The sequence below is a fragment of the Polypterus senegalus genome, chromosome 9 (genome assembly GCF_016835505.1).
Source record: "Polypterus senegalus isolate Bchr_013 chromosome 9, ASM1683550v1, whole genome shotgun sequence".
Taxonomy (NCBI): Eukaryota; Metazoa; Chordata; class Cladistia; order Polypteriformes; family Polypteridae; genus Polypterus; species Polypterus senegalus.
Window position 1 is genome coordinate 66178614 of NC_053162.1, and position 1050055 is coordinate 67228668.

The 1050055-nt window shown below is 38.1% G+C and overlaps 4 protein-coding genes across 4 annotated transcripts; 2 read left to right on the forward strand and 2 right to left on the reverse strand.

Moving 5' to 3' along the window:
• Positions 1-57367: 57367 nt before the first annotated feature.
• znf507 (zinc finger protein 507) lies at positions 57368-116806 on the forward strand. The gene is made up of 7 exons (XM_039763168.1): positions 57368-57542; positions 71979-74122; positions 81304-81424; positions 103800-103911; positions 103995-104099; positions 112469-112603; positions 115338-116806. Exons 2-7 carry the CDS (start codon positions 71981-71983, stop codon positions 115711-115713), a joined length of 2991 nt encoding a protein of 996 aa, XP_039619102.1. The 5' UTR covers positions 57368-57542; positions 71979-71980; the 3' UTR covers positions 115714-116806.
• Positions 116807-124287: 7481 nt separating this feature from the next.
• LOC120534949 lies at positions 124288-151379 on the reverse strand. Its single transcript, XM_039762458.1, has 7 exons — positions 151184-151379; positions 150690-150794; positions 149088-149283; positions 143885-143963; positions 139426-139523; positions 131581-131622; positions 124288-125048 (listed from the first exon to the last, which is right to left on the reverse strand). The coding sequence occupies exons 1-7, from the start codon at positions 151287-151289 to the stop codon at positions 124859-124861; spliced, it is 816 nt and encodes a 271-aa protein (XP_039618392.1). The 5' UTR covers positions 151290-151379; the 3' UTR covers positions 124288-124858.
• A 5694-nt stretch (positions 151380-157073) lies between these two features.
• On the forward strand, positions 157074-280047 carry dpy19l3 (dpy-19 like C-mannosyltransferase 3). Its single transcript, XM_039763169.1, has 19 exons — positions 157074-157307; positions 163125-163233; positions 165936-166060; positions 177084-177174; positions 178477-178598; positions 181541-181686; positions 184694-184817; positions 186338-186472; positions 187680-187811; positions 206207-206308; positions 211765-211838; positions 218966-219124; positions 223258-223380; positions 223519-223630; positions 227544-227600; positions 232690-232772; positions 268367-268499; positions 275968-276126; positions 276706-280047. Exons 2-19 carry the CDS (start codon positions 163131-163133, stop codon positions 276877-276879), a joined length of 2154 nt encoding a protein of 717 aa, XP_039619103.1. The 5' UTR covers positions 157074-157307; positions 163125-163130; the 3' UTR covers positions 276880-280047.
• A 45800-nt stretch (positions 280048-325847) lies between these two features.
• On the reverse strand, positions 325848-957348 carry si:ch211-186j3.6 (neural-cadherin). The gene is made up of 33 exons (XM_039763170.1): positions 956148-957348; positions 783839-784036; positions 780197-780422; positions 779009-779213; positions 710751-710862; positions 703027-703276; positions 614631-614773; positions 583107-583279; positions 578054-578222; positions 563550-563720; positions 556577-556749; positions 551350-551517; positions 550474-550723; positions 546149-546276; positions 543317-543503; positions 539554-539697; positions 533497-533780; positions 529139-530753; positions 505215-505308; positions 499853-500037; positions 473785-474011; positions 450939-451216; positions 444291-444505; positions 423597-423724; positions 423372-423499; positions 421568-421691; positions 407822-408002; positions 399145-399311; positions 387002-387266; positions 370588-370768; positions 362048-362292; positions 340981-341135; positions 325848-326782 (listed from the first exon to the last, which is right to left on the reverse strand). Exons 1-33 carry the CDS (start codon positions 957145-957147, stop codon positions 326354-326356), a joined length of 8598 nt encoding a protein of 2865 aa, XP_039619104.1. The 5' UTR covers positions 957148-957348; the 3' UTR covers positions 325848-326353.
• Positions 957349-1050055: the final 92707 nt, after the last annotated feature.

Consider the following 1050055-nt stretch of genomic DNA (forward strand, 5'->3'; position numbering starts at 1 on the left):
CCGAATGTCACTTCAACACAACAAATCCTGCAAATACTGTCGTAATTGAAACAAACCATGAAACTCAAACCGATTATGACAGCAGGAATCCAAGCTGTGAGATTTGAGACAAGATTACTGTTCACATGGCCAACTGTAAGTTACATGCTCAAGAGTAAGCTCAGCGCACAGCTTGGTCATGTTACAACCGGAGGGCCGAACTGACAACATGGTATACAAAGAGATCCTTAACAAATAATTATTGGCATATCTTCCCTCAGTTTAAAAATGTTTAATTTTTTTTCTTAATAAAAATTTTAATGCAGTACTTCGCCGCTGCGAAGCGCGGGTATTTTGCTAGTCACAAATAAATCCCAAAAGGTATGTGTCATTTTAAGTTTATGACTGCTATTTGTTACCATAGAATTTAAAAATACCTTATTTTCCCTTTTTTTATTCTTTAATCAAAAATCAAAATCTGAAAATTCCTTTCATTTTGTTTTTTCATTTTTACTTCTAAAATTACATTTCAAATACCAAAAAGTACACTGACCAATGTGACCTGCTCACTTAATTTTTCATTTATGTGTTGTGAGTGCACAGAGCTACTAACTCCAGCCTTCTAAAGTCTATGGCCATCCTTTTAGCTTTGCTCATACAGTTAGAAAAATGTGAGGTTTACTTTTAAAACATTCCTAGATCTTTAAACATTATCCTAAAGTTTGTTGAAGATGAAGGTGATCATTTGTATATGAAATGTTTAATACTGAGGAAAGAGCACAACCTGTGTTAATAGTTTTTTAGGGATGACAGAATAGAGATTAATCTCTCTTGCTGTCTGTGATCCACAAGAAAGCTATGAAACAAGAGAATAAGTTTTAAATTAACCCTGCCTTCAGTCAACTTCTCTGGCAGCATTAATAGCACTGAAAGAAGTGCTCCAAGAATCCTCAAAAACTATTGCTGCTTGAATGCAACCTGCTGGAGACACTTTGTTGGTGCTTAAGTTAGAGCAAAGAGACAGATATCATTCATTTTTTTGATTTATGGCTCTTGGTCCACTAGGTAATGAGCACTGGAACAGATACTGAAAAAGTGTACACTGACTGTTCTACTTGCTTCTAAAATTTCATAGCTGATTCTGTCTGAGCCATGAACTTTTCCTGGTTTTACAATTTTAAATCACTGATAAAGAAAGAGGCCAAGGAGAGACAGTTTGGTGCTAGTTGGTGAGGTCACAATCCATTATGGAAACACTAAAAACTGGCTATTAACTCTATTAATTTTATGCAGGAGTGCCACTGTCTTTTCCAAGTATTCGGTCATTTCTTCTGTCTTGCACCTTAAGTCCCCTATAATTTCAATTGGCACTTATCTTCTGTAGGTGTAATTTGGCTGCAATCCTGGTGCTCATTTATTAAACCATACAATCAAGCACAAGAGCCTCTGCCTTTGGAGATTACATTAGGCAAACCAGCCACAACAACTGAAATTTTCTTAAGATGCTTTCCCATATTGCTCTGTGGAAGCACTACTTTTTACTCTACCACATGTCTCTCTTTTAATGAATCTTTTCTCTTATTTTTTAAGAACACTTCTTTAGACCATGCATTCAAATCCAGAAAAACAGTGTTTAGGAGATAGGATATTGGTCGGTCACAGAAGAGGCCATCAGTGGATTACTTTACCCAGAATTTCATTAGACTACAATCAAAATATGAAATAATGATGATGCTACAAAGACAATTCAGAAAGACAAGAACAATTTTTAAAATTAAAAATAAGTTGAAAATATATAAAGATTTCAAAATATTTTGTAAATATAAAATGGAAAGCAAAATGACACAGTGATTACAACTGGTTTTAAGTGCAGCTCCAGTCATTCTCTGTGTGGAGTTTGCACATTCCCCTGAAGTCTATGTGGGCTTCCTTATACATTCCTATGGATAAGTATGGGTTAGACTGATTACCAGTTCCAAATTTTACAATTGTGCATGTGTATACCCTGTGATGGGTTATTTAATGCTTTGTTCCCAGTACTTCCAGGCCCCCATTCTGTTCACTTTATAAACGTAGTTCCCTTATTATACATTTTTTCAAGCAAAACAATACATGGAAGTAATGTTTTTTTATGACCAGAAAGCGGGAGACAGAGCTGGAGGTAGCAGAGTTAAAGATGCTAAGATTTGTATTGGGTGTGACAAGGATTAACAGGATTAGAAATGAGTACATTAGAGGGTCATCTCAAGTTGGACGGTTGGGAGACAAAGTCTGAGAGGCGAGATTGTGTTGGTTTGGACATGTGCAGAAGAAAGATGCTGGGTATATTGGGAGAAGGATGTTAAGGATAGAGCTGCCAGGGAAGAGGAAAAGAGGAAGGCCTAAGCAAAGTTTTATGGATGTGGTGAGAGAGAACATGCAGGTGATGGGTGTGACAGAACGAGATGTAGAGGACAGGAAGATATGGAAAAAGATGATCCGCTGTAGCAACCCCTAACGGTAGAAGATTTGTACAACATTTCTGCATAGTTACTTTTGTATTATAATGTTTTAATGATAATAGCGATTATTTATTTCATGTCACTACAACATTATTATGTTTTGCATATTGGCGCTGCCATGTTATGATTATCAGCACACTTCTTCTGGTTTCCAAAGAACATGGCTTATTATGATGCTGTGTCTTAAGTCATCTTCAAAATCTTTTAAATACTGATGCAACATTCATTTCTGTCTGTGATTTGAATAAAAAACTCAAGTGAGCATAGTGCAAATGTTTCTTTCAAATTTCTGGCTTCTGAACTTTCGGTTTTCCCTTAGACTTTGCTTTTTGATTAGAAAGTAGAATTTGGTGCATTAGGTTTTGTCTTCTCAGTTTTGACTTTTCTCTCATTTTGGTTTTGACAACTTTTTATATCCTGGTCCTCTCCCAGAACTTCAGGCAGAATACCCGCACATCTGAATTAAAGTACGTTAGTCTGAGATGAGTATGTGTTATGTTATGTAAATTTAAAATGACATCTATACAAATTGCTGTCAGTCAGTCATTTTCCAACCTGCATAGTCCTGAACTATTATATATACTGCTGGAGCCTATCCCAGCCAGCACAGGACACAAGGCAGGAACAAACCTGAGAAAGGATGTCCAGTCCATCGCAGGGCAAATACACGCCAGGGCTAATTAAGTATCAACAGTCCACCTAACCTGCATGGGAGGAAACTGGAGCACCTGGAGGAAACCCACACAGACAAGGGGAGAACATGAAAACTCCATGCATGGAAGATCCTGGGTTATTTACTGCAAGGCAGCAGCTCTACCATTGTGCCACTGTGCTGCCCCTTATTCAACTTGTGAAAATGACAGATCCGTGAGGTATTCATCTCTACATTTTCATGACTTGGTTTTTGCTATTGCGTTATAGGCAACAAAGGGATGTTCATAATATTTAGGTTAAATCTCTTGCACCTTAAAGGATGTCTGTGTGTCTGCCTGCATGTCCACCCGGTTGCAATGTGTCCATCAGCTCCAAAAGATGGCACATCACAAACATTTTTTAGTAATGCATTGCAGTTGTCATTCCAACAGAAATGGTGCATCAAAAACATTAAAGGCCGGTTTATACTTCACGCTCATAATGAATACACACACATATCATGGCTGCCACGCATTCCCAGCATTCTTTTGACGTGCCTCTAAGCATGTCATCAGAAATTAACGTGACGCGTGTGCAAGTTGTAGTACCAGCAAAAATATGGGTGGCATGTGTGTGCAAGTTTTGGTACGGGACGTAAGCATCATTGCTTACTATCAACAAGTGATGGCTACTTGCAGCTCCAACAGGATCAATCTGCGTGCTTTGATGTTTGATGAATGGTTCGATGCAGTGAAGCAAATCTTCAAACTCAAATGCTGGCATGCAAATGTCTTTATGGTGCTATTCTTATTTTTTACATCTTTCTTCCCTCAACTCACAACACAGAGAAACCAGACATTGTCAATGATTTCTCTCACTGCCACCTGGTGGAATCTTCCAGATGTACTTCAAGTACATGCAACAGGTATAGTCAGTACACTGCTGTGTAAGCGCACACATCACATAGCGTTAAGTATATCCCTGGCCTAACACTGCTTTTACGAATCCCATACCAAATGTCATAGCAGAGACATATGCATTGCATGGTGCACTGCAAACATTAATACTGAGCTCAACGTTGATTACTTAGATTTCAATCCCTCTTAGACACGTAGAACAACTTGCCTTAAACATAATTATATAATGAAATTGTTTAACTCTTACATTAAACTTGAAAGGCGTACAAAATTAAATAATAAATTATGAGCATGTTAATACAGTATGTTGCATTAATCAAAAAGTATCTGACAGCTTTCACTAAGTCATATCAGCATGTATTTCGAACAGCCTCTAATTTTATCCCCTGGCTCTAACCAAAGGTCTGCAGCAGACTGACATTTAAAATGCAAGGAAAAGCAATAAGGAAAGACTAAGACTGACAGGTGTTACACATTAGCAGGTAATAAAAGCATGGAGCCAAAGACAGTAAAGTTAAAAAGGCTTCATTCTTTATCTGGCAAAGAAAAGTACTACATGTCTGGGAATAGTTCCTCTTAAAATATGGACCATTTCTTATCATTTTTGAAATTTTTGATTTACTTTTAAATGAAGAATATCATCATCATAATAGGGTAAGCACAGTGGTTAGCACTTCTTCCTCACAGATATGGGATCCTGCATTTGAATGTAGACCCGGCAGCTGTTTTTGCATGTCTGTGATAGAATTTTCTCTAGGCACTCTAGTCAGTGAGTGAACAGGCCCAGTGGCTTCTCTTCTCTTAATCCCAGTGCAACAAGGAAAGACTGTGGTCCACCATGATCTTGAATTGAATTAAGTATGTTTGATAAAGGATGGATATTAATGAGTCAATGTTTTGTCAAATAAAAAATACAAGCACATTTGTTTTTTGCTTTGTAATATCTGTGTTCATCAAACCAATGTAAATGCATTTAGCATATTTAAATTGCCACAGGTTTTACTGAATAAATAAATAAAAGCATAACTTAACAATTTTCCCATTCCACTGAATATTTCGTGGGTGATTTTACAGTTGTCTAAAGTCAAGATAAGAGGGCATTAATTTTCCCATCCATTGCTCTGTTCTTCACTCATTTTAACAGTGCATGCAAGTATTATGAAAGCCACTGACTTTAAGCTAAATTGTAAATTGTGTAGACTGTTTAATGTCAGAGGCAAGTTATATTCTATCTCCTACAAGCTAAATCTCTCTCAATGGAACTAGTTTACAGATTTTACTGAATATTTGTCATCTTCACACAAATTATGATTAAAACTAAGGTGTCAATTTGTCAAAATAACACATTTAGTGGGTAGAAAAATGAGGAAGCTTTAGTTTGGTGTCAGCACAGAAGAATAATGCTGTTAGCATCATAGACTAAATGAACATACATAAGACACAGAAATATTTTTGTCATATTATTATGTGCTAAAAGTAAAATGCAATGCAGAATTCCATCTTCTTTGTCTATTGCCTCATTGATTAGTTACTGAAAAGCCACAAGTAATCAAAGTCGCACAATTTATATTACTCCTGTGGTGAATGGTAATGAATAGAGGAGATGATTTCACATTCAAATATGAAGAGTTTATTTTTGTGGGTCATCTAGCAGAATGAAAAAGACAAGTAAATAGTTGAAACAATGCAAAATAAAATAAATGAGGCTTAGCCCTGGAAGAGGGGTGCATTTCATACCTTACTGCAGCTGCTCCATCAAGGAACTCATCGAACCACAGGGCTGATATGGTGTGTACTGGACCTCTGTCTAGTGAGGCCCATTCTGAGGTTGACGACTCTCCAAGAAGAACTGGATGAATTAGCAACTTTAAAAAGAGACCATACAGCATCTTTAAAATGTCATTTTTTTTTTTTTTACTGCAGTTAAACTTGTCAAATTAAAATAAGATAAAGCAAAAACAAACCCAGTAGCAGTCAAGTGTAAAAAATAAATTGGTTAATGCAAAAATAGCATGATTTCAAATTCACATAATGACTGAAATTCCTGGAAACATCTTACTTTTATGCAATCATACCTAAGCTAAAATCCTGCCATTGTTTTGGATGTTGATTATGGCTTTAATTTTTTGTTTTGCAATTTGAGGTCTATCTTTCAGATGACCTCCTTTTGCAATACTTTTAGTGGTATGATTTTCCTGCTCCGAGAGGTTTATATTACTAACCTATGTTTCATTCGTTGGTTGCTGATTACTTGAGTATATTGCTCCAACTGTGAGGAATTCTCATAGTTGCAGCGCAAATGTATGATATCCAAAATGAAACGGTAGCAACCAAAGTATGCTGACTATCCCTCATGCACAATATGCCTTGTAAGCCAGGAGTGGTTATCATTTCCTGAAAGTGATGCAAAAAATTGACATTTGTTCAGTTTTGTTTTCAGGCTGCAGCTCTAAAATGGAAATGCAGTGTGCTGCCTCATTTAAAACTGTTATCCCACACATCTCCTGAAAACACATCACAACTCAAGTAAAGAAAATTGGCTTTTATACTGTAGCATGTCAGGAGTATAGTGTTACCTTGCCCCATGTTCATTCTCCTTTGTTCTTTTCATTTTCCTTCAGTCCATGCTATTGTCCTATAAATGGTTCCGGATGTGCCTTTTATTTTCCCCTGATCCCTTACTCCCAGTGTATCTTTGATTTTCTCAGGGTAGGGGTGCCTAAAGATTCAGTTCTGTTAGGTGAGGTAATCACCTGTGAAAGGCTATATAAGACTGCAGTGGCCACGTATTTCTGGGAGTGCCCTATTTTTATAGCTCCTGGACTGAAAGGGGCAGAGTTAGTTAGCCTTACTACGCAGGTGTCACCAAGCTGTGGGTGAAAAGGAGACAATAGAGGAAACTAAAACCATGCATGTAGTATAAAACAGGTTATTTAAAAAGTATACTTTAAATGACCAATTAAAAATCATTAAAGCAATGTGATTTCTATCAAGCTACAACAAATTCTGTATTTATAAGACATAGTTAACTGTTCTCAATTGCAAAAAAAAATATTTCACCAGATCGTAAAAATAGCTTTGCATTAATTAATGTTCCAATGTGCATTTAATTGTGATACTTTTAAGTATATTTTATCAGTATGCAAATATAATTCTTTTTCTTCAAGTGCTTTGGGTTTAGCCTTCTGGACAGTGTGTGAATTGCCCTTTCATCAGAGGTTTAGGTTTAGGTTTCAGGCTGTCCGCAAACAAAAGCCACACCACCTTGTACTTCTGACCAGCATCACACAAAATGGTAAGTTTTAATGACACATTCAGACTTCTAACTTACTCACTGCAGAGGATGTTCCACCCAATAGCACTGAAACTTTTAGTTATGATTTCTTCGTTTGGGACATTTTTATGTTCCTGTTTGATCTTTTTAGAAATAAATCCAAAATGTAAGTGTGGAGAAATACTTTGCTTTCTTTTCTTCATTTCAGAGTAGAGTTTGGCTAAATGAAATGTCAGTAACTACAATAGATAAATCGCCACCTAGAGAAACGTAGTTATGTACCATGAACTAATTTGGAAAATTGCCACCCTGGCATAGACTAGTGCGGCAGCTCTAGATCATTACGAGCACAGAAGGTAGAAACAATCTGTCTCAAAGGTAAAACAAGCTAAAATAAAAATAAACACTCTAATCATATGATAATCATTTGATCATATTGTCTTACAACCAGTAAGCGAGCATTATGTGGTTTACAACAGATTTATTTTCAAATTTGTTTTTGAAATATTCAGGGTGTCCAAACAGTAATTAAGGGAGTCCTGGATTCTCCAGAAGCTCCAAACTCCACATCTTGAATATAAATCCTGTCTCTCCCATTTATCCTTGTCTCACTGTCTACACTCCAGCACCATCAAATTTCTTGTTACCATGTCTCTCCACAAAAGCCTCTGCCTAACCTCCCGTCCTGTCTTCCATTGACTGCCATGTTTTTCCTACTGGGTCATCCTCCCTACTGCAGAGGACATGTCCAAACCACCTCATCCTATTCTCCTTGACATTCTCAGCAAAATATTCATTTTTTAGACGTCTTTATTTGTTTTTCTTTCTCTTAATGGGGACCTTAGCAGCCATCTCAGCATCTACATTTCTGCTCTGAAGAGCAGCTCCTCTTCATTCTTTCTGCTGACCCAAGTTTCACACGCACAAAGTAACACTTGATGAGCTACACTCTTATACACCCTACATGTAAATTTTCATTTATTAACTTCCCCCACTATCCTGCTCTAACTCTTTCCTTTATTGTTGTTTTGCAACTACCTTTGGCCTGAAACACCATCGTCAGATATTTAAAAAGGGTAATTTATTTTAGCTCGGCATTTTTTTTTTTCCACAACTCCTATTCTTTCATCTTTTGCTTTACTGCAGGGAATAAGTTCTGTCTTTCCAGCGTTTGCTTCTAATATATACTATGTGTTTCACAGTTTCTTGCAAGTTCCAGTTCCAGTTCCTCTTCTCTGCAGTTCATTTTCCAAATATGCCACTACAGCTAAATTATTGGGAAAGTAAAGTTCCCACAACTCTTCGTTATTGATGTTTTCACTTACTACGTCCATCACAAGTATAAAAAGGCACAGGCTGAGTCCTGACCCTGATGTAAATCTACATTTATTTCAAAATTCTCTGTTTTTTTCACTTTTCATAGTAGTACTGTGTTATTTATCTGTACAATCATTTAGCACAATAACTGTGCCTTCTAATCTTAGGAGAGATCTCAGGACTTCATTCATATTGAAGATATTGTCTCAATAGCAATGACTGTTGCATTTATAATTTAAACTGTGGCCAATCCATAGTCTCTGCAGGCTGGCCCGGAGACATTATTTCTCTGAGAAGTGGTCTCCATTGGCTCAGTACAAGCCAACAAATCAGATAACATTTCAGTGAACAGTTCATGGTACATCCCAAGCACTTAACCTCAGAAAAAAAGAATAGTGTACCAAAGTAAAGCCTGTTTGAATAAATGTTAACATAAATTGTACAAACTAGAAGCAGTTTTCATATTTACTTTGCTGCAGTCGCTAAGAATATGCCTGCAGTTTCAGAAGTTACATAAAAGCAGATGTTTCCTTTGAAATGTTCTGTACATCAGGGACTGCAGACACCTGTACTTCTTTACAATCACTATGCAGCCAAGAGGAAACATGAATTATGACTTCTCAAGGAGTTATAGCAAGAGCAGGATATTACTGTATAAAACTCAGTGAAACTGTGAATTGTAGAAGGCCTCAACGAATTTGAACATAAGAAATTTAGTCCTGCTATCCTTACATTTACATGATGTGATCTGGCTGAACACCAAAAGTCATTCTTTTCTTTTTCTTTTGCATGTGAAAATAATTGAAGGATGCTTTCCTTGTAGAAAACACATTTTTCAATGTATCTGGTGTGTTTTAGAAATCGTCAGCTAATATTACGTTCCTTTAAGCAAAGTCTCTATTAAAACTGAAAATCTGAAGTTATTTTAATGCTGTCAGTGAAGTAGAGATCATTGCTTAGACTGCTGGAATGCATTATTAGGCAGTTATTGATAACATGTTAGGCAGTATGGTGTAGTAATTAAAGTAGCAGTCATAAGGGTGTCAGTTCAGGGTCCAAGTCCATCCCAAGGTTCACTCATTCACATACCACAGTGACCAAATTAGAATCCCAAAATTTACTTAACCAGCAAGTCTTTGGTGATTTGAAAGGATTACCCAGAGGGAGAACCATACATATTGCACTTGGACAATGACATTCCACATTGTTCAAACTCAGGACACTGGATCTATGAAAAGACATCCCTAACGCCACTTCTTTATGAAATACTATTTGTTTACAATTCATGTGGCACAGTGGTGCAGCAGATATTGTGGGCACCTCACACACCTAAGACCTTAGCTCAGTGTGGGAAAATGATTCTGCATGTATTTATTTTAAAGATTCCTTTCCTGCCTTTGCATTGTCCACATACCTAGCATAGTTAACCGGCAGCTTAAGTTTACCTATTATGAGTGAGTGCATCTTAAGATGGCTTGACATCCTGTCTGGGTTTGCCTCTTGACTTTTACCATTTATTGTGGGGAAAAACTGTCACAGTGCAGCAACATAGGGGAGAGAAGTGAGTTTAAAGCATGAGTAGAGGTTTCACCTTCTGAATGATAATAAGGTAAATTAAGGCTAACTTCAAGAAGATATGCAAGACTCATGTGATTTTAATTTTCTTAAAATACACTTTAATTCTGGTTAAAACAGCCTAATTTACCCTATTAATTTTCAAACCAGGCCTAAGTTGGGTAGAATAAATGGTCATTTCAGCTGATTCTCCATCTACTGTCCATTGACTTTCTGTAACGCATCCAAGTTGTGTAACTTTTAGAAACCCAACACAAAGTCTAGACAGTTAACACTGCCCCTCACTCAACTGATTCTGCTTCTTTGTCTATATATTGTCAAAACCTCTTGTAGCAATGGTTTGATTTGGGTTGCACAAACCTGACACATACTTCAGGTTGTCATTCTTTGCACCTCAATACTCTCTTGCTTCCATTTATGCTATGTTTGCTTAGCTGTGGGGTGTTACTCTAGAACAATTTTTCTCTTATCCATATTTCATCTCATTTGATGGTGCTACAGCTCTGTCTTTCTGTCAGACTCATCATCTGTACAGATTTACTCTAACACAAATTTCAGCTCTGGCATTAGCGAGAAGGAGCTCAACTAGATGGTTGAACAGATCAGTGTTCCACAAAAATAAAGACATTTCTATTCAGGATTTTAAATTGCAATAATTTTGCCTTTTTGATGAAGATCAGCATTCTACAATATATTTCACTGCCATGCCCCTTTCCAGTTTATTTCATCTTGACCATCCTCCATTGTACCATTCTTAGTGGACCACCTGATGTCTGGATACTCTACCCACCCCTTGGCACGTTCATTCCATTTCCTTATTAATTTCTCTCTTCAGTCTAGTTCATTTCCAGTTATTTTCAAGCTTACATAAAATTATCTCTGTTCCAAAGAACTCAAAAATACATTGTTCTGTTTTGACTCACTTTAATCCTATTACAAAAGTAATATTTTCAATATACTTCTTGTCAAGGATGAAGGAATTAGAGGTGACCCAAAGAATAGCTGGGGAGGCAACTGGACCACCCCATTTACTGCAAAAGTCCAAAAAAAAAATAAAACAAAAATGAGTGTGCAGTGATGCACCATAAAAGTAGGCAAAACAAATGCCTACATATAGTATTGAGCTTGTCAAAATAATCAGCTGTCTCTATCGGGGAGCTCCATCATGTGGGATCATTTTCCCAAACTAAGCAAACATCTTCACAGTTTTATATGATCCCAACCTGAAAAAGTGGGGCTTCCTAGGGTGTAGCAGATGGGGATTAGCTGCCGTCAATCGGCATCTTCCCAGCATTGTAGTGGAAAAAACAGACAATGCCTTTAGCAACAGCGCCCCCTCTTGTCCCGATGTTGTTTGTGTACCTTATCTGTGCCTGGATGGTGATCCTCAGATGCCTGTGTGTGTCAATCTCTTTCACACAGTTTCCACTCAACTTACTTAACTGGCAATAAATGGAATCGGTTCAACTGAAATTCCGTCTGATCACAGCATTGAGTATTGTTTGCATTGTGACTTCCTGCTTAATGTTAATGTCGGATCATTCTCTGTACTGTTTTTTCATGACTTTGTCGTGACACCGCTGATACTATTGAACACAGCACCCTCCTTAAATGCCTGCAGAGCTGTGATGGACTTGGAATGTGATATTTCTATATGTGGTCCTCCTTGTTAGTTAAATGCAGCCACTTGCCTCAAAACATAACATGGAATTCTAAAACTCACCTAATCCCATTCAGGGCTATTAGCAGATAGAGTCTTCCCAAGCCATATTGTGATTAAGGTAGGGACCATCTCTGAGCAGGATATCAGTATATCTCAGAACTTACTGTCATACACACTTACTGTACACAGTATTGAAGAATACTGTAGAAAAACTGGAATACCAAGGGGACACCCCTTTAGACACAGGGAGAACATACAAAGTACAGTATATGCAGACAGAGATCAGTCATGGAGTTTGAACCCAAGCTGGAATGATAGCTCCTGCACCATTGTCCCTCCAACTCTGTTGTCTTTTTTGGATCGCACAGCTCTTTATAATTTCTCTCCTATGATATCACCCAGGGTTCCTTGCTTGATCCAATATTAATTGGACTTTGTATTAACTTAAACTTTGTTGTAAAACTTTGTATAACATCTTCAAGATGCCAAAGAGAGATCTGATATGCTTATGATATTTAGCTTTATTTGTAAATCACTCCTGAATGGACATCAGTCATAGATAAACTCAATAACAAGAATCCATTGACGCCTGCTGCCTTTCCATAGCTGCACAAGAACAAAAGTAAATTTTGTCTTATGCCATCTCTAGCTCAGCTTAAGGAGTTTAACCTTTTCACACTAAATCTTACCTCCTAAAAAATGTGTTGATCATCCTTTTTTGCTTGAAGATATATTTGACAGTATTGCAAACTTTGAATGTCACGTTTTGCCATTATTTAAAACATCTGTTATGTTCAGTACAAAACATTCACTCGGTCCCTGTAAACTCTACAACCAAAATTCCCTTGTCTCTAATCCAGCTTGCACCTGTTCTTCTCATTCCTGCCTAACCTCTAACCTTTGTTCTGCCCCTTGTGAACTAAATGTCATTGAGAGCAACCTGGCAGAAAAAAAACTTCACTTTGAAAAGTACAGCTGTCTCTTTTCTACCTTTTCATCATCTCTTCTGTCAGCAAATTAATTATTTTTCAAATCATCCTTAGAATTTCAAAATTAAATCCTTGTTGCCACTTTACTACCACTGAAAACCACTTTTACTCCTACCTCATAATCTTTACATTTCCTATCAAATTATTTTTGATTTTGCTGATATCCAGGAACAACTGAAGACTCCATAGGTGTCACTGTTTATCGTCTTGACTATTTTCTCATTCATTCTGACTTGGATTTTTCTTTTTTTAATCACAAACCCACCATGTGTCTGCTGGGGCTCATTCCCACACATTTCCTTCAGTCCCTATGGCCTAACGTGGTGCATAATTGTGGAAGCAGATCTTATTTTAACTTTGATTGGGTATAGTTAAACCGTGACAGTGGCCTTTGCTTGCTGTCTGTCTGAAGAACACTTGGTCTACCTACCAGAGATAACACTTTTGCCATAGAGCTTTCACAATATCAAGGGGGCTGTACAGCTCTGTAAGCACTTACACAGACCAAGCTCTTAGACTCTTTGACTGAATTAGTGTGTGCCTTTTGTTGTATATGCACTTTATGTGCTAGCTTTTAGACTAAAACAGTCCCCAGGTCAGAGCAATGACAGATGGGAGCCCATGTATCAGGTTCATTATGAGATAAATATAGATCACACACAATGTAGTAATTTTCCAACAGTTAAATATTCAAGGATTCTTACACAGTAGCCAAAGGAGACTCAGGCACCAGAGAACATTAGATCAAATATTCCCTTTTAATTTGTCTGTGTGGTTCTTGACTTGCAGCTTTCTTAAGGTTCTGGACTACTTTAGGAGATATCTGATTGTAACTGAGGAAAAAGCTGCCCTTCCCTCTCTGTAGTAAATTTCCACAAATGAGTGACCAAGTCAGTCCTTTAAATACTCTTATTTATGCTAATTTATGTTAAATTCTTCTTGTTTACATCAATACATCAATCAATAATCTAATTGATTGGACCACATTTTTCTCTGAATATTCTTACGTTAGTCCTTCATCTGGTCTTTTTGCTGACAAATAGTGGCAGAGGGTTAAAGTTCATCAGGAAAACAAGCTGTAGCCTCTTATCATCACCTTGTTCTGTGTGATCTCTCTGCTTATTGTGTACTTTATTTCTTCATAAATTCAGACTTCTATCAAAGCAAAATATGGTGAGTCTACATTGGCTTTGATTTTCACATTACCCTGCCAGTTTCTATAGGTGTTTTTTTAACTCATCACTGCACACATAGTTCATGAAGGGCTTCTGTTATCCCCATTTTCAAAAAGCACTCTTTCACCTTAGCATCTGTTAAAGACTAGCACTCCTGATATTGCCTTTTCCACCAAAAATACTGCTGCACACAGTTCATCAACAAATGTTCTGGGCTCCTATGGAAATCCAACTAAAAGTCTACAATGTGATATGCTCCATCTACTGAGAGTGCCTCACATTTACAAACAAATGGACCCAAGTCTGATTAATCTGCTTCCTTTTTATCACTTTTAAATTTTTATAAAGTTTTAAAAGATTAAGTACTTTTTGCTTATCTCTTCCATCCTCAAACATGGATTAATGGGCTTTGCACAGAGCTGGCTCAAATTCAGTTCTTATTACCAGTCTTTCAGCATCTCATTGGATCACCCCTTGTCCACTCTTTTAAAAATCTCCACAGATGAACTTTAAGGATCAGTGCTGTACCTTTTTCTTTTTTTCCAAATATCTTCATTCTCTTGATGCCATTACATCTTGTTATTATTTCACTTGCCACATTCATGCAGAGAAAGCCTACAGTTTTAATTTCCTATATCAGGACTCTATACTTCCATTTTGATTTCTGGCCTTTCTGACACTGATTTGTGAATGAATAAATACAATGTAAAACTAAATTTGTCCAGTTCCAATAACATACAAATAAACACTACATCACTTCCACAGATTTATGTCTAAGAATTATCATTCTTGTTCTACTGCAGGAAGATTGGTATGATTGTTACTGACTACCAGACTGTGATGTAGTGGTTAAGGTGTTTACTATAAGGCCAAAGGTTAAATCTCCAGTGACTCACTGTATAACTATAACAATGTAACGTAACCTGCCAGTGCCATAATTCTAAAAAGTACATATATAAACTATAACATCATGACCTTCACTGTTCAGTTGAATTGGAGTTAGTGTTTTCTGTAGTAAATACAGTGTGTTTTTAACTAACATAATTCTTAGCTAATTCAATACTGTTACTTTTTCCTTTTCAACATCTACTAGATCAAGTCAGTCCTAACTATTCTATGTTCACTTAATGTTATTTTCATGGTCTTGTCATCTCTCTCTGCTGAATTACTGTAACAATCAACTAATGGGACAACCCTCGCCTGTCGACTCTCTAGTTCAGCCAAAACTCCCCGCCGACATTTACACTACAGTTTTGTTTGACTCTTCATACTAGTGTTCAAATCAGTTTAAAATTCTTCATTTGACCTATCTGACCTTTAGGTCCTTGCAAGGCTCTACTCCCACACTCTCCTGGGTACAAAGCAATTTTTCTGTTCAGCTTTGGCCTAGCCTTACTAATTTTACTTCTTATATAATTTTGAAGTAGGCCTTTCACAGTTTTTACTGCCAGATTTCTGAAGATGTTTTTCCTGATTCTCTGGACAGGCTCAGGGTTCAGATGTTTAATTTCATTTGTCTTTGTTTTGTTCTGCTTTTCCCAGGGTATCTACAGCTTTCTTTAATATTGTTGTTCTTTTGTTGTATTGCTAATTTGGCCCCCTAGACCTAATGAACTTACACTCTTATTTTGCTTTCAGTTCAGTTTTGTTTTTTGTTGTCTGTTAACTTTGTGCTTTCTGATACATCATTCTTATGCATTGTATGTTAGTTGATTTTACCTCCATGTAAATGGAGCTTTGGTGATGTGGTCAAAACGTCGCTATCAAGTTAAGTTCATATTCTGATTCTATAACATTGAAAAGGTTGAGAAAAGTTGATTTGTGTAACAAATGGAGCTGTATGGGCTCCTCACCCGACACAGATGGACATGTGTAAAAATAAATAAACTTTTATTTTTCTTCACCTGTGTGTGATGATGCGGGTTCTGCTTCATGCTTTCATCTGCTATTCGGGAGCCCTTGAACCTACACCGTCACTAATGTTACCGATGAGCTAGACAGTGAAGCAACAACATAGCAAAGAGATGGTACAAAAGTGTTTTTATTTATAATCCAACAAAACAAAAAAGTGTTCAAATAAAGTGCAGTGTCTTAAAATATAGTCAATAAATAAATAAATAATCCATAAAATAAACATGACGGTAAAAATCAATAAATAGAAAAACAATCCTTAAAAACAAGGTTAAAAACAATGCTGGAAGCAGTCCTTTAAAATACCATTCAGAGCCCGATGTCTTCAATCCTAGCGTCTCTCCTGCGTCACCCATCTGGGCCCAGCAGCAGGCGAGACGCTCTCTCGCCAACTGTCTTTCACTTCATTTCAAACAGGTCTGGAGGCCTCCCGATCCTGGCTTTGGTCGTGCACTCATCCCAGACTCGAGACTTAGCTTCTCTCCAACAGCTGGGATTATCCTCCCAAGTCTCCCTACTCCCGCTGCCTTCCCGGCCTTATGCGGCCAGTCACCCTTCACTGGTCACTCCCGCTACTCGATCAAAAAGCGGGAGCAACCACTACTACAACTCCCGGGTGTCGGTCTAACACCCAGGCTTCCATACAGCTATCTGCAAGCTTTTACTTGCTCGCTTGCTCATCTGCACCGGCTCTCTCTCTCTTGTGCCCTGCATTCTCCAGCCACCTCCAACTTTCTTTCTCTTCTTGTCCTCCTCTCTTTTTTTAGCCGACTTGCACTTCTATATAGGTTGAGAGGGCATAGCAGCTGCGACAAATTAGTAGCCCCAGGAACAATCACGGATGTGGGCAGTATCTCACCTGTGCACTTAGGTAAGAAACGCCCACACCGCAAGTTGCCCTGAGAACTGCTGCAGCCACAACTACCATGCCCCCTCGCTAAGCCGCGAGCGCGGTGATTATTTATTTAAAACTGGCCTTTGCTCAGAGAGCTGTGGACCCGCTATACCACACTGTGGGGCACATCTTCCCCGTGACCCCACAGGCACAACACAGTCCCAAAAGACACAAACGAAACACCACAACACTCTCCTTCAGCTCCACCACACGTCCTCTAAGCTTTGCCCCTCTCCTCCTGACTCTGACCATTGAGTGGTGGTTGCTGGGCCCTTTAATAGTCCACCCGGTAGTGCTCAAGGTGTTTGATCACCGCCCACACTGCCCACACGGGCTCAGGACTCCCAGCTGCAGCACCCCCTGGCAGTGACTGCAGGACCCAACAGAGCTGCACCCAACTCCTATTCGCATGGCAGCCCTGCAGGAAACTGAGGCATTGCTCCAACCCAGAGGGGCAGCCATCTAGCATCCAGGAGGAGGTATTGCACCATCCAGGTCTGCTCCCCCTAAATATAGAGTGAAGGGACGTCCCGGCTGTCTGCCACAAAACCTATGTACAATGATAAGTCCAGTAGAAAATGTTTAGTTTAAATTTAAATACTCAGTTAGAGGATCTGTACAGATTTTTTTCAAAACATGGCAGGATCTAATCAATAATATTTTAGAATAAGCTTTTAAAGCACCGAGGAAGCAATTATTTCCGCATTTCATTTTCTTCTCCATTTATCTCTATTGCTTATCAAACTCATCAGTTTAGGTATGTTTACAAGCCTTCACCCCATTGGCCCTGCTCTCTCTCTCTCAGGGGTGGGGGTCGAATTGTTCTCAATCCTACTTTTTGTAAAAATTGATTGATTTGTATGGAATGATTACAATACAATTAATAAAAGAAAAAGAAAATGTTTAATTTAACTGGGACTTTTTCAGTTTGCTCTGCTTAGTCATAGGATCAGACCAAATTCTTGCATGAGTAATTTTAGAGATGCATAATTTCTTTTGATATACATGCATCCCCACATAGATGAACATGCAGGTACACACATATGAGAATGCATTCACATGCACTCTCACACTCAAAGAACTTTAGAGGTTAAGACACCTGACAGTACATATGCTTGATGATAAAGTGGAACAAACAAACACACACACATCATAGATCTGTAAAGGTTGCACAGAAAGAGGCCCCTGTACCAATATGTGTATCTGTGCAGCTTGCTTACTTTGTTTTCCCAATGTGTTTTATTTGAAAAGAAATATTATTTAAGTTGTTCACTTCATTCAACTTCCAGTTAATTTTACTCTTCATTTATTTGTGTATATAATACATATAAGTTAATGGACTTAATTGTGTATTACTGTACAGCACAATCAGTTGTATTGTACTGTCAAATCTTTGAGTGTATTTCTGTGGTATCACTATGCGGACAATCCATACTGATTTTTTTATTCACTTTTCCATTTTGAACACATACGGGAAAGGATATTCTTGGGTTGGGAACCCACTTAAAAACAAAAAGGCTCATCATCAAGAGTTATTGATGAAAAAAGCCTTGTAAACTCACTGGGAATTCTAAGTGTATTAAAAAATACAGTATGCTGCGGTTACCAAATATAAATAGACAGCATTGCCATCTGCTGGATAAAAAAACATTTTGGAAAATTCAATAAAATAAATATTTGCAAGGTTGAAACACAAATTAATGGGGCATTAAATTAAAACACGTTGAACTATTTGCATTGTATTTCCATATCCAAGCTATTTTTTTAATTTCAGAAAAGCATCACAAAGGTAGGCAGCATTTTAATCAATTCGAAAGACAATGTTATTGTGCATATTGGTCCAGCCTCTGGCCAAAGAGAGCAAGCCAGTCAGCATGTATAGTGTTTCCCTCAGGTTCATAAAATTACTGTCATTTTTCACCTTCAATAGTAATAAAGTACAAATTGACAGCTTTCCATAGCCCAGCAGCTGTCTGCTGTAATCATGTGCAGTGCCATTTGGTGATGTACTTTACATTATCTGTAACCTCTCAGTATATCTTGCAATCATCTAAAAAGTCCATCAGTTCCAATATAGTAATGTCTGAATATTAGTGAGACAGTGAATGCTGATGCAACTGTAAACTCTCCTTTCAGAAAACTGTAACCCTTTTGGAGACATGCTGTTCAATTGTATGCATGAACTGATTTAAAAGGGAGAGCAAATTAGGTTAAGGGGTTTTAAGAAAAATATGGATATTTGCTTGAGAGGATATTTATATTATAAATACTTTAAGAAATATCATATCACATACATCCATCCATCCATTATCTAACCCGCTATATCCTAACTACAGGGTCATGGGAGTCTACTGGAGCCAATCCCAGCCAACACAGGGCGCAAGGCAGGAAACAAGCCCTGGGCAGTGCACCAGCCCATTACAGGACGCACACACACACACACACACCCACACCAAGCACACACTAGGGATAACTTAGGATCGCAGACACGGGGAGAACATGCAAACTCCACGCAATGAAGACCCAGGAAGTGAACCTGGGTCTCCTAACTGCGAGGCAGCAGCACTATCACTGCGCCACCATGCCGTCCTATCACATACATATTCTTGATTAAAAAATTACAGTAAAGGTTTACAAAAGAGAGTACTGATAAAAGGTATGGCATGAATATTACATGTGGCTCTTGTTAGCCACATTTAAAACTTAAGAAACAGATTGTTATAGAGCAGATTTTATTCCCTTAATAAAGTAGTCATTAATTAATATATTTCAGGTTTAAAAATATACATTTACAAAGGCTGCTCTTTAGATTTAGAAATTAATCTTTTTATATGGTTCCTTCACAGGACAGATAGCAGTATACAATGTAATCAAAGTTACAATTCAAAGTATCTGATGATTCTGGACTTCCTGACAGAGAGACCCCAAACAGTCCCTAGTCCCACCACATTAAGCACTGGCACCCCTAGGGCTGCAAATCCAACCCATTTCATTTTACTCTGCTGAATCACGACTCTACAGTCACGTACTGCTCTATTACCATCATTAAGCTTGATGACGACACAACAGTGGGGATTAGTCAGTTTTACTGAATGGAAATACAATGTCTGTCAGACTAGTGCAAGTGCAACAATCTGTCTCTTAATATGGACAAGATGAAAGAAATGACTGTTGACTTCTGATCATACTGAACTTTTTAGCCACTCATTCTTCTTGGTGATTTCAACATTCATATTGAGGCTTCTACATGTAAACTGAGGAATGAATTCCTATCTTTAATGAACTGTTTTGATTTGGTGCAACATGTTGATTTTTCTACCCACTCCGGTGGTCATATATTGGACCTGATCTGCGCATCTGGTTTAACTGTCAACAACATTTATAGCAGTGACTTGGGACTCTCTGAACATTAAGCAGTACCTTTCACTGTCTCATTACTTCTCCCTCCTCTTACCTGTAAACATCCAATTTCTTTCAGAAACGTTAAAAATATATTTCCTTCTATCCTTCTTGGATCCATCTTTGATCTTTTCCTGTCATCCCCTATTCCATCAACACTCGATAGTCTTGTTGACTACTATAACAGAAAATTCCTTCACTTTTTCCATAATAAAATTAAAGATCTAAATAATTCAACTGACAAAAATCAATCATTCATTTATATCTTTCCCTTTTTTACCACTCCATTCAGCCCCTTTTCTAAATTTTCATCAGTCACATCTGCATTTGTTAATGACCTGCTTTGTAAGATGAGGCAGCGGTGGGCTGGCGCCCTGCTCAGGGTTTGTTCCTGCCTTGCGCCCTGTGCTGGCTGGGATTGGCTCTAGCAGACCCCCGTGACCCTGTGTTAGGATATAGCGGGTTGGACAATGACTGACTGATTGAAAGATGAGGCCGACTACTTGTGTACTGGACTGCATCCCCACCAAACTTCTTAAATCCTGCCTTCATGTCATAATCCTGTTACAACAATAATAAATACATCCTTTGACACTGGCTTTACTGTCTTTATGCAGACAATCTTAATAATTTTTGGTCTATCTCTCACTTACCCATCCATCCATTATATCCTAGCTACAAGGTCACAGGGGTCTGCCGGAGCCAATCCCAGGGCACAAGGCAGGAAACAAACCCCATGACGCACACACACACACCCAACCACCAAGGACAATTTAGAATTGCCAATACACTGGACTGTGAGAGGAAACCAGAGTACCCAGAGGAAACCGACACAGACACGGGGAGAACATGCAAACTCCACGTAGGGAGGAACTGAGAAGTGAACCCGGGTCTCCTAACTGAAAGGCAGCAGCGCTACCCCCTATGCCACCGTGCCACCTCTCACTGACCTTTACTGCCGAAACATCTTGATTGTATTGTAGCCTCCCAACTCACCAATTATTAACTTCTAACAATTTGATGGAACCCTTTCAGTCTGGTTTCAGGGTGCAGCACAGCTGTGAAACTGCTCTGCTTCGGGTAACTAATGATTTGCTTATGGCAGCAGAAACTGGACAAATGAGCATATTAATTTGGTCAACCTCCTTGCCACATATGACATTGTCAGACATGACATTTTACTATCCAGAATGGAAAACATTTTGGGTATCTCCTGAAATTAATCAGATCAACTGATTCCATTTGTTCTTAAGACTCATCTGTACAAGTCATTTAACTTAACCTAACATTTTCCCCCTTCTTTCAGTTAACCTCTCTGTTCAGATGCTCAGTCTAATTTGTGTGTGTGTGTTATATCATAAATTATGTAAGTCGTTTCAGGGATTTCTTTTAGTACTGATCTTAGTATTTTACTCTGTTTTGTATATCCTGCATTTACCTTTTTAGTGTTCTATGCAGAAAATATTTGTATCCCATGTTACAGATACCGTGCTGTTTAAATAAGGGCCTTGAGCACGGGAACAGCTCTATAAAAATAAAATGTATTATTATTATTTTTATTACTTCGGAAAGGCCAATGCTGTTCACACCTTACTGTACTTTGAGGGCTCTGTGATGGAATTGTTCAAGAACACAAAATTCCCTGGCATGCTCCTGACAGCTGACCTTAACACCACCTCCATAGCTGAGAAGGCACAGCCGCATCTCCACTTACTTTGGGGGGTGAGGAAGGCAAGTCTACCTTCTCCCATTTTCATCACATTTTAGAGAAGCACCATTGAGAGCGTTCTCTCCTGCTGCATCACTGTTTGGTTTTGGAATTGCAGTTTCTCTGACTATAAGGTCTTACAATGGATAGTGCACACTGCAGAAAAGACCATTGGGACCTACAGTAAAGATATCTTTATCAGGAATTAAATCTACAAAGCCTACAGCATTGTGGAGAATTGCTCCCACTTATCCCACCGTCTTTTTGTCTCACTTCAATCTGATAGAAGGTACCATAGCATCCAAACTAGTTCTGCCAGGTTCTGCAACAACCTCTACCTTGGCTGTCTGGACTCTGCACAGTATATCTGTTACGAGTGTTGCCTTTATTATTGGTCATTGTTAATACCCATTTATTTTTTGCTATTTTAAATTATTAATATCAACTCATTTTTGCCTATTATTTATTTATTAATAGTACAGCATAGTTTACTTGTCTTTTACCTGTCCTGTGTATATGTTGTGTTAAATAAAGCAAATGAAATAGATTAATGGTTGGGGAGCCTCCCCGTATACTGGTTGTAGGTTCCAGTTGTTAGCAACAAGGTCAAAATCACAACAAAAAGTTTGATACATTTGACAATAAACACGGATCAGAAAGCTTTTATTGAGGGACAAATCAAAATAACGGATGTGACAAAGATGGAAGAAGCCAGAGATGACATTAGAAGCGGAGGGACAGAACTGAAGTCATCAGGATGGGACCGGAAGCGAGGTGATTCCATGGGCAGGAACGGAGTATTTTCTACGTGGTGCGGAAAGCGGGGGATGTCGGTACATTTGTTGAGGTACAGGCTTTTTATTCAGGTGTCTTTCTGTAGATGAAAAGGAGAGAAGAGTATTAATACCATGATCCAGATCCCCATTTCTTGTAGTTCCACGCACGATAGACCCCCACTGACTGTCCCCTAATCATGCGTGTGTGACAATGTATACTGTGTGTTGCACTGTGGTCCTGGGGATCATTATTTTGTGCTTTCTGTATGCTGCAATACTGTGTGTGGATGGTAAAACAGTAAAGCTATTTGACTTGACTTGACTTGAAGTAACAAGATAAAGTGCAATGCAAGGTTATTGTATCAATGATAAACTACATGGAAACTAAGTTTAAAAAACCTATAAAAGTAAAAATAAACTCACAGAGTTGTAAAGTTTTACAGGACAAAGTACAAGTGCTAGCAGAAATGGGAAATATATTTAATTAGCTTAAGAACTTTCACCTGATACCCAAATACCAAATAATATAATGAGTATATTGTCAAATACTGATTTGTAGAGAGCTAGTAATGGGTTTGGATGGTGCAGTGGTTGGTGCTGCTGAGTTCAAACTCTGCTTGGTTGCTCATTGAATGGAGTTTGTATTTTTCTCTATGTTCTCCAGTTTTCCTCCCACATCCCCAATGACACACATGTTAGGTTGATTTGACATTCTGAATTTGTCCAATTTGGGTGTGCTTGAAGAATTATTACCCAGTTCATGCCTGATGCTCCTGCAATAGGCCCCTGCTCCCACCATCCTACACTGAATTAAGTGGGTTTGTACTGTATTTCCTTTACATAATGTCTTTTCTACATTAATCCACAATGTTGCTGGTTAAATTGCTTTTATGACAATTTGCCAGTAAATCAATGACTGCATTACTTGATTTTGGCCTTTTTTGTACTAGCTATCAGTGTGACATGCTAGGAATATGCCAGTAAGCACATTTACACAATGGCTTGTCTTTGTATTAATTGGACTGACTTCCCATCTTGCACACAATACTGCTGGGATAGTCTCTAGCTCCCTACAATTCTAAAACTGCATTTAAGCAGGTTCAGTTAATAGATGAATGAATAGTCTTAGATATACTTTTGACTTATTTTTAAATATGGACAACACAATGGCACAAAGAACAGCATTGCCACTTGGATACCAATTTCAATCCTTAATTGGGTGGCATCTGTGTGGATTTTTCACATTTTGCTAATGTTTAAGGGGGGTTCTCTGGAGGTTCTGTTTTTCTACCTTAGTTCAAAAGCATGTTATTAGATGGACAGTTTTTTTTTAAATCTTGAGGCATGAGTGTGGTTATGTAGTGAAGTTTGTACTTCACTAAAATGGTCACCTATTCGCAGGCTAGTTCCAACCATGGCAGCCATGAGAAAGATGGATAGAAAATTAACTAAATTATCAAATGTTCTGACTAAAACATTAGCAAAAACATTTAGGTGTAGTTGTACAAACAGCATTTCTCATTTAGGAAGCACAATGTGATTTAATTCATTCCCAAACTCACTCAGTTCACTTCAGATTGCCTATTCCAGTACCTCTGGTCAGAACCCAAGAAACTGCCCTAAACAGAGTGCAGTCTACTAAAGAGTCTATGCACACATGTAGCCACACTTAAAACATGAGTCAATGTGGAACCAACAATGAACCTAACTTGCATGTTTTTGGGAGAAAGAAACATACAGACACAGGGAAAACATGCAGACTCCACATAAACAACATCCAGGTGCAAGATTCAAACCATCTGAAGCAGTAGCACTAAGTACTCTGCTGCCATGCCACCTTTATTGGTTGTATTTTAAATTAGAAAATTATATTTATTTTTTAATAACTAAATTGTATGGATTTGGAAGATTTTTCTTAGAGAATTAATGCAGAATCTAATTTTATGTTAAATGCTTAAGATCCTCACAAATGTAATCATGGAACAGTAATATAATAGTCTCGACTATTGTAACTTGAAGGACAATATACACTGAGAAAGTTGCTTTTCTTTACTGCAAAAAAAATATTACAATTGAAGATCTGACCAAATAAGAACAAACAGTAAAGTATGTGCTGCCCTCTTGTGATGATAAAATAAAATCCAGATATACCTCAAATGAATCCATCCATTCATATGTTGTCTATACCTATTTATTTCTGGTATCTGTTTCAGCAGTAGCTGACGCAAGGCAAAAAACAGTCCTGAATAGAATGCTAAACCATTGTATGGTCCCAGAGGCGACCTTAGGGGTGTGTGGGGCCTAGGGCTGACCAACCACACGCGGGGCTGTTTACGTCAAAAGCTGTTACCGGTATGTGTGGATTGTATAAACTTGCATGCAAATTTAATAAAAATAATGTTAACATACACTGGATTTTCTCATTACAGTAATCTACAAAATTTTTGCAAGATAACACGCAGACTTTATCAAAATATAATGATATAATCTATTAAAAAAATACGATTAATAATACTATTGCTCAGTTTCAGACTCTGGATACCTGAAGCCTTAACTAAACAAACAGGGGACAGGCAGAATAGAGACACAGACAATGATGACTGTACCAAAAAACAGAATACAGGCTTATTCCAGATGTGCCACTAGCTATTTATAGCAATGCCTTACAAATATATACAGTTCATTGCAAGAACTTTAACAAAACAAGACAAATAAGTGTAGATGCTATATACAATAATTAAAGTGACTCCAAAGCAAAAAGTGATGAGAAAAAATCCAACGGAAATAAACAAAAAGCATTTTCTTTCTTCTTCATCTCTTCCCTAAAGACAGTTCACAAAAGATGGAGAGAAAAATAATCAAAAACAGAAAGTGAAAAACTATCATGCACAAAGACATTAATAAAAAGTGAGACTCACAAACATAGATTACTTCCACCCAAAAAGTACGGTATATACCAATCGGAAGTTGTTCTCACTAATATATACAAACTTTAAATGCTCTTCATGGTGCATGGTGTGATGAAGCACCATTAAAAATACATCATAATTGAACAGGAAAAAAAGATCAGGTTCAAGATTAACAGTCTTAATAGATTACAAGAAATGTAGTAACAATTCAGAAGGAATCAGAACTTGTCCAGATTTGGTTAGCCATAGAGAGGAAATCCTGCACAAATTTCACCCGGTACATTTGCTTTGGGCTGCTGTTTCCAATAATTGCTGTCAGAAATCCAATATCTCAGCCCTCTTTATCAATGTTCTGGTAATTCAATAAACATTTTAAAGCTGAAAATTTACTTTTACAATTGCACTCTAAGCAGAAAATTATATTTTCCCTCAGTTCATAAAGTACAAAATATTTGATATATAGAATATTGGGAAATTTAGAGATCCGTGCATTGACAACATAACTACATCCTTTGTTAACTGTGTGGAAATTAAATTTTTCATCAACACCTTTCTTTTGCTATTTGTTAACATCAGATATACTGATAAAAGAAGCTTGGCCAGCTATACTAATATTTCCTTAATGTCTACTATAGAAATTGTACTATGTAGCTGGGATCAAGATAAGCTTATAAGCAGTATCTCTAAACAATACCAGAGTTTTCAAAAGACTGCACAACTAGATACTTTGAGACAGCATTATAAATTTTAGCAAGATTTTAAGATTAAGAAAGGAGGACTGGCCTGTTTAAATAAATTCCATATCAAGGTATGTGAAATATGGTCTAATCCAACTCATAATTGCACATTACACACATCTTTCATGACTATACAAAGTTTACCCATGTGAAGACCCAAATTATGAGGCTCCTGCTTCTCTAGGATATACTGTATGCCTTTTGAACGTCCCCTGCTCAGAGATTTTTGAAATAAATTAATTGTTTATTTATCAAACAGGTCAAACAACAATTCCTAATTCATTTACACCAGTGTTTGAGATAGCACAAAATGGGACATTACCGTGAACACTGCCCAACTTGCTGAACTGGAAGAATCCTAACCTACATACTAAAACACAATAGGCAAAAGATGTGCTATTTTACTTAAAATGACAAAAATCTGGCGGCACGGTGGTGCAGTGGTAGCACTGCTGCCTCGCAGTTAGGATACCCGGGTTCGCTTCCCGGGTCCTCCCTGCGTGGAGTTTGCATGTTCTCCCTGTGTGGGTTTCCTCCCACAATCCAAAGACATGCCCTGGGATTGGCTCCAGCAGACCCCGTGACCCTGTATTCGGATTCAGCGGGTTAGAAAATAGATGGATGGATGGATGACAAAAATCTATTTTGCTTTATGAGAAACAGTCCAAAATATCTTTAACATCTGGCAAAATGTAATCATCTTGTACTGAAATTATTCAGTATGTTGATCTATTGCAAAATCTTTGAATGATAACTTTAATAAAGTCTTTTTTCTCCTTTCCTCTGCTCCCTGGGTGGGTAGGGCATAGAGTGTCTGATCTGTTTTGAATAAGATGTAGTATTGTATACCTTACTGACATGTAATGTACTCATTGTAATGGAATTCCTAAAAATCAATAAAATAAAGATTAAAGAAAAGCAATGCTGTAATATGACTACATGATAGCTTCTTCCTATTCTTCCTATCTTGCCATATATATATTGTGGTGGGTAAGGGCATTATCTCCCCCTGGATTGATAGAGGCAGCCCCCTGGGTTACAGCGGTGCCTGAGCTTACCAGGGGGCACACTGGCAGTTGGAGTTTGCAGATTCAACCCTGTTGGGTTCCATGGGTGCTGCCAGGGGGTGCTGTAGGGACTGCAGAGCACTATTTTGTTGGGCTTCCAGACGATTCTAACAGACCACTGGAAGTACTCCCAGGTGCAACATAAAAGACACCCACTGCCTTCATTGAGGGAGCTAGAGTCCCAGGAGGAGAAAAGGAGGCAGAGAGGTGACCAGGACAAAGAGATAGACAGGATAGAGAAAGAAGAATTGGGGAAGGGTTTAATGCAATAAATCCTCTTGTTTATTTTGCACACTTGTGTTCGAGCCTTTTCTGGGGAGTTGGACTCCCCCTACAGTCTACAATATATATATTGCGATGTGTGAGTCTTGCACCTCAAAACACGAGGCTGAGTCTCAGTACTTTAGCAAAATCAGCTTTATTCAACTTGAAACAGGAACAGCAGGGTTATTTATTGCAGCGGGAGCTACCACTCTCCTACACACAGACACAGCAAACTGGCATAGTCGGGGCCAGGTCAGTAGCCAAGTTATACTGTTCTCTGCATCACCCATCAGCGACAGGTGCTTATAGCATGACCACGATCAGCTCACATTTGTTTCCATGGACCTATGCTGCTGTGCTGTGGACCTGTGCTTGCCTTGGCGATGGATAAGCAGTCTTTCACAGACGTCCAGTTTGGGAGGGGGGTCCTAAAAGAATTCAGAAACCTCACAATATGTGGAGAGATACATCTCATTCTATTGATCATCACTGAGATGTTTCTACACCTTGTTTGGAGTCAACCTATGGTCAATTCAATTGATTGAACATAATTAGGAAAGACATACATCTGTCTATATACACAACTAAACAAAAACTAACACAAGAGGTCAAAAAAGTTGCTTGGAGTTTAGAGACAGGATTGTGTCAAGGCACAGCTCTAAGGAAGGCTACAAAACGTTTCTGCAATTTTGAAGATTCCCAAGAGCACAGTTGCTGTCATAATTATTAAAAGGAAGAATTCTTTAACAACCACAACTCTTCCTAGAGCTGGCCAGACCAAAGAATCATGGGTGAAGGCCATGGTAAGAGAGATAACCAAGAACTCAATGGTCACTCTGGATGAAATATCCAGAAGGACAACCATCACTGCAATACTCCTCCGATCTGGGCTTTATGATAGAATGGCCAGACCAAAGCCCCTTCTCAGTAAAAGACAAACTGAAGCACACTTGGAGTTTGCAAAAAGGCATCTAAAGGATTCTCAGACTGTAATCAACAAGATTTTCTACCAAGATTAACATCATGTATGGAGGAAAGCAGGCAGCTACTCATCACCTATACAATATAAATCCAGTTCTGAACCCTTGTCATGGCAGCATCATGTTGTCAGGTTGCTTTTCAGCAGAAGAGATTGGGAGTCTAGACAGGATTGAGGGAAAGCTGAATGGAAAAATGTACAGAGATATCCCTAATGAAAACCTGCTGTAGAGCACTCTGCACCTCAGACTGGGCCAAAGGCTAACTTTCCAACAGAACAATGACCCTAAGTACAAAGAAAAGACACAAGGGTAGCTCAGACACAGCTTAAAGAATGTCTTTGAGTTGTCCGCCCTGAGTCTGTATTTGAACCCAATCAAACTCTGGAGAGATCTGAAAATAGTTGTCCATACAACCTAACAAAGCTTGAGAGGATCTGCAAAGAAGAATAGCATGAAATCCCCAGATTCAGGTGTGTGAAGCTTACTGCATCATTTCCAAGTAGACTCCAGGCTGTAATCACTACCAAAGGTGCATCAACTAAGTACTGAGTAAAGAGTTTGAATGCTTATGTCAATAGGATATTTCACTTTTTATTTTTAGTAAATTTTAATAAAATTCTAACATCCTGTTTTCTTTATGTTATTCTGGGGTATTTAGTGTTGCTTAATGTTAGACTAAAATGAATTTAAATGATTTTAGCACAAAGGGTCTGAATACATAAGAGCCCGAAATGGAAATGACAGCGATGAGATTGAAAATTCAAAACTCTAGCCACTATACAAACTCTGCAAATGATCAGATAATCCAAAAACAAAAAAAAAACAAGGAAGGATTGGGTCAAAACCTACAGAGTGGGCAAAATGTTATGTGAAAAATAGAATTATTATTATTAATAATAATAACAATAATAACAACAACAATAATAATAAATTAATATTTGATTTGATTAATAACTAGGGGACTCTGCCCCCTGCTTGCATTGCTCGCCAACTCCCGGGCGGGCGCTATGCACTAGCCGCTTCGCGGATCTGCTGCTCGCGTATGGGGAAGTGGATGTACAATTTTAAAAAGATTGTTATTTTCATGGAAATTGTTACATATGCATAACAGAACTAACTTGTATATTACAGCGAGTAATTAACCATAGTAAAAAATAGTAAAACGTAATAAATTGAAAGAAAATTATGTTTCATGTTACGTTAGAGGTATTCATTGCGTTATACATTTTTGTTCTGTTTGGCTTTGAAATTACCACGCAAATACTATTTAAACTTACACTTTTACTGTAAAACTTAAGTAAAAACAATTTTTTGAATTAACTTTTCGTCAATATTGCATTGAATTTTGATCCCGTGTTTAGACTTACATTGTGACAATGCAACGTACAACTGTCTATGAGTGAATATCGTTTCTTTCTCTCTAATAAATAAAGGACTTTTTCAAATGTTTGTCCCTGTGGTTTGTTAATTGTCATAGCAATAGCCATTCTAATGGGAAACTGTAAATGTTTTAATACAAATGGCATATCAAGATCTCCTTTGGTATCTGTTATCTGCGGAAGATGTACTACATTACCTTTCTTGTTGCCTGTTAAAGTTTTATATGTCAGAATTGTTCGACCAATTTTGAATACAACTAATCTTGTCCTATTGCATAGCCCATCACTCAGACATAAATTACGCAATAACATTTCAAAGTATCTATCTATTTATCTATCTATCTAACATACATCATTCTTTCAAGAGTAATTCGATCAGTGGAAGACCGGACGGTGTTAATATTCAATGGAATATTGTAAGTAGATGTTTTTATCTTCCACAACATCACCACCAACTGTTTCAGCATAATCTATCAATACGCATTTAACCGATTTGCCGTGTAACCGATCGACAATTTTCACATTAATTCATTTGACTTTGTTGTTTCTCGGTGCTAGGATTGCCTGTGTACTCATTTCGTCTGTTGATAACCCTTCAGGATGAAATTCTTCAATAAGATTTGGACATAATAAGTCTTCTTCTATTGGGAACATAAAGTGAGGAAAACGTAAAAATTTATAAGAGCTGAGCATGCAGGAACTGTGTCTGACAAAAGCATTCACATGAATGAGAGGGCAGAGGACTGTGGGCATGGTTGCAAACTGTGGAGAAGAGGTCTGACTTGAAAAAATCTCTTGGTAATAGTCTCGTCTCAAGATTTTCTTTCATAATAGATTAACACCTCTTTCACTAATTACTGCATTAATGCATAGATGGCATTGAAGTGTATTTGTCAATGCTATTGCTTTGTGGGTCTAGTTTGCTAGGGTTATGCACCTGCTTGTTATTGGTATAGAATCTGCATGTTTCCCTATTTCTTCATGGGTACTGTATTTCTCATGGTTTTCCTGTTTTCCACTCAAACATGAACAGGTTATGTTAGTTACATTTTCCAAATTAGCCAAAATTTGAGTGCAGAAGTGTTCATGAGTAGGACTGGGCAATTCGTGAACATGTCATTCTTTTTAAATGACTCTTTTTAGTGAATTATATAAATCAATTCATGAACATAAACATATCGGTTCAGCTGAGCTGTACAGGACTAGTTGTAATGCTCATGCATGTCCTGCTTAACATCATCATTATTTTCTGCTTCACTGCTACAGCCCACTAGTGGATATGTTAAGTACTTGTGCAAGAACCACCTGATTCATGAGTCTCAAATCATTTGAATTGTGAATGAGTCAGTTCCTGTGAATCAGTCTAATGCTAATTTGATTTGTGAATGAATCATTATGAGTTGCACAATTCCCATTCGTTTTTGACTCTGTAACGTGACATTCTATTTTAAATTTGCAGCTTAAGCTTGTTTTGTTGTATATGAATTATCATAATGGTAAATACATAATCAATTATGTATGCAAACACACACATACATATAATTAAAAAGTTGTACCCAAGGAAGTACAGTGTAAGCTATCCCTAAAAAAGAATCAAATGAATCAAAAGAATTGATTCACTTAAATGGTTAATTTGAAGGAATTGATTCAGTTATTTAAATCAAGATGCCCACCACTGTCCATGAGATGATCTGAAGATAGATTGACCTTTTACAGGCACTTTCCTGAATGCTTCCCATTGCTGCCAGGATTGGCTCTGGTCTTAATTAAATTGATTTAATAATGTTGCCTTATGCATTTACATGTCCATTTTTTGGTGTTTAAACATTAATGCTAATGAATTCTACAAAACAGTTGTAATGCATCATTCCCCTCACTACCCCCATTTTTGTAGTTTCTGTAGTCAATTTAAATATATACAGAAGCAAGAAATACAAAACAAAACTGAAAAAATCAATAAAATTGTCAATTTGATATGAACTATTTTCTAATGTAAAGTAGGTTATGCCATTATTAGTGTAAAACTCCTTAAATGATTAGAGCCTCAAAAGTGATACCAAGGCAGTGCCACATAAAACTACACAAAATAACAGAAATGCCAATCAAGCAAAAGAAGACTTATTGTAGCTATCAAAGTGAGATGCATGTTTTTGCAAGATGTGTGTGCAACTTGTTACAAATATCACAAAACCTATTATATGAATTGTGTACTCTTGACAGCACTTGAAATGAGATATGTTGTTTGATAGCAATGAAGCCAGTCAGTTCATGTATTATTATATTTGTAAAAAGTTAAAAACTACTGTTTACTTAAGAATATATCCATTCAGACTTGGGACTGCATTGTATAATGCTATCAGGAATTCTAATGCTCAATTTAATAGACAGTCCAGATCAGCTAGACATAAAATTGTGAACTTTCCCAAAGACCTTCAGCCCTGAGAGGTTTACTTTGTCCAGCCTAATAAATATCCTTTCCATTTCCCCAATGCCAAGCAGCCTTACATTACATAATACAATGTAATTATTAGATACTGTAAAGTCTTATTCATGTGCTCAGAGGAGCTGCAAGAAACTGGATTCAAATACTGATCCAAGACATTGTGAGAAGTAAGCACATTCACCAAGTAACTATGTGAAACCCTGGACAAAGCTAAGGCAAATGTCTGGGGCAAATTTGGAAAGGCCTTGGAGAAAGAATGATTCAAATAAATTTTAGGTATCAATTAGGTGACTTGGGAATTGTAGATGATAAATCACAAAAGCTCTTCACAGATGGGTGAGAAAATATTAACCTCATTTGTAAAAATTATTCAAATATAAAATGAGCACTCTAAGGAACTTTTACATGCAGCAAGCACAACCACTTGGGGTGGTGTTAATTTCTGTGTCTGATGTTATTGCAGTGAATACGTTGCAAAGCTGAGGTGGTTGATGAAATCTGATTGGAAATGCTAAAGACTCTAGATTTTGTCAGGGTGCTTTGGCTAATGTGCCTTCTCAATGTTAAATGGAAGCTGGGAATCATTTATCATTTTTAAAAAGAGAGAGAGAAAAGGGCATGTTGCAGTTAGTGCAGGCTACCTAAGTAAGTCTGTTCTGGAGAAGTAGAGTGAAAACTCCAATCAGTGAGCCTCAGATACAGGAAGAGTTATGCAGACTGGCTAGGTAACACTGGATTCACTCTTTTTCTTATATGAATATTAGACTTGTAATGGGAGTTTAGCAATACTCTATATGCATTCTTTATGGATGTAGACAACATCTTTTGTCAATGTAACAACTGGTGACTTCAGATACAAGAATATGGGATTCCAGAGCTGATTCTGCATGCCATTAAGACCTGACTCCAAAAGTGAAACTTAGCAAAGAGAAATAAAAGCAAAAACCTCAGTAATAATTATGCAGCAATAGTTGAGTTCATACACTTCAAACTAAGCACATCCATATCTGATGTCATGGTCATTTCACAGCAAACAGTGTATGATGCCTGGATTGCCTGAAGCTGGCATTACCTCCTTGAACTCGGTCATCTATAGTCATGGACTAGTGTGATAAAGACACATAACAAGCAAGGGTTGGTGAAGAGTGCATTATCTTTTTTATTCCAAACAATGAAGTGTCCAAAGCAAAGTGCAGTGCCATTTTCCAATAAATAAAAATCCCAATAAAAATCTAATAAACATCATCATAATCTTCTACCAGTCCAGTGTGTATTTCTTCATCATCTCCTCTGCTTACACTTTTTATGTCTTTTCAGCCAGGCAGAGATGCCAACAACTGCGGTCCCTCTTTCCGACTCCCATCTCAGGAGCCAGACTTCCATCGTTCTGTTGCCTAACTTTGGTTCAGAAGGAAATTTCACATGTTTCTTTGTAACGTTCAGCAAGAGAGACCCACCCCTGGACTTCATCTTCTCTCACTCCCTTGCAAGGCCACAGACCTCTCTGCCTCCCTTCCACCACACTGGCTCAACCTCCCGATGTCTGTCTCTCTGTCTTTCTGTCTTCCTTCCTTCCTTCTTTCTTTCTCTCTCTCTCTCTCTCAGTCAGTCAATCCTTGTTTTTTTAAGCACCACCCCCCCCAACCTACTCAGGCTTCCTACTATTGAGGGTGCAGGTGCCTTGATTACGACACTCAGCATCAATGAGAAAACTGGTTGAACTGATCGCGTCTGCATGTGAATACATAATCACCTAATTTCCCTATTAAGCACCCCAGAGGCACACATCTTAGAGGCAGTACACACCTGCACCTAGTGAGCCTGAGAGCACTGTTTTTTTTTAAAAAAGCCCTCATGCGTTTCATTACAAAATGATTGTTCTTAACAGGTTTGGAATGAGCAATTACTCAATGTAGAGCAGTTTAAATGAGAGCAGAAGTGCTGATGAGGCTGACCAATGAGTTGGTACAGCAATCGCTTTGACCTCATTTTTCATAATAGTGTAAGGTGCTCAACAATATGGGAATTTTTTAGAGCAGAGATGCCACTTCTGCAGAGCCGGTGTTGCTAATACAGGTGGTATGGACATGAAGATAAGATACTGACTGAGCAGCTCTCGGAGGAGTGGACTAAAGACAAGCTGTAGAGTTTACATCTCTAAGCAGTATCTGGGGACTATTGTTTTGGAAATGTGGTCCATTCTGTACAGCACAGCACATTGTCTCCAACACAAGGAATAAGGAATAGAAAATATAGTATACTAATAATGTATGGATGAATGAATGGATGGAAGGAGGACTTAATGTCTGTAATAACAGATATACAGCGATCGACAACAACATTAAAACCACTGAAAGGTGAAATGAGTGACATTGATTTTCTCATTACAATGGCACCTGACAATGGATGGGATATATTAGGCAGAAAGTAAACCATCAGTTCTAGAAGGTGTTGTGTTGGACATAGAAAAAACAGGCAAGCATAAGGATCTGAGCAACTTTAGCAAGGACCAAATTATAATGGCTAGATGACAGGATCAAAACATCTCCAAAATGGCAGATCTTATGGGGTGTTCCTGGTATTAAGTGATTAGTGCCTAATAAAAAGTTGTCCAATTAAAGACAACTGGTGAACTGGCAAAAGGGTCATGGCTCATTGATGCCCATAGGGAGAGAAAACTAGCCCATTACAGCTTGCTGCATATGGGGCTGCATAGCCACAGACCAGTCAGAGTGCCGATGCTGACCCCTGTCCAACCTCCTATGATGGGCACATGAGCATCAGATCTGGCCAATGGAGCAACAGAAGATGATGGCCTGGTCTGATGAGTCAGGTTTTCTTTTAGATCATGTGGACGGCCTGGTTCGTGTATGTCATTTACCTAGGGAAGAAATATCAGCCAGATCCAGTATTGGAAGAAGGCAATGTGATGCTTTGGGCAATGTTCTGCTTGCAAACCTTGGGCATCTGTGGGAGGTGCTGGAACAAGCCAGATCCATGGAGGCCCCACCCCACAACTTACATGACTTAAATGATCTTCTGCTAACATCTTGGTGCCAGGTACACAATGTAGGAGCATACTGAATAAACAGTTATCCTGAAAGGAAGGACGGGAGGCCCCGAGAATACAGAAAGGCATCCCGGCCAAGAGAAGGAAGGTGGTCGTACGTGGACATGGCTGCCCTAGGATTGATAGACTTCCAAGCTGGACGTGATTCCAGTACCTTCCTGAGATGGAAGAAAAATGAAGGACAGGGAAAGACTGTCATAGAGAGATATGTAGTTCCCCCAGTCACTAGATGACAGCAGCCCTCCATGATGGGAACCAGAAGGGAATGCTGGGATATGTAGTCCAGCAATATAGCCCTGCTGGGGTCCGTGGGTGCTGCAAGGGGGTGCTGTAGGAAGATGCACTGTCCAATTTATGGGGCTTCCACATGACCTGGAAGTACTTCCATCGGGCAGTGATCCTGGCACCAGAAGTACTCCTGGGTCTTCAATAAAGGACCACACTCCCTTATAAAGGCAAGCTGGAGCTGGGAGGACATGGAGCAACATTTGACTAGAGGGGCATAGTGCTGTGGTGAGTAAAGAGGTGATTGAGAGAATATTTCTATAGAGAGAAAACCTGTGTTTGTGCTCTTACTACTTTGTGGAGGTAGTTTTTGGATATTAAAACCATCCCTTATTTTAACCCAGGACTTTGTGTATGTTTGTGTTGGGGTTTGCTGACGGCCCAGTTCCATTACAACAGAAAACCTTCAGAGGTCTAGTGGTCCATGTCTTGAAAGGTGGGAGCTGTTTTGGCAACACGAGGGGGAAATGCACAATATTAGGCAGGTGGTTTTAAAGTTTGGCTAATTGGCATATATGGATATGCTAGATGTTACTACATTATAATGTTGCACCGCTGCAGAGTACTAAATGGACCTTCTGCTTTTACATGGCCATTTTAGATGGCTCACTGTCAGTGTCCATTTGAAACCATAGACAAACTTCACCTCTGGTGCCCCCTTCCAAAAAAAAAAAACACAGATGCCTTTGTTTAACTCTTTTAGGGCTAATGTCAACTTTTGTCAACAGCAGGGCTCGAGGTTGGATGTTGACTTTAGTTAACATCCAGGGTTAGAGGGTAATAATCAGCTGTAGACGTCGACAAAACTCGCCATTACGCTATGGTAGACCACCTTTGCTAGGAGGACAGTTAGACTCATTGACTTGACATCGAATCCCTGTGTGTGTATGAGGAGCGTAGAGTGAACAACATCTAGAATGGCATTGATGTCGAACAAAAAAGAAAAGCGATTGTGCAAAGCAAAATACTCTTTGGGCATTATTAATTTTTTTTTGCTTTATGCATATTATTGCTATGTCAGACGGACTTATCAAACTCCGATTTTGATGCAAGTGATCTGGAAATCAAAAACGAAAGGCAGGTAGCTGTTTCCTTTCTGGGAAGTGCCTTTCAGAATATAAATGGTTAGACAAACAGGTATGTAGTAAGTATGTAAGCCGTGTTACAGATGATCTTAGAAAGCTAATGTTTAATGTTAGTTAGTTTTGGGGAACAGTATTCAGAACTGGGAGAAAAATGAAAAAATAATTAGCCCTGAAAGAGTTAATACAATAGACCAAAGCAATTCCAAACTAAATATGTGCAAAGCGCACACAAAGTAATTATATTAGTAATTCTTTGAGGCAAATGCACAATTAAAATAACTGAATGTAAAAATAAATTAAAGAACACAATTATCTCTGGAGCTCATACATTATATGACTTAAACATAACACAGTAATTGCAGAGTTTTCACAAATGAAGTTTATACAGTTTACAGACATATATGACAATGAGTATTTTTCTATTTAAATTTTTACCTTTCTGGACTTCCTTCCTGCAAACTCATATGATATCACATGATATGATAATATCATCACATGAAATATGATCAACAACCTCATGGTTAATACTTATAAAATCCTACTTTGGTATTAATTATTGTTACATTACAGTAACGTCAGGCTAAATGTGTGATGTTTTCTTTAAATCCTTTCTTACCACTACAGAACTTGGTGATGTCTATGATTTCTAGATAGCACCATTATGCACTGGGACAGACTTAGGAGACTTAGGTGTTCTAGATAGATAGATAGAAAGGAATCATGGAAAACTAATATGTAATGCCAAAGCTTAAAAGTCGAACTTGAATAGGTGCTATATAAGAACAAAAGGTAGAATATGATTATGTGATAGGAGTGTGGATAGCAGCAAAACAAACATTAAACCAGCATCTGAGATTTTCAATGATAGAGAGAAGGTGACAGAGTATGCAATGCCAAAGCATAGAATTATACTTGATAGCCATTAGAGCACAGTATACTAAAGAAATATCAAAAACAAAGAGAGTCTGGTAGACCAATTATCTGTTTGAGAGAGAATCAGCCTTTTGAAGGAGAGAGGGAGGAAAATATTTTAAAACATTATTCTAGCACCTAGTTATTTTTTCACAGTATCAGGTGTTTCTAGCATTAAGATAAAACAATGACAAATATGACGCATGATCAGGTTTACTTGTTTCACTAGTTTTCACACTCTGTGCACATTTCCCCTGTTGGCAATAAACTACTTATTGATCAGTATACACAGAGAGTACCAACTGAGTGATTATAGAAGGCCCAATTTATGACTTGTCCACACAACATTCTGCTCAGGTATGTAAAGTGTAGAGAAGGATTTTATTTTTAAAAAGAATTTCTTAGTACTGTGTGAAATGTCAGGTAAGTTGTCAACAAAATGCAATCACTTCACAAATAAGCTGAAACATTTTTCACTTGTGATCCTTATCCAGGATGGTCCAGAAGATGTTTTAAGGAAAGGTTTTGCTGATACGTACAGTTCAATTTTAGATTTTTGAATTCTTATATACAATTGGGGGGCTGCTTGCTTCGCTTGCTAACCCACCAGCCTGTGCTACGTGCCATCCACTTAATGTCTCTGCTGCTCACGTATGTGGATTTCACTTTCACCAAACAAAATTTACATTTGTTTGCACTAATGCGACCTTCACTATCATTTTTTTGAGACTTTCGAATTTTAGTATTTTCATTATCTCTGACCTGCTCTGCCTATGTATCGTGCCAATGTTTTTGAACCTCTTTACGATGTTCTACTTTGTCATCTACTCTTTGTCTTTTATTTCCGGCCCCGGGTGTGGTTAAATCTTTTGGCACAAAGTCTCATCTCGTGGGACTTGAAAGTAACTCTCTGACAAAGTCACGTCTCATCCCAGGCTAAAAAGTCTTGTCCTGTCCCAGGATTTTTTTTTATATAATAGAGAGATAAGTGCAAAGTAATCCAGCATTTTATTTCAATATGCGGTGCTAGACAAGTTTCTGTTCATGTCAACTTAGCTCAGTCACAATTACATCTAACTGCCATTATTACTTTTGAAAAGATTGAAATTCAGTAAGGGATCACCTGTACATGATATACCGGCCTTTTGTCCAAGAGATCAGTGAACAGCAGTTTTGAAAGCATCCCAGAGCCCTTTTTAAACCATGCACATTTACAAGTGATGTTGGGGTTTATGGTTTATGCAAAATTATCAAGATTCACTCTTACTAGAAATATAACCTATAATGCTTCCACTATTAGACAACATATTGCTGTTTTCTTCATGCTCCAACAAATCATTTCAGGTGTTCTGCTCTCAAATGCTCTCAATCACAACCTGCAGTTCAGTGGAGATATGTAAACTCAGGTGCTAGTGCAAGTGGTAGGAACATTTCTTTGAAAAGCAAAGAGCAAATGTTTTCCATGTGTCTTGGTAAAAGAAGGTGAACATTCCTATGGGCAGAAGGAGGATGTAGAGTGCAGCACACACTGCCTGAAACAAAGCGAAATTGACTTGTTAAATTGGCATCACCCCCGAGAAGATAGTGCCCTAGGTCACCTCCTATGTTACTTAATGGGTTGATTGGCACTGCATGTATCATTAACAGGACTGCTTGCCATTGCTCCAATGAATAGTAATCTATTTTCTATAGATTTTTAATGGCACCCCTGCTGCTGGTTCTGAAGCTGCACTGAAGTTGCATGATGGAATGCCAGCTCATATTATGGATGACTCATCCCTGGATGATGTAACGTGTCAGTGCCATTTTAATATTTACACATTTAAAAAGTTCTTTAATGAGCAGGGCACCCCATAATAATTTATAAGACACACTAAAATGTACTGTAAAGTTATTAAGTCATTTATTTAGTTATTAGTTATTATTTATCACATATTTAAAATTCTATTAATGATTTTTCACATTTATAAAGTCATGTACAGTATTATTGTTATTGTCCATTTATATTCTTCTTAAAATTACAGTCTTTGGATTTGAGCACCTAATCATTTCATTACATATTGTACTGTCTGCATCATTTTTATGTGACAAATACAATTTGATTTGATTTGAGATGGACTGTCAAAAATGGCAAATTTTATCCATTTAAAATGTAATATACATACTGTATATACACAGTGTGTGTGTATATATATATATGTATTGTAAAAAAAGGCGCAAATGAAACTTAAATTTTTCTTCACCTGTGGGGCATATCTTCCCTGTGCCCCACAAGCATAACACAGTCCCAAAGCACACAAAAGCACCAACACACATAGTATCCTTTGCACCACCACTCCTCCTGGCAAGCGTAGTTCTCCTCCTCCCGACTCTCAGAGTGGTGGCTGCTGGCCCCTTTTATGGTCCACCCGGAAATGCTCCAGGTGCTTGATTGCCAAGTTCCGGCTGCACTTCTGGGTGTGGCGAAAACACTGCCCATAATGGCTCAGGAGTAGCAGATGTAGCACCCCCTGTTGGCGCCTGCGGGACCCAACAGGGCTGCACCAAACTCCAGTTCCCATGGAGCCCTGCGGGAAACCGAGGCACCGCTCCAACCCAGGGGGGTTGCCATCTGGCATCCAGTGGGAGGTATTGCAAAGTCCATGGCTGCTCCCTCTGAACAGATACTGAAGGGGTGTCGACCCCAGCCATCTGCTACATTATATATATAGTAAAGGCCTGGGGCACGTACAGCCGCCCTAACCCTGACACAGACAGGCAAGAAACAAGTTTTGCCAATAACACCCAGTTTATTTACAATTCTACACTTCCAGGTGTGGCAGAAATGCTGCCAAATAGGGCCCTGAAAGCATCCATGCACCCTCTGGCAGTGGCCACTGGCCCCAGCAGGGTTGAGCTCCCGTGCTCATTACCCGAGGCCCCACTGGACACAAAAGGGGCTGCCCTCTGTCGGTCTAGAGGAGAAATAGGCTTCAAAGTACACTCTCCCTTGGTCCCTTCATCAGGGTAAGGGCCCTGGCCCTCCGCCACAATATAGATAGACAGAGAAACCACCCAACGAGGCCACTTAGTCACGCCCCTTCCAACATGTACTATAAAGAAGCTTAGCTGTCCAGAAGGAGTCATCATCCTCTCCTGAGAGCGAACGGCTGGACAGAGCTCACAAGAAATTACCTTTTTCTAGTGAAGCCAAAGAACTAATTTTGTAGTTTTTGAGCCCCTGTGGCAGTTTTTGTTATCACCTTAAGGCACAAATTTGAGTTGGACTCACTGTATTAAATAGGACGGTTGATGCCTCGACATTTTGCTCTTACCAGTCCTGTCATTTCTGCACAATATATATATGTATGTATATATATATATATATATATACAACCCCAATTCCATTGAAGTTGGGACGTTGTGTAAAACGTAAATAAAAACAGAATGCAATGATTTGCAAATCCTTTTTAACTTATATTCAATTGAATACACTACAAGACAAGATATCTAATGTTCAAACTGATAAACTTTATTGTTTATTGTTGTTTTGCAAATCTTCACTCATTTTGAATTTGATATATGTATATAAAACCTTATCTAATTAAATATTAATTGGTTTGCAAATTAATGGCAGGTATTTTAGTAGCATAGTAGTTTTAAGAAGGCTTATTCTATAAATGCCATAAAATTAAATTAGACTATGACTAGTCATTTTTGTGTTGTATGATATAATAAAAAGACAAAGAGACATACTTTTATATTATTTATATAAATTAAAAGTGTATTAACAATTTGTAAGTATTTACATTTCAGATGTATGAATAATATAAGTGTGACACAGAGAAGCACATTGATTATGATTATTATTATTATTATTTGTTGTTAGAGATGTAATAGTGCTGCTGCCTCAAAGCATCAGGAGAATAGGTTCAGTGGAGCTTATTCTTTCCTGCTAAAGATGTGTACTGTGTCTATTGGAGACTGTAAATGAGCTTTAAATCAATGAGTGTGACTTTGTATGTAAACATTCTTTCTGGCTTAGTTCCTGTCTTTCACCTAGTGCTGCCAGGATATGCTCCAGTTACCTAAAATACTAAATTACATTAATCAGGTTTAGGAAATGAATGGATGGATGCCTATACTAAATTTTAATATGGAGAGAAAAGAGAGAAAAAAAAATACATGTTTGATTGCAATTACTCTAAACACCACTAGATGGTGATATCATATAAGTAAAGATTGAGTCCAAGACAATGAGGCTTAAATAATACACTGAATTTTCACAAGATACACTGAAAATTATCAAAATGTATTCTTCACCTTGCCCAAGGGCTACAATCTAGTATAATTTTTCATGCAACAATTATTTATATTTATGGAATTGCATGGTTATGGCTTTGGTTAAACACAGAGTACAAGCAAACATATTATATGCACTGATTCAAAAGCATTAATGTAAAAACATCAGAGGAGCCCAAAGTTGAACAGAGAAGCACTTCCACAGAAAGCCACTTGACTAGCTGTTAAAAATGCATTATTTTGTTATGAGGAACTTGCTAAAGGCAAAATGCTAAAAATAATCAATAAATGTTTTCCTTGTACAACATGAATGCATTTGCAGGAAGATCTTCCTTTATTCATAATTTAAAAAGCACAACTTCACTGATGTTACAGCAAATTCTACTGCAAAAGTCCTGAAAAATACAATAACTATAATGATTAACTAGTGTTAAGTTCAAGCTGAAGTTTATTTCACATGTACACCAGAGGCTTAGGAAAAACAGTGGAATCTATATAGTTACTGGTTCAGTCTCCATCACTGACTCACTATGTGACATTGTATGAGTATTTATTGTAAAACGTGGAACAAGAATATCTTTCAGTCAGCTAAATAAATTAACTATATAATGGATACATGACTTTTTTAACTTATCATAAGTACTGTACAATACATCTCACATAATACTCCTTATGAGAGAGAATGGAACCTCTGTGGTTACTGGTTCTGTCTCCATCATTGGCTCACAATGTAACATTGTGTGAGTATTTAAAACAGGTAACAGTGACATGGTAAAACAGTACTTTGCCCTGCTGCATCACAAATATATCTATGTCAATATGGAGTATGTATGTCATCCTTATATTCGCATGTGCCTTTTCCTTGGTGAACTCTGATCTTCCACCCTCTGGTTAAGTTAGCTGATAGCTCTAAACTATCCTCATATGAGTGACAGCCTTAGTTGCACAAGAGTGGATCCTTTGGAGGACTGCTGCCTTGAGCAGGGTTACTTTCTGCTTTTCACGTTACCAAGTATGGAGGTTTAGACATCAGCATTCAGTGATTTTGAATTAGAATAAGTGTGTCCCTGCTCAGGATAAGTCGGCTTATAAAATGGATGTTCTCTTATATTATGCTATATTATGTATGCTGTGCAATGTTATATTATGTGGAAGCAGGGTACAAGTACTGCAGAGTTCCCTATGTAATGGAGGTGGTTTAGAGGTGCTCCAATCTACTGCAGAACATATTTTTTTATTGGTCCTCTATAGATAAAGATTAGTTAGTTATTTCAGTGACATTTTAGGGTAGTCATTAATGCAAAGAGGTTTGCTTGATACATCCACTTTCAAATAAATGTTTTCTTTCATCTAATGTAATATAATGGTGTACTGTATGCTCTTAAGGGTACCAAATAATACATAATATACAATAACTAAGGCAGCCTTCTATCCTTGACTGGAAGGAGTATTGCTACACAAATGAATTTAGGAAGAAAACAAGAAGTCTTCTTGTAAATCCAGCATGCTCAGGGCTGAAGGTTCTAGCCTAGTTACTCAACTCAATTCACGAAAGGCCACAGTAAGAGCATGTTTTTGTTCCAACCAATTCTGGACATCAACTGGAGACAATTAAATATTCCATTATTTTCCAGTTTCAACCTTTATTGTGTCAATTCAGAAATGTACAACAGGGTTGATGTACTTTTAAAGGAATTTAACAAATATAGCTAAGTTACACTGATCTCTCTTTTTAAGATTTGTCCGTTAAAAACAGAAAACAATCAAGTAGCTGGTCTTGTCATTTGCACCTGTGTGTGCTCTTTTAACTGGCATTATTTGAGAAAAAAATACTACTACTGCTAATTAAACTCCTTATGCATTGTAACTGGCCTATTGTTACACTCATTATGCAGTCAGAAAAACAATTACATTTGTAATTTTTCTATAGATTTCAGTAAAAAGGGGCTATTTTAAATTTTCTTTATTGTACCTAAATAGTGACAACATAATAACATTTCCACCTGTACATTCATTAGCAGGTATCTGTTTTAAATGACAATGTGTGGAATAGCGAGTCCTTGGTTTAATGATTAGGATCCTGTTTTTAAATAAATAAAGAAGTTAATAGCTGGCTCGATCTCTGTGGGTATGTATTTTCACACAACTGTAGGAGGTTGGCAAGATCAGACGCACCTGCATGTGAAGGTGAAGTCTGCCTCAATTGCTTCATCAGCTTTCTGTGGACTGCAAATGAGGTGCTGCACTCACAGAGTCATATAAGGTGGAGCCGACACAAGGCAAAAAGAGGAAAACATAAATAGACTGGCCAGTGTAACAGAGAGAGAGAGACAGAGAGCGAGAGTACCCATGTTGCAAGGAGCAAGAGGCAGGTAGCAGAGAGTGAGCTTCAGGGCTGTGGGTGTCTGAAGCTGAACAAAGGGCACTTCTACTGGCTGATTGCCGCACATTAAGTGCAGCCCGACATGTGGTGTCTCCCACATGTGCTGAGGGATAGAAGATGTGTGCAGCTCAGTGTGGTGCCCCAGGTTTGCTGGAGGCAGAGCAATGGGGACCTGAGCTACAATGTGAAGGTTGACAATACCTATCGGGTGGGTATCTCCTACTTCTTCAAAGTCCGAACAGAATAAGGGGAGGAGGTGCCAGGTTTAAGTTTTGTGGATCATCTCTGGCTTTTAAACTCTGATTTTAATAGATATCTATTGGAACTATTTTCAACCTCCACAATTCTCTTGTTTTCATTGGATTACTTATTTGTTGAACTTTTTGCACTGTACTGTTTTGAATACTTTGGTTTTGACTGATTTTAATAAAGCACTAATCACTTTAAACCTACCCCTTGCAATGTTTGTGTGTTGTGTCCTCATCCGCTGACTCATCTCTTGGTTACGTTACAGATAGTGGCAGGTCCAAAAGGAACCCAGAAGGACCCAGAAGTGTGGAGCTGACCCACACCATCATACAATGGCGTTTCAAAATAAACAACTCAGGAAAATCTTAAGATCTGGATTTTTTTTTTAATTTCTTTAGAAGGTAAAATATTATTATGTCATTCTGCTATGACACAATTAAAGTCTAATGAGGTAAATAAGAATGGAGTTCCTATTAAAAGCAGGTCTTGATTGGGAGAAAACCTTGCACCCACTGTGATCGTCCATGAACTGAGCTGAATTGCTAGGCTATAGAATAAGTAATACTGTACCACCCTATATCCCACAAGTGGCTAGTAGGATGTTGAGAGAATTCAAATTTAGCTTAGAATTTGGCAGTGATTTATGACAGGAGATCACTGGGGTGAAGAAAAAAAAACACCTGAGACATAGGAAGTGAAAGTCAAGGCTGGGTTAAGACCCCCATGGGCCCCTGAGTGTCGGAGCTCAAAAAACTCATGTTACTTCATTAGCTCACCAGGCACATGCATACAAATCAAACATTATGAATATCTCCTATGTCAGTGCTAAATCAGGTATACGGATAAAAGCAGAAAAAAAAATCCAAAACTTTATTTAGGTCAACTCCACCTTTCATTTTTATCTGTCAGTTTATTACATTATATCTGTGGGAAATCAACTTTTTTTCTGATATCTCAGTTAACAAACATCAATTAAACATTTTGTAAAGACTATGGCACTCTGTGGCAAAAGGGTGATATGTAACTGAGCATATTGGGATCACATATTTGCACAAAATAAAATAAAAGACCACAAAGAGATTCCTTTGTGTTTAGCTTTGTTTGCTACATCTTATCTCCTGCATTGGCCTTGCGGTCTATCACATTATTGTTCACATCTATGTTGATATGTTGGGACTTCATAGAACTGGACTGTACTGTACATCACTGATGAAGATAAAATCACTTTCAGAAGTCTCAATTGCAGTATTAATGGAGTGTTCAAATGATTACTTTGGTTTATTTTATGAAAATGATAAAGGTAGTTGTCAGCAAATCAGTAACTTTTGCTTCCATCTCTTTTCAAATTTTTCTTTTTGCTGCAACACTATTCTCTCATTTTGAATGGTCATCTATGTGGACGTTTTAATAGTTTATGGTATTGTAAAACATTTAATGTGCAAACTCCGAAAAGTGATCTATTGGACATCTGCTCGGATCATGACCCACCTATGTTTTTTGATTTGATAAACTTTATTAATCTCAGAGGAGAAATTGTCTTTTTGCATGACCTTTGGGGGTCAGATCACCTGGTCAGCCATTGTACAGCACCCCTGGAGCAATTCTTCAGGTTAAGGACATTGCTCAAGGGCCCTGTGAAGTTGGATCCTTTACTGGCAGAAACAGGATTTGAACTGGCAACCTACCAAAAACCAGGGCAGATCTTAAACCACAGAGCCACCTCTCTGCCTTATCAACCAATCAGCCTGGACTCATATTTTTCATTTATACATTTTTTATTTATTCAAGTCTTATTGAATAGGTTTATAATTTTCAGGACTGAAGAGGGATAGGCAATGTGTACTGGATAGTGAATTGCTATGAATGCTTGTTCTATAGATAGAAAATTGGACTTTGCCTGTTATTAGACATTTTCTGTTACATATTTGAGGGTTCGTTTGTAAGCAGGGCTAAACGTGTGCATCAAAGTCTCCCTAATAGAAGATCCGGCCATGCTTTGGTGGTATTTGAAGGTGGGCTAGTGGGCAAGCTATCCCACCTAGCTGACAAGGGTTCACTTTTTATTTTCTAAATTGTATTCTTCATATGCTTTTCCCAGGGCTTCCTTGTTTTACTCAATATACATATTGTTACATGTTTAGCCTCCTTATGACATACACTGTGTTGGCAATGCGGTTCTGTGTATATCTTCATGTTCTTTGTTTATTATTTGCATTACTTCTTTATTTTCCTTGATCTGTACTTGTTATATAACTCAATAACATTTTAGTTTATATAAACAGAAGGGAAATTACACCTACTGCAATTTCCATTTCCATTTTGAAAAACTAGTTCCAATGTGTACCCAGCCTGATTATCGCTAATAATTGAGATGCAAATCAGAGGGTAATTGGAATTACAAAATCAGATCAATAGAAAACTTTTTTAAACCACCACAACTATTAAGTGTGTTAGGAACAGCACAATTATTAGATGTAAGATGTTCCAGAAGCCTATTCCTTGGTTTCCTCAAGTAATGGGTGGTTGGCTGTGAAGTGGCCTGCTTTGCTACATCAACTCACAACTGTTCATTCTCTGGCAAGTTGCGGAGTTTCAATTTTCTTACCTGTTCTTTTTCATAGCTCTTGAAGCTTATCTAGACCCACAAATCTTTGCAAGTGTGGTTTCTGTCAGTTCAAACCTCTGCTTATTTCTGTCTTTTTCCTTTCCAGAATAGAGTCACAGTACTGATCCTCTTCTACTAAGCAAGCTAGCAGGTAGGATTTTAATCAGGGACCAAAGAAAGAAACTTAAGTCAGAAGCTAAGCGAAGTTCATAAAATCAAAAAGGAAACTGATCTATCATCTAACCAGAAACAAAACACTAAACTCATATTCTTGAAATTGAACAAAAGTCTTATAACCAGGAATACACTAATAAAGCCACTCAAAAAGCTCTATTAGGTTTTGCACAAATCTCAAATCAATCCAAAAATGCACTGTGCTAACCTTTTGAGCCATCAAAGTGATTACACTCACGGCCATGCGGGTCTGAATTGTTTTCTTTAGTAGTACCATAGTAACCACACCACAAAATAGTGGTGCCTTTGAGAAAGCAAAATGTTGTGAGAAAAAGATGCAAGAAATTAACAACCATAATGAAACAACACTATTTATTGACAATTGTCAACTGATTTCAGCAAGTGAAACTTATGTAGAAATAAAAAAAACTAAAATATTTATAATAGATAAGATCTTTCATGGTCTCCCAGGCATGGAGCTGTGCTGAAATTGTTAGGCAAGATGAGAAAGCTTGCAGTAAATGTTAAGCCACTACTTTCACTGGTTGAAAATATTAAGAGAAAGGCTTTAAGATCTTCTTTTTTCCTGGAGAAGGGTTAAAAGCAGAGCTAGTTTTACTTCAAACAATGGTGAGGTGCAGGCTCTTTCATTGGTCACCCTTCTTGCCACTGATTCAGCCACTGTCTGGTAGCTGGTTATTTGAATCTGAAGCTGTTACCTGCTCTGATATGACTTGTAAGACATTGGTCGCATTCTTTTCATCTGGTTAGATTAGATTAGATCAAATTAGATGAATTGTATTAATCTTATGGGAAAATTCAGATATATCTATTTATCACAAAGCTTCAGGACCACACGGATTACAACTATGAGTGTTAAATATCTGTGCCTTAGAGTTGTCCAGAATTATTGCTAAAATCATCAACTCATGCCTAAAAAAGGCAACCAACCCACAGGTTTTAAAAAAGACATCCTTGTTTCCATGCCCAAAAGGCCCAGAGTTATGTGTTTGAAAGATTACTGCCCCGTTGCCAGAGTGACCATAAAATGTTTAGAAATGCTTGTGCTGTCATATATCAAAAGCATTATTCCTCTCTCTCTCTAAACCCTCTCTACCAGCCAAAAAGATCTGTGAAGAATGATAAATCACAGACCCTCCATACTGCTCTTCATCACCTGGATAGTCAGAACATGTATGCTAGGATGCTATTTGTTTCTATAACTCAGCTTTTAGCAGCATAACACCTTTCAAACTGGTTGCAAAACACAGAGAACTGTGTCTGCCCAATTCCTCTTGTAACTGGATATTGGACTTTTTAACAGATAGAATTCAAGTAGCTAGGATTGGCAGCAAAACATCATTACCACTGATACTTAACACTGGAGCTCTTCCACAAAGCCACTGTCTGAGCCCAAAGCTGCACTCACTTTTCACTTCTGAGTACAGCCTGATTTGGCACTAATCATATAATTAAATTTGCTGATGACAGAACAGTCATCAGTCTTATTATGAACAACAGTTAGACTGTCAGAAGCTTAACAATCTGCCTAGCTGCAGTCACATCATCAACCTTACATTGAGTATAAACAAAACTGAAGAAACTATTCTGGACTTCAGGAAGGTACAGGTGAACCACTTACCAGTCTGCATTAATGGGGCAGGGGTGGTTTCAAAACTCCCGGTCTGCACCTCTCAGAGAAAATAAAAAGGTCACAAATCACCACTGACATCATCAAAAAGGCACAACAGTTTCTCAGTTTCCTTAGGATCATAAGGAAGTGTGGCATGTGAAAACAAATCCTGGTCAGTTTCTACCACAGCATTATTGAGAGCATACTGAGAGAAAGGATCACAGTCTGGTATGGGAATAACAAAAGATATTTCTACAAAAGAATAGGGCTAGAGTATCATTGGTCTTATTCTTCCCACAATACACCAAACACTGCAAAAATAGGACTGATGCAATCTGCATGACCCTACTCACCATGGGCACATTCTGTTTTTGAAACTGAGGCTGGTATGCTAGTATCAAAGCTGGCACCTCCTGGTTCAAGAACAGTGTTTACCACTCTGAAGTCCGTCTTCTTAAAAATGTGCATCATAGTTGGAATAAGTAAACTGTACATAAACGTATTAGAAACACTGAACAATATCCATCCATCCATTATCCAACCCACTATATCCTAACTACAGGGTCACGGGGGTCTGCTGGAGCCAATCCCAGCCAACACAGGGCGCAAGGCAAGAAACAAACCATGGGCAGGGCGCCAGCCCACCGCAACTGACCAATATGCTACCTAGTAATGTAAGTGTTCTGTTCTAACTATCTGTACTGTCTTGCACTTGTTTTGTCATATTGTATATGGATGACCTGTACTATGTTTCATGTACCTGACTAGACAGATCAAGTAAGATTTTATCTGTAAATCTGCACAAAAGTCAAATAAAGAATCTCTCTATCTCTACTGACAAAACGAAGTGTTGGGACACCCAATATTAACCCATTTATTGTCATCCTAGCCAACACAGGGCACAAGGCAGGAAACAAACCCTGGGCAGGGCGCCAGCCCACCGCAACTGAACAATATGCTACCTAGTAATGTAAGTGTTCTGTTCTATCTGTACTGTCTTGCACTTGTTTTGTCATATTGTATATGGGTGACCTGTACTATGTTTCATGTACATGACTGGACAGATCAAGTAAGATTTTATCTGTAAATCTGCACAAAAGTCAAATAAAGAATCTCTCTATCTCAACTGACAAAACAAAGTGTTGGGACACCCAATATTAACCCATTTATTGTCAATGCAAAGATGGAAACAAAAACAACGATAGATAGATAGATAGATAGATAGATAGATAGATAGATAGATAGATAGATAGATAGATAGATAGATAGATAGATAGATAGATAGATAGATACTTTATTTATCCCAAGGGGAAATTCACATAATCCAGCAGCAGTATACTGATACAAAAAACAATATTAAATTAAACAGTAATAAAAATGCATGTAAAAGCAAAAAATAATATAGAATATTGTTAGATAGATAGATAGATAGATAGATAGATAGATAGATAGATAGATACTTTATTAATCCCAAGGGGAAATTCACATAATCCAGCAGCACTATACTGATACAAAAAACAACATTAAATTAAACAGTAATAAAAATGCATGTAAAAGCAGAAAATAACTTTGAATAATGTTAGCATTTACTCCCCCGGGTGGAATTGAAGAGTCGCATAGTGTGGTGGAGGAACGATCTCCTCAGTCTGTCACTGAAGCTACTCCTCTGCCTGGAGATGACACTGTTCAGTGGATGCAGTGAATTCTCCAAGATTGACAGGAGTTTGCTTAGTTTCCTTCGCTCTGCTACAGATGTTAAACTGTCCAGCTTCATTCCTACAATAGAGCCTGCCTTCCTAACAAGTTTGTCTAGGTGTGAGACGTCGTTCTTCTTTATGCTGCCTCCCCAGCACACCACCGCGTAGAAGAGGGCACTCGCCACAACCGTCTGGTAGAACATCTGAAGCATCTTATTGCTGATGTTGAAGGACGCCAACCTTCTAAGAAGTATAGTCGGCTCTGACCTTTCTTACACAGAGCATCAGTATTGGCAGTCCAGTCCAATTTGTCATCCAGCTGCACTCCCAGGTATTTAAAGGTCTGTACCCTCTGCACACAGTCTCATCTGATGATCACGGGGTCCATGAGGACTCCACCACTAGTTCTTTGGTCTTGCTGGTGTTCAGGTGTAAGTGGTTTGAGTCGCGCCATTTAACAAAGTCTTTGATTAGCTTCCTATACTCCTCCTCTTGCCCACTCCTGATGCAGCCCACAATAGCAGTGTCAGCGAACTTTTGCATGTGGCAGGACTCCGAATCATATTGGAAGTCTGATGTATATAGGCTGAACAGGACCGGAGAATGTACAGTTCCCTGTGGCGCTGCCTGCCGACCACAATGTCAGACCTGCAGTTCACGAGATGCACATACTGAGGTCTGTCTGTAAGATAGTCCATAATCCATGCCACCAGGTGTGAATCTACTCCCATCTCTGTCAGCTTTTCCCTAAGGAGCAGAGGTTGGATGGTGTTGAAGGCGCTAGAGAAGTCCAAAAACATAATTCTTATAGCACCACTGCCTCTGTCCAAGTGGAAGAGGGATCGGTGTAGCATATAGATGATGGCATCCTCCACTCCCACCTTCTCCTGGTATGCGAACTGCAGAGGGTCGAGGGCATGGCAGACCTGTGGCTGCAGATAGTGAAGCAGCAGCCGCTCCATGGTCTTCATCACATGTGACGTCAGAGCAACAGGCCGGAAGCCATTCAGCTCACTAGGACGTGATACCTTTGGGACTGGGGTGATACAAGATGTTTTCCAAAGCTTCGGGACTCTCCCCTGTTCCAGGCTCAGGTTGAAGATGCGCTGCAGAGGACTCATCAGTTCCTGCGCACAGGCCTTTAGCAGTCGTGGCGATACTCCATCTGGACCCGCTGCTTTGCTGACGCAAAGTCTCCTCAGCTCTCTGCTCACTTGCGCTGCTGTAATTGTGGGTGGGTATGTCTCTACTATGCTGGTATCAGCAGAAGGATGGTTGGAGGATGCAGTACTCCGAGGTGAGAGTGGGTTAGGTTGGTCAAACCTGTTAAAGAAGTTGTTCATTTGGTTTGCTCTCTCCACATCTTTCTCAATGGTGGCACCCCGTTTCGAGCTGACACCAGTGATGATCTTCATCCCATCCCACACTTCCTTCATGCTGTTATTCTGCAATTTCTGCTCCAGCTTTCTCCTGTACTGCTCCTTCGCCGCACTGAGCTGGACTCGGAGTTCCTTCTGTACGCGCTTGAGCACATGCTGATCACCGCATTTAAAAGCCCTTTTCTTCTGGTTCAAAAGGCCCTTGATGTCACTTGTAATCCATGGCTTGTTGTTAGCATAGCAGCGTACTGTTCTTACTGGAACTACAATGTCCATACAGAAGTTGATGTAATCAGTTGTGCAGTCAACAGCCTCTTCAATGTTCTCACTATGTGACCCCTGCAGTATATCCCAGTCTGTAGTTCCAAAGCAGTCTCTCAGAGCCTGCTCTGCCTCAGGGGACCACTTCCTGAATGATCGTGTGGTTGTAGGTAGCGCCTTCACTCTTGGTTTGTAGTGAGGCTGAAGCAGAACCAGGTTATGATCTGCTTTCCCAAGCGCAGGCAGCGGAGTGGCGCTGTATGCATCTTTAACGTTTGCATACAGTAGGTCTATAGTCCTATTTCCCCGGGTGTTACAATCCACTTACTGGGTTAAGGCAGGTAATGTTTTGTCCAGTGTCACATGGTTAAAGTCTCCAGCGATTAGCACAAGCTCCTCGGGGTGCTGTGTTTGTAACTTAGCAACTGCGAAATGGATGACATCATCCGCTATCTCCATGTTTGCCCGAGGAGGGATGTAAACAATAACAACAATGATGTGTCCAAACTCTGGGCAAGTAATAGGGACGCAAACTTACGGCGAACAGTTCAATGTCCCTGCAGCAAGTGGAGATTTTAACGTTTACATGACATGAGTTGCACCACTTTGTATTGACATAGAGAGCGACTCCCCCTCCTTTCTTCTTATTGCAGGTATTTGCGTCTCTGTCCGCTCTGTGCTAAACCCGGGTAGCTCCACATTAGCATCTGGGATGGTAGTTGTTAGCCACGTTTCACTAACACACAGCAAGCTACATTCTCTGTAGTTTCTGACATTTTTCACCAGCACAGCCAGTTAGTCGATCTTATTTGGTAGTGAGTTCACATTTCCCAGGATCACAGAAGTCACTGAAGGTTTATAGCGCCACTTTCTTGCAAGCCGCTTGGCTTTTATCTTAGCACCAGCTCGGCTGCCTCGATATCGTCTTCTTACCTCGTCAGGTAAATAGAGAACCACACTGGCGTGGGCATTTCTTCTCAGTGCTTGAAGTTGACTACTTGAATAGGCGAGTCTCGGCATCCATATCATGTAGTAAAAGTAGTAAAAAGTGTCCAGGGACCGATTCCACATAAAAGAAAGTGGTAGAAGTGATCAGTGATGAAATATAGAAAAATAGAGAAAAAAAGTTAAAAGATAAAGTCATACACGGAGCTGTTGGAATGGCTGCCACTCGAGGCGGCGCTGGATATAAGAATAAACATAAATAAATATAAGAATAAACAATCACCATTACTGTAGTGTTCTCTTAACTGAAACAGGCCTGGCTAGGACTTCTGCGATTGTGTATTTATGTCAAAGTGGCCATAAATTACATTAGTGTGGTTTGGATCCAGGTAGATTTTATACACCTGTGTTATCTTGGTGTTTAAGGCTGAGAAGATAGCAGAAGAACACATCTTCCTTGTAATGGTCAAATCACTCCTCCATGTAGCATGAAAACTGGTCTCCATAACATTGCCGAGGCTGCCGTTAAAGAGCCCTGGGTCTGCACCCCACAGGGCACTGTCTTTTAGAGCGTTGGTGGCTCTAAGGCTAAGGAACTGGTATATTTAAGGTTGTCATTACTTTAGAAGGGATCCTACTCTGTTGGGCCCTTGAGTAAGTCCCTTAACCTGAAAATTGCTCTAGGGGCACGGGTACAATGGCTCACCCCGCACTCCCAAAGGTCATGTAAAAAGACAATTTTCCATTGGGGTTTAATATCTTATATCACTTCAAAAAATCAAATAAAATAATAAAAAAAATCTAGAGTTGTCACAATCTGGACAACGTAAACAGAATAGAAGCATACAGTATAAAATACTGTAGATAATGTAATACATAAACTTGCAGAAACTAAGTAATCAAACTGGATTTAGAAATAAGATCTTTCTGTTTATCAACAATTTCAACTGTCTTTCAAAAGATGTAGTTTAAAATGAAGTATAAGCTTGAGATACTTCATAATTTATGTTAGGTAGAATGCCTAGAGGGGGCTGGGCGGTCACATGGCCTTGAACCCCTACAATTTTATTTTTTCTCCAGCCGTATGGAGTTTTTTTTTTCTGTCCTCCCTGGCCATCAGACCTTACTTTTATGCTATGTTAATTAGTGTTCTCTGATTTTAATTCTTACTTTGTCTTTTTTCTCTTTCTTCATCATGTAAAGCACTTTGAGCTACATTATTTGCATGAAAAGTGCTATATAAATAAATGTTGTTGTTGTTGTTGAGGTAGCACCTGTTTTGGTGGTCTAATGTAAATGAGGCAATACTGGGAAGTATGGAATAGGAGGTAGAGTTTTGCAGGAAAAGAAAAAAAGATGCTGCATGTAGCTTTTTCATCACATACGCACACACCAGCAGAATGGAGATATAGAAAAATACAGCAATACTATCCAGCATCAGTCTCATGTGTGGAAATTGTACATTCTCCTGTGTCTGCATGGATTATTCTTCAGTGCTCTACTTTTCCATACACATTTAAATATATATAATTGTAGATTAACTGGGAACTCCTAATGGGCCCAGTATGAGCCTTGTAATAAAGCATCAAGTTAAGTTAGAATTTGTTCTGTTTACAACTAATACATCCTGGATAAGGCCACCTCCTGTGATCTTACCATTGGATAAAGTGACTTTAAAAGTGTTTGAATGATTAAATGTCTAGTATCAGTAGGGAAAAGCAAAAATTTCATTCAGCTGGCAATCCACACACCACTGGCACCACTAATAAACCATGCACAATTGTATGAACATTCCTTCTACTGTCAGAGATGACATATGTCACCCTGACCTGTTAAAATGCTAAGCATTACTTTTAACAGACACCAAACAATCTGACCTGAAAGATGATACATGAGGTTATTGTCTGTTCTGTGGCAGAAGATAGATGCATGATGTAGCAGAGACCACCACAGACAACACAAGTAACTAGAAAAATGAGCTGAAATACACAATTCATAGCTAGCCCAAGATAATGCCAACCAACTATGAGAACTTCTTGATCAATGAACGTGCCTGTTGCTGCTTGATATACCAGCCAGTAGAAGGTATGAGCACTCAGACATTGAACAGGAGATTAAAAATGGCAGCATATAAATAAGCAATAAAATAAATAAATAGTCAGGGTGAAGCAAAAAAAAACAAACTATATTGATGTATCTGAGAGATTTGCCAAGCAGATCAGCACAATTTGTTTACTGATGGTTTACTTTGCAATTCTACCATTAATTCAAATATAAGGAGGTTACCATTTACAGTACAAGACCAAAAAAGAAACAACCTGGGCAGAGTTTGGTTGCTTAAATTACTACTCTTTACCTGTTCAGAAAGATTAGGGCAGAGCTAATTGCGAAACATAGCATGACCATGCAGTTATACCTCAACAACACTCAAAGTAACTTCCTTGTCATCCGCAATGTAAAAAAGATGTTGGAGTTGGTTGTAGCTTTAATGGAGCATCCAAGTGAGACTTTAATAGTCATGACTGTGGAAGATCTCATGAAGCTGATTTTTAAATAAGAATATGGTGGATCCATATTTGCCTTGGAGCAGTAGTAAATAAAATAATGCACACCTACAACTTTTTCTGGGTATATTTCAACAGACATTATGGTGTAATATTAAACTTAAAAATTATAAAGCACCAAGAAGATCCTAATAGAACTGTCCTCATTACCAACTAGCCACCCTGCTGTGCTTTCTCTACACTGTTGGTTTTTTTTTTTTGCAGACACTGACTTTCATCACGAAAAGTTCAAATGTAACCAAAATGAGGATATAAATAAAAAGTCTTGGAACTGTTGCTGTATTTTACGGAACATGCAGATTAGGAGGTACAGACAAAGACCATCATTGGATTAGGTTTTGCATTTACTCAGCTCTCAACTGTGACAATCAAGCAAGAACGTAAGAACATAATGGCTTTTTTTTAGACAAGAAAAGTTCTCAATCTAAAAGACCAGATTTTGAAAAATCTTCAAAGTTATCTTCATGAAGGAAACACACATACAGTATGCAGGATGCTGATAGGGAGTGGAAAAAGCTGTCAAGCAAGAAGATTTAAAAGAAATGGCTGACAGTTCCCAAAGTAATTGACCCAGTATAGTGTGTACCCGGGGCAAAGCTATAGGCACCACCATTCAGAAGCCAGCCCCCATCACACCCCTTTATTAACCATGCCACATTATTCAGAAGAAAGGCCCCTTTCCCCAGGACTTTAGTTTGATCGTCAGTAAATGGAGGACTCTCCTCCCACAGAAACAGTTTATTGCTAGTCCACCCAGTTGCTTCCAGGCCCCGCCACTTTGCAGTCACTCACTACGCAGCTGATGTGTACCATAGCTGATTGCCATGGGCACTAATCCTGAACCTACAATGTGAAAATTGTACAAGTTGAAATTGACTAGAAAGCTGTAGCTGTAATAAATATGTCCCACCAAATCAAGGCACTGGAACACCCCACGATCTTTTATTAGCTGTGGTTCAAAAAATATAAGAACAACACTGCTCTTTTAACAGCCGGGTTTTCCAGCTATTCCCCTCGTACATGTCCTACACACCTGATGAACGTGTACCTGGAAGGTCCGCTACAATATATTTATCGATCTTTTTTCTCAACACGTCGTTCCATCCATTTTTAAACTACTTATTCACATCCCATGTTTTACGTATGGAAGCATATCTAATCCACATCGGCTTTGATAAACACGAATGTGTACAAAATAAGAAAAAAAACATTTTTTGGTTTTCAGTCACCAAAAAAAAACGGTGACGATGAATCGCCAACAGCTGTAACATACCAGCCCACGTCACGCATGCGCGTTATTTGAAAACTGGCACAGGTGCAGTAAAGACCTCACGTTCCTTTCTGATCACCTGATCTAGTTCAAAGTGTGTCACGTGACTTTCTCTCCATCGCCGCCATTTTGAGAGCAATGTGTGCATGTATGTGTGTTGAAGAGTTTCAAGATTTTTTTTATGTAACACCAAATGGAAGGAGCAAAGTTTACTGTTTGCAGAGGACAAAGATCAATAAGAATTGCTTGACTAGTGAAGTAAGTAATGCATGTAAACAACATTAACTCATTCGAGCCCTTGGCACGTAATAAAAAAAGAAAAGGTGTTAATAGTTAAAGGTTTGCGATCGCTAAATGACTCGTGTAAGCCCGTATGTGAATGTGTCTTTTGCCCTTGCCCACATTATTATTAGTTTCTCTTTGCTGTACACATAAATAAGTATATAGGCATTATTTGAATTGTTTCTCTCTCTACAACCACGTATTTGTGGATGATAGCTCGAGGACAGTTTAAGAGCGTTGGCTTCGCTGTTTCAGATTTGCTCCTGTTTTCAGTTTCCCAAAATGTTGTTTGGAGGTTTAGGTCTTGCAGGCTTTCTAAGTGGGGAATGACCTGACAGTGTTTATGTGAAAGGGGAAAAAATGTCAACGCAGAATTCTAGCATCATGAAGCGAAGTTGTAAACATCTTTGTGTTTTATTAGTTTGAAATGTTACACCTGGACCTTAATAGAAAGGCGAAATGCATTACGTAAATGCTGTTAAAATTGTTGCATTTAAGGTAATGCAAGATCTTGAAGTTGAGTAATCATTTTCAGATTTAATAAGATCTACACAACCTTTTCCACTTTTAATAATATGTTAAGTCATTCTTTTGAATATTTTATAGTGAATATGTATGACTCTGGAATGATTCACATACTTAGTAAAATGAATTGTACATGCTTAGTGACTTAAAGCGTATACCTCGTTTCATAATTGCCGTAATATTTAAAAGATTTCTTTATTTTTTCATTAGTCAGTGAAAATGACAAACGTATTTTGCTAAAGTTCTATAATAATGCATATAACTGTCTACAAGTAAAAAAATATATATTTCAACGGTCACAAACATTTGCTTGAAGTAAAAGATATAAAGTCAGTCAAATTAAAATGACACTATTAATCATTTTGAGTACGGTGAAATAACTCGAGTTTAAAAGTGCTGTTTATATTAAGTTCTTGCATTATTATTTTCACCAAAGTTGTATGATTTTGCATTTGTAAATTGACCCCTATGTTTAAATATTACTTTTACGTGTGAAGCGTCTTTGCAGTTGCCTGGCACCCTATCCGGTTTTGCATTGCCTACAGTGCTTCAGGGATAGGCTCTGGCCTTTTATGACCATGAATTGGAGTAAGTGGGTGTGATAATGGTAGAATGGGCCAGCTGGATTGTTTAAAGCTGTCTAATATATTTAAAACATTCTTAACAGTAAAACTTTTTTTTTTTTTAAATGATTGATTTCTAGATTACAGAGCTGACTTTAAATGAGCATAAGTGACTATACTTTTAACTAAGCTTGTATGTGATTCATAAGAAAATGGTGTTGTTTTTTTAAGGAGCCATATTAAATACATATTTTGTTTATTTATATAAATATGTAACACACACACTACCAGTCAAAAGTTTTGACACACCCAGAGATGCTCTTGTTTTTGATGGAAACTGGTCCCTTTTCATCAAGATATCTTTAATTTTACTTAAAAATATGGGCAAGACATTACTAATATTGATATTGGGTGTTACTGCTTGAAATGATCGATTTTCAATTTATTATTAATTTATGAATATGTCATGGCCACCCTGTACACTGGTACTGTGGGTGCTGTGCAGAGTGGAGACAGAACCTCAGCATTTTTCCCAGTTGATTCTGGGGTTCGTCAAGGGGGTGTTCTTGCACCCACTCTGTTCAGTGCTTGCATGGACTGGGTTTTGGGCAAGGTTGTGGGGGATCTGTTGGTGAAGGAAAGATATACTGATCTTGATTTTGCCAATGATGCTGGAGACTCTGATCAGGGCTTGCCAGTGTCCTAGATAAAAACCAAGATCAAGGCCTTCAGTGACCTCTTGGGCACACCGACCAACAGAGTGTCTGTCTGCAGAGAGATTAGCAACCTTGTCAAAAGGTTTGCTTATCTCAGTAGCGATATTCATGTCCTGGTGACTCTTACTGTGAAGACAGATGGATCAGGAGAGCGAGTGGCAGGTCATGAGTTCACTGGAAAAGGGTGTGTGATGCTCCCAGTATCTCTCCAAAAGGACGAAGGTCCAAGTCTTTGAGTCCTGGTGCTATATGGTTGCGAGACATGGATGGTTTCCAGTGACCTGAGATGAAGACTGGACTTCTTCAGTACTGTGTCTCTTCACTGGTTTGACTTTTTGTCGAATGAGCAGTTGCTCACGCAGTCCCAACTGAAGCACATTACCTGCGTTGTGAGGGAGCGTCAGTTATGGCACTACAGCCATGAGGCGCGATTCCCCAAGGATGATTTGGCACTTGGGATGTATGTGGCCGGACCAGGCCAGGGGGATGCCTACATAACACCTGGCTGTGTTAAACAGATGGTCATTTCAGAGGGGGAGGGGGGAAACTTTACCACATGTCTGCCTGGGGGATTGCCAACCAGGATCCCAAGCTGTTTTATGGTGGTGTTGGTGTGGCAATGCTCTGTACTGTTGCATGCTCCCCAACCTGACCTGATATGAATGCTAAACCCCTTTTTCAGGAGTCATTCTCTCATTGTTCTAATAGAAAGTCTCTCATCCTTAATTAATGATTTTAAATGCTAATTAGTTATTAGTAAAACCTTTATAATTTCATTAGCACCATGGAATCTTATTCTGTTCACTTGGTTTGCAAGGTACAGGCAATCCTACTTCTGGGTTCAAAAATGGCCAAACTAAAATAGCTTTCTCAAGAAACATGTCAGTCTTATGTTTTTGTGCAGAGTGATGGTTAGTGTATGTGACAGATTGCCAAGAAACTGAAGGTGTCAATGTCTTGAGAGAATAGGGCAATCTGGATTTAACCAGGATAGGAAAAGAAATGGGAGTCACAGATATATGAATACGTCAGAGAAGGGAATCAGAGTGTGTAGTTTGAGAAGTAAATACCTTAATAAATAAATACCAGATCCTCGTTTGGCTTCTTCATTAATACACTCCAAATACTGGTGTCATCTGAATTAAAGATAAGATAACTTTGGTACTCTGGTGTGAGAGACAGAGCTTCAAAGAAAAAGCCATACAGCATTTGGAAATTGGCAAATACAAAGAAAAGATTAAAATGAGGAAAAGAACACAGCCATTGATAAGTCATGTTTCCTTACAAAGATTAGCATTTAAACATGATTAAGGATAAGCTAAGGGAGGTTACCATTAGGATACAGAAAAAATGGCTGTTGAAAGTGGGGCTTTGCAGTCACAGGTGAATAATAAATTAAAAAGTCGGTAATTTCAAGCAGTACTAGCCATTAGAAATACTAGTTATACTCAGATGTATTTTTAAATTGGTTTAATGATATATTCATAAAAAAGGGTTTGAATTTCTATCAAAAATATAGTAAAAAGTCAAGCAAAATAACAATACACAATTCTTCTTTTTCGATAATAAAAAATACTTTTTTAATCTATCCTTTCATAAATTAACACTTTTTATACTATTTTCCGATAACCTACAAATCTTAGTTCCAAGAAACATCCTGAACAGATGACACTGTCATGCTTTTGTGTAATTATAGCTGGTGTCCTATTACATGACTAGTGAGATGATAACTAACTTGACGACTGCAGTTGCTGATCTTGTGACATAAGCTTTACCTGACACTCTGGCTACATTAGACTATTTTTCTTGCAAGTTTCAGTTGTACCTTTCATTTACATAAACGTAATGTGTCAGAGGCAGTTGGTGATTCGCTCCTAGTAAACTGATTGCCTAATGTGACATATCCAGCAACTTCCTCTGATAAAATTAAACATTTATGCATGTTTCTATTATAGAAGTTTTATGGAAGATATTGTGGACATAAAATTTGGAATAAACATGGATTTTACAAAATAAGTTGATATGGGATAACATTAAATTTCTTGCCTTTTTTACTGCTTTCAATTTAATATCATTCAGAGAGTGATTTAAAAATTGCAGATTTGTTTTTATTTGCATTTTAAATATTGTTACCTTTTTGGGAATTTTGGTTTTAAGTTTTTAGTTGGTTTTAAGAATTTTATTTTTTAAGTTGTTTTCTTTGTATTTGTAATAGGTAAATAATGTGCACAAATACTGTAATGGTTTGGTTTTTGCTAATTTTCTGGTAGTGGTTATTCTGACAGCAAATTGTAGGGAGCTAGAGCTTACGTTAGCAGAATTGTGTGTAGGTAGGGCTGGGTGATAATGGGGAAAAAAATCTTAACACAATAAATTTTCACATTAGTCAGTATTGATATGATATAAATCAAATCACTGTTTCTGTCAAACGTAAAGGCTCCTTTTTACTCCTAAGTGAGATATGAAGATATAATTTTAATTATGGTTTAAATATTTATTTTCTATCAAAAATTTTAAAGTGAAAAATGTACTGTAGAAAATTATACAAATGCATTTCAAATAAATAAAATAGGTATGTAATAAACTGAAATCTTAATTCTGACCAGTCAAAAGCTTTGTTACAGAAGAACACAAACAAAATGCACAGCTAAATTCTTTGGTGAATTCCAAATAAGTAATTCATAATTTTAAAAAATCTGAAGACTGACCAGTCTAAAGTTTTCATGTTTTACAGGAGATCCCAAAGTAAATTCTTCAGAGAGTTCCAAATAAATAGATGTTAATTTGAAGTAAAATCTCAAAAAACTACCCCTATACTATATCCTTTCCTTTATATAGATTCACATTGTTTTATATGGTTTGGAAACAAACCCAGAAATAGACAAAAACATTCTGTATATATACTATACAAATTCAAGCAGAAAAGTGACACATTCACTCAGTTGTGGTCAGTTTGTGCTCCAAAGCACAAAAAAGGCACAAGAAATCCACATTTGTGCAGCACTTACTTGGGTTGGGACTGTGAAGTCTTGCATTGTGCGTGCTATAAAGGATAGCACTGCTTCAGATGATACAAACGATTAGTGGTATTAACTGTCTTTGTGGGAACATGCTTATGACATAATTTGCTTCTCGTTGCAAATTTAACCTGAATATCTCCACACTAGTGAATTCCACTGACCCTTCTTTTCATTCATATCCTTGTTTTTTGTGCCTTGGGCTATGTTGGGGTATCTTCTTTGGTAACTTATTTATCTATTTTGTTTTCACTGACATTTTCTGTCATTTTCTCTTTTATCTTGCTCCCACTCCTTACGTACTGTTGTTTACGGCTGCTGTACTCCAAACATTAGCACGTGCTGCTGCTACTGCGCTTTCTGCTGTGGGGATCATCCTAATGTGATGTGGCTGTAACTCTACTCCAGCCACGTGGTTCGTTTGGCATGGTACTATTCTCTATCATTGGCTTTCCCTGTTATCTGTGAAAACAAGGATGGAATGAGTTCTGTTGACTTGTATTGACCATGTTTTATATTTCTTTTCAGGAAAAGTTACGTCGCGACAATCCTCTTTCTAACCTGGGGGAAATTTGATTGTTCTTCTTTTTGGGAAATCCATTTTCACAAGCAGAATTCATAGATATGTGGACTATTTTGAAGGGTCACATCATCATGACAAAAAATGGACATTGTTCCTGCTTCCTTGTTTAATCCTTTTGTGATATTCATATTTTTGTTACTCGGCTGGTGTTCACGGGTCCGGTAGACCCACAGTGTTTTGGCTTTGTAAAGCAATGAAAACACTATTTTATGTTAAAATACTTCTGTTGACTCAATCTCAAACAATATATATGGTAAATATGTTTAATATTACTGTTTGCCTCAGATCACGTTTATCAAGAAAAGTGCTCTTCCATTCTTATGATAAAATGTGAGTTTTGTGTAGAAATCCATAATAATTGAGACCAATCCATTTTAAAGGACATGTCCAAAATATTAAAAAGTATTACAAGAGGCTAGATTTTGTGGTCCCATACAGTATGCTCATGAGTACCACATATTTTTCCTTTACTTGGGATGTCTGCTTATGTGGGATCTCTCTATTGTTCTTACCATTGTCAGCTTTATTTTCAGAAGTTTCTGTACCAGATAGTGTGAAGTAAATAAAAAAAATTGTCACATATGATGTTATGACCATGAAGCCCGTGTCGTGTCCAGGACAGCCCTCATCCCTTGTTTTTTTCTCAGGGGCTCCTCCATCAGGCTTCCCAGTATATACCTGAATGTTCTATGCATATGATGAAGCAGCATCACTGTCAGCCCAGATCTTGATTCCATATTTTGTAGATATAGACCGCATTACTGCTTAAAAGGGCACTTGGCCCTAAATGGTATAAGCTCCTTATCAACAGTAATGTTGGGCCCAGGGTTGTAGCACAGGGAAAGGTGTTCTAGCCAGTTGTTCCACACTGACCTGATTGCAGTTAGCTTGTCTCTCTGTTGTTGGGCTGTTCTGATGTTTCAGTTATCAAAGTGGATAATGCTAGAAGTATTGTTTCCACATTTACAGGGATTCAGTGTATTCCTCATTGGATCAAAAACAGAAGCAAGAATAAGAAGCCCAAAGTATACATGTAAATTAGTTTGGTCAATTTTCTTCAACTTCCAAAGACCACCTGATGTCTTGCACATAAGTAGCAACCACCTGTTTTGGCCTTGGCTGTATCTTTTATTTCATTGGTAACAAGGCAAGGTGGCTCATTTCTTGGGCAAGAATTCAATGTCATCCATGTTTCCTCTTCAATCTTAGAGTTAGTGGGAAATGTGAAAGTCAATAAGCCTTGCACCTTGGTAGCCTGTAATAATAGAGGTCTGTTGATTTTCAGTATCGGATAGACATTCTTCCCTCGTATGCAAGAAAAAGAAAACAAGAGAAGGACACAAAGAAGCATACTTGTACTGTCGTGATGTGATGTCAGTCTTTGCAGTGGTGACTTTAAATGTATCACAACAATAACATGTACTAAAGCTGCATCAGTACAGCAGTTTACACTAATATACAGTACTGTGTGTGTATGTGTGTGTGTGTGTATATATATATATATATATATATATATATATATATATATATATATATAAATAAAATACATACTGCTCAAAAGAATTAAAGGAACACTTTTTAATCAGAGTATAGCATAATGTCAATGAAACTTTATTAATATGGTCAGTTAAGTAGCAGAGGGGGTTGTTAATCAGTTTCAGCTGCTGTGGTGTTAATGAAATTAACAACAGATGCACTAGAGGGGGGCAACAATGAGATGACCCCAAAACAGGAATGGTTTAACGGGTGGAGGCCACTGACATTTTTCCCTCATCTTTTCTGACTGTTTCTTCACTAGTTTTGCATTTGGCTACAGTCAGTGTCACTACTGGTAGCATGAGGTGATACCTGGACCCTACAGAGGTTGCACAGGTAGTCCAACTTCTCCAGGATGGCACATCAATACGTGTCATTGCCAGAAGGTTTGCTGTGTCTCCCTGCACAGTCTCCAGGGCATGGAGGAGATTCTATGAGACAAGCAGTTACTCTAGGAGAGCTGGATAGGGCCATAGAAGGTCCATAACCCATCAGCAGGACCAGTATCTGCTCTTTTGGGCAAGGAGGAACAGAATAAGCACTGCCAGAGCCCTACAAAATGACCTCCAGCAGGCCACTGGTGTGAATGTCTCTGACCAAGCAACCAGAAAGACTTCATGAGGGTGACCCAAGGGCCCCATGTCCTCTAATGGGCCCTGAGCTCACTGCCCAGCAGCATGCAGCTTGATTGGCATTCGCCATAGAATACCAGAATTGGCAGATGCACCACTGGTACCCTGTGCTTTTTACAGATGAGAGCAGGTTCACCCTGAGCACGTGACAGAAGTGAAAGGGTCTGGAGAAGCCATGGAGAACATTATGCTGCCTGTAACATCATTCAGCATGAGCAGTTTGGTGGTGGGTTAATGATTGTCTGGGGAGGCATATCCATGGAGGGTCACACAGACCGCTACAGGCTTGACAAAGGCACCTTGGCTGCCATTAGGTATCAGGATGAAATCCTTGGACCCATTGTCAGACCCTATGCTGGTACAGTGGCTCCTGGTGCACGACAGTTCCTGGCCTCATGTGGTGAGAGTATGCAGGCAGTTCCTGGAGGATGATGGAATTGATACCATTGACTGGCCACCACACTTTCCTGACCTAAATCCAATAGAACACCTCTGGGACATTATGTTTTGGTCCATCCAATGCCACCAGGTTGCACCTCAGACTGTCCAGGAGCTCAGTGATGCCCTGGTCCAGATCTGGGAGGAGATCCCCCACAACACCATCTGTCATCTCATTAGAAGCATGCACCGATGTTGTCAGGCATATATACAAGAACACAGGGGCCATACAAAGTGCTGCGTACAATTTTGAGTTGCTGCAATTAAATTTTGGCAAAATGGACTAGCCTGCCCCATAGTTTTTTCACTCTGATTTTTGGGGCGCCTTTGAATTCAGGGCTCTGTAGGTTGATCATTTTCATTTCCATCAAACGATGTGGCATCCTTTCGCTCCTAACACATTACCCAGTCTATATCAGTATAGATATCCAGGAGGATTTCTTTTTCCCATTGAGATCTGATGTGTTTTCAAAGTGTTCCTTTAATTTTTGAGCAGTTTATATATATATATATATATATATATATACACACACCTTTCCTACTGTATATGTCAACGTTTTAGTATTTACATGTTTCTGTTAAACATAGTAACATTTTTTTCTTATTTTATAAAAATAATCAATTACTTTGGTTTTTTAATCCAGGTATAAATATAATGCTGAGGAGGCCACCTAGAAAAAAATAATAAAAAATAAAAATTATATTTTTTTTGTTTTTGATGTACTTTTTTTTCGTATCAGTAATTGTATGAAAATCATTCATCTTGAGACAAACTAATATTAAATAAGTTAAAAGCGGTCGGGATTGCCCTTCCGTCCCGTGAGTGCTATGCAGGCGTGGAGTTTCACACACGCCCCGTCCATTTTGCAATGCACGATGGGATTTGTAGTTTCGTTTTTCCAGGTAAAAGATGATTTTCAACTCCAGACTGTGCGATATCTTTTTCTTTCTTACTATATAAAAGCGTTCGGGATTGTCCTTCCGTCCTGTGAGTGGAAAGCATAGCGGTATTCCGCTTATCACAGACTTACTACTTGCAGCATGCGGTACGAAGCGACATGATGTGAGCAGAGTTCTGGTGCTCCCATCGTTCCCTTGCTTTTGTGCACAATATAGAAAAAAAGTTTAAATTTCATCACAAAAATAACACTACGAGTATTAAAGTAATACCGCTCAAATGCAATATAACCAAATTAATGAGTTTGTATAAAATATCAAATTGGTCTACATATTGAATTGCCTTAAGAAGTGATCAACTTAAAAGTCTGTCGCCTTAAAAGGTGGGTGAGCCTAGTTAAATAAGAATATCTGATGTTTTCCTTTCCCTTTATGTATGATGTATATAAGAGCAAGCATTATCAAAAATATTACCAAACAGATGAGATCCAATAAAAATATATATATTTCAAAAGAATATTAAACTGCATATACTGTAGTAAACAATAAAGAAGCACTATCTTACCAGATCTCAGGGTTCCAGGGTTGCTTTCTCATATAGTTAACTTTAAAATTGGAGCAACTACAGTATTCACAGTAATAAAATCCACATTCAGATGACACAGGCATGTTGATCTAAAAAATCACATACATACCATGACAAATATTCGTAAACTTGTTTTGTATCAGCTCACCAATCTGTAATGTGTGGCATGTTTTAACAGCTAAATTGTTGACATGCAACTAATAGCGGCATCAGGCAGGCATTGTATCTCCACATTGAAAATCTTACTGCATATATGCAGCCAAAACCTTCTAAAGTACAAACATTAGTAACGGTTATTTTGTTAGTTTGTATTTTGGTTTTATAATCTGTTAACTAATTGACTATGAATCGCTTAAAGCATTAATGTCACACAAAGGCAAGTAAACATTGCATCTAACTAAATGCTGTGCTGTAATAAACATCCAAAAAGGTTATTTTTAGAGAAATGAACACTGCAGTGCCCATTTGCACAAGTTGGTATTAGTCTTTAAAATTGTAATCCTTCATTACTTTAAAATGACATAAGATTTCTAAATTGGTTATCTAGCAAAAAATAACATGCATAATAGTTTGATCCAGGAATGAAACTTTTAAGTACAAACACAAAAGCAGAACTGGTATTTCCCAGTGGTTAGACTTTAATAGCTCATTTCTTAGTGTTCATAGTGTAAGAGTGAGGGGGGGAAAAAAAGTTAGTACATAATCTCATATGTTCATTAATTTCTCTTTGGTTTGTTTGGTTTGGTTTCTGGAATGTAATACCTTGTATATGATTTTTTTCTTTAAGGACTCTTATTTTGTTTTCATGTTTTCTCATTTCACTCCAGTTTATTTCAACATCTAACTGTGAAAGTTTTATTTTGGTTCTAAATTTAAAAAATTTAGAAATGAAGATGTGTGAATTCACTGTTTATCAAATTACAGTCTGTCCCCATGGGTGGAAACAGATTGTTACCTAATGTAAACAACTTAATTGTGGAGTATACTAGGGAAAGTAGCATGGGATATGAGACATCTTATTTATAATTTATAATATTTATAATTTTAGAGATGGAAATGTATTTTTGTTTCTGATTTATGTATTTTACAACTTATTTTATGAGTAATAATACCATATCTTTTTGAGGCAATTTATTAACATGTAAATTATTTATTAAACTTAGCAGTAATAGTGTTTTTAGCTTAATTGATTAAAGGTCAGATTTATTTATCTAAAACATAACTGCCTTTTTCAATTCAGTTGCAAAATCTAAAAATACTGGTATGGTAATTTATGAGCATTCTTTTTGTAACCGAATGGGTGGAGTGGTGGCTCTGAGGCTAGGGATCTGCACTGGCATTCGGAAGGTTGCTGGTTCGAATCCCGTAAAATGCCATAAGGGTCTCTGTTCTGTTGGGCCCTTGAGCAAGGCCCTTAACCTGCAATTGCTCTGTCTTGGGTATGACGTTAATCTGCATCCACCCTGCATGTAGGCCCTCCAACCTGCAGGGAAAAACTTGGGTTGGTGGCAAAATTGGCACTCCAGCCACCATAAAAAAAACCTCACACTGTTCCACTACATTTGAACTAGTGTGGTGCTGAGGTATCGCCCTAATCTGGATCCTGAGATGGTTTGTTGTGTGGTGGGTGCGTCAATACACTGTATCAGTGCGTGCTCCTAACCTCTCTCTTTTTTTAACAGCAGTTTTCAAAATACTACCAAAAATATATAGTAATATGTTTCGAAAGAAATTGTTCAAGATTAAATTTGCTGTGATAATATGAATTAAGGGTTTTTAAATCTAAAATAAAAGAACATTACATTGTAATACGTTAAAAGTAAATTATTTTATATTACCAAATGATGGAGCTTAAGAGAAATTTCAAATATGTAAAGCTGCTGCATCCAATAAAACTTTATTGTTGAATTATTGATTTAATCCTGTTAAATAAATGGAATTCTTCTGATGGGAAAAAGTATAGCTCAACCCTATGTAATTGCAAAGCAGGTTTTCTTGCAATGCACTTTCCCTGTATAGAGTATTTAGACACTGAGCTAAGAATATAATGCATAAAAGTATGTTTGACAGATGTCTCAGGGTTGTTTTGTCCAGTATACATCCAAAGAGGCTAATATGGGTCTTTTGATATATCAGAGGTCTCAAAAGCAAAGTACCAATTCTGAGTTGAGGGGAAGACTTAACATGGCTAAGGGAGTTCTGTACCTGGAGGAATCTTGTGCGATATATTCTTTTATAATATAGTGTGTTTTCTGTGGAGATATGTTCTGAAAATGCATTCAGGCAAGAAATTGACTGTGTTGTTTACCTTTGGGCATTTTATACTTTCAGGGCATGTGGTAGTAGCTACATTGTCATGCGTACAGAGTACATGGAAATTCTTACACATCCTACTAGCAAGCAACATGTTTCTGTTTTTTTGCTGGTATCCGACAGGATAGACTCTGGTCTCCAGTGATCCTGCTTTTGATTAATTGGGTTTATATTGAGAATGTTGGGTATATTGCATTTTTTTTTGTTCAGTAAGGTTTTATCCTTTCAGAACAATCCATTTTATTACATCTCAAGGCATCAGCAGTGTGTTTTGGGGTATTCCTTATTTTGTATGTTGACCTTCAAGTAGTATTAATACAGTATATTTTGAGTTAATAACAAAAGAGTAAAATACAAAGCAATTACCAGCTTTGTATTGTACAAAATAAAAATTGCAAGAAGATAGCACACTGGGAGTGCAACACAAAGTTCAGTTCTTTTACAGTGTAAATGATCATGTTGTTGTTTCTCCAGTTTTAATCTGATGATGTTAGTACAGCTATGGAAAAGTGTTTACATTTTTTTGGCAACAACATATATTGGAGCTTTGGATTTCCACAGTCATCCCCATTATGCTGATGCAAATGGAGAAGTGGTCTTTGTGGTTTTGGTTAGCACACAGCTTGACTTTTTGTTTAACATGCAGCATGATCTGAAAACAAAAGAAAATAACTTATACACAATAAATACAGTGATAAAATCATCCTTAATGAATAACTTAAAGAAACAGATCATTCTTTTACATGCTGTTAAGGCTGTCCTGGTATAGAATTCTTAATACTGAAACTATGGGATGAAGTTTGTATGGAATTCTGCTGGCCTTTTTGGGGATTTTGATTGTAGAACTGCTGTTGTCTTGAAGACCGGCTTTCCATTTTAGCTGCACAATTTCACTAGATGTGAATTTCACAACTTTTTTCTTTCCCCCAATTATTATAGACCTATTTTTCTATTCATTAACCTGAATATCCAGGAATGTGCTGTGTGGGAATTTTTGCCAAGTTGTGGTGTTTTGAAATGTGTGCCTTGACACCACAAAGTTTCTTCCAGGTAGGGGTAGAAATATGCGTTTCATTGTGTACTGAAGAGCGCCTGTCAAACTTCAGCTTTTTATTTCAGGCAAGCGAACTAGGTGCAAATCCTGCAGAAAATAGTGATAGAGCACTAACTTTTTTTTTTTTTTAAAGTCATTTTTCTTTTATGGTCTTCTGGTTTTAGGATAAATTGGGCATTGCCATTTTAGGAATGGGAATGAAATAAAGGATATGTTTTAGTAAGGCTATCCAACAGCATCTGTGCTTTAGGCAAAATCTTTGACACGATTTTTTTCCTTTGGTCCTGTTTGTCTTTTCAGGGGCTTAAATTTTGTTGTAGGGTTGCCTGCATCCTGCCTATTATTCAGAAATCTCTATTATTTAAGTTTAATAAACTTGGAAAATCCCACAGTGCTTTTATGATAGACTTTAATTTTTGCCAATTTTATGCAATTACAGAATTAGTTGATATATTAAAATACACGATTTTTACATGCTTTGACAGTGCAATGACGTGAACAATCAACTGCCAGTTGAATGAGTGGTGAGCTTATGCTTTTTAACACCGCACCATACACCGCTACATTAAAAGAATGAAAGCTTCACGTTCTCCTTGGTTTATTATAAACATTTCCACTGCTTGTCCAGGCATCCATTATTTTTAACCAGCGTTTAAGGTTCAGAGTTGCTGGGGAACTAGTGCCTATCCATTTTGCCCACAACACAGGGTTAAAACTTGGATCTCACATACATCATTTCTAAATAAAATCTGTTAATGTCTCCAGGCATATTGGCTCATCATAAACGGGGAACACAAATTCTCACTGGGTTGAGGTTTTTTTTTTTTTTTTTTCTTGATTTTAATATAGGGCTTTTGACCACTAAATGATGGAGAGGTGGATCTTCAATTATGGGAATGTTTCCTGTTTATAATGATTTTCAAGAAATATCTATAACAATATTTTAGCAAATAACGTTTTTTGTTTGAAGTATTTTTGTAACCCCTGATTTACCTTCTTTCTTATGGTAATGAATACAGATATAATGGCTCATATATTTATACTGATCCAGTCAATTTAATTCTTAGGTGCTTAAATTACAGTTTAGTGATGGGGGGGGGTTTGGGGGAGTTTCTTTAGGTAAAGCTGATGTCACATTACACAACTTTTAGTCATAGAAGATGTCAAACTTGAAAATGGCAGTTGGTGGTCTTGTTACCTAAGCATGTGATACTACATGACTGGAATTCACAGTGTATGCTAAATTAGAGGGCTGCATAATGACTTTCCAGCACATAAGTCTCAATAGCTTACCCTTTTTTCTGACTGATAATAATGTGCTGCTTGATGGAGCCAGTACCTGTGTGAAGGTGTTGCACTTGTAACAATTTCACCTGCAGTCTTTGTACCTCTGCCACCCATTCTTGTTTTCTACTCTTAAGCCCTATATAGAATTCTTCTTTTCTCTGCCTCATAGATTTTTCTGAACCATAGGTTAATGAAACTAGGTTATCTTTAATTGTTTTTGCCTTATCATTTCAAAGTTAGATATCTACCTGTCTTCTATTTTCAGGCATGGAAGAGAACAATGATAAATCACTGCTTATATCACAAGCTGGGAGTCAGGACACCATGCTGATAACAGACAGAACTGGTAGCCCTCGATTGCAGGGCTCTGATGACAAAGAAAAACATAATGCAACGGACTCGCTCATCCAAGTCATTGAGAAGCTAAGCAAAATAGTAGAAAGTAAAAGGCAGAGGAGATGTTCCATTGCTGGGAAAAAACGGGCTCATCTTCTTTATCCTTCTTTGGACATGGAAACAAGAGAGATATCTGAAACTGCTGCTAAAATTGTTAGGTGTGATGACCCATCTGCTAATGAATACTGTTTCACAGAAGATTCACAGGATGTCTCTTCTAGAAATGTTAGCTGTTATGTTTGTAGCCTTTGTAAATTCCTTTTCCCATCATTAGAAATTTTAAAGGAACATTTAAAGCTGCATGATACACAAAATGAGGTGATTCTTGTGTGCTCAGAGTGCTGTTTTACTTCCAGAAGTCAGGAGGATCTAGAGTCACACATAAAAATTCATTTAGAAAGTGTTGAACATAATGCAAATGTAGGTCAACATCCGCTGCACCCCATTCAAAATCTGAATATTTCCAGTGAACAAGGGAATGTTCTGGTGTATGCAGGAGATATTGGGAGTTTGAAATTAGATCAGAGTGAGAGAAAAGCAAATCTAGAATCTGTGGAAGCAGGGCCAGAAAAAAAGAAATGGTATACTTATGAGCAATATGGTATGTACAGATGTTTGATCTGTAGCTACACATGTAGTCAACAGCGTATGCTAAAAACTCATGCATGGAAACATGCTGGTGAAGTTGATTGTTCCTATCCAATATTTGAAGATGAATCTGAGGCTACAGGTGTACTGGATGTAACCTCGGTTCCACAAACTCAGACAGAGGAAGCTGTTATTCTTTTGGCTCAATTAAGCAAAACTACAGACCTTGAAAGGGCAACTCCTGTTCAGTTTCAGATTAGCTCTTCAGATTCTGTGAGGGAAAAAAAACCTGTTTTGAGTCAGTCAGAGAATGAAACCTCGGATCATATGATGAATCATGTAATTCTTCCTAATCCACCAGATGAAGAAGTAGTAACCGAGGAAGAGACTGCATCAGAATCGGACCTGGAAAATGCAACCTCTGATAGCCTTCTTTCCTCTGCTCATAAGATCATCAGTTGCAGCCCTAACAAAGCTGGCCATGTTAATGTTATTGTAGAGCGCCTACCAGGGGCTGAAGAGTGTGTTTCTAGTAAGCAGTTTTTAATTAATACAGACATTGAAGATGACAAGAGACTTATCACTGAAGATTCAAGGCTAGCATATTATGAGGATGTTGCAGAAGTGTTTCAGTCCAACAAAGATGCTGTTGCTGTAGAGGAAGTAGTAATAGGGTGGTGCAATAATGAAAAGCAAACTGAAGATGGAGAATCAAAAGTCTTGACTACTGCAGATGAAAATACACCTCCAGTCCGCAGGAGGACCCACTCAGAATCATTAAGATTGCACTCCTTGGCTGCTGAAGCACTTGTTGCAATGCCTACACGAACTCCTGAAGTAATGAAAAGCATTGCTGAGCTAAATGTTCAGCATCCTAATACAGAAGGATTTATTGATTTATCTAACACTTCACAGCAGAAGCTTGCCGCTACTATTAAGTGTTCTTTGGAGGAGGGTGTAAGAGATGATGGCACAGTACTGATGGATTCAGAATTGCAATCAAAAGCCAAATCTACCACATCAGAGGTACCTGTCAAAATGGGAATCAGCATGTCATTGCTTACTGTAATTGAGAAGCTTAGGGAGCGAACAGATCAGAATGCTTCAGATGATGACATTTTAAAGGAGTTGAAGGATAATGCCCAGAGCCAGCCAAATAATGATGCAAATTTGTCTGGGAATAACTTGGTGGAATATATTCCAGAAAGTGAAAGACCATACCGCTGTCGCCTGTGCCGTTATACTAGTGGCAATAAGGGTTACATTAAGCAGCACCTCAGGGTACATCGTCAAAGGCAACCATACCAGTGTCCCATTTGTGAGCATATTGCAGAGGATAGCAAAGATCTGGAGAATCACATGATAAACCACTGCAAGACAAGGATGTACCATTGTAAGCAGTGTCAAGAAACCTTTTATTATAAGGTAAACTATTTCTTTAAAATATGTTCATTATATAAATTGGACTTTTTCTTTGAGGTCATTCCTTGAAAGTTTAGTTATGTTTTCATGCTGGATGATGGGGTGTCAGGTAATTATACCGAATCTTAAATGTTTACTGCATTTAGTGTTAAATTGGTATTAAACCTCTGAATGAAACAGAAAATGAATGACACGTTCTTAAGTTCAATATAAGTTTTGAGTAATGTTTGTTTGTATTCATATAAGTGTTGCTGGCCCCTATGTCTAGCTTACTGGTAGTAGACTGATAGTTTCTCAGATGGGGTATGTCCATTAGAAATCTGCAAAGGAATGATTTTTATTTCCCACCCATTTTACTGTATGTAAGCTTTTTTTCTTACCAGCAGCAATACTGGTTCAAGTGTGCTGATTTATAGGCTGAAGTGTTTCTTTTTTGTGCCATGTTCAAAGTAAAGAACCTCTCCTTCATTTGCAAGGTCCAGGACACTCACTTCATTGTTTTTCTTGCAGCTACAATTGTTCATTTTTTGTGGGCATTGTATTCATTGTACTGTACTATCAGACGACTGGCTGTTAACAGAATTAAATACATGTGCCCACACTATTTTCGATGAAGCCTAACAAATGTATTATACAGTTTATGTATAACCTATCATGAAATGTATTTGACATATTGTACTATCTCATAGTATCCTGCTATTCAGCTTAATCATTTCTGTAATCTGTTGCTGTGGACAGTGATGAGTAGACTTGTCAGTCTATTCACTGTCTTTCTAAAGTTGAACTTCCATGTTTCAAACCCATTAAGCAAATATTTTTACTTTGTATGTAAAACCTTATTTATTTCCATTAAACTTAACATTCTGGCCCAGGACTAAATTCTTGTCCAGGTTATCCTGTAATGCTACTGGTGGTTGTTTCAATAACCCACCCCAAAAGGCATACCCCACTAATAATTTAGTGTCCTTAGCATACAGAATCAGAGGAGTAATAATGTTATCTTGCTCATTTATATAAATGGGGGGGAAAAAAGAACAGCGACCCAGAATGAACCATCACAACATGATTTATCCCAAGTACACTTTTGTCTATGATAGATGGACATGTATTTTTTTTCTACCTTCGCCTATAACATCTGTAGTCATGGTTTCCTTTTTTTGCTTTTGAGTGATACTAAGGGAAGGTGTTTTTTGAGTAAATTGACAACTCAGTTGGTTTTAAATCTTCCATTTCAGTACATTTACTTGCATGGTAAGAACAGCCAACAAATTATGTAGCTGCATTATTTATTTAACTTCATTCTACACAGGTTAACCATCTAACCTTCTTTTTAAGTGGTTCTGAAGTGAAACAGACTGGTTTTCCAGAAATGTCTTTTGGCTGAATGAAAAATCTTATACACTATATCTCTGTATTTCCTTATTCGAGTTTGAGTGAACTGGAGCCAATAATAGTAGCAGTGTGTGCATCCCAGAAACCATCCTTGAATAGGGCACCAATTATTTGAATGGCATACTTGAGTACTTTGGACCAGTTTAGCCATTAGTGAACACAAAAAAAAGTCTTTCAAATTAGTTTGCCATTTTTCTGAATTTCACCTGAGAAGAAACTATCTAAAGAAATCACAAACTCCTCTTCCCTAAGATCTTAAGTACAGGATATATAAACTGGCAACTTTGTATTCTGTGCTACAAATGAATTCAGGAGAAGTCATTTGTGGGTTTCCCCCATCCCCCCAATGTGCTGAAAATTAAATGCCAGCTGGTTAGTTTCTCAAACTTCTATGTCTTTAAAAATTATGACCACATGCCACCTCGGCACATTCTGTTTTTAAAAATCTATAAGAAAGCATACAGTATTTTTTGGACCATAAGGTGCACTTAAAATCCTTCAATTTTATCAAAAATCGACAGTTCGCCTTATAATCCGATGTGCCTTATGTATTAATTCTGGTTGTGCTTACTGACCTCGAACCGATTTTATGTGGTACACAGTGCTGAAAAATCTGTCAAAATGTTTTATAATGACTTTGGTAAGCTACAAAGCCGCACCACTTGATGGATTGTTGGAGCATTACGGCTACCGTAGTCGGGAGCCTCACGGAATAATACGGTCCCGATCAAAAGTTTAAGACCACTTGAAAATCATATTTTGCATGGTTGGATCTTAACAAGGTTCCAAGTAGAGCTTCAACATGCAACAAGAAGAAATGGGAGTGATTTTTTGAGCATGCAATTTAATGAAAATAATGATTAAATTGAAACAGGCTGTTTTACAGCTGATCAAAAGTTTAGGACCACACCTCCAAAAAAAACCCGTAAACCCCACCCCCCAAAAAAAAAACAGAAATCAAACTTCCAAACATGAACTCAGTACTGAGTAGCTCCACCGTTTTTGTTGATCACTTCAAAAATTTGTTGCGGCATGCTTGATGCAAGCGTTTGCATGAGGTGAGTGGGAACATTTCTCCAAGTGGTGAAGACGGCTGCACGAAGGGCATCTACTGTCTGGAACTGTTGTCCATTTTTGTAAACTTCCCTTGTCATCCATCCCCAAAGGTTCTCAATTGGATTTAGATCAGGGGAACAAGCAGGATGGGCCAAAAGAGTGATTTTATTCTCCTGGAAGAAGTCCCTTGTCCTGCGGGCATTGTGTACTGTAGCTTTGTCCTGTTGAAAAACCCAGACGAGGGCCCTCGGTCATGAGGAATGCTCTCTGCAACATCTGGACGTAGCCAGCGGACGTTTGATGCCCATGCACTTACTGAAGTTCCATTGTTCCACTGGAGGAAAAACCACCCCAGACCATTATGGCGCCCCCTCCACTGTGGCGCGTACAAAACATCTCAGGTGGGATCTGCTTGTCATGCCAGTAACGTTGGAAACCATCAGGACCATCAAGGTTAAATTTTTTCTCATCAGAGAATAAAACTTTTTTACACCTTTTGAATGTCCCATGTTTGGTGCTCTCTTGCAAAGTCCAAACAAGCAGTTCTGTGGCATTCAAGGAGACGAGGTCTTTGAAGACATTTTTTGTTTTTGATGCCCTTCAGTCTCAGATGCCGTCTGATGGTTATGGGGCTGCAGTCAGCCTTAATTTGGGTCGAGGATCGTCCAGTGTCTTGACGGACAGCCAATTGGATCCTCCGGCTCAGTGCTGGTGAAATTGTTTTGGGTCTTCCACTTGACTTTTTTGTTCCATAACCCTCAGGATCATTTAAGAAATTCCAAATGACTGTTTTACTGCGTCCCACCTCAGCAAAGATGGTACGCTGTGAGAGACCCTGCTTATGCAGTTCAACAACCCGACCACGTTCAAAAAGGGAGTTTTTTTGCCTTTGCCATCAGAACGTGTGACTACCTGACAGAAAATGACAATGAATTCTCATCTTTGCACAGATTTGGCCTTTTAAAGGCATATGGTCCTAAAATTTTCATCAGCTGTAAAACAGCCTGTTTCAATTTAATCGTTATTTTCAATTAATTGAATGCTCAAAAAATGCTTTGTCTCACTCCCATTTCTTCTTGTTGCATGTTGAAGCTCTACTTGGAACCTTGTTAAGATCCAACCATGCAAAATATTTTTCAATTGGTCTTAAACTTTTGATCGGGACTGTACGTACTGTACTTCAACATCATAATACGGTGTGTTTATTAGGACCTTAAAATGTCACCTGTTGAGACATGCTTACGAAGCGGATTCAAGGCTCAAGGCTATCGGGCACGCAGTAGAACATGGGAATAGAGCAGCTTCGAGAGAATTCAACATAATGAATCAATGTTGCGGAAGTGGACGAAGCAAGAAGATGATGACCTGCGCCAAGTAAAGAAGACCAAACAGTTTCCGAGGGAACAAAGCAAGATGGCCACAGTTAGAGGACAAACTTGAACAGTAGGTTATTGAACAGAGAACAGCAGGTAGAAGTGTCTCTACAATTCAACTCAAGGCAACGGCGGTAGCACATGACATGAAGATCACTGACTTTCGAGGAGGTCCCTTTTGGTGCTTTCGTTTTATGAAAAGACGTAATCTTTCCATCCGCACAAGAACTACCATCTCTCAGCCAAAGGATTACGAAGAAAAGCTGGCTATTTTCTGCACTTACTGCAAGAACAAGATCACTGAAAAAATTCGGCCAGAACACATCACCAACATGGACAAGGTCCCTCTCACCTTTGACATCCCCGTGAACCGTACTGTCGAGAAAATAGGAACCAGTACGGTATCTATACGCACCACAGGGAACGAGAAGTCATTCTTCACTGTAGTTCTCGGTTAGCAGGCTAATGGCCAGAAACTACCACCCATGGTCATTTTCAAGAGGAAGACTTTGCCAAAAGAAAAGTTTCCGGCCAGCGTCCTCATCAAAACTAACCCAAAGGGCTGGATGGACGAGGAGAAGATGAGTGAGTGGCTGAGAGAAGTTTGTCAGGAGACTGGATGGCTTTTTCCACAAATCTCCGTCTCTGTTGATCTGCGACTCTGTGCGCGCCCATCTCACCGATGCTGTCAAAATCCAAGTGAAGCAAACTAATTCGGAGCTTGCCATCATTCCGGGTGGATTAACCAAAGAACTCCAACCGTTGGATATCGGTGTCAACAGGTCGTTCAAAGTTAAATTGCGAGCTTTGTGGGAGCATTGGATGATGGAAGGCGAACACACATTCATCAAGACAGGAAGGCAACGCCAGGCGAGTTACGCCACTATCTGCCAATGGATCGTGGATGCCTGGGCTAAGGTATCAGTCTCAAGTATCGTCCGAGCTTTCACGAAGGATGGAATCATCACTAAACGGCTAAGTAACAGCAATGAGACCGACTCTGATAATGACGAGAGAGATCCGGGCATACTTGATGCTGAAATCGCCCAACTGTTTACCTCAGACAATGAGGATGAAGAATTTGTGGAAGAGGAATGAACTGAAAAAGTGAGTGTATTGTTTTGTATTTTATGTTACAACTGAACAGTGTTGGGAGTTATTGGGAATGAGTTGAATAAAGTTTGAATTCTATGACTGTTTTGTTTCGCTGAATGCGCTTTATAATCCGATGCACCTTATGTATGAAAGTAGACCCATTCATTGATATTGCGCTTTATAATCCGGTGCGCCTTATGGTCCGAAAAATACTGTACTCGCCAGTGTTATATCATAATAAACTAATTATTTTACACAGTGTAACTGTTTTTACAGTTAAAAATCCATTTTTCCCAAATGTTACAATTTTTGTTCCTAATTCTTTTTTCTTTACTAGGTTTAGTTAAGTGTTGCATCATTTATACTTTCTGGCTGTCAGGAGCTATGGAACACAATTTATTTTTGTAACATTCATGCTGCTTTCTTGGTGTAGTCCCTTAGTGTATATATAATAATAATTCTTTACATTTATATAGCACTTTCCTCTCTACTCAAAGTGCTACCACATAGGGAGGATCCAGGACTCAAGGATGCTACCATGGCACCAACTATATAAATACACGGTGTGCACAATTATTAGGCAAGTTGTATTTTTGAGGATTAATTTTAATATGGAACAAACACAGTGCTATCAGTCAATCCAAAATGTTAATAAACCTGAATGTTTCACAACGGAAATGTGAGTGTGAACATCATCAGGGAATACATATGTAAAGCACAATTATTAGGCAACTATTAGTGTGCAGATTTATTATGCAACTAAAGGAAAAATGAAAATTTTCCCATCTCGCTTGTTTATTTTCATCCGTTATAGTGAGAATAATAAACAAACACCTCAAAATTTACAAATAAACATCTCTGACATTTCCAAAAAAAAAATAAATCAAATCAATCAATGACCAATATAGCCACCCTTCTTTCCAATAACAGTCATAAGCCTTTCCATTCAAGGAGTCTGTCACTTTCTTGATCTGTTGACGATTAGCTTTTTGTGGAGCAGTGACTACAGCCTCCCAGACACTCTTCAGAGAGGTGTATTGTTTTTCTCCCCCGTAAATCTAGCGTTTAAGAAGTGCCCACATGTTCTCGATAGGGTTTAGGTCAGATGAGGAAGGGGGGCCATGTCATTATTCCTTCATCTTTAAGGCCTTTACTGGCTGGCCACACAGTGGAGAACTTCAATGCAAATGATGGCGCATTGGCCTGCATAAAAATCATGGTGGTCTTCCTGTATCACTGTTTGAAGAAAGTGTCTTCGAAAAACTAGCAGTAGGTTTGGGAGTTGATTTTGAGTTCATCTTCAATGCAAAAAGGTCCAACTAGCTCATCTTTAAAAATACCAGCTCATACCATTACCCCACCTCCACGTTGGAGTGGAGCTCTGTGCCCATTACTGATCCACAGGTCCATCCATCTGGTCCATCAAGAGTCACTCTCATCTCATCGGTCCATAAAACCTTTGAAAAAATCTGTCTTCAGATATTCCTTGGCCCAGTTTTGACGTTTCAACTTATGTTTCTTGTTCAGTGGTGGTTGGGTTTCAGCCCTCCTTACCTTGGCCATGTCTTTGAGCACTGAACACCTTGTACTTCTCGGCACTCCAGGTAGGTTGCAGCTCTGGAATATGAAAGTACTGGAGGATAATGCGTTCCTGGTAGCTTCACGTTTGATTCTTCTCATTTCTTTGGCAGCTAATTTGCGTCTTTTGTTCTCAACACGTTTCTTGCAACCCTGTTGACTATTTGCAACAAAATGTTTGATGGTTCTGTGATCACACACCAATATCTTAGCAATTCCAAAAGTGCTGCATCCCTCTGAAAGACTTTTTACAATTTTTGACTTTTCAGAGTCAGTTAAATCTCTTTTTTGGCCCATTTTGCCCGAGGAAAACTAGCTGCCTAATAATTCTGCACACCTTGATGTAGGGTGTTGATCTCCTTAGGCCACACCCTCCCTCATTACACAAATACACATCACCTGACGTGCTTAAATCCAATAAGCATTCAAGTTAATACAGCTTGGAGTTGGAATATACGCATTAAAAATGATGATATGGTCAAAATACTCACTTGCCTAATAATTGTGCACACAGTGTATTTCCTTCATTTTTGGCTCCAAATGTTATTGTATCCTACCTGTGTGGGTTAAGATAGAAATAAAGCCAATTGATGTTACCTCCCCCACCCTCTTCCCTAAGATTGCAAGTACAATTAAGGATTTCTCTTAAATGATATTTTAATACTCTTAAATCGTTTTAAATTATTTCAGAGCCAGCTGAGAGCTCATGAAAGAGAAAAGCATGATTTACATGAAACCTTACCCTCTTCCTCTTCTGCTAAAGAAAGTAAAGCACCAGTCAGTCCTTCACAAGACAAGAGTGATGATGAAGGTAAAACGCATTTTTCTTAATCTTAGTTTTATACAACTGTTATTTTCCTCTTTGAAAATTGGAGAGATTAATTTTTCATAGTAAGTTTAGTTTTTGTAGCTTGTTGGCAGGTTTGAAATTTAGTATTGATGTTGCATCATGGTGTATTGATGTAATGGAGAAAATTGAAGAGTTTTTCTTCTGAATTTTAGCTGGAGTAGTCTTGATAAATTTGCAGAGAAGTCAAACTTTTCTTTTAAAAAAAATAAAAATAATAAATAATAATTCCTTGTCATGAGAGAGGCCATTATTTGTTTTATTTTTGACTTAATTGGAATTAATTTTTATTTATTTAGTGTAAAACCTTTTGTTTTAGTACTTTAATTTTAACACAAATTGTGGAAATTACACACTTTATTGTATAAATCCCACATGATTTGAATTAGTAAAATTGAATAATTCAACTGCTCTGTCAAGACAGAAAACCTTTAATAAAGCCATTTCATCCAATGATAGTTAACAGTTGAAGTCCAGAAATAAAATATATACATGATTCTTGCACACTTTGACATGGCAAGACTAAGTGTGATTTGAAGTTGTCTCAAGGTTGAATGTGGGTTGTTAGAAGTTGAGATGCATTGCTAGTAGGGCTCTGCTATGTATTAAAAGTTCACATTGTTTTGAAGTATCGATGATGTACAATAACCATCACTGGGGTGGGTAGATGCTTGTGGATTATGGATAAAAAGTACCCATGTACTGTGGAAATAGTTTTATGTTATGTTTTGTGGTGGGGTTTAATGGTGTGCAAATGTTTTAGCTCAGAATGCAGTAATTTTATTTTGTCACAGATTGCTGCAGCTTCGCACATGTAGCTGTATTCAGTAATGTCATTTTCATCATTCAAATGATTCAATGATAATTCATTTAAAATTGCGTCAAATAAATTAGGCTGCCTCATCATAAAAATCAGATTCAAATAAATATCTACCAAAAGGAAACCAGGTTTCCATTTTATTTTTTTAGGAATCTGTGACTTACTCCAATCAAATGTGATGTTCTCATTTCTTTCTAACCTTCTTCTCTACCAAAAAAGTGACACAGCATACATTATTAAAAAAAAACGTACTATTTTGTGTATGATCGTGGCTTTGCTATTTTTTGCATTTTCTTATCATGATTGCAGATGGCATTGAGTGTTGATTGGTATTGTCTGCTTGCAGTGGTAAAATGTGCTTGTAGGAAGACAATAGTACTGACTTTTTAAAAAAACATAATGCACTGCTTTCATACATTGATTTATTATCTTGTGTATATGTATACAGGGCATTGACATTCTTATTGTAGCAACCCTTCCGTGTGGATAGAGGAGAAATGAGGATAACATGGTTTGTGAAAGTAATTAAAAAAAAAAAAGTTCATTCTTATTAAAGGTTACACTAAAGATGAAAGGGAATAGTGCCTAAGTGATGTTACAGTAAGAAAAGAAATAAGCTATAACTTTTTATACCCCTGACTGCCTTTCTCCATTGTTGTTGCCTTGACTGCTGTTTTTGTGTTTTATTTGGCACAAAAACAAGCTCGGTCTCTATCTTGTCTTGCACACTTTTGCTCCTTTCAGCAATGTCCAGCCCTCAGTTTCTTTAAGTGCCACCAATTTACATTGTCCGAATGCCGCTGACCTCCGCACCCGCTGGTGCCAGAAAGTAATACTGAGTTGGACACTTAATATAGTATCTTGGCTGTGAAGAAGCACATCTATAAGTTTACTTACCTACAAGCAAAAGCTTGAAATGGAACATAATTACAGGCAGTACTCTTAGTGTCTCGATCCTCCTCTCCAATTCGTTATTGAAGCTTCAAGCACCTCTGGTACCGGGCCCATTTCAAGCATTCTGAGCACTCAAGTCTGTGAGCACCACAGTGGCAAAGTGCTACAAATGTACATGTGCTCTTCCAGTTCAAATGTTGCACATGAAACACTGATCAGACTGCCTTCATTTATCTACAGCACAGTCTTGCTAAACTAGCTAAGCACAGGAATTTTGTGCACTTCCTACTGTGAATTTGAGTGACTGACTGCTTTCTTGTGAGGCACGGTAGATTAAAAAAAAAATGTGATGACTGCAGTTAAGCCTTTTGAACAAATTTCTGCAAGTGCTTGGAGTTAATCAATAATGTTTATATTCATTGATATGTCCTGCTAATGGGCTATGAACTGTTGGCTAGCCTTAATTGGTAGCCAATAAAAACAAACACACCAATGAAAGATTTGGGGAATATATCTAATTGTGTGTAATTGATTTAAAACATGATGGAGCATTACCACCTGAGCTACCATCAATATGCTTAACAGAAACAAACTAAACAATTTTGCATCTCTCGTGGAGGTGACCCCACCTGGATACATTTGCTTCACAGAGGCCCGTAGCTCACGACAAGGCAGAGGGGTTGCAATAATTGTTAGATCGGAGTTAAGCATTAAAAGAATCCCAGTTGACTGCACATTGTCTTTCAAGTATCTGGCTCTTAAGCTGTTAACGAAATCTGGTCCTATTTCACTCATTGTTCTCTATAGTCTTCCAAAACACAATGTATCTGATCTAGCTGAATTACCAATCCACTTAAGTTCTCTTCCCCAGAGAGTCATTCTTAGCAATGTCAACAACCATATTGTCATTTCTACATGTAAACAGAGGAATGAGTTCTTATCCATAATGGACTATTTTGATTTGGAGCAACATGTTGATTTTCCTACCCACTCTGATGGTCATATATTGGCCCTGATCTGCACATCTTGCTGATCTCTCAGCAATACTTACAGCAGTGATTTGCGACTCTCTGATCATAAAGCAGTACTTTTCACTGTCTTATTACCTGTCCCTCCTCTTACCTGCAAATGTCAAATTTCTTTCAGAAACCTGAAAAATCTTTCCCTCCATCTTTGTTGGATCCATCTTTGATATTTTCTTTTCATCCCTTATTCCATCAGCTCTAGATAGGCTTGTTCACTACTATAACTCGGCCCTTCATTCAGCATTAAATAAAACAGTTCCTTTAAAACAAGGTTTTTTTTCTAAAATAATCGGGGGCGACTTTAAAGCAGAATCTGAGATAGCAGCGGCTTACAGCGTCGCTGATCAAACACCGTCAGACCCGACCAAGATCTTTTATAGTTCGTTTTGAACGATTATCATTTAAGTTAGAGGTGATGGAACTCCTCAGGAAAAAAAAAAGGGGAAGATATTATATATGAAGACTGCCACATTCGCGTCTTCCCTGACTTCTCTCCAGCAACAGCTATTAAACGCGCCGCCTTCTATAATATTAAACAGCGGCTACGGCAAGCCAATGTCAAATACGGCCTCCTGTATCCAGCAAAACTGAAAGTGGAATGGCAGGGTCATTTCTATGTCTTCGCTAGCAAGGAAGAGGCAGAAAATGAGTTAAGAAAGCTGATCCGGGACTATTCTGATACATAATTGTGAGTCATGGCGGTAAATGATAACGCTAGGATTAATAATCTACTGTCTGATCTATTTGTTTTAAAATACGGGTTTTTATCAGCATATATTCTCATATTCTTATATTATTATTACTTACTTATTACTTATCATTACTTAGTATTACTAGGGCGCTAAATGTTTATGTTTTATTGTGCTTAATTACGTTTTCCTCCTCTTTTTTTTCTTTTCTAATTATTTCATGTGTACCCTAAATGAGACTGTTCAATATCATACCCTTGGTTTGCTGTTATTGCTATTACTGCATTAAGACTTGTTATGCTTGTTTTGGACACATCTTTAACACCATCACCTGGGTTTATTATCTGGGGATATCATCTTAATGCACTAAAATTGATGAAGATTATATGTATATGTGTATGTATATATATATATATATATATGTATATATGTATGTATATATATATATATATATATATATATATATATATTAAGTGCAAAATTCTTTTTTTTTTTTTTTTTCCTCTTTTAAAGACTATATTGGTAACAGATATCTCTATCTTTTAACCTTAAAGCGCCACTGCATGGGGGCTTGATGTGCTTTGGACGTGCTCTGTCTCTGGGTATGTCAGAGGACTGGGACTGCATGAAGTGGGTTTTAGCCTCACCTGGGGAGGCAAAAAGGGAGGGTGGGGGTTAAGGGGAAGAGAAAGAGAGCAGGCTTGATCTATATCTAATCTATCATCTCAATCTTTATAATTATAACTATCAACGTAATAATAAGCTGCATGGCAACAACTCTTGGGGGAATAGGAAATTAAGACCTAAACTATTTCACTTCCAGTTAAGACTATAATATGACACCAAAAACTCAGAATCAGTGTCTCCATGATGGGACAGTTAACTTCGTAAGCTGGAATGTTAAAGGCCTGAATCACGAATTAAAGAGAAAGAAAGTACTTTCTCACCTAACAGGTCTAAATGCTAAAATAGTATTTTTACAGGAAACCCACTTACTAAGTAAGGATCAGTTCCGGCTGCAAAAGACTGGACTGGCCAAATGTTCCATTCTAGTTTTACAAAGAAAACTAGAGGGGTGGGAATTCTCATACATAGAACAGTACCATTTGTAGCATCAGATGTAGTATTGGATCCTGAAGGGAGATATGTGATGGTCATGGGAGACTTATCTAACTGTAAAATGATTTTGATAAATGTTTATGCACCTAATGTTGATGATAAGGAATTTATACAAAATTTATTTGCATCCATTCCCAATCTGAACACTCATAAACTTATAATGGCTGGGGACTTTAATTGTGTTCTAAATCCACTTTTAGATAAGACTTCCTCCACAGGGAGAACGGCAACTAACACCGCAAAGATAATTACAAAGTTTATAACTGATCACAACTTATCAGATCCCTGGAGGTTTTTAAACCCAAATTCAAGAACATATTCTTTCTACTCACCAGTACATCATTGCTACTCAAGGATTGATTACTTCTTTATAGATAATAACTTCTTGCCTAAGATTAAATCTTGTAAATACGATGCTATTGTTATTTCAGACCATGCTCCGATGATCTTGGAGCTGAAATTACTAAGCCCCATACACTCACCCGCAGATGGCGTCTCAATCCGCTTCTATTAGCTGACGAGAATTGTACTGAATTTATATCCAAACAAATTGAATTCTTTCTAGAGACAAATACATCCCCTGAGATCTCTGCAGGAATACTCTGGGAAACTCTTAAGGCCTTCTTAAGAGGACAGATTATCTCATATCTTTCCCACAGAAATAAATCCGAGCGAAGAAAGTAGCAGAGATAAAAGCGAAATTACTAAAATAGATGAAGAACATGCCAGACTACCAAGCGAGACTCTACATAAGAGGAGGCAGGCTCTACATTCAGAATTAAACCTCTTGACAACTAAAGAAACCGAACAACTAATTTACAAATCCAGACATCATTATTATGAACATGGAGAAAGCTAATAAGCTTTTAGCGCAACAAATTCACAAGCAAGATATGCATACGCAATCTCGTAATTACTAACACGAACGGAGATAAAATCATCGAACACAAAAATATAATGTACACTTTTAGAGACTACTATAAATCCCTATATACTACTGAGTTTAAAGAAGACAATATACAATCTAATGCATTTCTGGATAAATTACAGATACCACAAATTGACGCTATTAGTGTGGAGGAGCTCGATAAACCTCTGTCATTATCAGAATTACTGGATGCTATAAAGTCACTCCAAGGTGGAAAAGCAGCAGGCCCTGATGGCTACCCTGCAGAGTTTTACAAGAAATTCTCCGCTCAGCTAGCTCCCTCCTATTAGCAACATTTACAGAAGCCAGAGATAACCAATCTCTTCCACAAACCTTTCGCCAAGCACTAATCACTGTCTTTCCAAAACAAAATAAGGACTTATTACAATGTGCATCATACAGACCAATTTCACTTCTGAATAACGACGTTAAAATACTCTCTAAAATCATAGCTAGAAGGATGGAGAAAGTGCTCCCTCAGTAATATCACAAGACCAAACTGGATTTATTAGGGGCCGACACTTATCTTCAAATCTTCGACGCCTGTTTAATGTAATATACTCACCAACTAAATCAAACACCCCAGAAATATTATTATCATTGGATGCAGAAAAAGCATTCGACATGATTGAATGGAAATACCTTTTACTATTTTGGAGAAGTTTGGGTTTGGCCCAACATTTGTGCATGGATTAAATTACTGTATACTAACCCAGAAGCTTCAGTTTGCATCAATAACATTTGCTCAGACTACTTTAAACTAGAACGTGGCACAAGACAAGGATGCCCTTTGTCACCACTGCTGTTTGCAATTGCCATTGAACCACTGGCAATACATTGTCGAAATACTGATCAGATAAAGGGGATTAGCAGAGAAGGACTGGAACAGAAAATCTCATTATATGCAGATGACATGGTACTGTATATATCGGACCCAGAAAATTCTGTGCCTGCAGTCTTAGCAGCACTCACAGAATTTCAAAAGCTCTCTGGTCTCAGAATTAATCTGAATAAAAGTGTACTCTTTCCGTGAATTCGCAAGCATATAATATTAGATTAGACACCCTTCCTTTTATCATTGCAGAACAGTTTAAATACCTCGGGGTAAACATCACAAGTAAACATAAAGCTCTTTATCAACAAAATTTCGCAGTCTGCATGGAAAAAATTAAACAAGACTTGCATAGATGGTCAACCCTTCATCTCACACTAGCTGGAAGAATTAACACTGTTAAGATGAATATTCTTCCTAAGCTCCTTTTTTTATTTCAAAACATACCAATATACATTAATAAATCGTTTTTAAGCAATTAGATTCAACAATAACCTCATTTATTTGGAATTCTAAACATCCACGCATCAAAAGAGCGACCCTACAAAGACAAAAGGCAGAAGGCGGCATGGCTCTACCTAACTTCCAGTTTTATTACTGGGCGCAAATATACAGTCGATAAGAACCTGGACACAAATAGAAGAACATACACAGGCATGGACCGCAATAGAAGTAAAATCCTGCAGTACTTCTTTGTATTCCTTGCTTTGTGCTCCAATAAACACACGCTATCGGCAATACACTAATAACCCAATTGTGCTCCACTCACTTAGAATCTGGAACCAATGTAGAAAGCATTTTAAGACGGAGAAGCTTCTTTCTGTGGCACCCTGCAAAAGAACCACCTCTTTCAACCCTCACAAACATATGCAGTTTTAATATCTGGAAAAATTTGGAATTAACTTGCTTAGAGATCTTTATATAGACAACGTCTTTGCATCCTATGAACAATTACATTCCAAATTTAACATTCCAGCTACAAATTTCTTTCACTATCTTCAAATCAGGAACTTTGTTAAACAGAACCTTCCAGATTTTCCTCATCTTGCACCCTCATCCACGCTGGAAAAATTATTGCTCAATTTCAAGGAGTTAGACTCCATCTCTACAATATATAAAATCCTTTTACAATCCCTTCCTTTCAAAGATCCAAGAGGACACTGGGAAAATGACCTCTCAATTAATATATCAGAAAAGGAGTGGAAAGTAGCAATGCAGAGAATTCACTCAAGCTCCATATGCAAAGCATACAATTATACAACTCAAAATTATATATCGAGCACATCTGTCTCACTAAAACTCTCAAAATGTTTCCAGGGCATGATCCAACCTGTGAACGCTGCAAAAGCCCCAGCCTCACTAGGTCACATGTTCTGGGCCTGCACCAAATTAACATTATTCTGGACAAAAATTTTAATTACCTCTCAGACAGTCTTGGACTCACAATCCCTCCTAACCCATTAACAGCTGTGTTTGGGGTTCTTCCAGAGGGTCTTAAAGTGGAGAAAGACAAACAAATTGTGATTGCATTCACTACACTGTTGGCACGCAGACTTATTCTGATAAACTGGAAGAACCCAAACTCTCCTCTTTAAGTCAGTGGGAAACTGATGTGTTATATTATTTAAAATTGGAAAAATCAAATACTCAGTTAGAGGATCTGTGCAGACTTTTTCAAAACATGGCAGGATCTAATCAGTAATATTTTGAAATGTTTATAAAGCACAGAGAATTTGTTGATTTAGGTATTTTTAAAAGCCTTAAATTTTACACCGTTTGGCTTGCTCTCTCTCTCAAGGGTGGGGATCGATCTGTTCTTAGCATAATTTTTTTTTTGTAAAACTTGATTGCTATGTATTGATTGTAATAAAATTAATAAAAAAAAAAAAAAAAAAAAACAAGGTTTCCTTTAAGCATTCGGTTTCATGGTATAATTCAGAATTAAGTTCTATGAAAGCAGCTGGCCAACCCCTTGAGAGATTGTCATGCGAAACAGGCCTTACTATACATACCCAAACTTTCCCTGAACACCAAAGGGCTTAAAGGGATGCACTGCCTGCTGCTAAGAACACACAGTATGGAAGAATAATAGAAAGTGGCCATGATAACCCAAGGGTTTTGTTCTCCGTAGTTAATAAACTACTTCAACCTTCATCTAGCCCAATTACCTCTTATTCTAAAACCTGTGAAAAATTCCTCCTTTTTCCATATTAAAATTAAAAATCTAAGTAATTTAACGTATATAATGGATGATGAATTTCTTGCCCTGTCTTCCCACTGCATGCAGCGCCTGTCCTAAATTTTCACCAGTCACATCTGCATTTGTTAATGACCTGCTTTGTAAGATGAGGCCGACTACTTGTGTACTGGATTCCATCCCCATCATACTTCTTAAATCCTGCCTTTATGCCATAATCCTGTTACAACAATAAATAAATACATCCCTTGACTAGCTTTGTACCAGTCACTTTTTAAAATCGCTTCTGTAACTCTAATGTTAAAGTCTGGTCTTGATGTTGACAATCTTAACAATTTTTGGCCTATCTCTCACTTGCACTTTCTGTCAAAAGTTCTTGAGTGTATTGTAGCCTCCCAACTCTCCAATTACTTCTACTGATGGAACCCTTTCTGTCTGGTTTCAGGATGCAGCACAGCTGTGAAACTGCTCTGTTTCGGGTACCTAATGATCTCTTATGGCAGCAGGCTCTGGACAAATGAGTATATTAATTCTGCTAGACCTCTGTGCCGTAATTGATATGATCAGACATGACACTTTACTATCCAGAATGGAAAACATTCTGGGTATCTCTGGCGCTACCCTTCAGTGGTTTAAGTCCTATCTGACTGACGGGCAAGAGTTTGTTAGTCTTGGCTACAGCAGATCCAGCTCCGCATCGGTCACACAAGCAGCCCCTCAAGGCTCTGTCCTTGGCCCTCTCCTCTTCTGTATTTGTGTGCTTCCCCTTGGCCATTTTATTCGTAGCTTTGGACAGGGTTGTTTTTTTGCAGATGATGCTCAACTCTATTTCAGTGTTAAAAGCAGTGAAAAGTCAAGCAAAATGACACCTTTTATTAACTAACTAAAAAGATTACAATATGCAAGCTTTCGATGCAACTCAGGCCCCTTCTTAAGGCAAGACCTTTCAGTACATTCATAATGGCTAACACGGTACAACACCCTAGTACTACATGTTAAAAGCAGAACTTCATCAGAGCTTTCTTAGCTCACACCTTGCCTCAATGAAACTGAAATGTTGATGGAGCATAACTCTTTAAAAATAAATTGCAACAAAACTGAACTCCTGCAAATTGGCTCTAAAGCACAACTTAAAGTGAGCTCCTTTTCAATCATACTTGGCAGTGATCTCATCAGACTTTCATCTAAAGCAAGGAAACTTGGTGTCATTTTTAATTCCTCTTTCTTATTCCATCCACATAAACAACATTAAGAAACGTTCTTACTTTCACCTTTTTAACATATCCTGTGTTTGCTCATTCCTCTCCTTTTGTAATACTGAGAAACTTGTCCGTGCTTTTATCACATCCCCCATCGATTATTGTAACTCCCTACTGGCAGGTACCACTTCTAATCTTGTACCACAGCTCATGTTAATTCAAAACTCTGCTGCAAGAGTCCTTACATGAACGAGCAACAGTGAACACATAATACCCATCCTACTTTGTCTTCACTGGCTTCCTGTGTCTTACAGGATTGAATTTAAAATTCTAATAATAACATACAAAGCTTTAAATGGCCTTATACCAGAGCACATCAGTGACCTTCTCTATCACTATGCTCCTGTTTGTCAACTAAGGTCCTCTGATTTTGGCAATCTTGTTGTGTCTCGCACGAACCTGCATTCTGTGGGTAACAGGACTTTCAGCTGTATAGCACCCAGACCTCATGAAATTAATTAGATCATCTGACTCAATCCATTCTTTTAAAACCTACTGAAGACTCAGCTGTTCAGGAAGGTTTTTACCTTACCCTAACATTCTGCCCCTTCATTCAGTTTACCTATCTGTCCAAGATGCTCCAGATAATTAGAGTGTGTGTTATATCACAAATTGTTAGTTGCTCAGGCTTTCTTTTAGTATTGCATTTATTATTTTACTCCTTTCCCCCCTTATTCTTTATTCTATTTATTGCTTTGTATGTCCTGTTCTTATCTGTTCTTGTGTTCTAGGCAGAAAATATTTGTATCCAATGTTACATATACCCTGCTGTTCTTTCTGTGACTCTGTGAAGTGCCATGAGCATGGGAAAGGCACTATATAAATGAAAACTATTATTAGATTGTAGCATAAAGAGCACAGACAGGATTGCAGGAAGGAATGCATGCCATGGACATTTAAAACGAAAAGATATATATCAGAGGTTGCTTTTTCATTTGTGTTTTTGTGGTGGAGGGTACATTGGAGTCCTCCTAAGCAGCCTGGGAAAGGTTAGGGGTTGCACATTAGGTCTGTCAAATTATACAAAAACCAGTAACGGCACACTGCACAATAACGCACAGTGAATACACTTGACTTGAGCATTCATAGTTTTCATACTCTTTCTCGGTACGTTTAGCATTTGTTTGCTCAGAGTTTGGTGCACTTGCTGCTTCCTGAGCAGATCTTCTTTTCGCCACCCTAGCGGCCCGCGCCACTTTCGTTGGCGTCTTTTTGCATTAAAACTGATTAAGTCAATGTTTGTGTTGCAATTACTTAGTATGTTTTTTCCTTCATTTTTCACTTAAGCTGGCACTTAAGTGTTTAATCTGCCTCAAGAATGATTTGATATGAAGAGCTAGGGGAAGTGATGGCGAAGGTGGTAGGAATGAAAACGGCGCCTGTGCGCATGCGCCGCCCTACTGGCTGCTGAAGAGAGTTGATTCTACAATAAAATAAAAAGACAAATAAAAAACATCACCTTGAAAGCAGACAGTAGAGGTCACATAGTATATGTGTACCAAATTTCAGGTCAAATGGATTGCGAGCTACAGGTGATTTAAAATCCTGGACAGCGGACAGCCACGATAGCGTATTATATAAGAAGCTGAGTCTGAATACTCAGTATTCAAAAATGTTCTTATTTTCAATATATTCATTCATATATTGCTGAAAAGTTGTATGCGCTGCTTCTTCGTTTCTCCTTTGTTTGTACTTAACGTGCCTTTGTATGCTTCATCATTATTGACAATTTGAATTTCACAAGAGGAGTTACTGAATGGATCAAATCAAGTTCAGGTCAGGTTGGGGAACATGCACTGGTACAGTGTGTGGCTGCACCCATCACACAATGAAACATATCTAGATTACAGTTGGCAACTCACTAGGCAAACGTGGTCCAGTCCCACCCTCTGGAAATGACCATCTATCTGCTGCAGCCAGGTGTTACATGGGTGTCCTCTTGGCCTGGTCCATCTGCTTGGGTCCCCAAAAGTGAGGATCCTGAGAGCCAGATCACCCTCAGGGAAACTTGCCACATGGCCATAGTTTCGTAACTGACACACCCTCACAATGCAGGTAATGTGCCTCATTTGGAACTCTGAGCAACTGCTTGTTCAAACTAGCAATATCCAAGGATTTTCCAAAGAAACACAATACCAAAGGAGTCCAGTCTTCATCTCAGGTCAGTAGATAGCGTCCATGTCTCTCAACCATATAGCATATAACAAAACGGGAAGCACCAGGACTCTAAAGACTTGGACCTTCGTCCTCTTGCAAAGATATTGAAAGTGTAATATGCCCTTTTCCAGCAACCTCATGAACTCATAATGCTCTTGATGCAGGGCATTCGCAAGCCCAGACACTCAGACTCCTTACTCAGCCATTTGAGAGCCCTGATCAGACCCTCCATTGATTCTGTGACGATCACAGCATCATCGGCAAGTCGAGATCAGTTGCTGGACCCCACAACCCTGTCAAACACCCAGTCAATGCAAACATTGAACAGAATTATGTATTTTAATTAGCTCAAGTATTTATTCCCAACAGTACATTTTATTTAGCAATCAGTTTCATTAGCAAACGTACAACCTTTAATACCCATTTCTTTAAGAGATTGTGTTAAGCCAGAAGCCTATAAAGCACATGTTGGTTGAGGTAGCCAAGTATACTTTCATAAAAACTTTCCATAAAAATGCACTTTTTAATGGTGATTTTAAAGCTGTTAAAATGATAGGAGAACCAGAAATATGTCAGTTATTTTCCCATTATGTTTTCATGAGAAAGGAAACCAGCTTTTATTCGCAATGATGAATGCAACAGCAAATCAGGGATTTCAGGGTTGAATGATATAGAAATCAGGAGCAAAATTATATTTTTAGGCCACTGTAGAAGTGTTTAAGATATGTTAATGTATGTGCTATTAAACAAAGATGACTGTTGTGAAAGAAATATGTGCCTGTTTTATAATGAACAATATAAACAAACAATTAAAAATTGTAATAATGCTGATCATGGAAGTGATCTGCAAAACACATGCAAAATATAAGTATTGTAGCATAGCGTGTCTGGAGTAATATGATGCCACAGTTAGTACAGAATAAAGTAAAGGACTGTTCTTTTACAATCAAATGTCAGTGTTTGCCTTTGAATAAGCATTTTTTCCCTAATGATTCAACTTCTATTCAAATGGTGACATTTGATCTGACAGCCCTAGTTCAAATGTTCTTAATTTTCCACTCCCTAGAGCTTGTGAAACTGAGGATAAATGCAGAGAGTTGGCCATCAGTTAAATTGTTAAATTTTTTAAATGTTTTTCCTGTTTGTTTGATGGACTTGCTTGTGTCCCCCATCCCCCTCAGTTTTATCTTTAATTTTGATATATTTGTTTTTGTTATCACCTGTTTTATAATGAAGAACCTTTTTTAAAAAAAACTGCATTCTGTCTTTGTTTCTCTCACTCACCCTGATTTATCCTTGGTATGACTGCTAGATGCCCCATGGTTAGATCTCTGTGAGGTATGAACGGGAAATCACACTATACCATAGGTATAAAAATTCCAGCAAGACTTAAGGGCATTTTTTTCAGTAACTCTTTTGTTATATTTAATAAGCATAATGAGTTACATAAGCAGTTGGAATACCTAGCAGTGACTTTTATGCAGACATATACAGTGAAATGGCTTTTGATTTGAATTGTAGTGAGCGTTTTATACCAATCATTGAAAACCCAAAAGGTGTTCTACAATACATGGCTGCCTCCGCATTCAGTCAAACATTCTACAATGTGACAAACTGTTTCTGAATAAAGGACGTACTTAGGTATGTGGTCTGTCTTGAAAGCACATTCGAAGGAAATACCTGCACTTCTCCACCATCCATACCTTGATTCAGGTTACAAAAACTTTGAGAAGTATAATAACAATTCTTGACCACAATGGGGGGAAAAAAGTAAGTTCCATTGATAGTAATCACTTTAAAGGAGAGAGATTATTTGATTGCAGAATTCGAGGGCCTGCTGTGAATAACATAAAAAGTAAATACAGTGGAACCTCGGTTCACGAACGTCCCGGTTCACGTAACAACTCGGTTCACGACCAAAAGATCGCCAAACTTTTGCCTCGGTTCACAACCACACACTCGGTATACGAACAAGCCAGGTTCCCTTGCCTGCCTGCAAGCTGAGCTGAAAGAGAGAGAGAGAGAGAGAGAGGCGAGCGAGCACGTGCCTGCTAGGGAGGTGGAGGAGGAGATTGCTTCATGTGTTTGCTGAACAAGCCAGTTTCCCTTGCGTCCTCAGTTGAGAGAGAGAGAAAGGCGGCGAGCGTGCCTGCTGGGAAGGGGGAGGAGGAGATTGCTGCACGTGTTTGCCTGCCTATCTGTAGGCTGTAGTGCAAGCGAAAACATCCCCCTCCCCCCACAGGCAGCCTGAGAGAGAAAGAGAGCTGCCATGCTTTTTCATTTAAGCAAAGCCGCTCCTTGTTCATTGTTTTCAATAAGACGTGCACTCTCTTTGTGCTCTACAGTATTTCGTGTGCTTTTGCAGTTAACTATGGCTTCTAAGCAAGTGGAGAGTTGTCAGAAGAAAGTTTTGAAGAAAATTGAAATCGAAGTAAAGAAAGAAATTACAAAAGGTGGAAAAAATGTTTACCAGTTTACTCATTTACCAATCGGAGAACCCTCGTGCTTTCAAGCAGCATAATGTAAACAAAGCCAGACTGCCAGTAATATGAAGGGTCACAAGAACGTTCTTTTTGGAATGGCTGCATGAGGCTTTCACTCCCACCAGCTAAACCGCTAAAAGCACCAGAAACCCAAGAAATCACAAGAGAGAAAACACCTGAAGGAAAACACTTCATGCCAGAACTCGTTTCATGCAAGGTTAGTTTTCTTGGTGGTTTTTGTATTACGGATTTTTCAAAAGTGATTTTTAGTTCATAATGCGATTTGTTGCAATGTTATTTTTCTCTTTTTCAAATGTTAAACTTTTTCCTTGTGCTTAAAACTCATGAAAGGTTTACAGATGGAGTTTCTCATAGCGATTAGGTGCGATGTTACATTTCTCTTTTCAAATGTTCGCTTTTTCCTTGTGCTTAAAACTCATTAAAATTGTTTACATGGAGGACTTCATCATGTGATTTGTTGCAATGTTACTTTTTGGTTGCTTGAGTTGGTTTTAAATGAAGTTGGTTGTGCGATGTTTTTTCTGCTGTGCTTAAAACTCATTTTAAAAACATTGTTTACAGCGATCAGGCTTTAGGTTTAATAAGCGTGATCTCCTGCAATCTCGCTTTCTTGTTTGCTTGTGAGTTGGTTTTTGCAAGCGCTTTGGAATTTTTTCTGCTGTGCTTAAAAGTCATTTTAAAAAAAATGCTGCGCGAGCACGTGCTACAGAGAGATTAGAGAGCCGGGCAGCTGACAGGGAAGGGATTGGGGGGACGATAGGTGTGTGTGTGTGTGTGTGTGTGTGTGTGTGTGTGTGTGTGTGTGTGTTTGTGCGCTCGCGCTACACAGAGAGAGATTCTGGCTTGGCGTGAGCCAGCTCCTGTAGCTGATCAGGGAGCCTGGGTGTTTTGTGTCAGTGTTATTCAATGTTTTTACATTAGTTTACTATTACACTGTGGATTCTATGGTGTAATTAACTATATTTGTGCTTAATCTGTACATATTTTTACATATTTACATACAGTTTGTACGGTCTGGAACGGATTAATTGTATTTACATACAATCCTATGGGGGAAACTGCTTCGGTTCACGACCAACTCGGTTTACGACCAAAGTTCTGGAACGAATTATGGTCGTGAACCGAGGTTCCACTGTATGTGATCTCCGTGATGGATGAAATTGAACAACAATTTCTAGCTGATTCCATGGATATTTTTTCACTTTCATTGTAACCAAATAAAACTGGCTGCTAAAAGTTAAAGTAAAAATTTCAGCTTTTACGGTAAAGAGAACATTGAAAACCCATTGAAACACTTTCCTTCAAATGTGAGTGCAGAAGAAGTTACTGTAGGTCAGAATTGTCTCACTGAAGCATATCATGGTCTTCAGTGATTTATATGCTTAATTTGCATTGCAGCAATTTTCCAGGGTTGTAATGAGTGAGCATTATTGTTTATGGAAAAGGTCCATCAATTTGCCATGATCATACCACTTTCAAGAATCTCTTGTGAATATTGATTCAGTACACGAAAAAGGGTCTAAACAAAAATTTGGACATTAATTGAATAATGGCAAACCTAACAAATGTGATGCTGATCTCGGGGCTTGGGCCATACTTTAAAAAAGAAAACATCAATGTAGAGCAGTGGTTCTCAACCTGTGACTATAGGATTTTTGATTCAACCAGTTTCTCAGTCAGTTATTGTTACCTTTAACTGATGTAATTATTTACAGTGGTGCTTGAATGTTGGTGAACCCTTCAGATTTTTCCATATTCTTTCATAAATGAGACCTAGAACATTGTCAGATTTATACACTTGTCCTAATAGTAGGGAAAAGAATGCAATTGAACAAATGAGACAAAAATATCATATTGGGTCATTTTTATTTGAGGAAAATGATCCAATGTAACAAATCTGTGAATGGCAAAAGTGTGACCCCTTTTTTTTTTGCAGCAGCAGTAACTGCAACTAAACATTTCCAGTAGGTCTTGATCAGTCCTGTACATCGGCTTGGAATTTTTGCCCATTCCTTCAGTCAGAATTGCCTCAACTCAGATTTTGCTACATTTTCTCAAACTGCACACTTCAGGTCCTTCCACAACATTTCTATTGGGTTAACGTCAGGACTTTGACTTGGCCATTCTAAAACCTTAATTTTACTCTTTTTAAATCTTTGGTAGTACGACGTGTGCTTGGGGTCGTTGTCTTGCTGCATGACTCCGTTTTTCGTGTGGTGTTGTCCACGGACAGATGTCCCTACACTTTTTCCTTTAGAATTCACTGGTATATTTCAGAATTCATTATCCTGTCCGCAGTGGCAAACTGCCTTGGCCCAGACACAGCAAAACTGGCCCAAAGCATGATAGTACCACCACCATATTTCACAGATGGGATGAGGTTCTCATGCTGGAATGCAGTGTCTTTTTCCAAACGTAACGCTTCTCATTTGAACTAAAAATAAAATTTTGGTCTTGTCCGTCCATAACATTACTCCAGTAGCTTTCAGGCTTGTCCACATGCTCTTCAGCAAACTGTAGACGAGAAGTGTTCCTTTGTTCAGTGTTCTTCTGATGGTGGACACATAAACGTTAACCAGTGTGAAAGAGGATTTTGGTTGCTTAGATGTTACCCTTGGTTCTTTTCTGACCTCTCAGACAATGGCACACCTTGCCCTTGGAGAGATCTTTGTTGGTTATCCACTTCTGTGGTGAGTGACAATAGTCTTAAAACTTCCTCTCGATTTGTACACACTGTCTAACTGTGAATTGGTGAAGTCCGAACTCTTTTAGAGATGGTTTTGTAGCCTTTCCCAGCATGCTGAGCATCAACAATTCTTTTTCTGAGGTCCTGATATTTTTGTCTCATTTGTTTACCTGGATTCTTCAGATTTTCACACATGCACTAAAACAGATATGATGTGTTTAAGTCATGTTTATGTAGAAATATAAAACATTCTTAAGGGTTCACTAACTTTCAAGCACCACTGTGGCTGTCCCATTTTTTTTCTTTATTTTTTTTGCATTTAGACTTTTGTTTGTTTTTTTTACTTTTTCTGTGGTGTTTTTTTTCTTTATTGTACCAGAGTACCAAAAAGTAATGCTGAGCAGAGCAGACACCAACACAAATGACTGTGAATGGAGCAGCTGCTTCATTGTTATCCACTTGTGCGTATTAGTAAATTATTGTCTAAATAAACAGAATAGTAAAATGTACAAATATTTAAAGGAAAAAGAATAATTCTTCTCCATTTAACACACAGATTGCTTGTTAATGCTTCTTTCAGTATAAATACAGAATAACTAGTTTCAGTTTTCTGATGGTAATACAAATAATAGTAACTGGGAAACAATGGCTTGCTTAAGTGAAGTAGAAATCCATTTAAGAGAAGAAATGGCCAGGAGCATGATTCTGAAACCAGAGGGAACCTGGATGACTGAATGTGGGGAACCAATGGTCTACACTACTTTTTTCCATTTTTAAGCTTCCCTACCTGCATAAACACTAAAGTCTCTTCCATGGTACCAGTATTGCAAAGTGCTGAGGTAGACACAATAAAGTGTTGAGTGAATTCCTTAAAATCCAGAATCCATAATTATTATACTTGATTCATGTGTCATATGTTTTGTTTATTGTAAATGTCATCAGACTTTTTGAGTAGTGTAGCATACTTATGGAGCGTTGCATGCTTAAACCTAAACATATCACAACAAATATGCTGTATCTGGTCTCTTATCCACAATCACTGACAATTGCTTTCATATATCTGATTTAACATTTAATTTTAGTGGTGTTAAAATCACGGTTACAAAGAGATTTTTTTCCCATTGTTTGCACTGTTGTTCAGTCTTCGTTCTCTTTGGATGAAGTGTTGGAATAGTCCATTTAAATTTGTGAGCTTTACTTTAATCCAACAACTTTTGTTTTTAAATATCCGGGGGTGGGAATGGGACTTGAATTAATTTTAAACCATACTTTTATTTCTGATTCCTATATGCCCTGTGCTACAAAAAACCAGATATCTACTTCAGGCCATGTGCCAATACAGCCAGAGCTTCTTGACAAAAATTTTAGTGAAATAAAGCTGCAGCCAGGTATGTGAAAAGATGATGCATCATATAGTCATGTTGACTAACTAGCTATATAATGTAGTACATATTTTGATAAAGGCATCTTATAGATGTGTTTCCCCAGACTGCATTTAAGTTATTTACAGTGAACATTAGATTCAGTACTGCTGTGGTTAAATATGTAAGTATGTAAATATCACTTTTGTATTTGATTTTGTTTGTTTATTTGTGTGTTAATAGGTTTTATTTTAAAGTACAATACAAGCCTTGGTGGATAATTTTGATTGTGTCTTTATCTTGCCCTGTATTTTAATTGAAAAATAATCAGTCTGTTGTAGATTACATAAATCCTAATTTACTGTATTGCAATAATTTCTATAACCCTAAACATCTGTCTCATGTTAACTGTTTATGGCTACAGTATGTGGTCCACACCAATGAAAAATCCTCAAATTGTCCTTGAACAGAGTGACTGTTCTGGGACAAGGGTGCACACGTTTCCCTGCTCAGCACAAGTGGCAAAATGGTGTCCTGGAGAATCCCAAGAACTGTACACAGACTTGGATTTCTAGTCGAAAACCTGTAAATAAAAATATATAGGGTGCGCTAAAATGAAGTACCACATTTCTCAAAGTTGTTGCGTGAGGTAGAGGCAGCCAGTTGGGTTGGGGGTCTTTTGATAGGCGATCCCTTGTAGTTTTAAGTCGGCAACATGCCTTGGTTTGGTGAGTACCATGCTTTTGCTGTCAACGCGTTCTCCAAAAACAACAAATTCATCATCACTATGCAATGTGCCTTCCAAACATAATTCAGCATTCCTCCTAAGGGTGACGTCCAAAATCAGAAAATTCTTCAGTGGGTGGCTAAATTTAGACAGATGGGTATAACATTGAACAGAAATTCTCAAGGCCGACTTCGGACAAACTCCTGAAATGATTCATGCTCTGAGGGCATCAATTTTGTGCGCAAACATGCTTATGCCTTAGGCAGTTTCAACACGTCTTTAAGGAGGATTTGGCATGAGAACCTTAATTTCCCTCGATACAGAATGATGGTAGTGCAGGAACTCGCTGAGAGAGACTGGGAGAGCAATAGAGTTGTGCGTGAGCATTCTGCATCACTTTTCGAGATGTTATAGTCATGTGCAGCACCAAGGCACATTTCTATTTGAATGGCTGCGTAAATAAGCAAAACGTTCGTCATTGGGCTGAAAATAACTCTTGTGAACTTTATCGGAGACCCTGCACATTGAGCTTGTTACAGTTTTTTGCGCTGTTCCAGCATTTGGCATTGTAGGGCCTTATTTTTTTGAGCGGGGAGAGCAATGGTCACCATCACTTCAGACCGTTGCATCAAAATGCTAGAGAACTTTTTGCGGTCCCAATAGGAAGTAATGGATGTGGTGGATGCCTGGTTTCAACAGGATGGAGCAGAAGCTTATACGGCGCAGAGATCCATGCAAGTTTTGTGGGAGATGTTTCTGGGGAAGTTCATCTCCCTGTGCAGCAATGTCAGTTCGCCTTCACGTTTTCCTGATCTATGTGCGATTTCTTCTTGTGGGGCTATCTCAAGTTTAAGGTATACACACATCAATCTCAAAACTTTGGAGCCCTCAAGGATGCTGGTCGCCCCAGTCGCTACTATTCCTCTTGAAATGGCCGAATGAGTCATGCGAGCATTCAGAAATTGTCTCAAAGAGTGTCGCTAATGATGGCCACATTGGGGGAAAAACTTTTTTTTACCCTTGTCGTAACAAAATGTATCTTTATAGCATTTTTGTACAATAAACATTTGAAATGTGGTACTTATTTTTGGCTCACCCTGTATATCCGTTTTTTCACTATATGAAGGTAATATGCTTTTCCTCTTTTATTGTTTCTTAAATTATTTTTTCATCCTACTTATCTATTAACACTAAAATTACCAGAGCCTACGAAAAACTCGTAGATCTGTCCCACCTTTAATCGCTTCTTAAAACCATTCTCACCTCTCCGCCAGCGTCTTTTGTAATCTAAATGTGCTGATAAAAGAAAATCTGCAAGTAGCCGGCTATTCCATCCCCCACCGACTTAGAACGTAAACAAACTTCTCCCAGCTCATGCCTTGATTGATTTATCTGGGAGTGAAGTGGAGTTTTAGAGTGGAAATAGATCATTATTTGGAATACACACATTTTATGTGTGTTCCGTTTCTACAATAATCCGTGTAAACACATTTTTAAAACAAACGTTTTTCATATTGTAGTAGTAAATGACAAAATGTAGGCGTAAACTATATAATGTATGAAGCCTGAAGTCCAAATATCAAAAAAACACTTTCACAAAAGGTACAAATATAACAGAACAAGTATGCTTTTATTCAAAAATATAAATGCAGAAAAAAAGCCGCCTTAGCATGCCACATTGACACGTACTTAACTATATCTGCCACGGTAGCATAATGGTATCAGCTGCTGGCTGGTGGTAATAAGGTTATGAGTACGATCCTGCACGACTCAGTTTTGAGAAGTAAACTGCTCTTTTACTATTTTAGAATAAAAACATACATTTGATTTCAGTGTGTAACAGCCAGTGTAATTTATGATATTAGGTTAGTTTTTTTTTTTTTTATTCACTTTTCATTCCCTGTCATGTTCAGGATCCTTCCCAAAACTCCCCACCCCCCCATCTGACGCTGCTGTTTTCGCATAAAAATGCACTATAGCTCTGCACAGTACTTGTGACTGCATTCTCGTACCAATGCTTGCAAAAAGAAGTGCCTGCGTGCACTTTTCGTGGCATTACACGTCTATTTTTTGAGCATGCCCGTGTCGCTCAAACACAGGAACATATGTTGGTGTACAAGTGCACTTTTATTATAGATTATAAGTGAAGAAAAAATAAAACAAGTTACAGTAGGCGGTTGATACGACAACTTGCATGGTGCAATGCTAAGAACTGCTGATTTCCGATCCGTGCTATATAAAATCATCTCATTCAAATATTAACAGTTCCAACACACCCTTCCTACATTTGCAACATGTGTACTTGTTGCAGTGTACGCATCGCTCTGTGCTATGGTTCCTATTACACTGAATGAGCACCTGACACTGTAGTTTCTTCCCTATATAAATAACATTCGAGCTATAGTGTGTCTTTATGTGAAAACAGCAGTGTCAGATGGGGAGGGGGGATCGTGAACGCGACTGAGAGAATGGAACTGAATTAAAAAAAAAAAAGCTAACCTTTACAATTATCATGCATTTACACTGGCTCTTACAGACTGACTGAAATCAAATGTATGTTTCACACATTTTATAGTTTAGGCCTACATTGAAAACATTTCTGTTTTAACATTGTGTTTACACAGATTACTGTAGAAACGGAACACACATGAAATGTGTGTGTTCCAAATAACAATCTATTTCCACTCTAAAACTCCACTTCACTCCCAGATAATTAATCGAGGAATGAGCGGGGAGAAGTTCGTGCACGTTCTAAGTCGGTGGGGGGATGGAATTGCCGGCTGCTTGCAGTTTGTTTTTATCGGCACATTTACAGGACAAAGGAGGCTGGCGGAGAGGTGAGAACGGTGTTAAGAAACGATTTAAGGTGGGACGGATCTACAAGTTTTTTCGTAGACCCTGGTAATTCTAGTGTTAAATGCACTGTAACATGTTTCTTTTCATACAGCTGTTGGTTGTTATAGCAATTGGCAAAAGGTCACCAAAATATAGACGTTTGGTCTGTGAGCCTTTTAATCTGTTTTGTGGTCAGAATAGTAGTCAAACCTAAAACTGAGTGATAATTATGGATATCAGATGATATGGAATGATATGTTAGCATTATTGACTGTTACTCAACCCTGCTTTTGTATTTTCTTTTAGAATTATGCAACACCCAGAAAGTATACAAATGTGACATTTGTGACTATACTAGCTCAACCTACGTTGGTGTTCGAAACCACAGAAGAATACACAGCTCTGATAAACCTTATAGGTATGTAAATACATATTTTACTAAAGTATTGCATTATATTTTAGAAAGAAAATTTAAAATTGTGTTTGTCATTTTTTTTATAGGTGCAGTAGTTGTGACTTTGCAACAACAAACATGAACAGTTTAAAAAGCCATATGAGGCGCCATCCTCAGGAGCTCCAGGCAGTGCAGCTAATAGAGCAATACAGGTTATTTAAATATTTTTATTGTCGCTTAATAAACAGGAGCCTTGTTTTAATGATTTGGAATTAAATTGTATATTTGCTCTTTATAGGGAAATCATAGACGATTGTACATCTTTGCATTCACATGCACAAACGTTTTAACTAGATGGATAAATCTTCCTCATTAGGCAAATCTGGATCTTTAATTCATGCAAGAAGAATTATGTAACCCTAAATTTAGGTGTACGTAACTGGAACAGTAGTTGTCATCACTGTTACTAGTGAGAAGCTCATCTAGTGTTCTTGAGGTAATGCTATTGTCATTAATGCCATCGTAATAAATAATTGCTATCATTCTCTTCATCTGATGCCACCTGTTTATCCTCCCACAAAACGTTTTCTCTGCCATCAAGATTTTTAGAAATAAAACATTTAAGGAAACCATATTGAGATATAGATGCATCTAATTCGTTCCAAGTTGCAAGTATCCATTTGTCCAGTTCAGGGAGAGTTGGTGTATTACCGTGGTATTGTCCTTGACTTACTTAAATTCATTACTGAATTGGTCTACTCTTTCACCTTAAGATTAAGCCACAGATATATAAATATGCACACACACACACACCCTAACCACAGAAGTGCTGTAAAAATTACACACCACTCCCTAGTACTTAGAGAGTTGTTTAACTCTGGTACGAACAACTTACAATGTCTTTAATATATCTCAGACCTAAATATTGCTTTTGCTCTCCAAGAGTATATTCAAACATATAAAGGTTCAGCATCCTTCGCTATAGTACTATTAACTGTTGGATAGAACTGTCATCCTCAGCCTGACAAACCTCGCAGTTCAGATCATGTGAAACTGATGTGAAACTTTTGTTCTGTATTCTCATTAGTTGTGTGTGTTGCTTAAAATTTTAAATTGAGTGGAGTATAAAATAATACTGTTTATGTTGTTGACCTCTGAAGACCCCATTAACAACATAAAATTTAGAACCACCAGAATGTTGCAGAGGTTAGGAAAAGCTTTAAAATGATGACTGGAGAAGGCTCATTAAAATGGTTTTGGTCCCTTAGTAACCTCATATAAAGAGCTTTGGATCGTTCTGGTTATAATAATTTTTAACTGTATTTTGTACATTTTGTTACAAGTGTTGTTATAAGGTAGTATGGAGGACTTGCTTCTAAACCTGTATATGTTTTGCAAATGACACTTTTACTACTCTAAACACATATTGAAAATATGGTCAGAGAATGTAGTACATATTGTCCTTAATTAAAAATGTTAGGTGCATATTGCACACAACCAATCAGTCCAAAAACAGTCCAAGTACAGTGGAACCTCGGTTCATGACCATAATTCGTTCCAAAACTCTGGTCGTAAACCGATTTAGTCGTGAACCGAAGTAATTTCCCCCATAGGATTGTATGTAAATACAATTAATCCGTTCCAGACCGTACGAACTGTTTGTAAATATATAAACTTAAAGATTTTTAAGCACAAATGTAGTTAACTAGCAAAATACCCGCGCTTCTAATTGCCCCCTTGTTAAAAAATAACCTAACTGTGATGTATCACACCTGAGTTCAATTTCCGTAGCCACCCCCAGGCCTGATTACTGCCACACCTGTTTCAATCAAGAAATCACTTAAATAGGAGCTGCCTGACACAGAGAAGTAGGCCAAAAACACCTCAAAAGCTAGACATCATGCCAAGATCCAAAGAAATTCAGGAACAAATGAGAACAGAAGTAATTGAGATCAATCAGTCTGGTAAAGGTTATAAAGCCATTTCTAAAGCTCTGGAACTCCAGCGAACCACAGTGAGAGCCATTATCCACAAATGGCAAAAACATGGAACAGTGGTGAACCTTCCCAGGAGTGGCTGGCCGACCAAAATTACCCCAAGAGCGCAGAGACGACTCATCCGAGAGGTCACAAAAGACCCCAGGACAACGTCTAAAGAACTGCAGGCCTCACTTGCCTCAATTAAGGTCAGTGTTCACGACTCCACCATAAGAAAGAGACTGGGCAAAAACGGCCTGCATGGCAGATTTCCAAGACGCAAACCACTGTTAAGCAAAAAGAACATTAGGGCTCATCTCAGTTTTGCTAAGAAACATCTCAATGATTGCCAAGACTTTTGGGAAAATACCTTGTGGACTGATGAGACAAAAGTTGAACTTTTTGGAAGGCAAATGTCCCGTTACATCTGACGTAAAAGGAACACAGCATTTCAGAAAAAGAACATCATACCAACAGTAAAATATGGTGGTGGTAGTGTGATGGTCTGGGGTTGTTTTGCTGCTTCAGGACCTGGAAGGCTTGCTGTGATAGATGGAACCATGAATTCTACTGTCTACCAAAAAATCCTGAAGGAGAATGTCCGGCCATCTGTTCGTCAGCTCAAGCTGAAACGATCTTGGGTGCTGCAACAGGACAATGACCCAAAACACACCAGCAAATCCACCTCTGAATGGCTGAAGAAAAACAAAATGAAGACTTTGGAGTGGCCTAGTCAAAGTCCTGACCTGAATCCAATTGAGATGCAATGGCATGACCTTAAAAAGGCGGTTCATGCTAGAAAAAGCTGAATTACAACAATTCTGCAAAGATGAGTGGGCCAAAATTCCTCCAGAGCACTGTAAAAGACTCATTGCACGTTATCGCAAACGCTTGATTGCAGTTATTAATGCTAAGGGTAGACCGACCAGTTATTAGGTTCAGGGGGCAATTACTTTTTCACACAGGGCCATGTAGGTTTGGATTTTTTTCTCCTAAATAATAAAAACTATCATTTCAAAACTGCATTTTGTGTTTACTTGTGTTATATTTGACTAATGGTTAAATGTGTTTGATGATCAGAAGCATTTTGTGTGACAAACATGCAAAAGAATAAGAAATCAGGAAAAGGGGCAAATAGTTTTTCACACCACTGTATATCTAAAATATAATATAGCAAAATACCCGCGGAGAAGTAGTGTGTTAAAGAAGTTACGAAAAAGAAAAGGGAACATTTTAAAAATAACATAACATGATTGTCAGTTTAATTGTTTTGTGACTGTTATAAGTGTTGCTGTCATCAAGGATTTGATTATCATTTCTTTCAATCAGGTTCGTATTTGGAGGATGTGTTGTGTTCAAGTTAGATTCCGTGTTTGTCAACCGTTGTAAAGATAACAGGTTTCATTCATCAGTGTTCACTACCCAAATCGGTACTCTTATCTGTGACATCACACACTGTATGCATGGGTTTGTTTTTTTTTTTTTTTACACTGTCTTCCTTTAGCTGGACATTGACTTTTTCCACAGTGTGCTTCATTTCCACAGTAGCTGCACTTAAGAATATGCTTGTATGCGTACTGCGTTCACAGTCAGTTCATGTGAGCCGATCGGAGCACATGCATCGTAGGTCGTTTGCATAAGCACAGTCCTTCACCCACGAATATTGACCTTGTATGGCCAGGCACTCAATTACGTGGGAAGCGTGATGACGCGGGATGCAACTCCGCCTCACACGGCGACCGACCTGCAGTCTATCGCCATATATATATATATATATAAAAAAAATAAAAAACCAGTCATGCTAAACGATGTTACAGGCAGCTTAATATTCTCCACGGCTTCTCCTGACCCTTTCACGTCTTCCACATATACTCGGGGTGAACCTGCTCTCATCTGTGAAAAGCACAGGACGCCAGTGGTGGACTTGCCAATTCTGGTATTCTATGGGAAATGCCAATTGAGCTCCCCGGTGCTGTGCAGTGAGCACAGGGCGCAGTAGACATTTGGGTCCTCGGGCAACCCTCATGAAGTCTGTTTCTGATTGTTTGGTCTGAGACATTCACACCAGTGGCCTACTGGAGGTCATTTTGTAGGGCTCTGGCAGTGCTCATCCTGTTCCTCCTTGCCCAAAGGAGCAGATACTGGTCCTGCTGATGGGTTATGGACCTTCTATGGCCCTCTCCAGCTCTTCTAGAGTAACTGCTTGTCTCCTAGAATCTCCTCCATGCCCTTGAGACTGTGCAGGGAGACACAGCAAACCTTCTGGCAATGACACATATTGATGTGCCATCCTGGAGAAGTTGGACTACCTGTGCAACCTCTGTAGGGTTCAGGTATCACCTCATGCTACCAGTAGTGACACTGACTGTAGCCAAATGCAAAACTAGTGAAGAAACAGTCAGAAAAGATGAGGAGGGAAAAATGTCAGTGGCCTCCACCTGTTAAACCATTCCTGTTTTGGGGGTCATCTCATTGTTGCCCCTCTAGTGCATCTGTTGTTAATTTCATTAACACCACAGCAGCTGAAACTGATTAAAAACCCCCTCTGCTACTTCACTGACCAGATTAATATCCCATAAGTTTCATTGACTTTATGCTATACTCTGATTAAAAAGTGTTCCTTTAATTCTTTTGAGCAGTATATATATATATATATATATATATATATATATATATATATATATATATATATATATATATATATATCTATGTATATATATGTATATATATGTATATATATATATATATATATATGTATATATATATATATATATATATACATATATATACATATCACACATATATATATATATACACATATATATATATATACACATATACACATATATATATAAACTGCTCAAAAAAATTAAAGGAACACTTTGAAAACACATCAGATCTCAATTGAAAAAAGAAATCCTCGTGGATATCTATACTGATATAGACTGGGTAATGTGTTAGGAACAAAAGGATGCCACATCGTTTGATGGAAATGAAAATGATCAACCTACAGAGCCCTGAATTCAAAGACTCCCCAAAAATCAGAGTGAAAACATTATGTGGCAGGCTAGTCCATTCTGCCAAAATTTCATTGCAGCAACTCAAAATTGTACGCAGCACTTTGTATGGCCCCTGTGTTCTTGTATACATGCCTGACAACATCGGTGCATGCTTCTAATGAGATGACAGATGGTGTTGTGGGGATCTCCTCCCAGATCTGGACCAGGGCGTCACTGAGCTCCTGGACAGTCTGAGGTGCAACCTGGTGGCATTGGATGGACCAAAACATAATGTCCCAGAGGTGTTCTATTGGATTTAGGTCAGGAAAGTGTGGTGGCCAGTCAATGGTATCAATTCCTTCATCCTCCAGGAACTGCCTGCATACTCTCACCACATGAGGCCAGGAATTGTCGTGTACCAGGAGCCTCTGTACCAGCATAGGGTCTGACAATGGGTCCAAGGATTTTATCCTGATACCTGATGGCAGCCAAGGTGCCTTTGTCAAGCCTGTAGCGGTCTGTGTGACCCTCCATGGATATGCCTCCCCAGACAATCATTAACCCACCACCAAACTGCTCATGCTGAATGATGTTATAGGCAGCATAATGTTCTCCATGGCTTCTCCAGACCCTTTCACTTCTGTCACGTGCTCAGGGTGAACCTGCTCTCATCTGTAAAGCACAGGGCACCAGTGGTGCATCTGCCAATTCTGGTATTCTATGGCGAATGCCAATCGAGCTGCATGCTGCTGGGCAGTGAGCTCAGGGCCCATTAGAGGACATGGGGCCCTTGGGTCACCCTCATGAAGTCTTTCTGGTTGTTTGGTCAGAGACATTCACACCAGTGGCCTGCTGGAGGTCATTTTGTAGGGCTCTGGCAGTGCTCATCCTGTTCCTCCTTGCCCAAAGGAGCAGATACTGGTCCTGCTGATGGGTTATGGACCTTCTATGGCCCTCTCCAGCTCTCCTAGAGTAACTGCTTGTCTCCTAGAATCTCCTCCATGCCCTTGAGACTGTGCAGGGAGACACAGCAAACCTTCTGGCAATGACACATATTGATGTGCCATCCTGGAGAAGTTGGACTACCTGTGCAACCTCTGTAGGGTCCAGGTATCGCCTCATGCTACCAGTAGTGACACTGACTGTAGCCAAATGTGAAACTAGTGAAGAAACAGTCAGAAAAGATGAGGAGGGAAAAATTTCAGTGGCCTCCACCTGTTAAACCATTCCTGTTTTGGGGGTCATCTCATTGTTGCCCCTCTAGTGCATCTGTTGTTAATTTCATTAACACCACAGCAGCTGAAACTGATTAACAACCCCCTCTGCACTTAACTGACCAGATTAATATCCCATAAGTTTCATTGACTTTATGCTATACTCTGATTAAAAAGTGTTCCTTTAATTCTTTTGAGCAGTATATATACACATATACACATATATATATATATATACACATATATATATATATATATATATACACATATATATATATATATATATATATATATATATATATATATATATATATATATATACATATATATATATATATATATATATATATATATATATATATATATATATATATATATATATATATGTATATATATGTATATATATGTATATATATGTATATATGTGTATATGTATATATATATATGTGTATATGTATATATATATATATATATATATATGTATATATATATGTATGTATGTATATGTATGTGTGTATATATATATATGTGTGTGTGTGTATGTATATATGTTATTAATTTGGGCCTTATTTAGGGAACATAGCTAATGACAGTATATTCCAAATGTGCTTTGATTTTTATTTTTTTGTTGTTTTAATGTATAGTGGTGGGTGTATCTATCCTATAATACTTTAATTCCCCCTTTAGAAATGTAAATATTATATGGTATAATTATAATAATGTTTAATTGTATTTTTTTATTTACTATTTTTTATCTTTGTAATTTTTTAGATTGCATATAAAGGCCATACGTGGTCTCCCCACAGCAGGGGTGTTGAACTCAAGTCCTGGAGTGGCTGCAGGGTTTTCATTCTAACCATATTCTTCATTAGTGACCAGTTTTTGCTGCTAATTGACTTCTTTTGCCTTTGTTTTAATTAACTAGATGCAGACCCCTAAGTTCTTTATTTTTCCTTAATGAAGAGCCAAACAATAATGAGACACAAAACAAGCTGCCACATCACCAGCTAACCACATTATCTGAACATAAAGAAAGGTGAGGGCCTCAGTAAGGTTGATCTCTCAGGTCACCAAAACATCTTGATGGTGTTCTTAGGAAAAAAGAAAATCAACAGTTTTGGAAATGTCTACTGTGGCAGAATGAGAGCAGTAACAAGCCGTGGAATTGAGTAATTGGTTTATTTAACAGCAAGAATTGACTTCTCATTAAGGAACTGGTTGGAGTGAAATTGGCAGGAGTTTGAAGCCCCAGTTTAGCCTGTCATCTGTTGGCTCGTTTCACATCTCATTTCTGTTTGGCTGCCATTTAATGAAGAAAAGAATCAATTCTGATCACTGAATCCTTAAAAACAGGGCTATTAAAATGAAGGGAAAACAAGTTAATTAGTAATAAAAACTGGTCACTGATTAGGGAAAGGGTTAGAATGAAAACCTCCAGCCACTGTGGCCCTCCAGGCCCGGAGTTTGACACCTGTGCATCAGAGCATTGCCGTTTAACTTTTTGTGTATTTTGTTTATTAGGAAATGATGGTGGAGAGTGTGTTGAGCAGTTTAAGGACATTTATATTACAGCTGTACACAATTAGAATTCTGCCCAAGGATATGTGGAAATTTAGTATTTAGTGAAGGTTGCTCTTTTAAATTAAAGTAATTCTATGAAATTTGTCAGTAATTAAGTATAATACACTTGTTGCACCATAGAGCACTGCTTTACTCTAAGGCAGCCCATGCAATGCATTTTATTTTGAGGTGGTTGCTTACATCACACATCTGATCTCTTTAACTCAAACATTACAATAATGGATAAGCTATAATTTATACACAGGATTATGTGAGGGTCACTTTGTTATTAAACAGCCGAATACCAGAATTTTCTATCTTTAAATGATGTCTTTTAGAAAATCATTTATGTGTAAAGTATTAGACGAATTACATTTCCTGCATCCTCTTCCATTCATGTTTTGTTTATTTATTTGTACACCAGTAAAATGTTTTTTCTCAAAGTTCATACCTGAGGAATTTCATCTTCTATACCAGATTAGTTGGTATATCTCCCACTACTAAGCTGATATTTTTGCAGTATATGACTCCACTGTCAAATAACATTAGAAAGACTTTAAATACAATTAATGTATAAATAAATTAATATTGCAAACATTACCAAATAGTAACTTTCCTAGAATATGTATATTTAGAATGGTCTTTTTTTCCCCCCTGCCATCTAGAAGTACTCTCTTGTGGTGCTGGCCTTTTTTAAAAATTTCTTTATATTTAGAAAGTTATTTACTATTTTGTCTGTTCTGAGTCTCTTTTTTTTTTAATTTATGTATTTAATTAGCAAATATTAAAAATGTTTGTTTGTTTTTTAAATTGACTTACTGTGTTGTTACAGATGCTCACTTTGTGGTTATGTTTGTAGTCATCCTCCATCTTTAAAGTCTCATATGTGGAAACATGCTGGTGATCAAAATTATAATTATGAGCAAGTCAACAGAGCCATTAATGATGCTATTTCACAGAGCAGTAGGTAAGGTTTTTTTTTCTCAAATCCTTTTTGAATGTGCATTGTTCATCTGGAAGTACGTTTCTCTATTGTACAGTATATAGTAGAACCCTGATTACCTAAGGTGAAAGATTACGGATATAAGAGTTTGCCAATGTATGTGAATCAGTATTACTTTTAAGCCTGTTTTCATACCTTTTTAAACTTTGTTCCCTACTTCTTTGCTGTAGTGTGCCAGTTGGTACAGTCAAAAAGTATGGTATTTATGTGCTTGGTTAAGTATTCATGGCAAAAGCTTTTATGAATTATAAGAAATGTAGTGTAATACACTTATAGATTTGCCTCAGGCAATGTGGAACCTTGATTAATATGGTTTCTACTTTATATGTATATTATGGAGAGATTTCGCTTTCTCTTGCTGGAACTTTGAATTTTGCATATAGGTAATATAGCTTGTTTTTGTTGCCTGGCCTCAGATTAAAACTGTTGAGAGTCCATAATTCGAAAGACCTGGGATCAGAAATTTTGGATATTTTCAGAATGTTTAAATATTCATAATGAGATATCTTTGAGACACCATTGATCAAGTAGGGAAATGAAGTCAAACCCTCTAAATAAGTTGAGTGAAATAATCGCTGAGCCATTGTGTGATGACATGACAAACATAATTATACCTTAAAAGTGATTAAGTTAATGTATAGATGCATTTTATTTTTATTTTAAGAGGGTCAATGCTGTGAATTTGTACTGAAGAACTTTTCTGGTTTTTCTTCAGTTTATATTGGCTACCTGTACTTCTCAGGGCTCTTGCTAACGGGTCAGGAATATCTCTGCCAACCTTTTACTTCATTGTGTCCATTGTAATGGAAGTCATTAACCAACCATTGAAGTACTACATTAAGTTTTCTTATGGTGTTGGTATATACTGTATATGTAAAACATAAATTGTTTTTGCCAACATAAAAGGGCAATTTGCAGCAGTGTCCAGTATTCCTGACTTAATCAGAGTAATTTACTGACCTCCTATTGTAATAACTGCATCTAGCATGAATTAAGCAGCTTTTGTTAACTCCCAAGCAGTGACATTCCCTTAATGCACAAGTCATCTGCAATTTTAACGGTGCCACGCAGCACTTTTGAACTGCCATGCAGGTGTTAATGTGTTGCTTCACAGAGGACACAGCTTGTCAACTGCATTTTATTGCTTAGCGGCACTTGATGCTTTTAAAGGGTACCCCGTACTCCCCCAGGTCATTGATCTTGCGTTGTTACTTTGTAGCACTTTAAGCTTCATGGAAGACTTCCCCCTTGCCACCAACCGTTCTGAAATAATAACGCAGTCTTTAATATGCATATATGTTGTTCATATGCACTTTTTGGTACACATTTTCATTTTCAAATCCAAGTAAAACTTTATATATAAAAAAAAAAAAAAAACCACCCTGTGTAATCTCTGTTTTAACGTTTTAGGTTGTGGAACATTTTCGATTTTTGAATTTTGCGTACAGGATACTCAACCTATAGTAGTAATATAATCATAAGAACCTTATTTCTAACACCATATTTCTCTAAATACTTCTGGCTTCTGTGTTTTCCTGTGTGTACTAGATTAACATTAATCTGTGGCATATTTCTGCATTTACATGTCACTATCATTAGGGTTTGTTACCCTTTAAGGAATATATATATAGCATGAGTGTGAAATCATTTTCCCTCTGTACTTAAAGGATAAGTTTGTTTTTTTCAAGTCAAATTTATTTCTTCATAAAAATAGTATACAGCATTTGCCATGTGAAATGTACCTCCACGTTAAAACAGCAAAAGTTTTGACTTCAGACACATTCTGTATATATAACAAAAGGGAAATTTTATTGCAGATTCCTGGTACTATTTTTGAGGTAAGGATGTGTCTCGTATTTGATTTTTGTGATAGCAATGGATTTTGCAGGAGGAGTGCTTGTACAAATATAGTAAATCAACATGACACCAAGCACATGGCAGAAAAAGTGCTGAGATTTGGTTTTTCGAGAGAATCCAAACCCTCCAGGGTGATACGTTATTACTAGAAGCGCACATAGCTAGTCTTATAAATGCCTGAATCTCATAATGCTGATGGTTTATTTTTACTTTTTTTGTTTTGGGTTGAAAATAACGTGCAAGTTATTTTATAATATGTGTAATCTCTAGACATGAATCGGTGTTCTAACTTTCTTGGTTTTAAAAAACTGACATTTGTAAGCTTTTATTTTGCAATAGTGCTTCATGCCCCTTTTATTGAAAATGCTTAACTTTAAACACAAGTTTGTGTGGCAAATGCATATATACCTTCTTCGTGAAGAAATAATTTCAACCTTATAAATACCAAACTTCTCATAAAGTCTTTTATCAGTTGCATATGCATTTATATCAACCTGTTGTTAACTATTTTTTTTGTTGCTTGGTTTCTTAACTATATGTTGTGCAGCATCATTCCAGACTATTATTTTGACTACACTAAAAAATTATTCCCTTATTTAAAAAAGAATTTATGTACTTTGAATCTTGATCTTCTTTTTTTCCTGTTGAACTTCCCATTAGACTAGGTGTGGTTTCCGAAGATATTTGGTGATGAATATAAAGAACATAGATGTGCATTTGTTATAGAGATCTCAAAGTAGTAGTTGCTAAACCTGATATGACTGAAGTGCTTTAAACTGTAATATAAGTTATAACTGAACTTTGTTTTTTCCACTTCTGTCCATTTCTCTAACACACGCAGATCTCAGTGTGCTGCTTCTAAAAGGATACTGTGTGAACCTGCTGTTGAAAGTGCTTCTGCTAGTCCTGTGTGCATTGAAAAGTCAGCAGCTGGTCTTGAAATAACCACTGCAACTGAAGAAAACACAGTGGTTTCAGATGGCTCAAAGATGTTGGGTACATCAAAATCATTACTTGCTCCTGACAAGACGGCACTTGGTCAACTTCGTGCGGGAATGGAATATTGTGTCTTGCTGTTTTGTTGTTGCATCTGTGGTTTTGAGTCTATGAACAAGGAGCTATTAATGGAGCATATGAAGGAACATGAAGGAGAGATCATCAGCATTATTCTGAACAAGGAGCAAAGTACTAATGCAGCACAGAACAGTCCAAAGTAGTCCTTGATTTTTGAAGAGCTACAAAGCAGTGAACCAACAGGAAGGCAGACATGCTTCTGCAAGAAACTTCATACAAAACCTTATTAATAAAATCTGTCCTTCTCATGAGGAAGTAAAACACATCAGTAATTTCATTTTTAAGCTGTAGTGCAGTGTCTTTTAAAGAAATGTTAATTCAGTTTGTTTTCTGTGAAACACTTTACTTTTTATAAGGCTAGTTGCCTGTGACAATTTATTTACCCTTCCACATAGTAAAATACATAAATTTTCTGTATGGCATTTAATGTAAAATTCTATAACTAAACTGCTATTGTTGTATGATCTAAGCAGATTTTTTTTTGTATGGCCGTGCCACAATTGGGCTGTTAATTGGATTTTAAAAAAACACACAGACTTATTTAAACAGGTTTACTAGTTTTATTTTTCCTAAAGTAGTAAAGGGGCAGCTTTCTACAGGTTACTGTAAAATATCCATGTTAAAGTTACATTTTACTGTACAGACACTTTGGAAACTATTTATGTGGATGAATACTGTACCATATTTTGGTATTTATTTTTATTTATGCACATTTTGTATAGTTTTTATAGAGTTTTCTCCCCATGGTGCTATTTTTTTAAAATACATCGTAGAAGACTGAAGTTCTTATTACAGGACTGTGGAATTATCAGTGTTTAATCTTTTTAAAGAATGTATATTTAAATAATGGGCTTTGTTTTCACAAAAAGTGGAAATTTAAAATCTTCACAAAAAAATTGAAATTGCTTGTGACTCAGTAGTTTAGTGGTATTTATGTTGTATGCATGGTCTAGGTTTTTTTTTTAATATAAACTTATTTGCTTTGTCATTTTTAATTTTAAATCTCCACACACACCTATAGTTTGGGTTCCTGTTACCATGTTAATTTAGATCTGGAAAAATGCTTACTGCAGTATTTAAAGCTTCAAAAAGTTTAGTTATTGTTTAATTCTTATTGCCTTACTGCTATATTGTGTGCATTATTTTTTTAATTACATGTAAACTACTATTGTTAACATAGCATTGTGTTTCCTTGCAGCTGGAATTCAGAAAACTGTTTTGTAAAAAAAATCAAAATATTATGACACTGCATAATATGTTCTTTTTCATTGACTGTAGTCCATTTTTTAGTAAAAGGGCTGTTGTTAAAGAAAGGTAGATGGGTTGGTTTGCACACCTACAACTCAGTTGGTTTTGACAATTAATCTACATTGTAAAGAAACTTTTTTTTCTTTTTGTAAGGCAAGAAAAATCACATTTTTGTTGGTATTTCTAAAATGATTTCAGTTTCTGGTTTAAATTACACTCTTCACCAGCCTAAATTAACATGGCTTTATCTTCTCTATGAGAGAGAAATTTATTCAACCCTCTGTTATCTCAACCTCTGCAATATCAGATTACAAATATCACTCTCACAGCAGTTAAGATTTAGCTTTCAATCTAAGATGAAGCAGTGCCACTGCATTTGCTGCTGCTTTACCAATCCAGCATCCTGCATGCAAAGCTCTGTGCTATATATAAAGTGGAACATTACCTCTGTGTCTGTTTGGGTTTTCTTTCTACATTATTAAAAATGTATGTTATAGTTGATAGAGACGACTGTATTGGCACCAGTGTGGACTGTGTGTGTTTTATGCTACAGTGGACTAGTTTGCTGTGTGGAGTTGTTTTATGCCAACAGTTAATGTTGGTATAACATTCAGAAGGATTTTCTGTGCTGCACAGATAAAATCTTTTGCCATGCTTATGCAATGACTTTTCTGTAGCCAACTTGATATTTTTCATGTTGACATAGTGTGTCCCATTGAATTAGCTATTTGGATAGGGGGGATAGGTGGTAGTCACATGTGGCCAAATCTAGAGAATAGGTTGAGTGTGGCACAGATTTATACTGCAGCTTTTGCAGCCTATGTAGAGTAAGTAGGGTCATTGTCCTGAAGCAGAAAGGGAATTGTCAGCAGCTTTCCTTTACTCTCATCCCAGACTGACTGCCATATTAACACTAAAGCATACCTTTATAATATTGACTTATTAACATGCAATTGATATGGTATACAGAATGATCATACATACATTACTGTGGTGTTGGGGAGTCACAATGCTTCAGTTGTTTGCGCTGTGTGTCATAGTGATGTAATCCCTGTTTATTAAAAACATAAATTAAGCTAATGAATACATAGGAATTTATTTGAAACTGCGTGCATGATGCTTCATTTCAGGAGTCACACTCTGGATGCCCAGAATGATGATAAACCTTACTCGTTTTTAGCAAGGTTGGACCCATGAATCCGTTTAGCATGTTCTATCACTCTGTTAAATTTCTGCCTGGTGGTGGTAACATTTTCTTTTGTCATCTGCCATGGTAAGATACTACAGCCTATTTTTCGACTGTGGCATATAATGGAGACTGGGACTCATCCAGGTACACATTGAATAGGTACAAATTAATCTACAAAGGCATACTGTTGTCTAGGCAGAAATTCAGTGATGTCATGCTACCTGTTTTACTGTGTTTGTGGCATCCATGTTAACATTGTGTCTGAAACAAGAAATCTACAAGTGTTTTTTTTTTTTTTTTTCTTTTATAGTGTAATTAACATTTTTATAATAGAAGCTGGTTATTGGTGATATACAAACTTAATACTATAGAAATGCCCCTTTCAAGCTCAGATCCACCTGTCATAAATACAAATCAACACCAGCCCGGGTAGATGTTCTTATTGTACCCATATTTAAAAAAATTTGAATTTCTTTTTCAAATATTTTTAATTACTAATTCCTTTTCAGTTAATTGTTTACACAGGTTAATAAAACGTGTGTTAGTGCCAGTGTAAGTAAACCTGAAAATGGAAATACTTTTTGTTTTTGGGGTAGTCTTCATATGTGGAATGAAGTGATTATACTGTACCTAATCTGCATATTTGTAAACAGACATGTACAGCACTTCAAAACGTGTTATCTTGGCAACCTTCTCAAAGCTCATATTAAATATTCTTATATATATATATCTGACTATCTGTGTGGTCTTATGATCCCTCAGCATCAGTAAAATCTCGTATCTGTAGTCCAAAGTACATAGCATATTTGAGAGATTTCAGAAACTGTGTTGCAGTTTAGGTTTTTGCATCAAATGATTGTGTGTAATTGGTTGATCCTGTTGCCGTACGTATGCGTCCATGCCATCTGTCCATCTTTTTAAGTCCCACCTCCAAACATTCAATTATTGACAAGCCCAGTAATCTCCAGTCACTACTTACCACAAATTCAGGCTGTCTAAAAGTCTGGTTAAAATTTTTGGGTGCAATTTTTGTATCCTTTCATAGATAAATATGGCTGTGGTTCAGCATCGGAGTCACATTTATCATGTTTGTCACAAATTTTAATATTGCTGTCATCATTCTGTGCATTATCATTACATTAAGGAATATCATTTCTAGACTTTGATCCGTAACTAAATTGGTATAACCTATTGCTGCTACATTTTTAGGGGTTTTACATAAAATGCAAGTGACATGCAGATTTGTGCTGCAGCTGGGTGCTCTAGTGCTATTACTAGTATGGTTTTTAAGTTTAAAAAATCCTTTTTAACATTTTTTAATAATAAAGAATCAATTTAATTTCAAAATGTTTCTGTAAGTGTAGCAATTTGTTTTACAATCGTCCAGCAAATTCATTAGCCATATAGTGCTTCTTGTCTAACTTACCATAAGAGCTTTTCATTATTGTAGATAAAAATGGTTTTTTTTTTGTACTGTCTTACCCATTTAAAAGAAGAATCACAGGAGCAGTTATGTATAATTTGTAGGACTTCAAAAATTACCAAATAAAATATGTTGAAATGGTAAAATAACTTAATCAAAAAATATTTTTTGAGAATATATATATATATATATATATATATATATATAGTATACCTGGAAAACTTTTTTTTTTTTTTTCCTTGTAATTTGTAAGTAATGCCCACAGACCGCGTCTGGGCACTTTTCTTTCTATTGGATAACTAGACAGTTTCATAGGAATAACAATAAATCTGTATAATCTCCCTTATATTCTCTGTCTGTCGCCAGCAGATGCTTCGCACAGCTGTATTGCTATTGTAGACTGTTACTACAGGGTTATTTGGGTGGATCTTCTGTAAAGTGTCTTTTACCTCAGAGCTTATGGTAAGAAGCCATTAGTGTCATACAAGATTTTATTTATTATTTTTATGCAGGCCAGGTTTTACTGTTAGTTTCAACTGAAAATTTAAAAAATCCCAATATATGCATGTAGTGTTTTTTTTCTAATATTTATTGTTTTCTGCTTATTTAAAACTGTTTTGACACATTTTTAAAGTATTGTGGCAACGAATTAAAGCCAAGTTGTGACAGAAGTCCAAAACATGGTGACAGTAGTTTCCTTTCTTTATCTTTGTCAATTTAATGCATGAAATAAATTATTTAAATCACCCTGTTCAATTTTACATTTTCTTGTGTAAGATGTGTGCTGACTTTGTATAGTAAAATAGTTATATATGATTGGAACTGTCATTTTTTATTTTTGAGATTATCTATTTTTCTTAAGGTATAACACTAAACAGCAATGTATTTTTATCCAAAGCAAAGCACTTCTTTAAAACTGACTGAACTGTTTTTATTTTTTACTGTGTACAACTGAAAATGTGTAATTTTATTCAGCTCTTTGAGCTGCATGCCTTAATTCTACAAAGACGACTTGGAACTCATTTCTATCCTGAACAAATCTGGCTTTTCAAAACGAATAAAGCAAGATTTATAGGACATACTGTAACCACATTTTAAAATGCTTTTTATTGTTAGAATAATTTATTATTCTTTTTAGAAACTTCTGTTATGTTGCCATTGTATTTTTGGTAATAAAGAAATTTAAATAATGTATTTAGCCTCATCAGTTATAATTGCAGTTGTACATTGAAATTTATTTTGTTTACAAAGACCAAGACAGAATGTTTGTGAATGAGAGGGAGGTCGGAGGATTGGTGTGGATGCAAGGAGTAGAGTTGGCAAAGGTGGAGGAGTTTAAATACTTGGGATCAACAGTAGTGAGTAATGGGGAGAGTGGAAGAGAGGTGAAGAAGTGTGCGGGCGTGCAGGTTGGAGTGAGTGGAGAAAAGTGAGTGATTTGTAACAGATGGTTACCAGCAAGAGTTAAAGAGGAAATCTACAAGAAGGGATTTGGATCAGCTATCTTATGAGTTGGAGGTGGTGGCACTGACCAAAAAGTAGGAGACTGAACTGGAGGTGGCAGAGTTAAAGATGCTAAGATTTTCATTGGGTGTGATGAGGTTGGACAGCATTGGGAACAAGTACATTAGAGGGGTGGCTCAGGTTGGGTGGTTTGGAGACAAAGCCAGAGAGGAGCTTTGTGTGTTGGTTGGATCTGTGCAGTGGGGAGCTGCTGGGTGTATTGGAAGGTTACTAGGGATGGAGCTGCCAGACAAGACGAAAAGAGGAAGGCCTGAGAGAAGGTTTATGGATGATGTGATTATGACGGAGCAAGATGCAGAGGATTGGAAGATATGCAAACTGGTGCACCGTGATCCTTAACAGGAGCATCCAAAAAAGAAGCAGCAGCGGCGGGCATTTCTACAGAGAGCATCTCTCTTAATTAGTGTGTTATTTCCTTTAAATTCTGGTAATGTTTCTTACACCTGCCAGTGCTGTCTCCATTCCCTTTAAATTTCATGATTCCTTGTTTTCACTGTATAAAATCCTGCATTGATTGCATTTGTCTTTGACCTCACTTATTTAATTACTCTCAAGCAGGGGTTTTGTTAATAAAACCAATAATACAAATATTTTCTGTAGTTCCACTTATTCCCTGGATATCCTTGTCTAATTTATAGGACTGACCTGTAACTGTCTCCTACCCAGATTTACCCTACGTCTAAGCCGTTTGTGGGGTGTAGCTGCATCCTTGCCCAGAATTTTTTCTATTTGTATTGTATTTATAGTTTTGATTAAATAATGGATCATAAGAAATTTAACAATTGAGCATCCGATCTGCCGAACATGAATTTGTGTCTAATAGCCAAGGTGTCCCACAAGTCTAAATCAGATTTTTTTTTAAATATATATACAGTTAGGTCCATAAATATTTGGACAGAGACCATTTCTTTTCTAATTTTGGTTTTGTACATTACTATAATGAATTTTAAATGAAAACAACTCCGATGCAGTTGAAGTGCAGACTTTCAGCTTTAATTGCATAAAAATGTGAGGTAACTAAAGCATTTTTTTCACACAATCCCTTTATTTCAGGGTCTCAAAAGTAATTGAACAAATTAAATAACTGGAAATAAAATGTTCATTTCTAATATTTGGTTGAAAACCCTTTACTGGCAATGACAGCCTGAAATCTTGAACTCATGGACATCACCAGATACTGGGTTTCTTCCTTTTTAATGCTCTGCCAGGCCTTTACTACAGCGGCTTTCAGTTGCTGTTTGTTTGTGGGCCTTTCTGTCTGACGTTTAGTCTTCAACAAGTGAAATGCATGCTCAATTGGGTTAAGATCAGGTGACTGACTTGGCCATGCAAGAATTTTCTACTTCTTTGCTTTAATAAACTCCTGGGTTGCTATTGCTATATGTTTTGGGTCATTGTCCATCTGTATCATGAAATGCCGCCCTATCAATTTGACTGCATTTAGCTGGATTTGAGCAGACAGTATGTCTCTGAACACCTCAGAATTCATTTGCCTACTTCTGTCCTGTGTCACATCATCAATAAACACTAGGTTCCCAGTGCCACTGGCAGCCATGCACACCCAAGCCATCACACTGCCTCCACCATATTTTACAGATGGCGTGGTATGCTTTGGATAATGAGCTGTTCCTCGCCTTCTTCATACTTTTTTTCTTGCGATCATTCTGGTAGAGGTTGATCTTGGTTTCATCTGTCCAAAGAATGTTTTTCCAGAACTGTGCTGGCTTTTTTAGATGTTCTTTAGCAAAGTCCAATCTAGCCTTTCTATTCTTGAGGCTTATGAGTGGCTCGCACCTTGCAGTGCACCCTCTGTATTTACTTTCATGCAGTCTTCTCTTTATGGTAGACTTGGATATCGATACGCCTACCCCCTGGAGACTGTTGCTCACTTGGTTGGCTGTTGTGAAGGGGTTTCTCTTCACCATGGAAATGATTCTGCCACCACTGTTGTCTTCCGTGGACGTTCAGGTCTTTATGCGTTGCCGAGTTCACCAGTGTTTGCTTTCTTTCTCAGGATGTACCAAACTGTAGATTTTGCCACTCGTAATATTGTAGCAGTTTCTTGGATGGGTTTTTTCTGTTTTCACAGCTTAAGGATGGCTTCTTTCACCTCCATGGAGAGCTCCTTTGACTGCATGTTGTCTGTTCACAGCAAAATCTTCATGCAAGCACCACACCGCAGATCAACTCCAGGCCTTTTATCTGCTTAATTGATAATGACATAACGACGGACTTGAACACACCTCCCCATGAAATAGCCTTTGAGTCAATTGTCCAGTTACTTTTGAGCCCCTGAAATGCTTTAGTTGCCTCACATTTTTATGCAATCTTTTTGTTCATTCCACTGAATTAAAGCTGAAAGTCTGCACTTCAACTGCATCTGAGTTGTTTCATTTAAAATTCATTATGGTAATGTACAGAACCAAAATTATAAAAAAGTTTTCTGTCCAAATATTTATGGACATGACTCTATATAGACAGCCTTGAGTCTGCATGCTCAGAGCTCTCTATCAGCTTTGCACGTCTGAACACTGTTAGATGTCCGTACACTTCTGATCAGATCACTTGGCCCACGTTCAATGAAGGTCACAAATAGGCAGTGACCACTTTAACATGGCCGTAAATCCAGACATGTTTTCTAGCTACGTACTCCCAGGATTTTAATTTTGCACAAAGAAGTCGACGTTGCTTTTCTGTCTAGCTGAATTACACCTAGAAACCACCCTGGTTCAAAATTCATGTGGTTTCCATAGTCAGGAGTTAAAGGAGCTGCAGTTGCTTGTAGGGTTCACTTGAATATGTAATATTGTTTGTAGTAACCCAGAGATTTGTACTTGAACAAGTATGCATGCAATGGTTTCCCCCTTCTGTGTGTTTTTATATCCATCCTTCTGTTTTAAAGAACGAATCGCCCATTTCTGTCCTATTCCTCTCTTAACAATTTCATACATGTAAGATTCTGTAGTTTGAACAGTATCATAATTTCATCTTGATACTGATGCTTCTACTTCTCTCTCCCTCCTTTAAACATTCCAGCACAGGTTTTTTTCATACTGGTTAGGTATTCGTACAGTGAGTGTTGTTTGTCTTCTGTGTTGTCTTTTTTGTTTTATTCCCATTAAATTTACTTTAACCGTGTGAATGACCGTACATATTCTTGAACTGAGGATTTGGGGTCTTTTTCTTATGGATACAATCTGCCTCCTTGGTAGGGTTTTTTTTTTTTTTTGTATAAAGGATTTCCAATAGATAAACTGTGTTGTTTACACTCTGCATTGTGATTCAAAATTAATTTCTAAAAAAAAAATCTCTCAAAAACACAAATGGATTGGTTTTGGCTTTAAATTTATTTTGAAGATTTCATGATTCATTCTGGTAAAACATATGCACTGATGCTGTCTGACAAATATGCTGAGCTGATTTTGTTCACTATTTTCATGCTGTCTACTACCTGCTTTTGATTTGTATAATAACCCCTATCATATACACACATATGTATATATACTTTTACATACATATGAGATGTTTTCACATACACATTGGATACACAAAAGCGCATTTTTGTAATTTTTTTTAAATGTATGTGAAAGTATCTCGTACAGACAAGGTCTTTTTACGTGTGTGTGAGATGTTTTCATGTATGTACTTGATACACAAAGTGCACTTTTGTCATTTTTACTTTATCTCGTATGTACGTTTAGACATCTCATACATATGGGAAAGTATCCACTACGTATGAAATATTTTCACTTACGTATGAGATAAGGGCTATCCCATAATTTTTTTCATTGTGTGGTTCAGAGCTTTTGTAGTCTCCCCATTCTCCCCAACCAAAAATAAAATTCAATGATACCATCTTGAAAATATTCATAAAATTTTCTTTTGCAAGCATGTTATTACTCATTCATTTGCTATAGGAGTCTGTGAGCTTTCTAATAGCTTTTGCAGTGTCGGGGGTCTGTCCCATGTAAGTGACACAGGCCATCTTCATGGACTCATGGAGGGCTGGATGATTTAAGAAAACTTTGTCAATATGCATTCTGTAGAATTCCTTTTCAATTCTTGAATACGTTGTCATTTCGCTTGTTTTTTTCCTGAAAGACAAAATGTAATTAATAGTTTGCTTGTTTATTAGAATAACTCCAAAGATAAAAGTACAAATGAAGCAAAATAACATTAATGATAATTAAAGTAAGACGTTGAGATTGCCTAAGAATCAAATCGATAAGATTAGGATTTTGTATCACAACAGACACATTTACAGTATCTGTCATTGGACAATATTTTTCAAAATGTTTCCTTCCTGAACAACATCTTTAGCTAAACACAAGCATAATTTCAGATTGAATGTTTCATGTAGGAATTTAAACAAACATTAAATTAACTGTTACTGAATGTAGTGTGTTTAGTCACTTAATGATGCTGACACATTCCATTAATTCAGCTCAGTTAATGTTTTGCTACTGATTTTCATTTGTACTACACAAATGATTCTTCTCAGTTCAGTTATTCAGATTTTGATGGATTCTGCTTGCCCTGATACTACTTTTTCATCATTGTAATGTCCTGGTGACACCTTTCACCATTTCCGTCACTGACTGACCCAAGATTAGCAGGGAACGCGTCCAAGTGTAAATACAGCAAATGCATTTTTAGCGACTTGTTGCACCTCATGGTTTTGTGTGCTTGAGGCATGTGGTCAAGCAGCTGGATGTAGTTTGGTGCTCTGTAGTTGCCAAGAAAATTTTTAGCAACATCCGTGGAAGCCTTCCATGCAATTTCTTCTGACCACACTAGCAGACTTTCAAACTGCTTGTCAATGATGATGTGTCTGATTTTTGGACCAACAAAAATGTCTTCTTTAATCGTGACATCAGTGAAACATCTGTCTCAAGTACTGAAATTCTTCATCTGTGTGGTTCATCTGTCCAAGTTTTGTGTGAATAAACTTGGTTTATAAACCAGATTTTATGCTCTGGAACTAAATGCTAATGGCCTGGCCAGCAATGAAACTCTTCAGCAGGACTTATATCAGGTATATCTGATCTGATCTGAATTCCTAGTAGCAGTGCCACAACTTTTTGATCACCATAGATGTTCCAGTTGTTCTACTGCACACAAATACTTAAAATAGAGGAACTGACAAAAATAGGCAATGATAATAAAACAGTACGTGATAGGAAAATTTAAAGTTGATGTATCTGATCAGTTGATCAAAATCCATAAGGTGCACTCAAAGGTGTTCAGGAAGCAAAATCTTTGTTGTCTAGTGTGTTCAATAACACACCTAAATAGTAGAGGATAGTAATGGAGGGCCAAATTTACTATATCATTCGCAAAAGAGAACTAAAAGCACAACTCACATGCAGAGTAGTGCTTCATAGTTCGTGATCCCTAGAAGATTGTCATTATTTTAGATATTTTATAAACCTGAACTCATAACAAATATATGGGATGAATATCCTAAACAAACACTTCCGACAAATTAGATGGCATTTGAACTCATTGATTTTTAAGCCACAGTACTTAGCAAATCAGCAGATACTCCTGTGTGCAATTGAAATGAACACTTTTCATTCAGTCACTTCACGCAGTTTCCCCCAGTAACTATCAGTCTCCGACATCATGCTGGAGAGATTCTTAATACTCAACTTCATCTCCATCTCCATCAGCTCTGTCAATGTCTGGCACTGAATAGCCGCCTTCACATTCTTACATCACATGTCAAGAAGTCCTCAATATTCCTCTGGTTGCCCTCAATGATACAAGGGGCTGGCCTTCAGCAACTTGATAAGGGCACCCCACCATCATGCTTGACATTTGGGGTAAGGCTGTTTTGGCCATTGGTGGTGTTAGTTCTTCACCAAACATTGGCATTACTGTTGCACTCGAAATAACAGTTCAATTGTGGACTCATCTGCCCAGAGAACAAACTTCCAAAGCTTGTCAGGCTTGCTCGGGTGGTCCCCAGAAAACTTCAGACACATAGCTTGTTTTTTTGTTTCTTCCCAGTGACTCTTCCACAGATGGCATTCCTATTCTGGGTGGGTCTCATCAATGATCTGTTCACCACCACTCCTCCAAAGGCAGCCACGAAGGCTTGTAGATTTCTGGATGTTATTTTAGAATTCCCTTTGACCCTCCTTTATTAGGCACCATGTGAAATGGTGGTTTATAATTTAGGATGTCAATGATCTACACTTGCATTCTATTTGCCTAACAGTGCATAGGTTGGAGCATGCGCTGACAGCATGTTGTCACACCCACTACAGTTTGAGCCATTTGGATTGGGACTCGAGTGCAGCGGGTGACACTTTAGCCACCACATAAAAAACTCACACTGTTCCAGTGTGGTGCTGGAGTGCCAGTCCTGCCACCAACGTCAAAGTTTTCACTCTAAGATGGAGGACCTGCATACAGTTAAGATAAATGAGCTGCCACTTTTTTCCTTAGTTCTGCTGATAATTGCTAGTTTGAGACGTATAATAGTTGACTCAGATGAAGAGGCTTTCTTGAAATTATTTATTTGCTTCTGTCTAACACTTCATTTTCATTGGTTAGCCTAGTGAAATGGGCATTTGTAATTGTTGTCCGCATATTGATTTGGCAAAATTTTACACCGGATGCCCTTCTACAGGACAGTAGTGAGACCAAATATGTTATATGGGTTGGAGATGATGGCACTGACCAGAAAGCAGGAGACAGAGCCGGAGGTGGCACAGTTAAAGATGCTAAGATTTGTGTTATCGACCTCAGACCTAGGGGAACCTGGACCCAGGTACAACCCACTGTTGCTACAGGGTGTAGCCACAGTGATATGGTGAAAAGCATAAAAGAAACAGCATAAAAGAAACAGGCAGCAGTCCCGAGTCTCAGACCATACTTCTCTGTTCTACTTTATTCTCCTTTTACCAGAAATATACAGTATATATGCTTCAGTTTCTGCATAGATCAACGTGGCAATCTGTGAAACAATGGTGCAAGCCAATTTCCTCCTCTAGAACAAATGGTGTAAACACATTTACTTTGGTTCAACAATGGTATTGTGGCCAGCTATCAAAAAGTACTTGATTAGAAACCAATGTCCCCAGAACTTGTTCATTTTCAAAGGAGGCAGACAAGTTGTGCTATCACCACATTGCGTGTGGATGAGATACAAAAGAAGAAGAAGCTTAGTTAACTGGTCAACACTCTGTCACTGGTCATCTGATCCTGCTTTACATTGATGCAAGTTATAGAGCTATGGGTTGTATTATTTTCTCACCTGCACAATTTGTATATACTTTGTGTTATTTATTGTTTCTAAATACTCAAATTAATGAATAAGTGTTGTTCATTTCAAATAGATTGAGATAAATTCTGCTAAAATATTTGTTTTGTGTTTAACAAAAAAAAGTCTTAAATTATGCATTGAGTTCACAAACTTTCAGGCATGACTGTAAAATGACTCGCTCCATGCATTTCAAAATAAAAGCTTCACAGCACAGTACAGAGTCGATAGCAGGGTAAAATTTGCAATAGTGGAAATGGATGCTTTTGTGTTAGTAGGCAAATGTAATCTTTACTTGAGCCATCAGTTGATTTATTTCTGCAAAGTCTGGCACAAAAAGTGTGTGTATTTTTTTTTTTGATGTTTCATTCTTTAAAAACATAAATTACAAAATGTCTTAGCCCCTTTTTTCTGTTTCATCTGGTCCCTCTTTTTATTTCACCAATATTTTCATATACACTATCCATCCATTATCCAACCCGCTATATCCTAACTACAGGGTCACGGGGGTCTGCTGGAGCCAATCCCAGCCAACACAGGGCACAAGGCAGGAAACACACCCCCGGGCAGGGCGCCAACCCACCACAGTATACACACTATGTCTACATTTATTTCTCACCCAATTCTGTCTAGATGTACTTGTTCTCTTAAAAGCAGCAGTTCTTAAGTTCAGTCCTGCTTTCCCACTGTGGCTGCAAGTTTCTATTCCAAGTAAATTCACAATCAGAGAGTCCTATTGCCTCCAACATGTCGCAATATGTAGTTAGCTGAACTTTTCTCTCTTATCCTGCATTCAGAATTAAGAAATTAAAACATGTCTTCCGTGTTATAAGGAGCCACCTTAGAGTTTCTTGACACACTTCTGTTGAATGATTTGTTGGCTGAAAGTCCTCAGTTTTATTGTGTCAATGAGAGGATGTGTAGTATTGTTCATAATGGCACTCAGTTTTGTTTTAATTCTCTCTTTTGCTACAACTTCCGGGGGGTTCAGAGTGCACCCTATAACTGAACCTGCCCATTTAAATAGCTTGTTGATTTGGTGGGCCTTTCTTGAAGTGATGTTACCGGCCAAGCACACCACAGCATAGTAAATCGCACTGGCCATCACAGAGTTATAGAAGATGTGGAGGATGGCATTACTCATATTAATGGAGCACAGTCTCGTAAGAAAAAGAGCCTGCTCTGTCCCTTTTTATATAGCTCATCTGGGTTCTGAGACCAGTGCAACCTGTCATTAATGTGGTCCTCCCATCTACTTGCACTCCTTGAATAGTGACTGGACATATACAGTGGTGTGAAAAACTATTTGCCCCCTTCCTGATTTCTTATTCTTTTGCATGTTTGTCACACAAAATGTTTCCGATCATCAAACACATTTAACCATTAGTCAAATATAACACAAGTAAACACAAAATGCAGTTTTAAATGATGGTTTTATTATTTAGGAGAGAAAAAATCCAAACCTACATGGCCCTGTGTGAAAAAGTAATTGCCCCCTGAACCTAATAACTGGTTGGGCCACCCTTAGCAGCAATAACTGCAATCAAGCGTTTGCGATAACTTGCAATGAGTCTTTTACAGCGCTCTGGAGGAATTTTGGCCCACTCATCTTTGCAGAATTGTTGTAATTCAGCTTTATTTGAGGGTTTTCTAGCATGAACCGCCTTTTTAAGGTCATGTCATAGCATCTCAATTGGATTCAGGTCAGGACTTTGACTAGGCCACTCCAGAGTCTTCATTTTGTTTTTCTTCAGCCATTCAGATGTGGATTTGCTGGTGTGTTTTGGGTCATTGTCCTGTTGCAGCACCCAAGATCAGTTAAGCTTGAGTGGACGAACAGATGGCCGGACATTCTCCTTCAGGATTTTTTGGTAGACAGTAGAATTCATGGTTCCATCTATCACAGCAAGCCTTCCATGTCCTGAAGCAGCAAAACAACCCCAGACCATCACACTACCACCACCATATTTTACTGTTGGTATGATGTTCTTTTTCTGAAATGCTGTGTTCCTTTTACACCAGATGTAACGGACATTTGCCTTCCAAAATTTCAACTTTTGTCTCATCAGTCCACAAGGTATTTTCCCAAAAGTCTTGGCAATCATTGAGATGTTTCTTAGCAAAATTGAGATGAGCCCTAATGTTCTTTTGCTTAACAGTGGTTTGTGTCTTGGAAATCTGCCATGCAGGCCGTTTTTGCCCAGTCTCTTTCTTATGGTGGAGTTGTGAACACTGACCTTAATTGAGGCAAGTGAGGCCTGCAGTTCTTTAGACGTTGTCCTGGGGTCTTTGTGACCTCTCGGATGAGTCGCTCTCGCCTTGGGGTAATTTTGGTTGGCGGCCACTCCTGGGAAGGTTCACCACTGTTCCATGTTTTTGCCATTTGGGGATAATGGCTCTCACTGTGGTTCACTGGAGTCCCAAAGCTTTAGAAATGGCTTTATAACCTTTACCAGACTGATAGATCTCAATTACTTCTGTTCTCATTTGTTCCTGAATTTCTTTGGATCTTGGCATGATGTCTAGCTTTTGAGGTGCTTTTGGTCTACTTCTCTGTGTCAGGCAGCTCCTATTTAAGTGATTTCTTGATTGAAACAGGTGTGGCAGTAATCAGGCCTGGAGGTGGCTACGGAAGTTGAACTCAGGTGTGATACACCACAGTTAGGTTATTTTTTAACAAGGGGGCAATTACTTTTTCACACAGGGCCATGTAGGTTTGGATTTTTTTTCTCCCTAAATAATAAAAACCATCATTTAAAAACTGCATTTTGTGTTTACTTGTGTTATATTTGACAAATGGTTAAATGTGTTTGATGATCAGAAACATTTTGTGTGACAAACATGCAAAAGAATAAGAAATCAGGAAGGGGGCAAATAGTTTTTCACACCACTGTAGGCTGTTTGGTGTGACTAAAGTCAATGAGGTCACGTCATAATCTCTTTTTGGTTAAACTGAAAGGTTCAGCTCCTTCAATCTCTTCTCATATGTTACATGTCTTAGTCCCAGAATCAGCCTTGTCACCCTCCTCTGGACTCTCTCTAGCACTGCTATGTCTTTTTTTGCAATTATGGAGATCAAAACTGTACACAGTACTTCAGATGAGGTCCCACTGGTGAGTTATATAACTTAAGCATAGCCTCCCTTGTCTTGTCCTCCATACAATGTGATACATAAACCTAACATCCTATTAGCTTTCTTGATCGCTTCTGTACACAAACTTGATGCAGATAGTGACGAGTTCATTATGACTTCTAGGTCCTTCCCACCAGGTGTACTTTTAAGCCTCAAATCCCCCATTCCTTATTCAAATCTCACAAGCAGATAACATTTTATTTAGGTGATTAATAAACCTTACCTGTCTGTGTTAGCTGCTGGCACAATGGGTGGTAGCACTGTACTGTAACCACATTGAAGTGGAACAATAAAAGAAAACAGCAGTTAGTAAGTACACTATTTTTTGTAAATTTATTGATACAATTATTTTTCAAAAAATCACATTTAATTCCTGAACTTCAAATTAGGTCCAATCCATAAACCCATTTCATAATTGCTATTGTTCTAAGTAAATAAAATGTGATACTTCCTATTATATTTTAGATGATAAAACAGATGATATTTCTTTTCAGCTATTGCCAGATCGTGTGTGTGTATTATGTGGCATCATTTAACAAGATTTGTGACACAAGTTTTTTTCTTTTAAAGTGTTAAGAGTAACTTCTGCCATCATTCTTGTCATAATCAAAACTCCCTACTGCTATCAGTTGTGATGTTGCAGGTCTCTGATTTTGTATCCTCTGCTTCCAAACATGGCCTTCTCCTTATTGTGGGCCTATGACCTCTGGGTTGAGTGACCATCAAAGCAGTGAAGAGATCTTGGGTCTCAAACTCATTTACTAGATGACCACAGTGGCTGAAGGTTTTTGCTACAACCATTTTCATAATGAAAAATAAATATTTGATCTTAATGAAACATTAAGCATATATAGGGTGGTCCAGATCTAATTATGCAATTTTCATTTTGCTATAACTTATTAAGTTTATTACATAGAAAATCATCCGAAAAATCCCGGACCATCGAACTAGTGTGCGAACTGACGACATGAAGAATCGTACCGAACTGGAATTGTCCCCTCATAAATCAAAGTCATCCAGACGATCTGGATCTGCATAATTAGATCTGGACCAACCTGTAGTATATTAGTAATACAATTCAGTCGTATGAGCTGTTGTGATGTAGGATTTTGCATATAACTTGATAAATGTTTTGTATGTCTTTATTTATAATTTAGGCAAACCAAGTGGTGAGAGGTATTCATGTTTGCCTTCCCCCATCCCCTTTTTACGACTGTCTCTTTGTAATTTTATGACAGGATTTGGGGGATGTGTCTTAAACCAGTTTGATCCCCCACACAAAGCCAGGTTAGCTTAATATATGGTCTTGGGGGGGTTGAGGTGTTAAATGTACTATTTCTCCGATTGGTCTGAGGTATGGCTGTTTGGAATTGGCTTGTCTCAGAGGCCTTCAAGTACCATGATGTCCTATTGGTTCTAGGAATTGGAGAGAACATCTATAAATGTACTTGCTCAACCACATTCTCTCTCTCTCTGACTGACCCACATATGATGATGAAGACAACACATTGAAGAGCACAGCTCAGCAGCCATATTGAACAGACATGTGGCTGAAAGCTGAGCACCAACGATGCCTTAACTAGAGACATTTTAAGTAACTGCAAGTCTGTGTGCCACCTGAATTACACATCACCATTTTATCAGGTTGTATGGTTGCCAATATTCAAATGTACTTTGCATTTTGTTATTATTTATGAATATTATCAGTAATACATTATTTTATGTGTAACTTAACTCCTGCTTGTCTTTTTACTACATCTAATTGCCTGAGGTTATAGATATAGAAGGGAAGGTGGGGATAAGTTATATACAGTGGTAAGTCTGTGAGATTAGGTATTCTAAGGCTACATATTAATAATACAATAGGGACAGTAGAGCAATATATATATTACTCTACCAAGATAAAACAATTGGCGTAGTTGGGCAGGATTTTGGGGTAACCAAGTTTTGCACCCTGTTTGCAAATACTGTTTTGATGTATGTGTTTGTTTATGTATGTGAATTTTAGGGCACCCAGTGTACAAATGCGGTGGAAGTAAAACATTGTTTGGTTGCTGAATGGAATATAACCAACAAAGTGTAGAGACTTCATGTGTGTCACAAGGACACCCGCATGTTTGTTAGTGCTGGTCGTAGTGAGTCCCTAATTAAAGTGCTAGGGAGTGGTGAAAGATGCATGCGTCATTCATACGGCATTTAAGTGGTTAAAGTGCTAGGGAGTGATGGGACATGCATTCATTATTCATACGGTACTTATTTGTTTAGAATCTTTGTGTATGTATGTGTATGTTTGCTTACAGGGGCAAAAGTAGGCCAACCCATAACGAATTTGGCAAATTGTATTAGAGTAAATTGTAGACTTAGAAATGCCTAAGTTCATTTTAAAGTCAGCCATCTTCCAGTGGAGTGGCAGAGGAAGCAGGCTAAAGCTAGGAAACCTGTAGTTCAGGTAGAGAAAGCAGAAGCTGAGCTGAGTGTGCCACAAAATGGAAGGGGCTGGAAGGATTAAAAGCAAGAAAACAGAGATCAGGTTTAAAGAAGACAGCTGCTGTTATAAGAGGTTTACTAGCTTGTATTATTGGTAATAAGGAAGATCATGATAAGGAAGAAAATAGCAAAGTGAATGAAAGTGAAAGTTGTGGAATGTTGAGTGAGAGTTTTGAAAGATGTAACAGTTGGTGTGATAATTGTGAAGTGTTAGCATGTAGAACACCCACTGCTAAAGTAGAAAGCAGTGAAAGAAGTGGAAAAAAGAAAAAACCACCCATGGTGAAAGTTAGGGCAACAGTAACCAGATCAGACTGGAACCTAAAACAGGGGTGGGTGACTTACATGAGACAGATGAGTGCTCAGATAAAGAGTGGGAATGTGAGTGTGAGGAAAAGGAGAGAGATGAAAGGAAGGAAAACAGCAAGGGTGTTTTCTTCCTTTATTCTCCACTGCACCACAATCTCCAGGTAATTCTGAGGTCTGTCCAGTATTTAAAGAGCATGCTACACTGATAGATATTTCACCACTGTTAGGAAAGGTAACCAGTGCTGCATTGAAATTTGATTTAGGACAAAGAGATCAGATAGAAGGCAGAGGAGCTGGTGAGTGTGAATGGCAATTGTTGACTAGAGGGCATGAACTGGATATTGGCATATGGATACTGAGTAAAGAAAGTGTGGAATTTAAACAAGAACAATGGAAATGAAAGGAATTCAAGTGCTTGTGTGTGAAAGGTCTGAATGTGCTAGTGCAAGAATGGCTGAGTTGGAAAGAAAGTGCACCAGTTTAGGAGTTGGTTTGAATGAAACAGGACAAGCCAAAAAACAAAGGATTGGGGATGGTGCAGCAGGAAGCTCAGCTAGCAAGCCAGGAATGCACAGGGGTGTGAAGGTCCTAACAGCTGTGCTAGGGCCAGCAGTAATTAAAAACCACACACACTTAGGTTCAGTAATTCGAAACCTGACTGACCAGTTGTTCAAAAAGACAGCCTATGACTCTCCATGCAATAAAATGGAGAAAAGTGAGCTGGTCTTTAGTAAAGAACACAGGTCAGTTTTAGCAGAAATGCTGGATTTAGAACTTGGGTTCTGGAGAGGCTTCAGTCCACACTTTCAGGTAGCAGTTACCATACAATAAAAAAGGACACACAGGCAATGAAAAAATAGAAGGGTAGTGCAGGAAGACAGGAAAGGAAAACAGTTATTTCTGTTTCAATTTTCTGGCCTTTGCAATAGTGCTACTTCTATTGTAAGGTTTTTATGGACTTTGGTTTGGTGCAGGTAATAAATAGTGAAGGCAATTAGCAGAGTAAAATCCATGCAGGAGATCGGGTTACCATTGGCACATTGGAGTGGCGTGGCACTAGTGCCAAGCTGTTCCAATGAATGCCTGGAAGCAAAGTTTGAGTTTTGGCACCAGGTCGACAGCCAAGAAAATGAGATGGACAGAAACTGCTTTGTCACCTTCCATTTTGCAGACCTGCCTACATAGCAGAATGAAAAAAGAAAGAGGAAAAAGACAAAGACAACAGACAAAGACAAAGACAAAGACATGAAGAAGAACTGAAGAGACAGCAAGAAAAGACACTTACTGGGGTTTAAGTGAGTAACAAGTCCACAAGTCATGCAATAATATTGACTAGTCACAATAGCTATAGTTTAAAAGGAAAGGTTTGTTCATTACTGCAGCAAATTTATATTCCAAGGGGTGGAAACTGAACAAACCAGTTAGGAATGCCAAAATAAGGGGATTAATTTTGGGCTCATAAAGTATACATTCTGGGTATTAATTAATTAAGTGGGATAATTAATATAATTAATAATATTAAGGAAAATGTATACTAAGAAAATTGGTGAACTTTTCAGGAAAGCAGGTGCAGCTGGTACATTTGCAAGACATATGGGCTCCGATGTTTAGGTATAGTCTAATTGGGAAAATATGGAAGCCCTGCTGAGATTGTCGGCTATGGTGCAGGCACAGGACCAGTGGGCCAATTCTGAACCGAGGTGTTTAGCACAATGAGTATGCATATGGTGAGCAAACAACTCTAGGGGTGGCCTACGGGGGGAATGATGAGAGTTGCAAAGCTTTGATGTCTCATGGTGGTGATGCCAGCCTATACTGGTAAAGGCTGATGGCAGTCAAGAGTTGCACCATGGGTAGGAAAGCACAAGAGGCAACTAAGTCAACCCCAAATGTGTGCAGAGGGGCCACAAATGTTGGTTTGTGAACAGTTTATGCAGTGGCACATGGCTGTCACTTGGGCAGAAGTGGTTGTACTGGCACCTGTGGCATGTTACCTTTCAAATTTTGATGTTAATTGTACAGCTGCATATGCTTAAACAGATAGTTTGGGACAGGGGTCTAATTAGCAGTTAGACAGAGAACAAGTACAGATTAAAAATTCACACAATAGACTAAATTGTAGTGGGCTAGTTTAGTGGAAGGTGTGGACTTGTCTCATTTTGAACCACCAGATCTGATGACATATGAAGACTGCAGAAAGAGTTGACGCAAGCTGGAGCAGATACAAGTCATCAGGAGCGCTTCCAAGTTCTTCAGATTGTCTTTGAAATAAAGAAGATATGTAATGGACAAATGGTCACGGACAACTTTTAACACTGGGAGAGCAAATACTGCAAATCAATGCACAAGTTATGCATCAGACTCTTGAAACAATTTAAAGACATTGTGTATAAAGACATTGTACAAAACATTCATCGGGGTGGAGTGTTGTGATGTAGGATTTTGCATATAACTTGATAAATGTTTTGTATGTCTTTATTTATAATTTAGGCAAACCAAGTGGTGAGAGGTATTCATGTTTGCCTTCCCCCATCCCCCTTTTTACGACTGTCTCTTTGTAATTTTATGACAGGATTTGGGGGGATGTGTCTTAAACCAGTTTGATCCCCCACACAAAGCCAGGTTAGCTTAATATATGGTCTTGGGGGGGTTGAGGTGTTAAATGTACTATTTCCCCCATTGGTCTGAGGTATGGCTGTTTGGAATTGGCTTGTCTCAGAGGCCTTCAAGTACCATGATGTCCTATTGGTTCTAGGAATTGGAGAGAACATCTATAAATGTACTTGCTCAACCACATTCTCTCTCTCTCTGACTGACCCACATATGATGATGAAGACAACACATTGAAGAGCACAGCTCAGCAGCCATATTGAACAGACATGTGGCTGAAAGCTGAGCACCAACGATGCCTTAACTAGAGACATTTTAGTAACTGCAAGTCTGTGTGCCACCTGAATTACACATCACCATTTTATCAGGTTGTATGGTTGCCAATATTCAAATGTACTTTGCATTTTGTTATTATTTATGAATATTATCAATAATACATTATTTTATGTGTAACTTAACTCCTGCTTGTCTTTTTACTACATCTAATTGCCTGAGGTTATAGATATAGAAGGGAAGGTGGGGATAAGTTATATACAGTGGTAAGTCTGTGAGATTAGGTATTCTAAGGCTACATATTAATAATACAATAGGGGACAGTAGAGCAATATATATATTACTCTACCAAGATAAAACATATGAGCCAATAGTGCTAAAGTTTCTTTTTTTGAGAACACCAATCAAACTATTTGTGGACCAGAACAGATCATTCTCCTCTTTTTTTCTTTATACATATTTTATTCGAAATGGATACTATTTAACATAATATTTTCAAACCTCCTTAATACAATTCAAAGTTGCAGAGGACACAAAGTAGAAACCAGCTTGTATAAGACATTAGTCCATCACAAGACCCACTCAGGAATGCATCTATAGGAATAACCAATTAACCTAACATGCATGTTTTTGGACAAGTGAGAGGAAACCCCTTGAGCAGTGATTCTTAATTTTAGGTTTGGTTCCCCTTGGAGAGTCACTACCAACAGTTATTCCTTCTCTTTTGAGGAATCTCTGCCAAGAGTCATCCGGTTGAGCAATGTTGATTGCTTAAAGTGCCCACTGGGATCCATTGCGAGTCACTTTGTAAACCATACTCGACCCTTTCCTACTGAATACAGCAGTAAGTCATAATGCTGCGTAAACTAAAACCTGAGCCTTCACGAACCATAGTTTAAGAATCTATGCCCGAGAGACTCCACACAAAGAGTATGGGATTCAAACCCAAGATCCTCCACCTGTCAGGGTTTGACATTTCTCACTGTGTGGTCATATAATTATTACAAAGAAATTCTAATGGAGCCCAGTTAAAGCTATGTCACATTAGATGATTTACAGCACTTTTCAGTCTCCAACTTCAATTACATAACCTTAGGCAGCTGGAGGTGGGCGTCTGTGAAGTCAAATCACCTAATGTGACATACCCAATGGCTGAGACCTGCTAGGATAATATCAAATAGGTTTCATTTTCTCTTTGATCAGAGGGTGGGTAAGAACCAAAGAGCACTCAGCCATAAGTCCAATATATAGTATGTAGCGACAAAGAATAAGGAACATTCATGTTTTGAATCTCACAAATACAAGAAAAACTTGTCTGTCTGATGTTGTGTTTTATGTACTAAAACAGATCGGAAAAATTTAATAAAGAGCAGAACTGCTGAACTTGTCTCAGCTGTTAACCCTTGGTACAGTCTTGGCCCCATCAGACATTCTGCCATTGGCTGTCGGAAAAGGGGTGAGTGTGACAGTGCTGGAATATCAGCGCTTAGTCACTAAATGTTAACATGGTGCAGCGATGAAATCAGCAACTGCAATCAACAAATCTGACATACCCCACCACAAAAAGTCATGCAACGTGACATTGGCTTTAGGTACTGGCTTCTTATGTGTATAGCAATATACAATTAAGAGTTCTGAATAATTGAAAGCAAGTCAAATGATGTAACATAAAACATTCACAAATCCTCTTATTCTAACTTGGGGCTGAAGCTTATTCCAGTAGCCTTAATGCAAAAATGTGTACTTCAGTGACAGCAGGGATGTAATGAAACCCTGCAGCCACTGCAGCTCTTCACGATCAGAGTTCAAGGCCACTGCAATAAACGTCCATCCATCCATTACCCAACCCGCTATATCCTAACTAAAGGGTCTCGGGGGGTCTGCAGGAGCCAATCCCAGCCAACACAGGGCGCAAGGCCAGCACAGTCAATAAACATGAAAAATAAAATTATCCTTATGTTTATTTATCCGATCTTTTAGGTGTACCTTAAATCCCTTAATGTCCTAGTTATGTAGAGTAGCCCTGGAAATGTGTTGTTACAGTTTTATCACTTGAAGATGACTAAAGAACACAAATTTATATTCTTAGCAATTGTTGTATCTATTTTAGGACATACATAACTTAATAATTGTTGTATGCATATGCAGAAGAAAATGTAATTTTAAATAAGAATTGTATGTACAAAATATTGAGCATTGGTATTTGAAACCTACATTTAAACATTACAAGCAATACTGGAAGTTACTGAATTAAAGAAGAAGTCACTGGACAAGTTCCACAACTTGTATACTGGACCTAAAATGCCTGTAAAGGTGTAAGGATTCGACAATCTGAAACATAACAAGGAAAGCTCCTTAAAATCCTCAGCAATCAGAATTGCATTCTTACTTGTCCATTTTCCAGGAGACTTCTGGGTCAACAATTCTGGAGGCAGTACGTCTGGTCAAGTGCTTAGGTTCTCTCGTGTTGGGACGTTGGTTGTCTGGCTGTGAGTCACAAGATTGTACTTGATCATTAATCCTGAGCAGTTTTCACAAAACATACTGTTGTATTATCAATGTGTTAAAAATAAAACTGTTCAAATATTGTACCAGCGTGTGACTTGGTTTTTGTGTTAAATGCTATGCAGGTTAATCCACAAGTTTGCTGATTTCATTTCCACTTCTGACTTGCAGTGTGGCCCTGAACAAATCATTTAACCTGCCTATTCTCTTAACTGTAAAAAATGTACGTAAGCATTTGATCTTGTGTCTCGTTTTGAAGTAAGCATTCCATTTAATTTACAGAGCTGTCTGCTTTACTTAGAAGATAGAATATATTTAATGTAGAATTCAGGAAATTTGCAATTCAAACATAGAGTACACAAATTCAAAGTACCTTTCAAATAAAAAACAATTGAAAAGCACCAAGGCAATTTATTGAAATATCAAGAGCACTGTTAGCGTCATCATCAGAGTAAAGCCAAGGTATAGTCTGGGGTTCAATCAAAGGTATTATAAAATGATGAGCAGTGGGTTTCTTTTTTGCCAGATTAGTATCACAGTTTTTAATTCATTCCTGCAGCTACAAGCACAATACAGGAACTAGCCATGGACTTGTCTCTCTTCTGTCACAAGATATGTACTTGGCTAAAATGTACATCTTCGGTACATTGGGTGGGACACATCATCAGGGATGTAACCTGGACTTCAGTGGGTGTTTTGAGTCTCCCAGTGGACTCTCTCAGGGTTGATCAGTCTCTGGCCCTGTATCCCAGTAGAACTCACACACCATGGGCCACTGCTCTGATCCTCAGCCATCTATAGGAATATGCTGCTGCCCGTATCACTCCTTTGATGGCCCTGCTCTTGTTCAGCCCTGCCACTCACAGTAAACTCTTTAGCTTACTTAAGGAAGTGCCTTCAGAACAACTGCAGTCCAGCACTACTGGCACACATGGAGTCTTCTACCTCTGGCTGTGACACTGCTCCACAAGGCTTTCATGCTTAACCTTTTTTCTCTCATTAGCCTCCTCAGTTCTTCAAACATGACCACCTGCCTTGTTGATTCAGATGGGCAGACGATGTCAAGACTGAAGGTGGTCATGAGGATAGACTGGAAATTGCAACTGTGTCAAAGGGATGAAGCTACGTAGGGCCCCATTCAGAAACAAAGCCCTTCCAAAACCTAATCTTATAGGGGACCTTACTTCGATTGTCATGTAACCTAGCAGCAGAAAATGTCAAGAGGGAAATCTTGACCTAACTTAGATGGTCATTACATTGAGCAGTGCAAAACTTCAAGGGGCAAAAATGGCTTTTTGCTTGCCCACCTTGTTATTTCCTGTTCCACCCACTTTGCAATTTCTGGCCTTGACACTGCTGTGTCTCCAGGTCAACCATCTACTGCCAGTTCTGTGCAGATTTAAGGATCCTTAGAAATGGCCTTTTTTTGGGGACTGGGACAACTCTTCTTACCAAACAGACCTGACAATCAGTAGGAGGCACCTGACATTCCCAGTAACAATGCAGAGAGTTCCAGCTAACTCCTACTTACTTGCACCACTCCAGTTTGAAGTCACTGATTAGCCTAATCTGTATGTCTTTTAGGATACAGCAGGAAACCCAGCAAACACTGGGTGAATGTACAAACTCTCTACAGAGTGAGCAGGCTGGGATTTGAATCCAGTTTCCTGCAATTGTGCTGCCTCATAACTGTATCCATCCATCCATGCAGCCATTATCCAACCCGCTATATCCAAACTACAGGGTCACGGGGGTCTGCTGGAGCCAATCCCAGCCAACACAGGGCTCAAGGCAGGAAACAAACCCCGGGCAGGGCCTCAGCCCACCGCAGCAACTGCTGAATGAATTCATCACTAGTATTTAGCATCATCAGCTGCTGGATGTACTGTATACAACAAAGCACTGCAAAACAGACTAGAACATATCATAAAACCAAAAAGCACACATAGACAGAATTAAATAAACACTGGACAGAGGCAGACAAGAAAGAGTGCAGTATTAACAGAAACTGGGAGCATCTTGAAAAGAACCTGACATCAAATACTGAGAATAACTAACTGTGCAAGTAATAGTAAAGCACAGTAGCATATATTTTAAAGATTTAATACTATAGGGTGGTCCAGATCTAATTATGCAACATTTAATACAATGCAGGAAAACAATATAAGACAAAAGATTTTTTCTAAATATCTTGTAATAAACAAAAATGGACTTACATTGAATTAATTCGATGACTTTCTAGGTAATGTCCCACTTGCACTCCATTCAGTTGGATACAGGTTCAGAGTAATAAACTTAATAAGTTAAAGTGTAATGAAAATTACATAATTAGATCTGGACCACCCTGTAGAATAACAAATCTAGAAATTTAGCTCAATTTTACTTTATTATATCTTACAGTAAAGAAAGCATTTATGTCTGGATATATTAATGTGCAAACAAGCAGTGATAAAACAGTAAAGACCCAAGTTTTCCCAACAAGTTGAGGGACCTGCTTGCAGGACTTGATGCAGGTTAACATCATACCCAGGATGGAGCAACTGCAGGTTAAGGGCCTTGCTCAAGGGCCCAACAGAGTGGAATCACTTCAGGCATTTATGGGATTCGAGCCAGCAACCTTCCAATTGCCGGTGCAGATCCCTAGCATCAGAGCCACCACTCCTCCCATACTAGGACAGCTTTCATTATAATTTTATGTGCTTTGGATTTTCAATATTTTTAATTCCAGAATATGTTAAAATCCTATGTCTGAAAAGATGTTGTCAGTGGTTATTGAGCTTCACTGCATATACTGTAGCTTAAAATGTTTACTTCAAACTTTTATTATTATTATTATTGTTATTCTGCATTCACTTCATTAGCACTTCTGTTAGTCCCTCTCCTCGGGTCTTGTTTTAAAAACTTTGTGTGGATTTGAGTGTGAAAGTATGCAAACGGCAAAAAATAACTCTGATTTATAAAATCTGTTGTATGCACATTTGTATGTAATTTGTCTTTATAAACCACTATCATCTTACAAACGTGTGTAAGTGAACGCACCTCAAACCCCTCCCAGTTGCCACCCTGAAGCAGCCATATATGGCTAATGCTAATCAACCTCATGCATATGCAAACTGGCTGACGTAGAAGCCTCCCATCTGACGATTCATCATGTACAACACCATCAGCAGGTCATCTGCCAACACTATTTTGCCTCAAAATAAATGAACCTGAATCATTGGTTGACCAAGGCCACTGAGTCTCGGCATTTGTCAGTCTCATCTTGGCATCACGAATGATATGTACGTTAATGGAGTACAGATACCAAAAGCACTGCCATTCTCACTAGGTGCCCTTATTGCAATTAAGAGTTCAGTCAATTTCGCTGATTACATCAAGAAAACCAGAGACTGCTGCAAATTACCTTTTTATGTTGGCCTGTGCACCAACACCATCTGAAAACTGAATGTAGTGTGTCACCGTTTGGTTTATGGCTTCCAGCACAGTGGGCATGATGGAGCTGAAACTTGGCTGACATGTCCCTGACTTGTTGGCAAGTTCCCTCTGGTTAGGTGTCTGTTACCAGAAATATACAAACAGGTATAGCCTGATTTCAAAGAGTCTGCATTTTTAATGCTGGGCCCAACTCAACACACAGTTCCAAGAAAATAGCTTTTGAGGGACCAAACTATCATGACCATTTGCAAAGTTTTCAAACAGTGCCAAACAAGCTATGTAGTGTCAAACCATTAGGCTATAATAGGCTGTAGCACATAATATTCATGAATAAAAGCTGTGTTTTTACTGCACTTTGGTTTCTAATCCTGAGACATTACAACATGTAGGCTATATAAACTGACGATAAACAAAAAAAGTTCTACAGTGCAAATAGGTTATGCTGGCCCACTTAAAAGGGAATTAAAATACAATCTATACATCATATTCATCTGTTTTGAGATTTAATGTTTTTCATGTAAAAGCACTTAATAAAAATAGCTTGGTGATTATGTATTATTATGCATGTGACTCGTCATTTAGCCAGTTTGGCTGCATTTCCCTGCTTTATCGAAAGGTGTTGTCATTTCCCAATTTCTCTAAATAAGTCAGAGTTGCCGAAAATATATCCAAATTCTCCTGTCAAAATGGCATATGCACAGTTTGGACCTTTTTTTATGTACACAAATTTTATAATTCTGTCTCCTCATACTTTACAAAACACAGAGGTGTTTTACAGAGCACACCTTTAAAAATAAACTAGTTAAAAAAATCACAGCATTAACTGTACTTGTGCATTCTTTGTTTAATAACCCCTTATCACTCATGGGACTTTCAGAATTTGTTAGAAAATAGTGGTCATTACCTACCAGAGACATCATGTAGTTCATTATACTTGTATCTGAATAGGGACGTAGGCTGTTCCACACAAATGGATGATATGATTTCCTGCACCAGATTAATAAAGAGGATAAAATATAAGACATATATTACTATTCTCATTTTTAGGTATTGTTTGTGGATTAGCCATAGCCAAAAATAACAAGACTGTTTCCTTCACCCTCTTTATATAAATAAAAGAAATAGCTGTGCATCCATAATAAAACCAGCTCAGTTCAACTCAAGGTCTAATTTGGAAGCATGAAGTGCAAGCCAGGAACCAACTTTATACTGGGAACCAGTCTGCCTTAGGAAATACACATACACACATCCACACTCACTCATACAGCCAGTTTAGACTTGTCACTTAACCTAAAATGTACGCCTAAATTGTTTGAGGTGTGTAAGGAAAATCCATTGCTAATGAGCACATTTCACACAGACTGACAGGACTGAAATATCAAGCCAGTCTCCTAAAGCTCTGAGGCACACAATCTGGGGACACTAGCTCTATGTTATTAACAGTCAGATGCTGCCAGAATAGACTCAGTACCCCACAGCCCTGAGAGTGCATGGATTAAGTGACTTCTGAGAATGGGTTGTTGAAATGCATGACATTAATGTAATGAGCTACACACACTCAAGCTGCAAGCCTCGTTTACAAATTTACTTTATACTTTAATTTATATTTAAGATAGTGAGCCATTTTTTTAATTCAACACTTAACAGTGAGGTAATTAATCATGCATGTTTTCATTTCTATAATTAAGATGATATGGGAACACCATATTCCCATTTTGAAACCTAATTGCTGTGTAAGTATCCAAAAAGAAAACAAAGCCTCTGAAATCTGATCAGCTCTCATTCCAGAGCGGCTTAGTACCTACAGCTTCTCCATTCCTTTCTTATCAGTCGTGCAAACTTTACTATGTTGTATGATGTTTGTGCACTGTGGCTTGTGTGTTGTGACCAGGATACATTTTAAACATGAGGTTTAGGAAAAGCTATTCCATAATACTGTACCACTAACTTCAACATTTAACTCTCAGCTGCCTGTGGTTTGCAGAATGGCTACTTGTGGAAGGCTTGTTTACATTTTGTAGAATAAAACAGAAACAGTGCTTCATACACAACCACAAGAACTAGCCAAGACCAACCCTTCCTAAATTCTTGGGTCAGATAAAATCAGAAGCATTCATGGTGGTAGGACCATAAGCACTCAAACCTTTGTCAGCTTGGGACATCCTTCTGACTTTAGTTTGCTTGTGATTTCAATTCAATTTATCATTAAATTAGGTATAAACAAATACCAAAATCACAAGCCTCTGTAAAAGCCTAGGAGCTGCTAGAAATTGTAGTTTTAAAATGTGTAGATAAAATATTGATCAATATTAGTTGTCCCGATGTGCAAAAGAAATCAAAAATTGAAGTTAAAAATGAAGAATTATTATTTTTTTAAATTTCGCTTTTACTGAAAATGACTCACTAATTATACATACACAGTCCAAAACACCTATAACATCTGACAGGTAATGTTACTTGAAACTGTCCATTGCTACCAGGATATAAGGTAACGTAACGTTCTTGGTCCGGACCTGGGAAAAGGACTGTAAGGACTGTTAGAAGGGGCGGGGCTACCTGGAGAAGCCGGCTATATCAGCAGCCCCTGGGAGCGACGATGGGGGATTAGCGAATGGGTTTGGTGCAGAAATATCTCGAAAGACAAGCATTTCTAGAAGACCGCCCTGGTCTGCCATCGTGCGCGACCGCTACCGAGTCTCGGGTGGGATCCTAGCATTAGATCCGATCATAGAGCTGGGGAAAGTGTAACAAGTGGTTTTGCCACTGAACACAGGCGAGCGATGGGAGGCAGAATGCAACTGACGTGTATTTTCAGGCTTGGGACGAGGCAGCCTGGAGCTTGTGGAGCCAGGTACCTCGGAGTTGTATTCAGGGCCTGATCTGTCATAGACATATATTGATAGACGCCGCATTCACTGTGTTTCCCAGTCGACACGATATTTAGCGCGTCAGCCTTATTGCGAGTGACAATAGTGCCATTTAAACTAATACAGGTAGACGTGGAAACCGGGTTTTCTGATGAAAAAACAATAACGTTTAAAACAGTATCGTTTACAATCAACAGATTTTGGCGAATCGTTTAAATGCAATTATTTAAATCCATTTATACACTAATAATGACAATTATTATTATTTATTAATTCCTCCCATATAAGTAACATTTCTCGGGCTGCCTTCTTCCATCTCCGAAACATTTCTAGACTTCGTCCTGTTCTTACGCAACACAGTACTGAAGTATTGGTCAATGCCCTAGTCACCTCACGTAAACACAAAAAACGTATCCATCGCTTACAACTTCTTCAAAATTCTGCTGCCAGCATAATAACCTGCTGTCCTAAATCCACTGAACATATTACACCTATTCTCTCTCAGCTTCACTGGCTCCCTGTTAACTACAGAATACAATACAAAACACCGCTCTTAACATTTAAAGCTCCCCTACCTCACTGATCTCCTACAAACTTACACTCCCTCTCGCTCACTTAGATCCTGTAATTTGAGAGTATTCAGTCTGGCAATATGGGATAGCCTTAGTTTGTGGAAGACAGACACAACTAAAGACATGAGCATAAAATGATGGTTGTCAATTTAAAACTGCGTTTCCTCAATGTGCTCCTTGAGAAAAACGTCATCAAGTTTGAAAAATGCTAACAGCTAATAACAATCTACATATTTAGTGACTAAATACGTTTAGCCAAAACGATGTTTGGAGGCTCACTTGAGCACATAAATGCATAGCTTTGCTATCTTAACCTGAAGTAGCTAAAATAAAGATTATAAAACGGGATTTTCAAATGGCCAAATATAACCAAAACAATTGTTCAGTCTTACCTATGAAATGTAATCCCCGGGATCTGGTTTGGAGCGTATAGCGGTTTGTAAAATCCCAAGCAGAGCATGTGTGAAGCATCTTATCCATTATTTCACTCCACAACAGTGCCACTCGCAATATGGCGGCGACGTTGACGTACGATTCTGCCGGTCATGAGGCGTCTAGTTATTCTGTGTCTATGTGATCTGTCATCAGGGTGGCTTTGTTGCGCAACCCGTGGTCCCTGTTCGCAATATGCGCGGAAAAAAAGCCTAATGACAGGAAATGTCATAAAGTTTTTACCGACAAGCCTCAACAGCAACCCGCCATGCAGCATCAATCCTACCCCAATTCGTTCCTTGCGATTATAAACCAATCCATCCATCCATTTTCTAACCCGCTCAATCCGAATCAATCAGACTCAAATAAAAAAAAGCATTTAAAGAAAAATAATGAGTGGGATGGGCACGATCAGAGCACCTAAGAGAAAAAGTGGATATACACTGAAACCATGAGCTCGGTGGCAGCGTAAGGAAACATTCAAGATGAACAAACAAAAGGGAAAAAAATACCTTAAATATTCAGCTTTAAAAACAAAAGCTTAAAAATAATGATTCGAACAAGTGAGTACCGCAGTTCAGACCAATGCGAGTGACCAATAAAGACTGTCAAAAATTCCCACTTCTTACAGCATAAGGTTTCATAATAGAAAAACAGCAAATGCGAAAGGCAACAAAAATCTTGCAAGCAACGCCAACTTAAAGAATGAATCCTTTTTTATGCCAGTCAGTCATTTTCCAACCCGCTATGCCTTAACACAGGGTCACGGGGATCTGCTGGAGCCAATCCCAGCTGGCACAGGGCGCAAGGCAGGAACAAACCCCGGGCAGGGCGCCAGCCTGCACACACTAGGGACAATTTAGGATCGCCAATGCCTAACCTGCATGGAAACCCACGCACACACGGGAAGAACATGCAAACTCCACGCAGGGAGAACCCAGAAAGCGAACACAGCTCTCCTTACTGCGACGCAGCAGCGCTACCACTGCGCCACCTTCTTTTACATTCATTTTACTTAATTTGGTATTAACATGCGAACTCGATCGGAACATTCAGTTAAATATTACCTTTTCACCAAAAAGACCCCATTAGCTTTTAAAATGTTTAATTGATGTTCATCAGAAGTAAGTTAATTCCACATACAGTATGTGCATTGCTGCCTTAATGTATTTATGTGTTACTTTTATTGTAATGCGCCAATGAAAAAAAAAAAATAAGGTGACGTTGATGCGATGTATAGTTTTGGAGTTTCTAAAAGGTTTAGAGCATTAAGTGTAGTAACTCCGTGTTCTGCCTAATACGCTTCCGTAATTATCGACATATGTGATATTCATAATTTTTGAGTTATAATAACTTCCGTAAACCACTTAACCCAATTCGTGGTCGCGAGATCGATGCCTATCCCGCCAGCATCGGGTTCAAGGCAGGTGAAAGCCAAGTCCCAGTCTATCAAATCAACTTAAACTCGTATTAAACTGGCTGAGAATCGCCACTCAACTTTACCTGCACGTCTTTAGAAAAGCTGTGGAGAAACACAACAAGGAAAAATACAAGTACAAGATTTGAACCCTGAACGCAATAGTCGTGAGACACAAGTTTATTCTTGTATATATCGCCCTCAACCGAAACCTTTTCAGACGTGCAAATACAATACAGCAGCAAAAAGACACACCTATTTAACTCACAGTAATATAAAGGGCCATAAAATGGATAAAATACAATTGAAGCCAAATACAAGCTTGCTATAACAACTGGGAGTGGAAGTCAAGAAATCATATTAATGCTAAAAATGTAATCGTAAAATGAGCAAGCGCAAATTTAAGCTGATCTAGAAGGGTACTAAACTGGAAAGGAGACAAAGTGTAAACTCTAAAAGAAATGAGGCATCAAATAGGCCTACCTTTGAATTGCATTTTGTAGCGTCTGTTCATATGACAGTAGTGGCCATACTAATACTCTGAGTTCCTGTGGTTACATTTCGATCTCTGAGCGTCTAACACGGCATAGCAGGAAACAGTCTTATTTAATTTTCGTAAAACATGCGGACACAAGCCAGGTAAAAAAATTGGTACAACATTTTCTGTTTACATAAGTAGCCTAGTTAGCAGGAAAAATACATTTCTTTTGCACTTTTCATAGCTTACACAATTCCAAAGCTCGTCATGCAGTATTACCATACAAAAAAAGAAAATCAAGAGCATCACAGCAAAAAATGGACCTTCATTTAAAAACAGACTCACCTCAGTGGTCGTTTAAGTAAGTTGGCACTAATACTTGTGTTCATTCGTGTTTTGATCCGTGCCAGTTCTTGTTTAATCAATTCATTGTATGGATTATACGTTACTGGGAAGGGAAGAGGGTTCATCCCATGTGCCTGTATGACTGTCTGCGATTCTTCTTGCATGCTTTGCTGTGCCTCGGTATTTGCTGGATTATCTGAAGAAGATAAAATCAGGAAATTTGTAGATTTATTAAGAAGTGAAAACGTTTCCACGACCACAAATTGACTGAGAGGTGGCTGCGCGTAAAAACTTCCTCTTTCCCAAAATTGCAAACCGCAGGATATTGCAATGCATACTAATAAAAAAAAGATAAAATCTCCTCGTGTTAATGGGTTTTGTTATTGTAACAATGCAATGTATTTTTAATTTCTTCTAGACAATAATAGAATTGCAAATATCGAAAGCCACATATGTAGGAAATATTATGTGGAAATATATCAAATATATAGTTCATAGGGTAACTGTCCCACTTATAAGATGGATATCTTACACATGAGAGATTTGCCATATAAACTGGATATTTTAAATTTATTTGGAACATAATAGCATATTTGTCACATAAATGGATATTTGCCATTTCCACTAGGCATTTGCCATATACTCGTGACCTTTGCTACATAAATGTAATATTTAACATTTTAAGGCACAACAGCACATAGGGCTATAGATAAAGACAGCGTTTTTATATTGGACTCCTTCTTAATGTATGAGAAATTACACTACAAAAATGAGTGCCTCAGTTTACAAACATTTCTTAAACTACTATCCTATGCATGGCTGCATCCACGCACCCATCTATCTATTCGTTCGTTAGCCACCCCACATAATCCTGTCGCGGGACTTCTTGGGAGCCTTTTCTGGGAGGAGAGATGATTGGACGGAATGCCAGGTTATCAGCAAACTCATTCGCGCAAAAACAAAACAAAACAAAAAAACAACACTTGTGCACTCGGAGTGTACAATCAACGCAGCACAAACGATTTGGGGCAGTTGGGGAATAACTGGTCCTGGTACATCCTGGTCTGCGTCGCAGAGAGCCGGAGGTAATGCTGCAAAATGTAAAAAGTTAAGAGTAAAACCCTGGGCGGAAAACTGGCTTAGCACAGGCTACACATTCGCTCATTGCAAAACGAATGCTGCTTCTAAACCGGCCGCGGCCAATCAACCTAACCTAACCTTAAGTCTTTCGAGTCTCGGGATTAAGCGCACGGATCACTCGGTGAAAATGTAAACTCTATAAGTAGTCAGTGGCGCCTATTACTGATAAAACGCAGACTTCTTTCAAAGACGCATTCCATTTAAGTTCCTGTCAAAGATACTTCATGCTTAATAAAGCTAAAAGGTCATTGTGGAGTTTCTGCTTCCCAGAAGTTATCCAATTCTAAATCCAAACTGGCGGTGCCCTCTTTTATTTTATTAAATGAAGTCTTCCATTCAGCAGCAGACAATCCAGATTGTCATTATTGATTCACTAACACCCCGTCAAACATTCAGTTGCTTTCATTCCATAACTGTAGGATAGGGCGACCCTGGGCACCTCTGGGTTGTCCGTTCGTATACCTTCTGACTTTCTTTCACTGTCTTCGCTAACTATGAGGGGCGTCTTCTTCACATCGGTCTGTTCAGCGATGCTCTCGTGGTATTTTCTCTTGGAGTCGGTGGCAACTGGAGCAAACGTAAGAGAGAATTAAGTGCAAGTCAGGATGGTATCGATCAAACACAACATCACAATTTTACTTTTAGCTCTAAAGAAAGTTGTACCGTAATGGGTTCAGCATAGCAGTTACTCAAGTAGTGATAAGATTAATTAATTGGTACCATTATTAGTAAAAGAAATCAAAATTAGCTCATATTTTTTCGTATTTGCATTGTTACATACTATACTGGAAATGATTTACATTGTACGCTTTAACTTATAAACTTTTAAGGAAAGAATAATAGTTTAATTAACGCAACATTTCTCTTTATGTTGTTTATTGTACGATATATTGTATATGATATACTCCACTGTGGAAAAACAATCTCAACTGGACAGCTCGAAAAGTGCTTCTTGCCTTTGATTTTCTTGACCGCCTCTTCCTTCGAGGTCCTCGTACTGCTACTGTCGCTGCTGCTGCTGCTGCTGCTGCTGCTATTTGATTCTGAATCGCTGTCTGACATCCTTTATTGTGCCGAACAGTAGAAAAATACAAAGGGGTTCACGTCCAGACAGCAAGAAAAAGGAAACGATTATAACAATTAATCATCAGGGAAGTGATTTCGTTTAATGCTAGGTTTTCTGTTATGGCAACTGTAGGCATGGTGGACTATCCGTTTTCGAGTTGCTTTGAAGTCAAGTAATGTAAATATGCGGCACCGCTTTTGAATACGGATCACCTATTCATCTCCAAGCAGTTAACGAAACCTTTCATGTGGTGATCGTTTAAAATGTAAAACTCTATACCCGTTTATTTTTAAATCTTAGCAGAACACAATGTGTGGTATACTCGAAAATAATTGCAGGTGTCGAGCTGATCAACTTCAGATCTGCTAAGTTCGATTAAGGGGCACAGTGCTTGTGCGCGCGCGACACTGAATGTGAAGAACAGCTATTTGTCTTTTTTAAATAGCACAGGGGATATACACACACAGCTTGGGTGACAGTCCCAGGGTATTATTTGCGTTTTTGTAAAGATACTACTAGGAACAGATAATATAGTGGTGTTGATTATTGATTGATTAGAATCTCAGGTTGTTTCTTCTTGCATCTTTTAACAATATTAATTTCTTGAGGGAAAACTACATATATATATATATAGCATTGTGGTTTTCAAATTCAACAAAATAAAAATGAAAAAAAAAATAATAAAGGAACTATATAGAGCAAAGAGGGCAGTTGATGTAATGGTCACCTGTGAATCTCTGAGATCATTCACTGCTTACTTATTAATTGTTCCTTTTCTCAGTATCTGTATTAAAACTTGTCTACTTGTCTCATTTAGGTGTTTTTTATTTTAAAAAATCTGTAAGGTCTTGCTTGTGGTTCATCAATTTTAGAGATTTTCTGGAAGTCAACAAAGTCTTAGTTGCTGTATTCATTTTCACAGTGTTCAGCAGCAGAAAATGAAGTGAGTGGCTGTGTGGTGTAGTGTAGTGGTTAAGGCTCTGCACTTAAAACCCTCAGGCTGTGGATTCAAATCTCACTGCTGACACTGTGTGACCATGAGTAAGTTTAACCCTTGCAATGGCTTCATATGCTGACCCAGTGTTGTGCCTTACAGGTCTTCTTTCACTCCTTTCTGACATCCCCTTTTACAGTAGGTACCCTGGACATCACATTTTCACCAAAATCCTATTTTACAGATTGACCATCTTATCTGTTAGCACCAATGATCCTAACTTTTAGAACAGATGGCATTTATGATATTTTTATAGGCTGTAAACAAGCAAAACAACATAAATACTTGGGAAGTACATTAAAGTCAATGTTGGATCAAAACTGATGGCTTCAAAACATGGCAATATTCAAAATGTGTAGTAGCTGTACAAAAATGTGACATTTGGAATTGTTTATTCTTTTTGTACAGTTTGGTCACTTTACTTAAAGGTTTCACATTTCTAAACTGAAAAGATTATATTTAGAATGTCTTTATGGACTGTGAAGAAAGAAAGTACTCTAAATGCAGTGCAAATCCATTAATGTTAATGGTGGGTCACAACTGGAGAAAATGTAAGAAAAGTCACAAAGTGTTTTTCTTAAACAGATGAAATTTAGGGTGCTTTTACTGATTTTAAACACAAAACTGGATCAAATATGATCCAAAGACATCGAGTCAGTTATAATCTGTGTGGATTGCCTGTCATTTGTTTATGGTATGGTCCTTAAACCCACTAGTCCAACCTGATCAAGAGCAATACTACTACTGCTATTACTTCTACTGCTATCTTACCTCAGTTTGTTTATGCCAAATATAAACAACATATGGTAGCCTATCTATGTAACAGTGACCTGTGCCTTTTATTTGTGAGAAGTAACAAAATGATGTAGAGACTGAAAAGCAGACAGTTGTATATAACCATCATAATGGTGTTGACTTTCTAATACAATAAAAACAAATATATCAACCTGATTTGTACTTCTCTATCACTTCTGTATCTCTAAGCATGGTAGTTCAGCTACAACTTCTCAGATAATACCAGTAGAGGCAATGTTGCTAATGTATGATATAGTAATGTATATTCATACTTCAGATGATGATCTCATTTTGTTTTATTAGGTATCAGTTTCATATAAGGAATCCCAGTCTCAAAAATTGGCATAGAGCTGCCACTCTCCTAGAATTGTTCTCTTGCCTCAGACGTGATTTGCCTTTCTGCTTCACACAAGATTGTAGGTTTCAATTAAGATGTCGCCATCCTCTGGTTGGTGCAGCACGAACCTGTTACAATAGATATACTGAGTGGCTACATTATTACAGTAAGTTCACATAATAGTGAGCTGGTCTTTCACTTGTCCCCTATAACAGCCTGAACTTGTCAGGACATGGACTCAATATGTCATCAAAAGTATAGAACGGTGATGCCACCATGTCACCTTCAATGTATTCCATACTTTTCAAACTTAACTGGTGATGCATCCTTACTTTGAATAATTTGTTCTCTCTCAACACCACAGCATTTCAGTTCAGTTGAGAGTCCACTGCAATAAATCACATTTATTACCATGTTCCTGAAACTATTCATGGACTTGGGGCATGAATCATTTTCCTGCCGGAAAGTTCCATTTGCAAACTGGCACATTGCTACCATGAAAAGATGGGCCTGATGAATGAAAACATGTGGACATCCTCTGGTATTCAAACTTTATTTTTACCAAGGGAAACGTTGTGTGCTCCAACTATTCACCCCATCGCCCACTTGCATTAAAGCTATGCAGCAGAACATATCTACATGTTTAAAATAACCTAGCTATTTAATGGCACTTTAATGGGATGTGTGGTTCCTTCTAGAACCATTGCTTGACAAAGAACTATTTCATTCAGGAAAGGGTTCTTTGCATATGAAACTGTTTTTTGGGCTTTGAAAAAGTTCCTAATATGTAGACAAAACAAAAATCTTTAATATATAATAGGCTATGTGAAGTTAGCCTGTGTTATGATATGCATCAAGAGTCCTTTTAAAATCATGAAGCCATTGGTTTTTAATAAATCTGTTGTCTGCTTATGATTATTTATGGACCCTATCTAAATTAAAGATTCTTTCTGAAATCACCATGTGGATTGTTCCTTTTGGGAACTAAAAATGGCATCCTGATGGCAAGCTGGGATATCATTATGGCTGCAGGTGTTCATTCCAACCAATTTCAAAAACAAATGGTTCAGTCATAACTTCTAAATGATCTAATTGTTTAATTGGTGTTTTTCTTCTATTATTTTGCATTCGTAAATATCTGCTAGCATTTCTGCATTTAGACAAAATTCCATTTTTCCATATCTATAAAATGTTCATTTTTTTGACTCCTCTTTACTCCCTTAATTGTATCCAAATATTGACAATTAGTAGTGCAGTGCAGACATGAGTGCAAATGACACTGAATGTTAAAGTAGTGTCACCACTTCAGTGTTACAGTAATTTGTGTGCTAATAAAAGGCTTAAATAAGTGCTCCTCAGATACAGCCCAGCAGACCACCATAGCTACAGACTTTCATCCCAACCACCTTCTTATTTAACTGGACTCCTGCCTTTATTAAACAAGCTTTTATTTTCCAGTTTCTGTCTTTTTTATGTCAATCCAGAAAATACTAAATGGGTTTACTATTTTGTTCTGGGAATGTAAGGAAGAGTGTGTGATATTAATTATTGTTGCTTTATAAGATTTCATTCTTTTTTACATTCAGGTCATTTGAACTTTTTCTTAATTAGCTCACAAGTGAATTTTATACTGAAGTAGATGATTCTCTTCAGTATGTGTTATTTGAACCTATGTCTGCATTATTCATCTTGCTCATCAATACTCATACATATTTGTATACAGTTAAAAGAGTAAAATCAACAGGAACAAGTCAATTTAAAAGAATATGATAAAAAAAAAGTTATAAGTTAAAGATATGGCAAAAAACAGACATTTCTGAATTTTGTTTACATGTAAATATACTAGCATATATTTCTGAAGGAAAAATAAGAAGACAACAATTGGGTCATTTAGAAGTAAGATTAAACCATTTATTTGTGAAACTAGTTGGAATGAAAACCCAGGGCCACCGTGGTACCCCAGGACAGAACTTGGAAACCCCTGTCCTATGGCATCACTCTGAAGAACCACTTTGCCACCTTTATTTTTCCAACAAGAGATGTACAGTATACCTCTTTGTGCCATAACGTTGTCCTCTAGTTGGTATGAATTTACATTAAGAACAAGTGACATTTTCTGTAACTTCCAGTGTCAAGTGTTCATCTTCCTTGTCTCACAGCAACTGCAATCAAGTGTATTTCACAGAAGGAAACAGAACTCAGGTTGTTATCTGTAACATTCTAGCCATCACAAGCTCTCACAAGTTTTGTGTTTTAATATTCATCTTTTGGTGCTACTGTTTTACTCAGTTATTAAAATACTGCTGGATACACTGCCCAAGCTATGTCAATCTCTATTCTTTCTCACCATTAACTGTCCCTCTCCAACACACAATCAATTGACTCCTGCCTACCAGTCATAGACAGCATTGTGATGGTGTCTTCTCTTCTTTTGAAATTACAGTATTTTGTTGGACCTATGTAATGTATAAATGAAACATTGTGTGTTATATTTCAGCTTTCCAAAAAAAAATACTGCTGAGCTATATGACATACAAAAGTGATACAAAATGTCCTAGATGTTTTCGGTGCTATGTGAAACAGAATTATAAGCAAACATGATGGATGTGTTTATGTGGCTTCTAAAATCATTTGAGCTGACCTTACACAGCTTCAATCCATCTATTGCACTAGATGTGCAGCAAGAGCTGACTCCATCATCTGTCGTTAGCCTACCAGCTCACCCCTTGTTTTCACTTCTGCCTTGTGGTAAACTCTGCCAGAGCCACACAGCACACTCCATCTGATTCAAGGATAAGGTTACTGAACTCTAGGTAACCCACACTTACCTGTCCTGTACTGTACTCACCTGCTGGTTTATGTCTAATTTTACTCTATGTTACATGTGTACTGCCATCTGCCTTTTGTTCTACTGCTTAATGTAATCTGTATGTCTGCACAGTTCTGTTTTGCACTGTGTACATTACATCTGCTATTCTTATTTATTGTATTTATTTACAGTATACATCGTCATCTTATTATCTTATTGCCTGTATATACTTCCTACACCCTTAACCAAGCTGCTATGCCACAAGAATTTCGCTATGCTCTTGCAGAGCATGTGACGAATAATCTCTAATCTGATCTCTTTTGGCCTATCTTTAGTACTACTATCTGGCATCCCCAGAGGATGGACACTTGAATCCTCTATTGACAGCGTGAGGTCGGTCCAATCCTAGTCCACCAAAGCTGGCCCGACTTTCCTGAGTGTCCCTGGCGAAAATCAAGGTGCCGTCAAAAGTGGTTCAATTAACGGATGGATTGTTTGCAGTTAGTTGCATCAGTCAGTGAATAGTCACCGACTTGAAACGGCAGTGCGCTTTAATCCCTAACTATAATTTCTTGGTGTTTTTAAAAATAGAACTTCTTATTAAGTCCTCTGCACCGAAGGGCTGAAAAGGAGACAATAACTACTGTCTCGTTTTAATTGATTTTATATATAATGTCATTTTCTTACCCGCTTAATCCAGGATCTGGGTGAGTGGCGGTTTGGGGAAGCTGGAGCCAATTCCAGCTAGCATAGGGTGCATTGGAGGAACAAACCATGGGCAGGTCGCCAGTCTGTCACAGGACATCTATTTTATATGATTATTAAACGTATCATATAAATATTAATGGTCTGCTACAAACAGGCACTCCAGGATACACCTCACGTCATGCTGAACGAGCCCACAACTCCTATTATCATTTTAATGAACTTTGTGGCAACGCTCTGTCTATGCGCGTGTTATTCCTGCGAGTAGAATGTTTGGAAAAAGAACCCGTATGTTCCGCTTGTTCTTTTCGATTCTGGGATAATTCAGCGTTTACTGTTGCCTGACCTAACGGAAACCGTCCGCCTTTCGACTGGTAAGCAGGAACCCGCTGACTCACTTTGTGAACGGCATTGTCTTCGGTAACAACAGTTTATTTCACGTCCTCGCGGACACCGTACATATCTCAGTTCAAACCGTAGCGCACGGCAGTAGCTCTTTGAGGGCTGGCCGGAGGAATGCAGCAGGGCAGGCCGATGCTTAGCAGGCCGAAGCGGCTATTAGCGATACTCGCTTGTAGCCTCACTCTCGTAACGCGTGTACATCGCGCAGGGATGCTTTTACAATCAGGAAGGCGAGTTACAGATCAAAAGAGATGTTCTAAATAGCTGATTTATAATGAACCTATATTATTGGCAGCAACAGGGGTTATGATGTTTTATTCTGTTGTGTCTCTTATGTATTTATTAGACAGGCGCCCCGTCCAGATTTGGTTTCAGCTGTATTTTGGCGGTTGTAGGGATGAACAATAGCAGAGGCGAGCTTGAACGGTTTAGTTAATGGATGGATTATTAATTAATTTATTTAACACTATAAATATAAAGAACGATTCATAAAAAGTACACAATTATTCCCATTTAGCTGACAAGTATATTTTTTCAGTGTTCTCATATCTCCAGTCACATCTGCACAATAAATTCATTGTCGACTCTAAATTGATCTCGTACAAGTCACGCCTGTGATATCTTGTTCCTGATTGGTTTCTTCAGCCTCGTGCATGCTGTGCTGCTGTAGTAGATTGTGGCACAGCCCAAATGTAATGTCTCAGGAAATTGATGGCCAGATTTCACGTTTTCCACCCAGCCACCCATTTTCTAACTTACTTGTTTAGTTTTAGGTTTAAACACGGGAAGCCATTGTTAACCTGGCATTACTGGGCACACTCTGAAACCCAGGTCTGAACAGGGAGCAAGTGTATTACTGCTTATACTCTAAAACACACCAGCACTTACTTATATGTGGCTAGTGTAGAGCTGCCCAGGAACATAACATGCATGTCTTTGGACTGTGGGAGGAAATTTGGAGTTTAAAAAAAAACACACACACACACACACAGATGTTGGAAGAATATATAAACTAACTAACCACTGCACCACCTAGCTGCCCTTATGCAAATGTAAATTCATTTACTTTATATTTCTACATGTCTTTTAATAGTGTTTATAAGAATTACTTAAGAATTGGGGGAGACAGCTTGATGGTTAAGGTCTCCAGGACTCTAAACAAATCCAAATCATATTATGTGATATCATCTACTGTTAAATTTTGCTCTGTAGTTGTAATATTTTATTTTACTGTTATACACAACAGGTGGAGTGGTGGCTCTAAGGCTAGGGATCTGCCCTGGCAATTGGAAGGTTGTCAGTTCGAATCCCGTAAATGCCTAAAGGGACTCTGCTCTTTTGGGCCCTTGAGCAAGGCCCTTAACCTGCAATTGCTGAGCGCTTTGAGTAGTGAGAAAAGCGCTATATAAATGCAAATAATTATTATACTGTATTGAGGATTCCTTGTGTTCTGTTCTGTGTATTCAATTGTATTATATTGACTCCCTTTCTCTTTGACATCCACTGCACGCCCAACTTACCTGGAAAGGGATCTTTCTTTGAATTGCCTTTCTCAAGGTTTCTTCCATTTTTTTCCCGACTAGGGTTTTTTTTGGGGGGAGTTTTTCCTTGTCTTCGTAGAGAGTCAAGGCTGGGTGGCTATCAAGAGGCTGGGCATTTTAAAGCCCATTGCATCATTTCTTGTGTGATTTTGGGCTATAAAAAATAAATTATATTGTATTGTATTGTAATTACTTAGAACACAGGGAAATCTCTTCTGTTTTATTTGTCTGGCGTCTCCTGACTTTCCTGTACAAGAAAATCCCCACATATGGTATTGCATTCAGCTTGTCTTGTCTAGTTACCCAAGACATTGAACTTTTTGGGATTATTATTTTTGTCCCTCTCGACCTTCATTTTTAGACAATGTTTGGACCATATTTTGTACAAGAAATTACACTCTAATGATAAGGAGTAAACCAATAGGTTTCTTCAGAAAAAAATGATCAGTAGGGCTTGAAGTTGTACATGCCACATCAACTAACCCCAGGAGTTCACCCCAAAATGAAATACAAAGGGTCAAAGTTATTCCTTTTCACAAAACTTTGAAAAAATAGGTATCAGTAATATACGCATATGAAGTGTTGCTTTATGCTCTTTTGATGTTGCTGATCACAAATATGATAATATTTTTGATATTTGGTACTTTGCTGAATTTCCTATGCCTCTAAGAGGGTTTTAGAAGGTTGAAAATGATAAAATTTCAAACATAAGTATGTGGGGATTGTTTTAGACTATTTCAAGGTAAGTGATTATGAATGTGATGTTATTTTTTACTATCATAACTGAGAATACTTTCAGTTTAAATGTTTAAATTGAGACACAAATTTTAGTAATTCAAATATCTGATGCAACTATTCTTATTTATTATTTACTTCTACCTCATGAAGTGAGTCATTACATTTCTCATGAACACTCCAATTTAGGGTGACCTACCCTAATCCAGACCTTTTATTTTACCATTCAGAATGATTTCAGTTTTACAGTTTACCATGAAATGTGCATGTATGTATGCACAGTAAGTGCTGTAATATTTTACACTATACTTTATTGTTTATTGTATCTGTAAATCTTTGTAAGTGTCCACAGCCTGAACATAATGAAGTCTGCTTTACAAAACTGAATTGAATTGTATCAAATACAGTAGTTTAAGTAGGTAATTCTAAAGTAAATGCTTTTCTTTGGCTGATTTGGTATCCTGGAAAATCCATTGAATTGAACACTAAGATCACTAAGATCTGGTATTAAAACACATGCCATGAAGTGAACCACTATAGATCAAAGCTAATATTGAACAACAGCAAACAAAATTAAAATGTCCATGAAAAATATCCAACATTCTGTGTGTCACCTAATCCAGGGGTGTCAAACTCCGGGCCTGGAGGGCCGCAGTGGCTGCAGGTTTTCATTCTGACCCTTTTCCCAATCAGGGACCAGTTCACTGTTAATTAACTTTTTTCCCTTCATTTTAATAGCCCTGTTTTTAAGGATTCAGTCCTCTGAATTGATTCGTTTCTTCATTAAATGGCAGCCAAACAGAAATGTGATGTGAAACGAGCCAACAGATAACCAGTTAAATTGGGCCTACAAACTCCAACCAATTTCACTCCAGCCAGTCTCTTAATGAGAAGCCTATTCTGGCTGTTAATTAAACCCAATATTTAATTCCATGGCTTGTTGCTGCTCTCATTTTGCCACAGCAGACTTTTCCAAAACTGCTGATTTTCTGTTTTTTTCTAAGAACACCATCAAAATGTTTTGGTGACCTGAGAGATCTACGTTACAGAGACCATCACCTTTCTTTACTTTCAGATATTGTGTGATGGGCACAGGGGAGCTGGTCATGTGGTGGCTCATTTTGTGTCTCATTATTGTTTGGTTGCTAATTAAGGGAAAAGAGACAACTAAGGGGTCTGAGTCAAGTTAATTAAAACTAAAGCAAAAGACGCTAATTAGCAGCAAAAACTGGTCACTAATGAAGAAGATGGTTACAATGAAAACCTGCAGCCACTCCGGCCCTTCAGGACCGGAGTTCGACACCTGTGACCTAATCCATATGCAGTATTAGTTATTCAGCAATATATTTAGAACATTGGAATGATCTACAGGGTGGTCCAGATCTTATTATGCAATTATGAAAAGGCGAACACATCACACCTGCTGTTCGACTGACAACAGTCTCCCCTCCATTTTAGAATGCTGGGCAGGTGCTGCCATCTATCGGCAACAAAAAGAATTGTTGTGAATTCTCTATGTAATAAACGTAATAAGTTATAGCGTATTGAAAATTTCATAATTAGATCTGGACCACCCTATAGATGAGAACAGGCCATTCAGCCAAATAAAGCCTGCCATAAGTCTTACTGTCTACCACACTACTTGGGAGCTCATTCCAAGTGTCTATGGTTCTTTGTGTAAAGAAAAACTTCTGTTTGTGTGAAATTTACCCTTGACAAGTTTCCAGCTGTGTCCCTGTGTTTTTGATTAACTCATTTTAAAATAGCAATCTTGATCCAATGAGCACAATGAGTATTTTTGTCTAAAATATTTTGACGTGAATACATTAGAATAATCAGACTATTGCACAAACAGGAAGTAAATTCAAACAGAATCTCAACTGATGAAAGGACTTATGAGTGAATGAGGTGTGGATTTTCAGTTCAAAAGCATGATCCTGTTAGAACACATTTCTAGTTTGTGCACAACTCTGATAACTGACATGTGGATTTTGTGACATGAGTAATTTGAGAGTTTTTCCATAGATGTTTTGACATTGTTTGCTGTTGTTCAGTGTTGGTCTCTTGCTGGGCCCATTGATACCCGTTGTATCATAAACTTTGTGGTCTCCATTTCTTATGAAAATATGAGATTAAAAATTTTTCCAGATCATCTGTACAAACTAAAAGGGGTAAGTAACACATTGAAAAAATATTAGTTTTAGGTGGAATATTCATTAAATCAATTTTAGTCAACAGGTAAAATTTGACAGGTTTGTAGACACATTGGCGAAGTTAGTTCTGAGTTTTTTTCAAGTTCTAAATTTTTGAAACTGTAGTGTTCTTTGTAGAATTTAAACATTTTAAAAAGGTAAAATATAGGTTATGTGATGTATTGGACTTTCATGTATTTTTTAAAGAAATAAATGGGACACAAAATCCAGGATTCAAGATCCAGGTTGCAGTTAGTAAAGATCTTTTAATTAACATTCCTTCCAACCTTCACTGAAGTCCTGGTGGAGATAACATATCACTGGCCTTTTGTAGTTTGTTTTAATGGTGAAATAATTAATGTTATGTTATGATCAAATGGAGATGTGCACTCTTTTTTATGCTGCACATTAGCTTGTTTCCCCTTTAATCTTCACAGTAAAATGTAGTACAGCAGGACAAAAAAAAACTGAATAATTGTGTCTGTGTGGGGTTCTTCCCATATCTTTAAGCCATGCACGTTAGTTTTATTTGAATATTCTAAATTGTCCCTGTGTCAGTGTGGGTATTAGAACCTCTTAATCTCCATTTGCTTAAACTGAAAAAGGTTCAGCTCTTTCAGTGCTGGAATCAGCCTTGTCGCTCTCCTCTGGCGTTTTGCTAACTGTGCTATGTCTTTCTTGTAATATGAAGGCCAAATCTGTACACAGTACTCCAGATGAAGCCTGAATAGTGATTTATATAGCTTAAGCATAATGTCTCTTGACTTGTACTCCATGCATTATGCTATATAACCTAACATTCTATTAGCCTTCTCGATCGTTCTGTGCACTGCCTGAATGTGGAAAGTGACAGATCTATTATGATTCCTAGGTATTTCTCTTATGGTGTAATTTTTAGTTTCAAGAATCCCATTGTATGTTCAGATCTACTAACAGATAAACTAAACCTTTTTGGACTGGTATTTGGCATACAGTAGGCAGAACTTAACATTTAAATCTAATTGATACCTAACTCTTTAAATCTACAGCACTGACAGCCTATATTGTATGTATGTCATTTGTTCCAATATGCATGAGTAGGCCCTGCCATTTATGTTTGTATGTCGAAACCTAGTACCCCAAAAGTAATTTTTCTACTTTTCAGAGATTAATTCTGAAGTTCATTTACCTTGTGATGACTTTGATTGAAATAATTATTTAATTTCTGCTTATGTCTTCATAAATTGTGCTCTGTTGATGTATCTTTTTGCTTCTTTGAGGATATCAAAATTTGCAGGTGTGTCATTACAATTTTAATTAAATTTTTTTCTTTTTGTGCCAGATAATTATGGCATCTGTAAGACAGAGAAGAATGAGCAAGACTAAAGAACCCAACCAGGAACAACATAAACAGGAGGTCAAATTGGAAGCAAAAACAACAATTCATAAAGGTATGAATTACTTCATATTTTTAAATGAAACTTAGGCGTTTGTTACAGGATTGCTCATGGCAAATGCATATATGCAAGGTGTTCCAAAATGTATACATGTTCCTCTTAATACTAATTTGTACAATTATTTTCAGGAATATAATTTGGTTGTTAAATATTTTAGTATTAAAATTCAGGTACATTGTGGTACATTTGACATCACACATGGCAAATACTCTCAGATGTTTAAAACTGGTGTCCATGTACATTTGACATTATTAGATAATCTAATTTTTGGTAAAAATGTTAGTTTACTTTATAAAACATTACTCCACCTTCATTTTCATCCTGATACTTAAAAAATAGATAGCTCTGTGAAATCTAGGTAGCTATCAGATTGCATTTGATTGATTATAGAAATCAGTTTATGCTCTTTGAACTGTGGATAGGGTCCTTATTTATCCTTTCACAATTGCTAGAGTAGGGTTGTAATAATTAACAACAAAATGCAGTAGATGTCAAAAGTCTAAGCACCCTTATTAAAACTTCAGCTTGTTTGGACTTTAAAAAGACCAAAGCCAAGGATACATCATATCAGTGTCTTTATTATATTATTTATAAGATCCTAAGAATAACACCATTAATGTGAAAACAAATAGATTTTTAGGAAAATAAGTAGAAAGATATACAAAAAAACCTTTAATGCCTCAATGACACAAATGAAGACCACTATAGTTGGGTTTAAAAAACAACTCATAAAGGCCTAAATGCTGTACTTTGAAAAAAGGCTAAGGCCTGCACAGTCAGAAAGGCCTAAAGTTTACAAAATTATCACTAATCGAGAGGGCAACCACTAAAATCCTGGTGGAAAATAACAATGGCTCAAGGACTATTTGAATCAATATTTTTTAAGGTAAATAGAAAAACAGCATAAAAATGTTTAAAAAAATAAATGTATAAAGTATACTAAAGAAGAAACCCATCCAGATCCTATGCCAAGAAATCCAAAAGCAAACAAAACATAAACCTGAGGAACAAGAACACAAAGGGAACCTAAAACAGAAAAAGAGTAGGAGTATCTAATTCCTCAAAAGAGAACTGCAGCAAACAGAAGAAATATATAGGACTCTTTAGGTTACATTAGAAGACAGTAATTGCAAACTAATATGAAATGGGACCAAGGCAAAACCACTGTAACAGGAAGAATACATAAGGTTGTTAATGTTGTGCCAGAAGGCTGAAGTTGCAAACAAATGTGGAAAGCAACTGGTGCAAAACTGCAAACATTACAATAAATGTGAACATATGATGCACAAAGGAATTATGGAATTTTACAAAATTTCCAAAAAACAAAAACACACAATGCTAAAACCTTTTGCTTTGATATAAGCAGTACTGTTTATCTTTTCAGATAGTTCTCTATCGACTTAGCATACCTGGATTTTGCAATAGAATCCAGTTCTATTTGCAGGAAACTTCAAGCTCACCTGTATGTAATCTTTTTTGGCAAGTCCGCACATTAGGTTGCATTCCATGTATACAAATAGAAAAAAAATAGCGCAGTTTCAGTAACTTGGCTAAGACAGGCCAAGTAACCAGGGGGGTGATGTCACTTGTCTCAAATCAGAGACATGTTCTACTATTTCTGCAAATGTGTTTTGGGCCCATGATTACTGTATATTCTAAGTTTATTGCACTTAATGAGATATAGAATACTCCTAGAAACACAATATAGAATGATCACTGCGCAAGCAAACCACATGTGTGAGGCTGGCTGCCGAGACAAAATGCATAGTTCAGCAGTTCCTTGTAAGCTTAGTAACTTTTTGCATAGTTTAGCTTATATTAAAGTTTTATGTATATTTACAATAGTAAACAACAAAAATTATGAATATTACAAATATGAAAGAAATCCAGCAAAAAACTAAGCACAAAATAATGAATGATAAACACTTGCTACACAGTTTGGTTTCGCAGATGCAGGTGATGGTGATGTAATTATGAAATCCCCTGTGAACAGCCACTTGAAAGTTATATAAGGTTTTGTCCTACCATGATATCGATGTAAGTGAAGATGTATAGACGTTGGGAGCACTCCCCAGATGAAGATGTTTTCCAACCCAGGCAAAATCACACAAACAAGTGAGCACAGGACAAGAAAAAACTGTAATCTAATGGGTGTAATTGCAATCCAGTTGTGCAGTGAAGCATTGAAACAAAAAGACACCAAGTACTGCGATCCTGTCAGCTTCTTATAACTTCGTTTTAATGCTAGCACCCTCAACTTTCTTCACCCAGAAGCCCTCATGGCAGCCAGTGAAGCTGTTCAATGATGCAGTTCTCTCGGTGTTGCCTGGATTTGCAGTCCATTTTAAGCAGGGCAGCTACAGCGTTGCTTGTGGTTTTTCAGGAATAGGTTGCAAATTTCACAAAATAATTTCGATTTAATTACCGAAGGCAAACCTGCAAATAGGCAGATTCACAAACCATAATAAACCTGCGAATTATAAGGACTGATCTATAAAATATTTTCCATATTAAAATGAAATCACTGTGTCTGTTAAGTGGAGTTCGTTATACAGAGGTGATTAATGCAACAGTGTAATCTGCTAAAAATATTTTTAACTTTTAGTTTGATTTTTTTGTGTGTAGTCTAAGGGAATCTTTAAATTTTCATTGCAAATCTTTTTTTTAATTCTGTTACATGCATTTTTATTTTACAGAGAGCGGAGTATGGAATGGCTTATCAGTGTTAGTTGGGTGTTTACTAGCTGCTTCTCTTGGACTTGTCACATCTATTTATGTTGCAACTTTGCATGAGAATGATTTATGGTTTTCTAATATTAAGGTAAGAAATATTTTCTGCTATACATTAAGCATATAAGTTTTAGTTAGTGAAAATTTACTAATACTGATTAACAGTGAACCTCTACTTTAAACATAATAATTCTTCCCCCAACAATAATAATGTTTTACCTATTTCTCAATTATGATTTGTGATGGTGTGGGTTGGCTCCACAATCCCGGTGGCATTCTGGAGTCTCTTGACCTCTCTACCGTTGATAAGGATGAGCTGGGCAAATGAAGACATATACACATAGCAATAGGTAGGTGTAACAGGTGCTCAAAAGTTCAGTGCAAAATTTCAAAAAATACATAACCCATAAAATCCATGTGTGAATGCGGAGCTTAAAAATTCAATTACAGGTAAAATTCCTTTACAATGAATATCTTTACAACGAAATTTTCCTTACAACAAAGTATTTTTATGGTCCTGACAGCTTCCCTATATGACACGAGTCTATAGAAATCTTGTTACTGTCAAGTACATTCAGCAGATACTTTAATTACAACAAAGTACACAAAAGACCTTGAAATGCCTGAATGAATCATCCACAGAGCAATTAGTTCTGTGGCTGCAGCTCAGTTGTGCACAACGAACCCCAGACAGAAACACTGTAATTTTTTTTTTTTCTTTGAACTTTCCTCATACTGTTTTTGTTTTTTTTTTGCCTTTTTTGTTTCCTGCGGTTTTCAGTGATACCTTTAGCTTATTGCTCGACAACATTTGAAAAACATCCAGTGCAATTTAACTCATTGTCACCCTCCTATAGAAACGGCAGACATGACAAAATGATAACAGTTCATATTAGGAAAAAAAACAAATTTTTTGCAGCTCTTGATTGCGGCCTAAAGAAAAACGACATTGCCAGTGAATTCAGAATTTCGCCGACAGTGTCAACTTTCTTGAAAGACAGAGCAAAAAAAAAAGAAAAAGAAGAGCGTCCCGAAGTGCGATCTCCACATCTGTACAGGGCAATAGCAGGCTCACAACTATGCAGGTCTGAAATTGTGGTCAGCAACACAGGAGCGCTGCAGGGGACTGTACTTTCCCTGGTCCTGTTCAGCCTATATACATCGGACTTCCAATACATCTCAGAGTCCTGCCACGTGCAAAAGTTCGCTGACAACACTGCTATCATGGGCTGCATCAGGAGTGGACAGGAGGAGGAGTATAGGAACCTAATCAAGGACTTTGTTAAATGGTGCGACTTAAACCACTTACACCTGAACACCAGCAAAACCAAGGAGCTGGTGGTGGATTTTAGGAGACCCAGGCCCCTCCTGAACCCCGTGATTATCAGAGGTGACTGTGTGCAGAGGGTGCAGACATAAAAATACCTGGAAGTGCAGCTGGATGATAAATTGGACTGGACTGCCAATATTGATGCTCTGTGCAAGAGAGGACAGAGATGCAATAAGATGCTGCAGATGTTTTGTTAGACGGTTGTGGCGAGTGCCCTCTTCTATTTGGTGGTGTGCTGGGGACACAGCATAAAGAAGAAAGATGCCTCACGCCTGGACAAACTGGTGAGGAAGGCAGGTTCTATTGTAGGCATGGAGCTGGACAGTTTGACATCAGTGGCAGAGCGGAGGGTGCTGAGCAGTCTCCTGTCAATCATGGAGAATCCACTGCATCCACTGAACAGTATCAACTCCAGACAGAGGAGCTACTCCACTGACAGACTGAGGAGATCATTCCTCTCCCTGATGGGGTGGGGGTGGGTAAATGTTAAAAGTTAACATTATAAAAAGTTATTGTCTGTTTTACCTGCATTTTTATCACTCTTTAATTTAATATTGTTTTTTATTGTTTTTTATCAGTATGCTGCAGCTGGAGTATGTGAATTTCCCCTTGGGATTAATAAAGTGTGTGTGTGTGTGTGTCTGTCTGTCTATCTGTCTATCTATTTATCTATCTATGCTGCGTCTCTCCGCCAAAGTAAACAGAAAAGATCTCGATGGGTGATGCAAGGTTAGGAGCACGTAAATTGTAAATACAGATAACAGGATTACTTGGTCACTCACCTGACCATGACCCTGCCTGACTGCTGTGTCTGTGTATAGCAGATCACGCTACAATAAATAACTGTGCCGTTCCTGTTTCAAGCTGAATAAAGCTGGTTTTGCTAAAGTACTGAGACTAAGTCTTGTGTTTTGGGGTGTAAGACAGGGACTTATAGCACAACCCCGATCTTTTATGATTTACTTCTGTTGCGCTGCACTGCACCGCTGTGAGTCTGCTATTGCCCTGCCCTAGCAATGGACAAACAATCTTCCACAGATGCTGCAATCGCGCTTTGGGACGCACTTCAGTGTGTTGTTCCCGTTGGATGGGGAGTGGGGGTCTCAAAAGATTTCAGAAACCTCACAATATGAAGAAGAAAAGGATGTTTCAGCTCCTGATTGATAACTGTGCTGCCCACAACATGCTTCCACATTTAGATAATGTTTGCGTTGAATTCCTCCCATCCAATTGCACAGCAGTGCTTCAGCCATTGGAATTGGGGATCATTCGCACCCTGAAAGTGTATTATTGCAAGGAAATGCTGAGAAAAATTCTTATCAGCATAACTTGTAGGCAGGAGGAGGTTAAAATTAACGTGAAAGAAGCTATTGAAATGATTGCAAACATCTGGACACAAGTTAAAGAAAGCACTATAGTAACAAATATAAAATTTCATTACAACAAAATTTTTTTAGGTCCCTGGGAGTTCGTTGTAATAGAATTTTACCTGTAATAAATATCCATTAAAACAAAGTTAAAATCTCTTAGCAGGAAGCTATCCTTGAAAATTCAAGACATATAAAACTGAAATCTCCACTGGTTTACCCTATTCGGGTCTCGCAGCAGGAGAGATGTCTACCAACAAGTGCTTAGCTGTGAGGCTAAGGATATGTGCTGGTATCCTGAAGGTTGCCGGTTCGAATCCCTGTCACTGCCACAAGAGATCCAACTTTGCTGGGCCCTTGAGCAAGGCCCTTAATCTTAAATTGCTCCAGGGCCGCTGTACAATGGCTGACCCTGCGCTCTTACCCCAAGGGGTATGCGAAAACTAACAAATTCCTAATACGAGAAATTGTATAAGGCGAAGTAAAAAAAAACAACCGCCTGATCCACTTGTATCCCCATCGCCCATCCCTCCAGAGTAATTTTGTTGTTCCTGCTCCCATGGTCAGGAGGAGCAACCCTGAACCTCCTCGAGTGCCGGTCACATGCTTCTCTCTGGAGGCTCGCATTCCCGTCTGCCTGCTTAATCCTGTTGCATTGACTCTTTCACTCCTGCCCTTCTCTCTGTTCGTTTACCACTGCTCTGTTACATTTTCATTTCTTTGTTCTCCTTTGTCATGTGTAGGCTCTTTTATCCTGCCTGTTTAATTGGGAGCAGGTGCGACATGCTGCTCCACCTGTGGCACATTTGGGGCATCCGACTGATCCGTCTGCTTTCCTACATACTTGTGGTGTGATCGGCAAAGTACTCCATTAACCAATGAGTGAAACACACACCCCACTCCTAGTTCCGAGCCTTCACACTACCCGGGACTTGATTATTTATTTAAAACCAAGCCCCCCCTGGAGTCCAAAACCCCAGTTGTGGCCAGTCTGCTGCTCGCGTTGTGAAGAGGGGGGCTGAACACACCCCAAGGAGATGCTGTCACTCTTCTGAAACCCCTTCTTAAATGGTGATACAATGGGAAACAAATTCAGTTTTTTTTCCTCTTTGCTCGATTAGTTACAGGCTTGCTGCTGCTGCCGTGCCGCATGATCTGCATCTTGCACGGAGCTTCGAACATTCAAAAGCCTGTACAGCAGCTGTCCTACTCTTTGTCTTTTATTTTTGGCCCCGGGCATGGTTAAATCTCTTGGCACTCTTGGTTAAGAGTGGGACGTGAGTTCTTGATATTTTTTAGTCTATAATTTAAAAACGGAATAAGAATCTGAAAATTTTTTAAAATAAGCCCCATTTAAAGCGTGACAAAAAAGTGACATTAAAAACATCACATAAAATTGTTGCACTTTTAGAGTTAGGAATTTATGTATATAGAGTAGATTCTGCTAAATGCCATGGACCACTCATCACATGATTGGATACTCAAAGAATTATATATAATTTTTCATGTCTACTCAAAATATATATTTTTTATGGACAATGTGGGGTTTGCCATTTCAGTTTGTGTATCTATAGTGTTTTGGGGTGTTCTGTATGAATAACTTGGCTAAGATAGGGGGTCTTCTTTATGTGTCATGTCTCAGACCAAACGATAAATGTGCCATCTGTGTATCTTGTCTTAAACAGGCTTCTGTTGGAGTTGATCATTCTTTTTTCATAACACAACAATTGTTTTAAATAAATGAATACCTTTTTGTAGTTTTATATTCACAATTAAACCTAATCTTCTAACACCATTTTTGGAGTAGTATCTTGTGGCACTATCATTCTGTCATTTCATACATTTCTAGCTTGTCATCTTGTCTTACTCATTTCAAAGGTACCTAGCCCACCCTCCATAAGTTAGTAGGAACATATGTCTTCTTGAGTTGGAGCCTATCCCAGCTAGCATACAATGCAAGGCAGGAACAAACTCTAGACAGGGTGTCAGTCCGTTACAAAGCAAACACAAACACTCTCAAACAAAAAACTAGGGCCAATTTAATGTCACCAGTTCACCTACAGTGCATCCGGAAAGTATTCACAGCGCATCACTTTTTCCACATTTTGTTATGTTACAGCCTTATTCCAAAATGGATTAAATTCATTTTTTTCCTCAGAATTCTGCACACAACACCCCATAATGACAACATGAAAAAAGTTTACTTGAGGTTTTTGCAAATTTATTAAAAATAAAAAACAAGAAAGCACATGTACATAAGTATTCACAGCCTTTGCTCAATACTTTGTCGATGCACCTTTGGCAGCAATTACAGCCTCAAGTCTTTTTGAATATGATGCCACAAGCTTGGCACACCTATCCTTGGCCAGTTTCGCCCATTCCTCTTTGCAGCACCTCTCAAGCTCCATCAGGTTGGATGGGAAGCATCGGTGCACAGCCATTTTAAGATCTCTCCAGAGATGTTCAATCGAATTCAAGTCTGGGCTCTGGCTGGGCCACTCAAGGACATTCACAGAGTTGTCCTGAAGCCACTCCTTTGATATCTTGGCTGTGTGCTTATGGTTGTTGTCCTGCTGAAAGATGAACCGTCGCCCCAGTCTGAGGTCAAGAGCGCTCTGGAGCAGGTTTTCATCCAGGATGTCTCTGTACATTGCTGCAGTCATCTTTCCCTTTAAATTGACTAGTCTCCCAGTTCCTGCCACTGAAAAACATCCGTACAGCATGATGCTGCCACCACCATCGGGTTCTTGGTCACCTCCCTGACTAAGGCCCTTCTCCCCCTGATCGCTCAGTTTAGATGGCCGGCCAGCTGTAGGAAGCGTCCTGGTGGTTTCGATCTTCTTCCTCTTATGGATGATGGAGGTCACTGTGCTCATTGGGACCTTCAAAGAACCAGAAATTTTTCTGTAACCTTCCCCAGATTTGTGTCTTGAGACAATCCTGTCGCGGAGGTCTACAGACAATTCCTTTGACTTCATGCTTGGTTTGTGCTCTGACATGAACTGTCAACTGTGGGACCTTATATAGACAGGTGTGTGCCTTTCCAAATCATGTCCAATCAACTGAATTTACCACAGGTGGACTCCAATTAAGATGCAGAAACATCTCAAGGATGATCAGGGGAAACAGGATGCACCTGAGCTCAATTTTGAGCTTCATGGCAAAGGCTGTGAATACTTATGTACATGTGCTTTCTCAGTTTTTTTATTTTTAATAAATTTGCAAAAACCTCAATTAAACTTTTTTCATGTTGTCATTATGGGGTGTTGTGTGTAGAATTCTGAGGAAAAAAATGAATTTAATCCATTTTGGAATAAGGCTGTAACATAACAAAATGTGGAAAAAGTGATGCACTGTGAATACTTTCCAGATGCACTGTAATTTGCATATGTGGGAGGAAATCGGACCACCCTTGGGGAAACCCATGAAGACAAATGGAGAACATGCAAAATTCCAAGCAGAACACAAACCCTTTTCTCATTACTGCAAGGCAGCATCACTACCTCTGCACCATCATGCCACCCTAGAAAAAGATATTTTATTAACTACAGAAAAAATAACATGTACCTTTTGAGGAACTTTCTAAAGCTTTTTCAGAATTGTGTACTTGATGTTGCATTGTCAATGAAGGAGCTACTTCACATTGGATTCTCTCTTCGGATACCTCTCTGAGTTGGGTAAGGGATAGATGCTAACATTCATGCATGGATTTTAGGAGGGGCATACTGGAGCAGTAGCCTGAGGCCCTGATCTGTAGAGGTCTCCAAAATTAGGCTTAATTTGTTGGGTTCATGATCAATTGATTTCTAAAAAAGTTGCTATGCTGCCAGTTTAAATAATTTTTTTTTTCTCAGCTCCTTAACAACAAACAAATGTGCCGTTGTGACAAGACAGTAAATGTTAAAAAGCAAAAATTGCATCAGGAAAGGTTTTCGGCATAAACCCTGTGCCAAGTTAAACATACAGATGAGAAACAGAATGTCCGTAACAGACTGGTTGAGGAAAGGGTAACCAACGACTGCCACTGATGCTGCTATCCAGCAAGGTATCAGTGGAAACTATGCTACTGCTGGCCAAAGAAGGTGGAGAACAAGAGAGGGAACTCGGGTTCCAAGACAAGCAGAGAAGAGGTTGGTAAAGTGTGTGGAGTTCAGAGCCGGAACTTAGAATATTGGCACTTTGACTGGTAAAGGGAGAGAGCTGCCCGATATGCTAGATCTGAGAAAAGTAGGTGTACTCGGTTCATGAGAGACCAAGTGGAAAGGGAGTAAGGCTAGAAGCATTTTAAGTGGGTGCAAACTTTTCTACTATGGTGTGGATGGGAAGAGACATGGGATAGAGGTAATTGCAAAGGAAGAGTATGTTAGGAGTGTTTTGGAGGTGAAGAGAATGTCTGACAGATTAATAAAGTTGGGAATCGATGGGGTAATGTTAAATGTCATCAGCGCATATGTTCCATAAGTGGGATATGAGATGGCAGAGAAAGAAGATTTTTGGACTGAGTTAGATGAAATAATGGAGGGTATACCCACAGAAGAAAGAAAAAGTGATTAGAGTGAATCTTAATGGGCACATTGGCAAAGGGAACAGTGGTGATAAGGAGGTGATGGGCAGGTATGGCATTAAGGAGAGAAATGTTGAAGGGAAGATGGTGGTTGACTTTGCAAAAAGGATGGTAATGGAGGTGGTGAATACATATTTTAAGAAGTAGGAGGAACACAGGTTGACATATAAGAGTGGAGAAAGGTGCACACAGGTATATGTCCTAAGTAGGAGATGCAATGTGAAAAAGATTTGATACTGAAAGGTATAGTGTAGTTAGACAGTATTGATTGGTGCTACGCGGGGTGAATTTTGAGGTGAAAACAAGGAAGAGAGTGGGTTAAGACTGTTGTTTTAAATTCAGAGAAAAAGTGAGAACGGTGCTGGGTGCTGTTGAAGACATGATAGATGGTTGGAACACCATTGCTGAAGTGGTAAGAGAGTGAGCTAGGAAGGTGCTTGGTGTAACATCTAGGCAGAGGAATGAAAACAATAAGACTTGGTGGTGGAATGAGGTAGTACAGGAAAGCATAAAGAGGAAGAGGTTAGCGAAAAAGAACTGGGATAACCAGAGAGATGCCGAAAACAGACAAATGTACAAAGAGATGCAGCAAAATGTGAAGAGAGAGGTAGCGAAGGCTATGTTAAAGGTATGCCAAGCTATTTGAGAAGCTAGACACAAAGGAAAGAGAAAAACACTTGTACCCATTGGCCAGACAGAGGGACCTAGTGGGGAAGGACATGCTTCAGGTCAGGGTGATAAAGGATGCAGATGGAAATTTGCTGACAAGCAGGGAGAGTATGTTGAAAAGGTGGAAGGAGTAGTTTGAAGGACTCCTGAATATAGAAAATGAGAAATATTGTAGGTTGGATGAAATGGACATAGTAAATCACAAAGCACCGGGAATCAACAAGGCAGAAGTGAGGGAAGCTATGAAGAGGATGAAAAATGGAAAAGCAGTTGGCTCGGACAATATACTAGTGGAGGCATGGAGATGTTTAGGTGAGATGGCAATAGAGTTTCCAACTAGATTGCTTAACAAAATCTTGCAAAGCAAGAATATGCTTGTATATACATACATACTGTATATTGTTAGCATGGTTTTATCTTTTTTGCTTCTGTAGAAAAGGGCACCAAACCTGTGAATTCTGTTTCCTTAATTCTAATCTAAAGAATTAACCAGGAAACATTATTAATTCAGAACAGACTTCTAAGTGTTTTTCCACAATTCTTTTCTTTTAGCCGGTTAGATGGATCTGTTCTTTGCTAGTTCTTAGCATAGTGATTACTTCATAGCCTACATGTAGAGAGTACTTTCAGCCACTCTGTAAGGATGCATGCGTTTGTTTGACGGTCACTTTAGTGTTTTTGCTGAATATAGAAGGAGAAACTTAGAATGGCTAAAGAGATAACCCTTAACACAGGTTATTATTTTCATTTAAGACAGCAGCAGTAACCAGAAACATATATGTTAATTATATGTGCATTGCCAGGCTTTATCCAGTTCCAATGAAGTAGTTCTTGGAGTCAATGTAGGTGTACTTATGGTACTGTTGACTCTGGGTAGAGGCAGCATTTTGTCCCTATTCCTTCAGTATCTGTGGAAAGCTTATTTCTCTAATACTTGTGGAAGGGCTGTCACCAAACTTTGTTTTTCTTTGTCTAGATGCTTTTGTCTCTCTTTTGGCTTTTCATACCCTATGACTTTGGGTTATACTGCAGTGTGCAGTCTTTGGGATTTTACACACAAAAGTCATTTTTTGCTACCATCAAAATTATGTCTGCTTGGTCAGCAGTGATCAGTCTACTCCCTTCTTCAGCAAGGCAAACATGTTGATTTGCATACAGCCTATCAGGCTTGTGCACCTTGTAATGCTTTGGCAAGGCGGGAATCAATGCAATACTCAGGTCCAGCTGTGTTACTTATGATCTTCCACTCCTACAATCTGTCTGTAGGTTACCAGTAAAAGGTTCATTCAGCCTTTGTTATGGCCACAGTGTTGGCAGTTGAGGTCCTGCTATAAAGCAGAAGATAATGCCAAACAGAGAGCTGATGCTTGTAATGGGTTATACATAAACTATTGGACATTTTGACTTTGGTTTCTTTGGTGCATATAATCCCATAACTTTTGTTTGACAGTTCATGCAAAGTTTTTTTTCATCAGACTTGAATTATGGTTCTTTGTGCACCGACTAGGTGTAGCAAAAAGTACCATACTGAGACATCTTTGGATGTCATTTGACTGTGAAGGTTCATTCTTATCAGATGAGACACAGAAACTGGTTTCCAAAGAGAGGCCCTGTGAAGAGAACGTACATGTTAGTTGAAGTGTAAATGAAAAAGTACCTGCAGCTTAAGTATAAGATTTGTTTGCCAAAAACAAAGCAATTGGGCAGTGACAGTGTTTCCTGCAATGGGCTAAAACATATTTTAGGATCTGTTCTTGACTTATGTCAAATCTTGCCAGAATAGACCTTGGCTGTTAAGATTCTGGCCAACTCCTCTATTTGAAGTAAGGAAAGTAAGTAGAACCAAGCCACAGATGGAGCTCCCAGAAAGGCATCAGTTTAAAAAGGAAAACAATCTCCTTTAATGGAGACAGAAATTAAGATATGAATGTCAGTCCTGATAAACAGAAGACTCTCATGTTGACCCAGCACTTCTAAAATAATTTCAAGGAAGCTTAAATAGACTGTACAATAATTAATTAATAATTGATTAGATTTGGCAAATAAGGAAGGGACATAGAAAATGGAAAACACAATTAAAGCTCCTGGTGCTACACTGGATCTTCCTGAAGAGGTCTTGAACCCTCTGACTAACTGGTAGGGTGGCAACTATCTTCCAGTTTAGAATGAAACCTCTTTTACCATGAGAAGTCTTTATACTCCCTGTTGGGGCGATATTGGGTAAAGCACTACATCCACTTCTTAAGTCATGACCTGCTCTTTTTTGTCACACAGATACCAGGCTAGATCTTTCTCTGACATCACCTCTTGTTGCAACATCACTGATTGCTCTTAAAAATCCAGATCTTTTAGGCATCTTCTGAATTATTTATTCCCAAAAAAAGCACATGTTGCAACTCCAAGTTAGGGTGTGTGTGCTGCTTGTTAGCATTTAAACAGGGAAATATTGTCTACCTTCCAGCTTCTTTCTACCCCCATTGAACTGACATTCTGGCCTCTGTCTCATTACCTGGTTTCCATGTGCTTCTATCTATTAAATAGCTGGTTCTGCCATCTGTTGCTAACATCCTCTGGCCTCAAACCTACTTTGAATAAAGGCTCAGAGTCTTCTTTTAATAAAAATATGCAGATACTTAACTGTACTTGCATGTCAAAACATCAAATATGTTTTAAATTTAGCCTATATTTTAGTTCTAGTTTTTTTTTTATTTCACTCAGATACACTGAATGTTTTCAGAATTGTTTTTAATGTGTGATTTATATTTCAGCTTTCATCCTGCATTGAAGTCCTGCGTAACATACAGTAGTATGTGTTTTTTGTGATATATTTATTGTCCAAAATGAATATCTTTCATTTTATATTGTAAAGTGGTCATACAGTATTCCAGTCTCTAGTAATGTAAACTTTATGCAGAATTTTAGCATTAAGTAAATAGTATTGATGGTTTCTAGAATATAGTTGGGTATTTGAACTTAACTTACGAAAAAAAAATGTCATCTTTATATATTACAGTAATATTTACAATTTAAAGATTGGCTTATTTTCAACTGTTCACTGTTATAAACACTCATGAGACTGAACTGTTATAAAAAAGACACCAAAAGTAAGGATTCTACAAATAGTACTGTTTAGATATACTGTATATTGTTTAATTTTATTTCTTTTCTGTTATCCTTGTTCTAGGAAGTTGAAAGGGAAATTTCATTTCGCACTGAATGCGGACTTTACTATTCATACTATAAGCAAATGCTAAATGCTCCAAGTATTCAGCAAGGTAAGAAACTTATGATGCTATTCCTATACAATGCAATACAATACAATATACAGGATAATGTAATATTATTTTTTTAAGTCTTGGCTTAATTTTTTTTGTTAGTAAGCATATGATGTTGGACTTCATTTTCAAGTTATATTTCAAAGATTGTGAAGTTTATTTTCTAACTTTTCATATTTAATATACTTGATAAATAATTATTCATAATCTTACTAAGATTAGAATTTTCATTTTAGCATGGATTTTTTTTTCTCTGGAGATGATGATGATCTTGGAATCAATAGACTGCTGTCCTCTATTTCGCAATTGTGTTTAAGGTGCTGCTGTACAGTGGATTCAGAAGGTATTTAGACCTGTTTAATAAATGCAAACCTTTCTTAAAATGTTTTTTCACTTTGTCATTATAGGTCAACAATGACACATATATTAATTTAAAATTTAATCTGCAACACAATAAAGTGTGCAGAAAGTGAAGGGGTCTGAGTGCTTTCTGAATTCACTGTAGCTGTTGTTAGTTGACATTGATCACTGCAAATATTCCTCTTAAATTACAGTACACCTGGTAAACAGAGCAGCATTTCCAAAGTCAAATTACATTTACAAGCTCTGTTTACCCCAGTCTAGTAACTTACCCTACTTAAAATCTTGATCTTGTCTTATTGTTGTATAATTACATCTTTGTCTATCTTTTTTTAACCTAACTTTGTCTAACGTCAGTGGATATAAACAACACTGTGAATGTTCTCATATGCCTTATTGATCACTTGAGGAATAGTAGTAGTAACTAAGTTAATTTGTGTTAGTAGAGTCTAGTGTGTAAAATAATAAGATTTAAACGGCTCATTTTCTGTTTAGTCATTGTTCACTCCAGTTGAAAAAAAATATTCAGTGTTTAAAACTACTCTGTACTTCTCCCTTGAACACATATTGAATATAAAATAAATCTAAAGGTTTTTTATATTGTAGTTAAAGTACTCCATATTAAACTTTTAAAGCTTTATCAGAGAAAATATTCAGCTGTAATATTTTGAGAGTATGAGTGGCATATTGTAAATGTTTTGATAGTAAATGTTTAAATGGCAAAACTGTCCTTAAATAATATATGGTATGCTTTCTTCCACTCATTTTAAATACACATTATTAACATAAAATGTACAGCCTAATTAGATTAATATAGCACATTATTAAATTAACACTGATCTGCTAAAATATTTCATTATTTACCTTGTTGAATAGATGTAAAAGAATGTTAATTTTATATTTTAATATTTTAGTATAATGTAAAAATATCTTTTTTCTTAGGTTTATATGAATTAATCAATGATAATATCACAGAATCAAGGAGAACTATTAATATTCTTCAAAGAATGAACATTTATCAGGAGGTTGTTTTGGCTATTTTTTATCACATTCTTCCAATGAAGGTAATGATTAGTTGAATTAGTAAGCATTGCAGTAAAAATAGTTTTTAATACCTTTCTGTGTGGATTATAGTTACTTAGCATTTATACTTTTGGTAATGCTTTAGTTTAGGTACTGTAAAAATGCATATATTACTTCTTTACCATTATGTAACAAGACTTTAACATAAACACATCTTTGTGTTTTCATAACACTTACAAAGCAACAGTAAAGTGTTTATTTATCTCTGCAATGTGACCTACTAACAAAACTTCACATTGGAGTGGTCTGAGGAGGCTTAAATGGGGCACATTTTTCTTGATGTTACATATTTAGTATAAGACATTTAAATTCTTCATATTAACATGTAATTTTACTATCTTGTCAATATGCCACACTTCACAGATATGAGTAAACTGTTGATGTTTTATTAAGTGTTATGAAGACCAAAAGAAGGTGTTGAGGTGTTGTTACATAAGAGTAAATGAGTAAAGATGTATTTTTGCATACATACATACTTTTTCATTTCAGAAATATTTAATTGAATTTTTGTGGTTCTCCTCAGACATTTTTCAGTCTGTCATACGTTGTGATATTTCTGATATGAAATATGTTTTTTAATACTCCTAGTGTTAGACTTACCTATTACATTAGAACTTTGTTGCATATCCACGATCAAACAATTTTACCTAAGTTCGTTATTAAAATTGTGATCTACATGCGTTAAGTAACTTTGTTCTCTATAGGCTTGAATTTGAGTAAAACAATTATTGGTATATTTAAAAATCTTTATAAAATGTTGACACTTTTTATTTTTCAACATGTCTCATCTTTACACCTTCCCCACTGTTCAGAGCATCACATTTCTGTACCTTAACCAGTTTGCATTTCTGCTATACTGTATTAGTGTGCACTATCAAATTATGTTACTTTGACAAGCAATTTATTAGATTATTCTATATACACAGAAGTCTTACAGATGCTGGGAGAAAAATACAAGTAGACATGAGGAGAACACACAGTCTTTAGACAAACAGTGATTTGGCCCAGATTAAGACAATGAATCTTAAATCTGTGAGGCTACAGCAGTAACTACAGCTTTTCCATGGCACACTATAAAGTGAAATGCATAAATGAGTAGTATAATATTGTGGAATAAGAAATGGGAGGATTTTAAATGTTTGAACTTTAGTATGTATGTATGAACTCTAAAATATCAGTGTTCTGCTATAAGATTGAAATGTTGGCAAACTGAAAATTTGGACAAAATGGATGGCCATGGCAGATTATAAATTCATTGGTAAGGATACTGCAACAGGCTTCCTTTTCCCACTCATTGTGATATTCAAGATAAAGTGTTAGTGAACTACAGAAATGTATAAACACCAAAATCAAAAGTGAATGAAACAGAAGAGCATGTGCACACGGTCAATGCTGGCAACACACTGGAAATAGCCAAGGGGTGCAGTTGAGTAGGAGTGAGTGAGTCACGCCCAGTTTTCCACATTCACTAGCTCCTTGACCACTCGCTCTGTGCAATCATCTTTAAAAGTATAGTGCTTTCGTGCTTAGTACAATATTCATGGCAAAGCTTTTACAAATTAGTGTATTGCACTTAGAGGTTCACCTCGGATAATATGGGACCTCGGTGAATTGGGGTTCATTTGATTGGGGTCCCACAGTGATTTAAATCTTATGATTAATATTTAACCTTAATAGGCATGCATTTATCTTTCTTTTAGCTGTACAACCAGAGCTAAATGTACATTTCACAAAGGGCAGAAAGATACATGGCATTAGAGGAGCTGCACAGCTCTGTGAGGCAAATTGAAAAGGTGGGAAGGAAATTCGTTTTTACAAGTGGCTTCTATTTATTTTATATATACTTTTGAAAAGGAACAGAAATAATACAGAAACAGAAATAAAGCTGCCAGAGTGATCACTTTTTTTTGCTAAATGAAACAGCATTGATATTCTTATTTCTTAGAAAAGTCTGTCACCTCTTTCCCTCACATATCAACCTCTTAGCCATTGTAGATTCAAGCATTATACACATTGAGTCATGTGTGGATCTTCACTATCCAACAATCAGATGTCCTCCATGGCTGTGGTTTCAGTATTACTAAAAAAGACAAGGCATATTCATATTCAATTTCTCTTCTTCACATATCCCTTTTGAAACTATTCAACTTGCAGAGCACTTTTTGTCACAGCACTGACAATGATAAGAATAACTGTTGTAAAGGATAGATGTTTCATGATGATTATTTTCCTTTTGGGGGGAAGGGGCTAATACTTTTTTTGTAAAACTTATAAATACTACTCCTTAGTTGTAAAATGACAAGCTTATGATTTTACACTTTGAAATTTGCTTGTCTTATTTATATAAGCAGTCTCATTTCCTAGACACTGGTTCCCAATATTCCTAAAAATATTTGTTTTTAAGATTTTTATGTATCATTGCTATGAATTACATGTGATCCATTGCATTATTATTTTTAAGTATTGGTGCTTTTGTATTGTACATAGTAGGTTTTTCCTTGCACTTATTGCTGCCTGGTTAGGAACTGAACTTTCTATTGATTGTTTTAGTGTACGATTACATTATAAAACAGTTCCTGGTTTGTTTCCACTTTTTAATCAAGACAATCAGATGACTATTAGATGCTTCTCTTTATTTTGCACTTATTGCCAGACTTTTTTTTTAATCACCAAGTAAATCCACCATAAGCCTTTCAAAACAAGGCTGAATTCTAATATTACTTCATAACTGAATCATTAGCATATTAAAAGAAAGGCTATGAAAAATTATTCTTATTAAAAAAAATCTTCATCCTAGGCTAATACATTTGTGTAATTTCAACAATGAATTTTTAAGAAAATCACATTTTCAATTATTTGTACTTAAATAAAATCAAAGTATATTTCATAGTTATGCTAAATTTGTTCAACTCTTGTTTTGTAGACCTATCTGGAGCCTGTGTACTTTTACATTTATACTGTATTTGGTCTCCAAACAATAACTGTCATAGCTCTGTATGCAACAAGTTGGTTTCTGAGTGGGACATGGCTAGCAGGCATGCTTGCTGGTTTATGGTACATTATAAACAGGTGAGTTATTATTATGTTTATAATGTGCATTACCCCCATATTTCTTGAAAGAAATGTATAAGTATTTATCTAATCTGCTTTGATTTAACTTTTTTTAACAGAAGCTTTGAAAGGTGTAATAATACCATAATGTTATACTGTAGCTGTTGAATTGAATTACTTATTATTTCTCACTATGTTAGTTGGTGCAAGTAGGGTACTTAATTGTAATACTTTTTAATGTTTAGATTCCAATTTTCAGGATAATTTTTGTTAACATTTATCACCTCATAAATATTTATGTCATCACAATGCTGAGTTTTATGTTTTCAATTTACAGTATATTTTTTTTATAATTTCTTTTTAATAAAAAGAGTCACTGCTTTTGTGCATCACCCTGAAATAACACAATTGTACTGCATCTTTAATATTTGATATTATTCCCCAGCAGACAGTATTTATCAAGGTATCTCATACCTGTTTTTAAACTTACTGGTAACTTATTTTGACATAATCAACCTGCAACTTTCAGTTAGATCAAGTAGGTTTGGGGATGTTACGTTATTTATTACCTGTTTGTGATAGGTCAGTATTGTTCTGTGCACTACAGGTAAATTGTGTACTGTACTATGGTTGGAGTATAAGCTAAACAAGAATAATCTTTCAGTTAATCTATATTTTCATGTTTTTATTAGTTATATTTAATTGTGGCATAACAGACAAAATTACCTCCTAATAATGCTTGGAAATCAGGTCAATTTTTATTATAGGCACTTACTGAATAATATTTACTTTCTTCACTTGTATTCCTTTAATTTATGTATGAGTACTCAGTCTGCCTTCAACAGACAAAAGTCAAAAGGTTTTTGTGGAATGACAACTCTAACTGCCCCATTGTGATTGTGTTTGGAGGTACATAAGTAAATGTACTTTGATGTAATGCCATCTCATCTGTATTTTTGTAAATTACGCACTACCTAAAATAGATACTATTACATTGTAACCTTTATTATTTGCTAACTGCTTTGACAAGACATACTGTACATGCCTTGATAAAAGAACAAAACATTTGAACATTAGAGAAAAACAGCATTTATCTTCACTTTCATCGTTGATTTACCTTCTTAAACAAAAAGCTTTTAAAGAACAGAAAAGCAGCACATCATAAGAAAGAATTTCCGGTTGCACAGTAAATTTTGGACAAGTTTTCTTTTTTATTGGTAGATTTTTGGCTGTTCAGCACTTCCCAGTTGACTTGGCTTAAAGAAGAAGTGCATAGGCTAGAAATTCCAACTTGGATTAATTATTCCAACAAAACAGATATTGAGATCCAATCAGATGGCAGGGATGTATTAAATGCTTTGTTTATAATTTAATTCTAATTTTGTTTTCAAGAATTTGTGAAACGAATTATGCACATTCCAAAATACAACTTTCCTTCTTCTCTCTGTTTCCAGAACATCCAGTGAAGTTCATGGTTAAACCAAAGATATTTGTGCCTCACTTTCTGTTCTGTTTTGTTTTATGGTTGCCTCTGGATGTTGACATTTGAACAAGACCTTTTCTGAAGGCTGATATTGTTTTTGATATTCCTAAAATATATTTATATGTGTGCATAAGCACAGACTAAATGCACAATATGTTTGAATATGCAAATTTTGAAAAAAAAAAAATTCTGCATGATTATTCAGAGCATAAATCTCAATGACACTTTAAGTATTTATTAATCACTGCACCAAATCCTGCTCTGTAGTAACTGTAGATGAAAAGGATCTTGCCCCATATAGTCCTTATTAGGTTACAAAAAATGAATGAAAGATGGATAGGTAGGTGTGTGTTTTGTTTTTAATTACTGTTTAGTTCTTGTACATTATATAGAAAACAAAGTAAAACAAATTAAAAATAATTTTGGTTTCACAACTGAAATGTAATTAAATGTCTTTTGCCTTTGTTTAAATAGGAACTGCGTTTAATTGTTTAGCACTTTATTCATTGGAGGTATGCAGCTTGTGATCATAAAATATAGACTGTCATAAGACATCATTTCAGTGTCTTAGATATCTGACATGAACTCAAACGTACCACCATATTTAAAACAGAGGATTATGAGTTTTCTGATACACTATTTGCTGTCTTTGCTGATTTTAACTGTCTGTGCATAAACTAATGCATTTTGTCATTATAAAGTTGTGCTTGAAAGTTTGTGAACCCTTTAGAATTTTCTATATTTTTGCATAAATATGACCTAAAACATCATCAGATTTTCTCTCAAGTCCTAAAAGTAGAAAAAGAGAAACCAGTTAAACAAATGAGATAAAAATATTATACTTGGTCATTTATTTATTGAGGAAAATGATCAAATATTACATATTTGTGAGTGGCAAAAGTATGTGAACCTTTGCTTTCAGTATCTGGTGTGACTCCCCTTCGCTGCAATAACTGCAACTAAACGTTTCCAGTAACTTTTGATTTATGCAGAAATATGGAAAAATTCTAAAGGTTTCACAAACTTTCATGCACAAATGTAGAATCATAGGTTTCTTATGAGGAATCCAGGCCATCTTGAAGAAGGTTTAGTGTATGTACTGTATGTTCATTGCTTTTGCATAATTCAATCTGAGGACATGACCAGTATGACGTAATGTCATTTTTTTTTTTGTTATGGAGCTGTATCCTGTTTGTACTGTATATTTGTTGTCATTGCACGTACACTAGGATACTTTTAAATAATAGTACAATATTAAACACAAATACTTAAAATAATAGAAACTGAAATTATGAAGCAGCCTATTGAGAGCTATGTAGTTCAGTAAAGCATGAATTGTTGGTAATCTGAGATTTTAGTTTAAAGGGCCAATATTTAGTCTATCTGGAGTGCAATGATAAAAGTGTCTTTCCTTGCAGAATTGGGTTCAAGGTGGAAACCAGCTCTGAATAGGGTTCTAATCCATCATAGCACAAACTCATAACCACAGCATTCCATTCTCCTTTTCTGGGATGCAGCTACTGTATTGTGTTTTTTTTTCAGAGTTGACACAACTCGAGTAGAATTTACAATTCCTCTTAGAGAGAACTGGTCTCTTCCATTTTTTTCAGTTCAAATAGCTGCCATAACTTATTACTTGAGACCCCAATTGAAACCACTGAACCAAGTAAGTACAAAAACGTGAGTAGCAATCTATGATGTAAAGTTAATCAATAGTTTTGAAAACTATTTTTATAATAGTATTATGTATTTTTATCATGTATTTTTTATTTTCAAATCCTGAGCAATTTTTGATTTTTTTTTTGCTTTATCATTAGTTGACATAACTAATTTCCTTTACCTTGCTATTAGACCAGGTCATGATTTTTTACATTTATTACTATTAATGCAGCTGTTATGCTACCCTTCATGGCTCCAGCATGTCAAACACAATCCCACTGAGAATGGTTTTCTTCTACAATTATACAGTATTTTTTGACTTGTGCTTTACATTGCATAGCAAGGACTATAATGCACACACATACACAAACATACACATATTTATTCCTGGACATTCAGCACCATACTTATGATAAGAAGAATTGTTCAGTTTGTTTAAATACATTTAGAATACTCTTCGTCATGTAGGCTAGTGACAGATGATAGAGTTCTGTCTTTTGAAATTGTTCAAATTTTGAAATGTTACTTTTTAAATTCATAAATAAATGGTTCTGGACACTTTTGTCCTTTACTAATCTGAAAAAATGTAAGAATGTTTTACTTTACCTTTTTAATTATTATTTTTAGTAACTCATATAAATGTAGTCATACTTTTACATTCCAGAACAATTTTCAACAATGTTAATTAGTTTTGTCCATTCTTGTAGTTGACTAGTTAGAGACTAAGAAGTTTTCTTTCCAGTTAGTTTTGTTCTTCCTTTTGGCATCTTCATTACTCTTCACAGACATTCTCTCCACAAATCCAAATGAACTCTGTTTTTCCATTTTTTTTCCAGCACAAAATGTACTGCTTCCACTCTAATTAAACCCACAAGCTCAATATTCTTCTTTCTCTGCCTTGGTGAAACTCGTCACATTCATCCAACTTTGATCCACTTCCATATGCCATGTAACTTATCACATATCTTGCTTTAACTGTTTTGTTTAAAGGCAGAGAAGCACCTATAGAAGTGTGAGTGAGCAATACCCGAGAGACATTTTTCCATTGAGTTATTTGTACCTCCATACACAATAAACCACCTGCTGTAATTAATTTTAAATACTTACAGATGTATAACAAACTTTAATGGTTAATTCTAAACTTTGTAAAAAAGACTTCATTATTTAAAAATAAGTCTTTTATGTAAATTTTGTAAGATTATATTGGATTTTGATTAGATTAAAATTACGATTATGAGGGCTCTGGAAATCAATGAAGATCTATCTATCGACAGTATCTGTCTGTCTGTCTGGCCGTCGGTTCCTCCATCAGTCTGAGTTAGTAAGATCTTGAATGACAGGAATGCTGTTACTCATTCTTTCATTGCATTACTAACGAGTTTAATGTCTATTCTTTTTTAATAAATAGTTTGCATACTGTAGTTTGATATAATTACATTGAGTGTAACATTGTAATGCTCTAAAATAAAACAGTTACATGGAGCATGGAAGATGAGATATAATATTTGTTTTTTCCTTTTTTTTTAGATTCTGGCTCTTAGTGTAATATTTATTTCTACATTTATTTTTTCATTGACCTGGCAGTTTAATCAGTTCATACTGCTTATGCAAGCACTAGCCTTGTTTACTCTGGACAGTATTGGTTTGATTTCATCAACAAAGGTAACCATCATTTTTAAATATTAAAGTGTACATAAACTCAGTTATGTATTGCATCTAATTCTGTTATATTTTATAGGTTGAGGGCCAATTTGAATGAATGATAATTCATTGGTATACATGTTGCATACAATGATAAATGCAAGAAATGTAGAGAGACTAAAGTTAACTGTGAACACTCTTTAGCTTTCACAATTATGTTTATTTGATTAACTTGCATGAATTGTTTCATCTGAAATATTTTGCTGTGGTTTGACTGTGCTCTACTAGACAAATCTTTATTTGTTGGTGTAGCACAGGACTTTATACCACTTCTTAACCTACTGTATATAAAATCTGATTATTGCATATTATTACATTGCTGTTTAATACAGGAGAACTTTTTTGGGATATCCTGTCTGTAATAGTATTGTTTAACAGGTATATATTCCCATTCATATTTCTTAGGCTGTAAAAACTAAATCCTGAAATTCTGGTAAAATATGATTTAGATCAAGGTCTGCGTGACTTATCCAGAACAAATGAATAACTAGAACATAGTGACAGTTAGTTGAAAAATGTTATGCAGTAGCAGTCATGGTTGTGAAAGGTGTACTTCAAAACAAAACAGTTGTGAAGATTCCTTTTTTGAATTAACCTTAAAACTACATATGCCAGGAATTACTTAGGCAATTAATATCATACCAATTTACATATTTGTTATTGCTCTTGATAACATTGAAATTACATGTTGTTTAGAACCTTCTGATTTATAACATTTAATGAACTGAACATTTCATTTCTGAAAATTATTTATTTGTTCACATTTGCCACCTCATGTTAAATGGTTTTGAATTCTGTAACTATTAGGTGTCAGTATTGTTAGGTTGTTGTCTAATGAATAGATACTTTAGATATTTTTATTTGTTCACGATAGAAAGCCGCAATGTGTTTTTCAGATTATTAAATAAAACAGTTATTCTGCATGTAGCGAAACACAGTTTGCAGTAAACTTGTATCGAAGCTATAGCATTGGTATATGCCAAATGATAAAAACAACAGAAAAGAGCAGAGAGATCAAAATATTACATACAAATAAAGGACAGATTTAAAAGAAAACAATTCATAAGTCATCAAGTATTATGGTAAGTATTACATGTTTTGTAGGTGTAATTTGTCATCTAAAATCATTTTAAATATCAATTTAAACTTATAATATGCTTCTCTTCAGGTGACCCACCTGTATATGGTACAAGCAGGAAGCTTACTGCTGGTATGGGTTTTGCAGTTCTTCAGCTCTATGATTTTAGGATCATTAGTACTCAGCTTCATTGTTTCTGCCCTTATTATAAAATCTGTACAGGTATGAGTTTGAAAACTTTTATTATTCTATCACAACACAGGAAACTTAATATCTCATATGATTTTTTTACACTTGGGGATTAATAAAGTATCTATCTATCTATTTGTCTATCTATCTACACCTTTGCAGGGAAATGTTTTGCAGTAATTTAGGGTATTTTCTTCATCATTGTTTTATTTCATCCAAATAACTCATCATGGAGACACATTATTGTGATGGCAAATGGGCATTTATGATTTAATATTGTTAAAATTCTATAAAATATTATTTGTTTGAACTGTTAATATGTATTGTAGCTACTAACCCAACATCAGACGCGGACACAATTTTAGCACACACCTTTTTTATTTTTCCATGTGGGAAATGTTTTCCTTCATTTCCCACCTTAACGGCACAGTTCCCAGCACAAATACAGTACACAAAGCACACTTCTTTTCTTCTTTTCTTTCACTGTCTTGTCTTCTCTTCTGTCCACCAACACTCCTCCTGGCAAGCTTCGTCCTCCACCTCCCAACTCTGGCTCACTGAGTAGTGGTAGCTGGCTTCCTTTAAAGCTTTTAGCTTTTCAGATAGCACAGAGCTCTTGGGAATAGAGACTATAAAGGTGTAAAACTGCAGCTTGTTCATTCATATTATGCAAGCAGATTATTATTGTTTCAGTAATTCAATTTATTTGCCTAGCAGTTGCATCCCATCCAAACTCTTTAACAGACGTTATGTCTTTAAATATGTGAATGACACAATTAACAGAGTTGTTGCTTTTTAATGTTGATTGTTTTAGAGAAATCATTATTTGGCATTTTCACTTAACAATATCAATTTCAGCAGTGTATTGTACATAAGCATCAGTTGAGGATGTCTGAATTTTTTTTTTTGGATGATACAGGATATGACTCCTGAAACATTTCTTGCTACATTATCTAGAAAAAATTGTATTCCAGCTGGTCTGTTAACAAGTCAAATTTTGCTAGTGTGCAGAATTACTTAACTGAAAAGGAATTGCCAGAAGAGCAAGTGGACAAAGGGAGGGTGCAGTTTACATTAGAGAAATAAGCAGAAACCCAATACCAGAGGATATTGGTATACAAATTTGTTGGTACCGCTCCACGAGAAAAGAAGAACCCACAATTGTCTCTGAAATAACTTGTAACTGACAAAAGTAATTGAGACCAATCATTGTTTATTATGTGTTAAACAAAAATCAGACTTTGCTTTAGAGTTTTTATTCAGTAGAATATTTCAAATAATAACACAAATGAAATTGGCATTGGCAAAAATGATGGGACACTTAACCTAATATTTTCTTGTACAACCTTTAGAGCAATCACTGCAAACTCTGCACCTGTTAACAGGTGGGCCCACTGTTCCTGAACAAACTGCTAAAACTGTGTCAGGTTTGAAAGGTGCCTTCTCCAGACTGCATTCTCAGTTCTTTCAAATTAGGGCTCACAGACACCCACTTCAGAATAATACAGTGTTTTGTTCTTAGCCATTAGCTGTATGTCTTGGGTCAATAATCCTGTTGGAGGATTCATGACCTCCAACTGAGACAGATCTTTCTAACACTGAGCAGTATGTTTCATGCTAGATTGTAATGATAGTATTGAGATTTAATTTTTCCCTGCACAGACTCAAGGCATCCTGTTCAAGGTGCAGCAAAGCAAACCAAAATATAACCGAGCCTCCTCCATGTTCCACAGCAGGTATTGTGTTCTTTAGTTTTAAAGCATCATATTTTCATCAGTGGACATAGAGCTGATGTGACTTGCCAAAGAGCTCTAGTTTTATCTCATATGTCCAAAGGACATTCTCCCAGAAGCATTTTGGCTTTTTTATGTTTTTCTTTCAACTATGGAGTCCTCCCGTGTCTTCTTCAATTGAGCCCACTGTCACTCAAAAAAAAAAAACGGACGATGCAGTCAGACACTGATGGAGCTTGACCATCGGAGTTCAACTTGTACCTCTTTGGAAGTTGTCCTTGGCTTTTTGTGTACAATTTTTAACATGCTTTGTCTATAATTTTGTTTGTGATCACTTCAGACAATTCTCATCTTTGCTTTCTCTCTTCCATGTTCAATGGGGGACTCACAATGACTCCAAACAACTGAGTGACTACTTTTATCCATTTAAATAGGCTGAATGACTGGTTGCATGATTGGAGACATGTGTTAGACTAATTATAGAAAATGGCTATTTTAAAAAATTACTCTACAAGTATTTATGAAAATTTCTAGGGTTCCCAACAAATGTGTCCAAGCCATTTTAGAATATATTTGTAGAACAAGCAATACTTTTATCTCTTTTCACTATCTCTTTTCACACTTTCTTTGCTTTACTCGATGACATTAATAGGCCAATTGCTTTTCATTCAAAAACTTTTCAGGAGGCATACAGCACTTTTTCAATGAGCTGTATGGTTACCAATAAATCTGTCCATGTCTATAGGCACACAGATAGCCTCAGAAGTGAATTCTCACCACATCATCAAGGGGAGAATGCGTCCTTAGAGGATGTGCTGGAGGCCAGTTCGGCTCTTGTAAGCCAATGTGGCAGCAGGGAGATTCCACAAGGGATAAGTAGGATTCTACAACATTAAACAGAAAGAAGGAAGACTGGACAGTATTTTCGATCATTTTAATTTCTAGTTAGAGGTCAGGAGTGCAGTTACAGCAGGTTACATTAGAGAGTCTTCTGTTGTGGTAACTTTATAGTTTTAGGATTTTACCAGTACCACCCTAGAAGTGATTTGGTCATTGGCCTGGGAAGTAACCCACAGGGTTAAGTTTAAAGGCTGCTTCCTCTAAGTCTCCAAAAGCAGGGTTTCTCATCCTTTTTTGTGTTGTATTCCACCGTTTTTCATGTAAGTGTCTTCATGACCCACTGGGATGTCTCCCTTGGTGTTTTGAGTGCAGTCGTTAGGGCTGGAAGGAGCCCCCCATTGTCAATTTGAACAAGATTGTCAGTGAGTCTCCATTGGTGATTTGAGCAGGACTGTCAGAGTCGGGGGGAGAAGGATGGTTCCACTATGAAATATTTCACAACCTACTACCATTATAAACAATATCAACTTGTAACCTGACCTAGTGGTTGAGAAGCATTGTCCTAAATAGTTTAAATTATAGATTTGAGCTGGGATAGAACTTACTGATGGGAGAAGGAGATCCCAAAGTGGAGAGAGAGAGACAGAGACAGAGAGAAAGAGTATAATAGATGAGATGGGATGGGATGGCATATTACTTTTTTTGGAACTGGATAAGTAACAGCAACCTGAATAGAGAGCCTGGACAAAATCTACAGAGGTCTAACTGGGTATGTGATTTTGCTTTGCTATGTCCCTTCATTTGGTAGTGTGTGGTTTATTTACAGCCATTTCTTATTTATGTGTTTTTTGATAATTTTAAATATTTGACCCCATTTGGAATTATTTTGGTTGTGCACACAACCATTTCAATAAACATTTTTAAACCTTACAAAATTTGAAAATATAAAGGTAGAGAGATATTAATAATTATTTTGTATACTATTATAAGTCATTAATAATTCTAGAAAAATACAAAGTTACATTTAAAAAGTTTAAAATGTCAGTTTATAAGCACACTGGGACGTTCCCCCCGCTCGCTTCACTCGCCAACGCCCCCAGCCTGCACTATGCGCCAGTCACTTTGCATCTCTGCCGCTTGCGTTGTGAAGAGGAGGGCTGAACGCACCCCAAGGAGACACGGTCACTCCTCCAAAACCCCCTCTTAAACGGTGATACAGTGAGAAACAAATAGTTTTTTTTCTACCTCCTCTTTGCTCGATCAGCTGATGGCTTGCTGCTGCCATGCTGCGTGACCTGCCTCTTGCCCAGCGCTTTGAGCATTTAAAAGCTTGTACAGTAGCTGTCCTACTCTTTGACTTTTATTTCCAGCCCTGGGCGTGGTTAAATCTCTTGGCACAAAGTCTTGTCTCGTAGGACGTGAGTTCTTGATATTTTTTAGTTTATAATTTAAAAATGGAATAAGAATCTGAAAATCTAACAACATCACATTAAAGTTCGATAAATTCTAAAAAGAATGATGCCAAACATATATATGTAATTTTTAAAATAAGCCCGATTTAAAACGTGACAAAAACGTGGCATAAACTCGTTGCACAAAATCATCTGCTACTTTGTTAGCGTAATAGCTATATAACTAAGTGATGCTACATAACAGATAATAGAACATAATAATAGAACTTTTTTTTTTTATTTGTTTAATTTTGTTTCAGAGAGCAAATCATACAGTAACACACAATTGTGTCAAAGATGCGCTTACATGACAGCAATACAGCCCTTGCATTTCCAAAAAAATACAAAATTTGTCAATCTGAAAGAAGAACACATGGCTGGGAAAACATATGGCACAAAAAAAATCCAATATGATTCCTCATATACAGCAAAGATCGAGCAAAGTCCCATCAAGCTGTTTTATAGTAACATTAAGGAATTCTTGCAATGTTCTAAAAAAATCTTAAACCATTCCTCAGAAAAAAAATGTAATTTTTTGCAGTTTAAGATAATGTAAAACATCACTTTCCCACTAAGTTATAAGAGGTACATAATTCTTTCAATTAAGCAATATGAGTCTTTGAGTGCGCAATGTAGCATAAAATACCAATATAGATTTTCGCTTAGATAATGTTATCCCATCTGGTGTTATTCTAAATATTGATATTAATGAGTTAGGAGTGAAATTACATCCAGGGCAATCCAAAAGATATTTAGAAACCATACACCAAAATGGTGAGTGTATAGCACTCCAAGCAAATCCAAGTGAAATGGATTCCAGATGGCAGAAATCACAGTTCAGGTCTTGTGCTCAGTGTATAGCTAGTATTTGCTATAGGAACAGACGTTACTTAATAGCTGATGCAAGTTAGGTGTGTCATTTTTCCAAATATTTTTCATCTTGTATATAGAAAAAATAACATGTTGCTTAGCTATTTATATACTGCTCAAAAAATTAAAGGAACACTTTTTAATCAGACTATAACATCAAGTCAATGAAACTTCTGGGATATTGATCTGGTCAGTTAAGCAGCAGAGGTGGTTGTTAATCAGTTTCAGCTGCTTTGGTGTTAATGATATTAACAACAGGTGCATTAGAGGGGCAAAAACGAAACAACCCCCAAAACAGGAATGGTTTAACAGGAGGAGGCCACTGGCATTTTTCCCTTCTCACTTTTGTTTTTTCACTAGTTTTGCATTTGGCTATGGTTAGTGTCACTACTGGTAGCATGAGGCAATACCTGGACCCTACAGAGGTTGTACAGGTAGTCCTACTTCTCCAGGATGGCACATCGATACATGCCATTGAAAGAAGGTTTGCTGTGTCTCCCAGCACACTCTCAATGGCACAGAGAAGATTCCAGGAGACAGGCAGTTACTCTAGCAGAGCTGGACAGGGCCGTAGTAGGTCCTTAAGCGATCAGCAGGACCGGTATCTGCTCCTTTGGGCAAGGAGGAACAGAATGAGCACTGTCAGAGCCCTACAAAATTACCTCCAGCAGACCATTAGTGTGAATGTCTCTGACCCAACAATCAGAAACAGACTTCATGAGGGTTGTCTGAGACCTCCACTGGTGCCCTGTGCTTTTCACAGATGAGAGCAGGTTCACCCTGAGCATATGTGAGAGACATGAAAGGGTCTGGAGAAGCCGTGGAGAACATTATGCTGCCTGTAACATCATTCAGCAAGCAGTTTGGTGGTGGGTCAGTGATGGTCTGGAGAGGCATATCCATGGAGGTACACACAGACCTCTACAGGCTAGACAACGGCACTTTGACTGGCATTAGGTATCGGGATGAAATCCTTGAACCCATTGTCAGACCCTTTGCTGGTGCAGTGGGTCTTGGATTCCTCCTGGTCCAAGCCAATGCCCGGCCTCATGTGGCGAGAGTACCCAGGCAGTTCCTGGGGGATGAAATATTTGATACTATTGACTGGCCCCCACGCTCATCTGACCTAAATAGAACACCTCTGGGATATTATGTTTCGGTCCATCCAGCGTCGCCAGGTTGCACCTCAGACTGTCCAGGAACTCAGTGATGCCCTGTTCCAGATCTGGGAGGAGATCCCCAGGACACCATCCATCGTCTCATTAGAAACATTCCCCGACGTTGTCAGGCATGCATACAAGCACGTGACGGCCATACAAACTACTGAGTACAACTTTGAATTCAGCCCTCTGCAGGCTGTTAATTTTAATTTCCATCAAACAATGTGGCATCCTTTCATTCTTAACACATTTACCCAGTCTATATCAGTATAGATAGCCAGCATGATTTTTTTTCCCATTGAGATCTGATGTGTTTTCAAAGTGTTCCTTTATTTTATTTTGAGCAGTTTATATGAGATAGCAGTTCAAAAGGAGCATAAATGTTGTCTATATAAAGATCTCTAAAGTACTGGATACCTAGTTATTTTCACAGACTGAATAATGAAAAGGTTAAAGAAGGCAGGAATATGTGGTTATTATATACAGGTGCAGGTGACATCCTTTTGTGTGTTGTCCTTATAATTATTTTCAGTAAGATTTGTTGTGGAGAAAATGATGTGTAAGGATACATCTGGATTATCATTTTTTGGTTTGTTAGCCAATTTAATTCATGCAGTGTGTAACAATTCCATAAATTACTTCTTTTAATGAGAGCTAGCTTTAAAATTACTGTGTCTTGCTATTTTGTTACTGTAACCAAAGTATTGACCCAGCCTTAGCTTGATTCATTAAAGAAGTACTTTTGTTATGATAATTCCTAAGTAATAAATTTTACTTGTAAATTAATCCTGTGGTGGATGTGTTGTGAGATTCTTAAAACTAACTGATTTGCTCACTGTATGTAATTATAGTTATGTGCAAAATTCTTGGTATTTTATTTTTTCTAAATCATTAAATTCAACAATTAAATGATGATTGTTCATTAAAATTTACAGAAATCTGTCACACTTTTCTTTGTTCACTCTTGTTGTGTTAATGTTGTGTTAACTTCTGTTTACTTAGAAAATCAATAAAACTTCTAATCTCACCAGCTGTGTCCAGTCTTTTGCACATGACTATAAGAAATTATGCTCGAACATTTAAAATCCATGAAATGTATCATAATATTTATACTATATTATTACAGACTTTTTCTTACAGTTTTGAGCAATTTAGATTTCTTTTTTTTTTTTGTTTTATTCTTACTGTGCCTTAGTTAGTAAAACAAAAGGCATGATCCTAAAGATCATTTGTGAGGTACTGATGTCTTTAATACTGGTGTAATACTATACAGTTCATTTTTCGGTTATTAGGCTGTTTTTTTCATGAATTGTTGTGTTTCTGAAAGTAAAACCTTTCACTGAGATTTGAACAGACTTTTCCTAGGATTGTTGGTGGGTTTGTGTTCCTGTTCTCTGCAGACAGGTGCTTTCGATAGGGCTACTCATAGCAAATTGGTTTAATAACACTGGATGACACTACTTTGACAAATAAACTTGAACTTGAAACATAATTTAAGGTTAACTGCATCATTTAGGAATTGGAGAAATATTAAGTTAACTTTTATCCAATTTAGTGTGTTTAATCGCTTAATGATGCTGACACATTGCATTAGTTCAAATCAACCAAAATATGATTTTTGTTTTTACTCTGCTTCTAATGCTTCTTATTTCAGTGTAGGGGAGTACGTTATTGGCAAAAAATTATATCTCAATATTTTCTGGGACTTTGATGATAATGATAATTAGATGATGTTTTGTATCCTTTAAAAATGTGTTTGCAGAAGTCGTATTGATCTAGCTTGGTTTGATAATAGGATATTAATTGTATCTTACTAATGAGATTAATGGAAACAACAGTTAAGGAAAACAGGTCTTATTTATTTACTTAACACTGTAATAAAATAAGACAAAAACTTTAAAATCACCTGTCAAAATATTAATGAGATCAAGCAGTACAAGTATGAGTAAAATATTTCAAAGTGGCCTACAGGATTTACATGAAAAAAACTGCACTTTTACCAACAAAACTGTTATAATGAGAGCATTTAAACAGACACTTACTCTTAGAGTAAACAAGATATGAATTCAAAGGGAATAAAATACTAAGCATAACTGAAATAAAGGGCATGATAATTACATTGTGAATAAATATTAACTGCTCTGCTGTAAGGTGAACTGTGCAGCATACAAGCAAGAACAAAAATCTAACCTACTGCACTACTGTGTAAAAATCCAAAATTCTGTCAGATACTGCACTGGAAAAAAACAATAGCATTTGTAAACAAGTTCTGTCATATATTGCACAAAGATACAAAAAACCAAAATCTATAACATTTTTAAACAAATTACTAACTTCAAGTTCTGTCCAATATTGTGTAAAGATATCAGAAAAAATAAAGCAATTGTAAAATTTTACTGAGGAAACTTCAAGTTTTGTGACAGAAACACAGTGACATACTCAATAATTTCGCCTTGCACATTGTTAAAACAACAATTAAGATATTATCATAGACAATACATCTTGCCCATGCTTACTTCTGTGTCCAACAGTAGTCACCTAGCATTTATGGATTCCACTTGTTCTGACACTGGTTTTCTATTTTTGCTGTGTCCTAGTGAAACCTTTCACCATACTCATCACTGACTACAACAGAATTAGCAGGGAAGAGGTCTAAGTGCGAATGCAGAAAAAAATTCCTAACTGACATGTTGAATTTTGTCAGCCAGGTGAACATAGTTTAGCACACTGTAGAAAATTCTCAACAACATCCTTGAATGCCCTCTATGCAGTTTCCTTTGGCCCCACTTGCAGATCTTCAAACCACTTGTCATTGATGACATGCCTGATTTGTGAACCAATAAATGCCTTCCTTAATTTTGACAGCAATTATTCGTGAAAACATCTTACTCAAAACCTTGAGGTGGGAAAAATATCTTTGTTGGGTAAACAAGTGATTTATATGCTACGCTTTACAATGGAACCTAATGCTTATGGAGCAGCCAGTTCTTTTTATTGTAATGCAATTCTTTAGCATGGCTGTCCCATTTGCAAATGAAACAAGAGTACTTGGTACTCCAAGCCTCATTCCTAATAGCATTGCCACTACTTTTAGAAGTAGGAAACATGTTCCACTTGAAGTTGTTTTATATTATATATATATATATATATAGAGATAGATAGATAGATATATATATATATAGATATATATATATATATATATATATATATATATATATATATATATATATATATATATATATATATATATATATATATATATATATATATATATTGTCACAAAACGAGACAAAGACAGAAAAAGGTTTGGGGCAGCCACCCATGTAATTTGGCATCCTGGCTGCAAAAGTCGTTTTCTTTTCAAAATAACAGCACTGAACTGCTTACAACAGAGTCCAAAACAAGACTGTCAGAGAAGGGAAAAGGGAAGGCTTTTAAAGGGGGAGGCAGGAAGTGAGCTCATAAGGATCGGGCACGTGTTCATCATTCATTGGATTAGGCCTGGATGTGACATCAGGGGGGCCGGAGCTGGCAAGGTCTGTCTCCATTGGCTCGGTCCCAGAAGTGACGTCCAGAGAGACAGGTGGAACCTCCCGGGTTTGGTCTACAGGGAAGTGAGAAAGAGAGTTAGTGCACTCTGCCACATCCCGGCATGCCTCAGAACTGCCTTCACTCGAGCCCTTTAGCTGCCTCCCATGCGTGCGTGTGTGACAATATATAGTTAAATAGTTCAATGGTGAAATCCCGTTGTAGTGAATAGAGAAAAAGTTATGAAAATTTCAGAATAACAAATACTTTTTGTTGGCCCAGACAAATGTTCATACAACATCAATTTTAACAAATTGCAAATTTCATCAAAACAAATGTTTCTTTGACCAAAAAAGGCCACTGAAGATAATAATGCGATGCAAAAAATACTTAATGCCATGTTTACACTTTCTCTGTTATGAAATTGTTAGGCTTGGTGAGAGTGTAGGCGAAATATCATATAGTTGAATTCTGACCGCATGGGTAGTCGTGTTATGTGAGGATACTGTACTGTTCAAGTTTCATAGTGCTTTTCAAAGTTTTCTTTGCAATTAACAAAAAAAGTAATAAACAGCATTTGTTTATGCTGAAAGAAAAATTAACAATCCTTGAAAAAGTTGATTCCAGAATGGAGAAAAATGCTGTGGAGAAAGCATTTCGAATTGCGTCTTCAACATTGTAAATAATTTTGAAGGATCAAAATAAAATTAGAAGACTAAGTTAAAGATTGGGCATTAAGATGGGAATGAAAAAAAAAAAAAACTAAAAGCGTTTTTGTATTTCCATGCAAAAAAAGGTAATCTGTTTCATTTTCATTCTATATTCATACCTGTATTTCTGTTAAGAACAAACAGTTATATGTACCTAACTTCTCATTTTCAAATAAAATATTTTTTGCAGTTTAAGAAGTTCTTTTTTTTTTGAATAGGTATTGTCAAGCTTGGGTCACAGAATTGCACGAGAAACAGGAAGGTGAATCCGGGTTTCCAAAGATAATACAGGAACATTATTATTGTATAGAGAAGGCAGGTGCAGTCTCCAGACTTCATTCAAAAAAGGAGCTGTTACTTCATCACTTTAAGCACATGATATAGGAGCCGGGACATCTGTTTTAGTTCCCATCTTCAGATTAGAATACCTTGGGTGGCAGACCAGGGGAATGCAAGGAAGAGTATATAAACATCATGCAACAAGAACATTACATGGTAAGCCTGAACCTGCAGAGGATGACTAATTACTTTGCCCTTGGTTTACTGTTTACCAGGTGCATCAAAGCATCTACGGAGCTGTCCTCACACCACTGCCACTAGAGATGATGAATTGCCGGAAACCCAGGTCACAATAGTATACTTATCTTCCCCATATTTGTTATATGAATTTTGTTACAATGGGATTTTATATATATACTAGCCGACGCCCGCCATAACATACGGCGGTGTAAGAATAGGAATGAAAAATGGTGAGAAAGGAATTCAGAAATCAAGAAGAATTAAATACTTTTTGAAAGACGCAGTTGTGAATAGGTGTTTTGCTGGAGACGACAGATAATGAGTCGAAAGATCTAACCCTAGAAAAAGCCACATACAACAATATTTTTGTTGCGTGTATCTTGGACTTACTGGAAATGTGGTCGGTAATATGATCATTTTGCCTACACGTACGTTGTTATTTTCAGCCTTTGCTTGCAGTGCGTCTGATAGTCCTTTGTATTGTTCCACGAGCAGATCTCGTTGATGTAATCTGAGATAGTTGGGACACGCGCCCTCTGTTTTAACTTACGCATCTACGACGTACTGTTGGAATAGTTTGCCGCTGGAGTGCAAAATACTAAATGTATTCCTCAGTGATAATCTGTATGTGTAAAATTGACACTGAGTAAGCCTGAATTGGTTGGTGGTTCTTTTATCGGGAACATGTTGTAAATCTTTGTTCCAGCCAATGTCTCCGTAAGGGAATAAAAGTGGGTAAACCGTAGGATCACAATTCATATTGAGCGTGGAAATCTGTTTACAGGAGTTGCCTCTGGGATAGATGCAAATGACCTTTTGGCAGGGGGTTCGCCATCTTCTCCAACGAAAATCGCTGCAACATCAGTGTGACTTGTCGGGGCATTGTATCATCGTAAATCCTGCCCAGGGTTTTCCTTGAAAATCATTCATACAAATGCTGTTGGATTGGACTGAGCAATTTCATGCATGTGTTTGCATGATTTAGCGAAGGGGTTGATTGTTCTGAGCATGGAATCTAACTGGAGAAGTAAATTTTTGCTGCATGCAGAGTTTGCTTTATTTTGTAAGCGTACTTCAGTAGCTTGTGCTGTGTCAAAACATACAACTGTCCATATCCTGGAGAGGTAGAAGTGTTAGCATATACTGGAGAGATTTGGTGATAAATTTGACTGTGTATTTTAAAACAGTAATGTCTGTGGCCAGGAGGTTGAGTTATCTGTGCACCCATGGAAGCAAACGCTAGAGAGGAGTTCTATTCTCGAATGTGTTCACAATAATTTTTACCTTCTGATGTTTGCTGTGTAAGAAGCTGTTGTAAAGACACAGGTGGGTCCGCAAAGAGGTGGCAGCACCTCGAGTACCTGTTGGATGTATTACGCTCAGCAGGCCAGTATAGTGCATGACAGTGTTTGCACTGCTGGTCTGGAGTCCCGATGTTGTACTCTTGGACGGGAAGACAGGAATGAGGTGAAGAAGTACCTGTGGTAATGGGAAGAGGATTTTGTGTATGTCTGCTGAGACTGCGTTGGTGGACTGCATGTCGGCTGCATGTGGGCGGGACCGGTTTTGAAGAGGAGCCGCAGGCAGCGTGGGGAAGGGTTTGGAAGAGGACGAATAGGAATCAAGAAATGCCGTGCCGGTGGGTGGAACCGGTTTTGAAGAGGAGCTACAGGCAACATGGGGAAGGGTTTGGAGGAGGACGAATAGAAATCGAGAAATGCCATGTGGGCAGGACCGCTTTTGAAGTAGAAGCAGGATGAACCAGAAGAGAAATATATATAAGATATATATATATATATATATATGTGTGTGTGTATATATATATATATATATATATATATATATATATATATATATACACTAGGGGCAAGCCCCCCAGCACCTTTGGCGCCCAACCCCCAGTTGCGGCCAGTCTGCTGCTCACATTGTGAAGAGGGGGCTGAACGCACCCCAAGGAGACATGTTCGCTCCTCCGAAACCCCCTCTTAAATGGTGACACAGTGGGAAACAAATACAGTTTTTTTTTACCTCCTCTTTGCTCAATCAGCTGCTAGCTTGCTGCTGCTGCCGTGCCGCATGATCTGTATCTCACTTGGCACTTTGGACATTTAAACGCCTGTACAGCAGCTTTCCTACTCTTTGTCTTTCATTTCCGGCCCCAGGCGTGGTTAAATCTCTTGGCACTCTTGGTTATGTCTTGTCTCTCAGGATGTAAGTTCTTAATATGTTTTAGTTTGAAATTTAAAAACGGAATAAGAATCTGAAAATCTAACAACATGTCATTAAAGTTCAGTAAATTCTGAAAAGAATGATACCAAACATATACATGAAGTTTTTAAAATAAGACCGATTTAAAGTGTAACAAAAAATGTACATAAAAAGTCACATAAAATCATTGCACTTTTAGGCTTAGGATTTTATATATATACTATATATTGTCACGCACGCGCGAATAGGAGACCGCGGACGGACCTTAACACGCTTCGGAAGACGTTCGCCGGCAGGGAGTGGCGGGGTACTAACCTTTCTCCTTTGCTTTCTTTCAGGAAAAAAGACGCTCCGCCACCATAAGCCTCATTCCCGCAGCACGTTACTTCCGCCCTTCCTCCACCATTTTTCCTGACGTCATCAGTCCCATCCTCCCTCACGGTTCCTTCCCAGCATTCCTCTACTTCCGGCTCCTCCTTTATAAAATGGCCCGACGCCATTTTCGGCGTCGCGCATATGAACTGTTTGTGTTTGTATTTTGACCATTGATTTGTTTTTTGAATTGTGGATTTTTCTACAGTATACGGGGCCGGAAACCCCAATGCTGTCTGTTGTTGAATCTTTTAATATATATATATATATATATATATATATATAAATAGTATATGGTATGTGATAGGAAATTTTAAAATTGACTTTTGTAATCAATAGGCCAGAATCCGCATGATATACCTGTAAATATTAAGGGAACAAAATGATTACATTTTTCTTAAATATTCATGATAGTCTTGATTAGAGTAAAAAGAACTCGTCCTGGAACAGGAATACTAAGACCCTTGTCCTTATCCATGTCTGAAAGTTGTGTTCACCAGCGACTGCCTGGTGGCTACATGGCCCACTTAACCTAATTAGGCTTAGTCTGAAAAAAGTTGAAAGTGAAGGATGAGGATCATGCACAGTGCCTTATCAGATAACATGGAAGAGCAGATGTTATCCAGCAGTAGTAGTAGATAATGGCAATGGTTCTTGGGATGGAGGACCTAACTTCTTTGGCAAGAAAGGTCTCAAAGGTTGTTCAGATGGTTGAAACATACCAGCTACTGTATAAATGGTCAGACTCACTTAACCACAGCATTGGTTCTGAAAGAGAATTCTTCAAACTTCAGGAGTGGTCTGTGCCCTTTTCTGAAACTGCCCAAAAGAAATTGTCATTTCTAAGCTGATGTGTAAATGACATGGTGTGTCACTTAGGTGCCATACAGTTGGAGTTTATTTTGTTGGATGAGATTGTCTCAATGCAATATTACATTTTAGAAGGGAAGTCTTTGAATGTTGTTTTTTCTGCATGCACCAAAAAACGATTCACAGTTTAGGCCTTTTTAGAGTTATCGAATTCATTGTTCAGTTGGGTATTGTCTACTCTTTAATACTGGGAAGCTTCAACACTTATATGGAACATTTCTTTGCCTCATCCAAACCTGAGTAGTGATTTTGTTTTTCTGAATGTTTGCAGTAGTCACAAATTGTTAATAAAAAGCACAGAGTTTGAACACATAGATGCCTATAATTGATACCAGAGTACCTTGTGTCTAAACATTAATTTTATCATCAAATATAAGGGTTTTTTCACTTGGGTAAATAGAAATACCGAGCTGCCAACAAATCTCCAATTGGTGATAAACTTGTTCAGATGGAGCAACCATTGTATAGACCTGGAAAACCCAAGTTCATAATGTGGGTTTCCTGGAAATTATTAACTGATACCTTTGTTCAAAATTAGTTTAACTTGCGCTTCCAGAAAAGCTTCTCTTCACTATGGAGAATGACTTTTGAACATCTTTACAGAAGTTCTAGTAAACCATCTGATGGCTCAGGAAGAGTGGGTGGTGTGATGACATATAGGCTGTTCTTAGCAAGGGTTGGAAAATGTTAACCTGAACTGGGGATGTTGTGTAGAGGTGGAAGGAGCACTTTGAGTAACTCCTAAGTTAGATGAGTATGCCATACTTAGAAGTGTCAGTGCCAGAAGCCTTGGTTGAGGTTGTGTCTATGTCAGAGACTGGTGACACTGCAAAAATTAATAAGCTCCATGGTGGAAAAGGTGATATCTATCAGGAATGCTGAAATCACTGGGCGTTATGTTTATTTGGGGGTATCAAACATTCTCAATTTTTTGTGGAAGACTGGGACTGGCAGAATGGAATGGCAACCCATGTTTTCAGTAAATGGTATAAGAGGCTCTGTTACCAAAAGAGAACATATTTGATCTTCTCCAGGTAGGCCTACATCAGTGTTCTGGAGAAACTAATCTGGTAGTTGGACCTTATATCAAAGAGTAGCAATGGAGATTCCATTCTGGATATGGAGTGGTAGATCAACTCTTTGCCTTTGCAAAAATATTTGAGGAGCAAGGGAATTTGCCTGTCCTGTTTAAATATGCTTTATGATTTTGCAGTTAGTTTATAATCAGTTACCCTGTAATGTTTTGTGAAGGTGCTTCTATGTAAAATGGTAGCTGTATTTGTGAAGCAAGAGTTGTGTTTGTTTACTTGCCTTAGTTTCTGCGTTTCTTTAGTCTGGGTGTTGGACTGTGCCAAGGGTATATTTTCTCCTGTTCTTGATTTGCATGGTCATGATATCAGGATGTCAGTAGTAGCTGACTGTTATCCAGAGTTGTACCTCTACTGTTTTCTGAACATAATGTCCTCTTGGAATTATCAGAATGTGAGCTCTAGTTTACACTGTAATGTTTTTAGCCAAGTATAATATGGTCCAGGTCCTGTCCTGGAAAGGAGTAATTCTTTTAGGGTGAGATGTGTGCATCTGCCACAAGTAGGATAAATGAGATACCTCAGGGTCTTGTTTACTAGTAATAGAACATTGTGAAAATAAGCAACAAATTGATACAACAGCAGCAGTTATATGGATGTTGTACTGAATCATGGTAGTGAAGAGGAGCTACAGTAATTTCAATGAGGAAGCTTTAATTTACTCTGTATGCTACATGCCTGTCTTAATCTAATGACAAAAATCATGAGATTAGGAGAACAAAAACCTACAATGAGATTCCTGTGAAGGACAGTTTGACCCAATATCTGTGACAGAGTGAGAACATCAACAATATAGAAGGATCTTGGAGTTAAACTTCTGCTTTTCTAGATTGAGAGGAACCAGTGAGGTAGTTTAGACCTGTAGTTAGTGTGCACCTTATTGCTTCCAATGGGAGGTTTACAAAAGCATACTGCTTAGAGAAAAGACTGGAGGGTGGAGCCAGGACATGCAGGAGGAATATTATCTTTTGTGTCGTGGAATTTTCTAATATCTAAGAATTTTTTGCGCATAGGGTGGTCTGTTCAGAAGAAGTAGTGTTAGTAGTAGTGGTAGTTATAGTAGTAGCCATTGTCATCATCGTAGTAGTCCAGGCTTTAACATGACTGTTAGAAAATTTTTCGGGAGAGTGCGTCAGAAAGGCAGATGAAACTTTATTCATTCTTGCTTACTTTCCCAAGAGACTTACATATTTTGAAAACACTGGCTGAATGTTCCTTCAGCTGGCACCTAAATATTTTTTTCTCATTTTTTACAGTTGGGATACTGTCCCCTGTTTAGATGTGATTCAATTTAATATTTAAAGTAACAAAATGCAAACATGTATGCTATAAAAAGATTGGTATATCAAAAAAAGTATGCCATTGCCCTTATCAGCAGTGTGACATGTCAAACCCACTCCTGTCCTTTCCTCCCCTTTCCTCTTTGTTTTATTGCCAATGTGGAGTGTAAGGTGTCTAGATGACCTTTCTATATCCAATCAAATTCAAGTTCTCTTTGCAACAGATTTTTATTATGGGTGGGTGCAAACTTGCCTCCAAAAAGAGAGAGCAACATTATGGCTCAAATGAGCATGCTCCTCTAATGATGCAATAATTAAATGCAAGCAGATTTATTTGTGTATTTCTCTAATCTTCCACCTGGTCATTCAGTATATTCAGGTAGTCAGCTGACATTATTTTTGGGTACATAACGTTGCTGAACCTAGACCTGACCAACTAAAGCAAACCCAGATCATAACACTGCCTCCACAGGCTTATTTGGAAGGCAGTAAATATGATGGATGCATCACATCATCCACCTCTCTTCTTATCCTGATGCAACCATCACTCTGGAACAAGGTAAATCTGTACTAATCAGACCACATGATCTTTTTCCATTACTCCAGAGTCCAATCTTTATGCTCTGTAGCAAACTTAAGCCTTTTTTCTGATCAACCTCACTGATAAGTGGTTTTCTTAAGGCTACACAGCTGTTTAGTCCCAATACCTTGAGTTCTCTTTGCATTGGGCATGTGGTGATGCTCTTCCTTTCACCATTAAACATAGCTGTAAGTTCTACTGTTGATTTTGTATGATTTCATTTAACCAAATGTTTAGGTGATCTCTGCTCACAATCATTCAAAATATTTTTCCAACCACATTTCTTCCCTGAAGGTAATGGATCACCACTATCCTTCCACATTTTAATAATACGTTGGACAACTATTAACCCAATTTTAGCAATTTCAACAATCTCCTTAGTTGTTTTCTTTGCTTGATGCAGGCCAATAATTTGACCCTTCTGAAACAGCATAACATCTTTTTCATGACCAAAGAATATGTCTTTCGACATGGTTGTTTAAAAATTGAGAAGCTACTCACTGTATCACTTAAGGTTAATTATCTTGTTGCCAGCTGAAACATATTGATCACTACGGTACATATCCAATGGAAGGTACTTATCTATTTGCTTAGTTAAATTCAGGTGGTGACTTTTTTTTTGGCCAGGCATTGTATAGCAGCTGTATAGAATAGCTCCATTGATCACAATTGTAAGCTGATTGTATTATTACTAATTCTGCCACCACTACTACTTGGGGAATTTATATGTGAATATATGTGAAAGTGCCAATCTAGGGCTGACGCTTGCACTGCCATCAAGAATAAGCCCTCTCCACCTGTAGCTCTAAATTGGATAAACAGCTTACAAATTTTTTGTATTGTTGCTTATTTTAAGAATAGTAATCAGTTAACAACATATAAAATGTAATTTATTACAGCAAATGTATTCATTGTATATGAACTAGTATTTTTAAAATTGTGTTTGTAAAATGAAATAAAAGTGTACTTAATAAAGAAAATATAAGTTTTATACTTAAGTTTAATACATAAGTATACTCCATTTTCACTTAGCCATATCACAACTATAATATTAATGGACTAATATTGTCAAGATCTATTTATGTCGATCAATTTAATGTTGTTCTCTTTTACTGTGTGCATTCATTGAAGAGGTCTACACAAAAATGAATTGAATTAAAGGAACTTAAAAACTTAATATTAAAACTTATTAATATTAATATATTATTTTATGTTTTAGAAAAACATGAAAATGGATAGTTTCCTTGGGAAGATCTTAAAACTGCTTTTCCACGTGTTCAGTGTGCTGATTTTGACTTTGTTAATACATTACACATTTAAGGTAAGAATATAACTGTTTATTAATAATTTTAATAGGTATTTTTTCTTTTAAGTGTTTTTCATTAGTAGTTTTCTAATGAGAAGATTTTGTATTTGTCATTGAAAATGTTTTTCTTTGCTTTAGTGCTACTTCTCAACATTGAAAATATTTTTCTTTGCTCTAGTGCTAGTATCATCACTAGAGCCTCAAGCTCCATTCTAGACTGTTCTCTCTATTCTAATCTGATTTGGGTACTTTACAGTATAATCTATGCTTGAATGGATTCACACATTTTAAGGTCAAGCTGAGACATTTAGCCATTTGATTGCTGTCTTTATTATTCATTGTTTAAACATTTGTGCAGCTCTAGTTTTCTGCTGCTTGCAAAGCATTTAAGCTTCCTGTCTTTTCCTTCTTACTAATATCATTGGAATCTAGATCAGAACAGCAGTCTATAAGTATTTTTGATTCAACCTAACATAGATAATATAAAGTTCAGTTCACAGGATTACATTATGTTCAATAGAAGATTGAATTATTTTCAAGTTTGCAACTGCATTCAAGGTGGAGACAAAAATCCAAACTATAGAACTACAATGGTTTTATTGCCATTTTTCAACAATTCACCAAATATAAGAGGATTTTTGCTGTATTTTACAGTTATTTATGTTTTATATATTTTAGCACTTGCATAACAAACTACATTGTCTCTAAAACCCCTTAGGTGGTCCACTGACCATTTTTCCATTCTGGAAAGAGAAAAAATAATTAATATCAACATATATATATGCAGATATCCCACAGAATTTTAAACAATATTCATATATATTGAAAAGATATATTTTTGGTATTTTCATTTTTCATACACTGTACTATTCCCTAAGGGATAAATGTTTTAAAAAAATAAGGCACAACATAAGTAAAGGTTCAGGGCACCTTATGATTTTCCCCACATATTGATAAGGAAGAAGAAAAATTGAAAAAGTAGAAATGTCTTTCCAGATGCAAGCCCTTTAAGATGACTACTGCTCTGTGGTAGTCATGCCCATTATAAATGTTCCTGCTTGGAAGGGGTGGGGCTTCTTGCAGAAGTGGATGTGCCATCATGCGTCTTTGAGTCTCAGATCTCTGGTCTACAGATAGAAGAGGAGTAGATGTGAAAGACTGTGCCACCTCTTGACTCAAGATGAAATTACACTCAGTATGAAACCCCCGAGAATGCCTGCTGTTCATGTGTGTGTGACAATGTAAAAGTTTGATATGTTAAGGCCATGTCTCATTAGACAACGTTTCCAGCAATTTTCAGTTGTAGCCTTCATTTGTCTAATGCTACTAACTTGGATGCAGTTTGCGGTGTGCTTCCATGAAGCCCAGTGATGTGCCCAACCATTCGCTATTCCACGACTTACTCTGACAAAATCAAACCTGTTGGATTTTTTATTTAGTCATAGGGTCAGGCTTCTATGCATGACAGCGACATCCAATGAATGCTCTTCAGTAAGTACAATTGATGTAATGCAGCAATAATAAATAAGGACTGCAATTGTTTTGGACTTTGCAAATAGTATTGAAGGATGTGTTTCTGTGTGTCTTGTATTTTACATACTACGACAGCATGAAATAAAGAAAAAGGACCAAACTTGTGGCTGAACTTACCCTACTTGTTTACCCTTTGTACAACATGGACTTGGTAAGGCAATACGCTACTGGATGTCAAAAGGGTGAGCACAACTATGTTAGAAGGTTGGCAAATCAGTAAACATTAGCAGCGATTTTTAGCCATCTAATTTGACATTGTCCATCAACAAGATCAGCAACAGTGGTTGGAAAATCTGACATACCCTATGACTAGAAGTTGCATAATGTAATATTGGCTTTATTTTTTGATTAGTCACTCTAGCACAAGTAAAAGGGGCTATCTTACAAGGAACCAACCAGTGCTGAGATCAGATGATGTGCCAATATTATGTTAAATATATTAACCAAGTATTCAGTCTTATTGTGAAGACAATTGAAATACTTGAAAATAATCTAATTTCAATTTATTTACTCCAAACCATTAAAAAATGCAATGTAATTTTAATGTGACCCAAATATAGTGATAATGTCATATTGTACTGCCCAAAGCAACATTTACATATGGGCATATTTCATCAAACATTAGTGTTCAATGTAATCATTTAATGAAAGTTCTCCAATAATTGAGTCAAATGTAAGCTTTATCAAGAGAAAAAACAGTAAAAATTGAAAAGTGCAACATTGTTGCTTTCTCTTTAATTTTAATATTGCCATTGAAGTAATTGTGAACCTTGACTTTGTACGTTTATATGCCCATATTCTCAGGAGTTTGCAACCCAAAATGACAACACTTCTCAAAATCGTTAACAAACCAATTAGATCAAGTGGATCTTTTTTTTTTCTGGAATGCGTTATTTAAGCATTTTAAAATAATCCAAGATATATGTTAGAAGGGAGACAACAACTGGGATCCACTGAAAAGACCTGAAAAAATACCATAAATCTTTCTTTTGTGAAATGGGTTATTTTAATTATTAAAACCACTAAAAGCAAGAATGCCAGAAGATTAAAAAGTTGCAACAGCAGTGACATTTGTAAGATTAGTATTTATTTAATCTCTAATAAACAGATGCAATAACTAGATGGAAGACGTTATCTTGTTATTGATTACAGTACAGTTTTTATTAACAATGTTACATAAAAATTTTCTAAGTCACAAGAATCTCATCATTCTAAAATGTCAGTTGGGTGTATCAGCATGGTGGCAATGAATGAATCATGTTTTCTGCTTTGTGTACATCTTATGATTTAACATTGTGCTTTGAAAGTGAATCATTTATATGTTATTACTTAGGATTAACCTTATCTTGGAAGTACACTTGGACATTGTCTTGCTGCATGATGATTATATTACTTTTTTAAGATTGGCCAAAAACATCCACCTTTAGCGATACACTCAAGTCATTTATACCTTTTTAGTCACTGCTATGTGTCAGTCAGTTCCTGTCCAGTGGCAAGGGCAGAAGCGGGAAGTCCCATAAAAATAATATTTTTTTTGTCTGTGATGTAGCCCTTTCTCAGAGTCCATTAAATGCATTCTGCTTTTAATAGTATACCATATGTCTGATGTAATCAGTAGTAATCAGTTGTATAGTTTGTGGCCTGTTCAAATGTGTTAAGCATCAGTCGTATATTATGAAGCAAAGCCAACAACTGAAAGAGTGGTCATGGCATGTGCTCAGTGCAAATAAGACCAATCCTCTTTTTTGAACTGCAAGAATATTTTAAAAATTGTTTGAACCCTCAAACTCTTTTCCTTCTTGTGCAGACATACAGCAAAGAACCACAAGTTAGTTAAAAAGAATAAATCCCTGGTTTTCTGACCTTGAATTAAGGTTTGCAACTAAAGTTTCTACCATTTTCATAGAGTTACATTTTCAAGATGACAAAAGAACAAATAAGTAATATATGAATGAATGTAATAAAACCAGGTTATTGTTTTTTTTGTAAACACATGTTTATTGAAGTTTCAGATTCCTGATGAATTGATATATATTTATAAAAATTAAAAATATATACTGTATATGCACAGTTCTTAACTCATAGACAGTATAGTGGACTGTAGTGTTATACACAGTGTACCGCCAACTGCTCCTGTCTGCTGCCTATGTTTAAAGGCATCAGGTCAACTTTAACAGTGTAAAGGATGGTCTGGCAAGGTATGCACCTTGGTGTCTTCCAACCAACTGGGGGATTCTGAGGTGCTGCAGGTATTTTGTGGTGATAACCCTGACATGGCAGAGATCTTGCAATGTGGGCAAAGATATGGAATTGACTCATGTTGATCAAGAAGGAGATTAGCTAAAAACCACTGATATGTCAGCATTTTGCATACATCACATGGTTGGTATCAGGGATCCTTTGGCATCACAAGTCACCTGCACCAGTCAATCAAATAAATTATTTTATCAGTGAGTATGTCATACATGCATAGATATAAATGCATCTTAATGTCAACCTTAAGACATATCTTTAGAGCTGTTTTGAGCAGCTGCATGTAATTGCCTGTCATCATAAAACTTTTGTATTGGAACTCCCAAATTTGTCAATGGTACTAGCAAGATAGATAAATGACTCGACAAGCTGCACACTATGGTTTCCACACTAACACTGAAAAAGCTGCAGTTACCTCCAAAATGCCAGTTTTTCATCTTCTGCCTATTCATGGGCAGGCAGAAAATGGTAGGCTCATCCTGTAAGTAGAATAGTGTTAGCCTTGGTACATCCTAGTTTCTTCTGAAAGCACCACATCATTCATGAAGATTAAGATGGCAATCACTTGATTGATCAAGGTCTCTTCAGCCATTCCCTGCTGCACTGTGTGCTCCATGACATGAGCCATGGCCACTAGAAATGGTTCTAGAACAATCATGCAGCCCAGCATAACTCCACTACACACCAAAGACCAGTTTGTTATTATTCCATCTTATGCCAACTTCATGCATGAGATCAACCACATTGTGAGGATGTCCAAAGTATTGTGGCATCCACCATAGATCTGAACAAAAACTAAATCAAATGTTGCTGTTTTCTTATTAATTAACCTACTGCCATGCAGGTAAATATTGCTAGAAGCATTGCAGATTGTGCCAGCCATGGCATAAAAATCATCTCAACACACACATAAATCATTACTCTTAGCCATTTGCGAGGTTTAGATCAGTGTAGAATAAAAGTTGTTTTTGGCTTCATTTGAAATATCATTTATTGTCGCATATATAACGGTGATCAATATAATTTTGTACTGATGATGAAACCTAGCTACTAGTTGTCATTTTATGCCCAGGTACCATTTGATCAAAGTGACAGCTGCATTTGAACCGAAGAAAATGGTGGTGCCAGCCTGACAACTTTCTCCTTGGTGCTGTTGTAACCACAATAATTGGATGGTTAACAGCCTATCAGGAGTCATACCTGCTCTTACCCATTTTGTTTTCTGTGGACGCATGATTGCGATATGTGTGGTGTACAGGTCTTTTATCAATATGAATGCTGCTCTTCTTTTTGACAATTTACACTTGTACCCAATCATACATCAGTTTTCTTTACACTGTGAAACTTTTACACAATATATGCATTATATATCTATATTTATTAATGTACTGTACATATTAATGTAGTTTCAATAGAATGCATTGTTAAGTGTCATTATGTAAAAATGCTTTTACATTTTTTACAGAAAATATTTTTTATGTATCTGACTCCTGTTTAAACTGATGAGAGTACAGACATTTAAAATAGTTTGCCTTTCATAACAAGTCTATAGTTTATGTGGCAGTATAGAATAATTACTGTTCAAAAAGTTGTAATACTTTTTGAGCAGTAAGTTTTGTCAATATCTTACATTTGGTTTAAGATATTACAATTAATTCTGTATACTAAACATTTTTTTCATATAGAAAACACTGCAGCTGAAATCAGATGAACATATTTTTAAGTTCATAACAGCCAAATTTGGGTTTGGTTCAACAAGGTAAGGAAATATTTTTCCTTTGATAATTAAATGTAGATTAAGTGCTAAAGGTTTGAGCAAGGTGATTAGAATTATTTAACTGATTGAGGTATCCACTCATCTGTTATACTTATATGTTATATATTGTTGTGTTCTGAAATGTGTGTAGTAATGTGGATTGAAACATTGTAGGAAGTTTTCTTTTTGGCCTATTATCCAGGCTGAGTTTGTATGAAGTATGTATGTAAGAAAATGATGAGATACATACCGTGCAGTTATGTTTTTCATTGCTACCTATAAACAGTGCATATGTCTGTTCAGGGTCCTAGTCAGTTGTCTCATGCAATTTCATGACCCAACAGTAAAAGATAATGACCCACAACTATCCTGCATTTGTGCTGGAGTCTCTGTTCTTTTTTCTCCTAAACAATATATTTTGTTTTTGCCTAAAAAATTGCAAACAAAATATTTTTTGGCAGGCTCAGACAAATAAATTACAGTTTATGAAATGATTTTGATATGCCAAGACTATACTCAAAAACGATTTTGTCAGGTGTAATATATAGAACCAAATATATCCAAATTTACAGTATGTGCAATGATATTATTTATCCTATATATGAATAAAGATATTAGTGAGTTGGTGGCAAAGGCACCTTTATTGCTTCTTGTCAGACAGGTAATAGGTAAGTCCTGCATTTTTTGTTTAAATTTCAATGGAAACTCCATGTAGATCATTTGTGAGCAAAGTCAGACCTGGAGGGCCGCAGTGGCTGCAGGTTTTTGTTCCACCCCAGTTGCTTAATTAAAAAACAATTCTTGTCAATAATTCAATTTCATGGCTTGTTAGTGCTTTAACTCTGCCATGTCAAGTCATTCTCATAGCCTAGATTTGTAATTCTCAGTGCTTCACTTTTTTCTCTTCACTTTCCTTCCAAGTATTTAATTAAACCAAATAGTGCATGATAAATACCCACATGTTTAAATGGAAACAAGCTAAATGGAGAAATGCTGGTTTCTTTTGTCATTTGTATCTTATTGCTAATAGGGAGCAATTAAAAAACAACACTACAGCTGTTTAAGACTAAAATAAGCAAAAATATTAACGAGCGAGTCAACTAAAATGAAGCAGAAATGTTACTTGAGGAATAAGTGCTTCTTATTAAGCAACTGGGTTGGAACAAAACTTGCAGCCACTGTGACCCTCCAGGAATGACTTTGCTCACCCCTGATGTAGATAATAAATTGTAACTCTCTAATGAAAGATGTCTAAAGGTTTGGTTAATCTAGTCTAAGTCACTGATGAGTTTGTTTTCTTTGGTTTAGTAAAATGGAGGGATGGGGCAAAACGACACTACAGAAATTGAGAATTTCATCCAAGTTGGAGCAATAATTTTTCACAGCCTCAGAGGCAGAGTTATATCTTTAGAACTTTCTTTTGTATTATCTAGTCTCCTTTTAAACTTGTTCAGTAATGTCAAGCTATGTGTCCAAAAGAGACAGTCCTCTGTTTTAGACCTTGTCGTGCTGGTATAGCTTTCCCTTACTTCCTTTATTGGTACTATACTGTGGCTAAAGTGACACATTTCTGGATATGACACTTATGTTTGTGTGCATATGTGTGTGCATGTATACAGGGCCTGCGGTGGGCTGGCGCCCTGCCCGGGGTTTGTTTCCTGCCTTGTGCCCTGTGTTGGCTGGGATTGGCTCCAGCAGACCCCCGTGACCCTGTAGTTAGTTATAGCGGGTTGGATAATGGATGGATGGATGGATGTATACAGGGCGATTCAAAAAGAAATGAACTATATCAAAGATGTATTTCTATGTAACTAAGCATCCTATGAACATGAAGCCTCTGTCAGTTTGTAAAGGAACTCTTGCAATTTTTTTTATCTTAATAAAGAAAAGTATTAGATGTAGGAAATAAAAATGTTAGATTCGAATATTTAAAAATAATTTGAATTCAGTCTGAGATTTGAAACTTAAAAGTGTATATTATGAGATGGACTTAGGAGCCTTTACTAGTTATATTCACACATTTTCCTGAAATGACTATGAAGACTAATAGAATTTTAGTTTGATATATGGAGTACATGTCAAGGAAGGTTATATTTATCCTACTTGTATAAAAAATGCATTAGTAAGGTCTCAAACATAGATTAATTCATGAAGTTTTGGTCTGTGTATTAGGAAACAAATCTCTAGCAACACAAAAGAAAGTATTAAGAGCAACTATTTTAATTCTGGGAATGCATTGTATAAGCTGTGAAGAAAGATCTAAACAGCTGAACTTTTTTAGTTTAAACATGCAGATTGAGAAGTGACATGATTTAATTGTTTAAAATTATGAAGGGAGTTAGCATAGGGGATTTACTTTAAAATCATTTCTTCAACAAGAACATGTAGACACAGATGGAAATTAGTAATTGGTAAATGTTGCTGAAATGTTAGGAGTTTGTCTTCAAACAGAGGACCATAGATATAAAATATTATGAGAGGAAGTAGTGTGGTTGACAATTAATACTTTGGGTTCCTACAAAATGTTCCTTGACAACATTTTGTAAAATTGGTTGTTTGTTGGACTGAATAACCCCTTCTTGTCAAGATTATTAACTATAATGTTTTAAAAATGCTCAATTTTTGCGTCTCGTGTTGTATGGTACAAGTTGAGTCTGTAGTCTGTTTTTTCCCAGATTATTTCTAGCATACCACTGTTGATGGCTCACAAAGAAGCAACATTATATTCCTTGATTTCGTCAAGCTCCAAATCTGAAAAAATATCATGGTTACTCTGCTTCTTGGTACAACATGTTCATATGATATATGGTTTCAAAGAAATACATTTTTGAAGGTTCTCAATGTACACCAATCAGCCACAACATTAAATCCACCTGCGTAATATTGTGTTGGTCCTCCTTATACCACCAAAACAGTGTGGAGCTGTTCAGGCACGTATTCAACAAGACTTCTGAAGGTTTCCTGTGGTATCTGGCACCATGACGTTGGTAGCAGACCTTTTTAAGTCCTGTAAGTTGCAAGGTGAGACCTCCATTAGTAGGACTTGTTTTTCCAGCACATATGTAGCAGCCAGGTCAACACCTTGAGCTTTTTTCATGTTCCTCAAACAATTCCTAAACAATTTTGCAGTGTGGCAGGGCACATTACCCTCTTGAAAGAGGCAACTGCAATCAGGGAGTACTGTTGCCATGAAGGATGACTGTATGTGGTCTTTAACAATAATTAGGTAGGTAGTATGTGTCAAAGAAACATGAATCCCAGGACCCAATGTTTCCCATCAAAGCATTGCCCAGAGCATCACATTGCCTTTAACCTCTTGCCTTCTTCCTGCTCTCATCTCTTTCCCAGCTAAATGATGCACATGCACCCAGTCATCCACAGGATATTAAAGAAAACGTGATTCATCAGACAGGCCACCTTCTGATGCTCACATGCACATGCACCTTTGGTGGTGGACAGGCATGTGACCGGTGTGCAATTATGCTGTCCACTGTGTATTCTGCCACCTTTTTCTCATGGCCAGTATTAGGTTTTTCAGCAATTTGTGCTACAGTAGATCTTCTGTAGGATCAGACCAGACAGACTAGCCTCTGCTCCCCAAGTGCCTTGGCTGTCCATGACCTTGTTCTTATTCACTACTTGTCTTTCCTTGGACCACGTTCTGTAGGCACTAACCACTGCAACACCCCACAAGACCTACTGGAGATGTTCTGACCCAGTTTGGCCCTTGCTTAAGTCAATCATTTCCTTACGCTTTCCTATTTTTCCTGATTCTAACACATCACCTATCACCCATCACCTGCCTAACATATCCCACCTCTCGATAGATGCCATTGTAAAAAATGGTTTTAATGTTGTGGCTGACTGGTGTGTGTACACACACAGACATATATCACATACACACACACACACACACACACACATATATATATATATATATATATGTATATATATATATATATATATGCAGGAGTATGTACATTATTGTTTTTATGGCTAGCTTTTCAGTGACCTTGCAGAACACAATAATCCATATTAACCGTTATGGCTGACAGTTCAGTAATTATACCACTTCTGGATAAAAACTATCACTGAAATTAAGGAAAGACACTTACTATTTATTAAAAGGTCTGTTAATTAATTTTGGTTTCAGAAATACACATGTATTAATATGATTCTCATTTTGCCATATTTCAAAGTCAAATATTGTAGAGATGTTTTCTTAATTTATTTCATATATAGTAGAAGGGAATGTTTTCCCCGGGTCCTCCCTGCATGGAGTTTGCATATTCTCCCTGTGTCTGCATGAGTTTCCTCCCACAGTCCAAAGACATGCAGGTTAGGTGCATTGGTAGTCCTAAATTGTCCCTAGTGTGTGCTTGGTGTGTGGGTGGGTGTGTGCGCGTGCCCTGCGGTGGGCTGGCTCCCTGCCCGGGGTTGTTCCCTGCATTGCGCCCTGTGTTGGCTGGGATTGACTCCAGCAGACCCACGTGACCCTGTAGTTAGGAAATAGCGGGTTGGATGTGGATGGATGGAATGTTTTCCTAAGATATTAAAATGCTGAATTAGACGTTTTAACAGTTTTACACATAATAGGCATCCCCAGAAAACATTTGACAATGATACAGTAATTTGTATATATCAGTGTCTGTTATATCTTTAAGTAGTAAATGGAACAACTGATTCTCATCCTTAAATCGGTTTTGGTACCTTTTGGTTCACCAAATACAATTTCTATTTTTCAGTGAATGTAACCCAAAGGGTTTCCTATAATTTTTTTTAAATTAAAAGTTGACACATCTTATTAAGTTTTTAAAAATGAAAACATCTATACATTTTGTTAAGATCGTTTTTCTAAAGTTAAACAGTGAAGTTTATAATCAAAAGAGGTTTAAGGATATGTAATGCAAAAAAATAATAAGCTTTTACTTTAGTAAATGTTCAACTATTTTTAGCATTGAAATAAATCTCTCAGTTATTGTGGACAAAACTAGGGATACCCTATCTATCTTCCATCTATAGAACTTAAATGTTTATGGTGTGTTTCCCTCTGTCAAGTAAGTAATAATGTTAGTTTTTTATTTGCAAATATGAAACTTGCATTATAGATATATTTCCAACAGAAATTATTAGAGTATGTAGAAAGATAAGTGACTTCTTCCCTGTCAGAATTATCTTTTTAGTTGCAAGTCATTCCATAAAGTCATTAGTCTTCCTCAGTGTAAATGTACAGCAGGATATATAATGTAACTATGTTCTGGACTAAACTGACAGTATTTGATCTAAACATCAATAAAGTGTAACCACAACTTAGATTTTATAGATCTCATTATGCAGCATTGAAATTTAGAGTGTATAGCTTTAAAGGATCATATTGTTAATTTCACTGTGAAATTCTCAATTGGTGCAGCACGGTGCGCTGCTGCCTCGCAGTTAGGAGACCCAGGCTCGTTTCCCGGGTCCTCCCTTCGTGGAGTTTGCTTGTTCCCTGCGTGGGTTTCCTCTGGGTACTCCGGTTTCCTTCCACAGTCCAAAGACATGTATTGGCAATCTTAAATTGTCTACATTTTTTGTGTGTGGTGTGTGGGTGCATGTGTGTGTGTGTGCTTTGCAGTGAGCTGGCGCTCTGGGATTGGCTCGAGCAGAACCCCATGACCCTGTAGTTAGGATATAGCAGGTTGGATAATGGATGGATGGAATTCTCAGTTGCATGTGTTAACCAACATTGCACCATGTCAACACTTTCTGGCGTCATGATTACTTACTTGAAAACTTATGCCTTCATCACTTTAAATAACCTTATGAGTTGGTCTGTATAAAAATTGTAGTTAAGCAACTTTTTAAGTGAAGGAGCCTCCGGTTGTTAGAAAGCATGCCAATTACTTATGCAGTTCGAAAAAGAGAGCTTTTGTTCATGAAGATCCAATGTAATATCTTTTTATTCTTACAATTTTGTTTTTCTGTCTACCATACGAACATATCCACTAATAAAAACATGTATCCTAAATTAAGGGAGCAATAGCTCAATGTTCACTGATATTGATGCTGTAAAGATGAACACAGTAAAGTTTAATCTCATGGAAAAGTAGCCCAAAATGTTCCAAGAGATTAAACTACTTGTACTGTATGTCACAAATTTAATAATATTTTTAACCTTTACTTGCTATTACAATTCAGAGCTGTAGAAAGAACATTTACAAAATGTAAAAGTGCAATTTCATAATTGTATCAAAAATGGAGCCACTGACGCACTGAAAATTTGGTATAATTTTGGTATAAACTCCATTTACATGAGGAAGTCTGAGTACGTAAAAATATATTAGGAACCTGAAGGGGAACTTTTGTAAGAGAAAACAGTTCTTACATTAGCAGTATGGAAAAATGTGAACATTCTCATAAATATTTGTGCAGTATACTAATCTGAGCATAACACAATCTTGCCTTGAAGAAGTTATGATTTCTTCATCAGCAAATATTGAACCACCACATCTTTGATATGCAGGGATAACTGTCTAACAGATGTGTGTTATTAGTGTGTTTTCTTTTGCATGCATTGTTGCATCTGTGGATGTTGTCTAGCTTCTGTATCAGCCTTTAAACACAGCCTTCACAATTTGTAAATCTAAATTTGCATGAATATTTTGAATCTAAAGATGAATGGAGAACAAAATTGTATGAGTAAGAAAATGCAGGAGTTGGAAAACAAATAATTTAGGATATTTTGGAGAAAGATGCTAAGTATACTGGAATATTGAGTAAAAATAAAGGCTGAAACATAGTAAAGGACAATAGAAAACATTGTTGCCAGAAAAGTAAAAACAAAAAAGACAAAGGGAGCTGATGTCTGATTTCTTTAACCTGTAATGCAGTTGATTATCATATTGTATTGGATACAATGTAAAATTTGGTTGGCATTTCTGGTTTAGTCATCTTTATTTAATTTCTCTCCTAAATCATTAAGTGGAGAATTGGATTTCAAAGTAATATCAGAAATGTGTGGCACACCACAGTAGTTCGTGGCACAGCCTTACTTTATATTTGTAGAAATTGTTAACTGTTATCCTAGAAAATAAGAAATCATTGCTGTGTATTATTCATTCTGTTTAGAATTTTTTTTTCTTCTGTTTCAGAGATTTTGATGCCAAATTGTATTTGTGTGAAGAGGCTTTTGGTGTTATACCGTTAGACACCTTTGAACGATTTTTGGAAACACTGGTATTATATCCTTATGTCTGTACCATTTGCATTCTAACAATTTTGACAGTAATAACTACATTTTGGAATTTCAGGTATGCTGATGTATTTCACTGATTTGTTAAAGTCTCTTTATTAAAATAGCAGACATTGTCAAACACATTCCTATAGTATGTCCTCAATGAATAAAAGCTAAAGACTGTTAAATTATAAAATGTAATTTTTTTTAAGAGAAAATGTAAAAATCTGAAATTTGAAAAGCTGAAATGCTTGGAAAATAAATATTTTAGTTCCTTAGGAATGGTACATTTCTAAAAACTATGCAGCAAAGCTACATTTATGGGGAAACTACTGGCTAAATATAGAGAGCTCATTTAATAATTGTAGAATGAACACTGATTGTAGAGGGAAAAGTATTTTGCAGCCAGTACAGTTCTGATGGAATATATGTTCAGTATTGAAGCGACAATCCTTATAGCATTCTACAAATTTGCTGTGAAAAGTAATACAAAGGTATTGAAACAGTATGATTTTAGATGAAAAGTAATTTTCACCATATACAGTATGCTTGCTAGAGATAAATGAAAATAATTCAGGCTTCCTTATCTATCCATTCAAATTAAAATGTTGTGTTATTAACACCATAAATTTCGCATTTGCTTGTATTGTATTTTAATTCCTACTAAATTATTACCTATTTGTAAATATTTCTCCAGTCTTTCATATGCTGTTAATCCATACAGTTGAACCATTTTTTGTATCTATTATAAAATGAAATATGCTGCATGAACAGTGGTGTAGCCTTCAAATTATATAGTACCATTTAAATACATAATCCATACAATATCACAATGTGATTATGTAGATGTTGTATCTCCATTCCTTTCCAGTGTTTCTTTTTCAAGATTTATAAAAACAAGATAGGTGTTTGTGATGCATTTGTCCAGAAAAAAGGCAGCTTCTGTAGTGTTTTACTCTTTTTTTTTAATTATTTAACACCCTGGTTTCAAAAAGGCAAGTATCTTAAATTGTACTGTAAACTGCAACCATGCTAAAATGTCTACTGGAATTTTGTTATACTATGTTTGGAAGTTCTGTTCTAATGTTGCACAGAAATGCTTTTTAAAGATAACTGATAACCATAAACTGTCCTTTTTTGAGTGTTTATGTGTGTGTGTGAGAGAGAGAGTGAATGTCCTCTTCATTAGCCTGGTACTCCGTTTCTCTCCATGCATCTATGAACTAAATAAGGAGTATGGAAAACACATGGGTAGGCAGATAAAGCATGAATATTTTAACACCTAAACTGCAAGTGAAAAATATCCCATGTCTTACTTAGAAAACGTATTTCATAATTATAAGCACCTGTTCACTGTATTTCATGAAATCTGTAAATAGTTTCTGTGAAATTTAAATAAACTTTTCAAGAAAAAACACAGCAGGTACACAGAAGCATAATAAACATTTCTTGTCCAACTGTGCAGTACCTAATTTAAATTATATTTCAAGCTTACATTTTGCTTCATGAATTCATTGCAATGCTTTCCTATAAACCATGCAATTAAGTATAGTAAAAGATATGCCTGTCACCATGTGCAGGTGAGTAATTTTTTGTGCAAATTTTCCTTTTGTTTGTGCTTAGTAACCATGAACATTCATCCATCCATCTATTATCCAGCCCACTATATCCTAACTACAGGGTCATGGGGTTCTGCTGGTGCCAATCCCAGCCAACACAGGGCACAAGACAGGAAACAAACACCAGGCAGGGCGCAGACAGACACACACACCAAGGACAATTTAGAATCGCCAATGCACCTAACCTGCATGTCTTTGGACTGTGGGAGGAAACCAGAGTGCCCTGAGGAAACCCATGCAAACACAGGGAGAACATGCAAACTCCACACAGGGAGGACCCGGGAAGTGAACCCGGGTCTCCTAACTGCGAGCCAGCAGCTCTACCCACTGCGCCACTGTGCCGCAAAACAATGAACATGTTTTAATTAAGTATTAAAAAATGAGTATTTAACATTAGTCCTAAATTAATCTGTAATATCTCTATATATAATCTTTATTTGGATCTTGATCTTTGTTTGTCTGCAAATGAATTAGAAGAAGAAGCACTAGATGGCAGTAGAGAGACAGCTGAAACATAGGCATTGTATTAAGAATCTCCTCCAGGCTTATACTACTGAAGACTGTAGTACTCCAGTCACACCTCAAAACACAGACATTCAAACTAAACAAATTGTTGTGCTTTAAATTAACTAAAGAGATCTTCATTTAGATCTTGATCTTTTTTTGTCTGCGAATTCCATGCATGCGTAGACCACCTTCCAGTTTAGTATGTTGTTGTTACTCACGGATGTCAACAATGTGCCGGAATAACGAAAGGGGTTGTGGACAGTGTTATGCTGGTTAGCTCCTGAGGCCTGGTTAGAGAATGAGATGGCCGAAGATAAAAGGTACGTGCCTACGTAACATATGAATGAAAGAAAGACAGTGGGTAAAATGAATGACAACGTAACAGCACGTTCCGGAAATTATCATTGTTACGTTGTAGCCGGCGAGTGCTGCGCGTCTCACAGTTGTACCATGGCTTGCTCACATGTCAGTGAAGTGATCCCTATTTATGCTTTAAAGAGCCTGGATACCTATGTGTCCCCCTTTTATAGCCATGGCTCTGTGTATGTTGCCTTACTCTTTGGATTGCCACAAAGCAACCTGCGAGATTGGAGAAAATGCTTGAGAAGACATCGTGAGAGGAAATGATAGCGTCGTGAAAACGAGATGGACTGTGAACAGACAGAAGCAGAAATGCTCCTACACCACCACATAATTACTATTCGGACAGTGATTCCGAGTAGGCCGTTCCTATCGAATCAATGTCCACGGGGTTTTCTTTTGTAATTTTGTTTCCCTTGCTGTGCAACGAAGGGCCCAGTTTACAACTGGCAGCCGCATTTAAACAGGGAGCCCTTCATGGACAACTTTAACACGCGCAATGTAGTTGGGCGCACATGGGTATTACTTTTATATAAGACTAATATATTACAGCTGCAATGTTAATGAAGTTTTGTTTAAATATAAGTACTAATGTATGGTATGACTGTGTTTAACAAAAGTGCTATGACAGTTTTGAATTTAGAAGATTTAAAAAAGACACTTGTTATATTTAGTGACATGCAGTATATTGTGCAATGGATTGCATGTTTAAGCTTAAGAACACACAGGTGATTCATTGTGTGCTATTCGTAAATGGGATATTTCAATGAATATTCCCAAGTCCCTCCTTATTCAAGCTTTTTCAGCCACCCTGCCCAAATATGTTTGCTCCTAAATTTGTTAGGTGTAAACATTTGTATTGTTTGGTATTGTTCATCTCATGTAAGTATATTATTATTATAGCTGAGGATAAGTATGTATAACTCACTTCATAATCTAATAATAGAAATATGGTGTTATCTATTAATAGAAATACGGTATATATGATTAACTTTGCTTCCTCACATTTCCAGAAACCCGGATTAGATTCCCAGCCCAGTCACTGGTTATATGGTAATGCGCCTTATGCTAAAGTATTAGGCTTTTTAAGACCCAAGGTTGTTGGGATCCTTCTCACCATTTATTTATTGTGAGATGCTGAGCAAGTCACGTAACCTGACCATACCCCTATTTTTCAAAACATGTTTAAAAAAATTCACTTTTTTGTCAAACCTATAAAGTACCTAAAGATGATTTTTCCTCTGAAGACTTTATATAACAAATGATTGCTTGTTTCTTATTTATTTGTATGTGTGTGTGAATCAGAATCAATATTTACCTCTTTGTAGTGAGTGTAGGTGTGTGCATGAGTGTATACTGCAAAAGTCAAATATTCCATGTAAAGATTAACTAGATAGTTTTGATTCCTTAACCATGCATGTATTTTTTCAACCTCTCTTCTCTCTAGCAATAACAGAGTCTGTGAAGTCAATGACATGTCAAAATGTGAACTGTAAATCTTAGGGCACATGCAATATGTAGAGAAAAACTTTTGACTACTGATATTTCACATTGTCTCAAGAATATAGTACACTACTTTTTATGAAGTTTAATTATTGATTGTAACTTAAAAAAAAAACATTGTGATCAGTTTGTTTAGTTTTGTTTTTATTTAGATAAAGAAATGTAGCATACATTTTTTATTTTATTTTTTCTTACAGTATTAATTTTTTTTTTTTTTCAGAAATTCATCAAAAAATTTGCCAGAGATTGCAAAAACAGAAAATATGCTACAATTAAGACAGGACATTGCCTACAATTTTGCACACACTGTGATATTTGGCATTTTAGCATGCAGTACAATGAGGTATTTAGTCTTGTTTTGTCTTGCTTAAACTTCTTGAGAAGTGTCTTAGGGTTAAAGGGTAGGGGCGGGTCTTTTATGTGGAAATCTAAATTTTACTTTTAAAATTTGTTGATTAATGGCTGTTTATTATTCCTACAGAATGAAATATATCTGGACTGGTCACATGTGTGCTTTTGCAGCCTATGGAGTCTGCAGCAATGAAATGTGGGGACTTTTTCTCAAAATGTTCCGCCTTCACACCATTGGAAGAGTAATTGTGTTTCTTTATATTTATATTATCAGCATTAACATTTAAATGGGAAAACTATGAGGTTAATTATATCTGTATAGCCATTTTATCTTAATATAAAACTGAATGTGTTTTTGTGTGTGTATGTCCAGCACCCAAATCCACACCAATGTTTGGTAGAATTATAATGCATTTGGAAATGCTTGTGTTTTTTGCCATAGCACTTTTGTCTCTTTTGTCATTTTCCTATTAGTTAATATTTTCTGCTCCTTTAATTGCGTCCTAATAATGATAGTTAACGAGAAGTGGAGCAGATACATGGGCAAACAACACTGAATTCTGAAAATCTACTGTTGCTTTAGTCTTATACTCAAACATTTTCATTAGCAAATAATGGCTGAAATAACAAGCCATTAGTATCTATCTATCTATCTATCTAACTTGAACAATGAACTTAAAATCATTATGATGATGATAAAAGTCTTAATAATTAAGATTTTTTTTATTTCCATAAAGAACATGTTATATTTTACATACACATTTAGAAGACTCAGTTTTGTAATTTCCATAATGACATTAAAACAAAAAAACTGGGTAACTCCAGCTTGTTTTATTAATGTAGGAGTCCAGGTAAATGCGGATGTTGATTGGGACAAAAGCTACATAGGATCCATAAGACTGAATTTAGGAAATACCTCTTGAGCTAATAATAAGTATTGTTCAAAAGAAATACTAATTATAATGGCCATGCTTGTTGGAAAAACATTGTTGAAATCCACTGGATGGCAGTAGTGTAATTTTCAGAACTTTATCCATCTATGTGTATTCATATCCATTTTGCTTTTGAAATATTACATTTAGAGTGTTGCATATAAAGTGTAGTTTTAATATTATTTTGAATATTTTAGAAATCATTTTAACAGAATCATTTTAGTTCAGATTAGCAAAGTACCTATAATTAAAAATAAAATATGCATGATAATTTTTAAGGATGACACCATTATTACCTAGAGAAATGTATATAATCTGATACTTTAATTTGGTTTCAGGAGGTTGCTGCTAATGACTTTGTGAATCCATGTATGTAATGGGTAGGTGCACACATTAGCATATATGTGAGGCAGCAGGACTTAACCATTGTGCCCCTGTTATTCTTTAATTAATTTCACAGTTTGTTTATAGTGTACATTTATTTTTACATGTACTATATCCACACATTCATATAATACTTATATACTGTATAATACATATAATACATGTATATAATTTTCAAGTAAGTACTGTTTTTGTCAAAATGTGTCAAGGGTATAAGTATAGTTATTTTTCCCATGTATTTCAGAATTTAATTTTTAAGATAAAAAGTACAAAATGTTGAAGTTGGCACATTGTGAGGTAGTGTGAGTCTGGGAGTTTTTGCGTGTGCTTTTGTGGGCTCTGTAGTTCACTGTAATTCTGTTCTGAGTTTTTATTGCCTTGTATCTAGTGCTGCCAAAATACACTCCATGTTGTGATGCTGAATTGGATTAATGGGTTTGAGAATGCTTTGTTAGTATGAAATGTTGTATTTTATTTCTACGCATATAATATGTACTCTCACATTTTAAACTAATACCCCTTTTATTGTTCAACTTTCCCTTTTCAATTAAGCATAATCATAATGCGATAAATGAAAATGAATTATAGCAAAAATAAAACTTACGAATTTCATTGCAAAAACTACACCTTCCAATCTGCATGATCAACTAACTTTTGGTTGGTTCTTCTTAAAGTGCTTTGCTCGTTATGTCCTTTTCAGTTGTTGCTTGTCTGTGTGGGGTTTGACTATAGTCCCACTTTTAAGCAAATAATATCTAAGCTTGACTGTATTTAAATCAAAAGATTGAATAACTTCTTCTGCTTATTATTGCTGTTATATTTTTATTATTCTTTATTTACCAAACATTTGTGGGATTTCTTATTAAGAATGTATAACTAGGAAGAGTATATGTTTAGAGATGCACGTAAATCTTGGAATCAATAGCATGTTAGTACTGTATCAACAAAGGTACAGTGAAACAAGGTTTGATAGGATATGAACAAGCTGTAAAAAAGATTAGAAGAAAGCTTTAGCATTCTAAGGTGTATTTTTAAAGAAGTAGTGTTTTCTAAAGGGACATCTGAATGTCAGTATGTTGGTAGAAGGTTGAATGACAAGAGTTGTATCTTTATGCAACTTGTGAAGAAGAACTGAGCAGTATGTAGTTAATCTTTCCTAGAATCGGGGGAGAGTTAATAGTTTTGCCAAAGCAGAATTGAGAATTTTTGAGGAACAGGGAAAACCAGTGTCAGAATATAATGAGCAGCAAAATTGTGGTGGAACTTATATGTAAAGGAGAAATTATTGAAAAAGATCTTAGCAACAGTACAAAACCAGTGAAGAGAGCAAACCTGAGGTGTTGTATGGATGTTACCAGGTGATAGAATATACTATTTGCTCAAGGGCCCAATGGAGTAGTTTCCCTTCTGGCATTAATGGGATTTGATCTGGCAATCTTTCAGTGAGCAGCAGTATTTGAATATGCTGAAGCTGCTTTGAGTCCTGCCAGAAGGGATTTTCAGTAGTTTAGCCGGTGGAGAACAAGAGATTAAGAAAGATGTTGAATGGCATAACTACTAAAGAAGTGTTAGTATACAGTATTATAAATGTTGTGATGATTGAAGTAACTGGGCTGGTTAAGTGAATAAATAATTGAAGAAGAGAGTCACCACTAATCACATCAAGGTTCTTCATAGCAGTCAATGACTAGAGGGTGATGTTATCAATGAAAATTTTTAGTAAAAGGTCTTTGGGGCAAGAAGCAGAAACTAGATACAATATATTTAAGGGGAAATGAAGAGAACAGGTATACTGAATTTGAAGAGAGTAAATCTAAGACAATGGTCCTTCAACCATGTGGTTATGGCAGAAAGTTAGATATGTGGGTTGAAATCTATAAATTAAAAAAAAGAAACTAAAGAAAAATATTGGTGTTGTTATGTGGTGGTATGTGAAACCATGATATTGCAGTATCTAGGGCAAAAATGCAAACAAACAAGACAAGGGGAACAAGCACAAATCTTCACCGTACACCTGTTGAAACCTTTGAGGAGAATGCAATGAGTTACAGTATGTCATGAGACACAGAAGAACTGCTCAGGAAGGTGAGACTTTAACAAATTCAAGTCACAACTTGTGGCACTGGGTTTACAAAGGAAAGAGATCATCAGTGAATGTTTCACCATGTCAAAAGATTATAATAAAGAAGCATTACAAGAGTGGAAAGGAAGCAGCTTGAGTGGTATCTAGAGTATTTACTTACAAAGGTAAAATGATCTCAGAATGACCTCTGCAGAAACCAGATGCTGCATTGTCTTTCATATTGTTGCCTATCAAAAACAAATAGAGTGCAGAGAATTAAGCACCCCTGTGTGTTTAATGGAAACAGTTGAAGGCAGGCTGACTTTAAATATCAGATCCACTGTTCAGGGTTATGAGGAACAACAGTCCTTCTCAACAGAACTAAATGAGGCATTAGTTAATCATGATGCTTCCTTGTGTACACACACATTGGCCATCTTAGTCTGTCTTTTGAGTGTAGCAGAAAATTGGACTCTCTAGAAGAGCAATGGTAGAATTGGAACGATGAAGACAGATCATTAAGGTATTGAAATTTTAAGTGTAATTTATATGTAAATGTAAGTTTTCTGAAATGTATTTCTAGTATTACGTACAAATTTTATTTATTTTTGACAGAAACCATAATGCGAATCTGGGAAGCATTTTATCACTTTGAGGATGGTGCTTGTTTCTGTAGTAATAGTGGTAAAGTGAGCAATTATATTGCATCTCTTGGCTGCAGTATTGCTGCAATGACATTAGCAATTGTCTGTTTTTAATTTTTTATATTTATTTCAGGAGAGGCTCATCCGGTTAGCTGTGCCTTGCTTGATACTTGCTTTTTTGTATTACAAGGTAAGATTACAGTTTCTAAAGTACGCCTCAAGTACAGTATGCATCTATATTGAGTGAAATAACATATTTGTAGAAATATATTTTAATACAACACTGCTCAAAAAAAATTATTGGAAAACGTAATTATCGCAGTCTAACACCAAGTCAGTTAACCTTCAGAGATATCATTCTGTTTCTGATAGGAAACATAAGCAATTGTGAATCAAAACCCTCATAAAGGGAATGGTTTTATAGGTGGTGGCCACAGACAATTGCTCTTTCCTTATCCTTCCTGACTGATTCTTCTCTCTGCATTTTGTGTCTCTGTCACTACTGGTAGCATGAGGTGGTACCTGCAGTCGATTCAGCTTGCACAGGTAATCCAGCTCCTCCAGGGTGGCATATCTATATGTGCAGTTGCAAGCACAGTCTAAAGAGCATGGGGGAGATACCAGGAGATGGGTCATGAGGAGAGCCTGACAGGCCATAAAAGGGCATCAGCCCAGCAGTAGGACCAGTATTTATTCCTTTGTGTGAGAAGGAATAGGAGGAGCACTGCTAGAGCCCTACAAAATGACCTCCAGTTGGCTACTGGTGTGCATGTTTCTGACCAAACTGTCAGAAACAGACTCCATGAGGGCCCGACATCCTCTAGTGGGACCTGTGCTCACAGTCCATCACTGTGCAGCTCAGGTTCACACTAAGTACATGTAACAAACGTGATAGAATCTGGAGATGTTGCAGTGAATGTTATGCACCTGCAACATCATGCAGCATAACTGGTCTGACGGTGGGTCAGTGATGATGTGGGGAGGCATACAGTATACTTGGAGGGTCGTGCAGAACTCCAACGTGCTTGGCAAAGGTATCCTGACTGCTTTTAGGCACCAGGATGAAATCCTCAGCGCCACTGTCAGATCTTACGCTGATGCAGTGGGCCCTGTGTTTGTCCTGGTGCAGGACAATGCCTGGACTTACATGGCCAGAGTGTGTAAGCAGTTTCTGGATGACGAGGGCATTGATGCCATTGACTGGCCTGAACGTTCCACAGACCTGAATCCAATTGATATCCTCTGGGACATTATGTATCGGTACATCTGACGCTGCGAAGTAGCACCACAGACTGACCAGGGGCCTCATGTATAAACGGTGCGTATGCACTGAAATGTTGCGTAAGAACTTTTCCACGTTCAAATCGCGATGTGTAAAACCTACACTTGGCGTAAAGCCACGCACTTTTCCACAGTACCTCATACCTTGTTGTACGCAAGTTCTCCACTCTGTTTTACAGACTGGCGGCACCCATCGTCAAAGCAGTGCTACTGTTCCTGTGTGGCTACACCTTATTTTCCTGACGCGGCTTTATAAATACACTGAAACTAACCGCACATTGTTTATTAGTGTAATGCATCTGATTGTAATTAACTTGTAACAATATAATGGTCTAGGGAATAGCCATAGTATTCCAAATACCATAACTGCTTTAGTGTTGTTACTTTCACTGCACCTTCTTCTTCTTCTTCTAGCTCCTCCCGTTAGGAGTTGCCACAGCGGATCATCTTTTTCCATATTACTCTCACTACACCACTTGGAGTATTTATATCACTGTATCTGAGTGTGAATCACAGCAGCAGCTGATCGGAAAGAGAATTATCGGTATACATCTTCAAGGACACGCTGTCTCAGCCACGGCAAAACGTTTCAAAGCCTTTCCTGTACGGACCTCGCGGTTCAGAAACAGTTTCATCCCAAGAACTTTAAATGCAATTAATCAATTGCACCTTGTAGAACTGTTTGTACTTATAAGTAGGCTACAATCACCCCACTGTAAACTTGCACTACAGTTATAATATCGAACAACCTGAGCCACTTTATAAAGCGCGTATTTACATATGATGACGATATAATTTTTAAGGTGAAATGCAGCAAAATATGTTTATTATATTATACAGATAAAACTTTACCTTCATTTAAATAATCTATATTCTTCACTGGGAGTGTTGTGAAGGATAGAATAATTAAACATGTACTACGAAGATATTTCAATGTTCCTTAAACGTTTTGAAGAATCGGCGCTCTAAGCTTACAGATGGCTTAACTTCTATTACAGAGCTGATTGTGTGGTGATTGGGTATTTGGGGAAAGAAAAGCAAGGACTGCAGTGGCGGCTATGCCAATATATATTGAATATAAAACAGAAAGAGAAAATAACACCGCTAAAAACGCAGCGACAAATTTCGGCAAAAGTTAAATGCTTGTGTCATGAGCACGAGGCGGCTATGCAGTGTCTGCAACGGACATGACCATCCACCGTGCATAAGCTACCTTACTGACATTGGCGGGTGAAGGAGCCACCGATTCTTCCTCTGCCTAGGGGCACCACAAGCCTAGAGCCGCCCCTGAGTACTGCTGCAATGAATTATTTCATCGAAGGTCGCACACAATCACTGCGCTGTGAAACTCATGTTTAATAACATGCTTTAACTCCTATCATCATAAAAATGATATCACGTATACATCTCAGTATTTTAGTTATTCAGAGAGCTGTAATATCACGAATGTAATGGATTCTGTGTCCAGTTGGAGGAAGAGAGCCGGTTTAAGAAGCAAGTAGTGATTCACACACATAGAGCACATAGAAATTAAATACAAAACAAAGCATTTAACGTGCTACTTTAATTACGATGTGATTTGAGAAATTGGTTAATTAAACGATTTTAAGATGAAGTTTATGATGTTCTACTTTAATGACAAAATAAACTACGTGATTAAAGTGGAAATGTCGAGATTGAAGTTGACATTTCGTGCTTTTTCCCCACTGTGTGCCTTTTTTTCTCTGTACCCTAATAAGCAGGCAGTGGGCTACAACTCGCCTTTTCACGGCGACTTTGATATGTGACTTCTTTTTTATTTCCGGCACTGTGCGATTTTGTGAACAAGTTTCTCCAACACGCTATGTCACTCGATCAACTTCCTTTTGTTGATTATACCACGGTTTATTTAAACAAATAGTATGTTTTTCCTTTGCCTCCACTTGGTATTCGCTGAAATTCTTATATTTCCCCCCGCGCTTTTCCCATTGTCTTTTCACAGAAGGCTGAGCTTAAGGGCGATTTATATTGATTTGCATATTCAAAGAGGCGTAATTCTGGGAGGAGTTGGGGCATTACATAAAGCGCGTGCACGAGCGTTACTTTTTACGCTGATCGGGATTTATGTAGCAGAAGAACGTGGAAGTTGGAGTACGCACAGATTCCTGCATCTGGATTTTTCTGTGCGTAAGCACATTTCGGCTTTTGTGCTTACGCCATGTTATAGTGCGAGTTCTACGCACGGCATTATACATGAGGCCCCAGGAGTTTACTCATGCCCTAATTCAAGTCTGGGAGGAGATCTCCCGGGACACCATGTTCAGTTCAAAGATTGTTGACATTCAGATACACTTCAAGGCATTCTCTGCCTCACCTCTTACTGTGAAAGTCACTGGACTTTTTTGTCCTCCTTTTCTCTTAAAAATTGTACTGCTATTACTCACTAGATGTCTAAGCATAGACCCACCACTTTTGCATTGATATTTCTTTGTTTTTGCCATCATTTTGCTTAATGGTCACTGCCATATTGTGATTTTGGACACTGTGTTGCCTTGATATGAAGCATGTAACATCTTGAGCTCTAAATGGTAACATCATCATCATGCACCTATTATAAAACATGACGCTGCCCTGAAGCATTCATTTGATTCTAAAAAGACCAAAGAAGAATTAAATCTTTTGTGAACATCATTCTTTTGCCCCAAGCCGTTTTGACTACTGATCTCTTCGTGTGAAGTCTACAGTTTCTCCTGTGCTTTAAAGCATGATAGTCTGAGCCTTAATCTTATATGCTTCTAAACACAATATTTTGGAAATGTTTTTCTGAGTCTTCCTAATGTTCAGTTACAAATGTTCTTAGCTTAACCTGAGTTGCTGCTCTTTCCTCTGCCCATAACTTCTCCCTTTTCTTCTGATTTTGGTATGGATAACCACTTCTTGCTTTTCTTTCTCTCAGCAAACATGGAATTATTCCCTGCCTTTCTGAGGGTTTTTGTTTTTTTTATATCACATGGCATAACGTTCACTTCTCTCCTCAGAAGCTCTTCACATCTATACCTGAAAAAAAGGAAACAAAATATATACTTTGATGTGCTGATGCTTGGTAGGGTGTTTTGTACAATTATTTGTTAAAGTAAAATTTTAAATCCAAAGATAACACACAGTATAAACAAAACTATAGTTTAAAATGTTCTTTAGACTGTACAACATTAGCTCACTTAAATATATACTTTCACTGTCTGCTTATAGTCTGCTTATTCTGACAAAACTTTAATTAAACAGTCTGTGAAAAGACCTTGATGTGCATTAAGAGTTGCCATGTGACAGCCACCCCCTCAACTAATGGCAGTGTCAATCATGCTTCACTTCCCTCTTTGGCACATTTACAAAAAAAAACTTGTATGTATGGGAAAATAGTTAGAAAAAGACAAAAAACACATGGGTCTTCATTTTGTAATTTGAATGTCAGGCACAAGCCAAAAAGTTAATAGTAGATGACTGTCTGATTATAAAATACCATAAATATGCCCAGTATATTTGGTGGAAATTTAAGGTTTTGTTAATACTGACCTGAGTTCAAAGATCAGACAACATAAGACATAAAAATGCAAATACTAAAAACATGGTGAAGGGCATCTGAGGTTACTGACTTTCTAATATTGTTTTTTCACTGTTCACTTATGATCATTAGCAAAGCTAAGAAACTATTTAAAATATGAATAAACTGAATTCCATGTATGCTGTATATACATATTTATATTGTAGTGTTCGTATTACTCTCCAATGAGAAGTGTGAAATATAAAATTAAAATAAATAGAAATAATATTGTATACTGGGATTAGCCAAAAAGTGTTTCTGTTTATGTAGTCTGTTAAAAACTGCTTTATTTAGCCAAAATCTAGACAGGTGGTTTTGATATTAATCCTTGAAACACTTCTAAATAATGTATTGTACTACAGTAATGCAAAAGTTACATTATTGCGTATATAACCATTCACTATGTCTTTTTTTTTTTTAGTTTTTCCCAAAATTGATGGATGAAATTTCTGAACTGAGAGAATTTTACGACCCAGATACAGTGGAGCTGATGAACTGGATTAAGTAAAGTTTGTTTTCTATGTTTTAAACATAATGCATTTTCTGTTCCAATCACATTAAACACAAATTAGTTTGTTTTTTTTCTAAAACTGGAAATGATCCAGCATGATGTCAAATCATCAGAAGTCAGTCAATCAGTCAGTCATCATCCAACCTGCTATATCCTAACATAGGGTCACGGGGGTCTGCTGGAGCCAATCCTAGCTAGCACAGGGCAAGGGCAGGAACAAATCCTGGGCAGGGCGCCAGCCCACCACAGGGCACACACACACACCAAGCACACACTAGGGACAATTTAGGATCTCCAATGCACCTAACCTGCATGTCTTTGGACTGTGGGAGGAAACCAGAGCAGCCGGAGGAAACCCACGCAGACATGGGGAGAACATTAAAACTCCACACAGGGAAGACCCAGGAAGCAAATCCAGGTCTCCTTACTGCGAAGCAGCAGTGCTGTCGCTGCACCACCATCATGAGAAGTAATGAACCAAAATAAATAATGTATTAATAAGATCAGGTTAAAGAATTATTAGAAAGTGCATCTATGACTCACCAATCATGAATGTATTTTTTTTCAACAGTACACTTTGTGAAAGTTAATACGTTTGCTGGTGCACATTTTGTTATTTAAAATTAAGCTATATTCTACTGGATATATTCCAGAAATATATATATTTTTATAGTTAACTGTCATGCTTCTTTTGTTTGTTCTAATACAACTCTTTTTTGAGTATTGCAAGTAACAGATTCACGTTGTGTCAAACAAATTTGCAATGTCAATTTAGGCCAAATGGGTGAATGATTCAGTGTGTTTAGACTTTACCTAGTATAAAAATGAAAACGTTGTGTTAGCTAATGAACTCATCAAATACCAAAAAACAAATCTTTGTTTTATAATAGCAAAAAATAATATACAGTTCCCTCTAAAATTATTGGTATCTTTGTTAAATATTGGCAAAAATTGTCTTAATCTTTCATTGTCTGATTTTACAATCTAACCTTTCACCAAGGTAAACTTTTTCAAATAAAAAATTCTCACAAGAAATTAATTCTGGATGGCACATCTGTAAGAATTTTTTTCATTTTTTACTTAAGATTTCAAAGTATTTATAAATAATTTGCTTAAAGAGTATCTGCATTCATAGTATGCAAACAGGAATCACTGGGATGTTTAAAACTATGCAGTTAATTTAGAAAAATGTTCTGTTAGCAGAACCAAGCCATTGGAGCAAAAAGCTCTTAGTTATTTCCTTTAGGCACACTGCAATAATGAAGTCATTACAGAGGTTGAAAGTCAGATACTTAAAACACAAGGGCCTTTGGATATATGTTAATACCTCTTCTAAAATAGCATAGGGGTAGTTTTGACACAGTGTTTTCCCCTGGCTATTTAACCACCAGAGTTTGTGAAAGTGAGAAAATCAATGTACCTGTTTGTTTTCTGTTTGTGTTATTTTTATAACTGAGAGAGACACAGTTATAATAAAGTCTGTATTGAAATCATGCAATAACATGTGGTGACCAGTGAAGTATGCTTTAGCAGATATGGTATGGAAGTTACACATACTGTAAATGGGTTTTGCTGTTCTTTGAAAGTATAGAGCACTTATTTATAAGTAGTTTTCTAGTGGATTCAAAGATAAAGCTTCCATGATGCTTCAAAGTGGTATCTAATTATCAAGAAATCAAGTAAATTTTATTTGATGAATTAGTAAGATCATTGCTCCAGACTAGTAAAGAGTCTGAATAGTGAGCAAGGTATATAACCTAATTAAAAGGGATATAGGTAACTAAGTTCAAAAATTGATGAGCATGGTTCTAACCAATTAAAGTAGTAAATTGGGGTAAGAATTAAACAGCAGCACAGTGTTTTTCAACCAGTGTTCTGCAGCAGAGTGGTGCACCATGAGAGCTATCCAGGTGTGCAATGGAAATAATAGTGTACCACACCTGGGTCTGAAACTGAGAGGGAGAAGCTCCTCACGTGGTTGAGACATGTCTGAGGTGGATAGGACTGCCTCGAGAATCTATTAGAAAAGCAGCTCTGCGATCACTACATTGCAGAAGCATCACTTAGAGCACTATAGACACGTCTCCTGGCTGATAGAGCCCATCTGCTTAGGAGTGTGGTCACCAGCAAGTCTCACAGAGCCAGTGAACAATGGGTTTACAAGTTGCCTCTTAGGTAGAGAGGGGTGGGCAAATGGATGAAGCAACTATGTGGGATGTGTCCAAAGTGCTCACTAAGTTCTGTGTCTGTGAATGCTGACCTCAAAGTTGCTTTTTTAATGGTTTCTCTGGTAATCCCGCCCCTTCAGACCATTTAGCACATGTATGAAGTATAATGTTTTTGTGGTTAGTAGAATAGTGGTGTATCTTGGGATTTGTTTGGCTACAAATAGTGTGCCACCAGAGAAAAATGTTGGGAAATGCTGTTATAGCATGACCAGAAGTAACTAATCAACATCCTAGTACTACATTATAGGTCTAAAACATGTATTTTATTTTTTTCTCTATGGAACCATATTATTTATACTTACTCATTTTAGCATGTTATCTATATCCAATTCCAATGTTCATCCACCATGAACCAGGGTGAAGAGTTATGAGATAATATCAAAGAAAAGAGAAAGACCATAGCTGTGAGAACTTGGAGGTAGTGTTAGGAATGGAATCATGGCTGTATGCCAACTCTAATATTAAGGGTAATCAATTTTTTAAATCATGCTAGTTGAGACACTGTGTTCATAATTGAAATAACATTTTTTCAATTACGTATAGACCTATGAACGGAAGAAGTAAATAAACTATTTGGAGTTTCTGTTAGCTTAAAAAATTGTAAAGAGCAGAGAGAGGGTCTCCCAGGATGCATTTTTTTTACCATAGGATTTCTATTATCAGTGCCGTCCTCTCAGTCTGTTCTCTTTTACCATTTCACATTGCTTCATTGTAAATTTGTCAATATTATCTTCTCATAGCTATCACAGTCCAGCTCCATACTGCGTGTATTACAAAGTACTAAGTTGATATTTCCTTCCTTTTCAATACTTACTCTGCATTTGTGTACTGTTCTAAAAATGACACATATATAATATAGTATGCAGTATGTTAGCAGCTCCTCCATGATGTCAGCATCTCAATATATTGCTCCATCCCTATTTGCAGTGATGATTATTCTAGTCATAAAAATTGAAGCAGTTGTGTATTCAGGTTGTTTATTTTAATTTATATGCTGTTACAAGCTGAATTAACTTTTAGACGATTATCAAAATATGTTCCTTTACAATTCAAGATATCAATAAAGTATTTTGAGACATCTCAAAAGCATTTCAGTATATCTCAAATTTACCTTGAATGCATTTAAAACTTATCTAAAATTCATTTAGAACTGTCTTGAAATTATTTGCTACAAAATGTACATTTTTTTATACAAAACATCCTATCTTCCTTCTTCTTCCTCTACTTCTTTTCCCACTTATATGTGATCGGCCTTCTCCATATATCTCAGTATTGCACTTCCTTTTCAGTCAAACTGTTCCACTCAGATCTTCTTTTACTTACTATACATCCTTCTCTGCTTTGTCCTCCCTCACTTCCTGTTCCCCTATACTTCCATTCCCATTACTCTTTTGCCCACATTTTCATTGTCTTTCTTCTTCACATGTTACCTACCACTTCAGCCTGATTTCCTGTACTTTATTCAATACCTCTCCAACTTTTTATTTCTTTTTCTGTCCTATTTTTGTAAATCCACACATCTATCTCAACATTCTTGTTTCTGTCATATCTAACTTCTTCTCCTATACTCCTATACTCTCTTGACAACCCATGTCCCAGCTCCATACTTAATTGTTGGTCTTTCCACTGTCTTAAAAACCTTACCTTTAACCTATACCTTAAACCTTTAATCAAATAGTACCTCTATAGGTTATGTCTGCATCTAATTTTCCATTTTGGGTTACCACTGATCCTAGATATTTAAATTTATCCACTCTTTCCAATAGCTTGCAAAATAATTTCTGAATCTTGGTTATCATTAAACTTCATATATTCTGTCTTCTTCCTGTTTATCTTCAATTCTCTATCTTCCAAAGCACTTCTCCATTCTTCCAACATCCTCTCCACTTAATATTTTTTGGTGCTACACAATACAGTGCCATCAGCAAAAAGCATGTACTAGATCAATCGGTCTTTTATCCCAAAGAGGTAAGGACTAAAAGAAGATCCCCTGATCTTCTCCCTGTAATTGTATGGGGTTTCCTTCAGGTACTTGGGTTTTACTCCCACATCCCAAAGAAATTCAGTTTAGGCTATTTGGCAAAAATGTGTTGCACTTTTATGAATGATTTGAGAGTTTATAAGTAAGAGTACCCTGGAATAGACTATTAACATGTTCAGGACTATTTCAATGTCTTATTCCTGGCACTGTCAGGATAGAGTCCATCTCCTCATAACTCTAAAATAGAGTAATTGATTTCAGAAAACTGTTGAATGGAAGAAATACTTTTTTCTAGTTTGTCATAAAACCTTCTGTCCCAGCAATGCATAGAGTAGTAAACACAACTATGACAAAATACTGAGTTCTTTAGTATGACCCAATCTACTGCAAATGTTTGTCATTGGAGACTGCATGGTTATTGTATGGTACCTGATTTTATGCACCTGTTAACAATGGAAATGGCTGAAATGTGGAGAGGTCTCTACATAATTTTATCTTTATACTGTAGTATAAACAACAGTTGTTTTTACTGTATAACCAGTGCACCCAGCAGCTCTATTGTTGGTTTGCTTTGCTAAAGTTGTGTGCTTTTAGTTTGGATTTAAATGTCTTATTATACCTTACTATTGATTATTTTTTACACTAGCAGGCAAATCACACCACTGTTTCAGAACCCTGCAGCTAAAAGCCAGGACTCCTACAGTAGTCGGTTTCTTTGTAATTAAAGAAATCCTAGCTTTTGCTATCATAGTGAACTTTGTTAGATAATGGATTAATAATTTGTGTTTGGTAAAACCATTGATGACTTTATGCATTAGAAGGAACATTTGGAAGCCAGCTATAAATTAACTGAAAAGTAATACAGACACCAGAACAGGAGCTTTGTATTGATGTTTCCTCAGCCTTGAAACAGTGTTTGTAGGCAGCATTTTAAAACAAATCAATAGCTGTACTGATTAAAATACAAATAATGAATTTTATTGTTGTGGCCTTATGGCATATATGAGTAGATAGATAGTACTTTAACATATCTATAATCAGAGGAATAAGAAAGAGTTTAGCACTTCTGCGTGACTTCTCCCTCAACCTGATCAGTATTCTGTTCTTGCCTGCATACATTTTTCCTAACTACTCGTGTTTTTACCCACATTCTAAAGATATACAAGATTAACTGAACTTGAATGAGTTCTTGTGAGTGTGTCCCGCGACAGACTGGCATCCCATCCAGTGTCAGTTCCTGTCTTGCACATGTTGTTACCAGCATACGCATTTGCTCCCTATGAAACTAAACTGGATTAAGAGAGTTAAGGATATTGAGGACTATAAAGTGCATCTGGAAAGTATTCACAGCACATCACTTTTTCCACATTTTGTTATGTTACAGCCTTATTCCAAAATGGATTAAATTTATTTTTTTTCCTCAGAATTCTACACACAACACCCCATAATGACAACGTGATAAAGGTAAATCATGCCCAATCAACTGAATTTACCACAAGTGGACGCTGTATAAGCAAAAATAATATTGAGCCATTGAGTATTAATATGCTTAGTAATCTAGGGCATTTAAACTTTATAATATCATGGGAGGTTTTTACAGAAAATCATATTCCTTTGACAGATTTAAAATGTCAAATAGCATTTGCATTGTTGGAAGACAAAACAGGATATATAAGACAATTAATCCTTTGCTTCTGGTAATTAAATTTAGATGAAAGAGTTAAGGCTTGATTGAGCTTCCTGCGTCCCACAGCCTTGAGAGATTCTCATTTTCAGATATTTTGAGCTTTTTTCAGTCCTAATTGAAAACCTAGCTAATGTTTTAAACTGTTTATAGCATTAGGACAGGTTTATCCTGTTTTTGAGGAGAGAATATCTTCCTTGAGACTGCTGTTGTACCATATTCTAGATGTGAAACTGAGCATTATTTAAACAAAGTAATTACATGTGACTTCTATCTGGAAATGTAAAAATTAGACATAAGAATTAAAAAAAATTATTCACTTTATTCATTTAGCAGATTTTGATTGTCAGTTTCCATCTCAAATATCCCCCTTAGCAACCAACAGACAGGTACCAATGTTCTATTTATAAATTGTTCATTAAATATTTACTTTAACCATGCTTTTTTTGTCTAACGTGGGGCACAGAAGTATGGCTTTCTGCATTACAAATCCTGCACCTGACCATTGTCAGTGTAACACTGACACATTATCCTCTTGTCAGTGTGGATTTTACTGTAAGTACCCTGAATGCTAGTGAGCTTGATGGCAAAAGGGATGGTATTGGTGAGCAGTCCTCAATCTGTACTTTCACACCCCTATCAGACATTTCAGGAAACTGATTTAGAATATGGGTTTGGTTCTAGGAATCCAATATCAAGTTATTAAAATCGCAGACTAGAGCCATATCACATTGATATAAATCCTTTAAAGAAAAGTTGGTGAAGTATTAACTAGATAGAGAATGTTACATTTTGTTGCAATATATGTGTTGTTATTACTTAACACCAAGACAGAAATATGAAATGCATACAGAATAATTTTAGCAAGCCACTTTTCTAAAGTGCATTTTCCTAAAGTATTACATTAATTTCATTTGTAAGTATTAATCATGTTTTGTTTGCCTGATTTCTGTATTTTTCTAAATCTAGAATAAAAAACAGAGGTATACATTTCAGTGACAGATACAGTGGGTACGGAAAGCATTCAGACCCCTTCAATTTTTCACTCTTTGTTATATTGCAGCCATTTGCTAAAATCATTTACATTAATTTTTTTCCTCGTTAATGTACACACAGCACCCCATGTTGGCAGATTTTTTAAAAAAGAAAAACTGAAATATCACATGGTCCTAAGTATTCAGACCCTTTGCTCAGTATTTAGTAGAAGCACCCTTTTGAGCTAATACAGCCATGAGTCTTCTTTGGAAAGATGCAACAAGTTTTTCACACCTGGATTTGGGGATCCTCTGCCATTCCTCCTTGCAGATCCTCTCCAGTTCTGTCAAGTTGGATGGTAAACGTTGGTGGACAGCCATTTTTAGGTCTCTCCAGAGATGGTCAATTGGGTTTAAGTCAGGGCTCTGGCTGGGCCATTCAAGAACAGTCACAGAGTTGTTGTGAAGCCACTCCTTCGTTATTTTAGCTGTGTGCTTAGGGTCATTGTCTTGTTGGAAGGTAAACCTTCGGCCCAGTCTGAGGTCCTTAGCACTCTAGAGAAGGTTTTTGTCCAGGATATCCCTGTACTTGACCGCATTCATCTGTCCCTCGATTGCAACCAGTAGTCCTGTCCCTGCAGCTGAAAAACACCCCTACAGCATGATGCTGCCACCGCCATACTTCCCTGTGGGGACTGTATTGGACAAGTGATGAGCAGTGCCTGGTTGTCTCCACACATACCGCTTAGAATTAAGGCCAAAAAGTTCTATCTTGGTCTCATCAGACCAGAGAATCTTCAGGTGTCTTTTAGCAAACTCCATGCGGGCTGTCATGTGTCTTGCACTGAGGAGAGGCTTCCAACAGGCCACTCTGCCATAAAGCCCTGACTGGTGGAGGGCTGCAGTGATGGTTGACTTTCTACAACTTTCTCCCATCTCCTGACTGCATCTCTGGAGCTCAGCCAAAGTGATCTTTGGGTTCTTCTTTACCTCTCTCACCAAGGCTCTTCTCCCCCGGTAGCTCAGCTTGGCCGGACGGCCAGCTCTAGGAAGGGTTCTGGTCGTCCCAAACATCTTCCATTTAAGGATTATGGAGGCCACTGTGCTCTTGGAAACCTTAAGTGCAGCAGAAATTGTTTTGTAACCTTGGCCAGATCTGTGCCTTGCCACAATTCTGTCTCTGAGCTCTTCAGGCAGTTCCTTTGACCTCATGATTCTCATTTGCTCTGACATGCATTGTGAGCTGTAAGGTCTTATATAGACAGGTGTGTGGCTTTCCTAATCAAGTCCAATCAGTATAATCAAACTCAGCTGGACTCAAATGAAGGTGATCTCAAGGATGATCAGAAGAAATGGAAAGCACCTGAGTTAAATATATGAGTGTCACAGCAAAGGGTCTGAATACTTAGGACCATGTGATATTTCAGTTTTTCTTTTTTAATAAATCTGCAACAATTTCAAAAATTCTTTTTTTTGTCTGTCAATATGGGGTGCTGTATGTACATTAATGAGGAAAACAATTAATTTAAATGATTTTAGCAAATGGCTGCAATATAACAAAGAGTGAAAAATTGAAGGGGGTCTGAATACTTTCCTTACCCACTGTATGCCATCCATGGTTGAAATTAATAAACTGAATAAAAAAGACTACATGATGATCAAGGTTTAGTGGTATTTCAAGGTCATCACAATATGAAGTGCTAACATTTTCCTTCATTCTTGCAATAATTTATGACAGTTTTGACTGTTTCTTGACTATAGTTGTCATTAACACATTGTAAGTTTTTATCTGTGCTGCATACTATTTAGGCCCCTTCCAACCATGTCTAAGCTTTTTCAAACTTGTCTGTCTGCCGAATTTAATCTGTTTTACGGTGCTGGATTTCTTTCTTCTTTGTCCTTATGGTAACTTGATACCAGAGGCTCAGGCAGTATTTGTTGATGGTTATGTTCAGATAATTATGGTAAAGTTTATTGGAAAATGTATTTTTTTTAATATATGCTATAAATGCAATGTTGTCAGCAAAACTCACTGGTGTATATATAGTTTTTGCTTTGTTTAAAATAAAATTGGAAATCTGAATATGTTACAGCACTTGTCAGTTTCTTTATAATTATATTTAGAGTGGACATTTAGGTTGAACATATAACATTTACTTTGATGCAATCTCTGACTTTTTTGTTTGAGCAAGCCAGCTTCCCTGTATTTTTTTACCGTTTGTTGAAGATACCATGAGGTGACTACATCTTCATGGTTATTTCTCTTTATCATTGACTTATTCAGGTGATGAGAAATAGATACAGTACTTTTAGATGCACACATAAGTATATTTAAATGGGAATCTCATTTTTAGGCTGCAGTTTGTATGTTAGACTTTGTTGTAGTTGTTATCAAGGTAACCCAATAAAGATATTAAGATGTTGTTATCATGTGGTTCTCTTTATTGTGAGAATAATTGAAAAATGCTTTGGTAAAAGTAATTATTTTCAATAAAATAAAATGATCATCTTTTTTTACCCTTTTTAATCCCTGATTTTAGATTATTCACTAACTATCTTATGAGTACTGGCTGATTTTATTGATAATACAGTATTGAAAATCTGAAGGACATCTAATAAATCACAGTGCAAATACATTTGAATGTGACCATCCTGCTGCTAATATAACTTAACAATTTCAACAAAGTCAATAGAAGTAAAGTGTTTTGTTTCTCTGCTAATATGTTTATTTATTTTCAGTGTATTTCACATCTCTCTTCTTCTTTGAAGCTGTAGTAATGGGAAATATTTTCATAATATTTCTAAACAAGTAAAATCATAACTAAAAAATTTAGTAAATAATGAGGCATGAAAGAATCCATATTACTGCATTTATGGATGTTTTAAATACTAAAATAATTTGTTCAGTAGTTATTGTTATCATTGGTTTAATGTCTTCTTAAGAATTTTTTTATATAATCTAGTTTGATGTAGGAAGTTCAAAGTTTTGCATAAGAAAAAATAATAAATGTGTAGTGCAAGACTGCAATTTAAGTACTTTTAAGAATTACACAGCCAGGAGACCAGTGTTTAAAATCCGATTGACAGTTGCATGTTGTCATTAAATACTATTATTATTAGAGAAATATGCCTTTCTTATATGCACAAAAGGGTAGCTTTCCAACAGTTGCAAAAACAGTCCATCACTGTTTGACTACACTGCCCAGAAATTTCAACAATATTAAAGATTGCCATAGTAAAAAAAAGGTCTTTAAGAAAACAAATGGAAAGTTAACATTAGGAGAAATTAAATAATAAATAATGCCTGTCTACTCAGAAAGTGCCTTGACAGCAGTGATCTATGTTTCTGACAACTAATTTAATTTTATTGGCGTAGTGAAGTCAAACTTGCTATTTTTGCTTTCCAAGCAATTCAGATTTGAGGTGAAAAATAACTTGGATAAAATGCAGAATGTCAAGTTTGAGTATTCCTACACATAAATGTTTTGATGCTTTTGAATAATACTCATTTTTTCTGCTGTATTGCCTAATTTTCTGTATTTCTTAAGGAAAGTGTCATTGTCATGATTTATTTGGCCAAACAAAAATATGCATATATATATATTTTTGCTATAGTTTAAATAGCAGAACTTAAGTCCCTAGAATATACAACCAATTCCAATCAAACTGTAAAGCAGTTGACATAATAACCAAAAGTCATTAGTTAGCCAAACTCTAAAACTGGGGCAAGGAACTACCAATAATTTGCAAAAGGTGTAGGTCAAGATTAAAACCACATAGTGCAGACCATAATTAAACCGTGAAGTCCTTTTTCTTTTTCCTTGACACTAGATAATTCTGGAACTTTCTCACCAAAACATTATATAATATGTATATAAAAACATTTACACTTGCAATAGGTATAATTTATAAATCTATTTTATTTAATAAATTGTATTCCCAGATTCCATCTTGCCACCCAGCCCTATTATAAATGTTTGGCAGTGTTCTGTGGTGTGTAAGCAAATAATAAACACCAGTTTACCACAGAGTTCTATAAATGGTTTCATTATTAGCTATAACACATCCAATCCAAAGGCTCATTTTACAGCCTCTAGAAAAAAACATGGTAGTAGTATATAGCAGTAACAAAAGGTTTTCAGATTTATTAAGCATTTTACATAAAGTAGTACGATATTGCTGTACTTCACTGACACAAGCCTTCATTTGTTGTACAAATAGAAGTTTCATATTTCTTTAGTAGTTTTTTCTTTTTTTTCTATAAAATACTAAAATATTTAATGTTTCTTCCCACTAAATCCTAAAAGTCCCATCTCTCTCTGGCAGGTTGTTAAACTAACTTTTTCTTAGTTATTTTACAAAAATAAAAATAATTCTTGTCATTGCTGCTTAGATTTGTATCTTACTTTCCAAATCATAATGTGTTTTTGCCACCAACTGCAAAAATATGCAGGAATATCCAATATGTTTTTGTTCAGATATTTATTCGATTTTCATATTAAACCTTAAAATTTGGATTGACCTAGTATTAAAACAAAAAATTGCAAAAACAAACATTTGTATCTGATTATGATTCCCTTTATGCTGAAAGAAAAATACATTCCAAGATCTTCTAATGCTATAGAGTTTGTTGCATGAAAATAAAGTATCTGGACTACATTATTTTTTTTTATATGGTATTCTATTTAGATGGTATACTCTTGCAAACTTGTAACTGATTAGGTTAAATATCTTTTGATTAGTTACAACATAAATCTTGTAGTCGCCTATGTTGGGGAAGCTCATCTGCACTACTTTTTTTTCTTTTGATGTTTACACACCATGAACAGTCTTTGGTTTAACTTTCTAGTACTTAAAACAGCTCAACTTTAAGCACACTGTGCTAGTGAAGCTTTAATAATACATTTATGTAAAGCATGGGAGTGGGGACCCCACACTTCAAAACTGGCTTATCATCCCCTACTTCTCCCAGCTCCTTTTCCGTAAGGATATGGTTAAGCAGACTAGGCAACCACACTCATGAGTGACAAAGTTTATGCCATTAGTCATTGTCTCATCAAGGCTTCTCAGTCGGAAGCTTTCACAATTTATTACTCCACTATATTCTCAGCATTTATATCCCCAAGGCCTCAGCTATTTCAGTTCGACCCATACCTTGAATCTGCTTTGTCCCAACAAAACCAGAATAGAACCTAAGACTTACACTTTAACTAATCAGGAGATGCAATATAAAAACACTGATAAACTTACACAATAAAGTATAAAAGAGTAATAAACAAACAACTAGGTACCTCTGTTATCTTGGAGATTCTAACTGAATATTCCCTGCATCCACTGTCCTTTGGACATGTTTCACACTAGTAGATTTTCCTTTAATAATGCAGACATTTTCCTCTGTTTTTGCCCTTTTGTCCATATTAACTTAGTGTTTTCAACCAATGAAAATGAATACTTTTGAAAACCCTCTCCAGCGGCAGAGGCTTTTGAAAATGCCGGCATACCGTTTCAGTGTGGACAGGTGAAAATGAAAGATTTCTGAAAACGCTGATTCCATTGCTCTCTAGTTGGTTTGTGCATTTTATGTGGTTCCTCCCTGATTAAATCTAGTTCATTACAACATGTCATTCCCTGATTGGTTACCCTTTACAGAAGAAAAAAATGTTCCATCATAACAGGAATAGAAGTTGCTTTTCATGGGGCTTGTGTTACATACCTGTATGTATTGAAATTGCATTTGTGTGATTTTTAGAAATGGTGATCAAGCGTCTACTCACACTGCATGACAGAGTTTTAGTCGTATATGTGCTGAAAATGCACAAGCACATTCGGTCTTATTAAAATGCTACGATGTGGGTGTTCAGATTATACAGTATATGTATGGTACACATTCACTGCACAATGAATTTTGGTAAATTTGATAGTGATACTAGAAAGTTCACTCATGAAACAGCATATACCACAAGACAGCCAACAGAAATTTCTGACATGACCAAAATTTTTCTGATCATGTGATGGGAATTATATGAGAGGCAATCAGGCATAACAACCACTTTAATACTGCAAGTGAATCAATTTCTAATAAAGCTAAAATTTGGGCCAACTCAGAAAATCATTTGATGACTGCAAATTGGATTGAAATCATGCCAAAATCACGGTGTATGCCCAGTTACAGACATATATACTGCACGCATGCCTGGGGTAGGTAGGCAATTACAGCATATGTATTTTTGGTTGTTTTTGTGTAAATGAAAAAAAATGTATTAATGATGTGAAAATGTTAGTGCAGTTTCATTTAGAAACTTTTTTTCTGAGTAAAAATTTCTGTTGCTTAGAATAAAATGATCAAATGTACATATTTTATTGTCATTTTAGGTTCCATATTTCTTATGAAGAAGTGGGACATATTTCTTTTTTCTAGATATTCATATATGCTATATGTGCCCAATTCTTGCACTTCTTGTGTCTTCTCTTTATAACAGTAGAAAAAAAAAGAAAGAAAATATTTTTTAAATTGAGTATAGTGACTGTGAATATGCCTTTAAAGTTGTATCAGGATTATTTGAATATTATGTGGTGACAGATTCAACCTAGTCCTGTGCCTGGACACTGACTGAATGACTTGCTTGTTTGCTTGCTCGCCAGTAACTTAGTCTAATACGATTGAACACATTACTCTCCAACACCACATTAATAAATTAAAAGGCAAAATCCTGGATGTATAACTTTTCAAGTGCTCTCCCTTTCTCTTTTTGTGTCTTTTTTTGTGCCACAGACCAAATGCTCCCACTGTTGTATCACTTTGCTATTCTAATATTACCATCCTGCGGAACACCTTTGAGGATCAGGGTCAGAACTGCTGTAGACTGGAGTTAGATATAAAACTTTAGCCACTAGATATGGAGCTATACTATCGAGTGGCTTTCCTCTCAGACCACATGTCAGGGAACTACACAATTTCATTTTTTGTGTACTAATGCTCAACTTTCTGTGCTTTTCAATTGAAATACTTTCTGGGTCCTAGTCACACATTTTGCATCCTCACAGGAAAAACACTTCTTTTCTAATGTTCTATCAAATAGAAAAAAATTGAATAGGATCAGTAGGGAATACAGAACTGAGCAAGTTAAGTTGATACCATCAGAATGTTTATATACTTTAAAACAAAAACAGATATTTAATGTATTATATTGTTCATATTAAAATATATATTTTTTAAAAGCAGTGTTTCAAAGATGGTCATAGAAAAAATAAAGCATTGCACTGAAAGTGTACTTTAGGTCTTTTTTAGTCCTAATTAAATCCTTACAAATACATATGAAGGATTCCAATATCTTAAAACGGTGGCAACACATTTATTTGACAAAACCAAATCAGAATATTATTTTTAGCACTAGCTGTCGTCCAACAGTTTTTTTTTACACAGAAAGATGCCTAACCCACTTAAAATCTCATTATCCTCCATGACAGCAATACATTGGAAATTCTCATAAAAAAGAACATATGCTCTACTTATGTTAGGCATATATAAAGCATTGCTTATCCAACTCTAATAGATCCTGCTATGGAAAATCTTTAGCTCAAAGACTTGCTTATGTCAAAATCTACTGTATGGTGACCTACTTTTACACTTCTACAGTAGATAATGAAAAGGATTTGTTAAGGTCTTTCAAGTCATACCTTAAATTAGACAATTTGTATTTCTTACATATTTCACCTGTGTTAAACCAAAACAGCAGTGGTGCAACACATAAACAAAATATATATATCAGCATTTTTTCTACTACTATTCTAGTTAATGATAGATTTGAATGCCTAATATTTAAACAGATATTTTCAGAAGAACAGTAATATCACACATAAACATGTGCTTCAGATGCAAGGCAAATTCTCTGTATATTATTATTATCTGAGGTAGCTATGCAAAATTATCTACATAAAGCGATACATGTAATGTATCATATATTAATATCATTATTGGCTGTAATTACTTGTTTGTTTTTTAACCTGTTTTATTACAGTCTAAAAACATATAATCAAATATTGAAATATGTAATGATGCTTTTCATTTACATCTAGACTGTATTTAGAGACCTAAATATAATGTTTATTCATTTTTTCATTTACTTTTTGCAAACCTTCTTGTTTCAGTACAGGATGGCTGGAGAACAGAGCTTAACTCAGCAGCAGTGAGTGTAACGTAGATGCGAACACTGGACTGGGTGTCAGTTCAGCACAGAGCATGCTCATTCGTACACTTAATCATCACCCATACTGGTCCAATATAGAACCTGTTATCAATGTAATGTGCACATTTTGGCATGTGGAAGGAAACTCGAGTACCCAAAATTAAATACATAGACAAGTTTAGTATTAGCTAAATACTCTGCCACAATGTTACAAGTCAGTTCACTTTGGATTATTTTGTAGAATTATTGTACAAAAAAAGCTGTTAAAATATAACCACAAATAAGTCAATATGTAGTTTTAGATTTATATGCAGTATATAAGCACAGTTTTAATACTAATATTGTTTTTTTAATGTAAGTGAAAAGTATGTGTAGCCATAATAAAATATATAGTACGAGGAGAAACACTATACACATACCACAAATGAAGGAAGAGGAACTATAAACCGATGTAAATAAAAGTGTACCTGTACAGTACTAACCTAAAAAATCCTAAATGTAGTATTTGTTTGTATGTCAGATTTTGATATGTTTTGTTAGGTTACATATACTGTACATTCTATTTATGTATATTATTAAAAAAGGGTAAATACATTTAACTTCAAGGGAGGTTATTAGTTGTGCCACACACATTTTTCCTGCATGCATTTATCAGAATGCTCTTTTGTCAACACTCATCTGAGACCTTTGTAAATATTCATGTCACTTTAAGACTAGACTACTGACACATATTAGGGTCTGCACCATCTGCTGGAATTCTTACATTTTTGCAGTGAGAAACTCACTTCAGCACTTCCAAACAATGACTGTAAAATTGATCTATTTTGGTCTTGATGATAGTGTAATAGTGGGTGACAATTAACTGGTAATAAGGCCAGTGTAACATCAAAGTATTCCCTGCTTGCATGTGTAGCAGAATGTTTTACAATTTTATTCTGTGCTTCAAAGGAGAGACTGAAAAGTGGTTGAATGCAAATGTGTTTATTTCTCTGGTTACTTTTATAATTCTAAAAAGTACAGAGACCCAGTACAAGGAGGCCACACAAGACATGTACAGTTATGTTTAATTTTTTTATTGTATTAGTGTGAAATTGTTTCAGTTGAAGAATCTTTATGTCTGTCTTCTCTGCGCTCAGAGCAGCAATAGTTTATATACATGCAGCTATCATTACAAAACTGGAGTAATGTCATGACTCAAGACTCTCATGACACCAGCAATGGACTGTTGAACTGGCTTCTGGAATGTTCAAAGTAATCTAGCAAATAGCTAAAATAGCTAATAACTTCATACTGTTATTGTGGCTCCTCTCCTGTTTTCAAATCCTGTTCCATTTTGTGCTAAGCAGTTTACAAGGAGATGCACATAAGAGTAACTGAGAATGTTAAAGACCTAAGAGTGCTTAAAGTAGTGCAAACAGACAAGATCCAAATATGATCCCAAGATTATTTAGTGGGAAATTGATGTTTGATTACCCCATTATTAAATCACAAAGGGAGCACAGAGCTTAATTAACAAAACCAATTGAAGGCTTACTACTGTTCAAAAACAACATTCATATTGTTTATCTAAAAGTAAGTGGAAAATGGAAGTTTCTGACAGGATTTTATGATGACCTTTTATACATTAGAAAGAAAAACAGATTATGTGTTAAATAAAGGAAACTTGTCAGTTAGGAGATGCAGTATTACTTTTTAGTTTTTTAGGATTTCTTGTTTCAGCCCATTTAGAAGGTAGTTCAGTACACAGCAGTGGGTTTTGGAGCCTAACGATCTGTCTCATTGCTTAGATAATATTTGGTTAAATTCCTTATTCTTAATGTATTCTGAAAAGATAACCAAGCCTGACTGACTATGTTTCTTACTTCAGTATGACTGTTAATTAAAGATGGATATCTTAGTGTTGTCTTTGGAGAAAATGTGATTCCAAAAGTGTAAATTATATTGCTTTGCACTGGACTTACAAAGAAATTTGACTATATTTGTGCGTATAAATGCCTCATAATTCTGAACTGGATTAAGTGGGTTTGAGTACAAGATGATTGTGTTTAATTGAGCTTATTGTTGACGCACAACAGTAAGTTAATTGTTGAATAGAAATAGAACTTTAAAAGGCCTTATTTAGACAAAAAAAGGTTTGCAGATCCAGCAAGTGTGTGGGTTTGTTTTGATTAAGGAAATGGATGCAGAAAATACAGTATGTTTCCTTCCCTGATACTGTCTAGAAGAAGACAAATGCTCAAATGCTTCTCAGTGACTGAATCTTTGTAGGCACTTGGAGAAGGCACAAAGCCCATTTTGCTGGGAAAATAATGGGAAACTATATTACACTTTTGCTCAGAAATCTTATCTTTCACTGCTTCACAAGTACTGTAGTGGTTGCAGAGTTTCGTTCCAAATTAGCAACTAGTATTTGTGTTTTGTGTAAAATGTCTTTTAATTAGACGGTTTGCTCTTGCATTACTTCTGTCGTATCTGTGTGTTAGTTTCATGAGAATATCGCAATTAGTGTTCAGTTAACTAGAATGGATTAGTTCTCCTCAGTTTTTATTTTTTTCTTTAAATTCTTTATACATGCTTTATTAAAATCAATCTCCTTCATTGTAAAGACAGATCCAGATATGTTTGCCTGTTGGCTGCCTTTTTATAAACTAAAATAAAGAACTCTTATCCTACTAGGAGAATGAGATAGAACAGACCAAGAAAAGAATGAAGAAATGAGTAAACTGTGATATGCTAAATCATCATCAGCAATTTTAAAATCAATAAAATGCATTCTGTTAATAAATTCTCAGATTGCTGACTGTGAGCTAAGCCAAGCCATTACATTAAAGGATAAGTTCAGTTCACTGCAGGTTTTTATCCACAAATGAAGAAACTTGTTTAAAGTAAAACCTTCATGCATCTCCATAAATCCATCCACAATAAAGTCAAAGAATCTACCACAAAGCATCCATGCTGGAGTGGCGTTGCATTTTGTACTTTTTTTTAGATATTATGAGCTGTACTGCAAGAACCAAAAGTTAATTATGCTTTCAATCTGCATGGTTTTACAATTAAATTTGTTTGTAACTTTCCATTAGTAAATTTAATTTTGATTGCATCAAATGATTGGATAATCTGCTACATTTCAACACTAGCAAGTATTCAAGCTATACTTAGCAATAATGTCCTTTTTGGAGGATTTGCTAATAATTTAGAGTATCTTCATTTGTCTTTTTGATAGATTTTCTATAACATTTTATAAACTGACCTTTTCACATCTTTTCAAGTCGTTTGTTTTGGTGTTTTATTGACTTCTATTAAGTGTTCAAATGAATCTTCGAAATTCTGTAATTTAAAAAGACTACTCAAAATAAACAGCAAAAGTAATTTTTTGCAATTCAGTTTAAAAAGAGTATTCTGGAAACAAGTTAGAGTGATCCCATATAAGCACTGGCCTTTTTGTGAAATAGAGCGCTGTAGCAAAAGCTCTCTTTATTTTGGAATGACTATACAGAACACCAAATATCAAAGAGCACTGAAAAATCATTAAAAATTAAAAATAGGAGTATGTGAAGCACACTCCTCCATGGTTTACCATGATTTACTTACTTTATCTTTAGTTTGAAAGTTTGATCCAAAGAAACATTTCCTAAACAACTAATAGCTCATCTAGACCTAACAGTGTCAGCATGTTTTAGTGCAAGCAGCTGTGTCAGTAGTGAAATACAGCACAGTCTGCATGTCTTCTACAGGTGGTATTATACATCTTACGATTTTTTTATTAATTGCAGATCATTGTCTTTATTTTAATCAGGTAGTGTTATTGCTTAAAGAATCCTTGATAAAGTATCAGTCTTTGCTGTTATGTTTAGTACTTTTCAATATTTTCTTTTTGATAAGACAGTCTTCTACCAAGTAACTTATTTATCTTCATAAATGGCTTATGTAATAATACATTAATAAGCCTCATTTTCAAACCCCATATGGGGTTTTAGAATACAGATTCTAGCATCAATGAAATGAGAGATGGGTGTACATGCAAGGTAAGTCTATATGAAACATGTCACTGTTTACAAGTTAATTAATTCATCTGGTAATTACATATTTTGTGGTAACAGGAAAACTCACTAAAATCAATTAAGGATCACAGCATAATTTAAATATGGTAATGAGAACTTGAGTTAATGTTAAGTTGTTATCGAAAGCGCAGTAATCCAGTTGTTGCATACAAAAACAGTCTGGAGAAGTTAGCATTAGCATTAAACTAAAATACATGCGTATCTATTTTGCATTGAGAAAAGTTTTATGCATTTATTCATTTGCAGTTAATGCTGGTTTTCAGGCAGCTTTTATTTGTAATATGAATTTTAGTAGTGTGTATTAAGTTAATTAACAGGGATGGAGGATAAATTATTTCATTGTGGTAACTGATGTCACTGAATAAGATTAAAATAATATGAGAAGATTTGGAATAGTCCGCTTGTATTATGAGTATGATGAAAAATATTGTTTCAATTGGTGAAATATGTATTATTTTTTATATTAAATAATGTTCCTTATTTTACTAGGTTGTGAGTATATTTTGTTTTAAAATACCTGTTTTATGTTACTTTATGTTAGCTGGGAGATTGAAAAGCAAAGTTTTCATCAGTAAAGGATTGTGATGGCATGTGGATTCAAATTAATAATATTAGAATAAAAGTAATAATTAGACCAGTCAGAGATTGTTTCAGACATAACTCAACTCTATAGTTAAGGTAAGATAATGAAAGCACAAGGAAATGGCTCTAGTCTTTAAAATATAGAACTCCCCTACCCCCTTCTCTTCTTCAAACTGTATAATACATTTAATCTCTTATTTGAGTTCTGTCCTGACCTCTTCTTCTGGATTTTCATTTAAGCCAAGCAGCTTGGTTAGCTACTGAAAACGTACACTTGCAAAAGTATTGTGTTCCACTTTATATGTTTTGAAGTTTATATAGGGTGTCAGTTGACTATTTTGGGACAAGTAAATAAGATACTTTACAGGTTGTTAACAGTAAAGTTTTTAATGGAGAAGAACCATAAATGAATATGGAAAAGGAATACAGCTTCATTAGACAGCTTGTGATGTCCCTTCATTTCCATGAACAAATAAAGTGCTTGGAATACAGGCTAGTTTGAAATTATATCGATTTGAATTATAATTTGAGGGACATTTTTAATCTAATGGCACAAATAATGGAAAATATAAATGAAATTAAACTATGCTAAAATTAGATTTGTAGCGACAACATAAGTCCATTATTTTACACTGTGCTATACCTCCAATTTAGACAGACGCTGACTGTCTTCAACTGTATACTGAAATAAACTTTCAGAAAATAACTATTATGACTATTAGGATGACTATTTCTATCACAACAAAGGCACTTAAGCCTTTTTTTCAAGGTCTACGTGTAGCGCCTTAAAATATTGAAAAAATACTAGAATTACAATACACTAAATAGGTTAATAAATCTCTTGAGACGAGATGAGATTTTTTAACCTGGGACAAGTCAAGACTTTCTCAGAGAAATAATTTCATGTCCCGTGAGATAAGACTTTGTGCCAAGAGATTTAACCACACACAGCACCGGATATTAAAGACAAAAACGTTGGCACGATACATATGCAGAGCAGGTTAGAGATAATGAAAGTACTAAAATTCAAAAGTCTAAAAAAAATTATAGTAAAGATCACATTAGCGCAAACAAATGGAAATTATTACTCATTGAAATAATGGAACAGCAAAAAGAGATTGAATATATGGACATAGGTGATATGACGGAAGTATGTAGATATTGTTCGGATTTAAACTTTGTAAGTTGGAGACTTGTAGATCATCTAATTCATATTGCCATCAGGGAAAAGTAGTATTTCTTTCCAATGAAGAGGCGTATCCACGAGAATTAAAAGATTTGTTGTTTGGTGAAATTCACATATGCGAGCGACAGAGACGCAAAATGACTGGCAAATAGCACAGGTTGGGGGGTTAGCGAGCGAAGCGAGCAGGGGACAAAGCACCCTAGTAATTAAATATTATTGTAGACTGTATGTATTGTCATTTCAGTCTAGTGACATTCCTTTGGGTGAGCTGAAAGCTGATCTGCTATACATGTAAAGACTGAAGCTTATTTAGAAATTGTGATATAGTGTGTCATGTTTTGAAAAAATAGTCTTGTAAAAATAATTTTTCAGTTTATGAAAAAATAAACAATTGAAATAGGCATTTCATGTGATTACAAATGTTAACTAGGTTTTCCCTTCTGTTTTTTCAGTGCTGCAAGAAATAGATTTTATCTGTTATAGTGTTGGTTATAAATACTTCAAGAATGGCATCTTATGTTTTCACCATCATGTTGGAATATTTGGTTAGTCTTTTTTGGTATTAAAAGTATATTAGAAGTAAGTGACCCTCTGGTGTTTACACTTTAGGAATTAGGAATTAAGTAGTATATAACAGTAAACAGAAAAACACAATAGACTGGCATGCAGCTCAAGGCTTGTCCCGGTCTTGTGCCTGAGATTGCCTTTGGCCCCTGTGACCCTGAACTCGATTAAGTAAGCTCAAGAAAAGGTGGCTTTTTTAAGCTTAGATATCAGCTCATATGTTAAACTATGGGCAAAGTTGTTTATTCTCTGAGAGCATGTTCTTAGGTTGATTTATCACTGGAATTTCATAAAGAAAAAAAAATATGCCAAATCAGAAACTAGATCTACTAACTGTTAACATTATTTAAGTAATATACCTTCATTTAGGCAATTGAAATTACTGTATTGTAATGTATGAGATGGCAGAATCTATGAGTTCTCCTTTCTTCTGATAGCTATTAAAAGAAGCTGAGAAATAATAAGTGTTTTTTGTGAAAGTGGTAAAAAGTATTGCAGTTAATGGATTACCAGCATTACTCTTTTTTGAAATGTACTTTATATCAGTAACGATTAAAATTCAATGTTTTTAGAATGAGTCAAATCAATTGTTTCTAATAGTTGTAATACAGGCTAGCACAAGCCTTTGCTCTCCAATTATAACTGAAATGATGTTAAGGTCAAAGTTCCTAGCATAGGGGACATAAAACTGCTTGGTACAATATGCATCACTATTCTTGGAAAATACAGATGTAAGCAGATGATTAATTTCTATGACAAGTTTGCTGCCCATACCTAATATGTGATGTATTAAGCATGTTTAAGTTGAAAGTCTTTCATAATGACTAATAATATTTATGTTTACTTACTAATAAAATGATGGTCTTGCAAAGAGTGGAAGCTATTGGGAAAAGATTGGCCTTGGTAACAGAAAGTACATTAAAGAGGGCATTTTTTAAAATTCTAATTGTTCTTCAATTTCAAATCATTGTGAACCATGTGATAAAAATATTTTCTAAAGGATGAATAATGTAAGCTTGATTTCTGAAGTCAGTAACAAAAAAAATTAATTAATTCAATTTCTAAATCCACTTGTCGAGAGCATGGTTGTAGGAAAGTAGAAACCTATCCCAGAAATCATCTGGAACAAGACAGAAACAATCTCTAGACAGGATGCCAGTCCATTACAGGATGAGCAAACACACATACATACAGTTAGGTCTATAAATATTTGGACAGAGACAACTTTTTTCAACTCAGCAACGCAAAAAGACCTGAACGTCCACGGAAGACAACAGTGGTGGGTGATCACAGAATCATTTCCATGGTGAAGAGAAACCCCTTCACAACAGCCAACCAAGTGAGCAACAGTCTCCAGGGGGTACGCGTATCAATATCTAAGTCTACCATAAAGAGAAGACTGCATGAAATAAATACAGAGGGTGCACTGCAAGGTGCAAGCCCCTCATAAGCCTCAAGAATAGAAAGGTTAGATTGGACTTTGCTAAAGAACATCTAAAAAAGCCAGCATAGTTCTGGAAAAACATTCTTTGGACAGATGAAACCAAGATCAACCTCTACCAGAATGATGGCAAGAAAAAAATATGGAGAAGGCGTGGAACAGCTCATTATCCAAAGCATACCACATCATCTGTAAAACACGGTGAAGGAAGTGTGATGGCTTGGGCGTGCATGGCTGCCAGTGGCACTGGGACACTAGTGTTTATTGATGTTTTGACACAGGACAGAAGCAGCCGAATGAATTCTGAGGTGTTCAGAGACATACTGTCTGCTCAAATCCAGCTAAATGCAGTAAAATTGATTGGGCGGCCTTTCATGATACAGATGGACAGTGACCCAAAACATACAGCCAAAGCAACCCAGGAGTTTATTAAAGCATAGAAGTGGAAAATTCTTGAATGGCCAAGTCAGTCACCTGATCTTAACCCAATTGAGCATGCATTTCACTCGATGAAGACTAAACGTCAGACAGAAAGGCCCACAAACAAACAGCAACTGGAAGCAGCTGCAATAAAGGCCTGGCAGAGCATTAAAAAGGAAGAAACCCAGTATCTGGTGATGTCCATGAGTTTTAGACTTCAGGCTGTCATTGCCAGCAAAGGCTTTTCAACCAAGTATTAGAAATTAACATTTTATTTCCAGTTATTTAATTTGTCCAATTACTTTTGAGCCCTGAAATGAAGGGATTGTTGTTAAAAAAATGCTTTAGTTACCTCACATTTTTATGCAATCGTTTTGTTCAACCCACTGAATTAAAGCTGAAAGTCTGCACTTCAACTGCATCTGAGTTGTTTCATTTAAAATTCTTTGTGGTAATGTACAGAACTAAAATTAGAAAAAAAATTGTCTCTGTCCAAATATTTATGGACCTAACTGTATATCGGGGGCAATTTAACTTTGCTAGTGCAGCTAACCTACCTGTCTTTGGCCTTTAGGAGGGAACTGAAGTACCTGGAGGAAACACAAGCGGATATAAGGGTAACAGGTAACAGGAGCTTCCCTTTAAATACTTGCTTGGGCCAATACTCCAGCTGCATGATCAGGTTGCTATGCCTCTTAGGGCTCCACAGACAGAAGACGGCAGATATCAAAAAATAACAGTAAACGGCAGACATAAATTAACAATAAACCAAACAATAATCAATACATAGAATATAAACAAACCAAACTTAACATCATAATACACAAAGTAATAAAGTTTAAATGAACATAAACATTACTTGAGCTGAATCGTAACACCAAATAAGTTCCTATAATGCTAACTATGTTCGAAGAAGCAAAATAAGAGAGCAATCTACCCAAAACATGATTATACAACCATTATAGTTTTTAAAAAAATACAAATAAAAACTCACTAGAATACTTATCCTATTGACCAGCTTTATTAATTTTCATTGATGTCATCTAGCAGGGCACCCTGGATCTCATCGAGAGGAGTCGCAGCGCACAGCTCAATGGCAGTTCTGGTCTGTACCAGGAACTGAGAAGGACGGCTCTGAGGTGTTTGTTAGAGAAATCTGTGAGCTAGTGAAACACCATCTGAGGTCTAGCAACCCACATCCTGCTTACAGAGGAATCAAAGCATCACGCACATCCGAATCTGTTCCTCGGAGAGCCGCTGTCAGGGCAACTGATGGAACGGTCCTTACAGATGACACTGCAGTTGTGACCTGCTGGGCTTGCTACTTTGAGCAGTTGTTCAAAGCTGATCCTCCAGCTTGAACGCTGGATATCTCTGGGTTCACGGTACTTGAGGCTGATCCTCCAATTAGCTGTGAACTACCCAATCTCGCTGAGTTTGCACAGGTGGTGAACCAGTTGAGGGGAGGAAAGGCTGCAGGGATCTGTGGTATCTGGGGTGAACTTCTCCAGGCTGGTGGTAAGGCTGTCCTCCTGGCATTGCAAGCAATCTTTGCTTCCATTTGGGAGACTGGCATCATCCCAACTAACTGGAAAATGGGACTTGTCATCCCTATCTGGAAAAGGAATGGTGATCACCTGGATTGCAGCAACTACAGGGGGATAATACTGCTCTCAGTGCCAGGTAAGGTCCTTGCTAGAGTCGTCTTAAATAGGATCCGTGAGCACTTGCTCACCTACCAGCCACTGGAACAGTCAGGTTTTACGCCTAAGAAGTCTCCCATCAACCGCATCCTGGCACTGAGGGTTCTCATGGTTGCTGGATATCATGGCCGGCATGTACACTGGTACTGTGAGTGCTTTGCAGAGTGGAGGCAGAACCTCTGAGTTTTTCCCAGTTGATTCTGGGGTTCGTCAGGGGTGTGTTTTTGCTCCTACTCTGTTCAATGGGGTCCAGTGGCTGTGGGGCATCTGTTGGTGAAGAAAGATTCACGGATCTTAACTTTGCTGACGATGCTATGATCTTCGTGGAGTCAATGGAGGCTCTGATCAGGGTGCTCGAGAGACTGAGCAAAGAGTCTGAGTATCTGGGCTTGCGAGTGTCCTGGATAAAAACCAAGATCCAGGCCTTTAATGACCTCTTGCCGTCAGCAGTGTGTCTGTTTGCGAAGAGAATGTTGACCGTGTCAAGAGGTTTACTTACCTTGGCAGTGACATTCATGTCTCGGTGACTCTTCCTATGAAGTCAGTAGATGGATTGGGAAAGCATGTGGGGTCATGAGGTCGCTGGAAAGGGGTGTGTGGCACTCCCAATATCTATGCAAAAGGACGAAGGTCCAGATCTTTAGAATCCTGGTGCTTACTGTCTTGCTATATGGTTGCGAGACATGGACACTATCTAGTTACCTGAGGCGAAGAAGTGGGCTCCTTTTGTACTTTGTCTCTCCGGAAAATCCCTGGGTACCGCTGGTTTGACTTTGTGTCAAATGAGCGGTTGCTCATGGAGTCCCGAATGAGGCACATTACCTGCATTGTGAGGGAGCGTCAGTTACGGCACTACGGCCATGTGGTGTGTTTCCCCAAGGGTAATCCAGCTCTTAAGATCTTCATTGTTGGGGACCCGAGTGGCTGGACCAGGCCAAGGGGTCGCCCACATAACACCTGGCTGCGGCAGATAGAGAATCATTTCTGGAGGGTGGGACTAGACCGTGTGTCTGCCTGGGGGGTTGCCAACCGGGATCCCGAGTTGTTTCGTCGTGTGGTGGGTGCGGCAACACACTGTACCAGTGCATGCTCCCCAACTTAACTTGATAGACCAGCTTTACTAATTTTCATTGATAATTAGGATTGTGGATAAGACAATGGTAAAAAGAACAAAAAAAAACCTTCATTCCCTAACTTTGCCATATCAAGTGAAGTCTTTTGAGCAAAGACTAATACTTTTAAACTTTCAATGAATGTTCCCATTAATATGGCAGCAGTTGAGCTTCCTCAGATTGATCTATGTCTTGTCACAGAAAAAGCTTTTGATGGAGTTGAATGGGGATATCAACTGTACTGAGTACATTTGGATTTGGACCCAGTTGAAGTGGATTAAGCTGTTTCTGTGATTAGGTTGGATTTACATCTGTTTATGTGAATAATATTCACTCTGAATGTTTTACTTTAAAGTACACAGATAGTCAACAATGCCTTTTCCCATTACTCTTGTACTTTTTGCCATGCATATTTGTAGGCAAGGAAATACTCATCATAAGGGAGGGATTAGAACAGAAAGTATCTCTATATTCAAATGCCATGATCCTTATTATCCTTATTGCTGATCCTTATTCATTCATTAAACATTATATGAATATTGGAGGGATTCTGTGGAATTTCAGAGTATTAAGAGTAACTTGAGCAAGAGCATGTTGCATTCAATCAGTGTATTTGCATTTCAGTGTGCAATCACTGAAATTGTCTCCAATGATTTTCTCCAACAGTTTAGATATCCAATTGAAAAAATGCTAGTTATTAATAGATGGTCTTCTCTATACCTTACAATAACTGACAAAGTAATATTATCAAAGTAAACCTCAGAGTGTTGTTATATAACTTTCCAGAGCATTCCTATATATTATTAGGTCCTTCTCTAAAAAAATTGTCATTGTTGTATCAAAGTTTATTTGGAATGTAAAGAGATGGGGGTGGCATTACTTAACTTCCAGTTCTACTAGTGGGTTTCAAATTATCATATACTAAGACATTGGAGGGTCACAGAAGATAATTATCCTGCACCGGTTTGGGTACTTTTGGTACTTTAGGAAAAAATATCCCATCCCAGCACCTAGTACTTTTAGCCTCAATCAATATAGAAGGAATTCAGTGGTTAAGTAGTTGTTCAGAAAATGATACCAGTGTTAAAGATAATTTAAATCCAAGATGTTGCAATCAATTGAACCCATGAACGAAGTGTGACAGTCTAATTCCCGGAATGCACCTTTAAAAAAATTGCATGGGGAATTGTACACTAGTGGCTACTGTCTCCTTCAAAGTACTCCTCTTGTGCACCTATACACTGACTTAAATGGTGTTTTCATTTCTGGAAGCAGGCCTGGAACTAATTTTCCGGAATACTGTTGAGCAGCTTTCTCACATGCTGTTGGATATCACATTAGAAAATCTTTGTCCTTTCAGCACATCTTTTAATTTTGGAAATAGCCAGAAATCATAGAGAGCTAAGTCAGGTGAATAGGCAGGATGATCTAATTGGGTTTTTTTGGCCAGAAAGTCTCTCACAGTGAGCGCAGTATGACTTGGTGCATTGTCATAATGCATGATCCACTTGTCAGGCCACAATTCGGGCCTTTTTCTTCGAGGAGAATCAATCTTGTAATCTTTTCAGCACTTCTAAATAGCATTGTTGGTTGATTGTTTGTCCTTGTTCAATAAATTCTTGGTGAACTATTCCCTTGTGATCGAAGAAACACACCAACATGGTCTTAAACTGTGAGCGCAACATGCATGCTTTTTTAGGGCGTGGTAACCCAGGGATTTCCATTGCATGCTCTGTCACATCTTTTCGACCATCTTTGGACCTCTTATGTCACTCAAACACACTCTGCTTTTTCATAGCATCTTCACCATATGCCACTTACAACAGTTGTAACGTTTCAGTAGCACATTTGCCGGTTTTCACGCAAAAGTTAATATTAATACGTTGCTCTAAATTTCGATGACCCATTTTTATGCCAAAGTTTACATTCAGTTATCTATTATCTTCCCAATATCTACCAGCTTGCAATTTACGCACATATCATGTTCAAACATGTTCAAACACGAATACTCATATAGTTACATCACGGGTGACACTATGTGGCCATTCCAGGAATTAAATTGTGAAAACTCATATTAATGATTTTTTCCAACTGTATTTGAGTTCTCAATACATAGAAAATAACAGGCATCAGGACCTATATAGATTTGCATCTTTTGTACTGTACATCTACTTCTTAAATGTAGTTTTCCAGTACACCATTTCTTCAATAATATGCACTGTACGAGGGACGTTTAAAAAGCTTCCACACTTTTATATTTTCGTTGGAAATGGTGAAGGCGGGAGGAGTATAATTGGTCATGTCTGAGAGTGTCATGTGAATAGTTCTGTCTGACAATCCAGCTGACCTTGCAGTTTAGTATAAGAGTTGTCACCCTGTGGTGAAGATGGCTGCGAAACTTGTAAATTGCACCAGAGAGGAACAGTGTTCTGTCATATGCTTTTTGTGGGCAGAAGGTGTGCCAAGACTACAAATTCATCTCCGCATTTGTGCTCAATATCGGGGTTAGAGTTCTCTGTCATAGAGTTGTCTATGAGTGGATTTAAATGGTCGAAAATGGCCGTACTAGTATGACGGATTATAGTATGACGTGTGATGTGAAAGCACCAGTGCATCAATGGCTACGAGCCACTTGAGTTATAAAAATTGTGAAACTTTTTGAACGTTCCTCACTTCCGGTTGTGTGAATGCTGGCGTGACTAGTCGCCGCTGCTCTCCGGTAACTTTTTAACTTTTTATCTTTTTTAACTGTTTTATGATTAACTTACAATCTAATGGACTAAGCAGTTGTTTTCATATTCATTTCGGGCAGATCTATTTGTTGAGTTTTATTTTTCAGTCATTTAAAGCTAGACTGATTTCTAGCTCGACTGCTGATTTGGCTGTATATGGACTATTTTTAGGCCTATCCCCGCTTTGAAACTTACCTGACTTTGTTCTCTGGACATCTGAGTTGTCTGCGTCTTCGCTTAACATGTGGACCGGTAGGATATTTACTTGGTTCGTGTTTGTTTGGTCCCTCCTGTCACTCGCTATCCTACCTGTGACAGGCCTGCTTCAGTACTCAGCTGCTAAGCTACTCCGACTCCCCTTTGACCTGTCCAAGCCTCAGCTGACTAACCTGTATCTCCACTCAGACATCGCATACCTCCCCCGTCGGAGATACATCCACCACCTCGTGTCTTTCCGTAATATTAAGAATATTAACTTAGACTCTCTTTCCTCTAGTATTGAGTCCCTTATGGACATTCATAATTTATCCACTCCTGAAGAACTGCTCTCATACTATAACACTGGACTTAATGGTATTCTTAACTCTGTCGCTCCATTAAAAACTAGATCTGTTTCTTTCTCCTTTTCTGCTCCCTGATTCACGCCTTTTAAAAGCCAAAGGCCAGCAATTTGAACGATTATATAAAAAAACTGAACTCTTTGTTCACAAAGAGATGTGCAAAAACCATATACTTTATTACAAGGACTGTATTGCCCAAACTAAATCTAACTATTATACTCACATTATTTCTTCCAATGAAGGCAACACCAAACCATTGTTTTCACTGCTTAACAATATCACACAACCCCCGGATTCTTTACCTTCTCACCTTTACTAAACTGAATTTTGCAATTCCCATATGTCCTTTTTTAATGAAAAAATCCAGAAGATTCATCAGTCTATCTGTACGGATTCCTCCAGTACTTCATTTGAATTTCACCCACCAACTCACTCATTTTCCTCTTTTCAGCTTCCTACTTTCTCAGGAATCTCAGATCTTGTCTGTAAGTCTAAGCCATCCACCTGTCAACCGGACCCCTTCCCTACAGTTCGGGTCAAAGCCTGCCTCCCCTCTCTGGTCCCTCTTATCTCTGCTATAATCTACTCTTCTCTCGCTACTGGTACTGTTCCTTCATCATTTAAAACTGCTGCAATACTGAAAAAACCTGGTGCAGATCCGACTAATTTCAGTAATTTTCGTCCTATTTCTAATCTACCCTTCATTTCCAAAATTCTTGAAAAAATAGTGGGCATTCAACTTCACTTTCATTTATCTGAAAACAATCTGTATGAACAGTTCCAGTCAGGTTTCCGTCACCTCCACAGTTCAGAAAAGGCACTTAAAAAAATTACTAATGATCTCCTTATGGCAGCTGATTCTGGTTTAACTACTATTCTAATCCTCCTTGATTTGAATGCAGCCTATGACACTATTTCTCACACTACTCTTCTCAATAGATTATCTTCGATTGGCATTACCCCCACTCCACTAGATTGGTTCAGATCCTACCTCTCAGGCCGCACTCAGTTTGTTCAGCTTAAAACTTTCACATCCCAACCCACCGCTGTAACTTCAGGTGTGCCCCAAGGCTCTGTCCTGGGGCCACTCCTTTTCATTATTTACCTCCTTCCCTTTGGTAATATCTTTCGCAAATATAACATTAGCTTCCACTGTTATGCTAATGACACCTAGCTCTATCTCATTAGCAAACCTACTGCTTCCTTTCCGCCCTCCTCACTTATTGATTGCACAGCAGAAATCAAATCCTGGTTTTCTTAAAATTTTCTTAAATTAAATACTGACAAAACTGAGGTTCTCCTCATTGGTATAAAATCAACATTATCCAAAACTGATAATTCTTCATTTGTTATTGATAATTCCTTTGTCTCCCCTTCCCCACAGATTAAGAGTCTGGGTGTCATACTTGGCAGTACTTTATCTTTTCAGTCCCACATCAATAACATTTCCTGGTCTGCATATTTCCACTTGCGTAACATTAATTGTATTCGCCCCTCCATCATCCCCCACACCACTGCTATCCTTGTTCATAGCCTGGTCACTTCTTGTCTCAATTGTTGTAATTCCCTGTTCTTTGGTCTTTCTCACAAATCTATTTATAAGCTTCAACTGGTCTAGAATTCAGCTGCCCGCATCATCACTAGAACCCCCTCTATTCACCATATCACTCCCATCTTGCAGCAGTTTCACTGGCTTCTAGTTAAGTTCCGCATTCAATTCATTCAATTCAAAATTCTTCTGCTAACTTTTAAGGCCATCCACAACCTTGCCCCTACATATCTCCTCCATGTTGCCATTCCCTTCCATACCCTTAGATCCTCTTCCTCCATCCACTTGACGGTTCCCTTCGTTCGTCTTACCACCATAATCAGTTGTTCTGCTCCCCAGCTCTGAAACTCACTACCTCATGAGCTTAGAAATATTGAATCATTTTCAGTTTTCAAATCTAAACTTAAAACTCGTTTGTTTAAGACTACTTTTTCTCTTTGATTACAATTGCTCTGTGTGATTTTAACTTTTGTATTTTACTTTTGTTTATAATCTGTGTTTTATATATTGTTCGGTGTCCTTGAGTGTTTAGAAAGGTGCCTACAAATAAATAAAATGTATTATTATTATTATTATTATTATTATGTTAATTTTGATAAAAAATATTTGCTTAGCTTCCCTACTGTTTCTTTAACATTTGTGATATAAACTACATTGCCCTCAAACAGTAGATTCAGAAAGTATTCAGGCCCCTTCTATTTCTGCACACTTTATTATATTGTAGATTTAATTTTGAATTGGTGAGTTTGCTATGTTTACCCATGAATTTATGCTCAATAGTCCATAATGATGAGCATGTTTTCAGAAAAGGTTTGCAAAGTTTTAGAAATCAAATTCTGTATTCTATCATTTGCATGTGCATTTAGAACTTTTGCAGTTGCACTGCATATTCTGGTCAGGTGCATTCTGTTTGCTTTAATTATTCTTGAGATATGTCTAGAACTTGATTGGAGTCTGCCTGTGGCAAACTGAATCGATTGGACATTTTTTAGAAACGCATACACCTGTCTATATAAGGTCCCACCATTCACACTGCACGTCAGAATAAAAACTAAGCCATGACCTGTAAGGAACTCTCTGTAGACCTCCATGAAATGGTATTACTGTAAGCAGTATTTCTGCATTCTAGCACTCATGTTTAAGAAACTCCTCCTTAGTGCTGTGAAAAGGATCTTTCAGTCAGAATTTTAGATAAAGAATCCAAACTTGACATTGATCAGTTAAACTGTTCAGCAATCTCCACAAAACATGTCATAATTCAGCTTAAAATATGAGTGCATACCACCCATTTATCTTGTTTAAAAAATATGTAACTAGGCTAAAACCCCAGTTTTGAATGATATTTTCAAAAACCTGCCTCACTCAGCTACATTTATAGGCACTGCCCCACATTCAAACATCTTTGCCTACCTGTCAAACAGAATCGAATATGCTTATAGCAACACTATAGTATTGACAGACAGGGTAATAATGCTCTGTGAAAATCTGTGCTGATATCATTACATTACAACATACATTGTTTGCTCACTGCTTTATAGTATTCGACTGGAAATATCCATGTACACCCATTATAGCACAGTTGGAAAATAATGTCTTGTTCAATTTAAAATTAGAAAGAATATAAATTTTCATTTGATAAAACTGTCCAAAGCTTCCTTATAATTTGGTAAGAATATATTAATGCTGTCCTTAAGTAAGGCTCTTTTAACCTTCTAGATGCTTAAGTACACTTGAGTATACTTCAGTATCTCTGTGGATGGGCTGGGGGTGATGTAGAAGCTGAAATTGAATTTGGTATAAACTATAAACACTGCGGTAGGTTGGCACCCTGCCCAGGATTGGTTCCTGCCTTGTGCCCTGTGTTGGCTGGGATTGGCTCCGGCAGACCCCCATGACCCTATTCGGATTCAGCGGGTTAGAAAATGGATGGATGGATAAACTATAAACAGGGTTGAAGGAATAGGGCAGAGATTCCTATTTCTATTCAAAGGGGAACCTTTGTTGTAGCTAAATGTTATTAGAGTGAGGTTGTTCAGAGGATAGTTTATATCTTTTTCTAAAACTTTACAATGCCTTTGAAAAAGTTTTCACATTTTATTAGTATACAACTTTGAATCACAGTGGATTTGATTTGGCTTTTTTGACATTGATCAAAAGAAAAAGACTCTTTAATGTCAGAGTGAAAACAGATTTCTGAAAAGTGATCTAATTTAATTAAACATATAAAGCAGAAAATATTTGACCACATTCATCCCTTTCAAGTGAGTATTTAGTAGATACACCTTTAGCAGCCATAACAGCTGTGTGTCTGTGTACGTAGGTCCCTATCAGCTTTGTACATCTGGTCACTACTGTTTTTTCCCTTCTTTTCGGAACTGCTCAAGCTCTGACAGGTTGCGTGGGACTCATGAGTGAACTACCTTTCTCAAGTCCTGTCAAAATTGTCAGTTGGACTGAGATCTGGACTGACTCAACCAGTTCAGAATATTGACATTGTTTTTTAAAGCCATTCCTTTCTAGCCTTGAGTTTATACTTGGATCTTTGTCTTTTTTGGATTTAGTGAGACTAAGTCTGTGGGGATTATTGTAAAGGAATACATCCTGGAGATAGTAATGTGAGATGAGAATCATAGTAATAGCTAAGCCGAAGGCAATACCGAGGAGATCAACAAACAAGTAAATATAGTACAGGGGCAAACCAGGGATAAGAGTTAAAATGAAAGAAAATTTAAAACCGAAACGGGCCAAGCACTTGGCCTACTTGTGATACAGTAAAGAGTTTTGTTTGTTATCCAGCCGAGGAATGCTACAGAAAGGAACAGCCTCCATATTAATAGAGTAATAGCCTGTGACATCACAAAGGAAACAATTGTGGTCATGTGACAGGTCTTGCATGTTGTGGAAACAGAAGATCTGGAAAATACTGAATAAATCTTAACCTAAATCAAATGCATTTAAAATGTTCAAAATCTTCCCAAATGAGTTTCCAGTAAAGAAAAATCCTGAAGTACTTTACAAAATAACATTAAACAATATGTATTATCATTCTGGAAAACAAATCTTCTCCTAAGATGCAAATTTCTTGCAGACTGCATCAGATTTCCCTCCAAGATTTTTCTGTATTTTGCTGCAATCATTTTATCCTCAACCCTCACAATTCTTCCAGTGCCTTTTGCAGAGAAACATCTCCAATGCATGATTCTGGTATCACCATACTTCATGGCGGGAGAATGTTTGTTTTTGATAATGTGCAGTGTCCACACATGGGATTTAGTTATATTTTGGTCTCATCAGACCACTGAACATTCTTTCTGCTGATTGACAAGAGTTTCCTGTGTGCCTTCTGGCAATCTCCAAGTGACATGTCATGTACATTTTTTCCCCCCCAATAGTTCCTTTCTCTTTGTCACTCTCCCATAAAACTGTGGCTGGTGAAAGACCTCTTGCAAAGACCTCTTGTAACAGTTGTTGTATGCACAGTCTCGATCTTCTGTGCCACTGTAGCTTGTAACTCCTTTGGAGTTCCCATAGGTTTCTAGGTGGCCCCCCTCACTATTCTTCTTGCACCATCACTCACTTTTTGTGGATGGGCAGCTTTAGACAGATTTACAGATGTGCCATACTCTTTCTATTTGTTGATTTAACTGGACTCTAAGGAATATTCAGTGACTTGTTTTTTCTCTTCCCTCCATCCCCTAATTAGTGCATTTCAATCACCTTTTCACAGAGTTGCATGGAGTGTTCTTTTGTCATTATTTTGTAGGTTAGAACACAATACTGACTCACCACAGGTTGGACCTTCGAGATAAGGTGCATTTTTAATACAATCCGCTGAATCCCCTTAACTACTGACAGGTGATCGCTAACTAATTCTTTGACTGCACCAGTGATGAATTATTGTGTCATATTAAAGGTGGTATATATAGTACATATGTGATAAATTATTTTGTGTTTTATGTTTGCTATTATTTTAGACCACTTTGCAGAGATCTGTTTTAACTTTGACACTAAAGACTCATTTTCTGTTTATCGGTGTCAAACAAGCCTAAATAAATCCACTGTAATTATATGTTCTATAACAATAAAACGTGAAAACTTTCAAGGGTTTGAATATTTTCTATAGGCACTATAACTTAGTTATTGCAAAATTAATCTATATCGGCTTACATTTTTCACATTTTTGCTGTTTGGTCGCATGATTAGAAATTAGGGAAACTTGTTATGCATTGTATATTAGAAGCCTGTGAAATAAACAGAAAGTGTGTTGTTTACAATTCCTGAAGATCGACTGGAAGAAAATAATTGATAATTAAGACAACTGCCTGACAGGTATTGAATTGAAATTACTTATATACGAGAGACAAAGAACAGAAAGAGAATAGAAAAAACAAAAAAAGGTTGAAAAAGACAAAAAGGCCAAGTAAAGCAGCCATCAATTTTGCCCCTCCTTGTTGCAGTATGTTTGTTTTTTTCCCCTCAATCATTTGATAAACACCTTCCAACTTTTTGTAAATTCAGCAAGAATGTGCATTTGACTTTCACCACTGAAGATTATATTCTAGTTTTAACTTATTGTTACGGTCTTACTCTATTTAAGTGAAATTTTCTTTTTCTTATTATTTAGCACAAAAACTCCAACAAAGGCTGTTTTTGCTGGTAGTATGCAGCTTTTAGCAGGAGTCAAACTCTGCACAGGACGAATTTTGACCAACCATCCCCACTATGAAGACAAGATTTTAAGAGACAGAACTCAACAGGTGAGCCACTGATAAATGTGTTATCTGAACCTTTGGTACTGAAAAGAATCAATAGACTTTGTGCACAGGAACAACACCATCCCAAATCCCAGATTGAAAGTCAAGAAATGCACAAAAGAAGTAACACAAATACAAATAAAACAGAAACCTTCTCAGGGCCTTGTAAAGTCCTGCCCCTGTCTTGAATCACTCCTGCAGCCTGCAATCCCAGTCCTGACTGGATACCACTCTTTAAAATGATATTGAAAGTTGTGAAATTATTGAAAAATTATTTTTTTAACTGAAGAATTTGATGTTGTTTTTTTCAATTTTAATAATAATACTATTTTAAAGAGGCTGCTCAGTCTTGTATAAACTGAGCAAATAATCAATAACCTTTGTTGAACTCTAGAAGAACACTATAGTAGTATAGAGAAAGCGTGGACATGGATAAAAACTTGTTTTTACTATACTAGTAAGGAATGAAACACCAAACCCTTATTTTAAACACCTCACCTGTTTATCTGCCATGCACTGTCATATCTGAATGCTATAGGAAGTTATAGTATTACTGACCATTTATTTATGCGTTAACTCGTTTAAAGGTGACAGTTATGAATATACAATGCAATAATTCTTTCTTGCCCTTATTTCAGAACAAAACTGCAGAATACAACTCAATTGTACAAATGTAATGTTGTAAGATTAAAACAGTGAAAGCAGCAATAGTTTTCAAAATTAATCCAAAGAAAAAATTCAGCATTTAGCCCCCAGCCAAAGTGAAAAAATAAAGCAATAGAAATACAGAGCGCCAGCTAAAATAGTTCTTTATATGTTATATTACAGCAAGTAGAGTACGAAGGTTAAGCACAGGCCTGGCATGCTTATTTTAGAATTAATGAGTCATGTTTTGAAAATGTTTTGAACAGCTTCTTTTAAAAATAATTAAATTTTTTTCCAGTTTTGAGGTACTATAGAATATCCCTATCCCATTGAATTATAGAAGGTAAAACTGTGATTATTCCAGTTGAGCAAAATAAGTATGTCCTAGAAGTGTGGAAAGTATATTACAACTGATTTCTCATGGCACACATTGATCAATGTCAAGGTCAGTTTATTTATAAACCATATTTAAAACAATATCAGTAATGATGTAGCCAAAGTGCTTTACATTAAAACATACAATGAACATAAATAAAATAAATAGAAATAAAGTACAATGAGATAAAATACTGCCAGAGGTGAGTTTAAGAAAAGATAAAAGATGATTAAGAATAGGGAAACCATTAGTGTCAATGAAGGTCACTGAAAGCTAGAGAATAGAAATGGGTCTTCAGTCTAGTGTTAAACAGTTCAATTGAAGGTGACTCCTTACTGGAATGAGGTAAAGAGTTCCACAGACGAGGTCCAGCAGCTGCAAAAGCCCTGTCCCCCATACTTTTAAACTTTTTGTGAGGGACCATGAAAGACAACTGACCGGTAGATCTAAGCTCTCTGGATGGCTGGTGTAAAACACACAATTAAAATAAATAGGCAGGAGCATACAGTATCTGTGTAATGATTTAAAAATCTACCAACAAAATTTTAAAGTCAATTCTTAAAATAACAGGCTGCTAGTGTAAAGAAGCTAATATTGGAGAAATAGAATCAGACTTTCTTGCCCCAACCAAAAAACGGGCAGCGCCATTCTGAACCCAACTGCAAACTGCGCATCAGGGATTTGCTGATCCCAGAATACAATGAGTTGCAGTTATCAAGCCAAGAAAATATAAAAGCATGAATAGCTTTCTCAAGATCCCTAGGAGATAAGTAAAGGTTTGACTTGAGCAAAAAGTTGAAGCTGGAAAGGCAACTCTTTACTACAGAGTTAATCTGTTTCTCAAAATAGAGGTTACTATCAAAAATGACACTATGATTACAAACTTTGGCAGGCACTTCTGTTTTATTTTCATTGAGATCAAAAAAATTGTCAGCTATCCAAGATATTAGTTCAAAAAGACAATTGTGCATCTGATGAATTGAAGAGTTAACAAACAGGAATATAAACAAGTGTATCAACAGCATAAAAGTGAAAAGACATAGTAAATTTCATTGAGGAACACAACATTTAACAAGAGCAGTAGATAAGAAACATGACTTGAAAGACACTGAAAGTGTCTACCAGAAAGATATGACCTGAAGCAGTTAAGTCCCTTTAAGCCCCACCAGATGTTCAACAGCAAGATCTCATGGTCAGTAGTATCAAAAACTGCAGAGAGCTCTAGGAGGATAAGAACTGTAGCCCCACCTGAGTCAGTAATGAGAGAAATCTCATTAAATACTATTAGGAGGACTGTCACAACCAAATGCCAAAAGCCAGATTGGTAGATCTCAAATAAATTATTGGAATTAGGATGATCAACCAATTGATTATAAATAATTATTTCTAATATTTTAGCCATAAATGGCAATTGGAAAATTGGGTGAAAATTAGCTAACAATTCAGAATCCAAAAATGCCTTTTTTAGACAAGGTCATACTGCTGCATGTTTAAAAAATGAGGGCACAACCCTCTCACTAATAGAAAAATTGATAATTGCCAACACACAATATCCTAACACAGGGTCACAGGGGTCTCCTGGAGCCAATCCCAGCCAACACAGGGTGCAAGGCAGGAACAAACCCCGGGCAGGGTGCCAGCCCACTGCAGGATATAAAAAAACTTTCTCCCAGAATGGTTTAAGTGAAGGGCATTCCCAAAGCATATGGTAGAGCGATGCAAGCTCTTGATGACATCACTCACCGGTTGGATCTTAACCTGGGTATATTTTAAAAAAATATATGTGATTGATAAACATCTTTTATACCTGGGTCATGGTATGTTTTTCACATTTTGTTTCTCATGTCAAAATGCACTATAATGCAAAATTACATAAATATCAATACAATCAAAATCATTGCAGGTTAAATCATAGTCTAATTATAAACATATAAATGACAGTAACAGATGAGTAAGTATACATTTAGAGAGAATTCAGGAATATACATGACACTTACATTAGTTTCATCCAGAATTTTGCAATTTTAATTGAATTAGTGTTAGCCATTGTGCAGCTGGTAGGACATTATGGGAATTCATACAGGTGGATGGTTGGTATTGCTGGAAAGCCCAATCTTCTAAGATTAGATTGAAATTTCATAACTCCAGAGTGCACTCCATTGAGACACTGTCATACCATCTAACTTGTGTCATGGCCAGAAGGAAGGCTTTTTGACTGAAGTATCCATTTGGAGAGAGATGTAGTTTTCTTCCTCCAAGTTGTAACTTTTGAGTTTTCATGGTACCATTAAAACACATCAGTAACTTGAAACAGCTCTTTCCAGACCACAGCCCTTGTTTTATGGGTAGGTAGCCCAACAAGGGATGCTTATCTGAGGTTAAAGTTTTTAAGTATTCTTTACTGACTGCTACCTCTGACTGCGCTCATGCAGTTCCTGCTAGGATACTAATTTGTTTCTATTTACACTGGTATCATTGAGAACTATATCTACTTGTTTTGCATATTCTCCTACAGAAGTAGCACAGAGGAAATGCAGTTGTTCTGAAGATTTAAGGTTGACCATCCCAGGGTGACCCAATCATCTTTCTTACAATGCTGTTTCTTGCAAAAATCTACATTCTGGTATAATGGCAGGGTTTTTTGTGGGACAAGGATTAATCTAAAGTCACAACCATATACTTAACTGTAGGACAGTGTTCCAGGAGTGTTTCTCCTCGTATTACTTCTTCTACAGGCATATCAGTTATTTATGTGAAATGTGCATACTTGTGTGTTACTTGGATTATGTCTCCGTTGATTTTTCTTATAAGTTTCAGGTTCATTCAGCATACTGCTTAGCATTTTCTTGATTTCTGCAAAGCCATTGAATGTAGTGTCAAGTGCAACATTATCAGCATATAGAAAACTCTAATTCTCCCTAGGATATGGCTGTCATTTGCATATTCATGAAAAATTAAGGGGGGATGAGTACATTACCTTGTGGTCATCCATTTTTATAAGATAGAAGCTGATTAAAAATTGTATTAATGGGAGAGTAAAGTCATAAAATGAACACAGGAGGATCAAAAGACTGATGCATTGTTTGTTAGACAAAACAAAACACATGTAAAATACATATGGAGAGCACCAAAGCTAAATGTGTTCTCAGATAAAAGCGGTTCTTACAAAGCATTAAATAATAGTAGCAAGTAGAGGGGTTCAAGGCTGAATACATGATAGGAAGTCTATTCTAACTTTCAATACAACTAAATATAACATAAAGTAATACTCTTGGTTGATAAACAAGTTTGGAAAATGATGACTGATCTTGCAGACGGAATTAACATAGAAACTGTTAAGAACTCCAAAAATAAAAACTATACCATAATGCATCTCTTTCTTGATATAACTTTTAGGATTTTGTATTCGAGATACATGAAGTTACCTCTAAGCTACACTTGTCGTATAGAGAACATAACATATTACTCCACAGTAGCAAAGAGTAAATCTCCATCCATCCTCTTCCGCTTATCCGGGGTCGGGTCGCAGGGGCAGCAGCTTAAGCAGAGAAGCCCAGACTTCCCTCTCTCCGGCCACCTCCTCCAGCTCTTCCGGGAGAATCCTGAGGCGTTCCTAGGCCAGCCGGAAGACATAGTCCCACCTGCGTGTCCTGGGTCTTCCCCAGGGCCTCCTCCCGGTTAGACGTGCCCGGAACACCTCACCAGGGAGGCATCCTGATCAGATGGCTGAGCCACCTCATCTGACTCCTCTCGATGCGGAGAAGCAGCGGCTATACTCTGAGCCCCTCCCGGATGACTGGGCTTCTCACCCTATCTTTAAGGGAAAGCCCAGACACCCTGTGGAGGAAACTCATTTCAGCCGCTTGTATTTGCGATCTCGTTCTTTCGGTCACTACCCATAGCTCATGACCATAGGTGAGGATAGGAATGTAGATCGACTGGTAAATTGAGAGCTTCGCCTTATGGTTCAGCTCTTTTTTCACCTCGACAGACCGATGCAGAGCCCGCATCACTGCGGATGCCGCACCGATCCGCCTGTTGATCTCACGGTCCATTCTTCCCTCACTCGTAAACAAGACCCCGAGATACTTGAACTCCTCCACTTGGGGCAGGATCTCTCCCCCAACCCTGAGAGGGCACTCCACCCTTTTCCGGTGATCCAATTCAATCCGATCCAGTGAGACCTGGATGGAAAAGAGTAAATCTCTGTAATCCAAAGCATCAGTGCTTGTCTTGCATTTGGAAAAAAAACATTGGGGTGTTAGTATGATGGTGTGGAGATGATTTGCTGCCTCAAGACCTGGAAGACATACCATTATTTAAGGAATTATGAATTTTGCACATTAGTGGCATATTTTTAAAGCAAATAATTGGGTTCTGCATCTTGGCATGTCAACAACTTTACAAAAAAAATAAAATTAAAGTTTTTGAGTGGCCTAGTCAAAGTTCTGACTTGAACCCAATAGAGATACTGCAGATGTACCTGAAAGGAGTAGTATATACTTGTAATGTGTCTGAATTAAAGCAGTTCTTCAAGAAAGAGTTGGCTAATATTCTTCAACAATGATATGAAAGAGTAATATAGTTGTGATTATTGCTCGTAAAGGTGCTGCAACCAAGTACAGTATTGAATTTGTTGGCCAGTTTTTTTCATGGGCGATAGGTATTTTGAATTCATTGTGAAAAATATGAAAAAGCAGGTGATATTAGGAAGGAGGTAAATACATTTTCACACCATTATATGTTGACTGGTCCAACAGCTTTGTGTACATTTACTCTGGATATGGTTCACCTCACAGAGTGCAGGTCACTAAGAGGACGAGTGGCTCTTTATACCATGTATCAAATCATGCAGAGATGTCATGTAGCACGTCAGGAAGGTAAGGAGGTATGCTCGTGTGGACTTTTAGTTGGTGATGGCCTAAATGTTTGATCACATATAAGCAGTGCTGGTTCTAGATTATTTTGTGCCCTAGGCCAAGCATATTATTGTGCCAACTGACTGTTTAGTTGCAAACCCCGCTTATAATATGTGCCCTAGGTGAATGCCTAATTCACCCTAATGGTGATGGCAGCCCTGCATGCATGGTGTGTCTTTTGTGTCCAGGAAATGGCTGTGGATTTTCTGTGCCTACATGTGCTCTGCTTCTCTGGTAGGCAGTGCTATCTAGGATTTAAGCAGTGAATGAACATTTGCAGTCAGCTAGGGCTTCTGGTTGACTTTTGTGATAACTCACTTGGAGACAGTAACATCATCTATAATTTGCCGAGATATCCAATCACATATGCTTTGTACTCCTGCAGGTCATAGAATTGTCCGTAGGTGGCAACATCCCTGAACTTGTTCTAACCTGCATGGTCAGAACTGTCCTGTAATATGGTGTCTTCTTCTGGCCATACTGTTTTTCTGTTTTAAATCAGATTTGATTTGTTGGATCAGTAAACAGGAATCAGTTTTACTTATATAAGGTGGGAGTGGGGTGCGTCTTTGTACACAAAATTAATGTTATCCTAAGTATAATCCAAACACTGCGATGGGTTGGCACCCTGCCCGGGATTGGAAAATGGATGGATAATCCAAACAGTTCTTTCCTCTTGTTAATAAGATCATGTTTTCAAAGATTTTTTAATTAAATGACTTCAGATTTGTGTGATTTAAATCCCTATTCAGTCAAGGTGCGAGAGTTGCAGTTCATTAATGGTTACATACAGCTCCATAAGCACTATTGTCAGTATTGGAACTACGCAGCAGATAAACAGCAGTGACAAACATAGAAGTGAAATTTCTTGTCATAGAGAATGGCCAACACTTACTATTAAAAGTTCTATCATCAGTGAACAGTGTAGCAAGATTAGCATAATGTTTATTAACTGTTATTTCTTTATGTAATTGCACAAACCATCCCCATGTGTATTACATGCAGTGAAGCCTGCCTGTCTTCTTGGAAGGTGGTTAGCCATCCAGCTGAATGCCCTATTGAAGAATGCTCATTTTCTCTAAAAATGAAAATGCAGTAGTCCCTAATTTCACAATGAGTAGCTTAATATATTGTCAAAATTTGGAGTTGGGTAATTGTAGTGACAATCATATCTACGAGATGTGGTTGAAAATTCAAATACCCAGAGCAAACCTTTAAATAGCTGTTTGGTGAATGTGAAGATTTCACAGAGAGTGACCAGGACAGGAACTGAACATGGGTTCCTGGGGCATTGAAACAGCAACACTAATTAGCTTTGATTGCAAATGAATAGTGCTTTAAACCCATCACAAATCACCTGATTTGAATTTATTTAATTAGTGGTTAAAGAGAGAGGATTGCCCTGAACCATTGAAGTCTCTGCTTAAACGTTCCAGTCTCACTCCTTAAGTCTTCTTTGTTCCTTTACTTGTGCCCTGTCTACCACTTTTTGAGTTGTTCAGAGAGTCTGAATTCTGTACTCTCTGTGCAGGTGTACCAGATCTATGCCCGGCAGGATCCAAAGGAGGTGCACAGAATCCTTCGATCCTTTGGGACAGACTATGTTATCATAGAAGACAGCATCTGTTATGAGAGAAGGCATAACAGAGGCTGTCGCTTGAGGGACCTGCTGGATGTTGCAAATGGACACGTACGTACTACATGACAGCATACCTTCAAATGACAATAGATTATGCAATGCTTCCAGTTTTATTTCTGACTCTATAGTATGTTTATCATGCAAATTTTACTTGACTGCTTGTCAGCATCATTTATGCTTAGATGCACTGAAAACAAATTTGAAACATTTATACCAAACCATGTTACTAAAACCAAGTAAGAAATTTAGCATTTGTTATTGCTTAAAATATAAAAATAAATTATGTGTGATTAACTGTTCATTACTTTCTCATTGCTTTTGCCAGAGTTTCTTGCTAAAGTCCTCAGTTTCAGAGCTTTCAGTAAAAGACTGCAGGCGAGCCGAAATTATATTTTCCATAACATCAGAGCAAATGAGGAACATTAGCTGGTGACCTCTCTTGATTTTTAGATATTTACTTTTATTTTCAGAATTACACTGACCAGTGCGGTAGTGAATAACTATATATAATATAAATTTAAAGGACTTTTTTAAAAAAAAAATATTGTTAGAAATGATTTAGTGGATGCTGTATGGATACCTTTGCTCTGTAAAATCATTTTTATCATTATTCATTTGGTAATATTTCAGATTATGGATGGTCCAGGAGAAAATGACCCAGATTTGAAGCCATCTACACATCCTCGCTTTTGCGATGAAATAAAATTGAGCCAGCCTTCGTATACCTTGTACTTTACCCAAGTGTTCAGAAACAAAACATTTCATGTCTACAAACTGAAGAAAAACAAGAAAAAAGCAGCGTAAAATTAGTTTTTCATGTGCTCCCTTGCCATCATGTTCATTTGTTTCAGCACCATAAGGCTAAGACAAGGCTTTCACAATATTTTGTAATATCATAAATGCAACCTGTTAGAAGAGGGAGAAGAAATTTGAAAACAAAGCACACGATCTTATACAGCCAGGGGTGATATGCGAGCAGCACCTTAATATCATCCAAATAAAAATCTCCCACTCTGCAAAAAGACCTTGGATGAATGGTACATTTCACAGCCTGGAGTACAATATAATGTATTACAGTATACATTGTTTTTATGTTTTATTATAAAAGAGTGTAATATCTCATCACCTAACAGTATTATTTATCACATTTCAATTACCGTTATATTCATATCACCAAAGCTTTTATTCTTTTGCTCATTCTTTCTTTCTTTGATCACCACTGTTTTTCACTCAAATGCGGCTCACGCCAGTTAGAAGACTCCTGTCAGGGTCCAAAGTAACAAGACAGCAAGCTGGAAGAAATCAGCTTTGAAGTGCTTTTGTTGGAGTAAGTACATGCTCTGAAATAATAAATGTCCATGGGAAGCAGCTGAATGGTTTCAACTACAAGAACAAAGTTTAAGCTTGTGGCAGTGAAAAACTTTTTTTCTGTCCTTAAGTCTGCATATTTAATAAAGTAACACTTATTTATTTAGGGCATTGAAAATTTTACATTTGTGTAGTGACAAGGAAAGCAGGGATAGGTGTTGATGCTCATAGCTTTTACTAGTAATGTTCATTTTGGTATAGGATTTGTTCTTTGAATTATGTTTATGTGCATTAGCTAAAATTGACTAGTGGTTTCATCCTGCAGAAAAGGTTAGGACCAACAGTACTCCAGTTAGTTGATGGTCTTGAAATTCTATAAAGTGTGTTACTGGAGCGGTGAACGTCTTTTCTAAGCTTCATATTCTCCTATGGTAATAACATGACAAATCTTTGTCAACAAAAGGGGCACATTCAACATTTTTGAAATTATAAAACTGCATATTAAGTATTATTAAATGAACAGAGACCTTCATTAATTCTTAAAAACTTCTGTCACTGTACAGAAAAAAAGTTTTGAAATTAAAAAAAACTCCTTTCTTTAGGATGAAACACTCTTCAGCTGATGAAGGAAATGGTCAGTCAAAGCAGAACAGTGTGTGTTTTGAATTGTGACTAAAGCAAAAAGGGCCATAGTTTGTGTAGCACATTGTCTTTTATTTTAATTTAAACCTTTTCATGCTTTGTATTAGTTGTGGTTTTCACAGTTTGGCATTAATTTTAGAAAACAGTTCTTTTAAATACTTTAAAATCTTAAATAAATGTCTTGTCAACATATACATACAGGTTTACAGAATTTTGTAATGTGTTTAATAAAACAATTCCATTTTTTACTTTTATACTATGTTTCATATACAGTATTATGACATAGCTTTTTATCATGGTGTAGAATTCAAACATTCTCCAGACAATGTGTTTACATGCATTTTATAATTTATAAACACAGACCCCGACACCAATTTTGTTCTTTCATGTATTTAAGTCTAAAATAAAGATTTTGCATTTGTCTTTTATGTAGAGAATGTCATTTATCTCTTTTTACCAGTGGCATGAGGCTCTCACTCTCGTATTATTTAACATTTGGACAGGGCCATTTTTGCTGTGGATCACAATATTCTCCATTATGTTAAGAAATAAACAGGGTAGACTGGTTACCTTTGAAAGTATGTTTCTTTCTCTTTTAAATTGTGAATTCTTCTTTATTCTTAATTCTTCACGAGGGTCAGCAGCCATTACTCAAACGTTCTGTTTTTGTGCCTTAAAATTATGCTGAATTGCACAGGCTATTCACATTTTCCTAAGCCAGAAGCTCTGCTTAAATTTTAAATGCTAAACATGTTGCTTAGGTTTTTCTTTAAAAAATACCTTCATAGAATCTGAAGTAGATTGTAAAACTTGTATATGTTCAACTGGCTGCACTGTATGTCCATTGTATTGTTATAACTCATTTGTAACTGATACACTGTCTAATTCGAATTTACTGTATTTATTTTCTGTTTACTGTAATATTACTGAAGGTGAATTCAGAACTAACAAAAGAGGTCCATTTAATTGTCCAAAGACTGAAGGGCATATAATCAATAAGTTAATGATATAGCCTTTGTAGAGCATGCTGTGTAATTTGTTTGCATTTATTTCTTATACTTGTAACAGTTTCCTATAAACACCAACATGCCAGAATTACTTGAAAGATAATAATGTCTTAAATGAACTATAAGATAATCATGCAAAGATTCTCTTGTCTTTACATGGTGATTGCACCAATATAATTGCACATCTATTTATATTGACTCAGGACCCTTAAAAATAATACACAGCAGCCATTCTCCTATTGGTTTACTAATCTCAATTTTTGATATGGCTACACACTTAGATGATTATATTGCTTCAAAATAGTGTTCAGTCTACCCAGGTTGGACTGTTGAACAACGGTTGTCACTGGAGAACACAAAAATGAACACAAGGAGCACATGGAAACTCTACTGACACACACCCTAAAGTTGGTAATTGGGCATGGAGCACAAACCATGAAATGTTCTTTTCTTTATTGCTGTTTTTCATACCTTTTGCTGAAAATGTGCATTTTGGTACAGACATGATCTTCAGTCTATCTTTTTATAAGTAGGATTTATGCCTGCAGTATGTTTATGTGCATTATTTTAAAACTCTTCATTTCATGTCTTCATCCCTTGGTTTAATTTTAGTGCTTCTTGCTGGTACAGTCTTACTCAGTTTTCCATCCATTTTTTAAACTTAAAGTATGACAGCTTTTCGAGAGCAAACCAATAAGCTTGCACCTTTATTGGTTTGTAATATTTGGGCTTCACTGTCTTTAAGATGAAATTCTTTATTAATGAACTTCTTTCCCCTTTTCTCATTTTTTTTCTGTTTTTGTTACTTTTTTTATATTGATAGTCATTGTTTGGGTTTTGTGTAAGATGAGTTTTGCCACTTCTGCTTTTCCTTGATTTTTAAGGACTTTGCAACCTGGCAATGGCTTTGCTCGTGAAGGTACCAGAGGACTTAACTCTTTTTAAAATCCTGCTGCACTGATACTTGCATTTTACACTATAAAACATAAATAAATTGTGTGGCATGGTTAAGTGATTAGAGTTGTTGTCTCATTGACCTGCATTTTGGTTTAGCACTTGCGTTCAGATGCTGTCCAGGTTTCAGTGTTATCTTCATGTCCTACCTTGGGTTTAATGGGTGATACTAAATAGGCACCAGCCCTGTGTCTAACGCTGCCCAGTGAATTCTGGCAACAATGGAGCAGGTTTGAAATTTTATGTTAAAATTAAATGGCTGATCATAAAAGATTAAATGAATTCTCAAAAATGCTGACACTTCAGTTGTAGAATTCCAACTGTAAAATGTTTCCTACAATAACATCTGTAAACAGATTCAAAGTACAAAGGATAAAAAAGTTGACATTTCTTTGTTAGCACATTTCAACTCTGAGCAACTTATAGCACCATGTGTTACCTAATCCAAAGACCCAGTTGTGCCAGAGAACATGACATTAACGGTGGTCATGGAGTCATGTCTCCTTCAATTTCTCAATTAAAGTCTTAATTCTGTTATACTTCAAAATGTGAATAAAAAAATGCCCAGCTCCATCAGAACAAGGGAACCGATTACACTGGATTGCAAATTGTTTAAAACAATTTTGCTTCTTATAAAAATGTAGGTGATTGAAACCTTCAAGCTGAATACAAATAACATTTCTGGTTGACTCTATCATTTGGGAGTTTGGAGAAATATGAAATTAACTTTCACTGAATTTAGTGTGTGTATTCCCTTAATGATACTGACAAATCACAGTATCAAATGAGCTAAAAATTCTTTGCTTCTGATTTTCATTTGTACTCAGCATCTGGTGCTTCACATTTCATGTCCAAAATAGTCAGCCAGGATTGATGGATTACACTTTCCCCGATACCACTTTTCCATTATTTTAATGTCCTGGTGAAACCTTTAACCATGTGTGTCCCTGACTGCAACAATATTAGCAAGAAAGCCGTCCAAGTGTGAATGCAGAAAATGAATCTTCAGTGACTTGTTGCACCTCATGGCTTTCTATACTTGAAATGTGTTGTTATTTAGTTGGACGTAGTGTGGTGCTCTGTAGTTGCCAAGAAAATTCTCAACAATATCCTTGAATGCCTTCGGTACAACCTCCTCTGGCCCCACTAGTAGATCTTCGAACCACTTGTCACTGATGACCCGTTTAATGTGTGGACCAATAAAAATGCCTTCCTTAATTTTGGCATCAGCTATTCATGGAAATACAGTATCTGTTTCAAATACCAAAATTCTTCACCTTTATCATAGCTAAAACAAACGTTTTTCATGCTAGTACTGTATACATCTGTTTTAGCTATGTGTTCAACATTTCTTGCCTTGCATTTCCTGTCATCCGACATTTACCCAGATCATTGTAGACATGGAACACACATGAAATGCATGTATTCCAAATAACGATGTATTATTTACCCTGTACAACTCCAGCCACCTTGCACCCAGATAAACAGACTTCATCTGGGAGAACTTTTTGTCCGACTTGAGCTGCTGCGGGGTGGGGTATGGGATAGCAGGCTGTTTGCTGCTTGTGCTGATCGACATATTTGCAAACAAAAGACGCTAATGGGGCGGTGCGAAGGAATTTAAGGTGGCCCGGGATTACGACTTTTTTCGTGGGCTTCAGGGATTCTAGTATTAAGCATCAAGTAAACAATTTGTAGTTATATATGTATAATTATGTACTCCTCCAAACCTTTACTTTCAAATTTATTTTTCATGCCAGACCTTGAAATATTTTCTCTTCCACCAGACACAGAGAGAGTTTAACATTTTGTAACACAACCTGTGAAACAATTTGAGATGACTGACTGCAAAGACACTTACAACAAATGGGGAGAGTGGAGGAAATGCAATGTCAATATAAGCTTGTGAGGTGAAGGGACTGTGGGGCTAGTTTGAAATGTCGAGATGAAAAATGGGTGGGGTACATACAGTAGTGTGTTTAGTATTGCAAGCCAAATTCGAATTCAGTGGCCATGGACCACTTAATTTAAATCTGTAACAGCGTACACAAAGACAATTTTAAGTTTAACCTTCTTCAAAGAAGAATTCCTTCTCGTAACAATATTTTAAAGTGAATTTATAAATTTCAGTGTACTAATAGTGTGAAGGACATGTTTGATGGACCATTGAGAACTGTAGGAACACAAAAAAGGGCAGGCTGAATAGTCAAGATTATGGCATTTGTCATGATATCAGCTGGGAGTATTTAACATTTTGGAATGGACTGTTTCCCAAATTATTCTTTATAAAATATAATCAATGCATGCAATTTTAGCTACACAACTTAATCAGTAAATTAAAATTGAGATATGCTGAACAATTTACAAACTCATTTAGAAAAATGTATTATTAATGGTGGAGTTGAAAAACATTTTAAAAATGTATATTATTTAAGACAAGGTAAATAATGTGCATTCATTAATTACATTTTTGACTCTTTAACCTATTATCTAACCCAGTACAAAAACGAGACTCCCCCATGCCATTAATCATGTGACTAAGTGACTGTTCATACTGCTGTTTCAAAAATCATCATGTACTCATGCCACACCCATCATAAAGATTAATTAGTTTCTCTCAGGCTTACTAAAGCTTACACAAAGCTTTTATGCTGGTTGTAATATACTGTACCTCAGGAATCTCTTCCCTATATTAAGGGATTATTTTTTTAACAATACACTTGTTTTTCACTTTTCTCTTTTAGGAATGTTCATGTGAGAAACATGCTTGAATAAAAACAACAATGTTCAGTTTTTATTATATGGAAATTGTTACTTATCTGTGGCTCAGATGTTGTGATGTTCATAATCATTTTGGGTCCCAGTATAGTATTGGTTTTCCTATTTGGATCCTCCCATTACAAAGTTTAAGAGCCCTTGCTTTAGAACAGTTCACTTAGCAGAGGCTTCACCATTGAAGGGTTAGCACTAGGTAAGTAGGAGGAAAAGATGGTCAGGAATTAATTGAAGAAGAGACAGACACAGTATGACCATGAATGCATCACTTGCAATGGGTCATGCCTTGGTGTGCTCAGTCTTTTAAAAAAAGATTACAGTAGCAGCCAAAAATCTCAGGAGCAGGATGACTACTCTGGACAACCATAACCGGAGTTGAAAAGAAAATCTTTATGTCTACTTACTGTATTTGTAGAGAGTGCCGACATGGTAATGAGCACATGCAAGTAGGAACTGCACTGTGCTCTGTACACATGGCAAGAATGACCCTATAAATTTATAAATAATTACCTTCTTACAAGATTAATGTTTTAACTGGAATGGAGGCAAGCAGATGCTGGCCCAAGGGGAAACACTACTGCCGAACCCTAATGTCAACTTCTAATGCTTTCAAGAGGAAAGTAATTTGCTCATTTGCACCATCCGCTCACTTGAATATGTACAGTATGGAAGCTGGGAAAGTTTCCAGTTTTGTAGAAATGTTGGGTCTTTTATCACAAATGTGACAGCTGCACTAAGTCGCTTTTACAAGCTTGGCTTTCTGTATTTCTCTTTACGCAACTTGTCTCTCAGGACTTAGTAAAGTACTGCCGAAAAGGAGAGTGTTTCATCTTGAAGCTGCATGGTGTGATAGACAGGAGAAGCAGTTATAAATGATTGATGGCACATTTTAGTCAAAGAATGTTTTGATTGAATTTCTCTTCAATTTTTTTAGCATTTTATTTGAAATTTTTGAGGGCTGACTTGTTGAAATATGAGTGTTGCACATTATAATGATGCTTCTTTCACCACTAAATAGTTGTGCTTTCATTGATTGTCTAATTTATGATAAATTTGGAGATGGTCTGTAATTAACCTGAGATCTGTCTTGCAATAGATAAGATACGTTGCAAGGGAAATGTAGTTCAAATTAGCATACCTTTTCACCATAAAGATTTAAAAGCAAGCAAAATACTGCTGATTATTAGGTAAACTCCAAACTGAGAATAAAATGTAAGCTTGCTTCTCTCGAGCAGAAGATTGACCTTCTAAGCATATTTGAGAGCACAAGCTGAACAGAGATGGCCATGTTTGTAAAACGGCATAAACAGAACCTGACAGCTCAGTGGACTTCCAGCTTTAGGCACTGCTTTTTCATTAAAACCTGCAGCTTGATGCTTCAGCATCTTTTGCAATTGTCACCAGCAAGCCCTCTCTAAGCTCCTCAGATCTTGTCTGTGGCTGTCGTTATCAATTGACACACTGCTGTTGGGAGCATTGTTCCTTCAGGAATAGGACTAGGAAATCTGTAACATTTGTGTTCCAATAAAAGGGACAGGGTTGCTTCATCGGCCAGTTCTTCCGATGTACATCAAGCTGTCAACCAATCTTTATTTTATAGATGGCCTTTCATAGTGAGCAACATTGCAAGGCAGAAATATATGCAAATAATATGCTTCACAATCCCTGAGTCCATGGTTCATATCACGGCCTATCACTATCAGCATGGAGTTTACTTGTTTTTCCAGGTTTTTATGTGGGTTATTCTGCTTTGTCTTTTGTGTCCCGAAGATATCCAATTTAGGTTAACTGACAAGTAAAACGGCTCATTGTGAGTGCCCATTGCTGTGGGGTTGGCACTGGCCTCATAACATGAACTAGACTAAACAGTTTCAGTAATGACTGGGTGAGTGGTTAATAACATTGCAAGAGCAACCTATATACTGTATGGATTTAACATACCATAGCTGAATGGTATGATTTGCCAACTCCCCAATATTTAGCAAACACAGATTATTCGCTGTGAAAATCACTTTGCCTAATTTTGCCAATCAACACTAGTTACCAGTATAAATGTTGCCAGTGATGTAACAGATGCAGATTCCAACATAAAAAGAGTAGAAATCTGATGGTGCAAGACCAAAGTGACATTGCCTAAATAATACAAGTCACTACCTGCATGTCTTCTCTCACCACGTCCATAAACCTACTCTTAGGCCTTTCTCTTTTCCTCTTGCATTGCAGCTCTATCCCTCTATCCATAACATTGTTTTCCCAATATACCCAAGATGTCTCCTCTGCACATGTCCAAACCAACACAATCTTGCTTTTCTAGCTTTCTAACTCCAAACCTTCCAACCTGAGCTGACCCTCTAATGTATGTTTAGTACCACAGTTTAACAAATAACAAAGCTTGTCTCGCTTCCATCTTGTACACTTTCCGTTTCACTCTTGATGGCACCCATCTGTCACAAATCACTCCTGACACACTTCTCCACCCAGTCCACCCTGCCTGCACACTCTTCTTCCCCTCTCTTCCTCACTACCTGTTACTCTGTACTGTTGATCTCAAGTATGTAACACTAGAGAAGTAATTCTGGGAAGCTCCCAGAATCGAACCCGTGACCTCTTAATTGTCAGCAGAGTCAGCATTTCTTACCGCTGCACCATCCAAGCAATCATGTCAGCGTCGTACCCTAACCCGAGTTCTTTTTCTTTTCTTGAATAAAAGCACATTTGTTTTGTTATACGTGTACTTTTAATGAAAGTGTTTATTTGATATTTGGACTTCAGTCTTCACACATTATACATTTCACATCAAAATTTTGTCATTAGTACTATAACATGAAAAAAGTTTCTATTTTAGGTATGTGTTCAACATTTCTTGCATTTCTGACATTTCCTATCATCTTACATTTATATACTCAGCAAAAAAAGAAACGTCCCTTTTTCAGGACTGTGTATTTCAACAATAATGTTTTAAAAATCCAAATAACTTTACAGATCTTCATTGTAAAGGGTTTAAACAATGTTTATCATGCATGTTCAATTAACCATAATCAATTAATTAACATGCACCTGGTCGTTAAGACCTTAACAGCTTACAGAAAGTAGGCATTTAAGGTCACAGTTCTAAAAACGCAGGACACTAAAGAGACTTGTCTACCGACTGTGAAAAACATCCAAAGAAAGATGCCCAGGGTCCCTGCTCATCTGCATGAACGTGCATTAGGCATGCTGCAGGGAGGCATGAGGACTGCTGATGTGGCTAGGGCAATAAATTGCCATGTCCGCACTGTGAGACGCCTAAGACAGCGCTACAGGGAGACAGGAAGGACAGCTGATCATCCTCGCAGTGGAAGACCACGTGTTACAACACCTGCACAGGATCGGTACATCCGAATATCACACCTGCGTGACAGGTACAGGATGGCCACAACAACTGCCCGAGTCACACCAGGAACACACAATCCCTCCATCAGTGCTCAGACTGTCCGCAATAGGCTGAGAGAGGCTGGACTGAGGGCTTGTAGGCCTGTTGTAAGGCAGGTCCTTACCAGACATCACCAGCAACAACGCCGCCTATGAGCACAAACCCACCTTCGCTGGACCAGATAGGAGTGGCAAAAAGTGCTCTTCACTGATGAGTCATGGTTTTGTCTCACCAGGGGTGATGGACGGATTCGTGTTTATCGTCGAAGGAATGAGCGCTACACCGAGGTCTGTACCCTGGAGCGGATCGATTTGGATCGATGGCTAGGGCCATTCCCCAGAAATGTCCAGAAACTTGCAGGTGCCTTGGTGGAAGAGTGGGGTAACATCTCACAGCAAGAACTGACAAATCTGGTCCAGTCCATGAGGAGGAGATGCACTGCAGTACTTCAAGCAGCTGGTGGCCACACCAGATACTGACTGGTACTTTTGATTTTGAGCCTCCCGTCATTCAGGGACACATTGTGAAACATTTTTAGTTTATGTCTTATGGTGTTGACTCTTTTAGTGTTCATACAAATATTTACACATTAAGTTTACTGAAAGTAAAAACAGTTGAAAGTCAGAGGACATTTCTTTTTTTGCTGAGTATATAAATTGCTGTAGACATGGAACACATGATTTCTTTTTCTTTGGTTATTTTTGAATAAAAGCACACTTGTTTTGTTATGCATGTTCCTTTTGTAAAAGTGTTTATTTGATATTTGGACCTCAGTCTTCACACATTATACACTTTCATGTCATAATGTCATGAAATGCATGTGTTCCAAATAACGATATATTATTTACCCTATACAACTCCAGGCACCTCACCGAGATAAAGAAGACTTGAGCTGGGAGAAAGTTTTCCCCAAGTTTAGCTACAGTGGTGGGGAGAAGTGGGGATGGCAGAGCGGGCTGTTTTTAACGTTAATAACGCTAACACGCTAATGAAGAGGTGTGACAGAATTTAAGGTGACCCAGGATTATGAGTTTTTTTTGTAGGCTTCAGGGATTCTAGTGTTAAACTCTGACCTCCCTTTCATTCAAATATGTGTATTCTGTTTTGGTCCTACTGACCTTCATTCTTCTCCTCTCTAGGGCATATCTCCACCTCTCCAGGGTCTGCTAAACCTGCTCCATACTCTTGTTACAGATCACAATGTCATCAGCAAACATTATAGTCCGCAGGGACACCTGTCTAATCTCATCTGTCAACCACCATTGTAAATAATAAAGTGCTCAGAGCCAATCCTTGATGTAATCCAGCCTCCACCTTAAACACATCTGTCACTCCTAATACAGACCTCACCACTGTCTCACTTCCTTCATACATATCCTGTACCAATCTTTCATACTTCTCTGCCACTCCGGACTTCCTTATACAATACCTCACCTCCTCTCTAGGCACCCTATCATAAGCTTTCTCCAAGTCTACAAAGACACAATACAACTCCTTCTGGCCTTCTCCATCAACACCCGCAGAGCAAACATTGTATCTGCAGTGCTATTTCCCAGCATGAAACCATACTTCTGCTTGCTAATCATCTCCTTCCTTCTTAACCTAAATTCCACTTCTCCGCTCCATAACTTAATGCTGTGGTTATTCAATTCTATCCCTCTGTAGTAACTGCAGTTCTGTACATCATTCTTATTCTTAAAAATCAATACCAGTACACTTCTCCACTCCTCAGGCATCCTCTCACTTTCAAAGATTTCATTAAACAGTCTGGTTAAAAACTCCACTGCCATCTTTCCTAAACACCTCTGTGGTCCCACGGGTATGTCATCTGGACCAACAACCTTTCCATTCTTCATCCTCTTCATAGCTGTCTTTACTTCCCCCCTGTTAATCTGTTGCATTTCTTGGTTCATTGTCATCCAGCCTTCTCTCTCTCTCCTTCTCTTTATTCATCGGCCTCTCAAAGTACTCTTTCCATTTGCTCTACACACCCTCCTCACTTGTATGGTTCCATCATTATACTTTATTACCCTAACCTGCAGCTTATCTGCCCTCACTCTCCTCCACTTCTTGATCTTCAACACCATCCTACAGACCAACACCCTGTGCTGACTAGCTAGGCTATCCCCTGCCACCGCTTTACAGTCTCCAGTCTCCTTCAGACTGACTCTCCTGCATGGGATATAATCCACCTGTGTTCATCTTAATCCACTCTTGTATATCACCCTGTGCCCCCAAAAATATATATTTACAATGGCCATGTTCATCTTTTTTGCAAAATCCACTATCATCTTGTAGCGGTCAGAAGCCGCTAAGATTCACACCGTCGTGGAAGACGGTGATTTATTTATTTTATATGAGGATTACCAGGGACAACCCCAACCTTGGCACGACACACACCCACACACTACAGAGACAAAGAAAACGCACTGGGAACTTAAACGAAAAAAAAAGTATAATAAAATTAAATTAACTCAATGAAAACAATAATACCACCCCTGATCCCTTCGGCGATATTACAATTAACAGAAACACGACAAACACGCAGTAAAGTCCATGTATGAAATGATCAGCGTGAAGTTATGTCCAGTGATTTGTATGAAGCGAGGGAAATGGAAAACACAGTCCTACCGGTAATTGCTGAAGTATGATGACCGATGAATGGTTCAGGAGCGCTCCTTCTTCCGTGAAAGCCAATGAATCCAGACAACGTCCTCAGTAACAGTAAACAGGTAGACAAATGATTCCAGACCCCAACAAACAACACAATCCAGGACACGAAGATGTAAAGCAGGAAAACGACAGGCAGTTCCACAGATAAATACAAGTACAAAACGACCAAAACAAACTTTTTTCTCTCTTCGACCCCTGCCCTCCTTTTAAACCCCTCTGGCCACCTTTGACCTCAACAGCTCCTGCTAGGCCTGCTGGGAGATGCAGTTCTAATTAATGGTAGCACTGCTACAATCCCCCTCCTCAGGCCGTGGTGTACGGCCGAACCAAGGCTTGAGGTTAGCGATGTTAACAGTGTCTACTTTCTTCGTCCCCGGCAATCCCCACTCTACCGCATAGGTCACTGGTCCTTTCTTTTGGACTATAGTTGCCGGGCCGAACCACTTCGGAGCCAGTTTAGCTGTGAATTTATCGGAGGCTTTGGAGAGGGAATGAGTCCTGATCCAGACTTTCTCCCCAACTGAGAATTGCACAGGCTTATGTCTCCGGTTGTACGATTAAGATTGTCTGGACTGGGACCTCACCATCCTCTCCTTTACTCGTTGTGTGATAAGTTGTAATGTTTGCAAATGATCATGTATTGAGGTGTCTGGATTGAGTGGTTTATGATTAATTATCCTCTCTAGTGGACCGTTTAGCTGTCTGCCTAAAGCTAACAATGCAGGGGTCTCACCCGTAACCTCGTACACCGCCGTGTTCAATGCGAACCGCAGCTCAGGCAGCCACTTTGTCCAATCCTGATGATGGTCTCCGACGAAGGATGCAATCATTGTCTTCAGGGTCCGGTTCACCCGCTCAGTGCGATTAGATTGGGGATTATACGCTGTTGTCTTCAGGTGAACCACCCCCCATTGCTTCCAAAATCCTTTGGCCTCTGAGCTGGTAAACTGCGGGCCCCGGTCTGAGATGATGTTCTTCGGCACCCCCCCATCGGGTAAAGATCTCATCCTTCAGGGTGGAACATATCTTCTTGGCTGTGGCATTAGTCATAGGGAATAGCTCCACCCATCGTGTAAAATAGTCCACAACCACCATCAGGTAGGTCTTCCGGTCCTTACTAGTGGGTAATGGTCCCATTAGGTCCACGCCTAGGCTCAACCCCCGGGGTAGTGATGGTTACTGGCTGGAGCTGTCCTGAGGGGAGACCAGGTGGGGTTTTGTATTGCTGACAGGTGGTACAAGTCTGGACATGGGACCAGACGTCTTTGCGTATCGTCGGCCACCATCTTTTTTCTCTCTTCGACCCCTGCCCTCCTTTTAAACCCCTCTGGCCACCTTTGACCCCAACAGCTCCTGCTAGGCCTGCTGGGAGATGCAGTTCTAATTAATGGTAGCACTGCTACAATCTGACCTTATGCATTTGTCTCCTTGACACCATACCTACCCATCACCTCTTCATCCCCTCTGTTACCTTCACCAACATGTCCACTGAAATCTGCTTCAATCACCACTTTCTCTCCCTTGGGTACACTCTCCACCACTTCATCAAACTCATTCCAGAAATCTTCTTTCTCATCCATTGCACGTGCAATATATCAGCCTTCCTTCTATCCAACCTATCATCTGACTCTCTCCCTTTACCAATCATACTGCCAACATTCAAAGTTTCTACCTTCACTTTCACTCTCCTACCCTTCCTCCAAACACACCTTCCCCCTCTTCTCCTTCAGCCAGCAGTAGCCCAATTTCCCCCAGCACCCTGTTGCCAAGCAGTACTCATGGCAGCCATTGTTAACCCAGGCCTTGACTGATCAGGTATGGAAGTCTGTGTTGTTGTCTGCATATTGATCTGGCAGAATTTTACACCAGATGCCCTTCTTGACGTAACGCTCCCCATTTATCTGTGGTTGGGAGCAGCACAAAGAAACGCACTAGTCTGTGCATCCCCCTGTGGCTGGGGTAGCAAGCAAGCAAATTCTCTTGAACAGCTAATCTGATGAAAAGTTCCTTGATGGGGGCAGAACCTTGAGCAGTTGCTTAGGTCCTTATTAAGTAAAACCGTCCTTGTGTGAACATCTTTGTGTTCTTCTAATGAGCCATTGTTTTGACTTTTATTTGCTTATGGAGATTTATCTTTGTTAAACCCACATTAAATGTTATAAAGATGAACTCTAAAACCATGTGAAATGAGAATGTGATTAATGGTGTAGCTGGTAGGATACTGGAGAAATTTGAAATCCCCACCACTAAGCAAAAACATGTAAAATGCTGCCATAGACAAAACACATAACCATAGATTTCCACCACCATCTAAGAAGGAACCCTCAAGGTGCTGCCTTTCCCAAGGATGATGATAGGAAAAAACTTCATGTGGGCTGTCTTTTATCAGTGGCAGTTCAGAACTCAAAACAACAGAAGATCACATCATTGGTTAGTTGAGAGGAGTGGGTAGTACTGCTTTTCTTTCCTTTTATTGATGGAGGTGCCAATACCAGTTTGAAAAGCATGTTTCTACCGTCTGTTAAGTACTGCAGTAAGTCTGTATGAGACTCACTCTGAAACTGCTGAGTTATCCATCCATCCATTATCCAACCCGCTATATCCTAACCACAGGGTCACGGGGGTCTGCTGGAGCCAATCCCAGCTAACACAGGGAGCAAGGCAGGAAACAAACCCCGGGCAGGGCGCACACACACCTACACACCAAGCACACACTGTGGACAATTTTGGATCGCCAATGCACCTAACCTGCATGAAACCCACACAGACACGGGGAGAACATGCAAACTCCACGCAGGGAGGAGCAGAGTTATAATAAGGTTAATTTTAGGAGTGAGTTCAACTGCAAAGTTATCACATTTAAAATTAAATTTAAAACAAACAGCTGTTTGTATTTTTGTACTATTTTGGTTGAATATTTCCTTAACTTTCCTTGCTACCTGACTGGTGCTGCCCTGTCTCTTTGATCTGAAAGCAGACTAAATGCTGAGATGAGTTAGTGAGATGTTGTAGATACTTTTAGGATTTATCTAAAAAATGTGAACATTATTTGTATTCTTATCTAGCTCAAGTACCCAGCGTTTTTATATATATTTACCATTAGATTGATGGTAAAAAAAAGGCAAATATTTTTGTGTGTTTTAAATCTTTGCCCTTTTGTCATTGCTGGCTGTCCTATCCATCATCTGTGCTACTTCTATCATTTTGTCTACTCTCATGAGCTGACATGTTTGTTGTCGTATTCCATAACTGTGGTAATACCTTGCTGAGATGGAATTATTCCAAAATGGTATGCAATAAGTGGCAGTAAGATAAGGTCAGACCAGCTTGGATTGTGTTACAGATTTATATTTAAAGGCATTAGTATTTGGAAAGAGCAGCATCTGAAAATGAAGTGGCCTAATGGGCCTTGATACCTTCTTTGAAGTCACCAGCATTAAGAATGACACATCAAGAAGACATTGATGCAGAGTGAATCATTTCTGTTGCTGAGTCAGACAGGATGATATAACTTGTTCTCCCTGGCAGTGGTGTGGACAAATTCTGTCCTCAGTTCAATGCCTGGATCACACATTTCAGCGTCAATTATACTGTGCTCCCTTTTCAATCATGGCACATTCACAAAAATCTCCAGTCCTCCTAATGCTTTTTATACTCAGTCTGATGAAACCCATCCAGAATTAAAATAGCATCTGAAATAAGAGGTGTAAGTCAGATCTCCATAGTTCCCAAATGTCACAATAACTCACCATAACTCGTGTAAACATTCTACATTTTTTTGGTGCTAAATGAATTTTTTACATTGCACTGTTCACGGAGAAGAGAGCTGCCTATGTAAATATGCATTGAGGTCTTTCGACTTTTGACTTTGGAATCAATATTAATGGAGTGCTATTTAAACTGGGTTTCATCGCACAGCAGAATAAAATATTACAATTTGGATTAAATGAGACAATATATTGAACCACAGAGGAAGGCGTAAAGGCAGGATTACAGGATGACTTGTTAATTCAGTCCTGGAGGGCTGTGGTGGCTGCAAGCTGTCATTAATCAGAGGCTAATTTGTCTCTCTTGGGAAACACTCTGCTTTAACCAACTCCTTCTTTTCATGAATCAACACTTGCCAGAGGATTCTGTTAAAATGTGGAATGTATGTTTTTCTAAGGTATTAGTTAAAATGAATTCTCTCAAATGTTTTGTTTAAAAAAACAACCTTTTGACTTTTTTTTCACTTGGACCTGATTTTCATTAGACACTCTTCCACATCCTTATTGTAGATCAGACATACCATAAACATGGAGACAAACTACAACATAAGATACAGTTGAAAAATTCCCTTAGATGAAGAGACTGGCTACAACAACAGTCACAGTGGTCATCCATGGTCTGAACTTGGTAGCCCTCCAGTACACTTAGACTTGATCCGGAGCTTACAAGCTAAGACATCACAGTGCAAAAACACAAGGCACTTCTTCCTTTTTGTAAGATCTTGGGGAGTGTATGGAACACAGAACAGTCCTTTTTCAGATTTTGTATTTTGAGCAGATCTGTATATTTTTAGTAATGTCTTTGCTCAATTTATACTGTGGCACATAAACAGCAAGTAAAGTCACTCGGGTAATCAGAAGTCCATGGGACAGTCGCATTATATGCAGACATAATAATATCTCTGTAGAGTGCAGGTTGTGGGCAACTGGAACCTATGCTGGCAACATTGAGAATATGTCAGAAACCAATACCATTGTATTACTGGGCACAATAAAAGAAAAGTATGAAATAGGTTTTAACTGTAAAATGTATCAATTAAAGGCTGAAATCAATTTTTCCTTCTGGTGTTAGTTTCTTGTTTTGATGTATGTCTGGCCTTACTAAAAATATTATTCCATTCATTTGCCATATTTGTTTTCTTACAGCGTACTGTTTCCTTAGGAGGCATTAGCTCTCCGGAAACGTGTTCTTTTGACACTGCGGCATGTTAAGTAACCGAAAAATATAGAAATATGACAGAAAAGGCGATATCCCTCCCATCGTGATTACGGCACATCACATGAGAGACAAAGATATACTTTAGTTTACTTTACTGACGGTTTTTACGCAGTTACAGATGGGAAGCTTATGACAGACTTTATCAAGGTGTGGGAGTCTTGATCTGTGCAGTCTGCCATCTTTCGTCACCACGCTGAAAGGGTTTTCCGGACGGATGACATAATCTTCCACCTGACAGCTTCAAAGGGTTTGACTGCTTGTTCCATGTATTTATACTGTCTTCTCCACGTGCAGGGCCCTCTCTGGTCTCCAAACAAGGACAGTAAACTCAAACCCCAACTCCAACAAGAATAGCACAATGCTCACACTGCAGTTTGTCCCATTCTCCAAACTAGGAATGAAGATTTTGTGCTGACAGAGGACAGAAGTATACTATTCTGTCTTTTAGGTTGACTATACAATCCTCCAGTTGTCTTTGGCTATTTATTCCTATGCTTGGCTGTCAATTCATAATGCTGAGCCCCTGGGTACCCTGTGTCTGCCTGTATGAATGTATCCATAACAGTGTGCACAGAGATAGTGACATTAAACTTCATATTATAACACGTACACCAATTGTTGAAATGTTTTCCTGACAATCACTCAGAATTTCAATAGTTTCCACCTGATGGTTACCACCAATGTCCCGTCTTTATCCAAGATTATCTCTAAACACGTCAGAACATTAGAATAATCTGGACAAGAATAGGTCATTCAGCCCAACAACGCTTGGCAGTCCTGTCCACCAAATTCTTCCAAAATATTATCAAGTCAAGTTATGAAAGTCCTACTCTCTACCACACTCCTCAAGAACTTGTTCCATGTATCTGTGTTTCTCTGCATTAGAGCTTCAATTTAAATGTTTTTTGATTTTTCTGGCTATCGACTTCCTAGCACACCTTTTTGACTGATTTTTGAGCTATGTTTTATGTTTGTAGACAGATATAAGTATTCCTAATTCAGATCTTTGACTTTTTAACATCTATATCTCTTCTACTGGGGTCTCATGTATAAACGGTGCGTACGCACAAAAATGTTGCGTATGAACGTTTCCATGCTCAAATCGCAATGTATAAAACCTAAACTTGGCGTAAAGCCATGCACATTTCCACGGTACCTCATACCCTGGCATACGCAAGTTCTCTGCTCGGTTTTGCAGACTGGCGGCACCCAGCGTCAAAGCAGTGCTACTGTTCCAGTGTGGTTTCCCTTTCTTTTTCAGATCTTTACAGGCTTTACACTTTAATTAACCACTGTGACAGATAGGGGGCGCTGTTGTCCCTTTGAACCCTTAGATCAGACGCCAGACACCAGGTAAAAGTCCAATAATTAAATTTATTTGAACTATAAAGTGCACAAAGCACCCTCCACTCCACAATACTCATAAATAAAATCAATAATCAATCCTCCACTCTCCCAGATGCGTTGTCACCCTGCCACCCGACTCAGCTCGCCCGTCTGGGATTTCCCACAGTCCTTTATAGTCCAGGACCCAGAAGTGCTTCTGATCCCCCAGGTCATGTGATTACCCAGCACTTCCGGGTCAGGTGAAAACTCCTTTTCTTTGTCAGCTCGGAAGCATTTTATTTCTTCCGTCCTTGTGACATGGAAGTACTTCCAGGCTATATGGAAAATAAACATCTCTGAGCCTCCCTGCGGCATCCCCTGGCGGCCCTGACGTTATCCAGCATCTCCATGTTGCAGGGAGGGCTCCCTCTGGCGGCCTGGAGGTATTGGCTGGGATAGATGGCCGACCATAGTCCACACCGCATAGTGTTTATTAGTTTAATGCATCTGATTGTAATTAACCTGTAACAATATAATGGTCCATGGAATGGTCAAACTGTTCTAAATACAATAGCTGCTTTAGCGTTGTTACTCTCACTGCAACTTCTTCTTCTTCTTCTTTCAGCTGCTTCCATTAGGGGTTGCCACAGCTGATCATCCTTTTCAATATTACCTTCACTATAAATACTCAGAGTATTTATATCACTGTATCTGAGTGTGGAATCACAGCTCTACAGCAGCTGATCGGAAAGAGAAGTATCGGTATACAGCATCAAGCACACACTGCCTCAGCCATGCTGCCAATTGAACTTTTTCTCACACAGCAAACGTTTCAAAGCCTTTCCTGTACGGACCTTGCTGTTCTGAAACAGTTTCATCCCAAGAACTATAAACGTACTCAATCAGTCCATGAAGTGCTCCTTGTACAACTGTTTGTACTTATTAGTACAATCACCTCACTGTAAACTTGCACTACAGTTATAATATTGCACAATCTGAGCAACTTTATAAAGTGCACATTTACATATGATGATGATAAGATGAAATGCAGCAAAATATGTTTATTACATTATACAGATAAAACTTTAACTTCATTTAAATAATCTATAGTGTTAATAATTAAACATGTGAGGACACGGTGCTGCAGCGCTAGCTAGGAGCTTGCACTGCGTTCACGGATTGTTCCTGCCTTGCGCTGTATGCTTTCTTACAGATGGCTTAACGCCTATTACAGAGCTGCTTGTATGGCGATTGGGTATTTGGAGAAAGAAAAGTAAGGACAGGAATTGGGGGTTAGTATGTTCGAAAGAGACAGTACTGCTGCAATAAAGTTTTTCATTGAAGGTCGCACTTGGCGCAGCAGGCATCTTGCGTGAGACATGAACAATCACTGTGCCACCGTATTCCCATGTTTAATAACATGATTTAACTCCTATCATCATGAAAATGATATCACATATACATCTCAGTATTTTAGTTATTCAGAGAGCTGTAATCATGAATGTAATGGATTCTGTGTCCTGTCGGAGGAAGAGAAAGCCCGGAAACACGTAGTGATTCACACACATAGAGCACATAGAAGATCAAATACAAAACAAAACATTTAACATGCTACTTTAGTTACGATGGGTATGAGAAACTAGTAAAGTAAATGATTTTAAGATGAAGTTTATGATGTTCTACTTTAATGACAAACTATATGATTAAAGTGGAAATCTCGAGATTAAAGTTGACATTTCGTGCTTTTTCCCCACTGTGTGCCTTTTTTTATTCTCTGCACCCTAATAAGCTTTCATATGACACTCAGACGGTGGGCTACGACTCGCCTTTTCACGGCGACTTTGATATCTGACAGCTTCTATTTTATTTCGGACACTGTGCGACTTTGTGAACTTCTGCTTTCGAGTTTCTCTGACACTCTGTCACTCAATGAACTTCCTTTTGTTGTTTATATAACTGTTTAAACCAACAAATAGTACGTTTTTCTTTGCCTCCACTTGATATTCGCTGAAATTCTTCTATTTTCCCCTGTGCTTTTCCCATTGTCTTTTCACAGAAGGCTGAGCTTAAGGGCTATTTATATTGATTTGCATATTCATAGAGGCATAATTCTGGGAGGAGTTGGGGCAGGACAGCAGGCGCATGCATGTGTATTTCTTTTCATGCTGACCGGGATTTATGTAGCAGAAGAACGTGCAAGTTTGTGTACGTTTGCATTTATGCATCTGGAATTTTCTGTGCGTACGCACATTCCTGCTTTTGTACTTACGCCATGTGTGGCATGCGGCTGGGGGTGGCACCAAGCCAGGACGCCCGGGAAGACAGAAGGAGGGCTCAGGCCTCCTCCAGTCCACGAGATGGTGACCGCCCTGGTTCCTTTGGGGGCCACGGAACAGAGCTGGGAAGCTCAACCCTGTAATGGCCGGGGGCGCCCGCATGCCTGGAGATGAGTGGGGACACCCAGAGTGCTTCTGGGTACGCAACCAGCACTTCCGCCACATTGGGGAGTGTTCATGGGAGATGGCCAGAAAACACCTGGAGAACATCCGGGTACAGATAAAAGGGACCGCCTCCCTTCATTCGGGGCTGGAGTCGGGTGGAAGACGGACGAAGTTGGTGAAGAGAGAGAAGGAGGTGGTCCGAAGAAGTGGCAGTGTGGTTTGGCCTCGACTTTGGGAAAAATTGGGGTTTGTGGTGCACTTGGACATTGTAAATATTAGGATTAATAAATGTGTGGTAGTGATTAAAAACATGTCTATAGAACACTGTTCTATGCCCTTCCTTTCAAATGTTCTTTCCTGCTTGGTCAAGCACTCTTCTGCCGCTTGACAATCTTTTCATCACTGACAGATCAAATCCAACCAAAACTGTCCATCATATTGGACAACAAATGGTAAAGGGAAGAGGCCAAGTCTTCAGATCAGGATTGGTGTGACATCTCTTCAGAAAGTTTCACAGAGCAGCCTTTGCTATTCATTCAATGTGAATTGTGAAAGAAATGTTCTTCACTGCTTTTCTGTGACATGCTATCACAAATGACATAATAACTCAAGGTAATATTGGCAGGTTATGTTGGTCTTTTGAAGGATAAATTCAATATGGACTACACCCTCAGCTTCATGAAATAAATTGCATGCATCAGCTGAGACTTGAATTTCTGGAGAATCACCATGCTTCCATTGTTTCCTTTGTTATTTATAGTCATAGTAATGTACTCTTGGAACACTGGATGGGGTGGTACTTCATTTGAGAAGTCCACATTCTGGGTATCCAATGTACATAGGCTTTGGTCAGGTTTAATTATTCACCAAGAATGCCTGCAAATCACCCATAGTAATAATTCCTACATCTCACTCACCACCACTCTTTGATTCTTCTATTATAATTCACGGTGGGATAAATTTGTTCTTTTGCTGGTATAGAATGCTGGCCAGACCTTGGGTCATCTTCACGAGATTATTCCGCCACACCTGAATTCTTCATCTCATCTTTTGTCTATGGCAGTAAAGGAGACTGGACCTGGCACATGCTGATTAGGCAAGAATGAATGTCTGAAGACATGCTGTCCTACAGTATTACTGTAGAAATTCAATAATCGCATACTTGATCTTCTAATTTCCGGCATTCATGTTGAGTTGGTTCTGAAGTAAAGAACATGCACTATAAACACCAATAAACTTATAGTGTGCAGAAGCCACTTTGGTCACAAGATTAGTACCATAGAACAGTCCTGTCTAACTCAAAGGTTTTTGATCACTTCTCGTACTTTCAAAGTCATCTTGCCATCTGCCTCTGCTTTGTTTCTCATATTTGTTTTTTAATATTATTTTGTTAATTTGTCAAACTTCCATTTTTTTGAGGTTTTTACATGTGAAGATGGGAATAATTTACCAGCAATAACAGGGACTAATAAGGAGTTACTTAGTGATTTTGTAATTGAAGAGGGAGAAGTGCTGCTTAGATTAAATAGGCTGAAATCAAATATATCACCAGGACCAGATAACATTTACAGTATGTTGTGCTAAAGGAAGTAAGGGAGTGCATATATAAGCCTAAGAAACATATTTTCATAAAGTCATAGCAAAACTTTCAAAGAACTGGAAAATTACAAATATCTTGTAAAAAATGTGATTGTTCAGATCCAAGTAACTATGTTCCTGTAAACTTTCCATGCATCAGATAAATTAATGGAAGCAGTAATTAACGATATGATTGCACAAGGCAAGAAGGGGAGTGTTAGTGAACAATCAACATGGGTTTAGAAAGAAGAAGCAACAAAAGCATAGCGTCAGTGTGGTGCATGTGGCCGACTATTTTTCTTGATTTTTCAGATGGCATTTAATGAGGTCTGACATGAGAGGTTGGAGATCAAACTAAAAGTAGTGGGATTTCTAGTTTGCAGATGGGTGCAAAATTAGATAAAACACATAAATCAAAGGATTATTGTGCAAGAAACCTTATCAGAATTAGGTGATGTTAAAAGTGGTGCCCCTCAGGAGTCAGTACTGGGGTGGCTGCTATTTTATATACAGTATATGCAATATACATTATCTGGATAGGAATATAAACAACAAGCTGGTTAAGCTTGCTTGATACCAAGGTAGGTAGATTAGGTGATAATCTCAGATAAGGCAAATCATTACAGATTACTCGGACAGAATATAGGCTTGGGCAGATGAAATTTAATGTAAGTAGATTTAAAGTATTGCATGTAGGAAGTAAAAATGTTAAGTCTGAATACACAATGGGAAGTCTGAAACTTGAAAGTACTTCTTTTAAGAAGGACATAGGAGCAATTTTGGACTCATCATTATCAACATCCAGATAGCATTCAGGAACCATCCTGATAGAATGTTAGCGTTATGTAGCACCTTGATGTGTAGAATACAAGTCCAAGGAGGTCATACTGAAGCTTTAAAACATACTGGTGAGGCCTCATTTGGAGTTCTGGGTGCAATTTTGGTCTCCAGGCTACAAAAAGGACATAGCAGTGTTAGAAAAAGTCCAAAGAAGAGCGGCTAGACTGAGTATAGGGCAAGAGGGGATGAATTATTCGGAAAGATTAACAGCTGAACCTTTACAGTTTAAGAAAAAGGAGATTAAGAGGAGATGTGATTGAAGTGTGGAAAATTATGAAGGGAATTAGTACAGTGCTTCAAGACTGTAATTTTAAAATGAATTCGCCAAGAACACAGTTGGAAACTTGCTAAGGGCAAATTTCACACAAACAATAGGAGGTTTTTCTTTACACAGAGAACCAGCAACACATGTAATAAGTTACCAAGTAGTGTGGTAGACAGTAGGACTTTGGGGACTTTCAAAACTCGACTTGATGTTATTTTGGGGGAGCTGGGTCGATAGGATTGGTGAGATTTGTTGAATTCTGAATGGCCTGTTTTAGTCAAAAATGTGCTGTAAAGAACCTTGTCAATGTTCATACTGTTCATGCCATTATTTACAATTAAGACTTCCTCGGATCTTTTTCAGGTAAAAATATTAACAAGTCTTTCTGTACATTTGACTGGGCCACTTAATGAAACCGTTTCATTTTTGGAGTCTTATGTCAGTTAAGACAAGTGTCTTGCACAAGTGTAGCATATGCCTTATCCTTATTTTCTTCTGGAACTATTGCAGGCACTTGGGCACCACTCCCAGCTCATTTTGCTGACAGCGGGAACCATGAGGAAACCGCAGATGCTGAAATTAACGCTCTCTTTGCCAAAAAATCTAACTGTGAGTACTATAAAATTTTTTATTCTGTAACACAGATGTTATCTACTTTTTTAAATAATTTGTTAGTATTATACTGCTTGCCATTGAATGTCAGTGTCCCAGCACCCTCTGTGGATCTGCCGCTACTTGCCAAGTGTGCACAGAGATGGAGTGTTTGATGCAGCTAATATTCACTTAGTGTCAAGCATTTAAAGTTTAGCTGAAGCTCCCCCAAGATGCAGTTCTGTTTTCTTACTGCCCAGCTGTATGAAGTTAGCAGGCATCCACTGATGTCAATGAGACTCAGCTTGTCATATCCATCCTAGGGAGACCATTAAATAGCTCAGGAGCAGCATGCAAGTAGAACATGAGGTCAGGTTTTTGAATAAAGAATCCGAGGGGCAACAAGCAGAGACTCAACAGCATTGTCTCAGACGCTGAGGTCAGAGGCAGTGGAGACGTGGTACACAGTAGGTTCACCCTCGGTATACCACCAGAGAACTAGGAGAGCATGCAGGAGTAGCACACACCACTGAAGTCGGCATTGTTCTTAATTTCAGGTGGGAACTTTTGGATAGGAAAGCAATAGAAATTGAAAATATTTTGGCTGCTTCTTTTCTAAAGTTTCTTAACTTCCTTAAGATGGCTTATTGTCTTTACGTAAGTTTAATTCTCATGTACACCTGCTGTGATGTGAGATTTTACATATAACTTGATAAATGTTTTGTACGTCTTTATTTATGATTTAGGCAAAGCAATGTAATTTAGTGTTACTTTTGTGAGAGACATTCGTGTTTGCCCCCCCTTTTACGACTGAGTCTATTTGTAATTTTACGACAGGATTTGGTTGATGTGCCTTAAACCAGTTTGGCGAGAGTTTCTTTGCTAAAGTCTTTCTCTTATCCCCCACACAAAGCCAGGTTAGTTTAACATAACTAGGAGTTGCAGATATTAAGATGTTCTATTTTCCCCCATTGGTCTGAGATATGGCTGTTTGGAATTGGCTTGTCTCAGAGGCCTTTAAGTACCATGATGTCCTATTGGCTGTAGGGGTTGGACAGAAAACCTATAAATTTGCTTGCTCAACCACATTCTCACTCTTACTGACCAACATATGATGAAAGAAGCATCTCTCTTGCTAACCTGTGATGATGTAGAAGTATCTTTCTCTTGTTAACAACTGATGAAGGCCATTACACCATGAACTGACAAGAACAGCACAATGAAGAGCACAGCTCAGCAGACATATTGTAACGGTCAACCGAAATATGTGTATGTACCTGTAAGTTTGTACCTTTTCCCATACCTGTTTTTGTGGTATGCATTTATGTTTAGGACCGGCCCTTTATACAGAGGGAGGTGAGCACCTGGCTTGAAGGGCCAACAGACTGTATGGGGAGGAGCTATCCGAATGTAAATAGGTGGCGGGAAAAAAGGAAAAAAAAAGAGCTAGGAGACAGAAGGAGGGAAAGGATTAACACCTCTTGGATATTGTCAGGTGAACCAAGGTTCATTTCCAATCAAATTATTTTTTCTTTCGGGAGAAAGGAATACAGGCGAGGACTTGACGGGCCAACACAAGGAACAGTTAATCAGTACGTTTCCCGGAACAAGAGATATGGTCGGCGTCTCATTCCCCACTACAGACTGAGCTCAACGCTCCGTACAAATAAGATTTAAAAGACTATATTGGTTTTTTTTGTTGTGTTTCCATTTGCTCAAGTCTTTCTCAGTAATGTATGTTTTCAAGTGCTTGTGTCATGATTTGTGTGGGGAGGGGAAGCGCTGCAGCGCGATATTATGTATATAAGGTTTTTTGTTGTTGTTGTTACAGTGATCATCTGCTTTCACTGGTGTGTCTCTATAATTGAAGTGGTGAAGTAGAAAAGTAATGTTGGCCACTCGCGCCCCGGATTATTTGTTTTCTTTTTCTTTTGCCTCTCAAATAGGGCAGCGCGTGTTATAATCGTGCCGGATCTGAGAGCGGTACAATATTGAACAGGCTTCAGGCCTGTTCTGAAGAAAGCTGTGCACCAATGATGCCTTAACTAGAGACATTTTAAGTAACTACAAGTCTGTGTGCCACCTGAACTGCACATCACCATTTTATCAGGTTGTATGGTTGCCAATATTTAAATGTACTTTGCATTTTGTTATTATTTATGAATATTATCAGTAATACATTATTTTATGTGTAACTTAACTCCTGCTTGTCTTTTTACTACATCTAATTGCCTGATGTTATAGAAGGGAAGGTGGGGATAAGTTATATACAATAATACTTTATAAACAGTGGTAAGTCTGTGAGATTAGGCATTCTATGGCTACATATTAATAATACAATAGGGGAAAATAGAGCAAAATATATATTACTCTACCAAGATAAAACAACACCGCAACAAAAAAATCTAATATTGTTTCATCACACCACCTACAACTTCACAAAGTCATGTGTGCTTCCAACAGGCTTGCAGTTTTACTTTTCTAGCAAAATCAGTTTGAGTTTCTGAAGGTGTTTTAAGTCTCCAAGGCAGAATTCTAATTATCTTTGGCAGTTTTTGAAAGGTGAGACACGGATCACACAGTCACCACAAACAGATTCTTTGTGGTTTTCATACATTTACAAACCAAGCTGTCTAGTGTATACTGTACCTGAAGACACCAGATCAGTACAGCAATAGATGGTAATGGCAACCATGTTAGGGTTGGCATTTGCTGAGGCTATTGATTGCAAAGTTAAATGGTCTCTTGTGATATTAAGGCACACCCTGAAAGTGTATACAGAAATAGGGATGAAGAAGGGGGCAACCAGTAGAACCCTACAATTCTCTTAGAAACGTAGAAACCAGAATCTGTTAGTTTTTTGACACTCATAGTATTTTTTAAGGCACAGAGCAATGAAGTCACAGCAGCAGGCTGTTACTGAATAAGCACATGTATAGTTGAGTGACTGCCAGGAGCAATGCAAAGCTTACACACAAAGTCAGAAACAAATGAAACGTGTGAACAAGGTGCTAAAAAAAAACTTGAAGATCATGTGCTGAAGTTCTCTAAGACACTCGTGTATAACAACTGGGAACTCCACTCAAATGGGAGCAAAGCCTCTGCTGTTGCCAAGCAGCTCTAGACACTGAGATCCAAGAAAATAACCCAGACAAGCCAGCATCGCAAGATTCTTATGTAATGTGATGAATGCAAGAGCCAACCAATTTATTATGTGCTTCATTAGGCTTACTTACTAATTTTTCATTGATTCCATAAAAATTGGCAGAGGATGAGTGGGTGCTGCTATTGCAGCTGCTCTTGGATCACAATTCACTGGTGATCTTCTTAAGATACTCAAATAGAACAAACCATCTTGTTGATGATTCTGAGGGACATTCTTGGAAATGCTTTGCCCAGAAATACATTTCTGTCAAAAGCTCAGTTTTAGGGTGTTGGTTGTGTGCTGCCTCCCACGTGTTTGTGGCTGAAACCAGCTCAACTGTTATGAGTGATTAATGGGCCTACTCAGAAGTTATAAGCCAGTTTTTTTTCTCCTCCAAAACATTCTTGATTTGCTGTTGCAGCAGAAGGATCCAAGACAACCGACCCTATCTTTATTTAGTGAACCATCTAGTGATGAACTTGCATAGCTAATCATTTGCAGACATAGCCATACTAATCTTCGATCCCAGTTTTCATGGATAACTGCCTGGCACCAAAAAGAAGTGAGTTCAGACATGGTAGATCAAATTGCAGACTTTAAGAAGTGTTTAAGTGAAAAACTTTTAAGTTTTTACATTTGCCTCACATTTCAACACTTATAAATACCATGTTAGTCAGTAAATCGTTCAGAAAATACATCTGGTTTGAAACATTTAAGAATCTTTATTGGGCAAAGAATTAAACGTATTCTGAACACCTCGGCAGTCTGTGAAGGTCGTATGTGCAGGTGCGTTTTTTTGGCATTTCTTCTGCACAAGTGTCTTGAACCATCTGAATCTGTCATTCATGGCATGACTGACATTACCATAATCCCTGCAGGATATGCAAGGAGGCGTTGGGACTTTCTGCATACTTAAGAAACAGCAGCACGACAAGCACAAGAGCTGGAAGGTGTAAATGAGACAAGCAGGCAAAGCCACCTTTAGTGCTAAAATGGCTTTGTCACTCGGGTGGAGAAGAGCTGTGAGCTTGACAATACAATAATCTAAGGTAATGATCTGAAGGAGATCAAGTGCTCTTGAAGAAAAAGAAAGAAAGAAAGAAGATCTAAAGGGCCTGGTAGTCTTAACTACTTCTCACTTTAAATTAAAACAACATTTTGCAGAACACAGAAAGTTAATAATGTTTAATGTTGCTATATTCACAGCAAGAATCCCAGCTGTCACAGCTGATGACAGGGCCACAGTGCAGTGCCACAGTCTGGTAAGCTTGAAGATCATTTTAGATAAACAGCTAAACCTGAACTGTTTGTGTTGAGCTGTGGAGCTCAGCAGGCTGAGCCGCTTGTTTTAGAGATTTGCCACTGAACCTAGCAGGATGAGGACTTAGAACAGAATTAAATTAAAAGTCATTTGCAATGTGCGTTGTGAAAACCTGCCGTCATATTTTAAAATTGCTTTGAAAACGAGTAAAGGCAGCAATATAAGAAGGGACATACGACATGTTCTGAGATGTCAGCGTGTTCTCAGCAAAGCAAGGCTCTCTACACCTGACACTGTTGATGCGCACTTCTAAAAGTAACAGCCTCATTTCTAGTCATGTACGATGGATTTGGACCCCCGTTGTAGCTAAATGTTATTAAACTAAAATTTCAGAGGATAGTTTACATCGCAAGTTTACCGCGCCCTTAAAAAATATTCACCCTTGGAAATTTTCACGTTTTATTGTTATTGTTATGCATGATTGATTCACAATGGATTTAATTTGGCTTTTTTCACATTGATTATCAAAAAAGTCTTTGATATCAAAGTGAAGACAGATCTCTGCAAAAAAATCTAAATCAATTACAAATATAAAACACTAAGTATTCATCTGCATTGAGTCAGTGTTTAGTAGATTCACCCTTGGCAGCCATGACAGTCTTGAGTCTGTGTGCTCAGATCTTTCTATCAGGTTTGTATATCTGAACGCTGACATTTTTCCCCATTCGTCTTTGCACAACTCCTCAGGCTCTGTCAGGTTGCACAGTGATTTTAAATGAACAATCTTTTTCTAGTCTAGCCACAAATTCTCATTTAGATTGAGATCTGGACTCTGACTCAACCAATCTAAGACATTAACATTGTTGTTTTTTAGTCATTTCTGTGTGTAACTTTGGCTGTATATTTGGGGTGGGTGTCTTGCTGTGATACAAACCTTCTCTAAAGACACAGTTATCCTTCAGGATTTCCCACTGTCTTGCTGAAGTGATTTTATTTGTTGCTGATAATCATCCCCACATCATGAGACTGCCACCAACATGCTTTACAGTGAGGATAGTGAGTTTTTGATAATGTGTAGTTTCTTCGCTTAAAAATAAGCACAGTGTTGAGTCTGATGGACAGAAAGCTCAGTTTTGGTCTTATCAGACCATATTACCCTCTTCCAGCTGACTTCAGTCTCCCATGTGCCTTAAGGCAAACTCTAACCCATATCTCACATGCAACTCTCTCTTGCCACTCTACCATTAAGATATATCGAGGGAAGCAACAGTCTCTCGAATTGTTTCCATTATAGCTTGTAAATCCTTTGGAGTTATCACAGGTTTCTTGTAGGCCTCCATAACTAGTCTCCTTGTACAATCAACCATCTTTTGTGGACAGCCTGCTGTTAGTAGATTATAGCTTTGAAATACTTTTTTCTATTTCTTCATGATTGATTTAATTGAAATCTAAAAGAAATTCAGTGACTTGGATATTTTTTTGAGTCCATTCTCTGACTTACGCCTTTCAGTTACCCTTTCATGGAGTTCCTTGAAGTGTTCTTTCATCGTCATAGTGTAGGTAAGACCACAATGCAGGTGTATTTATTCTACTACAAGATGAAACCCCTTTAACTCTCCATTAAACTAATGATGTGACTTCCAAAGCTAATTTGCTACTCCAGTGAAGATTTAGGCGTGTCATATTAATGGTATGAATAGACAGACAAGGTATTGCTTTTAAAAACACAGTTTAGAACACTGTTTCAAATGTCAAACTAATGTATAGCATTATAGTGAAAAATAGCTCAATTTGAAAAATACCACTCATTGTTTAAACTCCAACAAACTTTAAAGTGTTGGATGAAACTGAGTATCAAGCAAAAGTTCAGCGAACCACAGGGATAAGGTGTAAATAGCATACAAGAATGGAATTCACATCCCTAGATATGTTAACGAACATTCAAACAATCTAGATGAGAACAGGCCATTCAGCCCAGCACCAGTTCTGTCCATGAAATTCTTCCAAATAACATCAAGTCTACTTTTGAAAGTCCCAAAAGTCTCACTGTCTACCATACTACTTGGTAGCTTATTCCAAGTGTCTATGGTTCTTTGTGTGAAGATAAACTTCCTAATGTTCACAATTTACCCTTAACAAGTTTCCAGCTTGGGCGGCACGGTGGCGCAGTGGTAGCGCTGCTGCCTCGCAGTTAGGAGACCTGGGTTCGCTTCCCGGGTCCTCCCTGTGTGGAGTTTGCATGTTCTCCCCGTGTCTGCGTGGGTTTCCTCCCACAATCCAAAGACATGCAGGTTAGGTGGATTGGCGTTACTAAATTGGCCCTAGTGTGTGCTTGGTGTGTGGGTGTGTTTGTGTGTGTCCTGCGGTGGGTTGGCACCCTGCCCAGGATTGGTTCCTGCCTTGTGCCCTGTGTTGGCTGGGATTGGCTCCAGCAGACCCCCGTGACCCTGTATTCGGATTCAGCGGGTTAGACAATGGGTGGATGGATGGAAGTTTCCAGCTTTGTCTCTGTGTTCTTGGCAAACACGTTATAAAACAACAGTCTCGATCCACTGTACTAATTGCTTTCATAATTTTAAACACTTCAATTATGTCCCCTCTTAATCTTCTTTTGCTTAAACTGGCTCAGCTCTTTTTATCTTTCCTGATAATTCATCCCCTGCAGACCTGGAATCAGCCTAGTTGCTCGTCTGTGGACGTTTTTCTGTGCTGCTATATCTTTTTTTGTAGCCTGGAGACCAAAACTGCTCACACTACTCTAGATGAGGCCTCACCTGAGCATAACCTCCTTGGCCTTGTACTCTACACTACAGTGACCAGATTTTTCTGTGGGCAACCTGGGACACCAGGCGGGGGGCCGGGGGGCGGAGCCAGCCAGAAGCTAGATAGACTTTAATAATGGAAATGCCTATTTTCACGTTTCCTGCATCTTATTCTGTACGAGTTTCTTCCATTTGAAACAATCATATTATTAAACCACAAACATATACCCATTTTCAAAGTAGGGTTCTATACCATTGTATGCTATTTTTCGTGAAATTACAGGCTAGATCTTGCCAAAAACAGTTCGCGAAAATTGACTGAAAGACATGCTTTCCTGAAGAGCAAATAAACTCATTAGTGTACATTATTAGGTCAGTTACACTTGCAGGATAAACGTGCTTCATTCACAATATTGCATCCCACGTACATTTGCTACTGCTAGTGCATGTCCCGACTTCAAAAGAAGAATAATCAATCAAGAAAACAAAGTAAAATAAAGCTGTAAGTGTAAGGAACAGGCAAGCATCCGCAAATGTTGTTGTGACTTGTGTCAAATATTCATTCATTATTAATATATAAATTAATACTATCAGATTCACAACTACAACGGAATTTACAGAGACTACAGTCTGCAGACTTGAGACTATACAGTAAAGTGTGTACAGCAGTACTTACTTAAAGAATAAAGAGCTAAAATTAAAGTTAAAAAAAATAAACTTTGTCAGCACTTTCAATTTTATCCTACAAAATAAATTGGCAAGTTTAACTTGTTTAAGCTTTAACTTCAGTGAAAATGGCTCACCTCGAACGCTGTATTGATGAGTGAATGACTGAATCAGGCATCAGCTCTTATATGAGGCTTAGAGCAGGAATAATAAGATAATTCCTGGCTCAGAGCGTAGCGTAGCCAAAACGTGTGGTATCACAAGGCACGGCCGATACCATCCGACGATGCGTCCGCTTCCGCCTTCTCGCCTTCCGTGCATTTCCATACTGCAAACAATGGCCACCAGCAGGCGTCAGACTCAGAAGAAGGTCGACTAACCGTCTGACGTCATGATGGGTAGAAAGTATGATTTGGAATCAGAAAGACTGAATGGGGTCTAGGCTTCTAGGGAAAAGTACGCATTTTGTCTGAAAACGCCACAGGCCAGGACATTTCCTGATCTTTTGGGGACGCTGGGATGGGTGATCCAAAAATAGGGACTGTCCCGGGTAAACCGGAACGTCTGGTCACTGTATCTACACATCAGGGTGCTACATAACCTAACATTCTGTTAGCCTTCTTAATAAATGCTTCTGAACACTGTCTGGCAGTTGATAGTGTCAAGTCCACTACACCAGCTAAATCCTTCTCATTAGGGGTACTTTCGATTTTCAGACCTCCCATTGTGTATTCAAACCTAATATTTTTACTTCCTACATGTAAAACATTTACTGACATTAAATTTCATCTGCCACAAATCTGCCCAAGCCTATATGCTGTCCAAGTTCCTTTGTAATTGTGATTCCAGAGAATCTTCCAATCCCTCCGTCTTGATATTGTCTCCAAACTCAACCAGCTTGTTATTTATATTCCTACCCAAATCTTTTATATATTCAGAATAGTAGCAGCCCTAGTGCTGACCTCTGTGAGACACCACTCTTAGTATCACCCAACTCCCATCACACCCCTCTGTGTACTGTATATACTGTGCCTCCAGCAATATCCCACCCAGGGCAGCCCATATCTAGAATCCACCACTGCCTTTGGAATTTCCCCCAGTACATAATGATTTCCTACGAATATGTGTCAAAGAGTTCATATACTGTATATATTCACTAATCTCCTTAAGCACAAGAATACATTTTATCTGGTCCTGGTGATTTGTTTGATTTCAGACTCAAAAAGAGGAGACTAAGTGGGATCATATTTCAGCTCTTCAAAATCCCCAAAGGCATTGATAAAGAAGATCCAGTAACATTCTTAAGTGGATCACATACTTGAGGACATCAGTGTAAATTAAAAGAGGGAAGTGCATTTAGGACTGAAACAGGAAGCACTTCTTTACACAAAGAGTTGTGAGAATCTGGAAGAAACTACCAAGGTATGTAGTCCAAACAGAAATGTTGACAACCTTTAAAAAGAATCTGGATGAGCTTAGATATTAGCTAAACAAGCCTGATGGAAGTAGCTACTAAAAGATGGGTAAATAGCCACCATGAATGGATACAATGATCAGCAAAATACTCAAGTACTCCATGGCATTCAAGCAAAGATTGATTGGTATTAACAGGCCAAAAGTGTGCCAAGAAGACAGTAACCATGAAATAAGATGCAGTACACAAAATACATTTGGTAAATTAACCCTAGCTCCACATAAGCTATAAGACATAAGGGCAGGCTAGTTATTTTTTAAAAATGTACAAAATGCTAGTCATGGTGCCTGTCAAAGATAGGTAATAGAATAGTTAAAAAACATATTTGCTATCTCTTGTTCTACATGTATCTTCAGAAGTTAAGGATGTTAAGTGAGGTCAAAGCCAGAGTGCAGTGAACTCTGGTTACATGCAGGCATGGTCATTTTTAAAACTTTTAGCTTCACTTAAGGACACAGTTTCCCATGACAAAATAACATTAACTTGAAAAATATCAAACATATGCTTTAAGTGAACCCAGAATTTCTGAGAAAGTGGGTACCCAGTGATGGATTGATGTGCCATTTCAAATGAGCTCCTGCACCACATGATATGCCTTACCTGGACCCTGTACTGGACCAGACAATGTCGAAGCGAATGGCTGCACCACACAGCAAGCATAGATGCTTGATTTTATCATTTCCCCACCCAGGGGGTTTATCTCTGGTATTTATCTTGTACTCCACACTTTTCTGTCACAGTCACCCATACTGACAAGTGAAATGTGAAGCTAAAAACAAGCTCTGCCTCTTCTGGTGCAAAAGTGAAATGATGACTTGACAACATAAAGATTGCTTCATTGGCGATTCTGTAAACTGAAGGTATGAACCTGTGGAGAGGACCTGAAAGAAAAAAGTGGCAATTCCCTTTGCAAAATGCCATGTAAGTCCTCAGGACCTCCATGGCGAAAGAGGAAAATGAATCCAGTGGAGCACTGCAAACCTAATATGAGGAGGAGGAGGATAAAACTTATATTGAAGATGGGATAAAATATGATTTATGAAATACAGTAACATGTCAGGACTCAAGGCTCAGAGATTAATAGCTGGATTTGAAAATGAAAAATAAAAAAAGATTACTTGTCTATCTCAAACCTGACAAATGCCGTGTTATACAGTCTGCCATTGTGGGCAGGAAATGAGCAGAACCTGACTAAGAGGATTGCACTTTGCTTATTGTGTCTGCAAAGATGATTCTATAAGTCTTTGATGAAATAAATAAGATAGATTAGCTTGTAGGGATTAAGTTTTGCTCATGAAAGAAAGGCTGACCACAGATGAATCTTTTCTTGAAGAACAAAAACAACCGACCTTACTAGGACTTGTTCATTTTGTGAACTGTAAATGTCTGTCCAGACTGCCAGCCTCATGTCCAGCACTGTAGCTCATTCCACCGCCATGACATGGATGAAACAAGGTTGGCTGACACTTTTTTTGGAAGACATATATGAAAATGGTATTAAATATAATAAACAGAGAAGACAAAGGTAAGATAATGGTGTTAATAAAAACAACACCATTTCAAAGAGTCTGCCATGATTCAATCAATAATCAATCAGGCCCTGAAAAACAAAGGCAAAAGGAGAAAATGATCAACTGAAATCAATGAAAAGCAAGTCTGATCAAATGTAAATGCTGTATAGATTATGAAAACGGTTGAAGAAGAGACCCCTATTTTTGAGATCTAAATTAAAGCCATACCCTTTCTCCCTGTTTGGATTTATTGAAGAAACACTATCGGTGAACCAAACAAATCAGAAAGACTGAATAAACCCCTCTTTAAACGTTTGTGAGGAGATGCCCAGCTGGCATAAGGCTGCTGGGGCAAGGGTGCCAACCAAGAAGGTGCAAGGCTAGGTTATGTTAAACAGAAATACAAAGAGAAAGAACCAGAGTAGCAGCAGGAGGGTTACTTGCATATGCCAATAAGATAAAAATTACGATCGATGAAATTCACCAAATCTGCTAGGTTTGCAGGTGACCATATTTGCTAAATTTTTACCTCTTAGGTAAACGTTTTTCCTTAGTGCCCCATGATGCTTTGCTGTGCCAGCGTGATATCACATGCTGTTGGATGGGGATGTCACTGCCCAATCTTCGCCACCTGGTTGATTTGCGTCACATGTGCATACTGTAAGCGTACTCCACCTCAGACCTTAAGGCAGTGACTAAATAATTTACGACTTATACACTCATGCGTGATGTCACTACATGATTGGTACTCCAGCTGGGTTTGCACCCCGCATTTATAAAAAAAAAGAAAAAAAGCATTATTTTCATTGGAGGCACGGGGCTGCGCAGTGGTTAGCATGGCTGCCTCACAGTTCAGTTCTTATTTTTGGCCAGGACAGAGCTGCAAGAGAGAACCAGTGCCTCGTGCCATTTGGAATCAACGCCCATAGACACTGACAGGGAAAACAGCAAGCTCCACTACATGGGACCTGACTGGCCTGGGATACAAAGCCAGGGCCCTGAGCCTGTGAAGCAGCAGTGCTATCTGGTGAGCCAACAGGCTTCCCAAAAAGAAACTTGTATTTAACTAAGATTTGTATGTGTAAACAAAGCTAATAGCTGATGTGCTGACCTGACAGCCAGTGCACTTTGCACAACTCTAGGTAGATTTGCCAGCTTCTTTCTAACAGTGTGTTAATTAGGATCTTCTTGCATTTCTACTCATAATGACATTTTGCAAAATCTATCGAGAAACGTGTGAAATCATTCTCATTTCAGTAGGACTCTCTGTGGTGGTGGTGTAATGTTGGGGGAGAGTTCAATTACAGCTTGAAAAAGTCTTATGTCAGATTGATTTTCTTTCAGGTTTATGAATTATGACTAGAACTGTGTTTCTGTAGCTTCTGGTGAACCCAAGATAAATTATACATTCTCTCCCCTTTTCAGATCTTTGTTCCATATTTCTGTTAACTACTTGCTATATGATTTCAGCAATGCAAAGAAGAAATAGATTTTGAAGCCGTGGCAGAGAAAAATTCGTGGCATAGCGGCTTCTGAAGCTGGAAAAGGTATTTAGCATGCCAAATGATACTCTTCAAAGTACGGCGTCTCTAATCTGGAGTAAAATTCTTAATGATACAAGCTACTTTATACATGACTAATGTACTTTATACATGAGGCATTACATTAGTCAAAGGTGGCATTTTATTTGAGGAACAATCTCCTGTTATTACAGAATTTATGATGAAAATATACATTTAGTAGACGTATAGAGACACGCATGCACACAAATGAACATTTTATACATTTAATATCTATCTATAATGTATAAACACAATTGAATATGTATGTCCTGTTCTATATACAGTATGTATTAAGGCTCTAGTAATCATGATCTGAAACTGGACGAATTTGACGATAGATGTATGGATGAATATCTGTACCGTTACAGTATACTCTACGTTTACTCTATTATATTATATTATTATGTATAGGGTAAGACAGAGATAGAGAGAGGAAGTAACCTCAACAAACAGTTTATACCAAAGTGTAGCATTTCTGAAAGCTTTCCGTTTATAGAATTAGAATATCTGCACAGCTGTACAGTTTTCCCAGAGGTACATGAGCCATCTTTCAGTCCTATTTAACTTTTACTTGTTTTATTTATTGAGGCACACATAGCAGCTTCTTTAGTGGCCTTTTGGCCCCTACTCTCTTTTCTGTTTCTTTTTCCGGTTTCTTTGTGGTGGTGGCCTGCACCACCTCCACCTACTCAAAGCTTCATGATGCTCCAACAACAATGGATGGATTTAAAGGCAGAAGTCTACGTGACCATCATCATCATCAAGCCCTTCCTTGAGGACCCTAAATCCAAAGAGGACTGTTTCATTTATGTTAGGTAGAATGCCCAGAGGGGACTGGGCGGGCTCATGGTCTGGAATCCCTACAGATTTTATTTTTCTCCAGCCGTCTGGAGTTTTTTTGTTTTTTCTGTCCCCCCGGCCATTGGACCTTACTTATTCTATGTTAATTAATGTTGATTTATTTTGTTTTCTTATTGTGTCTTTTATTTTTCTATTCTTTATTATGTAAAGCACTTTGAGCTACTGTTTGTATGAAAATGTGCTCTATAAATAAATGTTGTTGTTGTTGTTATAACCGGGCTCAGCTCTGTATTTCTCCAGGTATTAAACTGGGAACCTTTTTCTCTTCCAGTCCTTTTGGTAGAGAGAGCGGTAGTTGTGTTTTCTTATTGTCAAGCACAGCACATCCAGCCACCCAAAGGTTGATGGCTAGTCTATATTTAAATAACCCAGAATTCAGTCATTAGAGAGGTGTATGTTGCATTATTTATGTTAATTTTCGTTTGATAAGTTAGTTGGCTGAAAGGCTAGAGATCACATTAAAATGTTTTATATACAGTTTAGACAGTGCCTATAAATAGTATTCACCTCATTGGACGTTTTCACATTTTATTGTTATACAATATATAATTTCAGTGGTTTTAATTTGTCTTTTTTAACATTGATCAACAGAAAAAGTCTCTTTAATGTCAAACTGAAACAGATCTTTGCAAAGTGGTAGAAATGAATTGCTAATATAAAACAGGTACAAACTACAGTGGAAAGACTGGTGAGACCTGTTACCTGATTGTGGCAAAGAGAAAGCCACTGTTAAAAATGCACAAAATATCTAAGCTAGAGTTTTCTGCAATACACCTGGGAGACTCTAAAGCCAGCTTGAAAAAGTTTCTGTGGTCTGATGGGACCAAAACTGAGTTTTTTTGACTATTAGAAATATGGCTTTTTATAAATGCACTTAAAATAAATAAATACATAAATAAGCAGCTACAGTATATAAATAAATATATACATAAATAAATAAACAAACACATACACTTTGGCCAGAATGATTATAACACAAAAAAATTAAAAAGAAAGAAAAGTTCTGACTTGGCTGTCACAGTCCTAGTGCAAGTGCAGGCATATTGCTGTTGGTCTACAGGAGCCTAAGTAGCGTGTTTTGACACACTTCTGTTGAATGATTTGTTAGCTGAATGTCCTCAGTGTTAATTTGCCAGACAGAGGATGTACAGCATTGTTCATAATGGCACTGAATGTTCTCTCCTTTGCTATGATCTCTAGGTGGTCCAGAGTGCATCTTATAATTAAGCTTGCCATTTTAACTAGCTTGTGGATTTGGTGGGCCTCTGTTGAATTGATGTTACCAGCCCAGCACACTACAGCAAAATTGCACTGCTCATCACAGAGTTGTAGAGAAGCGTGAAAGATTTCATTTCCCACTTTAAAACAACATTGTTTCTTAAGGAAAAAGAGCATGTGCTACCCTTTCTTTTATAGTTGCTCAGTGTTGTGAGACCAATCTAATCCGTCCCTAATATAGGCTGCCAAGTACTTGTAGAAGTGGTCCACCTTTACATCCTTTACATAGAGGTTCTTTGGTTCCTCAAAGCTCATCACCCAGTTCTTTGCTTTTGCTAATGTTAAGATGCAGACGATTATTTCTGCACCAAGAAACAAACTTCTCCACCTGACTCCTGTACTCTGACTCCAGTGATGGTCAAATCCATATCAGAAACACAGTCCTAGAGTCTTACAGACTGTGGTGTGCCTGACTGATAGTCCATTATCCAGGGCACCATAGGCTCATCCACCTACATATCTCTGAGCTTACCCCTTAAGAGGGATGGCCCGATGGCATTTAAGGTGCTGGAGAAATCAAAAAACGTAATCGTCACAGTGCTGCGAGTTTTGACCAGCTGAGAATAAACCTTGTGGAGCAGACAGATAATTGCATCCTCCACTTCATTTTTTGTCTGAAAGGCAAACTACAGTGGATCCACGTTGATAAGAGGACTCGTTTATTCCAGTACCAGTCCCTAAAAGGTCTTCATGTTGTGAGGCCTGCCTTCTTTGGAACAGGAAAGATGCAGGATGTTTTCCACAGCAGTGGCAGTTTTTGAAGCATCAGAAATAGACTGAACAAGTGACAGAGGACACCACAAAGTTGGCCAGCACAGGCTTTAAGAATTTGAGGAATGGCTCTATCTGCTCCCACAGCTTTTTCTGTGTGAAGCTTCCTCAGTTGTCTCCTTACTTGGTCTTCAGTTATGGATAGTCCACACTGATGGTCTGAGGTAGACTTGTCACTGGCAATTCCAGTTGATCTGGTAGGAGTTGTTGATGTAGTAGGGATGGGATGGGAAGACCAGTCATTGGAAAAAGGTGGCAGTGGGAGGGAAAGTCTATTTAAAAAATTGACTCAGGGCGTTAGTTTTTTCCAAAACCCCTTCTAACACCTGAGCCCAGGATTTCTGCAGCAGGCTTATGAGGGTAGAGGGGAAATTAAATGCAATAATATATAGGGAAGCCTGATGCAATCTGCAGCAAAACTCCATCTTAAGAGAAGATTTGTTTTCCAGCAAGACAACAACCTTAAGCATAAAGCCAAAGCAGGCTACACTAGAATGACTTAAAAACAACAAAGATGATGTCCTAGGGTGGCCAAATCCAAGTCCAGATGTTAATTCAATTGAGAATTTGTGGCTGGACTTGAAAAAGGCTGTTCACTCATGATCTTGAACAGTTTGGTAAAGAAAAATGAGGAAAAATGACAGTAGTCTGGATGTCCACACTGATTCAAGGCTGTCATGGCTCCCAAAAGTGCACCTTCAACATACTGACTTGAAGTGGGTGAATACTTAGGTGATCAGTTATTTTGATTACTTACTAGAGATTTGTTTTAAGTTTAACATTGAAGAATCCTTTACTACTGATCATTGTGAAAAAATAAACTAATTAAATTGATTGTTAATGTATATATGGTCATATAATAATGAAATAAGAAAAGGGAAAGGGGTGAATACTTTTTTTGACACCTATATATGTTGTGGACAGGTAGAAATACATTTGTGGACATCAATTTTTGTTGGGGTGCCAGCAGGGTCACCTCTTTTAACCGTATCACAAATAATACTAAACAAAAAGAACACTCAGTGGCAATAATGGTAATAGATCAGAAACAAAAAGCAGTTTTCTTTTAAAGGTAGTAACTCAGGAGGCAGTTCAGTTCCGAGATGAGATACCATTCTCTGGGTTGTTTGCTTTTTGTAGGCCCCTTCTGACCGGAGTCTCTTGCCCCCACTGGGCGTGTTCTCGCCACTGTGGGTGAAAAAAAACAAAACGATGGTGTTAGCGACAGCGCCCCCTTCACCCCGAGGTGGCATTGCTTACCTTTGATAAACCTGGAATATGGTCCTCCAACACGCATGCATGACAATATATATATGTATATATATATATATAGTGACACCAGAGGGTGCTGTCACTCCTCCAAACCCACAGGCAACACATCCAGACACCAGGTAAAAGTACCAGAAATAATTTTAAATTCTTCAATAATGTGCACAAACCACCTCCACAATACACAATAAATCACAATAAATCCTCCTCTCCTCCCAGCAGCTCTGTCACACTTCCTCCCAACTCTGGCTCTCTTTGCTGGGTTTCCCATCGTCCTTTATATAATCCACGACCTGGAAATGCTCCTGTCCGTCAGTCCATGTGATCCAATAGCACTTCCGGGTCAGTTGAAGATTCATATTTTTCTTCAGCCCGGAAGTACTTCAGTTCTTCCACCCTCTTGACTTGGGAGTACTTCCCGGCTATAGAGAAAATAGAAATCCCCGTGTCTCCTTGCTTCGTCACCTGATGGCACCCACGGTACCCAGCAGGGCTGTGAAGTAAAACTCCATCTCTCATGATGCCCTGCGGGAATCCGGGGCACCTCCATGCTGCAGGGAGGACTCCATCTAGTGCCATCTCTCACAATATATATATATATATATATATATATAGTGACAGATAGAGGGCGCTATCGTCCTCTTGAACCCTCGGACAATACGTCAGACACCAGGTAAAAGTCCAAAATAATGACTTTTTATTAATACAAAGTGCACAAAGCACCCTCCTCTCCACAATACTCATATAAATAACACAAAACACTAATCAATAATCAATCCACCACTCCCAGACGTGTTGCCACCCTTCCACCTAGCTCAGGTCGTTGTCTGGGGATTTCCCACAGTCCTTGACCCGGAAGTGTTTCTTCTGTCTCCGTCCACATGACTGGTAACACTTCCGGGTCAGATAAAAACTCCTTTTCTTCAACCCGGAAGCACGTCATTCCTCTCGTCCATGTGACTGGGACGTACTTCCGGGGTGTAAGGCAAATACTCTTTGTTCCTCTCTGCAGCATCCTCTAGCGGTCCCCATGGTATCCAGCAGGGCTGTGAATAAACACTCCAATGTCCATGATACCCTGCTGGAATCCATGCTACAGGGAGGGCTCCATCTGGCAGTCTGGGGGTATTGGCCGGGATGAACGGCCGGCCATATATCACAATGTATATATATATATATATATATGTGTGTGTGTGTGTGAGTTTTGGTAGGTCACAGAAAGAAAAAATGTCAAAATGTAAAAAATGTAAAAGTTTTTTAGATATACAGGAGCCAACCCTGGATACCAGACCTTCACTTGGCACACACACAGACAAAGAGTCTTACCAGACCAATTTAAAGTAAGGTAACCTAACAAGGATGTCCGGGGATATTTATGGATGTTACAAAATAAAACAGTTCATCCTCTTTAATTTGGACGCCTAATCCTACTACCTTAACAGTCATCATCAGCTTTAAGTGGGGCAGGTGCCATCAAGGACCTTTGCACACTGTGTGTTTTATATACATTAGTAACAATAACATGAGACTGCTGATGACCCAGATTCATAGGTAAACAGACCATCTAGGGCATGAACTGAACTAAATTGCACATTAATCCAAAAATGAAAAAAATCATTGAGATGTCATGCCACATCTTCTGCTTTATTGCTGTCAATTCATTCACTTTAAGCTCTCAATTAAATTAAATACAATATATTGACTGTTGAGAATTTCACAAAATTTCTAATGCCAAACATTTTAAACACAACTCTTCTCTAAAGATAATACTTTTTAAAAAATCGCATTATTTATTTACATAGAAAAGATACATTTTAAGCTAGTTATTAAGGAAATAATTATTTTTATGCTTATATCATCATATATGATTATGAGGGAAAATGTAGCCATAAGTACAGGTTTTACTTAATCAGTAGCATTGTACAAGTATTTTGCTTAATGCGTTGTTTTCTCTTAAGCTCTTGTCATGCCTGCATATATCCTGATATGTCCAGCCTGCTGCCACCTGTCTGAGGTGACCTTTTCCTTGTAAAACGGTCATCACTAGGAAAATCAGAAATGCATAATGACACAGCAATACTTTTATCTGTACATGGGAAGGTAAATCAATTACAGTACTTGTAAACTGTGCTTTAATAATTGGTCAAAAGAGTGTGTCACTTGTTCATTTTGTGAAGCTGCTTTTCCAAATGAGGGGAGCTGGGGCTGCATCACAAATGCAGTGCAGGAATTTGTCCAGAAGGAGTGCCCAGTGTGTTACAGGCCTCACGTGCCTGTCTTCACTCACATTCATTTAACTCAACAGTTACCAGAAATTACACATCTTTTGGCATGTGAGTATGTCTATGGCACGTGAAGCAAAACCACACATACCTATGGAGCGAGGCAAAGAAAAGACGCCACAATTGCAGGGGTGTCTTCACAGATGCAGGTTCAAAACCGAACTGATCCGATATGGCTGATCTTTCCAGAAGGAAGAGGCAGATCCAGGTGGATTGACATCGAAAGTGACATCAGTGGTGTTACAGTCATCAATATTCCAGGCTGCTGAGGGAGGAAAAGAAAAGGACACAACACCACAACCCCTGGAGTGGCATAAAATTACAATCACAAGAGCCCTTAAACAGGAATTAAAAAACATACCTCAGTCATGCTGTATATTCACCTTCCTGTGAAATAAAGTAGCCAACAGCATCATGTCATATTAACAACATGATTTTTTTTGAAGGAAGAAGTATCTGCAACCTGTCAGTAACGCATGAGTTCAACGTGAAAGTGAAGATGGCTGCATAGGTAACTGCATTGTCACACTATGACACAGAGATCACTGATCAGTCCATAAACTGCATTTATTGAGAGCAAGAAACACAAAAAAAAGAAAAAAGGAAGCTCACCACCTTCTACAGGTGCACTGTGGAGTCCATCCATCCTCCGTGACTGAATCACATCCTGCTCAGCTGAAGAATGTAAAGCACTGCAGTTGGGTGAAGGTGGCACAGAACCTTCCTGTCTTCTTTTCACAAAGTTTATAACACTCACTGCCTTAGAAGGACAAACAGGACAATTAAAGAGCAGAGCCACCCTGCACAAGCGCTCATCAGCCTTCTCCATTCCATAATGTAGTTCACAACCAATAACTCTCACACCACAAAGTTCAGGGACAACTTTCAGTCATAAGGTTACTCAATAGCCATCCATACTGACAACCTCCTGAATGTATTGATTGTCTGATTGTCATATTTATTGCGTGTTGCTGTATTCCTTGCCTGTTGTTGGCATTGTTATTACTGTCTCTAGTTCATGAGACATGCCAGTCAGAATTACACTGTGACATGATCTGGTGAAAAATATCAAACCACCAGGCAATAATAATAATAACTAAATGGACATAAAGATCAAAAAAATCATATCTTTAAAGGGGTCAAGGGCAAAGCCAGAAAGTTAAAAAAAAAAACCCAAAACAGATATTGAGGTCATAAAAAATAAAGGCAAACATCTCACCTGCCTTTCAATTCATTCTCTGCATAACTACTAACTGCCTGAAAAGTTTGTATTTAGATCTGGATGCTTGGATGAGGACTACCGTCTTTCTGTTAAACGGTCACAGGTGGACATCGTGTGTCATTGCACATGGTGAACAAGCGGCTGCATCGTTGCTACAACAGCACAACAAAAAAGCGACAAAATGAAGGCACAGTAGCATTATCAACACAATAAAAAAATCATTGTCATAATATCAAAATGAACTTCAAACCACAAGCAATATGTTAACATGTATTCCACACATTCAAAATGTGAAAATTATGACACATTGTGCTATGCACGAATTACAATACATTTGAGCTTGAATGTGAGAAAAAGTGATCTGACTACAAGCTGCAGAAACAGCACTGAACTACAGACGCTTGACTGCGGCAATAGGCAACTTCAGTAAAACCCTGCTAGCTCAACTAGTTTTTGTACCCACCTTCCCATATTTAGGTAGGCTTTTTTTCGGTTTATTTAAATAACTAGTCATGTGTGGTCTTCGGGACAAAGAACAACCCAAAGACCCCCTAGCAGTTTTACTATATTCGTAAAAAGACACTGGCAATAGCATATCTTAACCGTATCATAGGCATATGAGTCCTATTAACCTTTATCTCAAGAAAGTACCTCCAGATAGACAATGTTTTTAGGGAAAACTTCAAGCCTTGCGCTCCGTTACTGAGGAGTTTCACTTGCACGTTGTTGAGCCGCGGTGATTGCTTCGTTTCGATGTAGCGTCTCTTTATCTGTGTCATTAGCACAGGCACTTTGTAGTGAGAAGTGCACCGAAAAAATGTAAAAGTGCATGCAGGGCCATTAATAAATCAAGAAGGGGGAAAAACAAGTCAAACAGGCAATGTGACACGATGAGATTTCATGAACTTGGCAAAGCCGGAGTTTATTTAGAATATAAAGTCTACAAAATGACCACAAACGTGAATTCTTTTGTAGAAAGACGGTGTTTTCATGTGGCAATTTGTAGAATTGAGGATAATGAGTTGATTTTTCTTATTTGAAATATGAATTCGATGTTGGTTTCTTTTTGGGGTGAGTTGGGTTTTTCTTTGTTTTACTTACGATAATGTAAATGATTTGTTGCTTATTAATTCAATTAGTTCAATTAAAAGCTCAACAACTTTCTTTCTTTTTTTCTTCACTGGCCACCTTTTTGTCCTCTGCTCCTTACTCATTGATGATGTTAGACCAGGATCTCCTTTAACAAGACATCTGAGAGTCTTCAAACTTCCAGGGTGTCAGGGTCCCCCCTGATATTAACCTTCTGGATCCCCAGATCCCCATATATAAATTGTGGGGATCTGTGAAAATAAATGTTAAAGCCTGCTAATGTGTTATAAAGCACTGGGTTTGTGAGAAGGTACTGCAGCAGTTGGCAGAGAATCCCTTCAATGGCAGGGAGGAAAGACAGTGTTCTGTGGGGACTTCACTTGCTGGAAGGTGCTAGATGCATGAACCAGTCCAAGAGGCAAGAGAAGCACATTCTTTGACAAGAGAGAGGGGGCAGAGACATTTAGAGTAAAAAAAAACAATTAAACAGCAGTCCTGTGCAGTTCTTAGTGCTTGCCTTGGTCTCAGTGATGCTGTAGGATAGCAGAAGGTGACAGAGACTGCTGACATGGAGATACTAACGGTGTTCACGTTGCAGGAGAACAGAGCTTTACACCTGAAATGATGTCCTTTTTGTCCCACGTACTTATCCACATGATTATTTAGCCATTTTAGCACTGCACACCCTGTGCCTAGTTGTGGTTGTTCTTCATGATGCAGGCTAGAAATACAAAATGGCAAGAGATTTGTTTGCAGATTGTGTGTCTCTGCATGATGTCTGTCATCAACTTTAGATATGCACATCCTAAGAGATCGGATTGTCCATAGCTAATTTACTGCATAGTTTTTAATACCAGAGTACGATGTCAGTGTTCAGCCAGTAAAGCAGCGCAAACAGGACCCCTGATTCCATGGAGTATTATGCACATGAACTGTGTGCGGGACTGCTTGAACTCACTCGATTAGGTGAGCTTTCATCAAGTCACACAGCTATCTAGGGCATGCACACCATGGAAAAAAAGAAATCCCAAATACAGACTTTCAGTCCACAACAGTTTTAAAATGAAATTTATTTGACTAAAGCCAAATAGCTAAAAATCAATGTGAAGAAAACAAAATGCAAATCTAGATTTGATTTTTTTTTTTTTTTGCAAAAGACAAGAAAAATGATCTGTAGCTCAGGAAAGATAATTACCTTTGCCTCGGGGGAAAAGACTTCCTGTTGCAATTCTGAAGATGATGTGTTACCATAATCAAACAACAGAAGGCTCTGATGCAAATAATCAAATCTGAGGGGCTTGTCGGGATCAGCTATTTATGACAGACGCAGAAACCTGTCCATATTTTAAAAATGAGTCAGTTGTAACAATTTAAGGATAAACAGAGCTGCTTAGACCGCACACCTAATAAGGTATCTGACATTTGTTAGCTTCTCGTTATTGAAGCATGAACAATGGGCAGAAGGTGGCAGATTTCTTATCCAAAAAGCAGTGCAGTTGGGCTTTGGCTATATTTGGGCGGTCTTGATCCTGGTGGGCCGCAGTGCCTGCAGGCTTTTGCTCCAACCAGTTTCTTAATGAGAAGGAAATTCTTCAGGTTTATTGAGCATGCCATTCACTTAAATATGCATCTTATTGTACAAGTAATCAGTTTGCTGTGTTTACTGAAAGTCCTTGTAGACTACACATTACTTTTTTGGCAAAATCGACAAAATGTACTGGAATGCCTCAGTACCTTGATGTTTGTATTTCTATTTTTATTTCAGTCTGTTTTATTCAAAGTAAATACCTAATGATGAACACACAAACAAGATAATTGCAGCAATTTAGCTAGTTAGCTGTTGTCTATCATGTTATTTGTGACTTAATTACTTGCTGGCTACAAAATACAAAATGACAAACTTTAAAATGAATTACAATGAATCAAAAAAATAAGGGAAATGTGCCGTTAATTTTCAAAGAGAAGTGAAATGAATCTTATTGTTCATTTATGAAGCAGCAGACAAAGAGTTAGTCTTCTGATTATTCAATAATGCTAGAAATTGGTTGGAAACCTGCAACCAGTGTGGACCCCCCAGGACATCCCACCCTGATGCAGACAGAGGTTCATCGTCGACAACATTCCAGTAAATCTGAGTAAACACAAAAGTGCCACTCCTTGCTGGAGATGTCATTTCAAACCCTGAATTTTATTGAAAGAAAAATGAAAATAAACACACAAATACAATTACAAACTAAATAAACCTTCACACAGGATAATAAACTGTAAAAAATATATTTAACAATAGGTATGTATTTATATATTTGGTAAATCTACTACTGTAGCCTTCATGACACCAAATGTAGTCTTTGAGAAAAGAATTTAAAAATAAATGAAACGGATGCTACCAGTTTTAAAACAAGACTTTCCAGCCTTTAGCTCCAGATTCGTATCTCCCAAATTACATTTTAATTTTATTTTTCACTGCACTGCGATTTCACATGGAAGTTTTTCCCTTTTTTTAGCGGAGATGTACAATTTAAAACCATGATGTAACCTCCCCTGCCCCCTTGTATGCATTGAAATAAATCTAATCTGCCCCAGCTTTTCGGCAGGCTGATTTCATTTTACAACAAAACAGACTTCAAAGAAAATCAAAATAGCTTTCAGCATAATTTAGATGTCTCATTTCAATCAAAAAGAAAGCTCTTGACATTGAACCAATTTACCAGTTGTGCCCCCCTCCACCCACCCACTATATCTAGAAAGTAGGGTTTCCGCTTTTCAGAACCGACAGAAACTCACATTTCTCGGTTAACCATCTGCAGCTCTTGCACATCAGACCGTATTTACAGGACTAGCCTGCAACTGAATCCCCTTCAGAAGTGAGTCTGAAGTAAACTGTGCACTGGGACAGCTCTAGCGTCGACAAAGTGACCCCCTCACACTTAGTATCCCTGTTAAAAAACATAGCCATGCTAGATAAACGTCTCTCTACAGGGAACGACATTAAAGAACGTAACACTATTTCATCTATCAAAAGGGATGAGAAAAGGAGCTGCTGTAAACATTTTGTTTGATAATCTGTGCCATACTGTGATCACAGCCCACCAGACTTAACATTCTGCTCTGTGACTCCTCTAATAGGCTTTTAAGCTAATCACTGCTTTAACCTACTTGCTTTGGACAAATATGACAGATTTAACCATCCTAAAACTTAAAAGAGCAAAATTGCCTTCGGCAGACAGAGACAGAAGGCCCATTTTTCATAAAATTTTAAATATTTGTTTTTAAAAAATACTCACATGTAAAGCAAATTGCTTCAGGGATACCTTCATGAGGGTATGGGTCCACTTTGGAGCAGATAAATAATGCAAAGCAAAAACACCATACACCTTAAGACAACACTCATTATTACAGCGGGGCATCTGACCCTGACAGGGGGGATATTTAATGGAGAACAAAAATATTTCTACATAGGGAACATACTGCACATCAAACACAGTCTCATGGGAGAGGCACATTTTTTTTTTTATGGTCCGTATGATGAATAAAATTATTCCGATGTTAGCCTTTCCCTTGTGTATAATTATAGGCTCTTCTCGATCCAACGCTGACTGAATGAAAGTGTTCTCAGGACTGGTCAGCCCGTCTCGATGGATTCTGAAATTAAATTAAAGTTGTCTCGACAATGATAGAACTTATATTGTATAGAAGAACATTGGCTTTTTCTATTAAGAATATTAATTTAAAATTGAACTTTCAAAATAAGACTCTGTTGTGTGTGTGTGTGTGCACATTAATATATATATGTATATAAATATATTTATATATACCCTGTATATACACACACACACACATACACACACACACACATAGATAAGCAGGTATTTTATATATTCTGACACACTCATACTGTATCATTACAAGCCTTTCATAGTCCGCTGGTGGGCAAAAGTCTTAACGAGACGGGCTTGTCTTTGTACATACATACATTTACTTAAGTTTAAAAAAAAAAACTTCAGATATGTAGATTTACATTTTCATTGAACTTCCATATTCCATTCAAACGGAATATGCTGTATCCAAGCTTCCCCAGGCTATCCAATATAACAAGAACTGAATAATCTTAACAGGACTTGTTCCTTTCTCTTAAAAACTTGCGCTTCTTCTTCTTCTTCTTTTTTTTTTTTTGCTTTATAATATGCCAAGTTGCATGGTCCTACAAATTGTGTTCAAAAAGCCTTCTCTGTTTCACAGATTGCTGAAAGTTGAGAATTAGCTACACATGAAAAGCTTATCAACTTTGCCTGGCTTTCGAAGTGCCATCCGTTCTCTGAGAGCTGGTTCAAATATCACTGGCCTCGGCTCGCTCGTAAAGTGCTTTGAGCTTCTCAAACCGAGGCCCCCACTCCTCAAGGTAATCATAGCTCTTGTCCTCTTCCAGGCCAGCTGAGCTGAATGAGCTGAGGCTCCCCGCCAGCGAGCCACCTCCTTCCGTGGAGTAGACCTGCAGTGAATCAAAGGGGGGCACTTCCTGGCGCTGATCGGTGTCTCTAATGATGTCGCATAAATAACGAGCCAGATCCTGGCTGGAGAATGACAGACTTTTTCGGGATGGGTTAAAAATACCTTGCAGCTGATTTTTTGAAGGTGGAACATCTCTTCGCAGAGGTGCTTTTTCCTGCTGGCGATGTGATCCCCCGGGCCTAGTATAGACTGAAGGAGCTGGACTGGGCTGGAGGGATTTTTGTAGTTCTGCCATGTCGTAGGCGTTCTGTAAGCAAGAGAACAATAACGGTTCAATAGTTTGACTAACAGCAGAAGTACGGCTCATAGGCACATAGATGTATATTGGGTGACGCCCCCCAAGATTTCAGCAGTCCGCCTACATCAGTCTGCACCAAAGAAAAGTATAAATGCTTTAGAACTGAAAGCTTAGACTTACAACTTTTTTGTGCTTTTGTTTATAAGCAGGACCCCTACTGATTTGTTATTCACTAAAGGCAATAATCAATTAGAACTCTTATGCTGCTTACTGCCCCGCAGACATCCATTCTGATTGTCTCATCCATTGGACCTTCTTAATATAAACTGATGAAAATAGAGAAATATGTTTAAATGCACATGATGTATCTCGCTCACAGCTTCAGTGCCACTTTGAATCACAGAGCAAAGGTTTGACTTGAAGTAGAAATAATTAAATTAATGTTGTCATTAATGCCTCAACAGCTGGTTTGGAAATAAAACATCCCTATTAGAGCATATTGCTGGAGGAGAGCTGTAAACCTGCCATAGTAGCGAAGCCGAAGGCAGCCTAAAAGGATTTCAAACATGTTGATCAGCAGTAACAAGCCTGGCAGGATAGGAGCTCGGAGAAACAGTCGTAACGAGTGACAGAGACAAAGAAGCGCAGCAAATTGAGCTGCAGGAGTCCATCTGAAGGTAATGAATGTGTTCTCTGACACATAAACGCATCTTCATTTTTAATCCGTACATGTCTGTTAATATTAAGGAACACAATAGGATTTTCATATTTAGTGATTTGTAGGAGTTCAAGGGTTTGAGATGGGAAGCTAAGTTCTGCTAAGAAGGAGGACAAAAATAATTTATGGATCTACCAAATGCATTATCGAATGAGTCTTTGAGGGGTACTGTGTGGCTTCTCTCCATCATTGTACTTTGTCTGAAATCCTCTTAGTTCTTATCATACTAAGATCATGGTAAGAGACCATCCTATGTGGTTATGGCTAAACTGTCCCAGTATTTCATCCAAATGCGTATCTTATTCTACTAAATGATTCAGTGCAAGTTGCGAAAGCCCTTAATACTAGAATTACCAGAGCCTACGAAAAAACTCGTAAATCCGTCCCACCTTAAATCGCTTCTTAAAATCGTTCACAGCTGTCCACCAGTGTCTTTTGTCATCTAAATGTGCTAATAAAAATCAGGCTGCACGCAGCCGGCCATTCCATCCCCCCACTGACTTTGAACATGCACAAACTTCTCCCAGCTCATGCCTTGATTGATTTTCTGGGAGTGAAGTGGGGTTTTGGAGTGGAAATAATAGATCGTTGTTTGGAACACACGCATTTCATGTCTGTTCCGTTTCTACAGTAATCTGTGTAAACACATTGTTAAAACAGAAATGTTTTTTATATTCTAGTAGAAGATGACAAAATATAGGCATAAACTATATAATGTATGAAGCCTGAAGTCCAAATATCAAATAAATACTTTCAGAAAAGGTACAAATCTAACACAACAATTACGCTTTTATTCAAAAATATAACTGCAGAAACAAAAAGCATGCGGCATTGACACCTGTTTATTATGACTACCTCTGTGGCTCAATAGAATCAACTGCCGACTGGGATTTAAAAGGTCGTGAGTTCGATCCTGCACCACTCTGTTTCGAGAAGAAAACTGCTCTTAGTCTTACTATTTTAGAATAAAAACATACATTTGATTTCAGTCTATAACAGCCGGTGTAATTTATGATACTTGTAAAGGTTAGCTTTTTTTTTTTTTTCTTTAGTCAGTTTTATTATCTCAGCCGCATTTACGAACCCAAACACACCCCACCCCCACATCTGACACTGCCGTTTTCACATAGACGCGCTGTAACAGACGTAAACTCAGCTCCTTTCTACGTCGGAGGAAGAATGCACATACCATTGCTTGCATACTAAAGTGTCAGCAGGCACTTTTCGTGGCATGAAATGCTTCTGTTTTCTCTACTTTTAACAAACTAATGCCGCAGCACTGGTGTGTGCTGGGTAGTGAATTGGTTCACAGCACACCCTTAATGTGAGTGATGAAGTAGCCATTTTAGAGTTGCACAAGCAGTCTATGTCTCATAAAAACTGCCTGTTCTGTGCGATGCTAATCAGAAGTACAAGGTGGAGCTGCTTTTATTTGCAGTTTCCATTTATGTGTAGGATATCATTCCTCTAGTTAGATGCCTGCAAGATGCTAACAGAGAAATGGGACTGATAAAATGTCATGTATTCTTAATGTTAGGGCAGGAAGAAGGCTACCATATGCACATCCTAAAGTGACAGCATGCTACATAGATGATTAAAGGTATATTCTCTACTAAGATTTCGGTATGCAGCACTAATGGGAATTAATTGCGTTTTTTGAACTCTGATTCAGTGCTTTTTTTGCCCATGCCACAATACATGTGTGCACCCTGGTTACCATCCTGAATTAAGTTCTCTTTCTGCACTTTCAAAGAGAACACCATATCAAAAGACTTTATTAATAAAGTAAAATTGTTTAGAAACATTTATAGTGCAGTTATTGACTGGTTAAGAGTACATGTCACCTGTCACCAGACAGTTCTTTTGGTGAACAATTAGAATCAAGCTAACATTAAGGTCGTGTGCCAGTGAAGAGAAGCTCGAGTTGGCATTGGCATTATATTCTGTTGGGATCAAAAAACTGTGCGAGACTATGGAAAAGTAGAGAGAGATGTGGTTAGAATGAAAAAGAGTCAGAAATCACAGACATATCCAAAATATGACTGAATGATAGGATTAAAAAACACAAGAGAATAGTCAAAACACTTATCTAGCAAAAAACATAAACAGAAGGTGACAGCAAACAAAAGAAAAGTTAAAAGATATGCAAAAATCAAAAACCTAATAAAAATAAGCATAAAGATCACAAGTAATTTGAAAGCTGAGTTGCATGACTGTGGCCAAGGGGACACTTGGCAGGTATGATAGTTCCTTGCTTATAGTCCTTGACACCAAAGACATCCAATGCATATGGTGGTGGGAGACAAATGAATGTGGGGAATAAAACAAAAAATTGTAAATGTCTGCTCCACCCTGAAAAGTTTTATTCAGTGGTAGAGGAGGCTTAGAGACATGAACCATTATAAATAAATGCAAAAAAAATGACGGCTTCCTGGAGTTGCTCTGTCCATGTAGATAATTTGTTCATCCTAAATTACTTTATTTGATGAGGAGGAGTGGATTCATTTCGAATGGTAACCACAGTAGTTGACTAGTTTAACTGACTGGTTAAATAAATCAGACAATTCTAATGGGGCTAAAATTATCGAAGTGGTTTTGATGGACAAGAAAAGCTGCCCAGACTGATGGAAGCTTCTTTGTTGTAACTCTGACAAGCTGGTAGGTGGATGTCATCAGGCAAAGAACACTGGAATTTTTTTCTTCTTTTTAGCTACCATTTTTTCTCTTATTGTACACTGACATACGTAAGTGGACATAAGAGTCTGTGCCAACATTTTGGTTGTGTTCTTTTGTAGAAATGTGCAACTATTCAAATAAAAAAAACAATATCAAAAACATGTAACAGGGTGGAAAAGTAGACTTAGAAACATAATTAAAGCAAGTGCAGAGAGAAGAAGGGAGATAGAGTGAGTCAATACTGAAAGTCAGTAATCTGTTTAATTAGTGGAGCTCAAATAAGCATCGGGCACCACTGCAGTGACATATAATGGGGCAAAAATCAACAAGAATGTAGCCAATGACTTTATCTGCAGAAGATTAAGTAAATTTGATAGTAAATCTGATAGTGTGATAATGTACAAGGCAACCCAGATAGGATTGCAGGCAAGAAGGTTCATCTTCAAGACCCATAGAGAAAAGGCGCCAATAAAAAGAAGAACTCAGCATCAAGGTAGGAAGAAGGCCATCACCAGGGTGTGTTTCGCTCCTGACCTGGGTTACCTAGAAGCTAATTAGATATGGACAACAAAAATGAAAGAAAATGGCAGAGCTGGCAGCACTTCTGGGCAGCTAGAGGGCACATGGTTCCAGGAGAGAAACAAAATAATGATGACAGCACAGATTCCTAAGAAACCCGACCCCTTTAAGGCTTTTGAAGGTCTAGAGCTGCATTACTGTACAGATGGTAGTGGTACCCTGGTAATGCCAGGGTTCCCCTGAGGTTGGATCCAGAGACTGAGCTGTCTCACATTCAGAGTCCAGGTGTGTGCAGACTGAGAAACCAGTGGACGGGAACATGACCGGCAGAAGAGGATAGGCCACAGCCAGAGAGAGATAAAGAGAAATGGTTAGTGAATCAAGGGAGTGATTGTACATTGGTTGGTAACCTAAGCTTTATTATTTTCTGTAAGGTTTTGTACTATGACTTATGCTTTTTGTATCCCCTTATGATAAGTAGTCCATGGTGCAATATGGACTTTAAATAAATAATCACGCCCGAGAACATGCAGGCTCGAAACTGGGCACAGTTGTGTACCTGACGGTGCCACTCTGGGGTTGATTGTGGTAGCTTGGCTGATCATAAACACATGCAAAAGCAAGCAGATTGGTCTGGTGCCGCATTCATGTCTCGGAGTGGGCATGGGTTCGCCCCTGCACCCAATCAGGCCATATAAAGAGGAGCCTGAATGGGGGTGGGGGAGATTGGGATAGATAAAGAGAAAGGAGAGAATGAAAGAGAAGGGAGGTTAAAAGGAGATGAAAGAACTGGAAGGAAGACAACAGTGACATAGCCATGCTGAAGTGAACGGAGGCAGTTGGTCGAGTGTGAGCCTCAGGGCTGCAGGAGCCTGGAGTTGAAGAAGGCCACTCCTACTGAGCGATTACCTGGGAGGAGGAGCAACCCGATGTGTGCTGTCTCAAGCAGATGCTGAGGGACTGGCAGTAGGAAACACATATGGCTCGGTGCAGTGCCTCAGGGTGGCCGAGGGCCAGGCAGTGGGGACCCCAGCCAGGAGGGATAGTTGACTGCACCTGTAGGAAGGACATCTTCACTGGCTGTAAGAGCCCAGTCAGGGTAAGCAGAGGTAACGTCAATTTTAGCTGGAAGCATTGGAGCTTGGAAGATGTTAAAAGGAGAATTGTCTCTGGGATTTTAACCTTGGTTTTTATGGATTTATTTATGATATTTTAACCTCCACTTTTTCTCATGGATTTTATTGGATTATTTATTTATTGGATATTGAATGGAATTAATGCACTGCACTATTTATTTGTACCATCACACTCTGCCTGTCTTTTATTTTCGTTAATACTAAGTGTCTTTTTGTTGATCTGTAGTATGAAAAAGTCAAAGGGCCAATGTGCTACTAAGAAAGCATGTCTTAACTGCTTTAAATTTGAATAATATTCAATTGGGGAGTCAGTGCTTTTAAATTTTAATCTTAAAGCTCTAACCCTGTTGTCAATATTCTGGCTAATATACCAAATGTTCAAATAATTTAAAACAAATACATAATAATAGTAATAATAATAATAATAATAATAATAATAATAATAATAATAATAATAATAATATATTTTATTTATTTAGCACCTTTCTCATGCCTAACATGCTTTCAATTTATGTTTCAGCTCAATTACTGTATGTTCTAATTATGATGATGTCTTTTATAAACTCATTTAGAATGTGTGTATTAAATGAGTTTAAAATAATTATACATATTAAATGAACTACACATAATGAAATGATATTGAACATAATGAAATTCATTTAAGGTATTGATTAAATTAATCTATCATCAGTGCAATTAGATTTCTTTTAATTACCAGTTACATTTCTAAGGTATTGCAGTTGTATACCATAAAATAATTTATACTGCAGCTTATTTGTAGGTTGTGGTTGCAAGACAGGGATACTACAGTAGAGCAGATGATGATGGGACAACGTGATTGATTGTTTCATGATGTTTATACTGATCGGGGTGGGTCCTGTAGGCCTTAACGGCTCACGTAACTAGTTCTAAGCAAAACCCATACCTTATTTGATGAAGCTTTTATTTTTAACTCCAGCAATGTAGATTCTTCAGAAATATAGAAATAGATAGCGTGCTTAAAATTGATTTACAACTTTCTAAGGGGTATACTATCTATCTATCTATCTATCTATCTATCTATCTATCTATCTATCTATCTATCTATCTATCTATCTATCTATCTATCTATCTATCTATCTATCTATCTATCTATCTATCTATCTATCTATCAAACAACAATCCCCTAAACACACTTAAGAACTTCTGGCTTGAAAAAGAGAGCTGCTGGCTTGTAGGTGAGAGTAAGATGAGGCCATATCAGTTATATCACAAGTTTAAGTTTAAGGCATTGACATTCAATCAGAGCTGGTCCAGCTAGTTGTGTCCACAAATTCAACATGTTAATTGAAATGTGTTCATTCCAATGTCTCCCTAGTTAAGTCAACAACATTCTAAGGTCAGAATGATTCATTCATTAGAGTATTAGTACACAATGAATCATTTCTTTTCCTGAGTTAATGTATGTAACAGGATGATGTAACTTACCTCCTTAGGCATGCAGTAACATTAACAAATTCAGTATTTCAATGACTATATAGCACATTTTACTTGTAATTGTAATGCGTTTACTTATTCACCATTGCTCAATCACTTATTTCCAGTTTCTGATGTATTCTATTGAACTCAAGACAATACATTTTTCAGCACTTTTCAGTCATAGCCTTCACCTACACAATCGTAGTGAATCATGAACAGCCACTGCACTGAATTTTGTGACTAGCAACAACAAACTCAAACAGCTTTAATTGTGCCATAAACCGGGAGGTAGGTTTTGTGCACAATGCGTATAACCCTGTTGCCCATGACTGAGCAAATATGGACTTCTCCAGGTTTTACAAAGTTTCTTCTTTGTTTTTCTCATTACAAAAGAAAGCACAGGCAACAAAGGCAGTGGTCCACTGGTTGTTCTCCATGTTATTTGTTTACATTTACACAGTATGCTAATCCTTATTACTTTGTATTGATTGGCTACAAAAATGTTTCGATATTGTGATATTTTTACAGCACAATAGGAAAGTTGAACCTGTGCTGAGAAGTTGAGAGTGAACCATGTATCCTTAAGACAATGTGATTCAGCAACTACAGTGGTTAAATATGAAATGTTTTCCAACTCAAAGTTGTTAGAGTGACGCCAACCTCCACACATAATTTAGAAATTCAATTCCCCTAGTAGAGCCAATCATGTCTTTAGACCATTGCATAATGCAGATACATAATACATATTTTCTTCAAAATCTAGTTTGCTGTACATTTTCTGACATATGAATGAAAACATGAAAAAAAAACCTTATATAAATAAGATTTGGCTTGGTTAGCAAGCTTTCTTGCTGCCATGTTATGCTCTGGACCATGTAATGTAAAACTCAATAGGACCTCATAAATGCAAGCAACACTCTTAAAACCAACAGCATGCATTTAAAAGAGATGCGACTGAAATCTTATGTTGTTCAGCTCTATACTGAAATATATAGAGGTTTTCTGATTATTAATAGTGTGTATTTTTAATACAGTGAAGACCTGATGATGTTTTTGTAATAACGGGTGTAGATTATCCATTCAGCATCTTTATTTTATGGTTAAAGGTTTGATGTTAATGCTACATAAGTAGTAAAAAGTAGCCGACAAATAATTTTACAATAATAATTGAAATATTCCACCTATGGACTCATGGTGGAGCAGTGGTAGAACTGTGGCCTCACAGTAAGGAGTCCAGGATTCACATCTCGGGTCCTCCCTGCGTGGAGTTTGCATGTTCTCCCCGTGTCTACGTGGGCTTCCTCTGAGTGCTCTGATTTCCTCCTCCCACAGTCCAAAGCCAAGCAGGTTATGTGCATTGGTGATACTAAATTGGAACTAGTGTGTGGTTAGGGTGTGTGTATGTGTGTGACTGTTCACAATGTGATGGACTGGGTTTGTTCCAGCCTTGTGCCCTATGCTAGCTGTGGTAGCCTCCAACAGACCCCTATGACCCTGTTCAGGAATTACGGGATAGAAAATGAAATGAAAAGAATATTCCATCTGTCCATTGCTACATTTTATGAGCCCACTTTCTCCCTTACAGGACTAGAAGAATCTGTATCTAACAGCAGCATGAAGTAAAGTCAAAAATCTACTCTGAGTGGGATGCCTGTTCAATGTTAGGACTTGCTCCTGTCCACACTTACGTACAAGCCAGGTAAGCACATGTGTCCTGGGGAACGTAAGGGGAAGCTGTAGTTACTGGAAAAAAATAATGTTCTTTGACAAGAGGAGAAACTGGCCTCATCTGGGTGTCAGACTTTAAATATGAGGTAGCAGCACTATTAATGGAGCCACGCTATTTAAAATATAATTTTGTTAATTCCATGGGAAAATATGTCATGGTCGCTCTCACTATGAAAAGTCACATAAGACAAATCTTAACGTACACTCAAACATTCCAGTTCAGAGTCCTGTGTTTGGGGTGGAGGTTAGCACCTTATCCCAGCAGCATCAGGTGCACAGCAGGAACCAGCAGTGCAAGGGGAACCAGTTATGTGTACAGAGGAAAGTACCATAAATGGCACATGTCTGGAATGTACGACAAAATTAGAAGTTCCTGAAGAAAACAAACACGCAGACTTGGTGGGAGAGATGGGGTGCACAGGTGCCAGAGGACTGCATTCGTAAAGCAGCAGAAATAACTGGTGTTACATCATATACAGACAAACAACTTTTATTTTGTATGGTACCTTAATATCAAACAAAGAACTTTAGACTTCTAAAATACATGCACAACTGTGTACAAATATTTTTACATATTGAATTAACCTGGCAGCCTTGTTCAGTTCTTTTGCCACTACACCATATTACGTAACCCTGTACAGCATATAGTGTAGGTAAAAGGAAAGCTTTAGAACGGGTGAATGAAATGTATATGTAACTATTTTGTTTTAACCTTTCAAAAAAGAGGTGGGGTTAATACAGTATATTCATATACTATATATTAAATGTACTATATATTAATATAACATTTCTTATGCATGTTTTGAATGTTACAAATACATTTTGTCCTTGTATGTCCTGTGCATGCTAGTGGACTTCGATCAATTTCAAGTGAATGTCTCTGTGAACTCAAATACACCTTACAATAGGCTGAATCTCCACACAGGGCCGACTCCTACCTTATACCCTGGACTGGTTTTATAGATGCCATCTCCTAGTGTGACTCGAATATGGGGTTTAGTTTAGTAGATGAAAGAATGAATGGACAGATGCATAAACACCATCCATTAATTTTTAAACCCATTTATTCAAAGCAGGGTCTTTGGGCAGTTGGGGCCTTTCTCACCAGTAATTGGGCAAAGGACAGAAACAACACCTGGACAGGGTGCCAGTCCATCTCATGGCAAATACACACACAGGCCAGTTTAGCAGTGCCAGTTCATTCAACCTGCATGTCTTTGGACTGTGGAAGGAAACCGGAGCACTCGAAAGAAACTGGCACAGACACAGGATGAGCTTAACGTCAACACAAGTAAAATATTCCAGTTGTTGTCAAAATTGGTTCCAGAGTGGAAGACAGTGTGATTTTAGGGAATGCTTCCACATTTATTTTCTTTTGAATTTGCATCCAATTATCTTTAGTTTCAATTTTGCACATCACAAGATTTTAAGTCTATTTCTGTTAAAGCAACCGAATCCCACGCTCGTTTCAAGAGGCAAGATAATACACTTTATTTAAAAAAAAAAATTACAAAAGATGTATATATGGTATTGAACACTAAAGCCATAAAACAAACACCATAAAAAAAGAAAAAAAGCAGGCAAAAGCATCCATTTTTCTCTAACCTTCTTCCTGATTTCTTTTAGGGGGTGAGTCTCATCATTAGTCTTACCTACGAACTGGCAATGAGAAAGCACCTTCTGAAAGCCGCATGCTTTCTAAATAAACAGTAGAATTAAAGCAAGCTGAGCAGCACAGTGGTTAGCACTGTTGCCTCTCTGACCCAGCATCCTGGGTTCAAATGTCATTGCTGATGTCCCTCCCACATTTAAGAGCTCTGTTAAGCTATTTGGCAACTGTAAATCACTTCCTTAGGAACATACATGAGGGGAACCTGTGCAAATCCAGAAAAGGTGAAATGCTGTGGATTTTCAAGAAAAATTAAGCACCAAAACTGAAGGAATAAATACACAGATTGCCGATTTCTCATTTGAAGACATGAGATAAAGTCAATACTATGCCTGTTTTGAATCTAACTAAACAGAAGGGGGCTCCACATACACTTTGCTTGCATAAGATCAGAATATATCACTTCAACCTGCTGTCCTCCCTGAACCTTTTTCCCAAACAATACTGCCTTCTTTGTTCTCCTGCACCTTTGTGGTCTGTGAGTTTTCCTCAACTGCCACATCCTAACTCCAAAATTTTCTAGGAATGCTAAAGATGCCCTTTGAAGGTGTGAACCTGGGGTACTTTCAGTGTCATCATGATGCTACTGTGAACCACTTCCAGGTCAGCCTGATTCTTTGAAAACTTGTGTGGTCACCTTGCTGGAGCTCCTTATAGTAGCCTGAGGTTTCCCATCCAACAAGGCTGCCTATTAAAGCCTTAAATAATCTCGCCCCATCGTATATATCGGAATGTCTGACACCTTATATTCCAAATCGTAACCTCAGATCCTCAAATGAGGGTCTTCTTAGAATTCCAAGAACAAAACTTAAAAGAAGTGGTGAGGCGGCCTTCTGCTGCTATGCACCTAAAATCTGGAATAGCCTGCCAATACGAATTCGCCAGGCTGATACAGTAGAGCACTTTAAAACACTGCTGAAAACACATTACTTTAACATGGCCTTTCTATAACTTCAATTTAACTTAATCCTGATACTCTATATGTTCAATTCATCATAATAACTATTCATGGTGGCTCTAAAATCCATACTGACCCCTACTCTCTTTTCTGTTTCTTTTTCCGGTTTCTTTGTGGTGGTGGCCTGCACCACCTCCACCTACTCAAAGCTTTATGATGCTCCAACAATGATGGATGGATTAAAAGGCAGAACTCTACGTGACCATCTTCATCAAGCCCTTCCGTGAGAACCCTAAATCCAAAGAGGAGATTAATGAGATAAGGCAAGGACTGGACTAAACTACAGTAGATCTAAATGACATTTGATAAAAAGGGGTAAATATCATGATTCTACAAGAGCATTTTCAAGAGGTTATTTGCTAGAAATCCTTTAAACAATGCAGCAGTGGTAGAACTGTCTTCCAAGGGGCTGCAACAGCAAAAAGGCTAATGACACCACATGAGCAAAACGTAAAAAAAAATGATGATAAAAATACAAAATTAAGAAATGCTAAACAGAAATTGCAAATAACAATGAGAAAACCACCAAACAGTACAATCATTATGATATTTTTCTGCTTGACGTGTCTGCCACCAAGTCCAAATGTGTCCATTATCTGCTAAGAAGTCACTAATGGACTAATTTGTTCTTCCGGTTCTCAGTCTTAGGGTCAGCCAACCTGTGTATGTGACAAATGTTCTCATGCAGTTTGCCTTTAGTTAATTGTTTTTTTTTAATTGAGTGGAAGAGAGTGGTAATACAAGGCCGAATCAGTAACAATATAAGAGACAAGGTCTGAATGTATGAACTTTCCTAAAGAGGCAAAATTAAATTCATAGTCATGAGCTAAGCCACAACCGGAATATGATTTATCTCTTGAGTGAAGACAAATCTTCCCATTAAGAAAATTGAAGTGTCAGATTATACAACTAGGAATCACAGTAGATGACAGATTACACAACTGCCTTATGACTTTACAACACAGTTTCAAATTTTTGAAATTATCACTAGCTTGACATATTTTGACAGCCAATTGATGTGCTGGTGGCTGTATGAATAAATGCCTTCGCTGTGTGGGTATTAGTTCACCTGTACATAGTCTCTGACAGTCCTTTTTCCATTCTGTTGTGGTACAAAAATGACAAAATAGTACACAGATAAGCCTCTCTTCTGTTTGTCTGGTGTAAAACACTGCTTTCCCACTTTCCTTATGGCCACATGGTTATCAACACTTACACACACACACACACACACAAGATCCAATCCTATGACAAAATGGATATCATAGATCTCTATGACTATGACTCTGAGTACCTAGGGATGTCACGCTCTACAGCTGGTGTTCAAAAACATGCGCTGCAACTGTTCAAAACTTGCCATGGTTATGTAAATAAAGGCTACACCTGAAAATCGCTGGAGAACATTGTAGTGTGATAGGCTTTATCCAGTTGCCATAAAGGAGAACTCTCTTGGCTAATCGGAAAACCAAAGAGAGAATCCGGCTCTCAGTACCATTTGTCTCTGCTGAGGAATTCACACAGTGTGATGCCCCATCCTCTCAGCTTGCTCGTCCTCCCTAAGAAAGCAGCTGTGGTCAGACTCAGATCTGGGCCTTCAGATTACAGAACATCTTCCTTTGCCACTGCACTGAAGGGGTTGTCCTTTAGCACAGTTGGAAAAGATACTGCTTATTTAATTGGAGATCCCAGGTTTGTGATCAGGCTTTATGTGTGAGGATGTGAAGTTTGATAAGGGCGGCACTCTCAGCATTTTTTCATCAGTGACGCTTGGGGACTCGTCTGGGATCAGCCTGATGATGGCTGAGTGTAGCAGGGGACAAAAGGACTGACAGACAATGAGAGAGAGAAAGAGCGAGCCTGCCACTGTTTAATATGATACCCTCACAGTTTACAGGTGTATAGTGTTCATAATGTCACATGTACTGAGGACAGAGAGATTCTTACATTCACATGCTAATCAACATACAACATGTCATCACTCTCCTGCACCATAATTAGTTGCAGTAGAATGTAATGGCCAGCTTGCTCAGCTGTGGAAGGAGTTCTCCTTTAGCTCAATGGGGTAAGCTGAAGCATTCAGTTGCTCAAGGTTCATGAGCAGTCTACCTTTGTGAGGAAAGATCCTGAGAGTAATGGGGCCTTGAGCAGCTCTTTACTGGTGACAGTAGGATCTGTAGGCTGTTGCTCTTAAATAAGTCAGTGATCTTCATATCACAAAGCAGGTTCCATTCCTGCCAGTTTCATACCAGCCCCCTTTAGTCTTGAACCTCCAGCCCCTCCGCCGTTATCCCAGCTAGGGAGTGACAAAAGAAGCAATGGTTTCAAATCCAGACAAATGTAAGAAGTGACAAGCCCTTGGCTGACTGAAGTGTTTCTTATTCTGAATCTAAAGAATTGTTGAACACACTTTTCTAGGTTCCAAGTACTTAATTTTTGATTAATGCATTTGTTTTATTATTGTAGGTATGCCGACGTTCATAACTGTTATTAATATTTCAATTGACTGTGTATGAAGTAGCATGTAAGTAAGCACTTTTTGTATTGTGTATTGTGCAAATGTCAATAAATTTAAATTAAAAAAGTATTTCCCTATTCGCTTGTCTATCCCCTTTCAAAACTAATTTCCTTCTCATACAGGTCTCAGGACGCCGGTGATGATTTGAATTGTTTCCCTTTTCATTTCCACTTTACATCTTGTCTTTGAAGTGTAAGAAAAAAAAACCTGGAAGATTATGGAATTTTGTTTTAGGTGTTATGAATGCTTAGAAAATCAAATTTTAAGTGGGAAATAGTTTTGATGCTCTCTAAATAATGCTGTCTGAATGTGAACAACCTCAAGTAAATAAATAGTTCAATTCTTCAGTTAGCAGACATTTATTATCATAATTATGCTATAAGTACTGGCTTTAATGCCCTCATGGCAAATCATAAATATAAAACAGAATCATAACAGAAACACATATGTATTCAAATTACAGTCCGTGGCAGCAATGAGTAGCTGAAGTCCTCCAGGGCTATAAGGTCTTTGGGTTTTCATTTTAATTTCAGCTTTCAAAATTAAAATTAAGTCAATTGATTTGCTCATTGGGGCATATCTAATAGCATTTAATGCTACATTTTATCACTTGATGAATGTGTACAATTCAAAATACCCTTTAAGTAAAATATGGCAGGAAGAATATTTGCTAGCTTCATCTGTCTTCTTTAGACACTAAACAGTGGAAAATCTTCTTGGACTGGAATTCAGAACAGTTATCATTTTTCTCTTCCCATCCTGAATGCTCCCATAAAACCAATGTTGCCCATACACAGACGGGGCTATTCTTGGACAGGATAAACTCTCACCTGGTCCTGTTCTCCTCCTCCTTCCTCATCGTAGTTCAGCACGTTCTCACGGATGTCTTCCCAGCCATCATGGTGTGCAGATACATGGTAAACACCCTCTTTCAGGCCTTTATAGCTCTTCCAGCGTGTCCATAGGAATATTCCCAAAAGCAGCACTGTTTGTACAGGGGGTAGGCAAAAGAAGGGAAGATCAGTGTCTCTGCAGAGATGTATATGTCAAAATATGACTTAATATGACATATTCAGCCATCTTCAACCTAAACCCCACATATTCTGTAAATAAAAGTGAGTTGATATTCTGCTGCTTCTATGATCATGGTAGCTTAATGCACCAATAAATGTGGCTAATACATCTATTACTACTGAAGGGGAAGCATTTAAGCTGTTTCTTCAGATATTTTGGGACCTGAGTTCTGTTCCTGGCCTGGTTACTGCAGTTTGTACATTCTCCCAGTGCATGTGTAGGGATGCTCATTTCCTTTTAAATACCACAGATGTACATGGCGCACAAGTCAGTTAATTATGAGCGTGGCTCTCTGGGAAGGTGCATGGCAGAGCCATATAATGAATTGGTATCTTATCTTGCGCTACTGCTGGGTTAGGCTTCCACTACTTATGACAGTATAACAGAAAAAGTAGAATATCAGACAATTCTGCAGCTACAATGACTTCATGGGATTCATGTAAGTCTTTCAGACTGAGAGGTCTTTTACCATGTCACCCTTTTAAAGAGCTTACATTGGAGGAAAGCAACAGGGGGAGCGGAATGGAAGTTCAAATTATTTAATGTAGAAGTAGTCAGGGTTGTGGTAGTTAGCAGACAAGATCAATTCTGACATTCAGCCTGGTTGAGGTTACTGCTTTGGGCTTGATCTCTAGAGATTCATGGAGAGAACATTTCCCCTTTGCAATGCATACAAAGGAAAATCCAGTTGTTATATTGAAATCACAGATTTAAATTGTTAAAATGTATGTGGTACTGACAAGCTCGAGAGCTTATGTTTGCATTTAGCAGAATTGTCGGATGTTTTTCTGTGCAATGGTGCATTGCAAACTGCCACTATCAGAGCAGGATGGCCAGCTAGAATCTGGAATGAAAATTTTGTTTCATCCTCCTCTGAAATTTGGTGATGTTAAGAATTTAATTAGTTTTAAAAGTAACATATATGACAGGCTGCGGTGGGCTGAGTATCCCTTATCTACAATGGAGCATTCGATCAGGAGAAAATATGAAGCTGATTTTAAATTAAACGTTGTTGAAATAGCGAAAGAAATTGGTAACTGCGCTGCTGCAACAAAATTCGATGCGTCTGAGAAACTGATGCGAGATTGGAGGAGGCAAGAAGATGTAAAAAAAAAAAAGTCAGGGTCTGATTTTATGATTGATTTTTTGGGTTTCAAAACCTGACTTATACATGAGTATATACAGTATTTTATTACACAAGTGTCATTTTAAGCAAAGGTTCAATCAGACATTTTTGTTTCAATAAGAACAATGTACACATTTATTTTAATCTAAACCAGTCGATTACCTTCTAGATTTTTAGTCATGCAATGCTGGGCTACTGGCATTTACAGTACAAAACCATCTTGGACTTAATGTTGCTTTAAGGAGGAAAAACTAAATGAGTGTCAGATTACCAAAGATTATAGATATTTATGGCTACTTGAAACAAAAAATAAATAAATAAATAAATAAATAAATGTTAATAAAGGGGTGGCAGGGTGGCGCAGTGGGTAGCGCGTCTGCCTCGCAGTTAGGAGACCCGGGTTCTCTTCCCGGGTCCTCTCTGCGTGAAGTTTGCATGTTCTCACTGCGTCTACGTGGGTTTCCTCCCACAGTCCAAAGACTTGCAGGTTTGTTTCCTGCCTTGCACCCTGTGTTGGCTGGGATTGGCTCCAGCAGACCCCCTTGACCTTTAAGTTAGGATATAGCGGGTTGGATAATGAATGGATGGATGGATGTATATTTTTATCAAGTTAATTTCTGTCTTGTTATTTGCAATATTATATAAAGCATTTGATGTGCAACTGGAAGTGCACTTCATATTAATACATTGAAATAAACAATATAATTACTGCTCTGTACCTCATTTCTAACATACATACCCACTGTATGAAACTGTGCAAGTAATTTAGCTTGCCTGTGCATCTGCTATAAAAAATACATACAGTACATAAAAACATTATTTTTACAAAAACAGGTGATTCAGCCCCAAAAGAGCTCATAAATTCTACCCACATAATTTCTCCAAGATAACATCAAATGAGGTTTTGAAAGTTAATAAAGCCCTACTCTTTAGCACCCTACTTTGTCTAAAGTTCTTAGTGTGATGAAAAATTTTATAAAGTTTGTGCAAAATTTAACCTTAGCAAGTTTCTAATTGGTGTCCCTGTGTTTTCATTGAATTAGTTTTAAAGTAACAGCCGGGATTCTCTGTTCTAATTCCTTACAAAAATTAAAAAATTCAATCATGAAACCACTGCATCTATATTTGCTTAAAACTTAAAAGATTCAGCTCCTTTATTCTCTCCTCAAAGCTCATACCTGTCACTTGTGGAATCAGCCTTGTCGCACTTCTCTGGACATTCTGTAGTTCTGCTGTGTCTTGTCGGACATGTGCATTATGGGAGCGCCTTTAAGGCTTCAACTAGGTAGGCACTATGTCAATGGAGAGGAAGAATGTGAAGTTGGTAACCACTTTTCCATTTCCTCTCACAGAGAGGGGGATGACATCATGGAGAACATCTGATGTCACTTCCAGCTCTGTTACGGAAGCTCTACTTGTCCCACCACAGCATCTTTACTGTATAAATAACAGAGAATCCAGAAGTTGGGATTCATTGCCAAAACAGCAACTGATGGTGATGGACCTCATACTTCAAAAGCACCTTAAGGCAAGTACTAACCAAACCAAATTAGTCATAATGCTCATTTCTGTTTCTTTTTTTATAAGCATCAGTGAATGGAGGGCAAGGTTTGAAAACCAACCCTTCATGCTATATTAATGTCCTTTCTTTTTGGTAGCCTGGAGAATAAAACTGCACACTGTATTTAAGTTGAGGTCTCACCAGAGTATTATAAAGCATAAGCATGAACCCCTTTCACTACACCATAGTGGATATGAAACGCACTTTAGGATGGAACTCACTTTTTAAGGGTGACATGGCCATGGGCCCTTCAGAGGTTTCTTTCCTCCAAGAATGCTATTAACTGGAATTTTTGTTTTCTACTCAATTATTATGTTAATGGGACTTTACACTGGCGTGTTTAATAAATAAATTTCCAATTTACTGTCTTTTCACCCTGCTGTATGTATATGTTGTGGGGTATTTTGTATTAGAGTTGTAAATAAGTGTAAACATGCTCTTGGACTGTGCTCAGTGAAGTGTACCATACAAGAATAAAGTAAATTGAATCGAACTGGCTGTGTTACACATTAGCTAGACGCTTTTCTCCACTTAGGCCAATGAGACTTACTCATTATGAGGAATTCCAAGTTGGCAGGCTTTCTGTTTATTCTGTAATATTTTTTTTAGATTAGCTCTAGTCAGCTAGAGATTTCCATGCCAAAAAGCAGGGTGTACATAATGACAGCACATGCAGCATCATCTACTGAAAGTGTGCTCTGCAAGTGGTATTAAGAGTGGAGATCCTTTGCCACTTTCATTTTATGATATGAGGAGTCCTGAGTGCATGTCAAACAGCTGTGTTAGCCATCTAAGATGGGTTGAAATTGAATTGATCAACGTAGACCTCAATGTTAACATTTCTATTTGAATGTATTTTGTAATACATGGAGTAATAAAATGCATTACATTTGTCATTCCAGGAGATGGCACATCACAAACATCTTTAGTAATAAAATACAATACTACCAAAGTTTTTGGTACACCATTAGTTGGAATAACAAATGTAATGCATATGTCTCTGTTATATGTCATTTGATATAGGATTAATAAAAGTGTCTTTGATGTGTCATCTGTTGGGATGACACAGACATAGCAGCTGGATTGACACACAGATACACAGACACAGAGTCGCTTATCCATTTATTAAGGTGGATAATTGTGATGCAGTCACCTCTGCATGTCCCGCACCTATGGAAGAGCGTAATGGATAAGCAAAGAGCTATTTAAGAGTCAGGAGCTGATGACAGAATTTAACTCTTTGGACAGTAATAGTGGTGGAACATTTGTGAAAGTTAAAGATTGGAGGTAAAATGGGGTGATTTTTAACATCCATCAAGGAACCTTCAACTTCAGTAGTCAGGTTAGACGAGGCAAAATTGTAGGGCTATGCTTTGTTAAGCTCTGGAGAGCATAACTCACACATAATAAGACATTTTCTTTGCAGTTCATTGTGTGAATGGCTTTGTGGCTGAAACATTTAATGTACATTTTCCACACAAATGTAAAGGCATATATTTTAACAAAATAATGGTAAAAACAAGCAGTATTTTCATTATCCTAATAGGGAACAATCTAAAGCAAAACATGAAAAACGCAGCTCTCAATCCTTAAGGTTAAGAACAAAATCACCAAAATATCTTAACCAAAGTAGTTAGTAAAAGTGATGGCCGAGTGCTGAATTGAATCACTGAACAAGCTTTTACTCAATATAATCCATTCAGGTAACTGAAGATGTTTTACTAGCATTCATAGATCGAAGGTCTGTGACAGCAATCTTAAACACTGGAAGTGACCAAGGGGAGGGCTTCACAACTAAGCCATTACAATAACATTAAAACAGGATTGATTAGTAAAGGAGCAATAAAACAACATAAAATGGCAAGAGATGAGAACAATAAAGAATGGTGAAAGAAGACATGTAGTAAATAAGACAGAAAGAAAGTGTTTAAGACATACTGTTTTATTTCGAAGGAAAAAAGCAGCTTAATTTAATTATTAAAACCAAAAACAAAAACACGTGTATAAAGTAAAGATGACAACTTCACAAAACATAAGTGAGAATGTATCCATAGAACCAGCTTGTTCTTCTCATAGAAGGATCATTAATATCTTTATTGAAGTATTATTCAATACTTTATTACCTATACTCAGCAATATTTACATTTTAATTAATTATAATTAATTATAATGGCACCCAGTATTGCCAAGTCTGTCCCCCAGTCCTGAGCTGGATTACACATATTTGAACAAAATTGGATTGACACATTTAAAATTGGATGGACTGATACTTTTCATTGTAGAGCTTTATTTTGTCTTTTTCTTCTTCATTGAGTTCATTCAATGCTTTAAGAAATATAAAAAAATATAAAATGTTACGAGACCTGTGTGGAATTTACATGTTCTCCCCGTGTCTGCATGGGTTTCCTCCGGGAGCTCTGGTTTCCTCCCACAGTCCAAAGATGTGCAGGTGAGGTGCATTGGCGATCCTACATTGTCCCTAGTGTGTGCTTGGTGTGTGTGTGTGCCCTGCGGTGGGCTGGCACCCTGCCCGGGGTTTGTTTCCTGCCATGCGCCCTGTGTTAGCTGGGATTGGCTCCAGCAGACCCCCCATGACCCTGTGGTTAGGGTATAGTGGGTTGATGGATGGATGGATGGATGTTATATATATCTACTATACAATAAAAGGTCTGTGTGTCCAGTTTCTTGGAACAATCTGATTGGTCTGATTGGCTTTAGTGACACGGCAAAAGAGGAAGTGCGAGTGTGAGACACACATGGAGGAGTAAAGGTGTATGAGCCACACTGAGAGAGACACCTTCAAAGACGACAAGTATAAAATTAGACAGGTGGTGAGAAAGTCGCATTGAAAGAATCTGAGACAGGCTTTACAGGAATGCACTTGAGAGAGGGAGCACCAGTGAAGATACGGAGCAAAGCCAATGAAGGTACACTACGGCAAGAAATAGCAAATATTTTTTCAATGATTCTATACCCTGGCTAGTGTGTATATATATATATATATATATATATATATATATATATATACAGTATATATATATATATATATATATATATATATATATAGTATATTACTATGTATAACATATATATATTATATTGGGTTCACAGTTGCACAAAAAGTTTTTTTAAAAACTTCAAGCACACTTTAAAGGAACAATTTTGGAGTCCTTAAAAGACACACAGAAAACGTGATAAATGTCTTATTTTCTGACTCCAGTCATCTGTTCCTGGAAATTAAAAGAATTCAAAGGCGCGTCCACCAGTGCTATCGACTGCAGAGTGGCGGGACCCCAAGCTCTAAAAATGACCTGCATGAAGGCAAACTGTGAACTGTTTGCAGTGGCAATTATACAATTATAAAGGTTTTTGTCACACTATGTTGCACCTGATCTCACTTCTGTTAAACCAGCATCTGTCTGAAGCTCTGTTCCCTCTGTAAATCATTCAGCTCTAAAATGTAAAAGTAGCCCAATCGCTTACAGTCTATATAATTAAAATTGTAAGCTATTTGGATGTCTGTTTGTTGTTCGCTAATCATGAAAAAGAATGTCATTTTTCTCCTCAAAATTGTGTGTATTTCATAACTTTCTATTTATTATTGTTTATAGTGCACTAGCGCTATAAGTGTGCACTTCTTAAGAATTCTTTGAAGTGAATTGCATCACTCGTGAGTATGTGCAACAACCGAGGGTGGACAGCACTGCTATATTGATCAGCATGAGCAAAAGAAGGAGATGTACAAAAAGTGTCAAACGTAACGTAGCCTTACCATTCAACCAGACCCTAAAAGATTTAAGTAACAGGCACATGAATCTCTGGGCTCAGGTCCACAAGACCTTAAGGGGGGTTTCTACACTTGCTGGATAAAAGAAACTTAACTTTCATGTGTTTAATAATTAGAGTTTGAGAATCAAAAACAGTATTTTCCTTATCCACAACAACTTCACCACAAATATTTATTATCTGTTTTTGCTTAATTAAGAATGAATTGTAATTATTTAGACAAGGACTTCAATAAAGTGCCAGTCATCTCTTCAGCTGCTCTGACCATATTCAGCATATGAAAGTCGCAAACAATAAATTTATTGTCAGCGCCAAGAACATGAATTAGAATTAGATACTGATGTTTTACACCTCTCTGACTCCCATCTCTCTTTTCCATATTGGACTAATTTTGAAAGAAGGAGGCAGAAAAAAAAAAGAAATTTCACAGGAATCAACTTATAATCCCTTAATGCAATTTCCCTCCTCACTGAGCCAAAAAACATTTAGCAAAGAGACATCAAATATGCATTTACAATTTATCCAGATCTGTTGGGGTTGTGCTACAGCCTCGCAGTTCCTTGTACTGAGGTTTGATTCCCCAGATTGGATTTTGTATGAAGTTTGGCCCCCTGCCTACTCCAAATTGCCTCTATGTGGGGAGTGTTGGTAGTCAGACATGGACTGACACCTCATCTTGGGCTCTTTCCTGCCTTGCACTCTGTATTGCTGAGGTAGACAGAGCAAACTTTGGCCACACAATGGAGCGAGCATCATCAGACAATGAATAGATGGACAGCATGGTTATGGAAAAACACAATTAGCTCTTGGGTCTCTTTGCTGTTTTTTCTTGTTTGGCTAATTCCATGCAGAAGGCCCCTCTCACTCCATCACAGGTGTCTGTTTTGAGTGAGTGGAAAGATCAGATTTCAAATACAACACACGCAGAGCAAGCTTCAAATGAGAAATATGCATTTGCATGTTTTTGCACTTCAAATGAAATTTAACAAGCATCTGGATTGTTTTATTTCCCTTCACTCAAAACATTTTGCTGCAGTAATACAAAAAAGAAAAAAAACAATTAAATACTGCCCTCCATATTAAACTAATAATACTCCCTGTTGATTTTAATGGGGTTTTAAATTAGGATCACTTTTCATTTTTATGGCCCTATCATTCCCTTATTTGAATCTGTGTAACGTGTCTTTATTAATTACTATGATACATCTTTTAATTCCAGGTATTCAATGGCATGCATACCAAGCAGACAGATTTTTCATTTGACAGGCAAGCGCTGACGTGTGGAAATGTCAGGGCAAATGCACAACATTCTACACACATCTGTGACTTTAACTGAGGTCAGAAAAACAGAATCCAGTAATAAAATGGCCAGGTAAGAAGTGATTCTAAAAATCCAGTTTGGGGACCCCCGTGACTTGCCCATGTTAAAACACATTACCTGTTAAGTACTGTAAAAGTTACTGATTTAAAAAAGGCTGGACATTGTTGAGAACAGGGCTTAATCAGAGGAATGATAAGATTTGAGGCATGCTGCGTAAATGACCATTTCTACTCGTACCCAGTCACAGTTGACTCAGCAGACGGCACACACAATAATAAGACCATTGCTAAAAAAGTAAATAAAAATGCTCTTAATCAGCTTTGGGCAAACTCTGGTCTTTTAGTGGTGATGTCTGGGAGAAAATGTTAATGGAGGTCATTAAGGCAAAATCCAGTACATTTCACAAGAGACACATAATATTTGATGCAGCCTCTTCATCCTTTTAGTGAATCACAACCGGACATTGTTAGCAATTAAGTGGGCAGATGCATTTATTTAGTAAGTAAATCAGCCACCCTACACCTCATGTTTAATACATCAGCCCAAGGAAGGAAATGAATGACAATCCATCCCAAAAATTAAGGAAAAACTGACACCGTCTATCCACTGAGGATATGTATAATGGGAGCACTGGTCATAGGCCAAAAATCTCTTATACACAGGGCAGCAGTCCATCACAGAACACACTCATACCATACACTAGCTAATTTTTATAACTGTATATTTTCATAAAAAAGAACCTATGATTTACCTCATCCTATTTAGCTGAAAAAAAACTCACTTACTTACAGTATATTGCAAGTTAAACTTATCTGTCACACTTTAGGTACTGCAAAAATACATCTATTGCTCATTTACTATTATGTAACAAGACTTTAACAAACACTTCTTTGGGTCTTCATAACACTTACAAGGCAACAGTAAAGTGTTTATTCATCTCTGCAATGTGACCTACTAACAAAACTTTACTTTGGAGAGGTCTGAGGTGGCTTAACTGGGACACATTTCTCTTCATATTACATACAGAAAGATAGACACAACCTGCCTCAGTGAAATTAAAAACCTGGATGGAGCAGAACTCTTTAAATTTAAATTGCAACAAAACTGAACTCCTGCAAATTGGGACTAAAATGCAACTTAATAAAATGAGCTCTTTCCCAGTCCATCTTGGCGGTGATCTCATCAGACCTGCCTCTACTGCAAAGAATCTTGGTGTCATTTTTGATTCCTCCCTCTCTTATTCCGCCCACATAAATCACATTAAGAAACTTTCTTACTTTCACCTCTGTAACATATCCCGTGTTCGCTCCTTCCTCTCCTTTTCTAATGCTGAGAAACTTGTCCATGCTTTTATCACATCCCGCATCGATAATTGTAACTCGCTGCTGGCAGGTGCCCCTTCTAATCTTATATCACAGCTCCAGCTTATTCAAAACTCGGCTGCAAGAGTCCTTACTCGAACCAGCAGCAGCGAGCACATCACACCCATCCTGCTCCGTCTTCAGTGGCTCCCTGTGTCTTACAGAATCGAATATATAATCCTACTAATAACCTACAATGACCTTGCGCCAAACTACATCATTGACCTTCTCCATCACTATGTGCCTGCCTGCTCACTAAGGTCCTCTGATTCTGGCATATCTTGTTGTACCCCACACTAATCTACACTCCATGGGTGACAGGGCCTTCAGCTGTATAGCGCCCAGACTCTGGAACGACCTACCAAAATTAATCAGTTTAGCTGACTCAATGAATTCTTTTAAAAAAGAACTTAAAACTCATCTGTTCAGGAAGGCTTTTAGCTCTACTTGACTTTGTTACCCTTCTCTCAGTTTTTCCTCTCTGTCAAAATGCTCATGTAACCTGTGTGTGTGTGCTAGACCATCAATTATGTCGTCTGTTAGGCTTTCTCTGAATTTACTGTCTTAATCTTCTTTATTTATTTATCTGGTTTGTACAATGCTATATATTGTATCCCCTGCCGTTCTTTCTTAATTTCTGTAAGTGCCTTGAGCATGGGAAAGGCGCTATATAAATAAAATGTATTATTATTATTATTATTATAGAACTTTATTTGTCCCCAGAGGGAAACTTGGCTAAGACCAATGAATCCTTCCTTTGAACCAGTAATTTTTCCATTATGTCAACATGCCAACCAGCACAGAGATGAGTAACTTATCTACTGATGTTTTATAAGACCAAAAGAAGCCTTTGTTAAGGTTTTGTTACATAAGAGTAAATGAGTAAGAGATACATCTTTGCAGTTCCTGAGCCTAAGCGTTACAAACCTTGTGAACTACACTCTAACATGGCATGGGGAAAAATTTAGTAACCACTATCAATAAATTAATCATTTAAAGAAATGAATAATGTAGTGCTAAGTCAAGTACACATAAAGAAGTTTACATGAAGAAAATGCCACCAGTTGTGGGCCGATCTCATTCTGACAAAAGAAAGACCAGGGAGGCTCATCCACTCTCCTTCACTGAGGGAAACAAAACTGGAAACACTGACCTGATGTACTCCCAAGTCTCCCATCTTCAACTTCTGCGCACATGGAACCATTCTCCATTTCTAATTTCTCAGATATTTCTTACTGCTACTAAGATTTGCACCCAGGTTCTCATTGCTACCTTTATTGCTTAGCATGGCAGCCCCTGTGACTCCTGTGGTACTCTGAGAAGAGCTGAATCCTCTGTGTATCTCAGAAATTATCTTATGATGATAGAGTATCAGAAACTCCTTCATCCGTTTGTAATGATAATTACCTTTGTTGCTGTACCATTCAGTTGGTTAATTATGTAAAATTATTTTATTCTTTATTTTAGTTAAAAGGTTGAAGTTGGTTTATATTAATAGTATGCTTATGCATTTTGTAAACTACAATGTCATTTTGAGCATTGTATAAAGCTTTATATAAAATGAAGATGATTCTTTAAACATTATTTTAATGTTAAGAAACTACATGACTAATTTCAATTCAGACTCTCTTAAGCTGGTAAATTAAACTATATTCCTGGTTTAGTCACTTCTAAGAGCATTTTATAGTGTGGAGGATTGAAATAGAACTGTTAGGGAGAACTTGTACTTCTAAGAGGTAGAAAACAGTCGCATGAGTTCAAACGATTTTAAGAAGGGGTGTAGTGAAATACAACACAAAGATCAAAACTGGAAAACTACAATGCATGAAATGATAATAATATCCAAGAAACATGCCTATAAATGTTGTAACCAGAAAAGCTGAGAGCAGAGTTTGAAGAGAAAGAGTTTTGTTTTGATTTGAATATCCGCAATCTTAGATGAAGAGACAAGATGTCAGGAATGACCTTTAAACTTGTTGTTCTACTGACGTCACATGCCACGACCTCTAAGGCCACACCCCTTGGCAACTGAAAGTCGTGTCTTAACTCATAAAATGGCAGCATAAAACAAAATCGCATTGAAAATGGTGCACAATCATTTCAACAACTTTTAATATTTTTCGAAAACAAACACTAATGGCAAATTTCAATTTGTCGTGCTCAAAAGCCAAAAATGAAAGTTAAATGTGATGACAAACCAGCCAAAAATTCTAAATGAAATTGAATCTTAACAGAATTGAAGCCAGGTTTAAAGGATGGCCCCAGTTCGCTCCTGAAGTGCACAGTCTAGTCTACACCCATAAAATGGTACCCAGTGGTTACCTCATGCCATTTTGCCATCACTCATCTTTGTTTAATCACTGACCTGGCAGTCTTCAGCTCCTTTAAATAAGAGCTGAATATTTTTTCATTCAGCCGTCACCTCTGTGGTATTATGCTAATGTGCCTGTTCTCACCCCCCACCCCAACCATTTTCGTAGTCTCCAGCCTCCGAGTGATGTCTACTTAACAGAGAATGGCAAAGTATCAGTTGATCACAAGATCTGAAAGTTGTGACCATGCAATTAAAACCTGAATTAGTCAATTAAAAACCTGACAATGACACAGATTCAGAGGAGCTGTCAGTAGTGCTGAAGTTGACCTCTTTTGATGTCATTGATGTTTATTTCAGGAAATGAAATGTCATTTATGGTTCTAACAAATAGTGCGAAAAGTTGATTAAAATGCACATACTAAAGATGATGACACGCCATCATTCTTTATTTTGTTTGAAAAAAAAACACTCAGATTATCAGTCTCACAAATTAGGCCATCTTTGAAAATTTAGTCTGTGCACTGTCTAATTAATGAAGTTCTTTATACTTTCACAAAACATTTTTCTTGCCCTGACCAACAAAGAGGGGATCATATCATAATGAAGGTTTTCATTTTTTTCCCTCTAAAGTGCTATCCTTATGCCTCAGTTTTCTTAGTACATTATCACTCTTGGCTGACAATTAGTTTTACAGTCTCCTTCTAGAATGTCATTTTTGACACAAGGATACAATCATTTGCAGCCCACAACATTGCAACTAAATGAAGCTATTGACAGTTCCGGCTCTGTTAAATTCTAACCTTGAAAAGAAGGCATTAAAAAGAAACTGCATGATCAGTTCAAGCATAAACTTGGTAAAGATTAGGGATTATTGGGGGCTCGTGAGGATGCCAGGAGTAAAATGAGAAATGACGATGGTGAGCTCTACAGTTAAAACAGAAATCCCTTTTCATTGTTTCTTAAATGGATTCTTGGGGGCTAAAAAACAACAATAAAATTCTCACTTGGGTTTGTTTCTGACAGTGTGTGTTAGCGTTGATAAATGAAATCTTAAACAGAATTAGAAATTTCTGCAAGGAGTAGGAGTTGTATAAAAAAGGCCTATGTATGCGAGTGTGAGCGTGGGAGTCATATTTGGAAGATAAACCTATTAGTATATAGAATCACTGCATCACAACTTGTTTTATTTAGTGGAGAATAAAGCCTTTTTTATGCTTCTTTCTTTGTTTGTGTGTTTTTTATATGTGACACAATCCACAGAGAATCTAAATAGGTAATAAAAAAAAACTAGTGTGCTCTTTAGTGAAAAGCTGAATAGAGTACATATTGTATTATCATAAGGTAGAATATGTGCTTATAAACAGTATAATTTAATAAAACAGAACTGCATGTGCATCAGGAAACACTTCATGATCTTCAGGGGCAAGAGATACTAATATGCTTATTAAAGTAGCCTGCACTGAGGGTTTTCTTAAAATCAAATCTTTTTACTTCCTCCTGCACTACTATACTGGTTTGCATGTTACTTTCTAAAAGATGACTGGCTGCTTAACTCATTTTTTGGCTGTGACTAAACGTAGTTTTCACTTTGAAGTTCATATATCCAGTACTTCATTACTGCTGTACACAAATGTGTCTGATGTAGAGGGTGTCACACACGTGTACTAGGGAGGCAGTCAATGGGCTTAACTGGGCATAGAATGATGACTCAGGGGTTCACGCTGTGTACCAACGCCTCTTCTCCTACCTCTACAGATCACCAGAAGGCAAGACAAGCTAACCCTAACCAACTTCCTCATTCCTCTCTAGACCATACCCCCTACTGACGTCACTTCTGCTACTGCTACCTTTTGGACCCGCCTCTTCCTTTCCCCTACCTATAAAAGCCAGTCTCTATCCCTTTTTTTTTCAGTCCCATTTTGGACACAGTCTCTGATGGTTACTCGGTATTCATACAATATATGGGGGTGGATCCTCCAACTTTTTTCATTTTTGTTTGCTTGTATTTACAGTGGAGTAGTCGGCAGGATTCTGCTTCAAGATGTCTGAGGAGCAAGACGTGACCTCCATTCTGACAATACTTGCAACGGAGCTACAATGGCTCAAAGTCCAAATGACAGAATCTGAGGACTGAAGCTTGTGTTTCCGTGCAACAGGATCAAGCCAGGACCCCCTCACAGATACTTGTGCCACTTAACTAATGACGATGATATCAAGACCAATTTTTGCATTTTTGAAAGGAACCACTGGCAACGCTAAGAGTGGGATAATATCCTGGCACCTTTTCCAGAAGGGTGAGGCGCAGGAGGCATACTACAACCTCTCGGTGGAAGATGCAGCTGACTATGATAAGCTCAAGACAGAGGTCCTCAAATGATTTGGCATCTCCATGGACCAACAGGCGAGGCAGACAATATTCTAGTCCTCGTTGATTATGCCACCCACTTTCCGAAGGCTGTTCCTTTACACTCAGCCAATTCAAAGACTATCACATGGAAACTGGTAGGCATTGGTATCCTTAAGGAAGTCCTAATGGACCAAGGGACACCTTTTACTTCAGAAATGTTCAAGGAGGTGGTCAAGTGACTGAGTGTAAAGCGGCTGAAAACCTTGGTTTATCATCTTCAGACTGATAGGTTGGTTGAAAGATTCCATCAGACTCTCAAATAGAGGCTGTGGAAGGTGGTCAGCAAGGACAGAAGGAACTGGAACCAATTACTTCATCTCATAGTTTTTCCCTACAGGGAAGTCCCACAGGCTTCCACTTGTTTTCCCCCATTGATTTTTTGCACAGACAACAGTCAAGGGATATTGGGTATCCTAAAAGAAGGCTAGGAGTAGGAGTCCCTTCTGTCAATACTAAAAGAATACATAGAGAAGGCTCAAGCAACACTGGTCTATTGCTATGACTGAAGTATTTCAGTGTGGTACTTCCGCCTGGGAGAGTCATGGTCCTTGTTAATAAAGTTAATGAACAGAAAGGGCTTGTCAACTACTTGGTGAAACAACCCAACCATCGACCGAGTGAACGGATATATCATGTAAACTTGCTGAAACCATGGAAGGACAGGGATCTTGGAGCTGGAGGAGTGGAGCTGGAGATCAGATGTATGCTGGACCTAGGGGTCATTGAAGAGAGCCACAGGCCCTGTCTAGTTGTTGTGTTCTAGTTGGACAGAACTTGGAGGTTTTGTAACAACTTGGCTTTACCAAGTCTCCCAGTTCAACACCTATCCAATGCCACAAGCTGATGACCTACTCGAATGGTTCGGCACAATACTTGACCATCTCAGGACTAAAGGGTAATTCCTTTAACGGAGTCCGCAAAAGTACAGACTGCATTTAGAACCCCTAGTTGACACTGGCAGTATTGTGTCCTCCCATTTTGCTTGCATGGGGCCTCTGTGACCTTCCAGCATCTGGTGGGCAAAGTGCTCCAGCCCCACAACGCCTATAGTGCTGCCTACCTGGATGACATAGTCATCTATTCCAGCACATGGGAAGAACACCTACAGCACGTCAAAGTGTTGCTTCAAACACTAGCAGAAGCCGGCTTGCGAATCAACCCTAAGATATGCTTCTTCAGGGGGTGTGGGCTGATGGGGGGAGCCATGTCACACACATGCGCTTGGGATGCAGTCAGTTGGCTTAACTAGGCATAGAACGGTGAGTCAGGGGTTGACACTGTGTACTAATGCCTCTTCTCCTTCTTCTACAGATCACCAGAATGCAAGATGAGCTAAAGCCTTAACCAACTTCCTCATTCCTCTCCAGAACACCCCCCCAACCCGTTGACTTCACTTATGCTACTGCTACCTTTTGGACCCGCCTCTTCCTTTCCCCTACCTATAAACGCCAGTCTCTATCCCCTTTTTTTCAGTCTTGTTTTGGACACAATCTCTGGTGGTTTCTAGGTTTTGCATCATTTTTGTTATAAAGAGGTAGTGGTGAACAGGTGAAAAACAAAAAAGAAAATTCGCTTGAGTTCGCTTAAACTACAAAAATCTTTTGCTTACATTAGAGCATGAGAACAGGCCATTCAGCCCAACAAAGCTTGCCAGTCCATTCCACTTAAGTCTTCCCAAGTAACATCAAGTCTTGCTTACAGAATCACAGAAGTTCTACTTTCTACTCACCACTTGGTAACTTATTCCATGTGTCTATAGTTCTCTAAGTGAAGAAAAAAAAATCCTTTATTTTGTTTGAAATTTACTCTTAACAAATTTCCAACTGTGCCCCCGTGTTCTTGTTGAATTCATTTTAAAATAACAGTCTCAATCCACTGTACTAATTCCCTTTGTAATTTTAAACACTTCAAGTATGTGTCCTCTTAATCCTCTTTTGCTTAAACAGAAAGTGCTTATTTCTTTTAATCTTTTCTCATAACACATCCTCTGTTACCCTGGAATCAGCCTTACTGGTCTTCTCTGGACTGTTACCAGCACTATTATGTGGTTTTTGTAGCCTGAGGACCAAAACTGCACACAGTACTCTAGATGAGGCCTTACCAAGTGTGTTATAAAGCTTGAGCATAACCTTCTTGGACTTGTACTCTACACATCAAGGTGCTATATAACCTAACATTCTGTTAGTCCTCATAATATCTTCTGAACACTGTCTGGCAGTTGATGGTGTCGAGGAGTCCATTACAAATCATAAATCCTTCTCATAAGATATACTTTCAATTTTCAATACTTTTCAGACCTCTTATTGCGTATACAAATCTAACAAATTTTACTTCCTATGTGTAATAATTACAGTACATTAAATTTAATCTGCGCAAGTGTGTATGCGGATTCTAGATAAACTGCCCATCCACCTAGTTTGGTATCATCTGCAAACCTAACCAACTTGCTATTTATAGCCATCCATCCATCCATTATCCAACCCGCTATATGCAAAGTACAGGGTCATGGGGGTCTGCTGGAGCCAATCCCAGCCAACAGAGGGTGCAAGGCAGGAAACAAACCCCGGGCAGGGCGCCAGCCCACCACAGTTGCTATTTATATTCCTATCCAAATTCATTTACATATGTTAAAAATCAGAACAAAACTAGCACCTCGTACCATCATCTGCTGCTTTCTATATCTGAGACAATTTTTCACCCATCTACAACAACTTAACCTCTCATGTTGGGACCTTATGAAATGCTTTCTGAAAACATTCATCTAGATAGTTTTTGAAATAAACTTTTAGGGCATAAGCAATTTTTTTTTCTGTCCACAGATAGCCAGTGAGACATTCAGTAAAGAGACTTGTGCATAAAAAAGTGGATTGAATTACTTTAACTCCAGAGCAGTGTGGTGATACATTGATTAGTGCTGCTGTGTGAAGTCTGCATGTCCTCTTTTTGTCTTTTTGGGTTTTCCCCAAGAACCTCAGTTTGCCTCCCACATCATATAATAACATTCATTGGTGAATCTAAATTGGGCCTGCATGTGCGACTGTGGGTGTGTGTCTGACTGGGCCCTATAATGGACTTTCACTCTGCTCTCAAGCAGTTCTTGCTTATAGCCCAGTGCTGATGGCATTGGCTCTTTGACCATTTCTGCCTGTGAAATTGGAGCAAATGGGCTCAGTTAGTGGCTCAGTAAAACTATCGATTAAAGAGAAGATAATGGCAGATTGATTAATTCTCTAACTGACTTTTAACATTCATAATATACTTTTTGACTCTTACTATCATAATCCCTATTGTCAGCAATGGAGTCATTTGTCTTGTACGTTATTTATCCATTCTTTTCTTTGCAACCTCTATTTCAGTTCTATATTTATCTACTGCAGAGTCTTTAATTCTTTAAAACTACTTCTGCTATAGTATGTAACACCTGTGTCTAGCACTTATCAACGCATCTAATAAAAATACATATATACAGTATATATAAATTAATGCTAATAGAGTCCAGTGCCCTCTGCTTGAAACATTAATTTACTTACTGTACTGCATTAAAGACAAGAAATGAGAAAAATGTTGTAATTAAAATCTAAACTCAAGAGGACCTAGACAATTTGAAAATAAATGCTGAGAAATAGGTAACCTCCAAACAATTATCACAATAAAGATCTTTTTCTGAAAACAAGAAACTGGAATTAAAAGAATCAATACAAACATGTGTGTATACCCATAGAATGAAAAGTGACAATTTTGGTGTCCTTCAAAAAGAACTTGTGAAAGACACTTGGATGATGTCAATAGTCTAAAGATTTCTGGCTAAAGCTCTCAGTGTATAAATTAACTCATTGAATAACACATACAGACTCTCGCTCAAGGCACTCTTTCAAAACTGCTGATTCTGTAGGACTTGTTAGAGGGGGAAAAAAACAAAACCAAGGTGGGAGTGAAACAAAACAACAAACATGAATAAATGCAGAAATTGTGACAACCAGTAAGACAATAATGATTCATACAAAGTAAACAGCATTACTATAACAAAAAAATAAATAAATAAATAACCATTGTGTAATTTAATGCGGCTCATACTGAATATATACTGTATATCCATTGAAAAATCAAGCTCATCTTGTTATTTCTGTATGAAATTAATGTTACACTTTATAGTCACAAAGATTTACTTGTTAATGTTACTACTGAAAATTTGTTTTTGTGCTTATAAATCAGTCTACACCAAATGAAAACATTAAGTGGGGCCGATCCCTGATAAATTCATAAACAAGGATAATATAAATGGTCACATTTTAGCAAGTGGAATAGTGTCCTGCTTATCCTTGAAATAATATTTTTTTAATAATTGTCTCATTATATGTATTTCACTAAAATCATTCAATAAATACATATTTTGTTGGTTTTCAAGCAGACAGGTAACTATCATCCATTACTTATTCTTCCTTATATTTTCTGCAGGACGTCCTAGCTGAGGGCAGTCTGTAGCCCATCTCCTTGACCCTGCTACTCCCAAACCCTACCTCATCATAAACTCAGAGAGTAAAAATTAAAAAGGGAGACTTTAATACTTTCTTTATAAAGAAACTTTAATGTCTATTTTATTATAAATTGTGTTGGTGTCTATACAGCTTCGGTCAGTCCCTACAGCAAGAACAACAATTTAGTTCTTGTATAGCCCAAAATCACACAAGGAAAGTCTCAATGAGCTTTAACAGGTCATGTTTTTTGACAGCCCCACAGCCTTGACCCTGTAAGAAGACAGGAAAAAAATTCCCCAAAAAAACTTGTAGGGAAAAGAAAAATGGAAGAAATTGCATTTGAAAATGCAATTGATGTCAAAAAATGGAGTAACTACAACATACAAAACAGAACACAAGTAATCTTCTTCACAGAGCTACATGGCCAATCTCTCTGGCTACGAAGGATCTGGGATGGTAGCTGAAAGGTTGCCCGTTTGAATCCTGGCAGTTACAGAAGGAATGGTACTCCATTGGACCCTTCAGTAAGGCCCTTAACCTGCAATTGCTCCAGGGGAGCTGTACAAATAGCTGACCCTGCGCTCCGATTCCAAAACTCTCTGGAGAGTAAGTTGGGGAATGTGACAAATGGCAAATAACTAATACAAGAAATTGTAAATGGTGAAGAAAGGATTAGGGCGGCATGGTGGTAGTGCTGCTGCCTCGTAGTTAGAAGACCTGGGTTTGCTTCCCGGGTCCTCCCTGCATGGAGTTTGCATGTTCTCCCTGTGTCTGCGTGGGTTTCCTCCAGGTGCTCCAGTTTCCTGCCACAGTCCAAAGTCATGCAGGTTAGGTGCATTGGCAATTCTAAATTATCCCTAGTTTGTGCTTGCCATGTGTGTGTGCCCTGCGGTGTGCTGGCTCCCTGCCTGGGGATTGTTTCCTGCCTTGTGCCCTGTGTTGGCTGGGATTGGCTCCAGCAGACCCCCATGACCCTGTAGTTAGGATATAGCGGGTTGGATAATGGATGGATGGAAGAAAGGAATAAAAATCAAAATCACCTCAGAAATGCAATGCAGTAATACAAAATACCTATTCCTACAATGAATCAATGTTTGATTTCCAGCTTTTTTCCACAAACTTTCAAGAAGCAATGTGTAAAATAGAGATGCCCCTAACCATGCATCTTTAAATTTCATATTTATTTAATTTGCAGCTTCACTGATTGAATGTTACTGGCAGTCTTTAGCTCAGTAACTTGTTCTCCCTGGCTGTTATGTGCAGTCTTTGATACATGCTGAGTTTTTATCTCCAATACTCAAACAGAGCAATAGCACCAGGTACTCTTAATTGTAATGCCATATATGTTTTAATTACAATAAATTGAAGTGAATTGAATTAAAGAATTATTTAAAAAAAAAAACTCATCAATTTATCCATGATAAATTACAACAGACTGGTCTTACTCAGCGCTTTAAATGGAGACAATAGCAAAATAAATGTACTTGTGGATGAGGTGTTTTTTTAATCAGTAGTTCCCACTCCAATTCCTGACGAGATTACAGATAGGCACCCTAACATAGTAAACTGGAAGACAACGTCAGGTTACAGTATAGAAAACAGTGGAATATGCCTTGTTGGAAGACATGAAAAGGCATCTTATCGAAGTGTTTTACCTGTCAGACGTTGAAGGCAGATCAGAAGCAGTTTTTAAATTATGAGCCAACTGCTCTACTGTCTAGCACCTCACATACTGTATGCATGAACAATTCTTTTCATCTTCATCAGAATAACACTTGGCAATCTGAACTACTAATTGTCAAATGGTGGCAAGTCTTTTGTCAGCTTTTAATGGACAAGGGTGAGGGCTCCACTGGAGTGTGCAAAAGGATTGAAAATGGAAGGAAATGTAAAGGAATAATTGTACTTTCTTAAATAATACACTACATAGTTAAGAAATGTTATTTATGTACCAAACTCTTTCTCTTGCTCACAGAATTACTGTGCAAAAAAGTACACAGAAGTCCCAAGTATAATTATAAAAGAAGCACATTCTCATTATATGCATAATTACACAGAAATGTGAAAGTAATGTTAAGGTAATTATCATATAAGCTCTCTTAACTGTAATGGAGCTCAAGTCTTACTTGATTTTCCAAAAGGTTTCATTCTTGAGCAGACTGCTGGGTGAGAATCAAGTTGTGGCTGTGATTTTCACTAGATAAAAGTGTTTACTGCTGTCTGCTCTCATGGTAGGCTCAAACAAAAGTGATGAAGAGTGAGACAGAATGTTTGTGTGACAGACTGAGACATAGCGGGATCCATGCTGGCAGAGAAATGCAGACAAAAGAAGAAACTGGAAGGCGGCAATGATGCTGAAATCTCCTCCAAAAGGAAAATATCACGAACATCCACGAAGGAACATAGTGAGGTAGGAATGACAAAAAATGAAAGAAAATCACATGTAATAAAAAATATAGTTGCCATAGCTACCTAAAAGTGCCAGGAAACAAATGCAGATAGCAAACATTGAGCTGAAACTGAGGCCAACATCATCCCGGTAAATTGCCAGAGTAATTTCACAGTGACGCCCTGCGTAGCCTTCTGGACAGTGGCAGTTAAATTTGGATGGGGACTGGGCAATGCAGGTGCCATGGTGGCAGGGTCTGTTGGCACACAACGTGTAGATGCAGAATCGGCCTGTAGAGTTTTCCATCACCATGTGGCCAGAGGGGCATCTAAAACAATAGGACAAAAAGAGATGTACACACATTTAATTGCCTCTTATTTGGTATTCATCAAGGTAGGAACTCAACAACACTTTCAGTCTCCTTTTTTATTTTTTATATCTGATACAATGCATAAACTCTCACGGGCATCCATGAACAATACTTAAATGATAGACATGTATTGTCTTATTTAAGAATACAGGAAGCAGCACCACTGATCTAAAATGGGCTGGTGTGGCACTGATAACTGTTGTTCATCTGAAATTGAAACTTACCATTTATAAAATAAGCAGATGCTTAGGAAATGGGCAAAAATATAATAATTATTATTGTGCAACAGTACACAGTCCTGCCAATTGCTTTCTAGAATCCTGGGGTAATCATGTTGTCATTTTTCCACTCTTCCATTATTCACCGCCTGCCATGTCTGAGCTCTCTGTGAATTCTCTTCTACAGTATATGTTATATAACATGCTGAATATGAATCCAAATTTCACTAATGAGAAAACATGTAGAGTATTGTATGCAGTTCTAGTCAATACAAAATAAAGCATAGAGGCTCTTGAAATGGTGGGGAAAGGAGCAAACAACTAAATCTTGGGATTAAAGAGCATGTACTGCTCTGAAGGGTTAAGGAAATTAAACAGAAAAGGGGTACATTGGGACTTAATTCAGGCACTACAACTCTCAGGGGGCATGTGATTTGTAAACCCATTAATCCAGACCAGGGTCACAGGTGTGTTGGAGCCTATCACAGCTAGCATGGGGTACAAGGCAGGAACAAACTGTGGTCAGGGTGAACACACACCCACACACCAAACACCAAGTCAGGTTAGGGAGCATGCACTGGTACAGCATGTTGCTGCACCCACCACACAATAAAACAGCTGGGGATCCCAGTTGGCAACATTCCATGCTGACATGCAGTCCAGTCCCGCCTCCCGGAAATGACTATCAATCTGCTGCAGCCAGGTGTTACGTGGATGTTCCCTTGATCTGGTCCAGCCGCTTGAGTCCTCAGCAATGAGGATCTTGTGAGCCAGATCACCTTCTGGGAATAGCACCACATGGCTGTAGTGCCATATGTGATGCTACCTCACAATGCAGACAATGCACCTCATTTGGGACTTCGTGAACAACCAGTCAGTTGACACAAGGTCAAACCAACAGTACCCAAGGACTCTCTGAAGAAACTCAATACCAAAGGAGTCTAGTCTTCTTCGCAGGTCATTGGATAACATCCATGACTCGGAACCATATAGCAAAACAGGAAGCACCAGGACTCTAAAGACTTGGATCTTCGTCCTTTTGCAAAGATATCGGGAGCACCACACACTGCTTTCCAGCGACCTCATGACCCCACATGCTCTCCTAATCCATCTACTGACTTCATAGGAAGAGTCACCAGAGACTTCAATGTCACTGCTAAGGTAAGTAAACCTCTTGATGAGGTTGACACTCTCTCTGCAGATCGACACACTGCTGATGACTATGCCCAAGAGGTCAATAAAAGCCTGGATCTCGGTTTTTATCCAGGATACTCAGAAGCCCAGACACTCAGACTCCTTGCTAAGTCTCTCGAGAGCCCTGAAAAGAGCCTCCATTGACTCAGTGAAAATCACAGCATCAACAGAAAAGTCAAGATCGGTAAATCTTTCTTCATCAGTAGATGCCCACAGCCGCTGAGCCCCACAGCCTGGCTCAACACAAAGTCCATGCAAGCATTGAACAAGGTAGGAACAAGAACACACCTCTGACGAACCCCAGAATCAACTGGGAAAAATGGAAAGGTTCTGCTCCCACTTGGTGAGCACTTATTGTACCAGTGTACAGGCTGGTCATGATATCCAGCAACTTTGAGGGGATCCTACAAAGTCTCAGAATGTCCCACAGGGCAGCTTGATCAATTGAGATGAACATTATACGAAAATAGACAAAGGTTACAAAGAAACTCTGCCGATATTCACATTTGCGTTCGATGAGAATTCTCAGTGGCAGAATGTGATTGATGGTAGACTTCTTAGGCATAAAGCCAGCCTGCTCTGGTAGTAATGATTATGGATCCTATTGAGGATGACCTTAGCAAGGACCTTACCCAGCACCAAGTGATTCAGGTGATCACCCTTCCCTTTCCAGATAGGGATTAAAAGTCCCATTTTCCAGTCAGCTGGGATCACTCCTGTACCCCAAATGGAAGCAAAGGTTGTTTGCATTGTCAGGAGGACAGCCTTAGCCCCATCTTGGAAAAGTTCACCTCAGATACCACAGATCCCTGCAGCCTTCCCTTACATTAGCAGGTTCACCTCCTTAGCAATCTCAGTGAGACTGGGTGGGTCACAGCTAACTGGAGGATTAGACCCAAGAACCGTGGACCCAGAAATGTCCAGCATTCTACCCAGAGAATCAGTTTAAACAGCTGCTCAAAGCAGCTAGCCAGCAGCCAGACAAAACCGTACCATCATCTGTAAGTACCGTTACGTCTCCCACCCTGACTGTGACTCTCCGAAGAACAAATTTGGATCTATGCAATGCTTCAGTTCCTCTGCAAGCGGGACATGGGTCCCTAGGCCATACATAGTTTGTCAGTTGCCCACAGATTCCTCTGGTAAATGTCTCCTTATCTGCCCTCAGAGCCCTCACAGCCATCCTTCTTAGTTCGCACAGATTCGAGTTGCCATCAAGCACTGTGCTGTGACTTATTTTGATAATATCCAGGGTGCCCTGTGAGATGAAACACCTCCTTCTGGAAATACGGGCTACACCAACACAACTCTCAGAAACCTTCAGGAACTTGTCACAGAAAGTCTCCCACATCACATTAGGATCGGCATTCACACCCTAATCTGCAAGTTCCTCAAACAAACTGCGTGCAAACCAATTAGAAAAACCCTGAGCTTGGTCCAGAACCATTCTCCTAATAGGTGGTAGCCTACTGTACCTAAGCTGGATCTTCAGAGTAGCAACAAGTCTGCTGTCAGAATTAACAAACTGGGCACTTCTGTAGATGCTGCAGTTCTGTAGGAGTCTCCAGCATCTGCCCACAAAAATGTGATTGATCTCCTCCACTGCACCACTGAAGTACTGAAGTACCAAGTTCAACGATGCAGCTCAAGGCTCTGGAATTGAGATTCAGCAATCCGCAGCCCCTGACTTTTTGCAAAGTCAAGGAACATGGACCGACTTTCACCACGGTCACCAGACCCATGGGGACCAACACAATCCTCATAACCAGCCCTGTGGTCAGTGGTTGCATTGAAGTCACACATGACAAGTGGAGTGTTACCCATCAACTACCGAGTGATGTGGTTCAACGACATGTCTTGGTAGTTTGTTCCAGAATTCCACATCTCTGCTTGAAGAAGTGCTTCTTGGCTTCTGTCTTAGATGCATTTCCCCTTAATTTCTACTGATGTCCTTGAATACATGATTTACATGATTGAGTACATTAAGTCGAAAGAATGTTGCTGCGTCTACTTAATCAATGCCTTTGAGGATTTTAAATATGTGGATTAAGTCCCCATGCACTCTTCTCTGTTTGAGACTAAACAAGTTTAATTGTCTGAGTCTGTCACAGTAGGACATGTCCTTACATCCTGGGATGCACTTATTATACCATGGTGAACTGCACACAATACTCCAGATGTGGTCTTACGAGTGCATTGTATAGTTTCAGCTTAATGCCCTTGGCTTAAATTCAACAGTTTTTATGATATAACCTAATATTTTATTTGCTTTTTTAATCACTTCTGTGCATTTCTTAGTCAATGAAAATGTTGTGTCAACATAAACCCCTAACTCCTTTTCAAATGTTGCTTACTGTATGACAATGTCTCTTGTCATTTATTTATAACTGATGTTCCTTCTGCCCACGTATTGCACTTTGCACTTTTCTACATTAAACTGCATTTTTCCAGGTGTTCTCCAGGTTCTGAAGGTTGTCAAGGTTACTTTGAATTATTTTTGTTGCAACCTCAGTGTCTGCTATCCCTCCAATTTTAGTGTCATCTGAGAATCTGACAAGTTTACTAATACATAAATACAATACAAATAAATATAAACACTTGTATAAAACATCCGTTCATTGTGTATAGACAATGTGACCTCTGAAACAGTTCACCCTTAAAGAGGAGACAAGGCTAAACCACATATTTTACTGCAATTTAGTTCAGTTTCCCTGGTTTCCTCACTCACACAGCAGCTCAGTACTATGGAGGGTCAATCTGGCTGACATAAAACTTTTGTCTGTGTTTTTGCTCATTGATTAATGTTCTTGAAATTTGCCCTCCTAGTGTGGGTTAAGCACTTACAGTCTGAAAACTGATGGATGGTGCACTTTTGACATCTCTTTTTGGAATTATGCTTGTCAGTTACTATACCAGTTTTTGCAGAATAGAAAATTCTGTTTGCAGAAGAGAAAATATTTTCACATAACAGAAGTCAAATCAGAAGAATAATTAAACAAAATTCTGTATCATAAAACTTTTGGTGCCAAGTTTTGTATTTATTTTCACATCCTACACTTTTTCTGTATACAATCTGTTTTAAAATATAAGTATGTTCTTTTGAAAATGTAATAATTTGAATGATATAGGATGTACTGTAAAGTTGGACTTGCAAACTGTTGGTAAAGCAGGGTCAAAAGAGGCTTACAGGTCTGTTCATGATCTACTGTGTGCTGTCTTTAATATTATAACATAAGCTAACAAAATAATTTCAAAGCAGCCAAATCCAATTTAGGGTCATCGGTGACTAGCCAAACCTGGCTGCAACATGTGTAATGCAGGAAGCAACCTTAGATTGTAGAGTCATACATTGCAGAGGCTTCAGCTAATTCCAAAAAATGACCTGGGCTGAGGACAGGGACCTGAAGTAATGGATGTAGTGTTATTTTGGAAAAGCTAATATGTATTCCAGAGTTTACTGCTGTGGTATGATTATTACTGACTATCAACTGACTGTTGCGAGATGTGCTCATTGCCAACAGCATCCTTGTTGACTTAACACATTGTTCTGTGCTGACGTTCACTTCAGTGCTGCACATGTATAATGCATTCCCATGAACAGAGCTCATGCTACATGAATACATATGTTGAGGGATGATGCCAGGTTCAACTTAAATAATGCACAGCAAAAAACGGTAAGCTAGCATAGAGAACGTGTCAGTGTCTGATTTATATTGAAGTACTGGACAATCTTACTTACTGACCCAGTCAAAAAAAGGAGATAAAAAGAGAATCTGTTCTTTTTACTCTTTTTCCCCCACAGACAACATTTAAATTTGGCTAAATAGCTTCTTCTAGAGACTACAGCCAACATGAGTGGTAACAAACATACTTACTTACCCAGTAAAACTGTTGCATATTATATTATATTATATTATATTATATTATATTATATTATATTATATTATATTATATTATATTATATTATATTATATTATATTATATTATATTATAAGCACTCATCTCACTCAGTCATAGCATTATATTTAAAAACAGGTATCCAATACCAATAGATCATAACTGTGTGTAATCAAAAGGAAGAATTAGCAAGACTAAATATTACAATGGTTTTGAAATGGCCATTGGATCGGTCACCAGACGTGCCAGCAAGTTCTGCATGCATCAAGGGCAGCAAGCCCACCTAAAGAGTGTTATATGTGTATTAAAAAAGGGGCCACCACACAGAAAGAGACAATTGATAAATGGGACAAAGGGAGGCCAACATGACTTGTATTTAATTAATTGTAGGCTACAAATAAGAATTGACTACAACAGTGGATCAACAGAGGAATGTCAAAGTGCACTATCATCATATCTGGTTATGTAAGGCATGTGGCATAAGTTGACTGAATTATTTCACCACTGTTAGCAAAAAAAAAGAATTTGTGGCCTAATAAATACCACCACGTAATGGAGGTGTGGAAAAAAGATGCCTGCAAAAGGAAGTCCAGCCGACTGAGTGTATGAATTAGTCCTGCCAGGTGTCAACAGTCATTATTTTATATTTGGGTGTTATATTTACTGAAGGAGCTTAAGGTGACTTGCTTAACGACATACAGTTATTCAGAGGAGGGAACTGAATTGACAATTTTGTGGTTTGAAGTCCTAAGCTGCTACAACATAATGTCTGCCAATTGACAATGAAAACTACAGTAGATGAATTCAGATGTAATATTGCGAGGTAGAAATAAATTGGGTCTGTTGATATGATCAGATCGACCCTTTAAGGCTACAGGATATCTAACCCTCGTGGACAATCTGGTGCATACAAGCTGGGTACCCACCTTGGTTATCCTTTTTATTCCTGGTATAGTATCATGAATATGACAATGAATTCAATCTAATGCAGTGACCTCCATAGTCATGAGAACCTAATGCAACAGTGAATCTACTACTACTTCTTATGGCTGCTCCAGTTAGGGTTTGCCACAGCGAATCATCTTCTTCCATATCTTCCTGTTCTCTGAATCTTGCTCTGTTACACCCATCACCTGCATGTCCTCTCTCACCATATCCATAAACCTTTTCTTAGGCCTTCCTGTTTTTCTCTTGCCTGGCAGCTCTATCCTTACCATCCTTCTCCCAATATACCCAGCATCTCTCCTCTGCTCATGTCCAAACCAGCACAATCTCACCTCTCTGACTTTGTCTCCCAAACGTCCAACTTGAGCTGACCCTCTAATGTACTCATTTCTAATCCTGTCCATCCTCATCACACCCAATGCAAATCTTAGCATCTTCAGCTCTGCTACCTCCAGCTGTGTCTCCTGCTTTCTGGTCAGTGCCACCGTCTCCGACTCATGTAACATAGCTGGTGAATATACAAAGTGATAATTTGGCCTGCAACTTTGCCAAGAATGTGTCTTATATTTTATTTATTGCAACATAATTAAATTTGTAAACCTTATTTTGATGCAAATTTGTTAGGTGTATTTCTAAGTTCCTGCATGTGATTCACTAATGAATTTCTACTTATTATTATCGTTATTGTATTGATTTTATTCTGGTCATCCATTTTTAGCTTTTGAAACTTTACTGTGGTGCACACTTGCAAACAAATTCCAACTGAGCTGTACACAGATCATTAAAAAACATGGAAGAGAAGTAGAAATCTGCTGTTTTGCAGAAGTCAAAAGGATAAACATAACACAGATAGATGAGAAGGAGGCAATTGCGTAATTGCAGTGGCAGACAGCTTGAGCAGTCTCATGAAACACTGTATATGTTTCTCAACAAGACACATAAGTGTTCATTTTCCACATTAGATATCAACTTAATGCAGACTGTACAGACACCCACTAATTCTTAAATTAGTGTGTGATACTGTAATGGTGGGTATGGATGGGTTGGCATCCTGGCTGGGAGGCCAAAATAATGGAAGAACAATAGGGAACTGCATCCCAGGGCCATAAGTTACTCAGTACACTTGGTGGTAGCAACACTCTGGTGCTTTTTGGGCACACAGAAGGCTGCTGGCATCCTGCTGAAGACAGCTACAGAGAGAGGATCCCCTGTTATTGTGTAGCCCTGTCTGAATCAGAAGTGCTTCTCTACTTCACCTCTGATGTTCTGACAGTACTCCCACGTTTGATTTTAAAAGACTCTCTATGTGAACTGGAAGAGTTGGAGTCTGGAACAACACCTGCTTGAAGAGAAGGAGAATGAGGAAGAAGGAAATAATTGTGAATAGTGCTTGTTTTGGAGATATTATTTTTGAGTGTTTTTTTGAAGCATTATAAGACAGTATGGTGATTAACAAAAAGAATATATTGGACCAGAACTGCTGTGTTTAGCAAATGTATTCTGAGTTTGAGGTATGGAACAACCCATAGAATCAAGAGAACTGAAAAATGAGATTTTCATAAGGTCTTCATTAGATGTTATAATTATTATGAGGCCAATCCCTAAACAACATAATCAGCAAAAAGAAGAAGCTAACCTGATATAACCCTTCCCAAAATCAGTAAATTCTTACTGTGGAGACTCAACACACTCAATTAAAACTGTTGATCCAGTAATGACAGCCCAGCAGTTGACTGCAAGGTGCCAAATACATTTGAAAGGAAAGAGGGCAGTATGAACCTGGAACTGATATTTTGCTTTTACTTTGCCAGCAATTCAGACAAATAAGCTGATTACAGCTGGATGTAAATGATGGTAGCTGTGAAAAAGAGGCAGTTTGCCATACTTGGAATGTGACAGATGCTGTTTTTTGGTAACACTCAAGGAAACATTTCTCCATAAATTTCATGTCAGAACATTTGGGCATGTGAGTATACTGCTTAATTTCAATGCGACTTACCTGCACTCGTACATCCTCCAAAGATCAACACAAACAAAGGGATAACCACACTGATTCTTTTTGCATGCATCAGAGGAACATCCTAAAGTGACCCCTTGTGCACTCACGATGGACACCATTTCCTTGCTTTGGCTGTCAAGTGGCATACGCTGGTTATTGAGTCGGAAGTCCCGCATGCACCCTGGGAGAGCCAGAGAAAAAACAATCAGATTTCAATATATTCAGTAACTTGAAATTCGAAAATTGCTGCAAATTCTGAGCTCCTCAGGAGCAGAGATATGTAGAGGACATGATTCAGCTCAGACAACTTTATGTACAAATAATAGCATTTACAAGATCTTTATGCTACCTCAGAACCAATGCTGATGTGTGCCAAATGTCTCAGGGCAGAAATATGTTTATTTTTCATTATTGCTGGCATCTGCACTATACAGGACTGCTCTGGAAAAAGTAGGATGGGAGGACTGATGAATGGGATGTTCACCACACAGAAAGACTCAATGCATGTGAATACCATGCCTTAAAGCAACACATATAGTGAAGTGTGGAGAAACGATGTACAGCAGTTTAAAGAGTATGCTTATAAATGTGGTGTATTATCCACAACAGAGTATACTCTATGGCCAAGCTGGCATTTATGACAAAGCTAAACATTCACAAGTCTAGACTTATTTACTAACATGGTATTTTAGGGTATCTTTCACTAGAAAGGCACATAATGTCATATCAAGTAAATAACAGGCTCTGCATGTTGTTGAATTTATGATGTATGACACAGTCAGCTTAAAAGTGGATTATGGAGATGACCCATCCTGAGAAGAGTTATGGAATGTATGTGATGACACAGGTCAGTATTCATTCGCATGTAGTGAATGCAGGCAAATTACGCTGTGGTCACCAGCACAACTTCTAAGGGATGTGAAAAATTCAAGAATGATAACAAAAACATCCATTCATTTACTTAATTCTATCCATTCTTTTATCTAGTTAAGGGTTGTGGAAGCTGGTGTGTACTTCAACTGTGTTGTGTTAACAGGAACAAGTCCTGGACAAAGCATCAGTCTATCCAAGGGCACATTTAACCTGTCACTGCCAGTTTAGTGCCACCTCTTAACTGAAGATGCCCATCTTTGGGATATACAAGAAAATAGGAATAGGAAAAATGTGCCCAGTCTACACCAGTCGCTCCTGGGCTGGGATCTGAAGCCAGATCTCTGCATTTGTGTGGCAGCAGTGATTTCCACTGCTCCACTTGATTAGCCTAATGCATTTTAATTTGGTCACAAGGAGCTGGAGTATCATGTTTAATGTAGGAGTTAGATTTGGAGGGGGGACAAGTTCTTTGGAGAGCACACTAAATCAAGAGGGAATAAATATGCGTTTAGGATGTGGGAGGATAACCACAGGAAAAAAAGTCTAGGCAGGTGTAGTGATGAGTGAAATGATTTTTGCGGAAAACTGAATTTACAGCAAAACCCAGCTCTGCAAAGACATTTTGCAAAAATAAAATTGTGATTGGCTTCTAGTGATATTGACACAAGAAGAAAGGTGTTTAGGCCCATCTGGAAGCATTTTCATGAATTAGTTCTGCAAGCTTTTCTGACTACCATTTAGAATTTAAATAAAATGTGAAAATAAAAATCGCTGGACTGAGTTACCAATAAAATATTTTGGTATGTTTCTAGTCTCATAATCCACACATTGGCAGCTATAATGACATCTTGGTGATTTCAGTCCTGAAGAGTCATTGGAGACAGAAATGAAACTTGAAACTCTACAGCACTTGGAGAGTGCATAACCTTGACCACAAGAAACAGGAAAGCATGTTGATAGGTAATGGTAGTTGGGTTGTGTCTTGGGCAATTGATTAATGTGTAGTGAGATTTTCCTGTAGAGAAAACACAGTAATGTGCACAATGGTGTGTCTTCATGTGGAAAGTAAGCAGCATATCACATCTGCAGAAAATGTACTGCACTCTGCCATGGTGAAGTGAATGAGAGGCATAAGGGGAATTGATTTTTACGGCAGGTTCTCAGGGTTAGGCAGCTGCAGAAATTAAAACGGGTAAGTACAGAAGTGTGAACAGGGAATAGAGAGTAATATTCCTTAATTTCAACCCGCATAAAAATGTAAAAGCTCCTAAAAACCCTCTTAGTAAGTTCTGCAATTGAGAAATCGGCTGAAAAGCAAATGTTAGTGTCAGGTTTTAGAAAGCTATGTAAATCAAATGTTGGCTATTTCTCTGATCACAACTGACGTGGTCAGAATATGCAGACTCCACAAAAGCATCACCTGAGGTGGGATTCAAACTCCTGATGCTATTAGGCACTTGTGCTAACGGCTATACTGGTGTAGCCACCCACCAGAAGGATCATTGAAAAGCAAATAGAGAAAAGTCAGCACCACGGCAAGATCGCTTCGCTTTGCTCCATTTTTGACAAACAAGCCATCCATCCATTTTGGAACCCAGTTCAGCCAGATGTGGGTCATTGGTGACTGGTGCACAAGACAGAAAAACACTTTGGAACAAAGCCACACTACAGGGTACATTCACCACACACAACCGCTGTCACTCACAGTTGCCAATAATGTAATGCACATATGTTTGGGATAAGGATGGAATCTGCGAAAGGTTTCCTACACAAACTGGAAGAATATGCAGACTCCATAAAGACTGCAGCTGCAGCAGGATTCAGAGGCACTCTTGCTGCACCCAGTGTTTTGCATGAACTAGTTCAAAAGATCACGTTCAAGATCTGTTTTAGGTCCAGATTAAACGTTTTGCCTTACCCTGTAATGTAGGGATGGAGACGAATCCGAATACGTTATTCAGATAAGCACAAATAGTGGATTTTTACGAATATTTATTTCGTACAAATTTTTTGACATTTATTTGTTTTCTGAAGAATGAACGTAAAATCAAATAGGCACTGTCTATGTCTGTCTGCTTGTGCTTAAGCTGCACCCCCGCTGACACGAGCACTTTTAGGAAAATGTACTTTGAGAGGCCACTTTACATTTTTCTCTGTTGGACATACAATATGTTTCGCGAACTTTGACTGGCAGCGTAATAGGTTAGTTCACCTACACGCTGGTTCCACAGTCACCATTTGTGTCACACGGTTGGAAATAGAGTTGTAATTTATATGTACACTTGCATTTATTTAATTTCTTTTTTGACCGGCAGGATATTAGCATATATGGTTACACGTGTGTAACTCAATAAAGTGTATTTAAATAAAAAAAAGTCTTCATAAGCATTGTATTTTATTCAAGAACACTGTAATATTCTAATATAAGGCATGCAAAATTTAAAAAACTAAACTCATGGGTCATTTATTCTCACTCCTTAAGAAATACAAAATGGACTGAACTATGAATGTGAATGTATTCATTTTAAACTGTGTGAACTGAACTTTGAACTAGTTCTTGGGAGGTGTAAACTTGCACAACACTGGCTGCACCACAGCACCACCGAATTTGAAGGAAAAACAAATAAAAATAGAGAAAAGACAAAAACAAGGTAGTATTTTCCCTTTGCCCCACAGCTTTTACCAGTAACCCATCCACCCATCCATTTCTGAACCCACTTATTCAGTTCAGGGTCACTGCAGAGTATGAGTCTACCCGCATTATTGGAAACAAAGCAGAAATCATTTCTAGATAGCATGCAATACAACTCCATCACAGGGTCCTATCCCATGCACCACCAGTCACCAATTAAGCATTAACACATGTCACTGGGATGTGGGAGGAAAACACAGAGGCAGAAGAAAGGAAATGCAAACTCCACAGCAACAGTGTCTGGATCAGGACTCAAACCCAGACTCCCAGAGCTGTGAATCAGCACTGCTAACCACAGCCCCACTGGGCTGCCCAGCTATGTACCTTTTATTATTAAAATCTAACAGTAATTAGGCAGATTTAAAAATTTTCCGGCAAGCACACATCCTCCACACGCCTGCTCCAACTTTCTCTGGGGCTTATTTCATAATGTGTTAAGCACTGAAGGATAAGAAATTCACTTGCCTTAAAAATGTATTGTTTGAAGAAATATTCTTGTGTCTTTTAACACATGCAAAACCTTTTAGGAGGCAATCTGTTCTGCCACTTCAGCAGTCCTACATAAACAGAACAAGTAGGAGGGACATTTGTGCTTTTGTTTTTATTCTTTCAAGGAGAGGACGCCTGCCAAATCAGTTACGATACCAAATGCAATGCAGCCCTTGTGTTGCTTTACATTTGGAGAGCTACCTGTGTGATTCAGTGTTTTACTTCAAAGGATTACAAAACAGTCAAGAGGGAACGAGGACATGTTCTTTAAAAAGAAAAATTTCCCAGTAAACAAAACGGAAATAAGCTGCTTATTGATCTCATTTACAGCTCTTTGAAAGTGTTTTTTTTTCACTCCTCAAAAGAAAAAAAAAAAACAAAAACGGGAGATTTCAATTGTAAGTGCAGTGCAAAAAACAAAAAAGAAAGCAATAATTAAAAAAAAAAAAAGGCAGTATTCTGTCTCAGTCCACTTTGAGAATTATTAATAATCTCATATGTATGCATCTTCCATATTTATAACCAAGTAAAGGAGACACTTGAAATAATAAATAATTCATTAAACAAAGACACACAGATCACGCAGTTTTGTATGTTGGCCAATTGCCCATTTGAAAGAAGCACAAACAGAAGGATGTGCAAAGCTTGTAATGGGAACAGAGAGATATTTCTATGCTTCAGTGTGGGAGTCTGGGAGATCAGTTCATCCTACGGAAAACCCTTTAAATTATACTGTACCTCAGTTTGGGAGGGGAGAGAAAGAGAATTGACCTGCTGGTTATGAACGACTCATCCTCCTGACAGAATATGACATGGCTCACTTGAAAGAAATATATTTTGGGGCACTTCTAGGCTGTCACATAGCATCAAAATAGCCAGATTAAGACAAGGCTTTGGGCCCATACAAGAGGCATTTGAATTTCCAGCCATGTTTATCTATTATCTAAAGGCAGTTTGAAAGTAAATATTTTAATGTGGGCTAATGGCAAGAGGAAGCATCTCTAAGGGTGCAAGGTGAGACAGATCAGCTGTCCTACAGGTGTCATGTCAAAAGACTCCAAGGACAGGTTGACGACTGCTTGTAGCAAGGTTGATACTCTAATGTATGACAGCAGAGAGCCTTTCATCCAATTCCTTTCAAGACATCATCACACGGACTTTAAAGTCCTGCTTCATCTTTCATGCAAAATCAAAAGGGTTCGGACAGATACAGCAGACATGTGCATAAATGTGAAGGTGGAAGCAGATCGAGCTACTGAACATACCGCCTGTAACAGTACAAAAGAAACTTTTTTAGGAATGGTTGAGGTTGATAATTGAGCTTCGGAGGGGTAAGTGCTAGGGCCACTGCTTTTATAAAAAATATCTATAATATATGTGAAAATGTAACTAACGAGTCAGTTAAACATGTTAATGACACAAAATTAGTTGGCTTAATAGATACCTTACAATTGACGAAAGTCTTTAAGGACCTATAAAAAGGATTTATGCATGTGGATGAACAGCAAATGAAGAATATTGCACTCAATTTTAAATTGCTTTTACTGATTAGGGTTGAGGTGACAATATGCTGAGTTGAATAGACCAGACCATCCCTTGGTTTATCTGGAAATTCCCAGGTATCTCTGGTAAGCAGAGATATACCATTGCTCAGGATGTCCTGTGTTTGCTCATGGGTCTTCTGAGTGGGCCGTGTAAGGTATACCTGTTGTGGGAGACACTTTGAGGGCATTCACACTATATACCTAAATTGTCTCAATTGTCTCCTGTAAGTTTGAAAAAGCAGTGAATCTGCTCCTGGGTTTTTCAGCCCATAATGTGCACTTGCAATCTCTTCATGAAAATAGGAGTGGTTTGGAGATATCGATATTGAAAGGGTTACAAAACATTTATTTGCTTAGAAACTGCTTTTAACCAAAGTGACTAAGAAAAGAGATCAACATAAGCGAGTAAACCTTTGTCTGGGAACTGTTTGGGAACAAGTGTTACAGGACAAGGTTACAAACTTGATCAACACAAGTGAAGAGCTCAGAACAAAATACAACTGAATTACAATTCTTCGGCTACAAAAACCTAACAGCAAGAAATTCACCAAACAGGAGAGTCTTCAAATGCTTCTTAAGCACATTGAGGGAGTAAGAATTTCAAATGAAGGTGGACAACTCATTCCATCAACCAAGAATCAAACATGAAAAGAACCTGCGCTGACAGCCGATACAACGCAGAGGTGGCTCCACCAGATACCATTCAACAGCAGATCTGAGTGGTCAAGAAGGTACATAGGACCTCAGAAGTGTCTCCAAATATAAAGGTGCTGACCCACTGACTATGCTATAGGCAAGCATCAAGGATCTGAGCGTAATATGGGCTGCTACAAGAAGCCAGTGTAGTGATCTGACGAGAGAAGTGACGTGCTCCCGCCTCCACTGGTCGAACATTAGATTTGCCATTGCATTTTTGGAATCATTTGCAGTGGCTTGATGACCCATGCCAGTACTCCTGCCTGCAGAAAGTTGCAGTAGTCCACATGTGACACGACCAAAGCCTTGACCAAGACTTGTTCTACATATTCAGTCAGAAACAGTCTGATCATGGAGGTATTGAATAGAGTGAATTTGCTTAGCCGAAGATCTGTAGCAACATGATCCCTGAAGGAAAGCTGGTCATAGATCACAACCCCAAAGTTATCTTCTGACTTGATGGGAGTTAGCGATAATGAGCTGAGCTGAACAGAGATAGGGTGTTGAATAAAAGGACAAGTTGGGATAACCTTTGCCAGGTTAAGGGTAGAGATGTTGTTTCTTCATGCAGGTTGCAATATCAGTGACACATGCAGAGATTCTAGCTGATAAAGTTTAGTCCACACAAGGGATGTATGTTATACAAGGACCAAATAACATAGGTGTTTCGTTCTTCTGGAAGGCTGCTCCTTGAAAGCTGGACTAATGGAAGGGGTAAGAAAGAAAGGAACCTAAATACAAAGCCCTAATTATTGTTCTTAAATGTAACTAAATCTTGTCTGGAATTAACCTGGGGTTGGTGTTTGCCAGTGAAAGCCCAGTGACCATTTGCCAAGTTGAGACCACCCTGAAATACTCTGTAGCAATGCCTCATGGGCTCACCACCCACAAGGTAAAATATCACATTTGGCTGTGATGGACATGGATGTAACATGTTATTATATTATAGTTAAGAAAACAGACATTAACAATTTTACAAAATAAAAGAATAAACCTTTGAAATGTGATAAACTAAATAACTATGAGCAATACAGAAAACCATGAGCTATGAAAATGCACCTGAAGAGAGGACTGATCTCTTTTTTAGCTGTATATTTTCCTAATGAACGTGCATGAACATCCTTTTCAATAAACAGTTGTTTCTAAAAATAAATCAAGTACACATTTCTGATGCATTTCATAATTTTTGCCCACAAATTGTGACAGGCCGCTTGTCTGTAAGATCCTTATCAAACATATAGACTTATCACGCACTTAGTTATCTATTACTGCACCTTCAAATTCCACAATTACAAGAAGTGACGAATGCACTAAGCCTCCCTGACCACAGGAGACAGAAAACAGCAGTAAGTGCTGAGGGCTGGGATCTGTGAACAAGCTCAAGTAAACTGTGGAAAAGTAAGTGCAGTCAATAATTCAATGTTTAGCTCAAAAGTTACCATGTGTGGAGGCTCACTTTAATTAAGAAAAACCACAGTGGGAGATTATATTCATCATTTTAGTTCTAAAATCTAATTACAGAGGTGTCTGTAGCACATCTATTCTTTCTGAATGGACATTCACTTGAGTTAATGTCAGGTTTTCCTAAATACTACACTTGAGCCTTGAATGGCTAGGCAGTAATCATCAAGTACAAGCTCTTTGAGTGATCAGATTTTAGATAAGTCTCTGCTTGCAGCCTCCAGACCCCTAGGGAGTCTCAACAACTTTAATGGACCGCAAGTTGGAAAAAAGATGGGGTATATTCGAAAGAAAGTGCAAACAATGTCACCCTTTACATTACAAGACACTTAATACAGTAAGACAGGACTCTTGGAAAGTTAACAGATATGCACAGGTGGCAAAGTGCACTGCTATGGAAAGAAACGCCAAAGGCCTAAGAAGGAGAACAAAACCCACAATGCTAAAGAAGTAATGCCAGCTTGAGAAGGTGGGCATCACTGGAACTGAGTAAGCCACATAAGTGTACTGCAAATCAAAATGTGGTTTACCTAAAGGCTTCAGATAGATAGATAGATAGATAGATAGATAGATAGATAGATAGATAGATAGATAGATAGATAGATAGATAGATAGATAGATAGATAGATAGATAGATAGATAGATAGATAGATAGATAGATAGATAGATAGATAGATAGATAAATAGATAGATAAGGGCTTGATCAGAGGGTAACTTGGCTAGTCTCCTCATCTGGCAGATAGAGCCTTGACAATTCTGGGTCTGAGGACTCCGTGGGTATATCGTTACTAATATGTACACAAATTATAAATAATTGATGTCATAGTGCAGTTTAATACATAAACAGAACAAACAACAAGGGGAAGAGACACAGCCCACCTGCCCAGCTCTACATCTTTCTTTTTCTTTTTATTGTGTTTTAGAAAATAACAGTCATTTACTATGAAGGCAGCATGGAGACTCAGTGACTAATGCTGCTGCTGTCAGTGTCCAAGGATCGAGTTCAGTTCTCATCCTGTCCTCTGTCATATCATTTCTACCCTTCTGTTCATTTTTTAATTACATAACAAAACATGATAATTAAATATTTATCTTTTATTACCCTTCTATTGGACCGTCTCACACTTTTTGGAGACATGTAATGGGTCTATGTTGGCACAGAGGTTTTAGGGGTGACGGCATGTCTTCACATACACTGGCATTCACTTCACACTGTGCGTCTGCTTTGTTCGGTTCTATCTCTCTACCATAATGTAATGGAGAAGGTGGTTTCTGAAAGCAGAGGCATAGTTTCAAATCTCCTTAGTAACTAGAATCAGTTAGGCCAAATTGTAACAAATATGCTGTTTATTATCTATAACTAATTACAAAGCTATTTAGTTATAGTATTAAATCAGGCATATTTTTACTTTGTAATCCCTGAGAAGATTTAATGTCATAATAAAAGCACACTTCTAATTAGTACATTTGCACTGTGTCGTATTTGCTTTGCAGTTTAGTAAAAGCTGTCCAGTTAATTAGCAATAGTTAATATTACATTCCCTCATTATTAAAAAATTCCAAGTTGTTTATCGTTTAACACCAAAATAAGGCTGTTTTGTCAAAGTAGTAAAAGTGAAATTTAGCTGCTGCAAAGACTGACTGTGTACGTACGTCACAACACCTGCCTGCACTTGTAGACTAAATGTTGCTTACCTACAGTATATGGATACGTGTCACCATTCAGGATTTTTTTCTGTAACCTTAAAATCCTAACTCAGGCAGAATGAACTTTATTGACAGTTGCCATAGTTTTACCATGAATTAATGGATAGATATTGCTGGGTTTCCTTTTTGTTCCATGTTACTTTGTTTCCCTGTCTGTTTCAAACAAATCTAGATCTTTATGTGTAATCACTCTATGCTTTCTGCCATACACGGTCATTGGAATGTGCTGACTATATTTTCTTTTGAAGATATTGGCTTCCTTTCAGAATCTTCTGTAAAGCAAAGCACACTGTTTAAGAGTTTAGAGGGAAGAATGGGCTGAAATTTTTTATTATCTTTAGCCAGGCATGTTAGAGGCTAAATGATAACACAAAATACTATAAATCTATTTTTTTTAAAAGCTAGCACTTTTTTTAGTGAATAGGTAAGCAGTTCATAAGGTATTAACTGTAGTTAGTACCATGTTTTGTTATTTCACCCATTTTTTCAAGTACTGCAACCAAGATACGAGTTGGCTCAAAACAAGGCATTGTATTACACAGCTAAAACAGGATTTATTTCTGCAAACGTCTGATAAGAACTAATCATTCATTTCTCTAATTAACAAATTTAACAATAATTGTGGAATCTGCAGAAATTGCCATCTGTATCCTATTTTTGTGTTTCACATGCTGGGAAAAGGTCTACAACCATGTGTGATATAAGAGGGATGATATAGGCAGATCCTAATATTTTTTAAAATTGCAAGCTGAAGATAGGAAGGCATTCAGAATTCACAAGGGGGTCTATCAATGTTAATAAAGATCTCCAATTTAGTTAATTAATAATTATGGATTATTTTTCTTACATACATCTTTACCTAATAACCAATATGAGTTGTGATAAGTGAACTCTACAGAGTTCACTTTGTAGTGGGTTTGGCGAAATCATAGAAAGGTTTGCAAACTCCATGAAATGTATTGAACTCGAAGTGGAAGGGGGAACTGAACAGGTTTTGCGTAGCTTATGTGGGTACAATGGTTTTCTAAATGTCCCTGAGGGCAAGGGAAGCACCTGCTACGCTGGTGACCAAAAATGTGATCTGAGATATGCTAACCATATACACAAAAGGAATGATAACCATGAACAAAATACAACAAATTGCCACAAACCAGCAATAAGTAAAGTATATATATATATATATATATGTGGCATGACACTGCCTCATTTCATTGTCTGTATTCGCAGCAACAAGTCCAGTTACACATTTTTTTTGTTTCCAATTTCTCTGCAGGTGGTTTGCACTTTTGTCTTCCATAAAGAGATAGAAACAGCCTGTAAAGAGTAATAAATCTTTTGTTATTATTATTTTTATGTCACAGGGTCATATGCGTTTTCTTTCTTGCTAAGGGAAGGGGAGGAGGGATCCTTTAAAGCTTGTTTTAAGACCATAGCTGAGCACATGCAAATTAGCCATGCGGCGCTGCCTGTGCCCAGGAATCAGTGTTGTATGTCCAGTGGTAGTACTCCAAATATTATCACTACTAGCCGACACCGCCGTAGCATACGGCGGTGTAAGAATAGGAACGGAAAATGGTGAGAAAGGAATTTAGAAATCAAGAAGAAAGAAATACTTCTTGAAAGACGCAGTTGTGAATAGGTGTTTTGCTGGAGACGACAGATAATGAGTTGAAAGATCTAACCCTAGAAAAAGCCACGACAACTGACCGTGGCTGAAGACTGGTTATTGTAGATTAACGCAAATCTTTGCAAACGTTTTTCCTTGGGACTTGTTGATAGTCATGGAGAAGGCGAGTTTGAGTAGGAACTGTTTGCGTTTAAATTTAAAAGGGAGATTGGTGTTAGAAGGAAGGAGAGAGATTCTGGGAATGAAGATTGTTTCAGAATTTTGGGTAGTGATTAGTTTGCACTCAATAATCTCTTATATATAATCTCTTATATATATTTCTCTTCTGGTTCGTCCTGCTTCCTCTTCAAACCCGGTCACCACCACACGCAGCCCACACGGCATTTCTCGATTCCTATTCCTCCTCTTCCAAACCCTTGCCCACGCTGGCTGCGGCCTCCCATACACCCCCACACCGCTTTTCTTGATTCCTATTCCTCCTTAGGACTACCGCATTCCCCGCTCCTCTCTCATGACCCCATTGGTGTCACGTCACCGCCAAAGTGAAAGGTCACGTGGTCAGGCTAGATATATATATTTCTCTTCTGGTTCGTCCTGCTTCCTCTTCAAACCCGGTCCCCCCCACATGCAGCCCACACGGCATTTCTCGATTCCTATTCCTCCTACTCAAAACCCTTTTCCACGCTGGCTACGGCCTCCCATACACCACCACGCCACTTTTCTCAATTCCTATTCCTCCTTCGGACTACCGCGTTCCCCGCTCTTCTCTCATGACCCCATTGGTGAAAGGTCACGCGGTTAGGCTAGATATAGGGCAGTGACGTGACATGACCGGGTTTGAAGAGGAAGCAGGACAAACCAGAAGAGAAATATATATAAGAGATGGTCAGATAATGTACTCCTCAAATGAAAATACTGCCAAGAATTTTTTTTTGTGGAAGGCTGGAGTAATGATCGGGTTTTGACATCCCCAAAATCTTAAGCTATGCAGGCATGAAAGTTTTGTGCATGGCTATTACAGCTCTGCGATGTCATGGTAGCCTCAGAAAGTGTTGGGGGAAAAAATGTTTGTCTAAGGCAAGTGCAGGAAGAATTTCTAGGAAAATATTCATCTCACAAAGTCACCGGCAAATATAGTATATTTGCTATAAACACTTTGGCAGTTTTTACCAATCAACAGTAAATATGAGTATGGAAGTCAAACTTACTTTTTGTTCATTAGGAAAAGTGCTACATAAATTGGATTTTTTTTTTCTTGCTTATAGAATAATGGTTTAATAAATTACTATAATCAGAACTGCAGCAGTTCAGCCATTTTACCTTGTCTAAAAGCATGGGGGCATCACTTTAGAAATAGTTTAGAAATTGCAGCTTTAATTTATCACACCTTTAGACTATTCTTTAAATTTAATATAGTCTTGAATATTTTCCAATAATCTTAAGTTACACAGAGAATATGCAAACAAAATATAAAAATTGGATTTTAGATAAACAGATTTGCTAGAAGGAATCAAGCATTATGTCTGTTATGGTAGAGTTATCTGGATTTTCTCATTTCCTAATGAGCACTTTGTTGGAAATTTTCTTTTTGTATGCTAATGAGGCACCGAAGAACAGTAATTATTACATTTCAGGTATAAGTAACACTTATTGGAATAATAATACTGAATTAAAAAGGGCATTTTCTATTAAAGGTTTTAATGAAGAGGTAAGCTTAATAAGAATTACATTATTAAAATAAATATAAGAACAAATAACAACTGTTTTGTGTCTCACGAATGTAGCATCTCCTTTTAAATACCCATCTATTAATTGTCAGTGGGTGGCACAGTTGCACAGCAGTTAACAGAAGGTAACAAAGTAGAAAATAATAACTAACTATTAAAATGAATCCTACTACCTGTCCCTTCAACTAAGTCCCAACAAGTTAGCTCAATGAGTGTTCTCCAGCACCCATTGTACATATTATTAAAAGATTGTTGTTGACTGCTATCGTTCTTACTGCACTGCAAATGTCAGTGACCAGATTGTTTCTGAAAAACTCAGAACAAGGTCCAAATACACTTAATAATTATACACCTAGTTCAAGTTTAACTTTTCTTTTTAAGTAGTGACCAAGCAGAATTAGTCTTACCATATGAATAACAATCGGCTTGTGGGATCCAGTCTGGCTTGTGCAATAGTCACAGTATAGAAATGTAACTAACCCATGTTGTAAATGAAATTTTAATATTTTCTGATGAAGAAAATGCTACTGTAATTATGCTGTTAAATTTAAGCCCAGTTTTTACACCATTAACCACTCTATTTTGTTACGTAGGCTGGAAAATCAAGTTGAGCTCTTAAGCACCATCCTTTTAGGGTTTAGTTAATTTTTATAAAAACAATTTCACTATGTGGAATCCTTTGTCAGTATATTCTGAAGTTAAATATGTTTTCAACAGGGACAACATAATATATGCTATACCTTTCTTTCAAACCAAATGAAGTTTCTTCTGTAATGGTCCTTGATTCATTTTGTCAGTAAATTAAAACGGGGGACACTTTGAATACAGAAAAATACATAAATGTTATTTTCTGAAGGGGAATAATGCAGATCTGAACAATAATCTTTCTCTTTTTAACTCAGTAGGTCTAAAATTAGTTTTACTGAATCAGTTTGAAAGCTTAGGCATTATCTTAGACATCCAGTATGTCTTTTAAAACACATTACACTATTTTAATGTAAAACCTGTTTTTCCTTGTCTCCAGAAAGAGACTGTGAAATTAGTTAATGCGTTTATTATTGGTAGGATTGGTTACTGTAATTCATTTTCCACAAGGTTGTACAAACTATTATTATTATTAGTTAATTCACAAACATACAATAAGAATCATTACTAGAACTAGAAAGTACGACTGTATAACTCCTGTTCTTAAGTCATTAAACTGGTGTTTTGGTAGACTTAGGGCTGATTTCAAAATCCTCTTTCTTATATACAGTATACTGTACATAAAGATTTATCTATAGGCTTGAGAGAGAGAGAGAGAGAGAGAGAGAAATACATAGATAGATAGATAGACAGATAGATAGATAGATAGATAGATAGATAGATAGATAGATAGATAGATAGATAGATAGATAGATAGATAGATAGTCATTGTCCAACCCGCTATATCCTAACACAGGTTCACAGGAGTCCACCATAGCCAGCACAAGGCACAAAGCAGGAACAAATCCCGGGCAGGGCGCCAGCCCACCGCAGGGCACACACACACACACACACACACACACACAGAGGACAATTTAGGAACGCCAATGCACCTAACCTGCATGTCTTTGGACTGTGGGAGGAAACCAGAGCACCCGGAAGAAACCCACGCAGACACAGGGAAAACATGCAAACTCCACGCAGGGAGGACCCGGGAAGCGAACCCAGGTCTCCTTACTGCGCCACCGTGTTACCCTAGATAGATAGTGCAAGTGCAAATTAAGATCTTATCGTGCCAATTTAGTAAGATTCCAAAGATTGAAATGCCAGCAGTGGGAGGTTGAACGTTTAGCTGAAAGGCTGCAGGGCTATGGAAAGATCTGCCTGCTTATTTAAGAGATGCCCCTTTTGTGCCTACAACTAAATTCAGACTGAAGACTCACCACTTTCATATAGTATACCCTGACTATAATTGTTGATTAGATGCATATATCTCTGTCTATTAGTCAGTTGTACAAAATATATAGGGTCTTTTACTAACCCTCCTCTATTTTGTTTCTCTTCTCTGTATCCTGCTCTGGCACTGCTCTACCTCGAAGCTGTTTTCCTACCCAAGGAAAGACATCTGAGATAGTGGAAATCTTGGAATCCAAAGATGAAAATATTCTGTCATGTTAATGGACTGGCAAGTATACTGTACAATGCTCAGCAATGACTCGGTGGACAGCTGTCCTAGGTGTCCTGAATTGTGACTGTGTCAGGCTGTGTCATTTGATTCTGCATTATAATTATCTGAGGACTCTCTAGAAGTTTATTTTCTCCAGTTTTTCTTTTACTCTCCTCCTTTGTCAACTGGTCTTATCCTAATGATAATATTTTATAACATATATTGCTAGATTCCTTTCAGAAACTAACCTGTGAACTTTTTACAGTACTCTGAGCCTGCACTTAGTGAAAAGCTCTACACAAAATACTTGAGTTTGAATCCCGGCTGTTGACAATCTATGCGCTGTTTATACTTCTTTTCAGGCACTCTGTTTTCTTTCAGCATCTCAAGATGCACACTTGAATTGACTACCATTCTACACTGGCCCGGTGTGAGTAGGTGTATTTTTTGTTTGTATCTGAGTATATCTAGAGATGAAATGTCATCCTATTCAGGTTCATTTCCTGCTTTGAAACCAATGTACTGCTGAGATCAGCTCTTCCTACCATGGATTCACCTACACTAGTTTAAAGTATTAAGAAACACCCAGCTGGTAAATGTTTGCTGGGGAAAGTTCCAGAAGAGAGACAGTGACTGGCTCTGATAAGAACAGAGTGACAAATTGTGAGGCAGTTTGGGGTTAAACATGTCATTCTTCAAATGATACATTAAATGTAGGTGACACAATAGGTGCCTGAACCTCTAATAAGAAAGATAAAGTGAAGCCATTTGCCACTTTGTCAATAGTGAGTGGCAACATATTGCCCCAGGGAGGCAAACTGGAACCATATTGCCCACTTTGAATTGGAGAATGACAGAAGAACGGGTTGGTGGCAGTGCAGAGTCCCTGAATATCCAAGAGACCCAGGAATTTAAGGACTACAGTTTGCTCAGGGGTGTTTGGAGTTTATAACCACCTTCTTGCACAGGTCGAGCTGAGTCAGGAGAAGATTTACTGGCAGCATTTTCATAGAAAGAGAGAGAAAGAGAGATGAGATGTAAGAAAGGGAAGGCATGGTGGCAAGCTACCAACATTCACAAACAGCGGTTTAAGATTTATTTCGGAAAGTTGCAGAGTAGTGCCATGGTTTTGTTTTCAATTCAGTATGTTTGCATTTTGTGTTCTTCCATCTTCCCTCAACATTTTATTTTGAGCAAAGTCATTGAGCTTTTCTCTTTCTTGTTGACTGTAAAAACTGGGTTCAGAATATGAAAGGGGGTCTCAATGTATTTCCCATAATAAATGACATCAATTGTACAAAGTAAAATCATCTTAAGCGGTTCTGTACTTCATATAGTAAATGGTAGCATATTTGTCAGTCATTATATGTATTAGAAATACAATTAAACATCTTTTTGTTATTACTAATTACACAGAAAGTAGTACTTTTGACTCATGCCATGCCACACCAATGACACTCACAGTACCTTGAAAGCTTTTGTTGTGACTGAAAGGGAAGACATTTCCCAGTACCAGAGTACTGGGATCAATGATGATTTCCCGATTGGTGGCAATAGACTTGGTCATTTCCCTTCGGCCACCACCTCCATTCAGGCGCAATGTGAATTCATTGTCATGACGATCAAGGTGCAATGCTTGCCATTCCCCATTATCAATGCGGTAAGATGGTAGCTTCATGCTGTAATCCCCATCACCGAGGTTATAAAAAACAGACAGCAGGCCCTGGACAACCTAGAAAGCATGTAAAAAACAAGTACATAGAGTGTTAGTGTAAAGCAAGTCCAAATGAAGAAAAAAGATGTGAAGCCAATATATGTATATACAGTATATATATATATATATATATATATATATATATATATATATATATATATATATATATATATATATATATATATATATATATATATATACTGCTCAAAAGAATTAAAGGAACACTTTTTAATTAGAGTATAGCATAAAGTCAATGAAACTTATGGGATATTAATCTGGTCAGTTAAGTAGCAGAGGGGGTTGTTAATCAGTTTCAGCTGCTGTGGTGTTAATGAAATTAACAACAGATGCACTAAAGGGGCAACAATGAGATGACCCCCAAAACATGAATGGTTTAACAGGTGGAGGCCACTGACATTTTTCCCTCCTCATCTTTTCTGACTGTTTCTTCACTAGTTTTGCAGTTGGCTACAGTCAGTGTCACTACTGGTAGCATGAGGCGATACCTGGACCCTACAGAGGTTGCACAGGTAGTCCAACTTCTCCAGGATGGCACATCAATACGTGTCATTGCCAGAAGGTTTGCTGTGTCTCCCTGCACAGTCTCAAGGGCATGGAGGAGATTCTAGGAGACAAGCAGTTACTCTAGGAGAGCCAGAGAGGGCCATAGAAGGTCCATAACCCATCAGCAGGGCAAGGAGGAACAGGATGAGCACTGCCAGAGCCCTACAAAATGACCTCCAGCAGGCCACTAGTGTGAATGTCTCTGACCAAACAACCAGAAAGACTTCATGAGGGTGACCCAAGGGCCCCATGTCCTCTAATGGGCACTGAGCTCACTGCCCAGCAGCATGCAGCTCGATTGGCATTCGCCATAGAATACCAGAATTGGCAGATGCACCACTGGTGCCCTGTGCTTTTTACAGATGAGAGCAGGTTCACCCTGAGCACGTGACAGAAGTGAAAGGGTCTGGAGAAGCCATGGAGAACATTATGCTGCCTGTATCATCATTCAGCATGAGAAGTTTGGTGGTGGGTTAATGATTGTCTGGGTAGGCATATCCATGGAGGGTCACACAGACCTCTACAGGCTTGACAAAGGCACCTTGGCTGCCATTAGGTATCAGGATGAAATCCTTGGACCCATTGTCAGACCCTATGCTGGTACAGTGGCTCCTGGTGCACGACAATTCCTGGCCTCATGTGGTGAGAGTATGCAGGCAGTTCCTGGAGGATGAAGGAATTGATACCATTGACTGGCCACCACACTTTCCTGACCTAAATCCAATAGAACACCTCTGGGACATTATGTTTTGGTCCATCCAATGCCACCAGGTTGCACCTCAGACTGTCCAGGAGCTCAGTGATGCCCTGGTCCAGATCTGGGAGGAGATCCCCCACAACACCATCTGTCATCTCATTAGAAGCATGCACCGATGTTGTCAGGCATGTATACAAGAACACAGGGGCCATACAAAGTGCTGCGTACAATTTTGAGTTGCTGCAATTAAATTTTGGCAAAATGGACTAGCCTGCCACATCATTTTTTCACTCTGATTTTGGGGCGTCTTTGAATTCAGGGCTCTGTAGGTTGATCATTTTCATTTCCATCAAACGATGTGGCATCCTTTCATTCCTAACACATTACCCAGTCTATATCAGTATAGATATCCAGGAGGATTTCTTTTTCCCATTGAGATCTGATGTGTTTTCAAAGTGTTCCTTTAATTTTTTTGAGCAGTTTATATATATTTTTTGGAATAGTTTCCAGAATAAACTTGATCAAAAGACAACATTTTGATCTCCACCAAGAAAATATTTCTTCAGGATGTCAACCCATTTTAATTATATCACTCACTACTTCACCATTACTTAAAACTTGAAAATTAAACACAAGTTAGGAAAATATGGATTATAGTTTCAAGTCAGGTGATTTAATGAGGACAGTAAAGCAGTTCAAATTCTTCTTCAGCAAGTGTAGGCAGTACAACAAGGACTAGGGCATGGGAGTGCTGGCTTGGTGAAATAACACCATTAATTTCCACACCTATGTACACATTGTCCTGCAAGTGGAGAGATTCACACACATGAAAATTTCAGTATTAGGACATGTTTGATCACAGTTCTCATGAAATTACTCTTACATGCATAAAAAATGTGTTTCCTAAATGGTTGTGTAGTCTGTGACAGAGTAGCATTACTCGGATAAAAAGATATACTTGCTCTTTGTTAGAGCAATGCTTGTGCCTGCTATGTTCCAAATGTTGCCTAACTGGACTAGTGTAATCTGAAATGATCACAAAGAATAAACAGATGCTGCTAAGAGTTGGATGAAGACCTTTATAATTTTCATGTATTTACAGATTCTCGATTCATGGAAAATGGACCAAACCCATCCTGGGCTGGTTGGTGATTGTGCCTGATGCTACAATCCTTAAATAGATTAAGCTGCTTTACATTCTAAATTAATACATTTTCAATTGAAAGTTAAAGAGTAAGTTTTCAACTGGAAGGTATTTCTTCACAAACATGGTATATATGCATTTGAAAAAAAAAATGTTCTAAAGTTAATATTTTTCTATCATTTTTTTAAAATGTTTCAGATGCATTGTTGTGACAATACAAGGAATCTGAAAATAATAATTTTATTGCATATTTTTGGTAATGTTTTTCCCATGGTAAGGATACATTTTCTCTGTGCTTGTGTGAGTTCTCACATAAATAGCATGAAAGGTTTACTGTGATTTGGTCTTTCAAAAAGAAATCTCACTCTGTGGGGTTGAAAGATTATTGTGGAAGAAATGTTAAGATGGCACGCAAGTCTTCTTTTACAATGATTGAATCACATAATATGATGTTAAAAAATGACACATATAAACTATTTTACAATGTCTGTGTAAAATCACAGAATACAGATCAATAGTCAACAATTGTCTTGGATGTATTTGGTAAGTTTTTAAGCTTTTATTTTTTGGTGATGCTGCATGCCACATCAGCCTCTATTGTGAAGCACCAATGAGAGCAAGAAATATATATATATATTTTATTTAAAGAAAAAGCTTAACTTTACAACACTCTTTTGTATGGGAAATGCATATATCCAATGTTTGTGAAGAAATAACTTCAACTTGATCTCTATTTGAAAGAATTGTGTTGTTGTTCAGCAAAATAAATTTTGCCATTATGTTGTGCTTTTAAACCACAAGATTTCTAGTTTAATTTCAGTCCTTTATGATTCACTGCGAGGCATGTAATCCATACATACTCTAAACTGTTTAAAAAATATATATTAATTAGTGATAAGCAAAATGATTTATGCAAAACTGAATTTGCAGCAAATCTCAATGTTTTGCATTGTAAAGATTTTTACAAGACAAATGCTGCTTCGCTTCCAGCAAAATCCCTGACACAAAAAAAGATATTTATTTCCTGTTAAGAAGCATTTAGTATTTAAATAAAGATCTCTAATGAAAACAAAAATATAAAAAAAAATCAATGAACTTGTTTCCTGTCATAAGTAGACATTTTGTTGTGCCATCAGACGTGTTATGTCTGTACTAGCTTGAGAATGCCCACTTTGCCATTGCAATGACAGCTAGGCAATCAAAATCCTAACAATACATCAGGGACAGAATCAAGAAAGAGTGATTGTTAAATAATGGTGGGGGGCTGAGGAGGGTAAATGTCTTTCTGTACAGTGAGGTTTCTGGTGGAGAAAACAGAGTAATGTGCACAACAGTGTGCTTTGATGTGCCTTCATGTGGAAAATACGAAGCATGTCAAACTTTTATAAAACACATTGCACCTCCATGGTGATATGAAGGAAAGCCATGAATAGAACTTTACTGGTATGCTGCTGATTACCTGAGAAAAGCACAAACACATGTGGAAGTGTCTTTAGGAAGCAATATTTCTTGTGTTCTACCCTAGAATACCTTTAAAAGCAAGTAAAAACTTTTTAGTGTGTTTTGTAATTGAGAAATCTCCAGCAGTTGTATGTGAATAGAAAAATTCCCTGTTTCACTCATTACTACTTATTGTATGTTCAGGGGCATGTTAAAAAATGACAGGATGAGATATTGGGACAGATTAGTCATTAGCAAAAATTTCTCTTATCCTCTTGCTAATCTTCTTTGTTATAGGTATAAATGCTTATATAGGTGATGGTGGAAGAAAACACTATGAGACAGAAGCCCTACCAATATACGTCTACCAGAACTGAAGCAATTCAAATGATCAGTTTGACAAAAAAAAGGTACCTGTGCCCGTGTTGATATGTCACAACAGATGTGTTAGTGTTCTTAACTAGTAAGTAAGAAATCCAGTGCAGAGTCTAAAACAATGAATGAAAAAATCTGCCATCCCCAAGTAAGAATTTAACAAGTAAGAAGCAGATGTCTCTTGCTTGGTGACATTCTCATATGGCAGCTAGCTTTAGCATATTGTTAGTTTATAACTGGCCATATGGAGAATGTCTGGATGTGAACACGTGTCTGCAGCAGCTGCAAATTAGTTTTGAATTAATAAATAACAAAGGAAGTCCCAATAGCACCCGTGAGTAGCCTCACGCTGACATTGTGTCTCCTTCAGGGTCTGACATTACAATTCTTCTTTAGCAATCCTGCAGCTATAGCCTGTACTGACAAAACTCACTGCTGCTGACGCACATCAATGAAATGCTCCGCTACACTTTTTATCAGTAATATGTCTGAATCTGGTTACCAACAGGCTGTCCAAAACCAAAATATCTCATGCCATTAATGTCTCTGCATTCTGTGCATCATGTTGATAGATGCAGAGATTTTTAGCAGATCATGAAAGAAAAAACAACGAGTGTCAGTTTAAGTTTATGTGGGAGGAAAGTGAGAGGGGAGGAGGCTGCACACAGATTGGCAGTTCTCCACAATGGCTGCTTACTGTGCTGCATCACGTTGCCACGGAGAGCCCCAACATGCCTGCCTCTGCAACATATGTTCGAAACAAAATCTGTGGAGGCATTACCGGTTTGTGTCTGCCACTGTATGTAAGCTTTTTATCTCACAATTCTTCAGTTATGAACAAACATTGCACATTGGATGAAGGTTCCACTAATTGCTCACAAGTTCAAATCTATTATTTAACCAGTACCTCATCAATTTCTGTACTTAATTTGTCATTATTTACATATTCTTTTTAAGAAAATAAAATTTCAGCACTTTAAAATATGTCCATACTGTGGGAGTGTACACATTGTCTAATCTTTTAAAGCCTGATTAATCTAATTCAGGGTCCCAAGGGGTCGGAGCCTTTCCCAATGGCATTTGGCTAAAGATAAGAACCATTGGTGGATGGGGAATTCAGAAGGGGCAAATACCGAATTTACAACTAACCTTATGCAGGCTTTTTTGAACACAGATAGGGGATACAAGGTCGTATTCGACAGCATCTCCTCACGTGGAGAGTAATAAATATGCAAAATTAGTTATTGTAGTAGACAGTGACACTTTAGGGACTTTTAGATCTTGACTTGATGGCTTTTTAAAAGGTTATGCGAATAAAGTTTAAGAACACTGAAAGTTTAACTAATGACGGGAGATCATTCAGTTTATCAACTTCTTTGGTCAGTTCATGGCTAGGTTCTCCTAAAACCACATTCAGATACTTTTTAAAAGGTGTCAAAGATTCATCTGAATCTACAAGACTCTGTAACGTATTCAGAATTCTTGTATAAAGAGGTGTTTCCTGACTTTGCCACTGAACTCATCATTGTATACCTGCTTTAAATTACTGAGAATGGAACTTTAGCTGCTACTCATTTGTTGTCTCACTACTTATTTGCACAGTTCAGTGGCATTTTGTCCACAATTTTGTTTCAGTGAAAATTGCCCAACCCATTATGGAATTGTATAGCTAGATTCACTTCACACAGCCGGTGCTCCCATCATAACATGCCCCCATTGGATATTAAGGGTTCAAACCCAACTTCTCACTCTGTGTACAGAGCAGCCGACTTAGCCAGTATCACCAAAAGATACAACAGGAACTGACTGGCTGTCTTGGGCTGAATGACGTTTCTAATATAACAGTGCTTCTTTCCATTTATGCTATTCAACTATCATGTGACAGGATGAGTGGTGAGCACTGAACCTCTACCAGTGCTCCAGCAATATGTGAAGGCACATTAAATTTAACATGCAAGTCTTGCTTTAATTTGTTTTGGATATTTGAGTATGTGTAGTTTGTCTTTATTAAGCATTTATTCTTCATCTCCTACCTTTTCCTGATCATTCTCTTTTCCTTATAGACAATAACATAACATTCCCAAACCCGCTCAATTAAATTCAGGGTCAATGGCCTGACAGGACTATGTGCAAAGCAGTAAAAAATTTGGGACAGGATGCCAGTACATTGCTGGGCCAACACACACACACACACACCAAAATTCACACAGGGCCAGATTAGTAAGCGCATGTAGACACACCTGCAAGTCTTTGGGGATGTGGGAGAAAAACTGGAGTACATGCAAGAGAACCCAAAGGAAGAACATGCAGACTCTACACAGATAAGAAGCAGACTTGGGATCTGAATGACAGTTGCTGGATCAATGAGGCAGTAGCACAACCTGCTATACAACTGTGCCATTCAAAATAAACCGGCAATTATCCATCAATTTTCTAAACCTTCTTTTTCCCACCACAGGGATCTGAGCAGCTAGAGTTGGTCCAAGTGCAATGTAGGAACCAATCCTAGATGGGATGCTAGCTCATCACGCGTCACACTCATACATAATGGGAAAATGTACAGCCATTAGTTATACTAATCTTAACATTTTTGGTACTTGGGAGCAAAACAGAGTACTAGGAGAAACCCAAACAGAGACAAAGGGAACATGCAAACGCTACAGCGGTCTGCGTAGGAAATGTTATGGGGTAGCACTGGGTCACTGTGATGCTTTCTACATACCTCACTAAAAAATGAGTAAAACGCCTATGATTTACATCCTCGTATGCTTAGCCATCAGTTTAATCAGGTTACTGATCAAAACTCCTATTTCCCCATCTTGTGGTTTTAGTTTTAGCTTAACATTGTGAAATGAACGCATACTGATAAGTGGTAACTTTGGAAGAAAAAAAAACAACTACAGAGTGCAGCATTTCATAAAGCCATCTGATTACCCTAGTTGGCAACCATAGCTACTATCACATTTACATATTAATGAAACTTGTTAGTCTTTAACAAAGAAGTTTATGTTCAACTTTCATTACTGCTATATGTTCAGTTAGTACTCTGATAGAGTTGGTAGCAGGGTATTGTGGTAGTATGCCAGAGCACACGGAGCTTAATCTCAAAATGCAGCTGCACAGTTGTTCCTCTGTTAGTTTTTCTGGTTTCCTCATGTTAATTAAAAATTGGCAGCATGGTGGTGCAGTGGTAAGAGACCAGAGTTCACATCCTGGGTCCTCCCAGCATGGAATCTGCATGTTCTCCCCGTGTCTGCATGAGTCTTCTCCCACAGTCCAAAGACATGCAGGTTAGGTGAATTGGCAATCCTAAACTGGCCCTAATGAGTGGCTGGGGTGTGTGCGTGTGTGTGATAACCCTGCAATGGTGCCCTGTCCAGGTTTTGTTCCTGCCTTGTCCCCTATGATAGCTGGAATAGGCTCTAGCAGACCCCTTTGGCCCTGTTTAGGACTAAGCAGGTTTGAAAATGCCTGACTGAATCAAGTCAAGTTGTCAAGTTGGGGAGCATGCACTGGTACAGTGTGTTGCCGCACCCACTACACGATGAAACAACTCGAGATCCTGGTTGGCAACCCCCCAGGCAGACACGTGGTCCAGTCCCACCCTCCGGAAATGACCTTCTATCTGCCGCAGCCAGGTGTTACTTGGGCGACCCCTTGGCCTGGTTCAGCCATTCGGGTCCCCAACAATGAGGATCTTACGAGCTGGATCACCCTCGGGGAAACACGCCACATGGCCCTAGTGCTGTAACAGACGCTCCCTCACAATGCAGTTAATGTGCCACATTTGGGACTCCATGAGCAACTGCTCATTCGACACAAAGTCAAACCAACGGTACCCAAGGAATTTCTGGAGAGACACACTACAAAAGGAGCCCAGTCTTCGTCTCAGGTCACTGGGTAGCGTCCATGTCTCACAACCATATTGCAAGACAGGAAGCACCAGGACTCAAAAGGACGAAAGTCTGACTGAATGACTATTTAAAAATGTCTTACAACCTATTCCACCAAGCTCTATGTTAAGACTACTTTAAACTGTCCCCTCATGGATTAATTTCAGCATTTTAAAGACAAACCAAAAGCATCCATTCATTTATTGAATCAACTTGATCCAATTTTAAGGTCATGGGGAGCCTGCCACTTTCCTGGCATTTTTTGGATTGAAGGCAAAACCAGCAAAGGATACCAGTTCATCTCACGCCCCATTCAGTCAAGTCAAATTTAAAGTTAATGGTTTACCAATGTCTTATGCTTTTTAAATGGGGGAAAATACCCAGAGAACTTCCAGAACTCAGAATCCATCTGTACATGAGCTTGGATTGTCACACTGAGTGTAAATTCAATTGCAGTTTAAAGACTCTGATGGGTTAAGTTCATAGAGACTAATGCATAGAGGCTTACTGATGGAATTCAAGCAAATGAGGCCTCTAAAAATGTTCACCAAACGACGTGCACTCTTCTGAAATGCAAGCGTTTACAGCTTTTTTCATTATCTCTCTCTATTATAATAAAAAAATCCTGGCACGAAACAAGACTTTTTAGCCTGAGACGAGAGTGATACTTTCACTTCCCGCGAGACGAGACTTTGTGCAGAGAGATTTAACCACGTCTGGGGCTGGAAATAAAAGACCAAGAGTAGACGATAAAGTAGAACGTCGTAAAGAATTCAAAAACGTTGGCGCGATACACATGCAGAGCAGGTTAGAGATAATGAAAGTACTACAATTGGAAAGTCTCAGAAAATGACAGTACAGATCGCATTAGTGCAAACAAACGTAAATTATTACTTAGTAAAATAATGGAGACTTGTAGATCGTCTAATTCATTTTGCCATTAAGGAAAAGTAGTGTTTCTTCCCAATAAAGAGATGTATATGCGAGAATTAAATGATTTGTTGTTTGGAGAAAGTGAAATCCACATACGTGAGCAGCAGAGACACAAAGTGGCTGGCATGTAGTGCAGGCCCGGGGGGTTGGCAAGCAAAGCGAGCAGGAGGAAAAGCCCCCTAGTTTTTCCATAAAAATGATCTGTTTTTAACTTAAAATAGATAGATAGATAGATAGATAGATAGATAGATAGATAGATAGATAGATAGATAGATAGATAGATAGATAGATAGATAGATAGATAGGATACTTTATCATTGGTGACAAGATCTAAACTAAAGTTTAAAATGTTTAACATGATTTGACAATATTGCAACCATTCAATTAATAAAAGCTGCAATTTTAATTATGGAGTTTAGACTACAGACATCTGCTTATTGTTGTATAAAGAGTATTTATGTAAATTATGCTACAGAGCTTTGTCGCAAGCCACATTTTATCATCCAGCAGCCATAATAACCTGCACTTCAGAACAGACAATCCACCTGAAGCAAAGCATATTTGAGCCTGGCCGGTATTTGGATGGTAGACCAACCAGGAAAAGCGTGGGTTGCTGCTGTGGTAAGGACACTGTTCTGTAAAAATGGCACAGTCCTTTGGATGAGACATAAAACTGTGGTCATAAAAGATCTCTGGGCATCCTTCATAAACAGCAGGGTATATACTGATGGCTAAAATGTTCACCCTGTCCTAGTGATTCAGGCCCCTTAATCATCCCCTGCCTCTAATGGCTATCTCTCATCCCTTCACCACCTGACAGTTAATGTGTGGTGAGCATACTGGTGCAAAATGGCTGCCATCACATCATTCAGGTGAATGCTGCACATTAGTGGTGTTTGACGTGGCTCCCTACTCGCTCTGTAAAGTACTTTGAGTAGTGTGAAAAGTGTTATATACATGCAAAGAATTATTATTATTATTACCTATTATTTTTTTGTACAAACATGCATTCGATGAAGAACACAGTACTGTTGCAGCACATAAAAATGCAAATCTGGGTCAGTTTACATACACAAAATAGTCATGCACTCCACCGCTCTTCCAGGTTTAGGCCAATGGTTAAATAATCTATAAAACAAATTGATACTGGAAAATACAAGTCTTGCAGGCTCCATGGGAAACTACAGAGTAGATCAATACATGATAAATAATATTGAAACAGATACTGTAATTCTAATAACTAGGCTCTTTCCAAAGAAAATATATTTATCTTATAAGTTGTGTTGATTTTCAGTGAAATACTTGATTTTGAAAAATGTCTCCAAAATATATGGTAATAGAACAGTCTCACTGATTGGTTGGATCGACTTTTTCCTCTATGCTTACCCTGTGGCTTGGGGCCTGACAATCAAGTCACCTGAAGCTGCAGTTAGAGGCATCAAGCGTTCCATGCTTCCCTACACTGAAGACCTTTGCTTTAAAAGAATACTCCACCTGAAACTTATATCTATTTTCATATCTTACTTAGCTTCGTGTAGTTTGTAGTGATGGGTGAGAAAAATTGATAATCCCATGTTTTCATGCAGAATGGAGATAACAAAATTTCTGATAGAATAGGCATCCTATGGTGACAACAACAATATAAAAAACTTCCATGAAAAAAAATCTTATATCACTCATGTCGTATAATTCACATTTCAAATTTTCCAGTCATACGCTTGCAACGTACCAAACGTGTAGTTTTATAAAAATGTTGCTAAATAAACTGCTTCCTGGAAAATGCTCTTGTGTACGAAAATGGAATGTGTTCAGAAGAAAATGAGCAGTTGAATTGTAGGTCTTACTCCCATTACATTTATATTAATATCCATAACCAGAGTACAGTACATCGGGACTATATAGCGGCAGGCTGTGAAACTATGTGTGATTTGCCCTAATGCTTGTTGAAGCATCTTCAATTCTTGGCTATTCACAAGTATGTGGAATGTTCCATCCCTGACAATGCTTTCATTTGCCTTTCATTAATGTTTAGTTTTTAGTTGTTTATGTTACTCTGTAAACTTTGTACTGTTAATACCACATGAAGCGCAATGTTAGCCAATGACTAATCTATTACTTGGTTGGATGCTTGACCAATGAATGAGGGGGAAGGTGGGTCTTCAATTCCAGTGCTTGTTCACATTTGACCCTGTTCTGTTCAAGTTCACAAATGTGTTTTCTGGAATGATATATTTAAAAATATTGTAATAAAAATACAATTATTTGGGAAGTTGTGAGCATACGACTGGATGACTCATGATGTGGATTATCCAATATGAATAACATGAGATTATTCATGGATGCTTTTGATATTGTTTGCTGTTGTCTGGCATTGATCATTATAAACATCTACTCTATCAGAAACTGTATCACCAATCTGCATTAAAACTTGAGATTACAAATTTTCTTGGCCATCACTAGAGAATACAGTGCATGGAGTAAGGAACACACAAAAAGTATCATTTTGGGTGGAGTATTTGTTTAAGCATTTGTGCTTTACCCTTTATTACAAAAACATGAAGATAATATGTTTCATGTGACTGTTAAAAAAGTTCTTATTCTTCCCAAAATAATGTTAGAGTGAAAGTATTGTTTTAAATTCTGTTTTAAAAAGTGTCAAAAATAATTACCAAACAAACTCAATGTAATTATGAGTATGGGTGCTCTTCACATAGTATAGCATACTCCCTAAAGAAAATTGCATTTTAAAAATCAAAAAGTGATTGAAAACAATACAAAATATATTTAACCCTACATGATTAAGAAAAGCTAAACCTTAATATAAGATAACAACCATGGCAGACTGCTCACCTCCAAACGCAGGTATTCCGTCTGGTCTTTAGACGTTACACTCATGATGACACTGCTGTGCCTTCGAGTCCGAATCAAAACCTGCACAGTAGTCTTTCTAGTGGGCTGTGGTGCAGCCAGCAAATAATGGATGTGACTCCTACCATCAAATGAATACTCAGGAACTGCTGCAAGACACATAAAGCAATGCATTACCAACAAGAAAAAATGAGGTAATCTTAGAGAAGCAAAAAAGACGCACAGTAATTCACATGATCAGAAGTTTTTCCTTTTGCAACTCATGAGTACCACTAAACAACTGCACATTCTATTGTGCCATAAAATAGACAGGATAAACCCTGACTATTTTTATACACACCCATACTTAAAGGTAAACCTGCAAAAGATAGAAACAGTACAGTACGCTGGCTCCATAGATGTAACACTGGAATGAATCCACGCAGGTAGCACAGCGGTAGCACTGCTGCTTTGCAGTAAGGAGATTATAGGTTTACTTCACAGATCCTCCCTGCATGGAGAGAGCTTTGAGTAGTGACAAAAGTGTGATGGAAATGAAAAGAATTATTATTATTATTATTATTATTATTATTATTATTATGGTAGTGATGATGGTTGCATGATGTCTCTTGTCTTATGAGAAAGATCTGGAAAGCACAGAGAAATAAGACCATTGGATACTGTGACAGGCCATTACAATGCTATTAATGAACAGCTGCAACACACTTCATGCATTGCGAGTTTATGCCTTAAACCATAAACCTTCCAACTTTCAAGGTGGTACTCCATTCCTGACACTCCATTAGAAAATCTGTTATTGATCATTAACCTCGCTCTCATTCACACACATGTATTCTGTCTTGTCCCTAATGACCTTCATTCTTCTCTAGAGCATATCTCCACCTCTCCAGGGTCTCCTCAACCTGCTCCCTACTCTTGTTACAGATCACAATATCATCCGCAAACATCATAGTCCATGGAGACTCCTGTCTAAACTCATCTGTCAACCTGTCCATCACCATTGCAAATAAGAAAGGGATCAGAGCTAATCCCTGATGTAATCCCACCTCCACATTGCATACACCCATCACTCCTACCGCAGACCACGCCACTGTCACATTTCCCTCATACATATCCTGTACCACTCTTACATAATTCTCTGACACTCCTGACTTCCTCATAAAATACCACAACTCCTCTTGAGGCATCCTGTGATGCTTTCTCTAAGTCCACAAAGACACGATGAAACTCATTCTGTCCCTCTCTCTACTTCTCAATCAACACCCTCAGAGCAAAAATCGCATTTTAAGTGTTTTTTCCCAGCATGAAACCATACTACTGTTCAATTAATAACCCCCCTTCTTAGCCTAGCTTCCACTACTCATTCCCATAACTTCATGCTGTGGCTCATCAATTTTATCCCTCTTTAGCTACTACAGCTCAGCACATCCCCCTTATTCTTGAAAATCAGTACCAGTACACTTCTTCGCCACTCCTTTGGCCTCCTCTCACTTTCCAAGATTGCATTAAAAAATTGAGATTAAAACTCCACTGCCATCTCTCCTAAACACCTCCATGCTTCCACAGGTATGACCAACAGCTTTTTCATTCTTCATCCTCTTCATAATTGTCCTTATTTCTTCCTTGCTAATCCGTTTCACTTCCTGATTCACTATCTCCATATCATCCAACATTCTCTCCAAGTCATTCTCTTCATTAGTACTCTTTCCATCTGTCCCTCTGTTTAGCCAATCGGCACAGGTCATTTTCTCCCTCCTTAGTGTCCAACCTCTCATACAATTCATGTCAACTCTCTCTTCGCCTTATCTCCTTGTACTCCTATCTACTTTATGCATTCTTCTTCTTTGCCAACCTCTTCCTCTGTATACTCTTCTGTACTTCCCCATTCCACCACCAGATTTCTTTGTCCTCCTTCCTCTGTCAAGATGTCACACCAAGCAGCCTTCTAGCTGTCTCCATTACCACTTCTGCTATAGTTGCCCAGCTATCAGGTAACTCTTCACTGCCACCCAGTGCCTCACTGAACTCAACCTTACGTCTTCCTTTTTCAACTTTCACCATTCGATCTTTAGCTCTGTCCTCACTCTCCTCCTCTTCTTGATATTCAACCTCATCCTACAGACCATTATGCTATGCTGCCTAACTATTCTTTCCTCTGCCACCATTTTGCAGTCTCCAATCTCCTTCAGACTGACCCTCCTGCATAGGATATAATCTAACTGTGTGCATGTTCATCCATTCTTATATGTCACCCTGTGTTCCTCCCTCTTCTTAAAAGATATTTTCACTACAGCCATGTCTATTGTGGTCTATGGCCAGCTTGTCATCCTGGCCAATACCCCCGGGCCTCAAGATGGAGCTCTCCCTGTTCACCCAGCATGGAGGTGCCCCGGATACCAGCAAGGAATCACAGACAATGGTGTTTTCCTCTACAGCCGTGCTGGATACCATAGGGGCCAACAGAGGACGCTGCAGGGAGGCCCAGAGAGTCACATGTGCCCTATAACCTGGAAGTACGTCATAGGCAAAGCGACAACGGAAGTGATGTACTTCTGGAATGAAGAAGAAGATTTTTATCTGACCCGGAAGTAATAAGGAGTCACATGGACTGAAGGATGAGAAACACTTCCGGGTCAAGGATTATAAAAGACTCTGAGGAACACCAGATTGTTGAGCTGAGCTGGGTGGAATGGAGGCAATGCATCTGGGAGTGGTGGATTGTGATTATTATTGAGAATTATTGTCATTTAATGAGGATTGTGGAGAGGAGGGTGCTTGTGCACTGTACCATTGTCCGAATAAATTATTATTGGACTTTTAACTGGTGTCTGACGTATTGTCTAAGGGTTCAAGAGGATGATAGCGCCCTCCATCTGTCACACCATCCTTTTTGCAAAATCCACAGTCATCTGACCTTCTGCATTCCTCTCCTTGACACCATACCTACCCATCATCTACTTGTCTCTTCTGTTCCATTCACCAACATGTCCATTAAAATCCACTCTAATCACCACTGTCACTGCCTTGGGTACACTCTCAACCAATTTATCCAACTCACTCTTCTTTCTCATCCATCGCACACCCAACTTGCGGGGCATATGTACTAACAACATTCATCATTACACCTTCAATCTCCAGCTTCATAATCATCACTCTGTCTGACACCCTTTGCACCTCCAAAACACTCTTGACATACTGTTCCTTCAGGATAACCCCTACCCCATTTCTCCTCCCATCCACACCATGGTAGAATAATTTGAACCCCCCTCCAAAACATCTGTCCTTACTCCCGTTTCATCTGGTCTCTTGCACGCACAATATATCAACCTTCCTGCTCTCTATCCCATCAGCTAACTCTCTCCCTTTACCAGCCATACTGCAGACATTCACAGTACCTACCCTCACTTCCACTTTCTTTACCTTTCTCTTATCCTTCTGCTTCTAGACACACCATCACCCTCTTCTTCTCCTTCTTTAGCCAACAGTAGCCCTATGTTAACCTGGACCTCAACCGATCCAGTATGGAAATCTGTATTGTTGTCCACATATTGTTCTGGCAAAATTTTACACCAGATGCCCTTCCTGATGTAACTCTTCCCATTTATCCGGGCTGGGGACCAGCATGAAGAAAAACACTGATTTGTGCACCCCCTTTATATGAAGATGACACAGATATCATTCAGCAACAGAAAACATTATACACATGGAAAAATATGTTATGGGGCTCTCTTGCTGAATATTGTCAGTCACTGTTATCCTTTGTTAGTTACAGTTTCTCCAAAAACAGTTAATTTCATATCAAAGTAGGCCATTCATAGGTAACCTGTAGGGCATGTGCCTTACCAGATTCTTCCATGGTAATTCATGTCTCTAGACATTGTTTATAAAGAAAGGAGTGTATGTGGGAAAACTACCAGATAAAAACCACAGCCCACACCATGTCCTGCATAGGTCACTCTTTCACAGAGGTAGCAGGTGCACAGTATTTGGCTGGGTATACTGAAGAACACCAGTTATCACCAATGATGTACAGCCATATTTATCTGCAACTGTGTAGGTTCTACAAAATTTCAATGTGAAGCTCTATTCTGCAAGACCAAAAAATTATAATTAACTGTTAATTATCTTTTCTCTGGTTTGGATATATTTTTTTTACTAACCTGTCATATTATCTATGCTAGTTTTCATGTAAATTGGTTCACAGCTGCTTGGTTCAACCTTTTTTAGTCAACAGTGTACATGTCTGCATACCTCAAGTGCACTGACAATGTCCATTTAAAGCAATGCAATTTGCAAAAGGCATATCTGCTGTGTTTTCCAGCCCAGAAGCTGAGTTAATGATGCATGGTAAAGCTATCTTTAAATTACAAATGTTTTATCCTTTTAAATGTAGTTACAACCTGAGCAACAGACTCACACACAACAATTTCATTAGCAAATGTAGGCAGCACATTTTCATGTTAGTCTCATTTTACCATTAAATACAGGAAATTACAGAAGAACAGAAAATTAAGATAAAAACAGTACTTCTACATAGCATTGTGCAACAGAAGTTGTATTGTATTCTGAAAGTAAATTATTACTTGTCAAAATAAAATACAAAAGCATCACCAATACATGAATACATGAACTGTCTAAGTTTTCATACATGAATAGCAAAATAACAATGATTATAATAAAAGTGAAAGATAGAATTGGATGATTGTGTCATAAATAATTATCCTCTTATAACCGAATAGCTAAAGAGCAATTGCCATGCTGCTTTTCACAGAACCCGATCGGGTTACTGATGGCATAGATGAACCTGTCATGTCACCATATTCAAAGTTTATAGTTTAGCTTCAGGGGAACACATATGTTTGAACTTCAAATGAAGCATAGCTGTATGTGCTTCAGCAGCTGGGAGACATCAGCCTGCAAAATGCAGTGAGTTCTTCACCAGGTTCAATAAAAACATCTCCGCTTTGTGTTAGCTTCAGTCTTAGGCAGGATGGTGCTGACAGCATTTTTTTTTTTGTAAAAGATCAAGATCAAAAATGTAATTACACTTGTCTGCCATTTGAAGTCTGCATATGGCAAACTGAAGGGCTGTCATGGGATTTAATCTTGCCATATGATCAGGTTAAGTTTACGATCATTTTATTTCATTATATAGCCAAATATGCTGTACTGATATACGTCTGAGACAAAATATATATCATAGTTTACCCTGACAATAATATTCATAGTACCAGTCTTTGCAAAGAATATTTAAACTACCAATGCTGCTTAAAATGTGTTAAATAATACATGCTTAATATGGTGGACCTGTTTGAGACCTTAATTATGGCTTATTGCAAATGGTTCTGTACAGAAGATAAGACTTTACAATGTCCTGCACAAAGTATACGATGTACAGTGCAGCAAGGTTGCCTGTTTTGTCATATAATAGGTCTCTAAACAAAAAGGTCAGGAAGTATCTGATCTAGGGATGACAAGATAAAGGAACTACAGTGCACGGGGCACATGGTAAATTAGGAGACCTCACAAACGGATAAAGGCAGCAGTAAGACACATTAGGTTACACATGGTCCCCTGCTACAAATTGTGTTGATCGGACCTCTGCACGCTTGCCTCATAATTTTCTAGTTTAATAGTTTAGGTTTTAGGACTGCAGGGTCACTTGGGGTTGCCAGGGTGATTTCTAGTAGAATGGCAACCAGGAACTTCAGAAGGCGTTCCTGATGCCAGAAGTTGTCAAGGAAATAACCCGGAATAAGTTTCTGAATGGGGGCTAAAAGCTCCTTCTGCCACCCTTGACAATGAGCTAGGAGTCAGTAGTGTAGTGAGAGGGGAGGAGCAGCCATAGTGCTTCTAAAGAAAGCTATTAAAGAAAAGCAAGGAGAGGACATCTGTGTTTCTGTATGGTTAAATGGACAAGCCATAACATATGATAGTAAAGGCCCGTTATTGTCCATAAACAGGCCCTAAAAAGGCACGGAGAATTTATTTTGTTTCTCATATATTTTGTGTTACTTTTACTTCTTGTGTATGTATTTTCACTTGTGTAGTTATTTTTGTTAATAAACCCTATTTTTACATTTACCAAATGTCCCCACTAAGCATATATAAATTTTGTAAGGTTTAAATCTTTACTGTTATTGCACTATAGATTTCCAAAAGTATTTCAAATATAAAGGTCCCCTTACTTTAAGGACTTTTTATGCAGTCTTTCTGAATAGGCATTAATTTTAATACATTAACAAGAATGTACGTCCTCCATAGGTGAGACTGAACACCTGCTGCTCTGTACATCAAGTTACAAAATGGCAGAATGTCTCAAAACATGGTCGGACATAGAGGTGTGTACTGCAATTTGGTTGTGGCAAAACAATGGTAAAACCCCAGCTTAAATGCATTAGTACCTGGTAGTGGTGTATGGTTCAGCGGTCATGTCATTAAAACATCATGGTATAAGTTGTTAAGGTGCTTTTCATAGGAGCTGTTATACTACACGCATGATTTCAATCTCTGATGCTTCCAAAACACTTTAATAGTAAGCACTTTGTAACAGATGACGTTGATAATTATGTATAGGGCTCTACAACAGCCTGGCTACAGCACTTCAATACCAATTTCTTCTTTTCAGAGATGGATGGCTTAGAGCCACATTAGAACAAATACCTGGAGAAATGTGAATATTATGTCTAAATGAAGATACATATACTGTGTGTGTGTACAAAAATAAGGTAATATACTTTTTGAAATACCAACATGGATATATGTAAGTGTTCTGGACCTGTATAAAATAAATCAAAGTAAATTATTTCTCTTGTGTCAGGGTATATATCATTTTATCATACATAAAGTTCTATCCATTTTCCATTCTGTTAATACTGTAGATTTTAATGGTTATAAGGCAATGGTGCTAACCATGGCACCACCATAGTGTCTAAAACATGACTGCTTTGGCAAACTAATTTTACAGTGCAAAAATTACTAAAATGCATACCGTATATACTCGCGGACTTGATTTTACAGTATAATTTGTGGTATTTTATAATGTCGGCCATATAAGTCGAATGCGGAAAACTCATGCTAGTGATCCAAGAGATTATGATATGCTAATACTCACCTAAGAAAGTAACCACAGAGCACACTGCCTTTTTCTCTATGTGGGTGCGGCAATGTGCTGTATCAGCGTGTGCTCCTAACCTCTCTCTCTCTCTATTGTGCCCATGTGACCACATAGTATTATCCGAACTATTACGAAGCAACGTTTGCACTCAATTGTGTTTTTTGTATCTCAAATCCTCATACACCTTTGTCGTAAGAGTATCCCTTATCTACAATGGAGCATTCGATCAGGAGAAAATATGAAGCTGATTTTAAATTAAACGTCGTTGAAATAGCGAAAGAAATTGGTAACTGTGCTGCTGCAACAAAATTCGATGCGTCTGAGAAACTGATGCGAGATTGGAGGAGGCAAGAAGATGTAAAAAAAAAAAAAAAGTCAGGGTCTGATTTTATGATTGATTTTTTGGGTTTCAAAACCTGACTTATACATGAGTATATACAGTATTTTATTACACAAGTGTCATTTTAAGCAAAGGTTCAATCAGACATTTTTCTTTCAATAAGAACAATGTACACATTTATTTTAATCTAAACCAGTCGATTACCTTCTAGATTTTTAGTCATGCAATGCTGGGCTACTGGCCTTTACAGTACAAAACCATCTTGGACTTAATGTTGCTTTAAGGAGGAAAAACTTAATGAGTGTCAGATTACCAAAGATTATAGATATTTATGGCTACTTGAAACAAAAAATAAATAAATGAATGTTAATAAAGGGGCGGCTCGGTGGTGCAGTGGTAGCGCTGCTGCCTCGCAGTTAGGAGACCTGGGTTCGCTTCCCGGGTCCTCCCTGCATGGAGTTTGCATGTTCTCCCCGTGTCTGTGTGGGTTTCCTCCCACAATCCAAAGACATGCAGGTTAGGTGGATTGGCGATTCTAAATTGGCCCTAGTGTGTGCTTGGTGTGTTTGTATGTGTCCTGCAGTGGGTTGGCACCCTGCCCAGGATTGGTTCCTGCCTTGTGCCCTGTGTTGGCTGGGATTGGCTCCAGCAGACCCCCGTGACCCTGTATTCAGAGTCAGCGGGTTTGAAAATGGATGGATGGATGTTAATAAAGGGGTGGCAGGGTGGTGCAATGGGTAGTGCTGCTGCCTCGCAGTTAGGAGACCCGGGTTCTCTTCCCAGGTCCTCTCTGCATGAAGTTTGCATGTTCTCCCTGTGTCTACGTGGGTTTCCTCCCACAGTCCAAAGACTTGCAGGTTTGTTTCCTGCCTTGTGCCCTGTGTTGGCTGGGATTGGCTCCAGCAGACCCCCGTGACCCTGTAGTTAGGATATAGCGGGTTGGATAATGGATGGATGGATGTTAATAAAATCAAGATTTTCTCAGAACCAAGTCAAACCCAAAGGAATGACCAATGACCACACACTTGATTTACACTGAAGGTAATCGCAGACCAGGCATTATATAACAGTAAGTCAGGATACAAAGAGTGACAAGAAGATTACCATATTTATGATATATCTTTCTTCTCTCTGTCATGGAAAGCCCATGACCATCAGATAGTACACTTATGAAATGGATTAGTAAGTTAAGGTGACTGTACCTTTCTCACACTGGTGACCGCCAAATCCAGGTAGACACTGGCAACTGAAAGATCCCCATTCTCCTTGGCATTTCCCATGAGGCCCACAAGATGGGTAGCCCATACTCATGCAGTTACTGTCAGTTGTCACACATCCAGGAGAGCTGTTCAGAGACTCTGCGGGTGACCCCAGATCATAGAACTGAGAAAGAAAGAAGTAAAAAGGACATTGCTTTGAACAACGTACAAAGAAATATATCTTCAAAGTAAGTAGCCATGGTAGAGGTAGACATCTTCTGCTTTAGAAGTCTTATTTTATTTATTTATTTTTTATATTTTTTTGTTCAAAGTAAAGTTTAGAATGTAAGACTGAGAATCAAAGTTTGTTGTATGTTTGTTTCTAATATAATATAACCAAACAAGAACTGGCTCATGCTTTGATGAATTGTTCCTGAAAGAAATCACTCAACATATACTTTTGTCAGAGTCCATTAACTGTTTCTTTTATTTCTCTGATTAAGAAGAAGTGGCCAAAGAGCAGCAGGAGCATCTACAGTAAACAGCACTGCCATCATCTACTCATTCAGTTGATAATAACATTCTGTAAGTGACTTAGCACAGAAGCAAAATAAGTAAATACAGGGATTAAAAAGAAGAACACAATACCTTGTCCTCAATTGTTAAGCTTCTTAATTTCTTTGGCATCTGCATTGATTTCTTAAAAGCAGTTCAATTCATTTTGAGCTAGGCGGTTTAAGCTATTTCATGTGAGTTGGATTTAAATGAGGTGGAATAGAGGCACGTTGGCAGTTGCCACTGAGTTCTGAGTCCAAATCCAGGGCCAGGATGTTATCCATGTGGAATATGTACATTGTCCATTTGTCTGGAGGGTTTTCCTTCAGGTACTCCTGTTTTCATGATCAAACACAGGCAAAGTGTGTATGTGAGTAAGCCATCCAATAGACTGGTGCTCTGTCCATGACATTCCCCCGTCTTAAATCTAGTGCTTGAGATGAGGTTTTTTGTATGTAAATCTATACTATACTTTATATCTATATATAAAAGGCAAAGCCCTCACTGACTGACTGACTGACTCACTCATTACTAATTCTCCAACTTCCCGTTTAGGTAGAAGGCTGATATTTAACAGGCTCATTCCTTACAGGTTACTTACAAAAGTTAAGCAAGTTTCATTTTGAAATTCTACGTGTAACGGTCATAACGGTCGACAACGTCCGCCATGTTAAACTTTTTTATTTATGGCCCCATCTTCACGAAATTTGGTAGACGGCTTCTCTGCGCTAACCAAAACCGATGTATGTACTTATTTCGGTGGTATGATGCCACTGTCGGTCGCTATATTGAACTTTCCAATGGTCTTTGTTACCTATGGGCCCATCTTCAAGAAATTCGGTACGTGAGTTCCCAAATCTAACTGAATCCTACTTACTTGCATATATACGTCCATAGCCTGCAGCTCAGGTCGCCATGTGAGGCTGCATTGTGTCCCCCATTCCAAGGCCTCCAACGTTGTTGGCTGCCTGCCTATATAAGGTCGTCTGTCACTCTGGTCTCTTCATTCCCTGCCTTGCTTCGCCACGGTATTCATGTCTCCCTGCTGATAACTGCAGCCTTTTTATTTAATCCACGGCTTCTCCACTGTTTTATTGTTCGTTTATTACGATTATAGTTATTGTGTAGGTATTTTAGACTTAGTTTACATTGTCCAGGTACCATTTCCTTTATTGTTCCAACCGTACCCCCATTAACATGTCTATCGAGGTGATCACCATCGATCAAAGAACTGTCACTTACCGAGTGGTTTCCATGCCCGGAGATGGCGCCAGCTTTTTCCATTCTCTGTGTTACATATTGCACGACCATATCAAGCTCACTCTTGATATCCGGAGGAACATTGTGTCTTATGTATTGAATGACTGGGACAGGTTCAAGGTGTGGAGTGATGACGGTACAGAAAATAATTATAAGAGTGAAATGCTTAAGCCCTTCACCTATGGTTCTGCATGTGAGTTGATGGCTGCTGCTGAATTGTTTGGTTGTCGCTTTCAAGTGTACCAAAATGGCCAAATATTTTACACCTTTGGACAACTGCCAACGCCTCTTAAACATCTCAGATTCACAAGTGACGATTTGAGTAGTGGACACTTTGATGTTTATGAATGTTTAAACTCTCAAAAGCTGGATGCGAAGTTATCGATGAAACCGGTTGTATGCTTACAACACTTGACAGATGCCAAATGTCACTTCAACACAACAAGTCCTGCAAATACTGTCGTCATTGAAACAAACCATGAAACTCAAACCGATTATGACAGCAGCAATCCAAGCTGTGAGATTTGAGGCAAGATTGCTTTTCACATGGCCAACTGTAAGTTGCATTTTCAAGAGTAAGCTCAGTGCACAGCTTGGTCATATTACAACCGGAGGGCCAAACTGACAACGTGACATACAAAGAGATCCTTAACAAATAATTATTGGTATATTTTCCCTCAGTTTAAAAAGGTTTACTTTTCTTCTTAATAAAAATTTTAAGGCAGTAGGTCACCACTGCGAAGCGTGGGTATTTTGCTAGTATAGAATATACAGTTTGGAGCAATCCACATTCATTAATTCATGCATTATCAAAGCTGATGCATGCAAGACAGAAGCCAGTGTACACTTGTACACACCGTGACTATTTAAAGTTGGCAGTTAAACTAATATAGGTCTTCAGGATGTGGGACAAAACATGGTACTCAAAGAGTAGTGTTTGTATTGTGAGCACATAAAAAAGAAGTGGTAATAAGAATAAACAACATACTGATAAGGTCTCAGGAAGAAGTGTGATGATAATGATTAAGAAAGTCCTAATGTCCTTGGAGAACAGCAGATGGTAGCCAGCAATTTATATTGACTATTGAGAGGTGTGTGCATTTAGGGACACCATCATCTTTGATGACTCTCAGTCCTGTTTTATACTACTGAAGGATATTCAACTTTGTATATTCAACTCTATATGGAATGCCCCAGCGAATACACATTTCTTTATTTGAATTCAATCGCTGCTGTTAATTGAATTCCATATTTGATATGAGGCATAGGCAATTTGGAACTTCTGCCTAAAGCATATAACTGACATGAGGGTGCACATCTGCAAAAAAAAAAGGCCTGTAACAGATGGTGTACATTATGCAGTAAACTAAATGATGTCACTCTAGGTAGCAATGTAGAGATGCAGCTTGCCTAAGGTAAACTATAAAACAATTCAGATTATGACATTGAAAAGTTGAGACAGGATAAACTCCACCAAGTTTAGTTTGCAAAAATCATCAATAATTTGGATTTAATGTCTCTATAAAATTCAAAACATGCTTGCTGGTTTCAAACCTTTGTTATAATTCTTTTTTTTAATCATTTCATTTTTTCTTAACCAGGAACCAATTAACACTGAGGTGCAAATACACATATAAATAGCTATCTTGGAATTGTATGCACCTTTCGTTGTTTCTCATTAAGAAGCTGTTTAGTATTCTGAAAGAAACAAAAATTGTTAAGGGTGGAGGGAACACTACTTTACTGTAATCTATGAAGCATATTGATTTTTTCAGGGAAGAAATCCACAGTTCACATGCATAATCATACTGTATATCCTCTTATGGGAGCATTTAATGACCACATCCACAACAAGACTATGAATTCTGAGTTAGCTGGGAGAAAATGGCAGGCCATTACCTGCTACCACACCTCCAGCACTATCACACCCAGCACTGCTAACCCACGACTGTTCCATGAAGTTCAGTACTAACCATATCACTATATTTGCTGAAGACATGACTGTGGAGGGTCTCCTCAATAATAATGATGAGGCAGCACATGTGGAGGAGGTGCCGAGTCAAACTGACTGTTATAAGAGCAACAAACTCTCTCCTAATGTTGACAAAACAAAAGAGGTGATTGTGGACTTCAGGAAGTCCTGCACTAAACTCACACCACTGTACATTGATGGGTCCAGTGTTTGGAAGAGTCAAAGGCACCAAATTTTTTGAGCATCCACACTGTGGATGATCTTAATACCTCCTTAGCCAAGAAGACACAACAGCCACTACATTTTCTTTGAAGACTAAAGAGAGCTAGTTTTGCCATGCTGCTTCCACTGCTTTCTACAGGGGTGCTATTGAAAGTGTCCAGTCTAACTGCTTTACTGTAGGGTTTGTAAACTGCAATGTAGCTGACCGACATATTTTTCAGTGAATAGTGAAGGCAGATGCAGCTGAGATGGTGATCAGAGTGCCTCTATGTTCCCTGCAGGACATTTTTGACAAACACTGCATTCCCAGTGCCTGTAGCATTGTAGAAGACCATTCTCATCTGTTTTATGGACTCTTTTCACTTTAACCATCTGGCAAATGGTACCAAAGCATTTCCTTAATTTCTACCAGACTGTAATAACTTCATACTGCAAGCTGTCAGAATTCTTTATAAATACAAATATCTAGCCCTGGTTTTAATCAGAATATAAGTTTAATGTCACTGTACTCTGTGCAAATATTTTAAATCAGTTTTTCTTTTATTTCTACATGCACAGCTGAGCCAGATTTAGTACAAAAGGGCTCAGCATTTAGAACTGCTAGGACAAGATAGACGAAGACAAATGGGCAATGTGGACTATTTCTGTGTGTTAGAGTCAGCATGCCTCTCTTTGCCTTGTTTGGAATGGTATGATTTACCTAAGTAAGGGCCTGCACATGGAGAAAGAGTATAAAGCCTTGGAACATTGCCCAGAACACCTTTGAAGCCGATGGACTGATGGGAGATAATGTCATCCGATCCTGAAAATCCTTTCAGTGCTGCGACAAAAATTACAGACTTTATACATTGAGATCCCACTTTGATAACAGTCTTGCTATGGCTTCCTCATCTATTATGCCACGTAAATCGTCATTAAAGAAAGCTAAGTTATTTCCTTTATGTGATTTCTTACTGCCGTATCATTAAGTGAGGGGTATCACCTTTTAATATTATATCTATACAGTTTTGGGTTACTTAAGACCGCGCAATTACAAATGAACTTATTCAAACCAGGGAGCTAGCGCCCCCTACAGGAAAACACTGGTCAGAGGAGCTAACATTTATTTTGATTTTATGTATATACTAGTATTCCTTTTTTTGCTTTGTATAATCATGTCTTTTTGCACTGTACTTAATGTGTGCCTTCAATACACATTATTCTCTACACATTGTATGCCCATGTACAGTGGTGTGAAAAAGTAATTGCCCCCTTAACCTAATAACTGGTTGGGCCACACTTAGCAGCAATAACTGCAATCAAGCGTTTGCGATAACTTGCAATGAGTCTTTTACAGCGCTCTGGAGGAATTTTGGCCCACTCATCTTTGCAGAATTGTTGTAATTCAGCTTTATTTGAGGGTTTTCTAGCATGAACCGCCTTTTTAAGGTCATGCCATAGCATCTCAATTGGATTCAGGTCAAGACTTTGACTAGGCCACTCCAAAGTCTTCAATTTGTTTTTCTTCAGCCATTCAGAGGTGGATTTGCTGGTGTGTTTTGGGTCATTGTCCAGTTGCAGCATCCAAGATCGCTTCAGCTTGAGTTGACGAACAGATGGCCGGACATTCTCCTTCAGGATTTTTTGGTAGACAGTAGAATTCATGGTTCCATCTATCACAGCAAGCCTTCCAGGTCCTGAAGCAGCAAAACAACCCCAGACCATCACACTACCACCACCATATTTTACTGTTGGTATGATGTTCTTTTCTGAAATGCTGTGTTCCTTTTACGCCAGATGTAACGGGACATTTGCCTTCCAAAAAGTTCAACTTTTGTCTCATCAGTCCACAAGGTATTTTCCCAAAAGTCTTGGCAATCATTGAGATGTTTCTTAGCAAAATTGAGACAAGCCCTAATGTTCTTTTGCTTAACAGTGGTTTGCGTCTTGGAAATCTGCCATGCAGGCCGTTTTGCCCAGTCTCTTTCTTATGGTGGAGTCGTGAACACTGACCTTAATTGAGGCAAGTGAGGCCTGCAGTTCTTTAGACATTGTCCTGGGGTCTTTTGTGACCTCTCGGATGAGTCGTCTCTGCGCTCTTGGGGTAATTTTGGTCGGCCGGCCACTGATGTGAAGGTTCACCACTGTTCCATGTTTTTGCCATTTGTGGATAATGGCTCTCACTGTGGTTCGCTGGAGTCCCAAGGCTTTAGAAATGGCTTTATAACCTTTACCAGACTGATAGATCTCAATTACTTCTGTTCTCATTTGTTCCTGAATTTCTTTGGATCTTGGCATGATGTCTAGCTTTTGAGGTGCTTTTGGTCTACTTCTCTGTGTCAGGCAGCTCCTATTTAAGTGATTTCTTGATTGAAACAGGTGTGGCAGTAATCAGGCCTGGGGGGGGCTACGGAAATTGAATTCAGGTGTGATACACCACAGTTAGGTTATTTTTAACAAGGGGCAATTACTTTTCACACAGGGCCATGTAGGTTTGGATTTTTTCTCCCTAAATAATAAAACCATCATTTAAAACTGCATTTTGTGTTTACTTGTGTTATATTTGACTAATGGTTAAATGTGTTTGATGATCAGAAACATTTTGTGTGACAAACATGCAAAAGAATAAGAAATCAGGAAGGGGGCAAATAGTTTTTCACACCACTGTATGTAGCACCATGGTCATGGAGAAATGCTGCTTATCTCACTTTGTATGTGTACACAGTTGCAGAATAATAATAAAGTTTGACTTGGCTTGACATGAATATGTGAGCTGTTGCCAAAGAGACAGACAAAGAGAGGCGGTGTGTATGAGAACATTCAGAATGGTGTGAAAAGCGAAAAGAGGCCAACCTCAGGGTCAGAAAAGAACCCTACCTTTAGGCATGCCTTATGATATTAACAGGTACGTGTCTGTGATATTATATACCACCTCTGTTAGCCCTAAGGCATTAATGTGTTTTCATTAGCCATCTAAATTGATTTTATAAAATGATTTGGTTTAAAAAAGAGTGGTGCAAGTGTTTTTAAAGTGGTTTGATCTGGCCAAAATATTTCCCTTTTCCCAGTACATAAAATGTGAATTTTTTTCATACATTTTGGACTTTTTAAATGATTGGAATTTAGATTTGTTTTCACATCAGTCAAACACATTCTGATTGATAACCTTACAATGTCATTTTCCTTTTTATCATTTCATATGCCAATAAATCTTCGTGTTTGAAAGAAAAATACACCCTGTTCAGCATCTTTGTGACAAACCTTTGATATGTAGTACACTTCCGGAATCAAAACCATACCTCAAGAGACCATGGATCAAGATCAGAAGGAAGCATAAGCCCTGTCAAATCAGCAGCAAAAGTCACCTCTCAGGTGAAATGAAAATACTGCTGGAAAGTGACAGGAAAAGTAATTCAAAGTTCAAACTTCAGGAAAATTAGGCCAGAATCACATCATCTAAAACCGCTCAAATGCAGGCACAATCACTGACACAGAAGGATGGTCTTGGACATAAACCAGATGTGCATATCTCAATCATTTTATTCACAGTTTTCTGTTTACATAATTTATTCTATATGCCACAGAATCAAAATGTTAAAATGTCAAAAAATGTCTATCCATTGTCCAAACTCGCTTGGTTAAATATAGAGATCCATGGAAAAATGTCTATTTAGATAACAATGGGAATGAGGCAGGCATTAGCCCTTGATGGAATGCCAGCCCATCACTTGGTACATTCAATGCCTTAATATTTGCTACTTAATAATGTGAGTGCAAACTGCAGTACCATGAGAAAATTAATCTAGACATAGGAAGAACATGCACTTTCCACAGAGAGAGTGGCCTGACCAGAATTTACTCCGGCCTGAGGAACTTCTAAGGCAGAAGCACAAAGCAGAGAGTGCACTGTGTTGTACTATATATGAATACAAGTGTTCGAAAACTTTTACAAATATTTGGTCATCAAAACCATATTAGAAAACCTTCACCATTGGCAAATAAGTTTACCAATGTTAAAAACCAAGGGTGCTAATAAGTCATCTTTATTGTAGTGATAAATAATGGACCTTATTTATTATTTGCATACTGCATATTAAAATAATTATTCACTGTTGTCTCATCATGAGTATGTCCACTCAACCATTATTGAGTGAACCCTTTTTGTCATGGAGGCCTATAGGTTATCATGGCAGCACTAGGTGAAAGGAAACAACAAACCCTAGACAGGGTGCCAGTCATTTGCAGATTACATGCAGAATCACCAACACCCGGCCAATGTTATTTAATGTCATTAAAAGAAAAACACAATAGTTCAAAATGTTACACCCCAATGCTTCATCTGTATGACATTTTCTGCTTCTTTTGTGTTATTTTAATTGATATTGCTGGTGTTGTTTAACACAGGTGAATTCCATCCTTACTGGGCCATATTGTGTATTTACTGCAAGCATGAGCACAAATATCTTTTCTAACGCCTTTTGAAATGCCATGAATTTCATCTATTAGAAACTTTACCAAAATGTGCATAATTTGTTGACAAATGTCAGTTTAAGGAGTTAAAATACAAGTAAACTAACTTGAAACCCAAATGACAAACATTGAAGAGGCACATATGATTTTTGTTTTATCTCAAGGACATCAGAAATGGAAGAAACGTTATTGGAGGGGGGCTTTTGTCACTGTCCATGGTATCTGCCTAACTCAAACAACACAATATAACACAGAGTAAACGGAGAGTTATTTTTTTAAGCTTTTAGAAGTAACACCTGTAGAATCCCTTAACATATATGTGACCATATTTTAGGCTACTGTTTTGGAATTTTACATAAATATGACACCTCTGCAGCTCTGCTCTCTTTCTAGACTTAATACATCATGTCTACCTCTTATTGAACTGCAGTTTTTATTTAAGTCCTATTGCTTTGCTTTCAATATGTCTTACCTGAGAGAGGGTGTCACATGGACAGACAGCACCAGCGACAAGGAATAACCAAAAAAGGTTTGCTTTATTACGTTTTCTGAAACCGACATTGCTTTGTAATTCCTGAAAATGGTCTTTTGCAGCATAGCAAATGCCAGACAATCTCCATGTCTTTGGTTTCCTGATGCCAGCATTAGGAAACCAAAGAATAGTAATTACTATAAGAGGATAGCATTAACAAGCTAGAGGAGATCACTCATCCCAGCCCCTGTAGTTAGCTACTATTTAACCAATCCAATTACAGTTTCAATAATATGAGTGGGAAGTTTAGTCTACATTTTGAAAAGCCTTTAGAATAACAACTTGCTTCCCATCTTCTCTGGCAAATTTACTATTCCATAATTTCAAAGAATGTTTGCTTCTGAAGAAATGAATCTGCATTTCAAGGTGTCAGTGATAATAAAAGGAAGAAGGTGGCTGGGTAGCAATGTGCTGAAGTTGAGCTGTTGGGTTTCATCTTAGATATATATTTATTCCCTCTTATTTTTTTTTAAATGGTTGCTTTGGTGAGGGACTTCACGGCAACAAAATGATAAGGATAGGCCAGATTTTCCATTTCAACATAACAGATTCCAGTTATATTCAAAGAATCAAAATATTATGGCAATTTAGGGGATGCAATCCCAAGAGATTTATACGTTATGTTTTGCTTCTGTAAGTTGCCTTGTAAAAGGCATCTGATATATAAAGAATTAAAATAATCATACTAAATTATAATGCAAGAACATATGCCTTCTGCAGTAAAGACAAGTGTCCATAAAGCTTTGTTGTACAGCTAATATGTCCTAATATCTTGTCAATACATTTTTTAAAGCTGTCAACTATGAAAAAAGTATCCACCCAACACCTTGGACCTTTTCACATTTTATTGTATTATGGCATAGAACCATAATGTATTTAACAGATTGTTGTACATTCTTCAATGAAAACTAGTCTATAATGTACAAGTAATTTTGGGTGTGCAGCAAACGAATATCATTCTTGACAAAAATCTTTGAATGTCATTTAGATAGCCTTGGTGTCACAATCACTCCAAACTCATTAATATCTGTGTTTGGTGTATTCCCAGATGGGCTTAAAGTGGAAAAGGACAACTTGATTGTAATTGCCTTTGCCACACTAATAGCACATAGACGTATCTCGCTCAACTAGAAGAATCCCAGCTCATCTGTTATAAATCAGTGCGTAACTGATGTTTTATACTGTTTGAAATTAGAAAAAATTCAATTGTCATTCAGAAGACCTGCTCAAAACTTTTTTTAAAATATGGCAAGATCTAATTAATAAAATGTTAGATTAGTACTGGTTACTGATTGCACTACATCAGCTGTTGCAATGGCCCTCCTCTCTGGTCTTCCACAATTCAATTTTTCTGTCTATTATAGGGGAAACACCCATCCAGACTAAAGAGAAAACGACTCATCATCATCATCATCATCATCATCATCATCAAGTCCTTCCGTGAGAACCCTAAATACAAAGAGGACTGTTTCATTTATGTGAAGTAAAATGCCCAGAGGGCACTGGGCGGTCTATTGGTCTGGAACCCCTGCAGATTTTTTTTTTTTTCTCCAGCCGTCTGGAGTTTTTTTTTGTTTGTTTTTTCTGTCCTCCCTGGCCATCAGACCTTACTCTTATTCTGTTAATTAATGTTGACTTATTTTAAATTTCTTACTGTGTCTTTTATTTTTCTATTCTTAATGTAAAGCACTTTGAGCTACATTTTTTGTATGAAAATGTGCTATATAAATAAATGTTGTTGTTGTTATTGACTCTTTGCCATTTGCAATGCACATTTTATTCCTTTCTGACGTCACCTACACCCTGAGCACTAAATTAAAAACGACATAGATTAAAAAAAAGATATAAGTGACTGGCAAATTGAAAGTCATTCAAAAACACAGCTTTTCCTTCACTACTCTGGTCAGTTAATGTACTGACTCCAGCTCCTCCTTTAACCTTATTTTTTATCTAACAATTCCTATACACATTGAGTGTAAATAAGACTACAAACTTCCACTTAGACTTGCTGGAAAAGTAAACCCAACTTTTTTAGGCGAGAGAACAGTGACCTCAGTATTAGTAGTGCTGACTTACAGACCTGGCAGTGAATCACTCAAGGTTATAAGATTAGGAGAAAAAATGCAATGGATCTGTTCTTTTCCATTACATAGACCTTGAAGAGGTCACTGGAGTCTCACAGTTCAGTCTACATTTGTTTTGTGCCTGTTGAGACTCATTACCATGGATCGCAGAATGTCTTGTAGGAGGTCATTCAGCTGTGTTCTATTTAAACCATTTGCTCACAGAGTAAAACTATGCTAATATTGTCTCTGTTTATTAGTGTTTGTTAAAAGTAGGTGTTCGGATCTGCCAAAAGTGTTTACTGTTGATAATTTGTATCTTTTTTTTAAATAAAAATAATTAATATGATGTGAGAGTAGTACTTCCACAGTGTTATGATTTTTGCAATTTATCTATCTATTGTATCTATTTGTGTCAATTTTATATAAACTGCTGAAAAAAATTAAAGGAACACTTTGAAAACACATCAAATCTCAATGGGAAAAAAAATCCTGCTTGATATCTCTACTGATATGAACTGGGTAATGTGTTAGGAACGAAAGAATTTCACATTGTTTGATGGAAATGAAAATTATCAACCTACAGAGGGATGAATTCAAAGACATCCCGAAAATCAAAGTGAAAAAAATGATGCGGCAGGCTAGACCATTTTGCCGAAATTTCATTGCAGCAATTCCAAATCGTACTCAGTGGTTTGTATGGCCCCCACATGCTTGTTTGCATGCCTGACAATGTCTTTGGGTCATGCTCCCAATGAGACGACAGATGGTGTCCTGGGGATCCCAGATCATCACTGACCCACCACCAAACCGGTCATGCTGAACGATGTTACAGGCAGCATAACGTTCTCCACAGCTTCTTCAGACCCTTTCACGTCTGTCACATGTGCTCAGTGTGACTCTGATGTCATCTGTGAAAGGCACAGGGTGCCAGTGATGGACCTGCCAATTCTGGTATTCTATGGCAAATGCCAATCGAGCTCCATGGTGCTGGGCAGTGAGCACAGGGCCCACTAGAGGACATCAGGCCCTCAGGCCACCCTCATGAAGTCTGTTTCTGATTGTTTGGTCAGAGACATTCACACCAGTGGTTTGCAGGGCTCTGGCAGTGCTCATCCTGTTCCTCCTTGCCCAAAGGAGCAGATACCAGTCCTGCTGATGGGTTAAGGACCTTCTACGAGGGGCCTTGTCCAGGTCTCCTAGAGTAACTGTCTGTCTCCTGGAATCTCCTCCATGTCCTTGAGACTGTGCTGGGAGACACAGCAAACCTTTTGGCAATGGCAATAGAGAAGTTGGACTACCTGTGCATCCTCTGTAGGGCCCAGGTATCACCTCCTGCTACCAGTAGTGACACTGACAGTAGCCAAATGCAAAACTAGTGAAAAAAAGGCAGAAAAGATGAAGAGGGACAAATGTCAGTGGCCTCCACCTGTTAAACCATTCCTGTTTGGTGGTCAATCAATAGCCCAGAGGTTTCACTGACTTGATGCTATACTCTGAATAAAAAGTATTCCTTAATTTTTTTTGTGCAGTATATTTTTGGCTGCAAGTGCTTGTGCACATTTACTCAGAAAACTCAAGCTCTACTAAAATTGAAAAGCTGTTTAGCTTTTCCTGGGGTGGGCTGGCACCCTGCCCAGGGTTTGTTTCCTGCCTTGCGCCCTGTGTTGGCTGGGATTGGCTCCAGCGGACCCCCGTGACCCTGTAGTTGGGATATAGCGGGTTGGATAATGGATGGATGTTTAGCTTCTCTGGTCCTTAAAATACTTAAAGAATATTTTGCATACAACAGATAGAGAAACTATGTTTATATTGTCTTTTTCATATAAGGAACACTCATTTCTTGAGGTAACTATTCTGGGATGTTAGTGTGATTTGCTAATGGAGACATACAAGGATGACACTGTAATTTTCTCAGTAGGTAGCCTTGACACAAGACAGTCTCAGGCATTTCTGAAACTTACAAAAAGGTCCACTACTACTAAGGTCACAGTTGCTTTTGTCAAAAGGATAACTGGCCCTTTTAATTAAATAGCCATATTTATTTTATTTGACTCATAAAGGTAAACAACATATGAAGGCTGGAAAATGCCACCCATCTATAAGGGAGAGCCTCCAGGTTTATTACTATGTCTTTAATTGTCCCTGAAGGTTGCCTAACACTTGCTTTCTGCCTTACAAGCACTGAGCATAGCCAAATAAGGGTTTGTCCACTTGTCCCATAGTATCAAAATAGGATGGAGTAATATTGATTCAATTGAAATGTCTACTATGAAGCACTTTTCACAGATATTCTGAATATTAGAAGTACAGATTGAGTATTTGCACATCCATATGATTTGATAAATACTAGAAAACCTACAGAGGTAAGTAATAATAAAGAGTCTGACCGAGGCCCTGTATATTAGGAAAGAACACATTTATGTTAATCTAAATAACACATGGATAAATCCACCTAGAAAACTTAAAAAGGTGTGTGGTAATTATTATTTATTCACCCTGTTAACATCCTGTTATATCTGAGGCCTGAGTGTGCAGTATTTACTTTTATATTTATCTTCATTGTTTAGAAATGATTTCAGAATATAACATAAACAGTTTATTCTTTGTTTGACATTTGTCGCTAGAGATTTTCCAAATCCCAAACTGCTTGGAGAAAAAAAAACCAAAAGGCTGTGCAGCCTCCATTTGTTTACCTTGCTGTCAATCACCAAATTCCGGATGCAGCCTGTGAAGTGCTTGTTCTGTAACTGGGGGTAACTGTACGGTAATGTCTCTTTAACACCCCCAAGTTGTAAAACTTGATTGACATTCATAAATCTAAAAAAAATAAAAATAAAAAAATAAATACAAATTAGTTAGGAGAAAAGGCAGTTTATAATTAGGAAAGAACAGAGTGTGACTCCAGATTTTAAATAAATCTGCTGACTTCTTAAGATATCACATTTGACTTCCATATGTGCTTAATGAAACAGCCTAGCTCTGTAAACTTTTTTAGTTACACTATATGACTTCCATCAAACATGTGCAAAGTCTTTGCTGCTTTGGCCTAAAGGCTAAATGCAAACTGCAAGTCTCTGTCTTGTTCTTAGAACTGCAGCAGGAGAGATAAGTAAAATGCTGAAATTAAGTTACAGAAGACTGATGATGCACTACACTGTCGTGTGCAGCAATGACATTTTGATGGAACAAGTCAGCGGCAGGATTTGGGAAAATGTAACCATTATGAAAATAGATCTACCTGAAATGGAATTGAAAAAGTCTGAAGGTAGTGCTATATGACATTTTCAGGACGATACTTTTGACTTTTTAAATGTATTCCTGTGCACAGTTATTTCAATTGCTGAATGAATAGGAGCATTACATATAAAAGGTAAAAAAAAAAACAAATCTCCCCATATTGCATGCATTAGATGTTCCTTAAAACCAAACAGCAAGATCATTAAATGTTCATTGGGTACTCAAGCTCTTAAATAATCTCAGTAGGTCAGTGGTTCAAAAACTACTGGCTCTGAACCATGAACTGAAAAGGATTTGCATTCAGTGAGGCTCAAAGTATGTATGTACAAAATACCAATGACAAAACAAGCTCAGCAAAGTACAATTAACATTTAGAAAATTTAAATGTGCTGTACCTGTTAACAAAAGTTTATTAATTAATAGTTAAACTAAAAACAAATAAAAAAGTGAACCAATGCTACTCAAGAACTCAGCTCCACCACAAAAAAAAGAGATGCCCCTAAGCTTCCTTAGTCTGATGTGTAAGAATCCAAAACCAACCACCACCAAAGCAGATGCATTGGATCCATAGTGACATAAGGAGACCGGGATCATAACTTACAGTATTTAAACAAACCCTTTTGGACATACAGTATGTTAAGTGATACGCACAGCTTCTGTCTACAATCTGTTGTTATTGCTAGTCATGAAGTATATAAACATTTAGAGTTTCATTCAGAAAGTCCTAACCTTTAACTGTAGAAACTGGTTAGACGTCAAGTAAAGCAATGCTTGGTAAATATTCAAGTCTTTGTAACACACTTTTGGATAACTTTCAAGATTAAAAATGATGTGTAAACTGAAACAATATTAGTAAACAATTAAGTAGACAAATGATTTGTTTCCATAAAAAATAAAAAACTGGGATGAATACTGAGCTTAAAAACTGTGACTGTGCAGATCATACATATGCATTCTCTGGGCCATGGATGTCACATTGCAATGATCTGCCAGTACAGTTTGGACAGATGAAGCCCTATAGTAATAGTAATGTCAGCACAGAAAATAAGCTCTGAAGTACAAAGTAACACACTAACTTTTGCCCTGGAAACTGTGTGCTTTAAGGCTCTAAAGCCACACAGTAAGTTAGCATTAGATTCATACACTGAACATATGTCAACATTTTAATGTCAAAATGTGGTGCCTAACAGGAAGATCAAAAAATCGAAAACAACAGATAATGCTATGGTGTAGTAATGCTGTTCATTTATATGCAGTTACCGGTCCTGATTTGGTGTTGTCCCAATAACTTCACAGGAAGCATAGTCTTCTGAAGATAGCCATGTTCCTAAACCTTCAATCTCCATAACTGCTGCATTGCTACACTGGTCCAAAGTCAAACGCAACTCCTACAAAAAAGATAAACAAAACCAAATAGAACTATACTACAGCTGAACATAACTTCCAAAAATTGCTTATAATGAATGAGCAGCTGTGGTGTCTTACCTTTCCATTGCTTCTGATGTCTAACTGGTGCCAGCGTCTGTCTGCCACGTTAATGTTTGTTGGCAGCTGCAATACCAAAGTGCCGGAACCATGGTTTATTTTCAGGGTCACTGATCCGTTTATGAGCTCTGAAGTGTAGAAAATTATGAAAATATATTTTTTTTATAAAGCTATAAATAATATTCTTTTTTAGAATTCCACCTCCACACAACAGAATTCTACACAGGAATATGTAGTATAGAGTACAAGTTAAATATTTCCATTCCCTTGAACTTTATATATTTTTGTCAAACAACACTGAATCTTGATACATTCATTTTGGTAATTTCCATTAATAAACTGAATAATATTAAAATAAAGGACATAAGGGCGATGAAAGCACATTTAATTTAGTATTATTATATTTCATCTCTAAAGATTAGGGCATATTTTGGGGAAGAAGCTGAATATAAAAATAATTAATATTAATCCATTTTCATTGCATAACTACATGATTTAGCTTTAGTGTCAACCAGCTATGGGAATTTTATTTCTTTTTCATTTTTCCTTTAAATAACCTGACCTTAAATATTTGCTTCTGGCAAAAACCTTTAAAAATCCAATCAAAGTGGCAGCAACAAAGAAAATTTGTTTTATTTTTCCCCAAATCCAGCTTTAAATATATACTCAAAATGACTATCTGCATTTTTTTCCTTTTGCTTGCAAAATATGTGGTCTTTACTTTAAAAATGGTCTTTATAAACAATGTAGTAGTGGATAAAGGATATATATTTTTTTTCATTAACAGAGACCAGAACCAAACCATATGAATCCACGGCTTTAAATCTAGTGTTTCCTGTAGAGTTTAGTTACTGTACATTGAAAAGCTACTGTACCAAACCAGGTTCTGTTTTGTCTGCTAGTTTCGACTGAACTGCAGGTCTGTTGCTTGTTCCGTTTGTTAAATTGCATTCCAACGAACAATCACTTATTCAAGAGCAGTGTAAGGAGGTTGCAGGGAGCCTTTTGGTTTTGTATGGGTTTTACAGCATGTTTCTGTTTTGAAGTTGGCATTTCAGATGCCAGTAAATCTAATCTGGTGACTCACTATTAAAAATTACTTTCCATAATCTACTTACTTATTTTCTATTCCCAGCTACATTTTCCATTTTAGTGTACTGATTCAATAGCCAGTTCAATTTCTTCTTTAAAGATACAGGAGGACAGAGAATAAGATGCTGGCAGTGACAGAAGTAAGAAGTGTAAGAAGTAGTACTAAGTAAAAGTGAAACATTACATGAACCAGCCTACAGATTTGTTTGATAGGGCATGACAAGTTCAGATATTCATTTCTTACAATGTAAGTCCAAGTGTAAAGGTGGGACTGATAACAATTAATGTGTTAGCATTATAAATGCTCCACAGACTATTAGAGGACACTGTAGGTTAAACTCACAAGAGTTCTAGAGAGTAGCACTATATATATGTATGGGGAACCTGTAGAGAAGTGTAGCACTACTTGGGAAGCCTTGGTAGTCAACCCAGAAATGCTTAATAGATAGCTATTAAATCTGTTACACTGGTAGGCTGAAATTGGGAAGTACCCAGTGATGATGGCACCAGTCAGCAGGGGTGAGGAAGGAAGGCAGACCATAGGTTTAAGGGGAGAAGGGTAAATCAGTGTGTTGAGCCCGATGTGGGTAAGTGGATACACCCACCTCATGGCGTAGTCAGGTACACAGAAAAACAGAAGGCCTAGTCTTTATTAATTTAACCCTTTCTCTGTATCCTTTCTTTCCCTTCCTATATTGTTCACTACTTCTTATTTGGAAAATAACCCTTTTCTTTTAATAGTTTTTTGTATCCTTTTGGTCATCATTTGGTTTTGGTAATGGCTCAAGGGTACCCATACATTATACAACATGTCTGTACCCAACAGACATTTAATTAATGCATTAAATATTATGGCTTCAGTTTGGTCATTTTTTGAAAATATTTACCAGTGATTATTAAAATAATTTCTCTTATCATAAGACAAAATAACCTAGTAAGAAATAAATATTAATAATAAATAAGATTTTTTTTTAAAATCTCAGAACATATCTCATTTTATAAAAGTCTCACATGTGAATGTGTTCCAATGGTAGCCTTCAATACAAAGTATAAAAATAATCAATAAAGAGGTAAAGCCAACCAAAGCTCGTCTAGGAAAAATTCTTCAACTTTCAAAAAATATTAATCTGTGGTATGTGATTGTCAGACACCAACCAACTAAGTGCACCATCAGAGGAGGAGACTTGTTCAGAGTGACTTCATAGCTGGAGAGTGTGCCATAATGCAGGAGAGCAGCGCAATAGCCCTGCACGCTTGTCAGGCAATGTGCGCCAATGTGTGATTTCGAACCCAGACGATCAGCCATTGGATCAGACATAACAAACCGGTTTAAAATATTTTGCAATGTCAGAAAACACTTGACAGACTATGCACATACAACGATATCAAAAACATTTAACAAAAAAAAAAGTCAAAAATTGAAGGGAGACATGCAACACACTAAACACTAAAGCACTAGACGTAAGGCTACAGGATGCACAATGTACAATTCTAGAATAAAGCTCTCTTGTAAATCTCTCCTTTTCATTTTCTTTAATCACTCCCTGGAATAACTGTGGACTGATTAACGTTGCCAAGCAACAGATGAAGATAGGCGGGCCTAAGGGAAAACTGCAAATGGAAGGTGAAGCTGGGGTGGTGCTGTGGCACCATAATGGCAGGTCACAAAGAGCCTGCTAACCACCGTATAGTAGTTACATGTTTGAGAGCACCTATTATATCTTCTATTATCACTTTGCAACAAAAAACGATTAATACTGTAATTAAAAATTTCAGGTGACTGATAAGTGGGAAAAAGACCTTATAATTTTATATCTCCTTAAAATTTATTTTACACATAAAAGTTACTTTAAAGTTTAGAAGCATACAATCTCCAATTAAACTTATCTGGCAATAGAGCATAAATACAGTCCAAGCTTTAAACATGTACATTGTATTTAAAATAACATATAATTACTTTAATATATCACAATGAATATAGTTTACAAATAAATTTTGTATCTTTCTAGTTTGTTTTGATAAAACTAAATGTTTAAATTATGAAATAATATGTGTTTCTTTTTTATGCAGTATATCATTGCCTATGGCTAGTTAGTGGATTGAATGTTTAAATGCAAAAAGCAACACCAAGTATTCCTGATAGGACAGAACAGAAGAAATAAAGTTTTAACATTAATCATTTAACTCCACCTTTTTAAAAAGCCTCTCAATAGTCATTACTGCAATACTAGGATGTTGTACCATGTTAGCCATTATGGATGTAGTGAGAAGTCAAGCAAAATTACGCCTTTTACTGGCTAACTAAGAAGATTACAATATGCAAACTTTTGAGGCAACTCAACTTAAATTCACACTTCAGTTATATCCATCCATCCATCATCCAACCCGCTATATCCTAACTACAGGGTCACGGGGGTCTGCTGGAGCCAATCCCAGCCAACACAGGGCGCAAGGAAGGAAACAAACCCCGGGCAGGGCACCAGCCCACCACAGCTTCAGTTATATGGATGTCACATTTTTGTTCAGATGCAGTACATCGGATTCTGAAGCTTTGTTTTACAATCTGATTTGATTATTGCCCTAATTTTATTGCTGCCTCTTTTTATCCTCAGATCTATCAGGATAATTATGTATTGCTCTACATAGTTAGTTTTCTGCAGCACAGATAATCAGGCTGTAACCCAAAGATAAGGGTTTATAAAAGGCAGCCAGTGATGTCCAACTACTTGCTAAATGTTCAACGTGCATAGCCTGGAGACCAGCAGTGGTTAAGGCGTGTTCGATAAAATGGCTGAAAGTTATTCAATTAACTTTTTTGGTATCTTACAAATGTTATCTAGAGTATTCCAAATACATTTCCTCTAAGGGCCTTTAACTAAACATCAGTTAATAAAAAGTCAGATAAAGAGATGAAAGCCACACAATTCTGAATGAATTGTATGACCCAAAAAGTTTAGTTTGTAAAGTTCTACATTTGTGCCAATAAAGAATTAAAATTTTAAAATATTTGCTTTATTTTATAAGAATATCAATAGTCAATATCTGTTCTATCTAATTTTTTAATGTCTGAAAGATTAATAGATATTGTCTGATTAAATATTGCATAACATTCATGGGCATAGTTAACTCCTTCCAAAGTTGAAGCATTTTGGATTTTTTAGTTACTGCATCAAAGAGTCAGTTATCGCATTTTTGTTTATTAAACAGTGAGTCATATTAACTTCCTTGGCATTAACCCTGATTAGTGTTGGGTCTCCCCAGCATCCTCATTCTTGTGTGCCAATAGAAACAACTATATATTCCTTCATTGCTCAACTTCATTTCTGTTTCTTTCTAATAAAATGTAGTCCCCTTCTCCTATTGTTGGGCCCATTGTGTCTTATGGTCTAAGGACAGGGAGAAATGTTGAAAAATCGATGGGTCATGTGCAAAGACGTCACCTCCTCACTCCTTCATTTTATAATTCTACCCTAAATATTGGAGGTCATCCAAATTCCTCCTCCTCTCCTTGGTTTCTTTCTGGTATATTTATGCTAGGAGATATACTGTATTTATTGAGTCAGGGCTGGAAATGTTAATTTCTCTTTGATCTAGGCATCGATCCCTTCCTACTTTTTCTATTTGCAGCTAAAGTCTGTGCTCAGGACATACAGTATAGTGTCCCCCTCTCTTCCTCTATTCCAGCTCATCCCGTGTACTCATTTGCTTCATCCCTTTCTCATAAGTGCAAACTGTTATCTGTTTTCTTTTTTTCTTCTCCACAAAGCCTCTCTCAAAACTCTCCCAATCATGTCTATTTGGCTAACAGATCTTTCCCCGACATCAGCATTGTGCTGGTAAACTAGCTTTCTAAACATCAAAAATGTCCTTAAAAGTCTTAATCCCCAGCAAACACAATTTATTTTTTTTTTTCATAGGCTGTATCCTACTTTCCAGAGACATTAGCTAATAGGACTAGAAAAGTATTAATATTTCTATGCATTTTGCCACTCTAAGGTAACTCATCAATATTCATGGTGGCACTTCAAATTAAAAATACAATGGCAAACGAATAGCCATAAAGGTAGTTTTAGAACAAACTGAAACAAAACCATTGCTCATTTGATTATGATGATGAATGAATTGTGGATTGGTATTCAGACATTGACACGAAAAGTGAAACTGATGCATGATATGGCACTTGTACGACACAACTGCCGTGATACACCCAGTCAATTCGGTCGCATGAAGCTTCAGGATGGTGTGACAGTAGCTGCGTAACAGAAAGGCAAAATAATTGTGATTGAGTTGAAGGACAAGCAAGACGTTAGCCCCCTAAGCACTGTTTACAATGCAGAAACTGTCAGTATTTGTGTTAAGGAAAATGTGAAAGTCACTAAGCCTTGTTCTGTGGTACCCTACAATAACACAAGAGGCAGGTTGATTGTGCAGATAAGATGCTAACATTCCACCCTGTCACATGTAAGCACCAGAAAAAATATCATAAGAAATATGCGCAAAGAAACCTACTTTTATTGTCCTCATTTCAATGTTGGGCTGTGCGTTGGTGACTGTGTTAAAACATCACATAAAGGACTTGTATTAAGTATGCATCGGTACAGAGGTGGACATTAGACAAACCTTCCCTACTGTACTTATGTTGATCTTTTGGTAGTTATATGTTTCTATTACAAGTAATAACATTTTTTCTTGATGAAAACAAAAATCAGTGTTTTTGGCTCATTTTTCCTGGGGTAAAGATAATGGTAAGCAGGCTGTAAAATAACAGCTATAAGAAAATGCAATTACATGCCAGAATAGATAGCATTGTAACAGATTTTTTTTTAGAAATATACACTTACACAAACAGAAAAACAACACAAGATGTGCAGCCGGGCATATTTATTATTTAACATTAAAAAGAACAGGCATTTTGCCTTCACTTCCAGATAATCAAGGCTGGAACTGGGAGAACTTTGTGCCCATTCTGCAGCGGTGGTGGAATGATAGGCTGTTTGTCTTGATCGAAACATTTACAAGACAAAAGACACTGACGGAGAGGTGCGAAGGGATTTAAGATGGGCTGGATTTACAAGCATTTTTGTAGGCTTTGGTAATTCTAGTGTTAATTGAAGTTGCACAAAATGTTTCTCTTTTTTAAGATGGGCGAGTTTACAAGTTAGCCAATGCTTTTCAAATGGAGATTTTGAAATTTCAAAAAAGTCTGTAGTGAGCTGTATTCAAGACATCTCAACAAAAATTAAACTGCTCCGAATAATTTACTTGAAGAATAAGCAAGCCAAATAGATTTATGCAGACAGACAGATTGACAGATAGATAGACATGGCTATCTCAGTAGGTGTTTTTCACATTACAATGTGAACAGATCTAAAAAGAAAAAAAGAACTCAACTAAAGTCTTATTTATGTTACACTGAAAAGTCAAATAAATTGTAAAGACATTGGATAGTATGTCTACATGATCTTCTTGTTCTCATGTTCTCATTAAAAGATTATCAGCAATATTACCACACAATGAACATGATAATACTTTCAATTACCGATTGGCCGGACAGAGGGACCGAGCTAGGAAAGATGTGCAGCAGGTTAGGGTGATAAAGTATAAAAATGGAAACGTACTCACAAGCGAGGAGAGTGTGTTGAGCAGATGGAAAGAGTACTTTGAGAGGCTGATGAATGAAGACAACGAGAGAAGAGGTTAGATGATGTGGAGATAGTGAATCAGGAAGTGCAACGGATTAGCAAGGAGGAAGTAAAGACAGTTATGAAGAGGATGAAGAATTGAAAGCTGGTTGGTCCAGATGACATACCTGTGGAAACATGGAAGTGTTTAGGAGAGATGGCAGTGACGTTTTTAACCAGATTGTTTAATGGAATCTTGGAAAGTGAGAGGATGCCTGAGGAGTGGAGAAGAAGTGTTGTTGGTGCCGATATTTAAGAATAAGGGGGATGTGCAGGACTGCAGTAACTACAGGGGAATAAAATTGATGAGTCACAGCATGAAGTTATAGGAAAGAGTAGTGGAAGCTAGGTGAAGAAGTGAGGTGATGATTAATGAGCAGCAGTATGGTTTCATGCCAAGAAAGAGCACCACAGAGGCAAAGTTTGCTCTGAGGATGTTGATGGAGAAGTTTAGAGAAGGCCAGAAGGAGTTGCATTGCCTCTTTGTGGACCTGGAGAAAGCATATGACAGGGTGCCTCAAGAGGAGCTGTGGTATTATATTAGGAAGTTGGGAGTGGCAGAGAAGTACATAACAGTTGTACAGGATATATACGAGGGAAGAGTAACAGTGGTGAGGTCTGCAGTAGGACTGACGGATGCATTCAAGTTGGAGGTGGGATTACATCAGGGATCAGCTCTGAACCCTTTCTTATTTGCAATGGTTATGGACAGGTTGACAGACAAGATTAGACGGGAGTCCTCGTGGACTATGATGTTTGCTGATGACATTGTGAACTGTAGCGATAGTAGGGAGCAGGTTGAGGAGACCCTGGAGAGGTGGAGATATGCTCTAGAGAGGAGAGGAATGAAGGTCAGTAGTAACAAGACAGAATACATGTGTGTAAATGAGAGGGAGGTCAGTGGAATGGTGAGGATGCAGGGAGCAGAGCTGGCGAAGGTGGATGAGTTTAAATACTTGGGATCAACAGTACAGAGTAATGGGGATTGTGGAAGAGGTGAAAAAGAGAGTGCAGGCAGGGTGGAATGGGTGGAGAAAAGTGTCAAGAGTAATTTGTGACGGGTATCAGCAAGAGTGAAAGGGAAGATCTACAGGATGGTAGTGAGACCAGCTATGTTATATGGGTTGAAGACGGTCACACTGACCAGAAAGCAGGAAACAGAGCTGGAGGTGGCAGAGTTAAAAATGCTAAGATTTGCGTTGGGCGTGATGAGGATGAATAGGATTAGAAATGAGAGCATTAGAGGGTCAGCTTAGGTTGGACGGTTGGGAGACAAAGTCAGAGAAGCGAGATTACATTGGTTTGGACATGTGCAGAGGAGAGATGCTAGGTATATTGGGAGAAGGATGCTAAGGATAGAGCTTCCAGGGAGGAGGAAAAGAGGAAGGACTAAGTGAAGGTTTATGGAGGTGAGAGAGGGCATGCAGGTGATGGGTGTGACATAACAAGATGCAGAGGACAGAAAAATATGGAAGAAGATGATCCTCTGTGGCGGCCCTTAACGGGAGCAGCCGAAAGAAGAAGAAGAATACTTTCAATTATGTGTCATGTTGTGGAACAATATACTTCAACACAAATATCTGATGACAAGCTAATGTCTTCATTTACACTGCAGTCTTTGGCTTGATTTTAAGGTACTGTTGCTGACTTTGTGGAGTTTGCATGGCAACCATGTGTATGTGTGGCTATTCTCTAGTTTTCTCCTCTATCCTAAAAACACTGGGCTACCTGACCTGGAAAATGTGTGTGTATGCACTTTATTACGGAGTGGCATCCAGCCCAAGGTTTATTCCAGCCTTGCACTCTATGTTGCCAAATTAGGTTTTGACTCCCCATGATTTTACATTAGAAAAAAATATTAGTAAATGTATTAAAATGTGCACAAAAATTATCTGCAAAACTATTAAAAGTAAAAGCGGGATTTCACCATAGCTGTAAAAATAGCTTTGAGGTCTTATACTTTTATCACATTCAGAAAAAAAAACAAATTAAGTCCCAAAAGCAAATAACTGAAAGCAGTCAAGCTGCAGAAGAAACAAGAAAGTATTTAGCTGTGTTCAGCCTAATTGAGCTTCATCATGATATGAAGTGTCATCTGATGCACTAAGGCTTCAGCTGAAAGTCATTTAAGAGTGACTGGAAATTACTTCAGTAGGTCTGGGCTTTATATATCAGTATTTTAATTCTTTCTGACACAAGTAAACTTCTTATATCCCAAGACTGCCACACAGTCTGTTTTAAAACTTTTAAATCCTGATGTTTTGCCATCACATTGAATTTCTGTAGCACATTTGCACTAGATCTGTTGTATTTATAGCTAAAGTTAATGTTCAGACTGAACTTCAGGTGTCATGAATGCTCACTGAAAAGTCCTGCCCAAGTCTTCACTGAAATGCCTCTGATTGAATCCGGGTGTCCCGACACTTATCAGCACTAATGCATAACTAAAGGGCCAGCCATCCTTGATGGTTCCCATGCTGCCTGGCCTACATCATAAAGAAAGAAAGAAACCAAAAAAAAAAACTACTATACAACTTATAGTAATTCCATTTTAGTCATTGTCAAAATACTCCCCTTGAGATGCACTATACAGTATTTGGTCCCTGCGCTTCTTCCATTCCTGGAAAAATTTAATCTCATCTTTTGTTATTGCGTCTACAGCATCCTACAAGATCTGGCAGAATCGGGAAGGTGCAAAGCAAAACCACATTGTTTTGGTCAAAAACTCTATTGACTGAAAATTCAGTGTGTGCAGGTGCGCATTCATGGTGCAAGATGCAGTTTGCTCTGGACATTTTTTTTCTGGAAATTTTCTCGCAGGACTCTTCAGCAGTTCAGTATAATATTGCTGATTAATAGTCTGTTCACAGGGGAAACTCTTCATTTGCAAGTCCTCCAATTTGTAAGACTGTGATCATCATTGTTTTGATGTTTGATATGACCTGAGTTGCTTTTATTGGCCTGAAGGAAAAAAAGTACCTACATCACACACAATTGTAGAATAAACGTCAGAAATACGCACTCGATCAACTTAGCACTATGTCACTTGGCAGACTGATTAAGAAGACTGTAGTTATATGAGACCTAGAGGCATTGTTGATAACTACACCCTATCCTCATACTATTGATTATTTCAGAGGAATTATGAGTCACCCCTTATATACAGCAGGGCCTAATATGTACCCTGCACAACTCTTGTGATGCTATCTTGAGGTCTTTGCCTACCTTTGTAGCACTCATTCAAGGAATTCATATTATTTATATACTCCCAGAAAAAATACTACCAGTCATTAATGTGGGGCATACCACTCCTTGATGATTGTATGCGAACATTGACATTTTGATAAATTTTCAGTCAGCAATGTAGGCTCTTCTTTATTAAAAGGGACCTCATCTGGTCTCTCCAATGAGTGCCACATTGTCCTGTCTTCAGTCCCTGTTGACCATCTCATCCATCACAGTTAACTCAGGAAATTATTTAATATAATACGCTACAAGGTATCCTGTTGAAGAATCCAGCCTGTATATTGACAACCCAAGCATCCTCAGATAACACATTGACAACTGCATAATTTACAATTCCAGCCATTTTACAAATCCCTTTTAGGTGCCAAACTAAAAGCAAACAAGCCACTTGGGGTGGATGTTTCCTACATGATTCTAACTTTACAGAAATTGCTGAACCCTGGGTGGAACTATACCAGAACACTAGATGGCAGATGTCCAGGAAAGAGTGCATCCAGGGAGGAATCATTAGAGGGGGGGAATATCTGCTGACCTAGAGGATGCTTTCCCTTTAATAGAGACAACACCTGTGGAGCTGTCTTAGTGGTCTGGATATTCTATGAACTATAAAAGCCTCAGTTGTGGTATTTCTAGAGTCATCAGAAAGTAGCTGTATGTAACCATAAGATGGGGTTTAAATGGATTTCATGCCTAGTTGTTTATGGATTCTCAAGTCAGAAGGAAAGTTTGCTTTTAAAGGTTTCAGTAGTGATGGTTTAACAAGGGAGAAGGAGGAGTCATAAGGGGAGAAAGAAAGAGGGCGAGAGGGGGGACACAATTTAGAGTGTGCTGGTGTGGTACATGGCAGGTAGAAAATTGGACAAGCTATCCCAACAACCTCTGATGAGAACGCTTAGAGAGGTAGCAGCATTTTGTTTCTCTTTTGGCTTTTTGTTTATATTGTTGTGGTGAAGTGGCAGCGCACAGTTGTTTTAATAAAAACAGTGCGCTCCAGTTGGGAGTGTTGGAATAGAAGCGTATGGTAGTGTAGCTGATTGGCCCTGAAGTGTTGATGAGGCCTCTGGTGAAGCGAGCAGGATTGCTCCTTTTGAGTCTCCAAGGAGCAGAAGTGACCGACCTCTCAGAGCAACTCACGCAAAACTGTAACAGATGGGAGAGGGAGAAGGGAGCAGGGCTCCCAGGGATCCCAACTGAATGCAGTGGGACAGTGGCAGGGGCACGAGCCAGAGTGAAGGATGTCAGTGCTTGCTGGTGGACATCTCCCCTCCCTTTCACAGTTTGAATGCATGTACCAAGGCTCACAATGGTTTTTATGAACAGATCCCGACTGTGTTTTCAACCTCTATTTTAACCTAGTTATGGATTATTTATTTATGGCATTTTAACCTCCACCATGCACATTATCTTTATTATTTATTATTGATCAATTCAGAGAAGAAGCACTGAATTTTGTTTTGGGACACTTTATTTTTTGTTGAAATAAAAGCACTAAGCACTTTAAAACCATCTCTTGCTCAATTTGCGTCCTCGTTACCCAGTCCATGTTCGCTTTACATCTATCGCTGTCCTAGATTCAAGAGGAGTATGCCAGCTGCGGGCAACCCAAAAAATCAGATTTGCACTTTATGTTTTCTGTATTTATCCCATCTTTTCATGTTTTAACATTAAAAACAAACTAATTTCTTGTACTATTAATTTTATTTTGTTTTATTCCATTTGTAAAGAGATCACAGGAGGATGCTCTTCTTTTACTCTCATTTAAGTGCTCACTGCTTATTGAATTTTCATTTACTTCTCTATGTGCAGTTAAAGTCATCCATTTCTATAACATTACTATCTAAACTTGCTTCATGGATTTATTTATACATTTGTTTATCAATAAGACAATCTGGACTGAGGAGTGTCTGTAAGTAACTTCTGCCTCTATTCTTGCAGGTTTCAGTTTTAACGCCGATTATTCTTAGTAAAATGTTTGTGTAGTTCTGAATTCAAACAACCACAACCACCTGTAATAGAGCTGAACTTGTAATAAATTATAAAAACTAAATTCAAGCATAAATAGTTTTGTCACAAATGTACCTATTAACTCCATTAATTCAAACCATCTGCAATATTAGTAAAAATGAAAGTACTGCAGACACTGTGAATATTTAAAATTGGAATCTGGCTCAGAATGAAGAAAATGTGAAGATTATTTTCTAATTTATTATGACAAAATATGTTGTATGATTAGTGTTGCTGACTCACACATCCATTGACTTGGGTTCAAATCTTGAATCCCACTCCCAGTCATTAGCGGAGTAGAGTCTGTGTGTTTTCCCCTTGGGTTTATGGATATTCTCTTCAGTTTTCTTCCCATGCCACTAAAAACATGCTGTTTAGGTTATTTGGCATCTCTAAATTGACCCAAGTGTAAACGTGAGAGTGGGTGTTTGTGTGAGTGGGCAGTGGGAAGGATTGGAGCCCATTCCAAAGATGTTCCCAGCCTTGGTCCAGTGCTGCCAGCACAAGCTTTGGCCTCCATGACTAGTCACATTTCAAAATGTTATGGTGTGTTGTAGGAAATTAGTACATTAAAAAAACTGAATTAGCGCAAGTGAGTGCTTTATGAGGTAGAAGTACAAGTAAAATACGTACTTCAATTTAAATGTTTACTGTCTAAATAAACTCTATTTCAGTAGAAATTTGTAATTTTTCCCCTATGATAGAGGTTCATAGAGTGCTTGGTCCATCCATCCATCCATTATCCAACCCGCTATATCCCAACTACAGGGTCACTGGGGTCTGCTGGAGCCAATCCCAGGCAACACAGCGCGCAAGGCATAAAACAAACTTAGGGCAGGGCGCCAGCCCACCACAGGGTGTGAACACACACACAAGTGACAATTTAGAATCGCCAATGCACCTAACCTGCATGTCTTTGGATTGTGGGAGGAAACACACACAGACACGGGGAGAACATGTAAACTCCACGCAGGGAAGTGAACCCGGGTCTCCTAACTGCGAGGCAGCGGCGCTACCCACTGCGCCACCGTGCCGCCCTAGGTCCTTAATAAAGTATTCAAATCAAAAATAACATCATATGTATAATTAATTACTTTAAAATAGTCTATAACAAAACCCCACAAAAATGTACATTTTTAACCTGCCCTGAATGGGTCTAATTATTATACTTGTGATCAACAACCTCAAAATAGCACAAAATGACACACCACGTACCTATATTACCAATGCCCATTTTTTTGAGGTTTTCTGAAAAGAAGAAACTTGAAATTTGGGGGTAAACTCCTAGAGTCAGTTACTGTGGCATGCACAACTTCAAGTCCTACTGAGTCATTTTTGCCTGAAGGTACTTATTAGTCTGATCTTTATAATAAGGGTGTAATTTCCTTCACAAAATATAGTTAAAAAATAGAAGGCCAAAATTAGGAGGGAACCACATAAAGCTTGGGATCTTGCATAGCTAGACATCAAGAAGAGTTGAATGGTATATCATATGTGGGGTTTTCTTGTACCAGTGAGTCGGGAGGCACCAAAAAAGAAACTAAAGTGATTTCAAGGCATTCATAGGTAATTCTCATCAAGACAAAACGTAAAGAAAGGAAGAAGTAAAAGGTGACTAAATATAGCACATTTTTAATTAAATGCAACCTGCGATTTCATTTGGTGTTCACTACATTACATCAGTTCATTAATTTTGTAAATCTCCTTGATTTAACTTTAAGGCTGGATAGGACCAAAGCCTGTGCTGCCAGCATGAAATACAAAGCAGAAACCAGAGCTAGGTTGGGTTGCAGTTCATCTCTAGACAACACCATATTATATTAGATACCAAGTTACATTTTCCAAATACATGAAATGAAATTTTCAATATAGTCTAAGGACAATGGTACAGTGAGATGCAAAAGTTTGGGCAACCTTGTTAATAGTCATTATTTTCCTGTATAAATCATTGGTTGTTACGACAAAAAATGTCAGTTAAATATATCTTATAGGAGACACACACAGTGATATTTGAGAAGTGAAATGAAGTTTATTGGATTTACAGAAAGTGTGCAATAATTGTTCAAACAAAATCAGGCAGGTACATAAATTTGGGCACCACAAAAAAGAAATGAAATCAATATTTAGTAGATCCACCTTTTGCAGAAATTACAGCCTCTAAACGCTTCCTGTAGGTTCCAATGAGAGTCTGGATTGTGGTTGAAGGTATTTTGGACCATTCCTCTTTACAAAACATCTCTAGTTCATTCAGGTTTGATGGCTTCCGAGCATGGACAGCTCTCTTTAACTCACACCACAGATTTTCAATTATATTCAGGTCTGGGGACTGAGATGGCCATTCCAGAACGTTGTACTTGTTCCTCTGCATGAATGCCTTAGTGGATTTTGAGCAGTGTTTGGTCGTTGTCTTGTTGAAAGATCCAGCCCGGCGCAGCTTCAGCTTTGTCACTGATTCCTGGACATTGGTCTCCAGAATCTGCTGATACTGAGTGGAATCCATGCGTCCCTCAACTTTGACAAGATTCCCAGTCCCTGCACTGGCCACACAGCCCCACAGCATGATGGAAGCACCACCATATTTTACTGTAGGTAGCAGGTGTTTTTCTTGGAATGCTGTGTTCTTTTTCCTCCATGCATAACGCCCTTGTTATGCCCAAATAACTCAATTTTAGTTTCATCAGTCCACAGCACCTTATTCCAAAATGAAGCTGGCTTGTCCAAATGTGCTTGAGCATACCTCAAGCGGCTCTGTTTGTGCTGTGGGCGGAGAAAAACTTCCTCTGCATCACTCTCGCATACAGCATCTCCTTGTGTAAAGTCGCGAATGGTTGAGCGATGCACAGTGACTCCATCTGCTGCAAGATGATGTTGTAGGTCTTTGGTGCTGGCCTGTGGGTTGACTCTGACTGTTCTCACCATTCGCTTCTGTCTATCCGAAATCTTTCTTGGTCTGCCACTTTGAGCCTTAACTTGAACTGAGCCTGTGGTCTTCCATTTCCTCAATATGTTCCTAACTGTGGAAACAGACAGCTTAAATCTCTGGGACAGCTTTCTGTATCCTTCCCTAAACCATGATGGTGAACAATCTTTGTCTTCAGGTCATTTGAGAGTTGTTTTGTGACCCCCATGTTGCTACTCTTCAGAGAAAATTAAAGGAGGAGGGAAACTTACAATTGACCCCCTTAAATACTCTTTCTCATTATAGGATTCACCTGTGTATGTAGGTCAGGGGTCACTGAGCTTACCAAGCCAATTTGAGTTCCAATAATTAGTTCTAAAAGTTTTGGAATCAATAAAATGACAACGGTGCCCAAATTTATGCATCTGCCTGATTTTGTTTGAACAATTACTACACACTTTCTGTAAATCCAATAAACTTCATTTCACTTCTCAAATATCACTGTGCGTGTCTCCTATATGATATATTTAACTGACATTTTTTATCGTAACAACCAACGATTTATACAGGAAAATAATGACTATTAACAAGGTTGCCCAAACTTTTGCATTCCACTGTATCTTACTATAATTAGAGTTCTTTTATAAGACAAAAGTAACTTTCATTTTCCTTCACACACTTTTAACCTATTCTGTATTTCAAATGAAATCAAATACAGAGCTTCTAAAAACTGGGAAGGACCTGCCTGCTTATGCAAGCGATGCTCCATCCATGTCAGCTTTTAAATCCAGGCTAAAGACTCATTTTGTTTTTGTTTGTACAACAATTCAGATCTGTTTCTGATCCTCCTCTCAGTACACTGCTGTGGCACTTGGTGCCATAGCTACTTTCCCAGGCTACTATTCCTTACCCATTGGAAACCTTCACAAAATAATTTAAAATTATCATTTTATACTTTCCTGCATACAGGTATAATTGGCCTAAGTCATCAGAATTTTAATTTGGTTTTATTTTGACTGTTGGAACTGTGACTCTAACTGACTTTGACTGTAGCTTTGTCTGTTATTATGGATGTAAAACCCTCATAGGTTTATTTAGTAAAGGGATGACTGAAATTTTTATTTTTCTCTCTTTCATTGGCAAATGTAATATATCTCATTTGTGGTGCAATGGATTTATTTGCTGTGTTAGTGTGTGTTGAGCACAGTTTGATTGTTCATGTGTGTTAATTTTGAAAGGTATAGTTAATTAAATGTTAATTCTTTACAGTTATAAATTTGTGCAAGAACACTTAGTCTGTGTTTAGTGAAGATCATTATACAAAAATAAACTGAAATAAATTAAAAACAAGCAGGTCAACTCATGCATCTGATCTTGATGTTGCACTAGACTGACACATTGGCTGTCCAACCTATTATCTTTCTATGATTAAATAAATAACTGGCCTCCCTCTTTAGAGTTTGTTTCAAAGTAAAGATTAATCCCCAGACTAATGCATCAGTGCATTTTGATTGAACAAGGCTTCATTTAAAAAGAGAGCTATATTGTCCAGTCTTATTAATCTCACAGCACAAAAATAATGGCCAATGAAATTGTGTTGTCTTACTCATGACATTTGAGCTTAAATTCAGAATCTAGCTCACAGTTCAGATTTAAGTTTTAACACATCCCTGTATTGATACTCAACGCTTAAAAAGACTGAAAAAAACTGCTTTCGGTGTATGTCATGGCAGCTAATTTTAGCTCAGGTCTTAAGGTTAACCTAACTGTTATTTCCATCATTACTACATTACTACAACTTAGAGATCTGCCCTCAGCATCTGTCACAGCAAAGGCAAAGGAGGACACAACAGCAACCTTAATCTCTTAGACTCCTGGAACTATTACTCTTATTGAACTAGAAACAAGTAACACCAGTTTTTCAAACTGCCCTTGGGAAATCACAATCCTGACACTTGAACTCTTCCATCAGAGCAGATTGTACAGAAATCATACAGAGGGTACTGCAACTGTTTTTTTTTTGCACACTGCCACTGTTCAAATATTATGGCTAAAGATAAGTTATATTGTACTTTTCCTCATACTTATTTGTAAAATGCTTTTTCAGATATGCATATGCAAGCTATAGCAGTTTTATCTTTATCTGCATTCACTGCAAGCTGCACTTTGTAAGTGTTAATGAAGATTCAGATTTTGGTGAATTAATATAAGTGAAACTTGTACATTGGGATACATGTTAACTTATACATGCAAACCCTTAGCACAAAAACACCTTGTGAGAAGATGTGGAAAAAAGGCAGGTGTTTGAAATGTTATACACTTAGTCATGTACTGTAATATTGAATATGGAAGCAACTTTTAAGAGTGCTATAAAGGTCTCAGTATGTGTTAGTTTGGTGATATTACCGCAATTAACTGTGTAAAAAGTACAGAAAACAAGTGCCTAATCAGCTATCACATGAGAGAGAACATTAGATAATAGTATTTTTTCATAATGCTTAGACACCACCTTGACTAGTGGATAATTTTCTTACTGTGTTAAATTTGAATCCTCTCCCTGTAACTGCTTAGATTTTCTCATTTGACACTTGACTTCTGCCATAAACCAAAAATATGCTGTTCAGTTAATTAGTGTCATGAAATAATCTATTACATTATAAAGGATTTATAACTGTCTTGGTAGTGAGATAGGCTGCAGTTTTGGCTCCTCATATCCAGTAAAGTAAATTCAGGGAAATGTATGGACTTAGGTTCGCTGATGACCTCCATAAAGTAATCAAATTGCCCTGGGGGTTAAAAATGACCATGAATAGAAGAAACAAAGGCATGAAAAATGTCCCATAGTTGTGTCAAGAGGTTTGGAGGCTGGGGATAGGGGGCTGGCAGTGGTTTCAGTGCATCTCTGTAGCTGAAACAGCTTTTTTTTCTCCCTCATATGCATGTGATCCAGCAATGGCCACATCGGCACAGTTCTTACAGTGTTTGAAAGTTCTGCTCATGGCCACTACACCTCTGTGGGTCACTTGACAAATAATGTTCGCCTAGGCCAGTCACACGGTAAATTTCCAGAAAAATATTTGGTGAACAAAATCACTGTCAAATACAGCATATTCATTACAAAAAAAACTTTAGCACTATATATATTAGTGAACATGTTGACCTATATATCCAATATACTATATACAGGGTGAGTCAAAATTATGTTAACATTAGAATGGTGGAAACAATTTATTCACAAAACATGCTTCATATGTGTAAGATGATTTACAGGAATGTCTCAACCTGTTTGCGTCATGTTCAACATACAAAAATGAGCACCGGGGAATAGATAATACCACAGTCCTTATTCTGTCCTGCAGGTCATTGATATCATGAACTTTCCTGCTATACACACGCTCCTTCACCATACCCCATAACCAGAAATCACAGGGTGTCAAATCAGGGGAGTGTGGAGGCCATTGCAATTTTCCATCACAACCTATTCATGGATTATTCAAATATAATCCATTAGTGTTAACATAATTTTGACTCACTCTGTATATATATACAGTATATATATGCTTAGGAGGCTTACTCCCTGCTTGCTTTGCTTGCCAACCCCCCTTGCCTACGCTATGCGCCAGCTACTTTGCGTCTCTGCTGCTCGTGTTGTGAAGAGGGGGGCTGAACGCACCCCAAGGAGAATTGTCGCTCCTCCGAAGTCCCCTCTTAAACAATGGGAAGTGAAGGTGGAAGGACTAAGATAAAGAGAAAGAAGAAAAGAAAGTGCTATTTAATTGTACTGTGTGCTGGGACTGGGATGGGGGAGGATTGGGTAATACTTCACTTGCAAATAAAAACGTGTGTTGTTGTTTGAACTTTGTGCCTGTTTGTGTCAGGTTTGGACATCTGGTACGCCCCTTCTAGGCCACAATGTGTGTGTGTATATATATATATATATACCTGTATATATATATATATATATATATATATATATATATATATATATATATATATATATATATATATATATATATATATATATATATATATATATACTGTATATTGCATGCTATGTATTTTTATTTTGGGTGTGTGTGTCATTGTTGCTGCCCTATGTGAATTAGACACTATATAGCGCCCGACCCGACACAGATTGACACAGACTTTTATTTTTCTTCATGTGTGGCGCACATCTTCCCCATGAACCCCACAGGCAATATGCAGTCCCAAAAGCACTTAACTCAACACAAACAACCCTACATCTGGCACCACCACTCCTCCCAGGGAATCTCGTCCTCTTCCTCCCAATTCTGGCCCTGAGTGGGGGTTGCTGGTCCTTTATATAGCCCACCCGGAAGTGTTCCAGGTGCTTGATCACCTGTTCCTGATTGCACTTGAGGGATCCATGCAGCACCCCCTGGCAGCCACCCCAGATCCCAGCAGGGCTGTGGAGAACTCCAACTTCCATGGAGCACTACGGGAAACTGCGGCACCATTGTCTGTCAGGGAGGCTGCCACCAAGTGCCCAGGGGGAGGTACTGAGGAGCCTATATGAAGAATAGGTGTCCCAGCTGGGCATGGGACCCGGCTGCCTGCCACACCTTTAATTGCTACAGTTCTGAGGAGACATGCAAGTAAAAATTTCATTGTAGTACCATGTAGGCATGACAGTTAACCTGAATTTAAAGAAATGCTGCAAATTGTTCAAACTTTTCATATCTTTGTAGCCAGTTCTCCCAAAAGGAAAACACAGTGGAAGATTGTCAGTACTGCCAACAACTGTGCTTATAGCTCCTTTAGAAACTGTGCCTTCAGATCTTTAAAAATATCATCTTTAGCTGGAAACCAAACTATTAGTTTCTAGGGTTGTTTGTATTGTTAGGCTCTGTAACCTTAGCATCTTTACTGAGTAAAAGACAACCAGCATCAAAGGCATGCAACTACACAGGATGGGCCTCTACATTCGAATATACAGTAGATTCCAGAACGGCAAAAAAGAAGAGATCCAAATACACCCTTAGTGCCCACTTTACACAAGGCTGTATCAACATTGCTAGCTAGAAATATCATAGTCATAGAATAAGCACAAAGTATATTAATCAAACAGAAATTTACATGTAGATCAAACAACCTCTCTGTTAAGGTAGACAAGATGGAGGGGAAGGAGAATATTTTCAAAAAAACATTACCAAATAAAATTATTTTCCCACTATCCCAAGATCTGAGACTAAAGAATTGGAGCCCTCAGTCATCTGCAGATTCACAAACACCTTGACCTTCACTACTAATGACATCTCAAAAAACTATCTTGAAATAAATTTGTGGATAATTAGTTTGCACTTAGGGCAGCATACTGTACAAGTGTGTAGCACTGGTGTTGTCTGTGTGGCGCTGGCTCATTCTCCCTCAGCTTCAGTTTTTCTTTTGGTACTCCAGCTTTCATCAAACATTTCTAACGACATGCTTGTTAGGGTTAATTGATAACTCTAAACAGGCCCCAACAAAAATGAGTCCTTTGATGAACTGGTTCAGAGCTGTCTCCTGCCTTATTTTCAGTGTTCCTAGAAATGCTTCTGCATCCTCAATACCCTAACTGGATTAAGCAGGATTGAGAATTTTATGTTATGTTTTGCGACACCAAGACCTTCATTGGTTAATACAGAATATAAAAATCCGTAGTTCAAAATATTGTTAGTAATTGATTTCAAGTTAACAGTTTCATTTAAATAAGCTTTCAATGCATGTAAAATAGCACATGATCAAAGTATCTTGCCAATTTTCATAAAATACCAATTGCCATGAAATCTTCAGGGTCCCACAATTCCAGATCTGCCACAGGGCCTGTGTAAAGCAACAGCCCATCTGCAACCTCTGTTATAAATTCTAGAGAGAGGTGACTATCGAAACAAGGTCTCAAGGGAGGAAACCAGGCATAACCATCACCGTGGAAGCTGTGTTTGGTCTGCTGACAGTCTGGGCCTTCAAACTGTGATGGGCATTGGCACCTTAAAAAAAAAGACACAAGAGCAAGCTTTTTAGTTCATTCTATAATATTGATACTTCTATAAAAGTGTATTCATTGCTTTCAAAAAGAAAAACAAGCATTTGATTTTAATGACCTTGAATGTGGAATCCACTGATAATTAATGACCTTAGTCATAACTTTTGTATGCTTTAAATGCCTTGCCCTATATTTCAGTCCTTGGATCTGGAAACCTTTCATTTGGGTATAAAATAATACATGTCATCAGTAGTCATCACTTGGAGAATTGAGACAACATGCTAGCATACCCATGATTATGAAGGCAAAATACAATGGAAAGAGAGTGGTCAGAATTGGCAGTAATTTTTGTGAAGAGATGATTGTAGTTTGCCACATTTACACTGTTTACATGCATAATGTTTGGACATTCTAATATCATAAAAATATTGTGATGTGTTTCAAATTAGCTATACAGTGTAATAGCATTAATTTGGTTTAAAATATTAATACAGTAATCCCTCGCTATATCATGCTTCGACTTTCGCGGCTTCACTCCATCACGGTTTTTAAATGTAAGCATATCTAAATATATATCACGGACATTTCGCTGGTTTGCGGATTTCTGCGGACAATGGGTCTTTTAATTTATGGTACATGCTTCCTCAGTTTGTTTGCCCAGTTGATTTCATACAAGGGACGCTATTGGCGGATGGCTTAGAAGCTACCCAATCAGAGCATGTATTACATATTAACTAAAACTCCTCAATGCTATAAGATATGCTTCCCGCGCGGTGCTTGATTGTTTGCTTGTCTCTGCCTCTCTCTCACCCTCTCTGACATTCTCTGCGCCTGACAGAGGGGCTGTGAGCAGAGGTGCTGTTTGCTTAAAAGATACTGACGCTCCTCTAAAAAATGCCGCTTTATTGCGGTGCTCGGCATATTTAAAAGCACTCATATTGATTTTTTGATTGTTTGCTTTAATCTCGCTGTCTCTCTCTGACGTTCTCTGTGCCTGATGGAGGAGATGTGAGCAGAGGGGCTGTTTGCACAGAGGCTGTTTGCTTAGAAGATACTGACGCTCCTCTGAAAAATGCCGCTTTATTGAAATTTAAAAGCACACGTATTGATTATTTGATTGTTTGCTTTTCTTTGCGAGCGCTCGCTCTCTCTCTTAAATTCTCTGCTCCTGAGGCAGACACTCCTTTGAAGAAAAGATATATTTGCATTCTTGTGAGAAAGAACTGTCATCTCTGTCTTGTCATGAACAGTATAAATTTTTGACTAAAGGGTGTTATTTCATGTCTAGAGGGTTCTAATAATGTTAACAGTGTGGGAGAGTTTATAAGGGTTTAAAATATATAAAAATAACTATACAAACATATGGTTTCTACTTCGCGGATTTTCATCTATCGCGGGGGGTTTTGGAACGCAACCCCCGCGATTGAGGAGGGATTACTGTATATGCAGATTTTGAACAATTGTATGTTGCTTTTGCTTTTATATTATAATAGGTTATTTTGCGACATTCTTGTAATGATAAAGAATTTACTAGAGGACAACTCTATGTTTTTATTCAATATATAATAAACCAGTTAATAGATGAACATGGGGTCATCTTAATGGACACATTAATCACAGGTTAGGGGCTGCAAGGCAAAAAGAAATGTTTTACCCTAGTGAATGGTCATGGTTGAACACTGATTGGTAGAAGGTTCAAGAACATAAATTGTGCCTAGGTCGAATTGGCCCAGGGGTATGAAACCAGAACAAGGGCAGGGGGCTTTGGTCCTTAAACTATGACACCTCAGTGCGCCAAGGGGTAGAAAGGAAGAACAACACCAGGATAAATGTACAAGCAGCTAATCATCTCTCTCTCCATCTTTCTCCCTAGTTTCATTGATTCCAAACGGAGATCATGCCGGATGACAGATTGCCAGCTCAGAAACATAAAGTGAGATTGAAAGAGTCACCTGATATCTAGGCACATTGGGATGTACTGTTTTGAATTCTCACATCTATTTGCTTTGCTTCTACTTTTGGCACATTAAAAATAATAAATTAGAAAATATTTTTTCTGTATTGAGTGAATAAACTTTTGAACCTGCTTTTCTGCTTTACCAGTCTTTCTCAGAAACTACCAGGGGTGTAGATATAAGAGAAGGGAGAAGGTATTCTTAACATTGATGCAGTCAACAGTAGTTTACCCTGATGGTGACCACAGGCTGCAACTTCGCAACAGGGTGGTAAGTGCAATTTAAAAGAGAAAAAGTCAAAGGTTTGAGATACTCAAGCCTACACAGAAAGTCTTAAGGCAAGAATAGTGTGATGTCAGTGAGCTGACAAGATCTGAGAAATGACAGTGAGAGTACATGAGTAACAAACAAATGTCAAAACAGGGGGATCAAAGACACATGCATCAAAGCCCAAATAAGAGACAAAAATTGCAGTCAAAAGTAGAGAGCAAAAGGTGATCTAGGAAGAAAACTTTTAGGAAGGTTTCTACAAAAAGGGATTTGTATCTGCAACTCAGATAAGGAAGCCATTTCCTAGTTGACCTTTCACCCCGCCGACCTATTAACCAAAAGTCACAAACTCCAAGGACATGACCTAAGCAATGCATGAAGCATTTCTGACCATGACAGCAACACATAGCAGCAATAATACTAAATATAAAATGGTGGATGAAAGGGTAAAAAATAAAATTACATAATTTTTTAAACAGTTTTTCCAAAAATAAAATTCATAATCATAACGAGGAGCCCAAAACTCCTAAATAACTATTTAATTTAGGTAACCCATGCAAAAAAAAAAATATATATATATAAAAAATAAAAGCAAACCAAAACCCTAAGAGACAGGGTCACCATTGGTTCCTTCTATGATAAAACAAATGATGATGTGGCCTTCATTTAAATCATAATAGAAATACATTTACTTTTCATGTGGTTATACTCAGCATATAGATGCAACATTGAGTGTGTTTGATGAAAGAAAAGTATGTGAACATTAACAATAATTACCTGTATTAAGAATAAGCTGGCAATCAGTTACAGTAGATAAAATGTCTAAAAATCGTTTCAAAACTTTTTAAAAGATTTTTGCCTGCATCAGTGATGCTCAAATAGACAAAATCAAACTCCATTTTCACTACACATAGGTGTGGTTACTCATCTAAACTAATTCCAAAGCAACCTTTAAAAATCACTAACAAATGCAAAGTAGCATTTAAAGACATGCAGGCCTCCCTTTCATTGGTTAATGTCCAAGATTATGGGTCAGCAGATGTAAAGACAATGAACAAGATCAAATAGGAAACCACACTTCAAAAAGAGCATTCATTGTTTGCAACAAACCACCTGGAAAATCTTGAAGACTAGTGTAAAAACAATTCTGTGGACAGATAAGGTGACAATGGAAGTTTATGGAAGGAATGAGAAACACTATGTTAGCCAACAAATAAAGACTCATCTCTGCTATAAAACATTATACTGTATTTGAAACAACATTACTCCATTACAGCACTAACTAATTTTGAATTTCGCCAAGTCTTTAGGAGATTGCCAGAGTGTCTGACTGCATTTTAACGCTTGGACATGAAGGACAACATTGAACTTAACAACCCAGGTTAACACCTAGCAGTAGTAAATGGGTATTTTGGAATGGAACACCTCAAAGTACAGACCTCAACTCAACTGAAATAAAGTGGCATGTCCTGTAGATAGCGCGGCAAAAAATATCCATGTATGGAAGCGGTTCTGCATCCCGGGCAAGCAGGACAAATCAATAGAAAAAATGAATGCTTTGAAGTCAATGCTGTTAAAGGAAGTGCCATCAGTTGCAATATTTAAGTGGTGGTGGTGGTGGGGGGGGGGTCATATATTTAATCATTTGTTCCTTATCTTTTATTATGACTTAGTTGAAGATTACATTCAGTTTTTAGGTCAACTTAATACAGGGATTTAGATAATTTTAATGGCTCATAAAACTTTCTCTAACCATGCTCAATGGTGCTGAGTTCAGCAAATTTTGTTATATGAGATATAAAAATTCATTTTAAAAATCGTTAAATGAACAGACAGCCAAAAAATCTCCCTGAAGCAAAATCTACTAAGTAAAAATATTCTACATTTTGACAGTTATAGTGACAGGTGGGATTGCCGTGTTTTCCATAGCAGGGTCCATAAGCCCTAAGTGTATAAGGCAAATATGGAGTAATTGTTTAACCTAGACAGGATACCCTGCTTAAATTGTGCTCTATATCTAACGGAAAGACACTTGGACTAAGCTGATATACACTGATATGATGCAAAGACATTCTTCTAAAATATTTTGAGTTTACATTCGCTTTTATTCCATTCACATTCCAATGAAATACTGATCTGTCAATTGTCTTTGATTTGCTGTTCTTCAAGAGTGTGTATGGCTATATTTTATGTGTGCCATGAAATGGCTTAGTATCTCATATATGGAAGGACTATGCCATGTATCTTTTGATATTTGGACAGGTCCTGGCTTCCTAATGACCCCATATGGAATACTGTGGTTTCAGAAAAGGAATGATTGACTTCTTAAAAATAAATAATGCCTACTTCTCTATTAAACATGAATAATAATTATTATAATAGAATTCTTCTTGAATAGATGACTAAATAATAAGAATGCATAAAAAAGAAAAGGTTGCATATTCCATACCTTTGTATCCAGAATGAAAGCAGACAGGTCCTTGAGAAAGAATGCATTGTACTAACTGCATTCAGTTTATGCGTTAAATGGCAAAGTTTCTGTCCGTCAAGAAAAGCCGATATATTTGCATCAATTGAATTTTCATGAGTATCATGAATTTTCATCATGGCTGAGACATGTTCTACAATATAAAGTGACATTCTTCACAGGAAACTGGCAAAGGGCCAGCAATTCATGAATATCATCGAAATTTTGTTCAGGGAGCTAAAGCTGTTTTTTTTTGTTCACAATAATATCCCATTAAAAAGTGCCTATGCGAAAATAAATAGATTCAGGTTTGCCACGTAGAAATACCAAATGCTCTCTGTCTACAGTATATATCAAGAACCTGTTTACAAAAAACAAGTTTAAATCATACATTCAAGCAAATCATTACCGCTGAAAATGTGACTGAAGTTCCTTGAATATACAGGTAACTTGCAAATTGCAAATATGTTCTTTGCATTGTGTTACCTAAATGCCTAATATAAGCATTGATAGAGACTTGATAAAATTACTAACAATGAAGTCTTTGAAAATGAAGACAAACTGGAGCGTGCTTTGTCAACTCTTATTTGTTAAAAACACTTAGAGGAATTAAATTAATTGCTCAATCTGTCAATCTATCATCAAATGTTATCCCTCCAGGAAAATCAGCAGACTCACATAAAAATTGTAATACTGGTAACACAGGAATAAAATTTATAATGACTTATTAATCAAATGTCTGATAAAAATGCATAACTAAAAAGAATAAATAGTGATGGAAGAGCAGATAATGTAGAATCAGCTAATTTGTTGAAAAAGGGCATGGGCAGATTTGTGGCTGATGAAATGAATGTAAAAAAATGTAAGGTATTACACAAAGGAACTAGAAACTTTAGATTTGCATATAAATGGGAGGTTTGAAACTTGAATGTATACCTTATGAGAAAGACAGGAAAGTCATAGTGAACTCATCGCTATCAACATCAAGACAGTGCACAGAAGTGATCAAGAAAGCTAGCTGGATGTTGGGTTATATACCACGATGTGCAGTGTAAAGTTAAAGTAGGTTATCATTAAGTACCTCACTGAAGTATTGTGTGCAGTTTTGGTCTCCATACTACAAAAGAGCTTTACAGTAGCAACACCAGAGAAAGTCCAGAGGAGAGCAACTAGGGCTACTCTGAGACTAAGAGGAATGAAGAAAAATTAAAGGAGTTCTATGGAAGTTTAAGCAAAAAAAATGGAAGAGGAAATTATCAAAGCGTTTAAACTTATGAAAGGAATTAATACAGTTTATTGGAGCTATATTTTAAAATAAATTCTGTAACAAGAACATGGACACATGGGAAAATTGTTATTGGCATATTTCACACAAATGTTAGGAAAGTTTTTCTTAACTCAAAGAACCACGGACAAGTGAATTAAAGTATCAAGTAGTGTGGTGGATAACAGGACTTCAGGGGCCTTCAGATCTCAAGTTGATGTCATTTTGGACAAACTAGGTGAAAAGATTGGAGCATTTGTTGGGCTGAATAGCCTGTCCTCAGCATATATTCTGTTATTTAAAATGTCATTCATAGTTTTTAGACATAGAGTTTGTAATAATGATACTAAAAAAGTGGCCCACTATTTATTAGTAACCTAGACATTGACTTTGTAATAATGATACTGAAAATGTGACCTACTATTTATTAGCACCCAATTTACCATATAAAAATGAAGGTCAGCTTGAAAAAGTAGCTTACCTATATCCATTGAGACTGTCCACACAAATACCTCCATTGTGGCAAGGGTTTCGCGGGTAAGAGGAACATGACTGGTGTATATGTTCCCGATTGCTGCAAGCACAAACTGCAGTGACCATCACTGTCAGAGACACCAAGGACACATTTCCTGAATCCACTACTGTGGGTGTGTCACTGACTGTCAGGTGATTGGAGCAGCCAGCATTCTCCCTGCAGTTTGCCTGTGGACACTCATCAATGTGGACCTGGCTGATGTTTACCTGAAGAACTGACTGCAGCTGTAGTGAAAAAAAAGACACAAATTGGATAGGGAGAAATGATTATAGTGAGGTTTGTTTGCTCCACAAACATTTCAGAAATGCCTGAAGTCATGAAATGAGCTAAAAGAAGGAATATCCATTACAAATGTAGCCTCTGCAGTAGTAGTGTAAAGCAACCATGGCAAATATTATTACTAAAATTGGATTATAACAGCAGTTATTGACTATTTTCATTGTAATACTGATAGGTAAGTTGGTGTTCCCTATTGTTTTGTATATGTGGCCAAAAAAGTAACATTACATACTTAAACTTTAGCCTAAATGCCCAAAACATAACATTTTCAATATTTTTGGGTATCATAATCCATTCACCTGTTTATTATGAGGACCAGTTGCACAGTAAACTTACATTTACTTACAAGGTACCAATTTGAAAATTGCCATTTATAGTAAAATGCATATTTTTAGGATGTTTGGTGGAAGTCAACTTTTCAAAGTGTGCAGCTCCCCTTCTCTGCTGTTTGCCGTGGTTTATAGACCTCCTGTAATTAATGATACTTTCATTTCTGAATTCTCTGATCTTTTGGCTGATATCACCCTCTCCCATGACAAAGTATTTATTGTTGGTGATTTCAACATTCACGTTTGTTGTCAATTGAAACCTTTGGTCAATAGCTTTTTATCACTAATGGACTCATTTGATTTTATACAGCATATTAATACGTCAACTCACTCTATCGGTCACACCCTTGATCTCGTTCTTACTCGGGATATTTCAGTGAATAATATTGATTTATGTGATGTTTCTTTCAAAGATCACTTTTCTATAATGATGGATCCGAATATTACTGTTGATGTCCTGGCTAATAGTTGTCCCCCACGCTGCTCACGCTTTTTAAACCCTTCCATTATATCTGATTTTAAAACCATTTTCTCTAGTCTTTATGTGCATGACCAAAATAATGATATCGATGATTCTGTCGTAATATTTAATTCCTCCTGTAAAACAGTTTTAGATGCAATTGCTCCGCCCATGATACGCAGTAATAAGGTAAGACCTGCGCCCTGACTAAATGAAAATACACAATCACTGCGCCGCGCCTGTCGAACTGCTGAACGGCATTGGAAAAAAGATGGACTGACTGTCTCTAAACAGATTTTCAGGACTTCTCTTTTCAATTTCCAGGTTGAAGTTAAGAAATCGAAACAAGACTTCTTTGCCGATTTAATATTCCGTCATTCAAAGAATCCTTATTTCCTTAGATTAAATAGCACTGTTCATTCATGTGAGCAGTTTGTATCTCTCTTTGTCAGCAAAATTGATACTATCTCCTGTGGCATTGTTGAAACTGAATATAAACTTCCGACTGTTAATCATGGCATTGTCCTACAATCCTTTGATCAAGTCTCACTTTCACTACTAAAAAGAACTATTGACACCCTTAAACCAGCTTCCAGTACCCTCAATATTGTTCTACCACGTCTCTTAGTGGGAGCCTTTGATGTTTTGGGCCCATCCTTACTAACGATTATAAATGATTCTATTAGTTCGGGGGTTGTGCCCTCATTTTTTAAACATGCTGCAGTCCGTCCCCATCTAAAAAAGACAGAATTAGATCCTGGAGTTTTAACCAATTTTCGTCCAATTTCCCAACTGCCATTTCTGGCTAAAATTCTAGAAAGAATTATTTATAATCAATTGGTCGATCACCTTAACTCCAATAATTTATTTGAGATCTACTAATCTGGCTTTAGGCGTTACCATGGTGTTGAAACGACACACCTGAAAGTGTTCAACGATATCTCTCTTATTACTGACAGGAGATGCGGCAGTCCTTCTCCTCCTTGACCTGTCTGCTGCCTTTGACACCATTGACCATGAAATATTGCTGATGTGGCTTAAACATCTTGTTGAGCTTAAAGGGGCTGCTCTTAACTGGTTCAGGTCATATTTACTGTAACTGGTAGACAATTTTCAGTGACTTTTAATTCCTCTTTTTCTGTGTTCCTCAGGGATGCATTTTGGGTCCTATTTTATTCTCTATATACCTTTACCCTATTGGAGCGATTTTTAGGAAATTTAACATTTCTTTTCACTGCTATGCTGATGATACTCAGGTTTACATTATTGTCTGCAACTCTGCAACAAATCAACTCCACAACTGTCTGTCTGAACTAAGATCCTAGATGACTAAAAATTTTCTTGATTAAAATCAAAATAAAACGGAGGTGCTTATAGTGGGTCCATCAGCTAAAGTCCAAATTGGTCTTGGACTTCTTGGCTCTTACTCTGTCTTTTCCAAACTTCAAGTCCGCAATCTTGGTGTTACCTTTGATAGTAAAGTAAATTCTGTAGTCAAGAGTTGCTTTTTCCAACTTCGTCTATTAGGTAAGATAAAGCCTTTTTTATCTTCTAAAGATCTTGAGAAAGCTACTCATGCTTTTATTTTTCCTCGCCTCGATTACTGCAACTAGCTGTATTCTGGGATTAACAAATCTCTGATACACAGGTTACAGCTGGTCCAAAATGCTGCCGCTCACTTTCTGGTTGGGGCAAGAAAGTATGACTCAGTTTCTCCTATTTTAGCTTCTTTACACTGGCCGCCTGTCAGTTTTCGAATTGATTTTAAAATCTTGTTGCTAGTTTTTAAATCTTTACATGGGCTTGTTCCTGCCTATTTATCTGAATTGTGTGTTTTATACCAGCCATCCAAAATGCTTAGATCCTCTGGTCAGTTGTCTCTGGTTGTAAGAGTAAAACTAAGGGGGACAGGGCCTTTGCAGCTGCTGCTCCTCGCCTGTGGAACTCTTTACCTCATCACATAAAGGAGTCGTCTACAATTGAACTGTTCAAAACAAGATTAAAAACTCATTTCTATTCACTTGCATTCTGTGACCTTCAGTAATACTGATGGTTTCCTCTTTGTGATTATATAACGTTATTTATATTTTAATGTATGTTTCTTATATTTTATTACTATTTATGTTTTATGTTAATTGTTTTTCTTTTTCTTTTATTCTATTATTGTAAAGCACTTTGGCCACAACATTACTATGTTGTTTTAAATGTGCTATATAAATAAATTGACATTGACATTGAAGTCAGAGTATACTGTATGTAAAAGATGTACAAACTGTACTTGTATAGTGAAAGTTCAAGCAGTGAAACCCAGTCACTCAGAGCTTTGAGTCAGCAGCCCTACAGTATGCAATATACCACATCATAAACCAAATGTGATTGAATTATAGTATTGAGATAATAGTTACAGCTATAATTAACAATAATTTTAATGGCATAGTTTTAGAGTTGTATTGCCTGGAGCTAGATTCACTTCTGAGAAGAATTGTGTTATTTAATAACAACATGGGACACAAAAGACATTTGGCTCTTTCACCCACAATTACCATTCAAAAATATACACAATTTTGTTTTATCATACTACTGGAGAATTTTAAAACTTTACATGGACAGTAAGTTGAACCAAGAACTGTAGGGCTGTGAGGAAGTGGCATTGATCACTGCACCATCATGACACTAACAATATGCCAGATAGTTTAATAATCATCAAAGAGCAAACAATGCACACGACATGACAAAAGATTCTCAACCCACTTAATCCAATTCAAGATCAGGTCAGCAGCATTGGTCATCAACCCTGGATAGGATGTAAGCCCATTACAATCCCAGTTCATGCACACAACCAAAACAATATACATATGAGGCCAATTGCAGTCACCAGTTAACCCAGCTCACAAGATTTTCTAATGTGGAAAAAAACAGCATATCTGAAAAAACAGAGTAACATGCAAGGTCCACATGGCTAATGATTTGAATGCAGGCTTGTAGAGTACACTTTGCACAAAACACAACCCAACCTGGTTCTTAGCCTGACATTCAAAAACTTTAGATTAGTTCAAGCTCTTCAGATTTATAACTTGTTCAGAACAGACCCAAGAACTACATTATAACAGCTAGTTTTAGACTGCAATCAACATATCAGTGTATAAGTATCATGCTGGAGATTATGGTAACCACTGGAATATCACTTAAACCACTGTGAACCATGCTGTGAAAACACGGAGATTTGACTCACTGGAACGTTTAACATTTTTGATGGAAGGGTTTATAAGATTTCATGAACACTTTACTACTCTCTATTTAAGCTAATCTTACCAATGCGGTATAAAGTGCTAAAGCCCAAGCAGTCCTCAGATATAGACACTGCATAAACATGTTTACTTTATACCACATGTAATGTGGTCTCATAAAATATTTTCCAGCAAGATTAGAAAGATTTTGTAATAACATAAGCTGTTCATTATAATATACAAAGGTAATTGTCAGAAATGCTGGGAAATCCACTACTCCAGTAATCCAGCATGCATTAATGGATGACTTTTGGAAATGTGATTCTAAATTAATAGGCAGATAAAAGAGAAAAGTCCTGATCCTTTTACTATAATGGGGTAAAACATACATGTATGATTTAATAGGTGAGAACATTTAAAATTCTAGGTAAAAACAATTCTGTTGTATTGTGAATCTGTCACATTCATATACACTTTATGCTACTTTATGCTTTATGTTTGTGTTTAATACTTAATTTGTATTTATTTTGCTTCCTATTTCTTTGATTGGGTAACTCTATACTGTATGTTGTTTGACAATTTTACATCTTTTGAACAAATTTGTGAAGTATTATTTGAGACTATTCACTATGAACCAGAATATTCATACATTTACTGTATTTAGTAGGTGCTTTTCCAAATGAACATGCCACTTATGAAACTGCAGTTATTTCCATAGTTCTACAACTTCAGCAGCAACAAGATAACTGGCATGTTCAGTGTCTCTGAATGAGTCAAGTAAGGAATTGAATAGGCAGGCTCATAGTTTGCAGTCCAGTGCTTTAGGCAATAGTTCATACTATAGCCACATACCTAAACTATAACCAACCAAACGGCTTCAGCCAACTGTAGTGTCAAAAGGACTCAGACACTACTCCATCAACACTGGGCACAAAGCAGGCACCATCCGTGAGCACAGTGCTTTTGGACACACTCAGGCACTATAGGATGTGGTAGGGATTACTAATTACTAATTATATCAAACCACTTTTAGGGTCACCAATTAACCTAACCCACACAGTTTTGAGTTTCAGGAAGAAAACTTGGAAAAAAATGGAGAGAATATTCATACTACATACTGATAGCGACTGGGCCTGGGATTTTATTCCAGGGTTCTAAATATGTGGGGCAAGAGCACTAACCACTGCATCACCCCAACACAATAAAAATTAACATATCAAAATCTTACTTTTTTGTTAACCTTCTTCCATCCTTCTTTATTTTGTATTATATGTATTTCAAACATGTTACTGTTCCAAAAATTTGATTGAAACATTTTTGCAGCTTCCTATTGCGATTCACATATGTCTAAGAAATATAGCAAAAAAAAAAAAAAAGAATAACAGAAAAATTATCAAACAAGATCGGTTCCAATCAGTGAGATGAAAATATTAAAAGGCAAATCATGTTTAACAATCAAATTATTTTAACAATACTGGGAGGTTCAGTTTACTTATTGCAAATGTTTTTCTTTTTTCTCATGTCATGTGACATCAGACTACCTTGTCCAAGGCATTTTATGCGAATAAAACAGCAACTCCCTTTCACCAAATAGATGTTTTGAAGTCTGTAGAGTGTCTTACAAAATTAAATTATTACAGAAAAAAGAAATGTTGCAGGAATATGTGAAGATACTTTGAATTATTGAACTGAAACAATTATAATATTAGCATAATTAAATATGTATTTAAATTTAAACTTTTAGCAAAGGCAATTTGAAGACCCAGGTTTTTATGTCTGTTGTACTAAAAGCCACAATCCAGTTATCCTGATGTGTAACTGGATACTAAAGCGGAACCTGAGCTTTGTGGTGTTTTCCACTTCTGGAGCTTTAATATGATAGTGGAGACTCCCAGAGGCATGTCAGCAGTGGGCTTTTTAAGTGACTCTGGCAGTGAAAAACACAAATGTTGCTTGGAATCGGGTGATAAACAACTTACATCAGAGACTTTCATTATCTGCACATTTATTGCTTAGCTGAAATTTTTTTAATAGGTATCTAAGAGGAAGAGGAATTCTGCAGGAGGATTACTAATCGACTGAGATGCAAATTCTTCACAAAACACCCACAGGCCAGAGAAAAATATGCAGCTGCAGAAACCATTGGCCACCAACTTATGATGCCAGCCTATACTGCCCTGAAGCCTGATGGACTCTTGAACCAAGTGAAAGAGCCAAAAACCAAGCAGAGACATACACATTAGAATGAAGCTTAGGAGTCCTGACAGACAAAGAAGAGGGAAGGCAATGTCTACCGTGACATGCCACCTCGAGTCAGCCATAGCTTCATACGCACAGACACATGGAAGAAAGGCCTCTGAGCAGCTGCGTTTATATAAACATATGTGAAAAGGCACTGACAACCACGCAGTTCTGACCCGTGTGCCAGATTAATGTGTAAATTACTGTGTGAAAAGGTAATTTGCATTCTGTTCTTCGAGGTTAAGCATTTCAATGAAACGGCACGCTGTTGCATTTGCTTCTAGTCACTATCACTGCTGACAAATTAGCTACTATCTGCTACAATGACTGCTGCAAAGAAAATGAATTAGCATTTTGCAACTGCTAGAGCTATCTAGCAGCAGGGGAAGGGGGAAAAGCATCTTAAGCATCTTCCTGTGTTATTCTTTTGAGTGCTACTACAAGTGACAATAATTAGATGGCGGCAGGCTTTTTACATTTCAAATCAACACCCTGGATCACCTTAAGGCTTGGATAATAGACATAATGTTAGAAATTAGCTCTTTTGCTTGAGGTAGGTAGATTGGCATTTGAGAAGTGATTTTATCACCCACGGTTAATTCACTGTGTGTGAAATGAACAGTCGCACTTATCAAATATATCCTGGGAAAACCTTCTTGTTTGAAAATGTTAATAATGCTTAATGGTTTTTTTCTAGTATTCATTAAGCATATTTAGACATTTTGTTTTCAATATCTTGTTTGTAAAAGTATAGCATAACATGAAAGCAAGAAAAATTTCGTCATGATGTATCAATCAGTCAGAGCCCTTCATGGTGAAAGGCAAAGGAACAGAAACTGACAGAACAAGAAAAGTGCTGAGGGCCAGTGATGAGCTGTAATCCTAAGGCAAGGTTCTGATTTTCTTATACTTTTTTTTTTTTTGAGAAAGCAAGCAAAGCGTGCGTTCTAATTCATGCAGCTGCACTTTCCAAACCACAGTCATCAGGCTGACGTCACATTCACAATATGAAAGGATTCAATGAAGCACATTCAAGATGTGCAGGTTTCTGTTTGTTCTTCTCTAATGGCCATAAACAATACAATTTCTAACTGAACATATCATAACAAAATTTAATTTCTTCAGGAATACATCATGTACCAGAAAAGTATCACAAGGTTGTAAATTGAGTCATGCTTGTGAGTAATTTGTATTTTTTTCAGTATAGTTTACCTGTGCATTTTTAGATAGCAATATGTTCTGAGATGTCACAATTTACACCTTCTCATGTTTTGTAAACTGGAAACACCAGGAAAATCTAGGGAATTAGGCAAGAGATTCCACATACCTCAAAGAATGGTCTTATTTTTTCTCAAGGGGGGTTCAGAAAACAACTTGTAATGGAAACACCAGAAATCCCAGAATACAATGACTACCAGTGAGGTCAGAAATGACTACAAGGATCCAACATCTTCCAGTTACATAGCATACTGAGATAAAATGGGAAGTCAGAAGCAAAACTAGCAATTCACTTTAATTTTAGAATATTAGAACATTTTTGAGAAGAACAGGCCATACAGCCCAACAAAGCTTACCATTCCAATCCACCTAATTCCTCTAAAGTAACATTAGTTGAGTTTTCAATGTCCTTAAAGTCCTACTGTCTACCACACTATTTGGGAACTTGTTCCATATATCTATGATTCTGTCTTCTTAAATATTTATGATTGTTTTTGAGAATGCCTATTGTACACTGTAAACAGGCCCTAACCCTGGAATTATGGGAGTTTACAGAGGATCGTGGTTTGTAAATGCATCAGGAACTAATGCTCCTGTAAGGAAACTTCTTAGCACTACAGTATCATAATAAGGGAGTCTAGAACGTCTAGGGATAATTATTATGAAGACTCCTGTGTAATTGTTTAAATAAATCTCTCTTTATTTCACAGAATGAAAACTTCTGTCCCTGAGTTCACATTACGGATGGTCAAACCTCGGTCAACAATAACAAATCATAATTCTAATTTAATTTAAGAAGGAAGGGTAAGCTGTTATCAAGGTAGGTTATTTTATCTTCACACTCAAAAATCTCATAGTGTTCTGCACTTCTGTTTCCACTTCCAATACTATAATCACCTTTGATCAATCAACCTAAGTTTAGATGACTGTGTTTAGCTCTGTTTATAGTTAGTGTTGTCAGAAAGGTCAGTAAAATTACTAAGACTGTTCTAGATATTAAACAAGAATGACAAGCAAGAATGTAGCTAGAAGGTAGCTAGGAGCATTTTAAGGCCAAACCAGCTTCAAAATAATTGAATGTATTTTTGAATTATCAAATGTTTGCTATTTGGAATTCCAAGTTTAACACAATCAGTTTGACTAATGCCATTTGTGTAGTAAAACAATTTTACAGAAGTCTACAGAGATTATTTGCAAAACAAAATACACAGTCATCATGGAATTGCTCGCGTACTGAAGTGACTTTAACTGCAGACGGAAATCCCATTTAACTTTGTGGTGCCAAGCAGAGTTGCGTTGCAGTGTAACAGTCTATTAGCCAGCGAAAGCAATGTGAAGAAATTGTCTGTTGTTACAGTCCTGCCTTTGTCCAGTCTGATAGCGGTCACGGGACATCGTATCTTTGATTGCTGGTACAATAAATAGTTCTCAGCAGGCATCAGCCACAGTGCTGCTCTTGTGAAAAGAATGGAGATAAATGCCATTAACTCAGAGAGGGAGAAGCAAGTTTGTTGTACCACGTGAACATTACTAAGAGAATAAAACTGAATAATAAAAAAATCAAGCACTAACTTTTACAATAGCCAAAATTTACACCGGGTGTTACAGACTCAAATCAAATGTATGTTTTTAATATATTAATATTAATAACAATAGTAGCTCACTACTCAACACGCAGAGTGCCCAGTGTCGAACCCAGGACACTGGGTTGTGGGTTATAAGGCACCGGTTCTAACCTCTGCATTATTCAAGAGCATGTACAAACTCCATGTTGATTAACATTTGAGCTCGGGCTTTTAACTCATTGACAGCAACAGGTAAATCAAATGTTTTTTTTTCATTGGTTATATGCTTTTATTAGATATTCGGACTAAAGTCTTCACACATTATACACTTCACGCCATTATTACTATAACATGGAAAAACTTTCTGCTTTAGGTATTTCACATTTCCTTTCATCCTACACTTACCCAGATCTTTGTAGTAATGGAACACACATGAAATGCATGTATTCCAAAAAACAATGTACTGTATTATTTACCGTATGCAACTCCAGATCTGTTTGCATGTTCTCCCCGTGTCTGCGTGGGTTTCCTCCGGGCGCTCCGGTTTCCTCCCACAATCCAAAGACATGCAGGTTAGGTGGATTGGTGATTCTAACTTGGCCCTAGTGTGTGCTTGGTGTGTTTGTGTGTGTCCTGTGGTGGGTTGGCACCCTGCCCAGGATTGGTTCCTGCCTTGTGCCCTGTGTTGGCTGGGATTGGCTCCAGCAGACCCCGTGACCCTATTCGGATTCAGCGGGTTGGACGATGGATGGATGGATGGAACTCCAGTCAGATAAAGCCTTGGCTTGAGCTGGGAGAACTTTTGCCTGAGTTGAGCTCAGTCAAGGAGGGGGATGGGACAGAAGGCTGGTTGCTGCTTGTCCATTTACAAAACAAAAGACGCTGTTGGAGAGGTGTGAAGGGATTTAAGGTAGGCCGGGATTACAAGTCTTTCCGTAGGCTTTAGGAATTCTAGTGTTAAACTTCATTGGGAAGAAGTAAAAATGGTAAAAAGTGTTTTCATTAGTTTGTAAACCAAATTTAAAAGAGAATAAAATAAAATATACCATGAACTACAGTATACTGTAGTTGACTTATATAGTGAATCTGTGACAAGGACAATGCAGTGATGTCTTATAAACCCAATTACAAGTTCTCAAGCTTACAATAGAAGTTCCTTTAGTCCAGCAGGATAAGTGGCTTATTTATCAAAATAGAACAGATCAATTATATATTACATAGCTTTAAGAACTAAATAGAATTTAAAGAAACAAATGCAAATGAATAAGCAAGGAACAAAAGAGCAACTAACCTTTAGCCTGCTGGTACAACTATGAAGCACAGCACTGCAGAAATGTGTTAGAATAAAGATGTGAATTAAGTGTGTCTTTGTACAGTATTTCTCTAGAAAATAATTTATAATGCTCTGGGAATTTTTTATACAGTATCTAAAAGAATTATTGTCCTAATATTGTGACTATCTGTGCTTTTAACTAGATGCTAATTAAAGACCCCTTTAGCAAATTTAATTCCTGAAATTTCTTAAAACACATATTAATGGCTGTGGAAATGTAGTTGTTGATTTAAACATTGAAACACACAAATTAATACAATGAATGACCATAAGAAATGGATATCATTAAAAAGAGTTCAGGGTAAATTTTACAGGAATATACATATATATTTTCATGGCAATCCAGTATCAGGTTTGAAATATGAATGATTTAATAGATACATATTGCAGTGTTTATTCAACAATGAAAGAAATTTACCAAGTTTATTTCCTTCTGATAGATAGATAGATAGATAGATAGATAGATAGATAGATAGATAGATAGATAGATAGATAGATAGATAAATTTAAAATTTTACGAAGTAATACCTAATATAAGGTATTTTTCTTTACTCTGTTTTATACATGTAAAAATACAGCCGATGAATTCTTCTAAAATCTCTCAAGTTTCCGTAATTCATTTTATAGTTTTTTGACTTAATGTTTAGATAAAATAGTTTGGCATTTTAATTTAATTGTCCAGTTGTGCTCCAGGTAAATGTGATAAATTTACTATTTATTTTGTCATAAACATCCCATAGGAATTAAAACTCAAAAAGAGATCTTCTTAATATTTTTTTTGGTTTCTCCTTGAAAACAAGAAATAAAATTGAGATGTTATATTTTGTCTCCTACTTCTCAGAGTTTTCTCCAGATAAAAAAAACAATCTCCTAGTGTTGTCACAAGTGTCTCCCCTTGAGTTTCAGCAGAGATCTCAGTAAAATCACACAATGGGTTGAGATTTTCCAAGTCTTGTTTTAATATTTTTTTTCACTTTGAAATTGTTTGTATTATGTGTTTAGTAATATATTGGGAAATGTAAGGACATTTGTTTGTATAACAAAACACTACTATGATTACATTATTGTAGTCCTTGCTTCTGAATAATAATATTGGTTGCTCTAATTTATATTGCCGTATTCCAATTAGATCACACTCTTTCTGGAAGAATAGGCAGGCAGTGTGGCATCATGGTTAATACATTGGACATCAAGGCCTGAGGTTTTTGGTTTCATATCCCACTGCTGACGTTGCGTGACCACAAGCAAGTCACTTCATCTGCCTGTTCTCCAACTGGAAAAACAAACTGTAATGTAAACAATTAAATCTCAAATCTTGTAAGTCACCTTGGATAAAGGCATCAGTTCAATAAGAGGTAAAAAAAGACTTGATAGAGATTAAAACAAGACTAGAAAGAGATCTCATAAAATATAATGCATTCTTAAGCCAAATTCTTAATTTTGACTCCTTATAATTCAGTTCATCTAAAGCTATTTCTCCTAAGGAGTTGTAGAAGATACATCTGTGACAAATGTGATTCTTAAATGAAACATGAAAAATGAGTCTCATGAGCAATCAAAGATCAACCATTAAGCAGTAATATTTTCCTATGGGATGGTTTCTTTCTTTTTGGTTGCCCTAGGGTTTTATGATTTTGTCCAGAGTGCTTATTTGAATATATGAAAGTGATAATAATTAGCTTTATTAAATTTTAGGTAGTTTGTTCAAATTTTAGCCATCTGTAATGTTCCTGGTCATATCTGGGTGATTACAGGAAATGAATGGGTAAGACATTAGGTAAGAATAGGGATGATTTGGTGTTGGGTGAAGTTCAAAAGCCCTTCCATTGTATCTCTGTTCTTGGGAATATCTGTTTTTGTCAAATATTAGATGACACATTAGCTAAGAATGAGTGAAGCAGAGTGGACACTCATGTGGTGAGAAGTTGGGAGAGGTGTTATTGTTGTGTGCTGGCAGAGGCTCTGAGAAATAAACGTGCATCTTTGGGTCCTTCCTCACATTTTACTCTTTATCAGCACAATGAGCAGATGACTTATTGTGTATAAGGTTCTTGGTCACATATTTGACCATGACTCTTGTGAGAAAAAGGTCTGCATGACATTGAACCAGATAAAAAAGTAGAAAATGTAATGTCTGAACAGAGTAAAACATTAAATATGACCCAGACCACGAATTAACAAATGACAAAGACGGACCAGCTGAGATGGAAGTAATATTCTATTCAAAGAACAGGAATTTGCTGTAGTCTTCCTCCCTGCCTGACAGATAAAGAAGGGTGTCAGCTGAGAATGTCATTAGAATGACTCCATGGGTCAACAAGGAATGCAATGGCCTATGCAGAATATGTAAATCTTTAAATTGTTTCTGACAAAGGCTGTTGAAAGGCCAGTGCAAGATATGATAAATCAGATGGGAAACTTATGTATAGAGATATTCAGAGATGCCAGCACCATCCAAGCACACTAGACTTTGCCAGTGCGGTGAGGAATGTACAGGAAAAAAAAGATCTACCTGCCTTTCAGCTGCCCTAACAAAAAAAACAGACCAAAGGTTATAGGTGCCACCATTGTGCCCCAAGGGATGTAAAACTCAGCAGTATATGCCACAAATGTAGTAATAGTAGTAGTAGTAGTAGTAGTATCAGTAGTGGAGATAGCAGTGATAGTACTTTCACATATAGAGTTCAATGAATGTCTTACTTGTATGTCCAACCAACATGTACTTTGTCACCACTCTCTGGCAGCATTATAGATACTGATATATTGGAAGGTATGACTCCTTTTTATTTAACAGAAAACACAAATTTGCTTACCTAACATACTCGTTTCCACTCTTGTTCAGTGACGCGCTCAGTAAGAGAGACCTTGAGGAAAAAACACTGAGAAAAACTCTAGCATTTACAGATGATAAAAGTCAACAGTGCAGTTATTATGAATCAACTTCCATTCTTTTTTGTTAATTTATGTAACTTCAGTTGTAGCCAGTCTGAACCGTAGCATTACACCTGTTGGAAAAGTAGCTCTGAATGAGTAGGCTGTCATTGTCTTATTGATATGCAGAATGAGACGGTATATGTGAAGTTTACATGATGTGGTAAATACATTTATAAGACACACAGCATCATTGCTGCATGCTGCCACTAATGTGCTTAAACACATACAAATAAGAATGTTCATTTTATCTTATGACCTGTTTGATTTTGTGATGTTTGCAAAATAAATGCTCATTTGAACTTAGTTGTTTTACTTTGTAAATAAAATCATATAAACAATTCTGACCAGAAATGCAATTAATGTAATTATGTGATACCATTATAATTTTGAAATGATTTCAAAACAAGTATCCAGTTTTTGATGATCACTTTTCCTCTGGTTTTTACTGCAGTCAAAATAACACAAACTATGAGACAATTTTCCTCAAAAAAAGTAGTATAACTTCAGGTAAATGAAGTCTATGTGTCATAAATTCCAAAGAGAAGCACAAAACTTGTGATACATGACTAGGAATGTTGATGGTTAAAAGGTGTATGACAACTTAGGTTGTAATATACAAAATATTTTATGTAAACAAATGAAATGTGCCACCAAAGTTTGGGCATTCAAAATACAAAGTGGTCTTTAAAATAGTTCAATGGTTATTTAAACAAATAAGCATTCTGTATGCTGGCAAAAGTGAGTACTTGATTATAAAATGAGAATGTCAAAATTGTTTGTGACAGCACAAACATATCTGTATTATCTGTATCTGTGTTTTTTGATAGAGGTCAGTGTTAAAAACGATAAATAAAATAAAAACTGACTGGTATACTGTTCCTCTGTCCACTGTATAGAATCAACCTATTTAGAGTCAATCTGTGAATGATATAGAAACATGTACACATATGTTAAAAGTCTACATTAATCATGCAGGACTTAAGTATAAAGATAGGTCCATGGTTCTACTCAGCTGCATCCTAAAACTGCTTATAATAGTATATAAGAGTCAACAGACTACTATACCCCCACTGCAGCACAAACTTCCCTATCTCTCAGTATTGATCGCCATTATTATTAACTACAGCAAAGACATCAGTCTGTATTGAGAAAGGAAATGATGTCAACTTACTGGACATCCCATTTTTAACTCCAACAGCTGTTTTTGAGTTATAGTGCTGCTGCATCTCTAGGACACAAGTTCTTTGACGATCTGGATGAAAGCTTCTCATTTTTTTTCTTTCATGTAATAATTCTGCTTTAAGGCAGTTCAGTATCCAAGCAAATTAAGGCACCCAAGATCAGTAAAGTGTCATTTTATGTTACCGGTTAGAAGGATGTCCTCCAGAGAGCAATGAATAAGAACATAGAATGCTCAGCTCTTGGGACAAAACACAGTATGTTGCCATCAGCAATATTTGAAGCTGCCTATGCTTGGGTTGGATTTATCTACTAACCCTAATTAGACCAGTCATGTCGATATTAATATTTCCCTATACGCATCTCTTTAGTTGCAACATAAGGTAGAGTACCATTTGCTGATAACCTAATATGGCACATTACTATTAATACCACACTGAATAAAAATCTTTCCCAAAGAACTTGTTTTTTCTACAGTGTAACACTGTAATATTTATAAAATAGAAAATTTTAAACATTAATATTAATAAAAGATTAGGGGCGGCACGGTGGCGCAGTGGTAGCGCTGCTGCCTCGCAGTTAGGAGACCCGGGTTCGCTTCCGGGTCCTCCCTCGTGGAGTTTGCATGTTCTCCCGTGTCTGCGTGGGTTTCCTCCGGGCGCTCCGGTATCCTCCCACAATCCAAAGACATGCAGGTTAGGTGGATTGGCGATTCTAAATTGACCCTAGTGTGTGCTTGGTGTGTTTGTGTGTGTCCTGCGGTGGGTTGGCACCCTGCCCAGGATTGGTTCCTACCTTGTGCCCTGTGTTGGCTGGGATTGGCTCCACCAGACCCCCGTGACCCTGTGTTCAGATTCAGCGGGTTAGAAAATGGATGGATGGATAAAAGATTAACAAAAATGAAAATATCTAAACTTTAAGGAAAAGCTTGAATATACTCCGTCTCAGTGTAATCACACCCATTAATAGACCATCCGTCTACCATTATCTGACAACGTCAATCAATTGATATGTCTTGAATCTTGTCAGAGTTCATCTAACTAATTATTTAAGTGGGCCCCATTACAATCAGTCAGTACTCTGAAAGTGTATTGAATTCCTTAGCCTAGTTTTTCTGCTTTGCTTGCTTCCTTTATTTTTGTTTCTTAGTATTTCTTGGTCTCACTTGCGTTTGTCTTTGCCCAATCTATTTTATATTTTTTGTTGATTTGAGACTTCCGTATCATCGGTCTCTTGGTACACATTTTTAACTAAACGGTATACTGATTTCTCCATCCTTGAATCCTGATTTCCATACTTTTCTGATCAACTATAATAACCTGTTCATTGTGATGGCTCAATAGCCTGCAGTCCTGGGCCTTTTCCATCTCCCAGGATGCTGATAGTCATAACTGAGAATGAACTAGCATGAATGAGGACACAAATCTGCAGTTTTAAGGTGCAAAATTGTATTGTGCCTTTATTCACAGCAAACAGTGTATGCAGTGTATTCAATAAATAATCATTCATAAAAACAGTGCAGTGGCAGAAGATAAAAACCAATAAATAAATCCCATGAATAAATAGCTAAAAGTTGGAATAATCCTAAAATCAGGATCAATTTTCTTCCATCTAATTCCCAGTGCTTGGCTCTCTTATTTCCGCTGCTCACCCACATGGGTCTGCTCAGCAGAGATGACTCACTGGCAAACACAGTCCACTACCTGACTCCTGTCCCAGCCACCTCTGTCGGTACTCGCTGGGACATTTTGAGTATGGCTCCATCCTCCTGCTACATACAGAGATTCAGCAGAACCGCTGGAGCCCATGATCATTCCTGCTCCAAGTTGCTCAGCAGGATTGATCTGCTCCTGGAGTGCCATTTCTCTTCCTCCATTGCAAGGCATCCCCAACTGCTTCACCTCTTCTGTATGGCACTGTCCCGACCACTGAGTCCTTCTCTTCCTTTTTCTTTCTCCACTTTATTAAAAAATTTTTTCTCCACTCATTTTGACCTACTTAGACCTTTGTATAATCCTGTGAGTGCAGGTGCACTAAACAATCTGCAGAGCACTAGTGAGAAATGGATGAGCCAACTGCACTCATGCATTTAAACACGCAAATATCCAATTCCACCATTAAGTTGTCCATGGCTGCACAGCTTTTCTCTTGCACACCTACACTCACAAGGTCTGAGCCATACTATTCTTTTAAAACACCTGCATTCAGATCAGCCACAGAACCCAGACACACTTCACCTGCCTTCAAATCTAGCCCTACCCTAGTGTGTCCCTTCTTATTAGCTTAGATTATTTTAGATAAACTTTATTAATCCCAAGGGGACATTCAGATGCAAATAGCAGCAGAAACATAAAAACAAGGATACAGACTCACAGGACGAGTGATACAGCCAGTCAATCAATCAGTGTACATAGATAGATAGACAGACAGCCCGACAGACAGACAGAGAGACAGATAGATAGATAGATAGATAGATAGATAGATAGATAGATAGATAGATAGAAATGTAACGTGACATTTAAAAAAAAAAAATTCTGCCCTGACTATTGTGATATTTTTATGCTTTAAGAAATACTCTACTCAAAAGTGAGTTTTATTTATATGTTACGTATCTCATATAGCTTGCAGCAAAGGCCAAGAAAGGTTTTAAAGTTAATGTTTTCATACAGATCGAAGATAACATAGTTTCTTATGTAATAAGGGTCTGTAATGTCCAACACTACACAATAGTAAACAGTGTTAAAAAGTCCATGAAAATATTTTATGTTAGTCACGTCACATAATCTACATATCAAGTCACAACATCCCAAAGCATGTAGTTTTAATTAAATATTGTTAAATAAACCACTTGTGGAAAACGCTCTAGTGATCAAAAATGGAACACACTCAGATGTACCCAAACATTCGAACTGCACACCTGCTTCTCTGCCACATTCACTAGTCAGGTGTCCAATCCATAAATAGCTTATGCAATGGCTAACATTGTACTCCTTACGATATCAGTAAAAATCGTGCACTGAGAGACATGTAAAGCTAAAGATTAAAAGTTAAAGAAAAGTTAGAGAAAACATTATCAGAAAAAGGATATGCTTCATACTTATCCAAGATGCTCCAACAAGCAGAATGATTGCCATTAAATACTCCTAAATTACTTCAGTTGTTGATATGAATATAAAAGTAATGACTGGAGGCAGTCTTTTTAGTAAAAATACATCTGTTTGAGGTGTTGTATGCATAAGTAGACAATGTGACATGTGGTTTATGTAACATGAGTAACGTGAGATTTTTTCATAGGTATTTTTGACATTGTTTGCTGTTGTCCAGCATTGGTCACGAAAGATGCCTGTGTAAGTGCCAGGCAGGATTATCTGTCATCCTGTCTGGGATGAGTATGGGGCCCTTAATTGGATGGGAAGATAAAGGAGCAGTGGGAGAAGGCTCCTAATTTTGAATATTTTTATCCCCTATCTACTACATGGCAGCATCCTTGGACCTCAGTAACCATGTGGAACCCTACATAGCATGATGGGAGTTGTAATGCTGTTAGTCAGCCCTGCTGGGTCCCATGTGTGCTCTGGGGATTTAGAATCCCTACTTTTTAGGATTTTCACTTGAAGTGGAGTGCTTCCTTCGAGGTAGGAAGCAGTCTAGCCTCCTCCAGCTGAGTCAGAGGAAGGCAAACCTCACTGGAGGGAAATGGATGGAGAGTGAAGAGAAGAGAACAGAAGAGAAGAGAAGAAGAAATAAGCATTTGTTCAAGATTGTGTTTGTGCAACATGTCAACACATGGGAGTTGTAATGCCGTTATTCAGCCCTGCTGGGTCCCATAGCATAATATTGGCATAATAAAATCATTTGTTCTGAATCCATGACTGTGTTTGTGTTGGTTGTATCCATGATTTGGGACTTGGTGGCACCCCTTATCTGTCACACCTATTATATCAGAAACTTCATCTCAATTCTACATGAAAACTAGAGATTAAAAACATTCTTAACAGTCACTACAAACTACATATTGAAAAATGCAATACAAACTAATGATCTGCATGTTTACTTTTTCAATACTCTGTGATCACAAATTAGAAAGACGCTTTCTAAAATTTTTCTGAAAATAATCTTGTACTTACATCCCCAAGTCCACATTGACCTTAACCTCTTTTACCACATGATTAGACTGTGAGATCCTATCATTGAAACCATCAAGCAGTGCTTCTTGACACCACCAACTGGACATTTTGCTTCTCTCAATTACTTCATTCATCAATGCACTAACCAAATTCCTTGCAAACTTTCTCCTCGCAACAACCTTCCTAAAGGTGAACGTCAGGCACCTCGGGCACTGCACCATCCAGATGATATTGTTAACAATCAGACATAAAAGAGGTGTTTGGTGGTGGTCTGGCAAAATGATTTATTTTTTTTTATTGCAGAACCTATGCCTCCATCACGCAGGATGCTACAAATGACTATCAGCAATATTTTACCGTTTCAATTTTCACCTGCAACAATAAATAGCCTTCTTAATGCTGTTTCATTGTTGAAAGTTCACAGATATTTCAATTCTACCTTCTTCCCAAAATCCACAAATCAGCCAATATTGGATTCTGTATTGTTTCTGCATGCAACTTCCCCACCATTTCTTGGTAGCCTAATAAGGCACTTATTGCAATTCTGTTCTCATATTTAAAAACACCAACCATGCTCTCCAGTTCTCTGACTCTTTTGGTTTCACAGTACAGGCAAACATCACCTCTTAATCATTCCTCACAATGGAAGCCTTATTGCCCTCAGACAGAAATCCAGATCAGGATTCTCCCATGCAAACTCACATCAGACTAGCAGAACTGGTTCTTAACCTCAGTGCTTCCTTTGCCAAAAGCAAATTTCATTACCAACATCTTCATTGTCAGAGTAGATGAACATTCATCTTCTTTGTGCCTTTGTGTCTAGTATGTTACAGGCTTGAACTAAACAAAATATTGATGATTGTGTTTGCACTGCTCCAAATGTCAGCTACACGAATTCATTACCAAATATACCAGCTCCTATCCATCTCTTAGCTGATGCAGCTGTCATAACTGTACCATTCCTTGACATCAGCCTTTCTATAAGCTTTCCAAGATTTCAAACCTTACTTTATTATAAGATAATGAGCACACTAAAATCTCTTCTTCTTTTGTAGTACCATAGACTCCACTACCTCAGCAGCAATGAAGTTAACTTCTGTAATGAACCACCCAGAATAAGGAATTTCCTTGTCCACAGAGGATACTCTTCTCATATATTAAACATGGCCCTCAACCAAGTCAAGAGGAGACATTAACCCTATGCGGAAGATGACTAAAAGTAACTTCTATCCTGAAGATTTTTCCTTACTCATTTTGCAAAAGATACTTTCCACAGAAGCCTTTTTCCATATCCTCCCTTGATCTCCTACATTGACGTCCAAGTTACCAGAAAGTTTTGTCTGCAGCTCACTTCACAAAGCAGTGACACATTCTTTGCAAGGCATTTTCAGTTGTAACAATAACTTCTGTATCACCCGCAAATATGTCAAGATTAATACCCCCTGTCTGGTCCCTCTGGAAAGTAATATTAAACAATAGGCCACATGACAGTCCAAAAATCTCATATACTGCATTTTTTATTAGAAATGTCCAACCATCTGTATGTATCTAGGTGAAACAGGGAGACACCTTGCGGATCATTTCAAAGTGCCTGTTCTAGCCATTGAGATCACACATTTATTGATGATAGATACACTGATCTCTAGGTTTGTGTTCTTTCACAGGGTTTTAAACACACATTTCAAAGAGAAACAGATGAAGCCAAGATCATTCTCATCTAAGAGAACTTAAGGACAGAATAACATTTTTCACTTTGTTCCTCGCCTTCCCTAACAGCAGTTTTTTGCACTTTTCTGTTTTGCATTGCTTTCATCTCTCCCTGCTTTTTCCTCCTCAGTCACATACCTGATGAATACTACAGAGCTGAAACGTTGTTTCTCTTACATCCTTTTCTTTTCAGACTGGAGGTGACTTCCAATTCCACTCATTCCATGAATGGAGTGTGCCCATTAAACTAGGTTGCATAGGATTTGAAGGTAAAGCCCAATCTTTCATGGTAGCACATGGAGACACATAGGAAGCGCCACCAAGACAGATGGGTGTATCACAATGACTGTGGAGGAGAAGAAATGAGCTCTGGATGGGTCTACTGGGAATAGAATTCTGATGTTGAGAGACTCGTATTAACTTTTTCAGGGCTGATGTCAACTTTTGTTGAAATTCAGGGGTTGAGGATGGTAATCAGCTGTAAACTGCAACAAAACTTGCCATCACATTTTAGTTGGACTCTCTTTGCCAGAAGGAAAGTTAGCTTTTTTGATTTGACCTTGATTGCCTCTGCATGCGTGAGTAGTGAAGAGCAAACAACCTCTAAAATGGCATCGACCTCTGGTGACAGACCAAAGCGAATGCGCAAAGCAAAATACTCCATAGATGACGATTTGCTTATTATCACTAACTCGAACTCTGACTTTCCGGACTCTCATTTTGATGCAAGTGATCTGGAGATGGAGATCGAGAAAAGCATCAGCTGATCAATCCCCAGATGATTGTGGTACTGAGCATGTTCGTGTAGCCGATGCCCCTATAGCTACATTTGCTGGCGATTGACCGCCACTTACAACAAGAGATACAAACCAGACTGCATCGTACTGCGACTGCCACCACCAGCACCACCCACCTGACATGTGAAGATAGTCAGGGCAGCCGGTCTGCCGCACATTCCTGCTGGCCATTGGGCGCCAACAGCAGCCACAGAAACAGACATTTTATTTTGAAATATGTGTGAAACCATTGCTTTGGTTGCTTTTTTGAAAATGGAGTTTTTTGGAAAAAATATTCAGCCCTCAAAGAGTTAACCAAAGACATAAGGTTATAACACTGAAGAGACCTGACATTTTTCTCCACAAAAACGAATGTCACAACTACTGCATTGCTGCTTCAAAACAGAGCTCAGCCATAAATGCAGATAAAACATGAAAAAGGCAAAATTGACAGCTTTTAACAAATAAGCATAAATAAATACATTTATACAAAAAAGATTAAGCTTTCCTTGAAATTATTGACCTGCAAGAGTGCTAAAGATATGCTGATAAACACTCGTACTCCACTGTAATGATGTTTCACTACTCCGTCATGAACAGAATTCTGATAAATTGCAACGCCAGTCCCAGGTAACATCATTATAAAAAAGGAAACAACTAAACTCTATGCACAAACACGCACATTCTCCATGCTTTACTCATGGGGACTTCCCTTTTTCTCTCACTTTGCTTTAATTTGTGATTTCTAACACAGCCAATTCTAAAACACATAATACATTATCAGTCTTATAATTCTTTGCATGCTATTTTTGAACCAAACAGATAGATATTTAACAGATCCCTTGAAACATGTCAACATGTTCATTTTTTGGGAATTATGATACTCTTCATGTCAGGACATATTGTTAAAATAATAACAGCTACTCCAGAATACATAGACACATGCAGATTCGCAGTATAAAAATATAAAAGTTCATAGATAGTAACTAAACAACAAAGAACAAAACATACTGTATAGTGACCACAAAGAAACATGAATATCTGTCTCCTGTAGTTTTTTGGCATCTTAAATTTCTGATTACACACTAAATAACTCCTTGTTTTCCATCTACCACCATGCTTATAGGCTACCTTTGTAAATTCTTATTTACTAATGCAAAATTTGTTATCTAAACCAGGGTCATTGGGAGGGACAGCCTACAGCTACTGCATTGGATGCAAAGCAGGAATCAGTCTGAAATAAGAGGTAACACAGGCCACACAACACCCACACTGTGGACTAGAGTCCTGTCCAGGGTTAGTTCTCATCTCTTTTCTTCAGCTAGAGCTCCTGGAATATGATGCTCCCACAGATGCCCAGTGTAATTAAAGTGGGTTTAATGGATGGGTCATACTTTGAAAACAGGACAGTTCTTACCTTTTGCTTATAAGCTGCTACATAAGCATGCAGCTTTTCCGGTCTGAAATATGTGGAGCTATGCACAGAGAATCTCAAGTCTGTATTCCTGCCTCTAATATTCAAGACACTGAACAGGTTCACATTATCTGGGTGAACCGACAGGATTTCGGCCAGGATCTCTTTGAAGAGTTCATATCTGCTCTTTCCCTCTAGTCTCTTCTGAACAAACTCTTCTGCTGTGATATCTAAAATAAAAAGCAAATTTGTAAAGTTACCTTTGTAGGATAGGCATCATTGAATATTCTCACTTTTTAACTTTGAGGCATACATTTTCCAATTATGTTCGCTGCAAGAGCTTCATTTAAAATTAAATGCATGTTTCCATCTTTGCATTCAACAGGCAGCAGTCATCTGGCCAAAGCCTACAATCTGTGTGTGTGTGCCATACCTGAGGGTCATTCTGGTTAAATATTTCTAACAAATATTGTTAAACAGGCATTTCTTTTAAGTTTTGGAATGCAGATAAGCCTTCATATTATTTATTTTGCAATATTTTGCATTTAGAACATGCACATATACATTAAATAATACATTTGTTTTTGGATTGTATATTCCAGTCATTCGCTACATATTTTAATTTTCATAGATTGTTTCATGCTTGCTGACCGACATACCTAATGTCTCCTATGGAGTTCAACAAACTCAATGCCTGCACAAGCATCTCTATATGGCATCACTGCAGACAGTTTTCTTGAGATGGCCCAATATGAATTAATGCAAGAGTGAAATATGCTGAAAATTTCATTTATATGTTTTTGCATTAGTTGTCATTCAAAAACACAGAATACGAAAATGTCAAAATGAAAAGGAATTTCTTTAGACCAATAAAATTATACAGACAAACATTTTACTACTTTCCTTCATCTTTGGGGAAAAGTTACAATACAGCTTTGGAGATGGTGCCAGTCCTTCACATACACTCTCATGGCAAGGCATTTTAGAGGCACCAATTAATCTAACCTACACAGATTTGGAGCATATGAGGAAACCAATGCACCCAATAAAATTGCAGACATGAGGAGAACATGAAATTTCCATTCAGATGGGCAACCAGGCAGAGATATGAATGCAGGACTTTGAAGATCTGGAAATAATATTACCAACTTAATATAAATATAAATAGAAAAGAACTGATCTCATAAACTATTATTCTTATTCTTTCAGCATGAGACATTGATATCTATGCTAATAAAAGGCAAAGCCCTCACTGACTCACTCACTCATTGACTCACTCACTCACTCACTTATCACTAATACTCCAACTTCCCGTGTAGTTGGGCAGGTTTCATTTCGAAACTCTACGCGTAATGGTCATAACTGGAACCTATTTTTCTCCATATACTGTAATGGACGTTAGCTCGATGGGTGAGGGGGTGGAGCTGCGTGTGACATCATCACGCCTCCCACGTAATCACGTGAACTGACTGTGACCGCAGTACATAGAAAAGAAGGAAGAGCTCCCAAAGAGCGCTGAAGAAAAACGCCGAATACTTTATCCGCGAGATACAAGTTTAATGAGAAGATACGAGGTATAAACGAGACTTTGGATCACTTTGTAACGGAGTTAAAATTGCTGTAGCTAGAAACTTTTAAGTGCCGGGTCTTAGCTAACATTAAATAAAGCTGTGGACATTGCGAGATCGCACGAGATAGCACAGGCACAGCTCAGAAGCTTCGATGCATGTAGTCCGAGCGGCTCACGTGAAAAGCAAGACCTCTAAAGAGTGTGGAGACTTTTGATCACATGAACGTGTCTGCAAAAAGTGGCTTTTCCTGCACTTCAAAAATACTACAAAAGTCGGGCAGCCGGCACACGCACACGTGCGTAGCTGTGCCGGCCTTTGAGACGCTGACTGCGCTTCTGCCTTAAGTGAAAATAAACACTTTTAATTTTTTTCCTCCTTCCCATGAGCTATAGCCCAGACAACTGTAAACACGGGATCCCATTTCTAGACTGCGGCAAACTAATATTAAGGCGCTTCGCACTTTCTTTTACACGTATACGATTATGAGGTCGTCAGGTCGGATTATGAAGACACGCACAAGAGTGGAGGATCGACAGTGTCATCCCGGCCAGTTAATGGCAGGGCTGTCTCTCCAGTCTACACGAGACCCACCGCGACGCTCATATCGTCAGCGAAGACCTCTCTCTACATTATATAAAAGAAAAAGGCAAGTATCCTTTCTTTACACCTTTTTTCCTTTTATATCAAACCAAAGCCTAGATTACCTGAAACCACTCCAGTGGTGCTCAATGTATCTTTACTTCTTAAAACGTTAATGTTTTACTGTTTAATAACTTATAGACTACATTTTATTTTTTTCCATTGCACTCAATGAGCGAGGCCAATGGGTGATCATATATATATATATATATATATATATATATATATATATATATATATATATAAATATATATGAATGACCTCCAAAGAGCGCGGAGACTTTTGATCATGTGAACGTGTCTGCAAAAAGTGGCGTCTCCTGCCCTGCAAAAGTTGAACAGCCAGCGCACGCACGCATAGCTGTGCCGACCTTTGAGACGCTGACTGCGCTTCTGCCTTAAGTCAAAGTGAGTACTTTTAATTTTTTTCCTCCTTCCCCTGAGCTATAGCCCAGACAATTGCAAACACGGGATCCCTTTTCTAGACCGCGGCAAACTAATATTAAGGCGCTTCGCACTTTCTTTTACACGTATACTATTATGAGGTCGTGGAAGACATGCACAGGAGTGGAGGACCGACAGTGCCATCACAGCCGATTAATGGCAGGGACGTCTCACCAGTCTACACAAGACCCACTGCGACGGTCCCCAAAAGGCGCTCATATTGTCAGCGAAGACATCTCTCTAAACTATATAAAAGAAAAAGGCAACTTTCCTTTCTTTACACCTTTTTTTCCTTTTATCCCAAACCAAAGCCTTTCTCTCTTAACACTGCAGAGGACAAAAACTAATTTTCTTTAATTGCTGGTAATGCCGGTAAGGCACATTACCAGAGGCAGAAATTTGGACGTTCACACAGAAAATGTAATTTCTATACCACAGCCATCGTGTAGCGCCTTCCAAAAGGGATCTACTACCGAGAGATGATCCATATACATTTTAGCTGCTGTTAGTACTACTTACCTGTTGTGTTACACAGTCTTTAAAATGTAGTTTACCCGAAACCACTCCAGTAGTGCTCAATGTAGCTTTACTTCTTAAAATGTTAATGTTTTACTGTTTAATAACTTATAGACTACATTTTATTTTTTTCCCCTTGCACTCAGTGACCAAAGCTATACACACACATATAGACACATACATATATATACACATATATATACCTGTGTGTATGTATATATATATATATATATATATATATATATATATATATATATATATATATATACACACACACCTATCTACATTATATATATATACACACACATACATACATACACACACACACACACACACATATATAATTTGTGTGTGTGTATATATAATGTAGATTATATATTGAGCAGTATATATATATACTGCTCAAAAGAATTAAAGGAACACTTTTTAATGAGAGTATAGCATAAAGTCAATGAAACTTATGGGATATTAATCTGGTCAGTTAAGTAGCAGAGGAGGTTGTTAATCAGTTTCAGCTGCTGTGGTGTTAATGAAATTAACAACAGATGCACTAGAGGGGCAACAATGAGATGACCCCAAAACAGGAATGGTTTAACAGGTGGAGGCCACTGACATTTTTCCCTCCTCATCTTTTCTGACTGTTTCTTCACTAGTTTTGCATTTGGCTACAGTCAGTGTCACTACTGGTAGCATGAGGCGATACCTGGACCCTACAGAGGTTGCACAGGTAGTCCAACTTCTCCAGGATGGCACATCAATACGTGTCATTGCCAGAAGGTTTGCTGTGTCTCCCTGCACAGTCTCAAGGGCATGGAGGAGATTCTAGGAGACAAGCAGTTACTCTAGGAGAGCTGGAGAGGGCCATAGAAGGTCCATAACCCATCAGCAGGACCAATATCTGCTCCTTTGGGCAAGGAGGAACAGGATGAGCACTGCCAGAGCCCTACAACATGACCTCCAGCAGGCCACTGGTGTGAATGTCTCTGACCAAACAACCAGAAAGACTTCATGAGGGTGACCCAAGGGCCCCATGTCCTCTAATGGGCCCTGAGCTCACTGCCCAGCAGCATGCAGCTCGATTGGCATTCGCCATAGAATACCAGAATTGGCAGATGCACCACTGGTGCCCTGTGCTTTTTACAGATGAGAGCAGGTTCACCCTGAGCACGTGACAGAAGTGAAAGGGTCTGGAGAAGCTATGGAGAACATTATGCTGCCTGTAACATCATTCAGCATGAGCAGTTTGGTGGTGGGTTAATGATTGTCTGGGGAGGCATATCCATGGAAGGTCACACAGACCGCTACAGGCTTGACAAAGGCACCTTGGCTGCCATTAGGTATCAGGATGAAATCCTTGGACCCATTGTCAGACCCTATGCTGGTACAGTGGCTCCTGGTGCACGACAATTCCTGGCCTCATGTGGTGAGAGTATGCAGGCAGTTCCTGGAGGATGAAGGAATTGATACCATTGACTGGCCACCACACTTTCCTGACCTAAATCCAATAGAACACCTCTGGGACATTATGTTTTGGTCCATCCAATGCCACCAGGTTGCACCTCAGACTGTCCAGGAGCTCAGTGATGCCCTGGTCCAGATCTGGGAGGAGATCCCCCACAACACCATCTGTCGTCTCATTAGAAGCATGCACCGATGTTGTCAGGCATGTATATAAGAACACAGGGGCATACAAAGTGCTGCGTACAATTTTGAGTTGCTGCAATTGAATTTTGGCAAAATGGACTAGCCTGCCACATACTTTTTTCACTCTGAGTTTTGGGGCGTCTTTGAATTCAGGGCTCTGTAGGTTGATCATTTTCATTTTCTTCAAATGATGTGGCATCCTTTCGTTCCTAACACATTACCCAGTCTATATCAGTATAGATATCCAGGAGGATTTCTTTTTCCCATTGAGATCTGATGTGTTTTCAAAGTGTTCCTTTAATTTTTTTGAGCAGTTTATATATATATGGTTTTCACTTCACAGGTGTGCCTTATCAGGGTTATTTAGTGGAATTTCTTGCTTTATCAATGGGTTTGGGACCAGCAGTTGTGTTGTACAGAAGTCAGGTTAGTTGGATGATCATTTATTTTTCAACAGAACAATGACCCCAAACACACCTCCAGGCTATGTAAGGGCTATTTGACCAAGAAGGAGAGTGATGGAGTGCTGTAAATGGTCAGGAAAATAAAGAAAACACATTGAATGAGGAGGTGTGTCTAAACTTTTGGCCTGTACTGTATGTGTATATATATGTGTATATATATATATATATATATATATATATATATATATATATATATATATATATATATATATATATATATATATATATATATATATATATATATATATATATATATATATATATATGTGTGTGTGTGTGTAGACTCAAACCAATTATGACAGCAGCAATCCAAGCTGTGAGAAAACACTAAAAAGGAGACGTGCCAGACGTCGTGGTACATTTTCTGATGCAGCTAGACAAAAACAACTTTGTGACGCTGCCGCCAAATACACAAAACAATTACTTTTAGAATCATGTTATGTTATTTTTAAAATGTTTCCTTTTCTTTTTCATAACTTCTTTAACACACGACTTCTCCGCTGCGAAGCGCGGGTATTTTGCTATATATATATGACAGCAACACTCATAACAGTGACAAAACAATTACATTGACAATCATGTTACGTTATTTTCAAAATGTTTCCTTTTCTTTTTCTTTACTTCTTTAACATACTACTTCTCCGCTGCGAAGCACAGGTATTTTGCTAGTTAGATAATGTAACTAATTAGTGGTTAACTAATCATATCAGCTTGATATACTGATTGAAGCCTTCTCATATGTAAAACTCCTTATGCTGTTCTTATATTCACCTATACGCACAAAAATGTTGTGTACTCCCATTTCCACGCTCATATTGCGAAGTATAAAACCTAAACTTGGCGTAAAGCCACGCACATTTTCACGCCAGCTAAATGCTTGCCGTACATAAGTTCTGCACTCGGTTTTGCAAACTGGCAGCACCCAGAGTCAAAGCAATCCTTTAGTTCCAGTGTGGTTTCCCTTTCTTTTTTAGATTCACATCCCTGATGCGGTTTTATCAAATACTCTGAAATTAACCGCATATTGTTTATTAGTTTAAGGCATTTGATTGTAATTAACTTGTAACAATATAATGGTACACAGAATGACCAAACTATTCTAAAAACCATAGCTGCTTTAGTGTTGTTACTCTCAAGTATTTATCCCACTGCATCTGAGTGTGGAATCAGAGCTCTACAGCAGCTGATCGGAAAGAGAATTATCGGTATACAGCATGAAGCACACACTGCCTCAGCCATGTGCAATTTGAACTGCTCTTATACGACAAACGCTTCAGAGCCATTCCTTGCGGTTCAGAAACAGTTTCATCTCAAGACCTATAAATGCATTCAATCAGTCCATCCAGTGCTACTTGTAGAACTGTTTGTACTTATTAATAAAATTTCCTCACTATAAACTTTCAATACATAATATTACACAACATGAGCGACTTTATAAAGCACGTATTTACATACTGTATGATGACGATATCATTTTTAAGATGAAATGCAGCAAAATATGTTTATTACATTATACAGTGTGGGCTTGTGCCTCCTCCAGACCGCGAGGGGCGTCCGTCCTGGTTCTGTTGGGGCCACGGGTTGAGGGCATGGAAGCCCTTCCCTGTAGGGGCCCGTGGTCACCGCCAGGCGGCGCCCCGATGCCGGTTTATCCCCGGCGGTTGCCGGTCGGGCAGGAGCCCGGCGGGACGCTTGGAGGACCGGAGGAGGGCGAGTGCCTCCTCCAGACAGAGTGGGGCGTCCGTCCTGGTTAGGCAGGGGCCTCGGGTACAGGGCTTTGAAGCCCAGCCCTGTAGGGACCCGTGGCCACCGCCAGGCGGCGCCCCGGTGCCTAATTATCCCGGGAGCCCGGCACTTCCGCCACACCAGGAAGTGCCGGGGAAGACTTTGTGTGGCCCCCGGAGAGTTGCCAGGAAGACAGCCGACACTTCCGCCACGCTTGGGCGTGGCTAAGGACGGAACACCTGGGGCTCATCCAGGAGCCTTATTTAGGGCCGCCTCCCTCCAGTCATTGGTGGAAGTCGGGAGGAAGCAGACTGAGCTGGAGAGAGGACAGGAGGCGGCCAGGAAGCAAGGCACAGAACTGTGGGCCCTGGACTTTGGGGAAATCGGTGCAGAGGCACTGGGGTTGCGTGAGTGCACTAAACTTGTACATAGTGTAAATAAAGTGTGTTGGGTGCAAAATATGATGTCCGTCTGTCTGTGCCGGGGCCAGCGTTCACAACAGATAAAATGTTAACATCATTTAAATAATCTATATTGTTAGTAATTAAACATGTGAGGACACGCTGTCGCAGCATTAGCTAGTTCAGGGATTGTTCATGCCGCGCGCTGTATTCTTGCTGGGGCTGGCGCAACACTGGAAGAATAGATGGATAGAATAATTAAACACGTACTACAAAGATATTTCAATGTTCCTTAAAAGTTTTGAAGAATCTGTGTTCTAAGCTTAAAGATGGCTTAACATCTATTACAGCGCTGATTGTGTGGCGGTTGGTTAGAGGAATTAGAGGTTAGTATATTTGAAAGAGACAGTACTGCTGCAATAAATTATTTCATCGAAGGTCACGCACAGCACAGTAAGCATCTTGCAGGAGGCATGAAAAGTTTCTGGACAGAGCACCAGCTCGTCACTATCACTGCGCCACCCTGTTCCCATGTTTAATAACATGCTTTAACTCCTGTCATCATGAAAATGATATCAAGTACACATCCCTGTATTTAAATTATTCAGAGAGCTATAATATCACAAATTTAATGGATTCTGTGTCCTGTCGGTGGAAGAGAAAGCCCATTTAAGAAGCACGTAGTGATTCACACACATAGAAGAACACATACAAAACAAAACATTTAACGTGCTACTTTAGTTAAGATGGTATTTGAGAAACTAGTACATTAAATGATTTAAAGATGATGTTCTACTTTAATGGACAAAATAAACTATGTGATTAAAGTGGAAATTTTGAGATTATAGTTGACATTTCCAGCTTTTTTCTCACTGTGTCCCTAGTTTTTTTTCTTTTCTCTGTACCTTAATAAGCTTTCATATGACATTCAGATGGTGGGCTATGACTCGCCTTTTCATGGCGAATTTGATATCTGACAACTTCTTTTTTTATTTTGGGCACTGTGCGACTTTGTGAACTTCAGCTTTTGAGTTTCTCCGACACTCTATGTCACTCAATCAACTTCCTTTTGTTGTTTATACCACTGTTTAAAACAACAAATAGTACGTTTTTCCTTGCCTCTACTTGGTATTTGCTGAAATTCTTCTATTTTCCCCTATGCTTTTGCCATTGCCTTTTCACAGAATGCTGACCTTAAGGGCTATTTATATTGATTTGCACATTCAAAAAGGTGTAATTCTGGGAGAGTTGGGATGGGGCAGCAGGCTTTTGCATGTGTGTTACTTACTTTTCTACTTTTCACGCTGAACGGGATTTATAGAGCGGAAGAAAGTGGAAGCTGACGTTCACACAGATTTATGCATCTGGATTTTTTTGTGCGTACTTCACATTTTCACTTTTGTCCGTATGGCATCTTTTAGTGTGAATTCTATGCACGGCGTTATGCATGAGACCCCTGATCTTCTGCAGTACAGTTTCCTTCAGAAATTCACCTTACTTAGCTGCATCCACTTTACTATCTACCTCTGCAAGTTCTCAGAGCTGTAATGCCAAGAAACTGCTGCTAAGATGTTTTACAGTACAGATAGAGTTGAGGACAAAAATATTAATTTTGGCCTGAACAGACAGCAATTTTCTTTCTTTCTTTCTTTCTTTCTTTCTTTCTTTCTTTCTTTCTTTCTTTATGACTCTTCCAGATGCCTTCTGGGAAACAGTCATCAAAGTGTAATGTTTTCCCATGAAAAGCAGATTAATTTAGTAAAATTGTTTGTATCTATTGCTGTTGGGATTGGCACTGGATCCCTGTAGCCCTGAACTTGATAAGCAGGTTAGAAAATTAATGGAAAGATTCCTCAAGTTGCACTTCCTCTGGAGAGAGGCTAAAATTATTATTACTATTATTATTAGTAGTAGTTTTATTATTATTATGGTTATAATTACTGTAATTCTTGATGTTGTTAAACCCATGCCTTTTTCTTGGCAACTCACAAAAATAAATCTTTATATGTATAGTTCATGTAAAAAGTTTTCACCCCCTTGGAAGTTTTCCATTTCATTATTGAAACCTGACAGAGCCTGCAAAGAAGAAAAGGGAAGAACCTAAAGAGTCCAGACATGCAGCTTTAATAGAGACCTGAGCTCTCCTCTTTCTTGTATAGTTCCTCTGTATTACTAGACCAGTCCAACATGTCATTGATGACACCCAAGTACTTGTAGCAGTACACCACTTCCACATCCATTCCATGAATAGTGATCGGAAGTAGAGGCTTGACGGTGTAGCTAAAGTCAATAACTAGTTCCTTGGTTTTGCTGAGGTAAGGTTGCTACCTGACTCCTAAACTCTGCCTCACACCTATGTCAATACACCCCATTATTGCAATATCATCTGAGAATTTCTGCAAGTGACATAACCTGGCTTTATATTTATAGTTTGTTGCTCACATCCATATCAATTCCTTGAGCCTCATAAACTGTGGTCCATTATCCATGACCCAAAAGGAAAATTCACCTGCATATTTCTGAGTTTACTCCTCAACAGGGATAGCTGGATTGTATTGAAGACACTGGGGAAATAAAAAAAAACTTAATCCTTACAGTGTTGCCATATTTGTCCAGGTGGGGATAAACCTTGTGGAGTGAATAGATATTTGCAGCTGCCATTCCATTCTTTGTCTCATAGGCAAACTGCAGTGGGACCAAGTGGTCATTCACAAGAGGGCTTGTATAGTCCAGGACTAGTTTTTCGAAAGTCTTCATAATGTGGGACATTAGTGCCACTGGTCAATATGATTAGGTCATGTAGCCAATACAGGACATTTTCAATGGCAATGGCATTTTCAGGAGCCTTAGTGTCAGACTGAAAAAGTGTCAGAGGATACCACAAAGTTGGCCAGCACTTTGTTTAAGTACTGTGGGCTATGGCTGGCTTGTCATCCCGGCCAATACCCCCAGGCTGCCAGATGTAGACCTCCCTGCAGCATGGAGGTGCCCCGAAGACCAGCAGGGAGTCCTGGACAATGGAGTTTTCATTCACAGCCCTACTGGATACCAGAGGGGCCGCTAGATGGAGCTGCAGGGAGGAGCAAAGAATATTATTTGCCCTACGCCCCGGAAGTACATCCGAGTCACATGGACAAGGGGAATGACGTGCTTCTGGGGTGAAGAAAAAGAACAGTTTTGATCTGACCAGAAGTGCTAAGAAGTCACTTGGACTTTGGGTTCAGAAGCACTTCCAGGTCAAGGACTATAAAAGGACTGTGGCAGCTCCCAGACAGCGAGCTGAGCTTGGTGGTAGGGTGGCAACGCGTCTGGGAGTGGAGGATTATTTATTATTGATTATTGTGTATTGTTTGATGAGTATAGTGGAGAGGAGGGTGCTTTATGCATTGTTGCATATTAATAAAGTCAACATTTGGACTTTTATCTGGTGTCTGGTGACTTGGACAAGGGTTCAAGGGAGCGATAGCACCCCCTTTCTGTCACAGTACTTAAGAACTAACTTCATCCAGGCCCCAATCTTTCTTGCATGTAACCTAATTAGTTGTTTCCTCACATGGTTATCAGTTTGGACAGCCCATACATGTGGTCAGAGGTGACTCATCACTGGTCCTGCTAGTTAAAGGGGTAGGAGATGTTGATGCAGTAGGGATGGTTTGGAGCTGGCTTTGAAAGTAATGGGAGGGAAAATCTATTGAAAAACTGGCCCAGTGTGGTAGCTATGTTCATGTTCCCTCCCAGCACCCAAGACCTGAATTTCTTGAGTAAAGTGACTACGCCATGTCCATTCCAAACATTTGTCACGTTACTCTGAGTGAACTTGTTTTCTATTTTAACTCTGTAAGCTTCCCAACTGTCACCCAGCTTTTTCTTAATCATTCTCAGTACATCATTTAGAGCCTCTTTGTCACCAGATTTGAATGCTCTCTTCTTACAAGTCAAAAGACTTTTAGCTCTTTTAGGCTTGTTATTTGTAAAGTTGCACACAGTTGTGAGGGGACAACAGTGTCACACAGAAGCTAATATAGTCTGTGATTCAGTTACTGAGCCTCTCGATGCCGTTGCCATTTGACTCTCTCATTATTTCTCAGTCTGTCCTTTATTAACAGCCATTCAGAGATATTTCAGCCTTTTCCTCCATATCCTTATGGTAACACATTGCCCTGTAACAATAGGCTTGTAGCTGGGAATAAGATGGATCACATCTGCCCAATTGCACCACTAAAATCTGAAGAAAGAAGGTCTAGCTTGCTGTTTCCATAAGTTGAGAAACACATATACTGATGGAGGTTTGTCACTGTTCCTTCTAAAGTATATACTGCATGTGCAGATATACTGTATATGTATTGGGCTTGTGTGTGTGTGTATTTACTGTGGCTTGGTTGATGTTCAAAGACTTAGAAAATACCATTTTTATGAAGACTGATTTGAATAACCTTGTCTCAGCCCTGATCTAAAAGTTCCTTTGTCTTAATGGTATATTTTTTGCCAGCAAGTGCAATAACCAGAGGCAGTTGCATTTAATAAAAATATATGTGAAAAATGTTGATTATACTAGTGTGTTGCTGTCTACTTCATAATATCAATTTTAAAGGAAGTGGCTGCAAAATACACTATTTATGTGAGACATCCATCCATCCATTTTCCAACCCGCTGAATCCGAACACAGGCTCACGGGGGTCTGCTGGAGCCAATCCCAGCCAACAGAGGGCACAAGGCAGGAACCAATCCCAGGCAGGGTGCCAACCCACCGCAGTATGTGAGACATGGGTGTGGTATTAGTTAATTTCCATGGAATGTTGTTTTTATTTTGAAATTATATTTTTAAACCATTAAGATTACATATATATGCCCAAGTAAAAGGAAAAAGGTTTGAAGTGTTGGGGGATTTCAATTCTCTGAGCTCTTTAGTATTAAGGACTAGCCAACTGAAAAAAATCTCTTTTACAGTAGGTTTTTTTTCTAAATGTACTTCTGCTTATTAAACTGAAGCAACAGTAGAATAGCTGTATTGGGTAACACAGCAGTCTGAAAAATATATAAATATAACAAAAATAAATTCTCCTTGACTCAGTATATTTCCTTGCTTTCTCTTTGGTGGTCTTTATTGTTCACATTAGTAGATGTCTTTGTATTTCTGATTTACTATATTGTATAATGAATATAAAGCCAGATCTTTCCCTTCAATAAAAAGTTTATGTTCAAGGTCCCATGCCTTTTTTCCCCAGAAAATACAGATTAAAGTATTGTTCAATAATTGTCTCCTCATGACCAGATTCATTATGAAGAATGGCTTAAGACAACTACACTAGAAACATATCACGATTTAACATGCACAGACGGGGACAGTCACTCTCAGCATTGGTCTTGGAAGACCCCAATCGCTGCTGGTTCCTATGCTCAGAAAATTTTATAATCAAAGAACTATTCTGCCTTTGAGTTTAGTTCTTTGTTCAATTAGTGTGTAGAATTTCTGCTCTCACACCACAATCAAGAATAGAAAATTCAGGAAGATTTGCATTTTTGTCATAGTTTCTTTGCATTCTTGGATCACTTTCCTTTTTAGTTTAATTTTCCCCCAAAGACATTTCTACCTTGATTGCATCCATTGTTTTAAAAACAAGTAATTAACAAAAATAAAATGTGAGTTTGAATACCAATGCTTGTGAAGAGAAGCAGATAATTGGGGGATCTTTTTCAGCACTCTGACCAAGATACACATTTGTATTCTACACCCCTGCAAAACGTACAAGGCAAGGCTAGATCTTCAGTATGACAGAACTGAACATTTCATGAAATATTCATTCTGTTTTAAATTTGGTCAATCACCACATTTTTCCATTCATTCACTTATGGGTACCAAAGCTTAGGATTTGGTATAATTTAATGCTTCTATCCCAGATGTTGGTCCCTTAAGTCTTAAATAAATCTGTTATTAATATTAGTCATTAAAATTAGTGGCACCGTTACAAATTCTGTTGCCATGTTGCAACATCTGATTCATCTCCAATCCATTATCCAGTGGGGCCTGTTAAAAATTTTAGAAATCTTCTAAACCACTATCCACATCTCAGCAGTCATAGACCTGTTAAAAAGTGGAGCAGCCTTAATGCTGTCATTTGTTACATGCAGACCTGAGCATTGCATGTTGTGTGACATCTCACAACACACATGCCAGAAAGCTAACTGAGTGTATTGAGATTTCAAAGATACACACAATAAGACAAGTTAGTAGAATGTTTGTTTTCAAATACATTGCTTTAGTTGATTACATTTAAAAATATTTTGAAACCAAGTAGTTATCTTACAGTACTTTAGGATAGAATATCCTTAATAATAAAAGTTATTTCACATTACTGCTCCCATCAACTGATCACTGAGCATTATCCAACATAACGTATTAAAATACTGAATACCAGGACATAATCATTTTCTTCAGCAGTAAACCAGAAAATCATCCCTCAAAGCAGTGTTCTCCTTTCTTATTCATCTGCAATTATGACACAATATGCACTGAGCAAAAATCCCATTAGATCAAAGGTACAGTGTAAGCTTGCTCACACAAAAATAAGCTTTTTTCTATATCCACATTTTTGGATACATTTGTGGGAATACAAATGTTGGAAAAGAGCAGACCTGTAAATCTTTCAGCTGATGCCAAAGCCTAGGTTGTAAAAATGAAAAACAAAAAAAAAATCTTTGTGATTGTTATTGGAATGTAAAATAACTGGAGTCTGAAGAAGGCTTCCATTCTGACATTTTGTAAAAATCTTTTGAAAATCCTAGGGCTGTATAGTTCATCATGTATCTCAGTGGGGTCCAAAGACATGTTAAATCATAATACAGTAAGAAGCTACCTTTCAGAGGTAAAATGTTCTTAAAATATTGAAATCCCCAGAACAAAGTAATAAGCTGAGCTAATTACACTGATTAATCTCGGAAAACAGCTTTACAATTATCTGAACTACTTGCAGTAATAACTCTTATTCTTGAGGGCTTGGGAGGGGGACATATGACAAGAATATTTAATTTGTGTAATAATCTTGACCTAATCATTGATCTTCGGTACAATATATCTTAATGGAACAGAAGTATCATTAGTGATTTTTGCTAGAAAACTATAGTGGGAGAATAAAAAATACTGGCATACAGCGCAATACATTTTTCCTAGGCAAATGAAAAGGAGGCACTGGGAAAAGTATATTACTATACATTAAGCAAAGTCCGATTAAACCATCAGTTAAGCTATTTTAGCTTTACAAATATACACGGTTAATAGGATTATAAGCATGTGAAAAATAAAAGCGACATTTTTATCATGTGCAAAATTGTTGTCAACCAAAAGTTTTATTTATTTTGGTGTATTTAAAAAAGCAGCGTAATTAATGCTTCTTCTACATGTCTCTGTACATTATTTTTAAGTATATATATATATATATATTCTAAGTGCCACATGGGATGAACGGACATCCTGACCAGGACAGAGTATGGCTCCTTAACCGGACGGGAGGCTCTAATAGGACAGACACCTGGCCAAGAGAGACAAAAGTGCCGAAAGAGACTTCATGGGTGGATGGGCAGACATCCTTTGTTAAATGGTGACTACCATCATCAGAGGTGACTGTGAAGATCTGGGAGATTCCTTAGGTTGGCCCAGATGGAAAGCCCCACTGCATCCACTTAACAGTGTCATCTCCAGACAGAGGAGGTCACTGTCCTGTTCCATGATGCGACTCTTCAATTCCACCCGGGAGTAAAGATATTTCCCTTGGGATTAATAAAGTATCTATCTATCTATCTATCTATCTATCTATCTATATATATATATATATATATATATATATATATATATATATATATATATATATATATATATATATATTCTAAGTGCCACGCTCTAATAGGACAGACACCTGGCCAAGAGAGACAAAAGTGCGAACAAACATATTTGTAATACCTTCCGTGGCCAGGATGAAAGGGAAGGACAGGGAAGAGCTGGCCCTGAGGGATGTTCGTTCTCCTAGGATGCTAGATGGCAACCTCCCAGGACAGCGGTGCCCATTCAGACACCAGCAGGGAATGCCGCGGATTGTAGTTCAGTAGTGCAGCCCTGCTGGGGTCTGTGGGTGCTGCAAGATGGCGCTGCAGAGAGATGCATTCCTCACTATTTCAGACATCTGTAAGACCCAGAGGTGTTTCCAATGGGCCAGAGCCCTTCAGCCAGAAGTACTCTCTGATCCTTAATAAAAGGGACTGCACTGCCTTGTCCAGGCGAGTCAGAGCTGGAAGGAAGGAAGGCAACACTTGACTGGAGGAGAGCAGTGCGGTAGAATAAAAGAAAGGAGAGAATCAGAGAAAAGGCAACTCGTTTTGGTGCTTCTGTATACAAGGTATCTGTGTAACAAAACAACTTTTGTTTGAACCCGGGATTGTTTTGTGTGTTCATGTTTGGGGTTTGGGGCTCACTGGCACCCCCTAGCCTTCACAATATACACACACACACACACGTACAGTCATACAGTACTTATTGTTAAGGTAGGCTGTTTAGTTATTTTATGACCCAAATTATGAGTCAAGCTGAATCCTTCGTCAGAATAATTTTGTCTAAATAAGAAATATTGCTATACCATTCATAAAAAATAACAGAAATTCTATCTAAATCTACTTAAAATCTGATTATGAAAGATATTAACATAATGCTAATGTTTATAGAAAGAATCAAACTCTGTTTACTGTCAGGAAAATGCAATGTTCTTCACAGATAATGTAGACAATGGCATAACCTCATTTCACAGATAATTTAATCTTCACACAAAATCTGCCTTCCCACCTTTTACCACACTAAGTGGCAGTACAGCACCTAGGTGGGTTGGAAGGCAGCTCCATTTGATATGGGTAAATTTAGGAAATATGACCTTTATCAAAGATGTTGCAGCATCAATATCAATTTTGTGCAGAAGTGCTATGGTTATTAATATTGCAGACTCCTTGACTATCATGAACGATGGTTCTTAGTGAACATTAATATTGGTGCACCAATGATCTTATACTGTAAGCTTTAGAATGATGTCTTGTTATAGAAGACTGGTCATTAACTTCATGCTTCAGTCATGCATATTGTTCAGCAAAGGTGATTTATGAGGTTCAATAGCTGTGACATTCCCTTGATTTTAATATCTGCAATGGCTGCCTCAAGATTCTTAACATGTGAAGGGTCACCATCTGCTGTAGTATGCAGCATGCAGTTCATGTCAGGTAATGCTGACGTCCATGAATGATATCACTAAACTGAATATAAGAGCAAACCGAGCCCACTTACACTCAGATGTAACTTTCCCTGCTTAGCTTACACTAAGCTTAAATGGTAAGAACAAAGAAAGAATCTAATCAATGCCTACACAGAATTTCATATTTTTCACTTAAGGACCATACTTTGTAAAAGACTCATCAAGAAGGTCGGTAGGATGAGCAATATACAGCTCTAATGGCTCAGCAGGTTTGAAAGGGAGAGCGGAAACTTAATGGAAAATTGCAAACAACTGCCGAGTGCTTAAAAACCTCAGTCAGACTACTTTCAGTTTGTTTATAGCTGCCATCAACAGAAGGTGAAAAGTTCTTCCAGTAAGTGACTCAAGGACCAGAAAGCCATGCAGTTAGCATGTTGGCTTTCTCCACTTTTTGACTTTCTTCACTTAGTAACTTCACTGGCAAAATTTCTGTTTTGTACGAGTGGCATTGTAGCAGTTAGTCACAAGACTTACATTATGAGAAGCTATATATTAGTAACAATTTTCTTTAGTGTAAATTATACTAAGAAGAAAGCTGCTGTCCATTTAAATAAAGTTAGGCCATAAGCTTTAGGCAAACAAAATAAGACAACTGACTGTTGTACCATAAAACCATCACTACTACCCGTAGAATAATACAATTAGTAGGCAAATAATGCACACTCTGCCATATGCATCAAAATATATAGTGATTTTCATTGGTAAGTGAGACATTGTACCATTTCAAAGTCCCCTCTACCTCTCTTTTAACCACATTAGGTAGTTGCACATAAGAACATAGCAAAAAGGACATATCTGATGAGAACAGACTATTCATCCAAATGCATTTCACCAATCCTTAATCACTTTATTTGATGGTCCCCAAAAATATTACCATCTACTGCACTTCTTGGTAAATTACTTCATGAACTTTGTTCTCTGTATTAAAATAATGAGAAGTCAAGCAAAATGACACCTTTAATTAGCTAATTAAAAAGATTACAATATGCAAGCTTTCAAGGCAACTCAGGCCCCTTTTTTAGGCAAGATGTAATGATTAATGTAATTCAACTCTTTCAAACTTTCTTCATACCCTGCCATCTGTTAACCAGATTAGTGGCACTTGTCTTGAATTTCTCTAGGGCTGTTATATCTTTTTTGGCATATTTTTAGACTAACATGGCATTCCAGGCCTCATAAGTGCATTGCATAGTTTAAAACTTACATCCGTTAACTTGCACTGCACGCAGTGTGCTATGAAAGCCACCATACAAATTAGCTTTCTTAATCACTTCTGTACATGGTCTGGATATGGACAGTGATGAGCCCACCAAGATTTTCTCATAAGCTAAACTTCACTTTTTTAGACCTCCCATTGCATAATTATATCTACTATTTTTACTTCCAGTACCTAAAATTTCACATTCATTTAGGTTAAACTTTATTTGCCACATATCTGCTAAAGTCTGAATTCTGCCCATTTCTGTCTATATTAATTTTGCTCACTTTAGGATATTCTCCATTCCACCTAGATTAGTGTCACCTGAAAACGGTTTGTTAGCTATTTTTTAACAGGATCATCACTGTAGATTAAAAAGATTAACAGCTCCAGCAGTGATCCCTGCAGGACACCATTTTTAACATCAATTAAAGCAAAAATTTTCCACCAAGTATGACTATACATTTAAGTCTATTAAGTCACCACTTTCACTTTGAGCACTAGCCTCTCATGAGATACCTTATCAAAAGCTGTATTAAAATTGTCGCATTGCCTGTAACTTCAATGTGGTTTATAACTTCTTCACCAGTGAATATGTATATGAATATGAATTGAAAGATTTGCTATTTTATTTTTGTACAGTTTATTTTTCCTTTAACTGCTTTTAATACAGTACACTTGACCTCCTCTTTGACAATGTTTTCCACTTAAATGCTGAGTATCCTCTGGGGATTTACTTTGGCATTTTTAGCAATATGTTTCTCTTTATATTCCTTAGCATTTATTTCCATACATTAATTAAACATTCAACCCATCCATCCATCCATTATCAGGTCTGCTTAAAACAACATTGGTATTGCAAGAGTGCGGTGGGCTGGAGCCCTGCCCAGAGTTTGTTTCCTGCCTTGCGTCCTGTGTTGGCTGGGATTGGCTCCAGCAGACCCCTGTGACCCTGTAGTTAGGATATAGTGGGATGGATAATGGATGGATGGTATTGCAAGAATCTTAGCCTATCTCAGAGTTACTCAACAAATACAGGAACCAGTCCTTGGCAGAGCACCCATCCACAGAAGTCCACACCCATAAACACAAGTCCAGTTTACAGTTGCCAAAAAAACTCTTTTGCTCAACTATGGGATGTGGAAGGAAAATTGGAGTACCAGGCAAAAACCCATTCAACTTCCACATCCTTACAGTTTCTGATGCCACAATTTTATCCTGGACTGGTTACATTCCTTCAAGAGAGGCCCACCAAATCAACTAATTAAAAGAGCAATCTCAGCTATGGGATGCACTATGGATCCCTGGAGGTAATAGCAAAGGAGAGAGTTAAAAAAAAACTTGAGTGCCATCATGAACAATACTGCAAATCCTCTCTCTGAGGATTTTCAGCCAATGACTTTTTAAGAGGCAATCTTAGAAAGTTAAAGTTTTGAGTTAAATTCATATTAATGCTTGCTATAATTTTCTTCCATAGTCAAAGATTATGGTATGGTCTTTTCCCCCTATAAGTCAGTAAGAGATAGAACTTTCTTGCTATAACTGAGATACAGTGTAATACTAAGCTCAGTTGTTGTGTTTAGAACAGGTCCCAGTACATAGGGACTTAAAAGACCCATTTTCGCATACAGTTTTCTGACCATTATGAAATGGTTCAGAAACATCGTTTTGAAATGGTTCAGAAATGTTTAGTAAATAGTAACAATTTGAGATTTAACATGATTGAGCTTAGAACTGAACTTTTCTTAACATTAATTTTTCCCTTTTTTGCTATTTTAATTTTCTTTTTTGTGTGAACTGTTTTACTATGAAACTTAATTAAACTTTTAAAAATCCAGATATTTTTGTCTGTGGAATCATTTCTGCACATCAAGCTTTTGTTGAATCTCATTTTTTTGAGTTAGAGCTGCTGAACTTTCATAACTTTGTAAAAACGCAGCTACATTTTCTTCAGAAAATGTGCCATCTGAAGGCCTTGAACTTGAACTGGAATCTACCATCTAAGCACAGAGGACGGTTCCACTCCAGAAATCGTCAACGAAGAGAAAGAACTGAGTCATTCCGAGGTACTGCGCTCTTATCTTCTATCCTTGCATGATCGTAAATGAAAGCAAGGTCGCCATACCTGAACTTGAGAAGATTTAAGAGACTGTGATATTATAAAAGACATTGTGGATGATCGGTTGTGCCTTTTGCCTAAGTCATGGAAGACTTGCTTTAAGGAAGTCGACTGTTGTCAGTATTCGACTGTGACGTTTGTTGCTGTCAGGAAACGCGCTGTCAGTTACTCGAACTGCTGTCATGGCAATGTCTAAGCTCAACTCAAGTAAAGTCGATCTGACTACAGACTCAAAGCCAGAGAATATAATTAGAAATCTTAAAGATCATATAGAAGGAAAGAACAGCTTTCCGAGCTTAAGGCTGAAATAGAAAGCCTAACAGACACTTCAGAAAATCATTTAGAAGTAGCAGAAAGACTTCAAAATGTTCGCGAGGCACACAGTGACATAGAGGAGCTGCATAAAAGGCTACTATCAGTGCTAAGTAAAGAAGGCGCGATTATGAAACAGAAAATGACATTAGCGGAAAATTCTAAGAAATGGAGATAATTTATTGACGCTACAGCGATATGGCTAAAAGATACAAATAGCCTGTTAGCACACACATCTGACGAACAGCTAGTTAATCAATTCCAAGAGATGCAATTGCAAGAACGTGAGCGAACAAAGTCAAAAGTACGAAAGGTTTCTCCTCAGTTAAAGTGCGCTTTGGATATTAAATGTGACTCTTCCACCCAGAAAACCTCTGCAGCACCATCACCCTCATCGACAGTCACACTTGAATGGAAGGAACTCGACAGTATCCTACAAAAGCTTCATGAGCTGCGTTTATAGTAAAAAAAAACAGGTACGTTCGGAACAACCTTCGACTAGCGCTGCAATAGCAGACACGCAGAGCTCCAGAAATGATATACTAGATGCATTAGTACAAAATCAAGCTGAATGTCAGAAAGCAATCACCAAAATGGCTAAATCGTTAAACCAACAAAAGATAACACCTGCTCCAGCACCTGGAGTGTGAAGTACCACACAGACAGGTCCTTTTATTTTCAGGTGACCAACTGATTTATGCAAAATTCATCAGAGCCTTCGATCACATTGTAGGTTATATATTAGCAGACCCACAAGATAAATTAGATTATTTGATTCAATATACAGGAGGACCAACTCAAGAAATGATTAACAGCTGTACACGATTGCCACCAGATCAAGGTTATAAAAATGCTAGAAAGCAGCTTGAAAGTTATTATGGCAACTAAGCGTTTGTAGTAGATCCATACATAAGTAAAGCTTTGAAGTGGCTTCAAATAAAACAAAATGATGGGGCAGTCTTGAGAGACTATGCAGCCTTTCTTGATAACTGTATGCACTCCATGACTAAAACAAGAAATCGAGCAGCATTTAATAGCAATGAAAATATCCATACTATACTCTCAAAGTTTCTTATTGAAGTCAGAACGTGAGTGGCCAAAAAGACTAGATCAACTGAACGATTCACTTTTGGAAGATGATCCAGAAGTTAAAACTTGTACAGTTAACATGACAAGAATAGAGGAAGCGACCGAGCCCATCAACAAACTAATCTCTTACTTTTCAGATTGGCATCGCTTGAAGAAAGCAGTAGCTTGGTTCATCAAGTTTAGAGACACACTGCTACACTTAAGAAATGAAAGAAAAACATTCCAACTAGAAATCAATCAATCTAAAAGTAATCCAGAAGAACAAAAATCACTCATCACAAAGCACATGAAAAGGTATACACGGACCTTAAAACCAAGTCAGATTTCTCTAGAAGACTTAGTTAAAGCTGAAACAGAGCTTATCTGCCTAAGTCAACAGCAAGAATTTCCAGAAGAATTAAAGGCTCTAAAGAAAAAGACTTGTGTTAAAAAGAACAGTCAAATTTATAAACTTATAAACCGATCATACAACATGGAATACTGAGATTGGAGGAAGACTCTGCAAAGCTGCAATGCCTGAAGAAGCTAAACATCCTGCAATTCTTCATAAGCATTCACATGTTGCTTCTGTCATATTGCAGCACATTCATAAACAAATCAGACATTGTGGGCGCAACTATGTGCTCACACAGTTACACCAGAAATACTGGATACCTCAAGCAAACTCTATCAGAATAATAATTTCAAAGTGCACAACGTGCAGAAGATACAATGCAAAAGCAGGTGAGCAAAAAATGGCAGATTTGCCAGAAGATCACCTAGCACCCAACCAACCAACGTTCACTAATGTTGGAGTCAATTATTTTGGCTCCTTTCTAGTCAAAAGAGGACAAAGTCTAGTCAACAGGTACGGAGCAATCTTCATATGTCTAACAACCAGAGCTGCGCACATAGAGATTGCACATACAGTAGCTTAGACACTGATTCTTGTATCCAAGCCATACTCCGATTTACGAGTAGAAGAGGACAAGTTAAAATCATGCGCTCAGACAATGGAACAAATTTTGTTGGAGCAGAAATAGAGCTACGAGAAGCTACTAAAAACTTGGAACATGAAAAAACTGGCAATGCTATGATGTAGGAAGAAATCAAATGAATTTTCAATCCACCATCAGCCTCTCATCAAGATGGAGTGTGGGAAAGACAAATCAGAAGCATAAGAAAGATCTTAAATTAAATACTAAACCAACAAACACTCGATGATGGAAATCTTTATACAATGATGTGTAAAGTGGAATCAATACTCAATAACAGACCTCTCACAAAGACATCAGATGACCCAAATGATTTAGAACCACTCACACCCAATCACTTGTTATTAATGAACTGAATGAACCTGAACTTGTAAATACATAGCTGATTTGTTTTGGAAAAGATGGACAAAAGAGTATTTGCCAATACTTCAAGAACGTCAAAAATGGCTTGCACCAAGAAGACCTTTTGAACCAGGGGACGTTGTTTTAATTGTAGAGAAAGCTACACCCCGTAATTCCTGGGTAATGGGTCGAGTCATCAAGACAATGCCAGATGCCAGGTGCAGTCAGAAGAGTTTGTGTGCAAACCAAAACCAGCACACTGGACAGACTTGTGAATAAACTGTGCCTGCTTCAAGAAACAGCCAATGTTTGAAATATTAAATTTTTAAAATGTATGTTTGCAGTATTACTGCTAGTGATGTGAAAACAATAGTTAATGTTACAGTAAAGTAATTAGCTCATATTGAAGTAAAGTATAATAATTGTCTCAGCTTCAGCATAACCAATTAGGGACTGGAAATGTAAGAGCCAATCTTAGAAAGTTAAAGTATTGAGTTAAACTCATATGTTTGCTTAATTTGAATAGAATATACATTTCTTCCATAGTCATAGATTATGGTACGGTCTTTTCCTCCTATAAGTCAGTAAGGGATAGAACTTTCTTGCTATAACTGAGATACAGTTGTTGTGTTTAGAAGAGGTCCCGATACATAGGGACTAAAAAGACCCATTTTCTTCTCAGAGATGTAATAAGCATACAGTTTTCTGAGTATGAAATAGTTCAGAAACATCATTTTGAAATGTTCAGAAATGTTAAGTAAATAGTAACAATTTGAGATGTAACAAGATTGAGCTTAGAACTGAACTTTTCTTAACATGAATTTTTTCCCTTTTTTGCTATTTTAATTTTCTTTTTTGTGTGAACTGTTTTACTATGAAACTTAACTAAGCTTTTAAAAACACAGATATTTTTGCCAAATCAGGACTTTTCTTTCTTTTGAATTTTCTTGCTTTATATTCATTCCAAATTTATGTACAGTGGAACCTTGGTATACGTCCTTAATTCGTTCCAGACCCTTTGACTTATACCAAACAAATTTTTCCCATAAGAAATAATGGGAAAATGATTAATCCATTCCCATAAAAAAAAATCCTATTGCTATTGGCATATTATACATTGATGGGGTTGTATAAAATAATTTAAACACTGCTTAATACTAAAATGCATAAATACAAAAGCAATTAGATGAAATAAATGAAAATTTTACCTCACTTTACTTTTTAATGACATCTTTGTTTTTCACAATTGTAGATACCGTCGTTCTCGGCAAGCGGTATGCAACAGCCATGTCCCGGATACGCATGCCACCTTCATACTTTTCAACAATCAATTCAAATTTACATGAAAAAAACACAAAATCACGTTGTGACGATGCAGGTTTGCTGTATGCTCCCATCTGCTGCCGGGGAGCCCTTGAACCCTACACCGTCGGTAATGTGCCTCACTGCTAACCTCATCGGTAAAGCAAGGGGATGGTGAAAAAGTGCAAAGTGCTTTTATTAAAACAATTAACAAACCAAGGTGTTCAAATTAAAGTGCAGTCTCCAAAGTTCCAATAAATAATCCATAAAAACAGAAGTGAAGCGTGGAGGTAAAAACAATAGAAAAAGTCTTCTTAAAAACAACGAAGTTAAAACAGAGCAGGAAGCATTCTTTAAAAATAAAAAATAAAAAAAAACAAGAAGAAGCCCGGTGCCTTTTTACCTGGCGGCCCCCCTGCTTCCTTTCTTTTAAATCCCCTTCAAGCCAACTTGCGCTTCTGTTTATCAAGATAAGCGTCTCTCTCTCTCTCTCTCTCTCTCTCTCTCACTCACTCACCCTCTCGTTCGTTCTTTCTTTTTACTCCCCTTCAAGCCGTCTCGCGCTTCTGTTTATCAAGATAAGCAGTCCCAGGAACAATCATGAATGCGGACGGTCCCTCACAAGTGCAATTTGGTGAGAAACGCCCACATCGCTAATCGCCCAGACAACCTTCAGCCACATAACCACCATGCCCCCTCACCAAGCTGCGAGCGCGGTGATTATTTATTTTAAAGCTGGACTTTGACAGGAGCTGTGGACCCGCTATATCACACACGTGAAAGTTCACAGAGAGTTATAGCGCGGGTTGCTCACTGAATGCTAGCAACTGGTGCACTAACGCTCGTCGGCAGTCGTGGCTTTTTCTCGAGAGAGGTAAACAAGGTTAGCACGCGAATCGTATTCCAAACAAAGGTCGTATACCAAGCAAAATTTTTTCGTGTCCAAACAGGACGTATACCAAGTTGGACTTATTCCAAAGCAGACGTATACCAAAGTACCACTGTATTTATTTATTTAAAGAGCTTCTGTAAAAAGCCAAATTTCCCCCGGGGACAAATATAATTCTATATATCTAAATAACATTGAATATTCTGAACTTCAAATATAGATTTAATTATGTGAATGACAGCTGTATAAGGAGAAGTGGCATCCAGGCTGGACTGGAGGCTGTTCCATTACCTACACGGGAGGCCAGCACAACAACAACTAGCTGATGGGACAAGGAAATACATTTGTACTCAATCTGTATGTTTTAAGGAACAAAGTGAGAAGAAATGAGGATGGAGATTAGTTCAATCCACCATACACTAGGTGGCAGTGCTCCTCATATGGTAACCCAATTGGGACACCCACAGAATGCTTAGGACTTGGAGTCCAGGAGTGCAGCTCTGTCGGGGTGCCTCAGAATTAATAGAGGGCGCTGTCAGGGGAGGACCTTTTTCTATGGCCCGGAAGTGTTTTCTCAAGGACACAGTGTAACACCAGAAGTATTCCTGGGTCCAGCATAAAAGGAGTCTGCTGTCTTACATTGGGGAGTCAGAGTTGGGAGGCAGCAAGCAACACTCAATGGTGGACAGAAGGAGGAATTATAAACTAGTTGGTAATTTCTTGAGAGGTGTTTGGAGAAGTGCCTTGTAAGAATAAATATCTTATATTTTATTCTAAAAGCATGTGGTGTATTGCTGTGTCTGAGCTTTGAGACTCAGTGGTGTGCCCTCTTGTGGTCATGCAGCCTTTATGCAAGTTTATCCGATTCTCCAACACAATCAGTTCATTAACAGTACCATATTTTGGCTGTAATGGACAATTTCTCAATCTACAATGAAACTGATTAGCTATTATCTAAACTTGATTCTTCCAAGTATATGTTCACAGGGAACGGAAAATTAACCACAAAGCAGGACCCTTTGAATGAATAATGAAAAAGCAAATCAAATTGCAGCAACTGTAAATGATTGATGATTTTGAAATTTCTCTTGTACCAGAACAAGCAAATTGGGACCTAAAAGACTTTTTGCTGACAAAAGAAGAAGGGAGTTTGTCTCACCTGATAGACGTACAGAGCCTGAATTATGAATAGCTTCATCTCTGAGTTCTCTGACATGTACCTTGACTCTGGATACAGCATCAGGCCAAATACTGTCAGATACTCTGATTTTGAATTCAAAAGTTCCCTGTGGCGCATTTTCTTTTATCATAAGAAATCCCGTTCTTTTGTTCAGTATGAAGTATCTGGATGTGAGAAACAGAACTTGTTAGAAGACAGCTTAAATTCTCTAAGAAATGCTGTATTCCTCTAAGAAAGAGATTAAGTCATGCCAAAACATATTTTACTATGATTGCTTAGAATGAACATAGAAAAGTTCCATCCTCATATACATTCTGTGAATCCACTTTATTCTTTACAGGATTGCTGGAAGTTTGAGTCTATCCTAGCAGCAAAAGAAACAAGGAGGAGAAAAAACCCTGCACTTTTGGATTTGCAATCTGCTCTCCTCCTGCAGAAGGCCTTTTTTAGACAATAACTCATTAACCTCTTTCAGTTTCTTCCAGAAAAAGTCTTCCACTTGGATTGTACGATTTCCAAAGTCATAAAAGCCTCTGGGTCAATATCTGGATAGGATTGGTATCTCTCATTGCTTAACTGGATAGATTGGGAGCTATCCACTGCTTGAACTGATTGCTACTGGAGCCCCTTTCACTCTAGCATATTGAAAACCATCTTTTTTCATTATAGCTATATTGGGGATTCTTTAACCTTTTCAACTAATGGATGAAAGGTAGGAATGAATCCTAAAATTCTTGTCATGTTCAGCAGAAGTGCAGTATATTCTGGGAAGCAGAAAGGCAAAGCAAGATTCAGTGCACCTTTAAGGAAACTGTCAAAATGATAGTCGCTTTCCTAGAGAAAGTCAGGAATGTGCGATAATTTGGCACAAAGTGGAGGAAAGATGGCAACTTTCTTTTGTTAGACGTTTTCCACAAAGACATCTCTCAGCTTAGTTTCGTTGGTGCTTTGTTGCTAAGCTTTCAGTTGAGCTGTTTTTATGACTTTTGTAAGATATTGATATGGACACTTAAATGGAGCTTATTGTCTGGTTCACTGTCGGACACTTTCAAAAGAGCTCTCTCTCTGGTGTGAAATTTTTCTTTTATTGTTTTGATTTGTAACTAAGGAACTGGACCATCAGGGAAATGTCAACTGGGGCTGAATGAAGACTACCTAAACCCATTCAAGTTGTATAATTCTGATTGGTAAATACTTGCTGTTATAGGTTATTATGCAAATAAATATAATTTTTAAATAAAAGCTGGAAGCCAGTCCTTGTCTGACTGATTACTTGTATTGCAGAAAGCTGTAATTGATCATTCTATTCATAGCTGCCGTCCTTAGAGGTTAAGGGAATGTTTTGAGAACTCCTCTATTGGTGAATAAACCTGGTTGAAGTAAATGAGTTAAAACAAGACAGTGAGTAGCGTGCGGATAGAAATTCTTAAGTATGTGGGATATAATATGGTAAGAGGTTAGTTCTAACAGCTGTATTGCTGGTTTTGGCATTTTTTCCTACCCCATTAAGAAAAGGACTTTAAAGGTTATTTGGTGCCTTTCATGTCAGGTGTTTATCACAGGTGATTTAATAACATGATAAAACACTAGTTTATAATCCTGAATGTGGTTAAGTATTTAGGAAAACTGGAGGTAACCCACCATAGCTGATGAAGTAAAAAAAAGTAGTGAGGGTGCAATGGGTAGTGTTGCATGTCTATATGGCATGATGGTCACCTTCTCTACACAACTAGACTTTCATTTGAATGGTGTAAAAAAATTTTTTTCTTTCAATTAAGCTACAAGCTGCAAATGAAGACCTTTGTTAAATACAATGACAATTATCAGTGTTTGTTTTAAAACCAGATATCTGTTCCTTCTTGAATCTGCTTATGCAGACAGTTTCTTATGTTTTTTTGATATTTTGCAGTTCTGCACTTATATCCTTCTTTACTCTGCAGCTTCTGTGAAAAATGTCTACAAGCTTCAGATACTGTCAGAAAATGCTTTTCTAGCATTTCACTTTGCTTCTTTATTACTCTTCAGTTGTAGTTGCTCTTCCTCTTCTCAATTGACTTTTCTATGTCAACGTTCAACCAGCACATTTCATATCTGTGTTATTTTCCCCACCTTCTGAATTCTTCAGTTGTTTTCAGGCAGACCTTCATCATATACCATCCCTCATAACATTCAAATCAGATGTTTGTGAAACCTCATTCATTCATGGTAGGAAAATCAGAGGAGATGTACAGTACTTCTTGCACACTATTCATTAAGTCTGCAGGCTTTTTGTTCAGAAGGGAATCCACAGCAGAGAGAATGGAGTTAAATAGTGCAAAGGACAAACAGTTGGTGTCAGGGTTCACTTTCCACAGATCCCAACAAAATGAAAAACTTGAGTCCAGTTCTAGAAGTAAAGATCAGCTCAATTTTTAGGAATAATACAATAGTTTTTACCAAATATTGGTTTCCTTTACTAAATACCAAGAAGTCAATTGTGCATAAATCACAATTCAAATTTAATTCACTGTTTCCCTTTAAAAACAGTACACTGCATGAAAATATTTCCTTTGCTTCATTGGATTGGAATAGCTAAGGAAAAAGTGAAAACATGGGAACATGCAAAGAAATACATTTAATGTAATAGTGAATTGGCAGTAGAGCAGAATATCATCAATGTGGTAGATATGAAAGAGTTTATTAAAAAATAAAATAAATAGTAGTGTAAAACAGGAGTACATTTATGGTGTGCTAGGAAACTTCAAACTGTGGACACTGGAGAACTGGAAAAACATACACTGGTTTGAAAAATCCCAATCAACAAGATATGCTGACTGTTATGGTGAAACAGCATAGTTGTATGCGATTTTTGTGGAACACATTAAGACCCTTATTGTTTGAATTACTATTTATTGTTTTGGTTGATGCCTTTATTCAAGGTAATTTACAACATTTGAGAGATACAGCTGGTTACGTTTCTTCAGTTTATTTCCAAATGAAGCATGGATACGTAAAGTAACTTGCTCATGGTCACCTACTCTTAATAGCAGGATGTGAACCCTCAACTTCAGGGTCTAAAGTCCAAAGCCTTAATCACAATACCACACTGCCTGCCAAAGAACATCTGAATATCTGTAAACATCAGACTCTTGCCATCATAGCAGCATCTTATTCTTCTTTTAATGAAATCTTCTGCTGGATAATGTTCCTTATCCAAGAATAAAAAACTCATAAAATGGTATCAGTAGTACATATGATTGTGTCTTTAGCTTAATGCACTGGTTTCTGAAGTCGGTAATGTGCTGGGTGAGACTATATAACCTTTTTTGAGTGGAAATTGACAACCACTACTTAATATGCCAGAACCTCACATAACCTTGTTGGGTGAATGACAAATCCAAGCTGTTGTAATTGTAAATAAATGACTAACTCAGCATTAAGTTGGTGAGCACAAAGTTCAAAGCCATGTTAGTTTTATCTTTCTTTTTTTACTGAATATATATGATTACAGTCAGGGCTATGGCAGGAGTTGTTTAAACCTGTTGTAACACAACAATATACTTGAAAAAAGAAATTAACCAATCTATCTTAGACTCCACCAAGTAACAATGGGCTGTACCACATCCATGATTTATAACACTAATGTATAAGAACTGTGACTCTTTCATGGTCCACATGAAACAGGTCTATTTCAGGCCTTTTAAGCTTCTACTCACATATTTCTTTTTTGTGAAACATACCCTTTTGTATTATACTGATGATCACTCTCTTTTGTTGCCTACTAATTCTTACTGTTACTGTTACATTTATTTTAATGTTTTCTTATTTCCACATTATTTTTAAATAACTTTCTTAATGTATTTATGCAATATATGAATTATTTGCCATGTTAACAAAAGTTCTTTCATATAATAATCTTCTTTGCTTTACATATTGCCTTGGGAGTGTTTGGCATTTAAAGGAGATTTGTAAAATGAATAATAATTAGTTGACTGACTGAAAATAAAATACTGCACAATGAAATAGCAATTACAATGACAATGCCAAAAACTACATTATTTAATTTGGCACTCTTATCATCAGTAAACTTACTGCAAATAATATTTTGTTGGAAATTTCTCAAGACGTATACTATTGTGGAACATTTTCTTTAAAGACTGGCAGCATTAAACATTGCCAGTTGATAACTTAAACCTAAAACAACTAACTATCCAAAAAGTACAATCAATTTTAAAATGGCAAGAATAAAGTTTGGTTTATAAATATAAACCATATTGGATCCATCATACAAATGCTCATTGGATTCAATTTAAATGCATTTGATACAAGCAAGTAAAACACTGTCATGGACATTCTGATATGGCATTGTTTTTCGACATGCTTTAAATCCATTGCCCCTGAAATTTACAAACAATATTTCTTTTCACCTCTTTAAATCAGCTGTTAAGCAAATATTTTTTAATTCTATTATCTACCATACTGCCAAGACAACTACTTTATAGATGTAATATTATAAAATGCATAGTATACAATGAGTGGCCACTTTATTAGGTTCTTTAGTCCTTTCTATACAATCAGCTGTGCAGTAAGTCCTAACATTATTTATGCTGGTGTGTTCATGAACATCACTATGAAGAATGTGATGGCCGTCTAACAAATATTTACTTAATAAAGCACATTTTTGATTGATTTACACGTATTCAGTCATGATAGAACCACTTATTTGTGTTTTTTAGCAAATGGAACACAGGCAGGTGTAATTCATTGTTCAGAATGACGCAGCATGTCAGAGGTGTAAAATTCTGATGTTTAAGTACAGACTTATAACAAAAAGATCCGTTCACTGATAAGCATCTTAAAATGTCAACCTTAAACAAGTCCTCTGGTTAGAAACACAAATTCAATGAAAAGGCCTCATATAGACAGACAGAATTTGCAGTGTAACATGTGGCTTGCCAATAGAAGTATATCAGAACAAATATTCCATCAAACCTTATCACAGATGGGTTTATGAAAATGTCACTGTAGTAGACAGGTAACCCCAGTTAGTTTCTGCTACTGCCAGGACAAACTAAGATGGTACCGTCATGGTCAATGTTCTCAAACACTGTAAACTAGATATCTGCAGAAAAATGATATGCAATAACCTATCCACGTTTAGTTACATTTGAATTTCCAAGGAAGAAAATACATTAGGAAGCAGTTAATCAGAAATGGGAAATAAAAAATAGATAGATGTACATTTTTAATACTTTTTCAAGAGCTTTGAAAAGTAACTTAATATCACCATTTAGAAGGGAGATTGGTCTTAAAAGATTTGGTTTCGGTAATTTTTTTCCTACCATACAAAAAAGTATCTTACTTTGGTATATGTCCCTCGAAGGTATATGTTTTGTTATCCCAATCATCTGGGTCTGGAGCATACACTCTTCCCAAAACAGTTGTTGGCATTCTCCCTTTAATAAAAAATAACATGATATTAATAACAATTATATTTTTGTCACACTACAATGGATTATTTTTACCTTTAAATGAAACCTTAAAGATTTTCTGAACAGAATACAGTACTTTTTCCATTTGAATTAAATTGAGCAGTATTTTCTGAAAAACAACAACAAACATTTCTGTGCTCTTTAAATGCACTGTAGTAAATAAATCCTCATTGGTGAGTGATTATGTGAATACATGACCATTTAAAGTAGGTACTTGGTAGGCTGCTGCCCCTCTCAATTTCACTTTATCATAGTGAAACTTAACTGTAGGAATCAAGCTGAATTCAGTAAATAAGAGGATAAATGTCATTTGTCTTACGTACTATAACTCATCTCTGTCTTCTTGGGATGACCTGCATTCTTAAGCATAGATACACATGCACCTGATGCACTTATTTGTAACCTCCCAGCATATTATGTATTCTTATAAACTATAAGAAGTGTATGACCTGTCTGAGCCAATAACATAGGAAAGTAATAATAGTTGCAGCTAGGCATTATTGACCAAATGTGCCAAGGTGACTTAATAATGTGGTATCCAGCTTTCTGCAAGCTAAACTTTAAACATTCAAAATATCCGGGGGCTTTGCATCTATGTTATTCTACTTTTTGTGACCAATTGTTTTTTAAAGGGTACACATACAGACAATGCTTAGTTCAACAATTTGCACCATTAGATTTTAAATTAATAATACAAACAATAAAGTGACTTCTTCTTGGTACATATCCTCCAGCACTTCATAGTGATACTTCCATGGTATAAACAATGAATAGAGAATTCCGAACTGACAAGTAAGGGAGGCACAGTTAAGTTGGCTGGTCTTTTACACTACTGGAAAATATTGTAAACAAAAACAGGTTTTTCCATGGTGCTCAATAAAGTCTGTCTCATTTTTTGAATCAGATAGTGATCCTCATGTTCACATCTCCTCAGTGGATTGGAAACAGCAAGAGCAGCTCTTATCAACAAAGGTGATGCATTAACTTCATTGAAATAATCTTGATAAACACTGGAACTGTAATTTTATACTTGTTTTTCAACACTCTGTAGGTGAAGGACGATGTTGAACACAAACACAAGGCATTGGAAAAAATAGTAATAGCAATATAGTAGCAAAGTTCACATGTAAATCTAACATAAATTTCTGGTACAGATAATTATTTTACGGTGACGTATAATTCATGGTCTGCTGACTGCACGCTTCAGAGGAGTAAATGCTTCTAAAATGTCATTGAGTACCAGACTCATTTTCTTTGCTTGTTGGATTGTAACTTTAAACTATTCAATGAACACTAATGGCAAAATCATGTTATATAAAAAAATTCTATCTGTTGATTTTGGATGAACTTTTGAAAGACTAAACACTTTTTTTCTGGACAGGAGAATCAGAAAACATTTTGATAGAGACTTCAAGTAAGTGGCTTTAGAAATTTTACATCATAGTTTGTATATTTCTTTATTGTCTTTTTTCATAGCTGTGTTACACTGCATGGGCTTCAGATTATTCAGTAGAAATGGTCTGTTGAATCAAACAAGTGCAACTGGCTACAAATGCAAAGGAAAATAAAAGCCTTACAAAAATCATACAATTTCACGTGCCTGTGTTTTACATAATGTTTTGTAGTCTGAACTAAAATACTGAAGTAAATCACCAAACTTCAGCAGGTCCAATCTATTATCTTTATCCAGTCAGTCCTAAACATGTAAGTATACTGATTGCTTCTCATCAATCCACAGTGAGAAACTGACGAGAGAGGTCATTGTTTTGAATTGACAGTAGGTGTTATATTTGCATTAAAAGCCTACACCTTTAAATATTTTTAGCCTAAGGGCTGTAATAAAGGAAAATGTTTATGATAGAGATGGCAAATGAATGTGTGCCCTCTAAAATGTAAAAGAGTATTTAATAAACTGTCTCATTATAGAAGCAGTTGGTGATTGTTTAGAATTTGAGAATATAGTAATTAGAGGAAAAATATTAAGTTTTGAAGAAAATGTCAAGAATACTGGGTGAGCAGCTGCACCTGTATACTCTATATTTTAAAATGCCACGGTGATACCTTGTTGCTGTTGTTGCAGGAGGCTGGGGGCTGTGCCCAGCTGGGATGCCAAGAAGGACCGAGAGAGAGACTATGCCTACCCTGGACCACGAGAGGGCAGCCACCCTGGTTTGTGTGGAGGCAAAGGAATTGAGCATGGACGCTCAACCCTATAGGGGCCTGTGGCCACCCCCAGTGGGTGCCAGGACGAGTAAGGAGCCCTGGACATCAGCACTTCTGCCACACCCGGAGGTGTGAAATACCAGGGACACCTGGAGTGCTTCCGGGTGCTCATGCGGCACTTCTGCCACACCAGGAAGTGCTGCAGGAAGCTCATCAGGGGGCACCTGGAGCACGTCCAGGTGGAAATAAAAGGGGCCGCCTCCCTCAAGTCGTCAGCCGGAGTCGGGAGGAAGAGGACAAAGTTCGGAGGAGAGGAGTGGAGGCGGTGAAGAAAGGCGCATTGAAAGGCCTGGACTTGAGGGTGATTGGTGGAAGGACAATGGGTTGTGTGCGGGACTGTGCTTAATGTAAATACTGTAAATAAACGTGTGGGTTTGGAACCGTTGGTGTCTGCCTGTCTGTGCTTGGGCTGGTCTTCCACACTGTTTTTATCTGGCTCTGGCACAATAAAGATATACTGTAGCAGGGACATTTATTTATTAACCTAGCATTTAATAGTTATCTTCCATGGGAAAATTTTACTTTCCAAAAAAAGAAAAGGTCACTTAGAATATAATGAAGATGTTGGCACATCACAGAAAAGGAAAAGAATATTATATATTCTTATTTATATATATTTCTTATTTATGGCCCCATCTTCACAAAATTTGGTAGGCGTCTTCCCTGTGCTAACTGAAACTGATGTACGTACTTATTTCAGTGGTATGACGCCACTGTTGGCCCCATATTGAACTTTCCAAGCGTACTAATTCTCCAACTTCCCGTGTGGGTAGAAGGCTGACCCCATCTTCACGAAATTTGGTAGAAGCGGCTTCCCTAAGCTAACCAAAACCGATGTACATACTTATTTTTGGTGGTATGGCGCCACTGTAAAGCCGCCATATTGAACTTTCCAACACTAATTCTCCAACTTCCTGGGTAGGTAAAAGGCTGAAATTTGGCAGGCTCATTCCGTACAGCTTACTTACAAAAGTTAAGCAGGTTTCATTTCGAAATTCTATGCATAACGGTCATAACGGTCGACAACGTCCACGATTATAGTTATTGTGTAGGTATTTTACACTTCCTTTACATTGTTCAGGTACCCATTTCCTTTATCGTTCCAACCGTACCCCCATTAACAAGTCTATCGAGGTGATCACCATCGATCAAAGAACTGTCACTTACTGAGTGGTTTCAATGCCCAGAGATGCCGCCTGCCTTTTCCATTCTCTTTGTTACATATTGCACGGCCATATCAGGCTCACTCTTGATATCCGGAGGAACATTCTTATGTATTGAATGACTGGGACAGGTTCAAGGTGTGGACTGATGATGGTACAGGAGATAATTATACTACACAGGAGCACTAGAAGAGTGAAATGCTTAAGCCCTTCACCTATGGTTCTGCATGTGAGTTGATGGCTGCCGCTGAATTGTTTAGTTGTCGTTTTCAAGTGTACCGAAATAGAAAAATATTTTACACCTTTGGACAACCGCCAATGCCTCTTAAACATCTTAGATTGACAGGTGACGATTTCAGTAGTGGACACTTTGATGTTTACTCTCAAAAGCTGGATGTGAAGTTATCGATGAAACGGTTGTATGCTTACAACGCTTGACAGATGCCGAATGTCACTTCAACACAAGTCCTGCAAATACTGTCGTAATTGAAACAAACCATGAAACTCGTTATGACAGCAGCAATCCAAGCTGTGAGATTTGAAACAAGATTACTTTTCACATGGCCAACTGTACGTTGCATGCTCAAGAGTAAGCTCAGCGCACAGCTTGGTCATATTACAACCGGAGGGCCGAACTGACAACGTGGTATACAAAGAGATCCTTAACAAATAATTATTGGTATATTTTCCCTCAGTTTAAAAAGGTATTCTTAATTAAACTTTTAAGGCAGTACTTTGCGCGCTCTGGTAGTATTTGCTATATATATATATATATATATATATATATATATATATATATATATATATATATATATTGTCACACGTGCGCATGGGAGGCAGCTAAAGGGCTTGAGTGAAGGCAGTTGGAGGCATGCGGGGTGTGGCAGAGTGCACTGACTCTTTTCTCCCTTGCCTGTAGACCATCCCGGGGATTTCACCTGGATCTCCTGACATCACTTCGGGACTGAGCCAATGGAAGTCGGCCACACCAGCTCCAGTCCCTCTGATGTCACCTCCGACTCTGAGCCAATGGTGGAAGACCACGTGCCAGATCCATCGACCTCACTTCCTGTCTCCCCTTTAAAACCTGCCCCTTTTCCTTTGTTTCCTCAGTCTTGTTTTGGACTCGGTTGTATGCACTTCAGTGCTCTGTATTTCAAAGAAAACGACTTTGCAGCCAGGATACCACAATATACGGGTGGCTGCCCCAACTCTTTATCTGTCCATGTCTCGTTCTTGTGACAGTGGCGTAGTCGGCAGGATGGAGAAGTCCCAGAGAGAAGGGGACAGGACCTGCAATATACCCAGGTGGGGCGTGCGGGGCGAGTCTTCAGGCGGGGAGGGTGCCCGTGGTCGGCGTGACCGGTGCGGGCTCCGCTCCCGGCACTCATAACTAGGCCATCTGGAGGCCAGGGGTGTGCGGGTGGGGCTCACAGGTGGGCTGCCCTGGAGGGAGGCAAAGGGACTCAGTATGCTCTCTTGGGGAGAGTGCCTGCCTCCCTGCGAAACCAAAGCCCCATTTACCACCTAGGGGTGCCCCAGACTGGCAGGTGAATAAAATAAAAATGGAGGTTGGACCCTGAGCGGCCGACCAACAACAAGCCTGGTCCTTATGGGCAATGGTAGGGCATTGGCTACGGCCATTTGAAAACACGCCCTACCAAATAATAGAGCAGGTAGCTTGCTATCTGCTCCTGGAAGCGCTTCCCGTGGCTTCACCCAGCGGTTTGGGGCGGCAGTTTAAGAACATGTCTGAGCTCATAGAGCTTATGGAGACGCAGAGGCGGCCTCACACTCTGGGGAGCAGAACCGTCCTCATGTCAAACTCAGCGGGGCGTTCCAAGACCTAGCCCCTCCCTGTACAATCCGGGCTCGCAGGCGTCCGCGGCTGCGGGCGCAAACGCTTGGGGCAGGAGGAATGCAGGTGGAGGGAGGAGGGTTGGTGTGCTCTGGCTAATCCGTTGGCGGTCCCACATACTGGCGTGGTGATCGTCAGCGGACACAAGACCACAGGTTTGTTCGACTCCGGCAGCAACATTTCCATTGTTGCCCGCCGCTTTGTGCAACGCAACAGTGGCTAAAATTTAAGACCGGTATAACCTGTGTCCACGGAGACATCCGCTGGTACAGGTCCGCCGCTGTGTCATCAGTTACGGAGGGTCAGTTCAGTAAACTCACCGTAGCGTCCTACCTGATCCTCCACACCCGGTGATACTAGGGCGGGACTGGTCTAAAATCAAAGCGGTGAGACACATACCACTCCGGGGTTAATTTGGGCCTCGTTATGGGCGGAGATAACCCGTCTCAAGCTGCCTCCACGCCGTGTAATCAGCCGGCAGAGAGAGCGAAGCGGTCGCCCTGACTGGCGTGGCAACTCCGGGCGTCGCGGGCTAACCGTCATCCACCAGCGGCGGGCGGGAGGAAACCACGCCCATTGAGGTCGGCGCTGACCCTCTCTCCGTGTTGCGGTTCCAATTTAAAAGCGCCGGCTTCTTTTAGAAGGGAGCAATGGAATGATGACTCCCTGAAGTTTGTAAAAATGCAGTGGTCCTTGTCAATGGCCAGCGCACTAATCAGTCGATGCCACAGGGCCCCTACTTTGTGCTAGATAATGACCTCCTTTACCGTGTAGCAATGCATGGCGGGCAGGAGGCGAGGCTGCTGCTAGTGCAGCGTACCTTCGGCGGCAGGTCTGCGAGCTAGCACACGCCCACCTCCTAGGTGGCCACCTGGGCACCGAAAAAACTCTGGAGCGGATCAAGCTCCGTTTCTACTGGCCAGGAATTAATGAGGAGGTTAGTGCGCTTTTGCGCTTCCTGCCGGAGTGTCAACTGCGACAAATTCCTAGGAGGGACCGTGCTCCTCTCGTTCCTATTCCACTGATTGGCGTTCCCTTCCACAGAATGGGTCGACCTGGTGGGACCCTGGAGCCCTCAGCCGAGGACACAAGTACATTTTAGTCCTCGTGGATTACGCTACGATACCCGAAGCTGTTCCGTTGCGCTCAGCTACCTCTAAAGCCATCGCACGGGAATTACTAGGGGTATTGCGCGTGGGGATCCCCAAAGAAGTCTTGACAGACCAGGGGACCCCCTTCACCTCGGAAACGTTCAAGGAGACTGCCAGATTACTGAAAATAAAGCATTTAAAGACCTCGGTCTATCATCCTCAAACCGGCGGATTAGTAGAGAGGTTTAATCAAACTCTCAAGCAAATGCTGCGTAAGGTGGTCAGCGAGGATGGAAGGAACTGGGATCAGCTCCTCCCCCTCGTCCTTTTTGCCTATCGGGAAGTCCCACAAGCCTCCACGGGGTTCTCCCCTTTTGAACTACTATGCAGGCGACAACCTCGGGGCATATTAGATATTTTGAAAGAAGGCTGGGAAGAAGAGGCTCTTCCCTCCACAAACATACTGGAGTATATCGCGAGTTCTGCGATAGATTTGGAAAGATTCGGCCTGTCCTTAAAAGTCACATGGAGGAGGCTCAAGCAGCACAGGCCGGTACTACAACCGGCACGTCTCTTGGGAGTTCCGCCCGGAGATCGGGTCATGGTCCTAGTGCCTACCTCCCACTCTAAATTGCTTGCCCACTGGCAGGGCCCCTCGGTGAAGTTAAGGAGAGGAAGGGACTGGTCGACTATTTGGTGAGTCAACCCAATGCGTCGGCCAAAGGAGCGGGTTTATCATGTGAACCTGCTGAAACCGTGGAAGGACAGGGACCCGATCCCTCCTCCGGCCAGCCCGCTCACTCTTCGCTCACACACACGACCTTAACGTCGGCACGGACTTAAGTCCCAGACAGCGGCAGGAGCTGGAAACAGTTATCCGGACCGTTCGGGAGGTAGTCAGTGAGAACCCGGAAGGACCTCTCTGATTGAGCACAACATCGTGACAGAGCCCGGGGTTGTTGTCCGAGAACGCCCGTATCGTCTTCCCGAGGCAAAAAAGGCTGAAGTGGAGCTTGAGATCAAGCGCATGCTGGAGCTAGGTGTGATTGAGGAAAGTTATAGTCCCTGGTCCAGCCCCATTGTGCTCGTCGGTAAGCCTGGCGGAAGTTGGAGGTTCTGCAATGACTTCCGTCGGCAATCAAGTCTCCCAATTTGATGCTTATCCAATGCCGCGCGTGGGCGACCTCCTCGAGAGGCTTGGACAGGCTCAATACCTGACCACACTTGACATGACGAAAGGGTACTGGCAGGTTCCTTTAACGGACTCCGAAGGTAAAAACGCGTTTAGTACCCCTAGCGGACACTGGCAGTATCGTGTCCTTCCATTTGGGTTACGGGGCTCCAGCAACCTTTCAGCGTCTGGTGGACAAAGTGCTTGACCTCATAACTCATACAGTGCTGCCTACCTGGATGGCGTGGTCATCTATTCCAGCACATGGAAGGAACACCTACAGCATGTCCAAGCGGTATTACGGACACTTGGTGAGGCGGGCTCGGATTAATCCCAGAAATGCTTCTTGGATTAAGCGAGGCCAAATATTTAGGCTACCTGGTGGGTCGGGTACCGTAAGGCCACAGTGCTCCAAAATTGATGCCATTCTGAAATGGCCCGTCCATGAACCAAGCGGCAGGTCCAAGCCTTTCGGTTAGCGGGTACTACCGCCGGTTTGTACCCGGTTTTGGAGAGAGCGGCGCCTTGACTGATTTAACAAAGAAGAGGGCCCGAACATTGTGGCATGGACTGAAAAACAGGCTGCATTTGGTGACTTAAAGCAGGCCCTTACGTCCACACCTGTTTTGATGGCACCTAACTTTTCTTTGCCTTTCATCCTCCAGGCGGACGCCGGACACAGGCCTGGGCGCGTGCTGAGCCAAAGCGTCGATGGTGTGGAGCACCCCATCATGTTCCTGAGCGGAAACTGTTGGACGGGAGACCAGGTATGCTGCGGTGGAGAGGGAGGCTCTGGCGATTAAATGGCGATTACTCAGCTGAGGTACTACCTGTTGGGCCGGGAATTCACCCTTGTCACGGACCATGCACCCCTACAGTGGATGGCCCTCCACAAGGAGTCGAATCCAGCGGGTCACCCGGTGGTTTCTTGACCTGCAGCCGTACAAGTTTTGCTCGTTCATCGTCGGGCTCTCCCAGCGCTGATGCTCTTTCGGGTTCACGACCTCTCGGTTAGGTCGCCCGACCCGTCGGGTCTGGGCTAAGGGGGCCTTGTCACACTGCGTGCGCATGGGAGGCAGCTAAAGGGCTTGAGTGAAGGCAGTTGGAGGCATGCGGGGTGTGGCAGAGTGCACTGACTCTTTTCTCCCTTGCCTGTAGACCATCCCGGGGATTTCACCTGGATCTCCTGACATCACTTCGGGACTGAGCCAATGGAAGTCGGCCACACCAGCTCCAGTCCCTCTGATGTCACCTCCGCTCTGAGCCAATGGTGGAAGACCACGTGCCAGATCCATCGACCTCACTTCCTGTCTCCCCTTTAAAACCTGCCCCTTTTCCTTTGTTTCCTCAGTCTTGTTTTGGACTCGGTTGTATGCACTTCAGTGCTCTGTATTTCAATAAGAAAAACGACTTTGCAGCCAGGATACCACAATATACGGGTGGCTGCCCCAACTCTTTATCTGTCCATGTCTCGTTCTTGTGACAATATATATATATATATATATATATATATATATATATATATATATATATATATATATATATATATATATATATATATATATATATATATATATATACACACACACATATATATACATATATATGCATATACATATCTACCTATATATATATAGGGCGGCATGGTGGCGCAGTGGTAGCGCTGCTGCCTCGCAGTTAGGAGACCCGGGTTCGCTTCCCGGGTCCTCCCTGCGTGGAGTTTGCATGTTCTCCCGTGTCTGCGTGGGTTTCCTCCGGCGCTCCGGTTTCCTCCCACAATTCAAAGACATGCAGGTTAGGTGGATTGGTGATTCTAAATTGGCCTGGGTGTGTTTGTGTGTGTCCTGCGGTGGGTTGGCACCCTGCCCTGGATTGGTTCCTGCCTTGTGCCCTGTGTTGGCTGGGATTGGCTCCAGCAGACCCCCGTGACCCTGTATTCGGATTCAGTGGGTTAGAAAATGGATGGATATATATATATATATATATATATATATATATATATATATATACACTGTGTGCAGAATTATTAGGCAAGTGAGTATTTTGACCATATCATCATTTTTAATGCATATATTCCAACTCAAGCTGTATTAGCAGATGCTTATTGGATTTAAGCACGTCAGGTGATGTGTATTTGTGTAATGAGGGAGGGTGTGGCCTAAGGAGATCAACACCTATATCAAGGTGTGCAGAATTATTAGGCAGCTAGTTTTCCTCGGGCAAAATGGGCCAAAAAAAGAGATTTAACTGACTCTGAAAAGTCAAAAATTGTAAAAAGTCTTTCAGAGGGATGCAGCACTTTTGGAATTGCTAAGATATTGGTGTGTGATCACAGAACCATCAAACATTTTGTTGCAAATAGTCAACAGGGTCGCAAGAAGCGTGTTGAGAACAAAAGGCATAAATTAGCTGCCAAAGATTTGAGAAGAATCAAGCGTGAAGCTACCAGGAACCCATTATCCTCCAGTACTTTCATATTCCAGAGCTGCAACCTACCTGGAGTGCCCAGAAGTACAAGGTGTTCAGTGCTCAAAGACATGGCCAAGGTAAGGAGGGCTGAAACCCAACCACCACTGAACAAGAAACATAAGTTGAAGCGTCAAAACTGGGCCAAGAAATATCTGAAGACAGATTTTTTTCAAAGGTTTTATGGACTGATGAGATGAGAGTGACTCTTGATGGACCAGATGGATGGACCTGTGGATCAGTAATGGGCACAGAGCTCCACTCCAACGTGGAGGTGGGGTACTGGTATGAGCTGGTATTTTTAAAGATAAGCTAGTTGGACCTTTTTGCATTGAAGATGAACTCAAAATCAACTCCCAAACCTACTGCCAGTTTTTCGAAGACACTTTCTTCAAACAGTGATACAGGAAAAAGACCATGATTTTTATGCAGGCCAATGCTCCATCACTTGCATCGAAGTTCTCCACTGCGTGGCCAGCCAGTAAAGGCCTTAAAGATGAAGGAATAATGACATGGCCCCCCTTCTTCATCTGACCTAAACCCTATCGAGAACTTGTGGGCACTTCTTACGCTAGATTTCTGGGGAGAAAAACAATACACCTCTCTGAAGAGTGTCTGGGAGGCTGTAGTCACTGCTCCACAAAAAGCTGATCGTCAACAGATCAAGAAACTGACAGACTCCATGAATGGAAAGGCTTATGACTGTTATTGGAAAGAAGGGTGGCTATATTGGTCATTGATTGATTGATTGATTTTTTTTTAAATGTCAGAGATGTTTATTTGTATATTTTGAGGTGTTTGTTTATTATTCTCACTATAACAGATGAAAATAAACAAGTGAGATGGGAAAATTTTCATTTTTCCTTTAGTTGCATAATAAATCTGCACACTAATAGTTGCCTAATAATTGTGCGCACATATGTATTCCCCTGATGATGTTCACACTCACATTTCCGTTGTGAAACATTCAGGTTTCAGGTTTATTAACATTTTGGATTGACTGATAGCACTGTGTTTGTTCCATATTAAAATGAATCCTCAAAAATACAACTTGCCTAATAATTGTGCACACAGTGTATATATATACAGTAATCCCTCGCTATATTGCGCTTTGACTTTCGCAGCTTCACTCTATCGCGGATTTTAAATGTAAGCATATCTAAATATATATCAGGGATTTTTCGCTGGTTCGCGGCTTTCTGTGGACAATGGGTCTTTTAATTTATGGTACATGCTTCCTCAGTTTGTTTGCCCAGTTGATTTCATACAAGGGACGCTATTGGCGGATGGCTTAGAAGCTACCCAATCAGAGCATGTATTACATATTAACTAAAACTCCTCAATGATATAAGATATGCTTCCCGCGCGGTGCTCGATTGTTTGCTTCTCTCTATCTCTCTCACTCTCTCTGCCTGACGGAGGGGGTGGGAGCAGAGAACTGTTGCACAGAGGCTGTTTGCCTAGAAGATACGGACGATCCTCTACAAAATGCCGTTTTATCGCGGTGCTTCTGCATACTTAAAAGCACGTATTGATTTTTTGATTGTTTGCTTTTCTTATCGAGCGCTCTCTCTCTCTGAAATTCTCTGCTCCTGAAGGCACTCCTTTGAAGAGAAGATATGTTTGCATTCTTTTAATTGTGAGAAAGAACTGCCATCTCAGTCTTGTCATGGAGCACAGTTTAAACTTTTGACTAAAGGGTGTTATTTCATGTCTAGAGGGCTCTAATAATGTTAACAGTGTGGGAGAGTTTATAAGGGCTTAAATATATAAAAATAACCATACAAACATATGGTTTCTACTTTGCGGATTTTCACCTATCGCGGGTTGGTCTGGAACACAACCCCTGCGATCGAGGAGGGATTACTGTACATATCTACATCTATATATATATATATATTAGGGGTGGGACTCAATTAAAAAAATAAATCTAATTAATTAGAGGCTTTGTAATTAATTAATCTTGATTAATCGCACAAGAAAATTTGCCCCAAAGCGCAAATGTTTTTTTTAATTTAAAAGGGTTTTAGTGGGCGACAGAATCAAATAACAGACATGGACATGAATATTATAAACTCAAGGTCTTTTAATTTCTGAAAAAATGCATTTAAACTGCATTTCAGTTCAAAACAGAAACAAAAATATCATCCCTGGCTAAAATTGGGCAGACTTAAAAATAAAGTGGTATTGTAAGTACTTTAAGTACATGTTCAGAATGGTATTGTGTATAAATAATAACAAAAATTTCAACATAAAGTGCAGTTTTTCTTCTTAAAAAAATAAGGCAGAAACATAAAAGGTAATTTGACCAGCTTCACCTTTAAACTCCAAGTAACCTTAGCCAAAATTATTTTATATATTAGGCTAAAACAGTGTGATCATTGAACATTTTGTGATTAGATGTAATTAAAATTACTAACGGTCACGGAGGTCCAATGAGCCCCAGTAAGAGCCACAAAGTCTGCTTTCTGTAATGCATCTAAATTTGCTTGCTTTTCAGTGTCATCAAGCTGTTGAATTTTTCTTGACATAATCTCTGGGCACGGCAGTTGGAAAGTTGGATCACCTGACGCTAACTGTAGCACATTTTCTAACCCCCTATCTTCCACCACTGTTAGTGGTCTACATTCCAAAGCAATCCATTTTGCGAGAGAATTTGTAAGTTTGACCGATGTTGACTTATGAATTTTGGTCCTGAAGCCAGTCATTTCATCAGGTTTGGGCTGCCGACACCTTTTGTTGGTACTCAAACTCGTACTGCTAGTGCTAACATCATACACAGTTTCTGTGCTTGCTGTTGCATGTTTTGCATTTAGATGGTACCGTAAGGTTGAAGTGCGTCGGTGGTATGCAAACTCCTTTTTGCACAGTTTGCACAAAGCCACGCTTTTATCAAGGCTTCCGTCAGGTAGTCTTTTGAAATGAAATTTGCCTCCGATCAGTCCTAGCAACGTGCTTTCTTCAGACTCTTACATTTTTGTAGCTCTGGTGTGTGCATTAATGTAATTCATTCATTCATTTCCGGCGCCGCATCTGAGTGGCAGCCTTTCCAGCAGCTCCGTATACGACTTTATCTTTTTACCTTTTTATCTCTATTTTTCTCTATCTCACTGATCACTTCTACCACTTTCTTTTATGTGGAATTGCTCCCTGGACACTTTTTACACATTTTTACTATTTTACTATTTGACATGGATTGTTACACTCCGAGAATCACCTATTCAAGAAGTCAGCTTAAAGCACTGAGAAGAAATGCTCATGCCGGTGTGGTTCCTTATTTACCTGACGAGGTAAGAAGACGATATCGGGCAGCCGAGCGGCAAAGATAAAAAATAAGATTAAATCGAGAAAATGGCGTTATAAACCGTCGGTGCCTTCTGTGATCCTGGGAAATGTAAACTCACTACAAAATAAGATCGACGAACTGGCTGTGCTGGTGAAAAATGTCAGAACCTACAGAGAATGCAGCTTGCTGTGTTTTAGTGAAACATGGCTAACGTCTATCATCCCAGACGCTAACGTGGAGCTACCCGGGTTTAGCACAGTTAGAGCGGACAGAGACGCAAGTACCTGTGGAAAGAAAAAAGGAGGAGGACTCGCTCTCTATGTCAATACAAAGTGGTGCAACTCAGGACATGTAAACGTTAAAATCTCCACTTGCTGCAGGGACATCGAACTGTTGGCCGTAAGTCTGCGCCCCTATTACTTGCCCAGAGAGTTTGGACACGTGATTGCTGTTATTGTTTACATCCCCCCTCAAGCGAACGCGGAGATAGCGTGTGACATCATCCATTCCGCAGTTGCTAAGTTACAAACGCAGCACCCTGAGGCACTTGTGCTAATCGCTGGAGACTTTAACCATGTAACCTGGATAAAACATTACCTGCCTTCTTCCAGTATGTGGATTGTAAAACTCGGGAAACAGGACTATTGACCTACTATATGCAAACGTTAAAGACGCATACAGCGCCACCCCACTGCCTGCGCTTGGGAAAGCAGATCATAACCTGGTTCTGCTTCAGCCTCAATACAAACCAAGAGTGAGGCGCTACCTACAACCACACGCTCATTCAGGAAGTGGTCCCTGAGGCAGAGCAGGCTCTGAGAGACTGCTTTGGAACTACAGACTGGGATATATTGCTTGGGTCACATAGTGAGAACATTGAAGAGGCTGTTGAATGCACAACTGATTACATCAACTTCTGTATGGACATTGTAGTTCCAGTAAGAACAGTATGCTGCTATGCTAACAACAAGCCATGGATTACAAGTGACATCAAGGGCCTTTTGAACCAGAAGAAAAGGGCTTTTAAAGGTGGTGATAAGCATGAGCTGAAGTGCGTGCAGAAGGAACTCCGAGTCCAGCTCAGGGCGGCGAAAGAGCAGTACAGGAGAAAGCTGGAGCAGAAGTTGCAGAAAAACAGTATGAAGGAAGTGTGGGATGGGATGAAGATTATCACTGGCTGCAGCTCAAGCGGGTGCCAATCGAGACAGGCGTGGAGAGAGCAAACCAAATGAACAACTTCTTTAATAGGTTTGATCACAGTAACCCACTCTCACCTCGAGTACTGCATCCTCCAACCATCCTTCTGCTGATACCAGCATAGGTGAGACATCCCCACCCACAATTACAGCAGCCCAGGTGAGCAGAGAGCTGAAAAGACTTTGTGCCAGCAAAGCAGCGGTCCAGATGGTGTATCGCCACGATTGCTGAAGGCCTGTGCGTTGGAACTGGGAGTCCTCTACAGCGCATCTTCAACCTGAGCCTGGAACAGGGAGAGTCCCAGGCTTTGGAAAACATCTTGTATCACTCCTGTCCCAAAGGTATCACGTCCTAGTGAGCTGAATGACTTCCGGCCTGTTGCTCTGACGTCACATCTGATGAAGACCATGGAGCGGCTGCTGCTTCACCACCTGAGGCCACAGGTCCGTCACGCCCTCGACCCTCTGCAGTTCGCATACCAGGAGAAGGTGGGAGCGGAGGATGCCATCATCTATATGCTTCATCGATCCCTCTCCCACCTGGACAGAGGCAGTGGTGCTGTAAGAATTATGTTTTTGGACTTCTCTAGCGCCTTCAACACCATCCAACCTCTGCTCCTTAGGGATAAGCTGACTGAGATGGGAGTAGATTCACACCTTGTGGCATGGATTGTGGACTATCTTACAGACAGACCTCAATATGTGCGTCTTGGGAACTGCAGGTCTGACATTGTGTGCAGCAATACAGGGCGCCGCGGGGACTGTACTTTCTCGGTCCTGTTCAGTCTATATACATCAGACTTCCAATATGACTCGAGTCCTGCCACGTGCAAAAGTTGCTGATGACACTGCTATTGTGGGCTGCATCAGGAGTGGGCAGGAGGAGGAGTACAGAAAGTTAATCAAAGACTTTGTTAAATGGTGCGACTCAAACCACTTACACCTTAACACCAGCAAGACCAAGGAGCTGGTGGTGGATTTTAGGAGGCCCAGGCCCCTCATGGACCCTGTGATCATCAGAGGTGACTGTGTGCAGAGGGTGCAGACCTATAAATATCTGGGAGTGCAGCTGGATGACAAATTGGACTGGACTGCCAATACTGATGCTCTATGTAAGAAAGCTCAGAGCAGAATATACTTTCTGAGAAGGTTGGCATCCTTCAACATCTGCAGTAAGATGCTGCAGATGTTCTACCAGACGGTTGTGGCGAGTGCCCTCTTCTACGCGGTGGTGTGCTGGGGTGGCAGCATAAAGATGAAAGACGCCTCACGCCTGGACAAACTTGTTAAGAAGGCAGGCTCCATTGTAGGATTAAAGTTGGACAGTTTAACATCTGTGGCAGAGCGACGGGCACTAAGCAAACTCCTGTCAATCATGAAGAATCCACTGCATCCACTTAACAGTGTCATCTCCAGACAGAGGAGTAGCTTCAGTGACAGACTTTTGTCACTGTCCTGTTCCACTGACAGACTGAGAGATCGTTCCTCCCCACACTATGCGACTCTTCAATTCCACCCGGGAGTAAATGCGAACATTAATTTTATTTTAATTCTTTTCATTTTATTACTATTTAATTTAATATTGTTTCTTTGTATCAGTATACTGCTGCTGGATTATGTGAATTTCCCTTGGGATTAATAAAGTATCTATCTATCTATCTATCCTAATCAATGTACCAGGAAATCATGCATTGACAAAAGTTCCCCTTTGCTTGGAATGCAAAGTGTGATTAAATGTGTTATTTTTTTTAACGCGTTATGGAGCACAAGCATAGAAGCTTCTCAGCTGTGCTTGTGCTAAGAAAAAGAAACATTTTAAAAATAACGTAACATGATTGTCAATGTAACCTTTTTTAGGGTCTGTCCCTGAGACTTATTAATTGTCATCGCGAAGCAGAGCCTCACGGGAAATTGGAGGTATTTAAATTGAAATGGGAGATCAGAGGGTATAACGGGGATGCGAGGAGTACAAACTCTCTCCCCTGAGCAACTGCCAGTAAAAATAGTTGCCTCAATTAGGTTCTTTTGCAGACACGTGACCTGAAGTCTTGTGCCGTTACAAAGACTCGGTGGCTGTAAGGTTTTCAGTAATATTATTGGTGTCCCAACCCTCAAAATTAGATTATGCTCAGTAGTGCCTGGAGGATTCAGAGTTTGGAAAAACCCTAGAGACAGCGTGTGTATTAACTTGTGGATTTTTCTGTGAGTATTTGGTGGCAGCGTCACAAAGTTGCTTCCGCAAGACCGTGTTAGCTGCGGAGCTCAGCTCAGAGTGAAATGAAGTGAATGAAATGAGGTGAATGGGAGGGGAGATTCTGATGTGACCCCCCCAAACACAGTGTCTCAAAATTTGCATAAGCACAGTCTTTCACCAGCAATTTTAACTTAGTTACAAAGTGATCAAAACTCTTGTTTATACCCTGCGTTCTCTCATTAAACTTGTATCCCGCTAATATCGTATTAGTCGTGGGCATGAGAAATGCCAGCGGGAGCCTGTCTATGAACTTAATTTAAGGAGTGTATCTATAAACTTAATTTTAACTTACGGTTTACACAGTGCTTTGTTTCCGCAGTAGCTACACTTATGAATATGCTTGTATGCGTCACTCGCTTGATATTCTTTTTCTGCCTTTTCAATTGTGTAATGCATCTTTTCTTCAGCGCTCTTTGGAGCTCTTCCTTGTTCTCTATGTACTGCGTTCACAGTCAGTTGACGTGATTACGTGGGAGGCGTGATGATGCGAGACGCAACTCCACCTCCCACGGCCACCGAACTGCAGTCTATTACAGTATATGGATGAAAAAATATGTTCCAGTTATGACCATTACGTGTAGAATTTCGAAATGAAACCTGCCCAACTTTTGTAAGTAAGCTTTAAGGAATGAGCCTGCCAAATTTCAGCCTTCTACCTACACGGGAAGTTGGAGAATTAGTGATGAGCGAGTCAATCAGTGAGTGAGTGAGTGAGTCAGTGAGGGCTTTGCCTTTTATTAGTATATATATATATATATATATATATATATATATATATATATATATATAAATAAATAAATATATATATATATATATATATATATATATATATATATATATATATACAGAGAGGAAGAGAAAATTACATTTTTATGTATATATTTACAGTATATGTACGGTATAATAGAAGTAGTAGTAGGATTAGCACATTTTACTAAATAATTAATACATATCTTGATCTTTAAATAAGGTGATTATTTATTTCCTGGTCCCACTCTGGGCCTGTACTAAGTAAAGATGACTATAAAAAATAAATTGAATTGAATTAAATTAAATTAAATTAAACGCTAGAGGTCTTCATGAAGTTTAAGAAGGGATCAGCATCATGTTTAATCATGCTTAAACGCTAGTCTTACTCTGTTACATTTAGCAACATTCGAATCGTTACTTTTTTTCCATTAGATAAAGTACTCTATATTTTTGCCAGAGAGAATTCGCCAGTGGATCTACTGTATGACTGTTTCACCAATCAGACGTAGCAACAATAATCACAAGACTCTGTTTCACCAGTCAGATGTAGCAACAATAATCACATGGCTCCGTTTCACAAATCAAACGTCGCCATGTGGTCACATGACCACACACAAACTGTTGCGTCCTAGTGGCATAAATTCCTCACAGACAGCGGACAGAGAAAGAAAGAATACTGTACATGAAAAATGAGAGCCAATTCCTGCTGAAGCTTAACCATCACTTCACTGAGTGAAGTACAAGCACATTTTAACCAAACATGCACAGACACAGACAGTCAAGGTAAAATGAGACTTCTTGTACGTGCACAGGCTGCCTTGTTCTAATGTTATTTTCTAAAAGCTGTGCTATTTGGAGGGCAAGTGAATATGCATACTTGTCCGATAACGATGAGTTTAGTTTTACTGCACAACAAAGGAGAGCGTTACAGCCCTTCTAAAGAAGCCTCTTCAGGCGACTGTGTAGCACCGCCATTGTTCTTCTAACCGGCAGTCTTCAGTCCAAATCCCTAAAGCAGATTCCATCCAGACTACTGCCTTATTACATCCAGTTACAACTCGTTTTGCGCCCTGGTTTAAAGGGCACTGCAGCCATAGATCCGATATTCCTTTCCTACTTTTTAAATAAAAGCCTCATAGCCTCATTGATGCCGTGATGGCATCCTACAGCGGTGTAGCTTTTCCCTTCTTTCAACATATCCAAAACGTTTACCTTTTTGGCAATCATTAACATCTTCTGTTGGCGCTTGGGCACGGCCCCTGAAGCAGTAGAAGGAGCAGATTGTTTTGGAGCCATAATGAAGGGCTTGACTATGCACAAAGATAAACACAAAAGAGCACAAAAATTAACTCTTTACACAGCGAAACACGTTGAATGAGTGAGATGAGACTTCCTGGTTAACGCCGCGGAATTGAATTCAGCGCTCCGTTGCTGAGCCATTCAGCACACAGGAACTTAACTGCGTGCTCTGATTGGTTAGCTTCTCAGCCATCCACCAATAGCATCCCTTGTATGAAATCAACTGGGCAAAACAACTGAGGAAGCATGTTACAGGAAGTAAAAAGACCTATTGTCCGCAGAACCCGCGAAGCAGCGAAAGATCCGCATTATATATTTAGATATGCTAACATATAAAATCCGCGATAGAGCGAAGCTGCGAAAGTCGAAGCACGATATAGCGAGGGATCACTGTATAATATATATATACTAGCAGACCTGGTGCGCTTCGCTGCACGTTTAACCGGCCAGTTTTGGCAGCGGATCATGGTTTTTCCAATCTAGACATCCTGTCTTTTTCAGATTCTTTTAACCGCCTGGTTTCGGCAGCCAATCGTCCTTTTCCCAATCTAGAAATCCTGACTTCTTTAGATTCGTTTAACCGCCTGATTTGGGAAGCGAATCGTTTTTCAAACGTAGAAGTCGTTTCTTGTTGAGATTCGTTTAATCGCCTGGTTTTGGCAGCCAAGCGCTTTTTTTCCAACCTAGAAGACCTCTCTTGAGATCCGTTTAATGGCCTCGTTGATTACATGTCTTCCAAGGTAGTTTCAATATTTGCACGGAGTCTTCTCCCCTTTTATGAGTGACTGTGTGAGTACCGCGTGTACTAAACAGTAAATTAGTAAAGGAGAAAGGACTAAACACTAAGGAAAAGAAGCAAGACGCGTCAGCTCGGAGCGAAATGAAGTGAATGAAATGACGTGAATGGGAAGGGAGTTGATCACGTGACTCCCCCACCCCACTTAACTCTCAATCCCTCCACAAACACACAAACACAGTCTCTCAGATCCCAACTCTCCTTTATATATATAGATATATACTGAGTATACTTTATACATAAACTATATGTTGTTGTACCTTCCATAACTAAATAACCCTTATGGCACAATAACAATTCAATACATTTATGGTCACTACAGTATTTGGATTTAATAATCTTCATGTGGGAAAAGGCTGAGTCATATAAATAAATAGAGCCGAATAATGCAGTCAAGGAGGTAGCACATTTCCTAATGTTTGGGTACTTTTTCTCTGTAAGTTCCAAAACTGTTCATGAGCCCCATACTTCAGCTGAATGTCATCCTGTAGTGTCAAAATCTCATCCTCCACTGTAGAGGAGTTTTAGGTGAATCACCCTCAACATCTTCCCTAAATGGATAGCACTTAAATGTAGCGATTGGCTGAAGAAAAGCTGAGTCTTGAAACTGTCTGTCAAAGTCTGACAGTCAATTTTCAATCTACTCTGTGTAGCGTATGCTGTCAAGTTGCACACACGCCTTCCATTGCGTCACCAGCTCTGACGCAAGGTTTTGAATGTTCCCCAAATCAAGGCGTTGCAGTTTTGAGGACAGATGTTGCATTTTTTGTTTGAAAGCATTAACTCAGTTAATCATACTGACCATGGTTTTCTCTTTTGCTTGCAGCTGTAAATTAAGCTCATTCAACATGTTGGTCAGATCAGAAAAAAATGCCAAGTCTAGCGGCCATTGAGTGCTTACTTGTATTCTGCATGTTTAATGACAAGGAGAAACTCCTTTTTCTCTGGTCAGGGGTCTTGAAATCTAAGCAGGAATTTTTCCCTAGCCATCTGCCTCAATGAAGGCCTCTTTTATCATCTCTCCATCTTGCAAGGCCTTCTTATGCTTAATGATTGAGTGACTTGCCTGGTACGATGCTTTGGTGTGTCTGCCTTTGCTTTTTAATGAAAAATGACAGCTGTCCGATTAAGTGCGATTTTAGTTCCCTCTCCTATCTCTTTCTCAGATTGCTTTTCAGAAGGAAGTCAGTTGTGTAGTTTTTATGAACAGTTCAAAAGTGCCTTTCCACATTTTCCTTCTTTGGAATGGCAATGATAGATTGACAGATCAGACAAACACACTTCGATTGTGACATTATGAGAGAAAAAAGTCCTCTTCCAATTCCACATCCAGCCCATAATAACATTTTTTTTTAATCCCTTCTTTACTTGATATAAATTGAAAGGCTAACTAGATCACTTAGATAGCCGGAGTTTTGCAGTAGCTCACGTGTTTGATCGTGTGTGTGGAATGACCAGTTTGTTAGAAGAAAAGAGATCTCAGACTGGCCGACCTGTATGTCAATCAAGTGGCAAATGCCATAGGGAGGATATATGATAGACTAACATTTAAAAAAAAAAAATTTTGAATGCAACGCGATTTACCTGCACTACCTTTCCGATCTACTGGTCAATCGCAAACATCCATGTTCAATGTTACACCAATAGTGAACCTATACATTATTACAGTAATATACAGTATAATAATAACATAATTGCTATAGAATCCTGTAAAATATGTCATTATATTAAGTATAGTGATCCATTGTCTGACATCTCAGATGGTACTGAATAAGCCATGGTTTCTATCCTTTATACAGTAAGTAAATGATTAGCTACATTATTAATTGCCAGATTTGAACCACAGTGCCATGCTTGTGGAAGTGCCTCAGTATTCACTGCGACCAAAAACTGGAAGTTGTAAATATGAGGGCAAATAATGCCATTACACTCCAGGAAATCCATCATGCTGTCGTGGAGGACAATACAACATTCGGGAACATAGCATCTGATAGCTTGTCAACTGTGAAACGTGTATTGAAGTGGTACACAGTGACAACTAAGCAACTATACAATGTTCCATTTGAATGAAACAGTGACAAGGAAAAAGTACAAAGATATATACATATGTACAGGGTGGTCCAGATCTAATTATGCAGATCCAGATCATCTGGATGTCTTTGATTTATGCAGGGATGATTCCAGTTTGGTGCGAAGATGATTCTTCATGCCGTCAGTTTGCACACTTCTCGATTGTCCCAGATTTTTTGGGTTATTTTCTATGTAATACACTTAATAAGTTATAGCATAATGAAAATTGCATAATTAGATCTGGACCACCCTGTACATGTAAGGCCACACTCTACTGTTATGTAAGCACCTACTTGAACATTGCCATGTATTTTGACACTGTGGCATGTAAACAATATTTTACTTGGAGCCAGTTTACAGTAAGTGCTACAGTTTACTGAATGAGTTTATTGATTAACATGTAAATGTAGGTTTTGCAGCTGGAGGGCAGTGAGTACAAAACACATTTGTGTATGTTAATGAGGGAGGATTTAACCTTGACAAGGTCTGACGACAAGGCAGGAATCTCGTTTAGCACAGGGCCACAGTGGATATACCTGGACAACATGGTGGCAACATTTCCATGTGTGATGTGATGTCTGGAGAGGGTGTGATCCATAAGGTTACAACTATTGGGCCCCTCAATACTGATCAGCTTTTGCTATTTTTGGATGGGTTAATCAATGTTCTAATTTCTGAAACCGAGAGAGAAGTGGTTGCAACAGTTCTACCAAATGTTCTGGTGGTCTGGGACAATATAAGATTTCACAGCGTTATTCAAATAAAAGCTTGGTTTGATACCCATCCAAAGATGGTCAACTTGTTCAACTTTGCCATCTTATTCACCTTTCCTTATCCCAACTGAGAAGTTTATTTTCCACCTGGAGGTAGAAAGTACGTAAGTACAAACCCCATATCTAAATGTCATTGCTAGAAGCAATGACAGCTGGGTATAAACTGAACACCTGAATCATTTCATGGTGGGGTGGGTATGTAACATGTGCCTTGAAAGACAAACTGTGGTGTGATGTAGATCCAGCTCTATGGTCTGAAGTCAAAGAATGAATGGATTTCCCATGAGGGACTGGGTTGATATTGCTTCATTTACTGTACAGGACACCTTTGAATGTAGTTTTTTCCTCAGTTCATCCAGATTTGTTTTTGCAGAAAGTTCTAATTTCCTTTATAGGCTTATTACAATTATTTTTACTTGATGGATAAATGCATGTGTATATACTGTAAATATAGTAAATGCGATCTACTGTTATGATGAAGAGAAAAAGAATATAGTGCATTTGTCTGTAAATGACAAACATGGTGTAAATGTTTATTTGCAGTGATGTAGTGACTGATCAACTTTGTGCATTTTGATGCATGCAGTGAGTGTTCTGAGTGTTTTCAAGCCTTTTGCACAGCTGTGATGCTGCTTTGACAAATGCATCAACTGTTTCGTGAAATGCTTCCACAGCTTTGAGAATGGCGTTTTCATGTATGAAATGTGTCAAATCGATTGAGAGAAACTGTAATGTAATTTGTTGTTATATAACATTCCTCTCAGGAGGATGGCCGTGTCCGCATGGAATTACAACAGTAATATTCAAGGCAAAACTATATAAATAGGCACATATTTGCATTTAATGTAAAGTGTCCCACGCGCCTCCAAAAAGAAACATTTAGAAAAAAATAATGATGCAAATAAAACTGAATTTAGGAGTACAAGGGAAAAAATATGGTAACAGAACATACAGTATGGCAAGTTGGCACTTGAGGAGATGAAACAAACTCCATTAACCAAATTTCTTGCGAAAATAAGCTACTGGGGGATTTAAAGCCTAACCAGAATCCCCAAATGACATTTTCATTAATGGAATGTTAGAATTGATGGGTGTCTGATTTATGCAAAAGGCAGTAATCAAGGGCACTTGCATATTATGCATAAAACAAGAGAATTTATGGTACAATGAGGAAAAACAGTGCTAAATGGGTGCAAGTAATTCCTGATAATCAACATTATCTGAATTTGGCTTTTACTAAATTAAATGTGAAAGTCTTACCCATATTGCTTTTCCCTGCTCTTTCAGATTTCTTTCACAGTTTAGGATAGCATTGGTTTCCACTCATCGAATGTAAGCAACATTTTAAAAGATAAAGACATTTTATCTGAAACATTTCTTACACTGATAGTCACATACCTCGATGACTGTTTATGTAGATTTCCTTGAATCCAGGTTGATGAGGATGGTCATTTTCATCTCCTATGGTAATTGTAAGAGTATTAGTGGTAGTCAGTGGTGGATTTCCATTATCCTTCATTATAATAGGAAGATAAAACTCTTTTTGTATCTCTCTATCAAATTTCCTTAATGCTGTGATTGTAGCAGTATTGTTGCCATTGTCTGTCAAGGTAAAATTTGAATTATTTGGAAAGTCAACAGGTAAGGAAAAGGAGAATGGTGGGCCATTTTCCTTAACATCCCTGTCTATGGCATGTAGCAATTGAGAAGTCTGATTCATTTTCACAATCTGTGGCCCTGGCACATTTTCCCACACAACAGGCATGTAGGCAGTTTCGAACTCTGGAGCATTGTCATTGACATCTATAAGAGACAACTGCACAGTGGCGCTGCCTGTTTGAGGAGGTTCACCCTGATCTGTGGCCAAAACGATAATATAATGCTGTGCCACTGTTTCCCGATCCAGACTATTTGACACAATCACATGCCCAGCTTGATCAACAACAAATTGTCCATATGGATCGGAGTCTGCAAGAATACTGTATGAAATCTGCCCATTTTGACCAGAGTCAGTGTCAGTGGCTGTTATTTTTGTAATACTGGTGCCAATCTGGATATTTTCAGGTAACGGACTCAATTGGTAAAACTGGGGAATGAATACTGGAGCATGATCATTGTAATCATCCACCTCTATAATGCAATGGATCACATTGGAAAAATCTAAATCTTCTACTTTTATGGTCAAATTAAACCAATGTTCATTGGATTTCTCATAATCTAAACTCTTCTTCAGTTTTAATGTTCCACGCTGCTCCTTCCGGTAACTTTCAATGTAGAATTTCTGTTCTGGGTCTCCACTTATAATGCTAAATGTCAACTGTGCATTTTCACCAGTATCTGCATCTGTTGCTGAAACATCTAAAACAGCAGAGTTTATTTCACTGTTTTCTGAGATTCTTGCATTGCAGGAATGCTGAGTGAACTTTGGGGCATGGTCATTTACATCAGATACCCAAATTGTAGCTGTACCTGTACCTGTCATTCCGCCTCCATCTTTTGCTTCCACAACAAGGAAATATTTGTCCATCTTTTCCCTGTCTAGTGTGCCAAGTGCCACATAAATGGTTCCAGTTGATGGATTTATGCTAAACAAGTCAAAGTTGATTCCATTCTTAGCATTTCCTGCAATTTTATATGTCAACAGAGCATTTTGGCCCACGGTCGTATCATCCAGATCAGTTGCTGTCATTTCCATGACAGATGTGTCCGCTGGGGAGTTTTCCAGCACATTTCCATTACAGTTGTCAGGCATACACATAAAAACTGGGGCATTATCATTAATATCCCACACATTAATAATGACATCAGTAAATCCAGTCAGTCCTTCTCCACCTTCATCAGTCGCCAAAACAACAAAACGCCAGACAGCACGTTCCTCCCGATCGAGCGTCTTCTGGGCATAGATTTTTCCTGTCACTTCATCAATTATAAACTCAGTCTCTGCTCCTTGTCCATGCAGAGAGTATCGCAGTGCACCTTGATCTGCATCCTTATCTGGGTCTGTTGCTGTCACCTGAAAGATAAGAATAAAAGGATCCTCTAGCTATTCTGAAAAAAATGATGACTTAGTAATAAACGCTTCTGTATTAGCAGAAGCCACCCTGAAGGGCTAACACGGAATGGAACATGAATAGTCTAGGTGTTTATAATGATCACATCTTCTTGCCTCAAACTTGGCTCTGCGATGACTGATGCAGCTAAAAAAATAAAAAAGCTCAAACTGAAAATATTTTTATAGCACTTGCAGTATGGAGGCTTGAACAAAATAACAACATTCAGTGGCACTTCACTCACAAACTGTACCACTACAGAAATTATAATTTCAAGTAACCAAGAAAGTAAAGACTGACATTTACTCTGTTTTTTTCTCAGACAATAGAGGTGCAGTTCTTACAAAGGAAACATAATATTCTTAAATCTGCCTAATTTAATTTGGAGTCAGAGTGGATTGGAGCCAATCCAAGCATTCCTAGTTGAAATGCCAGTCCATCACAGGACCTATTCATAGAGCCAATTTAGTTAACATGTATTAACCCAAAATGGCATGCTTTAAAAAGTGAAGGAAATCTGGAGTACCCAGAAATTCACACAAACACAGGGACAACCTACAAGCTTTACACAAATGGCAACTAGACCCGATTTTACCGAGGATGTTGGATTTGTGAAGCGGCAGTGCTATCCACTGCATCCCATAATTAGGTTTATGGGAGCTGTAAAATATGACAGGCAGGATTGGGATTGTTTCATATAGGTAGTACAGTAATTATGGTGTCTGCTTGCCAGTTCTTGGATGTTTGAGGTATAATCCTAGCTTGATTGTTGCCTTGTATCTATGGTTTGTTCTTCAGGCACTGTTCTCCTACTTCACTTTAAAGATGACATGTTTTGTTTAATTGACTATTCTGAATTGCACCGTGTGTCTGTCTACATGACCCAATGAGAGTTGTCTGCTGCCAGCATCCAGTAATGACAAGATATGCATTGGGCTGTTTTAGCCATAACATTGGACTGAATTATGGGGCCTCAATAAACAGATGAACGGACTAAATGGCTGGGCATCTACCATTTTGCTTACAGGTAAAGGGGACCTTCATGTATTCTCATTAGAATATTTTTTTTTTCGCTTGAGTAAGATAAATTCTTAGATGACCTCTACCTAGCCAGGAAATACAAAAACCAAAGCAAGAAGGGCTGGGTCTTTCCGATTAAGGTGATGAACAGGTAGGTCATGTTGAGTAAGGTGCCTTCCTCTTCAGGAAACAAACAAACAAGGCAACTCAACTCTACAGGCTAGTTGAAATGCACCATCTGCATTTTCAAAAGTACTTGGTACCTCTGTTTAAAACTTGAACATGAAAGAATGAATACCAAATTAAATATAATGAAATGAAAATATCTGACAACTATATTGAAATACTGGGAAAAAAATGGCAGCTGTAAAAACAAGTTAAACATTGTCAGGATAAAATTGAACACATTGCATGTAAACTGTTATAGAATATCACCATTTCTATTGTTTCTAACAATCCTGATAGATAGATAGATAGATAGATAGATAGATAGATAGATAGATAGATAGATAGATAGATAGATAGATAGATAGATAGATAGATAGATAGATAGATAGATAGATAGATAGATAGATAGATAGTGTCATTTCAGGTCACTTATTGCTTTTGTCTTTGTGACACCCAAAAATACAAAGAGTGAAATACGTATAAGCAGAAGGGTGAGAACTCTTTGTCAGAGCAACAACTGCAGTCCAAACTCTCATGTTTCCTTGGTGACAAAGGATAGAATAAAAGACAGAGCAAGAAATCTTCAGCAAGAAATTATTTGGAACAATCCATATATTTACATGGCTGCTTTTCCTGTCATTTCTTTCATTTTTTTTAACACAGCATTATTTATGCATTTTAAATTGCTTTCATCTTCTTCTTTTTTATTGATTCTATTCTGCCAATAGATGCAGCTTTCTATAGACTGCACAGACGAAAGTGTTGTTTAAGCAATTGATTCTGCCATTTAAACCTTGTCGTAAATTAGTGTTTGGTTTAAATTGCCAGGGTTCAAGAACCTTTCGTACTATATTATTCCTCTAATTACTGTTTATAAAGTTTTGAAATGATCAAGGACAGAATATCTGACTGAGTATAGAATACATGAAACATACACTATATTCTCATCACTCCATCCTTCATTGATGATACTGTATTTGTCATTAATATAGACAACAAATATAAGTATTAATATAAGTATCTGCCTCCTCTGATATGTTAACAATAAAATTCATTATAATGAACAAAGAATCAGCAGTTGTTTAGTAGTGCAGTGATTAGCACTACTGCATTACAGCTTCAGAATTCCAGGTTCAAATGCCAGCATGATTACTTAGTGAAATATGTGCCCATGTATCTTTGGTTAATTTCTAGGTTGAACCATTTCCTCCCATATCACAGAAACATACAGGTTATACCTATGAACATTTGACCAAGTGTGAGTAGGATGGAGAGATAAAGTTAGTCCATTTATCCCAAACCCCTCACAGACAGAAATCAACCAAGAATGCACATCTTTAGGATGAGGAATGAAAAAAGAGTGGTGACATGTTCCACCCTCTTGGAGAAAAATCCGGTCTCTTAGAGTTGCGAGGTGAAAACACTAACATCTCCATCAGCCTTGTCATACATAAAAATGATGTGATTCATTTAATTCTGTTTATGAGTGTAATCTTAAAGTGCAATAGAGATAATTACCTGAAGCACAAACACCGGAGAACCATCTAATTCCTCTGTGACACTCCCATAGTATTCATTCATTGAAAATACTGGTGTTTCATCATTTTTGTTAACAACACTGATGATGACAATGGCATAATCTTCCCATTTTCCATCAGAAGCCAACAGATGTAACTTGTATCTTTTGACTTGCTCATAGTCCAGAGGTTGGGAAATAAAGATGGTGCCAACTTCTGGTTCAACATCAAAGACACCACCAATATTTCCAGATGTGATCTGGTACCTCAGTTTAGCATTGGCTCCTTAAGGTGTAAGATATGAAAAATAAATACAAAAATCAAATATAATGAAAGAAAAAGAGAATATCACATGTATTGTCCATAATAAAATCCTGTGGAAAAATAACCACAAAAACAGATTATATGTTGTTGGATTCACATTGCAAAACACAAGAATTTTTAAGAAATGACCCATCAAGCAATGATAGATCTGCAACATGATAAGTTTAAATTAAAAAAGCAAATACAAAAAAAGTGATCATTACAGTTATGTCCATGGAATCAATTATCTAAAATGCCATGGGATTTAGTCAACAGTTTCATCTCTAACACCAAAAAGATTTTGGATTGGTAACATCAATTAAACCTTTCGCAAAACAAATGAAATGAAAAATGAATTTCAGTGTAAGCCGATAGACAACAAAGACCTTTTCCAATCTGCTCCCTTACAAGCATCAGAATGTTAAGCACACAAACAAAAATAGCTTTTATTACATTTAATCTTTCAGGTCTCCTGAAAAATCTCATTAATTGTGCTGAATGTAACTAAATGGATATGGTAAAGTGGCTTTCTTGGCCATGGGAAAAGACACCAGACATATTGGGAGCCTTGGAAACCAGGAGACAAGCATGAATAGTCATCTTAATAGACAGCCTAACACTAATTTATACAATATTCTACAGTTCCTAAGAGGGGATGAGTGGCCAGCAGGTCTAGGTCTCCAGAACTGTGTCTAACTTTTTCTTCTTAATTTTTTTTTTCCCACTGTGAGCACAGGCTTTATTTCCTGGAGTTTTTGTTACACTCTCCTCCAATGTTAGACGGTCATATCTCAAAATATAATAATAAAAATTAACTTATAAGGTCATGGTATGTTACCTCAATGAATTAGAAATTGCTCTTTTTTACTCTCTGATTTTAAGCTAAGCTTTGTATTTTTATGGATATTCTTCATCATGTAAATTGTTTGTTGCAATCTGATGGTTTGCTATGGGGCTCTGTGCCTATACTTACTATGCAGAACTATAAAAAAGGAAATTAACTGAGCTTAGTTAGCAGGTGCAGATTCTTGAGTTTGAATGCAGACATGGTTGCAAGGTTTTTTCTCTTAACATTCCAGTTTTTCTTCCACATCCCAAAGATGACCATACTAGGCTAATTATTGATTCTAAATTTGTGGCCCCAGTGTGATTGTGGTTGCAAGAATGTGTAACCAGAGTAGAACTGAAGTTATAGAGGTGACTGATAATCTAACATTAAGTAACCATAATATAATACAATTCTATGTGTATTTGGTAGATACAAAAACTTAAACTGTTAAGTTTCATTTTGGTAGGAAACTTTTTGAAAAGATGCAACAAAGTCTAAAAGGGATAAACTTGGATAAGCTTTAAGTGTGGAGACAGTAGAGGAGCAATGGAACAGGTTTAAAAACATTTTACATACAATACAGGACAGGTGCATCCTAAAAATTGTAATTAGAAAAGGAAAAAAAAAAACTCCACAGTAGGTAAGTAAGGAGATAAAAAAGCTGCTAAGGAAAAAACAGCTGTATAAGGAATGTAATATTAGTAACTCCAATGGGAATCATAGGGTGTATGAGAACATGATGGCAACCATTAAAAAGGATATTAGGGGAGCTAAAAGGAAGTTACAGAGAACTATAGCAGACAAGGTAAAGAAATTCTTTTAGCATTTTAGTATAAAAAGAAAATATAAGGAGGAGGTGAAGTGCATTAGGAATAGTAAAGGATAACTAAAAAAAGTCAGACATGAAATAGCAGATGAAAAACGTATTTTTTCAGAGATTTTCATATTTGATTTAGCAGATCACCTCCCAGCAATAACAGGAACTACTAAGGAGGTGCTGAGTGATTTTGAAATTCTACAGGGCGAAGTACTGCTTAGATTAACCAGACTGAACTCAAACAAACCACTAGGACCAGATAATATTTATCCTTGAGGTCTTAAGGAGGTTATCACGTACATATATAAACCCTAGATGCCCATTTTTAGGAAGTCACTATGCACTATGTAAAGTACTGGAAAATGGCAAATATGATCTCATTATATAAAAAGGGTGATTGGGAAGATCCAAGCAACTATAATCAAATAGATTTAATGTGAATCACAGGTAAATTATTTGAAGGAATTGTTAGGGATAAGATTGAGCAGCACATGGCAAGAAGAAAAGTTGTACTGAACAGTCATTATTGGATCAGATGGAGGATGCAGTGTTTTACTAACATGCTGGAATTCTATGAATAAACAACAAAAAGAAATGATCAGAGTGGTGCATATGATATTATTTATCTTGACTTTTGGAAAGCATTTGATAAGGTACCACATGAGAAGTTGAGCATCAAATTAAAAGAAGTGAGAGTTAAGGGTGGAGTGTAATGACAATTGTAGAATTGGCTAAAACACAGGAAGCAGAGGGTGGTGATGCGAGGAATATCTGAATTGGGTGAAGGTAAGAGTGGCATCCCACAGAGGTCAGTGCTAAGGTCACTATTATTATATATATATATATATATATGAACGTCTATGTGTGGAGGTGTGAGTGTCTGTCCAGCCTGGAAGTGAGAGGTGCAGTCGGGGTAAGGACTCCACCTTACACAAGTGAGGCCAGCACGTCAGCAAAGCAAAACCTCTGAAGAAAGAGTCACTTCCTTAGTGGCTAATACAGAAGTGAGGCGAGCACATTGGCAGAATGGTATTCCTTTTACTTTTCCTTCCGCAGCTAATACACAAGCAAGGAGAAGATGCTGGCACAAGGAAACCTCTAAAGAAAGACAGTCGCTTAGCCGCTAATGCACAAACATTGGCGAGCATGTCAGCAACACGAAACCTCCAAGGAGAGAGATGCCCAAAGTGGTTTCTTTGAATTACCCGGCATCTTTACATTTCAATTTTTTTTTATCATGATTTCAATAGTTTCTAGGACCCCGTGCTTTTTACAGCATGGGCTTACACTGCATACTGCCACTACACGAATACACTTGACTTGAGCATTCCTAATTTTCATACTCTTTCTCTGTACGTTTAGTATTCGTTTCCTCAGAGGTTGATTCTACAGTATAATAAAATAAAAATAAAAAGACAAATAACCTTGGAGGTCAATCATTACCCTGAAAGCAGATAGTAGATGTCACGTAGAATATGTGTTCCAAATTTCAGGTCAATAAGTCAAACAGCTTACGAGCTACAGGTGATTTAACAATCCTGGACAGACAAATGAACAGCCATGGTAGCGAATTTTATATATATATATAAAAGGATTTGGATAGGAATAGAATAACAAGCTTGTTGAGTTTCCAGTGGATTGGCATATAAACTAGAATCCATTTAATCATTACAGAGGGACTCAAACAGCATATGGACTTGGGCAGATTTGTGGCAGATGAAATTTAATATAGGTTAATTTAAGTATTACACGTAGGAAGTAAAAATGTGAGATTCAATTACACAATGGTTAATCTGAAAATTAAAAGTACAGTTTATGAGAAGGATGTAGGCATTGTAGCAGACTTGTCACTACCAGCTTCCAGACAGAATCATTACGAAGGCTTAGGTTATATAGCATGATGTGTAGAGTACAAGTCAAACAAGGTTATACAAAATCTTAATTATGCACTGGTTAGACCTCATCTGGAGTACTACGTGCAGTTTTGGTCTCCAGACTACAAAAAAAAAAAAAAAATACTGTAGAAGTGCTAGAACAAGTCAAAGGAAGAATGACTAGGCTGATTCCAGGACTGTGGGGGATGGATTATGAGGGAGGATTAAAAGCAAAAGGAGATTTAAGAGGTGAGATGATTGAAATGCTCAAAATTATGAAGGGAATTAGTACAGTGGATTAAGATTGTTACATTAAAATGAGTTCAACAAGAACACAGTGACACAGCTGGAAACTTGTTAAGGGTAAATATTGCACAAACATTAGGAAGTTTTTCTTCACTAGACTCATGGAATAAGTTACCAAGTAGTGTGATAGACATTAGGACTTTAGGGACCTTCAAAACTGTACTTGATGTTAGTTTGAAGGAATTAAGTGGATAGGACTGGTGAGCTTTGTTGGGCTAAATTGCCTGTTCTCTTCTGAATCTTTCTTAAATTCTAAGTTCTAATTTGTGTGCCCTGTGATGAACGGGTGCCGTATTCAGAGTTGGTTCCTGTAATGCTCTCAAAGCTCCCGGGATAGACTCCAGACTTGTGACTCTGAACTGGAATGAGCAAATTGACAATTTTATGTTGTATGAATGAAGTAACAATCAGTGAATGATATTTAACACTCTGGGCTCCTTCTATCAAACACATCATGTTTAACAAAAAAATGTGTTGACTCTGACAGTAACTTCTAATGCTGTAAAGCTGGAGCAGGACAGACCTCCACTGGAAGGGCAACAGCAGTGCATAATCTTCTACTGAGCCTCTGATGGGTAGCTGCAAATCCTAGGAGAAGATGGCGGGCAACATACTGCATTAGCTTTTATATAGATAGATTATGAAAAAACAAGGCAGAGCATGGTAGACAAAAGTGAGTACACAAAGAAGCAGAAACCAAAATTCAACGGCAAAACTAAATCATTAGTCTTGTTAAAAAAAAGCATACAGTTATAAACACAGGCATTAAGCAAGGGATTAGAGAACACAGAGGTGCTGTTGTATGAGCAAAAGGAACTGCTGTTATACCTCAGCCACAAATCCTTCCATGGCTGGGGTTTAAAGTATTGTTTTATAACTTTTTTGTTCTATTTTGAATTGTTGAGGTATGTTAATGCTACATTTGCTTATTGTCTGCTTTGTTTTCTATGGCAATTTGTGGATAGTCCAGCAATAGGCGGAGCAACCTGCCAATCATCACAAGGAACTGCCCTCTGCCCCAAAAATCTGGCAGGTCTTCCACAGTTCCTGGAGGTTCATTTCGAATGTGCTAGGAAGTGGTGAGTTTACTTGTATTTTTTTGCTGTGCTTATACTTAATTGTGAATTTCTGCTCAGTTTTTTGACCTGGCCTTGGATTACTATATTGGGACTTTGTTCGCCTTGAATTCCCTTTGTTTGCTTCTTCTTTATACCTCACAGTGTAAAAGAGCATTTTGGGAAAATAAAACTTTTTATTTTATAAAAATCCTGAATTTGCCCTTATATCCAGTCGTGTCTTTGATAGGAAATCCAACCCAGTCGGCCTTTTTGGAAGTGTTTTTGGGGCTTGTGTGTTTTGGGATTCCTAGTCATAACAGATGCAAAGTCCAACAGCCTTGAGAAGGAGACAGTATTCTCATACACACTCTTAGTTTGACATGAAACACAGCAGGCATGTGTGCACCTAGTACAGCCCTTACTGAACGGGGTGTGGCTTCAAGAATACCAATACTTCTTAACAAAAGTGTTACCAAGAATTAGAACACTACAAGTTCAGACACATTTATCTTTCTTTTAGACTTGTGGAGGCTTTCCTTATACCACAATGGCAGTTCTGATTATCACTGTTAGCCAAAGTAAAAGCAGATGAAGAGGACAAAATAAATGTACACTATTTCTCTTTTTGAGGCAGAGAACAGCTTCTGGTCTGTTGTCTCTGAATTACTACTAGGATAAACAGAACAACCACAGAGATCAAAAATAGTATCCTTCTAAATAAAACTGGAGTGTAACTTAAGAATCCAACAGTGATCACTTAAGTCTTTGCATTGCTTTGCTGGCAATGTAAAGTTCTTCATAAATGCTAGGCAGAGCTGTAAGAAATATGATGTTGTGGCTGCAATCAGTGTTTCTTTATTTAACCACCTACCTTCATCTCCATCGTTAGCACTGACAGTGATAACACTGAAGCCAACATCTCCATCCTCATCTACGCTGGCTTCATAGACACTCTGAGCAAAGACGGGCTTGTTATCATTCACATCACTGATAAAAATGCGCACATATGCCGTGTCTGGAAAAGCAGTAAGTAAAAGATTAAATAAAAACTTCTATGTTCTTATTCTGTCAGTTTTGCTTCATAAAAAAAAATTCCATAACAGAGTTGCAGTAAAATATGAGAAGAACCCTGAAGCTGAGGACAGCCCTGCTGACTCTCATAGTATCTGATACACAGTAGATATCAAAAGGAACATAATTTGCATTATGCTTCACTAGATAGAATAAATTATTGAATCCAGTTAAAAAAATGTTTCAATTTGAGAATAAAAGAAACCTTTGTGCTATCAAATAATCCCTTCACTTCTTCAACCAACTGGTTAATATCTTGTCAAATTAAGCAAGTGCTTTGTTTTTTTTTTTATTTGAAAGTAATGTCACATTTCATTCTTTAGCCCCTTCTCTGCTACCCCATTTTTTTGTTCCTGAGGCATTCAGCTTTGTTTGGAATCACAAAGAAAATCATTAAGTTTCTATTCTGCTGATGCATGTAAATGTCAAGGAAAAGGAAAAAAAGTCAGAAAATTCTGATAAGTTTAACTTTGACTGCTGGAAAATTGTTGTTTTATTGTTTTCATTATTAGTCCTAGTACCATTAAAGAAGCAAGTTGACTGCAGTAAACCTACAGTACATTTACTATAGAATTATTATGGATAGTGGGCAGTATGGCGGTATCAATGGTACTGCTTGTTTAGCAAGCATGTTCCTTGTGTTCCTTTAGAATAGAAGGGTCAGACTTGGCTCCTGGTAGACCTCAGTAACTGTATATCTTCATTCCAATAAAGTTTATATTTTGAAACTAATTATTGCTGCTAATTGAACATACAAATAGAAAATATGGCAGTAAGACTAAGGCAATGGAGTTTAAACTGATAGCTTTCTATTTCAATTACTATGTGACTCTTAGCAAGCCATTAAACCAGCCCGTGATTCAGCTGTAAGAAATACAGCACATGCAAACAATCATACGGTTTCTGAAACTTGTAAGCTGCCTTAAATAAAGGTGTCAGCCAAATATGGAATATGATACTCTTGTAGCTTCATTTAAGCTACTCGCTTATTAAGAATGAAAACTTCTAATTGTTTCTTTTACTCCTTAAGTTAAAAAATTAAATATGAGACATGAATAACAAGAAGGCCACCAGGTAACTTATTCTCAATAAATATCATAAATTTAGAAATATCTGATAAACCTGTAGCAACTACAACCCTTTACAAACCAAATCTAAGACCATTGCTTTAGAGCCTCAGCTTTCCTCCAAGAGTCAAATGACACATTGTCAGTCACTTTCTGTCTAATGTAAGTGTGCTCATAGATGTGACCGAGCATGCCCTGCAATGGACTGGTGTTTAATTGGCACTGAGTTCATAATTTGCTCCAATGATGTCAGGCACTGCCTCAGCATGTACAGCCCACCCCACCACCTAAAGCACTTAATCAATTGTTTATAAATCACCCTGTACAGATAACATCAGCACAATATCCTTCATTAACTCAGTAAGAGTATAGCTCAAAGTAGTAAGATACAAGACAAAATCATTTAATGTATGATAAATAACACTTAAACAACTATGGATGAAATAATAGGTAGTACAGTACAGAATGAAAATACAGTGAGTAAAATGAGGAGCAGCAGAGTTGGTACAGAAGAATCAGATTAGACAACATACATTATATGGCTAAAAGTATGTGGACACCACTCCAAATGAATGAAATGTTTCAGTCATAATCGTTGTTAAATGGTGGGCACAATCAATCATATAACCATTGTGACAGATAGGGGGCGGTATCGCTCCCTTGAACCCTTGCCCACGACTCCAGACACCAGGTAAAAGTCCACAAGTTGACTTTATTTAAATGCCAAAATGCACAAAGCACCCTCTGCTTCACTATACTCATACAAATACACACAATAACTACAATAAAAATCCTCAGACTCCCAGACGCGTTGCCACCCTTCCGCCCAGCTCAGCTCGCCGTCTGGGAGCTCCCACAATCCTTTTATTTTCCCTGACCCGGAAGTGTTCCAATCCCCAGTCCATGAGACTCTCAATCCCTTCCGGGTCAGGTAAAAGTCCTTTTCTTTTCCCCGGAAGCCTGTCATTCCCCTTGTCCACATGTGCTTCCGGGGCATAGGGAAAATACCCGTTATTCCTCCCTGCAGCATCTCCTAGTGGCCCCCATGGCATCCAGCAGGACTGCGTATAAAAACTACAATGTCCATGATGCCCTGCTGGTCTTCTGGGGACCTCCATACTGCAAGGAGGGCTCCACCTGGCAGCTTGGGGGTGTTGGCCGGGATAAACGGCCGGCCATCCATCACACCATGCTATCTCCATTGACAAACATTGGCTTTTGAATGCGTCAACTGAGCTCAGTGACTTTAAACATGGCATTGTCATAGGGTGGCGCTTTTGCCTCATGTCAGTAAGTAAAATTTCTGCTCTGCTAGATCTGCCCGGTTCAACTGTAAATGCATTATTATGAAGTGGAAGCATCTAGGTGCAATAACATCTCAGTCACAAAGTGGCAGACCATGTAAACTCACAGACAGGGGACAGCGAGTGCTGAAGCGCATAGCATGTGAAAATCGCCTATCCTCTGTGGTGTCACTAACAACTGACTTCCAAACTGCCTCTGACAGCAACATCAGCACAAGAGCTATGTATTGGGAAGTTCATGACATGGGTTTCCTTGGCCAAGCTGCTGCACACAAGACTGGGTTCACCTTGCTTAATGCCAAGCATCAGCTGGGGTGGTGTAAAGCAAGGATTCAGTGGAACTGGTGGCAGCATGTTCTCTGGAGTGATGAATCACACTTCACTATCTGGCGTCTGATGAATCAATCTGGGTTTGGAGTATGCCATATAAAGTTACCTTCCGAACTGCAAAATGACTACTGTAAAGTTTGGTGGAGGAGGGAGAACGGTCTGGGACTGTTTTTCAGGGGTTGGGTTAGACCCCTTGGTTTTAGTGAAGGGTTCAGTTAATGCTAAAATATACAAAGACATTTTAGACAATTGTGTGCTTACAACTTTGTAGCAACAATTTGAGGAAGGCATGACTGTGACTCTGCGTTTGGTGTGGAAAAACACAAGTGGTCTGCACAGAGCCCTGACCCTAACCATAATGAACACTTTTGGGATGTATTGGAATGCTGATTGTTAGCCAGATGTTCTTGTCCAACTTATATACCTGACATCATAAATTCTATGCTGAATGGACACTAATACTAACAGACATACTTCAAAATCTTCTGGAAAGCCTTCCCAGAAGACTGTTAATGCCAAAACGGGAGGGGGCAATGCTATATTAATGCCCATTTGGAATGGGATGTCTGACAAGCTTACACGTGTAGATGGCCAAGTGTCCACAATCTTTTGGCCATGTAATTTAATTACATACATGATTGAAATATAAGGGGAGAGACATTTAGTTTTTAATGATGAGTTGAATGATTGTAATTTGCTACACAAACATACCTATGGAAAAAAAATGATCTACAATTAGATACAGTGGAATGAAAATGGAGGTCTAGATGAAATATAATATTAGATTATCTAATGTGGTAAAAATATATTTTGAAAGATGCTTGCTGCTGTGAGGATTGTAAGAAAGAGGACAGTTTAGTACCTGAATTGGGTTGGCCATGTTTTCCAGGTCTGGCAGATTCCCATCCATCCATTGATTTTACTTCTAAAAGATAGGAGCCCTTTAATTCCCGATCAAACACTGCCTCTGTGTAAATGACCCCTGTCTGGGAATCAATTCTGAAGAACTGATAGTCTCCACTTCTATCATTTAGTAAAGAATAAGAAATCTGAAAAACAAGAATGGTGGGGATAAAATGGTAAACATATATTTTATGAAACAGGTCAGGATGTTTTCAGGAGATTCTCTGTATTTCTCACACATCAACAGGCTGAAGCTACCCATGCATGTTTTTAGACTGTGACACTTTTGAAAACCGACATTTAGCTGGAAAAAATAGAAGTTGTCTCTCAAAAGAGATAGTTATTTTTCTGCAGGTCTAGAAATTTTTTTTTCTAGACATACCAAAAAATAATTTTGGAAAACCAAAGGATGGCTCTTAGAGAGGAGATAACATCATTTTTTAGGATTAAGAGAAACTCATAGTAACAAAAATAAATCTTAATCTACCTTAAAAGATAACAATCAGCTCTTTCTAGGGTATCATCACTGTGTCAAACACAAATTTCTTAGTGCTACAGAATAAGACAGAAAAGGTTTCTTGAAAAGACCAACACTGCTTTTCATCTGGAATTCAGTCTAAGTGGTCTAAAGTCAAAATGATCATTCAATATAAAGATCCATTTGGCCATCTGCTGAACCCATTTAATCCAATTTTAGGACCATGGGAAGCCAAAGCCTGTCACATCAAAACAGGGCACAACATTGGAGGTAGAAATCCTCAGTCACAGAGTACAGTTAGAATACCAAATCAGTTTATACTTGCAAGTAAATGTGACCACCAGGGGGTGATGCAGCATTCCACACTCCTGACTCAAAGGCACAGACCCAAGTCCTGATTAATACAAAGTTTTTAATCTTTTGTATACCTACACAATAAAGGCTCCAAAAGGCACACAGCACACACAATGCAGTTCTTCAAAGCTCTTTTCCTCTCCTCTGCTACTCCTGGCAAGCTTCATTTGCTTCCTCCCAACTCTGGCTCGCCTGAATGAAGGAGACAGCTCCTTTTATATAAAACCTGGGAGCAATTCTGGTGTCCCAATACTGTGGCTTGGGAGTACTTTTGGGTATGTTTGCAGCTACCACAAGACCTAACAGGGCTGGCCAAAAGAACTGCAATTCCCAATATGCCCTGTGGTTCTCCCTAGTGGCACCAAAGCCCAGGAGGGCTGCCACCTATGGTGCTGGGGGAGACAATGTCCTGAATAACTTGTCTTCCCTGTCCTTCCATGCTATTGGCATCCCTGCTGGGTCAGAATCCCATTTCTGCTTTTGCTGGGATGCCAGTCTCAGTGTGCCATCTCTCACAATTTATAAAGCATGGATTAGAGAAGAAAGGAAATGAAAGAGTAGAGAAAAAGATAAACAGAAGAATATTCAGTAACCAATCCAGCATTCAAATCATCAATTCTAGAGTTGTGAGTGAGCAATCCCAAGCACTATACTATTGTGTCATTGCAGTAAAAAGTTGGATATTTATAATATTGGCAAGATCTTCTGATCTACAACTAGCTCTGTAACTGAGAAAGAACCATGCATCTTTCAATCAAATGCTGGCAATGCAAAATTGTTAAGGAATTGCAAAGTATTAATTACTTGAAAGGTAAGATCATAAACAATATTAATTTTTGCTCAATAACATACTCAAGTTTTCCTCCCAAACTAAAAGACATGCACATTATCTTAAAGGGGCTGCTCCCAAACTGGCTCATTATGGGTGGACAACAGTCCATGTATGTGTGTGTATTATAGAGTGACCTACTATGGACTGAAGTTCTATTCCTGGTTGGTTCCCATCCTGGTCTCAATGCTGCTGTGACCTCAAATATGGACTGGATAAGCATGTTTTTTTTAGGCTTACAATGTACCATTCTGTTCTAGTAACAGTGTTACTTTTTCATGGAACAGGACCTAAATACATGTCCCAATAATGAGACTAAATTTCAGTTGATAGCAGTTTATTTTTGTATAGAGCTCTTCAGTGAATGTAGAAGGCTAATTTTACCAAATTGCATAATGAGCATAAATAAAGACACAGATTTATTTAAAAGGACAAAAAACAAAACCTAAATGGCGCCCAACATTCTTTGTCCATTAATTAGAAGACAGACTTACAGAAGACAGTAATACAGAGTCATATGACTTACAGGAAGACAAAATGCTACATATATACCATATAATTCTCTCTTATAATACTAACTTAATTTAATTTAGGGTCACAGAGAGCTGAAGTCTAAATCTGTAGAATAAGCTGCAAGGCAGGAACCGGCCTTGCAAGGGATGCATCTTAGATTGTAACTGTTAAATGCCATAATCTTCTGATAGAGATCATGGAAATGTTGACATTTCTGGACGAAGCTGCACTAATTCACTTGAAATCTTCACGCAACTCTTACTGCTGAGGAGGGAAAGCAGGTTATCTTCTCTGTGAAGTGGTGTACATTCACAGTTTAAATATTGCAAACAGCCATCACAGTAACTCAAGTAGAGCTGACCCACAAGGAAAGCACCTTTGTAGTTCACTTAGTATGCAATAGCTATTGTTTTTACCAATGTACTGTAAACAAATTTTATGTTTCACAAAGAACTACTTCAGTGTCCTAAATCCAGATTTTTTTTTTAATTTTGTGGAGTTTGTATGAGTCAAATAAGTCGAACACACAATGGCTACAGTATCTGAAGAACAAAATTAGATGAGTTTAGTGAACCCCCAGCAGCTGCTAAAAGTATTCTGTTTCAAAACTAACTTACTTTTCCATTGAGACCCAAGTCAAGGTCATTGGCTGAAACCTGAAGGACAAAAGTTCCTATTTCTGCTCCTTCTGTGACTGTGGCTTCATATATTGAAGATGTGAAAAAAGGAACATTGTCATTCACATCTGAAAAGGCAGAAAATGAAAACCTAAGCACAAGAAATAATATAAATGGTTGCATTATTTTAAAGAAGGTTAGACTTTACTGTGCAGTTATCAATTCAATTCACACTACTGACTCACTCTGTTCTTCTGAGCAAATGATTTAACCTGACAGTACTCACATTGAAGAAATAACTATATAAATAAATAGCTGATATTTGCAGACAGCCTCAAATGAAAGTGCTATCTTATATATGCAGTATATAATATGTATGTTTACATTCAGTTTAGTTTGTATTCTTTCCACATTCAATGCAGAGAATATTTACATTCTCTCTATCACTTTGCTGTAAATATGAATGCCAAAGAACAGTTTGCGTGGCTGATCTGGCTGATTTGTTTGTTATCACTTCATTGAGTGAACATTTTGAGTTCTTATCAGTCCCACATGAATGGAATACTAGTACTGCTTCTCCATTAGCACCAGGAAAAAAAATGAGAAACCAGAATGTGCACAAAAGCCTGGTTTCTGTTGTTTTTCAATTATGGGCAACAGGTTTAAAGAAGGCACAGTTTGTATATTGATTACATCAATCCTCAGAATAAAAATGTGCCCATATAGTGGATAAGGAATAAATTACTAGGGGTTTATTGGTCTTTATGCTGGCTTTCTATATTTGAGCTTCTCTGACTTTATTTAACATTGAATGATGCTCTCTTTTGCCAAAATTACTTTGGTATTTGTGTTTTCACAATGCTGTTAAAAATGAAGTTTCAAACTCATGTTGAACACTGTTCACAAGTGTTTGCACTTCATCTGTAGACTGCTCCATTTGCTACATTTGGTACTCAGTTTTGCATAAAAATCAAATGTTGCCTGAAGAAAAAAATCCAAACACTTGAAGGCAGTGTGTGAAAAAAAAACACACACAATAAAAATATATAAATGGTTTGTAGAGAAATAAAACCCCAGAAACAGGCTTATCATCTGCATAACGACGCAGGATGAGACCAGTCAGGGACTGTAGTGTTAGATCTGCCTCGTTCAGGCACAGATTGCATGTGCAGAGACCACAATATGATGTTAAACAATAATAATCGTAATAATAATAATAATGCATGTTATTTCTATAGCACCTTCCCCAGGGCCTTATTTTAATCAAGGGCCCCAGAAACCTTAGAGAAAATGCACTAGAGAAAAAAAAACAGGAAAAATACGTTCATTCCACCTGGTTCCTGTGCAAGTGGAAAAGAGTCAAAAATACTGTGCTTACTAGAAAGTTTTGGGGGTTTGTTGTTAGTAATTTTATAAATGATAACAAAGCTCATGAATATTAACTCTTCTAGGTCGGATGTCGACTTTTGCCGACACAAGGGGTTGAGGACAGATGTCAACTAAAGTCGACATTCAGGGACAAAGGGTGAAAAAAAAAGCAGTAAATGTTAATAAAACCCACCGTTACATTATAGATAGACCCTCTTTGCTCGAAAGACTGTTAGACTCGTTGACTTCATATGGAATCCCTGCGTGTGCATGAATAGCGCAGAGTAAACAGAGTAAACAAGAGTAAAATGGCATTGATATCGGGCAAGAGAACGAAGCAAATGCACAAAGCAAAATACTCCTTGCGTATATATTATATATTCATTTATTTTTACTCATTATTGCTGAACTGGACTCTGACTTATCAAACTCCAATTTTGATGCAAGTGCTCTGGAGATCGAAAATGAAATGCAGGGACCTACGCCAGCTGATCGTGCAGCTGACGCGCCAACAATTGCCCTGGGAAGACTACACATAAATAGATCTGTAGGAGGCAAGCCGACAACTGGACTTCATCAAACAACATGGCGTGCTGGTGGGCACCATGGATTACCCGCCACTGGGCTACTTCAAGCTAGTTTTCTTTTTTCCAGAAAGTTCCTTTCATCTTATGAGTGATGAGACAAACAGGCGTGTAATAAGTATATAAATTTGCATACCGTAGGGGGCTCATGGAACATAAAACAGAGTAACATTTGTCATAAATAAGAATTTTAAATTGATTTATGTCTGAAACCATTATATTTTTTGTGCTTTTTTTTGGAAAAATATTCAGCCCCAGTACAAAAGGGAAAAAAAGGAATTAGCCTTAAAAGAGTTAAGAACATATACAGTGTATCAAAGAAAGGCTTGCAACTGTGTTTTTCTAATGCAATGTGATGTGCAATGAAATATGCCGTCAACCAAACCCAAAACTACTGTTAACTCAAGAAAAGATTATGTAAAAAATGAAAGGCATGAACTTTATTTGTTTTTGTAGGCAGCCTAGCTTAGTGTCTAAAGCTCTGAACTTTGAACCAGAAGGTCTCTCATGCACTCACCACCTCTGACACATTGTGTGAGTTTAAGTAAGACACTTACACTGCATGTGTTCTGATTATAAAGTAAACATAAATAATTAAGCTACTTGTTCTTTAAAGTGCGGAATGATTGTGTTTTTTTAGAGAAAGGTGGTACTTAAAGTGAATGGTGTTTGTTTAATTACAAAATTGATTACTTCTCTCAGGCTGGAATACAAAGTAAAACAGTTGAATTATATGTAATATTCCCAATTCAGCCATAATCATAACCACTACTGAAAATGCAGTATATTGTGGAACCCATGCTTTTATAAAAAAAAAAGCTATTGATTTTCTTTTATTTGTATACACTCACCTAAAGGATTATTAGGAACACCTGTTAAATTTCTCATTAATGCAATTATCTAATCAACCAATCACATGGCAGTTGCTTCAATGCATTTAGGGGTGTGGTCCTGGTCAAGACAATCTCCTGAACTCCAAACTGAATGTCAGAATAGGAAAGAAAGGTGATTTAAGCAATTTTGAGCGTCGCATGGTTGTTGGTGCCAGACGGGCCGGTCTGAGTATTTCACAATCTGCTCAGTTACTGGGATTTTCACGCACAACCATTTCTAGAGTTTACAAAAAATGGTGTGAAAAGAGAAAAACATCCAGTATGCGGCAGTCCTGTGGGCGAAAATGCCTTGTTGATGCTAGAAGTCAGAGGAGAATGGGCTGACTGATTCAAGCTGATAGAAGAGCAACTTTGACTGAAATAACCACTCGTTACAACCGAGGTATGCAGCAAAGCATTTGTGAAGCCACAACATGCACAACCTTGAGGCGGATGGGCTACAACAGCAGAAGACCCCACCGGGTACCACTCATCTCCACTACAAATAGGAAAAAGAGGCTACAATTTGCACGAGCTCACCAAAATTGGACAGTTGAAGACTGATGAGTCTCGATTTCTGTTGAGACATTCAAATGGTAGAGTCAGAATTTGGCGTAAACAGAATGAGAACATGGATCCATCATGCCTTGTTACCACTGTGCAGGCTAGTGGTGGTGGTGTAATGGTGTGGGGGATGTTTTCTTGGCACACTTTAGGCCCCTTAGTCCCAATTGGGCATCGTTTAAATGCCACGGGCTACCTGAGCATTGTTTCTGACCATGTCCATCCCTTCATGACCACCATGTACCCATCCTCTGATGGCTACTTCCAGCAGGATAATGCACCATGTCACAAAGCTCGAATCATTTCAAATTGGTTTCTTGAACATGACAATGAGTTCACTGTACTAAAATGGACCCCACAGTCACCAGATCTCAACCCAATAGAGCATCTTTGGGATGTGGTGGAACAGGAGCTTCGCGCCCTGGATGTGCATCCCACTAATCTCCATCAACTGCAAGATGCTATCCTATCAATATGGGCCAACATTTCTAAAGAATGCTTTCAGCACCTTGTTGAATCAATGCCATGTAGAATTAAGGCAGTTCTGAATGCGAAAGGGGGTCAAACACCGTATTAGTATGGTGTTCCTAATAATCCTTTAGGTGAGTGTATTTTGATCCTTCTGCACTTAATGAACACCATTTCATTCCTTGCAAATGATGGCAATCAGAAAATTTGATATGCTTTAGCATTGTTAATGTTCTTTACTGCTCTCCCTCATAATAAACCTCAGAATGTACATCTACATAAGGATTGATAATGTCATATTAAAGAAGAGATAACAAAATGATCAGACGAATAATATTTACTTTTTTATGCAGTTTTTTTTTTGCCATTACTAGGTCACTTTCTTTTGGTTTGGTCTAAACAACTTGCAGAGCCTACTATCTGATCACCTGGTACTGACAAATTGTACATTCTTTTCATATTCATATACCTGTAAGGTTAATGTAGACTGTGGCAAAAGCCGCAAGGGGCACAACTGCAACATTCTGTGCTCGAACCCTCAACATAAAGTTCTTGGTGACCTCATAGTCCAGCGGTTCAGCCACAAGAATGGATGCAGAACCATCTTCCCGGTTTGGGGTCAGATAGAAACGCACAGGCATATTTGTTTCAGGAACAAGTCCGTCTTCTAAGTTATACGTCACCCTCGGGTCTCCTAAAGGGGAAATGGCTTTGATTGTCTGTAAAAAAAAAAAGTAGAAATTGGATTTAAAAAGGCAAGTATTTTTTTTTCCCCCCAATAGCTTGGTGTTAGATGCTAAATACTTGCATTTATATATCTGTTGGAATACACATTAATAAACCTGTAAATAAATATCAGGAAGCAAGAAATTACAATATGTGAGAAATTAGGCTAACAAAAGATATGGACTGTTGGCATTGATAGTTAGGGCTAATATCAGCAAAATGATGGGAAGGTTTAATGTCCTAGACTTTAGTTTTTCAAATAAATTCCTCCTACAAAGCTCATCATAATGCATGTAAGTGAAGAAACTTTTAAAACTATTAAGATGTATCTAGATAAGAAACTTACTCTGTTATTAGTTGATTGATGATGGAATAAGTTAGCTAACTAACCAAGCTTGTTGGATTGATTGGTCTCTTGGCTAGCAAACTGAACATTTGCTAGTGTGGTGCTGCATCTTTGAAATCTGCCATTTTAAATTAACAATATTCTAAAGCTTATTGCTTTCTGACAGGCTCCTTCTGTTGTAATAGTCATAATTAGACTAAGCATTTTCATTGTAGAATATCATTAAAACAACATCAACCTGCTGACCACATTCAAATGATAAAGTGCACCCACCACAATGGGTGTATCTCGCATGGTATTTTCTGGGATAACCACTTCGTAGCTGTCTTTTTCCCATTGTGGAGGCTGATTCCTGACGTTAGTGATGGTCACTGCCAGATCAACTGAGCTGCTCCGATTTCCACCATCCGTTGCTATTATTTTACGTGCGATGTAAGATCTCTTTAAAAAAACAAGACAGTCAAGTAGATTTCATTTTAAAATGCACATGACACTTCAGTATATTTTTCCTGAAAAAAAAGAAAATCTTCTTTTAATCAAGGCTAATTACTTTCATAAATTTTTTACAGCTCGTACCAAAACCAGAAGAAAACCTTAAGTGGATGTAGGTGGATATTTCGCTTTCATGAAGTTCCATTTACAGAAAATTAAATTCACTGTTACCTAAGTTAAAAATTCATACATGTGATCAGGACAATGTAAATTTAGCATGTGCTTATTAGGCTCACTGATAAGAAATACTGTAGATGATGAAGTGGTTAGCAGTGCTTCCTGAAAGCAATTGCCTGAACTGTCCGTACCGCATTGTTTATTGGGGGTCACTAGTCAGGACCTTATTTCCAAAGCAAAAAAAAAAAATGTTATAATACTTTGCAAGATCATTACATTTAGAAAAGAATAATCAATGCCTGAACTGAGCAGAAGGTGACATATAATCAAGCAACAGTATTCTCCCTTTTTTTTTTTGATTTTACTGATTTTAATAACAAATAACAATCCATACAAATAAGTCAATGTATTCACCTTATTTAACACTGATGTTAGTTTACCAAAATGGTATGGAATAAAAGTCTATTTGGTCTAAGACCCCAGACCATAACAGAACAATTTAGGGATCTGCTGGATTCTATCTGGACTCTCCACTATATTGGAAAGAGCAGGCTGTCTGGGTTCACTTGCCCCTTTTAAGAATAGCAGGGGTTTAGCACCTAGACAGCATTCTAGACCAGGGCTCCCCGACTCCGGTCCTGGAGGACCACAGTGGCTGCAGGTTTTCATTCTAACCCTTTTCTTAATTAGTGACCTGATTTTGCTGCTAATTAACTTATTTTGAATTAATTTTAATTAACTTTCTTTTTTAAATTTGATCCCCTAAATTTCTTCATGGTTCCTCTGAATTGCTTTATTTCTTTCCTTAATTGGCACTCAGACAGAAATGAAATGTGAAGTGAGTGAGCCAACAGAAGACCAAGTAAGTCAGGGCCTGAAATTTCAACCAATTTCACTCCAACGAGGTGCTTAATTAAACTTGTTCTTCAATCCCATGGCTTGTTGATGCATTTCCAAAACTGTTGATTTTCTCTTTTCTAAGAGCTCTATTGAAATGTTTGGGGACCAGAGCAGACCAACATTCCTGAGACCTTGATGATATTGTATGATGGACACCAGTTGTTTTGGCTTATTTTGTATCTCATTATTAGAGTTAAGGAAAAAGAAACAATTAAGGGGTCTGAGTCTTCAAGAGCAAGTCAATTAAAATTAATTCAAAAGAAGGTAATTAGCAGCAAAAAACAGTCACTAATTGAGAAATGGGTTAGAATGAAAACCTGCAGCCACTGCAGTCCTCCACATACCTGACCCCTGTAGTGTCTCTGAGACTGTTCTGGAAGAAATCAGAACATGGGGTATAAAATTACCTCAGAAGCAGTAGACAGTGGTGCTTCAGTGCAGAAGGTGAATCAGGACAAGAGCTTGCCTGGTGGATGGAAGAAAAGCCATGATTTGAAGAGAAAGACATGGAGACAGTGTCAGGAGTGTTTGGTATGGCAAGGAGTTGGGTTATTGGATAGTCATCAATTAGGTAAAAAGCTTCATCAAAGAAGGAAACAAGTGTTTGTTTTTTGCTTCTTCTTGCTAAGTATTGTATTTACTCCTGTGTTCATCCCTTCCTTTTATTACTTTTTAATAAATGCTTTATTTTTGAAATTTTGGTTCCCTTGGCATCATTTTAACTTTGGGGTAACTTGGGAGTGCTCCTAACTTTTAATTAGGGTTTTTGCACAAGATATTCTGGTATCTTGCAACATCGCAAAAAGGTGAACTGGTTAATTTGACTGATGATTTTTAAATTCATTTGGAGGTAAATGTTTAAACATGCTCTGTAAAAAATGTCATCCTATGCAGGATTTTGTTATTTAAAGGATGGGCTCTGGGTCATTTATTAGAAAAAACAGATTCTGAGATTTCTTTGGCCTTTTCATCAGACTTGCTTCCAGTACTTGTACCTTGTGCAAAACGGAATTGGAAAATATGCATCTGCCTCCCTGGTGTGAAAGCAGCACTTAAGTACTTTTATCTTGAATAACAGCTTCTTGCTTGACAAGAAATAAGTCATTAACTTTATTAACAAGCCTGCAAGAGAAGAGTAGAATAGAAATTATACAAATGGTAAGAGTAATGAACTTGCTATTTGTGTCTTTAGAAAGTCTGTCCAGGACTACTTTTCTTTTATCTTTCTCTACAGTGCATATTTTTATTTCAAACCCCAACTTTCACAAATTTTTCAGATACATTTTGTTAGACTTATTATTGTGACGTGCAGGCTTTCTTACTACATTTACACAGCAAACTTTTAAAGACAGAATTGCTAAGAATGGTGCTTGAGATCCTATGTATTATGACAGAATGAAAGAAAGAAAGGTCAGAGCCGACTATACTTCCTTAGAAGGTTGGCGTCCTTCAACATCTGCAATAAGATGCTGCAGATGTTCTACCAGACGGTTGTGGCGAGTGCCCTCTTCTATGCGGTGGTGTGCTGGGGAGGCAGCATAAAGAAGAAGGACATCTCACGCCTGGACAAACTTTGGTAGGAAGGCAGGCTCTATTGTAGGGATAAAGCTGGACAGTTTAACATCTGTAGCAGAGCGACGGGCGCTGAGCAGACTCCTGTCAATCATGAAGAATCCACTGCATCCACTAAACAGTGTCATCTCCAGGCAGAGGAGTAGCTTCAGTGACAGACTGAGGAGATCGTTCCTCCCCCACACTATGCGACTCTTCAGTTCCACCCGGGGGAGTAAATGCTAACATTATTCAAAGTTATTGTCTGTTTTTACATGCATTTTTATTACTCTTTAGTTTAATATTGTTTTTTGTATCAGTATACTGCTTCTGGATTATATGAATTTCCCCTTTGGATTAATGAAGTATCTATCTATCTATCTATCTAGAATGACTCAAGAGTTGGACACATTAATAAGTTAATTTCAGGAGACTAGAGGTTGTTGAAGAAGACGCATAAGACCCGAAATGTTGCTAGTTCTTAGATTTGTGTTATCAGTTTTTGCTGAAGATGAGTAGACTTTCTCCCTGGGTTTCTTCTGTGGCTTCTTTTTCCCTCCCATAGCTGTCCTAAAACATTGTCATGTTCTCCACTGTCACTGCATAGTATGATAATGTAAAGTCGTTCATATTCAATGATACATATTCAATAATGCACTGAGGCCTCATCTAAAGTAAAGTGTGCAGTTTTTGTCTGCAAGCTACAAAAAGGACATAGCAGCACTATAAAAAGGTCCAAGAGAAGAGCGACTAGACTGATTCCAGGGCTACAGGGGATGAATTATGAAGAAAGATTAAAAGAGCTGAGCCTTTTCAGTTTAAGCAAAATTATGAAGGGAATTAGTACTCACTTTAAAATGAGTTCATCAAGAACACGGGGACACAGCTGGAAACTTGTTAAGGGTAAATTTCACACAAACATTGGGACGTTTTTCTTTACACAAAGAACCATAGACACTTGGAATAAGCTACCCAGTAGTGTGGTAGACAGTAAGACTTTAGGGACTTTCAAAACTCAACTTGATGTTTTTTTTAGAAGTTTTTTTTGTTCTAACGTTCTAAAACCTCGTACCCCAGCCAGGGATTGAGATTTAACTGGTCTCAGAATTGCACTATTAAAAATTACAAAGATTAAACAGCTAAATAAATAAAACAAATAAGTAAATTAATACAACACAATACAAAAATTATTAGTCACTATTCTTGAAAGAAAGTTCTCAGAACAAAAAATATTTAAGATTGCTAAATGTACTTAAGTCGCACACACACACACATGCACACTCATATTGGGACCAAATTAAAACTGCTGTTTAATGTAACACATACATCCTGAGGATAACTGAGGTACCGAGGAAAACCCCACACAGACACAGGATGAACATGCAAATTCCACACACAGACAACAACCAGGCATAGGATTCTATAAGACAGCAGCTTTAGCCACTGCATCATCGGGCCCCCCTGGTTTTTTCAAAGCAAGTGTATATGAAAATCAAGCAACAAATTATAAACTCCTAAAGAATAGAATAATATCTAAGAAAAAAAATGACCTTAAATTTCTTCATTACTACTAACACTCAGAACAATACATTTTATGTTGCCTGCTGCAAATCCTGAACTTGCCAAAAACCTCTGAAAACTTTGTTTTTACAAGAAGCATCAAAACCATCCATGCTACAATAAAAACATTTGACAAAAATAACTGTACACTGTAACTCTAAAAGGTTTTATTACACTTCTCCATTGTTTTTTGCACAGTGGAATCATTGGGAGACACAGCCTGTCCTAGCTGCACTGAGCAGAAGGCAGAAATCAAACAATGGGTGTGACGCCAGCTCATTGCTGGGTACTAGGTAGATTACGGCGGCATTAATGCTGTATTCATCACAATTAACAGCAACACAAAGAAAACTAGTGCCAAGCAAGATGTTCCCGACCATCAATCATGCTCATTCCTACTAGGCTAGCTTAGAGGCAACAATTAACCTGGTATACATGTTTTTGAAATGTGGGGTGAAGCAGAAAGACCCATATGGACACTAGAAGAATGTGTGGACTCCACAGAGATTATGACTAGGTCAGGAATCAAAGCTGGTTCAATGGACCAGTAAGGCAGTAACACTAACCACAGTGCCACCATTCTATCCTGTTTCACTGTAATCAGTGTAAAAAAAAAAATATTAGCAAAATTTCTATTTAGCCCCTCTTAAAGCATCATTTCTACCAGACAAGCATGTGTTTTCTCTATCAGTGTATTTAATTTGATGATCTGGCTCATTTTATTAGGAGAACAAATGAGGTTCTGAGTGCAATTTCATTGATTTAATAGAGAAAAAGAACAAGACTAAATCAAAGGTATTACAGTATGCTTCATCTTACAAGCTGCTCTGTTAATCAGAAGAAATGTCTGCTTTTAGTTCTTAATATTTTCTCCAAATACCTGTGATATAGGTTCATTCACATAAATCCAACCAGTAATGGGATTAACGCGAAAGTACTCTGGCTGTTCTCCTGACAAAGAGTAGGTGATGGCAGCATTAGTGCTGTAATCATCATCATGAGCGGCAACACGAAGAAAACTAGTGCCAATCAGGGTGTCTTCTCTCAGAAAATCTAGATGAGAGCAAAGGGAAAATCAGTTTAGTATGATGTTATTTTTAAGGCCAACCTCACACAAAATATTAACTCTACATGAAACCCAAGTTAAAAAGTGCTGATAACATTTTCATACTCTTCCATTATATGTCATATGTTGATTGATCGATAGATGCAAAACTAAATCTCTTGAAATATTTCAGAATGTTATCTTATAATCTAATGTTGGTTCAAATAAAAAATTAACGTTTCAACTATTTTTCATTTTCTGTAAAAACTTAATCCAGGGCTGTTGAGCTCCAGGCCTGGAGGGACGCAATGGCTGCAGGATTTCATTCTAACCCTTTTCCCTAATTAGTAACCAGTTTTCACTTCTAAGTAACTTCTTCTTCCTTCATTTTAATAGTCCCATTTTTAAGGATTCATTCCCCTGAATTGATTCTTTTCTTCATTAAATGATAGCCAAACAGAAATGAGACCAATGAACCAACAGATAATCAGCTAAACCTGGGCTTCAAACTCTAACCAACTTCACTCAAACCAGGTTCTTAATGAGAACCCAAATCTAGCTGATAATTAAACCCATTATTTAATTCCATGGCCTGTTGGTGCTCTCGTTCTTCCCCAGCAGATATTTCCAAAACTGTTAATTTTCTGTTTTTCCAAAGAAAACCATCAAAATGTTTTGGTGACCTGAGAGTTCAACATTACTGAGCCTTTCACCTTTCTTTATTTTCAGATATTGTGTGATGGGCACAGATGATCTGGTCATGTGATGGCTTGTTTTGTGTCTCATTATTGTTTGGCTGATAATTAAGGAAAAAAGAAACAACTAAGGTGCCTGAGTCAAGTTAAATAAAGCTAAATCAAAAGAAGTTAATTAGCACTAAAAACTGGTGACTCATTAAGAAGATGGTTAGAATGAAAACCAGCAGCCCTCCAGGTCCAGAGTTTGACACCCCTGCTTTAGTCCATTTCAGGGTAACCAGGGCCAAAGCCCACATTGTATACAAAGCAGCAACTAGCCAATTTAGAGTCGCCAGTCAACCTAACCTTGGAGGTCATGCTAAAGTGAAAGAAAATGGGAGTACCCAGAGATATGAACATGCAAGTACTGCACAATGACTAGGTGTGGATTTGAACCCTTCACACTAACATAAAACAAACCAATTTAGAGTTACCACCGAACGTTCCAAACTCTGAGGAATCCCGGGGGACCTGCAAAAAACTCCCATGAACACTGAGGAGAATGGTTAAATTCCACACAGAAAGCAACAAGACTGAGATTGAACCCTAGTTGCTAGAGTAGTGAGGTGATACTGCTAGCCCTTGCATCATCAGCAGCCACGTGAACATGCGAATTACACAGAAATTGGTCATCAGAGCCCCATTAGAAAGGGAAAAAAAACCCCTCAATTTCTCAAAAGTACTTTTTCTACAGTAGTTCTGTTTATATGCCACACATAAGTCTGCTAGTGGGGGGTGAGGGGCACTGAATGTTTTATAATCTACAAGTTAAATGATGCAAAAGTAAGTACGAAACTGCATGCTGCTTGTTTATTTATTTGTTTCCTGAAGCAAAACCAACTTTACTGGTCCAGTGTGCTTTTTTACCCCCTTGTTTTTTCTCACTGGCATAGCAAGGCTAAATTGCTTTTTAATGACTAGCACAGCATTTGAATTCATATTGTTTTATTTATTTCTGTTATTACATTTGCATTTAATGTACAGTATTTTCAGATGCATAGCTGTATATCCATTTTATGCCTTGCAATTTCATTAGTTAGTGACAAATCACCATGTACTTTGCCTGCAAAAGTTATTATAAAAATGTAAGCATATTTATCATATACTGTGCATGTTAGGAATAAACTGTGAAAAGCATTATGAAAAATAATTGTTTGCTAATTTATATATTACCTGAAAACATCACTCAATGTGTTTCATGTTATCTTCTAAATATTATAAATGGTTTTTCAAATCAAATAGGAAGGTGCAGATTATCAATATCCTGTTAGATTAAACAGATGTATCCCAGAAAAGTTTGAAATCCTTAAATAATTCATCACATGCAATGTGAGAGCCAATCCAGGACTTGAAAATTTGAGAGCAACGAGGATCACTTGTTACTCTAAGGGCCCGAACGCTTGATAACTGGAGGTGATACTCCCAGAGGCGGCTGGTCTTCTGTGCTGAGTTATTTATTTTATCTAATTATGGCTAGTGGCCATTTTAAAAGTGAATTTGCCACCAACTTGCCTGTTCCCCACCACTGAAGGACCCCCCTTCTTATAATACATCAGAAACAGTAAAGTAACACAGTTGTTTTTTCTTTACTATTGCTTTCTACAGTACTATGCCATTACAAAGTTTGTTTTCTTAACCTATTTTTTTCATTAAAGGGCATTATTCAAAAAGGCAGGTGCCAGGGGACCAATCCAACAGGCACACTGACACAAACACAAACACAGACACAGACTCAAAGCAAGCCAATTTATAACTGATAATTAAATTTAATAAGGCTTTCTGTAGGGATGTGGGAGGAAAGGAAGTTATATGGAGAAAACCCACATGTGGGCACAAGCAGATTGTGCAGACTCCTCACATAAAATTAAATCCAGAAACTAACTAGAGCTGTGAAGTGTCAGCACTAACTGATATTCCATTATGCAATCTAGAAACTATGCAAAAAGGGCATACTTTTTATTTTAGAATGAAGAAACTGATCAATTCACATTACTTCACTTGTGTTTGGCTTTGGTTTTTTTCCCACAAAAATTACAACCCTACGGGTGTAAGGTCTGGCTTACTTCTGGCCAGTTTCTCTTAAAAAATCAGAGAGATCAATAAAATACAGAATGAAACAAAAATGTTGCAGGTTTTTTATCTGTAAGCCATCTGTTCCTTACAATCATAATGTAGATTTTCAAACTTGGGATCATTGTCGTTCTGGTCGAGGATGAGAATGTTCAACTGGCAGATTCCAATAAGAGGTTCGTCAGCTTGATCTGTGGCTGTGACAGTGACAGCGTACTCCTCTGCTGTTCTCGGTCAAATGTCCTTGCAGTTGTAATCACTCCTGAAATAAAAAAAGCAAGAAATCACCCCAGTCCGGTTCTTTCATTATCTTACAAATGAAGAGTTTGACAGAAATCTAGTTTTCAAATCAACCTCACACTGTCTCATATTTTCAGTAGGTACAGTTGTAAAAAGGGAGTAATGACTTAAAAACTATTCCCATCAGAAGACTCCTGATGCAAACTCATGTGCCCGCTGTGTTTCTTTTATGTCTGAAAGCACTTCACTGAGTTATAAGAGCACATCAATACTAAAACCATCACATGCAATATGATTGGGCTGTTATTCAGCATCAATGCGACTAATGATGTGAGGTACACAATACTACAAGTCAGTGCTTTCCACAATTTTTCTATGGTGATCTCCTAAAGTGCTGTAAATTTCTGCTTGACACCCCAGAACAGTAGACCTACATAGGTAGCTAGATTTTGGAAGGGAAGCAGAGGAAAAAAATGATGTTTATATTTACATCTGATTACTTTAAAGAAAGATTTTCTACACTGGTGAGTTTTATATGTTTATTCAATGTTAGAGTAAATGTGAGTGTAAGAGCCAATCTTAGAAAGGTAAAGCTTTAAGTTAAACCTATATTAGCGTTTGTTTAAGTAGAATAGAATTGAAATTTCTTTCATACCGTAGCTATAGATTATAGTATAACCTTTTACCCCCTGTAATGTTAGCTATATCTGTAATACATTGTGTTAATTAAGTCCGTGTGTTTTGGAAATAGACTCATAGCTAGCATGGACTGAAGGAACCGTTTGCAGTTTGTAAACAGGATAGGCATACAATTTTCTGACCATTAAGAAATGGTTCAACTTTATGAGTAAACTTAACGAATGAAACAAGATATATAATTGGTAAACAGAACTTTTCTTTAACAAGAACTTTTCTTTTATTTGCTAAATCATTTTTTTTCTCTATTTTTGTGTGAACTGTTTTACTTTGAATTTTTACTAAAGCTTTTAAAAATGAAGATATTTTGTCTGTGGAATCATTTCAATGCCTCAAGCTATTGCCAGAATCCCATGAAGCAAACTATAGCTGCAGAACTCTGGTAATTCACAGTGAGGCAAGTTCACTCAAAGTACTTTATCATGCATTTCTAAACATTCTGCGTTTCAATATTTGTACCTGTAATGGAAACAGTGTTTGAAACTACAGTACCTGCCTGTTAAACTCGTACATTCTGACTTCATTTGTACCAGCACAATTAAATTAGAGATCATAAAAAGTTTAACTTTTTGTTTTGTTCTTTATATAAAGGATCTTTATTCTATTCTAACAGATAATTACTCAAAGACAATTTATATGTTTAACTAATTTGGGACTTTTAGATGGTATTACATAGCATTGAGTTGTTTAAAGGAGGTGCCATTCATCTGTGTGCTGATTGGTGTAACTGAAATGCAATTACAGTACATGTAAATGAGCCTAACTGATAAAAGAAGCCCTACTGTTTGGATAGATTAGTCTTGTCAGGGAGACTCATCTGCTCACTTGGTGAGGCCCCACCACTTAGTGTAAATAGAGGATTATGCAGTATAAATTTGACTCAAGATTCTTTTTTATTCATTGAGAATTTTCTCTAACATACCTGATACCATACCTCTGATTAATCTTTTTCATTATAATATCTTAGAGCCAAAATTTTAAGGAGCCTTTTCAATGTCAGGAATGCTCATTTAGCTACCTCAGCTAACTCAGAGTTAACATGAAGTCTTTTAAATGGCTGCTGACATGACACACAATTCCCAAAACAAATGTGTAATGAAAAGTAAATGTTAAACTTTGCTATATTACATTTTGGCTGTAATGGTAAACTGTGAAAAAAGAGAAATTTTGTTTATGTTAGTCATGAATGATAGCATTCAACAGGTGCCTCATGTTAAAAAGTACCAAATCAGGTTTTGTTGATGGCTCCTAACAAAATTATGAGTAATTTTGCTTGAGATTTTCTTTGGGGGAAAAATGTGAACCATTTTGCTTTCCATTTGGTCACATCACTTTCTACATGCAGAGAAGGGTTGTGTTTTCATGTGTCACATTTGCTTGAAGGCTACACTTTTCAAGCAAGTTTACCTGAGTCATAAACATGTCATGCTGTGCAGGAGCATCATGAGCAGAATAGTTACAAGAAATTATAATATGAATATTAAAAAGCACATACAGCACAGATGTATAAAAAGCACCAAGAATATGTAATCCGTGTTTATAAATATTTGACTACAGTTAGGTATACAGTGATCCCTCACTATATCGCGCTTCGACTTTCGCGGCTTCACTCCATCGCGGATTTTAAATGTAAGCATATCTAAATATATATATCAGATTTTTCGCTGGTTTTTGGATTTCTGAGGACAGTGTGTCTTTTAATTTATGGTACATGCTTCCTCAGTTTGTTTGCCCAGTTGATTTCATACAAGGGACGCTATTAGGGGATGGCTTAGATGCTACCCAATCAGAGCGGTGCTTGATTGTTTGCTTTTCTCTGTCTCTCTCACTCTCTCTGCCTGACGGAGGGTCTGTTTGCACAGAGGCTGTTTGCCTAGAGGATACAGATGCTCCTCTACAAAATGCCGCTTTATCGCGGTGCTTCGGCATACTTAAAAGCACGTATTGATTTTCGCTCTCTCTCTCTGACATTCTCTGCTCCTGACACGCATTCTTTGAAGAGGAGGATATGTTTGCATTCTTTTAATTGTGAGCAAGAACTGTCATCTCTGTCTTGTCATGGAGCACAGTTTAAACTTTTGACTAAAGGGTGTTATTTCATGTCTAGAGGGCTCTAATAATGTTAACAGTGTGGGAGAGTTTATAAGGGCTTAAAATATATAAAAATAACCATACAAACATATAGTTTCTACTTCGTGGATTTTCATCTATCGCGGAGGGTTCTGGAATGCAACCCCTGCGATCGAGGAGGGATTACTGTATAAGTATTTGGACAGTGATGCAATTTTCATAATTTCGGCTCTGTGTGCTACCAAAATGGATTTAAAATGAAGCAATCAAAATGTGATTGAACTGTTGACTTGCAGTTTAATTTAAGGTTTTTAACAAAAAATCATGTATGAGCCATTTAGAAGAGACAGCCATTTTTATACATGGTCCCCCCATTTTCAGTGGCCAAAAGTATTTCAAAAATCTAACAATTGTTTTTCTTTACTATTGCTTTCTACAGTACTATGCCATTACAAAGTTTGTTTTCTTAACCTATTTTTTTCATTAAAGGGCCATATTCAAAAAGGCAGGTGCCAGGGGACCAATCCAACAGGCACACTGACACAAACACAAACATAGACACAGACTCAAAGCAAGCCAATTTATAACTGATAATTAAATTTAATAAGGCTTTCTGTAGGGATGTGGGAGGAAAGGAAGTTATATGGAGAAAACCCACATGTGGGCACAAGCAGATTGTGCAGACTCCTCACACAAAATTAAATCCAGAAACTAACTAGAGCTGTGAAGTGTCAGCACTAACTGATATTCCATTATGCAATCTAGAAACTATGCAAAAAGGGCATACTTTTTATTTTAGAATGAAGAAACTGATCAATTCACATTACTTCACTTGTGTTTGGCTTTGGTTTTTTTCCCACAAAAATTACAACCCTACGGGTGTAAGGTCTGGCTTACTTCTGGCCAGTTTCTCTTAAAAAAATCAGAGAGCAATAAAATACAGAATGAAACAAAAATGTTGCAGGTTTTTTATCTGTAAGCCATCTGTTCCTTACAATCATAATGTAGATTTTCAAACTTGGGATCATTGTCGTTCTGGTCGAGGATGAGAATGTTCAACTGGCAGATTCCAATAAGAGGTTCGTCAGCTTGATCTGTGGCTGTGACAGTGACAGCGTACTCCCTCTGCTGTTCTCGGTCAAATGTCCTTGCAGTTGTAATCACTCCTGAAATAAAAAAAGCAAGAAATCACCCCAGTCCGGTTCTTTCATTATCTTACAAATGAAGAGTTTGACAGAAATCTAGTTTTCAAATCAACCTCACACTGTCTCATATTTTCAGTAGGTACAGTTGTAAAAAGGGAGTAATGACTTAAAAACTATTCCCATCAGAAGACTCCTGATGCAAACTCATGTGCCCGCTGTGTTTCTTTTATGTCTGAAAGCACTTCACTGAGTTATAAGAGCACATCAATACTAAAACCATCACATGCAATATGATTGGGCTGTTATTCAGCATCAATGCGACTAATGATGTGAGGTACAAGTCTACTACAAGTCAGTGCTTTCCACAATTTTTCTATGGTGATCTCCTAAAATGCTGTAAATTTCTGCTTGACACCCCAGAACAGTAGACCTATGTATTTACATAGGTAGCTAGATTTTGGAAGGGAGCTTCAGCAAAAAAATGATGTTTATATTTACATTGATTACTTTAAATAAAGAATTTTTACACTTCAATGTTAGAGTAAAATCATCCTGAAACTTTGTTTAAGTTAGAATTAAAATTTCTTTCATACCAGTCAAATAATCACTAAATATCAGTAACCCACTTCAATTGACAGTGTAAACACAGGGTCACTGTTGCCCCTTTAAACACAACAGACAGACACTCAGGACACCAGGTAAAAGCACAAAGAAGTATTTTAATGCCTTTTTTCTCCAACAGTGTTCTCCAAGCACCATAGCCACATTAAACAGGCAAGTAATTACAATAACAATAAACACAATTCTCTCTTTCTCTGTGTTTTCTCCTCCACACCTCCAAGCAAGCTTTGTCCACCTCCACCTGACAATGGCTCGCCTGCTGGGTGTTCCGCAGTCCTTTATATAGCTCTTGACCCGGAAGTGCTTCTGCTCTTCCATCCACATGACTTTCCAGAACTTCCAGGTCAGACAGAGAATTTGAGTTCTTTAATCAGCCCGGAAATACTTCTAGGCTTCCATTCCCATGACCTTCTAGTACTTGTCATCCCATCCCATCCTTGTCTCACAGCCTCCCCGGCGGCATCCACAGTACCTAGAAGGGCTGTATAAACGAGCTCCATGTCCCATCGTGCCCTACGGTAAGCCGGGGTGCCGCTATAGTCCAAGGAAGCTGCCATCTAGCATCCTGGGTGCAGTGTCACAAAGTAGCTGCCTTCCTTCACCCTTCCACTCTTTGGGTGTTCTGGCCGGGCTGAGCTGCCGGCCATCCATCACAACAGTGACACATGCTTATGCCATAAAACTGCTTCCATCTTTCATAGATGATGTGGTATGCTAAAGATCATCAGCTGTTCCTTCTCTTCTCCATACTCTTCTCTATCCATCATTCTGCTATATATATTGATCTTAATTTCATTTGTCCAAAGAAAGCTATTACAAAACTAAACTTTTTTTAAGTACTTTCTGGAAAAGTCTAATCTGTCCTTCCTATGCTTGAGGATTGCCAACGGTTTGCACTTTGTGGTAAATCTTCTGTATTTACTTTCATGAAGTCTTCTCTTGATTGTAGACTTTGTCAATGATAGGCCTACCTTCCAAAGAGTATTCTTGGTTTGGCTAAATGTTAATTGGTTTTTCTTCACCAAGGAAAGAATTCTGCGATCATCCAGCACAGCTATCTTCCATGATTGTCCAGGCCATCTACTGTTGCTAAGCTCACCAGTGAATTCCCTCTCTTTAAGAATGTGTCAGATGGTAGATTTGACCGCTCCTGGTGTTTCTGCTATCTCTCTAATGGGCTTGTTTTGTTTTCACCACCTAATGATGGCCTGTTTTACTTGCATGGATAGTTCTTTGGACATCATATTGAAAGTTAACAGCGACATCGCCAAATATAAATCCCACACTTGGAATTAACTCCACACCTTCTACTTGCTTAATAGTTCATGAAATAATGAGGGACATATCACACCTGGCTATGGAACAGCTTGTCAAATTTGTTCAAATACTTTTGAGCTCCTGGAAATGGGGTCTATGCAGAAAAATGGCTGTCATTTCTAAACGGTTCATATGATATTTTTGGTAAACTCCTTAAATTAAAGCCACATTTTTCTGAGCCGTGAACTGGCTATACCACACACCCCCAGTTTGGAAAGCTCTTCTCTGACAACTCACTAATTCATGTGGGATTGATTTCATTAATAGGGGAGTTATCTTAAAAAGGAAGTCTCCATATTTATAATAAGTAACTCTTAAAAAATTGATACTTCTGCACTAATCTTACCAGCTACCCTTTCACTGTCATCCATATATACTCCTAGGTAACTCTGTTCTATTTTGGTTTGATATCAAACCAAGTGTCATTACTTTAAAGTAAATTTGAATTATCTGGCTAAAGCATTACTTTTATTATTTTATGTTTGGTTGACACAATTATCCTAAACAAGTTAAAATATGAAGACACAGCACAATTTGTTTACATACTGCCTTGTTGTTAAAAGTCCACACTATCCTCAATTTCCTTGTTTTGTTTTCAGTTGAAGTCTTCTTTGTTTTGTAAAATGCCCTATAATGAAGGTTTTTTTTTATTGGGTTGGGGTTCTAGGATGACTCTATTCTCCCCTTTATTACTCTTTAGTATTAACAAAATGTTGTAGATCCCTAAATCCCATACTCTTACCACGCTGTCAGTGACTGTAGTTTAGCACCCAATCCATCCTTTATCTTTTATACCTGTAGCCCCAGGCAATTAAGAAGTGTAAAGGAAAAGGAAAGAGAAAGTGTTATGCATTTAATTATTATGTATTATAGGTAATATACTCAAGATATTAAACAAAGTACAAATGTAAGTGTTGGCAAACCATACACCCTTATACTGCTAGATGTGTAGGTTTAGGTGGCGCACAAACACGTAGTTAGACTTCTTTCTCTGCCAATTTCATTTCTGCATAGCTCTTTTTAGGTCATCATCTCTAAAGAGCCAAGCAGTCTGCTGGAATATGGCTGCCAAAAGAGACATCTTCTCAAGACTGAGAAAGGCAGAGAAAGAGAGAGATGCAGGCAGATTGAAATTATACCATTTTCTGTCACACATCATGGACCAATGGGATGTCATGGTACATAGTGGCCCTCCTGTTTCAATAACCAATCCTAATCACACATACCTCAGTCCTGCAGCCCCTGCTTCATACCTATTCCTGTTTTGGAAAGACACATGGCTGAATACCATACCCTTCATCCAGTAAAATGCCTTTTCATCTCAGACTAGCTGGCTAGTTTATGGCTTACCTGGGGAATGGTTCACGAACTTCCTGCACAGTTGTAACATAACTCATGGCGTTGTAACGCCAGCAACAGCAATGTTAAATTGTTGGGAAGTACATACTGATTTGCTTAAAGAAATCTTTTTTTTAAGTGACAGTTTAGAAACAATTATCAAAATGTTAAATAGTAACCAACATCACATATAGTAAGGCTATTTTTAGACTGAAGAATAGAAATCAGGGTAGTATACTTTTAATTATTTTTATATTTTAATATAACTTGGCAAAATTTATTTTAGATGCAGACCTCACAAATGAAAATATGTACCTCAAACAAGTAACTTTAGTGATAATGTCCTAATCCTATGTGCCTAAAGCTTTAACTAAATCAAAAAAGGCATCTAAATATGTGTGTGTTCCTATCTAAGTCTTTAAAAGGTTGTCGATGCAAAATCCAAGAGCACTCTAGAATTATAAAATGCTTATTTCGGTTAATCTATGGCATGGAAATCCTGACACATTTACTGCCATTTCAATCAAGGAGCTTAAAAGCAAGACGCACAAGATAGTTTGCGTAAGTAAGTGAGTAGATTTTAAATTGGTTCCTGTGAGGAAACAGAGGCCCTTTGCTCCTCATAGACTCACCTGAATGTGCAGAAGCATATGTGGGGATTAGAAGACAAATTGACTTTATTGGCATATCGCCAATTGAATGAGGCTGTTAACGTAACCACTAGGATGCAAATGCATCATTCATTCATTCTAATTCACAAGGCTGCCTTTTTTCCTAAAACTGAGAAATAAAACCTCACAATCAATAAGAAAATACCTTATTTTGTACTATACTAAGTTGCATGCTGTGAAAACATTTTAACCCTATATTGTTTGTACCTACTGTGCCCTGGAGTATCTGAAAAGGTACTGGTACAGCTGGCAACAAAAAAATAGCAAGGGATTTACCCTTATTGTACCAAAATGAATGCTCTAGTTGCATATTAAATGTGTCATATTAATGTATACCTTTATTTCAATTACATACACAGGACAGTATTTCATCTTGTCCAACATGAGATTATCAAGCTGCTCCTACAGTAACAGATTTGAAAAGGATCCAGGGAGATAATATGTGTCATGTGGCTGTTTCTTCGCTAACATGGAAGAGAATTACCAGCTAAATTCCCCCTTCATTCTAATTCTTCAAATCACTGGCACATATAAGACTTGAGTATACTCTTTCTTGCCATCTTCCATCCAATAGAACACTCCTACAGAGCTGTAACTAGCTAAAGACTAGTTATTGTTTTCTCCTCATTTAAACAGTCATTTGAACCCACCATAACACTAACCCTAATGATATGTGTAATGTCAATGAAGGGCACATGGTAGACTAAGTAAGGATGGGCAATACGTCTAGTGATTAGTATCTTACAACAGGTTGTGACTACTATGAGGCATTGCAGAATCTCAGAAACAACCTCACAGATTAAAGTCCCAATTTTAAATAAAATGTTTAATTGTTATTAATTAGCTTTACAAAGGCTTCTTAATAGTAACGGCACAAGGGCAATACAAAAAAAACAACTTCTCCTCTCTTTTCTTCCACTACTCTTAGGTGAACTTTGTCCTCTTCCACCCAACTCCAACTCACCTGGGTCAGTCCCTTTTATGGAAGAGCTGAGAGTACTTTAGGTGCCAGGGCATTGCCTGCAGGAAGCACTTCTGGGTCAGGTGGACACCCCCCCACTGGGGGAATTATGTATCCCTAAAGCACCTTCTGGCGGCACCAACAGAACCCAACAGGGCTGCATATCCTATGTGTGTCCTTACAAGTGTTGAAGCCCAAGGATACTACCATCTAGTTTATTGCGGGAGATTGTAGCAAGTACTCATCCCAGAAGGGATACCAGCCCATTGGTGCTCTCCAGCACAGGTTCTATTTAAGTAACTAATGTCATGTGAGTATACATGGGGAAACTGTTTAAAGGCTTGGATAATGGTAATTCTCCATTGAGACAGAAGACGGCACTGTATAATAACAATTTCTTTTCTCCTCCCTTTGCAGAAAGAAAGATTGACACCTTCCCATCCTTGACATCATTTCCAGAATCCATCCACCTGGACCTGCCTCTTCCTCCCAGAATGCCTGAAAACCAGAAGAGCCAACATCTTTGGCATTCAACCTGAGGCACTAGTCCAAGGAAGGCTCGTTTTTGCGTTTTACACACATTTCTTTTGCTTTCAAACTTTTCTCTTATACAATGTTGGCTGCAAGGTGCCCAAAAACTTTAACATTTTTTGTTTCATCTTTATAGTGGCATAGTTGGCAGGATTTGGGTGGGCATCTATGATGGCTGAACCCCAAGATGTTACGATGAATATTTACACAATGGCTTCCGATATCCAGGCACTGAAGGTCCAGGTGGGAGAACAACAGAACCAGCTCGCTGAGTTGGAGGTACATAATTGAGCTTGTGCTGCCCTCCAGCAGGATATCCATATGGGACCTGTCCCAGGTATTGTTGCCACTAGACTCCAGTGATGACATTAAGACTTATCTGTTGGTTTTCGAAGGAACTGCCAGCCATCATCATTGGGAGCATGTGGAACGGGCACACACGCTGGCACCGTTCTTGAGGGTGCTAGCACAGCGGGCCCATTAGGACAGCTGGTGATAAACTAAAAGCCGAGGTGCTGCTGTGGTATGGTATTAATCCAGACCAGCTGGCAAGAGTGTGACATAAAAGGGTATTTGACCCAGAGATGCCTTCTCATTCACAGGCATATGAATTATTTGTCAAAATTAGGCAAGGTTAATTCAGGAAAGACCATCACAGAAATGGTCACATGTGACCTTCTAGTGAAAACCCTCCCTAACTACCTCAACTGGGCTGGTACAGAAACACAAAAACCTTGTTTCACAGACAGCAGCCCTTGAGCATCACCAAGCCGCCTTGTAAGTCAAGCATTTGGAAGAGTCAGCTGATCGCTACAAATCCTGTCAGGGATGTGCCACCACTCCGAAGCCCACCCATCACAATACAGAAACAGTTCTACACAAAAGGAGACACACACGACTCCTCTCTGCTGCTTCAAGTGTAGTAAGCTGGGGCATACCATACCCAACTGCCCCTGGTTAGGTGAGTCTAGCCTATGGAGTGCAGTTGTGCATGAAAAGAGAGGTTTTTTTTTGGCAATCATCTGTCTCTTCTACATGATAAGGTGGTGGTGGTGGTAAATGGGCAAAGAATCTCTGCACACATGAGTTCTGGCAGCAACATTTCCATTGTTGCACACCAATAGGTGCTTCTGTGACAGTGGGAACCCAGAACAACCATTCTAACTTGTATTCACTGGGAAACTCAGTGGTACAGGTCCATCCACTGTATCATTGCCTTTAAAGGTGTAACTCAGAAGATACGAGTAGCTGTTATGCGCAGTCCTCCCTAGCTAGTGATTCTCATGCAGGATTGGTCGGAAATTAAAGACAAAAAAGCACTCTCCATCTCTGCTATACTGGTTAATGGTGAAGACCCATCACAAGTTGTTTCCATGATGAGTTTACAGCCAGTAGTTGAACAATGCCATGTGATGACTCTGTGGGAAAAGAGTGACATTCCAACATTGCACTCTGATGTATCTATGGACACAGATGGAGTGGCACCATGGGACATTGCTCCACCCCTTGAGGTAACCATTGATCCCCTTACAATACATTTTCAGTCGACTCTGGCCTCATTTTAAAGAGAGCAGTGGAATGATGACTCCCTAAAATTTGCAATGAATGAAGTAGTTCTTATAGACGGACACTGTAAGAATTATCACATGCCACAAGAACACACTTTGTATTAAAAAATTATTTGCATTATTGTGTAGCAGAGCAGGAGGGTGAGGTACCATTGTTAGTTCGATGGACTTTCCACCATCAAATCTGTGAATGGGCTCACCCCCAATTCTTAGATGTCTACCTGGACACTGAAAAGATATCGGAAAGAATTAAGCTCTGGTTCTGTTGCCTAGGAATTAATAAGAACGGCTGTCACTTTTTTTGCTTCATGTCCACAATGTCAAGTGTGACAGATTCCTCATGAGGACTGTGCTCATCTTGTTCCTGTCCTGTTCATTAACATTCGTTTTGAGTGACCAGAGGTAGATATTGTTGGAACCCTTGAACCCTCTGCTAGAGGCAATACATATATTTTAATAATGGTAGACTATATTACACATTATCCCAAAGCCAGTGGCAAACTCCAAAAGTATTGCATGGGAACTTGTTGTCATGATTTAGGCTGAAAACTGATGCTTCGTAGCTATTTCCTTTAAGCCATATTGTGTACCATTGCCAGGGTCACATCTCTCGTTTCTAGGGACAGAGTCTCTGTGGTTGTGATCTTGAGTTAATCAACAACCGACATAAAAGGTCAGCCTTTCACTTAAGAATTTTATCTGATCTATGGATAAAATCCTTAATTTCATTTTGATCTATTGTGTATTTTCTCTTCTTGTATTGCCTAATTTCTACTTATTGTATGTTATTTGACCTTGATTTTGCCTCTCGTCTGGGTAACAGTCGCTAATGTTTATTTTTATTTTCTTTTGTTTTGCCTTTTGCTTGCTTCTCACAGTTTACTCACAAAACCAGTTCTTCTGTTTTCCTGCTGAGTTACGACAAAAGATCAGATCATAATGAGTGACCCTGAGATTATATGTATTTTTAGAGACATGAGAGACATGCAGGCATAAATTAAAACCGTAAAGAAACAAATAGGGGAATTACAGGCATCTGTTGAACAACTAGTGGAGGTGGTGAATCAGTTAGCGCTTGCAGTTAATGCCTCTGCAAATTCGACTCCTGCTTCCGTTTGTAGTCACCATCATTAGACTCAGATTCCACATCGGATTAATTTTTCATCTAATTGCTAAACTACTCAGAATTAAGCATCTAAAAACTTCATTGTATCACCCTGAAACTGATGGTTTAGTAGAGTGGTTTAAACAGATTTTACATAAGTTGGTCAGCAAGGATGGAAGGAATTGGGATCAGTTAATTCCCCATGTGTTGTTTGCCTGTAAGGGAGGTCCCACGAACAACCATGGGCTTCTAGCCAGTTTAATTATTTTATTGATGGCATCACTGAGGTATTTTGGATATATAAATAGAAGGTTGGGAAGAAGAGGCAGTCTGAAGCACTAATATACTAGAATATACTGTGCAATCATGCAATAGATTTTAAAAGATTAGACCTATTTAAAAAAAAAACCCAGAAGTGGTTAATAAGCAACCTGGAGGAACTTCCTTGATTGCATTGTTAACAGAGCCAGGGGTTGTTGTCAGAGAACAACCTACCCCTCCCAGAAGACAAATGAGCAGAAGCTGAGTTTGAGATAATATGCATGCTGGATCTTGGTATAATAGAGGAAAGTTGATGGTTCCAAAACCATATGGAAGTTGGGGCTTTTGCAATGACTTCTGTAGGTTAAATCAAGTCTTACGGTTCAATGCCTATCCAATGCGTGATTTGACAAATTCCTTGAACGGCCTAGGAAGGCTCAATACTTGACCACCACTCTTGACATGACAAAAGAGCATTGGCAAATTCCTTTAATGGAATCTATGGAAGAAAAAGACCGCATTCAGCACCCTGAGTGGTCACTGGTAGTATAGGGCCCTGCCAGTTGATCTGCATGGGGCACTGGCAACCTTCCAACATCTGGTGGACAAAGTGTTTCGCCCCCATTAAGCCTATAGTGCCACATACCTAGATGACATTGTCATCTATTCTGGAACATGCCAGGATCATGTACAACAGGTGTGTGCGGTACTTCTAGCACTAAGCAAAGCGAGTTAAAAATAAATCCAAAGAAAAGCTATTTTGGATTGACGAAGGCATAATATTTTGTTAATTGGTAGGCAGAGGTATTGTACATCCACAATGTGCCATAGTTGAAACCATTATGAAATGGCCCTGTATGAAAACAAAGAGGTTGGTCCAAGCCTTCTTAGGATTGGTGGGGTAGTACTGAAGGTTAAAATAACAGAATACAACAACATAGTCCGTCTTGAGAGGTGGTGTTATTTCTCTAGAATTATGAATAACAATGCTAGTAATCCCAGAGTCTTATTCTCTACAATTGATCATCTGCTAAACCCAGGTCACTGAATGGAATGCCTCCAAAATACTTCTAGTGAAACTTGTGAGGCTATTGCTGTATTTTTTTAATCAAAAAATTAATGATATTAGAAATAATATAGTGCATCTCCCCAGTACTGATCCTTTTAAAACCCAGTACTCCATTATAAACAAACTAAATTCTTTCACCAGGATAGATATACCTGATTTATATAAAATAATTTCTCAACTGAAACCCTCCACCTGTGTCCTTGACCCAATACCAACAAGTTTTTTCACTTATTTTTCAAGTATCAGGCGTGCTAATTGATAGTATTCTTGACATAGTAAATTCGTCATTAGATATGGGGGTCTTTCCAGACTGTCTTAAGACTGCTGTAGTTAAACCCCTGCTCAGGAAAAATAATCTTGACTCCTCTGCTTTTGAAAATTTTAGACCTATTTCTAACCTGCCTTTCTTAAGTAAAATTCTAGAGAAGGCAGTCATTATGCAGCTTAATGATCACCTCAATAAACATCCCATTCTTGATAAGTTTCAGTCGGGTTTCAGAACAAATCACAGTACAGAAACTGCCTTCGTTAAAGTAGTAAATGACTTGCGGGTAAATACAGACAGAGGCCGTTTATCTGTTCTCATCCTCTTAGATCTGAGTGCCACATTTAATACCACTGATCACAATATTCTTAGAAATCTCCTTTATTAATGGGTGGACCTCTCTGGCAGTCTCTTAAATTGGTTTGAATACTACCTGGCAGGTAGAAAATTCTTTGTTAGTTGTGGTAATTATACTTCAAAGACACATGATATTCTATATGGTGTTCCACAAGGCTCTAACCTGGGCCCGCTGCTCTTTTCGATTTACATGCTTCCGTTAGGTCAGATTATCTTGGGGCATAACGTGAGCTACCACAGCTATCCTGATGACACACAGCTGTATTTATGAATAGCACCTGACGACCAAGACACTCTTGATTCACTGACACAATGTATGACTTGTGTTTCCGAGTGGATGAGTAGTAATTTTCTCAAACTAAATAAAGGGAAAACAGAAATTTTAGTGATTGGCAATAATGGATATAATGAGGTTATTAGAAATAAACTTGATGCATTAGGATTAAAAGTCAAGATGGAGGTAAAGAATTTAGGGGTAACTATTGACTCTGACCTGAATTTTTAATCACATATTGATCAGATTACTAGGAGAGCATTTTTTCACTTAACAAATATAGCAAAAGTTACACCTGTTATAACATTGCAAGATGCTGAAAAATTAGTTCACGCTTTTGTTTTCAGTTGGCTAAATTACTGTAACACACTCCTCTCAGGACCACCCAAAAAAGACATCAATCGATTGCAACTAGTGCAGAATGCAGCTGCTAGAATCTTAACTCGGATAAGAAAATCCGTGCACATCACCCCAGTTTTGAAGTCACTACACTGGTTACCTGTGTCATTTAGAATTGAGTTTAAAATACTGCTTATAGTTTACAAAGTCTTAAATAATCTCGCTCCATCTTGTATTTCGGAATGTCTTACACCTTACACTCCAAATTGCAACCTTAGATCTTCAACTGAGTGTCTACTTAGAATTCCAAGAGCTAAACTTAAAAAAAATGGTGAGACGGCCTTCTGCTGTTATGCACCTAAAATCTGGAATAGCCTGCCAATAGGAATTCACCAGGCAAATACAGCAGAGCACTTTAAAACACTGCTGAAAACACATTACTTTAACATTTCTTTCTCATAGCTTCTTCTTAGTTTAATCCTGATATTCTGTATATTCAATTCATTATCATTATTGTTCATGGTGGCTCCAAAATCTGTACTAACCCCTACTTTCTCTTTTTCCGGTTTTCTGTGCTGGCGATCTACAGCACCACCACCTAATCAAAGCACTGTGATGTCCCTACATTGATGGATTAAAGGCCAGAAGTCCACATGGCCATCATCATCAAGCTCTTCCATGTGAACCCTGAATACAATGAGGACTGATTGAAGTCATTAATATTAGGTAGAATGCCTAGAGGGTCCTCAAACCACTGCAGATTTTATTTTTTTCTCCAGCTGTCTGGATTTTTTTTTTTCTGTCCTTCCTGGCCGTTGGACCTTACTTTTATTCTATGTTAATTAGTGTTCCCTAATTTTAATTCTTACTTATTTTGTCTTTTTTTTCTCATGTAAAGCTCTTTGAGCTACATTGCTTGTATGAAAATGTGCTATATAAATAAATGTTGTTGTTGTATTGCTGGTTTGTCTTCAGTTTCTCCGAGAAAGCGGCATCTCTAACATATTTAACAAAGAAACAGGCTCCTAATACAGTGACATGGGATGAGAAAACAAAAGCTGCATTTGGCGACTTGAAACAGACCTGCATTTCAGCACCTATTTTGATAACCCCTGATTTTTCTTTACCTTTTTGTTTTATAGACTGAAGCTTTGGACACAGGTTTTCGAGCCATACTGAGCTAAAATGTCCAATGTGTTGAACACCCTTTAATGTACCTGATTCAGAATCTGCTGGATTAGAAAACTAGGTATGTGGCGGTGGAGAGAGAGGCCCTCATGATTAAATGTGCTATGGACCAGCTGAGGTACTGCCTCCTGGGATGCAAATTCACCCTAGTAACAGACCATGCACCTTGACAGTAGACAACCTTGCACAAAAGTCAAATCCCCAATATAACCATATGGTTCTTGAACCTGCAGCCTAATTGGTTCAGTGTATTTCATCTTCAAGTTTCTCTCTGTGCCAATAGCAATGCTCTGCCTTGCGTCCATGACCTCATGGCTTACAGTATGTCGCCCAGTCCAACAGATCTGTGCTGTTACTGTCATGCGCATATGCATGGAAAACATCTTAAATGCCTGGGTGATGGTAATTTTCCAACAAGACAGTAGATGCCCCTGCATAATAATGACCTCTCTTATCCTCCCCTTGCATAACAAAAGATTGACACCATTCCACCTCTGACATCACTTATGAGGTCCGTCTACCTGGACCATCCACTTCCTCCCAGAACGCCTGGAAAAAGCAACAGCCACTATATTAGGCAGCCAACCTGAGGCACTAGTCTGAGGAAGACATGTTTCTGTGTTTTTACACAAATGTGTTTTGCTTTGAAACTTTTCAGTTATATGGGGTTGGCCGCAAGGTGCCCCAAAACCTTAGGTTGTTTCATCTTTACACTACTTTTTGGACTACTGCTTTTCACTGCAACCTTAATGTCTGGCATTTGTTACTATGTTTTTATTACCCTTGTGGCAGTAATGCTACTAAATGAAGTGATGTTTTAGTGACGTCACAGAGAAAATGGATAGACTGTATGACTACAGAAGCTGTCCTCATACAACCTGCTAGGCTGTCTTAAATTTTTCAGTTCCAGTTAACTGAAACTCTTGGTGAAATTGAAACATTGGACAATATGTATTGCATACCTTTGCAGATGATATAAATGTATCCAGTGCTTAAGTGAAAATTCATTGAATTTGTTTCTCTGATTTGTTAATTATTTACAGTAGTCTTTCTATGGTTAACCATTATCAAATACAATTCTGAGGATGTTTTCTATCTTCCCAATCATTTTGGGCATCTTGTTTTAGGTCAGGTCTTGGTAGCCTTCAAAGCCAACAAACCTAGGCTTATTTATTTATTTTAACAAGATATAGTTCTTCAAACACCACTGGCTTATTTTAAGTATAACCTGCCCTAAGACAATTAAGTCTGAAGGAAAGGCTATCTAGTTGCCCATAATCAATTCAACATGTCATAGTGTATTGAATGTGCTGAAGGATACCTCAATTCATGTGTGGAATCACATACATTTAGTCTGTAGAGAATGCAGGAAAACAAAACAGTACAGCATTAGTAACTTTCAGCTTTTATTACTTAAACATTGGTCGTGATGCAACCACGAGGAGGCTAAATAATCAACTATAGCAGGAAACAACAAGAATTGTAAGGTCTTCCCATAGCTTGGTTTGTTCCCCTCCAGGTAAAAGTCATGGTAATTTCCCTCACACTTACATCATAGATCGGACTCTCAAGCAACCAGAACAGAGGTGCTAATAATTTCTAACCTGAATGAAAGTTATCTGAAAGGTGTTTTGCAACATTATGGTATCATAAAAACTCTTCATGTTGAATAGCATTGAAAATTCATCAACAGCTTTGCCATTCTCCACATGTAGCGCACCTAAATCCAGTTGCTAATCCTAGTTTCACAGTCTGGCAGAGAAGAAAAATAATGGGTCACAACATCACAGTTAGTTATTCAAATAAAACAGTATAGACTGATGGTCTGATAAGCTAATTTATGAGTCAAACATACAAGTAAGATTGAAGCAAAAAATCCCTTTAAAACTAGAACCAAATACAAGATCAAAATATTGACTTTCAAATCTTTCTGAGCGCTACTCTAAAATACACTCAATTTTTCATTCTTTTTTTTCTAACAATATTCTTTTTCTTTTTTTACATAATAGTAGGTTCTTCAATTGCACTAAATACAGGCCAGTACGAATGTTGTGCTTTCCATTTGCTTATAGCACACAAGACATAATAATGCTTTGATATGTAGATTCCAAGATTAACTAAGTGACATTATTGTTGAGCAAATACAGAAGCACTAAAACACAAACAAAGGCACCAAAAGTAAAAAAAAAAAAGATCAAAACAACTGGCAAAAAAGAACAAAAATGACCACACCAATTTCATAATCATGACAGCTTTGGGAATTCAACATATTCCTAGAATGTGTCACACAATATGCTTTTTGCATTGACGTACAGTCTGTGTGATGGGTCATAAGTTATATAAAATAAGTGTGATCAGAATTATTAACAATTAGAACAAAAAATCTACATTTGATAGTCTCAATTCATATTGTTTCAATTAACAAACTGAATAATTTATCATATTCTTAAACTATTCATTGGACAGAGTCACATAAGAAATAAGCTCACCTGTTTCAGGATCAATGCTAAATGCTGGCACTGTACCATCTTTATGCATGAATCCATAAGTGACTTTTCCATTGGCTCCCTCATCAGCATCATCAGCGTGCACCTGTAGCACATATGTCCCTGTAGGCTGGTTCTCTAATACTGTGGCGTGTTCCCGATAATGCTGGCACTGAGCGATAAAAATAGGAAAGTAAAAAGAGTAATCAGGGACTCAGCCTCTGGAACGAGAAATGTCAAACTGACACACGAAACAATTGCAGATAAAATTGAAAGGAAGTGTATAATTCACAAAATGTTTATTTTAAAGTGGAGAAATGTCTCAACCAGGTTTGGTCTATAGTATAAAGACACTTTGGAGTGCACAATAAAGAGCTGTGTTTGTGATTCCTTGTTGAGGATTCAGTCTGTCATCCTTATGTTAAAACACTAGTGATTTACTCACTGAATTCTCTTAATGTTGCATATCATTGTTATTTATATACTGTACCTTTTGAAAACCTACATTACTGTGTTTTATCTTAACAATTACTACGGTTTTATTATTTTAGCTGAAAACAATGTGCTCTAAGACATTTTTTTTTTTATTATCATGTCTCATGAAGAAATATGCACAAACATGAATTCTGGATTTTTTTTTATTCTTAACTCTATCAATATATTAAATGTATATTTCAATTACTGCACAAGTTGAAATATAAACTATTAAAAGAAATTAATCAATTTAGTTTAAACATGTGCCCTTATTAAATGGAAAGATTGGAGTGTCTCACAGATTGTATAATTGAAAATAGATTTTTTTTAATAATATTACACAAAATATAAGACATAAAATATAATATATGTATATAAAAATACTTATTAAAAGACACTTAAATTAAAAAGTGTACTAAAAAGTAAAAAATAAGTCTCAATACATCACTTGTAAAATAAAAGCGTGGCTTTTTTTAAGATTTTTTGAATGTTGATTAATCTTTTGGAATGTTGCCCTTGTTGGCTGGGAAAAGCACCCCTTGACCCTGTATTTATTTTACAAGTGATGTATGGGAGCACTTATTTTACAAGTTTTACTTATTTTTTACTTTTTAGTACGTTTTTAACTTAATATAAGCATGGTTTTATATATATATATATATATATATATATATATATATATATATATATATATATATATATATATATATATATTTTTTAAGTATAATTTTGTAATCAATATTTGAACACTCCCTTTAATATTTCTATCCATTACTAGCAGCATCTATTGGTGAAATCTTTAACTATTCTTCATATGAAAATGTAATTTCTTAATTAACATGGATTAATTGATCAGTTAGTGAAACTGGTTACTGACACATGTATTGTCATCCGAAGTGAGTAAATGTGCAAAATTTCAAGTCATTTGGACAATAGGAAGTGGGTTAATTATCAATTACAAGATTTGTACCAAACAACAAACAGGTGAAGTTAAAATAAGCGTTACAATAAGTTAAAATAAGAGTGGTAATAATAATAAAAATGGTGTCTAATAACATGTAATAAAAGCCTGTTCGCTACAATAATGGCATGTACAATAGGTGTGGGAGCTGAGAGACTAGAGTTAAATCTAAAATGAAATTCCATAAACAAGGCTTGCATTCTACAATTCTATGTAAGAACATAACTAAAATATATCAAGTAACAGTGATAACTGTAATATGTCAGTAGTGCAAAATAATTTTTACAAGGAGCCAGATAATTGGATTAACCTACTTAAATTAATTAACAACACAAAAAACAATATTCTAAAGATTCAAGCCTTAACAAAACAGACATTTAATAGTAGTTTTCTGTCCTTTAGCAGTTGTGATACCTTAAAGCAGTGGTCTCAAACTCCAATCCTAGAGGGGCACAGGTTTTCATTCTAACCCTTTTCTTAATTAGTGACCTGTTTTTGCTGCTAATTAACTTCTTTTGAATTGATTTTAATTGAGTTGTTCTTGAAGACTCAGACCCATTGTTTCTTTTTCCTTAATTAGTAGCCAAACAATAATGAGATAAAAAATGAACCAAAACATGACCAGCAAACTGTGTCCATCATACAATATCTGAAAATAAAGAAAGGCAAAGGTCTCAGGAATGTTCAGATCCCCAAAACATTTTAACAGTTCTCTTAGAAAAGAGAAAATCAGTAATTTCGTAAAACGTATGGTATTGCACATTGAGAGCAGCAACAAGCCATGGAATTAAAGAATGGTTTTAATTAACAAGACTCTCATGTCTGCAAATGGTGATTATTATTTAGATGTCAATCCATTATACTCTCCATGGTACCTGTTGAAGACTGGTAATAGAATCATTTAAAAATATTTGCTATCTCTTGCTCTACGTGTATGTTCAGCACCTTTCCACTTTATTCATGTGTGTCTGAACCTCTTGTTGACACTCCCTTTAACAAATGTGTTAAAGTAAATCCTGCTGCTCCGACTCTGACATTATTTTCAAGGCGCCTTTTCCACCTCCTGGCTGGATTTATACCTAGTGTCTTTAAAGGTGCGCCTTTACTTCTCCATGTTTATCTCACATTCTCACTTCCTCTTTCATTGTGTCCCCTAAGCCAAACTGACCAACCATACCAAATCCAAACTGGCCAATCAGATTGCTCTGAATGACTGGACACACAGACACTTCAATTTTTCATTATATAGCAGATTATATTATATTAAGAAAAAATAGTTAAAGGATACTTTCACACTAAAAAAATAAAGTTAGAGACACAATGATTCAACTGTTTAGCCTTCATGTGGGTCAAATACATAACTAATGAAGGCTACACAACTGAAACCTTGTGTCTCCAAATTCCTCATTTATTTCTTCATAACTGATATAACATACTTATTATATTATATTATTTCCTTATCCATCTGTTTCCTAGAGATATATTTTTTTATTAAATGGTGTGACGGGCAGCCATGGCCATTACCTTACCGGGATGCCAAATGCATTGAAGGACCTGGAGAGAGAGCATTGGCAGTGCAATATCTTCTCTGGGACGCTAGAGGGCAGCTCTCCTGGGTGGGTGTGGCACTATGGATTTCTGCAGGGCATGCTGGGAGTTGGAGTTTGGCACCGCCCTGTTGAGTTCCATGGGGACTGTCAGGGGGAGCTGCAGAGCCCTATATTGGGCTCTCACCACACCTAGGAGTGATTCAAGGTCCGATTAATGAGCCACCTGGAACATTCCCAGGACCATTGTAAAAGGAGCTGCCTCACTCCATTCAGAGAGCCAGAGTTGGGAGGAAAAAGGATGAAGCTTGTGAGGGAGAAGTGGAGGTGGAAGGACTGTGAATTGGCAGCTGAAGAAACGATTCTGTTTTGGTGTTGTACGGACTGTGCTGTACTTTGGGGAGCAAAGAAGAAACTCTTTCCCTGGCTGTAAATAAACACGTGTTGTGTGGCAATTCATGTCTCTGCCTGTCTGTGTCGGGTTAGGGCGGCTGTACACGCCCCGGTATTCCACAATGCTCAAACTGAACTAGAACCTAATTCCAGCAATATTGTACTGGAACGCAAAGAAGTGAATGTTATTTATCTATCCATTTATCCCATTTCTGTAGTGGCATATTCTGTTATTCTGACTGACACATCTCCAGGAACAAGGAAGCAAAGGAGAAGATCTGGAGAAAACCAATTATAAGGAAAAACTCCATAAATATCATAATCTGGCTAAATTCTGATCTCTGCTTACTTTAAATTATATTATATTATATTGTATTGTATTATATTAGAAATTTGAGACATTACTCTAATGTAACTCTCAGTACTCCTGCCATATGAATATTTGTCAAAATGAAAGTTCAATAAAACGCATCATTTTCAGCAATTACTATGTCAAAAATCATGCAAAGCCAATCACATGAACATGAGCAACATGCATTCTACTCTGCATGCCCATTGTGCTGCCATTTATTATCATGTGCTTTATTGCCACTTATATGACAGCTTCTGAACTCTCCTGTCTGTTAGCCCTCTGGATCTGAGTAGGCAAGCATTCACAAATCAAAATAATCAAAACATCTCAGAATTGCAAAACAATGTGAGAAAATCTCTATCAATGGAACAAAAATCAGTGATCTTGCATGTATATGATATATTACGTCACCTCACAACAATTCTAATATTACTGTGGCTGGATGTAAGAAAATTGATAAGATAAAAATATGTAAAGCAGGTCTAGTTTTTCAAGGAATTCGACAAGTACTATAAAAGTAATATTGTCTTAAGAATGAATTTATAAAGAAAAATAACAATAATGATGTTTGTAATGATAGAAGTCATTTTTAAGTAATAAGCATTCATATTATGACTTGTTATGTATTATTTGCATGTTCATTTTTGTCAGTTTAATGGAACGCGTTTTCACTGTGGGAATATAAAATAATCATGCACAAAAATTGCCTATTGAGTGAATAAAACCAAAAGAGCAAACCTTGTGCAAGCTTCACGAAAGCATTCTTGAAACAGCAGACAACAGACAGAAAGTTAAAAAAAAATACAAAAATTAATTTACGGAAGTCATGTTCAAGATCTTAATATAAATAATCTAATTACAAGCGAATCCAGCAAACATAATACAATGCGTGCACCACCATAAAAGGCCCTACCCAATAAAGACAATAAAGTATAGCACTTTGATTTTTCCTTCAAACTTTCCCCTCATAATATACTTGGCTGTTTGATCCTCAACTTGAACAATTCGTTTGAACAATCTGATATCCCATGAGGATTTTCAAAATGTAACCTTCCAACTCTTATTACTTGCAAATTAGACAGAATCATTTAGTGCATAGAGCAACAATAGAAATGTACATTTCAAAACCTTTAATAATTTATTGTTAGTATTTTCTCTAGATTCATTACTTATTTAATTCTCTTTTTTTCTTGTATGTGTTAATATAAATCAAGGGCATATGCATAAATCTGAGCTTACTTAACATTCTCCAATGTCCACCAGTGCCTTTCATTCACTATTTACTGTGAGCCACATTGGTAAAAGAGGAATGCATAATAATTACCACACCTTTTCAAAAATAGGTTTGTTGTTGTTCACATCATTGATTCCCACAATCACTTGTGCCATGCTGCTGAGGGGTTGTGGCCCTCCTGACGCATTATCATCAGTTGCTGTAACATTAACGATATACTCGATTCCCTGAAGGATGGGGGGTGGATTCGATCGAAGGCGTATTAATCCTGAAAAAGATTAGAATTTTTTTTTTATGTACAGTACCTATTCATTTATTACAAAATACTTTTTCATGTCAAAAATAATACCAATTAATTGTTCACATTGAGCTCGATACATTAATACTGTAATTTATTCATAATGCAGGCTTTTTCCATATGTAATATATCACTTTCTTATTTTCACAAATAATGCACTTAAACAACTGAATTTTACATATGAAATGTCTTCTACCCATCAAAATACCAAGTTTACTAAGTTACAATTTGGGAAAGTTTAAGTCCCAAAACCATGTACGGTGCAAGGTGCATCCCATTTTGTTAAGAGGAACAATAGGCTACTAGGGCATCTTGTCTGCTTCCAAGACTTCAGGACCCCAAAAAACAGCTGGGTCTTTCAAATTCCTAAATTGGCATCACAATATCTATTATTTCAGACCAGCAATATGTCCTGATTTCCTCTAGCCAGACAGTCTTGTGTTGTCTTGCAGGACCCCCTTGTGACAGAGATAGTGTAATCTGGATTGTTTCTCACTGTTAGAGTACATTGCCTTCTTCTTTTATATGGTCCATTCCATACATACAAATGAAGGTTATAGCAGACGTTTTTCTTTTCCTCCTTGGCATTTATGCCCACAGTAAAATCAACCATTGTAAATTTTAGCAGGGAAAGGGGCATCTTATTAGTGGTAGAGAGTAGGGAAATGTATTCCTGAAAATTTCCACACATGAGCACCAAAATATTAAAGACAGTGCACCTCTGCATACCAGTGCAAGTAAACAGGGAGCCACTATGGGATGACAGACCCTGTCCACAGGTTTGCTGCCATGGAGTGAAACACTGGGAACACAAGAAAGGAAGATAACAGAAGTCTTATAGGAGGCCACAACAGTTCTAGTGTGATAAGTGATAGTACAGAGTCTCTGTCTGGGAAACTGAGAATATATTACCCATTTAAGCCTGTCTGCTAGGGAGCAGTACGAGTTCCCTTAATGGAAAGAGCAGAACCATAATGCCAATTTACAAATGCAGAGAAACTTAGTGCATGCTTGAGAGACCTACGTCTGTATTTATCAAGGGTCTCTGCGTAAGAAAATGGCTCTAACCAGTTCAAAGAACGTACAGTAACAAATTTGGTCTTACTCTTAGGGGTAAAAATATTTTATTAATTTTCCTAATTTAGGAAACTACTCCTAACATCACCAAGATATAGGAGAGCTCATAAGCTGTCCTAACTTCCTAGGAGCTTCCAGAAGATGGCATTCAGGGAGAAATCGACATCACAGGAAAGGCAGAATTTTTTGAAAATGCTGGACAACAGTGTACTTGTAAAAAGATATCAATCTCACATAATTGAATAATATTACTAACAAATCTTGTACACTACGTGATTGATCAATCTACACATAGAAGCCAGGCACTGTCAGCCAAAATGAAAGTTTTTTTGGAGAGAGCGAAAATGGAGTTTTGCAATAGTGATGATTTGAGTATGTTACAATCAAAGATTTCTTTGATTCTGCACCAGACTTTGAATACCCTTACAATGTGTGAGGCAATACATAAATTTATACATTTTCCAACCAGTCCACATGAGATAATGTTAAAACGAGCTGCATTTATGCAAACTGTAATGCACTTAAAGGTGTGGTCCCCGTCCGGGCTTGTGCCTCCTCCAGACCGCGAGGGGGTGTCCGTCCTGGTTATGTTGGGCGCCTCGGGTACAGGGCTTGGAAGCCCAGCCCTGTAGGGACCCTGTAGAAGTCTAGAGCCCAGCACTTCCGCCACATCAGGAAGTGCTGGGGGGAAGAAGACAGGGGACACCCGAAGGGCTTCCGAGTGCGCAGCCGGCACTTCCGCCACATGGGGGTGTGTCTGCAGGAGATTGCAGGAGGGGCCGCCTCCCTCCAGTCATGAGTGGATGTCGGGTGGAAGAGGACAAAGCTGGAGAGAGGACGGGAGGCGGCCAAGAGAGAGGCATTAGACTTGTGTGGCCTGGACAGTTGGGGGAACGGTGCGAGAGGCACTGGGGGTGCACGTGAGCACAGTTTTGTAAATATTATTGTAAATAAAGAGTGTGTGGTGGAACTATGTTGTCCCTCTGCCTGTGTCCGGGTTCAAGTTCACAATGGCGCCCAACGTGGGGCCAACCGTCTGGTGCAAGATGGGGGCCCCAAATTAATAAATATTTTGTGAATGACCCAGCGCAGCAGCGGACTCCACACACTTGCCGCAGGAGCGGCCCGTGCACAACCCCGCAGGAGTGGTTTACCCCAGAGACTGCCGCCGGACCGCAGAAAGGCCATTCCCGGGTGCGGAGGAAGAAGAACGGGCGTTGCCAGAGCGCTGTTGGGAAGGACGGCCAGGCCGGCGTTGCGACGCGGAAGGCCACACCGAGGCAGGAGCCTCGGAGTGACGGGATCCGGGAGGTGAGTGCCCTGCCCTGCAGTAATCGGCCCTTCAGGGTTGCACGTACCTTGTTTTCTACAGGGAGGGACAATCCGGATCCGCGTCCGTGGCAGGAGTACGCCGGGCCACGGGCTGTCGGCAGCGCGACGGTGGCAGCAGAGGAGGCTGCGAAATCGGAGCCGCTGCAGCTCAAGCCACCACACCCAGAGCAGGGGAGACAAGATAGCCGCGGGCCGGATGTCCCGCTCGCTGACAGGCACGGGATTGGCGGTGTGTCTTGTGTGCCCGCCAATGATTGGATGGAGGCGGGACCAAGGAATGCCAGTCTCGTGCCTAGGAGAGACCCGATTGGGCCAGAGGAAGTGGCCCACAGGAGGCAGACGACGAGTGGGGCTGATCGACAGGTAAGCCCACTGCTGTCTGCCTCTCTGTTTCCGCCAGCGGCTTGGCGCGAGCCGGAGGAATCACTTCGGCCCGCTGAATCACCTTTATTACAGGTGCTGGGTGATCTTGTGATCCGCTTGGAGCAGCTTAGGGGGAAGGCAGTCGCGTCGGGAGAGACGCCGCGTCAGACGGAGGATCGGCGTGACGCTGGAGCCTTCGGTAAACAAGACACCACAGGGAAGGTAGGTTGTGCCGTCACCCGTAAAGCATAAAGGGGGATCTGCCAAACACAGCCGCGACTTTCTTAAGGAGGACCGGCATCAAGTAAGCGATCCCCCCACAGTGGACGCGACGGTGCAGACGGTCTGCGAGGCGAGGAGAGTGAGAACGCAGGGGCTGGCAGGATCGGGGCTGATGAGTACCCTGGGTCCTAGCGCCCTGCGCTCCAAGCCCGCAGCAGTCTCCTGTCGCTCTGCATGGATGCAGACGGGGCTGAATTTGAACTTTCGCCATGTTTAGACCCAGACCATCAGGGCGTCCAAGAGGAGAAGGAGGAACTGAGGGGTGAATGCCGGTTCCTCCGACAGGAAGGGACGTGGCGCTGGGTGCGCGCGTCCGGTGAAGGGCCGTCCTCTGCGGAGGCAGAGAGAATCCCCTGGGCGGCTGGGCGAGCCGCCTGTGAGAGCGGTCCCACTGACATCGGAAGGACGGGCATGGAACCTGCGGCGGAGGAGCCAAACAGGCAAGTCGTGGGCTGTCAGTGGGGGGAAGAGCACTGCCGGTATAGAGACCGACAGGACGCTCGGGGTGAGTGTCCTGGCAGTGCTTCTGGCCCTCCCTTTTCTCTTTTTACAGGCCCGAAGCCCCGACGAGCGTTGGAGCCGACGTCGTATGGGACCTGCCTTCCTGGAATGGGCCACTCCGCGGGAGGGCTCCTCGCCGGGAGGCTTATGGTGCCCCGGCTGGCAGGGACGGCGGGGGCGAGAGCAGCACAGAACGGAGGGGCACATTGGTGGCCCTCACCAATGACCAGTGCCGAAAAAGGGTGTCCCAGGGGGCCGTGTTGGACCCTGGGAACGTAGTAGGACCCTCTCTGGGGACGTGCTGCCCTTTCGGGGAGTGTCGCTCAGACCCACGTGTCTTCGCTAGCGAGGGGGCGTCCGTCCTGGTTATGTTGGGGGCCTCGGGTACAGGGCTTGGAAGCCCAGACCTGTAGGGACCCGTGGCCACCGCCAGGCGGTGCCCCAAGGCCTGCGTATCCCTGCAGCCCAGCACTTCCGCCACACCAGGAAGTTGATAGGGGACACCCGGACGGCTTCCGGGTGCGCAACCGGCACTTCCGCCACACTGGGGTGTGGCTAGGACTGATTGCCGGGAAGCAGCTGGAGCCCATCCGGGTTCCCATATAAGGGGCCGTCTCCCTCCAGTCAGCAGTGGATGTCGGGTGGAAGAGGACAGAGCTGGAGAGAGGACGGGAGACGGCCAAGAGAGAGGCACAGTGACTGAGAGGCCTGGACTTTGGGGAATCGGTGCAAGAGGCACTGGGGTTTGTGTGCACTGTAAATAGTATATAACTGTAAATAAACGTGTGTTGGGTGAAATACGATGTCCGCCTGTCTGTGTCCGGGTCCCAGTCCACAAAGGTTATTGCCCCAATTGTGGATGAGCATGCATACATGAATTGCACGTATCAACACAAAGGTGATCATGGATGCAAACTGTACTGTAGTAGCCTGATTATTACCCTGACATATTACCCTGAAGACAGGTGGGACTGGATGGGTGATTGAGAACAAAATGTCACACAGGTATGCTGAGCTTTGTATTCCATGAAACCTTGGAAATTTCACGTAACACTATACACACTAAGATTCCAGAAGGCAAGTGGTGACTCCCAGGGTACTGGGTATATAGAGCTTTCTAAAGATAAGGGGAGATAACGGACAAGGAAACATCATGTGACCATTGAAGATGATTAGTAACACTGGAAACCCGAATACGACTTCAGAAAAAGCATAAAAATAACTGTGGCTGTTATTTTTACGAGGCCGTTCTAATAGCCATAACAGTGGAAAGGTGATTCTTATGAAAATACAGTATGGCTGTTAATCATTCATTGATAAATAAGCTTGCCTGTTATTCGGCTTTACCCTATTATGGTGCATACGTGTCTCAATTTTTTACTTGGTGTTGTCACAAAGTAGCAACAGCTATGTGCAGCTGAAAAAATACCCTACCTTATTATGTTTTTATTCTTCTTCTTCCACTTCTCCTCCTACTTTGAATATGATTAGTATTATTATTTTTGGTGAAGCCTTAGCATTAGTATCAGAAAATTATAAAGTATCATCTTGATTTCCAAGGAAACTACAAAACACCTTCAACAAAGCCATTTTGTGGCGGGGGGGTTTGCCTTAAAATCATAACGTCATTCTTTCTCAAATGTGAACCCCTTCTTTTGGCTAGGAGTAATTGTATGGGCATTTCAAGACGTCCCACAGTCCAAAGACATGCTGGTTAAGTGGAATGGTGATTCTAAATTGGCCCTAGTGTGTGCTTGGTGTGTGGGTGTGTTTGTGTGTGTCCTGCGGTGGGTTGGCACCCTGCCCAGGATTGGTTCCTGCCTTGTGCCCTGTGTTGGCTGGGTTTGGCTCCAGCAGACCCCCGTGACCCTGTATTCGGATTCAGCGGGTTAGAAAATGGATGGATGGATTTCAAGACGTAGGGGTAGCAGGACAAAGGTGGTGCCACTCTTTTTTGACAGCCCTACATCCAAGGAAGACATGGACATGCAGAGAGCTGGGGGGCAAAAGTTGATTGGCAGAAGGATCAGAAGTCACACTCAGAAAAAGACCGGAGCTGGGTGGGGAAGTTGCTTTAGTTAGTACTTTAAGTGAGGGCCAATGGAAGAGACAGAAGTAAAACCTGTTAAAGAAGGCCCAGCAAGGAATTCATTGGCTTCTTTTTCTCTTTGTTACCTAGTGTTCCTCCTAAGGTTGTCAATTATTTGATTGCATAATAAACACCTTTATTAATATCTCTGTATGTTTCCATTATTCAGTGACAGAGAAAGATACGATGGAGGAAACTGATCATTTGCTGTATATTTATATTTGAATTTCTACCAACTTCTTAATGGGTCTGTTAGGTTGACTTACAATGTATAAATTGGTACCATTCATTTTCACTCTGTAATGACAAATCTGAGTGCTATTAAGATAATAAACAACTGAAATTTAAATATTCTAAATAGTATTTATTGAATAATGTAAAAATCACAATGTCTAAAAGTGAATGTGCATTCTGCAATAAAAGCACATTCATTCATTTGAGAAGGAAACAGTCAGACTCCTTATAAGATGCATGAATTACAGCATCCCTGCTTTCTTATCAGACACATGAGCAATAGTCAACAATGTTATACAAGCAGAAATGTGGAAACATAGCACTTTCAAAAGATAAAATGGCCGGTTAGGATTTTATCTCAGAAAGTCGACTTTCAATAGTGAACTGCATCACATGGTGCACACAAAGAATAATAAAAGCTTAAAATATTATTATTAACGATTTTTGCAACACTAAGTACCACAGTTTCACTTATTGTACCAACAGACAACTTGTTCATCTATTGAAGCCAAAAAATTTCAGATCACATTAAAGACAGGAAAGATGCACCTTGTGGGCATGTGAACACACGTCATATCAGATGAACTGAAATAAAACCACTGGGCAGTTCTGAATGCCATCTTAAATCATGTCTGACCCCAATAAAACATCAAGTTTGAAAGCCTACAAAGTGGCTGTAAAAGGAACCCTAGGCAATTATCTTTACTGTGCAGTTTAACTTACAGAAATGCAAATGCAGTGTCTTGATAAAGGCATTACCACCTTACTTGTGAATTCAGCGAAACATCCATGAAGGAATACCCACCAAGAAGCTTGGAAAAATATTAAAAGACAAATCATGTTTGTATTAATAACTGTCATCCAGTTATGAACTTCCAATTTATTTTCAACATGGGATTTCATAGAGCGAGACAGTAATGGCCATCAAATGGGATACCATTTAAATTACACTGCATGAAAAATGTATCAGTCCAAATTATCTTTGTAACCTATTCTTATATTCATGTAAAAGGTCAAGAAAACAATACGAGAAAAAAATAAATACATTAATGGAAAAGACACCATTCCAAAGCAGGAATGTGCTATCAGATACCATGTGATGCAGTTATATAAAACCAAATGAATTGGGAGAAAAGTCATGAGTGGCTCTAGGTGTGTATGCGGCACATATTCAATCTCAGCCTCAGCCAGCATAGTCTTAAAATCATTATACAGTGCACAGTCATAGTGTTTTGCTCAAAAAACTTGGTAATGATATGTGTAGGCAGTTATGTATAGACAACGAAAAAAATAGTCAGAGAATAAACAAGGCAAAAATACTTGTCTGTTACGCAAGAAGTGGTCACAGAAAAACTGAGATACCAAAGACAAAAAGCCAAACAATGGGAGCTTTTACATGCACATAAAACACTGGTGATTAACCCAGTTTAAGGCAGAAACCTGCTTTCTTAAAAAGCATGTGTGAGTCCACTTACGGAGTTCTCTTTTGGCAAAACACTCCAAGGTCAAAACAATACACTAAAAAAAAAAAAAGATTAAACATAAACGTTGTGAATCCAAAAATAAGCATGGAACCAGTTTTCCCTGAGCATGTGAGAAACATTACTTTTGAAAGTAACTTAGTTACAACCATCCATCCATCCATCCATTATCCAACCCACTATATCCTAACTGCAGGGTCACGGGGGTCTGCTGGAGCCAATCCCAGCCAACACAGGGCGCAAGGCAGGAAAACAAACCCCAGGCAGGGCACCAGCCCACCGCAAAACTTAGTTACATAACTCATTATTTACAAAAAAGTAATTAAATATGTTATAAAATTACTTATGATAAAATGTAATGCATTACAAACAGTCCATTAATTTTGTGCTACTTTTTATTATTTTGTATGAAATCTGCACATTTCACTTTTCAACAGGTGTTAATAAACTCTAAGCCCACATATAAACATTTACAAAAATGACCAGAACCCCTGCCAATGATAATCATCACAAACGTGTTTTATAAATAAGTTTAGTCCTTCATGTGCTGTGAAGTAAACAACATCCATCCCTTTTTTACATCCTCAACCTGAGTACCTGAGGATTTGTGTTCTGATCAATAACTGCTGTGCCACCAGTACACACTGTTTCAATAGATCTGCAGCAAGCCGATTAAAACTACTGTAACTGACATTTTATTACTATGTTTCTGTTACCAGATTGTAGGTAGCACACTCTTTTCATCTTCACTGTGTGACTGAGCCCGGTGTACAGTTATATGTGTTCCTTGCCTCACACCCCGTGCTGCTGGGATAATAATAACAGATGCATTTTTACTTCATCCATCCATCCATTATCCAACCCGCTGAATCCGAACATAGGGTCACTGGGGTCTGCTGGAGCCAATCCCAGTAAAATAATATTGTGTTATGTTACTCATTATTTTAGAAACGAAACCAGACTGCTTAATGCATATTACCTTTAAAGCACTACCCACAACACTGCTCCTGAGATTATGTTGCTGAGCTTAGCCCTGCACATTCAGCTCACCTTCATAAACTTAGTGATTTCTGAAATATTGCAACAAATTATTTCAACCAAGAGAAGTAATAATGTGATTGCCAGAGTACTTCCCTCAAGAAATATATCTTGTGGACGCTTCTCTCCATGGTTGCTGAAAGTGTGTTCGACATAAACACATGCACAGGTGAACAGAGTGCAAATGACATGCGCAGACTACAAAATCCTTAACTATAACCTGGTTATGGGTTTACATGGCCAACTAAGTGGGTTACTCGAGGAACCCTATGTGTGTCAACCAGAGAGTAAGGAGTTACAGGGCATGTTAGAAACCAGGTTTCTGTGAATTACTGGACTATTAAAGCACATGCATATGCACTGATTGTTATCAAAGAAACACACAAAGTTCTGTAAATCTTAAATGCCCTCTAGGAAACAACATAATAACACTCCACTTCCAGGCATCACATGGCAGCAATGGGATAATGTAACAACAACAAAATGGTCAGCAATCACTAAGAAAAAATATTATTATTATTACTATTATAAATAATTTATTATAAATTACGAGGTGTGGCAGAAAAGTAATGAGACTGATTTTTTATTTACCAAAGTTTTTATTTTTTTCAAACATCAATGTTATCCCCTTCAAAGTAGTTCCCTTGGGCAGCTACACACCGATGGAGACGTTGTTCCCACTGTTGGTAGCAGCGCTGGAAGTCTTCAACCGGTATGGTCTTCAGCATGTCCGTTACCTTTTGGATGTTTTCTAAAGTCCCGAAATGACGTCCTTTGAGGACATTTTTCAGTTTAGGAAAAAGGACTGAGGTCAGGTGAATAAGGGGGCTGGGGAACCACAGGAATGCCTTTTGAGGTGAAAAATTCTGTTATGGAGAGGGCAGACCATTTTGGCACAGACCTTTCGCATGTGCAAATGTTCAGTCAAAATTTGATAAACGGTAAATCTGTTCAAATTTAAATTGTTCACTCAACATTCTTAATGTTAAACGACGGTCTGATCTCACAAGAGTTTTCACACGTTCGATGTTTTCATTGGTTTTCGAAGTTGAAGTCCTCCCTGAACGGTGTTCATCTTCAACGTGTTTTCTGCCTTCCAAAAATGATTTGTGCCAGCGAAAAACTTGAGCTCAGGATAAAGAATGTTCCCCATAGGCCTGTTTTAACTTTTCAAATGTCACACTTGCCGTTTAATGGCCCAACGTTGCTCCACATTCCGCTGTTCCATTTTGCGTGACGCACAACCAAAAACACAACTTCGTTAATAGCAGTCACAAAAATCACGTAGTTAACGGAAGAAGTTGAAACTCGCACTGGGCTATGGGAGGGTACTGATACACGTGCTCTATCAAGGACAACAGCGCAGCGTTGCCAGATCGCTTGCAGTGTTGCCAGTCTCATTACTTTTCTGCCACACACGTATTAGTAGAAAAAATAACAAAAGACGTAACAAAGCATACATAAATATAAACTACAGTGACAAAAACCCCAGAATCATTATAAATTGTGTCTAAAAATATTAACACATGTATAGCAAACATCCAGTTCAAAGAAGTCAGTTGGTACATCTATTGTTTCAACAGTTTGCATTTATTATTATCATTGTTTACATTTTATTTAAGTTATGGATATTTCATCTAAACAATCAGAACAGACAATAATGTAGGGATTAAAATAGATAGGGCCATGGGCCACTAGAGGACCGGCTAAATGCAGCAAACTCATTCTTTTGTGATCATTGTGAGATTGACATGGAAAGGGATAGGAGAATGAAAGTAGAATTTTAAAGCATGAGCTCTAAAACAAAACTCCTCTAGTCGCTGAAAACCACTGTGGAATTCTAAACAATCAGGCTGGGAAATTACCATACACCACGAGGTAAACACTTGTAGCTCCCAAAGCTCCTAACAAATAATGTGAAATGTAAACCACTGTATGGTTTGTAGCTGAATTTGATGATATAGGACTGAAAATGTAAAGATGAGAATACATGACTGGAATGGAAAAAGGTCAGTACTGGCAGACTTAGGCATAGTTAATGGGTGAAATCTTCAAAGAACATATCAAGAAAAACCTAAAATCAAGGAACGTGTAGCAAACATGATAATCAAGATGCAGGACCTCTGTAATGATCTGCCTTTCCACCATTTGAGATACTGCATTATCCTCAGCATTTAAATGAAGCCAGAGAACACTTTTAAGACAATGTTGCTAGAACAGTTGGTGAGGCTTCCCATCCATTTTGATCATTTCATCTCTCCTAACAATGTAATGTGACTTTGCAATAGAAGAGTCTTAAGCCACTGACACTCCTGCCTTTTGGAACTATTTCTCCAGATGTCTGCCTAGTATATGGCTGAAGCAGCGTCAGACAATCTGGATTATCGAGTCTGGTTAAGAGAGATTTTTTGTGTTTGTCATTTCCAGCTGCTCTTGCCTTAGTTCAAGGGTGTCTAAATCTAATCCTGGAGGGCTTCCATGGATGCAGATTTTCTTTCCTACCGATGTGTTCATCAGTGATCAATTTCTGCTGTTAATTGACTTTCTTTCCTTTAACTTTAAATTTTGTGTTTTTAACACTTGGTCCTTTGAATTGATTCTTCTTTCCAAAAATGGCAGCCAAACAACAACTAGATGTGAAATGAACCAATAAATGACAAGCTAAATCGGGGCCTCAAACTCCAGCCAATTTCACTCCAACCAGATTCTTAATTAGAAGCCAATTCTTGTTGTTAATTAAGCCTGTTATTTAATTCCATAGGTTGTTAGCGTTCTCATTTTGCCAGAGCAGACATCTCCAAAACAGTTGATTATCTTTTTTCTAAGAGCACTGTCAAAATGTTTTGTGGACCTGAACCGATCAACTAAGAACTAAGATTACTAAGAACTTCACCTTTCTTTATTTCCAGAGATTGTATGATGGTCACAGGTTAGCTAGTCATGTATTATCTTATTTTGCATTTTGTCATTGTTTGGCTGCTAATTAGGAAAAAAAGAACAATTGAGGGTCTGAGTCTTAGAATGCAGGGCAATTAAAATGAAGGCAAAAAAACTTAATGAGCAGCAAAAATTGGTCACAAATTAGAAAAATGAAGAATGAAATCCAGCAGCCATGGTAGCCCTACTTCAGCATATTAATACTATTTCAATTATTAATTGAATATATATAACAAATTCCATAAAAATGTATGAAAGTATTTTGAATATTTTTGCTTACATCTTGCATTTTTTTGTCCAGTGTTTATTTTGGTTTTTAAATCTACTAAGTGAATATGTGAAGCACTGTGGGATTTAAAATGGAGTGTGCTAAAAAGGAATAAATTGAATTGAATTAAAAGGAAAGTGCAATCACAAACTCAATAAACCATCAAATGTAAACTAGTTAAACCAAGAAAATGACCGAACAATGTAGTTTTGAAGGAAAACAAAGAACATGTAAAAATAGTAAGGGCAATTGAGGTGATGGCTGTGTAGGAGGGGTGAACATCAGGTATGACAAACTCATTGTTTTTTAATTTTATATATTGAAAAAAAATCCAATATAAATGGAGGAATCCTTTTACCTAGAAGTATAGTTTATTAGAAATGTCATTATGTATGTGCATCTTTAAACGTGTGAGTTTTTATTAACAGTGTTATTTCATGATATCATTTCTTTTCAATCCTGGTTATTGCAGACTTGTAATGGTATTACAAAGTAACCAACATGTTTGTTGTAGCAATCAGCCATTTTATACTTGAGATTTCTTTTAAATACAGAGGTCTCTTTGGTACATTTACTGTTACGTAAATCTATCCATATTATTAATTGTTACTATTGTGTGGGGTTGTGTGTGGGAAAAGATTTGCCGCAGATGACTAGGAGGCTCAGGAAAGGTCACAAACAGTAAGAGAGAAAGACACCCACACTGGCATTTGGAAAGCAAGTGGCATGATGGGCACCACCGTCCTGAAATTGTACTCTGTGTTTTAAAACCTCACAAACACCATTATGAGAGACACACAGAGAGAGAGAGAGAGACTGATAGAGACTGGTGACTTGTACAAATGTATAAAATTCCCTGGTAAAGGACAGGCAACCCAGGAGGTGCCACTAAAGGATGCTGGCAGAAAGGCAGAATGCTTTCTTGTTGTTAGAGGGCATCTGAGGTGGGAGCAGTTTTGTAACATTTCTATTCACCATGTGACTCTTTTTAGTAATATAGCATGTTTAAGGGACCTAATACTTTAAGAGCTATCGGGAACTTAGCTATCAGTCACAAGTTACCAGAACCCAATGATCTTGTGGCTGTAAAAGTTCACAGACCTGCTCCTAACATTAAAAGTCACTCCAGGCCTAAATAGTAGCAGCCCATTCAGGGGATTTAGAGCTGTATTGAGCCATAGGGCTTGAGGTTTTTAGGTTTGTAGGTAGTCTGGAACAAAGGCCAGGCTTATTAGTGAGTGAGTGATTGAGTAAGATACACAGACGGGAGAAAAAAAGAAAGAAGTGTTTTGTGATACTGGAGTAATGGGTAAATGGGCAAGATACTCCATCAGTTATACGTTTTCATTTTAAAAGCTAAGAAGTCATTTATGCATACTTGTTAGTATTTTATTATTTTTGCAGTTGTTTATGTTTCACAGCAGTTTTGTAAGTTCTTGCTGCAGTTGTGTTTTCACTTTCAATTACATTGTCAAATTTGATGCCTTTTATTGCCACGGTCTTACCTATGTCATTTACTGTTACTACAGTATGTCTGCTGTTGATCACAGGATTTATTGCCGCATTACACTCCACCTATTTAAGATGGCGGTGTGTAGTTTCAGGTGTCCTATCTTTGGGATTTTTCTAAAGAGTTCTTTTGTGGTAGCTTTGTGTTTTGGTTGAGACAATTTTTTCCTCCTAGTTTGATTCAGACATTTTGTCACTTTTAAGTCCTTATCTAACATTTCTATTGGCATTGTTATTTGTATTTTCTAGTTTTTCTTTTCTGCATTATGTAAACACTTTAGTTTTTAAGTTGTTTCATAACAGATGCAGAGAAGCAAGAGGGTTATTGTTTAGTTGGTTCTTTTGTGCTTTCTTTATGTTAATTTATCCAATTTTCTAATTGGTGGATAAACACAGTGTTTTTGTACACACAAGGCCCTCCTCTTGTCACATGACTTTTTATAATTTTGCCCAATATTGTATTAATGGTATTTTATCATTTCTAACACACATTAGTTCATAATAATAAAAATGGGGATTAGTTTAAATTCAGAATTACATTTATATATGAGTGTGCAAAATAAATATAGAAACACAGGCTTTGAAATCTATCTGTGAGCACAGTAATGATAACAGTGGGCTCAGGTATTACAAAATAACCAAGGCTCAAGTGTACTTTCTTTTTTATTTAAGTTTTTGGTTGTCTTTTAAATTTAATTTTGTTTTTATATTTTGTAATTGCTTATATCTTTGTTTTATTTTTTACATATTATTTTTTACTGAACATTGTTTTATTTATTCATTTTGTATTATTGTCTAATGTTGAGTATACTTTTGGTTTTGGTTGCCCACTTTCAGTTGAGCCTTAGGAGATGGGGCCTCCTGACAAAGTATTTGTGACACCACTCCAAAAGCTAACATTGTAATCATAATGAATTCTACTCCTGCTATTGGCTATGTCTTGACTTTGTGGATTTGTTTTGGAAGTGCTCTTCTTTGGATCTTTGGTTCTATTTTTTGGATTTGATTTCTTGTTTAAGGACTGCTTTAGGTTTTGCCTTTGTAATGCTTGATATTTTTTCGTAATTTTTTTCTGGATTCTCTGTGCATCTGTAAATTGTGTTATACATTTTATTTTTGAGGGGTTTCATACACAGAGATCGATTACTGACATTAGTTATTTGATTAGAAGCATTATTTAAAAGTTTAGCATTTTTAACATGCCAAACGGTACTGCTTGTTCTGGGTTTTTTGTGTTATTCATTTGCATGGAAATTAACCCCATTATGCATTAGGATAGGATGGAAATTACTTCTCTGGCATGCTGGTATAAAGATCACTTAAACCATTCCTCGGTATACAAGATTGGATAAAAGCTGCCACTTTTTGCATGCCATCTTTGTTCTTCTTTTGGCACTTGACTTCTTGCATATTACTTTTTGACTTTGATTTCTGGTTTGCTTTATAGGCTTTGTTGATCGAGTTTCTGACTTCTGTTATTGATGTATACACTGCTTCTTGAAATATGTCTTTTTTCCCAGTCTTTTCTCTTAAAAAACTTTTGCTGACTTCCTCCAGTCCGTATAGCCTTTGGCAAAACACATTTTCAATAATTTTTTATTCAGCTTGTTTGTTGTTTTGCTTTTTAAAACTATGTAAAAAGTTTATTTTGTGAAATAGGCCAAGGATTTTACACAGTTTTGCTCTTCCTTTTCAATTATTGACAATCTGACACCTTTTTGTTAGTCTTGCACAGGCAAAAATTATTCTTCTTGATTTTAAAGCCAGGCTGATTTTGCTTCTATGCCTCACTGTAGCCACGAGGACTAGGTTTTGGAGTAAAAGTCTCAGTTTTGAGTTTTGTGAGCCCAGCAGGTCATAACACCAGGCAGTAACTCAGCACCCTTAGGTATTTCAGTTGAATGCTGGTAATATATAAATATCACCTAGTGTTGGCTATGCTAACTTAAAATTTACAATTAAAAAGTTTAAGTTAATTAATAAATAACTTGTTAGTGATGTAAATTTGCCTCTTCTGTGAAAGAATATACAGAGTGCATTGTATTTTAATGTTCATCACCCAAGTGTCAGGCCTCATTAAGAAGGCTTATTGAACTTATATTATGAAACTTAAATCCTGACTTTTTAATGTATAGTGTATTTTAAGGGTGACATCTTCATTTATTTAACAAAGAAAATAGCATGAAAAATTATCTCATATTAGGCATTATTTGGCCATATTCTTTGCCTTTTCTGCTCCTTTTTGTTTTTCTTTTTGTATTGGCCTCTCACTACCTTGCATACTGAACACGCCTGTTTTCCTGAAATCTTCAAAGCTTTAAGAATATTTCAAAGCTCATCTTATTGCATACATTCTTTATTCAAAATGATCACACTGGGTATTCCTCTCCTCTATGAAATGAACAAATGCTAATCAGAATGTCTCTTTCATTCTGATCTCATTTGTGCAAAAAAAGTTAGAGAATGTATTAAAATAAGATGAACGCGATTATGTTTGGCTGTAAGATGAAACAGGCCAAAAATAATATAATAAAATGAAAACAAAAAAGGTGTTAATTTATTCTTTTTAACTCCTTTTTAGGACTTTGTTGTAAAGTATCACCCTAGTTAAAAAATGGTTGTTGTCCATCCTAGGTATTAAAGACACCACTCATAACAGAGGAGAACAAATCAACAGTAAAATATAGGATCAATTTAGTCATCCTCAATACATTGGATATACCGTAAGAAAACATGACATTTAGATAGACCCTAGAAAATACTACATAACTTGTAAGGCAGTTCAAATGAAAACAACTATCAGGCAGAAAAAAACACTCCAAAAACATGAAGAATGTCATTTTCCCTTCACTGAAGAGAGACACTTTTACAGGAGGATCGTCGGCTCCAGTCCCTGATTAAAAGTTTTTCTTTTTTTTTTCTGAAGCATGATTTCTTTTTTGCAGAATCAGATTCAAATTATTCTTTTACTTTGATAGGCATGTAATATATATTTTAGCAGCTTGCAATTTCAGGATACTAAGGCCTAAATTTATTTAGCATGAATCATTTTGTAGCTTATGGAAGCAGTACATATTTCTAGTCAATGACACAGATTCATGAAATGCTTGACATCCAGCCTGGAATACAAAATTGGTAAACATGCCAGACCTCAAGGTCTACATTTAAAATAAATAAATATAAGGTAATTTTTTAAAAATTACAGAGACTTATTTTCATTCTGTACTGGCTCATTGCATTTCACAGACTTTCTGTGAATAGAGCTTTGGTTCTTATATAGTCAACTGTGAAATTTCCATTATGAAATGCTACTCATTGCCATATACTGGTACACAAGAAACTACAGAAGAAACAAAAATAAAAACACTGTAAACAGCCACAACTCAATAAACATTTATGTCTAAAAAAATCATGTCAGTTCATCAAAAATTTGTGTTAGACGTGTGTTGCGTGTCTCATCTGCTTCATACAAGTTAGGTTGTGGGGCCCAGAGCCTGTTGCAGAAGCATCAGCACAAGGCAATAACCTGCCCAGGATGAGGTTCCAGTCATAGCACAGCACACTAATATATAAGAACTAAATATATATATATATATATATATATATATATATATATATATATATATATATATATATATATATATATATATATATATATATATACAGTAATCCCTCGCTATATCATGCTTCAACTTTCGCGGTTTCACTCTATCGCGGGTTTTAAATGTAAGCACATCTAAATATATATCACAGATTTTTCACTGGTTCACGGATTTCTGCAGACAGTGGGTCTTTTAATTTATGCTACACGCTTCCTCAGTTTGTTTGCCCTGTTGATTTCATACAAGGGACGCTATTAGCTTAGAAGCTACCCAATCAGAGCACGTATTACATATTAACTAAAACTCCTCAATGCTATAAGTTATGCATCCCGCGCGCAGCTTGATTGTTTGCTTGTCTCTGCCTCTCTCTCACCCTCTCTGACATTCTCTGCGCCTGATGGAGGGGCTGCTTGCACAGAGGCTGTTTGCTTAAAAGATACTGACGCTCCTCTAAAAAAATGCCGCTTTATTGTGGTGCTCGGCAAACTTAAAAGCACATGTATTGATGTTTTGATAAGCAGAAGGGCTGTTTGCTTAGAAGATTTTCTAAAAATGCCGCAAACTTAAAAGCACACGTATTGATTTTTGATTGTTTGCTCTCTTTCTCTCTCCCTCTGAAATTCTCTGCTCCTGAAGAGAAGAAGATCTATCTTTGTCTTGTTGACATTCTTTTAATTGTGAGAAAGAACTGTCATCTTTGTCTTGTCATGGAGGACAGTTTAAACTTTAGACAATACTAAAGGGTGTTATTTCATGTCTAGCCCCAAGGGCTCTAATATTTCCGCCCTCTGTTAACAGTGTGTTTTGGAGAGTTTATAAGGGCTTAAAATATATGAGTAAAATAACTACACAAACATATGGTTTCAGTATGCTCTTCCTGGGCAGGAAAGCCGGCCCATCGGGACCAAATGGGTTTCCCCAGGCCGGCAGGTAAAGAAATATAAACTGGGAGTTTCTGTCAGAGCAGGCTATGGCTCTCTCAGGTGGGTGAGTGGCTACGGCCATTTGATTAAGCCCCTTACAAATAGTGCAGCAAGTGGCCTGTTTTTGCTGCTACAACATACCCCAGGATTTGCCCAGGAATTATTGTATGGACGATACAGCTCCTAAACCCAGAGGCCGGCTGTGAAACCTGGGAGGGCAGAACAGCTGCTTGTGGACTACCCGGGAGTTATGTCCCACTAAAGCATCCACGCAATCCAGATAGGGGACAATGGCGGGTTGTTTGTGTGCCCTTAGCAATCCCTGGCGGATAAACATAGCGCTGTTTGATTCCGCAGTAAGCGGTCTGTCGTTGCTCGCCGCTTTGTTCTACCGCAACAATGGATTAAGAAAAGACCAGTCTAAAATGTATACACGGATATACCGCCCGGTGTTATATACACCCGGATCCTCCGCTTCCGTAATAGTTTAGAAAGCATTCCCGAAAAGCTTTTGGCCTCGTTATAGATGATAAATAGGCCAAGAGAGTGAAGATATATAGCGCCCGCAGCGAGGGAGGATTCTCCGCCCCTTGAGGTCAGACCGACCCGCTCTCTGAGTTGCACTTTCAGTTTATCAAGAGAGAACAGTGGAATGACGACTCTCTGAAGCACATATATAACGGCCAACGCACGCATTTGCCCATGCCACAGGGACCTCACTTTGTCATGGATAATGAATTATTGTATCGGGTTGCTGAACATGAGGGGAAGGTCCGGAAGTTGTTGCTAGTCCCGCGGACCTACCGGCGGCAGGTTTGCGAAGTTAGCCCACTCTCACCTTCTTGGAGGCCATCTCGGCCCGAGCGCATTAAGCTCCGCTTTTTGGCCGGGATTAATGAGGAGGTTCGCCGCTTTTGCATTTCCTGCAAATTCCTAGGAAGGACCGTGCTCCTCTGATTCCCCTTCCCCTGACAGGATTGGGGTGGATATAGTAGGACCCTGGAGCCCTCAGCCCGAGGATATAAATATATACTCGTCCTCGTGGATTATGCAACCCGATTCCCTGAAGCCGCTCCATTGCGCCGCTACCACTAAAAATATTGCACGGAACTAGTAGGAGTCTTTTCGCGTGGGCATTCCTAGAGAAGTCCTGACGGACCAAGGAACGCCTTTCACCTCGGAAACGCTCAAGGAGACTGCCAAGTTACTGAAAATAAAGCATTTAAAACCTCGTGTATCATCCTCAAACCGATGGGCTAGTGGAGAGATTCAATCAAACTCTCAAGCAAATGCTACGTAAGGTAGTCAGCAAGGATGGGAGGAATTGGGACCAACTCCTCCACCTTGTCCTCTTTGCCTACGGAAGGCCTCTACGGGTTCTCTCCCTTTGAATTACTATACGGAAGACGGGCCTGGGAAGGGGAGGCACAGCCCTCCACGGGATGCCCATTGCGATAGATTTGATGGACTGGAGGAGGACTTCCAACCGGGGACGCCTCCCACAGACCATGTGACTATTTGGTGAAACAGTGACCACCCTGTGGAACTGGAAATCAAGCGAATGTACCAGTTGGAGGTTTTGCAATGACTTCCGCCGGCTCAACCAAGTTTCCGATTTGATGCTTATCCCATGCCTCGCGTGGACGACCTCCTCGAGACTGGGACCAGCCAAATTCTTGACTACACTTGACATGACAAAGGGGTACTGGCAGGTTCCTTTAACGGAGTCCGCGAAGGAAAAACCGTTTAGCACTCCTAGCGGACACTGGCAGTATCGTGTCCTTCCATTCGGGTTACACGGGCCTGCGACTTTTCAGCGCCTGGTGGACAAAGTGCTCCGCCCCATAACTCGTTCTGTGCTGCCTATCTGGGACGTTGTCATCTATTCCAGCACCTGGAAGGAGCACATACAGCAGGTCACAGCAGTATTACGGACATTGGGAGAGGCCGGGCTCCGCATCAACCCCAAGAAATGTTACTTGGGTTGAGGAAGCCAAATACAGGGCTACCGCCGGTTTGTGCCTCGCTTCTCCGAGAGAGCGCGCCTTTTGAAGGCTTGGGCTCAACCCTGAGTTCTCTGCAGGTCTTACCGGAAATCCCACCAGGAGCCGAGGAAGGGCCCCAAGGGTGATGTCACTTCCAGTTCCGCCCAGAGGACGACCGCCCTCTGAGCTATAAAGCTCACTGCCTTGCTTAGGCAGGCATCTTTGCAGCCAGGAAACCGAATTAAACGGGTGGCTGCCCCAAACCCAGGGCCTCCCACAGACCATGTGGGGGTGACCACCCTGGTACGTTTGGTGGCCACGGGTACAGGGCTTTGAAGCTCAACCCCGTAGGGGCCCGTGGTCATCTCCAGGGGTCGCTCCAATGCCTTGGGGACCCTGGCCATCAGCACTTCCGCCACACCCAGAAGTGCTGGGGGGAAGACGAGCAGGGACACCCGGAGTGCTTCCAGGATGCAGCCGGCACTTCCGCCACACGGGGGCGTGTCTGTGGGAGATTGCTGGAGCACACCTGGAGCACATTCGGGTGCTTATAAAAGGGGCCGTCTCCCTTCGTGTGATGGCTAGAGTCGGGTGGAAAAGGATGAGGTCTGGAGAGGAGACGAGGAGGCAGCCTGAAGGAAGAGACAAGGCATTGTATTGTGGCCAGGACTTTGGGGGTTAGTGTGCATTTTAACTGTAAATAATATGTATAATAAATGTGTTCTGGGTGACATGAACGTGTCCGCCTGTCTGTGTCTGGGCCAAGCTCCACAATATATATATGTATTGTGGTATTTGGCCGGCTTGTCATCCCGGCCAGTACCCCCAAGCCGCCAGATGAAGCCCTCCCTGCAGTATGGAGGTGCCCCGAAAACCAGCAGGGAGTCATGGACTTTGTAGTTTTTATCCTCAGCCCTGCTGGATACCACAGGGGTCGCAAGAGGGAGCTGCAGGGAGGACCGAAGACTTATTTGTGCCCTTTAACCCGGAAGTTCGTCAAAGGAAGAGAGACAGGCTTCCGGGGTGAAGAAAAGAACATTTTACCTGACCCGGAAGTGATACAAGATCACATGGACTGGGGATTGGGAACACTTCCGGGTCAGGATATATAAAAGGACTATGGGAGCTCCCAGACGGCGAGCTGAGCTGGGTGGAAGGGTGGCAACGTGTCTGGGAGTTGGAGGATTGTTTATTGTTATTGGTTATTGTGGATTTATGAATATAGTGGAGGAGAGAGTGCTTTGTGCACTGTGGCATTTAAATAAAGTCAAATCCTGGACTTTTACCTGGTGTCTGGAGTCGTGGACAGGGGTTCAAGGGTGCGAAACGGCCCTAATCTGTCACAGTATATATCCACCAAGTCAATTAACTCTCATTAATAAACTTGTTCTTCTTTGAGAAATGGCTGGAAAACCAGATTATGTGAAGAAAAATCTACACACACATTATAAAAACATATAAACTCTACATATACTGTGACCAGCAGCCTCATGTATAAACAGTGCGTACGGACAGTAATGTTGCATACAAATGTTTCCACATTCAAATCGCGATGTATAAAACCTAAACTTGGCGTAAAGCCATGCACATTTCCACGGTACCTCATACCCTGTTGTATGCAAGTTCTGCGCTCGGTTTTGCATACTGGCAGCACCCAGCGTCAAAGCAGTGCTACTTTTCCTGTGTGGTTACCCTTTCATTCTTAGATCCACATTCCTGACGCGGCTTTATAAATACACTGAAATTAACCGCATATTGTTTATTAGTGTAATGCATCTGATTGTAATTAACCTGTAACAATATAATTGTCCAGGGAATAGCCATAGTATTCCAAATACCATAACTGCTTTAGCATTGTTACTGTCACTGCACCTTCTTTTTCTTCTTTCAACTGCTCCCGTTAAGGGTAGCCACAGTGGATCATCTTTTTCCATATTACTCTCACTGCACCACTTATTATTTAGTATTTATATCACTGTATCTGAGTGTAAATCACAGGAGTACAGCAGCTGATCGGAAATAGAATTATCGGTATACAGCATCAAGCACACGCTGCCTCAGCCACGGCAAAAAGCTTCAGAGACTTTCCCGTACGGACCTTGCAGTTCAGAAACAGTTTCATCCCAATAACTTTAAATACAGTCAATCAGTCTATCAAATGCTCCTTGTAGAACTGTTTGTACTTATAAGTACAATCACCTCACTGTAAACTTGCACTACAGCTATAATATTGCACAACCTGCGCCACTTTATAAAGCGTGTATTTACATATGATGACAATATCATTTTTAAGATGAAATGCAGCAAAATATGTTGATTATATTATACAGATAAATCTTTAACTTCATTTAAATAATCTGTATTGTTAATAATTAAACATGTGAGGACACGGTGCCGCAGTGCTAGCTAGTTCATGGATTGATCCTACCTCGTGCTGTATTCTTGCTGGGCTGGCACGACACTGGAAGGATAGATGTATAGAATAATTAAACACGTACTACGAAAATATTTCAATGTTCCTTAAAAGTTTTGAAGAATCGTTGTTGTAAGCTTACAGATAGCTTAATGTCTATTATAGAGCTGATTATGTGGCGATTGGGTATTTGGAGAAAGAAAAGTAAGGACAAGAATTGGAGGTTAGTACATTTGAAAGAGACAGTACTGCTGCAATAAGTTCATCGAAGGTATCGCACAATCACTGCACCACCGTGTTCCCATGTTTAATAACATGTTTTCATTCCTATCATCATGAAAAAGATATCACGTATACATTTCAGTATTTTAATTATTCAGAGAGCTGTAATATTATGAATGCAATGGATTCTGTGTCCTGTCCAAGAAAGAGAAAGCACCGAAGTACGTAGTGATTCACACACATAGAGCACATAGAAGATCAAATACAAAACAAAGCATTTAACGTGCTACTTTAGTTACGATGAGATTTGAGAAACTAGTAAATTAAACGATTTTAAGATGAAGTTTGTGATGTTCTACTTTAATGACAAAATAAACTACGTGATTAAAGTGGAAATTTTGGGATTAAAGTTGACATTTCGTGCTTTTTTCCCACTGTGTGCCTATTTTTTTTTCTCTGTACCCTAATAAGCTTTCATATGACACTCAGACGGTGGGTTACGACTTGCCTTTTCACGGCGACTTTGATGTGTGACCACTTTTTTATTTCAGGCACTGTGCAACTTTGTGAACTTGAGCTTTCGAGTTTCTCCAACACTCTGTCACTCGATCAACTTCCTTTTGTTGATTATACCACTGTTTAAACCAACAAATAGTACATTTTTCCTTGCATCCATTTGGTATTTGCTAAAATTCTTATGTTTCCCCCATGGTTTTCCCATTGTCTTTTCACAGAAGGCTAAGCTTAAGGGCTATTTATATTGATTTGCATATTCAAAGAGGTGTAATTCTGAGAGGAGTTGGGGCTGGACAGGAGGCGCGGGCACTAGCGTTACTTTTAACGCTGATCGAGATTTATGTAGCGGAAGAACGTGGAAGTTTGCGTACGCACAAATTCCTGCATCTGGATTTTTCTGTGCGTACGCACATTTCAGCTTTTGTTCTTACGCCATGTTATAGTGTGAGTTCTACGCACGGCATTATACATGAGGCCCCAGGCCAGGAACTGATCCCACAAATTTGGAGTTGTGAGCTGTGCAACACTGCTTGCCTTTGTACCAACTGGCCATTGTAGTGTACTATGAATTTATTTACGTGTGTTAAAAGTAAACAAACAAAACATTAGACAGAATCATTATCATCACTTGTTTAATGGTAATTTTCCAGGTGGTCAGGTTTCCCACTTAATCCTTTTCCTCTACTCCCAATGGTTCTAGGCATCTTTTAAGACAAGACTCATTTTTCTCATGTCATCTTCCTCCACCTCCAACCACATTATCTTTACTCTCCCTTCTTCACCAAATCATCTCTGGTTTTCCACTTGAAATTCCCAAACCCCCTTATTCTGTTTCTTGTCAAACAACACCTATCACCTACACATTAAGTCCCACAAGTAACAGTATTCATGTTACTTTTACTTCTTGACAATTCACACATCCATGATCATTACCATCTATATTTTCTCCAGTTTTGTCACATGTTCCATCATCATTCAGCAGATCACACTAATCTTTACACTGCTTTTATGAACTTTTCCTTACAACGCACCCATTGGAAGTCATACTGGTGGACAGCTTATAGAATTTCCTCCATGCCTCACCAACTGTAGCTATTACTGCTGTGTTTTCACCTCTGTCTGCACTCAACGCATCACATAAGTGGCAAACGTTTCCTACTTTCTCCAGAATAACTGTGTTACTGATATCTACATTTATACTTATACTATCAGTATCATGCATCCCACTTTCTACAAATGCTCCCCACCAGTAGTCTAGCTTTCACTCTGCTACATCATTTATGCACCCACATCTGGCAACCTGTGCATTAGGCTGAATTTCTCCCAAATTCACTACCACACACACTGTAGTTTCATGCATACATGTCTCCCACACATCCTGCTTCTTCAGGATCAACCATCAGCTTGGTCTTTCCTGCATTTATTTATGTTAAGGCCTTATACTTCTAAACTAGCTTTCCATTGCAGTATGTTCTCTTTCAGTTTTCTATCACTATGAAATGATCAACATTCATAAGCTCCCAAGACAAAATTTCACACCCTTCTCTGGTTATCACCTCCATGATTATTTTGAAAATCAATAGTGTCAGAACAGATCCCTGGTACAGTCTTAGGGTTACTCTAGAACCCTAACACGACATAATATTTGTACTTTGTACACCTTTTCAATTCTGTGATAAATATTTAAATATTAAAGAAACTTTGTTTAGTTTTCTTGGGCCAGAGGTTTTTCACTACCAGACCCACACATGAATGGACTGCTGTTTCCTTGGTATACTTGAATGGGCACACTCCTTTTCAATCATCAAGAATCTTCTTTTCAAAAGCACAATTGTGTTGTACAGGTCTTTCAACCTAATTCATCTCTAAGAATCTCAATTTCTTCAACATTGGTATTGTAATCATTTCGTTTCCAAAAGAAAATTATCCTTTACTAAAAACACATAACCATATACTGTGAACAATAGCAAAATCTCGATCATCAACTCATTTCTCCAAATTTTTGTAGGATGTGACTTATTTGCCACTTATTTAAGTAGCTGGCACTACTGACTGTAATTGTCTATTTTATCTTCTTTAGTTTTATTAAAACATGATGTCTAACAGTACAAATACACTAGGGCAAAGGTTTAGACTTAACATAGCATCAAGCTGACAAACAATTTGCACTTCAAAACGGGTAATCTACCTGAAGCTAATCATGTTTGTACCCCGCCAGAACCTAGAAGGGAGCCCAACCAATAAAAATTGAGTTGCTGCTGGAAGAATTGTTGGAAAGGACAGCAGGAGGCGGTTACCCTGTGGTTTGAATGTGGATCCAAATGTCCCAGGGCAGTGATGTAAAAATGGCACTTTTCTTTAGATGAGATGTAAAATTGACTATTTGTGGTCATAAAAACCCTTAGGCATCCTTCGAAAAGAGTACGGTGTACCCTGATGTCCAGGCTAATTATCCCACCATGGCCTAATCATTCTGACTCCCTAATCATTCCCTGTTTATAATTTGCTTACTATTTCTCACCCCTTAACCACCTAACAGCTAATGGCTGCCATCATCATCCAAGTGGAAGCCACACATTAATGGTGGTTGAAGTGGCTCCCTACACACATGGTAAAATACTTTGTATAGTGAGAAATGTACTGTTTAAATGTAAACAATTATTCTTATTATTATTAACACCTAAAAAAATGAATGTCAGAGACAAATTTTGGCATTCATTTGTATACCAGTTATTCTGTTTCTGGGTCCGCAACTTTTTTCAATCTACATGCTTCCATTAGATCACATTATCTCAAAGCACAAAGTGAGTTACCACAGATATGCAGATGGCAGACAGTTTTATTTATTTATACTGTCTGTTGACCCTAACACTCTTGGCTCTCTGATCCAGTGTCTTAGCAGTATTTTTGATTGGGTGATGTCACAGACGGCTGGGGTTCTTACCCGGTCGGGACGCCTAGAAAGTCCGGAAGGTGGCAGTAAAAGCTTCCGGGTCAGGAGGACACAACCGTCCTGGAGCAGGAGAGGACCACAGGAGAGGAGGAGAGACTTTCCAACTCGTTGGGACCCGTGGCCACCGCCAGGGGGCATCTTAAGCCTCCTAGAACCTGAGAGAACATTACTTCCGCCACACTTGTCAAGATGGCGGAGGAACCTGCCAGGGACGCCTGGAGTGCTTCCGGGGCAAAGGGCAGCACTTCCGCCACACCAGGAAGTGCTGCCAGAAGATCGTCATCAGCCACCTGGAGCACATCAGGGCAGGAATAAAGCGCCGCCTCCCAGCAATCTGGGAGCTAGAGTCGGGAGAGGGAGCAGGACGAAGCTCCCAGGAGGAGATTGGCGGCCAAGGACTGAGGAAGAGAAGTCTAATACTGGTGATTATTGCTGAGTGCATTGTGTGTGATGGTGGGACTGTGTTTATTAATGAAAAATAAACGTGTGATTTTTATAAAGATGTGGTCTTCGACTGGTGGTGTCCGGGCAAGTCTCACAGTGAATAGAAACTTTCTCATACTAAGTAAGGAAAAAATGGAAGTCTTAGTGACTGGCAAATTTGGAAATAATGAGGGTATTAGAAATAAACTTGATCCCTTAAGTTTAAAAGTTAAAGGAGAGGTAAAACATTGAAGGGTAATCATTGACTCTGACCTAAACTTCAAATCGTATATTAACCAGATTATGAGAACTGCATTTTTTCACTTAAGGAAAATATCAAAAGTTAGACTTCTTATAACATTACAAGAGGCTGAAAAATTAGTTCATGCCTTTGTTTTTAGTCCTGTAATGCACTCCTAACAGGACTACCTAAGAAAGGCATCAATCTGTAGCAATTAGTGCAGATTGCACCAGCCAGAATTTTAACTACAAAAAGAAAATCATAACACATCTCAGCAGTTTTACCATTGTTACATTGGTTACCCTTGTCATTCAGAATTGATTTTAAAATACTACTAATGGTTTATAAAGCCTTAAACAATCTTGCTCCATCCTATATTTTAAAATGCTTGTGTCCCTACACTCCAAGTCGTAACCTCATATCTTCTAATGGTGGTCTGCTTATAATTCCAAGAGCTAAGTTTAAAAGAAGTGTTAAGCCTTTTGCTGTTATGCACCTAAAAGCTGGAATACTTTATCAATAGAGATTCACCAGGCTATTATGGCATTTTAGAGCTGGGCGCCTGGCATCTTTTTTGGCAAGTTCGTTTCTGTTTGGTGTGAGGTTCTGTGTTGTGGAGATTCTCAGGATGGATTGCAGGTGCTCATCAGTGAGGCGACTCCTGTGTGCTGTTTTGTTAGTCTTTATCACTGAGAAGAGCTTCTCACACAGATATGTGCTACCAAACATGCACAAGGTTCGAGCAGCATGTAGACGGACTTTTTTTGTTCTTCAAAGTCACCAAAGCGCCGTGCAAACTCAGTGCGCTCAGTTTATCAGCAAAGTGCGTATTTGGGAACACCGTAGTGGACGACTTGGTTTAACATTACTTGGCAACAGGGAAAGTGGGGCAAATTGCACTGGTGCATTTGTGTCTCCCATAAAAGCAGCTTCACTTGAAATCACTTTGTGATTGTGCACGGTAAAAGCGTCCGCTGAAGTGTCAGATTCTTATTTAATTATGCTGCTTTCTGTATCTTCTGCATTGCATTCAGGTCTTTCAGGTTACCCTGATGTTTTGTCTCATAGTGCCGTCTTAAATTAAATTCTGTAATTACAGCCACATTAGCTCCACAAATGAGACACACGGGTTCAGTAAACATATACTCAGCCTCCCATCGGTTTTTAAAGGCTCTATTTTCAGAATCAACTTTTCTCTTCAGCATTGTGTGGGCTAGCTTCGCAATAACTTGCAGCATCATAAGCTAGACTTGATTAACGCGGTAAGTGTTCGGCAAGGCAGCTGAAGCGCTGCATTATGGGATCTGTAGTTTATTGTGTTACCAGCTTCATATACCGGGCCATTAATAACAATAATACAGTATATAAAATGATCTCATGGGCGGATATAATTACACGCCGGGCCGGATGTGGCCCGCGGCCCTTGAGTTTGACACATATGGACTAAATAGAACTTGAAAAGATATATTTTTCAAATGTGATCGCAATTCAGATAGAGTTGACGCACTACAGCCTGCATGCCTCAATAAGTCATCCTCCCCTCACTCTTACTTTTTTACCGTTCATCTAATGAATACACTGAGTATGGCTTTACCAAAACAATCATTGATGGCGAATAAAGTATCCATTATTCGAGTATGTAGATCGGGTTATATATATATACATATATATATACCAGCGTAGACGCAGCGGAGAAGTAGTGTGTTAAAAAAGCTAGAAAAAGAAAAGGGAACATTTTAAAAATAACATAACATGACTGTCAATATACAGTATTTGTTTTGTGAGTGTTACTGAGTGTTGCTGTCATCAAGGATTTGATTATCATTATTTCTTTCAATCAGGTTCGTATTTGTAGGATGTGTTGTGTTCAAGTTACATTCCGTGTTTGTCAATCGTTGTAAAGATGACAGGTTTCATTCATCGATTCGTTTCTTACTGCATCAATAAACAGCTCGTCTTCTTCTTTATCTGAGACCTGACACACTGCATGCACGGGTTTTATTTACACTGTCTTCCTTTAGCGGGACATTGACTTTTTCCAACGTGTGCTTTGTTTCCGCAGTAGTTGGATTTATGAATATGCTTGTATGTATCAGACGCTTCATATTTTTGCTGCCTTTTCAATTGTGTAATTTGGTTTTGTTCAGCTCTTTGGAACTGTTGCTTTTATCTGTGCACTGCGTCAGTTCACGTGAGCCACTCGGTGTACATGCATTGAAGGTTCCCAGCTGTGCTGATGCCATCTCGTGCTACTGTATGTCCATGGCTGTATTTAATGTTACCTTAGTCCTGGCACTTAAAACTTTCTCTCGCAGTTTCGCTGAGTTTGTGTCAAACACCACCCTGACCATCTCATCTTCCTCTCCATAAGCACAGTCCTTCACCCGTGAATATTTACCCGTGGCAGTTTGCTATTGGATTGCCGCTGATGGACGGCCTTATATGGGCAGGCACTAAATTACAAACGCCAGCGGCAGCCTGTCTATGAACTTAATTTAAAGTGTAGGTTTACATCGTGCTTTGTTTCCGAAGTAGCAGAACTCATGAATATGGTTCGCTCGCTTCTTATTGTTTCGCTGCCTTCTCAATTATATAATGCATGTTTTCTTCAGCGCTTTTTTGAGGTCTTCCTGGTTTTCTTTGTACTGCGTGATTACGTGGGAGGCGTGATGATGTCACACGAAACTCCGCCCCACGGCGTTGAAGCTCATCTCCATTACAGTAAATGGAGAAAAACTGCTTCCAGTTATTACCATTACGCATAGAATTTCGATATAAAACCTGCCCAACTTTTGTAAGGAAGCTGTAAGGAATGAACCTGCCAAATTTCAGCCTTCCACCCACACGGGAAGTTGGAGAATTAGTGATGAGTCAGTGAGTGAGTGAGTGAGTGAGTGCTTTGCCTTTTATTAGTATAGATGATGTCTAACAGTACAAATACACTAGGGCAAAGGTTTAGACTTAACATAGCATCAAGCTGACAAACAATTTGCACTTCACAACAGGTAATCTACCTGAAGCTAATCATGTTTGTGCCCCGCCAGAACCTGGAAGGGAGCCCAACCAGTAAAAATTGAGTTGCTGCTGGAAGAATTGTTGGCAAGGACAGCAGGAGGCGGTTACCCTGTGGTATGAATGTGGATCCAAATGTCCCAGGGCAGTGATGTAAAAATGGCACTTTTCTTTAGATGAGATGTAAAATTGACTATTTGTTAAATATTGTGAAATATTTTAAAAATTGCTAAAAACCCATTATTTTAATTTGGCTTTTTCGTAGCTACATTTTAGTTGTATTCCTGATAGATTATATGGACATAGAATTACTATGTTCTTCAGAGATTTGCAATCTTTACTAATCTCTACTTTTCTCTGCTGTCTTTTCTGGTTCTACTGTGGCGGTTATTTGCACCACCACCACCTGATCAAGTCACTATGCAGCCACCTGTGATGATGGAATGAAGGTGGGCGCCCCAGCTGTCCTCAAGACCGATTTCATCAAATACTATCTCATGAAGCCTGGTAACATAGAGAAACAAATTACGAACATTTATGTTAGGTAGAATGTCCAGTGGGGGCTAGGCAGTTCTGGCCTTGGAACCCCTGTTGATTTATTTTCTCCAGCCTAACTGGAGTTTTTTTTTGTTTGTTTTTTCTGTTCTCTTGGCCATCTGACTTTATCACCGAACTCATATATATGAGTATATTAGTACACTACTCTTCTACATGATATTTATTTATTTTTAAGATTGTTTAGATTCATTCTTTTTTATTACTTTTATATTATTGCCTTATCTTATTTGAATTTCTTTTCTCATAACTTTCTCTTTGACAGCTTGTAAAACACTTAGAGCTACATTATTTGTATAAAAAAGTGCTATATAAATAAATGTTGTTATACAATATCAGAATGCAGACTTGGGGGCCCCTGTAAGAAAGGGTTTTTTTTTAAGGATGAATAATGAAATCTCACTTACTAGCCATTATTTAGTTGTTTAACCACAATAATCCTGACTTCTATTAACATATTTATCAGGCAGTTAGGGTGGAATTAGAACAGTGAGGGTGACATTCATGTCCCTGGAGACTCTTGTTATTAAATTAGTGGATGGATTGGGAGAGCATGGGGGGTCATGAGATCACTGGAAAGGGGTGTATGGTGCTCCCAATATCTATACAAAATAATGAAGGTCCAAGTCTTTAGAGTCCTGGTGTATCCTGTCTTGCTATATGGTTGTAAGACATGGACACTATTCAGTGACCTGAAACAAAGACTGGAATCCTTCAGTACTGTATCTTCAGAGAATCCTTGAGTACCGCTGGTTTGACTTTGTGTCAAATAAGCGATTGCTCACAGAGTCCCAAATGAGGCACATTACTTGCATTGTGAGGGAGTGTTAGTTACGGCACTATGGACATGTGGCACAATTCCCAGAGGGTGATCCAGCTCGCAGGATTCTCATTGTTGAGGACCTGTGTTTGACTGGACCAGGCCTAGGGGATGCCCACCTAACACCTGGCTGTGGCAGATAGATGGTCATTTCCAGAAGGTGGGACTGGACTGGGTGTCTGTCTAGGGGATTGCCAACCAGGATCCCGAACTGTTTGATGTTTGGTGGGTGCGGCAAAACATATACCAGTGCATGCTCCCCATCCTGGCCTAATCTGACCTGAAGGTGGAATTACACTGAAAGTGCTGCGTCACATTTCACCATTCATTTAACTTGACAGTAACACATATCAGAGAAAAAAGACTAAACACTGCTTTGAGCGTGACTTTGAGCACTTTTTTACAGAGCTTAACAGAACCATTAACCACCAGGAGTATTACCACGGACAGGATAAAAGCAGGTTATCTGATTGTCTGTTAGGATTAATAAAAAGCAACAATTGAACAAAGAGGGTGATACAGAGCAGCAGTGGTGGTCAATTTACCTTTTTGGCTGTCAATAACAAAGTTGCCTTCTTCATTCCCTGTGGTAATTTTGTATGTCACTCCATCCCCATCAGGATCTTTTGCCTGCACAGTTGCTACTAAAGTACCAGGCCCAGCATCCTCTGAGACAAATGTCCGATAGCTATATCAGGAAGACATAATAATAAAAACAAAAATAATATTACATAAATATTGAAAAGTCATCAAAAGTGGCTTAGGCAGGTTTGTACTTCAGAATCAGCTCAAGGATGAGGCATGCCAATTCTATTAAGGAGGTCCAAGGATATTCATTTTATTCCTCCACTGACATTATGATGAACGAATGGGAATGGTTTCCTGTAAAAAAGGATGTGGTTTCAATCCATTGTTTGTAGAGGTCATACACTTGACTTGATGGCCTTCTTGGCCATTCACAGTCAGTGACATATAAGGTGTCACTTTGAGGATGTACAAGGTGATGAGAAGATAACTTAAAAATATAAATCTACTCCCACTCCTGCACCACTAGGCACCAAAGAGAATTCAAACCACAGAAAAACATTTTGTCTGGTGATGTTTTTTCAATTAAGAGAATATATTAGATTACTTTATTCATAAATCTCAAGTTTTTGACCCTCTTGATTATATCTCTTTCATTTTGGAGATTTTTCATGTATAGTCTCACAATTTTTTTTTTGTTTTTTTTAAATTATAATTATTCTGACAACACCATTTTGTAACAGTCTTTCCATGCTGCATTCATGTTGTTTATTGTTGACATGGCCATTGCTCGTCATGTGAAGCAGATACCACACATAGTGCACCTTGCCACAATGCCCGAAATATGTAAAATAACAAAGGACAGCTAAATTGCTGTCTGAATATGGGATCAATTCCTAAACAGAATACTTGGTTGGTTAGTGAAGGCAGACTGATGAAAAAAAATAGTGTTAAAAAATGTGCTTCTTTTTTGACTGCAACTCTTGTTTGTGCTCTGGCCTTGATGTTCGATGTGATTTGCTCCTTCTAGTGCTTAGACTCCTGCCTGTTTATTAGATCTTGTTTATGCCTGCATTCTTTGTAATTTCCATTCGCTCCAAGGTGTTCAGTAGAACTGTCAGGATTCAAGAAGAAATTATGGAGTTGTGCGCTATTTTTGCTTGTTTTCCAGTTTGAAGTAAATAATTGCTGACATCACAATGACCATTATTTTGTAAGAGGCTGCTATGATGCCCACACATAGTGTGGCTTGTGACATTATGGTGGCCATTTTTTAAGCGCTGAGCTGTGTGTTAGTAGATGTCCAAACTCTCTTTATATAATGGAAGCACTAGATAACGAAATGTACTTATTGAGCAAATAACTGAATTTCCTAATGCCTTTATTGTGGCCCTTATATCTCTGTAACTTTGATTGACACTTCAAGATTGATTGTTATTCTAGAGATGGATTGCTAGCAATTTTAGAAGGAGTGGGATTGAAAAAGAGACGTTAAAAATAAAGCCAGGGTCAAAACATGAAAAAATACAACGCATTTCATTTAAGCCGAACATAAAGTGAGAAATGTGGTCAGATTTTCAGGAGCAAAACAATTATAAACCTACAAGACTTCTAACAAAAATTTTGTTAGGAACAACTTGTGACATTTGGAGTCATGGAGGAGAATAGGTCATAGCAGACAACCTTTAACTCATCACATCAACAGCATCAGATGATGAGACCTCTAAGGCCACGCCCCCGGCAACCAGGAATATGTCTTAACAACAGGACTCACAAAATTAGCTGCATCCTACACTACAGTGTTGGAAATGGTGCAAAATAATTGTAATACCTTTAAGTGCTTATTGAACTTATATTGAACTCAATATTCTTGAAAACTCCATATGGGAATAAAATATCCATTACAAACATAACAGAAATCTTTACTAAAAATTAATAAAGAGTCATTTCATAACATTGATCACTTATAGAAAGATCAAAATGTCCGTAACAGTTACAATGTCCTTTTTATTATAGAAAATTAACCACAGAACAAATGTTTTAATTATTTTGAAAATATTTAGTTGATATTGATAATGAAAAATGTGTTAGATTTCAATTCTGTGAGCTTTACAAATACTTGCATGTTGCTAAATGTGGAAGCATAGGAAAATAAACATTTGGTGAATAAAGTAATAGAAGCGATCAAATAGATACAAAGTAGTTGATAAAAATGTACTTTTATTTTTTAAATTCTGTTTATTGCATTTTCATTTCCTTTGCCTTCTACCTTCATGTCTAGTTTTGCTTTGTCATTATATTTGCCCTTCAGCTTCTGAAAGCTGCCCAGAAACAAATGTAGTATAAAATGATTTAAACTTTATATATATATATATATATATCTTCTATCTGAATAAACAACGTGCATTTAAAGTGATGGAAAAGACATAAACAAAAAGAGTGTTAAAATCCCATACACCTGTTATCTAATAATAATGAGCAGTTTCAAATTTTAATGCATGATGGTTGCTAATGTACAATATTCTGCACCCAATGAACACATAAAGGAAAAATGGAATATTCTATAATAGCAAATGTAATAAAAGGTTGAAGATGCATGAATAAATCATTACCTGATACATTGTGAACCATTTTACAGATATACATATGAATGACTTAAAAGACCCAATAAAAGTGCCTCCTAATTGTGGATTTGTCTTGATTTGCATTACAGACAAAAATAGAAATATTGCTTGTTTTTAATATGAACTACAAATCCATGAATACAACTGAAATAAGTATGTACGATAGAAATGATATGTAGATTGTGTTTTATTCTAAGGCCAGCTGTTTTTTTATTCTGAATGTCTAAATTCTGATTTTACCTTCATGAGATGTCTTCTTTTACACTTATGTGTAATTCATTCATGAAATTGTGCATCACCATAGAAGCAATGAGAGCACACATCCTCAAGAATTTGTATTAAGAGGAACTCTAAAATATTAAAAGGTTCTATAATAGACAAGTTCAGAGACAATAAAACTTCCATACCATAAATTCATCAGATTTATATTTTTGATCAAATAATACATTTAATTCCATATTTCTTTTCAATTGAAATAAAAGCATATGTAACGATAGCACACTTTAACCTTACTCACTCATGTTCCATCTGTTTCTCCTAGTGATTAATAGCAACACAGTGATTTATACAGACCGTGTCACTCTGTTCCTAACATCAGTCTCCAGGTACTTAAGGGATTGGCAGGTGCTGCCAGACTGATCAAGAGATACAAAGCCTTCAGTATGAACACGCTCCTCTCAACTCAAGGAAGCAGTTCTACTCCAAGGTCAATCCCTATTCCTGAGCTGCTTGCTCTGTCACAGACTGAGAGTTCAGCAACCCTGTACAGAGACCTCAGTCTGCTGCTTATACCTTCAATCTAAATCTTTTTGTGACTTTAGGTGAGGATGGGAACATGAAATGGTAAACTGAAGGCTTTCTTCAAGACAATAATTCCTGCTTCAACAGCACAATCTGTTACATTGCTGGCAAAACTACCAATATTACACCGTCCCTTAGTGTCTATGTCATTTATTTATGTTAATGTTACTTCTGTTAATTATCATGTTCTGTTCTCTTTACCTGTGTTATGCTCCATGTGTTTTGCTGGTGGTCCCCTGAGAGGAGGGGGCAGCTCCTCATCATTGCAAAGGACTGGCCTCAGCCCTATAAAGGTGCGGGCATCCTAAAGTTTATCTGAATGTGCTTTGGGAACTTTTCATGAGTTGTTTTGCCTTTTGTGATTTATGGTTTTTTGACCTGTTAGCTCTGTGTTTTGACCATTCTTTGGATTTTTGTATTGGGACTTTATTTGCATCAAATTGCCTTATTGTTTTAGGCAACTGCTTTTTCCCTTTTGTGTGCCAATGTAGCTTCATTCTTGTTGAAGAGCATTTTTGCAAAAATAAACCCTTTATTTTATATAGATCCTTTGTTTTTTCTTATATCTACCTGGGTTTGACGGTAAGCAGCTATTGTTTGGTTCATTAGCATTCATGTTGTAATAGGCATTTTTACTGATTTTCTTATAATGGATAATGTATGTATAGGGAAAGACTAATATTTAATGAAAACTGTGTACTGCAGTTTGTCAGTTTATAATAAGAAATTACTTGCTTGCTCTACTCAGCGCATAACAGAACCAGTTAAAAAAGAACTTGGGGCCATCTAACTTGACACATTAGCTATTGTTTTGGGAGCTGCCACACAAAAAGAAGCCTTTTAAACAGCCCACAGACACAGGTGGGACTCTGATTGGTAGAAGGTTTGAGAAAATAGGTTGTGCCTTGCCAGGATTAGTCCAGAGGCATATGAGGAGGTTGGGAGCATGTGCTGATACAGCATGTTGCAGAATACACCATACAATGAACCATTCAGATTGGGACACGAGTGCAGCCGCGGAATGGGTGACATCTCAGCACCACACTGGAACAGTGTGAGGTGTTTTACAGTAGCTGGAGAGCCAATCCTGCCACCAACCTCAGGTTTTCCCCTTAAGTTGGAGGACCTACTTGCAGGATTGGATGCAGATTAACATCATTCCCATGAAGAAGCAATTGCAGGTCAAGGGCCTTACTCAATGGCCCAACAGAGTAAGGTCACTTCTGTTATTTTATAGGATTTGAAGTGGCAACCTTCGCGATTGCCGCTGCATATCACTAGCCTCAGAGCCACCACTCCATCCCATAGAGGTACATGGTCTTGGTTTGTTAAAAAATAAAAAAAGAAAAACTTGACACAGGAGTTGTTTTGCTTGTATTAGAAAAAAAAATCAACCTAAGGCGTAAGCAAAATTTACTTGACAACATTTCTTAAAATAAGTTAAATCATATTAAATGCAAATTTTCTGATAAGTCAATAAGTACTGCAGTGAGACAAACAAGATTTAATCGCTTGATATAACAACTTTTCACTTGCTAAGATTTCATTTTTTTGCATTACAGGGTACAGTAAGGAAGAGGAAGGCCCACTTAAATATGAGGACAAGCCAGCAACTGCTAGACTCTGCCCTTCTATGAACATCCAGAGACCATACAGGATCAAAGATCTATCAGCCCACAAGTGCAACGAAAGAATGAAAGAGCCACCTGATATCTAGGCATAATGGATGTCTACAGTCCTAGCAAGAAAAGCTATTATCATTCTGGTTGTATGATCCATTTGATTTACTTCTGCTTTTGGCACATTTTAGATCTTAGAGAATGATACTTTATAATAAAAGAGTAAAATTTTGAATCAGCTTCTCTGCTGTGCCTTGAACTCTTTCTAATAAGCCATCTGGGGTCTAGAGATAAGAGAATGTAGGGAGAATTTATTTTAATTTTAGATGCTGTAAACCCTAGTTTATCCTGATCGTGACCACACATGGAGTGACTGCAGCTACACTTCTGCAAAAATCTGGTTAAGCATAAGTCAAAAGGTTTGAAAATATTCAGGTCTACAAAGAAAATCATAGATGAGGATAGGGCCACCATCAGACCCTTCCACAACAAAATCACAAACCTTGCCTACACCTTGAAATCCTCTTGAAATCTACCAGGAAAATACAAATCAGAAGAGACACGTGACAAAATCCTGTTCATACTTTAAAAAGATTCGACCAAACCCTAGGATGTAAATATACGTCCTGCACTGAAGCCAAATGACAAACACCAGCTGCTGCACAACACTATATTCTTTAGGCAGTATTTTCAGAGCATATTTACTATTGAATAAAAAATCATAAGCAACATGCTTTCATGGGAAATGTTTTCCCCACACTTACGTGGCACTACAACACTATGAGCTCACATTCTACATGATGGCACATCAATATTTAATACAAAGAAAAAGGCTGGCAGAAAGTGAGACATGTCATCATGTGGGAAAACCAATGTTCTCACTGGTATCATCACTGGTATCATCACGATTATTGACACTGTGATTAGAAAATTATGTTTGAGTGTATCAGCAATAATAAAGAGCAGTTTTAAGCTTTAGCCTTAAGTTCACTTTAATGAGCAGATAAATATAGGCACACTGCTTTTCCCTTTCACTCAGACTGTTTATAAGTGTACAGACAAGTAGAAATCATTTAGTAAGTGAGCATACTTGGATATAAATACTTAAATTATTTAGCAGCAGAGCATACTTGGGTATAAATACTTAATTCTTAATAAGCATACACAATGATGCAGAAGCCAATAAAATTTTTAATTAAGTAGTGCTTGTATTGGCATGTAAAGTTAAAAAGATTACTTGCTAATATCTGCAATACAATATTATCTTAGAATTGTTTCTAATATGTATTACATTATTTCTTAATCTAAAATCTCTCTGGTAAACAGGTCTAGTATTGGGCATAATACAGGGGAGCTGAAGCCTCTTAGCACAGGGTACAATGTTGTTTACCATGGTGCAGTAGAGTGGCAATGCATGCAAATAAGAATTTACAATAGACAATATTACTACCACTACTACAATGCAGGAGTCATCTTCAGAGAAGCAGCCAGTCCGCTACAGGGCAAATTCTTATACAGGGCCAATTCAGAGGTATCCATTAATCTAACATGCATCTTTATAATACAAAAGGTAAAAAAAAGAAACAATTACTGAGCTGAGATTTTAACTCAGTCTCATGGTTTATTTCTGTGTATAAAATTTGATTTGCATATTTATGTTTTTAATCACTCGCTTTGCTCACCAACCACCAGAGGCAGGCGCCCTATCTCACGGTTGAGCAGCTCGAAAGGCTTCAGGGTGCTCCTTCATTAGAGGAAGCAATTTTACTTTATTTAAGGAGATGGTATATAGAAGAGTTTGTGGGGTGTTGGACAAAGACAGTTTGGTCTTTTATTATAGCTAGAAAATCAGTTACTTGAGTACCTCACTACAGCTGTCTATTTTAAATACCAATGAATAATAAAATGTAGTAAAAAGTAAAATTAATAAAGTAAAAGAAGGAATAAAAATGTAATAAAACCTAAAAAGTATGTACAAAATTAAATTACATTAACGCCTCATCAAAAACAATATTATGAATGACTTTCCTCTAACTTACATTCTGTTCTCACATTGTTCGGGATTTTTTTGTTCATTTATTGGATGATTCTCTTTGTTCTTGATTTTTATTATATGCAGCTCTTTTGTGTTCATTTTTTTTTTTTTTAAACATTCATTAACAGCTGTTGCTGCTTTTCTTCTATCGCAATCTAATATTCAATGTTCTCAAATAGATAATTTGCTTTTCTGCCTTGCCATTATAACTGATTGCATTGAAGGGCGAGGTAATGTGCACAGTAGGAGTAATGGCTAGGCAAGCAGTGTGGTCAAGGCTGAGTAACGCGGACACAACAGAAAACTTTTTGAATATAATAGAGAGAAACTACACATACTGTATACTGGAGTGCCGATAGTCTGAGATCACCTTATTGTTTTTCTCTACTTTTTCCTCAATTTGTCACAGACCATGTTTTGTGTCTGGTTGATGTTGGTGTGGATTTTGCAGTTGTCCAACTGTATCTGCATGCTTTTTCTCTGCTTATTTTGGTCTTCCTCATACATCCTGAAGACGTGCTTGACAGATTACTTTACAATTTTGACTTGGTTCTGAGTGAAAGCGTGAGCTTAACTGAGTGCTTAGATGGACTGTGGTTTGCAGGATTTACTAAGTAAAATTAAATTCTCCTTAAATAAGGTATAAAATAATTTTCATCACATGCTGTAGTATTTTTCTGTTTAACATCACTTTTTTATACTTATAAATTTCATACTTTGTAACAACCTGAAGTTCTATTAAAGTCTATCACCATCAGGAAGACCCACTTATAAATTTCTGGTGTTATTGTCGAAGAGTCCTGCCATAAAACAACAGACACTGTGTCCCTGCTGACGAGAGGTTCTTATCCTCATACCATGCAGCAATATTTAGAAACAGGACTGCTATGCAGAGCCTTAACATTTTGTATTTTATTTTCCTCATCTCATATACAGTCAAATAAAAACTGAATCAGCAAAATCAACATCTACAAACGTTTTAAAGAAAGAAATTGTGTCTTGCATGATTTGCAAGGCTGGCATATGCTATCAAAAAGATTTCCACATTCCTTAATGCTTACAACCTTTATTTTCAAACAGCTTAACTAATACGTATAATAAACTTGACAGCAAAAGTGCATAAAGAAAACTAAATCCTATCAGTGCTGTTTAGTATTTTGGAAATCAATATACAGCATGAATACATAATAGCTTTAAAAAACATAGCTTGTAGTAGCAGGGCTTAGTGTTTCTGTATTTCATTATGCTGGGATTCAAATGTTATCACTCACTGCAGGTCACAATTCACAACATAAATGGAACAATCAGGTCTGGTACATTGATTTTTGCATTTTCCATCATGGCTGACTTGAGAAAAGCAAACTGCACATAACCTGTCGTTGATATTGTCAACTATATTTAGAAAAAAAAATCACTGGAATAAATGTGAATCCTTTCTTATAAACATACACTAGACCCAATAAGTGTTTTGTTATTCATAGAAACACAGCTCCTACATTTTATGTAATAAATCTTATTTATTGCCCAAGGGAAAGTATGTGAAAGAGAAAATAATTAAAGTTGATATTACAAACAGCTTGAAAACTATATACTGTAAGTTGTAAATGAAACTAGAGACTAGAACAATGTAACTGTGGTAAACCACATTGTAAATGCAATGTAGAGATGTCTTTATTTGCGGAATTTGAGTGACGTGATGGGGAAAGCCAGTGTGACAGTTTGAGCCTCACCACAGACTCATATTTTACCCTGAGTAAATCACTTAACCTTCTTTAGAATTTACTAAAATGTTGTACAATAAACCTGAGATTCATGTGTCACCTAAATAAATTAACATAAATGCAAATAAACTGCATTCTCTCTAGGCACAGTTCCTTCAAGCAGTAATTACAATTAATAGAGATCAAAGTGTGTTTGAACAGTGAACCACAGCATGGGCAAAAATGAAAAAAGACTATTTACATTTAAAAACAATGCAGCCTTTTAAAACGTGAAACAAACCACTCCAGAGTGTTTCATATGACACATTATATGCGCTGGTGGGTGGTTTACAGGGTACTTACCATTTTCAGGTCATCAAAATACGCTCATTTCCTTAACAAAAAATGTTTTGTTTTTTTTATATAGCATGGCAAAATAAAAAGTGTTAGATCATAAAAAAAGATTTTTATTCTCTACTTGTGGCTGTGGACAGATGCCAGCTGAGTAGCTAATGGAAACTTGTTGACTTACTTAAAATAGTGGTATGAATGTGGGTCTCATTAGCTGTACCTCATTTACATTTTCACTTTAAATGTTAACACTATTTAATACTTTTTTGAATTAGGGCAGCATTTCTCAACCTTTAAGTATTTGCAACCCAAGTTTTCATAATAGTTTTAATCGCACCCCCCTAACGTTTTTTGAAAGGAGCCCACTAATACCAATTTGTTCATTTTTAATTAATGATATATCATAGATGCATATTTTATTATTCCTTACTTAAATTTTATCAACATTTATCATATTTATTTTTCTAGTATCAGAATATAGTTTAAGTTAATTCGTTTTGGTTTCAATAGATGTATTTTTCATATTTTTGATTCTTGTTTTCTTTTTTCACATTTTTATGCCCCCCTTTTTGTTACTTCACACCCCCTTGGGGGGCCCGCCACACAGTTTGAGAACCACTGAATTAGGATATACACATATACAGTGGTGTGAAAAACTATTTGCCCCCTTCCTGATTTCTTATTCTTTTGCATGTTTGTCACACAAAATGTTTCTGATCATCAAACACATTTAACCATTAGTCAAATATAACACAAGTAAACACAAAATGCAGTTTTTAAATGATGGTTTTTATTATTTAGGGAGAAAAAAAAATCCAAACCTACATGGCCCTGTGTGAAAAAGTAATTGCCCCTGAACCTAATAACTGGTTGGGCCACCCTTAGCAGCAATAACTGCAATCAAGCGTTTGCGATAACTTGCAATGAGTCTTTTACAGCTCTCTGGAGGAATTTTGGCCCACTCATCTTTGCAGAATTGTTGTAATTCAGCTTTATTTGAGGGTTTTCTAGCATGAACCGCCTTTTTAAGGTCATGCCATAGCATCTCAATTGGATTCAGGTCAGGACTTTGACTAGGCCACTCCAAAGTCTTCATTTTGTTTTTCTTCAGCCATTCAGAGGTGGATTTGCTGGTGTGTTTTGGGTCATTGTCCTGTTGCAGCACCCAAGATCGCTTCAGCTTGAGTTGACGAACAGATGGCCGGACATTCTCCTTCAGGATTTTTGGTAGACAGTAGAATTCATGGTTCCATCTATCACAGCAAGCCTTCCAGGTCCTGAAGCAGCAAAACAACCCCAGACCATCACACTACCACCACCATATTTTACTGTTGGTATGATGTTCTTTTCTGAAATGCTGTGTTCCTTTTACGCCAGATGTAACGGACATTTGCCTTCCAAAAGTTCAACTTTTGTCTCATCAGTCCACAAGGTATTTTCCCAAAAGTCTTGGCAATCATTGAGATGTTTCTTAGCAAAATTGAAACGAGCCCTAATGTTTTTTGCTTAACAGTGGTTTTTGTCTTGGAAATCTGCCATGCAGGCCATTTTTGCCCAGTCTCTTTCTTATGGTGGAGTCGTGAACACTGACCCTAATTGAGGCAAGTGAGGCCTGCAGTTCTTTAGACATTGTCCTGGGGTCTTTGTGACCTCTAGGATGAGTCGCTCTGCGCCTTAGGGTAATTTTGGTCGGCCGCCACTCCTGGGAAGGTTCACCACTGTTCCATGTTTTTGCCATTTGTGGATAATGGCTCTCACTGTGGTTCGCTGGAGTCCCAAAGCTTTAGAAATGGCTTTATAACCTTTACCAGACTGATAGATCTCAATTACTTCTGTTCTCATTTGTTCCTGAATTTCTTTGGATCTTGGCATGATGTCTAGCTTTTGAGGTGCTTTTGATCTACTTCTCTGTGTCAGGCAGCTCCTATTTAAGTGATTTCTTGATTGAAACAGGTGTGGCAGTAATCAGGCCTGGGGGTGGCTACGGAAATTGAACTCAGGTGTGATACACCACAGTTAGGTGATTTTTGAACAAGGGGCAATTACTTTTTCACACAGGGCCATGTAGGTTTGGATTTTGTTTTCTCTCTAAATAATAAAACCATCATTTAAAAACTGCATTTTGTGTTTACTTGTGTTATATTTGACTAATGGTTAAATGTGTTTGATGATCAGAAACATTTTGTGTGACAAACATGCAAAAGAATAAGAAATCAGGAAGGGGGTAAATAGTTTTTCACACCACTGTATATGTCCGGACCTTTATGTTTGCTTTGTTTATTAAAAGATCTGTTTGCTGTTTATTATTGCCAATACAAATGTAATCACAGAAAATAAAAACACTTCATTAAAGTTGTTTTACTATTGACAAGCAAAGGGGTTTTCAATACTAGTTGCTGCAAAAAAGGCTAACAGCAAATGTACACTCTCTAAATATGATTTTGGGATGTAGCACTGCCGCATTAGGAAATCCAGATGTCAAGTGGTTCCTATATGCCTCCAATTAACAATGAGCAATAGAGTTTAGAATTTATTTTATTGTTGGAAGTTTTTACATCATCGTGATGGTACATTCAGGTCCGTGGAAAAAAAGTGCATTGTATTAATCTTATTTTTATACTTGTGTACATATATAATAGTGTACCAAAATGGCAAACATGTTATAAAGAAATATCTACAAGAGACAAAGGCTTTTAGGGAGCTTTCTGGCATCAGGGATTCTGATGAAGTTGAGACTATGGGCAGGATGCACATAAGTGTCTTACTTTCTCATTTATCACCAGCCAATACATTACAATCAAAGTTTTATTCTTTTGACTGTTTTGTTTGCACCCAAATGCATTCCAATATCTTAGTGTGGAGCAGTTTACACATTTCACAAGATACATGCACCGCAGCAGGAGTAACTGGTGCGTTTCACCCTGTTGAGTTGCGATCCAATATAATAAATCATCTAACAGAAAATGCAGCCATTATGTACTGTTAGCAATGTTAAGATATCCACATTTCTGATGTGTTTTAGGGAATCATCATTCCACTGGTCCCTTTTAGAGACAGTGGAAAGCTTCCTGTTTTGCAGATCCATGTGTGCTGCATGATCAACTAAATCTTTCATATCTTCCATTGCCAGCTGAGCGATGTGGTCAGCCCTTGCAGGCAGCTCAGGGTTGTGGTTTTCAGTCACTGCTGGCCCCGAGATAGGTTCGTGTGACAAAAATATTGGTGTAACAGGAGACAAAAATAAACATTTTATAACAGTATTGTTTCCCTTCTGTCCAGGAACATCCCACAGGTTCATGGAGATGTGAGAAGTGTTGCACAGTAAGTTTGGGCTTGCACTATATGTGGCATGGTATACGAGGAGGCAATACTCTTTCTTCCGGACATCCTGCTCTAGTGGTTTCTGTGTAGGGGGAGCTTAAAGTTTCTGTCAATCAGTTTAATTAGTTCCTCCATACAGTCTCACAATTAGTGTTGTAACAACCTGGAAAGAGAATATGGGATAGTATAAAGAAAGGAATCTGTTGTTACTGTCTCAACCACCCCCTTCTTGACTTCTTGTTCTGGAGGAGCCATTTAGAATATTACATTTATAGGTATAAATCCTGTGGTCTAACACCCAGGTGGAATCATACATGAAGTCCAGACATTTCTGGACACACATTGTTGGAAAGTCATGCCATAGTGGAATAAGATTTGTTTCTTTAATAACTCATAATCAGCAGCATGCTATTCATCAAGATCATAGCAGGCTTATAATTCGTTGGCTGTGAGGAATGGGATCAATGACAACGAGTGGCTGAGCATTCAAAAGCTAACAAATACGCTTCAAAAGTGTCTGTTTAGTCTTAGCGTCACAAATACCTTTGCATACTCCATACCTCAGTAGGTTCGGGTTACTTTTTCCATGGCTCTCCCTGTTTCAAATTCTACTATTATTGTCTGCTGGGTGGCAGTGGGATTTATTGTTACCTCACCTGGTTCCTATTTAATGGGCACTTTTTATCCAAAATAACGATCCAACTGATGAATAGTATTGGGAGTGTGCTCTAGCAACACCAGGTTGAAATTGCACAGAGTTGCAGGAGCATCCTTTTTGCTGAAGGTCAAATGACATTCTCCTGCTGATTTTTATTCATCCAGAACAGAAGGAACAGAGTAGGAGAAAGGGTAGAAGCAAGATCAATCTTCCTCCTGCTAGTGCTTCTCTATTGATTAGAGGGAAACAGAAACTGCTCCATACCCTTACTACTACCCTGATGTACCCTAAAATGGTTCACATTAGGAACTCACAATGCTTACATATGTCAGAAAACAAATTGTATAGCAGTACACTAATTCAATAAATGAATGCTCACTATTTCTAATTAAAAGCATTCAGAAGAGTCAAGGTCAACAATAAAAAATAAAACTCTTTCTTTAACAGTATAAAATAAAAAAAATAAAATGCTATCCTATTTTACTGAAGTAGAGCCTTGAGAATTAAAGGAATTATTGAAGCAGCAACTTGGTAGTAATTGTGGGAAACTAGATGTAAAAAGTGAAGAAGTAGCTCATTAAGTAAAGATTAAAAAAAAATCTCATTCTCAAAAAAAGAAAGAAAGAAACACTTAATCCAGTATGAAAATTTTTAGACACTGTACTGGTGTTTACTCCCATCCACCTGCTTATCTTCAGATGCATTAAGTAATAATCCTTTGATGGGATCCCTTTAATTCTTTCGACTCTTAATCTTCTTTGGTTTAGAGCATGTACTTGTCATAAAGGGATGTGCAAGTATGTGTCTGAGTGTAACAAAGGCAGACTTAGAATTCAGCAATACCTGTATTTATAAGAGCAAATAAAGCAGTCATACTGGTTTGCTGGGTTTGAATCTTGGATGCAGGAATTGGCTGAAGGGTGTTAGCATGTTCCCACTCTATTTGTCTGAGTTGTTCTCCAGGTACTGCAGAGTTTCTCATACACGTCAAAGACGTGAAGGTTAAATTAACTGGTAATGTTAAACTGACCCCACTGATAATGTTAAACACACTCCCTGAGGCTGAAATAACAATGTCCAGAATTAGTTTCTGCTTTTCACATAATTTCTAACTTTACAGGTCTCCACTGATAATTTATTTAACCAGGCCATTAGTAACGTCAGTACAAGGACACAATGATGCATTTTATATCCACTGTAAAGTGAGATAGAGAAAGAAAATGTGAAAGAGAAATAACAGATCTTCAAATAATCATCCCAAAACCATTTTGGCAGACACCATAATATATATTTCTTTTTTACTGGTCAATTCAATTTGACCTCAATGAAGGTACTAAAAGAAGAGGAATAATCCTAAAACATAAAATTGGCTAGGCACACCAGCACAAGAGACTATGAACTTACAGTTATAAAGGATAAATGAACACATTGAGAAAATGTTCAGTGTGACACTGGCGCAAGAATAAGAACAACATAACGCCTCCATAAATTCCTATAAATACTCTGGAATCCTAGGAACATACTGCATTGTTAGGTATAGCTGATAGTTGAAGAACCTATTAAGAAGTCACAGCTCAGTTTATATGTTAGTGCCTAAAACTAAAAAATGTAAGATTCACATTTAAATAAAAAAGGGCTATGCTGAGCACTTTATTTAACCTTCCTGTGCTACACCTAACACATTAGCAATTGTAATGTACCTTAATAAATGTAAAGCACCTTAGGATGGTTTCTCACTACTGCAAATAATATTTGGTTTACACACAAAGCACCCTTCCTTACTGAATGGATCAGGCTGTCAAATGAGTTATTTACAATCTGATTTTCATGGAGCTGTGAATTTTTCAATATAACAGTAACACCACCAGCCACAGGATTTAGCACAAAATAGTAGCAACTGGTGAATTATTTGCCATCTGCACATATATGCAGCATTCAAACTTTGCCAAACAAAATTTAGAGGCAATATAACAAGCACCATGGAAAGCAACTGCTCTTTGCCCGTTATGTTAGAACATTTTATTTTGTCCGTAAAGGCTGACCAAGCAGGCAATGAAATGATGTAATGAGCAGGATTCAATCAAGGAAGAGCTACATAATAAGCATAAACCAATCAGAGCACAACTAGATTGATGATTATCAAAAATCATTTTTGCCCATCCACACTGAAATGCCACACCAACGTTTTCTTAAAATGATTTTTCCTTTTTTGTTTTGAAAAGTTTACAGCTCTGTTTCGTGACTATAATTTAATGTTATCATTTTGGCTCTGGTTGCATGTGTATTTATAAGTTTTTGACTTTCTGCTCCGTTACTTGACTGTACATGTGGATGCACATATTAAGCTTTGGTCATTTGTCTTTGACTTTTTGGTTACGACTCAGTTATGATTCACGTCAGCACACAAATTGAACATCCATCCATCCATTTTCCAACCTGCTGAATCCAAACACAGGGTCACAGGGGTCTGCTATAGCCAATCCCAGCCAACACAGGGCACAAGGCAGGAACCAATCCTGGGCAGGGAGCCAACCCACCGCAGGACACACACAAACACACCAAGCACACACCAAGGCTAATTTAGAATCGCCAATCCACCTAACCTGCATGTCTTTGGACTGTGGGAGGAAACCGGAGGACCCGGGAAGCAAACCCAGGTCTCCTAACTGCGAGGGGTGTAAAGGACTGCGAGGCAGCAGCGCTACCACTGCACCACCATGCCGCCCCAAATTGAACAGATCAGAGAAAATAAAAAGTTAAACGAAAAATATTAGACTATATTGAATCACAAATTCATGTTTCCTTTATATGTGTGTATTTTTTTCATTCCCCATTTATCTATGATATTCAGGTTTAAAAAAATCTGTGTTTTCAAAGCTGCCTGCACATCTATATATTTATAGAATCTTGCTTGGACAATCACTTTCAGTTAATCCTGATAGACTGCATTCTAACAAACATTTGGCATATGTCACTGCCACATAAAACTATTCCAGGCAGATTTTCTTTTAAACATCAGTTACAGAAAAATATAGATTTGGTTGTTCTTGTATAGAATTTCACTCTTATCATTAGCACTGCACAAAGGGGTTTTTCTGTCCTGAAACATTTCATATTTAAGGCCTTTTAATGTCCTCCAATTTATATGTTTTCCTTAATTAATAGCACATCTCAGAAGAACTCCTACATGAATTTATTTGCCTTGCCAAAGTCCAAAACTTCATAACTTCACTTTCTACAGCAGTAATTTAGTTGTTTGTTTCAATCTCGATTTGTTCCAGTTGCTCAATGCAGGATGCTAGCATGTATTTCACGTCACTGAGCCGGGTGCAAATGTTCTTTGTTTTGTTTTATAACTCTCCATTGTGGAGTCTATTTTATGCCCTCAACTTTTAATTTCTAAAACATTCTCAGCACTACTGCATTAGAATATTAATACACCCCTGCTGGTGTTTTGTAGTCCATTTGGAAGGAACTTATGGATGAGTGGCATTTGCTGAAGAAGATGAGTGAGCCATGTGACTGGATCTTGATATATAGCAAGGTAACTGTACCTCTTAATATGGAATAGCACTGGGGTGTAAAGGACTGTATCCTCATCCCCAGTGTCTGATCCTGTTCTTTATGCTGTAATGCATTGCTTTTATTTTCTTTGAATATTTTTGGGTTGTTAAAGCAGAGGTTTTTAAGGACACATATTGTGTTCTATAAATCAGGAACTCTTCTCAAAGATATCAAAATTCTGAATATCCCCCCAAAAAGGAACAAAATCGTCACCAGCACCATCGGAAGAACAAGTGTCTCATTGTGACAGCAGAAGTCTGTAGCAATACAGCTATACACAGATACATTGTGTGGCTCTAACTCTTCGAATGTGTGTGTACATGCAGCTCCAGGAAGTTTGATGGGGTGATTGGAGCTGATCACATTTGTATGGCTAGTTCTAATTGCATTATTGACTTCCCACAGATTGTAATTAAGACGCTGTACCCATGGAGGGATATAAAAGGCCTATGCGAGTAAAAGAAAAGGAGAAAATGAAGAAAGAAAGAAGGATAGGAGGTTAAAGGGAAAGGAAGGAAGATGGAGATGGCAGGATCGTAAGAAGCCAGCGTGTAGTAGGGAGGAGGCAGGCAGCCAGGTAGGGTGCCCAGAGAATGAGCGTATGGCTGTCATTCAAAGGGGCTGAAGAGGGTCACTCTGGCTGAGCGTCTTCGGGTGGCTGTAGTGACGTATTGCCCAAGAGGGCTTCCTTGTAAGGCCGAGGAGTGTCAGCGGGAGTCAGAGAAGTTAGGTGCAGCATGACAGCCTGTGGCAGCAACATGGACCCAAGCCTGGATTTTAAAGGTTGGCTGTGCCTGTCGAGAGGATGTCTACTATGGCTGCAGGATCCCATTGGGGTAAACAGAGAATGCTCCAGGGCAAATACATTTTTATAGAACAGTTTCCTGCCATTATTTTTAACCTGATTTTAATGGATTATTTAGGTACTTCTTAACCTCCTTACATTGCCAGATCTTATGGATTATTTATTTATTGATGTTAATTGAAGCAATGCACCCTTTGCACTATTGTTTGGTTTTAATAAAAGCACTTAAGCACTTTATACCAATTCTTTCTGACTGTGTGTGGCTTCATTTACTCAGCTCATCCTCAATTTTATTATCAATGATCTCAGGTTCAAGCTGGCAAGAACTATGGAGACAACCCGGACCATCACACTCACACAGACATACAAGACCAATTTATTTAGACATATGAAAATAAAGACACAAGATCGTTGCCTCACACCTCATGCGTAAGGAATCGCTGCAACAAACTGAATGCCCATATAAATGAGAAAGCACTGAAAAAAAAATACGAACGCCAAGTGCAGTCTATAGCCCATCTTTATTGTTAATTTATATTTACACTTATGTGTTGCAGCAGCACCATCAAAACCTACCCTGGGTTATACATTGTTTTGTTAAACACAGCACTCGTAAAACTATGGCAAATTACTTAAAATAATAAGCTCAATACAACAATTAAATATTATAGTGCTGTAAAAAACATAAAATGTATCTGTTTTGAAGTAATAACATCACACAGTGAGCAGTACCCAAAACAACAAAGGTACTGCTCATGAAAGCCATGTACCTACCTAGTGGGTGCCATTCATTTAGTTAAACTAACAGGCACTTAAAGTGCAGTATTATTATAAACTATTTTTAGCTACTTTTGAGAATAGAACTGTGCTATATAAATATGTTGTTGTAGATGCATAAAGAATGACTTAAGGACAGAGTCTTACTTACACTTAGCAAATGAACGGATGGATGACAAACCTCACATCTTTTGTATCCACTTTACGTTACACTCATAAATATTATACCTGGAGCCATGCTTTTCCGCTCAGTCTACAATACAAACCTGGCAATCTGAATGTAATCTCTCCACAGTTATAATAAAATAACCCCATTTTATTTTTTTCAAAATCTCAATTTGTTCAAAATAGACTACACATTGCCACCATTGTTTTCTTTCTGTTTTTCCATGTGAGAGACTTTGTAGTAAAGCACTCAGCTGGTCTGGCCAGGCCTTGCCATTCCGAAGAACTTCTGCAGAATTCCCAAGAAAATCAAGAAACAAAATCACTTCAATTTCTGCCTCATGGTCTTCTTTCCGTAGGCAGTGCCTAATACACATATCTTGGGAGGTGCTCAGGGGTCATGCCCAAACTACTAGCTTGTCTCTATCTGGAGATGTAATGGTTCTCCTCCAAGATCCCCATCCTGTTACAGAGTACGTGTGCAAGCTTGACAGCCCTACATAAAATACTCATTTTTGCTGACTGCACTCACTTTCATATTCTTTCAGTCACTACCCTGAGCTTGTGACCACTGTTGAAAATGTAGACTGACTGGTAAATCATCAATTTTGTCCTCAAAACTTAGCTGCCCCTTCACCACCATAGTTTCTACCCTCATTTGTGAACAAGACCTGAAGGTACTTAAACTCCATCACTTAGAATATCTGTTAATCCCTTACCTGCAGGGAACATTTTACTCTTTTTCAGGAGAGGAGCATGACCCCAGATTTGGAGCTGCTAATTTTTATCTCATCTGTAAACCATCCAACAGTACACTGTCTGCAAACAGAGATGCAATGCTTAAATACCCAATGGTCTCAACATAATAACTAGTATGCAAATACAACATTTTCACTGCAAATACTGTGACAAAACTATACGCAGCAGTTGCCCTGGAACACCATACTCTTGTAGTATCTTCTACAGGGTACCATGGGGTACATGGTCATAACATTTGTCCAATACCCCAAAAAGCACATGTAGACCAGATTAGTAAACAGCCAAAGTATCTTTGCAAGAGTAAAACGTTATTTCACTGTTTCATGATTAGGATGAAATCCACATTTCTAAATGTGAATCTGATGTTCAACCATCGACAACCAGTCACTACTCACATACCTCAGCACTGGATTTCTCAGGGAACCTGATGAGTTTGATCACTTGGTAGCTCTAATATGCCCTTTTATCATTCTGTTTAAAATAAGGAACACCACTTCATTGTTGTGAGATAATGTTCCCACCTTTCATACAAAATTAAAGAGACATGTTACCCAATACACTCCCACAATATCCAGTGCTTGCAGCATTTCTGCGCCATGTGACAGCAGTGCTTTTTAATCACTACAGTAACCACAATAACAGAGGTTGACCCTATCAGAACAAATGCTTGAGGCACTCTCTATCCAAGGATAGTATATTCATTGGGTTTAGGATCTTCTCAAGTGCTCCTTTCACCTCTCAATAATGTCCCTCAGGAGATGTCAATATTTCACCACTCTTGCTGAGAACAGCCTAAGCAATGACCTGTTTACCTTTTCTGATTCTTCAAATGGTTTGCCAGAACCTCTTCAAGGCCATACAGAAGTTATTCTCCTTGATTTCACAAATCTTCAGTCACACAGTTTTGTGAATTGGCCATTGTCACAGCAACAACTTTTTTGACCTGCTGTTGCCTCTCAGTTAAACCTGGATACCGTCCTACTTGCATTGCTTCCTTCAACTTGACTGCTTCCAGTATTACTAATGTCCACTAATACTGTATATTCTAGGGTTTCTCCCATAACAGACATTAACAACATTTTAGCCTCAGCAACCTTAGAGATGACTTTACTAGTAAGGTCTTGAACATGATCCATTATGACTCTTCAGTCCTGACCTCTCTAAAGTATTAAAAGATGCTGCATCCCTAGACTAATCAGCATGTCATAGACTGAATGGCTCAACAAATTAAACTTCTTTAGTTTCAAGCAGAGATGACCTTGTGGCACCTAATCCAATTCTTTAAAATTCTCAAAGGCATTATTAAAGTTGATTCAACTGAGCATTAGGACTAAATAGCAAATCATGCACTTTAGGACACTAGAAGAAATTAAGGGAAAGTATATTTAAGACTGGGCGGCACGGTGGCGCAGTGGTAGCGCTGCTGCCTCGCAGTTAGGAGACCCGGGTTCGCTTCCCGGTCCTCCCTGCGTGGAGTTTGCATGTTCTCCCGTGTCTGTGTGGGTTTCCTCCGGGCGCCGGTTTCCTCCCACAATCCAAAGACATGCAGGTTAGGTGGATTGGCGATTCTAAATTGGCCCTTGTGTGTGCTTGGTGTGTGGGTGTGTTTGTGTGTGTCCTGTGGTGGGTTGGCACCCTGCCCTGGATTGGTTCCTGCCTTGTGCCCTGTGTTGGCTGGGATTGGCTCCAGCAGACCCCCGTGACCCTGTATTTGGATTCAGCGGGTTAGAAAATGGATGGATGGATGGATATTTAAGACTGAAGCCAGGAAGCACTTCTTAATACAAAGAGTTGTGGGAATCTGAAACAAACTACAAAGTCATGCAGTTGTAGCAGAAACCTTGACAGCCTTTAAAAATAAGATGTCTCAGTATAAGAATTCACTCTGTGATGCTGCAGCTAAATGCCATCCCACAGCTATGAACCAGCAATGTGTTGCTGAGTGACTGATTTCCCATTGCCAAGTTATTATACCTGGGTTCATGCACTGCTTGACTAAACGACCCACAACTTTAATTACCCTGTTAACTATTTAGGGTGGTGACCCCACATTGTGACTTCATCTTTTTAGGACTGAACCTGACCAGGTTATATGGGTTAACTATCCACCAGGTGCTAGCCTGGTGACTACTCTCAGTGTAGGCTCTGATAGTTGGTCATGGTATACTTTCTTTTGCAGTGTGGAATAAATAATAGTGCTACACTGAGCAACCTAATGGTGCTGGCTGAAAATGACATTGCTAATAAACAGAAGGAACTAATACACAGTAGTAGGGGAAACCGTTTGTTTTGGCTAATGTAATGACTCATTTAATAACTGAACATTAAAACATTCATTGTACTGGCTGTGTGGGGTAACTCTCTCTTGCCACACACATGTGCTTGAGAGGCAGTCGAAGGACTTAATTGAGAGTAAAAGGTGGAGTCAGGGGTTAATGAAGTGTGCTAATGTCTCTTCTCCCTCTCCCACAGATTGCCAGAATGGAATCCCAGCTAAATCACTTCCAGCTCCCGCACTCCCTTCCTGTCCATGCCCTCCTGTTGACTTCATTTCCGCCAACTCCCTCCTGGACCTACATCTTCCTGCCCACCACCTATAAAATCCAATCACCTCACTTTGATAGTCAGTACCATTTTGGAAGCTTCACTAGAAACTACTCTGGCTAGTTTTGCAATTGAAGAAATTTTGATTACAGTATACAGGGTGGATCCCCAAACCTTTTCTCTATTTGTCTCTCTTTCTTACACTGTGTTAATTTTTCATCTGGTGTTGTGGCTTTCAATCCCACAACCCAACGATGTATGTGTTACATTTATTAATGACAGTAAATTCACTTTGTATAAGTGAATGCAAGAACATGTGTGATTGTGCTCCAAGATGTCCCTGCCTTGTGTGTGACGTCTTCAGGATAGATTCCAACTCTAACTTGGTTTAACTGTGTATGGTACTGTTAAGTGTTGAACTATACAATATGTTCAGGCTTCAAAACATCATCCCAGGTGGTAATATTTAAGTATCAAGCAGAATTTCTCTCTTTCATTCTCTGTATTTCTATATTATCAATAATTTTTAGGTGGGTAAACAACCTAATGTAATTCCCATGTTTGTCTGTCTGTCTGTCTGTCTGTCTGTCTGCAAGATACAACCTGGTTGCTAATGCAATGATTCTGTTGAAATTTGGCACACTTAATATTTCTTTTTATTATACATTTGTCAGGAAAGTTTAAGTTTCACTGAGATATCTCAAATACTGTGCACTGTAGAAATTTGTGAAATCTCAAAATCTTCCATTAAAAACTTTCAAGAATTTGCAAACTCATCTTAAAACTACAAAACATCCTATGTGAGTACAATTACGAATTATAAAACTTTTCAGAATTTAACTTGGGAGAGGTCACTTCAATTTGTATGTTTTATATATTTTCCTCTATTTACCTTTCGACAGCTGCCCCTGAGAGCAAAACTGACCCAAATACAAGTTAGAAAAACGCCAGGGTACACCAGCTCACTTCTCATGTTGCTTGAAGTAAATTACTTGTGAAAGTAAAATAAAACAAACTGTAGCTCGAGCTACTACTGTTGGTAAGGCAGGATCAGAGTCAAACACGTACAAAAGAAATTTTTCAGCCCAATAAAGTTTGTGTAAAAGGGTTTAGTAAAAATTCAACGCAAAATAGTTCACACAAAAATAGAGAAAAAGTTGTTATACACACAGAATAAAAGGCAAAAAAGGAAAACTGATTCTTCTATAAGCGTAGCTGTTAAACTACAGTTGATCTCTATATTTAAAGGTTGAGTTATATCTCTGTGCTTTACTTAATACATCCAGTATGTTCTATACATACAGTGCTGCACGTTGAATAGAGCACGTTACGTTACAAACAACAGGGCATGGTTTGAAACTGTGTGCTCACCATATCTTACCTTCTGCAAGGCAGGAAACTTACTGAGACTACTCTGTAGTCATAGGGAAAAAAATAGTTAGAATATTGCATTTCAGTTTAGCTTGTGGGTGTTATAATAGATCCTCCCATATACTATGCCCTAATACATAGGCAAACCTTTAACAAAAACAAGAAAATACTTCTATCAACTTAACATAACCTAAATAACTAGCAAATGGCTCTTACAAAACAAAATGTCATAGTTGCATTATGTGCACTTCATAATGTCTATTTCTCTGAAATATAATTTATCAGCAAAACTCCAGATCTTCTCTCCATCATGGCCCAAAGTAGTCAACAATTTTACCTTGAGATTTAAACAGATTTTAACTCTTCTGACACTTCTTTGAAAAAATGTTACGTTTAAGAAATTTGAACTATAGTGAGTCATAGACCATCTACAACCAACAACTACAGATAAGCACATCATTGACATTTTCAGATAATTTGAATATTAATCTGCTCCATGTATAAGCTGCTGAGCCACCATAAGCCTTTGGGTTGTTTTCAACATGATTTTTAAAGTGCACTTGAAATTAATATATTTAATATATATGTTTTCTTTCCATTGCAAGTTATAATTTCTTTGTTTTTTTTTTCTTCATTGTATTCTTAAATTTTTTTTGGAATATCCTCTGGGTTTATGGTAATGAAATAAGTATGAAGCATTGCAACATTCTAGCACAGGCAAGATCTATCAGGATCCAGAGCAGGGAGTTAATCGAATCTTAGACAGCCTACAGGTCATTCTATCTGACAAATTGCAATGTCACTAAATGGGAAGGCAGCTTTTAATAACGCCCATGCAAAGCTGGAATTTTAAAGAGTCCAGAGTTAGTTCTGCTAATGGCACGCATTTGCATTTGCTCTTAAATTTCACATTTTACAGAGGGAGTTGCATTCCTACAGATGCACATTTATAGCAAACTGGGAATCATTTGCTTATGTAGTGTACTTTTCATGGTAATCATTATTTTAAAGCACCTTATTATATACTGTTTCATTTTTAATGTATATATGTTTTTTGATTTAAAGTGGTACTTGCAAGTGAACTGACAAACTTGGCTTCATACAGTGATATAAATGCATCTGTGGTGGAAACCTTATGCTTTCTAGTCCATCAACTTTGGCACTAGTTAGATTGTGCATTGTTAAGCAACATACCATTTTTAGGCTAGCTCAGTCTTAGTGTTCTTTTACATAGTTTCCAGGCTATCAAGTCATCCCTAGCTTTTTCTTATATCTGGGTTTTTTTTGACCGTAATTTGCCTTTCCTGTATTTTTTTATTTTTTGTCATATAGGCTTGTGGACTATGGCCGGCCAGTCATCCCGGTCGATACCCCCAGGCCGCCAGGTGGAGCCCTCCCTGCAGCATGGAGGTGCCCCGAATGCCAGCAGGGAATTATGGACATTGGAGTTTTCATCCACAACCCTGCTGGATACCACAGGGGCACCAAGAAGGCGCTGCAGGGAGGAGCAGCGAGACTTTTGCATACAACCCGGAAGTGCGTCCTCGTCACATGGACAAAGAGGCAGATGTACTTCCGGGACTTTGGATCTGACCTGGAAGTGCTAGGAAGTCACATGGACTCAGGGTTTGGAAGCACTTCCGGGTCACGTACTATAAAGGACTATAAAGGTGGCAATGTGTCTGGGAGTGGACAATTGATTATTAGTGATTGTTTATTTATATGAGTATTGTGGAGCAGAGGGTGCTTTGTGCACTGAATAATTATAATAAAGTCAACTATTGGACTTTTATCTGGTGTCTGGAATCAAGTCTAAGGGTTCAAGGGGATAACAGCGTCCCCTATCTGTCACAGGCTATTTACATGTACTGACCCTCACATGCACTTTTTCCAGTTATCTATCTCATTTCCAGATCCATTAATGAAATCACACATCACTCATTGCCTAATGCCCAACCAATAATATGTAATTAATATTTTGGCCAGAAGAAAATGCTTTTCACTGTTGGCATGACAAACTAAGACACACAGCAATCCATGATCCACAGCAACCCAGGGTCTGTACTGAGAGTTTCAATCTTCTACTTTTAGACAAAAATCTGTGAGCATGGACAGTGTAGCAGCTGTGTAGAGTAACTGTAAAGGTGTGGATTTTAATAATGCCCTTATGTAGCAAATATAGCAAATGCTAAGAATCAGTATGTTTGGGAAACTTAGTTAATGACTGAATTGTTAAGAAAACTAAACTCTTACATTTTCAGTATATGTGATAGCCCCATGTGTATGGTATGTATTTTCTACATTGATATTTATTTCTATATATACTGTATGTTTTTACCAGTTTTTGGACTTATGATAGCATAAAAAGCAATGAACTCTACATACAGTTGTGCTTGAAAGTTTGTGAACCCTTTAGAATTTTCTATATTTCTGCATAAATATGACCTAAAACATCATCAGATTTTCACTCAAGTCCTAAAAGTAAATAAAAGGAAACCAATTATACAAATGTGACAAAAATATTATACTTGGTCATTTATTTATTGAGGAAAATGATCGAATATTACACATTTGTGAGTGGCAAAAGTATGTCAACCTCTAGGATTAGCAGTTAGTTTAAAGGTGAAATTAGAGTCGGGTGTTTTCAATCAATGGGATGACAATCAGGTGTGAGTGGGCACCCTGTGTTATTTAAAGAACAGGGATCTATCAAAGTCTGCTCTTCACAACACATTTGTGGAAGTGTATCATGGCATGAACAAAGGAGATTTCTGAGGACCTCAGAAAAAGAGTTGTTGATGCTCATCAGGCTGGAAAAGGTTACAAAACCATCTCTAAAGAGTTTGGACTCCACCAATCCACAGTCAGACAGACTGTGTAGAAAGGGAGGAAATTCAAGACCATTGTTACCCTCCCCAGGAGTGGTCGACCAACAAAGATCACTCTAAGAGCAAGGTGTGTAATAGTCGGTGAGGTCACAAAGGACCCCAGGGTAACTTCTAAGCAACTCAAGGCTTCTCTCACATTGGCTAATGTTCATGTTTATGAGTCCACCGTCAGAAGAAAACTGAACTAAAATGGTGTGCATGGCAGGGTTGCAAGGAGAAAGCCACTGCTCTCCAAAAAAAACATTGATGCTCGTCTGCAGCTTGCTAAAGATCACATGGACAAACCAGAAGGCTGTTGGAAGAATGTTTTGTGGACGGATGAGACCGAAACAGAACTTTTTGGTTTAAGTGAAAAGCGTTATGTTTGGAGAAAGGAAAACACTGCATTCCAGCATAAGAACCTTATCCCATCTGTGAAACATGGTGGTGGTAGTATCATGGTTTGGGCCCGTTTTGCTGCATCTGGGCCAGGACGGCTTGCATTAATTGATGGAACAATGAATTCTGAATGATATCAGAGAATTCTAAAGGAAAATGTCAACACATCTGTCCATGAACTGAATCTCAAGAGAAGGTGGGTTATGCAGCAAGCCAACGACCCTAAGCACACAAGTCATTCTACCAAAGAATGGTTGAAGAAGAATAAAGTTAATGTTTTGGAATGGCCAAGTCAAAGTCCTGACCTTAATTTAGTCGAAATGTTGTGGAAGGACCTGAAGCGAGCAGTTAATGTGAGGAAACCCACCAACATCCCAGAGTTGAAGCTGTTCTGTATGGAGGAATGGGCTAAATTTCCTCCAAGCCGATTTGCAGGAATGATCAAAAGTTACCGGAAATGTTTAGTTGCAGTTATTGCTTCAAAGGGGGGGTCACACCAGATACTGAAAACAAAGGTTCACATACTTTTGCCAGCCACAAATATGCAACATTCGATCATTTTCCTTAATAAATAAATGACCAAGTATAATATTTTTGTCTTGTTTGTTTAACTAGTTTCTCTTTATCTACTTTTAGGACTTCAGTGAAAATCTGATGATCTTTTAGGTCATATTTATGCAGAAATATAGAAAATTCTAAAGGGTTCACAAACTTTCAATCACAACTGTATCCTACTCTGAAGACAAAAAACATTCTTAATACAATTAACCTTACACTTGGAAACCTGGAATACATTGTGAAACCTCTCTAATCACACATCATGAAATTTTTTACATTTTACATTCTTTAAGAAATTGTTTCAGTAAAAAACAATAAAAATCTGCACTTCATAACACATTAAATTTTTACCAGTCTGGTTTTTTGTGTAACCTAATCAAGTTATTCAGTGATATGATATACTGTAATATGGATATTATTCATTTGTATAATTTGCTTTTCAAATGACACAGTTTGAAATACAGAGGCCTTTAGATAATTATATCATTTTTTTGTACTTTTCTGTCTAAATAAATAATACTTGTAGAAGTTAGTTTAGTGATGAGTTAAGGAGTTTGGCATAAGAAGAATGTAGTAATGAAAGATTTTCACTACAGGCTTTGCATTTATGAGTACTGTTAATGAATATTTGCTCGACACCATTATGTAATTATCTAAAAGAAATGCATTTTCAATGAGGCTGAAAAGGAGGTGATAAAAGAGTTGGAAGCTTGCTCATGTAAAAATCTTCAGTCTTGATCAACACAAGAAATCATTACTAACAGATTAAGCCCTCTTTTAAACTACCCACTTATGTCAAGGTCACACATGTGCTGTTGTGCATCATGCTTATGCAATGTCAGAGCATGGAATTATTTATTTAGAGGCTTTAAAATGTGATCCAAGAATGTAGGCATGCAGGCTTGGTCAAGAACCACTAAATTCAATGAAGTAACTAGAACTAAAAATAGTAACAAATCCTAAGTCGACAGACAGACAGATAGACTTTATTTGTCCACAGGAGAAAGCAGGCAGGAGATCATAAAAAAGCCTAAAAACAAGCAAACAGATTAAATTGCTCAATATGGTAATGCGTTTGTTCTGATAAGTCTTTTCTTTGAAGAAACAAATGATCCTGGAAATAAAGCAATATAACAATACATATATGTTATACAGTATATTCATGTGAATCCGCTGCTGTGGAAAACATCCAGTATTGTTCCTGTTCCAATGAAAGCAAGTGCCTCTTCACCTAATAACTACAGACTATCATGAAGACCTTTAAGAGGTTGGTCCCAGATTGTATGAGCCCTCTTGTGATTCACCACCTGGATCCACGACAGCATGCCTATCAGACTAACATAGGATTGGAGGAGGCAATTAACTTTCTGCTCCATAAGGCTTACTCTCACCTGGACGAAGTTGGCAGCACGGTAAGGATTATGTTTATGTTAAGAGGTAAGCTCAAAAATATGCAGGTTGATGAGCTTATGGTGTCCTGGATAACAGACTATCTATTGGGCAGATTGCAGTTTCTGAGACACAAGGACTATGTTTCGGAGATGAATGTGAGCAACACTGTAACACCACAAGGAGCAGTTCAGTCTCCTTTTCTCTTCACTCTGTAAATATAACACCAGGTCATGTCACTAGAATGGTGATATCACTTCAAGAGAGGCCCACTGAATCAACAAGCTAATTAAAAGAGAGGCTCAACTATTTGATGCACTCTGGACCCCTTGGAGGTAGTAGTGAATGGTAGAATTAAAACAAAACTGAGATCTATTCTGAACAATGCTACACATTTTCTTTCTTTTTAATTTTTTTCCTTTTTAGTCATTCTAGTGTGTTTTCAGACCATAGTGCGTGTGTGTGTATATATATATTGTCACACACGTGGGCATGGGAGGCAGATAAATGGCTCAAGTGAGGTACCGTAATTCCATGCCACACCAGGGGATGACAGAGTGCACTGATCCTTACTCTTTTTCATCGGCAGACCGATGAAAATTTTGCCTGGGTCCAATGATGCCACTTCCTGTTCCAACCCAATGACGCCACTTCCGGTTCATGCCTTGATGACATCACTTCCCCTGCCTGACTTGAAGCCGGCATGTTTCCCTATCTGTTTGTTCATGTTCTGGACTAAGTCTGTAAACTGTGACCCACAATCTCGCTTTTGCCAGCCAATCTGAAGCATATAGGCAGCTGCCCCTAAACTTCTTTCTGTGTTCGTTTGAATCCTTTTACTATATATATATATTGTCAGGGATGCCAGGGGCAACGACCCGGCTGGGACGCCATGAGGGACCGGATGTGGGTCTGCGCCCACCCTGGATCACATGGGGGCCGCCTACCTGGTTGCTTTGGGGGCCACGGGTTAAGGGCATGGAAGCCCCACCCTGTAGGGACCCGTGATCACCGCCCCAATGCCTTGGGGACCTGTTCCCTCAGCACTTCCGCCACACCAGGAAGTGCTGGGGGGAAAATTTAGAAGGGCACCCGGAGATGCCGGGAGAACAGCCGGCACTTCCGCCATGCTGGGGCGTGGCCAACGAGGGAATGCCGGGAGCCACCTGGAGCTCGTCTGGGAGAGGATAAAAGGGGCTGTCTCCCTTCATTCAAGGCTGGAGTCGGGTGGAAGCAGGACAAAGCAAGAGAGGAGAGTGGAGGCGGCCCGAAGAAGAGGCATTTGTGGCCAGGACTGTGTTTGGGGTGTTTTGTGCACTAGTGGACTGGGTCTGAGTGACCATATTTGTAAGTAGTATTGTAAATAAAACGTGTGGTGGTTTGATAAACAACATGTCCGCCTGTCTGTGTCCGGGTCGGCTCCACATATATATATATATATATATATATATATATATATATATATATATATATATATATATATATATATATATATATATATATATATATATATATATATATACATACACAAACACACTAGGTTCCAGTAAGGACAGGCATCCTGGCAGTGATAAAGGAAGGTTTCATACCCTTCCAGGAGGCCATAAGGAAAAGGCTGGGTGAATAGGCTTACCAGGAGCAGATCATTCCCCAACATGGCAGATGGCAGTGTTCCTCAGGGTGGGAACTGGAGTCCAGAAACTCAGGCTCCAAAACAACGAAATGCTCCAAAAACTTGGGCAGGAGACAGGAAGAAGTTTCTGGATCAACTTTAAAAGAAAACCTGCAGCCTCACCTTAGCTGAGTCAGAGTCAGGAGGCAGTGGGCAACAATCTTTTGGGGAAGGAAGGAGGAAATGTGAATGGAATTTTTTGCTGGTGCTCTTGTGAAGGTGTTAGAGCTAGATAAAAACCCTTTATTAGAAGAGAAAGTGTATCTGGGCATTATTATGTCTGTGGTTTGGGACTATTTATCTATCCATTTATTTATTTTTTTATTCATTAAAGAGCTTCTATGAAAACCCATGTCTCAATCCTGGGGACAAATAAAGTTCTCTCTTTTTGAATGCTAATTTTAAGCTTTCAGTATGTGTGATAATGACTTATGTACAGAAGGCATATTATTAGTACTAATCAGTAAATTAATGAAGACCAACATGATATCATGTGCACACATGCTACGCCAGTGCCAAACGCACCCTAACCACTCATGTTGTTGTAACTATAGATACTTAGTGCATTTACATGCACACACACCCGGATTAAGGTGAACAACCTGGTTGAGGCAGAAATCTGGTTTCTTAATAATCTACATTTACATAAGTAAATAATCTTCTGGAGTTCTCCTTTGTCAAAATGCTCTGATGTCATTAAACGACACAAAAAGCAGTTAAATGTCATCATTTAACCACCTTTAAATCCAAAACTGAGAATGACATCTGTGATTGTGTTTTATAAATATACTAGCAAAATACCCGCATTTTGCAGTGGCGAAGTACTGCCTTAAAATTTTTATTAAGAAGAAAAGTAAACCTTTTTAAACTGAGGGAAAATATACCAATAATTATTTGTTAAGGATCTCTTTGTATGCCACGTTGTCAGTTCGGCCCTCTGGTTGTAATATGACCAAGCTGTGCACTGAGCTTACTCTTGAGCATGCAACGTACAGTTGGCCATGTGAAAAGCAATCTTACCTCAAATCTCACAGCTTGGATTGCTGCTGTAATAATTGGTTTGAGTTTCATGGTTTGTTTCAATTATGATAGTATTTGCAGGACTTGTTGTGTTGAAGTGACATTCGACATCTGTCAAGCGTTGTAAGTATACAACCGGTTTCATCGATAACTTCGCATCCAGCTTTTGAGAGTTTAAACATTCATAAACATCAAAGTGTCCACTCCTCAAATCGTCACTTGTGAATCTAAAATGTTTAAGAGGCATTGACGGTTGTCGAAAGGTGTAAAATATTTGGCCATTTCAGTACACTTGAAAGCAACAACCGAACAATTCAGCGGCAGCCATCAACTCACATGCAGAACCATAGGTGAAGGGCTTAAGCATTTCACTCTTATAGTGCTCCTGTGTAGTATAATTATCTCCTGTACCGTCATCAGTCCACACTTTGAACCTGTCCCAGTGATTCAATACGTAAGACACAATGTTCCTCCGGATTTCAAGAGTGAGCCTGATATGGCTGTGCAACATGTAACACAGAGAATGGAAAAGGCAGGCGCCATCTCCGGGCATGGAAACCACTCGGTAAGTGACAGTTCTTTGATCGATGGTGATCACCTCGATAGACATGTTAATGGGGGTACGGTTGGAACGATAAAGGAAATGGGTACCTGAACAATGTAAACTAAGTCTAAAATACCTATACAATAACTATAATCATAATAAACTAACAATAAAACAGCGGAGAAGCTGTGGATTAAATAAAAAGGCTGCAGTTATCAGCAGGGAGACATGAATACCGTGGCGAAGCAAGGAAGGGAATGAAGAGACCAGAGAGACGGATGGCCTTATATAGGCAGGCAGCCAACAATGTGGGAGGCGTGGGGATGGGGGACCCAACGCTGCCTCACACAGCGACCGAGCTGTAGGCTATGGACGTATATATGTACGTAAGTAGGATTCAGTTAGTGTTGGGAACCCACATACCACATTTCTTGAAGATGGGCCCATCGGTAACAAAGACTGTTGGAAAGTTCAATATGATGGCCGACATTGGCGTCATACCACCGAACAAGTACGTACATCGGTTTCGGTTAGCGTAGGGAAGAAACCTACCAATTTTCGTGAAGATGGGGCCATAAATAAGAAAGTTTAACATGGCAGACGTTGTCGACCGTTACGCGTAGAATTTCAAAATGAAACCTGCTTAACTTTTGTAAGTAAGCTGTAAGGAATAAGCCTTCCAAATTTCAGCCTTCTACCTACACGGGAAGTTGGAGAATTAGTGATGAGTGAATCAGTGAGGGCAACAAAGACCATTGGAAAGTTCAATATGGCAGCCAACAGTGGCGTCATACCACCGAAATAAGTACGTACATCGGTTTCGGTTAGCACAGGGAAGCTGCCTACCAAATTTCGTGAAGATGGGGCCATGAATAAGAAAGTTCAACATGGCGGACGTTGTCGACCATTGTGACTGTTATGCGTAGAATTTCAAAATTAAACCTGCTTAACTTTTGTAAGGAAGCTGTAAGGAATGAGCCTGCCAAATTTCAGCCTTCTACCAACACGGGAATTTGGAGAATTAGTGATGAGTGAGTGAGTGAGTCAGTGAGTAAGTGAGGGCTTTGCCTTTTATTAGTATAGATTTAGTCAAATTGATTCTTTATTAATAGGTTTCTGTTATGTAATTGCACACAGTAAACTCTTTTCCGCTTCGCTGTGTGATTGAGCCCTGCAAAAGACCAGGTAGATGTGCTTCTTGTCTTACATCCAGTGCTCCTGGAATAATAATAATGCAGCTAATTTTTACTTCAGTAAGATAAGTATGGCGTTAGGTTACTTGTTACTTTAAAAAGTAATTGGACGACTTAATGAACATTATTTTTGACACATTATCCTATCGCTTTCAAGATTGTGTTGCTGAGTTTAGCACTGTACAATCAGCTCATCAACATAAATCTTGCTATTTCTGAAATATTGAGACAGATTATTTCAGCCAGGAGAGGGAATAATGAGATCACTCGAACATTTGCCTCTGGAAATGTATTTTGTGGAAGCTTCTAGCAGTGGCTGCTGAACGTGTGTGTAAAGCTAATGTATGTGCTGGCTGCCAGAGTGCACAGACTCCAGAATCCTTAAATGTAACCTACAGTGGGTACGGAAAGTATTCAGACCCCCTTCAATTTTTCACTCTTTGTTATATTGCAGCCTATTTGCTAAAATCATTTAAATTAATTTTTCCCTCATTAATGTACACACAGCATCCCATATTGACAGATAAAAAAAAGAATTTTTGAAATTGTTGCAGATTTATTAAAAAAGAAAAACTGAAATATCACATGGTCCTAAGTATTCAGACCCTTTGCTCAGTATTTAGTAGAAGCTCCCTTTTGAGCTAAAACAGCCATGAGTCTTCTTGGGAAAGATGCAACAAGTTTTTCACACCTGGATTTGGGGATCCTCTGCCATTCCTCCTTGCAGATCCTCTCCAGTTCTGTCAGGCTGGATGGTAAACGTTGGTGGACAGCCATTTTTAGGTCTCTCCAGAGATGCTCAATTGGGTTTAAGTCAGGGCTCTGGCTGGGCCATTCAAGAACAGTCACAGAGTTGTTGTGAAGCCACACCTTCGTTATTTTAGCTGTGTGCTTAAGGTAATTGTCTTGTTGGAAGGTAAACCTTCGGCCCAGTCTGAGGTCCTTAGCACTCTGGAGAAGGCTTTTGTCCAGGATATCCCTGTACTTGGCCGCATTTATCTTTCCCTCGATTGCAACCAGTCGTCCTGTCCCTGCAGCTGAAAAACACCCCCACAGCATGATGCTGCCACCGCCATGCTTCACTGTGGGGACTGTATTGGACAAGTGATGAGCAGTGCCTGGTTGTCTCCACACATACTGCTTAGAATTAAAGCCAAAAAGTTCTATCTTGGTCTCATCAGACCAGGGAATCTTATTTCTCACCATCTCATAGTCCTTCAGGTGTCTTTTAGCAAACTCCATGTGGGCTGTCATGTGTCTTGCACTGAGGAGAGGCTTCCGACAGGCCACTCTGCCATAAAGCCCTGACTGGTGGAGGGCTGCAGTGATGGTTGACTTTCTACAACTTTCTCCCATCTCCTGACTGCATCTCTGGAGCTCAGCCAAAGTGATCTTTGGGTTCTTCTTTACCTCTCTCACCAAGGCTCTTCTCCCCCGGTAGCTCAGCTTGGCTGGACGGCCAGTTCTAGGAAGGGTTCTGGTCGTCCCTAACGTCTTCCATTTAAGGATTATGGAGGCCACTGTGCTCTTGGGAACCTTAGGTGTAGCAGAAATTTTTTTGTAACCTTGGCCAGATCTGTGCCTTGCCACAATTCTGTCTCTGAGCTCTTTAGGCAGTTCCTTTGACCTCATGATTCTCATTTGCTCTGACATGCATTGTGAGCTGTAAGGTCTTATATAGACAGGTGTGTGGCTTTCCTAATCAAGTCAAATCAGTATAATCAAACACAGCTGGACTCAAATGAAGGTGATTTCAAGGATGATCAGAAGAAATGGAAAGCACCTGAGTTAAATATATGAGTGTCACAGCAAAGGGTCTGAATACTTAGGACCATGTCATATTTCAGTTTTTCTTTTTTAATAAATCTGCAACAATTTCAAAAATTCTTTTTTTTGTCTGTCAATATGGGGTGCTGTGTGTACATTAATGAGGAAAAAAATTAATTTAAATGATTTTAGCAAATGGCTGCAATATAACAAAGAGTGAAAAATTGAAGGGGGTCTGAATACTTTCCTTACCCACTGTACATAAGAGTTTACATGGCCATATAATTTGGTTATTCATGAAGAAATCTTACCTCTGTTAATCAGGTTTCTCAGTAAGGGTTTGAATGGCATTTTAGAAAAATGAGGTTTCTGTGAATAACTGGGTTATTAAAGCACATATAAATGCACTGACTGAATGGTGAAGGAGATGATATCACTGAGGGAATTCCTCAAAACTGAACAAATGAAACTAGATATAGTGAGCAAATTGAAAAGGGACAAAATTAAATGTGAAATTAAATTAAATTTCAAAATGAATTTAAGGTTAAAAGCAAAGCAGCTCAAACAAAATTACGGAACTCTAAACATCCCTGTTCAATTCTCAGCAAGAAGGAGTGAAGAACACAATCATTGATTTAGAGGAAATCAGCAGTGAGCAGCAAGGCACAGGGCAGAAGCATGAAAATTATTAGTGGAAATTCTTAAGGTTGACATCAAAATACAAATAAAATTAACAGTATGACAGGAAAAGAGCTGTATAACAATCAGGGGATTGTAACCAGAATACCAATAGAGAGATTGTCAAACTAAAAATGTAGTCCAAAAACCATAATCATAAAAGGTAAGGTAAAAGGAGTTCTTAAAGAGATTAATGAAAGAAAATGTGCAAAGCTTTTAATCACAGTCCATTAAACACAGATAATTAGAGTTCCATTGCACTGATCAGTATACCATCATGTTAGTGACACAAATGTGGCAATCTCCAGGATCACTCTTCACGGTAACTACAGATGCAAAACAGCTGGTGACTGAAATTAAACAACAATACGGATGAAATGTTTAAAAATAAATTATGTACATATGCAAATAAATAAACTATAAGCGCAAGCAGGAAAAAAATAAGCTGGGGAATGAATCATGACAAAAATGGTCGATCTGGCATCACTGGATTTCTGTTGTTCCTGGAAGAACATGAGTTCTGGTTCTAGGACTGATCACCTTTAATCAACCATCTTTAAAATTAACCACTGACATCACAAAATTCAACTCAGTGCTTATCAAGACCATACATGAACATGCAACAGTAAACCACATAAAATATTCAGTCTACAAAAATGACCACTTTCACAACAGAACAAAGAGGTAACATCTGGAAGGTTCAAGTTTTAGCTAAGGAATATAAGACAATTTGAAAGATTTGGGCAATAACAACAAACAAATAACTGAAGTGACATGACAGATTACAAAATATAAGAAAATTAATTTATAATCCTATTTTGTCAGACCCATTCATGCTAAGCTTGGTGAAGACCGATATGTCAAATTCATTACGATAATGTGAAGTGCATTTACCTCTATTATCAGAGAACACTTTATAAAGAGTATATCATTTGATCAGACGTCACACCAAATCGTTTTAAAATTGTCACTGAGACCTGGGCAATCAAATTACTGACCCTTGTAATTAATGAAGGGGAGTAAAATATTCTCAAAACAAAACAGATGTTCAAACAGAGACGTCTTTACTGAATTTGATGAAGCCCTAAGGGAAAATTCAGTCCATGGCAGAAATGCATACCAGTCAACCTTAAAAGAAAAAACTTGACATCTAAGATATTTCTCTAGCTCCTGATTTACACATTCTGTTTGACCATTTCCCTCCTGACGATAACTTGAAGTTAAATGAATTAAGATGCCACTTCGAGAACAGAATCCTTCTCAAAATTACAAAATCAACTGCGGACCTTCATAAAGAAAGTGAATCAAAAATTGCTGTGTTTATATATTTATCAAACCATAAAAATGAAGGCAATACTCTCTGATATCCAGCTTCAAAAGTATCAACTTTTTCTTGAGAAAGATGAGGATGCTTTACAAGAAAATCACGGGTAAAGTTAGTCTTCAATCAAAAGAGTTTCATGCCTCAAGCTGTTATAGTTGTTATAGCCAACAGTGCATTTAAGAAATGCCATCTGCTTTAAAGTTCTTGCCTGACATGCACAATGGTAACTTCTAGGGCACAGAGTGTAGTGGTGACTCAGAATTTTCTACTGGGGGTATTGTTATTGATGGATTCAGGTTGGTAACTAGTGTGTATTGGGAAAAGAAGCCATGGCAAGGGTAGGTATTAAATTCAAGCAGAGAACAATTTTAAAGATAAAATTCTCAAAAAATAATGAATAAAAGTTGAAATACCTTTAATAAAAAGCTATATAGACTAAATTGGAATAACCTTAACTTACATAAGGTTATTGCAGTTACAAAAATATGATATACAGTACATATTGTGGCAAAGGTAAATTGAAAAAGAATAGTAAAAGTATGAAACATTCTTTTCTAGGAAACATGTTTTAAGGCATGAGACAACAATTTGTGCTCTCAAAGGCAGTTACAAGTTTACTTTTACCTCCTAATGGCAGGCTTCGTAACAAAAAGACTGAGCAATGCCTCATTACTCCTGCAAGGTAGCAGGTCATAGCAGGCCATAACAAGTAGGTAAAAATGAAACGAAAAGTCTACGTGTGTGTGTGGGTGTGTGTATATATATACACTCACCTAAAGGATTATTAGGAACACCTGTTCAATTTCTCATTAATGCAATTATCTAATCAACCAATCACATGGCAGTTGCTTCAATGCATTTAGAGGTGTGGTCCTGGTCAAGACAATCTCCTGAACTCCAAACTGAATGTCAGAATGGGAAAGAAAGGTGATTTAAGCAATTTTGAGCGTCGCATGGTTGTTGGTGCCAGACGGGCCAGTCTGAGTATTTCACAATCTGCTCAGTTACTGGGATTTTCACGCACAACCATTCCAAGGGTTTACAAAGAATGATGTGAAAAGGGAAAAACATCCAGTATGCGGCAGTCCTGTGGGCGAAAATGCCTTGTTGATGCAAGAGGTCAGAGGAGAATGGGCCGACTGATTCAAGCTGATAGAAGAGCAACTTTGACTGAAATAACCACTCATTACAACCGAGGTATGCAACAAAGCATTTGTGAAGCCACAACATGCACAACCTTGAGGTGGATGGGCTACAACAGCAGAAGACCCCACCGGGTACCACTCATCTCCACTACAAATAGGAAAAAGAGGCTCCAATTTGCACAAGCTCACCAAAATTGGGCAGTTGAAGACTGGAAAAATGTTGCCTGGTCTGATGAGTCTCGATTTCTGTTGAGACATTCAAATGGTAGAGTCAGAATTTGGCATAAACAGAATGAGAACATGGATCCATCATGCCTTGTTACCATTGTGTAGGCTGGTGGTGGTGGTGTAATGGTGTGGGGGATGTTTTCTTGGCACACTTTAGGCCCCTTAGTGCCAATTGGGCATCGTTTAAATGCCACGGGCTACCTGAGCATTGTTTCTGACCATTTCCATCCCATCATGACCACCATGTACCCATCCTCTGGTGGCTACTTCCAGCAGGATAATGCACCATGTCACAAAGCTCGAATCATTTCAAATTGGTTTCTTGAACATGACAATGAGTTCACTGTACTAAAATGGCCCCCACAGTCACCAGATCTCAACCCAATAGAGCATCTTTGGGATGTGGTGGAATGGGAGCTTTGTGCCCTGGATGTGCATCCCACAAATCTCCATCAACTGCAAGATGCTATCCTATCAATATGGGCCAACATTTCTAAAGAATGCTTTCAGCACCTTGTTGAATCAATGCCATGTAGAATTAAGGCAGTTCTGAAGGCGAAAGGGGGTGAAACACCGTATTAGTATGGTGTTCCTAATAATCCTTTAGGTGAGTGTATATATTTGTGTGTATATATATATATATATATATATATATATATATATATATATATATGTATATAGTTACACACTTCTGCTTGGTAGAAGGTTGATGGTTTCAAATGATGCTATTTCTCAGCTAGAATGGGGGTTGGCACTGTCATCAGAACCTTCCTCCTTTTGTCCCTCTGCAGACTAACAAAAGAATCTGCCAAATAGTGACGTCATCACCAACCCTCCCTATGATGACATCACTTTTGTCCATCCCTGATGGCATCTTCCTCCTCAGAACCCACCTACCAAAGACATCACTTAATTTTCAGGTTGCCACCCTGATCCATCCCCTTCCTGTGTCTTCCATATAAATGTCTCTGTTTCACTCTCTGTACCTAGTTCTGTTTTGAACTCTGCTCGTAACAACATGTTTTTTTTGCTGCTTTATCAGTGGCCATCCCCAAACCTTATTGAGTCTCCTGCTCTCCTTATTACTATATATAAACGCCCTCATTTCAGAAACATGACCAAAAGGGACAGAGGCTAGAAATTGGAAGGTGGGCAAAAATATCAACAGTGCTAAACAAATACTAAATGCAAAAGATAGCCAAAAACTCAAAAATCAGACTTTGGCAATTTACAAAAAAAAAGAGCAATTTAAAAAGTACCATTATTACTTTTATTGTGTGTTTTTCACTGCATTTTAAATAAATGACAGCCTGTACAAATGTGTTAGAGTAAATTGCTAAGTTTGGATATTTTTGAAATTTAAATTGTGATTACATTTTATAAAAAAATCAAACCTGTGGTTATGTCAACAGGCCATTAGAAGGAATGTTAAATTTTGAAGCTGGGAATGTTCCTTTATGTGCAAGCACTTCTGGAAATTGCATTATATTAGAAAAGTGCATCTTCATATTGTTTTCACAATAATATATTTTTGTGAGCCTGTGCATTTTTTCTAAATGCCTGCCTCTCGGTTCATTTAATTTCTTTTACTACATCTGTGCCAATCATTCAGCTTAAGGTGTGTGGTTACTGGTAGCTAGCTCTGAGAATGCTGAAGCTTCAGTCACACCTTTTAGCTATGGAAAACACAAATACTCTATTTTTTCATTTCGTTTTCTCACTGCAGGTATGCATATTTCAAAACTGTTTTAGCTGAAAGGCAATATTGTGCTAAAGAGCTACTGTCAAGTGATTTGCTTCTGGATTATTTTACCCCACAGTGCTTCAAACTGGTTCTGCAGCATCCTTCAAGGCGTGCTGTTTATATGAAAGCTTTACTCATGCTAGTCACTGTGAACAGAAAAGAAAAGTACATATACCTCCCTCAGGAAAGATCATTTCAGTTTGATATCATCAATATACTTCCAGGGTACAGAAGAGGCATTTTCTAAAACCAAAACATTTACCCCTTTGAAATTAATGTACTTGGCAAAGTTTGAGGTTCTTGTTTGTTAGTTTCTCTGATGTTCTAACTGGAGGCTTTTTTACACTTAAGTACAGCTTTCCTTAATATTTTGGGGGAAAACAAAAGTATGGCACGATTGTGAAAAATGACATTTGCTTCCATAAAACTTACCATTTAAGCTATATTTCTTCATAAGAGTTTGTTTCAACAAAAAGTTGTAAAAAAAAGTATTACTTAAATCAATAAAAATTGTAATGATAGAAAGAAATATACAGCAGTCTCCCCTAGTGTTAACCTTACCCGATTCCCACTTTAAGAGAGTGTTTAGCGTTTGAGAGATTCATAATGTGCTCTTATGTAATATTAGGTTTTTAGTAAAAATGTAAAGAAACCCAAGAATGTGCCCAAAGCACAACATCGACCACAATTCTGCACAGGTGTGTATACTGTAAAGTGCACAAAATGCAAACCAAAGACATCAGTCAGAATTGTCTTCTCAGCTCTTAGTCGGTTTGCTCCTTAACCAAAGAGCTCTTATGTCATCACCTCTAAAACAATAATTGAGAATCCTTGTCCAGCATCTCCTCCTAAGTCCCCAAAATGTTATCTCTCTAACCCTCTGACTGTACAGAGATTCATATAAATGGAATTTATTTAAAAATTTGACGTCAAAAACTTTGTCATAAACAGTGGTATTTCTAGCATGGAAATTCTGGTGGGGGTATATTAGAATTTTTCTTTAAAGTATGCGAGTAGACTTTTGTAATGTTAACATTAACTTATCTAACTAATAATACATGTTTTTCTAATAAATAGCAAGACATGCAAATAAAGCGATCAGACAACAGGATGATGGTGCCTGGTTGTTTTAATTAGCATCAGATAATTGTGATACCTATTGACATCAACATCACCTGACAAAATACAGCAATATTGATTTAACTGTTAAGTAAACCAAGAGCCTTGCAATCGCCTACTGCCTAGGAATATTTGTTGGCTATGGACTGCCAAAATTGAATATTAAATATATTCTTAAAGTCTGGAATCCTTCTTGAATTTATGCTTTAGCTTTGTTTAGGGACTTTTTTTGGTACTGTATTTTTAATGTCTTCATCTTGTATACATTTTTTAAACTTTCATTACTGAGTTTGGATGTGGTTTGCTGTCTGATTCTGAGCACAATTACTGCCTGCTAGTTTTTGTTTATATTGCCTGCCTTAGGTTTTCATCTTCCTTTCTGCTTTTTTGCCATGACCTTTCTCTGCGTCATTCTAGGTGCACATTTGTTGTATTTTAACGCTTCTAGTCTTGTGTTGCAGTTATAGGAACCACAAAGCTCAGTCTACCCTGCAATTTTTCCTAGCTGCCACTTTTGAGCCTTTAGGTCACTTCTAACCTTTTGCCCTCTTTGCAGGTTTTATTTTCAAAAGAGAAGATACATATAAGAATAGATGATAAGGAATAATGCAGCCATGGGCGATGTTGAACTGGCTGCTGTCGGACAGTTACTGAAATGACGATTACTCTGTGATGCAGTTTTGACCTCTGGCAAACTGCATGTTAGATTTGGTATGAGTATTTTAATAAAAAATATCATATTCTAACAGAAACAGTATAATTGAACATTAATCAGAAAAGTAGACTTGTTTAATTTCAATTTTAATTAAATGAATTACATTTTCTACTGCCGCAGAATATACCAAAGCTTTATTTTTCAAAATATTACCACCTGGCAAAGCCAAAGCAATAGAAACTAATACAGTACTTATCCATGACTAAAGAGAGAAAGGACTGGATCACCCATTGGATGAATCTTCAGATCATTGTCCACATTTCTATATTACATGGCAAAGATTTTTCTCTTAAAAAAAATAACTAAATACCCAATCAGAACATTATAATCAAAATAATGCTTAAAAGCTCTCAAGACTAGATCAGTTCCTCATGTTTTTTTCATTTTGTTAGGTATTTTTTCATTGCATTACTATTTTATTCCAGTATTCCACTGATCTCATACACACATAATTGTGTTCTGGATCTTTGAGGGCCGGGCCATGTCTTAGATTAAATCTTTCAGATTTTGCAGGTATTATTGTCATAATTAACCATATTCATATCTTCCCTGATTTCTCACCATCAACAGATGCTAAACGAGCTGCCTTTTACAACATTAAACAGCGCTTAAGGAAAGTCAAGATCAGATACAGCCTTTTGAATACTGCCAAACTGAAAGTGGACATTCAAGACAAGCATTATATCTTAACCATTACGGAGCAGGGGAGAGAAAGAGAGCAAGCTATATCTAATCTATCCTTTTAATCCTGATAATGATAAGTTCCAACGTAACAATAGGCTTCATGGAAATAACTCCTAGGAAAATTGGAAATTAAGGTCAAAGCTGTCTCACTTTCAGTTAAGACTACAAAATGACATCAAAAATTCAGAATCAACAGTTAACAGTTTACTTTGTGAGCTGGAATGTTAAAGGACTGAATCACGAATTAAAGAGAAAGTATTCTCTCATCTAACAGGTCTAAATGCTAAAATTGTATTTTTAAAGAACCACTTATTAAGTAGGGATCAGTTGCGACTGCAAAAAGACTGGACTGACCTTACTCTTATTCTATGTTAATTAATGTTGACTTATGTTTATTTTTTATTGTGTCTTCTATTTTTCTATTCATTTTGTAAAGCACTTTGAGCTACATTTTTTTTGTATGAATATGTGCTATATAAATAAATGTTGATTGATTGATTGATTGAAATATTCCATTCCAGCTTTACAAAGAAAACTAGAGGTGTGGGAATTCTTATACATAGAACAGTCTCAATTAGAATCAGATGCAATATCTGATCCTGAAGGGAGATATGTGATTGTCATGGATAATTTATTTAACTGTAAAGTGATTTTGATAAATGTTTATGCACCCAAATTGGACGAAAGGGAATTCATACAAAATTTATTTGCATCCATTTCCCTATGTGAACATTCATAAAATTATAATGACTGGGGAGTTTAATTGAGACTTAGATAGGTCTCCTGTCACAGGGTTGATGACATCTAACACTGCAAAGACAATTACAGTACATAGTTTGTAACTGATCGCAACCTATCAGACCCCTGGAGATTTCTAAACCCAAACTCAAGAGCATATTCCTTCTACTCACCAGTTTATCATTGCTACTCAATAATTGATTGTTTCTTTGTAGATACCAATTTCTTGCCTACAATTAAATCTTGAAAGTATGATGCTATTGTTATTTCTGACAATGCCCCTTTGATCTTGGGGCTAAAATCATTATTCTCCCAATACTCATCTCGCACATGGCGTCTTAACCCACTTTTATTAGCAGATGAGAACTGTACAGAATTTATATCCAAACAAATCAGCTTTTTTCTAGAGACAAATACATCCTCAGAGGTTTGTGCAGGAATACTTTGGGAAACCCTGAAGGCCTTCTTAAGAGGACAGATTATCTCATATTTTTCCCACAAAAATAAATTGGAAACCAAGAAGGTATCAGAGCTAATCAACGAAATTATTAGAATAGACCAAGAACATGCCAGCTGTCTAATTGAGACTCTTCATAGTAAAAGACAGGTTCTGCATTCAGAACTCAACCTCTTGACAACAAAAGAAACAGAACAACTCATTTTTAAATCAAGCCTTCATTATTATGAACATGGAGAGAAAGCTAATAAGATTCTCCACTCAGCTAGCTCCCCTTTTATTAGCAACATTTACAGAAGCTAGAGACAATAAAATTCTACTTCAAACTTGTCACCAACCATTAATCATCGTCTTTCCTAAACAAAATAAGGTCTTATTACAATGAGCATTATGCAGACCAATTTCACTTCTGAATAATGATGTTAAGATACTCTCCAAAGTCCTAGCTAGAAGGATGGAGAAAGTGCTGCATTCGGTAATATCACAAGATCAAACTGGATTTATTAAAGGCCGACACTTACCTTCCAACCTTCAACGCCTGTTTAATGTAATATATGTAATGTATATGTAATATATTTATAACTAGCAAAATACCCGCGCTTCGCAGCGGAGAAGTAGTGTGTTAAAGAAGCAATGAAAAGAAAAGGAAACATTTTGAAAATAACGTAACATGATTGTCAATGTTATTGTTTTGTCACTGCTGTGAGTGATGAGTGTTGTTGTCATATATATATATATATATATATATATATATATATATATATATATATATTTACACACACACACAAACATATATATATACATATCTATACATATACACATATATACATACATATATATCTACATATATACACATACATATACACACACATAAATACATACACACATACTACATACATACACACACAGCTATTTCAGTATCAGTGCAATACGCTGTTTGTTAAAACGGATGACACCCGCTCTTACGTGCAAGTCTGTGTGGATATTATGAACTATCGATTTGTTCAAGTTCTATTTAAATTTTAAATAGAAGGAATTTTTATTTAGTCGACAGAAATATCTTTGGTAGGAATGGTAAAAACAGACAGGAATATTATTCCTGAATAAATCAACTCAAACCTTAAACAACTTATAATATTTTGCTCTCCATAAAAATATATCCTGTCTAAATTATACAAGTTAGAAATAAAGTAAACATTAAAAGAACAAACATTCAAATTTCTTTACTCTTATGTAATTTTATATTTTATAAAAAATAAACTTAGATTTTAAATATCCCAAAAGATTTTGCTCTCCATAAAAATATATCCTGTCAAAATTATACAAATTCAAATATGAACATGCTGCATAACAAAACCTGGAAATATAAATAAAATGTGTTCCTTTCAGCAATAACAAATCAAATCATTCAGTTGTTTGCTCATATGGATGCCTGGCATCTTTTTTGGCAACAGGTTCGTTTCTGTTTGGTGTGAGGTTCTGTGTTGTGGAGATTCTCAGGATGGATTGCAGGTGCTCATCAGTGAGGCGACTCCTGTGTGCTGTTTTGTTAGTCTTTATCACTGAGAAGAGCTTCTCACACAGATATGTGCTACCAAACATGCACAAGGTTCGAGCCGCATGTAGACGGACTTTTTTTGTTCTTCAAAGTCACCAAAGCGCCGTGCAAACTCAGTGCGCTCAGTTTATCAGCAAAGTGCGTATTTGGGAACACCGTAGTGACGACTTGGTTTAACATTACTTGGTAATAGGGAAAGTGGGGCAAGTGGTTGTGTCTCCCATAAAAGCAGCTCAATTGAAATCACTTTGTGATTGTGCACGGGTAAAAACGTCCGCTGAAGTGTCAGATTCTTATTTAATTCTTCTGCTTTCTGTATCTTCTGCATTGCATTCAGGTCTTTCAGGTTACCCTGATGTTTTGTTTTATAGTGCCGCCTTAGATTAAATTCTGTAATTACAGCCACATTAGCTCCACAAATGAGACACACGGGTTCAGTAAACATATACTCAGCCTCCCATCGGTTTTAAAGGCTCTATTTTCAGAATCAACTTTTCTCTTCAGCATCGTGTGAGCTAGCTTCGCAATAACTTGCAGCATCTTAAGGTAGACTTGATTAACGCGTAACTGTTCGGCAAGGCAGCTGAAGCGCTGCATTATGGGATCTGTAGTTTATTGTGTTACCAGCGCTTCATATACCCGGCTTTAATAACAATAATACAGTATATAAAATGATCTCGCGGGCCGGATATAATTACACGCCGGCCGGATGTGGCCCGCTGCCCTTGAGTTTGACACATATGGACTAAATAGAACTTGAAAAGATATATTTTTTCAAATGTGATCGCGCAATTCAGATAGAGTTGACGCGCACTACAGCCTGCATGCCTCAATAAGTCATCCTCCCTTTGCCCTTACTTTTTACCGCTCATCTAATGAATACACTGAGTATGGCTTTACCAAAACAATCACTGATGGCTAATAAAGTATCCATTATTCGAGTATGTAGATCGGGTTATATATATATATACATATATATATATACCCGCGTATCGCAGCGGAGAAGTAGTGTGTTAAAAAGCTAGAAAAGAAAAGGGAACATTTTAAAAATAACGTAACATGACTGTCAATATACAGTATTTGTTTTGTGAGTGTTACTGAGTGTTGCTGTCATCAAGGATTTGATTATCATTATTTCTTTCAATCAGGTTCGTATTTGTAGGATGTGTTGTGTTCAAGTTACATTCCGTGTTTGTCAATCGCTGTAAAGATGACAGGTTTCATTCATCGATTCGTTTCTTACTGCATCAATAAACAGCTCGTCTTCTTCTTTATCTGAGACCTGACACACTGCATGCACGGGTTTTTTACACTGTCTTCCTTTAGCGGACATTGACTTTTCCAACGTGTGCTTTGTTTCCGCAGTAGTTGGATTTATGAATATGCTTGTATGTATGAGACGCTTCATATTTTTGCTGCCTTTTCAATTGTGTAATTCGGTTTTTGTTCAGCGCTTTGGAACTGTTGCCTTTTATCTGTGCACTGCGCCAGTTCACGTGAGCCGCTCGGTGTACATGCATCGAAGGTTCCCAGCTGTGCTGGTGCCATCTGGTGCTATGTCCATGGCTGTATTTAATGTTACCTTAGTCCTGGCACTTAAAACTTTCTCTCGCAGTTTTGCTGAGTTTGTGTCAAACACCACCCTGACCATCTCATCTTCCTCTCCATAAGCACAGTCCTTCACCCGTGAATATTTAGTGGCAGTTTGCTATTGGATTGCCGCTGACGGACGGCCTTATATGGGCAGGCACTAAATTACAAACGCCAGCGCAGCCTGTCTATGAACTTAATTTAAAGTGTAGGTTTACATCGTGCTTTGTTTCCAAGTAGCAGAACTCATGAATATGGTTGTATATGTCACTGCCGCTTCTTATTGTTTCGCTGCATTCTCAATTATATAATGCATGTTTTCTTCAGCGCTTTTTGAGGTCTTCCTGGTTTTCTATGGACTGCGTGATTACGTGGGATGCGTGATGATGTCACACGAAACTCCCCCACGGCGTTGAAGCTCATCTCCATTACAGTAAATGGGGAAAAACTGCTTCCAGTTATGACCATTACGCGTAGAATTTCGATATAAAACCTGCCCAACTTTTGTAAGGAAGCTGTAAGGAATGAACCTGCCAAATTTCAGCCTTCCACCCACACGGGAAGTTGGAGAATTAGTGATGAGTCAGTGAGTGAGTGAGTGAGTGAGTGAGTGAGTGAGTGAGTGAGGGCTTTGCCTTTTATTAGTATAGATAATAAGAGATATTATTATCGTTGGATGCAGGAAAAACATTTAATATGATTGAATGGAACTACCTTTTCACTATATTGGAAAAATTTGAGTTTGGCCCAAACATTTGTGCATGGATCAAACTACTGTATACCAATCCAGAAGCTTCAGTTTGTATTAACAATGCTAATTCAGAGTACTTTAAACTAGAATGTGGTACCAGACAAGGATGCCCCTTGTCACCACTGCTTTTTGCAATCGCCATTGAGCCACTGACAGTTCACTGTAAAAATGCTTATGAGATAAATGGGATTATCAGAGAAGGACAAGAGCAGAAAATGTCTCTATTTGCAGATGATATGGTATTGTATATATCAGATCCACAAAATTATGTCCCTTCAGTCCTAACAGCACTTACAGAATTTCAAAAGATGTCTGGTCTTGGAATTAATTTGACTAAAACGTGTGCTCTTTCCAGTGAATTCTCAAGCATGCAATATTAGTTTGGACACCTTTTTTTTATCATTGCAGATCAGTTAAAATATCTAAACATCACAAGTAGACATAAAGCTCTATATCAACATAATTTCGCTGTCTACATGGAAAAAATTAATCAAGACTTGCATAGATGGTCAACCCTTCATCTCACTTTAGCTGGAAGAATTAACACTATTAAGATGAATATCCTTCCAAAGCTTCTTTTTCTTTCAAAACATTCCAATATAAATCAATCAATCAATTTTTAAGAAATTAGATTCAACCATAACCTCATTTATTTGGAATTCAAAACATTCACTTATCCAAAGAGCAACCCTACAAAGACCTAAAATGGAAGGCAGCATGGCTCTACCTAACTTTCAATTTTATTACAGGGCAGCAAATATACAAGCTACAAAAACCTGCACATTGACACAAATAGATGAACATACACAGGCTTGGTCCGCAATAGAAATAAAATCCTGCAGCACTTCTTTATATTCCCTGCTTTGTGCCCCAATAAATGGAAGTTATTGCCAATATACTAACAACCTAATTGTTCTTCACTCACTCAGAATATGGAACCAATGTAGGAAGCATTTTAAGATAAAGAAGCTTTTATCTGTGGTACCTCTGCATGAGAACCACCTTTTTCCACTCTCTCAAACATATGCAGTTTTTAATGTCTGGAAAACATTTGGGATTATAATCACTTAGAGATCTGTACATAGACAACGTCTTTGCATCCTACGAATGATTACATTCCAAATTTAACTTTCCAGCAACACATTTCTTTTACTACCTTCAAATCAGAAACTTTGTTAAACAGAAGCTGCCCAATTTTCCTGACCTCCCACCTACCTCTATGCTGGAAAAAATATTGTTCAGTCTTGAGGACTCAGACAGCATTTCTTCAATATATAAAACCATTCTAGAGTCCCTCCTTTTTGAAGATCCAAGAGGACATTGGGAAAAGAATCTCTCACTCAATATTTCAGAAATGGAGTGTAAGGTAGCAATACTGGGAATCCACTTGAGCTCCATATGTGCAAAGCATACAATTATTCAACTCAAAATTATATATAGAGCACATCTGCCTCGCTTAAAATTGTCCAAAATGTTTCCAGGGCAAGATCCAACCTGCAAACGTTGCAATCAAGTTCCAGCCTCACTAGGCCACATGTTCTGGACCTGCACCAAATTAACATCATTCTGGACCAAAATCTTTAAATGTCTATCAAACAGCCTTGGTACTCTCCTAACCCATTAACAGCTGTGTTTGGTGTACTCCCAGATGGGCTTAAATTGGAGAAGGACAAACAAATTGTAATTCCCTTTACTACACTATTGGCACGCAGACATAGCTTACTCAACTGGAAGAATCCTAATTCTCCTATTCTAAGTCAGTGGGTAACTGATGTTATATACTATTTGAAACTGGACAAAATCAAATTCGTACTTAGAGGATATGTGCAGAACTTCTTCAAAACCTGGGAGGATCTAATAATAAGCTTTTAAAGCACTGAGGAAGAAGATTCTCTCCACTTTTTCTTTTTGTCTTCTTCTCCATTTATCTTTATTCACTCATTAATTAATCTATTTACTTATTTTTACTAGCTTTAAGTTTTAATCTGCTGGTTTAGCTCTCTTTCTCAGGGTTGGGGGTTGATTTGTTTTCGATCTTATTTTGTAAAAAAATATTTATTTGTATGGAATGTTGTGTGATTTGAATAAAATCAATAAAATTAAAAAAGAAATATCTGAGAGGGCCAAATATGAGAGACAAAGTGCAACACCTTAGCTTGGCCCACGGGCCAAATTTTATGGTGAAGACCAGGAAGTCAAGGCACCAAAAGAGCTAAGAGTGAGTGAGAAACAAGCAAGATTGGAACTAGGAGAACTTGTTGGAACTAGGAGGACAGTGGCTAGGTTTAATACACATGGAGGTCAAAGAAAATAAAAGTCCTGTCTAACTAAAAAAAATATTCTTGCAAAGCATTCACAGAAGGTTTTTAATTTGTTTGGTTTTTTTAAACTTTTGACTTAAATAGCCATCACAATTGTGACAAGATACAACTCAGTTTTTAAAGAGTTAGCAAGGATGTAATTCAAAGTGGAACTGTAATGACATTGAAAAAATAATTATAATTATAATTACTAGTTTAAAATGGAAAATAATTCGCTAGAATTTTACCTAAATAATCAAAAGTTGAGAATCATAACATCTGGCAATCTGGCACTTTGAAAGAAAGAAAACTTTGACCCAAATAATGCAAATTATTAATACTTAAAATAAAGTATTAAATAAAATAAAGCAAATATGAAAACATTACTGAAGAATACAAATACTTCTATATTTAGAAGCTCAAGAAAAAGTAAAGTAGTCAAATACTGTAAATATATATATATATATATATATATATATATATATATATATATATATATATATATATATATATATGTGCGTGTGTATCTGTGTGTCCTTAAGGTTGCCATGACTCTGTTAAATGGGATTTGTAAAAGCAATGCTAATATTTGTGATGTACAACCTGTTGGAATGAAAACTATATTTTAATAGTACATGCATTACAAAATACATTTCATCTGGTGTCCTGCAAATGTTAATGCTAAATACTTTGAATACCCTGAGGTCTAGATTGATTACTTAAAATTAAGCCTGTTTTAAATAGGTAGCACAGCTCATATTCAAGAAAACAGTAATACAATGACAAAAACAAATTAGTTGATCAAAAATCTATACCAGAAAATAAGAGCCAGGTCAAAAAAAAAAAAAAAAGCCAAAATGAAAATAGTCAAAATACCGATAAACTTACAAAAAAAAGAAAAACTCCAAAGGGCAGCTAAACAACAAAAGAAAAATGTGGGTGGAAAACATCTAAGCCATAAAGTTAAGGCAGTAGGCGCTTTAAATAGGGCTTTAAAATCACACCTGAAAGCCCTAATCACATAAATATGGGGAAAGGGACTGGTTCAAATCTATATGTAAAAGTCAATGTATTTGTGTGTATGTATGTATGTTCCAGCATCACTTCCAAACGGCTGGAGCGATTTTCATGAAACTTGGCACACATGTTTCTCATTGGTTGACTAAAAATACTGTATGGTGAAATCAGTTCTAATCCATCCCCTTCTGGGTAGGGTGGGGGGGTGATCTTGCTGTCTTGTATGCACGTTATCATTCAGTTGACACCCAGAACAACCACCAGAGGGCAAACTGGAGGTGACTGCCAGCATTCTTTATGTTTGAGCACCACTGCACCCCTGTTGCTTTTGAAATTAAATAGAATTGGCTGGTTCCGAGCGTCAACTAGATGAGACATTAAATCGATTTTGGGGTTTTTTTGTAAATTAAGCCATTCACTGAAATAAATAATATTTTCATTTGCAGAAATAGTAATATTTTGAACTTGAATCAACTTTTGCTAGGTGAAAAACAGCCCACCTGTACCCACAAGCACATTAGGAATCCAAACCTATTCCGGGAGAAGGAATACAAATATGAGAAAATATTTTGAAGAGATCAGGTAACTCAGGCCAATATACTATTGCTCAGGAATGCCTTCTATTCAGCTAATTTTCCCAGTAAAACATTGTGTTGATTTGTAGTTGTAGTAATGTCGTGTGTACAGAAGTCCCTAAGGCACAATTTCTAGTTACATTGTTTGACATTGAGTGTGAACAGATATTTTATCAAACATTTAGGATATTATTAAACTAACTTCCAAATGCTTACTTACTGCTGAACAACATCTGTATGGTTAAAAAAATCTTAGAAATACCAATAAAATATTTTGCCATACTTAGTTTCTGCACTGCCAGTCTGATAACAACTCAGAGGCAATGGTGACATAGTTATGCCTAATTGGTTACAGCCTTTGTCATCCCAGAGATGATAAGCTTTGCTCAAAGTTTTGTTTTCAATATTAATTTAAATCTAAATGTACTTTTTTGTTCATTGTCTTTTCTAAAATAGTCACTCCTTATGCAGAAAAGAGAAAGTACACCATTACAGACAAAGTGCAAACACTTATTAGCACTGTTCAGTATGCCTTGAGAGCTTTAATATGTGATGAAGCACTGCATATCTTCAAAAATGTTTGTGGTAGAGTACAAAATAAAATATAAAAAAAAGATCAGCAAAAAGAGCAATTAACAGTGCCTGAATTTTCTCCATATCTACGGTGCAGTTAAGTACTGTACTTATAATACATATGTTATCTTAGGTTTGGTATAATTAGTATATAGTACATATAATATCTCCTTCATAGTTCCTGTTTTGAATATTGAAATACCTGGTAATGGGCCATCAACTTTGTTCAACAGCCTGGTCAGAGCCTCCATTTGTGAAAACTGAATATATTGCAAGTCTTTCATTCATTCCATTTATCTTACTCTCTTTGACCCTAGTATCTCTTCACTAGAAATTTCCTAATTCTTTCCTTTTTGTAAATTGTAGCCAATATCACACTCAGTATTCTGGATTTGGCCTCACAATTACATTGACTGAGCATTCAGTAACAGTTCACTCCACCTCCTCTGAAGAGTCATATGAGAAGTTCCACGGAAGGCGAATTTATGAGAATTGACAATTCTGGATGTGTCAGAGATTGTTGACCCTGCCAATAACATTACCAAATCTGGCTATAAAAGAAGAACACCAGAAAAGGGTAGTTCAGTTCATAAAAAGTCAAAGGAAATGAAGGAACTCCAGATAAGGAATGGATCCAGGTTATGCATTCTCCAAGAGTACTGTTTCCCATAATCAGTAATGGACTTTACTCTTCATTTTATGCAAATACATATTGATACTGACTTAAGTGTAACTACAATACTGCCTCTTTTGTTAAAAATTTCCTTTCTTCTAACTAGGTGGAAAACATTGTATAATTCTGTTTTGAAAGAAAAATAAATAACAGATATGAGTAAAAGTATAACTTTTATCCAGAGTTTCACCTCAAGGTTAATTAAGCATCTTCTGGCACTCACAATATCTAGATTTGTTCTAGCCACAGTAAGACATATAATCAGAAACACGCAAATTGGTGTGTTAGGGATGGATATTCTTTTTCATATGGTGTACCTACAATTTTAAAACCTGCACTGTTTAGCATAACTTAAGTTTATACTATTCTTTCATTTTGTCAGTTTTTGAGATTATTTATTCATGATTTTAATGTTTTTCTTAAATTATGTTTTAGAATAATCTTTTTTAAATTCTTTTCCTCAGTTGCACTTAGTGTTGATCGGTAAAATTTGCCAAAGCATTTTTTGCAGCGAAGATGCTGTGTTTGCCGAATATTTTCCTGGAAATCTGCTGTGCGGATGGCTTAGATTAACATTTTATTCAAGTGCCTCCTGACCCTTTGTGAGGCCAACATGTCATCACAGAACTGTAGCAGTTATGCACTGAACTTTCACACATTTCTACTGTAAAAACGTTGCTGACTTGCCATCACTGTGTCACAAGCACACTGGGAAAAAAAATTAAAGTATTTCAGCTATTAAGATTCACTGAAAACACCCTGTTCATGAAAAAGAGCAGCAAGATAGTTTCTTGTCTCTAAATGCACTTGTTTCTTTTACTTGCGCTTGTTTTAGTGGCCCGGATTCTTCGATTGTCAGTGAACTTAAAAAGGTAAAAACGTGTTCCAAGGACACAATGGTTGAGAAACACTGTCAGATTTGTATTTTGCATGTATTTAAAAAAATAAACAAAAAACTGTCAGTAATACTAGTGCTGTAAACAGATGTATAACACTGATCATTGTGCACTGGCAAAACAGCATTGCATGGCTAAGCAAGGATCGTAAAACAAGCCTTAAAGTACCTCGCCTTCTCCATCTCTCCTCATCAGGAAACACACGACACATTGTGAAATAATAAAAGCAAAAGATTTCCTGCTATTTATAAGCCTGTGCTTTATTACTGACAGAAGAAGAAAGTATGAAGCATCTGCACAGATACATGGGAAACAAAAAAGACATTCCCTCTGTGCCTGGAGCTATGTCTTCAAACAATGGAACAAGCCCCAAGTTTGGAATTCTGTGAGCACAATTATTTATAATTTATTTACTTATTGCTAGTTTGTGGTTGGTTGTTTTATTTTACTTGTGGCATTCGTTCCCTCTGTGTCTTTTTTTGTTTGAGCCATGGTCGCACAGTGGTTGGCACTGCTGCCTCACAGCTCAGATTACATATTTGAACACAATAATCAGTGCTGTGTAACAGGGACACTTTTCCCTAGTCCCAAGGAACACTTAAAAGACCATTGCACCATTATAATCCATTCAAAACTAGTTCAGTTGCTCCTTCTGCATTGACTTCATTGATTTACAGAAACATTTCCTGGGGATTCATCGAACTCGAAAAATGTGAATTCAGTGAGGTTCACTCATCATTAATTACACTTGATACCAAACTAGGCAAAAGAGTAGATAACATAGAATGAATCTAATCATTCCAGAAGAACTTGGACAGCATACAGGTTCTCACAAATTTATGAAAGATAAACTTTAATGTAAGTAAATGTTAGGTGTTGCACATAAGAAGTAAAAATGTTTGATTTGAATGACCACAATGGGAGGTCTTAAATTTGAAAGTACCACTGATAAGGAGGACCTAGGATTCATCACTTTCTCTATCAAGACAGTGTACAGAAGTGGTCAAGAAGGCCAAAAGGTTATAGAGTATAATGTGCGGAATAAAAGTTAAAGGAGGCAATGCTGAAGCGTTAATAATAATAATGCACTGGTAAGGCCTCACCTGGACTACTATGTGGAATTTTGGTCTCTAGGCTGCAAAAAAGCATAGTAGTGCTGGAGTTTAAGAGGTGATATGATTGAAGTTTTTAAAATCAAGAATTAAATTAGTACAGTGGATCTCAGCTGTTATATTAAAATAAGTTTAACGGAAACACAGGGACATAGTTGGAAACTTGTTAAGGTCAAATTTGCACTAACTTTAAATGTTTTTCTTCACATAGATAACCATAGACACATGTAATAAACTACCAAGTAGTGTGGTATAGCGTAGCGCTAGGACCCTAGAGACCTTCAAAACTTTACTTGATGTTATTTTGGAGCAATTATGCAGATAAGGTTTGCAAGCTTGCTAGGCTCGATCGCCTGTTCTCATCAAACTGTTTCTAATGTTCTAATGTCATTAATGTTGCAATTTAGTACTTGTATTACATTTCTTTCTACAAGCAGAACCACTCTCCTGTTGTAGGGCCACCTTTGGCAATTTGTGACTTAGTACATGCCAGGTTATTTATTTTTTAAGTGGTTGCCATTAGCAGTATTGTTTAAGTTAAAGATTTGACTCCTCCAGTACCCTAAAAGTAATGTTAAATCAAGCAAAGATTTTTAGGTTTCCGACTAGTTCTCAGCTGCCTGTTAAATGTTATGCTAAAACCACTAGGCAAGACTCATCAGCTGCTAGTGCTGACTACAGTGGAGTTTTTCCTTCAGATTTTCTTTTCCCCACAAGGTATCAGGCATTGAAAGAGTCACCAAACATGTGGTATGAAAACAACTGTGTAGAAGAGATCAGGTAAATTGATTTGTGGTTCTTTAAAATAAATAAATACATAAATAAATAAAGTTTAATATTTTAATACATTCTTGTTTATTATGGGGCAGGAATGTGGCAACATTGTGCATTTTGGTTGGACAAGAAAGAAAAAATTTCACTGTATCACGTACACATTCAAATACTATAACTACAACTCTTATTTCTAGTTAGCAACTCCACACCTATGCCAGTCAATTTATTATCAGTACATATGTTATTTTCTGGATCAATGTATTTGCTGACCAAACCTAAAGACCAGTCGCACCAAAACAATAATCAAATATTCAACTACAATGGCTTCCTGTGACACAGAGTATGTAGCAGAATCATCTATAAAACTCTGCTATTACTTTACAAAGCAGTCAAATATCAATAGCATACACAGGTTCACTGCTTGTACTGTATAAACATGTGTGACAACTAAACCTATCAGATGCTGGTCTTCTAGCTATCTCAATGTTTCACTTTTAAGACTTATGTTTCCTAGTCTAAAGACCCCTCTTATGAGGTCTACTCACGATGCTCCATCAACTGTTCCCTTTAACTCAAAGCTAAAAATTCATTTTTGTTTGTATGGCATTAAATAACTAACACTTTTATTGTGCTAGAGCTACTCTAGGTTCAGATGATTATTTTTTGTTGACATTGTTATGTTTCATATGTTGAGAAGCTTTTTTGAATGTTTTCTTTTGACTTGGTCTATAGTTTTAAGATTTCTTTAAGGCGCCTTGTGTATAGATTCGGGACTGGAGGGAAACCTAGGTTATCCAACTCTCTTTCCCAGGCTGAGGGGTGAGAGATGAGCAGACAATGGTGACACTGAAGCCCTTTAAGATTCACCTGGCAGTTCTAGAACTCTGGTTGTAGCAGCTAGTGTTGAGACTTTAACAAGTTTGGTTACCTGTTACTGGCTATTGACTCACAGACCTGTATTTAACATCCCTAACCCTACTCAGTCCTTCAATGAATCCTCTAAGGTGACACCCCACACACCTGAACCTATGGGACCCAAAAAAAATGTAACTATTTCTACCTACCTACCTAACCTTCATATCAAAAAATCATTTAGCATATTTATTAAAGCACAAAAGTTGAAATAAAAAGTTAAAATGATTAAAAGTCAAAAATAAGTAACTAGCCTCAGTAACTGTCAAAGACAGGTAATATAATAATTAAAAAAATATTTGCTATCTCTTGCTCTACATTTAATTTCAGCACCTTTCCTCTGTTTTTATGTGTATCTAAACTTGTCTTCACCAGTGCTCCCTTTCTCAAGTGCGTTTCCATAAAGCCTGCTTCTCAGACTCTGTCATTATTTTTGAAGTGCCTTTCTCACGTCCATTCCAGTGTTATACTTTCCATCGTTGAAGTCGACTCTCTTGGTGTGAGCCTTTACTCCTTGTGTGTCTCACACTTGCACTTCTATTTTTTTTGCACCACCAAAGCCAAATTGACCAATGACACCAAAGCTCAACTGACCAATCAGACTGCTCTGAGGGACTGGACACACAGACCTTAGTGTTTTATTGTACAGTAGATATTAAAATAATATTCTCACAGCAATTTAAAAGTGATGACACAGTTTCAGTCCTTCCTCTCTATCTTCAAGATGATCTCTCTATTTTACAAATTTCATTCCATTTTATAAGAAAAAAACTGCACAAAATTGATTGGTTCCTTCTCTTTGTTACTTAACTTTTTGTTACCTTGGATTTTCCCTTCCCAGGTGGTGTAACATAAACAATCTCTTTTTTATAGCTACCAACCCATTAAACATATGATTAATATATTCATATCTTTGTATTGTTAATATTTAATTACTTCTGATTATGTGTTTCAGGGCTGAAGTCGAATTTTGTCAAAAGGAGGTGTTGACAATGGCAACCAACTGTAAACGGTGACAAAACCAACCGTTATGTTTTAGTTGGACTCTCGTTGCTAGAAGGAAGTTAGCTTCATTGGTTTTGGCCGAGATTTCCTGCGCTCCCTTGAGTAGCGAGGCACAAACAACAGCAAAAAATGGCCCTGACACCTGGCGAGAGATCAAAGTGAACGTGTAAAGTAAAATACTCAGTGGACGACATTTTCCCTATTCTCTCTGAACTGGACTATGACTTGGCGGTCTCTGATTTTGATACAAGCGATTGAAAACCATTGTGAGGTTCCAGCTTCAGCTGACTGGTCCCCAACTAATTGTGTTGCTGAACAGGTTCAAGTAGCTGACACTCCTAAGGCACTTATTCGCCTGGGAGGACTGCCACTTAACAATGATAAGAGGTAGAAACCAGATTGCAATAAACTGCCACAGTGACTGCTGCTGCTGCCCCTGCCACACAAAGACAGCCTGGCAGCAAGCCTGTCGCACATTCTTGGTAAACTGGCAGCCACAGCATGCAGCAACAGACGTTTAATGTTGATTTCTATGTTAAACCATTGCTTTTCAGAAAACTGTTTCTTGTAAAAAACATTCAGCCTTCAAAGAGTTAAGTTTCATGCTTATTTTTATTTAAACAGCACTACTAAGATTTTAAAGTCTGCTAACAGTTCAGTATTCCTCCAGTTCCACATTGGAAAGTGAATAAATGCTTAGTTCAAGTTTTTCAAGCTATTTACCACAAGAAATTCCAAGATTGCTCAGGTCAGGTCCTAGTAGGGGAACTTCAAAAACTCCAAGGTCCAAAAGTTGAAATTGCCTTGCAAAAATAGACCAGAAGTATACCACTGTCATCCTCAGGACATTCAGTCCTTTATGCAAATTACTCTAAAGTGTCAATCACATTTTTACAAGCCAGTTTCTTTAATTTAGTATCTGAATGCCTCCAGTAAAAATCTGGCCTGATCCGGTTTTTAGGGCAAGCTTTTATTAGTGGGCCAGGGTGTTTGGGTTTCCCGCCAATTGTGATAGTGCATAATGTGAATGGAGCTGTACAGAATAACAGCTGATTGTTTAATTTATTTACATGAATATTACATTATTATTCATCTGCCACATTTCTAATTCAGCTCACACCTATCCTTTGGGATTTAGATACCTCTCAGGTTACTTGCTAATTTGCCTAACAGAGTATCTGCTGCACATTTAATTAACTTGTTTGCTGCATATATATCTAAATCATCCACATATATTAAGAAGAGTGTCGGTTTCAACAATAATTGCTGTGAGAGCTCACTTTTGACTTTACATTATATTGTATTTTGTATATTGGCTAACATTTACTCGAGCCGATTAAAATGTAAAGATGTCAGTTTTGGTAAGTTCAAGTCCTTTGAGTATCTCGCCGTTGTTATTCATGGAGATTCTCAAGTTCTAATACTATCCGTGTATAGACCTCCTAAATATAACGCGTCGTTTTTTGAGGAATTCTCTGACTTAATGTCAATTTTAATTACTAATTATGACACACTCCTAATAGTTGGCGACTTTAATTTTCATATAGATAATCAGTGTGATCTAAAAGTAAAAGAATTTATGAACCTCCTGGATTCTTTTGATTTGAGACAACTCATAAATCAGCCTACACATAAAGCAGGTCATACATTAGACTTAGTGATTACTAAAGGATTAAAAGTTGATATAAAACAGATCATTGATATTGGTCTATCAGACCATTTTCTTCTACTTTTTAATATAGAAATAATGATAAAAAACACTCATGAGAAGCATATTGTTAAAAACGCTTCTTTGATTCGGCAGCAGCTTTAAAACTTACAAACATTTTAAGCAATCAGTCCGTTTATAGTGCCAGCTATAATAGCGAGGACAATGTAAATAGTAAGGTGGAAAGATTTAATTCTAAAGTGAGAGCTGCTGTTGACATAGTTGCACCTGAAAAGACAGTGAAAAAATCTTCTAGCATTGTATACCATGGAAGACCCAAAGAGTGTCTGATTTAAAGAGAACATGCCGTAGAGCTGAGCGTCAATGGAGGAAGAGTAAACTTACTATCCACCACGAAATATTAAAAGTCAAAATAACAGAATACAATAACACTGTCCGTCTTGAGAGACGCTGCTATTTCTCTAATATTATAAATAACAATGCTAGTAATCCTAGAGTCTTATTTTCAACAATTGATCACCTACTAAACCCAGGTAGCTCAAAGGAATGCCTCCTAAGTGCTTCCAGTGAAACCTGTGAGGCTGTCGCTGTATTCTTCAATCAAAAATTAATGATATTAGAAATAACATAGTATATCTCCCCAACACTAAGGATCCCCTAAACCCCAACATCCTGTTATAAACAAATTAAACTCTTTCACTAGGATAGATTTACCTGATTTACAAAAATAATATCTCAATTAAAACCCTCCACCTCGTCCTTGACCCGATACCAACAAGGTTTTTCAAAGAAGTATCAGGCGTGCTAATTGATAATGTTCTTGACATAGTAAATTCGTCACTAGATACTGGGGTCTTCCCAGACTGTCTTAAGACTGCTGTAGTTAAACCCCTACTTAAGAAACATAATCTTGACCCTCAGCTCTTGAAAATTTTAGACCCATCTCTAACTTGCCCTTCTTAAGTAAAGTTCTAGAGAAGGCAGTCATTATGCAGTTAAATGACCACCTAAATAAACATGCTATTCTTGATAAATTTCAGTCAGGTTTTAGAACAAATCACAGCACAGAAACTGCACTCGTTAAAGTAGTAAATGACTTGGGTAAATGCAGACAGAGGCCATTTATCTGTTCTCATCCTCTTAGATCTGAGTGCTGCATTTGACACCATTGATCACAACATTCTTAGAAATCGCCTTAGTCAATGGGTGGGCCTCTCTGGCAGTGTCTTAAATTGGTTTGAATCCTACCTGACAGGGAGAAAATATTTTGTTAGTTGTGGGAATTACAACTCAAGACACATGATATCCAATATGGTGTTCCACAAGGCTCTATCCTGGGTCCGCTGTTATTCTCAATCTACATGCTTCCGTTAGGTCAGATTATCTCAGGGCACAACGTGAGCTACCACAGCTATGCTGATGACACACAGCTGTACTTATCAATAGCACCTGATGACCCTGATTCTATTGATTCACTAACACAATGTCTGACTAGTATCTCAGAATGGATGAATAGTAATTTTCTCAAGTTAAATAAAGAGAAAACTGAAATTTTAGTGATCAGCAATAATGGATACAATGAGGCTATTAGAAATAAACTGGATACATTAGGATTAAAAGTCAAGACGGAGGTAAAAAGCTTAGGGGTGATTGTTGACTGTAATCTGAATTTTAAATCACATATTAATCAGATCATTAGGACAGCATTTTTCACTTAAGAAACATAAGTAAAGTTAGACCTCTTTATCACTGAAAGATGCTGAGAAATTAGTTCACGCGTTTGTTTTCAGTCGACTAGATTACTGTAACGCACTCCTCTCAGGACTACCCAAAAAAGATATAAATCGTTTGCAACTAGTGCAGAATGCAGCTGCTAGAATCCTAACTAGGAAAAGAAAATCAGAACACATTCTCCAGTTTTGATGTCACTACACTGGTTACCTGTGTCATTCAGAATTGACTTTAAAATTCTGCTTATGGTTTATAAAGCCTTAAATAATCTCGCCCCATCTTATATATCGGAATGTCTGACACCTTATATTCCAAATCGTAACCTCAGATCCTCAAATGAGTGTCTCCTTAGAATTCCAAGAACAAAACTTAAAAGAAGTGGTGAGGCGGCCTTCTGCTGTTATGCACCTAAAATCTGGAATAGCCTGCCAATAGGAATTCGCCAGGCTGATACAGTAGAGCACTTTAAAACACTGCTGAAAACACATTACTTTAACATGGCCTTTTATAACTTCATTTTAATCGTAATTTAACTTAATCCTGATACTCTGTATGTTCAATTCATCATAACAACTATTCATGGTGGCTCTAAAATCGGTACTGACCCCTACTCTCTTTTCTGTTTCTTTTTCCGGTTTCTTTGTGGTGGTGGCCTGCGCCACCTCCACCTACTCAAAGCTTCATGATGCTCCAACAATGATGGACGGATTAAAAGGAAGAAGTCTACGTGACCATCATCATCATCAAGCCCTTCCGTGAGAACCCTAAATCCAAAGAGGACTGTTTCATTTATGTTAGGTAGAATGCCCAGAGGGGACTGGGCGGTATCATGGTCTGGAATCCCTACAGATTTTATTTTTCTCCAGCCGCCTGGAGTTTTTTGTTTTTCTGTCCCCTGGCCATTGAACCTTACTCTTATTCGATGTTAATGTTGATTTATTTTTTATAATTATGTCTTTCATTTTTCTATTCTTTAATATGTAAAGCACTTTGAGCTACTGTTTGTATGAAAATGTGCTATATAAATAAATGTTGTTGTTGTTGTTGTTTACATTATACAAAATCTATTCTCTGGTCAACAGAATGCAGTTATATGCGTCAAAGCCAGGTCCATAGCCTGTGCACACTGGTTCTTGGACTCCTGTTTCTTGTAGTGATAATGCTAAGATGCCCTAGATAGTCACTTGCACACAAAATTCCCTCCTATTACAGAGATATTTTTACACCTGCCATATTCATATTGGTGACACATGATAAACACACAATCAAATCAAGTCATGCTGTTTGTAAATAAAGACCCATAACTTTAGATTGAGATAGCAAACTGGAACTTTAAGAAAAAAGAACAAAACAGACATTTGAAGGCTGCCTGACCTAGAATGAAACTCAGGTCTTAAGAGTTATAAGCCAGTAAAATAAATAATAGAGTACTTAAAAAATATGGTTTGCATCAAGGGAATAAATTGTCTCTAGCAAAACCACGCAGCAGAACATGATGGATGGCCAACATAAGAAACATGACAAGCTGTTTGTATAAATGATTAGTAACCTGTCACCAGGAAGACACTCATGGAGTTCTGTCACTCATTTTTATAGTGGTACCACCCTGTGGCCTGGCAACATTTTTAAAAGGCAGTGTTTGTTAGGCTAAAAGGTTATTGCAGGCTTCTAAAGATGAGCTGCATATTACAGTCACGGCGGATACATGAACACTGACAGGTATGGTCATGCACATTACTCATCGCCCCTTGATTATTTAGAAGGACAGAGCTGGCTTTGCTGATGATGAATACTGACAAGTGACTGACAATGCAGACAAGTCAGGCATTAAAGTCATTTTGCTTAATGTTCTAGCCCAATGCTGCTTCTTCTGCTCCTGCCCTCGCTCTTATTAGTTTTTCAGTGCATTTCAAAAAATTAAAGTGGCAGTGACTTCAGACCTTTCTTATAAAACTGACAAAAAATACAATGAATGAAAAATATATCTTGCTTATTTAACAAATCAGATAAGCAAAAATCTCTTTCTGTGAGGAAAATGATAATTGTTAGTAAACTTTGATGAAGAATTAAAAGTGAGGCACAGAAGTAATTCATTGTATCACAACAACACTTTGACACTTTGATGGTTCTGGCTTGATTAGTTGCAGAAATGCTAATGTACTGGAGTCAATGAGTTATGAGCAAATAGATATGATTCATAGTTTACCACAATGAACACAATGGAAGACTTTGAGAAACTGCAGCTCTTGTTATCAATTTAGTTCATGCTGTGTCTCTTTCAACTAAAAATATGCTTGTGCATACTGCTATGATTGCAATTAATGACATAACCATGGCTGACATGATTATGAAGGTAAAGTATGAAGACAACAGGTGGACCTTGACTTTAGTTGATGTTAGATCTAGATAGCTGAGAGCTTATTGATGTCGGCTATAAAAGACAAATGTTAATCTTCTTAAGATAGTCTAGGTGAGGTGATTTAGTACTGTTCATTGGGAAGCTGCAGTTACAAATAGAATTGTTTACCAAATTCTAAGCACATCCAAGAGATATTAAAAGAAAAAATCTACAAAATTAATTTACACAGGCGTATTTAATGTAATTAATAGTCACACAGAGTTGTGGTCTTTTCTTATGGTATATGAAGCAAATAATAGGATTCTCCGCTATTGTAAGGCCTGCTCACATTACAGGGCACACCACAACTCAACCTTACATGGTGCAGATTTGGAATGTGCAGTCAATCTAACACAAGTCTTTGGCATATGGAATAAAATCTGTAGCATCTGTCTAAAAAGCCATGCAGAAACAGGAAGGAAAGGGCAAAAGCAGCCTAAGAAACATGGATGGGAGATGATTTATTTCAAACTTAGTTTTGTTAAACTTGACTTGCTTGTATGGAATGTTATTTTTAAAAAAGCCAAAGAAACAATGACCAGACGAGGCCAGGATTCAAGTGCAGGGCTCTGGAGCTGCAAGGCAACAGTGTTAAATACTGTGCCACTTTGTCACTTGCCTTATTTATATTCATTTGGAATAATTGGTATTGTTTTCAAGGTAGCCAAAGACTTAAATTAAAAGCCTCCTTTTTTTCTTTCAACTGTGGGAGGAAAGTCCATACAGATATGGAAAAAACACCATAAATGCAATGATCAAGTGTGGGTTTTAAATCCAGGATGTTTAATCTATGAGGAGTATAACCAATAAAAATTAAAAAATGTAATAAAATTAGTTGTAAACAAATAATATGACTTAAAAAGGTTGTATTCATATTTACACAGACATGAGTGGCCACTTCTTGCTTGCAACGGACCTTGCCCCCTGTTAACCTGATGCCTTTTTCCATCCCTGATGATGGTACAGTCATATGTGAAGACAAAAAATGGCAGGTCTTGAGTGTATGCAAATAATATTCTGTTTTAAAGAGGACCAGGCTTTAGGGTAATTTTACTGGTACTGTACTGGTTACGAATGAAAATTGGTTATGCTGCTTTGTTCAAACAAAAATAAATTCTATATGTTATTGCAGAGAAGATAGGTAGTTTTAAGGCCTTTTGACTTTTGTCTCATCACTAATTTTTTAAATATTGCATGTCAGTTTCAACTGATACTGTGGTGATGATTTCAACAATTTGATTATAATGTATATACACAGTATGTTCCTGTGGTCCAATATACATCCATCCATCAATTATCCAACCCGCTATATCCTAACTACAGGGTCACGGGGGTCTGCTGGAGCCAATCCCACCCAACACAGGGCATAAGGCAGGAAACAAACTCTGGGCAGGGCGCCAGCCCACCGCAGGGCACACACACACACAAACACACACACACACACACACACACTAGGGACAATTTGGAATCTCCAATGCACCTAACCTGCATGTCTTTGGACTGTGGGAGGAAACCCACACAGACATGGGGGAGACCATGCAAACTCCACGCAGGGAGGACCCGGGAAGCGAACCTAACTGCGAGGCAGCAGCGCTACCACTGCGCCACCATGGTCTAATATGTTATGTCAAATTTTACCTCAGTTTTGACTAACCTTTCCTTTACAGACATTACAAATGTCAAGCTTGCTTTATGGGTATGGTATCTAACAGTTAACCATCGGAACAGAACAACTCAAGAAGCTGACTGCTACAGGCTCAGACATCTTTAGAAGAAGAGTTTGGTTTGTTTAGATTTTAGAAAGACAGAAGGGGAGCATAGTAAGGAAGAATGAATGAGAGACTACTACAGTTTACTTAATCTTTGCAACTTATCCACCACATTTAAGGTTTAAAGATTTATCTCACAAATTGTTAATTTTTAACAATTGGTTACTAGTATGCAGCATATCAACCATCCATTTTATATCACTTTGTTCCAATTTTAGGGTGATGGGGAGCTGGAACTCCAGTCCATTACAGGGAACATTCAATTTCTTACATGCTTACTCATTTATAATAGGCCAATGCAGTGCCCAGATAACCTAGCGTGCACTTAAGAGTTCAGGTGTTGCACTGCAGAAGACTCTGTAACTCACAGAGCAAAGAAAAGTTTTGGAATGCATCAAGACTGCCAGCATTAGCAGTAGAAAAACCAGACAACATGAAGACAGACCTACCACTACCCCCAAGATGGAAATTTGGTTTGTAAGCAGGTTTTACAGAGAGGCCATGACTTATATCCTTTACCCTCAAATATATATTTCATCCTATTGCTCTGTAATACGCCAGCTAGAAACTATCACTCTATAAAAACAGAAATAGAAGAATATTATTTCAAAAAATGGTAAAGTTGCTCATTCACTGCAATGTCATGTGTGATGTAAAAATTACAAAGCTATACCTTTCATACATTTCAAGAGTTACAGTAAGAGGGCAGACTATGCAAGCTCAAATGAATTCTATTTAAGGTAACCATTAAAACTAAAGATGTCAGTTTCTCTGATGGACACTTGAAGCTCAGAAATCAGTTTTTTTAAGTATTATTATAACTACTGTCTTGACATTAGCATTGACTAGTATGCATTTATGTTTAATGCTCATATCAAGCATTTGCTCAAGTTCCCTCCTATCTACATATTTTGTCCAGCAACTAAACTGTTAACTCAAAGTCAGAAGGACTGAAAGTGGAACAATTTAATAATCTTTGAAACTCTGAATTTGAAAACTGTTGAAAACAGTTGGATTTGCTTTCCTGCGCCACCACCACCTACTCAAAGAATCATGATGCACCAACATTGATGGACTGAAAGCCAGAAGTCTATGTGACCATCATCATCAGGTCCTTCCATGAAAACGCTAAATACAAAGAGGACTGTTTGATTTATGTTAGGTAGATTGCCCAGAGGGGACTGGGCGGTCTCTTGGTCTGGAACCCCTACAGATTTAATTTTTTTCTCCAGCCTTTGGAGTTTTTTTTTGTTTTTTCTGTCCACCCTGGCCATCAGACCTTACTCTTATTCTATGTTAATTAATGTTGACTTATGTTTATCTTTTATTGTGTCTTCTATTTCTCTATTCATTTTGTAAAGCACTTTGAGCTACATTTTTTTGTATGAATATGTGCTATATAAATAAATGTTGATTGATTGATTGATTGATTGATACTTGTGCAACCTGCCTTGTTGTGATGTGTAAACAAGTTCATTATGGAAGTAGTGGCTGGAGCCTCCATAATCCCAGTTCACAGAGCAAAGAAATTATTATTAATAAAGTGTCTGTTCTCTAATCAATATTACAAACACATATTTGAAAAGGGGCCATTTTCTACAATTCAAATCATGAATGTGACTGCCTCCAGATAAGGTGAGCCCCAAAACACAGGACTGCCACTCCATAACTAATAAAGTCTGTAATTTCAGTCACCTGACAGCACCTCAAAAGAACAAGGAGAATTAATAAAAGTTTATATAAGGAATCTTAATCTTAATACCTAATGATAAAACACATGTTCAGAATTGTATATATTTTTTATTATGTCTATGATCACAAAAGATGTGTTTAAGAATTCCTTGGACCTAGAAAAATGGTCAGAATGGCCACACAACATTAACAACATGAACACAACAGGGAGTACCTATTGTAAAGTCAAATCTGCACAGAAGAAAAAGGAGATTTCTAATAAGTTGATGGGCAATCCCTGTACATGATAACCACTATACAAATGTAAACAGTGTTACACATTCAATTATCAGATTATTTTGCCTTTAAAACTGTGACTATTTGCAAGAGTGCTATATGGAACTAAGATGTTGTCATAAAGGAAAAATCACTAAAATTAGAAGAAGGGGACAATGTCGATAAAAGCCATTCCATGGGAAGGGTGATTGTTTAGAAAAAAATCATTGTCCCTAAATGTCCTAACATCTCAATTGCACCTCGGTGCATGTGCATATATCACATACTGTATGTGCTGAAAATAAAAATCCTTCATTAATTTTGTTAGACTGGTAAGCAGCCTCTGAATGTATATTGAAAATGACAGAAGATGCAATTTCCTAACATTGGAAGTTGAGAGTTAGGAAAATGTTGTTCACAAATGTGACAGCTGTCCTTCTTGATTTTTATGACATTGTGAAAAGATTAACTGCTACTGGTTGGGAGGAGAGACCCTGACTTAAATGTTTCATCTTAGTAGAGTGTCAAAGTGATTTAAGTAAATTACTGATCTGGTGTATCTAAAGACAGTGAGGTGTGTTCTAGCACAAAAAAAGACATTTTTCTGCTGTATTTTAGTATGATGGCTGCCAGAGAGATACAAGAGCACAATACTAGTGCCTAGAAGACTTCTGTATTCTCTATCCCTTGTTCATTGTATACAGTATTTTAAAACACACGGTTGTTTTCTGTAGGGTGATGGAAGATATCTACTGTAGATGAGGAAGAAAATATATTATTTTTTGCATCATCCATCAAACTGAAAGTACAAACACCTTTCCCTGCCCAATTCAAAGAGTCATATCCCAAAAGAGTGCAGATTAATGTGGTTCCTCATATATATGTTAAAATAATAGCACAGGCTCTGCAAGGACCTGTGATGATTAATTGAGAATAAAACAAATGAACTACTGCCACATTCTAAAAAAAATAAATAAATCCTCATATTTTGATGGCAAACACTTAATATTCTGTAATAGTGGGGCAAGCACATTTTCCCCCTGAATATTCTACTTTCAGTTTGAAAATTTAGTCCAAGAAATGTAATGAATGTGGGCAAGAACTTCTGCACTCAGTACTTGTATTCTCACATGCAGTGCAGAGCTTCCACACATCGGTATTTCAATAGTTAGAGAAAATGGAGAAAATCCAGCTATCGACGAATATTCTGGCCCCCTACGAAAAAAAAACTGAACTGGCCAAATTACCCTAATGATGAACCTAATGTGGTTTCATGCTGAAAAAAAATCCATAATTAAAATTATTTATAGCCTGCTAGAGGCTACAATCACCTACTCAGAAAAAAAAACCCATAATATTTCTCAAACTCTGTATCCCTCCAAGAGAGTTATGTGGTTAAATGATTGAGTATCACTTAAGCACAAGTTACATTTTACTCTTATCAGATCTTCAGAGTTCCAATATTATGTCCCAGAAAATGGATCCCTTGCACTTCACAGTGTTACAGTTTAGACGTAAAGCATCCAAACAAGTAAGGAACAGTGTTCATTTTTATTTTTTATTATTATTTTTTTTTCTCCCGCCGTCTGGAGTTTTTTTTGTTTTTTCTGTCCACCCTGGCCATTGGACCTTACTCTTATTCTATGTTAATTAATGTTGACTTACTTTATTTTCTTATTGTGTCTTTTATTTTTCTATTCTTTATTATGTAAAGCACTTTGAGCTACTGTTTGTATGAAAATGTGCTATATTAATAAATGTTGTTGTTGTTGTTGTTCAGGCCTTTATATAATTTAATCGACCTACAAAATCATAGCCAAATACAGACTCTGTCCCCTCAGCAATTATCTTTACTGACTCTTTTGGGTCTAGCAGATGTAGTATGCACAACAGCCTTTATCAATGCTGCCCCTTTATCCTGAGGTGATCCAGAAATTTGAAAGTCACACATCTTAATGTTGTTTTCTTTCCTCTGGTGTTGCAAACTATATTAGGTGAGCTTGGATAAAGCTGTTACCTAATTTTACATAATGTATGATTTCAGCTTTTTCTACACTGTCCACCCATCCAATATCCATCACTATGAAATATTGAAGGCGCGTATTAGAGAATACAACAAGTTATCCTACTAGTGAGCCAGTCCTATTTTTCTAAAATTATAAATGAAAATGCAGGAAATCCAAGATTTCTTTTTTCCTTTATTGATCATCTTCTAACACCAGCTGAATCATTGGTTTGCCTCTTTACTCTTGATGCAATCCCAATGTGCTTTTTAAAAGAAGTTTCTGATTTGTTCTTTGATAGTGTACTTGATATAGTTAACTTCACATTAGATATTGGGGTTTTCCCAGATTTTCTAAAGACAGCAGTCATTAAACCCTTGCTCAAGAAAAATAATCTTGATGTGTCAGTTTTTATCAACTTTAGACCTATTTCTGACTTGCTTTTTTAAAGTAAAATTCTAGGGGAAAAAAAGGTTTTAACCAGTTAAATAATTACTTAAATAAACATGGCATTCTTAATTAGTTTCAGTCAGGTTTTAAACTAAATTACTTAACAGAAACAGCAGTGGTTAACGTAGTTAATGACCTGTGGGTTAATGCTGACATAGGCAATATACTGTTATTTGTTCTCATTCTTGTAGACTTGAGTGAAGCATTCAACACCATAGACCACAGTATTTTTTTTGTTCATCTTAGCCAATGGGTGGGTTTCTCTGCTGATCTCCTAAACTGGTTTCAGTCTTATTTAACACACAGGACACCTTTTTTGATAGTTATGGTGATTGCAGCTCAAGGTTCCATGATACCCTCTGGAAAATGGCACTCCCTCAATCCTACATTTTATAACCTTGCTCTCTCTAAAGGTGGCCGACCCCGTGTATTTCCTCCCTGGCAGCAAGCTTGAATTTGTGTGCTTGGGGATCTGTTTAATAGCTCAGGGCTTATGACAATCCATATTTTAAACTCCCTGGTTCCAGTTTGTTTTTCTACTTGCAACTCTGATCACTGCTCAGATCATGTGGGGTTTCCCTGACACTACCAAATCACTTATTCTACTCTTTGTTTTGTTCTTTCTCTTCCAAGAAAAAAACTGCCTCTACTCACTACCCTTTACTTTGCAAAGCATCCTATAAACCTCTGCCCTTGATTTCTTTTTGGTCACCCTTTTCATGAGACACCATTCTTTCAAACCCAAACTACCAGCATACCCAGTTTAAAGTTCTACACAGACTTTATCCTACTCCCCGCAAGCAGTTTCTGATGGGCCTCACTGCTGATCCTCTCTGTCAATTATGTTCCCTTGGTTTAAATGCTACTTTTCCCCACATGTTCTGGCTCTGTCCTCCTGTCTTTTCCTTTTGGACACAAGTACATCACCTACTGTCTTTCTTTCTTTCCTGCAGTTTTCCTCTCTTACCTCAAATCTTTCTTCTTTTAGACCTTTCTAGGGTTAAGCTCAGACTCTCTGAATTCAAGTAATTCTGTCTGGGTACTCTGGCTGCCAAACTAATTATTGCCTTCTGCTGGAAGACACCTGAATGCATCACTATTGACATCTGACAGTCCTCCTTCTATAACTTAATAAATATGGAGTTGTCTGTAGCGCAGATTATTATTGGTGCTTCCAATAATATAATTGAATCCTGGTCTGCTGCGGCTTATTAACTCCTTGCTTTTTTAATTTTGTTTTTTTATTATCCCCTGGCTTAGGCTGGTGGGAAGAGAGGGTGAGAAAGGGTGGGTTGGGTTATTCTGCATGTTATGTCCATTTATTGATATATCTTGTCAATTTGTCTTTACCTAAGTTGATCACAAAAAAAAAAAATAGTTGTGTGTGTAAAATGTCAGTATACTATAACTGTCATTACTTGCCACGGTATAGTCGGAACTCTGTATTCGTGGGGTATTGGTTCTAGAATTGCTAAAGGATACCAAAATCAGCAGATGCTCAAGTGCTTTAACTAAAAAGTATAGTGTTTTCCTAGAATCTATGGACATTCTCATGTATGCTTTAAATCTAATCAATTGACATGCAATTTTTTAAAAGATTTTTATTTTCTCCACAAGATATAGAACAAGATATATTGGCTTTTGAGGGATTGCTTTAAATACATAACTGCTTTTTCTGTGCCATTTTTTCACAGAGACAAAGGTTGCACATGTAAGTCCCCTTTTAAATGGTCCTTCAATACCTAGCATCTGCAGTAATAAGAGGCAAGTGCAGATGCATATAAAGTCCAGATAATATGCTCTGAGTTGTGTAACTGTTTCTTACCTAGTCAAATAAATTTAACCACAGATCATCATTCAAATCCCTTTTAAACTGTATTACACATTCAAAGTTGTAATTAGGCTCAAGAGGCTAAAAGCAAACAGAAATAGCCAGAATCAGTAGCAAGTCGCAAACAGTTTTGCATCTACAGCTGCTATTACTTAAAACATCAAATAATTTATTAACTACCATTTATTAATGCACAGACAAATATAAAACAACAACAAACAGTTTTAGAAAACTGGGTGAAGAGAACAAGATTTATGAAACAGTTTTGTTAACCTAAAAAGCAAACAGAAACACAATCCGAAGCGTGTTGCAAACTATTTTATATCAACAGCGCTGCTTCTTCCAGCACGAGAGAGAAAGACAGAGAGTCATCTCTAGACTTCCAAACAGAAAACATTGAGAACCCATTCTCATAATGCTTGAACATTAAACTAACAGGTTATACACACAACACAAGTAGTGAACAAACAAAATGCGAGGCAAACAATGCTCAAATAACGAGTGCTAGAGAGAGAGGATCTGTAAAATGCCTGAAGGCTAAAGCAGAGTATGCCTACACATCCCTTTATTCATGTGGATTCAGCATAGCACTCTGTGCACAGCAAATCCAAATACAGCTTTTTTGGAACTTGCAGAATTATTTAATTATTTATTTTTAAATATTTTCGATCCCTGGTTGGTTGAATCTGCAGATGCAGAGTCTGCGAATACAGAGGGTCAACTCTACAGTATATGAAATTTGCAAAAACAGTGTTTCCCGGAACAATAATTACAAAACCTCTAGCTAGAAAGCAAAATACTTTAACTGCATCAAATGCTGTGGAGCTAATCGCTGCTAGACAGACTATATTATTCTGATGGGAAAAGTTTAAGTAAGGCAGAATTCCTGAAGATGACGATGTAACCACTAAATATTTCTAAACCAAATGTATTCCATAGGAAAAAAAAATAAAAAATAATTTTAAAAGAGGCAAGCCAGGTTCAATTTATAATCAAGTTTTGCCTTGCCAGAGGAAATGGTTCCATTAGGGGTGTAAGCAAAAAAAGTATTGTGATATTTTTACCACCCCAAAACACTAAACCAGAATTAAAATTAATATTATCAAAGCCAGAATTACAGACTAGTCTGTCTCGGAGTCTGCCCTTAAAAACTCTAAAAAGAGTTTGGACACTTGCTTATTGACAGCAGTCATCAGTACAGCAGTACTGTATATCGTGGTCACCATAATGTCATTGATCCTATGGAATGTACATCATGTGTCTAGCAATTATATCACACCATAATGACCAGACACAAAAATGACCCAGGAAAAAATAAATGCAAACATAATAGTGATGTGATGATATAACCAAAATAATGATAAAAAGTGAAAACAAATAAAAAGAAAATGTAATAATGCATGGCAACAAAAACAAGCGTTGGCATTATCATTCCTAAAATCTGGGACACAACTATTATTTACTAGTCGTTTTACCGCGTAAAGACATTTCATGGATACATTTTTAAAATATTTGATATCTTTGGCCTTATGTGTTCCTTTAGAAGATTTCCTCAGTATGAGTGTGTCTGAAACTCTCTTGTCCTGTGCTGCCTCTCTCGATTGCATTCCAGGAAAGCCTGCTTCTCAGACTGTGCTCACCTCCTATCTGCTTTTAAACTTCACAGCATTTAAAGGTGACTCTCATAATGCCTTCTATGCCTTTACTTCTCCTTGTGTGTCTCACGTGCATACTTCTTCTTTTGACTGTGTCAGCAAAGGTAAACTGACCAATCAGATTGCTTGGTGTGACTGGACACAAACATGGTCTCCCAAGAGGCTGAGCTACCTGCCCATCACCAGAAAGGACTACCCTCAGCCCTATAAAGAAAGTTGCAACCCATAGTTCCTTGTAGTTCACTCCCATTCACTTTGGAGTTGGTATTTCTTTGTGATTAACTTTGTGTTTTTGTAATTTACTGGATTTTGACCTTTTCACTGTGTTTGTAAACACTCTTTGGATTTTGTATTGGGACTTTATTCGCCTTTCATGCCAGCTCATTTTTGCCTTTTGTGCTCCATGGAGCTTGTGCTTTGTTCAGAGTATTTATTGAGCAATAAATCTTTATTCTTAAAGATTATGAGTTTGACCTTCTTACTAACTGCATTTGACAGTATCCCCCTCAAGTGGGTATTTTGGGGGTATTTCAGGACTTTGTGCTTGGGAATTCTCAAGTTTCATAATAGTGGGTTAAGTTGGGGCTTAGCTGCCTGTTGGCCTACGTCTACCATTTCACATGCTGTATTTTCTGTTTATGCTTATTTTCAAGTCTTTTCTGTTTAATTTTAAGTGCTTTTGATATGTTCATAATAATAATTTATTTTAAGGTCTTAATATTTCAGTTTTTTTTCAATTATCTATCCATGTAAAAGTATGGGTTTTGTTATGGTCCTTGTGTTTTGTGGGTGGTTCCCCAAGAGGCAGTTCTACCTGTCCATCTCCATTTAGGAACTGCCCTCAGCCATATAAAGGCTATGGAGACAGGACGTTTAGTAGGAATCATTTATGGTTGTGAGTTGGAATTATAAATATTACTGTTTGTTGGTGGATTTTCTGGATTTCTGATTACTGGATTGTTTTTTTCGACCTTGTTCACTTTGGATTACCGTTTACGCAACTCCTTTAATGCTTCTGTTTGATCAAAGCAGCATTCGCTGTGTTTTTGGATATTTTGCAAATACATTTTTTATAAAGATTTTTTTGCTTATCTGTGCACAAGCTGGGGTTTCTGATTACTCTCTTCTTGGTAAGCTTTTTGAGATATCTAAAGACATAACTTGGTTTGACTGGAATACTATAAATTGATACTCTTAAGAATTCATTTTAATCTCATTGTGGTTAAAGATCATTTAAATGTCTCTAACTTGAAGATGCTCTTTTGATCACCTAAATCATAAACCAATACTAATATTCCAGTAGTTTCAAGAATTCCCAAATAAATAATTAATTTGTCAGCATTATATACCAAACTTTTGGGGTAAGAAATCACTAGACACATATGAAGTTTTAAGCATCACTAGGGATTCACAGGTTAAAATAATCTTTAAATCAGCAACATACAACAAATGATCTAATATGGTTTATAATCTAGTCTAATGCTGTCATCACTAAACAAGTAGCAAACTGTCTCATCAGACCAGGCAACTCTGATTTCAAATTCCTCTATAATAAGGCACAAGAATAACTTCTTTAATGACATAAAATGAATCAGCCTTAGATTAGAAGGCACTCATTATTGTTACATCTTATTTTCTTTGATATTTTTTATTGAGAAAAGAAATGCTAATAAAAATCCCTCTATATTAGTTGAATATAATACATAAAATGTGAACTTTGTTTCATCTAAAGTAAGAAATAATAACCTTCACTTTCTCATGCCATATCCTTCAAACTGCCTTATTTCATATTTAATAAACTCTTTTACACAATGACTGTCAATCCACACTAGTTCAAAGTGAATACACAGTGAATACTTCAGGAAAAATACCTGAACAGTTGATACATTTAATATAAATATTTTATTTACTCTAGCAATTTTAAAACAATGCTCTTGAAGTCAAAACAAATTGACTTTGAATAACAGTTCTTTCATTTCATCCCTGGGAGAAAGCAAATTTGTTTTTTATTTCAATCGTCCTATTAGACAAGTATGTCTTAAATTAAGCTTTTGAGTAGTAAATTGTATTATGCAGCTGTGAAAAGGCTTGGCTTAGAAGTGTGTAAATGAAAAATAAACATAAGAATGCAACTGTGTGTTAACAAAGTAAAGAGAATAGTCAGCCACATTCACTAGAGAGTTTGTGTTGGTAGGGTGAAGGATGGATCAAGAAAGCTGAGATGGGATTGGAACTGAGCATATTTTCTTGATGAAAAGAAAAACATTTTTGGTGCAAAAAATATTGTAATGCTTTAGAACAAGGGCAATAGGAGCACCAGTGTTACTCACTTATAGCTGCATAACACAAACTAAGCCTGTTAAAGTCTCGTTACATTGCAGAATGTGGTTAACAGGTTTACTATAGCCATGTCATCAATTCCCATTCACACCAAACAAAACATTTGTTGAATTTCCATTAAGCAGCAATAACTGACAAACAGTTGTACTTAGGTAGTCCATATTCTACCAAATATTGTCTCTCCCTTGAACAGCTACCAAAAATGTTGAAAAATATGGACAATTTATCATCATTGCAAAAATAAGCTTTATTGCTTTTTCAGTTCAGCTTTGTGTGTTATGCGTTCACCCTGCAATACTGTCTACGTGTTGTCATTGCCTTGTATCCAATGATTGCTGGGATAGGCTCCAGCTTCTCTGCACCCCTGCACAAGAGAAGCATGTTAAGAACATGGATGGATACATGAGTGCTGTTTGGTAACCTCAGCTGTGAACCATCTAACCATGGCTTTGTTTCCTGAAGAGGCATTAGCTCTCTTGGAAATGTGTTCTTTTGAAATTGAAATTTAATTAAATAATTAAACAATATCATAATATACCAGAAACGGCGATATCCCTCCCATCGTGATTACGGCGTTACAAGAATCACATGAGAAAAAATATCTTTTAGCTTACATTTACTGATGGTTAACGCGGTTACAGACGGGGAGGCGCATGGACAGACTTAATCCAGGTGGGAAATCTGGATCAACACAGTCAGCCATTTTCTTGTCACGACGCCTTGAACGGTCTGGCTGCTGTCCAAGCCTTTTATAATGTCTTGCTTCATTTGCTGGTCTTCTCTGTCTCAAAACAAGGGCTGAATTCCTCCTCCACAAAATACAGATATATCATAGTGCTTACATGCCAATTCTCATTCCCCCAATAAGGAAAAAGATTTGTGCTGACAGAGGACAGAAATACCCTATCCTGTGTTTAAGCTGACTATACAAGCCTCCAGTTGTCTTTAGCTATCTAATCCAATACTTGGCTAGCAATTCTAACTGCTGCGCCCCTGTGCGCCAAATTTAACATGCACATGTGAAGAAAACTCATAACAGTATTGTCCAGATATAGTGACATAAAGAAAAACATAGTATAACAGGCTTTGGTTGCAATGATGTACATGATGCTTTGAAAGACCATAGTAACATCACAGAGCTGCAGCAGCCATGCCTAGTATATGATCATTGCTGATCTGCATCACGCATGGTTATGTCATGACCTAATCAATACTCTAGCCAGATTTCCACCCTGTAAGTGTAAAAAAATGTGTTATTTTATTGTGAGGGTTACATTAGCTGACCACAATAAGTACTTGCACCGGATATATAAAACATGGCTAATTAGTCATATGCCCAGCTACTTCTCAAAATAAGCCTTAAAGGAGCCGTCCCTTTGTCAGAAAACATTGGATACCCTTGAAAATAATAAAAAGGATGCATTTCTATATTTTTGATGGAACAAAAAAGTTTGAAATTTTTACACAGATACACAGGAAACAGAAAAGACATTCCAGTTGTGCCCAGAACCACAACTTCAAAAAGTTGAATAAACCTGTCCCATGCCACTACTTTTGGCCTATCCAATGTGTGTCCCAGGTTGCAGCTTTTTGAGTGCAATGATCTACATTTTATTTGTTTATTTATTTCAAGTTTGTAGTCATTTGTTGTATATCGTTTGTGGTATACTTTCTGTCTGTGTCTTTTGTTGTTTCAGGCACGGTGGCACAGTGGTTAGGACTGTAGCCTCACAGCTCAGATCACATTTTTTGCCATAATAATTGGTTTAGCATACTTGGCAGATGCTTCCATAGCCCTCAGGGAAAAGAGCACTGCACCACTATAATTCACACAAAACTAGTTCAATGCTTCCTTCCCCACTGACTTTTCCCAAACGTTTCTGTGATTTCCGTGATAAACTCATGGCAAAGCAAACTCCATAAGATTTACTCATCACTATTTACGATTCACTTATTCTGTGTTTGCTTTCTTTCTCTTGTGTTTCCTGAAATCCTGGCGAGTGATGTTAAATCTTTTCAAAGTTTATGAGAGTCACACTCTCCAGGTCAATAAAATTTGATTTCTGAACTTTTAGGTTCTCATGGTGTATACAAAGAATAGGTTTTAATGTATAGCTGGGAGAATTATAACCTTGTTTTCCACAATGCACCTATGTGCTATTCTGCTGTTTTTATAAATGTATTCTTTATTGTTATATGTAATTCAGAATGTCATTAATAAATTGTTAATTATTGTGACAATCGATTAGCTAGTTGCCTGCCATCATTATAACAATTGCTTTTCTGTAGACACACACGTTGTGCTACCTCAGCTATCATAGATATTTATAACTATTGTCATAAATATGAGACAGAGTCATATAAAGGTTTGGGGCAGCCACCCGTATAATCTGGTATCCTGGCTGCAACAGTAATGATTAGCAAGTACAGCACTGATGTGTCCAAAACAGAGCTGAGGGACTTGGGAAAAGGTACAGGTTTTTTAAGGGGACGACAGGAAGTGAGATCATATTGATCGGGCTCATGGTCTTCAGCCATTGGTTCAAGTCCGGATGTGACATCACAGGAGCCGGGGCCGTCAAGGTCTTCTTTCATAGGCTCAGTCCCGGAAGTGACGTCAAAAGAGCCAGGTGGGATCTCCCGTGAATGGTCTACAGGAAAGGGAGATAAAGAGTCAGTGCACTCTGCCACATCCTGGCATGTTTCGGAACTGCCCTTACTCAAGCTCTTTAGCTGCCTCCCATGCGCATGTGTGTGACACTATCTATCCATCCATCCAATATCCAACCCGCTATATCCTAACTACAGGGTCATGGGGGTCTCCTGGAGCCAATCTCAACCAACACAGGGCACAAGGCAGGAAACAAACCCCGGGCAGGGAGAGAGCCCACCACATATTTATAACTAGCTTACCTCAAAAAATTAAAATGAGTATTTTTGACTAAAGCACTACCTTAGTGTCAGATTAATACTTCATTATTGCTTAGGAGACAGGAGGCTGTATTGAAGCTAGCTGAGCAGAGAATATTAACCTCTTTCTGAATTCCAACCAGCTAAAATGCCTACACAAGATTCATCACCAACTGTAATACTCTCAAACGAACTCTTGATAAAGTACAGCAATAGCAGTGAAGTGGATTGGTCCTTGAGGTCTTCTACATTTCTCCTTGCCACCTTACTTTCCCTTTCCCTGTCTATTTCTCTCTCAGATCTTGTTCACCCCTCAGGTCATTTGTGGCAATGTTTATGAGGTGGAAATAGTGTGGGCCTAATCCACTAAGGTTAGGTATTACATCAGGCATGATAATAAAACATCCCGTTGATGAATCTGCCTATATGTATTCCTTTTAAATGCCACATGACAAAAGGTTCTGTACACGTAATTATATCAGAGTGTGTGTATTTGGTTTTTATACAAATATATTCAATTATCTGTTTATTAAACTGGGGAGATACAGCCTATCTTAAGTGTACTTGGCACAGCGCAGTAAACAATATTGGCATTAGGTGACACTCATCAACAGAAAAAGACTTGTTCATGTCAAAGTGAAAACAGATCTCTACAAAGTGATCAAACTTAATTAAAAATATAAAATAAAAAAAAATGATCACAAAATATCTTCTTTAATAGGACACACCTAAATTATCACTGCCAATTGGTTTTAGGAGTCACATTATTAGTAAATGTAGATCATTGTTCTGCAGTCAGGGGATTTCAATCGATTGTAACATAAATAAACCTTATATGAAAGGTAAAATTAGTGGTGATTAAGTATGGTGGTCTAACCTGCACAATTAAGACCAAAGAACACTCCAAGAAACTCTGTGAAAAGCTGATTGAAAAGCACAAGTCATAGAATGGAGAGAAGAAAGTATCCAAGTCAATAAGTCTTAGAGTCCAGTTAATTCAATCATTAAGCAATGGAAAAGGTATGGCACAGCTGTAAATATGTCTAGAGCAGTATGCAAAAAAAATAAGTGATCATAGTGGAAGAGTGGAGAGGGAGGACATCAAAAGACCAGTGATAAGTCTGAAGGAGTTACAAGCTACTGTACATACAGTGGTTTAGATTGGAGCGACTGTGCCTACAACAAGTGTTGCTTCACCAGTTGCAGCTTTATGGGAGACTGGAAAAGTGAAAGCTACTGTTAAAAAAAATGCATATGATATCTTGGCTAGAGTTTGACAGGAGGCACATAGGAGACTCAGTTCTCAACTAGAAGAAGGTTCTATAATCTGAGGAGAATAAAATTTAGACTTTTAGCCATTAGACTAAACACCATGTCTGGCATAAGGCAATGATTGCACACTATCAAAAGAACACCATCCACACTGTAAAGCATGATAGTGGCAGCATGATTTTAGAGGAATCCTTCTCTGCAGCAGGCCCTGACAGGCTTGTAAGGGTAGAGGGTAGTACCAAAATACAGTACAGGGAAAGCTCTGAGGAAAACCTAATACAGTCTAAAAGAAATTTACACCTTTGGAGGAGATTTGTTTTCCAACAAGCCAATAACCCCAAGCATAAAGACAAGGCTACACAGGAATGGCCTAAACACAACAATGTTAATGTCCTGAAGTGGCTGAGTCAGAATCCGCATCTCAAACCGACTGAGAATTCATGGCTCTTCATTTACAATTCTCAAGTAACTTGACAGATCTTGCGCTGTTTTACAAGGCTGAAAGAGACCTGTGCACACAGGCTCACGGTAGTCATGGCTAGCAAATGTGCATCTACTGAATACTGACTTGATGGGGGGAATACTTATGGGATCAGTTCTTTTGTGTTATACTGTATATTTGTAATCAATTTAGAACCGTTTGCAGAGATGTGTTTTCACTTATGACATTAAGGAGTCTTTTTCTTGTTGAATAATGTCAAATTAAATCCAGTGCACTTCAATGCTGTAAAATAATAAAAGCAGATCAGTACTTTTTATTGGCATTTTTTAAATGACAAACAGACAGCAACTAAGCTTAGATTTGGACCCCAGTTTGTGGAACTGTAAAGCAGCACAGCTAACAATTCCATCTACTTTTTAACTTATTTAATGGAGAAAATTAATTCCTGTATATTCTATGTATACCACCTATTTCTCTTACATTTAAATCAATACAAAAAGAAAATCAATACCCGTGCCTACTACTGAAACTTTCTATTGTGATTTTAAGTAAAAAAAATTACCAGTTCCGTCATGACTTTGATTATACCCCAGGCAATAATTACTTTTTTCTGAGAAAAAAAAAACATTTTTATTTTTGTTAAAATACATTACAGAACTGCTTCAAAATGAATGCTTTAATATACGCAACTTACTGCTCACATATTTGTATCTTAATAAAGAATAACATTCAGGGCAGTTTTTTTTTTTGGATAAATCCCTAAACAATCCCCAGAGTAGCCAAGTCCCATTTCAGCTTCTCACTGCATCATAAAATATATTTGCTCTTCAACAAAAATACCTAGCTTGGCAAGGTTTTAATGTTTAGTAAACATTAGTAAACAATGATTTTTCACAGCTCTAACACTGATGAAAAATAAATGCTTTTATTTTGATAAAAAATAATCTATAGCTAGAGTTGTCAATGTGGAGTTAAAGCTGTTGATAATCCGCTGGTGTTTACTCTGTGAATGTATACCAAATATGAAGTAGACATGCGCATTCAGTTTCACTTGATTTAATTGATGCATTGTGTGCAAGGTCAAATCAGACACTGTGTGAGCTTCATTAAAATGCTTTTTCGATGTATTCTGTGAATAGTATAAGGAGGTAAATCAAAGCACTGTATGCTCTTAAAAGCATTAGAAGCAGTTTAAGAATTCATCATTGCTAGGTATGCAGTTGATACCATTACGTTCATGTCTGCTGCTATAAAGTACTGCATCAGTCAATGGGATGCTTGTATTACTGGACTGCATGGGACTGATTTTTTTTTTTTTAATACCACCAATACCTGCTTATCAGGATGACATGGTTGATTATTTTTTGTGTTTTATTTATTTATTTGTTATTGCTTTTGATCCCTATTTAAGTAACAGCATATCATTTCTGATGTTTTATTTTTGTTCTGCTGTATGTTTACCTTTTATTTCTTGTGGTTTTAATTTTTATCATGCTCAGTGTTTTTTAATGGGTGCTGCCATTTTCAGGCTATAGAAACAACAAGTTGCAGGGCACATTAATGCACCCATGCTTTCATGATTGCACTATAAAAGATAACAGTGCACATAGAAAAGTGTCTAAAATTTAAAGGATGAACTTTGTTAGAGACTAGGACTAAAACAGAAACTTAAAGGTAACACATTTTAGGTAAATTAAATTTGGTTTAAAATAAGTTTTCATTTTATGACGTCAGATCTGGTTTAGTCCTAATAAAGTGAAGAAAGATTTTTATGTACAATTAATTCGGTGTACTGACAAAGCTAACCTCTCTTATTATTCTAATGCTGACTTTAAAATATAAGACCTTTATAATATCTGACATGCACAAATTATGTTTGATCACTGAAACTTACAACCTGTTTCATCACACATACACAGAACTTTATAGATCAGGAGTACTTGTATGAGTGCCCACTCCCTGAATAGTGACCAGACATAGAGGCTGCAACGAAAGTCAATAACCAGCTCCTTGGTTTTGCTGATGTGAAGTTGCAGACAATTTTTTTGCACCAAGAAACAAAGCTCTCAACCCAACTCCAATACTCTGTGTCATTCCCCCATTATCTGAGAATTTCTGCAAGTGACATGACCTGGTCCATTCTATCCTTGTGGTCAGCAGCACCTCACTCCGTGACAGCCTGAACATGTCATCCAAGCGCCATTACCACGGAGACTAAAAACACTGCTCAGCGGCGGACCAGGCGAGACGGAAAGCCTGGAGTGGGTTTCAGCTTTCTTCGTCCTCTGGTTAAAAGCAATACCTCGCTAAACATCAAAGTTGAACTATTTAATGTTCAGTCCCTGACTAATAAAGCCTGTCTAATTTATAATCATATTGTAGACAGGGGGATTGACATTATTTGTTTGACTGAGACCTGGCATAAATCCAAGGTATACTCAGTTTTCAATGAGTCTTGCCCTCCTGGGTACACCTACCTTGAAAAGGCCCGCAGCTCTGGACATGGCGGTGGTCTGGCTGTAATTCTTCGGATTGATTTGCAAGCATCCACTTTTTATAATAATACGACCACCAAAACAACACCCTGATTTCATTATGGAAATGAATGAGCTGCTCTCATCTTTCTGTACAACATCATCAAATGTACTGATTCTTTGAGATCTGAACATTCATGTTGACACTCCCTCTAATTATTCTGCTGCCCAGCTCTTAGAGCTCCTGGACTTCCTAAATCTGAGGCAACTTGTCGAGGTCCCCACTCACAACAAGAGCCATACCTCTCGATTTAGTCATTACTGATTCAGTCCTCATCTCAGACCTCCAAGTACTTGATCTGGGTGTTTTTTCCGATCACAAAATTGCCTCAATGGATTTACCCACAAATTCAGTATACTCTAAACCACAGCGCTGTATCTGCTTCAGGAACCTGAAAAAAAATTTGACTGATTTAAATGCTGATATTAAGAACTTCTCCATTGCTTCCCACCTTTCTTCTGTCAGTGAATTAGCCAATTACTACAACAATGAGCTCCACAATATCCTTGAGACCCTTACCCCAGTTAAATCACGAGTGGTCTATTTTGTGAAATCTGCCCCGTGGTTTACAAGTAAGCTTCAACAGATGAAAACAGCTGGGTGAGCCCTCGAGCGATGTTTTGTTGCAACCAGTTCAACAGTCCACAAATTAGTTTATTGGCAACACCAAAAAAAACTACTCCAGGGCACTGACCACTGCTAGATCTCAATACTTTTCAAATTTAATTAACAACAGTCCTAGAAATTCCAAACAACTTTTTTCTGTGATAAACCATTTACTCAGTCCTCACACCTATGCCTGTAATAATTTCACAGAGGAGCAGTGCAACAATTTTATTGAATATTTCACCTCTAAAGTTGACAGCATCCGCTCCTCATTGTCTGCCTCCAGCCCTCCATCGCTGGATGTTTCTACATCAAAATCAATGGGCTGCCTCTCCCAGTTCCTCTATACCACAGTTAAAGAAGTTGAGGATATGATACAGAGGATGCAACCTTCAACGTGTTCATTGGACCGTTTTCCTACTCCTCTGGTAAAAGCTAATCTATCAGGTATAAGCCCTCTTATTGCTGACATCATTAATCACTCTCTCCAGAGCGGTGTAGTCCCACTGGCCTTGAAAACTGAAAAAATCAGACCTCATTTAAAAAAAATCCTCTTTGGATCCTGAAGTGATAGCAAACTATTGTCCGATCTCCAACTTTCCATTTTTGTCTAAGGTTTTGGAAAAGGTTGTTTTGGTTCAGCTTCAGGATCACCTCAAAAAATTCAATCTGTTTGAAAAATTTCAGTCTGGTTTCCAAACTTCTCACAGCACAGAGACAGCCCCGATTAGAGTCACCAATGACCTCCTGATGGCTGCTGACCATGGCTCTCCATCACTCCTTATCCTCCTGGATCTCACAGCAGCATTAGATATATCATAATATTTACCTTCATCATCTTCACTATACAATTGGACTTTCTGGCATTGTTTTCGAGTGGTTTGAGTCCTATCTTACAGACAGGACTGAGTATGTGGCCTTAGGGGATGCTAAATCTCATACCCACACTGTCACCTGTGAAGTCCCACAAGGATCAGTCCTTGGGCTGAGCCTCTTTAATATCTATATGCTACCCCCCTAGGTCACATCATCCGCAAGCATGGAGTTTCATTCCATTGCTATGCCGATGATACGCAGCTCTATGTGAGACTGGATTGGACTTCCCTTACACCTCCATCAACCTTTTCCTCTTGCTTGGATGAGATCGAGGCCTGGATATCCAAGAACTTTCTCAAGCTGAACAGCACTAAAACTGAAGCTCTTTTAATTGGCACCCCCCATCAACTTTGTTCCTCTGTAAATTGTATTTCCTTTTCAGACCATACTATTAACATCTCCCCTTCTGTTACAAATCTGGGTGTCAAGTTAGACTCCCATCTGTCATTTGATATACATATCCATCACCTTGGTAAAATTTCATTCCTTCATCTCCGAAATATAGCCAAACTCCGTCCTTACCTCTCCCTCTGTGATGCTGAAAACCTGGTTCATGCCTTTGTGTCATCCAGACTGGACTATTGTAATGCACTCCTCATCGGGATACCCAACAAGAGCCTTCAAAAGCTCCAACAAATTCTAAATAGTGCTGCAAAAATCCTGATGAGGGTGCGGAAATATGAACATATCTCACTAATCCTTCAGTCACTTCATTGGCTCCCTATCCATCTCCGTATTGAATACAAACTTTGTTTGTTTACTCACCAGTGTGTCCATGGAAATGCTCCACAATATCTCAAAGAGCTCCTTATATTACAATCCACTACAAGAATCCTCTGTTTTACAAATACCTACCACCTTTGCCCCCCTGTGACCAAACTTCATACAATGGGAAACCAAGCTATTAAGAAGTTAATTAGCAGCACAAACAGTGAACTAATTAAGAAAAGGGTTAGAATGAAAACCAGCAGACACTGGGGCCCTTCAGGACTGGAGTTGGGGACCCCTGGTCTACCACAAGATGACAGATATAGTTTAGGAAAGGCCATTCAAAGGCTGTTAGTTTTCTAGATACTGTATTTCATTCTACTTTCACTCACTCTGCAAAAAACTAAGCTTGGTTCTATGTCCATCATATGCTACAAAATATCAGGTTAGGTCCTGCAATGATAATGTGGCAATAAACACCCCTAACTTATATCACTAATATAGTACATCCAGAATGCCTACAATAATCACTTGTCAGTTGTACAAACAATAAATGGCCTCATGAGTCTCATTAAACAGTAAAGTAAATTGGAATGAAAGTACATGTCAGACAATACCTAAAACATCATTTTTTATATTATTAACAAGCCTCTTTTACTTATTATGGTTTTTATTTTGCTTTATTGAATTTGCCATTGAACGCCTGTTTGGATTAAGGACTGTGTAAATATTAAAAGGGGTGACTCAGTTTGTGCCCAGACACTTCCTCCGTGATCATTTTACTCCCTCAGTCAAGAATAATATTATTTATGCAGTATATATATATATATATATATATATATTCTTCATATACACACACATACATACAGGTTTATGTATACATACATACAAGCAAGCTTTGTTACGTGGTTTCACCCAGGAAACTTCCTAAGACAATGGTGATACATCTTTCCTTGTACTTTTTTGGCCAGAATGAGAAGATATTCTGAGTCCAAGTGTAAACCAAATACTAAATGTTTAGTATGTCTTTGAAAGGTTATGATTTGATTTTTCCACTTGTACAACATCATTGCAGGTGGTTCATCAGTACAATTCAATACACAACAATATGGGCATTTGCCATTCAAGGATGCTATAAGAATTTCTTAATTAGATTCATAACCAAAGTGTGAATCATAATTAAACCCACCATTGCAATTTTTGTGTCAAGGCAAATATCTTTCTTTATCTGCATGTTGAACAGAAGTTTCTCTGTTCATGTCAATATGTTATTATTTAGTAACAGCAGCGCTGTGAATTTCTTGATATTTATGCATGTATTTAGCAGCCACAAGTCTGTTCACTTGAGGATTTTTTTGTGTATATTTAGTAACTGCAAGTCTGGTCACTTGGGAATTTTTTTTTGTGTATATGTATCATCACCAACCACAAGTCTGTTCCCTTTGGAATTTCTTAATGCATATTACCAACCACAATTACAAGTCTTTTGTGTATATTTAGCAGCCGCAACTGTATTGGTCATTGGATTTTATTTTGTGTATACAGTATTTAGCCACATATTTTTTTATTTATTTCATCTGGTATTATTTACAGTATATATCTAGTACACCATTTATGTGTTCTTGTTTTATTAGTATAGTTTTAAGATAATTTTGTCACAACAGATAAGTGACAGAATGTTCATGATCACAATATTTGTGTAACTAGTTTTGACACTGAGCAAGATCAATAGTAGTAATAGGTTCATGAACATCAAAGTGACTTCCATATAAAGCTCCTAAAAAGCACACTCTTTTAGCAATACCAAGAATGGGCTCTTTTAATTAGAATCTCAGATAATGAATAGAAGTTAGTCTTTGACAAGACATATTCCTCATTAGTTTGTACAAAGTATCACATAATTCAGCTAAAATTGTTAATTACATATAATAATATAGCATTGCTTCAAATTTTCTATCTGTCTGAATAAGAGGCAAGTACAATTTAAAACTGAGTGTACTTTTTCCATATAGCACTCTCCTACCATATTCATTTTGTAATTAAAAGCTTCAAATCACCAAGGGCCTCATATATAAATAGTACATACATACAAAAATGTTGTGTATGCACACTTCGAGATGTATAAAACTAAACTTTGTGTAAAACATGCATATTTTCATGGTAGCCTTACACCATGCGTACATACTTTTTTGCAAACTGGTGGTGTCCAGCATCGAAGTTTCTGTGTCATTTCCCTTCTTTTTCATATTTACATCCATGATGGAGGGTTTATCAAATACACTGAAATTAACTACATATCATTTACAAATTGAATTCACTGGATTGTAATCATTCTACAAAAATATAATAGTGCATGGATTGGCCAAACTATTACAACTATCATAACTGCTTTAGCATTGTTAGAAGACATCGCAAGTGGAAGAATTAGAAGAGAGGACGTATTTATAGAAGATGATGACTGGTTTCTAAGTCGATGTCGATTTTCAACAACTATCCTCTTGGAGCTGTTTGCTGAACTGGCGCCAGTTTCACAAAGGCAGACTTTGAGGAATTGTGCTCTACCTGTTCCTTTGCAAGTTATGTCCACTCTCATGTTTTTAGTCACAGAACTTTTTCAATGTGAACTTGCTGACCGATCTGGTATTTCACAATCAACAGCACTGGACAGGTTGGACAAGCCAAGGATGAATCACCAAAAGAATGAGCTGACACTGCATCATCTATAGTGGGAGAGCCTATGAAAACAGCAACTCTGCAATATCGCAGATGCTTTTTTCCAACTAGTGTGGCAAAAGGCAAGCAGTCCTTTAGAGAATGAATTTGCTTATGTGAACAGAAAGCATTTCCACTCTATTAAAGTGCTGCTCTATAGTCCACAGGAAATGTGTCGCATTGTTCAAGCGTGTAGCGTGCTGCATAATGTGGCACACAGTTGTGGCTTGACCCATCCTGACCTTGTCCCACCAAATGATCTGCCAAATTGGACAGCGTTACAACTTTGTTTGAATGTAGTTAGCAGCATTTATTTTTTAACCAATTTGTTTAATTTATGGTCAATATCACATAGCACAGCCTTTATATTTCTTAGTTTACTGGCCACATCTTACAGTATCCACTATTACAATTTGTGACTCCAGAACAGCGTGTATCAACACACAGCCAGATGATTGCCCAGCAGTTTCCAAGGCAGAGGTATGAGTGCAGCCAGCGTCTGAAGATGTGGTGGGCACAGCAGCACCTGGAGTCACGTTCTCGGCACAGAGGTCAGCTTTTGTAATATTGTCTGAATCAGAATAAACAGATGGTGGGCTGCAACTTGCCTTTTCATGTCGACTTTGATATCTGGCCACTTTTTTATGTCGGGCACTGTGCAACTTTCTGAACTTGAACTTTAGAGTGTCTCTGCCACTCTGTATCACTCGATCAAGTTCTTGTTGTTGCTTATACCACTGCTTAAGCCAACAAATAGTATGTTTTTCCTTGCCTCCACTTAGTATTTGCAGCAATTATTTTTTTTTCCATGTGCTTTAGCCATTGTCTTTTAACAAAACACTGAACAGAAGGGACTAGTTATATTGATTTGCATATTTAAAAATATTCAATATTCTGGGAGGAATCGGGGTGGGGCTGAGGCGTGTGCGCATGCATTAAATTTCACATTTATTGGGATTTATAAAGGGTAAGTGCATGGAACTTGGTGTATGCACTGTTTAATGCATCTGAATTTTTTTGTGCATACGCACATTTTCGGGTTGTCTGTATCCCATGTTTTAGTATCAATTCTACGCATGGCATTATACATGAGTCCCCAAGAAAGACAAAAATAACATTCAAAATTAATTTGTTGTAAAAGTCGTTAACCTAATTAATAAGAAATTGTTCTAAAGGACAGCTGTCTGAAGTTTTCTTTTGCCCTAAATCAAACCCATTATGTGAAGAACTCTTCCAAAAGAATTTAATTTGCTCCTTTTGGACTTTTGATAAAAGCACATTTTTGTTTCTGTGGGCACTCTACTCAAAAGTTGTTGCAAGCAACAATCAATGCTGGGAATAACTAGTCAAAGTTACAGAAGGCCAGCATTGTACTTGCAGAACATTATGATCATGCAGACCACTGAGAACATTGAAACATTCAGATTAATGGTATCATTAAAATGATAGGAAGGTTGCATATTATTATAATTTTCATCTGTTTAAACTCACATGAGTTGAGAAAACTCTGGTGCTTCATCGTTGACATTAGACATACGTATACGGATGGTCGCAGTTCCAGTCTTCGGGACCTCTCCCTTGTCCACCGCCATAACGACAAATTCATAAAGATGATTAGGCCTTTCATAGTCAAGTTGTTTGGCTGGGAAAATAGTTCCATGAGAGGAGATACTAAAATCAGGACTCAGAGTGTAATAGACAATCTCAGCATTTGGACCAGAGTCACAGTCATTGGCAGACACTGAAAGAAAAAGATATAAAATGATTCCTAAGTGTGCACGTTAATAAAATTAATTTTAAAAATGTTGGTAAATAAAAGTATAAGTTTTAAAATATAATACAATGGTTTTTCTCTAGTAAAAATGTTAGTGCATTTACAAACCTGAATATTAACAAAACAAAACAAACTGAATCTGAAAGCAAAGAACAGTGATGAGCAAAACAATCAAGCTTTGATTTGCATATGTTTTTGCAAAACTAGTACTAAAAGAAGTTTTGCAGAGAATTTCACAATTGTAAAATGCAAAACTCAATAAGAAAAAAAATTCTGAAGGTATTAAAAGTGTTTTGGAGTAGAAAACAAGGAATTCTACTCCCTAAAGCCTCATTCACACTTCCCCTTGTTACCCATGTTCTTTTCTGCAGCTGTGTAATGCCTGTAATCTGTCACACCCATGATGGTAAAAACCATCAAAATTAGCTATCTTAAATCTTTCTTGATTCTTAACTAAAGTACTGAAACCTGCAATTATAATTAATGAATGTGGGGCACACTACCCTGTGAATTGACTGTGTTGAGAGTCAATATGGAGGATGTGATGCTGCCAGTCTACACATGCTGATCTCTTGGTTAGGAACTCCAAAGTCTAATTGCAGAGTGTTGTGCCATGTCCTAAAATGAGACGTTTGTGGTCAGCTTTTACACTACAATAGTGCTGAGCTGTAATCTATAACAGTTTTTATTATCCAGGTGGTATGAAGTGAAAGGGGTATAGAATCTTCTGTGGACAGGTTGTTATAATATGCCAACCGATCATGATTGTCTGGAAAATTCTGTTTAATGTGTCCTAGCACAAGTATCTCAAAGCATTTCATCATGGTTGGAGTGACTGCCATTAGTCTGTAGTCATTGAGACAGTCCACTTTTGTTTCCTTAAGCAAAAGGATAATTTTCCTTTTTAAGCAGTACGACCACAGATTCTCACAGCAAAATACTAAAGATGTTGTCCTTACCTGAGAAATCTCATTGGTTCTAGATTGGGAATGTTAATCTAGATATTCATTGATTGATTAAATAAAAGTTACTGTTTGGGACCATTGTGTTGTGGTGGTGCTGCCCACATAACCATGTGTATTGATAAAGTGCTTTCTGATTTACACTGCTAAACAGAGGGAGACTCGTATCTAAATCTTACAAACCAAAAAATAAAAGGAGTACCAAACATTCTGTTTTTCTTTTAGAGTCTACTCTATACACTACAACCCAAACAAAGAATGTAAAAATTTTTTTTCAGTCATTAAGAAATAGCAAGGCCAAGGCAATATAAATAGGGGTGGAAATTGATCGTTATTGATATTATGATGATCATGGAATTATTCAAAATGAAATAACCTTAAATGTCTACATAATCTGCTGCTCTTCAGAAGCACTCTATTGTTTTGTTAATAAATAAATGAAAATATAATAGTGAAAGAATAATCTTGTATTACTCTCCAGGCAGGATACAAAAGTGCCAGTGTCAGACTTTTTTCTGACAGAATGCATGTTATAAAAATATATAATTAACCTTCTGGTCTCCCTAGTTGTGACTAAGTCTATTACTGAGCTGATTGTGTGGCAATTGAGTATTTGGAGAAAGAAAAGAATTGGGGGTTAGAACATTTGAAAGAGACAGTACTGCTGCAATATCATCGAAGGTAGTGCATGGCATAGCAAGCATCTTGCGTGAGGCAGGAACAATCTCACCAGCTTGCCAGTATCACTGCACCACCGTGTTCCCATGTTTAAAACATGCTTTAATTCCTATCATCATGAAAATGATATCAAGTATACATCTCAGTATTTAAATTATTCAGAGAGCTGTAATATCACGAATGTAATGGATTCTGTGTAGTGTCGGAGGAAGAGAAAGCCTGTTTAAGAAGTACGTAGTGACTCACACACATGGAGCACAAAGAACACATACAAAACAAAGCTTTTAACGTGCTACTTTAGTGACAATGGTATTTGAGAAACTAGTAAATTAAATTAAATTGTTCTACTTCAATGAAAAAATAAACTAGAAATTTCAAGATAAAAGTTGACACTTCATGCTTTTTTCCCACTGTGTCCCTATTTTTTTTCTTTTCTCTGTACCCTAATAAGCTTTCATATGACACTCAAACTGTGGGCTATGACTTGCCTTTTCACGGCGACTTTGATATCTGACAACTACTTTTTTATTTCAGACACTGTGCGACTTTGTGAACTTCACTCGATCAACTTCCTTTTGTTGTTTATACCATTGTTTAAACCAACAAATAGTACGTTCTTCTTTGCCTCCACTTGGTATTTGCTGAAATTCTTCTATTACCCCCCGTGCTTTTGCTATTGCCTTTTCACAGAATGCTGAGCTAAAGGGCTATTTATATTGATCTGCATATTCAAAGAGGTGTAATTCTGGGAGAAGTTTGTGGAGTGGCAGTAGGCTCATGCACGTGCGTTACTTTTCACACTGACCAGGATTTATGGAGCGGAAGAACGTGGAAGTTGGTGAACGCAATAGATTTATGCATCTGGATTTTTTCCCACTTTGTCTGTACAGTGATCCCTCGCTATATATCGCGCTTCGACTTTCGCGGCTTCACTCCATCGCAGATTTTAAATGTAAGCATATCTAAATATATTATATTTTCTCTGGTTCGCGGATTTCTGCAGACAATGGGTCTTTTAATTTATGATACATGCTTCCTCAGTTTGTTTGCCCAGTTGATTTCATACAAGGGACGCTATTGGTGAATGGCTTAGAAGCTACCCAATCAGAGCATGTATTATGTATTAAGTAAAACTCAATGATATACGATGTGCTTCCCAAGCGGTGCTTGATTGTTTGCTTTTCTCGGTCTCTCACACTCTCTCTGACATTCTCAACTGACGGAGGGGGTGTGAGCAGAGGGGCTGTTTGCACAGAGGCTGTTTGCCTAGATGATACGGACACTCCTCTAAAAATGCCGCTTTATTGCGGTGCTTCAGCATACTTAAAAGCCCAAAAGCACGTATTGATTTTTTGATTGTTTGCTTTTCTCTCGCGCACTCTCTCTCTCTGACATTCTCTGCTCCTGACACTCATTCCTTTGAAGAGAAGATATGTTTGCATTCTTTTAATTGTGAGAAAGAACTGTCATGGAGCACAGTTTAAACTTTTGACTAAAGGGTGTTATTTCATGTCTAGAGGTCTCTAATAATGTTAACAGTGTGGGAGAGTTTATAAGGGCTTAAAATATATAAAAATAACCATACAAACATATGGTTTCTACTTCGTGGATTTTCATCTATCGCGGGGGGTTCTGGAACGCAACCCCCGCGATCGAGGAGGGATTACTGTACGCCATGTTTTAGTGTGAATTCTACGCATAGCGTTATGCATGAAGCCCCAGGAGAGGGATATTGACAAGCTTTGTTTAGTGCATTTTCAAAGCACTAAAAACTAAAAAATAATTACTGATGGATCTAATGGACAGGTGACTCAACTGTGCACTCGTCCGATCCATAATGCAGACTCTCTCTCAAATGGATGAACTCACTCATTTTTTTCTAGACTGGAAAAAACAATAGGTCAATGCAAAAGCATTCACTGTTTAAAAGACAATAAAGGTCAAGACCTGGAGAAGCCTGAAGCCATTCAGGTCTTGGCACTTCAGTTCTATTAGTGACTATCTTCTGTGGAAATCGATGGAAAATCTTTTGAGTTGTGATATTTTTTCTTCAGGATGTGCCACAGATTCAAGCAAGGGTTAAAAGATATTCTAGAAACCAAAATCACTTTGGACAAATTGACCACAGCATTAGCTGGGCTTAATACTGGAAAATCACCAAGAATGGATGGATTGCCTTTGGGGTTTTTCAAAATCTTTTGGACTCACCATGGCACTGACTTGGATTTTTTTCAGGAAAGTATGCAAGTGTGTGAACTGCCCCTCTCCTTAATACCCAAGAAAGGAGATCTTACAGAATTAAAGAACTGGCCTCCAGTGAGCCTTCTGCATGCACATGATAAGATCTTCTCTAAGGCCCTTGCCAACTGTTTAGGAAATAGGATGACATGTATTGTGAAACAGAAGCAGACATACTCTATCCCTAACCAATCCATATTTAACATTATCTTTTTAGTTCAAAATGTAATTGTTGCTGCTAAACGTTTGGTTTTAAAACAGGTTTATTATCACTGGATCAAGAAAGGCTTTTGACGAGGTGTTACACGAGTACCTCTTATGAGTACTGAAGGCCATCGGTTTTGGACATTCTTTTATTCAGCACATTCAGCTCTTATATTACAATGTTTTTAGTGTAATAATTAATGGGATATTAAGAGCTCCTTTTAGGGTAACCAGAGTGATACTTCAGGGCTGATGCTCTTATCACTCTCCATAGAGCTACTGCTACAAAATCTGTCACTGCATCTTCAAGGTCTGAACATTCTTCAGTGTCCAAACCTGCACCTTAAAGTGGTAGCTTATGCTGATGACCTGATTGTGTTTATTTGTAACCCTAAACACATAAAAGTGCTAAAATTTAGCCTGGATGACTTTTGCAAACGTTCTTCTCCTAAAATAAACTGGAGCAAAAGCAATGCATTTATAGGTGACTGGAGGAATACTGACTCTCAGGACTTGCCTGGCGGCCTTAAATGGAATAACAGGGCCTTCAGATATCTGCAGGTATATACAGGACAGGGTGGAATGGATGAGAAAAATTGGGCCGATTGGGATGAAAAGGTGCAGGCCAGATTGAACCAATGGACATACCTCCAACAGGGTCTCCAGTATGGTCTTAATAACCTAGTGGTCTCCATGTTTTGGCATAGATTAAGATATACAGTTTCTACACTGTCAGTTTTTTTTAGGTGGGCTACATTGGGAAAAGCACAGTGTTTTATATCTAAAAGTGCAAGAAGTTGCTCAGGACCTCATTGATTTTATGAGCAGGATGGAAGACTTTAAATTGCAAGCAATACAGAGGCTCTTATACAGCCCAGAGCATCTGCCATGGAGACAGCTAGACTTTGCTTTATTTCATAGGGTAAGGAACTTGAATTTTGTTTGAACATTTTTTCTCATACACTCTGCTAACTTAATCAGATCTGACTTACCTAGGTTTTATCGGACAGCACTTCAGGTCTGGCATAAATAGCTCAGAGGGACTAAACTAAATCTGGACAGTATTTTTTTGGTTCATGGTGGAACCTTGAATCTGGAATGCTGTTTTAGTCTGTCCATTATTGCTTTCTGATCCTTCTGTATCTGTTCTTTTGACTAAAGAGATTTTAAAAATAAGGTATTTAATTGATGAGAACATGAGATGCTGGCACACTCCTGCTCACCTCGTGATGGTCCTTGGGATCAGATTGGTGTGTCTGACTGAGCTTTTTTTCAATCAGGTGAAAACAGTGCTGCACAGATTAGGCGCACGCTCGCTGTGTGCTGAGTATTTCACAAGTGAAGGGATGTAATCGCCTATGATTATTGTGAGGCCAATTGTTCCTGATCACACAGTAGGACCCTGACCCATTCTAAAATGTGGCACTCTGGCTGAGAAACTACTTGAATTGTTAGATAAAAGACCTTTTCAAACTTTGTGTCAAAGTAACGTTTTATAATTTACTGAAAGAGTTGCCAGATATGCTGTGGAGAAAAGAACTGCAGGTCACTGAGAGCATCACACTAGCATGGAGGACTTTTTATAAACCTCCATTACAAAATAAACTTGGAGATCTGCAATGGAGAATAATGCACGTGGCTCTGGCCACCAATTCATTCATTCACTCAATTAAAGCTTCAGAAGCTGACCAATTCCCTTTTTATATTACATGAGAAACTATTTTTATTTCATTATTTATTGTGTAAGGTTGAAGTCTTTGTTCAGTTTCTTAGACTTTTTAAATGATTTTGGGATAAAATTCTCAAGAGTTAAGTTTATTTTTGGAATAAAATATAATCAAAACAATATAAGTAGTACATAATTGGAAATTTTCTGTTAGGACAGGATAAACTAGCAACCTTAAAAATGAGAAGAAACAAAGAAAAAGACATCATGGTGACCAACGCACTACTATTGTTCAAAATTCTTATTAAAGCAGGCTGGAAGTTGAATTTCCCTGCATAAGCTAAATAACACCATTGAAGTGTTCAGTGAAATGTGGCGAATAGTACATGAACTGTACTCTATTGGGGGGGCTATAGAATGAACTTGTGCTGAACTGGTAATAAATGGAAAATACTGGTGTGCACCAGTCAGAAAAATGGCTACTGTCAAGTGTTTTAAATACTTGTTTGAATTAATGTGCAGAGGAAGAGGAGTGTCATGGGTTGCACTGGTGGTTATGGATTACATTTTGCATTTAATAATATGTCTGGGGGTAAGAAGTTTGGATTAAGAAATTAATTTGAAGAAAGGAAAAATGTGTATAGAAACTTTGTTCCATGTAATGGTGGTATTGTAAGACAACATTATGGAGTCTTGTACTTGTTTAGTTGATTGAATAAAGATTGTTTTAAAAAGTAAAAATATCTACCTATCTTGATTCCTATTCATTTCATACATTCAGTTATTGACCACTTACTTCTTTCACTAAGTGCTTCCTTGAGCTAAGGCAGTGAAGCTGCAAATAGAACCAAATCTAGACAGGTTGTCATTCACAACGATGCCATTTATAGCTGACAGTTAAGTTAGCAACACCTCTTTGGGAAATGGCAGGGAGCCGTGAAGAGAAATGTGACAGTGACAGGCCTGGTTCTGGGGTTGTCAAGCACAAATATTAACCTCTTTGCTACTGTGTCACCATATCCAACTTTTCTGTAGGCGGAGGAGTCAACAGAAAAGTATTATTTTAATTTATTTGACCAGGAGACAAGAGAGAGACACTGTCTAAATGGTCAGAGCTCAAAAGCCAAGAAATAAGAGATCAAAACGGCAATGCCTAAAATGCTAACCAGGAACAAAACTCAGGAAACTAAAAAAATGCAAGAAAGTTAAATCTTGAGAATTACACTAAATGTATATTTTAATATTAAATAGCAGAGCTGTTCTGATGTCACAGGACACAACTTCTAGGTTACAAGTACCAGGGGAAAATGCCGTTGTCCAAAGTATAAGCAAAATAATGTTAAACAAATACCCCAAAAGAAAAAAAGAAATCAGAATCACACAATTAGTGTCAAACTAAAAACTACACATAAAGAAACTCAGAAATTCATAACACCAGTACATCCGCATTTTTATTTTAAGTGTATTTCTAACTGCATGATCTGTCAGCATAATTTAAGCACCAACTTAAAATTTACATTTAAAGTTAATGCAAAATATAAACATAAATGAGATTTAAAGAATATATTTTCATTTCTTTTAAAACTCTTTTGCTGTTATTTTTCATTAAAATGCTCATGACAAGTAGAAAATGACAAATCCAGATGATCAGATAAGCGGTGCTTCCACGCATGATTGGCATACCCATACTTACCCTGCAGCAATGAGGTTGCCGTGGTAACTGTCTCCAGGACGCTTTCTTTGCTGTAGATGGACTGCAGGAATTCTGGGGCACAATCATTCTCGTCAGTAATCAAGACCAGGACCTGTTGTGAGAGAATACTGTACTTAAATGGAATTGTACCCAAAACCTTTTCAAAAAATAAAGAAAGCATTTGGTGTACCAGGTAGCAGCTGCCTCTGCCATTCATAAGAACTGTTTTTTGCAAGAACATCCACCTGGCCTGCATATCTCTGGGAGGAAGTAAAAAATAAAAATCAACAGCTATCTGATATTATTGTTCATTTGGTGGTCTTTACTTATGTAATGGGCATACAAAACTCCATTTTATGGAGTAGCTGCTAGTTTATGCCACAGACAGACATTTAATGAGAGGAGAATTCATCACTTAATTCTTACTTTAACTAGACTTTTTGCTTTTACTCACTAAGTGATTTAAATAGCATTTGAACATTCAAAATTAAGCATTTATCCATCCATTCCTCCATTTTGTGTGGCCACTTTGCCCAGTTATCCCAGAAACATCAAAAACCAACTCTGCGTGGTATGCCATCACATTAATTCTTTCATTCATCAGTAGTTTAGCAGTCATTTTTCAGGCTTATCCAGGTTAATCAATTGCCACCCAAATCAGTTTCCTCTACTGCCCATCTTCCTGAGCATCCTTGAGACTCAGTCTTTTCAAATTATCTGACACCACCTACAATTTGCATTCTCTCTTTTGGTAATACAAACAAAGCTTGTACACACTGCCTGAAGGCTACTTTTCACATTGTTATTTCTTTTATTTATCCACTTCAACCACCCCATGTATTAGACTGAGTTACTTCCAGTATCTTTACTGCGTATGGTGCCTGGACATGCACCCTTCTCTGCCACGAATCATGCCCTTATACATCCAACCACCACTTTGGTTTCTTCTTCTTTACCTGTCACTTCCAAATTAGCTTTCCATTTCAGTACCTTGTTCTTTAATTTCATTTCACTTTTTGCCATCAATACAAGATCATTAGCATACAAGAATTCTAATGCAGACCACTCCCAACAATATACAAAAAAGCAACAGACACTGAGCAGATACCTGGTTCAGTCCCACCTTCATTTCAAAACTCGCATTATGCCCATTTGATACCCTGATCACCATTCATGCTCCCTCGTACATTGGCATCATTGCACACCATTCATCCATACCTACCTTTATAAATGACCACTTCACTCCACTATAAATGCATAATACAGCTCATTTTCTTTCACCTGCTGCTTTTACTGAGTTTGTGAAGCAAAAACAATTACATTTTCCTTTACAAGGCATGAGATCATACTACATTGGGTACATTTTCTCTTTAACTTCCTCAACTACCTTTTTACCAGCTATAAGAGCTTGATTGCTCAATATGACCCACACTCCAGTGGTTCAGCCATTCCTATGTATAAAGAATGAGAATACTCCAATATTCAGGAAATATCACAACAATCATGTTGCACAAGTTTGTCAACCAGTCAACTCCAGGACCTTCGCTTGACCTTTAGTATTTCAAAAAACACTGCAACTGGTGCAACTGCTTTACCAATCTTTATCTTTCTCAGCACTTTTGGAAATTCTTCTTTCCAAAATGTGCAACTCTCTCTTTCTGTTTTTTCACAATGAACAGAATTATTCCATTTATTCTTCTCATTCAGTAACTTGCCGATGTTCTTCTTTCAGGTGTCCTGAATCATATTTCTATCAACCACAGAGTTTCCTTCAGCATTGTTAAGCAATTATTCACATCTATCATGTCCTGCCTGTCTTTTGCCATCTGCTTTACAATCCTAAACACATTTCTCTTTTCTTCATTATGCAGATCACTTGCAAACTCCCATCTATTGATTTTGTACGCTCTTCTGGAATTTCACTTTGCTTCCTTACAAATCTCTTTTTCATCTTCTGCCTTAGGTTTCTGCCACTGCTTACAATATCTTGTCTCTTTCTTATTTCGATCTTTACTGCATTATTCCATCACCATGTTTCCTTGTTTCTTGGTTGTGCAACCACAGCCTTTTCTTGTTACTTTCAACCAGATATTTTGATCTCTTCTCACTCATCATGCATACCAAAGCATCCTTCATTCTTACTGCCAATGTTTCAACAGTTGTACTTCTTACACACCCCTTCTTCAAATTCCAAACTTGCATCTTCATTGTATACCGTCTCTCATTTTTCTTAATGTTTGTGACTAGAAGTTATCCTACGACCAAGCAATTTTGGATACACAACTTTCTACAGGGATTGCCTTCACATTTTTTATCACTCCCCAAACATCTCCCGAAGAAATAGTATATCAAGCTTATTACACCACAAAATGCATATGTTATCTGTTTGGTTCACTCCTTCTTAAACACAGTGCTGCACAACACCATTTAATTGTATTGCCCAATCGCCAGAATCCTCTCATCATTAATATTTCTAATGCCAAAGATAAGGTACCCAATGACTCCTGTATAACCTCACCTCTTTTTCTATTGAATTTCTATTCAAGTTACCACATTTTACAATCACCCTACCTTGAGGAACCACAGATATCACCACTTGTTTCACACTCTGAGGCATATGCTGAGACTATATTCAACAATGTGTTTCAGCTAAATGTTTATGTGAAAAGCAAATGAAATGTCATACATATATAGCTGGTACTTTATGTTCAGTAGATCATCAAAAAAATCTTTTAAACATGAGTGGCACTTTGTCAAGTGTATTTTGCCCACCACAAGCAATGTCATCATGTTTCACTTGCTTTGCGCACTACCATTATTTATCAGTTGGGATGTCAAATACCCATAATTATCCACAGTACCTTGAACAAGAGCCAAATACTTAAGTCAGACAATATCAGAGACATGTGTGTATTATACAGTATAATGGAATGTTCAACATCCATCAATTTTTGGATAACCTTGTAAAACAAAACAGATTTGAACAAAAGTTAAGAGCAAATATTAAATAATGTGAGTTATGCTTTCAGGATGTAATAATGTGTTGTGGAAACAACATTTTTATCTAATCTGTTAATCCAGTATTAGTAATCTGGCATTACATCATAGCATGTAAGTACCAGTGTCCTGTTATAAATTAATGAATGTTAGGATTGGACTGTATAACACATCAGTGAGATCACCTCTGGAGCATGGTGTGCATTTCTGGTTACCACGCTACAAAAAAGCCAAAGCACTGCTACGAGAAGCAAAGCGCATCTCAGTCCTAAATGGCATGTCCTACCTTGACAAACTGGCATAGCAGAGCAGTGTGTTTAGGGACTCAAACCAGGTAATCAAAATTTAAACGCATTAATAAAGTTGGTCCACCCAATTTACTTTGATTGTACAATGAATCACATACTCAAAGACACCACTGGAAATGAAGGAGAAGTACTTTTAAGAGTGAAGCCAGGAATTGAGAATCTGTCACATATTCCTGAGCCACATGATTGAAAAAGAAAATCTAACATTTTTTTAAAAAATTATTTGGATGATATATGAGTTGTCACACTGCCAAAAGGGCCAGTTCTCGGTGTGAAGACATCAGGAAATGGGTTAGTAAGGGGTACTAATGACTTCTCTCTTTCTTCCCAAAGAACCACAAAAAAAGAAATAACCGTTCTCACTTCTGCCTTTCAGATGACCTCACTTCCGCCCTGCTTTGAAAACCTCAACCTAATTCATGCCTTCTTAATATAAAATTCATGTTTCTCCATGTACTCGCTGTCTTTTGTTGTTTTACAGCTCATGAGACTGGTATCAGTCCTTTGTGATCACTCTGCCTTACAATATACAGGGGCATTCCCCAGATCTTTGTATTTTTGCATTTCCAAAATTCTTCTGCACTTGTGAAGTCTTCTGCAGAGTTCTGGTATGAAAGACTGTATTGTGGATTACATTATCTCAACAGTGCATAATCAATTAATAATGCTGTCTCTAGTCAGTTGTAAATATGACTGGATGCTGTTGGTATGCCACACTATTGTTATGATCAGGATATGAATGGAAGGTCAAAATTGCCAAAAAAACTTGCAATATAAGTATAGCAATTATTTCATTAATTAAATAACAATGCTTAAAATTTCAATAGTTAAAAATTCTAAAATGTATATTATAAAATTTCAAAGAACTCCTAATTCAAAAAGAAAAGGAAATGACAAAGGCACTGAAATTAAATGACAGAAAAGGGTAGATAAGCATAAAGTTAAATAACATTTATTAAATGCAAAAAAATCCACAAATCCAAATTCATAAACCTTAAATACCAGAAACTAAATCCTAAACTGATCTAAAAGCAAAAAGTTTAAAAATCTCATGCATAATAATCCTAAAACAAATGATAATCAGAAAACCTTCAGGAAAGGAGAAGCACCAAAGGAGCAGCTAATGATGCCTCAGGAGTGTGGCTAAGGAAGCAAATGTTTTAGATAGGGCGGTCAAGTAACTGCAGCTCAATCGACTACAGTACCTGAGAACCCTAACTGCCAAACAGTTTTTGACTTTTAAAAGACAAACATGATTATGAGATAAAGACTGGGACAATAAGAGATGAGGATGTAATGCATTTTTAAAAAATGACAAAAAATTAACAAAAAATCAGGAATGCAAACTTAACAACTACCCCACTCCAAGTTATAATAACAAAATTTATGCAAAAATATGCTTGAACATGTTGATCTCCTATAACATTTATTTTGCAAATAGGCCAAATACTTTTGGGTGCAATTATTATTTTTCATCAAAAAGTGTACATACAGAATTTACAACCATTTTGTAATCAAAACTGAGTTTTTTGTCATGTATAATAAAGTCCAGTATTCTCCTATTAGGCAGAGAATGAATGGTATGTATAATTCAAATCATTCTGTCCATGTACTTATTCAGAACATTGGCTGTTTCTGTAAAGAGGGGCTTACATGAGGTCATTTCATTCTGAATGTTTATTCGGACAAATAACACAATGTTAGATTGCTTGTATAAATTAGGCCCCTAAGGACAATGCCAATGGTCTTTTTAAAACAGCCAGCCAATTTCCAATATTCAGACACAGGTGCACAAGACAAGGTATCCTGATTAGCAGCTGAAAAAAATGTCATGTGCTCCTTTCTGTGCGCTTCATAGATCACCTACTGTTCCAGAATTACTTTAGCAGAATTAGTGCAGCTGCTTGAGACAAGCCAGCTTCAAAGAACCCAATACAATTCTCTGAGTGCAGGGCACATTTGACTAAAATGTATTAAAATAGCAAAGCTGAGGAGCAAGACTTCATCCACTGACATGAGCAAACATGGAAAAGATAGGACTAATTAAGCATGGACCTCAGAAAAGGATGAAATAGCACCTAAAAAGACAGTGGCTAAAAATAATAACTCACAGTTATTGTGGCCTGACGACTCAAATTTAAAATTCTGATATCAAAACCTCCAATTAATTATTTTAATAATAAAACATATTTAAAATCAGTAATTGGTAGACACTAGTCTCACTGAAGCCAGATGTATAATATGTATGTCTGGAGACAACCATGAGTAAATCGTGCTTAAAATTGGGTGGGAACAATTAGATGGCCCACTGAGTGTCACATTTCAAAACCAATCCAACAACTCCTGAAGGCAGAGCTCAAATCGATTTTAAATTGCAAAGATCAGAGGTGCTCTTGTTAACCTGGTCCGACAGACAGCGTGTTTCTGTTTATGATGAACCGTCTGCAGTCAAAAAATCTCCTTAAACAAAAATTTTATTAGACATGTACATGTGTACTGTGTGTTCAACGAGCACATTGAACATTTTAAAAACAAAAAAACCTGATGCAAGGGAAAAACCTTTCTGTAGCATCAGATTATGCATTGACATCCGGTGGCATTAATATACAAATGGTAAATGTGATTGATATGTTGGCGCACATTCTGTGTGTGCTCTTTTGTTCAGCATTGAGGCAATACTGTAGGAGTTGATGCAAACTTTAAAGAATTTGGCAGCTATATTCATGAAAATATGAACTGAAAAATATGTATTGAATTAAATGATGTTTCACACTCTGTCTAAAGTATTGCTGTTAAGAGAGCTGATAACGAAGAGTCACAAGGAATGTAGATTTCAGAACTCAAACCACCTGAATCAACAAATCTGCCTAACAACACCAGCAGATTCACAGATGAGGCTACACAGCACCCACCTTCTGACTGCACAAACAAATAACTAAAGAAATGTAACATTTCTCTCAAAATGGAAAAGCAAACATGCCAAGGAAAAGCAGCCACAACATTTTAACACATGTATATAATAGACTTCCATGTTTATCTAAACTTTATTCGCTGTTGTTATATCATATAGTAATCATCAGGCCGTGATCTTCAGCTCTCTCTGGATTGGTTCGCAGCTGAGTGTGAAGCGGCTGGGATGAGAATCAGCACCTCCAAATCCGAGAGCATGGTCCTCAGCCGGAAAAGGGTGGAGTACCCTCTCAGGGTTAGGGGAGAGATCCTGCCCCAAGTGGAGTAGTTCAAGTATCTCGGGGTCTTGTTCACGAGTGAGGGAAGAATGGATCGTGAGATTGACAGGCGGATAGGTGCGGCGTCCGCAGTGATGCGGGCTCTGCATCGGTCTGTCGTGGTGAAAAAAGAGCTGAGCCGTAAGGCAAAGCTCTCAATTTACCAGTCGATCTACGCTCCTACCCTCACCTATGGTCATGAGCTATGGGTAGTGACCGAAAGAACGAGATCGCGAATACAAGCGGCTGAAATGAGTTTCCTCCGCAGGGTGTCTGGGCTTTCCCTTAAAGATAAGGTGAGAAGCTCAGTCATCCGGGAGGGGCTCAGAGTAGAGCCGCTGCTCCTCCGCATCGAGAGGAGTCAGATGAGGTGGCTCGGGCATCTGATCAGGATGCCTCCTGGACGCCTCCCTGGTGAGGTGTTCCGGGCACGTCCAACCGGGAGGAGGCCCCGGGGAAGACCCAGGACACGCTGGAGGGACTATGTCTCCCGGCTGGCCTGGGAACGCCTTGGGATTCTCCCGGAAGAGCTGGAAGAAGTGGCCGGGAGAGGGAAGTCTGGGCCTCTCTGCTTAAGCTGCTGCCCCCGCGACCCGACCCTGGATAAGCAGAAGAGGATGGATGGATGGATTATAAGGAGTTTTGTTGGTCTGTGTGTGTGTGTATGTGTATCTGTCTGTCTGTTGCAACACTCATTACAACATGCAAATTAACTACTAAGTTCCTGAAAGGATAACAACAATTTTAGCTTTTTATTTTCTCTCACCATCAAATCTTTTGTTCAGTGTCTTTTTCTCTCTTCCTAAAAACCTGACAGAAGTTTAAAATGCACAAACTGGAGAAACTTGGGAAGAAGCCCTGTAGGTGTAGCCTTTCTAGCACAAAATGTTGTCAGTAATCACTACACACTTTTAAATGGGTTATGCCCAGACATGTATTCTCATCATCAAACTAACTAAATGCCCTTTACCTAAATAAAATGAATATTTGTGCCGCACTTAAATGCATACTGTTCAATATCACCATTTTACACTGGTGGAGCATTATCTGTGTCATATGATTGGCAACCATAAAGAGCATGGCTATAGCCATGTAAATGAGAATTAAATGCCTGCACCTGCACCTAACACTGAGTTCAAAATGTCAGTGAATTGTCAAAAACAGTAGAATGATAAAATTAATAAATACTTTCAAAGATATCCAATAAGTATTTTTTTTTAAATCCTAATGATTCCAAACATGTGAAAGAAAAGGTTAATCACAATCAAGTAAACGTTGGTGTTTCAAGAAAACAGACTAAAAAGTTAATTTCAGACTAAGTCTGGCATGACTAAACTGGAGCAGAAAGTGCAGAAAATATTTTATAGATTTTATAGATGAAAAATTAAGAAAGAGTTCTCCTTAATATATTTTTGGTTTCTCCTCTGCAACAATGAGATCAGGAAGAAATAAAGTGAAAATATTGTCTTTGTCTTCTGTCTCATAATTCTCGAATTTTTCACCCAAAAAATACAGCAGAATTCTTACAAGGGTCTCCTGTTGAGTTTCAGTAGAGATCTCGGTAAACCTCACACAGTGTGCTCAGATCTTCCAAGTAGCGTCTTGATATGTTTTTTTTTTTTTTTTTGCAATTGGAAAGTATTTGCATTGTGTGCTCAGTATTTTATGAAGAAATGTATGTTTACTACGAATACAAATCTTTAGTCCTTGCATGTTAATAATACTATTATCTGCTTTTATTTATATTGCTGTGCTTCAGTTAGACCATAATCATTCTGGAAGAAAAGGCAAATAGTGTGGCATAGTGGTTAAGGCTTTGGGTTTCAAACCCGGAGGTTGTTTGTTGAAATCCCTCTACTGACACCATTTTGCAACCATGAGCAAGTCACGTCTTCTACCTGTGCTCCAATTACAAAAGCAAAAGAAATGTAACCAATCATATGTTGTAAGACAGCTTGGATAAAGGCACCAGTTTAATAGTAAAAAAAAAAATGAAGTCTTAAAAGTAATCTCACAAAACGTACCATACTTTTTCAAACCAAGTTTGGCTCTTTTTTAAGTTGTATTGTGTCTCCTTTTTGTTTCAAGCTGTTTCTCCTAAGGATATTAAGAGAAACATCTGCAACAAAGTTGATTCTTAAATCAAACATAAATGAGAGTCTCTGTGAAGGCTCATGAGCCATGAAACATAAACATTGAAAAATAAAATTTTCCTGCAGGTCTTTACACATTATAATTTTGAAAATATGGCATATTTGTGAGAATTCTCTTGAACCTGAATGTTGTTGATATGATTTGTCTCACTCTGTCCTATGTATTAAACACCATATAGTATATACACAAATGCACGCATTTTCAGAGACAGTCTTGCTGAAACAAATCTAAAGTGTGCACAAAGCACAATATTGATAATTACAAACTATTCTTTTTGGTTACCAGTTTCCCCCATTAGCACATTTTACACAAGTGTAATTTTTGTAATATTAAAACTTTAAAGCAAAGAGAATGCTGGCAGAGTGGTAAGTGCTGCTGCTTTACTCCTACTACAGACTGTTGTTAAATCCTGGTATGTTTAGTCTTTGTGCTGAGTTTGCATTTTCTCTCTCTATCTATGTAAATTCTGTTCTGTATTAGTCTGGTTTTCATCCAATACTCCTAAAACCTTAATTGCCAATTGCAAATTGGCTCTGTGTGTTCATGTTCTGCACTGGACCAGCATCCAGGCTGGGGTTGGTTCCTGCCTTCTATCCAGACTTGCCAAAATAGACCACTATAGATGGATGAAGGAATTATGCCTAAAAAGCTACAATTAAAAAGGTTTATAAGCATAAAGTGCAATAATTTTCACCCCACATTCCTAAGAAGTGCATATTAGGTAAATTTTTCTGAGCAACTGCGATGGACTGGTGACCCCTCTGGGGATAATTCTTGCCAAGCACATAATGCTGTCTGTACTGGCACCTGTTACGTTCAACTCTTATCTGCATAAGAGGGTTATACAATGGATAGATGAATAGAAAATGGAATCATTTTGATCAGAGGAAAAATATTAATTCATTCCTATGTTTAGAAGACAGCATTCTGATGTGAAACATTTATTTTCAGGTTTTATCCTTAACATGCCTTCAGTCTTAACAACTACCTCTTTACAAATAAAATCTGAACAGAGACTATTTTATTAAATAACAATTATTTACTTATTTAGTGGTGTGAAAAAACTTTTTTTCATTACAGGGTCACAGTCTACTGCATTATAGTAGTAGCAGGTTCAAGGCAGAAATCAGCACTGAATAACACACTCGCCCACGCACACACTCACAACCAGTCATGCTGGGAAAGGTTAGAGCTGACAGTTAATATACAGTAATAAGAATGTCTTTAGAATGTGGGGGAATTCAGAGTACCCTGGGAGTACCCATTTGGACCTGGGGAGGACAATTATATCAAGGTCCAGGGAACTGTAAGACTACAGAGCAGTTTTATTGTCACACTGTTCCATCCATACTTCTTATTTTCTAATTACAGGGTTACAGGATGACAGTGTATATGCAGGCTTCATCAAACACAACCCAAGATCAAAACGAGACATCAGTATACTAAAGGGCAAATACATGTATATGCCTACATTCACTCTGGGTGACTGTAAAGCTACAAATCAACTTAAAATAATTATCTCATGCACCTCTGATCTTGGAGCTAAAACTACTAAGTCCCATACACTCACCCCGCAGATGGTGTCTCAACCCGGTTCTACTAGCAGACGAGAATTGTATGGAATTTATATCCAAACAAATCAAATTCTTTCTAGAGACAAGTACCTCCTCCAAAATCTCTGCAGGAATACTCTGGGAAACTCTTAAAGCCTTCTTAAGAGGACATATTATCTCATAACTTTCCCACAGAAATAAATTCGAAGCCAGGAAAGTAGCAGAGATAAAAAGCGAAATTACTAGAATAGATGACGAACATGCCAGTCTACCAAGCGAGACTCTACATAGGAAAAGGCATGCTCTACATTCAGAACTAAACCTCTTGACAACTAAAGAAACTAAACAACTAATTTATAAATCCAGACATCATTACTATGAACATGGAGAGAAAGCTAATAATCTTTTAGCTCAACAAATTCACAGGCAAGAAGTGCGCAACGCAATCTCAGTAATCACCAACACGAACGGAGATAAAATCATCGACCACAAAAATATAATGCACACTTTCAGAGACTACTATAAATCCTTATATACTGCTGAGTTTAAAGGAGACAATACACAATCTAATGCATTTCTGGATAAATTACAAATACCACAAATAGACACTTTCAGTGTGGAGGAAATTGAGAAACCTCTGGCGTTATCAGAATTACTAGATGCTATAAAGTCACTCCAAGGCGGGAAAGCAGCAGGCCCTGATGGCTACCTTGCAGAATTTTACAAGAAATTTTTTGCTCAGTTAGCTCCTCTCCTGTTAGCAACATTTACAGAAGTCAGAGATAACCAATCTCTTCCTCAAACCTTTCGCCAAGCACTAATCACCGTTTTTCCAAAACAAAATAAGGACTTATTACAAAGTGCATCATACAATTTCACTTCTGAATAACAACGTTAAAATACTCTCTTAAATCATAGCTAGAAGGATGGAGAAAGTGCTCCCCTCGATAATATCACAAGACCAAACTGGATTTATTAGGGGCCGACACTTATCTTCAAATCTTCTACGCCTGTTTAGTCTATACTAATAAAAGGCAAAGCCCTCACTGACTGACTGACTGACTGACTCACTCACTCACTCACTCACTCATCACTAATTCTCCAACTTCCCGTGTAGGTAGAAGGCTGAAATTTGGCAGGCTCATTCCTAAGAGCTTACTTACAAAAGTTGGGCAGGTTTCATTTCGAAATTCTACGCATAATGGTCATAACTGGAAGCTATTTTTCTACATATACTGTAATGGAGTTCAGCTCAAAAGCCGTGGGGGCGGAGTTTCATGTGACATCATCACGCCTCCCACGTAATCATGTGATCTGACTGTCAACGCAGTACATAGAAAACAAGGAAGAGCTCCAAAAAGCGCTGAAGAAAACATGCATTATATAATTCAGAAGGCAGCGAAACAATAAGAAGCGAGCGAGTGACATATACAACCATATTCATGAGTGCTGCTACTTCGGAAACAAACCACGGTGTAAACCTAAACTTTAAATTAAGTTCATAGACAGGCTGCTGCTGGCGTTTGTCATGCCCACGGGTAATGCGGGATACAAGTTTAATGAGAGGACGCAGGATATAAACGAGAGTTTTAATCACTTTGTAACTAAGTTAAAATTGCAGGTGAGGGGCTGTGCTTATGCAAATTCCGAGAGACTGTGTTTGTGGGGGATTGGCAGTTAAGGCGGGTGGGGGAGTTACGTCATCATCTCCCCTCCCATTCACCACATTTCGCTCTAAGCTGCGCTCCGCAGCTAACGCAGTGTTACGACTTTGTGACGCTGCCACCAAATACTCACAGAAAAATCCACAAGTTAATACACATGCTGTGTCTAGAGTTTCTCCACACTGAATCCTCCAGGCACTACTTACAAAAGGTTACATTGACAATCGTGTTATTTTTAAAATGTTTCCTTTTCTTAGCACAAGCACAGCTGAGAAGCTTCGATGCATGTGCTCCATAACGCGTTAAAAAATCACGCATTTAATCACAAGCAAAGGGGAACTTCTGTCAATGCATGATTTCCTGGTACACTGATTACATTGATCAGCGCTTCCCGATTCATTTTTGGTTTGAGAAGAAGTATGAAAAAGTATGAGGTATGAGAAAAACAGATCACCAATTGAAGCTTTATGAATAATCGATTCGCCATCAATAATTGTTTTGGTAAAGCCATACTCAGTGTAATCCTCCTTCCCATTTTATAATTTTTCCGCCACTAGCTATGATTAAATGAACGAGCGAAGAGAGGGTGATTTATTCAGGCAGGCAGTCGACAGCTCAAAAGCTCGAATTAGGATATAAGTAGCTTCTATTTAGTCGCCAGAAATATCTTTGGAATGGAAGTTGAATTTAGTCTTTAAATTTCTATGGTAAAGAAAAAGTTATGCAATGATGACTACATTTAACTATATAAAGTCAAAACTTGTATATATAAAGTCATGCGCGAATATATAAAGTCAAAACTTGATTATATAAAGTCACTGTCGGAATAAATAAAGTCAAAACTTTAATATATAAAGTCAGCGTTGGAATATATAAAGTCAAAACCTGAGTATATAACGACGGCGTTGGAATATTTCGTAATATATAAAGTAAGCGCTGGAATCTAGAAAGTCAAATCTTGAATATATAAAGTCAGCGTCGGAATATAGGCTATAAAGTAAGCGCTGCAATATATAAAGTCAAAACTTCAATATATAAAGTCAGCCGGAATATACAAAGTCAGCTGGAATATCCATCCATTTCCCAACACGTTGAATCTGACCACAGGGTCACGGGGGTCTGCTGGAGACAATCCCAGCCAACACTGGGCGCAAGGCAGGAACCAATCCTGGGCAGGGCACATGCATCATTTTCAAAACATTAACCGAACAGTGTTTTTTTAATTTATTTTTCTGAATACGTTTTTGTTAACTTAGTTCAGTTCAGAGTCGTTTCAATCAATAGATTTTGACTTTCACTTTATATATTCAGGAGTGAGTTTATATACTCCAATGCTGACTTTATATAATCAGGAATGACTTTATAAATTCCGACGCTGACTTTATATATTCAGGTTTTGACTTTATATATTCCGACAGTGACTTTATATATTCAAGTTTTGACTTTATATATTCTGACGCCGACTTTATATATTCACAAAATCAATTTATTTGCCTGTTTGGCACCCCATAGTATATGTGTGTGTGTATATATGTACACATGTATGTACAGTATGTATATATATATATATATTGTCAGGGATGCCAGGGGCAATGACCCGGCCGGGACGCCTTGAGGGACCGGAAGAGGGTCAAAGCCCACCCTGGATCACGTGGGGGCCGCCATCCTGGTTGCTCTGGGGGCCACGGGCTGAGGGCATGGAAGCCCTACCCTGTAGGGGCCCATGGTCACCGGCAGGAGGCGCCCCAATGCCTTGGGGACCTGTTGCCCCAGCACTTCCGCCACACCAGGAAGTGCTAAGGGGAAGATTTAGGGTGACACCCGGAGAGCTGCCGGGAGGACAGCCAGCACTTCCGCCACGCTGGGGCGTGGCCAAGGGAGGAATGCCGGGAACACCTGCTGCTCATCCGGGAACTGTATAAAAGGGGCTGTCTCCATTCATTTGAGGCTGGAGTCGGGAGGAGGCAGGACAAAGCACAGAGGAGGTGTGGAGGCGGCCCAAAGAGAGGCATTGTGGCCAGGACTGAGTATTTTGGGGGGATTTTGTGCACGTGACTGGGTCTGAGTGACCATTATTTGGGTCTGTGTGACCAGTATATTGTCTGTAAATAGTGTAAATAAACGTGTGGTGGTTGAAACAAGATGTCCGCCTGTTTGTGTCCAGGCCAAGATCACAATATATATATATATATATATATATATATATATATATATATATATATATATATATATATATATATATATATATATATAGCAACACTCATGACAATGACAAAACAATTACATTGTCAATCATGTTACGTTATTATTAAAATGTTTCCTTTTCTTTTTACTTCTCCGCTGCCAAGCGCGGGTATTTTGCTATATATATATATAGATATATATATATAGATATATAAATATGACAACAACACTCATATCAAAGAAAAAACAATTACAGTAACAATCATGTTACATTATTTTAAAAATTTTTCCTTTTCTTTTTCACAACTTCTTTAACACACTACTTCTCCGCTACGAAGCACGGGTATTCTGCTAGTGTAATATACTCACCAACTAAATCATACACCCCAGAAATATTATTATCATTGGATGCAGAATTGGACATTGGAGAAGTTTGGGTTTGGCCCGAACATTTGTGCATGGATCAAACATGGATCAACAACATTTGCTCAGACTACTTTAAACTAGAACGTGGTGCTAGACAAGGATGCCCCTTGTCACCGCTGCTATTTGCAATTGCCATTGAACCACTGGCAATACATTGTCGAAATACTGATCAGATAAAGGGGATTAGCAGAAAAGGATTGGAACAGAAAGGGGTGGGGATCGATTTGTTCTTAACTCAATTTTCTTTTTGTAAAAATTTGGATGGATTGTAATAAAATTAATAAAAAGGAAAAAAATAATAATAATAATTATCTCTAGAGTGTAAGAGGAAATACGAGCAGCTGAAAACATGAGAACATGCAAACTACACACAGAAAGTGACCAGACCAAGATTAGAATCCATGTAATCTACAGCTATGAGGTAACATCGCCATGCACTATACTACTATCATACTATATTCACTTTCCTTTACAATATTTACAGAATTACTTTATATGGCATATTTCATATTGACTACAATTAAAAGTGCCTAGTTTTTTTTTAACACAGAAGCCAAGATGACAGAGATTATATATCATGGAAGATGGAGGGATGATATGAGGGATGGACTTTAACAAAAAAAGTTTGGTGTGATTTGGTTTCTTACTTTAAATATAATACCATGATAATGTATGTACTTTTTGAGCTTCTTATAACTTGTTCTGCTTGCCACAAGCCAGATCAGATAGATAATGAATTTGTTATTAATGTTCTTCTCAGGGAATATCAGATCAGAACCAGTACACACTAAGAACTAGGGACTTCTCTATGCAAAATGTAATCTACCATACCATTAAACCATATTGGATCAGAGATAAAAAATTTCTAACATTCCATACAGCTTTAGACGATGCCCCTTTCATTCGGTCCATTCAGAGACCATGCTAGATTAGAAACCAATCAACTTACTAAGATGAACAGCCACTTGGTAGCCTAGGCATATTGGGTGTCTAGACTCCTAGCAAAAACCAGCTGTTATTCATGAAGGTTGTTTTAGATATAATTCGTCACACTCGTCACTTTGCTTCTCTTTTAAGTGCATTAGAAATTTTAAGATAGAGAATATTACAATAATCCATGAATTAAAGTGTAAACTGTCCCTTCTGCTGATTTTGGAACCCTTGTTTCCCGGAATCACAGATATAAAAAAAAATGGACAAGTGGAGCTACATATTGTAGCTGTATCACCGTGACAGGCTGGTGAGTGTAAACATTTAAGAACCATAGAGCAGATCTGGATACCATTCAGGTCTACAGAATAAAGAGTCTGAAAGTAAGAATAGTGTCACCCTAGGACCTTCCACAGTAAAACAAAAGGAAATCATTCAAGGTTCTATCAAACCTAGCATAAGAGACTATATGCCAAAGTTATACAAAATGTTTACATTTTATCACAATGTTGTATCCAAGTGGGCGGCACGGTGGCGCAGTGGTAGCGCTGCTGCCTCGCAGTTAGGAGACCCGGGTTCGCTTCCTGGGTCCTCCCTGCGTGGAGTTTGCATGTTCTCCCCGTGTCTGCGTGTTAGGTGGATTGGCGATTCTGAATTGGCCTTGGTGTGTGCTTGGTGTGTGGGTGTGGGTGTGTGGGTGTGTTTGTGTGTGTGTCCTGCGGGTGGTTGGCACCCTACCCAGGATTGGTTCCTGTGTTGGCTGGGATTGGCTCCAGCAGACCCCCGTGACTCTGTGTTCGGATTCAGCGGGTTAGAAAATGGATGGGTGGATGGATGTATCCAAGTGAGAATAACAGACAGAATAACTTAAAATACTGTACAAATAAATAAATGTAAATTAACAAACCTGTTGACCCTCTGGGTCTATCGACACAGGACAGTTCACCATATACCTAATTCCTAACTCTCTTTCACCTCTGGTATCTCTATGCAGATTTTCTAGTCTCACTTCCATCCACCGGTCTTGTTCTTACCCTAAACGGGCCTGTCAATTCTAGGCTCACAGAAGAATTGATCAGATGGGGCTTTTAAACCTTAGCCAGACCTCAACTAATTGCTCAAAAACATCATCTGAAACTCTACCATCATGCTAGAGCTCATTCTTCTAGTTTATAGTGTTTTCCAGCAACCGTGAGCCCCAGCTCATTCTTTGAGAGTCAGACAGACACTGGTTAATAATTTTCCTGTGATGGCATTTTAAGCTTCTTTTCATGTTCATACCCTTGTTGTTTTTTGCAATAATTCTGGTTTCTGGGCACATGATAAAATAAGTGTTATGTGTGATTTCATGGTGGAAGTTGTATTTAACATGATAGGATGCTTTATCCTATATGTATATTCTATATGATTGAATCCATTTTTTGGATAAACACAGAATTATGCTATTTAGCACAGTTATTTTTGGTGGGTCAGGAATTTACTTGAATATAAATTACTTTGTAAAGAGAATGTGATTTTGTAACTGAGAAAGTTGGATACTTTTCTTAGCGTACAGGCAAGGAACAGAGTTAATGTAACAAGCAGGGTCAGTACAGGATCAGGTAAGAAAACAATCTGGCATCAAGGTCAAAATGAAAAGAGTAATTCTTAGTCAAAGGTACTTAGCAAAAGGACTTTATCCTGAACTAACAAAATAAGCTCTAGCAAAGAAACATTCTTTTTTAAAAAGAAAATGCAAAGCATACACCTACTTATCCTCAAGCACATCACACTGCCATCTTTTATAATGCACAACTAGAAAAGCTGGCAATCATGTGAAGGCAACATTACTATAAACAATGTGGCAACTGCCATGTCAACAGAAAACAAAATACCTTGCGTGGCAAAATAAAGGTACAAAATGGTAATGGTGCAAGATGACATCACTGATAAAATGAAACAAAAATTAATAGAACTAAATTTAGGTACGCCATGTCCCTCAATTTATTGGAAGTAAAGGTGAGAGGCTATACTGGAAAGCATCACTCTTGGTCACTTGACCATTTCCATTATATATTAGTGTTTACAATTACAGTTTCTGTGGTTAATTCATGTATATATTTTTTTCAAATCAATTGCTTAATTTCTATGATGATTATTACTAGTTATTGTACTGTACTGCGAATCTGGGCAAATAAAAAAAGAAGGAAATTGAACTGTACTAATTATTTTTCAATAACATTAATAGTAACAAACACATTAACAAATAATAATTCACAATATATAAATATTGAAAGAAATTTTAAATTTAAAAAAATGTTTCTCTGTACAAAGAAAGTTTAAAATTGTAACTACCATGACGCACTTAAACTGAGTAACAAAGCTAAATTCAGCTGTGTTTTCAAGAGACATTCATTCTTTGCAGATGAGCAGTGTCTTTCCTTCTTCCTTGTCCCAAACACATGCCACGTACAACAAGCACATTTTAATGGGCATTATGGAAGAAATGTTAAGATGAAACAATTAAATAAAGTTGCAGCATGATTATGTTTTAAACAACACACAATGTTCTGTAAATATGAGGTTGTGTGTTGTATAGTCATAGTTAGCGAACAGTCTGTGTGAAACTGCATACAACAACAAACTTTCACTTTTGTTGCTATCTGAACACAAAGCTATGATGGTGTTTAAAGTCAATATAACACAAAAAAATGTTGACTGGCATTACAGGAAGTATATACTGTATATGTTGTTGATGGCCTACCCTATTACTGCTTGCACAGTAAGAATCCTATAATGGATAAGGCTGGCTTGGAAAATACAATAAGATGTGCTGGGCATGAATGTTATGTGCAGAGACTTCAGTATTCCCTCATTGTCTAAAAGACATTCATGATATTTACCAAAACGAATCAATTGGTTTGAGGGTCTGGAACAATAATAAAAAGCTTGAAATCCTGCAGTGCAGGAGTCTCTCAAAGAAAAATCTGGTTATCAAGTTGGCGGGGAGGCTATGTATGAACAAAACAATATATAGGTAATAGATATATTTAATTATAATATGGTGTTAAACTGATTTTATGTAGATCACTAAAACACCCAAAGTAGGCAGTGTGTGTTACCTTTAATTTATACAGAATTCTAAAAAATGAAATACATAAAAAATAGCCTTCTCCATTTCAAAGTGCATTTAGTGCATTACGAGAAATGGTTATGATTATATAATTTTGTAGCAGCAGGGGTGGCAGAAACTTTTGCAGTGGTAACTTGCCATTAAATTTGTAATGTGCAGGATCAAGTGAAACAAGAAATAATATCCAAAATTAAAGTATACACATCCAAAGCTCAAATTATGACACCTCTGAAGTAATTATTTTCAGGGCACTTGCTGCAAATATACCTCCTACAACGTCCTGCTGAGATTGGATCTAAGCTTAATTACTGAGGTTTCCTTTGGTGAAGCCTACTTATTATTTTATACTACTATTACATACAGTATAGTCTGCACCCTATCCCAGCCAAGTAATCCCTCTAATGCTGGTCTGTAGCTGGCACAATATATTCTGTCAGTTTCAGACATGTCAGCCATGAAACCCTCTTAATAACATAAAGTCAAGAAATTTTACAGAAGTCATTTAATTTTAATAGTGCTTGTGTTCACCAGAAGTCTCATTGGTAGGCTATTTGTGGTTGTCTCAGGGCATCAATACTTTCATCAAATAATCAGCATCACTAGATTTGAGGATAGGTTTCGAGTTATCCAAATAAGGAAATAAAATCTACCTTCTGGTAGCTGGGACTTTATTACACCAAGCTGTGTGAAAGAGCAATAGTTCAATGACCAGCACCACTCCAAGACTGTATGTGTTCAGCTAAAATCAGAAGGTTTCACTGCCATTAATGGCCATGCACCAGGAAATAAATGAAAGAATGATCCTATCCTGCAAGAGCCTGACTAATCTATCAGCACACCAGGGGTGCGGTGGCACAAATGTGCAGTGCAACATCATTCAAACAATTAAATATTTAAACAGCTGGAGATGAGAGTTCTTCCAGTGAGAGTAAGTAAACTACTATTAATGAATAAACCTGGCTCATTCTACTCATATTCCCAAAATATTTAGAAAAATAAAAAATAAATATGTGCCTACGTAAATTAAATTAAATTAAATTAAGTTGGACACAAAATTTGCTGATGCTTGCCTTTTTCGCCTCCCCAAGGTAAACTGAAAACGAAGAGAAGCTTGAAGCAGCTTCCATACTGCTTAGTTATGAAACTCCCTCCTGCAGACCACTGAATCATCTGAGGGTTTGAAGAAAACCGGTGTTATCAGAAGTGTTTTGATTTTTAATACTTTAAACTTAAACTGTATTGCTTTCTTACTTTGCCTTGCTTGTCTCTTTTAACTAGCCAGAGCTGCAGTGTAATGGCTAAGGCAGGCCATGGTTGCTAGTTCAATTTCCTTCTCTGAGTCACTGTGTTACCCTGAGCATTGCCTTCTGCTCCAGTTGTAACTGATGTAAATTACACTTGTAAGCTGCACTGGATAAAGATGTCAGAATGTACAGTATATAAAAACAGATTTTATTATTTATTTTTTATTTTAAACCTTTAAACTGACTGACCTTGTGCTATTATGTCATTTATGCAAATGTTACTGTTATATCTAATGGATGATTTAAAAATACATACAGAAATTATTTAAACGGTGCTTTGACAATTAGATAATTTTTTATTTGTAAATAATGATGACATATTTATATAGCACCTTTCTCATGTACAAAGTGCTTCACAAAAAAAATTGAACAATAAGAAAAAATGCACAGAAGAAGCAAATTGAATATGTAACAATGGAAAGGATACAAATTAATCAGTAAAACGTGCTAAACAATTGATAAATACACAAAACACAAAGTTTTCAATTCAAATAAGAGACAATTATCAGAATAAAATACAAACACAGAAAATACTACCAGAAAACCATGAACAAATAGCATAACTCGTGATACAAATGGATATCCTCCTGAGCACCTGGACAGACAGATTTAACTGAGAGAAAGGGTCATAATGTCAGGGCGAGGTAAATACCTTCCTGAAAAAAAGTGATTTCAGTTGCTTTTTTAAAAAAAAATGAATTAATCTGATCTATTTAATTTGGCAAGGTCATTCCAAAGTCTGTGTGCAGTACAGCTGAAGGCTGTGTCACCCATAGAACACTCATTGTTTAGGGCACAGCGAGATTGCCAGCAGCGGCGGACCTTAGTGGGCGAAGACAGGCATAGTGATGGAAGACATCACTGATGTAGTCTGGTGGAAGGCCATTTAATGCTTTATAGGTTAGTAATATAATTTTATATTCAATTCTTTAAGACATAGGTAGCCAGTGTAGGCAGAGCAGAACAGGTGTTAGGTGTTGACAGATATTGTAGATAGATAGATAGATAGATAGATAGATAGATAGATAGATAGATAGATAGATAGATAGATAGATAGATAGATAGATAGATAGATAGATAGATAGATAGATAGATAGATAGAACAAAAGACTAGAAGGGACACCTGACAGTAGAAAATGACAGTAGTCAATGCAGGTTGCAATAAAAGCATAGACAAGTTGCTCAGCATTACTTAAGGAAATGAGCAAACAGATATAGGGATATGATGCAGAGGTGGAAGTAATAAAGTTTTATTAATATAATTTATGTGGGTCGAATAAGAAAGGGTGAAATCAAAAATGACATGAAGATTGTTTGGAAATAAAGGTATGAAGATGTCATCAACAAGAGTAATTGAAAAGAAGCTCATTTTTTAAACATGAGCTTTAGTGCCAATTAGTATTTTTTCAGTTTTGTTGCTGTTTAACTTTAAAGAGTTATGCTTCATCCTGCTTTTAATTTTACTGTGGCAACTTGTTGAACTGGAAAAATTCTGATGAATTTTCATTTCTTTTTTATACTGAACAAAATCTGAGCATAATCCGCATAAAAATGACAACTCAGCTATGAACAATACAACCAAAAGGGAACATACAGATAAAGAAAAACAGAGGACTGCAGGCAGAGCCTTGAGAAACTCCTTGTGTGATTGATGTTAGACCTTCTTTTGCTGAAACTGAAAAACTACTGATTTTCAGTCTGATAGGACTTAAACCACTAGAAAGCAGTACCAGAAATACCCAGGATGTTCTCCTTTCTGGACAGTAGAATATTATAATTGACAGTATCAAATGCTTCACTAAGATTTAACATAATTAATATACTGATTTTAGTATAGTCTGCTGCCATAAACAAATCAATAGTTAATTGAAGCAGAGCGATTTCACAGTTATGTTTTGCTCTAAAACCAGACTGAAACGGTTGCATCAAGTGAAGTAATTAGTGAGCTGGGAAGCCACAACACACCTGAGAAATTTATATAGAAAGGATAAGTGAGATATAGGCTGAAAATTGTTCCGGCTGTCAGAATCAAGACTGGATTGTTTAACACTGGGGTTACAGATGAGAGGCTGGCACAGAGTCAGTTTAAAGGGATGTATTTATTTTGGTTGTAACAGCCGGGACTATAATATTAAGACAAGATTTGGTAAATGTGGTGGGGATGGGGTCCAGTGTAAAAGTAGTCAGCATCATCATACAAAGTAAGTCAATGATAAATTGAAAAGAAGCTTTACGGACAAGGAAGACATGGAAAATACAAAAGGAAGATGAACTTGTATTAATTGAATTATTTAGATATGTGACTTATCACAGAAAAAGTGTGAATTTTTCACAGTCCGCAGTGAAAGACATGGTGGGGTCAGATGCAGGTTGAACTTCTTTATTCACGACAGAGAACACAATTTTGGGGTTTCATGGCTTTTCTCTAATCTGCCATGGTATGTATTCTTATCTACAGGAATACTTACTACTTTGTTATTATTATTCACACTCCATTAATCCATTTTTGTTAAGTAGGGAGTGCCCAATTCCTGCCCTGCCCTTGCACTTGTAAGCATTTGCCAAAGATCACCTTCTTTTATTCACCCTTACAAAGTGACAATAACATATAAAACAATTTTTTTTAAAAATAGTTTTATTGTTGGGTTTCCGTTATTACTGGATCATCATCAAAGTTATTTTTCAAGGACAGTTTATTCACCTTCAAATAATCATTTTTCAATTCAACCTCTAGTGAAATAAAGCAAGAACCAAATGAAAAGTCTGGTACTACATGAATACAAGAATATGAAAGGTTAAACCAAAAGAGAAAGTAAATGAGAAGAGAACATCAGAGAAGTCAATACGGAAAGAGGGTGGTGAAGTGGTCGGGGAAACCCCAGGAAAGAGCAAATTGAGAAATGCTCCAGGGGCAGACCAAATCATACCTGCTGGACAGTTTATAGCAGGAGCAATGGAAGGCTCACTGGGACCTCGTGGATGCAGAGTGATGGCGTTGGAAGAAGTAGTTGTGCTTGGCTCCTGACAGATCAAGGTTGGAACAGGGAGCTGGAGAGGGATCATGTTTGCTGGTGTCTTTGCCCTACTGAGCAGATTGGAAGAGAGAAGTTTGAGAGAGACGCACTGGAGAATGGAGAAAGGCAGATCCTAATTGTTTTTCTCCTTGGGTTTTATTCCATCTATTTATTGACTTTATTTATTTTTTGAGTTCAATAATTCATTTTTGAGCATTAATTTATTTGTGAATAAAAGCACTGAGTACTATTTCACCTCCTCATTACCTAGTCCATCCTTGGTCTATGACTATTGGTGTACCTGGTTCAAGGACAAGTATGCCATCATTGGGCAACCCAGGCATCACACCACCTCCCTCCTTTCACTTCCAACATTGATTTAAGAGATGTAAGAAGTATTGCTGAATAGCACTCTGCACCGAAAACTTTGAAAGACAAAGGCTATCATTTTTTTCATTCATTGGGAATTAATATGTTATACCAAAATAATACAAAATAATTACCAAGGTAAGTTTGTTAACTTTCTTATCCAAGTATAACAGTTTCATGTTGCACTATTGAGCAAAAAAATGCTGGACCTTTTTTATACAAATGAAAATCTGTGGCACCTCTGGGAAGATCTGGCCACAAACCATATTACTCCCACCTTCAAGCTTGTTATTGGACAGTAACCTATTGCCTCCTTACTTACCTGTATAAATATAAGTCCATTTCTCCATTATCAAACCCATATATATCTATACTAATAAAAGGCAAAGCCCTCACTTACTCACTCACTCACTCACTGACTTACTCACTCACTGACTCATCACTAATTCTCCAACTTCCCGTGTGGGTGGAAGGCTGAAATTTGGCAGGCTCATTCCTTACAGCTTCCTTACAAAAGTTGGGCAGATTTTATATCGAAATTCTACGCGTAATGGTCATAACTGGAAGCTGTTTTTCTCCATTTACTGTAATGGAGATGAGCTTGAACGCCGTGGGGGCGGAGTTTCGTGTGACATCATTGCGCCTTCACGTAATCACGCAGTACATAGAAAACCAGGAAGACCTCCAAAAAGCGCTGAAGAAAACATGCACTATATAATTTAGAAGGCAGCGAGACAATAAGAAGCGAGCGAGTGACATATACAACCATATTTATGAGTTCTGCTACTTCAGAAACAAAGCACGATGTAAACCTACACTTTAAATTAAGTTCATAGACAGGCTGCCGCTGGCGTTTGTAATTTAGTGCCTGCCCATATAAGGCCGTCCGTCAGCGGCAATCCAATAGCAAACTCCCACTAAATATTCACGGGTGAAGGACTGTGCTTATGCAGAGGAAGATGAGATGGTCAGGGTGGTGTTTGGTACAAACTCAGCGAAACTGCGAGAGAAAGTTTTAAGTGCCAGGACTAAGGTAACATTAAATACAGCCATGGACATAGCACGAGATGGCACCAGCACAGCTGGGAAACTTCGATGCATGTACACGGCGGCTCACGTGAACTGACGCAGTGCACAGATAAAAAGCTACAGTTCCAAAGAGCGCTGAACAAAAACCGAATTACACAATTGAAAAGGCAGCAAAAAATATGAAGCGTCTTATACATACAAGCATATTCATAAATCCAGCTACTGCGGAAACAAAGCACATGGTGGAAAAAGTCAATGTCCCGCTAAAGGAAGACAGTGTAAAAAAACCCGTGCATGCAGTGTGTCACGGCTCAGATAAAGAAGAAGACGAGCTGTTTATTGATGCAGTAAGAAACGAATCGATGAATGAAACCTGTCATCTTTACAACGATTGACAAACACGGAATGTAACTTGAACACAACACATCCTACAAATACGAACCTGATTGAAAGAAATAATGATAATCAAATCCTTGATGACAGCAACACTCAGTAACACTCACAAAACAAATACTGTATATTGACAGTCATGTTACGTTATTTTTAAAATGTTCCCTTTTCTTTTCTAGCTTTTTAACACACTACTTCTCCGCTGCGATACACGGGTATATATATATATGTATATATATATATATCCCGATCTACATACTCGAATAATGGATACTTTATTCGCCATCAATGATTGTTTTGGTAAAGCCATACTCAGTGTATTCATTAGATGAGCGGTAAAAAGTAAGAGCGAGGGAGGATGACTTATTGAGGCATGCAGGCTGTATATTGACAGTCATGTTACAACTCTATCTGAATTGAATACTTTATTAGCCATCGCGATCACATTTAAAAATTAGCCGACAGCTTCGGAGATATATATTTTCAAGTTCTATTTAGTCCATATGTGTCAAACTCAAGGGCCGGGCCACATCCGCCCGGCGTGTAATTATATCCGGCCCGCGAGATCATTTTATATACTGTATTATTGTTATTAATATCCGGGTATATGAAGCGCTGGTAACACAATAAACTACAGATCCCATAATGCAGCGCTTCAGCTGCCTTGCCGAACACTTACCGCGTTAATCAAGTCTACCTTATGATGCTGCAAGTTATTTGCGAAGCTAGCTCACACGATGCTGAAGAGAAAAGTTGATTCTGAAAATAGAGCCTTTAAAAACCGATGGGAGGCTGAGTATATGTTTACTGAACCCGTGTGTCTCATTTGTGGAGCTAATGTGGCTGTAATTACAGAATTTAATCTAAGACGGCACTATGAGACAAAACATCAGGGTAACCTGAAAGACCTGAATGCAATGCAGAAGATACAGAAAGCAGAAGAATTAAATAAGAATCTGACACTTCAGCGGACGTTTTTACCCGTGCACAATCACAAAGTGATTTCAAGTAAAGCTGCTTTTATGGGAGACACAAATGCGCCAGTGCAACTTGCCCCACTTTCCCTGTTGCCAAGTAATGTTAAACCAAGTCGTCACTACGGTGTTCCCAAAATACGCACTTTGCTGATAAACTGAGCGCACTGAGTTTGCACGGCGCTTTGGTGACTTTGAAGAACAAAAAAAGTCAGTCTACATGCGGCTCGAACCTTGTGCATGTTTGGTAGCACATATCTGTGTGAGAAGCTCTTCTCAGTGATAAAGACTAACAAAACATCACACAGGAGTTGCCTCACTGATGAGCACCTGCAATCCATCCTGAGAATCTCCACAACACAGAACCTCACAGCAAACAGAAACGAACCTGTGGCCAAAAAAAGATGCCAGGCGTCCAGCTCTAAAATGACATATGAGCAAAGACAACTGAATGATTTGATTTGTTATTGCTAAAAGGAACACATTTTATTTATATTTCCAGGTTTTGTTATGCAGCATGTTCATATTTGAATTTGTATAATTTTGACAGGATATATTTTTATGGAGAGCAAAATCTTTTGGGATATTTAAAATTTAAGTTTATTTTTATATAAAATTACATAAGAGTAAAGAAATTTGAATGTTTGTTCTTTTAATGTTTACTTTATTTCTAACTTGTATAATTTAGACAGGATATATTTTTATGGAGAGCAAAATATTATAAGTTGTTTAAGGTTTGAGTTGATTTATTCACGAATAATATTCCTGTCTGTTTTTACCATTCCTACCAAAGATATTTCTGTCGACTAAATAAAAATTCCTTCTATTTAAAATTTAAATAGAACTTGAACAAATACGATAGTTCATAATATCCATGCAGACTTGCACGTAAGAGCGGGAGTTATCCGTTTTAACAAGCAGCGTATTGCACTGATACGAAATAGCTGTGTGTGTATATATGTGTGTGTATGTGTGTATGTATATGTATATATGTAGATACAGTATATATGTATGTATATGTGTGTGTGTGTATATATATGTGTATATGTATAGATATGTATATATATATGCTTGTGTGTGTGTGTAAATATATATGACAGCAATACTCATCACTCACAACAGTGACAAAACAATTAAATTGACAATCATGTTACGTTATTTTCAAAATGTTTCCTTTTCTTTTTCATTGCTTCTTTAACACACTACTTCTCCTGCGCTGGTATTTTGCTTATATATATATATATATATATATATATATATATATATATATATATATATATATATATATATATATATATATATATACCACAGGTGATAAACACTGCCTTTTTCTTAGCAAAAAATGCATACGTTGATAAAAGTCAACTTATCAATTCAAAAGTAAAATATTTTTCCTGTTCTGACTTAATACAGACAATCAGTTAGGTATTCTAGAATAACTGTTTTTGTGTTGCTGAATATGTAACCTGATGCTGCCAACTCAGACATAAATTGTAACTTATGAGGACACAGCAATGGGGTTCTATTAAAACCTGTGTGCCAGACAAACTAATTTGTGAGCTAATTTCATTATCCTTTCTGTAAAGCACAGCAGTGACTATATGAGATAAAAAAGAGCTCCACAATCTGAGCATATATTTTTATACTAACCATATTGTAGTTTCTCATAGGGTTTTTGTCCACAAGCTTGATTGAACAAGTGGTATGAAAACAGTAATAAGAAATACTGTACTTCAGGTAAGTTAATTTGCATTTTGTATTAAACTAGCTGTGTTGTCTACCTTTGCCTGGGAAATTTCATAAAACAATCAGCATCAATTAATCAGGTGTATCAGAAATACTATCTAACTAACTAAGTGCTTTTCTGTATACTTGACTGTTTGACTTGGCTTTTGTTGGTGGCTACAGCAAAACACAATTTTACAGGAAGGTGTATTCTTTTTAATTAAAACGGGTAACCAGAAGGAATAATGGGAAATTTGAGTATATTAATATCATTATTACATGCTTCCGATTTTCATTTGTTGATGCTGTTTATTCAAGTACAGTATTTCTTTTTGTGTTTTTTGTCAGTTGTATGTAGTTCTGTATTGTATTGTATATAGACAATTCAGCAAAACTTCTGATTGGCTTATACTATATGAACATTTTTACACAGTATTCGACTAGACAGATACTTTGGAAAACTTCTAAAGTGGACAGCTATTTTGTACTATAGATAATATCCGTATCTAATTTGAGCATGAGTAGAGCTTCCTAATAGAGCAGATTCTGAAACTGGCTGTGCTGTAAACCAAACTTGCCCATGGCTGAAAAAGCACAGGCTATCGCCTTTATTCCATGCACGCCCATGTTAATAATATGATGTAGCTAATATCCAAATATTGGAATGAAGATTAACTGTAATACTTTGTAAAGTTGTCAGCTTTTGATGTGATCTCTAGTATAGAATGTACCCAGTTTTTATTCAAATAAAATCTTCAGATGCTTGCCTTGTAAGCAAAAACTTGCAGGTACCCACGTTATCTCAGGGAAAAGTTAAATAAGGTAAAATAAATTAACCTTGTTATATAACCACTTTCATCGAACTTCTTGATCTGACACCAACTATCATATCAATAGTTCAAACAGCAACACAGCTTTATCCTACTGGAAGAGATAATTAGGGAATCCAATACATAAAAAAAGGAAAACTGATGATTGGTAATATGGAAATATAAGAAATAAAAGAAATAATAGAAATCAAAAATATTATTACTATGTATTTACTCTATAGAATGATGAATAAAGTTAGAGATGTTGTCTCTAATGCACACTCTAATGCAAACAACATACAAACTCCATAAAGAAAACGACAACTAAGATTTGATCCCAGGTCTCTTAAGCATGGAGGTGGCAACACCAAATCATTCCTTACTAATACTTTCTAATAGCAACATATTAAGTTATACTTGGCCAGAATTGATATTTCTTAGAAGAACCAAATTCTTTAGTCCATTGGGCAATACAGATCAGGACCCAAACAGATCAAAGAATGATGTACATTGATATGTATCCAGGAATTAAGTACAACTGTCAACTGCGTACTAAGAAATAGAAAACTATTATTTAGAACACATATATACAGTATATTCTGGACTCTGTGTAAAGACACAGGCATCTAGAAGGAATGTTTGAGCTAATATGTCTGGGGAAGGAAAGAAACAATAAGAAGCTGGCAAAATCTTACTTTAACAATAGACAAGGGAAAATACCAAAAAAGACAGGCATACACAAATGTCAAAACCAAAGCAAAAGCCAAAGCTAAAATAATATTTAAAATAGCATTAAAAATGGTCCTCTCACAGTTTAAATCAAATGTCCATTTTTGTAGTAATTCTTGGTATACAGTATTGGGTTCATAAGGAATATTCCTGAACATTTTGAAATCACTTCAGTTTGTTTTGGTTTTTTTTTTTGTCCGGTGCCTTCTGACTTACAAGCACAAGAAAATTCCCACATATGATATAACATTCAACTCGACTTATTATGCAAGACATTAAGCTTTTAGGGGTTTCCTCCTACAACCCTAATTCCTACAACCCTAATTCCAAAAAGATGGGATGCTGTGTAAGTTGTAAATAAAAATAGAATGCATTAATTTGAAAAGCTTAGAACATAGAAAACATATCAAATGTTGAAAGTGAGACATTTTACTATTTTATGAAAAATATTAGCTCATTTTGAATTTCAGCAACACATTTCCAAAAGGTTTTTTGACGGGGGCAACAAAAGGCTGAAAAAGTAAGTGGCACTAAGAACAAACAGCTGGAGGAACATTTTGTAACTAATTTGGTTAACTGGCAAAAGGTCAGTAAGATGAATAGGTATAAAAAGAACATCTTAAAAAGGCAGTGGTTCACCAATATGTAAAATACTCCGTCTACAAATTGTGTAATAATTTCAGAATAATGTTCCTTAATGTAAAATTGCAAAGACTTTGATCATCTACAGTACATAATATCATCAAAAGATTCAGAGAATCTGGGAAAATCTCTTTGTGCAAGGGACAAGGCCAAAAATCAATACTGAAATTACTTCATGGACTCAGGAACACTTCCAGAAATCATCATCTGTACACACAGTTTCACTGTGGCATCCACAAATGCAGGCTAAAGCTCTGACATGCACAGAAGAAGCCATATGTGAACATGATCCAGACACACCATCTTTTCTGGGCCAAAGCTCATTTAAATGAACTTGAGGCAAAGTGGAAAACTTTTGTGTGCTCAAATAAATCCATCCATCCATTTTCTAACCCGCTGAATCCGAACACATGGTCACAGGGGTCTGCTGGAGCCAATCCCAGCCAACAGAGGGCACAAGGCAGGAACCAATCCCAGGCAGGGTGCCAACCCACTGCAGGACACACACAAACCACACACTAAGGCCAATTTAGAATCGCCAATCTACCTACCCTGCATGTCTGGACTGTGGGAGGATACAGGAGCAAACCCACGCAGACACGGAGAGAACCTGCAATCTCCACACAGGGAGGACCTGGGAAGCGAACCTGGGTCTCCTAACTGCCAGGCAGCAGCACTACCACTGCGCCACCATGCCGCCCGCTCAGATAAATCAAAATCTGAAATTCTTTTTGGAAATTAGGGTGTTCTCCAGAGTAAAGGGGAGTGGGACAAACCAGCTTGTTATCAAAGCTCAGTTCAAAAGCCTACATCTCTGATGGTATGAGGGTTCACTGGTGCCTGAATTGGTACCTTGCACATCTGGAAAGACATCATCAATACTGAAAGGTGTATACAGATTTTAAAGGAACATAAACATCCAGATGATGTCTTTTTCAGGGAAGGCATTGCATATTTCAAAAAAACAATGCTTAATCCCATACTGCACCTATTACAAAAGCATGGCTTTGTAGTCAAAGAGTCCGAGTGCTGAACTTGCCTGCCTGCAGTCCTTGCCTTTCTCCAGTTGAAAATATTTGGCACATCATGAAAAGAAAAATACGACAAAGAAGTCCCAGGACTGTTGAACAACTTCAATCCTATTTCATACAAAAATTGGTCAACATTACTTTCCCAAAAGTCCAGTAACTGGTTTCCACAATTTCCTGACATTAATGGACTGTTGTTAAAAGAAGAGAAGATGCTACATGGTGGTAAACATGGCCCTGTCCCAACTTATTTGAGATGTGTTGCTGCCATCAAATTCAAAATGACCTTTAAACATTTGATATGTTTTCGGTGTTCTATTGTGAATAAAATATGGGTTTATGAGATTTGCATATCATTGCATTCCGTTTTTATTTACATTTTACATAGCATTCCAACTTTTTTGGAATCAGGGTTGTATTTTTGGCCCTTTTGAACCAACACATTTTTACTTTTAGGCCATTTTTGGACTATAATTTGTGTAGGAAATTACTTCTTTTTGATAAAGAGTAACTGAATAGGTGTCTTCAACAAAAATAATCAGATGGACTTGAAGTTGTGCATGACACATCAACTGACTCCAGGAGTTCATCAAGTAGTGGGTTATGAGATAATCGTTTCCATAAAACTTTGAAAAAATGGAAATTGGTAATAGTATGAATGTTGTTTTAAACTAAATTAAGGTTGATGGTCAAGAATATAATAATTTTGAAATCTGATTGTTTACCAGTGCTCATAGCCCACTAAGAGCCACTCTTAGAAGGTTATAAAAAATGACAAATCTAAAACATAATCATGTGGGGTATTATTTAATACTATTTCAAGGTCAGTGATTAGGAATGTGATGTTAATTTTGATGTTTTGCTAGCAATCTAGCCTTCTATGGGCCTCTAACAGAGTGTGAAAAATGACAAACTTCTATTATAACCGAGAAAGTTTAGACTTTAAACATTTAAATTGAACCACATATTTTAATAATTCAAATATTTAATGAAACTCTTCTTGTTTATTATGTACTTCTATCTCATGAAGTAGATCATTACATTTCTTATGAACACCCAGAATTAAGGTGGCTTTTGCTAATTCAGACTTTTTTGCATTCAACATCATAACATGTCACATGACTTTTTTGGATTGTGACCAGCATTGTAATAGCAAAAAGATGTCTTCGGCTAGGTAAGAATCAACACAAATTGGTGGCAAGCAAGCATTATTAAATTAATAACGAAAATTATAAACAATCAGAAAAACAATTCAATACTGATTTTTAAGATATTAAAACCCAGATTCATTGCAATATGAATAATTTTCATAGGAAGAGTCCTGATATGATTTGTGAACCTTTAACAATGTATTTATCTGCAAATAAATTTTTTTCAGTGGCTTGGAATGTAGTTTTGGAGAATCTTTTAGGTGTTTAAGACTGAGAATCCATCCATCCATTATCCAACCCGCTATATCCTAACAACAGGGTCACAGGGGTCTGCTGGAGCTAATCCCAGCCAACACAGGGCACAAGGCAGGAAACAAACACCGGGCAGGGCGCCGGCCCACCGCAAAGATTGAGAATTAAGGAAGTCATTTTTTTAACTTTTTCATTTTGTTTAGGTTACACTGGAACAACATTTTTGTTGTAGTTTGACACTGTTGGGAACCAAGGGTTGACTGATAGGGGTGCATTTTTTGGAGGTTACATATGAACACGTCATGTCAGCAATTGTATAAAACCCACCATCACTGCACCAGCAACATTGAAGATTGTGGTTAGTTTCTGTGTGCAAACCTGTTGTTTTATTGCATCCCAACTTTATTTTTCAACTTTACCTCCTCTTATTGATTTTGTTCCCAGTTTTGTCCTTTTTTCATTTGAATATGTTTCTTTCCCAGGCTTTTCTCATTATAGTTCATCCTTGTGGCCTACCATTTAAACATCACATAATATTAATGGACCCCAAGATGAAATCAGACAATTAAGACATGCACAAAAGAACAATTAACTGCAATCTGAAAACAAGTTAACACACTTGTTTCAACAAATGGTCTATTCAACAAATTAATGTTATTTAATCAAGTGTTGCCAATGTAGTTTAAAAATTATTCAAATAAAGCAAATAAAAATCTGCTATTTTTCCTCTACACTGTCCTTACGACTAATCAATTGAGTTGCTACCTGGAAATCATTTATCTAAAAGTAAAATCTATATTTTATCACATCCTGAGAGTGAAGCAATAGATGAGTATGTACACAAGAAAATCTGCCCAATGGGTTTATTTAACCTTCTAGCAGTCCATCCTTTGAGAAAAAGAAGGTTGGTCTTTGTAGATCTATAGATTACAGGGAGTTAAACAAGATTACAATAAAGAATAGTTAGCACCTTCCTGTATTTCTTTACTTCTGAATTAAATAAATAATCTCGCTCCATCTTATATATCAGATTGTCTGACATCTTCCAAATCGTAACCTTAGATCTCTAAATGAGAGTCTGCTTAGAATTCCAAGAGCTAAACTTAAAAGAAGTGGTGAGGCGGCCTTCTGCTGTTATGCACCTAAAATCTGGAATAGCCTGCCAATAGGAATTCGCCAGGCAAATACAGTAGAGCACTTTAAAAAACGGATAAAAGCACATTACTTTAACATGGCTTTCTCATAACTTCATTTTAAGTTAATCTTGATGCTCTGCATATTCAATTAATTATCATTACTATTCATGGTGGCTCCAAAATCCGTACTAACCCCTATTTTCTCTTCTGTTCTTTTTCCTTTTCTGCATCACCACCACCTAATCAAAGCCCCATTATGTCCATACATTGATGGATTAAAAGCCAGAAGTCCACGTGACCGTCATCATCAAGTCCTTCCATGAAAACCCTGAATACAATGAGGACTGATCATTTATGTTAGGTAGAATGCCTAGAGGGGGCTGGGTGGTCTCATGGCCTGGAACCCCTGCAAGATTTTATTTTTTCCGTCTGGAGTTTTTTTTGTTTTTTCTGTCCTCCCTGGTCATCGGACCTTACTTTTATTCTATGTTAATTAGTTTTCTCTGATTTTAATTCTTGCTTTGTCTTTTTTATCTTTCTTCATCATGTAAAGCACTTTGAGCTACATTATTTGTATGAAAATGTGCTATATAAATAAATGATGTTGTTATTGTTGAATTAAGTCAATGGATCCACCATTTTTACCAAATTAGATCTACATAGACTTCGACAACAATTCCTGAAGGTGATTAATAGAAGATTGCTTCTATTTTTGGAAATGTACTATGTGTTTATGTATTTTTATACTTTGATGAAAGTATTTTCAACAATTTTAAAAGCCATATAAAACAGGTTAAAGAAGCACTAGAAGGCATATGCAGTAGTAATTTTTTTGGAAAGCCAGAAAAAATATGCCTTTCACAGGGGTTCAGCAATTTTCCAAGGATATGAACTTTACTGAATTGTTTAAACTATGAACAAGAATAAAGTAACAGCAATATTGAATAGTGAGGCCCTGAAAATGTTACACATGTTTAACCATTTGTTAGGTTTTCTAATTTTTGCTTTTGAATCTTTAAAAACTTTCCACTAGTTTTTAAATTTATTTATACCTTAATGTCTGTTCCTATTCTTCACCATCTGGATGTTAATTTATGGTTTATTGTAGAAGTTCATGCTTCAATTATTTGAAGAATTTAACAAATGTTAAATATTTTCTCAAAAGTTTACTCTCCAATCATAATTATGAACTTTTTACAATCAAGTTGGCTTTGAAGAATGGAGAAATTTTCCAGAAGCAGCCCAACATCCTTTCATGATATATACTGAATCTAAAATCTAAAGTATTAATAAAAAAAGCTCAGAGATTAAATACTGCAATGTCAATATGTGTTTTCTTTTTCATTTATTTTGACTTTATTATCAAATACAGGCCTAGAAAAAAATTGATAAAGCTGATGCTTTATCTTATATATTTGACAGGAAAATTAATTCAGCGAAATACAACTCATTAATTCCTATTAATCTATCCTCTGTAAAATTTCTAATTCAGATATGAAGATTCAGAGAGAATAACTATCTGCTACATTACCTGGTAACATATTCCATGTCCATGATGAACTGGCTCCCTGTCCAGGCTTTGGTCCTTTTTTGTTCCCTATGCTAGCTGGGATAGGTTCCAGCACCCACTGTGATCCTGGTCTAGATTAAGTAGGCTAAAAAATACCATAATATATTCCATGTATCTGTGGATCTCTGTGTAAAGAGACAACATTGTCAACATATTCCATACGCAGTTTCCATATGCGCTCTTGTTTTGGACATGTGCAAAGGAAAACATTAGTTGTACCTAACCTAATGCATGCAGTCAGAAAATCACTACAATTATGAAATGGCTTCATAACTTCTAAAGCATTTATTTGAACATCATCTCAAAGGTTTGTAAGGCACACTTAAGGAAAACTAAGGTGAAATCCTGTAAGAGAAAATTGCAGTCCATATCAGTTCTTAGCCTGCTGGCAAGAATCTGTCTTAGTCGAAGAAAGACTAAACTCTGTGACTTATTAACTAAGCAGAAACACAACGCAGACTTAGCATGTAAGATAAAAATGGTACAAGTGCCAAGATACAAAAAAAGTGTGCTGTCTGAAAAAGAAGCAGCAATACCTATAGAAAGCATTATTCCCAAGGGATGAAATTTATTTGAGTAGCAAAAAGAACAACTGGTATATCTGGGAAAATATAATAAGACATTTTTCTTTTTATCCCGATATGAAAACAAGGCTTACATTTATGAAAAAAAAAATATTACTGTGGTATAAATAATCACATTCTTCCTTATACTATTCTGGATGTCCCTTGAGTTGCCAGCAGCAAAGAAGTAAATAAGATGTTTGAGGTGGGTGTTATCAGAAAGAGTGAATGCTGGAGCTCAGTCATCCTACTTTGGAAATAAGGTTATTTCTTATGATATTGCTTTATCATTGACTACATAGAAATAAACTAAAATATCTAAATTTGGTTCCTGTCAAATGCTGGGAATCAACAAATTTCTTGAGGACCAAAGCAAGGGACAATTGCTAAATACTTTTAAACTTCTTTCTCAGTTGCTGATGCTTGTTGAACTTCCTTTTAGCCTTCATGGTGCTCCTGTAGCATCACAACGTATTAGTGATCAAATTTTGAGACTGTTGTATTTTTGAAATATCTCAGATTAGCTAGAGGTGACATTCACTATCTAAATTACATGAAAATGTGGAAAACAAGCCATTTCAACAGAGAAAGCAAAGGCAGACTAAAGAAGAAAAAATTTAGAACAGCATAGCTATATTAGTGTGGGTTAGACCAGCATGAGTCTGTGTGCTTTGGGGAAATGTGTGATTTTACCTCACAATGGTCTGCTGAACAAACTTGGGTTTAACCCTGATACTGACAAGGTTAGCTCTACCACTTTGCAACTCAACAATGGTAAAAAAAATCAAGATCAAAAATATTACATGTCATACACTTGGTAACCTGTCCAAGACTCCGGCAGAAAAAGCAGCTCGGAGATTGCTGTCGCAGAGGCAGCACTTAGTGAGAACTTTGGATGCATTTACCAGCTGCTTTGTTCCTTTGCCCACTCATACAGGTGGTTCTTTTTCTGCCTCACTCCACTGACCCCGGGTCAGAGCTACTCGTATGCCTACTGTCCTTCTGTTCAGAAAGAGTCATTGACGAACACACACCGAGGCAGATGGACCCCGAACACTTCTCCTGGATTCTAAAGTGCTCTCTAAGTACTGTGTCTGCAAAATGGCAATCATGGAGCAGCTTTTATGTTGGCTTTTCTAGGTAGCCCCGTTGTCCTCAGACAGGTCTCGACCACCTGAGGAGTGTTTTTCTCTCAGATCAGGGGCACAACACTGTTATTTCGACAGTGCACCAACTAAAAAACACTTGTGCAGATTATAATTTTCGAGCGATTGATGATGACAAACAATTGAGGATGATATATGTGAAGTTTTAACTCAAGTTTAAATGTATGCCCATTTAGCAGGTGCTTATACTTTCATTTAAATCAGTCTTTGGCAGTGCATTCAAAGTATACAGTCATTTCAACAGTTTAGTTTTACTTTGACATGTCTGTGTTTTATATACTATGCCAATTTGAGAATTATTATTGTTGTTACTTGATTATTGGCCATTTTTATGATGGGTTATATTTACTGATTATGCCATTTTGTAAAATGTTGTTAATTTATGGAATCTCTTTAAGGTGTCAATTATAATATTTGCTAAAAGTCTCGTAAGTTTCAACCATGTGTGGTTTGTTAAGAAAGGGTATAGATACAGATGATGAAGCGGAATTTATACAAAAAAGTCAGGACAAATATAAATCAGTGCCCACATTTGAGATGGATGAGTGCCCTCTGCAGTGGTGGTCAAAAAGAACAGTGTCATACCAGTGTCACCTACTGACTCAGCTGTCTTATTGAATGACATCAATGCTCACTTTGGGAATAATGAAGATACCTCAAGAAGTGTGAGTGGGAGGAATAGCCTCTTAAACCGGCTCTCTTCCTCTGACTGGACACAGAATCCATTACATTCATGATATTACAGCTCTCTGAATATAATATATAAATATAAAATACTGAGATGTATACGTGATATCATTTTCATGATGATAGGAGTTAAAGCACGTTATCAAACATGGGTTTCACGGTGCAGTGATTGTGCATGACCTTTAATTAAATTATTTATTGCAGCAGTACTCATAGACGGCTCTAGGCTTGTGGCGGCCCTGGGCAAAGAAAGAATCAGTGGCCCCTTTGCCCGCCAATGTCAATATGGTATGTTATGCATAGTGGATGGCCACGTCCGTTGCTGACACTGCATAGCCACCTCGTGCTCATGACACAAGGGTTTAACTTTTGTCAAAATTTGCCGCTGCATTTTTAGCTGTGTCGTTATTTTCTCTATCTGTTTTATATTCAATATATATTGGTGTGGCCGCCCCAGCAGTCCTTGCTGTTCTTTTTCCAAGTAGCCTAACCGATCGCCACACAATCAGCTCTGTAATAGATGTTAAGCCATCTGTAATCTTAGAGCGCCGATTCTTCAAAACGTTTAAGGAACATTGAAATATTTTCGTAGTTCATGTTTAATTCTTCTATCCTTCACGCCAGTCCCAGTGAAGAATATAGATTATTTAAATGAAGTTAAAGTTTTATCTGTATAATATAATAAACATATTTTGCTGCATTTCATCTTAAAAATTATATTGTCATCATATGTAAATACGCGCTTTATAAAGTGGCTCAGGTTGTGCAATATTATAACTGTAGTGCAAGTTTACAATGAGCTATTTCTACTTATAAGTACAGATAGTTCTACAAGGAGCAATTGATTGAGTGCGTTTAAAGTTCTTGGGATGAAACTGTTTCTGAACCGCGTACAGGAAAGGATTTGAAACGTTTTGCCGTGGCTTTGGCAGCATGTGCTTGATGCTGTATACCGATAATTCTCTTTCCGATCTGCTGCTGTGATTCACACTCAGATACAGTGATATAAATACTCCGAGTGGTGCATTGAGAGTAATATGGAAAAAGATGATCCGCTGTGGCAACTCCTAACGGGAGCAGCTGAAAGAAGAAGATGAAGAAGGTGCAGTGAAAGTAACAACGCTAAAGCAGTTATGGTATTTGGAATACTATGGCTATTCCCTGGACCATTATATTGTTACAAGTTAATTACAATCAGATGCATTACACTAATAAACAATATGTGGTTAGTTTCAGTGTATTTATAAAGCCGAGTCAGGAAAATAAAGAGTAACCACACAGGAACAGTAGCACTGCTTTGACACTGGGTGCCGGCCGTCTGCAAAACCGAGCACAGAACTTGCGTACGACAAGGTATGAGGTACTGTGGAAAAGTGTGTGGCTTTAAACCAAGTGTAGGTTTTATACATCGTGATTTGAATGTGGAAAAGTTCTTACGCAACATTTCTGTGCGTACGCACCGTTCATACATGAGGTCCCAGTTTTTTTCCCTGGTGCAGTTGCTGGAACATACATGGAAGTATGTTACCCCAGTCTACATGTTGCTTATTGATTGGGAAAAAGTCCCTCAGCATGTGCTGTTGGAGGTGCTGCAGAAATGTAACAGGGTTGCTCTTACGTGCTGTTTGTGCCTTATGCAAAGGCAGTGAGAGGAGAGCTGTGTCTGAATATATCTTGTTGAATTTGTTTACTGTAGATGTCAAGCTCCATCAAAACTGTGCCTTGTCACCACTCATGTTTGTGGTTTTAAGGGACAGGATATCAAGGTGCAGCTTAGGAGGTGGGGGTGATAGATGTTGTCCCCTTTGCCTCACCTGACCTTTGGCATTAATTTAAGCACTTAAGTTTGAAGTGAAGACCAGCACTTCCACATCTAAAGTCATGGGTCTCTCTCAGAAAAGAGTGGATTGCTCTCTTCAGGTAAAGGGGGGAACAACTGCGTTCAGTATCTCAGGCACTTGTTCACAAGTGATTGAAAATGGGAACGTGAGATTGACAAGCGGATTGGAGTAGTAGCTGCTGTTCTGCAGACGCTGTACTGGTCCATGGTGTTGAAGCAGGAGTTCAGTCTAAAGGCAAAACTCTCAGTTTTCCAGCTGATCTACTACAATATCCTCCCCTATGGACACAAGCTGTTTGTAATGACCGAAAAAATTAGATTGTGAGCGTAAGCAACAATGAAAGGATTTCTTCACTGAGTGGCTGGGCTGATAACTCTGTGGTAGTATGAGGAGCCTAGTGATACAGGAAAGCCTCAGAATATAGTTCCTGCTCCTAAAGATAAAGTTGAGGTGGTTTTGGCATGTTATAAGGATGTCCCCTTGGTGGCTCCCCCTAGAGTTACTCTGGACACATCCCACTGCTACAGACCCAGAACACAGTGGAATGATTATATCTCTCAGTTGGCTTTGGAACATATGTTATTTCTCCTAAAAAGTTAGAATCTTTAGCTGGTGACAGGGAAGCCTAGTGTTGACCTGCTTGGCCAGCTGCCAACACAGCCCTCACCAGGAAAACAACCTCAAAAAATTAGATGATATATATATACTAAATATTTAGAATCTGTCTTAATTTTCCAATATTTTTAAGCTGGAAAAAACAGGTTGTACATAGTTTTGTAATGTGTGTTTTAAAAGACATGCTGGTATCAAAGAAAATGCGTTCTGATTCAGTAAAAGTACTCTTCAGATTAAGTGAGTTAAACATTAGCAGCTCTGCCTTTTCTGTATTCATAGACAAATAGTAATTATCCATCCACTCTTAACTCATTGACACAACTAATATCAGACACTATTGGAAAAATGTTTTCTTGGTCTGAAAGAAAGGTATACCTGGAAATCCTCTGCATTTGAGTGAAAATTAATATTATGTTTCCTAATAATAGTTACCAATGGCAGAATGTAAAGTGAAAAAAGTTAAAGTCCGAGTACCAAGCCCTGTGGGACACCATATTTAAATTATGAGTATAATGACAACAAGTACTGTCAAAACATTTCGGTGCATAATAAAATTGACTTGATATACTGTATATGGAGTAAACTATGTAAGGACATTGCTTGAAAGCCAAAAGTAATTTTCCAGTCTATGTAAAAATTATCAGTGGTGTGAAAGGCTGCACTTAAATACAACAACATTTTTATGTGGAATTTCTTCATCAAAGCATATCAGAATGTCATTTATATCATAGGGTAGTGCTGTTTCTATACTGTGACCGGCGTGGAAGCCAGAATGGAATTTCTCAAATACACTAAGATGTATAAGAGTGGACTGAAGCTGTGTGGCAACTAGTATTTCAAGTATTTTGGGAAAAAAGGGTAAGTTTGAAATAAACTTCTATTTGGAATTCTAATTCAACAGCACAAATGCTCTCATTAAACCATGTTGAGTTTCTATGTGCGTAATTTCTTTTCTTTTAGAGAGATCTACTGTATCCAAAGCCTATTTTCAAAGTCACACTATACTTTGCTGACTGCCAGTCTAGACTGTATTTCAAAATGAAATACATTTCTCAAAAGATCTAAATATTTTAAAACAAGGTTACAATCGAGATTTCACATTGTCCTTGTTATTATCTGCAATTGTGCTGGTATAGATAGAAACAAATCAAGCATAATTAAATAGCAATCAGAGATAACATCAGGACCCAGCGCTTGTTAGCGTTTCTGGGTACACCAAATATTGCTACAAAAACTTCAAAGGAGAAGATACCCCAAGGGTCTGCGAGAGCGGGGGCGGAAGAAGACCCTTTTCAGACGGATTTTATGGCAACGGACCTTGGAATGGTACCGACGATGAATAGGACAACCAGCATTGCAATTAATGGACCTTCAATGCTGGCAGGAAAGAAGCTGCAGAGCTGCATTTGTTGCTGGTCAAAGCTAACAACTGACATGGGCCTTAAAATCCACCAAGGCAGGAAGAAGTGCCTCAGTGAGCTTAGAAAGGGGCCTCGCATTGACCAATACTTCTTACGAAGTAAGTCAAATCAGTCGAATGAAGCCCAGAGGCAGGAGAACCCCCACAGTCCTCAGGGTATCAGCACCCCGAATGAAGTTCAGTGTCGTACAGACCCTTCGACAGTCTCCAAATTGGAGCCCAGTCAAGTCCAGCCAGCAGCAGTTTCCAATCCAGAGCCTAGCCAGCCACACCAAATATCAGGCCCTAGTCCAGGGCCCAGCCAATCAACATCAGCCTCTAGCGTGGAGTTTAGCCACCAACAGCTAGCAACACATTTCTGTATAGAATTAAGTCAGCCACAGCCAACACCATGTTCCATCCCAGAGGCCATCCAGAAACATCCGACAGAGACTTCCAATATTGAGCCCAGCCAGCCACTGCCAGCAACAGAAAGGAAGATGGAAGGTAGGAAATCTCAGATTCTGTGGCCCAGATCCAGTGTGAAGAGAGAATGGGAAACCATTGACTCGGAACTGGTTCTTATATTAGAACAACAAAAGGGTCCCGTTGAAAGGAAGCTGGAGAACCTGGGAACAGTCATCTACAGCTATGGTGTCGAGAGGTTTGGGGTAAAGAGCAAGACACAGAGGCAGCAGAAAGGCCCTTTAAACCAGCTAAAGTCCAGGAGACAGCGGGAAATTGACAGGTTGGTGAAAGAGAGAAGACAACTGAGGAAACAGTGGAGGAGGGCCTATGAGACAGAAAGGGAGGGACTAGCTGCTCTGCAGGAGGAAATAAAGCAGCAGTTTACTAATTTGCGAAGAGCAGAGTACCTCAGACGACAACGCCAGAGGAAAGAACGGACAAGGACCCTTTTCTACAGCAACCCATACAGCTTTGTTAAGGGCCTTTTCGTCCAAGAGAAGAGTGGGGGCCTCAAAGTGCCCATAAAAGACCTGGAAGAACATCTGAGGAAAACTTACTCTGAGGGTCGGAGGAATGAGTCAGTTACCATTCTGAGTGACATGACGCCTATTCAGGCACCTGAACACCAAATGGACATAAGGCCACCCACATGGAATGAGGTGGAGAAGATAGTGAAGCAGGCAAGATCAGCATCGACCCCTGGACCCAATGGCATTCCATATAGGCTCTATAAAAACACCCCTGGAGTCCTCAAATGCCTGTTTGGAAGCTGATGAAGGTAGCATGGCAGAAAGGAGTGATTCCAAGGGCTTGGCGAAGAGCAGGAGGTATTCTGATCCCTAAGGAGAAGAACTCCTCATCCATCAGCCAGTTTCACCAGATCTGCTTGCTGAACTTAGAGGGAAAGATCTTCTTCAGTGTTTTGGCCCAAAGGCTATCAACCTTCTTGCAAAAAAATGACTATGTTGACAAATCAGTGCAGAAAGCCGGTATCCAGGGCTTCTCGGGATGTCTGGAGCATACCAGTGTCATCTGGCACCAGATTCAAACTGCCAAGAAAGAACGGAGAGACCTTCATGTGGTCTTTTTAGACCTTGCCAATGCCTTTGGGTCAGTCCCTCATGAGATCTTGTGGATGGCCTTCAACTATTTCAGTGTACCAAACCACATCACAGGGTTGGTCAAGAGCTACTTTCAGGATCTACAGTTTTGTGTAACAGCTGAGAACAACACCACCGCCTGGCAGCACCTGGGAATTGGAGTTATGGCAGGCTGTACGATTTCCCCTTTGGCATTTATCATGGCCATGGAGATGGTCATGCAGGCATCTCGTTGGGTAGTGGGAGGTGAGAGACTCAAGAGTGGCTTCCGTCTTCCTCCCATTAGAGCCTACATGGACGACATGACCATCATTACAACAACAAAACCATGTACTAGGCGATTGCTACAGAAGCTCCAGGAAAACATCCAATGGGCAAGAATGGAGTTTAAGCCAAGTAAATCGTGCAGCATCTCCATCATAAAAGGAAAACTGACAGATGAGTGGTTCTGTATCAGTGGAGAACCAATTCCAACAGTCTTAGAGAAGCTCATCAAGAGCCTTGGGCGGTGGTATAATGCAGACCTCAATGACACCTGGCAACTTGAACAACTACGGCATGACATGGCTAATGACCTCAGGCAGATTAACAACACCGCACTCCCAAGGAAATTGAAGCTCTGGTGCTTCCAGTTTGGGTTGTTACCCAGACTACTGTGGCCATTGACCATGTACGAGGTCTCGCTTAATCATGCCAATCGACTGGAGAGGCTAGTGAGCTCTTACGTGAGGAAGTGGCTTGGACTTTCAAAATGCCTCAGCAGCGTCGGACTCTACAGCGACGGGATACTGTCACTGCCCATTCCTAGCTTGGCTGAGGAGTTCAAATGTGCAAAAGTGAGGCTGGAGATGTCACTAATGGACTCCCGGGATCCAATAGTGAGAGGCGCTGCTCCCACCTTAGCAACGGGGAGTAAGTGGACCCCAGCCACAGCTGTGCTACAGGCCAAATCTGCTCATCTCCATCGTGACGTGGTGGGTCACATCCAACAGGGCAGAGGAGGCTTTGGTCTTAGAGCAGTAACACCTCTCTGGCAACAGGCATCTGCAACTGAACGTGAAACATGGTGGTGGAGGAGGTGCGTCGACAGGAGGAAGCAGCCAGACGTGCCAAAGCTGTAGCGCTAGCCAAGCAGGGCCGCTGGATGAAATGGGAGTGTGTTGAAAAGTGGAAACTCACATGGAGTGAAATCTGGGGAATGGAGTCCAATAGGCTGTTTCATCATCCGAGCCACATATGATGTGCTGCCTTCCCCCATAAATCTGCAGCTGTGGTTTGGAAAGGACCCATCTTGCCCCCTGTGTATAGTCCTAGCAACACTCAAGAACATCCTGGTTGGTTGTAGGACTAGCCTTACTCAAGGCAGATACACATGGAGACACAACCAGGTCCTCAGGTGTCTAGCTGAGAAAGTTGAGTGCAAGAGGAAATCAATCAACGCCCAACCTCTCACGAATCATGAGGAGCGCCAGTCTCCATCAGCATTTGTCCGGGAGGGGGACAAGCCAAAGACTAGCCCTTCAAGCCAGGATCTGGGACCGCTAAAGGTTGTCAGGGATTGTCAGATGCAAGTTGACTTGGATCAGAGGCTCATCTTCTCCACAGAGATAGTAACAACTACTCTGCGACCGGACCTGGGGCCTCATGTATAACGCCGTGCGTAGAACTCGCACTATAACATGGCATAAGCACAAAAGCCGAAATGTGCTTACGCACAGAAAAATCCAGATGCAGGAATCTGTGCGTACTCCAACTTCCACGTCCTTCCGTTACATAAATCCCGATCAGCGTGAAAACTAACGCTCGTGCACGCGATTTTGTAACGCCCAAATCCTCCCAGAATTACGCCTATTTGAATATGCAAATCAATATAAATCGCCCTTAAGCGCAGCCTTCTGTGAAAAGACAATGGGAAAAGCACGGGGAAAATATAAGAATTTCAGCGAATACCAAGTGGAGGCAAAGGAAAAACATACTATTTGTTCAAATAAACCGTGGTATAATCAACAAAATGAAGTTGATTGAGTGACATAGCGTGTTGGAGAAACTTGAAAGCTGACATTCACAAAATCGCACAGTGCTGGAAATAAAAAAGAAGTCACATATCAAAGTTGCCGTGAAAAGAAGAGTTGTAAGCCCACTGTCTGAGTGTCATATGAAAGTTTATTAGGGTACAGAGAAAAAAGGCACACAGTGGGGAAAAAGCACGAAATGTCAACTTCAATCTCGACATTTCCACTTTAATTACGTAGTTTATTTTGTCATTTAGTAGAACATTATAAACTTCATCTTAAAATCGTTTAATTAACCAGTTTCTCAAATCACATCGTAATTAAAGTAGCACGTTAAATGCTTTGTTTTGTATTTGATCTTCTACTCGTATGTGCTCTATGTGTGTGAATCACTACTTGCTTCTTAAACTGGCTCTCTTCCTCCATCTGGACACAGAGTCCATTACATTCGTGATATTACAGCTCTCTGAATAACTAAAATACTGAGATGTATACGTGATGTCATTTTCATGATGATAGGAGCTAAAGCACATTATTAAACATGTGTTTCATGAGTCTCGTGCTCATGACAAGCATTTATCTTTTGTCGAAATGTGTTGCTGCGTTTTTAGCTGTGTTGTTATTTTCTCTTTCTGTTTTATATTCAATATATATTGGCGTAGCCGTCACTGCAGTCCTTGCTTTTCTTTCCCCAAGTAACCGATCGCCACACAATCAGCTCTGTAATAGACGTTAAGCCATCTGTAAGCTTAGCGCCGATTCTTCAAAACGTTTAAGGTACATTGAAATATCTTCGTAGTACATGTTTAATTATTCTATCCTTCCCGACACTCCCAGTGAAGAATATAGATTATTTAAATGAAGTTAAAGTTTTATGTGTATAATTTAACAAACATATTTTGCTGCATTTCACCTTAAAAATGATATCGTCATCATATGTAAATACGCGCTTTATAAAGTGGCCCAGGTTGTGAGATATTATAACTGTAGTGCAAGTTTACAGTGGGGTGATTGTACTTATAAATACAAACAGTTCTACAAGATGCAATTGATTGAGTGCATTTAAAGTTCTTGGGATTAAACTGTTTCTGAATCGCAAGGTCCGTACAGGAAAGGCTTTAAAACGTTTTGCCGTGGCTGAGACAGCGTGTCCATGAAACTGTATACCGATAATTCTCTTTCCGATCAGCTGCTGCTGTGATTCACACTCAGATACAGTGATATAAATACTCCAAATGGTGCAGTCAGAGTAATATGGAAAAAGATGATCCGCTGTGGCAACTCCTAACGGGAGGAGCTGAAAGAAGAAGATGAAGAAGGTGCAGTGAGAGTAACAACGCTAAAGCAGTTATGGCATTTGGAATACTATGGCTATTCCCTGGACCATTATATTGTTACGAGTTAATTACAATCAGATGCATTACACTAATAAACAATATGCGGTTAGTTTCAGTGTATTTATAAAGCCGCGTCATGAAAATAATGAGTAATCACACAGGAACAGTAGCATTGCTTTGACGCTGGGTGCCGCCAGTTTGCAAAACCGAGCGGAGAACTTTCGTACGACAAGGCATGAGGTACCGTGGAAAAGTGCGTGGCTTTACGCCAAGTGTAGGTTTTATACATCGCGATTTGAACGTGGAAAAGTTCTTACGCAACATTTCTGTGCGTACGCACCGTTTATACATGAGGCCCCTGGTCCTTTGGTCTAACTCCCGAAAACTTGCTTACGTCATTGAGCTGACGGTACCATGGGAGGATGCAATTGTGGAAGCATTTGAACGTAAGAAGCTGCAGTATGCCAACTTGGCAGCTGAGGCAGAGGACAGAGGCTGGAAGATCAAGGTGCGCCCGGTGGAGGTGGGGTGTAGGGGCTTTGTTGCCAGTACAACAGCGAAACTACTTAGAGAGGTTTGGAGTCAGGGGGCAGGCCCAATGACAGGCTATCAGAGAATTGGCTAACACTGCTGAGAGGGCCAGTCACTGGCTATGGCTGAAGAGGGCTAATATCACTTGGGCAGCTAAGGTGATCAGCTAACCGTAAGACACATGCCCAGGCTTGATCAACCCGTGGTGGGCCTGCCTCAACAGAGGGTGTCTTGTGATAAAAGGCCGAAACACCCTGTGAAGTTGAGGCACACAACTGATGATGTGTCCTGCTGGTAAAGCTTCCTGGCTGCCTTTCCTCATGGCAGCCATGCCTCAAGACTTTCCCCATTAGAAGCAATGCAAATATCAAGGATTGTACCATCTAGCCCTTTCATTGAATCTGAATTTTAATGGAGTAATAGTTACATTTTGAATCTCAACTCTATAAGTAATAACTAGACCTAACGTGTATACACAGCGATTCAAACAATTGACAATCTGGCAAATCCTACTGTATTTAACAGTTAAGTAAAACATTTGCTGAAAGTTCTAATTTCAACATCAATATGGATATTAAAATCCCCCATAAACACTACATGATCATAATTTATAGTTAAATCAGGTTAAAGGCTGCTAAATTTGGTCATGAATAATAAGTATGCCTCAGCTGATCTGCAAACTAGCACTACATTTGTGCTGGAAACTATTCTAATATTCTAATTCTAATTCTATTTGAGTGCCTCAAATGATGTAAAATCACTTACATTTTTAGAAGCAGAATGTTGTTCAGCACACAGAAGTATCCTTGATGTGTATGTCTTGATTTACAAAGAAATGTAAAACCATTTGGTGCTGCCGAAGCTAAAGGAAAAGTATCAGATTTACCATGCCAGCTTTCAGTAAGAAATTAAAAATCTAGTTTTTTTTTTTTTTACCTAATATAATATTGCTTTCCAAGGGAGCTTTATTTTCATGAAAGCAAATGTCTAGCAATCAGTATTTTAACCTGCAAGAAGCTAGTATTATACTTTCTCTTTTAATTTATATGTAGTTAATAATACTGTATAGGTACAGGATATAATTCTAATTCTAAGTCAAGTTATGCTCTTTATCCTCTGGTTATTAACTGATTTAGATTTTATCTCATAACTAAATGTATAAGGTGCCTCACAACAGGGATATTTGAGACAATATTACTGCCATATTTTTGATTCTCTCCAGTTATCCAGACCTTTCCAAAAAAACATAATTATTAGCAAACACTATACTTTTATTTTCACACCAAGGGCCTCATGTATTTCGCCACATGTAGAATTCACAATAAAACATGGTGTTTGGACAAAACAGGAAATGTGAGTGTGTACAAAACAATTTACATGCATAAAACTGTTCGCTAGCAAAGTTCTATGCACTTTCTCTTTATAAATACCAATCAATGTGAATTTTAAAAGACATGCACGCACCTACAGCCCCACCCCGATTCCTCACAGAATTATGCCTATTTGAATATACAAATCAATATAAATAGCCCCTTCTGTTCAGTGTTTTGTTAAAAGACAATGGCAAAAGCATTATGTAAAAAAGAAGAATTTCAACAAATGTGAAATGGAGGTCCTGCTCAGTGAAGTGGAAGCAAGGAAAAACATACTATTTGGTGGCTTAAGCAGTGGTATAAATAACAAAAGGAAATTGATGGAATGGTACGGCATGGCAGAGGCACTCAAAAGTTCAAGTTTAGAAAGATGCACAGTGCTCAAAATAAAAAAGAAGTGGTCAGATATCAAAGTCACTGTGAAAAGGCAAGTCGCAGCCCAATGTCTGAAAAGAAGTTCTATGTTGAGATTAAAGTCAAAATGTCAACTTGAATCTCGAAATTTCCACTTTAATCTCTTAGTTTACTTTGTCATTAAAGTAGATCATTGTAAAAATCTTACAATCAATGTTTAATTTGCTGGAGTTTCTTAGACCCCATCGTAACTAAAGTAGCATGCTCGTATTCTAAGCAGTTTGCATTCTAAGTGTTCCTCGACCCAGTCGTTAATGGCCACGTGCTTCTTAAATGAGCTTTCTCTTACCCTGACAGGAGCGCGCAGGCATTGATCGCCACACAGAATACATTACATTTTTCATATTTCAGCTCTCTGAACAGAATTCTCTTTTACAATACTAATGCATACTTGACATAATTTTTACAATGAAATGCATTAAAGCATGTATTAGATATGTGGGGGCATGGTGGTGTTGCAGTAGTGATGAGCTGGTGCCATGTCCAGGGATTGTTCCTGCCTCATGTACGATGCTTGCTGGGATAGGTGTGACCTTGGATGGAATAAGTTTTTGCAGAAGTACTGTGTCTGTCAAATGTACCAATTCCTGTCCTTCCATTTTGTTTCTCTATGTAACCAATCACCACACAATAAGCATCTATACTAATAAAAGACAAAGCCCTCACTGACTGACTGACTGACTCACTCACTCATCACTAATTCTCCAACTTCCCGTATAGGTAGAAGGCTGAAATCTGGCAGGCTCATTCCTTACAGCTTACTTACAAAAGTTAAGCAGGTTTCATTTCGAAATTCTACGCGTAACGGTCATAACTGGAACCTACTTACGTACATATATACAGCCATAGCCAGCAGCTTGGTCGCCATGTGAGGCGGAGTTGCGTCCCGCATCATCACGCCTCCCACGTAATTGAGTGCCTGCCCATATAAGGCCGTCCGTCAGCAGCAATCCAATAGACACGCTGCTGCTAAATATTTGCGGGTGAAGGACTGTGCTTATGCAAACGAAGATGAGATGGTCAGGGATAGACTAGTGTTTGGCACAAACTCAGCGAAAGTGCGAGAAAAACTTTTAAGTGCTGGGTCTTATCTAACATTAAATAACGCCACGGACATCGCAAGATCGCACAAGATAGCACAAGCACAGATGAGAACCTTCGATCCATGTACTCCGAGCGGCTCATGTGAACTGACTGTGAACGCAGTACGCAGAGAACAAGCAAGAACTCCAAAGAGCGCTGAACAAAAAACGCATTACACAATTGAGAAGGCAGCAAAAGAATATGAAGCGAGTGACACATACAAGCATATTCATAAGTGCAGCTACTGCGGAAACAAAGCACATGGTGGAAAAAGTCAATGTTCAGCTAAAGGAAGACAGTGTAAAAAATGTGGTAATTGAAGTAATTCAGTATAGTTTGCAGGATTGGGAAAGGTAAACTTGTGCATGCAGTGTGTGATGTCTCAGATAAAGAGGAAGACAAGCTGTTTATTAATGCAGTAAGAGAGGAACAACCCTCTGAAGCTGAACAAGCATTTGTAGACATATCAATAGGAAAGCGCGGTGTAAAGCTTAAGTTTAAATTAAGTTCATAGACACGCTGCCGCTGGTGTTAGTCATGCCTACGACGAATACGATATTCACGAGATACAAGTTTAATGAGAAGACGCAGGGTATAAACAAGACTTTTGATCACTTTGTAATGGAGTTAAAATTGCTGGTGAAGGACTGTGCTTATGCAAACGAAGATGAGATGGTCAGGGTTAGAATAGTGTTTAGCACAAACTCTGAAAAATGCAAGAGAAACTTTTAAGTGCCGGGTCTGAGCTATCATTAAATGAAGCCGTGGACATCATAAGATCTAACGAGACAGCACAAGCAAAGCTGAGAACATTCGATGCATGCGCTCCGAGCGGATCACATGAACTGACTGTGAACGCAGTACGCAGACAACAAGCAAGAGCTCCAAAGAGCGCTGAACAAAAAACACATTACATCATAAGTTCACCTACTGCGGAAACAAAGCACACGGTGGAAAAAGTCAATGTCCAGCTAAAGGAAGACAGTGTAAAAAATGAGGTAAATTGCACCACTTCGCTAAAGTTTGCAGGACTGGGAAAAGTAAACCCGTGCATGCAGTGTGTGATGTCTCACATAAAGAGGAAGACGAGCTGTTTATTTATGCAGTAAGAAAGGAACAACCCTCTGAAGCTGAACAAGCCTTTGTAGACATATCAATAGGAAAGCAAGGTGTAAAGCTGAAGTTTAAATTACGTTCATAGACACGCTGCCGCCCAAATATTCGCAGGCAAATCCACAACTTAATACCGGGAATGCCTGTTAAACATCTTAGATTCACGAGTAACGATTTGGGTAGTGATCACTTCGATGAATGAAACCTGTTATCTTTACAACGGTGGACAACGAAGATGAGAGGGTCAGGGATATTACATTATTTTTAAAATGTTTCATTTTCTTTTTCATAACTTCTTTAACAAACAACTTCTCCGCTGCGAAGCGCGGGTATTTTGCTAGTCTGTAATAAATGTAAAACCAGCTGTAAGCTCAGAACGCTGATTCTTCAAAACTTTTAAAGAATATTGAAAAAAAATTGTTCTACATGTTTAATTATTCCATCAATCTATCCAGGGTTGCGCCAGTCCCAGCAAGCATTAAGCAAAAGGCAGAAGCCAGTCATCATCATCAGTAAATACATGCTCTTTTCTGATTCTTCCATTTGCGATGTCTTCTAACAGTGCTAAAGCAGCTATGGCAGTTGGAACAGTTTGGCGTTCCATGCGCACAGAATGATTACAATCAAGTGAATTAAATTTGTAAACAATATGCAATTAATTTTTTTTTGTATTTGATAATGCCTGCATTATGGATGTGAATCTAAACGAGAAAGGGAAACAACACAGAAACTGTAGCACTGCTTTGTTGATGGGTGCTACCTATTTGTAAAACTAAGCAGAAACATACATACACATGGTGTGAGGCTGCCACGAAAATGTGTGTGGCTTTACAGCAAGTTTAATTTTTATACATCTTAAAGTGAGTGTGGAAACAGGCATACGCAACATTTTTGTGCATACCCACCATTTATACATGAGGCCCCAGGTCTCTAACCAACAGTGATGGAAACTTAATCTGCTATACACCACACTCTCTCTTTCTAATCTCGATAGGGGCCAGATACAATTGTTTTGTTTTTCACTCAGTGTGAATTAGTTTTCCACTTCAGGTAAGTTAACACATAATCTACTCTGCTACTGCTAAAAATCCATTTGTCCATAGATGAAAATGAATCACTTAACCACATGTACTTTTCTCTCACCTACTTGCAGGTCACCTTAATACTGACAAGAGAAAATAACATTGAGTAAAGAAGAAAAAAGCATGTCAAACTATATAAATGGGAGAACAGACTGATAAGATGTGTCTTTCAAACAGTAGGTAAAGACAAAAGCATTTGAACACTATTATGTGATGGTTTGAGTGCTTTCCAAAGAATGGAATTACATTGAGTTAAGTACCTAATGGAAGATTGGAATGTAAGAATATGCAAAACTAAGTACAACATTCTTAAGCAGGAAGAAACAATAGAATATTAATTATGGTAATATGAATGCATATGCACTATTGCCCATATTGTATAATATATACTGGCAGCACAAAGTTGTATACAAGAAGTGGCCCATTTAGGGCATTGATCTAATTCAGATGGAACCAACTTACTACTCAGTCATAGAAGACCAATTGAACAACATGAGTTAAATTAACAGATTTGTCTTTGACAGGAAACAGAAAATGCAAAAGAAAGACCATTATGACACAATTTGAACAGGTACGCTATATTCAAGTCGGATAATAATGTGTTTGGAAATGAACCCTAATCGTGTAGGATACGAGGCAGAAGTGCAAACAGTTGTGCCATGAGCTTCTCTATATAGTTAATAAACTATTTAAACATTTTCTGTATTTCACATAAAAGTTTTAATAAAAGAGCAAAAAGACATTTTTCACAAATTTAGTGTGATGTAAAAAAAATAAAAATTCTTGTTTTTACTAAATGCTGAAAAGTATAAAGTAATTCTGCTGAATATAGACTCATTTATTCCCTACTTGGTTTTTCTAATTAGGAATATGCTAAAAAGAATAACAAAAAAGTGGAACAAGTTACAAAAAGGGCAGGATATAATCTATACACGACTATGAATGCTAACTATTAAAGAAAATGTGGAACTGCTGTGCTGTAATTGCCACATTCAATTTTAAAAGCCTATAACCTGAAGCTGTGGCTTGAAAGGAAAATTAAATGCATTTTCTTTAATAATGTGGACATCCAGCAGTTAAAAATTGCTTTCAGAGGAAGTCTGAAATCATACAGATTAAAGTGCCGTGCATTTACTTCACAGGATGTAGGTTTCATTTCAGAAGAAAGCACTGCTTTCCTGAACAAGGTCAGATTGATGAATCTTCACGTTAAGTGCCTTACTCTGCTAAAACAGTATTTTGAAAACATTTTTCAATATGACCTTGATGGAATATTACTTATTTATTTATTTTGTCATTGATTGTGGGCTTTATGGCTATCCTCTCTTTAATATTATTAAACAAGTAATTTAACAAAGCTGATGGTTTATGCCCACCAAGAAGAAAGGTAACTATGTTTTTTTTAAAAAAGAAAGGTAAAAGAACTGTAGATACACAGGATGAAATCTACTGGTTAAAGGTCAACAAAATGTTTTTCATCTCATTGGAATATTGCCCTTAAGATTGAATGCATAATGCTGCAAAGGCTTAGAAAAATTAAAGAAAAAGTGACACCCTTTTAAAGTGCTGCTCACTAGAAGAAACATTGTTACATCAAATATCATCTCCAAATTCTTGAGCAGCTCTTCATCTAATATCCACTTATTCTGTTTCACAATTGTAAGTGGCCAGAGCCTATCCTGGATGCATCAGGCTGAGGGCAAGGACAATATACAGACAGCCCAAGGCTGGGCAAACTCTTACTCATATTCACAGTCATCCATTGCATGTTACTTCACTTTTGATCTGATTTTCTTACAGAGGATTCTAGCGGAGACATGCCAAGCAAAAAAGACTAGGGGCCTCATGTATAAATGGTGCGTACACACAGAAATTTTGCATAAGAACTTTTCCACGTTTAAATCACAATGTATAAAACCTACACTTGGTGTAAAGCCACGCACTTTTCCACGGTACCTCATACCTTGTCGTACGCAAGTTCTCTACTCGGTTTTGCAGACTGGCGGCACCCAGCGTCAAAGCAATGCTACTGTTCCTGTGTGGTTACTCTTTTATTTTCCTGGCGTGGCTTTATAAATACACTGAAACTAACCACATATTGTTTATTAGTGTAATGCATCTGATTGTAATTAACTTGTAACAATATAATGGTCCAGGGAATAGCCATAGTATTCCAAATGCCATAACTGCTTTAGCGTTGTTACTCTCACTGCACCTTCTTCATCTTCTTCCTTCAGCTCCTCCCGTTAGGAGTTGCCACAGCGGATCATCTTTTTCCATATTACTCTCACTGCACCACTCGGAGTATTTATATCACTGTATCTGAGTGTGAATCACAGCAGCAGCTGATCGGAAAGAGAATTATCGGTATATAGTATCAAGGACACTCTGTCTCAGCCATGGTAAAACGTTTCAAAGCCTTTCCTGTACGGACCTCACGGTTCAGAAAGAGTTTCATCCAAAGAACTTTAAACGCACTTAATCAATTGCTCCTTGTAGAACTATCTGTACTTATAAGTAGAATTACCTCACTGTAAACTTGCACTAAAGTTATAAAATTGCACAACCTGAGCCACCTTATAAAGTGCGTATTTACATATGATGGCAATATCATTTTTAAGATGAAATGCAGCAAAATATGTTTATTATATTATACAGGTAAAACTTTAACTTCATTTAAATAATCCATATTCTTCACTGGGACTGGTGTGAAGGATAGAATAATTAAACATGTACTACGAAGATAGTTCAATGTTCCTTAAATGTTTTGAAGAATCGGCACTCTAAGCTTACAAATGGCTTAAAATCTATTACAGAGCTGATTGTGTGGTGATTGGTTACACGAATATATATTGAACATAAAACCGAAAGAGGAAATAATGACACAGCTAAAAACGCAGAGGCAAATTTTGACAAAAGTTAAACGCTTGTGTCATGAGCACGAGGCAGCTATGCAGTGTCCGCAACGGACGTGGCCATCCACCGTGCATAAGATACCATATTGACATTGGCAGGCAAAGGGGCCACTGATTCTTTCTCTGCCCAGGGCCGCCACAAGCCTAGAGCTGGCCAAGAGTACTGCTGCAATAAATAATTTCATCAAAGGCAGCGCACAATCACTGCGCCGTGAAACCCATGTTTAATAATGTGCTTTAACTCCTATCATCATGGAAATGATATCACGTATACATCTCAGTATTTTAGTTATTCAGAGAGCTGTAATATCATGAATGTAATGGATTCTGTGTCCAGTCGGAGGAAGAGAGCCGGTTTAAGAAGCAAGTAGTGATTCACACACATAGAGCACATAGAAGATACAAAGCGTTTAACGTGCCACTTTAATTACGATGTGATATGAGAAACTGGTTAATTAAACAATTTTAAGATGACGTTTATGATGTTCTACTTTAATGACAAAATAAACTACATGATTAAAGTGGAAATTTCGAGATTGAAGTTGACATTTCGTGCTTTTTTCCCCACTGTGCGCCTTTTTTTCCTCTGTATTCTAATAAGCTTTCATATGACACTCAGACAGTGGGCTACGACTCGCCTTTTCACAGTGACTGATATCTGAGCTTTCAAATTTCTCCAACACGCTATGTCACCGATCAACTTCCTTTTGTTGATTATACCACGGTTTAATTAAACAAAGAGTATTTTTTCCTTTGCATCCACTTGGTATTCACTGAAATTCTTATATTTCCTCCTTGCTTTTCCTATTGTCTTTTCACAGAAGGCTGAGCTTAAGGGTGATTTATATTGATTTGCATATTCAAAGCGGAGTAATTCTGGGAGGAGTTGGGGCGGCACATAAGGCGCCTGCATGAGCGTTACTTTTCACGCTGACCGGGATTTATGGAGCGAAAGAACTTGGAAGTTGGATTACGCACAGATTCCTGGATCTGGATTTTTCTGAGCGTAACCACATTTCGGCTTTTGTGCTTATGCCATGTTATAGTGCGAATTCTACACACGGCGTTATACATGAGGCCCCTGGTCACTACTACACTCAGTAACAGTCTCCACTTTAGTGGTCATGTTCACAGTCTAAATTCCAAATCTTTGGATGTGGGATAAAGCTCCTGAATACACATGTACAAACTGTGAACTACATACAGACTGAGCCCAGACTAACCTCTGCATCACTATGTCTTTCTTTTCTAAACACATTCTGTGACATTTTCATAGGGTATTATTGCATGTACTTTAAATTAAAAATGTCATGTCATTTTCTAACCCACTTAATCTAGACCGGGGTCATGTAGGAGTTGCTGAAGCCTATCCCAGCTTGGATAGAGCACAAGGCAAGAAGAAATCCTGGACAGAGCACCAGACCCATCGCAGGGCGAAGACATACACTCACATGCCAAACATACCATAGGGCCAAATCAGCATTGCCAATTCACCTAAATTGCATATCTTTGGACAGTGGGAGGAAAATCACACTGACACAAGGAGAATGTGCAAACTCAATGCAAGTAGGACCTGGTATTATAAACCCTGCTCTCCTTACCGTGAGGCAGTACTGCTACTATTGTGCCCCCCTTAAATTAAATATATCTTTCTATTATAATAAAAAAATCCTGGGACACGAGACTTTTTATCCTGCGACGAGACGTGATCTTTTGAAGAGAAACACTTTCACATCCCGTGGGACGAGAGATTTAACCACACCCAGGGCCAGAAATAAAAAACAAAGAGTAGATGACAAATGTGAATGTTGTTAAGAATTAAAAAACGTTGGCGCGATACACATGCAGAGCAAGTTAGAGATAATGGAAGTACGAAAATTCAAAAATCTCAAAAAAAGGGAAATTATTACTCTGTGAAATAACAAAACAGTGAAAAGAAATCGAATATATTGTTTAGATTTAAACTTTAAGTCAGAGACTTGTAGATCATCTAATTCTTGCTGCCATCAGGGAAAAGTAGTGTTTCTTCCTAATGAAGAGGCGTATCTGTGAGAATTAAAAGATTGGTTGTTTTGTGAATTTGAAATCCCGCGAGAAAAAATTTCAAGCCCCGCAAGACGAGACTTTATGCAAAGAGATTTGGAAAAATCCTGCCCACATCTAAAACATTTACAGCCATGCACACGGTTCAATCATTTCTCATTTGTGTGAATGCTATTGTCAGACACAGTTCGTTTAGAGAGAAATAAATGATAATCACTCACGGGCAGATATATATTGTGTTGTCACAATGTAATTCCAAACACAGAAGCAAAATTCATTGAGATATAGACGAAAAGGTAAAAGTGAAAAGAGATCAAATATATGGACATAGGTGATTTGACAGAAGTATGTAGATATTATATGGCTTTAAACTTTAAGTCAAAGACTTGTAGATCGTCTAATTCATGTTGCCATCAGGGAAAAGTAGTGTTTCTTCCCAATGAAGAGGCCTATCCGCGAGAATTAAAAGTTTTGTTGTTTGCGATTGGCAGAGACACAAAGTTGATGGCACATAGCGTAGACAGGGGAGTTGGCAAGCGAAGCGAGGAGGAGGCAAAACCCCCTAGTATCATATAAAATAATGGTAAACACTAACTTAATTTAAATGCAGAAATTCTTGTTGAAACACTATACACAATCATTCCTCAATGATAAATAAATAAGAAACTGATCTTTTTTCAAAGAGGATAAAATCCTGACATGATTATGTATTTATAGTTTTTCAGACTCGTAATAAGCTGCTCCACTTTAATTCAATAAATATGGGAATGTGTACATCTCCAAGTAACTGTTTTTACAATAAGTGATAAAGCTAGAAGCAGAGGTAGTGCTATCAGTCATAACCCATAACTGGTTTCATTCACGTGGGTTGTGATACATTTAAGGACCTCCAGTCCAAGATACTGTATAAAATAACAACTGCTGAATATTCCAACCACTTGTGTGCTGAGACTGAGAGCATGTGAGATAGAAAATAAGCAGTTTTCACAGAGAGTGCAAAGCTGTATCAAAGGTGTAATTCTTATGCCACTGATGCATGCTTTCTCTCCATAACCATTTATTGTCACATTCTAGCCCCTTTGCTATTAACTGCATTTGGCACCTCAGATTATGTTTTGTGCCTTTTTTATTATGAAGCTGTCACACAATTACTCATTTTATACAGTTCTTGTGGTTCTTATTAATGCTGATGGTACTTATTAGCATCTCTTCAGAAGAATTCATGCTCAGTACCATGCCAGTCCCTGCAATTAGAGCCCCTGCTGGTAAGAGATCACCAAGGTAAGATCTCCATCAAGTTGTCAGAGGACTGGTTACTGTGCTATAGAAATCTATACACCAGTGAAAAAGCACCACCTCTGCATGCCTGCTTTGAAACATAGGCTCTAATTAAAGGTGATACATCACACTTCTGTGCCCAGCTTTTATAAGGTCACCCAGGAAGGCATCTTGAAAGGAAGGAACAGAAAGTGCCTGTGCATGCAAGAGAACCGGTAGTAAATGTGAGTGCTAGATACTGTATGTCTAAACAGCTACCTGAAGAAAAAGTATATCCCAGGAGGGGTCAGACCTCCAGATTGATAGGTAGCACCAAAAAGTCATTAGTCAGAGATATCTGGGATCTAGTTGCTCATTTGAGGGTGAGTCCACAGAATACCAGCAGGAAGCCAACTCTTCTTTTCTAATGTATGGGCTCGAAAAAGGCAGCATGTGCCCTTAATTATGAAGACTGGGATTGTATTGTCCCTTAAGAAAATTGGCTGCATGTATGGTACCTTGAGCCTGGCCACTAAGGAGTTGTGTTGTGAGGGCATCTTTGAGCCTATGCCCATTAAAGGTGAAGATGCACAGAGATGCTAGTTGACAAAAAACTAAGTCCTAGTCTAGTGTCACTGTATCCAAAGTGCACTACACCTGTGCTCTGAAAGTTATCCTGGAAAGGTGTTTCAAGTTAAAAGCTGACTGACAGAAGGGAGGTGAGAAATGAGGATGGACAAGTGGATAAGGGACCTAATCTGATAGAATCTATTTATAACCAAATACAATGGTGAAAGTGGAGATTTTTGTTGCCTTTGTCATGTCAATTTTAGTGGTTTACCTTTGTATGTGCCTTACTGTTTAATGAACTAACCCATCTGCATTATTGTGTATGTGGAGATAAAATTCATCACAATTTTAAATGAAATATGAGCACTACTTTGTAACACAACATCATAATTAATCTAAAATATGAGCCCACCTATTGCCCACTAGCTCTTACATGTCCTCTTATGTACACTTGACTGTGTAACATTTCATCTCGACTCCAGTAGCTATACAGTGATACCTAAAACTGCTCTTTAGTTTAATTAATAACATAATCACATTGGCATATAAACTTTTTATGGCTGTAGGGTTGAACAAAAATGTAATAGATAATATTTTACAGTAGTTCTATGACATTGATTTGAGTCATTGTTGACCAGTAGTGGAATTTTGGAATAATTTAACTTTTTGTTTCCTCTGAAATTTATTTTTATTTATTGTTTTTTTTGCTGCGTTGTTCATGTCAATCTGTTGCATCACATTTTGTGTCAGTGAATGTTTTTCCGTTACTATGGTGCCATTGCTCAAGTACCGACTGATTACATGTCATAAGCCATCTTATTTAAGGGCTAGTGATTGTGGTTATTTCCTCATTTGAACTTAATATTAAAATAAAAGAAAGGCTATATAACTGTTTATATAAATAAAGCATTATTTTGTTTAAGAATTAAATGCAAAAGGTTTCTCTTTCTTGACTGTGTGTTGTGTTCTATTTGAAAGTTCTAACAGTTCAGCATTTTGTGTTCAGTTACCTGAAAACCACGAATTAAATTGTTAAACTACCATAAATATGATACCTTCGTAGAAAGTATTATGGCCAAGTAGGAAATTGGCAAGTCCAATCAAAGGACAAAAGGTTAATGGCTTAATGGTTTTGTGTTGTCACTTCTCAGGCCACTGGCCGATGGGTCATTAATATCTCAGCCAAGCTTCACTCCACCATTCTTGCTGTGCTGGAATCCAGTAATTGAACACGAAGGTGCTACATCCAGTTTTTGTATGGTGGAGTATACATACATAAAACATAACATGTTTTTTCCAAAATAAAAATTCAATTTGCAGCAGTTCCAGGTTCTCCTAATGTAATTAGAACAATTTACTGCACTCATTTTCACAGTAAGTGCATTTAGAGAGAATGATGCCACTTTTTAACCAGAAGCAGTTACATTTTATTAACAAACAAATCATCTGTACTGCCAAGATGAGACTGACAAACATCATGACACGGTGACCTCGGTCAACCGGTGATTCATTTATTTTGAGGCAAAGTAGCTTTGGCAGACATGATGGCACTTAACGTGATGGCTGCCTTCTTGGTAAGGTAACTGGTTGAACCCTTAATTTTTCATATGACTTATACTGTTCATTGTATCAGTAATCATGATATGTATCAAATAATAGCAGTTACCCTCTCAGACTCTGGTAGCTTATGCCTTTCCAGAATGCATAGGACAGGCACTATAATGCCACACATGATCTTGTATGGTCAGTTTCAGAGTGCAGGCACATACTGTTGAATTCAAGTGGTGGGTTTTCAGTATGTCAGGAGGGAGGTTGCTGTGCCAACCAATGAAGCTCTGCAGCATCATGATTGCATATGTACAGTATAATTATGATGAGTTCCATGTACAGTTATTTCAGGGAGGCAACCAGACAGAATTCATGGCATGTTACACGTACACACATTTATGAAAAGATTTATAAAGGTAAATTGCATAAACTTGTGTGTATGCCAGATTTTATAAATCTGCCAACCAGCCAGGTTCCTAACTCAACAGAGAGGTTTCCAGGCTGCCTCAGGCCTAAAATGTGGCTCATGCCTTTGAACGTTCAAAATACAGGAAAATACTGTAAAACCTCTGGCTTGAGAGGAGAAAAAAAAAATGAAAATCTTTAAAAATTAAGAATTTATTTATATTCACAAAAGGAAGTACAAAAACAAGCAAAACAAGAAGAAAGGCTAAAGGGGTATTCTTTAAAAAGCAATCAAAGACAAACAAGTCTAAACCACTATCCAAAAAAGCAGAGTTCAAATGCATCAAAAATTCACAATAACCAGAAAATCCATTCCAATAATTAGAAATGGCCAATGCCAACTTTTAATAATCTTCTGAGAGACTCATCTATGCCTTCAACAGAATATGAAGGTGGAGGACAGCCCTTCACCAGTTTTATCAGGATAGCCATACCTCTTGGAGTTTCACACACAAAACATGCCTTAAACCTCATATAGACAATTTATATTTATAAAAACTATATAAAAACAAAAAAACAACAATAAAATGAAACAAACACTTAAGCCTTGGATGAAACTATTGTTGACGCATAACAGGCCACATCGATTGGAGCATTAGAGGGTGCTTTAAAGTTGGAGCTTTGCTGAGTTTGATTTTTACCTGTGACCTACATCTTCTTTACACAGTCAAAAGACATTCCCTCAGGTATAGTGCACTCTGTGAATTACCCAATGGATGTGACTCTTGTTCTAACTCGATGACCTTAAGTATTTAAAGCATATGTAAGATTAATAAATTATCATTTTAAGGTCTTTCAATTCTGTAGCAAAATTCATTAAAGGCAATATAATAGAAAATATAAAATAACAAACGGGCAACACACTGCCTCACAACTCCAGATTCCAGGGTATAAATCCAGTCCTAGGGCCTCATGTATAAACGGTGCGTACGCACAGAAATGTTGCGTAAGAACTTTTCCACGTTCAAATCGCGATGTATAAAACCTACACTTGGCGTAAAGCCACACACTTTTCCACGGTAACTCATACCTTGTCGTATGCAAGTTCTCCGCTCGGTTTTGCAGACTGGCGACACCCAGCGTCAAAGCAGTGCTACTGTTCCTGTGTGATTACTTGTTATTTTCATGACGCGGCTTTATAAATACACTGAAACTAACCGCATATTGTTTATTAGTGTAATGCATCTGATTGTAACTAACTTGTAACAATATAATGGTCCTGGGAACAGCCATAGTATTCCAAATACCATAAATGCTTTAGCGTTGTTACTCTCACTGCACCTTCTTCATCTTCTTCTTTCAGCTCCTCCCGTTAGGAGTTGCCACAGCGGATCATCTTTTTCCATATTACTCTGACTGCACCATTTGGAGTATTTATATCACTGTATCTGAGTGTGAATCACAGCAGCAGCTGATCGGAAAGAGAATTATCGGTATACAGTTTCATGGACACGCTGTCTCAGCCACGGCAAAACGTTTTAAAGCCCTTCCTGTACGGACCTTGCGATTCAGAAACAGTTTCATCCCAAGAACTTTAAACGCACTCAATCAATTGCATCTTGTAGAACTGTTAGAACTTATAAGTACAATCACCCCACTGTAAACTTGCACTACAGTTATAATATCTCACAACCTGGGCCACTTTATAAAGCGCGTATTTACATATGATGACGATATCATTTTTAAGGTGAAATGCAGCAAAATATGTTTGTTAAATTATGCAGATAAAACTTTAACTTCATTTAAATAATCTATATTCTTCACTGGGAGTGTCGTGAAGGATAGAATAATTAAACATGTACTACGAAGATATTTCAATGTTCTTTAAACGTTTTGAACATTCTGCGCTAAGCTTACAGATGGCTTAACTTCTATTACAGAGCTGATTGTATGGCAATTGGTTACTTGGGGAAAGAAAAGCACTGACTGCAGTGACGGCTACGCCAATATATATTGAATATAAAACAGAAAGAGAAAATAACAACACAGCTAAAAAGCAGCGACAAATTTCGGCAAAAGTTAAATGCTTGTGTCATGAGCACGAGGCAGCTATGCTGTGTCTGCAACGGACGTGGCCATCCACCGTGCATAAGCTACCTTACTGACATTGGCAGGCGAAGGAGCCACCGATTCTTCCTCTGCCCAGTGCCACCACAAGCCTAGAGCCGCCCCTGAGTACTGCTGCAATAAATGATTTCATCGAAGTGAAACCCATGTTTAATAACGTGCTTTAACTCCTATCCTCATGAAAATGATATCAGGTATACATCTCAGTATTTTAGTTATTCAGAGAGCTGTAATATCACTTATGTAATGGATTCTGTGTCCAGTTGGAGGAAGAGAGCCGGTTTAAGAAGCAAGTAGTGATTCACACACATAGAGCACATAGAAGATCACATACAAAACAAAGCATTTAACGTGCTACTTTAATTACAATGTGATTTGAGAAACTGGTTAATTAAACGATTTTAAGATAAAGTTTATGATGTTCTACTTTAATGACAAAATTAACTACATGATTAAAGTGGAAATGTCGAGATTGAAGTTGACATTTTGTGCTTTTTCCCCACTGTGTGCCTTTTTTTCTCTGTACCCTAATAAGCTTTCATATGACACTCAGACGGTGGGCTACAACTCGGTTTTTCACGGCGACTTTGATATGTGACTTCTTTTTTATTTCCGGCACTGTGCGATTTTGTGAACGTCAACTTCCTTTTGTTGATTATACCACGGTTTATTTGAACAAATAGTATGTTTTTCCTTTGCCTCCACTTGGTATTCGCTAAAATTCTTATAATTCCCCCGTGCTTTTCCCATTGTCTTTTCACAGAAGGCTGAGCTTAAGGGCGATTTATATTGATTTGCATATTCAAAGAGGCGTAATTCTGGGAGGAGTTGGGGCGTTACATAAAGCGCGTGCACGAGCGTTAGTTTTCACACCGACCGGGATTTATGTAGCAGAAGAACGTGGAAGTTGGAGTACGCACAGATTCCTGCATCTGGATTTTTCTGTGCGTAAGCACATTTCGGCTTTTGTGCTTACGCCATGTTATAGTGCGAGTTCTACGCACGACGTTATACATGAGGCCCATGGTCACTGTCTGTGTGGAATTTGCATTCATTCCCCATATTTATCTCAATCCCTCTGTCTACAAAGTCTGAAATAAAAATAAGTATATTTTGAATGGTGTGGTGTTGGACCAAGGCAGCCGAGTTTCCTGTGTCTTTTGTTGGACTCCTGGGGCTGCCTTAATGGAACAGAATGGTACACCAGAGCAAAAGCTGCTGTCAAATGCTCTCCATATGATATTTTGCTTTTCTACTGGGACAGTATTTGAAAATGTTCTATTTTGGTGGAGACAAGCTTGTTGACTTCAGAAAAATGAACTTCCTACATAATACTTGACTGGACTGCTACAAGTTAAAAGCACAGAGTTTGGCAAAAAAAAAAGCCATTAAGGATGTGAATGGGTATTTTACAGCATTTGGCACTTTCTAAGAGAATCACAACAAAATCCCACTATATAAACATTTTAAGTATTTTACAGTGTTAGCACTGTGGTCTAGTTCTATTTCTGGCCCAGTCCTTTTTTGTGTAGAGTTCACATGTTCTCCCTCTGTATATGTAAGTTGTCTCGAGGTGATATAGTTTCTTTGACACTTCAAATTTGCTGGTACCTGTGAATGTGTGTGCTGTACTAGACTTTCACCATATTTAGAGTGGGTCTATAATTTACCCCCTATGATGTCAAGACAGCTTCTGGTTCCTGCCACCTTGAAATGAAAGAAACACTGTGTATTCTGAACTAATAAAGAGTAAGCGATGCTAATCCACAGAAAAGAGAAAGTTTCAGATAAAATGGCTGTCTGTGAACATGCAATGAGTTGTCCTTGAAAATAAAATATTCAATAAGCAATCCATTTATGATTTCAATTTGTGTATTTCAAATAGATGGCCTCAGATTTTTGCATTCCTTTCTTTGATTTTAGCTCTATGCACATAAAAGCATTCGTTCATTTTCTGAACACTTATCACAATACAGGATTGCATGGTGTGCAACTCACAGCATGAACTATCCCATGATGGTCCATCACAGGGAAAACTCACATACACACTCATTCTCTTGGGAATGTCAGAAGTTTTCTATTTAAGTCTTGAAAGACACTTTCATTTAATAGAAAGTCAGAGATTTCACAGTCGTTAACAAAAGGGTAGTCAAATATAACGGTCAAACACAGTAAGACAAGAGATCAATAATCAAGTTTAAGTGATAGTGCTAAATTCAAAGTCAAAAACAAAATAAGAGTTGAAAACAGATTTTTCTAAGGAAGAAGAGTGCTCAGAAAGCATTTTAAAAATAATGTTCAGATGTTTAAAGTCGGGCAGCACGGTGGGGCAATGGTAGCATTGCTGCCTCTCAGCAAAAAGACAGGTTCGCTTCCTGGGTCCTCCCTGCATGGAGTTTGCATGTTCTCCCCGTATCTGCGTGGGTTTCCTCCGGGTACTCCGGTTTTCTCCCGCCGTCCAAAGACGTGCAGGTTAGGTGGATTGGCAATTCTAAATTGTCACTAATGTGTGCTTTGGGTGTGGGTGTGGGTGTGTGTGTCCTGCGGTGGGTTGGCGCCCTGCCCGGGATTGGTTTCTGCCTTGCGCCCTGTGTTGGCTGGGATTGGCTCCAGCAGACCCCCGTGACCCTGTGTTCAGATTCGACAGGTTGGAAAATGGATGGATGTTTAAAGTCCACCATAATTTTACAGGCTAAATTTACAAACTTAGTAAACATAATGCATTATAGCTGCATTAAACTCTAAAATGGCAGTACCCATGAAAACAAATACATAAAATATAACCAGTGACAATGATATGATGTCAACAAAATAACAGTAAAAATATAAAATATACAAAAAATTTGCATTATTTGAGCATTCCTTATTCAAACTAATTATCTTCAAAGATACAAAGCAACAAGAACTATAGGTCCTTGGAATGTAAGAAGAAATTAAAGGATCCATGGAAAACCTTAACAGAATCACAGAGACACAGAAAGGGAGAATTTGCAAACTCCACACAGATGTAGCAGCAGCACTAAACATTGTTCAATGTCAGAAGACTGCAGCTTATTACGTTGGCCTTTTTAGAGATAATGTAATGCATGGTTTGATTCAAAGTTAATAGTTTGCTTTATGTAAAAAAAGCCTGGCATTTTGAGTGATTTATCAAGTGAAAGGTTTGTACTGATGAACACCTCAAATAAATGCATAAACAATGGAACTACCGTGCTACCTTGTTCTTATTATAATTCTGCATATTTGCAAAATTTTGAAGGCTTGGTTCAGCTTCTTTCTTAATGATTCTTTCCCAGTATAAGGTTTTGAGGTGCTGCATCAAATATTTGCAATCATTTTTATTCTTGACATTGTTTTCAGTTAATTAGTAATTTAATTTGCACCATTTTTGTCATCATTTTGCTTTTCCCAGGGTGCTGCTATTTTGAGTCACCATTGTCACGATGCAACATCAATTGCTATGGAATGTTTCCCCAAAAATGAACCTTAGTTCTATTGGCACAACACTATGATAAGCAGCACATCAGAAACAACTTCATACCATTTTGCAAATATTCAGAAAAAACATTCTTTCATTCGTGTCTTTAGTTTATTAGTTTAATTTTTCCAGGATCCTAAATATTGATTCTATATTTGTTACAGCAATTCCTTGAATAATTAAAGAGCAATAGCATTTTGTATAGAACAGTGTTTGCTTCATTTCGCCGGGATTGTTTAATGTTTCATCTCCATTAATTCTCATAGCATCTTTGTGCAAATCTTGTTTTTTTTACATTTGATTTAATTTATCAAAAAGCAAGCAAGTCAAGTTTTACAAAACTAGGTTCAAAACAAATCAACTCTCACCCAAGCTTTGTGCAAATCTTAATAGGAATTTATTGTTTTTCCCAGTTCCTCATTGATAGAAGGGGTACAGAGATAAACCTTACAGTAATGCAATCCATACTGCAATTAAATTAAATAAGAAGTGGTTTGGCAGAATTACATACAACTAAGAATTGGGAAAGTAGTCTAACAAAATCAATAAATGCAAAAATATAATGCAGTGCTTCAAAAACACATACTGGGAGAGAACCATTTGGAAAGAAGATGAAAAAAATGATCAAATAATTTAAAAACATAAAATTATTTATTAATTTAAAACTTATAACTTATAACTTATAAGAGTTCTTACATGCACAAGGTATCATCATTTTCAGATGATTGCTGAATCATGGGTTTGTATAAAATCCAAGAGCTAAACAACTGACTGGGCAAAAAATATCCACCTAGTTTCTTTGGAATGGCAGAAAGAACTTCAGTACCAGAAGAAAATCCTAAAATGAAGGTGCCAATTCCACAATTCCACAAAAGACTTAAAATCACTCATAAAAAAGTCTGAACTAGCATAAGCCATCCTAATTCAAGGCGTTCATAAAAAGTGTAATGATTTATTTCATGAGATAGAAATACATGATAAACTAGAATAATTCCATCAAATATCCATCTATCCATTATCCAACCCACTATATCCTAACTACAGGGTCACGGGGTCTGCTGGAGCCAATCCCAGCCAACACAGGGTGCAAGACAGGAAACAAACCCCAGGCAGGGCGCCAGCACAACTCAGCCATCAAATATTTGAAATATTAAAATGTGTGCTTCAATTGAAATGTTTAAAGTCTAAATATTATTGATTGCGTGACGTCCAGGATGCTCCAGCCACCCCAACTCCAACACAGACAGGCAGCTACACAAATGTTGCACGGCACACGTTTATTTTTTTGACGTGGGGAAGCTCTTTCTTCACTTTCCACAAGAGCACAATATCCACAACACCAAGCGCAGTCCTTTTTGCCTCCACTCCATTCCTCCTCACTGACCCTTCTTCTTGACTCTAGACTCCAGATGTTCACCGACCTTCTTCCAGCAGCACTTCCTGGTGTGATAGAAGTGCTGCCAAATAAGGCACAGTAAATGTCCAGGTTCCCCCTGGTGGTGGCCATGGGCCCCAAGAGGTTTGAGCTTCCATGCTCCAAACCTGTGGCCCTGCTGAAAGCCAAGGGGGCTACTTTCTATTGGTCCGGGTGGGGGAGGACAGTATCCAGAATAAGCTCTCTCCCTCGATCCTTCTGTGCCAAAGGTGTCCTGGCCAGGTAAGGGCCCGGCAGTTTGCCACAATTACAATAGCAATTTGTAATTTTTCACCTTCTGGTAGAGGTCTATTTAGGGTTAGATCTCTAGTAAAGGATCAAAACTCAAACAGAACATCATATTCATAATCACTGACTTTGAAATAGCCGTAAATCTTATTGGAGTGGCTTAGGGGCTAAGACCATCAAATAAAGAATCAAATATCAAACATATTGTCATATTTGTGATCTGCAACCCCCAAATGGCATTAAACAACATTCCACATGCCTATATTAGTCATACCCAGTTATTCAATGTCTTGTGAAAAAAGTAACTTTTACACCTCATATCCCATTAGGGGGTGAATCACTGGGGTCAGCTGATGTGACATGCACAACTTCAAGTCCTCCTGATCATTGTTGCTAAAGACACCTATTGGTCTTTCTCATCAGAGTGTAATTTCTTGCACAAAATATGTTCCAAAATATGCTTGAAAGTTATGTTTTTCAGCTCTAGAAGGGCAATAATAGGGCTGAACCCCAAATGTGTTGCTATCTTGCATTACTAGATAAGTCAGATATCATATGAGGGGGTATTCTCATACTGGTGAGTCAATAGGCGCCACACCAAAGAAGTGACATTAAAGTGTTCATAAGTAACTCTTAAGAATACAATATAAGCATTGCTTTCATTTACCAAATTTTAAATTGATTCTTATGCAACAACCATCTCATATTGCACTACACCAGCAGTTAAGTGGATTAGATACTGTGTCACCATAAAGTGTTTTCATCAGCTAAGCTAGTAAGGTTCTTGTTACCTCAGCTGCACTGCTCAACTGTTCATCACTCTCTGTGGCTCTCACAAGTAGAAGATAACGGTGCTGATCGTTCTCATAATCAACATTCCTCGTGAGACTGATCTTGCCCGTATCCTGCTGGATACTGAACAGACTGCTTGGATTGATGAGGAGGCTGTAGCTGAGCACTCTTTTCTGGAAAGATGTCGCTGTGACTGTCAAAAACCTGGAGTAAGGAGAGACGGCAAGTCAGATCAGGGCCAATTGAGTAAAAAAAGTCATTATCTAAAGCACATGCAAATCTTTCCTATCATTAGCATAAAGTTTAGTAGCAGGAGTATAAAGAATATTTCGAAGGCTTGTTTTTATTACTTAAACAATTTTTTTTTCATCTCTCTAAATTTAATGACATTTAATAACTTACAAAACAGTAATATTTATAATTGCTCAGCAGCATTATAATTCAAACTATTTACATAAAAGGCCATAATCTTCTCTTTAAATGTATACTCAGGCTTATTTTTTGCCTCAGTAACTTGACTGAAATATATTTTAATGCCATGTTGGCTTGGTATAGCATGTGAAGTGCCAGTCTATTATAGAAATATTAATTGTGATGCAAATTGAAGGGTAGATTGTGATCTGTAAAGCATGCTGGTAGGAAATGACAAGTCTGTACTATGAAATTTCTGAGTTCTTTTTAAAGGATCGATTTTCTGCATTTTTTCAATCTTTCATTATTATAACTAGTTTTGTTCGACAATACTTGTGAAGCTGTAATAATCTGATTAATGGAAAATGCCAATAATAAAGCATAGGTTAAATACTTTTTCTTGTAAAATAATGTCAAATGTGTTATTGTTTAAACAAAGTAAAGTGATTTTTGTGCTCTGAGAGAAAAAAAAACATCAGTAACTATAGTAATGTTTTTCACCAGGGAACAGATCTCCTCAAAATAAATACCTAAATATGAGAAAACAGTAAGGGTTAAGTTCCAACTTAGATGTACAGTATGAATGTTTAGCCAACAAAAGATGGCATGGTATGTTAAATGTGCTAGACGGTTCTTAACAGTACAGTCTTGTTAAGGTTAATAAGAATATAGCAAACAAATCTGCCCTGAAATTAAGTATTTATAAAGCATTTTTTCACGTTATTGTCCCATTTGGCATTGATGCTGTAACTTCCCATTCAGTAAAATGTACTTACGGCTGTCCCACTGGGGTACTTTCAGGCGCAGAGGCAGTGTAGGAAATGTTGGTAAATTGTGGCCCCCGAGGTCCTGCCATGACAGACACCACTGCTGGCTGACTTCTACTTCCCATTTTATCAACAGCAAGCACATTGAGCTGGTATTCCTTGTTCTTCTGCAGTGGCAATCCAGTTGTTTTGATCAAGCCACGTTTCTTATCAACTTCAAACCGTCCATCACCACCTACAAATAAGCCAACATGTAATAGAAACATACAGATATCAGTCAGTTAGGTAAACATCTCTGGCAGTCTGTGTCAGGATGTTAGTACAGCAAACCTGAGGCAGTGAAATCTGAGAAAAATGCTGATGTTTACATGTACTGCATCATTGTCATTGTGTTATGATTACTTCAAACAATCAGAAACCAAGTTTAATCTTTTGAAAATTCCGAAGATGCTTTAAACATTCTAAAACCCTATATTTCCTAAACGCTAGCACACAAATGTTAGCATTTTTGTGTTCAGAGAGGGTCACACCAATAAAGCAGTTGTTCAGAATTAGTTCATTAGTTAGAGCTATTACATCCAGGCGATCAGAATTCTATTAAGGTTCAAAAGTATAATATTAGACCAATCCAAAATTTCAAGATCATTGCCTGCAACAACATTCTAATCACTTTAGCTGTGCTGAGCTAATTGATACATTAGATTTGTTTTTGCTGTTGTTGGCATGAATTAAATAAAACCCACTGTTTGACTTAAACATGTTGTAAAGGTCACAGTAGGGACGTAACTAAGCATTTCACCACATATTGTACTGTATGTATATTTTGTATGTGACAAATAAATTCTAATTGAATTTGAATCCTTGGAAATAGCTACTCTTTTGGTAAAATTTGATAGTAGGAAGGATTCATGCATGCTTGTCAGAGGATCACCTTTTGGACTCATCAGAGTCAAGTGCTACAATGCCAGACATGGGGGGTGGCACTGCCACCAACAGTATCATCTCTTTTTCAACCCACAGCTCCAAGGAGATTCCCAATTATGGTTCAAGGCCTATAGAATTGAGAAGCCCCTGAATGGTGGTATCTCATTTGGGAAAGTGCTGATCATCACATGGACCTCCAAGATGAGTGCTGATCGCTCTTCAGAGCTACTCAACCTGTTATTAAAAGGGGCAAACCAGCATTTATTCTGGACTTGTGTATTTCCTCGCTCGCCAACAACACATAATTACCTGTTTCAGTTTATTAGTACTCTACATGGTTGTAGATGCTTTGGATTGTTGGGGGTGGGGGGGTGCTGAGTGGTGTTGGGATTCTTTATGATGGCCACAAGAGTTTTGAGAAGCATTTCTGAAAGTTCCAGGCTCCTTCTTAAGCAAACATGCTTAGGTTTGAGAGCTAAGTGGTAACAAAGAGTCATCTGAATGGGACAAAGATAGACCAGTGTATCCTGAGAGGTGGGTGAGGGTGTTGTGTATTTATGCAAATTTTTGTGTTTTTTAGTTGTTTCTGTTAATTTTCAATCATTATTTTTCTTATTTTATGTTATTTCTGTTGTTTTTGTTTATTATTAGTTAATTACTTACTTTCTCATTAAGTTTACATGTGTTCCTTGTACTTTGGGGACAATTCCCCAAAAGGCCAGACCACCGTGATGTCATAGCTGCTGTGTTATCCTCTAGCTTTATATTCAAGCCAGTGACAGGATTCAGCTTCCAAGCATTTTGTTCGGTGGTGTTGTGAGTATTGTTTGTTATTGGATTTTCTGTTTTGTTTTTTTTATTCTCTTCCCCGCTTTAAGAATTCTGTTTTCTGGTTTACGTATTGGGACTTTGTTATTTAGGATTTCCTTTTACGCAATTCCTTTTTGTCTCTTTTGCTCTTTAGAGCCCCTGCTTTTAATTTTCTGTTTTTTGCTAATAAAAACTTTTTTTTTTTATAAAGAGGCCCTTTTGTCCGCATGACGAGATTTACAGTGACACTCCTATTTGTGGTGCTTTTTAATACATTTTTAGAACTTTTACATTTCTATTTGAATTCCTGTTGGGCCAGCAAGGCCTGAGGCAGGCCAGTTGAGTTGGGATTAAACCCCACTGGAGTGAAGCCTTTCCAGGAAGGTAATGGAGGCCTGGCCTGGCCAGTAAAGCCATTTAGCGAAGCCTTTTGGAGGCCTACCACCCAAATTTATTATTTTTGTGTCTTCAATTAGCCAGGAATGTAAACAAAAAGGGGAGTAGTTGATGGTAGCTGCTGGTGGGGTAGTAGACCTGCCACCCTAAAGATCAAGAGGTTCTTTATTTTTTCCAGTAAAACCCACAGTGGCATTGGATTTCTTATTTTCTGTAATGTGCATTTTGTTACTCTTTTTCATCCACCTAAACTTGTACATCTATTTTGTTAATAAAAAATCTGTTTTACATTTTTCCCCCTGGGACACTATAATCAAGTATAAACTGGTAATTTAGAAACTTAATAACTGTATAGGTAATCAATAAGACCTATGCGAATAAAGGCTTAAGACCTAGAGCAGCTACTATGAAAATTCAGTTAAGTAAGAATTTCCAAGTATGCCAGAAATACTGGTCAATTTACTTTTCATTTGAAAGAAAGAATTGATATAAATTATGTTTATAAATTACTTTAAATAACAGTGGTCATTCTACAATGTTTTACTCTGATGACATTTTGGCCACCAAGAAGCCTGTCTGGTCAAAGATTATTACTAGAGACACCATTTGCCGTCTATAGTTAAAGAAATCAATATTGCTTGCTGACTGGTATCTCCGAGAGGATGCCGAAGAATTGTGAATCTCTCTTGAAGTGTATAAAATCTTGCTGCAAGGGCAATTCTCCACATCATTGGGATCTTTGGTAGCTGATTAACAACTAGCGGGAGTCTTGTGTCTTGAGGCTTACTGTGATATTGATCCTCATATTTCACAGCTGACTGCCAATGCTTAAGTCTTTCAGATCATTTCACACACCTGTAAGCGTTTACAAAGAAACAGACACAACTATAGTTTTTATTAGTAGTGTTCATAAAATATGGTATTGTAATTCACACCTTGTAAGAAGATGTGATATTAAATAGAATGCAACTTTAGAATTTTGCTGTCTATATTCCCAACAGTGGAATGATACCTTGCCTGCTTGAATGAGAAGGCCTTTCTGTTAGAAGATAGGTGTTTCCTGCACCCAAATAACTTAAGAGCATGAATAGGACATTAAATAAATATATTACTTAACATTATATATACTGTCATAGTATCCATGGATAATTTACAAACAGTTCACCCATTCATTTCCAGTGACTGCTTTCCTGAAATAGGGTCACGGGAGATTTGAGCCAACACTGACAGCATCTAAAAGAAAGCCACTCTATTACTGGAAAACAGGCCTTGCATTGGGTTACTTCAGAGTTACCAATTGACCTGAATGTCAAAATCTTTGGCATATGGGAAAAAAATGGAGGACAATTCCTACATAGATGTGGAAAATGCTCAAGCTTAACTAACACAGGAAGTGCCCAGGTCAGGATCTGAACTGAAAATGCTAGAGCTGTGAAGCAATACCACTAACTACGATCCCACTGCTCTGTCAAAACATAAAAGATGTCAATCTTAAATAAAGAGCTTCTGATCTTGACTTACCATCTGACAGGAAGAATTCCACCTCTCCATTGATCCCCTCATCTCCATCACGAGCAATCAGCTTGTAGACAACTGTGCCAGGTGCTGCATCAGGAGACACCACCGTTAAGAATGGAAATGGCACCATTGCCCACTCTGGTGAATTGTCATTCACATCTGTGACTATGAGCTCAACACGCATCAGGTACCAATCTGGACCTATTGAAATGGGGAAGAACAAATAAACAAACTGATTATGCTTGTAAGGGTAGTAGTCTGTAACCTGGGTCTAATAGAAATGCTTCAGAGTTTTTCTTTTGGCAAAAAAACATAATTTTCAGACTGTGATATCTAATGATTAGCCTCACACTATAATGCATTTTCAAAAACAAATACTACCAGCAAAGGAAAAAAGTATTATTCTTATTGCATTCAGTGAAGACGTCCAGTTATAATTGGCATCTTAGAAAAGTATAGAAATATAGAAATTATATAAAGGACTAAAATGGAAAACTTCATATTTATTGTGAGAAAAGAAATATATCAGAGAACCTATAGCACAACATTTCAACACTCTAGAGCTGTGGGATTGGTGTGTCACTTTTCTCAGCATATCACCACCAGAGCTTTAGCATTGTTTTTCAAAATTTCTCTATACTACAAAAGTACAAATGTTTGTAACATAAAACCTTCCCAAATAAATCAAACCTTCTATCATTCCACTTCCTGAATTATCAGATTCCAGAGCCTATTTTAACATTAGTGGGCATTAGACTGGAAGTGACATTGGACAGGACATGCCCTTTGAAGGGCCATATTTTTTAGTTAGTGCAAAATTATACAATAAATTGTGTTTGCATAACTTCTGAAGAAAAACAATCGTACAAAGAGAAAAAAAAAACACAAAGCACTTTCAATCCTTATGGCAATTAATGCCTGTAGTCTGTCTCTGAATGAGAGCTTTAAACTTATGAACAGAACGCTTGTGGCAAATGAAAATAAAATGCTCCCATGTTACTGTATGGATGTGCTACACAGGATGGTGCCCCAGGGGACACACAGTTGCCAACTTTGTTCTCAGATTTGCAGCATTTTGGCTTAATATAACAACAAAATAATACAGCAGCCTGCAACACCAATATGTCTGCAACTTTCTGTTCAATATTATTAACAGTAACCTGCTAGATTCATATGTACTGTATTATACTTTAAGTTTACAGGGTCTTTACTATCAGGTGTACAGAATACAGTGAAATTCTTCCTTACATGTGTATCACCACTCTTTGGCACAATGATTATTAACCATAACCCTTAAAAATGTGTCTTCCTGAACTGAAAAATATTAGATCACCGACAGACTACATTAATAAGGTATCACACATAAGTGAATCAGGAGCATACAAACAGCATTGTTGAAGTAAGGACACCAAATTCAGAGTCTAAAGAAACATGATTACTAGCAGACTCTCTTCTGATGCCCGCAGTCCGGAAGACACAACAAGCTAATGTCTTTTCTGCTTTGATCCCAGATGTGCAGCCTCTTTTGACCTGTGGGTTATTTAAAGACCAGGATTGCTGGAAGACAAGACTAAAAAGAACAGAGCTCCACTACGATAAAGCAAATCACGGACATCTAACCTAGGAGTTGCTGGACTGCTTTTGGCAGACATCGCATCATGTGCTCCAAGCTCTTAAAACAACGACATGCGACAAGTAGAACATCTCCTTAGCGTGCGTTCAGCTGCCCCCCTTCACAACGCGAGCAGCATTATACGTCCTGTGAGAAAGAGATGTAACCATGCCCGGGGCCAGAAATAAAGGACAGGTGTTGTTTTTACAAAAGTTTTTAAAGTAAAAGTGAAAATAATGCATATGTAACAATTCCCATGAAAATAACAATCTCTTTAAATTCTGTATCCAGTAAACCAAACACGTTGGTGGGCAAGCGAAGCGAGCAGGGGACGGAACCCCCTAGTGTTTATTATGAAAATGTTGAAAATTATACACCTTAAAGACCTTAAATTAGGGTGCAAAAATACAAGGAGTCCTTGGTGTCTGAGACATCTTAAATAACCTCATGAACCCAGTAAATCTGATACTCAAAATGGTGTGGGTGTCTCTGGAGAAAAAAATTTGTAAAACATTTTATAGTTTTAGAAATTACTGAACTAATTGCTTAGTTTGAAAGAAAAAACTATAGCAAAATTACGTCATAAATAAGCCATCTTAATTTTTTGGTAATTTAAAGGTTTTACATGTTTCGTTCCATTACCATATTATTTTATGGACAAAGGCTAACCTGTCTCTGCTGAAATAACAGCATGTGTTCCATTTTGAGCTGGAAACAAATAAAAGTGTAAGCAGTACATTCACTCCATAAGAAAGTAACCTTCTTTAAGTTGAAGCTATAGTAGTAGAAGCAGAGGTATCATGATATGCACAAAGTACAATGACATTCTTTCTGTCCAACCAACAAGAAACACTTCTTCCCTCTCTGGCACTATGATCACCAAGAATATCTCAAAATACAGAACTGTAGTGCTTTGTATGGCTTGGTTTTGTTTGTGTAAAAAGCTCTTAGATTTTGTATAGAACTTATACATCAAAACATATTACCCAATTGTCCTTTTCTTCCAAACTTTTATGATTTTTTGCATTATTGATCACAGTTAATTATTTTAATAAAGAAAATGTTATTATTTAAAACAGGTGATCTGTAGTTCCTTAGTACTATAGATGCAGTTTATTTTCCCAGTTTACAATCTTCTTGATTAATTAGATGCCTTGCCCAGCAATTTGACTTTGTTTTCAAAAACTAAATATCACTATTACTTTAGCTCACCTGTTTGCACCATGACCAGTGAGGACCCCCCATTGCTGCAAGTTTTTTTTTTCCAAACAGATTTACAATCATTGAGTCAGCTCCTCTCTTATTGATATCATTGTTGCTTATTTTACATTCTTGAAGATTTCTCAGCTCTCTTTTTTCATTTTCTATTAATTCCTAATTTTTCTGTACAAATTCTTCCCTTAACTGTATTCTGATCAGGAGACACCTGAAATTTCAGAAATAGATAGGCTTAAGCCCCATTATGCTACTTGTCTATTCCAGAGACTTTCAGTCACAGGTTTAGAAAATACTAGCAGAATACCCGCGCTTTGCAGCGGAGAAGTAGTGTGTTAAAGAAGTTATGAAAAAGAAAAGGAAAAATTTTTAAAATAACGTAACATGATTGTTAATGTAATTGTTTTGTCTTTGATATGAGTGTTGTTGTCATATCTATATATCTATCTATATATATATATATATATATATATATATATAAATACTGTTTATTTATATATATATATATAGCAAAATACCAGCAGCAGCTGAGAAGTAAAAAGAAAAGGAAACATTTTAGTAATAACGTAACATGATTGACAATGTAATTGTTTTGTCATTGTCAGTATATATATACTGCTCAAAAGAATTAAAGGAACACTTTTTAATCAGAGTAAAGTCAATGAAACTTATGGGATATTAATCTGGTCAGTTAAGTAGCAGAGGGGTTGTTAATCAGTTTCAGCTGCTGTGGTGTTAATAAAATTAACAACAGATGCACTAGAGGGCAACAATGAGATGACCCCCAAAACAGGAATGGTTTAACAGGTGGAGGCCACTGACATTTTCCCTCCTCATCTTTTCTGACTGTTTCTTCACTAGTTTTGCATTTGGCTACAGTCAGTGTCACTACTGGTAGCATGGCGATACCTGGACCCTACAGAGGTTGCACAGGTACTCCAACTTCTCCAGGATGGCACATCAATACGTGTCATTGCCCGAAGGTTTGCTGTGTCTCCCTGCACAGTCTCAAGGGCATGGAGGAGATTCTAGGAGACAAGCAGTTACTCTAGGAGAGCTGGAGAGGGCCATAGAAGGTCCATAACCCATCAGCAGGACCAGTATCTGCTCCTTTGGGCAGGAGGAACAGGATGAGCACTGCCAGAGCCCTACAAAATGACCTCCAGCAGGCCACTGGTGTGAATGTCTCTGACCAAACAACCAGAAAGACTTCATGAGGGTGACCCAAGGGCCCCATGTCCTCTAATGGGCCCTGAGCTCACTGCCCAGCAGCATGCAGCTCGATTGGCATTAGCTACAGAATACCAGAATTGGCAGATGCACCACTGGTGCCCTGTGCTTTTACAGATGAGAGCAGGTTCACCCTGAGCACGTGACAGAAGTGAAAGGGTCTGGAGAAGCCATGGAGAACATTATGCTGCCTGTAACATCATTCAGCATGAGCAGTTTGGTGGTGGGTTAATGATTGTCTGGGAGGCATATCCATGGAGGTCACACAGACCGCTACAGGCTTGACAAAGGCACCTTGGCTGCCATTAGGTATCAGGATGAAATCCTTGGACCCATTGTCAGACCCTATGCTGGTACAGTGGCTCCTGGTGCACGACAATTCCTGGCCTCATGTGGTGAGAGTATGCAGGCAGTTCCTGGAGGATGAAGGAATTGATACCATTGACTGGCCACCACACTTTCCTGACCTAAATCAATAGAACACCTCTGGGACATTATGTTTTGGTCCATCCAATGCCACCAGGTTGCACCTCAGACTGTCCAGGAGCTCAGTGATGCCCTGGTGCAGATCTGGGAGGAGATCCCCCACAACACCATCTGTCATCTCATTAGAAGCAGGCACCGATGTTGTCAGGCATGTACAGTGGTGTGAAAAACTATTTGCCCCCTTCCTGATTTCTTATTCTTTTGCATGTTTGTCACACAAAATGTTTCTGATCATCAAACACATTTAACCATTAGTCAAATATAACACAAGTAAATACAAAATGCAGTTTTTAAATGATGGTTTTATTATTTAGGGAGAAAAAATCCAAACCTACATGGCCCTGTGTGAAAAGTAATTGCCCCTGAACCTAATAACTGGTTGGGCCACCTTAGCAGCAATAACTGCAATCAAAGCGTTTGCGATAACTTGCAATGAGTCTTTACAGCTCTGGAGGAATTTTGGCCCACTCATCTTTTGCAGAATTGTTGTAATTCAGCTTTATTGAAGGGTTTTCTAGCATGAACCGCCTTTTTAAGGTCATGCCATAGCATCTCAATTGGATTCAGGTCAGGACTTTGACTAGGCCACTCCAAAGTCTTCATTTTGCTTTTCTTCAGCCATTCAGAGGTGGATTTCGGGTGTGTTTTAGGTCATTGTCCTGTTGCAGCACCCAAGAGCACTTCAGCTTGAGTTGACGAACAGATGGCCGGACATTCTCCTTCAGGATTTTTTGGTAGACAGTAGAATTCATGGTTCCATCTATCACGGCAAGCCTTCCAGGTCCTGAAGCAGCAAAACAACCCCAGACCATCACACTACCACCACCATATTTTACTGTTGGTATTATGTTCTTTTTCTGAAATGCTGTGTTCCTTTTCGCCAGATGTACGGGACATTTGTCTTCCAAAAGTTCAACTTTTGTCTCATCAGTCCACAAAGGTATTTTCCCAAAGTCTTAGCAATCATTGAGATGTTTCTTAGCAAAATTGAGACGAGCCTAATGTTCTTTTGCTTAACAGTGGTTTAACGTCTTGGAAATCTGCCATACAGGCCGTTTTTGCCCAGTCTCTTTCTTATGGTGGAGTCGTGAACACTGACCTTAATTGAGGCAAGTGAGGCCTGCAGTTCTTTAGACATTGTCCTGGGGTCTTTTGTGACCTCTCGGATGAGTCGTCTCTGCGCTCTTGGGGTAATTTTGGTCGGCGGCCACTCCTGGGAAGGTTCACCACTGTTCCATGTTTTTGCCATTTGTGGATAATGGCTCTCACTGCGGTTCGCTGGAGTCCCAAAGCTTTAGAAATGGCTTTATAACCTTTACCAGACTGATAGATCTCAATTACTTCTGTTCTCATTTGCTCCTGAATTTCTTTGGATCTTGGCATGATGTCTAGCTTTTGAGGTGCTTTTGGTCTACTTCTCTGTGTCAGGCAGCTCCTATTTAAGTGGTTTCTTGATTGAAACAGGTGTGGCAGTAATCAGGCCTGGGGTGGCTCTGAAATTGAACTCAGGTGTGATACACCACAGTTAGGTTATTTTTTAACAAGGGGGCAATTACATTTTTCACACAGGGCCATGTAGGTTTGGATTTTTTCTCTCTAAATAATAAAAACCATCTTTTAAAAACTGCATTTTGTGTTTACTTGTGTTATATTTGACTAATGGTTAAATGTGTTTGATGATCAGAAACATTTTGTGTGCGAACATGCAAAAGAATAAGAAATCAGGAAGGGGGCAAATAGTTTTTCACACCACTGTATACAAGAACGCAGGGGCCATACAAAGTGCTGCGTACAATTTTGAGTTGCTGCAATTAAATTTTGGCAAAATGGACTAGCCTGCCACATAATTTTTTCACTCTGATTTTTGGGGCGTCTTTGAATTCAGGGCTCTGTAGGTTGATCATTTTTCATTTCCATCAAACGATGTGGCATCCTTTCGTTCCTAACACATTACCCAGTCTATATCAGTATAGATATCCAGGAGGATTTCTTTTTCCCATTGAGATCTGATGTGTTTTCAAAGTGTTCCTTTAATTTTTTTGAGCAGTTTATATATATATATATATATATGTGTACATATATACACACACACATATACTATGGGGTGCCAAACAGGCAAATAAATAGATTTTGTGAATATATAAAGTCGGCGTCAGAATATATAAAGTCAATCCCGAATATATAAGGTCAAAACTTCAATATATAAAGTCAGCGCTGGAATATATAAAGTCAAAAGCTGAATATATAAAGTCAGTGTCGGAATTTATAAAGTCATTCCTGATTATATAAAGTCAGCATCGGAGTATATAAACTCACTCCTGAATATATAAAGTGAAAGTCAAAATCTATTGATTGAAACGACTCTGAACTGAACTAAGTTAACAAAAGCGTATTCAGAAAAATAAATTAAAAACACTGTTAGGTTAATGTTTTGAAAATGATGCATGTGCCCTGCCAGGATTGGTTCCTGCCTTGCCCAGTGTTGGCTGGGATTGTCTCCAGCAGACCCCCGTGACCCTGTGGTCAGATTCAACGTGTTGGGAAATGGATGGAAATTCCAGCGCTGACTTTGTATATTCCGACGCTGACTTTATATATTGAAGTTTTGACTTTATATATTACAGCGCTTACTTTAAATATTCCAAAATATTCCAACGCCGTCTTTATATACTCAGGTTTTGACTTGCATCCATCCATCCTCTTCCGCTTATCCGAGGTCGGGTCGCGGGGGTAGCAGCTTAAGCAGAGAAGCCCAGACTTCCCTCTCCCCGGCCACTTCTTCCAGCTCTTCCGGGAGAATCCCAAGGCGTTCCCAGGCCAGCCAGGAGACATAGTCCCTCCAGCGTGTCCTGGGTCTTCCCCGGGCCTCCTCCTGGTTCGACGTGCCCGGAACACCTCACCAGGCAGGCGTCCAGGAGGCATCCTGATCAGATGCCCGAGCCACCTCATCTGACTCCTCTCGATGCGGAGGGGCAGCGGCTCTACTCTGAGCCCCTCCCGGATGACTAAGCTCCTCACCCTATCTTTAAGGGAAAGCCCAGACACCCTGCGGAGGAAACTCATTTCAGCCGCTTGTATTCGCGATCTCGTTCTTTCGGTCACTACCCATAGCTCATGGCCATAGGTGAGGGTAGAACGTAGATCGACTGGTAAACTGAGAGCTTTGCCTTACGGCTCAGCTCTTTTTTCACCATGACAGACTGATGCAGAGCCCGCATCACTGCGGATGCCGCACCGATCCGCCTGTCAAACTCACGATCCATTCTTCCCTTACTCGTGAACAATACCCCAAGATACTTAAACTCCTCCACTTGGGGCAGGATCTCTCCTCCAACCCTGAGAGGGCACTCCACCCTTTTCCGGCTGAGGACCATGGTCTCGGATTTGGAGGTGCTGATTCTCATCCCAGCCGCTTCACACTCAGCTGCGAACCGCTCCAGAGAGCTGAAGATCACGGCCTGATGAAGCAAACAGGACAACATCATCTGCAAAAAGCAGTGACCCAATCCTGAGTCCACCAAACCAGACCCCTTCAACACCCTGGCTGTGCCTTGAAATTCTGTCCATAAGAGTTATGAACAGAATCGGTGACAAAGGGCAGCCCTGGCGAGTCCAACTCTCACTGGAAGCGGGCTCGACTTACTGCGGCAATGCGGACCAAGCTCTGACACGGTTGTACAGGGACCGAACAGCTCTTATCAGGGGGTCCGGTACCCCATACTCCCGGAGCACCCCCCACAGGATTCCCCGAGGGACACGGTCGAGCGCCTTTTCCAAGTCCACAAAGCACATGTAGACTGGTTGGGCAAACTCCCATGCACCCTCAGGATCCTGCTAAGGGTGTAGAGCTGGTCCACTGTTCCAAAACCAGGGCCGAAAACCACACTGTTCCTCCTGAATCCGAGGTTGACTATCCGGCGGACCCTCCTCTCCAGAACCACCGAATAGACTTTTCCAGGGAGGCTGAGGAGTGTGATCCCTCTATAGTTGGAACACACCCTCCGGTCCCCCTTTTTAAAGAGGGGGACCACCACCCCGGTCTGCCAATCCAGAGGCACTGTCCCGATGTCCATGCGATGTTGCAGAGACGTGTCAACCAAGACAGTCCTACAACATCCAGAGCCTTAAGGAACTCGGCGTATCTCATCCACCCCCAGGCCCTGCCACCAAGGAGTTTTTTGACCACCTCGGTGACTTCAGTCCCAGAGATGGGAGAGCCCACTTCAGAGTCCCCAGGCTCTGCTTCCTCATTGGAAGGCATGTTAGTGGGATTGAGGAGGTCTTGAAGTACTCCTCCACCCCCACCGACCTCAGCGTCACGGTGTTGACACTGCACTGCTTCCCCTTCCTGAGACGCGGACGGTGGACCAGAATCTCCTCAAAGCCGTCCGAAAGTCGTTCTCCATGGCCTCTCCAAACTCCTCCCATGCCCGAGTTTTTGCCTCAGCAACAACCAAAGCCGCATTCCGCTTGGCCTGCCGGTACCTATCAGCTGCCTCCAGAGACCCACAGGACAAAAAGGTCCTATAGGACTCCTTCTTCAGCTTGACGGCATCCCTCACGCCGGTGTCCACCAGCGGGTTTGGGATTGCCGCTCACGACAGGCACCGACCACCTTACGGCCACAGCAGCCCGTCAGCCGCCTCAACAATAGAGGCACGGAACATGGCCCATTCGACTCAATGTCCCCCACCTCCCTCGGGACGTGGTCGAAGTTCTGCCGAAGGTGGGAGTTGAAGCTACTTCTGACGGGGGACCCTCACAACATGTTTGGGCCTACCAGGTCTGACCGGCATCTTCCCCCACCATCGAAGCCAACTCACCACCAGGTGGTGATCAGTTGACAGCTCCGCCCCTTTCTTCACCCGAGTGTCCAAGACATATGGCCGCAAGTCAGACGACACAACCACAAAGTCGATCATCGAACTGAGGCCTAGGGTGTCCTGGTGCCAAGTGCACATATGAACACCCTTATGCATGAACATGGTGTTCGTTATGGACAATCCGTGGCGAGCACAGAAGTCCAATAACAAAACACCGCTCGGGTTCAGATCGGAGGCCATTCCTCCCAATCACGCCCTTCCAGGTCTCACTGTCATTGCCCGTGGGCTTTGAAGTCTCCCAGCAAAACGAGGGAATCCCAGAAGGTATGCCCTCTAGCACTCCCCTCCAGAGACTCCAAAAAGGGTGGATACTCCAAACTGCTGTTCGGCACATACGCACAAACAACAGTCAGGACCATTCCCCCCACCCGAAGGCGGAGGGAGGCCACCCTCTCGTCCACCGGGGTAAACCCCAACGCACAGGCTCCAAGTCGGGGGGCAATAAGTATGCCCACACCTGCTCGGCGCCTCAACGGGGCAACTCCAGAGTGGTAGAGAGTCCAGCCCCTCTCAAGGAGATTGGTTCCAGAGTCCAAGCTGTGCGTCAAGGTGAGTCCGACTATATCTAGCCGGAACCTCTCGTTCTCGCGTACTAGCTCAGGCTCCTTCCCTTTCAGAGAGGTGACATTCCACGTCCCAAGAGCCAGTTTCTGTAGCCGAGGATCAGACCGCCAAGGTCCCCGCCTCCGGCCACCACCCAACTCACACTGCAACTGACCTCCTTGTTTTGACTTTATATATTTGGGAATGAATTTAGGCTATATTTTCAAGTTTTGACTTTATATATTCCAGCGCTGACTTTATATAATCAAGTTTTGACTTTATATATTCGCGAATGACTTTATATATACAAGTTTTGACTTTATATAGTTAAATGTAGTCATCATTGCATAACTTTTCTTTACCATAGAAATTTAAAGACTAAATTCAACTTCCATTCCTAACAAAGATATTTCTGGCGACTAAATAGAAGCTACTTATATCCAAATTCGAGCTATTGAGCTGTCGCCTGCCTGCCTGAATAAGTCACCCTCGCTTCGCTCTTATTTTTTTACTGTTCATTTAATCATGGCTAGTGGCGGAAAAATTATAAAATGGAAGGAGGATTACACTGAGTATGGCTTTACCAAAACAATTATTGATGGCGAATCGATTATTCATAAAGCTTCAATTGGTGATCTGTTTTTCTGTGTTAACTTCATATTTTTCATACTTCTTCTCAAACCAAGGGGGTGCGAGGGTAAAATGAATCGAGAAGCGCTGATCAATGTAATCGGTGTAACAGGAAATCATGCATTGACAGAAGTTCCCCTTTGCTTGTGATTAAATGCATGATTTTTTAACGCGTTATGGAGCACATGCATCGAAGCTTCTCTGCTGTGCTTGTGCTAAGAAAAGGAAACATTTTAAAAATAACACTTTTGTCAATGTAACCTTTTGTAAGTAGTGCCTGGAGGATTCAGTTGTGAGAAACTCTAGACACAGCGTGTGTATTAACTTGTGGATTTTTCTGTGAGTATATGGTGGCAGCGTCACAAAGTCGTAACACTGCGTTAGCTGCGGAGCGCAGCTCAGAGCGAAATGAGGTGAATGGGAGGAGAGATGATGACGTGACTCCCCCACCCGCCTTAACTGTCAATCCCCACAAACACAGTCTCTCGGAATTTGCATAAGCTCAGCCCCTCACCTGCAATTTTAACTTAGTTACAAAGTGATCAAAACTCTCGTTTATATCCTGTGTCCTCTCATTAAACTTGTATCCCACATTACCCGTGGGCTTGACAAACGCCAGCGACAGCCTGTCTATGAACTTAATTTAAGCTTTAGGTGTACACCGTGCTTTGTTTCCGAAGTAGCAGCACTCATGAATATGGTTGTATATGTCACTCGCTCGCTTCTTATTGTTTCGCTGCGTTCTGAATTATATAATGCATGTTTTCTTCAGCGCTTTTTGGAGCTCTTCCTGGTTTTCTACGTACTGCGTTGACAGTCAGTTCACGTGATTACGTGGGAGGCGTGATGATGTCACACAAAACTCCGCCCCCCACGGCTTTCGAGCTCAACTCCATTACAGTATATGTAGAAAAATAACTTCCAGTTATGACCATTACACGTAGAATTTCGAAATGAAACCTGCCCAACTTTTGTAAGTAAGCTGTTAGCAATGAGCCTGCCAAATTTCAGCCTTCTACCTACACAGGAAGTTGGAGAATTAGTGATGAGTCAGTGAGAGTGAGTCAGTCAGTCAGTCAGTCAGTGAGGGCTTTGCCTTTTATTAGTATAGATAAGGGGCATGCTCATGTGGAGGCAGGTTCATGTAATTTGGCATCCCCAGTAACCCAGTCAGACTGATCTTACAACCCACCCCAACTGGTTTGATTTCATCTTAAATTTGTGGTCTTATGTGTGTGCAAAAGCTGAGAACCATTGGGAACTCACCCAGAAGTGCAATACATACAATAAAGCCACTATGAAAGAAGGAATACAGGTGTTTTGGACCAGCAAACACAGGATGATCATCTGTCTGATGTCTTGCATTTGTTATTCCATGATAGAGTTGAAAAAAAATAAATAAAAGGGTTGACTGAGATTGTGGCTGAATTTGCCATACTTGTTTAGGCTTCATACAGGCATCAGCACTGTCAAGATGTCAGCAAACGATGAGCTTTCAATGCTTTAGAAATTGGACTGAAAAGTCATCATGGATTTGTGTAATTTGTCTTCTTTTTAAATTCCTAGTTGTGTAATCCTCAAAACAATGAGATACAACAACTGCAGACGTTAAGTCTGACATTCCCTCCAACTCAAAGTCTTCTAATGTGCAATTTTATTGGAAAAGATCAAGCATTTATGTATGTTACATGGAGATAATTTGTGAGTTTTTATCTTGGTTTCAAAAAATTTTCATTATCATCATCGTCACCTTATGATTTTCATTTTTCTATTGAGGGTTTCTTTGGTTATTTCAACTGTTGAGATTTTGTACAGAGGATGACAAAGAAGCACAATGCCTGAACAAACATGTCAAGAAATCTTGCTCCATCACAGGACTAACTCTGCACATACTGGAAGCTGTTGTAGAAAAGAGGATGATGACAAAATTGAATGCCATCATGAACGTGACCCTACATCTCCTGACAGGTGGTGCTCTCTTGAAGCACTTTAAGCCACAGGCTCATTTCACCACAGAATACTAAGAAGTACCACTGGGGGCCTCTGTGTTTAAGTAGGCTCCCTTTGGTAACTCTGATTCCACTTTACCCTGTAATGGTGTTTCATCAACCTAAGTTCTTACTATTCTTCTATTCTAGTGTTAGCTCGGCTCTGATGTAACTAAGGAATTAAAAGGAATGAAATAATGAAAAATTGGATGTCATGCTTTGTCATGTTTAACACCTATGACAAAAAAACTTCCAAAATTATCTAAAATTAAGGATTAAGGAAGAGCAACATTCACTTCTTAATAATTAGGTTTTGTATATATATATATATATATATATATATATATATATATATATATATATATATATATATATATATATTAAATTTACTAATAAAATCATTTAAAGCTCCAACCAAAACAGAACCAGCTGTGGCATGGATGACGACAGTGGCACTGCAATATAAATGGAACTCTAATCCATTTTTCCTTGCATTTGTGCTATTTAATGTTTTAAGGAAATAAATAATACACGGATAGAGTAAAACATCCGAAAATCCTCTTTACTGATGGTTCACCAGCTTTATATACTAAAGTTCCTCATGATCAGACTGAAGTTAACATCAGTTGCACGCAATCAAAATATAACCAGGAGACAGCAGTGAGATAAAATATAAATGCTACCATAATCCCCAAAGATTTGCATAAATGCAGGAAATAGGGCTTAGTACATAAAATGCACCAGAGTGGCTGCTAATGCACAAAGTGCAAGCTATGTTACCCTTAAGTACTGAAAAAAAAACCCACTCCAAAATAATCATGACCCAAAACAGATTATAAACTATAAACCACTCTCATTAACACGATGCATGGAGTGTGTGGTAAACAATGTTAGGAAGCAGGCAAACACTTATATGGTAAAAAAGCACACAGCAAGCAATTTCTAAAACATCAAGTTTGTTATACTGTATATATACATATATATACACACATACATACACACACACACATATACATATATACATATACACATACATACATACACATAAATATACATATATACTCAGCAAAAAAAGAAACGTCCCTTTTTCAGGACTGTGTATTTCAACAATAATGTTTTAAAAATCCAAATAACTTTACAGATCTTCATTGTAAAGGGTTTAAACAATGTTTTCCATGCATGTTCAATTAACCATAATCAATTAATTAACATGCACCTGTGGAATGGTCGTTAAGACCTTAACAGCTTACAGAAAGTAGGCCTTTAAGGTCACAGTTCTAAAAACGCAGGACACTAAAGAGACTTATCTACCGACTGTGAAAAACATCCAAAGAAAGATGCCCAGGGTCCCTGCTCATCTGCGTGAACGTGCATTAGGCATGCTGCAGGGAGGCATGAGGACTGCTGATGTGGCTAGGGCAATAAATTGCCATGTCCGCACTGTGAGATGCCTAAGACAGCTACAGGGGAGACAGGAAGGACAGCTGATCATCCTCGCAGTGGAAGACCACGTGTACCAACACCTGCACAGGATCGGTACATCCGAATATCACACCTGCGTGACAGGTACAGGATGGCCACAACAACTGCCCGAGTCACACCAGGAACACACAATCCCTCCATCAGTGCTTAGACTGTCCGCAATAGGCTGAGAGAGGCTGGACTGAGGGCTTGTAGTCCTGTTGTAGGGCAGGTCCTTACCAGACATCACCAGCAACAACGCCGCCTATGGGCACAAACCCACCTTCGCTGGACCAGACAGGAGTGGCAAAAAGTGCTCTTCACTGATGAGTCATGGTTTTGTCTCACCAGGGGTGATGGACGGATTCGTGTTTATCGTCGAAGGAATTGAGCACGTCTGGGACCTGTTGGATCGCAGGGTGAGGGCTAGGGCCATTCCCCCCAGAAATGTCCAGGAACTTGCAGGTGCCTTGGTGGAAGAGTGGGGTAACATCTCACAGCAAGAACTGACAAATCTGGTCCAGTCCATGAGTAGAAGATGCACTGCAGTACTTCAAGCAGCTGGTGGCCACACCAGATACTGACTGGTACTTTTGATTTTGAGCCTCCCTTCATTCAGGGACACATTGTGAAACATTTTAGTTTATGTCTTATGGTGTTGACTCTTTTAGTGTTCATACAAATATTTACACATTAAGTTTACTGAAAGTAAAAACAGTTGAAAGTCAGAGGACATTTCTTTTTTTGCTGAGTATATATGTATATATATACATATCTACATATATATATATACTGTATATAGCAAAATCCCGCACTTCGCAGCGACGCGAAGTACTGCTTTTAAATTTTTATTAAGAAGAAAAGAAAACCTTTTTAAACTGAGGGAAAATATACCAATAACTATTTGTTAAGGATCTCCTTGTATACCACGTTGTCAGTTCAGCACTCCGGTTGTAATATGACCAAGCTGTGCGAGCTTACTCTTGAGAATGCAACGTATAGTTTCCAGGAGAAAAGCAATCTTGCCTCAAATCAATGGCAACCTTTTGTAGGGTCTGTCCCTGAGACTTATTACTTGTCATCGCGAAGCAGAGCCTTACTGGAAATTGGAGGCATTTGAATTGAAATGGGAGATCAGAGGGTATAATGGGGATGCGAGGAATACATTCAGAGTGTGGCGCTGTGTGTATTTTTGTGAAGCTGCCTTTACACAGCTTTTCAGCTGTTTTATAAACGAACGCCATATAAGGCCATCCTATCTCCTTGCTTCGTGGTTCTGTACTGTTTTATTGTTCGTTTATTACAATTGTTATAGTTATTGTGTAGCTATTTGAGACTTACTTTACTGTTTAGGTACCCATTTCCTTTATTTAATCCGCGGCTTCTGCGCTATTTTTTGTTCGTTTATTACGATTATAGTTATTTATTGATTCCCATCTTTAGCTGACTGCCTGCTCATATAAGGCGCTCTGCTGTTTTTTTGTGAAGCAGCCTTTACACAGCTTCTCCACTGTTTTATAAACGAACAACATATAAGGCCATCCTTTTTCCTTGCCTCGGCAAGGAAGCAGCCTTTTTATTTAATCCACGGGTTCTCCGCTGTTTTATTGTTCATTTATTACGATTGTTATAGTTCTGTTTGTATAGCACGTTGTCAGTTCAGCACTCCGGTTGTAATATGACGAAGCTGTGCAAACTTACTCTTGAGAATGCAACATATAGTTGTGCAGGAGAAAAGCAATCTTGCCTCAAATCAATGGCAACTTTTTGTAGGGTCTGTCCCTGAGACTTATTACTTTTCATCGTGAAGCAGAGCCTTACTGGAAATTGGAGGCATTTGAATTGAAATGGGAGATCAGAGGGTATAACAGGGATGCGAGGAATACATTCAGAGTTTGAAGAAACTCTAGAGACAGCGTGTGTATTAACTTGTGGATTTTTCTGTGAGTATTTGGTGGCAGCGTGACGAAGTTGTTTCTGCAAGACCGCGTTAGCTGTGGAGCTCCACTCGGAGCATATTCTTTTCCTACCTTGTCAATTGTGTAATGTGTTTTTTGAACAGGTTTGATTCATGGAAGTGATCACTCGTACTGCATTCAGTCAGTTCACGTGAGCTGCTCTCTTGTGTGATGTTGCGATGTCCACGGCTTATTTAATGTTAGCTAAGACCCAGCACTTAAAAGTTTCTCGCTACAGTAATTTTAACTCCGTTACAAAGTGATCCAAAGTCTCATTTATACCTCATGTCTTCTCATTAAACTTGTATCTCGCGAATATGGTATCCGTTGTAGGCATGACAAACGGCAGCGGGAAAGTTTGCAAACACTGTTAAATCAGTAAAAGTACTGTATTTTAAGCACAAAACTAAAAAAGCAAAAACTAAATGTCAAAAAAACCACAGCTCAAAACAATTGTGCAACACAATTTGCCTTAAGAAAGAAAGTAACAAGTACCTAAATGTCGAAATATGATCATTTATTTAACAGATAGGGTAAATTCTTGAAAATCTCTAGTTCTGGGTAAAAATTATAGACACAAATTTGATGGCAATAAAAATGTCAGTCCTACGAGGCAATAAATGTTTATTATACGAGATGTGTCACAATGATCCATACCAAACATTGGAAGTATACTTCTGTATACTACCTATAGTTAGTTATCTTATTAAGGGCATTGATGAGTGCCAATTTGCCCCTGTCAATCACCACACGTAAAGCATAAAAAGTCTGGATTGTTCTCCACTCAACTTTCCCTAATACCTGTTCAGGTAAAGTAGATACCACTTCCAGTTGTCCGATTATAATGAAACTTCATAACTGTGTGTTTCTTACAAAATTTCAATCACTCATCTTTGTTTATAATTCAAGTTCATTTGGCAAAGATCTACTTCCGGTAATCCGATCAAAATGAAATTTCAAATCTGATTGTTTTTTGTGGTCAGTAATATAACACTTTCAGTCACCTGATCAAGGTAAAATTTTATATCTATCGATAAGTAATGATTATACAAAATTTAAATTATAACATAATTGCAAAAATGGTCAAAATGTGTTCAGGAGCGCATGAAATGTGGAGATTCATCAAAATCTTAAGGTTGAATATTTTTTACTATACTTCCTCTATATTATATCTATATTATATCTATATACGTATACAAGAAAGCAGGAAAAGCAGCATATAAAAAATAAAAAATGGAATATAGACATTTATATAATTGTAAACTATAAATAGATGCTTGAGGGGCTTCCCAAATCATGACTGAAACAGGAATCTACAATATAACTACCAGCAGAAAAAGAAGAAAAAGGAAAAAGATATATGTGCTACTATTTTCAGCTCCAGCCTTTTTGTATCTGTTTGGAGACAGTTAAACAAGAACTGTTGTATCTTAAAATCTCTAAAATTAAGCCAACCTTATTGTTTCTTGATTTAGATAGATAGATAGATAGATAGATAGATAGATAGATAGATAGATAGATAGATAGATAGATAGATAGATACTTTATTAATCCCAAGGGGAAATTCACATACTCCAGCAGCAGCATACTGATAAAAAACAATATTAAATCAAAGAGTGATAAAAATGCAGTTATAACAGACAATAACTTTGTATAATGTTAATGTTTACCCCCCAGGTGGAACTGAAGAGTCGCATAGTGTGGGGGAGAAACGATCTCCTCAGTCTGTCAGTGGAGCAGGACAGTGACAGCAGTCTGTCGCTGAAGCTGCTCCTCTGTCTGGAGATGATACAGTTCAGTGGAGGCAGTGGATTCTCCATGATTGACAGGAGCCTGCTTAGTGCCCGTCGCTCTGCCACGGATGTCAAACTGTCCAACACCATGCCTACAATAGAGCCTGCCTTCCTCACCAGTTTGTCCAGGCGTGAGTCATCCTTCTTCTTTACGCTGCCTCCCTAGCACACCACCGTGTAGAAGAGGACACTCGCCACAACCGTCTGGTAGAACATCTGCAGCATCTTATGTTTTTTCATTTCAGGTCAGGTCTAACCTCTCTCTCTCTCTCATTTCTCCTAGGGCACGAAGCAGAAAATGGCCGTAGTTGAGGAACTCCAGACACTTGATGAACAGATTCAGAAACTCCTGTCCCGACGGAGATACCTGAGAAATCTGAAGGCCCGGCTGTTGGATAAACCGTCCTTGCCATCTGGAACCGGCGAAACATCAACCCCGCGTTGTGCCGACCTCACCCAGCGTCTCGTAGGAGCGGCGCGCTGCTGACCTCGGTGGATTTCAGCTATGCAGGCGGGGGTTCAAGGCCAGAGCACCTCCATCGGCACAGGCGAGCATTTTATCTCAGAACCGGTTTGACCCTCTCCGCGTCCCCATTTCGCCTTCAGCACCTGGTGATGTATTAGTGGTAGGTGATTCTATCGTTAGAAACCTTAATGTCGCATGCCCTAATGCAAAATCGTTTGTTTCTTGTTTTCCCGGTGCTCGTGTCCGAGATATAATGAGCGCGCCAGCAGTCTACGAGAAACACAAGGAGAGGGCAGTTGGAGCAATCGTCTTGCATGCCGGCGTAAACGATATAAGGCACCGACAATCAGAAATCCTGAAGGCTGACTTTGCAGCTTTGATTAAAGACACGAAGGAGAGGACCCCATCGGCAAAGATCTTCGTTTCGGGTCCACTACCTCTCGTCAGACGATCCAACGAGTACTACAGTCGTCTGCTAGGGTTGAACGACTGGCTACAGGGTTTCTGCAAGAATAAGGATGTCGGTTTCATCAACAATTAGAATCTCTTTTTGATGGCGTGATGGCCTGCATCCGAACAGTTTCGGCGCCCGGGTCCTCTCCGAAAACATATCGAAGGTAATTCGTTTTTCTTGACTATCTATCTCTGCTCTTAACCCCTTCCGAAATAATACTGTTGTGCCAGGACATGATGAATGTTTAATAGAGTCTTCCGTTAAAGTGCACACATTAATACTGTAATAAGCAATCTCAATGCACGTAGAAAACCTAGGAAATACGGCATAAACTCCAATAATCTAATTAAAATCACTATTTTAGAGGAACAATGTATTAAAACTATAAAACAGATCACAGATTAAACAAAAATACACACAGAGCGACGCTAATAATAATAATTTAGTTCCTATTCCAAATATCAATAACGCACATAGTACTCATCTCTGCACCTCCGAAACATTAAATATGGCACTATTGAATGTTAGAGCTTTAACTAACAAAACGTTTTTTATCAACGATCTTATTAGTGATAAAAAAATAGATCTTATTGCACTAAATGAAACATGGCTTAATTCAGACATGCGCAGTTTTAATCGAATCTGCCTCCGGATTACAGTTTTACTCATGCAAACCGCCAGGGAAAAGGGGGGGATTGGCTAACATTTACTCGAGCCGATTAAAATGTAAAGATGTCAGTTTTGGTAAGTTCAAGTCCTTTGAGTATCTCGCCGTTGTTATTCATGGAGATTCTCAAGTTCTAGTACTATCCGTGTATAGACCTCCTAAATATAACGCGTCATTTTTTGAGGAATTCTCTGACTTAATGTCAATTTTAATTACTAACTATGACACACTCCTAATAGTTGGCGACTTTAATTTTCATATAGATAATCAGTGTGATCTAAAAGTAAAAGAATTTATGAACCTCCTGGATTCTTTTGATTTGAGACAACTCATAAATCAGCCTACACATAAAGCAGGTCATACATTAGACTTAGTGATTACTAAAGGACTGAAAGTTGATATAAAACAGATCATTGATATTGGTCTATCAGACCATTTTCTTCTACTTTTTAATATAGAAATAATGATAAAAAACACTCATGAGAAGCATATTGTTAAAAACGCTTCTTTGATTCGCAGCAGCTTTAAAACTTACAAACATTTTAAGCAATCAGTCCGTTTATAGTGCCAGCTATAATAGCGAGGATAATGTAAATAGTAAGGTGGAAAGATTTAATTCTAAAGTGAGAGCTGCTGTTGACATAGTTGCACCTGAAAAGACAGTGAAAAAATCTTCTAGCATTGTTATACCATGGAAGACCCAAAGAGTGTCTGATTTAAAGAGAACATGCCGTAGAGCTGAGCGTCAATGGAGGAAGACTAAACTTACTATCCACCATGAAATATTAAAAGTCAAAATAACAGAATACAATAACACTGTCCGTCTTGAGAGACGCTGCTATTTCTCAAGATTATAAATAACAATGCTAGTAATCCCAGAGTCTTATTTTCTACAATTGATCGCCTACTAAACCCAGGTAGCTCAAAGGAATGCCTCCTAAGTGCTTCCAGTGAAACCTGTGAGGCTGTCGCTGTATTTTTCAATCAAAAAATGAATGATATTAGAAATAACATAGTATATCTCCCCAACACTAAGGATCCTCCTAAACCCCAGCATCCTGTTATAAACAAATTAAACTCTTTCACTAGGATAGATTTACCTGATTTAAAAAAAATAATATCTCAATTAAAACCCTCCACCTGCGTCCTTGACCCAATACCAACAAGGTTTTTCAAAGAAGTATCAGGCGTGCTAATTGATAATGTTCTTGACATAGTAAATTCGTCACTAGATACTGGGGTCTTCCCAGACTGTCTTAAGACTGCTGTAGTTAAACCCCTACTTAAGAAACATAATCTTGACCCTCAGCTCTTGAAAATTTTAGACCCATCTCTAACCTGCCTTCTTAAGTAAAGTTCTGAGAAGGCAGTCATTATGCAGTTAAATGACCACCTAAATAAACATGCTATTCTTGATAAATTTCAGTCAGGTTTTAGAACAAATCACAGCACAGAAACTGCACTCGTTAAAGTAGTAAATGACTTGCGGGTAAATGCAGACAGAGGCCATTTATCTGTTCTCATCCTCTTAGATCTGAGTGCTGCATTTGACACCATTGATCACAACATTCTTAGAAATCGCCTTAGTCAATGGGTGGGCCTCTCTGGCAGTGTCTTAAATTGGTTTGAATCCTACCTGACAGGGAGAAAATATTTTGTTAGTTGTGGGAATTACAACTCAAGACACATGATATCCAATATGGTGTTCCACAAGGCTCTATCCTGGGTCCGCTGTTATTCTCAATCTACATGCTTCCGTTAGGTCAGATTATCTCAGGGCACAACGTGAGCTACCACAGCTATGCTGATGACACACAGCTGTACTTATCAATAGCACCTGATGACCCGATTCTATTGATTCACTAACACAATGTCTGACTAGTATCTCAGAATGGATGAATAGTAATTTTCTCAAGTTAAATAAAGAGAAAACTGAAATTTTAGTGATCAGCAATAATGGATACAATGAGGCTATTAGAAATAAACTGGATACATTAGGATTAAAAGTCAAGACGGAGGTAAAAAGCTTAGGGGTGATTGTTGACTGTAATCTGAATTTTAAATCACATATTAATCAGATCATTAGGACAGCATTTTTCACTTAAGAAACATAAGTAAAGTTAGACCTCTTATATCACTGAAAGATGCTGAGAAATTAGTTCACGCGTTTGTTTTCAGTCGACTAGATTACTGTAACGCACTCCTCTCAGGACTACCCAAAAAAGATATAAATCGTTTGCAACTAGTGCAGAATGCAGCTGCTAGAATCCTAACTAGGAAAAGAAAATCAGAACACATTTCTCCAGTTTTATGTCACTACACTGGTTACCTGTGTCATTCAGAATTGACTTTAAAATTCTGCTTATGGTTTATAAAGCCTTAAATAATCTCGCCCCATCTTATATATCGGAATGTCTGACACCTTATATTCCAAATCGTAACCTCAGATCCTCAAATGAGTGTCTCCTTAGAATTCCAAGAACAAAACTTAAAAGAAGTGGTGAGGCGGCCTTCTGCTGTTATGCACCTAAAATCTGGAATAGCCTGCCAATAGGAATTCGCCAGGCTGATACAGTAGAGCACTTTAAAACACTGCTGAAAACACATTACTTTAACATGGCCTTTTATAACTTCATTTTAATCTTAATTTAACTTAATCCTGATACTCTGTATGTTCAATTCATCATAATAACTATTCATGGTGGCTCTAAAATCGTACTGACCCCTACTCTCTTTTCTGTTTCTTTTTCCGGTTTCTTTGTGGTGGTGGCCTCGCCACCTCCACCTACTCAAAGCTTCATGATGCTCCAACAATGATGGACGGATTAAAAGGCAGAAGTCTACGTGACCATCATCATCATCAAGCCCTTCCGTGAGAACCCTAAATCCAAAGAGGACTGTTTCATTTATGTTAGGTAGAATGCCCAGAGGGGACTGGGCGGTATCATGGTCTGGAATCCCTACAGATTTTATTTTTTCTCCAGCCGTCTGGAGTTTTTGTTTTTCTGTCCCCTGGCCATTGAACCTTACTCTTATTCGATGTTAATGTTGATTTATTTTGTTTTATAATTGTGTCTTTCATTTTTCTATTCTTTAATATGTAAAGCACTTTGAGCTACTGTTTGTATGAAAATGTGCTATATAAATAAATGTTGTTGTTGTTGCTGTTATTTAAAAAAGGTGACTCATGAATTCATTATCTTCTTGTTCAGTTATTGCAATTTTTTATGCAGGGGTAACAGTCATTCTTCTTTTGCAACATTTCAAATTAGTACAGAAGACTAAAAAGATGTTAAGAAGAGAAGCCACTCCAGTATTAGCATTCCTTCAGTGGCTTCCAGTTCAATTTAAGGTTCATTTTAAAGTGCTGCTTTTGTGTTTAAAGATTCAAAGGGCTTGGCCTCATCCTACGTTGTTGACTTACTTTATCCCCGCTCCACCATGTCATTAAGGCTGTCGTGTCAGCTATTATAAGATACAACTCAATCCTGATTAAAACTTAATGTGGACTGTACATCTACTGTCCTGAGATTGTGCAATGGTTTGTCCCTTAATGTTAGAGATGCTCCTTCCATTATTAGTTTTAAATGTAGACATAAAGTGCACCTTTTCTCATTATCTTTTGGGTTTCCCTAGGTGGATGTTTATATACTTTGCTTTATGTCTTAATGTCTCTATGCTAATGATTGAATGGTTTGTGACTCTGTTGCCCCTTTGCTCGGCTTATTATTTTTTTTATATATACAGCACTTTGGCTAACACATTGTTGTTTTAAAATGTGCTTTATAATAAAAATTGCTTTGCTTCACCAACACAGTATGACTATTATATAATGTAAAGGGTATTTATAGGATCTCTTTATCTTAATTTATTTCCATGACATTGTCAGTTGAATGCAGATCAGTTTGGTAGATATCAAATGAAACACTAATATAAATATACAGCAACAACAGTGGTAAATGAATGCAAGAAACTCTACATCCATGTTCCTACAGAGCTGTGTTTTTTACCAAGAGGAAGTGAACCAGTTTGTTGTCTGTTGTGACAACAACAACCTGTCACTGAATGCCAACAAGATGAAGGAGATCTTTGTTGAGTTCAGGAGGAAACAAATGGCACATACTCCACTTATAATGCAAGGCAACATTGTGGAGTCAGGAAGAAGCACCAAGTTTCAGGGGTACACATCATGGAATGACCTGACATGGACTACAAACATCACCTCCCTTGTCAAAATGGCACAGCAGTACCTTCACTTTCTGCAAGGAATGAGGAGAGTAAACCTCCCCAATCCTGTCCTCACAACATACTACAGAGGTACTATAGAGAGCATCCTGACCAGCAGCCTCACTGTTTGGTAAGGCAGCTGCACTGTTTTGAATCAGTCCAACCAGAGAGTGGTGAGAACGGCAGAGGAAATCATCGGAACCACCCTTTCGTCTGTACAAGATCTATACTAGTCATGCTTCCTTAGGAGAGTCAACAAGATAGTCAGATACCCCACACACCCACTACCACATCATGTAGGCCATCAGACTACTCAACTTTCTCTAACAACAAACAACATGCTGACCTATTGGGACTTTTAAATTCCTGAACACACACAGAGACTGCTTGTACACATATATTCAGAATCTCATATCTCCTAAAAAGCTGTTATGTCTGTGTGTGATGTTAATGTTTTTCATCACTTGAACATTTTACAACTATTTATCAATATGTCTGTTGGATTATACAGTACATATATTCTGTCTGTTTATACTGTGTGTCTATCTGTTGTTGTATAACATGAACTTCTCTTTATGTTTGTGTTTGTACATTGAGCTTGTAAACATGCAATTTAATTCAGCTGTACACTCCTTGTTGTATGATTTGAATGACAACAAAGTAAATCCAATCCACTGCACTCCAATCCAAAACATCTCACAACTTGCAGGTACTGCAAGTCCTGTTATGAAATCTGATTGTCTGTATCTTTACCAGTCAGAAGAAGAAGGAACAGGGAATGTGTAGGATGCAACAAATGAGTTAAGATCTTATTGGCCTTACATTTTAGCCTGAAAAAGTTAAAGAGTCACCACAGCAGGGAGAATGCATTTGATAAATTCAAAGCAGTGCACACAACTCACCAGCTGCTTTTTCTCTGTGGTGATATTGCCAATGTACACAGTTAAGGAGATGGTCAAAATATAAAAGGTCATAGTTTTCTGTGACAGTCAAAACTTATTTAACTCTCTCAGAAAGTACAGTCTCTGGTGTGCTTTCTTCATCATAATGGATGTGTTGACCCCTTGTGTTAGAGAACTAGAAATGATTTAACCCATTAATGTATAAAGGTGCGTGTTCTTTTCCATCATTTAAAATCAATCACTATTTTCTTTGTCTGACTGACATTTAGTTTATTTAATTTATTTGGGAGGTGTTAGTTGAATAGGCCAATTACTATATACTTATACACAAACACATGATAAGATGAGCCTTACAAGAATAGTGTTGGCAGCAAATATAACCATGCTTAAAAGCAGTTATGCATTAACAACAAATAAAGAAGCTGTAATAGGACATGACCCTTTTGAGCACCTACAATGAGTGACCTGGATGTGACATACTTCAGCTCTAATATTTGCTACCTTCTTTTCTAATGTTAAACTGTACTTCTAGCCTTAAAATTGGAATTAGCGAGTTCATAAAATGGATGGATGGCAGTCTGTCTTGTAAATATCATGTTTGTACATAAAAAAACCTTTTTGTGGTTTGTAGAGTGTTAGATGATGATAGTCTTCATGTAATGACTGAAACATCAAGGCATGTCATATATGATCTTAAACAAGTTATGTTTAATCTTTTCTCTTCAAGCAACAAGAATATTAAATTGCAACTCAACAATGCATTCCATTGTTCTAAACTCATGACATTTGGAATAACAACTTTGATGGCTGCTTTCATAGTTACTTTTATTTTACTCTTTTTACAACATCACAAATGTAACAATGGCAATCTGTCAGACTATTTCTAATCAATCAGATAATTAGAATGACACTATATCTTCACTGTTACTTAAATTTGTCAGTTTCTTCAAATAACAAGAGCCTTCATGTTGTATTTTCATATCTGTTCTTGTGGTTTTTTTGCTCTTTATTTACTAGCATTATTTTCATAAGTCACTTTCTTAACAACAAAATTATATGAGAAAAAGTACACAATTGGAGCTTTCATGTATTTAATCTTTAGAGACAGACAGAAAATCACAAGAAAACATTATTATGCAGACAACTTACTTTAGATCTTTCTACAAAAAGAGTGGAGCAAACAAAATGTACACTGTGATATATGTTTCTACTGATGTGAAGGAGTAGTTGCCTCTCCTGCAGCACCTCAGAGCTTTTGAGTCTCAAGGTCCAACTGAATGATTCCATCAAAATTTTTTAGATTCTTATTATGTACTTGACCCATGATCCAGTTCACTAAAATACTGGGCAGTATTAATCATCAGACAGTCACCTGAGAGGAATGAGGTAGGTGTATTTAATTAGAGCTCCACTATTCAACCACAGCCCTAGCATGGTGCAGGTTTGCCTCTATGAAAGCCCTATATGTTTCTTGCCTATAGTGTTCCACTTTGCGTTGTTCTTCTGTCTCACTCTCAGTGTCTTCGCAAATCTGTATTGGGAAAAATGTGAAAGTGAACAAATATGTCATTATAAAGTATTCCATATTGTGTGTGTTGCCTCTGTTTCATATCCTTCTTATTTATTCTTTGTGACTCAGATTTGACAGAGAAGAGGAGACCATCCAGCTTCAATTATATGACTCAATAGACTTTACCAGTACCATGTATAAAAAGAAATGGCTCAGGCATCCATGGTTCTACCAATCAATTTTCTTCCACTTATCTGATTCAGATTGTGGGAGCAGCAATCTAAGCAACGATTCCCAGATGTCCCTTTCCTCCACCAACTCCTCCAGTTCCTCCAATACATTCCCATGCCATCTAGCAGATATATTCCATCCAGCGTGTCCTAGGTCTACCCTGAGGTCTCCCCCAGCAAGACATGCCTTAAATACCTTTGCAGGGAGGTGTCCAGGAGGCTTCTTACTCAGATCCCTGAACCAACCCAACTCTTTTTGATGAGGAGGAGCAATGGCTCTACTTTGAGTCCACAAAACACATATAGACTGGCTGGGCATCCTCTCATGAACCCTCAAGGATTGTTGTGAGGATAAATAGCTGGTCAAGTGTTCCATGACCAGGATGTAATCTACATTATTATTCCTGACTCCTTAACAACAGATGGATTCTCCTTTCCGGCATCCTTGCATAGACCTTCCCAGGGAGGCTGAATAATATGACCATCCTAAAGTTGAAGCACACCCTCTATTCCCTCTAATTAAAAACGGGGACCACCACTGTTTGCCAATCTCAAAGCACTGTCTCCAACCTGTCATCCTAAGTCAGCAAAGACAACCACAAATATACAGAACCCACAGGACTCTGACAAAGAGTTTTGTTTTTTTAACTACAGTATTTCAGCAACCTCAGATCCACTGAGTGCTCCTCTTAATTTCCAATATTGAAAACATGAGCATAGGTGAAGAGCAAGAAAGCTGCAGGTCTTCTGAACTGTGTGGATAGCGTTCAAAGATATAAAAGAGTACTTTTTATGGCTTTCTCCAACTTGCAAGGAAAACTTGGGGGTTGGTGGCAGGATTGGCACTCCAGCCATTGTAAAAAACCTCACATAGTTCAGTGTGATGTTGAGGTGTCACCCATTGCACAGCTGCACTCGGATCTCAATCCCGGTTTACTGACTGGCATCATTTCTAATAAGCTAAAAGTGTCAGTCATCAGATCGTTACTGAAAAAAATCTGAGCTAGACTCACATATACAGTACAGTGCATCCGGAAAGTATTCACAGCTCAACACTTTTTCCATATTTTGTTATGTTACAGCCTTATTCCAAAATTGATTAAATTCATTTTTTCTCAGAACACACAACACCCCATGATGACAACGTGAAAAAAGTTTACTTGAGGTTTTTGCAAATTTATTAAAAAAAAAATTGAGAAATCACATGTACATAAGTATTCACAGCCTTTGCCGTGAAGCTCAAAATTAAGCTCAGGTGCATCCTGTTTCCCCCAATCATCCTTGAGATGTTTCTGCAGCTTAATTGGAGTCCACCTGTGGTAAATTCAGTTGATTGGACATGATTTGGAAAGGCACACATTGGTCTATATAAGGTCCCACAGTTGACAGTTCATGTCAGAGCACAAACCAAGCATGAAGTCAAAGGAATTGTCTGTAGACCTCCGAGACAGGATTGTCTCGAGGCACAAATCTGGGGAAGGTTACAGAAAAATTTCTGCTGCTTTGAAGGTTCCAGTGAGCACAGTGGCCTCCATCATCCGTAAGTAGAAGAAGTTCGAAACCAGCAGGGCTCTTCCTAGAGCTGTCCGACTGAGCGATCGGGGGAGAAGGGCCTTAGTCATGGAGGTGACCAAGAACCCGATGGTCACTCTGTCAGAGCTCCAGAGGTCCTCTGTGGAGAGAGGAGAACCTTCCAGAAGGACAACCATCTCTGCAGCAATCCACCAATCAGGCCTGTATGGTAGAGTGGCCAGACAGAAGCCACTCCTTAGTAAAAGGCACATGGCAGCCCGCCTGGAGTTTGCCAAAAGGCACCTGAAGGACTTTCAGACCATGAGAAACAAAATTCTCTGGCCTGATGAGACAAAGATTGAACTCTTTGGTGTGAATGCCAGACATCACGTTTGGAGGAAACCAGGCACCGCTCATCACCAGGCCAATACCATCCCTACAGTAAAGCATGGTGGTGGCAGCATCATGCTGTGAAGATGTTTTTCAGCAGCATGAACTGGGAGACTAGTCAGGATAAAGGTAAAGATGACTGCAGCAATGTACAGAGACATCCTGGATGAAAACCTGCTCCAGAGCACTCTTGACCTCAGACTGGGGCAACGGTTCATCTTTCAGCAGGACAACAACCCTAAGCACACAGCCAAGATATCAAAAGAGTGGCTTCAGGACAACTCTGTGAATGTCCTTGAGTGGCCCAGCCAGAGCCCAGACTTGAATCCAATTGAACATCTCTGGAGAGATCTTAAAATGGATGTGCACCGACGCTTTCCATCCAACCTGATGGAGCTTGAAAGGTGCTGCAAAGAGGAATGAGCGAAACTGGCCAAGGATAGGTGAGCCAAGCTTGTGGCATCATATTCAAAAAGACTTGAGACTGTAATTGCATCGACAAAGTATTGAGCAAAGGCTGTAAATACTTATGTACATGTGATTTCTCAGTTTTTTTATTTTTAATAAATTTGCAAAAACCTCAAGTAAACTTTTTTCATGTTGTCATTATGGGGTGTTGTGTGTAAAATTCTGAGGAAAAAAATGAATTTAATCCATTTTGGAATATGGCTGTAACATAACAAAATGTGGAAAAAGTGATGCTCTGTGAATACTTTCCGGATGCACTGTATGTTTAACAATTATAGATCTATTTCAAATATATGTTTTTTTCTAAAATACAGAAATATGTAATCACCATGCAGTTCAGTGTCGCCTTACAGATCACAGTATATTTAAGAAATTTCAGTCTAACTTCCACACTGTTCATAGTACAGATATGGCACTAACCTGTGTTGTAAACAATATTCTAACATCCTATGATAAAGGAAAATAATCAAAATAATGATATAGTTAGAGTTAAGTGCAATAAAGTATCTATCTATCTATCTATCTATCTATCTATCTATCTATCTATTTGACACCTGTTATCTTACACAGATTGGGCTCTAAGATGCTGTATTTATGTGGTTTAGTATATATTTATCACATACTTTCAGTATGTATAGAAATGTGCTGACAGTACTCTGCCATTATATTCAGAAATAAAATATGGTGTCCCACAAGGCTCAGTACTTGCACCTTTACTGTTTTCTCCTGGCATGCTTACATTGACCATCTATTATTAGAAAACATAATATTTTGTCACTTGTATGCAGACAATATACCACTATACCTTTCATTTAGATTAAATGATATTTCTCAAATAGTGCCTTTCATTAATCGTGTCAGTAAGTTAAAAGAGTGAATGAATAATAACTACTTCTATAACTACTTCTAAGTACAGAAAAAACAGAAATAATATTGGCATTAGTGATACAGATTGCAACAATATTCTGCCACTTTTTATCTAATTTAATCTAAACGTTAGCTTTACTGGATCAGCATGCAGTTTAGCCAGTATATCATTTAAAGCACACGTTGCAAAACCATTTAAAACCCAATTAAAATGGTTTTAAAATATGTACGGTATAGAAAAAATATTTCATGCATTAATTTATAGTATAATTAACTATTGTATTCATTATTCACAGGCAAATCAAACCATTCTTTAGGTAGCTTACACTTAATTCAAAACGCTGCTGCATCATTACAAGAACTAGAAAGTATGACCAGATAACTCCAGTTTTTAAGTTTTTACACTGGCTTTCATTTAAGCTTAAGGCCGGTATCAAAATCCTTCTTCTTACATGTAAAACCATAAATGGCCAAAGCCCTGCTTACCTATCTGACCTAATACAGGTAAAATTCCGTTATAACAAATATCTTTACAATTAAATTTTCATTTAAAAAGTATTTAAAAAGTATTTTTATGGTCCCGACCATTTCCCCATATGACGTGCGTCTATAGAAATCTTGTTACTACAAAGTACATTCAGCAGATACTTTCATTATAACGAAGTGCCCAAAAGACCTTGAAATGCATGAATGAATCATCTGCAGAGCAGCTAGTTCTGTGGTCGCAGCTCAGATATGCACAATGATCCCCAAACAGAAACATTGTAATTTTTTTTTTCTTTCTTCGAACTTTCCTCGTACTGTTTTTTTTTTTTTTGTCCCTTTTCTTTCCTGCGGTTTTCAGTGATACCTTTTGCTTATTGCTCGTCAACATTTAAAAAACATCCATTGGAATTTAACTCATTGTCACCCTCCTATAGAAACGGCAGACACGAAAAAATGATAACAGTTTATATTAGAAAAAGAACTTTACATTTTTGCAGCTCTCGATTGTGGGGAAAAAAAAAAAGACGTTGCCAGTGAATTCAGAATTTCGCCATCAACACTGTCAACTTTCTTGAAAGACCGAGCAAAAAAATAAAAAAATCTCGGGTTGCAAACAGCTGCATTTGAAGACGTTGAAAAAGCAGTTTTTATGTGGTTCAGAGATGCTCGTTCAAGAAACATTCCTATTAATGTGGCACTCATTCAAGAAAATGTGAGGTTTGTAAACTCTCTTGGGACCTCCCCTAACTGGACGACACGGCAAAGAACGTCGTGAAGTCCGATCTCCACGTCTATGGAAGACTGTTTATCTGTTGCCGAGGCAACAGCTGGCTCAAAGATATTCTGCGTCTCTCAACTATGCTGCATCTCTCCGCCAAAGCAAACAGAAAAGATATCGATGGGTGATGCAGCCCGACTGCTGAGTCTGTGTATAGCAGAGTGGCAGATAATGCTACAATAAATAAGTGTGCCATTACTGTTTCAAGCTGAATAAAGTTGGTTTTCCTAAAGTTCTGAGACTCAGCCTTTTGTTTTGGGGTGCAAGACAGGGACTTATAATGTGACCCGATCTTTTATGATTTGCTTCTGTGTCACTTCACTGCAGCGCTATGAGCCTGTTTTTGTCCTGCCCTGGCAACGAACAAACAATCTTCCACAGACGCTGCAATCGCGCTTTGGGAAAGTGTATTATTGCAAGGAAATGCTGAGAAAAATTCTCGTCAGCATAACTTGTAGGCAGGAGGAGATTAAAATTCACACAAAAGAAGCTATTGAAATGATGGTAAACGCCTGGGCGCAAGTTAAAGAAAGCACTATAGTAACAAATACAGAATCTCATTACAACAAAATTTTCGTTATAACAAAATATTTTTTAGGTCCCTGGGAGTTCGTTGTAATGGAATTTTATCTGTAATTACATACAAACCAGAGCAAGTATTAGGGTCTTATGATGCTGGTATTAAATAAAAGATGCCCATTTGGTCTCAGCTTTTAAATCCTAGCTGATGACTTACTAATTTAGTAAAATATATAATTCTTAGAGCTGCTGGTTAGCTGTGCATATTTCATCTCTGTTTGTTAGTCATTTCTATAAAGATACAGTATAACTAGCAGAATAATTATGAACTGTTACTAACCCTCCTCTATTCTGTTTCTCTTCTCTGTGTCCTACTGTGCCATTGCTCTGCTTCCAAGCTGTTTTCATTCCCATGGAAAGACTTGCAGCCTTGGAATCAAAACATGAAAGTATACTTTTGTCATATTAGATGACCCAGTGCAGACTTTACTGTAGAATGCCAAGGTGGGGATGGCATAATAATTTATTGATTGAATTTTATAAAATCTGAAAATGTACCTGGTTCTTAATGAAAGAACAGAAAGAATGAATTTATAACAGCAATAGTAGAAAGCTATTAAATTAACATTCATTTATTTAGCTGATGCTTCCATTCAGAATGGTACTATTGTTTTCATGGTTCACTTGTGAGTACTGACAAGTTAAGCTTCTAATTCAGGACCACACAGTGAGTCAATGGAGGGGATTAAATCAGGACTCTCATGCTTCAGAGTTTAATATCCTAGCCACTAGGCCACACTGCATGAGATAACATTAGAAGAATTTGGCAGTTACTTAGTGTGCCAACATTTTGCAGGTGGCAACCAATTTTACATACTTTTTCAGGGCAGAGTGGCCTCAGACAAAAATCCAACTGTATGATTATGTTTGATAATTTTAGGCATTTCAGTATCACTCAGCAGGGCATTGGCCTATCTAAATGCACTTCTCTTGACTGCACTCCTATGTCAGTTTGTTTTTGGCTAAAACAATCCAATTAAAACAGAACAAACTGATTTCATTCTCACACTTAGTTTACACGTTGATCCAGTGTTTAAAACCCTTCTTCTCAGATGGCTGTCTTTGCAACCAATATGTCTTTTGATTCTTTATATCTCCTCTGCCTATGTCACCCTGCTTCTCTATGCATCTCTCATCAATCTTCTTTGTTAAATTCACTTCTGTCAAATATATGAAAATAGAGAAAGAGCCAAAGTGTTGCTTCCTCTAACTTCCAGTGCATTATTTACTATAGAATTAACTTTGACTGATTTTTCCTTTTGTACTCTTATACAATTCCTGACTTACAGATGAAATTAAATCTTAAATTACTGTACAGCATTAAAGACACAATTGAATTTAATGCCTACATTGTTATTTAAATGCATGTGCATCCATCTATCTATTTTATGCACTAGCTTTTTGCCAGTACAGGTCTTCAGGATCAAGCGAATATAATCAAAATAATAAACTGCAATTAACTTTTACTATATGCTTACATATTTTCATTTTGTTAACAAATACTTGTATTGATTTCCTTTGTTCTTTATCAGTGTCTCTCTTCTTCAGTACAAAACATGCAGCAAAGGGACTACATTGCATAGGTTAACCACAACTACACAGCACATATAAAATGCATATAACACATTACGAAAAAAGAAATTCTAGTCTAATAGCCTCTTTACTGTCTTAATACACTATATAATGAGCGTTATTTTGAGTTTATTTATTTAACTTAAGACTTCTCTCTTCTCTGGGTGTCTTTCTCAACGAGCATTATCCACCAGATAACAGCAAAGCAGAAAATGTGAAACTGACTTTACAAGATGAATGCCTAAAGACTCAAATGAAGACTCAGGTGTGAGCAAAAAACCTCTGTTTCTAGGAATTTGCATGAGTACGTGGAAGTTAAAAAGTGGCAGTGAAGTATGCAAGTGCACAATGTACCTACTGTATAAGCATATACCCAGAAGAGACAGGAGTTTTAGAGATGGCCCTTAAACTTGAATCTAACTCCAAACTCTGAACTATATATAATCCTTGACATGGGCACAAATATTTTCTTAATCCTATTAAATAAAGGAACTTAGTGAGGGAGGCAAATTGCATTTTTACATTATATTTACTTATTTGGCTGACACCTTTATCTGAGATACAATTGGTTACATTTTTTTTGTTTTTGGTTTTCCATTTGGAGCACAGGCTGGTCAAGTGACTAGTTCATGGTCACACAGTGTCAGTAGCAGGATCTGAACCCACAACCTCAGAGTTTAAAGACCAACGCCTTAATGAAGAAGGTCCCTTAGACGAAGACAAGTCAATACAATCAGAAAAGTTCATTTAAAAGTTGAAGGAAGTTTAACTGTCTCCACTTCTAATTATAGGTTATAATGTATGTTTATTAGATCATTTTTGTCACATATACAAAGTGCAGTGGAATTCTTATTTGTATGTGCTGATTAACAAGCAATACATTCTCCAATGTCATGATTAGTGAGTAAAACAACCGTACTTCAAAATATTTTTCTTCCTTACCTGAAAAATTTCAGAACACAGTGGCCAAAACCTAGCAGAAACCAGAGACTATATACCAAATGTGGTAATGCATTCTATTATTTCTAACCCTTCAATAATAGTATTAACACCAAGAAAGGCTGGCTGCTTACCTACTATAAAATAAATAACTCACAGTATAAAGTTTTTTTTTATTATTTAAAGCTAAGAAAAATGTTTTTCACTTTTAAAAACTTTTTGTTTTTGTTTATTATTTTTACATAAATTGTTAGTGCTTTAGTTCAGAAGCTTTGCTGAAGCTATGGTAATTGTGTTTATGTTAAGTTAACTAATGAGTTTTCCTTTTCCATTTCAACTGTTCTGTGAATTTGGAAAATAGAAAATAAGGAGGCTAACGAGGTGCACAGAGCAGGAAATGAAACTGAGAGAATTGTACCTCAGAGGTAGGTGGTGGTCAAAAATTGAAAAGAGCAATGAATCCAAAATAACCAAATCCCCAAACACTAACCAGAGTAAAAAAGCAAAGGAAAAAACTAGGTCCCTACACTCTGAAATGATTTAAATTGATAGGTAATTCCATACTAGTGTGTCATTCAAATCTAAACATATGGATGCTGGCAAAATCATGCCACCATCTTAAGTGGTGTCAGCTTGATAAAACCACACATTGGTACTTCCAGATCTCACATGAAATTAACGGGGCATTTTCACCAAAAAAAAAAAAATATGGCTGTGGCTATTTAAAAATACATAAAAAAAGTGGATTCTGCAATTAAAAACAAAATACAATATGCACTGTTAAATGTTGTGTGCACATTCAGGTCCATAAAGGTTATTGTGAGAACTAAAGGAACAGGGAAATGAATAGTAAAGCCTCAGAAGAAATTAGACAGGCAAATTTAAAAATTGTGAAGACAAAAAAAGTAAGTACCAAGTTGAAGGAGAGAACCAAAGAAAGTTTATCTGAAAATCAAGCCACATTCAAAACAACTAAACAAACCTCTTGACTTGTTTTTTAAAAGCTAAGCTGCCAAAAAGTGGAAATGTGTGTTTCTTAAGCTACTGAGGGATAAATCCATAAAACAACTGCTCAGAATTTATATGTAACAGATTTTAAGTCACAGGTCTACATGGCGTCACATAAATGCATAAAACACAAAATTACAAAATATTACCCAAATAGACAACAAAATCAGATTCTTCATAAGAAAACAATCAAAACATCAAAAAAAAAAATACAAAATGATAAAAACAATAACAGATTTTAAAATAAGATATTAGAACTAACTATGTGCAAAAATGTGTTGTGCACATTTGAAAACTTTAGAATCATAACACCAAGTTTGTACTACAAGCTAGAAGCTAATAATTCTCCCCTTTCTGCAGCTATTTTGCCCTGATTCATTATTCTATGCAATAAATGCATCCTTACAGTTTAATTATATACCCATCTCTTATGTGATTGCCTGGCCTCAGTCCATCAGCTTTGCCAGGTACGACGACAGACATGTTCAATCAATGTAACAGTTATGGTCACAACATAGCCAAACAAGCATGGGGATAAAGGTGTCAAAGTGCAATGCAATGTGTCTCATTTGTATGGCTATGCAACTGCTACATTATCAGTTGGATGTATGAACACTGCAGAATAATCAACTAACAATATCTTGCTACTCACATATATTTGTAAACTAACTTGAGATTGTATTTTTTTAGTGAAGATTGATTTGTTGCGTGGATGAGTCTATTTCATACACAATTTCAATAGAAAATTCAGTAATCACAATATATGGAGACAGCCTGGCATCTAATTTAAAAAATTAAATGGTGCGCTTAATTTCAAACATGGGAATGGTTCTTAGTTCTTATTTCTTTTATGGTAGACATTATCTGTGTAAGAGGTTCTCAGACTGCTCTAGCAGAGCCACTCTGTCAGCAGATTTTCATTCTATGCCTGCTACTTTGTTGAATTATTAGCTCCTTATTGTATTAAATGAGCCAATTACAGTCAGCCTTTCCCATTTTGAGGTCTGTTGGTCATTATAGAGAGACACAGAAAAAGTGCAGCCAGTGTAACTCTCCTGGGGTTGGTCAAAGAACTCTAGCTCCATGTGTATTCATTTATACCTAACTGATTCTCCTGTCAAACATCGATTGGCTTTCCTCAGTCTGTTGCATTGTCTATGTCAAACATTATTGTTCCACCAGATAGTCAAATAAAGTGGTAATAAAGATCAGTAGAAAAAGAGTAATGTGTATGTTGCTGGCAAACAATAACACTAAGCAGTATGTATAGCATATGAATCAATCAACTGTACCATTAGGTCATCAGCATGAAATGTTTGATTCTAAAATAATCCATACTTACGCTCCCAGATGGTACAATGTATAATTTGAACAATTCTCTCTCTCTTTTTTTTTTTTACAGAGTTGCTTCTATTTCATCACTATGGCTATGTCTCTACACAGAAAAGGAATATTGCGTAAATGAAACTTCAGTGTATCCTAAGAGAGATTATATGCTGATATTCCAAACAGTTCATGTTTATACTCTTACTTGTTTTCATTGTTAGAGTAGATATTTTACTGTGCTGTGTATATTCAAAGATACCCCTAATATAAAGCTGAGTGAAAGAAAATGGTTTTAAAGGAACACACCACCTAAATTTTTTTTTTTCATTAAGAACAGACCTAACAAGGTTTATGCTTTAATGGAATTGGGCAGTGACCAACAGCAGGCAACAGCACACAACATCAAAACATCCATGGATAAATCTTATCAACCCATATACTCAAAACATGCAGAATGCATGCATGTTTTGCTGAATTATTGTTGAAGTATTCTGTTTAAAAGAAAGTAAGAAAGTAGCCCACAACCTAGAAGCCTTTTCACAGGGGATTGTGCTTTTGAATTAAAGACAGGACCCTTGACTAATGAATGAGGGGCAAAGGCAGGTCTTCAATTCAAAAAAACATTCCCATGAGGCTTTATGTTTCTTGTTTTTGATGTGCACTGATAACTCTATAAAGTACATATTTAATATTATTTTATCCAAAAAGCATACATTTTGCATGTTTTTAGCATACAGCTGGATTGCTGATGTGTGAATTATGCAGCATGAGTAGTGTGTGATTTTTTTTCATAAACATATTGATAATGTTTGCTGTTTTCCAGCATTGGAATCCACCCGTTTCTATTAAAGCATAATCTTTGTTAGCTCCTTCCACAGTAAAACATGAAATTAAACATTTTTCTCACTCATCACTACAAAACACATGGGATAAAAAAAAAATTGAAAAAAGTATAATTTTTCTGTGAAGTATTCCTTTAAACATTCAGTCTTTATAGAAGGATTCATTCTTAAAGATCAAATTACTCACTCCGTGAAATTATAGTTTTTATGAAGATTTTTTAAATATTAATACAGAGATATGTATAAAGGAGTTATTAAGTGGTACAAAATAATCAAATCCTCTTTAAATACAGTATAATGACATACAATTTCATTATTTTATTTTGGTTCAATAAAGTAGAGTAGTTTACTTTTCATTTAATTATTTCAGGTTTTCTTTCAAATTGGCCTCATTTAATTTAAAATTGGGGCTTTTCCAAACATGAGTCCTATTTATTTTAGAATGCCTCCATTTGTGGTAGTTTTGTAAATCAAAACCAGCAGGCCAAACCTCTTCCTATTGGTTAATTAATTGCTGTGAATTACTTTTGGCTAATTGTAGGCAGTAGGCTACCAAATATCTTTAACACTAATGCTCTTGCATTGGCAAAAACGTTAAGGCAGTAAGAGCTGTGATAGTTAGTTTCACAGAAGAAATATAGAGGTAATGTAATATATTGTAACATGTACAGTACAATACGCACACATTTGCTCTCTCCCTCCCTCTCACTCACTCACTCATTCTCCAAGATCCACCAAAAAAACCCAACAATTCCTGAGTGGGACAGCCTACTTTCCTCTCTCTTGAAGACTTTCTGTATCTTCTTGATTGTTGTCGAAGTTTGCGGAATGCAGGGACCCCTGTCGTTGTCATTTAAGCATCTAGCTCTAACTATCCATACATCCATCCATTTTCCAACCCGCTATATCCTAACACAGGGTCATGGGGGTCTGCTGGAGCCAATCCCAGCCAGCACAGGGCGCATGGCAGGAACAAACCCCGGGCAGGGCACCAGCCCAACGCAATCCAACTATCTGAAGAAAAAAATATGTCTATTTCAAGATGAATTATCAACATATTGGGATAATAAGTTCATGTTGATGAAGATATTGCCAGTGTGCAGAAGCTAATTTTAATTTGAATCAGAAACAAAAGCCTGAATCTGACAGACAGTACCTTAAGATGGATTGTTCACTGTGTCCAGAAGGTCATTTGGCATTTCTAGCCACTAAACATTCAACATTAATGTGTGCCTAAGTGTTTTCTTCACAGGCCTCTTCTGTGTGGTCATGGTGCTCAATCAGTCTTCAACTGTTAATGAGTTCTTCATCAACATCAATTTTTTTAAGCGCTCTTTTCCAATCTTTTGTCACTTTATCATAAAATAGTTTTGTTGTGCTAAATAATCTCTTTCTTTCATGTCTGCCAAGCTAATTATCCCAACTCTTAAATGCCCCCACATCTTTCCAACTTGGAATGGAAATAGCACTAAAGAACTTTACTAGTCTACCATACCATACATAATCAGTAAAAGGCGTCAATGGAAAATGACTAACCACTAGGAATCAATTGAGACTGTTGGGCTTTTGTCTTGATTGACAAGTGACAAAACCATCATGAAATGAGACATTCTCAAATAAATCTCTCTATTATAAAAGGAATCCTTAGACAAGACTTTTTCAAAGAGATAATTTCAAGTCCCGTAAGACAACACTTTGGCCATGAGAGTCAAACCCTACTCTCAAACATATTCAACCATGCACACAGCCCTCTCACCTCTCATTCGTGTGAATGCTTTTGACAGACACAGTTCCTGCCCTCTTAGCTCTTATACATTTTTATGTTTTCCTCACTTTAAGTTCCCAATAAAAGAACACTTATTATGTTCAAATCTTATTGAAGAATTTCATCCTGAAGGTATTAACAGAAGAAATGAGTACATGTGCAATCCTAGCACTGAGAAATGACGAAGTCAAACAAATTAACACGAAAATTGTTGAAATTGGTTAAATGCATATCAATAGATTATACTCAAACAATTCGTGGTGATCGTGTGGAAGATGAAAACATCAACTTACAATATCCTGAAGAATATCTACAACCGTTAACACCGCCTGAATTACTGTTGAAAGAAGGCTGTATCCAAGAAAGGTAATGCAGTACCTCTCCTGTAGATAACATTAGACACCAAAGGAAATCTTGATATGCCATTCATATTAAAACGCTAACAGTTTCCCATTAGAATAGCTTTTGCAAAGACAATTAACAAATCACAGAGACAAACATTTGAAAAAGTTGGTTTATTTATTAGAGAGAAAGAAACAAAATTCACTCATGGGCAGTTATACGTTGTGTTGTCACGATGCCAGTCCAAACACAGAATAAAAATTCAATGCAATATTGATGAAAATTTAATTAAAAAAATTGTTTTTGCCGAAGTTTTACAGTAAAAGTGTAACTTGAAAAAGTATTTGTGTGTTAATTTCAAATCCAAACAGAGAAAAATCGTATAACGCAACAAATAACTCTAACACAACATGAAACATAATTTACTTTCAAATTATTATGTATAGTTACTTCTATTATGCATATGTAACAATTCCCAAGAAAATAACAATCTGTTTAAATTGCACATCCACATCGCCATACCCGAGCAGCTGAACCGCAAAGTGGCTAGTGTGTAGCGCCAGCCTGGGGGTTGGCGAGCGAAGCGAGGAGGGGGCAAAGACACCTTGCAGTGCTAAAGTTAAAAAAGCCATTCAGAAATATACCATTTGGAAAATGAACATTGCTAAACAAAAATAAGGCCATAAAACCTGCAATAATTAAGTATAAGAGAACCACATTATTAAAACAAAATAAAATGATGGCATTACATTTGTTAAGGCAGAGCTGAACTCAAAAAATTCTGTGACTAGGAAATAAAACAAGGTCAAAAATCAAAACAAGAGCTGTTACCAGGAGGACAGATGGATTGAAAAACAAACCCTAAGCAAATATGTAGTAGAAAAAGACACACAACAACAACAACAACATTTATTTATATAGCACATTTTCATACAACGCCCTGTGGTGGGCTGGCACCCTGCCGGGGGTTTGTTTTCTGCCTTGCACCCTGGGTTGGCTGGGATTGGCTCCAGCAGACCCCCGTGACCCTGTAGTTAGGATATAGAGGGTTGGATACTGGATAGATGGATGGATTTTCATACAATAAATGTAGCTCAAAGTGCTTTACATGATGAAGAAAGAGAAAAACATTCATAACATAATTTTTATAATAATTGTAAAATGTATTGAATTTTGCATTTTCTTCAGAATTTAATGACTCATTTTTATATATAATTGTACTTTTCTCATGTGGTCTCATGTGCTGCCCAAGAGTACTGACTGGCATCCTGTCAGGGAGTGAGGATCATTTCTTGCTAGGGTGGGACGCCAAAAAGGAAGGACAGATGAACTTGCCAGCAGCACGAGGCAATGACTTTGTGCCTGGCCGGGGTAATATAATGAATAGACCAGCAGAAGTCGGAGGCTGGGAATAGTTCCATCCCCCATTTGACAGGTGGCAGTAGTCCTCTGGTAGCATCCCAGTTTGGATACTGTCTTGGGAGGACCTTGCTGTTTTCCATATTACCAGAAGTGCTCCCCAAGAAGACTTACTGTGGCACCGGAATCATTTCCGGGTGACACCGTAAACCTCACATTGGGGAGTCAGAGTTGGGAGACAGTGGGCAACACTCTAGGAGGAAGGAAGGAAGGAAGAAAGAAAGGAGGAAGAAGAAATGTATTCATTTATTTGTATTGTGGCTGATCTTTGGAAGGATGATTGTTAAAGAGGTGCTTTGGTGTAACAAATATCTTTTGTTTAACACCAAAAGCATGTTACTGTGTCTGAGATTTGGGGCTCAGTGGTTCCCCCTGGTGGTTACAGCATTTCAATACTATGGTGGGCACATAGTCTCAATCATGGATATACAGTACATTTATACAAACCAGTCTGAATAACAAAAATAATAAAGAAAAGTGGGGTTCTGGGTAGCTAAGTGGTATCCTAAAAGCATAAAGACTGGATGCTTTATTCCACTGCGTCTGCATTACTACTACCTCTAAGCGGTAAGCCTAACTGATCCGACTTGTAATCTCCTTTTCAACAGTCTATAAAAAGCAGGTAAGTGGCTTTTCATTTAAAAATTTCCCAAGTACGGTGATTATGCTGGTTCAATATGGCACTCTTAATGCATTTGGCAGAAGCAGAAAACAAAGCTTTCAAAAGCAACTGTCTCTGTTGATGGCAAGCAGTGTCCTATCATGCAGTGTGCAGGCAAGAAAAGCATCACTGCTGACTAAAAGATGCTCTTACGCAACTGTGAATAGGGATCACTCGAAAAACACAAATAATTAACCAATAGAAAATAAATCTAATGTCTAAAAATATTTCATATGAAGCCAAATAATACATGGCAGTAAAGAATTCTGAACACAGTAGAGCAGGTGAGACTTTTTCAAAAACAGACAAAATGTTTTAATAAATCCACTTAAAAAATTAAATATGTACAGTGAACTTGAGAATTATTGACTACTTTTATACATGCTACATGAAACAAAAGAAGGTGAATTAAAAAGCAGGTGTAATCAGCTTTATTTTATGTCAAACATGGGAAAGCATGCTTTTATTATGTTCAGATTATTTCCCAACAGTTTAAGTGTTAAATGTTTTCTTAAAATCATAAGTATTAAAATTGTAGATTGCCCTGAGTCACAAATAACAACATAAAGAGTTCTACTGTAAGATTTAAGAAAGTCATGAAATCAAAACAAAAGGAAAGAGATCTTCAACCTTTTCTATAAGAAAACATTTTCTTAATTTCTGTAAGTTTAGACTAATTGACAGTTCTCTTCAGTTCAGACTTATTATTTCAAAGGGGTTTGAATAAGAATGAGATGGCCATCATTAAATACATTTAAATGTATTCTCAGATTGGCATTTGTTAAAGATCATTGTCAAGCTGGGAGCCCCCCCACCAACCAGGTTCTGGCTTTCTGGCAGAGGCAACAATGTTATGACAAGAAAGTCCTAATACTCAGTGGAGTTCGTAACTCAGTTGAATAGCAGCAAAATAGCCCAGACTTTCAAAACTCCATGTCTCTATTAATTTAAAAGGTGAGATTGTTTCCTTTATATGTATTTACTTCTGATGAAAAACAAACAGCTGGTGTGTGTGTGACTAAACAACAACAACATTTATTTATATAGCACATTTTCATACAAATAATGCAGCTCAAAGTGCTTTACATGATGAAGAATGAGAAAAAAGACAAAATAAATAAGAATTAAAATTAGGGAACACTAATTAACATAGAATAAAAGTAAGGTCTGATGGCCAGGGAGGACAAAAGAAACAAAAAAAACTCCAGATGGCTGGAGAAAAAAATAAAATCTGCAGGGGTTCAAGGCCACGAGACCACCCAGGCCCCTCTAGGCATTCTATCTAACATCAATGAGCTCAATTAGTCCTCATTGTATTCAGATTTCTCATGGAAGAAATTGATGATGACAGTCACGTGGACTTCTGGCATTTAATCCATCAATGTAGGGACATCACGGTGCTTTGATTAGGTGGTGGTGGTGCAGATTGCCAACTCAGAAAACCGGAAAAGGAACAGAAGAGAAAGTAGCGGTTAGTATGGATTTTAGAACCACCATGAATAATAATGATAATTAATTGAATATACAGAGCATCAGGATTAAACTAAGATGAAGCTATGAGAAAGCCATGTTAAAGTAATGTGTTTCCAGCAGTGTTTTAAAGTGCTCCACAGTATTAGCCTGGAGAATTCCTACTGGCAAACTATTCCAGATTTTAGGTGCATAATAGCAGAAGGCTGCCTCACCACTTCTTTTAAGTTTAGCTCTTGGAATTCTAAGCAGACACTCATTTGAAGATCTAAGGTTACGATTAGGAGTGTAAGACATTCTGAAATATAGGAAGGAGTGAGATTATTTAAGGCTTTGTAAACCATAAGCAGTATTTTAAAGTCAATTCTAAATGACACAGGTAACCAATGTACTGACATCAGAACTGGAGAGATGTGCTTGGATTTTCTTTTCCTAGTTAGGATTCTAGCAGCTGCATTCTGCACCGATTAATGTCTTTTTTGGGTAGTCCTGAGAGGAGTGCATTGCAATAATCTAGCCGACTGAAAACAAAAGCGTGAACTCATTTCTCAGCATCTTGCAATGTTGTAAGAGGTCTAACTTTTGTTATAAAAAATTCCATTCTGATCTCATACAACTGTAGCACCAGTTCTGATCAAAGTTTCAGTGACATCTGGCAGGCTCTAGTCACTTTAGATTCCTTGCTATTGTCCATATACAATTTCTTCTGACAAAATCTCCATACATACAGTATACAGTAGAGATGTACTACGCAAGTGCTCAGTGGTCCAGCGGAAGAAAGATTTTAGCTAAGTATCCTGACAAGGACTGCTCGCTTACTCATTCACTGTGGTTGTCTAACTGTGGATGTGAGGCAGCATTTAAAATATGCAGCTTATTTGCATAATGGTTTGTCCTGTCCAAACCATCAGTTACTTCCACTTGCTGAGATATGCTTGACAGTGCCACAGCTCCAAACACCGTTATCACTGAAATTAAGTTTAAAAACATCCAATTATTGATTTGAAGACATCAGTATGCCAAGAAATAGTAAGACACTACAGTTCTATTTCTCATGTTTTCTGTATGTTTCCACTTTTTATACCTTGATCAAGGAAAAGAACAATAAAAAAAAAGTTTCTTCAAACTAAGTTTGGTTGTACAGTAAGATTTGTTGAATTTTTATATTAAGAAAATGAATCGAGTACTTTTGCCTTCTTTTTTGCATTTCTTCACAGTCTTAGCCTTTAAAGTAAGTGAGTTTTAAAGAACTGAGTACAGTCTTAATCAATAATTAATCTACTTATTATTTTGCTGTGCATATCCAGTTATGTTGACCATTCAGGGACCATTCTATAATGCAATGGTTTGTGAATTAGGTCTTTTAAAAATCTTTTACTTTTTGAACATGCTGCTATTCAAAATCCATTAATTTTCTGAAGTGATTTAAAAATTGTAGAGTACTATATTGAAGATAAATATTCCAAAAATAGTGTTATTAATTTAAAGTCATTTGTTTTACAATAACAGCATTAGAATATAGGCTTGTAATGTTTATCATTTTTTCTTCATGAATTTAAACTAATTATTTGTTCTCTCTTTACCTGATGGGGCTTTTTTCCATCATGTTGATTAGGTTGTAACAATAATTCATCAACCTACTTAATTTCTCTTATCTTGTTTTACCTTCATACACTAAATTAAATACATGTTGAATAATGGTCTGTTCAACATTAATGTGTAAAAAAGACAGACAAAGAGCATTGAACTATTTTTATTCACAGCAAGCTTCTTCAGTACAAGATTTAAATTGTAAAAAAATAGAAAAAAAAGTAATAAATTGTGTGACACACCATGACTATTTTTTTCATGGTTACATTGTGCATGCTGTATCTCACTTCAGCGACATATTGTTGGGAATGGTAATTCAAGGCCAGCACCACAAAAGTAGATGACATATGTATCACATAGTATTCTCACAGCTGTCTTTACCACTTGTGTGGGGAATGCTTTCATCATAGATATGAGTGAGCATGTTTTGGATTTTTAAAAGAAAAGTTAAAGCATATCATCTTTCAAAATGTTTGTTTATGAAAATGTCTATTCTTTCAAATGTAATTTTTCACAATTAATCACTGCTTATGTGTAGGATGGTGGTCTGTAGGATGACGTTGGATATCAAGAAGAGGAGGAGATTGAGGGCAGATGTAAGGATCAAATAGTGGAAGCTGAAAAATGAAGACTGCAAGGTGGAGCTGGGCAACTACAACAGAAAGAGTAAGGAGACAGCTAGAAAGATGCTTGGTATGACATCTAAGTATGACATCTAAACAGAGGAAGGTGTTGCACTATGGTCAGGAACCTGCAGTCTAAACTACACCATGCTAAGCGAAATTTGTTTAGTTATATTTACAGAAATTCAGCAAACTGATTTTCATATCATTTCAACAGTAGTTGTTCTTTTCAGAAATCCTTGAAATAAAACACATGGTAAGTCCCTGTATTCTCTCTGCGCCAATCTTAGTTTGATTTTTAAATCCATCTGTTGATCTGTTTCATGAAAACTGGGCTCAATTGCAGGTCAGGGACAGTCAAAGCTTATTGAGATGGTATAAAAATCTACAACAATCTATTTCATTGCACATTTTTACTCGTCCTTTTTAGAGGTAAATAGAGTCTCTTTTTCTTATAGAGTGCCACATTTGGCCACCCAGAATACTTCTGATCAATTCAAGAAATCTTGGCGATCAGCTCTGCTGCCTTTCTAGTCTTTAATTTATTTTTATGTGAAACATACAAGATCACATACTCTCACTAAATTACCTTCAGTGTTCCCAAAAAAATCTTTGGGACAGCATTCATCTCTAAGAAAATATCAATTTGTGTGGCAATTAATTTAATAAAGTCCTCATCAGCTACCATTAGTGGGTTGAGTCACCAGTTGAATGTTGGATTTATAGGGCAGATGGGTTGGTGGATTGATAGATAGATAGATAGATAGATAGATAGATAGATAGATAGATAGATAGATAGATAGATAGATAGATAGATAGATAGATAGATAGATAGATAGATAGATAGATAGATAGATATTTGTTCCAATGGGGAACAGCTGCTGTTTAAAGGGGATCAATAAATAAATATTATAACTAACAACAACAAGCCCCCTTAAATACACACCAGAGTTATTAAAGGAAAAGAAAACTTTTGAATTGGCTAATGATAAACAGAGCACTCACAAACATGTGAAGCATTATAGAGGAATATTTCCAATAGTATAAAGGAGTCCGAGTAGTGTCCTGCTAAATATTTTGTCGGCTGAAAGTACTTCATAATAGTGTGTTAGAGAATGGTGTGCAATATTGTTTATAATAGTCATCAGATTTGTTTTTTGATTTAAACTCTAAAAGCATGAATTCTCTGTTATGTTCAGTGCATATATGTTAGCATAATCAATTTAGATTTCTACAGACTCCCAGCCACCATAATACATCACACTTCAGGGTCAGACACTTTTTTAGCTGATACAAATGGAATTGCTTTGCGAATTGAAGCTCCCACAACTATGGTTTTCTTGTGATATTTAGTATATAAATTTAACCAGTCCAGCTTCTCTTAATTTCTTACTGTACTGTGTGGGTTTGCCGTTAAAAAAAGGGGTGTGAGAGCATTTTTTTCTCTTAAGGTCATGATTAAGACCTTTAACATTTCAGCTTACATGGCGTATTTATTGTTCAGAATTATACTGCTGCTTGTTTCCTGGAGTCGTTTCCTGTTAAAATGGTTTGAAATAAAGATCTGCACGTAAAGACAGTCCCAGTCTGGAGTTGCTTGCCATTAGAGGCCCCTAGAGTTGATCAAGCAATTGGGATACAATATGGGCAGTGAGACAGGTAAGATGCTACAGGTGACAGTTATAGAGCTGGGTTTGACATTTCTTCCTACCACCCATTAGGAAAAGAGTTAAATTGGTACCTTTCATGTTATGTACTGCTAACACTATAAAACAACAATGATCGGTTGTTTGATTCAAATCCATAACACTCGATCAGTGAGGCAGTGGCACCACATAATTACAGTATGACACATAGAAAAGTAGCTCTCGATCTGTGATTGGGAGCTCTGCCCCAGGTTTATTAGCAATAAACATAATCATGTGCAGCTATCAAGAGGAACCTGTGCACTTTTTGTTTTGTTTTATTAGTTCTATTGAACAATACAATACAACTCATTTTGTATAGCATTCTTCAATGAGTGCAGGTGCAGAGCACTGTGAACAATTCTCATTTAAAATACAACTATAAATTATACTAATTATTAAATACAGAACTGGTACAAATATAAAAGTAGATTTCTTAAGACACACTGAGAACAAGGTAGAAACTAAATAAACATAAGTGTAAAGCAACAATATCTATCTGTTAACTAATTGATGAACTACAGCCAGTTGACAACAGAGGAGATTAAAGTTGTAAAAGAGAAAGTCAAGAACAAAGTCACAGTCCTAGAGACCTCAGTAAGAGATGAATTTGAACCCTGGTCCAATGTGCACCTAGCATGTGTCTGAGTCTCATACCCTTCTAAGCTTATGCTTAAAAGCTGATGCAGTTATTTTATTATTCACTATGATAAATATATTTCTTGTTATTTTATATAACCCTTATGAGAAAAAGTTATATTTTATGCTATAATCATTGTTTTATTGTAATGTGTGAAGTTTCCTATTGATGGCAAATTTCGGAAACATATGGTTCAGAAACATAAAAAAATGAACGTGCATCCTGATGTACTTTTAACCCTTAGTAAAGTCACGTACGTCCTAAATAAACTGGACTATCTATCTAATGTATCAACGTTTGTCATGTTCCGTTAACAACTAGGTGTAACCAATCATGTTAAATGTTTTCTGATTATGTAATGAATTCCTTTTTTGAGTAGTGAACTAATCAACAGATTGTATAAATATAGTGCAGAGGCCAGTTTTTTCTTTGCAAAAAAACTGATATGATGCTTTTTGCCTCTTCAGAGATTTAGATAAAGAATAACGATTGATGCTTTCTCCTGCCTTTGTTTAATTGCTTAAATGTATTCATAATTTTTTTCCACACCTCCGCTACGTAGCCACTTACCCCCTAATGGTTTTTTATAGTGCCGTCTGTGCTGGCTATCCAATCTGATGAGAGTATCTTTGTCTGTGTTCATGCTGGAGAGAAGATATGCCGTATTCATTGAAACAACATACTTGATGTTGGTTGGGAGCATTCAAGTTGACATGGGAAGGATTATTGAAACAACACGCCATTGCGAGTACTACTGTGAAATGTACAATTAAGCGACTGGTGAAAACGTGTAGTACTAGTGGTACTACCCCAGCAGCCCAGAGGCTGTCACCAACACTGCAGTTCATATGAAAAGAAGCTGGTGAATATCACAACAGAAAGTTATGTCAGGAGGTTCATATCGGCATTTATTCTATGATTTGCAGACTACTTTAAAATGCACCATTTAGGATCTGATGAAATTCTATGTTGTAATTTAGTAAATTTAATAAAGTTACTTAACCACATTATAACCAATGACTTCATGATGAATAGAAACAGTGAAAATTACAATGAATTATGTCTTTACATGACATATATATATATCTTTATTTTTACTTAAGTCTGTTCTTTTCTATTTGGCTCCAAAATGCTGTGCATATTTAGCATTAAAACCTTAATAAGTAAATGAAGCAAAATATCGTATATATAAACCTCTACGCGTGGAAGTGTGTGTTCTGTCTGTCCAGCCTGGAAATGAGAGATGGAATTGGGATAAGGGCTCCACCTCCAAGGATACACAAGCGAGGCCGGCACGGTGGCAAAACGAAATCTCCGAAGAAAGAGTCACTCGCTTAGCAGCTAATACAGAAGTGAGGCGAGCACATTGGTAAAACGGTACCCCTTTTACTTTTCCTAATGCCGCTAATACACAAGCGAGGCAATCACGTCGGCAAAACGAAATCTCCAAAGAAAGACAAAGTTGCTGAGCACGTCGTCAAAAAGAAGCCTCCTAGGAGAGAGATGCCCAGAGTAGTTCCTTTCAGTTACCTGACATCTCTACATTTGAATTTTGTTTCTGACGATTTCAATAGTTTCTAGGACCCTGTGCTTTTTACAGCATGGGCTTATACAGCTACTATTATTAATAAGAGAGAACACAATTTAAATGCTGATGACATTAACAAGGCAATGTCTTAAATTCTTAAAATAATTCACAGTATAGTCTTTTTTCCAAAATAAGCATTTTCTATTTAAATAAAGATTTAACTTAAAGGCAGATACTGTATACTGTATTTTTCAAATGAAAACCATTATCGGCACAGTGGTGCCAATGTGTTAATAATAACTATTGCATTGAAAAAGGCTAATGAATTCATACCCCATACAGTATATATATTTGGAATTTCAAATGTGTGCCAGGGCTTTTTTTTTTTTGCTTTATGAACCTGTAGGTAGATTTTTTTATCCCACTTGTATTTTAGGTGTGTCACACACGTGTGCATGGGAAGCAGCTGAAGGGCTTAGGAAATACTGTTTATACATCTGCCCAGGGGCGGGTGCACTGACGCTCTTTCTGAGTTCTCTGCAGGTCTTACCCGGAAAATCCCACCAGGAGCCGCCATTTCCAGGAAGGACACATCACTTCCGGTTCCGGCCCCAAGAATGAGGTCACTTCCGGTTCCGGCCCCAAGGATGAGGTCACTTCCAGTTCCGGCCCAGAGGACGACATCATTTCCGCCCTCTGTGCTATAAAGCTCACTGCCTTTGCTTAGGCAGGCAGTTCTGTTTTGGACTCTGTTGTGTAAACAACTGTTAACAATGCCTCAAAGACTTTTGCAGCCGGGAAACCGTAATAAACGGGTGGCTGCCCCAAACCTTTCCACGTCTCTGGTCTCCACTTATTACAGTGGCGTAGTCGGCAGGATGGTGTCCCGATGAACCGGGACACGAACTATCACGGAACCAGGTGGGTGAGTACCGGGGCCGAGTTTCGGGCGGGAGTGCGCAGAGGGTCAGGAAGGACGCGGTGCAGGCTCTGCTCCATGAGCATAACTCGGTGGGGACCACCCATCTCGTGGAGAACGTAGAGGGGACCCACAGGCGTGGGCTGGCTTCTGGGGAACACACACGAGTGGCTCAGTATGCTCTCCTTGGCAGGAAAGCCGAGCTGCCCATCGGGACCAAGGTCCCAGTTAACGATGGGTTGTCCCCAGGCCGGCAGGTGAAGGAAATCATAAACTGGGAGTTTAACCCAAGCAAAGGGCTGTCAGAGCAGGCTATGGCTCTCTGGCAACAGGTGGGTGAGTGGCTACGCCATTGAGTTAACCCCTTACAAATAGTGCAGCAAGTGGCCTGTTTTCTGCTGCTAAAAGACTACCCCAGGAATTTGCCCAGCCGCCTGGGGCGAATTCCATTCTATGGACGAGCTGCTGCAGCTCTTGCAAACCCAGAGGCCGGCTGTGAAACCTGGGAGGGCAGAACAGCCGCTCTGTGGACTACCCGGAGCTATGTCCCACTAAAGCAGTCCCTTCCACGCATTCCAGAGCTTGTTCAAGTCGCCGGGCCGTCTGGCTTGCGACCTGTCGGGAACAAGGCGGACCGTAGGGGACAATGGCGGGGTTGTTTGTGTGCCCTTAGCAATCCCTGGCGGATAAACATACGGGGAGCTTCTTATTAATGGACATAAGATAACAGCGCTGTTCGATTCCGCAGTAACGTGTCTGTCGTTGCTCGCCGCTTTATTCTACCGCAACAGTGGATTAAAAGAAGACCAGTCTAAAATGTATACACGGAGATATCCGCATACAATACCGCCCGGTGTTACGTATGTCTCGGAGGAACCCTTCGACAGCTTACCGTGGCGGTGCATCCGGATCCTCCGCTTCCGTAATCCTCGGGCAGACTGGTCTGATAGTAACGCGCGTAGTTTAGAAAGCATTCCCGAAAACTTATGGCCTCGTTATAGATGACAACGATTCATCTCAAGTTGCTTCCACACCGTGTAATCAGCCGACAGGGAGTGGGGCGGTAGGCCAAGAGAGTGACGAAGACACTCCCGGACCGTCGCGGGCTACTACGTCATCCACTAGCGCCCCGGCAGCGAGGGAGGAATCTCCGCCCCTTGAGGTCAGACCGACCCGCTCTCTGAGTTGCACTTTCAGTTTAGAGCGACGCGGCTTCTTTCAAGAGAGAACAGTGGAATGACGACTCTCTGAAACACATAAAGAATGCAGTGGTTCTCGTTAACGGCCAACGCACGCATTTGCCCATGCCACAGGGACCTCACTTTGTCGTTGATAATGATTTGTTGTATCGGGTCGCTGAACATGAGGGGAAGGTCCGGAAGTTGTTGCTAATCCGCGGACCTACCGGCGGCAGGTTTGCGAAGTTAGCACACTCCCACCTTCTTGGAGGCCATCTCGGCTCCGATAAAACATTAGAGCGAATTAAGCTCCGTTTTTTCTGGCCGGGGATTAATGAGGAGGTTCGCCGCTTTTGCATTTCCTGTCCGGAATGTCAACTGCGGCAAATTCCTAGGAGGGACCGTGCTCCTCTGGTTCCCCTTCCCCTTATTGACGTTCCCTTTGATAGGATTGGGGTTGACATAGTAGGACCCCTAGAACCCTCAGCCCGAGGATATAAATATATACTCGCCCTCGTGGATTATGCTACCCGATTCCCTGAAGCCGTTCCGTTGCGCTCGGCTACCACAAAAAATATTGCACGGAACTAGTAGGAGTCTTTTTGCAGTAGGCATTCCTAGAGAAGTCCTGACGGACCAAGGAACGCCTTTTACCTCGGAAACGCTCAAGGAGACTGCCAAGTTACTGAAAATAAAGCATTTAAAGACCTCGGTGTATCATCCTCAAACCGATGGCCTAGTGGAGAGATTTAATCAAACTCTCAAGCAAATGCTACGTAAGGTAGTCAGCAAGGATGGGAGGGATTGGGACCAACTCCTCCCCCTTGTCCTCTTTGCATATCGGAAGTTCCTCAAGCCTCTACGGGTTCTCTCCATTTGAATTACTGTACGGAAGACAACCCGGGTTTATTGGATATTTTAAAAGAGGGCTGGGAAGGGGAGGCACAGCCCTCCACTAATATTTTGGAATATATCGCCCAATTGCGCGATAGATTTGATGCAATAAGACCGATTCTAAAAAGTCATATAGAGGAGGCGCAATCAGCACAGGCCCGCCTTTATGACCGTGGCACGACTCTCCGGGAGTTCCAACCGGGGGATCGCGTCATGGTATTGGTACCAACTTCTCACTCTAAACTGCTCGCCCATTGGCTAGGCCCCTACGAAATTAAGGAAAGGAAGGGATTGGTTGACTATTTGGTGAAACAGCCCAATCGCCGACCAGCTGAGCGAATATATCATGTAAACCTGCTGAAACCGTGGAAGGAGAGGGGTCCCGATCCCTCCTCCGGACAGCCCTGCTCTCTCTTCGCGGAAGTAAGTTCCCTTAATTTCGCGAGCAGCTATCCCCAGGCAGAAACAAGAGCTCGAAGCAGCTATCCGCTCTGTCCCAGAGGTGGTAAGTGAAAAACCCGGTCGGACCTCTCTGATTGCGCATGACATATTGACTGACCCGGGGGTGATCGTCCGTGAGCGACCCTACAGACTCCCGGAGGCAAAGAAAGTAGAAGTGGAACTGGAAATCAAGCGAATGCTGGCACTAGGAGTAATCGAGGAAAGTAGTAGTCCCTGGTCCAGTCCCATCGCCTTGATTGCTAAGCCTGACGGCAGTTGGAGGTTTTGCAATGACTTCCGTCGGCTTAACCAAGTTTCCAGATTGATGCTTATCCCATGCCTCGCGTGGATGACCTCCTCGAGACTGGGACCAGCCAAATTCTTGACTACACTTGACATGACAAAGGGGTACTGGCAGGTTCCTTTAACGGAGTCCGCGAAGGAAAAAACCGCGTTTAGCACTCCTAGCGGACACTGGCAGTATCGTGTCCTTCCATTCGGGTTACACGGGGCTGCGACTTTTCAGCGCCTGGTGGACAAAGTGCTCCGCCCCATAACTCGTTCTGTGCTGCCTATCTGGATGACGCGTCATCTATTCCAGCACCTGGAAGGAACACATACAGCAGGTCACAGCAGTATTACGGACACTGGGAGAGGCCGGGCTCCGAATCAACCCCAAGAAATGTTTCTTTGGATTGAGGAAGCCAAATATTTGGGCTACCTAGTGGGCGGGTACTGTGAGGCCACAGTGTTCCAAGTTGCAAGCCATAATGGCCTGGCCCGTCCGCAAACCAAGCGGCAAGTCCAATCCTTTCTCGGTTTGGCCGGGTACTACCGCCGGTTTGTGCCTCGCTTCTCCGAGAGAGCGCGCCTTTGACCGATTTGACAAAGAAAAGAGCTCCTAATACGGTGGTATGGTCTGATAAAGCGGGGCTGCATTCAGTGACTTAAAAGGGCTCTGACTTCAGCACCTATCTTGATCTCCCCTAACTTCTCTCCCTTTTATCCTCCAGACGGACGCTTCGGACACAGGCTTGGGTGCCGTGTTGAGCCAAAGCGTCGACGGTGTTGAACACCCCGTTATGTACCTGAGCCGGAAACTGTTGGACAGGGAGACCAGGTACGCGGCGGTGGAGAAAGAGGCTCTGGCGATCAAATGGGCGGTAACTCAGCTGCGGTACTACCTCTTGGGTCGCGTGTTCACTCTGGTGACGGATCATGCACCTCTGAAGTGGATGGCCCTTCACAGGGAGTCGAATCCACGGGTCACGAGGTGGTTTCTTGACCTGCAGCAGTACAAGTATACGCCCGCTCATCGACAGGGGTCTCTTCATGCCAACGCCGATGCCCTCTCCCGGCCCACGACCTCTCGGTGCAGGTCGCCCGACCCACGGGTCTGGGCTGAGGGGAGTCTTGTCACACTGCGTGTGCATGGGAAGCAGCTGAAGGGCTTAGGAAATACTGTTTATACATCTGCCCAGGGGGGGGCGGGTGCACTGACGCTCTTTCTGAGTTCTCTGCAGGTCTTACCCGGGAAATCCCACCAGGAGCCGCCATTTCCAGGAAGGACACATCACTTCGGTTCCGCCCCAAGAATGAGGTCACTTCGGTTCCGCCCCAAGGATGAGGTCACTTCCAGTTCCGGCCCAGAGGACGACATCATTTCCGCCCTCTGTGCTATAAAGCTCACTGCCTTTGCTTAGGCAGGCAGTTCTGTTTTGGACTCTGTTGTGTAAACAACTGTTAACAATGCCTCAAAGACTTTTGCAGCCGGGAAACCGTAATAAACGGGTGGCTGCCCCAAACCTTTCCACGTCTCTGGTCTCCACTTATTACAGGTGCTAATGGTTTAGTGCTATGCTTCAGCTTCCTTTTCCATTTAAATTCAACTGCAATGCTTGGTTTTAAATGACTGTAATGTGGCATATTCAAATTCATGAGCAAATGTTTTATTTCTAAGCAATGCTTTATATTCAGGTCCATGAGCATTGCGTAGTGATAAGATGTGTACAGTGTTGAAAGGTCATTCATTTGTGCAATAATCTGTGCTAATCTGTGTTTTGGATTTATGTGCAGTTCAGTAGATTCATGCTCAAAGATAGATGGAAAGAGTTTTAGTGCATTGATAAATACTAATAGACCATCTACTGTCTCACCTATGCTAAAGTCACAACTGCTCTGCTGTGTATTTACACTCATTGAGAGGTGATACCAGATACTTGCGGTCAGCTTAGCCATTTTAATTTTTAATGAACACGTGTTTTATGAACTTTTGAAATCATTAGCACATTTTACAATAAGGTATTTAAAATGCTTCCGAAATTACGACCACAGACAGAACAATTAAAATTCTTTGTATGCTTTTTGACATTTAGAAATAAACCACCTGTTTTCATTAAATCCGCCTCTTTAGAAAGCACACACTGCGAGAGCTCTAGATTGAATAATTAAATCACTACAAATAGTATCATATATCTAATTATATTCTGAACATCTCTAGGTAAGAGGTCTTATTTTTACTGGAAATTAAACTGTCTAAATGGCAGTATATCATTTTTTATTTGCTATGTAACTTTTCCAACAATATTTAATTTGGCAGGTTTGATTGATTTTGTAAATAGTTATGTTTTGCACATTACATGCCTGTGCTAGGAGTACTATATATAGTACCATAGAACTTTGGAAGACTTAGACTTTTCTCATTTTAAATAAATATTCTGGATAAAAGTTGGCTCAATTAATTTTCTACCAAAAGCCAGTCTCTCACTTGCTTTCTTTCTCATGTGATACGGTCTAAGGTCTAGCATGTTGGATATTAATCCTAGCCTTCAACACTCTTTGTGACCCTATGGAAGACCCCTGATGTATATTCAGAGAGAATGATGCATCAAAATAAACCCTAAATTATTTTCAGAGTTTGCTTCCTGTAGGTGTGTGTTTAGTTGTCTGTGTTTACAGACAACAGCCCGTTTACAGTGCCAACTATAATAGCGAGGATAATGTAAATAGTAAGGTGGAAAGATTTAATACTAAAGTAAAAGCTGCTGTTGACATAGTTGCACCTGAAAAGACAGTTAAAAAATCTTCTAGCATTGTTATACCAAGACCCAAAGAGTGTCTGATTTAAAGAGAACATGTCGTAGAGTTGAGCGTAAATGGAGGAAGACTAAACTAACTGTCCACTATGAAATATTAAAAGTTAAAATAACAGAATACAATAACACAGTCCGTCTTGAGAGGTGCTGCTATTTCTCTAAGATTATAAATAACAATGCTAGTAATCCCTGAGTCTTATTCTCTACGATTGATCGTCTGCTAAACCCAGGTAACTCAAAGAAATGAATCCTAAGTACTTCCAGTAAAACCTGTAAGGCTGTTGCTGTATTTTTCAATCAAAAAATTAATGATATTAGAAATAACATAATATATCCCTCAACACTAAGGATCCTTATAAACCCCAGCATCCTGTTATAAACAAATTAAACTCTTTCACTAGGATAGATTTACCTGATTTACATAAAATAATTTCTCAAATGAAACCCTCCTTGACCCAATACCAACAAATTTTTTCAAAGAAGTATCGGACGTGCTAATTGATAATGTCCTTGACATAGTAAATTCGTCATTAGATACGGAGGTCTTCCCAAACTGTCTTAAGACTGCTGTTGTTAAACCCCTACTTAAGAAACATAATCTCGACCCCTTGGCTCTTGAAAATTTTAGACCCATCTCTAACCTGCCTTTCTTAAGTAAAATTCTGGAGAATTATGCAGTTAAATGACCACCTAAATAAACATGCTATTCTTGATAAATTTCAGTTGGGATTTAGAACAAATCACAGCACAGAAACTGCACTCGTTAAAGTAGTACATGATCTGCGAGTGAATGCAGACACAGGCCATTTATCTGTTCTTATCCTCTTAGATCTGAGTGCCGCATTTGACACCATTGATCACAATATTCTTAGAAATCGCCTTAGTCAATGGGTGGGCTTCTCTGGCAGGGAGAAAATTCTTTGTTAGTTGTGGTAATTACAACTCAAAGACACATGATATCCAATATGGTGTTCCACAAGGACCTGATGACCCTGATTCTCTTGATTCACTAACACAATGTCTGACTTGTATCTCAGAATGGATGAATAGTAACTTTCTCAAGTTAAATAAAGAGAAAACTGAAATCTTAGTGATTGGCAATAATGGATACAATGAGGCTATTAGAAATAAACTGGATACATTAGGATTAATAGTCAAGACGAAGGGAAAAAGCTTAGGGGTAACTGTTGACTGTAATCTAAATTTTAAATCGCATATTAATCAGACCACTAGGACAGCATTTTTTCACTTAAGAAACATAGCAAAAGTTAGACCTCTTATATCACTGAAAGATGCTGAGAAATTAGTTCACGCGTTTGTTTTCAGTCGACTAGATTACTGTAATGCATTCTTCTCAGGACTACCCAAAAAAGACATAAATTGTTTGCAACTAGTGCAGAATGCAGCTGCTAGAATCCTAACTAGGAAAAGAAAATCCAAGCACATCTCTCCAGTTTTGATGTCACTACACTCGTTACCTGTGTCATTCAGGATTGACTTTAAAACTCTGCTTATGGTTTATAAAGCCTTAAATAATCTTGCTCTATCTTATATATCGGAATGTCTGACACCTTATATTCCAAATCGTAACCTCAGATCCTCAAATGAGTGTCTCTTTAGAATTCCAAGAACAAAACTTAAAAGAAGTGGTGAGGCGGTGTTTTATCTTGGTAGAGTAATATATATTGCTCTACTTTCTCCTATTGTATTATTAATATGTAGCCTTAGAATGCCTAATCTCACAGACTTACCACTGTTTATAAGGTATTATTGTGTATAACTTAACCCCACCTTCCTCTCTATATCTATAACCTCAGGCAATTAGATGTAGTAAAAAGACAAGCAGGAGTTAAGTTACACATAAAATAATGTATTACTGATAATATTCATAAATAATAAAAAAATGCAAAGTACATTTGAATATTGGCAACCATACAACCTGATAAAATGGTGATGTGTAATTCAGGTGGCACACAGACTTGTAGTTACTTAAAATGTCTCTAGTTAAGGCATCGTTGGTGCTCAGCTTTCAGCCACATGTCTGTTCAATATGGCTGCTGAGCTGTGCTGCTGTCATAATCGGTTTGAGTTTCATGGTTTGTTTCAATTACGTTAGTATTTGCAGGACTTGTGTTGAAGTGACATTCGGCATCTGTCAAGTGTTCTAAGCATACAACCGGCTTCATCGATAACATCCAGCTTTTGAGAGTTGAAACATTCATAAACATCAAAGTGTCCACTACTCAAATCGTCACCTGTGAATCTAAGATGTTTAAGAGCCATTGGCGGGTCTCCAAAGGTGTAAAATATTTGGCCATTTCGGTAGACTTGAAAGCGACAACCGAATAATTCAGCGGCAGCCATCAACTCACATGCAGAAGCATAGGTGAAGGGCTTAAGCATTTAATCTTATAGTGCCCCTGTGTAGTATAATTATCTCCTGTACCGTCATCAGTCCACACCTTGAACCTGTCCCAGTCATTCAATACATAAGACACAATGTTCCTCCGGATATCAAGATTGAGCCTGATATGGCCGTGCAATATGTAACACAGAGAATGTAAAAGGCAGGCGGCATCTCCGGGCATGGAAACCACTCAGCAAGTGACAGTTCTTTGATCGATGGTGATCACCTCGATAGACATCTCACTACCCAAATCGCTACTCGTGAATCTAAGATGTTTAACAGGCATTCCCGGTATTAACTTGTAGTTTTGCCTGCGAATATTTAGCGGTAGCATGTCTATGAACTTGTGGAATTGCCTGTGAGTATTTAGCGACAGCGTCTCTATGAACTTGTGGATTTGCCTGCGAGTATTTAGCGGCAGTATCTCTGTTAAGTTGTGGATTTGCCTGTGAGTATTTAGTGACAGCATGTCTATTAACTTGTGGATTTTTCTGCGAGTATTTAGCGACAGCATGTACGGATGGCCTTATATGAGCAGGTAGTCAATTACGTGGGAGGCGTGGTGATGGGGGACGCAACGCCGTCTCACATGGCGACCAAGCTGCCAGCTATGGATGTATATACGAGTATGTATGTAAGTAGGATTCAATTATGACCGTTACGCATAGAATTTCGAAATCAAACCTGCTTAACTTTTGTAAGTAAGCTGTAAGGAATAAGCCTGCCAAATTTCAGCCTTCTACCTACACAGGAAGTTGGAGAATTAGTGATGAGTGAGTCAGTCAGTCAGTGAGTGAGGGCTTTGCCTTTTATTAGTATAGATAAAAAAAACTGAAAAATCACATGTACATAAGTATTCACAGCCTTTGCTCAAAACTTTGTCAGTGCACCTTTGGCTGCAATTACAGCCTCAGGTCTTTTTGAATATGATGCCACAAGTTTGGCACACCTATCCTTGGCCAGTTTCGCCCATTCCTCTTTGCAGCACCTCTCAAGCTCCATCAGGTTGAATGGGAAGTGTCAGTGCACAGCCATTTTAAGATCTCTCCAGAGATGTTCAATCGGATTCAAGTCTGGGCTCTGGCTGGGCCACTCAAGGACATTCACATAGTTGTCCTGAAGCCACTCATTTGATATCTTGGCTGTGTGCTTAGGGTCATTGTCCTGCTGAAAGATGAACCGTCGCCCCAGTCTGAGGCCAAGAGTGCTCTGGAGCAGGTTTTCATCCAGGATGTCTCTGTACATTGCTGCAGTCATCTTTCCCTTTATCCTGACTAGTCTCCCAGTTCCTGCTGCTGAAAAACATCCCCACAGCATGATGCTGCCACCGCCATGCTTCACTGTAGGGATGGTATTGGCTTGGTGTTGAGCAGTGCCTGGTTTCCTCCAAACGTGACGCCTGGCATTCATACCAAAGAGTTCAATCTTTGTCTCATCAGGCCAGAGAATTTTGTTTCTCATGTTCTGAGTGTCCTTAAGGTGCCTTTTGGCAAACTCCAGGCAGGCTGCCATGTGCCTTTTACTAAGGAATGGCTTCCGTCTGGCCACTCTACCATACAGGCCTGATTGGTGGATTGTTGCAGAGATGGTTGTCCTTCTGGAAAGTTCTCCTCTCTCCACAAAGGACCTCTGGAGCTCTGACAGAGTGACCATTGGGTTATTGGTCACCTCCCTGACTAAGGCCCTTCTCCCCCGATCGCTCAGTTTAGATGGCCGGCCAGCGCTAGGAAGAGTCCTGGTGGTTTTGAACTTCTTCCACTTATGGAGGCCACTGTGCTGATTGGAACCTTCAAAGCAGCAGAAATTTTTCTGTAACCTTCCCCAGATTTGTGACTCGAGACAATCCTGTCAATTAATTTTAATTATAATGTTGAAAATGAGGGTATAAATAGATAACTACAAAGCTGAACACTTATCAGTTTTCATGGACCAAAAGTATAATAAAACTTTCTTCAAGACCTGCTTTAACTACTGTTCCTAATTTAAAGATGGACATATGAACAACATTGGATTTCCAAGAATATTCCACCTTTCTTTTTGGGACTGTGCGCTTGATAGCTGCAAGAAGGTGTTGCCACCTCTGGTGTTTTCTTCCCATCTTCACTCTCTCTCTGGTCAGAGATGTGCACAGCTGTGTGACCTGCTGTCCACCCATAAGAAGCATATTTGTGCTATTTTGGAACTCACAGCATGTTGGAAGTGTTTATCACTCTCTTAGCAACCCCCTGCAGTCCCAGGCTTATATATGGAGGACTTTTTGACCTGCAATGGTGTCTTTCTGTGTTCTGGTAGTTTTTCCAACCACTGTGCTAAACCGGTGGCACTGTTGCTCCTGACTCTTTTTTTCCCAGAAAGGCACTCCATGATAATATACATAGTATATAAATATATATTTCTGCAGTACGTACAGTACATAAACTGTTTCTTGTTCATCAATTTGTTTTAAGTCAGCGTTTCTCAACCTTTAAGTATTGACGACCCGAGTTTTCATAACAGTTTTAATCGCACCCCCCTAACATTTTTTTGAAATGTAGATGCATATTTTATTATACCTACTTTTATCGACATTTATCTAACTCTTTATTTATTGTTCTAGTATCAGAATATAGTTTAAGTTAATTTGTTTTGGTTTCAACAGATTTTTTTTCATATTTTTGATTCTTGTTTTCTTTTATTCACATCTTCGCTACCCCCTAGGGGGGCCCGCCCCACAGGTTCAGAACCACGGTTTTAAGTAGTCATTTGCACATTGGGCTTATAAGTGTAAGTATCCTTTATAAAAACACATTTAAATACATAAAGAATAATTTGATTTAATCTTGGCCTCTCCTGCTTATTATGTTTGACCATAACCCAGTTTACTAAATTATCACCGACGCAAGTGGCTTGTAGCTTCAGAACTAATGTATGGTGCAAACTACATTAAAAGCTTTTTGAAAGGATAAATAAAGTATTTGCTTTGCTATAGTCTAACACTCCTGTTGTAACATTTACTACATTAGGTCTTACTCTTCTAAACGCATACTGGCTCTCATACAGATTTTTTTGTTAATATAAACAATTTTCTAATTTATTTCTGAGTATAGTTTCCATTATCTGATGTGGGGCAGAGGTAATCCTTATTGATCTAAGAACCTGTGTCACAGTTGGATCTTTCCAGTCATTAGGCAGAGACTGACGTAATATGCAAACCACTTTTACTCTTCACGTACGCTGTAAACATCAGTGAATGTGGGAGGTGTGAGTATGCCATATAATAGATTATCACACCCGCCAGAGTTGTTTAACATCTTGACCCGTGTTTTAGGGCAAGTACACAAACTTTGTTACCCTAGGAAAACAATACATTTCTTTCAGGACTACTGGCAAAATATCATCTGGTCTCAGGATATTCCTTAAAGCAGTGATAAACTGAAAATGACAATAAAAATCAATATTATGTATTGTAAAAAATCATTGGACAACATTAAACAATAATAAATATATATTTAAAAAGCCAATGAACAAACATATAACCAACAACAAAGGCAAAACTTCACAGAAAGAACTGGAGAACCAAGAATCACAGAGTATACACAGAAATACACACCCTCTACTCTATCCTATGTACCACAAAATCAGTGACGAAAGCACATAAAATTTTATATATGAATAATATTGATACAACTCAGATAAAATTAAATTAATATTAGTGGAAACTAATTACATTCAGCTTACAGTCCACTGTGTTTTTTACTGTCACAGACAGAGGGACTTTGAGTAGACACTTCATATTGCAGAATGACTCTTTTTATTTCTCTTGCACCGATTTTCTCAGTTTTCTAAATTAACGATTACACCTAAATTAGGGATGCACTGATCAGACTTCTTAGGGCTGATTGCCAATTTCATGTTACTTGGTCAGCTGATTCCAATACATAGTGTATTTTTATAATTAAATTATAGACCACAGGTGCTAACTATTTATTATTTACTAACAAAATGAAATTCTGTAGGCTTATGGCTCATTAAAAAAAAAGGCTAAAATAAAAAACATTTCCTTAAAATACATATTATTATTTCTGAAACAAGGCTTAAAAAAGTAAAAAAAGACTATGTATTTTGACATGCACGAGCAAATAGATGACCGCGGACAGACCTTAAAACGCTTCGGAAGTAATTCGCCGGCAGGGAGTGGCGGGGTACTAACCTTTCTCCTCTGCTTTCTTCCAGGAAAAAAAACGCTCCGCCACCATAAGCCTTCCCGCAGTACGCTACTTCCGCCCTTCCTCCGCCATCTTTCCTGACATCATCAGTCCCATCCTCCCTCATGGTTCCTTCCCAGCATTCCTCCACCAGCCTCCTCCCTTATAAAACGTCCGCCGACGCCTAGAATGGCGTCGCACATATAAACTGTTTGTTTATATTTTTGACCAGATTTGATTTACTGAATTGTGGATTTGTCTGCAATATACGGGGCTGGAATCCCCAAACCTTTATGTTGTTTCTTGTTGAGTCTTTTACAATATGTATATTGTATGTATTGTGGCAGACGGTCGGGACACTCTTTTGACGCTGGATCTAGGGGGGCAGCCATGGGATGCACACTACATCCCCCTGAACACTTGGTGGGAGCCCCCCGGGTTGCATCGGGGCCAATATTTTGGAACACCGGAGATCATTCCTGTTGGGGCTCCATGGCCACCACCAGGGGGAGCTGCACGGCCTAACGAGCCCGTCTGGGTGGGAACGCAGCCACACCCGGAGGTGCAACACGAAGTAGGTTAACAAGCACCTGCAGCACTTCCAGGTGGGCTATAAAAGGAGCCGATAGTCACCACTCCGGGCGCCAGAGTCAGGAAGAGGAGGAGGAGTACGACGACGATGATGCCGACGCAGTCTCGGAGGAGTAGTGGAGAAAGAAGAGTGTTTTGTGGTGGTGTTTTGCTTTGTGCTTTTGTGTGTTTTGGGACTGTGTTAGGGCTGAGGGACACGGGGAAGACGTGGACCTCAGCTGAAGAAAATTAATCTTTTTGTTTATTTTTATACGGGCCTCTGCTGTCAGTCTGTTTCGTGTTGACACCTATATAGCGCATTTGTCACAGTATATATATATATATATATATATATATATATATATATATAAATATGTATGTATATACTCACACACTCAATTAATTGGCATTGGCAATTAAACACTCCTTAAATGTAAATATACCTGCACTTATAGGTTTTAATCACTTTTAATTATTAATTGCACCACAAGTTTTTTTACTGTTAAAGTATACATGTACTACATTTATACAGGTGTGTTTTTTCCCTTCAGTGTATCAGCTAGACAGTCGTAATTCTTGATGTGTATTTATAAATATGGATTACCGTTTTAAAATTGCAGTACTTGTTTTGTACCAAAACTTATGCTCTATGACACATAGCAACAAAAAATAAGCACAGTACAAATCTGTAAATTTATCAAATGTTTATAAGTTGTTTATCAAGAAGATACAAGACTAACATGCTTAACAGGATTATAAGTAAAAGACATTTTGCTGTTAGGCTAACAAGACTATTGTTAACTAAGCAGCAATTTCAAATTCAGCTTTTTCTTTTCTTTTTCCCATTGAAAAGCTTATGCACTTACAACAAAATCATGGTCCAAACTCATATGGTATCTGTTTTAATTAAAGGACAAAATAAAAAGCCTGAGTTAATTAAAGTAGTGTTTGCTTCTTTGTTTAACTGCACATACAATGTCTCAGATTCCTTTCTCTCAGTTTATTATTCCAATTTCTTTAACGTAAAGGCTACTATTCCATTCATCTCTGCACTCTTGTAAAACAAGCCTTGCTTTGTCAAGGAGATTCAACGCAAAAAATAGGTGTATAAAAGAGCACTGCAACTAAATTACTGTAAAGCCTAAAAAGCAGGGGTTGAAAATATATTTTTTTGTGATCTGCCAATTTACTAATCAAGTCTTTTTAGCAAAATCAGCCAATCTAGATTGTAGCAGATCAGTTGAAGCACCTCTAACCTAAGTGTGGTTTCTAAACTCCCAAAAACAGTTTTTGCAGTTTAAAACTTCCAGCCTCCCTTGAAACTATTTAATTAAATAAATCATTAAAAAGTATACTTTCTGGGCCAAAAGATATCTGGCTGAAGTCTCAATGTGAACAAATGCTTCTGAATAAAAAACAAAAATAAAAACAAATAAAAAGCAGTTAATGTAGTCTATCGGTATATTTAAACTGAGTGAACCAAAAAACAAAAAGCATCATCCCCTTCCTAGAGCAAAATCAAAGCAAACAATTGGAATACATTTTCACATTTGTAGTCAAGTAAACAATTAAAGAAAGCAGTTATAAAGGTTGCAGATTCTGAGAATGATTAGGACTTTTGTGATGTTGTTACTATACTTTTTAGTCTAATATTTATTTAATAATTATGTTTTATAATTTCCTTCATTATATTGCTCATTTGTTATTGATGTCACTAGCTTCTAAGTTTCTTGAGACAAGGCTGTAGTTATCACAAATATGAACGTATATCAGTGTGTGACGACCATTTTATTAAAAGATGAGCACCACATTAAGGAAGCATTCTGAACTTCTTTTGAAATGGATCGCTAATTAAAAATCAAAAAGAGAATCTTTGAGCTCACATAAATCATTGAAAATTTTCAGGAATTTAACTGGAAATATTTATTGACTTTAAGTTTATTTTACCCATTTAATCATGATATACATTATTTGTTATTTAGGATTTGACACCTTTCAGTGTCTGAGTACAAATTTGTCTGGCTTTTTTTTTTAACTCTGCCATGTACATTCACTGTACCTCTGTCATAATAAATCTATTTAATTTTATGGGCAGATCTATGCAGTCACTGGGCATCATATGACAATAGATATTTATCCTGGAACACTAAAGACTTTCACAATTAAGCTTGAAAGCTTATAGCACATGTAGACATTGCCCTGCTGTATGCCTATAACAAAACAATTTGGATGTGAGTGTCAGTAGGCTTTGTGTCCTAGGAACCAAGTTACCCAAACTATTCTATAACATTTCAGTAATTATTTACAGCTTTGATGCTGATCTTTCTGATCATAAAATAGGTCATTACAATAGCAATTGACGAGAAAAATTCATGATTAATTGCAGAATTACAGTATTTGAAAGTTCCTCTAAAGTGCCTCTTTCTCTTGCACGATTTGACTCAAAAAATAATCAGCACATCATCATCTCATAAGAGGCTTCAGTTTTGAGTTTCTTCAAGAAACTGTGATGCACAGACACACACACACACACACAGACAGGCATCGAGATATCGATGTTTTTGGTATCAGGGACCCTCATTTTTGATGAATCTAAAATTTTCGCTTCTCCTCCATAGACGATAGGATATGTTGGGTGAGGGTGCAAAGCAAAAAATAGGCGTATGACTTATTTCCACTAGAAAACATTTTATCTGGTTTAATTTCTATTGTTTGTTCTGGTGCTCTTCACGACAAACTCTTTCCAGCATTTTAGACAGCATTTCGATTTGCCATATAGCACTGTGAATCACAGAGGATACAGCAAAGTAGGGGAGGGGTGCTTATAAAATGACAAAGATCACCTATGATGACCTGTGATTTCCAGTTTGGCAGAACAGAATCTAAAGAGCATAGGGAAGGCACTATATAAATAAAATGTATTATTATTTTATTATTATAGCATAAAAACCCTGACGAAGGCATTCCATGGATTTTGGAGAGAGCAAGGTGGAGAGGTACCTGGATGTGATCCTTTGTACATCCATCCATTTTCCTAAATCGGTCTTTCAGTTACAAGAGAACATGCCTGTTAACTCTGAGGTCTCACTTTTGTCTAACCATCCAAACAAGTCCCAGATTACCCTAAAAATTGGAACTTCAATTATGCCATAGTGTAAGATATGTTAAGGCCAGCTGTCTTACTCTTGGATTATCCAAAGTTCATATAATTGGCAATCAGCACAACTATGAGAATAACTTAAGACACTGTAATCTTGTATTATTTAGCATTTTTGAGAACATCAGTATAATTACATATATACACTGGTTAATATGATTTATAAATAGTTCTTTAATACTTGAAAAATTAACTTTAATTAAAACAATAAACACAAGCTAAAATATTAAATACAAAGATTTAATACACTAAACGTATAAAGTTATTTGCAAATATCTTTTATTTTCACTCAACCTATTGTATTGTGGAGACCAGCATAAAAAAACAAAAGGACTCACAGCTTATTGGGATTCCTGTGGTTCATTACTCTTGTAAGATTCCGTACAAAAAAAATCCCTGTTGTTATCCCTGCTATTTGTCTTATTGAGCACACCACTATAGCCTTTTTGCTTTTCTATTTTCCTGTTGGCTTGCCTATAACAGCTACTACATGTTACGGCTCGACTGTTCAAATTACTAATTTTCGCTAGTATTTAACCAGCACTGCTCAACTGATTCCAGAGATGATGATTCGATTTATATGAGACTGCTAAACTTGCCCAGTATCACTTAATGAGAGAGTGGTATGTGTTTGTGCCCGACTTGCGCCTCATTCAGTGTTGTTTCCTATGCCTAATGCTGTCAGGAGAGTATCTGACCTCCTGCAATCTAAAAGATGGATTAAGTGAGTCCAAGAAGTTGATGGATGAATGAGATATCTTTAAACAAGGTAGGGCATGCCTGAGGCATTTCTCCAGGATAAGAATACTCTTATGGAAGAAAAAAGTAAAAAAAAAAAAAAGGCGAAAATAAACAGGAGAGAGAAAGCTCAAAGTAAAAACAAATGCACAAAAGGTAAACAGACCTAAGCTGCCTTAGATCTGAACCAACTTTGCAGGTTGGCTGCCTTTCCTTATTACTATTTACTACAAAGTAAAGCCTCTTCTCCCCTTTCTCTCACACTAGCTGTCTTTCTCGGTCATGACCTCTTCCTCCTACCACTGTGCCTTTGCTGCAGCTATTTCTTCTGTCTCTAGAACTCATGTGCACAGTAACCAAGCTCTCAAACTACCTCATGGTCAGGAATAGCTATGCTATGGCTAAAGGGACACACACTACAACTTACTTAATAACTAACCTTGTGATCTTGCAGCCTTCTGTAACTTTGTCTCTTTTAATGGCCAGGAGGTTTTATAGTTTCCACAGCCTCTTTCTCTTCCAAAATGGGACAACTTTATTTGTCACTTCATTTAAAAGAAAGAAACCCTTACTGCCACATGGATACTGGGACCTCTTACAACCTCTTAACTAGTTTCTTAGGCTTCTTTTCCAACTTCAAGTAGAAGGAAAGGCATCCTTGACTTCTGTTAAATCACTTCCACACCATCGTTCTGAGAGACTATTATATGTTTCCATCCAGGAATTGTGACCTGAGACAGAAAAATTTCTGGTTCGGTCCAAAATGGATAAATCATCACAAGGACCAGAAAACTAAAAAAAATTAAGGACTAACTGAACAATTTGTTATTAAGCATGCACAGATCTAATCTAGGAAAAGAACATAATTACCAAGCACAACCAAAACTGCGTGCAAAAATCATTGATTAAAAGAGCAAAAATAATGTAGGATTTATTTATGTTATTTAATTAGTAGTGATTCATCGAGAGGATTTTTTTGTTTTTTACCCAAAAGTTTGGGTGCAAGACTATGCGTACTGAAATTATTATGGTCCAGTTAGGCCTTAGTCCTAGCATAAGTGTGTTTTCTTTTTATTTACTCTTTTTGTGAGTGACTTTGGCTCTGAACTTACACTTTGATTTTTAGGTTAGTGCTCTGGTTTTGTCATCTCTCTCTTTGATCTCTGGTTTTCACTATTTGCTTCATTTTCTGATCTAGTTTTTTCCACAAAATTTTTCTGACCTCTCACTGACTTCAGTACAATAATGATCATGTAAATTGTAAAACATTGTAAAAAAAAATAACATAAAAAGCTGAGAAGTTATAACACCAGATAGTCATCCAGTCTTTCCTTTGTGAACGCCTCTTTCCATTTATATTTTTAGGCACCATGTACAACAGAATGCATTTCTCTCTTACAGCCTTTGTTGTCTCATACTGGCATGCTGAGCTGTGGTCTTGTCTTCCCCTCTGACAGTAACCAGCCTCCTTCCAGCTGGTCATCCTTTTTTCTTGTGAATTTATCACCAAAAAGGATGCTGTGCATTTTTTGTTAAGTGCATTACACATGCAATATGTACATAGGAAGATTTGCATAACAAATGCAGGATTAAACCTAGATGAAGCTTTTTAAACATATTCATAAATAAATATTGCATCCATACTAGACAGAGATCACCAACCAAAGAAGATGATGCACTGAACAATGTAATTGATCTAGTGCTGAAGATGGTTCATTTCCCATTTACACTGGTTTCTTTCCCAGACTAATGGAATAATGAATTAGGTTTCTTAGGGATCAAAGAATATGAACTGTCCTTTGGCCATCAAAAAGTAATATAGATGTGTCTTTATGGTAAACCAAAGTAGGAATATATGTTGAAAGAAGCCATGATATTCAGTTAATCAATGTATACTTAATATACAGTATATATTTAGGCTTCACAGAACTCAGAAAAGTGTTTCACAAAAGCAAAACCAGAAATGAAATAAAAACCTCAAAACATAATTGAAGAGCTGAGTTGCAAAATCAGCTAAGTACAGGAGACAACATTTTGTGAAAAGGAGAAAAATAATTTTTAAGTATTAGAAATGATATGTTTAAAATTCTTTTTGCAGAATGTTGGTTGCTACATTACTGAAGGTTAATTGCTGGACATCTCAGAAATCTAAATTTTTACATTTTTGTAAAAAATAGGAAAAAAAACGTACTTAGCAGGTTTTGACGCTAAATCAATGCTATTCCATAAACCTATAAGTAGAAACTTTCAGCAAAAGTGCTCTGGATCTTGAAATATTTTATCATATAACAAAAGAAATACAGAACTTTTAGTCTCTAAACTATTTGGCTAAAAAGTAATGCTAAAAGTCATGAATTCCTGTTCAGCATTGTTTAAGTAGTAAATTAAACAAGTTATAAGCAATCTCTAGAATTTCAATATTCCACACCGTCTTCATCATATATTTTGGTATCACTGCCTGCCATTGGTTTAGTGTTTTTGTTGGCTGTTCCAATGAATGGGAAGTAGAACTCTTTAACTTTTTCTGTTTGCGGATTGTCCATATTGACTCCCGTTTTGCTAAGCAACATTTCGACATCCTTTGCTTTTGCTGAATTAACACAACAATTCAGTGGAAGTAGGTCAGCTGCCAAGTTTTTTATTTTGCTGCCACGTTTAACAATATTGTGACTGCAAAAGTCGCCCGATTACGTGGTCTTTATGTTTATGTTACTTCTTGTTATTTCCACCACTCAAACTTTTGTCAAGTGAAATGGGAGCTTTTTTTTTGCAGACTTTTTCAGTTGCAGACTTGTAGTTAAGCACCTGCCAGTCTCTTCCTAAAACTCTGAGTGTGGCATATTGAGATGATTGGCCGGTGTACTTAGCAGCTTTTGGAACTAAGCTGGTTATGTATTTAACAGGTTTTGGAACTCACCTCAAAATTTACAGCACTATATTTTGGTACTTAGCAGGTTTTGAAGCCCACTTTAATACCAAGCACATAGCCGAACCTTTGATGAGTCACAATCATGCTTCACCTAAAGTTCCAAAAAATGTACTTAGCAGGTTTTGGAACTCACCTCTTCAATTTCTCAAGAGAAACCACATAAAGCTTAGCCTTTCATTATTGTACTTTATTCTTTTCAGGAAGCCTTACTGATGTCTGTTGTACATTTGACATGTCCCTTTCTTTTATTCTTCTTAAAGGCTGTGTGGTGTAGAGGTTAAGCCATTGGACTTTAAACCCTGGGGTTGTGGATTGAAATCCCACCACTGATACTGTGTGACTATGAGCAAGACACTTCACCTGCCTGTCCTTCAGTTGAAAAACCAAAAGAAACGTAACCGACTGTATCATATATGTTGTAAGTCGCCTTGGATAAAGGCATCAGCCAAATACGTAAATGGAATACCCATGCCTCTTTAATAGCAGAAATATGCCACAAAATAAATAAGGATACAGTATTTGTGATGACCTCAGGTCTAATGTAGTTTATATGATACACTTTATGAACCTTAGCTATGATTGTTTTGTACCATAACATAACTGTGGTATCTTTTGCAGTGTCCTAGAAAGTCATTCCAGATGAAATGGAAGAAATGTTTGATATTAAATTATTTGTGTGTATTAAGGGCATATCACTGTAACTCTGCTTTATACCCTTCTCAGTCCCTGACTAGTAGCATTTGAATTTTAGTTTAACTCCATTAAGTGCCAAAAGGCTTTCGAGGACTCTGCTAAGTGTACATTTTACTTTCAGTTTAAAAGTGTCTGTCAAAAGTAGTATATTGCAACATGACAATAAATAACTAAGTAATGAGAAAAAAATGCATTTTATACAAAAGATACAGATTAAACTGAATTTCTGACAAATACAATACATTTTAGGGTGGCATGTTGTTCAAGTAGTTAGCATTGCTTTCTCACATGTAATTCAAATTTATTTTTCTAAATCCCAAAGATATGTGTTAGGCTCTTCATTATATTGGTGTTGTGGTAGGTACTGGCTCCATGATCATTAACTGAACAATTGGTTAGCAAATGGATGGCTGAAAAGATAATACAGTGGCCAGCACTCCATGATCAAAATGCACATTAACTATGTTTATATTCCACATTACATCCAAGTCTGTGAAGATCATCAATGGGTCCTAAAATTTCCTGCCATAATCCAAAGATGCTTACGAGAAATCTAAATTAGCCTGACGTAAATGAGCATAGGAATGTATGTCTTGCAATAAACTGCACTCTAATGATCTGTTTCCTGTTGTGTCAATAAATCCTCAGCTATGCAATCACATGCAAGGATGAGTACGGTATGTTAAGTTAACTGAAAAGTCTAAACATTTCCAGTATAAATGAGTGTAGATATGTCTGTCTGACAAAGGACTAGCACGTCTTCTAGGGTTGAGGCTAATTAAATGCTAACAAGTATTTCCTCTAACTGAGGGAAAGCTGCCCCAGCTTCCTTGACCAAGAATTAAATTATTTAAGATGGGAATAGTGACACCCATAGCCAGACTAGGGCCCTTAGCAGAGTCTTCTTGGAGCTGCCTGAAATCTACCACATTAGTATTTCTTATAACAGCTTTAATTTGAAAAATGTCTGTATAAATAAATAATAAGTAAACAAAGAAGCACACATAACGAACTTAACTTTACATTTTAACATCAAATATAAATACAGTACTCTAATTTAAAATGATCAAAACTTGAAAGTGAATGTTTAGTGGTTCCTACCGTCTCTTTCACAATAGCACACATCTATATTTTTTGGAGACAAAATCATATATTATGCAATCCCACAGCAGCTTCTGTATGAGGTCTGAGTTGATGCTGATGATAGCCAGGCTGTGTTGCTGTGCCATGGATGACCTGCAATCTGGAAGGCAACTGATAGATTTGGACTTCAATGGTATTTAATGGAAATGATAAATAGTGCCAATTGATTTGTTTCCTTTATAAATGAAGGCCTAATTAGTAGTAGTAATAATAATAATAATAATAATAATAATAAAAAAGAACAAGAACAGGAAGAACATGAAGAAGAAGAATGTATGAAATACTTCTAGTGATAATAATAATAAAATAAAAACTACTAATACTACTACTGAACGTGAATTCAGGATCCCAATGAAGCAGAATATTTAGATATTTAAAAAAATAGATATGTGAATATACTATACACACTTATAAATTGATCTAAACTTCATTTTGCCCTTCCAGTGATAGCAGATAACAATAAGACATTAACTTAATCATAATGTTAGTTACCAACACAATTAACCAACAAGGGAAGTTAACCTGATCTGATTGTTCTTTTTGTAGGTCAAAGTTGCTTATGTGGTGATTTTCCATAATTCAGCTAATAACTAGTGAACAAGAGAGCACCAATTTAGATTTGCAAACACACCTGCAACTACTACAGCACAACCTATTTCTTCATACTTTTGTTTTTTTCTTTTCTGTGCTCGTGACTGGTGTTGACTTAAAGAAATCTCTCGCTCGTTAATGGAAAATTATCACAACACGTGACTGTCAACAGCGTTAATTTGATGATTCATGAAACAGCAGTAAATCCAACAGAGTCAGGCTGCGGACCTCCAGAGCTCTGCACCGTTGACTAAGCAGTCATATGGAGTTATGTGATACACCCAGTTACACTATGGTTAAGATTAGGGTTGTGGAAGTAGTTACCTGACTCATATCAAGTGAACCAATTGATAAAAACATGCAATTCAATTGGCTATCCAGCCAAGCTCCTGAATCAAGGAGGCCTGCGAGCCTCTGACAGGACCACCCCCCCCTATATTGGTGCTCAGATCATAGACCCCATGCTCATGCCTGATCTGTGTATAGGAAGTGGCGGCTATGATGGAAAATATAATATAATATAATATAATATAATATAATATAATATAATATAATATAATATAATACACTACAATGGCTGTCCGTTTGTCTGTCTAGGATTTTAAATCACCTGTAGCTCACAAACAGTTTGAACTATTGACCTGAAGTTTGGTACACATCTACTATCCACTTTTGGGGTGATGATTGACCTCCAAGGTTATTCCTATTTTTTTTATTTTTTTATTTATTTTATTGTAGAATCAACTTACGGCAGCAGCCAGCAGGGCGGCCATGCGACACATGCATACGGGCACCATTCTCATCCCTACAAACTTCGCCATCATTTCTCCTGCATCTTCATATCTTAAATCATTCTTGAGGCAGATTGAAGACTTAAGTGCCAGCTTAAGTGAAAAATGAAGGAAAACGTGCTAAGTAATTGCAACACAAAAACTGACTTAATCAGTTTTAACGCGAAAAGATGCCGAAGAAAGAAGAGAAGAAGCGGGCCGCTAGGGTGGAGAAAAGAAGAGCTGACCAGGAAGCAGCAAGCACATCAACCTCTGAGCAAACGAATGCTAAACATAGAGAGAAAGAGTATGAAAACTATGAATGCTCAGGTCAAGTGTATTCACTGCACGTTATCATGCAGTGCGCCGTCACTGGTATAATATAATATTATTTTCGTTTCACTAACATTTAAAGTGTATCCTGAATCTTCCCAATACACTTTTAAGGGTTACTGCACCAATATAAGTGTTAATGTTATGCCTGTGATTTCACTTTGATAACACAGTATAAATGTCACTGCCTGTGTAGAGCACAGGGTGGATTTCTGCACTTGATGCTGCTGGAACAAACCATGGTTCCCTACAACTCTGAAATGGAGACAATAAATCTGAAAAATTTGAGGATGGATACCTTTATGTGGTTTGTGAATGTAGCTAATCTTGTAATTAATTTTTATTTAGCAATTGGATTACAAAGTATATGAGTTTATAAAATGGATGGACAGACGACATAGTTTTAATTAAATGTACCATTTATCCATACACTAAACTCCAGTATATACCAGAAATTTCATAAAAGATTATGCTCTTAAAACATATAAGCATACAATCAGACATGATGCCTTTGATGTTGCATTGAACGTCAAAGATGAAGGTAAACCTTCTCTGGTAATTTTATCCAATGTTTTAAATTGCTGCTTTCATTTTGAAAGATGGAAAACTTTTCCTATTTTAAAAGAAAATGCAGACTGTGTCTTGGATAAAGACATTAAATGTAAAACTCAGCACTGTATAAATTGTGCCTATGAGCATCTATATTTCTTACTTTGCAGTATATTTGTGCATGCATGTGCCTTTTCCTTCTTTTTCCTTTTTTCCAAAGGCCCATGTTAGTTATGAATTTAATCAAATGAAAATCAATCTAACTGTGAAAATGCACACAGGCCTTGAGCAGGATAAAAAACGCAACACTGCCTGCTGTCAGAGCAAAGGAAGATTGGCAATAATGTAGCAGTAAACTGGCTCATTCGGAACAAATAATCAGCAGCCCTATTTCAAAGCTGCCTAGCTTGAAGCAAGAATATATATAAAAAACGCTGTTCGCTCTTCCAACCCACAGCCTCACCCCCACTTTGCCAGTTTTCGGGGATGTTTACCAGAACACACCTGTAGATACCATTCATTACAGAAGTACAAAGAAGAAGTGGTCAATATGTACACTCCTGTAAAGTACTGCAAATGTGATTTTATTAATGTCCTGCATTAGTAAAAAGGATGGTTTATCTTTTTTGGTCAGTTTGTGGGTATCCATTTCTATGTTGGACAATCCAGTGATGTTATTTGAGTGCCATCTTCCTGGCTGAAGACCTAAAGTAATTGATACTTAAGTCATTGTCTCCTGATTGATATTAGTTTACTTTGAGAAAAACTAACTTCATGACTAGTGAGAGATAGCATTGTGTATTTGGAACAGTATAGATATCTGTTTTTAATATCAACTTGAGGGACTGAAAATTTGAATAAGTTGTTATTGTTATTGCCCATGCAAATGCTGAGATACAGCCAGATGGTTTAACTGTCTGTTCGTGAGGATCAGACTTAACTGTTAGGTAAAAGAGAGGAGGGTGTGCATGCTTAATGGTGGACAACATATGGTACACAAATGTTTTATTTCCAGTACAAATTGCTCACCTGGGCTAGAATATTTATTAATCAAATGTTGCCCATTTTATCTTCCATCATTTCTTCTGGTTGCTGTTTATATTCCTCTTCAAGTCTACATTAACAATGCACTGAAAAAGCTGTACAAAATTATTACAGTATCTGAATATTTACATCCTAAGGGATTATTTATTGTTGCTGGAGACTTCATCAAAACAAATTTAAGGATTATTTACCCTAAATATCACCAGTATGTGAAAAGACTTACTACCGGCAACTGCATCCTTACCTCAGATGGTTCAATGATCTGCCTGTACAAGCTGAGACTGAAATGTAACGAACCAGCAAGAAATGTGGCACAGCGCTGGACTAATGAAGCACAAGATGTGTTACAGGATACTTTGATTGTGTAAACCAAAACATGTTATGAGACTCCTCATCAAATCTAGCATGCAGACATCGTTAAGGGATTCTTCAAAAAATTTGTGGATGACTGTGTGCCTACAAAATCAATCTGCAATTTTGCAATAGGAAAGTGTGCTTCACTAGTGACAACAGGAATTTTCTGAAGGCATGTAGCAATGTATTTCGAAATGGTGATATGGAAACATGTTAAAAAAACAGATACAAATTCAAAAAAGCAATCAAAGTGACAAAATGTCAGTACAGAAGCAAACTAAATATAATATAGATGAAACAGTTTATGCACACTTTGTCAGGGATTAGGGATGTTTACAGATTACAAAGTAAAACATTATCCGACCTCATCTGCATTTTCCCTTCCAGATCAACATAATGCTTTCTGTCAAGCAGCTTGCAGCACCACTTCATTTATCTTCTTTTATTTCTCTACATGACTTTACAAAATTTTTTTTAAATAGTTAATGTCCACAAAGCATCTTGTGTGGATAGAATTTCAGGATGTATTTTAAAAATCTAAAGCAACCAATTAGCTGATGTCTTCAGTTATATCTGTAATATTTCACTGAGAAATTCTGTTATCCCTGCTTGCTTCAAAAGGACAACAATTACCTCTATGCCTAAGAAAACAAAAGTGGACATTCCTAATGACTATGGGCTGCTTGCATTTATTTTAATTATGACAAAGTGCTTTGAAACATTGCAGGGAAATGGTGAACAGATTATTCAGATAGTTATGATCATCTTCAGTTTGCATATCATACAACTGGTCTACAGAGGATTCCATATTCCTTGCACTTCATACCATCCTGACACATCTGAATAATAAAAACTGTTATGTCAGTGTCCAGTTTATAGGTTATAGCTCACCATTTAGCACTGGTTGACCACCAAACTGCTCAACGTAGGACTCAGCACCAGATTCTACAACTTCATTTTGATCTTCCTAACCAAAGACCTTGACATTGTACAGATTGGCAGCATCACATTCTCCATGCTAACCGTGAAAATAGGAACTCAATAAGAATGTGTGCTTGGCTCCGTTTTTGAATTCCTTGCTTAATTATGACTGTAAAAAAGCTCCATTCAATTCCCTCATTAAATTTGCTGATAACGTCTCCACAATAGGCCTATCACCAACAATGATGACAGGGATTTAAAGAAAAAAAGCTGTACCTGCTGACTCAGTAGTAGCAAGACAATATCTCACCCTTAATATCAACAGAACCAAGGTATTGGTCATAGATTTCAGAAAGCGAAACACAGACCAGACATCCCTCTGCATTGGAAGGGATAAGGCTAAAAGAGCAAGCAGCTTCAGATTTCTTGAAGTAATTATCACTGACAAACTGAAGGAGACACATTATAGCTCTTTTTAAGTGCCTCTATGTCTTCAGACATCTGAGGACTGCTCAATATTTCTGTATCTGTTCTGACTGACTTTTATAGATGCACAGTGGACTCCATCCTCACTGGCTGCTGTAAATCCTGGTACGGCACCTACATGGCTCAAAAATGTAAAGCACTACGGTGAAGGTGGCACAGAATATTACCAGCAATGAGCTGCCATCTATTCCGGACACATGAACAGTCAGGTCCGGAAGTATTTGGACAGTGACAGAATTTTCATAATTTTGGCTCTGTGTGCCACTGCAATGGATTTGAAATTAAGCAATCAAAATGTGAATGAAGTGTTTGTAGACTTTTGGCTTTAATTTAGAGGGTTTTAACAAAAATACTGTACAAGCCATTTAGGAATGACAGCCATTTTTCTGCATAGACCCCCTATTTTGGAAAATTGACTGACAAGATGTTTCATTGTCAGCTTGGAACAGTTCCCTCATTATTTCTTTAATTATAAAGTTGGTAAAAGGTACGGAACTGATTCCTAGTGTGGAATTTGCATTAGGAAGCCGTCACTGTGAGCACTCAATATGAGGTCCAAAGAGCTGTCCATGCAAGTACAAACAGGCCATTAGTATCATCATTAAGCGGTCAAATTAACCATTTGGCACATTCTTAAAAAGAAGGAACACACTGGTGAACTCAGCAACACCAGAAGGTCTGAAAAACCAAGGAAGACATCTGTGCTGGATGATTGCAGAATTCGGTCCTTGGTAAAGAAAAACCCCTTCACAACATTTAGCCAAACCAAGAACACTCTCTGGAAGAAAGGCCTATCATTGCCAAAGTTTGCAATCAAGAGAAGACTTCATGAAAGTAAACGCAGAAGGTTTACCGCAAGGTGCAAACCTCAAGCACAGGAAGAACAGATTAGACATTTCCAGAATATATTTTTTAAAAGCCTGTCCCAGCTCTGGAACAATTTTCTTTGGAAAAAGGAAACTAAGATTAATATATACCAGACTGTTGGAAAGTGAAGAGCACGGAGAACAGAAGAAATAGCTCATGATCTGATTAATACCACATCATCAGTGAAACATGGTGGAGGCAGTTTCATGGTATAATTATGCCTGGCTGTGAATGGATGTCAGTCACTACAGTTTTTATTAACATTTTGAATTTATTAAAATCAAATAACTTTCCATACAAGCAAGTCAAATTTTGCAAAACTAGATTTGAATCAAATCAACCCCCACACATGAGAAAGAGACCTTGGCCAACAGAGTAAAACTTTAATAGTAGGAAAAGTAAATAAACAGACAAAATTAAAAAAAAAAAAAAAAGGGTAGAGAATCCACTTCCTCAATTTTAATGCTTATTCTAAAATGTTATTGATTAGATCCTGTCAGGTCACTAGAGTTTATTGATGTTATAACTGCTGGCAGAAGCAGCAGGATGGATTCTGAAGTGTGTAGGGCTATATTATCTGGTCAGATTCAGCCAAATGCTGCAAAACATATATTACAATGCTTCAAAATACAAATGGACAATTATCCAAAACAGCAAATCATGTGTAGTGTAGTGGAATTTCTTTCAATGACCAAGTCAATTAACTGATCTCAACCCAATTAGACATACATTTCACTTGCTGAAGACAAAACTGAAGACAGAAAATCCAACAAACAAGCAGCAACTGGAGACAGCTGCAGTGAAGGCCTGGCATACCTTCACTAGAGTAGAAATCCAGACCTCAGGCAGATATTGACAGTAAAGGATTTTCAACCAAATGTTGAAAATGATCATGATTATGTTAGTTTGTCCAAATATTTTTGAGCCCCTGAAAATAGGGGGACTGTGTATAAAAATGTCTTTCTTTTCTAAACAGCTCATACAATATTTTTGTTAAACCCCTTGCTTTGTTTCAAATCCATTGTTGTGGTGTACAGAGCCAAAGGTTTAAAAATTGTGTTACTGTCCAAATACTTATGGATCTGACTATAACAGTCAATGCCTTAGAAAGCATTACTAAAGAACTCAACCATCCTGAACAGTTACTTTCCTCACTCCATGCTTCTAGTAAACAGTACAGGACCACTGGCACTCACACTAGTTGATTCAAAAACAGTTTCTACTCACAGGATGAAAGGATGCTAAACAGTCTATTAAAAGAATAAATATTGTTACACACAGTCTATATATGCATGCTATATATACTTTTTATTGATTTACTTATTTTGAAATTCTATTTTTGTCCATGGTTCTAAAGAGACATGCATGGAAATATTTAATTGTTCTACACACGCAGCACAATAAACTTGACTTTACCTGACTTGGTTTAGTGAACCTAAATATTACAGTTCAGGGTCTTAGGGAGCCAGATCTTACCCTGGTAGTCTTGGGTATAAAGCAGGAGTTAATATAAAAAGTATAGGAAAACTTGTGTAAAGCAGCCAATTAATTAATCAGGGTCTTTGAGTTGTTGGAGGAAAGTCAGGTGTACCCAAGGGTCCATATGGAAACCTAGATAATTGAAAACTCCACACAGACACCTCCCACACTGGGACTCAGGACAAGTTTCTTGGAACTGTGAGGAAGCAGCACTGGCCACTGTGCTGCTATATACGCCCAAAACTGAGTACCTAAGACAAACAAATTAATGAGTGTCACAGCCAGGACTAGATTTAAAAGCAGCTGTCAAGTAAATATTCACAAACAAGACAGTGGCACTATGTATCAAATTAAAAGAAAAGGAACTAGAAGTGTTACAACAGGGAAATGTTTATCAGGTGCAGGTGGGCTCCAGTAGCTGCAGGTTTTCTTTTTAACTACAGTAGTTATTGTCTGCTCAGTCCCTGTTGTTAATTGAACAGCTCAATTAATCAGACATCTTGATTCTGCTCTTGGTCTTTAAACACATAATTTATCATATTCTTGTCACTGGGCTCAGTTTTCCCAGCCATGTTCTTTTTTAGTGCTTCTTCACTCACCACAGTATTCTCTCGTGCATTGACTTTTTGGAGATGTAGTCCCAAAGATATCCACAGATTTCCTGTTCTCTTATTAGTGGGATATTCTTGTTTGCCAGACATTGAAATAAAAAGTGGATTTTCGCATTTAGAAGGGAAATGCTGCTCAACAGGGAGATAGCAGATTAACCTAAGCATTTAGTTCTTTGAGAAATTCAAGAACATGAACATGGACTTCATCTTTTCTCTGTACGCAGAGGGCTAACCATTTTTTACTGTACGATACAAGTACTCCTACCTTGTACTAAAAGAACTTTGTTGAGTTTATCAGAAATAAAATACATTTTGGTTGGAATATCTAACATGTTAGAATAAAAGCAAGATTTGAGTGTCTTCAGGCTCAAGTAGAGAAAGCTACATGGAGATCTAATTCAGGTCTTCACTCTTCTGCCTCTTGTTAAGATTCTGAGCTGTTTGCTTCTTTTTCTCTTAACCAGTAGTTATATAGATTAGGACAACAAAGTAAAAGCTGACAGAAAACTAATGAATCTGGTAAATTTTGCACCCATTTTTGTTTTAAAAAGGTGATAAGATAAAAGCTTAGGAAGAAAACTCTCTTCCTTTATTGGCATAGTGAGATAAACAAAGATGTGTGTTTGTAATGACTTTCTTGGGGCATTTATGCTAGATGGCCACTAGCCTTTGGGACTTTAATTGAATTCTTATATATTTGCTATATTTTTTAGAACTCTAGATATTAAATAAAGGTTGAGAACAGAGAAAGCCCTAAAGATTATTAAAAAGTATATGCTAGGCTATAAAAATCATTTTAACATTTGTTTTGAATGAGGTGACATTCAGTATAATGGATTCTTTAAGAAATGTTTTAACAAAAAATCTAACTAATCGTTATATACATTCGGCCATGTTCCTGAGCGATGTCATTACTTTCAATCCAAGGTAGAATGGAGGAAATGAAACTTCAGTGAAAGTGAACTTTAGGTATTATTGGCATTTGTCAGAGTTTAAGAAGTGACAAGCCAAACCTCTTTGGATGCACTATGTTACTAAAAAACTCAAAAAAGGGTATTTTTTCCCTTAATTTTTAAGACCTCAGATAATGTAAACATGTTCAATCAGTGAATTAGGCAAATAAATGATGCAGTGGATGTGCTGCTGCTTTATAGTAACGACTCTGGGGGCCATGTTCCCTGCATAGAGTTTGCACGTGGGTCCCTGTAGGTTTGCACTGGTTTTCTACCACAGTCCAAAGACATGAAGATTAGGTGAGCTGGCCATGATAAGTCATCTCCTCATATGTGTGTGTGCGTGTGTGCGTGTGTGTGTATATTCGCCCTGCAATGGCCTGGCATCCTGTTTGTTGTAGTGTTATCCTGCCTGTGCCTGTTGCTTCTAGGAATAGGCTCCAGCTGCCCCTGCCCTGGAAAAGCAAAGCAAGAAGATATCATAGATGGATGGCTTAACAAATACATACTATAATCTGACTTGCTCAAAGCAACCCTCTTACAGATTGCCAATACCTAAAACTGAGAAATACTCTGTATGCCTTTAATTACAGGTTAGTTGACTGTTTCAGATTTACCTTGAGTCATTTTAAATATGTTGCATAAAGTATCTTTCTCTTTTACACACCTGATAGATGTTCCTGTTGGCAAACAGGTCACCAGTTGTCAGTTCAAGCGTTTGAAATGGATGTACACAGTTTAAGGGTTCTAGTGATGGTAATTACCAAGTTTTGGCTCATTACTATAATGCCTTCCGTTTTTCTCCCACTGCAGGTAGCTGCAGATTGATGACCTCACCATCTCTGACATCACTTCCTTCAGCCGTGCTACTGGACCCACTATTTCCTGTCTGGGACATTAAAGTCCAGAAACCCCACCATTTTGAGCCAGTCTAATTGTTGATTCCCATCTAAAAAGATATACTAGTGGTTTTTTTTTATTTTTACTACTTCCAGTTATACAGGCTTCACCAAGGTGCCCAAACCTTTCACTGACTTCTTTATGTTTTCTTACAAATTACGACTCTGAAGTATGTAGAACCAACCAATTATTCAGTAGCTTTCTTGGATAGAATTCTTTGCACTAAGCCTCCTGATCCAGATGTTTAGGTTTATTTTGTTTAATTATTTCCCATTGATTTCTTATAAATTATTAATTTATATTTGTATTGACATATTAATTGTAAATATGTTTAAACATGTGAGAAGCCCAGCATTCAGGGTATTAGTTCCATGTTTGTGTCTAAACATTCTTTCAAGGTCTGCATAAGTGAGATGACTAATAAATGGACTGTCACCCTGTGCTGGATTGATTCCTACCCTTCTCCAAAAAGCTGCAACCCCATGTTGGATTTAAAAGGTCTGAGAGTGTTATGGCAGGATATTTTGATGTGAAAGTAAATCATTATGTTAGTATAATATTTTTATACTGCATTCCACAGAGGATTATCAAATACCTGAGGAGCCAAAGGAAAACACAAAAAGCAGGGAATGAGAAAAAACAAGGAAACATTGAAACTTTAAGTCAGGGTTTCTCCTACATAGTGACTAAAATGGAACCAAATAACTGCTGGTCCCCCTAGGACTCTCAGTCACACAGATATGCCTACATTGTATCAAAGCATGGATGGGGTCAGACTGTGAGATGTCAGTACACAACCTTTTACTCTCGATACTCAAGCCATGACCCATAATATAAATGAGAAAGTCAGACATTTTTCTAGGTTTTAGCTTTGCCTGTTGGAGAGAGGACATGAGGCCAAAAAGGATATTTACTTATTTATCTCAAAATGTATGTATCTTTGTGCAATTTGATATTTCCATATTTATTGAATAAACTATTAAAGTGAAAATAAAAGAGGAATCAAATAAATATATTAAGAATAATTAATATATTTGACTGTTTACTTGTTTGTTTAGTCATGTATTATTTGTCATGAATAATTTTCTAAAGTTATACAAAACATGCACCAAAAGAAAATTTTGGAGCAGTAATAATTTCATAATTCTGTTGCAACTTGCCACTTACAAACTGTCACCCTGTAGCAGACTGTAGGCTATTTCACTTCATATTATTCGGATTAAGGTAACTTGTGCTCAGAATCCGAGAAGAATTAATTCACTTGATATGCCTCTAACTGTGCAATTTGTATTGAAATATATGTATTTAGTTGATGCCTTTTGATCTAAAGCAATACACAAATTGCCAATATTTGAAAACTATGATTTACGTATTTCTAAAACAGAAACACTAGATATTACATTCCACCCATTTATTGTCTTTCTGGCTCAGCACCCATATGCTATCTCATGAAGACAAATAAAGAAACAACCAAGTAGTGTACCCACTGCATTTTATCATCTTATTCAAATAATATTTAGAGAATTTGCCTAATAAGTCATACAACTCCTTACCTGCCCCTTTTATTCCATTCTTTCATTCAGATATTCCAGAAATTTTTAGGCTGTATTTTTATATTTCCAAAGGGCTTTGTTCTGAAGTTCATACAGTGTCTCATATCCACACTGCAAGCTAACGTATTTTGCATGGATTTATACAGTATATATAAGATAACCCTGTCATACCTAACAACAACTTTGACAAAAGTTCTGATGGACTGTTTTTATCAGTGGAGCAGTATATTTGTCATTAATGAATAAGCAAAAGAACTGTCAGACATAGCCAAGTTTGTTTCCTTAAAAATTCTTGGCTCATTCACCTAAGTGCAAGTTTACTAAATCATACTTATGAAACAAAACTATGCTGCAAGCAGAATTTTACAGAAATTAAATTGCTAAAGAGTAAAGTAGTTTGCTAAGTCTAATATTTCAGAAGAATGTTTGGATACTAATTTAACTGTGTGGCTAACCTGTATAGCATGAATTCACACTTCATGTGTACCATACACCCATAGAAACAGCATCCTGATACAGTAACGACAATATTGCTGTACCCACATAAACAAGTACACAAAATTGGCAACATGCATGAAAAAATAATCATACACAGTGGTGCCAATAATGACATCATGGTAAAATTAATGAACAAGAGATAAATTAAAATGAAAAAAATCAGACATTCCTGATAATAAAATCCACATTTAAATATATAAATACCATCCATCCATCCATTTTCCAACCTGCTGAATCCCCGAACACAGGGTCACAGGGGTCTGGTGGAGCCAATCCCAGCCAACACAGGGCACAAAGCAGGAACCAATCCTGGGCAGGGTGCCAACCCACTGCAGGACACACACAAACACACCCACACACCAAGCACACACTAGGGCCAATTTAGAATCGCCAATCCACCTGACCTGCATGTCTTTGGACTGAGGGAGCGCCCGGAGGAAACCCACGCAGACATGGGGAGAACATACAAACTCCACGCAGTGAGAACCTGGGAAGCAAACCCGGGTCTCCTAACTGCGAGGCAGCAGCGCTACCACTGCGCCACTGTGCCGCCCAATATGTAAATACAGTTTACAAAATATATATACCATATAAATATTTATATTACCAATTAAATCTTAAATCATAATGGCTTACTTTACCAATTACTATTATCAGCAGGTTTTTAGTTTAACATTTTTTCTATTTTTTTTAATGTACCCTATCACATTCAGGCAGGAGCAAATTGATGGGCAAAGCCAAGGCCAAAAAGCATGCAAAAGGAAGGTCCAGGTTATGCCTTTATCTAACACAAACAAAGTTTCCTCATACTTTCACAAAATAAGGGCTAGTCCAAAAAGTTCTGCTGTTCTGAGTCATTGTTATAGCCCTGGGTTTCATTCAGCCAGAAACTTTGTTTTATTATTTCTCCAAGAAAACATGAAGCTAAAAATGTTTCTCAGTCACCACTGCAAACTACATGGGGTTTGTACCTTATAGAAATATTTTTAGGTATAGTAGTCCTTTAAGTTTGCACCAAAAGTGTTTATAAAGGGCAGGCACCTTTTAGTTTGCAGGACTGAAATTTGAAACAGCCAGAGTATTTAGAAAATTGTTCAGGTTCAACGAAACAGATGAGATTCATTCAAATTTAAAATCATAAACTCATAAAAATATATATATTTGGGTCAAACAAAAATGATGAAAATGTATACTGTATACTTTCATTGCTTTTAATGTATGTTTTGCAAGTTTCATTGATTTTAAGCTAATCCTTTTAACTTTTTCACATTTATCCAATTAATTATTAAATTATTATGCATTGTATTGTGGGAGTATTATATAATGAAGCCTGTGTCCCAATACATATTGTATGTGGAGTGATTTTATCAACTCAGTTGGAGGCATTGTTAAAAATGTGTCTTGCCTTAGATGGCATTATTATGAGCCCTGCTGCTTTGTATCCAGAAGATTTTGTAAGAGGTTTTGTGTTTGATTCTCTGGTTTATGGAACTTGGTATCAAGATTTGATTTTTGAATTGTAGACTAGTTAGCTATTGGTGTGTCTCTTGTGGAGAAACTTTTTCAAATTCGTCCTCTTCTTGTTTTTGAAAATTCATTAATAAATTATCTAATTTTAATAGAATATTGTTTTTGTAATTGTAGACCAGGGGTTTCACAGTTGCCTTCTCCCTGCTGAATTCTGGCCTGTGTTGGCCCTCAAGCCGCCTGCTTCTCATATCTATGAGAAGACTGATTTTGTTACTAGGCCCTTCAGAGCTCAGGGGTCTTGTTTTTGATTTAAAGCCTTTTTCAATTTTAGAACCTTGCAAATCATAAGTCATTATATAATAAATGGTACTTATGGCATCAACACATCTTTAATTGTGTTATCAAGTGCATTCCTGATGATGTCCTCACAGAACAATACAAAAGTACCTCAAGCAAAACAAGGAAAAAGACAAAATAATTCTTTATACTTTGTGGAAAATAAATTCCACAGACCCTCAACACATAACACAAACCCCAAACCTCAAGCAGGTCAAATAAGCCAAAAATTTTGAATTATTTTCCAATTAAAAAAATATAACCAAAAAAATATATCAGCAAGGATGTGCAGATGCTAAATGTACAGACCAATGCCAGCTGAATCCAAATGAGAATAAATGATCAATGTCATCCAGGACAAGTGGTCCAGTAAAAAGGAATATAAATAGAAAGAATAGGGGAGCTTAAAATTTTTCAGGTAAGTCTTGCAAGCAGATCATTTTTACCAACAGTATACACAATGCTGCAATCTCATTTTCCTGCAGTTACATATTCCTTCAAACTCCACCAGTATAATCCATCCATCCATCCATTATCCAACCCACTATATCCTAACCACAGGGTCACGGGGGTCTGCTGGAGACAATCCCAGCCAACACAGGGCACAAGGCAGGAACAAACCCCAGGCAGGGTGCCAGCCCACCGCAGAGTCCAGTATCATCTCTCCACTTAATTGTTTCTTTATAAAAGTAACAATTTTTATGTTATAGAAATGCATATGCTTTCAAAGAATACACTTAAACACCTCTTTGTGTGCTATATTATTTCTTTATTGTGATCATAGTAACTCGAGTTAATTCATTTACAACTTTAGAACAGAATATAACAGAAGGATCTAAAATTAGAGTGTTCCAGTAACAGTCAAAATGACGCCTATTATAAAGGGCGATGAATTAAGCAATGTTATTGATCCAGAATCATTTTTCTCAAACATTATAAAGTACTTCACGGTAAAGTTAGAAAACCTTTCTTTACATAAAGAAACATGGAATAAGTTAATATATAGTGTAGTAGGGAAAGCTATTATAGTTCAGGTTCTAATTCCTTTTTAAGTCCTTTATGTACATTTGTATTTGTTTTGTTTGTATTAAAATTGTTGATTGTTCCATATCTAAGTATCTTTTACTGTGTTCCACGCATTTTTAAGAGGTGGGGCCACCTGCTATTTACCATCAAGGGACTGCCCTATAAACCTATAAAGGCTGAGGAAAACCTTCAGTTCCTTGCGATTCATTGAATACACTGGAGTTAGTGAGTTCTCTAGTGATATGTTGCTTCTTTATGACTATTGTTTTTTGGATTTTGACCTCCATGCTCTATTTTATTTTACTGTTCTTGGGATTTGTGTATTGTGTCTTGTTTGTCTCTGGTTTGCATAATTTTTGAAGGCAACTCCTTCTGTGCCTTTGTACTCCTCAGAGCTCATTTTATGCCACTGAGCATTTTGTGATTATAAATCTTTTATTTATAAAGATCCTGTGTTTGCCCTTTTGTGACTAGCTAATGTTTGATGTTGATATTTTTGAAGTGTTTTGGGACTCTGTTTGCCTTCTTTAAATGTCTAACATCATTTTGGTGCATCTGCAGCACAACAAAGGCTAGGTGAATAGGGATTGATGAGCTATATTGAGCTTATGACACATTCATGTCAATAGCTTTCCTATGATTTTAGGAAATGAAGCAAATTTTACCAAAATGAGTACTAAAAATAACCTTTTGAACTGATCTGATCTTATTTCTAAAAGCACTGGCACAAGGCCTGCAAAACTTAAACATACAGCAGTAACATGGGTAATATAGCAGCCTATCTTGCAAAAAAAAAAAGTAATATTTCATTTGTGACAGAAGACTCAGCTAGATTTCATATTTCTGTTAAAAACATTTTCTTTAAGAAGGTTACTTAAAAAGGACACTATGAGGTCACACTACCCCTAAAGCATTGATATGCTACATACACAAAATAAATAAGCAAAAGAAATAATTCAGCATTTATAGATTTTCATAACACAGAGAAATATTTAAGCATGTTCTGATTTTGTATTGTAAATTCCACAAGCTAGCAGTAGGACTGCGAATTGTGTAAATAACAGTGTAAAATAACACTGGTGTAAATAACAGCAACAAATCCTTGTACTGTATTTTGGGGTCCTAACAGTTGCACGGGTTAATTGCAGAGTTTAAAGGTGAATGCTTCAACCATGAGGGCGGCACGGTGGCACAGTGGTAGTGCTGCTGCCTCGCAGTTAGGAGATCCGGGTCCTCCCTGCATGGAGTTTGCATGTTCTCCCAGTGTCTGCTTGGGTTCCCTCTAGGTGCTCTGGTTTCCTCCCACAGTCCAAAGACATGCAGGGTAGGTGCATGCTGTCCCTTAATTGTCCTTGGTGTGTGTGCCCTGTGGTTAGGATATAGCGGGTTGGATAATGGATGGATGGATGTTTCAACCATCTTAAAGAAGTTGCATTTGCTGCTGAAGTCTACTGTATGTTGGTTCTCTATGGAAAATCTTCCAATTTTTTTTTTTTTTTGCTGAGGATATCATTCTGTGTTTAAAGTTAAATGTCATATCCAATGACACTTTTTATTGTGGCAAGTCACTGTGCCTCTACAGCTCTGAACTGGCATGTCACTGTGCCTCTACAGCTCTGAAATTCCAAGTTATATTACTAAATCCAGCTGAAGACCTAATCCTGCAAGCAGCTTGTTACAGTTCATGCCTACAGGCTGGAGAGACTGGAAATATACAGGAATTGCCTAAGTGCAACATGATATTTAACAGGCTGATCCCTCTACCTTGGTGCTTTGTGTACTTGGCTCTGAAGATCAATGGTCTTATTCTGAGCAAGGGTACAGATACATTTGCCTTCTCTGGTCTATTTCATATATGCAAAGTTTAAGGACTGATTTCCTATGCATTTACATGTTAAAACATGTGTTTATATCAAACTAATAAGTAAACCCTTTTCTGACTAAACAAGCCTTTGGAGTGCAAGAAAGGGCATTTTCCTGTCATTAGAAGAGCTTTATCATTCCAATAGTCTTTCTTTTCAAGTATATCAGCTAGTCAATAGTGTTGATTGGAGAAATTCACCAACGCATTTCTCACAGTGAATATGCTGTATTCGCCGGTGACCTTGTTTGCAGAATATGTTCCTGAAAATTCATTGGGCTTAGACAAACATTTTTTTCCCAGTACTCCCATGATGCTTTACAAGGCCAGTGTGACATCACAGAGTTGTAGCAGTTGTGTGCAGAATTTTTATGTATTTGTACTATGAGATCATTGTTGATCTGTGGCATGTTTTGCTGTCACGACTCAATGAGTACTCCAGCTTTCTACCCCAAATGCACTTAAAAGAAAGAAAAAAAAAGGACTTGCAGTCTAACATAAGCTGACCGTAATGAGAATATTATGAGTACTGCCACCAGATATGTAACACTGATCCCTGTGCGCTGGTGCCACATGGCTAATTTGAATACATAAAATGACTATGTACTCCAAAACACGCCATGGAGAAATAAAGCACGTGGGACCCTGTGAAATAAAAATAATAACAAAATGTTTATTATTGTTCATAAGGATTTTATATCTTCTTCATGGGAGAAAAATGTGCAAAGCCTTTGCACTGAGATCAGAAACAAATGAAATGTTCTAGCAATGAAATAAGCTAGTCCCACATTCTCATATGTGCTTGACTCACAGCTAATTGGTGCCCCAAGTTTGGAACTCTATGAGTGCAATGATATAGTATATACTATATTTACTTATTTCTAGTTTGTGTCCATTTACTGGTATTATGTTTGTGATTATCATTCTATTTGCGTCTTTTGTTGCTTGAGGCATGGTGGCACAATGGTTTTCATTGCTGTGTCAGAGCTCAGATCACATTTTTGTCCTCAGTAATCATTCCAGCATAGTTTGCAGATGATTCTCTATCTCTCAGAACACTTAAAAGACCACTGCACTATTATGCTCCACTCAAAACTAATTCAGGTCCTGTCTCCCTAGTGACTTCAATGCATTTTGTGGAGTTCAGCAAAGTTCCCCAACATTTCTGCGATTTCGCCAAACTTACTGTGACATGAACTCTGCAGGGTATGCTGATCACTAGTGGTAAAAAATGGCAATATCTTTTTAATTCAGGAATTTAAATTAAACTCTGCAATGAATTTTATTTTTTTAGATTAAAGCTGAGTAAGCAGTTGTTACCTCAGTTAAAATGTAACCTATTTTTCTGTGTTAATTCTTTTGACATTTTGCAAACAACATAAATTGATGCTTTTATTTTTAGAACGGTTATCTTTATGTTTGATACCAACTTTTTTTTTAAACACATAAGGCCTTTTCAGCAAATACTACTTATCTACTGTAGTTATAGGGATAGAAATTGTTAAAAAAATATCACTTAAAAAGAGTTATATTAGCCATAAAAATTGAAAGGTTTTCATATAGCATAAACTGCATGAAAAGAAAGAAATTTCACTATGCACCCAAACTGCACAAACAGTCCTCCAAAATGTGTTTTCTCCAGTTGTTCCATTGTTTTCTAGCAACTGAATGATATGTTATAATGCTAACTTGCATTATACAGTATTATGTAAATATGTATCCCATGGTGGCTTGTTATGCTAATTCCTAATAAACGGATGATGGTGCACCTGAGATGACATGTGAATAGTCAAAAGCCAACATGACATGAGTTACATCTCTGAACATCAACTGACTTTTTCTGAACTATTTCATGTATAATTAAAGGTCATTTTCATTGATGTCACATATTTGGGGAAAATAAACGTTATTTCTAAACTTTCATTTATATTACAAAATAGTGTGGAAAACCATCTGTCCTTAATGCATTTGGCAGATAGTAAATCATCCCATGATGCAATTAAACCCTCTTTAATGATAGTTTATTAAACTACTCAAAAGTGAGTTGGTCAGTCATTTTTCCTCATGACACCTAGGATTTTATTTTGTTATGTACTCAACAAGTTGTTAAAAGCTTGGTTCAGGGAAACAGGACAAACTTGCCACCAAGACCAACTGCTGCTGCACATCAGCTGTTGTTAGAGTCCTGCTCATTCCATCAAATGAGATCTGATTTTTGTGAAGGACAATGAATTCATCTCGATTCACTACCATTTCTAGCTTTGTTGCCTCAAGCATTACTGTGCTGAAAAGGCTCATATGGAGATAGCTGAACTCATGCGATGTAGGAATGATCTTGTTATGTTGAGATATAATGTAGAAATTCAAAAAACGTTTAGCTTATAATAAGAGAGCTCATTCCCTTACATCAGCGCTACCAGCTGGCATTGCTGACACCTGGCAGGGTGAATCCTTGGATATATGAGAATTTCACCACATCCTTGTATATTTCATTATCAAGAATCAACAGTAACTGGACAATACTTTTGCAGTCCTTTGGTGTTCTCTGCTTTTGTCATTTAACCAACTGTACCTCTGTATTTTACATTAGGATGCCACATCTAAACCTTGATGGTACATAACAAGTTGTGAATTTTTGGGAATTTGGGAATCACTGTTGTAGATACAGTAACTGCAAGTTGACATCTGCAAATTGTGTTAGTCACAATTGCCCCATTTCATCAAAACACCTTTTTCCAATCACAACACCATCATTGACTGGATATTTTTGGACAGCACCCATTAAAGAATCACCTATATGAATTATATATGACTGATGTCCAAGATAAAATTATTCCAGCATTAAACAGCCACTTATAATTTTAATTTGTACAGAAATAGCTAATATGCTAATATGCTAATTAGACAGTGTAATAACAAGGCTGGAAACACTAATAAATTTGATGGCCATTATATACTCACATTTAAGTTCTTGATTTTACCATATAATTTCCAGTATTTTATAATGTCTGTTGTATAAGTCGAATGTGGAAAACTCACGCTATTGGTCCAATATATTATCATCTGCTGATGCCCACCTGAGAGAGTAACCATGGAGCACACTGCCTTTTTTTTATATGTATTGTGCCTACGTGACCACACGGTAATACCAAAACAATTCTGAAGCGACATGTGCACTGATTTGTGTTTTTTGTATCTCACACCCTCATACACCTTAATCGTAAGAGCATCCCTTACCTGCGATGGAGCGTTTGATGAGAGGAAAATATGAAGCTGGTTTTAAATTAAAAGTCATATAAGCGGTGAAAGAAATTAGTAACTGCGTTGCTGCAACAAAATTTGATGTGTCTGAGATATTGGTGTGAGATTGGAGGAAGCAAGAAGATGTAAAAAAAAAAAACTAAGTGTTGCATTTTTGAACAGGCGTATAAGTCGGGGTCTGATTTTATGATCGATTTTTTCAGACCCAACTTATACGCGAATATATACAGTACTTTAGACATGCATGCAGAGAGTTCAAAGCCATTTAAAACTCTTCAGTTTTCTCCATTCTTCCTCTATATTGTGCACACACACAAGATCCATTGGCTTTCATATAGTATCATTCTCAATTATATGAGAAGGGAATAGAAACCTACTAGTGGCCACTCAGTGAACATTCAGGATGTTAGGACACCCCTGTATGAAATTAAGTTGAAACTCAAAGTTCACAAGGACATTCCTGCTCCCATCTCTGTGCAGAATAGGGAAACATGAGATCTAATCATACTGCAAGCTCAAATAAAGATGTGAAACATTGTTGGCACACAGCTAGATTTGACACCCATGACTTTAAACACATACGGTATGCAGACTTCAGAAATATGTTTCCTTTAAACCCATAATAACTTACATATTGGGTTAGCCAATGATTACATACTCAGCCAAAATATAAAACTTGAAGCCCTTGTTGCCCTCTAAGAATGTAACTTGACACACTGAGTTATGACATATCCTGTGGACCAAAACAAGAGGAATTCAGCTTTCATTTTATTCCAAAAGGAATTAATAAATAAGTGATTTAAAAATATGGAAGTCAAAATGTGAAACAATGGTGCAATAAAATAAAACTGTAATAAAAATGTCCTCTTCCAATAATAATTAACTAACATACATGTGAATGCCAGTGGATAAATGGTAAGGGTGTCAGATTTCTTCTTTCTTCTGCTCGGTTCCTTCCCATATGCAGCATGCAATTAACTGTTGCCTCCTGTCGGCAGTCTAGCACCATAGCTGTTAACAAATCCCAGTGTGAATTGTACTACCAGGATACCAGAGGACACTTTAAGGCAAGGTGCACCAAAAACAATAATAAATAAGGAAATGTTCAGTTTGCAGCTTTAGACAGGTCAAAAATGAGAGGGGGTGGTGGGAATGGGATACTATTTTTAGGAACATCTAATGATGATGGAAAAATGTAGACATGAGGCAGAATGCAGGTTGGGCATAGCCATGTCAACAGATACACCAAGACTGAATTATTGGTGTGTAGCATCAAAAAATAAAATTGAGAATTACAAGTTTGCAGCTTGAACAAATTGCTCCTTGAGTATTTTTCTACCACTTTGCACCCAATCTGTGCAAATCACTGCCTTGTGTAGTAAAGGAAATTTATTCCCTAGAAGATTATAGGAAAACCGGCCCATTGGCATCAGCAGAATAATTAATTTCCTGCTGTTGTGTATTAATATTCATTCTAGTCCTAACACCTCTGTTCATTTTTGGAGTCTATTTAAATGTTATTGGATGCCAAGGCTTATATTCTTCCTTATTTTGCTCTTGAAGGACAGGGGTATGCCAGTTGATATTTATAGGAAATAATCACTTCAGCTCATGGCACCAGGGTTCTGCACTTTGCACGCTTCACTTGTGATAAACTGTATGGGCATTGCTTAAAATAAAAAATAGGGTATTTTCTGCTTGACTAATAACTAGCCTAATGATGTCTTCGGTTCACTGTCTTCTTCATTGGATGGATAATTAGGATGTAGTGCTGCTTAAAGCCATCTCCACATCTCAAATTATTTATTTCAGAAATGTGAAATCACATACAGGGTTTTCTGTGACCCACTGGAGGAGATATTTCCCTGCTGAAATGCGGTATATTTCATTTAATCAGTGTTTCATTTCTGTCTATTCCCTAACACTGAAGGAGCAAAGAGTTTCCACTGATTAAGCTGGGCACTGCGCAGAGATGGATAGAATAATACGGTAGTCATCATTCTCACTCATTGGTCTCGGTGCCTTCCAGCAGTCATAATCTGTTTCAGTCCCCCCAAGCGACTCCTATAAGCAGTGTCCATCCATTCAGGTCACTGATTTCCTTAGTGCAGGCAAGGAACTCCTTGAGCACCATTCAGTCAATCCCAATGTGGAGTTATCAGTGTTTTCATTGCATTTTACTGAATGTCTACCCTTATCACTTCATTATAGAATAAATTACTCAGCCATTATAAATATAAGCAGCTTAAGGTCTCTTAAGGCAATAGCAGGAGGGTGTGCTGCTTGTTTTCATTCTGATACAGTACCGGGATATTGCAGATTCAAAAATTTCCATTCACAATTAATTACTAAAGAGATCTTGTCATATGGAAGCACCTGTACTTTAACATGGCAGCACAGTCCTGGATTCTAACTCCAACCTGGGCACTGCCTGAGTGATGTTTGCACTCTTTGTGGTTTTGCTTGTGTTCTCTGGCCTGGTCTGAACGACTGTTTGAATGAGTATGTCTTGTCATGGCCTAATATTCTGTCTAGGGTTGGGTGTTGGAACCTCCTAGTTCAGGGCCTGGTTTTCTGCAACTCATTATTAAAAAAGGTTAGTAGATCATTCATCAAGTTTAGAGGGAGACTGCTAAACTCAATGTTGCTAATAAAAGAAGAGTCATACCCATAATACTCTGACCAGAAGAGTTCTAAAAAGCTGTTCACATTCTGGTCAGGTATATTGTTTCATTTACATTATCACCAAGGCATAATGAAGACAGCACTTAATATGAAATATGTGCTTTGCTAGCACAGCTATATTAAAATCAAGTACTCCAGTGCAACAAACTAGGACAACCACTCCAACTCTCTTCAGCTCCAGCTGACAGGAGAGCTTGAAGACCTATTTATACTAAATTTGGAATGTTCCATACCTAGACTAATGTACTCAACACAAAAGGAGAGAAGCAAAAGCCACAACAGAAATCACTCATCACAAAACTGATGTAGTGTTTACAGTCTCCAGCAAACATTGCTGTGTGAAGTTTAAATCTGGCCAGAGCTATGAGTGAGCAAAAAAGCCAACATGTTTTGATAGTGTATGAAAATTTCAGAATTGTCAAAATGTTAATGGTCTACATGTGTCTTGTATCAAAGTACATTCTGTGGCAGGGACCAAGAGGACTGGAGGAGGGCTTGTGCCTCCTCCAGACCACGATGGGGCGACCACGGGACCCTATAGGGTCTCATGGTCACCGCCAGGGGGTGCCCGAATGCTTGAGGAGCCCTGGCCCTCAGCACTTCTGCCACACCCGGAAGTGCTGGGGGGAAGAAGACCAGAGACTCCTGGAGTGCTTCCGGGTGTGCAGCCGGTACTTCCGCCACGCTGGGGAGTGTCAGCGAAAACCAATTGTGAAGCACCTGGAGCACGTCAGGGTGGAGATAAAAGAGGCCGCCTCTCTTTATTCAAAGGCTGGAATCGGGAGTGTAGATGAACAGAACTCAGGAAGAGAGGAACAGAGGGGACCTGAAAAAGGAAAAGGCACTGTGAGGCCTGGACTTTGGGGGTTTGTGTGCACATCTGTATATAGTTGTAAATAAACATGTGGTGGTGTCTAAAACGATGTCTGCCTGTCTGTGACCGGGCTGTCTTCCACAATTCATACAACCCTAAAAAATTTAAATGAAATTATTCACATACTCATACAATTTGAAAAATTCTAATGTCATTTGTTGACTGACAGCCCTACTGGTTCTCTGCAAGACCCCCAATCTACACCTTCCTTCTTGGGTTTTTGACCTTCTCCTTTGTGTTTCGGGATTAAAGAGTTTGCCTTATGTTTTGTTTTTGTTTCTATTCTAGTTTATGACCTCTTGCCTCTGAACCCTTAACTACTCATGATGGTGTATACTGTACATCAGTCTCAGTTATTTTTGTCCAATGTCATTTTACTTGAATGGCAACATCCACCATCTATCCTCAGCTTGATTTATTACAAATATGGTGTCGCAATGGTTTCCCTCCAGTGTCCCCCCAGCCAGAGTGGATGCACAGCATGCACTAAAGTGAAATGTGATAAATGTGCAGATCCTGCAGTGGGTGAAAGTGTGACTGGTAATGAATGAGCACTGGAGAAGTGGATCAGGTTCCTTTTCAGGTAGTCCCAGACTGTGTCATACTATTCAGTAATATGGTATTAAATTACATTAAAACATGTACAATTTAAAATTATTGCAATATTTTATATTACAACCTCACAGTGTGCATATAAATAGCCTTTTTAACACTGGTGCTTAAAGTGCACAGTGTGAGCACTTATGAGATGAGCAATGGTGTGAGGAGTTAAGGGTTTATTATTCATTTTTCTTACAATTTTTAGCATCAGCTACATTTAATCAATCTACAATGAAAAGCACAGACAACAAATTTTAATAGTGTTGTGTTGCATTGCGTTGCATGCTTTTATAACCTTGCATGATCTGTACTTAGTTTTATATTTTTTCAGCCTTTCACTAAAAATAATAGAGATATCATTCAGCGGATCTTAGAGACCAAGGAATTTAATGGTCAGATCTTTTTTATGATTTAGAACATTTTTGACAAAAGTTTTGCACCACCATTTTGTTTTAATTATGGGCACAGCCACTGTTTGCTTTTTGTGTGTAATATGTGATGTCTTTAATTTGATGGTATAAAGGTCAGGGTCATACACTTCCTAACGGTTCAAATTTAAGGATAAAAAAAGAAAAAAAAACAACAAAAATACCCGTGTGTTATTATTGTTTTGGATATCTGGTTCAGTAGATTTCTCTATTCATTGACTTTGATTTATGTCTTGCATTTTGGCTTAGGCTACGTAAAATGTTTTGGTTATTGACTCTCCTGCTGTATTTTTTGTTGATCTACAGTATTGTTTCGTGTCCTGGGATTTTTTTTTGTAAATTATGGCTACAAACTTGGCTTGTTATTACAATTACAATTCTTCTTCTAAATCAGTGTTTCTCAACCTTCCTGGTGTCGTAAACCACTTTTTTCCATGGTAGTGTTTTCCACCATGGTGCGATCATCAGTACAGATGGGGGAGTCCTCCTTGGTGAATCAAGCACAGACGTCAGAGCAGGGAAGAATTAAAAGTGATTGTCAGAACAGCAACCCACTACCATACTACCATCATAAACAATAGCAACTCGTGACCCACTTGTGGCAGCACCATTCCCAACAGTAGGTCTTGACCCAGTGGTTAAGAAACACTGTTTTATATTAACTCATATTAACTCCTTCTTTAAACTGCTTTCATCCAGTACTTAACAATGGTGTCATTTGGTACTCTTAGAAAGAGACAACAGACAGAGCACAAAATAGGCTAAAATAAACAAATGGTGAAATCGTAAGCATAGGTCATATCAAAAGTAAAAAAAAAAAAAAAAATCAGCGAAACAAAAAATTAAACTTGAAATGTAATTGAAAGTCAAAAGAGGAGGGGAGGGGTCCTTTGTGCAACTAACTAGAAATTAACCCAAACCCAAATCTAATATAGCACAGGTGAGTAACATCTATCCTGGAGGGCCACAGTGGGTGCATGTCTTTGTTTCAAATTAGAAACCAATCATTGCCAGAGACAGATATCATTTAATTCAGTGGCTTGTTAGTGTTTTAACTCTGCAATGTCAGGTCATGCTTACATTATACTCATACCTTACTACTTTGAATCAAAATCACTTTTATTCGCCACTACTTAATGTTCAGGAATTTGATGTGGTAGATTTGGAGCTGCTCATAACATAACACAACGTCACATATATATATAACTTAAATATTATAGGTTTAAAAAGAAAATATCTTTATACAATTTTAAAGAATACTACAGTTATAAAGGAGATGTGCAAATGATGATGTGCAAGTGAAAGTGTGAGGGTGTAGAGTTTATGCACATGCACACACATATACATGTACAGTTCTTGGCATTCTCTCGATGAGCTTCAACAGGTAGTTACAGGTAGTCACTTGAAATGGTTTTCACTTCACAGGTGTTTGAGAGAATGCCAAGAAAGAAATGCCAAGAAAGAGTAAAAAAGTAATCAGAGCAAAAAGTGGCTATTTTGAAGAAACTAGAATATAAAACATGTTTTCAGTTATTTCACCTTTTTTTGTTAAGTACATAACTCCACATATGTTCATTCATAGTTTTGATGCCTTCAGTGAGAATCTACCAATGTAAATGGTCATGAAAATAAAGAAAACACATTGAATAAGGAGGTGTTTCCAAACTTTTGGCCTGTACTGTATATATACACACCTTCATACAGTATATGACAGAACACATGAATATGTAAAGAAGACAGGCTAAATTACTGGTGTGAGAAGGCTACGGCTCTGGAAAAGAAAGTCTGTTATTTTGAGTTTTAATTGACCTGAAGTGTTTAACAGAGGCAGGTTTTTGGAACAAGTGATGAGCTGGTTGAAATGAATCTGTAGTGATCCTTTTGGATACAAGATGTATACAGGTCTGCAACAGATGGAAAAGCACAGGTAATTATTTTCTCCACAGTCCTTACAACACGCTGTAATTTGTTTTTGGAGTGTGCCATTGCCGTACCAAACTAGACAACAATGGAAAATGTGATTACACTTTCAATTATGGCTTTGTAAAATTGAACTATTTTCGACTGGGAAATATTTAATTTCTTTAGTTGATGTAAAAAGTACAACCTGTTGCTGAGCCTTCTTAGTGATGGAAATGGTGTTAATGTCCCAGCTGAGAGTGTTGGTGATAGTTATGCCCAAAACTTTGAAGGATTCCAACATATTCACTGCAGTATCATGAATTTCTAGAGGGTGAGGTTGTAACTACTGTTTTGTGAAAGTCAATGACCATTTCTACTGTCTTGGTGGAATTAAGGATCAGGGGCCTCATGTATAAATGGTGCACACACACAGAAATGTTGCGTAAGAATGTTTCCACATTCGAATCGCGATTTATAAAACCTAATCTTGGGGTAAAGCCATGCACATTTCCACAGTACCTCATACCCTGTCGTATGCAAGTTCTTCACTCGGTTTTGCAGACTGGCGGCACCCAGCATCAAAGCAGTGCTACTGATCCTGTGTGGTTACCCTTTCTTTCTTAGATGCACATTCCTGACGCTGCTTTATAAATGCACTGAAACGAACTGTATATTGTTTATTAATGTAATGCATTTGATTGTAATTAACCTGTAAGAATATAATGGTCGAGGGAATAGCCATAGTATTCCAAATACCATAGCTGCTTTAGCGTTGCTACTGTCACTGCACCTTCTTTTTCTGCTTTCAGCTGCTCCCATTAGGGGTTGCCACAGTGGATCATCTTTTTCCATATTACTATCACTGCACCACTCGGAGTACTTATATCACTGTATCTGAGTGGGGAATCACAGCAGCAGCTGATCGGAAACAGAATTATCGGGATACAGCATCAAGCACACGCTGCCTCAGCCATAGCAAAACGCTCCTGAGACTTTCCTGTACAGACCTCGCGGTTCAGAAACAGTTTCATCCCAAGAACTTTAAACACAGTCAATCAATCCATCAAGTGCTCCTTGTAGAACTGTTTGTACTTATAAGTACAATTACCTCACTGTAAACTTGCACTTCAGTTATAATATTGCAAAACCTGCGCCACTTTATAATGTGCGTATTTACATATGATTACGATATCATTTTTAAGATGAAATGCAGCAAAATATGTTGATTAAATTATAAAGATAAAACTAACTTCATTTAAATAATCTGTATTGTTAATAATTAAACATGTGAGGACACAGTGCCGCAGCGCTAGCTAGTTCACAGATTGATCCTGATTGATTGCTGTATGCTGGAAGGATAGATGTATAATATAATTAAAGATGTACTATGAAGATATTTCAGTGTTCCTTAAAAGTTTTGAAGAATCGTCGTAAGCTTACAGATGGCTTAACGTCTATTACGGAACTGATTGTGTGGCGATTGGGTATTTGGAGAAAGAAAAGTAATGACAGGAATTAGAGGTTAGTATGTTTGAAAGAAACAGTACCGCCACTGTGTTCTCATGTTTAATAACATGCTTTCATTCCTATCATCATGAAAAAGATATCACGTATACATCTCAGTATTTTAATTATTCAGACAGCTGTAATATCACGAATGTAATGGATTCTGTGTCCTGTCAGAGGAAGAGAAAGCCGGTTTAAGAACCACGTAGTGATTCACACACAGAACACAAAGAAGATCAAATACAAAACAAAGCATTTAACATGTTACTTTAGTTACAATGGGATTTGAGAAACTAGTAAATTAATCGATTTTAAGATGAAGTTTATGATGTTCTACTTTAATGACAAAATAAACTACGTAATTAAAGTGGAAATTTCAAGATTAAAGTTGACATTTCCTTTTTTCCCCACTGTGTGCCTATTTTTTTTTCTCTGTACCATAATAAACTTTCATACGACACTCAGACGTTGGGCTACGACTCACCTTTTCACGGCAACTTGGATATGTGACAACTTCTTTTTTATTTCTGGTACTGTGTGACTTTGTGGACTTGAGCTTTCGAGTTTCTCGGACACTCTGTCACTCGATCAACTTTCTTTTGTTGTTTATTCCATTGCTTAAACCAAGAAATAGCAAGTTTTTCCTTGCCTCCACTTGGTATTCGTTGAAATTCTTATATTTTCCCCCTGTGTTTTTCCCATTGTCTTTTCACAGAAGGCTGAGCTTAAGGGCTATTTATATTGATTTGCATATTCATAGAGGCGTAATTCTGGGAGGAGACGGGGCGGGACAGCAGGCGCGTTCACGTGCGTTACTTTTCATGCTGACTGGGATTTATGTAGTGGAAGAATGTGAAAGTTGACGTTTTCACAGATTTATACATCTAGAGTTTTTTTGTGCATACGCACATTTCCACTATTGTCCATACGCCATGCTATAATGTGAATTCTTCGCACGGAGTTATGCATGAGGCCCCTGGTCTGTACAACTGGATAATCTGTTGGCCTCTCTGACTATAATGCAGTGTTTTTCCCTATCTCAATGTTTCTTCATGCTCTAAAGGTTACATTTTTCCGGAAATCTTAAAAATATCTGTTTTGCTATCCTTGCTGGATCCATTTCAGATCTTTTTTCTGTCTTTCCCTTTTCCAACCACATTGAATAGTCTTGTTGATAAATAATACTCAGCCCTACATTCAGCACTAGGTAAAATAGCTCCTTTAAAATATAAGGGGGTTTCATTTAAGTATTCAGCTCCAGGGTATTGTCACCCTGAGAGAATGTCACATAAGACTGGCCTCACTGTGCATGTCCACGCTTTCTCTGACCATCAGATAGCTTACAGAGATACACTACTTTCAGTCAAGAATACACACTATGGCACAATAATAGAAAGTGGACAAGATAACCCAAAGATTTAATTCTGTGTTGTTAATTAACTACTTCAACTAAATTTATTAATAACCTGATCTATAACATGAGACCTACTACTGTACATTTGTACTGGACCTCACCTTAACCACACTTCTGAAACCCTGTCTTCATGCCATAATGTTGTTAATGACAATAATAAATACATCCCTTAACACTCTTCACCAGATACTTTGAAAATCGCTTCTATAACATTATAAAAGTATGGTCTTGATGCTGACAATTTCAACACCTTTTGGCCCATCTCTCAGCTCTCTTTTCTTTCTAAAGTTCTTGAGCAATCTTGTGCTCTCCCAACTCACCAGTTACTTAACTTGTAATAAGCTAATTGAACCCTTTCAGTCTGGTTTCTGAGCACAGCACAGCTGAAAAACTGGACAATTCAGCATATTAATTCTGTTAGACTTCGGTGCAGCATTTCATACTGTTAAACATGATATTAAACTGTCCAGAATGGAAAACATTCTGGGTATCTCTGACACTGCCCTTCAGTGGTTTATGTCCTATCGGAATTAAAGGCAAGAGTTTATTAATCTTGGCAACAGCAGGTCCGGCTAAGCACCAGTCACACAAGGAATTCTGCAGACCTCTGCCCTCCGTCCTCTGCATTTACAAGCTTCCCCTTGACCATATTTTTTGTATCTTTGGAGTGAGTTATCATTTTTATGTGAATGATAGTTAGATATATTTCAGTATTAAAAATGCAAGTTCAATAGAGCTTTCTCAGTTGACAACTTGCCTCTTTAAAATTAAAACCAGGATGGAATAAAACTCTTTAAAATTAGACTGCAAAAAAATGACATCATGCTAATTGACACTAAACCTAAGAACATGAGCTTCTTCCTAATCACCCTTGGTCATGATGTCATCAGACCTTCTGCTAGAAATCTTGGTGTTATTTTCAGTTCCTCACTTTCTTATTTTACCCACATCCATCATAATAAGTAACATTTTTACTTCCGCCTCCGTAACATATCCTGTGTTCACTCATTCCTCTCCTTTTCCATTGCTGAGAAACTTTTCCATGCTTTTATTGCATACCGCACTACTGTGAATCCCTACTAGGAGATGCCCCCTCTAATCTGTTATCACAGCTCCAGTTGGTGCAGAACTCTGCTGTAAGTGTCCTTGCACAGAAATGCAACATTCTATTAATAAACCAATATAGTTTACATGGCCTTGCACCGAGCTACATCAGCAACCTTCTCCAACACTATGCTCTATGTGCTCTCCATCCTGCACTCTATGGATGCCAGACTTAAGTTCTATAGTGCCCAGACTAAATTAATCAGATCAGCCGATTCAATTCATTCGTACAACATCTTAAACTCATTTGTTCAGGAAGGTATTTAACTTATTCTGACCTTCTGACCCTTCATTCTGCTTTCCTTCTTTGTAAAAATGTCCAGAAAGATTTGTGTTTGTATCCCAAATTATACTATTTGTTCAGGGTTTTATTGTAGTATTTGTATTTTTGCATTTTATTCTGGTTTATTCTCACTTCAATGATTTCAATAATTTGTATATCCTGTATTTATCTTTATTTAGTGTAGGGGTGGGCAGATTCAGTCCTGGAAGGCCACAGTGGCAGCAGGATTTTGTTCCAACCCAGTTGCTTAATAAAAAGCACTTATTGCTCAAGTAACACTTCTGCTTCATTTTAGTTGTCTCGCTCGTTAAGATTTTGAACCCTTATTGCTTATTTTAGTCTTAAACAGCTGCAGTGTTGCAATAGCAATAGGATGCAAATGACAAAAGAAACCAGCATTTCTCCATTTAACTTTTTTTCCATTTACACTTATGTGTATTTATCATGCACTATTGGGTTTAATTAAATACTTGGAAGGAAAGTGAAGAGAAAAAGTGAAGGACTGAGAACAACTCATCTGTTTTAGACTTCAAATCATTTGGATGATATCCTTAGAAAGGAAAAAAAATCTAGGCTATCAGAATGACTTGACATGGCAGAGTTAAAGCACTAGCAAGTCATGAAATTAAATAAAGAATTGGTTTTTAATTAAGCAGCTGGGTTGGAACAGAAACCTGCAACCACTGCAGCCCTCCAGGACTGACTTTGCCCACCCATGATTTAGTGTTTTATACAGATGTTATTTGAATCCAATGTTGTATATGCGCTGTTGTTCTTTCTGAATTTACGTGAAGCGCTTTGAGCATGGAAAAGATACTATACTAAAAAATATATTTTTATTATTCTTATAGATTTTTTCTTGTCAAAGGATATCATCTAAATCCGGGTTGACAACACCGGTCCTGTAGGACCACGGTGGCTGTAGGTTTTCATTCTAACCCTTTTCTTAATGAGCGACCTTTTTTTGCTGCTAATTAACTTCTTTGACTCAGCACCCTTAATTGTTTCTTTTTCCTTAATTAGCAGCAAAACAATAATGAGATTCAAAATGAGCCAAAACAACTGGTGTCCAAAATGCAATATCTAAAAATAAAGAAAGATGAAGGTCTCAGGAATGTCGATCTGCTCAGGTCCCCAAAACATTTTAACAGAGCTCTCAGAAAAGATAAAAATCAACAATGTCTGCTATTGCATCATGAGACCAGCACAAAGCCACAGAATTAAAGAACAGGTTTAATTAACGACAAGAATTGGCACCTCATTAAGCAGCTAGTTGGTGTGAAATTGGTTGGAGTTTGAGGCCCTGAGTTAGTTGGTCTTCTGTTGGCTCCCTCACTTCATTTTTCATTTCTGTTTGGGTGCCATTTAAGAAAAGAAATGAAGCAATTCAGAGGAACAATGAAGAAATTTAGGGCAATAAATCTTAAAAAAGCAATTTAATTAAAATGAATTCACAAGAAGTTAATTAGCAGCACAATCAGGGCATTCATTAAAAAAAAAAGGGTTAGAATGAAAACCTGCAGCCACGGTGGTCCTCCAGGACTGGACTTGGTGACCCCTGATCTAAATGATTTAAAGTTTAAACCGGATAAGCAATTCTCAGTCCTTCACTTTTTTGTCTTGTCAGAGGTGGCTGGGGTGGCGACCTGACCGGGATGCCCAGGAGGACCAGAGGAGGGCTTGCGCCTTCCCCAGACCATCTGGGGGCGACCGCCCTGGTTCCTTTGGGGGCCACGGGTACAGAGCTTTGAAGCTCCACCCTGTAGGGGCCCGTGGTCACCGCCAGGGGGCGCCCCCATGCCTTTGGAGTCCTGGACCTCAGCACTTCCGCCACACCAGGAAGTGCTGGGGGGAAGAGGAGCAGGGACACCCGGAGTGCTTCCGGGGATGCAGCCGGCACTTCCGCCACACGGGGATGTGTCCGTGGAAGATTGCCGGAACCCACCTGGAGCACATCCGGGTGATAATAAAAGGGGCCGCCTCCCTTCATTCAGGGCGAGAGTCGGGAGTGGAGTGGACTGAGCTGAGCTGAGCTAGAGAAAAGAGAAGAGAGAAGAAGGCGGTCTGAAGAAGGCATTGTGTGGCCAGGACTTTGGGGACTTTGGGGGTTTTGTGTTGCACTTGTGACTTGCTATTGTAAATAAACGTGTTTGTGGGTGACATGAACGTGTCTGCCTGTCTGTGTCCGGGCCAGCTTCCACAGTCTTCAGTTTCTTTCTAAACATTTTATTAACCCAAATACTTTATGATGAATGCACACAGGTGTAAATGGAAAAAATTAGAATGGAGAACTGCTAATTCCTTTGTCATTTACATATTATTGCTAATAAGGAGCAATTAAAAACAGTGAATGCATCTGCTAAAACTAAAATAAGTAATTAAGGGTGAGAAATCTTAACAAGCAAGATAACTAAATGAAGCAGAAAAGTGTCACTTGAGCAATAAGTGCTTCAACAGCAGGAATAGACTTCTCAGTAAGCAATTGTAACAAAAATCTATAGCCACTGCAGCACACCAGGGGCCTCATGTATAACGCCGTGCGTAGAACTCGCACTATAACATGGCGTAAGCACAAAAGCTGAAATGTGCTTACGCACAGAAAAATCCAGATGCAGGAATCTGTGCGCATCAACTTCCACGCCCTTCCGTTACATAAATCCCGATCAGCGTGAAAACTAACGCCGTGCACGCCAAGATTATGTAACGCCCCAAATCCTCCCAGAATTACGCCTATTTGAATATGCAAATCAATATAAATCACCCTTAAGCGCAGCCTTCTGTGAAAAGACAATGGGAAAAGCATGAGGAAAATATAAGAATTTCAGCGAATACCAAGTGGAGGCAAAGGAAAAAACATACTATTTGTTCAAATAAACCGTGGTATAATCAACAAAATGAAGTTGATCGAGTGACATAGCGTGTTGGAGAAACTTGAAAGCTCACGTTCACAAAATCGCACAGTGCCGGAAATAAAAAAGAAGTCACATATCAAAGTTCCCGTGAAAAGAAGAGTTGTAAGCCTACTGTCTGAGTGTCATATGAAAGTTTATTAGGGTACAGAGAAAAAAGGCACACGGTGGGGAAAAAGCACGAAATGTCAACTTTAATCTCGAATTTTCCACTTTAATCACGTAGTTTATTTTGTCATTTAGTAGAACATTATAAACTTCATCTTAAAATCGTTTAATTAACCAGTTTCTCAAAATTACATCGTAATTAAAGTAGCACGTTAAATGCTTTGTTTTGTATTTGATCTTCTAATCGTATGTGATCTATGTGTGGGAATCACTACTTGCTTCTTAAACTGGCTCTCTTCCTCCAACTGGACACAGAGTCCATTACATTCGTGATATTACAGCTTTCTGAATAACTAAAATACTGAGATGTATACGTGATATCATTTTCATGATGATAGGAGCTAAAGCACATTATTAAACATGTGTTTCATGAGCCTCGTGCTCATGACAAGCATTTATCTTTGTCGAAATTTGTCGCTGCGTTTTTAGCTGTGTTGTTATTTTCTCTTTCTGTTTTATATTCAATACTAGCAGAATACCAGGCCAGGAGAAGTAGTGTGTTAAAGAAGTTATGAAAAGAAAAGCAAACATTTTAAAAATAACGTAAGATGATTGTTAATGTAATTGTTTTGTCATTGATATGAGTGTTGTTGTCATATCTATCTATTTATATTATATATATATATATAGCAAAATACCTGTGATTGGCAGCGGAGAAGTAAAAAGAAAAGGAAACATTTTAATAATAACGTAACATGATTGACAATGTAATTGTTTTGTCATTGTCATGAGTGTTGCTGGCATATATATATATATATATATATATATATATATATACACACACAGACACATATATAAACATATATATACATATAAACATATATATAAATATATATATATATATACACATCTATACATACTGTATATACAACATATACATATCTACATATATACTGTATATACACATATATATACAAATCTACATATATATATCTACATATATATATATTAGGTGGGACTCGATTAAAAAATTAATCCAATTAATTAGAGGCTGTGTAAGAATTAATCTTGATTAATCGTATGTAATCGCACACGTAAATTTGCCCCAAATCGCAAATGTTTTTTTTTTAATTTAAAACGGTTTTAGTGGGCGACAGAATCAAATAATAGACATGGACATGAATATTGTAAACTGAAGCTGTTTTAATTTCTGAAAAAAAGCTTTTAAACTGCATTTGAATTCAAAACAGAAACAAAAATATCATCCCTGGTTAAAATTGGGCAGACTTAAAAATAAAGTGGTAGTTTAAGTACTTTAAGTACATTTTCAGAATAGTATTGTCTTTAAATAATAATAACCAAAATTTCAACATAAAGTGCAGTTTTCTTCTTAAAAAATAAGTCAGAAACATAAAAGGTAATTTGACCAGCTTACTCTTTAAACTCTGAGTAACATTAGCCAAAATTATTTTGTACATTAGGCTAAAACAGTGTGATCATTGAACATTTTGTAATTAGATGTATTTAGAATTACTAACGGTCACGGAAGTCCAATGATCCCCAGTAAGAGCCACAAAGTCCGCTTTCTGTAATGCATCTAATTTTGCTTGCTTTTCAGTGTGCACAAAACCATGCTTTTATCAAGGCTTCGCGGGTAGTCGAAATGATCAGTCGTAGGAACGCGCTTTATTCCGACTCTAACATTTTTGTAGCTGTGATGTGTGCATCAGTGTAATGGATGTACCAGGAAATCATGCATTGACAAAAGTTCCCGCTTGCTTGGAATTGAAAGTGTGATTAAATGCGCTATTTTTTAATGCGCTTATGGAGTACATGCATCGAAGCTTCTCAGCTGTGCTTGTGCTAAGAAAGGGAAAATAACGTAACATGATTCTGCGTTAACCTAATATTTTTTCATACGTCCCAAACCAAGGAGATGCGAAGGTAAAATGAATCAGGTAGCGCGCGTACATAGTCAGTACACCCCCTCTCGGGAATCGAACCTCGAATGTCGGCGTTAGAGGCGAAGACTCTACAATTGCCACAGTGTGGCTTGTCTATGCTAAAGTATGTATTGTAGATCGGGTATATATATATATATACATTTATATATATATACCCGTGTACGCAGTGGAGAAGTAGAAGTTATGAAAAGAAAAGGGAACATTTTAAAAATAACGTAACATGATTGTCAATATACAGTAATTGTTTTGTGAGTGTTATTGAATGTTGCTGTCATCAAGGATTTGATTATCATTATTTCTTTCAATCAGGCTCGTATTTGTAGGATGTGTTCAAGTTACATTCCGTGTTTGTCAATCGTTGTAAAGATAAGAGGTTTCATTCATCGATTAGTTCCTTACTGCATCAATAAACAGCTCGTCTTCCTTTTATCTGTGATGTGACAAACTGCATGCACGGGTTTTTTTTACACTGTCTTCCTTTAGCAGGACATTCACTTTTTCCACCGTGTGCTTTGTTTCCGCAGTAGCTGCACTTATGAATATGATTGTATGTATAAGACGCTTCATATTTTTTTGCTGCCTTCTCAATTGTGTAATTCGGTTTTTGTTCAGCACTCTTTGGAACTGTTGCTTTTTGTCTGCGCATTGCGCCAGTTCACGTGAGCCGCTTGGTGTTCTTGCATCGAAGGTTCCCAGCTGTACTGGTGCCATCTCGTAATGTCAGCTAAGACCCGCACTTAAAAGTTTCTCTCGCAGTTTCAATGAGTTTGTGCCAAACACCACCCTGACCATCTCATCTTCCTCTGCATAAGCACAGTCCTTCACCCGTGAACATTTACCGCAGTGTTTGTATTGGATTGCCGCTGATGGACGGCCTTATATGGGCAGGCACTAAATTACAAACGCTAGTGGCAGCCTGTCTATGAACTTAATTTAATATAAACTTACGGTTCACGCCGTGCTTTGTTTCCGCATATGCATCATTTGCTTCATAATGTTTTTCTGCCTTCTCAATTGTGAAATGGCGTTTTGTGCTTGGAGTTCTTCCTTGTTCTCTACGTACTTACGTAGGAGGCGTGATGATGTCACACAAACTCCCCCCACGCCATCTCCAACTCAAGACTCCATTACATTATATGGGGAAAAATAGCTTCCAGTTATGACCCTTATGCGTAGAATTTCGAAATGAAACCTGCCCAACTTTTGTAAGTAAGCTGTAAGGAATAAGCCTGCCAAATTTCAGCCTTCTACCTACACGGCAAGTTGGAGAATTAGTGATGAGTCAGTGAGTGAGTGAGTCAGTGAGTGAGTGAGTGAGGGCTTTGCCTTTTATTAGTATAGATATATTGGCGTGGCCGCCCCAAGAGTCCTTGCTTTTCTTTCCCCAAGTAACCGATCGCCATACAATCAGCTCTGTAATAGACGTTAAGCTATCTGTAAGCTTAGCGCCAATTCTTCAAAACGTTTAAAGAACATTGAAATATCTTCGTAGTACATGTTTAATTATTCTATCCTTCACGACACTCCCAGTGAAGAATATAGATTATTTAAATGAAGTTAAAGTTTTATGTGTATAATTTAACAAACATATTTTACTGCATTTCACCTTAAAAATGATATCGTCATCATATGTAAATACACGCTTGTGGCCCAGGTTGTGAGATATTATAACTGTAGTGCAAGTTTACAGTGGGGTGATTGTACTTATAAGTACAAACCGTTCTACAAGGAGCAATTGATTGAGTGCATTTAAAGTTCTTGGGATTAAACTGTTTCTGAACCGCGAGGTCCATACAGGAAAGGCTTTAAAACATTTTGCAGTGGCTGAGACAGCGTGTCCTTAAAGCTGTATACAGATAATTCTCTTTCCGATCAGCTGCTGCTGTGATTCACACTCAGATACAGTGATATAAATACTCCAAACGTGCAGTGAGAGTAATATGGAAAAAGATGATCCGCTGTGGCAACTCCTAACGGGAGGAGCTGAAAGAAGAAGAAGAAGAAGAAGAAGAAGAAGAAGTGAGAGTAACAACGCTAAAGTAGTTATGGTATTTGGAATACTATGGCTTTTCCCTGGACCATTATATTGTTACGAGTTAATTACAATCAGATGCATTACACTAATAAACAATATGCGGTTAGTTTCTGTGTATTTATAAAGCCGCGTCATGAAAATAATGAGTAATCACACAAGAACAGTACCATTGCTTTGACGCTGGGTGCCGCCAGTTTGCAAAACTGAGCAGAGAACTTGCGTACGACAAGGCATGAGGTACCGTGGAAAAGTGCGTGGCTTTACGCCAAGTGTAGGTTTTATACATCGCGATTTGAACGTGGAAAAGTTCTTACGCAACATTTCTGTGCGTACGCACCGTTTAAACATGAGGCCCCAGGACTGAAGTTCCTCACCCCGTTTTACATAACAGTATGCCTGTTATGATGTCATATATCACATGACCTGCGAGTTATATGCCCAGCAATAGTCTTAGCAATCATAAACAATATGGTAGCATATATGAGAGAAATCCACAAACTGGAGGTTGTGGTGAGGTTTTTTAAAGTGGCCTGAGTGCCAATCCTGCCACCAGCTTCTGAGTTTTCCCTGCAAGTTAGAGGACCTGGATGCAGGTTAACGTCACTCCCAGGATGAAGCAATTGCGGGTTAAGGTGGAAGAAATGAAAAATATCAAAACAAAATTAAAACATCATATTTTTGCAGAACATTATAAAACATAAAAACACAAATCTGCAAAAGGGATTATAATACATGCTACACAAATCAGGTCAATAGGAATAGCATGCAAATACATGGACTATAAAAACACAAACACCTTTTCTAAACCTCTTTCTGTCAATTCTGCTGACCCAAGTCAGCATCACTGGGTGAACATTTGTATACAGTGTAAATTCAATTTATGCCATTACCACAAAGTTTGCTAAATTTCTCAAATTAAGAGACCAAATCAGTGGCTTTTTCATCGCCAGAAAATCCCTGCCAAGTGTGGAACTGAAATTTCACATCTTTGCTTGTTTATTCAATCTAATGAATTATTTCAAGAATCGCAGCTTTCAGTTTCTTGACAAGGCTTTGAAAGCTATGGCAGGGAGAGACAAACAAAAATGGCTGCAAGATTAAGCAAATGTCTTGTCAGGTGTTTGTCAGTCTGTGATAGACAATACACATAACTGTAGGTTGAACAGTCACATAAAAAGAAGTGTAGTTTTCAAATTCCTAACAAAAAACATCTAGAAAGCAAACCTGCTGTCCACCCACCATTCATATCTAAGAAAGAAAATATATGTTTTTGTCTTACAGCGGAGTGCTAAACTGAGGCAGAAATGTATTTTCTGGCTTTAAGCATATTTAAAGCTTAGATACTTGCTTGCTTCCAAGAGTAACTACTTGGACAAACTCAGCCATGCTGTTTTAGTCATATTTTATATGCTGACAGTCTAAAGGCCCAATGTATTCTTTGTCATCTCGTAAAGCATTTTCTTTTTTCTGTTTTTATTCAGAATTTGTTGCTAGTAAAGCATCTCGTCAATACACTTAATATCTTTTCCTTTCCTGTGTGTTAATTAACATGGTATTATTACATCTGTCATCAAGGGTGAGTTTGTCTGCAACATGCAAATGTAGCATTAGACGGATGGGTGACATTTATTGTTCATTGTTGTGTTTAAATAAGATAAAGAGTTCTTCACAAGATTACAACAAATATAGTAATGTAAATCAATGGTATAGAGCAGACATCTGTGAAAAACCCAGGTGCTGACAAGAAAATTGAGGTCTTTCATTGATTCGAGGTTTTAATCATAATGAAAAAGAGTGCACATCTCTATTATGCAGAAACATGACAGTATCTGGAATTCTCAGTCTCTATTCATTGGCTCATATGTAATTGCTTGCCATGCAGAATCTCAGTAAAGGTGTCTTTGTTTCCTATTTACACTATGTTTGCAGAATCTTACAAGTTAGCGATGAAACCAGGTTTTTATCAATAAAGTGATGTACACTTCAAAGATTGCAGATGTAGAGAAAGAGAGAAAGTATCTTTTAGTTTACAATAAAATATATTTGATATCACTGATGTGCATGTCTATATATATTATGTATATATATATCTATACTCAGCAAAAAAAGAAACGTCCCTTTTTCAGGACTGTGTATTTCAACAATAATGTTTTAAAAATCCAAATAACTTTACAGATCTTCATTGTAAAGGGTTTAAACAATGTTTTCCATACATGTTCAATTAACCATATTCAATTAATTAACATGCACCTGTGGAATGGTCGTTAAGACCTTAACAGCTTACAGAAAGTAGGCATTTAAGGTCACAGTTCTAAAAACGCAGGACACTAAAGAGACTTGTCTACCGACTGTGAAAAACACCCAAAGAAAGATGCCCAGGGTCCCTGCTCATCTGCGTGAACGTGCATTAGGCATGCTGCAGGGAGGCATGAGGACTGCTGATGTGGCTAGGGCAATAAATTGCCATGTCCGCACTGTGAGACGCCTAAGACAGCGCTACAGGGAGACAGGGAGGACAGCTGATCATCCTCGCAGTGGAAGAGCCCGGATCTCAATCCCATTGAGCACGTCTGGGACCTGTTGGATCGCAGGGTGAGGGCTAGGGCCATTCCCCACAGAAGTGTCCAGGAAATTGCAGGTGCCTTGGTGGAAGAGTGGGGTAACATCTCACAGCAAGAACTGACAAATCTGGTCCAGTCCATGAGGAGGAGATGCACTGCAGTACTTCAAGCAGCTGGTGGCCACACCAGATACTGACTGGTACTTTTGATTTTGAGCCTCCCTTCATTCAGGGACATATTGTGAAACATTTTTAGTTTATGTCTTATGGTGTTGACTCTTTTAGTGTTCATATAAATATTTACACATTAAGTTTACTGAAAGTAAAAACAGTTGAAAGTCAGAGGACGTTTCTTTTTTTGCTGAGTATATATGTGTGTGTGTGTGTGTGTGTGTGTGTGCTCTGTATATAAATATATATACATATACATATACCTCATTCCCACCTTTCCTTGCAGTTATCCATATGTGGGAAGCTGCCATTTTGGACACAGTGGGAGGGGGGACCATAACTCTCAGGATCAACTAGCATCTGTCCTTCCAAGCAAATCTCCCATCCTGGCAAGGAACTGGCACCTATCCTGATTGGGATAGCAGACTATTCTTGTGTTTCCATTATGGCTCCCAAACTGGCAAGGAACTTGCCTCTATTCCGGTTGGGATACCAGTCCATCCAATGTTGGACTCACACAGTCCGTTGACTGACATATTCGCGTAGGCACTAATGTTGGGCTAATTTAGAATTATCAATTGAAGAAGCATACACAATTTTGGGATGTGCATGGGGAGACCATTTAAAATTCACACATAAAGAGACAGGGTCAGGATTCAGGGCCGTGAGACAGCTGCACCAACTGTGCCACTGTGCTGCTACTAGAGTTTTCAAGTCAATTCATTTTTTTAAATAGCATTCCTCCCAGTTTTAAGACTTTTAAAATGTAAAGTAGTTTAAAGATAAATCATTTACTAAAAAGACAAAGTATTCGCTTATATGACAGACAGATTATAATGTCAAACTTTAATGTACATATTAACCATAATTAATAACACACATTTCCGTTATTTAGTTGCTTAAAAATAATATTTTACTGATGCTTCATGTCTACAAAATGCAAACCCTAATTTTTAGTGACCTACTGCATTATCAACTAAATGAGAATATCTAGTACTTCAGGTTTTTCTTGTTTTGCAGTAATCATTTGCTTTTATGCGGCATCTTGTCAAAATGCTCCCAGACAAGCTTGGTGCATTTAGGTCAATACTCTAAGGAACCGAGTGCAAGAAAACTGGCCCATTTTGATATTTCTATGATTGTGATGATAATGTGACCAAAGTAGCTCTTTAATGCATGCAGTGTACAGTCATATTTGCCAGCCTGGCTCCCATTTTCAAGAGTGACAAATGGCTATCAGCTTGATATGCAGTGAGAAGTCCTTGGTGATTTAGGGCTTATTAAGGTCCACCGCTCTCATTATTTTCTGGTTAAACGATGAAGCTACTTATTCTGTTCTGGTTATGTTTTTTTTATAGTAAAAGGGGAAATTGACTGTGTTCTGCTGACAGACTATTGAGGACAATAAAGTAATATTTTTATGTGTTTAAAACATAACACTAATACATAAATGAATATATTTCCTTTAGTATTTAACATCCATTACACATGGTTGTGATCACTTGTGGCCAGTAAAAACACTGATTTGGCCCTTACTATACTTCTTACACTGCATATGAATAAAGTTGTACTACATTTGAAAAATCTTTTTTTACGCCACTCAGTTTTATCAAAGTAAGTGAGATTAACACCAAAGGGGCCTTCCCCGGAGCTGCAGTGATCACTGAATTTTCCTAAATGTAGAAGTCACATACCACCTCTGCTGTGCTTTTATTCATAGAGGACAAAGTGTTTCACAGTTTACTGAGTTCTGATTGTATAATAAGCTGACTTTATCAGGAGAGAGAACAAAATCTCATGTGCCAGCCCTATGCTTGTTAATGACTTTCACTGTCCAAAATGTGGAATGATTTGTGCAACGAGGCCCACTACAAAAACCTAAGCCAATCAGGCAGCTACTAAACACCATATATACATTTTATTTTGCTTTTCATTAAAGAAAGGTACAATGAAAATAGCTCAAACAAACACATTTTTAATATTCATTAGTGTGTGTTTTAACGGGTTTATGAAATGAGACATACTCTTCAAACATGGAAATTTTACTATGCCATGTGTGTGCTATGGTGATAATGTCAAATCTGTGGTTTTCCCCTGGTGCACAGCAAAAGAGTCTGCTTGTATCAGAGTGCTTAATGAGCTCATGAGTGGAATAAAACATGCATGCAATCCGCTATCTATCTATCTATCTATCTATCTATCTATCTATCTATCTATCTATCTATCTATCTATCTATCTATCTATCTATCTATCTATCTATCTATCTATCTATCTATCTATCTATCTATCTATCTATCTATCTATTTTCATTAATCCCTGGGAGAGCCTTGTATGGTGTCCTTCTCATTGCAGGTCACGCCTAAAGATGCATGTTGCATGTGTCTTGGTTCCCTGATACTAGGAGGGATTTCACCTAATGTTCACCTGCTGCCTCAAATTTTTATCTTAATGAATACCTTGCATGGAAAAAACATGAAACCGAGTAAAAACCTTAAGCTACCCAACCACTGCATGCATGTCTGCACAGTAATTAGCAGTCAATCATCTTGCCTGTCAGAATGCATGTTCACAGAGCAGTAAAAATGTACGCATGTTTCACTGTTTAAAGAGAACAGCATTTCTCATTAATCTGTAAAACAAATCCCCCATTTCTCTTTAAAAGTTTTGTCATCTACAGGTTGTGGATATTTTACTTCTTTCTGCACTGATTCAGTTGTGCCAGTCTGGAAGATAACTAATTTACAACAAATAGAAATCATACTGCTTACATTTTATCATCACGCTTATTTCACCTAATTTGTTAATAAATAATTTTTTTTTAAACTGAAAGTGACATTATAGTCATCATTACATTTATATACAGTATCATAATTTCATATTTTACTTAAATTACTTTTTCTTTTGGCTATCCTGAAATCTTTTGGTTTGCTGCCTTGAAATCGGTTTTACTGGGCACCCATACATAAAGATTGATTGATATTATCATGCTTTTAAAAGTGTAAAATAACTTCTTGATTAACAGTTTACACTTGGCGCTCCAAAGAAAGTTAATGAACAAAAACTGCTTTGAGCCTTGAGCGCGTTTACATGCACACACAAAACCAGGATAAGGTGAGTAACCCAGCAGAAAAGGCAGAAACCTGGCTTCTTAACAACCCCAACTGACATTGTCCACTTGTGGAGTTCTCTTCCAGCAAAGCACTCAGATGTCATGCAAATGTGCGAAAAAAAGATTATCAATGGCCGCCATGAATCCAAAAACAAGCATGAAGACTGTGACTCTCGAGACAGTTTGAGTTTAGCACTGTACATTCAGCTTATCAATATAAATTTAGCGACTTCTTAAAACACTGAGATCATTTATTTCAATCAGGAGAAGGAATAGTCCCATCACCCAAGTAGGAAATCTTTCTTTGTGGACACTTGCACCATTTTTATACCTGTGGCTTTTGGATGCGTGTGCAAAGCAAAGACATCCACAGGCTAACAGAGTGCACAGGACAAGCGCAATCTCCAAAATTCCGATTAAGGGTTTAAATGGCCACATACTTGCAGAGAAATCCATACGTTAACCTCATTTACGAATATCCCATTTCCGCTGACTGGAATAAGGGTTTATATAGCATTTTAAAAATCTGGTTTTCTATGAATAACAGGATTATTAAAGCATGTAAACACACTCATTGCTTGCAGCCTAATGGAGTTGTAAAGCAGCAGTGCTAATCAATGCTCCATTGCGAAAGCCCCCATAATTAGAAGTGTTTTTCAAATAATACTTCTAAATTGTAAACTCTGTCCTCTTTCACAGCGTATATCGTCCACAGCCTAAATACTATAAATGGGAAAAATAGTGGAACAGTTTTGAAAATAAAATAATGGAGACCATATTTACACCGCTTTGTGGGACCACAAAGTTAGGAGTCCCAATTCAAATTACTAGTAAACCAGCATGAAGTGTACTGTGATGAAAAATTACAGATGCTTTTCACAATACATACCCAATTTTCAAACTCATCTGAAACTTTGTATTTATAAGAATTTAACAAATGGACCAGAGATCTTAATTCTGTCTGTCACAAGCCACCGGCGGGTGTGTGTCCTGCTGGTAGATTGGGACCAACAGGGATCAAGGCTGGCCAAAGCAGAGTCAAGGATAATGCAGATGTAACAAAAAATAAGTAGTTTTATTTAATCAGTGCCATTAAAAACAGATCATATGCAGATATATGTATAGAAGAAAAAAGAAAAATAAACCCCAATAATCAGATAAAAAAGAGAAAAATTCCAAACAAGGACAGTAAGGCTCTCACCCTATTAAAAAACAACACCTCCCTGGGTAAAATACAACCTTATAAGCAATATTCAAAATTAAGGCTCTGTATCACTCACAACAATTTATAAAGCTCCTCAACACTCCTAACATCAGGAGCTTCCACTGGCTAAATAAGAGTATCCTAGCACTCCTAAAAGCAGCCAGCCCCTGAGCCATCTAGCCCCTTTTCTACTAAGGTGCGCTGAGCACTCTGTCTTATTCACTCTCACCTCCACTAAACCACCAAGCCAGGTTAACTGGCCCTTGCTGGATGACTCTTGCAACATTATACAGAGAGTGCCATTTCCCCAACAGACTACCCTTAAACTGGATTAATCTAACTACATCCCTGAAGGGCAAATGCCCTGTTGTTGAAACTCTACAAAATCAAACAAAAGTATCAACATATTAATGCACACCAAAAATCAAACCCTTAAAAGCAACTCAACAAACTCTTTACAGCAAAAAATAGTCAAATAGTCAAAACCAAAAATTAATTTAAAACTATCAAGGTTTCTTTCCTTTCATTTAATATGCACTGTTTTCATCGCACCATTAAGCACTTTTTTGTTTTCAATTTGTTGGAATTAAACAGTATGACCCACTGATGTCTCAACTTTCATATCACTGGGCTGGGTCATTTCCTTACTTGACACAACATCTAACAGTAAGCGCTGTGTTTAATTCATATTGTCTTTCGTTTTCTGTTACATTACGCTAACTGTATGAAGCACTTACATCACTTTTTTAAGATGCCTTCTTTTGACTGTCTAGAGGGACAATTCTGGGGAACACAAACTCTGGCCCTTATAGCTTTTCTGTTCAACTCCAAACATGTAGAATCACAGGGGTTTCAAGTACTGAATGTAGGTAGCCCCTAAATTAGAAACGAATTTGTGTGTGTCTTACTGAATTCTTTTGAGTTTGGGCAGAGAGCTAAGGCTTGGACTTCTCTTAAACCCATTTTCTATTCCACAATTTTAGTACACAAAACTAAATTCTGACACTTAACTGGACCAGTTGTGTTCTCTTTTAAAAACAATGTACAATATGGTAGTTCAGTTACAGTGAGCTAAAAAGACTGTCTCGTGCATTTGGACCTACTCACACCTAATTGCCTTCAGTCAGGTATTTGTTGTTACATTTTTTTGTGATCACTTTTTTATTAGGATGAAGAAAACAAAAAAAGCAAAGCTCAACAGACTCAAAACAATACCATGGAGTATACTGTACAACCATTTCACCCCACGTTCCATAGCTCTGGAAAATACACAAAGTCATGCTAACCGTTAGCTACAATTGTAGTCCCCAGAGGACCTGAATGTACATAGGCCCTTACAGAAAAAGAAAGAAATAGATAAAAATAAAACACTAAAGGCTGCCTATCCAGCCCTCCACCAAATGAGCAACAGCTATCTATTCATCATTAGGGTCGATCCATTAATCTGGGATAAAGAACGGCCATCATGACTAATAACACCACTGTTATGGAGCTCCTTTAAATTGGCTGCTTTGCACACATGCTCATTTTTGTATTGCAAGCTGCTCTGAAAATTCCAACAACTGACCGCTTGCTTTTTCTGGTTAGGCATGACGCAAACGTTTTCCACCACAATAATACAGCTAGCCACATGCTTAAAAAGAAACAACATTTATTGGACTTGCAAACTTGCAAAGCATTAATGAGCGCATTAGCGACATCTACTGGATCAGATCAGTTATCCAGTTGTATCTGATAAGGGACAGCACCCCATAGGATTATTGTGAGTTTAAGGATTACCAGGAGATTGACAATGCATTGCCAGAGAATAGTCAAAAGGGATTAGCAACAAATCAGAAGATTGAAAACAAATACAGAGCAACCAAAACAAAAAAGGGGGAAACAGTGAGACATAAACCAAAAGTAAGTCAAGAAACCAAAAGAACCAATCTCTATTAACGTCCTTATTTCTGCACTGAATTTGCCACTAACTAAAGAACAAAGATTTGTTTTCATCCACCAAGGGTACCCCATGTTGCCAGGGCAGTCATATTGAACCCGGAGGTAACTGGCTTGGCCCCTGGTTCAATCCACATTTATACAAAAGGTGGAAGTTCAAAGCACTGAATCACTGCAATAACCACAAGATAAACATGGATCACATGATATGCCAGTTGCATTTTCATACATTTCAGAGTTACGTGATGCATATATGAAGAAAAGGTAATCAAAAGGCTGCACGGTTACTAGGTAAAAAATGAACATGACATGTGACCTATGATATCATATCATCCATTACATGTAAGATAGCATTTCATGTCTGAAATTATTGTTATAATTCAGGACTATCAAAGATTTAAACTTTTAGACAAACTTCTGGTTTAGACTTTTATTTTGCTTTTTGTGATTCTGATTTTTGTTGTCATGAATCTTAGTTTTAGACCAAGTGATTTTTTTGTTCTCATTTTGTTTATATTAAACCTATTTTATTTCTTCTCTTGTTTTTTATGGTTTCATCATTCCAGCATCATTTTAAGCTACATTTTGTGGTAAAGACACTTGTTGCTGATCACATACTTACATAGTGTATTTACATGTGACGTTACTTCATTTAAGATGGCTGAACAATAACATGACGGTTGTGGCCCTCTTCTACGCGGTGGTGTGCTGGGGTGGCAGCATAAAGATGAAAGACGCCTCACGCCTGGACAAACTTGTTAAGAAGGCAGGCTCCATTGTAGGATTAAAGTTGGACAGTTTAACATCTGTGGCAGAGCGACGGGCACTAAGCAAACTCCTGTCAATCATGAAGAATCCACTGCATCCACTTAACAGGATCATCTCCAGGCAGAGGAGTAGCTTCAGTGACAGACTTTTGTCACTGTCCTGTTCCACTGACAGACTAAAGAGATCGTTCCTCCCCCACACTATGCGACTCTTCAATTCCACCCGGGAGTAAATGCTAACATTAATTTTATTTTAATTCTTTTCATTTTTATTATTATTTAATTTAATATTGTTTCTTTGTATCAGTATACTGCTGCTGGATTATGTGAATTTCCCCTTGGGATTAATAAAGTATCTATCTATCTATCTATCTATCTATCTATCTATCTATCTATCTATCTATCTATCTATCTATCTATCTATCTACTATTTAACTTTTGGTTAAAATCTTTAAAAAAAACTTACTTGCACTTACTGTTTAGGAAACATAGGTAGGCAAGGTTTTTGCTTTACCTTTTGACTTTGAAATGTTTGTACTCACATTTTGGACTAGAAAATCATTTATTTGTGTTTATTTATTTCCTGATGTTGACCCATTTGCTTGCCCACATATTCCAAAGCTTTTAGTCTTTTAGTTTTGATCTTTTGACTTCATGTGTAACAGACCCCTGTTCATTTTCAGACTATTCTTTTGCCACCTTCTTCAAAGAATACGTTTAGTATTTTTCAAGCTGATGTTATTTCTTCAGAAACTACAGGAACAAACATTTTTTTAATTTTTTTTTTACAACACAAGTGCATGTAGTGAACTAATATATACCTTGATTAGAAAGAAATAACTTGACTTGGAAAATACTAAACTTATCCTTTAATTAATATATTTAAGCATCTCTATTGCTGTGAACTCCAGCACACATTGGGATGGTTTTGTGACAAAGAGTGAAAGAGCAGGAGTAAGGATCAGCACCTCCAAATCTGAGGCCCTGGTACTCAGTAGGAAAAGGTAGACTGTCTTCTCCAGGTGGGAGGTGAGTTACTGTCTCAAGTGGAGGAGTTTATGTACTTTGGGGTCTTGTTCACAAGTGAGGGGAAAAGGGATCAACAGACGAATTAGGGCAGCGAAAAATGTTAGGTGGTCGCCATACTGATCTGTAGTGGTGAAGAAGGAGCTGAGTCAAAAGGAGAAGCTCTCGATTTACCAGTCGATTTAGGTCCCTATGCACACTTATGGTCATAAGCTTTGGGTAATGACCAAAAATAATGAGATCGCTGGTACAAGTGGCCTAAATGAGCTTTTTCCACAGGGTGACCAGCCTCCCTCTTAGAGATAGAGTGAGAAGCACAGACATCCAGGAGAGGCTCAGAGTAGAGTAGCTGACCCTCTCCATTGAGATGAACCAGCTGAGGTGGTTTAGGCATTTAATACGGATGCCCCCAGGATGCCACCCTATGGATATTTTATGGGTACGACCAGCTGGGAGGAGACCCAGTGGAAAACAAAGGGCTCACTGGGAGGAATATATCTCCTAGAGGGCCTGGGAACACCTTCGAATTCCACAGTATGAGATGGCAAGTGTGGCTGGAGAAAGGGATGTAGGGGCCTCACTGTTGCCCCCGCGAACCGGATTGGGATAAGTGGTGGAAAATGAATGAATGAATATCAGCTGTACTCATATGAAAAAAATGTGTCCATTTAGATCATTCTATCACTCTAAAATAACAATTACAATTATCAGTACTCAGAACACAATGCAATACAATCAATTTTCGTATCGCCAAAATCTCACAAGGAGTGCCAGAATGGGCTTTAAAAGGCCCTGTTTTTTGGCAGCCCCCCTAGCTTTGAATCCCTAAGAAGACAAGAAAAAACTCCCAAAAACCAATGTATGGAAAAAAATGGATGAAATCTTTGGAAAGGTAGGCTGGGCATGCAATGGGTGTCAAAAAATGGGTGTAAATACAATATACAAAACAGAACACAAGTAATCCTATTCACAGATGTAGATAGCCAATCTATTACTGCCATCTCAGGAATACAATACAATAGTACAATAGTAATAGTACAAGCTACAAAGCAAAACATAAGAGTATATTTTATCACATATGAGGATTCAGATTTTTTCAGAGTCCTGGAGACCTCGGCCAACAAGCTAACTTTCCCATACTGGCCATTCCACAGCAGAGTTAGTGCTGGGCCAGACAACCTATGCCCTTCCACCCAATGGTTCCAGTGCTCCTTTATCAGAAATGACTTTTCCTTAGGCAGGCAATCAACTTAGCATTAGGGCAGTGGTGCTAAGTGCCACATATGAGTACTTAGAAGAGAAACAGAATGGATGTTAGTAACAAACTGTAAATATCAACAACAGAGATACTTTATGCACAGTTAATCAGCAACTCTAGTCTGGGTATGCTAAACTAAAGTAATAATTCTTCAGCCAGAATTTAAAAGGTAAGACTGACAGGGTATCTCTTATTGTAACAAGCAGACAATTCCATTGTTTTGGGGCTCTGTATCTAAAAGCTTGACCTCCCACCGTTAAGTTATTAATCCTGAAAACATACGCAGACCAGCATCTTGAGATCGTAATGTGCACTCTGGTTTTTAAGTAATGATAAGTTCAGATAAGTAAGCAGGACCTTTGCCATTTAAGGCTTTATACAGTATGTTAAAAAGAAGTTTTTGAAATTTTCCCTAAACCTAATCGGGAGCCATTGTAAGGAGTTAAGAACTGGAGATGTGTTCCTATTTTCTTATTCTTGTAATAAATCTTGCAGCAGCATTTTGAATTAACTGAAAGCTATATAAAGAATAATTTGAACATCCAGTGAACACCACAATGCTGTAGTCAATCCTACTAGAAATAAATGCATGAATTAATTTCTCAGTATCCCATATAATTAGAAAATGTCTTAATTTCCCAAGATTTTTAAGATGGAATAAACATGTTTTGGACAATTTTGTAATGTGTGTTTTAAACGGCATGCCTTAGTCAAAGATAATGCCTAAGATCATGGGCTCATTTAGTAAAATTAATGGTGATCCCAAATGAGTTAAAGGATGGCAAAATATTGTTGCAATCAGCATCTTTCCCTGCAATAATTAACATTTCTGTTTTATCTGTGCTTAAAGACAAGTAGTTCTCATCCATCCACTTCTTTAATTCACTAACACATCTAATTTAAGACAATATTGGAGAAATGTCATTTGGTCTAAAAGAAAGATATAACTAGGTGTCATCTGCGTATGGGTGAAAATTAATGTTATATTTTGATGATAGATTCTAGTGGAAGCATGACAACTCCAGAAAACTAGAATGAGGTCCTAAGCAACAACTCAGATCATACAAGTTATGTTAATAGTGCAGAGTAGACATACCAACAATGACAACAATAAAAATAGAAGCCACTTCATAGGATAGAAACTACTAACCGCAAAGTATACAATTTTATATCAAAACGAATCATCATTGTTACTGACTGTAAACTAATGTAATGTAAACATACAAAAATTTGACTTAGTAATATTGTTTCTTAGCTGGGGGTAATAGGCTGGTCATTCTCTGACCACATGTATCATTTAATACATGGAATGATGTTTAACGTAGTGTATTCACACCTAAAGAAAGCTATCTAAATAATGAGCATAGTAGCATAGGGCAAGTACTGTTTCCAGCCCACAAGCATCACAATTAATGAATTTTTGATTGGTTACATATTGTGTTTTGAACTGAACTGATGTCACTGTTATCAAATGGATTGGAATGTTTGGATGCACTGAGAAAGTAAGTATACACATCAACAATATAAAACAAAAAGATTTTTAAAGAACGTATCAAGACACCTAAATTAAGAATGATAATGGTGGACCCAATGTTGGAGATAAATTCTTTATAAAATACTGAAAAGATCTGTACTTCACCTGAACTAAGACAATGCACTGAAGTACTCAGGGGCTTTCCTTTATGTGACCCAAAATAACTTTGATTTCTGGTAAATCATTCTTTGAGAAAATTAAATTACCACTAGGGGGCTTTGCCCCCTGCTCACTTCGCTCGCCAACCCCTGTGTTTGGTTAATCGGATATACAATTTTAATTTTTTTTTTCTTTGGAATTGTTTCAATTTCATTATTTGCACTTTTACTTTAAAGCTTCATTAAAAACAATATTTTTGGAAACACATTGTGACAACGCAACGAATAACTGCCCGTGAGTGAATATTGTTTCTGTTTCTCTAATAAATAATCCGACTTTTTCTAATGTTTGTCCCTGTGATTTATTGATTGTCATAGCAAAAGCTATTCTCACAGTAAACTGTAAACATTTTAATATAAATGGCATATCACGATCTCCTTTGGTGTATAATGTTATTCGCGGAATATATACATTACCTTTCTTTTTGCCTGTTAAAATTTGCATCGCTTCTCCATCATCATAAATATACACCTGACCGAATTGTGTATTCTTTGAAATTCAACTTGTCGTTGCTTTAACTGTTCCAGGACCACAGATTCTCATAGCGTATGGTCTATTATTGTGTAAATCCACGTTTTGTGCATTGAATGATGCAAATGCGAAAAGACTTTGTTGTCTACTCTTTGCCTTTTATTTCTGACCTCAATTTGTCCTGCTCTGTTTTCAATTACACCTGGGTCTGATGATTAATCACCGTTTGTTTTGAGGTAATGCAATCTTTTCTATCTTTTCTTTGATACTGTAGTGACTGACATGATAAAGTGTCACAAAAGTTTTACTTGAACAATCGCAGCCCCAAACACAACTTTCTAGCACCTTCTCCAACCCCTCATCCCCCCGCATCTCGCACCCCCCTTACCGCATCAATCAATACCCTGCTATCAGTCTTCCGTGCTGCACTCCGCCCTCCCTCAATCAGACCGAACAGTCACTTAAAACCAAAAAGGCAGCAACCTGGCTAGGACGCTGCAATACTTTCGAATCTTACTGGTTTCATAATCTCTTATCTGCCTTTTTTTCTCTCCAACGCCTTTGGGTCTCTATTCTCCGTATTGTCCTTATATGCTTTATATGTGTTGAGTGCATAGGATCTGTGTGAACTACGTGCTTTTACACGACTGAGTGTTCTTTGATTTGCATTATATGATATCTTTTGTAAGTAGGGCGTGTCTTGCAAGAATCTCATGTTCCATGTCCCCGCAAGACGGCCCTGGCACAGTCTCTTGGCACCAAGTCTCATGTTTACGGTCCCCGCAAGATGCTCCGTGGCAAGTGTCTTTTGTCTCGCGGGTCTTTTAAATGTCTTTCGAGAACTCCCGAGAAGATCACGTATCGTCGCCTTGCTTTTGCTTTCCAGGATTTCTTTTTATAATAGAGAGATAATAATAGCGGCACAGTAGCGCTGCTGCCTCGCAGTTAGGAGACCTGGGTTCGCTTCCCGGGTCCTCCCTAAGTGGAGTTTGCATGTTCTCCCCGTGTCTGCGTGGGTTTCCTCCCACAGTCCAAAGACATGCAGGTTAGATGGATTGGCAATTCTAAATTGGCCCTTTGGTGTGTTTGTGTGTGTCCTGTGGTGGGTTGGCACCCTGCCCAGGATTGGTTCCTGCCTTGTGCCCTGTGTTGGCTGGGATTGGCTCCAGCAGACCCCTGTGACCCTGTGTTCGGATTCAGTGGGTAGAGATAATAATATTGTAACACTACCCCATAATCTTTGATATTGTAGTATTTCCACCTATAGATGGGAAGGGTTCATTTTTCCAACCCCTCGTTCCACAGTCTTGTTATTCTTTTGGGTGCTTGAAACTAATCAGTAAAGCATTTTTGAAATTATTACACATCTGAGGTATTACAGCCACAATGCATTTATAGAGTTTCTCTTTTTCACTAATATTTAGCATAAAAATGACGGCTGGTTCATCAATCCAAGGAGACTTTTCCCTCTTTTCTCCATCTTTTGATTTAGAGTACATTTTTAAAAATGAAAAAATCTACTGTCATCAGTGATTCACTGCATATATTTCTTCAGTTAGCCTTAGAACATGAATATTGAGCTTAAAAGAAAAAATCAAGAAAGTACTTTTTTTTGCTTCATGGAGTGTCAGTGCAAATATTCTGCAACAGTATACACTACTTTTAAAAAAAAGCATGTTTCAGATCTCAAAGTGCCATACTTTGTGTTTAAAAGAAATGATGAGCAGTAGAGGATTTTTAAGAAACAGACCCAGATTGAGGAAAAGAAAAAAAAATGCAAACTCAAAAAGTGAACAGCAGTGTAAGTGTGTTCAAAAGATGTAAGGATGTGTCACATTAAAGGATTTTTTTTTGTCAAAACCCAGAATAATTATGAAGAGAACAAGTAAACATTTAGGCATGAGAAATCAATCCTCTCAGATAAAAACATAGCTTTGAATGTCTCTTTTTGATGGTAAATGAAGGCTAAGGTGTCTCAATCTGCCCTTATTAATTCTGTCATTTTGTGCAACCTTTTAAATAAGGCAAACAGACAATCAGGGCAACTCAATAAAAAGCTCCTGCTCCACCTCCAAACACACATACTTCACTTTGATGTTCTGCATTCACCTTCGCATCCCAATCTATTTACTACTGCTGCAAGCCTCAAGCTTTCTGTCGCACAGCATTTTGTGCAGATTAATACATTGGTTACAGCGGTGTTGATGGGACCAGTGTGAAATAATTGTAAGGATATTGACTGTGAGTGCAGAAATGGAGTGCCTCACATCTTCTCTTTTTTATTAACTACTGGAGCTATTTTTTCTCTATATCTTAAATCAGAAAACTACAATTATTAGGGATTGAAGTATCGGTTTTTCAACCTCAGAATGTGTAATATTAAAAAAAAAATACTCAGAAATTACAAACACAATAATTTGTCAATTGTAGATTACATCTACCTCCTCTTTATAAACCCACTTCCTCTATGACAGTAGCTTGAGTCAATATGAGCAGCATCTGGTGCACAGTAGAAGCCAACCCTGGATGAGATCCTACTTAACTGGAGGGCAAATTTGTGCACATTTACCTATGAAAGGCCAATTAATCAGTCAGTCTCTCTATTTATTATTCTTTACTTTATACTATAACACAGACATCATCACAAGATGTTATATAATGAATAAAAATAAATGCAAATGTTAGCAGTAAACAAGCGCAAGATCTTATAATTAACATTACTATTATAAACTCTAATGTGCATAAGTCACAGTGCCCTCCATAATGTTTGGGGCACTGCAGACTTTCATTTAAGGGTGTCTGCATACATTTTGGTCACACCACATTTAGAAATTACAACACTTTTCCTACATGTTCCCCTCATCTCAGGGCCCCATGATCCAGGGAACAATTGATGTCATAGATGTTTATGATTCCTCTGGTGTGTTTCATTGCTCCATTAGGGCAGACATAACATACCTAGGTTTGCTTCTACCTTTTGGAGTCTGTACTGAATGAGAGTGTTGGAAAGAGGAAAGTGTGGAGATAAAAAGACTGACGAAGGCCCAAAGTATACCACTTCATCTGTTAAACATGGCCGTGGGGGTGTTATGGGCTGGGCATGTATGTCAGCCACAGGTAGTGGCACACTATTCTTCATTGATGATTGAAATGCTGACAGCAATTGCACAATTAATTCTGCAGTAAATGCCTGCAAATTCACTAGACATGCTTCACCCTACAGCAAGATAATTATCCCAAACATTCTGCTAAGGCAACATAGGAGTTTTTCAAAGCTAAAAAATGGAAAATTCTTGAATGACCAAGTCAATCACCCGATTTAAATCCAACTGAGCATGTGTTCCATATGCTGAAGAGAAAACTTAAGGGGACATGCCCCTGAAACAAGCAGGAGCTGAAGATGGTTGCAACAGAGTCTTGGCTGAGCATCAACAGAGAAGATACTCAAAACCTGGTGATGTCTATGAATCACAAAATTCATGTATGTAAGGGATATGCAATAAAGTACAGAACGTAACTGTTTTAATATGCCTACCATTGCTATGTCTCAAACATTATGGTGCTCGGAAAAGGGGAGGATCCATGTAGAAAAAGGGTTTGTACATGTAGTGTGACTAAAATGTATGCAAATAACCATAAATTAAAATTTGCAATGTGCACTTTAGTCATGTCTGAATTCTTTGATTTGTAACTTTAAACTGTGAAGCAGAGGGGTAAATCAAGGAAAAATATGTCTTTATCCCAAACATTATGGAGGTCATCATAACTTCATTGAGTCAACAACTGACCTTAGCCTGGACAATATTGGGATCCATCCATCCATCCCGCTATATCCTAACTACAGGGTCACGGGGATCTGCTAGAGCCAATCCCAGCCAACACAGGGTGCAAGGCAGGAAACAAACCCTGATTAGGGCGCCAGCCCACACACACACACACACATCCACAGGGCAATCTAGGATCGCCAATGCACCTAACCTGCATGTCTTTGGACTGTGGGAGGAAACCCACACAGACACGGGGAGAACATGCAAACTCCATGCAGGGAGGACTCAGGAAACGAACCCTGGTCTCCTAACTGTGAGGCAGCAGCACTACCCACTGCACCACCGTGCTGCCCACAATATTGGGATATGGTTGATATTGGAGTGCTGGAAGAAAACAGACACTTGAAGAAAAAGCAGTAAAGGTAATTAAGGGGACTGCTAGTTATGATGCAGTAGAGCTAACTTCTGCAGTGACATGCTAATAGAAATTAACCTTAGATATCAATTTCTCAAGTAGTGGATAATGCCGACTTTCTGGTGTGACACATTGCTCTTGAAAGCCGTACTCACTTAGACAACTTGCATTTGGGTGCTGTTTATTAAATGTAATTGTGACTTCAATAAAATATGGAATCTAAGATGGTGAAACTTAGATCTGTGCTTCAGTGTAACCACATTTATATCTAATGGATATACCACTGGTGATAAAAGCATCAGATGTACTGACGTTTAACACTGGAGTGTACACTCAAATATACTGTAGTACAATCCACATCATTAAATGTATAAATGGCATCATAAGTAAGCCAAACAAGAAGAATTACAAGAATTTACAAGAAAGAGGCAGACCCACAAAAACGCCTTTGCAAAAGAAGTCATTGGATGGACATCAAGCTGCATGCTGGGAAGTACTAGTTTAGACCCTCAACAAAGAAGCCATAATAATTGGCACAAGACAGGAACTGCTGCCTCCAACTGGTATGCACTGACAAAAGTGGTTCCACTTTTGCAGATGGCCGGGGCCCTTGTCCAGCCAGGACGCCCCTCTGATGGAAGAATCAGGGGAGACAACATTTGTGAGGCACTTCCTTCCCTGGAATGCTAAAGGGCAGCTATCCTGGGTGTCTGTGGCACCACAGATTCCCACAGCACACACTAGCAGTTGGAGTTTGGTGCAGCCCTGCTGAGGTCCGTGGAGGCCACCAGGAGGAGCTGCAGAGCCTTTTTTGAACTTTCATCACACTAGGAGCAACATAAAAGTGGCCGGATCCCCCCATTTGGACAGCCAGGGTCGGGCGGAAGTGGATGAAGTTTGCTGGGAGAGGAGTGGAGGCAGAAGAGAACGGAAAAGGAAAAGAAAAGAAAAGGACTGTGCTATTGATTTGGTGCTTGGTTGTGTTGTAGGGAGCGAAGTAAAAGTGCTGCCCCACGTAAATAAAATGGGTGTGCTGGACTTGAACTTGTGTCTCCCTTTCTGTGTTGGGTAGGGTGGCTGGTATGCCCCACGGTAGTCCACACCACCTAATTCCACCACATGACATGTATATTTAGTCAAATTAATTTAAAACCAAAATGTTCTGTCTATGCACATTGTCACACTTGCACACTGTAGAACACGCCAGGGATGTGTTACGCTGATGTACATGTACTAACCTCTCTTGCAAGGTGAAGCCCATGGAGGAACAGCAACTTTACTTCTAGAGTATACCTGATGGCCCATCCCTGTTGGTTCCATCCATGTATAAACACCATAATGTCCGGACATCAGCATTCTTTCTTGGACCTAGAACTGCTGGAGCCAAACTAGCCAACAGGGGCCTTAAAATATGGAGCAGCAAGAAACAATGACCCAGTTCCAATTCTATATTTTACTAATTTGTTGTTTAATCAATGCTAATAAATGGGGATCACAGGGAGACCCTAACACTTCACCTTGTTGTGGCTCATTTTCTCTAATACTGTATGGTATCAATATCTATGTATCTGATCATATGTATGTAAATCCAATAAAGATGTCCAAAGCAATTAATTAAAAAACATACAGTATGTATCAGATTTACCTGTATAAATAATAAACTTTGAGAACTGCTATCAAAAGCTAATGAGTATTCGTATCTCCTTCTTTGAAATTAAAAAATAAAGCTCAATCCTATTTCAGATTAAACAAAATATTCAAAATTAAACAGTTAAAATTTGTTTACTTGGTAGAAAAATGAAAATAGTAAGGGTCAGGGTAATGATAATGTATTTTGACTTCCACTTTCCTCATACTCAAATGTATTTAAATTTGCATTTGATGTATGAGCCTGAAGTCATTTAAAAGAAATTAACAAATCAGAAATATGAAGAAATGAATTAATTGCTCCCAGCTGCTCTACCAAAACTACTTGACCGATGAATTTTCATTATAAACTCACACAATTGTTCAGTTAATGGAATGTAGTAGAGCACATTATTGAGAGAGGCAGAAAGGGGAACTTTAGATGTTAATTCAAAGAGAAAACAATGAGTTCCATGACAGTCTGTTAAGAAACTAGGCCACTCATTGTACACCAAAGGAAATTGTAAATATGTATATTTTTAGGAATTCAGCCTGATCAACAAAATCCAAGATGATCATTGAATGTTATATCGTAACACTGCATTCTGCTCTGCCAAACAACTTTCTTAAACACCATGTAGGACTGATTCATTAATTTAATGCCATCAGTATGCAAGAGATATTTTAAAACAATCAGAATTCCATCTAAGTTTCAAGGAACACGCAGAGATAAACCAATCACCTTTGTGTCCCTAAATAAATGATTTAGATAATGTTAAAACATGTTTCTGAAATTTTCCATACCTGCAAAAGCAGGGTAACTGGAAGGTTAGACGTAGATGAATGCTACATTGCTTATGTGAACTTTGTCTTTTGTCACACACTGGAAGATGTACAGTATGCATCCAGCTATTAAGATGAATGGAAATACATTTTATTGGCAAATGTGTACTTTAACTTAACACACCCTCAGGCACCTAGAAGACAACATACATTTGTTCTTCAACTTTTCAGCAAATTTTGAAAGCTAACTTTTCAGTTTACCAAATGCTTTTAGAACAGTACTGTATCAGCACTTTTTTATTATAGATACTCTACAGAAAATCACTTAGTGCATTTACAGCTTGTACAAAAATGCAACACAGGTGTACTTATTCTTTTTTGCCAGAGGCAATTTTTGAGATAAGTGTTGATTGTTGCATAGCCCCATATTTTATTCTCCACTGAGTAAATACCGAAGTATGCCAAAATAAGTCAGAGAAGTTTTCTGCTTTGTAAAATTCATTACTAATGCATAAGAAAGAATTTGGAAAATTAAAGCAACTGAAATGTAAGAAATCTAGATCTGAAAAAAAAAATAGATTTCTGCTTTTTCTGGTACTCCATAATTTATGTCAGGAGTATATGAACCATCAAACTCTTTCAACTTAAATATCACATTTACAAAAGAAAATATCTACATAATTGATGAAAACAGAGTTATTAATTAAATTCCAAAATGTTCAACTTTTTTTCTATTCATGTCATATTGAATTTTGATTAGTTCAGAGTTAGCTTAGCATAATAGACTTTACTGTCATATACCAAATATGTGTGTGTAAAGGATATTCATTATTAGTTAGCAACAATATGTACACAATATGGGTAGCACGGTGGCGCAGTGGTAGCGCTGCTGCCTCTCAGCAAGGCGACCTGGGTTCACTTCTGCTTTTTTTGTTTGCTATGATACAAGTTATATGGAACAAATTAACACAAACACAAAGGAAGGATCTGGAGGCTGCGCTACTGCTCATTTATATGTCTCTTTGTCCCTCAGTCACCAGAACAATGCAGAAGAATTACTCTAAGCCTATACCTCCACTTCATTGGCATCATTTAAGCGTGAATTGTCAATTACAACAAGCACCTATAAAAATAACACTAGTGTAATTGGAGTAGCGGCAGTTACCTAATCTTGTTTCTATTTTCCTTTGCTGCCTGACAATGAACAGAGAGTCCACTCGCAGAGTCCCCATATCTTTTTTTGTCTGTATTTTGTGTTTGATTATACTGTCCCAAAGAACATGAGTCCCAAAAGCACTTCCAAAAATGCACACTAGAGGGGGAAATACCTTCAAAAACCCCAGCTAGATGTAACATGAGCCATGTAGAATCTTTATAAAATAAAAGATTTATTTTCAAAGGCTCTGTTAAGCAGTGAAGTCCTATAGAGTGCAAAAATGAGTTGCTAGCTTAGGAATCCAAGACAAAAATTGCAAAAATAGTCGAAATACAGAGCAAAATATCAAACATCCAGTAAATCACTAAGCACTATAAAATTTAAATAAAGCACAAGAACTCACCACTCCTTAGTGCATTAATAAATATTAATGATCAGTAAGCTTTAATAACTGTGATAGTCTCTTTTCATTTTCTAATGCAAACAAAACTGACAAGAGCAAATGTTATAAACCTGACAAACTGATTTTCTGACAAACCTAGTTTGAAAAATATTTTGTTACAAAAGACTTAACATTATGGCAATGATGCACAAAATGGTGGCACCTATGACCCAACATGATACTGAAAAGAACATCTGCTACAATGACAAATGCAATGCATTTTATTACTACATACATTATAAAATACATTCCAATAAATGGTGCACTACAAACGTTAATACTGAGGTCTGTGTTGATTACTTAGATTTCAACCCAACTTAGATGGGTAGCATAGCTAGGTTAATGATAATTTCTTTAAATGTAATATTAAAATATATGATTAAGGAAAAACAGTAATTTTGTTCAATAATGAGGTCAGGCTTCAGCGTATTAAACACAATTATGAGTCATAGCAGCAGGTAGCACAAAGTGTAGAAGTTAGAGATAAAAATTTATATCCAGACACAACTTTCTCTTGGTACTGAAAGAAAGAAGAGTTTGCAACATATTTCACTGCATTGATCTAACTGGCTTAGAGCAGGAACTTGGCAAAGATTACAATGCAGAAGTATGGAGGCTATTTACAGAATTGTCTAAAAGGAGTACTTCTTCAGAACAGTAATGAATATCCAACAATACCTGTTGCTCAATCTGTGAATTTGAGAGAAACCTAGAAGAACTTTGAAAATCTTATTGAGAAAATTAATTACAATGAGCATTGTTTGTTCATATGTGGGGACCACAAAGGTATGTGCATCTTACTGGGTCAGCAGTCAGACCATACATAATTCCCAAAATTTCTATGTGAGTGGTATAGCAGGGCCAAGAATTGACATTGGGTTCCGATTGAATTGCCATCTAGGAAAAAGTACAGCTTAGTGCCAAAACCTACTTGGTGGAATTTGGAGCTACCACCACTTCATATTAAGCTTGGTTTAATGTTAGCAGTTTGTCAAAGACGCATCAGAAGACTTAGCCAGTGTTATGTATTTGTCCCAAAAGTTCCTGGGTTTGTGTGAGGCTAAATTGAAAAATGGTATTTTTGCTGGCCTGGTATTAGAAAACTAATATCTGATGCAGAATTTGATAGGGTAAGGAATGATTTAGTTAACAATGAAACTATAAAGAAACTGTGAAAAATGTATTACGTAAGTTTAAGGAATTGGGACACAATGTAAGTCTCACTCAAAGGCAACTTTTTGGATTCACTTTTGGAATCCTTCCCTGAAAATTTTGGAGTGGTGAGTGAAGAGTAGGGTGAAAGATACCATGGAAATGGACATGGAAAAAAGGTACCAGAGACAACAGAATGTCAATATGATGGAGGACTACTGCTGGATGTTTCACTGGGACGCCCCAGAAAAGGTGTAAAAATGGGCCACCAAATGAAAGTTTGGATTAAAAAAATCTAAGAAATGTCAAAAAACTACAGAATATATATATATATCAATTAATATGTATTTCTATTTCCTTTATATATATGTTTTAAAATTATTTGATTTAACATGAAAATATTTTGCCAATTTATTTAAAAAAAATCTTGTAAACATCAAAAATTTTGTAATTTGTTATATTTTAATTAAATTTCTTTTCAATGTTGTACTTAAACGTGACGTGACAGAAACATTCTAATTATATTTTTTATTATGTTCATTAATGTAAATAAAGGTAACTATTCACAATTAAAACGATTTTTATGAGTTTAATTTGGTAGACTTGTGAATAGATGGAACAACTGCATACACTCAAATGTGACGTTTTGTTCAACATTCATTTGTTTGGTCATTTCATTAATGTAATTTTGGAAAAGTCGCTTCCTTTTATATTTGACTAAATTAATGCTCATTGTTACTTTTGTATTCATAAACAAGATCCTTTTTCTTTTCTCTCATTGTTTAATTTATCAAATGATCACTGTACAGTTTATGCATGCTGCTTCAATGCGCATTAAAATATGGTACAGTTGTAAGAACCCAGATATTGTAGTTGAGGTTCCAGTAATTAAAACATTTTTCATCGTGGTCACAATACTTGGCTTTTTTTCTATGGGGTAATTTATCCATTTGGTTACAGTGCACTTAATGAGCAACAACAGGCTCAATTACCAGGTAGTAATAAAGGAGCAAGAACATTAGCATTGCCTTCTTATTGATGCTCGGATCCAAGGCATTTAAATCTTCTCAGAGTAAAGTATGTGTAACTTGATAGAAGGACTTTATCAGCTAAGTGCACACACAAAAATATTGAAAAGTGTCTCAAACTATAGCTCACATTATACCATTAGAGTTATTTTGCATTTTCCACAATAGTGTCATCATAAATACTTTATTTTAGAATCTAGTAAAAGAGAGTAACAAGGATTTAGGAAAAGAGGTGAAAAAGAGTGCAAGCAGGGTGAATTAATTGGAAAAAAGAGTCAGGAGTGATTTGTGACAGACAGGTAGGTCTACAGGACTGTAGTGGGCCCAGCTATGTTATATGGGCTGGAGACGGTGGCAATGACCAGAAAGCAGGAGACAGAGCTGGAGGTGGCAGAGTTAAAGATGCTAAGATTTGCATTGGGTGTGACGAGGATGGATAGGATTAGAAATGAGGACATTAGAGGGTCGGCTCAGGTTGGAAGGTTTGGAGACAAAGTCAAAGAGGTGAGGATGCGTTGATTTGGACATGTGCAGAGGAGAGATGCTGGGGATATTGAGAAAAGGATGCTAAGGGTAGAGCTGCCAGGCAAGAGGAAGGCCTAAGAGAAAGTTTATGGATGAGGTGAGAGAGGACTTGAAGGTGATGGACATATCAGAGCAAGATGCAGAGGATAGGAAGATATGGAAAAAGAAGATCCACTGTGGCAACCCCTAACAAGAGCAGCCAAAAGAAGAATCTAGTAAAAAAGATAGTCTTGTTCATTTTGAAAACTTTTGTTTTACACCTTATTGCTGTTAATGCTTATCTGAATAATGAAGGAAATATTTTAAAATACATAAAAGAGGTTATAGTTTTTTTAATTTGAAAAATGGAAATGAATATATGATTTCTTCTTCCATTTGCTGAAGTAGATTTACTCTAACACTATTAGAAGATGTGTAAATTGTCAATTTTATTACATCATCCTTTCTCCATCTTTCCACTTGCAAAGTTCCATTCTCTCTTCTACCTCTGCCAAAATGGCAAAACTTCACTGCTTCGTATGGCAAAACTCCATCCTCCTTCGTACCTCTTTTAAAATGGCATCCATCCTCTGGCCTACAGCAAAACGGCAGCTGCATTTTGACCTCTACCAAAATCTCTCTCCTCACAAGATCAAAGTGCAAGCTGGATGCTTGAGAAGGGGCTGTGGTAACCATCACCATGACAGCAGTCAACCCACCCAGGTTTGTACTATAGGCCTATTATTAGAATGGAATGTCAGTCTTTATTTCAAGATATTCTTTTTCATGTTTACATGGGCGGGAGTAAGTTTTGGACAGCCAGTCACATTCATCTCCTTTAAGCTACTCAATCCAGCTTTATTTTGCATTGTGGCTTATATAAAATTATTTGTAATCTAAATTTTTATAATCTGCTTTTTGCCGATCATAACAAATATGCTTTGTGTTTTACTTACTTGATTGATTTGTTTCATTGTTTGACACTTTATAAGGTGTGACCCGTTGGCACCACAAATTAGCAGAGGGCACAAGAATGTCCATGGAAAACCTCGGAATGAAAGAAATACTAACCATAACAGCCAGGATGGAAGTACTCTACATGCAATTGTGGTAGAACAGACACTAACATAGACAAAGTACCCTGAAAGAGCAATAGGCAGGTACACCAATGTGACGAAGAGAGTGAGACAGAACTGCAGCATAAACATTTCACTTTCCCCTGTAGATGGAAAAAGAATGATGGTTGAAGAAAAATTAAATCACTAGGTAGGAAAACACAGCACATTCTCAGGGTCCCAATAACTTGGCCTTTAACATTAAGAAGACCAAGAAGTTCATTGTGGACTATCGGAAGTTCAAAGGTTGTGGGCACATCCCCATCTTCAACAAAACTGTGGTTGAACATGTCTCCAACTTTAAGATCCTGGGTTTTCACATTTCTGAGGATTTTTCATAGTCCCTCAATTCCTCTGCCATGTTCAAGAAGGCATAGAAGTGTCTTTACTTTATGAGGAATTATGGAATTGTCTAATACAAGAAGTAAGTCATGCCCTATATTTTCATTAGTGCTGCAAAGTTCTGTGATCTCTCTGAGTATTAGATCGTTAATAACTTCTCCAGCTCTAAAATGCTCCTGTGTCCCACAGATGTAAGTTCAACATGGTGGGAACACTATTCTTGTTCGCCAGTCCTTGCCAAAGCCCACAAACTACAATACGTCCACTGAAGCATTGGCACCTTCTAAGTCAGAAATTTTCTCTTATAAATTTTCAAGTGCATTTGTTGTTCCAAAATGTACTCATCAAAACACAACCTTTTTTAAGTTCCAGTTTGACAGTTATGAATGATGTTGGTTTCCTGCTGGGAATGCACCAGAAAAATGTTTCAATTTGTTTTTCTATGGGTTTTATGAAACCCCTTTTAATAGCAATACTTTCACCTAGTAGGCTGTATGTCAGCTTTAATTTTACCATGTGCTTATCAACATAGTGTGTTTTGTTCTTGATGAGAATTTCCATTTCCAGCCTACTCAAACACTGCAATATACTTCCAGGTCAGATCAAAGCAACATGTGTCTTCTTTAATAATTGTTTAACTTATGAAGGCTTTTATATGTTGCTTCTATAATCAAAATTACACCCTGCTTTAGCATTTCTCAGAAAGTTCACAATTTTTCTTTCCTCTTGTTTTTCAGTTCATAAAACAATCATAGTTTACTTTAAGCCAGCATCAGCTGTCACATGCTATTCTGCAACTGTATGGCACACTAGAAATAATAAAAATGGGAGTTCACTCTCTGTCTAATAAGGGAAACACAGAGAAATGAAATGCAGGGTTCACATGACACCTCTCCAAAACTCCACCCTATGTCAAGCAAATACCAAGAACTATAGTATCCTACAAATACAATAATGTAACCAAAGGGCACTGCATCTCTGCTTACTTTGCCCCTTCCTCAATGGCTTTCATTTTGTTGTAAAGCTGCTCATAGAAGCAATGGTGCTCAGCATCCTCAGCATTCCCCACCCCTCCATAATCCATAGGTGGAAACACTGCTGGAGGCTGCAGAATACACACTTTCTAAATGTTGCCTTCTCTCTCAGGGTGTGGCAGCCATCTGCCTGCAGGGTCATTAAAATCCTTGTCCTAGTTTCCAGTTAGCTTTTGGTCTATTATACTGACTACATATGTCATTAAGGCTGAAGTTGAAGTTAATTTGCTGCTTTTTGCTTCAAGTGGATGTCTCTGGGCACAGGGTTGGCACTGACTACAGTACGTGACAATGTAACGTACTATTAAAACCCATGTGTTTAATGCAGTCCCCTAACTCATGTAAATGCATTCTATTACCAGTATTACTTTTGAATATGACTTATCGTTGCAAAAATACTTAATAAGCGAACATGTGATAACAAACTCTTTAATGAAGTAACTAAAATATTTTAATGGGTCCATCATTCAAATCAGTTAATCAAGTCCTTCAACATACCAGAATGTTACGCCATGCATACATTTTCTAACTTGTTACTGATAATGAAGGACTGTTGAAGAATCCATCTGCTGCACATTGCTAAAAGCAGACATGAGAGGTAGAGGAGGATCCATAATGCTGCAATTGTTATAACTCCCCTTAGTCAATCTGGATGCATGAATAGATTCAAAACAGATAAAACCCTCCACGAATCATTCAGTGACTGTAGCTGGCTGTCAATTTCCTGTATGCATCACCTTTCTCCAAATCCAAAAGTACTAACAAGCACTGGTTGTTAACATGAGTCTTCAACATTAGTACTAGCAGCATTGCCTAAACTTACATATTCAGCTGGAGAATGTTCATGCAAATGACTTTCATTTCATTATTTGTGAATCTTTTGTAACAATAACCTCCCGACTTTATTGACAAATACATTTGGTTGTATTTTTTTGGTTCACCATGCTTATTTTCATTGAAGTTAAAGTATTGCCAGATAAACAAACTTCATTTGTTCTCAGCCACCAAGTCATCCATCTGTGCTTTCCAATATTAAATCAGGTTCTTCTGTACCTTGTTACAATGAGAATTATGCACATCGCTAAACTATAATGAGAATTCAGGCTAATGAAGTTAAACATTATGTATCAGTTACAGCCAATTTCTGAACTCCTGACATAATTGCTTGAAGATATATTGATCATGTCAAGCATAGACTCCCTCCCTCCATTCATTCATTCATTTTTTAAACCTACTTACCTAGCTAAGGATCACTGGGAGCTAGAACATATCTTGAAATCAATGGATCACTATTTACTTACAAAAGTTCTTTAACAAGTGAAATGTTATGTTCTTATAGAGTTCTAACCATTTGATTTGGGCTGATAAAACATTAATACACATTTTCAGTATGTACACTATCTTTAGACCACAGTATGATTTATTTTTAACATGGCCACTCAATGTGAAAGGTCTTTTGGGTGAGTTGATTTTAGTCTTGCTAATGTAAACAGATTATTGTCTCTCCTTCCCTGATGCATTCATTTTCTTATTTTCTTGGGTAAAAGTGGGTAAAACTTGAGAACAGATTGTCATTAGATGAAAAGTATGTGCCCCAAATCAACACCTGACATGGGAATTTATAATACCATTCGATCACATTGATACTGATAAATATAGAAAATTTTGTGAAAATGTGTACAATGTTATTTCAGCACACTGCCAATGACTAAAAAACTAATTCATTTCAAACTAAAATTCCTGAGTGTGATCACTCAGATAGTTTATAGTATACAGGCTCATGTTGTAGCGGGGCTACATAGGTTGTGTTGTCAAATGTCAGTACTGAGTGCGTCTCGTTTCATTGTCCCGTTTGCTGTTTGTGAGTGTATCAGTAAATGCCATCCCTGTAAAGGGGAACGGATAATGGAAGAAGACCACAGCCTCAAACCTGGAAAACACCTGTTCACTATTAGTCACTTACAGCCGTCACGGGACTATTTAAGCAATCAGGAGGGAATAGCCAAGGGGGGAGAAAGGAAGAGAGAAGGAGGAGAAGGAGAAGGAGAAGGAGAAGGAGGAAGGAGGAAGAGAGGGAGACTTTCATTTCATGACCACGGGCCATCTATACCTGCCGCATTCCACCACGCGCATTTCATCCAGTTTGTTTTTCAATTTGCCGGACTGACTTCAATATCCTCATCACGAGAGACCCCGGGGTTGGACTTCTTCATCCACCACGCACCGAGGATCAATGGTGAGGCTGTTCTATTTTGTTCCGGGAAAATCAAACGATTCATTTATCATTAGTTCAGTCAACGGTATTCAGGACCGTTTTTATAACCGGACTCCAGTTCATGATCATTTCCGTATCTCATTCATTTTTGTTATTTGTGTTGTTTCTAATATGTTACAGGGGTAAGGGAGGGTTTTGTTGTATTTATATATGGTGGTGTCTCGTTGTTGATGTGGTGGAGGGATATTTATATTTAAGTTTCTTTCTATTTTTTGCATTTGTCTTGTTGTTTCATTTAATACATTTAATCAGTATAATTTTAAATATCTGCTTTTGTGAGTTTTATATTTACACTGTCGATTGTGGGGAAAAGTGTACTTTGTTAGAGATACAGCTTGATAGTTAGATTCAGTCTCAGTAAATTATCCAGGCCACAGATCTTGGAGGTGTAGCTGCCGGCTGGGTAAGGGGTCAGCCATTACAATGTATTTTCATAATGCTTACATGTCTAGCATAAAACACACAGAAAAGACACAAGGATATGCAATATTGTTTCACTTACAAGCCATCAATTTTTTTTTAATTTTGTAAAGTGCATCACATATATTTATTATAAAACTACAGATGTTTCATGGTCTGAAGACTCCTGAAAAGCCTGAAGATGCTGGCAGCAGCTGTCCATTTCACCTGTGCATGTATTTTCTTAAACTTGCTTAATTTATTTCAAGATGATGGAGAGCAACAGCCCATCCGTGCAGCATTATGAAAGGCAAGAACCAGCACTGGACATTGTTTCAGTTCATTGCAGTTAATTGTAAAGATCTGTACAAAAGAAAAAAATGTGGCTGTGAGCGTCAGTAGGCGTTGCTCCCTAGGAACCAAGTTACCAGAACTATTCTATAACATTTCAACAGTCATTTACCGCTCTGATGCTGAAATCTTTCTGATCATAATATAGCTCATTACAATAGCAATTGACAAGCAGAATTCATAATTACTTACAGAATTACGATATTTGAAGGTTGATCTAGAGTGCCTCTTTCTCCTGCACGATTTGGCTCAAAAAACAATCAGCACATTGTCATCTCATAACAGGCTTAAGAGTTTGGTATATTAGCTCTTGATCAGTGTTTCCCAACCTCGGTCCTGTGGCCCCCCCGTTGCTGCAGGTTTTTGTTCCAACCAGATTCCTAATCAGTGCCAACACCTGATAACACTGATCTCATTTATTTAGCTGGTATTATTTTTCTTTTATTCTACATTCAAAAAAGCACAGCAGCAGTATGATTTTTAAATTTATAAATCATTTAGTAATGTTTCTGCTTTTGCTATAGATTGGATATAGATGCATATATTGATAAAGATGTGCTAAAATGATTAGCACATGCAGATATGATTTTCACTGTACTCTGTACATGTGACAGTAATGTCACTATAAATCTAAACCTTTATAGCCGGTGCCAGCCATCACAGGGCACATCCACACTGTCTTCAGTTAACTGTATTGCTTTCATTTAGAACTGTACACTGTCAGTAAATCAAAATTGTAGACAGAAGCTTCTACTGCCATTGGTGCCAAAACTCAAGCTTCTTCCTACATCTGTAAACACGAAAGAAGCTTTTAGCAACCACCAGGTCATGGTCTGCCAATTTTTTAGCTGCCTACCTCACCAAGACAGGCAGTTTACTTCCAGCATTAACATTTCCAAATCAAAGTATGTTTTGGCTTTTAAATTGCTACCATTCAATACCAATTCTTATATCTTCAGCAACTTTAGTAGCAGCACACCAATCACTGACTAAACCTTTAGTTTCTAAAATGTGGTTTAATACATTAAATTGCCTTATAAACTTAAATTGGTATGCATAACCTGCTAGCAAATGCAATTTAAAATACGCCAGTATTTAGGTTTGAAATTAAATCTCATTTGTCACATTTTCCATCCTCTTGTCCTGCTGAGGGTCGTGGTGTGACAAATGCACTTTTTATTTTTTTCTCCTGGCAGGATTCCACAAGTGATTTCTTCCCATTTCTGCCACTAACATAACAAATCACTTACTAAAGTGTATTTTTAGATTCAGTAAATTGAGAAAATTAATACAATCATAAATTACTTAGGCGACTTTATTACTAGGCTGGGAATTAAGGCTTATTGGAAAAAAAAAACAACTTGCTTGAAGGAATTAAAGGAATGAACATTTTTAGTTCTTCCTCCTATCATACAAAAAAATTTGCATTTGCTTTGAAACACCCTGACTCATCAGTTTAGTCACTGTGTCACAGGCACAGAATGAATTTGAATTAATTACATTTCAGACTTCAGTGTCTGACAGAAAACGTCACACCCAAGTGAAAAGCACATGATACATGGCAGATAAGAGAGAAAAATGTTTACAGAGACTATAGCCAGCATTTCCTCCTTAACATAGTTTATCAAACAGATTTTAAAAATGATCTGTAATTATGTACAATATAACAATGACTAAAATGTTTAATTAAAATGTGTGAGCTAAACTTTAAAAAACTTCACATCCATACTTGCATTTTTGAAGGAGTTCTAATAATCCATTCATTCATCAGTCCTGCGATTTATTTCCTTAACTGCTTATCTGGGGCAGTGTTGTGGTGAAGTTGGAGCCGATCCCATCAAACATAGGGTGCAAGGCAGGAACCACCATTCATTCATAATATTAAAGCAATATTCTGCAACCATTTTTACTCAGACTCCTCGTTTAGGTTTTGAAGAAAAATTGCTTGCAACATGCGGAGCGTATACCAGCAACACCAACCACATGGCAAGCATCAGTACTAGACAGAGAACTAACTGAACGCTAAGTATGTGCATAAACCCAGAGTAACTCATGCCGAACCGATTTAGAATTGCCAAGGACACACTGGTAAGATCACATATGGAAAAAATGACATTTTCAAATAGATCTTTGAAAAAATATAAATATTTTTGACAAGGAAATGAAGGTTTTTCAAAATGGGACATTTAAAAGATTTATCAAAAAGCAAGCTGTAGTCAAATAAGTTAAAGAAGAAAGCCAAAAACACTAAAATTTTAAAAAAAAGTCTGAAATACAAAAAACAATTTGATTTAGTCTAACTGAGCACTTACACTCTTTGCATAGTTAGTTAGTACTTGCTCACATTATATGGATCACGGAAATCTCTAAATAATCAGTCACACAAAAATAAAACTTATGCCTGTTAATGTATTGGTAAAGTTGATCTAACAACCCTAATGCTTCCCCATAGGTAAATGATTAACATACAACAATCATAATCTAGCTACCATGCAAATCAACTCAGCTATTCAAAAAACACAGATGTTAAAAGCAGTAGTACTATATATCTTACAACGGAGCAAGTTACAGTACATTACAGTAGATAGATAGATAGATAGATAGATAGATAGATAGATAGATAGATAGATAGATAGATAGATAGATAGATACTTTATTAATCCCAAGGGGAAATTCACATAATCCAGCAGCAGTATACTGATACAAAAAAAAAATATTAAATTAAATAGAAATAAAAATGCATGTAAAAGCAGACAATAACTTTGAATAATGTTAGCATTTACTCCCCCGGGTGGAACTGAAGAGTCACATAGTGTGGGGGAGGAACGATCTCCTCAGTCTGTCTCCTCTGCCTGGAGATGACACTGTTCAGTGGATGCAGTGGATTCTTCATGATTGACAGGAGTTTGCTTAATGCCCGTCGCTCTGCCACAGATGTTAAACTGTCCAACTTTACTCCTACAATAGAGCCTGCTTTCTTAACTAATTTGTCCAGGCGTGAGGCGTCTTTCATCTTTATGCTGCCTCCCCAGCACACCACCGCGTAGAAGAGAGCACTCGCCACAACCGTCTGGTAGATCATCTGCAGCATCTTACTGCAGATGTGGAAGAATGCCAACCTTCTAAGAAAGTATAGTCGGCTCTGACCTTTCTTACACAGAGTATCAGTATTGGCAGTCCAGTCCAATTTGTCATCTAGCTGCACTCCCAGATATTTATAGGTCTGCACCCTCTGCACACAGTCACCTCTGATGATCACAGGGTCCATGAGGTTCCTGAGCCTCCTAAAATCCACCACCAGCTCCTTGGTCTTGCTGGTGTTAAGGTGTAAGTGGTTTGAGTCGCACCATTTAACAAAGTCTTTGATTAGCTTCCTATACTCCTCCTCCTGCCCACTCCTGATGCAGCCGACAATAGCAGTGTCATCAGCGAACTTTTGCACGTGGCAGGACTCCGAGTCATATGTGAAGTCTGATGTACATAGACTGAACAGGACTGGAGAAAGTACAGTCCCCTGCGGCACTCCTGTGTTGCTGACCACAATGTCAGACCTGCAGTTCCCAAGACACACATATTGAGGTCTGTCTGTAAGATAGTCCACGATCCATGCCACCAGGTGTGAGTCTACTCCCATCTCAGTCAGCTTGTCTCTAAGGAGCAGAGGTTGGATGGTGTTGAAGGAGCTAGAGAAGTCCAAAAACATAATTCTTACAGCACCACTGCCTCTGTCCAAGTGGGAGAGGGATCGGTGTAGCATATAGATGATGGCATCCTCCGCTCCCACCTTCTCCTGGTATGTGAACTGCAGAGGGTTGAGGGCGTGGCGGACCTGTGGCCTTCAAGTGGTGAAGCAGCAGCCGCTCCATGGTCTTCATCACATGTGACGTCAGAGCAACAGGCCAGAAGTAATTCAGCTCACTAGCATGTGATACCTTTGGGACTGGGGTGATACAAGATGTACTGTAGAGGACTCCCCAGTTCCAACGCACAGGCCTTCAGCAGTCGTGGCGATACACCATCTGGACCCGCTGCTTTGCTGGCACAAAGTCTTCTCAGCTCTCTGCTCACATGGGCTGCTGTAATTGTGGGTGGGGATGTCTCACCTATGCTGGTATCAGCAGAAGGATGGTTGGAGGATGAAGTACTCAGAGGTGAGAGTGGGTTAGGGTGGTCAAACTTAAAGAAGTTGTTCATTTGGTTTGCTCTCTCCACGTCTGTCTCGATGGTGGCACCCCGCTTCGAGCTGCAGCCGGTGATAATCTTCATCCCATCCCAAACTTCCTTCATGTTGTTATTCTGCAACTTCTGCTCCAGTATACGGTATGTGGAAAGAACTAACTAATAAGTGGTGGAGCAACACACAAGAGACAGAGCAAAATCAAAAATTAGTAGTTGCTGGTTACAACTATAAAAGTGATCAAGGGCTTCAAGACTATTAAATTATTGTACTGGGGTACTATAATGCTTTCATATGTGGCACTTCCCAAATTCAGGTCATAGAAGACTCCATTATTAATTAACATACATATTACATTTGTCATTTCAAATGCTGTAGGCATACAGAAGATAAAACACAATAAGCTTCTATTACCTAACAATACATTACAGCATGACTTTTCTGAGATACTGCCATAAATATTAAGAAGCCTTCACTGGCAGCTCTGACATATTATACTATTCAAGTGACAGACTTCTGTGAATAATATCATATTATGCAAACAGATGGCATTAATCAAAATTCACATTACAGAACAAAGTAACCACCCTTTGTTCCAAAGTTTCAGCATGCAAAAAATAAAATTTGTCTGAATTATGCACTACTGAGAGCATGCAACTAAAATAACAACATGTAGTTGATAACTGTCCATTTACTGTACTATATTCCTCTAGCAGCACATAGAAATAGTGGATAGCTTTTATATCCCATGGCATCTGATGGAATGCAGTGGCTCCATATTGGAATGTACATCCTTCATATTTAATGCATGCAAAGTGTAATTTGACAGTCATTAAAAAACAATCTTTTCGACCCCTGCTTTTCTAAGCTCTATAGTAATTTAGTTGTAGTGCTCCTTTATGCAAGGTATTACTGTACTTAAACCAGTGTAAGTCTTTTCGCAGCAAACTTCCTGCAATGTAAACAAAGAGCAGGAAGTTAAGGTTTTTTTTCTTGGAATATTAGCCTCTACATTAAAGTAAGTGGAGTAATAAACTGAGAAAAAGAAATGGGAGGAGTCATCCTGTACAATTAGACGGCAAGAAAAGCTACTTTAATGAATTCAGACCTTTTCATTTCTAGATAGATAGATAGATAGATAGATCTTTATTCTGTCCTTTAATTACAATGAACACGGATTTAATTTGTACAGCAAGCTTGTTTTAAGTGCAGCAGCTTATATTTTCAGTTGGAAAAAGAAAAATGTTAGCTTAACAGTAAAATGTGTCTTTTACTTATAAATCTGTTAAGCATGTCAGTTTTATGTGTTCTTGATTAACAACATACATATAAAGCTTTTATTTAAAGAGTTGTACTGTGCTCACTATTTTGATCCTGTGTGTCATAAAGCATAAGTTTTGGTAACATGTACTACAGAATTAAAATGGTAATCCATATTTATAATTAAACCTCATGAATTACGAGTGACTAGCTGATATATTGAAGGAAAAAAACACACCTGTATAAATATAGTAAATGTACAATTTAACAGACAAAAAGCTGTAGTTCAATTAATGATTAAAATGATTAAGACCCATAAGTGTATGTATATTTACAATTAAGCAGTGTTTAATTGCCGACATCAATTAAATGATTATATATATATATATATTTATATATATATATATATTTATATATATATATATATATATATATATATATATATATATATATATATATATATATATATATTGTGACGTGTCTTGCCATTGCATGGGCTATAGGGAAGGAAGCAGTGTTGAGGTGGAGTCTTGGGGGAACCCTGTTTGTAAGGGCTTGGGGCACCTCCCTAGAGAGAGATGAGTGACAGGGATCCGGGTTGATTAACAGTGCGTGATAAAAAGGGGGGGTGGTGGCCGGAAGTGTTAGTTGGAGGGGCTGAAGAAAAAGAGGAGAACAGCATCAGGTGGAAGAAGGGAAGTAAATGTTTTTAAGAGAGGTAGATAGGACAAAGGTGATTTGTCTTTTATTATTTTGGAGGTGTCCCCGTGACCCAGACAACGGGCAGCTGTAGGGCACCGTTTATATCGCGGCATATTGAATAAAAAGTCAGTCGGCATTTGGAAGACTTCCCCAGACATGCAGCTCCTGAGTGTGTTTATTCGACAGGACGTCACATTGGTGATCAGAAGTGGGATTTGGTTATTAGACAAACAGAGTCGCAACAGTGTGGAAATGAAACGAAGCAGCAGTCAAAGTCTGGGTGAGAGTGTATTTAAAGAAGAGTTCACGCCGCATATAAGTTCGCCTAGGCAGTTAGCATTCATGGAGGAGGGCAGGTTTTCAGCCCGCGTGAAGCAAGAGGGCGACTTCTATGGCAAGCCATAGACTTAGAGCCTCCTTTGGAGCAGTTTGCATTTATGAAGCTGAATGCTGTTGAGTCTGCAGCGCGACCCAATTTTATGGAAGACGCTCAATTTAATGCGAGGCCGGACGGAGCGATAGGAACGAAGGAATTGCAGCGCTTCCCGAGGGTGTTTCCGTGAACCGAATTTAAACAGCGCTTCCTTTATTTAGCAAATATGTACGGATGGACTGAGGATTATGGAGCAGGGCAGTTGTTGGCACACGTAGATGGAGAGGCAATAAACGTGTTGGCTGAAGGATTGCGCGAAGGGCACCGTGGCTACACAGAACTGTTATGCTGCATAGACAATGCGTGGCTGAGGGTGGATAGGGAGGCGGTGCATGTGAGTGATGAAATAAAGACACAGCGGATGGGTGGGACTTTATTAAAGATTGGCAGATTTGATGGAACTGTGTCTTGGGAACCATACAACACCTGTTTTCGCATTATTGCCAGGGCAAATGGCTGGAGTTTGGAGGACCAAGCTGTGCAGCTGGCTGCAGAATTGGATGGCGATGCATTGGTGGTTCTGATGGATGTGCCAGAAGATGAGCTTTTAAATGCCCATGCTTTGGAAATTGCATTGGCGCGACAGTTTGGCCATGTAGAAGCTGTGACTACAATAAGACAACAGCTGGAGCAGAGGGTTCGCAGGACAACTGAGGTCCTGGGGGCATTTGCAGCAGATGTCTCTGGAGCAACAGGGTTATCCCCATTTTGACAGATCAGTGCAGGCAGAGTTGGCTAAGGAGGCATTTCTGTTGGGTTTGAGCCCACCATATCTCCGACAGCAGGTCTGTTTCGCTAAGCCTGAGACCTTGGAACAAGCTTTGTCTGCAGCCCAGGAGGCAGAACAAATACTTAAATAGGGTTACAGCCAAGCACCTCTTGCATCAGCAGGGTCGACCAAGGTGAGGAGACCGGAAACTATCCACCAAACTAAGGCCATAGATGTAGAACAAGACTTTGAGGCGGTGGCTCCAGTGGCTACCGTACAGAAATTCAGAATTCCTTCACGCCTAATGTGCCCACCCCGCTGCTGGTACTGTGGACAACATGGACACTTGCAACGTGACTGCCCCAGTTGGGCTAAACAAGAGGACTCACAAGTAAGCATTGTACTGAGAAACGACATGGGACCAGTGTAGGAGGGACAATGCTGGCCCCAAAAACAGTCCCTGTTGGTCAGTTGGGTGAGGGAGATTACTGTCACCTTTCAGTTTTGATTGGCGGCCATGTATGCAAGGCACTGGTGGATACAGGGTCAACTGCATCTATTATCCATCCTGACATGTTGGATGTGGCGGTCCTATGTACAGCCAATTCTACTAAGTTGATGACAGCTACAGGTGAGATGACCCCCATGTTAGGCAGAGCACAAGTAGACATTTGTATTGCTGAGAAGCAGTGGGTGCAGGATGTCTGGGTGGCTAATATCAACAACTCCTGTATCTTGGCACTTGAATTATTACAAGCAGTTGGAGCGCAAATAGATCTTCAGTTGGGGACTCTGTATCTTCAAGGCATTGGGACACTCCCCTTGTTAGGGCACCAGCAAGGCAGAAGGGAACCACCAGTGGTGGCTCCCCAGGAAGAACATGTGCCTATTTCCACTAACATCACTCAACCCATACCAGTAATGAAGGTTCTCCGCACTGTTTGGAATGCCAACAGGAAAAGGTTAACACACAAGCAGCAGCTCCAGTTCTGGCAGTTGTTACATGACTTTAGGGACCGTTTTGCTACCTCTGTAGATGATGTTGGCCAGACTCCTCTTGTGCAGAATGACATCAATACTGGGAGTGCTTCCCCTATCAAACAGCGCCCCTGCCGTATGCCACTAGCTAAACAGACAGCAGCTGAGAACATTCTGCAGGAAATAAGATAGGCCGGGATTATCAAACCCTCTGAGTCTCCCTGGGTCTCTCCTGTGGTCCTTGTCCCCAAGAAGGATGGCAAGTAGCGTTTTTGTGTTGATTATCGGTGGGTAAATTCTGTAACCATCAAGGACTCCTATCCGTTGCCTCGCATTGATGAGTCCCTGGATTTGGTGGCAGGATAAGCCTGGTTTTCATCACTAGACCTGCGCAGTGGCTACTGGCAGGTGCCGCTAACACCTGAAGCTCGACCTAAGACTTCATTCTCCACAGGAAAGGGACTCTGGCAGTTCCGAGTTATGCCTTTTGGTCTTTGCAATGCTCCAGCTACCTTTGAACGGTTAATGGATAAGGTATTGGCAGGTATGTCTGGTACTCAATGCCTTGTCTATTTGGATGATTTACTGGTTCATGGCAAGATATTCCAGGAGGCTCTGGAGTCCTTGAGGGAGGTTCTGCAGAAGCTTTGTGTGGCCAACCTTAAACTTCATCCTGACATCCGGGTTTGTGGGCAGCCTTTTCAAGCAGGTGATCAAGTTTGGGTGTATAAGCCAAAAAGACAGAAGAGACGCTCTCCAAAGCTGGACAGTCCTAGAGTGGGACCCTGTCAAGTGTTGGAACGGGTGGGGGAGGTTGTTTACTGGGTCCAGTTACCACCTCCGGGCAGGAGAGTGTTTTTGCATCAGGACCGTCTGGCCAGTTACAGAGGCTGTGCTCCTTCACAACCTGCACCCATGACTGCCACAACACCTTCCACAAATCCTGGCTCAGATGTTACACCACTTGCCCGGCCTAACTCTACTAACAGACGCCCACGCCGGCAAAGACAGCTGCCAAGACATCTGCATGATTATGTGCTTCCTCGGGGACGAGGAGCTGAGAAGGGGGCAGTGTGACGTGTCTTGCCATTGCATGGGCTATAGGGAAGGAAAGCAGTGTTGGGGTGGAGTCTTGGGGGAACCCTGTTTGTAAGGGCTTGGGGCACCTCCCTAGAGAGAGATGAGTGACAGGGATCCGGGTTAATTAACAGTGCGTGATAAAAAGGGGAGGTGGTGACCGGAAGTGTGAGTTGGAGGGGCTGGAGAAAAAGAGGAGAACAGCATCAGGTGGAAGAAGGGAAGTAAATGTTTTTAAGAGAGGTAGATAGGATGAAGGTGATTTGTCTTTATTATTTTGGAGGTGTCCCCGTGACCCAGACAACGGGTGGCTGTAGGGCACCGTTTATATCTTGCCATATTGAAAAAAAAGCCAGTCGGCATTTGGAAGACTTCCCCAGACAAGTGGCTCCTGAGTGTGTTTATTCGACGGGTCGTCACTATATATATCCATCCATCCATTTTCCAACCCGCTGAATCCGAACACAGGGTCACAGGGGTCTGCTGGAGCCAATCCCAGCCAACACAGGGCACAAGGCGGGAACCAATCCTGAGCAGGGTGCCAACCTACCGCAGGACACACACAAACACACCAAGCACACACTAGGGCCGATTTAGAATCGCCAATCCACCTAACCGGCATGTCTTTGGACTGTGGGAGGAAACCGGAGCGCCCGGAGGAAACCCACACAGGCACGGGGAGAACATGCAAACTCCACGCAGGGAGGACCCGGGATGTGAACCCGGGACTCCTAACTGCGAGGCAGCAGAGCTACCACTGCGCCACCACTATATACAGTATAGGCCAAAAGTTTGGACACACCTCCTCATTCAATGTGTTTTCTTTATTTTCATGACCATTCACAGCACTCCATCACTCTCCTTCTTGGTCAAATAGCCCTTACACAGCCTGGAGGTGTGTTTGGGGTCATTGTCCTGTTGAAAAATAAATGATCGTCCAACTAACCTGACTCCTACACAACACAACTGCTGGTCCCAACCCCATTGATAAAGCAAGAAATTCCACTAATTTTCCCTGATAAGGCACACCTGTGAAGTGAAAGCCATTTCAGGTGACTACCTGTTGAAGCTCATCAAGAGAATGCCAAGAGTGTGCAAAGCAGTAATCAGAGCAAAGGGTGGCTATTTTGAATAAACTAGAATATAAAACATGTTTTCAGTTATTTCACCTTTTTTTGTTTAGTACATAACGCCACATGTGTTCATTCATAGTTTTGATTCCTTCAGTAAGAATCTACCAATGTAAATGGTCATGAAAATAAATGGTCATGAAACCTTTGGCCTGTATTGTATATGACAGCAACACTCATAACAGTGACAAAACAATTACATTGACAATCATGTTACGTTATTTTTTAAAATGTTTCCTTTTCTTTTTCATTACTTCTTTAACACACTACTTCTCCTCTGCGAAGCGCGGGTATTTTGCTAGTATATATATATATATATATGGATACATATTTCTGTAAATATATTATTTTAGTAGTTAAAGTATATAATTTAAGGACATTTTATTTATTTTAGTATTTTTATGGTCACTGAACAATAAGCCTACGCAATTTCATTTCGTTAATAAAAAATGAACAGATAACACCTGTGGTATATGGTTAATTATAAAAATACACTTCAATATAAGACATAAAGTTTCTATCCACATGGTTATGCAGGAGCTTAGTTTAAAAAGATTCTAAAGGGAAAAAATCTGCTGATCAAGTAACATGAAATTGGTGATCAATATCAGCCTTAAAAAAACCCGATTGAGCATACCTACTTTTGCTTTCTTTGTGGTGTGATTTGTGTAGAGGTCTACCACAAGACACCTAGCATTATACTTATAATTGCTCTGATGTTGTGTCTAATTTGATTTGGATTAACTTTATGATGTCATTTTGCACTTGATATTGCCACTTCAGACTCTACCCCTCTAGAACACTTGATGGTTCATAGCAGGTTTAAAGTGAGATGGATTTTAAGGATTTCCCAGTTGTTTGCACTATTAGTAATGTGCTATTACTGTCCATCAGGAATGACGTGTTAATTTAAGACACTTCCTGTGAATTCCTGGAAATGGTCTAAAGCATACTAAAAAGGAGTTATTATCTGACAATAAGCAGCTTTAGTGGGTTCACTTTCCATTCCTTCCCAGAAACTGACTTCAGGAGTGAGGCACAATTTCCCTGAATTCAAACAATGTGGCTTCCCTTGGCCCCACATGGAACTGCATTATTTGGCGTTCCTGAAAGCTACAAATTCTTTAACATAAACCTTCAGGAAATATTGACCACATGTTTTGATGCAGCTGTGAAATAGTGCACATATAAATAAAAGAAAAAAAATCAGAATGCAAAATAAAAGTCATGCCCTTTAACACACTGATAATGATGCAGAGAATAAGTAGTCTTCAGCCATACAGCCGCCAGCAGTCATAGCACATGCACTTCAGAACAGGTCATCCATCCAGAAGCTAAGCATGTTCGTGCCTGGCCAGTACTTGGATAGGAGACCAACCAAAAAAAGATTTGGTTGCTGCTGGAAAGGGTGTTGGTGAGGCCAGTAGGGGGTGCCTACACTTTGGTCTGAATGTTGATCCCAATGTCCCGGTGCAGTGACAGGGACACTGTGCTGTAAAAATGCCAGCATCCTTTGGATGAGATGTAAAACTGAGGTCCTGACTCACTGTGGTCATTAAATTCTCTGGGCATCCTTCACAAAGAGTAGGGTGTATCCCAATGTCCTGGCTAAACTGTCCACCATGGCCTGGTCATTCTGGCCCCCTAATCATCCCCTGTCTCTGATTGCCTAACTACCTCTCATCTCTTCATCACCTAACAGCTAATGTGTTGTGAGTGTACAGGCGCAGATTGGCTGCCGTTACATTATCCACATGGATGTTGCACATTAGTGGTGGTTGAAGTGGTTCCCTACTCCCTGTATAAAATGCTTCGAGTACCTTGAAAAGTGCTATATAAATGTAATGAATTATTATTATTATTTATCATCATAGCTCATCATCCATCAATATACTTAATGCAGAAAATGTACTGTAGAGAAGAGCAACAAAGATAAATCAAATGTGCTGTTTTAGCCTCTTTCTAATATATGCAAGGTAGGATGTTTACAGAGAGAACACAACATAACAAAGGAAATGCAAAACCAAAAAAGTAAACCCTAGGCGCCCCATTGAGCATCTCCATCACCAGTCTCTTGTCCCTCTCTGGAGACAGAGTGGTTAATTTGCTTTCATACTTGCTAAGTGCCAAAAAAGCCCTCTCATGCTAATCTCCCTGGCCCTTCGGTCTCACCAACTCCCTTTCTGAATCCAGACCCTGAAATTTTTAACTCAAGGCATCAACTCTAATTAAGTGGTGCATTTTTTCCACTACAAGGCTCTAAGCTAGAAATACCTCCAGCGCATCATGGAATAACTCCTAACAGAAAAGAGTCTCCAGGTTAGTGCTAAAATCAACAAGCATTACTTGTGTTGGTCACCTGGTATCGTAAACTGTGGGGGTCCTGCTAACAAACAGTTTATGATATCATTAATTGCTTTAATTAATAACTGACACATATTTCATAAACATACTTGGACATCATCTACATTAATTATGTAACCACACAGTGCTCTTGTGACTTTCAAATAGATGATGTAAGCTTTAAAACATCTGTTTTGACTGAAAATATTTTTGTAAAAAAAAAAAAATCTGAAATACAGTATATACTTAGTCTGACATTCATTATACAATACTGCAACTCTCCTTCCTAGCCCTAATGTCAATAGATGGTCATTATTCACTGTTTTTCAGACTTACACATTTTTGACAAGTTGTATAGCTCTCCACCCTCACTCTTTGGTTTCAACCAACAAACTTTAAATCACCATGGGATAATCCATTCATCCATTATCCAACACACTATATCCTAACTACAGGGTCACAGGGGTCTGCTGGAGCCAATCCCAGCCAACACAGGGTGCAAGGCAGGAAACAAACACTGGGCAGGGCGCCAGCCCACTGCAGGGTGCTCACACACACACACAGACACCAAGCACACACTTGGAACAATTTAGGATCATTCCAGGTGCACCTAACCTGCATGTCTTTGGACTGTGGGAGGAAACCGGAGCACCCGGAGGAAACCCACACAAACACGGGGAGAACATGCAAACTCCATACAGGGAGACCTGGGAAGTGAACCTGGGTCTCCTAACTGCGAGGTGGCACCTCTGCCCAATGCGTCACCGTGCCGCCCACCATGGGATAATATTTAATCATTTAAATAAAAGAACAGACCACATGCTACGTAAAAAGAGTCTGAGGCATTGTTCACTGATTTTAGGGATGTGTGTTTTCATGGATAAGACTTACCCTGTACTGTTAATATGGCTTTACAAGCATGCTTCACTAGAACTCTCCAACTCCGCTGCATAAAGTGAGAGGCCTGTTTTTGACCATTTTCACAAGAGTTCATTGTTACAATGCCCTACACCCTTTTCTGAGAGTGATGCTGTGTACTTTTTTCTCAATGTGAAGGAACCCATTTTCCCATTTCAGATTCATTCTTGTAAGTGCCACTCTGAGTGGGAGGTGGCACAAGCACTGCTTCTGATGTTCGAAGCATGAGTTTTTAGTTTGTATGAGCTCTGACTATTGGAGACAGGGAAACTTTAGATCTTATAGATCTTATAAGCCCTTCCCCAGGAAGAGAGTCTGGAGGAAGGGCAAGTAAGATTTATGAGCCCCAGATCATGTCTTTGGAGATTCAAACATAAGTAAAAACTGTATAAAGTCAGACAGAATTGAGACTATATGTAACTACAAGATTAAGCACAATCTGAAAGACTGAACTTCTAAAACTATCTAATTATATGGCTAGCCATATTCTATTTGCCACTGTTCATGAACTAGTTATTTGACTAAAACTTATTAAACTTGTTTTTCTACATGTATATTTTACTCTATTTTATCACCAAGGGCTGGGAAACAGTTCTTTTCTCTGTTAAGTCAATCAGGAGTTAGTAAAAGAGAACACTCTCAACAGAGAAGCTACAGTGAAGTCTGGGTGAAGTCCTAAGGTAGCAGACTACAGTCCTATGTACAAGTGTAAGAGTATACAAACAGGGGTATTGGCGGAGATGTAACATAACTTTGAGTCTACAGGAAAAGAATCTGTGCATTTGATAGATGGGAATGATTTATATTGCAAGGAAAGGGGTCTTCAAAAGTCTTTCCTATATCCATCCAACCATCCATTTTCTAACCCGCTGAATCCGAATACAGGGTCACGGGGGTCTGCTGGAGCCAATCCCAGCCAACACAGGGCACAAGGCAGGAACCAATCCTGGGCAGGGTGCCAACCCACCGCAGTCTTTCCTATATGCAAAAGGACAAACAGAATAATTTGATTTCAAAGTGTGATAAAACTTTGGGGTACTTGCATGACCAGATTATAATAACATTTGCATACCTAATAAAATACCCATTTTTTGTATATATGCTTGCTCCTTCAACAACTTTTTATCAATATTTGGTCCAGTCATTATAAGTAAGTTCATGTCTTTACATGCTTGTTGAAGTGCAAAGTTGTGTCTTTAAATCAATATCATGTATGTATGCTACCCGTATAAGCTATAAATGGACTGATTACACATTTTGCTCTTGAAGTCAGCTTCAGGAATTTTCTTTAGCCTCTCAGTTTTGCTTCCTGTTCTTATCTCTAGTACTAAAAACATCCATTTATTACAAACTCAAGAATTCACAGTACCTCTTTTCTATCACAGACACACTTTATTCACAGCTTCCCAGACTCCATCACCTCTGAAGTAATGAATCACACTTATTTAAGAAAATTCAGACTGCAAATAGTTGGTATTATAAAAAGATGATGTCATCCCCATATGGTTGGCAGAGAATTTCAGCCAAACCAGAAGGAGACCCCACAATGTTCACTCCAGCCCATGAAATGCATCCAATTAATCTCCATGTTGTGCTTACACTGTTTTACTCTGCTCAAGAAGCACAATTTTCCTATTTTATACACAACTTCTAAATTATTTTTCACCTTTTCCAGAGTCACTATCAACACTTGATTCTTTACATTGCTTCTTATGTAACTATTTCATCCACCATATATTCTCTCTGGAAATTTTATTCTCACCTTTCTATGCAGCAGCACCTTATTTTTTGTTCAGCATGATCATCTATTAACAAAGTAGACAGACTACTAATATAGTTTTAGTTTTGCATTTATAGTATTGTATATCAAAATGTTGATAGGCTACAATAAGCTACGTGTTTGCTCATCTGCCATGTTTCAATGAATGATCTGTATGGGCCCTGTCAAAGGATTAAAATATATCATAAAATAAAAGCAGCAAAAGGTAAACTGTTTCTCAATTTTGTACCTCACGTACACCCAGCACAAAACACCCATAAAGCTATTTATATTTGTTCTAAAAATGAATCCTTTCATTCAGTAACCTTTTACAAAAAATGAAGACTTCCATAATTTCCATTTCATCCTTGCTCTAGTCACTTTCCTCCTCTCCTTCTCATTTCCTTCACATGTAAAACTGCATTCTCCGCTTCAAGCACACACCTGATGGAGGCTCAAAAGCCAAACTATTGTTTCAAACTTTCTTTTAATTTTCCACTACAAAATTAATGCTCATCTTTCTTTTCTTTTGTGAAGATGCTCACTGATGCATCCCTATTCTAATTCATATGAAACGAAGCTGAAGGTGGGAGAGGTGTGTTGATATCTGCACCCACGTACTGAGCAATGATAGAAGCCTTCCAGCCATCAAGAATACTCCTTTATCTCGTTCAGCTCCTCGCTAGATTTTGTGTTCCTCAAGACAGTTGGAAAGTACAAGGTCAGTGGTTCATATCCTGGAGGGAAGCAATTCAATTGTAGCACAAACAATAGATAAATATGTATAGATATATATATTCATGATACATATACAGCATGATGTAATATTCTAATTATAACACAGTTCTAACATTTTATCTTAACTTTTTCTATACATAGTTTTATAAAATGCAAAATCTTGCTCTTGGGCATTATACATATTTTACTATAAATGCTTGAAGTGAAACAATCAGACAAGTTTGCAGCATATTTTAATGTTGCATAAGAAATATCCTAGTGAAAAAAACCCCTGAAAATAGAAAAAAAAATTCCTTTTTCTTTAACTTTCAAGAAGTTCATTTTATAGACTGTCCCACCCACCTTGAGTGTATATTTTAAAGCTGATGTTTATTAATTCAGATCCTCATAATCATTATATTTCCTTATCTCACAAACCTGTCTTTTATCTATCCTGAATACCTTTCAAACAAGACTTTTATTACAATATATTGGAGTGTAAGGCTTAATGCCATAAATGATAAATCAGTTGAAGCATATGTGAAGAGAAACTTTGGATCAGAACACATCTTCTACTGAACATTAGCAGTGTGTTAGGAAAGTAAGCAGGCACTGTTCCACTTGACAGAAAGTACTGAAAATGATTAAGAGTACAGAGAACAGCAGAATGCAGTAAACAGCTCCCAGAGACCTTGATGACCCTAATAAAGCAAGAAATGTCCTGCTTTACAGCAGAGCTTCACATCTACTAAACTTTAACATGAGTTCAAAATAAATGCCAAAAAAATCAGATGACAACAGTTGTTTTCACTCCCTAGTCCATATCTGCCAAATCCTTTAAATCATTAAAACATAATTAAATATATACAGGTATATATTTATGCATCAGAAGATCTCCTCAATGGCTCTATCAAGGTATGTAATAACCTGGCAGGGCAAGAGGGGGCACTGTCAATAAAATGTTCTTCTCCTTCTCTCCCTGAAGCACTGAGAAACTTCCCAGTGAGGGAATTTGGCCCAATCCCTTCTGATTCCCCAGCTGCCAAGGAGGCATCTTTGCAACCAACGCAACCAGTCAGATGAAGCTCCATTCAAGCAGACCCAGAGTCTGCAACTGATGCCGAAAACCGTTTATTTAGTTAAGCCTGAGGGCGAGAAGTATAAATGCCAGAAGCCAAAACTTATAATCAGAGAACAGATTTTGAGAAAAAAGGAAAGATATATGCTTTCTATTACTAAAGAAATTGGACATACTAAGTTATAAAAGTATAGCTGACTTAATTATTGATATATTGAATTTGTTATACTGATATGTTGAAATCAAGTAAATTAAATCAGAATGTTATTTTTTTTAAATATTACTGCTAATATGATTAATATTGATATTACTGATATTACTGCTACTCTGAACTTAATAATTTTGACATATATAACTCTATATAGACTGTTCCCTCTTTAGGGCTCGTGAATCAGGTGGAGAATGCTAACACTTTGTTCAGTGCTGTGTCTGACTTGGCTTTATCCAACTCTCAGGGTCCTATGCGCCACTTTGCAGAACGATTTTAATACCACAATATTTGTGGGTTTTGGAATATGACTTGCTCATTTCAGGTCTTGCTACCAGCACCTCAATGAGATTAATGTCCATTTCCTACATGGACGCTTTTATGGTGGGGACACAAATATCTGCCATTTCTAGGGCAAGAGACACCTGTAGACCTCTAAATGCTATTCTAGGTTTCTTTGAGACTTTAAGAAAAAGGTAATGCCCTGTTTTACTTAATATTTCAAAAATTGTCTCTAACAAGCTTTTTTGCTTGAGACAAATTTTTAACATGCAGTCTAATCTTAGGAATTACTGACATGATTTTTCTTTTACAGACCAATAAACATCAAACACTGCCCTGATAAAGGATCATAAAAATTATATCCTGTACAAACAAAAATTAGTGCAGCTTATATATGAAAAACTGTGAAACGTGTAAAGCTTATCTCTCCAATTTTTATTGGCTAGAGTTCCTTTCAGAATAAGTACTCTTCCAAAGCATGATGGAAAGCCATATGTACCACAGTAGAAGATGAAACAGTATGTTAAATACTCTCTACAGCCAAGAAGGCATAGCTCAGCTTTTCACAACCTTGGGGATGCAACACCAAGTGAGGTCACCTGATATGCTAACAGTGTCACAAGAAAATGTTTTAAAATAGAAAAAAATATTAAGCAATTTATTGAATAAGGGTGGCACGGTGGCGCAGTGGTAGCACTGTTGCCTCACAGCAAGGAGACCTGGGTTTGTTTCACAGATCCTCCCTGCGTGGAGTTTACATGTTCTCCCCGTGTCTGCGTGGGTTTCCTCCGGGTGCTCCGGTTTCCTCCCACAGTCCAAAGACATACCGGTTAGGTGCATTGGCGATCCTAATTTGTCCCTAGTGTGTGCTCGGTGTGTGGGTGTGTGTGTGTGTGCCCAGCCCTTGCTTGTTTCCTGCCTTGCGCCCTGTGCTGGCTGGGATGGGCTCCAACAGACCTCCATGACCCTGTGTTAGGATATAGCGGGTTGGAAAATGACGGACTGACTGACTGTATTGAATAGGAAGTAAATGTCAACATCTCAAACAGCTGGGGTCACGAAAAAGATCAGATTTCAAAATGGGGCCACAAAAACCATAGCACAGATAGTAAAATAAACAGAGCAAAATGAACAGAGCAAAGATAGGTTACACATTGAACATAAGGACATCAGAGAGCTTGTCACTTCAAAAAAAATCCTCTCTGAATAGAAATGTCTGCTTGTGTGATATTCTTTTAGCTACATTCTACCATAAAAAATGAATAAAAAGAGTTTCTTTTTGAGAAGAAATTGGTTCTCAATATGGGAGACCTCACACTATACAATCTGCTCCAACATCTGATGGACTAAATGCGTTACATCCAAGCACAGGCTATCATGTAAGCATTTTATGTTTGAAAAATGCATGAAAAAGAATGCAATAACAGTATTAACCATATTGCCTCTGACACTGCAACAGAAGGACGTTAAAGATAAAAATATAAATATATATATAATCCGTGAATGTTTTAGACAGAAAGCCAGACTACTGTCAGCATGTAATCTGTACTAAATTCCCAAATGAGTTTTCTATGTGTGTTATTATAGTTAAACATCTAAAGAAGCTGAATTCTAATAAATTAAGTGGCCATCTTGATGAAAAAAGAATAAGGCAACAAACCTCCAAAATAAAACCTGTATGAATTTTGCAGAGTTTTATTTGGCTGTTGCATAACTCAAGTCTTGTATGTCATGAAAGATTAATTGTTTTCTTTGGCAGACATTGTTTATTGATATAGTATATAAAATTTAATTGATGAGGATGAAGAAATCTTATTGGAACTTGTATAACATTGCTTGAGATTACAAAACATTAATCAAAGACAGCAAAAAGCATTAAGCCACCCCAGAATCATAATGTTGTAGACATTTATCCAATAACTGCACATACTGTAATATATTGAATATGCTGTGTTTTTCTTTGGCATCACTAATAACATAGTAAGATCCTTGTTCACTCACATAAAAGCAGAGACAAAAAAAATTCAACAGTAACTTTATCTGGCTCTAGATGTTTTATCAACTTAATAATTTTATTAAATACACTGGAACATCCCTGGATAGAAACTGAAAATCTTTTTAAATTGGGATAATACTTAATTCTTCATCATCGATCCAGCACCTCACAAAACCCTGTTATGCACCATTAGGGAAGCATCAAAGTTTACAGGATTTTTACATTCTGCATCCCTGCACATGATGACACAGACAAACAACAGCAAGTTCAATGGGCTGCTTTATGACTATCTCAATTACTATGTAAAAATTAACATTACAAGGTGGATGATGGCTTAGCAGTTAGTGCTGTTGCCTCACAGATCCATTATCATGGGTTCAAATGCTACATTTGGTCATTGTCTCTGTGGAGTTTACATCATCTCTGTATGTCTAAGCCGGTTGTACTATGGGTTCCCATTTAGATCAAATAAACATGGATGCTACCTGAAAAGTCTAAACTGGCCTTGTGTGTACGTAAGTGAGCACCATGTCCAGGACTCGATCCTACCATTCACTTGGTGCTGACAAGACAGACTATGGCTTTGTACAACCTTCAGTTGGAATAAACCAGCTTGAGGAAGTTGTGTTATGTCCAGCAGTGTTTCATTTGCTTAGAAAAGTTCACAAGCCATGTTTTGCACCTTGTACTTTTCTACTGCTTTCTGTGTGTGCGTGTGTGTGTTTACAGTTTATAAAACTAAATTGTGTTATGATGATTGAACAGTTAATTTTTGAAACTGACCATCATATCAAGCAAGCCATCTAATATGATTAACCATCCTAAATCTAGTGATTAATGACTAGATGCCATTATATGCTTCTGTATAAATCTCTATCTACCCATTTTGATTTTGACACTGTTTTACATGATAATTATTCTGATGAAACAAATGAATATTTCTAACTTGTCATGATCATATTTTAAATTGTAGACAAAGCAGAAATTATCTGTTTCAGAGTAGTCAAAGAAAGCTGACGTCCATTACTTTTCCCTCACTTGATGCACAATTTTCACCAGCTTTTCTTGTGTTCAATTCTAGTTTGCCTCCGTGAGAGTTGAGTATGGCTTTAATTGCAGGTATAGGATTATTGTTGCAACATTAAAAATGTACGTATTTGTATATTCTTTTCTGCTATGCATCTATTGACCTGCAATAAAATGATAATAAATCAGTCATATTCAAGCTGACTGATTCGTAATCAAATTAGGTTACATTTTTATTAATTTTTTTTTGACATTGTTCCTTTTCATGCTCTGTAGGTCATGAGATTATATCTTGAGGAAGAGTATCTTGGGGCAGAATTAATTTTGTATTAATTGTATTCATTCATTTTATCATTTTTCTGAGTGTAAAATGCTGAGTTTGGTTTCCTCATTGATCACCATTGTGTGAATTTTGCACAGTTCCTTCATTGTCTACATCAGCATTTATAATTTTCTTATTCTAGTTAAGGGATATGGGGGCTGGAGCCTTTCACTTCAGTACTGGTCACTAAGCAGAGAACAACTTTAGACAGGGCATCGGTCCATTTGAGGTTACTCTAACCCACACCCGCCTTTTATCTGAACAATTCAGAGTCACCAGTTGATCCATATTAGGTTATTTAATGACTTTAAATACATCCAATATGAATGTGTGTGTAGCAAGGCTGAGAGAGCATGCTCCTACAAAGGAGACAACCTCAATGTTACAAACCCAGCCTGCCACTGTACCAAAAGGAATTTGCTTTCAGCTATAAGAACAGAGAAGGGTGGTGTCTGTAATCCCAATGTTCACATCGGGCTTCTGTCTCAGGTAGGGCAAGTGGCAAAGAGGGGGCTTTGCTTTGAGAGAATTCATTAGCAGAGACAGCCTTTAAGTGTGAAAGGTTGGCATCACATTCAAGCTTGGCTCATACACATGGGATGTATTCTGCCTTCTTGAGATCCAGCAATGTGAAAGTTGTTTAGAAAATCAAATGATGAATAATTACTGAGGAGGTTTTGAATCTTATTTAATTCTTTCAGTTTTGTACCATTGAATGTACTACTTCTACTACTTTACTACTTCTACTGTAGCAGGAGTAGGGTGCAGGTCGTGGAAACCCTGGAGAGGTGGAGATATGCTCTAGAGAGTAGAAGGAAGGTCTGGAGGAATAAGACAGAATACATGTGCGTGAATGAGAGGGAAGTCAGAGGAACAGTGAAGCAGAGTTAAAGATGTTAAGATTTGCATTGGGTGTGACGAGGATGGTAAGGATTAGAAATGAGTACATTAGAGGGTCAGCGCAGGGTAGACGGTTTGGAGGCAAAATCAGAGAGGCGAGATTGCGTTGGTTTGGACATTTGCAGAGGAGAGATGATGGGTATATTGGGAGAAGGATGCTAAGGATGGAACCGCCAGGCAAGACGAAAAGAGAAAGGCCTAAGAGAAGGTTTATGGATGTGGTGAGAGGAACATGCAGATGGTGAGTATAACGGAGCATGATGCAGAAGACACGAAGATATGGAAAAAGATGATCTACTATGGCGACCACTAACGAGAGCAGCCCAAAAAAAGAAGAAGAATGTACTAATTCTACTAAATACTACGCCCATATTATCTAACATATAATGTACCAGTGTGCACGTGACTTAAAAATATATAAATGAATCTTAATTTACTGAGAAATTTTCAAGTTCTTGCATGACGCAAAAAGTACATCAAGATAATATGGTTTTCATATTTTAAAAACGCAAATGACAAATTATGTCATTTTGCAATTCACTGTTGTGACCTGCAAAGAGTAACAGATGCATAATTCAGAACATAAATTGTCAAACAAACACAGTCTCACTTATATCAAGAAGTCCATACTGATAAGATAGAGGTCAAAATAAGCAGCTTCATCCAGTGACTCCATAGCTGTTACAACCCATTCATCCCAACAAATCTTTGTGATATTGTCAGTACTAGTAATACACTCATTTTGATTGTTTTTTATAAACAGGATGCAGAACATATTAATAATACGTGTAGAACTATCATTACTTCAGAATGCAGAAGGTATTAAGAAATCAGAAGGTATTAACAGTGGATCTTATGACTAATAGGCATATTTCATACATTTGGTTGTTCTTCATTATTTCAGTTTACATTTAAATCATCAAAGCAGCCAGCATGGTGGACCACCACCCTGGCTTCAAGTCTAGTGCCTGGCTGCTATCTGTGAGGAGTTTGCATATTCTCTCAGTGTCTTTGTGGGTTTTGACTCCCACATCCCAAGGACCAGTGCATTAGTAACTTTTAATTGCCCCCCCATGTTTGTGAGCGGCCCTGAGACTGATTTATGCCCAATCCAGAGCTGGCTATTATTTTGAGGCCAATGCAATTTGGGATACCTTCCAGCCTCCCACAACCCCTTATTGAAATAAACAGGACTGATGATGTTATTGATGTCATGTTATCTTTAGGCTCTGTCCATCAAGACTCAAAATAAACTCAACACCCATATTTTGTCCACTTAATTATACAAAGTGATATTCTTTACTAATTTGTGTTAAGAGTAATTACTTCTCCCCGTGCAGGTATCTACTTTATGGTTGGAACCGAACTCTATGAACATTCCACGACTGTTTGACTGAATTTGTATTAATTGCTTTGTAAAGATGTACCTTTCACATTTAAAGATATAGACTGACTGAGATGGAGAAGATAAGAGAAAGTCATTGAACAGTTCTCTATTTCTGAAAGGCTTGATGCAAACCTTGGCTAAAAAAATGTTGAAAGTATTGTGATGTTTGCATGCTGGCAGCTCCCTTGTAAAGCTTTTGTGAGTATTTTTAACTCGGAGTGAAAATTTGCTCCAACCACCTAGGTTAATCAGCAGTTTCAGAGGATCTGCTTATAACCTCTGCTCTTGCTAACCGTATTATCATTAATGTACTACAAGTCAGACGTCTGATTAGCTTTCCCATTTGCGGCAGCATGAATAAATTTTAGAATACCACAGCTGTCAAGAAAACACGCAGTAAGCAAAACAAAGACAACCAAATAAGCATTTTTATGATTTTTAAAGACTTAAAAATGTACTTTTGACTTTAGGAATAAGGCAGAATTTAGGCGCTAAATTTTCCTTTCACCTAACGTATATAAGGTATAATTTCACATGTTTGGGCTATTTTTTGGAAATGTCTGAAAACTAATAGGAAATGAAAAGCTTGATGATTGGAAATGTGTTCAGACCTGAATTTGGGGCAAAAGAGTGGTAAGTCTTAACACGTCTTTTTGACAAAGAACACAATTGTAAAAAGACTATTAAACAAGGAAAGTTGCGGCCCATATGCCATGTAATTTCCTATCGCTTTCGAGCACGTTAACAGATTGTGTTAGGAATGCTGTCTCTTCTAACATGAACTGTGACTTGCATGAAAATTAAATGCCGCTAACAGATCCACTGGGGAGAACGTCACTGCCAAAATCAAGTTAAACATCCTGTACTAAATCCCAAGTGGAAAGGAAAGAGCTGAAATTTGGGACAGATGTAACTATAATGAGTATTTTGCATGTAGAAAATGTTCATGTGTATGAATGAGCTAAGTGCAATTCCCATAGTTCTTTTAGAATAGTTTTCTTAAGCACTGTTAGAATCAAATCAGTTTAAAATTGCATTGCTGATACGTTAAAAAGTATTCAGCGGGGTTAAGTATTAGCACAGATGACAACAGCGTGTGGGCATTCTTCAGCAAAGGAATGGCTGCAGTGCTAAGTACACAAGAATAAAGCCTGCCGTCTCCCAAAGTCACAAGAAGTGTCATTGCACATCTACTTAGTGGTGGCAGCGCCAGGAGATTAGAAGTTAGCAATGAGGCAAAATGGATAGAAAGTCACATTTGAGTTTGGCCTTATATCTGACCCTAATGTCAAAGTAATTTACTCGATCCAAAAAAAGGAAATAAACAAATAAAGGCTGTTATTAGAGTTGGAGCCTTGCAATCTTCTCAGCAGAAGATTACATGAAAACCAGTTGTTTTCTAGACTTGATTCTTCAAGGTTTTTAAAACTTCAAGTTATATTTTTAGTGATGGTCAAGCTTGTTTGAAGTTAAGAAAGAAAGAAAGAAAGAAAGAAAGAAAGAAAGAAAGAAAGAAAGAATAATTTATTAAGAATGGAGATATTAAGAAATCAAGTTGTATGATTACATTTTAAAATATTGTACCAAAAAGTTTTATGAAATGCACAAGGATAAAAAAAATATCTGGCAAGTATTTATATGCCTGTGTTGGTGGTTTTGAGTGTAAATCAGTTCTGCTTTGAAATGCCATCCCATCCAGGTCCGGCTCGTGCTGTATACCTGCTGCTGCATAAACAGTTTATGACTCCCCATGACAGAACAGCATATAGGGTCAGGAGGTGAATTAATGGATGGATAGATTACCAAAAAAAAAAAAGATCATTCAGTGAATTCTAATTAGCATTGTATTTTTAGAGCACACCTTTGACAAGGGCTATTTGACTTTTGAAACACTGCACTGAAGTATATAGGCTGATCTAGAAAACGGATGACGTCAGCTTCTTTTATGGCATATTAATTTGTCATCCCATCCATTTTCTAAACCTGGGTAGCACACTCATGTGATAGGCACACCGCTGCAGGAAAAACACTTCAAACTGCAGTACCCATGAATACCCATGAGAGTCTACACATGATCCCTGTGCTTATGCAGGAATTCTTGTAGTACTTTGCACATGCAATATAAAAATAGACACATTAATTTAACTGGTGACTCTAAATTGATTTTGTTTGGGTAAGTGTGGGCATATATGTATGTGTGACATGTGGGAAACTGGTGTCCTGTCCTGGGTTGGTTTGCAGATAGATATGGAGTCATTGTGACAATGATTTTTAAAAGTATATAAACTTCATACAATACAACCTATTGCAAGATAATCTGCGTAGTAACACTCAGTGGCAGACCTACATTTTTTAAGGCCCTGAAGCTTGAACTGTTATGGGTGACCCCTTCACAACCAGCAATGAGGTCTAGGAAACTGTATTATGAATATTATTATTTTTTAAATTGGGCGGAGTGGTGGCTTTGAGGCTAGGGATCTGCACTGGCAATTGGAAGGTTGCTGGTTCAAATCCCCTAAATGCCAAAAGGGAATTTGTTCTGTTGGGCCCTTAAGCAATGTCCTTAACCTGCAATTGCTCCATCCTGGGCATGACGTTAATCTGCATCCATCCCTGCATGTAGGCCCTTCCAACCTGCAGGGAAAAACTTAGGGGTTGGTGGCACACTGTTCCACTACATCTGAACTAGTGTGGTGCTGAGGTGTCACCCGTTGCAAAGCTGCACTAGGGTCCTAATCTGAATCCTGAGTTGGTTTGTCATGTGGTGGGGGTGGCAATATGCTGTATCAGCGCGTGCTCCTAACCTCTCTCTCTTCCCATGCAGAAGACACCCAAAATGTTTAAGTAATGTGGACTAAAGTTGCCCTTGGGATTCGAGGACCTGAAGTTTAAGCTTCATTAGTTTCAGAGACGATCTGCCCCTGGTAACACACTTATTGATCAACAGATCTCCCTGATTACCTTCTTAGTACACTCAATTTTAAACAACCCGGCCCTTGTTCCTTCCCCTTATTATTAAAAGCCTTGCCACTGCCACTATAACATCCCTGGATCTCATGGAAAGAAAGAATTTTAAAATATATTGCAGTACTACTCCCATCAGCTCCTAATGTCACATAGGCAAAAACTCCCCTAGTGGCATAAAGCTGTTTCTGCAGGTTCCCCTCAATGCAGTGCTGTAGTAAGAGGACCACAATGGCTGTCCTCTTCAGTAGTTTTATGAGAATACAACATAATGTGTTAAAGAAAAACTGGGGAGTTCCAAAAAATGTAATAAGATTTGTTAGCTTGAACACAAGGTCTTGAGCGACCCCTCCTATAAGTGCCTCCTGTAGATCAATAATGGTGTCACTACCCAGATTAGCTTTATAGAGTTTTGTACAAAGCATTAGCTTTCCTGAAACAAGCATGAAAGAAAGTGGTACCAGTTTGCAGAATACTTATTAGTAAGAATATATTTCACAGCTTTTCAAATATTTAATCATCTTTATAATATAAAAACTTGCATATTTCAATAAGAGGGAAATCCAGACTTTTTAGAATTAAATATAGATAAAAATGATTCAACTGTTTCTATTTCTATTTTTTTATACTTCCCTGCCACATAATTGCTTAATCATATTTCAAATTGTAAAATGAAAACCGTTTAAGATGAGACATCCAAAAGCACTCAGAATTATTAATTAATAAGAAAACCTGCTTGTACTTAACCAGTCTTCAGAAAATGCAGTACTGAGAGTATACTTCAGAGTTGTGTTAATTGCTTAATCAAAGAAAATACTGTATACTGTAAAATTATTAAGAAAGAATTTCTCAGGAGTTTTCTCAGAAAGAAAGAAAGAAAGAAAATGCAATGTATTGCACTTCTCTGCCAGCTCTGCTGACACATTCCTGATTGTGTCACATAAAGACACATGTTGGAAGCTGTCATGAGAACCATGTTCTCAATTTGATTGAAAGCAGCTGTTCTTGCTCTTATAAGGAGATCATCCCTTTAAACCCAGAAGAAATAAGCATATCCGCAATTACAGAGATCACAGGTCATCTTGATAAAGAAGCAGCAAGTGCCCTTACCCACTGTAACTTGAAAGTGGGAGGCGAGCAGGATCACCTCAACTCATTAACAGCAGTTCTTAATCACCCATGAATAACAATGACCTGTTTTCGGCTGGCAAACTAATAATACTGGATTTAGCCTTTTTTCCTTAACAATTTTTGGGTTCCCTCCTACTGCTCTACCATCCGCCTACTCCAAATCTCTAATATGAGAAAGTGAATGAGAGGGGATTACATGTCTAATGCCTCGAGATGAAGGAAGGTCACAGAGGATCTGGGCTGAAGAGGATTAAGCAGGCAAGATCTTCCGATTGGGCCTCCCAAACATCAAAGGCAACAAAGCCAAGGCCTAAATTAAACCTTAAGACTCTCAGCCTGATCTGTGGCCTGTATGACACTCAGAGACCATTTTACTGTCATTTAGGAATTTAAAAAGAAAATTTCAATAAAACCTGGGACATTTGGTTCTATACTAGTGAGAATTTCATTACCACACGGCTGATTATATGGGCACTGATGAAATGAAAAAATAGTAAATCTCTACCCCAAAGTGATTCTGGACCACACACCATGGCAATCAGCATCTGCACAGTGCTCTTCTGTACAAGTTGCTTATAAAATCCTGCTAAATTTGGGCTAAGGCAGTTTAGTAACCTCAATGTTTGTGCCTCCAAAAAATCAGAAAGTACATTTAAAACAATCAGCAATGTGCTCCACCAAATCTATCAGCACCCCTAATTTAGTTTTAACTAACAGCTAAAAGAGTATTTTGAGCTGTCCATTTAGCAATTATTATGGCATTCTGCTAAAGAATTTGATTCCTTTTTCTAGAAAAGAGGACTAAGCTAAGAGATACACAAAGGTCCCACTGGACATTAAATTTGTTCTTACTTCTTTTTACTTTTACAATTTCTTGTATCTTCTGCCTTTACTAAATGTTAAAAAAAACCTTAATAGATAATTCTCCTGATAAAAAACACTGGGAATTAATTAATACATTTTCATTCTATATTCTTCAACCCTGCAGCAAATGATTCAGTATGTTAAATTAGAAAATAAATGTTTATTAGCTAACAAGAAGTGCCCTTGAATTGGATTAAATGACTTCGAGTTAAGCAAAGTTGCATTTCACTATATAAATTTCACACACTGAATAGCGGATTCTTAAAATGTGTGCCCCTCGTTTGCACTGTTTATTTATTTTTTTTTTTTTATTTGAATGCCTTGCTGTTTCTTAAAATATCATGAAAAACATTTCAGAAAAAAAAATCTGTGTTATTCAATGTTCAAGGCTAAGAATGCAGCTGCTATGTGTTGTCTGTGTGGTCTCAATAAAAAACCTCCCCAATGCTCCGCACCAGCTATAGAAAGCCTTGCCATAACAAAAGCTTATTGCGAGTGAACTTCAAAGCAAGTCAGTTAACCCTTCCATACCACAGACTTCAGTCCTGCAGAAAGCTAAATGGAGGTCTACAGTTCTCATTTAAGTTCTATCAAAAGGCAAAAAAGAGGCAAGAGATAATCAGATTAATTCAAAACATTAAGATATAATCACGTTATTTTTATCCCCACCAACACTGTATAGGAGAAAGCAAATCAGTAGGAAAATGTCAGCCTCACATTTAGACACACTGAAGAAAACAAGAAGAAATAATGTTTAGCTTCATCACATTTTTGATTTCCAAAAAAAAAAAAAAAATCAAATAACGTGGGTATACCCAGAGGCGAGCAAATGAAAAATAATTTCAGACTTGTTTCTTAGGCCATCAGCAGCAATATAGGAAAACCAGAATAAGCAAAGAAAACTTAAAACCATGACAAACAAGTCACATCAATACAATCGCTCCTTTAATGATTTTTGTTTGGAGATTGTGAGTGGGAATACAGCGCGAGTAAGGCTGTGGATTTAAAACAGAAATTTTACAAAGCAGAACCTCCTTGTTCATTACACATGAACCTCAGCAAAATATGATTTTAGATTTTGGTCACCATAAAAATTAAATTGGTCTCCTGCGTATATAAAACCTTTACGCAGTAATAAAGCCTTTGATTTTTCTGTAATTTAACATAAGGTTCTGCCTTTTGACAAAATTTACAGAGACAGCCTTCGAGCTCTTTGATCATGTCAGTGTGTTGGAAGAACATCTGGAAGACCTGTTATAATTCCGTAAGTAAAATAAGTTCGAAGTATTAAAAAAAAATCAAAAACAGTAAAACATGGTTAACTAAAGAAATACGGGTTATGACTAGACAGGGTAACCGGGTTCTCACTGCTCGCCCGGCGCTCCCATAGGGGGCTCAGCCATTCGGGGAACGCCCTATACACGCGACTAGCAGCTGCAGCTGTAACAACTACAACATTTGTGTCAATATCAATGTGTAAGGAATGAATTTTGAAATGCTAGTGGAGACAAAGTAGGGCTCGATGTACTCAAGTGATTAATCGAGCCTCTACCCACGTGGGGTGATCCTTTTTCCCAGCAGCCTCCATGCATTTGACCCCCGGTAGATTATCGGATACAACGAAATTGCTTTTTTATTTTTTGACATCTGAAAATGTCCATCAGTGTATTTCCTGTTCGTATTCCTCCAGGGATACCACTATCTACTCTCAAAACGTCTGGACGGGAGGCCATTGTATCGCAAGGCACACTCGCTTACCAGCCTTCAGTCATAGCCAGATTCTCTTAGTTAAACTAACATATACATATTTTGAAATGTGGGAGAAGTCCGTGATATCACAAATAATAATAATAATAATAATAATAATAATAATAATAATAATAATAATAATAATAAATGTCCGGTACGGCTTTAGAATCTAACCCTTTCAGCAGCTGAGACGGTACACGGCGAAGCACTGGTTAGCAGCGACACGGTGCGGCTCTCCGGTTATTAGTAGTTAATTGAAAGCATTTGCAGATTTTCTGGATGCTACCGATCTATCAAAATACCAAGCGACGACGGTGCAGTGCAAAGTGTTTGAACGTTAGAATGCTGAAACACCTTATAATAATGCAGACGTTCAAAGGCGTGTCTCTGAAAATCTTTGTAGTGTTCAGCTGTACGCCGTACGCAAAGTAATTTGTTGCATACCGCAATTGGCAAAAGGATAAATTCATGCATTATTTCATCAATTCATCTCGCATACGGACCCTCTTTTCCAATAAAGAGCCTACCGCAACAGCAGTTTATGAAGTGCCAAATCTGATGGGACTCCAGTCCATCGCTGGGCGCACTCAAGCACAAACTGTGTTGGTAAAGTTACACAGTACCGTCCAAGGAGCTGCTTAACTAAAGGGTCCTGAGCAACCGTGCGCTCACTGAAACATAAAAAGGAGACAGGAAAACAGTACCACAATGCAAGGTTGACAATACAATTGCTCTTCATCCATCCATTTGTTTAACCTACTTAGCCAGTTGAGGATGGAGAACAACATCGTGTGCCAACACGAAAGCCAACTGCGGGCATTTCGCTAGTCTGTCACCGTCTAGAATACAGGTGCACGTCTTTGTGACGTGTGAAGGAAAACCCGGAGGAAAGTCACAGGTAGAAAGTTTACATTCTTAGAATTACTGGTGCTTTAATGACACTTAATGGTTCGCTAGTGGGTTACGTGGTTCCTCGTATAGAGCCATTGCTGGACAAAGCACAATTTCACTGCGGAAATTTTTCTTTGCATATGAACTTGGTTTGAAAAACTTTCTAACATATAGCAAAGGAGAAAATGAAGTATTTAATGTATGCTGGGCTACCAAGCAGGACACTAATAGATCAAGAAAAGTAGGAAAAAGCTTATGCGATTATATGCAGCAAGAGTCCTTTTAAAAATCAGGAACCCATTTGTACTTCACAAATCTGTTCCTATCTGTTCATGTCTATTTACTGTATTGAGCCCGTTACGGATCTAAATGAATAAGGGTTCTTTCTGAAACTTTCATGTGAATGGGTCTTTTGGACACCAAAAATGGTTCCCCTGTGGCATCTTTGTGAATGACCACTTTGGCACCTTTATTTTTAAGAGTGCATGATTCAAACCTTGCACTAACTACTGAACCAAGGCTCTTCATAGGGAAGAAGGAAAAAAAAACAGGCGAGGGGACAAACTCAAACTCCATTTTATGAATGGAAACCTAAATCCACGAGCCCAAAACAAATGGATAGACTTTCCAATAAACCAACCACCAATTTCTTATTGATGCCCAGTAAACTTCCACTGCCATTTTTTAAAGATTGTTTTAAAAGACTGGTCCAGACATTGAATCTCTTGCAGCATTTACAAAGGTCAAAATGATCGTGTTAATCGACGACTGTTTTTTATTCCAGAGCCTCTGATTGATTTTTGAAGGGTAATACACTCATAGATTTTTCACGATGTAAAATTAGGACAATGAAACATTATTCTGCTGTTGCATTATGGAGGCCACATTATGTGAATTGCTCCAAGTGAAGTAAAAGCAGAATGGAAGTAATATTTCCCCCGTTTTTCCTTAAAGCTCGACCTCAAAAAATAAGCAATTACAGTACTGGTTTTCAAGCTGTACCGCTGCAGTGAGTTGATTAGAGCAGTAAGTGTGTGTGTTGGGACTTGGCTGTGTGAAGTCTGTGAACTTACTCTAACCAAAACAATGTTCATATAATAACGGATAACCGTTATGAAAAGATGGGGTCTGCATTTTTCAAAAGGTGATTGATTAAAACTTCAGCAACTTTCACTTTTAAATCCCTCTCCAGGGACAGCGAGCCAATAAGCGCGAAGCTTGCGTTGAAAATTGGATTAGCCACCCGCAAACCCATCCACGCATCCATCCATTTTTATGAACTAATAAACAGTAAAAGTGACGGCACGGCACCGCAGTGCTAAACACTGTATCGTCAGCTCCATCGGGGGGCCTTTTCTGTGTGCACCCCAGAGTATTACATGCTTGCTTAATAGGCCCAGCGTGTGTGCCATGCGACAGACACGCGACTGTTTCGTGGCCGATTAAAACTGGGCGGCGGAATGACCCCCCTTAACGGATATCTTTTAACAAAAAATGTGATTTTAGAAAAATCGATGGATATAAGAATCACGTAAAACGCAATGTAATTTTAATAAGCGTCTCTGACGATGTGTTGATTTGAACTATTCCAAATAAATGTCCAGTTTAGACAGATAGATAGATGGATACATTGACAGATAGATCTGAGTAAAGTCAGAACGAACAACAATTTATGGAGCCTCATGTCAAATCTTTCAAGAGTCAAAACATAAAAACAAACAGCTTATTCATGTGTGTGCCCATTTTAAACCTTACGAGGTTTTCCTTCGCATGTAAAACACATACCTCTGAGGCGATGAAATGCACTGGTGTGCTAAAATCCTGACAGGGCACTGCTTCATTTAATACACACTAAAATAGGAACTTCTAGGGGTGTCACAATAACATAAAGGGGGGTAGGACGAAGGGGCTGTTTATCCTTTGAACAAGTAAAAATTGCCAAGTGCATATTGGTACCTCGCTTGTCCTGGATTTTAACTGTGATTTCCACCACGGACTGCGTTTCTCTGTCCAGTCTCCGGGATATCACGATGTCCCCACTATCCCTGCCAACAGTCACCGGGACGCTGTCTGCCGTTGGATATACCATCTCGAAGCTAGCTGCCTGAAACCTGACAGGGTTTAAACTCATGACCACAGAGCCGATGCTTGCGTCTTCGGACACAGTGACGACCACCGGGTTCTCAGACTGTAGTAAAGACTTTCTTTTCCTCAGCAGACCCTTTCCGCTCCCCTTTAGGTCAGGCGCAGGCAACTGTCGGGGCCAAATTTCAACCTCCAGTTTTTGGCTGGTTAGAATTGGATGGCCGTGATCTCTGGCGTAAATGTTGAACTTAATCGGGGTCAGTCTGCCTAGTATTGAATCCACCAATATGACTTCGCCAGTTTTGGGGACTACGTAAAAAAGACCGTTTTTCGGAAGCGTAAAGTAAAACAGTTCTGCATTCTTGCCAGTGTCGGAGTCGCTGGCCGTTACCTGATACACCTTGGACCTCAGAGCTGTGGAATCGGCCAGCACGATTTTGGTACGGCTCTCATTAAAAGCAGGTTGGTGGTCGTTTGTGTCCAGCACATCAACTTTTATAGAGACGACTTCGGCTGCGGGACTTTCCGCTGTCAAGCAACTTTGACAACACACGCATAAGCGCAAGGTGTATACTGATTTTATTTCCCTGTCCAAAATCCTGGCTGTCTTCATGAGGATGTGGCCATGCTTATGGTGGTTGTATAAGTGAAAAGCGTTGCTCCCCTCTCCCGTCAGTCTCAGGTGTAGCCCACCAGTCTCGGAACACCATTTTTGCTGGTTAATTCGCTTTACGGGAATGGTTAGTCCGTTTACGCTGGACCCGGGTGGCGAGTTTTCAAACACGTGTCCGTAGAAGAAAGACTTCCTGAGGTCGGTTTTATTTCCCCAAACCGTAGATAGTAAGCACAGTATCAAAATAGTCCAACACATGACTGCAAATAAAATGATTAGCCAGTGAATGTCTTAGCTGTATCTTCTATAAATTGAAAAAAAGGCAAGTTAAAAATAATTTTAAAAATGTAAGACGTTATTACTTGAAGGCAATGGTTAACCACACGAACTGAACTACCGTCCACATTTTACTTTCCCTTTCTGCCTCTTCTTAACACCACTGTCGAGCAGTCTTTCTCATCCAACAGCAGCGCGGACTGCCGCTCACAGTCAGCGGCAATTCGCAGAATTCAGTAGTGCTGGACAGCGCCACTCTGGGGGCGTGGATAGCAGGCTGGGGAATCTCCGGGGAACCCCTTAGACGTCACTCCTGCCCCGTGGTCGCCGCTCTCAACAGCGGTAACAATCACCGGTGTACAAGTGCGATATGATAAAGCCGATCTTCTCTGTCAGTGTATGTGATGTGGGAATTCGAGTTTATGCGCGGAAGCTAATTTGGCGAACGCAGCTTTTCTGTCTGACAAAAAACAAAAACAGATACGCTTAAAAACAAACTCTCTTCGCTAACCTAATTTAGCACTCAGAATACGTTTTTTTTGTATATATTGTTTAGTGTAAAAGGTTCAGGCAATTTGTTTACAAATAACCTTATCCATAATACAAGCCCATTCTGCCTATATGCATATGTTTAAAATGTCACATTAGAAATCCTATGGCAGCAGGTCAAAATCACCATCCTACCTGTCCTGTTTGCTAAAAAACCACTTGTGAGTAAACCATTTAACTCCCTTGTGCTGGTGATATTTATATTTTATATAAAGAACTATGATACATTTGACTGTAAAATCACTTGACATAGTGCTAGCACTGAAAGTCACTGCATTAAACAAATATTGGTTTATATACATCCATCCATTCATTATCCAGCCCTCTATATCCTGACTACAGGGTCATGGGGGTCTGCTGGAGCCAATCCCAGCCAAAACAGGGTGCAAGGCAGGAGACAAACCCTTGGCAGGGCACCAGCCCACCGCAGGGCACACACACCCACACACCAAGCACACACTGGGGACTATTTAGGATCGCCGATGCACCTAACCTGCATGTCTTTGGACTGTGGGAGGAAACCGGAGCACCCAGTGGGCACCTATACCTAACACGCAAACTCCACTCAGGTAGGACCCGGGAAGCGAACCCTTAACTGCAAGGCAGCAGCACTACCACTGCGTCACCATGCCACCCTGTTATATACATTCTCTGAACAAATTATAAGAAACACCTATACACCTGGTTATCAATGCAATCATCTAATAACCAATCATGTGGCAGTAGACACAGGTCAGGAGCTTCAGTTAATGTTCACATCAAACAACAGAATGGAAAAAATTTGTTCTCAGTGGCCTTCTTGTTGATGCTAGATAAGCTGGTTTAAATTTTCTGCAAGTGCTTATCCACTTGGTGTTTCACACACGACTGTCTCCAGTTTACTCAGAACGGTGCGATAAACAAAATTATCTAGTCAGTTGTAGTTCTGCGAACTGAAACATCTTTTTGATGAGATAGGCCAGAGGAGAATGACCATACAGGGTTGAACTGACATAAAGACTATGGTAACTCAAATAACCACTCTGTACAACTGTGATGAGCAGATAAGCAGTTCAGTATTCACAAAACATTCAACGTTAATGCATATGGACTAGAACAGGAGAACACCACATTGGATTCCACTCGTGTCAACCAAAAATAGTAAGCTGAAGTTGTAGTGGGGACAGGCTCAGCAAAACTGGATAATTTAAGACAGGAAAAGCATAGCCTGGTGTAATGAATCTCAATTTATTCTGAGACACAAAGATGGTAGGGTGAGAATTTGGCTCCAACAGCATGAATTCATGCACCCAACCTGCTTTGTGTCCACAGTCCATGCTGGTGGTGGTGGTGTAAAGTTTTGGGGAATGATTTTTCTTGGTACAATTTGGACCCATTACTACCAATCAATCATTGCTGGAATTCCCCATCCTATTTGAGTGTTGTTGCTGACCAAGTGCATTCCCACCATGACCACAATTTACCCATCATCTAATAACTACTTGCAGCATAACACACTATGCTACAAAGCAAAAGTCATCCCAAACTGATTTCATGAACATAGTGAATTCAATGTTCTTTAGTGACCTTCTCAGTTACCAGATCTGAATCCAATAAAACATCTTTGGGATGTGCTTGAACAGCAGATTCACAGCATGAATCTGCAGCCGACAAACCAGCAGAAACTGTGTAATGCAATCATGTCCACATGGACCAGAATCTTAAAGGAGTGTTTCCAAACATATTGTGGAATCCAGGCACAAAGAACTGAGGATGTTTTGAGAGCAAAAGGAGGCCCTATAGAGAATTACTATTGCAACCCTAACAGTTTGTTCAATGAGTGTATCTCTCAGCATATTTATGTATTTGCCATGTTCTCCTCTAATATACATACAAACGAAGCAAACACAGAGAGAAAACATCACTATAAATAATCAGAAAAACCATTGTGCCATTCCATTTTTACAAGAAGAGAATTCTTTGCTAGGCTGCCTGTCACCATCTTTCCATATGTACTGTATGCCTTGCCTCTCACCTCACTCTTTGAGATCTCTTATTTATTTTCATGATAATTAGCTGTTTTTCATTACATTCACACTCAGATCTTATATTTAATGGGAGTGAGCACTTTTTTTGTCTGTTTTCTTTAGTTTTATGTGTCCAGGGATGCAACTTTCCAAATGACTTGATATTCCTAATTTATGCATCAGAGTCTAACTACATGCTTTTATTAAAAAAACTCAGGCACCTATCAGACATTTGACATGTCCTTTGTCCCTCTGCTCTCTTTATGCATATCTGCTGCCCTGTAAAGGACAATGTGAGTAAGGCTTATAATGGCCATGATGAGGGTAATTTCAGAATGCAGCATCTCATTAGAAAAAGCTAGTAACAGTAGCTCTGGACACATATCAATCAGAATGACTCTCCGTTGTAAGGCCATTAAATCAGCAATTGTCATATTTCTCCATGCCAAAGTGCCCTGTTGAATTAAATTCTGGAGCACAATGCTGGTACTGGCAGAATACTTTGGATGGCTTTGTATACATTAGGCCATATAATATGGATTCCTTGATTTTCAAGTCCTATTCTTACAAGTTGCATTGTGACAACATGCATTACAATTATTATACTGTACATATGCTATATATAATATATACCTGTATATATAGTGTGGAATATCCTGCAGATGAATTAAAGTGCATTGACACTAAAATATGGGAGGAAGCAGCATAGAACAAAATAGAATGGAAGAGTGCACCAAATGACATTAACAGGGTGCAGGAGTGAAGGACAGACAAGAGCCTAACAGCTTAAACCACAACTCACATCTTAGACCTCACATCATGAAGGCCTTTGAGAAACTCGTCCTGGACTATATGAGCTCTCTTGTGGTAGACCACTTGGAGCCACTGCAGTTTGCCTATTGGACAAAGACTGGAGTGGAGGATTCAATTATCTGTCTGCTCCACAAGACTTATTCTCACCTGGACAAAACTTGCAGCACTATGAGGATTATGGCTTTTGATTTCTCCAGCACCTTAAATGCCACGGGGCCATCCCTGTTAAGGGGTAAGCTCAGAGATATGCAGGTGGATGAGCCTATGGTGTCTTGGATAAAGGACTATCTGTCAGGCACACCAAAGTCTGTGAGACTCAAGGACTGTGTGTTGTGACACAGATATGAGCAACACTGGAGTACCACAAGGAACAGTCCTACCTCCTTTTCAGTTTACTCTGTACACCTTCAACTATAAATATAACACCAGGTCATGTCACTTGCAGAAATTTTCAGATGATTCTGTACTAATGGTGTGTATTGATAAAGGAGATGAGACAGAGTATAGGGGTCTGGTGGAGAAATGTGTTTCTTGGTGCAAAGAAAATTGTCTTCATCTTAATATCAGCAAAACCAAGGAACTGGTTATTGACCTTCGCTGCACCAAACAGCCTCTATGTCTGGTCACTATTCATGGAGTGCAGGCAGAGGTGGTGCACTCCTATAAGTACTTGTGGGTCTACATTAATGACAAGTTGGACTGATATCAGAACACAGAAGAACTATAATTGAAAGGCCAGAGCAGGCTCTTTTTCCTTAGGAGACAATGTTCCTTTATTTTTGGCAGTGAGATCCTTCACATCTTCTATAACCCTGTGATGAGCAGTGTGATTTCTTATGTTATGACTAGACATTAAGCCCGTTACAATAATGGGTGCTAGAACAGTAGTGCATAAACATTGGTAGGAACAGTCTGCCTAAAGTAAAATAATAATAAAAATAAAATAGAAACTTATATGACAACACAGTAAGTATAATTGATATTGTGTTAGTGTAAAACTTTGTCACAATCTGTAAGACACAATATCTGAAGAAGATATTTAGGTAAAATTTTCTATTTTTTTACCTCATGAAATTTTTCTATACAATTTCATTATATACAACACTTGTTGTAAATATTCTGTCTGAGTTTGGCAACAATTTTCCTTGTTCAGGACCATCTACAACCTTGACAACAACATCTGGAAAACTTTTAACTTTTAATAATGCAACATATAACTGACCGTGGCTGAATACTGGTTTTGGCAAGTAAATGCCAACTGTTTATAAGGTTTGCTCTTCTGAGTCTTTCTCTTTTAGCGTTTTTCTGATGGTCATTTTCTTTTTTTTCCAATCGATCTATATGCTCGTATTTTTCTTTGTCTTTCAGCTTTTCTTTTGTTGATGTTTACTTGTTGAACTGACCGTTCTTCCAGGAGATGTTGCTTATATAGAATTTGATTGTCTGTGTCTTTTGTCCTTTTTTTTGGGGGGCATGTTGTTAGTAGATATGTCCGTAATATTTTCTCTTACAGTAATACTGGCTTGTATGTGGCTGTTATATGTGTCACTGTATTGTGTGTCTTTAATTTTCTCTCATAGTAATACTGGTTTGTATTTTCGTAAAATGCCTGTAATTTTCTCTGACAGTAATACTGGCTTTGTTGTCCGTAATATGACTTTAATTTTCTGTCACAACATTGGGCAATCAGCAGAGTGTTCCCAGGAACTGATTTAATGTGTGGAGTGTAGCTGATAATTGTGCTCGTGGTGTCTCCCCAGCAAGTACTGTTTAGTTCCCCAGCAAGTATTTTAATCTGTGCTGGTGTGCAGCTGATTATTGTATGTGTGCCGTCTCTACAGCAATGGATTTTATGTGCGCGGCCGTGACTACCCAATCAGCACTCTCCCCAGCAATGTTGTCCTTTATTTACTTATCATGCGCAGCAGCGGCTAGGCCATTCACTGTGTGCCCAGCTTCCAGTGTGTGTGTCCACAGTGCCGTGTGCATGGGCGGGGCATGGTGCGATGCGATGCGCAACGCGGCCCGCGCATGAGCACTTCACCCGAAGACACACACACATGGACACCTGGACGCACACAGGGGTTTTATTAAAGAGGATGTGCTGGGCTGGTAACATCACTTCAAGAGAGACCCAGTGATTCAACAAGCTAATTAAAGGGGCAAACTTTATTTATAGGATGTATTCTGGACCCCCTGGAGGCAGAAGAAAAGGAGAGGACTAAAACAAAACCGAGTGCCATTATGAACAATGCTGCACATCCTCTCTCTGACACACTAATACTGAGGACTTTCAGCCAACGAATTATTCAGCTGAAGTTTGTCAAGAAATGCTTCTGGGGCTCCTTTATACCAACAGCAAAACATGTGCATAATGCCCCACTGGTACTGTATTGAAAAGTCAGATCTTTCTTTCTAATTTTCTTTTCTTTATTGTCTTTCTGGTGTGTGTTCACACTAAAGTGTTTGTGTATAATTATTTTTTTATTCATTTAAAGAGGTTCTGTAAAAAGACAAATTTCTCCCTGGAGAGAAATAAATTTTGTTTGTTCGTTAGATCAATCGATCAAACGAACGGTCTATCTATCTATCTATCTATCTATCTATCTATCTATCTATCTATCTATCTATCTATCTATCTATCTATCTATCTATCTATCTAAAGGTGGAATTATTTTGGATCCAGACAACAGGTAGAGGTAGGGCATCAATTATATCATGGCATCAGAAATAAATGCCAGTCAGCAACATTAAAACCCATGGAAGATATTATGTGGCTCATTCAGCAGTGCCATCACAATTATGTTTTTATTTTAAGCTACATAATGAACTAGCGAGGCCTCACCTACTGTGCTGTGTTCAGGTTTAATCTCTATATTACAAAAAAACTCATAGCAGCACTGCAGAAAGTTCAGAGAAGAGCAACTAGGCTGATTCCATAACTATAAGGTATGAGCTAAGAAGAGCTATTGAAGGAGCCATTTTTTCAGTTTAGGCAACAGGAGATCAAGAGGTGACATGATTGAAGTGTTTAACATGATGAACAGTGGATCCCTGCTGTTATTTTAAAATTCATTATTTAACAAAAACATAGTGACACTGTTGAAAATAGCAAAATTTGCACAAATGCTGGGAATTTTTTTCTTCAAACAATGAGTCACTGGTACATGCAATAAAGTATTAATTAGTGCAAGAGAGATTACAATTTCAGATACCTCTAAATCTGAAGTCATTGTTTTTTCAGAAAAATGTAAGTATACAAAATTGGCGAGTTTACTGGGTTGAATAGCCTTTTCTCGTCAAAATAGTTCTAATGTTCTTGTGTGTGCTGCTTACAAGGTTCATGTGTGTTGTATTTATATACACACAATGTGCGATGATTCTGGGTGTTCTTTTAGTAAAAACAAACAGTACTCATTAGTGCAGTGCAAAAACAGATCATCCATCAATAAATAAATAATCCATAAAAGCAAAGTCATACATCACCTAACAAGGTTAAAATACATATAATCAGATCCAATAAAAATAAGGTTAAAATCATGGCAGGAATCTGTCCATCCATTTAAAATAAACTCAAGCCCCAGTGCATTTTCCATCCACTCATCCCAGGTTCAGGGTACCACTGCTAGTCCGTCATAAACTGTAAGATTCCCAACCAAACCACACACATGCCTCCCTTAGTCAGTCTGTCAATGTAAAGAGGCAGATGCCATACAATGGGGCCACTCCTACTCTTTTGCATTGTTTTAAGGAGAGCCCAATCTCCAACCCAATACTCAACTGTAGGCGTTGCGCTCACTTCCATAGGGCAATACTCTCAACCACCCTCCTCCTTTCCTCATGACACAGATTCCCCACCATCTTGCCTTTTTCTCATCCTGTATCCTCTTTTGTCTTTCTTCTCCTTTTTGTTTCCAATCTCCTCCCCTCTCTGCCACACAGGCTCCATTTATTCTCCCCGACTGGGTGCAGGTGTTGTCCTCCACCAGCTATGATGCGTAAATGAGGCACCTGACCTACTCACTCGTATTTGCACATGAATGCGCAATCAGCCAAACATACCAGTCAAGCCTGGAGTGGCGACAGCATGCGCAGACCTGCACCCATTCACAGCCTGAATGCTCCGGGACCGGATAATTTATTTCAATATCATGCTTCACCACAGACCTCTTATCACACTACCATTCAAAGATCCTAGGTAATGGTGTGAAAGTTACCTTTCAATCGGCATCTCAGAAAAGGAGTGGAGCTTATGGTACATAAAATATGCTCTAGTTCTGTATGGGCCAATAATTCCATAATCCAAATAAAGGTCTTTCATCAGTAATATTTATCTTGTTTGAAATTGACTAAAATATCCTCAGAGGTAGACTCAAACTATGAGCTTTGCCATTTAGCTCCAGCATCACTAGGCCATATTCTGGGAATGCACTAAAGTAACATTCTGGACAAAAATTTTAACATACATCTCAGAATTTCTTGGTGTCCTAGTCACTCCTAATCATTTAACAGCCACATTTGGTAGCATTAAAGTACATGGGGAAAAGCTGATTGTAATAGTCTACACCAGTGGTATCCAACACATCGCTCAAGAGCTACCAGTAGTTCGCAACCCCTTTCCAAGTAGCTTGCCAATGGGTTAATGAATCCTACATAGATCTGAAAACTTGATTGGTCAAATTTGATTAGTCACTTGGAAAACCAACTTAAATGTACAGTACAGGCCAAAAGTTTGGACACACCTCCTCATTCAATGTGTTTACTGCTTTGCACACTTTTGGCATTCTCTCGATGAGCTTCAACAGGTAGTCACCTGAAATAAAACCAGTAATCAGAGCAAAGGGTGGCTATTTTGAAGAAACTAGAATATAAAACATGTTTTCAGTTATTTCAACTTTTTTGTTAAGTACATAACTCCACATGTGTTCATTCATAGTTTTAATGCCTTCAGTGAGAATCTACCAATGTAAATGGTCATGAAAATAAAGAAAACACATTGAATGAGGAGGTGTGTCCAAACTTTTGGCCTGTACTGTATATCCAATCAAATTCATAGGTTCCCCAACTCCTTCTTACATAAAATGATTATTTGCCAATTAGTTGTCAATCAAACAGTTGCACTGTCGTCAGTCTTGATGAGTCAGTGCTGATGTGAGATGGGCAGCAACCATGGCCGTGGCAGGTACCCATACCAATAAGAGGCTAAAAACATACTATTTTTACGAAGAGTGGGAAACAGAGTTTTGTTTCACAAATGTAAATGATAAATGTGTGTGTCTGATCTGTGGTGCAAGCATGTCAGTCAGTAAGAGATGTAACCTGCAGCACCATTTCATCAAGGTCCACAGCAACTTTTCACAGGACTTTCCTGCAGGTAGCAGTCTACAAAAAGAGAAGATAAAGGAGCTAAAAACAATGCTTCAAAGACAACAGTCTCTGTTCATCAAACATACGAAGAAGGCCAATGCAGCGAAAGATGCCTCATTTAAAGTGGTGTACATCTTAATGAAGCACAAAAAGCCCTTTGACGTTAGCGGGATTGAAAAGATGGCGATGACTGAGGTGTCTGAATCGTTATTCAGGGACTATAAAAATAAGACAGAAATTTTTGTCTGCTATCACTGATGTACAACTTGGTGCAAATACTGTGGCAAGGAGAGTGTCTGTGCTGTCTGTGGATTCGGTAAAACAGCTGGAATCGGACATGCAGAGGTGCAAATGGTTTTCAATTTAGTGTGATGAGTTTGTCGACTCCAGTGATACAGCTCAGCTGGCTGTTTTTATTCGGATTGTGTTTGGTGACCTTTCCACTTAAGAAGAGTCTTTGACCTTAATTCCACTGAAAACTACAACCAGGGGAGTTGATATTTACAATGCAGTGAAGGACTACTTTGTAGAAAAAATATCCCTGTTTTAAAGTTGGTGTCTGTGATGGAGCACCTGATATAACAGGCCGTCACTCAGGTTTAATTGAGCACTGCAAAGTGGACTGGGACTTTCCTAAGTTTCTGAACTATCATTGCATCATTCACCAATAGGCTATATGCCCAAAAGTTATGGAATTTGACCATGTTGTGGTGCTTCTTGTTAAGATCATCAACTACATTCGAGCAAAGGCAAAGCAACACCAGAGATTCAAGCTGTTCCTGGAGGAATGCTATGCGGAGTACGGGGATCTCCTCTTCCACACTGAAGTCAGATGGCTAAGTCGGGGTAAGATACTAAAGCACTTTCTTTCCTTGCTGGGTGAAATCAAAACTTTTATGGAAACAAGGGAGAAAGATATTGCCTTATTATCTGATGCAAAGTAGCTGCTTGATCTTGGTTTTCTGACAGATGTAACTGAGAAAATTAACTACCTGAACCCACAGTTACAAAGCAAAGATAAAAACATAACTGATATGATCAGTGCTGTTAAGTATAGTGGCCCCGAAGAGCAAGTGACAAAAAATTTAAAGGTATGACACACACAATTAAACAAGGAGACACGCACACTTAAGGTGACGCGCACATTCAATGGGGCCATCGTAGTTAAGGCATTCAGTGCAAAACTGTCATTGTACTTCCAACAAGTGAAAAACAAAAGGTTTGAGCACTTCCCCTCTGTGTCAAAGATTTTGGAAAGTCACACAGGTGCAGCCAGCATTTTAAATGTTTCCAAGTATTGTGACCTCTTGTCAAGGCTTGGACAGGAGTTTGCAGACAGATTCAGTGACTTGAGCCCTGTGTGACATTTATGGTCAACCCCTTCATTTATGTAGACATAAGTGAGATTTCAGGACGGATGGCTGATCTTTTTTTGTGTTGATGCTATAGAAATGGAAATTGAGGTTATAAACCTTCAAAATAATGTGCAGTTAAAGTCTCAACAACATTCTTGGCATTTCTGGAGCTTAGTAGAGCCAGATAACTACAGGGATCTTCACCAAGCAGCTCAGAAAATGTTTGCTTGGTTGGGGTCTACATACCTCTTTGAGTCTGTCATTTCTGACATGAATGTCATGAAATCGAAGTTCAGAACTGACAGATAAACTTTTAAATGACTCCATAAGAGTGAATCTAAGTGGCTACACTTCACCATACACCTCTCTTGTTGACTCCATGCAGTGCCAGCCATCTGACTAACTGAAAAACACATCACACATGCAACTGGACATGTGAATACTCTTGTGAAGTGAGCCTGTGACATGTAACAAAATGACAAGTAAGTAAGTAATATCTACTGTATGTACTTGTAATTTCATTGTTTTGTTTTGACAGCATTTATGTTTTAATTCAATGGTGTGAGATACACTAGAAAATGCATACAAACATACAACATGCATTTGCAGGTAAAGTAAATATATTTTGAGATTTTTATGGAAAATGTGAGTTGTGGACACCAACATTTTGTAAATGTTCAGGCAAAGCTTATTCAGTTTGTTTGGGTTGAAATAAGCTATGAGAATAAACATTAGAAAACATGAGTAGCTCTCGGCCATTTTCATTTTGTATAAGTAGATGTCAGGAGAAAAAAGGTTGGAGACCCCTGGTCTACATTGTACAACTAGCATGAAGACTTATCTTGCTCAACTGGAAGAATCCCAACCCATTTTCTATAATTCAATGGGTAAGTGGCATTTTTTATTATCTCAAATGAGAAAAAAAATCAAATTTTCTTTCAGAAGATATGTCCAAAACCTTTTTTAAAATGTGGCAAGAATTATGGTAAGTAATTTTATTTTACAATAAACCTGTGGGGACTGTTGAATTTGTTTTCCTTGTGTTTCTTTCTTTTTACTCTATCTCGAGTGGAGATTAAATTTTGTTTTGTTTTCTTTCTTTCTTTGCAATTCTAGTTTTCATTTTTTCGTGTTAATTTTTGAAGTAAATGGTTGTACAGTATCTGTTATGTTACTATTATTATTACATGTTTGATCAAGTAGTATCCTATTGCAATGTTCTGATTTCCAAAAAAATAAAAAAATGGCACAATCCTTTGCTTATAGGCAGTTTCAACATATAAATGAAGTAACAGAGGCAGGAATTAAATGGGTGCTCCAGTCTAGATTATATAGCCTGTGAAAGAACCTAGAATGGCCTTCCATTAGCACGGTGCTTGTTAAAATCAGCTTCCCTGTAGTTCACGTATGGATCCTTAGTTAAGACTACGCTACATCAAAATTTGTAGTGGCCAGGAAACATCAGTATTTTGGAGCAATTGCTTAAACAGGACATGTGACATTAAAAATGTTTAGAAAGAACCATAAATATATAAAAAAAGACTTTGGAATACAAGATGTTTGCAGCTGAGAAGGCAGATTTATCTTGGTGTTCTTGAGGATTAAGTGACGCAGCCTTCTTAGGAGACAGAAGACATTTTGTCATTCTCATAAGGAGTTCAGTAATTCATTCATTTTCCCAGCATGCATTTCAGGGTTACAGGGAATTGCAGCCTACTCACACAGAATTGGAACAGGAATCAGCCCTTGATGGGATGTTAGTCCATTATAGAGCAAACTGACTTACATATCTGCACTGATTTATATTTGATCAGTTTGGTGTTTCCAATCAACTTAAAGTGCAAGCTTTTGAAATATGAATGAAGAAATCTCACATGGGGCGGCACAGTGGAGCAGTGGTAGCGCTGCTGCCTCGCAGTTAGGAGACGCGGGTTTGCTTCCCGGGTCCTCCCTGCGTGGAGTTTGCATGTTCTCCCCGTGTCTGTGTGGGTTTCCTTTGGGTACTCCGGTTTACTCCCACAGTCCAAACACATGCAGGTTAGGTGCATTGGCGATTGTAAATTGTCCCTAGTGAGTGCTTGGTGTGCGTGCGTGTGTGTGTGTCCTGCAGTGGGCTGGCACCCTGCCTGTTGGTTTCCTGCCTTGCGCCCTGTGTTGGCTGGGATTGGCTCCAGCAGACCCCCCTGACCCTGTAGTTAGGATATAGTGGGATGGATGGATGGATGGAAACCTCACATGGAGAAAATTATTAACTTTGCACAGGGAATGACCAGACCAGGAACAGACCCTCAGGCTCTGGAGTCGTGAGGCAGCAGTCCCCATCTCAATGAGTTGGTAGGTCTGTATATTGCTTACCAACTCTCTTTCTCTAACTCTCTTACTTATATTTATTAAAGAAGTTGAGCCTCTGTTATTAGTTTCACAAGAAATACACACAAAAAATACATATAATTCAAAACCAGTTTCATTCCTGCTGGCAAGCTGAATAAAGGCACAAAGATCTCTTAGGTTAATAATTTTATTATAGGATGCGGGCAACATGTTAAAATTGCAATAAAATATTTGGATTTTTTGTTTACTTGCCTTACAAGAGCAACAAGCTTGCCAGTCCCAGAACAAAATGAAAGGTTAATTTAAATCATTCATTGAAGTTTTATTTAAATCAGTTTTCTCATCATGTCTTAAATAGTACAAATTAGCATTTTTGTTTGTAATAATCATCCTTTTCAAAGCAAGAGTAAGTGCATTAAGTAATTCAGGAATCTCTTCACAGATCATTGCAAAAATCTGGATCAATTATTCACAAAGGTTAAATGCTGACGGATGTGCCTTCTTACCTGTAGAAGTTTCTTCCTTCAAGCAATCCAGATATAATAAGAGTCATTTTGAATGCTCTGAATTGGATTAATCGGGTTACAGGATGAAGGGATGGATGAAAGCTCCCAATACTTAGTTGAAGAATGCCCTCCATGTTTTGCAGGTGCCTGTAAAGTAAACAAGAAAAAACATTCAACATAATGCATAGGTTGGTTAATTTTTGAAAAAATTCTGTTGTCTACAGCGTGACCAATTAGTTTACTCTGTGGGAACTAACTTAAAGGGAACACAAGAAGGATGAGACCAGAGAAATCACATCTGTTTGTCACCAACCTGGAAAAAAAAGCAATGGCCCCAGTTTGACTCTGCCTACTGCTCTGCCTTCTGCCACTACTACCAGCGCAAAGCATAAAAGATCCCTCCGACTACCAGTGCAACTCCGGCATTGTGCTAGTGTACCTACTGCAAACTCTCTGCTGTAACAGCAATACATGGGATTTATCACACCTGGGAGCCCATTCTTTTTCACCTTTCTGCTTTCTGTTGTACAGTGTTCATTTACTAATTTACTTATCGACCTACTGTATGCAAACGTTAAAGACGCATACAGCGCCACCCCACTGTCCGCACTTGGGAAAGCAGATTATAAACTGGTTGTGCTTCAGTCTCACTACAAACCGAGAGTGAGGGAGCTACCTGCAACCACACGCTCATTCAGGAAGTGGTCCCCTGAGGCAGAGCACGCTCTGAGAGACTGCTTTGGAACCACTGACTGGGATATCCTGCAGGTATCACATAGTGAAAATATTGAAGAGGCTGTTGACTGCACAACTGATTACATCAACTTCTGTATGGACATTGTAGTTCCAGTAAGAACACTACGCTGTTATGCTAACAACAAGCCAAGGATTAGAAGTGACATCAAGGGCCTTTTGAACAAGAAGAAAAGGGCTTTTAAAGACGGTGATCAGCATGAGCTCAAGCACGTGCAGAAGGAACTCCAAGTCCAGCTCAGAAGGAGGCTTCAAACTGGAACAGGGGAGAGTCCCGAGACTTTGGAAAACATCTTGTATCACCCTAGTCCCAAAGGTACCACGTCCTAGTGAGCTAAACGACTACCGGCCTGTTGCTCTGACGTCACATGTGATGAAGACCACCGCAGACTTTGCTAGTTATTGACCAACTTAAAATTTAAATAATATGAATAATTAAACTACTTAAATAAAAATAAAACCTTGTGAGCAGATCTTCTTAAAACTTCAAGAATAAACAAAATTAAAACAATGATCTTACAGCTATTACAAAAATGCTACTTGGTCTAACTATCCATTATATAATCACACGGTACCAGATCGGTACTGGGTGCAAAGCAAGATTGAATTTTTGATGTGGTAGAAATTCATCATAGGACAACTGACACAAAATGGCCCATTCAAAGTCTCTGATCAGTGTAGCCTGCACATATACTGTATAGAATATGGAAGGAGGAACCTGTGAAGCCCTGCAGTAAGCCCAGAATCCAACACACCGAGGCTGTGATGTGGCTATACTAGCCACTGAAGCACTGTGCTACCCTGTTCTATTATTCCTAGGCTGAAGAACCATTGTGTTAGTATAATGCATTCCTGTAACATATAGAGGATAGGCTGTTTGCATTGCTTGAAATTAGATCTTAGAATGGATGACAGATATTAAAATTATAATTAACCAATGTAGCTTCAGACTTCCATCATATTAGAACAAATAATAAACACAAGCTAGCACAGCAGTATATCATAACATGCCCAGTGTGTCTCAATATATCAGTATGTACACTAATGGTCAAAAGTTTGGGGTCACCCAGAAATTTTCGTTTTTGATAGAAATTGATAGTTTTTTAGCAGGGTACCATCAAGCTAATTTTAAAATATAGCCAAGAAATTACCAATGTTGCAAATTGCTATTATTGCTTGAAACATCTGATTTATAATTTATTATTCAGCTATGTCTGCAAAGCCCCATTTTTAGCAGCCATTATTCCAGTTTCCTAATGATGAACTCTGTTAGCACATCCATAATTAATCATGATTAAATGCTAATTGGATATTAGAGAAACCTTTGTAATTTGCTGAAACCTGTTATTCTGTTCAATAAATTAAGTTAGTTGTCTTTCCTTGAGTGGCAAGGAGCTAGAATTCCTGAAGTTGTATTCTTGGACCAGAAATGGCCAAAACAAAATAGCTTTCTACATAAACACATTCTTTTCCTAAATAAAAGTTATACCATGCAATAGATCAATACTAGTAATATCTTGGCTATATTTGTGAATCAGTTAAATGGTATTTTAATAAAAAAGTACCAATTTTCCTCAAAAACATGAACATTTCTGGGCAACTTTTAACCATTAGTGTTTATACACAATCATCCATTTGCATACTTGGCTTACAGTTCCTTTCTCAAACTATGTACTTTCTTAATTGACACTGAAACATAAAGGATGTACTTAATGTTCCTTTTTTTGGTTCAATAAAAATGACGAAGTAAAATCTGCTATGTTTTGCTTATCACCATTTTAATACTTGAACAGGACTACATAATACAGTTAGTCTGTTATGATACCTAAAGTCAGCGAATTGAAAAAGAGAGAACTATTGTCATGTACAGTGAAATTTGCAATTGTCTGACTAACCAAGATGTAGCACTTATCTTTTCTCATGATATTGGCATACAGTATGACAGTGTAGCTGGCAAGTGGTCACCACAAAGTTGGGCATATCCAGATTTCACCAGGAGACCTCAGAAAAAAAAAGAGAAAGAGAAAAGACCAACGTGGACAGTGGGAAAGATGGGTCGAGCACAGGCTATTATGGAAAGACAGGTGCCAAGAGTAGGCAGTACATAATGTACGTGTGTTGGGTGCCTTGGAAGGGAACTAGGCAAGAATATAGGAAAACAACTGAAAAAGGGAGAGAGATGCAGATTGGTCATATGTATGGCCTATTTTCCTAGGGTGCCAGGGGACAGATAACCTGACCCTCTGCCAAGAGAAAGATGAAGGTCAGAAAGACTGGTAAAAAGGTGTAAAAACACCTTGCCGGCATGTGGAGTATGTGGCAGCCAGCTGAAAAAGTTAAAGCTAGTCTCATGATTCAAGAGTGAATTTTGGAAGAGCTGGCTGTATTCCAGTACCTACTGCCTAATTGCCATGCAACAGCTCAAGGTCTCTGATGTGAAGAGGAGGGATCCTGTAGCTTCCATTGGTGAACACACCGCTGAGAGCTGAAGGTTCATCAGTGTAGGGGTGACAGGATGTGCTACAGCATGCCTTGGCCTCATGTCTCAGAAATAAAAACTGAGTCAATCTTGAAGTGACTCTGGGGATACAAGTGCAGGTAATACAAGTGCAGATAAGTAATTGAGTAAAGATTTAAGTGGGGAATGAAAGATCACATGGATGAAGGAGAGTCCAGGAAGAAGAAAAGAATGTAAAAGTGGTATAATGTGTGAAAGGGAGTGCTTAGTTCCTGATGCAAGGGTTAATGGATAGGCAGGAAGTTCAGACAGTATACTGTATGAAATAAGATATATATGTACCGTAAACAATATATATATATATAGTATCAGGTATTTATACTTTATTGTGTGATTCATGTTTTATTAAGTGTTATCCATCTATTTTCCAAGCTGTTTAATCCAAACAAGGATCATGATGAAGTAGGAGGCTATCCAGGTTTCATTGATACAAGGCAGGAGATAATGCTGGATCAGGCACCAGTGTGTTCTGTTTTACATTTTATGCATTTTATTTATACATGCAGGCAGTGCTTTAATATTGTAAATGGGATATGTGTTACATAAATTAAACTATAATAAATTTCAAAATGACAATATAAGGTGCAGGTAAGTACAGTAAGTAGTGCAAATTCAGTATTTCGATAGTGGCAACATTTTTGATTCAGTTTGGATTGAGAACATTGCCAATTAAATATGCTGACCAGGAGGCAGCATTGCTCAAAAATTAGGTCATCCTCTTTTTCATGATTTATTAGCATGCTATTCATAATCATTAGATATGTGCCCAAGTCATTTTATATATAGTGATGTTACTGTTTTATACCTTGAAACAGCAATGTAGATTGAAAATTAAATGTATTAATGTTAACAATATTTGTTGCTTCATCCTAATTGCTAAAATGATGATAATGGAAATAAAATTATAAACCAGATAAATGCATTTAAGTAATACCCATTAAAACGTAAAGCACTTTCATAAAAACCACTATTCTGTATTTTAAGTTAAATTTTTTTCATAAGTGTACAGTGTAGTGGTGCTTTTAAAATTGTACCTCTCCCAGAACCATAAAATTAAATTATTCGGCATTGCCTTAAGGAGAAGTATACAACCAGAATTCTAAATTAACTTGAATATTGCTTCAGTTTAAGTGCAGCAAGCACCATTCATAATTAAAATTTGCATATACAAGAAAGAAAAGTCAGCTCACATTAAAGTCAATGAGTGATGTTTCCAATTTTCACATCTTCTTTTGGTAATGCGCTAGTAATGATCTTTTAGCTTGCTTGTGTTCAGAAACAAAATGATTAAATGCACTAGCATCCTGCTAATTAGAAGGTTATCCCCAATTCTTTGCCCACAAGAAAAGGTAATCGTCTTGGAAACCACATCTAACAAGAAATATGCAGCTTTCTTGGGGGTTTTGGTATTTTTTTGTCACAGTATTTATTGTGCTTATAGAATTGCGCTGTTTTCTATGCTTGCTCACTAAAGAGAGTGAAACTGTCAGGATGTACTTAGAGATAAGGTCATATTTGTGTTTGTTTTGGACCAACTAAATAATGAAATACTAATGTGTAATGTTAAATCTTAGAAATTAAAAGTATAAAGAAATCCAGCAGTTCATCAAAACTAACATCAGACCTCATATGCAACTTGGAATAGAGGTTTAGTGTGTGCTGGTGGATCACTTGCTGTTTGCTGGACTCAGTCACAATGGCATCTAACATGTTATCAGCTATGAACAGACTGAAATACTCTAAATAAGCTTCTGTACTTAATAAATCTGACTTGTTTCCTGGAGATCCTGTGAACGACCTCTTTGAAAGTTTTTAAATGCTCTAGTCACAGCATACATATTCAGAAGTGGCATTGTAGTTTACCATTTATGTAAAATAATCATCTTTGTATGCTTCACTATCACTGGAACTAGAATCCACACTTATAGAGCAAATTATTAGGAACACTGTTTTGCTCTTAAAACATTCTCAGTTGGTTTGTGGCATGGATTCCAAAAAATATTGGAAACATTCCTTTAAGATTCTGGTCCATGTTGACATGATTGCATCACACAATTTCTGCAGATTTGTCAGCTGCACATTGATGCTATGACTCTCCAGTTCTACCACATCTAAAGGTGTTCTATTGGATTCAGATCTGGCGACTGGGAAGGCCACTGACAAGGTGCATTATCCTGATGTAAGTAGCCATTAGAATATGGTACTTTTGGATGAACACGGTCAGCAACAATATTCAAATAGGCCATAGCATTCAAGTGATCATTGATTGGAATTAACGGGCCCAAACAGAGCTAAGAAAATATTTCCCATGCCATTACACTACCACCACCACCAGCTTGAGCTGTAGATACAACGCAGGTTGTGGAAAAGGATTCTTAGCTGTTACCACCAAATTCTGACTCAATCATCTATTTGCCTCAGTAGAAATTGAGATTCATCAGACCCGGCTGCAGTTTTCCAGTCTTTAGCTGTACAGTTTTCACAAGCATCTGCTCACTGCAGGCTGAGGTGTCTGTTCTTGGACTGATAGGAGTGGAACCTAATGTGGTATTCTGCTGTTGTAGCTTATCTGCCTCAAAGTTTAATATGTTGTACATTCTGAGATGCATTTCTGTTCACCAGTTGTACAGATTGGTTATCTGAGTTAGCGTAGTCTTCTTGTCAACTCAAAGCAGTCTGACCATTCTCATCTACAATGTGTTTCTGTCCATAGAACTGCCACTCACTCAATGTTTTTTGTTTTTCTTACCGTTCAGAGTAAACTACAGAGACTGTTTCGTGTGAAGAAACAACAGTTATACTATTAATCAAACTAAACCGTCTGGCACCAACAACCAGGCCACAGTCGAAATCATTGAGATCCCGTTTTTTTCACATTCTGGTGTTTGATGCAAACATTAACTGAAGCTCTTAGCCTGTATCTGCATGATTTTATGTGTTGTGCTGCTGCCACATGACTGGTGATTAGACATTGTAACTGCATGCATAAGCAGGAATATAGGTGTTCCTAATAATTTGGTCAGTGAATTTATCACACTGTCCATTTCTGAAGAACTTTCACCATTACCACACAATAGAAGATTCTTCTTCTTCTTCTTACGAATGAACACTCTTTAGCCCCTATCCAATTTGGCTACCTCAAATGCTATTCCAATAGCCACCTGTCCTTCACCAGCTGCTATTCACTGGAGATGAGTAAATTCAGGGATAGTGGTGTTTGTGTGATTTGTGGTGGATGATTTATATTGTGAATAATGGGAAAATGTTGCAGAGAAATTGATTAGCCAGTCTAGGGACAGGAATATTTCTTTGAAAAAGAAAGGGCAAATATTTGTTTCTAAATTTTGATTAATTTCAGGGCCCCTGTAACCCACTAGGCCCTAGCCATGCATTAATCTAGCAATGCCAACTGTACATAAGAATGAGTAAATACATTGAACTGAATATATATAACATAATACCAAAAATATATTTTGTCAAACAGTAATACAACATTTTGTCAGAAAGCTAAAGCATGTTACCACAGTTAAATTAAAAGTAAGTAACCCAGAAATACTAGGTTCAGAGATCAAATAAAGCCTTGAAAAGGGGCAGACAGAAATTTTTAGGGAAGGAGATTCCCAGAGGGTTGAATGACATGCTAAGCAGACAAAGCTTTGAATCAGGTTGAATAGCTGAACCAAAGGCTGCAGCTAGGTTGATTTTAAATCACTGGGTCGATTAATGAAACATTGTACATCTTATTCAGGTAAGGTTTTAAATGAAGAGGACTATAAATTATTAACAAAAGCTACTGGCTGCAGTACAGAATACAATAAAATATCCAAATACATTACACACCTCTGCAGGAGGATTAATTGTTTCAATATATGAAAGTTCAGCTTCGGTTCTCAAAGGGATGCATAGATTTAGGCTTCAATTCATGTCACCCTGAAGTTAGGCGAGTCATCTTTGCATTTTTGACTTGAACTGTAGAAGGAACTCTTAGTAAGACACCTTTATACAAAATTGCCCTCAGGACATGTTAAAGCAATGTACAGTGGAAAACCATTGCAGCTTTTAGCAGAGGTTAAATTTAAGTGAGAAGTTGGAGGATTAAACGGAAGCAAAATAGTCTGATAAATAATGATGGAAGCAGGTGAGGCTGTAGAAAACAAGAAGCCATAAAAAACATTGTCATTAAACAGAGAAGTGATAAGACACTACAGTATAGGCAGGTCAAAAAGAAACATCACAAATAAAAAATGGAACATCCATCAAGAACCAGAAAAAAATTATTTAAAGTGAGTATGTATGAAAAAACACATCTCAAAGTGACCACAGTTGAAGATGTCTTTATTGTCACAATAAAAGTGATGTTTCCTGACATCATAACACATATGGCCACAATGAAGGGAAAAAAGATCTAGTATGAAATTTAATGGTAAGAATGCAGATATGTCTGGATCTTTGAAAAATATGTAATAGGAACCGATAATATATAGCCACCTCATAAGAGAATATAAAGTCTGGGTGAGATCAGACTACATCATACAGTACAAAGCAGCCTAATAGTGAGATGTAATAAAATTTCATACTTTGCTTAGATTTCATGATATAATGAGTCAAATCTTGTTTTAATCTGTTTTAATTTAAATAACAACAACATTTATTTATATAGCACATTTTCATACAAACAGTACCTCAAAGTGCTTTACATAATAAAGAATAGAAAAATAAAAGACACAATAAGAAAACAATAAATCAACATTAATTAACATCGAATAAGAGTAAGGTTCAATGGCCAGGAGGGACAGAAAAAACAAAAAAACTCCAGACGGCTGGAGAAAAATAAAATCTGTAGGGATTCCAGACCATGAGCCCGCCCAGTCCCCTCTGGGCATTCTACCTAACATAAATGAAACAGTCCTCTTTGGATTTAGGATTCTCACGGAAGGGCTTGATGAAGATGGTGACATAGACTTCTGCCTTTTAATCCATCCATCATTGTTGGAGCATCATGAAGCTTTGAGTAGGTGGAGGTGGCGCAGGCCACCACCACAAAGAAACCGGAAAAAGAAACAGAAAAGAGAGTAGGGGTCAGTACAGATTTTAGAGCCACCATGAATAGTTATTATGAGGAAATTGAACATATAGAGTATCAGGATTAAGTTAAATTAACTTAAATTGAAGTTATAGAAAGGCCATGTTAAAGTAATATGTTTTCAGCAGTGTTTTAAATTGCTCTACTGTATCAGCCTGGCGAATTCCTATTGGCAGGCTATTCCAGATTTTAGGTGCATAGCAGCAGAAGGCCGCCTCACCACTTCTTTTAAGTTTTGTTCTTGGAATTCTAAGGAGACACTCATTTGAGGATCTGAGGTTACGATTTGGAATATAAGGTGTCAGACATTCCGATATATAAGATGGGGCAAAATTATTTAAGGCTTTATAAACCATAAGCAGAATTTTAAAGTCAATCCTGAATGACACAGGTAACCAGTGTAGTGACATTAAAACTGGAGAAATGTGTTCAGATTTTCTTTTCCTAGTTAGGATTCTAGCAGCTGCATTCTGCACTAGTTGCAAATGATTTATGTCTTTTTTGGGTAGTCCTGAGAGGAGTGCGTTACAGTAATCTAGTCGACTGAAAACAAACGCGTGAACTAATTTCTCAGCATCTTTCAGTGATATAAGAGGTCTAACTTTACTTATGTTTCTTAAGTGAAAAAATGCTGTCCTAGTGATCTGATTAATATGCGATTTAAAATTCAGATTACAGTCAACAATTACCCCTAAGCTTTTTACCTCCGTCTTGACTTTTAATCCTAATGTATCCAGTTTATTTCTAATAGCCTCATTGTATCCATTATTGCTAATCACTAAGATTTCAGTTTTCTCTTTATTTAACTTGAGAAAGTTACTATTCATCCATTCTGAGATACAAATCAGACATTGTGTTAGTGAATCAAGAGAATCGGGTCATCAGGTGCTATTGATAAGTACAGCTGTGTGTCATCAGCATAGCTGTGGTAGCTCACGTTGTAACCTGAGATAATCTGACCTAACGGAAGCATGTAGATTGAGAAGAGCAGCGGACCCAGGATAGAGCCTTGTGGAACACCATATCGGATATCATGTGTCTTCGAGTTGTAATTACCACAACTAACAAGAATTTTCTACCTGTCAGGTAGGATTCAAACCAATTTAAGACTGTGCCAGAGAGGCCCACCCATTGACTAAGGCGATTTCTAAGAATGTTGTGATCAATGGTGTCAAATGCAGCACTCAGATCTAAGAGGATGAGAACAGATAAATGGCCTCTGTCTGCATTCACTCACAAATCATTTACTACTTTAACGAGTGCAGTTTCTGTGCTGTGATTTGTTCTAAAACCCAACTGAAATTTATCAAGAATAGCAGGTTTATTTAGGTGGTCATTTAACTGCATAATGGCTGCCTTCTCCAGAACTTTACTTAAGAAAGGCAGGTTAGAGATGGGTCTAAAATTTTCAAGAGCCGAGGGGTCAAGATTATGTTTCTTAAGAAGGGGTTTAACAGTCTTAAGACAGTCTGGGAAGACCCCCGTATCTAATGACGAATTTACTATGTCCAGAACATTATCAATTAGCACGCCTGATACTTCTTTGAAAAACCTTGTTGGTATTGGATCAAGAACGCAGGTGGAGGATTTTAATTGAGAGATTATTTTTTGTAAATCAGGTAAATCTATCCTAGTGAAAGAGTTTTATTTGTTTATAACAGGATGCTGGGGTTTAGGAGGATCCTTAGTGTTGGAGGGATATACTATGTTATTTCTAATATCATTAATTTTTTGATTGAAAAATACAGCGATAGCCTCACAGGTTTTACTGGAAGAACTTTGGAGGCATTCCTTTGAGTTACCTGGGTTTAGTAGGCGATCAATTGTAGAAAATAAAAAACAATCACAAAAAAGTAAAAAAAAAGTTCAGTAATATTAGTTTATAGGCTCATTAATTTCACATGTATAGAGTACAACAGACAACAGAACACAACACCTAAGCTTTACCTGACTCAGAGAGCTATACAATAAGCCCCATTTAAAATTAATAGAAAGGTTCACCCCAGAATCAGTTTATAATTACATCATTTTTTGGCCAGATTCCAAAATAAATCTATGAATTAATAAAGAAAACTTAATTTTCACCAATTTGAGATTATATAGAACATCAGTTTCCCAGTGAGTTATAGAAGGTAAATTGGGATTCTACTTGTTGAACAGAATCAGCCAGCGCAAGTCATGTGGTATAGGATATTACAACAAATTAATCATAGCAAAGTGCTACTCCAAATATTGCTATTATTGTAGATCCAAGTCTCTAAGAGATAAATATATAAATTTCTGCCCAAAATGGTTTGACTGTAGAACATTCCCAAATACCCACAATGCAGTCACATGATTACATCACTTACAGGTTGACCTTGGCCTAGCTACATTTTAGACAAGACAGACACCGATAGACAATTTTTAGTTTACTTTTGGCATATTTAACATGTACTAAAATAGAACCAGAATGTAATTTAAGAAAGGTTGAATTCCATTCTTTTTCCAAAATTTTATTTGAAAGATCCTTTTCCCATTTTTCCTACGATCTGCAAGAGGCAAATTCCTTAAAATCTGTTGATATGCTGAGGAGATGCTATATGGATTCTCATCCAAACTAGCAAGTGTAACGGAACATAAAGGAAATTGGGTAGATTGATCAATTTTCTAATTTGTATATAGATTAAATAGTGTGTCAGATTCAATTAGGGACATAACTATTCAAGAGACATAAATACATTATCAATATAGACATCTGTCAATGTCATGACACCTAATGGTCCTCCAATTAGGTATCATGGACTTCCACAGACTGGATGCTGCATAGTTGGAAGAAGGCTTTAAGAAGAGGTTATCATGTGTAGAGGCAACAGATAAGAGATTCACTGCCTTACAATTTGTCATGCATCAATTTGATGTCTTTAATAAATGGTGAACCACTGCATTGCCCGTAAATGAATTGCCTGCGCACTAGATCACTCAGCAAAACATACAGAGAGGATTTGGAGCAAAATATTTTTTACTTGGCTAACCAACCCAAACTATTTCCATGAACATTTTTCATTTTACAATATTTCATTGTACAAATATTTGTAGCCTAGTAATAGGTGAGGTATTGCCGTGGCACCTTGAGCTTCAGACCTCTGGAGAATGACCTTAATGTATGGTCAGCTTGAATTCCTGATAAATGAGATTACAATTCATCAATATCTTTTGCTCTCTCCCTGAACCCCAGTGGTCGGTTTAAAATACACAGATTGGAGAAGTTGGGGGTGGGTGTAGCGTTTGCAGCACAGGATTTTGCCACTATTTATTTATTATACATGTCTGGCTACACAAGAATAGTTAGCAAGTACAGTGATCAAAAACAAGACTTGATGGACAAACCATTCATTATCCAAAACATTAGAATTTTGAAGATTCCAAAGATCAATACTTTTCTTAATAGCTAACACAGAGTAAAAACTGCATACCTCACTTACATTTTTTTGCCAACAATGCATCATGCTAAGATTTTGAAGCAAAAGTTTGTTTAAAGGCCAGACCTCAACACCAGAAAAACAGCTATATAGTACATTAGTTGGGTACCACAGGATGAGTCACATTTTTTAAGAGACTTTTCAGCTCTACACAGTTTCGTAAAAAGCTTGCTCTCAGTTGGACCAGGTTAATGAGGGCATCTCTGATCTTTGCAGTTCAAAATCACTGCCCCTACTATGAGCACCTCCTTCATGAGGTGTTGACTTGGTTTCTAAATCTGAGTCGTTTAATTGTTCCCACCATATTTATGCAAAATTCACTCATGGTTTCTGGCAGACATATACATTATACTTCTGGCTTCAGTGAGACTACTTGCTGAAGAGTATAAAAGAAGTTGCCCTCTAGGCGCTACAGAATCTGTGATATGTTAGGGAGATATTATATTTCTTGATTAGTATTGCTATTTTAAAATGAGGAGAGAAGCTTATGTTTTTGCTGTTGCTCTACATATGGGGCATACATGTTAAGATATCCATGCTACATAGCAGTTCTCTACAAAGAATCTTATCTTTCTGGCTTTTTTAAGAAATGTGTAAAGCACAGTTTTAGGCTGTCCAGGCCTTTAGCTGAAATAAATATTAGCTCTACCATACCAAGGTAAAATACCAGCTTGCCAGAATTAACACCATCAGGCCTCATGTCATGATTGATTTCAAACTCATGCAGCTTGAGCACTAGTAAGTTAAATTACCCAAGGTAGGTTAAACACTGGGACAGAGTCCAAAATGTTGAAATTGACAATGCTTTAGTCAAAATGCTATACCATCTATAATAGCTGAAAAGGTCAGATAAGCTTAGGATCTGACAGAGTAAGATTTAAGGAGAGGGAGAGAGTCAATGGTGGGTGAACATCGTAACCAAAGATGGTGCAGCCTTAGTTTCAGACATGATTGGGTATAATAGGCCAGTCAATGCTGTCTACAGTCTGTAGATATCTGTTAAGTCACTTACCTTAATAAAGTCCTACTTTGTGCTGCATACTAATAAGTGACTATCAGATGCACTATAGCAAGCCCTTAAAGGCCCTCTTCTAATGTTTTACCAGAAATGCATTTGTATGTCAAATAAACTGTAAAAATTGACTAAGCCCACCTTCAGAATACAGCACATGACAGTTCAGTTGGTGCTCAGCATCAGATCTTCAATTAGAGCTCACTGATTCCCATCTGTGCTAACCAGATCCAATTGGATTTAAAGATATCTGATTAGTTTAACACACCAATTAAGCACACTTCATTACTGCCTTTGGCTGCTTATGAAATGCACTTACTGACTCACACAGAGCTCTTTTCCTGCGGTTTTATTTTTCCATTTCTCTTTCCATAAAGAAAGCCTGATATTTGTTCTTTCACTTGCTGGTATAATATAAAAAATCCTACAAGGATATTTTTAAAAACAAATGGGTTTCAAAGAGTACAAAACCACTCAATAAAAAACATTAAAAAGAAATATAAGCAAGTGATCAAACAGGAAAAGCTTGTGAGCAAAAGTAGAGTTGCTCCAATCAATTGGCCAACAATTGAAATCGAACGATTTTAACTAAAAAAAAAGACTTGATTGGTGATCAGTAAAAATGATCTTTTCAGCCCCTACTTTTCTAAGCTTTACAGGAAATTAGTTATCCTTTAAGCAAGGTATCTTTGGGCTTTTTTTTGCAGAAAACTTCCCACAATGTAAAAAAGAGTAGCAACTGGAAGCTTGTTCTATTAGTGAATGACAGGCAATTGGTATATTAGTCTTTACATTAAAGAAAGTGGAGTAATCAACTGAAAAAAAAGTAGTCAGAGCTACTAGACAAACTGCAAGAAAAGCTATTTTAAGGAATCCACATCTTTATTTTATCCTTTAAATTAAAACAGCCACCACTTGAGTTTGGATAGTGTGCTCGTTCAACTTGCAGCAGCTTACATTTTCAGTTGGAAAAAGAAAAGACAAAGACAAATTTGAAGTTGCTGCTTAGTAAACAATAGACTTTTTTTTTTAAGATTTGTACTGTGTTTGTTATTTGTTGCTGTGTGTCATACAGCATAAGTTTTGTGAAGAAACAAGTCTCTCTATTATATAAAAAAATCCTGGGACGAGACAAGACTTTTTAGTCTGAGAGAAGACGTGATTTTTTTCAGAGAGATATTTTCAAGTCCCGCGAGACGAGACCTTGTACCAAGAGATTTAACCACGCCCGGGGCTGGAAATAAATGACAAAGAGCAGATGACAAAGTAGAACATCATAAAGAGGTTCAAAAACATTGCCGCGATGCACATGCAGTGCAGGTTAGAGATAATGAAAGTACTAAAATTCAAAAGTCTCCGAAAAAATTATGGTAAAGATCACATTAGCGCAAACAAACTGAAATTATTACTCAGTGGAATAACGGAATAGCGAAAAAAGATCAAATATATTGTTCGGATTTAAACTTTAAGACGGGAGTTGTAAATCGTCTAATTCGTGTTGCCATCTGGGAAAAGTACTGTTTCTTCCCAACGAAGAGGCATATCCATGAGAATTAAAAGATTTGTTATTTGGTGAAAGTAAAATCCACATATGTGAGCAGTAGACATGCGATGTGGCTGGCACATAGCACAGGCCGGGAGGGTTGGTGAGCGAAGGGAGAAGAGGGCAAAGCCCCCTAGTACTACATAATTAAAATGGTATTCCATATTTTATAATTACACCTAAAGAATTACAGATGTGTACTTGGGGTGGAGTGGTAGCTCTGAGGCTAGGGATCTGCGTCAGCAATATGAAGGTTGCAAGTTCAAATCCCGTAAGCACCAGAAGTGACTCTACTTCGTTGGGCCCATGCAATTGCTCAATCCTGGGTATGATGTTAATCTGCATCCAGCCCTTCAAGCAGGTCCTCCAACTTGCAGGGAAAACTCGGGGGCTGGTGGCAGGATTGGCACTCCTGCCACTGTAAAAAACCTCATACTGTTCCAGTGTGGTGCTGAAGTGTGACACATTGCATGGCTGCACTTGGGTCCCAATCCAGTTGGTTTGTCGTGTGGTGGGTGCGGCAATGCACTGTAATCAACGCATGCACTCAACCTCTAGTTAATACAGAGAAGAAATAAAACACACCTGTATAAACATAGAAAACAGTAACAAAAAGCTGTTAGCAGTGCATTTAATGATTTAAAATGATTAAAATGTTTAAGTGCATGTATATTTACATTTAAGCAGTGTTTAATTGCCAATTTCAAGGAATTGATTGTGAGAGAATATATATTTGTTTTTAGAGAAATGGGGAAAAGTACTGTTTTTAATTACGCCTTGTTTCAGATAGGTACATTACAGAAAAAAATGAAACAATATGACAGTTTCTAATTATGAGAAGCATTTTATTTTCTTTTATGCTAATTGTATTATGGATAAATGAATTTGCACATATTTTATTATGTTTAAAGTATGTATTTTAAGGATTATATTTATTTTAGCATTTTAGGGTCACTGAACGATAAATAATTTCATTTTATTAATAAAATGAACAGTTAAAACATGTGGTCTACAGTTCAATCATAAAAATACACTTTAATATAGGGCATAAAACTTCTATATGTCTGGTTAGGCAGGAGATTAGTGTAAAAAGTATTTAAAGGGATAAAGAAAAAAAAAATCAGAATCAGTATCGGAATCAGCCAATCAAGTAACATGAAATGTGTGATCGGTATCGGCCTTAAAACACCTGACTGGACCATCCCTAAGGAAAAGGTAAAATCAATTCAATAATGTCACCCCATTGAGAAAGGTATTGAACACTGTGGAGCATTTATGGGTGGTGAGCAGTCCTTATAATCGTAAGCTGGGACATATGCCTGTGCTGCAAAAGTTCAAGAAAATTAGCTGAAAACTGAGAATGAAATCTAACACTTTGCTTAGATTTGAATATAATGCATGGCAACAAGTTTTTTGTTAGTTTGAACGCTTGTGAATGGGATTTGTGTTGTGTTATTGCCACAATTTAAGTTCCCCATTCTATTACTGATCAAACTGATGTGTGCTTTTGGTTGTAGATGCAGCATGCTTAAGTGCTTTTCTGTTACTGTTTTGAAGGGGTAAACCCACAAGAGCCTGTCACCAGTGAAAGATAAACTAAATTGAAAATTACTTTTGATTTTGGAAGTTTTGTGAATAAGAAACCATGGATGTAGCACTCAAAATCCTCTATTTTTCATGTCAATGTGTCAATTTTTATATTTTTTTTCAATAATTACAACTAACCACAGCAATGTTAATGACCTTGCACTCTGTCCTGGTTGTAGCCTACCTTGTGGCCAATGCTGCCAGGATAGGTTTAAGCCCTCCATGTTTCATAACTTGTATTAATCAAGAAGATTAATCAGATGCACAAAATAAGAACTAACTTCTCTCTCTGTCTCTTTTTATTGTGCCCATACCAGGTTAAGGAAGATTGATAAAAAACATTCTTATGGCTTTCCAATAGAATAATAAAAGCCAAACCACAAAGTAAAAGGCCAGAACGCAAGTCATTAGATCAATAAGCAAGTTCAAAAGGGAAAGCCAAAATGGTAATCAAACCAAAGTTAGGACGGTTTCAAACTACATGGCTCAGTTTCAAATATCATGACTCAACACAACCTCTAGTCAAAAAGCATGTCAAAGTTAACAGTTTCTGAAACTCAGTGCCCCCTGGGGTGTTAAATTACATGACTAGGCACAGGAGGGGGTGACTGACTACACAATTCTCTCAAAAATGTTCATCATGGTGCAAGTCTGATATTGTGCCTGTCAAGCAAGTAAGTTTTAAGAGTGTCTCATGGGTTCCCACTTGGGGAAACACAGGGGGAAAATGGAGGATGCAGCACGTGTGCTAACTACTCTTCTATTTCCATCCTTAGAATGGAGGAACACCCACTAGAATATCTCAGACATCATTTCTAGGAGAATACTGATGACCAACTGTCTTCTGTCCACATAGCCATTGTGGAATATTGCCAGCAGCTTCTGCCAGCCAATACCCCCAAGCCGCCAGATGGAGCCCTCCCTGCAGTATGGAGGTGCCCCGAATACCAGCAGGGCATCATGGACATTGGAGTCTTTATTCACAGCCCTGCTGGATACCGTGGGGGCCGCCAGAGGACGCTGCAGGGAGGCCCAAAGACTTGTATTTTCCATGTAGTCTGGAAGTACGTCCCAGTCACGGGGACAGAAGAATTGGTGTACTTCCGGGTTGAAGAAAAAAAGGAGTTTTCACCCGACCCAGAAGTGTTATAAAGTCACATGGACTGAGAGACAGAAACGCTTCCAGGTCACAAGCTATAAAAGGACTGTGGGAGATCCCAGCAGTGGGGCGAGTTGAGAGGAAGGATGACTGAGCTGCTGAGAGGTGTGGAGGATTTGATTATTGTGTTATTATTATTGTTATTGTGATTATTGAAAGAATAGTGGAGGTGCTTTGTGCACTTTATTATACAAATAAATTTATTATTTGGACTTTTATCTGGTGTATGGCATCTGGTCTGAGGGTTCAAGGGGATGACAGCGCCCCCTGTCACAGCATATAAACCACAACCTGACCGGAATTTGGCATTCAGTATGGAACCAGCTACCCAAAGGTTCAGACTTGACTGTCATGAAACTGCTGAACCATGGCTGAAAACAGAGTTGCTTAATTTGAAATTTAACAAATTATTTTTCATTGTTTTTCCTCTGGACGTTAAACAGGTCACCGTTCCGGACCCTAACTCTTTACCTTCTATTGTTTGATTCTGTCATGCCTAGAAAAGTACCATAAGGTTGCCTCTTTTTGGCAGTCAATTAATGCAGAACATACTGGAATAAAATGTGGAGCACTGCATGAAAGTGAACAAACAAAAAACATCAAACACACATGTGGTGGCTCCAAGGTTCAACTAGTCACTCTTCCATTTGCACAATCAAAACAATTTTCCTCCCAGTTTTTGGACAACGTATGCATTGCACTTCCAGTTGAGTACTCATTGGCTGTTGTATCTTGCACACCCAAGAGCCCACCCCTAAAACTTATTACTCACTATTAGAAAATCAAACCAGTTCTGTCAAATTGAGTCAGAGAGAGTTGTAAGGGTTGTTAAAGAGCTCTAAGGCTAACTGCTGGCAGTGTTGCACTGCACAAATGAAAACAACGGGTGCTCTTCTTGCCTGCAGCTCACTGTGATTTTCTTAAGATTATGTAAACGAAGGTCACAACTGAAAATCACAGGAAAAATCATGTAGTATGGTACCTACTTAAGACAGAGGCGGAAGTTTTTCCTAAGTGAATGATTTGCTCCTGTAATGTGATACTGCTCCTTTAATACATTAGTTTGAGTGCAGCTGAAAGAATGCAGTCCTTTCATACATCAGGACTACCCTGATGTCATGGGTCATATACACCATGTGCCTAAAAACACAAAGAAACACAGCATTCAGACACACAAAATGGCAGGGTCCATGGAAACGCAGACACGCAAAATGACAGTACTATGGATATTTGAATTGAGACAGAGCTTCTAGATATAAAAGAAAGAACAAGAGGATAAGAGAAACAAAATGACGTAGGTCTAAATGTGAATTTCCCCTTGGGATTAATAAAGTATCTATCTATCTATCTATCTATCTATCTATCTATCTATCTAAATACAGAGTCATTGGAGAAGCAAGGATAACAAATACCAGGAAAAGCAAGACAGAACAATCGTCAAAATGAAGAACACTAATTAACATCGAGACTAAAGGTACCCACAATAAGGTCCTAATACTGACTTTTTTTAGTGAATTGTGAATTGTTTACATGATTATTCAGTGAAAAAATACCTATGCTCGATGAATCTACTGATCAAAGAAGAGATGTGCCTGTTATTACTGGCTTTAAAGAGGAAAAAAAGGAGAAGGATGAGTGTTCATGTTTTCTTATATACTGTACTGCTCTGTTTTGTCCATAACTATCTGCAATTTCATTTCATGAATTTGCCATCATCTAACACCTTGAAAAGAAGAATCATACAGGTACCTACTGTATATCTCCTCACTTCTGCCAACTGTGTCTTCTAAATATTCGCCATTTTGGATCTACGGTGCCATATTCGAAACCCCTCAATGTGAGGAAAAATGCTGTGTGCAGCAAATGCTGAAAAACCATCTGATGTCATTTTTGCCTTTTGGCCCTTGTAACCTGTGCAGATACATCAAGTATAAACCAGGCTTAAAGGTGGAAGAAAAAATGGGAGTGTAGTGATTCTGAGCTTTAAACACAAGCCTGTATCAATTATTGTCTGGCCGGCCATTTTGCATTTATTGTTTAGGGCAACAATGCCTATTGCTCCCATGTGGTAGTTGGAAGATGCAAAGCATGATGTCATCAGGCCACTGTACATATGATCTTGGCATTCTGTCCATTCATGTCCAAGTTGCTGGGTATTTATTAAAAATCTTAGTATCTTTAGTATTGCAAATTACAATTGAGGCAGTTAGGATGTTTTTTTGTACTTCTTAACTATGATTTCTGGAAGTCTTATTGGGCTTTAGCGATCAAATCTCTCAGTCGTTGTTTTTCAACTTTGATTTTTGGGTTCATCCCCTGACCCTGGCGTTCATTTGCCTTTTCAGCTTTCATCTTCCCCACTATAGGGGTACAGCTAGACATTTATTATTAAAAACTTAGTATTGAAAAAATGAGCTACAAGGAGAATAAATGTTGCATTTAATTTAAATTTTGTGTTTTTTGAGTGTGAAGAGACAGACGTACTTGAACTCAAATACTGTAATACATGTACTTGGTATTCCGTGTCCTGTTTTTAATTAGAGTTTTCTTAGATTTATTTAGCCTACATCAGGTACCAAAGTCTCTGAGACCAGTTTTGCACCAATTTGAATTTGATCAACAGTCGTTAAAAAAATAACTGCTACTAGTATTTGTTTACAGATTCAGCAGCCACAGTGAAAAAGCAAGGAAGAAAGCTGTCAGTAAGAAAACAGCTCTATTAGAATAGATTTGGACTATTCAGACACCGTGAAGACTTAATTTAATTCCAGCTGAGTTGATCTGACACTAGAGATTTTGCAGAGTCCGTTTTATTTACAGCAATAGTCAACAGCATGATTAAATTGTCCCTTAAATAAAAATAAAAAAAGAAAACTTCAATGAATTTGTAACCTGTCAGTGAAGTGTGCTATCAGGTTTTCATTAGAAACTGGTCAGATGTGTTGACTAATGTTAAATGTTTGAAGTAGTCTTCAATATCACTCATCTAAAAGTAACACTTTTGCTTTGGTGTATGTTCCACAAAGTCTTGTATTTATTTTAAGCCAACACTTTTCTGTTCCTGCTTTTTAATAACCTGCTGCACATGTAGTCTGGGTGTGTGTTGATGGACGTATTTGGGGGGGCATCGCAAATGTGGAGCTTTAAATCACTCTTGTGAAACTCAGGTCACTATCTCCAGATTGAGCAGAGTGAGGTCAGAGAACTACACAGCAGAGATTTCCTGCAGAGACTCAGCTTTTAATTGAAACACAAATCTGATAAATATCAATTAAATGAACTACAGCTGCAGAAAACCCTAACTTAAACCTTCATCATGTCTCCACATTCTGTATATAAAAGATGCACATTTATTTGAATTCAGGCACTGCTGAGGTAAAGCATGTCATTTTCTTTTTGATGTGACTGAGCAGTTCCTGGGAGAGCTAAGCATGCTGCCGCACATTTGCACATCCTGTACTAAAAGGAAAATGCATGGTATCCTAAAATGATTTCCCGTCTCTTTTCAGAAAGACCTTGATGAGGGATTATTAGAGGTGATCCTACTCTTGAGCTTTCTGATGTAGCCATTTGCATGTCAGCCCTCCCACACATGCAGAAGTTAATCGAAATCTTTCTATTTCTACACTGAAGAAGCTGTCACTTTCAGTGAAGCGGTGGGCAGGTCGCTACAGACCTTCACAGCTACGTCACTATAATGGCTTGGAGGCAGTCACTAATGACTGCCATGGATGAGTAAACACCTACCCTATCACACTGCTGCCAGCAGGGATTTTGGGTCTATCTTTGTTTGTCGAAGCAATTATATGTTGTTCTTTATATATATATATATATTAGAAATACTAAGATTGTGTTTGCCTCTTGATCACACAAGTGAAAATAACTTTTAACCCAACATTTATTTATTGTTTAAAATGTATATTCTTTGCGACAGACAGATAATTTGTAATTATCATGTCAGCCGTGGGGCTATAGGATTCCAACCTTTTTCTGGAAGAATTTGCTTATTGTTAAACACAGACTGTACCATTTTTGTTGATTTCGTAAGTCACCTAAAAAATGTTAAATTGTAGGTCAGTATTAGTGTGGTGGTGCAACTACTGCCATTCTCTGTGAGTATAGAATCTAGGGGTTAAATCATCCACTCAGTTGATGAATTATGAGTTTACAGTTGACATGTTTTCCTTATGTTAGCTTGGATTTTCTTACCACATCCCCAGAGATGACCCTGTTATGCTAACTTGCAATTCCAGTTTGGCCATGTGTGTGTGTGGTTGTGTGACTAAGTGGGACCTGCAATGGAATGGTCCTCCGTCCAGGATTGGTTTTTGGTATGAGCACTCAATGGTGCCAGGACAGGTTCTAAACTTTTGTGATCCTGAGATGGATTAGGCAGAGTAGAGAATGCTATACTATTTAATGTTGTATTAGGTTATATTACATCAATGTAATGAATGATACTACAATTAATAAATAAGTAATAAACATATGTTAGTCCACACATATAGTTTCATACACAAATTAACCTAAAACAATAAAGTGAACTTAGCAGTGGCCAGATACCAGTCAATTATGTTAATGATTGTTTTTAGGGAGGTAATAACGTATGCATATTATGAGATGGCGGACAAAAATGTAGCATCACGTCATGGAGTACATGCAAACATGACCTTTGTAAAACACCTGTAAGCTGTGACTGTCACCCTGTCGACTTACAAGGACTTCTTTCTGCGTGATCTGTAATGTCAGTGTCGACCTCAATGCAACAGACAAGAGGAATTTTTGGTTTTGGTGCACTGCTCACAGAATCTCACTTTTTCACTACATGCTGAATTGTGCATGTCTCAGAAGCTCTCACTATGGGATATTGTTCCACAAATCTTTTTTGTATCAACTTGAAGGAGTACACACTAACGTACGGCTCCACAACTGAAACAGGTTGTTATGGCATGTCCCCTCCCGAGCATGCACACAGATAACAGAATTAACAAAATGAAACCAAAAGGCAGGCATGAGGACATCCCACCAATTGTACCTTTGTGGTTTCTAATACCAGGATTGGACTTCTAACATGAATGGGGCTGTTTTCTCATGCGCCATCCTGCAGAACGGCAGTAGAAAGGACATCTTTTTAATAAGCACCTTCAAGTTTTCCTTTTTCCAGCATGATACCAAGCTGCTGCAGTTGGGTGCACTTTTGATTCATTTGATGGATTACTTTTTAATCCAAGTTTAGAGAAGTATGTGGTATCATTCAGGTAGTAAAAAATTCAATGTTTACATCACGTGTTTTACTTATTTTACATTGTTAAATTATTTAGATTTTAATGCATGACTCACGGAGAAAATTACTTCCAATATTTTAGTCAAATGTTGATTCTTTATAACATTTTTGGTTATACTATTGTTGTGAGCTTATAATTGAAAAGAAAATGTAGTCAGTGATTGCGATTCAGCCGTGCAGCATTCTGAATTAATATCTGAGACTGACGAGCATCGCAGGCACTGTGCTATGGTGCTGTATGTTTGCCTTCAGGCACAAGTCTCTTTGTACTTCTCATAAAGCGTTTTCATAACTTTTGTCTTTCCATACGGTTAGACTTGCATCTAATGAAATCATCTCTGGGTGGAGCACTAGCAAGCCAATATCAGAACCCACAATGATAATTATTTATAAAAATAGTCCAGCATTCAGGAAAGATAAGAATCCATTTTGAATGCTGAAAGAGATCAACAGATCAGGAGCACATTAAAAGAATGAGGCAAGCTGATACCTTAGCCCACAAGTAGCCATGACAGCATCTGCTCTGCAGGCTCCGGTGCTTACATGCTGTTTTTAGAAAAATCAAAGAAATAAAATGCATACCTTTGAGACATTCCTGACAGTGTGGTTTTATTATGCATGTAACTAGTTTTGTAGGGTGTTGTGAATATAATCTTTCTGTTACCCTTACAGGGACTGAAATAAAGGACACACACGGCTTTTTGCCTCAAGCCAGAATCTTGACATAGCTCTTGGCAAAATGTTGCCAAACTAGAACAACAACTATGACTGCCCTGACATGGCTTTACCCACCCATACTTTTTCAAAACGGGTTCCTGTAGCACATCAGATTAGTCTGTAGTCCAGTGCAGAACAAGGAGCAGGCTGACACTTTAGAAGAGTGACAAGTTTAAAGAATCCCACCACTAATTTACAGAGACCTTTCTTTCATCCAAAATCAAGTTTTAAAATGGATTTTCCTCATTGTGAGTCCTCACGTCTTTACATCCTTTTCTTGTTTATATTTTACTAGCACCTAAAATAAACACTCTCATAAGGATAAACACATTTTTTTTATGACTTACCTAGTTCAATTTCATTGTGACATGTACAAAGTACTGTGAAATTCTTACATCCATGTCTGACCCACATGCAGCATGCTTCCACTTTCCAGCATCATGACACGCAAGTATTATTAGTCAAATGCTGACTTTAACTTGAGACCTCTGAATTTTTCCTTTCTTAACACTGAGTTGATTAAAAAGTAACCTAAAAATGTCAAAGATACTGGTTGATTATTGCAGTAAATATAGCGGAATCAAGCGTTCTCCTAAGGGTACAGACTCATGGAAACAGAGTGCAATGCAATATCGCTTTTAAATGTGTTGTTTTGCTGTTCTTTACGAAGCTGATATTGTATAATGTATGGTTACGTTTAGACTTGCTGCCTTATTTTGTTCACTAATAGTGACTCGGTGCAAATTGGTTGTGCTTTATTAGCCCTTGAAATAATATCTTCTCTTCCAGAGTCCTTAAGAATAAATGCTGTTGACCTGGATTTGGGTAATAACTCTCTGCTTATATTAAAAGATCATCTAAGAAACCTGAGAAATTAAATTAAAAAAGAAAGAGAACAGAAATGAAAACAAATCAGACATTCATATATTACCCACAACATCAAGATTGTGTGCTTGGTGTTTGTGTGTGTCCTGCGGTGGGTTGGCACCCTGCCCAGGATTGTTTCCTGCCTTGTGCCCTGTGTTGGCTGGGATTGGCTCCAGCAGACCCACGTGATCCTGTATTCGGATTCAGCGGGTTAGAAAATGGATGGATGGATGGATGTATTTTAAAAAAAAAAGCTATGCTTTTTGAAAATTTATAAAAATTTTTACTGGATCTCTTTACCAGAAAAATAAAATGAGTACTCTTTATTGTACTCAATGGTACATAACATAGTTGCTAAACCTAATGATATTTTTTCCCAAAATATAAACATTTTACTGCGGTGGGCTGGCGCCCTGCCTAAGGTTTGTTTCCTGCATTGCACCCTGTGTTGGCTGGGATTGGCTCCAGCAGACCCCCGTGACCCTGTAGTTGGGATATAGCAGGTTGGACGATGGATGGATTAACATTCTAGTTTATTTGTTTTTTGGCTGTTTTCTCAGATGGCCTTATCCAATTCAGCGTGGCGTGGAGGCATCCTAGCTGAGTCAGGTACAAGGCAGGAATACATCTTGCATGGCCATCACATGGCACATTCACCCTTGCTATACAATTGCTCAATTCAACTAATGTTGGGGAAAAACTGGAGCATCTGGGGTAATCTCTATTCCAGCCCAGAGAGAATGTGCAGACACCACTCAGAAACTAACAGGGCATTGAATCAAAGCCACGTCCCTGTAGCCATAAGGCAACAATACTAACCATGCCATCTCAGTTCTAGGTCATGTAAAAAACAGGAGCCAAACGTCTTCACAATGTAATTCAAATATCAGGCCAGCTAAAATCTACTAGTACAAATAATTTTTGGCAAAACTTTTTTTCCCTTCTTTCTTCCTTCTGTATTTTCTACTGGACATATGTCAGAGCAGATGCAGTCAAAATGCTTTGCAGGTCAGTTTAATTCATCAGATCAAGCTGTTCTCCTAAGGGGCATTGAGTTGTGGCTCCTATTACTTGAAAATGAGCCTGAAGAAAGTGACACATATTGCTTCAGGAGAGGGTACCAAGTGACAGCATCCATTTCTAGAACAGAAAAAAAACATCAGGAGAGTACTGGTGCCATCAAAAAGTACCTGCTTGTAGGCATTTGTGGACTGCAGAGAAAAACAACTCCCCAAATAGCTATTGGGCAGCATGTGAAATAAGTGCTGCCTTAGAAATATATGAAAAGACATACAATAAACCAAATGATTTGGCCTTTTTCAATGAAGGTAAGGAGAATAATATTTTTTACATTTGATATATTTTTACAGAAATGCATTTTAACATGGTGGGATAAAGCTGCTACTAATTTATTGGTAATTATATAAAAATAAATCACACTGAACACTCATAGAACAAGCTTGGAGCAAATAAGAGGAGGTATGAGTGTATTTTGTTCTCAGGTCAGGCTTCGACTCCTGAAAAATCTAAAGTGGAATAAATGATGTCCATTGTGATGGACAGCTGGGTTCCATGCCTGGCCGGGAAGCCCCTGCTATGCATGTTCCGGGGGAGCAACTTTGGACAGCTCAATACCTCCCCTGGGACGCTTGGTGGCAGCCTCCTGGGCCGACGATGATTCCCTAGCCTCCCACCTGGCTCCGTGGGAGGTGGAGTCTTCCACAGCCTGGTTGGGAGCTGGGATGGCCGCTAGGGGGTGCTGCCGAGTCTCGAGAACCCGGCTGGATGAGTCATCAGCCCCACCCGGAGGTGCAATTGGGACCAGGTGGTCAAACACCTGGAACACTTCTGGGTGGGCTATAAAACGGGCCAGCCTCCACCACTCAAGGGCCAGAATCGGGAGGAAGAGGACGAGGTTGCCTGAGAGGAGTGGTGGTGCAAGGGGAAGAGTTGTTGCCTTTGTGGTTAGTGTTTTTGGGACTGTGCTGGGCCTGTGGGACACGGGGAAGATGTGCCCCACGACTGAAGAAAAATAAAAGGACTGTTGATTTTACACGTGCTTCTACGTCAGTCTGTGCCGGGTCGGGCGCTATATATCGCCTTTATCACACCATTTATCTGGCAGGAAACATTGCAATGGGATAAGAACTAATCTCTGCAAGTCCTAAGAAGACAGATGGGTACATATGTTGGCAAGCACAATATAGGTCATTATGTCACTGTAAAATAAGGAGCCCTGTGGTGATATGGGTCCACAGCTCGTTGAGTAAAGGCCATTTTTAAATAAATAATCAATGTGCTCGCGCTTAGCGAGGGACGTTATAGTGAGCGCGGACGATCCGTAGGGTGTGGGCGTTTCTCACCTAGTGCACAGGTGAGGAACTGCCCACATTCATGATTGTCCCGTGGCTAATGCTGCAGCTGCTGTGGCCCTCGTCATTTTAAAAAGAAGCGCGAGTCGGTTTTAAAGGGGAAGAAAGAAACGTTCGGAGGGAAAAAGAAATGGAGAGAGAAAGAAGGAAAGGAGAGGACGGAGGTTACCGGGAGCAAGAGAGGAAGCAGACGGTGCGTGAGTGTGGTGAGCGCGCGACCGAGCGCTCGTGGACAGCTGCATGGAAGCTGGGTGTTAGGCCGACACCCAGACGTTTGTGTTGATGTCGCTCCCGCTGAGCGATCAGGTAGCGGGAGTGACCAGGGAAGGCGACTGGCCGCGGAGAGGCCATTGAAAGGCAGCGGAAGTCGGGAGACTTGGTGGTGGGAATCCCCAACGTGAGCGACCTGGCCGTTGTGGGAAACCAAGTTCTCCGGGACTGGGATGAGTGCCATACCGAAGCCAGGGATCAGGAGGTCTCCAGTCTCGTGCGTGTGTTTCAGGAGGGCAGCTGCAGAGAGCGTCTTGCCTGCTGCGATGCCCAATCGGGACTAGCAGGTGAGACGCTAACAGAAGAGCACCGGATTTGTTTGTTGTTGGTTTTAAAACTGCTTCCAAGAGAAGATTTTAACCTCCGATTTTTAAGGATGTGTTTTTTTTCTTTTTATTGTTGTTTTAACCTCCACGTGTTCATTTAATGGATTATTTATTTATTTATTGGAGTACTGCACTATTTATGAACACTGTTTTTGTTTTGTTGACTGCTTTTAAATAAAAGCACTTTTGCACTTTTTACCTTCCCCTTGCTCAGATGCTTAATTTGCCTCCATTGACTAGCTCACTCGGCAACATTATCGACGGTGTTGGGTTCATGTGCTTCCAATATCAAAGGGAGAGTGTGGAGCCTGAACCCACATCGTCACATTTGGTGGCAGCGGTGGGATGAGCTAGCAGTGGAGGCCAGAAGAGGAGACAGAGCAGCAAGCGGGATTGGTAACTGACTTTGAAGGACCCACGTACCCAAGCCGGAGGAGGACATTTTTAAGAGACTGAGCTTTTTAAGTACATTTATTTATTGCTGTCGTTTTTAATTGTCTTTTAAGGTTCTTATTCTTTTAATGTCCTGTTTTATGAAGGGGGCTTGGGTTGGTTTGTTTTATTGTGGAGGAGTTTTAGTGCTTTTATTGGTTTTAGTGCAGTGTAGAGTGGCCGAGCTGTGGACCTGAGCTCCAGTTGCATTGGGTTGGCAGTGGTGTGGAGCCTTCCCATGCAACTGGAGTTTTATGGGGGGTGGAATGTGGTGATATGGGTCCACAGCTCGTTGAGTAAAGGCCATTTTTAAATAAATAATCAATGTGCTCGCGGTTTAGCGAGGGGCGTTATATAGTGAGCCGCGGGACGATCCGTAGGGTGTGGGCGTTTCTCACCTAGTGCACAGGTGAGGAACTGCCCACATTCATGATTGTCCCATGGCTAATGCTGCAGCTGCTGTGGCCCTCGTCATTTTAAAAAGAAGCGCGAGTCGGTTTTAAAGGGGAAGAAAGAAACGTTCGGAGGGAAAAAGAAATGGAGAGAGAAAGAAGGAAAGGAGAGGACGGAGGTTACCGGGAGCAAGAGAGGAAGCAGACGGTGCGTGAGTGTGGTGAGCGCCGATCGAGCCGTGGACAGCTGCATGGAAGCTGGGTGTTAGGCCGACACCCAGACGTTTGTGTTGATGTCGCTCCCGCTGAGCGATCAGGTAGCGGGAGTGACCAGGGAAGGCGACTGGCCGCGGAGAGGCCATTGAAAGGCAGCGGAAGTCGGGAGACTTGGTGGTGGGAATCCCCAACGTGAGCGACCTGGCCGTTGTGGGAAACCAAGTTCTCCGGGACTGGGATGAGTGCCATACCGAAGCCAGGGATCGGGAGGTCTCCAGTCTCGTGCGTGTGTTTCAGGAGGGCAGCTGCAGAGAGCGTCTTGCCTGCTGCGATGCCCAATCGGGACTAGCAGGTGAGACGCTAACAGAAGAGCACCGGATTTGTTTGTTGTTGGTTTTAAAACTGCTTCCAAGAGAAGATTTTAACCTCCGATTTTTAAGGATGTGTTTTTTTTCTTTTTATTGTTGTTTTAACCTCCACGTGTTCATTTAATGGATTATTTATTTATTTATTGGAGTACTGCACTATTTATGAACACTGTTTTTGTTTTGTTGACTGCTTTTAAATAAAAGCACTTTTGCACTTTTTACCTTCCCCTTGCTCAGATGCTTAATTTGCCTCCATTGACTAGCTCACTCGGCAACATTATCGACGGTGTTGGGTTCATGTGCTTCCAATATCAAAGGGAGAGTGTGGAGCCTGAACCCACATCGTCACAAGCCCCACCAGCAGGAAGTACAGCTTCTTTCAGAGAAACATGGTCCAAATGTAGGAACGCTGGTTTAAAAGAAATGTCAGAAGACTGGATGATTGCAGTAGATGGGCCCCTGTTGTATGATATGAAGAAAGCCTTTTAATTCTTTATTGGAGTAGGGACAATCTCTTTCCCAGATTGTTCTGACCTGGGTTTGATCCGGAAGTAACTGTAGGATGGGGTCTAAAGACTGCTTTCTGCCATTAGTATATTAAGTGATGAAAAGGGAATTAAGGGGGAGCAAATGTTTAAATGGCTGGAGAAAAAGAGTCCAGGTTCTAGACAATGAGAGACAGCAACTGAAATTGAGTAAGGGAGTGCATAGGTGGTGTTTTAAAAGAATACTCCACTCAAAACTGGTCTTTTTTTTATATTTTACTCACCCCATGTAGTTTGTAGTGGTGGTCGAGAAAAAATTCTAATCTCATGTTTTCACTGAGAAAGGACATAACAAAGTTTCTGATTGAACAGAACCCAAAGGTGGCTAGTGCTGAACAACAGCAAAAAATCTCAAAAATGTTGATGAGAAATTCCCACATTACTCATTTTGCATAATCCACACATCAAGTCAAAATGCAAAATACAAGTATTATTTGCTAAAATATTGTTAAATAAATAACTCTGGGAAGTGAAAGTAGTCCAGAAACAGGAAGCCTTTTCACATGGGGGTTGTACCTTTGAATTGAAAACAGGACTCAGACCAATGAATGAGGAGAGAGGTGGGTCTTCAATTCAGAACTGCTACCCCATGGGATAAGGCTAGCTTTTTGTGGACTACTTTCATTTCGGAAGTTATTTATTTAACAATATTTTAGCAAAAACTACATGCATTTTACACGTTGAGTACAACGTATATGACTGGATGACTTAACATGTGGATTAGGCAACACCAGTAACGAGAGATTTCTTTCTTGGATGTTTTAAATCATATATCATTATCTAGCACTGGTTGCCCTTGAGACCTGTTCTATCACAAACATTGGTATGTCCTTTTCCCACGAAAACACCACTCTATACTACTGTACTTTGAGTAAGTAAAATATATTAAAAAAAAAAATCTTTTTTTCAGTGGAATATTCCATTAAGTCAAGTAAGCTAGTAAACCAGGCCATTTAGTACACAGGGGTGCAAGTCCTGCTCAAGTAGGTCTGAAGCAGTGCAAGAAATTGGTTTGTCCATCAATTTATTATGTACTTTGTGTGCTCCTTTTCAATCATCGCTCATTGGCTCAATTATTCTGTATCAGAAGCACTCTTGTTTTTTGTAAATTTCAGCTTTTTTGGTATTATTTTCGGTTGTAGTTTACATTAGTTTCAGAAAATGAAAAGTAACTGTTCCCACAAAATATAAACCTTGGTAGGTTTGTTAGTGCAATTCTTATGATTGGTTCCTTGGATTAGTAGATAATTAGGCATACTGATTTGTGAATGATCATAAAAGAGGGCAGCAGATCCTAGTTCTATTAACAAGGGGCATGGGGATCAATATAGAAGTAAACTTATACAGTGTGACAGATAGGGGGCGCTATCACTCCCTTGAACCCCTGTCCAAGACTCCAGACGCCAGATAAAAGTCCAAATGTTGACTTTATTTACACAGCACAGTGCACAAAGCACCCTCTCCTCCACAATACTCATTCAAATACACAATAATACTCAATAATACAATCCACCACTCCCAGATGCGTTGCCCTCCTACCACCCAGCTCAGCTCTCCGTCTGGGAACTGTCACAGTTTTTTTATAGTCCCTGACCTGGCAGTGTTCCAATCCCCAGTTCATGTGATCCTTATCACTTCCGGGTCAGATAAAAAGTCCCTTTCTTCATCCCGGAAGTACTTCACTTCTGCTGTCGCTCTGGGTTATAGGGCACATATGACTCTCTATTCCTCCCTGCAGCGTCCTCTGTTGGCCCCTGGGGTATCCAGCAGGTTTGTAAGGGAAAACTCCATAGTCCATGATTCCCGGAGCACCTCCATGCTGCAGGGAGAGCTACATCTGGCGGCCTGGGGGTATTGGCCGTGATGACAAGCCGGCTATAGACCACAACAGATAAACCCATCTTTATTTTAGGTGCAGCTATGGATTGTCTGGCAGATCAGGCTGACTCTTAACACCTTTTCTAATTGGTTTGGTACATCGTCTATATTTATTAACAACAGTCCTTTCACATCATTTGCTTCTTTAGCCTGCCACCAGTATAGGCATGCACACAGCTGAAAGCAAAGATCCCACAAAAGATGTACCCTTACTTCATTTAGCTGGTAATATTTAACTGGCAAGCTTTAACGAACAAATTGGAAAATTCTTGCCCCAGGTGTGGATGTCTGAAATTTGTTTACGTGTATTTCTCTAAATCCAAAGAAAATAAAGTGAAGAAACCTAGCATAGCACTTTAACACATATTTAATGGGGCACTACTTATGGTAGAAATTAATTCTGTACAGAATGATAATGTGGATGTTACATTAAAACAAAACAAATTTTATGGGCTATAAGCGCAAAGGAAAATTCATCTGTAAAAGCGACTTTGGCTACATTTATATGATATGCTGCAGTTGAAAGAGGAGAGCTCAATAATATCTTTAAAAGGGACAATCAGATTTGAAGATGCATTATTTGTTTCATACTTATTTACATAATCAGCCTAATATAAAATCTAAATCTGCTCTCTAAAGGCAACTTTTTATAAACGCTGTACAGATGAATGAGAATTCAATAAAACACATGTATTGCTAATTTTATGTTTGCAGGCAGCTAAAACATTGGCCCAGGGGGATCAGGAATATGACACAGAAAACAAGTGTTAAATCTCCATGCTTAATGCAGTGTAGGTACACTTCACTGTACATTAAATAGCAAAACACATTTATTCCACTGAAATTACTTTTACACACTAATGCGGCTTGTCATGAGTTGGTTTCTGAAGGTTCAGCTACAGTATTTGCTCAAGTGTGCTTTGAAATTTCTGAGAAAACGTAGCAGACAACATATTTCTCAAGTCATTTTTGTACTGGGCACAAATTTCCTTTTTATAGTTGTAACAGTAAATCAATAGTAAAACACATGTGCTGTTGAGATTACTGACAAATGAATAATCTAATATGTGCAAATAAACCAAAAAAAAATATGAAAAGCATGTGCATGAATAATTATAACGCCAGACAGATAGATAGAGCACAATGAATGCAGAACCTCTGCAAGCCACAATGACCTGAAATAAAAAGAGGTATAGTCCAAATTTTTATCGAAAATAATTGTAGTGTTAAATAAAGATACACAAAGTAGGAATTAGAAAAAGAATAATCCAAAGTATCAAATCAATCAATAGCCCACCCTGTCTCAGTATATCTAATGACACAGCGTTTGGGTTCTGTCTATCATGTAGGGTGTATAGTCCATTTACCCGTGGAACAAAACTAGAGTGCCTCAAGAACTACAAGACTTTCTGCTTTCTCCATATTCTCTGACTGCTCTAATCACTGTCAGTTGTTCTCTTACCTCAACTCACCTCCAAACTCTGACCTGAAAGAGGATTCTGCTGTAAGGTGACTTTAAACTCAATCTGCAAACACAGATTCGCAACAGAGCCTGGAGTCATCTGCAGGTTTAGATGGGGCGTTACTTATGCTACATCGACACCAGGTTAGAGCTCTTCTACCATCTTATTCCTACAACCATGAACAAACTCATTATTTTCACACTTGAGAGCATACAGTATGTCCTCTTGCTGCCAGAATGTTTTCTTGTCTCCTATCAAACCTCTAGAGAATGCATTTCACCTCTGAGGAGAAGGAATTATTAGCTGTCAGTTGGTGACCAGTTCTTGCAAACTTCTTCCCAGCCTTCTTTAGTTTGCTATATGTGCCCTGGTACACGGGTAGCATTGTTGGCACTTCCTAAAATACCTGCTTTGTAGAATTCAAGGAGACATTTTACTTTTTTTACATTCTGGAATTCCACAATCTCTTGAAATCATGACATTTCTCTCTCCTTATTAATTTCAAATATCCACAAAATCATCACAATAATAGGCTGCACTCCTTAAATGGTTGATTAGAGAACCGCAGTGAACCTATAACCATAGTTTCATTAAGAAGCTTTGGTTATTATCATAGAATTAAGTCTCCACCTTTATTGGAAGAGATATTTTTCACCATATTAATGTAAGGCAAAAAAAAAAACCAGATACATTTTTAGATCCCAAACTGTGATGCAGTTCTTTGATCTTACATTAATTTTCTACTTTTAGTTTTGATCTGCCTTTTAACTATAATTAATGAATGCAAAGGAGGAAGATTACTTTGTGTTAGTAATTGAAAAGCAGGCATATTTGAAATTTTCAGCCAGTGTATATGGAAATCATAATTAGACCTTTAGATTTAGATCTTTCACCTGCAGTACTTGTAAGTACTGACTCTGATATTTGTTTCCTTAGTGAAACCTGTCTTAGAGATAACATCATATCCTTAGTAGGAGACTTGGTTTATAGCTTTACCTTTATCCTTAAATCCTGCAGTACTTGATGAGGAGGTGGATTTGGAGTAGTTTTAATGATGAATTTTAAATCCATTGATAACCTCTATATGATTTTTATTCTTTGAGGTGCTAATGTAAGATATTAAAACAGAATCAAATATTGTTATATTACTAATTTCCAAACATCCTGGATAAACTCCTCATTCCTATTTGAGTTTTGTAACCTTGTGTCTGAATTTAGTTAAAGGAGCTGGTTTGTTGTGGTAGAGTCATAAAGTGACCCAATTCTCCTCTTTATATTCTTTGTTACGCAGACCTGAACAGAATGCCTCAAACCCTATCCATTGTTTACTCTAACCAGCCTTGTCACTGTAGTTAAATTCCACCCCCCTTTTGTTTTACATCTACAACCCCAGGCAAATAAACAGAGTACCACAACAGGTAGGAGAGAAAGTTACACATTTTTTCATGTACTATAGTTAGTATACCAAAAATATAAGTAAGCAAGAGTACAAATGTGAGTTTTGGCCAAATAATAATGATTTGACTTGGGTAATAATCGGTTCATCTTCCTTAAGCCACCAGTTGGCTTTCTGTCTTGGTATGTGTGATGCCCCATGCCAGCGGTCCATGGTACTAACCCTTATCATGGCACCTAGTAGTTTGTTGACCAAGGATAGACCAGTAACAACTGAGAAGTCAGACAAGATATGAATGCAAAAGTGCAATATTTATGGTCTTTAACACAGCTTAATGTGCAAATTTACAAATGTGCAAAACAATCCATGTCCCAAAATAAATAAGTCATTTAATACATCTTCATTACAAGGAGAGCCATAAAATCCCACAATGTCCTAAATATGCAAATAAACATTTTAAAATCCAGTGCGATGTATTCCCCATTGTCTGAATGTTTCTTTGGATCCCCTTTTAGAACAGCTTCCCACAGCCCCCAGTCTGCCTCCTCCACCGGTCACTGTGACTTGATCTGCACTGGTCCTGGCTGCCACAACACCACTGCACCATTTGCCATTGCCACGGACTCAAACTGCATCATTGATGATTGCTGCAGTTCTGGAGCACCACCTCCCTCTGTGTAAGCAGCTCCATTATGACCCTTCGCTCCCATTTGGATGCTACTACACTTTGGACCCTCATGCCTCTGTGCAAAGTTTCCCTGCAGGACTCTCTCCATTCTTGTCTACAATCATTTAGTAGATCATTAGACTTCCCTCAGGACATCTCCCTTTTTAGGTGCCAATGCTTCATGTCCTGACCTTGTCAGAGAATACCTCCTTGAACATCTTCCTTCTCAGGAACGATCACTCTCATTTTTTTCCTTCTCCATAGCTCGGTACCTAGCTCTAGGATGCCTCCTCCCATTCAGGGTCAAGCAAGTTGTGTTGCGCCCCAACCTACCAATGCACAGCTTCACCTGAATCACTACCCATACGTTTACATAACATACACCACCTTCAAATTCCTTAACGTAAGCACTCCTCATAACTATTTAAACAAAAATAAAGTGTCAATTAATAGTTACATACACATAAAATAAAACTAAGCAAAAACGTTGCTAAAGCACGACTCACCACAGTATGTTGAATGGCCTCTGGTTCATCGTGGTCTGGCAATGGTCCTTGGATGGAAAGGTATAACCAGACAGCATAACCCTTCTGAATATGGCAGCTGAGAGAGAGAGAGAGAGAGTTTCTTTGTTACCCAGTCTTTATGTTCATTGACTTCCTTGATGTACCTTCCAGAACAATTGGAGAGGCCAACTCCCTACTTCATTCCAATCCTAGTTTAGATAAACCTCAGCCCCTTTCTATCTCCAGCCAGACTACCCTTTCATCTCAGCCACCTGTATTCCCCCATGCTAACTAACAAGTCGGTTACAACCAGATCAATGCAAACCTTTAAATCCCACAGTCCAGCAATTAACAAAGGTATTATCTGATCTAGTAAGTCGTAAATGTCCTAGAGCAATGGTTCCCAAACGTTTTTAAGGTACAACACACTTTTGGGCAAGAATTTTGTTTGTGACCCCCCCACTACCATATCTAACCCTGTTTGCAAACAAATAGCAGCTGACCGGTGGTACAATAGTTATCAAATAACAAAAATATTGCCGCCATCAGTTACCCAGTAGTGCAATTTGTCTTTGTTTTCATGTTTCCTGGACTTTCAATGACGTTCAAGAAAGCATGTGCTAATTATTTTTAATCAGTATGTCATTGCTCAATGGCACTGGAATCCTCTGGAAATTTCAATTCAACTTTATATATATATATATATATATATATATAGTGAGAGACGGCCAGCAGTACATCCCGGCCGATGGATGAAGACTTCCCTGCAGCTTAGATGTGCCCCGGATTCCCGCAGGGCACCATGAGAGATGGAGTTCGGCTTCACAGCCCTGCTGTCAGGGAGACAGGGGGATTTTTATTCCAGACTGAAGAAAAAATATGTCTTCATCTGACCCAGAAGTGCTATTGAATCACATGGACTAAAGGACAGGAGCACTTCCAGGTCATGGACTATTTAAAGGACTATGGGAAACCCAGCAAGCCGAGCCGGAGTTGGGTGGTAGAGTGACAGAGCTGCTGGGAGGAGAGGAGGATCATTATTGTTATTATTATTATTATTGATTTATTTTTTATGGTGGTGATTGTGGTGTCTACTATGGCACAATATTGAAAAGAAGAAATTAAAATATTTCTAAGTGCTTTTACTTGGTGTCTCGGACGTTTGTCTGCAGGGTTCATGGGGCAACAGCGACCCCTAGTGTCACTATATATATATATATATATATATATATATATATATCTCTATATATATACCTCTATCTATCTATCTATCTATATATATATATATATATATATATATATATATATATATATATATATAGCAAAATACCCGCGCTTGGCAGCGGAGAAGTAGTGTGTTAAAGAAGGAAAGAGAAAGAAAAGGAAACATTTTGAAAATAACGTAACATGATTGTCAATGTAATTGTTTTGTCACTGTTATGAGTGTCGCTGTGATATATATATATAGCAAAATACCAGCTTCACAGCGATGTCATGTGTTAAAGAAGTTATGAAAAGAAAAGGAAACATTTTAAAAATAATGTAACATGATTGTCAAAGTAATTGTTTTGTGTATTTGGTGGCAGCGTCACAAAGTTGTTTTCGTAGCTGCATCAGAAAATGTACCACACGTCTGACAGCCTCCTTTTTACTGTTTTCTCACAGCTTGGATTGCTGCTGTCATATATATATACACACACACATACACACATACATACATATATATATAATATACATATATATATATATACACATACATATCTTCATATCTACATATCTATATACATATCTACACACACAAATTATATATATGTGTGTATGTATGTATGTATGTATGTATGTATGTGTGTGTGTATATATATATAGTGTGTGTGTATATATATATATATATATATATATATATATATATATATATATATATATATATATATATATATATATATATATATACACATATATATATATATATATACACATACATATACTTGTGTGTATGTTTGTATGTGTCTATATGTGTGTGTATAGCTTTGGTCACTGAGTGCAAGGGAAAAATAATGAAATATAGTCTATAAGTTATTAAACAGTAAAACATTAACGTTTTAAGAAGTACAGGTACATTGAGCACTACTGGAGTGGTTGCGGGTAAACTACATTTTAAAGACTGTGTAACAAAACAGGTAAGTAACTAACAGCAGCTAAAATGTATATGGATCATCTCTCGGTAGTAGATCCCTTTGAAAGGCACTACACGACGGCTGTGGTATAGAAATTACATTTTCTATGTGAGCGTTCAAATTTGTGCCTCTGGTAATGTGCCTTACCGGCAATTAAAGAAAATTATTTTTGTGTCCTCTGCCGTGTTAAGAGAGAAAGGCTTTGGTTTGGGATAAAAGGAAAAAAGGTGTAAAGAAAGGAAAGTTGCCTTTTTCTTTTATATAGTATAGAGAGATGTGTTCGCTGACGTTATGATCGCCTTTTGGGACAGTCGCGTGGGTCTTGTGTAGACTGGTGAGACGCCCCGCCATTAATCGGCTGTGATGGCACTGTGAGTCCTCCACTCGTATGCGTGTGTTCATAATCCGAGCTGAGGACCTGATAATCGATATCGTGCAAAAGAAAGTGTGAATCGCCTTAATATTATTTTGCCGTGGTGTAGAAAAGGGGTCCCGTGTTTGCACTTGTCTGGGCTATAGCTCAGGGGGCGGATGAAAAAAATTAAAAGTGCTCACTTTGACTTAAGGCAGAAGCGCAGTCAGCGTCTCAAAGGCCGGCACAGCTATGCACGCGCTGGCTGCTCGACTTTTGCTGGGCAGGAGACCCCTTTGTACACACGTTCATGATATCAAAAGTCTCAGCCTCTTTGGAGGTAATTCATATATTATATATATAGCAAAATACCCGCCCGCAGCGGAGAAGTAGTGTGTTAAAGAAGTAATGAAAAAGAAAAGGAAACATTTTAATAATAACGTAACATGATTGACATTGTCATGAGTGTTGCTATCATATATATTCCTGCCTAAATAAGTCACCTCTCGCTTACTTTTTACCGTTCATTTAATCATGGCTAGTGGCGGAAAAATTATAAAATGGAAGGAGGATGGCTTTACCAAAACAATTATTGATGGCGAATCGATTATTCATAAAGCTTGAATTGGTGATCTGTTTTTCTGTGTTAACCTCATATTTTTCATACTTCTTCTCAAACTAAGGTGGTGCGAGGGTAAAATGAATCGGGATGCGCTGATCAATGTAATCGGTGTACCAGGAAATCATGCATTGACAAAAGCTCCCTTTGCTTGTAATGCAAAGTGTGATTAAATGCATTATTTTTCAACGTTATGGAGCACATGCATCGAAGCTTCTCAGCTGTGCTTGTGCTAAGAAAAGGAAAGATTTTAAAAATAGCGTAACACGATTGTCAATGTGACCTTTTGTAAGTAGTGCCTGGAGGATTCAGTGTGTTGAAACTCTAGAGACAGAGTGTGTATTAACTTGAGGTAAATGGGAGGGAGATGATGACGTGACTCCCCCCCCCGCCTTAACTGTCAATCCCCCACAAACACAGTCTCGAATTTGCATAAGCACACCCCTTCACCTACAATTTTAACTTAGTTACAAAGTGATCAAAACTCTCGTTTATATCCTGCGTCCTCTCATTAAACTTGTATCCGCATTACCTGTGGGCATGTGAAACGCCAGCGGTAGCCTGTCTATGAACTTAATTTAAAGTTTAGGTTTACACCTTGCTTTCTTTCCGAGGTAGCAGCACTCATGAATATGGTAGTATATGCCACTCGCTCGCTTCTTATTGTTTCGCTGCCTTCTCAATTATATAATGCATGTTTTCTTAAGCGCTTTTTGTAGGTCTTCCTGGTTTTCTACGCACTGCGTTGACAGTCAGTTCACGTGATTACGTGGGAGGCGTGATGATGTCACACGAAACTCCGCCCCTACGTCTTTGCAGCTCTACTCCATTACAGTTAATGGAGAAAAATACCTTCCAGTTATGACCATTAGGCGTAGAATTTCGAAATGAAACCTGTCCAACTTTTGTAAGTAAGCTGTAAGGAATGAGCCTGCCAAATTTCAGCCTTCTACCTACACGGGAAGTTGGAGAATTAGTGATGAGTGAGTGAGTGAGTGAGTGAGTGAGTGAGTGAATGAGTGAGTGAGTGAGTGAGTGAGGGCTTTGCCTTTTATTAGTATAGATATATATAATGACAGATAGGGGGCAGTATCGCTCCCTTGAACCCCTGTCCAATACACCAGACACCAGGTAAAAGTCCAAACGTTGACTTTATTCATACAGCACAGTGCACAAAGCACCCTCTCCTCCACAATGCTAATATAATATACCAATACAATCACAATAAACCAATCCACCACTCTCAGACGCATTGCCCTCCTACCACCCAGCTCAGCTCGCCGTCTGGGAGCTCCCACAATCCTTTTAGAGTCCCTGACCCGGAAGTGTTCCAATCCCCAGTCCATGTGATCTTCTATCACTTCCGGGTCAGATAAAAAGTCCTTTTCTTCACCCCGGAAGCACGTCATTCCCCTTGTCCATGTGACTCGGACGTACTTCCGGGGCGTAGGGTAAATAAACACTGTTCCTCCCTACGTCTCCTAGAGGCCCCCATGGTATCCAGCAGGGCTGTGTATAAAAACTCCAATGTCCATGATGCCCTGCTGATCTTCGGGGAACCTCCATACTGCAGGGAGGGCTCCACCTGGCGGCTTAGGGGTATTGGCCGGGATGAACAGCCGCCATACATATATATATATATATATATATATATATATATATATATATATATATATATATATATAAGCAGCGAAGCTCCATGAGGCATCATTTCCAAATTGTGTGCTGTTCTGGTGAGTGACAAGTACGACATCAAACATTCAAAGATAAGTTCAAGCTATACCCTTTTTGTTAAAGATGGATACATTTTTAAAAAGATAATTGGAACCTTCTATGTCAGGCAGTGACAAGAATAAAAAGAAAAATACACTGTACTGCGATGAATATATCTCAAATACGATTTGACTGTTATTTCCAATAAACTCTTGTGTGTAGTTTGTCGAGAAGCGTTGTCAAAAGAAAGTATGTTGTCAAAGCTGCTTCGACATTTAAATACCAAACATCCAGAAAAAAAAGACAAGCCTTTGGAATTCTTTGAAAGAAAACTAATTTACCTCCTCAATGAGCAAGTCATTTTTACCCCGGGAACCCCACTAATGAAAAAGCATTACTAGCAGTTTATCAAGTTGCATTTCATATTACAAAAGCCAGTAAGCCACATACAATTGCCAAAAATCTCATTTTACCGACAGCTGATGATATGGTGCAAATAACAGTTGGTGAAAAAGAGGCTGACAAGCTCAAAATAATACATCTCTCCAATAATACAATCCAAAGAAGAATAAGCAATATTGCAGAAGATATTCAAAATAAGTTCTTGAAAATATTAAGAAGTGCATGTACTTCTCGTTACAGATGAATAAAACTACATTTGTTTCCAACTCTAGCGGCAGCAGTACCAACAGTTGCACTATGACACAATCGGGTTTGTACCTCTTGTTGTAAGTGGTGGTCCTATCAGGTGAATGTTGCTATAGTCATGTCAGCTAAACAAACGATCTCGATCACCACATCACTTGCACCAAAATCCGAGTCCGAAAAGTCCAAGTCAAATTTAGCAATAATACACAAAATGTTGTCCACTGAGTATTTTGCTTTGCACATTTGCTTTGTTCTTTTCCAGATGCCTTTGCCATTTTTGCCGTTGTTTGTTCTTCACTGCTAATGCACATGCAGGCATTAGACATAAAAATCAACAAGTCTAACATTCCTCTAAGCAAAGAGACTTTACCTTTACCGTAACAGAAAGTTGTTTTTTTTTACTTTTACAGCTGATTATCACCCAATTCAACATACTTCCTAAAAGAGTTAACTCTTTTCACTTTTAAGGCATTTTTTTGTTTTATTTTTAAAATCCTGTTGCCTCACCTACAGCTCTTTATTGGGGGGGGTTCTCATGACCCACACTTGGGAACCACTGACCAAGAGTAAGGACTGTCTCATACAGTTTCCCTACATTTTAAAGTTAAAGTACCTGCCTGTTTAAATATAATATTAGACATTAATAAAAAAATATCATTCTCTGATATATTCTCCATTACATGAGGTGTTTTAGTTGGGTAAAATGGTTATGACAGGTAACATTTTAATTTACATATATGAAAGTACAACAAAATACCTGCTTAATTCTGTACAATTCTTGAAAACTGTGGAAGGTAAAGAACACTCAAGGCTGTAACATTCAAAATATCTGGTTTATTCCTTCTGTTAAGTAGGACATTTTAAATAGTTTTTAAATTTATTTTGATTTACTTCTGGAAGGGCTTTATTTTAAAAGGCAAACAAAGGTAGCTAATGAAATGAAATTAATCAGAGTTTAAAAACACTATTATATTAATTTAGACTTTCAAAACTAAATAGCAGATTGAGAACCAAAAAAAAAAACGTCTTTGTGGGAACTGTTATGATTTAGTCCAGTGGCAAAAGTAGAATTTGAAGGACCCTACTACAGAAAAATAAATAAGCCACCCAATATGAAATGTAATTAAATATAATTAACAAAATTACCACCACCAATAAGGTATGTCCAGTAAATGGTTAATAATCATAATTAAAGCTTCAATGAAGTTATGGAAATGATAACACCATTAACCTTTTCACTCTTATGTTAAGTTAATAATAAAGATTTGTGAAGCAATAATCATGCAGTCATTATGGGCCCCACAACATAATAGGCCTGCCTCCTCCATACTGCCTAAAGCTATGCCAAAAGAGAAAGCAAAACCATCAAAAGTCCTGGCCACAAAGAATTTTAAAAGTAAATTTATTTAATTAAAAAAATTAACTCAAAAACACTCCAAAACAAAAAGAAAACATATTAAATTCAAATAGGACTTAAACCAATGGACAGCAGTGCCTGAGATACCTAGAATGTTCCCCATTCTGAACACAAGTATATGATGCTTGAGAGGATCAAATGCTGTGCTAAGGTCTAACAGAATTAACATTCTGGTTTGCCAAGAGTCTTTTGCCATAAGCAAATTATCAGCTACCCAAAGCAGAGCAGTTTAACATCTGTGCTGTGCCCTGAAACAGACTCAAATGGTTTAATTAACTAAGCCCATAGATAATGTTACAGTTTTTTCAGATTTTGAATTTTTTCTTAGTTTAAAAATTGTTTTCTTGACCCACTAAGATACTGTTATAATTTCTCTGGCTTTCTAAAATCCATCAAAATAAAAAAAAAATGCATCAATATCAAAACAAGGCCTACACCACTAAAATGCAGCCTCGAACTGGACTACCTGCACACTTCCCTGCTGAAAAATATCTAAATGAAGCCTTGCATTCACTGGCAATGCGCAGTTCCTTAGCTTAAATGTAATGGTGGCCATTTTGTGGTTCTGCCATCAGGGATGCATTGATTGGTTGCTCTTAGCATTTCTGTGGAGATACGTGATGCAGTATGTGGCACTTTATAAGTCAAACATTCAACAGACACTTTATCCAAGTAAAAAGCTCAAAAGTATCTCAAGATAATGTACTGCTTCTACTGGTTTGAAAATTTTTTACTGCTTGTAATTTCTTGAGTACTATTCTATTCATCTTCAGCTGCTATTTTTGACTTCTGTACCATTTCTTGCTTACGATTTCATCAGTAACACTTCAGGCAGTGAAAAAAATGTGTCTATTACTTATATACAGTTAGGCAACAAAGCCTTAACAAGGGCTTCCTTTGGTCTTAATAACACTTACAAAGCAAGTAAAGTGGTCATTTGCCTTTGTACAATGTGGTATACCTTGTATTAAGAGCTTTTGACACGCTGGTAAAATTACTAGTGAATATTTAAAAGAATTAAAGTTTTTATATTGAAATTTGCAATATCAAGAGAAATATGTCTCACTTAAGCAACATCTGGCCATTCAAAAATGAACTTATATAATTAGGCCACATTGTTGTGTTAAATAACCACTTTATTAAGAATACTTTGTGTTATTAAGACCAAAAGAAGCCTTTGATAAGGTCTTGTTACACAACAGAATATGAGTACTAGAAGCATTTTTGCAGTACCTAAGTTAAAGTGTTACCATTTTGTCTTTCGATTTTTTTGTCAAATTTTTTTCACGCCTGTTTTCGGTCAGCCATAACACGAACTGCAGCCACCTGATAACTACAGTGGTAGTCCAAGTCCATCTTTGTCGAATCCAAGGCAAGTGCAAGACTACAAGTAGTCAAGATTGAGTCAAGACTGAGTCTAAAGGGGAGAGGGTCGGGACAAAGTCAAGACTAGGCGCAAATGGGGAGATGGGGCACTTTACAAAATAAGGTTTCTTACATTTTAATCCTAGACTTACATTAGTTCCCATTTTTATTTCTATGCTTTTAATTTCATTGGAAATTTTAGGGTAAGTTTAGAGTTATTATAATATTCCTAAACTTGGCTAAAGATGTATGTCCATGATTGCTTATTATGGCAGATTACAAAAAATGACCCATTTTAGCAAAGGCAAATAAAAGAATTCCCATCTAGTTGCATGTACATTAACTGCCAGAGCTCACATCATAGCAAAACAAATCAAAGATTTTTTTGTCCTTTAAAAAGTATCTATTTTGGAACAGAAATTGAGGAAGCCACTGGAACCAATCATTTAGTACCACACTGTATATCGTGCAGAAAACATTTATTTTTCATGGATTCTATCTATTAAGTTTTCAGCAAGAAATTATTATTAGTATAATCTAGAACCCTGAAGTACAATGTAAAAACATTTTACATATACTTTATGTATTAAAATTGTAAAGTAGTAATAACAAAAGAAAGCTAATAATATTTTTTTTTCTTTCTAGGTGTTGTCAGCTTTTGGGTTTTATAGGAAAAACAATGATGATGGCTCCCGTCTCCTGCATGAGATAATATAAAGAAAAGAGAACCAAATATAACAATAATGACATTTTCACTCATTCACACAGAGCCCTTAATATGCAAACCAGATTAATGGTGCTTCCAGTAATGTAACTGAATCCTGATCGCCTACGGCTCAGATGTGTTGATCAGGCTTTTAACTCCTTGATTTTGTTTTTTTTTTTTTGTTCCTCAGCTCAGGTTGGATGGGAGAGGGTGGAAGAAGGTGGGGGAGTGTGGTTTTAGGTGGGTTAGGTTACTTTGTATGTCCAGTTATTGATATATCCTGTCAGTTTGACTTTACTTATTTAAAAGTTGATCACAAAAGGAAAAACACCAATCATAACAAAGCCTAAGATAATTTATAGCAGGTACAGTAGTTCTTTAGACAGAAAACAACATAATTTGAAATAAAGTGCTTTTTACTTGAATCTAGGTTTGAATGCGGCCCTAGAACAGAAACTACACAAAGATAGTTTTCTCCTTGAAGGACTTTGTTGTTATCCTACTCACTTCACGTCAGAAATCATAAGTCACAATATTTTGTTCATACATTTATCTCAATCTTTGTCACCTAGCAATCATTTAAGTATTACTTTGTTAAGTTTGGTTAATCCAATTTTCTAGTAGTTTACTGGCATTCCGAATACTGTGCCTGCCATCAGTTCTTTCATGTTAAGTGTTGGCAAAGATATGCCTGTAAGTGTCTCTTTTAAATAATTATTTTGTAAACGCTTGTCAAAATATGTTTTCTGTCACAGATAACTGATTTATATATAAATGTATTTCTATATTGATTGATTGTTTTGGTGTCAGAATTGTACTGAAAGCACCCTTTGTATTGTGTTTTGTAGTTTTACAGCTAAGAATGAAAGATTTGCCAGTAAAAGCCTCACTCTGAACAAGAACCGGGTTTACTGAACTTATTGTTAGCTATCTGTCTAGCTTCGCATGCACACGCAATTGTGAGGGCAGAATACACAAAGACATTGTATAAATGAGTCGGTATTCAGACATCTGAAATTAAAAAACAACTTTGGTCATCTTATTCATATTCTGAGGGACGGTGGATCTCAAACCTCAATCAAGATGAGCACAGACAAGCTTTGGAAACAGAGATCTCATTTTGGGAATGCTATCCAGAATGTGCAACAAAATCGTAATGATTTACAATCAGTTTGAACTTTGCCTGTTCCTAGAGGGGAAGATCATTGGGTAGAGTATTCATAAATCCAAAAAGATTTGTTATTGTTGTTCACTGTCTGAGTTGTGAATCTAATGATACGCACGCACGTTTTGTTTACAGTGTAGTACTCTCAAAACAATTCATTAATTATGTCCTATTTTTCCCTTTTCAATTTTAATCCTAAGTACATGGGCTGTGGGTTTCTTCCTGGCAAACACGGCCTTTTGGTACTGCAGTCGGATTTGTGCTTCAGAGCCAAAGTGAACAGAAGGCACAGATACATTATAACAGCAGCCTGAATCTGCTATCACAGCGACTCTAAATTTAAACTGCTATTTCTAGGAAGCTAAACCATTGTTCACAGTGCATGTTTTAAAATCAAACTGGGTGTCTGAATAAGCCAAAAAACACATGAACTACCAATGGCTAGCTAAACATTTAGTGTCTATTTACTGAGAATCTGCATTAGCTGTTAATAAGATTACATTTGGAATATAAAAGAACAAACCTTTTTTAAACTTTACAAATAATGCAGAAAGGTTTTCTTGATTTGAAGTGATACTGTAATAAGTGTTTAATTGTAGATTCATTGTGAAATTCTGATATAAAAATTAGCTTTATACACACTGGCATAAAAAATATATAAATTATTTTATAAAAATTGAAATAATGACAAAGATTGCAAATAATAACACCCAACACAATATCAAAAAAAAATACAACCGTACATAACACAAAAGCGGACAGCTAAAGATCTAGATCTAGAGTTATGCTTTAAAACCCTCTGTTCCTTCCTACCTTTTTCTTTTCTTACCCAGAGCGCTTTCATGATATCACAAGATCCACCAAACCCTGCTTTGAAGAAGAACTGCAAGGCTCCACTAAGTCCAGCAGCTTAAAGCTGCACAATATATGTATCAACAGCTTTCATTTTTCAGGGAATACGTCATTCATATTGTGTTGCTTGTTTTGTGAACAGGTCTATGAACTGTTTTCACCTAAACTCTGCTGATAGTACTTTTATTTATTGTTCAGTCTGAGTACAAAAAGTGACCAAAAATCCTACATTTTCCAACATCTGCCTGTTTTGAGTATCATCCTTGTGTGACTATAATCATATAAAGGAGATTCTCTGTTCAGTATTTTAAGGCTTCTGTTTGCAGACCACCAAAATCGGAATGCTTCTGTACAGTGTCATTGCAAGACCCATTGGACAATAGGGAAACTCACTGTTCAGATTCAATCATTTCGGTGCTGGACATTGGGCCAACATGAGAGAATGAATGAAAATGGATGATTGAATGGAGAATTCAAGATTTACAAGATGCAAACTACTAAATCTGTAACTAGTGTTTGTGTCTTTTTGGTGAACAAACGTAAAGTTTTTTGCTATTGTTTACTGATACCAAGTGCTATGTTTATATTAAGATAATGCAAAAAAATCTTTACTTTCTTAGAAGAATAGAATTAAAATGTTATTTTCTACAGTGTTTTGGTATAGTAGTGATATAAACATTTATATCTTGTGCAGTGTTTCCTATCTTTCCTACATCCAGCCTACTAAGTTTTAATTTAAAAAATGTGTTTTTAAACAAAAACTGTCTGTCTACACTAGTGTTTTCATATTGCTTATGGAAGTTTTTCTGCCCACACTAAAACATAGGTGGAAACTGGAAGAGAAATTGTCGTCTACCTCTCAATTCGCGCTTGCACATGAAGAAAAGCAATGGTGAATAGGAAAAACAGAAATTAGATTTGTTTTGTTTGGCAAAGGGTTCAGTTTGGAAGTCATGGTCATGCAATCATTTCATGATTTAGTTCCATTATTAGCATATCCAGACACCACAGAAATAAATTTAGTAGTCATGGGCTCAGTGATATTATTTCTTATCTGAGGCTAGAGATCCTCACCAGCAATCTTAAGGTTGCCAGTTCAAATCCCGTAAATGCCAAAAGTGACTCTACTCCATTGGGCCCCTGAGTAAGGCCCTTAACCCGCATTTGCTTCTTCCTGGGTATGACTTTAATCTGCAACCAACCCTGCAAGCAGGTCCTAGAACTTGCAGGGAAAACTTGGGGGCTGATGGCAGGATTGGCACTCCAGCCACCAAAAAAACCACACGTTGTTCCAGGACGGTGCTGAAGTGTCACCCGTTGCACGACTGCATTTGGGTCCCAATCCTGGTGGTTAGCTGTGTGGTGGGTGCAGCAACACGTTTTATCAGCACATGCTCACTACCTCCTTTTCCTTCTGTCACCTTCAATATATTTATTAAGTTCATATTTATTGCAGTGTATAATGGAATCCTGCCCTTTGTAAAATAAACTAGCACTTCATGTGATTGTGAACTGTAACTTCTAGTATAAGTTGTTTATCAAATAACTATATATATTCAAGAAACAAAAGTGAAGAATGGTAAAGTGGTGGGGAGTAGTTTGCTATTTTTCTACTACTATCAGTTGCCCTTTAGTAGCCATAACTAACCACTAGCACTCAACCCACATAAACGAAAGAATTCTAAGAGTATGGGATTGCTGCCCACTGTTACAATCTACCATAGGAAAATAAAAAAATACTTTTGCTTTTTAATTCTTTGAAAGACAGAGTTAAGCTCGGTAAACACAGCTAAACCATAAGTCAGAAACCCAAATCCAAAAGAAAGGTGTCTTAAAAAAAAAGAAGGGGTGCCATAAAAGCTAATCAATCTTAAAGCCTAAAGCATAATTTCCAATTTCTGAATCCTACATTAAATTGCTTCCTTGGAACATTAAAGCTCTTTGAGCAACTCCATAAATTCATAGCAGTGGACACATCAACACCATAACTTTCCAAAAAACTTACTCTTATCATAATCCAGTTTTTACTTTCTTTATTCATTTTATTTTGCCATAGACTTCTGATGAGGCTCCCTTTGTTAGCTAAGAAATAGTTCCTTGACTTTACAGAGCATAAGTTGAAAACAAGATTATTTCCTTTGCCATAAGCAACAGAAGGTGAACGGAAGAAGAAAACATATAGTCAAATACCCCATGACTAGCAGGAATGTAAAAACATAAACAGAAAATGTGCCACTGAGTCACTTGTATTTAACCAGTGAGAGAAAGAACAGTAAACAGAGGAAAGAACGTTTCGTACCAGAAAATCTAACTGGAACTAAAGTTGTTCTGAAAAAGATACAAATAGAAGGCCTACGTTGAGCTCTTAGTTTTGTGAGTTGATGTTAAAATGTATTCAATACAAAAAATAGAGAATGGACCAAGAAAGGAGGGCATCAGAAGTGTGAGTAAACAAGACAAATCGACAGGAAACTGGCAGCAGTCAAAATCAGAAAGACAATAATATTGGCAAGAAAAAGGGCAAAAACCAAAAATGCTATGTGTTGTTTAATTTATTGGGATTTATTTGTAATCGTAAATGCTGGCATTACCACAATGCCATCTTAAATAGTGTCATTAAAACACATGACTAGCATCGGGTGTCATTGTTAAAAAAAAATGTGGTAAAGAACACAGGATAAAGTTGAAAATGACACAATGGTGATATTACCCTAGAACTGATTAGATACATCAACATGGGTTTTCGAAATAAATGACCACAATAGTCAATTATCAGGCATACAAATAAAATTTCACAACACTCAAGAGCTTTCTTCACACCTTGGCTCCACATAGTCAGCAGAGGGGGCCATACTTACCATTAATGGCGACAAACACCACAGTGCTGAAAACAAAATAATGAAAAAAGTAATAAAACAGACATCAACAAAATAAATATAACAGCAGCACAAAACCAAAAAGTGCTGAACACTTAACAAGCAAAATTTCCTAATAAGAGAAAGGTGTTAAAATAATGTGTTCTGGATTCTACAAACGTCTGAAGGGAGACAACCTTACAATTGTACAGACTTGCATTTATAGTGGAGGAAAAATGGCAGTTCAAAAAATGTATAACACCTATGTGGCATCACTCATCAGCCGTATGACCACATCAAATATCATATACAGTGGGTATAGAAAAGAATCACCCCCTTCGAAATATTCCCATTTTTTTTGCTTTATAGCCTTAAATAAAAACACACAAACCAATATTTCTTCCCAGCTTTACTTACTCGATGCAACCTAAAACATCCAAGTGAAAGATATCACAGCTACAGTTCAGAACAATTATAAAAAATCAAAAACAAGACATACTGAGATTAATAAAGGATTACCCCCCAATGTCAATATTTTGTTGAACCACCTTTTGTTTTAATGACAGATTTGAGTCTGTTGGGATACTTCTCTATCAGCTTTGCACATCTAGATTGAGCAATATTTGCCCACACTTCTTTACAGAACTGTTCGAGTTCGGTCAAATTGGATGGTTAGCGTTGGTGGACTGCTATCTTCAAATCTTTCCACAGATTTTCAATGGGATTTAGGTCTTGGGTCTGACTGGGCCACACAAGGACATTCACCTTTTTCCCTACAGCCACTGTGTGGTCAATTTTGCTGTGTGCTTCAGGTCATTGTCGTGTTGAAAGGTGAACATTCTGCCCATCTTCAACTTCTTAGCAGAGGGTAGCAGGTTTTCCTCAAGAATTTCATGGTATTTTGCCCCATCCATTTTTCCTTCTACCCTAACAAGAACCCCAGGCCCTGTGGCAGAGAAACACCCCCATAACAAGATGCTGCCACCTCTATGCTTTACTGTAGGTATGGTGTGTTGTGGATGGTGAGCTGCTTTGGATTTCCACCTGGTGTATCGTTTGGTATTAAAGCCAAATAGTTTGATTTTGGTCTCATCTGACCATAAGTCCTTTTTCCACTTGGAATCAGCATCTTCCAGGTGCATTCTGGCAAAGCTCAAAGTGGCCTTTCTTGAGAAGTGGCTTTTTCGTTGCGACCACCCTGAACAAGCCACAATTGTGGAGTGCATGTGAAATTGTTGTCACATGCACACAATGACCACTCTCTGCCATAGAATCCTGTAACTCTTTTAAAGTGGCCATTGGCCTGAATGTAGCCTCTCTTAGTAGTTTCCTCCTTGCTCTTCCATCCAGTTTGGAGGGATGGCCGGATCCAGGGAGGGTCCTAGTAGCACCAAACACTTGCCACTTCTTTATTATGAACTTTACTGTGCTCCTTGGGATTGATAAAGCCTTTGAGATTTTTTTGTATCCATCTCCTGCCTCCTGGTCCGTCCACAACTTTATTCCTGAGATCTTTTGAAAGTGGCTTGCCACCCATAGTCAGTTGTTTGCTGTCAGTTGCACTACCAAGCAAGAGAATGCTCCAGGAACAGTTGTTTTTATGCTTCACTAATCACACTGGTTATAACTGATCACAGGTGGAAGCCAGTAACCATGGTCTGCAATGAAAATGGTGGTTACTTACACCTGATTGAGTTTAGGAGGAGGGTGATCCTTTATTCATCTCAATATTTCTTGGTTTTTATTTTTTTTAATTCTTCTGAACTGTAGCTGTGATATCTTTCACTTGGATGTTATAGATTGCATTGAGTAAGTAAAGCTGGAAAAATATTGGTTTGTGTGTTTTTATTTAAGGCTGTAAAGCAAAAAAAATGGGAATATTTCAAAGGGGGGGATTCATTTCTATACTGTATAGCCTCTTATGACATTGTTTCATAGCAGCCAATTTGGATCCCTGTAACAATGAAAGATTGGTAGAAGAATAATATCAAATAAAAGAGAAGGAAAACCAGCAAGGAAGTATAAAACCTAATCAAAATGAATGTGCAAAGGGCAGTATTTCTCATCCACTGCGTTGCAAGTTGATACTGTTTAGCTTTCGTGGGTTGTGGTGGGTGACCAGTTGGTCAAGGCTCACTCTGATAAATGTGCTTGATCCACCAAGGGGGACCCCCATTTTGGTGTGTCTCGAAAGCACTTTCATGGGTAAGCAAGTGCACATCCACCTGTCCTCGTTCAGGCTGCTCAAGTGTGCACCCTCCACTAATGACAGACTCCAAACACGTCAACTTATGCTGCGCCTTCTTATGTGTTTCTGGGATCCCTTCCTTAAATCACAAATGATACTTCACCTGACTTCCTCCAATTACCAAATGCCTCCCTACGCAGTCTGTTGTATGTGGTGTAACCTGAAAGGAAGCCTAAGAGTCCATGCTCACATTTGTGCATGCATGTGAACAACCACTGATGCTCCAACTCTCAATTGCCCTTTGGGAAGCAATCACTTTCATCTTTCTCTCTGACTGAAACAGTTTCTCTAACTTAACTTTTAATTCTTTTTTTTTGCAGCTTGGCACCTCGTGCCAGTATGCCTTCTCACATCTCGACCAGGGTTGAGTGGCCCAGCGCTCCATTGCTCGTACCCATGCATCTACCGCACTGCTTATCACTACCATAGCACCACCTTTCATTTATCAAGCTAAATACTGCCGTAGAACTAGTTTCAAAGTAAAATCTATAAATTGATACACTCACCCTGGTAAACATACAGGCAAGCACTGTGGCAATGGTGTGACTTGCTACATGCATCCTAATCAGTAAGGGTAGCTGAAAGGCAAATATGCTCTGCCCATACATCATAAACTGTGACAAAATTAAAGGCACACAAAGTTAGCTACATACCATCCCACACTCATCCATAAACCCAATTCATGACTCCTTAGTGGCAGCATGTGGTCCAATATAATTAAAAAGTGTAACAGTGTAAACTCTGGCCCTTCTCAAGCACCTCACAGACCATCATTTCACCTATCCTAACATTTTATTTCAAACTGGTCCTAACACAAATATGTTTTTTTTTTCACTCATCCAGTTTACATTAACGCTAAAGCTGAGTGCCCTAAATGATTAATGGTGGCCACTGCTTTCTGTTGATTATTTTCGGTTCACGCAGACTGCTGCGCCTGTCTCATTGATCACATCTAAGAAGAGATTTCTGCCTGAAAGGACAACCACTGTTAGTTGCTCAAAGAGCTGCATTCTGCACTTGGCTTAGCAAGGTGGGCAGAAATTTTGGGTAGCAACGCTGCCACACAAGCTGAGAGTCACGGGTTTATATCCCCATTTGGGATGTGAAATGTGAGGTTTGATTGTTCTCTCCGTACCTTCATACTTTGTTTTTTTAGATAGATAGATAGATAGATAGATAGATAGAGATAGATAGATAGATAGATAGATAGATAGATAGATAGATACTTTATTGATTCCAAGGGAAAATTCACATACTCCATTAGCAGCATACTGATAAAAAAAAATAATTAAAGAGTGATAAAAATGCAGGTATAACAGACAATAACTTTGTATAATGTTAACTTTTACCCCCCCGGGTGGAATTGAAGAGTCGTATACTGTAGAGGAGGAACGATCTCCTCAGTCTGTCAGTGGAGCAGGACAGTGACAGCAGTCTGTCGCTGAAGCTGCTCCTCTGTCTGGAGATGACACTGTTCAGTGGATGCAGTGGATTCTCCATGATTGACAGGAGCCTGCTCAGCCTGTTGCTCTGCCACAGATATCAAACTGTCCAGCTCTGTGCCTACAATAGAGCCTGCCTTCCTCACAAGTTTGTCCAGGCGTGAGGCGTCCCTTTTCTTTATGCTGCTTTCCCAGCACACCACTGCATAGAAGAGGGCGCTCGCCACAACCGCCTGATAGAACATCTGCAGCATCTTATTGCAGATGTTGAAGGACGCCAGCCTTCTAAGGAAGTATAGTCGGCTCTGTCCTTTCTTACACAGAGCATCAGTATTGGCAGTCCAGTCCAATTTGTCATCCAGCTGCACTCCCAGGTATTTATACGTCTGTACCCTCTGCTTGTTTTACTTCCATATCCCAAAGGCATGACTGCTCGCATAAATGGCAACTGACTGGGATAGGCAGTGAACTGGATGAATAAGAAAATAGACGGATGGATTGTGTGGAAATTTTGACGCAGCTTGCAACCCACATGGCCTGAAAAGGGTCCATGAACTGAAGCTCTTACTACACTAGACCACTTAACTCCATCTTTTGGGATACATCTAGACCCAGTCAGACCCTGATGGCAGAGACTTCATAAGCACAATTCAATGCAATATCCTGCCAGCTGCCAGCAATCTGCCTTTTTTCTTTTTGTAGGATTTTTCAGCATGTTTTATGCTGCATTGCTTTTTATGTCTCAATAAAGCAGAATGCTGGAAAGGAGAGAATGCTGCCATTTGTGTGAGTAAATTGCAAACAAGTCTATCCAGGTAAATATGAAGAGGGTCAGCATATAGAAATCTGAGAAATGGCACATTAACACATCAGGCAGTGTTTACCTTCAATGCCCCTTTTTAATAAATAATGTCAAGTAAAAAACAAAAGAATCAAAGCTCAATTGGCTTAAGTCTTTGGCCTCCTGTCCACGTACTGGTCAAAGACCACTGCACAAAACAGTATGGATATATGCTGCATAGACTGCCACAGTTAAGCTAACATAAAAGTAACATTCCCTCTTCTGATTTTCAGTTAATGTGAAATAGACTCATTTCAATGCAAAAATAAACATTAAAGATGCAAAACTGCAAGCCTCCAGTTTGCTCGAGGCCATCCATTTACAGCAGCTTTATAAAGTCATGTATCAGCCTCGTACAAAGCGATTTAAATAATCAGGATTTACCAAAAATAGTGCAACTATATAAACAGAAATTAAAAAGAAACCAAAATTTCAAGCCCTGCTAATGAAATGGTGCCTAAAGCTGATCATCTCTATATGTTTTATATAAAGGAATAAAAACCCTATGTGTGGAATTAATAAATTATTAAACCTTCCTCTCATAAAAGTTGTTGCCAGCTTTTATTATTTTTCTTTCTACACTTGGAGACAGAGGCAAAAAAAAAATCCAGTCTGAATAAAATGGGTGCAGGAATTTTTTCTTTTTCATTTTCTAATTCCAAAATAATTGTATTTCCTGTGGCTCGGTGTTTATAAAGCCTTTATGAAAGGATTTCTGCTTCCAAGTTTATGCTTTTTGACATTCTGGAACAAAAGCCTCTCTAATCTCGGGTCCTTTCCTCTACCAATTTACTTTCATTACATTTCTGAGGGCCGTCAGGTTCTTTGATCCTTAAACTTTTACCTGATGCAGTGTAATTAGTATTTAAAGCAGCTTTAAAAGGCTCATTTTCATGTCTTTCACAGAAAGATATAAAAGTGAAACGTCAGCTGCTTTATTTTTAATTCTTATACTTCTTTTTTTGGGGAGGTAGAATTAACTATTCACATTTACATTATGCAGTATGTGGTATTACTAATTCAATTTTAAGACTTCCTGATGTTTTTCCATTTTCCTTAACAACGTGCCTTGGTGGCACCCACAATGCTGGTAACTATTGCTTTCATAGACTTTTGCTAAATTCATTTTTATTCTTCTCTCAATTTTAAACCACAGCTTCATTAAAAGAGAAAAAACAATGACCTCTGAAATAAGGCAGGAATACAAAAACAGTGTATGAATGTCTGTTTTAATTCATTAAAGCACTTAAACCTGTAATGGATACCCTCTTTTAGTAGTTTGTGTTAGTCCATGACACAGTTTTTATGAGTAGTACAAACTGTTTACCAATTCATTTTTTTTCTTACTGTAAAGCCGTGCCTTGGATTTCCAAAGAAGCCGTGAGAATCACAGTTAGAAGAAAAGAGCACAAGCCACACATCAACTGTTTTTCTTTTTCTGCTGTGAAGGACTTAAGAGGTTGCAAATCATGGCTGACACTTAAAGCTGGTGGGTGTGAGAAGCTAAAGGGAAGTGTACAGTTCCTGTGAATGTTACTTATGACATTATCTTGTTTTCTTGACATAAACATTTCTATTAACTAGTGGGTAGTTTTTTACATGATAGCTGAAAATCCAAAATATTTATATTGTATTTGCTAAAAGACATACGGACATATTATACTTCAATTGCAAACTAGAAATCTTTAGGTTTATGGAGAGTTGGAATTACAGTTTTTTTTTTTTTTCTTCATCTAGAGCAGGGTTCCTCAACCTTATGTCTTGGCTTACCATGCCAGGATTTTAGGTTTAATTTAAAAATAGATAATTTTTTCCATTTTTGTCCATCAATCTACACTTTTTAACCCATAATGACAAAGTGAACATGTTTATAGAAAGGTTTGCAAATTTATTAAAAATGAAAAACTGAAATTTCTAATTCATAGAAGTATTCAGACCCTTTGCTGTGGCCCTTCAAATTTATGTCAGGTTGATGTTGTCTTTAATTATCTTGAGCTGAGTCTAGAACTTTACTAGAGTCCACCTAAGACAAAGAGAACTGAATGGTATAAAACCATTTATAAAGCTTTGAGTTTTCCCAAGAGCACAGTTGCCTCAGTAGTTATGAAAAGGAAGAAGTTTGGGACCACCACCAAAACTCTTCCCAGATTTGACCATCATGCTAAATTAACAAAGCAAGAATGGCCTTGAACAGGTAGGTGAACAAGAACCCAAAGCTACAGAAGTCCTCTGTTGAAATGAGAGTAACTGTCGGAAGGATGACTATCTCAGCAGCACTCCATCAATTGTAGAGTAGCTAGACAGCAGCCACTTTTAAGTAAAAGACGTATGACAGCCCACATGGAGTTTGCCAGATGGTATTTAAAGATCTCTAAGAGCATGAAGAAAAAGATTCTCTGGTCTGATGAGACAAGCATTGAACTATTTAGTCAGGTCACCAAACATTGTGTCTGGTGAAAACCAGGCATTGCCCATCACCTGTATTATACCATCACAGTGTTGCAGAATTGTGGTGGCTGAATCATACTATGGGGGTGCTTCTCTGCTGCAGAGAGAGGGAGATTGATCAGAAGTGACGAAGGGGTGGATACAGCCAAATACGCAGAGTTTCTTGAAGAAAACATACTCCAGAGTGACAACTGTCTCAGGCTGGGGTGATGGTTTACCTTTCAGCACCACAATGACTCAGGGCATACAGCCAAGACAATGCTAGAGTAGCTTTGGGTAGCTTAGTATAATCTCTGATCATCCTTGATTGGCCCAGCCAAAGCACAGAGTTAAACCCTACAGATTGTCTATGGAGAGACCTGAAGTTGATAATTTACAGACATTCCCAATCCAATCTAATGGAGATTGAGAGGATCTATTAGGAAGAATTCAATAAACTGCCCAAGTCCAGGTGTACAAAGCTTGTAGAGACATACCTAAGAAGACTCAAAACTGTTAATTATGCCAAAGGGGATTGTATAAAGTACTGAATTAAGAGTCTGAATACTTACTGTATATGAATAAGAGATTTCAGTTTTTGAGTTTTAGTAAATTTCCAAACATTTCTGAAAACATGTTTTTGTTTTGCCATTACGGTTAATTAGTGTAGATTGATGGGCAAAAATTACACATTTTTCCATCTAAAATGTGCAGAAAGTGAGATACTAAGTGGGATCTGAATACATTTTGAATCCACTATATAAGTTAGACAGGGAGAACATCACCCACCCTGGTACAAATGGGAGATTTTATTGGTTTGGGATTTCTGTGTTGGGTTTATAAAGAACTAGCTGGAGTACCCTACGTTGCCTGGGAATGTGTGACGATGCAGGTTCTCTTCCATGCTCCCTTCGTTCACAGGGAGCCCTGAACCCAACACCGTCGATAATGTCACCGAGATGAGCTGACAAATGGGGACAAATCTCTCAAAGCCAGGGGATATATTCCAAAAAGTGAAAAAGTGCTTTTATTTAAAACAATCAAAAACAAAAGGTGCCGTGCAATAAGTTCCAATAAATAAATCCGTAAAACAAGTGACCAGTGGGGTTAAAACCATCAATAAATAAATCCTTTAAAATCAGAGGTTAAAAATGCAGAAGTTAAAAATGCAGTCCCTCACTCCTTTGTTATTCTCCGGCCCACCTCCATCACTCTCACCCATTGCTCACACCCGGCAGAGACCAACAGCCACGAGCTCCTTCAGCTAACCTCCGTCTTGGCCCCCTTCCGGACGTCACTGCCAGACCGTCGAGGTCAGCTCTCCTCCCTTGATCCTTCACGCTCCTCAAATCCCATGGGAGGACACCTCTCTGCTCACCCCACTCACTGGTTTTCAGTGGGGCGAACTAGCCCCTAGAGTGCTACTGACTAACGCTCCTTAGCGGGGCCCCAGCTCGTGGTGTCTCCTTTATTGGTGGCCAGATCCTCTCACCTAGACTGCCTTTTTCCGACCTTTAACCTCCATTGTCAACCTTTTCTTCTCAACCTTTTTTTATTGGAAGCCGCGGACCCGCTATACTTCAGAATTTATAATGAATTTCCCAAATGAAAGAAACACAACATAGAAATAGAACAAACATTTTTCTGATTCACATTTTATTATAATAGGTAATACAAGTGGTTATTCCAGAGCCTTTGGATACACTATTTTTTTTTTTCCTTATGGTGCGAAAATGAACAAATTCTAAGGATTGCCCACTATAGAACATGCTACGTAGAGTTGTCCATGTGAAAAGCATGGATTTTTTAAATTGATCCCTGCAACTTGCAGTAATTGCCCTCGAGCCTTACTAATTGACATAGCAAAAGCCAAACGAACAGGAAATTGTAGCCGTTTGAAATCAAAGGGTAAATCATTCAGAATCAGCTGTATTCTTGGTATAAAAACATTTTCACATCTTGCGCAACCTGTTATGATAGTTGCTTCAATAATACGTATTGATGGAAAAGTTGCCGGCATTTAAAGATGTGATTCACTTCAGAAACTCTACTCATTAGTCGGTAAGCATAAAGTCCATTGCACTGAGTTTCTTACCAGCAACAGAGTTGCCCGTAGATGGATGTGTTCGTGGAATTCCAAAGTAATACCCATCTTCGCCTTGCCAAAAGATTAGTGGACACTGAAGGGCATCATACGACCTGTGTGTGTCTGCCACACACTGAAGACTTCTGTTCCTTTTCTCAATGATAATGTCCCACTTCCCAAAGTCATTGCCTACTATTACAATGGCAACCTCATCAAGTATTGGAGCATTGAATCGTCGGTGATGCTCTCCCTGTGGCATTTTGTCAGCTCTTATGACAACTTTATAATCATCTGTTGACATACGTTGAAGTGCAGTCTTGAGAAAGGTGACATATGCATTGTTCTTATGAAGGAATTGTTCTAAATCCATCACAATGTCCAGTCTCAAGTTTGGTATTCTGCTGTGTCTATGATGCGCTGTTGTGGAAATATCTCCCATGAAGTAGATCTGAAGGAACTCAATTGTCCCATCAATTAATGGATGTAATGATCCTATTGTATGGTAAACTTGACCTTGTACTTTGAATGTGGGCATGAACCCATCCTCTCATATTTGTTTAGTTGCACCAAAAGAAGTCATTTGAAAACAGGAATTGTACTTCCTGATGTTGTTCAAGAAATACTTTGAAATTGGTGTTGATTCTGACATCAAACAGTGTAGAGGTTCAGGTGGATGAAGTAGAGATGGCAGTTTGACCTTCCCATTTGAGCAACACAATCCCGGTGGCTCTCCTTTCCATTTTAGAGCTCTTACGATGAACACAGCATCAGACATTTTTCCCAACCAAACATACCTCATGATCTTCTCCTGGTCACAAAGGAGCCCCATGCCTAGTTTGGTGGAGATCCGGTGCAGATTTGTATGGCGGACAAACAAACATACATCAACTACAGCCTCCCTTCCCTTTCTCCAGATGTTTCATCTGGTCTTGCATCAGCAGCCCTTCTCCTGTTGGTTTCTCTTTCCTGAGATGTTTCATCTGGTCTTGCATCAGCAGCCCTTCTCCTGTTGGTTTCTCTTTCCTGAGATGATTCATCCGGTCCTACATCAGCAGCCCTTCTCCTGTTGGCAGTACAGGGACGTGTGCAGAACTGTCACTAAAAAAGTGCCCTGCGCTTCACCCCGAACATTTTTCCCAACCAAACATACACCATGACCTCCTGCTGGTCTCAAAGGAGCCCCAGGCCCAGGTTGGTGGAGATCGGACACCCGTTGTAGATTTGTATGGCGGACAAACAAACATACATCGACTCTGCTTTATATATTAGATGATATGTTCTGCGTAGACTACACAATTCATCTTACCATTTGCATGTACATTCAAAAATTATTACATCTTTGTCATGTGAATAAATAAATACTAACACACGTAACTCAGGGTATTTTCATTTACATAATCTTTTAAAGTTGGTTTTATGACGGCATACCCTTCAAGTCAGATTTGTGTTACATTTGCTGTTGTGAGACTGAATCAGTATACAGGGGAGGCATTAGCTGGTTAATAAGAGTAATATTTAATGAACGAGTCAAATGAATTAAAATTTAAATTATCACAAACTCCTGAGGCTTCTTTTTTTGGAATTGTCACAACTTTAAGGTTACCATTGCATTTAAAATGTATTATCAAATCAAATTTGTCAATTTAGGATTATAACTATTTCAGAATTTCTGTTGTTTGCAAACTGTCTCACATAACTGATCTGACTTTGTCATAATTTATTCTCGGTGTTCTAATACAGAATTTCCCACTGAATTGACCTGCAATAATTACTCAAATTTGGATGCTGTGTTTGATACACCCATGTGCCATCACAGATACAGAGTTACTAATTTTATTTCAGCAATTAAGTACACTAATACCTCTTCCTATGTCAGCAATTGGTTCCAAAAGGCACGACTTAAGTTGACAAATGACTTAACACGGAAAACCCTTAAAAAACAATTTAGACCCCCTATAAACACCTAATAAGTATTTCCCTTAAATATATAAACATTATTAATGTTACATCATAAAAAAAGCAAAAACATTTTTACCAAAAACTTTTACATGGGTGATACCATCATCTAGTTATGTTGCAGTTGCAGCCTGGATTAGTGTAAGTCTCATGTAGTAACACTTGAATATGGCAATGATCCCTTGGTCCATCAGTTGCACAAGAGAGGTGGTGTTGGGAGGGAGATAAATGACAGTTGACAATGTTTTATTGGATGGCCAGGAGTGTTGTCTAAAATAAAAAGAATCTTAAATAGGATGACTTTCTCTTTACAATACTTCTCAACTGTTGGTACAAAGTGGTTAAAGACCCAATCCTCAAAAATTTCGCAAGTCACCCAAATCTAATGATTTGATATCCATATTACTGGAAGAGATGCCTTGGGATGTTCTTCAGTGCTCAAGGATTCTGGGCATGATACACTAGTGGTGGCTTTAGCTTAAAGTTGCCCGCACAGTTTCCTCCTAACATAAGGGTCAAATGGTCTTTTGAAACCTTGAAGCTTGGCATAGCCTTCTCCTCCTTGGATATAAATGAATGGTCTGGCATCTTTTTCCAGTAATGACCAGTCTCATCTACATTGAATATAAGCTTTTTTTTATTACATTGTAACAAGATTTGCCAATGTAGCAGGGAATTCAGACGCTGCTGTTTCATCAGCTGATGCACTTTGGATCCTGATGTTGTGAAGACCATTTCACTGCTTAAACCTCATAAACCATTATGTACTTGCTTTGAACTATTCTTTTAATTTGAAACAGTTCGTTAGTCAGTCTACACATAATGCAGGTCATAGGTTAGACTTAGTATTTACCAAAGGACTAAAAGTTGATGTGAAGCAGATCATTGATATTGGTCTATCAGACCATTTTCTTTTACTATTTAATATAGAAATAATGATAGAAAACATTTACAAGAAGCATATTGTTAAAAAACGCTTCTTTGATTCAGCAGCAGCTTCAAAATTAACACAAATTCTAAGCAACCAGTCTGTTTGTTGTGCTAAACACAATAGCAAGGATAATGTAAATAATAAGGTGGAAGAATTTGTTACTAAGGTGAGAGCTGCTGCTGACATAAATCACACCTGAAAAGACAGTTAAAAAATCTTCTAGCATTGTTACACCATGGAAGACCCAAAGAGTGTCTGATTTAAAGAGAACATGCCGGAGAGATGAGCGTAAATGGAGAAACTACCCAGATATGAGATATTGAAGGTAAAAATAACAGAATACAATAACACAGTCCATCTCAAGAGGTGCTGCTATTTCTCTAGAATTATAAATAACAATGCTAGTAATCCCAGAGTCTTATTCTCTACGATTGATCGTCTGCTGGACCCAGGTAACTCAAAGGAATGCCTCCAAAATACTTCCAGTGAAACTTGTGAGGCTATTGCTGTATTTTTCAATCAAAAAATTAATGATAATAGAAATAATATAGTACAGTATATCTGCTGTACCACTGCAGATCTTCTTAAGCTCCAGTACTCCATTATAAACAACACTGTGGATCCTCTTAAGCCCCAGTACTCCATTATAAACAAATTAAATTCTTTCACCAGGATAGATTTACCTGATTTATATAAAATAATTTCTCAACTGAGACCCTCCACCTGCGTCCTTGACCCAATACCAAAAAGTTTTTCAAAGAAGTATCGGGCGTGCTAATTGATAGTATTCTTGACATAGTAAACTCATCATTAGATACAGGGGTCTTCCCAGCCTGTCTTAAGACTGCTGTAGTTAAACTCCTACACTGCTATTGTGGGCTGCATCAGGAGTGGACGGGAGGAGGAGTATAGGAAGCTAATCAAAGACTTTGTTAAATGGTGTCAATCAAACCACTTACACCTGAACACCAGCAAGATCAAGGAACTGGTGGTGGATTTTAGGAGGCCCAGGCCCCATCATGGACCCGTGATCATCAGAGGAGACTTTGTGCAGAGGGTACAGACCTGTAAATACCTGGGAGTGCAGCTGGATGATAAATTGGACTGGACTGCCAATACTGATGCTCTGTGTAAGAAAGGTCAGACCCGACTATACTTTTTTAGAAGGTTGGCGTGCTTCAACATCTGCAATAAGATGCTGCAGATATTCTACCAGACGGTTGTGGCGAGTGCCCTCTTCTAAGCGGTGGTGTGCTGGGGAGGCAGCATAAAGAAGAAGGATGCCTCACACCTGGACAAACTTGTGAGGAAGGCAGGCTGTATTGTAGGAATGAAGCTGGACAGTTTAACATCTGTGGCAGAGCGACGGGCGCTGAGCAGGCTCCTGTCAATCATGGAGAATCCACTGTATCTACTGAACAGTGTCATCTCCAGGCAGAGGAGCAGCTTCAGCGACAGACTGCTGTCACTGTCCTGCTCCACTGACAGACTGAGGAGATCGTTCATCCTCCTCACAAAGCGACTTTTCAATTCCACCCAGTTTAAATGCTAATATTATTCAAAGTTTTTGTCTGTTTTTACATGCATTTTTATTACTCTTTAATTTAATATTGTTTTTTGTATCAGTATGCTGGATTATGTGAATTTCCCCTTGGGATTAATAAAGTATCTATCTATCTATCTATCTGCTCAAAAAAAAAATCTTGACTCCTCTGCTTTTGAAAATTTTAGACCCATCTCTAACCTGCCTTTCTTAAGTGAAATTCTAGAGAAGGCAGTCATTATGCAGCTAAATGACCACCTCAATAAACATGCTATTCTTGATAAGTTTCAGTCGGGTTTCAGAACAAATCACAGCACAGAAACTGCACTCGTTAAAGTAGTAAATGACTTGCGGGTAAATGCAGAGGCCGTTTATCTGTTCTCATCCTCTTAGATCTGAGTGCCACATTTGATGCCATTGACTCTATACAGGTGAGGGGACGCTGGTGCACGCAAGTTGCTGCCGCTCCTCCCTGTTAACACACTTTTTGCAAAATTCGCCTTAATTCTACACTTCTCACGCTTCTTTTATTTCTTTTATTGTAGGTATAGTTCGTGGATACAGCCGACTTGAATTGCATGGATTTGGCTTAATATTCACAGATTTTATGGACTCTATTTTGACTGGGAACAGTTGAATCTGTGGATCGCGGGACGAAACCTACGAACATTTCTTTCATACCTGGCGATCTATGAACACGGGATGATCTGTCTCCGTGATTATATTCGCTATGCTGATCTGCTCCCGATTCATTTTACAGTACTCTACGACTGAGAACTGATCTGATGTTCATACTAACCTGGCTTATGGCTCCGGGGCGATCATGCATGAAATTACCAAGCGTTACTCTTTGTGGCTGTATATTGGAACCTCCAAATCCTGCTACCTCCTCCTGCTATGCTTTCTGCTGCTTTGCTATTGCTGCTCATCTCATCTACGCTACCACACCCGCCTGCCCTACCGGTTTCACTGTGCTATGCTGCTTCTCCACTGCTTTTCAGATAAGTATTGCCCAGTATCATGCTAAAATACTCTCATGACAAACTCCTTCTTATTAAACAGTTTGTCCAGAGCAAATGGTCTGACTGGAACATCCTTAAAGACGCCGGGATTTTGCAGCGCCCGAAATATATTGTAGTGACCCGCAGCCAGCTGTCGGCGTGATGCATTGTGGGTAATTTATGTAAAGTTTACTGTTGTGTTAAATTAGCAAGGTAATCAATTGTTTTTCCTGTTGTAATTGTTGTATGTGTTTGTATTCAGCTGGTGGGGTGGGTTTGGGTTATTGCCGTCCGGGTTATTAAATTGTAAATAGTTACCATCAATGAGAAAGATGGCTTCGTTAATGACCTTGGCAATGGCTATGCAATGAGATTGAGCTTTGTTTCTGACTATCTGCTTAATAAAGAGATACAACAGGACAGAGCTGTGTTATTGCTAAGATTCATCTAAGCAATGATTGCCGAGACACTCTGAGTGCGTGCGGTGTATGGGACACAAGTGCTCGCTGGCTTAAAGAGCTAGGTACAGCTGCGTGCATGGCGCTGGCATTCGCTGGCCGACCAACTTAGGGAAGTGCACGGCTGAGTGCGGCTCTGAAAACTTTAAGACTCAACCACGGGTCGCTACAATATTCATCGCGGGTCAGGTTGCCGCCACCGCCGGGCTGCGAATGAAAAGACAACCAGCAGCATTTGCTCAGGAATAAGCCTTCCTTCTCATGGCCCTGGAAATATAAGTGTCAGTGTGCCAAATTTACATTGTGTGGAAATAAACCCTGCTCACGGCTCTGTGCAAAAAGAAGCCTCATTAACTAATATTGCCTGTTTAACTCGAAATCTCTTAATGGCAAAGCATTGGTGCTGTCAGAACTCATCACTGACACCAAACTTGATATACTGTGTTTAACGGAGACTTAGCAAAAACCAAATGAATTGACGTCTCTCACGGAGGCGACTCCAACTGGTTTCACTTTCCATACAGAATCTCTCAGCTCTAGACAAGGAGGTGGGCTAGAGGTAATTATCAGAGCAGACTTAAATATAAAACGAATCCCAATTGACTGTCCACTGTCTTTTGAGTGCCTGGCTCTTAAACTAATAACGGAAACAGGTCCTGTCTCACTCATTGTTCTTTATCGTCCCCCAAAATACAATGCATCCTTCTTATCTGATCTGATTGAACTTTTAACCCACCTAAGCTCTTACTCTCAGAGAATTATCCTTCTTGGTGATTTCAACATCCATATTGACATACTACATCTAAACTGAGAAATGAATTCCTATCCTTACTGGACTGTTTTGACTTGACACAACATGTTGATTTTCCCACCCACTCTGGTGGTCATATATTGGATCTGATCTGCACTTCTGGACTATCTGTTGCCAACATTTACAGCACTGATTTGGGACTTTCTGACCATAAAGCAGTATTTTTACTGTCTCACTGCCTTTCCTCCTCTTACCTGTAAACGACAAATTTCTTACAGAAACCTTAAAAATATCTGTCCCTCTATCCTTTCTGGATCCATTTCTGATCTTTTACTGTCTGCACCTATTCCGTCAACACTAGATAGTCTTGTTGACCACTATAACTCAGCCCTTCATTCAGCATTAGATAAAACAGCTCCTTTAAAACATAAAGAGGTTTCCTTTAAACGTTCAGCTCCCTGGTATAATTCAGAATTGCGATCTATGAAAGCAGCTGGCTGACGCCTTGAGAGAATGTCACGTAAGACTGGCCTCACTGTGCACATCCAGGCTTTCTCTGACCACCAAAGAGCTTACAGAGAAGCACTAACTGCTGCTAAGAACACCCACTATGGCAGAATAATAGAAAGTGGCCACGATAACCCAAGGGTTTTGTTTTCTGTAGTTAATAAACTACTCGAACCTGCATCTGGCCCAACTACCTCTTCTACTGAAGAATGTGAGGATTTCCTCCACTTTTCCGTAACAAAATTAAAGATCTAAATAATTCAACTAACATAAATACATCATCTGTTTATATCTCTCCCTGTTTTCCCACTCCATCCAGCTCCTTCTCTAAGTTCTCACCAGTCACATCTGCTTTGTTAATGACCTGCTTTGTAAGATGAGGCCGACTACTTGTGTACTGGACCCCATCCCCAGCACACTACTTAAATCCTGCCTTCATGCCATAATCCCGACTGTTACAACAATAATAAACTCATCCCTTGACACTGGCTCTGTGCGCTCACTTTTAAAATCGCTTCTGTAACCCCAATGTTAAAAAGTCTGGTCTTGATGCTGACAATCTTAACAACTTTCGGCCTATTTCCCACTTACCTTTCCTGTCAAAAGCTCTTGAGCGTGTTGTAGCCTCCCAGCTCACCAATTACTTAACTACTAATAATTTGATGGAACCCTTTCAGTCTGGTTTCAGGGTGCAGCACAGCTGTGAAACTGCTCTGCTACGGGTAACCAATGATTTGCTTATGGCAGCAGACTCTGGACAAACCAGCATATTAATTCTGTTAGACCTCAGTGCAGCATTTGACACTGTCAGACATGACATTCTACTGTCAGAATGGAGAACATGCTGGGTATCTCTGGCACTGCCCTCCAGTGGTTCAAGTCCTATCTGACTGATAGGCAAGAGTCTGTTAGTCTTGGCAACAGCAGATCCAGCTTGGCGCCAGTCACACAAGGAGCTCCTCAGGGCTCTGTCCTCGGCCCTCTTCTCTTCTGTATTTATATGCTTCCCTTGGCCATATTATTCGTAGCTATGGACTGGGCTATCATTTTATGCAGATGATACTCAACTCTACTTCAATGTTAAAAGTGGAACTTCATCAGAGCTTTCTCAGCTCACAACCTGCCTTAGTGAAATTAAAACCTGGATGGAGCAGAACTCTTTAAAATTAAATTGCAACAAAACTGAACTCCTGCAAATTGGGACTAAAATGCAACTTAATAAAATGAGCTCCTTCCCAGTCCATCTTGGCGGTGATCTCATCAGACCTGCCTCTACTGCAAAGAATCTTGGCATCATCTTTGATTCATCCCTCTTATTCCCCCACATAAATCACATTAAGAAACTTTCTTACTTTCACCTCCGTAACATATCCCGTGTTCGCTACTTCCTCTCCTTTTCTAATGTTGAGAAACTTGTCCATGCTTTTATCACATCCCGCATAGATTATTGTAATTCGCTGCTGGCAGGTGCCCCTTCTAATCTTATATCACAGCTCCAGCTTATTCAAAACTCAGCTGCAAGAGTCCTTACTCGAACCAGCAGCAGCAAGCACATCACACCCATCATGCTCCTCTTCACTGGCTCCCTGTGTCTTACAGAATCGAATATAAAATCCTACTAATAACCTACAAAGCCCTAAATAACGTCGCGCCAAACTACATCAGTGACCTTCTCCATCACTGTGCCTGCCCGTTCACTAAGGTCCTCTGATTCTGGCACTCTTGTTGTACCCCACACTAATCTACACTCCATGGGTGACAGGGCCTTCAGCTGTATAGCCCCAGACTCTGGAATGACCTACCAAATTAATCAGGTCAGCTGACTCCATGAATTCTTATAAAAACAACTCAAAACTCATCTGTTCAGGAAGGCTTTTAGCTCTACTTGACTTCATTCCCCTTCTCTCAATTTACCTCTCTGTCAAGATGCCCATGTAACCTGTATGTGTGTGCTAGACCATCAATTATGTTGTCTGTTAGGCTTTCTCTGAATTTACTGTCTTAATCTTCTTTATTTATTTATTTGGTTTGTACTATGCTATATACTGTATACCCTGCCGTTCTTTCTTATATTCTGTAAGTGCCTTGAGCATGGGAAAGGCGCTATATAAATAAAATATATTATTATTTTATTATCATTGATCATAATATTCTTAGAAATTGCCTTAGTCAATGGGTGGGCATCTCTGGTAGTGTTTTAAGTTGGTTTGAATCCTACCTGGCAGGTAGAAAATTCTTTGTTAGTTGTGGTTATTATAACTCAAAGACACATGATATTCTATACTGTATGATGTTTCACAAGGCTCTATTCTGGGTCCGCTGCTCTTTTCGATTTACATGCTTCTGTTAGGTCGGATTATCTTGGGGCATAATGTGAGCTACCACAGCTATGCTGATGACATGCAGCTGTATTTATCAATAGCACCTGATGATCCCAACTCTGTTGTTTCACTAACACAATGTCTTACTTGTATTTCTAAATGGATCAGTAGTAATTTTCTCAAGCTAAATAAAGAGAAAACAGAAATTTTAGAGATTGGCAATAGTGGATTGAGGTTATTAGAAGTGAACTTGGTGCATTAAGAAAGATTAAAAGTCAAGACGGTGGTAAAAAATTTAGGGGTAACTGTTGACTGTGACCTGGATTTTAAATCACATATTAATCAGATCACTAGGGCAGCATTTTTTCACTTAAGAAATATAGCAAAAGTTAGACCTCCAATATCATTGAAAGATGCTGAGAAATTAGTTCACGCTTTTCTTTTCAGTCGACTAGATTACTGTAACACATTCATCTCAGGACTACCCAAAAAAGACATAAATCATTTACAACTAGTGCAGAATGCAGCTGCTAGAATCCTAACTAGGAAAAGAAAATCCGAGCACATTTCTTCAGTTTTGATGTCACTACACTGGTTACCTGTGTCATTCAGAATTGACCTTAAAACACTGCTTATGGTTTACAAAGCCTTAAATAATCTCGCTCCATCTTATATATCGGAATGTCTGACACCTTACACTCAAAATCGTAACCTTAGATCTTCAAATGAGTGTCTGCTTAGAATTCCAAGAGCTAAACTTAAAAGAAGTGGTGAGGCAGCTTTCTGCTGTTATGCAGCTAAAATCTGGAATAGCCTGTCAATAGGAATTCACCAGGCTAATACAGTGGAGCACTTTAAAACATTGCTGAAAACACATTACTTTAACATGGTTTCTCATAGCTTCATCTTAATTTAATCCTTATGTTCTGTATATTCAATCAATCATCATTACAATTTATGGTGGCTCCAAAATCCATACTAACCCCTATTCTCTCTTCTGCTCTTTTTCCTGTTTTCTGTGGTGGCGACCTGCGCCACCATCACCTAATCAAAGCACTGTGATGTCCCTACATCGATGGATTAAAGGCCAGATGTCCACGTGACTGTCATCATCAAGTCCTTCCATGAGAACCCTGAATACAATGAGGACTGAACATTTATGTTAGGTAGAATGCCCAGAGGGGGCTGGGAAGTCTCATGGCCTGGTACCCCTGCAGATTTTATTTTTTCTCCAGCCGTCTGGAGTTTTGTTTTGTTTTTTCTGTCCTCGATGGCCATCGGACCTTACTATTATTCTATGTTAATTAGTGTTCTCTTATTTAATTCTTTGTCTTTTTTTATCTTTCTTCATTATGTAAAGTACTTTGAGCTACATTATTTGTATGATAATGTGCTATATAAATAAATGTTGTTTTTGTTGTTGTTCTCATTGGGAGACCTTTTCTTGAGGTCTGAAAACAAAGACAATGCTTTCTCCTGAATCAACATTTGAGTTAGTGGCATACGCAGACGAGTCTGCCATTCAATCCAAAGGGAGAGAAGTTTTTCCATTTCTTCATAAATCTTTCCTGTCCTCTTGCTCATCACAGTGTTTTTCATCCCAGGAACTTCATCATTTATGTGGGCTAAAATCCATTCCTTGTCATGCACGATTGTTGATACTGTTACCCGACTCAAACCAAAAGCCTAGGCAATGGCAGCAACCTTTTCATCCTTTTGTGATGTTTTATCATGTTAACCTTCCCTTCTAATGAATAGCATGATAATTAAGGCTAGGAATGTTCTTTGTAGCCATGGGGACAAATATTAAAGTCACAAATGCAACACAAATAAGACACTGCAAATACCACAAATACAATTTTGAAATGAATTGCCATGCATGAACAATAACACAGACCAACAATGCTGCCATGCAGTGGAACTCAAGAGTTATTGGCATGAAACACCAGGTAAATAAGACAATATTTGTTCATCTATAAGCCTTTATTTGATTTTATATACTATTATTTTACATGTTTTACCATCAGCCAACTGACGCAAGGTTGTGTAAACTGACTTAAAATGATTTGTACTTGTCCATATATTTTTAACAGAAAACCTTCATAAAGTCAAATTCAACATAATACAAATCAACATATGATGAGATATTGTATTCTGTTTTAGCAGTTCCACTAACTGTGCATCTCCATGTTAATAAGATCCTCTTAATGGCTTACTTGTCATACCGTTAGATATTTGTCTTGTGCTTCAAAGCTTTACAAACAGAGCCACACCAATGTCTGGCCAATATGAACACTTTTAAACACTAACTACAAAAATTATTTTGGAAATAACATATGGAGCAACATATTTTGCCACCCTTGCACACAGATAAATGCAAGGGTGGCAGACCCACCATCCATGGTGCCTGTCTCATGCCTAGTGCAGCTGGGACAGGCATCCACTCGCAACAGTCCCGAACTAGATAATCTGACTATACGATGGATGGGAGGTTGGAGAGACAACTGTAGCCATGTTCATTATATTCAGAGGATGAATGCAAAGCCTCCATTCATTTCTTTCTCGCTCTATACTCTTTACTCTTGCCACCTACTGCTTTTTTTGATTTTATTTTATTTTTGTGTCTTCTCACATACCACCCCATAAATCCTGGCCAATCACATTCTGCGCACCAACGATCACGAATTACGTATGTTTTACAAAGGGCACAGTGCTGCACAAAATATTAAATTGACTAACTAATTTTTTTTAGCTATTCTTGCATGCACAAGTGTTGCGTTTCACTTCACGTCTATCCTGACAGTAAATGTGCATGGAAAATACAGGAAATGTTTTTTTAATCATTTGTTAATATTTAATTATTGTGTTTTGTCATGTTTAAGTATAAAGTACACTAACATGAGCAACAACTGTGGAGTTCAGCTTATTTTATATTGTGTTACACTGTCACAAATTGTATTTAATTTACTAAACACCTATCAGTGAAATACTGCCTGTCCTCGTCCCAGTTGTTGAAGCTCAAACATAATGCTCATTTACACGTTAAAAATCACTAAATGGGATGGCACATCTCATCAAAGCAGACATGAATAAATTAGCAGACAACCATCTCTGAAAAATCACATGAATCTACGTCAAATTTCCTCCCAAATCTATCTACTGTCTTGGTGTAACTGACTGCTACAAGTTGATTGTTACATCAATTTCTAGGCATTTATTTGGGGTAAAAAATAACTTTGAAATATAAGCCCAGTTTGTAATTTTATAACACAAATATCAATAGCCAAAACTGCTATTTCTAAAGGTCAATGTAAACTTTAAGTGAAGAAGAATGTCTAATCAAAACATATAAGTATTTAAATTTCTTTATCTTTTAAATATCTAATACTAGTAATAAGATTTATATTTGCATATGGTATGATCTGTTGTGAAAAGATTGGGAGCTTCTTGCAGCCCAAACCCACAACACAACTGAGGAGACCAGGTCTCCGGTTTAAGGTAGTCCATTTCTTTGGTACTTACCTCTCAATACACATAATTCTATGCATAATAATACCTCAGTAAACAAATCTTCTGAGAATGAAGCTCCTTTATAATAAATTCAGCATTACATGTGCTAACTTCAAATACCAGTTTTCTAGACTGCTGTGGTAACCATTGAGCAACTTTTTTATACAGAATTTTATACAGAATAGTCATTGATAGTGTGTTTTGTACAATGCAAACTTATGACATACAAGTTATAGTTGTTTCTTCTATACTGTGTGGAGCCGACCCAGACACAGACAGGCGGACATGTTGTTAAAATACCACCACACGTTTATTTTACAATTATTATTTACAATAATAGTCACTCAGACCTAGTCAAATGTGCACAATACCCCAACAATCTCAGTCTTGGCCACAATGCCTTCTTCTTGGGCCACCTCCACTCTCCTCTCTTGCTTCGTCCTTCCTCCTCCCGACTCCAGCCTCGAATGAAGGGAAACGGCCTCTTTTATACATGACCCGGATGAGCTCCAGGTGCTTCCGACACTCCCCCGTTGGCCACGCCCCAGCGTAGCGGAAGTGTCGGCTGTTCTCCTGGCAGTTCTCCAGGTATCCTCCAAAGTCTTCCCCCCAGCACTTCCTGGTGTGGCAGAAGTGCTGTGGTAACAGGTCCCTAAAGGCATTGGGGCGCCTCCTGGTGGCCCCCAGAGCAACCAGGAAGGTGACCCCCACGTGATCCAGGGTGGGCGCAGACCCACATCCGGTCCCTCATGATGTCCCGGCCGGGTCATGGCCCCTGGCATCCCTGACAACTGATGTTTATATTAATATGTTTTAGAAAGTAATAAATATAACTTACCTACTATGATGTGGCAACAGTGTAAAACAATATCTACTGAAACGGAAATGCAGATTATAAAGAGGCTAGAAGCTGGAGAACAGAAACACAGAGTAGTAGAATTGTTGTGGATAGCACCGGTCATGGAAAGGAGTTGGTGCATTCATGGAAGTGGAGGGAGGTTATGGTGTTTAGATATCAATTACTTACAAAGACTTCAGAGATGCTTTTTTGCTGATAAAATCCAGTAGTTTATGTGCATGGCCACTGATGAGTCTTTGTAAGGATCCTGGCACAAATCATCTCATAGTGTTGGCGAAAGTAAGTGTCGATGGTGCCCAAGAGAGATGCAAAGTGGAACCAGTGGTGAGAATGTTTAGGCAGTGAAACAGGCAAATGACAGTGCATGGGACCACATGAAAGGTGCTTCTGGTGGAAATTCACATCAGCTGCATTGTTGGGCAGCCAAGCAAGGAGATGGCAGACAGCACAAGTCTCACAACACCCATGCAAATGTGGACCACTGCCCTCCTGCTAGGTCATTACACTATGTATCCATATTTCCCTAAGTTACATCTACCTCCAGTAACAAAGCTTTTTATATGGAATTAAAATCCCAGTTGCATCTACTTTGTTAACTTAGGTGTTATTGTAGGTATTCTGTTTCTAATTTACCACTTGATTTCTATTAACTTCATCTTTGTCTACAATAGTATAAACAATAATGCTATAAAATGTCCATACTGGCAATTCATTCATCATTCATTTTTAGATTAATGTATTCCTGTGCAGGTCTGTGTGGAACCAATGTCTTTCCTAAGAGGACTGGCTACAAGCCTGCAACAAACTCAGAATGATGTGCTACTCCATCACAGGCACATGAAGTAAATGTACATTAGGATGAAGTCACAAATGAATGGCAGTGAAAGCTGGTTTTCTTTACCTTGGCAAATTAATTAATATAACTGATCAGATTTTTCACTCTGCAAGCTTTTCACCTGTGAAGAAGGACTAATTACCGGTATACTAAAATTAACTCTATTTCACACACACAATCAAAAACGTTTTGAGAGCAACCCATACGGTAACTGTTTATCCAAAGTATAAACCTGCCCCTGCATAAGGGGAAGTGGCACCTAATAAATCTATAAATCTTTCTTTCATAATGTGCCTTTCACCATCAACAGAAAAGAGTATAATTCAAAGCAGCAAGATATCATAGTGCAACACAAGATAACGTAAATGGTGATACATTGTAAACAAATAAGCATTATAAAGATCCTTTAAAGTATATAAATGTAAATACATAGTGACTATTGATGGGCTGCAGAGTTGGAACCGTAATAAGTTTTAAAAGACTACAGAGAATAAGCTAAACACAACAAAAGCAATTCCAAAATGCTATGGCAATAAAGGTGAGTATGGAGTCTCATGAGCAGATCTAAGGATAAAAGCAAAAATTAGAAACCAGAAAGAAAACAAGCATTCATCTTTCACAAAGACTAGACATGAATGTGCAGCTTTCAAGGTGATCCAGTCCCTTCGTGGCAGCTTCTACTAAAGTGTAGCATTTTGAATAAGACTATTCCTAAAATGGTTGCTGCCTACTACAGCCTACATTAATGTGTGATTTAAACTTCAGAATGATGAAAAGTCAAAGAAGCAAAACTCAGGTTCCTTTAAACAAATTGTAATTGCGATATTAAGAAACAAAAGAACTTAATGACATCACACTGATATAGAGTATTCTGCCACTGTGAAAAAGTGGCACAGCACCACTTGTTTGAAATTTACAGCTGCAGCCATGAAAAATACGTGGTATGACAGCTGCCCATAGTATTTCACATAAGAGCTACTGTGTTAGGTCCTTGGCCAAAACATGAGCAAAATGTGCTTATGATGAATCATTTCTTAGTGATAAGATTGCTTCCTTTAATCTCAACTGTATACATTTAAATCCATTCAAAAGGGCATTTTACAGCTACTGCTGTGGTTATTTTGGAAATTTTTAAGTGTATGTTTTAACAATATTGAGCTGTTATAAAAATAACGTTTTGAATGGCTGTACCTGTATAATTTTTAAATGCTAACCTCTTGACCAGCATGTGTTGACTAGGACTGTCTGCTGCTCTTATCCAGAATGAATCAGTTCTGCATCAGGAGAGTCAACTATAGAAACTCCTGAAGAATAATTACATTGCAACTCTATGCTCAGTATGAAGTGTTTCTCCTCACCTCCACCAATGCCCGTGCCCTTTTACATAGTAATTATTGCTAGTTCAGATTAAATTGCTTGACTGTCCTTGATGCACTGCTGCAAATCACCTTAATTCAAAAAAAGTGATTCTCATTGAATAAAAAATCCAGAATATCAATGTTACTGATGTAAGGCAAAAAGTGGCAGAATTATACTGTATCTCAGACTTTTGATTGACTTGTGTATGTAAGTGTGCCTTAAAATGGCCTGTCCAGTGTGGTTCTTCCTTTGTTCCCAAAACTGCCACAATAAGAACTGGAGCTCCTTGAACTTCCATATTTGTGGGTGAACCCCTGAGCAAATTCTGCAGCAGAGACAATGGTGCTGTGACTCATATCCACTCATAGAGAGGTGCATGCCGCTTGACTGTGAGAGAAGCCCCTTTGTAAGTCAACTGCTTTGACTAAATGGAGTTTCTTTTTTCTTAGCATGCATTCCAACTTCGCATCTCACCTCTACTGTCTCAGAGAGGGTAAGAGCTGTGACTGAGAGCAGCACCCTGAGGGAATTTCTCATAGCACGGTGCCTTCATAAAATCAAGAGATGTAGATTCTTTCTAAGACAATGACACTAACCACTTACACACAGAAAATATAGTTTGAGTTCTTTAATTTTTTATTCATATTTTTAACATTCTTATTACCATGCAGAGTCTTGGTGCCTAGAATCCCCGAGTAACACTGAAGGCAAGATGTAAAGCAGCCTTGCACACTTTTAAGCATGCACATATTCATGAATGAAAAACCAATTTAAAGTCAATAATCGACTTAACCTGAATGCGTTTGGGATGTGGGAGAAAACTGAAGCTCCGCAAGAAAAATCCATGCACACCTGGAGATAGAGTGCAGGATTCTGGAATTAATATACTACAGTACATTCAGACATTTGACAGCAAATTATCAATTTCAAACTGACAATGGTTAGCTGTTATGGAGGTGCGCAAGTTCAAAGGTCCATAGAAAAATTTGTTTGAAGTCATTTAAGTTTCAAAAATGATAAAATGCAGCAGGAAAAATCAAAAACAAAACTGCATTAAAGTATTGTGTTTGTGGGTTCAAATCCTATTCCAATTATTGTCTATGAGATACTTATATCTATTTATCTAGACATAAATAGAGACTTGAAATTGATTGGGGATCCAACATGGACTTTCTTTTAAATTAGTACATTGGGTCATATACTGAACACTGGTCACACTCCCTGGTTACAAATGTCACCATGTTGTACCTTCTTTGGATTTAAAATGTCTGGAGACCAAAAGGGATGGAGATGGAGGCAATCTTGCTGCTCCTTTACCAGATTGTTGTCCTCCTGGCAAGAAAGGAAAGGGGCAACAGCAAAGTTGTAGTGTAACTTTAAGATCTTTGTCCTGTAAATATCTGTCCCCATATGGATAGTGACATACTGCCACATATGACAAAATTCCTCCTACATCCAAAATTCATGCATGTTAATGAGTGAGTGTGGGTATAGTGGCACTCTGTTCCTACCACAATAGGTTCTGATTTCTGTTATCCTGAACTGAGCAACACAGGTAGAGAAAAACAGAAATATAGACTGCTTTACATCCAGGACAGCTACTTGGTTATTGCTTTATTTTTGTATTTCACAAAAACAAGAGAATGCTTTCTCCCCCTTTGCTTAACAATAACTATATAAGACATATCAAACCTATAACAATGTATACAATATCTGTAGGTTCACACTAAAATTGGATCTCAAATTTGCTGCCATTTGCCAGGCAAAATTTAAAAATAGCAAATCAGCAATATCACACAACTACACATTAAACAAAACAGACAGCTAGACTTTAGTCTTTTGCAATAGTGAGAGCCATAATGGACATGCAAAGAGCTCCAGTCAGGCTCCCTAACTTTTATTTTTCTTTCCCACCACACAATACCAGTACACCATGACTAGTGTGACCTTGCAAAATACTGAGATGTGAGCAGTGCACAAAACAATAGGAAAACAGTGGTGTTCAAGCTCCACTTCGACAGTCCTGTCCTCAGTGAAAAAACTAGATGTGTACTTCAGGACAGGAATCTGGTAAAAACCCGCATGGATGCAACATAAATATTGCTAGGTTGGGACCTTTGCACTCTCAAATGGGTGGGATCAGGAAGTCAGGTTTGAGATTACATAACAAATGTTGGATGATAAATTGGCAATAATATCTAATAAAACAATAAAAATGTTGTTTCCCTGAATATGAACAAAAACTATTAGATTACTGAAAAAATCGGTCTGGTTTGTGTATTAAAATGTGTAAGAGCCAATCTTAGAAAGTTAAAGTTTTGAGTTGAACTCATATTAATGTTTGCTTAATTTGAATAGAATATAAATTTCTTCCATAGTCATAGCTTTTGGTATAGTCTTTTCCCCCTATAAGTTAGTAAGAGATAGAATCTTCTTGCTATAACGGAGATACAGTGTGATAACAAGCTCAGTTTTGTTTAGAACAGGTCCCAGTACATAGGGACTCGAAAGACCCATTTTCAACTCGGAGATGGGATAAGAATACAGTTTTCTGACCGTTTTGAAATGGTTCAGAAATGATAAGTAAATACTAACGACTTGAGATGTAACAAGATTAAGCTTAGAACTGAACTTTTCTTAATATGAATTTTTTCCCTTTTTTGCTATTTTAGTTTTGTTTCTTGTGTGAACTGTTTTACTTTGAAACTTAACTAAACTTTTAAAAATGAAAATATTTTGTCTGTGGAATCATTTCTGCGCTTCAGGCTTTTGTTGAATCAAATTTTTTGAGTTAGAGCTGCTGAACTTTGGTAACTTTGGAAAAAAATGCAGTTACAAAATGAATTGTAATGTCATTATTTTATCCTGTTATTTTTGAATATAAGATGTTCAAAGTATATTGAGAATTGACAAATGTGCAAAAAGGAAATAAAAATGTCTAGTATGCCATAGAAACAAAGATGAGGAGGTCAAACATTTGGACAAGGGTCCTCTTTAATTTCTGAAGCAGTGTAAAAACAATTTTAATTCTAAATGTATTCTCCAAAATTTCCTGTGAATACGAAATGTCCTGTTCTCAAAAATGATCTTCAGATTGTCAGCAACAGAATGACTGCACCCAGAGAATGCCTTAAAATATACTTACATTTTGGAATATATTTTCAGAAAACTGGCAAGAAAGATCTTATAACGCTGTTAAAATACAAAAAAAAAAATTATTTGGTACCCTAAACATTTAAATTAAAATACAGATAGCACTTTAGTTGAGTACTACCTATAATAAATCTATTAGTCACATCTTGTTATATAATCAGACCTTCACAAAGGTCACATTTGGTCTTAATAACACAAAGCATCAGTAAAGTGCTTATTTGCCTGTGCAGTTTAGCATATTAAGAGCTTATGACACTCTGGTAAAAATTACTTGTGAATATGAAAGCTTCATTCAGTTGTATTAAGCATTAATTGGGGATTCACAAACCATAAGATGAAGTATGCAACATTGAGATACATATTGTCACCCGCTTAAGCCACCAAACTGAAGTTATGTTAGTATATCACATTGCACAGAGATAAGTAACAACTTTACTAATACTACGTAAGAGTTCTTAAAACCAAATAAAGGCATTTAACATCCTTTAAATAACAGTATGTGACTAATATTTGCCTTATAGGTACGTACGTAGTACCTAATCTAAAGTTTTACCAAAATATATTGCTTGCCAGTCTGTGAGAACAGCCATCAATATCAATAAAGAAGGCAACCAAAGTCATGCAAATGGGTAAGACATGACCAAGAACAGGTTGAGATACCCCAGCCTGTTGGCAAGTTCTCTCTGAAAGTTTTCTGTTTCAAGGGTCCCGATCACATACAGGGCTTGCACCAAAACAGTGGAACACTTAAGGATGTCTCTGAGCAGCTGGCAACTATGAGCTAAAGAATCTAACTCATCTCTGAATAATGCGATGCCCTCACGTAGCAGAGGAAATGCTGCCATGGTTCCATATTCCTCACTGATTTACGGGCACATTTTTGATTGACAGACAGAGAGGCAGGCAGATAGACAAATATAGTGAACGCAATATGCTAATCAGTGATAAACAATGTTAGACCAGTGAGGTAAATGTCAAATTTTACCTATTTGATGTTTCATTGTAGTTCAGTGGACACAAATCTGGTACCTTCAGTTTACCTGTTCATTTAACAATCCCTAATCAGATCCCACTATGTTTCAGAGAGACAACATATGCTTCATCTTGAATACTGAGCAAGAAAAAATAGAAAAATTTGCTAAACTTGTGTTTGAAGATGTTTATCATTATTATTTTAGACATGTGCTTACTCAATACTTCAATGGCACATCTATAAGATACAGCAAATTCACTTTTGTTAAGCTAAAAATCCACTTTTAACAGATTTTAAATTAGCTTTGTTGTTTGTTTATTTTGATTGCCTGGACTGAGCTCATTAAAGAATAATGTAGTGGGAAAAGGATTACTGGTGGACGGGAAACATTCCTGAGCACAGCTCTTAAACAAGGACAACTTTTTTAGAAATTCCATGGAAACATCTTTAAAGTAATGAAATGTGCCAATTCCCACCACTTAGCACTCAAAGTCAAATTAAACACATGCTTTTCTCTTTGGCCTTCAGACATGATTCATAAATGTATTCATTTTGTCGTTATTTACACTCTGATATTTTACCCTTTGCACATCAACTATTCAGTATTCCTTCACTTGTACGGGCTCTATTCACTCAATCCTTGGCTTTCTACACAGATATTCAATGCATTTTAAAGTGCTGCTTTGTCGAGGTGACAAAGCACCAGATGCTTTTGTAAAGTGTATGATAGTATTTGTAATGAAAATTATTAACGTAAGATTAATTGATGGACTGAAACAGCAAATAACAGTTATTTCTGTTAACAAATGTGTAAATGTGTTAAGCAAAGTAAAGAAAGAAGCATAAACTGTCTTTTATAACATTAAACACTGTGTTTTTAAAAACTGGCACTGGCTAAAGGAGCTATCTGAGTAGTGTACTGAAACTAAAAAGTGGTCAAATCATGAAAGAAACATGCATTGCCACTCAGCGGTCAGCACAAAGAACTGTTTTGAAGCATGGAAATCTATATAGTCAGGAATAATAAATAAAATTGTACATTTAAAAATGCCTTTTTATATAAATTTAGTAAATGTGCCATTACCCAGTCTATTCTGAGTCAGCAGCTAGATTAAGACAATGTTTATCACCGATTGGCACAGCCTAGCTTCTGGACACAAAATTAGCCAACCCTGCCAGATAAAATGGATGTTAGTTTTGCATGGCAGAATGCAGATATAAAACAAAATGCTGGCATTTAGTGTAGCAAATCATTAACCTATTAAAAGAATATTACATATTATTTACTCAAGTCAGGGTGGTCCTGGGTCTGAATCTTGGCCCTGCTGCTGTCTGCATGGATTTTCCTTCAGGTATTATGGTTTTCTTATCCATGTTACACTAATTAGCATCACTGAATTGTTTGTGTGTGTGTGTGTGTGTGTGTGTTCTTGAGTGTGACCTGTGATATATTGGCAGCCTGTCCAAGTCAGATTCCTGCCTTGTGATCTACAACCCTGAAATTGGGTTAAACAAGTTAAGGTATCAAGAGAAGGATGCATTCATTAAAATCAGCTTCTTTAGCTTTCAATAACCAGGCTGTGTGTATTGACCTGGATTATTAAAATAAAAAGAATATACACACCCAGAAATCATGTGATTAACGATCCAACAATAACATCACTTGCATACGTGCTCTTTATGTTAAATCAAATTTCCCTTTGGTTAGCTTAAAAAAATGAAGCAATTAACTCGGCCAGTTACCTTGATAATAAATAGCCTGCTGCGCTTTTCATATGCTCTGTGACAGCCTCATGTCAGGTGTCTCCACTCCTAAATGTCTCCTGCTGAACAGGTCATGCTCTACTTCAGTCAGCAGGGATGCAGATGTGCTGATGGGATTGAATTGGGCTTCTCTGTTTTATTGTCATTTTAGCAAAAACATTTTCTTGATGGTAATATGGGAATGCTATAATTTACATATCCTGTATAAGTAGCTATTAAAAAGTCAGCATGTCCAAAAATAAGCCTTTTTAACCCAACATAAAACAATTAAAAATAATAGCAACATATTTTGTGAGACTTACTGGTTTAGTGGTTAA

Bases quoted from the DNA above. Each gene is read 5' to 3' on its own strand.
- znf507 (XM_039763168.1), top strand. From the start codon at position 71,981: ATGGAAGAGAACAATGATAAATCACTGCTTATATCACAAGCTGGGAGT. The intron at 103,912-103,994 runs GTATGTAAATAC...TTTTTTTTATAG, and splicing joins AGCTCTGATAAACCTTATAG to GTGCAGTAGTTGTGACTTTG. The intron at 112,604-115,337 runs GTAAGGTTTTTT...TAACACACGCAG, and splicing joins GCTATTTCACAGAGCAGTAG to ATCTCAGTGTGCTGCTTCTA.
- LOC120534949 (XM_039762458.1), bottom strand. From the start codon at position 151,289: ATGTCAGACAGCGATTCAGAATCAAATAGCAGCAGCAGCAGCAGCAGC. The intron at 149,284-150,689 runs GTATACGAACGG...TATCTTCTTCAG, and splicing joins CAGTGAAAGAAAGTCAGAAG to ATAATCCAGCAAATACCGAG. The intron at 139,524-143,884 runs GTAGGTAATGAC...TGTGACTCACAG, and splicing joins TGAACTACATGATGTCTCTG to CCAGACAACCAACGTCCCAA.
- dpy19l3 (XM_039763169.1), top strand. From the start codon at position 163,131: ATGGCATCTGTAAGACAGAGAAGAATGAGCAAGACTAAAGAACCCAAC. The intron at 187,812-206,206 runs GTATGAGTTTGA...TTTATGTTTTAG, and splicing joins TTATTATAAAATCTGTACAG to AAAAACATGAAAATGGATAG. The intron at 223,381-223,518 runs GTATTTAGTCTT...TTATTCCTACAG, and splicing joins TTAGCATGCAGTACAATGAG to AATGAAATATATCTGGACTG.
- si:ch211-186j3.6 (XM_039763170.1), bottom strand. From the start codon at position 957,147: ATGTGTTGGACTATTTTGATACTGTGCTTACTATCTACGGTTTGGGGA. The intron at 500,038-505,214 runs GTAAGATACTTT...TCTCACATCCAG, and splicing joins TTCGAGGGACATATACCAAA to ATACTTCATACTGAACAAAA. The intron at 423,725-444,290 runs GTATTTTATGAA...TCTACACTTCAG, and splicing joins TGAAGATTTCATGGCAATTG to AGCTCATAAACGGATCAGTG.